The following is a 1153433-nucleotide window of genomic DNA, read 5'->3' as shown; positions in this document are numbered from 1 at the left end:
TCGAAATCATCAACGAAGAAAATCATATTTTTCATCTGATTTTTCTCGCTCCAGCGCATCAGCTCGCAGTAATGTGTCGTTAAGACGGTTGGGATCGATGAATTGTGTAAAGTTTCGATCAAAACAGGCACAATCGAATGAGAGTTGAAATTTGCAATGTGAAGGAATTTTTGATCGGAAAGGTGGATTGTGTTGTGACAAACTTTAATAGCAAGCAAAAGCAATTGTCCACTATTATTTTTTTCCCTCCCGTTTAACTTATAATTTGTTAAAATGCTTTCACCTATCGCAATTGACAGGAATACTACGACCAATTGAAATTTAAAAGGCATGTTGCAGTTAATTTTACTTACGGAGTGATTCTTGAAGGATTTCAATGAAGCGTTATTAACACAGGGGATTGATCGTAGATGGTCAAAACTATATCCGTTTTATAAAGGAAGTGTCAAGAAATCAAAGGACTTGAGCAACGCGTCGACACAATGTCCAACAGGAGTTGCTCGTGAGCATGTTTACTAGGGCAAGCATATCGATGGAAATTTGTTGACTATGAAGTTTCTTAAAATGTTTGCAATGCTCCTCAAAAATTTATTTTCTTGCAGAAATATTTCCACGTGAACAATTATATTGACAGTTACGAACAGGAATGAAAGTCAACAATGAGAAGCAACCGCCGATAAGGAAAATGCAAAAATTACATGGCCCGAAAATATGAATACAACATAATAAGAACTAAAAGCATAGGTATAACAAGTCTGCTTTCGAGGTAGTGTTTTTAATATTTTAGCTTGCTTCTAGCCATGTTTTTTGTTTCTTTAATTTTTTTTCTATTCGGTCAATATTTAAAAAATTGTCGTGATTCGCTTGATAAACAATATGGTGTGGTTGTATAATGTTTGTATGTGGTGTTTGTGCGGTTTGGTGATTTGTGTGTAACCTTTATTCCCGTTTATGACATCCAAAAGCCGCGTTGCCTCGACTCTCTCTTTAAGAGGACTCAAGGACCAATAAGGCCGAAACGCGTCCACAGTTGCCTTCCTGAATGGTCGTCAATGTCGCACTGAACAGCGTGTCTCTTTGAAGGAAATAAGAGACCCATACGAAACCTTAGGAATGATATACACTTTGACGCAACTTTTCGTGCTCGAAAGATGTCTTTGTTGCATATCTTCAGAAATGAAGGCGCTGCGGGTGTCTCTTGCGAGCAAGGAAATGTGCAGCGTTCTTGTGTTGTGCGCCATCGGCTCGCAGCTCGGGAAAACGATTTTATTACATTGCATTTTCTTACATAACTTTTTCAATAGTTTTTAAATGAATGGCAGCCAATTTCAACACGGCGTCTCCTAAAATTTTAATACAGATTTTCCTCATTTTTAACGATATTTAGTCCGAAATTTCCTGACTTTCTCCGTGAATTATGGACACTCATACACGGAAAAAACGAGCTTAAGGTTGGGACCAGAGACAAGAGACCCTCCACTAGTAACTATGGTGGAAGCTTTTACTTTCGGGACTTCAGCATTCTACTGTTGACTTACCTACATGGTTGATGTTCAACAACGTGTTGGCAGTTTCGTTTTGCAAACAAGCCGAAAATGGCCGACGTTTGGGAAAGTTGTTTGGCTTATGACGTCATCCGAAGCTCATCATCGACCATGTAGGTAAGTCAACAGCCGAAAATATGGTGATGACTGTTGCTCGCTCATAATTGTCCATAAGGAATTGTTGAAACCCCGAAAGTAAAAGCTTCCACCTGTCGCTAGGAGGCCAGTGGAGGGTCTCTTGTCTCTGGTTGGGACCTACATGTTAGTGCCGGACACTAACGAGGGTTGGGTCAAATGGAGCCACCAAGTCAGAGGAGTGCTGGGCACTAAACAGCTCGAGGCTGGGTCACTAAGGAAGAAGTAGTGTCAAGCCCTAAAGTGACTTTGGAGCGAGCGTAAAATATGAAACGCCTCCACCTAGGCTCGAACGCGGATTGCGCCGGTGGAAGACCAGCGCGTTACCACCTGGCTATGGTGACTCCGACGTACTATGGGTGAATTTACACCTGTTAAGCGCAACTACGTCTCGCGGCATCTGATTAGCACTACTCATGTTCAGTGCCCACCTGTACTGCCTTCCGGTGTTGAGCTGTACAGCGCTTAGACGCCAGCCCTCAACTACTCCCCACTAAACGGCCAGTAGTGCTCAACACTAGTCTTGTTTTTTCCGTGTCAATAAATCAGAATATTCGACGAATTGACTCAAATTTTTGGAAAATGCTCGAGACACTCAGAATTTCCTGATCTATGACCAATTTTCCTGACATTTCCCGATATTTCCCGAATTTTTCGATTTTTACAGACGGTGGACACCCTGTATTGAAAATCACTTCTCTAATGACTCAAAAGCCTGCCTAACCCTGACACACATTATTCGGGGCGTTTGGAATGAAATAGAATTAAAACAGTTCTATCTTATTTCACGGAAAAAATAAAAGTGCTGCTCTAACATTTTCTGGGTAAAAAAAGTGTCCGACATGTTTCAATGTAGATTTTACCATAAAAAAATGCTAATTTAACCACTCCCCTACTTTTGAAATTTGAGGTTGAACATGGTCATTGAACGTCACCGACATGACCTGCCAGACCGACATATCTTCGAACATCAACAAAAATGACATCGAAATAAAATGTTGGCATTGTTAGATCCTTCCGGTTGAAATTTTTCGGGCTAGCTCTGGGTCTATATTGTGAAATGTACAGCATTTGACACATGGCGGACATATTTCAGATCAATTTAAATGTTAAATCGGCAATCCATTTTTTTCCGTGTATCCTGATGGGATTTATTCGTGACATTTAATGCTAGCAGTTTTTCTCCCCCCCCCCTCCCGCCATGCCTAGCCTCGTACCCCTCCCTCCTTACACCTAGCCAAACGCGGCGCACAGTGCGGCCCTCTGTGGACGAAAAAAAAAAATTCACAACTCGACTTCTGAAAATGTTTTTTTGGAGTTTATCTTCTTAAACAAATGTCTGACTCATACAATGATGGTTCATTTTCAAAGTTTCCGCTCACAACTACTTCTAATTTGGGTAGAAAGTGGGCGCGAAATGAATCTAGAATCACTGATCCATAAGAAATACACGGGAAAAAGACGTCAACTTCGATTGAAGATTTCTCGCTTGAAACGGAAAATGCTCTGGGTAGTTGACATTTCCTTAATCCTCAGATATCCAACTTCAATTCTACCAAGAAGATCTTGCGACTTTTCGCGACTATCAGAGATATTTGAAGTTAAAGTTTGGGTGTTTCACACTGGAAAAAAAAAAAACGTTGGATCTAGAGTCCAGACTCTTGAAAACATTGACAAGAAAAAATACTCTTGATTCAATCAGATTTTTGCATAAGTCAAAAGGAAATCCGCTCAAATTAAGAGGCTTGGTTCTTGATTTAAGCAAAAATCCGATTGAATCAAGAGTACTTTTTCTTGTGGATGTTTTTAAGAGTCTGGACTCTATATCCAATGTGTTTTTTTTTCCCAGTGCACGTTTCTTTTTCATTGTTAACATAGGGCTGATTCGAGGATGCCAACTTCAAATGAACTTATCTCGAAAAATACGTAAAAAACCTGATATATAACATTTTCTCATTCCTCGAGTGTTTTACTTTGATAGTGCGAAAAGGCTCCCATGTTGGTACTATTATCTTCATTATTTCAAGCTACTAAGTGTCTCTTACCGATTTTTGTCCGTATCGTTCATAAGGATGCCACACTGTGCGGCGCACAGTGCCGCACCCTCATGGACGATGCGGACAAAAATCGGCAAAAAACACTTGACTTTAAATAATGAAGATAATAGCGCCGACATAGGAAAACCCTTTGGCACTATCAAAGTAAAACACTCGAGGAATAAGAAAATGTTATACCTCAGGTTTTTTTGCATATTTTTCAAGAAAAGTTCATTCGAAGTTGGCAACCTCGAATTAGCCCTGTGTTAACAATGTAAAAGCAACGTGAAACACCCAAACTTTAACTTCAAATATCTCTGATAGTCGCAAAAAGTCGCAAAAAGTCGCAAGATCTTTTTCGTAGAATTGAAGTTGGATATCTGAGGATTAAGAAAATGTCAACCACCCAGAGGATTTTGCGTTTCAAGCGAGAAATCTCCATTTGAATTTGACGTCTTTTCCCCGTGTATTTCTTACGGACCAGTGATTCCCGACCTATTTCCTGTCCACTTCCTGCCCACATTTGAGGTAGTTTTGAGCGGAAAATTTGAAAATGAACCATCATAGTGAGTCAGAAATGGACTACATTTTGCCATTTGGAACTATAAATTCTAGCCCGGTTTGAAAACAACGTATATGTCATTAGTTTCCCCATGCACATAAGTGTTTTCCCAGAGGAGCCAGAATTTGTAGTTCCAAATTGCAAAATGCAGCCTAAATATCTTTAAGATGACAAATTCCGAAAAAAAATTTCAGATGTCGAGTTGTGAATTTTTGATTTTTGTCCACAGAGGGCCGCACTGTGCGGCGCGGCGCCGCGCCGCGGTAAGCTTACCGAAAACCACGAAGCTTTCCCAGCATCACCGCTCACCTCATCTCGTCTCATCTCCACCTCAGCACCCCCAGCCCTAGCGCCCGCCCCGCTGGTCGCGGCGGCGGCCGAAACGCCGATCAGCGGAGTCTCCAGTCGCGCACAGAGCGGTCAGTTGGTCCGCGCCGCAGTCCGCAGGTCAGTCCCGCACCCGTAGCCGTACCGCCAGCCGCCACCACCTCCACAACCACTGCCGCCGCGCGGAGGGAGATAGTGATCCGTCTACATCGCTCAGTTCGTTCAGTGGCACGGTCCCATTAGTGCACGGTGTTAGTGGTGCGTTTTCGTTGTGTTCCCGGTACCTGGATTTCCTACCCCCGGCCGCGAAGGTGAGTCCACTTCCTTTGTTCCCGCTCTCCCGTGCTCAGGAAAAACGCAGTATGAGCCTTCCGGCGTTGCCAAATTTCCTTTGATAAAACACGAATTCCCTGGTAAATTTGTGAATATTTTTCGGACAATTTTTCAGAGAATTTTTATGGTATTTAGATCTAAAGCTCCTGAACATTTCAAGGAAAAATATTCATAATTTTCCCCAAGGATAAACATTTCATCAAAAGAAAATTTTGCGACTCTCGAATGTTTCACTGAAAAAAAATTCTCGGCGTTTCTACCAAGGTCCGTTGGTACCTTTACCATCTCACTTTTTTTTTTACCAATTATTGGTAATTTTACCAAGACAGACTGGTAAGTTTATCTAAAAACCGGTATTTTTACTGTTTTTTTCAGGTAAGAATACCACTTTTATAGGTAATCAATTCCCGGTAACTTTGCCAATTTATCTCGGTAATTCTACCACAGTCGATAAAGAATATTGGCGTTTTTACCAAGGTCCAGTAAAATTACCGAGAAAGTTCAATCATTTTACCAAGATTTCTCGGTAAAATTACCAATTCCATAAGTGGTAATTTTATCAAGAAAAAACTGGGATCAAACAGAACCCTGAATTCTTGGTAATTTTACCCTTTTCTTAGTAAATACACCGAAATTTTTTTTTCAGTGTTTCCGAGAATTTTTCTGGTATTTTGATCTAATGTTCCTGAAAATTTCAAGGTAAAACATTCATAATTTTCCCCAAGTATGAACATTTCACCAAAGAAAATTTTGCAACCCTCGAATGCTTATACGGCGTTCTTCCTTAGCACGGCAGTATGAGCCTTCGGGCGTTGCCAAATTTTCTTTGATAAAACACGAATCCCCTGGTAAATTTGTGAATATTTTTCTCCCGACTTTTCAGAGAGCTTTTCTGGTATTTTGATCTAAAGTTCCTGAAAATTTCAAGGAAAAATATTCATGATTTTCCCCCCGAGTATAAAAATTTCACCGACGGAAATTTTGCAACTCTCGAATGTTTATACGGCGTTCTTCCTTAGCACGGCAGTATGAGCCTTCGGGCGTTGCCAAATTTTCTTTGATAAAACACGAATCCTCTGCACTGAAAAAAAAATCTCTGTTTATTTACTAGGAAAAGGGTAAAATTACCAAGAATTCAGGGTTCTATTTGATCCCAGTTTTCTCTCAGTAAAATTACCATTTGTGGAATTGGTAATTTTACCGAGAAATTCCGGTAAAATTATTGAACTTTCTCGGTAATTTTACTGGACCTTGGTAAAAACGCCAATATTTTTTATCGACTGTGGTAGAATTACCGAGATAAATTGGCAAAGTTACCGGGAATTGATTACCAATAAAAGTGGTATTCTTACCTGAAAAAAAAACAGTAAAAATACCGGTTTTTAGGTAAGCTTACCAGTCTATCTTTGTAAAATTACCAATAATTGGTAAAAAAAGTGAGATGGTAAAGGTACCAAAGGACCGTGGTAAAAACGCCGAGAATTTTTTTTCAGTGTGGTAAATTTGTGAATATGTTTCTTCCAATTTTCAGAGAATTTTTTTGGTATTTTGATCTAAAGTTCTTGAAAATATCAAGGAAAAATATGCATAATTTTCCCCAAGTATAAACATTTCACCGAAGGGAATGTTGCAACTCTCGAATGTTTACACGGCGTTCTTCCTTAGCACGGCAGTATGGTCCTTCGGATGTTGTCAGAGCTCCTTCGATAAAACACGAATTTTCTGGGGGGTGGGGGGTTGAAGCACTGGGTGCAGAAACACTTTGTCTATCAGTTTAAAAAACCAAAATTGGGGACTTTCGGGGACTTTTATGGGTGTTTTCTCAAGAAAATCGCGGACTTTTTTTCCCGAAATTAGGAAACGAAAGGAAGCTCTAGTTAGAGCGTTAAAAGGCTAGGCGTATTTTATAGGACTAATTTTAAAAGTCATATTGAACCGATGAAAACATACGAAAAACCAAGCAACACTTCAGTTTTTTTTATTTCCTGGTTCCACCGCGCTGACGCGACTGGCGGGAAAATTTGAAAATGCCGGTGTTAAGGACGATTTTTGTCAGATTTTGGGGACCTGAACGAGAAAATTGGGGACTTTTGGGGACCGGTAGACACCCTGAAAAAGGTCATTTTTTGATGCGTAGCCTCAGAATCTCCGCTGACACACAGTGGGTCAATAGGAAAGGTCGGACGAAATTTGGAAACTTTAAACGCTCATAACTCTGCCCGTTTATACACATTTTCGAGGTTCTAAAAGGAGTTCCATATTGGTTTCTTCTTGTAATTTTCTTTATACGTAGACCTTGAAATTTAAAATGAGACGAAATAAACACCAAAATTTGCAGTTCTAATAAAAAATTTCATGTCATGTCCGACCCCTCTAATTGAATCGATCTACTGCGTGACGCTGAAAATTCGCCGAAAACTCTTTTCGGACTCGAACGACTCGTACTCAAATTCGTTGAAACTTATACTGAATTTTCTTCATGATTTTACGATGCTCGAAATGAAAAACTTCATAAAATTCAATAACTAGTTTCCTCTCTAAAATAAAATTTAGCAGTAAAGATGTCGAGACGCTGCAACAAAGATCTGCCCTTTTTACACTTAACGCCTCAATTGCGATCGTTTCTGTCCAGTTTTTCAGACGATTTTGTTCGCAATTTAAGCTGAAATACTTGAAAATCCCAAGGCAAAGTAATCGTAACTTTCTTCAAAAATAAAATTTTTACCGAAGGAAATGTCAACGTTCGAATGTTCATACGGCGTTCTTCCTCAGTGCTGCAGCGTTGCCGAGCTAACGAAAAACGTCGTTAGGACATTCGAGGGTATCCAACTTTCTCCGATGAAACATGTAGTTTTGAGGAAGATTATGCTTCTTATTCCTTGAAATTTTCAGATATTTCCGATTAAATTCCGGACAAAATCGTCAAGGAAATTTGCAGAAAAATACTGACACACTGAAAAAAAATTCTCGGCGTTTTTACTTAGGTCAGTTGGTACCTTTACCATCTCACTTTTATTTACCAATTATTGGTAATTTTACCAAGACAGACTGGTAAGCTTACCTAAAAACCGGTATTTTTACTGTTTTTCAGGTAAGAATACCACTTGTATTGGCAATCAATTCCCGGTAACTTTGCCATTTTATCTCGGTAATTCTACCACAGTCGATAAAAATAATATTGGAGTTTTTACCAAGGTCCAGTAAAATTACCGAGAAAGTTCAATAATTTTACCGAGATTTCTCGGTAAAATTACCAATTCCATAAATGGTAATTATACCAAGAAAAAACTGGGATCAAATAGAACCCTGAATTCTTGGTAATTTTACCCTTTTCTTAGTAAATGCACCCAGATTTTTTTTTCAGTGCAAGGTTCCCGGTAGATTCAGTTTTTATTGAAGGAAGTATGGCAACGTCTGAGGGCTCGCACGACGTTTTTCCTCAGAACGGCAGCCCGGGCGTCTGCACATGAGACCTGGGGATGTTGGTTTTAATGAGATTCGGGGGTCACAGTAAAGTGTGGATACGTTTGTTGTGGTTAGGGACCTCCGCGCTCGCGTTGGCGCACGGTGGAATTTTTGGTGTTTACTCGTGAACGACCGGGTCAAAGTTTAGTCCTCGGTTTATCTAGCTGGTGTGAATTGGAACGAGTTAGGCAGAAAGGAACCAAGCCACATTAGCTTCGGGCGATTTAATTTTACGTTGAAACTGTTGTGCGGATTTTTGTGCAAATTTCAGTGGACTTTCTGCATACTACGACGAAAATTCCTCAAAATTTTCAAAAGGATCCGCACAAACGTTCACTTGAAAAAAATCGAATTGCCCGGTTAACTTTGGCAACAGCAGAAGTTGCTTGGTTCCATTCTGCTGAACGCGGTCCATATATGTCTGGCTTCTTTCTTAAAAGTCTTACGTAAGTGTTTTAGTACATCTCTCTTAAGTGTTATAGAATGAATGCGTGCGCAAAGTTTTTCTGTCTTTTTCCTCTCTCACGCATAATTGGCCCAATGTGCGGTCCTCTAGCAAACGAAAGTGTCACAAAGGCCAATGAATGCCCAGGTAAAAGGTCTCGATTTTGTTATCTGATTTAGGATGTTTTGTTGGTCAGTCAGTGGTCAAGAGATGAAAAGACAATGGAACAGAGTATGTCCGTTCTTCTTCACTGCGACGAACACGGTACCTTTCGCCGACCCCCTCCCCCCCACCCCTAAAGTTGTAGCCCTCACCTCACCACTGTTTCAGGGAAATGCCTCTATATTAGTTAGTTTAAAGAAAACAAAACAAAAAAAACATTGATTAAACGTACAAAAATTTAGGCTTTTAAAACGCTGGAATAGGTACACTCTTTTCATCGATTTTCAACAGCGCACTAAGTAAAATCAGCCATACAGCCGTGCTAAGAAAGAGCGCCGTACGAGCCATCAGGCGTTGCCAAAGTTCCCTCGACAAATTACGAATTTTCAGGGAATTTTGTGAATATTTCTCTTCCGATTTTGCAGAGGAATTCGTTCGTAATTTGATCTAAAAATTCTGCAAATTTCAAGGCAAAATTTCGATAACTTTCTTCAAGAATACATATTTTCTGGGAGGAAATTTGGCAACATTCGAATGCTCATACGGCGTTTTTACTAAGTGCGACAGCGCACTCGTCGAACTCGAAATTCCTGCAATGATGTCACGTTCCGAACTGCACATTAGCGTCAAGCGTATCGTATTAAAAGTTTCAAAGAAACGATGTCATTGATGCCCGCTGCGCCACGGATGATTACAGCCAATCACAACTAAGTGGTTTCAACGTTCGCCTAATTATTGGACCCGCATTCGTGGAAAGGGAAAACGTCGATTCTCAGATGAGCCTCATACAGCTTCAATCGCTATGCATTTTGTAGTTCATGTGGCATTAGACATAGTACCCTTTCACGGCAGATTATTTACCGATAACCGGCAGGCCAACGATCTGCGGGATGATTATTGAAATTGATAGACAAAGCAATAGACAAAGAAGACAAAAAGGATATGGAGGGATCCCATTGGTGTAGGCGGATGGTTGCAATGGACAAAGGACGTAGGTTATAGACTAACTAACAGCAACCCACAAGAGACCCGATAGTTAGTCCATCATTTTCTCCCTTAGTCTGTAAGAACTACCCACTTCAACCAATAGGATCGCTGTATACTCCTTGTGTCTTCTTTGTCTATCAATTTCAATAATCGGCCCGCTGCAAACTTTAAATGAAGTACCGCGAATAGTTTATCTATATCCTAGGCGTGCCAGTGGTTTTTGCTTGAAATCCAGGTTCAAATCCGCCAGTTTTGGTCTTAAAATTAGCGTCAAAGAAGGAGAGGTATAATCATCGTAATCGCAATGTAAGTTTCCTTTCTTCTGATAGAACACGGATTTTCTGGAAAGCTTGTGGATCTTTCGTGGGGATTTTTTACGGAATTTTACTCGTAATTCAACCTTATATTTCCTAGGCAAAGTATTCATGACATTTCTCAAGTATAGGCATTTTATCGGGAAAAACTCAGCGACATTCGAATGTTTCATACAGCGCCATCCCACAGCACAGCACGGCAGGAAGGCAGGGCATGAGGAAAATGATCGTTGTTTTTACAGTAATTATTGCGGATCTCTACGGACTGATTGCTGTAATTGATAGACAAAGCTATGGATAAAGAAGACAAAAGGGATATCGACGGTTAAACTACCAAACCACGTATCTCGGTTTGCGACGTCGCAGACTTCCTGTCATACTTTATTTTTTAAATGAAAAACTATTTAACGTCCAGTCTTGAAAATTTCTGTGATTTTTCCTCTTCGCGCGGAGAAAATTCTATGAAAATTTCAAGGAATGATATTGATTTGGTCTACTTCCAAAAAATAAAATGTGAGCGTAGATTTTTAAACACCGCAAACGAGATACGTGGTTTGGTAGTTTCACCGTCGATATGGTGGGATCCTATTGGTGGAAGCGGTTGGTTGCAATGGACAAAGGAGGTAGGTAATAGACTAACTGACAGCAACTCAGTAAAGACCTTATAGTATGTCCGTTATTTACCCCCGTAGTCTATAAGTACCGTCAATTTCAGTGGCGTGGCGTGAATGATCGATTATCGATATCCCGCCTTTGAAGCTATGGTAAAGAATCGATTACTAAGGTGCTCGCTGCGAACACCCTGGTAATCGATCTTTTTTCATAGGTTTGAGTGGCATATCAATCGATATATCGCAAAGCACGCCACGCCACTGGTCAATTTCAACCAATTGGATCCCTCTATACTCTCCATGCCATTTTTGTCTCGTGCTTTGTCTATCCATTTCAACAATCAGCCCGCAGGTCTACCTGCTTTTCTAAACGTTGTTACGGTGTCATTTTTGTGTTATCAATTCTGTTGGTCCTCGCTACAGTGCAGCATCGGAACCAAACTATAAGTCGTCACAAAGGTAATATTTGAACTACGACAGGAAATGTAAATAGGATCAGGAATTCGCGAAAGGTATTGTAGGAACAACGATGTTTTTCCTTCGGAGGTCGACTAAATTCCGAGCGATAGAAAGTAACGGCCGATATCCCCATCGAAAACTGATTGACACCGAGTTAAACTGATCACGTAGTTCCTCAATCTCTGCCATAGAGTCGTGAACAATATTAACCTTGTCACAATTTCGGCATAACGCAATGGAGGCCCGTGGTACGTGCACGATGCAGCTTCGCCGTGCTAAGGAAAAACGGCGTTTGAACCCTCAGGCGTTGCCAAATTTCCTTTGATAGATCACGAATTTTCGGATGTACTCATGGCTATTTTTCTTCGGATTTGTGACAGAATTTTGTTCGAAAGATCTAAAACGTGTGAAAATTTTAGGGAAATTATGCGTAACTTTCTTCAAAAATATGTATTTTCGGAGAGGAAATTCGGCAACATTTGAATGCTCATACGGCGTTCTTTCTTAGAACGACAGAGTTGCCCACTTTTGAGAGGTTACACACAGATTTTGCGTTGTTACAAAGTACAGTAAAAGCTCGTTAAGACGAAATACGGTTAAGACGAAAATCCGCTTGAGACGAAATTTTTTTCGGTCCCTTGACACTTCCATAAGAGTCAGTGTAAAAAAAATACGGATAAGACAAAATTTCGAAATTTTGACCCGTAACCAAAGCCAGTTAAGACGAAGAAAAATTTCCGATTTTTTCCCCTGAAATTAGGTAAAAACGACAAAAAAGAGCCAATTCTTGTAGGTGGTGAATGGGTTGAATGGAAACTTTCTCGGCTAAAAATGATCAAATTTTATTACAATTTGACGGAAAGTCGAGACTGGCACGGTAACTTTTAGTTTGCGTTTGCGATCTGACGTACGTAGACCATTGTGTTTCCATGAGCGAGAGGTTTGACTCCACGTGTCAACATTAAAAACTAAATATCTTGGTATGGAGTTAATTTCAGTAAATTTCGATGCGAGAATCATGTTTTGAGTGAAATTTTGATTAAGAAACTTATACCAGAATGCTTAAATTCGTACCTTGTCCAGCGGTCCATTTCCCGTCATCAGTTCAACCGGTCGGATTTAAAATCGTCAGTCGATTCTGCATTTAAAATCTAAACCAGCTCTGCAATGAGAATTATTCCTTCGAAAACGGGGTACGAGATGAAATTCTCTCGAGGATTCGTCACTAAAGATTATGACTGGTTAGTGCATAATTTATCGGAAAATCCTGCCACCATTTTCCCGGGCGAAATTTGCAAACGCAGTAAAAAATTTGGACGTTCAGACCTCAATCTCTCGCCCACTTACAGCGAGCATTTTTGAGTTTATGAGCATTCGACCGCGGATTACATAACGCTTCCTCTTTCTCATCTGCGGAATGCAAATAGGATGTAAATTTCATCTCGGATTTCGCGTAATATATGCTGAAGGTAAGAGCTTTTTCATCAGCTTAGAAGAAAGCGCCCTTTAAAGTGAAGATGATTGAGCTCTCAGGATTAATAATTTACGATAAATTTTATTCTTATTCTAATTTTGATCGGTGGGTAGCCAAAGGGACAGGTTTATCTGTACTGATCTGCGTCATAAGTCGCTGCATAGATCGAGTGATTTCATGAACTTGTGTCAATTTTTCGAACATTTTCCTCGTCCTCATGAATAGCTATGTGGGTAACGAATACAAATTTTAATCATAAGAGACATAGTAAAGGTAGTGTGGGATGACAGATTTTATTGAAAATTCAAATTTTGTTCTGCTGCGAAATTAAATCATTTTTCAGCAAAGAGGCGGTCACCCTTATCCTACGATGGAATTTTTTCTCGGATCGACATATTAATATATTCTATCCAGAAAGTTATCAGTGGCATGGCGTGAATTGCGATGTACCGATTGTCATGCCATTTAAACCTATGGTAAAGAATCGATTATTTAGGTGTTCGATGCGAACACCCTATTTATCGATCCTTTTACATAGGTTTAAATGGCATTACAATCGATATATCGCAATTCACGATACGCCACTGAAAGTTATGATACTTGATGCATCGGAATAAAAGGCACCGCGTGGGTTATTGTACTAAACGCAACGTTTTCTTCCAAGACAAATCCTGCTTTCATGTCTCTAAATTTTAAAAATTCGTTGGTTGTGAATGTTTCTTTACGCTCGTGCGCATGCGCAAGGGCTACCTAGCTTATCGTCCTTCTATGGCCAAAAAGTCAAAATCTGCCGAGATTTTTTATTAAATCGATGCAATTATCGCGCCCCAGTTTGAACTCGCGGGAGCAAATCACATTGCGGTGTGGATTTTAGACATCAATGATGTGCTCAACTCCATTACTGTGCGATTTCTTTTGCGAAAAGTGTCCTCAGATTGCTGTATCCGTCGTATGTGTGCAAACAAACCCGATGCGCACTAATCTACGCAAATTTCGATTCACCCAAGATTAAATCTCGATTAAAGCATTCGGATGACGCAATGTGGATCGAGTCAATAGGAAAGGTCGGACAAAAATTGGAAACTTTAAACGCTTATGAGTCCGCTCATACAGAACTTTGAGGTTCTAAAAGTGGCTCCATTGGTTTCCTCGTGAAATTTATATTTAGGATCGCCCTTTAAAATTTAAAATGTGACGAAATAAACAAAATCAGTTTTAGTGAATAATTTCATGCCCGACTCCTCTAATTGACTCGATCCACTGTGTGACGTTGGAAATTCGCAGGGAACTCTTTTCGGACGAATTCGAGTTCGAGTCGTTGAAACTTTTACTGAATTTTCCTCGTGATTTTACGATGCTCAAAATGGAAAATTTCAGAAAATTCAATGAATAGATTCCTCTCTAAAATATAATTTATTAAATTTCAGAGATATATATTATTTATGAGGTTCTAAAAGTGGCTCCATTGGTTTCCTCGTGAAATTTGTATTTAGGATCGCCCCTTAAAATTTAAAATGTGGCGAAAAAAACATCAAAAGCAGTTTCAGTTAATAATTTCATGTCCGACCCCTCTAATTGACTCGATCCACTGTGTGACGTTGGGAATTCGTCGGAAACTCTTTTCGGACTCGAACGACTCGAACTCGAATTCGTTGGAACTTTTACTGAATTTTCCTCATGATTTTGCGATGCTCAAAATGGAAAATTTCAGAAAATTCAATGAATAGATTCCTCTCTGAAATATAATTTATTATATTTCAGAGATATAAATTATTTATGAGGTTCTAAAAGTGGCTCCATTGGTTTCCTCGTAAAATTTACTTCTAGAACCGCCCATAAAAATTTAAAATGTGACGAAATAAACATTAAAATTTGCAGTTTTAGTGAAAAATGTCATGATCGACCTCTCTAATTGATCGATCCACTGTGTGACGTTGGAAATTCGTCGAAAACTCTTTTCGGACTCAAACTCGAATTCGTTGGAACTTCTACTGAATTTTCCTCATGATTTTACGATGCTCAAAATGGAAAATTTCAGAAAATTCAATGAATAGATTCCTCTCTAAAATATAATTTATTATATTTCAGAGATATATATTATTTATGAGGTTCTAAAAGTGGCTCCATTGGTTTCCTCGTGAAATTTACTCCTAGTACCGCCCATAAAAATTTAAAATGTGACGAAATAAACATTAAAATTTGCAGTTTTAGTGAAAAATGTCATGATCGACCTCTCTAATTGATCGATCCACTGTGTGACGTCATGATGAAATGCAACGGTGCGTTGCGTACAGGTCTAGGCATTTAACTGTTGCCGGTTGATTGTTTTCCGTTAGACTCGGTCAATCCGTGGAAAGTGACGAAGTCAGTCGAGTACGAAGGTGGTTTTATCGGTTGTGATAACGCGAACGATTAAAGACACGAAAAGCAATGAATCGAGAATAGCCTGCAGTTGCTTGGCGAGCTTTTCCTGGCCAAGAACCGTGCGCGGTATGGAACTGGATACAGATGATAGGCCCTTCCGTCCAACGTATTACAAGCGTCATGCGACGTTTCAAAAGTTCCGCCGCCATTTTTTGTTTATACAAAGAAATTTTTTGTTGAATCTGTTCGGAAATTTTGCTGAATTTCATTGGCGGCACAAAGAAAATTCAGTAGAATTTTCGGACAGATTCGTTGAACAATTTAAAAAAATATAATGGAGGCGGAAAGTTTTAAACGTCGCATGGCGCTTCGGATACTTTGGCCAGAAGGTGACGCAGTCTGAAATAAATCGGATTATTTCAAGAATTCAGGTGGAGTTCTATCAAATGCAGATTTGCCGAATTCGGCTCATTTTGTGTTACATTTATGCTGAAAAAGGCTTCCGGTTTCATAGACACCGCCGCACGGTGGATCGAGTCAATGGGCGAGGTCGGGCATGACATTTTTGACAAAAACTGCGAATTTTGATGTTTATTTCGTCACATTTTGAAGTTCAAGGGGTGCTCGTTCAAGAACATTACACGAGAAAACCAATGGAGCCACTTTTAGAACCTCAAAGTTCTGTATAAACGGAGTTATAGGCGTTTTAGGTTTCCAAATTTCGTCCGACCTCTCCTATTGATTCGATCCACTGTGCGTCGTGACAGGAACGGAAACGCTCAGAAAGTGCTCTTTTTCGTTGGTTGTTGATCGTCTTCCATAGATTCCACATGTTCCTTTGGCCAAAATAATTTATCAGGTCGTGGAAATACATGCTCGATTCGTAGAACTGAACTTTTGGTACACTTAACTGAAATGGACCTCTAAAGATAAAGAACAAATTCAAGCATTCTGATACATGTTCCGCTTTAAACGGCGTTTTCGGCGTTTCTGTCTAACGGAACTAAGCGCCATGGAAAAGCATTGCGAGTATAGGACGGAACGAGCATCGCATGTTCCGTGACACCCGCCAATCCAAGCCCCCCTCTCCCTTCCTCCCCCGATGGCGCTTAGTTCCGTTTGATAGAAATACGTCCAAATTCACTCAAACATAAATATATTACAACGGGAATTTTGGCGACATTCGGATGTTGGGGCCCAAAAATGGCGGCGCTTTGTTTTGGTTTTTGAGGATGGGAGGAGGGGTCATGGCCAACTTTCAATGGTTATCACCTGCTTATCACCAACCGTACTTGCTTCCGACCTTACTGCATTTTACATGATTATCCTCGAAAATTGTAGACAGTTAGCCGTAAAATTATGCAAATACGTCGCAATAGTGCATTTGAGTAAATTTCTCGTTATGACATGCAAAAAATCGTACATTTTGAATAATTTTGTATTTGCACCTATGTAGAGCGTCCGCTATTTTTGGGCCCTAGAAGGCTCCATTCAGCCCAAGGTGGCTGAGCCAATCAGAAATGGTAACCGCAGTGGCCATACTCGCCGTATGAAAGTACTCTAGTAGTACGATACTAACAAAAACGGCTCTTTCGGCACGCAAGTCCGTCGCGGAGGTCGGCGCAACGCTCCGTCGCACAAAGGATCGAGTCAATGAGAGAGGTCGGACACAGTTTGGAAACTTTGAAAGCTTATAACTCCGTCAATTCAAAACTTTGAGGTCTTAAAAGTGGTTCCGTTGGCTCCTCGTGAAATTTTCTTTCAGAAAAACCCCTAATAAATTTAAACGTGACGAATTAAACATCAAAATATGCACTTTTAGTTGAACATTTCATGTCCGACCTCTCTGATTGACTCGATCCACTGTGCGTCGGCCGCTTCCTTGGACTTCTTGTCGCTGTAGCAATCCATCAAAGGAACTCAGTTCGAGTTCCTTCGACGGATCGTTACGGCGACTTGCGCGCCTGAGGCGGAGTTCCTAAAAAATTGCTCTCTTTTGGCGTTTCGCAGATTAGATGAAATGATCGGGGTGTCGGAAGGTGCGACTGGGCAGCGAATCCAACTGGGCCAGAGGAATGATCAGTAAATTCCAGAATTCGGGCGCATGTCGCGTCTCCGCCTCCCTCTCCCCTGCGGCTTTCACCGCGCACCGCGACGCCCGACGCGTGCGGACGGGCTAATGGCGATGACTTTCACTCGCTACCGTAAGGACAGCCCTCCTGGCCGCACGGAGTCTAATCGAGGTGCCCGGCCGGGATCCACAGCCGCTTTTCACCGTCGTGGGTCATCCACTCGTCGCTGAGAAAATGGGCCTGAAATTGTTGAAATTGATAGGCAAAGCTATAGGCAAAGAAGACAAATATAATATGGAGGGATCCTACACGGTGAAAAAAAACTCGTGCGTGGGACCCGAAGTTTAAGTCATGTGGATTATGGATCTCTGAAGTTTTCGGATTGAGCATCTGAACACTTTAGGTCTAGCTGTCGAGGTTCGGATCACGCATCTGAAACTTCAGTTCTTACATCTGAAGTACTTCGGTTTTCACATCCGAAAAACTTCGGTTCTCTCTTCCGAAAGACTTCGGTTCTCACATCTGAAGTACTTCAGATGTAAGAACTGAAGTTTAAAATGTGTGATCCAAACCTCAGCAGCTGGACCTTAAGAGTTCAGATGCTCAATCTGAAAACTTCAGAGATCCAATGACCTAAACTTCGGGTCCCACGCACGAGTTTTTTTTCTCCGTGTATTGGTAGAAGCAGGTAGTTGCTTCTACCGATAGGAGGAATTCTATTCACAATATAATTATTGAATTCTACTCTACTGAGAGCTACACCCATGGAAATTTACGAACTGCAACCAGTGTGATTTTTACCACTATCAAACCCGGGGCTCTGCTTTCGGGTAGGCTGATCGCCGAGGTTTGCCAGGTTGCGCGATAAAATAAGAATATTTTACATGGTTTTGATGGGGCAAGGGTTGAGTCTTCAGCACAATCTGGTAAAGAGAGCAGTTGGAAAGTTTTCATGAGGCTACGCTTACGACAAATGAAAAACCGATAAGTTTTGATCTAAATTTTTAATAATCCTCGAGATGCCTCATATTTAAGCCGATGGAATTAAGATTCTTGACGTCTCAGCTGGGATGGCTGCTGATGATAATTTCATGGACCCATGTCCACCGTCGACGGTTGCATAGATAAATATTAAGTCGGTCGGGTACTCAACGCCCTTGAGCCGGGCGACCCGTCCCGTTCTTTCGCGGATCACGTGCATCGATTGGAAATTCTGCCTGCTCAAATATGGATGAGCCAACGACGACGCGAGCGCTGCCAAATCGTGGTGGTGAAAACTGCAACTACCATTTTGGAAGCACCCGTAGCACCTGGAGTAGACTGCCGTGATAGCGAAGAGAGCCGTAAGTGCAAAAATGAAGTTTTGAGAAAACAGGCTCAGAAGCTTCTGACAAGAACATTTTATTGAAAGAAGCCTCCGTTCTTTGTCAAATTTCCACTAATCGTCCGGAAAACTCCTAGAAATCGTATGGATGATTAAAAATCGACTGATTTTATTTCCATTACATAAAAAGGGTATTTTTCATTTTATGCTAGGTTATTGTTAAGCAAGACAGCCGTAAGTGCTATCTTCTGCATGCTTTCGTGGTTGCGTTTTGGACGCACAACAAACACATTTTCAGGTTAGAAATTGGCAGAGGAGGGCGGCACTTTACTGGAAAGCACTTTTTTCATTGGCCCTCATGCATCTACGACTGTCTTGAAAAAAAAAACTGTGTCATTTTTTGTGCACTTACGGCTTTTACATACGTCTCGTTTTCATTAAATTAGGATGAATTTTGCTGTTTTAGCTGTCTCGGTACTTTCATCCAAAAGAGTTTAGACGAATTTTGAAGAAAACTCAATTTCGAAAATTTTGCATACTTACGGCTCTCTTCGCTATCACGGCAGTAGAGTACCTGTGTACGGGAGAGTATTGCCATCTCAATCCTTTCACTACAGAAAAAGTGTGCAGCTCTCTGATTGGTCGGCTATCATGGAGCCCCAAAGTTGGTCCGATGTAAACAAACCCCACACTGGAAAAAAAAACACATTGGATCTAGAGTCCAGACTCTAAAAACAATGAAAAGAAAAAATACTCCTGATTCAATCAGATTTAAGCTTAAATCAAAAGGAAATCCGCTCAAATTAAGAGGCTTAGTTCTTGATTTAAGAAAAAATCCGATTGAGTCAAGAGTATTTTTTCTTGTCGATGTTCTTAAGAGTCTTGACTCTAGATCCAATGTGTTTCTTTTTTCCAGTGCAGCCCCTCCGCTCCTAGTTTGGCCCAATGTAAACAAACAAGATGGCGGAAAAGTTCTACGAAGTTCTAGACGTGATTTTGGGTGTGATGAACATTTTTTTATATCCAACTTCTGAATTGAGTTCGGATCGAACTTTGATGAATATTTTTGCCGAAAATTAAGCTGTCGGCTCAGCGTCGGTTTGGAGAGGGGGGGAGCATCAACGAGAGAAGGCTGAGAAAAAGGGCAAAAAAGATACCCCACAAAAGCGCCGAGATGATGCGCTCAAACATGTGCCTTAAGCCGTAATAGCCGAAAAATTGATCTAATTATAATGGACCACTAGACAAGGTACGAATTTAAACAATCCGATACATGTTTCATAAGAATAATTTCACGTAGAACACGATTCGCGCCACGAAAATGACTAAAATAAACTTCTAACGAAGATATTTACTTTTAATTTCACATTGGTCACGAGGAATTTGAACTGCCCGCTCACTAGAAACTCAAAGCTCTACGTGAGTCAAATCGTGCACTACAACGGTTTCAGCAAGCTTCTCAATCGAGCAATGTTTATTTCTCACCATGTGTTGTTCAAACTATAAGCAACTTGCTACAGCTGAGCCGAAGCGTCAAGATTGAGGTACAGATTTTTATATCGCAGAGACTGTCATGATAACGTTTAGCGCTCGCTGTGAATCACGTAGAGCATTGAGTTTTCATGAGCGTGTGATTTGAATTCACGCATCAAGAATCATTAAATAGTTTCGTAAGGAGTTGATTTTTTAATTTTTGTTGTGCGCACCGTGTTCTACGTGAAATTTTGGGTGAGAAACACGTATCAGAATGCTGAAATTCGTAACTTGTCTAGTGGTCCATTTCCAATATTTAAGATAAGCTACGCTCTTGCTTAGAAAAATTCTGCACATTTCTCAAGATGGGCCAGGTAGCACCTTGGGGGAACTAGGTTCCCCGGCCCCACCCAGTTCCCATGTCTCTCGAAAAGAACAACTGCCCCTTTGCCTTAACGATGCTCCGTCACTGAACATAATGATAATGCGAAATTATCGAACTGATTTAGTCGGAATAATCCATTCGGGATCCTGGCGCAAAGCCAGCTTGTGATTGGTTCCTCGAAGACATTGACGTCACTCGCTTTCCTGATTCCTAATTTTTTCCACGTACTAAATTTTCCGTTGTACGGCGGAACATTTTCGGGGCATCATTTGTGAACTTTCATGGGGAAATGGGCCGTCAACTAAAAGTGCTTGAAATTATATCACGAGTTGATTTAAGCAAAAAAATGGGGCACTATGGTCCGTTTTTCATACTTCGAAGTCCGGATTTCGCTGGCCAGGTTTTACCGACTAACGTCACAGGGTTAACAAACCTCAAAATTCAAACATCTCCTTTTTTCTCTCTATGCCATTAAAGGGTATGAAGCAGCATTATGTATGTAATCCGGAGATAGTACACAGTGGAAAGCGCCTGCATAAGAGATTGGACAAGACTTTTTTGGTAGAACTACAGATTTGTATGTATATTCTGTCACATTATAAAGTTAAATTGATCTTGTAATGAGGAATTTCAAACAGTGGACCCCTTTCAAAACTTTTACGTTTTCTATTGACAAAGATAAATATGCTTTTAAAATTTTCGCATCATGTTCGCCCTCTCCAAACGATTCGCTTCAATGCAATAAGAGAGGTCGGATATGAAAGTTTAGACTAAAACTGCAAATTTTGATTTTTATTTCGTCACATTTTAAATTGCAAGGGGTGCTTTATGAAGAAAATTGCACGAGGAAACCGATGGAACCACTTTTCGAACCTCAAACTTTTGTATAAAAGGAGTTAAAGTCGTTTAAAGTTCCCAAATTTTGTCCGACCTCTCCTATATTGACTCGATCCACCGTGCGGAGCGGTCGGGATTTTCCTTTGGGTCCGCACTGCCGTGCTAAGGAAGAACGCCGTATGAACCTTCAGGTGTTGCCAAATTTCTTTTGATAAAACACGACTTTCCCGGCAAAATTATGAATATTTTTCCTCCAATCTTTCGGATAATTTTGTTCTCGGTTTCAACCATAGTCTCTTCAAATTTCAGAGAAGAATATTCATAAACTTCCCCCAAAAATAAACATTTGAGTGAAGGAAATTTGGCAACTTTCGAATGTTCATACGACGTTTTTCCTTAGCACGGCAGCGCAGCGTCGCGGTGGATTGTCGGTTATCGGTTATGAAATAAACTTTTGATTGGCTATTGGGACCGCGTCCCGTTGCGCATGCGCACTGAGACGACGTGTCGAAATTCCTCGGTTCCAGCACCCAAGGCTCGAGTTAACGCTACGATCCGTCTCGCTCAGTATCGTGGCGTGCTTTGCGATATATCGATTGATCGCTATTTAAACCTATGAAAAAGGATCGATGGACAGGATGTTCGCAGCGAACACCTTAATAATCGATTCTTCATCACGGATTCAAATGGAGAAATATCGATAATCGATCATTCACGCCACGCCACTGCCGCACAGTGAGGCGAGCCGTTTGGAGAGGCTGAACATGATGCGAAATTTTGAAAGCATAATTAACTATCTTTGTCGATAGAAAACGTAAAAGTTTTGAAAAGAGTCCATTGTTTGAAATTCCTCATTAGACGATCAATTTAATTTTATGATGTGACAGAATATACATACAAATCTGTAGTTCTAGTAAAAAAAAGTCTTATCCAATCTCTTACGCAGTAACTTTCCACTGTGCAGTGTCTCCAGACCGCATACGTAATGCTGCTTCATGCCCTCTAATGGTAAGCATGTTAACTGAAACACCCTCTTCTTATTCTTCGGGATAGAAAAAGATAGAAAAAGGATCGATGGACAGGATGTTCGCGACGAACACCTTAATAATCGATTATTTACCATGGCTTCAAATCAGTAGCGAGGCGTGAATGATCGATTATCAATATTTTCCCATTTGAAACTATGGTAAAGAATCGAGTATTACGGTGTTCGTATTCGATCAGCTGTGATGGTCTCCTGCTGTTAGTGTGCAAACACTGAAAGTCGCATAAAACTGACTAGATACCTACTCATGTATGCAATGAAGATTAATGTTCGATTTTTCTTATGTTTACAGGTAAGAAGCTGTTTTTTATGTTATCACCGCCGCTATCCATCCAATGCAGTAAGTAGTGCACTGAACAATGGATCGTATTTCGATACATCAAACAGACATTCTAACGCTGAGATTGTGTAATCTGTGGAAATGGGTTTTTGTGATTATTACTATGTGGCAATGAAAAGTGAAATTGTAAGGAATGCCCTCATTTTCAGCTTTACTACACTGCACTGAAAAAAAAACTCCGGCCGTGGGAGCCGCAATTACGGGCTATACATATAGACATACCGTCCGTTCCGGGTTCAAAGGCCAAAAATTCCGGCTGATGGAGCCGCAGCTTCAGCCTCTGAACCCATAGCAATCGAAGCTACGCCTCCAGCAGCCGGAATTTTTGGCCTTTGAGCCCGGAACGGACGGTATGTCTATAAAGCCCGTAATTGCGGCTCCCACGGCCGGGGGTTTTTTTCAGTGTGAGAAAAATTTACGGGCTGTACAGACATTGTCCGTTTCGGGCTCAGAGGCTGGAAGTTCCGGGTGCTGGAGCCGTAGCTTGGATTGCTCCGGCTGCCACGCCTGGAACTTTCGGCCTCTGAGCCCGGAACGCGGACGGTATATCTAAACAGCCCGTAGGTGCGGCCCGAATTTTTTTTTCTAGTGTATTTTAGATCCTAAACGTTTAGTTTGAGGTTATATCCTATTTCTTGAACCAAGCGATGCACCGAGCCACTATCGAAATCGCTCCATATTTAGCGTGTCAAATGAAGTGAGTGAGATGTGCGGCTCTGTTCCAGTGGCGAGGCGTGAATGATCGATTTATCGATATTTCTCCATTTGAAACTATGGTAAAGAATCGAGTGAGTGAGATATGCGGCTCTGTTCCAGTGGCGAGGCGTGAATGATCGATTTATCGATATTTCTCCATTTGAAGCTATGGTAAAGAATCGATTATCAAGGTGTTCGCTGCGAACACCCTGAGTATCGATCCTTTTCCATACGTTTAAATGGCATGACAATCGATATATCGCAAAGCACGCCACGCCACTGCTCTGTTCCCGAGAGTAATTGATTAAATGATTGGATCGTAATGAGGCGGATGAGCGCGATTGCCGGTCAACACGTTGCCAAGTTGCATGAAATTCACCGATTCTTAGACGGGGACCGGGGTGATCGAGACGAATTTTGGCGAGTGAATAGGCAACACAGCAAGTTCATGACGCACTTTGGCAGTCATCTCTTGACCCCAGATACCATAGTGTCATATTCATATCCGATCCCGTCGATATTCTACGAGTGCGATAGTACTCGCGCTTTTAAAAGAAGATTTTGCCGGCGATCCATCATGCCGTGCTAAGGAAGAAAGCCGTATAAACATTCGAGAGTTGCCAAATTTCCTTGGATAAAGTGTTCATTTTTGAGGAAAATTATGAATATTTTTCCTTGAAATTTATACATATTTGAGATCAAATTACAAACGAAATTAGCGGAGAAATTGGCAGGAAAATATTCAAAAATTTTCCTGAAAATTAGAAATTTATCAGAGGAAATTTGGCAACGCCGAAAGGCTCATACGGCGGTTTTCCATAGCGTGGTGGTATCGTTTAGAGAGTATTAAACGAATAACGGCGCGATACCTCGACTCATCGCACAGTAGGTTGCACGCTTGATTCATGGGTCATACAGGCTCGGACTGGCCATAACGCCAATCTGCCACTGGCAGATACGCCCTCTTTGCGCGCCGAAAACGCGCCCCTCTTACAGATAGCAAAATAAGAAGAAGAAAAACGCAATAGTGTATTTCCTTCGGAAAATACACTAAAAATTACGACCGAGAATATGTGAGAAAAATGTCTTAAATGAACGGAAAAAGAGAGAGTTAGGAGTAAAGGAAGGTGCTTTAACACATGACAGTGGTGAACAGCGGTCCAAGAACGACTTTCTGAAGCATAAACAATTTTCTGTGAAATTTTCACCTTCTTCTTGACATACATGATACAGGTGCTTCATCATCCCCCTCCTTCATTCGCTATGTGTAACTCCCTTAGAAGCGATGGTCGGTTCGATTTCTAGACATACGCATCCTTTATGGACCTCTTAAGAGACCTTTAAACATATTTCCTCCTTTTCAAATGACCATTGATTTGGACACACCATAGCATAGCTCGGGCAAACTTAACCTTAATTTATCTCGAAATTCAAAAATAAGAGACATCTAAAATGTAAACGCGATACAACTATTCGCGCAAGATAGATATCCACATTGCATATGAAAAATGCAAGACGCAATGCCGTGAGTCGTGAACTCGCAATTCTCTGCTCTAGTTTGAAGCAACATTACAAATACGATAAACGCAAACGAACACAATATGGAAAAAAAAAGGGAGGGAAAGGATGCGCGTTAACGACGGCGCAGAGATACAACTATTCGTACTTGATGGACGTCCGTGTTGCATCTGAAAAAATTGAAGGCGCGATTACGCAAAGCGTGAGCTCTCAATGCTGTGCTTCACGTTCAATTTTGCAATTTTTACTCCGTGCGATCAATAAACTTTGAACCTAAAAATAGCGTAAACTTGTGCTGATTTGCCAAAATTTTCTGAACCCCTCTCCACGTAGGGAATGCCCTACCAGGAAATATCACATTACGCCCCTTTAACCAGCCAAGGGTCTACGCCCTCAGATGCGAGCCAGTCCGACCCTGGGGTCATAGATGATAGGAATAATTGTGAAATTCTTCATGTAGGAACAACGTATTAGCGTTGCTCGCTGCGCTGTACAGATTTTGCAACGTTGTGCTTCATTCGCAACTAAAACATACTAAGGTCCTATAGTATAGGGCCCACGAACGACGATCCTAGGTTTTTTTCGAGTGAGTCAAAAATAAAGGTTCCGTTTTGCAAACCATCGTCCAAACACCTGGAGTTAAAAATTCAATAATTTTATTTTCAATATGTCCCAGAAACGTGTTTCAGGCGATGAAAAGTATCATCGTCCAAATACCTGGAGTTAAAAATTCAATAATTTTATTTTGATTATGTCCCGGAAACGTGTTCCAGACGATGAAAAGTAGCAATATGGTGTTTTCAAACGATTTTTAAAAACAGGAGCGTTAAACCTTCCGATTTTCTCAAAACGACTAGAGCCGTGTGGGTTCTCTTTTACTGAATGCGATGCAAGTAATGACTTTGCCATAGTACACATCGACGGTGCAAGTCGGCAATCACATAACTCGTTTGCGGTGTCTGAAAATATCCGCCTCGATGTTATTTTTTTAAAGGAGAACTAATTGACATCATTCCTTGAAGTTTTTGCAGAATTTTCTTCGCACAATGAAGAAAAATCATGGCAGTTTTATAGAATTGCCGTTGAATAGTTTTCCGTTTAAAAAATAAAGTATGACAGGAAGTCTGCGACGTCGCAAACCGAGTTATGTGATTGCTGACTTGCACCGTCGATATTCTCATTGCAGCGGGAAGCTCAACAATGCAATTTTTCTACGCAAATAGAGAAGTCACATTCGAAAATTTCGAACTTACCCGATGTGCTCTTTCGTGATTGGTGGAGGCATTGTCACAACTATTCAACACTTCAATTCGCTCGACAGCGAAATTCTGCAACAGGAATATTATAATGAACATATTACAGTGATTGAGAGTTAGGTAAAAAGCACTTCAAAGTCAGAGACAAGATTTCGACATGCCGCCGCGGCCATGGTGCTTATTCTGTGAGCGCAGAAAGACCATAACTCTAGAAAGGGAAATTAGCTCTAAATAAGTATTTTCCTTTCGAAAATGAGTACTTTCTGTACTCCATATTTGTTTCTGTCAAAATCTTGACAGCGTAACATACTACAGCTAATAGGACGCATTAGAATAAAAATGAATCATATCCATTGTGACTTGAGTCATGTCATGCATGCACCCTTATCGACCTCAAGGCTTATACCAGAATGAATATACTGCCGTGATTGCAAAGAGTGCAATGAGTGCAAAAATAAAGTTTTGAGAAAACGGGCTCAGAAGCGTCTGACCGAAAAATTGTATTGAGAGAAGCCTTCATTCTTTGTGATATTGCCACTAATCATCCGAGAGACGCCTAGAAGTCGTTTGGATGCTTAAAAATCGACAGCTTTTTTTTTAATTACATCAGAAGGGTATTTTTCATTTTCAGGCTAGGCTTTTGTTAGGCAAGTCAGGCGTAAGTGCTATCTTCTGCATACTTTCGTGGTTGCGTTTTGGACACCCAATTAACAAATTTTCAGGTTAGAAATCGGCAGCAAAAGGGCGGCACTTTACTTGAAAGCACTGTTTTAATTGGCTCTCTGGAGGAATCAGTGGCGTGGCGTGAATTGCGATGTATCGATTGTTATGCCATTTAAACCTATGGTAAAGAATCGATTATTAAGGTGTTCGCTGCGAACACCCTGTTTATCGATCCTTTTCCATAGCTTTAAATGGCATAACAATCGATACATCGCAATTCACGCCACGCCACTGGGAGGAATAATGTCACTTACTGCTGTTTTGTCTGGTACTACGTCATTTTAGCGCACTTACGGCTCTCTCGTATGTCTCGTTTTTATACAATTGAGATGAATTTTGCTGTTTTACCTATTTCAGTGATCTGATTAAAAGAGATTTTAAGGAGATTTTTAGGAGGAGAATTTTGAAGGAAACACGATTTCGAAAAGACACTTACTGCTCTCTTCGCTATCTCAGCAGAGCAGCCGGTCAATTGTTGAATCGTTATCGAATGACCTTGATCGATAAATAGCATTGCTAAGATAGGGGTTAGCGATCGAGTTCATTCGACCCACCGTGCGACATCGGAATGGCATACCGGTGAGAGTAAAATTGACACTAATTACGACGAATATCGAGGCAGTCATTGAGTGTGCATGAATTCGCCCTACGCCGAGACAGCGCATCGAGCTGATCAAATCGAGGATCTATTGAATTTCTATAAATCAAGGTCATAGATGTCTGGCTCCACGGCTTTCAATTAGGCATGCAGCATCAGAACATTATCAGGGTCAGGAAATCACACGAGTGACAGGCTTTAAATTCGCCAGATTCCGAGAGCATAATTCGCAGTTTCCCTCACGAAAGAACGTAACTACATTCCAATGCTGCCAAATTTCTCCTCGCAAATTGGATTTTGACAGGAGGAATCTCGGGCATTTCAAATTGAAATTTTTGCTGATTTTTCTGCTGACCTCTCGCGAAAATCAGGAAATTTTCGAACAGAAATTGCACGGGTGCAATTTTGTAAAAAATATAATTTTTTGAGCTAACTTTGCAACCTTGGAATGGAGTTACGTCCCTTCGTCCGAAAGACGACGAATTTAGGCTAATTCGCAATTTGCGCTTTCAGTTTGCGATGTATCGATTGTTATGCCATTTAAACCTATGGTAAAGAATCGATTGTTAAGGTGTTCGCTGCAAACACCCAATTTATCGATCATTTTCCATAGGTTTAAATGGCATAACAATCGATACATCGCAAAGCACGCCACGCCACTGCTTACTTTTAAATATGAACGTAAGGATGATATGTTACGCAGCAAGGTAAAATGTGCCTTAAAGTGGAGACTTAAATTATTCAGTAAAGCGAATAAAACCGGTTTGGAGTAAGAGATACCGATTTTCAATTTTCGATGCTAAACTCTTTCTATTTATTCGTAAGAGCATCGAGTCAAAGTTCAGGCCATGATTTGAATTATTAATCATGTCGTAAGCGTTTGAAGCGAACTGTTACTAATATTGGTGTTTTTCTTGTCCTCGAATGGGTCGTCCATTTCACGTTACCGTGGTACGGTGTTCCTGCACTCCTGCGGGCCGATTATTGAAACTGATAGACAAAGCTATAGACAAAGACGACAAAAGGGATTTGGAGGGATCCTATTGGAGGAAGCGGGTGGTGGCAATGGACATGGGAGGTAGGTAATGGACTAACTAACGGCAACCCACGAGAAACCTGACAGTTAGTCCATCATTTTCTCCCTTAGTCTATGAGAACCACACATTTCAACCAATAGGATCTCTCCATACCCCCTATGTCTTCTTTGTCTATAGCTTTGTCTATAAATTTCAATAATCGGCCCGCTGAATAGAGTTAAACAGCTTTCAATCACCTGGTTTTAATTTTATACTCTGCATTGAACTAAGATTTGAGCGATTTCTAATACCTCTTCAGGTGCAAATATGAGTGTCTATCTCATTAGTGCGAGGTTGCACGACACATCCAGTAACATGGCGTGCTTTGCGATTTATCGATTGTCATGCTATTTAAACCTATGGAAAATGATCGATAGAAAGGGTGTTCGAAACGAACACCTTAATAATCGATTCTTTACCACAACTTTATGTGGGGAAATATCAAAAATCGAGCACTCGTGCCTCGCCACTGAACACATCATTACTTGGAATCATCTTTAAGCTAGATCAGTAGCCTCAAAAATAATGTGTCTCGGTTTGTGTGAATATACCGATTGCTCATGTAAATATCTTCGGACATTTTTGGCTACCTCGGGTATACCTTGATCACGCCGGGGTAAACACCGGCGGTTTTTCCAGTGAAAGATTCAGCGTAAGTTTCCCCAAGTCGAAATATTTTAACCAGATGATGACATTATATAAAGTTGACGCTGTCAACTTCTCAGAAGATATGCTCAGAAGTCTTGTCATTACACTCAGAGACGTATTTTGCTGGACGTAAATAAACATCTGATAGAGTGTTAAGCCGGAGGACATTCCAGCTAAACGGTTTAAAAATTCAAAATCGGAACTAAAATTGGTTCGAAAAATGTTAGTAAATGTTAGTAATGTTAGGAAACTTCGTTAGTGCGAATTTTCCTGAGGAAAAATCCCGTGAAACAGATTGGCTGCCTTTTGGCGCCCTAAAATTACCTACATGTCTGTACTCTCCCTACTTAGATACTCGCGTGATTTTTAATTCTGAGCCATTCCCTTCAAGTGGCATTTCCTCTTACCGCTTCAGCTCCAGTTTGAAAATAAAGACTACCTCTGTGAATTTGATCATCGAAACTCTCCGAACTTGTAGAAACCCCGTATCGACCACGCCTCGCTCGCCCACTGGAAAAAAAACACATTTGATCCAGAGTCCAGACTCCTAAAAACATCGACAAGAAAAAATACTCTTAATTCAATCAGATTTAAGCTGAAATCAAGAACCATGCCTCTTAATTTGAGCGGATTCCCTTTTGATTTAAGCTTAAATCTGATTGAATCAAGAGTCCTTTTTCTTGTCAATGTTTTCAAGAGTCTGGACTCTAGATCCAACGTGTTTTTTTCCAGTGTCTCGTGGATATACATCGCATTGTTCCGATGGTCATCATGTTGGCAAGATACTCGTTCTCTGCCAGTGGCGAGGCGTGAATGATCGATTATCGATGTTCCCCACTTGAAGCTATGGTAAAGAATCGATTATCGAGGTGCTCGTCGCGAGCACCCTGTTCTTCGATCCTTGTCCATGGGTTTAAATGACAGATCAATCGATGTATCGCAAAGCACGCCGAGTCGCCGAGCCACCTGACCAACGACCACGCGGATACGCACCTTCATCCGAAGAGGGCTCCACTTCCGACTCGCCCGGTCTGGACCAAGGGAAGCGGGGCAGGGGGGGGGGGGGTCGTTGCCCGTCGGCGTCGCGGCGCGGATGCGTTGATCTGTGTTGATCCGGGGCGTCGCGACGCCGCGCCGTCGTGGCCGTGTTGCGGTTGTGGAAGCGCGTGGAATAATGTGTGTCACTCGAGCGAGTCGTTGCATAAGCGCATAACCACATCGCGCCGCGCGCAGCCACACCAGTTATATCATAAAACAAAATCGCTCCCAACAACAGGATTCTTCCCGCGCCGCACAGTGGATCGAGTAAATCAGATAGATCAGACATGATAACTTTTTTACTAGAACTGAAAATTTCGATGATTATTTCGTCTTATTTTAAAGTTCAAGGGGTGCTGCTAGAAGAATATTTCACGAGGAAACCAATGGAGCCACTTTTGGAACCTCAAAGTTTTGAATAAACGGATTTATGAGCACAAACCGATTGCGGTGAACACACAGGTCGTAAGACGGGATGTTAGAGTTTTTTAGCTAACGCGCGTAAAAAGTTCACAGAGGGTTTCCCTCAAAGAGATATGCTGTTTGCAGCAACACTAGTTACGAGGAAGGCAACTGCAGACGCGTTTCAGCCTTGTCGGGCCAATAATCCTCAGTGCAGTGCAGCATATATCTTTGAGGGAAAATTGTGCTCGTGTGTGAGCTTTTTCCCTCTCTAATGCATAGGCGTAGCTACGTCGTTTTGCTGGGGGGGCCTGGCCCCCCACCACTGGGGGGGTCTGGGAGGTATGGAATACCCCCCAGCCAAATTTTTGAAATTTTAACTCTACTTGAACGCATCTCAAGGCAGTTGTGGCGCTATTCTACCTTCAATTTCTGCCTAAAAATCACCCAGTTATTAAGGTTCCGGAAAATTTTTGAAATTTTAACTCTACTTGAGCGCATCTCGAGGCAGTTGTGGCGCTAATCTACCTTCAATTTCTGCCTAAAAATCACCCAGTTTTATGCATTTTAAGGTTAAAATACTTTGAAATTGTTGCATTCAACAGGTTATTCTATTTATAGGCATCCTCTCACGGGCCAAGACGACACAGACTTACCGTTGAAGAAGGTGTTTTTGCAACATCCAGAATTTCTGGGGGGGGGGGCAGATGATACTATTTCCAATTCTAGGGGGGCCAGGCCCCCCCTGGCCCCTCCTTCCTACGCCTCTGCTTTAATGAGATTTCAGCTTTAAGCTGAACTTTTTACACACGTTGGCTAAAAAACTCCAACATCCCGGATTTATGAGCGTTTAAAGGTTCCAAATTTTGTACGACCTCTCCTATTGACTCGATCCACTGTGCGCTGTCGGCGCGCAGAGGGCTAGTTCTGCCTTGCTGAGGAAAAACGCCGTATGAGCATTCTCCTGGCTTGCCTTTCTTCCGTCAAAATATTCGTTTCGCTGAACCTTCGGCCGTACTTACGTGCTATACATTGACGCACCGTCCGCGTTCCGGGCTCAGAGGCCGAAAGTTCCGGAAGTAGCACCCTGAGAAATTGATGCTGCGGCTTCAGCACCCGAAAGTTTCAGTCTCTGAGCCTGGAGCAGACGGTATGTCTATGTAGCCCTTGATGCAGTTTTCAGATGTTTTAGATATAATTGTGCTAGTTTCCCCCGAAATGGTCCCAAGTTCCCTTTAAAAAAAATGACTGTACGCTGTCCCAATGGAAGAAACTGACGATTACCTCTCTATAGTTTGTTGTTATTCTACGTTCTGACAACCTTGCCTATACAGCCGAATATTCGTGTCAACTCCAGAGACGCACGGCCGGCCGGCCGTCCCAATCACCATGCCTGTTAAAACACTGCACCATCCAACCAATCCCGCCTTCCCCTCCGACCCAACACATTTACTTCATACCCAGGGGGAGTCATTTTTTCCAGCCCTGTCATCGCAAGCTTATCACTCTTAACGAGCAATTTGCCGGAGTGGAGGAGACCCATGGGATTGAGTGAACGTCGAGTTAATGGGTCCTACACAGCCGCGTCAAGGAAGAACACCGTATGAGCACTCTCGTGTTGCCGAATTTCCTCCGACAAAATATTTATTTTTTAGGGATGCTATGCATATTTTCCCTTCTGATTTTCAGATGTATGAGATAAAATGGAGATGTTGCATGTGTGAGGGATTTGCGATTTGACCATTGATTCTTATGTAAAAGTTCGCAAGAAATACGATGGTGCCACTGGTTTTCTCTGAAATCAACTCCCAAGCTCAAAAAAAGCTCTCAAGTTGAGGCCAAAATGGAGGGTATATCCCACGCTACCCTGAGAGTCCACCTCTACATCAAGACAAACTCTCCATGCAAAGATACGGAGCAAATACATTTGATAGGGTTGCTGTGTTTTCAGTTTTGGAGTCCTCAAATAAAGTGGCAGCCCTGTCAATGTATTTTCTCCCTATCTTTGCATGGAGAGTTTGTTTTGATGTAGAGGTGGACTCTCAGGATAACGTGGGATATCCCCTCCATTTTGGCTCTAACTTGAGAGCTTTTTTTGAGCTTGGGAGTTAATTTCAGAAAAAAATAATGGCCACATCGTGTTTCTCGCGAACTTTTACATCAGAATCAACAGTCAAAACAAAAATTCCTCACACATGCAATATCTCCATTGCGAGCAAAATTTTGTAGAAAATCGGAGGGAAAATATTCAGCATTTTCCTGGTGGGCTCGTTCTTTAGGGAAGGAAATATGGCAACGTCTGAAGGATCACACGCCGTTCTTCCTTAGCACGACAGTATAGCCTGTGGTCCCGGGAGGCAGAGCAGTCTTGCTGCGCCATACAACGATCTAAGTTACCGCCCTCTGATGGGATGCCTTAATGCGAGGCGTACATGGACTGCATTTTGCAATGTGGAACTATATGTTCTGGTCCGGTTTAAAAACAACGTATGTGCCATTAGTTTCCCTATGCACATACGTGTTTTTTCAGATGAGCCAGAATTTATAGTTCCAAATTGCAAAATGCAGTCCAAATGATCGATGAATGATATTTCCTCATTTAAAGCAATGGTAAAGAGTCGATTATTAAGGCGTTCGTCGCGAACACCCTGTTATCGATCCTTTTCAACAGGTTTAAATGGCAGATCAATCGATTTATCGCAAAGCACGCCACGTCACTGGCCAATCTACGTGGGATTTCATGAAATATCGACTTCTTCGCAAATAGATACGTTTAATGGGCCGTTGCGCTACTCATGTCGCAGAATCGTGTTTTGATACTAACGGCCCCTATATTAGCAATAAATCATAGAATTTTCGAAAAATATGCATGATGTCAGAAATACGGTGATACGTAAGACAGAACATCAATGACTATATCTATACCGATGGTTTTACAACGTCGTTCGGCGGTTCAATCAAGGCTCATGGAGCTATGAAATGGGTATGTTGCAAACTTCAGCTAGAGCCAGAAAAAGAGTTGCTCCTTATAGAAAATGGCTCAAAAATCACGATGAGCGCATCGAAAAAGTCGGAAACACACTCCTGGCTTCACAGTCTGCCAAAGAATTAAGCGGTTTTTCAAGCTTTCCACTTCAAAAATGATACTAAGGCACGGGTGAACATTCCAATAGGGAGTCGTTCCATCCAACCCTTGCGTACTAGGAGAATGCTAAGCAATATTTTGAATATTGCGTAGCATCTCAGTAGTGTCTGAAGTCAAAACGCCTTCATTTCTGAGCGCATGCAACACGGACATCCATGGAGCCCGAATAGTTGCATCAGGCGTTATGATGAAATTAATTTAGTAATCTTCGGATGAGACACTAACTGAATCTTTGATTGTTTCTCTCATATCTCAACTTATTGTCTATCGCCTTTTGATAAAGTAAATAAACCATTATTGATTTTCATCGCGGCATTATTATAATTTTCCGCTAAATTGAAATTACGAGCAAAATAATCTGAAGCATTAAAAGAGAGATTCTCCTAAGTTTCCTCGAAAATTCATGTTTTATTGGAATAAATTTGACAACGCTTGAAGGTTCATATGGCGTTTTTCCTTACACTGGAAAAAAAACCACATTGGATCTAGAGTCCAGACTCTTAAAATCGGATTTTTGCTTAAATCAGAAACCAAGCCTCTTAAATTGAGCGGATTTCCTTTTGATTTAAGCAAAAATCTGATTGAATCAAGAGTATTTTTTCTTGTCAATGTTTTCAAGAGTCTGGACTCTAGATCCAATGTGTTTTTTTTCCGCACGACAGAGTTAAGTCATTACTTTCCCCTTTCTTAGTCCATCAGCTACCCGCTCCAACCAAAAGAATCACTCCATGTTCCCTATGTCTTTTATGTCTATGGCTTTGTCCATAAATTTCAATGATCAGCCCGCAGGGTTGAACTCCGCGCGTAATCGACGCGACGAAATTTAAAGTCATCGAACCCGGTTGCACAATTCGCGCACTGTTGCCACCGTCGCTCAAGGTTTGATTTTTAAGCTTCGGCAATCGCAATAATTAAGCATTAATCTGCATTCCGGTCTACGATTCGGGGGCCTCTCAAATGATTACGCTGCTGCCAGATCGGCACAGTGCGGCTGAAAACACGAGGAGTTGTCAAACAGTTTAATTTCTGTTATAATTTTTTTTTCTTCTATGTAATCGTAAATGACCGTGTACGGCGCGGAAAAGCATGGAAGTGAATTTTCGGTACAGTGATTTTCGTAAAGTTCGATCGAAAATTCGGATTTTAAGATTTCGACGGGAAATAAAATGTTGTATGTGTGAGAAATTTGCAATTTGACTGTTGATTCTTGTGTAAAAGTTCGCGAGAAACACGATGGTGACCCTGGTTTTCTCTGAATTCAACTCCCAAGCTCAAAAAAAAGCTCTCAAGTTGAGGCCAAAAAAGGAGGGGATATCCCACGCTATCCTGAGAGTCCACCTCTACATCAAGACAAACTCTCCATGCAAAGATACGGAGCAAATACATTTGACAGGGTTGCTGTGTTTTCAGTTTTGGAGTCCCCAAATAAAGTGGCATCCCTGTCAATGTATTTGCTCCCTATCTTTGCATGGAGAGTTTGTCTTGATGTAGAGGTGGACTCTCATAACAGGGTGGGATGTCTCCATTTTGGCCTTTCCAAAGCTGACTAATCGTATATTATTTGATCAAATACGGCAACATCGGATGAAGATTTTCGAGGATAGCGATTTGCTCAATGAGCAGCAAGTGGCATTTAAAATTCAGTCAATTCGTTCGCCATATCCTCCCCTCTCTCTCCACACCTCGGAGAGCTTGGGCGCTTTCGAAACGAGCTTTCAAACTGATTGTAAACGAAGCTGTCAGCTGTAACACGGATCTAGGATTAGACTTTCGCGCACCTGATAAGTATTGAGCCAGGGGCGAGGTGTCAGTCTTTCGTATCGAGTGTGGATGTTTATTTAATCGCAATGACTTGCGGCTCGGTTTGCGAGAAAAAATGAGCTCTCCGCTAACGCTCTGCGCGATTAGGAAAGGTCAAAATTTGGTGGTAATTATCATAAGGGTAAACTGTGGTTGAGATGCGATTTGCGCAGTGGTGTAGCCACAAATTTTCCATGGTGTGGAGGGAATCCAGCACGGAAAAAATTAAACTGCTGATTTAATAATTTTCTAGTTGAAAAAAGTGACAGCAATATTTCATTGTAGATTTTACAACAAAAAATACTACTTTAACCACCCCCGTGGATAAATTAGATTTCTACTATTGTAAAATGTACATTTGAAACATTGCAGTCAATTTTTTTATCAATTGAATTCTTAAATCAGCAATCCGTTTTTTTCCGTGGAGTCAAAAACTTCTAAAAATCACGAAAAATTAGCGGTAAAATGATGGAAATAATGTATTACAGCAGTCAATTCGCCATCTTCTCTCATTTCCCACGGATGTTTGTTAAAATAAAACTTATTTTAATGTGGAATGGTTGCTGGTTATCTACAGATAAAATGAATGACATTTGACTCTTTGATTCTGAAGATATAGTTTCGACTTTCCATGGTTTTATGTACGAAGAGTGAAAAGACTTTCAAAGAAAGTCGTAGAAACCCGTGCTCGCTTCTGATTGGTGCCGGATGACATTATTCGGTGCGGCGGGAAACCGTGGTGTTTCAAATTTGCAGAAAAGTTCGAACTTTTCGAAAGTTCGTTTTCGAACTGCGTTTTTCTCGGTTTCTGATCAGTCACTTTTCGGCATTTATAATGTTTGTATCGTGTTCTACGCATAATTTACCTTCAAAAAAGTGTATTTGCAAGTCAAAAATCGTTCATGCTTTATTGCTATAGTGACCCTTTATAATTCCCGAATCAAAGCTCCTTGATTTGCGACTCAAAGCGCGTCTCGTCCCAGAGGATGCCAACACTATCGCATAACGCAGTGTCCTATTGCTTAACTGTGCGTATTCACGGCTGGAAGGACCCATGTTACACGCAAACCCTATGGACATAGTTCCTTTTAGCACAAATACGTTCTCTTGACGGTTTTCGTGCTTCTCAATTTACTCAAGCTATAATGTCGGATTTATTGCGTGGATCTTTCGTCCGAAATGATGTCACAAAGACAAATTACGCTCGTACAAAAGAAGAATCATTGATTATTCTACGAAGGCAATTTTGACGATACACGTCCGAAACGCAATACTGCATCCGTTAGACAGCGTTGCGTTGGCGGCGGAAAATCGTTAAAATTGCACATCACTGCGGACTGATTATTGAAATTGATAGACAAAGCTATAGACAAAAAACGACGGGAAAACGGAGCGATCCCGTCGGCTAAAACAGGTGGTTGATAGAGGCCGCGGACTGATTATTGAAATTGATAGACAAAGCTAGAGACAAAGATGAAATAAGGCGTAGGGAGCGATCATATTGGTTGCAGCAACTGGTGGTTCTTACAGACTAAGGGGGAAAATGATGGACTAACTCTAGGGTCTCTTGTCGGTTGCCGTTAGTTAGTCTATTACTCATCTCTTTTGTCCAATGCAACCACCCGCTCCCACCAATAGGATCCCATCATATCATTTTTGTCCTCATTGTCCGTAGCTTTGTCTATCAATGTCAATAATCGGCCCGCTGCGCTGGGGAGGAATGTGGGCTTACTGTAGGGTCCAGGGTCCTTCGTGGATTGCCGTTAGTTAGTCTATTATTGACCTCCATTGTCCATTGCAATCACCCGCCTCTACTGATAAGATCGTTCCATTTTCTTTTTGTCCATTGCTTTGTCTATCAATAATGAGCTCACTGGAAAGATAGCGTTTCATGCGTAAGGTTAAATCGCCGTACTGCGGGCAGATAATTTCTTTACGGGTCACAAATAAGACTTCTTCCCTTCCATTAAATTTTTTCAGTAAATGCCTCCGGTCGGAACTACCCCTCAAATGTCCCCCATATTCCAATTATTTGCCCTTATCTTCTGAGAAAATCATCGTTTTCCTAAATTTTGTCCGTGAGTATGGACCAAAACGCATGAAAAACTGTTAATACCCGTAATATTCAACGCTACCTGTAACCGATCTTTTCCCACTAACGTGTTTTCTGTGCTTGATCTATCAATAGGATCGCTCCAATTTTTCTGTATCGGCTTTGTCTATAGCTTCGTCTATCAATTTCAATATTCAGCTCGCAAAACGTACGTTGCTATTTACGGGCGGACTGCGCACTGCTCAGGCGCAGGTGAGTTGGATGACCGCGCGCGAGTACACTTCTTCGTGCTGCATAGTCGCCGTCGCGTCGCACAATGGAGCGGATAGATAACAGAATCCGGACACGAACTCCTCTTTAATACAAAACACGGAAAAAAATTAAATGCTGGCTGATAGAGCATTTAAAATGTTAAAAAAAAGCCCGTCAAGTTTCAAATGCTGATTTTACAATACAAAAATGCTAACACAACAATTGAAGTTGTTCGTTTTACAGTGGGCGTAGTTAAGTTAGCATTTCTTCAAATGTAAAATCAGCATTTGAAAGTTGTCGGACATGTTTTCAACGATATAAATGCTATAAGTCAACATTTAATGGTTTTCCGTGAACGTAGAGGTCTTTAGGTGGTTCATTTGGTTTTCTCCTAACATTTTCTTTTAAAATCACCCATTAAAACGTACAAAGTGACAAAATCAACATCTAATTTTTAAATTTTAGTTAAAAATTCGATGTCTTACCTATCCGAACAACGCTTTGCACTGTGCGTAGAGGAGGAACCAATACTGCCGTGAAGAGAAAGAACGCTGAATAAGCCTTTCAATTTTGCGAGTTTTCCCCGACAAAATATTTATTTTTGAAGAAAGCCACGCATATTCTTCCTTAAAGGTAGGGGCAACCCTCCTACCACCAAAATACAGATTGACGCTTACGTGATTTGGAAAATAATCGCAGAGGCGGATCCAGCAATTTGGCAACACCGGATATCCTCCATTTATACCTATGTTAAATAATCGGTTCTTCTCGGAGCACCTGGCCCCTCCAAGAATCGATACATTTCCATAGGTTTGAATGGAGGAAAACAATATAGCCAGTTTATCCTAATCCGCCAATGAATAATCGGTTCAATTAGATTAAATCGCAAACGAAATTTTCTAAAAAAATCCGAAAAAATTAGTTACAGATCTACCAATGGATTCATATTTTATCAAAACCGTTTTTTTTTTCATATTTTACGGCAACGTGTGAAAGCTCAAGCAGTTTTTTTCCATGGTACGGGAGAATACGCTCCTGCGCGCCATGCTCAGCCACCGAGGATACGAAAAAAACACGGCTGTGAGTCAGAGGTCTGGAGTCAGCGGCCGGAGCAGCAGTAGAGAGTGAAAGTCTTTCCTTATCGCCTCTACCCCCCCCCCCCAACCATATACCCCCCTCCCCGCGGTGCCCCATGATTATGCAATTGCGAGACTGGGACACTTCTGCCTGGTTAATCGAACTCCACGTCCAGTGTTGCCGTTCGGGGCTTATCGATCGATGGACGAGTGATTATCGCAAGTATGCAAATGCGAATTTTTGAGAAAAAAACTCAGTGGCGTAGCTATGAATCCTTTAAGGGGGGGGGTGTATAATGCTGTACATCCCTGATAATATTTTATGTCTACCATCCAAAAGTAAAGAAAAAGGTACGATTAACAAGGATAGGGGGGGGGGAGGGTCTGGGGAGTCTGGAACCCCCCCACCCCCTTGTCTACGCCACTTTAAGAACTAGTGTAGACCCAAAACTAAATTTCCTCCGAAGCAATTTTTTGATTCATGCTGATGACAGACAGTTCGTATCATGATCAGAGGTGCAAAATGAAATTCCGTTTTGCTCGAAAATTTTGAATTTCTCTCGAAGCATTGAAAGTTTTTCAGGGGACGCGTATGCTACCCGTAACAATCATCCGAAAATTCAATAAAAAAAACTTCAAAATTTAACTCATGATTTTTTTTTCTTCAAAATTTCAAAAATAAGAATTCCCTTTTTACTATGTGTTTCATAGCATATTGAATCTGTTGCGGAATTTTTAAAGCATTTCATGAAATTTCATTTTATGAAGTTTCATGATAAGTTGCATCTCTGAGATCCTGATTTTTGAATTGACCCCCCCCCCCCAGGTGATTACGAAATTAAATCAGCTGATTTAACGATTTTGTAGTTAAAAGAAGTGTCCGGTATGTTTCAATGTGGACTTTACAATAAAAAAATGTTAATTTAACCACCCCCGTGGTTAAATTGTATCCACCATTGTATAATGCACATTTGAAACATTTCGGACATTTTTTATAACAATTTAAATGTTAAATCAGCAATCCGTTTTTTCCCCGTAATTCGCACGGAGAAAAAAACCTCGGGCGTGGGACCCGAAGTTTAGGTCATATGGATCTCTGAAGTTTTCAAATTGAGCAACTGAACTCTTAAGGTCTAGCTGTCGAGGTTCGGATCACACATCTGAAACTTCAGTTATTACATCTGAAGTACTTCGGTTTCCACAACCGAAAAACTTCGGTTCTCACATCTGAAGTACTTCAGATGTAAGCACTGAAGTTTCAGATGTCTGACCTGAACTTTAGCAGCTAGACCTTAAGTGTTCAGATGCTCAATCCGAAAACTTCAGAGATCCATATGACCTAAACTTCGGGTCCCACGCACGAAGTTTTTTCTCCGTGCGCAAAATCCTTCACATTACTTGGAGAGGGCTGAATACATTTCGGGGGAGGGGGGGGGGGGGCTTTATCCTAGTTCCGCCCATAGATACAACGTCCCTATGTTAAAAAAAGAAAAGAAAAAAAACCTAGAGAGGACCCGGTCGGCAACAGAGCCCATTGAGCTCCAGCGGACCATAATCATCTTGGAACCAGTCGCCGAGTTACCTTGATGACCAGTTTCGTTCACTTCACCGCAGCCGCGAGCTGCCCGTTCTCTCGAGTGCGCCGCACAGTGGATCAAATCAATAAGAGACGTTGGACAACATTTGGAAACTTAAAACGCTTATAACTCCGCTAATACAAAACTTTGAGGTTCTGAAAGTGGCTCCATTGGTTTCCTCGTGAAATTTTCTACTAGAAGCACCCATTGAAATTTGAAATTTGATGAAATAAACATCAAAATTTGAATTTTTAGTCAAGAATTTCGTGTTCGATCTCTCCTATTGACTCGATCCACTGTGCACCGCCGCGCCGCGCCGCGCCACACCGCTACTCCTCATTACAGTCGCGGTTTGAATGACCGTCTTCGCTGCACGCTGCACAACCGTCGACAAGTGTCCAGCGACCAGCGTTGTATTGCTCCAATTCCGTTCACGATTTATCCAGTGTTTTGGCACCCGATCCGGGATTCCTTTAACCTCCGGCCTTGACGCGAGGTGGGTGGAAAGCAGGTATGCTACGCATAGAGTACATAGAGTCGTAATGTAAATGGGAGAGCTGGCGCCATGTTCTGCTCGACGAATTCCGAGCCCGGTGTGCGCCGAGTTCGGGTCGCTTTTTCGATACATTTTCGATCCAAAATGGCGGTGTGGAATAAGTGGTAATTCCTATCTCCTTTGTTGTTGTTGTCATCGGATGGCCGGGTACCCGTGTATCGCAAACAATCGATTATGTATCGAAAAAGTGACCCGGCGTCACACAGGAGTCTCGGAATTCGGGACATGGAAAATGCTCAAAAGTGGCGCCAGCTCTCCCACTTACATTACGACTCTATGTACTCTATGCAAAATCTCCGCTAGCGTTTCATCCATTATGATTAAAGCAAATGTATCGACGGTGTAAGTCGGCAATCACATGACTCGTTTGCGGTGTCTGAAAATCTCCGCCTCTAGGTTATTTTTTCAAAGGAGAACAAATTGACATCATTCCTTGAAGTTTTTGCAGAATTTTCCTCTCACAGAGAAGAAAAATCACGGCATTTTTAAAGAATTACCGGCGAGTAGTTTTCCGTTTAAAAAATAAAGTATGACAGGAAGTCTGCGACGTCGCAAACCGAGTTTTGTGACTGCCGACATACACCGTTGGTATGTAATTTGTCTTAACCTCTACTCAATATTCTTTATGATTTTACAATGCTGAAAACGTGAAATTTCCTCTTGAAATTGAATTTGTGACTATATGAACATCAAAATTTGCAATTTAGCCAAAAAATGCATGTCCGACCTCTTCGATTCTACTCTCTCTCTTCTTCTTCTCTTTTCTTTCTTCTCTTTCTCTTTGATTTCTACTTTTTTCTTCTTTGTTCTACTGTGCGGCGTCTCTACTTTGAACGGTAGTATGGAATGGACCCTTAAACAAAGAGCGAATTTACGATTCATAAAATATGTTTCCTCATTAAAATTTCACGGAGTACACGATTTGTACGACCAAAGTTATGCAGTCACGCGGGAAGATATACAATCACCCCCGAGCGATTGAAGTTGATTTTTTTGCGATTTGTCATGCGTGTAATTTTCGGATCCATTAATTTGACTCATGACGCACCTCTAAAATACTCGCGGATGTGCTTCCGAGAACCACGATTAGATCCGTTTCGACATCGCGGTGTAAAGATAGCACCACTTCATGGTCGCGCAGTGCGGTCGAAGATCATACTGCATGTCATTTCAGGGAACATAAATATTTCGGTTGTATGGGCGAAAAAAATAAAAATGAAATAAAATAAAGTTTTCAAAACATGACCCTTTAAGCTAAAGCTTTAAATGGACGTATTTCTGTCAAACGGAGCTAAGCGCCATCGGGGAAGAAGGTAGCGGGGGGCTTAGATTGGCGGCGGAACCGGGCGTCAGGCTCATTCCGTCCTATACTCGCGATGCTTTTCCATGGCGCTTAGGTCCGTTTGATAGAACGCGCTATCCGGCATTCCAAATTCCTCAAACGGAACTCAAATTGGCGCTTAGTTCCGTTTGACAGTAATACGTCCAAATGATATTGGACAAATTCTTGTCTTACAAAGTGTGACCGCCAGAAACGCATTTCACTTGGAGAATGGAGACACTTGGAGAAACAAGAAAGAGTACCTACTTTATACATACAGTCAAATATGGAGTTCCTATACGGACGTATTTCTGCCAAACGGAGCTACGTGCATTATGATGCGAGCCCTGGTATACATGTATTCTCATGGGTCTCAGGGCTCATGTCTTAGTGCACATAGTTCTGTTTGGCAGAAATACGTCCATATAAGGAGAGTACGGACATATCGAAATATGGAACTCTAAGGGGCCAAAAGGGCAGCCAACCTTCTGACACAAAACATGGACAAAGGAAAAGCAGTAAGGAACCCAGCCACATCAGTTCTAGCCAAATTTAACGGGGTAATTTAATTTTTCACAAGAAAACTTTGTGCGAATTCCTTTGAAAATTCTAAGGAATTCGCTTCGTACTAGGTAGAAAAATCACTGTTTGCACAAAAATCTACAGAGCCATTTTCATGTAAAAAAATACAATTGCCAAATTGAATTTGACAATAGCTGATTTGGCTTGGTTCCTTTCTGCATGGTCCAAATGGACGTATTTCTATCAAACGGAAGTATGTGCATTAAGACATGAGCCCTGATACCCATAAATATACACGCATAACAGGGCTCACTTCATAATGCACATAGTTCCGTTTGATAGAAATACGTCCTAATTATGACCGAATCGTTACCGTACGACTTCAATCGCGGATTCACCTCGCGACTGCATTTAATATGCTCGATCGCGCTCGCCCTATATTCGATCCGATTTCACCTTCGGCGAGGAGGGGGGTCGCGGGGGAAGGGGGGGGGGGGCGAAAACCTAGGGGTCGAGCACTGGAGAGCCCACGATTTGATATTCAAGAGGGTATCGGATTTTTGTCTTTTCCGTGTCAAGGACCCGCGGGCCCATGCATCATGAGGCCCGCCCGCGCAAAACAAATACGGAACCTATCATTCAGTCTTATCCAGGCCCTATCGCAGCCATGTTGCCAACAATTTATTTTTGATTACACTTTTCTACATCACTAAGGGGTGCGCCTCCCAACCGCTTCGCGGTCCAATGGACCACTAGACAACCCTGCTAAAAATGATGAGTAGGCTTTTCAGAATTCGCCGACTCACATGAGTAGAATTTCCTACTTATATGAGTAGAAATCCTACTCATATCACTAGAATATTCTACTCATAAGAGTAGAAAAGTTCAACTCATATGGATTCAATTTTTTTTCATTTTTCAGAAGTGGTGTTTTTGACCAGCAGACACCAACATGATACGTAAATTTGAAAAATAAGAACATTTTGTTCTTACAATTTTTTTGATGCGGTGACTAGTTTCTGAGATATCGGACACGCTAGATTCAACGCTGAACTCATGTGTGTTGAAATCTCTAGTCATATGAGTCGGCGAAAAGTGAATCGAGAAATTCTGCTCATATGAGTTAAATTCTATACACATAAGTTGAAATTCTATTCATATGAATTGAAATTCTATTCATATAAATTGAAATTCTATTCATATGAATTGAAATTCTATTCACGTGACTTAGATTTTCTACTCATTTGTACTCACCATTTTTAGCAGGGAAGGTACGAATTTAAACAATCTGATACATGTTTCTTGACAAGAATTTCACGTAGAGCACGATTCGCACAACGAAAATTACTTAAACCAACTCCTGACGAAGATATTAACGTTTTTATTTCACATTGGTTACGAGGAATTTGAAATGCCCGCTTACAAGAAACTCAAAGCTCTACGTGAGTCAAATCGCGCACTACAACTGTTTCAGCAAGCTTCTCAACCGAGCAATGTTCATTTCCCGCCGTGTATTTTTCAAACTATAGGCAATTTGCTATGGCTGAGCCAAAGCGTCAAGATTGAGGTTGCCAGATTTTTATACAGCAGAGACTGTCATGATAACGTTTAACGCGCGATGTGAATCACGTAGAGCATTGAGTTTTCGTGAGCGGGTAGTTTGGATTCACGCATCAAGAATCATTAAACATCTTTGTAAGGAGTTGATTTCGGTAATTTTCGTTGTGCGTATCGTGTTCTACGTGAAATATTGGTTACAAAACATGTATCAGAATGCTGAAATTTGTACCTTGTCCGGTGGTCCATTTTACATTATGAAGTGTGATGAGTGCAGAGGCAATGTAAGCTTTCGGGGAATGATAACTGTTTGAAGTAGATTGATTCGGGAGCTGATCGAATCTCCGCCGAGATCTCTGCGAAGAAAGCAGTAAGTGCAAAAATTATGTTTTTGCATTGAAGATTGAGGAAATCGCTTAGATTTTGATGATCCTGACGATATTATAGCCAAAAAATCGTAAAAAAAATCGCAACCTAATTTCGAAACATCGCGATTTTTCCATTGAAAAATTCAGTGGGGGGGGGGTGGGTTAGGAGCGACATAGGCAACCGGCAACACTGCTTTGACCGTCAAAGTCTTGATAACAATGTCGAAATGTTGTGCGCGAAAAAGTCCCCGTCATCGGCCCAAAGCAGTGAACGTTAACACCTCGTGATCTGCGAGTTCTTCGAGCTATTGTATTCATTTCCTTCAGCCTTTCGAGCAATCTCAACTAGTCAACTTTGCCCTTCTATCGAACCAATCGTCCATCGATTTAAGCTTCGATCAGTTCGACTACTTTACTCTCTTCGGATATTCGAGTATATGATAGCCAAACGGAACTACGTGCATTAAAACATGAACCCTGAGACCCATAACATCATATGCATAACAGGGCTCACGTCATATGCACTTAGTTCCGTTTGGCATAAATACGTCCAACTGACTATTCGGACGGTGCGGGAGCTTTGCTCTAGCCGTCCTGTCGTTTAGTCTAATTCATGGACATTAAACAGACGTATTTATGCTAAAAAGAACTATGTGCACAGAGCTTGCGTGCAATATAGTTCCTTTCAGCATATTCAAGTCCAAGTGAGCTCTTCACCAAATAGACGTTGATCGTCAATGGGAACGCAAGATCATCCACGTTGTCGGCCGCGGGTTGTCGAAAAAATGAGACGCTCTGATTTATAATTCTTGGTCTTTTTCGTAATATCCGGGCAGTCGCGCTGACTTCGAATCGCTAAAAATGATAAGTTGTCGTCGTTTTCTCTTGCCTCGTTCACATTATAGTTGAATCTGCATGTCATCTTATTCTTGCATTGAGTGGATTATGAGTGAGGAAACCCGACTGATCACCACTATCAAATTAAAATCATCGCCGTTTGAATATCCCGAGGCGTAGGAAGCTTACATAGCGTCACGGATGAAAAGAAGTGGAAGGACTTTTGAGTACAATTTATATTGATGTCCTCTGCACTGAAAAAAAAAATCTCCGTGTATTTACTAGGAAAAGGGTAAAATTACCAAGAACTCAGGGTTCTATTTGGTCCCAGTTTTTTCTTGGTAAAATTACCATTTATGGAATTGGTGACTTTACCGAGAAATCTCGGTGAAACTATTGAACTTTCTCGGTAATTTTACTGGACCTTGGTAGAAACGCCAATATTTTTTATCGACTCTGGTAGAATTACCGAGATAAAATGGCAAAGTTACCGGGAATTGATTACCAATAAAAGTGGTATTCTTACCTGGAAAAAACAGTAAAAATAACGGTTTTTAGGTAAGTTACTAGTCTGTCTTGGTAAAATTACCAATAATTGGTAAAACAAGTGAGGTGGTAAAGGTACCAACGGACCGTGGTAAAGACGCCGAGAATTTTTTTTCAGTGTGTGGATTCAGGGAGGTCAGCCAGGTTGGCCTGGTGGTCAGCGCGTCTGACTCTGGGTCAAATGGTCCCGGGTTCGAATCCCGGTGGTGGCGTCTAATTTTCTCGGTATTGACGGATAGAAACAGATTTTCCTCGGCCCTAATCCCTGAAAGTTGGAAAAGCCTGGAACATCAAGATCCCACGATGTCTACGGGCACTAAACATTTTCTAAAGTTGGCTGAAGGTGCTAGACACGAAGCCATTAAACCAGCAGAAGAAAAAAACTCAGGGAGAAAATGATGGATTGACTCTTCTGTACTAAGGAAGAACGCCGTATGAACATTCGAGAGTCGTCAAGTTTCCTCCGATAAAATGTTTATTTAGGAGGAAAATTATCAATACTTTTCCTTGAAATTTGCAGACTTTTAAGATCAAATTGCAAGCAAAACTACCTGAGAAATTGGGGAAAAAATATTCACAAATTTTCTTAAAAATTAGTGATTTGTCAAAGGAAATTCGGCAACGCCTGTGGGCTCATACTGCGTTTTTCCTAAACATGGCAGTTTTGGGCCCCTCCTGGGTTGCCGTCGGAGTTAGTCTATTACGTACCTATTTTGTCTATTTTATATAACCAATTGCTTCCACCAATAGGTCATCATGTCTATCAATTCCAATAATCAGCTCGCTACCCCCCCCCCCCACAAAATCTTTTTTGTTCCACTCATGTCTGTATCATACTCGAAGAAAAATAAATGATAGTGTGCGAGTGTTAATTTAGATGATGTCTAGTGGTACGTTCTGCTATTGTACAACCACCCGATGCACGTGGTGCTTTTTATCTTCGCTTCATCTTTTTTGTTCTTTTTTGACTGCTGCTTGACACTATGTGACCACTCGATGGAAGTCAGGACTCAAGTTCAAGTACCTCTTGTCCGCTGAGAGCTCAAACGAACCGAGGAAGACAGGATATGTCACGCAAAATTCGCGACAATAATTTCGTCCATCGTTGCCAATACACTTTTTCCTTTACTCATGTGCTGGTATGTCCGCACAATCGGGTTACGAAGGCCTTCACTTCGTCGTATAGGCAAAACGTATTATACCAAGTTGAAATAGTATATTTGCTCACTGAGAACTGCTCCGCGATCTTCTCCCAGTCTTCATTTGTGCAGTCGAAATAAAAGTGCCTTCATTTCGTCGTAAAGGCAAAACATATTACGAGAAGTTGAAACAGTATGTTTGCCCACTACCCGCGATCATCTCCCAGTTTTCATTTGTGCAATCGAAATAAAAGCGTTTTTTATCGCACCATATTGGCAAAAAATATTCCGTAAAGATGAAATAGTTGTATGCTCTCTTCATGCCATTCTACGACGGTCTCTCAGCTCGTATTCGTGCGATTGAAATAAAAGTGCCTTCAAATAGCCGTAAAGGCAAAAAATATTCCGTCAAGTTGATATAGTTGTATGCTTGCTTCATGCCATTCTACGACGGTCTCTCAGCTTGTATTCATGCGATCGAAATAAAAGTGCCTTCATCTCGCCGTATAGGCAAAAAATATTCCGTCAAGTTGATATAATTGTATGCTTGCTCCATGCCATTCAACGACGATTTCTCAGCTTGTATTCGTGCGATCGAAATAAAAGTGCCTTCATTTCGCCGTATAGGCAAAAAATATTCCGTCAAGTTGAAATAGTCGTATGCTCGCTTAGTGCCATTTTGCGTCGATCTCCCAGTTAGCATTTCGTAATTTAAAAGCTTTCTTCGTGGAAGAGAATACTTCGTCAACTTTGAATAGTCGCGTACTTGACGCTAATAGCTCGTTTACCCTCGATTAGATTACTTGATCGGTTCATCGCACAGTCTTCAACTTAAAAACACCTTGCGCGATCATCCTCTGCCGTAAATTTGATCTACATAAGGCCAGTGCTCTAGAACAGAACTATACGTAATACCTATTTTGCTTTTACATTATTTATTTGCAGCAAATATGCGGCATCAAACACTGAAAAAAAACTATCGGCGTTTTTACCAAGGTCCGTTGGTACCTTTACCATCTCACTTTTTTTACCAATTATTGGTAATTTTACCAAGACAGACTGGTAAGCTTACCTACAAACCGAAGAATACCACTTTTATTGGTGATCAATTCCCGGTAACTTAGCCATTTTATCTCGGTAATTCTACCACAGTCGATAAAAAATATTGGCGCTTTTACCAAGGTCCAGTAAAATTACCGAGAAAGTTCAATAATTTTACCGAGATTTCTCGGTAAATTTACCAATTCCATAAATGATAATTTTACCAAGAAAAAACTGGGATCAAACAGAACCCTGAATTCTTGGTAATTTTACCCTTTTCTTAGTAAATATACCGAGATTTTTTTTCCAGTGAATTACCCTTATTTTGGCCCAAAAAACCAATGCCTGAAATGCTGAGCCCTTTTAACTGCCCGAGAGGCTCTCTCGGGAAAAACACACAACATTGGCAACTGAGGATGCGCAAACAATGTCTAGTGAGTGGACGAGCGCTGTGTTTGAACAACCGCGACAATGTGCCTCAACAGAGGTCAAGTGTCTGCAGAAGTACACGAGACAGTGACAGAGCAATATTGTGTCGCCGAATCGCAGGAACACATCATGCTGAGCAGATACAGTACTGCCGTGTTAAGGAAGAACGCCGTATATGAACATTCAAGAGTTGCCAAATGTCCTCGGATACACTGAAAAAAAGAACACATTGGATCTAGAGTCCAGACTCTTAAAAACATCGACAAGAAAAAATACTCTTGATTCAATCAGATTTAAGCTTAAATCAAGAACCAAGCCTCTTAATTTGAGCGGATTTCCTTTTGATTTAAGCTTAAATCTGATTGAATCAAGAGTATTTTTTCTTGTCAATGTTTTCAAGAGTCTGGACTCTAGATCCAATGTGTTTCTTTTCCAGTGTAAAACATGTATTTTTAAGGAAAATTATGCTTATTTTCCCTTGAAATTTTCAGATATTTTAGACGAAATTGAGAACAAAATTGTCTGCAAATTTTAAAAAAAAATGATAACAATTTTCCCTAGTACATTAGTTTTTTATTGAAGGAAATATGGCAACGTCTGAAGGCTCATACGACGTTCTTCCTTAGCACGGCAGAGAAGGAGCATTTTTGGTACGATCTTTTAAAACCGGACTGACTTACCCGCGGGCATTTAAGCGACGTAAAGCTGAGTTAGCAATCTAGGGATACTTCTCTCCATTATTCCATGGGACTTGATGAGTAAAAATCAAATTTTTACACAAATCGGCTCCGCTGGCAAATTTTTGTTACATGGACGTATTTAAATCAAGAGGAACTACATCTATTCTGACATGAACCCTGAGATCCATGAGAATACATGCATGACAGGGTTCATGTAACAATGGATATAGTACTTCTTGATTTAAGTGCGTCTGCATAAAAGACAACCACCAGTCAAATTGTACTGGCCATTCTTATTCTCACGATGCGTCGAGTAGAAGACGGAAAACTTAAAGAAAAATCATTTCCGCTGAAACTTGACGGGGCATATCTGGTAGCAGTGGCGTGGCCTGCTTCGCGATCTATGATCTGTCATATAAACCAATGGAAAAGGATCGATAAACAGGGTGTCCGCTACAAACACCTTAATAATCGATCCTTTACCACAACTTTAAATGGAGAAATATCGATAATCGATCATTCACGCCTCGATACTGGTTGGAGGGATTGAGGAAATCCTTCATAAGAGCAAAGAGTGGGCCACGAGAAAAGGTGTGGATTACAGCACCACGTTACATGTTTTTCCCTCAAATTTCCACGCAAAAGCTATTTATGTGACGGAAAGCTCAGAAATCAACTCGTATTCTGTCCTAACTTCTCAAATAATTGTTCAACTATGGCACTGGAAACATTTTCATGATCGATTCACTGAGTGGTTTCCATTTATGAATGAAACTCAAAGCTCTCAGAGACCAGCAAAATCCCCGTTCACTTTCACAAGTCGGTTTTAAGTTTTCAATCCTTGGATTTCAGCACTATCAGTTTCCACCACCAAAAAGTCGAATCTAATGAAAAAAAGAGGAAAAGAAAACAGTCATAGAATATGATGTGAAAACGAATCACATTCCGCAAAAATTCTCCTTTCTACTTCTTGCTACCGAGGATGCAACACGCGGCGCGGCGCCTCATAAAATGCCTTCAAAGTAGCATGTAGGCAAGTCACGTTACATCTAAAATAATGCAAAGATGTGAAGGGCTATGTATTCGAACGTGTTCATCCTCCTTCTTCCTGAAGTGACTATAGAGAGAGTACGGACACGTCGAATATGGAGCTCTTAGGGCCTTAAAGGGCTGCCAACCTTCTAACACAAAAAAAATGTCACTGCCAATCTTCAGATTCCAATAGCAAACCAAGATAGCCAAGTATGTTCATAAATGAGCGTTCCTCCGCAACAATGAGTAAATGTATGAACAAAATAAGTCGAATACGTGCTTTACAAACGACGGGTCGTAACAATTGGACTACATTTTGCAATTCGGAACTATAAATACTGGCCCGGTTAAAAACAACGTACGTGCCATTAGTTTCCCTATGCACATAAGTGTTCTTCCAGAGGAGCCAGAATTAATAGTTCCGAATTGCAGAATGCAGTCCAATTGTAATAATAAGTCATTATTGAATAAATTTAATTCGTAGGTTCGCTGCCCTTTTGAACCCCCTAAAAGCTCCATGGCCTAACTTCTAAATTACCAATACGTCCATAAACTTTCCCCATATATATACTGTGGGCTGATTGTTAAAATTGATAGACAAAGCTATAGACAAAGAAGATAGAGGGATATGGAGGGATCCTATTGGAGGAAGCGGGTGGTTGCGACGGACATAGGCGGTAGGTAGACTGAATAACGGCAACCCACGAGAAACCCTTTAGTTAGTCCATCATTAACCCCCTTAGTCTATAAAAACCACCCATTTCAACCGTCAGGATCGCTCCATACTCATATTGTCTTCTTTGTCTATCGCTCAGCCTATCAATTTCAACATCAGCCCGCTGGGTACTCTACCTCTACCGTAACGCACCCGAAACACGAAAATGAACTCTCTTACTCTAGACAATTTTACAATGCTTCGATAGATTCCCCTCTCCTTTCACAGGTTTCATCGTGAAAAATCGGAGATATTTTAAGAAAGCGGTTTCAGCATGATCCAGAAATCGTCTTTGAAGCGGAAGTTTCTACGATAGATTTTAGCGAGTAAAGCGTTTCCGAGCTTATGAAAGCTCGAAACACCTTTCCACATATAGTTAGCGGGGCACACAAAAAAAAAACCCTGCACTTTTTTATTGGAAATTGCCGCATTCAGGGATCAGTTTTATGGTCCTAAGAAAGCTCTTTTAGAAAAGGAAGCACTCAGGGGCAGGGTAACAAGATTTCATGAAATATGTAATCTTGAAATTTCACGTGAAATATTTTATGAAATTTCAGAAATTCATGAAAGATATTAAGAAAAAAAAACCGGTTCCTTTTCATGTTTCGCAAAGTATGAAAAGTAGGACTTTCTTCTCTTTTTTTATGTGTTTGAAAGCGGGTCGGGTATTCTAGCCCCTGAAAAATATGAAATATTTCACAGCCTCGTGAAATTTCATGAAATATTTCACTGAAATTTCCAATCCATCATTTCTTCCTTACGTTTCATGCCACCCTGCTCTGGGATCCGTGCAGGAAGTAAGATGGCCGCCGTTACAGATTGCCGCCGTTACAGATGGCCACCGTTAAAGATTGCCGCCGTTAAAGATGGCCGCCGTTACAGATTGCCGCCGCACAGTGGATCGAATCAATAGGAGAGGTCGGACAAAATTTGGAAACTTTAAAAGCTTACAACTCCATTTAAACAAAATGTTGAGGTTCTCAAAGTGTTTTCATCGGTTTCCTAGTGAAATTTCCTTCTAGAATCACCCTTAATATTGAAAATGTGACAAAATAAACATCAAAGTTTGCAGATTTAGACAAAAAGTTTAAGTCCGACCTCTCCTATTGACTCGATCCACTGTGCGCCGTTACAGATTGCCGCCGTTAAAGATGGCCGCCGAGCGTTTTTTCGGCGCACTATACCTATCTCGGAAACCACGTGTCCGATTTTGAATACAAATGAAGAGGAATCTAATTTTGTTGGGATGTGATTTGTTTCAGAGGGCATGAGGTGATCCGCGCGGACAGATCGATCTAGGATGGACTCAAGCGTGATGGATGGCGGGAGCCGGGAGCCGGCCGTCGTTGTCCGCGACGCCTACAAGCGTTTCTCCAACGGAAACGTCATCCTTCGCGGTCTCAACATGACCGTCCCCCAAGGCACAATGTAAGTCACTCTCCAACCAAGCTAAAATGGATCACGTTAAAGCCCTTGTCCCACGATCAAATGAACTCATCAAATAGTCATCAAATACAAGATGGCGACTGGTTTTCGCGCCAAGTCCGCTATCAAATCGTCGTTTCCCCCGCGAAAGAGCGTAACTCCATTTCAATGTTGCCAAGTTTTTCCTCGAAAATTGCATATATAACAAGGAGAAATTTCGGACATTTCTAACTGAAAATTTCCCTGATTATTCTTCGGATTCCATGCAAAAATCAGAGAAATTTTGACTAAAAATTGCTCAAGTAGGTACATATTTTGTAAAATAAACTAATTATCTGAGTCAATTTGCAATCTTGGAATGGAGTTACGCTCCTTCGTACGGGAAACGACGAAATGTTAGCGGGCCGTCAAATGTTGATGAACCCCCCCATCTTGCATTTGATGAGTTCATTTGATCGTGGGACGAGGGCTTTAAGCAGAAAGGATCCAAGCCACATCAGCTATTGCCAAATTTAATCGGGCAATTCAATTTGTTACATGAAAACGCTTCTGCGGATTTTTCTGCAAATTTCAGTGAAGTTTCTTCATACCTAGTGCGAGGCAAATTCTTCAAAAATTTCCAAGGAGTCCACACAAACTTTCTCTTGTAAAAAATTAAATTGCTTGTAGTTCAACTTGGCAATAGCTGATGTGGCTTGGTCCCTTTCCACAGGTTCCACACAGGTCACAGTGACCTGTGAAGATTCGCCTTCAATTTTTCTGCATAGGCAACAAACTTACCCGGGAGCGCGAATAATCACCTACTTGAATATACACGATGGAGATGTTGCATGAGTGAGGAATTTGCGATTTGACTGTTGATTCTTCTGTAAAAGTTCGCGAGAAACACGATGGCGCCACTGGTTTTCTCTGAAATCAACTCCCAAGCTGAAAAAAAGCTCTCAAGTTGAGTCCAAATTTTTTGGAGCTTGGGAGTTGATTTCAGAGAAAACTATGCAGGTGGCACTATCGTGTTTCTCGCGAACCTTTACATAAGCATCAACAGTCAAATTGCAATTCCTCACACATGCAACATTTCCATTATATCCCTTCATGAGCGGATGGTATTGATTCGATCGACATGAATCGATGGACAAATCCGTGAATCGATGGACAAACTCGTGAATCGATCGACAACTCCGAGAAAAGGTTGAAAAACCCGTGAATCGCTCAACAAACCTGTGAATCGATCTACAAGATCCATGATTTGATTGACAAAGTCGCGTGAATCGATCGAGTTATGTTGATTTAATCAGTGTCGATCAAATCACGTCGATCGGTTCAAGCTTTTTTCGATCGATTCATGTCGATCGAATCGACACCGGTCTTTTAATAATTCGTCGTTCAGATCGGTGTCGATCGGTTCAAATCGATCGAATCCATCATACTCTCCTTCATGAACTTCGAATGGACAGATAAACAATGTTGTTAACATAATGGTAGTTACCTATTCGAGGAGTACGCTAGTGGCTTTCCGCTTTCGGTACGCCTTGATTTGGTCTCAAAATGGCACAGTTAGAATTTGTGGTCCTCCGATGGAAAAAAGCCAAGAAAATCCGTTTGTCCCGAACCGACAGTGAACTCGACCGACTTTGCGACACAACTGGACACAACTGATGATTGAGGTAATTTGTAAACAAATCATGCGAGGTTGCCGGTTGGTCATCCGCCGCCGCCATGGTATGATTGAGGTTAATTTTAGTCATAGTCGTTTGCACCTTGCACTGCATCAACGGCATCGTGAAATTCATGAATTGTGATCATAAGACGCAATTTGTTTGAGAATTCGTGATTAAAACTGTAAAAGCCCTGTTAATTTCAATAAGTTTGTGCGTTTAGCCCATGATTCCATGTAGACTTCACGCATCATAAACCATCGAATCTCTTCAGCTGTCGCATCAGGTACCTACTCATTCTACTTCTTATGAGATTCTCAGTTGAAAAAGCTTTTCGTCAACCGATGTGCAATGAATTTTTAAAGAGTCATCATTCAGCACATATTTACTGTTTTAAGCCAATGATCGCACTCTTCAACTGGATATAAAGATCATCAATGATTATTTTTGTCATTGTCTCGTCTCTCTTTCAAGGATTTATTTGCGAGGACAGAATTTCTCCATTAGACCGTCCACAATGACAGAGCCTTGATCAGCTTTTTAGGGAACGATTCACTAGTTGATTGATCAATGGATGATTTCCGGATTTTGAAGCATTTGAAGAAAATCAGAGCTTTACGGGTGGTTTCATGAGAACTGGAATAGTTTTGTCGCCGTAACAGACAACATATTTTTTGGTCATATTTTTCGTAGTAATGATAATCACTTGAATTTTTTGGTATTAATCCACACAGGGTTACAAGTTATAACGCTTTTCAAAGATTTATTGCTCTTCTTTTCAATTTTAACATATAAATGACCGAAAATGTGCTGTCTGTTACGCTGACTTTTTACCGCGTAACAGACAGCACATTTTCGGAATTTACATAAGTAATATTAATTGAGAAATAGAGCAATAAATCATTAGAAAGCATTATACTACGTAACCTTTTTTTTTTTTTTTTTTTTTTTACTACTTCAAATAGCCCACAAGGGCTAATCCCACGCTTTAAGTCCCATCCCCCCTCCATCCCTACTGAACCAGCCCCAGGCAACCATTGTTTGAGACCATCAAACTCGGGTCGCCTGGCCTTTGAAGATTAATGCAAACAAATCCGAGTGATTATCATTTCTACTAAAAATATGACTGAAAAATGAGTTGTCTGTCACGGCAACAAAACTATTCCAGTTATCGTGAAACCACCCTTTCGTTATGCTGTGGTACGTCAGATGTTGGTTCACGTAGTTTGACCAAGGTACATCTTGAAATAGTTTTAAAAGTACGTCAGAGTGAATGTTGCAAACCGAAAGGCAAAACGATTTGTATTACTCACCCAAGATATACTCTTACAGTATTTCAAAGTGCCTCTTTGTCAAATTTTGTGTGCAAATACTTGAAAGCCTACAGCGCCATGTGATGCTAATAGCATGAGTAGAATTAATAAAATAATTTTCAAGCTACTTCTTTTCGTAATATTTTCCGGAACAAGGAAGCAACTTGGAGATTGACTTTTTCTCAGAGGTCAGCATAAGACAACATCAGGGAATTTTTTATTTCAGGAGAAATATCTGAATAAGTACCTACTCAATTGTTGCTAAAATGTTTGCAACATTGTTTGCCTATAGATTGAAATATCTCAATGAATGTTGTGCATAAAAAGTTTAAAGTTTTTCAACTTGAAACTTCGGAATCAATTTATAATTTGTATTTCTGTTTCAGCTATGGATTACTTGGTCCCAGTGGTTGCGGAAAGACAACTTTGCTCAGTTGTATTGTTGGTAGGAGTGATTTGGATGCTGGGTATGTTCGCGTCAAAGCAAAAACAAAAGCCAATATTGGATACATGCCACAGGTAAAATTTTAGTCCTTGAATATCAATCATACTTATATTTATAGTTAAGCTTCTGCAAGTTTGTGAACCGCTCGAAGATGAGCAACCATCTAAATTTCTTGGTCGAACGATTTCTCTGTAAAAAATCATTCCAAATCAGGTAGGTAATTTTTCACCATGTGGAAAACTGAGCTTCAGGAGCAAATGCTCTTACCTGAAAAAAATCCTAAAACCATTGTTACTTAAATGTACCTCAGCTGACATTTTTTCAAAGTTAGCCCTTCAAAACTTAAACACAGTTTGTTCGCTTTCTAAGACTGTCTAAGCTCTAAACAATGATATACAGATACAGCCATATTCGATTCTCATCACTTTTGTCAGTCAGTATGGCTGCAGCATTTCGTTAGTGTCACTACCTCCGATTTCACTTCCTTCAAATTACAATGATGAATAATTCAGCTTTAATTTTTAACTTCGAAGAATTTTTGTTTACCTCACTGAACTAGAATTGTTCTTTTCGCTGATTCTAGGAGTTGGCTTTATTCAAGGAATTTAGTATCAAAGAAACGATGACATATTATGGCCGTCTTTTCGATTTATCTGCAAGCCAGATTCGAAAGAGGACAGATGAGCTACTGAAATTTTTGTTGCTACCCCATGAAGATAGTATAATCAATAACCTAAGGTAAGAAAACTATTTTGTCACATTTCAAATTCAATTTTAAATCAACGGATGGAATAGCACAGTGAAGCTTTCATTCATCAGGATCATATAGGGTGTAGTACATTAACTATTCCAAAGGCCTTGAGACCTGTGCTATGACTAAAGCCACGAATGATATGTCTAGTGCATGATTTTATTTTTGTTTAGTTCAAGATTCCAACCTGTTTTTCTTCGAATGAGCGATTTTTGCGTAGTTTTTTCCTCATTTTCTGTAAATTAACTTCAATTTATTTGGTCCAAAAACGACAATGTTATAATTTTTTTAAACATTTTTAAGAATGGAACTTGGCTCCATTATGTTTAATTAATGAAAAAATAATAGAAAAGGAATTGAAATACTTTGGCAGATCTTTCCCAGAAAAAAACTCTTTAGCTCCTACCATGGCTCAAAACAATATGATGCTCGAAAATGGCCCAGTAGCATTGTGCGGAAGGAGGTTTAGCCATGGCACTAAGAAGTACGGATTATACTTAGGTTAATTTTGGAAAGCAGGAAAATTTTAGGAAAAATCAGTCTTTTTTCAAAAGTTTGAGTATGAACTTTATTTGTTGTGTGTCAATTGTTGCTGTTCATTTTTGTTTTCAATTTCTAGTCACTTTTTATTTACGATTCAAAATAATTGCCAACAGGGTATTTCATATGATCCCTAAAGAAAAAAAATTGGGGAAAGAATATCTTTGGCAACTGTCGATAAGAATCTATCAGAATGTCATGAACAATATAATTGGTATTGCAGAATTTTACTGCATAGTATCCGATAAGTCGCTTGTGCATAAACAAGTTCAACAATGTTGTAAAAGGAACTGCATAATGTTCATTGATTGAATTAGATAAGTCAGATGATGGTACGTAATAGGTCTGCCATGCATATAATTGCTTATGAGCATAAGATTAAATTTATTTATGATATCATTATACTTATTATTGTTTCATTATCTATTTCATTCATCATTTTTTTCCGAGTTCTAATTTTACATTAAATTTTTAACAATTTTTAAACTAGTAATAGTGAAGTGCTAATTTGTGTTCAGTGGCTTGTCAGTAGTACTGCTTACACCAGAAGTCCAGAAGTGCTTCCTCCTGACTTTAAAAAATCTGATTTTTGCCATCAACTTTTTTTTATCTAAACATTTATCGAATGTGTCCATTTCTAATGGAAACATTTTTCTGTTGCAGTGGTGGCCAAGAAAGGAGAGTGTCCTTTGCTGTTGCTCTTTTGCACAATCCTCAGCTTTTAATTTTAGATGAACCAACCGTAGGAGTCGACCCAGTCCTCAGTGCCAGGTGAACTTTCAATTTTAATCACTCATACGGTAACCCCTTTAGGTACCCTAAAATGATCAGAAACAGAATTTTTAAGGACATCAAATCAATTGCCACTAAATCTCTCACACAAGAAAATTGTGTGGTACTTAGGAGGGTTTTCAGATTTTTTCTTGATTTTGCTGACACAGCAATTCTGCATTTGGTTTAAGTTAGAAGGACAAAAAATCTGCTGAAAGTTGCTGAATTATGATGTAACTTTTCTCTACTTGATAGCCAAAATATTAATTGAACCATCCGCAACTTATTCTTTGAAACATTATAGAGAGTTTTTCATCAAAATCTTATTTTTCTTTCTACTCGCTTAATCTGTTAAAATCATTGTGTCGTATCATATACATAATCATTGGGTGATTCTAATGGAGTCAAACAACACCAATCCTTGACATCAAGTAATTTTGTTTTAAAATGGTCTCAAAACAGCTTATTTTGACTGCAAGCAGCTTATGGTATCATGCAATCGTGGTTAATAACGTTTTTGCTTTATGTTTCAGTATATGGGAACGTCTTTTAGAAATGACGGCAAACAAAAATAAGACTGTTATAATCACAACTCATTATATAGAAGAAGCCAGGCAGGCCCACACTGTAAGTATAATTGCACTGTCTCCAATGCGTCATGTCTCTGTCCTATCTATGTGTCTCTGTGCAACGAAATCATTCCATCAGAATTTTAGTGGGACCCATTGAAGAAGTCTCCAATTTCTTCCAACACATTTTTTCTTTTTTAAAAAACAAGAATGACCAAAATTTGAAGTGATTGCTGAGGAGTTGAATGTCATAGAGAAAAAAAAGGTGTTAGCTTCTTGAGGTTTGTTTACCCTGTGACGTAGGTCGGTACAACCTGGCCAGGGAAATCCGGAATTCGAAATATGAAAAACGGACCATAATGTCCGATTTTTTTACTTAATTCAACTCATTCTATAATTTCAAGCACTTTTTATAGAATGAATTTTTTCCTTAAATTACACCATTTCCAAGAAAATCGACAGGATAAACGTCGCTGTACCGACCAAGAATAATTCTGAAATCCCCAGATTTTTCCCAGCTTTCCAAGTATGGCCTGCAATCTATGATGCACCTGCAATCTCTGCATCTCGATAATTTCCACAATCAAGATCAAATTTCCCATAGATTCTGGCAATTTGAAAGCTCTTGAGATCAGGCAGGTATTGGCCCCTTACATCTTGCTATTTACTTTTCTAGACTTTGTGATGCTGTGATTTTGCCTCGTGCATATGTTGCATATCAATGGCTCAAAATAATGGAATGCATTTTCCGAGCAAAGACAAACAGACATCATCAAAAACTACTCATGATTCCTGAGCTTTATATGTACGCTTAATTTTTGTTTCAGATTGGTTTAATGCGTGGTGGACAGCTTCTTGCTGAAGAAGCACCTAACATGTTAATGGTGAAACATCATTGTGATACTCTAGAACAAGCTTTTCTCGAATTAAGTAAAAAACAACTCAGCTCAACTATAGGCCGTGAAGATGAAAATTGTGTAAGTTTGTCTTACCTTACCAAAGCTTTCTGGGTAACCCATTATATCAAATATTTAATTTCTTTCCTAATAATGCATTGAAAAATAAAACATTCCTCATTGAAAAAAAGTCTTGAAATTCTACCCTCCGCTAAAATCCAGAGAGTCTATCTCCTGGATGATAATCTTATCTGAGACGATCATACAGGGTGATCCAGATCACCTGTGTCAAGCATTTTTTATCAGTTCCTTGAGTCCAGATAAAGTCAAGGACCACAAATTCTCTGCAAAATTGGATGAAAAGTATTTATAAGTTTCCCTTAAAATTTGCCTTTTATTGGGGAAAATTTGACAATGTCTGTAGGTTCTTACAGAGTTCTTCCTTAGCATGGCAGAATAACCCACTACGGTTGTATGTATTAGTGGGATGATCGTTGAAATCGATAGATAAAGCTATAGACAAAGAAGACAAAAAGGATATGGAAGGATCCTATAGGAGGAAGTAAGTGGGTGCAATAGACAAAGGAGGTAGGTAATATTCTGACTAATGGTAACTCACAAGAGAACTCACAGTTAGTCCATCATTTTCTCCGTCAGTCTTTAGGAACCACCCATTGCAACCAACAAGACTCCTCCATACTCCCAATAGCTTCTTTTTCTATAGCTTTGTTTATCAATTTCAACCATCAGCCTGTTGGGAACTTGATGTTTGGACAGATCTTATTATTTCTTGCTGATCTATAATTCAAAATCATCAAAACACGATTCTGTAATTGGTGCAACCGCCGCATCATAGAATAAAGATGTTTGTGCGTAAGTTTTACCAATTTAGTCAAACCTTAAATTTTAATTTTCCAGAATATAGAAGAATATCCTACTCCTGCACATCCGCCCGAGCCGCCCTTGAAACAAGACTCAATGTGTTCCTTTGCTAGAATTACTGCTCAACTTTTGAAAAACTTCTACTGGATGAAAAGAAATATTCCGTAAGTGCTGACTGGTATTGTGAAACAATCCCTCTAGAACATCACATGCCAACAATTTTTTTCTTGGTCTTCATTCCATACCATATTAAGAATCCCCCCCTTCAACTTACCCAGCAAAAAAAGATGTCTCAGCAACCGAGATTTTCAAATTTGAAAAGAATGATAAATACATTTATGAAAGTTTGTTTGCAATTTTTTATGTATTTCCTAAACCTGGAAAGAGACTGCAATGTTTTGCAGAATCTTATTGCAAATGCAATTTTTATCAGGTAATTAGTTTAAATTCTTGCAATTTTGAACAGAAGCAAGTCCACCTAGTTCACGGAAATTTTTTCAGATTTTTTTAACCCATAAAAAAGGTCAAAGTTGCATATTTTAAGCTTCAATTTAAACCCTCACTATCAAGGAAGCAAAGATGGTGTCCCGCCTCAGGCACACTTTGAAGCGCAAGACCCTTTTGCTACGATTTACGGTTGGTGCAGCCGTTATTAATATATGACAGCATGGACCACAAATGTAGCAAAGAAGTCGCGCAGTTGAAAGTGTGCGCTAGATGGGACGGATATTCTTGATGCCATCTTGCCTTTCGTTTTAATGAAAGCTTGTTTTAATGAAGCCTGTTTAAATGAAAGCTCAAAATAAGCAATTTTGAAGTTGATTTTTGTGAGTTGTTATGGTTCAAAACGATGTGGGGAGAATTTTTGCGAACTAAAGGCACCCCCTAATTTTCAAAAATGCAGGAATTAATAATTACTAAACAAGCTCATTGAATTTTTTGTTTTATTTTATTGTTATATGTTTATTGGTACAAACAAAGGGCTCAATTCCTCCTACATTAGCTAGTCCTTCAAATCTTTTGTTTCATTAAATTGGGTTCTTGGGTTCAATAAAGTAAACTTTTGGTCCAGTATTATACTTTTAAGAAGAAAATAATTTGAAATTTTCCTCCGAAATCTTGTCACATTCATATTAATTTTTATCAAGGAATTTTATATGAAGTACTTTTTTTCTTTTTTTATCGCATTATATTTTTCCACTCATTTTTCTTTCTTTTTTTTCAGAATCATGTGTTTCCTATTGCTTCTACCGGTTGTTCAGTGCTTCTTGTTTTGTACTTGTATTGGCCGAGATCCACAAGGTCTCACAATAGCTGTAGTCAATAAAGAACTCGAAGACGGCATTAGCAGTTGTTACCAGTATCCTTCCAGGGGCTGTAATATGACGTTACCAATAAGTTGTCGGTATCTTGAAAAGCTGAGAGAAAAGACAATAAGATTGGTAAGAAATAGTGTTAATGTAAAGTTTTTACAATTTTTTTGTCTTTTTGAATGAAGGGGTCAATCATCTGTTCAATACCGTGATCGTTTGATGGACTGAAATTTTTTTCCGACAGAGGATTTGTCTTTAGTTGAAATTGTCATCAATCCGCAGGATATTGTTATGAAAATAACTATGTTGAAACATTTTATAGAAAGCAAATTCTCTCAATATACTTTTCCCGTTTTGCAAAGTAGAATTACCCGAGATTAGCGCAAATTTTCCACGCAAATTGTGAAAAAATGTTTCTAATCAGAAGAGTATTGACTCCCCAGCAAAAAGCTTTAACCCTCACTTTATTCAATGCAGGTTTGTTCTAAATTGTTAAAAAAATTGCTTATGTAAGGACGGAATTTGATGCTGGACAGATTTCATTATTTTTTTGCATGTTTATTATAAGTATGAATTTCTAAATGAGTTTTGAGTTTTGAGAGTGTGAGTTTTTTAAAATTTTAATTTCTGTTCAGTGTGCCATACTTAAGAAAAATAGGGCTGAAAAACGAATTTTTAAGAAAGTTTTCTCACAAAGATATGGCATTGCCGTTTTGTTGACACAACAGTGTGCCGTATGTTGTTATCTTTCAGAAGAATATTGGTTCTTTTCGGCCCAGAAATGCAAGAATGTGAGGGCGTGTGTCAATCTTAGCTCTGAAGTACCTATGTGAGGGTAAAAGAGCTTTCCTCAATCATCTATTTAACATTACTTTTAGGAAAACATTACCTACTTTTAGGAATATGTATTTCTTAAGGATTTTTCTTTGATAGGTTTTCTATCACATAAAACATATTTTAGAAGCTCACTTCTCTCCCCTCTAATTTGTTAGTTTCAGGCGCATTTTTAACTACTTTGGAATCCATTTTCAGCTCATGACTGAAGTTCAGTTTCAGTTCAGTTCAGTTCGAGTCTTGAACTGAAGGCGGACTCAAATGCGTCTTATATTAACAAATTGAAAGTGAGAGAAGTGAGCTTTTAAAATTAATTTTATGTATTAGGAGACCCATCAAAAAAAATCAAAAAGAAATATTCCTAAAAATTATGTTCTGACACCAAATAGATGATCAAGGAAAGCTCGAAGAAAGAGTTTTTAAAATTTATGTCAACCATTGACCAAATCTTTTCCAATTTTTTAAAAAAAGTTCCTCTCCTACCATACCTCATCAAACAGGTCCTCTAATTCTACTTTGTGTTCACAGGTCGAATACCAGGATTTAGATTCAGCTAAACTCGCAGTAAAAAAGAACTTCGCATGGGGTCTTTTGTATTTCAATAGAAATTACACAGCATCCCTGATGGAGCGAATACAGCAACAAGAAGGCACTGATCCAATCGACATTGATTTAAGCGAAGTTGAGATCTGGCAGGATATGTCTAGTAAGAATCATTCAGTTGAATCTCTCAGTTAGAAAATGACCCAACTCCGGTTTTTTATGATGTCCATTCTTTTGCGTCTAAACACTCATATTCTAGCTGTCACACAGTTTTTATAGTCTTCTGAAAAATTTCATTTTTCCAAGATGGGTCGTTTTCAAACTGAAAGATTCAATTTTTGTCACTCCCTTTTTCTCTATCATATTTGTTTGAATTTATAACACCAGAAAATTGCTTTGCACGGTAGGGTTTAAAGGGTAGCAGAAAAATCTAGAAAACAAAAAGGTGCCAGGCAATTTAAAAGTCGTCGTAATTTTAAAAAAAGATTACACTTTTATCAAAAAGATTACAATGAATAGTACGCCTACGGAAGAGAAAAACTGTGAGTCTTAGGCCTCCTCCTCCAGTCAAGAAATCCTCCTAAGAAGGTGGAAAAATTTGTATACAATTTTACCCTTTTAAGGTCCATTCATTCAGAGTCTATGCCACATAAGTTCTTGCACTGTTAAACTGCAACGGAAGATCCGCGATCTTGATTCTTGCATTTACTTTCCGTGCTAAAATGATGTCAGGTGATCTTTTGTCGCTGTCTAAAATTGTGTAAATTTTTTCGGCGGTGACTCTGTCTGTATTCCCTAAATTTATTCATTATTTTTCCAGCCAAACTTACCTAACATCTTTTAATTGGCAATGCCCTACCCTCATATCGGGCCGAACTTTCTCTTGTGAGATACACGAAACCTTTATGAGGTTGGCAACAGTCGGTTAAAGTTTGGTATCTGTTGCAGATTTTTTATCTCCACAAGACACAAAAAAAAAAATCTGTATTCCCTGTGGGGGCAACAGATTCATTAAATTTTGTTGTTTTGTCTTGATTTGGCTTTGTGCAGTACCCGCAATTCTTGCTCTAGGAATAACGCCAAAAATGTTGCTGAAAATTTCGCAATTTTTTATCGTCTGTTACCACCAAATCCGACTAGCTTTCATAAATATTGAAATAAGGCATGAGCTAGAGTATTCTGAAGAGATTAAATAGACTTTGTGTGTTACATTTAGAGATCAGTATGTCATTGTTTCAAGACTTTTCAGAGTTATCAATAGGGGACTGTCAATCTATCCCCTGTTCATATTTTTTGGGGTTCTCTGTTTCTAGAACCTTCCTTGTCTTCATCTAAATTAATTTGTCCCTGCATTAATTTCAGATCAATATATTGGAAATATGTTACGAAGAGACATGTTGACTGGGTACGTTAGTTTCCTACAGGCATTCTTTTCTGACTGTGGTTGGACTCCTAGGGTAGCCGACATTCCAATAAAGGTATTTACTTTTTTTACTGAAAAAAGTACCACTCAGTAGTTTTTTGCAATGGGTTTTATCTCCACAATATGCTTTATTTAAAAGCATCCTTCATTTTCAATCAATATTTTTCTTTCGCAAAAGGGATTGTGAAGCAAATCATTTTAAATTTAAATTTTTCAGTTTAATTTTTGGCAATCTGCATTCTAGCGTATCGAAAATGAGAGAAAAGTCTGAATGATTGGCATTTTTGAAAAATAGCATCAACAAAAAGAGTTCTCACTTTGAAAAATATGTATCTATCAACATGTGTTCTTTGCATGAGTGCCAAAATTTGTGAGGCCATGATCCCTTCTGTGACAACATTTGGTTTCCCTCTTTCCAGTCACAAATTTTTGCTAAGATCTCTTTTTTCAATAAAAATATAGATAATGGTAAAAGTTGCTCCTCGAAGAACGCTGGGGTTTTAAAAAACAAGTTTGCCCTATATGAAAATTTTGTAAGAGGAAAAGAACGTTAGTTTCGTTTCATTAAAATGAATTCTTATGTTTTAAAAAATAGACATGTCCCTCCTTTCCCATAACGAGTGTAATCAATTCAATTTTACACTTCATCGTTTTATATTGGACGTATTTCTGTCAAACGGAACTAAGTGCCAATTTGAGTTCCTTTTGAGGAATTTAGAATGCCGGATAGCGCGTTCTGTCAAACGAAACTAAGCGCCATGGAAAAGCATTGCGAGTATAGGACGAAATGAGCCCGACGCCCGGTTTTGCCACCAATCCAAGCCCCCCTCTACCTTCCTCACCCTATGGCGCTTAGTTCCGTTTGACAGAAATACGTCCTATTATTCTTTAGTCTTGCTCATTTCTACGTGTTCTTTTTATTTTATTTTCAGATAGAGGATGCTATCTATGGAAACAACAACCCAAGTTTTGTTCATTTTACAGCTCCAGCTATCATTTCCTTGTAAGTTAATTTTCGATTTTTCTCTCTCATTTTTCTAATATATACTCTGAAGTAACCTATAAACTATTGTGTGCCTCGACTAGTAAAAAAAGAGGAAAGTAGTCTTCAGTATCTAGAATCTGTTTGATGAAGTTCAGTGGCTGAACTTTAGCCCCTGTATTCTACATTAATTGAAAACTAACTCATGATCTCTAAAATTTCTCTCAATTTTAAAGTGAACCACTGTCAAAGATTGCGTGTGATGTTTCTTAATGTTCTGTGTAACTCTTCAGGTAGGCTGTTCTGCTTTTAAATTTTTTAATATATTTTCTTTTAATTATGCCCGCAGGTTTGAATTCTATCTTCCGATGGTCTTTACGGTCGGTGCAATTTTGATGGAAAAAATGGCAGGGCTTCTGGAACGGAGTTTAGTTGCAGGTATAAAATCTTCTTGATTTTTTTTTCACATTCTGCGCTATTCTCATCACAATGGACAACCATATAGTGTTCCACAGGGAAATGAAGGACCATATCCATTCTCATCTCATCAAAATTTTATGTAGAACTCCGCTGACATGTTTAAAATATTCAAATTCAATGCTTAAGTGAAAAATCAGTGCTTTATGCCCTCAATAATTCAAAGTTCCTGTTTGCCGTAAAGTTAAAATTTGTTTGAGTGGGATGGGTTACAAAATTAATTTTGGCTTGCTTTGTGTGAAATAATTTCTCCTTGCAAGTTGAGTACCTACTATGAGCCAAAGGCGAGGAAATTTGTATGAGAAGGGATTCTAGCAATTTGCTGAACGTGCATAAGTATTCAATGATTGATTCAACCTACATCGATTTTGGTTTTAAAGCTAGTGGAAAGTTTGAATCCACTAATGCCGCTGAAAAAAATAAGGGTATATCTTTCACTCAACCCACCTGATTTAGTGCCCCAGGTAGTGCTAGTGTTTCCCAATTAGTGTCATAACTTATTATAAATGGTAATTATTCAAAGAATAGATCATAGTTGTTAGAAAATAAGAACCTGCATTGTAAAAATTGTATTAAACCTGGCCGGAAAGGAAAAAGAAAATCTTGCTCGTAAATTGGTTTGGGATATTCTGAATATGTCATTGCGCCAAGTATTAAATTAGATAAGGAAACACTTACAGTGCTTTAATGTCTGTCCGGTGGCTCATTACACTTTTATCAACCCTATTCAGTCATTCTGTTTTATCCTGACTTTTGTGTTTTCAATTTTTTATTCATTTCTACGTCCTTGTGGTATGTAAAACTAATTTCCTTCGGTGTATTTAATGGACTTTTTATTTTGTTTGAAGGTGTAACAGTGCTGGAGGTCGTGATATCTCACATCATTGTTCAGTTCATTGTCCTCTTCATTCAAACAACGCTGATGATCATCGTTCTCTTTGTGATTTTCGACAACCCGTTAGTTGGAAACTTGGGTTGGACTCTGTCTCTCTTGTGGCTGACAGGAACCAGTGGAATGTGCTATGGTATGACAATGTAATTACTTCTTTATCATTTTCCTTAATTTTAAGTGCTTATTCTTAAGTGCTTTGTTATGGAATTATCATCGTTGAAGCCTCAAACTCTACAGTTTTAGAAGCTGTCAAAACTCATCATTTCTCCTAGCAGTCCATTACCTCACACCACCCATACCAGGCTTTTTCTCAGTTATTTCAGGTTAAAATCAGGACATCATTGTCAACCCTCCCCCTGAGGAAGTGAGGGAAGGTGAAATTCGCATTTCCTGGGGTTGATTCCTTATTTGCCTCTGCAGTCCTCGACCTTGTCCAACCTGAAATACTGCGGAAAGAGCCTTTCTCTTCGGTCATCCTAGGCAGTTCCTAGTTTATATCATGCCGAAAATCATGTTTAAAGAACAGTGATGGTGAAACTCCCAAACTATGTATCTCATTTGCTGTGTTTCAAAATCTATGCTCCTCTCTAAGTTTTTTTAAAGAGATCAAATCAACATTATTTCTTGAAGATTGCGCAGAATTTTCCTCGCACGGAGAAGAGAAATCAAGGAGGTTTCAAAGAATTGACGTCGTTGTTCTCCAAATTAAAAATTTAGTCCTCCAATTAAAAAATAAAGTATGATAGGAAGTCTGCAACATCCCTATTCAAGATATGTAGTTCGGGAGTTTCGTCATCGATATACTTATTGGTTCACGAAGGTATTTTTGCCTTTTCTGGTTGGAAATTTATCAATTTTTATTGGATTTATTTTACGATATCATGCAGCGTCGGTAAAAAAGTAGCCTATACTTTTCAAAAACCCGTTTTTGCCTTTCGTCACATTTTTTGTAAGATCAGCTGCCATCTGCGGATCGTTTGGATTACATTTTGCAATAAAGAGCCACTATCTCTGGCTCTCCCATGAAAGCACATATCTGCATAGGGAAACCAATGACATGTATGTTGTCTCTAAATTGGGCCAGAAATAGTGGTTCCTCATTGCAAAATGTAATTCGTTTGATCACACAAGTTCTGCACAAGATAAATGTATACTTTGCTCTATTTGTCCTATTATGCATATCGTTTTTTTTTTTTATTATAGAAGTTTTCATCTTGTTCTTCCAGAAGAAAATGATACAAATAAAACATGGAGCTTTTTTGCTTGAATTTTCTGACTCAACGACTGCTGTGCTTTGATAAACAAGCAGATGCATTGAATATGTAGAAGTAGTACAGAAGATGATTTATGAAAGGTTAATCATAATGAAATTCAAAATTCTTTACTCTATAAAACGGACTATAAAATATTTTTTTAAGGATGAAGCTTCAAATTCAAACCACCTTACTTAAGTTCCTCAGCACTGAGAATTGAAATTTTTTATTGACTTTTATATATTTTTATTTTCACAGGTTTCATGGTGTCCGTCATGTGTGATACTGATACTGCGGCCACTTTCATGGGCCTTGGTAGTTTCTTCCCTCTAGCTATGCTCAGTGGTAAGTTCACTCAATAACTTTTAAAACTTATTTATCTGGAATTTTCACAATTGATTTTCAGCTGAAACCAATAAGTTCCTTTTCTTTTTTCAGTACAGATCATTTAAGTTGATGAGGATCAATTTTTAATTAAGGAATATTGGTGTAATCAAATTAAAAACTGCGAAATTTTTCAAAACCCATTGATTCCTGTACCTTATTTCGAACAGACTTATGTTTTGATAGGCTCATATGAAATGTACAACATTGACAGAACCATTCTCTCAGAATTGTGGTTTCACCACCAATGTTTTGCAAAACAATAATTTATTAGTACCCAAAGAATGAGCCAGTTTTGAATATATATTTTTCAAAAACCTTGTATTCAAACCAAAAGCATCAAAATACCACAGACCTTCTCTTGGTTTGACCTCTTTGGCTTTGATTATGGGCTTTCAAAAGAAAAGAGAGGTATCAATTAGGGCCGTTTCTGGGCCCACTTCAGCTGAATTTCCTTAACTCCACGATTTTTCGCCCATTGAATGTCTTCATTTCACAGAGTGCATCATGATTCGGTCTCTTTTCGGGTCTTATATAGGGCCGACAATTTTGCATTCAATTGCAAACTCGCATTTTTTACCAAAATCTGCCTTCAGACTCATTTTCAGGCTAGTATTAGACGCATAAAAGAGACCAAAAATTACCAAATCATGATGCATTCTGTAAAATATAGACCTTGAATGAGCAAAGGATCGTAAAATCAGTAAGAAATTCAGGGGGGCCCAAAAACAGCTCATAGGTATTGATATCTCTCCTTCGTCAAGACTGCATGACTGCAACTTGCTTCGCAGAAAATAAAATCTAATACCCATCAAAAATGAAAAGCGAAACTACTATCTTCTCTACCAGAATATGTTTAATGGTTCATTATTAGTTTTAGAGGGTTAAACATTAATGCTCAACAAAGAATAGATTTGTTTAAATTCCTCTTATTCTTGCTTCTGTGCATCACTCTAAAAGTTCTCTGAGAAAAATATATTAATATTCTAAAATTATATATTAATTATTATTTTGATTATATTCTAATATGTATTTTTAATTCCTTATTGTAGGTATGATGTGGCCTCTGGAGGGCATGCACTGGATTCTGCGTTCCGTTGGCTGGGCGCTTCCCCTTACACTCCCAACGGAGGCTTTCAGAGCGATGTCAGCGCGAGGATGGATGATAACACACCCAACAGTCTACAAAGGATTTTTCTCATCGTTTGGCTGGATTGCATTCTTCCTCCTAATAACGACCATTGTCGTTCGAACGAACAACGGGCTTCGTGTGAAGCAGAAGTAATTGAAATATTCCTTACAGCAGTATTTCGATGGTGGAACTGCAGAAATGCGTATCTCGGTTTTCAGCGTTGCAGACATCCCGTCGTACTTAATTTTCGACATCAGAAAACTAATAAATGGCATTTCTTGAAAATTCCGGTGATTTTTCTTATCTATTCTGTGAATATTTCAAGCGATGATGTCGGTTTGGTCTCCTTCTAAAAAGTAAAATAGGAGCGGAGATTCTGAAATACCGCAACCAATATCCGCATTTTTGCATTTTCATTGTCGATTTCTGATTTACACCTACCATCAACAAAAATGACGATCTGAGAGCAATGAGTCATAAAAAAATTGTCCTCTCTGGCTGATGAGCCATATGAAAGCAAAAGTATGGCTTGTTCTTTGCAAATCAGATTCCTAAAATAGGTATATCTGAAAAGTTCTCAGCAGTTTCTGTGTTACCTCTTCGAAATCCGATGATTTCTCTGCCGATTTCAGGATTTTCATTGCCTTCCGCTTGAGAATTTAAAATAAGTTTTTGCAAACTTCGTACTTTTTGTAAAAATGCAAACTTCGGTGTAATGTTTGAAAGTTTCTCCAAACAATATCAGTATTCAAGACACTTGGAGGAGGAAAGAGTCATATACTCGCCAAGGTTGGCACAAACAAACGGAGTATCATCCGAGTGAAGACAAGAAAAAAGGATCGTAATGGCAGCTTTAAAAGACCCTTAAGCTTAGACTTTAAATAAAGTTTTTTATCGGCAAAAGATGTCTGCTGTATTTTGAGAGAATTTTGTTTTCAAGCGCTATCTCTGATGGTTGCAAGTGCAAATTTCTTACCACTCTACCGGTAATTCAGGTAGAGCACTGTATTCTTTATTTTTTGTCTTACCATGACTCAGAATCAAATGTAATTGTTTAACTTCGAAGTTAAATTACCTTTTTCCTCTATTTTGAGTGGTGTTCTTGGGTTTGACATCATTGTTAGTTTTAATTGCAATCTCATAGAGATAATCCGTCCAAAAGGGATTTTTTTTTTGTTTTTTTTGTTAAGGAGAGTTAATTTTAGGAGCCAAAAAAAGCTACCAGATTTGCTGGTGACGTTTTCTAAGTATGAGAAATACGTAACCCCCCCCCCCCCCCCCCCCCAAAAAAAAACGGCAAACTGTACAATTAAGATGGCAGAATGATCTGATCAAGTCCTCTTGAATAATTCCAAACATTCGCTGACTCCTGAGAATTTTTTTAATTTCCCTGTACCTGTTAAATTGTGAAGTGATAGACCTCTCGCTCAAAAAAGTTTTAGATTTTTTAATAAGGTATACTCAATTTTATCTTTTTCATTAGTTGATGCGATTCGAATGAGAAAACTTTCGTTTTCATACTCGTTGGGTTTCATGAAAATCTAAGCTTACTTTTACAGCCATGAACGGAAACCAAGGAAATCTCTGTACTTTTTTCCAAAAACTCTTCCATCTTTTTTCACCAAAATGTGCCAAATTTCCATTTTTTTTAAAATTTTTGCTCAAAATACTTCATGGTACCTATCTATAATCTCCTTCAGCTTTTGATAATTTTTCACAAATTTCATAGCATTCCAGAGAAAATGTTCCATTATACATTTGTACTTAGGTTCCTACGCCTTTGAATTTCTTTGAAGCACTGTTACCAGATTTAGCACACTCCTCAATTGAACTCAATGTGAAATATCAAGGTTTTTTCACACAATCTGGCAACCTCGATTTGAAGTGCAGACTGCATAATGGAATGGTAGAGAGTTGAAGATCTCTTACAGCCCTGTTAACAATCAATAGCTCAGGTTTTAAAACCTACCCTGATATTGCGGCTAACAGTCTTATTATATCAATTGGTCCAGTGTTGTCAGTGCCATTTTAATTCTATTAAAGAGTATGTACAGAATGTATTTGAGGGGTGATACCCCTTTTTCTCTTTCTTTTTTAAATCAGTGGTATCTTCTCCCCTTATTGTCCGCATAAAAGAGCAAAAAATTCATTCAAGTGCCTCTCTCTGTTGAGAGATCTTTAACGAAGCTTTTCATGGAATTTTTGTATTATTCTAAGCATCTAAAGAAGCACTAAGTAAGAAAATCTGGAATTCCTTGTTGAATAAAGGAATGAATAATTAAAATATTTTAGGGACTTCTTCTTTGTCTCACTTTTTTAGATGTTTGAACTGATTTGATTCAGTCCAACCAGAATGTCCAGAAAAGTTACCGTATGTTATTTTGTTAGTTGTTGATACTTGTTTTAATGTTAATAATTTTTGTAGCCAGTGTGATCTGTAAGTAAATCATTGTAATTTTAAATTGCTGTACCTTTCATTTACTTTTATTAGAACCTAATCATCTTTTATTTCGTGTGGAAAGAAGCAATGTTTCAAATCTATTGTTTTATGCATTTTTCGGAATAAGAGATGAATTTTTTTTTAAAATTATTTCTTTGAAATCTTCTCACAAGTACACTATTCATTTCTATCACGTATGTGCCGTATTTCGGACAAATATAAGAACTTCACACACTAAGTAAGGAAAGAAAAAGTCAAGACAGAATTTACTAAGCTAATAACATACAAATGTATTTCATTTAAAAAAAGAAAAAAAGAAAATGTACACGATTATATCACAACCTTGACTTTGAAGTCTAGTAATTTCTTGGGAGAAAACAGAAGGGCAAAAGTAGGGGGAAAAACAAAACAGACACTTCAAAACATTTGGAAAAATACAACTAAACAGATTTAATTATTAATTTAAGTTAAAAATTATGCATATGTTCAATAAACAAAATTACGGTTAAGGCTGAGTAAAAAGTCTAAAAAGTCTCTGACGAGTACCGCGGCTGGTCAAAATTTAGATTCTCCGAGAGGAGTGCAAAATCAGTACCGAGCAAAGATTTCGAGGTGAAACCTTATACAAATAGAATTGACTAGGAAAATTAAGAATCTTCACGCGGTATCTCAAGCACAAAAAATCCAATAATCAATATTTTAATATACATACTGGACATTAGTGCAATTAAAGTAAAATACAATTGATATTTACATGTCCTGTCCAAGTATAGGGGTAATAATCTACGCAAAATTACAAGTGTGGGAGAGTCCTTCGAGCTCAGTTGGAACGGTTGTGATGGAGCTGCCGAAAAGATTTTAGAATTATTTTAGAGCTGATGTGACTTAGGACAAAACAGTTTCTTTACCCATCTAATTTCGCCATTAAGTTGGTAAAAATAAGCAAAAAGAAACGCTTTCTACAACAAATGCCAGATTGACGACATAAACCGTTTGTAAAAAATTTTGTACTACAGCTTGCTAAAAATTTAATGGATATGCAGAGGGGCCAATTGACAAGTTATAAACGACAGCGTTTCAGAATTCAATTTAAAAAAATGCACATGTTTATTTTCTAAATAATTTGAGCTTTATCTCATGAGCCTAATAATAGTGATTGTACTCAACATCAATTAAATAAAAGAAAAACGGCAGCCTGATTATTGAAATAAGTCAGCGCGACAAGACATCACAAATCGATATGCTACATGGCTCAGATACAGCTGTGTCTTATATTGTCGTGCTGACAAAGCCAGAACTAGTTTCTATAATCAGGCTGTAGATGATCGTTTTTTGCTTCTTAAGTCTTGACACCTTGCTTAAAATTGATGGCAAACATTGATTTCTTGGATAGAAGATTTGGATAGTTTTTGTTGAATGTACTTTGTATAAAGTTGGGATGATAAAACATAACAATCTCCTATTCTCATGGATGAGTTTAATTAAGAATTTTTTGATAGGAAAACTAGCTGACTTTGAAAATAAAAAAGACGACATTCGTAAAAATTACCCTAAATTTAAAGAGTGACAGGAAGAGGGTAAATTTTCAGTTGTATCAGTCAAGTCATAAGTCACAGCAGTTCATTGAAGGTCTCTGCAGAGTACGGACGTATTTCTATCAAAACTGAACTATATGCAGTACATTATGACGTGAGCCCTGTTATGCACATATTTTTATGGGTCTCAGGGCTCATGTCTTAATGCACATAGCTTCGTTTGATAGAAATACGTCCAGTTTTAAGAGCTGGTGATCCACATGGGCTTTTAGGAATTTCTTATTTCGGTTGATGAGCAAAAATCAGGCGCGAGAAGTTCTCTCATCCTGATTCGTTCTTTGAAAACTGGGAAGAACTTGGGACACAAATTATGGATGACACAGTGAAGAATTGAGCGTAAAAGCTTCAAACTGATTTTCATAGCTGCCGATGTAATGTTCTTGAGGTCAATCTTCAGACTTAAAAAGCTTTTAGCCTTATTTCCATAGAGGTTGAGAGGACTTGCACCGGATTCAAAACAAAAGTAAGAGGATAAAAGTTACTGCTTTGAACCTCGACATATCTATTCCCTTCTGAGAAAAAGATGAGATTGACATGAAGGTAAAATCTATCCACTGGAACTCATTAAGTTGCGAAAAAATCCTTGAAGCTGGCTGATGATTCAAAAATAATAATACTAAGACACAAGTGTTTCGCCATAACCTGCCTAAAATGTCTGTGGGCTAACATACGAGTGATAAAGCTTTAAACTAGTGAAATTCAAGTGAATCTGAGAGTCATACTTTCTTAGAACCTTCATCTTGCAGAAGAGATCATGATGTAAGCATGACTTCAGGCATCAATATTTCTCTTCAAATTAAAGCGCTGCTTTCTTTAACACTGCTGCAACTGTTATCAGGCCCAATTTCTTCAGATTCTTGAGCTCAAAATTTTTCTCGTTGGTGAAAGTGCAAGTTTAGTGACTCAATCTGATCGAATGACTATTTTTAGAGGAAACCTTTTCGAAACATGACATTAAAATAGGATATATACTTATAAATCAAAGAATGAATTCCTCCGTCATTGAATGGATCAACTATAGAACATGCCAGCAAAGAATAATAATACTAGATCTCTCTGGAAATACCTTAAGGTGATTGCCAAGCTCTTTGACAGGGTCGAACTGGCACGCGATATATTGCATGCCAGTTCGAACACGTCAGAGCTTGAAGAGTCACCTCGATCGATATTCCTGGGAATTAGAGCCTCATTCAAGCTAAGAACCTTTGAAAAAGTTGTTTCATTATTGACAAGAACTTGGAGTCTCTGATTTTCGCACAATTTTACCACTTGCACACTTCTTTAAATTCAACTTTTTGCTCCAACAAAGGTATGATAGACACTAGACATTGTTCAATTTATTTCCTCACAGAAAAGGGGATTGCCACTGGTTTAAACTTATGTCTAATATATAGTGGACTTATTCAAAGTCTCACCTTACACTACAGGTAATACCAATAAGATAGAAGTTACATACAAGTAAGGAGAAAATCTCAACACTGATGGATATAAATATATGAACCAATTAACACAAGGATCATTTGACGATTCAAGCACTTTTCGTTTCATCTGAAACCGAAAATATTTACATGTCACAAATTCTAGGCACTCTCTAAAGAATCTTGATTGAAATTAAGGAACTCTTTGGTATAACTTCTCATAACAACATGTAAGATTTGACGGAAATTTACTTTGATAGTTAGAAAGCTTGCGGCTCTGCGAGAATATTTCTACAAAAATTAAAAGCTGATTTCCAGTTCGTATGTTTAAGCAGAAGTTTACAAAATTTAAATTCAATTGATTGACTTGAATGATAGTTTTATCAGATTGATAATCTGTGAAATTAAGACATTGTTACTAGGGTTGATGAATTTTGCAAATTGACAGTGAAACTGCAAAAATGCACATTTCTGTTGCGGTGTTTCGAAATTTCCGTGACTATTTTATTTTTTAATAAAGAAGACCAAACCAACATTATGGCTAGAAGTTTTAACAGAATATTCTTCATTAAGAGAAGAAAATGACTGAAATTTTCAAAAAATGACGTTCAGTTGCTTCCCATGTAGAAAATAATGTTTTACAGGAAGTCTGCAATGCCGCGTACAGAGATACGCAATTCTACAGTTTCACCATTGAAAAGTAGTCTGCACACAATTTTCCCTTGAGATAATGCACATCGGTATGACATGACATGGGGATGTCCTGAATCCTCTTTCTCTCCGTGCTGTTGTAATTACAGTTTTTGTAGGTTATTTTACCGTTTCCTGCAAATAAATCTAGGTTTAATACATACTTTAAAAAATGCTTTGGCCATTAATCATTCCTTTTCTGCAAATATTAATTAGAACATTACACAAAAAATTCCTCAATTTCACGAGCTATTTTCAGAGAGACATTTCACAAGAGAAACGTCTCTTAACAGACATAATCTTAGAGATGTTGCTCAATATTTTGATCTCTTCTGAATATATATTTACTAAATACATATTATTAGAAATATTGGGCTGATTTCACCACCTTTCACTTTGATATTATCTTAACTTGAATCTTGGTACTTACTTCAACTCAAAAACCAGTTCTCAAAGTCTGGGTAAACTTTGATTGTAAATAATGATTTTCTTGGATGTCAGAATTAGGGAGTTAAATGATCAGACAAGCAACTCCTAGAAAATTGCATGAAATCAGTGCTGAGCAAAATAGACTGAAATTTCTGATACAAGTGACAATTTATTAGAAGACATCAAAAGGTGCAGACTTAATTAGGAAACACCTTGCTTATTCTTAAAAGTCATCCACGATTTCTGAAAGAAATCAGCAGCATGAAGGTGAAAAGTTTTCCATATTTTCCTTCCTTCTTCACGGAAATTTTTTCATATCCATAAATTTGAATAGGCCGGCAAGAAAGTTGCGCTGGAAATTGCTGCCATAAAAAATACTGTATTCTTTTAAAATGAGGCTGCTTTCTCGAAAAAGCTGTTTAATGCTGAAAGGCAATTTTTGTTACAGTCCCCCGCAAGCTGCAATAAATTTAAAACTGTTGTTAAGAAAGAGATTATTTTGACTAATTTCTTTCTACTTTTGGAGGGGACTAGGTCAATTCATTCTTGTTTGATTAGTCGCAAAACTATGAACGACTTTAGTTTCTGATTCCTGCCTACTTCAGCCCAACACTGATTGGTTTTCTTTCCACAACAGATGATAAGAGAGTTCATTATAAACACTGTTAGTTCACAAGACTGAAACATACATCTGATGGATGAAAGATCTGCAATGATAATTAGGAGCAAACTGGATTCAATCGATCAAACAAAATGAAAAAAATAAACGATAACCTCAAGGAACAATGAGATAACGTTCATTCTAACTTACAACCCAGCGTTAAGAGCTTCACAGTGTTGATAGACGCTGAGCGTTTTTGTAGGTCTATTCTGGTTTGGCATAATCAATGCTAAATTCCTCTACATGAGAAGATACACAACTAGGTTTCTACAGAAAAGAGTTAAAGTATTTAAAAGTATTTGAAAAAAAAGGCGAGTAAAAAGAGGCAGGCCTTTTTTCTACCAAACTAAGCAACTACTCAGAGAGCTTGGTCCTCCAATCACTTAATAAACATACAAAAAGTGTCCTCTATGAATCCATTAACTAAATAGATTTACAGAGTAAAATGAACATAACGTACACTGAAATAATTATTGAGAGCATTGATAAGACAGAATATTATCAGGGTGCACACCAAAATATTTTCCTGATATTATCTTTGATAAAGAAAAGAAAGAATTTCTCTATTAAGGGCACATAAAAAAGAAAAAAATAGATAATAGTTAGCCTGCGGCTAACTTTGAAAAGTTGCTAGAAATTTATTGAGAACGAAATTCTAAAATGAAACATTACTTGCAACTACATAAAAATAGATGAAATCTCATTTCACTGGTAAAAAAGGGGAGACAGGCTTTTAGAAGTACATCTTTCCTTAGAGATAGGGGAAGATATTGATGGCCAAACTCAGAAATGACTTAACTCGCTTTGGTTTTTCCAGAGTCTCTGTCACTTTTCTTCTGTCTCTGCATAGTTTTCAATTTAAAAACCTATGTTCGATTCCTCTTAAAAGTTTCAGTAGTTGTTTTTCTCCATGGATAGAATAAGAGAAAAAATCTGTGAAAATTTCAAGTGAGGAGACTCTTTTCTGCTCAAAATATAAAATGGGAGAGGAAATTTTAAAACGGTACGATTGAGTTTAACCATCAACATCTTGAAAATCCTAAAACCACAACATCTAACGAGACGGATAAATTTCTAAGGTGAATTTCTTACTTGTGATTTACACAAGCAAACAAAGAGGATAAGAAAAAATACATATATGTTGCAGTAATGAAATAGCATTTGGTTGCCAATGGAAATTTAGTACAAGAAAAACACAACGACTAACCAATCGGAGTTTCAGTCTCATTCAAATTCAAAACAGTTCATGAAAATACTGATGAATTTTACTGTGACATACTTTACGTCTGCCGGTTAGTAACCTTAATCCTCAAACACATTCAAACAATTGCAACGTACTGAGGGGTGCCTGATATTGCGTATCCGCCCAAATCTAAAGAAATGCTCCTTTCGAAATAAAAGGAAGATTGTAAGCCATAGAAATGAGGCGACAGTGCAAAAAAACATATCATAACATTCGGAACATGATAAATGAATATAGTTTATTTTTTTTAAGGGAAACAGAGGTTAAAATTTTTTTTTAACTTTTCTTTGCTTTACCGAGAAGGTTCATTCATAATTTTGGACAGTAACATGATGAAATACAGATTTTAAAATATCGGCAATCGATATATAATTTTATGAACTTCTATCGGCAATTAATCATTTAACCACATGGCGAGTTTACTCAGCAAAAAATAATTCATACAGAAAAGTTCAGGTTTACTTTTGGGCATGCTTGATTTAAAGAAAAACTAGGATTCTAGGGCCATTAAAGGTTAAAATGCTGATGAGATTTGTACGGGGGGGAGGGGGGACGATGACATACCACCACATAATTCAGCCTGGGGAATCTGGGTTGGCGCCCAGATACATTTCAAAGTGCAAAGAAAGGTTAAAAAAGTTTAAAATAAAAATTAGACTGCCCTCTTAACCAACTCAATGAACGAATAAAAGGAAGAGGAACAAGGGTGGTGATAAACAACTTTAGGTTTCACATATTTACATTCTTTGATATCAGAATAATGTCTGTTTGTTGATCATCAACGCATAAAACAGCACGATCGAATTAAGACATTACTGGTGCCATTGGTAAATGATTGATTTTAATAAATTTGATGGCCAATTGAAATTATGAGTTGACTATTTAAGGAAAATGTTATAGAAACTTTGTTTAAAAGGTTTTCGAAATACCTCACTCGGAAATCAGAGGTAAGATATGTTCGGTGATAGTATAAGCACAAGTTTGTTCTTCCCTGAGACAATTCCTACAATGATGAAATATTTAGAGATTGACTGTGTAAGAAAAGACCCAGAAGAATATTCGTTTATTTATTCAAGAGTGCATGCAAAGTAAACTCGTTTGTTTATATTTGATCTGAGTAACTGAAGATTTATTGAAGATACAAAGAGAAAGAACAGTGCACATGACAGAACTCATTGGGCAATTGCAGTGTATCATGCAAAAGGAACGGAATATTTTTTATGTTAACTGCAAAGGAAATTCCTAAGTGAAAATGTATAGTATACAATATCACGCTGGTAAAACGGGAAATATTCCAAATATAATTAATATTTCAAAAATTTCCAGGAAAAATTACCTTTTCACCACCCTAACTACAGAGAAAACCTCAGAAGGAGTTGGGGGGTGGGATTTTTAAAATTCAACCCAAGAACGAAGAAAGAATGTACATTTTACGTTGAGTTTTCATTACTTTAGAGAATCAATGCAAAATTTACTTAGGTTAAACTGAAAAAATTTTGATGTTTTGCAACATTTGGGTAGAGGACGTCTATAATTTATAAGAAAAAAAATAAAATTATCTAGTTTCCAATATGAAGAAAAACCGAAAACTTGAGCCTTAAAAATTCCGCCAAATCAAAACTATGGCTCGAGAGATTTCAGCACTTACGTAAGATAGTAAAAAATAATCTAATGTTTCTGTAAGCACTATGAAATGAAGTGAGATAATTTCTGTGAGTAACTGGTTGAAGTCTAAACAAAAATTTTCGTCTATAATTTTTCGAGAAAATAATTTTTTGTATTATGTGTTCAAATTAAACCAAATTCTGAAATTCATCTCTGTAGAAATAACCACATAATCAACCTTTTGGAAAGCAATTTTATTTTTGTCACCATTTTTTTTCATATCTTTCATTGAAATCCAGTAACAGTAAGACACAGTCTTCCAGTGACAGTCTTCAGTTACAATAATGGTTAAAGTGATCAAGAGCAGAATTGCGACTCATCGTTTGACTGGATTGATCAAAAAGAGGATAAATTTTAGATAATACAATTATGCCACTGGAATCTAATAAGCAGTTGTAGAAAGTAAGATTAGGCGATAAACAAACAAACTATGCTGCAATCAGATTCCGAATGGGTTTGAAAAACCAACGCACAGCCCGAGCATTTCTTTCACAGTTTTATTCGTAAGTTCAATACAAAAAATGGGACACAAATACAACTAAGGATAAAGATCTCTGTCACTAGAGGAAAAAAGCAAATTTGAAGCAACAGTTAACATCGGCAGACTGGATGCAATGGAAAAAATGAGAGATCATCAAACATCGTCCAAAAACATGATCACTGATTCTATGGACTATGATCCATATTTTTAAAGAAAATTTAAAAAAAAAATAATAAATTTTAAGCCGATCAGTTTGTGGTAAACTTAATGAAAACAAAAAAATACGTCTTTTAAGCATAAACTTTTCAAGGGAGAAAAATACACTTCCGTTCAGTGCTGAGTCGATAGTAAGTTTTTTTCCCCCACCACAGCTTAAAATCCCAAGATATTAATACAAGCATATTTTTGGCGATGAATAATAAATCTAGAAATTTCAGGCAAAGAAATAAAAAAAAAAAAAAAAACAGTTAAAGTAGAGTTCATCATTAATTATTTGGCTGACTAACATATAGCTGCAAAGTATCTGCTATTTACATTTTCAGATTGACTCTGGAGCAATAATCAATGCAGGAGAACCTCTCTTTGACTTTGAACAAAGAAATATGGTGCATATGTACATTTTTATAGGTACATGACAGTTTGATATGAAAGCAGTGCGCTTAAAAAGATGAATGAAATGCAGCTATGCCAAAAAAAGATGATTTTAGGCACATGTTTATATGATTAAAAATCTCTCATTTGATCCACCGACCAAAACTACCAAGAAAAAAAACACAAAGCAAAAGGAAAGGAGAAATAATCAATGAGTGTGGAGGAAAAAGAAACAGCATAAAAAAAACAAAAAGCATCCCATATTGCTAATTTTTCAAAGTTAAGGAGACAGATGATGAATCTGGCCAGGATTAATTAAAGGGAAATTAAGTATAAAATAGCATCCATTGTAATGGTGCATATTTCCTTCGGTCATCAGAAAAAATATTAAGAATTCCTGTTAAAATAAAAAAAAAAAACAAATTTTGATAAATCTAACAAGACAATTTTAAGTATGTAAGTAATACAAAAAACATAAACAAATTAACAGAGATACAAGGGTAGAATAGAAGAGACAATTATGTGAAAAGTTCGTACGGTTTGACGACATTAGTTAAAGCGAGATATTTATAGAGGTCAGTTTCGTATCAATCCATTACAAAGGACATCAAGGTTTTCAGATGGTATGATTACTCTCATTATGGACTGATAAAGTATCGTCAGAATGATGTAAGGGTGAAGCATGAACCATACTGATTGTTAAAATTGAAATTATGTTCGAATTCCAATAGTTAGACATCGCTAAAAGAACTGAATTTACCGTTCACCCGAAATTAGTTGGCTAATTTCGGGAGCAAGACCGATCAAGCCTTTATTTTGCCATTGAAATTAAACACAAATAGCAAATCTTGCTTCTCACTAGGAGAGTCAGCCGACTTGATACATGTGAATTCCCTGTTAGCATGGGGTAATTCCAAATTACCCAAAAGACCATTCAATTACTAGAAATTTTCAGACAACAATAATAACTGGGTGAATCGGCAATTTGACAGACTTTATTTTCAGGATATTTGCTCCAGAGGTTCAATTCACAGTTTTTAAGAAGTGCCATCTTCCCTTCAAAGACTTGCCCATTTTATTTCCTTTATTTTATTAGGTTACACCCACAAATAAGGGAAAACAAGAGAGCTTTACTAAAATCGTACATTTGTATCTTTGTACCGGGCAGAAAGGGCTACTTCAGAAGTTCATTTGAATAAATCGGGAATTTGTTAATTAGATCAGTCCAGTAAGTTTCTTTGAGTATGGAACAAAGATACTACGAAACGTGAGCGAGAAGCAAAATAGGAACTAGGGCATCGACCACCAATTTCGAGGAAAAAGAGCACCAATGTAATCTTGGTAATTACTGCTACAAGAGAAATTTTTGGGTGACAAATTTTAGCACAAAAAACGGAAATCGAACATGGTACCCATTAGTTTTTGGTGGAAGGCTTTTTTTTTTTTGTAAAAAAAAGGAAAAATTTTTCTACTTCAACGCGTTGAACGACTGACACAAAATAACAAAATTTGAAGTTTTCTTTAAGAGAACAAATAAACGTGAAAAATTAAAAAATAATAAATAAATAAAAACAAGAAGTAAATGAAATCCTATTCGGAGGTGCCATTGACAAGTGGTTGTTCTTTTGGTTTGTCGTTGGAAACTGATGCAGAGGTTCGCTTCGACTGGGGTGGCTTCTGTCCTTTGGACCGTGAATCTCGTTGGTTTCTAGAGCTCTCTTGAGAATTCTTTCCTGAGTCTTTGTTATTTACTACTTCATGAGCTTGACCACCTGCAAAAAATAGACGGAATATTGTAAAAGTTTGGTCAGAACCTGTGCCAGAATTCATAGCATTCTTTAAGTTCCTAATTCCCGGTGTCCTTCTCTGGTTTTTCCTGCGTTTTTGTTTGAAGTTGGCAAAGAATAACACCTGGTCTAAACCAGCAAGCAGATCCATACATTTTTTGTGCTTGCAATCAAAATATTGCTGGTGACTGTCAAAGGATTATATTATGGTATAATTTAAACGAGAATTATGTATATTTATTTGAAATAGAACTAATATATCTTCAAAAGCTAAAGATCAGGCCCCAAGCTCTTTTGCAAAATGCTGGCCTACTTAAACATCCTCAAAAATACTGAAGAGAATTCATGACCCTACTAAATGGAGATGTTGCATAAGCAAGGAATTTCCGATTTGACTGTTGATTCTGGTGTAAAAGTTCGCGACAAATACGATGGCGCTGCTGGTTTTCTCTGAGATCAACTCCCAAGCTCAAAAAAAGCTCTCAAGTTGAAGCCAAAAGGGAGGGGATATCCCACGCTGTCCTGAGACTCCACCTCTACATCAAGACAAACTCTCCATGCAAAGATAGGGAGCAAATACATTAGCAGTGATGCCGTGTTAGAGTCCCCAAATAAAGTGGCAACCCTGTCAATGTATTTGTTCCCTATCTTTGCATGGAGAGTTTGTCTTGATGTAGAGGTGGACTCTCAGGATAGCGTGGGATATCCCCTCCATTTTGGCCTCAACTTAAGAGCTTTTTTTGAGCTTGGGTGTTGATTTCAGAGAAAACCAGTGGCACCATCGTGTTTCTCGCGAAATTTTACAGAAGAATCAACAGTCAAATCGTAAATTCCTCACACATGCAACATCTTCATTCGTCTTGGTTCAGCACTTTACATGAATTGGTAATTCAACCCTGATTGATATGTAAAGATCTGTTTTACTGGACTACATGCAAGCTAAGTGATGAAAACATTGTTAGGAACAAGATTAGAGGTCAACATAACAACTGACATTTCTAAATTTATGAAATCTCCTTCATTCTATGAGAAGAATTAAGATTTTCAGCGAATTAGAAAGTCAATATTTCAATTCATGTTCCAGTGAATAAAAGCAAATAAAAGACAGCTTTTGATAAATTTCTCCAAAAATAGAAAAAGAAAAAGGTGCAACAGCTGCATTCTAGAGACTTAAACTGGAGAGTACAAAACACATGCAGGTACTGGATATACTTATTGCTTAGCCGCTCAATACACTGTCCTGCTGTGCCAAGTCACGAAAATAGACTGATGTGACTACGTCATTCGATATAAAATTGAACTCTTGGTTCAAACCATAACAGACGAACATAACCTCATGTGCAAATTCTTCATGTGTTAATTGTGTTCATTGATTAAAATTTGATCATTGACCGGTCATAAATCAATTAAAGACTAATTAAATACGAGAACTTTCGATTGTAAAAAACCTTTGGATTTTACCACATATTGCAAACGGCGCTAATCAGAAACAAGGTACTGTATTTATACATTTGAACCAAGGCACACGGGAGCGAGTTGATAGGAGAGGTGGGACAATATCTGGAAACTTGGAAAGCGTATTTTTTCGAAAAAATGAATAAAAAAAGTTTAAGAGTGGCTACATTGGTTCTTCTGGGAAACTTCCTTTCAGAAACACCCTTTAAAATTGAATTTGGGACAAAATAAACTTCAAAATTTGAAATTGTAGCCAAACATTTCATGTCCAACCTCTTCTATTAGCTCGTTCCACCGTGCAAGGAGTAGGAGGCTCCGTGGAGGAGGGTTCGATATTATATTGCATGATGTATAGACTGATTTAGTGACTGCGTCATTCAATATACTATCAAACTCTTGGTTCAAACCAAAACAAACTAACATAACCTCATGTGCGAATTCTTCATGTGTTAATTGTGTTACTTTATTAAAATTTAGTCATTAACCGGTCATAAATCAATTGAAGATTCATTAAATACGAAAACTTTCGATTGTAAAAAACACTTGGACATTTACAACATTTTATCACCAAGGTGCAAAGGGCGCGAATCAGAAACAAGGTTTTGAGTTTGTTTATATTTGAACCAAGGTTCCTCATTATATCGAATGATGTAGCCACTATATCAGTCTATAGTGCCACAATGAAACAGCTCAATGCAGAGAATTTGGTGGCTTAAGATTAGTGGTCATGGATAAGAGGGAGTAAAAAAAAGCAATTGAAGCATTGTGCGTAAGAATAGCAGATGTGGAGTTTTGGGGTTATGAGAAAATAGCGTTTGAAGTTTTCAAAGCACTAACACCCCTAGAACTAACATGAATTTGGATTTATCATGGAGAGTAACTCCTCCTCTGAAGAATACATGTTTGATGATTAATTGAGGACAAAAATTGATGAGTTACAACGATTTACAAAAGAAGTAACTTCCACTGTTTTTACGTAAAATACTTTTTTCACGATGAAAATTTGATCTAATGGGAACTTGTGCAATGAAAAATGATCGAAATCATCACAAATCTGATAACAGGTCAATATTTAATAAAATTTGAAATAAATAACAAAACTTTCATGACTTTTTCAAGAAAAAGGAATGCTCCGCGCACGCATCATTCTTTTGCTGGGAAAACCTGCAAAAAATGTTCTCTCTGCAACAAACAATGCAGTAGAAGCTGAAAAGACAGACTTTTACAGCTAAAGTTGACTTTGTAAGCCTTAAAATGTAAGAAGTAAGAGGATTTTCTAAGTGCATGAAACTACCTGAATGGTGTGCAAAAGCGTGCAAAGTACAGATAAAAAAATTATAAAAAATGACATTTACATTCAGTATTAAGGATCAAGAAGTTGAAAGTTACAAGGATTAGTTGAGTAGAATAATCCCAAAAATACTGGTGTGAGGGTTAGACTAGTTCTGAGTTTAGTCTAATGATCATTGTGAGGAATGAAGCAGTGTACTAAAACGGCATTTAACGCCTGAATATATTCTGAAATAGTAAAAAAGGTAGATTATAAAAGAAGTAATCTTCATGTACACAAGCGAACTTGTCCCTTAACTTTGGTACGAGCGGCGTTGGCATAGTAGCGGTCCAGAAAATTGAGCATAGTCTGACAGACCATTATAAAAAAATAAGTTCCAGAAAGTAGAGTATGGTAGTAGGTGAAGTTGTCCTTTGACCCCAGTAGAATCTGTAGAAATATTCCAACAGAGACCCACTCGCGTACAGAAACCTTATTATTATTTTTTTTCTTCTTTTGCATCTATTTTCTAAATTGAGAAAAGTTTGTTAATCAAGCTCGGAATCTATTTAAAACCAATCGAAGTTTTTCACTCGGTTTACTGTTGCATTTTACAAGTTTGTCAGACTTTGCCCGGTTTGCTGAACTTCATCTACTGAAATAAAGAGACAAGTTCACTTTAGTAGATGAGGCTTTGTACACTCCTTTGCACTTTTTTGGCAACAATAAACAAAAATTTCACACTATGGAGACGAAAACCACATTCAAGAATTACAATTTGTACTAAATTAAAGACCCAGGTGCAAAAACTGAGTGAGCTAGTGGCCATCATTTATCTGAGGAACTGCTTTTGACAATCAACGTATGCAGAAGCTTCAATCATACAAAATTTTAGAGCCATATGTTGGTTTCCCAGTTAAATATGGGCTCTGATTCAGAAGGAGGTTGGCTTTGCAAAATTAAGAATTCAAACTTTGAGCGTAATTTTCTTAAAATGCCATTTTGCCACTGACGGCATTTTTCTACTTGCTTCCTCGTTTTGGTTTCCACAGTCAAGGATTAAATAATTTGTACTTCCTTTCCACCTTGATTCTTTTATTTGTTTTAATATTGTAGTTTCAAACATACTTGATTAGTTTCCATTAAAACAGTTTCTTTGTCAATCACTACTAAAAGTTCCAGTACACTGATTCATGCAACTTTGATCTCACCGCAGTTTTCACTCAAAATTTTGTTCATGTTCAGTTGAACAAACACCAGAAAAAAGCAATTATTGGGGTGATTGTTAATAGTTCCAGACATGTTAGTTTTTAGTTTCCACAGGATTTGTCATTTGACAAGAATACTCACTCATCGTTTCTTTCTCAGTGGTCGGTGTGTGGCTTCGGGGTCGCGTTTTGCGCCTGGCATTTCGTGGCCTGCGGTTATTTGTTCGTGCTCCTTCCACACTCGATACTGATTCTACGCGAAAATTTACCAACTTTTAATACAACAGCAATAAATTTTGACTGCTCCTAAGGAGCGGGTTACACATTAAGTAACTGGTTAGGTTACTTGAAACGCTTCAAAATTAATTTTCAAATTCTGATCCAATCAACACATTCAAAAAAGCAAAACATTTTCATGAGGTAACATTGAAGGCCTTAATGTAAAAAAAAGTTACATGCAATCGTTCGAACTTAAGAGGTCCCAGGGTTTTAAGTACTGTCTCAATTCAAACGTGCCCTTCTGGGTTAAAAAAGATAGAACTCATTATTGAAACCATTCAGGCAAACAAATCTACAAACTTGTTCTGGTCATTATTGTGAAAAGTCAAAGAACCTCCAGTTTCAAAAGATAATACATCCTTTTTTGAGAGTTTTAAACAACCATATTACAGGGTCTGTTACGGCAGTCTTTGTTGACGCAAAAAAAAAATTTTGCACTGCTCTCGACCATTTTAAGGCAATTTCAAAAAGAACTCAAATACAAAGTTTCGAGCTCAGTTTGTGATTCGGCTATGAAGACTGAAGTCCTCTCTTCTCCTGAACATACAGCTCAGTGATACAAATGAACTTCAGATAAAATCAGAGATCTAGAATACATGCAAATATACTCACTAAGGCCTTCAATTATGCAATCAAATGAATCAGGCAAAGTAAAGCGAGAGTAAACAAACATTCAATCACATAAACATAAACTGCAAAACTTTTCAATAGTTACTACACCACTTAATTGCATTTTAGGCTGCATCTGATGATTCTGAATCTTAAGTGAAATGTGTGCAACAGCAATCTGAGGTCAAACAATGCTAAACTTGAGGCTGAAATGACTTAAAACTGAGTCTCTCTTCTCTAAATTAGGCACCAATTGCAATTTTTCACTCTCGAGGAGGGGCTTAGAGGTGCCTGCTTTTCATTAAGGTATGGTTTGCAGCATTGAACAGATCAAAGACAGCTGATTGGCGGATGTTTGTCAGTGGCTGCCCATGCGCCCCTTAAACTCTTCTAAAAATAATATGAAAATTCCCTGCTATGATCATCTGTGGGTGGTATAAAGCAGTGTGAGGAAATATTAGCAGCTTACTGTACATCCTTCAATAGCAAGACAGCTCAGTACTCACACCCCTGTTTAGGTTCCCATCCCAGGCTAGCGTTTTATTTGTGAGGCTACCTTTAACATTGAATCTCACTATCTAAAAGATGACCTTCTTCTCCAAGACTCTCTTTTCACCGAGATAGAATTCTATGAAGTCAATATATGTTAGGTGAACTGGCAACCGACTGAGAAAGAAAAAATCTGTAGTTCTGCAATTCTTAAACATTTTTCTTAATGGTTACGAGTCCACCTTACAAAATGTGAATACAGAATTGTATTCTTTTGGAGAGAAGGTCCTTGGAAATGGAGTTGTTCTGGATAGTAATATTGAAAACTAAAAATGGCTTTGAAAACCACAGCTTAGCCTGAGATTCGAACCTATGGGCGAACCTATCTCGTCCATTGGGCGAGCTCTCAACTGTTGTGTCATCACTGAAAAATATACAGCAAGACAAAAATAATTCCTCATTTCAGTGAATTTTTACCAAATATACTTTCAGACAGGGTGCCTTTTTCTTCAAGGAGGGTGCAAAACCTGAAAAGCACCCACCAATCGGCAGTCTTTAAACTAATTATCATTCAATAATCAATTATCAGTTTCATCAAATGATCAACAGGAGAGCAATTAAATGGGGAAAAAATTAAACACTGATCGCCCTCTCAAAAAAATCCACCTAGAAAAATGTACTCCTGAAATTGAGACTGAAATTATTCTCAAAACATGGATATTATAAACATTCCTTTAGATAAAAGAGAGGAGAAAATTTACAGAACTATGAAAAAAAAAAAACTCTTGGTGGCTCTTCAATTTGTCGAAAGAATAAATCAAAACGTTACATCAAAACAGGTGGCAATTGTGACAGAAGAAAACATAAACTAGAAGAAGAAAAAACAGATGTGAATGATTGAAATGTGTTAAGTGATGTGCGAGAGCAAAAGAGATGAAATAAGGGGGGGGGGGGGGATGAAAGAGAAAGAAAAAAAAACCTGTCAGCGCAGATAAAGAGATAAGCTACTGAAAATGTTTTCACAGGACTTGTTGAACTGCTTTGGAGTGCTAGCATAGAAAAATGCTTTAAATCAACAACCATGCAATACACTGTGAAACACTGGCAACTTCAGTAAAAATTAAGAAAGCAATAGCATAATAAGAAAGCAAAAATAGGATTGTTTTTCTGATACATACAGCGGATTTTTATCATTCATATTTAAGAATATTATGTGCTGAGTTTTTTCGCCAAAATAACGACACAAAGGAAAACTATTTTGTGGGAGCTGAACTAGGAGAAAAAACAACTAATACAATTTCGACAAATAAAGCTGAGGTCATGTCAAGAAAAATAGAAAAATTTGTTTCATTTTTGAGCTCATACTGTGACTGATCTAATTCGATTAGTAAATAATTCATTGTATAATGGCATCCTAACCATGAGCACAAGCCATTACACACATGAACATTACATGTCTTTAAAGAGGAAAGGAAGTTTTCGCCTATTGTTGGCAAAAAAAATGCCAGAAGTTCCTCTGTTTTTACATCATTTCCCCACAATCTCTGTGTTTTTCAGATTTTTCCCTGGAAACTGAGTTCTAATGACTCTGTACTTTCTAATGCTAAGTAACTTCTAAGAAATTGATTCGAAAAGAAAATCATAAAAATTCATACAAATGTAATGATTGAGAGTTACTCATGACTCACAATTGGAGATTTTGCGTGTAGATATTAAAAGTTTCTAAAATTCACCATGCAAAGTCTACATCAGTAACAACACACAAAAGAGGAGGAAGAGAATATCAAGCAAAATATAAATAAAACTATGATGGACAGTACCGGTGACACTTTAAAGCGAATATCCATAAAAAAATGAAGAGGACAATGACAGAAAAACTAGACTAGATAGAACACACAGAAAAAAAAATTGCTGATTCAACAATTCAATTGCTAAAAACAGTGAGTGCAATGTTTCAACGCAAATTTTACAACAAAAAAGTGCTATTTTAACCACATTGTAAACTAATTTAACCATGGGGGTGGTTAAAGTAGCATTTTTTTGTTGTAAAATCTGCGTTGAAACATTGCACTCACTGTTTTTAGCAATTGAATTGTTGAATCAGCATTTTTATTTTTTCCGTGCAGCTTTAAAATTCATAGAAAATAGCAACAAAATTAATTCTGTCAAAGCTACTAAGAAAAACAGACACCGATTTGTTCATACAGGCTTATTCTCTTGTATAAGAGACATAGGTTTTGTCCTCCTGCAAAATCTTTACGAAGTACTTCAAATGAAGAAAATCAAACATTCTAACGGAACATCCAAAATGAAAAAAAAAGAGAAAGAAAGAGAGAAAACCCTGACAGTCTGGATGCACAAAACTTAGTACTCCTGCTCTACTTCAACAAAATTACACTAAATCAAAATAAAAAAAATCAATATCCTTTCTAAAGATATCAATATATTGAAGGGCTGACACATTTTCTCGAACAATGGAGCTTAGCAGATGACAGGCGAGAGAACGGCAAAAAAACCTATCGAACTAATACAATAGGAAAGCAGCTTGACATGAGCCATGGTACACTCTTTGCGGTTCAAAGTTTGCATGACAACAACAGGCAGGCAGCAAAAAAAAAAGTCAACTGCGTGAATAAGATAATTTGAAAAAAGAAGCAGTCACGGCTCCCTCAGATCTTCCTACTTTTGCCATTCCTACGCTGTTTCCGACTACCGGTTAAACACCATGACACAAACTACGAAAGACTCATCAACTTCTGAGATACAAAAGGAATAGGCTAAGACACACGCCAAATGCGATCTACCATTCCTGGGTACTTAGACTGACTCACTTCTATCCATGTTATTGTGCGAATCTACATGAATTTCATCTTCATCGTTGATTCGCCACCTGTTATCAACATGGTGTTCTTTTCTGGTGCCGCGAGAATAGTTTCCATGAGGCTTATGGGAATAGCCATTTTTCTGCGGAGCTCGAGAGCCTATAATACCATTAAGACATGAGGAAAATAAGATTTAGATAAACCGGATAAACCCTGTGAGGCGATTTATTGTCTTCACAAAAAGTATGCAAATTTTAAATGAGAGCCAAATATGTAAAACATTACAGATGCAAGCCGAGCTCAGTGATTTATTTCCCTCCAAAATATGAAATCTTCTACAAAGCAAAGTTGTAATTATAATTTACATCAAAATTTCCTAGGACTAAAGGAAAGCACCGCAGATCATAATGCCTAGAGAGTAGAGATAGTACCATTAAACCATTCATTGATTCCCTTTGAGAAATTTAAAAGAAGTAAATGAGACATGAGTTATTCCTAAAACCCAAGGAAGCATCTAACAAACTATTCCTGGATACTGTTGGCAGTATTCTCACCCATCCTAACCGATAAGTTTGCGATCCAAATATTGGAAACGGTATGATTGATGTTACAAAAAGATAGGAAATTCACGAACTTATGACGATGAACTAGTCAAGTCATTCATTCCCCGAGATTTTCAAAAAAAATGTATGTTTTCTGTTTCCTGGTTCAACGACAACCCTGCAATCTATATTCTGCCTACAATGGTTTTATTTGTACAAATGCTACGCTCAAAAAATGGAGTGACAAAATTACTTTTAAAGAAGTTCTAGATTAACTCAGTTTTTCAAACCACTGAACCTTGGAATAGCACTGAGAATTGAGCGCTGTGCAAGAGCTTCCTACATTTGATTGAACTCACCTTTTTCAGCGTTTTCACTCCAGTTTACCCTGCTAACATGCGAGTCATCTTCATCGCTCAGCCGCCAACTATCGTTGAATTGCCTATTTTCTTTGGTGCCACCACCCTGGTAATTTCCACGCGACTTTCCTGAGCGGCCACTCTTTTGCGAGCCTTTATGTAACCCTAAAAGGAATGCAATACCACCATTGTCATGACGAGAGAAAAATTACCTTCCCACCACTGACTCGAAATTCTAAGTCTATTAACTTGGAGGATTATGACCCATTTGATTCCAGGAAGAATTCGAAGTTTCAGAAACTTAGTGGGAAATAGTTAATCGCAAGAAAAGTTACAAAAATTTTTCTATAAATTGTTAACAGAGATGGTTAGTAATTAGGAAATCAGATGCTGTATTAAACAGTTAGTCAAAAAACATTTAAGGAAAATGCTCAAGAAACCTTCAAACAGGCATTAATAATTCCTTATGGTATGATAAGATAAAGTTTGCCTTTCTTTTACTCATATACGGTGCCTAAAAGAGAGAACAATTTTAGACGGTATCTATTGAGTAAGATTTTGCTGCATTGATGAGCAGAGCTCATTTTGAAGGGTTTCAGATTTACGAACTAAAATTTTTAGCGAATTCAAGATGGCAATTCTGAAGTGATTACTTTCGAACACCGCTTTTTTGGAACAAATATTGGCAAAAATTGACTTGTTAAAGTATGAATATCAATTCTCAGGCATAGCTGAGGGGAAAGTGAACAATTTTCCTGGAATTTATGGAAAACTATATTCTTTACCTTGAACGAAAATTTAAAATCGATTAAAGCGGACAATTTCTACTCTAATTTGAAAAGCGATTCATGAAAGTCGTTTGAGGGTTTTTTTTAGTCATTGAGCTTTGGTGAATTACAAAGATCAATAATAAACCGTTAAGCAAATGATGCATCAAACTGATACTTTGATTAATATCAAACTGACTAAATGTCATCAATACCTCAAAAATTCCCATTTTAATGAGAATTTAAAAATTCTTGGTTGGGCTCCATGAGCTAAGATTGTCTGATTGTTACACAGAGCAGAGAAATACTATGATACTTTGAATTCTCACACAGCATAGCATTAAGGTTGAAGTCGAGTTAGGTAGGTAAATTTTCTCCACATTCGTAAAGAAGGAAAAAAAACGCAAAAAACAAGGGAGAGCTAAAATGGTTACCTCTGTCTGCGTTTTCGTGTGAATGAGAATCTAATTGAGGGTGTTCATCGTCATCATTAACTCTCCATCTATCGTCGTTCTGTCGGTGGTCTTTCCGGCCACCAGCGCCCCTCGGCCTTGATGAGTAGCTATTATTGTGAGAACCTCTCGATCCCATGGCTTGGTAACTTTGTCGAGGTGGTAATCTTTCGTCTATATTGTCTGGCGTTTGATGTCTGGAACCTGTAAAAATCGCAGTCAAATAGGAGTTGCAGCAAGATGCCAGGGTTTTAGACATCTTATTAAGTCCATGCAGAAAAATTGTTTCAAAATCCTAGTAATGTATTAGAAATTAAAACGAGACCTCCAAAAAAAGTATTGTATTTTTGTAATTTAAACAAAAACTTTTATACGTTTGAAGTTTGAGATGTTTGCTTTCTTTACAATTTAAAACTGATAACTGTAAATCCTTTTTCCTCAAAAATATGGTTTTTGAACAGCAAACTTCAAATAAGTCTGGTTCGACAGTTAAGGTCTTCGTTCCAGCTAAAATGTATGTTACCTACATACTGCTTCACGTGGTTGTACCAATTACTCAATTTAGTACCTCTCAGTACCAGTGTTCGAAACTCACCTTTGAGTTTTAGGAGCCATAAGGCGCATCAAGCCTGATTTTAAGGCGCCATTGAAGATTTTTAAGGGGCTAAATTGACTTTTTGTCTATATATTACGGCGCATTTAGTGAAAAGTTAGACGCAAGATGTTTTCGTTACAGAGGTAGTAAGTAGCTGTAACTTGGGGAAGACAAAAGCACTAAGGATGAAATCCTGAAGAATAGAAAAAGCTTTCACTAGTAGCGCTGAAAATTTCGAATAATCACCTTAATATGAAAATTCAGATTTTTAGGGGCCACATTGGCGCAGAGCCTCCATTTTTTAGGCGCATTTGGCACGTTGGCACCTGTGAGTTTCAAACACTGCTCAGTACCAAAGTTTACATTTCCTTGGATGATCACGATGGAGTACTTGAATTGTACAATTTCTCTTAGGATTACATGAGCGAGAATAAAAGTTTGGACATACCAGAATTGAAACGTTGATCGTTTAAATGCCGCCCTCCACCTCTGTTACCTCGACCCCGACCTCTAGCTCCGCTTCTACCGCCTCGTCCACTTGTTTCCATATCAGAACTATAACCTCTGAAAAATAATATAGTCATATTGAAGAGTCAAGTAGCAAGCTATTCAATTTCAAATTCGTTGCATACTCTAAAATTACTATGTACATATAATGCAAAAAAACCTAAAGTGCTACATTCATCGCCAAGCTGAATCAAAACGTTTGCAGAAACCGATGTTTAGGGCAGCCTGTTTTCATCATGCTGCAGTTAAATAGAGGCACTATCTTCCATGAAACGAATTGTAGAGTACTAGTTATAAATAAGACTAACAGGAAGTAGAGTCACGGCAAGGCCATTAATTACGCCGTTACTTTACGAGATATTGTCAGGGTGTCTACTAACACAGGCTGGCCAAAAATCAGTACTTTTTCAGTACATTCTCAAGATTTTCAGTACCTCCTTAACAGTAAAAATTCAGTGCTTTATCTGTGCCGCTCACCAACGAAATTTGAGAAATTTCAAAAATTTGAATCTCCCGCTCAAATTGTGACAAAAACGAAAAAAATTCCGTACTTTCTTGCGGAATTCCCGCACTTTTTCAGGACTTCCGGACCGCCCTTGAAAAATCAGTACTATTTCCGAACTGGTAGACACCCTGATTGTGGCCCGACAAATATAATTTTAAAAGAACTTGTTGGCAGTGAACAAGAATAAGTGCTTGCTATGCTGCTCATTCTGGATTTCTGCTGCATCTATCTACCTGCAACTTTTCTAATCGGTCTTGAAAATTTTTAGGAGCGAACAAAATTTGAACTTCAGTTTATAATATCTACAGATCAAAACGCAATATCAATCTCTAGTTCCATTAAGGCTCTCATTTAAGATTGATTTTTAAGACAAAAACGAGAGGTGCGTGATGAAATTCTGAGTTACAAATACAGAGAGCCTGTCTCTGCCTGTATACAGAGCTCCTCCCCAAAAAATGGCTCTTTCTTAAAATATCGTCACCTTCCAGCTAAACAATCACAAGCGCCATGCAACGTTTCAAAATTTCCGCCACCATTTCATTTATTCACAGAGAAATTGTTGGTTGAATCTGTCTGAAAATTTCACTAAATTTTATCGGCAGCACAAAGAAAATTCAGTGAAATTTTTGGACAGCTTCAACAACAGTTTCTCTGTGAAAAAATAAAGTGGCAGCAAGTATTTGAAAATTGGCACTTGTGATACTTCGACCGGAAGGTGATGGTATGAAGACACTATTCATTGCTAAACATTTTTTGTTGTTATTGAAAAATTCAAAGTAGACTGCTTTTCATCGAGCACCCTGCAGAAGGCAGCAGAAAATTTAGTGTTTTTAATGATTTGTTTAATTTTTACGATGTGTTGGGTTTTACTGTTTTGAATCTCCTTGTTCAAGATAATGTCAGGACGAAAGTGATGTAACCTGTGAATATGTCTAAAAGATGATTTCATGAAATACAACATGAGAGAGTCAACTTGCAGTAAAAGTAATGCAATTAGGAATGTACAGAATACAGCAGTGAATGCTCATATTCAAACGTTACTTACCTATCATTGCGTCTTTGAGAATTAAAGCTCTGCATAGCTCCCATTGCTCCGACGGGCAAACTCCTTAGTTGTTGGTCTATTTCAATTTTATCTTGCCTAAGTTTTTCGACCTCCTGTCAAAATAAAATCGACAATTTAGTTTTTAGCATCCACATCTATATTGACATTTATTTTCACATCTAACTGAACTATTAAAGAAAAAAGTAAATTGCTAAAAAGGAACTTCTTTTCTGGCTCATTTATAAAAGTCCCTATCAACGTGAGTAGACTAATTCTGTCCTGCAGAGGAAGGGCGCTGTATGACCCTTCAGACGTTGCCAAATTATCTTCGATAAACTATAAATTCTTATGGAAATTTGTGAATATTTTTTTTTGCATTTCTCAGACAATTTGTTTGTAATTAGATTTAAATTACCTGAAAGGACCCCGCACACCTCTTATGGGAAGCTGCACCATGACCGATTGCCTTCTGACTTATGTCATTCGATTCTTCTCAAGATGCTGATCAAAAGTTTTAAGTGCTTTCTATGCCGTTCTAAGTGCCAACTTTCTCTGATGGACCGTTTTCGCAAAAAAGCTAAGAGATGATTCAATTATTCGGCGATAAAAAGCCAGAAAGATTCCCCATTTCAGTACTCCAGTGAACAAATCAGGGGAACTCCCGCACCAACCGGCAGTCTTATCTCGGATTCCGCACGCCGTCTTGCTCGACCATCCAAATCAGATTCTTGAGGAGCATAAGAACAGGAAAGTCGGAACGTCAACCAGACGAGAGCAGCCACGGAGTCAGCAGGTACAGATAAGAAGACGGACACACGCTGCGTTTTTTCCTTATTTACATTGGGCCTGTTCTCAAATGCTTTGCTCTTTTTTATTCATTGTCGCCGAATAATTGAATCTTCTCTTAGCTCTTTTGCAAAAACGGTTGCATCGTAGAAAGTTGGCGCAAATATAACTTTTGATCAGCATCTTGAGGAGAATCGAATGACATAAGTCAGAAGGCAATCGGTCATGGTGCAGCTTCCCATAAGAGGTGTGCGGGGTCCTTTCAAGAGGAAATATTCATTGCTCTCCCCAAAACTAAACATTGTATCGGAGGAAATTTGGCAACTCTCGAGTGTTCACACGGCGTTTTTCCTTAGCCTGGCAGAATTGCACATACATTGATTCTAAAAAGAGCTGGAAATAACAGTTCTTTACAGCAAAATGTGGTCCGATTCAACCAAGATCACATTTATTGGTTTTGAGTTTCATTTCACTTTTCGGATATCTCTAGCTAGGAATTTCTGTTAAATGAAACGTCAGGATGTTAAAAGTATCATAAATAACACCATCGCAAGAGTTGTTATGAGAGTGAAAATATGGCAGAATAACTTTTTCATTGGATTCAGTCAACCCTTGCTTGGTCAAATTGCAGAAGGACCAAGTTTGAGTTTGATACAGGTGCACATTTGCATTGATGAAATTACGAGGGAATGATTTTCCAACAAGTCAGTTCAAGTGCACAAAACCCTGCCGCAAGCAGCATATGCAGAAAAGGAAAGGCAAAAGGAACGGAAAAATTGACTCAATAGGTTGCAAGTCAGCAAAAGGATGCTGAAAAACTAACCAGCTTAAATGGGTGACATTAAAGAGGTCGTAGACACTAAAATACACCTTCAGAAACGGTAATCTTTCAAAACCTTTAAATCTTTGAAATTTTGAATTTTTTAAGAGGTACCAGATTGGATGGCCCCTCATTAATGTGTAATTTGAACATCCGAAAAAAATTGGATGACTGGCATCACAGCGGTAAGTAAAAAAGACAGTACTTACTTTTAAATGATTTAAGTGATATTCGATGAGAAGTTTTGCGTTGCCTATGGCTTCTACGGTGCCGACAAAAACAAAAGGAACTTGCCCCTCTTCCCGAGGGATTGTTGGTTGTGGTTCATTGTCCCCTTCTATTTTAACTCTTACCTGGAAAAGACACAAATACATTACCAATACATTACTATAGTCATTCAAGAAAGTGAATACTATTGTCTGAGTACAGAACTAGACTACATAAATCAGTTTAATTAAAATGCTAATTTTCTTGTTTCTTAAGAGTTTTTAAATGTGTTATTTCACTGTAATTTGCCCCTGTCACTCAGAGATGCAGAAAGTTTTCAACCTTCATAAACCATTTAATAAACCCATTTTTCCCCAAAATTTTCGAAGATACGACCCTGTTTCTAACTTTTAGTCACAAATGAAATACATCCATGAGTAGTGAAAATAAATTGTCCTGATTTTATATAAAAACACCCGAATTTCGGTTTTTGAAGGAACACAGAATTTTAAGACATTCGAGAGATCGTCTTCCTAATTTTCAAGGCCTTCACATTTTTCATGCCAGCGGCTTTGCGATCATGATCGCAATGATCGAGAGGCTTCTGCATCCCTGCAATTACACGCGTAGTCTTATAGCTTCTTCGTAATTTATTCTGTGGCTTCAAAAAAAAAATGATGGATCATCAAAATTGTTCCCAAAAAATCGTAGAAGCGTCTTTTAGCTTATGAAAAAAAACTTGAAAGGCACTTATCACAAAAACCACCACCATTTTCATGTTCTCGAAGTAGCTGCCTTACAAACCAGAATTGGAACAAGGCAAAATTTAATTTCATTCAGGGATTCAGAGAGAGTCTGTAAATTTCTGCAAAATATTAGAAAATTAAAACTAATAGACTTATTGAGTTGTAACTTATACAAAAAAATTACTTACCACTCCACTTTTATCCACAATTTCTTGAATAACACGCCCATTTTTTCCAATTACTTTCCCAACTAAATTTCGAGGAACACGACACGATTCTTCACTATATTCCAACATTCCTCTTGCTTTTTTGACAGCCTCGTCACTCTGTTAACGAAAATCAAAATTGTTAGAAACAAGACACAGACACCTCAACCAACATACTGCTTGTTAGAACTAGTCATAAAAACTTCTTCTAATGCCTTGCAAGTGCCATACACGATTATAAAAGTGACCACTTGACCACGACAATCACTGATAATGACCAACCATGATAAAAAAGTAGCTGGTTCTGACATCAGGAAAGAAATAAACAACCATAGAACAACCTTAAAAATGTGTAACCATCAAGGAGTGAACCCGGTACCTTTGCTGGCAGCAAAATGTCTTAACCGTATCACCAAGGTTTGCTCATGCTATGAATTTAAGTATTAATTTAAGACCCAAGAGTCACTAGAAGTTAGCAAAATTATCAGTATTTGATTTCCTTCCAAGCCGCTTTGGTGAATTTTTTGCCGATACTTCTTACACCGACGCAATACACAATAATAGACCACAAGACAAGGTAAGAATTGGACCTGTAAAGGAAATGATTTTTCATCTATATTTCAAGAAGAGCTTGTTGAATATGGCGGCATAACATAACTTGGAACAACTCTGCAAAAAATTACCTCTCCGTAAATTTTGAAAGTACATGAGTTTTCTTCCAATTCTATGTTCGTGATTCCGTCTACTTTTCTTGCCTGTTGAATATTTGAACCATGTGCTCCGATTGCAAGTCCCATTAAGTCCTCTCTAACGTTGAACTGGTCTGAATACCTGGAAATTCACAACAGTACTTCAGAATTTAAAAAATACTTAATCCATCAGTGAAATGACATCATTTTGGGAGAAACTGTCGAAGGAAATGTTTAGGCTACCAAAATAATTTGAAAACATTCAGACAAGTGCATATTCCCCCCCCCCCCCCAAAAAAAGAAGAAAAACAGGACAAATAAATAGGTTACCACAAAAACCTGCAAAAAATCAGCAAAAGCTAGGCTTGCAAATAATATAAAGATAAGTATAGTGGGTTTAAATCTTGGCTCCTGATTGGTTGAAAAGCGAGTTCTTTCTTGATCAACCAGAGGCTGTTGAACAGTGCGACAAAGATTGAAACTTTGCATAGTTCTTAAAAATGTGTAAATAAAAAAAGAGAGAAAAGATTACATTAGAATCGTTTTGAGTAGTCTAACCGGATTCAGATTGATACTTTTTGAATAGAAGATAAAATTTTTTGCCCTTTTAAATTGAGAGTAAGTATGAGATAAACTGCATACCCTCGACTGTTTTGGAGTTTGGAAGATTCTAATTGCCTAGCTGCCTCCTCGGTTCGTTTAAGTAGTAAGATCTTCTGACTCAAGTTCCGAAAGTGCATCTCTGATATCAGACCAGCTTTCTTTTGTGACTGCTCTGAGCGAGAGATGATACTTAGAACACTTGTTTCAGGGATATATCGGCACATCGCTGCTCCAATTACTTTCTGAAACTCTTTGTGGGCACCTTCAACGCTGGCGCTGGAAAAAGAAAACGAACGAATTGAATGAATAGATAAATACCAATTCAATTAAAGAAGAAAGTTCGAACAAAGTTTCCTCAGATGTTGATTTAGTTTGCAGCAAAAAGGAGTTGAGGAACTGCTGTTTGATCTTTTGCTCAGAAATAACAATTCCTCTTTCATTTGATTCATAAGGTCACAGGAGTGATATTAATGTAAGGGAAAAAGTAGATTGCTGACTACAAATTAAATTGTTAAAAAGTATGTCCGACATGTTCCAAAAGTACATTTTACAATAATGGAAAGCTAATTTGACCAGGGGGTCGTTAAAGTAGCATTTTTTAATTGTAAAATCTACATTGAAACGTGGTGGACACGTTCTTTAACTACAAAATTGTTAAATCAGCAATATCATTCTTTCCGTGCTTTATTCCCTGAATCAATATTCAAAGACAAATGTAAGCCAATTTGAAACTAATTTAATGAAAAAAAAAAAAAAACTCCTTCCTCCATCGTGAGGCATTCTTCAGAAATTTTACACAACTTATTTTTTCCATGGCTTTACACCGTGAAAAGCAACTAGCAGAAGTCAAAGTCTCCAAATCATCGCTGCCTTAACTTGTGATCAAATTTTCAAAAGATAAAAAGGAAGTTCTTACTATTCTCTAAGCTCCTCTGGCACTTCAATTTCGAATTTAAAAAAGGTCTTATCGTCAATGGGCGGGTTGGTGTTTTTCGGTCTCAACCGTTCTATAGGCACGATCTCGGTATAAGATGTATCCCAATCAAGGTAGTTGACGACGTAAAGTTCATCTTTGATTACCTGCAGGAAAAATAAAAATCAATTAAAAGAAGGAATATGACAAACTTGAAGACAAAGTGGCCACTAAAGTTTCGGATTTCCCTGGTTTTTCTGAACTTTAACAGATCAATTTTGAGAAAATTTTCGGACTTCTGAGGTAATACAGAATGGTGGTCGATGATTTCAAGATATGCTGACCTAGGTAGGGACAAGCTGAAGCTAAGTGACGCAACACATAATGATTTGCCACTTTTGTGAAGTTTTCCCTGACTTTTGAGTCATTTTGATCCTTTTACTCAACATAATTCTCCCAGCTTATCAGGTTTTCCCCGACTGTTTCTGCCCAGTGAACAGAATGATAAGTCTGCAAAAAGTAACTTATTTATCACTGGTATCGAGTTTAGCCAAAGTTCTTGACTTTCAGAGGAAAATCTCTGCTTTAAAATTCCAAAATGCTTTTAATTTGCAATTGATTTTTATAACTTCACAAAAAAGAAGTACTTATTTTGAATAGACATGCCACGGTCCTTTGAATCACAAACCTGAACAAAGAAAACTCTTGCTACCTCATTTGGAGTTTAATACATACTTTTGGGCTTTCATTCTAAATTGCACTGACTTGTAAGAAAAATTATTTTCCACATTAACCCATTCGCCTCATTTGACAAGTAAACTCATCAGCGCGCGCGCAGGACATATCTCAGTTGACGAGTTAATTCGCAGCATCTATCGGCGTTGCTATGCGATTTTTTTGCCAGTGGTTTTTCAATTTTCCGATAGATGGCATCTCAAGCGTCGGAATGCCGAAAATGGGGCGAATTAACTCGTCAGCTGAGATGATGTCCTAGGCGCCCGCTGATGAGTAAACTCGTCATGTGAGGCGAATGGGTTAAAATTTTATTCCATTTCTTACTTCTCACTTAGCTAAAATTTATTCATGTTCTTTACCACTTTCTGTATATTCTATGGGGTTAGGTACAGGGCCTTGAATATTTGATTTTTGATTAATACATAGTATTACCCTAACAACTGCTCTCCACCATCCACTTGGCTCTTGGTCGTATCCTTGAGAGTAGACTTCGACTTCCTGAGTTTCGGCAAATTCCTTTTTCTGGTCTTTTGGGGGAGGCAGTCGAACTTGGCTGAAAGGGAACATGGACTCTGGTTGCCAACTGCAAGAAACAAAATCACACAAAATTAACTTTTCAAATTTATGTGACTCCAAGCGCAAGAAAATCTCTTTTTAAAGCTCTTCTGGAAGAAATTTCAAAAACCTTTAGAGCTTTTTTTTTCAAAATATATTTCTTTGAAGAATTTTCTTGATCTTTATAATCATTACAGATATTAAATTTTGTCAGGTTTTACTTTTTCAACTTTTCAATTTCTTTCAACAGGGGACTTTTATTTGGTGGAGGTGAAATTCAAAAACGATTTAAGCACTTTCTTAGTCTTAAAAAAAATTAGGCACTTCCAAAGTCTTGAGAAAAATTAGAAATTGGACACTTTACACATATCTCACAAATGGATCGAGTTTAACAGAAACACGACAAGTTGCATTTTAAAGGGAGGACAAAAATCAGTAGTTTTGCATTCAGCAAGTCATGACTTTGCTTTTGATAAAAACTCAAAGTTGAGATAAAATAGATTTAAACAGGAGAATAGGCAATAAAATTTTCGCCAACATTGAGTCTTTTCGAGGAATAAAATTTCAAACCTCTGTTTCTCATTTCCAACTTTGTGCGTTTTTCTTAAACTTTGTCCATATAGTACAGTATGAAACTGCCGGATAATTTTATGGTCTCGCAAGTTGATGCGTAGTAACTCATAATTCAACTCAGAAAAGTTGAATCAAGCACTAAGTCTGCCACTGAGTTTTATCATGAGACTAAACTTTCCCTTCTGTGGGATTCTTTTCATTTGGTTTCTCCCTGCACATAATGATTAGTTTTTCAATTTTAAAGAGATACTTACACGCTTCCTAGAACTGAGCTGCTTGCAAAATGTAAATTGCTTATTGATGTTGAATACTACATTTCAACATGCTGTTTTCAATACGCAGCATCTATGTTCGGAAATCAAACTAGGTAAGAAAGTCCAAAGAATGATTTTCATTTTTTTTTATAATTATTCCATTCCCCATTTTCCCACTTAACTTAATTACTGACAAAATATGGAGACTGAAATCCACCTAAAAAATAATTTCAAAGATTATCATACACACATATGTTAGATATCTGTGCTGCACAGAAAGTAATTGAAGAACTTACTCATTTTCAAAAGCCAACGAGACTCCATCTTCAAGAACGTCTAGAACATAAGCCTGGAAAAGACAGATAATGGTGCACATTAAAATTGCAGAAAACTTAACTCATTTACCTCGCAAAGGCAGCTTTTGATGGGTTCAAAACCTACCTACAGGGTTTCTATGATTACTTTGTTTTCTGATTCCCTGACTTTTCCTAAATTTATTGTGCTTTTCCCTGATATATCCAGACCTTCCAAAAAAACTTCCACTTAGATATTTTACTTTTATTTCTGCTAACTTTCGATAAACTTTGGACAAAATTCGCACTTCTATCGATTCAAATCATGGAAAAAGACACTGAGGAGGTGTTTGAACTCCCTTGAATGGCACCAGCTGAAATACCTAGCTGATAATTGCAAAATTTCCAGGCTTTCCAGATAGCCAGCAAAATCAAGAGAATTTATTCCAGCATGTCAGTAACTCCTTCAACATTTATTTATTTAGATAAAAAAGCTGGACGTACTGGCTTGAAATTATATGCCAAATTTTCATCGGATGCAGAAGATTTTATTTGGATCTACCAACAGAGTCTTCCTATTTTTCTTTACTTAAGAATTAATATAGTATTTTCAAGATAAACCAAAATGGCTGAATACTATTGGTTTTGACGCTCAAGTTATGAAATGTATCATATACTACATTGATGGCTGAACTCGGCCACCACACATTCTGGTACCTATGCAGCTTCATGGACTTGCAATGGAGCATCATTTTTAATTGGAGCACAATTAAAAATCTTTTATTTCAACTTCTTGTGATTTTATTTCAGAATCTAGGTAGGCTTGCAGCTTTTTCAGTATTAATGACATCAGCCTAGGAATGATCAGAGATATATACAGATACGGAGGGCTTCCAATACATATATCGCAAAAAGAACCCACATCAGGTATTTCACAAACAATGAAGGCAAGGCAAAACAATCTTTGCTTCAAGTATGCACCATATTTAAAGTACTTAAGTAAGCACACCGCAGATGCAGAGCACTTGAATGTCATGAGACCCTTCAGAGGTTAAATCCTGACAGCGAGAACTGTTTGACTGTTGAGGGGGTAAAATTAGGTCCAGCAATCAGAGGAACAAATAGTTCTCCTAGACAAAACTTGGTGAGATTAAGCGGATGATCATATTGAGATTTCAAGGGAGAAGATCTTCACTGATCAATATAAATTAATCTTTGAAACTTTGTAAGAGCAAGATGACTCAGACTTTGACAGGACCTCAAGGGTAACAAAAGCAGATAACATAATTTGTGCGATGAGAAACTTTAAAGTTAGTGATAAGAATATGTATTACAATAAGATGCTACAGAAAGTAATCATTGGTCCGATGGTGATTAGTCCACTAAAATTCAAGCCAAAAGCAGCAAGAGCGCTTAAAGTCAGTTAAGACTGTGCCAATCAGTGATGTACAGCTTCTTGCAAAGATAAGTGGACTACGGGACAAAAGGCAGGCCAAATAGGAGTCCGTTGTCATCTGAGCGTAACGTTAAAGGCGGCATTAAAACATTGTCACAGTGAAGTTATCGCTATTTACCAGCGGTTTGAAGTGAAAGTAAGGAGGACACAGAGACAGTGTTATGCTAAAAGAAGAGGAAGGGAAAGGTGTAACTGGATGCCTTCCGCCGTAAGATAGTAATAATGATAAATAAGCAGACATTGTTATCAACATGCCTCCAGACATAGGTTCATGTGTTAACTCAGGTTGCATGGCTGGACAGGGTGAGCTTCCTGAGCCAGGGACATACGAGGTCCGGCTGAGTAAGTGACTGAGAACGTTCGGAAAATCTTAATTTAGAAAAAAGAAGGAGTGAAAACAGGAGATAATGCCGATTTGGCCATTTTTATACACGCAAAACTCACGCCCTGTCAACAGACATGGCGTCTAACCGTGATAAAGTGTGCGTAGAAAATGCAGGAATTCGGAGGCAGGATCGGGTCTCAGGGACCCGAAACGACTCGGAATTGCGGTCGGGAAATTCTTGAATGTTTCCGTCGAGTTAGAAATGCGTTTCATCGCGTACTTTTCGTCCGACGTACCTTGTAATAGGCTCCACTTGCGCCGCAAACCTCGACTTCTAGGTCATCCATGATGCTGCGAATACGATGCGGTGCGAAAATTCTCGGGCACAAGACTGATTTTGATTGACTAGCCAATCATACGACATACAATGTAAAAGAAACGTAAATTCAGTAAAGTTCGAAGAAAAGTTTTACAAGCACGGTCAATGTGAATGGAGATTAAAAATCCAACCTAAACGCGCTCTGGCAACAGGATCGCGCAAATACTGCAGCAAAAAAGTGCTTCCCATAACTGCAACTAGAGAGCGCTTCCGTCGATTTTCCCCCCCTCTTCCAAAGTTAGTAGTTTTCGCGGGACACGTCATCAAAGTTCAAATGTACGGACCTACATCGGAGGCCCGAAAAATTATTTGGAGGAGATTGCATTGTCATTATAACTTGCAGTTTTGTCGCTTTTACCCAAAGTACTTATAACACATAACTTATGATCAGTTAACTTGTGTAAGATCGTGGTCGTGTAAAATGAATTAAGACGAGGGGGCACTTTGGAATAGGGAGGGGAGAGTTCCGGTAGTGGAGGAATGTATCCAGTATCATTTTTCCAAAAATCCAAGCAAAATATTCTCTCTTCAAGAGAAGAACTGCTTCTTGACTCATTTTTTTAGAGACTTCACATACTGCACAGAAAATTGCTTCCCTTCAAAAAAGAGAAAAGAACGCTCCTAGTTGCATCAGACCTGCAGAGTTACTAAGGAGTTTTTTTAGCTTTAAGAAAAAGTAACATAAGAATATTGATGGAGGACCATGGCTAAATTCAGAAAAAATAAAATAAAAATTCAGCATTGAGTTAAGTAAATAGTGTTTTCTGCATTGCAAGATGTTTTCAATGCGATGTGCAAACCCTGCGTCTGAAATAAATGTTTCATACTTTCCATAAAAATATAGCCATGTGTAATTTCATGAAATATTTCACAAAAATTCCATCTTTCATATAGTCCAGGCTTCAAGCCCCCATGTTCCTGATCAATTCAACTTGGCTATGTGCTTCTAGAACACGCAAATGAGACTTATTTACATTCCAAGTTAAAAATGTGTTTCTTCATCGTTAAATTTAAAAACCTTTAACTACTCAAGTATCGTTTTTCAAAAAAGAATTTTGACTATAATATCTCTTTAAAATTTTCGGTGTTTTTTTTTTTGATGGGTGAGAAATTTTTAAAAAAAATCTCAAGAAAAAACATTAAATACTAAGACAGTTTTCTTCTAAAAAAGTAAAGGCAGAGCAGAGATTTGTAACATTGCAATAGCAGGGACTCCAGGGGCAGGGGCTTTATTGTCTCTAGCTATGGACAGAGTGATGTGATAAAAAATTATCTCTCCCTACTTAACTTTTTTTTTAAAATTTAAGATCGGACATCATTTTACCTTAACTTAGGCGTGAAAATGCATTCAATCAATTGTGAAGATATTTCTTTTAAAGAGAGCCCTTGGGAGTTGAGCACATTTTTCCAGATGAAAAGCCTTGAAACCCATTAAAACCAAGATGATATAGTTGGGTTCTAATGTAATCACATGAAGGTTAACTTTTTGTCCTCTGTTGGCATAAAATTGAATTAAGTTGCCTGTAATTTTACCTTGGTTGAATGTTGAGAATACTGTCTGACAAAATTCAAATTCTGATCTTTCAACCTAACTTTTCCCATGTGATGAATTGCACAGCGGATTTGGCCCCGACTTTGTATAGTCTTGATTTATGCTGTCAAAAAAGAATAAAAACCGTCATAGTCAAGCCTATAGAACTTTGCAAAGAAGGAATATTTTCATTTTTGCTTAAAGTCAGCAACTTGGAAATGATGTTAAAAATCCACAAATAGTTGCAAACTTCGTACATACCTTGAAGATTAAGGGAATAGTCTCTATCATTACATAGGTTATTTTAATTTGAGGTCGCCTCCATGGATAAATGATGAGTTCGAAAGAAAAAGAAAATTAAAACAAATATTTAGCTTTATTGTAAAACTGCGAACAAAATAGACATAACAGATACAATAGAGAGATTTAATAAAAAATATTTGTCTAAAAAACTTACAGGAGTGCCACTTGTCTTCATATAATTATTTCGTCGGACGCAATGATAAGCAATTGACCGCTGACATAAAGCATTTCAAGAGAACTTTAATCCACGCTGGAATGTAGTTATATCCTTGATTTAATGCACACAAAAGGTTTGATTATACTTAGAGCAAAATTGATGCAAAGTTAAATACAATAATACATGGCAACAAATTAGAAAAGAAATCTTGTTGCGGAAGAAGACAAGAGATGAGATAATTTATCCACTACACAAAAAAGGATTTCCCTTTTATTTTGGTGCAAAGAAAGTCATAAAAAGTCTAGCCCATTATCGGCTATGATCAATAGAATCGTAATGTTCAAAAAGCGTTGTTTTCTTATTTCAAAAAATATATTTGATAAAATTAAATAAAATTAAATTATTGTACGTAGGTAGAAACTCGTATCTACATTTAAGACCGATTTCTGAAAAATTGCAAGACTGAGAATTTTGGCTAGTGTCATTACTGTCCTTTTTCCTCTCTGTAAGAAAAAATTACTGGGAATGATTATTTTGGCTTGTGAATGGCAACTTTTTGCAAAATTCTGCAATCTCTGGATGAATTTGATGGCTATAGCTGGAAAGAGCATAACTGCACTTCATACTGCCAGATTTTTTCTCAAATTTCATTTTTTTGACTGATAAATGAGCAATATAATTTTTTACTACTTTCTACGAGCAACTATATCAGGAAGGAGACACTGGCAAAATTTCAAAGCAGTGTTTCACCTGCTTTTCAGTTACAAAAAATAAAAAATTAAAAAACGAAAAACATTGTGGAACACAAGTAATGCGGATAAAATCTTCCACAGTTTATTAGCTCAAAATGCTTCGATCAAAGTCAAGAAGGCAAAGTAGAAGACAGAAAATAATTTGAATAAAAAACAAAATATCCATCTCACTTTATTTTGGTAAGGTCTAGAGTTAGGCTTCAAGAAAAGTTTTCAGTTGGGTAATTTGAATCTTTTACAGTAAAATAAATGCAGCTTATAGGAAAAATTTGAAATTCGCAGAGGCAAAAGACTTTGAAAAAGATATATTTTAAAGAAATCTTCATGTAGAAGCAACCCACTGTTGAACATAGGAGACCTGTTCTTAAAGTCAGCAGTTGAGTGCCCTATTGTAAACTACGTCTACAATCAACAAGTCATAAGATTTCCTAATTTGAAGCAACTTCAGCCACCCTTCATTTTCACTTTAAGGGCAAGTAATGACATGACACCAATGAGGATCGATAGCACCGTCCAAAAGCAACAGAGTAAAAGAAAGAAAAATCAAGCAATTTTTCAAAACAATGGATTAGTGGCTAGTGGCACCTTTTTTGTTAATTACCAGCCTATAACTCATGAAAATCTATTAAACACCAGTTTTTTGTTTTGGCAAATGTAGCCTACGAACATCATAAAAAATTAAAGGGATAACAAGTGACCATTCCGAGTTACACTTAAACCATGCGCAAACCTGTTTCTCTTCAATTAATTAAGATGTTCAGAGGGTCTATTTGCTGAAAAAAAACTGATGGGTGATAGATTTTTAAAAGCCATTGGTTGATGCCATAATAATTTAAAATAGGAGGTGGGTTGATTGGAACCTCCCCTTGTAAACAACAACTCGTTGTCAGGAACTAAGGGCAGTTGACAGCATCAAAACACGGATATGTCCGGATAAAGGACAGCTTTCATTACCAATTTTTGATTTCTCCAACAATGGCAGTTAAGTAATGAATTGATACAAGGAAGGAAGAGACTTACTTTACACTACTAAAGATTAGGCACCCAGGTTTTTTTCTTTTACCTGGCCGCAATTTCGCTTTTAAAATCTGACTTCAGAGCGAAGAAGAATGCTAGAATGAAAAGTGATGAGTAAATACAAAGAAAACCAGTACAATAATATTGCGAACGTTTGGTATATTGTTCCCCAAGTCTTGTTGCAAACACATCACTTTACTTTTGTCAACAAGCAAGTTAGTTCCTTCAGATTGCCTGATCTCTTTTGAAACCAGTCGTTCTCAACCTGTAGGCAACCACAGCTGGTGAACAACAATGACACATCAAAATTCGTTTGTATTTTAGCACTATTAATATAAAAAAGAGAACTAATTCCTGGGTGTGGAACTAAAGTGGGTTTTTTTCAAGGCTACAGGACATATCGACAGTGAAACTCCCAAACCATGTATCTTGTTTGCGGTGTTTAAAAATCTCCGCTCCTATTATTACTTTTTTTCTGGAAGCGAATCAACATCATTTCGTGAAGTTTTCACAGAATTTTCTTCGCACAGAGCAGAAAAATTACAGATATTTTAGAGAATGTACGTTGAGTGGTTTTTCTTTCAAAGAATAAAGTATGACAGTAAGTCTGCAACGTTGCAAACCGAGATACGCGGTTTGGGAATTTCACCGTCGATATGTAGTTGTTTGAGCAAGAATCATAACTCAAACGCTCCCTTTTGGTTAGAGCCCCTTCTCTATCTTGATATTGGAACAAAATTGGGAGGTCGTCAATTTTCCGAGTGGTTTGCTTCATCTTCACTTTTATCAAATAAGGGCATACATACGTTGTAACAAAACACAAATTTGTTTACAACCAAAAAACACTGCAAGGGCTGAGGAAAAAAATGCCTCACTAAAATTTTGGAGAAAATGAGTTAAAGACTTTGCTGCATTCTACGGTGAAAAATACGCAAGTTGATACTTTCAGTATTTTTCCATTTCTGCAGGAGGTCGCGTAGTGACCCTGGCAAAGTAAGTAAAAAATTGCAAATCTAACTTTAAAATTTCAAAAATATCAAAGTTTTGTCTTCATCCGGCAAAGCTGTCAGTTTTTGGATAGGCAGTGTTGTTCCTAAACCATTGCACAGGAAACTGCTTTTTTGGCTGTTGGTCCTATTGTAACAAAATTCATTTTGGAGAAAGATGCCAGAAAAAAAGTGACAATAAAATGAAGAAATGAATTACACTAGAGAATGATGAATCAATTATTGATTGAGAAGGTCCCACGCATCTTCTTCTTCCTTGTTTGATTTCCACTTGGTTTTGCTTTTGACAGGGTCTAAATTTGAAAAGTCATCGTTTGTTGGTTTTGAAACCGTACTGCTTTTGGAGGATTTTGATCGAGGGATCCCACCTGTGGTCTCAGGGATGGTCTTCATACTTTGCGGAGAGTCCCACTCACTGTTACTGTAGTTTCTGAGAGAGAGAGAGAGAGAGAGCATAAAGAATTTAAATTTATAGCTTCGATTAAGAGAGACTAATGACAAAGCTTGTTTTAAACAATGGGCCTGTTGCAAACTTCAGCAGGAGCAAAACTAAGAGTTGTTTCTATCGGTAAATATCTCAAAAATCATGATGAGCGCATTGGCAAAGTTTGAAATGCACTCTTAACTTCACGATCTGCATTAGAAATTTGCGTTTTTTTGAGCTTCCCGCTTCAAAAACGATACTAAGGCACGGTGAACATTTCGTCGGAGGAGTCGTTCCATCTAACTCCCGCTCAATAGGCACTACTCAATATTCAACATGGCCAACGCTTCTGCGTAAGTCAAGGGGAGCACAAGGTCAATCAAGGTCATCTCAACAATCTCAACAAGAGGAACATGTGAATTTAAACACGCTGATTGTAATCAGGTGGTTAGAATCTCGTCCTGTCACACGTGTTTTGGCAGATTGGCGTCGGCCATGTTGAATATTCAGAAGCATCCAATTGAGCGGAAGTTGGATGGGACAACTCCTCAAACTAAATGTTCACCTGTGCCGTAGTATAGTTTTTGAAGCGGCAAGCCTGGTTTTATGCAGAATGTGAAGTTAGGAGTGCATTTCAGACTTTGGCAATGCGCTCATCGTGAATTTTGAGACATTTTCTATATGGAATAACTCTTATTTTTGTTCTAACAAAAGTTTGCAACAGGCCCATTGAGGGCCATGCTGGAAGAAGGGCAAACCTCGAAATATACCCTTTTCGAAATTTTGTTTTTTTCCCCAAATTTTTTATGGATTTCTAAACATCAGGATCTAGGTTGAAAGAATAACCTTTGATTACATCCATTGATTCAAATAAACTGATGAAAAACCATTTCAAATGTTCAAATGCTGTTTTTTCGATACGCTGTACTTTTTGCATACACCTTTGTTCCGGTATCGTCATCAATTGAGAATTCACTTCTTACATATTAAATATATGAAACCAAGGTTTTGAATCACCGCACAAAGCAAATTCTTCGAGTCAAGTGATTTTTCATTCATATCTAGTCCCTCACAAACTTTCCCCGGAATTTTCTGTTGTGTTTCATAATTGGAGCCTGAAAGCCAACTGTTTAGTAAACGTGCTACATTTTCTGGGTTAGTAAAAATCGTTTTATTCTAACATAATATATATACAGTTCTATTATTACCAGACTGCATGTCTGCATACCTCAAAAATCAACATTCATCAAATACATATTGTCTGAAATACAGGCAGGAGTTTTTTCAAATGAAAAACAGCACTGGAGGACAGCAGAAACGGGAGATTTTGGCCTGCAAATAGCTGAGTTCTAAAATTTTTCATAAGAGGAAATGATGCACATAGTAAAATTGCACGAAAAAACGCTTTTGAGGAGAAAATACTGTAAACTCTTAATGTTTCCATGAGGTATTTCAGTTTTTGGGACAGATTAAAGTATTGTTGTTTCCAGATTATAGGGAAAAGTAGCAAACAATTGAACCATTATTAGACGAACCTTGTCAACTAACTCATAAGAATGAAACTGATCACTTACTGTTGATTGTTGCTAGTATCAACAAGGAGTGATGATTTTTCACCACTTCGCAGGGAAGTAACATCAGACTGTGATCTCGGCATTGAGGTCGGGGCAGGTGTATTTGTACCAGACAAATCTTGCCAACCTTTCCGACCCAGATCGCTAACCTGCCCAAAGAAAAAGGGGACAAAAATTTAACAAAAGAATGCAACTTCACATTTGACAAAGAATATTTGACCACAAGGACAGCAAAAGCTTAAAATTTGATGCCTCACAACTTGATTCCACAACTTCATTGGTCTTCTGCAGGATGTTTGAGGAAGAAAAAGATATTAATCACTCATTTCTACCGCTTTCATATCTTATATTACTACTGCTCATGGTTGAGATCTTTCAGCAGGTTTCCAACAAACACCTCAACTTTTGGAAAATCAAAAGTATGACTGCTCAATTTGCAAAATTATCTCATATACTAATGAAAAGACCACATGTCTTCTCTTCTTTTGACAGGTCATTGGAAAAGCAAATGCTAGAATGCAATGATGACTTAGCCATGTGGGGGAAACAGTGTTTGCTAGTTAGTTGAACTCGACTTCAGGTATTATTTTGCTATGCCAACTAGACTGTCCACTGTTGATTGGTCGGACTTCAAGTAGCTTTTCCTCCTTTTAGAAATGATTTCTTGAATTTTTTTATAAACTTTTTGGCTTTTCTACAAAATTTTAAATAGGAAGAACTTTGATTCATCCCTGCAAAAATTCCCAGTCACAGCTCTGTTCTCTTCGCATGGTAACCGGTTACTCGAATGTGAGATTTTTAGTGCGCAAATCCCTTTTCCCATGAATTATCAAAGTTGCATTAATACTGAAAACAGGATGACCTAAAGGAAACTGAAAATAAAAGTAAAATGAAAGTGGTAACAGTAAAACAAAGATGAAAATGAAAGGGAGATGACTAAAATTGAAGTACAATAAAACTTCGATATAACGAATTTCTGGGGACTGGCGAAAAAATTCGTTAAATCGAAAACCGCGGAAAACCCGATTTTAGTCCACATATTTTTTTGAAATGCTCGGTTTTTTCCAGTTTCAAGGTACACCCTCCCCCCCTCTTAAACTATGACGATATTTTACGTAAAATCGGCGGAAAACACCCGGTTAGCATTTGATCAGTAAAACTGCGCAGTGGTAGTGATGGGCACTCGGCAGGGGTTGAAATCGTACTGATGACACTGTTCACATAGCTCCTTAATCAAACCGTTTACTCAAGGAAACATGAGCGCCTTGGAAATCCCCAATCCCGCCATATCGGAAAATGACCTTTGCACCGACACCGACGTACAATACGCGGGTGAAGACAAGCATGCTTTCTCCCCAGCAGTGTTGCCGGGCGCACAGAAATTCTCGTGCATTTGTTAAATCGAGTTCGATTGGCATGGTAAAGTTCATACTCGGACCAAAGATTTCCTTCGTAAAAGCGAATATTCCTTCTACCGAAATTCGTTATATAGAGTTTATTTTACATTGAAAAGATAGGGATTTTTTCGGGGCCGCGAAAAAAATTCGTTAATTCGAAGAATTCGTTATATCGAAGTTTTACTGTAAAACCAAAAACAGAAACTTAGTTACCTTTGTTGCTAACACTGAAACTTGAGATGAAACATCATCAATGAGTGTGCCCTCTTTGACCTATTTAAAATTTTAAACCAAAAATAATGAAAATTGAGAACAAAAATCAATGCATTAGAAGTAAAGAACGAAACAAACATAATGAAAAGGAACATAAAATGAGAAAAAATAACAAATGAGAGAGACAGAAATAAAGACAGTAAAAAGCGTTTAAAGAATAATCCATTATTACATGGTTACAGTCTGGCTACAGCACCTCAGACGAGACCCCAAAGGAATTATGTTTGACACTATGAAATCACAGCCAGAAGAGGGAGGGAAAATACATACTTTTGAATAAAAATTATTAATGCACGCTGTTTTGATGCTATTCTTCAATTTTTGACCACAAATAAAACTTCAAGGTGATAAAAAGCACAAAAAATTATTAAGATAAGAAAAAATTAAAAAATTCACTTTCAAGGTTCATTTCACAAATTGTTTGATGAATTTAAAGAACTCCTGTCTTTTCCCAAAGCCAACTGAATCTAGTCCATGGGTAAAGTCCAAAAACGCGTAAATATCTCCGATAACTTTGTTGATAGGCTCTGCTCATGTTTTATTTTTTTATAGGGAAACTAGCCCACAGTTTCTATTGAAATTGACTATGAAAACCTTACACTCATGAACAATGTGAACTCAAAAAAACATTTTGCACAGAAGCAGTGGAAAAATTCGATTTTTTGGGTTACAGGTTTTTTTTTGTTTTTCTTTTTGTTTCCAGGGGGAACAATCATGGATATTTGTTAAAAATAAGAGGAGGTGGATTAGATATGAACTATTGGATGTAAAACTAAATTTAGGGGAAGGCTTGGAACTTTCTGCACCCCTGTGATGAAGCCACTTGAATGAATGAAGGGAATGGATTGGTCGAAGGAAAAAAAATAAGTTCAATGATTGAGGCAAAAAAAAGCCCTTTCAAACAGTAGAAAACATAATACAAGGATCTCTTTGAGAAATCCATTTTTAATTGACATGATCAGAATACTTACTTTGTCCTGAACTGTGGAACCAAGTTCCATGGCTTTTTGAGTGGCAATTCCACCAATTTTAATAGCACTTTCAGTGGCCTTTGAGGCAAACTTTGTAGCTGAACTAGAAAATAACGACCAGCCCTGAAAAGATAAATGAAATATAAATAATATGAAAATTAAATTCCTCGCAATCCAGGGTAATCTTTCATGCGATTTCTCCATTTTCGGTAAGTCGAAAAGACTTACTAGAAAAGTAGAGAAATCAAGTTCTGAGCTAGGATAAGTAATTGGGAAACTATTTAGGAAGGTAAAAAGCTAAGATTTAATTGATTTCATTTCATTCTTTAAATCTGCCATAGTCCAGCACAGAAAAGACACAATGCAATCTGCAAAAACTTCCGAGGATGAAAAGGTATTCTTCAGCAAAATGCACCTTCATTTAAGATGTAGGTATCTTTCTCTCTATTTTCAATCATATTATTTTTAAAATCTTAGAGAGAAATGGGTGGAATTTTTAGCGGCAATGGCTGGGGTGTACTTTAGATGCAAATCACTTACGCATGTATGAGCAGCTCCTTGAGTCAGACGAAGGTTTCATACAGAGGGCACAAAACAACTGGATCACATTTTGCAAAAAGGAAGTAAGTTTTCTAACTCATTGAGATACGACATTTAAGCAATTAAATTCTTCATGCAAGAAGTAATTTTTATGAGTGAGCCAAAATTAGTTAGTTTTTAATTGCAAAATATAGCCCAACTAACCGACAATAAACAGAGATCTATTTTTCTCCAAAGTTTTGTGTATTCCATTTCATTGAATACGAATGAACCACATTTTTCAGTTAGGACCTACCATTTCTGGTTCACCCAAAAAAACACTGATCTTTATAGGGAGACAAACAGGATATATGTTGCCTCTAAAATGAGTCAGATGTAATGATTCCTTTATGCAAAGTGTATTCCGAATAAGACTTCATCAAATTTAGGAGGTAAAAGGTCATTTGGACTGCATTTTGCAATTTGGAATTATAAATTCCGCCCTGATTTCAAAACGACGTAAGTGCCATTAGTTTCCCTATACACATAAGTGTTTTTCCGGGAAAGCCAGAATTTATACTTCCAAATTGCAAAATGCAGTCCATTTTATACTGTGAAAGGTGAATTTTAGATCTGAAGAAAAGGCAAGACTTCAATACGCAATATCAACTTCTAAGATTTGAAAATTATTCAGTGAATGAAAGTTTTAATACACGTAAAGACACTATTTCAGGGATTTAAGAGAAAAATTACTTACACTTGCAAATGAGGAGGCCGCAGTCCCAAACACATCTTGCGATGAACTTTTGGGCATATTTGAATCCATAGAGTATCCAAAACCAGCATATTTACCACCTTGACTAGGGGGCAGATCACTGTTATGTTAAAAAGAGAAAAAAAAGAGGAAAAATGAAACCAGGTGCTAGTCAACACACAACACAATTCCAAACACTGCAAATTACCAGAGTTGTTTTCACACAACCTTTTTACTTACTCAGAGACACAGTTCTAATAAACTCAACCAGGATAAATTAGCACTTTCTTGAAGTATGCCAAAGATTGATTTACTATTAGACTTCAAGAGTTTTTAGTTGATTGCAAAATGAAATGTTTGACTTGACCAAAACAGGAAATAATAATATGTATCTATTTTAAAATGTTCAAAAATTTCAAGAAAATCAACCTAATGAGCGAATTCCTGAAGTCGCTTGTATTGCACTTAGCAGAAGGGAATGAAGCAATGAGTCAGTTAAGTCATTTTTTTATTGTGTCATTGGAAAGTAGTAAGTGACCGAAATTTACAGTTTTTTGCCTAATTTTTTTTGATGACTGCAGACGGAAGAAAAGTTTATTTGAAAGTGCCAAAAATTAGGGTGGCCTAAAACAGCGTTTGAACTGCGCGCTCGTAGGTTTCGAATGTACACGTCACGATCGATATGGCGGCGAAATGCGTAGTGGAAGATACATGGCGGCTTCAGCGCCGCCATCTTCCCGTTCTATGACGCGTAAATTCGAAGATTCACAGCGGTTGGTTCAAACATGTTTTCGAGGACCCCTAAAAAGGAAGCATTATATCTCTGCGGAGACAATTTTTCAGGAAATTTTATCGTGCGCATCGTTCTTCTTGTACCGAAAACTGTAAGATTCGACTATCTGCAGGCAAATCCCTTCCGAGCTTAACTGACTCATTCCTTATGTTTCCAGAATCACACATATTTAGTATTTTTACTGTAAAGAAGAAGTTGCACGATTTTAAAAACACTGTAATTGTGTTTGTTTTTTCTGTTGAATGAGATTCACTTACTATTCATGATTTTTTTATTCTCCTTTCTACATGCTTGCTTAAGATTACATTTATTTTCCTAGTTTATATTCAGAAATTAAATTAGACACGGTGAGTTTCCTTTCTACTTTCTTTCTTGGAACTATGCAGTTTCCAAATTTTTAAGGGCAACTTGTAACAGGATAAGAATAGATGGCTTTCCCACATGATTTTTCAATCTTCAAAGAAATAATCGAAACACTATTAAGAGATAATTTGATCAATAATTCAATCATAGTACCTAAATTTTCTATTATTTATCCATACTTCAAAGAGAGGGAATAAAGACAAAATTTTAAAAAAAAACACTAAAATAAGAGATACTCACTCTCTCCTCATGGCGTTTTCGTTTTGTTTTCTAGCAAAAAAAGCCTCCTTTTCATCACGAATCAATTGAGAATTTGTCATGTTTTGGTAGCTACTTATGTTTTGATCCTGATAGCTATTTGAGTAGTTTGGCGGCTCATTTGAAGGCTGGCTTGTTTGGCGCTGTGGGCTACAGAAAAAAATGACAGTAAATTTCCAGGAAATTAAAAGCTTTAAGTGCTCTCAGTAATTCAGATGCCATAAAAGCCTCCTAAAAATTGACTTTCCTCAGGAAAATGTTGAAATTCTTGAACCACATCATCCAAAGTTTCACAATTCCTATCATCATGCACTGAATTTTGATGAAATGGTAGAAATCCAACCCTAATCTGGTTTTTCACCTTGGCATGAGGTGTACAGTTTACCTATAGCTGCTGATGGGTCACTAATAAATTTCAGAAACAACTGAGATGTTTGAAAGTTTATATTTAGTTGTAAAATTGTCTTGTTTAGCAGTCACAGTGACATCATTAATGCAAGGGAGCAAAACATGCAGATATTGCAACCCTAGAATAGCGCCATATAACGTAAATCTTAGATTAGGAAGCAATTTGTAAAAAAGATTGCCTTCTCTTCAGCTCCATAATTTATAGAAAAGGGGGCAAATTACAAATTTCATTGGCAAATTTCACTATATAATAGAAAGTATTCCCTATGAGGCAAATCTGAAAAAAGCTGTAAGACAAAGACGTTGGATCCCTGCCAACGATCGGCATTTTGGAATTTTCTGCACCCTTGTATTGACAGGAAACTTGAAAGAAATCCTCCCTTTGAAGCGCAGAAAAATTCAAATTCTCTATTTAGAACCTACAATAATGGTCAGCAACAACTCAAAGAAAGGAAATACTTATCCGAGTCTATAAATTCACAAAAAGTTTCAAAGACCCTCTTTATAGGGGCTGAACTGATCATTTTAAGTATACATAGAATAACACACTCACGTTTTGCTTGAACTGCTCCTTCCACCAATGGTTGGGGAAACAAAATTTTTGGCCGAGGACGTTTCCGGGTCCCATGTCTTGCCTTGTGCTAAAGTTGCAATCTAAAACAAAAAGTACGTTAAAGAGAGAAGATGATACAGACTTTTTATTTTCAATTTGGGTTTTGATTTACGAACTGGTGTTGCTTGATTTTTAGAAAAATCTGACCACCCAGATGATGCAATAGAAGCCATTGAGTTCTAAAATATTTGTGTTGATCGTGAGGACAACGTATTAAATTATTTCACCACTGTCCACAAGAATTTTTAAGAATCCCGGAGTTTTGAGCAGTGCCGGATGTAATAGAAAAGCAACACTTGGTGGCTGGTTCACGGAGAGCTCCAAGTTTGTCTATTGAGAAATGATGACAGCTTACAACTTTATGTACTCTACTGTGTCAACGAATGTGATTATGAAACTTGTGAAAAGAGAAGCCAATGAACTGCACCAATTGAAATAAAAATAGCTTGCGGAAGGATCAAAGGGTTGACATCTAGTTAAATTATGACAAAATATCTTGAGAGTATTTGGTGCCTTTTAGAAGGAAAGAGGGATCCAGGGGAACTGACCTTATCTCGATAAAGAGCAGCTGCTTTCGTGTTGTAACGCTGTTGAATCGGAAGAGTGTCATCCCAGTCTTCTTGAGAATCAAAAAACTCTCTGGCTTTTTCATTTCCACCGACCTGAAAATCCAAAATCCAAAGAAATAATTTACAACTCATTGGATTAGGCAAAGGATTTGGAGCGTTAGCTGACCGGCATACCTAATTTCCCACTGTAAGCAGAGAGACTCTGATTGAAGGTTCTGACACCCTCTACACTCTGGTGGAGGAGGCCTTACTTCCAATCAGGTTCCCCTTCTGTACAGCACTCGAGCCAAATCTTCTACTACTTCACGTTGACGTCAGTCGGTTTCCCCGTCAAAATGTAAGGTATTTCTTATAAAGCCACCTCTTTGGGGCGGTAATTCTAATTCTTGTGTGTGTGTGAGTGAGTTGGAGTGGCCAGCAAGCTAGATGGTCACTACGATTACTTAGTCCTTCCCTTCTTTCCGAAGCCTGCCTTGACGGGCTTTGATAGCCCGCTCCCCGAAGTGTTTTCTGTTCCAGACAGAGCTTTCCAGGCAGGAAAACTCATCACATTGTTTGAGTAAATACAATTATTTCATGTAAAAATAACTAGTGTCCATTGATTTCAATTTACATTTTATTAACTCCGAGTATTTTTAAAGATCTGCCAGTAATCAATAAGGGAGTTTTGAGTTTTATTTTGGAGCCCTTATGCAGCAGGATTATTGACTCTGACACTTGAAAACAAATCCTTCATAAATCACACGAAATGTCAGAAATCTCTGATCATTTTTTCCTGACGATGTATTTTTATAATATAATGTAAGAGGTTGATTGAGCCTCTCACCAAAGCTTACCAATATTTACTCACAGAATTGAATTTTTCCAATGATAACATTTAATGTCAAATGACTCGAATGTAAAGTAAGCAATGAACAAACCTTCATTTTCTCTAATTCAATGTCTTTCCATTTATCCATGCTAATTGATCGAACAAATGAAATATGAACACCGAGACCGCGGTGTTTCCCGGAGCAATCCAGGCAAATCCAGATGCCATAAGTCACGGACGCCCATTGGGGATTGTGAGTCCCACACTCAAAACATTTCTGAAAGAAGAAAATAACAAGAGATATAAGACGGTCAGCATGTAGAGGAAATAATTGGTAATTGACTTGACCTCAAATGATTTTGAGAGAGTTAGCAAGAAAACAGCACCAGGTACAAAACATGAAACTAAGATTAATTAAGTTGAAACTATGAGCAATAAACTAAAAATGAATTGGAATGAAACTACATGTCCTCCTTTTAAATAAATTACTTGAAGCATTTTGTTGAAAAAAAGCATTTAGCGACTGTCGCAAGAGGTATTCTAAGACGCAAACATCCAAAGTGTTGCTAATTCCAACTGACTTTCTTAGATCATAAGTGACCAAACAACACGGCACCAGACTGGAGAGCAGAGGGTGTTGGGTTTGAGACCGCCTATTACTGAGTTTTCATTTTTTTAAAATAAATTTTCAAGAGGTAATTATTAAGATATTTATTGTTACTGAAAATCAATATGTGACTTCTTTCTATTCAACAATAACAACATCAAAAGTTCCTCTGTTGAATTGGTTTCTGAGGATTCTATTAGAGTATGCTGATGATGGCCCACCGGACACCTGGTTCAGCGTCAACGTAGCAAGCGGCACCACTGTCAATAACGCAGTTGTTGCCAGTGTCAACATTCTTCTCATGACTCCCTCAGGTGGCTCCTTTGCCATGGCTAGACTTCACATTCTTCCATGTATTCCATAAGAGGGCGCCTCTTCTACATATATAGTTCTTCATGGGTTAACTCTTTTATTGATGAAATAGCTCATCCGTTGTATGTACAATCAACTGATATTCAGCAAAGAGATTGTCTTCAAAGTCTTTAGAAACTTCCATTCCCACCACCCGCCAGAGAAGCTATTTTATGGTTTGCCATTATGTGTATAAAGTATTAAGGCATAAATCGACGGTGTAGGTCCGCAACCATGTATCTTGGTTTGCGACTTTGCAGACTTCCTATCATACTTTATTTTTTTAAACGGAAAACTGCTCGACAGCAATTCTGTAAAACTGCCATGCTTTTACTACTCAGCGCAAAGAAAATTCTGCAAAAACTTCAAGGAATGATGTCAATTTGTTCTCCTTTATGAAATAATATAGAGGCGGAGATTTGCAAACACCACAAATGAGATACGTCGTTGCGGACTCACGCCGTCTAAATAGCATATTCCTTCAACAAGTAAATAGAAAAATCTTATGCTTACCGAATTATTGTACTTCGGTATCAAATCTTGAAGAACTCGTCGAGTACGGGGACTGGCCATGGTGGGATGATAAGGTTCGAGAAAAGTTTATCTTTCGAGTGAAGGATTCGAATGCTTCAGGGATTGCAATTTGCGTAAAAGCGATGAAATTCAATTCGCGTTAGAAAATTTCTACCAGTTTCTTGGAAAGCATATGTGGCACAAAGTTGGGAGCACTTGCCTAGAAAGTTGCATAAGGGCACAAGAACTTAATGTAGAGAACTGAAGTACTGGACGTTAATCTGAAAAGGACAGAGGGTGAAAGAACCTAATTACGAACAGAAAAGAGGTCAAAATACTTTCAAGGCTTCTAAAACGTGTAACATTTTCAGACCGAAAACTGGAGAATCTCACAAGATGCACAGTCGCAAGCTCGCAGCATCCAAATATCAACATTGCAAGTGCTGCTGCCCGTGCTGCCACATAGGGCTGTCCTCGAGCGAAACGTTGTCGTTAGTTCGTACGAAACTAAAAATTTTCCGGGAACCCTTGAACCCGTTTTGTAACCTTCTCGGGAATCTATATTTGATCCTCAATTGATCCTGCATCGGCTGAAATTACTATTGATGGATTTAAGATGCTTAAGATTGGATGATACCAATGCATTGACGTACTTCGTTCAGTGGCGTGGCGTGGCGTGCTTTGCGATATATCGATTCGTTTAATCTATGGAAAAAGATCGATAGATAGATTGATCGCAACGAACGCCTTAACAATCGATTCTTTAACATAGCTTCTTACGGGGAAATACCGATACTCGATCGTTCTCGAAATCACGCCTCGGCACTGCTCCGTTTTCTGCCTCGCTGCTTCGCAATTCGCACCGGCTGGCTCAGGAAATTCAAGTTACTATACATACTAATAATTATACTGCAGCATCAACAGGTAGATAGACCATCTGAAACGCATCTGCAGAGATTTATTTAAAAATGATTTCCGTATAAGATAACAAAAATGATAACATTCTTTTCCTCTTTTCCGGTCACTTCCGGTTATATCTTTGCTTCCGGTATATGACGAAACCAACATCCCATTATTCGCGCCAAAAAGCAGGCGAGTGGCAAAATTGAGGTTAAGTGCTGCCAGTAAACAAACGAGCTGGTTGTGTCGGAAATTTTTTTCCTAGATTCTTAAGTATCTGTATCCTTGTGAATTGTCATGTTTCTTTCAATTTGTCTAACCGATTGTAAATCATTTTTTTTCACTTCAACCACCTCTCTCTCATAATGTCCTCTCAGCGCCTGAAACCAAAGCTTCCAATCACTCCAAAATCAGTGAAGATGAATAACAACCGGCCAGTCCACAACAATCTGAATTCTAGCAGGAATGTTAGCTCAAGTAGAAAACCGAGACTAAATATAACAAGCAGTCAAACACCTCCCAAGCGACAGAAAATCACAAATGTTGCTGACAGCTTCAACAATACAGTCTCACCGCCCAGTATGCCCTCTACTCAAAACTGGGGCTTGGAAGATGATGAGGATGATCTTCTTCTCGCATCAGTAAATTTGGAACCAGAGGTAATTTTCCTTTTTCGTCATAAACTTTTTTCTAAAGATCTTCAGGAGGAATGAAAGATCAGCATCATCAAGTTGAAATTCTCTTATTTCACAACTGTTTGTAGGACGCATCAGCGGATCAAATGAGGGGCTTGGAAGACAAGGCGCATAAGTACAGTTTTTATTATTTTGAATAAAACAAGTTGAAAGTTCTGGCTTTTAATCAAACCTATAGAGTGCCCCGAATACCTTCAAAATTTACAAGTGTTTATCTCACATTTTCACAACCGTCTCCTGAAATTTTCAGCTCAGTTGAGCCAAATTGAGGCCAGCAGTTGGGAATTAAAATAACGAAGGATAAGTGCGACTTCAGGGGAAGGAGTAGGCAATCTGCACGTCAGTCTATTAGTTGCAAGAATCCAACGATTTTGTTGCAAGTTGTTGCAACCTCTGCTACTTGGGGTAATGGTGAAAATGACTAAGCTGTTTCTGTTCTGTTTTTCAGCAACCAACCACAAGCTTCAAAGAGAATGAAGGACCTTCCAAGCTGAACCTCTTTGTTCAGCCAACATCTAATCATGTCTCTCGTCCTCCAATTCAGTCCATCAGCAGAAACATTCCCGCTAGTAATACAAGGACTTTCTTTAAACCTCAGCCATCTGCTCCCAGTAATAGTTCTCGCGCAATGGTTGGTCAGGCTGGGGCTTCCTCAGGAGCCACCAAAAGCATGGAGTTGTTAGTTCAGCAGTTGAAATCTGAGCTGACTGTTCGGGATGGAGAGGTGAGCTGGGGAAAAATTTAACTTACACTACCAGGAATAATTTTTATTGTCAACTGTCAGAGGAATTCAGCATAACAAAAATTCTTACAGTCTCAAAGAGAATGCTGGAGAAAATGTAAAATTGACCCTAGGAACATTTTAACATGAAATAAATATTGATAATCAGGGAATTGAACTGCACACATGCGTAGCAATGATTAAAGAATTAATGCATTGCACTGTATAAAACGCACTATTAAGTTTAGAAGTTGCAAGCAAAAAAGCTCTAGAAATTGTCTCATCAGGAAACGCATTCTAAAATCTTGATCACTCTGTACCAAGAGCTTACACAAACGCGAATATGATTTTTGCATCAAATGACTGCAAGATGAACAAACTGTGGAGTGTCAGTGACTGACAGCATCCCCAAATAAAGTCTTTACTCATGTTTGAATTGGAGTCAGAAATCACGTTCCAAAAGAAACGTTTCCCCAAGAAATGTGTTTCCATGACTTTTTGTAGTACTATCAAATCAAAACTAACGGATGGAAGATAAAGAGGACAAATTTTACTGGAATCAACGTAACTGCATCCCTCATTGCCCAATTTTCTCTCATGTCTTATTTTTTCAACAGAGGAATAAACTTTAAATAACGCCTTTAAACTTTCTATGAATTCACTCCAGATTATGAAAAATATACTCAAAGAGTTCAAGTTTCTATATTGCTTAGTTTCCTGTTTAAAAAATAAAACATTAGAGAGAATTAGGCCACCTTTGATGCGGTCAAACTGTTTTCAAATCCATCTCATTAATCCCCAGCTTGGCTTTCACTTGTCAATCGCTGGCACCTGGCGCTATCCTAAAATGAAGAATGCCTCTAGTGCCAGTACCTAAGGAAGTACTTAGCCAATGTATTTTTAGTTCGATGGATCTTTTTATTTTGATATTGATGTTACCTTTGTCTAATTTTACCTCTTGTTTTCTTTCAGACAAAAAATTTAAGACTAGAATTGCAGAAGAAGGAAAAACTAATGTTTGAAATGAAAAATAAGCTAGAGGAGGAAAAACAAGCTGCCTTACTGGAGGTAGAGAAAAAATACAGCAAGATAAAAAAAGAGTTGGAACAGAAAAATACTGAACTACAATTCCAGGTTTGTTCTGCAATTTTTTCTTCATTTTTCCGTACTATCCAACATAGAATCGGTGGAAGAGTGAGCTTCTTCAATAATTGTTACTATTTTCAGATATTTGTCAACAAAAAAACTATGCTCTATGAAATCTATGACACACTGTAATATAGACCCTTCAGTATTGGATCGGCCAATTTGGATGTACTTGTAAGGTTTATTTACATAGGTGGTCCAAAAAGTAATGCAACGATCAACTTTTAGAGCAAATGGAAAAAGCTAAAAAAAAATCGATGTACATATTCGTGTAGTGAGAGTAAAAACGGATAATATGAGACCTTGTTGAGCTGTTTTGGTCAAAAATTGACCGATATATGACGTTTCTACCACAGCATATTGAGAGACACCCTCCAGGATTTTAGGGGTATTTTTTGCAAAGAAAAGAACAAGTCAGCGACAAATACTACTTCTGTCTAAACAATCGTCCTTGTACACTTCATTCATTTGTTTATATGTATCATTTAATGAAAATCGACGCCGAAAACAATCGTGGATAACGTGATGTTGTTATTTTTTTAACATTTAGTTTGCACTCAACATTGCAAAGAAGATGAGCAAAATTAACCTCGTGACAGACCAGCAAACTCGGTTGTAATTATTCTCTCAAACGTCTATGTGGCAACCGCCGCGGCAAGCAATGTTGCCAAAGCCTCCATTTATGTTACCAACTTTATCTTGAAGTGTATTTTGTAAAAGATCGAACTTAATGTTGACTTTGCAGTGTTCTGTTTTTTGTGTTTTTACTAAACTCTGCACAATCTCAATTTTATTTCATTTTTTTTTTATTTCAGTCAAGGAACATTGTTGACTCAGAAGAGAAAATGAAAGCAATGCGATCACTTATGAGAACTTCACCTCCAAATAAGCAAGCTCAGAATCTGAATAGCAGCCGGTTCGTTTCTGTTTTTTATATCATTGTTTATGGTGTCACCAATTATCATTGGAAAAAATTCATTTGTTCAAGTATTTTTACGGAAGCCATTTTGGCCAACTTTGTGACCCCTCCTTCCCCCCTTGTAAGACACTCATGAGACAATCTCCAGAGCCCCTCTGCATTTTGTAAGACTGGTCTGACACCCCCTCTCAACTTTCTCAGAAAATAATTGTAAAAGCCGGATGAATACATAGGGTGTTCAAAAAGTTTTGCACATTTCCAGATTTTGAGCGAACGAAAGCAGTTATTGATTTGCGGTTTGTGTGTGCTTAAAGTAGACGTAATTACCAACAAAACAAGACCAAGAACGGTTCTCTAGCTTAAAAAATGACAGAGATACAGGGTTTTGAAAGTGACATATAGCAAGCCGCCTCCAGGATTTTTAGCTACAAATATGTGTGTCAAGAAAAAAAAGTTAAATGAGAATTGAGTGTTTTTATTGAAAAAACTTACAAAATCTTACGGACATTAACGAACTTTAAACTTCTTCATTGGATGACACGGCTCACTCAACATTTGGCTGTTTTTCGAAGTATTTTCCACCACTTTGAACACAAAGCTTCAGCCGTTCTGTCCACTTCACAAGGATCGTCTTTACGAAGTCTTCTTGACGGAGGTTTTGAAGAATTTTTGAACAGCTGTTTTGATACCTGATATGGAATCAAACCATGTGCCTCTCAGAAATTTCCTTAACTCAGGAAAAAGCATTCTATAGCTGTGATCAAAACGCTCCGTCAAGAAGACTTCGAAAAGACGATCCTTGAGAAGTGGACAGAACGGCTGAAGCTTTGTGTTCAAAGTGGTGGAAAATACTTCGAAAAACAGCCAAATGTTGAGTGAGCCGTGTCATCCAATGAAGAAGTTTAAAGTTCGTTAATGTCCGTAAGATTTTGTAAGTTTTTTCAATAAAAACACTCAATTCTCATTTAACTTTTTTTTCTTGACACACATATTTGTAGCTAAAAATCCTGGAGGCGGCTTGCTATATGTCACTTTCAAAACCCTGTATCTCTGTCATTTTTTAAGCTAGAGAACCGTTCTTGGTCTTGTTTTGTTGGTAATTACGTCTACTTTAAGCACACACAAACCGCAAATCAATAACTGCTTTCGTTCGCTCAAAATCTGGAAATGTGCAAAACTTTTTGAACACCCTATGTAGCTGAAAGAAATTTTTTGGTCAGAAAAATACATTATTTTTAAGGGGAAGCTGACGTAAGACTGGATTCAACTCCCTTCCCCTTGCAAGACCATATAATGCAAGTTGAGACTCTAACCCCATTCTCTCCTGAAGGAGCTTGAGTAATACTTTAAGGGCCTCTACTTTGTTTAGCAGTTGAGCCGTTTATGGTAACTTTTTCGTTCGCACCTCATATTTCAGTGGTGAAACTGTTACAAACCATGTATGTACCTTACTTTAAGACACTCTAGATTTGCTTTTGTCTTTTGAAGATGACTCATCATATTTCTTGCATAATTTTTTGCAAGGCTTTATTTTCTCTCTTTTTTTAAAATTAAGTCTACAAAATTAGTAAATATTACAAAATTATCTTGTACCTAATACTCTCAAAAAAAAAAAAAACAAACAAACAAACAAACATAAAATAGAGGCCAATATTCTAAAGTAGCACCGTATGATACATCGTATTATGGGCTCATTATCAATTTGAAATTCACCCTGTATGTATTTTTAAATTTCAGTAAAAGTGCTCTAACAGAACTCAGACATGAATTCAATTTTAAGTTTCAAAATAATTTTCACAATCCTTTAAGACCTATAGAAATGAAGGCTCGTATTTTTTGCCAGCTTTTTTAGCGGAAGATGTAAAGAAAAAAAAATCTAAGCTCTCAGGCACATGTTAAAATTTTAAAAGAAATAATCCTTGAGGATCCAATAATTCTCGGATCTCATCGCATTTCGGTATCTTTTTGCATTACCTCTAAGTAAAAGCCATTTTTAGAAGTAGATTTTCTTGCAACAACACAAATATGTAAACTTTCCCTTAATTCGAGTTAAAAATTATTTCCATGTAAAATGTTTCTCTCATTAATGTGTATTTTCCTTCCTCAGTGCCTTATTTAATGATGATCTCCACAAACTGGAAGCTCAAATTAAAGACATCAGTCCAAAAAAAAAGAGCCACCAATTGAACTCTATGAACCATTGAATATACAAATTCATGCGGGAAAACTTCTGTATGAAAGGTTGCATCCACGACTATTTGATCCTCCAGCCCAAGAAAATGAAACGCTAGTTGAAAAAGCAGAAACAACCAAGAGCGTCAATGTTTCGACAGTTAAGAGTGTCCTTCTCACGCAGACAGTGGCAAAACTAGGTGAGTTTAAGAGTCAAGGATGTAGAAATTGTTTATTAATCCCAAATTTTTAGTTGCCTTACCTGTTGCGGAAACCCCCCATATTCTTGAACTTTTAAATTTTCTCGCAACATTTTGCTTGCCATGAATTCAACAGGTGCTTCGATTTCTTAGAACAATAGCTGATTGTTCAAGTGCAAGACACCAATACTTAATAGGTTGATCAGTTATTGAGTTTGTTGTAAATAAATTTGAACTAGACGAGTCTTGACCGTGGCTTATTTGTTTTTCAGAAAACAATGATGGTAAAAATAAGAATCAGCAGAAAACTGACTCATCAAACAAAAGCTCGCAATTGATGTCCTTTTCGCCAATGCCTTTTATTCCTTTCTACACAATGGAGTCGTTAAATACTGAAAGTGCTTCTGAACCTGTCAGGAAGGTATGTAATTCCTTTTAACTATTAGTTTTGATAAACATCTCATGAATGGATCAATAAGGAGGGTACTAAAGTAAGAATCACAATATATGTTTCCTAATCGAAATGTCACGTAGAACATGATGGATTTGTTGAAACTTTTTAAAAATCGGTTAAAAGTCAGAAAATAACAGTTTTTGTGTATGTTAATTCATACTCCCTTCTTGCAGAAAAACAGAAGTCTGCTCGAGTCAGATCGAGCATTTAAAGTAATTTTGGTATATTTCACAATGAAGGAATTTTCCCAAGTACCAACTTTTTTTGGACAAAATTAGAGATACCTTTTATGAATCAAGGAAGGGAATGTAAATGGACCAAAGCTCTTGTTATTTGTGTAACGTATAGGTTGATTTCAATGCCTATTTAAGCCAACGATGATTATGGTTCTTTTTCCAAGTTTAATCTACGGTTCATAATGTAAACTACAAACGCTTATTTCTCACTAATGAGTTAATTTTGAAAGTTTTTTGATACATTCAAAATGTTTTGCTTGAAATTTTTATGAGAAAAAATATCTTGTATTGCTTAATTTCTTACCCTGTTTAGTGGTTTGATTTAGTGTAATTTGATTTTGTATCATCTGTATTTATTTCAGATATGAAGCTTCAGAGTGTGGAGGAAAAAAATTGATCCAAAAATTTTATTTTAAAATTGCTGATATGAACTAAGCCCTCATTTTTTTCTTCAGAGAGAAAATAATAATAGAAATAAATCAACCAACTAAAAGATTTGTAAATATACTTTAGAGGTGTCATCAGCAAAGTTGGCAGTTGTTTACTCTCCACTTACAAACAACCGCAATGCAGTCGTCTGATAGCAATGGAGTGCAGAGACACAAATCAGTCTACTGCATGTAAAAGTCGAAAGTAAACAACTGCCAACCTAGCTGACGACACCTTTACCAGAAAGTAGGTGTCGCTAACAAGGTCAACTTCTTTACTCACTCAATGAAAGAAAACCCTTGTAGGTATTTTGAGGACAGTTTTCTTTGAAGCTGGATTTTTTCGAAAAATATCTCAAAATTGGAAATTTGTGACCCAATAGAATAATATACAAAGAATAAAAAGACAATGCTCCAAGGTTCAGTTAATCTTGTGATTTTTGTTCTTGACTGATATATATCCTGCTCACTTTATACAATTTGTTACAGATTTTTCTGAAGTGTTGGAAACAGTTAGAGAAATTCCTTATCATGCTAGAGCATGCAGCTAAATTTGATGAGTCCTACGAAAAGAGAGTTGGAAAACTGGCCATCAGCTGTTTTAGCGTCGCTGTCAGCAGAGATGAAGACTGTTTATTTCTGTTAAGTTCCGAGTAAGTAGTCCTTTTTTACCTGCTATTTTAAAGTGTGTCACTGACATCTCTGCCGTGCTAAGGAAAAACGCCGTATGAATCTTCAGGCGTTGCCTAATTTTCTTTGATATAACACAAATTCCGTCGTAATCTTATAAATATTTTTCTTCCAATTTTTCAGAGAATTTTTTTCGTATTTCAATCTGAAGGTCCTGAAAATTTCAAGGAAAAATATTCCTAATTTTCCTCAAAAATAAACATTTCATCAAAGGAAATTTGGCAACTCTCGAATGTTCATACAGCGTTATTCTTTAGCACGGCAGATCTGATCCAGAGATTACTATTGAGATGCTGAATTGGATTTGAGATCTATCATTTTTTTAAATACGCTGCTCTCTCGAATCATTGATATCGATAGCCAAAGAGCAATACCACATATCTCTATTGCTGTGTTTCAAAATTTCCGTTCTTATTTATGTTTTCAAAGAGAAACAAGCCAACTTTATTCCTTGAAATTTACAAAGAACATTCTGCTGACAGAGAAGAAAAATCAAGTAAATTTTCAAGAAATTACGTTGACTAGTTTTCCGAAGAAAAAATAATGTTTGACAGGAACTGTGTAATGTTGCAAGCGGAGATACAGGGTTTGGCACTTCAGCCATCGATACGTTTGGAACGAGCCTCTAGACAAAGTATGGATTACAGCAACATGTTTTCCAAATTTCTTGTGGAAAATGAATCATTCAACGAGAAATTTGTAAATTATCTCTCAAATGAAATATGAATGTTTGTGATCAACATTGATTAAATGGCAAAAATACAAATGACGTCACTTGGATAATCTAATCTAACTTCCATTTGACCTGTATTAAAAATACTTTTCATATCTCATCAAGGAGTTGATAGCTGGACTTCCCATTGCGAGAATCACTTTGTACGTAAAATTTCAAACAGAAAACACGTGACATTTTTTCCAATGCAGTCCTTGTCTAGTGGTCCATTCCCATTATTCCTCATGCTCAAATATTCTTTCAAGGGTAAAATCATAAAATCAGGTATCTTGGTTTGGAATATGGCAAACCTCTCTAATCATATTACCATGAATTATGAATTTCTCTCAGGTTAAATAAAATCAAGTAAAAGATCGAATCCACTTACTGATCTCACCATGGAAAAAGGTATTCAGGGTAACTCTCCTAATGACCGTAAATTAGAAATTAGCGCGGGGTTTGGATAACCTGAGTTCCAATACCCTGGAGCATACTGTATATTTTTCATAATTCAGAATATGTATTTTCTTGGTTGTCAAAAGCATTAAGCAGATTATTTTGCTCTAAAAAAATGAAACATGAGAGAAAATTAGACAACATGGAATGGATGGCATTAAACAGAAAGGAACCAAGCCACATCAGTTATTGCCAAATTTAATTGGGAAATTTAAATTTTTACATGAAAACAGCCGTGCGGATTTTCATGCAAATTTCAGTGAGTTTTCTCTATAGTACGTAGCAAATCTCTTAAAAATTTCAAAGGTGTCCGCACAAACGTTCTCTCGTAAAAAATTAAATTGCCTCGTTAAATTTAGCTAATGTTGCCTGGTTCCTTTCTGTGAAATGCGGTCTAAATGCATTGGGCTAAATCCTGTCAAATTAAATACAAATGAAAATTACTCAAAATTTTAAGCAATGGCACTGATAAGTTAAGGCTAAAAAAAAAGAAGTGAAACATATTAGAAAACTTACATTGTTGCAAACAGATATGCCCAGTTTTATAAATTATTATCTGTACGGAGAACAGTGGGTTTCCTGAAAATCTATTTTTGTTCTGAAAATGTATCTTGTCTCATAACTGCTCAGGCAATGGTATCCAGACGAGAGAGGGATTGAAATTCGGCGTTCAATTACTGTTTTGTCGGAGCTAGCTGACATATCAGTTCATGCAGTCAATTTGCTTCTTCAGACTAATTTCACTGAAAATGAGTAAGTTCAGATACTATGCCCTATCTTCTTCATTTCTTTTTCTGTTTTTTATTGTTGTACTATTCTGCCGTGCCAAGGAAGAACGCCGTATGAGCCCTCAGGCGTTGCCAAATCTCCTTTGACAAATCACTAATTTTCAAGAAAATTTGTGAACATTCTTCTTCCAATTTTTCAGGTAATTTTGCTCGTAAGTTGATCTAAAAAGTCTGAAAATTTCAAGGATAAATATCGACAATTTTCCTCAAAACTGAACATTTTATCGGAGAAAGTTCGCCAATTCTCGAATGTTCATACGGCGTTCTTCCTTAGCACGGCAGTATTAGTCTCTGAAGGAAGCACATTAAAACTTTTTTAAAAAATATCTTTCTTTGACGGAAGTGTTTTCTCCAGAAAGAATACCTAATCTCATGAGTAGCAGATTGATGCAAATGTGAGCTGGACTTACAGGGTAGGTAAGCAAGGCAGTTGCCTGCAGGTGGCAGATTTGAGGAGCAGCAATGTCAGAGGGTAGAAGATGAGAAGTGCTTTCAGAATTTCTTATTTTATTAGTAACAGTTACATGGATAAAATGCGATGAAAAATATGTTAATTTGCTCAGAACCGATATAATTTTTTGACAACTTTCAGGAAAGCCCCCCCCCCCCCCTCAGACCCCTATTGGTGTGTTATTTCTCCTGCTGGAATCATCACAAAGGTGGTCAAAAGTCAAATCTGAGTATAAAGATAAGTCCTGAACTTGGATGAGATATGTAAAGAGCACAAGAACATGATGAAGTCAGAGTGAAAACAGTTTTCCTTAAAATGTCGGAAAAAACTGGAAGATGTCGGGAATTTCATGAAGAAGACTAAAATGTTTTCCTTTAACAAAAAATGAGTAGTATCAAGATCTCCAATCTTCAAATTACCTGATTTTAACAAAGAGGGCAAATTTGTTTCGGGAGCCTAACTGCTCTCATCTTCAGCGGGTGACGACTGAGGCGCTCGCAGCGCACCCTCAGTCAGATTCCGGAACTAGGACAGAGAGTAGCGGATCGTCCAGCCCTTCAAGATCGTCATTAATGAACCTAGCTCTCTTCTTGAAAATGAAAATTTTCTCTCGCATTGGTAAATCAATTGGACGAATAACTTCTTTTAAAAGCACTGGTGTTTGTTCAAATCAGGTAATTTGGAAATTAGAGTTTTTGATACGACTCATTTTTTGTTAATTTACATTTTCAAAGTTTATAATCTAGTGTTAATAGTCAAATGTTTTCCTTTAGCTTAATTTTTCTCAATCTTGTGAGATTTTACACCGATTGGAATGAAGATTTTGAATGAAAAATGTTCTCTTATAACTTGTGAGCAACTGTAAGAAACCCACCTAGTCCAAAAAAAAATTAAATTTTGAAAAAAAAAATTGTAGCCGTAACGTAGTGAAACTGAAAATTTAAGGGTTGTCTGATAACATGATAATCATATCTTCCATCGCCAACAGTATGTTTGCTACAAGACTGAAGGGCCAAATTTCTAGAAATGGTCAATGTTTTCAATTTCACAGGGCCTCTGTATTATTGCAGACTCAGCGATGAATTCATTTGAGGTCCTTCATTCGCAATGTAATGTTCACAGGAAACCAATTTTTAACTTTGCCCCACATTTTTATCGAGTATTTATAGCTCATTAATTTAGTGTTTTTGGATATTGAAAAGGCTTATGATAGTATTCCTCTTGTGAAACTTTGGGAAGTCCTAGAAGAAACTGGTTTTAGTAAGGGACTTATTGGGGCAGTCAAGCAGTTTTATCGGGGGGCTTTTGCTAGAATTAAGTGCCAAGGAAGGCTTTCAGACGGTTTTTTTGTCACCAAGGGGCTTAAGCAGGGATGTTGTCTGTCACCGACGCTGTTTAAGATATATCTAGAGCACGTTCTGAAGGAATGGAAAAGAAAGTGTGCCGGCATGGGCGTCCCTCTGAATGACCAAGAAACACTGTTCACGCTATGCTTTGCTGACGACCAGGTAGTCATAAGTCAAGATCACGATGACGCAGAGTATATGACCCGGAAGTTGGTGGAGGAGTACCGCAAATGGGGCCTCGAGGTTAGTGTCCGTAAGACAAAAAAGATGTCAGTCGGAGGTGCTCAGCAAAGCATAGTCCTGGAGGATGGTCAACATATAGAAAGTTGCGAACAATACAAGTACCTGGGGGTGAAGCTGACTTCGGATGGGAAGCTGGATCAGGCCATTCGGGACCGTAATCTTCTAGGAAGGAAAGCCATCGCCATGCTTAATGGGATCCTTTGGGACCAAAGGATTTCCAAAGACAACAAGAAGAGAATTTATAACTCGGTTGTCAAGCCTATTATCACCTATGGCAGTGAAGTGTGGCAGTTGAAGAAGCGGACCCAAGAAATGCTCAAGGCGACCGAGATGGATTTCTGGCGACGATCGGCTGGAATCTCGAGGAGAGAACGTGTCAGGAATGAACGTGTCCGAGAGATAATGGGCGTTGAGAAGACGATTGTGCACGATATCATGACCAAGCAGTTGGTATGGTATGGGCATGTGCAGCGAATGGCTGATACCAGGTTGCCGAAGAAGGTGTTGGAGTGGGTCCCCCCAGGTAGGCGACGGAGAGGGCGTCCAGCCAAACGGTGGGTAGAGGGTATCCGTGAAGAGATGGAGAGATGCCAGCTTCTGGAGGATCTCTACCATGACAGATTCCTGTGGAGAATAGGCGTCGCAGAGCGCCCAAGCGCGCCGTAAAAGCGGCTCATACATACATACATATAGCTCATTACATCATATCTTTTTCTTTAGATGTGATCCTTCAAACCCCTTTCGCCGCTCCTCAAATAAAAGTGATGACAAATTGATTTCGGAGTGCACTGCAGGTAAGAAACGGAAACCAAGCACCAGTCTCAGCCCAGAAAGAAGTAAGTTTCCAAAAGTCAACCATATGGAGCCTTCAACTTCCCGAATGGAAATAGACCCACCGAAATCTGTAAGCCCATCATCTAAGAAAGGCGGAAGGTATGATAGTTGAAGTTTTACGTTTGTAAGTAAGTGAAATTTGCCTGTAGGTAGTATGAGGATTGACAGGGTGTCTAGTAACTAAGAAGGCCAGGAAGAGTCAAGGATATGAAACAGATCTTATTGAAATAAGGGAGTAAACTCGTCACTAGGATAGTTGCAAATTCCCACTCAAGATTGTGATTTTTTTTAACAACTTAACCCATTGACTTAAACTGACGGCTCCCAGTCGTCCGCGCTGCGCTGGGCTAGATCTGAAGAGACGGCTCAGAGCCGTCCGCCGATTGTTTGCGTTATTTTGGCGATTCTCCAGTAGATTGCGTTCTCATCAATGCATATACGAGTAGTGTGGCCACCCTATGACTTATTGAGTAGGGTAATTTCTTGTTTTGTCAAAGTTTTTTCATATTACTGTGCGTTTGCACATGAAATAACCTCAAAATTTTCTGATTATCGCTGATTTTGCGACTTTGACGGCTATAAACCACAATAAAAAAATCATTGTGTTCAAAGTTTTCATCACTTTTCTCAAACGTTGTATTGTGAGTGGCTGTAGTAAATGAGAAAAAATTCCACGATTTGGATTCTTCTCAAAAGTGTTTGGGGCTTCAGCTTTTTAAATCTTCTTTTGCAGCCAACTCCACAATGGTACAATATATTTTTCTCTCCAATACTCTGTTTAATTGGAGAATTTTCTGAGTATGTATTTCTTTCAATTTCAGCTTTGAAACAGTTCCTACTCAAACTTTACGAGAGGAGGGGAGAAAAATTATGGGCCCCCTGGAAAAGTTGGATTTTTTGCAAGTGATTCTAGATATTGTCAGTGAGATTTGTAATCAGGTATGGCTATCCTCTGCTTTTCTTGCCAAGAAATTTCCATTTATTAAGTACGTATCTTCCATTTCATGTCTAGAGAAGCCTGCATTTCAATCACCATCTTTTAAAACTTCTGCTCAAATCGCGATTTTTGGCAATATTTTATCGCGCCAACTTTTTATCTTTGTCTACATGTGACTATTTGGCTAGGAATGAAGCAAATTAAAATCTAGAAGACAAGATGCAAAAGTTCTTAAGATAATGTAAGACAAGGAAATCTCTAGGAAAAATAGATAGGAAATGGTGGTGAAAAAGTTTCATGATTGAACTCACTCATGTAGTTTTGCCCAAAGGTAAAAGCAAAACTGGTATTTAGCTAAGTAGTAAAGTCATTCAATTTATCGATGTTTCATCAGTGTTTACTCTTGGTCAGGAATTACTTTGATTTGCTCTTTATATTTAGAAAATCCACACAAGATGATTCATTCTTTCCACTTTTTGCAAAATTTTTTTGTCATAACTAATGTTCAATTGTTCCCTTTTGTCTTTTCAGTTCCGTACTCTGTCATTTAATGGTGTCCTAGCTGCTGTCATTTGTTTACTTAAAACTTTAGCAAAACTAGACTGTGATATACCTATTGAAAGGTAATGCCAGTTCTCTTCTTAACTTTAGTTGATTTTTTTTTTTTTTTTTTTTACGTACTGTTCTTCAATTATCTAAACGCTTCATCATCATTAAAACATCCCATTTACAGTTCCTTCAAAGTTTCCTGTTCAGTCCAAGAAACCTTCATTTTATTTTTGGAAATCAGTTTTAGGGCAGTATTCTCCTCACTTTCATGATCATTTATTCATCAAGAAATGAATATTATTCCAAATATTTGCCCTCTAGTTAGAATGCACCATATCTTCCAATCAAAACTGGAAAAAAGGAGCTTGTTTTCCTCAAACGGATCGATTCATACTTGTCCGTTGATATTGAAAACGAAATATTTTTTTGTATTTAAATATAGTTTATATAAATTGCCTTGTCAAAAGAAAATTCGGTTTGTACCATGACTTTGAAATTAAAGTGATGTGGTTCAGTTACACGATCAAATTGAGCCATCAAATTGGGCCTCTCATTGGTCGCATCCTCACCTCAGGTCTTTCTCCATCAATCAGAGCTTCAGTTAGATAGCTCAATTTGATCGTGTAACTGAAACTATGCTGTTTCAAATCCGTTTCAAGTATGTCGGGTGGTTTGGAAAACTTGGTCAATCAGGGAATAGACTATGATTCAGAAAAGATTGAGAAAGTGAAAGAATTTATAAGAAAAAGCAGAGAATTTCGCAAGTAGAGCGTCGGTCAGCAAACGCAGCCAGTACCACTTAAGAAAGCGCGAACAACTTCCGAGTGCCTTTTTCGTAATTTCAATCTCTAGAGGTGGAAATTTTTCCAAAATTTGGCAAAAGCCAGCGTTAATGAAAGAAAAAATTGTAAGTGAAAGTTTAGTTCTAAGGTCAGGGAATCCGGAAAGTTTGCATTCAGGGTAAAGCAAATAAGTAAAGAAATTGGAAAATGAGGAAACAATGGAAACCCTCTCATATGTAATGAACAATGAACACCTAAAGAGGGTAGAAAGTAGTAGCACTTAACTAAACATGTTATTTAGGTGTGTGTAGCCAAGCTAGAAGAAAAACTCTTCAAAATTCGTGATTTGTTTTTTTGTCGTTTTTTGTAGGTTGAATGTGATAAATAATATAGTTAAACAAGTTGTGTTTTGTTGCCCTGGACCAGCCGTTATTCATGATATCATTTCTCTTATGGTTCCTCTCGCCAAGTACCTCACCTGCACCAACAGCCTTTGTAATAACTCGAGTAAGTTAGTGATTCACTCCATTGTTGCAAGATCTATGCTCTGGGAAATATTCCATTCATTTTATCAAAAAAATTAAGGATGAGTCTCCCAAAAATTTACGTCGCCTTGGAGAACCAACTTTGTGAACATGGGGACATCAGAAAAAGCGAAGTTAACTACAAATAGATACAATGGGGCTGCTGCATGATCCTGGAATTGCTTAATATAAAGGCGTAACCTACGTACCTTCCTTAGCAAGGATCACGTTTTGAGCTTAAAAAAGCTTGAAACAGCTTTTTTGACTGACAGAAAGGAGCTTAAAGTTGTGGTGATTAGAAGGACGTTTCTCATTGGCTTTCTCCTTGTGATGTCGTTAAAGGTGACAGCTTATGGTTTCAACCACCGTGAAACTTATGTATCATGGCTGCTTCACAATCGTAATTTATATAAACAATCAGAGGTGAAAGGATCACGGTGGTCAATGATCCTTGTGATGTCACAAAATCTGTCAGGATATTTTTCTGTTTGAAATGGAGTTGAACTTTCGATAACTTCGGAAGTTGTTTTCTCACCTAAAATTTGATGAAATGAAAAAAGGTAAAATACGGGTTTCCTCATTTTTTAAAATTTTAAAACAAAATTCGTAACAGCCCCATTCACAAATAGCTTGAATATATTAATGAGGGGAAAACAAGGAAAGTGGATGAAAAAGGCTAAAATACTTAATATAACGCCTGGAACGTTTAAGGGTAATTTTAACCCGTTTGTTAACCAGAAAAAAAAGTAGTAAAGTAACATGAACCCAAAATGAAAATGTAAAACTATCAGTAACCAATTCAAACATGCATTTCCTCTGTATTATTTTTCAGTGCTACTCAATATTCACCAAATCATCATACTTAAAATTCCTATTTTCGTTAAACATTTGTATGCTTCAACAGATATATTATGGACTTGAGAAAATTGAAGAAAAGAGAAATAAAGCAATGATGATTCATTAAAGTCATCACTCATTATCATTATTTTATTTTATTTCCCTTTTCTTTAATCATAATTGCTTTAATAGGTTCAATTGCGCCACCTGAAAGAAAGACGCCAGAAAGTCTGTTTAGTAATCCTAATGATTTTGACCCCTTGGTACATGGTGAGTTAGTATTGAATCCTCACTCCCCTATTTTTCTAACTTGTTGATGGAGCTTTTCTAAGCCGCTCAAAATATACGAGGGGTTTCTGCAGAACCGTATGGCTTGAATTCTGATGAAAGCTATGAGGAAAAAAATATTGGAGCTGGATTTCAGCAAATTGAATAATGAGTATGTATTTGTTTTTGGGGTGCCCTCAAAACCAAAACTTTTCAAATCACTACTGACCGCAGGGACTACAGGGAATACCAAGAAAACCGAAAATTTTAAAAAGTCAGAGAAAACTTTGATATATCAAAGTAAATGACGATTGTGTCAGGGAAATATTGTTGAATCACCCTTATTCGCTTTCTAGAATGGATTCAACGTCAGTAGGCATATCCTGAAATGACAGGGAATTTCACCAGAATGTGTCAGAAGAATCAGAGAATTTCATTTCCTCATTTCCGTAGCAACCCTGTATATATCTGAATTAATATATCCTGAGAAACGATCTCCCTATATACTTCTAATTCTTGTCATTCTTCTTAAGTTCTATAATTACATGTGTTTGGAAGGCTAGGAAAAAAGTTTGATGTCATTGAATTTCCCATTTCAGTCAGCAAATTTTCCCATGTATGCAAAAGAAGAAACCATATCTAGATTCAATATGTTACAATAGGGGAAGTCAATCATATCTTTAGAGCCAAGACAATCTTTGTGGACAGATTGTATGTAATTGTATTTATTTGATCACATATTGTCAATTCCCGCACAAAGGGAATATATCCTATCTGCGTTGTTTCAGTATTTCCACAAATGTTTTATTTTTTCATAGGAAATCCGTCGCTTGAATTAGTGCGATAATTTCAGAATATATTTTCATTAGGGTAATGAAAATTCACAACAACTCTCAGGAAAATTATCCGATGGTTTCCCTACAAACAAGTAAAATGTAGCTACAAAACACTGAATCTAATGCAATCAAGATACATTCCTTTGTGCGGTAGATGACGATATATGTATGGATGGATGAATGGTTGGAGTCTACCAGAGTCTTGTCTATTGCAATTTTTATATGATAATCAATAGCGGGGAAAAATGTATTTAATGTTGCTGTATTATTGAAAGGAAAATTGCTCAAGTTTTTCAAAATTAGTAGTATGTAAATTTTATCTCGACGTTAAAATCTGGGCAAGAGAATTTTTTGAGTTTTTTCTACTCAAAGATAGAAAGTTCTTGGCAGCTCTTTATTGAATCAATTTGCCTCTGTTATTTTTCCAAAAAGAATTTTACCATTGTTTTCTTTTGCCTCAATTTTTTATTTCTTTTTTCAGTACAAGAATCTTTTATTGAAGCTTCCAGGCACTATACATTTACCACCGGTAAGAATTATCCTCCTCTTTTTTTCATTGAGGTTTTTGCCTCTTTGCCTAGCTTTTCTTTGTAGAGAAGGTTGTTGAAAGGTCTGTTGTTCTAGACTAGGCCACATGGAGACTGATTTTCTTTCATTCTCGAATGTAAATAAAAAGAAAAAAGATTTAACTTGTTTAATTAAAGACTTAACTAACTCAAAAAGGTCAAGTGCAAATGTTCTCTGATTTAAAAATTTTATGGTTCCAGAAAGAATCAGTTCCACATTGTTTTGTGAACGTGCATCCAGGCCGGGCTCATTGGAAATTCAGATGATTACTTTAAGTGACCTGAGAAATTTTTAAGACCTTAGGAATTTAATGTAGTAACTAAAATCAAGAAAAATTCATGTACTTCTTGCATTCACAAGAATAGTGTGCATAATGATATTATTCACTGTAATTTTACTGGTCTGTATTTCATATTGTTTACTGGCAATGACACTCTTTTCTTTCCAAGACATCTCATTTTTCTTTTTTTTTTGCTTCAGATACTTGTGTACTTCAAGTCTTATGCACAGAATGTGAAATGATAGACAAAACTCCAAAATTTGCCGAGGACTTCACCAAATGGGCGTTGAAAGTAACCGTCGATACATCTGACTGCCCCAATTGGCTTGCTGGTGACTGTAGAATGGTGACGTGTGATTGTTTTCCTAGGTTCATCCAATTGTTTCTGAATGTACTTCATTACGCTGTCCTCACTTACGCAGATGGTAAAGTATTATTTTGGATTCTTAAATTTTTTAAATACAAAAATCAGTTTCCAAAATGTGAATTTATAGTTGGTGAGTTGAATAGCCCCTATATAAAAATGTCCATTGCTTTGACCTGTCTAGAAAGTTTTAGCGGGACAAATAGCTCTTTCTCAGAAACTTTTCGCTGGTGTTCAAGTGGCTGAAAAATGTCGACATTTTATAAAAAATTGATACATATGTGACCAATCCAAGAGAAAGAGACCTTAGGGCACAGTGGCGAATTTTTCAGGAAAGTGACTTTTGCCATAATTATTGAAAAATTGAAGTTCAAGTTTTTAATGAAGAACTTTAATTAGTACCTATTTCATAAAGTGAATTTTAAGGGCTTTACATCATTTTTGTGTCAACAGAAGGTCATGATGTTGCATTTTAATTGGACAATTTTGAGAATCAAATATAGCTGATCAAAAGCTTAAATATTTTTCTCAAAATTGTGTTTCTTCAGATGCAAACTTTGAAGTGTCATAGCTCCAGTTTAGTTTTTCATTTTCAGTCATTTCTTGTGACAAAATGCTCAAGGAACACATTTCCAAGCAATGATACCAAAACCTGTATTTTGTAATTTTTGGAATTATGGTTCCTTTCTTTTTACTCTGTTTCTCACAATAAAATGTGTCTCAAAAGGAGGCAAGACAAAATTTACAGTTTTTTGACACGCAACTCCTGTGATAACTCTATTTGTTATAACCTCTAAAACGAGTCACGGATAAAGAAGTTAGTATAGAAAGATTGAGATTTGTAAAGTTAGCTATCTCCATTCCATTTTATTTAATAATATCCTTCTTTTAGTCTTGGTTTACATTAACGATTACTCTAATCCTTATATGGATCGGGAATTGATGAGTTCTACTCTACGGTTTGATCAAAGACATAAAGATTGAGCACTTGTATCTACTAACACGGGGGGAGAAGTGATGCAGCCCTGGCACTCTGCATTTGTGTGAGTGTGTAAATAAGTACGGGAATCCATGGCGGCAAACGTAAAGTCGATTTGAACTTGTACTCTTGATTTTTGCACATTTCTTAGTCTAAATACGTTTTAAGTCACTAAAACGAACAAATAAATAAAGTTGGGATGGTGACTAGGTACAATACACCTACTTTGGCTCGGTAAAAAGCAGGAATCTCAGATAAAGTTAGTTTATCTTTTGCTCATGATGGTCCTGCCAGTTCAAACAGGCCGTTGCAGTCCTAGATGACTGCTACTCTCAAATGAGATTAATCGGTCGATGGCGGACCGAAAATAACCTGAAGTTAAAAAAATATATGTCGGTAAGTGAATTTTAGCAAAAATCAACCTGATACTTTGTTTACGCAATTTTATTTAGTTCCTGCCATATATTTGAATTTCAAACTTGTCTGGATTTTGCTGCCAATCGTATAGCCAATTGGAGAGTTTGCATGAATTTACATCATTTTTCTCTTCTAGTGCTCCGTCTTTATGTCTTTGGGTTTGATATTTTTTACACAAATTATCCTGAGAAGATTTTAACTGGAAATCACCAATATTTCATATATTTCAAAAATTGCAGAGGAGCGGCCCATTTGTCAGCTCAGCAGAAACCAACTGGCATCCGTGATGAAACGAGGCATCATTATTCTCAATCGGATCATTTTGCAACGAAATGACTTTTTGACTCAGGTCGGCAGTTGGGATGGGCTCTACGAAGCTATCATCCACCATTTATTGCGAATTTCCAAGACAATGCAGTTTGAACCACCTATCTGTAAGTTTCATTGCGAATAGTCACATTTTTTCTTTTGTGTTCAAGGTGATTTGATTGTTGCCATTTTTTGTGTCAGTGCGACGTGCGATATATCACATCGATTTGTTCCATGATTTCAGCTACTTGTCATTTTTTTCAATTTTGAGATCGCACTTCTGTTGTCATGAGACTAAAAAATTCATGTACCAAATTTGACAAAGAAATTCAATGTATTAAAGGCACGGTTTTTTTAGAGGAAAAATATAGCATTCGATACTGATGTCGAATGCAGCACTCGAATGCAATATTTTTCCTCAAAAAAACCCCTGCTTTTATTTCGTTGAATTTCTTTGTCAAATTTGGTACATGAATTCTCTAGTCTCATGACAACAGAAGTGTGATCTCAAAATTCGAAAAATGACAACAGAAGTGTGATCTCAAAATTCGAAAAAAAGGACAAGTAGCTGAAAGTATGGAACGAATTGATGCGATATATCGCACGTCGCTCTGACTTAAAAAATGGCAACCATCGAATCACCTTATTTTACCTGTATTTCTCCTTTTAGGTATTTTCCATTCTCATAAAGTTTTCAACTTGACATTTTCATCTATTTATTTTTCATTATTTATTGTCTTGGCAGCATGCTTGCTTCCTTAGTGCATATTATGATGTCACTTGACGCAGTTTGTTTGGGAAGATGAATGAAATTCGATAGTATTGACAGTTATTATCACTGCTAAAATTAATATTGAAATAGGAAATAGTGCCAAGTTGTCAGTCAAAATAAATTTTCTTAATTAAATGAAAACAAACCATTCTCTTACTGACCTGGAAGTCATTATCTGAAGTAGAAAAAAATGCAAGTAAAAATTCAATATTTATAATAATAAATGTAAAAGAGTAAACAAAATAAGGAATAAGTATTTAAGGCCCTCAGTTAGAAATTATGAACCGTGAAAAATAATGTCCACAATATAGAAACAATTATCAGGAATAGAAAAAAAGGGGGCAGAATTTGAATTGTCCATGTGTGACCCAGGGCAAAATTTATTCACATTTTGGCTTTGCTGTGATTGTCCGCTAGTCTTTGCATGCTATCGCAATTGAAAATAGCCATTATGTTTAGCACCTGAGTGGTTTTTTTGGATTCTACTATAACCTTTAGTAATGTGAGCACACTTTTTTAGCTCTTTATTTGTGTAAAATGTCGGTTTAAATACGGCAGCATTGCCACTTTCTGTAACATGGAATGGTCAAATTTGAATATGCTTCCCTATTTGGACCGATGCTAATTTACAGTTTGGGAGCCAAAAATGAATACAATGATCTTTGCTCCAATGATTGCCTATCTCGTCCCCTTGCAAAAGTCAGCCTGCTATTCTGTTTTCCTTCTTTTCTTGCCATTAAAATAGCTCCCTCTGCGCTCACAAATACCCTCATGTGCTCATGGATTTTGCAAGGCAGCGTTTGAGCATGTTTTACTCTCCTACCCAAGAGGCTGTTCATAAATTGTGTATCGCTTTATTTATTTATTTTATTCATTTAGGCAGTGAGTGTATCTCCATAATTTTGCGACCAAGTGTAACGAGTGGTGGGGGGCGGGGTGTCAAGCTCAGCATCTTTTACCAGTATGTGCATTGGATTTCAACTTTTTTTCTCCTTTTTTTTTTCTCCTCAAGTCTCGTATACTAGTTTTTTTTATCGTATTCCCTCTTGTTTCCTGAAATACAGAGGCTAAGCCCTCCTTCCTCTTCTAATGAGAAAATATTTTCCTTTCAAGGTTTTTTTTTGTAAAAAAAGGGGGGATGTTAAGGCAAATGTTAAGTAATTTTTTTTTTGGGAGGGGAGGGGAAGTATCTGGAGCGCCTCAAAAGGGTTGAGCAGATGAAAAAAAATGGGGAATATCGCGTCACTTAATTTTTGAGCAGCCCCTAAGCAGTGATTTAGTTATTTTGATTTTTTTCCACCCCGACCCTTCTCTCTGTCTCAGCTACAATCATTCAAATTTTTTTCTCTTTATCGCTTTCTCAAAATTGCTTTCTCATTATTTTTGAATGCCGTTTTCTCCTTGCCTAGATGAAATGCTAACTAATTTAATTCATACGTCCTCGCCTTTTGCAAGTATGAGTCCCAAAATCCAAAATTCAAGTGATTTCTTCGAGCCTAAGTCTGAGCCTAAGCCCTCTGATAGTCAAATCCATGCTGTTCTCAATCTGTCCCAAATGAGATCTAAACCTACTCCCTGGAGCACGCATGGTTTGTTTCATAGGTGAATAAACTTGCAAACTTTTTTTGAGATTTTGCAACCCCAGAATTTTGCATGAATTTTGGTTTCAATAGAGTTTGATAAGCAACTCAAGAATGGTATCAAATCCTCTTTTCGACAGGGTGTCTAGTTGTCTACCATCAGCGAGAACTGGAAAATATCTGGAAATTCGATGTTATCAAGAAAAATCAGGAAAGCGTCAGGTAAATCGGCCACGGGTTAGGAGATTCTGATTTCTGAGTGCCTTAAAGATTTTTCAAACAGCTGATTGAATTAATCAAATATGTTGTTGATTTTTTAAATCAAACGATTGTTAATTTATTCTTGTGATAAATCAGTATGTTTTGTCTAAAATATCAGGAAAATATCAGAAATTTCCAAAATTAAATTTTAGCAGACACCCTGTTTGAATTGTTGGTGAAATATTGTTGTAATGTAACAGATATTCCCTGAATGAATTCATATCAATTGAATGAAAAATTAATGTGTCAGGGGAAACTTTGCAAAATTGCAATGTAATTGAGTGCTTTTGGTTCCAACCAACCCCTTAATTGTCTTTTAAACATCGAATCTCATTGATTGGCAAAGATTAATACAATCTGTACAAACATTACTGAGCCACTTGATGAGGTTCGAATTTTAAAATTTTGATCAATGTTTTCTTTTCAAAATTTATTGTAGAATATGATTTGGTCAACGGAACTCATTCATATTAACTCCCAACCAAGATATCAACATGATAACGTTTTTATTTAGCTGTGGTTTTTACAAAAAATAAAAAATAAAAAAAATTTGAATTTCCTGTGCCAAAAAAAAAACTATAGCCTAAGTCTAATACGAATGTATTAGGGCATTCCTGCTTGTTTTTTCTCTGTTAACAGAATATTTTTCAGGCTTTAGTGTTGGTTTGCTTCTATTTTAAGAAATTAAATTGTAATAGAAATTGAATTTTGCCATCAAATTTTAGTTCTAAATGCTGTGTAGAGCCTGCTTCATTGAATTTTGTTCAGTTGTCGCTCATTACCATAGAACAATAACCTGCGTTCTGATATCATTAAACTAATCCTTGAGGGAATTTGCAAGGTATCTAAATGTTCATAGTTTCACCATTTTGTTTTTCAGATGATATGCTGACTGATTTAAGCTATATGCAAGTAGAAAATTTAGAAAATTCGTCACTAAGCCAGCCGAGGGAGCAAGCTGTGAAGGATATTCTTCTGATGTCTCGTGAAAAATCTAGGGAAGGATTTTGTCCGCCTCAGTCAAAGGTTATCAATTTACAACTGGAGCGGAATAGTGGCTCAAAAAAACAGAAGAAGAGATACAGCCGGAAATAGCACTTGGCCTTCATATCATAAATTAGATTAAAAGTACAATACTTTCCCTCCATAACAAACCAGCAATGATCCAAATGATTTTTCGTTCTGTAAAAAGCCGCTTTTATATTTCTTCTAAAGCCCTGTTGTCATCCTTTCACTGGGCGTCTTCTTTGTTTCCTCCTGGGAGGAGACGAAGGGACACTTACAATTTTTTGTTATGAAGGACATTTTCCCATAATGAGCTGCGCTGTGATTGACTTGTGACGTTCAAGAGACCTGATGATTCCGTTGTCATCAAGACATTTTAAATATGAAGGACGTCATTATAGTGAGAGAGTATTGAAAAAAATTTGAAGTTTTTCCTGTCACTTTTGAAAAGGGCGAATGGAATGGAGCATTCATGATCGCTTCATATTGAAAAGTAATACGCTTAAACATTGTAAATTTAATCATTAATATTTATTTTATGGTATGTTTTTCCACAATAAGGACAAGATTCCTTCCTAACCTACCAGGCAAAAGGAGGTTGCGAAAACATTGTCACAAAGTTACTGTCAGAATGAAATTAACGTTAATGCAACATTTTAGTAAGGTTATTTTTTGGCCACTGCTGGGTAGGCAAGAGCTTCCATTGTATTCTAATGAAAGATGATCATTATAAATATCTTTCAAGTGCCCAACTAAAAATTAAATTTAATTTAAAAATCAATTAATTTAATTTTTGGTGTCAGTTTCTCTTTTTCAACGTCCTTGTGCAAGGATAATTTCTTCAATCAATATATTAAAGAATTTTTTACCATATTGGGGAACCCTCACTTAGAATGTTTTCCATGAATTGAATCCAATGCTATTGAAATTGAATTTGAAATTTTAAAAACACGTTTGTATTTTACGTAAGAAATATTTTAACCTCAACTTCTGAGCCTCTGAACTAAATTTTCTCTGAACCTTGAAAGTTTAAATTCCTGGATCAAGTAACCTACAGCTTTCAGAAGTATTTTCTGGCAAAGAGCCTTTGAATCATGAGTTCTTGAAGAACAAAACACGTAAAAGGTTTGTAATGAAATCCTTCAAATATATTCTCAGAAGATACCAAGTCCATGTAGATATAGATGTTGGAAGCAGGAATCGAATAGTTTTGAAAGGGGAAAAGGTTTTCATACAAATAAAATCCCCTGATATAATCTTCTCAGGGACACTTTTGTTCATTTTTAGACCTGTGATTAAAACCATTAATTTATTTCCACCTTGTATTATACAATAATACATTCATCGTGTCCTTTATGTATTTATTTATCATAATTTGTCATAAATCTGTAATTAATCTGTAAATTAATTGAACAAATGACATTTTTCAATAGTTTTTAATGATTCAACAATGGTACAAAGCTTAATTTTTCTACAAAGTTCATTCCACTTGTATTATTTTTTTACTCATGTCTCAATGAACGTACCACAGAATATCTACCTTTTATCCATAGATATTAATCCAGTACTTTTAAGGACTTAAAGGAGTAACCGTATTTTTCAAGAACTGATTTTCAGTATTGGTTCCTCAAAATTGCTCTTAAACTTCGCAATGTTGTATAGTTTATTTCCATTTTGTTTCCTCTTGATGTTTCTATTTCCTCAATCCTCTTCTGTTCGTTTTAACTTACCTTTTTCACCCCCTCTCCTCACATTATCGCTATCAATCTGTCAGTGTATTGTTTTAAGCCAATTTTTACCATCAGTTTCTATTTTCGTTTCCTCCAGTCTTACTTTAATTTTTTTACCATGTGTTACGTTTCTCATTAAGTTTGGTTTACTTGAAGGATACTCATTCGATGTGAGAAGAGTTATTCTATTTATACTTTATTTCTGAACCATAATCTGCAATGTGATTTATGTGATGCTGGGAAATGAGGCATTGAAAAAATTGCCAAGCAGTTTGTCAAATTGATGCAGGTTAAATTATAAGATACTATGCACATGTACTCCAGAAGCATACAATTTCAAAACAGAAGAAAAAAAAACACCACAGCAATTTCCAGCATCACAGAACTATCAAGAAGACCATGTAAACTGTTCCTTACAAAATAATGTGCGCTATTCTCTGTTTCAACCTTGCCATAATCATGTCAGCGGGTGATACTACCTTTGTTTCCCTATCTTGTTGATTATTTATATCTAAATGTATTCCACCTGTGATTTAATTTAATTTAATACATTTATTTAACTTGAAACGATGGTGTTCATTTTTTTGATAGGATAATCTGTACCTAAACAGCCAAAAAAGTTGATGGATGACTGTATCAGTTAATATCCTTATTCACAAGCATCAATCTTCAGTTCGTCTTGCTCTTCTCATTCCAAAAAGGAGTTTATGAAGTTACAGACTTGGAAATGAAACTGAGAATCTGGAATTCCTTACTTGTCTCAAAAAAATCTTGAAACCTGCAACAGTTTGAATCAAGTGGGAGATAAAATCTTTAAATGTCACGAAAAAGCCTTACAATTTTGCTGCTGACCCTGGCATTTTCTGTGTTGCAGTCAAAACATCCCATTTATCTTCAGAAAAAGTCCTGCTGTGTTTATCTTTTTGTATCTTTGCACCATGCATTTAATCACAGCAAAGTTCAACTTCTGCTACTAATACCAGGAATTAGCATTCTTTCAATCTCAGCAGATTTGCAGCTATAAACCTTTCTTGCGTGAAGCCCTCTTATGCTTAAAACCTTTGAAGTGTCAATACATTTCTTTCCCAATGGGCCTGTTGCAAACTTTTGCTAGAGCAAAAATAAGAGTTGTTTCTTATAGATAATGCCTCAAAAATCACGATGAGCGCATCGGCAAAGTCTGAAATGCACTCATAACTTCACAATCTGCGTAAGAAATTTGCGTTTTTTTAAGCTTCCCGCTTCAAAAACGATACTACGGCACAGGTGAACATTTTGTTAGAGGAGTCGCTCCATCGTCGGCGATATTCATCATGGCCGACGCTTGCGCGCAGTTCCGCGCGTAATTCGAGGAGAGTTCAAGGTCAATCAATTCGGGCGTGGAAAATATGAACGTTAACACGCCGATTGTTATCTGGTCTAATTCAGTTCAGGTGTTATCTCGTCCCATCACACGTGTTTTGGCGGATTGGCGTCGGCCATGATGAGTATTGCCGACGATGGAACGACTCCTCTTACAAAATGTTCACCTGTGCCGTAGTATCGTTTTTGAAGCGGGAAGCTCAAAAAACCGCAAATTTCTTACGCAGATTGTAAAGTTATGAGTGCATTTCAGACTTTGCCGATGCGCTCATCGTAATTTTTGAGGCATTATCTATAAGAAACAACTCTTATTATTGCTCTAGCAAAAGTTTGCAACAGGCCCATTGTTAAAATTATGAGTCAGGATATGTTGGAGTCTGAGATAATTTACCAACCTGGTTTTAGTACGGTTGTTTTTGCGTTTTTCAAGTTTTTTTCTTCCCTAAAATATAAGTTTTCAAATAGTTAAGGAGCCTCCATTACACACTACATTTTATAAAATTGGGAAAAGTAAAATCAGATGGCTCATTGAATTTATTTGCTTCCTGGAACATTGACATTAAGGGGGAACCCAGGTGGGATGCAGTTACCAATGTTATTTTTAAAGAGCTCAGCGCATATTTCTTGCAGAAAATTTTCATTAACTCCTATTTAAGCTTCCTAATCATCACAGGTATCAATTAAATCCAAGACTTTTATGTTACCTAATTTCTTACTTTTTGGACCTCAATGTTAGTGAAAAGTTGCGCTCACGAAATGACGGCCCGTCATTTTGAAACTCGCGGTTAAATCAGCTGACAGGCATATTTTTTATCACAGACGGAAACATAAAAAATTTGTATGCCCTAAATCGTCGCTTAGACTTGACAAACCACTAGTACAGCACTACAGCTCCAATTTGTTTAAAACCGGCTAGAAGGAGCTCGATTAAAGGTGAAATATTCCGATTTTCATTTTAACTCGAAAATCGTTGAGTATTTTAACCTTTCATTGGAAATCAACTAATTTTAGAATTTTTGGAAACCGACTGGGATAGTGTCACAAAATAAGGTTGGCAAAATGATCTGATACATTCATCGTGGTGCAGCGCTGTCTAGCGGATTAGTCATGAAGTAAATCAGTAAAATTCAATCAGACGCGTGTTTTATCATGTGTAAATTTTCTTTATCTGCATCATGAAGCTGTACCAGACGTGTTTGCTTAATTGTGCTTAATTCAGCTCAGTGATAATTAAAGTGCGTAAATTTTCACCCGGACCGTCTTTGATTAAGATTATTAATTCTCCTTAGGGTGGTGCGTGTTTTCGTGTTTCCAGCCCAGGTACCACAACTTCGATCAATCCGTATGAAACCAGTATGTAGCGTGCATCGTCGTAATTCTGTTCTCGAAATGACCTGATTCTGTTGTTGTGCCCCTTCAATTCCTCCCAGCTCAAAATTTTACCGTGGCAACTTTCGAAATCCATCGTAGGATAGCAGATCATCTGCTTTTCAGTGTCCTATCCGAATTTAGAGCTGTTCCCAAGTCAGTGAATCTGTGTGATTGTGTGACAAGTGCTTATCAACCAACTACTTAGACACCCCAGGATTTTTTCACTGGATGGTAAGTTTTTTTGAATGACACTCTATTATTTCTGATTAATTATTTCGTGACTATAGCCTCCAGTATTTCTTTGGATACTTACCTTGTTCTCTGTCCGTGACAATTTGCTTGACAGTAGACAGTACTTACAAACTCACAGCTCTGATGCGCATGAATCCCAATCTTTTCTGCCCCTAAGGATCATCAAACTTACCTTTGATTCATGAAAACCAAAGAATTGCTCTCAAATCCTCCATCAACTAAAGTAGTGGAGACCTGAAACCAATAGTTGTTCGTTGAGTTTTTAAATGTTGCCATGCACTCTACTGAGGTGCTGTCTACACAATCTCCAAAGCTTCCTCAGTCAAAGTAAAGAGTTTAGGTTTAGGTTGAGTGAGGTTCAAGTGAAACTGTGAAGTTTCTGTACTTACTTCGGCAATTTTATGAAGGAATGAGAGGTGAGCTGCAGTCATCCCTCAGATGTAGAGAGCTAAGTGATCCAACGCTAATACAATTTTGCACCCACAGATGAGTTCTCTAGTTGCTGACCGCAACTTAAAGCACCCTAAAGTCCTAGACATTGTCTACATCTGGTATACCTATGGAAGCTTGGTTTTGAAGTTTCACCTCAAAATGTAAGCTTTTGTGCATTAATGTATAACTGTGAATTACTGCGTTAATTTTCTCACGGAGAATCATTTATCCGATTGATCTAAAAAAGTTAATATCAAGTTGTTCAGGGTCTTTCATCAAACCGTTCCGTGGGATGGGAATAAGTACTACGAGTCGCCAGCAACCGGGCATCTGACACCCCCAAATTATGTCGCTGCTGATTTTTGAATGGTAGTCAAAAATCATGTTCTTTTCTAACTTGAACTAAAGTAAATGCTTCCAACACATTTTGCCAAGCTTGAAAATCATTATTCTTTGTTGAATGTATCGATCATTTTACAGTTCGATGTTCATACATCACATCTGATATCCTGACAGTCGCTGTCATCGAACACCATTCAGAATAGACCGCGTTAAGCAGAAAGGAATCAAGTCACATCAGCCATTGCCAAATTCAATTTTTTACATGAAATCGGTTGTGTGGATTTTTACGCGAATTTCAGTGAATTTTCTGGATAGTATGAAGCAAATTCCTCTCAATTTTCGAGGGAATCCGCACAAACGTTCTCTTGTGTAAAATTAAATTGCTCGGTTAAATTTGGCAGTAGGTAGCTGATGCGGCTAGGTTCCTTTCTGCTAAACGCGGTCCAATTATGAGTACTGTTAGGCGCTGGCACTTGAAACCATAACCAGGCCAGCATGTTAAACTGATGTAGTCTGTCAGTTGTCAGGCTTGTCAAGTCAAACCCATCAATTTTTACCAAGAGGAATCCCTGCTTGCTGTGGTCAAGATGTGCTCTTCAGCAGAATGTTGGACAAAATGTGCTCTCACTCCTTTCTTACTTACCCTTTTGCTGCTAAGAAGTTGACCACACGCCGAACCCAGTTGATGTTTTCTTCTTTCTGGAATACCTATTGATGGCCAAAGTGCGAAACAACGTATCTCCATTGCGGTATTTCGAAATCTCTGCTCTTATTGTATTTTTCGGACGAGACACAACTCAAGTAGGCACGTTACTTGAAACTGCGAAATATTCCGCTTATAAAGGAGAAAAATCAAAGAAAGTTTTCCAGAAATTATGTTCACTAGTCTTCAGATGGATAAATAAAGTATGACAGGAAGTCTGCAACGTTCCAAACGGAGGTATGTGGTTTCGCACTTAGGGACTTAGGCCATCGCTATTCCAACGTAAATGTTCACCATGATTGGGCTGGAAATGAGCTTTTTCCCCAATCATCGAAACGCCGAAACAAATGTCGATTTCAGCGTGCAAAGGAAGTGCGCTGCAAAAGAGGGAAGTTATTCCGTTAACCATGTTTCGATGTAAAACGGAAGCAAGGTGGAGCTTCAAGGGGGGGGGGGGGGGGCGCAAAAACATCTGTTGGAGAGTCCCCCTCTAGATCGTTACGCTACTGACCTTGAGAGCTCAGCAGCTGTACTTTTTTTTTACCGTACCAATCCGTTTCTACCGTTGGAAACGTTTTATTTAAGATCAGTATTCAGGGTGTCTACCGGTCCCCAAAATTCCCCATTTTGGAAGGGTGTCCACGATATCCTCGAAAGCCCCCAATTCTTTTATTCAGGTCCCCAAAAAATGACAAAAATCGTCCTACACGCCGGCATTTGAAAATTTTCCCACCAGCCGCGGCGGCGCGGTATAACCAGGAATGGAAAAACTGAAGTGTTGCTTGGTTTTTCGTATGTTTTCATCGGTTCAACATGCCTTTTAAAATTAGTCGCATAAAATAACGCTCTAACTAGCTCCCTTTCTCTTACTATCTCGGGGAAAAAGGTCCCCGATTTTCTTGAAAAAACTCCCATAAAAGTCCCCAAATTTGGTTTTTCATAACTGGTAGACACCCTAGTATTTTGGTAGCTCCTCATCACATGCCTCTAATAAAAATAACCATGGTTGAGTCCGCACCAAGTAGCCTGCTTTAGGCTGATCGAATTCAATCTACGATCTACCATGAGCCGCATCAATCGTTATTGTGGGGATAGGGGCGGAAGAGCCTTAATTCCTCAGTTAACTGCGAGTCGGAAATGAAGCTGTAGAACGGATGAAGAGCCTAAAATTTAGTTTTTTTTTTTTTTTTTTTTTTTTTTGTTTTGCTTTGAAAGCGAAATTTTACTTCGAAAATTTAGTTTAAAAATGTTTGTAATAGTCGAGGGAACCCGATGAAAAAAGACATGCGTGCACCAATTGCTCAATAACGCGCCAGCCCGAAAGCATGAAAATGTTCAAAGGCTCAATAAGTAATGTGGAACGGGGATCAATTTTTAGGAATTAAAAGTCGAAACTCGAAGGAAACAAGAAGGAAAGGTTATTTTAGTTTGCCTTCAATTTCAACGTCGACAACACGAGCTCTCAAGTGGTCGAATGGTGGTATCGTCGTGAACTCGTCTCCTCCCGGCCGAAGTATCACAAGCGCCATGCGACGTTCACAACTTTCCGCCGTCATTTAATTTTTTTACAGAGAAATTGTTCAACGAAACTGTCCGAAAATTTCACTGAATTTTCTTTGTGCTGCCGACGAAGTTCAGTGAGATTTTTCATCGGATTCAACCAACAATTTCTCTGTTAAAAAATGAAATGGCAGCGGAAATGTTTAAACGTCGCATGGCGCTTCTGATACTTGGTCCGCGAGGTGACGAACTAGCAATATCACTCGGAAAACGTCAAATAAAAGCTTTCTACTTAACCGGAAGAGGTTACTTTAACGCCAAATCAGTTTGCCTTCAATTTTTGGTGTAGGCAACCCACGCTCCCGCGTGATCAAATAGTGGTATGATCCTCCTTATAATAGTCAAACGGTCTCTGTCGGCGAACTCTGCGTGATATTTTGAAATCCGAGGGAAATTGTTTTAGAGAGCCGGCTTGCGGGCGCGTGAAAATGTGGGAGCTTGAAGGTTCTGTGCCCGAGCTTTTTTGAACCTCAATCAGTCACTATTCGTTTTGAAACGGTGAAAATCAGTGACCTCGTTATCACCTGAACTTCCGTGATAGCGAAGAGAGCAGTAAGTGCAGAAATGAAGTTTTGGGGAAACGGGCTCGGTAGCCTCTGACCGGAAAATTTTATTGGAAGAAATATTTTTAAATCTTTTTTGGAAGAAATATTTTTTTTTATTTTTATTTGGCCTCCGTTCCTCTTCAAATTGCCACTGATCGTCCGAAAGACTCCTAGAAATCGTACGGATGATTAAAAATCGACTGATCTTATTTCAATTACATAGAAATAGTATTTCGACGGTGAAACTACCAAACCACGTGTCTCGTTTGCGGTGTTTAAAAATCTACGCTCGCATTTTATTTTTTTGAAGTAGACCAAATCAATATCATTCCTTGAAATTTTCACAGAATTTTCTCCGCACGATGAGGAAAAATCACAAAAATTTTCGAGACTGGACGTTAAGTAGTTTTTCATTTAAAAAATAAAGTATGACAGGAAGTCTGCGACGTCGCAAACCGAGATACGTGGTTTGGTAGTTTCACCGTCGATTTGTCATTTTCATGCTCGCACTGGAAAAAAAACACATTGGATGTAGAGTCGAGACTCTTAAAAACATCGACAAGAAAAAATACTCTTGATTCAATCGGATTTTTGCTTAAATCAAGAACCAAGCCTCTTAATTTGAGCGGATTTCCTTTTGATCCAAGCAAAAATCCAATTGAATCAAGAGTATTTTTTCTTGTAAATGTTTTCAAGAGTCTGGACTCTAGATCCAATGTGGTTTTTTTTCCAGTATGCGGTTATTGTTCGGCAAGACAGCCGTAAGTCCTATCTTCTACATGCTTTCGTGACTGCGTTTTGGACACACAACAAACACATTCTCAGGTTAGAAATTGGCAGAAGAGGGCGTCACTTAACTTGAAAGCTCTGTTTTCATCGGCTTTCTGGAGGAATAATGTCTTTTACTGCCGTATTGCCTGAAACTATGTCATTTTTGCGCACTTACAGCGCTCGTCTTGATACAACTACGATGAAGTTCGCTGTTTCAGCAATGGGCCTGTTGCAAACTTTTGCTATATCAAAACTAAGATTTGTTTCTTATAGATAATGCCTCAAAAATCACGATGAGCGCATTGGCAAAGTCTGAAATGCACTCATAACTTCACAATCTGCGTAAGAAATTTGCGGTTTTTTGAGCTTCCCGCTTCAAAAACGATACTACGGCACAGGTGAACATTTTGTTAGAGGAGTCGTTCCATCGTCGGCAATATTCATCATGGCCGACGCCAATTCGCCAAAACACGTACGATGAGACGAGATAACACCTGAACAGCATTAGACCAGATAACAATCGGCGTGTTTACGTTCATATTTTCCTCGCCCGCCTTGATTGACCCTGAACTCACCTCGAATTACGCGCGGAACTGCGGAAGCATCGGCCATGATGAATATTGCCGACGATGGAACGACTCCTCTAACAAAATGTTCACCTGTGCCGTAGTATCGTTTTTGAAGCGGGAAGCTCAAAAAAACGCAAATTTCTTACGCAGATTGTGAAGTTATGAGTGCATTTCAGACTTTGCCGATGCGCCCATCGTGATTTTTGAGGCATCATCTGCAGGAAACAACTCTTATATTTGCTCTAGCAAAAGTTTGCAACAGGCCCATTTCAGTGATCTCGTCTAATAGAGGTCAGACGAATTTTGAAGGAAACTCGATTTCGAAAATTTGACACTTACTGCTCTCTTCGCTATCAATGTAGAAGAGATAGTCCTTTCATCAGGCCCTCATCGACTTCGATGATGAGCATGTAAACATGTTTTAAGAAGCTTTTCGTGTGAAGAGCTTTTTCAAGCTGAGGCCTACTCGATGATGGACAGTGTGCCTCATTATTCATCAATGGCACTCATGTTACTGCCACTTCACACAACTTTCAATTGCGGATTTAAGTTCGGACGAGGTGGGATTAATCTCCTTAAGTATGATTATGAGATATCGATCAAATGGGTCTGTTGCGCTAGTCACAGGATCAACTCCTTACGAAGAAATTAAATGATTCTTGATGCGTGAATTGAAACCACCCGCTCATGAAAACTCAATGCTTTACGTGATTCACACCGGGCGCTAAACGTTATCATGACAGTCTCTGCGATGTAAAACTCTGGCAACCTCAATCTTGACGCTTCGGCTCAGTTATAGCAAATTTCTTACAGTTTGAACAACACAGGTGGGAAATGAACGTTTGCTCCATCGAGAGGCTCGCTGAAACCGTTGTGGTGCGCGATTTGACTCACGTAGAGCTTTGAGTTTCTTGTGAGCGGACAGTTCAAATTCCTCGTAACCAATGTGAAATAAAAACGTTAATATCTTCGTTAGGAGTTGGTTTCAGTAATTTTCGTTGTGCGAATCGTGTTCTACGTGAAATTCTAGTCATGAAACATGTTTCAGATTGCTTAAATTCGTACCTTGTCCAGTGGTCCATTGTGTCGCGTAAGTTCTTCATTTTACTCGTGAGATCTCATCGGAGAGACCTTGAAACCCCTGGATGTTGGCTTCGAGAAGCTGTCATGAACCATGCGCCACTATCGAGACTCTTGGTGGAACTTTAAATTGTGTTAACACTCTTCCTGTTAACTTTCCTCATTAAGTCTTGGCAGATTTAGAGCGCATGAGGCGCTAAATGTGGCGCCCCTTGCTTCTTGGAGGAACATCTAGTACTGAACCGCCACAGAAAGGCCGTTTCAACAGAAAGTTATCAACATTGTTTTTTTCTCGATGGGTCAGTTGCGCTGGTCACAGAATCGTGGTATGATGCTTTATTCTCATAGATCAGCTCAAAATAATCAGATTCATCCAACAGCAACTTTCTACATTGAATATCAATTGAGAAATCGTCCTCAGAAAACGTGAGTTTTTGACGTCATCCACCGCGGCTGTGCATAACATGGTATGCACCACCGTGGTGGATGACTTCATGAATCAAGTTTTTCAAGGCGCGATATCTTGGTCAATATTCAACGCAGAAAGTTGCTGTTTGGAGAGATCTTATTATTTATAGCTGATCTACAAGAATGAAGCACCTAAACACGATCCTATGTGACCAGCGCTTCAACATACCCATTTAAATTTACTGCAACTATCGATTTTAGGCGAGGGAAGCTGCCTCACCAAGAATCGATTGCACGGAAATAATGGATGGTTAATTTAGCATTTGTACTGTTAAAAAAATTTACAACAAGTATCAAATGCTGACTTTACATTAAAACAATGGAGATGTTGCATGTGTGAGGGATTTGCGATTTGACATTGATTCTTATGTAAATTTTTACGAGAAACACGATGGTGCCACTGGTTTTCTCTGAAATCATCTCCCAAGCTCAAAGAAAGCTCTCAAAGTGAGGCCAAAATGGAGGGGATATCCCACCCCATACCCTGAGAGTCCACCTCTACATCAAGACAAACTCCCTGCAAAGATAGGGAGCAAATACATCAGCAGGGTTGCCGTGATTTCAGTTGAAGAGTTCCCAAATAAGGTGACAGCCCTGTCAATGTATTTGCTCCTTATCTTTGCATGGAGAGTTTGTTTTGATGTAGAGGTGGTCTCTCAGGATAGTGTGGGATATCCCCTCCATTTTGGCCTCACTTTGAGAGCTTTTTTGAGCTTGGGAGTTGATTTCAGAGAAAACCAGTGGTACCATCGTGTTTCTCGCGAACTTTTACATAAGAATCAACAGTCAAATCGCAAATCCCTCAAACATGCAACATCTCCATTGTACGACATGTATCCCGCAGGACCTCGATGGAAAGCGTTTCCGTCTGGGGATCTCGGTCTGGCGCCGTGGGTTCCAACTGCTAACCCAGAAATGTCTCGCCTCTCGCGTCGGACTCGGTAATCGGATGATGAGAGAGGCGAGCGCGAATGGCGAATTGCGAATCCAGCCCCGGAGCCACCGGCGCGAGCGGCGAGTGGCGCTAGCGAGAAGTGTGTCAACAAACGCAGCCGCGCGGCCTTGACTTTCGGCTCGCGTCCGACGCACGCCGCACGTTCACCTGACGCCCCCTTGCCTCCCCCCTCTCCGCCCCCGATGCGGGCGACGGGCCCGCAAAGCCCCGTTAATCCGGGCGGGTTACGCAGTTTTCTCGTCGCTTTCCCTTTGATTCTGTGCGGACACCGATATGTACTACTGAAGCAATGTTCGAAACGCACAGGCGCCAACGCGCCGAATGCGCCTAAAAAATCGGCCATGACGCCTGAAAAATGAAGGCTCTGCGACAACGTGGCCCCTAAAAATTGCCCCCTAAATATCTGGATTTTCATAGGAAGTCACATAAAGAAAGGAAAACAAATCTATATGAATGGAGATGTTGCATGTGCGAGGGATTTGCGATTTGACCGTTGATTCTCATGTAAAAGTTCGCGAGAAACACGATGGTGCCACTGGTTTTCTCTGGAATCATCTCCCAAGCTCAAAAAAAGCTCTCAAAGTAAGGCCAAAATGGAGGGAATATCCCACCCTACCCTGAGAGTCCACCTCTACATCAGGGCAAACTCTGCATGCAAAGATAGAGAGCAAATACATTAGCAGGGTTGCCGTGTTTTCAGTTTTGGAGTCCCCAAATAAAGTGGCAGCCCTGTCAATGTATTTGCTCCCTATCTTTGCATGGAGAGTTTGTCTTGATGCAGAGGTGTACTCTCAGGATAGCGTGGGATATCCCCTCCATTTTGGCCTCAACTTGAGAGCTTTTTTTGAGCTTGGGAGATTATTTCATAGAAAACCAGTGGCACCATCGTGTTTCTCGCGAACTTTTACATAAGAATCAATGGTCAAATCGCAAAACTCTCTCACATGCAACATCTCCAGTGCCGCTAATCCTCTGAAAGAGTCCTAGAGATCGTTTGGATGATTAAAAATCGACTGATCTCATTTCAATTACATTAAGAGGGTATTTTCATTTTCACGCTAGGTTAGTGTTAGGCAAGACAGCCGTAAGTGCTATCTTCTGCATGCTTTCGTGGTTGCGTTTTGGACACTTAACTGACACGTTTTCTAGTTAGAAATTGGCAGGAGAGGGCGGCACTTTGCTTAGAAGCACTGTTCTCATTGGCTCTCCGGAGGAATATTGCCACTTACTGCTGTATTGCTTGAAACTAGTTTCTTTTTTGCGCACTTACGGCTGCCTCAAGTGCGTGAGCTTCTCTGCCTCTTGCATAAAATCTGAGGAAAAATCAATGAAACTTTCAGTTAGAAATGTCCTCTATTTTCTTGGTAATATGCACTTTGCGAGGAGACATTTGGCAACATTGCAATGGAGTTACGTTCTTTCTTGAGAGAAACGAAAAAACGTCCTTACGCCACGCACAAACCAGAGCTGTCAGGTCGGCTTCACCTCGCATGGAAAATCCTGCGAACTTCTGACGTCACACTTTCGCTTAAATGCGTCGAGAAGACGTCTGACCTACAGCTTTGGCGCGGGGAAGACTTTGAACTTTCGTCTGGCGAGCGGTGTGGCGCGGGAGGGGGGGGGGGGGAGAAACCCAACGAACGAACGAACGATCGTCTTATTAATTGAAACGCAGTCGGATGTGAATCGGCGATCGCTTTGACCGCATTTCTTTTCGGGGGCGGGAGAAAGTAATCCCGCTTGACGTAAGGAGAGAGGAGTCATCGATCAACGCCTCCGTCACGACACGTCACGCGGCTCAGCTTTCCTCCGACGCGACGTCAGGTGGACCGTGCCGCGGTGGATCGAGTCAATAGGAGAGGTCGGACAAAATTCGGAAACTTTATACGCTTATCACTTTTTCAGGTTCAGAAAATGGTGCTAATGGTTGCCCCGTGAAATTTTCATCTATTAGCACCTCCTAAAATTTAAAATGTGACATCAATGTCAATGACAATTGGACGTAGTTCTACCAAAGAGACCTATGTGGAAGTGAGAAATATGGGGTGTGCTCGTTAGTCTCTGGCCGTAAGAGTGAATGGGAATAATAAAGCGCCAGTGACGTCAGCGGCAATGAAAAAGCGGGGGTGAGACGTCGTCGTCGTCGTTGGAGCTCTTTAACTCATGAGCCCTGTCCACAAGGCTCTATTGCCCTGCCCGCGGCTCATGAGTTCCGCACTCAGCTGCACATAGGTCTGTTTGATAGAATGCAACATCCCGCTTTGCCAATTCTTCAAAAGGAACCACGCCCACTTTTACATTGCTTCTTATGCAGATTTCTAGAGCACACCCCACATTTCTCATCGCCACATAGGTCTGTTCGGTAGAAATACGTCCAATTGAAACAGTGAGAACCAAAACACACCAACTCGGTAACTCGAAAATGTTTAATTTTCATTGAAAGCAAACAATTTTCACTTCGCTCATAGAAGTTAGCGGATCTGTTCACACTTGGACCTTTAAAGTGTCATTAAGTATTGTCTGTCGGTACCGAAAATCTTTTAAAGTTCTTCACCTACTCTGCAATTGTGTATGTGTCTTGATTATTTTAAGTTTTGCGAGTTAGTGTGCTTTAGTTCTCACTGATTCATTTGAAATGTGATTTAAACATCAAAATTTGAAGTTAAAGTCAAAAATTTCATGTCCGACCTCTCTGATTGACTCGATCCACTGTGCGTTCTCGAGAGCCGGGGCTTTTCGACGTGTGACGTCATCTTGTGCAGGGGGTATGATTCGATCGACATGAATCGCTCGGAAATGAAAACATGAACCGATCGACAAAAAAATCGCCTCCACAATTTCGTGCAACGCGCTGGGTCTGCGCAAAAAGGTCAACACAACGCGCTGATCAAAATTTTGTTGAGTTTTTTGGTTTTTTTAGAAGGTGTGTCCAAGTTGCAGTATTCCACGAGAGATGAAAATCTGAAAACTGAAAAATCGAAGGGAAAAAAGGGAGAATAAACCTCTCATCCTCCTCAATTCTTAGGGCAATTCCGCAATTTTGCCGCGCGGTCAAGAACAATTTGCATCTCTAGCAAATCTAAGAAAATCTCGAAAAATGACCGGAATTTCCTGAATTCCTAATTTTTAAATTCAAATGTATAATGTCGTCGGAAGTAAATCCCCCTAAACGAAAAGGACGAAGAATTTTCGATGAATCTTGAACGATTGATCGAGATCACGGATAGAGTTCAGAAAATACTTGGGTCGTGGCGAAACTGAAAAATTGCGTACTCTGACTTTAGTACTTCCTAATTCCTGCTAATTTTTTGTTATTTCTGGGAAATATCATGTGAAATCCAGGTATGAACCCCTCCGAAAATATTCTCGAAAGGGCGAAGAAAATGGCATGAAGGGAGGCAAGCTTCGTTTCCTAAGGGAGGAGCATGGGAATGCTGCCTCGTAGCGCCCTAGCAATTATGTTAATAGAACTAATGGGACTTAATTTCCTCTTGAACCGATCGATTAAGTCTGGCTGCACGGACTGAGGAACCATTCGGTGTTGTCATGTCATGCAACTGAAATATTCGAGGAAACAAAATTGTCTTACTGGACAAGGTACGAAGTTAAGCATTCTGATACATGTTTCTTAATCAAAATTTTACGTAGAACACTATTTGCGCAACGTTTACTGAAATAAACTCCGTACTAATGTAAGATATTGAATTCTTCTTGACGCGTGAATTCAAACCTCCCGCTCTTGTAAACTACGATTCGATGGACGCTATATTTTGTGTCAGAACGACATTCCATAAATCGCATCGATTAGTTCCATTTTTTCATAATCTCGTTATTTTCCTCATATTTTGAGATCGCAATTCTGTTGTCAGGAGGCTAAAGAATTCACTAACCAATTTTGACAAACGCGTTCAAAATAATGAAGGCGTGGTTTTTTTAGGGGGAAAACATCGCATTCGATACTGATATCGAAACTGCACTCGAATGCGATATTTTTCCCCTAAAAAAAACCACGCCTTTATTGCGTTGAATTTTTTTGTCAAAATTGTTAAAGGAATTCTGTAAGTCTCCTGACATCAGATCTCAAAATACGAAAAAAAAAATGAGTAGCTGAAAAAGTTGAACCAATCGATGAGATATGTCGCATTTCGTTCTGACATAAAATATGGCGTCCATCGTATCACCTTAACTAGGGATAGTGTTCTCAGTTAGTTGTATCTCTTATTATTGAAAACTCTTGATTTCAATCCGTCGAAATTAATCGATGCTAGGGAAGGTAGCTCGCTTCAAAAAACATCGATTGTTTTATAAGCATTTAAATGAACCAAAACTTGTTGCAAACTTTAAATAATCGCCACTGGTTTCGTTTTTTATACGGCTCCAATCGCAGCTGGGAAAGTGATCAAGACCCAGTTGGCTCGGTGTAGCCACACGTAAGGTATTGCAGTATGTGGAAAGTTTTGATGTAATTGGAGATTGATGTCTGATGCGCTGTGAAAACGGCAGCTTCGAAAATGGACGTATTTCTGCGAAACGGAACTATGTGCATTATGTCGTGAGCCCTGCTATGCATACGTTCTGATGGGTCTCAGGGCTCATGTCTAAATGCACATAGTTCCGTTTGGCAGAAATGCGTCCAAATGATCATAACTAACCAGTCGTATGGACTCTCTCATGAAAACATTTTTCATCACGGTTTCTCGTCCTTCAGTGTCTAGTTATTTATTGATGAAGCTACTCAGAAAATGTTTTGTTGATCCTATTTTTCCCGGGAAAGCTTTCCAATCATAATGAGCGGAAAGCGCTTCTAGCAACAGTAGAATCAACAAAGCCACTTAACAAAGATGCATTTTCCAAGTTGCTTCATCAATGAAATCATCGAAGTCATTGCAGACGTAGATGAAGTTGTTTAATAGATGTCATTATTCTTATACTATACGAGAGTGTCTACCATCAGTAAAAACCGGAAAATATCAGCGAATTTGATGATAGCTGGAAAAACTAGGAAAATAACAGGAAAATCTGTCATGGATCAGAAAATTCTGAGTGCTTCAAGCAATTTTCAACCATTTGATTGATTTGATTACATGTGTTGATATTTTAAATTAAACGAGTATCAATTTATTCGCGCAAAATCCAGAAAATCCTCGCTCGGCAGTGCTACCCATATAAAACGCCTTCAATTTCACGAGTTATGCCACCCGAGCTCCTACGAGTCGAAATAGTGGTATGACCCAACCAAACCCAAGCAGGTCCTGTTGAGAACGGGATTTCCTCGCTCGGCAATGCTACCCATATAAAACGCCTTCAAGTTTACGAGTTAAGCCACCCGAGCTCCTACGAGTCGAAATAGTGGTATGACCCAACCAAACCCAAGCAGGTCCCTTTGAACGACGGATTCGTTAAGCTCCCGCTAACAGAAGTGCATACATTTTATGTTGGGAGCGGTATTTCCTTTCTTACTTTTCTCTTTAATGCACCAGTTTGATACTTTTAAATAGGCTATAAAGTCATAAAAAATAAAACTACGCTCCAACAGATCGAACTGGCCACATAGCGGTAATCAAACCGAACCCCATCATTTAAGCTTCGAAACATTTATGAATTTAATAGCCTTTAGGTTTCCATCCGAAATCAAGGAGGCGTTTCATTCACTTACGGAAACCTAATGAATAAACTGAATTGGCGACACAACCCTAATGACATCAATGTTAATTTAATTATAATAAATGTAAATTCAAGAATATTTATAGGTATCAACAGAATTTATAAATATTAGATCAACCTGAATTATTAAAATTTACAGACAAATTAACAGGCAGTTAAATTAACAGTTACCTATTTATTTCTATACATTTATTTTAGTTTTAAAGTTAAAAATCGTAGTCAATATATGTACCTAAAGAGATATTTAGAAAGAGATAGACGTTTGGACCGCGTTAAGCAGAAAGGAACTAAGCCAAATCAGCTATTGCCAAATTTAATTGTGAAATTTGATTTTATACATGAAAACGGTTGTGCGGATATTTGTGCAAATTTCAGTTAACTGTCTCCATTCTACGAAGCAAAGTCCTTAAAATGTTTAAAGGAATCCGCACAAACGTTCTCTCGTAAAAAATCAAACTGCCCAGTTGAATTTGGCAATAGCTGATGTGGCTTCGTTCCTTTCTGTTCAACGCGGTCCATTTAGAATTCAGAGATGATTGTAGAAATGATTTCCTGTTTTTCTAATTTTAGTTTTGGGTATTACAGAATTTTGAGGTGTAAAGTCTTTTTTTATCATGAGGTTTTTAATTTTATTTTTTTTATTTTTATTTTTTTTGTGAACTTTAATCACCAGTCAAATAGAAGAAGATATCTAACCGTTATTAGCAATAGAGAAGGAGAGGTAGAATAGTATACATATTAATCATTAGCAATATAAAAGAAGAGGTGGAATAATATATACATAAAAGAAATAATTAGTAATATTTAAGTGCTGTACACACAGCACTTTAATATATTAAATTAATAGATGAAAAGAAGATATTCTTAAATGTTCTTAGATGTTCTTTAATTACCAATCTAGAATTTACGAACTTATATCATTATAAAATCATAAAAAGCCCCGTAACGCGCTAGATTATTCAGCCATCGTTTCCGGTCAGGCTGAACGAATTTCCTTATTCCATTGAAATTCCAAGCCCCGCTCGAGATCGGAAAACAAGTTAACGAACGCCTGACATGGATCAGCTATTACATTGTTTCTCTGCGGGTGGCGGAGTCGAAAATAGCCGCTTCTGTCCCCAAGATGGGAGTATGAGCTATTTTTAAAAACAAGGCGCACGCAAAAATGGTAATTCAGTTAATGTGCAAGCCCGGCTCCCTTTGGGGCGGAAAGTTTCCGTTTAATGCCAGTCTCAGCGCAGTAACCCTGCTCCATGTCATTAAAGTAATTGTCCGCCAATTCGCGTATTTTTACGTTCAACTCAACCGCCTTTCCTCTCGTTTCATTTTGATCTGAATTTTTCTCGGGCCTCTAGCAGGGTTCCCACGGTCAGGGAATACCGGAAAACCGGGAAATGTCAGGGAATTTTAAAAAGTCGGGGAAAATCCGGAAATGTCAGGGAAAAATTGTTAAGTCACCTTTATTTGCTTCCCAGAATGGGTTGGGTGGGTTGGGGTTGCGTGGGAACAATTTCAAATTACATATTTTAAATCATCTGGCATATTAATAACTGGCAGGTAATTCTACTAAAATGTGTTAGGAAAATGTCAAGGAATTTCATTTTCTAAAGTCTGTGCATGGCATCCCTGCTCTAAGAAAATCGTAAGGGAGCGGGAAGCTCTTTGCATTCTCATTCCAAAAACCCCCCTCTACTCAGGAATTTTCCAAAAAATGACTTTTGAGTTAGCTCTGTGCTTAAATTGCCGCGATTTTGCGAAAAATGAGTGATTTTTACCGCTACTTTCACGGCTGCCACAGTGAGGGAATACCAGGAAAATTGGGAATTGTCTGAGAATTTTAATAAGTCAGGGAAAAATTGTTGTCATCTTTATTTGTTTCTTAGAATGGGTTAATTTGACGTTTCGAACAACAAAATTGACCTGAAACCTATTTCTTAATCTTGTCTTTTGAACCGTCTGGCATTTCTTCAATTGTCAGGAAATTTCACTGAAATGCCTGAAGGACATGTCAGGGAATATAATTTTCCAAATTCTGTAGCAACCTTGGAATTTTGATCTGAATTCTTCTCGTGCCTCGAGGAAGTCGGAAGGGTGCAGAAAGTTCTCCGCCTTCCCATTTTTCAAATTGGCCTTCCCATTTCAAAAAACCCCCTTTTCCTCGGAAATTTCCAAAAAATAATTGTGGTGGAGCTCTGTAACGTAAAAATTCGGTTACTCTAGAGTTAAATGGACTGCATTTTGCAATTTGGAACTATAAATTCTGGCTTATCTGAAAAAACACTTATGTGTATAGGGAAACTAATGGCACATACGTTGTTTTTTAACCGGGCTAGAATTTATAGTTCTAAATTGCAAAATGTAGTCCAAATGTTCCCTAGTATTCTGCCGTGCTAAGAAAAAACGTCATGTGAGCATTCTAATGTTGCCAAATTTATTCTCAGAAAATATATATTCTTGAAGAAAATTATGAGTACTTTTCCTTGAAATTTTCAGATACTTTGGATCAAATTACGAGCAGAATTCTCTGAAATATGCGAACTAAAACTCCACCAAATTTCCTCGAAAATCCGCGATGTGTTTAAGGAAGTACTTAAGTAATGTCTGAAGGCTCATACGGCGTTTTTCCTTAGCCCGGCAGTATTGGATGAAGAAAGTATCCTGACTAGCACAAGGCATCCGAGTCCATCTTCCTTGTCCACGCTGAATCTCAAGATCGCAACCTTCATTTCACAGATCAGCGGCTGCAGTCGTGACAGTATGGTACACGATCCCCTCTCGAATTATCGCGGCTAACCATGCCTATCGTTGCCTCGCCAGTAGGGGCAGGCTCCTGCTCCAATTTCCCGTCGAATGCTGCCGTGCTAACCAAAATCTACGAGTCAGGGACCCAACTCGCTCTAGCACTAGTTATTGAGGTGAATAGAAAATCCGAAGGAGCAAGGTCGCTCGTGACTCGATCTGATCTGCCCAGGCGATCGGACCTCGATCGCGATCGAAATTTTTCAAGCGATTTTCCACTTAAAAAAAGTATTCCGTTGGCTGGAAGCTGGCACTGAAAAAAAATATGCTGTTTTACCACCTAGGATGGCAAAAATGTGTCTGGTGATCCCAAGATGCTGCCTTTACTGCCCCCGCAGTTGTCTTTACATCCTATGAATGCAAATTCAATTGCGTGGACCATCAAGGCAGCATCTTAGGATCACCAGACACATTTTTGACATCCCAGGTGCTAAAACAGCATACCATTTTTCTCAGTGCATGCTTGCGACAGACCCATTTCTGGCTCATCCGTAAAAACCCTCAGGTGCATATGGAAACTAATAGTACCTACGTTGTTCCTAAACTGAGCTAGAGATGGCTCTGTTGCATGCAAGAGATACAGCCAAATAAATATACTCTTTACACACACAAAGAAATGGTTTGTGGTGGGAACAGAAGGTAGAGTACTCGTAACAGAACTGCTCTGTCCGTACGGGTCCCGCAGGAATTAACCCCCACCCCCCACCCCCCCAAGTTCTTAAAGGCAGAGTTGACCTCAGATCCAATGCAGGCCCTCTGAGATGTTTTCCCTCTCGTTCCGGAGAAAGAAAAAAAAAAAAAAAAAAAGAAAAAAAAAAAAAAAAAAAACATCATCCGGGAGCAACGGCGACAAATTACGACACTCAATATTTACACGGGTGGAAACAGAGGGGGAGGACAACAATTCTGCCGTGCTAAGGAAGAACGCCTTATGGACATTCGAGAGTTGCCGAATTTCTCCGAATAAAACATGTATTTTCGAGGAAAGTTATGCACATTTTCCCTCGAAATTTTCGGTTATTTTAGATTATGATATCTCGAACAAAATTATCTGAAAATTTTGGGGAAAAATATTCACCATCTTCCCGGTAAATTTGACTTATACTGACGGAAATATGGCAACGCCTGAAGGTTCGTACGGCGTTCTTCCTTAACGCGGCAGTATTTGTCTCGTAATCCTCGCGTTACTCGCGCACTCCTCCATTTTTTCCTTTTTTTTCTCCTTTTTTTTCCTTTTGACTTTTGACTCTTGACTTTTACTTACAGAAATATGGCAACGCTTGAAGGTTCATACGGCGTTCTTCCTTGGGACGGCAGTATTTGTCTCGTAATCCTCGCGTTACTCGCGCACTCCTCCATTTTCCCCCTTTTTTTTTCTTTTCTTGTTTTCTTCTTCTTTTTTTTTCCTGCCGTGAAGTCGACGACGGACCCGCCGAACCACGTGGCCGATTGATTCCGCATAACGGCGAGTCATAGCCATAGCTATCGATCGCCTCTCTGACTCCGCGGGCTCGGTGCCGGTAGATTGTGTCACGGGCGACCTTAATCCTCCTCGGTGCTTTTTTCACCCGATCAGCCCGACGGAGGGCCGCAAGGTCACGAAAGCCGCAGTTTTTCCCGCTTACCTCACAATACGTGTCTGTCCGACGGAAAACAGGAGCTCGATGGGTCTCATTCCCGACGAAAGAAAATAGACCTCTAGGCAAAGTGCAAAATAAAGAAATCAGAATACATGCTGCCTTGTCAAGATCTCATGTGGGACATGACATTCACATTCAAAATGGGCCTGTTGAAAACTTCAGGCACAGGAGAATAGAGTGCGGACATGTCAAAATAGACTGATTTAGTGGCTACGTCATCCGATTTAATATCGAACCCTTGGTTCAAACGTAATCTAACACAGACTATTATTGTTTCTGATTCGCGCCATTTCGCGTCCTTTGCACCGTGGTGGTAAAATGTGTACACCAAGTGTTTCTTACAATCGAAAGTTCTCGTAACTAATGAATCTTTAGTTGATTTATGACCGGTCAATGGTAAAATTTTAATAAATTAGCACAATTAATTAACCCATGAAGAATTCGCATAATTATGAGGTTATGTTAATTTGTTTTGGTTTGAATCAAGAGTTCGATATTATATCGAATGACGTAGTCACTAAATCAGTCGATATGGGACTCTTGTGGCTCAAAAGGACAGCAACCTTTGAAAACAAAATATGTCGTATGTCATGTGAGCCAATCTTCAAATTCCAATATCTACCAAAAATGACGAAGAGTGTTCATAAATGAGCGTTCTTCCGCAAAAATGAGTAAATTTATGCAACAAATAACTCAAATACGTGCTTCACAAACGACGGGTCGTAACAAGTGTATTCATTAATAACTCTGGATAATTTGAATTTATAGGTTGGCTCCCTTTTTGGGCCCTAAAAACTCCATTACCTAACCTGAAAATGACCAAATGTCCCCTGAAAATGTCCGCACGCCTCCCATACAGATATTCTTGTAGTCTAGTGTGGACCAATGGTCCAGAAAATGCCAAATCACGCGCCCGCCCGGGCGCGTGAAAATGTGGGAAAGCCCCCAAAATGTGGAAGGAGGGCAAATTTTGAAGAGTCCTCAGCCGAACTTGAAAAAGCGTGTTATAACCTACGCAGATTTGAGATTCGCTAAGGAGGGGATTTTAGAATTTTTTGATGTGCCCAACGTGATTTTCTTGCGATTTTACCCGTATGGAGAAAATGTATTCGGTTGGACCTCTTGCGTACAACAGACTCATTGTAGTTCCCAATTGCAAAATGTAGTTCAGTTATCCAGAACGGGGTTTTCTACTACTCTCCCCTTTATTCTCTTTTGCTGCCTTTCTTTCTTCATTTGACTGGATCGCGTTCATAAATGCAAGTAAACGCTAAACTTGCGCTATTCACCCAGTTCTGTCACAAATTCGCGAGCTTTATCTGAGCTGTTGCCAATAATTAGCGTGCCAAAAGTATTCAGGGAATCTAGTCTTGTGACCGATAACAATGGTCGGTAGTAAGTGGGGCTTACGCAGAAAATTTCGGGAAGCTAAATGTTTGATTCCACCTAAACTTTTCATCTCCCACCGAGAGGAATTCTATTTTTCGGTCGATGAAAGTATTGATTGGAAAAGAATCGGAGAGTTGCACGAAATACACCTCTAAATTGGACTGCATCAGAACTACAATTTCTGGCTCAGTTAAGGAACAACGTATGTACCATTAGTTTCCCTATGCTTTTACGCGGTTTTACGTATGAGCTAAAAATTGCGGAGTTCCCGATTGAAGCGCCGAGTGCAGAAAGGGCAGTTCTTGGTTGCAGTGTCTCATAACGTTCGCTAAGGTTTCATGCATTATAATCAAAGCAAATGTATGTAATTTGCTGTAACTTTTACTAAATTTTCTTTATAATTTTACAGTGCTGAATACAGAAAATTCACCCAATAGTTTCCGCTCTAAAATGAAAATTAGCACTGGAGATTCTGAAACTCCATAACTAACAAATGCCCTTTCTGAAACCAACGTCTCAATTGCAAAGTGTAGTCCAATTTGAGGCTTGAATGAAAATAACTGTTGACGCAGGCTCTTGATCAGTCAGAGTTGCAATTTAACGATTCCGATAGTTCAAAATGGTCAAATTAATGTTACATAATAGAAATAATTGGAAACTAGGTTACAAGTTTATTGAGGACATTTTAGAATCTAAGGGTAAAACTTATAAGATAGTTGGTAATAACAGTAATAACTCCGCCCCTAAACCCCCCGATGTAATGCCCACAGGCGGTTCCGGGGCTTCATTAGATTAGTTCTTTTAATCTTAAGATCAATAATGTATTCAATTTGTACCATCTTTAATATGTCTATGTATCTCTATATATCTAATAAAGCGTTTAAAAAAAAAAAAAAAAAAAAAAAAAAAAAAAAAAAAAAATTATGGTCGTCGCCGTTGCCCAAAGTCTCTCAATCGAAAACGAATATGAAGTATAAAAAGCTATTATGCATCATCCTGTCTCCTGCTTTTCGTCCGAGAAAACCTGGATTGTAGGAGTCAAGGAATGCCCGCCTGTGTGAGTATGCAAACATTCTAAACCAGTAATTTCGCTCTTGCAAAGGTTTGCTAAACACCCGTTTTGACCTAGAGAGAGACGCGAAAGATTTCGCGAGACATGAGGGCGTAACAAAGTGAATTTTTTGCGGAAGTGCGAGGCGCGAATTCTTCTGTCGCGTGGGCCCGTGGCGAGTCGTACCAACAAAAAACGCGCAACTGCAATCAAATTCTTAAGGAAATAGGTGATTCTTCCGGAGGAAGGTAGATATCACCAGCGTCCGCTCCAGCTTGTTCCGGCAGGTCAGTCAGCCGGCTCCGGACTCCGGATCGCTTCCGACGCGAGGCGTCGCGACGCCTTGAGGCAATTAAACAGGGCGCTCCAGTTTTTGCTTCTTAAGGAAAAACGCCCCATCAATTCGGCTTTTGCCACATTTACTCTCAAAAGATACGCGATTTGCACCGATACGAATGGGTCAGCAGCACTTGAACGCGGGGAAAGAAAAGGTCGGACAAATAAAGCAACCTGAATGCACCAAACACAGCGCTGCTATTTTCCGGAATTAATGGAGATGTTGCATGTGTGAGGGATTTGCGATTTGACCATTGATTCTTATTGAAAAGTTCGCGAGAAACACGATGGTGCCACTGGTTTTCTCTGAAATCATCTCCCAAGCTCAAAAAAAGCTCTCAAGTTGAGGCCAAAATGGAGGGGATATCCCAGACTACCCTGAGAGTCCACCTCTACATCAAAACAAACTCTCCACGCGAAGATAGGGAGCAAATACATTAGCAGGGTTGCCGTGTTTTCAGTTTTGGAGTCCCCAAATAAAGTGGCAACCCTGCTAATGTATTTGCTCCCTATCTTTGCGTGGAGAGTTTGTTTTGATGTAGAGGTGGACTCTCAGGGTAGTCTGGGATATCCCCTCCATTTTGGCCTCAACTTGAGAGCTTTTTTTGAGCTTGGGAGATGATTTCAGAGAAAACCAGTGGCACCATCGTGTTTCTCACGAACTTTTACTTAAGAATCAATGATCAAATCGCAAATCCCTCGCACATGCAACATCTCCATTACTGATAAACAAAACGATAGACAAAGAAGACATAGGAAGTATGGAGCAATCGTATTGGTTGAAATGGATGGTTCTTATAGACTGAGAGGGCAAATGATGGACTAACTATAGGGTCTATCGTGGTTTGCCGTTAATTAGTCTATTACCTATGCCCATTGCGATCACCCGCCTCCAAACATAGGGCCCCTCCGACTCCCTTTTGTCCTCTTTGTCTATCAATTTCAACAATCCATGAAAAAAAGTAAAACTTGAAACTTGCGACAGGATCAGTTTATCCAGATGTAACAGTACCTGTAACGAGTTCGACCCCTAAACAGCGAAAGAACCTATAGAAGTGCAATCAATGTCACTTTCGCATCCTCTCAACCCACTAATGCAGCGAAAATTGTTGGTCAAGTTCAAAGCAATGCTTATCGTGGTGTATTTACTCCGATCAAGGCTGCGTCAAATTTGATCTACTTTTATAGTAGTGACATAATTTTAAGGAGGAACAAACGTGTAAACATACTGATAATGGCCGTGAAAAAATTGCTCTGCTAAAGATAAGCTGTAGTATTGAACGTATGCGAACGTAAAGATATGATACCCGAATGACCTTTTGACTTACGTTAAAGTTTCTTGTAGTAATGGATCTGACGTGAAAACTACAACCAGAGCTGACTGCGAGTTATTTTGACTAAGAAATAGTATATACATAACGACATGAGCGTGTTGTCAAATTATACAATTTGCCTCGGAACCTCCTTAACGAATTTGCGCCTCTCTCGCGAAAAATACTTTTTCATGTCTCAAAAAGATAATGGAAAACTTTTTATTGGACCGCGTTCAGCAGGAAGGAGCCAAGCCACACCAGCTATTGCCAAATTTATGTGGGCAATTTAATTTTTTACAAGAGAACGCTTGTGCGGATTCCTTTGAAAATTTAAAGGAATTTGCCTCGTACTATGCAAATAAGCTCTGAAATTTGCACAAATATCCACCTAACTGTTCTCATGTAAAACTTTAAATAGCTCAATCAAATTTGGCAGTAGCTCATGTGGTTTGGTTCGTTTCTGCTTAACACGGCCCTTTTTAAGGTTGGAAAAACGTAAGTTTCTCCCAATTTTAACATATTTTTGTTTCTGTACCTAATTTCTGCTCCCTAATTCTCATCTAATTCCGTTCTGAATTTCTTTTGTTTTAGGTAAGAATCTTTCAACTCTTCTTTCCAACTTGCAAGTATTAGTCTATCAAATACATAAGCGTTAAAATTTTGTAAGTATGACGCTCTTTCTATGAGTGGCAGATGGATACTCTATAATTTTAACCCATGTCGGCCTGACAAGACAAGACATACTCCAATCCTAACCATATTAAATATATCGCATTTCGATGTTTTATCGGGCTGAGCTGCTGCTGTCCAAGAAAGTATAGGCGATATAACAGCGAGCCGATTATTGAAATTTATTGACCAAACTATGGACAAAAAAGACAAAAGGGACATGGAGGGATCCTATTGGTTGAGTGCACTGGGAAAAAAAAAAAAAAAAAAAAAAAAAAAAAAAAAAAAAAAAAAAAAACACACATTGGATCTAGAGTCCAGACTCTTAAAAACATCGACAAGAAAAAGTACTCTTGACTCAATCAGAATCTAGCTTAAATCAAGAACCAAGCCTCTTAATTTAAGCGGATTTCGTTTTGATTCAAGCAAAAATCCGATTGAATCAAGAGTATTTCTTCTTGTCAATGTTTTCAAGAGTCTGGACTCTAGATCCAATGTGTTTTTTTTTCCAGTGTGGTTGCAATAGACAAAGGAGGTAGGTAATGGACTAACTAACGGCAACCAACGAGAGACCCTGTATCGTTAGTCCATCATTTTCTCCCTTAATCCATAAGAACCACCCATTTCAACCCATAGGATTGCTCCCTATTCCCTGTGTTTTGTTTGTCTATAGCTTTGTCTATAAATTTCATTAAGCAGCCCGTTAACAAAGATCCAATGTGTTTTTTTTTTCGAGTGTGGTTGCAATAGACAAAGGAGGTAGGTAATGGACCAACTAACGGCAACCAACGAGAGACCCTGTATCGTTAGTCCATCATTTTCTCCCTTAGTCTATAGGAACCACCCATTTCAACCCATAGGATTGCTCCCTATTCCCTGTGTTTTGTTTGTCTACAGCTTTGTCTATAAATTTCATTAAGCAGCCCGTTAACAAAGATCCAATGTGTTTTTTTTTCGAGTGTGGTTGCAATAGACGAAGGAGGTAGGTAATGGACCAACTAACGGCAACCAACGAGAGACCCTGTATCGTTAGTCCATCATTTTCTCCCTTAGTCTATAGGAACCACCCATTTCAACCCATAGGATTGCTCCCTATTCCCTGTGTTTTGTTTGTCTATCGCTTTGCCTATAAATTTCACCAAGCAGCCCGTTGACAAGACTTTCAAGCCCCAACCAGTTCTCCCCCTTAGAGAACCTCGCCACGCGCGAGATTAGATAGCTAGAATCCAGAGGCGTGGCGTGAATAATCGATTATCGATATCTCGCCATTTGAAGCTATGGTAAAGAATCGATTACTGAGGTGTTCGCTGCGAACACCCTGATAATCGATCTTTTTTCATAGGTTTAAATGGCATAACGATCGATATATCGTAATTCACGCCACGCCACTGCTTGAATCAAGAGGGAGTCACGTATTTTGAAGAACGTTCCGTTGTCCCGGTGGACCGTGGAGCGCCTCAGTCCGTTGGGGTGTCAGTGCTAATGCAATCACTTTTACCGTTATCGCGGAGCAGAGAGAGGGATCGCCTTGATCTCAAGGAAAGCTCAGGTGGCTTTGAACTTTGCTGCGCGCTCGTAAAAGTCACGAGGGAGGCGAAACTGTGTCACTGTCGGCGCGATACGGGATGCGGCCATCAGGTGGGGCTTCCGATAGGATACCGCTTAGCCTCAGATTTGCGATCCCATCGCCGCGGCACTGGGTCAACTCCGGTTCAAGTTTATTTTGTTTGCCGCCTTATCGTTGCCGTAGCCGGTGATAAGGGACTATTGCGAATTTCTTATCTGGAATTTTTTGTGTTAGTAATATGGAGCTTTTTGCGTGTGTGGGGGATTTGCGATTTAAGTACATACTCTTGCGTAAAATTTCGTAAGGAACACGGTGGCGCCATTGGTTTTTCTCTGCAATGAAATACACATACATACATAAAGTCGCTTTTATAGCGCCGCCTCGCGCTCTGCGACGCCCAATCGCCATTGCCCCCTATCCTCCCAGAGATCATCAGGCAATTGGCACCTTCTGATCTCCTCCTCCACCCCTTGTCGCCAACCTTTCACAGGACGTCCACGCCGTCGCCTTCCGGGAGGAACCCAATCGAAGACCTGCTTGAGCAACCGGTCGTCTGCCATCCTTCGCACATGTCCATACCAGACCAACTGCTTGGACCTGATATCGTGCACGATGTCCTTCTCTACACCCATGATCTCGCGTACTTTTACATTGCGGATACGCTCTCTTCTTGAGATGCCAGCAGACCTCCGCCAAAAGTCCATCTCAGTTGCCCTAAGCATGCCTTCAGTTCTTTTCTTGAGTTGCCAGACCTCACTCCCGTAAGTTACGATACTCTTCACGATGACGTTGTAAATTTTCCTTTTGGTCTCCTTGGAGATACTCTGGTCCCAGAGAACCCCATTTAGCATCGCGATAGCTTTCCTGCCTTGCACATTCCGATCTTTAATAGCCCGATCCAAATTTCCGTCCTTAGTTGACCAAACTCCTAGATATTTATACTCTTCACAGTCCTGAATTTTCCGACCATCCTCCAGTTCAATGCTTTGCTGATCACCACCAATAACCAACTTCTCCGTCTTAACCACATTTACTTCCATTCCCCACTTTCGGTATACTTCCACTAGCTTCCGCGTCATGTAATTCGCATTTTCTTCGCAATGAAATCCATAGCTTAATAAATCGGCCGATGATATACCTGTCGGTAATTCCGGCGTGTCTCGGGACGCAAATACTTGATTGAAGTGGATCTTGAATTAATGACTTAATATGATATGAATGATATTTAAATGATAAGACTTGTAAATTATTTGTAAAATTATGTATTTCTGAGATACCTACAAGTAAAAAAATAAATAAAAAGAAAAAAAATCGGATTCAGAAAATAAATTAAAAATGAAAAAAGGCGACAAAATCTCTCATTTCCCGAGAGTAAAAGTATAGTAATTTCTAATTTTGTCGTCTTTCGGTGGTACAAGAGACAGCACCTTTAAGTAGTCGAGTTAAGAGAGAAACCAAATACACAATTTGGCCTGGAACGGCGCGGCGCAGAGAGCAATGTTGACGAGGACTTGAGATAGCGCCTACAAGACTGTACGAATACTTCACGCATTGCGTCAAACATAATGCGGTCAGCAGCGCCGCTGCTGCAGCGGTCGGCGTGAAACGCATAGCGCCTACAAGACTGTAAGAATACTTCACGCATTGCGCCAAACACAGTGCGGTCCCGGTCAGCGAGCCGCGCTCCGCGGCGGCGGAAGTTGAAACTATTAAACCACATTTATGTTTGTTCTTCCATAATATTTTCGTTCATTTCTTATAAATGGAGGGCCTAGTCCACAACTCATTTATCAAATTTGACAATCTACGGAACTAAATCGGGGCGTATTCCGGAATTTTTACCCGGAACTTTTGGAAGAAATCGGAATTTTTCCCCAGAACTTCACGGGGAGCCAGCCACTTGATAATTGAAAAAAAATGTTTTTTTTTTTTTTATTTATTTATTTTCTGGCTAATCTTAATCTCCTACTCCTCACGTTTAATTTCAGACCAAGTTTTACTTGATCTGATGAGTAGTTTTGAAGTTACGCTCGGTTTAGTGAGGGGAGGTTTACTAAATACACTAAAACTGATTTTGCTGTTTTTTTTAATTCCTCATTTCCCGAAAACTACATTTTTCAGCACTCATGTACCTTTTTCTCAGGATCTACTGAACCGATTTTCAAAAACTTTGTTTTGTTCTAATCCTTGCACTCTCCTGCACATTTTAACACGAGCTTTTCCAAAATTTCGAGCTGGATTTTTTTAATTTGATTTCAAATGTCCAAATTCTTTGATTTCTAACAAAAAAATTTCAAAAATTCACCAAAATTTCAAATTTTTAAATTTTAAAAAAAGCCCGTGTTAAATGTTCAGGAGGGTTCAAAGTTCAAAACAAAAAAAAAAAAAAGAGGAGTAATTTTTGTTCAGTAGATCCTGAGAAGAAGGTACAAACGTTAACATTGGGAAGATAGGGTGTCTGGCTCCCCTTAAGGAATCGGAATCTTTGGTAAAATGTTACGGCAGCACCGGTCCATATCAAACAAGAGCCTATTCGATTCAAGCGATTTTATTATTGATTCAAGAGGCAATCTTGACAGGAAACCTAAGTCTCTTTTCTCTCGCGGAACCCAAGAAAGGTCAGTTTGGCCGGGAAGATAGATGGAGCGATCACAGTCCCGATCTCTGTGTCGTATGATCGGTCCATCCGTCTTCCCGTCACTGCCGGTCTCGGTCGGGACAACTTGTTTGCTTGCAGCTTATTGCAGTCATTTCGAATTAGGGCAGCTCGCGTTGCTCCCAGCGCAATCGCGTCGAATTTCTGCGGAAATCCGGATTTTTCCGAGGGAATTCCGGAAGTTTGCCGTCCGCGAGGCAACCTTGCGAGAATATGAATCATTATCACGCTGCAGAAGCGATAAATGATCCCCGCCGACAATTTGTGATGTCACGCCATTTGCTCTGCTGCACTTGTGTATGTGAGCCTCGTTTGGGAAGGGTGAAATGGGCAGAGCGATCGATGGAACACCCGTGAGAGAGCGTTTAAGGGCCGTATTTATGGTCTTTCTTCAAACTGCTTCTTTCCTGAGGAAATCTCGTACACTGGGGAAAAAACACATTGGATCTAGAGTCCAGACTCTTAAAAACATCGACAAGAAAAAATACTCTTGATTCAATCGGATTTTTGCCTAAGTCAAGAACCAAGCCTCTTAATTTGAGCGGATTTCCTTTTGATTTAAGCTTAAATCTGATTGAATCAAGAGTGTTTTTTCTTGTCAATGTTTTCAAGAGTCTGGACTCTAGATCCAATGTGTTTTTTTTCCAGTGCCCTGTTCACGTTGCGACTGTGGGAGGCCTGAGGAGATCCTTAACAGCACCATAAAAAGGAAAATCGAACCGGTTATTTTCCAAATCACGTATGCGCCAACCGTCCGATTGTCCGACAACCGACAAGTCCAGAATTTCCGGAGAGCCCGGAAATAATACTGATTTCCTAAAGGTGGTCCAGAAGCAAGTGCGGAAATTCCGCAAGAAGGTCCGGAATTTTTTTAGTTTGTTGTCTTTTTTTTTATATTTATTAGCACGTCTTTGGAAATACAAATTTAGTACTTTTAGCTTAAGAATATGAAACATATATATCTTCGAGATAGCTAATTACTGTTGTCATTACTGTCTCAATTTGAGTGAGAAATTCAAATTCTTGAGATTTGTCGAATTTCGTCAATTATGGAAGTACTGAAAAAGTGCTGAATTTTTCTGTTGAGGAGGCACTGAATTTCTTGGAAATGTACTGAAAAAGTACCGTAAAGGTACTAATTTTCGGCCAGCCTGTTTTGTAGACACCGTGGGGCCAAAACTGCAAGTGGGAGAAAAACAAGAAAACACGTTTTATTCGCTTTTTTGACAATCCTTGAATTCCAAAAAAGTTACGTATTTTTAGGCGGCTATTTTGAAATCGGACATAATTGATTGACTAGAGAGGACAACGAAAAACCAACCCATCTACCACCAAAATAGAGTTTGGTGCTTACGTGATTTTGAAATTAATCGGTTCAATTCTGTAGAAAATATAACGAAATCTAATAAAAGAAACTTCCGAATTAGATCATTGTAAGGAGTAACAATAATTTTCCACCGCAAAAAGTAACTAATACGAAAGAAAAATCATTTGATTTTGACTAACCTTAAGTTAGGCACAAATTTATCTCAAAGTTGTAATAATCTGCAAAGGTTTTCATTGATAAAAATATGGCAACGTCTGAAGGTTCATACGGCATTTCTTAGCACGGCAGCAGAGCATCCACACTGACGGAACTTTAGGGGTGGGGTTTCGGTTTTATTACCTCGTGACCTGTTGGTCTGTGGCCGCATCAATCAGCCCCTGCTTACCAATACATGAGCCCCCCTAATAAAATTACAATTAACAATGGTGCAATGAGCAGTAGACGGTGGATCTCTTTTTTTTTCAAAAGTTCTAGACACGTTTCGGTTATGTTTGGCCCAAGCTGTATATTAGAACAAAAACATACACAGGCAGCCCAAAACGGAAACAGTAGAAAGAAAGCAATGAAACAGCGGAAACAAGGCTAAAATACGTAAAATTCTACGAGACGTTTCGGTGTCTTACGACCTTATTATCAACCGCTAAAAATAGTAAAGTACAAAAAAAAAAGGAAAAAAAGAAATTAAAATCAAATGAAACCAGCACGGTGTTACATGGTGATGGTATGAAAGACTGCCCGGCATGAAAGGCCGTCTTTCATACCATCACCATGTAACACCGTGCTGGTCTCGTTTGATTTTAATTTTTTTTTTTTTTTTTTTTTTTTTTTTTTTTTTTTTTTGTACTTAACTATTTTTAGCGGTTGATAATCGTGTCGTGAGACACCGCAACGTCTCGTAGGATTTTACGTATTTTAGCCTTGTTTCCGCTGACTCCTTGTTTTCTTTTTTTTCTTGATATTTTTTTTATTGGTATCTCAGCAAATGCATAATTTTACAAATTGTTTCTCTCTCTAAAGCTGTTTATAAAGCTGCTCGTCTCAGATAGTACCTTCCCCTCTCCGTATGGAACAATGTATTACTCCATCTGCAACTTATTCTTTAAGACTGCGAAGAGAGTCTCTAAATCCGAATATTCAACCAAACTCTACAAAAATTGCGCTTCTAAGAGTTTTCATATTCATATTCCTCATATTGGTTCCTCATATTGGATGGTCTCACATTGATTGCCAAAATCGAAAAATGCGTTTTTCTGATTTTGACGGTACAAGTCTCCAATCATGTTTATTTTTTGAAAGAAAACCAATTAACTGATTCTATTGAAACTCTCTGCAAATTTTCAAACCTCAAGCACAGTTTTCCTTGCGGCAAATAAAAAATAATTGAAGGTATTTTAAACGTTACAGTTGAGGCACGCGTTTAATCATTGCCACATAAAGAGTGGAAATTCAAGAAAATTCAATTCTCGAGTTTCGACGACATTGATTATTATTTCCATTGTATCACTAGTGGCTAAAATCCACAACTCGGAAGGAAAATGGGAATTGACAAGCTCGTTTCCACACCACCTTAGAAGAGCCCGATCAGGTACTACTCCTGGAGGTAGAGCTTACGGCGCGTTTTTTTTAACGTGGTATCGCCAAGAGCCCTAATCCACGGGGGAGGGGAGAAGGAAAGGAAAGGAAAGAAAAGGGAGAGGGTAGGAGAGAGGAAAGGAAGAGAGAAAAGAAAATAAAATACTCACCTACGCTCCATTTCTAGCCTCCATTACTAAAATGCAGTGCCCGCAGAAGACGGAAGAAGTGCCCTCCACAACTGATTAATGTGGATAATTAGAAAGGTATCTTACCTTCGGTTGCGGGAACCAGCGTCCAGCAGCAGCACCTGCAACAGAGAATAAAAAAAAGAAAAAAAAGAAAAGAAAAGAAAAAAAATCGACGATCCCGGTACGACGATCCTGGTACGGTGGCGATGATCCCTGCAACAGAGAATAAAAAAAAGAAAAGAAAGAAAAGAAAAGAAAAAAAAAATCGACGATCCCGGTACGACGATCCTGGTACGGTAGCGATGATCCCGGCACGGTGGCGGCCTCCCCCAACCCCGGCTTCCGGCGTCCCGGTTCCTTTCCCACCACCTCCCTTTTTTTTTTTTTTTTTTTTTTCTGTTCGTGGCTTGCTGAGATCCTCCGGGGCGCAACGCCCCGGAGCCGTCGTCGCCGGAGGGGCGCCCGCCGGGACCCCATAAGGGTCCGCTGGGCGCCCCCACCCCCGACCCCCCGCGAGGGGGGTCAAAAGCCCCCCCTTGCGGGGGGGCAAAGTGACCCCCCTCGCGGGGGGTCGGGGGCAGGGGACGCCCAACGGACCCACGGGGTCCCGGCGGGCGCCCCTGCCGGCGACGGCGGACCCCGGGACGTAACGCCCCGGAGGATCTCAGCAAGCCAGTCGCAGAAAAAAAAAAAAAAAAAAAAAAACCCCTACTCCTCCCCCCGTGATCCTATTCCGCGGCCCCTTCCCCCCTGGAAACCCTACTCCGCGAACCTACATGAATCCCACGGACCCCCCTCTCCCCGGAAAACCCCGAAACCCTACTCCGCGACCCCGCAACCAACCCCACGGACCCCCCTTTCCCCGGGAGCCTCCCCCCAGGAAACCTTACTCCGCGATCTTTCCCAACCCCACGAACCCCCCCTTTCCCCGGGAACCTCCTCCCTTAGCGAGCCACCCCCTCCCCCCGAGCCCGTTTCTTCAGCCGCTTCTCCTGAAACAAACGAAAACATCACGAATCATTAGTATGATTTGCAACAGGGGACGAGACTGCCTACTAGACTTCTAATTGGATTTTATTTTGAAATAAGGAACCATCATTTCTGGCCCATTTTAGAAACAACATGCATGTCATTGGTTTCCCTATGCAAATATGTGCTTTTATAGAAGAGCCAGAGATAGTGGTTCCTTATTGCAAAATGTGATCCAATTATTAGGTCCTCAGTATAGTTAAAAGCACTGTTCCATCATCATCCATTAGAGACGTATTTATCCTAGAAGGAACTATGTACATGGGATTCGCATGAAATATAGTTCCTTTTAGCATAAAAATGTCCAGTACTCTCTTGTCAAAATTTTTGTCAAGGCAACACGCCCTAATGAAATTTACTATTATTTTCCCAAATTTTAATTTTAATTGCAGTTACATACTGTCTTTGGACCACATCATGCAGCACTAACTACAAGTTTGCATTCAGTTGTAGTAATTTAAGTGCATAACGCAACAAGGAACTAATTTTTCTGGTTCTTTAAAAAATCACCTATTCGAGTGTATTTTTGGTACTTATGTTATTTCTACAGTGAACCAGAAAGACGATTCCTTTTTGCATAATGCAATTTAATTACTATCAGTTGAATACAATATTGTTTGATGGTAATACATGAGAACTATACGCAGAACTGGAAGTATATGTAAATATTTTAAAACAACTGATGGCCTTTAATTTAAGTGCTGTGCAATAAGTTTGAAATATTATTGTTTTAATTATTATTTTAATAGATTTTAGAAAATGAAATTAAAATAGATTGAATAATTCAACATTAAGGTGATTCGACGGATGCCATTTTTTGTGTCAGATCGACATGGGATATATCGCATCGATTCGTTCCATAATTTCAGCTACATGTCATTTTTTTCGAATTTTGAAATCGCACTTCTGTTGTCATGAGACTGAAGAATTCATGTACCAAAATTTGACAAAAAATTCAATGTAATAAAGGCGTGGTTTTTTTTAGAGGAAAAATATCGCATTCGATACTGCTATCGAAACTGCACTCGAATGCGATATTTTTCCTGTGAAAATACCACGCCTTTGTTACGTTGAATTTCCTCGTCAAATTTGGTAAATGAATTCTTCAGTCTCACGACAACAGAGGTGCGATCTCACAATTGGAAATAAAAATTAGAAGTAGCTGAAATCATGGAACGAATCGATGCGATATATCGCACGTTGCACGGACACAAAAACTGGCGTCCGTCGAATCCCCTTAAATTTTCACTTTAGATAGTTCACACTACTCATATTTTACACAACAAGTACACATGCTGGAGGGCACTACTTCCGTCCTCAATCCGGAACATTTTTTTCGTTTTTTGCAGACCTGAAACAAACTAAGAATAAAAAAATAGAAATGATTAGTTGGAGCTTAACCTAATTAGAAATTGAAAACTTTAGCGGGAAAATTTGATTGTTTATGCCAAATTATCTTGTCGAATCTGATACTTTCAAATATTCTCTCATATGGTATTCATTAATTGGAGGGCATTGGACGGACATTAAATGGCATTCAATTTCACATAATTGGACGATCTTTATCAAACGGAACCATGTGCATTATGAAACGAGCTCTGTTATGCACATATTCTTATAGGTCTTAGAGCTCATGTCTTAGTGCACACAGTTCCGTTTGGCAGAAATACGTCCAATTATGTGAAATTGAATGCAATTTCTCTCCATTTTTGTCATGCTTCCTTTTTTCTTCCGCTATGGACTCCATGAGCAATTAATCAGGGATTTTAATGTATTTTTCAAATGTAGACCAACTGGACGTATTTCAAATGCAGATCAACTGGACGTCTTTCTGTCAAACAGAACTATGTGCACTAGGACATGATTCCTAAGACCCATAAGAATATGTGCATAACAGGGCTCATGTCATAGTGCGCATAGTTTCGTTTCATAGAAGTACGTCTCTTGGTTAGTTATGCCAAAATCTCTGTTAAATTTTATACCATTAATTATAATTTAAAATTATAGAAAATCTTCCACGAAATGTTTCACATCCACTTTGAGGGGGCACATCGCCTTTTAGAAAGCACAATGAGTGACATCATCACCCGCATCGATGCACATTGTAGTTTTTACTATTTTGGTTCCATAAATCACTGAAAATTGATTGCACCGGTTGGCATTCAGCATGCATACTGTAAAGGTGCATTTTCGGCAGACCTGAAACAAACTAAGAAATAAAAAAATGGAATGATTAGTCAAGAGATTAACCTAACTCGAAAATAAAAACTTTAGCGAAAAAATTGTATTATTCACTTTGAATGAACTTGTCAAAACTGACACTATCTAAAAGTACTATAGTAAAAAATCTGAAAATCATTAATATCATTTGGAAAATAATGCAATTAATTTTTCTCTATTTTTGTCCTTTTTTCTTCTACTGTTTTTCATGAGCAATTAATCAGTAATTTTAATGTATTTTTCAATTGTAGATTAATTGGACTGAATTTTGCAATTTGGAACTATAAATGGTAGCCCGGTTTAACAACAACGTATGTGCCATTAGTTTCCCTCTGCACAGAAGTGTTTTTCCAGAAGAGCCAGACTTTATAGTTCCAAATTGTAAAATGCAGTCCAATTCAAATTGTACGGGTACTTTCTAGTGCATTAATACCAACATTTCTATTACTTCTTACGAAATTACAAGTAATTAAAAATCTAAAAAGATCCATTCAACTACCTTATTTTTACGTCCTATCGTAAAGGAGTACATTGCCCATTCAGACAACACTGCTAGGTACATAGCAAGAAGGCGGTGTTTCTTCACCATTCAAATTAATGCACATCATGGCACCTTCCACGTTGGTACCTGTAAATCACTCGATCTTCCTCAATGCTAGGACTTTGTGGACAATAGTGAAAAAATGAAGTAAAACAGCTTCTAATATTCTCGTTTCTTGCCGATCTGAAAATAAAATAAACGAAAGTAAATTAGTTGAGGTAAACAAAGTATGAAAAGTAAAATGAATTAAAGTTGAACAGTTTACCAGCCAGTAAAAAAGCAAAAAGAGCAAAATCAATACAAAGTAACGTGAGACTGTTTTCACTGTGTTCGTTTCTTGCCGATCTGAAGAAGAACAAAAAAAAGGGACATAAAATCAACATGGAGATTAAAATTAGCATGATATTTGAGAGAAAAATGAAAGTGCTGCAAAGCAATTTTACTTACGATCAATATGCTGAAAAGGAGCTTCCACTCTGACCATGTCTTTTGTCAATTCAGGAAGTTAGTATGCAGCTTTTGAAGAGGAGAATAAAAATCCAACTTTAAACAATTAGTTGAAACCATTTCATAAGGTTTGCCGATCTGGAAAAAAAGAAAAATCAAGCAAACAAATGTAATAAACATCCAATTTAAATCAATATTGTAGCTTATGCGCAATTATTTTTTAGTAGTAAGTAGCATATCGATGGCTGAAGGTAAAAAATGTACACCTCTGATTCTGACGTTGCAAATCGCTAATCATGTCTCATTTTTTTTTTTTTTTTTTTTTTTATTTTTTTATTTTTTTTTTTTAAATCAAATCCTAATTAACAAATTTTCTTTAAATTTCTGAGAATCTTCTTCTTTTTTTAAAATATTCGCAGAGAATTTGTGGAAGACATGTGACTGGTTTTCTTGGAAAAAGTCAAACACCATTTATAATTAGGAATTTCCAAACGCTGTGATAGAGCTACGCATTCTTTAAGTACGACCATCTAATTTGATGTTATTCTCAATGCAAAAGCATTACTCTCAGTCCAGAAAAGTTGGAAAAATAATATGAATCATTGTAAATTGATAATTTCTTTCTTCGAAGAAATCATATGAATTATAAGGATTCATTCAAAAAAAAAAATTCATTTTCAGAAATTCATGATATCATGAAATAGGCACGACTATAAAAATAAAAAATTGAAATAGAATAACCAAACTGAACTAAAAAAAAAAAAAAAAATTCAACGATTAAAAATTTTAAATTTCAAAAGTAGAAATAGAAAATAGAAAAAAACCAATTTTAAAATTTGAAGAATAAAAATCTCAGAAAACTAAGTAATATAAATTTCAAAATTTAAAAACTGATAAGTATACAGTTTAAATATTATGAGGATAGGAGGTATGAAAAAACTATCATACTCACATAGTAGGAGCTAAACTCATCTTGCGATTCCATTTGCTAACTGCACTGCACTGCTCTGCACCATTAATCCACTGCACCATTAATCCACTACACCACTAATCCACTACACCACTGACCCACTGACCTTATCACCCATTGAACCACTTCACTCACTGAACCCACACTGATAGAACTTTAGGGGTGGGGTTACTCTTTTATAATCTTGGTCTGTAGCCACCACAAACAACCCCTCCCCCTCCCCCTACTCACCCTTCTTGCAATTAGTATGTAATTTAGAAACTTTTTCCTTGTTATCAAGTTCTGGAAAATTCGAATTTTTCGGAACAAAGGGAGGAAGGGATTCCTTCGTAAACATTATTAGCCAGGTACGCTGCCGTGTTAAGGAAAAACGCCGTATGAGCATTTAAGAGTTGCCAAATTTCCTCCAGTAAAATGTTAATTTTTCAGGAGAATTATGAATATTTCCTTTTGAAATTTTGAGATACTATAGGTTAAATTGCGATTGAAATCCTGTAAAAAATTGGTAAAAAAATATCCATAAGTTTTCGAGGATCTTCGTATTTTATCGATGGAAATTTGGCGACGTCCGAAGGCTCATACGGCGTTTTTCCTTATCACGGCAGTGTGCGCAAGGGCCTTTGTTTTATTGAGATGAAGACACCTCACGACCTCACGGGTCCAAAACAATGAAAGGGAACTGTCTGAACATTCAAGCGTTGCCAAACTTTCCGCTTTAAAATACCAATTTATTTTCTAGGAAAGCTGTGAATATTTTTCCTTTAGAAATTCAGGTATAGCTTTGGTCAAAGTTCGATCGTCGGCAGATCCAAGTGGGGAGGGGCATAGGGGACGTGCATCCCTTCCCCGTTCGCCTGAAGAAAAAAGTACGGAGAAAAGGAGGAAGAAAAGGAGGAATAAAAACGGGAAGGCTAAGAACTTTCTACACCCCTCACTGAGAAAAAACTATGGTTTATAAACCTATTAGAGGTAAATATGGAACACCTATAATAGTCGTAAATAAACTAATGATTCTCGGTCTGTGAACCATACTAAGGTCTCTGTACCTAATTAAGGTACCCCGTACCATAACTAAGGTGTATGTGCTATTATTATATGTAGAGGTACTACTATTAGTGGTGTTCCATATTTACCTCTAATAGGTTTATAAGCCATAGTTTTTTCTCAGTGCTGTACTGCTGTGCTAAGGAAGAACGCCGCATGAACATTTGTGAAATGCCGAATCTCGTTTGATAAAACATGTATTTTTGACGAAATTTATGCATATTTTCCCGGGATTTTTTAAGATGTTTTAGATTAATTACGTACATGATTATCTGAAATTTTTGGAAAAAAAAATTCACAATTTTCCGAGTAAATTCTGTTTTTATCGAAGGAAATATGGCAACGTCTGGAGGCTCATGCGACGTCCTTCCTTAGCGCGGCAGTTTACGTCGATAAAACATCGGGATGTAGCTGAAAGTTCGAGATGAATAACCTTAAATTTCAACTTTTCGATGTTTCATATTTTATTGACATTTCACGGAGAATGTAATGAAATACCGCGTGAAATTTCATATTCTTAGTTTTCATGAAGATTAAATCTCCAGGTGTAGAAAGGGCATCTCTTGGTTGCAGAGCCTCAAAATCTTCGCCAACGTTTCATCCGATATGGTGAAAGCTAATGCATGTAATTCGTTGTGATTCTTGATGAATATTCTTTTTGATTGAACAGTGCTGTGAACGTAAAATTTCAGAAAAATTTCCGAATAGTTTCCTCTCTAAAGGATAAATTGGACTACATTTTGCAATTAAGAACTATAAATTCTGGCCCGGTTCAAAAACAATGTATGTGCCATTAATTTTCCCGTGCACATAAGTGTTTTTTCAGATGAGCCAGAATTTGCAGGTCCAAATTGCAAAATGCAGTCCAATTAGCGCTGGAGATTCTGAAACACCGCAACCGAGAAATGCGCTTTCTGCACCCAACGCCACAATTTCCGTCTAAGCCCGCCGTGGACGGTAACGAACGCTTTTCTTCCAGTAAAATAAAGTCATTGTGGTCAAATCATTGATTCCAGCAATTCCACCCCAGTGAACTGATTATTGAAATGATAGACCAAACTATTGACAAAGAAGATATAGGGAGTATGGAGCGATCTTATTGGTTGAAATGGGTGGTTCCTTTAGACTAAGGGAGAAAATGATGGACTAACTATCGGGTCTCTCGTGGGTTGCCGTTGGTTAGTATATTACCTACCTCGTCTGTCCATTGCAGCCACTCTCTTCCACCAATAGAATCCCTCCATATCCTTTTTGTCATCTTTCTCTATTCAACTCTATTTCAACAATCAGCTCGCAGCATGGATAGAATGTTTTTGAATGAGTTTTAACTTCCGAAGAGGAACTCAAAATTAGACGTATTTCTGCCAAACGGAACTATGTGCATCATGATGTGAGCCCTGTCATGAATATATTCTTATGGACCTCAGGGCTTCTTAATGCACATAGTTCCGTTTGGTAGAAGTACGTCCAATTGGACCCAACCAAGTTAAAATAGACCGCATTAAGCAGAAAAGAAGCAAGCCACATCAGCTATTGCCAAATTTAATCGGTCAATTTAATTTTTCACATGGAAACGGTTGTGCGGATTTTTGTGCAAATTTCCGTGAATTTTCTGCATGGTACGCAGCAAATTCCTCTGAATTTTTCAAAGAATCTTCCTTCAAACCTTCTCTTGTGAAAAATTAAACTGCTCAGCTAAATTTGGCAATAGCTGATGTGGCTTGGTTCCTTACTGCTAAACATGGTCCATTTTTACCCGTTTGGCGCCATTCCACTTTACTCGGGTGGAATGGAAAGAGGGTCAAAATCAACTCAAAGAGCAAAGGTTCAATAATTTGTCAGGAGTTACGGGAGGAGTTCGATCGTATCGGGAGCGACGCCGTGTTTTAGGCCACATGCAGTGACTGTGCAATGCGCCCGAACCTACGGACATGACGACGGGGTTGCGTTAGTTGTGATCGTTTTGAGTCTTTACCGCCGCGCACAGCAGCGTTGCCAAATGGACCTCTGATACAAGTTGGACATTTTTCATTTGAGATTCATTCTCACTGCCATGTTACCGGAGAGAGCAGTAACTCCAGAAATGAAGATAGGTACGAGAAATTAAAACACGACAGTATGGAAACAAAAAGTATAGGTAAAAACAGCTGATAAAACAGGGTGTCTAGCGACCGGGAAATGTCGGGGAATTTTTTTGGGTGTCAGGAAAATCAGTGAAAGCATCAGGGAATCTGCGAAAATTCGGCATGGCTGGGAATTTAATCTTGCAAGCTATTCTCGTGTCAGGGAAACGTTAGGGAAATCGAAAAACACGGATTTTTCGGAAATTGTTTCGTGGAGTTTTCTCTTGCCGAGATTTCTAACAAAATTTCCACCAGAATTTCTGCTGATGCATGTCTTTTATATTCTAAGAATGATTAAAAAATATCTCGCTTAAGTTTAGGCGCCCTATATTTGCCTCTACTTATCTCCTAAAACATGAAAAACATTTTTACCTACATCTAACGAGTTCAAACGCGTCGAATAATTTGGAATATTTTTCCTTTTTGTCTAGGAAGTGTGAGGGAATTTAAACCTTTCCCATCGGGTTTTTAGCCATTTTTGTCAGGGAAATCAAGGAAACGTCAGGGAATTTATTTTTTGAAAATTGCTGGACACCCTGAATAGGTATAGGGAAGAGTAAAATCGCTTGAAAGGTAGGACGTTTTGAGACCCCCATTCCTATGCAAAAAACAACACAATTTTTTTGAAAAAACAAATGGCAACCTATTCCCAACGGGCTGATTATTATCGAAATCGATAGGTTAGGTTAGGTTTGGGCCCTTCGAGCGCCAGCTTTTTGGTAACCAACGCCAAATAAATTATCTTGGTTTGGAGTTAACAGCAACTATTCTCGTCGCGCGAATCGTGTTCTACGTGAAATTTCCAAGAGGAACCGTCATCAGAATACTTAAACCCGACCCTTGTCTTGTGGTCAATTCCAGTTTCGACAGAAAATTCGCTAACAATTAGCTTGATCTCGGAGCGAGATCCCACACAACTTCACTCCTACCGTAACCCCAGTCTCATCCCTCCCAAGGCGTGAATAATCGAAGATCGATATTTCCCATTCGAAGCTATGGTAAAAAATCGATCATAACGCGTCCGTTGTGAACACTCTGTTTGTCGATCCTTTTCCGTAGGTTAAATGACAGATCAATCGATACATCGCAAAGCACGCCACGGCGCTGATTCCTCGAACTTTCGCAGCAAGTCCCAAGAAAGAATTATACTCGGAAGTTGGCAACTTCGGGCTAACAAGCGCATTGCCGTCGACTAGCGTCGCAGCGAGGAACTTAGACACCCCCCCCCCTCCACCGGTCCCCCCGGGGCGAAGTTTCAAGCGAAGTTGTTGAATTGTATGTACGAATGTAGTCGAGTCTCCTAAACTTCGTCAATGAGGTCTCGCTGTATCTTACTGGCAGTTTTCCGCTTGTGAGCACCAGTTCAGTATGCTCAAGTGATCTGCGTATCAGTGGCGTGGCGTGAATTGCGATGTATCGATTGTTATGCCATTTAAACCTATGAAAAAAGATCGATTATCAGGGTGTTCGCAGCGAACATCTTAATGATCGATTCTTTACCACGGATTCAAATGGGGGAACTATCGATAATCGATTATTCACGCCACGCCACTGGACCCACGCTTCCGAACCGCACTCTCAAGTTGAATGTCAAAATCGATGTTTTCAAATGTTATGCTCCTACGAAGTATGCACGACTGTGTCAGAGGCGTGGCGTGCTTTGCGATAGATCGATTGATCCGCCATTTAAACCTATGGAAAAAGATCGATTAACAGGGTGTTCGCAACGAACGCCGTAGTAATCGATTCTTTACCACGGCTTCAAATGGGGATTTATCGATAATAGATCATCGATCTTTCGCGTCTCGCCTCTGGACTGTGAGCGAATTGATGTAAGTGCGGCTGGGGATTTCGATTCGACACCGGGCGCCAACTCAGAGACAGAAGCGGATCCGTCAATTTGGCAACTCCGAATTTCGTCCATTTAAACCTATGTTTAATAATCGATTTAAGTCGAAGCACCTGGTCCCTCCAAGAATCGATACATTGCTATAGGTTTAAATAGAGAAAAACAACGTTGCCACTTTGCTATGGATCCACCAGTGCTCTGAGATACAAAATGGAATTACATATTGATGCCTAAGGTACGATAGCGCCTAACTGACAATTTTAGCAAAAATGAGGTAGCAACTTTGCCGCATTCTACAGTATTAATTTGATTCGATGGACGCTATATTTTGTGTCAGAACGACTTGCCATGTATCGCATCGATTGGTTCCATTTTCTCAGCTACTTTTCATTTTTTTCGAATTTTAAGATCGCAATTCTGTTGTTTGGAGACTAAAGAATTCACGTACCAATTTTGACATACAAATTCAACGTAATATAGACGTGGTTTTTTTAGAAGAAAAATATCGCATTCCAGTGCAGTTTCGATCTTAGTATCTAAAGCGATATTTTTCCTCTACAAAAACCACGCCTTTATTAAGTTGAATTTGTATGTCAAAATTGGTGAGTGAATACTTTAGTCTCCTGACATAATCGAGCTTTCACGCCTTTGATGACCAGAGTAATGCTGATTCTCAAGAAAGGTCGGGGCAAATGGATTGCTTTTACGAAAAGGAACCACTAGCATTGCAATGATGCTAAGATTGTGCAACTTCATCTTTTGCAATAAAATTGCGGAAATCGTGAAAAACTATGAAATTTAAATGGTAATTTTTGTCTTAAATTTACAGTTTTTAGCGAGTAAAATAGAAACTATTAATGGATAATCGGGGTTTTCCTTCAAGACAAAAGAAGTTGCACAATCTTAGCAACATTGCAATGCTAGTGGTTCCTTTTTGCAAAATGCAATCCAAATATCGATCGGTTCATCCGTAGTGGCCGACGGCCAAGTCACCTTGGAGAGGCGCTGGAAAGTTAAAAAACTTTTTCCTCTCCTCTTATTTCCTCTCCTCCTCGGCCCGACGGTTTATTTCGCTGTGTCTCAAGTTTTGATGAGAGCCCCTCAAGTCCGTTTAAAATCAAAAGCTGTTAAAACTTGGCGCTTGTTTTTCCGCCTTTGGTGCAGCTTGAAAAGAGCAGCGGCGAAAACTTTGGCCTTAGTCGGGTTATTCAATGATGACGCTTTATTTCTGCTTATTTGCCTTTCACTTTTCGCCGCCTCTCGGCTCAAGTGTTTGGACTGCTGCGGGTCTGTTGGAACCTCGTGCATGCCGAAGATCATCTTAGCTGGAATGTCACATTGCTTAAGACTGATTCTTTTGAGTGTTTCTGGTTACCCGCTGAGAAAAAGTATTGCAATCCCAACTATACTCCTGGCTGCTTGTGGCGCCAAATAATAAGAGTTTGTTAGTGAATTCTTTAGTCTCCTGACAACAGAATTGCGATCTCAAAATACGAGGTAAACGACGAGAATCTGAAAAAATGGAACTAATCGATGCAATATATCGCATTTCGTTCTGACATAAAATATAGCGTCCATCGAATCACCTTAAGGTGATTCGTAGACCATTGAGTTTTCAAGAGCGGGAGGTTTGAATTCACGCGTCAAGAAGCTTTCAATATCTTAGTAAGGAATTGATTTCAGTAATTTTCGTTGCGCAAATCGTGTTTTACGTAAAATTTTGGTCAGGAAACATGTATCAGAATGCTTAACTTCGTACCTTGTCTAGTGGTCCATTGCAACTATTCGCTTGCAACGACAGGATGCCTCCATTTGATCTTAGTCTTTTCTGTCTATCGTTTTGTGTATCAATTCCAATAATCAGCCCGCAGACGGCGACCTAACCTAACCTAACCTAACTCAGATTCATTCCTCTCCGAGTGCTCGTCAATTTATAACCCTCTCCACGGGAGTATTGCACAAAAAAGGAAATCGACCTTCTACGGCCTCGCAGTAAAATTTCCTGTCAATATAAGCTCCAAATATAGGCTGAGCGATTTCCACGAACTGCCCGAGGAATTTTCCCATTCGCATCATGAAGTATGTACGCGTGCTCGTTAATTGTTCGCAGAATTACACCGCCGACCAAAAATGTGCCCTCTGCTGCGTCCGCAAGCGATGGACGGTTAATTTTGGAGCTTTCGAAGGGTTTTCAAGAGCTTCGTGTCGTGTTGCCGCACCAGACGCGGTAAAGGGTGAATTTAACAGCAGATAAGACTGCCGTTTTACCAAAGAAAACCGTAACGTCCGCATCTTCGAAATCGAGTTTCCTTCAAATTCGTTTGATTTAGTTTTGACTGATCAATCTTAAACAGAAAAATTAGCCTTATTTATACAACAAAAACGAGATCTATTCGAGAAAGCGGTGAGTGCGTTAATTAGTAATCTCGACGTCCTTTCAAACCAAACTGCAGTAAGCGTACATTATTCCGTGAGAAAGCTGCTCTTATTGCTGTTCCAGTAAAATACCCTTTTCTGCTAATGTCTAACCCTCAGATGTGTGTTTTGTGCAACCAAAACGCCACCATGCAAGCATGCAGAATATAGTACGTTCTGCCATCTTGAAAAAAAAACCCTTTTTTATGTAATTGCAACTAAAATTTGTCCACCACTAAATATCCATGTAATTTTTGAGGGCCTTCTCGAATGCAGGCCTGCAGAACGGCCGTGCTAAAGAAACACGTCGTATGAAAAAATATCCATGTAATTTTTGAGGGCCTTCTCGAATGCAGGCCTGCAGAACGGCCGGGCTAAAGAAACACGCCGTATAAACATTCGAATGGTTCCAAATTTCTCTTAAACACTTAATTTTAAAGAAAGTCATGCTTATTTTTCTCTGAAACATTCAGATATTTTAGATTAAACTGAGAACAAAATTGTCTGAAAAACCGAAAGAAAAATCTTCACAACTTTTTAAATAAATTCTTCATTTATCAAAATAAATTTGGCATCGCCTGAAGGTTCATACGGCGTTCTTCCTTAGCGCAGCAGTGAATAAGCTTATAGTATAGATACTCGATGGCACGATCCGTGGATTGCGGGCGAACAAAGTGCATTCAGCTCAAAACACGATGCTCATTCTCGCAGGCGCAGTGTAGGCAATTTGCACATCGTGCATACGGTGTAGCGTTTGAAGTATCCATGCAATGTCGAAGGCGCTGTGTCGGGTGCTGCAACAATTGGAATTCGCAGAGTCCAGTGAATTGAAACTCGTATCAGAGGTCCCTTTTGCTGACAACTCTGGAAGTGCTTTAATTTTGGTAAAAACAATTATAAATTACCACTCGCACACTGGTTTTTGTTCAAATAACTGCAGCTAATGTTTTTTTTTTTTTTTTTTTTTTTTTTTTTTTTTCATATCACTTAAAGCGCCTTTATTATATAAGTCAAAGTTGCTTTTATCTCGCTGATTTTTTAGCTACTGCGGAAATTCTCCGCTGAAGTTAATCCGAGCGCACTACGTAACAGTGCGTCAGAAAAATGTGTAGATTGGTATTGAAAGCGTACTCTGAAGAGATTTGGCGCCTCTATTTGAATGATGATAATTTCATGAGAAACGGACACTGAAAAAAAAAAAGAATCTTAAATTTGCCGCCGAGAACATATTTTTTCTTAAATTAGGAATTTGCCTCTTAATGTAACTAAACTACATTTTTGCGTAACTCAATATATTTATTTCTTGAATCAAGAAAAATTCAGCCTCAATCGAGAAAAAGAAAATTCTCGGCGGCAAATTCAAGAATCATTATGCTTGAGCCGAACACTTTTTTTTTTTTCAGGAAAGATTTGTTCGGTAAATTCTCTGCCGAGACGGTGCTCAGCACGTTTTCTCAAAATTTCACTTTCGTACTTACTGATCCTCTCGGTAACATGGCAGAAGATATCCCACCCCAAATTTCATGGAGAAATAACCCCCGCCCCCCATAATAGCAAAAATAATTCCTATAGATAAAACATAATAAAAATGAGCAACAACAAAATAAGTGTCATGCAAACAGACATCAACAGAAGAATTACCAAGAATAATTCCAATTAATCCGCCCATGGTAAATATGACCCACCACCATGGTAGAGGTATCGTAGTTCTTTTAGCTTATATCTGTGGTCTGATTATCATTGAAAAAGTTACTAGGGCTTACAAATTTTGTATAAGATTTATCTGAATTTTAGTTTTGGTTAGTTTATTTACTCAAATTATTAAATTTGATCTTATTTATTTTTCTATCTTTATTTCAACTTTTAAAATTAATTACTATGAACTTTATTTCATGAGAATTGATCTCATTTGTCAACGACCTTTATCTTTTTAAAACTCAGATGAAGGGGAGGTCTTTATTTTCTGGCAGCAGTTTCCTCAACTGAAAGTTGACGGAGGCGTTTTTAATTAACTCGGTCTTAGTATCCTGTGGGAAGCGATACCATCATGTGGTCAATCTGCTACAGTAAGGGGGTGGGTGGGGGGGTGTAGAGGAGAAGTTCAAGGGATTGAAATGTTTAAGCCATACAGAAGCGCTACAAAAGTTACCAGAGCTTTTTCGGCTCTTTACCCGTCCTAGGCTTGAGACCCTGGATGCTTATGAAGGAATACCAAGTAAATCTTGTGGTTGGAAATCTTAATTAGAATTAAATAACTTAGAATTTTTCGGAAACATGACGTACAACTCTGGTAGAAACAGGAATTTTAGTATAGTAATGGTGAAATCGGAAAATCGTTTATCGGTGTACCGTGTAGCTGATTTATGTTGTGCATTTGGATCGCATTTAGCAAAAAGGAACCACAGCGCGATTATACTACTGTACAAATGTTACTTCTCCTTAATTATGAAAAAAATCTCTCAAAGTGGCGAATACCTTTGGCTTCCCGCCAAAAAACTGTTAATTATAAAGAAAAATAATTGTGTAAATTCTAATACTGTACATATATAATAAGTATTTTTAAAAGAGAAGGAGAAGTTGCACGATTTTGAGAACACACTGGAAAAAAAAAAAAAAAAAAAAACACTTTGGATCTAGAGTCCAGACTCTTAAAAACATCGACAAGAAAAAGTACTCTTGATTCTTTGAAAACTTTAAATAGCTCAATTAAATTTGGCAGTAGCTTATGTGGTTTGGTTCGTTTCTGCTTAACACGGTTCTTTTTAAGGATGGAAAAACGTAAGTTTCTCCCAATTTTAACATATTTTTGTTTCTGTACCTAATTTCTGCTCCCTCATTTTCTTCTAATTCCGTTCTGAATTTCTTTTGTTTCAGGTAAGAATCTTTCAACTATTCTTTCCAACTTGCAAGTATTAGTCTATCAAATACATACGTGTTAAAATTTTGTAAGTATGACGCTCTTTCTCCGAGTGGCAGATGGGTACTCTATAATTTTAACGTATGTCGGCCCGACGAGACAAGACATACCCCAATCCTAACCATATGAAATATATCGCATTTCGATGTTTTATCTGCTGTCCAAGAAAGTATAGGTGATATAACAGCGATCCGATTATTGAAATGTATAGACAAAACTATGGATAAAGAGGACAAATGGGATATGCAGGGATCCTATTGGCTGAGCGCACTGGGAAAAAGAAAAAAGAAAATAAAAAACACACATTGGATCTAGAGCCCGCAGACTCTTAAAAACATCGACAAGAAAAAGTACCTTTGATTCAATCAGAATCTAGCTTAAATCACGAACCAAGCCTCTTAATTTAAGCGGATTTCGGTTTGATTCAAGCAAAAATCCGATTGAATCAAGAGTATTTTTTCTTGTCAATGTTTTCAAGAGACTAGACTCTAGATTAAATGTGGTTTTTTTTCCAGTGCATTGTAATCGCGCTGGTTTCTTTTTTCTAAATATGATCCATTTGACACATGCTTTTCGCTATATTATTGATTCCTAAAACCAAAAATCACCTTTGTTTTCGTCTATCATGTTCCAAGTTTCTGAAAAATTGAATTTTCCACTAAAAATACTCACTTTTGAATGAAATATGATGTTTTCAACAAATTAGCACATGCAGATAAAAATCAATTCCATTTTTGGACTTGACGCCAAAAAATGTCAAGGAATAACCTATCAAATACCTTTTTTTGATGCAGACCTGTGAAATTTAAAAAAAAGGATTGAAGAATTAATACCAGGTAATAAATAATTTGAGTTCTCAATCACGATAATAGGATAACAAAGGTTTGACCCGTAGTGCTTATGAATTTTACCGTGGCCGGAAATTTCGCAGTTTCTCAGGCATCGGACCGTAATTTCCGCTCCAATGTTTTAAACTTTCCCCGACGATTTGTCTCGGTCGTTGAGAATTCCTTATGGCCTGGTTACACGCTCAAATTTCCGTCAAATTCCGATCAAAATGATGACCAAGATGGCGGTCGAGAGTTATCTAGATTGATGAGTAATATTAATTAAAACAGCGTGTTGATTGAAATAAGCATGAAACAAGCACGATTGTGTGGAAATCAGATGGAGGATGAGCTTCACAGCTCCAGTATCTACCATCAAATTTGTGCAGGCCGCAGAAATTTGATGGTAGATGGTGCGCACCAGTCACCATTTGATCGGAAGTTGATGGAAATTTGAGCGTGTAACCAGCACATTACCTTTTCAGGTTTTCTAGACCGCCGGAAACACCGCGAAATCGTTACGAAGCGTTTGGAGTTGGTGGGCGTTAAACAACTATTTTAATTTTGACCGGGCTACAAATTATTCCACTTGTTTGCGAGTAGCCATGATAATATTTTTGTATCGGTGCTGAAACATACGGGAATTTTTCATTATCAACAACCGAATGAAACACACTCAAAATGAGACGGGCGATTCCGCGGAAAGCCTCCGAGTTGGAAAAATCTCATTCATATGGATGAAATTGTTGAAATTCCTTTTCCCGACAATACTCAGCGCGTTTCCTGCTCCAAATGAAGAGGAGGAAAATATGAAAAAAAAGAAGAAGAAAAAAATGGAAAAATTATGTTGAAAATGCTGAGACACAACGCTTCACCGTTTATTAGTGCCAGAATATTAGAGCCACACAACGGTCCAATTATGATAAAGGCTTGAGCATCAGTCGAGTGGAGAGGCATTTATTCTGCCATGTTAAGGATAAGCGCAGTAAAAGCATTTGAATGTTGTCAAACTTCCCACGATGAAATATTTATTTTTGAGAAATCACTTTTCCGTGAAATATCCAGATACACTGGATGAAATTACTGCCGTGCCAAGGAAAAACCCCGTATGAACCTCCAGGTGTTGCCAAATTTCCTTTGATAAAACACGAATTTCCTGGTATGGAATATTAAATTGGTTGGAATACGAATATTTTCCTTTCGATTTTTCAGATAATTTTGTACGCAATTTCACCTACGAGCGAAACCTTTTGGTACGAAATTTCAAGGGAAAATATTTTTAACTTTCCTCAAAAATAAACATTTTGTCGAAGGAAATGCGGCAACTCTCGAATGTTCATACGGCGTTCTTCCGTAGTACGGCAGACTAGAAGTAAAGGGCCCTGCAGCCTGATTGTTGAAATTTTGTGTTTATTCGGGAGACATAGGTGACATAGGTTAAAAGGCGGAGCGTGATTGGTCGGCTATGTCTTATCGCTGCTTTATCGTGCCTATGTCGGGTGGAACTCTCGACGAGTTAAAGGCACCTCTTAAGTTTCCGACGGTATGTCGTCCATTCCACCTGACAAAGGCACGATAAAGCAGCGATAAGACATAGCCGACCAATCACGCTCCGCCTTTTAACCTATGTCATCTATGTCTATCCGACAACCACAAAATTTCAACAATTAGGCTGCTGGTCAATCTCCAGAGGATAAATTCGTGTTGATCAAACATTTTCGGGACGAAGTTGATTATCGTTGGTCGAAATGGGAAACATCTAAAAAATATGTCAGGGAATTTTGTTTTCTAAATTCTGTGGCAACCCTGGTATCTGTGGCGTATTCTGGTATCTGTAATGTGTGCATTTTTTTTTTTTTTTTTTTTTTTTCTTTTCTTATTTTCATTTTTATTTTCCACGAAAACATGTGAAGCTTGCAACCGAGGCACCGTTAAGACGGCCCCACCAGCCGGCGCGGCGCGCTGCCTAGTCCGCGAGTTAGGGATTTGGCTCATTAGCCTCCTCGTTTTCGAGCGGGTCGATGCAACCGTGCGGAAAGCTCCCAGCTACAAAATTTTTCACGACGTTTTTCATGAAAGAGATATTTCTGACCAAGGCCGCCCGTGGAGGAGTTGGCTCTGAAAATGCCGGATCAGAACATCAGGGACTGTTGCACGATGCTGGAGTTGCTTTGATGTCGGGATCGTCGAGCACTTGTGCCTCCCACGTAAAAATTGACGACAAACGCGCTTCCGAGTTTGAAAAAGAGCCGAGAGGTTTCTTCCCGGGGTGTCTAGCATCAGGAAAAACCGGAAAATGTCAGGAATTTTGGCCGATCAGGAAAATATCAGGAAAATCGGAAAAATCGGACGTTTTATCAGGAATTTTTCTTACGCGAATCTCCTCAGCGGAGAAAGTCTCACTGCTTTTTGCCTACCGTGCCAGGAGTCGAGAAAAATCAGGAAAATATCAGGAATTTTCAAAATGAAAAACTCAGGAATTTTTTATAATATATCAGGAAAAATCAGGAAAATATCAGGATTTTTCAAAATTAAAAAAATACTAGACCCCATGCTTCCGTTAAAAAAGGGAAAATCAAAATGTAGAGTTGTTAGAACATCCTTATCACCTCGCTATCTATCATACTTTAACGTTTATACTATTAAGATGGTTTTGAGAGATATTTAGACCGCGTTAAGTAGAAAGGAACCAAGGCACATCAGCTATTGTCAATTTTTACGTGAAAATGGTTGTGCGGATTTTTGTGCAAATTTCAGTAAATTTTCTGCATAGATAGAGTGAAATTCCGTAACATTTTCAAAGGAGTGCGCATACAGTTCTCTGGTTCAAAAATTAAATTACCCAATTTAATGTAGCAATAGTGATATGGCTTGGTTTCTTTCTGCTAAGCGCGGTTCATTTTTTGTTATCTTATTGAATTTAGTAATCTATACCGGATTTTTCGATTATTGAATTTCGATCGGCCAATATTCGATGCGTCGTTTGTCTTCAGACAAAAATCTTGGTTTCTGATCTAGTGAACTGATAAGCACTTTATATCTCAGCCTATCGGAAAACTTGAAATTAATCAGACCATAAAACGAGGAAACCAGACTCATTCCCTGACTCAAATGAAAAACCAGATACAAACTCCCAAAGGTAGGACTCAAAGATGAAGTGACTAAAAGCACTGAAACGGCTCTCATCATTTCCTATCTTTTTGAGAGGAATTTCCCCCGAAATTCACGGTATGCCTTAAAATAGATGTATTTAATGTGGATCCTACGAATACTTGAGAATATCTATACTATAAGCTCCAAGACCTCCTACTTTGGCGAAACTGGTGACGCTTAGTTCCAGCGTTCTACCGGGCCGATTTTCATGATTTTTGCGGCAATCGACGGGCAATTGTCTCTAGATAAGCCAACTCTTTTCAGATTTTCAAAATATGGCCCAGGTTTTTTTATATTACGTGGTAAAGTTGCGAATTCTCTCATTTAAACAATGTAAATTTATACTTTTTGTCATAGTTCGTTTGAGCGTTCTACCGGGCCGATTTCCATGATTTTTGCGTAAATCGACAGGTAATAGGCCCTAGATGAGCCCGCTGTAATCAAATTTTGGAAAAAGGACCCAGGTTTTTTTAAAATCACGTTATAAAAGTGAGTGAGTTTACAGAATGCTCCGGTACTGCTACCGCTATGCGCGGGAGGATGCGCAGTGGTCGAGGAGGTTGCGCAGTAGATGGGTAGCCTGCGCATCAGCTCTACACTTACCTACACAAGATTCGCACTGGCATTCTCAAGTGGAGCGGTGGCCGTGTCGTCTAAGACGTCGAAAGCGTCCATTTTGAACTCGGTGTGGGTTCGATCCCCGACCCACGCAAAGTCTTAATGATTACCAGTGACTATCTCTGTGCATTGTTTTACTGCAATATTTCATCAAGCAGTCATTCCAAGACGCGTCCTTTTAATTTTAAAGTAATTTTAAGTAATGTTTAAAATTAAAGTATACCTCATATCGTAATTTTTTAGGGGAAAAATAAAACTAACACCGATAGGAGGGTAAAAATAGGGCCGCGAAGCGGCCCATTGATGGCGCGGAGCGCCTTCAGGGGGTTGGGCCGCGTAGCGGCCAGGGGGCGTAGCCCCCTAGTATTAACAAACGCTTCATAAAACGTCTCTTATTTGTTTTTTTCATCAAAAAAATCTTCCCCAGCTCTTTTAATATTTTTCGAGATGAGACTGGTCGAGGCAAAAGTACGACTTGAAAAGATAATAATAAGAGTTATTTGATTTCTATTCGCTTCAGTCTGAATGGACCAGTCAAGTTGTGAACACTCGAAGAGCTTGAAGCGAAAAACTTCCCGCGCGTTGGTGCTCACGAAAAAACAAACTTCACCCGCACTCCCCGAATAACGTTAGGTTCTCGATATTTTCTCGGAAACTTCTTGCGTCCCTATCTTGCTCACTTGGGGACTTGCCTTTCCAGAAATCGGTATCCCACAATAATTGTCATCGAGGAGAACTTCGTACCGCAGAGTATCGTTAACTTGATAGATATTGTGGAGGGCAAGGTTCGGTCAGGCACTTGAAGCTCATGCGTTTTCCCCGCGACTTTTTCCGTACCTAAAAATAAAATGGACGTATTTCTGTCAAACGGGACTATGTGCATTATGACGTGAGCCCTGTTATGCATATATTCTTATGGGTCTCAGGGCTCATGTCTTAATGCACATAGTTCCTTTTGACAGAAATACGTCCAAATCAGCCTAAGAGGGTAAGAAGTATACCTCATACCTCTCCTCTTCAAAATTTCACGTAGAGGGCGATTGACGGATGAAAGAGTCCCAAATTAAACTCAAAAGAGAGAAATTAGTGTCTTTTCCTTATTTGTTTCAAACTTTCCTCTCATCCAAGGACTGCAGTCTCCCTTAATCAAAGGGGCCATAAAATGGACCAATAGACAAACTACGAATTTAAGCATTCTGGTGAATTTTTCCTCTTCGAAGTTTCATGTAGAACATAATTCGCGCAGTGACAATTACTGAAGTAAACTCGTAACCAAGATTTAAAATGGTTTATTTAGTAGGTACTCGTTTCGAAAAATTTGAACTTCACGCTCACAAAAAAAAAACAGATTTCACAAAGAGCTTGATGCAAAAACGGCTTTTTTCGCCCCCCCTCTGGAAGTTCTGCAGACTTTGTCTATTGATTACTCATACTTGAGCGCTTCTTTTCCCAAATTTTCAGACCCCCAAAAAATTTTGGGGGGGAGCTAGGGGGGGTGGAAGTCAAAACCTGTGAACCTCGATATCTCTTGAACAAAGAAAGATATCGAGGTCCGGTTTGGACGAAAAATCGTCTAAAATTGCATACTTTAAGATTCTAAAGGTCGAAATCCCGATATCACATTTTTAAGTCAACATATGTGCTTTTTTCCAGTTTTTAGGTCTAGAAAATTTCTTTTAAACGAAAAATTTACAAAGATCTCAATTTTTTATTTGAACCAAAACCAGTTTTTTAAATTGTTCGTCTTTTTCCGCATCCAACGAGTGGTCCATTAAGCTGGAGAACCAAACGGTTCCGGAGTTATGATCGATTGAGGTTTCCGCTCAACGCGCGCCGACCGATTTTCGCCCGCAAAAAAGTCGGATTTGACTGTTATTAGATCAGATTGAATGTTCAAACTGAGCAAAATGCTTTATTAGGGACTCTTGAGGGTCGCTGAGTTCAGAAATTACAGATACTTCCAAAAAATTCACGTTTTTAAAATTACAGCTCCGCAACGCTATTTTAGAGGCCCACTGAGCGCCGACCGGCCGCTCAGTGGTCCTGTCCGAAGCTGCAATTTTAAAAACGTGAATTTTTTGGAAGTATCTGTAATTTCTGAACTCAGCGACCCTCAAGAGTCCCTAATAAAGCATTTTGCTCAGTTTGAACATTCAATCTGATCTAATAACAGTCAAATCCGACTTTTTTGCGGGCGAAAATCGGTCGGCGCGCGTTGAGCGGAAACCTCAATCGATCATAACTCCGGAACCGTTTGATTCCCCAGCTTAATGGACCACTCGTTGGATGCGGAAAAAGACGAACAATTTAAAAAACTGGTTTTGGTTCAAATATAAAATTGAGATCTTTGTAAATTTTTCGTTTAAAAGAAATTTTCTAGACCTAAAAACTGGAAAAAAGCACATATGTTGACTTAAAAATGTGATATCGGGATTTCGACCTTTAGAATCTTAAAGTATGCAATTTTCGACGATTTTTCGTCCAAACCGGACCTCGATATCTTTCTTTGTTCAAGAGATATCGAGGTTCACAGGTTTTGACTTCCACCCCCCCTAGCTCCCCCCCAAAAATTTTGGGGGTCTGAAAATTTGGGAAAAGAAGCGCTCAAGTATGAGTAATCAATAGACAAAGTCTGCAGAACTTCCAGAGGGGGGGCGAAAAAAGCCGTTTTTGCATCAAGCTCTTTTCATTTTTAGTTCTAAGTTCAAGTGAATTGCATTTTGCAAAAAGGAACCACTAGCATTGCAATTTTGCTAAGATTGTGCAACTTCTTTTGTCTTGGAGGGAAAACCCGAGTACCCATTAATAGTTTCCATTTTACTCACTAAAAACTGTAAATTTAAGACAAAAATTACCACCTAAATTTCATAGTTTTTCACGATTTCCGCAATTTTATTGCAAAAGATGAAGTTGCACAATCTTAGCATCATTGCAATGCTAGTGGTTCCTTTTTGCAAAATACAATCCAAGTTAAGTTCTGCAAACTGGACGTATTTCTGCTAAAAGGAACGAGAGACGGGTGGGAAAGAAGGAGTATGCTCGTTAGTTGAGGTCCGTAAGAATGAATGGGAATTTTAGAGCACCAGTGACGTCAGCATCGACAACGAAGACGAGGATCTGGACGTCGAGAGTCCTCAACTCATGAGCCCTGTCCACAACGTTCTTGTCCCATGCCCATGGCTCATGAGGGCCGCAAACAGCTGGCGGTTAATTCCTTTCGACATAATGCCAAATACCACTAATGTCCGATACCACTTTTCCATTTTCTCAATACGAATCACGCGCACTTTTACGTTTTTTCATATGTATTTTACACGAGCACACCCCACCTTTCCTGCACGTCTCTAGTTCCTTGTAGCATAAAAACGTGTTTCATCCATGTTTCTTCAATTATTTACTCGAGAAGGAAATAATTTTCTTGATTTGATTCAAAAACAATATATGTGTCATGTAGTCACCCTCGTACTGTTAAGTGCGCTTATATATGAATCAGAAAGTGCGGGTTTTTCCCCGCAAACTGCAAGCCGTGGACGGCTAGTTGTGACGGTAAATTGAACGTATGTATGCTAAAAAGAAACGGAGACGGGTGGGAAAGAAGGAGTATGCTCGTTAGCTGTGGGTCGTAAGAATGAGTGGAAATTAAAGAGCACCAGTGACGTCAGCGTCGGCGACGGGGACGAGGATCTCGACGTCGGTAGCCTTCAACTCATGAGCCCTGTCCACAACGCTCTTGTCACTTGCCCACGGCTCATGAGTGCCGTAAACAGCTATGCGCTTAGTTCCTTTTGATTTAATGTTAAATACAACTTTCCCATTTTCCCAAAAGGACTTATACGCCCACTTTTACATTGTTTCTTATGCAGCTTGCACGAGCACACCCCCATCTTTGCCACACGTCTCTAGTTCTTTTTAACTTAAAAGTACGTCCAATTTTCAACGTGCAAAGTCAAGGAATTTTGATTATTTTGGTCTGGGGAAACCGAAAAAAGCCAGACAATTTTTCCTCGTCGAGTTTGTGGAAATCGTGCAGCGGTCCAATAGACAAAGCTAAAGACAAAGAAGTCAAAAGAGAAGGATTAGGGGAGCGGGTGGTTTGCAATGGACAAATTAATGAGGTAGGTAATGTACTTAACTAACGGCAGCCCACGAGAGAACCTATAGTTGGACCGCGTTTAACATAGAGGAACCAAGCCACATCAGCTATTGCGAAATTTAAGTGGGCAATTTAATTTTTTACGAAAGAATGATCGTGCGGATTCGTTAGAAAATTTTAAGAAATTTGCTTCGTACTATGCAAAAAAATTCTCTGAAATTTGCACAAATATCCACCTAACTGTTCTCATGTAAAACTTTGAATAGCTCAAATAAATTTGGCAGTAGCTTATGTGGTTTGTTTCGTTTCTGCATAACACGGCCCTTTTTAAGGATGGAAAAACGTAAGTTTCTCCCAATTTCAACATATTTTTGTTTCTCTACCTAATTTCTGCTCCCTAATTCTCTTCTAATTCCGTTCTGAATTTCTTTTGTTTCAGGTAAGAATCTTTCAACTATTCTTTCCAACTTGCAAGTATTAGTCTATCAAATACATACGCGTTAAAATTTTGTAAGTATGACGCTCTTTCTCCGAGTGGCGGAAAATTTACTGAAATTTGCACGAAAATCCGCACAAACATTTTCATGTAAAATATTAAATTGCCCAGTTTTTGGCAATAGCTGATGTGGCTTGGTTCCTTTCTGTTTAACGCGGTCCAGTTAGTCAATCATTTTCTCCCTTAGTCTATAGAAACCACCCATTTCAACCAATAGGATCACTTCATACTCCTCACGTCTTCTTCGTCTATAGCTTTGTCTATCAATTTTGACAATCGGCCCGTAAGTGGGTATAGGCATCACTTTAAAATAATACATCATGACCCAAGATTTGCCGCGGATTGGGAAAGCGGGCATTTTTTGCACCCCCGGAGATCCCGCCGAAACCCGCCTTATTCTTTTCCGAACCGCCAGTCTCCCAAACCCTCCTTATCCCTGCCCACCCCCATCAATCGCCGTTAATCGTTAATCCCTCTTTCCGTGTCTCTTCACCCGCCTACCCCCCTCCCCTAATTTTCGTATTTCCTCCGCTAATTACTCGAAGGGCGGATCGTTGACCCGCCGGATCGGACCGTGAACTTTCCTCCTTTCAATTGGTTCATCAGTTCGTATCATTAATTCAATCGCGCCACCCAAAGCCCCTCCCCCCCGGGAGTTTCGCGAACCGGGGGACCCGGGACCGGCGCACAGTGGTTCGAGTCAATATGAGAAGTCGGAAAAAATTTGGAAACTTCAAACGCTTATAACTCCGTTTGTACAAAATTTTGAGGATCTGAAAATGGTCTCATTGGTTTCCTCGTAGAATTTTCTGCCAGAAACACACCTTTAAACTTAAAATGTAACGAATCGGACAACCAAATTTGCAGGTTTAGTCAAAAATTTCGTGTCCGACCCCTCCGATTGACTCGGTCCACCGTGCGGCGGGCCGTCCGCGGGTCAAGAGTTATCGACATTTACCGAAACCGTAAACCAAAGGGTTCAATCACGGACTCCGTTTCCAGATAGTGCTGAAAAATCCGCATTTCTCCTCATTTAAACGCGTGTAAAATATCTGCGTTTAATCGCGCTATCTGCCATGGCGCCAATCGCCAGTGTTTGCACGAGAGTCAACAATTTCGTGTCAATGAAGTCGAAGCTCGAACCCTTAACGCCCCCCACCCCCACCCCCCCATGCCCCGGGTTTTGTATGGGAGAGTGGCGAACTTCGTGAAAGGTTATGTTTGGGCACCGCAAATTATTTATCGGGTTTATCGTCGCTTCAGGTTGTTTGAGCGTCGTTTCTTGTCTCCTGCCAATTTTTTTTTTTTTTTTATTGATGCGAAACTGTCGTGAAAATTGACATATCCGACGCGGAGTTTACATCGACAGGGTGTCTGACATAAGGATCTTCCTGATTCTATCAGGATTTGAGGTCAATCAGGATTTGAGGTCAATCAGGATTTGAGGTCAATCAGGTCCAGACTCTTAAAAACATAGACAAGACAAAGTACTCTTGATTCAATCAGTTTTAAGCTTAAATTAAGAACCAAGCCTCTTAATTTAAGCGGATTTCGTTTTGATTCAATCAAAAATCCGATTGAATCAAGAGTATTTTTTCTTGTCAATTTTTTCAAGAGTCTGGACTCTAGATCGAATGTGTTTTTTTTTCCAGTGCAGGATTTGAAAAAAGTCGGCGGAAGAAAACTCTCGAGTTCTGCTTTCGCATACGCTTATGCAGAAATGCATATCCACCAATGGATCATCGTGGGAAGGTCATCGTGGTTTTTGAGCCATTTTCTTTAAAAGGAACGACTCTCCTTTTTTCCAGGTGACGTTCGCAACCGGCCCATTGTTTGAGTTCATTTTACAGTCCTTTAAACTTGGAAATTTCACGAAATAGTAAGGATATACATTTTTCCATGTACTGCGTTTTCAAACAACCCTGACAACAGGACGTTGCTGAGGAGATAAACTAGAATTCGTTCACCAACTTGAAGGGCTTAAATAAAAAATGAGACAGGTTTTTCGACAGGCGTCTTCTTTTCATTTTCCTGTAGTGCTAAACTTTTTTCCAAGTCATGCCAATTGTTACCTTAACATTTCTCCCATCAGATATCAAATATGAAGTTTTCGAAGTTGTATCTTGCTTAATGATATCGTGAAATTCCCATAGACTTGTCTACTTTCATCGTGAAAACAAATAAATTCCTTCAGTGGCGTGGCGTACTTTGCGATGTATCCATTGATATATGCCATTCAAACCTATGAAAAACGATCGATTATTAGGGCGTTTCTATTATACGCCGTAATAATCGATTCTTTACCATAGTTTTAAATGGAATACTATTGATAGTCGATTGTCACGCCTCGCCACTGAATTCTTCGTAAAAGTATCCGTTGTTTTCCCACGCGTTACCGAAAGACGTTACACGATTTTCAAATACTTCAATCGTTTTGGTTCGCTTCTACTGAAGGCAACTCATTGAGAATATGCAAAACTTTCTTGAGATTGTACTGAAAAAGTAACGTAAAAGCACTGACTTTTGGCCAGCCTATTTTAGTAGACACCCTGATCTGTCCCGATAATTGCACGAGAATTTCAAATTTGCATGAAAATTAAAGTTGTTTTCATGCATTGCCTTCCGCATTGCGTGGAACATAGTACGGTCGCTGGTCGGCGCGAAACGCTACAAGAGTGCAGAAATACTGGACGCATTGCGCCTAACTTCATTGTTAGTGCGGTAACCGGTCGGTGCAAAAATCACATTAGCGCCTGCAAGTGTGTATGAATACTTTACGCATTGCACAAAACACAGTGTGGTCACTGGTCGGCGCTGTAGGAATACTTTACGCATTGCGCGTTCTCTTCAGTGCACTGGGGGGGGGGGGGGGGAACACATTGGATCTCGAGTCCAGACTCTTAAAAACATCGACAAGAAAAAATACTCTTGATTCAATCAGATTTAAGCTTAAATCAAGAACCAATCCTCTTAATTTGAGCGGATTTCCTTTTGATTTAAGCAAAAATCTGATTGAATCAAGAGTCCTTTTTCTTGTCAATGTTTTTAAGAGTCTGGACTCTAGATCCAGTGTGCTTTTTTTTCCCCAGTGCATCGTATTTCAAATCTTAATAGTGCTCTCTAGATCACAGGTTTCAACCATAATAGTATATCAGCTGCTCTCGTAAGTGCCGCTCCGATATAATTCAAAGATTCCAATTTCAACACTCAATTCCTGATCATACGTTTCAAGCGCCCGATATTATCTGAGCCGTAAAGAGCTTTGAAAACCTTTGGCCGTGACAGGTTTAGTTACAGGTATCTCATTTCCGTCCGTTTCAAAAGCCCCCCCCCCCACCCTCGCTTTCTATTTTAGGCGTCTTTCTTCGGGAAGTAATTCGCTTCGCTCCCGGAAAATTGGTCGACGCCGCACAGTAGATCGAGTCAATTAGAGAGGTCGGACATGAAATGTTTGACCAAAACTGCAAATTTTAATGTTTATTTCGTCACATTTTAAAGGACGACGGACCGGTCTTATGGGAAAAGTGGGCCCGGTTAAATCGGCTGGCGTTTTGATATGTTGTAGGTCTTAACCTACTGATCAAAAGTGTCAATGGGCACTTCTCCCTATCTCGAAGTTTTACCCCCCATTTTGGGGGTCAAAGTTGCCAATTCGGCGTATATTTGGCAGTTTTGACACCCGGGTTTATTGGTCGCCTATGAGATTCTTTGATGGTTTCTTGAGTCTTTTGTATCCTCTGAATAGGCTAGAGACCATCCAAACTCAAAAACTGACAATTTCGCCTTATGAGTAAGGGGGGGGGGGGTGTTCACGCCACCGATTTCAGAGTCGGCGAGCCGCATTAAACCGATTCTTTCGCCATGTTTTGGAGAATTTTTTATGCAAATGATTGCGACTGCATCTTGAAAGGTCGACTAAGATGCAGCTCAGAATATACCCCCGGGCGGGAGGGGGGAGGGAGGGGGGGTGCGACCGAACTCGAGCAGCGTAACTGGCTTGCGCGGGTCGGATCAAACCGATCCTTCTATTATGTTTTGGAGAACTTTTTTGCAAGTGACTCAGGCTGCTTCTTGAAAGGTCTACTAAGATGCAGCTCAAAATATACCTCCCCCCCCCCCCCCCCCGAAGCGAAAACTGGGCCGAAAAGCCGACCGAACTCGGGCAGCGAAACTAGCTCTCGCGAGTTGCATCAAACCGATGATTTTGTCATGTTTTGGAGTTTTTTTCCATCCCAATGAAACAGACTGCATTTCGAAGTGTCGACTGAGATGGAGCACGGAATATGCTGTATGAGAAAGGAGGTTTCTCAATCCGCACCCTCCCTCGCAATAGGATCTCTCAGCATAGGTCAGTGTGGCACTGACACTAGTATAGTGGCATTTTTTACGTAATCAGAAAATCTAAGAAAAAAACAAGGTCATGTACTTCTTCTTTTTAATTTTTTTCTTTTCAAAAGCAAATAACCCTTCCCCTCGTCGAAATTCTGAAATGCATCAGGATATACTGAAAATTGAATGATGCGTTAAACGGTATGAAGTTTTAATCGTCCTAGCCACATTCAAAAGTGTCACTCTACTAGTGTCAGTGCCACACTGACCTATGCTGAGAGATCCTATTGCGAGGGAGGGTGCGGATTGAGAAGCCTCCTTTCTCATACAGCATATTCCGTGCTCCATCTCAGTCGACCTTCCGAAATGCAGTCTGTTTCATTGGGATAAAAAAAAAAAAAACTCCAAAACATGACAAAATCATCGGTCAACCTACCAACCCATCAACCGATCAACAATCTAACTCGGGCAACTTTCGCTGCCCGAGTTCGGTCGGCTTTTCGGCCCAGTTTTCGCTTCGGGGGGGGGGGGGGAGGTATATTTTGAGCTGCATCTTAGTAGACCTTTCAAGAAGCAGCCTGAGTCACTTGCAAAAAAGTTCTCCAAAACATAATAGAAGGATCGGTTTGATCCTAGAGTCCCTTTATACCCAGAGTTACGACAACTCACTTTTGGTTGGGCCAGGGTTGGGCTGAAAGTGGCCTAAAAAAAAATCCAATTCTGATTGGTTCTCGCTCATGGAGGCCGAAACGAGTGCACCAAGATGGCGGTACCTCGTATGTGAACAAGAATAATGAAAATATTACCTAATTGTGGTTTATCAAGAGTAAATTGTTATTTCCATCGGTCCAAAATGAAAATAGATCAAGAAATTATTCACAAACCAATCTCATTTTCTTTTTAATTGATCAATTTGTTGATGTTGTTGTTTCTGTGTGACAGACATCGCAGGATTCCTGATCCTTATCCCTCAATATCGTTCGTTTGGGTGCACTCGTTTCGGCCTCCATGGCCAGCCAAGGCCGGCTGTCAGTCAGCTGATAATCGAGTTGTCGTAACTCTGGGTATAAAGGGACTCTATTTGATCCGACCCGCGCAAGCCAGTTACGCTGCTCGAGTTCGGTCGCACCCCCCCCCCCCTCCCCCCTCCCGCCCGGGGGTATATTCTGAGCTGCATCTTAGTCGACCTTTCAAGATGCAGTCGCAATCATTTGCATAAAAAATTCTCCAAAACATGGCGAAAGAATCGGTTTAATGCGGCTCGCCGACTCTGAAATCGGTGGCGTGAACACCCCCCCCCCCCCCCCTTACTCATAAGGCGAAATTGTCAGTTTTTGAGTTTGGATGGTCTCTAGCCTATTCAGAGGATACAAAAGACTCAAGAAACCATCAAAGAATCTCATAGGCGACCAATAAACCCGGGTGTCAAAACTGCCAAATATACGCCGAATTGGCAACTTTGACCCCCAAAATGGGGGGTAAAACTTCGAGATAGGGAGAAATGCCCATTGACACTTTTGATCAGTAGGTTAAGACCTACAACATATCAAAACGCCAGCCGATTTAACCGGGCCCACTTTTCCCATAAGACCGGTCCGTCGTCCTTTCAAGAGTGCTTTTAGAAGACAATTTTACCAGAAAATCAATGGCACCACTTTTAGAACCTCAACATTTTGAATAAGGACAGGGTGTTTACTATACGGAAAAAGTACGGATACACTGGAAAAAGCACGGAGTTCGGAAGGTTGGTACAAAAATACGACAAAGGCACGGATTTTCCGCGATAAACTCTGAACACTGCCGTGCTAAGGAAGAACGCCGTATCAGCCTTCAGACGCTGCAAAATTTCCTCCGATAAAAACCGAATTTACCGGCAAAATTGCGGATATTATTTTCCAAAATTTTCAGACAATTTAATCTAAAATGTCTGAAAATTTCAAAGAAAATCGTGCATGAATGCCGTCAAAAATACACGTTTCATCAAGGGAAATTTGGCGACTCTCGAATGTTCACACGGCGTTCTTCCTTAGCACGACAGAATAGTAGCCTTGGGGGTATGTTGTTTCCTGACGCAATCCATTTATCAAGTTCCTGGTTCGGCTCTTCGTGTTTTTCGGTTTATTTCTTCGTCGTTTTATCGTTAATTTCCCAATCCAATTACAGTTAAAAATGCGTCTGAAATAAGGGAAAGGTAAAGAAAAAGCAAGGATTTTTGAGAATCGCAAAAAGAATAAATTTTCGAGAAAGCAAGGAAAAGGTACTGGAAAAGCAAGGAATTCTAATGACAGGCAGGGTGTCTAGCATCAAGAAAAACTGGAAAATATCAGGAATTTTGGCCGATCAGGAAAATCGGACGTTTTATCGGGAATTTTTCTTACGCGAATCTCCTCAGCGGAGAAGTCTTTCTGCTTTTTGCCTACCGTGCCAGGAGTCATCGCGCCGTCTTTGTTTCCGATAATTTTTCACCCGTAGCGCTATATTAAATATAGTTTTTACAAGAAAAATCAGGAAAATATCAGGCATTTTTTATAAAATATCAGGAAAAATCAGAAAAATATTAGGATTTTTCCAAATTAAAAAATACCAGACACCCTGACAGGGTACCAATCGACACCCTGCAAACGAAGTTAAAAGCGTTTAAAGTTTCCAGATTTTGTCCTACCTCTCCTATCGACTCGATCGACTGTGCGCCGCGACGCCAAGAAAGTTTTATCGGTTCCCATCGTCCTACGCAGGTGTTGAAGCGTAAATAATCGAATTTTCCCATTTGAGCTGTGGCGAAGAATCGATTATTCAAGCACGCTCTGGAAATCGATCCTTTTTCGTAGGTTTAATTCGTGGATCGATCGATTTATCGTTAGGCACGACACGCGGGGTGGCTCTTATTTAAGTCTTTTCAGTCGGCGGCACGGCGGCACCCGCGGTAATTTGGACGCATTTCTGCCAAACGGAACTATGTGCATTATGACGTGAGCCCTGTTATGCATATATTCTTATGGGTCTCAGGGCTCATGTCTTAATGCACATAGTTCCGTTCGGCAGAAATACGTCCGTTTCAGACGCGGCCTCGGAGACCCGACAGGTAAATAGGAGCTTTCCCTTTTGACAACCGGAAATTTTCGCCTTGTTTCCGACGACGCGTACTTTTACTCTTTCCTCCGCGGATGGAAGGGACGTCTGTATAAATCAAAAGGAACGATATTTATTCTGATGTGAGCCCTGAGATCCGTAAGGATGCATGACTGATAAGACTCATGGCATAATAAGTATAGTTCCTTCTGAATTAAATGCGTCTGAATGCTTACCCGAAACGGAGGAGGATTTTCTCGGCGCCTCTCTACGGGGGTTGCCCGATTTTATTGAATACGGTGTTTAGCATCAGGAAACCGGAAAATATCAGGAATTTTGGCCGATCAGGAAAATTGGAAAAATCGGACGTTTTATCAGGAATTTTTCTTACGCGAATCTCCTCAACTGAGAAAGTCTTCCTGATTTTTGCCTACCGTTCCAGGACTCGAGAAAAATCAGGAAAATATCAGGAATTTCCAAAATGAAAAAATCAGGAAAATATCAGGATTTTCAAAATTAAAAAATACTAGACACCCTGTTGAAGAATTTGAATCAGTCAATTCAGGGTTGCCATTCGTCTGGAAAACCAGGCAAATTAGGGAAATCGAGGGAAAAGTCAAAGAATTTCTGACACGTCTTTATCAGTAAAACGTATGTCTGATCTTCTAACTGTTTACCGTCTCTGGTTATTTTTTAGGCTTGTTATTTTTTAACCAGCCATTGGATGCCTTTTTCCATAATTTGATGTTTGATCTGCCATTTAAACCCATGGAAAAGGATCTATAAACAGGGTGTTCGCAACGAACTCCTTAATAATCGATTCTTTACCATAGCTTCAAATGAGGAAATAGCGAAAATCAATTATTTGCCATCAGCTTCGCCACTGATAAGGTCTAGAAAACGTATCAAGATTTCTGGAAATCTTAACCCGCCATTGAATGCCTTTTTCCATAATTTGATCTCCAAGCAAGGAAATTATGTCCACAGTTTAGCGTGCTTTCCGATGTATCGATTGATCTGCCATTACAACCTATGGAAAAGGATCGATAAACAGGGTGTTCGCAACGAACTCCTCAATAATCGATTCTTTACCATAGCTTCAAATGGGGAAATATCGGAGAAACAATCATTTGTCATCAGCTTCGCCACTGGTAAGGTCTAGAAAACGTATCAAGATTTCTAGGAAATCTGATCCTCCCAAAACCCTTAAGTGATAAAGAGCAAATACGTTGAAATGAACTCTCCTTTTTGGTTTTTGCTTGGAGGTGGACGGGAAAATTAATATAAATATCACGAGCTTTCCACTGTTCCTACTATTTCCCCCTGTTTTTCACTATTTTTCTTCTCGGAACTCTGTCGTATATAGCTCAATTGGATGCTTCTGTTTGCTTTCGCCGGAAGGAGTCACTTCTGTCGGTTTTGTCGCTTCGAGGGTACAATAAATGCACGATCTTGAATTCCTCGAAAAGCTCGAACGTGTATACTTCCACGAACAACTTGAAACCCTCCGCGCGAAAATGATCTCAACCGAAACTTTATTCATCATACGCACTGTTTTTTTTTTTTATTTTTTTTATTTTTTTATTTTTGAGTGGAATTTTCGTGGTCCCGTCCTCATTTTGAGACACGTGATTGTACTCGAGTACAATACGAGAAACACTTGATAGTTCCTCAGAAAAATATAAAATCAAACCTTCCCCCTAAGCGAGTGTCCCTTCCCTTTTAAAAATTGGCAGTAGAATCTGTGGTCCAAAATACCATAGACCTACGGCCGGCTGTAAGATTTCCAATAGCTTCTATAGCCTACACAATTTCTTATAGCCTTTTATAGCCGATGGCGACTAAGCAACTCACAGCCAGGCGATAAAGTGTATGCTAAACGTCACTAATTACGGATGCTAGGACTTAGTGAGTTTTTGGACCACTGCTCTCTTTTTGGGCCGTAGTATCTTGATTTATTTTGCGAGGAAAGCTCCGTATTTTTGATGGATGCCTGTCATTCCTAATATATTAGAGCGCCTTCAGTTTCGTATGATACTGTGCAATACCTCTGGTGTGAAATAGTTGCTTCAAGCGCCGTGGCACGCTGCGGTGTGGCAGCCAGCGCGAAACGCGCATTGGCGCCTACAAACCTAACAGGGATACTTCACGCGTTGCGCAATGCTTGAAGTATCCCTGTTAGGTTTGTAGGCGCCAGTGCGTCGCCGCTCCGCTTGGTGTTAGGCTCTAATATTTAATCTGGCGGAGTCAGCGTTGTTCAACGCATGATTTTGAAATGTTTGCACATCCTCTATGGATTATTCTCATTTTAATTGATGAAAAAAAATATGTATTAAAGGAAAATATAATGTGTGTTTTGTAAATATTAAGGTGGTTCCGTATCAAACTTAATGATTTCCAAAGCACACGAATTTCTACACAATTTCTTATAGCCTTTTATAATCGATGGCGAAAAAGCAACAGCCAGGCGATAAAGTGTAAAGCCCGGCGATAGGAACTATAGCCCGGCTGCATAATTTTTTATCGCTTCGTATAACCCGGCCGTATGATTTTCTCCGCATTCTACAGCCAGCTATATGATTTTCTGTAGCCTTCTTTAGCCGGCTATAAGAATTCCTATGGAATTTTGAAACGCAGCTCTTATCGCCAATTTTTACCAGGGTTGTCCCTCTTATTGGCGGCGATTTACATGATACCATGTTAATATACAGTAAAACATGATACAAACAGCAATGAAAACGTGGGAAAAAGTTAAAACGCAATTAATTACGTACCGTAAGATAGAAAGACTGCCAAGTTAAAGAAATAGAGGTGTCGGTGCGGGTGCCTGATTCCATGCTATTTTCAAACTGGACGGCAATAATTGTCGGTGATATTTTATTTCAATGATCAGAATTTTGTGTTTTTCCACGGAATAACCAAATCATAGACGAAATTACTTTCACCATTAAAAAGTGTTCAAATATTTTAAAAGTACCAGACTAGGTATAAGTCTCTGAAGTTAGGTATAAGATCTCTGAAGTTTTCGGATTGAGCATCTGAACACTTTAGGTCAAGCTGCTGAGGTTTGGATCACACATCTGAAACCTCAGTTCTTACATCTGAAGTACTTCGGTTTTCACATCCGAAAAACTTCGGTTCTCACATCTGAAGTACTTCAGATGTAAGAACTGAAGTTTCAGATGAGTGATCCAAACCTCGACAGCTAGACCTAAGTGTTCGAATGCTCAATCCGAAAACTTCAGAGATCCAAATGACCTAAACTTCGGGTCCCACGCACGAGGTTTTTTTCTCCGTCTGTGTATTTGCCACAAATGTCTTCGCCTCGCAAAATTAATGAAATATTTTGCGGCTATCTCCGACTGTCCGAAAGTTTCTTTCATTTCATGCCACCCATATGCCTGAAGGCCTGAAGCGTTATTATGAGGTCTCGATACGGACATCGTAGAACCTTCCAGAACCACTCGGAGCGTGTATTTTTACGTTTTCTCGGGGTTAGGGCTCCTGCGATTTCCAAGATACCGCACACTCAGCGTCATAACATCGACACGCAGGTCCGAAACCCCATCTCACATTTCGTCGCTCCTCTGACGTATAGGCCTATCTCAATTTCCACATGAGCCCCAGAAATTACGAATTTATATGAAACACAAGGCTCATGTGGAAATCGAGGTACGCCCTTACGTCAGAGAGACCACGGTAAGGGCCGAATTTCTTCGGTCCAATGAAACAAATACAAGCCGAGTTGAAACCGAGCGTAACTCTCAAGAGGTTCTCTGATTGGCCGAGGTAGCAAAAGTGAGATTGGAGCGCAACCCCGTTTTTCCCGATAAAATTCGCCCACCCGCTTTTGGCGATGATTTGTAATTTTCGACCAGTGTGTTAGTGGACGTGCCTACCAGTGCTCAGACTCTGCTTGCGCTACTTCTAGTAGAATAACGTCCATTGAAGATTTTTATTACCGAAAAAGGTTCGGTAGTATGTACCAAGGTTCAGTGTTTCATCATCCCAACTAATTCGGTTTGTCAAACTGAATTTTCGGTATATCAAATCGAACTTTCGGTTCGTGTAACCGAAGTTGTGCGGTATAAAGTGAACTGACGAACAAAGTTTGGTCATTTATGCCAAACGTTCGGTTACACGAACCGAGAGTCCGTTGGAGATTTTTATCGCTGGAAAAAAAAAGTTCGGTCGTATGCATCAAAGTTCAGTGTTTCATATCATCCCAACTAATTCGGTTTGTCAAACTGAATTTTCGGTTTATCAAATCAAACTTTCGGTTCCTGGGACCGAAGTTGTGCGGTAAAGTGAACTGACGAACCAAGTTTGGTCATATATGCCAAACGTTCGGTTACACGAACCGAAAGTTCAGGTTGTCCGACCGAATACTTGGGATGATATGGAACACTTCAATTCACATGACCGGATTTTTTTTTTTTTTTTTCAGTGATAGGACGTCGCTAACGTGAGGGAAGAAAGTGCGAATTTGACGGTTAATTTGAATTAAAAACCAGCCGGTTTTGGACGAAAGTGCTTTTCTGTGTAGCGATCGCGTCTGTTGATTTTGTGTCAAGACGTGACTTGGAACTTTAATCAAATGAAAATTCGATCGAAATTTGATCAAAATTTGATGAAAAATGTAACTCAAATTTGATCAAACTTTGGTCGAATATGATTTGAATTGGACTCATTGCAAGAGCGATCTCGGATAACGCTATCAACCCTGATATCAACAAGAAAAAGTTAAACGAAATTGAAGAACATTCTGGTATCTGTGATCAAGAATTTAGCTGTAAATAATAGACCATTGATCAGTTTATTTTCCACGCTGGTTTAATGCGTAATAATTGCAATAATCGGAAAATTGTTTTATTAGGTTCTCCCGTTCTCATGGGGCTTCCTGGTTCCCTCATTTTAAGCGGGTCGCGCGGTCGGACAGTTTCAACACCCTTTAATTTCTGTCATGTTTAATCTGAACTACCAATTTATTTATTAATTTTCATTGATAAAGAAGAAAAAAAAGTTCTCCTCTTTATCGGTAAATTAGCTTTATTTTTATGGTTGCGGATAGCTCGGAGTTAGAAGGAGAACCGAAAATTTTGCCGGCACTGTAACCATGCACAAAGTAAATAAAATGTATACTGAAAAAAACAAAACTCCAGCCGTGGGAGCTGTGCTTACGGGCTATGTAAACATACCGTCCGCGTTCCGGGCTGAGGGGTGGAAAGTTCCAGGCGTAGCACCCCCGGAGCAATCGAGGCTACGGTTCCAGCACCCGGAACTTTCGGCCTCTGAGCCCGGAACGGACGTTATGTCTATGTACACAGAAAAAATTAAATTTCTGATTTAACAATTTTATTGCCACATTAAAAGGGACAGCAACGTTTCAGCGTAGATTTTACAACAAAAAAATGCTACTTTAACCACTATTGTAAGCTAATTTACCCACGAGGGTGGTGGAAGTAGCATTTTTTGTCGTAAAATCTACATTGAAACATTGCAGTCATTTTGTTTTAACAATTGAATCGTTAAATCAGCAATTGAATTTTTTCTGTGTAGCCCGTAACTTTTTTTTTTTTAGTCAGGGTGTCTAGCATCAGGAAATACCGGAAAAACCAGAAAATATCAGGAATTTTGGTCGATCAGGAAAAAATCAGGAAAATATTAGGAAAATCGGAAAAATCGGACGTTTTATCAGGAATTTTTCTTACGCGAATCTCCTCAGCGGAGAAAGTCTTACTGCTTTTTGCCTACCGTGCCAGGAGTCGAGAAAAATCAGGAAAGTATCAGGAATTTTCGAAATGAAAAAATCAGGAATTTTTTTACAAAATATCAGGAAAAATCAGTGAAATGTCAAGATTTTTCAAAATTAAAAAATACTGGACAGTGTAGCTGAATAGTGTAGCGAAGTTGTGTCCTCTTCCATTATTTCGGCATTTATTTGTTTACCCTTTCGTTTTAATCGAATTCTCCTTGCGCGTGACCTTGAGTACCCTAGGTGTCCCCCCCCCCCCCATTCATCCACTCGGGGCACACCGGCAATCAAATCGAACCGCGAGTCAGTCAGGGGTTGATTGGCAGCCGGGACGAGTTGTTGATTTTTCGTTTCGTGGCCACCGCTGCCCGCGTCCGTCGCGCGTGCATTTCTAATCAAATATCGACACGCCCCCCCCCCCCCCCTCCCCGCCCCGGTGCCCGTTTTTCAGGTTGACCAATGACCGCCCGGGGAGCGGGCCCGGCCATTAATTATCGATCAACCCCTCGCCTTTTATTAGTGTAGTACATGACGGTGATTTATGGTGGGTCCGTTCGTCCGTTCGTCCGTCGCGGCGCACTCATTTCCCGGCGCCCGCCCGGGAGGCTTTCCCGCGTTTTTCCGGTGAGGGACTCGGCGATTTTCTTGCTTTTTCTTCCGGGAGAGCTCGAGTTTTTCTCCAATAGTTTGTGTTCTTTCGTCGCATTTGATATCTAGGAATTTGTGGTGCCTACCTCTCCCACCTTTAAAAAAAAAAGAAGTCTTGTTAGGTGTTTTTTTACATGGATTGCGTTCAGCAGAAAGGAACCAAGCCACATCAGCATTTGCCAGATTTATTTGGGCAATTTACTTTCATACGTAAAAACGGTTATGCGGATTTGTGTGCAGCTTTCAGTGAATTTTCCGTGGTACGAAGCGAATTCCTTAGAATGTTCAAAGGAATCCGCACAGACGCTCTTTTGAAAAAAATTGATTCGCCCGATTAAATTTGGCAATATCTGATGTGGCTTGGACCCTTCCTGTTAAAGTCGGCCCAAATCGAAAATCGAAAAACGAAGGGAAATGATTTTTTTAAAGAAACTGTGAATTGATCAAATTCGTGTGTAGGAAAAAAGAGAGAAAAAAAACAAGAAGGAAAATGTATAATTTCTCATTAGTTAATTATAATTGAGTGTATAAATTGATTAAAATTCAATCTTTTCATATGTTCTGGTTTTTTTTTTGGAGCTTTGACTTTGTGTTAAGCAAATAAATAAAATTCCGGACGTATCCCGAGATCTGTTGCGTTGGCTTGCATCATTTGATCACTAGCGGCGTGACGAAATTCGAATCTGCCTTTATTCAACTTTTTCCAACGGAGAATTATATGCAATGGATTTGTAGTTCCGCTAAAATGCATGCGTTCCTGGATGTGCCGCGCATTTGTCGCGGTTCGTGCCATGAGCAATTTTTCGCAGCTTTTTGCAAGATAGCACTTACGGCTGTCTTGCCATGTAACATTAGTTTAACATGAAAATGAATAATACTATTTTTATGTGATTGAAGTGAAATCGGTCGATTTGTAATCATCCGAACGATTTCTAAGAGTTTTTCGGATAATTGGTGGCATTTTGACAAAGAACGGAGGCTTCTCCCGATAAAATTTTCCGGCCAGAAGCTTTTGAGCCCATTTTCTCAAAACTTCATTTTTGCACTTAATATCTCAATTATAGACCATTTAGTTCTCCTATCTAATCAATTATAAACTATAACTAAAAAGCTATTTATAATTTATTACAAATCAGTAGTGTCTGTTGTAAATTTTCCAAATATGTGTGATTTTTTTTAAGTGGATTTCCTGTTGATCCAAGTAAAAATCCGATTGAATCAAGAGTATTTTTTCTTGTCATTGTTTTCAAGAGTCTGGACTCTAGATGCAAGCGACTTTCTTTCCTGTGTATGTTCACGAAGTGTTGTGAAGTTTCCAAATATGTGTGATTTTTTTTGAAAACAAAATTTTGGTTTTGTTGCAGGTGTGGCCGATCTTGATTCAATCGGATTTTTCCTTAAATCAAGATCCAATCCTCTTATTTTAAGTGGATTTCGTTTTGATCCAAGTAAAAATCCGATTGAATCACGAGTATTTTTTCTTGTTATTGTTTTCAAGAGTCTGGACTCTAGATCCGAGCGAATTTTTTTTCCAGTGTATGTTTACGAAGTGTTGTGAATTTTCCAAATATGTATGATTTTTTTAAGTGGATTTTCTTTTGATCCAAGTAAAAATCCGATTGAATCAAGAGTATTTTTTCTTGTCAATGTTTTCAAGAGCCTGGACTCTAGATCCGAGCGAATTTTTTTCCAGTGTATGTTTACGAAAGTGTTGTGAATTTTCCAAATATGTATGATTTTTTTAAGTGGATTTCCTTTTGATCCAATTAAAAATCCGATTGAATCAACAGTATTTTTTCTTGTCATTGTTTTCAAGAGTTTGGACTCTAGATTCAAGCGCCTTTTTTCCAGTGTATGTTCACGAGGTGTTGTGAATTTTCCAAATATGTGTGATTTTTTTAAGTGGATTTTCTTTTGATCCAAGTAAAAATCCGATTGAATCAAGAGTATTTTTTCTTGTCAATGTTTTCAAGAGCCTGGACTCTAGATCCAATGTGTTTTTTTTCCAGTGTCGTGAATTTTCCAAATATGTGTGATTTTTTTTTTTAAAACAAAACTTTCGTTTTGTTGCAGGTGTGGCCGATGAGTGATGGCGACGTCGAGCGGGGGCAGTGGAGGTCAAGGGGGTGGGGGCGGGGGCCACGGGCATCGGCGGCAGGAGTCGATGTACGCGATGACGGGGCTCTACACGGAGCCGGCCGAGGACAGCGAGCATGAGCCGCAGGCCCCGGGCCCCGAGAGGCCGCCACCGGCCACGTCCTCCTACGACTCCTTCATCAAGAGCCACAGCCGCAACCCCTCCTCCGGACTCGTTGACAAGTGAGTACCATTCTTCCAGCACCATTTTCATGGCTAAAATGCCAAACTAGAGTCCTTTTATACTGAGGGCAAAGACAGTGCGAATCCATTTCTGATTGGATCCCGTATAAAGACCTAGATACACACAGCGATACCATTCTTCCAGCACCGTTTTCATGGCTAAAAGTCCCAAACTAGAGTCCTTTTATACTGAGGGCAAAGACAATGCGAATCCATTTCTGATTGGATCCCGTATAAAGACCTAGATACACACAGCGATACCATTCTTCCAGCACCATTTTCATGGCTAAAGTCCCAAACTAGAGTCCTTTTATACTGAGGGCAAAGACAATCCGAATCCATTTCTGATTGGATCCCGTATAAAGACCTAGATACACACAGCGATACCATTCTTCCAGCACCGTTTTCATGGCTAAAGTCCCAAACTAGAGTCCTTTTATACTGAGGGCAAAGACAATCCGAATCCATTTCTGATTGGATCCCGTATAAAGACCTAGATACACACAGCGATACCATTCTTCCAGCACCGTTTTCATGGCTAAAGTCCCAAACTAGAGTCCTTTTATACTGAGGGCAAAGACAATCCGAATCCATTTCTGATTGGATCCCGTATAAAGACCTAGATACACACAGCGATACCATTCTTCCAGCACCGTTTTCATGGCTAAAGTCCCAAACTAGAGTCCTTTTATACTGAGGGCAAAGACAATCCGAATCCATTTCTGATTGGATCCCGTATAAAGACCTAGATACACACAGCGATACCATTCTTCCAGCACCGTTTTCATGGCTAAAGTCCCAAACTAGAGTCCTTTTATACTGAGGGCAAAGACAATGCGAATCCATTTCTGATTGGATCCCGTATAAAGACCTAGATACACACAGCGATACCATTCTTCCAGCACCATTTTCATGGCTAAAGTCCCAAACTAGAGTCCTTTTATACTGAGGGCAAAGACAATGCGAATCCATTTCTGATTGGATCCCGTATAAAGACCTAGATACACACAGCGATACCATTCTTCCAGCACCGTTTTCATGGCTAAAGTCCCAAACTAGAGTCCTTTTATACTGAGGGCAAAGACAATGCGAATCCATTTCTGATTGGATCCCGTATAAAGACCTAGATACACACAGCGATACCATTCTTCCAGCACCGTTTTCATGGCTAAAGTCCCAAACTAGAGTCCTTTTATACTGAGGGCAAAGACAATGCGAATCCATTTCTGATTGGATCCCGTATAAAGACCTAGATACACACAGCGATACCATTCTTCCAGCACCGTTTTCATGGCTAAAGTCCCAAACTAGAGTCCTTTTATACTGAGGGCAAAGACAATGCGAATCCATTTCTGATTGGATCCCGTATAAAGACCTAGATACACACAGCGATACCATTCTTCCAGCACCGTTTTCATGACTAAAGTCCCAAACTAGAGTCCTTTTATACTGAGGGCAAAGACAATGCGAATCCATTTCTGATTGGATCCCGTATAAAGACCTAGATACACACAGCGATACCATTCTTCCAGCACCGTTTTCATGGCTAAAGTCCCAAACTAGAGTCCTTTTATACTGAGGGCAAAGACAATGCGAATCCATTTCTGATTGGATCCCGTATAAAGACCTAGATACACACAGCGATACCATTCTTCCAGCACCGTTTTCATGGCTAAAGTCCCAAACTAGAGTCCTTTTATACTGAGGGCAAAGACAATGCGAATCCATTTCTGATTGGATCCCGTATAAAGACCTAGATACACACAGCGATACCATTCTTCCAGCACCGTTTTCATGGCCAAAGTCCCAAACTAGAGTCCTTTTATACTGAGGGCAAAGACAATGCGAATCCATTTCTGATTGGATCCCGTATAAAGACCTAGATACACACAGCGATACCATTCTTCCAGCACCGTTTTCATGGCTAAAGTCCCAAACTAGAGTCCTTTTATACTGAAGGCAAAGACAGTGCGAATCCATTTCTGATTGGATCCCGTATAAAGACCTAGATACACACAGCGATACCATTCTTCCAGCACCATTTTCATGGCTAAAATGCCAAACTAGAGTCCTTTTATACTGAGGGCAAAGACAGTGCGAATCCATTTCTGATTGGATCCCGTATAAAGACCTAGATACACACAGCGATACCATTCTTCCAGCACCGTTTTCATGGCTAAAGTCCCAAACTAGAGTCCTTTTATACTGAGGGCAAAGACAGTGCGAATCCATTTCTGATTGGATCCCGTATAAAGACCTAGATACACACAGCGATACCATTCTTCCAGCACCGTTTTCATGACCAAAGTCCCAAACTAGAGTCCTTTTATACTGAGGGCAAAGACAATGCGAATCCATTTCTGATTGGATCCCGTATGAAGACCTAGATACACACAGCGATACCATTCTTCCAGCACCGTTTTCATGACCAAAGTCCCAAACTAGAGTCCTTTTATACTGAGGGCAAAGACAGTGCGAATCCATTTCTGATTGGATCCCGTATAAAGACCTAGATACACACAGCGATACCATTCTTCCAGCACCGTTTTCATGGCTAAAGTCCCAAACTAGAGTCCTTTTATACTGAGGGCAAAGACAATGCGAATCCATTTCTGATTGGATCCCGTATAAAGACCTAGATACACACAGCGATACCATTCTTCCAGCACCGTTTTCATGGCTAAAGTCCCAAACTAGAGTCCTTTTATACTGAGGGCAAAGACAATGCGAATCCATTTCTGATTGGATCCCGTATAAAGACCTAGATACACACAGCGATACCATTCTTCCAGCACCATTTTCATGACCAAAGTCCCAAACTAGAGTCCTTTTGTACTGAGGGCAAAGACAATGCGAATCCATTTCTGATTGGATCCCGTATAAGGGCTTAAAAAAATCTCGGTGTACTTACTAAGAAAAGAGTAAAATTACCAAGAATTCAGGGTTCTATTTGATCCCGGTTTTTTCTTGGTAAAATTACCAATTATGGAATTGGTAATTTTACCGAGAAATCTCGGTAAAATTATTGAACTTTCTCGGTAATTTTACTGGACCTCGGTAAAAACGCCGATATTTTTCATCGACTGTGGTAGAATTACCGAGATAAAATGGCAAAGTTACCGGGAATTGATTACCAATGAAAGTGGTATTCTTACCTGAAAAAAACAGTAAAAATACCGGTTTTTAAGTAAGCTTACCAGTCTGTCTTGGTAAAATTACCAATAATTGGTAGAAAAAGTGAGATGGTAAAGGTACCAACGGAATTACAAGTTTTTCCCAAAACCGCATTAATCCATGCAAAAGAGCCGTAAAAAAGTCATATTTTTAAAATTCCTCAGGAGAAAGGGGGTTTAATAATGAACAGGCTAGAACTTTCTGCATGTCTTTCAGAATCTCTGCTCTTATCTTATTTTTTCGAAGAAAAATAAGTCAACCGTATAACTTGGAATTTCTACGGAGTATTCGGCGAAAATGCAAGAAAAATCTAGGAAGTTTTAAAGAAATTAATGTAACTAGTTTTTCAAGGAAAAAGTAAAGTATAACAAGAAGTCTGCGTAACGATGCAAATGGAGATACAGGGTTTCGCACTTTGGTAGTCATATGATGTTGGTTTTTTTCCCCCCGGAACCAACGCTTGTTATTTTCTTGAACAGTCTTAAGAAGAGGGTGAAAGGTTTGTCAGCTTGGTTTGAGGCAGACATTGACGACGGCTCGTGGGTTGTGGGTTTACCGCGCACCAGCGGAAGCCCGCGGTGCTAAAAATCACGCGAGGTCTCTCTTAATTACCGCACCCATAAATTATCCATTATCGACATCGGATGCAGAAAGCGGCGCCTCTCTGGAATACAAAACACCCCGAAGAATGAACATTATTCGTGGCTGTCAATGTCAATGAAACTTGCATACTTTCGCGACAGGATACGACCGAAATGTTGGAGTTTTGCCAACCAATGCACTTTTAAAACTACTACTCGGATTTTCATTTTTTTAGCGGCTCTGGTGCTTGCACTAGAGCTGCTATTCCGGACGGTCCCAGCTGGGGAGTATCAATGCAGCATGTTACATTGTAGAGACCGCGCGTTGGTTGATGGGAATCGGCGCCATTTTCGGCTATGTTCCTTGTCATGACTTTATTTTATTGCATACTGTTTTATTGTTAGTCAATGCTATGTTGTGTATTGTATTTTTGGAATCATGGTGATACAGTCAACAATTCAAAACTTGTTTGTGCTTTTATCTCGTGATGGAAAAAATGTACTTTACGTTCAAAATTTGAAAATTTGAATTTTAAAGTTTTCGCGGTTAAGGAAGCTTTAACCACTGGGTTGGAGCTTCCTAGTCATATTACTTGATATCAGCTGATAGCAAACAAAGGTTACCAGGGAAACCGTAAACGTCTAACAACTATCGTGGCCATTGGGGCGATTCGACAGTTTGAATCGTTTTCGTTGATTGAATCGACAGTTGTCGGATTGTACATCAATGACAAAATGTGTCTAGGCCCTCATTCTTGACTACAACTACTGCCCCCAGAGCCGCTCTCCGACGCCAATGCGTTGGAACTTCCTGCTTGTTTTTGGTATCGGTGACGCATGTCCGCATGTTGCCTTATTATGGCATCTGATTAATATGGGATGTTATCCATGGCTATAGCAGGCGACTGAATGAAGATTTGAGAATCTAATCCGCTCATACGTATTATTATGTATTTCCTTGGATATTTCTATCGATCTGCAGGGTGTCCACAAGTCCGGAATTTCCGGAAAGTTATGCAATAATACTAATTTTTTTCAGGGCGATCCGGAAGTACTGAAAAAGTGCGGAAATTTCGCAAGAAGGTCTGGAATTTTTGTCATTTCAGTCGCAATTTGAGCTAGAAATTCCAATTTTTTTAAGTTTTCACTGGTAAAAAAAACCTCTTGGTTCAAGAGTGCAGTTTCTTGTCGCCGGATTCAAGAGTCTAGACTCTTGTTTCAATGCAAAATCCGCTTGAAACAAGAGTTCAAGACTCTTAAATCCGGCGACAAGAAACTGCACTCCTAAGTCAATGCACCGCGGCATTGGTCCAAGAGGTTTTCTACCAGTGTTCGAATTCCGTCTTATGAAGGTACTGAAATAGTACCGAATTTTTTTGCTAAGGAGGTTCTGAATTTCTTGAGAATGCACTGAAAAAGTACCGTAAAAGTATTGACTTTTGGCCAGCTATTTTAGTAGACACCCTGATCTGTCCCGAAAATTGCACGAGAATCTCAAATTTGCACGAAAAAAAAAGTTGTTTTCGTGCAAGGATTGCCTTCCGCATTGCGTGGAATACAGTACGGTCGCTGGTCGGCGCGAAACGCTGCAAGAGTGCAGGAATACTGGACGCATTGCGCCTAACTTATTGTTAGTGCGGTAACCGGTCAGCGCAAAAATCATATTAGCGCCTACAAGTGTGCTTGAATACTTCACGCATTACACAAGTGTACATGAATACTTCACGCATTGCACAAAACACGGTGCGGTCACTGGTCGGCGCTGTAGGCATACTTTACGCATTGCGCGTTCTCTACAGTGCACGTTTTAATCTTTGAAAATTTGTAATATCTCGTTGCCGGGTCCACACCATTTCCGACCAGTCAGTGTGCACCCCGAGCCTGCAATTTTAGGATCGAGGGATTGTAGAGATTGTGCACCCCTGAATGTTATCCTATATAGTCCATTGAGTCATTGACGTCGAAGCTCACCCGTCTTTCTCTGATCGACTATTGTTAAAACGAGAACTTCTCTATAGGAAAGAAATCAGCCGATCCTTTGAATTCTCGTTATAGAGAGAGATTACTTTATTATTATTTTCTTCCCGTTTATAATCTCACCCATCCAGTGTTCGAAACTCACAGGCGCCAACGCGCCAAATGTGCCTAAGAAATCGGTCATGACGCCTAAAAAATGAAGGCTCTGCGTCAACGTGGCCCCAAAAAATTGCCCCCTATAAATCTGAATTTTCATATTAGGTGATTATTCGAAATTTTCAGCACCACAAGTGAAAGCTTTTTCTATTCTCCGCGATTTCATTATTTGTGCTTTTGTCTTTCCCAAGTTACAGCATTTACTAGTTCAGTAACGAAAACATCTTGCGTCTAACTTTTCACTAAATGCGCCTTAATATATAGTCAAAAAGTCAATTTGGCCCCTAAAAATCTTCAATGGCGCCTAAAAATCAGGCTTGATGCGCCACATGACCCCTAAAACTCAAAGGTGAGTTTTGAACACTGCACCCATCAGTGATGTAGAGAGTTTCACCGCAGGGGTGTAACAAGCTCGTTGGCTGCGTGTCCCGGTCGCTCACACCCAGAAATTTGGCAACACTGGTGATTCTCCATTTAAACGTATGTTAAACAATCGATTTTTGTCGTTGTACCTGACCCCTCCAATAATCGATATATTTCTATAGATTTATATGGAGGAAAACAGTGTTGTCAAGTTTGCTGGATCCGCCAATGCTCGCACCCGGGTCTCGATGCGTCAATTGACTCGTCGACCGAGAGGCCTGAAAGAGGTCAAGCACCATCCTCACGAGATTAACGCTTAAGAAAGCTGTAAAAGCTCCCAGCGGCAGATAAAAAAGAACGACACTTTCGGCCCCTGCCGATTCGTAAATGGGTCAGACGAGCCTACCCTCCTGGTCATAACCTCGCAGATTCGTTAATCCAGTCAATAAAACTGACCTCATCGTTAGTTTGGTGAGAAAGGGCTCAATTAGGGCACCGCCGAAAGGGTGTCTTTGTTGTCCCGTGGAAAAGCGCCTTGCGTTGCGATGAATTATTTATCCGCTATTTGAACCTATGGAAAAGGATCGATTTTCAAGGTGTCCCTTGATAATCGATTCTTTACGATAGCTTTAAGTGAGGAAATCTCGATAGTCGATGGTCGACGCACCGCCACTGATAAGGGTTCGATCAAATATTCAACGTCCTGCCAACTTGTCTGTGCTTCAAGGGTGTGAAATATGCAAACGGACCCCCGTGATGTTGTCGGATTTCCCCGAAAGGGGCGCTAGTGTTGATGTCACTCGATGTGATTTAATCTGTTTGATGGGAGGGCGTGATTATTGTCATGCCTAAACAGAAGATGCACGTGTTTTCAAGGTTTATGCGGCCTTGAGAAGTCCTTGAATATCCTTAATTTTCTTCTGATTTGCCAGTCTTTGTGAGTACAAGGGTTAACGGTAAAGTCTTGACCTTGGAAATTTTGGAAGACCCACTTTTCTCATCACGATTAAGTGGATTGGATAAACACCAGGAACGCTTTTGGAATTAAAAATTTGAAGAAACGTCTGAATGATGAAAAAAAATCGATATTCATATCTACAACTCTGCAGATTTATATGCCCCCCCCCCCCCCCCGAAAAAAATCCCGGGGAAGTGGGAGAAAACCTCGGTTTCTCATCAGGAAAAGAGCCTTTGAAAATCAGGGAATGTGCAATGTGCACGGTCAAGAATTCTGCACACCGTGGAGTAAACCTACACTGAAAAAAAAAAGAAAGAAAAAAAAACACATTGGATCTAGAGTCCAGACTCTTAAAAAGATCGACAAGAAAGAGTACTCTTGATTCAATCAGATTTAAGCTTAAATCAAGAACCAAGCCTGTTTGAGCGGATTTCCTTTTGATTTAAGCTTAAATCTGAAAGAATCAAGAGTCCTTTTTCTTGTCAATGTTTTCAAGAGTCTAGACTCTAGATCCAATGTGTTTTTTTCCAGTGTATAGAGTTTTCATAAAGGATTTGTCTTCAAAAATAAGAAAGACTTACAAATATGCAAGGATTCTAGCTACCATGATTTCACAGAGCTACCACTTTAACCTTGCTTTTTTGTCTGTTGTCTCCTCGTCCAACATGCATCTTAGTAGCCTTTTATCTAGTACCTTCGCAATTTTTCCTCGTAAATCATGTCCGAGCCGAGTGTTCAGTTTTCAACAGTGTTGGCGTCAACTTAAGTGTCAGCACTGTCTGCGCTGCGCTCCGGTAACGCAAATTTAAGTTCCCCGAGGGTCCCACTAGAACTTTCGAGAAATAGTTACCTTCAACCTTCAACGAGCCTTCGTTCGCACCTAGAGTTCTACGTTCCCTGTAGGCACAGTGGCGTGCGGTGGGTTCCGTGACAGGGCAAGCTCTAGCGTTCGCCATCGGGGGGGGGGGGGGGGGGGTGTTAACGTAGCCTCTTTCCCTTCCCCCTCCCCCTAGCCTCCCTAGAAAATTCTTAAAATTTTACTCTATTTGCTCTATTTTTCGGATGAAATCTGATGGAACGTAACGTCTTGAAAAACTGTATTTTTATTTCTTTCTCTCTTATTTATGATTTCGTTTACTCAACTTGTTTCGAATGTTATTGAGCATTGGAGGACGGCTCCTTACTCATAACTCCTAATTTTGCCACTTATTTGAGGTATTATAGTCTTTATTCTACAGCATTTAAAATTTTTTGAGTTACTTAAATTTCCCCCCAAAAAAGGCTTTCTGCATTTAAAACATGATTGAGAATTGTCTAATTCATCACCAATTAGATCCAAGTGAGCGAAATTTTATAGAATATAAAGGCATTTGCTCCGGAGGAACAATTACAACCGCGACGGAAAGAGGGAACAAGATAGCGCATCGGAGGCAGAAGCAGCGCGCTGCGGTGACGGGCCAAGAGGTGGCCAAGAGAAGCGAGCTGCGATCGCGCAGCGAAGGGCTCGGACTCGGAACGTACCGCGCTCCCCGCCTGCCTTGATTCCGCCGCCGAGCAGTGGCTCTCCGCTCAGCTGATCGCAAGCGATTCTCCAGCGCATGAGTTGGCCCGTGTTCAGGCCGCGCAGCGCGCTGCGCCACCTCCATCCGCTCTGCCGCTTTCCTACTTTGGTGGCTCTATACGTATTTCTGTCTCCCTCTCTTTCTGTTTTAATGCAATTTACATACTTACTGAACGCATTTTATAAATTATATTTGCTAAAATGTAAAACATTTAATAGGTGTAATTTTCTTCTTTCTTTTGAAATCTTTGGGCAAGCAGTGCTTGCCTTGCTTATCCGGACCGCACGCCACTGTGTAGGCAACGCCCAACGTCGAACAAGTTGGTCCGGTTTGTTTTAAAAGCTGAATGGCACGCCTGGATCTTCGCCAGTTTTAAAATCGATCGTTCTTAAGCGTTGAGCTAGGACTGATCTGTCTCTGGGACTGATACTGATTAATCGATCTGGCTTCATCGTCGGAGGACAACGGCTTAGCGCCGATGGAAGTTTTGGATATAGTTATCTATTTAGAAAAACAACTTAATCGGCCCGAAACACTAATAAAGAAATAACTTAAAACGGGACCAAGGCCGCAAATAATAAAAAGAAACATATAAAATAAAATAAGAAACCCGTGACGTTTCGCAGGGATCACACCGCATTTTCAACCGGCAAAACAAGAAAATTAAAAGAAAGGCCCTATGAGCCTCACCGTTGTTATTGTGAGACTGATAGTGCATGGTGAGGCTCATAGTGTCTTTCTTTAATTTTCGTGTTCTGCCGGTTGAAAATGCGGGTGTGATCCCTGCGAAACGTCCCGGGTTACTTATTTTATTTTATATGCTTCTTTTTATTATTTGCGGCCCTAGTCCCGTTTTAAGTTGTTTCTTTGTTATCTATTTACAGTGAAATGAGCATATTATAAGGGTATCATTCATTATCCAGGGTGTCTAGCATCAGGATTCTCCCGATTTTCCCCGATTCTATCAGGATTTAAGATCAATCAGGATTATTTAATCCCGATTTCATCAGGATTTGAGGAAAAATTGGTTGTAAAATCAGGATTTGAGAAAAAACGGCTGTCCGATCGGATTTTATTTACGCTTTCGCATACGCTTATGAAGAAAAGTTGAATTTTCTCCGCAAAAAATCAGGATTTAATCAGGATTTAGAAAAATTATAAAATCAGGATTCAGCAGTCAATAATGATCTTGAAAAATCAGGATTTCCCAAAATGAAAAAAAAACTAGAAACCCTGTATCATGAAAGGCCAGTATTAAGATATTGGCCGAGGGCATTTTACTCGAAAGCACTGTTTTCATTGGCTTCTTGGAGGAATAATGCTCCTCGTGGCGGTTTTGCCTGAAACTACGTCATTTCTTGCGCTTTTACGGCTTTCTTATTTGCCTCGTTTTCATACTTATCAGACGAATTTTTCCATAAGCCATTTCAGTGATTTCATCTATAAAGTAGATTAGATCGCGAATTGAATCGTGTCGTGTGAAAACCGCTAGCGTCAAGTTTCTCAATCTTGAGCTTTTTGGGGTTGTTAATACTTTTCAGAGTGACAAGGAACCACGGAAGTAGTGTCAATACTCGATATAGGTATATTTTTAACCCCCAAAAAGGGTATTTGCACCACTTTCATGATTATATCAACCCTTGAAATGTATTATCGACTAAAAAAAAACTGAAATCTGGAAAAATGGAAACTGGTTTTTGCACAACACGATTCAATGGAGGTGTTGCATGTGTGAGGAATTTGCGATTTGACCATCGATTCATTTGTAAAAGTTTGCGAGAAACACGATGGTGCCACTGGTTTTCTCTGAAATCAACTCCCAAGCTAAAAAAAAAGCTCTCAAGTTGAGGCCAAAATGGAGGGGATATCCCACGCTATCCTGAGAGTCCACCTCTACATCAAGACAAACTCTCCATTCAATTATACGGAGCAAATATACATTAGCAGGGTTGCCGTGTTTTCAGTTTGGGAGTCCCAAAATAAAGTGGCAGCCCTGCTCAATGTATTTGCTCCCTATCTTTGCATGGAGAGTTTGTCTTGATGTAGAGGTGGACTCTCAGGATAGCGTGGGATATCCCCTCCATTTTGGCCTCAACTTGAGAGCTTTTTTTGAGCTTGGGAGTTGATTTCAGAGAAAACCAGTGGCACCATCGTGTTTCTCGCGAACTTTTACTTAAGAATCAACAGTCAAATCGCAAATTCTTCACACACGCAACATCTCCATTTTGAAGGAAACCGATTTCGAAAATTTGTGACTCCGACTATCTTCGCTCTCACGACAGTCTAAGCATCAACACCTGCACCGAGAAATTTTTTCCGTAATTTATATCCAAGCACGTCAGGAAGCACATTAATGTCCCCACTCGTATTATAACGTGTCTCGGGGATTTTGCACCTAGCGCGCGACGCGGACAGGAAAGCTCCGAGATGATGGGTTGATTACCCCGTCTGAAGTATCCGTACACGCATTCCGCGCGCAAGTTTGACAATAAGTGCTCTTGTAGGAGTAATTGATGGTCCTGGAACTTGTCCCCCGCGCCCTCCCCCCCCCCCCGCCCCGCTCCCGGTTTGACGCAAACCAGACTAATTTAGCATCCCGCCGTCGTCGTCGCGAGGCGCCTCAAGCTCCGGGCGATCAATCGATATTCGCAATTATCGCAAACAGGATTGCCCAGGGTTGCCGTAATTAGGAAATACCGGGAAATCACTGGAAAAAAAAAACACATCGGATCTAGAGTCCAGGCTCTTGAAAACATCGACAAGAAAAAGGACTCTTGATTCAATCAGATTCAAGCTTAAATCAAAAGGAAATCCGCTCAAATTAAGAGGCTTGGTTCTTGGTTTAAGCTTAAATCTGATTGAATCAAGAGTATTTTTTCTTGTCGATGTTTTTAAGAGTCTGGGCTCTAGATCCAATGTGTTTTTTTTTCCAGTGATGTCAGGGAATTTTTAAAAGTCAGGGAAAATGACAAAAATTTTGGGGAAAATGACGAAAATGTTGGGGTTAATGACGAAAATGTCAGGGAAAAATTGATAAGCACCCTCGTTTGTTTTCTAGAGTGTGTCTGATGCTTCGAACAACTAAAGCCCAAAAACCATGTCTAATTATGTCTTTTTGATTATCTTGCATATCTTCAACTGTCAGGCAATTTCACCAAAATGTGTCAAGTAAATCAAGGAAGTGTCAGGGAATTTCATTTTCTAGATTTGGTGGCAACCCTGGGAATTTTAAAAAGTTAGGGAAAATGACGAAAATTTCAGGGAAATATTGATGAGCACCCTTTGTCTTCTAGAATGGGTTTGACTCTTCGAACAATAAAAGCCCCAAAACTATTTCTAATTTTGTCTTTTTGACCATCTGGCATATCTTCAATTGTCAGGGAATTTCACCCAAATGTGTCGGGGAAATCAGGGAAATATCAGGAAATTTCATCTTCTAGATTTGGTGGCAACTCAGATTGCCGCTCGTCGGTTTAATTTTTTTTCGGAAGGTGCGATCGGTTGCGAAAGAAGGGATCAGAGGCGGATCCAGCAATTTGGCAACAACGGATTTCCTCCATTTAAACCTATGCTAAATAATCGATTCTTGTCGGAGCACCTGGCCCCTCCTTTCGATACTTTTCCATCGGTTTAAATGGAGGAAATCCGGTGTTGCCAAATTGCTGGATCCGCTAATGAAAGGGACCCTCGGGTTTCGCGACGCTTTGAAATTTTCTTGAATGTACTTTGATGGTGTGACATGAGCTATTCTGTTGTTAGAATACTAAAGAATTCACTTACTAATTTTGACGAACAAACTCAACGTGATAAAGGCGTGGTTTTTTAAGAGGAAAAATATTGCATTCGATACTGATATCGAAACTGCACTCGAATGCGATCATTTTCCTGTAATTAATCCTTTATTAGGTTGAATTTGTTTGTCAAAATTGGTAAGTAAATCCTTTATTAGTATCCTGACAACAGAATCGGGATCTCAAAATTCGAGAATAATGATGAGTAGCTGAAAAAATGGAACGAACCGATGCGATCCATCGCATGTCGTCCTGACACATGGTGTCTAGTTTTTAAAAAACCGGGAAAACCGGGATGAATCAGGGAATGAAAATTTACCGGAAAAATCAGGGAATCTGTTCCAGAAACCGGGAATCTCTTCTCCAACCACCTAGGGATCATTTTGTGCGAATGTGCGCCAAAGAAATGACTGTAAGATTAATTAAAATCGATATTCATATCTGAAACCGTGGAAAATAATATTCTTTTCCCCAAGAAAATCCCGGGAAAGTGGGAGAAAACTTCGGTCTCTCATCAGGGAATGAGCTCCTGAAAATCAGGGAAACTCAGGGAATGAGCTTTACCAAGAAAACTAAACACCATGTTCTGACACAAAATATGGCGTCCATCGAATCATCTTAAATTCGGTCATGGAAAATTTTCTCTGAAATTTTGCAATCCTGGTTAGTTTCGCGTAACGTCGTCCACGGTTGGGAGAGGGGAGAGGGGAGAGGGGCACTTGGGGTTTAGAAATAAGTTGTCGCTCAGTCCTCTCAAAGAGTCAAGAACTCATGGCTCCTCGTCTGTGGCAGACTGAAGCGCGCTCCTCTGACGTAGCGGCGTATCTCAATTTCCACGCGAGCCCTGGGTTACATTCGAATTCATGCTTTCTGGAGCTCATGCGAAAATCGACATGCACCCTTACGTCAGAGAAGCGACGACGAGAGGGCACTCTCGGTGCCTGGAAAAACTTGAAAGTAGGAAAAGATTTAAGATCCCTGTTGCCAACGGCCGCCATCCACGTTGTTGCCACATTGGAAGCGTTAAATGGAGAATTTGCGCCGAAAAATTGTATTGCTTCATTCAGATGAAGCAATACAACTCATGACTGCATAGCTTGTATCAGATTTAACTAAAAAACTTTATTTTAATTTACTTCTAAATTCTTTTTTAAACTTTCTTTATTAAGTTATTCCATTAAATTAATTTAAATGTAATCCACGTCATTTTTAAAGTTCCTGAGTTTCCTTCATTTTTGAGTTCTTCATTTTTTCATTTCATTTTTGGGACTCTCAGGAATGCCCAATGAGTTGAGTTCGCAGTATTTTTCATGATTTTTTTCTGACATGTAAATTGGAGGAAAATAGATTTAAAAGTGAGAAAATGTGTTACCCTATGACGTCATCTGGCGGCATTTTCCATTTAAACACTTGTATTTTAGCAAATTGGGTTATTTTGTCATATTTTCTCCAATAATTGCTCAGTTTAGAAACCAAGGATATCCTCGTACTCAGTTTTCTTAGAAGTATCATTTTAAAGATAAAATTCACAAAATTTCAGACACTTGCAAATTATCTATTGGATTGCAATTTGCAAGAAGGAAGCAAGACGAAGAGCCCTCCAATGTCGCTAAGATTGTGCAACTTTTTTTACGTTGCAAATATAAACTGGATCGCATTTATCAAAAAGGAACCAGCGCGATTATAGTGTTTTCAAAATCGTGCGATTTCTTCTTTTCTTCTCAAAATTCTTAACGTAGGAACAGCATTCAAATTCACGCAATGGACCACTAGACAAGGTACGAATTTAAGCATTCTGATACATGTTTCCTAACCAAAATTTCACGTAGAACACGATACGCACAACGAAAATTACCGAATTTAACTCCTTACGAAGATATTTAATGATTCTTGATGCGTGAATTGAAACCACCCGCTCATGAAAACTCAATGCTCTACGTCATTCACATCGCGCGCTAAACGTCATCATAAACGTCTCAGCGATATAAAAATCTGGCAACCTCAGTCTTGACGCTTTGGCTCAGCTATAGCAAATTACTTATAGTTTGAACAACACATGGTGGGAAATGAACATTGCTCGATTGAGAAGCTTGCTGAAACCGTTGTAGTGCGCGATTTGACTCACGTAGAGCTTTGAGTTTCTTGTGAGCGGCCAGTTCAAATTCCTCGCAACTAATGTGAAATAAAAACGTTAATATCTTCGCTAAGAGTTGGTTTCAGTAACTTTTGTTGCGCGAATCGTGTTCTACGTGAAATTTTGGTTCGGAAACATGTATTAGAATGCTAAAATTCGTACCCTGTCTAATGGTCCATTGTTATTCTGTAAAATTGACAATTTTTTGGTGAGAAGGGAATATTATATGCTATTCTGGTAGATGTTTTAGATAATTATGAAGAAACGATAGTTTTACAACACTGTAATCGCGCTGGTTCCATTTTCCTAAATGCGATCCGACTGATCATCGCAACAAGTTTTATCTTTATTCCGAATAAACTTTTAATTCAAGACGAAATTTATCTTTGTAAATTTAATTTTTTGCATGATGCCAATAATTTTATTGTAAAAAATGTAAGTTCCACAATTCGACCAACGTTGGGATACTCTTGGTTCCTTTTTGCAAAATGCAATTCAGTTTCACTGAAAAAAACATCTCGGTGTATTTACTAAGAAAAGGGTAAAATTACCGAGAATTCAGGGTTCTATTTGATCCCAGTTTTTTCTTGGTAAAATTACCATTTATGGAATTGGTAATTTTACCAAGAAATCTCGGTAAAATTATTGAACTTTCTCGGTTATTTTACTGGATCTTGGTAAAAACGCCAATATTTTTTATCGACTGTGGTAGGATTACCGAGATAAAATGGCAAAGTTACCGGGAATTGATTACCAATAAAAGTGGTATTCTTACCTGAAAAAGACAGTAAAAATACCAGTTTTTAGGTAAGCTTACCAGTCTGTCTTGGTAGAATTACCAATAATTGGTAAAAAAAAGTTAGATGGTAAAGGTACCAACGGACCGTGGTAAAAACGCCGAGAATTTTTTTTCAGTGTTCTTTTATAATTGAATTGCGTTTTGCAAAAATCAACCAAGAGCATCCCAATGTCGCTAAGATTGTGCAACTTTTTTTACCTTTTTAAACCGATCATCGAAACCAATCAGTGCTCGAAACTCACCTTTAAGTTTTAGGAGCCATGTGGCGCATCAAGCCTGATTTTTAGGCGCCATTGAAGATTTTTTAGGGGCCAAATTGTTTTTTTGCCTATACATTACGGCATAATGAGTGAAAAATTAGACGCAAGATGTTTTCGTAACAGAACTAGTAAGTAGCTGTAACTTGGGGAGGACAAAATCACTAAGGATGAAATCGTGAAGAACAGAAAAAGCTTTCACTTGTAGTGCTGAAAATTTCAAATAATCACCTAATATGAAAATTCAGATTTTCAAGGGGCAATTTTTAGGGGCCACGTTGGCGCAGGCACCATGGCCGATTTTTTAGGCGCATTTGACGCGTTGACGCCTGTGAGTTTCGAACACTGACACCAATTGATTGTACCTGTACTCCGAATAAACTGTAAATTCAAGACGAAATTTATCTTTATAAATTTAATTTTTTTTTACATGAATTCAGTAATTTAATTGCGAACAATGTAAGTTGCACAATTCTAGCAACAATGGGATACCCTTGATTCCGTATGGCAAAATGCAACCCACTTTCTTCTGTAATTGACTTTCATTTTCTAAATTCGGTGGCAACCCTGAATTTTTATCACCACTGTTAAAGCACAGGACACTCTCAACCAAATATAATAGAACAGTTCAAATATATTTTTTAATGTTTTATTTACACCAGGGATTTAGAGCTGAGGTTTGAGGGAGCATCATAAACGGAGCCGCATCGGCGCGCGAGGCGGAGGCCCGGCGCGGACTTTCATGCCGCTTCGATCAGTGCGCCGGGGGAGCGCATATGCCGTTGAGGCGGCTTCACCTGGTGAAGCCGACTCCCGGCTCCTTTTCTGATGCTGCATCAGTTTTGATGCTGAGTCCAGCATCAAAATTAGCGGCTTCAATTAGCAGACGCGTCGGACGCCAGCGCCCCGGCGTGGGCCACCGCGCCAATGGGAAACGTAAACAAAGGGGTGTTCCGCGAATTCATCGCCGAGTCCGAGGGTCGCGGTCTTCTGGGACAGCCCCGTCGGTAATTAAGCTGGGTGGCGGGTCCGAAAATTGAGGCCGTATCGGGCCGCAAGCCGACGGTCCGGCCTCAGAGGCTGAGGCCCATGTTGGTCCCTGAGCCAGCATCAAACCTCAGCATCAGCGCTTGAGGCTGGCTCGGTCGGCTCTCCAGCATCGGGCTTCAATGCCCGAAGCCGGCGGCCGGCAGGTTGAGCGCATCAGGCTCGGAGCCGTATGCCCGAACGGCCGCTACCTGGGCATACGGCATTGATGCTGAAGCTACGAGTCGATGCTGTACAGCATAACCTCATGAGGCGCCTCAAATGCCTGATTTACACATCTAATCGATACATCGAACATGTAAGAGAAGATAAGACAGCAATTTATGAAAGGGTAGCCGGGAATCGTTAGGAATTTACTGGAATAGCCAAATTGAAATAAACAACGTTATTTTGTGAGAATAACATTACTAAAACCCTGAAGTTGTTTGACAAAACCAATCAGTACCACTAACGAGCACACACGATTCTGACGGCTTTGTGCATCCGGCAAAATCGGTCGTAGCGACGGGTGTCGTACATGATTGCATGTTGCTCGAGACGCTCGCCACTGCAATTGCCAGCAGGAAGAAAAGTGTTTTAAAATTCATGATGGAAAATATAACACGGAGATTGGAGCAGCACTGGTATCCCAACGCACGGATATAATACGGCGAATAACTTTAAGAGAACACAACGGACGATTGACGAACTGGCCGGGTCCCGCTCGGTTTTATACTCGCACGGAGGTCGGCAAAAGAGGTCAAACCCCGGGAAAAACTCCGAAATTGAAGGAAGATTAAGAAGCAACAATAGGAGGCCTGGCGTTACGTTGCCACCGCCTGCCGCTGAAACAATCAATTCAGGTCAGGGAAAAATTGGTGAAACTTACCACCGAAATAATGGCTAAAGAACAATTGTTCGCTCTGAGGATTATACTAGAGTCCCTTTATACTGAGAGTGAAGACAACAGGAATTCATTTCTGATTGGTTCCCGTATTTTAGGCCTCCACAGTGTCACCAACGGCAGGGTGTCTACAAGTCCGGAATTTCCGGAAATAGCACTGAATTGTTAAGGGTGGTCCGGAAGTGCTGAAAAAGTGCGGAAATTCCGCGAAAAGGTCCGGATTTTTTTTTAATTTTTTTGTCATTTTTGTCGCGATTTCAAATTTTTGAAATTTTTATAATTTCGTCAAATGGAGGTACCGAAAAAGTACGGAATTTTAGCGGCTCTGGTGCTTGCACTAGAGCTGCTATTCCGGACGGTCCCAGCTGGGGAGTATCAACGGACCATGTTAAATTGGAGAGACCGCGTGTTGGTTGATGGGAATCGGCGCCATTTTCTGCTGTTTAGGGGGGACTGATTTTATTTTAATTGATATCTTTTTCCTGTGAGCGAATGCTATGTTGTGTAGTGTATTTTTGGAATCATGGTGATACTGTCAATAATTCAAAACGGGTCTGTGCTTTAATCTCGCACTGGAAAAAATGTACTTTACGTTTAAAATTTGAAAATTCAAATCTATAAGTTTTCGCGCTTTTTTCGAAGAATGCCGTGGTTGGAGCTTCCTAGTCATACTACTCGACATCAGCTGATAGCAAACAAAGGTTACCAAGGAAACCGTAAACGCGTAACAACTACCTACCGTCGCCAGAGCCGCTTTCCGACGCGAATGCGTTGGAGCTTCCTGCTTGTTTCTGTTGGAGGAGGTACTGAATTTCTCGAAAATGTACTGAAAAAGTACTGTAGAAGTACTTATTTTTGACCAGCCTGTTTTAGTAGACACCCTGCAACGGGAATAAAGAGTACAATTCCACCAATTGCAAAGATTAAACTGAAATGGACCGGGGAATTGGAGACACGGCAAGGAACGAACGGAATGAAAGGCAGGAATTCGGGAATGAGTTGATCTAAGATTACGTAAAACGTTCAGTTTGTGTAATCTTTATACTCCCATTTGTGACATCCATGAGCCGCGTTGTCTCAACTCTCTCTATAAAGGGACTAAAGCTTATCCATGGTTTTATTATCGTGCACTGCCGTGATAGCGAAGATAGCCGTAAGTGCAAAAATGAAGTTTTGAGAAAACGGGCTCAGTAGCTTCGGAGCGGAAAATAATATCGAAAGAAGCCTCCGTCCTTTGTCAAATTGCCACCATTTATCCGGAAGACTCTTAGAAATCGTTTAGATGATCATAAATCAACCAATTTTATTTCAATTACATCAAAAGGGTACCTATTTTTTATTTTCATGCTAGGATAATGTTAGGCAAGAGCCGTAAGTGCTATCTTCGGCATGCTCTCGTGGTTGCGTTTTGGATACATAACAAACACATTTTCAGGTCAGAAATCGGCAGGAGAAGGCTGCACTTAACTGAAAAGCACTGATTTCACTGGCTCTCTGGGGGAACAATGTTATTTGCTGCTGTCGTCCTGAAACTACGTCATTTTTTGCGCACTTGCGGCTTTCTCATGTGCTTTGTTTCTAAACAATTAAGATGAATTTTGCTGTTTTGAGTATTTCAGTGATTTCATCTTAAAGAGATTAGATGAATTTTGAAGGAAACTCAACTTTGAAAATTTGACAGTTACGGCTCTTTTTGCCATCACAGGAGTGTCAAGGTGTCGGCTGTTACATCACCGCCGGGCTATTTTCACTGGAAGCGTCTCTCTCTTATACCATGTTCTTAATGGTTTACAAATTGTTTTAGTCACCAAATTCCTCACAGCATCACTACAGACATTGCCGTGCAAAAATGTAGTACGATTTGAAATGAGTTCGAAGTTAACAACATAAGAATAGGGTTTAATTTTAACCGACTATGAATCTTATGCTGCCAAATCTTATGCTGCCAATCCTTAGAAAAACGTCGCATGGAATAAACGTCACTAGTTGCTGGTTGGTAAGAAAGGTTAATATTAGGGAAAATCTTTAGAACGGAACGAAAATTAAGACGCAACAACACTGCCGTTTCAAGTCAAAACGCCGGATGAGCATTGAATGTCACCAAAATTCCTCTCGGAAAATATTTATTTTTGAAGAAAGTTATAAAGTTAGAAGAAGAAAGTTAAAGTTTAGTTAGAAGTTATTCTCGCGTTTATCATTGAAACAATTGATTTAGGTCACGGAAATATCTGTAAAAATGACCGCCGAAGAAAGGGCAGAAAAACGATAAAACAGTATTATATTCCCGTGTCAGCTTTGAGGCGTACTCTTAAATTTGCATCAAATCGGTCTCTCCTCATACCTAGGGTTTGAAACCTGTTGGCGCGATATTTTTCCTTTTGAAATAGAGTTGAACTCTGGGCAACTTTGAAAGTCGCTTTCCCACCTAAAATTGTATTAAATGAAGAAAAAGTAAAACACGGGTTTCCTTATTTTTTATGTACTTTACGAAAATGAATTTTTTAAAAAAAAATGTGCACAGCCCCATTAGGTTCAATGTAGACCATTTCGAAGTCTCTCAGAGCCAAAATTATATTTTAAACAGGGTTGCCACAGTCAGGGAATACCGGGAAATGTCAGGAAATTTTCGAAAGTCAGGGAAAGTGACGGAAATGTCATGGAAAAATCGTCCAATCATTTGCTCCCTCCAGTGGATTTGACATTTCGAACAACATCTTTTGCCAGAAAACTATTACTGCCATTGTCTTTTTAAAAATCTCGCATTGATTCAAGTGTCAGGGAATTCAATTTTCCAGTTTCTGTGGCAATCTTGTAACAAAGTACGAAGATTTTTAGTTCTGCAAATGAAATTTGCAGAACACACAATAGAATATTGTATATTTGGACCGCGTTTAACAGTTGGAGCCGTTGGAAGGATTTTATCATTCCGCGGAGAAAAGCCCGGAAATCGTTTCAAAGTCAGAAAGAAGCCGGATCAGTCAAACATAACTCGCAATTTCAAGAGTTGACACACAGTTAACCATCAATTTTCTTGACGGAAATCCAGGAGCATTCGAAAGGGACGCCGTTGCCAGCTATCCACACTAAAAACTTAATTTTCGTCGCACCGTTCCCAACAAAAACTTATAACTATCGACAGCGGGAGCGGCGGGAATTCATCGTTTAACATGACCTGTTCAGGTCAAGTTAGGTCATACCACTATTTCAACTCCTAGGAGCTCGGGTTGCATACCTAGTAAAATTGAAGGCGCACCAGTTTAGGTTGTGTTGGGTCATACCACTATTTTGACTATTGGGAGCTCGGGTCGTATACTCGCAAAATTGAAGGCGCATCGAATCGGTAGCATTGCTGTGCAAAGGTCTCGGTAGAAAAAAAACCTAAATATCTGGCACAGTATTATTGGTGCGATGTTTCTCGAGTGATGTAATATCACATTGATTTTGGATGGAAACGAGATTTCCTGATTTTTTGCGCGAATTAATCGGACCGCGTTTAATAGAAAGGAACCAAGCCTCATCAGCTATTGCCAAATTTAAATGGGCAAGTCAATTTTTTACGAGAGAACGTTTGTGCGGATTCCTTTGAAAATTTTAAGGAATTTTTGTCGTACTATGAGGAAAATTCACTGAAATTTGCACGAAAATCCGCCCAAACGTTTTCATGTAAAAAATTAATTTGTCCAATCAAATTTGGCAATAGCTGATATGGCTTGGTTCCTTCCTGTTTAACGCGGTCCATTTATCAGAACGAAAACTAACTCAGATGGCGTTTAATTTTGATGGGCGGTCAGTCAAAAACTGTGGCTGGCTCAGCGTTTGAATTGGCCACCGCTATAATCCGTCCCTTTTCTAAATCGAACCAATCATTGACCGATCCGCCCTCCGCTAAGCCGAAACAGCGGGTCAATTGTTGAATCGCTATCGAAATATCCTGATCGATAAATCCCTATCTTAGCCATGCTTTTTATCGATCATGGTCATTCGATATCGATTTAACAATCTATCCTGATCGATGAATCCCTATCTTGGCAATATTTTTTATCGATTATGGTCATTCGATGTCGATTTAACAATCGATCCTGATCGATAAATCCCCATATTAGCTATGCTTTTTATCGTTCACGGTCATTCGATGTCGATTCAACAACCGAGCCGCAGGAGCTTTGCCAAACGAAATGAAGAGGATTATTTTAATTCCCTCCCGGAGTCTCATCGTACGTTGACAATATTATACTCGTTCGATGTTAAAAACTCAAAAGTCCATTTCCTGTTGAGCCTTGTGATCCGTAAGAATGCCTACACTCTAGGGTTCATCTCTTAATGGACGTGTTTCGGTTTTAAAGCCGACCGATTCATTCGCTGATAAAGCGTTTCAGACTTATTTAGTGGCTACGTCATTCGATTTATCGCTCTCTAATATGATCGATATCAGAGCAGCTCATTTATACCGGGTGTATTAATCGAATATCGAATAACGACCTCGTGACGATGACGATGCGCCGAACGACGGTCCATAACGGACCGTTGATGAGTCTGTTGACCCTTGAGCATTTGAGAGTTGAGGGTTTTTTCCGAGCTAGTCTGCAGACATTGTACTTGAGATACGAAAAGAGGGGACACTGAAAAAAATGTATGCACTCACGCTTCATAAAGTATCAGTCGGAGCCACGTACAGACCCTAAAAATTTGATGCCAACCTAAGAATAGAGATCGATCGAGTCTATTTCAGCATGGACAAGTGGATCGCATTGAGCAAAAAGGAACTACCGCGATTACAGAGTTGTTACAATGTTGCTTTTTCATGATCATCTGAGAAATCTTCCAGAATAGCAAATAGTATTTGCTTTCCACCAAAACATTTTTAGTTTTAAAGGAAAATAATTGTGTAAATTTTACTTCTGTACTTATATTTAGTATTTTGAAAAGGAAGAAACAAGTTGCACGATTTTGAAAACACTGTAATCGCGCTGGTTCCTTTTTGCTAAAAGCAATCCAAATATTACGTACGAAGACCCTGGTAAAAATTGGAGATGAGAGCTGCGTTTTAAAATACCATAGGAATTCTTATAGCCGGCTAAAGAAGGTTACAGAAAATCATATAGCTGGCTGTAAAATGCGGAAGAAATCATACGGCCGGGCATACGAAGCGATAAAAAATTATGCAGCCGGGCTATAGTTCATATCGCCGGGCTTTACACTTTATCGTCTGACTGTTGCTTTTTCGCCAGCGGCTATAAAAGGCTATGAGAAATTGTGTAGAAATTCTTGTGCTTTGTAAATCCTTAAGTTTGTACGGAACCTCCTCAATATTTACAAAACACACGTTATATTTTCCTTTAATACATATTTGTTTTCATCAATTAAAATAAGAATAATCCATACAGGATGTGCAAACATTTCAAAATCATGAGTTGAATAACGCTGACTCCGCCAGATTAAATATTAAAGCCGAACACAAGCGGAGCGGCGACGCACTGCAATGGCGCCTACAAACCTAACAGGGATACTTCACGCATTGCGCAACGCGTGAAGTATCTCTGTTAGGTTTGTAGGCGCCAATGCGCGTTTCGCGCTGGCTGCCCGCCTGCCGCACCGCAGCGTGCCACGGCGCTTGAAGCAACTATTTCACACCAGAGGTATTGCACAGTATCATACGAAACTGAAGGCGCTCTAATATATTAGGAATGGCAGGCATCCATCAAAAGTACGGAGCTTTCCTCGCAAAATAAATCAAGATACTACGGCCCAAAAAGAGAGCAGTGGTCCAAAAACTCACTAAGTCCTAGCATCCGTAATTAGTGACGTTTAGCATACACTTTATCGCCTGGCTGTGAGTTGCTTAATCGCCATCGGCTATTAAAGGCTATAAGAAATTTTGTAGCCGGCTATAGAAGCTATTGGAAATCTTACAGCCGGCCGTAGGTCTATGGTATTTTGGAACACAGATTCTACTGCCAATTTTTACCAGGGGAGTGTGAACTCCGAGTTCATTCCGTGTGGATCCAGCCTCCATACCGTATGAACAGTAAGTTTATACACCTGCGTTTCCCCACGAGACATGCTTACGGCTCATCTCTGCTCCAGTCGTGAAAGCCAGACCGCATGTACGAGCAGTTCGTACTTTACATTTTCCAAGCAGTATGAACTCTCACCACACAACTATTTTTTTAGTGGAGCCTCCGTTTCTTGAATCATCAGTGAACGCATGAAATTATTTTTCTAGTACGAGAAATGGTTTCATATGGAAGTCATCAGACTGGAAAATGATATGTTCAAAAAATGAAATCGATCCCTGCTGTCTATAAATTATCTGTTGCATTATCTAACTTTGGTGAATTACTTTTTCTGTTTCAGGTAAGCATTTTGCCAACTTGCCTTTTCGACCTCTAAGCATGTAAAGTAACTGCAAAATTTCGTAAGTTCGACCAACTTTATCATATAAGACTCTTCAGCTATGACCGCCCACGCGGTGAGGAAGCGTGGCGTACTGCCGCGCCGTGCCAATGAAGAGAGCAGTAAGTGTAAAACTGAAATTTGGAGAACAGAAGCTTCAGACCGGAAAATTTTATTGAAAGAAGCCTTCGTTCTTTGTCAAATTGCCACTCATCATCCGAAAGACTTTTAGAAATCGTTTGGATAGTTAAAAATCGACCGAATTAATTTCAATTACATAAAAAGGGTACTTTTCATTTTCATTTTAGACTATAGTGTTAGGCAAGACAGCCGTAAGTGCTATCTCCTGTATACTGTCGTGGTTGCGTTTTGGACACATAACAAACACATTCTCAGGTTAGAAATTGGCAGAAGAGGACGGCACTTTACCTGAAAACACTGTTTTCATTGGGTCTGTGGAGAAATGATGTTGGTTGCTGCTGAACTACGGCATTGTTTCTGTACTTACGGCTTTCTCATATGTCTCGTTTTATACCATTAAAATGAATTTTGCTATTTTACCTATTCCAGTGATTTCATCTTAAAGAGATTAGACGAATTTTAAATGAAACTTAATTTAGAAAATTTGACACTTTCTGCTCTCTTCGCTATCTCGGCAGTGTACCCCTCAAAGAAAAATTCTCATTATTTCTAAATGTCTCTACAGGCACTCTAGTCAAGTCTAAAAGTTGCGTAGTAGAAGTTTCCAAATGGTGCCGTCGAAGGCATAATTTGGCAGTAGCCGCTTCTGGCCCGATAGATCAGCGGAAAGTGAAAATGGTCTCGCATAGTGATGTATGCGAGCACCCTCCTCTTCACAGCATCACCGCATGGTCTCACTTCGTCGGTCCTCTAACGAAAGGGCGTAACCATATTTGGATTGCATTTTGCAAAAAGGAACCACTAGCATTGCAATGATCCTAAGATTGTGCAACTTCATCTTTTGAAATAAAATTGCGGAAATCGTGAAAACCTATGAAATTTAGATGGTAATTTTTGTCTTTTTACAGTTTTTAGCGAGTAAAATAGAAACTATTAATGGATAATCGGGTTTTTCCTCCAAGACAAAAGAAGTTGCACAATCTTAGCAACATTGCAATGCTAGTGGTTCCTTCTTGCAAAATGCAATCCATTTTGACCTGAGCCTCGTAATATATGCAGCTGTATAGAAAACAGAGCTCAACTGGAGATAAAGATACGCTTTTAGGTCACAAGGGCGACAACTTGACTAACGTGTCGCATGCGTCCGACTTCGCGCGTCGGACGTCGAGAGAAAAAAAAAAATTGTTTCGTGTTTCCGTTCCTGTCGCCAACCTCGCGTTAATTGGACTATGGATAGGATATGGATTCGATCGACATGAATCGGTCGAAAAACAGAAACGTTAATCGATAGACGGCAACCGATCGACAAATAATTGAAAAACTGGCATCGGTTCGATCGACGTAAACCTAAAAATAAAACGAGAACCGATCGACGTGATATTCGATCGACGAAATTCGACCGATTCACGGTTGTCGATCGAATCACGCCGATCGGTCCACGTTTTCATTTTCGGATCGATTCTTGTCGATCGAATCCAAACCATCCAATTGGACGAAAGCGAAAGAAGGTATTGTGGGAGTTTTGAAAAGAGGCGTACGGAACAGTTTAGGACTGCTGACGTAATAGAACGCGCATTTCTCGCTCATGGATTGAATTCAAAATATTCAACGCGTCCCCTGCGCGTATTCTGCGTTTCCTGCGAAATTGAAACGAGGAAACTTGTTTTGCGGTACTTAAACCGTTACCCTCTTTAGTGGTCCATTACCAAGAATTAAACTGTCGTAAGGGCAATGCGGTAAAAGCATCTCTGAAGGGAGCCTAGCGCCAATAACTTCTCGAGTCGTTGTAAAGGTCAAATGTCGCGTCGAAAGCTCCTCGAGAATCGACCCGGAGCCAATCAGAAGGCGCTTAGCCCACCCCGACACCCCTGGACCAGGTGACGTCAGATCCTAGGGCGGGAGGGGGGAGTTGATGAAGTCGGGAGAGCAAACTTTACAGCGCGGAGTTTTTCGACTGAGGGAAATTTTATTGGCATAAATGCAAATAATACTCCCCCAACGCCCATTAAAAGAGACTTCCCCTTTGGAGGCGGCGCAGTGTTGAGACGTGCCCAGCGTTGCCTTTTTTCAAAGGAAATATGTTTACTTCACATCGCTTCTTATGCACATGAAAAAAATTATCTTAGATAGATAGAACCTAAAGTTCAGACTCTCAGGATTACCGCAGTTAGGGAATACTGGGACAACCGGGAAATGTCAGGGAATTTAAAAGTCAGGGATAACTTGGAAATGTCAGAGAAAATGATGAAAGTGTCAGGGAAAAATTGTCGATTCGCCTTTATTTCCTCTTAAGAATGGGTTCGACGTTTTGAACAACAAATTTTGCCTGAAGACTATTTTAAATTATGTCTTTTTAATCAACTGGTGTCCCTTCAACTGTCAAGGAACTTCACTCAAGTGTGTCGGGGAAATCAGGGATATGTCAGGGAATTTTATTTTCTAAACTTTGTGGCAACCCTGGACTCTGAAAACCTTTGCCGAGAAAATACTCTTGATGCATTCGGATTATTGCTTAAATCAAAAGGTAATACGCCTAAATTAAGAGGCTAGGCCTTCAATTCAAGCAAAAATCCGATTGAATCAAGAGTATTTTTTCGTGTCAAATTTTTTAAGAGTCTCACTGGATCGAAGAGACTTCTTTTGATGACAAATTGGAATGTACAATGACTTTTTGGGGTCAGCGACCTATAATTTTAAAAATAAACAATTCAGCTGGTAAAATGAACTTTTCAAAAAATGCTAAACAGTCCATTGTTTCATTTAACTTGCTAAAGAAATGGAAAACTTTATCTTCATGGCCATGAGGTCTCAAAACAGAGTATTACAAGCGCTAACATGGACACTCAACTCTACTTTCCTCATCGAATATTATCTAAACTAGATGATAAGAGTGACTCTGAACATGCATTCAAAATTTCAATTCTCCATTGTGGTTATAACAGCCGTGATTACCTTTTTTCCGTGTTACATTGGTTTTACGAAGATTAGTGCTTGTAATACTTTGGCCGGAAAGTGACGATCTGTCAACACTCTGAAATCAGGATTTCTTCCCAACAATGGCAACACTGCGCAAGTCCCTCTCGCCAAGCCTATTCTGTAATGTTATGGAAAAACACCGTATGAGCCTTCAGACGTTGCCAAATTTACTTTGATAAAATTACGGATTTTCTGGGGAACTTGTGAAAATTTTCCTTCCAATTTTTCAGATATTTTTATTAACAATTTTATAAAATATCTGAAAATTTCAAAGAATAATATTAGAGTATCTACTGTACGGAAAAAGTAAGGACACGCCGAAAAAGCACGTATTTGGGTCGGTGCGGAAGTTCAGGAAAGGTCCGAAATTTCGGTAAAAAGGTACGGAAATTCGAAATTTCTGTGACGAACTCTAGATAGTATAACATTGGCCGCATGCGATTTCCTATCTTAATCCATTTATCAACATGCCGGTTCGATTCCTCGTGTTTTTCGGTTTATTTATTCCTTCGTCATTCCATCATTCCTCTTTTCGAATTCGAATACAGTTAAAAATGCCTGTGAGGTAAGGAAAAAGCAAGGATTTTTGAGAATCGCCAAAAAAGGAATTTTTGGGAAAGTAAGGGAAAGGTACCAAAAATGCAAGAGAAAGGTACTGAAAATGCAAGGGAAAGGTACTGAAAATTCAAGGGAAAGGTACTAAAAATGCAAGGAAAAGGTACTGAAAATGCAAGGAATTTGAATGACAGGGTACCATTAGACACCCTGAAAAATGTTGACAACTATATCCACCAAAATAAACAATTAATCGCAAGAGACTTGGCAACACTTAAATGTTCAATGTTCATACGGCGTTTTTCGTTAGTACGGCAGTACTGCGAGCGTTGAGCGGGGGAAATCGAGGGATCAACGGTAATTTTAGTTTAATTAGTTCGGATTTCACTCCTGCGGCGCGTTGCATTGCAACGAATAACGAGCCGCAGGTTACGAATTCACTTTTGCCTCTTTTTTTTCTTTCACCGATGTTTTGTGGAGTTAGTTGCGTTCTCTGTTTTAACCGTGGGCACGTACCAGAGATTCTTTTGATCCGCCCAAAGCGCGGTTTGACAATTCGAAAAAAAGAGAAATTGAAACAGGCAGGGGGCACACTGGACCGAATCAATTTTAGAAGTTGAACAAAATATAGAAACTTTGAAAGCTTATATTTTCGAATATATGAAACGAAAAATTTACGGAGGAGCTCCATTGATTCTATCACACTGGAAAAAAAAAAACACATTGGATGTAAACACATATTTGGAAAATGCACAACACTTCGTGAACATACACTGGAAAAAAAGTCGCTTGGATCTACAGTCCAGACTCTTGAAAACATTGACAAGAAAAAATACTCTAGGTTCAATCGGATTTTTGCTTGAATCAAAACGAAATCCGCTTAAATGAAGAGGCTTGGTTCTTGATTTAAGCTAAATTCTGATTGAATCAAGAGTACTTTTTCTTGTCGATGTTTATCAGAGTCTGGACTCTTTCTAGAACCAATGTGTTTTTTTTCCAGTGCATGAAGTTTCCTTTCAGGAACACCCCTTAGACATTGAATTTGTGACGAAATATACATCAAAGTTTGAAATTCTAGCTAAAAATTTCTTATCCGACTTTTTCTGCTGGATCGTTTCACTGTGCGGGGGCTAAAAGTTAATGGACCACAAGAGTGGGTGGAAATGGAAGCATGGTTTCTAGGACCTGGAAAAGCCGGGAATCATCGGAATTTATCAGGTAATTGAAAATATCCCGGGGACTTGGCCAGGGAATCCGTGCTTATGATCGGGAATTTCCTTCTCTCTGCGTTATTTTTAAAATTGGTGGTTTGTGTTGACTTGGCTTTGCAGGATTAGACAAAAAATTGAAATGTTGGTTCTCTCCCCGAACTGTGGGAAATAATGTCGTTTTCAAACATTCATACATCTTCCCGTATTGATCAATCTAATGCTATGTTCCAAGAGAATTTAGTGGAAAATGAGAGAAAATGCCGTGTTATTTCCAGGGAAACCCGGAAACCCAGGGAAAGGAAAAGTTCAAAAATTTTAGAAACCATGAATTTCAAAACCCTTCTTTTTTTCAAAATTTCGCGCCGAACACGTTGTTAAGCACATTTAAATTTTCAAAAAGCATGAGACCACCGTCAATCCTTTACACAACTTTCGTCAATTAACATCCTCCATTTTCAAAAAAAAAAGCAAAAATCCACGTAGGGTGAATCGACCATTCAAAGCAGACTTATCGATTTGCCAAATAATTTGAATGATTTGAGTTTGATCTCACAAAAGTTTACCTACTCGTTCCTCTAATGGGTACAAATACTATACTTCTTACAGGGTTGCAACAGTCAGGGAAAACCAGGAAATGTTCGGGAATTTTTTTATAAAAAAAAAACCAGGGAAAATTCCGAAAATGTCGGAAATGTCAGAGAAAAATTGTCGAGCCACCTTTATTTGCTCTATAGGTTAGGATTGACGTTTCGAACAATAGATTTTGCGTGAAAACTATTTGAAATGATGTCATTTTAACCATCTGGCCTATTTGGATAATTGTCAGGGAATTTTACCAAGATGTGACAGGGAATTTCTTTTACCTTCCTTCTTTGGCAACCCTGACTTCTTAGGTAGGTCTTTCAAGTATACTAGGCATATACTTGAAAATTTGTGAGAAAGAATTCAGCACTCAAAAAAATTATTTCTTGCAGCACTTAAAAATTATAAAATGCAAAGAACGTAGTTTTGAGTCAAAGAGTCCATCCAGTTAAGTTCACTCGCTCCTACAATGCGAATGTAATTGACAACGTGTCATAAAGACTTCAACACTCGAAAAAAATTATTTCTCCGTAAAGTGCAAAGAACGCAGTGTAGAGTCAAAGATTCCATTCATTCGATGAACCATTTTTCACCTGACGAGGTAGATAATGAGCGTGCTGTATGTCACAAATTCCAGCACACAAGCGCTGGATGTGTTTTTACGAATTAATTCAAACATGGGGTTGCGTGGGCACATGAGCGATGCACTTGTTTGCTGAAACATTTGTCGTCCTCTATGTATTTGCTTTGTCGCGCACATTTCATTAATGGCCTTTGATCGGGTTACGTTGGGAGTGGCACGCTAAATATACACCCGAAGCAGCGGCTTGGCGCTCCGTGCGATATATCGATTGATCTCTCGTTTAAACCCATGGAAAGGATCGATATCCTGTAATCCCTCAGTAATCGATTCTTTACCACGGCTTCAAATGGGGAGATTTCGATATTCGAGACCGATTACCGAGACCGGGCACGCCCTTTGCCCTTTCCAGGCGCGAGTCCTTTCTTCTCATTTTTCACATTCGAATTTGTCATCGCTGAGAGATTACTCCCGATGGATCGCGGTGGAAAATGTTTTAATTACGACAGGACTCGTCACGTGTCACGTGTTCTCCGCCAACACGCGAGTAAGTCGTATTCGCACGCGAAAAGATAAAAAATCATGACACTTGTCACTGCGGTCACTCGCTTGATGCCGGATCCGCGAGCTGATTATCGAAATTGATAGACAGAGCGATAGACGAAGAAGAAGTAGGGAACCTGGAGCGATCATGTTGGAGGAAATGGGTGGTTGTTGTAAACTAAGTGGATTGCATTTTGCAAAAAGGAACCACTAGCATTGCAATGATGCTAAGATTGTGCAACTTCATCTTCTGCAGTAAAATTGCGGAAATCGTGAAAATTTATGAAATTTAGGTGGTAATTTTTGTCTTAAATGTACAGTTTTTAGCGAGTAAAATAGAAACTATGAATGGATAATCGGGGTTTTCCTCCAAGACAAAAGAAGTTGCACAATCTTAGCAACATTGCAATGCTAGTGGTTCCTTTTTGCAAAATGTAATCTATCTGTTTTATTAATATATAAAATTATTAATACACAGTGCAGGAGCCATCCAGTCAAATACAAACTATTATTATAAAATTATTAATATATATGATATATAAAATTAAACGCTCATGTTGCATACATCCAAAATTGCAGGCGTTCTAGTAATCGTCACAGACGCGTAAATATAAGACCGACCCCGGAGACATGGTTTCGGATCTCGAGGTCGTGGGTCAGTTGCATGCAATAGATACAGCCAAATACGAGGTGTATTCATCAATAAGTAAATTAAGATCTGTCATATCTTCTAATCTAATGGAGATAATTTAAATCTGTGAAAAAAAAGTTTGATTTATCATACTTTCATCTTCAGTTTTTTCAATTCGACTTTTGACCCTTAAAAAGTCCCTCCCCCTTCCAAATTTTTGAGGTTCTTACTAAATTTTCACACGTCCGGTTTGGCGCGTGATCGAGCATTTTCTGCACCCCTGACTCCAAGTAGACCCACTCTAGACATGGTTTCGAAACCCAAGGGGATCTCTCGCGCTTCGGTAACCTCGTTCGCGGTTGGAGACGCCTGTTAATTGCGGATTTTTCGCGAGGGCAGACGGCGCGGCGCGTCGCGTCGCGCAAGCCGCCCAAGTTCCGAGTCGCTAAATCCGTTTCCGAGTTGCCTCTGCCGAATCGAGGAATAAACGGAAGGGGCCGTTGCTACCACCGCGGCGATCACTCAGCTTAATTTCATCGTCGCTTGGCCTAAGGTCTCCTGCCTTCGTTTATTTTTGCTCGAGCGTCTTTCAGCCATCACACGGACCCGCTGAATCGCTAGACGCTTAGCTCGACAGCGTTGCCTCTCTATGGGCCAGTTGCAAACTTCTGCCAGAGCTAACAGAGTAGTTGTTTCTTTTCGAATACGGCTAAAGAATCACGATGAGCGCGTCTGGAAAATCTGAACAGAATTGCCCTCAGCCAGGGAATTACGGGAAAATCGGGAAATGTCAGGGAATTTCAACAAGTCAAGGGAAATCTGGAATAACGAAAATGTCAGGGAAAAATTGTTGGGTACCTTTATTTGCTGTCTAAAATGGGTTTGACGTTTCGAAAAACACATTTTATGTGAAAACTATTCCCAATAATATCTTATTAACCATCTGGCGTATCTTCAATGGGTCAGTTGCGCTGGTCACAGAATTGTGGTTTGATGCTTGATTCTCGTAGATTAGCCACAAATATTAAGATCTGTCCAAACAGTATAACTTTCTACGTTGAATATTAACCAATATATCGCGCCTTGAAAAACTTGATTCATGACGTCAATTACCGCAGTACTGACACCTTTGGTTTCTTCCCCCTTGCTTTCATCTGCGTTTCACTTAGAGTAACCAGTGTGTCTCGATGATTACCCTACTAATTATACCGTACCTCAAACTATTTTTTTTCCAGTGTAAAGGAATTATAAAACTTAAAATACTTTCTCGTAGTTCGATCATGATATGACTTGTTTTTATTCTGCTAAACCCGGTTCAGATGTCCCTAATAAGTACACTGGAAAAAAAACACATTGGATCTAGAGTCCAGACTCTTAGAAACATCGACAAGAAAAATACTCTTGATTCAATCAGATTTAAGCTCAAATCAAGAACCAAGCCTCTTATTTTGAGCGGATTTCCTTTTGATTTAAGCTTAAACCTGATTGAATCAAGAGTCCTTTTTCTTGTCAATGTTTTCAAGAGTCTGGACTCGAGATCCAATGTCTTTCTTTTCCAGTGTACACAACGAAACGATTTTTATGACGCGAAGTACCAGAAACAAGCTTCGTCTATTTTCTCGGAAAGAAAGCTGAATCCCCTGCGTTACAAAAGAGCCTGCAAAAGTTGCAAGCGGAACAATACTGAATGAGAGCAAGTCGCGTGGAATGTTGAGTAGGTTGAAAGACCGAGAAATAAGTGTTCGCATTTAGACTAGGAAAGTTTTCGCCTACTTGAAGCGGCACGGGGCGTGTGCTTCGTTTCCTCCATTAAAATGCATTTTCCACTCGCCGTCCTCAAATGAAATAAAGTCATTATTGTCTCTCCGGAAGCAAAAATTCTCGGGTCCTTTATAAAACATCCCTCGAGGTTTCCAGTGATGCCACATAGTTGAGTATTTGATCTCATTTCGATTTCAACAAACAGCATTGGTCGTCGTAGAATGCGTCCAATGGAGATGTTGCATGTGTGAGGAATTTGCGATTTGACCATTGATTCCTATGTAAAAGTTCGCGAGAAACACGATGGTGCCACTGGTTTTCTCTGACATCAACTCGCAAGTTCAGAAAAAGCTCTCAAGTTGAGACCAAAATGGAGGGGATATCCCACGCTATCCTGAGAGTCCACCTCTACATCAAGAGAAAGTCTCTATGCAAAGATAGGGAGCAAATACATTGGCAGTGATGCCGTGTTTTCAGCTTTAGAGTCCGCAAATGAAGTGGCAGCCCTGTCAATGTATTTGCTCCCTATCTTTGCATAGAGAGTTTGTTTTGATGTAGATGTGGACTCTCAGGGTAGCGTGGGATATCCCCTCCATTTTGGCCTCAACTTGAGAGCTTTTTTTGAGCTTGGGAGTTGATTTCAGAGAAAGCCAGTGGCACTATCGTGTTTCTCGCGAAATTTTACGTGAGAATCAATAGTCCAATCGCAAATTCCTCACACATGCAACATCTCCATTATACTGCCTTTACAGCGAAGAGAGCAGTAAGTGCAAAAATGAAGTTTTGTGAAAACGGGCTAAAAAGCATCTGACCGGAAAATTATTTACAAAGGAGCCTCCGTTCTCCGTCAAATTGCCACTCATCGCCCGAAAGACTTTTAGAAATCGTTTGAAAAATTGACCGATTTCATTCCAATTACATAAAGTAGTTAAAGAGTATTTTTCATTTTAACGATAAGCTTGTGTTTAGGCAAAACAGCCGTAAGTGCCATCTTCTGCATGCTGTCGTGATTGCGGTTTTGACACACAGCAAACACATGTTCAATTGTTCAGGTTAGGAATCGGCAGAAGAGATCGGCACCTTACTTGAAAGCACTCAGCACCTCAGTAGGGTAGCATAATACTGTCGCATCTTCCGGATCTCCGAAGGTTCAATTAATAATTCCGAAAAATAAATTTTAAATTTTGTGAAATTTATTCTAGCCTTTGGAAATATCATGCAATTTCTTAAAATTTCAAAACGTAAAATTTCACGTTCCATTTCCGTTCGTATGCACATTCAGCGTTGTTCCCGAGGACAATGTCGCTGGATACAAAATGTGGGGTCCCCAGACGGGGACGGAGGCAGAGGTGCCCCGCACCCGGAGACCCGCAACGCTCGCGTGTCGTGACGTGTGGGTGGCAAAGGCGAGCAAGATTGATGTGCGCTCTGGGCCCCCCCTCCCCCGAGGGGGGGGGGATCAGGGGGGTATCGGGCCAGGCACCTTACCGCAACCGCGGCGCGGCGTTCCGGCCCTTTCGGATTTGATACCGTAATTGAACACCTACATTGTTCCATCCTCCGTTCGAGCGGGTGGCTCGCAGCTCGCGCGACACGCGTTTTCATCAGCCGCCCGCCCGCTCTTGCCGTTTTTCAGAGGAATCGACGGAGTTTATACAAAACGGGCATCTTTGTCTTGAACTTTTTTTTTTTTTTTTTTTTTTTTAATCTTTATTTCATCTCTCCTACTTTACAGTATTAGGAAATTTTACTTGAATATCTATTTACATAACTTAAGTCTAACTGGTGGATCAAGGATCCTAGTAACGCATTTATATCAAAAGGAACTATATCCATTTTGGCATTAGCCCTGAGATTCATAAGAGTACATGCGTTTAGGGCCCAAGTAGGGTGTCTACAAGTCCGGAAATAGCACTGATTTTTTAAGGGCGGTCCGGAAGTACCGAAAAAGTGCGTAAATCTCGCAAAAAGGTCCGGAATTTTTTTTTAATTTTTGGTCATTTTTGTCGCAATTTCAAATTTTTTAAAAGATTTCTAATTTCGTCAAATGGAGGTACTGAAAAAGTACGGATTTTTTTCTGTTGAAGGAGGTACTGAATTTCTTGAGCATGTACTGTAAAAGTACTTATTTTTGACCAGCCTGTTTTAGTAGACACCCTGGGCCCAAGTCAAAATGGATGTATAGTTCCTTTTGGTTTGAATACGTCCAATTCTGCTAGATCGGCCTTTCCGGAGGCTGATTCTAGGGCGGTATGGATATTTCTCACGAAAAGTAAAATCTTGGATTTTCAGAATATGAGTGGCATCGAATGACTAGAAGGGGACCCTGGGGGGCCACCCCCCCCCCTCCCCAGGGATCGCTCCGAGCCTCCGTGAGTTAATCTAAACAGAGCGGGCTCATGTAAGGCCATCACCTTCCATTGGCCGCAAAAATAATGGAAACCGGCCCAGTACACGGAGAAAAAAACTTCGTGCGTGGGACCCGAAGTTTAGGTCATGTGGATCTCTGAAGTTTTCAGATTGAGCATCTGAACACTTTAGGTCCAGCTACTGAGGTTTGGATCACACATCTAAAACTTCAGTTCTTACATCTGAAGTACTTCGGTTTTCAAATCCGAAAACTTCCGGTTCTCACGTCCAAAAAACTTCGGTTCTCACATCTGAAGTACTTCAGATGTAAGAACTGAAGTTTCAGATGTGTGATCCGAGCCTCCACAGCTAAACCCAAAGTGTTCAGATGCTCAATCCGAAAACTTCAGAGATCCATATGACCTAAACTTCGGGTCCCACGCACGAGGTTTTTTTCTCCGTGTAGAAGGGTAGAACGAACTGTAATGAAAAATGTAAAAAAGGGGGGCTGGCTGACCCCCCAGTTGACTTATTCCGGTTCACATCATAATTGAAAACGTCATGCTTCTCTCAAAATTTTACTCAGGATTAGTAGGTTGAGTCCAAAATCCCTGACTCTGAATGCACGAACTCTCTCATTTTCTTATCGACTGACTAGCATCGGCCAATTTTCGCCACGCACTCACTTCCCCAACTAATCTCACCTAATTGAAGCGAATTCTCCTTGTGAATTTTATACATTATCGACTGTAATTCGAAGGTTATGTCCATTTTTTTCAAAATATTCTATCTTTTCATCAATCTCATCGGAAACCATTAGATTCCAAATTTCTGAAGTTTGTAATAAACCTCTAGAGGTTTTCAAGTTTCTAAGAAAGTATTCTGACTCAAACCCTGACTTAAGTTTGTTTGGTTCAATGTAGTGGAAGTTTTTCCATTTGAACGTTTCTGGTGCTCATAACTCAACTTTTCTATCCTGACTCACCACAGCACTCTACCTCAACCTAAAATCCTCTTCGAAATAAAATCGTATGTCCCTCTTTCATTTGATGTATTTATTTATAATTTCTCTCCCTTCTCGGTCATTTTTTCAAGCACGCCGTTTTGTTTGGTTCTTCCCCCAGATCGCAATTGAGGGAGGTTCGTGGACGAAAATAGAGTGAATTGTAGTTGACGAAGTGACGCGGTTACGAATACGGTACGAGAATACGTTATTAGCAGAAATTGTCGGATCTATTTCGGGATTAGCAAATCCGTGAGCAGGAAAAACACAGTCGCAAAAAAGTTCCCAAGAAAATAACAAGCACCCCCTTCACTCTAACCGCGAGAATCAACATGAGGAAAGTTCTCTATCTCGGACTTTTCAAATGCTAATAACTCCTGTGTTCTAAGTATTTGGAATTACCGGTCAAGCATTTTCATGAAGAGGGCATTTCAACTTTTATTAACGTATTCTCCCTCAAGTGCTAATAACTAGACCGTTATTTTGAACTATCAGTGAAGCATACTTATGGTGCAAAAATAAATTTCATGCGACTTTCATCAACATTTTTTCAAGTATACTCGCAGAATCCGCCTTGACCATTCCCATCTGGAAATATATCAGCGGATCATGGAAAATCCCTTCAGTTATTAAAAAGAACTAAGAGGAAGAGATTTATAGGAGGTCCGATAACCCTCGCAGAAACATCTTTAATGGTGTCCGTGGATTTTATCTTCTTCGTATTTTTCTTCCTCTCTTCCTCTTCTTTTCGCTTATTCTCGTGCGAAGGAGGGACCAACGTAACGCGACACTGGAAATCTTCCCCTCCCAAAGGGTTTCGTAATGTATGGACGGTCCCGTGCGCTAATATTTAAGTGTTTTGGTCATTTTTGTGAATTAGAATGGATCGATGCAATTTTAACAATCATCAGTAGGCTCAAGCTTATATCAGTGGCGAGGTGTAAATGATCGATTATCGATATCTCCCTATTTGAAGCTGTGATAAAGAATCGATTATTAATGTGTTTGTTGCAGACACCCTGTTTATCGATCCTTTTTCGTAGGTTTAAATGGCTGATCAATCGATACATCGCAAAGCACGCACGGTTTATATTGGTGTCTTGCCCTCCGCCAGTTTTTCTCCGCGCGAATCTAATCGTCTTGATTTCGATAAGAAATTCATCAAACAGACAAGGACAAGGTAAAGGTGAGCGTGGCTGTCCACAAGCGAACATCAAATCCTGAGGTGAACGAAGTTTCCACCACTGCTGTAACTCTAATTATTTCTGACAGACATGACATTATTCTTCTAGCATGAGAAAGGGCTTTATGGGTAAGTCATCAGACTGGAAAATGATATGTTTGAAAATTGAAAAGATCCCTGTTTTTTTTTTTTTTAAATAGATCGTATTCGATACATCAAACAGGTGAGATTGTATCGATGTCAATTGGTTCAACATGTAAACATAGCCTCAAAAGTCAATATAGAAATCTGAGGGAACGAATTTTTGTGATAAATTTTTCAGTCTCATGAGGCTAAAGTGGCCTTGAAAAGTGAAATTGTGAGGAATTTTCTCATTTTCAGATTTTCCAACTAACATCCTAGAATTCTTATTTGAGGTCATGTTCTATTGTTTTGAACCAAACGATACATCGAACCGCTTCCAGGACTTTATGTCCACCTACCTTTTGTCCATTAAATAAATGGCCACCGCTATTAATTTATGTCCACTAAACGTTAAGTCCATTCTTCATTAAGTCCACATGATTTAATGTCCAACCATGAATATGTCCAAAATTGTCCAAATTGTGGACATGTTTTGTCCAGATTTTTTTCTTCTCGATTAAATGTCAGGAACCACCTCAAAAATAAATGCATACTACTACCTTCATTCTTAAAAACATTTCATTCATGAATCAAGTCATGAAAGAGAACAGACTCTAATAGCAGATAAAAACATATGTTCATGTGTACACTGTACGGATATGATAAGATGAAAACCAAAGCGGGAGCCTAGGAAACGCTCCAATGCCAAATTAAACATTTTTCAGTAACAGATGCAGTCAAAATTGAATGTCCTCTTTAACTAGTTATTTCGTGCGCCTTCAATCTTGTAGGATACTGTGCAACGCCTCTGACGCTAAATAGTTGCTTAAAGCGTTGCGGCACGGCAGGCAATCAGCGTGACACGCGCATAGGCGCCTACAAACCTAACGGGATACTTCACGCGTTGCGCAATGCGTGAAGTATCCCGTTAGGTTTGTAGGCGCCAGTGCGCGTTCTGCGCTGCTCACACGCCGCTCCGCTCTGTGTTAGGCTCTAATATTTAAACTCGCGGAGTCAGCGTTTTTCAACTCATGATTTTGAAATGTTTGCACTCTCTGCATTGATTATTCCCTTTTAAACTGATGAAAAAGAAATATGTACTACTGGAAAATATATTGTGTTTTTTGTGACTATAACAGTGGTTCCGTGTCAAATTTAATGATTTCCAAAGCATTCAAATTTATTCTTTTATGTTTTGGGCTTTTACTGTGCTGCAGCGTGGTGTAATAAAGCGCAACCAAACGCTCAAAATTGGCCGTATTTGACTCATGGAGGTCGATGTACAAATAAGTTAAAAACGAAAATTGCGTGCTTCTTAGTTTTTTTCCTCTTTTATTAATTTTTGTATAGTTTCTTTCATCACAACTACGGCTCATTGAGATTCATATCGATGCCATTGCTTGGAAAAGGTTTTACAAATATTTACCACGTAATGTTTTTAAAATGAAGTAATCAATTTCATTAAAAAAAAAGAATGTACATTTAAGGCATATTTTATATCAGAAATTTCAAGGATGGAAATGAAACCAAGTATTTACCAAAGACAATTCGAAAAGATGAATCAAAAGAAGAAATTAACATTTCATTTAAAATATGAGTTACGATAACAACACCTCTCTCCTCAAACCATTCTCTCTTAATTTTCTCATTTCGATATTGTCAAAATAATTTTACACACGGACTAAAATATGACGCTTGAATTTGATTTTAGTGGACTTCACATTTGTGGACTTAACTTAGTGGACGTTTAAGTAATGGACTTAACAATAGTGTGGGCTGTAGAACTGTGGACGTAAAAATTGTGGACGAAAAGTCTGTGGACGTAAAAAAAGTGAACATAAAGTCCGTGTACCCATCGAACCACTATCGAAAATGATCCATTAATTGTTGCATTATCTAACTTTGGGGAATTACTTTTTCTGTTTCAGGTAAGCATTTTGCCGACTCTTCTTTTCGCCCTCTAAACAATAAATAGCTGCGAAATTTCGTAAGTTCGAGTATCTCCATCATGTGTAACTAGTTGCGATTCTTAAAAGTTGGCAATGCTGTTTTCCCTCAATTTAAATGTGTACAAATAAGCGATTCTGGATGTGGCAGCTTGGCGCACCTCAAATCGATAGTTTCAATGGATTTAAATGAAAGGAAAGCAGTGTTGCTAACTTGCAAAATCGCCATGTGTGTGACTTTTTAATTGTGATCGCCCACGGGAATCGATCGAGATGATTTGACAAATGATTTAACTATCCGCAGGCGCAGGATACAACTATTTGAACTCGACGGCCATCCGTGTGACATACACGAAAAAATGAAGGCGCTCTGTGGGCCGATTATAGAAACTGTAAACTGCACTGCTTGATAGCGAAGAGAGCAGTGGGTGAAAGAATGAAGTTGTGAGAAAACGGGCTCAAAAGCGTCTGACCGGAAAATTATATGGAAAGAGGCCTCCTTTCTTTGACAAAGTGCCTCTTATCATCCGAAAGACTCCTAGAAATCGTTTGGTGATTAAAAATCTACCTATTTTATTTTTATTACATAAAAAGGGTTTTATTAATTTTCATGTTAGGCTACTGATAGGCAAGACAGCCGTAAGTGCTACCTTTTGAATATTTTCCCGGTTGCGTTTCGTACACATGACAAACACACTTTTAGGTTAGAAATTAGCAGAAGAGGGCGGCACTTTACTTGGTAGCACTGCTTTCATCGGCTTTCTGGAGGAATAATGCTCCTCACGGCTGTTTTGCCTGAAACCACGCTATTTTTTGCGGACTTTACGGCTTTCTAATGTATATGTCTCGTTTTTGTACGATTAAGATGAAGTTTGCTGTTTTAGCTATTTCAGTGATTTCATCTAAAAGAGTTCAGACGAATTTTGAAAGAAACTCGATTTAAAAAATTTGACACTCACTGCTCCCTTCGCTAGAGTACCTACCCTTCGCTATCACGGCAGTGCAGGTCGATGTTTGAATCGTTATCGAATGACCTGAACGATAGGGCCTGATATTGAATGGTTGAGTGTCTCGGCTCTCTCGTTTCAAAAACGCTCCATTCACACAGCAGAAGATAACAAGCCCGAAAAGATTATTGACCCATCCGCACTTCCGTAACTTACCGGGTTGAATCGAAGGGCTTTCCTTCGAGAAGTGCGACCACTTTTTATCCGAGTGGAGCTTTTTATAGCGCGTCATTCCTGTCTGGGAACTTTGAGCTTTCCTCGGGAGGGGAGGGGGGGGCCTATCTTTTTACTCTCCGTCACAACGTGGGCGTCTGGAGGGTATTCGGTATTCGCCGAGAGCAGATCGCGTTATTCACGTTTAGAGGATTCAAGACCCTTCCCGGAGCGTGACCCGACCCGTCTTCGCTGTTCGGTTTTTTTAGAGGCTCCTTTTCATCAGATCGATCCTCGTGCCGCGATTTTGCGTCACAACCTCTTACCTCGTCGACGGTTTTCTCAATGCGGGAGTTGCGTTCCGAGCGGATGCAGTAAGGCAAAGCCCCGAGTAGCATTTTTCAACGAAAAACTGTGATATTTTGAAAGTAGGTTCCGATTTTTCACAAATTGTTGGCGATAAAATCGCTAGCATCTTCAACGTCTGCGCGATTATCCTCAGCCTTATCGCAATTTTTTCTCTATGAAATCGCGGTTGATAAAATAGAATTTTATCTGAATTTATCACAAATGGGGAGGGAGGTATGGTGCGGCTTATTTTCGTCATGTAATCGACGAGGTCCGGGTGGCAATCAATGCTATCTATGAAAAAAAAGGCTGTATAAAATTTGAGCCAATTTGAAGCTTTTTTAGCTGATGCTCGAAGGAATCAAAACTACGGGCAAAATTACATTGGTTTAAATGGGCGAAAAAACGCCTGATCTGCGAACAAGCGTTTTTTCTGGATCTGAAATGCGCTTCAATGAATAAAACCTGACCAGTTCTTAGGGACGCATTCTAAACGAGAAAATCGCACTTTTGATCCATAATTGGGGAAAGGGGCTCACGGCGTAGCCGGTTTTGAGGCGCTGCGCCCGCAGCTAAGTAATCGCTTTTGAGACCTTCTGATCGAACTCAAAATAAGTGTTCCGAAGTTAAGGAGGCAAAATCTCACAACTTGATGAGAAATAATGTATTATAGTTGTTTTGGCCCTTGAGAACTATACTAAGCCCTTTACAATGTTGCCTTCCATACTATTTCTCGAGCCTGGAACGAAATTGGTGTATATATTTTATCTTGCACTATACCCTACCCTCGTCCATAGGTCGAAAGTGTGATTTTCTCGTTTTGAATGGGCTCCCAGATGTCTCTCTAAGAGCTGGTCAGGTTTTCTTCATTTAAGCGCATTTTAGATCCAGAAAACGCGTTTTCGCAGATCAAGCGTTTTTCCGCCTATTTAAACCAATGTAATTTTGCCCCGTAGTTTTGATCCTTTGAGCATCAGCTAAAAAAGCTTCAAATTGGCTCAAATTTTATAAAGCCTATTTTTTGCATAGATAGCATCGATTGCCACCCGGACCTCGTCGATTTTCGTACATGACGAAAATAAGCCGCACCCTACCTCCCTCCCCATCTGTAACGCTCCGTAACGCTGACTCAAACCCCCCCTTCCCCTTCCCCCCTGAGTGCGTTACGTAATACTTGAACGGTCCCTATATAGATAGGTACTCTACCCTTACTTTCTACATGTAGATACTCTAACCTGTAAATACCTTAACAAGTGCAAGTTTCTCGAAGACAACGTTGCAACAGCGCGTCGGAAGCAATCCAGTAAAAGAAGTAATTTTTTACCGTTTAATAAACGTGAATATTTGCCCAGCGCTAGTTGTCCCGCGTCGTCGCGGAGGCAGTCGGCAGCCCGCCCGGCTGTGCAGGGGACTCGTCAATTCAAAATAATCGGGGCGCATCATGTACCTTCATCCCCATTAATGTTGATTTGATGGAGCCCCCCGTCGGGGAGGGTTGCGCGAGCGGAGCGGGGGGCGGAGGCGTGGACAGGGGGCGCGGGGGCGCCTCCCGAATCACCGGAAAGTTATGACCTCGACCTCGTTTCGAATCGCTTAAGCCGACGCGACGCGACGCTTCTCGGTTAATGAAACGAGTGGGGGGCTCCCGGAAAAGCCCTCGATCAGCGTGCACGTCAGGGGCTGATTGAGTCTTAGGGGTTGTTTATAAATTAAGCGGGGTTGAATTTACGGTTTTTTTAGTAATTACGTAACGCTGCGGGGTACGACCTCCTGCATTTGACTGCATTTTGCAATCTATTAGGAACCTCAAACTCTAATTGGACCGCGTTAAACAGAAAGGAACCAAGCCACATCAGCTATTGCCAAATTTAACCGACTAATTAAAGTTTTTACATGGAAACAGTTGTGCGGATTTTCGTACAAGTTTTAGTGAATTTTCTCCATAATACGAAGCAAATCCCTTAACATTTTCAAAGGGATCCGCACAAACGTTTTCTCGTAAAAAATTAAATTGCCCAGTTAAAATTGGCAATAGCTGATGTGGCTTGGTTCCTTTCTGTTGAACGCGGTCCAATTCAGTTTAGAAACAACGTATGTACCACACTGAAAACAGGGTCGCCACAGTCGTGGAATACCGGGATGTGTGAGGAAATTTTAAAAAGTCGGGGGAACCTGGATTATCAGGCAATAGGGTCGATGGGCTGATTGAGTCTTAGGGGTTGTTTATAAATTACGCAGGGGTGAATCTACGGTTTTTTTAGTAATTACGTAACGCTGCGGAGTACGACCTCCTGCATTTTGACTGCAGTTTGCAATCTATTAGGAACTACAAACTCTAATTCAGTTTAGAAACAACGTATGTACCACGCTGAAAACAGGGTCGCCACAGTCGGGGAATACCGGGATATGTGAGGAAATTTTAAAAAGTCGGGGGGAACCTGGATTATCAGGGAATAGGGTCAATGGGCTGATTGAGTCTTAGGGGTTGTTTATAAATTAAGCGGGGTTGAATTTACGGATTTTTTACTAAATACGTGTCGCTGCGCCAGGACCCGACTGCATTTTGCAATGAATCAGGACCTACAAACTCTGGTTTAGTTTAGAAACAACGTATGTACCACACTGGAAAAAGTCCCTGAGGTCTTAAGTGCAGTCTTAGGGGTTGTTTAGAAACTAAGCAGGGGTGAATTCTCGATTTTTTTTTTACTTAACTAGAAATACGTATCGCTGCACGACGACCTGAACTGCATTTTGCAATGAATTAGGAACTACAAACTCTGATTTAGTTTAGAAACAACGTACGTGCCACACTGGGAAAATGTCTCTTGGATCTAAAGTTCAGTCTTGGGGGTCGTTTGTAAAAAAAGTCTCTGAGATCTAAAGTCCAGTCCTAGGGGTTGCTTATAAATTAAGCAGGGTTGAATTTGCGGTTTTTTGGTAATTACGTAACGCTGCCCGGGACGACCTTCTCCATTTTGACTATGCATTTTGCAGTGAATTAGGAGTTACAAACTTTGGTTTAGTTTAGAAATAACGTATGTACCACACTGGGAAAATGTCTCTTAGATTTAAAGTTCAGTCTTGGGGGTCGTTTATAAACTAAGCAGTAGTCAATCTACGGTTTTTTTGGTAATTACTTAAGGCTGCGGGATCCGACCGCCTGCAATCCGACAGCATTTCGCAATCAACTAGGAACTATAAACTCTGGCTCATTTTAGAAAAAAACGTATGTATCACACTGAAAAAGGGGTCGCCACAGTCAGGGAATACCGGGAAAATCGGGAAATGTCAAGGAATTTTACAAAGTCAGGACAAACCTAGAAATGTTAGGGAAAAATTGTTAATTCACCTTTATCAGCTTTCTAGAGTGCAGCTAACGTTTAAAATAACAAATTTTACCCGAAAGCTATTTCAAATTATGTCCTTTTAACCTTATGGAATATCTTGAATTGTTAGGGATTTTCACCAAAATGTGCCAGGGAAATCAGGAAAACGTCAGGGAATTTCATTTTCTGAATTTTGTGGCAACCCTGACCATCGATTTAGGGCGAGGAGCACACGTTATTTTTTCACTCAGCGGTATCTTTTTCACATCATATTTAAAAAAGAGACAAAATTACGATCAGTTAGTCGGATGAACTTGCCTTAAAAGGCACACCTTCCCTAAAGTCGTGTAACGTCTTAAAATTATTCCTCCTCTCAACTTTCGAGTCAGGAGTCGAGTGAACTCCTGAGCCGATGTGGGCGAAAGATGTCTTCATTAATATTCAGGACACTTTTGCGAGCTTTTCTCCGAACTTTTAGTACTCTTTTTTTATTTTTTGTTTTACGAGTTGTTGGATTTCCTGAGTTAATTTCCTCGTTTATCTGCCGAATTGACGGTTCGTAGAAAGAAATACTAGGATCAAGCAGAGAAAACTGTCTCAGGATCGCATCTTGATGGCTGAATTTTATAAACTAACGCAAAGAACGAATTTTCAGGAGAAAACATGTCCTGTGATCTGCCGCACTAAGGGAAAACGCCGCATAAGCATGCATTCGACTGTTGCCAAATTTTCCTACGTAAAGTATTTATTTTTGGAGATAGTTATGAATATATTCCCTTGAAATTTTCGGGCATTTCAGATGAAATTACACTTAAAATTCTTTGAAAAATTGATGAAAAAATACTCGCAAATTCCCCTGAAAATTTGTGTTTTGTCAAAGGAAATTTTTCAACAGCTGAGGGCTGATACGGAGTGATACGGTGTTCTTCCTTCGCACGGCAGTGATACTGAAATTCTGTTCGTGCCTCGTGGTACATGGGACGAATTTAACTAAAACAAACTTGATTTCGTTCGGACTAAATTTTGAATTTCGAAACTGCAATTTCTGACTCAGTTTAGAAACAGCGTATGTGCTCTTAGTCTTCCTATGTATCTAACTGTTTTTACGAATGATCCACTAATGCACAATAGGTGAAAAATTTAGTCTAAGAATAAGATTTTTGGTTCCGAAGGACAAGTATACCAAAGGACTCTTTAAAGGTCCAAGCCGGAACAGATGCGCTAACCTCAATGACCTTTGCGGAAATTGACTATCTTAGATGGAAATGAAGCATTTTCGAGTTACAGAGTTGGTGTGTTTTCGTTTCCACTGATACAATTGGGAAACGAGCCGGTCAGTTCTGGACGAAAGAGCGTAACTACCTACATTCAACCGTTGCAAAATTGACTGGAAAATTCCGATTATTCACAGGAATGTGACCCTGCAATATTGTCAGAAAAAAACTCAAAGGAAAATAGAGAGATCCTATTGGTATAGAAACGGGTGGTTGTTCTAGACGAAGAGAGGAGCTGCCAAGACATTGTTTTCTTGTGATGACCAAGTTTTTTCTCTGTAGGGTCGCACTCTTTATTTCAGCGGGCAGATCGTTGAAATTGATGGACAAAGCGACAGACATAGAACGGATCCCAGTATATCCTTTCTGTCGTCTTTGTCTATCAATTTCAAGAATCAGTCCGCAAAGCTTTGGTTCTTGGCCAGTACAATCAGAGACTGAAATTTCGCAACAAAAAAGTGGAATTCAATGCGAAAATTAGACCATCAACTCCACGAACTGTGTAAGAATCTGTGCCCTGAATAACACTGTTCTCGTGAGCGTTGGATTCTTGAAAACCCGAGGAAAGAGGAGAGCAAACCGGATGAACGATCGATTATCAATATTTCCCCATTTGAAGCTATGGTAAACAATCGATTACTAAGATGGCCGTTGCGAACACCTTGATTAACGATCCTTTTCCATAGGTTTAAATGGCGGATTAATCGATGTATCGCACGGAACGCCACGCCACTGACGCACGCGTCAAAAGTTCTTCACATTCACCGGAACGTTCCAAGCCTTGACCTGTCGCTGAATACTCGTTGAGAACCGTTAAAACTGCTGAGATTGTTCGAGCGTACTTAACGCAGGCTTCCACAAGCGGTGGGATTACTGTCAATTAACAAACGCTGTTTTAATGAGAAAATTGAACAGACAAGTGAGGATTCCGACAATGGCGCTGCGTGCTTTGCGATATATCGATTGATCTGCCCCTTAAACGTATGGGAAAGGATCGATAGACAGGGTGTTCGCAACGGACATCTTGACAATCGATTTGCTACCATAGCTTCAGACGGGGAATTATCGATAATCGACCATTCACGCCTCGCCACTAAATTCCGAGTAGTGGTGGTTGTATTGCTGTAGCTGCCGCACTAAGGAAAAACGCAGTAGGAGCATTCGACTGTTTCCAAATTTTTTCTCATACAGTATTTATTTCTGGAGATTATTTTTCCTTGAAATTTTCGGACCCTTCAGACGAAATAACAAACAAAATTCTCCGAAAAATGACATTAAAAACACTTAAAAATTCTTCTGAAAATTTGTGTTTCGTCAAAGGAAGTTTGGCAACGTTTGAAGGTTCATACGGCGTTCTTCCTTAATAACAATTACTTCATTAACGATTTAATCGTTGACCGGCTGGATGATTCTTAATCACGAAGAGGCGTTTCGTTTGTTATGTTCCCATTATCAATTCAAAACAACAAATCATTAAAAAAATAAAACGAGGGAGAAAAAAAAATGAGAATTTACGGTTAGAGATATTTACAGTGTGTGCGCTCAGAAAAAACTGTGGTTAAAATTACCATAATGGTGATGTTCCACGTGGACTATTCATTCGACACTTTTTGTAGTAAAGGACTACAATTTCTGATTCAATCGCAAATTCACCTATTCTCGTGGGGGAACTAGTGGCAAATACTGTAATACCCCGGTATCCGCGAGAGTTACGTTCCGCGAAAACCCCGCGGATACCGAATTCGCGGATACGGGGGCATTGGTCTTATGGAAAATGAAGGGTTAGGGGACATGTCGAATGAAAAATGCTTATATTCACCAATGGTTTGCGGATAGCGGGGTAATGCCGCAAAAATTCGATCGCGGATAAGCGAATCCGCGGATACCGGGGTATTACAGTACGTCGTTTCAAAAATGAGCCAGAAAAGTCGTGGCAATGCACAGGCGCTAAAGTGCAAATTTCAGCAAAACGCCACTACTTTCAGAGGACACCTCGACGAGATTAACCATGGACCACTAAGCAAGGTACGAATTTAAGCAATCTGATACATGTTTCTTAACCAGAATTTCACGTTAAACACGATTCACGCAACGGAAATTACTGAAACCAACTCTTAATGAAGATATTAACGTTTTTATTTCACATTGGTTTCGAGGAATTTGAACTGCCCGCTCACAAGAAACTCAAAGCTCTACTTGAGTCAAATCGCGCCTTACAACAGTTTCAGCAAGCTTCTCAATCGAGCAAACTTTCATTTCCCACCATGTGTTGTTCAAACTATAAGCAATTTGCTAGAACTGAGCCAAAGCGTCAAGATTGAGGTTGCCAGATTTTTATCTCGCAGTCATGATAACGTTCAGCGCGCGATGTGAATCACGTAGAGTATTGAGTTTTCATTAGCGGATGGTTTGAATTCACACATCAAGAATCATTTAATTTCTTCGTAAAGAGTTGATTTCGGTAATTTTTGTCGTGCGCATCGTGTTCTACGTGAAATGTCGGTTAAGAAACCTGCTTCAGAATGCTGAAATTCGTACCTTGTCTAGTGGTCCATTGGCAACCCGCAACCTCGTGAATTTTAAAATGCGGTTACGACAGCAGTTCTTCCATCCACAGCGCGCCAATTTATTCCCGGTTAAGGTTTCATAAACTATTTTTGTTCTGCATTTAATTGGAGTTTCCGGGGGAAACCCTTTAAAATAATGACATTTTAACTGGAGCCGGGTTGTTTATCCCCGGACGGTGAAAACCTACACCGCGCAGCTTTTATTCTGCCGCGCTCAGGAGAAACGATGTATACGAGCATTCGAATATTGCCAAATTTTCTCTCAGAAAATATCTATTTTTGAAGAAAATTATGAATATTTTTGGGCATTTTAGATTCAATGAACCACTAGACAAGGTGCGAATTTAAGCATTCTGATTTATGTTTCTTAACTAGAATTGCACGTTGAACACACTTCTAGCATCAAAAATGGACCACTAGACAAGGTACGAATTTCAGCATCCTGATACATGTTACGTAACCAAAATTTCACGGAGAACACGATGCGCACAACAAAAATTACCGAAATGAACTCCTTACGAAGATAAATTATGATTCCTGATGCGTGAATTCAAACCTCCCGCTCAATGGTCTGCGTGATTCACATCGCGCGCTAAACGTTATCATGACAGTCTCTGCGATATAAAAATCTGACAACCTCAATCTTGAAGCTTTGGCTCAGCTATAGCAAATTACTAATAGTTTGAACAACACATGGTGGGAAATGAACATTGCTCGATTGAGAAGCATGCTGAAACTGTTATTGTAGGGCGCGATTTGACTCACGTAGAGCTTTCAGTTTCTTGTGAGCGGGCAGTTCAAATTCCTCGTGACCAATGTGTAATATATATATATAAAGTCGCTTTATAACGCACTCTGGCGTTCTACGACACCCAAACGCCACATATGCCTGTCTTCCCAGAGGTTATCGGGCAACTGACACCGCAACGTCTCTTCGTCAACGCCCTGCCGCCAACCCTTTACGGGACGTCCCCGTCGCCTCTTCCCAGGTGGTACCCAATCCAAAACTTGTTTGGGCAACCTCTCCTCCGACATTCTTTGCACATGTCCATACCAGCATAACTGCCTGGACATGACGTCGTGCACGATATCTTTCTCAACCTTCATCACCTGGCGAATTCTCTCATTACGGACACGGTCCCGTCTCGAAATGCCGGCAGATCGCCGCCAAAAATCCATTTCAGTTGCCCTCAACATTTCTTGCGTGTTAAAGGAATGGAAAAATAAGGTTGCGGGAATGGGCGTTCCACTCGTTGATGGGCAGACCCTTTATACTCTATGCTTTGCCGATGACCAGATCGTTGTAGCTCAAGATGAGGAAGATGCAGATTACATGACGCGGAAGTTGGTCGAAGAATATCGGAAATGGGGCAAGGACGTTAGTGTGTCCAAGACAGAGAAGCTGGTCGTGGGAGCAGCGCATCAACGGCAAAGCATAGAGCTTGAGGATGGACGGCGCATCGAAGAGTGTGACGAGTATAAGTATCTCGGTGTTTGGCTCGATCAGGATGGAAGGATGGATAGAGCAATTAAGGACAGGATCATCCAGGGCAGGAGAGCCATCGCGATGCTGAACGGGGTGCTCTGCACTGAGAAAAAACTATGGTTTATAAACCTATTAGAGGTAAATATGGAACACCTATAATAGTCGTAAATAAACTAATGATTCTCGGTCTGTGAACCATACTAAGGTCTCTGTACCTAATTAAGGTACAGAGACCATAACTAAGGTATATGTGCTATTATTATATGTAGAGGTACTACTATTAGTGGTGTTCCATATTTACCACTAATAGGTTTATAAGCCATAGTTTTTTCTCAGTGTGGGATCAGAGCATCTCAAAGGCAAACAAGCACCGGATATATGACGCCATCGTTAAAAGTATCGTGCTCTATGGTAGTGAAGTGTGGCCTATGACGAAAAGAACCAATGTGTAATAAAAACGTTAATATCTTCGTTAGGAGTTGGTTTCAGTAATTTTCGTTGTGCGAATCGTGTTCTACGTGAAATTCTAGTTATGAAACATGTTTCAGATTGCTTAAGTGCGTACCTTGTCTAGTGGTCCATTACTGAAATCATCTCCTAACTAAGATGTTAAAGTTTTAATTTTACATTGATTACAGGAATTTTGAATTGCCCGGCCACAAGAAACACAATACTCTACGCGTGTCAAATCGCGAACTACATAACGGTTTTGGCAGGCTTCTCAATCAAACATTGTTCATTTCCCACCCTTTATTGTTCAAAATGTAAACAATTTTCTGAGGCTGAGCCAAAGCGTCATGATTGAGGCTTCTATATCTTTGTATTGCAGAGACTACCACGGTGACATATAGTGTGCGATTTGACTCACGTAGACTATTGAGCTTTCATGAGCGAGGGGTTTGAAATCAGGCATCAAGAAACATTCAATATCATGGTTAGGAGTTCCTTCCAGTAATTTTCGTCGCACGAATCGTATTTTACGTTAAATTTTGGTCAAAAAACATGTTTCAGAATGCTTAACTTCGTACCTTGTACACTGAGAAAAAACTATGGTTTATAAACCTATTAGAGGTAAATATGGAACACCACTAATAGTAGTACCTCTACATATAATAATAGCACATATACCTTAGTTATGGTACCTGTACCTTAATTAGGTACAGAGACCTTAGTATGGTTCACAGACCGAGAATCTTTAGTTTATTTACGACTATTATAGGTGTTCCATATTTACCTCTAATAGGTTTATAAACCATAGTTTTTTCTCAGTGTATAGTGGTTCATTTCAAACAAATCAGACATTTTTCTGAAAATTCGTCGTTTTTCGGAGGAAATCTGGCAACGCCTGATGGCCCAAACAGCGTTCTTAGTTCGTACTTATCACGGCAGTATTATGGCCGGGATGGTGGTGAAATGAATAACGTTGTTATAACGCCCGCTCTGCACTGCAGAAAAGGCACCCTGCTCCATTTTAAGGGAATTTCACTGTAAAGCAATAAGTTATAAATAAAGACTTACGATGAAAAATAGAGCAACGTCTCTAGGAGGGCAGCTATATTACATTTTTAAAGATTAGATGTTTAAAAATTGCGTATTGAAGCGAGCAACACAGTGCCTCGATACGACGTTTTTCAACCCCTGCTGATTAATAAATCACGTCAATTTATTGCATTTCTGTTAATGTTCCTCATGCTGATAGATAGAGCTCCGGTAGGGCTAATGTCACAAAGATGGGCTCGTAATTTATTTACTTTATTTTTTTCTTTCATTGATAGTTGCTTGGAGCCGCATTGGCAGATCCAGCAAACTGGCAACATCGTTTTTCTCCATTTAAACCCATGCAAATGTATCGATTCTTGGAGAAGTGGATCGATCTTGGATTCTTCTCTGTTTTCTAATTGCTCGATCTTGAGTTTCATTTCTCTCTTTTCTTTGATTTATTTATTTATTACATAACTTCCGTATACTTTTGATGATGTCAAAATTTTAGAAAAAGTCTTCATAATATTTCCCTTCTTCCTGGTTCGGGTAACAAAGCAACATTTTCATCATTCGCGAGGAAAAACGAAGTGTCAAAGGCGCGAGAAGTCGCTAACAAGGATCGGAGAGATTTTACTCATTCATAAAGGGCACTTTCGCTCACAAGTACATTCGGCGCACGGTAGATCGAGACAATCGGAGAGGTCGGACAAAATCCGGATACATTAAACGCTTATAACTCCGTTTTTACAGAGCTTTGACGTTTTAAAAGTGGTTCCATTGGTTTCCTCGTGTAATTTACTTCTCAGAGCACCCCTTAAAATGGAGATGCTGCAGGTGTGAGGAATTTGCGATTTGACTGTTGAATCTTATGTAAAAGTTCGCGAGAAACACGATGGTGCCACTGGTTTTCTCTGAAATCAACTCCCAAGCTCAAAAAAAGCTCTCAAGTTGAGGCCAAAATGGAGGGGATATCCCATGCCATACTGAGAGTCTACCTCTACATCAAAACAAACTCTCCATGCAAAGGTAGGGAGCAAATACAGTAGAAGGGTTGCCACTTTATTTGGGGACTCTAAAACTGAGAACACGGCATCACTGCTAATGTATTTGCTCCCTATGTTTGCATGGAGAGTTCGTCTTGATGTAGACGTGGACTCTCAGAATAGCGTGGGATATCCCTCCATTTTGGCCTCAACTTGAGAGCTTTTTTTGAGCTTGGAAGTTGATTTCAGAGAAAACCAGTGGCACCATCTCGTCTCTCGCGAACTTTTACATAAGATTCAACAGTCAAATCGCAAATTCCTCATACATGCTGGTTTAAAATGTGACGAAACAGCATCAAAATTTGCAGTTTTAGTCAAAAATTTCGTGTCTGACCTCTCTCGTTGACTCGATCCCCTGTGCGGCGTTCAACGGGGAGCTCTCTCTTGAAAGAGCGAATTCCGGTGAATAAAACATCAAGTATTCTCCAATCCCGCGCTGAAACCTCACGATGAAAAATCGAACCCCCTCAAGAGCTCGCCGCTGTAATTTACGTCAATTTTCCAAAAAAAAAAACACATCAATTATTAACCTAACCACCGCGATGCACCGAAACCGGCGACCAATAAAGGAAAAAGCGCACCGAAAACACGGCGGGTGGGAGGGGGGTTGATTGCACACCTCTATACAGACGGGTAAATAAATGATGGGGCAGAAAAAGAAAAGTGGGACAGGCGTGGCGACGGGGGTAAGAAAAACAGCCGGGGGGTGGGGGTGGGCGATAGCGTGGAGAGGGATGAAATATTCACATGAGCGAGCACAGGATTTGATTTTCAGACTAAGAAGACAAGTTCAAGGGCGCGCTTCGTTATATCGAAGGGTGACGGTGAACTACCGGGTTAAGCCGGCCTATTGCACTATCGACTGGATTAGGAGTGTATTTCTGCAAGGGGGGGGGGGGTTGAGGGTGCAATTCAGCCGTCAGGGCTGTGGATTATCGCGGGGCTTCTGTCACGCGACACGTACCTGTGATGGTCACTTGATGGGATTAGACGTGGGACTGTGGGATCGGGGTATGGGGCAATTTCATAGTAGACTATAGAGAAACAAGGAGGACCCCCAGGCTGCTCTACGGCAGAACCCCCGATTGGTGCTCCGCGCTCTCAAAAAGGCAAAACTGTTGTAGGTCCTAAGTTGAAAATTCAAAATGAGCGAGCTTTTATCTCTCCCCCCCTCTTTTTTTAAATGGACCACGTTTAGCAGAAAGGAACCAAACCACATGAGCTACTGCCAAATTTAACCGGGTAATTTAATTTTTAACGAGAGGACTTTTGTGCAGATTCCTTTGAAACTTTAGAGGAATTTGTTTCGTACTCTGCAGAAAATTCCCTCAAATTTTCACACAAATCCGCACAATCGTTTTCATGTAAAAAATTAAGTTTGGCAAAAACCTGATGATAACCCATATACTACCGACTTTGCTGCATTTCAGATCCCTAACTTCGACAGCGCCTCATTCTGTGTTCTCTGTCGCCAAGAATTCACGAAAATTAAATAAAAATATCGCCGGAGTACTCACAATAGAAGCAGTTCTAAGTTATAGGAGTTGAGAAACTACCACGGGGGACTCAACTAGCGACGAAATTATGAGAAAACTGCATGCTGATTCTTGAAATTGATAGACAAAGCTGTAGACTAAGAGGACAAAAGGGGTACGGAGGGTTCTTATAGGTGGAAACGGGTGGTTGCAATGGACAAAGAAGGTAGGTAATAGACTAACGAACGGAAACCCACGAGAGACCCTAAAGTTAGTCCATCGATTGAAACCTTCGTTTATAATAACCAACCATTTCAACCAATCGGATCGCTCCATACTCCTTATGTTTTTTTTGTCTATCGCTTTGTCTATCAATTTCAACAATCGACCCGCTGCACCCAGTACCTTTCGAAACTTCATGCTGTTACGAAACATCTTTCGTGCATTAACTTCAAACAAGGGCCACAAGTAGTTAATATTACGTCAAAAACTTTTGAATTTCGAACCGTTGATCAGCCTACACGCGCTACGGAACTTGCGAATTTTCGGCGCTTACCTAGTTATTTATTTAACACGCGCCTTTCAAACCCCTAATTTTCGATCTATTGAGGCTGGCTGCACAGCCACTGTACACTACCAGGCAAGTCCTTCAAGTAAAGTTACGAAGGTTGTCTTGAATCTGACGTTTACAATTTATGACATAATATGCACACACCCGCTTCAATGAATCACGCATTTCCTAATTGAACTTTCGCGCTCTGAGCAAAATGCATCTATTCAACTGCCTCTCATCATACTAATTTTTAACATGTAAATACCTCCCTCATCCTCCCTTACCTCATTAGCGTATACGTTTTAATACAGCAAAATCCTACTTTCCCTCTGGCTATACAGTCTGATCAGAGCATGAACAATGTTATTCTCTCAAAAATTCGATAGTTTTTCATTATTTGCGAACGGCTGAAAGAATCGAGACCTTAATCCACGAAAACTCAAAATTGGTTTAAAAGCCGAAGTATAAGTAAGCGTTCGAGCAACAGTTTGGCACAAAACGCAGAAAAATGTCGAACCAAACTGTAATAATGGCGGTTTAAACGACGTGGTTTCGAGCGAAAGCCACTTAAGTTCCTACCTTGTTTCACTCTATCAAAATCGCTTAAAATATCTTCTTATTTTATTCTTTAAAAGCTATATTTCAGGGGTGCAGGATCTTCCAAGCTCCCACACTTTCACACGCCCACCCGCCAGCTTTCCGCGTTTTTCTCATCGGTTTTTCAAAAATTTCTGTCCGGATTACTCGAGGGAGGACCTTTTACATCTTGTTTCCTTTGATTATCGACTTTTGACCTTTCAAAACTGTCACGTGCTCCTCCTACATTTTAAAAAGCCTTCCCACATTTCCACGCGCACCAGCGGGCGCGTGTTCGAGCATTTCCTGCACGCCTGATATTGATATATTCGACAGTACTTGATCTGGTCACTGTAATTGTACTCGCAGATTAATTTTCGAAGTACTGTAAGATAAAAACATTGCATTAATTCTTGCATTGATTAAAAATCTAATCTCAGGTTGAATCCAAATTGGACCGCGTTAAGCAGAAATAAGGAACCAGGCCATATCAAATGTTGCCAAAAGCTGGGCAATTTAATTTTTTACACGAGCACGTTTGTGCGGATTAATGTGAAAATGTTAAGGAATTTGCCTCGAACTATGCGAAAAATCACTGAAATCAGCAAAAATATCCGCACAACCGTCACCAATAAAATCGTCCGATTAAATTGGGGAATAGCTGTTGTGGCTTGGGTCAACGCGGTCCAATTGTTTTCTTTAAAACTTTTATTGTATAAGTGGACGTATTTCTATCAAACGGAACTATGTGCATTAAGAAATGAGCCTTGAGACCCATAAGAATGCATGCATACCAGGGCTCACGTCATAATGCACATAGTTCCGTTTGACAGAAATGCGTCCAATTGGACGTATTTCTACCAAACAGACCTATGTGGAGGTGAGAAATATGGGGTGTGCTCGTCGAAGCTGCCTAAGAAGCAATGTAAAAGTGGGCGTGATTCCTTTTGAAGAATTGGAAAAGCGGGATTTTATATTCTATCAAACAGACCTATGTGCCAACTGAATGCGAGATTCATGAGCCGCGAGCATGGCAAGAGAGCGTTGTGGACAGGGCTCATGAGTTAAAGCATCCCGACGACGATTACCCCCTCGCGCGTGTGCTCGATCATTGCCGCTGACGTCACTGGCGCTTTATTATTCTCGTTCACTCTTACGGCCAGAGAACTAGCGAGCACACCCCATATTTCTCACCTCCACATAGGTCTTTTGGTAGAAATACGTCCAATTCGTATTTATTTGTTTCTGAAAACTATATTTAAGGCTATTAGATCACATTATAATGTAACATGGTTACTTAAAATCCTCACTAGTCATCACGTCCGTATCAAGGCTTTTCTCGAGAAATGATCGTGAGCAAAAAAGCATACGCGCTGACTCAACGACGATCAGTCGCACAATCAGTCGTGCGTTCAATGATTTCATTTTTTCGAAATTGAATGCTCTGCATGTAATCGAGCAATTTGCGGTCTGGGGAACTTACGAGCCAAGGCTCCCGCTGACGATGGAAGCTCTGCCGTTTCAGCTCGATTGAATTAGCTGAAACGGCCGCTGTTTTCCAGTGGCGTGGCGTGCTTTGCGATTTATCGATTGATCTGCCGTTTAAACTTATGGAAAAGTATCGATAAACAGGGTGTTCGCAGCGAACACCTTAATAATCGATTGTTTACCACAGCTCCAAATGGGGAAATATCGATAAATCGAAAAGCACGCCACGCCACTGCTGTTTTCTCGTGCACACTAATCAATCGGAAGCGACTGTGAGACATAACCTCATCGACGATATTTCACGGACAATGTCGTGGCTGGAATTAATGCTCCTCCGGCGGAGTCAATGTCAGAAGACAATGTTAGTAATGCGAAGGATAGAGTCGTGTATGATGTTGTCGCTGGTGCAAGAACATGAATAGCTTCTGTAAGGCTTTGCGATGGAGCGTTTATGTATTCACTGCTCAAAATATTTACTGCTAATTTATGTCTTGGAGAGGAGACTATTCGGTGAATTTTCTGAAATTTTTCGTTTTCCGCATTGTAAAACCACGAAGAAAATGTAGTAAAAGTTTCAAAAACTTACATGCTCCCGTCATAATGGATGAAACGTTGGCTGAGATTATGAGACACCACAGCCAAGAAATGCAATTTCTGCAACCAGCGCCAGGGTTGCAATTTTTCATGAAAAATGAAATCTTGAAATTTCGTGTGAAATATTTCATGAAATTTTAGAAAAATATGAAAAACATTGACAAATATTTGTCGAAATTAAATGCAAAATTAAGTGAAGGGCGACTGTTTTTTGCTTTTCGGTGTTTTTCAGTACAAGTTGCGTACCCAGGCCCTGAAAATTTGTTTCATATTTTTAACAACTTTGAGAAATCTGAAAATTTGTTTCATATTTTTCACAACTTTGATAAATTTCATGAAATATTCCACAGAAATGTTCAACATTTCATATTTTCCATTTCACCCGTGCAACCCTGCCCACCACCTTAATTCTTTCAGATAATTCCCAGATTTGTCTCGGTTTCGCTAACAAATGAATTGTCTGGATAAATTTTGAAACTTATGAATTAAGATAGGTCCCTTCGTCTTAGAAACGATTAGGTGGATCCTAGGTGAGACTGATCGCCACCCAACATGACGGAGCGAACTTCACTGGGTCACAATCCGAGACATCGCTGACTCATTTTTCATCCGAGCTGCCGAATTTTCCCGAGTTTTCAAGCATTCTCGTTCCAAAAATACAAACAACTCAACAGGTTCGCAACACTGTTCCTCGTTTGCACTGTTTTGTCTCGGATCGGTGCATCGAGACAATCAGTGACGTCATCCTCGAAACGGTCCAATGGTTGAGGTAGGTCAAGAGGAAACTGAATGGCATTCGTGATGTTCTTAAGCTCGACTCGCACAAAAACAAAGAGCGGGCCGGATTCCCGCGGTGCGCGCCGATATCATTTCGTGAAAGGAGCCATTCAAATAACACCTTATTCATGTCGGCAGAGAGATGGAGTGTGATTCTGCCCTACTATTTTATATATTTAGAGGGTAGGATAGTCTGCCGTGCTAAGGAAGAACGCCGTATGAACATTCGAGAGTTGCCAAATTTCTCCGGATAAAACATGCATTTTTGACGAAATTAATCCATATTTTTCCTTGAAATTTTCAGATACTTTAGATTAAATTGCGAACAAAATAGTCTGAAAAATTAGAAGAAAAATATTTACAATTTCCCCAAGAAATTCGTATTTTATCAGGAGAAATTTGGCAACGCCTGAAGGTTCATACGGTGTTTTTCTTTAGCACGACAGTAGTGAACAGCGGCGAGTTGACGCGTCTGTCAGTACAAACTACGTCACCTTCTCTGCGGTGCTGAGGAAGAACGCCGTATGAACCTTCCGACGTTGCCAAGTTCCCTTCAATAAAAACCGAATTTAATGGGATAAGTTTGAATATTTCCCCCAAGTTTTCATACAATTTAGTATGCAATTTAATCTGAAATATCTAGAAATTTCAAGGAAAAATAAACATGAATGTTGTCCAAAATTCATGATTTATCTCGGGCAGTTTGGCAACTCTCGAATGTTTATACGGCGTTCTTCCTTGGCACGGCAGTTCTGGCCTAAGTATCACAAGTACCATGCGAATTTTCAAAATTTCAGCCGCCATTTTATTTTTTTACAGAGAAATTGTTTAACGAAGCTGTCCAAAAATTTCACTGAATTTTCTTTGTGCTGTCGATAAAATTCAGTGAAATTTTCAAACAGATTCAACCAACAATTTCTCGGTAAAAAATTAAAATGGCGACGGAAATTTTTAAACGTCGCATGGCGCTTGTAATACTTGGGCCGGAGGGTGATGCTTTAGGCAAAGTGACGCGAAAAACCTAGTCTACGATACAAAGCATTCTCTTGTACTGAGAGAAAAGGTTCGCAAAGTTTTTCCTTTTATAAATTAATAGCGTAGTAAAGAGTTATTTTGAAGTTGGAAAAAGAGTACTGACATGACAAACAATGAATAGTTTTGAAAAAAAAAATTAAATTATGTGAGACTGCTTCTAGCAATTAGGAACTAGTTTTGTGTGTCTTGATTATTTTCATTTTTTCGAGCTGGTGTGTTTTCGATCTCACTGATTCAATTCTAATCGGGCGCCATCAATATTTATCCTTTTTTCATTAACTCTCAACCCCCCCTCCCTCTACCAGTTACCCCCTCCCCGGGTTACCCCACTCATCGTTCATCTTTACCACGCCCCCCCCCCCTATTTTTCCTGGGGCAAGGTCACGGCGAGCCTCTCAACGAAGAAGGGCGCGAGATAAATGACCGTAGAAAGATAAACATTTATCACTGGGAACCCGGTTGCATTGTCAGAGCTTTTGCCGGGCGACAAACTGGCGGAGTGGAGCTTTTAGTTTTTACGTGCCGCGCCGCTACTCCGAGTGCCAAGTCTCGGTTGAAACATCGTATCGACTCTCAGGCGATGCCAAATTGCTGCAGATATTATGAGAATTTTCCGGGGAAGCGGTGGTGTTTCGCTTCGAATTTTTCAGTGAATTTCGATTGAAGTTTTTTCCACGAACTGATTGCGGTAGACGCACGGTGTTAGTGTCGTTACTAATGTTGCACCAGACAGCGTATCTCTTCGAGGGAAAATTGTGCTCGTATGAGTTTTTTCCCTCTGTACTGAGATTTTCAGCTTCAGGCTGATTTTTAACGCACGTTCACTGGAAAAAAAAACCATATTGGATCTAGAGTCCAGACTCTTGAAAACATTGACAAGAAAAAATAATCTTGATTCAATCGGATTTTTGCTTGAATCAAAACGAGATCCGCTTAAATGAAGAGGCTTGGTTCTTGATTTAAGCTAGATTCTGATTGAATCAAGAGTACTTTTTCTCGTCGATGTTTTTAAGAGTCTGGACTCTAGATCCAATGTGTTTTTTTTTTCCAGTGTTGGCTAAAAAATTCAAACGTACTGAAATTTTGTCTTGTATCTGCGAGAAGTAAGGCGGTATGGGTGAACGAAGAGCATTGTCCTAGTTGCGGTGTTTCAGAACCTCCACTGCTAATTAATATTTTAGAAAGGAAACTATTGGGCGAATTTTCTGAAATGTTTATTTTTCAGCGTTGTTAAACCATGAAGAAAAGTCAGTCAAAGTTGTAACGAATTACTTGACTGAACCTAATGTCAATCTCCTTAAAAAGTCTTTGATTTTTCTTTGCAAATTTGCACCGAGTTTATCAGGAAGGAACCAACCCACATTTTCAAAAAAATTGAGTTAAGAATGTTTTCAAGTTCCAGTAGCCGTATAATTTCTCCTGCCAAAAACTGAAAGTCGAAACAAAGAAATTACTTTGTGGAGAGAGAGGTTAAAGGTTATTTTCTGCATCGGGCCTCGTGCAGGAATACAACTTCAAACCTCTTTTTCTCGGTTCCAACTGAATGAGGGTTGGTTTCTTTCTAATGAACTCGATCCAAATAGGTACTCTCTCGACCTTATTTTTCCGCGGAGTTGAATATTCGATCGGGGGAAATTTGGCAACGTCAGGAAGCTCTTACGGCGATCTTTCAGAAATGTTCCCGGGAACGCCGAAGTTTTGTTTGCTTTCAGGACGATTGTCGAAGTTTCCTTTTCCTGTTATCTTCCATGTGTCAGCGGGTCCGTGAGGAGTCGGGATGCTTTCGAAATTGAGTTAAAGTTTCTTGGCTCTTGGACGGAGAGGCTACATAAGAGGCGAGTTGATATTGCTAATTAAAAGTTTTTAGGGACCTTTTCGCGATTGTGAATGTCTCATTACATGGTTGCTCGGGAAACTGGGTGCAAATTTCAGAAAACATTTAAAAGCCTTCAAGTTGAAGAAATTTTAGAAAAGCTACCGAAAGGTGGAAAATTGTAGATCTTATTCGCAAACACAAAATGACTTTCGCGATTGAGAATGTCTCATTACATGGTTGCTCGGGAAATTGGGTGCAAATTTTAGGAAACATTTAAAAGCCTTTAACTCAAAGAAATTTTAGAAAAGGTACCGAAAGATGAAAAATTGTAGATCTTATTCGCAGACACAAAATCATAAATGACATTCAAGATCATATAGTGTCCTCATTTTATCCTGTGACTTTTTCATATAGTAAGATAAATAATGGAATAAAAAGCCTACTCTTTATGAACGAGAATCCTGTCTGTAATTAAGGCATTTCCCAATGAGTATGTTTTTTATTTCAGTTTATATTTTCTATGGCGCCTCCCTAAATACAAATATGTTCAACTTAACATTTTGTTAAGCCGTGTTTTTATTTATTGTACGGAGAAAAATCTATGGCTTATAAACCAATTTGTGGTTAATATGGAACACTACTAATAGTAGTATAATAGTACATATACCTTAGTTATGGTATATATACCATAGTGTGGTACGAGCTACCACAGTATGGTTCAATTATTGGTTCACAGACCGGTAATCATTAGTTCACATACAACTATTAATGGTGTTCCATATGAACCACTAATTGGTTTATAAGCCATAGCTTTTTCTCAGCGTGTATTTGACCCTTTTATCAAAACAAACATGCAAATCATGAGATCATGACGCGTAATATTATTATTTTATTCTTCTTCACCTCTCTTTGTCCTCTCTTCGTCGTCCTCTTCCGCCTTCCTCCTCCTCTCCCTCCTCTTTTACTTCTTCTTCCTTTTATTATTCTCTCTTCTCTTTTTCAAGTGCAGAAACTACGCCTAACAAGACCATGGTCTACTTGCTTTTCATTCAGTTGATGTAAATTCTCTGGTCAATGGAGAAGTGGCTTGGTTCCAGGTCAATAAGGGTTCGAAAAGATTACTAAAAATAGTGATCCATACGCTTTAAGTTTTCTTCCCGTGCCTAATTAACCGAAACCGGATTAAGGAAGGTAGGGGATAAGATTAAGACAGAGTTGGTTAAGGCGGTGCGTTACTTCAGAGATGGAAGAAAGTTTGAAAGTTCGAAAACTATGTCACTCCTGAACGAGTGCCCTACAGACAGCTATAACAATCAATATGTGATCGGCAGTCATGCAAGTGTATGGAAAGAGAACAACCAGGTCTTCCAGGAGGCGTTCATATTTTAGGACATTCATTTGTATGATTAAGCGTGCATTCTCCAACTGATGCCCTCCTTCCGCGTTTATTCAGGTCACGCGAGTCAGTGTTCTTATACGAACAAACGGGAAAAGTTTAGGAAATGCATTGAACTTTTCAGTGGTAATGGGTCACTTGCGTTGGTCACAGAATCGTGTTTTGATGCTTGATCCTTATGGAATCAACTAAAAATAATAAGATCCGTTCAAACAGCAACTTTCTTTGTTCAATATTACCCGAGGTTTCGTGCTTTGACAAATTCGATGTGTGACGTCATCCACTGCGATAATGACACCCTTGGTTTCTTCCAGCTTGCTTTCTTCCAAGTTCCACGTTGAGCAACCACACTGAGAAAAAACTATGGCTTATAAACCTATTAGAGGTAAATATGGAACACCACTAATAGTAGTACCTCTACATATAATAATAGCACATATACCTTAGGTATGGTACCTGTACCTCAATTAGGTACAGAGACCTTAGTATGGTTCACAGACCGAGAATCATTAGTTTATTTACGACTATTATAGGTGTTCCATATTTACCTCTAATAGGTTTATAAACCATAGTTTTTTCTCAGTGCAGTGCAAATGAGAGTAGTTGATAAATCCAAGGATTCCAAGGTAGAAGAGATCATGGTGTGCATAACCGCGTTGAATGACGTCATAAATCGAATTTTTCAAAGCGCCATATTTCGGTCAATATTGAACGTAGAAAGTTGCTGTTTGGACAGATCTTTTATTCCTACACTGAGAAAAAACTATGGCTTATAAACCTATTAGAGGTAAATATGGAACACCACTAATAGTAGTACCTCTACATATAATAATAGCACATATACCTTAGGTATGGTACCTGTACCTCAATTAGGTACAGAGACCTTAGTATGGTTCACAGACCGAGAATCATTAGTTTATTTACGACTATTATAGGTGTTCCATATTTACCTCTAATAGGTTTATAAACCATAGTTTTTTCTCAGTGTAGCAAATCTACCAGAATCATGCATCAAAACACGATTTTGTGACTAGCGGAACTGACCCATTACCGAATTAAAGCGATCGATAACATATATCTCTCTGATATAAATCTATGTGAGCGCTTTATTTGAATCATCAAATGCTTTTATGAACCCTGTTCTCACCAAAATGAAAAATCGTGTGCATAATTGGACCGCGTTAAGCAGAAAGGAACCAAGCCACATTAGCTATCGCCAAATTTAGTTGGGCAATTAAATTTTTTACATGAAAACGGTTGCATGTGCGGATTTTTGTGCACATTTCAGTGAATTTTCTCCTTAGTACATAGCAAATGCCTTTAAATTCTCAAAAGAATCCGTATTAAAGTTCTCTTGTTAAAAATTAAATTGCCCAGTTAAATTTGACAATTGATGATGTGGCTTAGTTCCTTTCTATTAAACGCGGTCCAATTAATTCGCGCAAAAAATCAGGAAATCGCGTTTCCATTCAAAATATCACTCAAGAAACATCGCACCTATAATACTGTGCCAGATATTCGGATTTTTTTCTTCAGATACATTTGCACAGCAATGCTACCGATTCGGTACGCCTTCAATTTTGCTAGGTATGCAACCCAAGCTCCTAGGAGTCGAAATAGTGGTATGACCCAACCCAACCTAAACTGATGCGCCTTCAATTTTGCTAGGTATGCAACCCGAGCTCCTAGGACTCGAAATAGTGGTATGACCCAACACAATCTAAGCCGGTACGCCTTCAATTTTGCTAGGTATGCGACCCGAGCTCCTAGGAGTCGAAATAGTGGTATGACCCAACACAACCGAAGCCGTTGCGCCTTCAATTTTGCTAGGTATGCGACCCGAGCTCCTAGGAGTCGAAATAGTGGTAAGACCCAACACAACCTAAACTGATGCGCCTTCAAGTTTGCTAGGTATACAACCCGATCTCCTAGGAGTCGAAATAGTGGTATGACCTAACTTGACCTAAGCAGGTCATATCAAACGATTGATTCCCGCTGTCGTTAGTTAACAAAGTTTTTGTTGGGAACGGCACGACGAAAATTAAGTTTTCAGTGTGGAAAGCTGGCAACGGCGTCCTTTCCGAATGCACCCGGATTTCCGTCAAGAAAATTGATGGATGGTTAACTGTGTGTCAACTCTTGAAATTGCGAGTTATGTTTGACTGATCCGGCTCCTTTCCGACTTTGAAACGATTTCCGGGCTTTTCTCCGCGGAATGATAAAATCCTTTCAACGTCTCGGCCCAATTCCGTGTCGTTTCTTTCGCTCCTCAAAGAAACTGCGTGGAAGTTGCATTTTCAACGTATCTTCGTCTGTCACAGATGTTTCCGCTCCGGCGACTCTCAATGAACCCTCCGTTAGGGCCCCGTTCTCTTCTCGACGATGCAACATTGAAATTTTATTTAAGACGCCCAGAGAGAACTCAGGAAACGCTATGGAAAAATATAATATCCAGCGACATCAGTCATAACCAACTCGCTTGAATGAAAATCATCCAGGTTCATTTTCGTAAAGTAATTTTTTGAAGTACGCTCATATTTCATCCCAAATAGGCCCAAAGTTGTCGGTTCTGAAAAGTGCTGAACTTAAAGGAACTTTGGCAGTGCCTGAAGGCTTACCTAGTCACCTTCCGGTCATACCATCACAAGCGCCATGCGACGTTTTAAAATTTTTGCCGCCATCATATTTTTTTACAGACAAATTGTTCAACGAAACTGTCCGAAAATTTCACCCAATCTTCTTTGTGCTGCCGATAAAATTCAATGAAATTTTCAAACGTATGCAACCAACAATTTATCTGTGAAAAAAATAAAATGGCGACGGAAATTTTTAAACGTCGTATGGCGGTTGTGATACTTTGGCCGGAAAGTGACGATACGGCGTTTTTCCTTAGCACGGCAGAGTGCACCTCTGAATTGGACTACATTTTGCAATTAGGAACTACAATTTCTGGCTCATCGATGAAAACACTAGCATGCATAAGAAAACTAATGGTATACACGATGTTTCTAAGCTGTGCCAGAAATCGTATAGTTCCCAACTGGAAAATTCAGTCCAATTATTTTGTTGAGATTACATAGTTTCCTCCGAAACGGGTATGAAAAATAACTCCAATCACGAAACCGGATCCTCATTTGGAATACATTTTGCAATAAGGAATCATTATCCCTGGCTCTTCCATAAAAGCACGTATCTGCATAGGGAAACCAGTGGCTTGTACGTTGTTTCTAAAATGGGCTAGAAATAGTGTTTCCTCATTGCAGAATGTGACCCTTTTGACTGAACAGTCCGTTCGACTCGAAAGGAATGTCCGATCAAATAACGTCTCACCTCCGACGTAAGGGCGTATCCCTATTTCCACATGAGCCCTGTTTTCCGTATAACTCTATGCTTTCTGGGGCTCATGTGAAAATAGAGATACGCCCTTACGCCGGAGGAACGACGATAAGGTTGACGACTCATTCGAATATAAAATGGATTGCATTCTGCAAAGAGGATAACCAGAAGCATTGCAATGATGCCAAGATTGTGCATTTTCATCCTTTGCAATAAAATTACTGAAATCATGAAAAAATATGAAAGTCACGTGGTAATTTTTGTCTTAAATTAACAGTTTTTAGCGAGTGAGATAGAAACTGTTGATGGATAATCAGATTTTTCTCCCAAGACGAAAGAAGTCGCACAACTTCGCAACATTGCAATGCTCCTGGTTCCTTTTTGTAAAGTGCAATCCAAATAAATCTGGTTCAATGGAGAATTTGCAAGGGTCTGAAATTTGATGAATTTCCTGTTTAAGTGGAATCCTCTGAGTGAACTGAACACGAAGATACCCTTGATTCATAATTGAGCGATTATTAGAGGAGATATGACAAAATAACCGATTCTGCTAAAATACATGTGTTTAAATGGGAAATGCCGCCAGATGACGTCACAAGGCGCGCATTTTCTCACTTTTAAATCAATTTTATCTGCAATTTCCATGTCAGAACAAATTTATGCAAAATATTGCGAACTCAGCTCTTAGGCACTTTCAGATGAAGCAAAAAAAATTGCGTGCAAATTCTCCATTTGCTGCGGATAATCGATATGTTTTTCGTCTCCCAAACCAATGTCCCCTTTGATTGCGAAATGCCTTTGTTTCGGTGTCGGGGGCCCTAAGTGAATTCAGTCAGCCATCTTGGGTGCTGATAACTCTTGCTTTGAACCCCGCCTTCGGCGCTGGAAACAACGCTCTCGGGAAGGCTCAAAGGCAGCGCCCTTGAAGCGTCGCCGGCCACTCGACTCGTAGTGGCGCCTCTCGGAAGAAGAAAGGGCGCCAAGTTCCTGACGTTCGCACTCGCATTTTACATACTCGTGTTGGAAACGACCCGACGCAGATGCCACAGAGTGCATTTACTTTTTTCACATCGGAGAAGTTTAGTCGGCACGCACGGATTATGTGAAACGTGGTGAAATTCCCTAGGGTGTCTATCTACCGGGAATGGGCCCGTGGCAAACTTTAGCTAGAGCAAACATAAGAGTTGTCTTAAAGAAAACGGCTCAAAAATCACGATAAGCGCATCAAGAAAGTCTGAAATACACTCCTGATTTCTCAATATGCGTAAAAAAGATGCGTTTTTTGTGCTTCCTCGCTTTTTTTTTTTTTTTTTTCTGTTGTTTTATGGCTTTGTGTCTAAGCACCTGCAGCCAACTTTTGACTAGTGTGATAGTGTAGAGAGAAGGTTACAGGTTCCTCGCTTTTAAGACGATACTACAGCACAGGTGAACATTTCGTAAGAGGAATCATTCCATCCCACCCTTGCGCACTAGGATGCTATGCAATGTACAACATGGCTGACGCCAACCCGCCAAAACTCACGTGGCGAGACGGGATTCTATCAACCGGCGTGTTTATAATGTTTACATTCATTCCCTTTTTATTTACTTGAAATGTAATCCGTCTATTTTTAATCATCAAAACGATTTCTAAGAGTCTTTCGGATGATTAGTGGCAGTTTGACAAAGAACGGATTCCTCTTAATAAAATTTTCCGGTCAGACGCTTCGGAGCCCGTTTCCTCAAAATTTCATTTTTGCTCTTATTGCTCTCTTCGCTATCACGGCAGCCAGCGGGTCGATTGTTGAACCGTTATCGAATGCGTCCGATCGATAAATCCCTATCTTAATAATGCTATATATCGATCAAGGTCATTCGATATCGATTCAACAATCGAGGAGCTGGAAGTCCTCCCGTCGACAGTTGACGCATCCAACCCTGTAATCGATTGCATCAAGCAGCAGATACTCCTGCGAGTTACAAGCGCTTGTTGAAAGTGGAACACCAATAAGAAACTAGAGTCCCTTTATACTGAGAGTCAAGACAATGCGAATCCATTTCTGCTTGGTTAACCGGATTTTAGGCCTTCACAGTATCATAAACGGGAATTAAGATTACATTTTCACCAATGGGTCTGTTGCATGCAAGAGATGCAGCCGTGGGAATAGACTTTTAAGAGGTTAAATGACACGAAAATTACGATGGTCACATTAAAGAAGTCTGAAATTTACTCCTTACTGCGCAATTTGCGTTGTTAGGAACGCGTTTTTTCATATTTCCCGCGTCTGGGGGCAGTTTTCCAACGGAAACAATTAACGGCAACTCGCGGCTATTTCCGGTCAACTAAAACTGACAACATAACCTAAAAATCGGAGCTCGTGATTTCGTGAAATGAAATGTAGAAGGATTGCGGTGGATATTTAAAAGTTGATCGATTTGGTTACCGCATAAAGCGTATATGGACCACTCTAAGAGATCACGTTGGGTTTGTAAACAAACTGAAGGAAAAAATAACAACAACAACAACAATGACTCGGCATCTTCCGGAAATCACCGAGCCCGCCGTTTGCTCGTTTCCGGTGATTAGAAAACTTCTGCCCCCAGACGCGGGAAATTTGAAAAAACGCGTTCCTAACATCGCAAATTGCGCAGTAAGGAGTGTATTTCAGACTTTTTTAATGTGACCATCGTAATTTTCGTGTCATTTAACCTCTAAAAAGTCTATTCGCGCGGCTGTATCTCTTGCATGCAACAGGCCCATTGCAAAGATTATAATCTGGAATGGACCGAGGAATTTCGGGTTCGACAAGGAACAAACGGAATGAGAGAAGGAACGGAGAAAGGAATTTAAGAATGAGCCGATCAAAGATTACGAAAAACGTTCAATTTGTGTAATCTTTATTCCCGTTTGTGACTCCATGAGGGGTGTTGTCTTGACTCTCAGTATAAAGGGACTCTATAAGAAACCAGGATTTCGATCGCTCGACGTCAAGATAGCGAAATCCTCCTTTCCAATTAGTTTCACTTTTAACAAGCGCTTGTAACTCGCAGGTGTATCTGGGTCTGTATACTAAATCCGAACGCTCGCACGAACACGCGAAACGCGAGCGCTCGCACACACATGTCGGTGGCAACAGCGTCAACGGTAGAAGTGCATCACTCAACGCAGCCGCTACCGGATCCGTTGCGCGGCGCCTCGGTGCGGGTCTGTGACGCAACGAGCCGCAGTGACTCCTTATCGAGACAGGCACCTCCCCCGGGGGGGGGGGGGGGGGCTGACAGTCGACACTTGGGTTCTTGACCTACTCGCTGATTCTGACTCGCGAGTTGCAAGCGCGAATACGATGCGAGTGGCGCGCGCGGCGGGAACGCGCGCTCGCGTGCGAAAGGAGGATGAGAGAGCGCTCGGTGCTCGAAATTCACGCGCCCTTCTTCAGCCGCACTCGGGGAAAAGCTCCGGTAGTGTTGGACACTGCAGCGTTTCGATCGTCAAAACTGGAGCACCTCACTGAAAAAGAAACAAGCAGTTCCAACGCCAAAGCGTTGGAGGGCGCTTCTTTAACACTGCGCATGCGAGGAACGTTTTCATACGGCCAAGTGAGAGTATTGCGGACGGACGATGTATAACAAATTGCCTACGTGAAGGTGGTCCGGCAGCAACATACCCGCCGTTAGTCTCTGGAAAACAATAGAAAATAGTAGTTGCGTACGTTGCCAGCGAGCGCGCTGTGAGCGCATCTGTTTCAATTACCTAGCATCGAGTCGGGCCTCTAACTTTCTATTCTCTCTGACATAACCTTAAACCTTCAACCCAGAGCCGCAAACAGCTGACGCTTGACGATGCTGCGCCGAGAAAATGAACCAATCACACAATAGCACAGTAATACGTCACTAAAATGAAGAGATCACGTGACTGTTCATGATTTTTTCGAATCAATCTGAAACTACAACCTCGAATATGAGGCATTTAAGCATAACGAAGCCCCAAAATAGTTTAACCAGGTAATACGTCCGTGCGAGATTGTTATGCTTAAAAGCAAAACATTTCACGAAAACTTTTACGAATACCAGATGCAGAAAAAAATCAAATTTTCCCGGGTGTACCAGAATGGCGTCATTACCCATAAGGCAAAACGGTATGTAGTATAGTACATGTTACATCGGGGGAGTTGAACGGCTGGAAAGGGCGCATCTGGTACCCAGAAGCGCCCAAAAAAGACTCAGGGCGCGGAAGCCGTTCTTACGGGCTATATAGACATACCACCCGCGTTCCAGGCTCAGGGACCGAAAGTGTCGAGTGTAGCACCGGGAATAGTCGAAGTTACGGCTTCAGCACCCGGAACTTTCGGCCTGTGCGCCTGAAACGGACGGCATGTTTATTAACCCGTAACCTTTTTTTCAGTGTATATAGGTAAAGGGCGGACATGCCCAAATATGGAGCTCTTAGGGCCAAAAAAGGGAGCCAACCCTCTGACACGCACGACACGTATCGGAAAATGCCCCTGCCAATCCTCAGATTCCTGTATCAAACCAGGATGGCCAAGAATGTTCATAAATGAACAGTCTCCCGCAAAAATGAGTGAATTTATGCAAAAATGAAATAGAAACCGTTCTTCATGAACGATTTGTCGTAAAAGTTTGATCACCCTGTATAATTGAATTCATAGGTTGGCTCCCCTTTTGGGCCCTAAATTAGCTCCATCACCTAACCTCAAAATTATCGACAATTCCTTACTCTCTTTTTAAAGGCACTCTACCCATCCCTACATCACCTCCCCTGTATAAATGCGTATAATCAAAGCACCATAGATTTGATTCCTGATTAATTTCAGGCAGATAATGATAAAATCACACAACAGTAAGGAAAAGTCGTTCGTAGTTGACGTTAGCCGTGTTTTTCTTTAGTGCTTAATATCTTATCCTGTCTAGTAGTGTATTTCATCACTTTCCCCATGCTACGTTAGGGATGAAGCAAGGTGGAAGAAAGCACAGCACGCATCATCCCACCGAATGACGTCAAGCAGTGTTTTTCTTAAGCCGGCGGCTTTGTTAATATCGGCTGCGAAACTCGCTGTTTGGATGGGCCGTATTATTGTTTGCCACTCCATATACGATTGAACCATCAAAACACAATTTCGTTAACGCGACTGACCCATTTCGTCTGTAAGTCAATAGCCGTGGGCAAATCGAACCGACTCTGTGGGCGCATTCGCAGGAATCAAAACAAATGTGGCGCTCCCTGTGGGGCGAAAAGTAAACTCCTCACTATGGACAGTATAGACACCCACGCATTCATTGTCGTTCTTTAAATATTGAGGCTTCCTTAACTGAAAAAAGAAATCTGTCTATTTACTAAGAAAAGGGTAAAATTACCAAGAATTCAGGGTTCTATTTGATCCCAGTTTTTTCTTGGTAAAATTAATTTTACCGAGAAATCTCAGTAAAATTATTGAACTTTCTCGGTAATTTTACTGGACCTTGGTAAAAACGCCAATATTTTTTATCGACTGTGGTAGAATTACCGAGATAAAATGGCAAAGTTACCGGGAAATGATTACCAATAAAAGTGGTATTCTTACCTGAAAAAAACAGTAAAAATACCGGTTTTTAGGTAAGCTTACCAGTCTGTCTTGGTAAAATTACCAATAATTGGTAAAAGAAGTGAGATGGTAAAGGTACCAACGGACCTTGGTAAAAACGCCGAGAATTTTCTTTCAGTGTATTGAGGCTTCCTTATCTAGTATAATATTTATGGCCTAAGATGACTCCATATGGATTACATTTTGCAAAAAGGAACTATTATCTTTGGCTCTTCCATAAAAGTACCTCTCTGCATATGGAAACCAATGGTAGATATGTCGTTTCTTTAATGGGCCAAATAAAGTGGTTCCATATTGCAGTGTGTAATTCATACGATGTAGGGACGCGATTCACCACCACCTTGCTCTGGTTCGTATCTGTGAGAAGCAATACTTATTGGGCCACATCAAGCAGAAAGGAACCAAGCCACATCAGCTGTTGTCATTTAATTGGGAAATCCAATTTTTTACATGAAAACGGTCGTGCGGGTTTTTGTGAAGCCAATTCATTAAAATTTTTAAAGTAATCCGCACAAACGTCCTCTTGTCAAAACTTGAATTGCCCAGTTAAATTTGGCAATAGCTGGTGTAGCTTGCTTCTAGCCTGCTAAACTTGGCCCATATGATCCTAATCATTTTATTGTGTATTTTAGACTTGTTTCCCGTTTGTCCCCCTTGTTTTTCTACTGATCCTTATCATACGATTCATTAGTATAGCCATAACTGCGGTTTTCGAATAACATGCCACAATACGGAAAGTCTCGTTGTGTCAAATTTGGTATCAAAGAGCATATCTTAATGAGAAAAAATGATTTTTTCCTCTATCGCTCGCTTTGATATAAAATTGTATCATGGATTCCCTAGTAAAAATTGGCGATAAGAGCTGCGTTTCAAAATACCATAGGAATTCTTATAGCCAGCTAAAGGAGGCTACAGAAAATCATATAGCTGGTTGTTGAATGCGGAGAAAATCATACGGCCGGGCATAGGAAGGGATAAAAAATTATACAGCCGGGCTACAGTTCCTATTGCCGGGTTTTACACTCTATCGCCTGGCTGTTGCTTTTTCGCCATCGACTATAAAAGGCTATAAGAAATTGTGTAGAAATGTGTGTGCTTTGGAAATCATTAAGTTTGATACGGAACCACCTTAATATTTACAAAACACACGTTATATTTTCCTTTAATACATATTTTTTTTCATCAATTAAAACGAGAATAATCCATACAGGATGTGCAAACATTTCAAAATCATAAGTTGAATAACGCTGGCTCCGCCAGATTAAATATTAGGGCCTAACAGAAAGCGGAGCGGCGACGCACTGGCGCCTACAAACCTAACAGGGATACTTCACGCATTGCGCAACGCGTGAAGTACCCCTGTTAGGTTTGTAGGCGCCAATGCGCGTTCCGCGCTGGCTGCCCGCCTGCCGTGCCGCAGCGCAGCGTGCCACGGAGCTTGAAGCAACTATTTCACACCAGAGGTATTGCACAGTATCATACGAAACTGAAGGCGCTCTAATATAGTAGGAATGGCAGGCATCCATCAAAAGTACGGAGCTTTCCTCGCAAAAAAAATCAAGATACTACGGCCCAAAAAGAGAGCCTTAGTCCAAAAACTCACTAAGTCCTAGCATCCGTAATTAGTAACGTTTAGCATACACTTTATCGCCTGGCTGTGAGTTGCTTAATCGCCATCGGCTATAAAAGGCTATAAGAAATTGTGTAGCCGGCTATAGAAGCTATTGGAAATCTTACAGCCGACTGTGTTGCCGTGCTAAGGAAGAACGCCGTATGAACATTCGAGAGTTGCCAAATTTACTTCGCTAAATGTTTATTTTTCAGGAAAGTTATGAATATATTTCCTTTAAATTTTCAGAATCTTAAGGTGAAATTGCGAACAAAATTATCTGAAAAAATGGGAGAAAAATGTTCATGGGTTTACCAGAAAATTCGCGTTTTATGAAAGGAAATTTGGCAACGCCTGAAGGTTCATACGGCGTTCTTCCTTAGCACGGCAGTGTAGGTCTATGGTATTTTAGAACACAGATTCTACTGCCAATTTTTACCAGGGTTCCGACAAACAATAGCAAAATCACCATCTCTCCATCTTATTTTGACACGGAGAACGGTCTCTGGAACGCGCCTAACCCTGAAGCTCCCCGTATTTCGTCGTACGGGAGTAAGTACACAGAATTGCGTGAGCCACCGCTCCTGCGGGTAGGCCAGCGTAATTACCGGGGCTATCTGGCTCAAGGCCCGCGCGCGGCCGATGCGATGGATGGCTACGCGTAATTCGCCGGCCGCACGAATCGATGATTATCGATTATCGATTTTTCACCCATTTGAAGCTATTATAAACAATCGATTGTTAAGGCGCTCTTTGCGAACGCCCTAGTAATCGATGTATCGCAAAGGACTCCACGCCACCATCATCTACCATCGCGGCTGCGGTTATGATATGAATGAGCGATCCACATCGAAATCATCGGCGGCTGCTCCCGATTGACACGAATCGAACCGGGACGTCAATAAATATGTCCCGTGATTGCATTGTCCCCGCCGCCGCCGCACAGTGGGTCGAGTCAATTATAGAGATCGGACCTGAAATTTTTGAATATACAACTGAAAATTTTAATGTTTATTTCGTCACATTTTAAATTTTAGGGGTGCGCTTTGATAAAAATTTCACTAGGAAACCAATGGAGCCACTTTTAGTACCTCAAAGTTTTATGTAAACGGAGTTGTAAGCGTTTGAAGTTCTCATATTTTATCCGATCTTTCCAATGGGTCACTAAACCTTGTTTATTTTATTGAATATTCTGAAAGTACAACGTGAGTGGATAACGTGGTGATTTTTCCGCATTTTTATGGAGCCGAAATCGCGGAGAAACCCGCTTTTGAAAAATCTAAAAACTGCAAGACATTTCAAACGCACCCGAATGGCGGGAAACTGACGGTGTTGACGCACTGCGATAGTCATGTCGCAATCCTCTCTCATTTTCCTCTGATGTTTGTCAAAATAGAACGCGTTTCAATGTGGAATTGTCGCTCGTTCATTACAGCTAACATATGAATGAGATTCAAGTCGTGAATTCAAAAGATGTAATTTCGACTTTAGTATTGTTTTCATATACGAAGAGTAGATAGACATTTGACGGAAGTCGCGGAAACCCGCGCCCGCTTCTGATTGGTGCCGGATGACATCATTCGGCGCGGCGCGAAACCGGGGCGTTTTAAATTTGCGTACAAGTTGAGCGATTTGAACTGCGCATCTCTCGGTTATTGAGTTACTTGCTCGCGTTTTTAACGTGCGCATCGTGTTATATGCGTCATTTTCTTTCAGAAAAGTATATTCGCAAGTCAAAATTCGTTCATGGTTTAGTGACCCATTGACTCGATCCACTGTGCGTCGCTTGTTTAATGCGACCGATCAAGGGGCCTTGCGTGCGGGAGGTTTTTATTCCCGGTCCCCGATTACTTTGGAGACGGAATACCCGCGGGAGATCCTGCGTTGATGACTCCGCGGAAACGGCCGATGCATTATGAAAATATGAGGTGAGGGATGTGGCTTGAGGTGAATGAGTAAAATTTAACGGGATAATCCTTTTTTCAGGGTTGCCACAGTCAGGGAATGCCGGGAAAACCGGGAAGTGTCAGGGAAAATGACGAAAATGTCAGGGAAAAATTGTCAAGTCACCTGTATAATTATTGGACCGCGTTAGGCAGAAAGGAACTAAGCCACACTAGCTATCGCCAAATTTAGCTGCACTGAGAAAAAACTATGGCTTATAAACCTATTAGAGGTAAATATGGAACACCACTAATAGTAGTACCTCTACATATAATAATAGCACATATACCTTAGTTATGGTACGGGGTACCTTAATTAGGTACAGAGACCTTAGTATGGTTCACAGACCGAGAATCATTAGTTTATTTACGACTATTATAGGTGTTCCATATTTACCTCTAATAGGTCCATAAACCATAGTTTTTTCTCAGTGTGGGCAATTTCATTTTTTACATGAAAACGGTTCTGCGAATTTTTGTGCGAATTTCAGTGAATTTTCTGTATAGTACAAAGCAAATTCTTTTAACTTCTCAAAGGATTCTGCACGAACGTCCTCTTGTAAGAAATTAAATTGCTCGATGAAATTGAAAATAGCTGATGTGGCTTCGTTCTTTTCTGCGAAACTGTAAGGGAAAATCACGAAAACGTCAGGGAAAAATTGTCAAGTCACCTGTATTTCCTTTCTAGAACGGGGTCAACGTTTCGAACAACAAATTTTGCTTGAAAACTATCTCATGTTATGTCTTTTTGACCATCCGGCATAACTTCAATCGTTAGGGAATTTTGCGAAAATGTGACAAGGAAATTAGGAAAATGTCAGTGAACTTTATTTTTTTCACTCTGTGGCAACCTTGTACTTCCCGCCCCTAGAAATTGGGGAATTTTTATGCTCTCTCAGTGAAAACCGGGAAATATCAAGAAAAATGGAGCAATCAGGAATCATGGGGGATTATCAGGAAAATCGATCGAGGATCAGGAAATTCCGAGTGTTTCAAGTATTTTTCAAACTTACGATTTATTTCATTGAATGTGTTGATTTTTTGTAAGTCAAACGAGCGTCAATTAACTTACGCAAAAAATCAGGAAATCTCGTTTTCACCCAAAATCAATGTCATATTTCATCACTCAAAAGACATCGCACACATAATGAAGTGACAGATTTTCGGGTTTTATTCCTACAGATATCCTCGCTCAGCAATGCTACCGATTCGGTGCGCCTTCAATTTTGCGAGTATGCGACCCGAGCTCCTAGGAGTCGAAATAGTGGTATGACCCAACTTAACCTAAGCAGGTCATGTTGAAGGTTGAACGATGGATTCTTGGAGCTCCTGCTGTCGTTTGTTTAGCGCTTTCTCCACTTGTCAAAATGGAATATCAAAGTGGCTCAAAGTAGGGACTTGATTGGCCAGTAGATTTAGCGGGCCAATCAAATCCCGACTTTGAGCCATTTTGGTCTTCCATTTTGACAAGTAGAGAAAGGGCTTAAATCAAGTTTTTGTTGGGAACGGGAATCGTATTTCTTCTTTCTTATAAGGATAGGTTTGATATTATACTTTTAAATGAACCATAAAGGCATAAACAAGAGCACAGTTTACCTTTAGAACAAGGTGGAGAAATGACGCTGGGTCCACACCATTTTGTGGGGAAATCAGGGCCGAGAAATTCCAAAAATTATTCAATTAGAGTCAAAAAGATTTTTGCTCTAATGACGAGTGTGATCTACTGATGAGGTCTAAAAAGACCCAAACTGGCTTAGATCACTTGGCGTGACCTCAACTTAATATTCCAATACAAACTGCCTGAGCTGAACACTCTCCTCCCTCAGTTTTGTACTGGTACTCATTAGAGCAAAAATCTTTTTGGCTCTAATTGAATAATTTTTGGAATTTCTTAGCCTTGATTTCCCCGCAAAATGGTGTGGACCCAACACCATTTCTCCACCTTTTTACACCCAGTTCGGGCCACTTCTTAGTTTTTCTTTTTTTTCTAATTTACCTTTACATTAAATCGCATTTGGTAAGATGAAATAACCGATATTTCGTATTGTCATGGAAAGTAGAACACGAAGTATCGTAAACATGAAGCTAATATTTTTTGGTTCGTAAGTATTTTTTTGGATTACATTGACCAAATCTTTGGGGTGGGAACTTACAACCTCGCCAAAAAGCTGGCGCAAGTCGCCAGGATTGAACCTGGGTATCATTGGCGATAGTCCGAAGCATGACGTCAGTCACCGAGCTTTTCAAAGGGCAATATTTCTTCAATCAATGTTTCATCATGTTCCTACGTCCGTAGTAACTTGTCGTTCAAACGAATATTCATCATGCTCGTGAATCTGCAAAATCGGATCTTCAAATGAAATCCTGTAACAACCAAACGGAGCCATCACCGAATGAGTTCACCGAAATGAGTATTCATAGCTCAACACATTACCATACACATGCTCATGAATCATAATTAGACGTAAAGCGTCGTGATCCCCGGAGAAAGGAACAAGAAACGGGGGGGGGGGGGGGGTTTGCACTGCCGTGGTAAGGGAAAACGCTGTATGAACCTTCGGGCGTTGCCAAATTTCCTTGGATAAAACACGAGTTTCCTGGTAAACTTATAAATATTTTCCCTCCAATTTTTCAGATAATTAAAAGTCCTGAAAAATTCAATGAAAATGGAGATATTGCATGTGTGAGGGGTTTGCGATTTGACTATTGATTCTTTTGTAAAGTTCACGAGAAACACGATGGTGCCACTGGTTTTCTCTGAAATAAACTCCTAAGCTCAAAAAAAGCTCTCAAGTTGAGGCCAAAATGGAAGGGATATCCCACGCTATCTTGAGAGTCCACCTCTACATCAAGACAAACTCTCCATGCAAAGATAGGGAGCAAATACATTGACAGGGTTGCCACCTTTTTTGGGAGCTCTAAAACTGAAAACTCGGCAGCCGTGTCAATGTATTTGCTCTCTATCTTTTCATGGAGAGTTTGTCTTGATGTAGAGGTGGACTCTCAGGATAGCGTGGGATATCCCCTCCATTTTGGCCTCAACTTGAGAGCTTTTTTTGAGCTTGGGAGTTGATTTCAGAGAAAACCAGTGGCACCATCGTGTTTCTCGCGAACTTGTACATAAGAATCAATAGTCAAATCGCAAATTCCTCACACATGCAACATCTCCATTATGCATTACGTTTCTTAAAAATGAACGTTTTATCGAAGGAAATTTGGCAACTCTCGAATGTTCATACGGCGTTCTTCCTTAGCACGGCAGTGCGGGGGAACCGTTTACTCCACAAGAGGTCAAAGTGGGGAGCTCCGGGCTTGAGGAGACCCACGACGATGACGTCATGACGGGGGGACGCGTGCTAGGCGGGTTGCGGGCGGCCGGGCGCGATGTGGGGCAGATGGGCGGCACGATCCGGTGCCCGCGTCAGAACTCGGAATGCAAACCGGCCGATCTGATGGGCGCCACGCAACGCAGACCGCATAAAAATAAGGGCTCAGAAAGTTCGCCGCGCGGACCGGCGTACAATGGAACGAGCCTTTCGGAGAAGTCAGACATGAATTTTTGACGGAAACTGCAAAGTTTGATGTTAAATTTGTCACATTATCAGAAGGTATGTTGCAAAATTCAACTAGAGCAAAATGAAGAGCTGCCTCTTAAAGAAAATGGCTCAAAAACTGGGTTACCAGGGTTGGTCAGGGAAAACCGGTAAATGTCAGGGAATTGTAACAAGTCAGGGAAAACCTGGAATTTTCAGGGAAAATGACGAAAATGTCAGAGAAAAATCGTCATGTCGCCTGTATTTGCTTTATCGAATGGGTTTGACACTGAAAACAACAAATTTGGCCTGAAAACTATTTCCAACTGTCTTTTTAACAATCCGGCATTTGTTCAATTGTCAGTAAATTTCACTAAAATGTATCTGGGAAATGTCAGGGAATTTAATTTTCCAAATTCTGTGGCAACCTTGGAAAATCACGATGAGCGCATCGGGAAAGTCTAATATGCACATTCAACTTCACAATCTGCGTAAGAAAGAGGATTTTTTTTAAGCTTCCCGGTTCGTAAACGATACTACGCCACACACAAATAAAAATTTCCATGTTTGATTTCATTCTGTGTTACTTTATGTTACTTTTTTGTGTTAGGTCAACCTAAAGGACTTGGTCGCTCAACACAGCTTTTAAAATCTCCCCATTTTGCCCGACTTCTCCAGTTTTTATCCCACCGTGGGCCGAGGGGCGCCTCGTTCTCAATGCGGAAGCGGCCGTCCCAGTTCGAATATGCAGATTAAAAGTAAAACTCCGGCGCGGCAGACGGACGGACGAAAGTAATTCGGCCGCTCGCGTTAATTCGTAGGATGACTGTTTCTATTCAGGATTCTACGCGACGGGAACTCGAGAATTTGTGTTGTTTAAACTCTGTGCGAAAAGCATGGTTTCTAGGACTTGGAAGAACCGAAATCCATCAGGGAATGAATAAAATCCGGGAAAAGCAGGGGATCGTGGGCAAAAGCTTGGAATTTCCTCTCATAAGGTGATCCGATGGACGCCATATTTTGTGTCAGAACGGCATGCGATATATCGCATCAATTGGTTCCATTTTTTCAGCTGCTCGTCATTTTTATCCAATTTTGAGATCGCAATTCTGACGTCAGGAGACTAAAGCATTCACTTACCAATTTTAACAAGGAAATTCAACGTAATAAAGCCGTGTTTTTTTAGAGAGAAAATATCGCATTCGAGTGCAGTTTCGATATCAGTATCGAGTGCGACGTTTTCTCTCTAAAAAAACCACGGATAAAAATGACGAGTAGCTGAAAAAATGGAACCAATTGATGCGATATATCGCATGCCGTTCTGACACAAAATATGGCGTCCATCGAATCACCTAAAAGGCTCGCCAGGGAACGTACCCTCTGCAGCGTATCTTGAAAGTTCGATCGAATTCTTTCCCACCCTAAAACATCCCCGAGGATTCTGTCACAAAATCCAACTGATTTCGACTAGTTATCATAACAATGTTGAATAATCTCCGCGCTTAGCAACTTTCGGTACACTGTCAACACATGTTGCGCCTAAAATAGATGAAAGGAACATATTTCTACGAGGGAAAAGTTTTTCCGACCCCATGTCGCATCATCCCAGGCTCGTCGTCGTCAATCACCGAAATTACAGAAAGGCAATGATTTAGAGCTCCGTCGCACGGCACAAGATAATTCGCGCTTTTCAAGCTACCCCCTCCGCCTTCCCTTCCCGCCAGTGGTGAAGCGTGATAATCGACTATCGATGTTACCTCATTTGAAGCTATGCTAAAGAATCGATTATTCGATGCTCGTTGCGAACGCCCTGATAATCGATGTTTTTTCGTAGGTTTGAAGGGCGTATCAATCGATACATCGCAAAGCCCTTCACGCCACTGCCATCTCGGCGACTTTCGGGGAAGCAAAAGGAGGCAAATTTGTCATTTTGTCCTACTTCGTGATCAGATATCGACTAAAGATGTTGGCTTGTCACATAGTGCTCGGGCGAGCTTCATTGAGGGTCCCAGGGCTGAACGGTCAGATCGCAATATCGACTTTTTTCACTGTACAGTTTTTATCTTTCAAAATAAGTTAAAAGCTTTTTTTCCATTGGCTCGAATCTCTTGGAAACTAAACCCCGGAGAAATAGTGCTAATGACCATTTTTCCAGATTATAATGCGCCCGATGCGATACGTCGTCTCCCGCACGATAGAATGTAACTACATGTCAACGTTACCAAAGTTCCTTCCGCCAATTGAATTTTTCCGGAAGAAGTTCGAGCCTTCCTAACTGAAAAGGCCGCTGATTTTTCTCCTGATCTCATGCAAAAATCATAAAAATTTTGGACAAAAATTCACAGATACATTTTTGTAGAAAAATTGAATTGTTCACGTCAATTTTGCAAGCTTGGAATGGAGTTGTGCTCTTTCGCCCGGGCAGCGATAAATGATGCCCCTTAAATATCACATCTTCAGTTTTCAAAAAACCAAGAATTCTACCCTGATGGGCCCCCTCCCCCCCCCCCCCCCAACCCGCTTCAACTTGTAATTTCAAAATTTTTGATGCAATCCGTTTTCAGGTGATTTTTTTTTTGTTTTTTTGTTAAATTATTAGAAAATGAATTATTTCACTGAAATTTGTCACTCTTAGTGACGAAACAGCCTGACTAAATGTTGGTTTTGTTTGTTTGTTTCAGAAATGAAGAGGCTAAGGAGAGAAGTCGACAAGCGCAAGCTTTGGCCGAGCAGCTGGCCGCTGCCCTACCCGATGACGCCAGGGAGTGCGGTATCTTCAAGTGCAGACCCTACGCTTTACAACAATTCGCCAGCGTCAAAGTAAGCCGGCACCATAGTTATCAAGAACAATAACTTTGAAACTTTAAAAATACCATTTAAAATAACAATGTTTTGCACAGAATGAGTGGAATTGCTGATTTAACAATTTTGTAGGTAAAAAGATTGTCAACCATGTTTCAATGTAGATTTTACAGTAAAAAAATGCTAATTTAACTGTACCCTCGTGGTTGAATTAGGTTTCCACTATTGTAAAATGTAATTTTGAAACATGTCGGACATATTTTTTAACAATTTAATTGTTAAATCAGCAATCCATTTTTGTGCGTCTCTCTGAAAACATCGAAGGATTCATCTTGCAACTTGTATTGCAAATATGCAGAATAACCAGCAATGTTGACTTAAAAACGCATTTTTAGCTTTTTGAAATTTTCGTGTAAAATATCGAAGGGTTCCGTCTGCAAACTGTATCGCAAACATTGCCTCCTCGAAAAAAGAGTACCCATTAAAACACAAGCCGTGCGCTCAAATTGCAAATATTGCTTCCTACACTGGAAAAAAATACACATTGGATCTAGAGTCCAGACTCTTAAAAACATCGACAGGAAAAAATACTCTTGATTCAATCGGATTTTTGCTTAAATCAAGAACCAAGCCTCTTGATTTGAGCGGATTTCCTTTTGATTTAAGCAAAAATCTGATTGAATCTAGAGTATTTTTTCTTGTCAATGTTTTCAAGAGTCTGTACTCTAGATCCAATGTGTTTTTTTTCCAGTGTAGGAAAAAGAATATTTATAAAAAACACGAGCTGTGCGCTCAAATTGCGTAAGGAAGACCCATCGTTTCTAAATAGTAAATGTGAGATTTCAAGTCTTACCAGTCGAACGCCCCCCCCCCCCCCCCCCCCCGGTGTAAACGTACCCCATTATTCAAAAAATTCTGTTCCCATGCCTCATAGCACAAGATTGATCACCTGCGAGCCTGCGACCTGCGAAGCGTTCTTGAAGCACGTGCACGTGCGCTCTGCGCAACGGGGGCATTTTAATATTTTTTGCAATGCCCAAAAAAATGGTAGATTCTATTGACGTCAGTCATGCAGATGTTATTACTTGGTGTTTCATGATGATACATTTCACAACCGTTATTTGTGATCAGCTAAGTCGTAGAAATTCTTCATTATGCACCCATTCCCAAGCGAATCGTGAATCTTTCAATACGAAGCTCCTGCATGGAGAAGGCATACCACTATCAATACTCTTGAGTAGTGCTAGTATTTGAAGGCGCTTCTGTCACCTCGGCTGCGTCGATTATTGAGGTGTTGCGATGTTGCGGTTCAAATGGACCGCGTTTAGCAGGACGGAACGAAGCCACATCAGCTATTACCAAAAACTGGGCAATTTAATTTTTTACAAGAGAACGTTCGAACGGATTTCTTTGAAAATTTTAAGGAATTTGCTTCGTACTATGCAGAAAATTCACTAGAACTTTCAACAAAATCCGCACAACCGTTTTCATGTAAGAAAATAAAATTGTCCAATTAAATCTGGCAGTAGCTAATGTGGCTTGGTTCATTTCTGCTAATGCGGTCCAAATGAAGCTTCAACGGAACTTATCAAAATGTTTAAGACATTTAGGATTCCCATTTTTTAATAATCTTATTTGGACCACGTTAAGCAGAAAGGAACCAAGCCACATCAGCTATTACCAAATTTAATTGGGCACTTAAATTTTTTACATAAAAACGGTTGTGCGGATTTTTGTGCAAATTTCAGTGAATTTTCTGAATAGTATGAAGCAAATTTCCTAAACTTTTCAAAGGAATCCACAAAAGCGTTCTCATTTAAAAAATTAAATTGCCCAGATAAATTCAGCAGTAGCTGATGTGGCTTGGTTCCTTTCTGCTAAACGCGGCCCATTTCTTATATCCCCTTTTAATATGTTCGAACTAAGGTAATTTCTTATTCCATTTTTATTTTATTCGAGGCCTAACTCAAACTATCGTTTTTTTTTTTTTGCAGGTTTTTGTTTTTCTTCTGTCCTTCTTAGTAACCTTGCAGCAAGGTCTCAGCTCAGGTTATATCAACTCTGTGATAACGACAATAGAAAAACGGTTTGAGATCCCCTCAAGTCTGTCCGGCCTCATTGCCTCAGCGTATGAAATTGGCAATGTCATAACTGTGATCTTTGTCAGTTATCTTGGATCTCGGAGACATATTCCTGTTTGGATTGCAATCGGTAAGAATAGCCATAGGCTTCAATCAACTGTATCAATCCATTTTATTGGTGGAAAGGACCAGACAATTAAGTATACATTAAGGGAGAGGGGGATCCTGGAGGTATTACCTCAGCATATGAAAATGGCAATGTTATAACTTTCATCTATGTCAGTTATCTTGGATCTCGGAGACATTTCCTGTGTGGATTGCAATCGGTAAGAATAGCCATAGGCTTCAATCAACCGAATCAATCCATTTTCTCGATAGAAAGGACGAGAAAATTATATATTAAGGGGAATAGGGGATTCTGGAGGTATTGTGTCCCTTCGTGAAGTTTAGATTGAACGGTGAGTATTGCAGAGAAGCAATAATAATACGGAACTCACCCTTGGTCAGAGGTGGCCACTGAGCCACAAGGCAGGGTGGCAAAATTTCATTAAAAATCAAATCTTGAAATTTCTCGTGAAATATCTCATGAAATTTCAGAAATTTATGAAAGATATTGAAACATATCAGTTCCTTTTCATGTTTCGCAAAATTTAAAAATTGTGACTTTCTTCTATTTTCGTTTGTTTGAGTGCGGGTTGCATACCGTAGCCCCAGAAAAATACGAAATATTTCACAGCCTCGTGAAATTCAATGAATATGTCACTGAAATTTCCAATCTTTCATTTCTTTCTTACTTTTAACGCCACGAGGTCATAAAGTTGATTTTTTTTTCCATGATGCCAAGCATTTGCTGTTACTGAACATGATAGGGGTTGACCTCCCATATTATTCCATATTATTCACCATAGAAGTGCAAGAAGAGAGGTGGAGGGAAGAAAAGAAGAAAGGGGGTTTGGAATCAGGAGGGCACTTTTACTGTGTCTGTGCTTTAAGTCTTGAAAACCAGGAACGTCAGGGAATTTGGAATGACTTGACTGACTGAGGAAAGTCACAAAAGGCAGGAAATTATGCGAGGAGCGGTCGGCTCAGCAACGTCAGCTGGTCTATTCAAGAGAGCGCAAAAAACTTCTAAGTGCCTTGTTACATGATTTGAGTCTCCAGAAGTGGAAATTTAAAAGGATGAAACTTTAAATAAAAGTTTTGTTCGAAGACCAGGAAAAGTCAGAGAATTTGAAAATTTGGTGTCAGAGAAAAGCGGAAGAAGTCAGGGAAAATTCAGGTACATAGAAAGTAAAGAAATTAAGCTTTACCTGTTGCCGCAAGGTTTATACCCTGTTTTCCCCTCATATTTGACCAGTGACCTGTAGGTGATTAAATTTCCAAGTAGCCGTATTAATAATTTGATCAGGTGAATTCGAAAAATTGAATTGATAGGAATCTAACCCCTTTTTAGCCCAAGAAAGTGTCCTTTTCCCCCAGTCAATAACTCAGTCTCCCAAAGCTTACATTATGTTTCAATCGCTTTTGTAAAAATTTACCTTTTAAAGTTCTGCTTTCTTCGTTTTTCTTTTTTTTTCAAATTTTTAATGTTTTCTTTTAATTTCATTTTTCAGGTGCTCTTATTATGGGAATTGGCTCCATTTTATTTATTCTACCACACTTCATAGCAGAACCTTACTCAGGGGACTTAATGACCAACACCTCTAATGAAAACATCTGCAAGGTTGTTTCTGTACGGGAACATGATCTAGGTTTCGGCCGACTTTCTTCAGGTATCTAAAAATTGTCCATCTCTGAAATTACCACTCCTCTACTTATATTATTACTTTCAAATACGTAAACTTCAAAACATCATAACTTTCTCCCAAGGCAAGTACCAGAATACGTACATCTCTCATCTGATAGGTTGGCAGTTGCATACGTTTAAGTGTCATGCTCATACAACAGTTTTTCGTATCTGAACAAGGTCGTGTCTTCGCCTTTTATCAATCCTCGATTGCTATTGAACGGCAGGAGCACACTTGCTTGCTTATGGAAAGTAAACTATTGCCATCTTATTTGGCAGGAAATCTACTTCCTTTCAATCTCATTTATTTAAAAGTGTGTTTTATAACTCTGATAAATTCTTGATTCGGTGCAAGTTTGGCTTTTAGGAAATGCTTCCCTGCCAGAAGAAGAAAATTATCGAACTTGCAATAATGTTCATTGTTTGCACTATTGATAGATCTTTTGTCTTAGCAACCATAGATTGAACATACTTTTCAAAAGTAGAAATGGCTTCAGTTCTTGTAATTAATGCAATTTTTCACTTGTTAATTTAGGTTTATCCTCCCCTCCGTTAGCGCCTCATAACAATTTGCGGGAAAACTGCATCCAAGGATCTCCGTCAACGACAGGTCCTGTTTTACTATTCCTCTTGGCTCAGCTTTTGCTCGGCTGTGGAGGGTCCCCGCTCTTTACCTTGGGAACAACTTACATAGACGACCATGTTCGGTCCGACTCTGCCTCATTGTATATAGGTATGATTTTTTTTTTCTAAATTGTACATTCATTGCTCCCTCTTTTCTGCAGACAGAACAAGTGACAGTCAACCTTGATCTGACTTAATTACCACTGTCAGTTTCCTCCCTTTGCTAGAACCAGCCGATATCTTTGAAGATGCATAAGTGCAAGATACCCGAAAAGTTTTCAAAAGACTAGAAAGAACCAGGATAGGAAAAAAATTGCACTTTGTCATAAAATATGACATCTAGTTCAGGAATCTTTGCTGTTAAGCACAAATGTTCAGGTCATTTTGGGACAACAAAACTCAAATGTTATTTATTCTGCTTTAATAGACATTGTGTCAAAAATTCCTTGTGGATGTGTTTCTCAATACTTCAAATACTCAAAAGGAAATCGGGAGCTTTTGTGTCAAAATATTTGCTAAGTCTAAGAATTTAAAATTCAATAAAACATGCCTATTACCTATATACCTATTACGAATAATTATTTTATAACAAATACACAATGTATTGTCTTTAAAATTCTTCCTGAAAAAAGAATTGTCAGTAATTTTCCCATTTGAAAGGTTTTTCCTCTTTTTTATTTATTTTTCATATAAACGTTGTGTATCATTTTAAAGACCAAGTTTCAATTTGATGTTATAGGTTGTATGTACAGTATGGCAGCTTTTGGACCTGTATTAGGATTCTTACTAGGAGCATACATGTTATCGTATCATATGGACTCCTTATCAAATGCGAAAATTTCAATTGGTATGTGAAAACCCTTTTTCTGAATCTTTTTTAGTATTTAAGTTGTTACACAATCTTAAACAAAAATAATTCCATATTTCTGACACTTCATATCGGAGGCATTCTCAAACTATTAAAAACTACCCTTCTTTCAAAAGGAAATTAGATGATTACTTATTTCTTTTTGCACTCGGGCGCTTGCGCTTTGATATTTTTCACAAAAGTTATCAGAAGAGAGCAGCTTAATGAATATTTTGAATAAAATTCAGTGTTCAAAGATTTTAGCTCACTCATTTTTGCCTAAATTAATTCATGTGTTATCGGACAATCAGAGGTCCTTTAATGGAAGGAATCCACTCACGCAGGAGGTTTAAAAAATATCCCCTTGCAGGGTGTCTACAAGTACGGAATTGCCGGAAAGCCTGGAAATAGTACTGATTTTTTAAGGGCGGTCTGGAAATACTGAAAAAGTTTGGAAATTTCACTAGAAGGTCCAACATTTTTTTCATTTTTTCTTTTTTTGTCGCAATTTGAGCGAGAAATTCAAATTTTTGAAATTTTTCGAATTTCGTCAGATGGAGGTACTGAAAGTGTACTGAATCTTTCTAATAACGAGGTACTGAAAGTTTTGGGAATGTACTGAAAAAGTACTGATTTTTGGCCAGCCTGTTTTTGTAGACACCCTAGCTTGTTCATTGTAGCGCCTATATAGGTACTTTAAAAAAAAAAAAACCCTCCTTGCAAAAAGATTATTTCTGCTCTATAGTGCTCAATAAATTGACTTCATGAGTAAGTATTTTAAAATTATTTGTTAAGTTAAATACAAATTATGTTAGTAAATGAACCATTCATTAATAGCTCCTGTTGACGGTTTATTTTCAGGTCCTGGAGATAAACACTGGGTCGGACTTTGGTGGGGCGGATTTCTCCTGTGCGGTGTGATGCTTATTCTTGTTGCAATTCCATTTTTCTCATTCCCAAAAGTTTTGACGGTAAGAATCTCAGAAATAATTGTTACTTACTTGTTTCAACTGAAATCGCAAGATGAACATTCAAACATCGTAAAAGCACACATTTTGCCTCAGGCTTTATCTTTTTCAGTCGTGGCAAGGGGCTTAAGTCGTTTAATTTTAGGCAATGAAATTATAGTATTCAGTATCTTAATAAGGAGAGTTATTAAAAAGAACTTACAAGTAAATTGAAATAAAGTTTTTTAATAAAATATGATATAAACTATGTACAATATTATTTTCGCCATGATAAAAAAAGTTCGAAAGATTATTTCTGAGCTGGAATGCTCATAAAAAAATCACAAATAATGGTCAGTTATGAATGTGTTTTTTTCTAAAGTACCACTAAAATGGAAGGCGATCATTCACTTTTAAAGATGAATAATGTATCCCACATCATTAAGATGAAGTGAAAGATAAGTAAAATAAATCCTTGGGGAAAAAAACTGTTGACAAATCATCATCTCCCACACGAAGGAACTTATCTTGTCCGTGCTGTTTCAGTATTTATACGGATATTTTGAGTCTTAATAGGAGAACCATTCCTCAATTTTTTTGAGAATTTTAGTGTCTTTTCTCGCAACTCTCAACAAAAATCATTGTCTCAGACAAATTTATCCGACGATTCTCCCATAAAAAAATAAAATTTCAGTAAGGAATACTGAAACAATGCAGTCAAGTTACGTTCCTTCTCATAGGATGCGACAAAATGTGTGCAATTTTATTGACTTGTTAGAGTTATAGTAAAGCAAGAATAAAGTATCAAAGAATCAAAGAGAAGCACTCTCTCTTTGTCTCTATACATTCTTCATTTAATCGTAAGGCCATAGATACAGGAAGTATTATATTAGAACACCTTCAAAACTTCGAATAAGCACATGAACAACCATCATCACCTCTTTATTGTTAGATATTTATCAGAGTATGATTTCTTTCATCTCGCGTCAATTTTCATTGTAGAGCTAGTGATTCAATGAATTTTCAGAACACCCAAAATCAAGCATCAGATCTTAAAATAACAATTTCAATTTTCTTCCATGAACAATTTAAGACCTTTTCAATTCATCTTATAGGTTAAAAAGTTTAATCTGACTGGTTAATAATACATCATACTTAAAAATTTTGCCCTCCAATTTTACAGCGTGAAAAAGAAAAAATCAGGTTGATGGCAAAATCCAGTATCGGAGTTGGCTGCGCACCAAAATCATCAGAAAGTGTCAGCAGTCCTACGTCTAATGTTGACACAGGATATGGGAAAGACATTAAAGGTATGTTCATCAGTTTCTTTTATGAATCACAGATTCGTCATCCTGCACGTATCAAATCAAAATTTCCTGGGTATTGTCAAGTGAACTTCAATTTTGGCAACACTGGGACTTTCAATGCAAATCTTACTCAAAACTGGTGTCACTCAAAACCACCGTGTATACAACAACAACAATGCTAAGGTGCTCCATTCTCCTATGGTGCCATGTTCAGCTAATAAAGGCAATTCTATCAACTGATGTCTGACTATAGAAAATTACATGGGTACATCGACAACAAACTATCATCAAACCTAGGGTTTAAACATTTTATTTTGACCCTTGGTTTGGAGTTGTTTCAACTGGTCACCAAAGTTTGCCCTTTTTTGCATTTTGATGGCTAAAATAAAAATTGTGTATTTCCATTAGAGCGTTTCAAAGTATATAATGGACCACTAGACAAGGTACAATTTCCAGCATTCTGATACATGTTTTGTACCAAAAATTTCACGCAGAACACGATGCGCTCAATCAAAATTGCCGAAATTAACTCCTTACGTAGATATTCAATGATTCTTGATGCGTGAATTCAAACCACCCGCTCATGAAAACTCAATGCTCTGCGTGATTCACATCGTGCGCTAAACGTTATCATGACAGTCTCTGCGATATAAAAATCTGGCAACCTTAATCTTGACGCTTTGGCTCAGCTGTAGCAAATTGCTAATAGTTTGAGCAACACACGGTGGGAAATGAACATTGCTCTATTGAGGAGCTTGCTGAAACCGCTGTAGTGCACAATTTGACTCACGTAAAGCTTTGAGTTTCTTGTGAGCGGGCAGTTCAAATTCCTCGTAACCAATGTGAAATAAAAACGTTAATATCTTCGTTAGGAGTTGGTTTCAGTAATTTTCGTTGTGCGAATCGTGTTCTACGTGAAATTCTGGTTAAGCAACATGTATCAGATTGCTTAAATTCGTACCTTGTCCAGTGGTCCATTCAGTTATACATTTTTAAAAGATTATCAACCATAATATCTTCTCAAAGTTTTCTGTCAAAATTTATTGAATAATTGAAAGAAATTCACCAAAAATGTCCAGTAAATTGTTTGTTTGTGCTCCTTTAAAAAAATGAACCACAAACAGATATTAAATTTGCAATCAGAGGTTCGCATTTCTGACTTCAGCCATCGATGGTATCTCAGAGCTATAGGAACAAATAAGTGAAAACAAGTTAGGATGCAACGTGTCAAGTATTGTTTTACCCAATTTCTTGTTCTAGTGTGAAGTTAGATAATTTTTGCATTTACAGTATAAAATTACCATATTTAAGAGACCACTGTACAAATGAGGATTTTATTTTTAAAATTAGTACATGAGCCATGCACATGACTATTATACAGGTCATGCATGGTGCCATGTCATACAGGACATACAGGTGATGTATCTACAGGTGATGTATCGACAGTGAAAGTACCAAATGACTTATCCTGGTTTGTGATGCTGTACTTCCTGTTATATTTCATTTTTTAAATAAAAAAAATAAAAGAGGAGCAGAGATTTTTAAGCACTGCAAACAAGACACGTGGTCTGGTAGTTTCACTCCAAGTAGATAGGCACATGATAGGTGTAGATACCTGATAAGATAAGATATAACAAAAATTGTAAGTCTTTTAAATCAAATTATTGTAAGTCTGGAGCAAAAATCTTTGTTAATTGATTTCAAAACTATGAAAAAGGAGAAAAAGAACACTTAGCCAGTTTATTGTTGTTGTTAGTATAAATGGTTTTTTTTTTTTTGTTTCAGACATTCCTCGATCGATGTGGAGATTAATGTGCAATCCTGTTTACGTTGTAACTTGTCTCGCAGCTTGTATGGAACTGGTCATAGTCTCTGGGTTCGTTGTGTTCCTACCAAAATATCTAGAGACCCAGTTTAGTCTGAGCAAAAGCCAAGCTAGCATTTTCACAGGTAAGGCCAGGTTTTTCTCAAATAAATGGATGTAGGTTGCCCGAAAGCGGGCGTAATCTTTAATTTTGATTTTAGCTGCGTTCTCGTTAAACTGAACTAAGAAATATGTTTCTATTTTAAATTTATTTATTTTAAAGGTCACCCTTTACTTTCAGCTTTGTATAAAATTGTATAATACATGTAGGCACACCGAAAAGAAAAAGCAATATTTATTTACTTGTATGAAATAGCGATTTTGATTAATTTTCTTTTTATTATTTCAACGCCAACATTTTAGCCAAAATCTAACCTTTTCGACCTTTTTCAATATCCTGACAGAGGCAGATCTGGCTATCTTCTCTGTTTTCCCCCATATGCAACAGTGGTCATGACTCAACTTTCTTAATTTTTCAGTATCAAGGAATTTTTTTTGTGAATGTTCACAGAATTAGCACAGTGCTGTATCATTCTTATTTTATTGTTAATTTTCTCATGAATTGTACGTATTAAATTTTAAATAAATTATAGCTCAGTTAGAAACTGAAACTTATAGTCAACTTAGAGATAGATTTTAAGCATTGAAATTGTTCATCAATAAAACATTGATTTGTTCTTAATTTTTCAGGGTCAATCGCGATTCCAGGAGCTTGTATCGGCATATTCTTTGGAGGCTGCTTACTCAAGCGGTTAGAATTGAAACCAAAAGGTGCTGTCCAGTTTGTTCTGATATCGAACATCATCTGCCTTACTTGCAATGGCTTTTTGTTTTTTTTGGGTTGCGACAATGTGAAAATGGCAGGCACAACAATTCCATACAGTAATAGGTAAGAGCCTCAATAGCGTTTCTGCTATTTCTCGATTTCGTTGAATTTTGAAATTGAGCTTACCCACCAGATTTGTTCAGAAACTATTGAACAATTTAATGAAATTTGTTTTTGAAGTTAATTCTTTTTCTTGAGGAATTTTCATTAAGTGTTCACCTTATGTCATTTTGAATTCTTGATCTGTTTGTTTCCACAAAACCTCTCATTATTCGTTAAAAGCGGAATAAGTCGGCCAACTTTAAAGGCAAATTTTAGTCCAGGTCAAAAATTAAGACCTCTATGATTTCTTTGATTATAAGAAATTTCTTGAGGTTGTTTTCTTTCTATAATTAAAAAGTAAGTAATTTTGAAATTTTTTTAGTAAAGACCGGATGTAAATATGTTTTTTGATTTGGGAGGTATTGAGATTCAAAACTTTGACCCCCATTACTCATTCCTCCAAAATTTTTTGGTGGTCTGAAACTTTGGTAAAAGGAGAGCTCAAATGGAAGTAATCAAGAGACAAGAGTCGGAAAGAAATTCAAAGAGAAAGGGGGATACAAGTTGTTTTCGCATTAAGCTCTTTTGGTGAACAAGAAATGAACATGGGTAAACAAGAATGAACAATGAAAAATTTACTTAAAATGAACATATTTTTTTTTAAATATTATTCTCCACTAATTATTACTAGCGATTACCCTGTAACTCAATTTTTGTACATGCGATCTACTGTATCATGATGATGTTTTTCACAAAAAAAATCAAAAAAATCAATGTTTTGTAATTATATTTTCCTCTTGTATTTTATAGCTCAAAACTAGAACCATTCCAAGTGAACTTAACTGCCGCTTGTAATTTTGGTTGCGAGTGTCCAATGACAGATGTAGAACCGGTGTGTGGGAATAACGGCTTAACATACTTCAGCCCGTGTCATGCTGGATGTACGGCCTTATCTTCACGCTCCAATTATACCAATTGTGCCTGTAAGCATTTTTTTCCTTTCGTCCTCTCTCTAGAAGGTTCCATCAAGGAAAATTTTTTCAAACTTAATCTCATCTGAAAAGGAATTTCCCAACAATATTCTAAATATGAATTTTTGTGGCAAATTATATTATCAGGCAGTACAAATGATTCATAGTTTCAATTAAAATTTTAATATTGCCTTTTAGTCATCGAAATGAGAGTATATGCTCGATGAAAGCGCTGTTGAATATGAATTAGATTTGAAAGTTTGAATTTAATATAAATATGTTTTCCCAAGTCCACTAAGTAAAAACTCTTGTTTTAAAATCCTTTGTCTGAATGATGACTTCAATTTTTTCAGTGGATATTTCCACCATAATCAGAGTCCTTGGACGATTTCTTGTTTTGAAAACTACAATAATTTTAAACTCTGACGGAGCATAACACCCCCTGCCCCAATGCACTATATCAATGGCTTAAGTGCAAAACCATTTATCTCTGTTATAGTGTTTCATAATTTCTGCTCCCATTCTATTTTTTCGAAGATAAACAAGCCAATATTATAGCTTGAAATCTATACCTATTATACTGCTATCAGTCAAGTGCAGGAGGTTTTATCAATTTAAGTTGACTAGTTTTCTAGAGATAAAATATAGTGTGACAGGAAGTCAACAAAGTTGCAAGAAAAGATACGCATTTTGCTCGAAACCCTAAGCAGATTTTTGTTGTTTATTTTGTTACATTTTGTTTTCTGTTACCGAATCTCATTTATTAATTTTCTTTTTCAGGTATCCATGGAAACATGAGTCGAGCTGCTGATTTTGCTGAAGTAACTGTTGTGCCTGTTGCGACTGCAGGCCCTTGTAATTCCTCCTGTCGAACAATTTTCCCGTTTCTAATTTTACTGTTTTTCATGACTTTTGTTGTTGCGGTCACTCAAATGCCTCTATTAATGATAGTTCTAAGGTGAGGAACTGAAACTTTTGAATAATAAAAGTTCTTAAAGATAGCGCAAGATCTAAAATAGCGAAAGGACATTTAGAACCTCTTCACAGATTCACATAATTACGACAGGGTTTAAAGCTTCTAAATAGAATGATACTATGATTTGTTCTATAATTAAGTATTGATAGCCAAAGATTCTCACTCTTTATCGTAAGTTAGTATGTGAATATTTAAAGCAAAAATATTCCTAACTTTTCTTGAAAATTAACATTTTATTGAAATTTTACAAAATGTAAATGCTCTCATTTTTCCCTAACACAGCAGTAATGCTGTTGTCTAAAAAATTCAGCCCAATCGACAAAGCTCACCGTTTCAAAAATGTGCAGTTAGAAGAATGAAGAGCATAATTCTAGAAAAACAGATACAAAATCAAAATGTTAAAACAAAATTTAACTCAGCGTTTTGTTTTTATTTTTTATTTTTAGGTCTGTCAATGAAGAAGAAAGATCATTCGCTTTGGGCATGCAGTTTGTAATTTTCCGGCTTTTCGGCTACATTCCAGCTCCCATTTTATTTGGTAATTTAATTGACTCAACCTGCTTGCTATGGAAATCAACATGTGGCGAGAAAGGTGGCAGGTGTCTATTGTATGACATAGAACAATTTAGATACAGGTGGGTATCATTTTTTTCATTCAGCTTAAAATAAACGAATAACTTTTTTTACCTTTATATAATCTCTTATTAAAACTTTTTTCCTTCAATTTCTTCTCTTTTTAAATTACCATTCAGTTGGCAAGTTTTAATAAATTTCGCAAGCAAATTTTACACTATGATTAATTTTTCCTACATTGAATTACATTCTACTTGCAGTGCAAATTTTTCAATGCTTTGGAGAAAACAGTCATGCCAAGAACTGTGCATAGAAAACAAAAAAATTATGCGCTGTTGAATTTTGAGATATTTTACATGATTTTCTTCAAAATCTCCTAAGTACGACGAGCTTTTAAAATTGAACTTTCTGTATGTCAATGTCTAGAATATCGAGGGTAAAAAGTGAATTTTTTTGTATTCTTACCTGCATTTTCTTACGGAGATATAGAACTGTCACTTTGCCCGTGCGGACATTGGGCACTGAGCTGCGTGCGGTTATCATTTGTAGAATTTTGATTTCTTTTTATCGGTCTTATCTATCTGGCCTGCATGGAGACAAAAGTTGCTTCTGATTGACCATCAGATGTTGCAAGATTGTCATTAGATAGGCAATACTTTTGAAAATGCTGAAAAATTTACCTTTCAACCTCTATTTTCTTGCAATTGACCCACAAAATGTTCAATTACTGAAAGTATCGTGCGCAGAAGGTTTTAAAGAACATCATTGCAACTAATAACCAAATTAAGGCTGTGCGGAATCCCTTGGTTTACTGTGGAGGGTCCTGCCCTGCAGAAAACATAAAGATGAATATGCTTTGTAACGATTTTAAATTATTTGTAGCCTTTTCATCAGTCATTTTTTAAAGTAAAGACCTGTTTTGAAGTATTCATACTTTCATTTTGAAGCATCGTTGTACTCATGTAATATTTGCTCAAAGTCACAACTACCCAGTCCAGCCCTTGAGGTTAAAAAACCAACTGCTGTCTGAAAGTCAATCTGATTTAATTGGAATTTTTATTTCTTATCTTTATCAGGACCCATAATATTTAATTCTGATTCTTTTCTGCCGGTCTTTCTGGCACGCTAGAAGAATGTTAAAAAACTTTGTTTACGATTCTTACACAACTTAGTTCCTCTTAATGACAGGTACGTTGGACTGTGCATCAGTATCAAAGCCCTTGCGTTGGCTCTATTCATATTGGATTGGTGGCTGATCAGGCGGAGGAAGCATTTGGAACAAGCCGCAACAGTCCTACCAGTTCATCCGTTAGTGCATACGGGGTCTATCATCAGCCTTGATAAACGTAAGTTATCTACCTCATCCGTTATCTACCTTATCCGTTATCATTATCTTGAATTTTCTTTCATGCAAGTACACTTTTTTTTCAAAAGAAAATCAAAAGCATCGCAAACTAAAATGCATATTTTTCTGCCTTTATATTTGGTTTTTGACTTTTTTGACTGGTAATTTATCCACTAATACCTCTATGACTTGTCTCAGGTTCTTCTCTTGATTAAAAATTTTTCTTTCATACTGTCAGGGAGAAAGAATTCCCTTTAAGTTACTTCTAATTTACCTCAAATCAGTAATCTTTGATAAATCGATAAGAATTGTATTCATTATGTCTCTGTTTCCCTAATTATTTTAGGATTTTACTCTTCCTTGCCTAATAATTTTTCTTGATGATTTCAGTATTTGAGGAGAAACCGCCTGTTCTCTCATCATCAAGTACGCAAAGCGAGATGAGTGAAAGCCGCGAAGCATCTCTTCAGCCAGACTCAACCGTGCGTAAAAGTGGCTCGCGAGGGCGCCAAGTCATTTTGCGAAACTCAGTTGTGCAAACATGAAAATGTTGGAACGGTGCGACGAAAAGCGCCGTTGAACTTGTGATATGATCAATGTGATAGCAGATATTCAAGTATCGTTAACTTGGGAAGATTTAAGCAAACTGTATGTATACTCTTTGTCCTTTGATGCAAGGTGCACCGTTTGCCGCTTGCCGAGGGACTTTGAGTTGACGTCGCGCTAAAGATTGCGTGATAATTGCAACCCGTGACTTATTAGCCAGATTTTTTTGGCTGCTAGTATATATTTGACGCTGAGTTGGATGATTCCAAGAACTGTCGGCTCACTTAGGTTAGGTTCAGAGTCTTGTATTACGAAAATTTTGTGTCTTATTTAGTAGTTGTAATTATTTTGGTGCCACACTAGTACTTTTATCGTTGATAAGGAAATTATATTTTTATTAACTGATAGTTAATGTGCAACAGCAGCTGAAGTTAAAGTGACAAGGATAGTTTTATGTTGGATAAAATTTTGACTGCAGAACAATTTTCTTACAATTGTAAATTTTGTTTTTAATGTAGGTTTTTTAAGTGTCAGATATTTGCCATTTTTACGAAAGGAAGGTAAATAAACTTAAAACTTTTTCAGAGAATGAACTTCAAAATCACTCTGGAAACTTTTGAAATGGGTGAAACCCAAACACTGTGAGACGCAGACTTGTGATAAGAGATATGGTGACTTGAAAAAATAAGTTCGGATTTAAGTACAAGTGAGCTCTCTTCCAGAAGATGGTTCATGATTTTTCTTTGTTTGCAATTGAACTGGTGTCTTCCAGACAGGCGTAAGTCCAAAAAGTCATGAGCCCTGGCTTTCGTTAATTATGTAGGACGCTAGAGCTCATGAATTCCTGGATTTATGCCCGTCTTACAGACACGGATTCAGTTGAGAGGAAGTTTTAACATTCAAATGTCTTTAAAGGAGATTATTAAGTATTCACAAAGATAGTTTCAAGGAAACATTTACTCACTAAATCATAGTAATTACTACACATTGGTTTTTAAAACTCATCTCACTGATTAGGGATGTTCGGTTTTGAGCTGTAGTTTTAGCTGCATTGTGCCAAAAAGATTGATCTATCACAGTCTGCTTACTAAAATACAGTATTCTCTTAATCCTTTGATACTTTATTATTTAAACATAATACAAAGGTAATCACTGTTAATACAAACAATGTGTGCTCACCAAAATTTCTGAGGCTCGTAGAAGACTATTGTTGAAGCATTAAAACTGTCTCAAAATTAAACCAAAATCCACCCAGCATTTTTACGAAACTTCACTAAATCTTTTGCAGTCAAACTTTTATCCGCTAAATTATAATGTTGATAGTCTGAGCTTTTAACTCTGTAGAATTATTTTCAACTCTCGTAGTGATCACTGCTTTCACCCTCTCTTCTCTGAATTCTAGTTTCTTTAGAAGTGGCACTACATTTTCATTTGCTGTAAAAAATGTTGAATATTTGCAAATCGAATCAAAACTAGTATTTTTTGGTCTGATACTCGTTATGAAGGGCCAATCATTTTGCCTGTAATCGCCTGTGATGTTGGATCTGAGTATTATTTTGGAGTGACAAGGAACGTAAAGTTTTCTATTACTTGGGTCACTTTTGTAGCTCTTTCTCATTTTTCTTAAACCACCAAAAAGAATTTTTTCAAGTTATTCTCTCTGTGTTATTTTCCATAGCAGCTACATGAATCTCTTTAACAAAATTATTAGGTCTTCAGCTACTCATAATTGAAGGAAAAGAAAGTATTGAGATTTTAGCCAATTCAGTGAAAGTGAAACTATGTAGATTCTGGCCATGCTTGACAGTAAAACAGTGTGTAAGAGTAAGTAAATAAACATTTAATTCTTTTGCACACTGTTTTATTGTCAAACATGGCCTGAATGTATATAGTTTTGCTTCTACTGAATCAGCTAAAAGCTCAATACTTTGTTTTCTTCGAATTGCTTCAAGGAACTGTGAAAAAGAAACTACTTTTTTTCATTTCTTGTTGAAAAAGAATACTATCAATGAAAGCTTTTACTCTCTCTTATTTGGTCTGTGCTTTTGGATAAAGGACCTTTACCTAGCAACTGCTAAAAATAACGTTATAAAATCATTGCAAAAATGCTGCTGCAACATTAATTTTAGCAGTAACGTTGTGACGACGTTTTTGCAATATCTTTGTATCGGAATGGATTACCTTTCGCTGAATTTGGGAAAAATAGTCCCCTCAAAACTTTCGTGGAAGAAAAATAAAGAACCATAATCAAATTTTTCAGATTATAACTCTCATTTTATAAAATATTCTTAATCTTAGGAAAACTCATGAAAGACACAGAAAATCGCTTGGGAAAATTCTAGAGACGGCAGGTCAAGTGAGAGTAAATAACAGTGACAAAAACTAATTTTTAGGCGCCGCAGTACTGACATGGGTGGAAACCTTGCTGCGGTCTACATTGAGACCTCAGTGAATTTCTTTGAAGGAATAATCAGGTGTTTTTGGGTCAATTTTTTCGCCAGTTTTTATATTATCTTTTCATGTATTGATTGTCAACTCTTTCTAAGTATTGACCCTAAGGTATCAAGAAATTATGATCGTTTTTAATGAAGGAAGTACAAGAAAAAATAGACTGTCTTTTCATACATTGAACTAGATGATTAAATTCAGAGCAAACTGACCGTCGGTTTTGGGGTTTGATATTTATGTGTCCTGATTCCTAAATGAATCTGAGGAGATGTTCTCTAAAAAAACGCAAATGAAGTTCGGTGAATTTAGATCCGTTATTAAAGAAACCCGTACTGTTGTACTGTGTTTGTTATGAGTTTGATCATCTAACTATGGTTGAATTATCTCAGATGACTTTTTAACGGTGAGTTTTTTTAAAAACCCCCCCCCCCCCCATCTTTAATTAGAGAAGAGCTTGTAAATAATTTTGCACGAGTACTTAAAATTTTCCGTATTATAAGTAGCACTCATGTCCTTACGGATATTTTTTTCTATTCATAAACCCCACGTCCATGTTAAGCTTATTCTCTTTCTTCGTATGTTTCTAGCCTTCGCTCTCTTTTACTTTTAAAAAGTTTTGTAAAGATTACTCAGTCTCGGGACAATATTTTTAACCACCAAGTAAACATTGTACTTATGTATTGCTCTCTATTGGGTATTGCTTTTACTTTGGAGTATTTTCTGCGGTTCAATATCAAGTACATAGTAAAGTAATCCTATAATTTTTGAGCGTCTTTGACGGAAATGAACTGAAAGTTATGCGTCTCCACCAATGAATTATTTTAAGGTCATCTTTGATTTATCTGTTAATCGAAGCATTATCTCCAAGTAGCCTGATGATATTTTATTTTTTAAAGTCATATTGCACGCCGGATATTAGATGTAAAATTTTAACGGAAGTATCTTTTCTGCACAACCCGACTCAGTTTCCACTGAAGGACAAAGATAACTATGAGTAACCTGTGACACAACAAGGAGAAGAACAACGTTAAACTATAGGAAACACAGCTTAAGTAGGTAAAAAAAAAACTCGGAACTTTTCGGCTGTTAGTGCAGTCATTATCACTCGTATGAAATTAAACAAATTCAAAAACATAAATCGACCAAAATAATTTCTGATAATTCAAGTTTATTTAATTTTTGTTTGATTATGTATTGAACGCATAATCAGTCAAAACCTTGTGGGTTCTTTTTACCTCTTTTTGCCTTGTTTCCCACATTTTAGCATTGTTCTTCATCTTTGTTTTTAACTGCACAGTCTATCCAACGGTTAGCTGTAGGTTGCTTGGGAGCACATCAAACCTAGAACCTCTTCAAGTTTCGTTAACCTGCTAGACTGTTTGATGTGCGGTGTTCAGTTGAAAACGTATCTCTAGAGAATGCTCAAGAGTGATTGGTGTAGAAAAGGTACTTTCTCTATCACATTCAATGCTTTGATAGTTTGAAAACTCTGCTCTGCTGTCTTTTGATGTTTTATAATTTGGATTCTCAAGAATTCGTCAAACCAGCTCTGGTTCAAGTCATCAATTTAGCGAAACTGATGAAAGATGTAATACTCAGATAGAGATCAGTTAAAGGAACCAATGTCTTAAAATTGTATTCCTCCATCAAGCTGAATGCCAAAAGAACACCTTAATCCTATTTTCCATATTCTAAAGAGGTTGTTCCAAAAACGCCGATTTTGGCCCCCCCCCTGGATTCGGCCCAAACTTTGCTCAGATGTTGTACTAAGTGTCCCCGACGCTTGGGCAAAATTTCAGCCCCCTCGGATAATTAGGGAGGAGGGGGCAGGGGGGCAAAGTTGCAATTTTTTTAAAACTTTAAAAATCGATATCTCGCGAACGGTTTGAGTGTAAGTGTTGCGGTTTGCGCTAAAAAACGTTAAAAAATATTCTCTACAAGAATATTAATGCTGTTTGCAAGGTTGCGTAATTTATCGCGGTCATAAATCGATTTTTTCGATTTTGAAGGTTCGACTTTTTTTCGTTTTTCGTCTCTCCTCTCCAGGCGATCGTTGCTACGTGAATGAAAACCGGTTGAGGTGATTTTCCATGAAATTCTGCATCTGCTACACTTTGTTTGACCTTGGGGAAACGATTCGTTCGTGAGTTATAGCGATTTTTCTGCGCGTTACCGGTTACGCGCGGGCGGCATATCGGCGGCGCTCCATCCCGCACGGGCGAGGCAGAGGTTGTTTCACCGCTAGGGCCTTATATTCATGCTGTAGGCTGTAATTATCGATATTTTCTCCTCCCCCCACCCTTCCCCTCCAATAAATATTGTTTTAATACTTCGTTATACAGGGTGTCCCAGACCATCCGTAACAGGTCTTTTTCTCGGTTGGTTTAGGTAGTACGAAGTGGGGGACCGCGGGGTTATATAGGGAATTGACCCCAAGGAATCCGAATTTCACGGTCCCGAAACCCCCCATGCCCCCCCTTGGGAGGTAGGTGCCCCCCTTGGGGTCATGATCCCAAAAGTCGGGAGACATTGTGCCTCCCCCTTTTACGCCCCGAGCGTGGCTAGGGGCGCCTCGGGACCATGAAAATCGGATTCCTTAGGGTCGATTACCTAGGAATTCATCTTTTTCCGGAGGGTCTGCGTCAATTTGCGCCCAAAAATGATCTCTTCAAAACGGGGACATCGGCCTCCTCCATAATTTCCCTTTGGTCAAAAATTGACGCAGACCCTCCGGAAAAAGATGAATTCCCAGGTAATCGACCCTAAGGAATCCGATTTTCATGGTCCCGAGGCGCCCCTAGCCACGCTCGGGGCGTAAAAGGGGGAGGCACAATGTCTCCCGACTTTTGGGATCATGACCCCAAGGGGGGCACCTACCGCCCAAGGGGGGGCATGGGGGGTTTCGGGACCGTGAAATTCGGATTCCTTGGGGTCAATTCCCTGTATAACCCCGCGGTCCCCCACTTCGTACTACCTAAACCAACCGAGAAAAAGACCTGTTACGGATGGTCTGGGACACCCTGTATAACGAAGTATTAAAACAACATTTATTGGAGGGGAAGGGTGGGGGGAGGAGAAAATATCGATAATTACAGCCTACAGCATGAATATAAGGCCCTAGCGGTGAAACAACCTCTGCCTCGCCCGTACGGGATGGAGCGCCGCCGATATGCCGCCCGCGCGTAACCGGTAACGCGCAGAAAAATCGCTATAACTCACGAACGAATCGTTTCCCCAAGGTCAAACAAAGTGTAGCAGATGCAGAATTTTATGGAAAATCACCTCAACTGGTTTTCATTAACGTAGCAACGATCGCCTGGAGAGGAGAGACGAAAAACGAAAAAAAGTCGAACCTTCAAAATCGAAAAAATCGATTTATGACCGCGATAAATTACGCAACCTTGCAAACAGCATTAATATTCTTGTAGAGAATATTTTTTAACGTTTTTTAGCGCAAACCGCAACACTTACACTCAAACCGTTCGCGAGATATCGATTTTTAAAGTTTTAAAAAAATTGCAACTTTGCCCCCCTGCCCCCTCCTCCCTAATTATCCGAGGGGGCTGAAATTTTGCCCAAGCATCGGGGACACTTAGTACAACATCTGAGCAAAGTTTGGGCCGAATCCAGGGGGGGCCAAAATCGGCGTTTTTGGAACAACCTCTTTCTTTCTGAACTGTAATTTTTTATTGGAAACTACAAAGGACTTTTTGCGCCGAAAACTTCCGTTAGATATGTTTTGTCCTCAGAGTGGATCGATTTGCTCCCAATGCCTTGGGTCCATTCACTCTGATCAGCGTAATCACCTAACTGTACCAAAATATCTCTTATCAACGGGGAAACTGCAAAAGTGCGTATCTCGGTTGCTGTGTTTCCAAATCTCCTCTCCTACTTTATCTCCTCAAAGGAGACAGAACCACCATCATGACTTACAAATTTCACAAAATATTCCTTACATAGATAAAATAAATCACCACAGTTTTCAAGAAATTACGTTCAGTAGTTTTTGATGTAGGAAATGAAGTATGGCATTAAGTCTGCAATGATGCCAGCCAATGTAAGCATTTCTGCAGTTTCACCATTGTATTTCCCTTAATCGCTGTCCAGGACGCCATCCATCCTTGTGCAACCATTTAGAACAATTTAATCCTGGATTGTAAAAATTCTCTCTTGAATCGTCAAAGAATCAATCATCGATCAAAAAAGATATTGATCAAAATTTGTGTTCATTTGTTGATACAAGTTGGTATCTGTAACGATATTCAATCCAAGTGAGGTTTTAACACCATCAAGATAGCTGAGTAGTTTTATTCGAATCGTTCATCTGGCAATGAGCTATTTAGTTTCAATATTCTGTCACAAAGCCTCTTGATGGCTCAACTCTGAAAGCAAGCATCTCAGTAATCTCAATTTATTCAGGAAATCGACAAAAACAAACATGCTTTCCATTTAGGCAAGAGGGGTAGTGTCAATCCGCCAGTGACCATTTTTTTGTATACAACAATGAGTAGCGCTCTTTGTCTCACTACTCTAAAGCTGTCTCAATGCAACACAATGTGAGCTATTTGTTTTCAGAGATGAGCCATTGTCATCGCAAACTAGTCAGTCAGATCCTTGTACTTAAAAGTAGGACTTTGCTATGATTATTTTAAAGTCACCTGAATTTTATAAAACACTTCCACATCATTTCATTCCATCCGTTTGAAATTGGAATCAAACTCACCCCATATAGTCTTATCCTGTGTAAGTCACTAGTCAGTTTTTGCTATCTCTGGTAGCTGTTTTAGTAGAAATGTATTCTTTTTGTTTAATTCTCTTAGCTTTATTCTTCTTTTTTTTCTTTTCTTTTCTTTTTTTACATCACGTTTTTAAATCTATCTTCGTCTATGAATCAGGGAATCTTAGTTTCAATTTCTGTAGTAATAAAGCAAATAACCCTATTCCTGTCCCTTTGAAAATCATTCAATCTCATTTCCAGGTATTAATTTTTATCAACAGAATCATGTCGCAGTCCCTATGAGCTTCACCTGTCCATAGATACTTAAAACTACATTGCAACATCAATTCTGATAAACTGATTTGCTAAAAAAAAAAATGTATTTCTAGTAACGTTTGCGGTATGACTATGAGACAAATAAAAACAGCGCATTTCTTGAGCACAAAGGTCAAAAGAGGGTAATTTTAATTTTGATCAAAGGTTTTTATTTCTTTGCATCGATAGTTTAAAATAAATTGAAGTAAACGAGTGCGTTTTTGGAGTCAAATGTGGTGAAACTTAAATGTTGACCATGTTGCAAACTGATATGAAGCTTTTTGTTTTTCTGAAGTATCATGACTAACACTTAACTTTTGACAAAGTATAAATTATTTATCTATTTTTTATGATTTTGAGAAATCAAGTTTTCTTAAAATTTTGGATTTATTAAATAATTCAAGAAATATTCCTGAACGTCAAAGGTTACTTTATCTTCTGACGGGACCTTGAAGGTCTGAAAAATTAGCAATAGTCAGGAAATTTTATGCTGAAGACTGATAAAATAACCAGCGCTTTCCTCACTATCAAATTAAGTTTCAGTAAATAGCGGAATAATTTTCAAAAAGGAATTGCAATTTCAGTCAAGTGAATGATTGATACTTGATAAATTAGACGATTTCTGTCATTTACAGTAAAAACAATGCCGAAAATTTATCATTGCCAGTTCTGTACAAGCAAATTTTATAAATGAAAAAGTCAGGAAATTTCGATTATTTTAGTCAGGGAAACCAAGACAGGAAATTTTTTCCTCCAAGTCTGTAGACACCCTGTTTTGAATATTCACTGCTCCTCAATCTGCAAAAAGCTGGGTGCTTATCATGTTATCTAAGAGGAACAAAGAACGTCAAGTCTTGGATTTTGATCTTAACTTTTGAACAGCGGACTCCAAAGGCATTTTTTCAGCTTCATTTTTAACCTATCTGCGCCGAGAAATATACCATGATCAGTTTTATGATCTCATGATCTCAATTTTGCACATATTTATGACCAATTTTAAAAGAGAACGAAAAAGAGCAAAAAACTTGAAAATGTAACGTCTCCTGAATGTAATTTGATTCTAATATTGCAAAATTTTCTTTCATAAATTTACTTCCGCCAGGAAATTGTCAAGAAATTTTAACTGGAAATGTCTTCGATTTTTCCTCTAATCACATGCTGGATGTAGCAAAATTTTGGTATAGAAAAGCATAATCTAATTCCTGTTAAAAATTTAATGCCTAGAGCCAATTTTGCAATCTTGAAATAGAGTTACATTCTTTTGTTAGGAAAACTGATCTATGGCAAATGCATTTGTATGAATTTAACTTTTCAATTTGTGTTATTCACAGAATATGTGTGATTTCTGAAATTACTTGTAAAATTTTTCCTAGTGTCTCAATTTGTCTTTATATCATTATGATAATAATGTCGCCACAGTAGTTAAAATATGTTTCGTCAGAATGTTTGCAATCTCGTTATGTTATACAGTCCAATTCAGTACTTAGTGGCATTTTAGTAATTAATTTGGCTATGTGTGTGTCTTTTACACTTATCAATAAGTTTTGATACTATGATGTGGGTTGTCTAAATGAAAAAAGCTAGTAATGAGAACTAAGCACCAGTAAAAAAGTGTCATGAATTTACTCCAAAACGTAATTTCAATGTGAGCTCTACTATCGAGTGTAATTCTAATAAAAAAAAAGGGTCAGTAACATGGGTCTCAGAATCACTTTTCGCTGTTAAAGTAGAGTAACTATCTGGAAGTAAAAACATCAATTTGGACATTCAATTGCTTTGTCTCTTTCAACTTTCCTTCCTCTTGGCAGTATTAAATTGTTTTTGATTCACAAGTAAAATTATAATGGAAACAAAAGAGCTCAGCTTCTTATATTTTTTGAAAAACATACTTCGAAAAGGCTTTGGCCATACATTTCAAGGTTTGCCAATGATATTGTTTCACTAATCATTGCAGTTAATCTTTCTTCCTCTTCTTCATATTATCACAAAATTACCTTGAAATTTTTTCTTGAGCCACTCTGACAATGAGACCTTTTTAATTAAATTAAATTAGGGAGGGAATAAAATGTACACTTTAAAGAATCCCCCCTCCCCCCCCCCCCAGTCAAAATTACATGAAGCAATGTAAACTTCAGATCAATTTGTAGTTATATTCTCAAGGACTATATTAATTTGTTGCTAAAAAATTGGGCCCAGTTTTGGAACAGGGAATTCATATTATTTCTAAGCCCCTGAAAAGGAGGATTTTTTTTCTGTCCGTGTGTTATGTAAATAACTCTGTAATTACAAAAATGTGAGGCACAGCTGTGCTATTTTGCATCAGGAAAATTCAAGCTTTAATTTGGAAGAAATTTCTTTTGATCTAAATAATCAATGTATTTTACCGTTAAATGGTCCTCAAGGTGCAATTTGTTTTTGATCATATTTCTCTATCCAGTCAGTGTCTGTTGGTGTATCATTTGTCTTTTTATTTATTGTTTTCATCTATCAATGTCAATTTTCAGTGCTCTATCATCGTCGAATCTTTGATGCATTACTCTTAAGTTTGTGAAAAATTGAAACTATAAATACTGTAATATCTATTTTTATCAAATAAAATCTTTCTATCTCTGTTAAGTAAAACTTTGTCTTGGTTTTTGTCATGCATCGTCTCATCTATATTACGATAAGATGGATTTATTATCATTTATCAGAATTACCTCAGTATGTTTTACACAAACTAATTGCGGTGGATGCACAGGTCGTAAGACAGTATGTTGGAATTTTTCAGCCAACTTGTATTGAGATATCAGCTTTATGTTGCATTTTTAACGCACATTGGCAAACAATTTCCATTTCTATGGTAACAAAATATGCATACCTTAGATTGCAATGTTATAAGTCTATATTCGTGTGTTTTTTTATGGGAGAAATCTAGCCAACAACTTCCACTGAAATTTTTTCTGAATATTTTTCACTCATTCCAAAAAAAAAAAATAAATCTCTTAAAATTTAAAAGAAAAATTTTAATCCTGGAAGATTACACTTCCTGGAAGAAATTAAAATATAATCTGAGATTTTTTGAACATTTCAATTGAAGTTCGCATTTTTGGTATTCGGCCATGGAAATACTAATTTTCATGGTTGGATCTGTATGATTTCAAAATATAGTCAGAGCTTCAATGCAGACTAAGTCCAGGCCTCTTCAAGTGAGGAAACATGGTCGCAAGGCATCTGCCTGTTCAAACCTGAGATCTATCCTTCTTTTTTGCGTCAGTTCTTGCCGTTCTTCGTATTTTTAAAAATTAAGACACATGATTATGATGGGTTTCACATTTTGGTTTCCAACCAGATGCTGTGTGCCTTTGCTTTTCCTACTGAAGATTTTTACGAAGAACTGATGGCTGGGCTCTTGTCCATTTTATAAAAAATAAAGAGGGAAGTTTTTCTTATAAACCCTTCACATCATAGGTATATTCCTCCTCAAATTGTGAGTATTTATGGATTGCATCTTGCAAAAAGGAACTAGCGCTATTGCAGTGTTTTCAAATTCTTGCAACTTCTTCTTTCCCTTTAAAATTATTCAATATACGTACAGTATTAAAATTTACAAACTTCTTTTCCCTTAGAATTAACAAATTTTTGGTGGGAAACAAAGAGTATTTGCTACTCTGAGAAATTTTTTAAACTTTTTGAAGAAGCGACATTTTTATAACACTGTAATTGCGCTGGTTCCTTTTTGCAAAATGCAATCCGTAAGCACAGCTGATTTAGAGCAATAGATTCCAGGTAAAGGCCCGTGCGTTTCAAATTAGTTTGCTTCCCTGAGCATACACCAAAAGAGAAAACGAGTACCTTATCTGAAACGGGCTCTATCTTTTGTGAAGTAATCAATTAGGCGATTGGTCCTTTCACATAAAACCGGAAAATTCTGCAGAATTTTGGACTGATTAGTTCTCCTGATAAAATGAATAATTACAAATAAATAATATGAAAAGTAAATGAAGAGTTAATAAATATTAAGCAGGCGTGAAGCAGGGGCTCTATCTTTTGTAAAGTTTTTTTTTTTTTTTTTTTTTTTTTTTTTTTACTACTTTAAATAGCCCACAAGGGCTAATTCCACGCTTTAAGTCCCATCCCCCCTCCGTCCCTACTGAACCAGCCCCAGGCAACCATTGTTTGAGACCATCAAACTCGGGTCGCCTGGCCGGGAATTGAACCCGGGACCTCCCGAGTAATCAATTAGGTGATTGGTCCTTGCAGATAAAACCAGTAAATTCTGCAGAATTTTGTACAGGTAAATACTATTGGGAAAAATAATAATTAAAAATAAATAATAAAAAAAAAAATAAATGAAGAAGTAATACAAATTAAAAATAAATTGTTTATTTGGCAACAAGGTAACAATGGTAATTGTAAGTTCCTAAAAGCGCCACTGGCGCGCTGCAATCGATGCCGTCGATGACGGTTTCTCGCTTCTTTCTCTTTTCTCTTCGCTTCAGTTCTCAGCTGATCTTGTTGCAGCGGCCCCGTGATTGTCGCGTTGGTCCGTGATCGACGGTGTGCGTGTTGTGTTGGTTAATTTTTTGTTTCTTAGGCGTGAGAAAATTTCCCCACCGTCTCTGGAAATTCCAATGTGTGTGGTTGTTGTGGTAAGTTCACTTTTCCTCTCGCCAAGACCTCTGAAAAACCAATCGAGGTTAGAGACATCGTCCAATGCCTATTGATGCACAGGGTGCATCATTTGTCTGTCCTGCCTATTTTCCTTTCTTCTCGCATTTTTTCTTCGGAAGTTTACATTTGCGTCTCCCATTTCGAAAATTCCCAGTTCCTTTACCCCAAAATTTTCCGTCTCCGCTCAACAGTGTGTCTAAATCAGGCTCGCCACGAAACTTTTACCTGCGGCCTTAATTTCTGACCTAATTCTCTTGCCTTAACCCTGGACAGCTGTTCACTGGCCTATATTCCTACTTTCCAAGCTTTAATTGCCTCAACGGCTAAACAGTGCATTTGTCTGTGCATTTGGCTCAATTAAGTACACATGTAGACACTATAAGCCATGAAAAATTAAGACTGAGCCAGCTTTTGAACTCAGGTGTAGTGATGTAAACCATTATTTTCTTCGTCTCATTTTGTTGATAGGGCAGGTACATATCTCATTATCACCTTAATTAAGTACTCGGTTTAAATCACTCATCCTATTAAGTGTTTACTCAATTTTGAGTAGCTTGTCGGCATCTTTATTACCCTATTGAGTGCGCAATAGCATTGAACTTGGTTATAACTTTATTTCAAGTGACTTTCCAGGATGACAAGACATAAATAAGTAGCTCTGTGCAATGGCTTTTGAGTTTTTATTTCAAAGGTGTTTAATCACACATATTCCAAATTTACCTTTCGACTCAGAGAAAGTCAAGTAGACCGAATATAAACTTGTGTTGCTGAGAATATTGGATCACAGAATGGTAAACCATTGTGTCCTCCAGGAGACATTCATCTTGTTTCACTTCAATGGCTCCTAGTTTGTCTAAGTAATTGTTTCTCAGTCACTGCAATTATGCTTTCACATCATGAATATTTATCTTAATCCTGAACGAATCTTACCTTGGTTGACTCGAAAACAAAATGCCCCCATCTTTTCCCAAATTGTTTTTTTTATGAATTTTTATTTTTAAATTTTAATTTATTAAATATATCATCCTATCTCCCTTATATACTCTTCATAAAAAAGTGTAGAATTTGGAGACAACTGATCTATTGTGAAGTTTTATAATGTATGATTTACCTATCACACACATTTCCATGCTTGGTTAATGCATAAAGTTTTTTATGATCATTTGCAGGTGGCTATTGGCACGGGAAACCTGCATTTTGAAAAAAATACAAAGGAATGTTCAAGGTCTTCCGAGGAATCTTGCCATAAACAGGTAATTTGAATTCACCATGCTTTCTATTCAACCTTAATCAGTGATGATGATGTACAGGGTGATCCAAAAACTCCATACCACCCCTACAGCCTTCCGAATTCTTGCGTCTTTTTAAGGTAATCTCCTTTCAGTTTTGGGGGTAACAAAAGTTGTTTCCCATGACCTACGAACACTCAGGAAATTTCAAGTCTCCATCTCAATTTTTCCAAAAGTTACAGGAGTGTTGCCAGGGCTGGTGGTGCCGGTCTCTTGGAGCACCCTGTATCTAAATGTATCAACAACAATCAAGGAAAGTGCCCACACATTCAATGTAAGATGGGAGACTCAAAATTTGATTGACTTTGACTAACGAGAATGATCAATTCCTGAGTGAATTTATATTTGAAAAAGTAACATCATTTATCTCCTAAATTCAATTAAGTATTCCCAAATCCTTAGCAGGATTCAAGTCACAAATCCTTGGCAAAATTAAAATAAGAAGTATACCTAAAACATTTTTCCTTTTTGTGGGATGATTTTCAAAACTCATGTCATCAAAACATCGAAAATCAGTATATGATGTTGTATAGATGAGGCTATGTCTTGTCTGATCTTGCTGTTATAGCAAGAGATAGTTTCAGCATTTGACCTGCTGAAGTCCTTAGATCTTCCCCCCCCCCCTTTTCCTCTCAGAGTTGAGTACCGTGAATTAAATCATTCTGTCAAAATATACCTTCAAAATTTCATCAAATGTTAAAAGTATCAAATATATTTTCAGTGAGGTACAAGCATTCTAATTTGTCAGAAGAAGTGGGAATTTTAGAATGTAGGCGATGGGAACGTTCATAAGAAAGGCATCAAGTCACATCAGTTGTTGTTAAATAAATGGGCAATTCAAGTTTTCGCAAGGTAACATTTGTGCGGATTCCTTTGAAAAATTTAAGAAATTTGCCTCTTAGGTATGTACCATGCTAAAAATTCACTGAAATTTGCACAAATATACGCACAACTGTTTTCATGTTTAAAATCAAATTTCCCAAATAAAGTTGGCGATAGCTGATGTTGCTAGGTTCCTCCCTGCTTAGTGCGGTTCAATTAGGAGTTTTCCTAACTTTTTGGAGCCTTTCCACATTTTTCGATCTTGCATTGGTCGAGCATTTTCTGCACCCACACAGGAAAGAAAAACACATTGGATCTAGAGTCCAGACTCTTAAAAACATCGACAAGGAAAAATACTCTTGATTCAACCAGATTTAAGCTTAATTAAGCCTCTTAATTTGAGCGGATTTCCTTTTGATTTAAGCTTAAATCTGATTGAATCAAGAGTCCTTTTTCTTCTCAATATTTTCAAGAGTCTGGACTCTAGATCCAATGTGTTCCTTTTCCAGTGTACATAACGAAACGAATTTTATGACGCGAAGCACCAGAAACAAGCTTCGTCTATTTTCTCGGAAAGGAAAAGCACTCTTAATTCAATCAGAATCTAGCTTAAATCAAGAACCAAGCCTCTTAATTTAAGCGGATTTCGTTTTGATTCAAGCAAAAATCCGATTGAATCAAGAGTATATTTTCTTGTCAATGTTTTCTAGAGTCTAGACTCAGATCCAATGTGTTTTTTTTTACCAGTGTACTCCCTATGCCCCTCTTGTCTATCGCTTTGTCTATCAATTTCAATAATCGGACGGTATGTCTAAACGCCCGTAACTTTTTATTCAGCGAACGAAGATCTAAAACTGCACGGATAAGGGTGCCGGGACCCCACCGACGAATACCCAGAAGGCTCGTTACGACGTGAGTGTCAAGTGACCCATTGAGTGCATGAGTGCCCCGGGCGTGAAGTGCGCTAGCATCCTGGGGGGCTCTGGAGCTGCGAGCCCATGCTGGGGCCCTTCAATCGCGCGACTACTTGATAAGCCAATCTAGAGATAAACGACCCCCACAGTGACGCCATGCCCGGCTCCGCAACTCGGTGTAATTCAATTAGGTACAGAGGTGGGAACTCGAAATAGCACGGCTCCCCCGATTGAACCCCCGAAGTACCCCCTTTGCGGATGTGCACCGAGAACGTGTTGCGAAGTTCGAGACGTTGTAGGGTGAATGGAGATGTTGCATGAGTGAGGAATTTGCGATTTGACTACTGGTTCTTACGTAAAAGTTCGCGAGAAACACGATGGTGTCACTGGTTTTCTCTGAAATTACTCCCAAGCTCAAAAAAAGCTCTCAAGTTGAGGCCAAAATGGAGGGGATATCCCACGCTATCCGGAGAGTCCACGTCTACATCAAGACAAACTCTCCATGCAAAGATAGGGAGCAAATACATTAGCAGTGATGCCGTGTTTTCAGTTTTAGAGTCCCCAAATAAAGTGGCAGCCCTGACAATGTATTTGCTCCCTATCTTTGCATGGAGAGTTTGTCTTGATGTAGAGGTGGACTCTCAGGATAGCGTGGGATATCCCCTCCATTTTGGCCTCAACTTGAGAGCTTTTTTTGAGCTTGGGAGTTGATTTCAGAGAAAGCCAGTGGCACCATCGTGTTTCTCGCGAACTTTTACATAAGAATCAACAGTCAAATCGCAAATTCCTCACACATGCAACATCTCCATTCAATTAGGTACAGAGGTGGGAACTCGGAATAGCACGGCTCTTCCTATTGAACCCTCTACGTACCCCCTTTGCGGATATGCACTGAGAACGTGTTGAGAAGCTCGAGACGTTGTAGGAGGGTGAATTCGTCGGAAGAACTGCTCGATATGTTGATGATCAGCCGAAAATTCGCCAAAACGTGGGCTGCATGGGTAGCCGCAGGACCTCCAGGAAGTCCTGAAATCCGGGAATACTGCTCTCGCATGTGTTGGGAATTTGCGATTCATAGGGTTGCTACAGTCTGGGAATACCAGGAAACGTCAGGGAATTTCAAAAAGTCAGGAAGAACCTGGAATGTCAGGGAAAATGATGAAACGGGATATCCCCTCCATTACGGTCTCACCTTTGAGAGCTTTTTTTAAACGTTGGAGTTCGTTTTAGAAAAAGTCAGTGGCACCATCGTGTCTCTCGCGAAATTTTCCATAGAAATCAGTATTTAAATCGCTAATACCTGATACATGCAAGAGCTCCGTAACCGGTATTATACAGAGATTGAAAGATATCAGGGGATTTCTGCTCTTTCCATTACTTTTATTTTCAAAATCGATTTGGTGGCCCGCATCGTGACGCAACTTTTGAGAATAACGCAAAGAGTGAAAAGCTTTAATTTTTTCCTGATAGGTATCCGAAGAAAATCGTCGATTTTGCTTTGAGGATATGACGGACGAAGAGAGGAAATCGGGGTAAATTAGGAAAATATCCGGGAATGAGAAAAAAATAAAACAATCTAGCGGACTCCATCCTGGTGTTACTGCTCACAAAGAATAGTCGGGTACACGCCAAAAAAGAATACGCACCTCTAGACCGCAACAGAAGATCGTCTGACGTCACTTTAACATGGAAAGCAAGTGTGAGAATCAAGATAGCAGATCTTTTGTCGCAGTCTAGAAGTGCGTAGACTTATTTGGCACGGGCCTCAGGTATTTGTGACAGAATATTCTGATAGTGAAAGTAAGAAAATCTCCGATGTTTACATTAGGTACGCATTTTACGTCAAGTATTTGTAAACAAGTTTTGACGAAGAGACTTTTTGAAATAACTCTGGAAGTACGTTCCATATACATATCGCAAATCTTTTCTTCATTCGATTTGCGATATACATTCGGGACGCACAACCAGTCAAGTTCTTTGAAAGCGCCTCTTGGTCAAAATTTGTTTACTAATACTTGACGTACCACAACGTAATGTAAACGTCGGAGATTTTTAGTGTATTTTTTTCTTTTTCTGTTTTCACGCAACAGAGGCATTTCGTAAGAGCAACAGGAATAGCGACACGGGAAAAAATTAAATCTTACTTTAGCAATTGTAATGTCAAAAAAATGTGCGACGAGTATAAACGCTGATTTTACAAGGAGGAAAATGCCAGGTCAACAACGCCCACAGTTAAATGAACAAATGCAATGTTGAGTTAGCATGTTTTTCAAATGTAAAATCAACATTTGATCCTTGTCGCACATTTTTTTGACAGTGAAATCAGAAATTAAGAAAATTATTTTTATTTATACCATCTGTAATTTGAGGTAACGAAATATCCTGAATAATTAATATGGATAGAGCAGTATTATACCTTTCTAAATCAGCATTCAATTTTTTTCCGTGCAGAGGAGGGAGTACGAAAACAAAGAAAAAGGCCAAATCAGAATCCAGGAATGTTTTTCAGCACTTTACTTTTCACCGCATTTATTCTCGATGGTTACCGAAATACCCCGAACAAGATCCTATCAAATACTTTCCAAACAAATTTCACCCCTGACCTACTCTCCTTTCGTCTCCTTTCGAGCCTGTCGAAGGAGATAAATAAGGTCGTCGCCATTCTCAAATCGGGGACAGAATAACTTCGGAACTTTCGTATTTTCGTTTCGATCACCCCTTGTCAGGTGGAAGTAGCCCTTGTTTCAGACAAGTTTACCTTTCATCTTCAGCAGATATCACAAATGCTATACGCGAGAGCAGATGGAAAGGTTAAACTTATCTGAAACAGGGTCTCTTTTAACGTCTAAAGGTTAAACTTATCTGAAACGCCGTCACTGTCATTTTGCGCAGTTTCTATTTCGGCACAACATGACAACATTGCATTTCGAATGTGATGAAATTTTCATCTAACTTGCTGTGCCAGTTTATCGAAAGTTGTCGAATTGTCGGTGTTTTTGTCGCAATTTTGAAAGTCGATTAGAGTTCAGTCGACGCATTTGACGAATGGGGATTAAGCGATAATGAAAGTTATGCTATGCTATCCTATGCATTGCAGGGTTACAAAAATCTGCCAAGTCCTAGAGGCTTAACCCAGATTTTTCTTTCAGAAAACGAAAAAAAGGGTGCCATTGGCCTATTTGATGAAATGCTGATGATAAGCTGAATCCAATTTCGTCCCATCGCGCAATGATGCGTATCGCACGGAATCGAAGTGAAGAAAAATAGTATCAGCTTCTGAAAGGCTGTTTGCTCCTCTCTGATGAAATTTATGACCACTCTGTTGTGCCACGTAAAAACGCCTTATGAGCGTTCGTATGTCGCCAAATTTCCTCTCGGCAAGTATTCATTTTTGAAGAGCGTTATGGATATTTTTCCTTGAAATTTTCGGAATTCTTAGAGCAAATGGACCGCGTTTAGCAGAAACCAGAAAGGAATCGAGCAACATCAGCTATCGCCAAATTTAACTGAGTAATTTCTTTTTTTCCAAGATAACCCTTTTGCGGATTCCTTTGAAATTTTTGAGGAATTTCTTCGTACGATGCCAAAAATTCACTGACGTTTGCAGAAAAATTCGCACAAGCGTTTTTATGTAAAAATTAAATTGCCCAATTAAATGTGGCAATAGCTGATGTGGCTTGGTTCCTTTCTACTTTTCGCGGTCCAATTGCATCAGCTTCTGAAAGACGGTTTGCTCCTTTTTGATGAAATTTATGACCACTCTGTTGTGCTAAGTAAAAAAGTCGTATGAGCATTCGAATGTGGCCTAATTATTCTCTCGGAAAATATTCATTTTTGAAGAAAATCATGATTATTTTCCCTTGAAATTTTCAAACTTCTTAGATCAAACGAGGAGCGAAGCCCTCTGAACGGCGAGAATCTTCCCAAATTTTCCTGAGAATTCGTGATTTGCTGAAAGAAGTGTGGCTTTCCTGATGAAGTTTATGACCACCCTTTTGTGCCAAGTAAAAACGTCGTACATGCATTTGAATGTGGCCAAAATCCTCTCGGAAAATATTCATTTTTGAAGTAAATTATTATTACTTTCCCTTGAAATTTTTAGACTTTTTAGATCCAATGAGGAGCAAAAGCCTCTAAAAAAATAGGGAGAGGAATTATGCATTAATTTTCCTGAAAATTCGTGATTTGCCGAAAGAAATTCGGCCACGTCCGATGGCATATACGACGTTTTTCCTTAGCATGGCAGCCCGCAACGGTGGTCTCAAAGACGTTCCGCGGACCTGGACCTGGGTGGTCCCCGCTTGGCCGGTTCTTTTTCTGCTCGCGTTACATACCGAGTTGCATTGCAGATTACCGATCCATGTCTGGGAACCAACGCAACGTTTCCTGATGGATCGCAAAAATCCGCCCTGGCTCCAGCTCAAATCCCTCCCGAGAGATCCTGGAGAATTGGCAACGTCGGTTGCGACGGGTAGAAGTGCACTCTGCACCCGATGATGCATCGGTGCATATAAAAATGCAATTAAAATTCGAGCCCCCGTCGCACAGTGGATCGTGTTAATTAGAGAGGTCGGACATGAAAGTATTATCTTGAACTGCAAATTTTGATGTTTATTTCGTCACATTTTAAATTTTAAGGGGTGCTTCCGCTAGAAAATTTTACGAGGAAACCTATAGAACCACTTTTAGAATCTCAAAATTTTGTATAAACTGAGTTATAAGCTTTTAAAATTTCCAAATTTTGTCCGACCTCTCCTATTGACTCTGTCCACTGTGCGTCACAGCGTTTCGTTTCGGAGTTCGAACTCATGCGCCCGGATTTAATACTCCCGGATCGTTTTTCAGGGTAAAACTTTAATTATGGCGTCGGTTGCGTAAGGAGCAGGCTCTGTTTCCGTTTTGAGTATCGTCAGGGAAGTAGTACATCTTTTTTACAGTGTTGCCTGATTTTGAAGCAGTAAAGGGACCAGGGATGCGAAATTCCATGAAACTTTTACAAATGAAATTACATGTGTTTTGGAATTTCTGTAGTGGACTCGGATCGAGCCAGTCCACCCTTGTAGACTGCTCTGCAGACAGTGAGAGCGAAGAAAGCCGCACACTGGAAAAAAAACACAGTGGATCTAGAGTCCAGACTCTTAAAAACATCGACAAGGAAAAGGACTCTTGATTCAATCAGAATCTAGCTTAAATCAAGAACCAAGCCTCTTAATTTGAGCGGATTTCCTTTTGATTCAAGCAAAAATCCGATTGAATCAAGAGTATTTTTTCTTGTCAATGTTTTCAAGAGTCTGGACTCTAGATCCAATGTGTTTTTATTTCCAGTGTGGTGCTGTTTAAGGCACCAGGGAAATTCGCTCTAGCACAGGCAACGGCGTAGCGCCGGTGACTCAGATGTCGTCTCGGACAGAGACATGAGTAATAGGAAGGGGTGATAAGCGCCCTGTTTCTGTCTACGGGTCGGGAGGGGTGGGCCCCCTCGGAATTTTTCAGCCGGTGGCGGCGGAGTCGTCTGGCTGAGGGGGTCGGGTTCCCGTCAATTCGTTGGAGTTACCGTGCGGGCGAATCGAGGGCGAGAGACGCCGCGGACTCGGCTCGATGGCGCTTGCAAAGTTTTGAATTTCCATTCCTCCAACGTCAGGGAAATGTAATCAGACTTGCCGCCTGTTTAGCGAGTCCATCTCCTTATTCAGTCAAATTCTCCGATTCAAAGGGAGGACCGAACAGGCGAGCACGATATTAGCGGAGTTGCCGCGCCTGTAGGATTAAAATCGAATCTGTGTGCTTAAAAAGGATTTTTCACAATGTTTTTTTTTTTTTTTTACCTTTTTGAACTCTTAGGTCGTCCGCACTATGGATCGTATTCGTTACATCAAACGGGAGAGATCCTACCGATATCGATTTGCTCAAAAGCCGATAGAGAAAGCTGAGTGAACGGGTTTTTTTTTATGGATTTTTTATTCGCTCGAGTATCAAATGGTGATGTATAGTGAATTTGTTAGGATTTTCTCATTTTCCGACTTAAATCTTCTAATTGTTGTTTGGAGTGATGTTCTATATTGTTTTGAACCTAATGATAAATCGAACCACTATCGAATACGATCCATATTACCTGAGAAAGTAGCGGTACACCGCTACTTGTAGCGCGAGTCACGGACGCACAGGAGCGCGAATGTCACATGAATATAGCTTCAAAAATGCAAAGAAGAACGATTCTGACGAACTGGACTCCCCCTCGTCTCAAAAGCACTGATTTCATTTCCTTCCCTGAGCTCTAACAGAGACAGGTTCTAGCTCATCCGTAAAAACACATTTGTCCAAAGGGAAACAAATAACACATACGTTGTTTCTTGACTGAGCCAGAGATTGTAGTTCCAACCTGCAAAATTTAGTCTAATTGACACTGCTCTTTTTGCATTCAATTCAGGAGTTACACAACAGTGGCGTTTTCTGCGCAATAGAACGCATTTTAATCAACAGGAACTATATCCATTACCATCCCTGCCATGCGTGTACTTTTATGATTTCAAGGCCCATGTCAGAATGGTTATAGTTCCTTTTGATTTAAGTACGTCCAATATGAGGTATGGCGCGTCTCATATAAACTTGATTTAATTTTCAAGTCGGCAACGCGGTGCCAAATGGGCTTTATTTTTAGCGCTATGATGCGTGGATCATTTACAGAGCTTTCACGGCCGACCGCGAACACTGCCCAGTGGCGCTACCACCACGTCCCGGCGTGGAACTGCATGAGCGCGGAACGCCTTCAAGTGCGTCGTTAAGTCCGAGAAACTTGGAGAGTGCTCGTGAAAGAACGTTTCCAAAATTAATTTGGCGGTCACCGTTCTGAAAGGGAATATGCGTCCATCAAAATCGAGCGTTCGCTGTCAAGTCACTCGCGAAGTGTAGCGTTAAAAAGCTAGGGCAAAGCGATAAGACGCAAGGGAGAGCACACATCGGATAGGTTTTACAGAAAAGAAGCCAAGTTTTTTGGCAAACAAGGGGTGTGATCGTTTATCGTTTAGGAGAAGTGCATGAGCATCATTAGGCAGTTAGTTCCTGTCACCTAATTGGTTTTATCAATTGGAATTGAAAGGGATCCAATGGACTACCAGACAAGGTACGGATTTAAGCATTCTGATACGTGTTTCTTAACCAGAATTTCACGCAGAACACGAGTCTCGCATTAAAAATTACTGGAACCAACTCCTAGTTAAGATAGGCAGGGTGTCTGGCATCATGATTTTCCCGATTCTATCAGGATTTGAGGACAATTAGGATTTAATCCCGATTTCATCAGGATTTGTGGAAAAATCGGTCGTAAAATCAGGATTTGAGAAAAGTCGGCCGTCCGATCGGATTTTTTTTATCGAGCTATTCTTGAAAGTTTACATTCGCCTCCGCAAAAAATCAGGATTTGGAAAAATTATGAAATCAAGATTTAGCAGTCAAAAATCAGGAAAAATCGGGATTTCATCAGGATTTCCCAAAATGAAAAAGGAAACTAGACACCCTGCATTGTTTTTATTTTACATTGGTTACGTCATAGAAACAGTGGAAAGCGACTCTTAATATGCATAAATTCAGTCCTACGACAAGCAAGTATCTCTTTTTCCGGAAAACTTGATTCTTCTCTGCAGAAATCGATCGAAATTATACAACTCCTCCATCTTAATTTGAAAAATATGTATTCGAAGAAAAGATCGCCAATTCTCAGTCCTTAATGAAGCATTATTCATTCAAATACGCGACAATACTCCGAAGGATTTCACTTTTTCCTCGAACAATTTTAGCTTCTAAGAATACCTTTATGCCTAGGAGTTGGAAAAATCCACTCCAGTACACTTGACACAAGTTTCCCTCATTAACAAACCCGTTGAATTTTCTCATCATTCATCGATAGTTGCCCCATAACATGCGTTACATATTCATGTGACAGTACGAAGAAATCCAGAAGTATTACCATGCTCGCACCCTTTTTCCCGCTACTGATCTCGTCCTGCAATCGAGCATTACCCTCTGGAAAATTTGAGACAAAAAACAAACACGTTCAGATCAAACAGTGCGTCACCGTGCTAAACCCACGTCACAGCGCGAAGTTAAGCGCGTCAAAAAATTCCAGGCGGTAGGGAGGATGAAGGAGAAGGGGGAAGCACAAAACATTGCACCCACTTCACAGGTCGAATGTAATTCGCGAGCATTGATTGTTGCCAGTTTCCAAATCAATGTTGAATTTCCCCTCTATAACTGATGTTTAACTAGCCATCATTTTTTTTCAGACTCTTCTCGAAAGATGGGATAGAAATTGTAACAAAATTTATTTTTACTGCTATTTTTTGGTACAATACGTAATTTCGAGAATCTCGGTCGAGGAAAATTCGACGTGGATACAGAAATCAGGGCTGTCAGCAGAAAGCCACCTAAAGTTTTGATTTGATTTTTTTGGGGTCGAAAATATGTTTATTGCGATCTAGAGCGTGGAAAAAAGGAGATGTTTGGCTTGCATTTCGAGCATCCTAGAAGAGGTTTTTGAAGCAAGTGGGTACAGAAATTTTTGCTATCGATTCCCTAAAAAATGGCGCGGTTTATCGGAAAAAGTCGAATCGAAAAAAAAATGAATTATATTTTTTTCCACGATGACGGACGCTCCTATTCATTTTTCGATTTCCGGGTTTTGCAGGAATATTGACGCCATATCGCACCTACCTGCGTCAAAGTAAAAATAAATCAGCAACTACCGCCGTCTCCTTTTTCTTCCTTTATGCCAGTGAATCGTATTTGACACATCAAACAGGTGAGATTGTATCGATATCGATTGGTTTGGTTCAACATGTAAACATAGCCTCAAAAGTCAATTGAGCAATCTGAGGGAATGGGGTTTTTCTGATTATGGCAACGGAAAGTAGAATTTTCAGGAATTTTCTCATTTTCAGCTTTTCCAACTGAAAATACTAAAATATTTGTGTGAGTTTACGTTCTTTTGTTATGAACCAAACGATACATCGAACCATCATCGGATACGATCCATTAGGAACAAAACCCATGGATCAAAACTATAGGCTTCTCACATACATATAAGTCGCTTTACAGCACTCCCTCGCTGCTTTCCACGCAACCTCGCTGCTTGCAACCTCCACTGCTTTCTTTCAAACCACAAATCTTCCGGGGAATTGAGCACCTATTTTAGGCTTCTTTCTATCGGTTATATTTTTTTGTCCGGCGGTTTTATGCGTGATTTGGCTATATCGCTCGGGGAATTGAGCAGAGAGAGAAAGGAACCCACCAAATTACGCAGACTTTCCGTTTTTGTTGATGTTATTGCGCGGCGTGTTTGTTTGCTCGTCTCGTCGGCTACAGTTAGTTGACAGCTGAGGTGTTTTTGCACAGTTGTCGGACGGTCGCAGATCACCTGGCAGGCACTAAACTTTGACGTCAATCCGGGATTGCGATCAGAAGAAGCTTTGAACTCACCTGTTAACGCTTCTAAAAAAAATACGCACGCTGGAAAAAAACTCCAGCCTTGGAAGCCGTACTTGCAGGCTATGTAGTGTAGACCTACGACACATTCAAGAGATTTTGCATCTAACGTTTTTCGTCCAAATATTAGTTTTGAAATAATTCTAACTGCGGAAGAAATAAAAAAAAGGAGAGTCGAAGATTTCTATGTTCGAAATTCTTGAGAAGGCAAAAAATTTTCAAGTCCATTAGAACCTGCCACCGTGTGTCTAATCGTACATTTGTATGAGTGTGATGCCAGGGTGTCTACAAGTCCGGAATTAGTACTGATTTTTTAAGAGCGGTCCGGAAGTACTGAAAAAGTACGGAAATTTCGCAAAAAGGTCCGGAATTTGTTTTCATTTTTGTCGCAACTTCAAATTTTTGAGATTTTTCTAATTTCGTCAAATGGAGGCACTGAAAAAGTACCGATTTTTTCTGCTAGAGGAGGTACTGAATTTCTTGAGAATGTACCGAAAAAGTATTGTAAAAGTACTTATTTTTGACCAGCCTGTTTTAGTAGACACCCTGGATGCAAAATTGGCAACAACTGGAATACGAATACTTATGTGAGAATTTAACCATCGATATTTAGATTGAGAAGGTTTGGATTATTTTTCAAGCGCCCGCTATTTTGCAACACGGCGATTGGCAGGGAAAAGAAAAATCCGGCGCGAAAAATATGTTTGTTGGCGCGACGCGAGATTCGTAAAGCCGGAAACAATCTCCCCGGGGAAAGAAATGCACCTGATCGAGTGATCCGCCTACAAATCCGCCGGAAGCAGGATGTATGTCGCAGAAAGTTGAGACAAAACAAGGTTATCTAAAGCTCGGAAGTGTGCACTGATCTCAGGGGGTATAAATAATTATCCGTGACCGTCAAAAGTATAATATCTATGTATAATATCCAATTGTAATATCTATTTATAATATCCATATATAATATCTATGTATAATAGCTATATATAAAGAGTATGGACAAGCCGGTAATTTTGAAGTTAGGTCATGGAGCTTTTAGGGCCCATAAGGGCAGCCAACCTGTGACTTTAAATCATACAGAGTGATTTAGTATTACGATTGTCACGACCCATCGTGTGTAAAGCACGTGCGTGACTTATAGTTTTTGCATACATTTACTCATTTTTACGGAAGAACGCGCATTTATGAATATTTTTGGCCATCTTCGTCTGATATTGGAATCTGCAGATTGACGTTGACAGTGACATTTTTTGTGTTCGATGGTTGGCTGTGTTTTTGGTCCCCGAGAGCTCCATATTTGGACATGTCCGTACTTTCCTCCGCACGCGTTTGTGGGGTTTGTTTTTTTATTACGAAACGTGATGGCTGAGAAGGAAGGAACTTTAACTTGTCCGAGGCATTGTTTTAAAGTGCTCAACAGAGTAATGATTTTAATTCCTAAGTTGATTCTCTCCGAAATTACGGGTGATATAGGAAATCCTCGCAGTACTCCATTATTCAACCCTCAGTGCCTTTGAAGATTTGAAAAAATAATTAAAATTATAATTTTTAATTAGAAATGAAAGCCCCCCTTTGCCCCCTCTCTGGTTCGGACGCTTTCATGGGTGAGGGGAGGGGGGTGTTAGCTTAAGCCCACTGCTTGGCTGCGGAGAACGCCGAATGAACTTTAGAATAGTGCCAGATTAACCGTAATATAATATTTACGTTATTTTTTACACAAATTTCAAAGGGCGTTTCAAATGACATGTAAAATGGTTTAAAATCCGAAGAATATTCTCTGTAGAAGTGGAGACTGAAAAAAAAAGTCAACAAGTTCCCCGAAAATTCTTATTTATCAAGATAAATTTGGCAACATTCAAATTTTCTTACGGCTATTTGGTGATTTCCCTTAACGCGGCAGCATACCCCCAATGAATTTATATTTATTTACGTTTCTTACTCCGGATTAAATTCTGAAGTATATTCTCTGAAAAATCAAGTCTTCCCGAGAATTATCTTTTTTTGGAGAAAATTTGGCAACAATCGAAAGTTCATACGATGTTTTTCCACAGCAAGGCAGTTTAGCCCGTCCTAAGTTATTTATTTGAGTTTCACACTTTGGATTAAATTCTGAAGTATATTCTCTGAAAAGTCAAGTTTTCCCGAGAATTCTCACTCTTATTTGGAATTTTGGCAACATTCGAAAGTTCATACGATGCTTTTCCACAGCAAGGCAGTATAGCCCGTCCTCGGTTATTTATTTACGTAGCCGCGCCCAGAAATTTCAGAAAGCGGTGAAAACAAAAGTAACTCTCGAGACTGCACCTCTTCAAGTATCACGAGTCGAGAGCTCTCATGCCAAAAAAAATCCCCACAATCCGTTCTCAAGTATTGGAATCATGACGCATAGAATGCCTTGCTAAGGAAGAACGCCTTATAAGCCTTTGGATGCTGCCAAATTTCCTCTTCAACATAGGAATTTCAGGGTTGCCACAGTCAGGGAATACGGGCAAATGTCAGGGAAAATATATTAAATCTATTTTATTTGCTTTCTAGAATGCTCTGGAAAAAAACACATTGGATCTAGAGTCCAGACTCTTAAAAACATCGACAAGAAAAAGTACTCTTGATTCAATCAGAATCTAGCTTACATCAAGAACCAAGCCTCTTAATTTAAACGGATTTCCTTTTGATTAAGCTTTAATCTAATTGAATCAAGAGTCCGTTTTCTTGTCAATGTTTTCAAGAGTCTGGAGTCTGCACTCTAGATCCAATGTGTTTTTTTTTTCCAGTGTGGGTTTGAGGTATCGAACAACGAATTTTGCCTGAAAACTTTTTTCAATTATGTCTTCTTAACCACCTGTCATATCCTCAATTGTCAGGGAAATGTCAGAAAATTTAATTTTCTAAATTCTGTGGTATTTCTGGAATTGTAAGGGGATCTTCTAATATTTTTCTCCGAATTTTTCAGAGAATTTGATCCGCTATCTAAGTTATATTACCCTCTAATCTAAAGTATTTAACAGTTTTAAGTAAAATTGGACTCATATTTTTCTTGGAAAACGAATAGTCCATTGGCAGTAATCTGACACCACACGCAGGCACTTACGGCGATTTTTCCCAGCACGCAGAACTCGCCCTCTACGTGAGCTTTTCATTTCCACCTAAAGCGTATTTTCTTTATTTTTTTTTTTTTGTCCGGCGGTTTCTCCGAATTATCATGAGCGAGCGCGCGCGGCCCCTGTAAGACGACGTCCATCTGACGTAAGGACGTATCCCTATCTCCTCATGAGCCCTGAAAAGCATGGAGTTATGCGGAGAGCAGGGCTCACGTCGAAATCGAGATACGCCTTTACGCGAGAGGAGCGACGATAATAGGATAAAGATCCGCACGCTTGTTCTTCATGAGCCTCTGCGTGGTGACGAACGGAATCAGTTGTTTTCAAAAGGGAACAATTCCATTTTTGCATGAGCATAAAAGGACACACTAGAAAAGAAAAAAAACATTGGATCTAGAGTCCAAACTCTTGAAAACATTGACAATAAAAAATACTCTTGCTTCAATCAGATTTTTGCTTAAATCAAAAGGAAATCCGCTCAAATTAAGAAGCTTGGCTCTTGATTTACGCAAAAATCCGATTGAATCAAGAGTATTTTTTCTTGACGATGTTCTCAAGAGTCTGGACTCTAGATCTAATGTGTGTTTTTTCCCAGTGAAGGACATGCTAACTAAGACTCGTCGAGGAATGGGTCGAGGGTGTCCACAAGTCCAGAAATAGTATTGATTTTTTAAGAGCGGTCCGGAAGTACTGAAAAAGTGCGGAAATTCCGCAAGAAGGTCCGGAAGAATTTTACTCACTTTTCTGGCATTTATGTCGCAATTTGAGCGGGATTTTCAAATTTTTGAAATTTTTCGAATCTTGTCCAATAGTACTGAGAGAGTACCGAATTTTTCTGTTCAGGAGGTACTGAATTTCTTGGGAATGTACCAAAAAAGTACTGTAAAAGTACCAATTTTTAGCCAGCCTGTGTTAGTAGACACCCCGAAAGTGCACGCTGCGTTACAATTCGGCAAATTTCCAAGATTTTTCGGTGATAAAAGTCCTTTTCTCTGAGGGACATTTAGTTGGATCCGGAAAATCAGGGAAACTCGGAGAGTTTTTCTCTATAATTGGCGTTTAATCCAATTTAAATTTCTCTCGAATTTTCAAGATCTTGATTATTGCACTCTATTGTTCAAAATATCAGTCCTGGCTCCATCGGAATCCATTTCACCTTCAAACTTGTGGCATTTCCGAGAAACGCGATGAAACGTGAAGAGTTGTTTACCGGGAGGCGCCCCAACGTGCTTCAGTTATGCATGAAGGATCCGAGTGTTCCATCAATGCTGCGTAGATTGCCCCATCACGCGACCCTCGACCACGAGGGAATTTTCAGGGAAGTTTTTGCTCGAGGGAGCACAGAAAAATTGGACTACATTTTGCAATTTGGAAATATAAATTCTAGCCCGGTTTAAAAACAACGTATGTGCCATTAGTTTCCCTATGCACATAAGTGTTTTTGTAGAAGAGCCAGAATTTATAGTTTCAAATTGCAAAATGCAGTCCAATTGTCGGTAAAATTCCTGCGATTTTAACGATCCCTCCATCCGTACACGCATCTTGTTTGAGCTCTCACCTCAGATCGCCTGAAACTCAGAAGTAAAGGTTTCGCAGTTCTGAACTGCAATCTCTGGCTCAGTTCAGAAACAACGTATGTGCAATTAAATTATTTTTCTATTTGTATTTTTTGTTTCCGGGAGATAAAACTGCGAATCTTCTCAAAAATAACTTCCTTAATCCACCGGACCCGGCACAATCAAGAATCCGCGGGTTTCGATTCCATTAGTTTCCTTATTGCGCATACGTTTTTTTACGGTTTAGCCAGAAATTGTAGTTCCCAATTGCTAAATGAAGTCTTAATATGCACTGGAAAAAAAACACATTGGATCTAGAGCCCAGACTCTTGAAAACATTGACAAGAAAAAATAATCTTGATTTAATCAGATTTAAGCTTAATCAAAAGGAAATCCGTTTAAATTAAGAGGCTTGGTTCTTGATGTAAGCTAGATTCTGATTGAATCAAGAGTACTTTTTCGTGTCGATGTTTTTAAGAGTCTGGACTCTAGATCCAATGTGTTTTTTTTTTTTGTTTTTTTGTTTTTTTTTGCCCAGTGTGGGTACATATCACACTGAGGAAATATGCTCTAAATTTATGAAAATTATTCACGGTTAAGCCAATAATTTTCGATGTAAATAATTTATCAGGGATCCAGGTATTTTATAGAGATTAATCTTAAGCATCACTCATTTCCAAATTTTTATCGCCTTAAATTTCTTGATTTTGGCTGTAGGTAATCAAAGAAATTAATAACTCATTTTATAAAATTCAAAAATTTGTTTTCTTCAATAATTGTTTATCCGTCAAAATTTCGAGCTTTTGGTCCTTCATCCATTTTATTTATCTCTGACATAAAACGATCACTACTGACAGTTATTTTCAGTGTTTTTTATCGAGTTTTTGTACCCAGAACAGAATCGCCGTGTCCGGCCTCAAAGTCCGATTTTGTCGAAAAATCCCGACCTTTTAGCTACGAAAAATCCAGCATCGTTTAGAGCCCGATGATAGTCCTATCTCCGTCGCGTGGCGCTAAGACGCGACGAAAAAAAAACTCACCGGTTCGAACCTTTATCGTTCGCGAGCGCTGGCTGATTGTTGGCTTATCAACAATACTTCAATATCGACTGTTTGCCTCGATTCTGGCGCGTGTGACCGCAGGCTCTTGTGACAAGTGCGACGGCCAACACGAGATAAACATGCGGTCGAAATTAGGACGACTCGACTTGTTTGCATCGAATATTTTCGGAGAGTCGCAGCTCACTCCGAACTATAACTTTCATTCTTGCACTGATTAATTGGCTGCGTCACACACTGGACCGAGAAAATAGGAGAAGTCCAGTGGCGTGGCGTGCTTTGCGATATATCGATTGTTATGCCATTTAAACCTATGGAAAAAGATCGATAATCAGGGTTATCGCAGCGAACACCTTAACAATCGATTCTTTACCATAGGTTTAAATGGCATAACAATCGATGTATCGCAAAGCACGCTACGCCACTGGAGAAGTCGGGCAGAATCCGGAAACTTAGAAAGCTTATATTTTTGAAAATGTGGAAGAAAAAAGTTTAATGAGACGGTTTCATTGGTTTTTTCGTGGAATTTCCCCTCAGAAACACCCCTTGCGATTGAATTTGTGACGAAATAAAAATCAAAATTTGAAATTTCGGCCAAAAATTTCATGTCCAGCCCTAGCTCGTTGCACTGTGTGTCTTGTTGCATTCGATGTATATATCTGGTCAGTGGTTCCAACGTAAACGAATACGTATAACCTCAGTGTATTTGCGCCAGTGTATTGCATAAATGCGTCTGAGTGTCAAAAACAGGGTGTCCACCGTCATTAAAAACCGGAAAATATCAGGAATTTCGATGTCATCAGGAAAACTGGTTGTGGATCAGGACATTTTGAGTGCTTGAAACATTTTTATAACATTTGAAGTCAATTTATTGAATATTTTGATTGTTTAAATCAAATAAGTGTCAATTTATTCACGTCAAAAGTCGGGAAATATTAAATTAAATGGCCGGAAAACATCAGCAAAATTCAAAACGAAATTTTAGTGGACACCCTGTAAAAATCAGAAAAAAATTAATAAGTGGACTGCGTTTAGCAGAAAAGAACCAAGCCGTATCAGTTATTGCCAAAAATTGGGCAATTTAATTTTTTACAAGAGATCGTTCATGTGCACTCTTTTCAAAATTTTAAGGAATTTCATTCGATCTATGTAGGAGTGTACTGAAATTTGCACAAAAACCACACAGCACACAACAATCATAGCGGGAGCTGCGGGAATCCATCGTTCAACATGACCTGCGTAGGTCAAGTTAGGTCATACCACTATATCGACTCCTAGGAGCTCGGGTCGCATACTCGCAAAATTGCAGGCGCACCGAATCGATAGCATTGCTGTGCAAAGGTATCTGGAAAAAAAGCCCGAATATCTGGCACAGTTTTGTGGGTGCGATGTTTCTTAAGTGATGTAATATCGCATTAATTTTGGATGGAAACAAGATTTCCTGATTTTTTGCGCGAATTAATTGAACCGCGTTTAACAGAAAGGAACCAAGCCACATCAGTCATTGTCAAACTTAACTGGGAAATTTAAAATTTTACAAGAGAACTTTTATGCGGATTCCTTTGAAAATGTAAAGGTATTGGCTAAGTACTATGGAAAATATCCACTGTTCGCACAAAAATCCGCACAACCGTTTTCAAGTAAAACATTAAATGGGCCTGTTGCAAACTTTTGCTAGAGCAAAACTAAGAGTTGTTTCTTATAGATAATGCCTCAAAAATCACGATGAGCGCATCGGCAAACTCTGAAATGCACTCATAACTTCACAAACTGCGTAAGAAATTTGCGGTTTTTTGAGCTTCCCGCTTCAAAAACGATACTACGGCACAGGTGAACATTTTGTAAGAGGAGTCGTTCCATCGTCGGCAATAATCATCATAGCCGACGCCAATCCGCCAAAACACGTTTGATGGGACGAGATAACACCTGAACTGGATTAGACCAGATAGCAATCGGTGTGTTAACGTTCATATTTTCCACGCCCGAATTGACTGACCTTGAACTCTCCTTGAATTACGCGCGGAACTGCGTGCAAGCGTCGGCCATGATGAATATCGCCGACGATGGAGCGACTCTTCTAACGAAATGTTCACCTGTGCCGTAGTATCGTTTTTGAAGCGGGAAGCTTAAAAAAACGCAAATTTCTTACGCAGATTGTGAAGTTATGAGTGCATTTCAGACTTTGCCGATGCGCTCATCGTGATTTTTGAGGCATTATCTATAAGAAACAACTCTTATTTTTGCTCTAGCAAAAGTTTGCAACAGGCCCATTGCCCAATTAAATTTGGCAATAGGTGATGTGGCTTGGTTCCTTTCTGCTTAACGCGGTCCAATTATCAGCTAATGCACCCCAGAATAGTTGTGCTAATTAATGTCCTCTGTATAATCTCTTCAAAAGTAAACTGTTAAGCATTTTTAATGATTCATTCAGATTCGACCAGTTTATTTCTCCCCTCCCCCCTCTTTTGTTTTGGGGTGGGAAAGGGGGGAAGGAGTGGATTAAAATTAGACCGCACAGTGAAGATAAGTTTTTTCCAGTTCGTTTTAGAACAATTGAGTACACTAGACCCCTGAAGTGCCCTTGCCTCTCGTGTAGTTATGCGATTCAAACGCAGAAGCCTAAACGGCACGTGTTATTGTAACGCTCGTTTGTGTGTGTAAGGGTGAGAGTGTGTGTGTGTGTATGTGCATAATGTGATCACTGACTGTACACACCATTCCGCTACGAGTGTTGAACACGTTGTTTTTTTTAGTGAAGAGGAGCAGTGGCGACAAGTGAATGATCGATTATCGATATTTCTCCACACTGAGAAAAAACTATGGTTTATAAACCTATTAGTGGTAAATATGGAACACCACTAATAGTAGTACCTCTACATATAATAATAGCACATATACCTTAGTTATGGTCTCTGTACCTTAATTAGGTACAGAGACCTTAGTATGGTTCACAGACCGAGAATCAGTAGTTTATTTACGACTATTATAGGTGTTCCATATTTACCTCTAATAGGTTTATAAACCATAGTTTTTTCTCAGTGCATTTGGGGCTACGGTAAAAGATCGATTATATAGGCGTTCGTTGCGAACTCCCTGTTTATCGACCTTTTTCCATAGGTTTAAATGACGGACCAATCTATGTATCGCAAAGCACGCCACGGCACTGAAGAAGAGGGATGCGGAGGTGGTGCGCGTTGCCAACTTTCAGCGTGGGAGTTGGTCGTTAAGTTTTATGCACACAATTACATTGCTGTACGTCATTCATCGATTGTTCGATTAATCGATTTAGTCTAAAATCAGAAATATCGTTTCACTCAAATCTCGACAATGAAGGAGGAATGTATTGAATCCTAAGTAAAAAATTATAAAAACTGATTTGAACCGTCATACACTGAGAAAAAACTATGGTTTATAAACCTATTAGAGGTAAATATGGAACACCTATAATAGTCGTAAATAAACTAATGATTCTCGGTCTGTGAACCATACTAAGGTCTCTGTACCTAATTAAGGTACAGAGACCATAACTAAGGTATATGTGCTATTATTATATGTAGAGGTACTACTATTAGTGGTGTTCCATATTTACCACTAATAGGTTTATAAGCCATAGTTTTTTCTCAGTGTAGTATCACTGTGCAGATGGACAAGATCACAGGCAGTTACTGAGGATTCGTTGGACGCAGAGAATGATTTCAAACAAGGTTTTAGCATTTTAGGGGTTATTTCAAGTGTTACACTGGAAAAAAAACACATTGGATCTAGAGTCCAGACTCTTAAAAACATCGACAAGAAAAAATAATCTTGATTCAATCAGATTTAAGCTTAAATCAAGAACCAAGCCTCTTAATTGGAGCGGATTTCCTTTTGATTTAAGCTGAAATCTGATTGAATCAAGAGTCCCTTTTCTTGTCAATGTTTTCAAGAGTCTGGAATCTAGATCCAATGTTTTTTTCCCCCCCAGTGTACGTAACGCACTCAGGGGGAGGAAGGTTTGAGCCAGCGTTACGGTGCGTTACAATGCGGGGAGGGGGGGGGGTCAAGGCCAGCGTTACAATGCAGGGAGGAGGGGGGGGGGGTCAAGGCCAGCGTTACGGTGCGAATCCGAGCCGAAGGGAGAAAAAATTGAAAAAACCGTGCTGTGGTTAACTTATTCAAAACTGTCCGAGAGCAGGGTGTCTACACTGAGAAAAAACTATGGTTTATAAACCTATTAGAGGTAAATATGGAACACCTATAATAGTCGTAAATAAACTAATGATTCTCGGTCTGTGAACCATACTAAGGTCTCTGTACCTAATTAAGGTACAGAGACCATAACTAAGGTATATGTGCTATTATTATATGTAGAGGTACTACTATTAGTGGTGTTCCATATTTACCACTAATAGGTTTATAAGCCATAGTTTTTTCTCAGTGTACAAGTCCGGACTTTCCGGAAAGTCCAGAAAAAGTACGGATTTTTTAAGGGCGGTCCGGAAGTACTGAAAAAGTGCGGAAATTCCGAAAGAAGATCCGGATTTTTTGTCACTTTTGACTTAAATTGAGCGAGAAATTCAAATTGTTGAAATTTTTCGAATTCATAATCGGAAGTACTGGAAAAGTACTGATTTTTGGCCAGCCTGTTATAGTAGACACCCTGATGAGTTCTTTTCCGGTAAAATTAAGATTAAAACAAATCTAATCATGCATTTTCACGCTTTCGTTGATCTTTTCCCATCGTATTTCAGCGAAATATCGTCGTAAGAACCTGAAATATCTACTCAGACGCAATTTGTTTCTTTTTTCTTTTGGCAACGAATTGTATTTTTGCTTCTCCTTCTCTGGCAGCGGAACGGGTAGATTTGGCGGCAAGGCGCACTTCTGAACAGCATTGAATTGGGTCCAAATTTGTTTCAGCACCGTGTCGTGTCAATCTTTATTTCTTTCGCGCCGCGCAAAATGTATTAATGTTCCGCCACCCTTGCCATCTCGCTTTCCATTCAATTTCCTCCTTTTTTTCCACTTGATTAAGTCTCGAAGCATCATCAATCGACAGATTTTTAAGTACGGCTCCTATTGAACCATTTTTTTTATGCCTTTCCCTCCCGCAATTTGTCGGATTTTCTATAATTTCTCCTCACCTTCTGCTAAACTGAGCCAAGTGACAGGGCTTAAGCAGCCAGCCAGCAGAAATATAGTAGGGATGGTATTAATATAGATTTAAAAGTGAAATATTTGTTGCCTTGTGACGTCATCTGGCGGCATTTCCCATTTAAGCACATGTATTTTACCAATTTAGATCATTGAGTTATATCTCCTCCATTGATCGTTGAATTTATGAACCAAGGGTATCCTCATATCTAGTTCACTCAGTAGTTCCCACTTAAACATGTTCATCCAATTTTAGAATCCTGCAAATTCTCAGAAGATGCTCAAAAACAAGCTTTTCTTTCGGAAAAAGCCTAAGAGCTGATTCCTCAGTATTCTTTATTATTTTTTTCTGTTATGGGAAATAGTATACAAATACATTTAAAAGTGAGAAAATACACCGCCTAGTGACGTCATCTGGCTGCATTTCCCATTTAATGACATATATTCTACCAATTTAGATCATTTTGTTTTATCTCGTATCTAGTTCACACAGTAGTTTCCACGTATACATGAAATTCATCATTTTTCAGAATCCTGTAAATTCTCCATTGGTTTATTTATATGTGTTTTTTTTTTTTTTTCTTTTTTCTTTTTTTTTTCTTTTAAACAAACTACGCTGCACTTACTGTAATCTTTCAGTATTTATAACATCCTTTACCGCTGTAAATCTATCTAGAAACATGATTAACTTTTTAAGAAGAGAGGAAAACAAATCTGGAGCTTAGTGCGTCAGCCAGGGGCTCAGGGAATTGACTGGGGGATTATCTCTCTTTCCAGAGCCCAAATTTTCTCCCACTTCTCTTGTTCGAAAACGCGGAGTAAATGATCCAACTGTTCATTTTCTCGGTATTTACTCCTTTACTTTTTGATGAGGCGTGAGACTGTCGCAACAATATTTTCAAGAAAATATCTCGTCCTTTCGGATGAAATCCGGCATCGTCGCTTTTGGCGTCATTAAAATTTAACGTTCCGCGACCCGCCGCGCCGCGCCGTTCACCCCTGCACACGTCTCGCGCCGTCGTCCCGCGGAAATACGTCGTATGGGCCTTTGGGACGTTGCCAAATGACCACCGATAAAACACGAATTTCCAGGATTTTTTAATTATTTCGCTCCAAAAATGTTAGCGCATTTTTTTTTTTTTTTTTTTTTTTTTTTTTTTTTTGCAATTTAGTATTCTAGTGCTGAAAATTTATAGTGAAATCAGTTTAAATTTCCTATGACGTAATGGTTTCGATTGTGGAAATTTTGCAACGTTAGCATGCGCATACGTCGTTTTTCCTGCACACGCCTCGCGGTGCACGTATTCCTTTGTTTTGGCGGTTTTGGCGCGGGCCAAGCAGGGTCCACCCTGTCAGTCATTTCGTTGATGAGTCGCCGCTAATCGGTTGGTGTTTCGCGCTCGCAACGTTGTTTAATCCTTGTTCGTGTGTTCTGTTTTTCGGATCCGTGTGTTTTTTACGTCCAGGATCAGAGGATAGACAGGTGGGCCGCCTTTTCGAGCATGTTGCAGATTCGGTGGTTTTTGTTCCTGCGGGGTTGTGTCCCGCGAAAAATTTGATGTTTTGCCGCGTAAACTGCCCGATTGGGGCAGCGTGGGAAGTTTTTTTTCGGTGCAGAAAAGTTGTTTTTAGGGTTAGGGGTGCGAAAAGTTTTTAGGCTTCCTCAATTTATAATTCAGCGGTTTTTGTCCTTGCGAGGTTGTGCCCCGTGAAAAATTTGATGTTTTGCTGTGAGAACTGCCCAACTTGGGCAATACGGAAAGTTTGTTTCGTTGCGGAAAAGTTGTTTTCAGGGTTAGGGGTGCAAAACGGGGGAGGGGGTTTCCCTAATTTATAATTTTCCTTCCCCAAAATTTGATGTTCTGCTGTAATTGCGCCTCTGCGACGCGTTGGAAAGTTTCCTTCCGCAAAAGCAGCGCGTTTGAAAGGCATCCAGCACAGGATACGAGTGTTTCACAGTTTCTCTCCCAAAATTGATGAATGTTGGTTAAAAATAAAAGGAAAAGAAAGCCTTCCCCATTTCTTACGCAAGAATTGATCGACTGCATTTTGCAGTACTGTTTAGGGTCATACTATTTTATTTTATTTTATTTTTAATTTTATTCTAGAACATCTTTTTGGTACTAAATTGAAAAAATTGGTTAGAATTCCCATTGGCTTTTAGAAGTGCCCAACTGTAAGGTTTAAAAATGTTAATATGGTACTACCAAAGGACTGAAAGCTTTCATATTTCGGGCTCCAAAGTTCTCCTAGGGCACAAAGTAACAAACGCCAAGAACATTTTCTATTTGCCCACAATTTTCGGCCATGCTTTTCGAGAAAAAGCTATTCAATTATGCTCCATGGTTTGTTTGATATATGTTTGATAATAGTTCGTACGCTGTTCAGAGTGACAAGTACCTGCAAAGTCAAGAAATATCTGGGAATGTGAGTGAATCTCTGAAATTTAAAGTTAGAGAATACTCCAAATTTTTTTCCATCAAACCTTGAAAGTTCCTGTTTTCCAAAATTCTTCATTGGCTCCGATTCCATCCTCGTTAGGGCTCCGTTTGCACTAGATTTCTCTTGTGCGGAGCATTTCATTTCCATCATTCTTGAAAAGTCGGAAAATTTTTCGTTTCAAAAACCCTACAAATCTGAAATTTTTAAAATTCAAGGTTGCTTGTTTCTCTACCGGCGTATTTGGCATCCGGTGGGCATTGTTTTTAATCTTTATTGATGCAAGATCCGAAATTTTGAAAAGACAACAGATACCCATTCTTTCCTCTGAGTCTCACTGAACACGAGGGCCATAAACAGCCACGAGTATTTTAGTTTATTTTTAAAGCAGCAATTCCCCATAGAATTGATTTCAGAATGGGAGGAAAAGTACTTTTTTTGTCGTGATAGTATTTTTTGCACTATCTATTCACCTTGACCGATTCCTATCAACAAACCTGCATAATAAGCGCTGATCGAACTTGAAATTCAGACCGAACGACACGGGTCTTCACCGGAAACTTTTAAGGAAAAGCGTGAAAAAACCTCGCGGTCACTGTTACGCGAATCAGTTTCTTCTCTCATTCTGAAGGCTCTTTTTCTCTAGATCAACTACAGGAACTTCATTTCCATAGAGAGCTTTAAATAATCGGGAAGTTTGAGGAAAATTTTGAAAATTCCAAGGATCGTTACCGAAGAGATGGGGGAAAACAAAGTTGCGGTGCGCTGAATGTTGTCCTTCGATCATATGTAGAAGCAAAAAATTTAAGCAGATTGGAATCTGGAAAATATTGATGCAATATCCGAAATTTTGAAAAGATAACAGATACCCATTCTTTACTCTGAGTCTCACTGAACACGAGGGCCATAACGTCTGAAACAGCCACGAATATTTTAGTTTATTTTTAAAGCGGTATTCCCATTAAGCAGAATTGATATCTACTTTGCTATCTACGCAAGTCTCAAAATTTTGGAAGCATGGATCTAGGGATGGCGGAAGCAGATCCAGCATTTTGCCAGCGCCGTGTTTCCTCAATTTAAACCTTTTTTAAATGATCGATTATTGTCGGAGCACCTGGCTCTTTTAAAAATCGATGCATTTCCATAGGTTTGAATGAAGAAAGATAATGTTGCCAATTTGCTGGATCCACCAAGAGGGATGGGTCGATAGAATTTCGAGCAATACGGTCGTCAGAAATTCGTTAAACAGAAAATGCTGTATAACTTGTTGAGACCATGGAATATTGTGGAAATTTTCTCAGGAGAAACCATCAATCGTCCGAAAATTCCTTTCTTGTCTCAGCCTTAATTTTCTTGATCCTAGAGGTGCATTCCCTCTGTCTCGAAACAGAGAAACGATTGTGCTTTTTAAGAGCTATCGATTCGCCAAAACCTGTCAGATTCTGACCGTGTTCACAGCTTAATTAATCGGGCTTCGAAGGGGCTTAGCCCTATCGTCGTGGATACTAAGCTCTCTACGCTAAATCTAGGTGCGTCCAAAAATATCCACGGTGAGTTACTGTTTGGACCGATTCGTATCAGTGGCGTGGCGTGCTTTGCGATATATCGAATGCTCTGCCATTTAAACTTATGGAAAAGGATCGATAAACAGGGTGTTCGCAGCGAACACCTCAATAATCGATTCTTTACTATAGGTTTAAATGGCATAACAATCGATACATCGCAGTTCACGCCACGCCACTGATTCGTTTTAGCTCTCGTTTCCATCTTTTGTTTTCTCGGCGACGCACAGTGGATCGAGTCAATCAGAGAGGTCGGACATAAAATGTTTGACTAAAACTGCAAATTTTGGTGTTTATTTCGTCACTTTTTAAATTGCAAGGGGTGTTTCTGGAAGAAAATGTTACGAGGAAGGCAATGGAGCCACTTTTAGAACCTCTAATTTTTGTGTAATCGGAGTTATGAGCGTTTAAAGTCTCCAAATTTTGTCCGACCTCTCCTATCGACTCGATCCACTCTGCGACGGTCGTCGACTGTCAGGGCCAACCGGTGAACAGATAAAAAAATTAAAATTCGGTAGCAGAGCCCTATCCGCGTTTCCGCAGTGCTGTTTATCAGTACCAATTATGGTGGATGGACCGGGTGCTCGGTGGATTTCGTCGCTGTTGACCAGTCAAATCCTACTTTTAGTAGTCATCAAGAAACTTCTTCAATTTTCAAGTGAAATGAGTGAATCTTGTAAGGAATTTAGTGTATTCCCTCTGGATAAAACACTGTAAGAGACTCCTACCATTTTTCTTCACACTGAAAAAAAGTCGCTTGGATCTAGAATCCAGACTCTTAAAAACATTGACAAGAAAAAATATTCTTGATTCAATCGGATTTTAGCTTAAATCAAGAATCAAGCCTCTTAATTTCAGCGGAGTAATTACTATAGATCCGCCTCTGACCTTCAGACGGTACCATCTTTGTCCATGAGACTTTTTGTCAAGTCAGTTCTCGAATTCCAAAATCCTGTGGCACGCAAATGCTCCATTTTCTCGTCTGGCAGGATCCTGGAAAAACCTCGATTTTCAAAGATCTCCGGCAACGGCGCGACGGTGGCGCTCGCTCGTCGGCGCACAGCGGAACGATCTGTTAGAAGAAGTTGGTCACGAAATGTTCGGCTTAAATTTCATATTTCGACGTTTATTTCGTATCAAATTCAATTTCAACGGGTGCTTCTAAGAGAAAATTTCACGATAAAACAACAAAACCACTCTTAACCTTTTTCGTTTTATATTTTCGAAAACGTAAGCTTTCAAAGTTAATCCAGATTTTGTCCAAAGTCTCTCATTTCTCGTTCCAGTGTGCGGCGCGGCGCGTCGTAACAATTGTGCCGGTAGTGTAAATGCCGTAAAAAAAACCGAGGGCATTCACCTCCTCGGTGCACGGCATGGCCTTCCGCACGATCAGTCGGTCGGTCGCCGATCTTGGGGGCCCGCCCCCCCTCCCTCCCCCGTCCGTGCGGAGTAATTCAGCCCGGCTGCCGCATTGCGTAACGGGCTCACCTTACCAACCGCGAGCCCGATTTCCCGGAAGCCATATCCGTACCCCCGAAATCTCCGGGTCGAATCGCTATCGAATCATCTCGATCGATAAGCCCCTATCTTATCGATGTTATTAATCGATCGAGGTCTGTCGATAATCGGTGTCATCCCACGATCGATACGGACGTATTTAAATCGAAAGGAACCATATCCATTTTCACATGAATCCTGAGATACATTAGAATACATGTGTATAAAAGCAGGGTGTTTAGCATCAGGAAAAACCGGAGAAACCGGAAAATATCAGGAATTTTGGCCGATTAGAAAAAAATCAGGAAAATCGGAAAAATCGGACGTTTTATCAGGAATTTTTCTCACGGGAATCTCCTCAGCGGAGAAAGTCTTACTGCTTTTTGCCTACCGTGCCAGGAGTCGAGAAAAAGCAGGAAAATATCAGGAATTTTCAAAATGAAAAAATCAGGAATTTTTTTATCAAATATCAGGAAGAATCAGAAAAATATCAGGATTTTTCAAAATTAAAAAATACTAGACACCCTGAAAGGGTTAAGTCAAAATGGGTGTGGTTCTTTTTGATTGAAGCACGTCCATATCGTACGTGGGATGACACCGATCCGGGCGAGATCGATTATCGAATGATCTTGATCGATAGTCCCTTATCTTATCAATGTTATCAATCGATCGAGGTCATTCGATAAATCGTTTTCGCCCGGATCGGTGTCGTCCCGCGTGCGATATTGACGTATTTAAATCAAAAGAAACAATATCAATTTTCACATGAATCCTGAGATCCATTAGAATACATCCACGATAGGGCTTAAGTCATAATGGATAAGGATCCTTTCGATTTACTTTTTGACAATACTTGAACGGCCCTAAGAGCACGGTCAGCCGTCGTCAGCCCGTGACCTGGAAAAGAGGTCAAGTCCGTCACAATCACATGATTCGTTGAACTTCAACGAGTGAACAGATGTTTTATAATTCCCTGGTTACAAACGCTTAATGAGTCTTTTCTCTTGTTTGTTTCAGGTATGAACTCGCATCAGATCATGATAAAATCTGTCCCTATTATAGATTTCGGACCCGACCCATGGTATGTTTTTGCCTTGCCCTCATTTTTGTGACAAGATTTCTGAAAAGGAGCCTTATCTTCCGGGAAAAAATTTACATTTTTTTCGAACGTGAAAAGATACAAAATCTGAACATTTTGGTACTAGTTTGACCCTGAAAGCTCAAAACTCGAAAGCTTCATCATTAATGTAACTTACCAGATGGTATATACCCCTTACTATTAAAATCAAATGCTCCAGGCTAGAGTCACTACTTCCTTGAATGGTTCATGATGTAGTGCTAAAGATCCTGGCATAGTAAAATTTTCTACAAAATGCTCCATCAGACTCAACTTTTTACTCTGTGGACGCCTGAGTAGAATACAGAGTCAAAATAATGCAACAATTTGGATTTTACACCCTGTATTGTATGTCTCCGGATGTTTTGGAGTCAGAGACGATGTACTCTGGAGCACAACTTCCTTTACCTGTGATCGAAACGATGTTAAGACTCAGAAAGACTATCTTCGCAGCAATGGGATGGGTCAGTTGCGCTGGTCATAGAATCGTGTTTTGCTACTTGATTCCTACGGTTGTAGATTAGCTAAAAATAATTAGATTTGTCCTAACAGCAACTTTATTTGTTCAATATCAACCGAGATATCATGCTTTGAAAAATTCGGTGAGCCAAGTCCTCCACTTCGGTGGTGACACCCTTGGTTTCTTCCATCTTACTTTCATGCGAGTTTCACGTTGAGCAACCAGTGCAAATGTGTGTATCACCGGTTAATGAATCCAAGGTGGAAGAGATCGTGAATAACCACGGTGGATGACGGCATGAACCGAATTTTTCGAAGCGCAATATCTCGGTCAATATTGAACGGAAAAAGTCGCTGTTTGGACAGATCTTACTATTTGTAGCTAATCTGCCAATAAGAATCATGCACCGAAACACGATTCTGTAGCGCAACTGGACCTTACCAAATTCAAGAGGTCGATAACATATATCTCTCTAAATCTATGTGATCGCTTTATCTGAAGCATTTATAAACCCCGTTCTCACCAAAATGAAAAATCATGTGCATAATAGGACTACCTTAAGCAGAAAGAAATCAAGCCCCATTAGATATCGCCCAATTTAGTTGGGCAATTTAATTTTTACACGAAAACGGTTGTGCGGATTGTTGTGCAAATTTCAGTGAATTTTCTCCAAAGTACATAGCAAATACCTCAAAATCTCAAAAGGTTTCCGCATTAAAGTTCTCTTGTTAAAATTTAAATTTCCCAGTTAAATTTGACAATAGCTGATGTGGCTTGGTTCCTTTTTGTTAAACGCGATCCGATTAATTCGCGCAAAAAATCAGGAAATCGCGTTTCTATCCAAAATCAATGCGATATTACATCACCTAAGAAACATCGCACCTACAACACTGTGCCAGATGTTCGGGGTTTTTTTCTACGGATACCTTTGCACAGCAATGCTACCGATTCGGTGCGCCTGCAATTTTGCGAGTATGCGACCCGAGCTCCTGGGAGTCGAAATAGTGGTATGACCCAACACAACCTAAGCCGGTGCGCCTTCAATTTTGCTAGGTATGCGACCCGAGCTCCTAGGAGTCGAATTAGTGGTATGACCCAACACAACCTAAACTGGTGCGCCTTCAATTCTGCTAGGTATGCAACCCGAGCTCCTAGGAGCCGAAATAGTGGTATGACCTAACTTGACCTAAGCAGGTCATGTTAAACGATGGATTCCCGCTGTCGCTAGTTAATGAAGGTTTTGTTGGGAACGGTGCGACGCAGATTAAGTTTTTAGTACACTGAAAAAAGAGTTTGATGCGCAGAACGAGAATCTAGTGCGGCGTACCAGAATTTTTTAGTTATAAACTGACGTCACGTACTGGTTTATGCCGCGCACCAAACAAGTTTGGTAAGCGGCACGATTCATCTCGTTTACACCATCATCCACGGCAAATCATTCCGAGCTGTTACAAAAATGGCCGTTGCGTTGAGGTATCAACTACAAAGGTTTCGGACCCTTTTTCGGGTGCGTCAATTTAAAAGTCCCCGCTTTAATTTAAATGATTATTCTATTTTCCCGCTTCTTGGGTTGATAGTGCTGCTATCTTTAATAATTGATGTTTTTGCTATGAACAGTAAGTAAGGCAGGTTGTTGTTGGTCTGGATTGTTATCAGTGTCTTCGTCATCAAAACATGCCAATATTCTTTCTTGTATCTCTTTGACTTTAAACATTTAATTCTAATTTCACCCTATCTCATGTTTACTCTAGTATTCAACAGTTTGTTACATTACTTTTCCTAACATCGTGTCTTATGTGTGGAAAACCGCGATCGTACCAAACCGAAGTTCCGGCCATTACCAAGTTCATATCACTCAGATCCCTCACAATACATAATATCGGTAGTTTTTAGCATGTTTATTCGTTAAATATAATTACAATCAAGGATATATTTATCTTGAACATGTTCGAACCTAATTGGTTTTGTGATGCCGTGAAGTTTTGAAGCTACTCTAGCTCCTAAGTGCACTTGCCCACAATGTCGACCGAGACCTTAATCTCTTTGATTGTTTGTTTTCAAAGTAAGATTACTTTGTGCTTTTTCCATTTCCTAGTTGTCTAGAAGTTTTCATTTTATAATCTTTTCAAACGAAATTTTACTTCGCTTTTCCCTTGTCCACCTCTGAGAATGTTAAATACCAGGGCAAGATGTTGATGGATGCATGATACGCTAGATTGCCTGGGTACCATGATTTACTTGATAATTTTCCTATTTCATCTAAAACTCTCTTATACCCATGAAAATTCAATGTTTTGTGCTTAGAACTACAGAGAGATACATCAATGCACCAAAATATGTGCTCAACCGGAGAAATTCTTTAAACGCTTTTCTTCTATGATTTGGGATTTCCTGAGCGACTGCGCTAAACAGTTTCAAGGCTAATAAGGATACTTATTCCTCTCTCTATTAATCGTTAATTTGTAAATAGAAACTGTCGGTCTTGGCTTTAGATTGAATGATGAAAAATACCACCCTTACTCACCATCTTGTGCCCCTGAGTAACATTTTACATGGTTACCTTATCAATATTCATTACCTACTTTAACGCTCCAAGTAATCGCTTACAACCAGCTTCTATTCTGTACCCTGTGATTTTTGTGATTTCCTATTACTCGAAAGTTCTTGATCAATGATTGCTAAATGGCTAGTGTAAAACATCAGGTTGACAGCTTTTCTCTTGTGAGTTAGAGTTAGCATTACTCAAAATCAGTGTTTCTTATGTTTTCCTTATTCATCCTTCATATCCACCGTGCTCATGAACATAGGTTTTTTTAAACCATTACCTTTCTTGAAATCTGATTCTTAAAGTAAATGTGTCAGTCTACTGGACATTTTACTAAAAAATCAGTTCACAGAAATTATCATCGTTATGGATCTACCTACATTGAAATTCTTTGTACCCAACTGCTGTCAGATCTTACTACTGGATTTTTCAAATTGTGAAGCCTGAAGGTGAGTATCTGCTATTAAGCATCTTAAACTGTATCTTTTCTTCAAAAATGTGACATATATTCTATTAGCCAAAGTGTAAAATCACGTATCTCCATTATGAAATGAGATCCGAGAATGTTAGTATTTGTTCCGCCTGGCTGATTGAGATTCATAAACATTCCGCGAGGCGCAGCACCGCGCAGCGCTGTACCAAACGAGTTTCGTGGCGCGCGCCATTCGAATTGGTGGCCGCCACTAGGCAGCTCCGTACAGCACCTCAAACGGGTACCTACCACACCAGTTTCGTATAGCGCGTTATATCATTTTTTTCAGTGTATGGATAGCTGGCAATGGCGTGACGATACTGTGACCAGCGCAACTGATGTATCGAGAAATACTCAAGGAATCCACTTTTTTATTTGGCGGTGAATATTGTTGATAAACGATACGGATTTAGAAAAAAATCCCTGAAACGCGCTAAGTTTTGGCACTTAACAGTAACGGCCTAAGAAAATTTAAAGATTTGGCTGTGTGACAAGTTTGAATGGTGAATTTTGCCTCGTAAGTCTCCACGTGATAACAAGGAAAACTCAGGTGATGTAGGAAAAACCATGAACCCTTATTAGCAAGGCCGTATTCGTACGTTTCGTGTCGTTTCGTCGTTTCTCCGAGGAAATAACGTAACTCAATTCCAAGGTTGCAAAATTGACTAAAAATATCTAGTTTTTTACATCCGTGTCATTTTTGTCCAAAATTTTTCTAGTTATTGCATGAGATCAAAGGAAAAATAGGTAAAATTTTCAGCCAGAGCTGCCCAAGATTCTCCGGGTAAAATTTCATTCTGCGCAGGGAAATCTGACAACATTGCAAGGTAGTTACGCTCTTTCGTGAATAAAACTAGGATTTGATTCGAGGTCTTATAAACTATGAAGGGGGTCTTCTTTGTTTTCTCCAACGATTCATCGAGAATTATCACGAGAATTCTCCCCTTCCTCATTATCGTGTATTAATGAGTGATGGTTGTTATGTAAGGTCTGAAAAGAAAAGCCTAGCTTTCTTGGAGCTTTGTCAAACTGGGTTTTGGTTGTCGGACGGATCGATCGATATTTCTCTCATCGGGTCTTTCTTTTTGAAGATACTCGGAGGACAAGTTCATGAAGACAGGGTTGCCGCAGTCAGGGAATACCTACCCGGAAAATCGAGAAATGTCAGGGAATTTTAAAAAGTCATGGAAAACCGGGAAATGTCCGGGAAAATGGCGAAAATGTCGGGGAAAATTTGTCAAAGCACCTTTATTTACTTTCTAGAATGGGTTTGAGGTTTCGAACAACAACTTTTGCCTCGAAACTATTTACAGTTATAGCCTTCGTCCCACGATCAAATGAACTCATCAAATGCAACATGGCGGGTTCATCAACATTTGATAGCGAACTTGGGCGAAAACCAGTCGCCGTCTTGCATTTGATGAGTATTTGATGGATTCATTTGATCATGGAACAAGGGCTTATGTCTTCTTAACCACCTGGTATATCTTCAATTGTCAGGGAATTTCACCAAAATGTATCGGGGAAATCCGGGAAATGTCAGGGAATTTCATTTTCTAAATTCCGTGGCAATCCTGTGAAGAGTCAAAGTGAAGCTGAAGAAGTTAGTAAATTTATCAAAACTAAGTGAAACTAGTCGTTCGGATCTCGGTGATATTTTTTTCCTCTGCGCACGGTCCACAGGTGAGGCTCGGAATCTCCGGTTCCGGAACCTTGGGGTCCGCCCCGGGGACTCCAGGGGGCGCGTCCCCCGTCCGTGGGGGAGCGAAAAGCGTGGCGCTCGGATCGTAGCGGCTGCGGCGAAGAAGTTGATTAGTTGGCCAAGGTGAGGCTGTGAGCTTAAAGCTAAGGTTAGCCGGCAACCGATCCCAGGCCCAGCCCCAAGGTTCCCGAGACGCGCAGCCGTCTCGCGCTCGAGCCCGCCGCGAGTCGCGCCGTGCGCGCGCGTCGCCGTCGCGCCAACCTCGCCGTGTCGCCAGGTGGACGCGCTTTCTTTCGGGAATCGCTCGGGGTTTTTTTTGTAATCGTATCTATTTTTGTCTGGAATCTCGGGGAAAACGTTTCAGTGATGAACGTGTCCGAGAGATCGTGGGAGTTAAGGAAACATTTGTGTACGATATCACGGCCAATCAGGTGGCACCGTATGGGTATGTGCAGAAGATGGTCGAATCTAGAGTACCTAAGTAGAGAATGTATGGACATTTCGAAATATGGAGCTCCTAGGGCCCAAAAGGGCAGTCGACCTTCCTTCCTACACAAAAAAAGTCACTGTCAATCCTCAGATTTCAATATCGAACCAAGGTGGCCAAGAATGTTCATCCATTAGCGTCCTTCCGCAAAAATGAGTGAATTTATGCAAACACCATGTCAAATACCATGTGTTACCATAGACGTATTTTGTTTGCCGCAACAATTGTTTCCTGCTACCGATTTTGTGTTATTTGCGTCACTTTTTCACAACCAATGAGAGCAAAGCAGCTAGAAGTGAGGTTAGAAACCTCGTAACAATTCTGCAACCTGCTCCGGAGCACGTTCCAAGTGTTTCGCATCAAAATGTTACGACAGCGTTGCCATGTTGTGCAAAAAAAATCCAATTAAATAAGCCACGCCCCCTCATTTCCGGTAACACTCAAACAAAATACGAATGTTACACACTGATGCGAAACAGTTTCGATTGTTACGCCAAACAAAATACGTCTCTTGTACCATGTGTATACGATGTGTTTGATTTAAGCTTAAATCTGCTTGAATCAAGAGTCCTTTTTCTTGTCAATGTTTCCAAGAGTCTGGACTCTAGATCCAATGTGTTTTTTTCCAGTGCGGGCTTATGTTGGGCAGGATATCGAGTTTCCGGCCCTTAGCCACACGAAAATAGCCGGGCAATAGGGGAAAAACGGGCTTTTTATAGCGGCAGGGGCCCGGCCCGTGGGTCACCGTCGTTAAAGTTGACCCGAGCCCGGCCCTGGCGCGTTGACGTAGTCGAACCAACCGCGGCCCCGTCGATAGGTATGCAACCGCTGATAACTCTTTGATTGCCGGTCGTTGAACCCTCCGAGGGTTTCGAGCGTGTATTTTCGCTCGCCGCCGCACAATGGAACGAGTCGATAGGAGAAGTCGGACTGAATTTAGAAACTTTAAAGGCCTATAACTCCGTTATTACAAACTCTAAGGATTTGAAAGTGGTTCCATGGAGGGAGATGTTGCATGTGTGAGGAATTTGCGATTTGACTGTTGATTCTTATGTAAAAGTTCGTGAGAAACACGATGGTGCCGCTGGTTTTCTCTGAAATCAACTCCCAAGCTCAAAAAAAGCTCTCAAATTGAGGCCAAACTGGAGGGGATATCTTGAGATTCCACCTATATTACATCAAGACAAACTCTCCATGCAAAGATAGGGAGCAAACACATTGACAGGCTGCCACTTTATTTGGGGACTCCAAAACTGAAAACACGGCATCCCTGCTAATGTATTTGCTCCCTATCTTTGCATGGAGAGTTTGTTTTGATGTAGAAGTGGACTCTCAGGATAGCGTGGGATATCCCCGCCATTTTGGTCTCAACTTGAGAGCTTTTTTTGAGCTTGGGAGTTGATTTCAGATAAAACCAGGGACACCATCGTGTTTCTCGCGAACTTTTACATAGGAATCAATGGTCAAATCGCAAATTCCTCACACATGCAACATCTCCATTTAGAAACTTTATAGGCCTATAACTCCGTTACTACGCGACTTTAAGGTTTTGAAAGTGGTTCCATTGGTTTTCTCGTAAAAAAGACTTGAGTCGCATAGCTTTAAATTATGAATTTGGTGAAATGTATAGCAAAATTTGCAGTAATTATGGAAAAATAAAAAATTCGACTTCTCCCGATGACACGATCCACTGTGCGCCGACGCCGCGGAGGAGGCGCTCGAAGAAGGCTGGATGATGTGAGGATCGGAATGGATAGCGAGACGCGAGAGATAACGAGAGGATGTGGGGCTAATCGCAGGCTGGCTCGTGCCACGGACTTTTCCTTGCGGATCGATTGAATTGTTCAGTTTTTCGTATAACGACTGAAAATAGAGATTCTGTGGCAACCCCGAATAGACCCATTGTGGTGGTGGCTCACTCGTTCGTTCCTTGAAAGCATCGACTTACGAAGCTTGACGCGCGAAGCTCGAAAAGTTGGAGTTGGATCGGTAATGGTGTCTGATCCTTTAATTTTAGTCGCACGGTTAGCATGGTCAGTGTCTCGCTGTCGCTAACGCCGGACCGCGGGCCTATTTTAGACGCCGGCACCGTCACAATCGCCCAGGTTGCCAATTCGTCGAATGTCATCACAATTGGACTGGATTTATTGAACAGGGACGGGCGCAGGGCCGGATTTACTTACTTGCCGCCCATGGGCCGCCTGTATTTTGCCGCCCCCCTCTCATTCGTTTTGAAACATCAATAAAAACCATCAAGTGAACGTGCCGGAGGGGGAGAGGCGTATAAGACGCGTTTACTCGTGTTGGTCACATTTTTTGCGAAAGCCCTGTCAACACTACTAGCAAAAGCTCACGGAACTTGGCGCGAAAGTTAAGTTCCGTAAACCTATCTCCGTATGGACAAGGCCCTCCATTTATAAGAAATTAACCAAAAAATTATGAAAGAACAAACATAAATGTGGTTTAATAATTTTAACTTCCGCCGCCGCGCCGCGCCGACCGCATTGTGTTTGGCGCAATGCGTGAAGTATTCCTACAGCCTTAGCACATGCGCTATGCGTTTCGGGCCGGCCGCTGCTGCACGCACTGTGTTTGACGCAATGCGTGAAGTATTCATGCAGTCTTGCAGGCGCTATGCGCTTCGCGCTGCCCGCTGCTGACCGCAGCGACCGCACTGTCTATGGCGCAATGCGTGAAGTATTCATGCAGTCTTGTAGGCGCTAAAATGTGTTACATGCCGACCGCCGCGCCGAGGGTTTCTCCTTTTCATCTCACGTTCTCGTCATCATTGCTCTCTGCGCCGCGCCGTTCCAGGCCAAATTCCGTGTTCGGTTTCTCTCTTAGTCTTGACTCGACTAATTAAAGGTGCTATCTATTGAACCACAGAGGGACGACAAAATTAGAGATATACTCTCAGAAAATGATAGATTTTGTCATCTTTTCTCGTTCGTAATTTTTTTTTTTCTGAATCCGATTCTTCTTTATAGCTACATTTAAAAAAATTGCAAACTTTGCCGCCCCCAAATTTGCCACCATGGGCCGCGGCCCATGTGGCCACCCCCTTAATCCGGCCCTGGGGTGGCGCATAAGAAGTAGAAACCAGGCTCCATCACAGTAAGGGCGCCAAAGCCAGAAGGAGATTGTTGAGATTGATAGACATGACATTAGACGGAGAAGATGAAAAGATTATGGAGGGGTCCTATTGGTGGAAGTAGGTGGTTGGATAAAGGATAAAGGAGGTAGCTAATAGACTAACTAATGGCAACCTGTGAGAGACCCTATAATTGGAAGTATTTCCGCCAAACGGAACTATACACATTGAAGCATGAGCCTTGAGACCCATAGGAATACATGCATAACAGGGCTCATGTCATAATGCACATAGCTCCGTATGGCCGAAATATGTCCAATTGGTCCATCATTTGCTCCCTTAGTTCATAGGCCCCAACTATTTTAACCAATAGCATCGCTCCATACTTCCTATGTATTCTTCGTCCATCGTTGTGTCCGTGAATTTCAACCTACAGCCCGCGGGAAGCGCAATCGGCAAGCGCACGATTATATCGCTTCATGAGCTGCAATCGAACCGATGAACCATACATTGTGATACCGTGTTTGTGAGCAACGATTTTCAGAAAAATCGTGAATAGTTTTCTTTCTAATTTTTAGGCATGCCATAACAAAGAGATATGTTGCATGTGTGAGGAATTTGCGATTTGACCACCGATTCTTACGCAAAAGTTCGCGAGAAACACGATGGTGCCTCTGGTTTTCTCTGAAGTCAACTCCCAAGCTCAAAAAAAGCTCTCAAGTTGAGGCCAAAATGGAGGGGATATCCCACGCTATCCTGAGAGTCCACGTCTACATCAAGACAAACTCTCCATGCAAAGATAGGGAGAAAATACATTAGCAGGGTTGCCGTGTTTTCAGTTTTAGAGTCCCCAAATAAAATGGCAGCCCTGTCAATGTATTTGCTCCCTATCTTTGCATGGCGAGTTCGTCTTGATGGAGAGGTGGACTCTCCGGATAGCGAGGGATATCTGCTCCATATTGGCCTCAACTTGAGAGCTTTTTTTGAGCTTGGGAGTTGATTTCAGAAAAAACCAGTAGCACCATCGTGTTTCTCGCGAGCTTTTACGTACGAATCAACAGTGAAGTCGCAAATTCCTCACAATGCAACATCTCCATTACCATTCAAATCCTTGGAAAAATTAAACGAAAGAGGCTCAGTAGTTTTCCAGTAACTTCATATCGACGGTGAAACTACCAAACCACGTATCTCGGTTTGCGACGTCGCAGACTTCCTGTCATACTTTATTTTTTAAATGATAAACTACTTAACGTCCAGTCTTGAAAATTTTTGTGATTTTTCCTCTTTGTGCGGAGAGAATTCTGTGAAAATTTCAAGGAACGATATTGATTTGGTCTACCTCAAAAAAATAAAATGCGAGCGTAGATTTTTAAACACCGCAAACGAGATACGTGGTTTGGTAGTTTCACCGTCGATATTTAATCAAAATATTTGACAACATCGGAGCGTTCATACGGGATTTTTCCCGAGGACGGCAGTCAGTGGCGTGGCGTGCTTTGCGATATATCGATTGTTATGCCACTTAAACCCATGGTAAAGAATCGATTATTAAGGTGTTCGCTGCGAACACCCTGTTTATCGATCTTTTTCCATAGCGTTAAATGGCATAACAATCGATATATCGCAAAGCACGCCACGCCACTGACGGCAGTATTGCAGCAACGAAATTGGAAGCGTTCGGCGGAGAGTTCGTGCCGCCTCTCGCGTCACGTCATGGCATGGCAAAAGCGTCGGATTTATTTTGGTGCGGCAACGGCATCGACGAGCGATGTTGCCCGATTTGGCGGGTTATTTACGATCCTACCGCAAAGAGCGACGGGGAGGGTGGAGAGGAGATGGGAAATGAGGCAACCCCGCGTTCAAGTCACCGCTCCAGTTTCGAAAAGCGGTCAACAGCTCGAGCGCCTCCTCGTCGGCGGCTGGCAAGCGCTCGCGGAAAGGTTGAGGCCGGCCGAGTGGCATTGGTCACTCGTGTTGGTGTGGTCAGTTACGAACTTACGACGGCGATTGCAGGTGCAATGGTGCATCGCGGAGGCCTTTCGAAATGGGGAAGAGCGGCTCACTGGGAAGGGAAGGGAGGTTGGCAGTGTGGACAGGGCTGCTAGTCAGGGATTACCGGGAACAGTCAGGGAACTTTTAAAATAAGAGAAAACCTGGAACCGTGACGAAAATGTCAAGTTAAAATCGTCAAATTACATTCATTTGTTCTCTCTAGTGGGTTTGACACAGTGTTCGAAACTCACAGGCGCCAACGCGCCAAAAAAATCGGCCATGGCGCCTAAAAAACGAAGGCTCTGCGCCAACGTGGCCCCTAAAAATCTGAATTTTCATATTAAGGGATTATTCGAAATTTTCAGCACCCCAAGTGAAAGCTTTTTCTATTCTTCACGATTTCATAATTTGTGCTTTCGTCTTCTCCAAGTTATACAGCTACTTACTAGTTCTGTTACTAAAACATCTTCCGTCTAACTTTTCACTAAATGCGCCGTAATATATCGGCGAAAAGTCAATTTGGTCCCTAAAAAATAGTCATTGGCGCCTAAAAATCGGGCTTGATGCGCCACATGGCTCCTAAAACTCAAACGTGAGTTTCGAACACTGGTTAGACTTTTCGAACAACTAATTTTGGCTGGAAATAATTTCCAACTATGTCTTCTCAACAATCTGGCATTTGTTTGATTGTCGGGAAATTTCATTGAAGTGTATCAGGGAAATGTCAGGGAATTTAATTTTCCAAATTCCGTGGCAACCCTGGAAAGAGCGGCCCCTAGGGAAGGGAAGTTGGCAGTATGGACGGTGGAAAGCAGTAGAAAGCAGTATACGTCACCGTGAGGGTTTTCTGTTGATAGAAAGGGGTACCAATGACGTGTAAATGCAGGATTTCCGGCGGTCTGGGAACCTGGAAAATGTCAGGAAATTTACGGCAACCTGGAAAAATTAGGGATTATACGGCGACCTAGAAAAATCTGCGGAAGTCAGGGAAGTAACGGCGACCTGCTAAAATTAGGGAATATACGGCGACCTGGAAAAGTTAGGGAAGCGACAGAATGTATAGGAAAAGTCGGTGGATTTTCGGCGGTCTGGAAGAGTTTAGGAAAACGGAAAATACGTATAGGATTTTGGTTTTGTTTGACAAATTATTGCATTTATTATTTAACTATAATTCTTCTGTAAACTCATTACATCTAACTAATTTACACCTTTTCATTGTATGGAGATTTATAACGGAATGAAGCGTTTTGAGCATTGTATCGAACCTTAAAACTGTTGATTGTTTTTTGAGTTTGCAACAGTGCCAAATCAAAGTGCAGATCTACCAGCATGTTCTCGCCCTTTTCTGGTGTGATCATTCTTGAATTCTGCCGACATTTTATTACATTAAGAACGATTTTCATCAACCAGGTCACCGCTGCAACAGTCAGAAGTTGAAGCATACTTTGCTATCAGAACCAGTCTTTCAGGCCCATCCATACGAACGCACTTGTTGATTGTGAAATGAGCCAGAAATAGTGGTCCCCCCCCCCCCCATTATTTTTCAATCTATTTCAATCTATTCTTTTAATATTCTTGTATTTTAGGTAGATTTTTCACTGAGTTTAGTATTTTAAGCACTGTATCGATCCCTAAAATATTAAAACAATAAATGTCTATACATTTCTATTTATTACAATTCGCTGACCGCACTGTGTTTGGCGCAGTGCGTGATAGATTCCTACAGTCTTGTAGGCGCTATGCGTTTCGGGCCGACCGCTGCTGCACGCACTGTGTTTGGCGCAGTGCGAGAAGTATTCATGCAGTCTTGCAGGCGCTATGCGTTTCACGCTGCCCGCTGCTAGACGCAGCGACCGAACTGTCTTTGGCGCAATGCGTGAAGTATTCATGCAGTCCTGTAGGCGCTAATATGTGTTACATGCCGACCGCCGCGCCGAGGGATTCTCCTTTTCATTTCACGTTCTCGTCATCATTGTTCTCTGCGCCGCGCCATTTCAGGCAAAATTCCGTGTTCGGTTTCTCTCTTAGTCTTAACTCGACTATTATACTCTCAGGAAATGAGATATTTTGTCACCTTTTCTCGTTCGTAATTTTTTTTTCTGAATCCGATTTTTCTTTATAGCTACATTTAAAAAAATTGCACAATTTGCCGCCCCCAAATTTGCCGCCATGGGCCGCAGCCCATGAGGCCACCCCCTTAATCCAGCCCTGTTTGGACACTAAAAGCTTCATGACCTAACATCCAAGTCATGGATATGTTTGCACTCCCCCTTTTCAGTTACTCTATCTTTTTATTTTCTCGCCTCCCCAGGGTAGAGGAAGTATTGTCATCCTCCAAGGGTGGAAAACAATTTGAAATTTCATCATTTCTAGACGTTTTAAGGTCCGTGGGGTCAAAATAACCATACTTGAAAAAGTGTGTGTCCGTCCGTCCGGCGTCCCCCAAATCTGTCTACAGCGAAATCTCAGAATCTATCAGTTCGATTTCATTCAAAATTTGCAGAGAACACCATATCCATGGTCACCTCATGCACGTCAAACGATTTTAAGGTACGCTAAAAAGGGGGGCTAGGGGCCAAGATCCATTCCTAGCAAAATCACACTGAAAGCTCATTTTGAAGGACTGTATTTTTTTTTTTTTTTTTTTTTTTTTTTTTTTTTTTTTTTTTTTTACGGAATACGAATAAGTGTGTCGATTTTCGCCACTCAAACGGTCCTTTCATCCACAAGATGAAACTTCCAGAGTGTTGCGATTCACGCGGGATTTTTTTTATTCAGGGAGCGCTGAGAGAAGGTGGGAGGGTTTGGGGGGCTAGGAGCCAAAATCCATTCTTAGCAAAATCACACGGAAAGCTCATTTTGGAGGACTGTAAATTTTTTTTTTTTTTTTTTTTTTTTTTTAACGGAATACGAATAAGTGTGTCGATTTTCGCCACTCAAACGGTCCTTTCATCCACAAGATGAAACTTCCAGAGTGTTGCGATTCACGCGGGATTTTTTTTATTCAGGGAGCGCTAAGAGAAGGTGGGAGGGTTTGGGGGGCTAGGAGCCAAAATCCATTCTTAGCAAAATCACACGGAAAGCTCATTTTGGAGGACTGTAAATTTTTTTTTTTTTTTTTTTTTTTAACGGAATACGAATAAGTGTGTCGATTTTCGCCACTCAAACGGTCCTTTCATCCACAAGATGAAAATTCCAGAGTGTTGCGATTCACGCGGGATTTTTTTTATTCAGGGAGCGCTAAGAGAAGGTGGGAGGGTTTGGGGGGCTAGGGGCCAAGATCCATTCCTAGCAAAATCACACTGAAAGCTCATTTTGAAGGACTGTAATTTTTTTTTTTTTTTTTTTTTTTTACGGAATACGAATAAGTGTGTCGATTTTCGCCACTCAAACGGTCCTTTCATCCACAAGATGAAACTTCCAGAGTGTTGCGATTCACGCGGGATTTTTTTTATTCAGGCAGCGCCAAGAGTAGGTGGGCGGGGGGTTTACGAACCGCGGAGGATACTTTTCCCCTGGAAACGGGTCCGTCATCTCTTTCAAAAGCGCCGATGCAAATCCGGCTCCCGGCTGGCGTCATTGACGCGAACTTGAAAACGAAAAAAAGAGTCTCCCGGTCGCGGCGACCTTGGCGCTCCCACGCGAGAGCTTTTGAAAGCTCCCGTGCGCGCTTTATAATTAGATCAACCCGCCCGGCCGGGTACCGGATATGGGTCCCATTTCCGGTGGGATCGGGAGCGGTGCTGCGAAAGCTCGTGGCCGCGGGGGACGGGGAGACACGTGCGACGCGCGGGTACCTTTTGCGTCACGGTCGCGGTGCTGACGTCACGAGTGTCGGGAAACCGCCCGCAGTGTCGTGCGTTCGATTGGAGCGTACGATGAATGGGTTCTTCGGGGTTCTTCAATTGTTGAACCGTTATCGAATGACCTTGATCGATAGATACTATTGCCAAGATGGGGATTTATCGATCGAGCTCATTCGATAACGATGCAATAATCGACTCGCGGAATCGCTCGGCGATCCGACACCCCCCCCCTCCCTCCACTCATGAACCCCTGGTGAGAAAAAAATGTTATTGGAATATCCAGGGTCACCGGCAGAGGGTGAAATTGACGTGGAATGCTACCTCACTTAGGAAATAAAGTAAGTATGATAGGAGTTCTTCGACGTCGTAAGCCAAGATGTGCGTAATTTTTGTATTTACATACATAAAAGTCGCTCCTTCAGCGCACTCTGGCGTTCAACCACCCCCTAAGGCCGCGTGTGTCAATCTTCCTTAAGGTTATCGCACTGGAAAAAAAAACCACGTTGGATATAGAGTCCAGACTCTTTAAAACATCGACAAGAAAAAATACTCTTGATTCAATCAGATTTAAGCTTAAATCAAGAACCAAACCTCTTAATTTGAGCGGATTTCCTTTTGATTTAAGCTTGAAGCTGATTGAATCCAGAGTCTTTTTTCTTGTCAATGTTTTCAAGAGTCTGGACTCTAGATCCAATGTGTTTTTTTCCAGTGCGGGCAACTGACAAGAATTTTTTACTTTGATTTACAATACATGGAAGAAAGATAATTCAACAGTCCTCAGTTTAGGTTTTGGTTGTCGCATTCGAAGATAATCAGGATAACTGGACAGTTCCAGCAGACTGATTTTTGAGATGGGTGGACAAAATTATAGTCAAAGAAAACAATGGAAACATTGAGCGATCGAATGACTAACGGCTACCCAAGAGGGACCCCATACGGGTCAAAATGGATTGCTGATTTAACAATTAAATTGTTAAATAAGTGACAAGTGACATGAATGTTTCAAATGTATATTTTACGACAGTGGAAAGATAATTCAACCTCGGGCGTGGTTTAATTAGCATTTTTTTATTGTAAAATCTACATTGAAAAAGTGCTATCACTTTTCATAACTACAAAATTGTTAAATCGGCAAATTCATTTTTCAATGATACGTGCATCATTTCTCCCCTTGGTCTTTAACAACCATCCATTTTAACCAAGAGGGTCGCTCAATTTCCCCTCCGTCTTCTATGTCTATTGCTTTTTCCATCAGCTTCAGGAATCAGCTCGTCCGATTTAGTTCCTTGCTGGTCATCACAATACAATTTGCGCTCTTCATACCGCACAATTAAGTTTCAGTGATACCACTATTCGAGCTTCGATGTATTGCGGCGTATCATCGTTATTTGAAGGCGCTTAGTGAAATGGGAGATAGACACGTTCAAATACTCAAACGGCGTTCTTTCTCATGATATCAGCATTACGCGATTGTGTCACAGTACCGTCATCAAGGGTTCAGCGATCTTGAACTTGATTTCTTTTCTCAACGTTAGATATCCTGAACGCTTCTCAAAAATAAATATTTCATTGCGAAAAATTCGAAAGCGTCTGAATACCGCAAGAGAAGCTCACAGTCAGTGTGCCTGCAATTTTTCGTGCATGAATCGTGTACATCCTAAGAGTGTGAATAGTTGCATTCATGCTTTGTTGTTGACACTTTGCGATCGTCGTTACTGTGAACGCAGCTCAACTCTCGGTGCGCCTTCAATTTTTCGGGTATGCAACACGGACATCCCAAGAGTACGAATAGTTGTATGCAGGCGATGGTAGCATGGTAGCATAGCTTCTCCCTTGGTTTTCAACTCGTAGACTTCGGATATACAGGGCCATCCAGAAGCCCTGCATTAGCCTTGCAACCCCGAAGGGTTTTTCCCTTCTTGAGAGTGGTTGTCAAGTCTTTTCCCTTGATCTCTCGATCAACAAAATTCAATTCAGCATTCAAATTTTAAATCTCCATCTCCATTAGTTCAGAAGTAACAGGAGAAGTGATACCTGGTGCTTAGTGGCGCGGTACTTCTAAAGCATCATTGATGTCTTTTTTTTTTCTTTTATTTCTTTCTTCTTTCTTTCTTTTTTTTTTTTTTTTTTTTTTTTGAAAATCAAAAACCTTAACGGAAAGGTCAGGAATCTTTGAGTTTCTCCAGGCTACAAATCGCGACACGGATCCGAGCCGATGGTGTGTTCGTCGAGTGAGTCACAGCTCACAGCGGCGATTAGACGGCGGGGGTTTTATGTCTGGCTTCCAATACGTGACGCGAATGATAACGTCATAACGACGACGTTGACGCGCTCACCGCCGCGGCCTCGCCGTGACGTCGGCAGCTCGCATCTCGCGCCCGCGACGAAAATGCGAATTGCAAATCTTGGAATTTTACGAGCCCTCCGCACGTCAACACCACGAAGACAGTGCGGCCGGCTTGGGGACAAAATGGACTGCATTTTGCAATTTGGAACTACAAATTCTAGCCCGGTTTAAAGACAACGTATGTGCCATTAGTTTCTGATGCACGTAAGTGTTTTTCCAACGGAGCCAGATTTGGACGTATTTCTATCAAACAGACCTATGTGAAGGTGAGAAATATGGGGTGTGCTCGATAGTTCTCTGGGCGTAAGAGTGAATTAGAATAATAAAGCGCCAGTGACGTCAGCGGCAATGATCGAGCCCGCGGGCGGAGGCGCGATCTTCGTCGGGGGGGGGGGGGGGGCATTAACTCATGAGCCCTGTTCACAACGCTCTCGTGCCATTCCCGCGGCTCATGAATTCCGCATTCAGATGGCACATAGGTCTCTTTGATAGAATGTAATATCCCGCTTTTCCAATTCTTCAAAAGGAATCACGCCCACTTTACATCGCTTCTTATGCAGCTTCGACGAGCACACCCCATATTCCTCACCTCCACATAGGTCTGTTTGGTAGAAATACGTCCAATTTATAGTTCCAAATTGCAAAATGCGGTCCAAATATCCGTGAACGGGTTTCTAATTGGCCTACGTTTTGCAACATGGAACTATTTTTTCCAGCTTACACGTATAAACACCCATTTACATCGGGAAACTATCGGCACACACGTTGTTTCTCTAACGTGTAGAAAATAGTAGTTTCCAACTGCAAAATGTAGTCCAATTGCATATGTGATCCTTATAAATGTAATGCAATTGAATCTGAGATTTGCACAAGGGTGGAAATCCATTACTCTTTTTTCGAATCCACTGAGGACGGTTTATTTTTGCACTAAGTATCGTAACGTTTTAAAAAAGTCTCGAATATACTTGAAATTTTATTCAGACTTTAAAGGTTCTTGGCATCGAGAATTTGCACAAATCGTCGTTTCGCAAACAAAGGAATGTTACCCCAATTTTAAGGCTGTAAAACTGGCTGAAAAATGATTTTCTTCTTCCTCTTTCTTTCCCTTTTTTTTACAAGAATGTGGCCGTACAGTCTTTATCCAAAATGTTCACGCATTATACTCCTAGAGAAAAAATCAGTAACAGTTTCAGACGAAAATATTAAACAGTCTCCAAGTAAGAATACTATTGACGAGCGTAAATCATGCAATTTTGCACGTTTGGCATGAGACGAAACTCTTTTCGACTAAACTTGACCTTCGAAACTGGGCCGTGTAAATCGGCAATTTTCCCAGCATTTTGCGATAGAGATTTCGGCGCTTCCATTGATATTCAATTTAAGATATTATTTTAATAATCCTCTAACGAATTACTTCATTTCCTTTTGTTTCAGGTGGGTGCTGACTCTCCAAATTCTGTAGTATTTTGACTCTCAGATCGTGTGAGTTCTTCCTCTCTAATCAATGTTAATGATCGAAAGCATTTCTTTCAGAATGATACTAGTTTTAACGTAAAGGAACTAAGAAACCTAAGATGGCATATTTGTTTTCCCTCAGATTCGCTTCTACAACAAAATAAAATCTCAACTTTCCTCATTGGAATTGCTCCGAATTCACTGATAGACCGTCAAACACGACTATTTATTAGTCAGCGAACAAGAAAAACTAAAAGTGATCGCCACTGTGACCGTGAACTTTTTGTAAGAGGAAAGTAGAGTGGGCTGGAGTTGAACAACCTATTCCCTCCTCGCCGGCGAAATGTAGCCCATGAAAGTTTGGCAACGGTGCCCTTGTCTCGCGAGTTAACTATGAATGAGCATGGACAAGTAGATGTGTTTTACCTTTACCGCGTTGCCGCGTTTATTCGATTTAACCACTCCCACATATTTACATGTCGTCTTTTCCTCTCTGCTTTGAATCTCGTCCTTGCCTTCGACACTTCGCATTTTTTTTTCTTTCGTAGTTTAAGCTAAGCTAAGCTAAAGGAAAGTTTGATATTTCGCATGAGATTTTTTCCTGGAACCACACCGTTTTTCACTCTGTAAAGTCCTGTCCAATGCAGTGTTCTAGCCGTACTAGGTAATGCACTGGAGCACTGTTCATAATCACTTACAGCGCCAAATTGTTATCATGACTCGAAAGTGTGATAGCTTCGGAGTCGTACTTTCAACTTTTTTAAATTTCTGAAAAAGTCGAAAATTCAAGCTCCCATATGAAATAACTCCTTCTGATGACCGTAAATCGCGAATTTAGCTTTGCGGACAGATACGAGGAGGACAGAAAAACATGCACGGAAAAGTTGCTTGTGGGTGGTTTCACAATAACTGGAATAGTTTTGTCGCCGTAACAGACAACATATTTTTCGGTCATGTTTTTAGTTGTAATGATAATCACTCGACTTTTTTGCATTAATCTATTTACAGGGTTACGAGCTAGAACGCTTTTCAACGATCTATCGCTCTACTATTCATTTTTATCATATTAATGGTCGAAAATATGCTGTCTGTTACGCTGACTTTTTACCGCGTAGCAGAGAAGACATTTTCGGCCATTTATATATTAAAATTGAAAAGTAGGGTAATAAATCGTTAGAAAGCGTTATACTACGTACTCCTTTGAAGATAAATGCGAAAAAATTCGAGGAATTATGATTGGTACTAAAAGTAAGATCGAAAAACGTGTTGTCTGTCACTGCGACGAAACTATTCCAGTTATCGTGAAACCACTCTTGTGTTCGTTACATTTTTCGACATTTTAGGTTCTGGACGACCCATACATCAAGAGATATCGACGACTACCCTGACCACGCATCTCGCTTGCGATGTTTAAAAATCTCCGCTCCCATTTTATTTCTTTGAAGGAGAATGAACCTCAAATGAATATCAATCATTTCTTCAACTAACTTCATTCAACTAACTTTTTTCTTACTTCATTTCTTTCAAATGAATATCATTCCGTGAAATTTTTGCAGTTTTCATCGCGCAGAGAGGAAATCATGGAAGCTTATAAGAATGGACGTTGAGTAGTTTTCCATTTAAAAAATAAAGTATGACAGGAAATCTGCAACGTCGCAAACCGCGATACATGGTCTGGTAGTTTCATCGTTATGCTGTTTGACAGACACCACCAACTTTCTGCACTGAAAAAAATGAGTTAGCGTCAGATGACTAAAAATGGTTTCTATACACTAACTCATATTGTGTGATTTGGACACACATGATTTTTGGTTTCTGTACACTAACCTTTATTAGTGCTGGGAACTAATTCCGCTACTCTAATTCGTATTCGGTAGGGTTGGGTCAACCTAACCTCAAAACTGAGAGAGGAGAAAACGGCTTAGCGAATGATAACTGGACAATACTTTCAGGAAAAGAAGATTTCTTAAAAGATGAGAGGTAAAAATCAACTGACCGGTTCCAAATGAACGACAGAGGAAAGGAATATCCCATAGGTATGTGCAAGTAGACAGAATTATCCTTTAGAGAGACACACACTCACACATGAAACGGTAGCGAATGTTCACACTGAATAAACATATCTCGTCCGAACACTTGAGATATTCTTTTGAAATTACGGGAGAACACGAACTATAGAAGTAAGCAGTAAGTTCACAGATTTTCGTAAAATATAAACTGAACGCGGAACGCTTTAATCGCAATTTAATATAGAAGATTGACGACTCCAACGAATATCATGCTTGTTTACGTTTTGAATCGAACAGACGATTTCTAACCTTAACAGGTTTATTTATGTTGCTTTCGAACGTTTTCAAGAAAGAGAGGACACTATAAATCATACCGGGAGTATTTACATTGTCAAACGAGCCCGAAATTTCACATTTTAATTGATTTTCACGAGCTGACGCGATTGAGGCTGTTGTACCGACGCCACTTTTTCGAAACTAAATAAATGTAACGGACAATGTGGCAGTTAGTGTTGAGGGCGAATTAGTTTGACCCGAAGGTGAATCTGTCTCACCACAGCGCTAATTTTACAGCTAGTGCTGTTTTCCAATTCTGGTTCGCGCTCTAGTAAAGTCAAGTCAGCGTATGAAGCGAATTGATTGGTGCTTCAGTACAATAAATTAGTTCTGAAGCCTAATTTTGATTCTACTTGGCGAGAACTTACCAAATTAGTTCTCAACGCTAACTACTTTTTTTTCAGTGACATCTAAACGACTATTGCGTCTACCGCAATCGGTTCATGCATGAACATTCTTATTTTCGTTTCTATAATCCATAACAATCTTCTAGAAATTGAGGGCAGTAAAATCATTAGATAGTAAAACCCAGCGGACTCGGTCAATTTTGGCGGAAAATAATCCGCCAAAATTACGAAAGCGAGATAAAGAAGAAACCCATTTTATTCGTTTTGTTGACAATCTTCAAATTTTTAAAAATGTTTGTTCTTTCGGAAGGCTATTCTGAAATCAGGCATAAATGATGATACCAGAGAAAACGAAGAGAAAACAACCCCTCTCTCACCAAAATATAGAGATTGGCACTTACGTGATTTGGGAAATAATCAGTTCCGTTCCGTCTCGGGGTATCTTTTTCGACATCTCTAGATGATATCTCATTTTAAAAGACAAACGCGTGGTCACGAAAATGCACAAGGTTTTAAAAATGTACGCTCTCTTAGAAGGCTATTTTGAAATCAGACATGATTGATTATACCAGAGAAAACGAAGAGAAAACAACCCCACTACTACCAAAAGCGAGATCGGCGCTTATGTGATTTTGAAAATAACCGGCTCCGTTCCGTCTCTGGGTATCTTTTTAAACATCTCTAGATGATATCTCATTTTAAAAGACAAACGTGTGCATCTTGGTGGTTTTTTTGTGTCAGCAAATTTCCCTTTGCAGACAGGAGCGGCTTTCTCAGACTAAGAGAAAACCAGATGTAAAACCGCTCTATCGTTCGCATCTTGAAGTTTGTAATCTGACCCGTAAGAGTCTCCAGTTTCCCGGGTTAGCTCTTTTTTTGCCATCGTGGCGTCTGGCGCTAACAATAAGATGAATATTCTATTAGAGGTGCATTTTATTAGCACCCAATGGGGCTGAACGATTCCAATCACTAATCAGGACCTTATGTAGAAGAAAATGTTACAGATTGATTCCTCTAAATAACTAAAAATTGACTGGTGATGATAGCACTGAAATCAGAAGTCAAGGGATCACATGGACTGCATTTTGCAATTAGGAATTACCATCCCTGGCTCTCCCGTAAACGCACATATCTGCGTAGGGAAACCAATGACTTGTACGTTGTTCTTATTGCAAAATTTAATCCACATGATTATCGCCGTTCCCCAGACGAAATGATGTAACTCCGTTTTAAGTTTACAAATTTTCTCTTACAATGTAGGGTTGCCACAGTCAGGGAGTACCGGGTAAACCAGGAAATGTCAGGGAACTAAATAAAGTCGCGGAAAACCTGGATAAGTCTTGGAAAATGACGAAAGTTTCAGGGAAAAATTGTTAAGCCACCTTTATTTGCCTTCTCGAATGGGTTTGACATCGAATTTGTTTCTTTTGTGTAACTCTCTTGTATTTTAGGCAGATGAATGAGTTGAATACTCCAAGCATTGTATCGAACCCTAAAACAGTAGATTGTTTTTGAGTTTGCAGCAATGCCAAATCGAAGTGCAGGTGTACCAGCATGTTCTCACTCTTTCTTGGTGAGATCATTCTAGAATTCTGCCGATATTTCTTATTTTAAAACAAATCTTTATGAACAAGTCCAATGCTACAACATTCAGTTGGAGTAGCACCTTACATTCCTGGCCCAACCATAAATCATCTTTTTGCTTCGGAAAACGAATGGCACAACATGTTGCTTATGAAAATGATGAGCCAGACCAGAAATAGTGGTTCCGTGTTGCAAAATGTAGTCCCCCAATCTTTGTCGTATGTGCTTTGCGGGGGCCAAAAGCTGTGAAATTAATGACTTGTGTATGAATACCGAAATTTACTTCTTCTTCGCCTTCTTCTTATTCTTCTTCTTCTTCTTCTACTTCGCTGACCGTTGCTCTTTTTTCGTTGTCACCGCATGCACCGTAATGCTGTATTTCGCATTCGCTCCCTATGTTTCACTTTAAGATACAGTTGTCACCCATAACTCAATTTATAAGAGAGAGATAGCGCTATAATGACTCTTTCTTACTCATTGAGTTAATGGGCGACATCAGTTATCGTAGTTTCATGCATCAACTTCCGATTAATGTACACAATTTTGCATTTATTCTACTCAATGTTAATGCTGCTACGCGTTAGTGCTATATCTTACACATTACGATAATAATTGCTTCTCGAAGACACGAATCGCGTAGTAGCGTAACATAGTGGCGAATCTCGTCCCCAGATCACATAGAATCACCTTGATTAAAATGGCTCAAAAATCACGATGAGCGCATTGGAAAAGTCCAAAATACACTCCTAACTTCACATTCTCCGTAAGAATTATGCACTTTTATAAGCTTCCTGTTTCAAAAATGATACCACGGCACAGGTGAACATTTCGTCAGAGGAATCTTTCCGTCCAACCCTCTCATTATACTCAGTATTAATGGTGCTACGCATTAGGCACTAGAAAAAAAAACACATTGGATCTTAGAGTCCAGACTCTTGAAAACATTGACAAGAAAAAATACTCTTGATTCAATCGTATTTTTGCTTGAATCAAAAGGAAATCCGCTTAAATTAAGAGGCTTGGTTCTTGATTTAAGCTATAATCTGATTGAATCAGGAGTATACTTTTTCTTGTCGATGTTTTTAAGAGTCTGGACTCTAGATCCAATGTGTTTTTTTTTCCAGTGGGGGTCAGTATTTTTGCATTTGCACATTACGATAATTATTGCCTCTTGAAGACGTAAACCGTGAAGTAGCCCAGCGTGTTGGCAGATAAAGCCCCCAGATCACATTGAATCGTGGTATTATGTACCGCGGTTTAGTGACACCCTTGGTTTCTTCACCTTGCTTTAATCCGAGTTTCAAGTTGAGTAACCAGTGCAAATGTGCGTTAAAGCAAGGTGGAAGAAACCAAGGGTGTCACTATGTCATGGAAGCCGTACGTACGGGGTAAGTAGACATATCGTCCTCGTTACGGGCTCAAAGGTCGAAAGTTCCGGATGTTGCAGTTGTAGCATACGGTGCAGTCGAAGCCACGGCTCCAGCACCCGGTACTTTCGGCCTCTGAGCCCGGGACGGACGGTATGTCTAAATAGCCCGTAAACAGGGTTACCACAGTCAGGAAAAACCGGGAAATGGTAGGAAATTTTAAAAATTCAGGGATAACCGAGAAATGCCAGGGAATTTTAAAAAGTCAGGGAAAACTAGGAAATGTCAGGGAAAATTTGTTAAATCACCTTCATTTGCTTTCTAGAATGGATTTGAGGTTTTGAACAACCAATTTTGCCTGAAAACTATTTTCAATGATGCCTTCGTAACCATCCGTCACATCTTCAATTGTCAGGTAATTTCGCCAAAATGTGTCATGGAAATCAGGGGAATGTTAGGGAATTTCATTTTCTAAATTCTGTGGCAACCCTGGCTACGGCTCCAGCATCCGGTACTTTCTGCCTCTGAGCCCGGAACGGACGGTATGTCTTAATAGACCGCGTTTAACAGAAAGGAACCAAGCCAAATCAACTGTTGCCAAAGTTAACTGGACACTTTAATTTTTTTTAAGAGAATGTTTGTGCGGATTCTTTTGAAAATTTTAGGGAATTTGCTTCGTACTAGGGAGAAAATCCACTGAAATTTGCACGAAAATCCGCAAAACCGCTTACTTGTAAAAAATTAAATTGCCCAATCAAATTTGGCAATAGCTGATATGGCTTGGTTCCTTTCTGTTTAACGTGGTCCAAATAGCCCGTAAATTTTCTTTTCAGTGCATAAACATGACAACGGCCCGGTGCAGATACGGCTTTTCTCCCTAGTACGGCAGGCCTCGCCCTGGCAACTGGCTCGGATCCCCGACATTGGAAGCGGATCCGTGGAAATCCGCGGGGGGTTGAGGCGAATGGGGCGGGGGGCGGGAGGGGCACACAAAGGAAAGCGCACAGGTTCAAAAATAGTCGTTGTAAACTAGAGCCGCGTGCCCCGAGGTAGCGCGGGTGCGGGCGCCCTCGCCAACCGAGCCAAATATAGATTCGTCTGCACGGAATTATCATATTTTCCATTATTTTCAACCGCCCCCACCCCACACCCCCTACCGTACCCTTCTGGGTGTTGGGCGATCCGACTCTCGGCCACCGTCGTCGCGGGTACCATTATCAGGGTTGCCGTAGTCAGGGAATACCGGGAAAACCGGGAAATACCAGGGACTGGAGATGTTGCGTGTATGAGGAATTTGCGATTTGACTGCTGATTCCTATGTAAAAGTTCGCGAGAAGCACGACGGTGCCACTGGTTTTCTCTGAAATTAACCCCCAAGCTCTAAAAAGCTCTCAAGTTGAGGCCAAAATGGAGGGGATACCCCACGCTATCCTGAGAGTCCACCTCTACATCAAGATAAACTCTCCATCCAAAGATAGGGAGAAAATACACTAGCAGGGTTGCCGTGTTTTCAGTTTTGATGCCCCCAATTAAAGTGGCAGCCCTGTCAATGTATTTTCTCCCTATCTTTGCATGGAGCGTTTGTCTTGATGTAGAGGTGGACTCTCAGGATAGCGTGGGGTATCCCCGCCATTTTGGCCTCAACTTGAGAGCTTTTTTTGAGCTTGGGAGTTAATTTTAGAGAAAACCAGTGGCACCATCGTGTTTCTCGGGAACTTTTACATAAGAATCAGTAGTCGAATCGCAAATTCCTCACACATGCAACATCTCCATTGTAAAAAGTCAGTAAAGGCGGGAAATGTCATGAAAAATGACGAATATGCCAGGGAATGTCGGTTAAATCACCTTTATTTGGTGAATATAAATAAATAAAAAATAAATATCTACATATATTTCTAACCTGCATATAATCAGGGAATTCCATGATCAAAAACACGAAAATTCAAACAATTTTGAAATCCTGGAAAGTTTGTCACGTTCCCTAACGTAGAAGCCGGATTTTGTATTTTCTGCACCCCTGCAGAAAGGTACAAGTGAAGGGGGTTGCAAATTTTGTTCTTAGGCCTCCGCAATTTTCTGCAACGCGCTGAGTTTTCGCTGAAAGGTCAACACAACGCACCGATCAAAATTTGGTTGATTTTTGTGTTAATTTTAGAATGTGTGCCCTAGTCGCAGAAAATAGCCTCCACAATTTTTAGGGGACTTCCCCAATTCGGTCGCGACTAAACGAGAATAACACAACACAACAACAGCAATCGGGTTCGTCGAGAACAATTTGCACTCCTCCTCGCGACTCTGACGTAAGGGCGTATCTTGATTTCCATGTGAGCCCTGCGGGCCGATTATTGAAATTGATAGACAAAGCTATAGACAAAGAAGACATAAGAAGTATAGAGCGATCATATCGGTTGAAATGGGTAGTTCTTATAGACTAAGGGAGAAAATGATGGACTAACTATCGGGTCTCTCGTGGGTTGCCGTTAGTTAGTCTATTACCTACGTCCTTTGTCCATGGCAACCACCCGCTTCCACCAATAGGATCCCTCCATATCCTTTTTTCCCCTCTTTGTCTATTGCTTTGTCTATCAATTTCAATAATCAGCCCGCTGTTCTACATACGAGTCCATGCTTTCCAGGGCTCGTTCCGAAACCGAGATACGCCCTTACGTCAGAGGACGTCCCGAGTGAAGCCGACCCGAAAGCTCAAGTCGACGGTGTCACGAATCGGTTGAAAAAGACGAATCTTGATTGTACATTATGTACTCGGCGAGAAACAAATGCTCAGCGTAATAGCGTGATGATGATCGAAAACGAGGCGAACCCGATCCGACCTTTCATTCCCGCCGTAATAAGCAGGGAGCCCCGCCGAGATCCCGAGAAGTGAGGCTAACCCCCGTCATAAATTATTCCGACGATGTTTCGCCCGGAACTTTTGTTATCTCGGCGGACGCGGAGGGTTGTCACCGTGTCGTGCCGGCCCCGGTCGCGCGACTTCGAGACGGAGATTCGCCTGAACTTAGTCAACTTAGTGGCCTCCTCGAACTTATCGGCGTGGGCCGCGGCCCACAGTGGATCGAATCAGTAGGAGACACTGGAAAAAAAAACACATTGGATCTAGAGTCCAGGCTTTTTAAAAAATTGATAAGAAATAATACTCTTGATTCAATCAGATTTTTGCTTAAATCTAAAGGAAATCCGCTCAAATTAAGAGGCTTGGTTCTTGATTTAAGCGAAAATCCGATTGAATCAAGAGTATTTTTTCTTGTCGATGTTTTTAAGAGTCTGGACTCCAGATCCAATGTGGTTCCCCCCCCCCCCCCCATTGTTAAAGAACAAGGACGGGGTAAAAGGTGTGGTGGTAGTTTCTGACGGGAAAAAAAACACATCGTATCTAGAGTCCAGACCCTTGAAAACATTGACAAGAAAAAATACTCTTGATTCAATCGGATTTAAGCTTAAATCAAAAGGAAATCCGCTCAAATTAAGAGGCTTGGTTCTTGATTTAAGCAAAAATCCGATTGAATCAAGAGTATTTTTTCTTGTCGATTTTTTTAAGAGTCTGGACTCTAGATCCAATGTGTTTTTTTCCAGTGGAGGTCGGACAAAATTTGGAATTTTTAAACGCTTATAACTCCGTTTATACGAAACTTTGAGGTTCTGAAAGTGGGCTCATTGGTTTCGTCGTGAAATTTTCTTCCATTAGCACCCCTTGAAGTGTAAAATGTGACGAAATAAACATCAAAAGTTGCAGTTATAGTAGGAAAACTAATATCCGACCTCTCTAATGGAGATGTTGCATGTGTGAGGGATTTGCAATTTGACCTTTGATTCTTTTGTAAAAGTTCGCGAGAAACACGATGGTGTCACTGGTTTTCTCTGAAATCATCTCCCAAGCTCAAAAAAAGCTCTCAAGTTGCGGCCAAAATGAAGGGGATATCCCACCCTACCCTGAGAGTCCACCTCTACATCAAGACAAACTCTCCATGCAAAGATAGGGAGAAAATACATTGACAGGGCTGCCACTTCATTTGGGGACTCCAAAACTGAAAACACGGCATCACTGCTAATGTATTTGCTCCCTATCTTTGCATGGAGAGTTCGTTTCGATGTAGAGGTGGACTCTCAGGATAGCGTGGGATACCTCCTCCATTTTGGCCTCACTTTGAGAGCTTTTTTTGCGCTTGGGAGTTGATTTTAGAGAAAACCAGTGGTACCATCGTGTTTCTCGCGAACTTTTACATAAGAAACGGCAGTCAAATCGCAAATCCCTCACACATGCAACATCTCCACTCCGTTTATACAAAACTTTGAAGTTCTGAGAGTGGTCTCATTTGTTTCCTCATGAAATTGTCTTTCTTAAGCACCCCTTGAAATGTAAAACGTGACGAAATAAACATCAAAAGTTGCAGTTTTAGTAAAAAAATGCATGACCGACCTCTCTAATTGACTCGGTCCACTGTGCGGCCCGGGTAAGTAGGGCGACAAACATAAACACAGGGAACGTCGCTTTCGTTCTCGTAACTGCTAGTATCACCGGGCCTAAGGTCACCGGGTCTCTTTGTCGTGATGGTGGTATCGCCGTCCCATTCGAGGCGCCCTAAATCATAACCGAATCAGTTTAACGATATTGAGGACATCTAGACATTAACTTCAACATTTTGCTCGTCGCAACTGTGAATGTCGGAGTAGCTTTGTCGTGCCGGTGGTATGTCTTGTAAATTAAGGCGCTGCTAATAATACTCGAACAGTTCGAACTTGTTTTTAATTTATATGACGTTTAAAAGGGTACCTTTGTAACCTTGCAAACGGAAAATATGAAATTTCATGATGCTAAGGAGCGAAGAATGCAAGGTCGTGGGTTGTTCTGTCGTGCTGGTAACGTGACCGATGAGGCATCGTAAATCATTCCAGCTCACTGAGTGACTTTCGATTAGCATGATTGCGTTTTAATTAAATTGATGAGTCTTGGAACGGAAAGTTATCCCTTTGCATATTTATATATTTTATTCGTTTTAACGGTACACTCTGACAGTAGTCATCGAGTTTAGTCGCTAGTATTCCTCGTAATTCTTGTCGTGTCGGTGGCATAATCGACCGAATGAAGGCACCATTAAGCTATCGTTCGGAAACAATAACGATACGGTAAAAGTTTCAAGATCGAGTCGTGTCGTGTGGGCGGCACAATCGACCGAATGAAGGCACCATTTATGCATCATTCAGAAACTATTAAGATGCGGGAAAAGTTTCAAGATCGAGTCGTGTCGTGTCGGCGGCATAAGCGAGCGAATGAAGGCGTTATTAATCCGGATTGATCCGTCATCCAGAAACGATTACGATTGTCGTGCGGCGAGTGATCCTCCGGGGACTCGACGTCAAGGCGCAGGACCGGCCGGAGAGTGGAGGTCGTCCTTGCCGTGCGGGTCACCGCTCACATAATTGCAGGAGCCGATTGTCGGAGCTGGAATATTTGATGTGTGTTTACTCTGGCGAGGACGCCCATTGTGCGGGACCTTGATTAGTCGAGGGGCGGCTGTGTCGCACGAGTCTCGTCGGGAAATTCGGGAACCGCGGTTGTTTTCCAGAGCCTATCGATATTCGGTGGCCTCAAATTCGACGCGTGGCCTCGGTGGCCTAATTCGACGCGTGGCCGGATCTGCCTGTGTTGCCGCAGTTTTCCACGAGTTTGTGAGCCGAGTCTGAAAGTTCGACAGCAGTGCTGCAGCTTTCACGTTCTCAGGTATTGGAAGTGTGATAATGCAAAGATCAGTTGAATCGTTCATCGGGGAAAAAAAGTTTCTCGTGTCCCGAGTGCAGATTCTGGAAAAAAAAGTACACGACAGAATACCCTTGATTATATCGAATTTTTGCTGCACTGGAAAAAAAATCACATCGGATCTAGAGTCAAGACTCTTGAAAACATTGACAAGAAAAAGGACTCTTGATTCAATCAGATTTAAGCTTAAATCAAAAGGAAATCCGCTCAAATTAAGAGGCTTGGTTCTTGATTTAAGCTTAAATCTGATTGAATCAAGAGTATTTTTTCTTGTCGATGTTTCCAAGAGTCTGGACCCTAGATCCAATGTGTTTTTTTCCAGTGTTATATATTAGTGAATAATGCAAAACCGTTTTACACAAGTCATTACGCGGGTTTTTATCACTTATTCGCCTCTCGATTCTAGCAAAAATCCGCGTGAAGCAAGAGTATGTCTGTCTTGTCGAGTTTTTAAGAGTCTGGTCTGTACTCTTGATTCGAGAGACTTATTTTTTCAATGCTTGCTTCGTGAAGTGCCTAATTTTGAGAAATGAAAAATCCAAGCAATGAAAAGATTGCATTCGGCCAAAAATTATCTGTGAATGGAATTTGTTTTTGCGCGTGCCTTTCGATCCCCAAGAAGTGCCGCATGCCGCCTAGCCAAAAATCTGAAAATTTTCGATCCTTTAACAGTGTAATTTGAACAATTTTAATCCTAGAAATTGGGCTGTTCTAGAAACTAATTAAATTAGCTCTCCATGAAATAGGAGAAAAAATAAAATGAAAATTCTCTCTTAACGCTTTGCTGAGAACGACATTATTCCTCCAAATTCTGTCTAGTAGCGGTGGAATTTTAAGACTGTACTTTATGTATTATTTTAACTATCCCTTCCTCCATGACTTTAATATTAATTTATTTCTATCAATTTGTGTGTTCCAGGTATGGGAAGCCGTTATTAGAACCTTGACTTGGGATGCATGCCGTAAGTTATAAAACACTCGACCTTTCAAGTTCAAATCCGTAAATTTTAGAGGACCATATTTCGTAGGATTCGGCGTCGGCACCATCTAAAAACGTTGAAGGAACTAAACGCCTCCAGTCTTGCAAACCCTTTAATTTTCAACGATTTAATCCCCGGAGAGATGAGGACACACTTATTTTCTTATTGAGATCGAAAGTGAATACGGAGTTTCTCTAAGCCACTTATCTACCCCGTTTCCTTTGGAGCTCTGAGAAATATTAGTGCTTCTTCTTCCAAACCCATCAAATTTTCCATATTACAGGTAATAAGCTCAAAGAAGACAGAATTACACGAAAAAGTCAATTCACTATCTCGCATACCGTGGGATATTGGTACTTCACTTCCAATACTAGAGTAAATCCGCGAGTCAATAATCATCTTGAACCAGACAAGTCAATTGAGAAAGTTTCAGCCTTATCTATAACCCCTCATAAATTTCAGCATTTCTCTTTAGATGTAGTTCTGTTCGCAGACGGGAATTGCTAATTTCTTGAAAGAGAAATGTTTGCTCATACGGACGGAGACTTTATTTTCGAGCCTCCGCATTTATTATCTGAGCATTGTAATCCGGAGGGACGAAAGCAAAGTTCGGAGATCAACGCTATTTTCCGCTTTATGATGATTGATGAGCAAAGTGTTGAGCATATAATTATCTGACGGGTCAGTTTCGCTGGTCTCAGAATCGTGTTTTGATGCTTGATTCTTGTAGTTAACTCAAAAATAATAAGCTCTGCCCAAGCAGCAAATTCATACGTTCAGTATTAACAGAGATATGCCCTTTGAAAAATTCGGGTTATGACGTAATTCACCGCAGTAGTGACACCCTCCCTCGGTCTCCTCCACCTTACTTTCATCAGTCAGCGAGACACACATTTGCCTTGGTTACTCAATGCAAAACTTGGATGAAAGTAAGGTGGAAGAAACCAAGGGTGTCACTCCCGCGGTGCGGATGACGTCATAAGCCGAATTTTTCAAGGGGCAGTATCTCGGTTAAACTGAACGTAGAAAGTTGCTGTTTTGACGTATCTTATTATTTTTAGCCTATCTGCAGGTATCAAGCATTGAAACGAGATTCTGTGACAAGCGCAACTGACCTATTCTGCCGTGCTCAGGAACAACGCCGTATGAACATTCGAGAGTTGCCAAATTTCCTTTAATGAAATAGGAATTTTCGAGAAATTTTATGCATATTTTTCCTTGAAATTTTCAGATATTTTAGATTAAATTGGGTACAAAATTGTCTGAAAATTTTGGAAAATAATATTCGCAATTTTTCCGGTAAATTCGGTTTTTATCGGAGGGAACTTGGCAACGCCTGAAGGTTTATACGGCGTTATTCCTTAGCACGGCAGTATTGGGTTAGGTTTGATAAATCAACTGCTCAACGTTTCGGTCATCAGCCATCATCAGACGAATCTGAGCTTTGACTATCGAACATAACTTACGCTTTCATCGGGAGGACAAGAATATGGGGTCTCTGAAACATGTTGTTTCTGCACACAGGTCGCCTTTAAGTATTCTTTGTTGATTAATAGGTTAGTTGCGCTTGTCACAGAATCGTACTTTAACTTCGAGTTCTTAAGAGTCAGGAACCAATGAAATGATCGGTTCCAACGATGAAGTTCCTCTTTCAGAAACAAAGGTTGTGGTAATGCGATAAATTTACACTGATGTCCATCAGTGATGACAACTATAAGGCAGATTCTGAGTATAAAAATTGCTGTAATATACGTCTGAGATGGTCATTTCTTGAATTTCTATAGAGCCGAATATCGCAAAGTGAGGAAATTCATACTGTCTCTGTAATGTATTGTATTGTTGAAAAAATATGCATGAAATACGCTTTTCCTTAATTGAAATACATTTTACAATACGGAACTATACTATTTCTGGCCCATTTTAGAAACAACATACATGCCATTGGCTATCCTATGCAGATATGTGCCTTTACAGGAGAGCCTGAGTTGGTGGTTCCTTATTGCAAAATGTAATCCAATTGAAATCTATCAATGATGACAACATAAGGCAGATTCTGAATTCTCCCTTTGATGTTTTATTTCTCTGAGATAGTTCAACAAAGGAAAGACAACTAAATCAGTTCGAAGTACACTTATAACTCACCACAAAGAACAACTTAACACTAGTGCTAGTGGAATAGCACGACCGTTTTTTTATTAATTACATTTTAATTTTTCTCCGCAAAAAATCAGGATTTGGAAAAATTTTGAAATCAGGATTCAGCAGTTCTAAATCAGGATTTCCCAAAATGAAAAATAACTAGACACCCTGGAAAAACTCATTAAAAATTGGCGAAAAAATAATGACCAGTATCTCAGGAGATTCGTGTTTTATCAAACGAAATTTTGCAGTGTCCGATGGCTCCTACGGCTTTTTTCTGGAAAAACGCCGTATGAACATTCGAGAGTTGCCAAATTTCCGTCAATAAAATGTTCATTTTCGAGTAAAATTATGAATATTTTGCCTTGAGATTTTCAGGAAATTTAGGTAAAATTGCGAACAAAATTATCTGAAAAATTGAAGGAAAAATGTTTAAAAATTTACCCGACAATTCATGATTTATTAAGAGAAATTTGGCAACGCCTGAGGGCTCATACGGCGTTTTTCCTTAGCGCGGCAGTCCACTGGAATCCCATTAGTTGCGAGGTCCTCCAGCCGCAGCAGCTGGATCAGCGTCCTCTCCGCGTCAGACACACGTTCACCTCCTCGATTGACGTCAATAACCCTCCCCCCTGCCCCAACCACCACCCCCGCCGACCCCCGTTGTCTCGTCCTGTGTCATCGATGAATAATTTACCAGGACAAAACGACTTCGGGCCGACCCATACTGCAATGCCGACGGAAAAACAGCGTATGAACCTACGCACGTTGTCGAATTTCATTTGGACATATTTCCATCAAACGGAATTATGTGCAGTATGACGTGAGCCCTGTTATGCTAATATTCTAATGGGTCTCAGGGCTCATGTCTTAATGCACGTAGTTCCGTTTGGCAGAAATACGTTCATTTGATGAAACACGGATTTTCACAGAAACTTGTGACCACTTCACTTCGAATTTTTAACAGAAATTAGCTATGTTTATGCGAGCCTCTAAACCTAACTTCAATCGAAACCTGAGTTTGAAACCTAGGTTCAAATCACGGCATAAACGATTCGGAACTAACGAAATGTAGGTTTCCGAAATTTGTGTTTGAAACCTTATTTATCACTAAAGAGTAGGTTTTCGCACTCCGCATAAACGAACCGGAGGTTGAAATTAGTTGAAATTCGACTTCAAATGCGATTTTCAGGTGCGCGATCGGCAATATGGCGGATTTATTATCATACCGTTCGTAAACAACTGGTGCTTATCCCACGATTTAGCTTTAATTTTGCCATTTTTCAACATTTTTTACAATCATAATTTTACTATAATTGTTGCTTAAGCACTTTTACGTGATTCCTTCAGTTATATGTGGCTTACTTATCCTTATTTAGCTAAACGTAGGACGTTATTTTCTAGTGAAGGTGTTTAGTGTCAGATGGAATCCAGGCTTATTACTGCTTTTTCAGATTATTCTTGCAACTCTAATCAACAATTTAAGACTACAGAAGCAAAGCAAGCAAAGAGCTTTACAGGCTACAATTGAGTAATAGCCTTACCCACCAGTTCATCATCTGCGGAGAACTTTTTTACTGCATCCGCACGATTTGCCTAGGATTTCAAGATAAGGCACCCTGCTTCCCTTTAAGTAGTGCACCGAATTTTTTCATTTCAATCTACCGATTAAATCTAAAATCTGATCCAATCAGAGCTGCATAGCTCTTGAATTTGTGTGTTATCCGTGTACGTATTTCCTGATTGTCCTACTGGAAGTGTGACTCCAGCCACAACCGTGACCTGCTGACTTATTTCTTTGATCCAATCTCTTGTAAATGACGACTTAAATTCTGAGGCCATCATTTATTGAAACTAGTTCAAAGTTATTGCTCCAAAGTATCGTCACTCTTCTCATACTGATGCAGAAGGAAGGAGATTCTTCGGTGAGTGCTCTGTGATCCAAGATTTTCAATTTGAGATAAGAATAAGGTTATTATTGAGGCGTGTAACAATTTTTGGTCGTTGAATCACTAGTCATAATTGAGCCTTGGCGTTAGAGATCCATCTATTGTGGAAAGTGGCTCTGCCTGTGCAAAAATATCTTGTGACAGCAGTGAATGTTAGTAAATGCGCTTTACAGGTAGACTGAAAGCCCCATATTCCAATCTACCCGAATAATTAAATTCAAAAGCATTTTTGAATTGAGCTCATATCGAATCTCAATGGGAGAATAATATACAGTGTAAGCAAAAGAATATCAATGGTAAGGTTGGGTTTGTGTCTTAGGTTAGTGAAATGCAATGGCAGGTTCTGAAATCTTGTTTGTCAGTTGCTCTTTACATGAGTCACCTTTGAAAATCAAGTTTAAGAAAAACACACATAGGTAGGCAAACAGTGGTAGGTAGCTTGCCTATTTTCTTCCTGTCTTGCTCATGGACTCGGAGAGCAGTCGGAAAGAGGGGTGAGAAACAGGATTTCAGCGCGTGTCTCTGGGAATGTCGAAATTCAGAATTTGTGAAGCGTCACCAGTTTGTTGAGATTGTCACCGTCCGTTGCCTCAAGAGGATTTAGACGCTTCTGCTTCAGCGATACATTGTTGACCTATCAATATCTGCTTATTTTGATCATATCTTGAAGGAGGAATTCCCATAAGTATATCCCGATTCTTTATTTGTTTCACTACAATAATGGCAGACATACAATCTTTACGACACCATGGAGTGAAGGTGCGGTGCTTTACTGGATTAGCACTCCTACACTTTCAATGCCTATATCTACCTATTGTAAGATCATTAGAAGCTCAATAAACAATATGATGAATTTCTGTGCCTGCTACAATTATTTTTAACATCACTAAAATTACCTATGGCAACTTAAAACATAAAAAATTACTTCATAGAAAACCCTTTTTACGAGTTAAAAGAATATCTCGACGCAAATCTCCCCAATCCCTAAATTGCCTGAATGTAGTCCCCTAAGTCTTAAGTCTTCGTTCTTCATTTACTGTTTTTTATTTGTTTGTTAAAATTTTTGTTACATTTATTTGATGTTAAATTTTGTTCCATTATATTATTTGACGAGTGTTAAGCTCATAAATTTGTATGAATTTCATGAGACTATTGCATTAATAAATATATTATTTTTATTATTATTATTACTTTTCTGAACTCAGAATATAAGCTCGAGCATGATTTGAAGGGTTGTTGAGATTACTTAGGTATTCATTCAATTTTTAAATATGAACGTAAAATGATTAAAAATCCACTGTCATTTTTCCAACTGTTGCTCAGAAAGTCAGTAAAGGCTTTTCTAGTGAAGATGAAGCCTCCGCTTATATATTGTGGAACAATTGAACATACACAGGATAAAAGAGTAATACCTAATAATTTATTGAATCAATTCATAGTGGAAAAATGAAGTATAGCTTGTGAAAATGGCGCCTGTTGCGATCTCCAATAGCTAGGGGAGCAAATAGAATAGAGAGAGAAATAGGACAGAGGAAAGAAGAGTAGGGCGAAGCGATCTGGCAACCTCGGAACGACGAGTTCCGAGCCTATCATAGATAGCGCATGGATGGAACCCGTCGAACTCAAAGCGGCCAGTCCATAAAGAGAGAAATGGGGATAAATCTACATGACAGAGAGAAAATGCACTATAAAAATATGAAAAATATGCACTCTAAGCACTCACCGAAGTCCTCAGTCTGGTACAGCCATGCGGCGCTGAAGCGGCATGCTCTCGACGTCACGGGCGAAACCTGGCGCCATCTCACTCGCGTAAGCTAGAAATCTAGCCTAGCATGGTAACAGCTCTCAAGCGGGGGCGTAAAGGATCAAAAGTGCGGTCATATCAGGAAAAAGGGAGCGGTAGCTAAGGGCAAGGGTGCGGTTGGGCGACACAAGCACACTCTCATTCATACCATCATAACTAAAGCAGGAAAATAGTCGTCTACTACTAAATAAGCGAGCTTGTTTTACCAAGAGTGATGAGAAGCGGTAAGAATAGCAGCAAAAGCAGCAATTTCCAAAAGAAAGGCAGCAAGGCAGCAAGGCAGCAGCAGAAGAGAGAATCACGGAAGCGCGGCGACGTTCTCGGCGTAATCGACGTAAGTGAGGCGACGCGAGCTGAAGTCTGAAATGGCTCACTGGGAAAGTAGGGGAAAATCTCCAATCAGCTCTGATTGGCCGATCAGCCGCCTCGGGGCTCTCTCCTCCTGCCGTCCTGCAAGCCCGACTTGTAGCGACAAATATAGCGAAAAAATACGATGAAAATCGGCGCCAACAAACACCCCCGGCCTTGGCGCCTCAGCGAGGCGTCAAAATGAAAAATGCGAGGTACTTACAAACTAATACTAAAACTAAACTATTTGCTAGTGGCTGATAAATAAACTCACTTGCGGTTGCAGAAGCGGTGGTTTGCGGTGCAAGAAGCAAGGAAAGAGGGGGGTTGGGGGCGGTGGGAGTGGTTAGCGGAATAGCGATAAGTTTAAAATTTGATTAAAAATAGTGAAAATAGCGGGCAGAGCGATATAAAAAGGGTAAAAAAAAAGAAATAAGAAATAAAATAATACGTAACTTTTAGCGATTTCTTAGCGGTATTTTAGCGGTGAATTAAGATTTTGGAAATGTTTCAGTATGGGATCCCCACACGGTGCCTCGCAGCAACCCTGCACACCTCGCAGGTGCATTCCACTTGAGGGAGAGCGGGGGGCGGCAAGCTAGGCTGGGGGGGCACCCAAGTGGGCTGGGGGGGCGGCGCAAACAGCTGGGCCCTTGCTGCTTTCAGTTGAGTGATGTCTTCCGCCAGGGCCGCTCGCTCGCGGAGCAGCTCGTCCTTTAAGGCGCTCTGCTCCGTCCGCCAGCGGCGGAACTGGAGGACCTCGTGGTCCCGCTGCTTGCGCAGCCTCTCCAGCTCCACCTGGGCCGCCTCAAGAGCGGTCATGGCTTCGCGACAGGTGGCAATCAGCTCTTCGCGTCTCTTCATTTCCTGAGCTTTTTCGGCTGTGGCTCTCTCCGCCAGCCGTTGGAAGACCTCCGCGGGAGCGTGCCCGTCCTGTGGAGGGAGCGTTTTCGGTTTCTCGAAGAATCCATGAAGTAATGAGTGGTGCCGCCCTCCACAAGACTGGCACACCCGCGGAGACTTGCAAGCCGGCAGGCGGTGAGACCCGAAACAGTTTACACACCTCCCTGCCGCAATCACCCTCTCGTAGCGGCCCTCGGGGGTGCAGGAAGATAGCTCCGGGCACCGGTGTGAAATGTGCGACCTGTCGCCACAAAAATTGCAGGCGGTTGCGGCCGGTGGCTGGCCTGGGCGATAGGTAGCGGTTGAAGCGGTTGGATGGTTGAAGCGGGGGGCGGGTTGATAAGTGGGAGAAACAGGTAGGAAAGGAGCGGCGGAAGATGTAGCGGGGTGGTTAGCGAGTCCAGAAGCGGCGGGAGAGCTCTCTTGCGGCGCCGGGGTGGTGTCCTCCGCGAACGTCTGCAGGTGATAGTTCTTGATGAGGCGGGGGAGGCAATTGCCTGGTCCGGTATGCCAGTGCCAGCCCTCCGGAGCGGGTTCTAGCGGGAACCGGCGCTCGAGCGAGTCGGTCGCCGGTGCGTACAGTGAAATTACTGTCTCGGCGCTCGAAGAGGAACCTGAATCCGACATTTCTGAAAGCGTACGTCGAGTTTGTTTAGCGTCGAGCTAATCATGTAAAATATAAATTTTGGGAGTGCGTGTCTGTCTAGTATTACGTTTGAATTCCTTTGTGCGAGCGTCTTTTTTTGAGAATAGAGTAGAACATATAAAATATAATGAAATAAATTAAAATAGCGGTTGGGCGGGACTTTCGTTGCGCGCGGAAACTGAAAGCTCGAAGAAAGAAATTAATTAAAAAAAAAAATTATTCCTCAAGCGGTAGCGGATATAATTTATGTACAGGACGCATATATTCACTTGTGGCTGTGCGTACGGTTGCAACCCTCACGCGGCCGTCTGCACCGGGGTGAACTTTGGCGATACGCCCTAATTTCCAAGAAAGCGGGGGTTGGTTTGGTTCTTGAATGAGGACTAGAGTGTCTACTTTTAAATTTGGAGAGTCTTGGGTCCATTTTCCGCGGGGGAGTAGCGAGTGAATATATTCATTTTGCCAACGTCTCCAAATTTGTTGGAACATTCCTTCAACTAAATGCCAACGCCGTAAACGCGGAATATCTGCGTCATCAAAAGAGTATACCGGTAGCGAGTTTAGCGGTCTTCCTATTAAAAAATGGCCTGGTGTGAGGGGTTGCAAATCATTTGGGTCAGCGGAGAGGGCGGTTAGCGGTCGCGAATTTAACATGGCTTCGATTCTACAACAAAGGGTATTCAGTTCCTCTAAGTATAGAACCTTGTCTCCGATGGTGCGGCGGAGATGAGTTTTAAAAGATTTCACGCAGCTTTCCCATATGCCGTTCATGTGTGGTGCATGAGGGCATCCAAACATGAAGTTAATTTTGTTTTTTTGAATAAATTCGCGGAATTCTTTATTTGTTTCATCATTTTGCAGGCTCTTATAGAAGTTAGCGGCGCCCACGAAATTAGATCCTAAATCCGTAAAAAACTTTTCCGGGTTTCCCCGGCGGGAAGCAAAGCGGTGTAGAGCGGCTACGAAATCCGGTGTAGACAAATCGTGAACAACCTCTAAGTGCACTGCTTTTGTGCTCATGCACACAAATACGCACACGTAGACTGAGACTACTCGTGCGGATCGCAGTTGATGAATCTTTACTTTAATGGGGCCAAGCAAGTCAGCTCCCGTGTGCAAGAAAACTGGGGTAGGTTGCACGCGGTACTTAGGTAGCGGTGCCATCATAGGAATTTTATTAGTGGGCCTTGCTCTAAAGCAGGCAACACAACGGTGTACAACAGATCTAACCAAATTTCGCGCGGATAAAATCCAAAAACTGCGAGCAAGAGTAGCTTGAAGTAAGCGCGGTCCAGCGTGTAGGGAATCTTTATGATATTTTTCAGCTAAGAGTCGCACTAATGGGTGCTTAGCGGTGAGAAGATAAGGGTGGCGGGAATCAAGAGCCAAATCTGAGTTATCAAGCCGTCCTCCAACGCGGAGGAGCTTGTTATTATCTATGTATGGAGTCAATTTTTGAATGCATGGTTTGCACTGCTGTTTTTTATTAATTTTTGCAATTTCGTCTGAAAATGACTCTGTCTGAATACGGCGAATTAACCATAACTCTGCCCTTATCAACTCTGCTGAGCTTAATGGCGGGAATTTTAACCCCTTTTTCACGTGCTTCGGTGCGGGGGAGCGGGGCCGTTTCGATTTGAGACTTGCTAAGACACGCGTTCGATTAATGAATCGCGCTATCCAAGCGAGAATTTTCACACCTTTATCCCATGACGAGAATTTTGGTAGCGAAAATTGCGGAGTTGAAGCGGTAAGGGCGGAAATAGGTGTTTTTATGTCTGGGAGACTCTCTACAGGTACCTCTACTAGTGATACCGGCCAATTTGTCGGATCCTCAGATAGCCATTGGGGGCCTTTCCACCAAAGTTTACAATTGAGCAGTTCGTCAGGGGTTAAACCTCTGGACGCTGGGTCGGCACAATTGTCCTCTGAGCGAACGTGTCTCCAAACAACATCGGAACGGAGCGATTGTATTATGGTAACACGATTGGCAACGAAAGTTTGTAAGCGATATGTTGGAAGGCGGATCCAGGATAATACAGTAGTTGAGTCTGACCAGCAAAAAACCTTTTCTATCTTATAATAAGTTTCTAACTGCGGTAAATATGCGTTGAGTAACTCGGCTAATAAAGTCGCGGCGCAAAGCTCCAATCGAGGTAACTTGACCTTTTTGAGGGGTGCAACTCGAGTTTTAGCGATAATAATCGATACATGCGCGGTTTCATTTTCAAGAGCGGAGCGGAGGTACAGTGCAGCTGAGTAACCAATTTCTGAGCTATCACAGAACCCATGAATTTGAAAGTGAGAAGAGCCTTTGCGGTGTAATAAGCGCGGAATTATAAGTTCTTTAAGCGCGGGCATCGACCTTTGGAATCTCGACCACTTTTCTACAATTTCAGATGGCAGAGTTTCATCCCAATCGTAATGAGAGCGCCATAATTCCTGCATGAATGCCTTGCATTTTAAGACTACGGGGGCTATAAGGCCCAAAGGGTCGAATAGCGTAGCGATAGCGGATAAAATGCCGCGTTTGGTTTTTGCAGGCGCAGAAAATTCGGTATTGAAGGTGAAAGCGTCTTTTACTGCCAACCAGAGCATTCCTAAAATTGAGAAGCGGGGGTTATTTGGGTCGTCCAAACATGGGATTTCTAACTCGCTTGCGTGAAAACCTTCTAAAATACTAGGGTGGCTTGAAGTCCACTTCCGAGGGTGGAAATCGCCGAGCGCGAGAAGCGCTATGAGAGCGAGTATAATTTCACGAGCGTCTTCTTCCGTTTCTGCTCCTCCTAAAATGTCATCAACAAATGTGCTGTTCAATAATATTTTAGCAGCTTCAGGGTACTTTTCACCGTGATCTTGCGCGTGTTTTCGTAAGGTTCTGATAGCGAGGAAGGGCGATGGGGCGAGACCAAAGGTGACGGTATTCAATAGATACACTAAAAGCGGGTCATTTACAGATTCACGCCAAAGAATGGACTGAAAAAATCTATCATCTTCGTGTAGATCAATTTGTAAAAACATTTGACGAATGTCAGCAGAGAACACCACAGGGTGGCATCGGTAATAAATTAATATGTCACGTATATCATTTTGCAGTTTTGGCCCGGGCAATAAAATGGAATTAAGACTCACACCATTACTCGTAGGGGCAGACGCATCCATTACTACACGAAGCGGCGAGGTACTAGAATTTTTCAAAACCCCAGTATGTGGCAAGTAAAAATGTTGCTGATAACTAGGGGGCGGTTTTGTGACAGACATAAAATTACTTTCTTTGTAATTTTTCATGAAATCCTTGTAAAGCGAATGAAATTTTTCATCCTTTGCGAACCTTCTTTCTAGCGACGCGAAGCGGTTTTCGGCCTGAAAACGCGATTGTCCCAAGGGGGGATGGTTTTTTCTAAACGGCAGTCTAACTTTATATCTACCGTTTTCCTGTTGCACAGTGGTTTGCACATATAAATTTTCCGCCTCCTCTTCATCAGGAGTTAAAGCGGGTTTAGACGCTGTCACTTGCTCAATGGACCAAAAATCTTCGATTTTTTGCGAAATCTTATCGAGCGTATGAGTAAGAAGAGCTAGCGATGAACGTTTAAGTGCGGTTTCTCTATTGGGTTCAGAACTGGGCACAGGACCCATGACAGTTAAGCCTAGCGTGGTCCCTAAACCGATAGGACCGTCTTGAGTCGGCGCGACCCTAAGACCAGTAAGCAAAAATGGAAAAATATCTGCTCCTAGTAAACAGTCGCAATAATCGCTTTCTGTAAACAGCGGGTCTGCTAAATCATACGAAGTGAAGATTTCGCGGATTTCGTGCGGAATAGAAACAGGAGGAATTTTTCCTGTTAAGCGGTTTACTACTATAAGGCGCGCATTTGCAAAAGCGAGATTTTCTTTTGAATCTAGAATGTCAACGGTAACTACTCCATCAACAGACACGGGTGATTCGGCGATTCCAGTAACATCTGGGGCGCCGTGATTGGGCTTTAAATGAAGAAGTTGAGCCACCCTACGCGTCAGAAACGAGCTCATAGCGCCTGAGTCAAAAATCAACCTAACCGGGATTTTATAACCCTCTGCGCTGCGCAAAATAACACGCGCTGTGGGAAGAATACTATAGGCGGGAGCAGGTGTGGAATTCGACGCGAGGGCCGCAGACAAAACGGCACCGTCTGATAGCGGGTTTATTTGAGTAGCTTCCTGAGTGACGTCATCAGCGAGGTGCGCGGATGGAACCGCGTTATCATGAGAGATCGGGATGTGCGCTGTAAGAGCTTCTGGATGCGGAGGTGGAACAAGCGGGGGGCGGGAGGTCGCCGCGTTGACGAGCGTCGCGGGCGCGAGCTTGTTTTCCTCAAAATGTAACGAAGAATGGTGGCGACCATTGCATACCGAACAATTTCTAGGCGAACGGCAGGCAGACACAAAATGCGGTGATAAGCAGTTGTAGCAGAGACCTTTCTTTTTACGCCTTCAGCGCGATCGTGGGTATCAAGCTGTAGATAAGTATCGCATCCGTAGATCACGTGATCATTCGCGTTACACCATTTACACTTGTTATTGGAGTATTTGGTCGGCGAAGACGACGAACTTGCAGGAGCGTCGGCGTGTGACGGTCCAAAGTTCGGCCCGGTGTCCGCGGCTGAGACTCGCCGCGTGGGCTGATACCCGCGACGTTGCGCTATCTGCTCATAAGAACTCCGATTTTTAGATGCAGTATGCGACAAAAAATTGCGACTCGAGTACGATGAGCGTTTTACATTCGCGGTTGAGGGTAAGTCTGAATCACCAACAAGCGTGCATTCAGCCTTAATAAAACTAATGATTTCAGAAAGCGTTGGGTACGTTGTAGGGTGATCGCGCGCGTCATCTAGGCGTCTCCGATAAAAATTGTTAAATTTTAGTAGAATTACTGCAACCAAAAAATTTCCGTAAGACTCGGTTTTATGCTTAAGCGCAGTGAGGCCATGAATATGTTCACGCAATTTAGCGAGTAACTGAGACATCTGGGTGTCGTTGCTTACCATAGGTAGTTCTAACAAACCATGATAATGCCTTAAAATGCAATGCTTTTCACGCTGATAGCGATCTTTTAACATATCATAAGCAACCTTATAATTTTCATCGGTAATGTCCATGGTTCCGATCATGGAAAGCGGCTCCCCTGTTAAGAAGGACAAAAGCCGTTGAAATTTTACAACATTTGAACTAGTAGAATTATGAACCGCAGCGTTATACAAATTGTAAAATGTTGGCCATTTATCTACCGTACCGTCAAAAGTCGGAACTTTGAGCGGACCTAAACGTACATGCTCTAATGTGGTAGCGACGGACTGAGCGGGGGGCGGGGCGGCAGGAGCTCCGCCAGGTTCTGAGACAGGAGCTTTCATGTAACGCAAAAAATTGCTTAAAGCGCAATCAACCAAATCGTCAAACTTGTCCTGCATTTTGACCGTCGGGATTTGACTATCCTCACTTAAACGCGTATTCAATTCTAGAATTTCGTCTTGGCATGCATCAAAATCTTCTTGTAATTTTTTGACGCGTTCGCGAGTGTCAGCGTACATGTGACAATTAGCGAGTGTTACATCCGCTGAAGCAGTCTGGATTTTTTCGACGCAATTGTAAATTCGCGCGCGTTTTTGTTCAAGGAACTCCTTTTGACGCGTGAGTTCGTCGGCGTCTGCCATTTTGAATTTTCTTGATTAACTGAACGCGGTGACTTAATTGGATAGAAAAAAGATCGAACAACTAAACGCGGTGACTTAAGCGGATAGAAAAAAGAGCGAATTCAAGCTCGTGCCAACAATATAAAAAAAAATGCAAAAAGAGAAGCGCTACGCACAAAAAAACTCAAAAGCACTAGACACTGTAACACTACGAAAATATGTCAGCAAGAAGCAATCAACTAAGCCAAAATCTACTTTAAAGCATTCTACTAAAAGCATTGAGAACAAAGTCAGAAGCTGCAGTTTTGCATGAATTGCAATTTTACATCGTGAGAAAAAATAGAGAAAAGCGGAAAAATATTGTCTCAGATATGTAATCTTAATTCGAAGCGAGATTGTTAGCACTGTAACTAATTCTAAGCAATGCACTAACTTTTTACTACAGTCTTACACTGATGCAAAATTTACTAGCAGATAAATGAGCAGAAAAAAAAAGGCAAGAAAAAATATTTAGCTTTGATACTTATCAAAAAATAGCGAAAAGATACGCGAGTGGTTGGCACCAGGAATCGGCGCTAAGTCGAGAGAACTTGGAAAAACTGTTGCATGGTCGTGAACATAAGGTTCTTGGTACTTATAGATAATTTACTATGGAAGCGTTGAGTTTCACAAGATGGAGGTTTATTCGGCGAGGGGCTTAGAGTGCAAGAGGCGTGCTATCTCTGGTCATGTAGAATCCAAAAAAGGCAAAAGAGAACAAAAAGGCAGATATAGCACTGAAAAGAGAAGAGATAAGAAGTGAAGCATATTTCTAAATAGTTTGAGCAGGTGCAGTATAGAAGTACTCTGAGAGTAAGTGTGCGGTAGGCTCGGTGGGTCTGTCACCCCCGGCCATGGCTTTTGCGAGGGATTCACGAGAAAAGAGAAAGAGCGGAGGTCGAAAAGAACGAGCTACTTTTTCGTTAATTTGTTAAGCAAGAAGAGCAATAATGAAATTCAGCGGCGAGGGTAAGCATTGTATCACTGTGGACTGTAAAAAAAAAGCGTAAGCCAAAGAGCTTGATTAATTAACTCCGGCTCGAAGGACCATTTGTTGCGGTCTCCAATAGCTAGGGGAGCAAATAGAATAGAGAGAGAAATAGGACAGAGGAAAGAAGAGTAGGGCGAAGCGATCTGGCAACCTCGGAACGACGAGTTCCGAGCCTATCATAGATAGCGCATGGATGGAACCCGTCGAACTCAAAGCGGCCAGTCCATAAAGAGAGAAAATGGGGATAAATCTACATGACAGAGAGAAAATGCACTATAAAAATATGAAAAATATGCACTCTAAGCACTCACCGAAGTCCTCAGTCTGGTACAGCCATGCGGCGCTGAAGCGGCATGCTCTCGACGTCACGGGCGAAACCTGGCGCCATCTCACTCGCGTAAGCTAGAAATCTAGCCTAGCATGGTAACAGCTCTCAAGCGGGGGCGTAAAGGATCAAAAGTGCGGTCATATCAGGAAAAAGGGAGCGGTAGCTAAGGGCAAGGGTGCGGTTGGGCGACACAAGCACACTCTCATTCATACCATCATAACTAAAGCAGGAAAATAGTCGTCTACTACTAAATAAGCGAGCTTGTTTTACCAAGAGTGATGAGAAGCGGTAAGAATAGCAGCAAAAGCAGCAATTTCCAAAAGAAAGGCAGCAAGGCAGCAAGGCAGCAGCAGAAGAGAGAATCACGGAAGCGCGGCGACGTTCTCGGCGTAATCGACGTAAGTGAGGCGACGCGAGCTGAAGTCTGAAATGGCTCACTGGGAAAGTAGGGGAAAATCTCCAATCAGCTCTGATTGGCCGATCAGCCGCCTCGGGGCTCTCTCCTCCTGCCGTCCTGCAAGCCCGACTTGTAGCGACAAATATAGCGAAAAAATACGATGAAAATCGGCGCCAACAGCGCCAACATGAAATTCAAGTTCAATCGAAAATATGCGCATAAACAGCGCCAAAATCGGAAAGTTTGATTTCCCGCGAAAGTCGGGTTACAGCGCCCGCATAAACCCGACGGAGGAAACTTGCATTACAAACTCGGGTTTCGTGAAACCCCGGTTTCGAGCCTCGCATAAACGTAGCTATTCTTTCGCGGTTCGGTCTGAAGTGCGTGAAAAGTTCAAGTAGAAATATACATAGCTTTTCCAGGGTGTCAACAAGTCCGAAATTTCCAGAAAGTCCGGAAATAGTATTGATTTTGGACTGAAGGACGGTCCAGAAGTACTGGAAAAGTGCGGAAATACCGCAAGAAGGTCCGGAATTTTTTAAATTTTTCTTGTTATTTTTGTTGCAATTTAAGCGAGAAATTCAAATTTTAGAAATTGTTTACATTTCGTTAAATGGAGGTACCAAAGACATGGAGGTACTGAAAAAGTGCGGAATTTTTCTATTAAGGAGGTACTGAATTTCTAGGAAATCTACTGAAAAAATACTGTAAAACTACTGATTTTTGGCTAGCCTGTTTTAGTAGACGCTCTGCTCTCCTCAAATATTGATGCTTAAGCGGGGGAAATTTGACAACGTCTGAAAGCTCATGCGGCCTTTTGTCCTGAGCACGGGCGCATTGTCGGCCACCATTAATTACGCCGTCGAAATGCAACTCGGATCCGCCAGTCATTTTTTTCGGGGGCGGGCTCCGGTGACCCAGTTCCGGCGCCTAATGACGACACTCCCCCCCCTTCTCCCCCCCCCCCGGCGGGTGGATGAGTCGGCTCCGATTTTAGGGGGTTTTTTCGCCGTTCCGAACGACGCCGGCTGACCCGATTCCGGCCAAAGTCAGGTGCGAAAACGGCGTCGTCTGCATTGCGAAGCGAAGGCGAAAAAGAAGTTATGGCTTCAATATTTGAACTACACCTAGGAATAAGGAACCATACTTTGTCTGGCTTATTCGTAAAAGCACGTATCTGTGCATGGAAACAAACGACAAAGAAGTTGCCCGTAAGGTTAAATTGCGCACATACAGATTTAACCCGACAGGGTGTCTAGCATCTGGATTTTTCTAATTTTGCCGATTCTATCAGGATTTGAGGGCAATCAGGATTTAATGCCGATTTCATCAGGATTTGAGGAAACATCGGTCGTAGAATCAGGATTTGAGAAAAGTCGGCTGTCCGATCGGATTTTTTTATGCTGTCGCTTACGCCTATGCAGAAATTTAAAGTTTTCTCCGCAAAAAATCAGGATTTGGAAAAATTATGAAATCAGAGTTCAGCAGTCAAAAATCATGATAAATCAGGATTTCCCAAAATGCAAAAAAAAAAAAAAAACTAGAAAAAAAAACATTTAGGAATTTGGCAATATTCGGATGCTTCAGCTAGGGTTGCGGTTGCCTCAGTCAGGGAAAATCGGAAAATATCAGGGAATTTGAAAAAGTCAGGGAAAACCTGAAAATTTCAGGGAAAAATTGGTAAGCACTTTTATTTGTTTTCTGGAATGGGTTTGACGATTCAAACAACTTTTGCCCAAAAACTATTTCTAATAATGTCTTTTTGACCATTTAGCATGTTTTCAATTGCCAGGGAAATATCAGGGAATTTCATTCTCTAGAGTCGGTGGCAACCCTGTTAAGCAGCGTTATTGCTCGCGAGGGTGGAGCGGAGCTTCTAGACGCAGAGAGAGACGCGAAACGATGACCGACCACAGAGATTTAAAGAGGTTACTGGTTTTTTCTTTTCTTTCTGATTCTTTTGGAGCCAGTCTCCGGTGGATTTCCGAGAACTTGGGGTCTCCCCGCCGTTCAAGACTCCCCGGACTCGTTAATCTTGGATTCCTATCCGCGCACTTTTGCGCTGAGGAAAAACGCCCTAACAGCCCTCCGACAGTGCCAAAGTCCCCTTAATAAATCAAGCATTCTTCCACAAATTTGTCCATACACTGGAAAAAAAAACTTTGGATCTAGAGTCCAGACTCTTGAAAACATTGACAAGAAAAAGTACTCATGATTCAATCGGATTTTTGCTCGAATCAAAACGAAATCCGTTTAAATTAAGAGGCTTGGTTCTTGATTTAAGGTAGATTCTGATTGAATCAAGAGTACTTTTTCTTGTCGATGTTTTTAAGAGTTTGGACTCTAGATCCGATATGTTTTTTTTTTTTCCAGTGTAGTTTTCTTACAATTTTTCAGAGAATATTGTTTAGTGCGATCTCAAATATCTGAGAATTTTATCGAAAAATATTCACAAAAAATTCCTCAAAAAACATATTTTTTGAGTGGGAACTTGGCAAAATTCGAATGTTTGCACGACGTTTATCCTTAACCACGCAGTCTTGTGGCGGGTTCAGCAGCGAAAGTGAACGCGATTCAAAAGTCGTTCGTTGGACCGGAGATCGAATTAACATTCTTCCTGAAAGAGGCTCGGTGTTGCGTCACCTTTCGACGTTGTAGGAATGTAATTTTAGACAGTGGCGTTTCTCAAAAGTTCGAACACTCTTCTTCCTCCATTCAAATGGTTTTAAAACAATCGATTTTACTTAAGGTAAGCTGCGGTACCAAGAATCGATTGTTTTAAATACATTTAAACGGAAGAAAAATAGTGTTCCCAACATACAAGATTGGTGTGTGGAGTGTAGCCATGTACAATACTACCTTTTGACATTTTGCAGTACAATGTTCGCTGAACTTGAACTTGTGCATTTATGAGGATATAAATTTTTTGGACTTCCCAAGTTTTGCAAGTGATAATCATAAAAGTTTATTTTCTTTTTAAAACCAAGTTCAAATTCTCGGATTAATCTATACATGATTAAAGTCCGCCTCAAGGGAAAGTTTTCGCAAAAAAACCCTCAAATTTTGATTGATGTCCGTCAGATTTCAAGATCGACCGATTTTCATCGTTGCACGCTGCTCTCGTTCGTCGACACAACACGAGCGCGTCCAACTCAATTCGCCTTCAACTGGACGTGATACCTCCCGGCTCACCCCAGAGCACGAATTGTCGCATCCAAAACTTGCACACCGAATCCGATCATGTCCATCGCCGAAAGCGGTCAAACGGACGGATTGAACGTAGCCGCTTTTTGGTTTGTGACGTCAATGGTCAGTCTTATGTTAATGGCTTCATCCGGATATAAATCGGTTGACCGTGGAAAAATGTAATTTCAAGGATCCGTCCTCAATGTCGAAATTCTTTCGAACGTGTCTGATTTGGGCATTCTCTAAGCAGACGTACCGTGAATCCTGTTTTTCTCGATGTTTCTTCTACTCCGCGAGTTGATTTGTTATTTCCTCGAATACTTTCAAAATAACATTTCGAAATACGTATCTTATAAGCTCTAAAATATCGTAGTTTTAGAGTTTTAAAATTCTACAAAATCACGTTTGCGAAAAGGAACGCGGCGTATCTAAAGCGGTATGCTTTAAATTCTTTGTTTTAAGTGACAGCCCCCCCCCTTTTTTTTTCTCTTTTTTAACGATTGAACGAAAGTAAAGACCAAGAAAAAATTTCGATTCGTTTCGTCATCATCATCGTCGCTGTTGTTGTGCTGAAAATACTATCATCATAAGTTCCGTTGTATCGACAGAATTTTGATGAAAAAATATGAGGCGAACGAAAATGTTCAAAAATTTCGTGAAAATAGGAAAAATTTTAAAGTTATCATACTTAGAGCACAGTAGGACATCGTTTGTAGAAATTAAACCCGAAAAAGATCAACACAATAAACTCTTCTTATACCTCAGTGCATGAGCGTAAAATCACGAGGCCGTAGAAAGTCAATAGGCAACTTTACGCCTGCGTCATGTTAATGGATAATAATCATCCTTCAAAAAGTGTTCAAAATTATTTTTCGTATTAAGTTACTCCAAAACCACGAATAATCGCAGTTATTTTCCTGTATATTAAATGTCGGGGGTTTCAAGAAATTGACGCCATGTAGATCGAGTTTAGCAAAATAGAACCAGCGCGATTAGTTTTTTTAAAATCATGCAATTTCTTCTTCCCTCCAAAAAAAATACTCAATGCATGACATGTACAGTATCAAAATTTAAACAATTATTTTCCTTTAAAGTTAACAATTTTTGGTGGGAAGCAACAACTATTTGATGGGCGATTTTTTATATAACCATGTAGGAGCAACATTTCCTTAACACTGTAATCGCGCTGGTTCCTGTTTGCAAAATGTGAACCACACCGAGTCCAGACTCTTAAAAAATTTGATAAGAAAAATTCTGTCGATTTAATCGGATTTTTAATTGAATTGAGAGCCAGGCCTCTTAATTTAAGCGCATTTCCTTTTGATCTAGGCGAAAATCCGATGGAAGCAAGAGTATTTTTTCTTGTCAAATTTTTAATAGTCCGGACTCAGCATCCACAACACCTCTTTCCCCGTCCTCTTTCTTTAACAGTAAGAAAGTCAGTGAGCCTGAAACAGCGCGAATGTCAAAACCCAAGGGACAGGTATTCGCCGAGCCCGACTTGGCAACGAACGTCGGGAAATCCATCCGAGAGCCGCCCTTCCCGCAGCTTTCGGGAGAGCGGCGGCGGTGGTGCGGTGGTGGGTCCAGAATGCCGCCATGGAAGCCCTCGCACGGGCCCCGGCCCCAGGGATGAGGGGTAGGCCCAGACGACGCGGGAACCAGACAGAAGGGGATCCACGCTGCCAGATCGCACAGAAAAATCACCCTGTTTTCGCTCCAGGGCGTGCGAGGGGGAAAGCTTTAATTTTGAGCACGATCTGGCTACCGTGGCTGGAATCCGGCGTGAGGGACCAGGGACCTGTCTGCTCGCTTCCGTGTTCCCAACCCAACGCGAGTGCATCCACCCCAGACACAGCGTTGCCGGGTTTCCGGGAGGGAATGCCAGGGTTTCCGCGCGAGAGGAGGGTTGGAGACCACTAAATAGTGCATCAACCCCAGACGCGGCGCTGCTACATCGCGCTTGGTTCCTGGATTTTATGTGTGACGTGTTTGTCGCGAATTTCAACCGCAGCTGAATGAGGAGATGCGTTGTTTTTTTTAGAAAATTACTGGAAAATCACTTAAAACGCATCGGGAAGTTCTGAAATTCATTCCTTACCCCGCAACCTGCGTAGAAATTTGCGTATTTTCGCGCTTGGTTCCTGGATTTTATGTGAGTGACGTGTTTGTCGCGAACTTCAGCCGCACTGGAAAAAAAAATCGCCTGGATCTAGAGTCCAGACTCTTGAAAACAATGACAAGAAAAAATACGCTCGATTCAATCAGATTTCTGCTTGAATCCAAAGGAAATGCGCTTAAATTAAGAGGCTTGGTTCTCGATTTAAGCCAAAATCCGATTGAATCGAGAGTATTTTTTCTCGTCAACCTTTTCAAGACTCTGGACTCTAGATTCAAGCAACTTTTTTTCCAGTGGCCTAGCTGAAAGAGGAGATACGTTGTTTTTGGAAAATCACTCGAAAATCGCTTGAGTCGCATCGGGAAGTTCTGAAATTCACACTGGAAAAAATGGTATGCTGTTTTAGCACATTGGATAAAAAAGTCGCTTAGAGTCCAGGCTCTTCAAAACATTGTCAAGAGAAAACACTCTTTTGCTGCGGATTTTTGCTTGAATCAAACGGAAATTGAAGGCGCATCAGTTTAGGTTGTGTTGGGTCATACCACTGTTTCGACTCATAGGAGCGCGGGGTCGCATACCTAGCAAAATTGAAGGAGCACCGGCTTAGGTTGTGTTGGGTCATACCACTATTTCGACTCCGAGGAGCTCGGGTCGCATACTCGCAAAATTGCAGGCGCACCGAATCGGTAGCATTGCTGTATAACGGTATCCGTAGAAAAAAACTCCCAAATATCTGGCACAGTTTTGTATGTGCGATGTTTCTCAAGTGATGTAATTACAAATTGATGTTGGATGGAATCGAGATTTCCTGATTTTTTCCGCGAATTAATCGGACCGCGTTTAATAGAAAGGAACCAAGCCACAGCAGCCATTGTCAAACTTAACTGGGAAATTTAAAATGTAACAAGAGAACTTTTATGCGGATTCCTTTGAAAATTTAAAGGTATTGGCTATGTACTATGGAAAACATTTACTGTTTGCACAAAAATACGCACAAACGTTTTCTTGTAAAAAATTAAATTGCCCAGTTAAATTTGGTGATAGCTGATGTGGCTTGGTACCTTTCTGCTAAACATGTTCCGTTTCATACTTTTCTCTTTCCTCCAGCAAAACTTTGCAATAGCCACATCGGTATCCTCTTCGTTTTCTATAGTTTTACCTGGATGAGCTTGAGAAAACACAGTTGTAAATCATAGCGTAGCAGAATAAAAGTGCTCGGAGTTACCGACAAAACTGGAAAAATCATATTGAGAGGAAAACCGCATGAAAATTACACAGAAAATTTGAAAGAGGACCTCAGTAACTTGAAGGATTTTGGGCCATACCTTGATGACTAGATAACAGGCGACATTTTGAAAATTTTCTATTTCCCCATTATTCTGGGTTTAAAGACCTAATGCAATTTGTGCGTGAAATTAATTTCCACGTTGATGGAAGCAGTCACAGATTCCAAGAGAAATAGATCAGTTGCGCGTGTAAAGCTTATCAATATTTACGTCTTGATGTAATTGAGATAATATTCTGCCGTGCTAAGGAAAAACGCCGTATGAACCCTCAGGCGTCGCCAAATTTTCTTCGATAAAACACAAATTCCCTGGTAAACTTATGAATATTTTTCTTCCAATTTTTCAGATAATATTGTTTGTATTTTGATCTAAAGTCCCTGAAAATTCCAAGGAAAAATATTGGTAATTTTCCTCATAAATAAACATTTTATCAAAGGAAATTTGGCAACTCTCGAATGTTCATACGGCGTTCTTCCTTAGCATAGCACGACAGTATTGAACGGTACGGCCATCGTCCTTCCATTGACAGGTTAGGAAACGAAACACCGCAAGATTTGCTTCCGCATCAAATTTTCTTACAGAATACGTCGAATAAACCAAAATTTACCAAATGTAACTCACAAGTTAGTAACTGATGTCATCTATACTGACAATTACATTTCCCACTCGACAAAAACCATAGTCCACCCATTTTGGCGAAAAATAGTTAATGGCTGTAATCTGATTATTTCATGGATGTCGAATCGATTTTTCCAGGCTAGAGTTACTACCTTCATGTATCATTATGATGTAGTGCTAAAGATCCTGGTATATAGTAATGTTTTCTACAAAATGCTCCATCAGACTCAACTTCTTACTCTGTGGACGCCTTAGTAGAATACAGTTTTTCAATAGTGAAGTATGTGTCAAGTCTTAAAACCATGTTTCATGTAGGCTTTCAGTGAAATTTTTCCTGGAATCTATCCTCGTTGGAAGTTTTGTGGCTCAAACATCAAGCGCTCTCGAAAAGATCTTATCTTCAGCTATGTTAGAAATGTAGTTGAATGCTTGTCATGCGCTATTATTTTGGTCTTAGCGTATACGTCAATACTGCGGATCATTTACCAAGAAAAACTCGCTCAGCGGGCTGATTCTTGAAATTGATAGACAAAGCTATAGAGAAAGAAGACAGGTAAAGATGACTTGGAGGGATCCTATTGGTGTAAGCGGGTAGTTGCGACAGACAAAGGAGATTGATGATCGACTAACTAACGGCAAATCCGAGGGACCCTATTGTTAGTCCATCATTTTCTCCTTAGTCTATAGGAACCAACCATTTCAACTATTAAGATCGTTCCATACTTCGTCTTCTTTGTCTATTGATTTGTCTATCAATTTCAACAATCAGCCCACAGCATTGATTCTTTTGAACGGACAATTTTTTTTCTCTCTCAAAATTGCAGCGAAAGCCAACAAGAACATTCATAATAGAGAAAGCTGAATTCGACAATGACATCTCCTTTTTTGCAACGTTTGTCCCTGTAGTATTGAAAAATTAGAGATATAAAATACGAAAGCAATGGGTAATTTTTTATCTTACCCCAGCGGTACGAGACATCAAAGATGATGTAGATTTTAATGAGTGCTCTATGTATGGGTTGAAAAAATTGATACCGTGTCCCTTTTCTAATGTGCTTGTTCAGGTGTGATTTTTTTTCAATTCGCCGAATTTCAGTTTCTACCTCATACGTGAGTGTGAACGTGCTCGTGTTTTTTCGAATCCAGTTCCGACTAGTTTTGTAAAAGTTGAAGTCATGCCAGAGATACTTAGCCACGAAAATGTTTTTGAAATGTCACTCCATGCTTCGTTGTACCAAGAGAAAATCGTGCAACTTAAAAGGTTTCCTCGACCTCGAGAACAGCAAGGCCCTAAAAATGCACTTTTATCCGCTCAAAAATGGAAGTGGAAATTCAACATCGAATTTTTTTTTATCCTCGGGCGATTACAGCAACTCAGCTGAGTTGGTTACCAACTGATGATGGAGCTTCGAGCTCCGAGATGCGTCTCATCTAAAAAGATCAGCGCAAGTGAAACGGGACAAATTTTTTAAAATTCTTATGAGGGGCCTGTTGCAAACTTCTACTAGAACCGAAAGGAGAGTTATGTACATTAAGATCCGTCCAAACCGCAACTTTATACGTTCAATAGTAATCGAGATATCGCCCTTTGAAAAGTTGGGTTTTTGACGTAATCCACCGCGGTAGTGACACCCTTGGTTTCTTCCACCTTGGATTTATCAATCCGGGAGACACATTAGCACTGGTTAGTCTACGCGAAACGTGGATGAAAGTAAAGTGGAAGAAACCAAGGGTGTCACTACCGCGGTGGATGACGTCGAAAACCCAACTTTTCAAAGGGCCCGATACATCGGCTTTATAGGCTATATCGGATATATCGGGCTTTAGCGATATATCTCGATTACTATTGAACGTAGAAAGTTGCTGTTTGGACGGATCTCAATATTTTTAGCTAATCTACAAGAATCAAGCATCTAGACACAATTCTGTGACCAACTCAACTGATCCATTGCTCCTCATACCTCAATCTTCGAATTTTTCGTCGTATTTCGATATTGGTTTGGTTTCTGACAGGCTAAAATTTTCCGACCGCCCGAGCGCGTCAGAAAAGTCTCCTGAATACACTCCTAACTTCACAGTTTGCCTAAGGATTATGCGTTTTTTAAAGCTTTCCACACGGCCAAAAAAAACTCCGGCCGTGAAAGCCGTACTTGAGGGATACATAGACTTACCGTCCGCGTACCGGGCTCGTAGGCTGAAAGTTCCGAGCGCAGCACCCAGAGCAATCGAAACTACGGCTCCAGCACCCGGAGCTTTCGGCCTCTGAGCCCGGAACGAACAGTTTGCCTGTATAGCCCGTAACTTTTTTTTCCTTGCGTATTCCTTAGGTAGACTGAATTCAGGAGTGCATTTCCAACTTCCTCCATCATCCTATCTTAATTTTTGAGCCATTTTCTTTCAGAATCAACACTGGACAAAAAAAAAACACATTGGATCTAGAGTCAAGACTCTTAAAAACATCGACAAGAAAAAATACTCTCGAGTCAATCAGATCTAATAAGCTTAAATCAAGAACCAAGCCTCTTAACTTGAGCGGATTTCCTTTTGATTTAAGCTTAAATCTGATTGAATCAAGAGTCCTTTTTCTTGTCAATGTTTTCAAGAGTCTGGACTCTACATCGAATGTGGTTTTTTTTTTCCGTGACCTCCTCTTTCTGCTCCAGCTGAAGTTGGTATCAAGTCCATTTTACCCCCTTTATGGAAGAAGTTCAATGTTACGTGTGGTTTCCGTCTAAAAATCCGCACCGATCTGACATCGCGGCTCGGAGCGTCTAGCTTGGCGTCGCGGCGCGGCGCGGCTCGGCGCGATCCGGAACTGGCGTGTTGCGTCGGGGGCGGCGGGGGGCGCGTCGGGTTGGTGGGGGTGGGGGCGGGTCCGGCGGGCGCTGCGCGGTGGGCTCTCCAGTACTCGCTTGGAGCCCGCGCCCTTCGGTCGTGCGTCAGTGTCGCCCCGCCCGGCCTCCGTGTTATGTGTATCCGTATCAGTGCAGTGAGACCCGACTCCCTCCGGACGACTCCCATGGTTAACGGCGACTCGAACCCGGATCCGGCCCAAGATTCCACCCGACTCCAACCCCGACGCGCCCGATATCAGGTCAGCATCCACCCCTCGTACCCCCGCAACCATCACCCGTTCAGACAGAAAGTTGGGAGACAAAATTATTGGGTTTCCGGATTCTCATATTGAAAGAACCGAATATTGAGCTTTTAGCCTATTTTCTCTTTAATAACGTGTGAACTAAGACCATGCTTGAAAAAAGAATGTGCAAGAGGATGTCTGTTTAACAAAATTTTAAAAAAATTACGATTATCCATTCAGACAGGAAGTTGAGAAGACCAAATTATTGGGTTTTCGGATACTCATAATGAAAGAACTGAATATTGAGCTTTCAACCGATTTTCTGCAAACAGTGTGCAAGAGGTTTAAAAGTTGTATGAAAAATTTGCTCACTGTTTTTTAAACACGGCCTGAGTGCATATATTATTATAGAGAAATTCGGCTGAAAGTTGGAAATGTAGCCAACGCGCGTTACAATTCAGTGAACTGAAAATCTCAAGACAGCGGGAAAAAGCTCATTCGAGTCCAATTCGTCGCGTCCCGTACGAAGGAACGTAACTCAGTTCCAAGGTTGCCAAATCGATTAAAAAAATAAACTTATTAAACCACAATATACCTGTGCAGTGTGCAATTTTTATTCAAAATCGTATAGCTTTTTGCATAAGGAATAATCAGTGAAATTGTCAGTAAGAAATGTCTAAGATTTTCCTCGCCACAATGCAATATGCGAGGGAAAATGTGGCAACATTGAAATGTTATTACGTTCTTTCGTGATAGGAAAGATGAATTTTCTCTCTAAAAGATATTCTGTTTGGTTCAGCACTAGTTTTGACCATCCAGGGAGGCAACTGCAGACTCGCTTCGGGTCGAATTGGACCCAATCATCAGTGCAGCGCAACGCAGCCTCCTGAATTAGTTTGCTATCACCCATTTGCTGATGAATGATGGGAGTGGTGATGTTTTGAGCCGTGGATTGGGAACTTGGAAAAAAGCTTGGGAATGGGTAGATTTATCGAGGGGCTAAGCCTCTGGTCATTTTAGGGAATACAATATGTTAGCGAATAGAAATTCTTACTTGATCCGTTCGACGCTATCGATATCATGACAGCATCCAGCCTTCAGAATAACCATTTCCAGGGTGTCTACCATCAGAAAAAACCGGAAAATATCAGAAAATTCGATGTTGTTGGGAAGATATCAGGGAATTCTGAGTATTCAAGCATTTTTCTAACATTTGATTCAATTCTTTGAATTTGTCAATTTATTCGTGCAAGAAGACAGAAAATCTTGTCTTAAATATCAGGGCAAATCAGGAAAATATCAGGTTAATCCGAAATTAAATTTTAGTAGACACCCTGAATTCGCTCACTGAGCGTTTTGCACGTGACTCGAGTTGCATGCAACGAAAGAAACGTAGGAAAAATGGGAATTTTCAGCGAAAAATTTCGTGATATTTCAGGAGGGTATTAAATTTTTGAAAAATATGAACCTTCATTTCTGGAGCGGTAGATGCAACCGGATACGTGAGATCCGTGTTGTCCTGAACACTCCCTCGACCAGTTGATCGATTACCCAGCGTGTTGATTTTTTTTTGCAAGTAGTGCTCTCTCGAGAAGAGGAAATTTGAACCGAGTAAATTTGTTATTGGAGCTCGCGTCTGAGCATCCTTGGCCTCTGTCTATGTCTCAAGGTCGCCTATCTATGTCGTGTGCCGTGGATTGCACGCATCGATGCAAACACAGTCGAACACCGAGTTGCGGCTCGAGTGCCTTCGTGGGGAGAGTGCGGACACGACGGTAATTTTAAGGTTAGGTCATGGAGCTTCGAGGGCCCAAAAGGGCAGCTACCTGTGAAATAAACTTACTCAGGATTATTTATTTTTACGATTGTTATGACTCGTCGTTCGTAAAGCACGCACTGGAAAAAAACACATTGGATCTAGAGTTCAGGCTCTTGAAAACATTGACAGGGAAAGGTCTCTTGATTCATCAGATTTAAGCTTAAATCAAAAGGAAATCTGCTCAAATTAAGAGGCTTGGTTCTTGATTTAAGCTTAAATCTGATTGAATCAAGAGTATTTTTTCTTGTCAATGAGTCTGGGCTCTAGATCTAATGTGTTTTTTTTTTTTTTTCCAGTGCGTGTTTGACCTCATTGTTGCATACATTAGCTCATTTTTGCGGCAGAACGCTCATCTATGAACACTATTGGCTATCTTGGTTTGATATTGGAACCTAAAGATTGGCAGTGGCAATTTTTTTTATTGTTTTTCGTGTTAAAAGGTTGCCTACCCTTTTTGGCCCCAAGAGCTTTATATTTCGACTTGTCCGTACTCTCTTTATCTACTTACTCTATTTGCGGCTGTTCGAAAATTTCATTAAAAATCCACGGTTGAACATTCAGTTGCTCCCTTCTCAATTAAGAAACTGATCCAGAACGGGGGGCAGCAATTTTACTGAGTAGTATGACACCAAATTGTGATGATTTATTGGGACTGTTCATAAAAATGCAGGAGAACGGATGCAGCTCATTGACATTGTGGGTCAGAGAGAGATAAGGTCATGATATCTCTCTCACACTCATTGAGTCAATGAGTTACATCCGCTTTCCTAATTTTCGATTTTAATTTTTAATGAATCTCCACAAATCATTAGTCATATTACTCCGTAATAATGCGCTGCTACATTGTAGATTACGGTTCGTAGATAAAAAGAGCCCTGCACTCTCGTTCAGACGCTTATTTATTTATTTGTGTCATTATCTTCGAAATGATTTAACACTGCAAGGACAGTGTAAGACAAAACAGTGCCTTTCTCTCCTCTACATCGAATTTCAGTTGTTTTATCATAGAATAAACCACGAACAATCCTATTTCGGTCTCTAAGTTCTCTTCCGAAGCCAAGGACGATAATTTTTAGTGATTCCTGCCTGCGCCCCCCCCCCCCCCTCCCCCCGAAACGTCAAATTTTATCAATCGGGCCACATTTTGCAATCAGGAACTACAATCTCTTGCGTATTTTAGAAACAACGTATGTGCCATTAGTTTTCCGATGAAAATATGTGTCACTATCTATGAGTTAGACATTGTTTAGCTCCTTATTGCAAAATTAAGTCAAACTATACTGTAGAATAAATCATGAACGGTCCCTTTTTGAGTTCCTAGGTGCCGTAACACGGTGGATCGAGTCAACAGGAGAGGTCGGACAAAATTTGGAAACTTAAACGCTCATAACTCCGTTCATACAAAACTTTGAGGTTTTAAAAGTGGTTCCATTGGTTACCTCATGCACGGAAAAAAAAACCTCGTGCGTGGGACTCGAAGTTTAGGTCATACAGATCTCTGAAGTTTTCGGATTGAGCATCTGAACACTTTAGGTCTAGCTGTCGAGGTTCGGATCACACGTCTGAAACTTCAGTTCTTACATCTGAAGTACTTCAGATGTGAGAACCCAAGTACTTCAGATGTGAGAACCGAAGTACTTCAGATGTGAGAACCGAAGTTTTCGGATGTGAAAACCGAAGTACTTCAGATGTAAGAACCGAAGTCTCAGATGTGTGATCCAAACCTCAGCAGCTGGACCTAAAGTGCTGAGATGCTCAATCCGAAAACTTCAGAGATTCATATGACCCAAACTTCGAGTCCCACGCACGAAGTTCTTTTCTCCGTGTGTAACATTTTCCCCTTAAAACTTAAAATGTGACGAAATAACCATCCAAATTTGCAGTTTCAGTAAAAACTTTCATGTCCGACCTCTCACTCGATCCACTGTGCGGCCGGAAACTCGTGGCGATGATCGTATCCGAGTCCAGCGGCGCTGAAGTCCCGATCGCGGGCCCCGAAACAAATCCTCGCCTCGGCTCGCGAGGTGAGCGGGAACTTTTCCCCGGAACTTTTTCTCACCCCGGCCCGGCCGAGTGAAAGTGAGAAAAGTCGAAAGGTGTCGGCGAGGAGCGGGGGCCCGGGATCAACGACCCCGGCTCGGAGCAGTCGAAGCCCTCGTGCCGCCCGCAAGCCGATTGTCAATCGTATCACTGACCTCGTTCAATTTCCAACGGATTTTCCAGCCGCCGCCGATTGGCCAACCGACCCGGCCGCCGACCTGCCCCGATTCGTGCCGCCGATCCGTCCCGTGTCGGAGCGACTCACAGTGGATCGAGTCAATCAGAGAGGTCGGACAAGAAATTATTAACTATAACTGCAAATTTTTATGTTTATCCCGTCATATTTCAAAATTTTAGGGGTGTTACTCGATGGAAATTTCACGAGAAAACTAATGGAACCACTTTTCGAACCTCAAAATTTTGTATAAACGGAGTTCTAAGCCATGGTGTCTAGTTCTTTAAAAACCGGGATTCATCAGGGAATGAAAATTTACCGGGAAAATCAGGGGAAAATCAAGAAATTTGTTCCAGTAACCGGAAAAATCAGGGAAGTTGTTCCAGAAACCGAGAATAATAAAGAAGCTTTCATTGACCAGATAATATCAACATCAGGAACATTTTTTGAATTAAAATTTTGAATGTGCGCTAAAGTTGTTTATTTCGTCACATTTTAAATTCGAAGGATCAGGGTGTCTACAAGTCCGGAATTTCCCGAAAGTCCGGAAATATCACCGATTTTTTAAGGCCGGAATTTTTTAAATTCATCGTCATTTTTGTCGCCATTTCACATTATTCGAGTTTCGTCAAAAGGAGTCAATCAGAGTCAGAGAGGTCGGACACAACATTTTTGACTAAAACTTCAAATTTTTATGTTTATTTCCTCACATTTTAAATTTTAAGGGGTGCTCTAAGAAGAAAATTTCACGAGGAAACCAATGGAACCACTTTTAGACCCTCAAAAGTTTGTATACACGGAGTTATAAGCATTTAAAGTTTCTAAATTTTGTCCGACCTCTCCTATTGACTCGATCCACTGTGCGACGTCCGAGCCGCGAACCTCGGATAAAATGCCGCGATTCCTAGTTCTTTTTATTCCTATCATATTTCATCCCTCTTTCTCGTCTCGTGAAATAAATGGATTAAAAATAAGGCACGCTAAAAATGGGGTTGCGACCCAGAAACACGGACACAACGGTTCAGTACTCAAGCCTAGGCCAGTGGTAAATCGGGGGAGGGAGTTAAATCAGCATACCTAAAAATGTACTACATTGACATTGATCCATACTGGGGGCGCGATAACCCTTTTTCGGCCGATGCCGGTCTCGTTTAAACTATAGACCGGGCAACTTTACGCGGATTTCCGAGTATTTTTTCGTGTCAATTTTTTTAGGAGTCTAGACTCTGGATCTGCCCCTAAATTACTTAAAGTTCTAGGGGGAGGGAGGTCTAGGAGAGCATTACGCCATTTTATTTTTTGTGTTAAAGGATAGGGGCCCATCATAAATGCTGATAAAGTGCGTTACGTAATTCAGAGACGGCCCCGAAGATCTCTATTTTCCAGTGTATGCAAGACAGGGTTGCCACAGTCAGGGAGAACCGGGAAATGTCAGGGAATTTGATCCTCCCAATTCTATGGCAACACTGAAGATTGTGAAGCACAAACTGCCACAGATCGCTCCAGTTCGTATTTCCTCCAGCGCCCTGAAGTTCCCGGGGCTGCCACAGTCAGGGAATACCTGGAAAACCGGGAAACGGAATTTTAAAAAGTCAGGGGAAATCTGGAAATGTCAGGAAATGACAAAAAGTCAGGGACAAATTGACCAGCACCATTATTTGCTTTGTAGAATGGGTTCGCCGTTTTGAACAAGAAATATGGCCCAAAAACTATTTCCAATTATGTCTTCTTGATCATCTGACATATATTCTATTGTCAGGGAATTTCACCAAAATATGTCAGGGAAATCACGGAAATGTCAGGGAATTTTATTTTCTAGATTTGGTGGCAACCCTGAGTTCCACGGCTCTGGATCCCCGCGGACACTCCCTTTTTCCGGAGTGGTTGGCGACCCCGTTGTGGAAATCCCCGGCGTCGCGACGGCGAACGGGGCCGCGGGAGTTTTCCAGGGCGGGAAATTAGGGCGCGGGTTGCAGCGGAGGAGCGAAAGTGACTCGGGGGGAGGGGGGGCGACGCATCGGCGGTGGAGGGGGGGGGAGGGATGGAGGGGGTGGGCGCGCGGTGTCTGGATGTAGGGCGAGAGACGAGCGCCGCGCCGCGAAAATCGATCGCGGGGGAAAAATTACCCGGCTCCGGTGGCGGCCCACGGCCCCGCAGCGCCATCCGGACCGGAGCCGGATCGTAACTTTCACGCGCGCCGCCACGCTGCCACTCTTCGATTAGGAGGTCCTGGATATGCGAGGGTGGAAGGTTTTTGGGAGTTACAGGGTTGCCACAGTCAGGGAATACCGGGAATTGACAGGGATTATTAAAAAATCAGGGAAAATCGGGAAATGTAAGGGTTAATGACGAAAATGTCAGGGAAAAATGACGAATTTTCTAGTCAGGGAATTTCAAAAAGTCAGGAAAAACGTGGAAATGCCAGAGAAAATGCCGAAAATGACAGGAAAAAATTGTCCAGTCAGAGAATTTTAAAAAGTCAGGGAAAACGTGGAAATGTCAAGGATAATGACGAAAATGTCAGGGAAAAATCGTCTAGTCAGGGAATTTTAAAAAGTCAGGGAAAACGTGGAAATGTCAGAGAAATGTCGAAAATGACAGGAAAAAATCGTCTAGACAGAGAATTTTTAAAAGTCAGTGAAAACCTTGAAATTTTAGAGAAAATGATAGAAATGTCTGGGAAAATGACGAAAATGTCAGGGGATTATCGTCAATTCCGGGAATTTTAAAAAGTCTGAGAAAACCCGAATATGTCAGGGAAAAATGGTCATGTTACCTTTATTTCCTTTCTCGAGTGGGTTCGACGTTTCGAACAGAAAATTCTGCCCGAAAACCACTTCAAGTTATGAATTTTTAACAATCTGGCATTCGTTCAATTGTCAGGGAATTTCACCAAAATGCATCAGGGAAATATCAGGGAATTTAATTTTCCAAGTTCTGTGGCAATCTTAGGAGGAAGGTTCGTAGGAGTTAGGAGAAACTAGTGTGCAAAGTTGGGTTCTTTGCCGAAATTTTACCAGGAAATTCTGATGTTTCTGCTTGACAATGGAGAGATAAACCTTGGCAATGATGGTTTATTCTATCAGTTACCTCACCTCATTCATTTGAATGCTTTTAAATCAAAAGGAACCATATGCATTTTGACATGAGCCCTGTCATGCATGCATTCTCATTAATCTCAGGGATCTTTTCGGAATGGATTCAGTTCCTTTTGATTTAAATGCGTTCATTTATTGGTGACACGTGTAACTGTTATCGACTTATTACAGTATGATGCTTCTTAGGAAGTACACTTTTATCTGTTTGAATTGTCTTTTAGGATGGTTAACCCTTCAAGTAATTTGAAAATTAATGAGTTTTTTCTTTTTGTTTCAGGTATGAAATAACTCATGATCTTCAGTTTGCGATAGTATTATCCTACCGGTTCAACCACGGTACGTTTCCTTCTTTCCGGTTTTTTTTTTCAAACTCTTCTTTTTTTAAGAAGAATCGACCAAAAACGTAGTTCCTAATTGAAGTATGTTGTCCAATAATTGGTCCTTCACAAATTTTGACTCAAATCCCTGATTCCCCCGAACACAAAACATTTAAAAGAAAACCAACAATTTTCTCCAAAAAATGGGGGTTTTGCACCGTTAAAATGCTTTTTAAACGAAAATCTTGGGGGAAACTATGACATAGTCCCCTCCCCTTTTTGGGCCGGTTCGGTGGTCTGAAAGTTTCCGCTTTGCTGAACATACCCTCGGGTTTTAAATTTTTGCCAATCCAGCTTACTTTCCTATAACTTTCCGTGACTTCACATGCCGAACCATGAATTTTTTGTCACGATCGAATGACAATATCGTCTCGTGAGTGGGGCATCGTGGAAAATCACGGATCGACCGTAAAACCCGATCTCGTCCCTTGTCTGTCGCGTCCTCATCGCGAATATTGTGTGGCTGTGGAAAATTGACTCGCGAAACTGTAATAATTGTTACTCTCCGTTGCGTAATATTAGTAGCTTTCTCCAAAACGGCATGTCTCCTTTCCAGTGTTGTCAGCCGCTCACATTTCGATAATTCGAGAGAGATTCTTGCTTATTCACTTTTACGGGGCTGCCGCTGTCAGAGAAAACCAGAAAGTTTCAGGAAGCTTTAAAAAGGCAGGGCAAACCTGAAAATATTAGGTACAAATCGTTAGATCACCTTTGTTTGTATTCTGAAATGGGCGTAACGTTTCGAGGAACTTATTTTGCGTGAAAACTATCCCAAATTAGGTATTTTTAATCATTTGAGATTTCCTCAAATTGTCGTTCCCCTCACGAGAGAACGTTACTGCATTTGAATGTCGCCGAAGTTCTCCCGCATTTTGCATCTTACCAGGGAAATCTTGAACTTTGACAACTGAAAATTTCATTGATTTTTCCTCTGATCTCAAACAAAATTGAAAAAATAGACAAAAATTGGACAGGTACATTCTTGTGAAAAATTGAATTGTTTGAGTCAATTTTGCAGCCTTTAAATAAGGTTTTCGTCAGGGAAACAACGAAACGCCAGAAAATTTCACTCAAATGCGTCAGGAAAGGATAAATGTCAGAAAATACATCGGTGGAAAACCTTTGACTGATGAACTAAAAAGGATCAACGAAGTGCAATAAAACATCGCGTATCTTTTCCCGGAAAGCCCAAAATTTGCACGCACGCATATGGAATTTTCCAGAAAATTTTCCAACTGTGAAAAATATCAGGCTGAAGAACGAAACGATTATTCACAAAACGATCAGTGAGGTGCTAAAGCCATCACGTATTTTTATCCTAAGAGTCCAAAATTTCCCACAACGTTTGATCAGTCGAGTGTTTAGGCCCTCTCAGTTCGTAAAATTGTGTCGAAGTTTTGCTTTCTCCGTCGTTAAATTTTGCGATTCCGCATAAATTTTATTGTTTTGATGCGCTTCTCGAACGACTCCGCTCCTGCTCGCTCCGAGCCCGTCGAAAACTGCGCCTTTAGCAGTTACGAGGGGCATCATTTCATCAACATAAACTGCACGGCGTGCTGGTTTTATTTTCTCCCTAGTTTTTTTCCTAAAATTCGAAAGCGTTAAGATCAGCTTACGTTCGCGCAGATAGTGCACGCTTACGCAAGAACAACAAAGTCGTGATTCTCGAACTTTCGGCGCAGAAGGCGCGGATTTCCTCATTCCGACACAATTTCATTCGAAACCCGGGTTTATTCGTTGGCGAAGCGCCAGGCGGCAGTGGCGTGGCGTGAATTGCGATAAATCGATTGTTATGCCATTTAAACGTATGGAAAAGGATCGATTAACAGGGTGTTCGCAGCGAACACCTTAATAATCGATTCTTTACCATAGGTTGAAATGGCATAACAATCGATGTATCGCAATTCACGCCACGCCACTGCCAGGCGGGTACCCGGCGAGGCGAATACAACCTTCCCTAGAATTGACCGGCCGGTCGGGTCTTCCTGGGAATGTCGGGGATTGAATCTCGTGTTAACACCCTGTACTTAAATTTAACAACAACCACACCTTTCATTCAACACCTGCTCCGATGCTATTTAGCGCCGACCGGACAAGCGATTGAGCAAACACTAGAAACATTCGATGAAGCTTGAACATGTTTAATGTATATGCTATGTACACACGGGAGCTCTCGAGAAGCAAGCATTGTGATTACTGCATCAATGCAATGGCAGAGGCGGATCCAGCAATTTGGCAGCACTGGATTCCCGCCATTAAAACCCATGTGAATAATCGATTCTTGTCGCAGCACCTGGCCCGTCCAAGAGTCGATATATTTCCACAGGTTTAAATAGAGACAAACAATGTTGCCATTTTTCTGGATCCGCCAATGATCAATGGGCTCTTCCAGCCAGTCGCACTAGGATCGCTTTTGCATGGAAAAGCTTGAAAGGTAGAACTTATAAAATCATGTTATTTTAGATCGGAAAAGTGACCTTCAAAGAACTGACACCCGCAGGAAAAACAGGGAAAACTGAGGGAATTTTGGAATTGCACAGGGAATTTTTTCCGCCCTTATGAAATCGTTTTGATGGAGGCAGAAAAGAAGCCAGTAAGATAAGTCTATATTTTAAATTCTGAAAATCGGCGGTGATCCTTGGCAAATCAAGATTGAGAGAATGATGATGTTGTACGTTTTTGCGTTAAAGGGCGGTATTCCTCATTGCAAAACACTGCAACTGACATTATTCGTTCGTGGTAATGCATTTTTGCCATAGTCACCTTGGATTTTTTGGATTTGACTTTGAATATGCCTTTTAGCCCGACGATAAATGCAATCGAATTTTTCCCCCGATGTGGCAACGTCATTCGAGAGTGAAAGTGTGACTGTGATGTATGATGGACGTCTGCAATCGGTAGAACTCACCGTTGCCATGTGCCAGAACAGGATGCAGCCGCCTTCATACGGTCAAAATGAGGTTTTAAGATGGGTAATCGATAATAGTAGTGACTGTTGATAAGTGAGATCGTACGGTAGGAAGACGCACGGAATGACGAATATAAGAGAAAAAAATTATAAAGAAAAAAAATTAACAGTTGTAAGAAAAGAGGTTTTTCAAGAAGCGACTATTTTCGGTAACACTGAGGTATGTACTCTTTATGTAACACATTAAGAGCCATGTACTGTCATGGCAAGGCAGAGAGCAGTACGTGAGAAAAATTTTCTTTTCCAAAAAAGAAGGAAAAAAGTTATCGGTAACAATCTCAAATCCTTCATTTATTTATTTCTTCCGACAACCATGGCAGGATCTCATTTTACCACTCGTCAATGTCAGGTCGGGCCTGATCTTGGTTTATGGAGTCTAGTCCTGGTCGGTAGTCAGCTGAAATCCTAGCCGACCGACTCCCTAGTCAGCTGGTCGCCATTGAGCCCGCCGTGTCTCTCATAATCGTTTTGTTTCGTTCGCACCGCCGCGCGCTGCGCATCTTTTTCTAGCCTCAGCATATTTTTTGCTTCGAAAATAATCGCGCCAGGCCTGCAAATTTCCGCGAGAAAGTCACAGGAATCCCAGGTATCCTTTCTTTTGCCTCAGTTGCTTCTTGCCGCCAAGATCTATAATCTGACGTTGACCTAAAGCCCAATCACACTTTCGAACTTTTCATCCGACATAATTGAACGAACAGTTGGATGGAAAGTTGAACGCAAAGAAAACTATGATTCAATCACTCTCCGTTCAACTTTCCATCCGGTTAGCGGTGCCAGATGAAAAAAACGAAACATTGAAATTTCGGAAAGTTGCACGAGAAGTTGAATGTGACGTCATATTCTAGTTTTCGTTAAATTTTTCATGCAATTGTCGTCTTCTCGTGTCAGTATCTTACTATTAATTTTTTTATTACGACAAGTTGCTTTCAAGAGTTGAATGAAAAGTTTGATAGTATGAACTGGGATTGTTGAACTATTAGCCAAGGCACGAAGAAAAGGATTCTGATACATGTTTCCCAAGCAAAATTTCTCGTAAAACATGATTAGCTCAACGAAAATTACTGAAATTAACCCCTAACCAAGATATTTAATGTTTCTTGGCGCGTAAATTCGTGAATGAGACAAAGCGCTTAAATCCCAGTTAGAGTTGATTAATCGAATACGATATTGCACGTTTACTTTCATTTTGCTTTCATCTAAGGTTGTCGAAAGTATGACACCAATAAACAGCTGAAGTGTGCTTCTACACTATTCCTGCTCTTATTTTGCCAAGAGTGGAAAGCAAAACTTGTACTTAACAAAATTTTGTTTGATATACATATAGCTATGTTTGTCTACTTCCTAGGAGGAATCACCTTAAGTTTCCTAAAGCATCTTCAAATATTAGTAATGACACTTTTTTTGTTGTATTTCATAATATGATTGTGCACTGTATGCTGTTGGAAGAAGATCACTATGATGTGACATCTGTTGCTGGAATCCACAATGTCAGCTTCAAAACTGATTTAATGAGACTGATGTGACTCGCTTCCAATAAGTCAAGTAGGACAGTGGCGTGGCGTGTTTTGCGATTTATCGATGGATCTGCTATTTCAACCTATGGAGAGGGATCGATAAACAGGGTACTCGCAACGAACACCTCAATAATCGATTCTTTACCATTGCTTCAAATGGGAAAATATCGATAATCGATCATTCTCGCCGCGCCACTGAAGTAGGACAGTTAAGCGAACCTGAATGCGCGTGCTCACCATTTTGATTAGCATCTGTTGGAGCGACTGAATCATCGCACAGAATGATGCGGTTTTCTGCTAATTTTCTGCCCGTTCACTCGGCTCATTAACACTTCGTCGAGAAAATAACTCGTGGCATTTGGTGACTTGACGCATCCAATTCACGAACTCTTGATGTCTAATTCACACCATGCGCCTCGTAAAATTTTTCACGGTCATGCATATATCGCGTATTAAGTGCATTTCTTTGGGTTATTCGTGGTCGGAGAATCTATGTTTGCCATCTACGATTGGGTCAAAAAGCGGTAGAAAAGATTAAATGATAACTTGAATGGCAACATTTCAAGACATTTTTAATCGTGAAATTTCTCGCAAAATATATCTTGAGCTTATGAAATGTAAGAAATTGAGAGGTTCAAGCACACTCTTAGGCCATAATATCACGTCAAATTATTTTACACTAAGAAAAATTGTCTGTTGGTAACAATTAAAAGTCCAATCAATCATTCCCGGGCGTGAATTCTCCTTGTGACAAAAGGACATCTCCTTCACTGGAAAAAAAACACATTGGATCTTGAGTCCAGACTCTTAAAAACATCGACAAGAAAAAGCACTCTTGATTCAAGCAGAATCTAGCTTATATCAAGAACCAAGCCTCTTAATTTCAGCGGATTTCCTTTTGATTCAAGCAGAAATTCGATTGAATCAAGAGTATTTTTTCTTGTCAATGTTTTCAAGAGTCTGGACTCAAGATCCAATGGTTTTTTTTTTTTTTTTTTTTTTTTTTTTTTTTTTTTTTTTTTAGTGAATATATCTTGAACTTATGAAATGTAAGAAATTGAAAGGTTCAAGCATGGCCATAATAACACGTTACATTATTTTACACAATGAAAAATTGCCTGATAGCATCAATTAAAATTCCAATTAACCATTCCTGGACGAGAATTCTCGTTGTGACAAAAGGAAATCTCCTTGTTCAAAGCGACATTTCTGTCATTTCAAAGAGACGACCTGTCACTTACAAAGATTCAGTATTACGTATTTTATGGACGGTCCTCTGCATACCAAAATGTTGACACGCGAAAGTTACTGTTGCCTACCTTCAAGAATGAAGGCGAAAGAACACATCCACCCCCATCGCGACCGAAATAGCCCCCGTTCAAAAGGGAACCAGGCCCCCATTAAGCTCGAGAACGAGCAGGCCTAATCTCTCTCGTGCAAGACGGAGACGGCCGACCGGAATAGCGACGGATCCCTTCTGCGGGGGCGTTCGAGGGGGGTTGGGGGGTTGGGGGTTGGGGGTGGGATCGGCGAAGCCCCGGGTCGTTCAATCGGGCGGCCCGAATGACGTCTTCCCACGCTGGCGCGCGGAATTACCGCTCGGCGACGGGGACAACAGCGAGACGGGAACCGAAAAGGTCACGGCGAAGCGGAGCGGAGATGGTGAAGGGGATGAAAGCTCCGTCGCTACTGCTCCTCCGAGGGCTCGTAATCAAGCGCGGTGCTTTCAATTTTCGAGTGTTTGCACGGGCGGAGTCGGAGTGCGCCAGCGGTGTTTTTCGCGTGTATCCTGGTTCGTCGATCGGAAGGAGTGCCCGGGGTTGCCGGCCGGCCGGGAAACCCCCGGTTAGAAATTTCCGTGTTTACGGGTACTTTGGGGTAGTGTTCTTTCGGTTAGGTCAGCCAAACCGAATTTTCAGGGTTGCCACAGTCAGGAAAACCGGGAAATGCCAGGGAATTTCGAAGAGTCAGAGAAAACCTCACTGGGAAAAAAAAACACATTGTTAGAGTCCAGACTCCTAAAAACATTGACAAGAAAAAGCACTCTAGATTCAATTAGAATTAAGCTTAAATCAAGAATCAAGCCTCTTAATTTGAGCGGATTTCCTTTTGATTTAAGCTTAAATCTGATTGAATCAAGAGTCCTTTTTCTTGTCAATGTTTTCAAGAGTCTGGACTCTAGATCCAATGTGTTTTTTTTTTCCATTGTCGGTAAGAGGTTTTCGTGTTTACGGGTACTTTGGGGTAGTTTTCTTTTGGTTAGGTCAGCCAAACCGAATTTTCAGGGTTGCCACAGTCAGGAAAACCGGGAAATGCCAGAGAATTTTGAAGAGTCAGAGAAAACCTGAAAATGTCAGGGAAAAATTTATTGATGAGCACCTCTTTTTGCTCTCTAGAATGAGTTTAACGTTTCGAACAACAAATTTTGCCCGAAAACTATGTAAAGTTATGTCTTTTTAACCATCTGGCATATCTTGAACTGTCAGCGGCTCATTGTTAAAATTGATGGACAAAGCGATAGACAAAGAAGACGTTGAGAGTATGGAGCGATCCTATTCGTTGAAATGTGTGGTTTCTATAGACTAAGGGGGTAAATGCTGAGTCTCAAAATTTTACAAGAGGCAGCCACAAGTTTGGAAAAAATTGACGACTGGAACTTACACTTGCAAATTAGGAAAGTCCAACACCTCATATTTCAACCTGCGCATTTTAAGAAAATCTGGAAAAGTCTTTAAAACCTCGAATTCGTCAGGATATTCGAAGAGTAGTAGGGAAATTTTTGTTGGCAGGTACGGCAACCCTGAATTTCTTGTACAGTGCTGTTGATTACTCTCCGGTAGAAAGGAACGTAAGCCCGTCCGGAAATATGGGGTTTATTTATGCGCCCGCTGCTATATTTGATGTATGAATGGAATTATTGGACGTAGATCTCGCAACGATGTAACTCGTAAGTCATGAATGATTAACGCGACCTTTACGATTTTCTGCTCGCGAACTTTCTCATTTCTCTCCGGCGATGATAAATTTTACAGTGGGAGTCGCAACACAATCATAAGAGGAAGCCGTAACGAAGATGAGAAGCATCCTCGATGTCGTTGCAACTTGTTGATTTGCTGTTGACCCCTCACCTTTCGCACCCCTTGTTTATTATTGTTCGGAAAATGGAAAGAGCTTTAACCTTGAACCGACTCTACTAACCTTGAGGAGAATCTGTTGCTTTCGAGCTTGACAGGCGTATCTCGTTTTATGGATTTTGGTGTGGCGGGCAGATAATTAGTATACTGCGTGCTAAGGAAAAACGCTGTATGAGCATTCAAATGTCGCCAAATTGCCTTTTAGAAAATATTAAGTTCTTTAGACAGTCATGCATATTTTCCCTTGAAATTTTCAGGAACTTTAGATTAAATCACGAACAAAAATCTTCTTAAAATTGGAGGACAAAAGTTTACAAATATTCCCGAAAATTCGAGATTTCTCGAAGGAGATTTGGCAACGCCTCGTGGCTCTTACGGCCTTCTTCCTTAGCACGGCAACTGAGTATCGAGTTGGTGGTTTTATCAATGAAGCTTGTTCCCCACCTTAGAAAATCGTTCAAAAGAGGAGACATTCGGTTACTTCTCACGCACTGTTTTTTTGGATTATTCGTCGGCCCGCTCCCGAAAGAACGTAACTTCATTTCAATGTTGCCAAATTTCCTCTCACAAATTGCATTTTTACCTGAAAAATCTTGGGTTTTTCCAACTGTGAATTTCGCTGATTTTTCTTCTGATCTTATGCAAAAATCAGCAAAATTTTGGACGAAAATTGCGCAGGTACGTTCTTGTAAAAAATCGAATTGTTTGAAGAAATTTTGCAACCTAGGAATGGAGTTACGTTCCCTCGCACGCGGAAAACAACGTAATTCTCGGAAAATTAATTAACCTCAACTTCAAACGGACTCGCTTCCTTTCACACTTTGAACAAGCATCCGATTTTAACATTTTTTGCTCAAAAGCAATTAGCTAAAATACCTACCTCTTAATTAGTGTGTGGTTGTTACCGAAGTAACAAAAGGAAACTGTCGAAATGAGTCAAGAATTGAAATGTTTTGAAGACTGTTTCCTGACTCGATGAGTTTTAATGCTCTTTCAGAAATTGCTTCAAATTCTACAACGCCGGATGAAACTGCACCAGAAGAGTCTTGTAACATTTCAATCGGAAGATTCTATTTATTTTATTTTCTTTATATAAATATGAAACGTAGTTAGGCAAATAATTCTCCCGTGCTGAGGAAAAACGCCGTATGAGTATTCAAATGTTGCCAAATTTCCCCTTAAATGTTTTTACTTTTGATGAGGTTATGAATATTTTTCCTTGAAAGTTAGACTTTTCAGATCAAATTACAAACGAAATTTTCTGAAAAATCGAAAGAAAAATATTCACTGATTCCCTTGAAAATCCGTGATTTTTCTGAGGATATTTGGCGACGTCTGAAGGCATATACGGCGTTCTTCCTTAGTGTGGCAGGATTCCGGTTAGATTTGTCCAATTTTCTCAACTTAAGCACGATGTATTTAAATCTCTTCGGAACAAATTTCTTAAACCGATGTATATTAAATTTTTAGGATATTGAAGATGACGGTCGGAAGTTCAAAATTAACCACCCCAAAATCAAGTCTATTTCAATATCGTTATCAGACTGAATAAATTTGGGAAAAAAGTAAATCCATAAAAAACAAATTTTAAAACAAAATTAAGGCGAATGCCGGAGCTGTCATTGAGTCGCCCAGAGAATCAATAAATTCTTTTTTCTCATTTTCGTCTAAATGAATTCCCTGTCAACAAAGGAACGGACATTCCTTTGTTTTTGTGTGTTCAGTAGACAATCTTCAAATCGACCGGGCTCCGGATGTCGGAATCCCCCGCGCGGGAATTCTTGCACGAATCGAAGGAAAATTACGAAGTCGTCGGGTCCGCCGAAGAACATCATTTATCAGAGCGTCGAAGTTCTCCAAGCTGGAAGTTGCGCAATGGCGGGCCTCGCGGTCGAAAACCGAAGAGCCAAGCTCGTGTGTGGAACAAGCGCCCGCTTCCACGTGGAAAATCGGCCCCTCCCCGTTTGGCAAGATGATGCAATGTCCCCCGAGGGCGATACGGAGGGAGAGGGGGTTGAGAGGGGAGGCGGTTCAATGGGGGAGTGGTAGGCTGTTGAACCGCCGGCCTCCCCTCCCCCCTGTCCTGAACTTCCCTCCTCGTGCTGGAGGAGACGGTTGATTGGTCGGTTCGTCGGTGTCCCGCCAGCTGGATTCGAAATTGCCCGGGAAAATTTGAATTAGCGGGCAGGCCGCCGCCACCCGCTACTGATTATAATACCTATGATTACCGTTTTTTTTTTTTTTTTCTTTCTACGGGAAGCTTCATTTTTTTCTTTTAAGCTCGATAAACTTTCAAAAACTAAAATAATGTCCTTTCTAATGCCTTTTTTAGGTCACTATCCTTAAAAGGTTTCGCTATCGGACTACATTACAAAGGCTGGTGTCTGTTGAACTGATTTATTTGCTGTAATATCCGTTTATAAAACGAGCCTGACATTGGTGATAATCGCCAGAATGCTAAGAAACTTCAAGAAAACTAGAATGATTTTCGAATATTTCCTTAAATTTTTTTTTTTACAAATCTACGTGAAGACCTTTGTAAGTGTTTAGTGCCGAACTCTCAGAGCACAGCGTTATCAAAAACTCAAATATTGTCCTTTCTAATGCCTTTTGTAGGTTTCTATCCTTAAAAGGTTTCGCTATCGGACTACATTACAAAGGCTGGTGTCTGTTGAACTGATTTATTTACCATTATATCTGTTTATAAAACGAGCCTGACATTCGTGATAATCGCCAAAATGTTCAGAACCCTCAAGTAAAGTAGAATGTTTTTTTTTTAAATTTTCATCAAATTTTGGAAAATTTTGAATCTACTTGAAGACGTTTGTGAGAAGACAATGCCAAACTCATGAAGCACAATACTATCCGAAACCCAAATATTGTCCTTTCTAATGCCTTTTGTAGGTTTTTATCCTTAAAAGGTTTCGCTCTTGGACTACATTACAAAGGCTGGTGTCTGTTGAACTGATTCATATTTCTCCGACTCTATTCATAAAGCGAGCCTGACAATTGTGATAATCGCCAAAATGGTTAGAACCCTCAAGTGAACTAGAATGTTTTTTTCGAATTTTTCATCAAATTTTGGAATAATTTGAATCTACTTGAAGACGTTTGTAAGTAGACAATGCCAAACTCATGAAGCACAATACTATCAAAAATCCAAATCTTGTCCTTTCTAATGCCTTTTGTAGGTTGCTATCCTTAAAAGGTTTCGCTCTTGGACTATATTATGAAGGCCAGTGTCTGTTGAACTGATTTATTAACTATAATATCCGTTCATAAAACGAGCCTGACATTCGTGATTATCGCCAGAATGGTATAAGAACCCACAAGAAAACTAGAATGTTTTAGAACGCCTGATTTTTAAGGCCTTGCGCATCCTTAATTTTCGAAAAATTGTATCAATCTACTTGCAAGCCTTTGCAAGGGGACAGTGCCGATCTCTCGGAGCACAATACTCTCAAAAATTAATATATTGTCCTTTCTAATGCCTTTTGTAGGTTACTATCCTTAAAAGGTTTCGCTCTTGGACTATATTAAAAAGGCTAGTGTCTGTTGAACTGATTTATTTACTATAATATCCATTCATAAAACGAGCCTGACATTCGCGACAATCGCCAAAATAAGAAGAGCCCTTTAATATACTGTAATGTTTTCGGATTTTCAAGGCTTCGCACATCCTTAAAGTGGAAAATTTCACAAATGTAGCTATGGTAGGTGGACAGTGTCAAACTTACGAGACTAAAAATTCTCAATAGCACAAATGTTGTCCTTTCTAATGCCTTTTGTAGGTTATACTATTCTTAAAAGGTCTCGCTCTTGGACTACATTACAAAGACTGGTGTCTGAGGAACTGATTTATTTACTATAATATCCGTTCATAAAACGAGTCTGACATTCGCGACAATTGCCAAAATAAGAAGAGCCCTTTAATATACTAGAATGTTTTCGAATTTTCAAGGCCTCGCACATCCTTAAAAATAACAATTTCATATATGTACCCGAGGATCTTCGAAAGTGGACAATATCGAACTTCCGGAACTCAAAATTCTTAAAACCACACATGTTGTCCTTTCTAATGCCTTTCGTAGGTTTCTATCCTTAAAAGGTTTCGCTCTTGGACTATATTACAAAGGCTGGTGTCTGTTGAACTGATTTATTGATATCATATCCGTTCATGAAACAAGTCTGACATTCGTAAAAAAACTCTAGGATGAAAAGAGCCCTTAAATAAAATATTTTCCTCCCTAATTTTCTAGGTCTTGTACGTCTTCGTCATCGGAAAAATTTTATGTATGAGGTATCTGAGAATCCTTGTATCGCTGAACCATCTCATAGATTCGGACTAACGGAACTCTAAACTCTCAGAAACCCAAGTTCTGTCCTTTCTAATGCCTTTTGTGGGTTGTATCCTCAAAAGGTTTCGCTATTGGACTACAGTATAAAGGCTGGTATCTGTTGAACTGATTCATATTTCTTTGAGTCTATTCATAAAGCGAGCCTGACATTCCTGACAATTGTTCGACCAGTTGCATTCTTTTCACGGTACATCCCTTCCATTGCAGCCTCAACTTTGAGAGCTTTTTTTTTAGTTTTTGAGTGTTTTTCAGAGGAAACCAGTGACATTATCGTGTCGGGGTTGCCACAGTTAGGGAACACCGGGAAAATTAGGAAATGTCAGGGAAAAATTGTCAATTCACTTTTATTAGCTTTCTAGAATGCATCTGACGTTTAGAACAACAAATTATACCCGAAAACTATTTCAAATTATGCCTTTTTGGCATCATGGCATATCTTCAATTGTCAGGGGATTTTACTCAAATGTGTCAGGAAAATGTCAGGAAATTTCATTCTCCAAATTTTGTGGCAACCCTGTCGTGTTCCTAGCGAAATTTTACACAGGATTCCGTACTTAAATTGCAAATACCTGACACATGCAAGAGCTCCATTTTAGCCCGCGATGTATCGAGCCACTCCGAAACCGGGGGCAGAGGGAATTGGCCGGAAAAGCGACGCTTTCCACGCTTTTCCCACGACATTTTCCCCACCCTCTCGTTTCGAACGGACGGCGAGTGGGTCGATCACCCGCCCGCTAATGACGTTGTGCCCTCTCGGACTCCCCAGGGACGCTCTTAATCGACGCCGCTGTCCCACAGTCGCACAAGGGATCGAGGCAATCAGAGAGGTCGGACACGAAATTTTTAACCATGGTGTCTAGAACGGGAAAAACCGGGAAAATCCGGGATTTATCAGGGGATGAAAATGTACAGGGAAAATCAGGGGGAAAACAGGGGAACTGTCCCAGAAACCGGGATAATCTCGTCTTATACCGCTTAAGCATGCTTTTGATTTCAAAGGCGGTCCAATCTGGCCGAGCGATATTATTGACTCCTTGAATGACACATTTGAAGCTTCAAATCATCAAAAAAATGAAGAAGCTTTCATTGACCAGATAATGTAAACATCAGGAACGCTATCAGATTTGAAATTTTGAATGTGTGCTAAAGAAATGGCTGAAAGATGAATCACAACCTAAATTCATCTATGGAACTCTGGATAGTTATGTTCTTTTCCCTCAGAAAATCCCGGAGAAGTGGGAGAAAACTTCGGTTTTTTATCAGGGAATGAGCTCCTGAAAATCAGGGAAAAATCAGGGAATGAGCCTGATCAAAAACTCTAGACACCATGTTTTTAACTAAAACTGAAAATTATGATGTTTATTCCGTCATATTTTAAATTTTTAAGTGTGTTACTTAATGGAAATTTCAGGAGAAAACTAATGGAACCACTTTCCGAACCTCAAAATTTTGTATGAACGTAGTTATAAGCTTTTAAAGTTCCCATTTTGTCCGACTTCTCCTATTGACTCGATCCCCCGTGTGTCGCGCCATTTGGGACGCGATTCGTTTCAACGAGTTCTATTCAACCCATCCTGAACGAACTCGTCGCTCTACCAACAATACATCGTAACTAAACTTCGAAACTTCATGCTTTCCAGGGGTATAACGGAGGTAGAGTTACGTCCTTTTGTCGGTTAGTGCCGTTTTATGAAGAGATCGGGTGTGTCGCGCGCGGCCGTTGACAATGGGGCCTTTTGTCAGCTTATTACGACGCTCCTCTAACGAAACGGCGTAACTGAATGGCCTCGTCAGCCCTGTTCTACGTATAATTCGATGCTTAGCTGGGCTCGTGCGGGAATTGAGATACGCTGTTTCGTCGGAGGAGGGGCGATTAGCGAGGCGAGCGCGCGGCACTGCTTGCCGATGCAAATCGCTCGGCCGTTTAGCGATCGCGATTCGATCGACGGACGTGACGGCGGCGACTGATCGGCTCGCACGTCACGACGTCACGTGGCGGATCGGGAACGGGGAAATGTGACCGGCCGCGGGGAAAAGATATCTTCATCCGTGAAAACTCGAAACGGGTTACTAAACTATGAAAGCATTTTGACTTGCGCAAACATTTTTTGAAAGGTGAATGATGCCTGGAACACGCTCACATTGATTTTATAGGGTATCTACAGTTAGGAAAAACTGGGAAATATCAGGAAATTCGTTTTCATCAGGAAAATGTCAGGAAAATTTGTCATCACGGTTGTCAAAATCAGGGAATACCTGGAATGCCGGGAAATTTTGAAAAGGCAAGGAAAATCTGGAAATGTCAGGGGAATTGATGAAAGTGGCAGGGAAAAATTTGTAAGTTACCATTAATCGCCTTTTGAAATGAACTTGGTGTTCCGAAAAACAAGATTTCCTAACAAATTGTCTCAAATCATGTCTTTTTAACCACGTGCCATAACTTCAATTGTCAGGAAATTTTACCAGAATATGTCTGGGGAATGTCGGGGAAATTTATCTTTTAAATTATGGGTCTTGGTTTTGGGAATTTTCGAGTGTCTCAAGCATTTTTTAACTACAGATAGTTCAGCATATTCAATAGTGAATCATCGATTCAATTCGTGAAGCACGTTGGTTTGTTCAATGAAACAACTGTCAATTCATTTGCGCAAAAAAGCAGGAAATTTTAATTAAAATATCTGGAAAAATCAGGGAAATCCAAATGCAATATGGTAGACACATTTTTAAAAACGCAGAAAAGAACCTCAGGAACAGATTAATACGCAGTTCAAAAGAGCGCAACTTTTTCGAGTTAGTGGGGGCGATACATTAGGGATTGTTTTACGGGAGTTTTGAATGAAATCCGGCAGCCTTGCGCTTTCCCCCGAGGCCCCTTGCACCTGACCATAACTGCATCGGTGCAGAAGGTGGGCGTGGGAGAATGCACCGGTAGATTTTTCTCTCTGACACAGGTTTCGATGGCCAGTGTTGTCAAATTAATGATTGGACGAAACTCATACGGCCTTGGAAAGTTTTTGCAATAGATGAAATAGATTGTTAATCAAGTATTTAATTTCTGACTTGAAGTTATTGGCCATTATAAGTGTCCCAAATTGTTTAGTTCAGTTTTATCAATCACTGGAAAAAAACACATTGGATCTAGAATCCAGACTTTTAAAAACATCGACAAGAAAAAGTACTCTTGATTTAATCAGATTCCAGCTTAAATCAAGAACCAAGCCTCTTAATTTAAGCGGATTTCGTTTTGATTCAAGCAAAAATCCGATTGAATCAAGAGTATTTTTTCTTGTCAATGTTTTCAAGAGTCTGGACTCGAGATCCAATGTGTTTTTTTTCCAGTGTGGGAAACAAATTCAATTGTCACCTTCCGCCCAAAGTATCACAAGCGCCATGCGACATTTCAAAATTTCCGCCGACATTTTATTTTTTCTACAGCGAAATTGTTGGAATTGTTGGGTAGTTTCATGCAGTAGGATTCAGCAGCGAGGTGAGGTCATTTCTTAAAACGGCCAATACACTTCCGCGTGGGCCTACCGCTGGAGTTTTCACTTGACCAAGCAATTTCCAACCTTTCCCAACGTACTAAATTTCGTTACGTTTGTCTCGTGGACAGAAACAAAATCCCTTGCGCTAGCAGTTTAAAGAGGACCACCGGGACGCGCAAAGTAAAATTATCAGCTGTTGACGGTTGCAAATTGTAGGTCTTTCAGAGGTCAAAGCCCTTTCCAATTCCGGGAAAAATCATCTTCGGAAATATTTAGCGCCGTGGACAGTTTTCGAAACTCACAGGAGCCAACGCGCCAAATGCGCCTAAAAAATCGGCCATGGCGCCTAAAGAATGAAGGCTCTGTGCCAACGTGGCCCCTAAAAATTGTCCCCTCGAAATCTGGATTTTCACAGGAAGTCACATAAAGAAAGAAAAACAAATCTATTTGAATTGAATAAATCAGAATTTTCAGCACTACCTGTGAAAGCTTGCTTTTTCTATTCCTTACGATTTCATTCTTAACGCTTTTGTTTTCCCCAAGTTACAGCTACTTACTAGTTCTGTTACGAAAACATCTTGCATCTAACTTTTCACTAAATGCGCCGTAATATATAGGCAAAAAGTCAATTTGGCCCCTAAAAAATCTTCAATGGCGCCTAAAAATCGGGCTTGATGCGCCACATGGTTCCTAAAACTCAAAGGTGAGTTTCGAACTCTAAGCAAATTCCTTAAAATTTCAAAAGAAGTCGCACAAACGTTCTCCTCCAAAAAAGTAAATTGCCCCCTTAAAATTTCGTATTAGTTGTTCGTGGCACGGTTTCTTTCTAAGGAACTGGACAATTTTGTTAAAAATAGTCGTTACTCTTCTCAAAAATACACATTTTAACGGAGTAGATTTGGCGATTCCCTAATGTTCGTTCGGCGTTCTTCCTTAGCACGGCAGAATTTGTGGCGGGACCGTGCCGTGTCCCCGAGGTTTTTGGCACCGTCGCCCTCAGTTTTTTTCCTCCATTAACTCTCCGACTTTAATTGCTCTTTTTAGCGCTGCAATTCTCGAGTCGTCCTCCTGAGCCGAATCTCGTTCCAATTTTCTTTTCGCGGAATCGGGTGCTCGATTTCGCTTCACGGGGGCGCTTTTATAGATGCTCCTTCCCCCCTTTCCCCCCTTCTCCCCCCGCTTACCCCCCCCCCTTCTCCATTCATCCTTACATGTCAATCGTGTGCCGTGTGTACTTAGCCCACGGCAGTTGAAATTGTAGGTCATTTCGACCGTTCCGGATCCCAATATCTTGCTATCATTGTCGATGCGGGCTGTAAAAACGAATTCGGGCCAACTCTGTTGTCACGTATCGCCGTGAATACTGCCGTGGTAAGGAATAACGCCGTATGAACCCTCAGACGTTGCCAAATTTCATTTGGTACATCACGAATTCTCGAGAAAATTTGTCAATGTTTTTCCCCCAATTTTTCGCGTAAATTTGTTCGCAATTCAACCCAAAGTTCCTGAAAATTTCAAGGGAAAATATCCATAGCATTCCTCAAAAATGAACATTTCATCGGAGGAAATTTGGCAACTCGCGAATGTTCATACGACGTTCTTTCTCAGCACGGCAGTGTAGGCACCGTTTCCTCGTGGGAAATTTTCCGTTTTCTTTTCCGACTATTAATAGCTCGCTCGAGTAACACGCTTTTCGTGCGTGTCGTAGAAAAATCGCGCCGCGGTGTTTGAGACTCGAGGGTTATAGGAAAGGCATCGACAGTGACAATATGTTTTAGAGACCGCACTGCTTTCTTTTATACGGACCGCGCGTTTAGCAGAAAAGAACTGAGCCACATCAGCTATTGTCAAATTTAACCGGGCAATATAATTTTTTACAAGAGCGCGTGAGGGCGGATTCCTTTGAAATTTTTTATGAATTTGCTTCGCACTATGCAGAAAATACGCTGAAATTTTCCAAAAAAATCTGCATAACCGTTTTCATGTAAAAAGTTATATTGCCTGGTTAAATTTGGCATTAGCTGATGTGGCTTGCATCGTTTCTGCTTAACGCGGTTCATATAGTGCAGAAGTTACTTTCGACAGACACCTCTTCGTTTCTCCGACGAAGGAACGTATAGCTCAATGCTAAGGTTGCAAAATTTATTCGAACAATTCAATTTTTTACCAGATGCACTTTTGTGCAATGGGCCTGTTGCATGCAAGAGATACAGCCGCGCGAATAGACTATTTAGAGGTTAAATGACACGAAAATGACGATGGTCACATTAAAAAAGTCTGAAATACACTCCTTACTGCGCAATTTGCGTTGTTAGGAACGCGCTTTTTCAAATTTCCCGCGTCTGGGGGCAGTTTTCTAATCACCGGAAACGAGCAAACGGCGGGCTCGGTGATTTCCGGAAGATGCCGAGTCATTGTTGTTGTTGTTATTTTGTCCTTCAGTTTGTTTACAAACCCAACGTGATCTCCTATAGTGGTCCATATACGCTTTATGCGGTAACCAAATCGAACAACTTTTAAATATCCAACGCAATCCTTCTACATTTCATTTCACGATGTCACGAACTCCGATTTTTAGGTTATGTTGTCAGTTTTAGTTGACCGGAAATAGCCGCGAGTTGCCGTTAATTATTTCCGTTAGAAAACTGCCCCCAGACGCGGGAAATTTGAAAAAGCGCGTTCCTAACAACACAAATTGCACAGTAAGGAGTGTATTTCAGACTTTTTTAATGTGACCATCGTCATTTTCGTGTCATTTAACCTCTCAAAAGTCTATTCGCACGGCTGTATTTCTTGCATGCAACAGGCCCATTTTGTCCAAAATTTTTCTGATTTTTACAAGAGATCAGAAAAAAAACCCAGTGAAATTTTCAGTCCGAAACGCCCCAGATTCTCCCGTTAAAAATGCAATTTGTTAGGAGAAACTTGGCAATATTGAAACTTAGTTACGTTCTTTCGTCGTGAGGGGAACGACGCTTTTTTAGATCCGCCTAATGATGACTTAGGATCAAGTTGAAGCATCGATTTGGCTCTTTCACACGGAGATGCAACATCCATCGATGAGTCCTAATTGCACCACCTGCCAATAGCCTGTGTCACACTATCAAAATACTTCTTCAAAATGTCAAGATCAAGTTCTGTGATTGGTCCAAGTCATCGAATAAGCCAATCACAACACCTGACCCTGATACTTTGATGGCTAGTTTTGATAGTGTGACACAGGTCAATCACAAGCACTATGTAAGCCGGACTTAAGTGTAGTCGAGACTCGTCCTAAGTATACTTAAGTACGGTGAAAAGACCAACCAAATTCGGCCCCAGGTCGTTTCCGACTTTGAATTATTTTGGTCGAAGTCAGGTCGATCAATAAAATACCGCCAAAATTTTCATTCTAGTAGAATATAAACCAGTCTCTTATCTCGAGCTTATTGTTTTTGAAAGAGCCAATGCCTCCTCAATCGGATTACTTAGTGCAACTTCAGCGCGCGAATGCAAGAAACCCACGTGGGCGATTATCTGATTCCGAAATGAGCTTCGGTAATGGACTATTTCCGCTCTTTAACGGCACCTCGTCAAGAAGCGTTTTTTAAGACGAGTTTCATTCATTGGTTTATTTTCGTTTATTGACGCCTTTCTCATTCCCATACGCTCAAACTGTCATCGTCTTATCATCTGTGCGGGCTTATCAGTTTCGGCTGTAGTTATTCACGGCCTTTCAAATTATACATATACATGTTTAGTTGTCGGACTTGTGGTGCTTTCACTGGAAAAAAGTCTCATAGATTTAGAGTTCAGACATTTAAAAATTTTGACACGAAAAAGTATTCGAAGAAAAAGTCTCCATTCAATAGAATTGTTGCTCGAATCAAAAGGAAATTTGCTTAAATTTAGAAGCTTGGCTCTCGATTCAAGCAAAAATCCGATTGAATCAAGATTCTTCTTCTTGTTAAATTTTTTAAGAGGCTCTGAATCCAATAGACTTTTTTCCAGTGTTGTGTCCAGGATGCAGTAGAAACACCGTGAAATACCTGGATTTATCAGGGAATAAAAAATATCCGGCTAAATTAGGATTTTGAAAACGGTTAGTAAAATTGAAAGAGTTTGACGTGTTTTTTTCTTGTATGAAATCGCGAAAAATATTTTGGAAACAAAATTAACAAAAATTGTTTTTCTTTGTTTCAGGTATGAACCAATAAGCATGGCCAATAGGTATGGCCTTTGGATCATGATATGCACTCATGTCTATTCCCAATTCCTATTTTGGACCCATGTCACGGTATGTTTCCATCCCGTCTTAATATGGGGAAAAGTGCCGAAAAAGTCGGAGAGTTTTTGTTTTATTTTTACCGTATCCATTACTTCGGGTTGCGCACCTTGGCCAATGAGCGGCCTTATTCCCAGAAAAAGGGTTCAGCCCTCAAAAAGATATTTCGTCGTTCATATCATAACTTCAAAATCTTTGAGAAAACAGGCTTCTCAAGATATTTTTAGCCTCGAAAATCATGGACGAACCAATGACAAATGATGAAAATTTCCATTCTGATTACGGGTTTTACGATTCCATGGCGTTCCGTTTCTTTCGCCTGGACCTTTTTCAAAACTTAAGTTCCAAATTGCAAAATTAAAGCCACATGACTTTATATCATGTCTTCTTTCACCCCGTTTATATTCGTGATGCAAATCGTCGTTTCCCGGACGAAGGAAAGTAACTACATTCCAAGGTTGCTAAATGGGTTTAAAAAATTGGATTTTTTGAATTCGCGATACTACTGATTTTCGCATGAGATGAGGTGAAAATCAGTGAAATTTTCAATTCGATTCCCAAGATTCTCCTGGTGAAAATGCAATTTGTGAGGGGACGTTTGGCAGCTTTGAAATATAGTTAGGTATTCTTACGTCAGAGAAACGATGAAGTGTGAAACATGGTGTCTACAAGTCCGGAAAGTCCGGAAACAGTACTGATTTTTTAAGGGCGGTCCGGAAGTACTGAAAAAGTGCGGAAATTCCGCAAAGTGGTCCGGAATTTTTCCATTTTTTGCCATTTTTGTCGCAATTTCAGCGAGAAATTGAAATTTTTCGAATTTCGTCAATTTGAGGTACTGCAAAAGTACCGAATTTTTCTGTTGAGATTTTACTGAATTTCTTGGGAATGTACTGAAAAAGTACTGAAGAAGCACTGATTTCTGGTCAGTCTGTTTTCGCAGACACCCTTGTGAAAGAATTTGGGCTGTGTTGATGACGTCAACCAAATCAGCTAGAATTTGAGGGAACTAGGATGGAAACAGAATCGAAGCACTGCCGTAGTAGTAAAAACATCGTATGAGTCATCAGACATTGCCAAATTTCCTTCGATAAACCACGAATTTTCAAGAAAATTTGTGAATATTTCTCCTCCGATTTTCACCGGATTTCGTTCGTAATTTGATACCAAACGTCTAAAAATTTCAGGGAAAAGAGTTTATGCTTTTTCACTCAGGACCAGAGACATTGGACCGATGTTTCGACCGTTGTTAACACGAAAGAAACTGAAGCTTTCTGTACTATTAAACAACACATTTAATTTATCAATTAATATAATTCAATAATTTCTCAATAATTATTAATTTTAATAATTAAATGCTATAAATTTAATTTAATCTGATTTACGAATGGTAGTGAAAACGTGGGTTTTTTTTAATTAGCGTCAACATTTTTTAGAATATTTATAACTTTCTTCAAAAATAAACATTGCCTCGTGACAATTTGGCAACGTTGGAATGTTTATACAGCGTTTTTACGTAGAACGGCAGAGGTGGAGGCCTGTGTCAATCCTTCCCCTCCCTTATCCCATTATCCACGGTGACCAACCAACCCCCGCTTGGGATATCAGGCGAAAATTCGAGGACCCTGGCCAGGTTAGGTCGGGCATCGACGAAATTCTTTGTTGAGGAGGCTCTGGCTGTTGCTAGGCAGTAAGCCTCCTCCCGGGGGACCGTTTAAGGCCGCGGGGTGGAGGGGGGAAGGGGGGAGGGGCCGTTATCCGCGCTGAAAGTGGGTGGCTTGGGCTTGGACCTGTCTGCTTCTATCTTTGTCGTTTCGCCCCGAGTCTAGACTCCCGCATCTGACACTCGATCGCGGTTGCCAAATTTTTTTATATAAAAAACGCGCAACATTTTTATATTTATTATTATTTTATTTTATTTTTATTTTTTTATGAGGCGTAATAGGACCGCTGAAACAGGGTGTCTAGCACCAGAATGTTCCCGATTTTCCCGATTCTATCGGGATTTAAGGTCAATCAAGATTTAATCCCGAATCCATCAGGATTTGAGAAAAAATCGGTCGTAAAATCAACATTTGACAAAATTCGGCCGTCCGATCGGATGTTTTTATCGAGCTATTTTTGTGAAGTTACATACGCCTCTTTTTCTCCGCAAAAAATCAGGATTTGATCAGGATTTGGAAAAATTATGAAATGAGGATTCAGTAGTCAAAAATCAGGAAAAATCAGGATTTCCCAAAATGAAAAAAAAACTAGACGGCCTGTGAAAGGAGCGAAACCACACCAGCTATTTCGAAATTTAACTGGGCAGCTTTTTAACTGGCAATTTTTTACGAGAGAACGTTTGTGCAGATTCCTTTGAAAATTTTAAGGAATTTGCTCCGTACTATGCAGAAGTTTCTCTGAAATTTGCACAAAAATCCGCACAACCGCTTTCATGTAAAAAATAATTTGCCAATTAAATTTATCATTATCTGATATGGCTTGCGTCCTTTCTACGTAAGGCGGTCTATTTTATATGAGCCGTAATAGGACCGCGTTAGGGGCTGATCCAGCAATCTGGCACTACAAGATTTCATCCATTTAAACCTACGTTAAATTATCGATTCTTGTCAGAGCACCTGGCCCTTTCAAGAATCGATGCATTTCCATATGTGCTGGTTACACGCTCAAATTTCCATCAATTTCCGATCAAATGGTGACAGGTGCACACCATCTACCATCAAACTTCTGCGGCCTGCAAAAATTTGATGATAGATGATGGAGCTGTGGGGCTCATCCTTCATCTGATTTCCACACAACCGTGCTTATTTCATGCTTATTTCAATCAACACGTTGTTTGAATTAATTTTACTTATCAATCTAGATAACTATCGACCGCCATCTTGGTCATCATTTTGATCGGAATTTGACGGAAATTTGAGCGTGTAACCAGGCCAATAGGTTTGAATGGAGAAAAAACAACGTCGCCAACTTGCCGGACGCCAATGTGCCAAAACTTCTTAAATGTAGAGCCCGTTGGAGGGGCCCGTCGAGGGGCCGAGCTCAAGTGATAGGGCATAGGGAGCCTCGCGACGGCGAAGATGTCAATTATTAATTCAGTTTAATTAGGGCGATTAAGACCATAAACGCCCGTAGAGACCTCTCCGGCACGAGGGAGGGTGTGTCCGCATCCCGTGCCCATCGCATCGCACTCCCGACCGCCAGAATCGAACCAGTCCTGTTCTACGCCTCGAGTTAAAAGTCCCAAGTCAGTGCGCTTCTCCTGGTTCGCGTTCGCTGGTTTTTGAAAGTTTCGCTGTGATTTGAAGAAAAAGGTGGGTGCTTTTGTCATTGTTTTGGTCGAAAAAACGTTGGGAGAACCTGGGGGGCTGCCGCTGCCCCCCCCCCCCCCCCCTGCAAAAAATTGAACCGAGCAGGTCCTGAGGACCTGCTCGGTCCTCCTCTAAAATGTACGAGATCTTACAAATCAAGCCAGGGTTGCTAGAGTCAGGGAATACCGGAAAAGCCGGGAAATGTCAGGGAATTATAAAAAGTCTGGGAAAATGTCGCAGGCGTCAGAGAAAAATTGGGAATATACCTTCTTTCGTTTTTTAGAGTGGATTTGACGTATCTAGAGCAACGAATTTCACCTGGAAACTAGTTCAAATTCAAATTATGTCTATTTGGTCCTATGGCATATCCTCAATTGTCAGGGAATTTTACTTAAATGTGTCAGGAAAATCGGGTCAGTGTTAGGGAATTTCATTTTCTAAATTTTGTGGCAACCCTGCCAAGTGGACCGCGCTTAGCAGAAAGGACCCAAGCCACAGCACCTATTGACAAATTTAACCGGGCAATTCAATGTTTTACAAGAGAACAGTTTTGCGGATTCCTTTGACAATTTTAAGGAATTCGAATTCGCTCCGTACTACGCAGAAAATTCACTGACATTAGCACAAAAATCCGCACAACTGTTCTCTGAACTGAACTGAACCTGTTTTTTTGTAAAAAAATTGTATTGCCCAGTTAAATTTGGCAAAAGCTGATGTGGCTTGGTTCCTTTCTGCTTTACGTGGTTTATATTGGAAATCCAACTTAAACTAGTGGCTCGGCGCCTCGGCGCGCACGTCAGCCGGAAAATTCACGTCCTGTGTTAGGTAGCCACTCGAGTCCGCAGTTTGCCAGGACCTCCAGATCCCTGCACCTGCTCACCTGCGTCCCGGAACAATTTCCCGACCCCGGGAAAGCGGGAACTCGGAAAATACCGGTGGGGGAGGGGGGAGCGGTATCGCGGCCCTGTCTACTCTCCTCACCTCTCACCTTTCGGCCCGCACTCGCATCCATGCGCGTGACCCCCCCCCCCCCTATACCCCCCCTTAGCGCCCCCGACCGTCCCCCTGACCTTACAGCCCCTCGCCCCCCCCTTATCCGTTGCATTTCGCTCGCAGATCGATCGAACGCAGCTCCGACACCCCCCCCCCCTTGGGTCGTCTTCGACCGCAACTTGAAAACCATCCGGGGGGGGGGGGGCGCCGTGCCCTGTGTCCTTTCGCCCTTTTTCCGCGTCATTTCCGCGCTGCATCCGCGGCCCGGTTCGCGGAACTCCGAAGCGGGAACGCGGAAGTTTTCCGGCGCACGGATTTTCCGGGAATTTTCCTCGAGCTCCTCCGGAATTCTGACGGTTCCTCGAATTGAATCGGAACTTTGTTTAATTTTGAACAGGTTGCTCCTCTGTGCGCTGTGTTCCTTATAGTTATCTCGTAATCGTGGCTTGGAAACTGACTGTGCCAAGTACGCGAAATTACGCGGCGTTAATTTTGTGGATTCCTGAAATCTTCCTTGAAAACTTCACACTCCTCTCTATAATATTCTGGATGGTTTGCTTTATTCAGTATAATCTCCGTCTAACTTGATCCTTACTTCCCGCATTTCGTAACGAGGGATTTAGAGCTGTGTTGGTTTCCAAGGAACTCCGCCGTCCAAAATTAAAATACCGTGCCTCCATTCGACGTTTTTCTTTCGACTTTTTTTTGAAAAAATTCGGAGTTACAGCACTGGAAAAAAACACATTGGATCTAGAGTCCAGTCTCTTAAAAACACCGACAAGACAAAATACTCTTTAACCCCCTCTACAACCCCTTCTTCTTCTTTAAACCCCTCTGCAACCAAAGTAAAGATTGGCGCTTACGTGATTTGGAAAGTAATCTGTCCTTCAGAAACAACATACGTGATGTTTCTGAGCGTTTGCTGTCCGTAAAAATCGGGGAAATATCAGGGTATTCGGTCGTGGATCAGGACCTTCTGAATGATTTTTCAAACATTCGATTCCTTTCGTTTTGTTTTGTTTTGTTTTGTTTTTTTTTTTTCAATCAAACGAGTGTCAATTGATTCGCGCCAAAAATCAGGAAATCTCCTCTAAAACATCAGAAAAAATCAAGGAAATCCAAAATTTCCTTTGGAGTCAGGCGCTTTTGTGAGTAAGCCGAAAATTGGACCGAGTTGAACGGAGAGGAACCAAGCCACATAAAGTTGAAACGAAGAAAAATATGTTCGAAGTCTCATTCCTCCATAAGGCTCGATGTTGAAAATAAACTTTAACCCCTCTTAACACAGACTAATTTTTTTTCTCGACTCTGAGTCTTTGGCAGGGGAATATATACGACTTGTAGAACTCAAAAACATTCTTATAACCCTCATTTTTTCCGAAAATGTGGGTTGGTTCTTTTCTAACGAGCTCGGTCCAATTGGACTACATTTTGCAATTTGGAACTATAAATTCTAGCCCGGTTTAAAAACAACATATGTGCCATTAGTTACCCTATGCTTATAAGTGTTTTTCCACAAGAGCCAGAATTTATAGTTCCAAATTGCAAAATGCAGTCCAATTGTTCTTCCTAATTGTAAAATTTAGTGCAGGTTTTTGACTTTTTTCATATCTTCGTGCACCATCACGGGCTCGTCTATTATCCTGCCCGACTGCCCTCCAGCGACTGATCGATAAAACTGCGTCCCAGCCCCCACCCCCCACCCACCTCTTCGTTATACATCCGTCTATCCTCATCCATCCCTCACGCCACTCCAGTTTCGCATTCCTGCAGGCGCATCAGCCTCATCTGTGTCCAACAGACTGCAACATCACCCCTCTCCCCTCTAACCCCTCGCTAAGGGGGATGGGGGGCTGTCCCAGTTCCTAGTTGGGCCACGTCTTTGAAACGCTTCTCTACCCCGCGGTGACGCAACCCTTCGCTCCGCGTTTACGTCACGCAAAGCAACCCCTTCCCCGAGGGGAGGGTTTTCATCCGCCTACTGCGAGTGTTATGTAAAGTGCAGCTTGACCGCGTTGCCAGCTCTGTCCGAAAATGCGGCCGTTTTCCTCCCGTTTTCGGTTTTAATCGAGAGAAATCCGTCCGATATGACGTCATCATCCCGAGCTGTTTTTTTTTCCTCGAGCGAATTTTCCTTCGAAGCGTGTTCTGCCACGAGGAGAGCTTTCGCCGCCGCACACTGGACCGAGTCAATTTGAGAATTCGGACGAAATTTGGAAACTTTGAAAGCTTATATTTTCGAAATTATGATACTTTAAAGTCCAAGATAGGTTTCTGAAGGGTTTTTCGTGAAAATCCGCATTAGGAAGCACTCCTTGAAATTGAACTTGATACGAAAAAAAACGTCAATATTCGAAATTTTAGCCAAAAAATTCATGTCTAACCAGGGTGTCTTGCCACCAGGAGAACCGGGAAACGTCAGGGATTTTTTTTTTGGGGGGGTGTCAGGGAAATCAGGGAAAACATCGGGGAATCTGCAAAAATTCGGCATGGCAGGAAATTTTATTTTGCAAGCTATTTTCGTGTCAGGGAAAAGTCAGGGATATCGAAAAGCTCGGATTTTACGGAAAATGTTTCGCGAATTTTACTCAATCTTGCGGAAATGTCTACCAAAATTTCTACCAGAATTTCTGCTGATGTCATTTAAATTTTGAAAATGATGCAATAATATATCGCATAAGTTTAGGCTTCATATATTTTGCTCTATTTTTTACACCAATATTCCTAACATGAAAGAAATTCTCACTTACATCCAATCAGTTCAACCGTGTCGAAAAATGAGGAATATTTCTCCTATTTGTCAGATAAGTGTCAGGGAATTATTTTCCCCTCTATCAAGGAATTTTGAATTTTTCCCCAGTTTTTTGGCCGTTTTTGTCAGGGGAATCAGGAAAACGTCAGGGTATTTTATTTTTGAAATTGCTTGACATCCTGTATTAGCTCATTCCATTGTGCGCCGGGTTCGGTTTCTCTCAGAGCTCTCGGTAAATATTTCCATTTGAGTCTGCATCGGAGATGTTATTTTTTCAAAGTGATATTTCGCGGATCGAGACGTTTCGTTTTGCCCTGTGGGTGGTTTTGATGAGTGAATGGCGCATAATTTCCCCGAGAATATCATCTTGGAGGCTGCGGTAATTCTTTATTTTCTAAAATTACTTTTTAAATTTTTCTCTCTCTTTTATTTCATCCCCCCCTCTTTTCCCCCTTTTCATGGAATGGAATGAAACGTTGCACCTACTTGGGTCGTTGGGTGCAGAAATAACATTTCTCGCACTGAAAAAAAAACTGCGGCCCGGAACTTACGGCCTCTGAGTCCGGAACGGACGGTTTGTCTATATAGGCTGTAATGTTTTTTTCAGTGCGGTAACGGTGCTTCAGAATCTCCAGTGCTAATTTTATTTTCGAACACTGGAAAAAAACACATTGGATCTGGAGTCCAGACTCTTGAAAACATTGACAAGAAAAAGGACTCTTGATTCAATTAGATTTAAGCTTAAAATCAAGAACTTAGCCTCTTAATTTGAGCGGATTTCCTTTTGATTTAAGCTTAAATCTGATTGAACCAGGAGTCCTTTTTCTTGTCAATGTTTTCAAGAGTCTGGACTCTAGATCCAATGTGTTTTTTTTTCCAGTGTACCGTCCACGTTCCGGGCTGAGAGGTCGAAAGTTCCAGGCGTAGCGCCCAGAGCAATCAGAGCTACGGCTCCAGAACCCGGAACTTGCGGCCTCTGAGCCCGGGACGGACGGTTTGTCTATGTAGCCCGCAACTTTTTTTAAGCTCAGTAGCGGTGCTTCAGAATCTCTAGTTCTAATTTTACTTTCGAGAAACCGGGAAACAATCGCGATAAAACGATGCGTACTTTGCAGTTGCAACGTCCCTGAGTGATCACCTCAGCTTCATGCAGGGGCGAGGCGTGAATGGTCGACTACCGATATTTCTCCATTCGAAGCTATGGTAAAAAATCGACTATTAAAGCGCTCGTTGCGAACACCCTGTTTATCGATCCTTTTCCATAAGTTTGAATGGCAGATCAATCGATATATCGAAAAGCACGCCACGCCACTGACTTCATTGTCGCGGGGCGCCGGCGCGGTGTGGCGTGGCGGAAATTGAAAACTGAGAAAACGAAAGAAAAAAAAACAACCGATTTTCAAGGTTAACGCCGGTAACGCGTGCGCCGCGCCGCGGTTTAACGCGGAGTAACGTAACACGAGCCCGCCCGTAAATTGATAGTTATCGCGGTGCGGTGCAATTGGACGTACTTCTATCAAACGGAACTATGTGCAGTGTGACGTGAGCCCTGTTATGCAAAAATTCTTATGGGTCTCAGGGCTCATGTCTTAATGCTTATAGTTCAGTTTGGCGGAAATAGTCCAATTGGACCAAGTCGAGAGGAGTAAACCTATCCATGCGGGCGTTCCGCACGAGTTCTCCTACGCGTGTCTTCCTGCGAGGTTTAGGGCGCGTGTAATGGGGTAGTTAGGAGCTTTTTACTCTGCGTCGTTCGATTGGCGCATGGCGCTCTGATTGATATTGGTGTGTTCTTAGATTTCGTCGTTTCCCGAATGAAGAGACGTAGTACCAGTTTCAAAATTTATTGACGGCGTTTTTCCCAGGGATGCCACAGTCAGGGAAGACCGGAAAATATCAGGGAATTTTAAAAAGTCAGAGAAAACCTGGAAATGTCAGGGAAAATGATGAAAGTGTCAGGAAAAATGATGAAAGTGTCAGGAAATATGATGAAGCTGTTCAGGAAAATGAATGAAGTGCCAGGGATAATGTTTTAATTCACCTTTATTCCCTTTCTATATTGGATTTGACGTCCGGAAAAACAAATTTTGCGTGAATACTATTCCGAATTATGTATTTTTAACCATCTTGAATATTTTCAATTGTCTGGGAAATTCACTCAAACGTGTCAGGAAAATCAGGGAAATGTCAGGGAATTTCATTTTCTAAATTTTGCGGCAACTCTGGAACCATCTTGCATATCTTCAATTGTCTGGAAAATTTCCTCAAATGTGTCAGGAAAATCAAGGAAATGCCAGGGAATTTCATTTTTTAAATTTTGTGGCAACTCTGTTTTCATTTTTCGTCCTGAACTTAAACTTATTCACTTATCATCCAGCCATCGCTCATAAAACTAATGACTGAACTTACAGCTGATAGCTTCACCGATTATATCCAGCCAATCACGTCTAGGCTTGTAGTCTCACCACCTGTGACGTCAGCAAGCCTGTATAAACGTGCCCTGCCTGTTTTTCGAGGCTCTTTTCAATCGACGACTCCCGGGAAGTGTGACATTGATCTTGTGAATTTCGAGTAAAACCTAAAGTACAATACACTAAAGTACAATACACAAGTACAATACCTTCAATACACTCAATTCCCCCGGTCCTTAAATTCGTTCTCTTAAAATTTCTCAAGCTCTTCCACCTTAAAACTATTTCATCTCTTTGATGCCATCGGAATACGTCCTTCTTATCTAACATGGCAAGGTATTTCTCGGAAAAAAAGAGGTAGGTGTTGTTGGATGATATATATATGCGCATTTCCAATTAATTCTGATTGTACCCCAAATTAATATGGTTGTACCCCAATAGTTTAGGTTACTAACCCAACTTTAGTCGCTCATATCAAGCAACAAATTGGGGTAGTACCACAATGTCAGGGAATAACCCCCAACACTTGTTTCCGTGTAGTCTTTTTTAGATGAGCAAATGTAATAAATTTGTCTTGAACGCCGGAGGAAAATTTAGATTCTTCCTAAATGATGTTCCATGAAGTTCATTCCTCTGAACATTTGCGCCAAGAAAAGACCAGGAATCGTTCTCAACAGATAGGGAAATCACGGAACTTGACAATCCAAGTGGACTACATCCTGCAATGGGAAACTACATTTTCTGGCTCATCGATTAAAACACTCATGACTCGTGTGCATAGGGAAACTGAAGGCACATACGTTATTTTTGAACTTAGTCAGAAATTGTAGTTCCTAATTGCAAAATGTTGACCAAGTCTAGACACCAGGCTCTTTGGTCTATTGATTGTGTTGTGTGTGCATCAATCGGTGGCGTGGCGTGTCTCGCCATAAATCTATTGATCTGCCATATAAACCCATGGAAAAAGATCGATGAACCGGGTGTGGCAATGACCACCATAATAATCGATTCTTTACCATAGCTTCAAATGGGAAATATCGGTAATCGATCATTCACGCCTCGCCACTGACATGAACGGTCACTTTTCCTCGTTGAGGCGCTAATTTCATTCGCGGCTCCGTCAAATCGTCACCCCTCTGACGTAAGGGTGTATGTAGATTTCTCCTTGAGCCCCAGAAAGCACGGATTTATTTGTAAAACAGAGCTCAAGTGGAAGTCGAGATACGTACTCCCTTACGTCAGAGGTGCGACGAAATGTCAAAGCGGGTCGTTTACTGGAAAGGAGGAGGGAGAACCTGCACAGGCACAAGTGCGATTGTCCTGCGGGTCGATTGTTGATTAGTTATCGAGACCTTGATCGATACATATCATTGCCAAAATAGGGACATATCGATCGAGTTGATTCGATAACGAATCAAGGATCGATCCGCAGGGTCATCTTGGCGTAATAGGCCGTGACGTCATGCTTGCCAGCGCTGAGGGTCTTCATTTTGTAGGAAACCAGGGAAATGTATTGAGCTGGCGTGGAAACTCCTCCAATCACATTTCGTCGCCATCGTTTAAGCGGCAGATACACCTGAGAGTTGAAAGTGCTTGTTGAACTTGAAACACCAATAGGAAACCAGGATTTCGATCGCTCGACGTCGAGCTATCAAAATTCTCCTTGCCTATTGGTGTTTCCCTTTCAACAAGCGCTTGTAATTCGCAGATGTATCTGAACCCCTAGCGATATCTTGGACAACGAGTGAATTGAAGCTCCAAGCTCCATGTTCTTTCTTGGGAAAGCTGAAAAGTCTAAAAAAGTGACGTCTATACCTCACGAAAAGCTCGACAAGCTATTTTCGCTTAAACAGGGTGTCAGGCGTCAGGAAAAACCGATAATTCTGCAAAATATCAGGAAATTCGATGGTGTCAGGAGAAATCAAGAAAATATCAGGATGATCGGTCATGGATTTTTAAGAGTCTGGACTCCAGATCCAAGAGGAATTTTTCCAATGATGTCTGGGGGGTAAGGGAAGTATCGGAATCTCCCCTGGGTCTTCGAGTCCAATTTCCACTTCCAAGTTTCCTACCATTTCCTGGAATTCCAGCTTTTTTCGGAATATTCCCGGAATTTCAGGGTTTTTCGTTAGTTTGACCGATTATTTATCAAATTTGAGGATTTTTTGATCGAATTTGTCGACTTTCGGAACTGAATCCGGACGTATCTCGGAACTTTTTCCTGGAACTTTTGACAGTATCGGAATTTTTCTCGGAACTTCTGGAAATCGGTACTAATTCCGAAAACCCCGGAATCTGTGGCAAAGTAAAATGGCAGCACTATCTTCGAGGGGAAAGGGGACGCTCCCTATAACCTCCCCCTTGGACCTGCTTTGAATAGTCCGGCCTGAACCGGCTGAGCTCCGGCTGAGTCCGGCTGAACTCCGGTCCTGGAAACCGTGAGTACTTACGGGTTATATACATACAGTCCGCGTTCCGGGCTCAGAGGTCGAAAGTTCCGGGCGTTGCACCCGGAGCTGTCGAAGCTACGGCTCCAGCACCCGGGACTTTCGACCTCTGAGCCCGGGATGTCGACGCAGTCCGTACTTTTTTTTTTTTAGTGTGCCCATGCTCCTCGTGTCTTGTAGCTATTGGCAATGGCTAATGAATGTGTTTATCTTTTTTATGTTTCAGAACGCGCGTGAGCTTAGCTGTCTCCCCTTGATGGAGTTTCAGCTGGATAGCAGCGAGTACTGCCAGGCCCAACACAAATAAGCGGCGCGACCCCGAGCCCGGCCCCAGGGTCCGATCAGGAGCCAAGCTGCAGCCCCGACGATCCGCTCCCCCCTAGGCTTTTCAAATCCCCCGCCCGCTGCCCGGATCCGCCTCGCACCGCGTCGCTTCTTCCGCCAGCCTGGTCCTAGACCGACCGAACGGCCCCCCCGGCCCCGTTGATGGGTTGAAACCACGGCTGGACTGGTTGATCTGGACGGTGCGTAACATCCCCTGCTCAAGCGTCACAACCCCACCCCCCATCCCACCCCCCGCCTCATCTCATCTCATCACTCAAACCACACCACTCTCCGCGGTGCGAGTTCCTCCAGGAGCAGAGTCGGCTAGCGCGCTCTGGTGGCACCCGAGCGGAACTACATGAAAATGACGCGCATCGAGGACATCCGACCCGGGCCGTGCTTCATCGAGTACAAAGGATATAAATTTCTCATCACAGACAGGCCTAACGATAGGAATCTGCCAAACTACATTGCGGTGAGTTTCTTTCTATTTATATTCTGTACTATCTTCACACGTACTCTGTAACCAGGGGAGAGGACGAAAGTGTCGGCAATTTTGAGGTTAGAGCCTGTCACAGGATCAAAGCAGAGCCCTCAAAATGGCTCATCGATGGCATTTTGTACCGTTAGCCTCTCAAAGATCGTTAGCCCGACAATTTTGAGGTACGATGTGTTCGGAACAAATCATAGATCACATCTTGAAAGTTTCAAGGAATTTCAAGCACAACTGGCTAAGAAATTAAAGAGTAAGTGCCACTTTGAGAACTCTCCTTTGATGGTGCGACACGGCTGGACGTAGGTTGCAGCTTTTATCGTCTCATCCTCAAAATCTGATAATGAAATGGGTTTTTGAGGGAGTTTTAACGAAAATTAAGGGTTTAACCATGAAACTTACATGGTGAACCCGAGGTTTTTTACCTGGACACAGATTTTCTAAGGCCGTTTAAGTTTGGTACAAATCCGAAAACAATGAAAAAGTCCTTCAAGAAACCATGGAAACCTCCAGTCTATATAGGTATGCTATGCTATCGGTTTCCCTATGCAGAACAACATGCAGAAAGGTACTTCTATGGAAGAGCCAGAGACAGTGGTTTCGTATTGTAACGTGTAATGCACTGGAGTATTGGCTTCTAGATTTCCAGAGAATTATACATAATCAGGAGACGTGTTAACGCCTTACCCCCGAGCTAAAAGAAATAATTGCGATTTAAACAGCAGCGAAACTTGAAAACTCCTCCTCCAGCTTGCCTTACAAAAAAACAATTCGCTCGCGGCGGAAATAAGTTAGACCGTGACGCACTTCACCTCGGCTCGGCTTGGTCGGATAAATAAGTGACGTCTCCGTGACGTCATCGGCCCGACCAACGGCAGACACCCAATGTTTACTCTACTGCAGCGCTCGCACCTGTGTCCCCGGTCGGTCGCAGCCCCCCCCCCCCTCCCCCTCCCCCCAACCTCCACTTCTATTTTTGGCATTGACGCCCGCGACAGCCTCGTCGAGCCCCCGTCGAGCACCTGGGCTCCCGTGCTTGGGAAAAACGTGGTATGAGAGTTCGGACGTCGCCAAATTTCCGTCATTAAAAAGGACATTTTGTTTCAAAAAAGAGAGAAGGCCTGTTCTGCCGTGTTAAAGAGGAACGCCGTACACAGAAAAAAAAAACACATTGGATCTAGAGTGCAGGCTCTTGAGAACATTGACAAGAAAAAGGACTCTTGACTCAATCGGATTTAAGCTTAAATCAAAAGGAAATCCGCTCAAATTAAGAGGCTTGGTTCTTGATTTAAGCCTAATTCTGATGGAATCAAGAGTATTTTGTCTTGTCGATGTTTTTAAGAGTCTGGACTCTGTTGTAGGGCGCATTTTGTTTTTTTACCTCGGCTATACTTATCGTCTGGCTTTATTCTCTTTCGTTGTCTCTTCCTCCCTCCTGATTTCTTCTCTTGTTTCCATCTTGACTGAAGAAGAGGGCCATGCCACCATGCCCCCCCTCCCTTCACGCCCCGGCAACTAAAGCTACTTTGCGGTTTTGTGTTGTTTTTTGTTTTATTTTATTTCGAGGAAAACCGCGAAGGCATTTCCGTCGGAATCTTATCTGGAGGGGTTTTCGGCATCCGGTTGGGTAAGTCATGACGGACCCGCCGCCGCCGAGAGGTGGGGGGGGGGGTCTGGGGGGGGGGGGCTTGCATCGGGGCCCAATGATGAAGTGGATCCCGTTTATGAATCGGAGGAGGAACTTAGTCGAGATGAATGGGTTTTTTCTTGCTTTTACTGCCGCCGACTAGACAGTACCGTGTTGCCAGGTCCATACACTGATTCAGTAGCTATGTCAATACACAACAGAAACAAAAACAGAAAGAAATGGCCCGATCTGTATGTAATAAGGTGGTAAAATGATGCTCAGTAGCTCTGTCAATACACAAGAGAAGAAAAACAGTAAGAAATGGCCCGATCTGTATGAAGCAAGGTGGTAAAACGATGCTAGGTCCACACCATTTCGCGGGGAAAACAAAGCCAAAATGTTCGAAAAAATTTCAATTAGAGCTCAACAATTTTTGATTCTAATTGAGCATATGTGAAACTTTTTGGCTCTGTTTTCCGCGCGAAATGGTACGGATCTAGCACCATTTCACCACCTCGTCAATACACAAGGTGACTTCTTTCAGTTAAACCGGGAAAATCGGAAATATCAAGAAATTCGATGTTTGAAGAAAAATCGGGAAAATTTGCGATGAATCAGGAAATCCTAGTGCTTCAAGCATTTTTCATTTCAGTTAAGCAACACGGATAAGAAAAAAGCACAAGTTTGTTGTTTTTTATGAACATTTCCAATCAATTGTGGTAGTACACGAATTAATCGTGGTCGTTCCCAAATAAATTAGGTTACTAACCCAAATGTTGCGGTACTACCCTACCTTGAGTTGAGGTTCTACCACAATTGATTAGAAATATCCGCATCATCCAACAAATTGTGGCAGTACCACAATCTTAGGGGATAACCCCTAACACTTTTTTTCCGTGAGATGTGTTGATTTTTTAAATCAAACGAGTGTCAATTTACTCTCGCGACATATCAGGAAAAAATCGGGAAAGTCCAAAGTTAAAAAAGTGGATACCCGTCACAGGGTGACAAATTCTATTTTCGAAAGGCGTGGATAAGTCAGAAAATCTTGAAATGTAAGAAATCGTCACCGTTGTTATTACGATATCCGACTCGATTTTCGATGGTTCCAACCGCGACAACTGCGACCCCCTTCGCGAATGTTCCTCCATGCGGACGCCGTGGGATCGACGCGAAGTTGCTCAATCTTAGAAGGCGGCATGACACAGGCCCCGGTTGCGTCAAACCCCGCAATTCGAATCCTTATTTTATGACGTAATTAAGGACCGTCGGAGCGTCCCGTCTCCAGACTCAATACATCGTATTCGATAGTGGTTCGATGTATCGTTTCGTTCAAAACAGTAGAACATAACCTCCATTTTAGGATTTAAATAGGAAAAGCTGAAAATGAGAAAATTCCTAACAATTTCACTCTTCGCAGTACCATTTTGTGCTCTTAAGCATCAAAAATCTATCATTAAAACCCGTTTCCTCAAATTACTCGATTGACTTCAGAGGCTGTGTTTACATGATGAAACCAATCGATATCGATACACGCGCACCTGTTTGATGTATTGAATACGATCGATTCAAGTCTGGAGAATAACTACTCGTCTCCACTCTATTTAGTACCACCTGAAAGCAAGATGGACAAAAATTACGACTAATCTGTTTTCTTTTCCTTACCAGGACCGTTTCAGCTCGTAGACCCTTTGTTTCCTAAGAGACCAATTGTAAGCGTCTCGTTGGTCTAACGCGATTCGATTTTCCCACCTCATAGCACACAAGCAAGTTTCCGCGATACCACTATTCGAGCCTCGGTGTGTTGCGGAGTATCGTCGTTATTTGAAGGCGCTTTGAAGAATGGAAGAAAATCACATCGAAATACTTATACGGCGTTATTCCTCATCACAGTAGCATTACGGGTGTCACGGTTGCGTTCTGAAGGACGCGGCAATCTACAATCTGAATAATGTGTCACGTAAAGCTGAACTAATTTTTGCTCTGACGAAAAGCATTCAACTTTACGTGTCTTAATATCCCAGTTCAAGATCCTTGCACTGCGCCCTTTGCAACGCAACCGTGACACAATCGCGTAACTTTGCTGTAAAGTGGGAGAACGACGTATAATTATTCAAACGGTTCTTTCATCAGTGTTTCAAAACGCCTTCAAATAAGGATGATACTCCGCAATGCATCGGAGTTCGAATAGTGGTATCACCGAAACTTGCTTGTGTCGTAGGAAGTGCGCAAATTGAATTCCGATGTCCAGCAACGAACTTCTTCTTTGCGGGAACAAAAGGTCTACAAGCTGACTTTTGAAATTGATAGATGAAGTTATAGATGGTAAATATAAAGGGGGGAAATAATGGACTAATTGTAAGGTCTCTCGTGGTTTGCCGTTAGCCAGGCTAGTTAGTCTCTGACTTATACTCATTTGTCCACTTCACTGCAACTACCCGCTTCATCATTAGGATAGCTTCATTTTTTCTCCGTCTTCTTTATCTATAGCTTTGCAAATCAATTTCAACAACTAGCCGGTAGAGACGAAAAGAATTCCACTTGTTAACGAGCAACACCAGACGAATAGATCTCCGGCTGCCTTCGATCTGCTCCAAACGCGGAAGGCGCTGAGGAGACAACTATTTTAACTCCCATGTGATGTGGTGAAGTATCGCAGTATTTGAAGGCGTTTTGACTCGCTCGACTCCTCAATCGCAGATGTTTGGACTTGTGGTCCTCACGCTTTTAGGAATCTCGAATCCATTTAAATACGGATGGTTTACAGCGATATTTTTTAGGTCTACTACGTCGCTTCCACCAATAGAATTGTTTCATTTTCTTTTAGTATTCTTTGTCTAAAACTTAGTATATTAACGTCGATTATCGGCCGCAGGAGCGAAAAGCCGATTTAAAACAAGGAGATTTTTCATCAAATCCTGCAGAATACTCACATTTTTTTTTATACCCAGCACAAAATACGAATTGTTGCTTTCCAAATTACAAATCTGGACATTTTTTGAAATTGTTACCCTATTTGGACACATTTTGAGACCTCTATTATGAAAATTTTGGAAAATACGAACTGAATGAACACGATGTTTTCATTTGAGACTTTACATTGAGGGAGGTAATCATCCTCGACGAAGGTTTTTTCCACCATCCAGAATTTCTGGGGGGGGGGGGGGGTTTAGATGAGACTATTTTCTATTCCAGAGGGGCAGGCCCCCCTGGAACCCCCTCGAACGCCCATGTTGATCCGTCATTTAAACCTATGGAAAAGGATCGATTATCAGGGTGTTCGCAACGAGCACCTTCGCAATCGATTTTTTACAATAGCTTCAAACGGGGAAATATCGAATATCGATCATTCACGCCACGCCACTGGTCAGTTTTATTACGCGGTCGGATCGCGAAAGGTTTCTCTCGGCCGCTTCGTTATCGTTTTCGCGCCGTCGCCCCCTTCCCCCCCCCCCCCTCCGTCTCGGGGAGTTGCTCGCGAAACCGACTGAAAACATCTAAAAATAAACCGCCCATGAGCGGGGGGATTTTTTTTACACTTTCTCTTATCAGCTTTTTTTTTCTGCTCTCAGCGCGCGAAAAGTTTCTGACCGACGCCGATGCGATCAATGACTTTGAAAGATTTGACGTTTCCATTAATTCCCGAAGCGCTGCGCGATCTACCTTTTATTGCGAGGATTTCGTGGGTGCCGAGAGCCTCGAATGACTCCGATCGGGACCAGATTCAGCGCAGATTATCTCAAATCAAAATGCAGATGTTGCATGTGTGAGGAATTTGCTATTTGACTGTTGATTCTTTTGCGAAAGTTCGCGAGAAACACGATGGTCCCACTGGTTTTCTCTGAAATCAACTCCCAAGCTCATAAAAGCTCTCAAGTTGAGGCCAAAATGGAGGGGATATCCCACGCTATCCTGAGAGTCCACCTCTACATCAAGACAAACTCTCCATGCAAAGATAGGGAGCAAATACATTGACAGGGCTGCCACTTTATTTGGGGACTCCAAAACTGAAAACACGGCATCACTGCTAATGTATTTGCTCCCTATCTTTGCATGGAGAGTTTGTTTTGATGTAGAGGTGGACTCTCAGGATAGCGTGGGATATCCCCTCCATTTTGGCCTCAACTTGAGAGCTTTCTTGAGCTTGGGAGATGATTTCAGAGAAAACCAGTGGCGCCATCGTGTTTCTTGTAAACTTTTACATAAGGAACAACAGTCAAATCGCAAATCCCTCACATATGCAACATCTCCATTAAAGTGGCAGGCCTGTCAATGTATTTGCCCCCTATCTTTGCATGGAGAGTTTGTTTTGATGTAGACGTGGACTCTCAGGATAGCGTGGGATATCCCCTCCATTTTGTCCTCAACTTAGGAGTTGATTTCAGAGAAAACCAGAGTCACCGTCGTGTTTCTCGCGAACTTTTTCGTAAGAATCAACAGTCCAATCGCAAATTCCTCACACATGTAACATCTCCATTCCCAGTTATTCTTATCCCGAGGAAGGAAACGGATGATCGGATCGCATGAATCGCCTGAAATCGGCCGAGTAGGCAACACGGATCACATGGCGCTCTTTTTCAGGAGCGGCGAGTGGTTAGTCATTCCTGCTTATTCGCTCACTCATCAACGAAAAACGCGAGTGAACAACACCGACCAAGGTCACCCTCGACCAAAGTTGCCAGACTATGCAATTAAATGTAGATATTTTGCATGGGTTTAAGTTGGGGATAGCAACTACTAGCAACTATACCTCGTCCATCCGCACTCTCTGACTTCAGCTCAGCGAGCTATGAACGGACATTTCATCTATTTTTTTCCTTATTTTGTCTCATTTTTTTGAGGTTCCGATCGTTTCGTTTTGTCTGTCTCTCGTTTCCAATAACATCGCCTAGATGCTAGTCTCTGGTATGCTGATAATCCTTGCTCTCAGAGGTAGCAGTGGTTTTTATGCCTTTGCTTTTGCTGATTCATTTATTTGAGGGTGTCTACCATCAGTTAAACGCGAAAAAAACCGGAAAATATCAGGAAATTCCATGTTATTAGGAAAATCGGTCTTGGGTCAGAATATTTTGAGTGTTTCAAGCATTTTTCAAACACTATACATAATTCGTCAAATGTGTTGATTTGTTTCAATCCAACGAGTGTCAATGAATTTACGCAGAAAATCAGGAAAGTTCGTCTATAGAATATCAGGAAATTTCGTCAAGAATATCAGGAGAATATCAGGCCAATCCAAAATTAAAGTACAGTAGACACTCTGTATTTGTGAAAATTATGAACGCTCTACCAGATGATTTTCGTGCACTAATTTTTTGTGAAAATGAGGAATTGAAAATGAATGAATTTGACCGTTTGCGGAAAAAGGAACCTTGACATCAGATCATCCGAAATGGCTCATATTGATTCTGAGTAAGCAGCTTTAGCGGAGGAACAAAACCCTCGTAAACCGAAGAAATGACGATCGTACCGATGAGTTTTCCTTCGTTTCGATGGGTATGCAATTTGAGCTACTCAAGACGCGAAATTGTTGCATCGCGGATCTCTCTCGGGCGCGCGAGTCTGTTCTCCGCGGTCGAAGAGGTATGGAAGTTTGAAAAAATGCCGGAAAGTTTTTCGCACGATTGTATGATCAGATGAAGCTGTGAATGTTGAGAAACCTCATGAGAAAGCGTAATGCACGCCTTCAACGAAGATGAGTGATGAAAAATTAATCGCGAGAAATGCTTGTTTTTGCGCCGTTCGTTCTCCCGGCGCGTAGAAAATTTTATCAGATCCGTGTCGTAAAGTAAGTGAAGCAACCTTTGCCTGCCCGACTTTAATCTCTCATATCTTTACGACTCGGCGAGATGAGAATCCGCAGATTCATCCAGAAATAGAAAAAAACTAACTCCAGAATGGTTTTAGAGCAATGGACCATTAGACAAGGTACGAATTTAAGCAATCTGATACATGTTTCTTAACCAGAATTTCACGTAGAACACGATTCAAACTACGAAAATTACCGAAATCAACTTCTAGCGAAGATATTAACGTTTTTATTTCACATTGGGTACGAGGAATTTGAACTGCCCGCTCACAAGAAACTCAAAGCTCTACGTGAGTCAAATCGCGCACTACAACGGTTTCAGCAAGCTTCTCAATCGAGCAATGTTCATTTTCCACCATAAGTTGTTCAAACTATTGGTAATCTGCTATAGCTGAGCCAAAGTGTCAAGATTGAAGTTGAAAATTTTTACATCGCAGAGACTGTCATGATAAACATTTAGCGCGCAATGTGAATCACGTAGAGCATTGAGTTTTCATGAGCGGGTGGTTTGAATTCACGCATCAAGAATCATTAAATAGCTTCGTCAGGAGTTGATTTGGGTAATTTTCGTTGTGCGTATCGTGTTCTACGTGAAATTTTGGTTGAGAAACATGTATCAGAATGCTGAAGTTCGTACCTTGTCTAGTGGTCCATTTATGGTATTCCGTCGACTGGAATTGCCGCACAATGGATCGAGTCAATCAGAGAGGTCGGACATTAAATTTTTGACTGAAATTGCTTTGCTCACTCGGTGTATTTCGTCACATTTTTCATGTCAAGGTGTGTTTCCGGAAGAAAATTTCACAAGGAACCCAATGGAACCACTTTTAGAACCTTAAAGTTCTGTATAAACGGAGTTTTAAGCTTTTACACACATACATAAAGCCGCTTTTATAGCGCAGCCTCGCGCTCTGCGACGCCCAATCGCGTTGCCCCCTATCCTCCCAGAGATCATCAGGCAATTGGCACCTTCTGATCTCCTCCTCCACCCCTTGTCGCCAACCTTTCACAGGACGTCCACGCCGTCGCCTTCCGGGAGGAACCCAATCGAAAACCTACTCGGGCAACCGATCGTCTGCCATAGTTTTAAGCTTTTAAAGTTTTCAAATTTTGTCCGACCTCTTCCATCGACTCGATTCACTAGTTTTTCACGCTTCCAGTGAAATCCTCAGATTTTTTTATCGCCAGCGCTTTTTATCTCGAAGGGTTTAGCTCCAGGAGCTTTATTTCGAAAAGTTGGGCGTTACTGCTTTCCTGGGCAACACGGTTCAACCGATAGATCGTATTCGATACATCAAACGGGTGAGATTGTATCGATATCGAATGGTTCAAAACATAAACATAGCCTCAAAAGTAAATTCAGAAATCTGAGGGAACGGGTCTTTCGTAACAGATTTTGTATTCCTTTGAGCACCAAATGCCACTGCAAAGTGAAATTGTCAGGAATTTTCTCCTTTTCAGCTTTTCCAACTTAAATCCTGTTAGTTTGGTTTGAGGTTATGTTCTATTGTTTTAAACCAAACGATACATCGAACCACTATCGAATACGATCCATTGGTATCGAATATTCTAAATCCGTCATGACGTATGACTAACAGCGTCTGGAAGAGCCAGACTCGAGGCGGACGGCCGGTCTGGAAGACGGCGAGAGACGAAGGCGGGGTGACCCAGTTGCCCGGGCCTCTGACCCAGATCCCGCCGACGATCCGCACCCGCTGCAACGACGCACAGTGGATCAAGTCAATAGGAGCGGTCGGACAAATTTTGGAAACTGTAAAAGCTCATAACTCCGTTTACACAGAACTTTGAGGTTTTAAAAGTGGTTTCATTGGTTTTCTCGTGAAATTTTCAACCAGAAACACCCCTTATAATTGAAAATGTGACGAAATATACATCAGAATTTGCAGTTTTAGTCAAAAATTTCATGTCCGATCTCTCTGATTGACTCGATCCACTGTGCGACGATCCGACGACAACGCTGCCGCGCTGAGGAAGAACGCCGTATGAACCTTCAGGCGTTGCCAAATTTCCGTTGATGAAACGCGAATTTCCTGGTAAACTTCTGAAGATTTTCCATCCAGTTTTTCAGATAATTTTGTTCGCAATTTCACCTAAAATTCCTGAGAATTTCATGGAAAAATACCCATAATTTTCATTACAAATAAACATTTTATCGAAGGAAATTTGGCAACTCTCGAATGTTCTTACGGCGTTCTTCCTTAGCATGGCAGAACGCGAGCTTCCACCGATTGTTTTTCACGTCCGTGAATCAACTCCGCGTCCGGGGAGGGAACTGACCACTCGCCAGACCACTAATCAGTCCTACGCCCTAGCGCTACACTCCCGTGTTCAGGAAAAACGCCGTATGAGCATCGAATGTTGCCAAATTTCCTCGTAAAAAATCCATCGTCCAAGAAAGTCATGGATAGTTTTCCTTGAAATTTTGCGACTTTTCAGATCAAATTTCGAACAAAATTCTCCGAAAGACTGACCACTCACCAGACCACTAACCAGTCCTACGCCCTAGCGCTACACTCCCGTGTTCAGGAAAAACGCCGTATGAGCATCGAATGTTGCCAAATTTCCTCGTAAAAAATCCATCGTCCAAGAAAGTCATGGATAGTTTTCCTTGAAATTTTGCGACTTTTCAGATCAAATTTCGAACAAAATTCTCCGAAAGACTGACCACTCACCAGACCACTAACCAGTCCTACGCCCTAGCGGTACACTCTCGTGCTAAGGTAAAACGCCGTATGAGCATTCGAATGTTGCCAAATTTCCTCGTAAAAAATCCATCGTCCAAGAAAGTCATGGGTAGTTTTCCTTGAAATTTTGCGACTTTTTAGATCAAATTTCGAACAAAATTCTCCGAAAGACTGACCACTCACCAGACCACTAACCAGTCCTACGCCCCAGCGGTGCACTCCCGTGTTGAGGAAAAACGCCGTATGAGCATTCGAATGTTGCCAAATTTCCTCGTAAAAAATCCATCGTCCAAGAAAGCCGTGGATAGTTTTCCTTGAAATTTTCCGACCTTTTAGATCAAATTTCGAACCAAATCCTCCGAAATATCGGACGAGAAACTTTCTCGAAGTTTCAGGAAAATTCGTTGTTTTTCGAAGGAAATTTGGCAACGCTTGATGGCTCATACGGCGTTCTTCCTCAGCACGGCAGTACACTCCATAGAGAAAAAAAAGGAGGTATTTGCATTTCGGGCATCTTGAAATTTTTTGATGATTTGATGACGTAGGTCGGTACAGCGACGTTTAGCGTGAAGGGGACGTCGCTGTACCGACCTACGTCATCAAATCATCAAAAAATTCCAAGATGCCCGAAATGCAAACACCTCCTTTTTTTCCTATGAGTACATTCGTCTGGCGAACCACCTGGGTCAGGGTTGCCACAGCCAGATTACCGTGTTAACTGTGAAATGTCAGAGAATTTTAAAAAGTCAGGTAAAACCTGGAAATGTAAGGGAGACTGACGGCAATGTCAGGGAAAAATGGATCAGCACCTTTATTTGTTTTCTAGAAGGGTTTGACGTTTCCAACAAGAAATTTTGCCCAGAAACTATTTCTAATTATGTCTATTTGACCATCTGGCATATCTTCAATTGCCGGGGGATGACACCAACATGTGTCAGTGCCAATCAGGGAATTGTCAGGGAAATTCATTTTCCAAATTCTGTGGCAACCCTGAATTGATAGTCTATGAAAGTCAAGGAAGTGACTGCTAGACAGGGTGTGAACAGTTTCAAAAATTGACCTTTCTTAAACTTGTTCCACCTAATTGTCTCGTAACTCAAAATTAATGACCTAGTTTGACTTGAATTTTTGAAATCAATGTGAATTGTCAATCGATATCTCGAAGAATAACTGAAGATTTATGATTTGATTGTTCTTTGTTTCAGGAATTGAAGAAACGCAATGTAAAAAATCTAGTTCGTGTGTGTGAGCCAACCTACAAAGCGTCAGACTTGAACGCTGAAGGGATAAATGTTTATGATCTACCGTACGATGATGGCACATCCCCTCCAAGTCATGTGAGTCCTACTCTGTTTCTGTTACTACTTTTTTGAAGAAATCTCTCAAATGTGATAAATTTAAAACATGGGCTAAAAGTACCAGACTAGAGTTAAACTATGAAAATATTATTAAAATATTAAAAAGTCATACTCACTACTCAGAGGATTTTTCCCCTTTTTTCCCCTTTTTGTTAAATTTTTGGGAAATTCCTTTGTTAAATTATTGGGAATTTAACAAAAAAGAAGGAAAGAAAGAAAAAAAAAATCCTCTGATTAGTGGGTGACTTTTTAACATGTTAATAATATTTTTATCGTTTCTCAAATGTGCAGCGTGCTTTCCCTGAATGAGAAAGATGTGCAACAGAAGAAAGGAAATAGTTAACAGAAGTCTTTATTATAGAAATCCTAATTAGTTGTTTACGATACTTACTAACATTTGATTGGATAATTAACTGCCTTTTTTCGAAAAACGTCACACTCGGAAATTTTTAGGAAACTTTTTTTTTTTTGGAAATTTTTTGGATTTTTTTTTTTTTTTTTTCCTGCAAGAATCAGGGTTTGTAGAGGCAGCTCTCTTTGATTTTATTTCTTCGCAACAAATTTTGGACCTTTTTCTTCGGTTCGTGTTTGCGAATAACTTATTTTTAAAACATGCTATCTCTTGACTGGAGTTGGAATGGGTCACTAGACAAGGTATGAATTACACGATTTGGGCAACGAAAATTACTGAAACTCACTTTGAACCAAGATTTTAATGTTTTTATTTTGCATTGGCTTTGAAACATTTGAATTTGCCGCTCATAAGAGAAAGAAGAGTCTCCTCGAATCAAAATACGCTTCAAGGCGGTTTTGGCAGACTTCTCAAGGAGCAGTGTTCTTTCCCCCTCCCTGTGTCATTCCAAGTGGAAATAACGTACAACAGCTGAGCTGGAGCGTCGATATTGAGGTCATATTTTCATAATGCAAAGACTAACGGAAACGTCCGCAATTTAACTCAAGTGGACTTCAGGTTTTTCTCTGAACCGGGATTTTGAATTTATGTTTCAAAAAGCGTTGATAATCTTGGTTAGTAGTTACTTTTAGTAATTTTCATTGAACAAATCATGCTCCTTGTGAATTTCGGCGAGAAAACATACGCTAGAAAGTTGAAATTTGCACCTTGTCTAAGTAGATCATTGCCTTTATCCGTAAAAATAAAGAAAAAGAAAATTGGCATGTACCTGCCATTCCTCGTTGTTCTGTACCTGATAGCCTAAACTTAAAAATATTATTGTCAGTATTCCTAGGTGTAATTTGCAAGCATGAATCAAGGCTTGTTTTTTGTTTTATGTATATCACACGAATTTTTTGGGCTATTCCTATTTATGCAGGAAAAAACAGTGGTGTATCAGCAGTGAAGATTTTACTTTTGCAATCAAGATTCCTAATAGAAGTCACAAAGAGAAATATGGATGGTGAAACTGCAGAAATGCGTATCTTGGTTTGTGGCACTGAAGAGTTCCTGTCATATTTTATTTTTTATATGACAAACTACTGAACCTCGTGTTTTAAAAACTTCATTGATTTTTCCTCTCTATCTAAAAAATATTTTTTGAACATTGATTTGGTCTCCTCTTAGCAAGTAAAATAAGAGCGGAGATTTTGAAATACAGCAACCGAGACACGAATTTTTGCAGTGTCACTGTCGCTATATAGTTTTTTTTTCTTTTCTTTCTTTTTTTTTCTTTTAAAGAGAATACTGATTTTTTTTTGGTTTTTGTTTTTATTACAAAAACGGACTTTAATCATTAGGTTAAGTACTTGATGTTATAAACCTTAAAAAATTTGTAATTGACATCCCCATAAGGGGGGGTTGTACATTTTTGTGAAGTTAATAATAATCTTACTATAGTAAAAAAATATAAGGCCTTTTTTGTGTGTACGTCCGTGTCATTTCGCATGCTCATTGGTCTTTCATTAACCAATCAGAAAACTTCATTGAAAATCCCCGGGAAATTTAAATGTATTCTTCCGTAAAGGAATTAATGATAGGTAGACACGTATAAAAATGGGATGTATTTCTTCTAATCAACCAGGATAAAAAGGGAGGAATATTACCTATACAGGATAGTCCTGGAAAAACGGGATGTACCTATATTAATAAACCGGGATAACAGGACGAATATCGATCTTTATATATCGATATTCGATATATCGTTTGATTTAAAGGAGTATTGACTGGGATAAAAGGTGATTTACGGGATTTCTTCAAAGTGACCGGGATAATATGCAGTAATTTTACCTATATACAGTATAGTCATGGATAAAACTGGATGTAACTATATTAAGAAACCGGGATAACAGGAAGGATATCGATCTTTGTGTATCGATCTTCGATACATCGTTTGTTCTAAAGCAGTATTGACTGGGATAAAACGGGATTTCTTCATAATAACCGGGATAAAAGGGGGGGATTTTACCTATACAGGATAGTCATGGATAAAACGGGATGTAACTATATTAAGAAATCGGGATAACAGGAAGGATATCGATCTTTATATATCGATATTCGATATATCGTTTGATTTAAAGGAGTATTGACTGGGATAAAAGGTGATTTACGGGATTTCTTCAAAGTGACCGGGATAGTATGCAGTAATTTTACCTATATACAGTATAGTCATGGATAAAACTGGATGTAACTATATTAAGAAACCGGGATAACAGGAAGGATATCGATCTTTATATGTCGATATTCGATATATTGTTAATCGTTATCGTTATCGTTAAAGAATTAATGATAGTTAGACACGTATAAAAATGGAGGGATTTCTTCTAATTAACCAGGATAAAAGGGAGAGAACATTACCTACACAGGATAGTCCTGGAAAAACGGGATGTGCCTATATTAATAAACCGGGATAACAGGACGAATATCGATCTTTGTGTATCGATCTTCGATACATCGTTTGTTCTAAAGACAGTATTGACTGAGATAAAACGGGGATTTCTTCATAATAACCGGGATAAAAGGGAGGGATTTTACCTATACAGGATAGTCATGGATATAGCGGGATGTAACTATATTAATAAACCGGGATAACAGGACGAATATCGATCTTTGTGTATCGATCTTCGATACATCGTTTGTTCTAAAACAGTATTGACTGAGATAAAACGGGATTTCTTCATAATAACCGGGATAAAAGGGAGGGATTTTACCTATACAGAATAGTCATGGATATAGCGGGATGTAACTATATTAAGAAACCGGGATAACAGGAAGGATATCGATCTTTGTGTATCGATCTTCGATACATCGTCTGTTCTAAAGCAGTATTGACTGGGATAAAACGGGATTTCTTCATAATAACCGGGATAAAAGGGAGGGATTTTACCTATACAGGATAGTCATGGATAAAACGGGATGTAACTATATTAAGAAATCGGGATAACAGGAAGGATATCGATCTTTATATATCGATATTCGATATATCGTTTGATTTAAAGGAGTATTGACTGGGATAAAAGGTGATTTACGGGATTTCTTCAAAGTGACCGGGATAATATGCAGTAATTTTACCTATATACAGTATAGTCATGGATAAAACTGGATGTAACTATGTTAAGAAACCGGGATAAAACACATCAAATGCATCATGAAACACAGCAAACATATCAAACACATCATGAAACACAGCAAACACATCATGAAACACAGCAAACACATCATGAAACACCCCAACACATCATGAAACACAATCAAACACATCAAACACAACAAACACATCATGAAACACAGCAAACAGATCATGAAACACAATCAAACACATCAAACACAACAAACACATCATGAAACACAATCAAACACAACAAACACATCATGAAACACAATCAAACAAATCAAATACATCAAACTGATAATCGCATGTTTCATTGAACCCTTCAGGAATGCCAAGTCAAAATTTAAAGTTAAAAGAAGGAGCAGTGGTTATGTTACTACGCAACATTTGTATCGAGGATGGATTGTGCAATGGGACAAGATTAATTGTCTTAAAAATAAACAAATGCATTTTGCATTGCTCAGTTTTAAAAGGAGAAAATAAAGGAAAAATAGTTGCACTACCAAAAATTACACTTAACACAAAAGAAGAAACAAACCTACCTTTTGTTTTGAATAGGAAACAATTCCCCGTTAGATTAGCATTTGCTATGACTATTAGTAAAAGCCAAGGGCAATCGTTTGACAGAGTGGGAATTTTTATAGATAAATAAAGACCAATGTTCGCTCACGGGCAACTGTATGTAGCATTGACTAGATGTAGGACTAAAGAAGGTTTAAAAATAAAAATCATTAATTTTGATGACAACAAAAATAAAAACACAGCAATGAACATTGTGTATCAAGAAGTTCTGCTAAAACTTTGTTTATTTTCTACTGTTAAAATTGAAGAATGCAGTATGTAATTATTATCTTCAAAACAATTAATTTTGTCACTATGAACAAAACATTTTTTATTATGAATATAACTTAAAACAAGCAGTGAACTCCAACACAATGTGTTTATAAGGCGCGTCATTAAAATGAAGGTAAAAAAAGGTAAGCCAGGTAATTGTAACCAGGAAGCACCTGTATTGCACCAGGAAGGTGCCAGGTAAGTGTAAAAATACTCATTTTAATCTGTGATCTTCTTTTCCAGGTGATTGATAAATGGTTTGAAACTTTAAAATTAGCAAATCGTGATACCTGCGTGGCTGTGCATTGTGTAGCAGGCTTAGGCCGAGCTCCTGTCTTAGTCGCTATTGCGCTCATCGAACTTGGAATGAAATATGAGGATGCAGTTGAGCTCATCAGACAGTAAGTATCTATTTTGGGGACTGGACAACACTTTGTAATCGGGAACTACTATTTCTGGCTCATTTTAGAAACAACATTTGTGCTATTAGTCTCCCATAGACAACTCTAAAGAAATGAGAAGGCTAAAAAGAATAAATTAATGGGAGTTGTCCTCCCCTAGGACAGACCATCATTTTTAAGTAACCTAGACAAATCTTCTAGCTGTATAAAGCAACGAAGTTCCTTGTACCTTCCTCCCCTCATCATTTTCTAATCCCCCTCCTCCCCCAACTTAATCCAAGGAACTAAGATATTACTCTTTTATCTTTGTAAACCTTTTATTGTATTGGGTATCTGAACAAAATTGTTTTAATTACTTTATAAGTGAAATAAGAAAAACACTGGGTACAGGCTGTAAATAAAGGTATGTTTTAAGTAGAGGGTAGAGAGTAAGAGATGTTATACGTGTTATATGTTTTAAGAGATCAACTTTATAAGTAGATAACATTAAATAAATAATTTAAAAAAAAAAGTCTCCCATCGCGATAAGTGCTTTTGTGGGTGAGCCAGAATTTGTAACCCCTAATTGCAAAATGTACTCAAATCTAAAGATCATTCCTTCATCCTCGGTTTTACTAGTTTACATATTATCATCGATTTCAGAACCAGGATTGCCACAGTCAAGCGAAACCGAAAATCAGGGAAAACAAAAGTATGAAACCCTTCACATAAAATCCAAGAAATCGTTTACCATTGAACTACTAATTTTGAATTTTGAAAAATCAGTTAATTTTTGTCAAAGTAAGTTAAAAAGTCTTGGAAAAAATATTAAAAAATGTGGCCCGAACTGTACTTATCTAGGTGGTAGGAAAGCAAGGCAAAATAAAAACAAAATTTTCAATGAGAGTGAAAAATTTAAGCTCTAATTAGTATCAGTACTAGACTGAAGGAGAGAATGTTCCCATTTCTAACTTTTTAAGCATTTTAAACTTATTAGAGCTCAAATCTTCGACTCTAATTTAAATTTTTGAATTTTTTGGCCTTACTTTCCCCACAAAATAGCGTGTACCCAACTCTATTTTACCGCCTTGATAAAACTAAGCTGAGTCATACCTTGTGATTGCGTCATCTTTTCTTGTCAGATAAGATAATCAACACATTGTACATTCAAGGTTCGAATGTTCAATCCACACCAACGCAGCTTCTGTTCAACTTTGGGTATAAATCCGTTTTCGAAATTGATCAATGAAGCCATACATGTGTTCACAGCTGACGTCGAGTTTTTAAGTTATGAGAAAATCGCTTTCAAAGTTTTCAAAACTGGGCATTCAGATGTCCGTAAGGCAAATAGGTTTCGGTCAGTGCATTTTTTTTGGAGCTAATTCTTCTCTAAATAATGAGCTTTAGAACTTTACATTTGAAGCAAGTTTCAATTAAGATATAGTGATTTTAAAGAAAAAGACCACATCCGCCCGGAGAGCTTTTTTTCAAAGCGTCATATACACTACTAAGCCAATGTAAAAGAACAGAACTATTTAAATGAATCAAAACTTGATTACATTTGAATTGTCAAATGATTTTTGGAAAAAAATAAATATTTGGTCATTTTTTAATAGAGCATACGGAAAAAATTACAATATGTCTTCTAAAATAGGAATGAAATTGGGAAAATGTGTCATCTCTCAGCAGTAAACTTCCAATAAAATATGCAGCAAGTCCATTCCCTTTCATCACTCCAGTGTAATGTGCTCATTATACATGATTCTCAATATTAATGAGATTCAGCAAATTATTTGGAAAAATAGCGAAGTCTGACATCTGTATATTTTTACATATACAACACGGTTTTTTATGCATATCTCTGTAGAAAATTATAGCAAAAGATAGAAACTCCGCACCAATATTCTTGAAGTTTTTTGAAATTTCAAAATAGCGGTATGAAATGACGGATGTTTATATTCGCTGTTCACACAGATGTAGCTTCAAATATTTCTGCCGATCACCCCACTTTGATAGAATTCTTTTGTTGAAGTATGATCGTTTACCTCTCAGAGTGTTTTCTTTTATACCTTAAGATTTAAATTCTAATTCTATCTTCTCTGATTTTCAGGAACAGAAGAGGGGCAATCAACTCAAAGCAACTCCAGTTCTTGGAAAAATACCGTCCAAAGTCCCGTTTGAAGAACGGACACAAAAATTCCTGCTGTATCCAGTGAAGGAGCGAGCGCTACCAGCATAGCATAACAGGCTTTTTATATTTAATTAATTTATTTTTAATTTTTTTTTTTATAATTTTACCATTTTCTTCTTATGAATTTTAAATGTTTATCGTGCATGAAGGTTTAGTTATATCTCAATCTAAACTGAAAAAAATCTGTCAGAGCGGTGGAACCCACGCAGCTCTTATTATTTGTTGAACGAATGGTAAGGTTTTGCTTTTTTTTAGCTGTATGATTTTATTTTTAAAATTATTTTAGAATCTAGTATTCGTCTTTTTTGTATGAGTGTCGGAAACCGGCAGAAAGAGCAAAATTTAGGAAATTGTTGCCCTTGGGCTACTTTGGACTCCTTAGATGTTCCCTTTCAGGCTTGCGACTGGTGTTTTTTTTTTAATTTTCTTTTTTTCTTGTGCTTTCATAACTTCTGATTATCCATAGATCAAAGTCATTATTCGTGTTCATTTTAATTCAAATCAATTTTTCCAACCTCATAATCTCTTGCAAGGAAGGAAGTGATTGTTGAATTTTGGGCTAGTCCTGGAAACAAGTTATGCTCGAATTTTTACTCACAAATCATTAATATATCGAAAGAAAAAAAGTTTATCGAGTAGATTAGTCAAAATCCTTTTCATTTTATGTATCAGTTCTTTGCCAACTCTGCCCATGGGTGCAGAGTATCATCAATACCCTTAATTAATCATCAATCTTTAGAATCAGAGTACACGCAGAATCTCACGCACCGAAAGCACTTGAAGCTTATAAGCCAAATCAAATGTTTTTTTCTTAAGTCTCTGCTGCCAAAGTTGTTAAAGCGTTCAGGAATCTTAGATGCCAAAGTTTGAAAAATATTGAACTGCTTGTAACCGCTCCCGGACCAATTTTCTTTTCCGGTTAGTAGTCACCACCATTGCAGGCCTGGCCGGGGATTTCTTTCTTTCTGCCGGATAAAGACTGCTCTATTTCAATCATTTCTTGTCCAACCGAATAAGTAATAGCAACAGTCTGTGTTATGCTCCGCAGAGCAATGGAAGAAAAAGTTGTTTGCGTAAGAAATTACCTGTACTTAGTTTAATTTCCTTTTTTTTAATTTTAATTTATTTTGTACTTTTTTTTTCTACGATTCTCATAATTGCAGTAGGATCTTTACTACAAGATGGTAATAGTATTCACTGCGGTCCTACCTTGTATTATCGTTGTAGTATCTGAAGTGTACGATGTGGTTGGAACGTGAAAACAAGCGTACTAGCACATAGCTATACACGTGTATTATATTTTTGTAACATATTTTGAACGAAGTTGCCAGATCACATAGCACATTCAGGAATATCAAATTTATGGTTTGTCTGAAAAATTTTTCCGCTGAACCATGTTATCTCCAATAAAGTCATTCGATTGTCTCTTGATAGCTAATCTCTAATCTGAAGCGTCCTGACGTCCATGTGTTTATTGCACCTCCTTTCAAATTAGTAACTCTGCACTTCCAGCAAACCTAGGAATTTTTTAATGATCTGTGTGCGTGCAAAATCCGACACAGCCGTTTGTTGAGATTGTGTGCTCATGATCAAAGAGGCTCAGTGTCAGAAAGTCGGAACTGTTACTCTTTGGATTGAACCTAAGCAAACTTATCATTACACCACTAATCAACATATCGACTGGTATTCAAGAATGAATGCAAAACGCTCTTCAGAGGCGAGTTTTTGCTGCATTTGTAGAATTTTCTGGGTTTAACATCCTTTTTATTTTTAATTAACAGACTTAACTTTTCTGAATCTGCTGAAGAAAAATGAACCAGAACCTTTTTTATTTTTCTAATATTCATTTTAAAAGATTAAGTGTTTGAATCCACCTTTCCTTCAATCTACTCCTAATGATTGACTGTTAGGCATATTAGAAGTCTGAATGCAGGCACAGCAAGCAATGGTTTTGAAAAACCGCTACTTACTTAGTCTTTATTGTTTTCTGTGTCAGTTGAGTGCTTATTTGGCAAATTGTCAAACAGAAGTTGTCCTGAGTTTAGTTTTCGTCAATGTATAAATTTGGCTTCTCTTTATAATTTTTTGCATGAATCTTACCAAAATCTGTGCATTTTCCACATAGTTATCCTGGAATCATTCAAGTACTATTTATTTTTCATCCCTTCCCTTTCATAATGCACCAGTAATGAATGCAAATTTTTTTTTGGGAAGTAATTTTCAAGTGATCAGTCCTCACCCCTAAATTTCCTTTAAATAACGGTTTCAATTTGTCTATTTTTTCAATAAAGACCTCTTAATTTTATTATACACTTTGTCACTCCTAGCCCTCTTTGAATTCCCAGTGCGAACCAAGAAACTGCTCCGCAAACTTAAACCTTGACTACTCCTTCACGTAGTACATGAGTGGCTGTTTCCCTTTGCTGGTAAAAAATGTAAATTTCACTTTCATCTCATTTTTTTTTTGGCACAAATATCTGGCAGCTCGTACAATTTCAGTTCATAATTTAGGGTCAATGAATTCAATACTTGAATGTTAAAACCTGCAATTTGAGCTGATCCTTCATTTTTCACCTGTGTCTACCCTCATCTCAGTGTCATGTGGCTGCAAGACTATTCTTCAAAGATTTTTGAAATAACTGTAAGAAGTGCGTAGGCAGTGCAATGAGCATCAAAACCATAATTATGGCAAGCTTCAAGGGGGGCAAAATGCTGAACTTCATTGACGAGGTGTGAGCTTTAACTGAAGCGAGGCAAATGCCTGCGTTATGAAGTAATCCAGATGTTGGCCGCATTCTTCCTCAGGTTCATTAAAGTCAAAACAGAGTGTTTGATAGCACCATCTGAACGCCTTTTTTAAAGCGTCCCATTTACAATTACTCCTCTATACAAACGGATTGCAGTCTAAATCTGGTGGGATAACTGTACTTAAGTTTGATTTCTGAACAAAGATACGCAGGTTTAAGATACGTTTTATTTTCACACCCTTCATTTTTATCGATGTTCAACTTTCTGTGCTTTTTCTTAAAATTTATTGACGATCTAGGTCTTTGAATCTCTTTTGTATCTCTTTTGAAAATCTTGAATTTTAAATCTTGAATTTTTTTACTTGTATGTTCTCATGAATCAAGTTCCCTGCCCTCAGATATATTCTCAGCGCATCTTTGTTTTCCCTGGACAAATCAAGCTGCAACATAGCCTAGCCTGGTGAAACAAAGGGTATAACAAAATATTGCGTGACAAGAGCCCTTTTTAACCCTAGTACTATGTCACGTAAAAACATTGTAAAATAAAAGAAAGCATTGCGCATCCCACCACCATGCAGCATCAGTTGTTTTTTTCCTTTTTATTAAGTCTCACTCTCTACTCAGGTTGTATCTGTGACTTGACTTTAACTGCATTTACAATTTCTAGTTCTCTGGAACTCGATTCATGATCGCGCTGAAAAAATTATCCGTTTATTTTAACAATTTGTTTAATGTACCCAGAAATTCTCAGATTTACAAAATAAACACTTTTGTGTTCATTGAAACCAATCTACCATTCTTGTTCTTTCTTTCAAAGACTCCACTTTTCATCAGCTCTCAGTAGAGATCAATCAAGCATAAGGATTCTTCGGTTGTCATGTCATGCCAGCATTGATTTCTAGCTCTGCTATTTTTCAGCATTGCTGACGATTCAGTAACAAACGAACGCAACTTATCTCTCTTTCTCTCTTTAAATCTTCTTCCACTTTCATATCTAAACTCCTAAAGTTTTATAGTATAGCGTTTTATCTCAAATTTTATTGTAGACACCTTCCACAGTTTGATGCATGTATCGATAAAAATATTGTGACACACATTTTGATGCCCATTTAATTTTCTAAAAACTGCTTTTTATAGGTGTTGGGTGAGAGTAAGAGAGACTGTCACCATTATCAGTAACCATGAACCGTCCAACTTTACAGAACTGTCACTGATGGGAGCATCTGTGACTTCCAGTGAACATGACATGACCCAATGAGTTTACTATAAATCAAGATTTCTAAAGTGTGATCTCAATGATTTGAAAATTTCTACCTACCAGAAGTTTCTTCGAAAATGTGATCCACGAAGAATTTTCGAAAAAATTTAGCAAGTCAGAAAAAATTTCTCACCAAATGTCGAAGTCTCATCTTAGATTTTCTATGACTATGTTACGTAACTCCGTTATGAACGCCTTCCCTCCTCCTGTAACGCACTTGCAACATAGGATTTGACCTCCCTCCCAGAACTTGACTTTTTTTTTAAATCAAAATCTTAGTTTTAACCATGCAGCACCAGGGTGCTTTTTCATTAGAGACTTGACAATGAATTTTAACAAACTGCACTATAAGAAAGTAAAATAAATCTTGTTTACAATTATTTTCATTATTATTGCAGTGCCTTGAAATTGCTTCACCTCTTTTCCCTGAACTGGTTTCGCAACTGTAACTTTTTAAATTCTTAAAAATTTGTGTAATATTTTAGAATATTTTATTATGCTTCAGCACCATCAGTGGCTCTTACTCATCAAGTCAATAATATACCACGCAACAAGATAATTCAAAGATTAAATCAAGTTGAATAAAAAATGAAAAGTCTACTTTAAAACATGAAAGAAAAAAATGGAAATACTTGATTTACTTACATGCTTATTCGCTTTAAATTTCCAGTGGGAACAACGCAACTACCTGCACAAAAAAAAAACAAGCAAACCAACCTGAGTAAAACATACCGACGGTGTAAGTCGGCAATCACATAACTTGTTTGCGGTGTCTGAAAATCTCCGGCTCTATGTTATTTTTTAAAGGAAAACAAATTGACATTGTTGCTTGAAGTATTTGCAGAATTTTCTGCGCACAGCGGAGAAAAATCACGGCAGTTTTAAAGAGTTGCCGTTCAGCAGTTTTCTGTTTAAAAAATAAAGTATGACAGGAAGTCTGCGACATCGCTAACTGATTTATGTGATTGCCGACTTACACTGTTGATATAGGTAATAGAGGAAGCAATACAGCAAGTGCTGTTCTGGTTCAAAAATTAGATTTAATAAAAAGCCAGATAAACTATGGAAGAAATTACGCACAATAGCAAAAAAACTCGTAGACTCACCTTGTAAATTAATACTAGTTTTTCTTGGAGGGAAAATATATGACTTAATCCTATCCATCATCTGTCAACACTTACCCATATTTTTGTCTTAAATTTTCAATTTTCATTTTAATCATTAACTAGTCATCAGGGATGGCTAGATTCTGCTCATTTTTCGTCTTTTTACTACTATCATCCAGCCATCACCTATAAAATTAATGACTAGACTTGCAACTGATAGCTACACTGATTATAGTTGTAGATACATTGCTTATAGACAGCCAATCGTGTATAGACTTGAAGTCTCACCACCCGTGATGCAATCAAGTCCATAAAAGTGTGAGTTGCCCAATATTCTTGGTCCATTCCATCCCTAACCCATTTGTACACATGTTACGCCCTATCAAGCCCCTCTGGCGTATTTTACTATAAGTGTGACTCTCTTATATTTCTATCCTGTCTGAATTCATTCACTACAACATTCTTTCCGCGTCCCAAAATTCTATTATCTTTCTATTTTCTTCCGCTCTCCCATATCCAAATCTTATTCCTGACATGGTGCCTCTCACCAAGTCTTATTCCCGACATTATCTCATCATGAAATTATTTAATTTCCCTCCTAGGGAGAGGATTACAGTGGAATCTTTTCGTTCAACACTTTTCTCTAAAGAAAATGACAATTAAAAAGGGAACTTGATGTATAACATTTAATCCAAACATCAGCATTACTAGAGTCACAACTCCTATGAGTTTCAATGCAAGAGTGATGAGGGGTAAAATTCAGCGTAGGCATTGGAATACTAAACTTTTGGTCTTACTGAGAGATGAAAAAAATTTACTCTCGTTTCAGTCAATTTTATTACTATTTGAGTGGCTCCTTAAAACATTTTTGCTCTTTACAAACTACATACCCCATTAAATAATTGTCGCTAGCAACGCAATCCCTCAATTCACCGAAGACACTGGCACTTAAGTTTATTCAGTTGGATAATGTGCAAAAAGCTGGCTGATATACTTACCAGGTAAGTAAAATTCTCTTAATGTTTTCGTCAAGAAATTAAGCTCAAGAAAATCGATGTACCTATCACTAATTTACTTTTTGCTTTTCCTCATCCATGTGTTATTGTGGCTAGAATATAAAAAATGCTGCCAATAAAATCTGCTGCTGTGTTCTTCTGCTGAGTACTACTACTTGTTTTCTAAAAAGCGGAAGTGTGTCCTATTACGTATGTGGACTCTAATAATCCACTCCTGTACCCTCAGGACCTTTTTTCTTTAAGGGGAAAAAGTGGTAAGCACTCAAACAAGATTATATCACAAAACTTTGTACAGGTAGTAATGCGGATTTTACTCCATTTATTTCTCACAATTATTTTCCTCCAAATTAGTAGGGACCTCAGATTTGTGTTAAAAATGTTCATATTCATGTGCGATACATCCCCTACCTAGAGACCTGGAGAACCTCTTCCCATGGCTGAAACCTAAACCCCTCTCAGTGAGGCCCTCTGAACGTCCTTGTTCCACGCCCAGAAATGTACAAAAAACGCAGATACGTGGATTTTCATTTCCTTTAAAATTTCAACAATACTTTAGGCTGCATAATGCCTATCCAACCGGCATCAGATCATCGGAGAATTCAATAAGGAACTTGGAGATTCGACTCAAAATATTTTTTTTAAAACAGAATTAGGATTTGCGTTATTAAGAACGCGTTTCGGGCATATGGTGCCTGTGGCAGCAGTCTTAAAATAATTTATGAAATTTGATTCAATGTAATTTTCATGAAATTTGATTCCATATAACTTCCATTAAATATTGAATCCCTGCCTGCACCCTGTCGGACATTTAGTCTCTCCCCCCCCCCCTGCATTTTCTCCCCACTGTGCATTTTGACAACATTGCGCTGCAACGTGGCAACATCATTACTTCGTTTTTTATTACTTTACTTCTGAAAGAGCCCTATTATTTATTGCTTCTCTCGAGGCAGCTGTGAGGCTGAAGTTGCCAGGTTGTGCGGAAAAATGTAGATATTCATATTGAATTTACTGAGAAATTGTTCTGAATTTTTAGAGCAATCTGGCTATGATGCTTAACACAGAGCAGGTGGTTCCCCTCCCCTCTATTTCTCGCTCTATCTGCAACTGCCAAGTGCAGAGTGCAGCCAATCAACTGCCCCCCTGCACTGCCGGCATTTCGATCAGCCTATCATTGTCATTTCCCCCTTCTCACCAATACAAAAGACCAAAAGACCATTCAATAATTCTAACCCATCGGATTTACCCGAAAGCCAATGCCTACCCTCTTTTGTTTACCAGTTCAGGCTTCCGTTACTTTACTTTCTAATCTGTTCCTACTGCTGGAAGATTCAGTGCTCCTTGTTCCTGTTACTACAATCAAATTCCGCCGGAGATGACTGCACTTAAAACCACGAGGGATTGTTTTGTTTATTCTTGATTCACGCATCCTGCTGATCAATTCCGTTACCACCATGTATTCGCCCTACCTCAAACCACCGGTGATCTAGATTTAAAGGTATGAAACTTACTTCACTTAGATATGGAGTCAAAAGCTTCCACAGCAGATGAGAGTCTCCAAAGCAATAGTCTCGATTCTTCCAATGGCATTGCTACCGAAGATTCACTGTGCACCGATAGTTTCTCCCTTACTAATTCTCCTAACCGTCCTATGTCACGAGAATCAGTTGCTCACTCTGATTCTCCTGGCTTAATGAACAAGCTCTGTGATATTACTAACCTATCTCGCAGCCCTTCCTCTCCCTACCGCTCTTCTAAAACTGAAAGCGTCTCAACACCAAGCCACATTAGTGATGCGCATTCATTGCTATTTGACTCTGGTTACAATTCCAGTTGCAATCGTACTAAGTCAATTGTTCAAAATAGTCCTATGTTCCAAGTTAATGCCAATAGTGACGATTCTCTGTCAGTAGATGACTTGAGATCAGAACTTAGTTTGAAAGATGAGTATGCTTTTCTAGAATCAGATGCCCTAGAGCTTGATCGACCGAGTAAAAGTTCAAAAAGGAAAAGAGTGGTCTCGCGCACCTCTAGTCAAGTTAGCAGTAAGGAAGACAAACCTCTACCTTTAGAGACTTCTGCACCAAATAAGTCTGTTGATACAAGTACACCAAGCCCGAAAAATGAAATCACAAAGAAACGAAGGTTGTTTGAGTCCTCTCTGAAAATTCTGCCTTGTTCCGTAGCTATGAATAAACCCATAATGAGTTCTCCACAGAATAAAAGTGGAGGTATTAAAATTAGCCCCTCCAAAAGGGCCGACATGCAAAAGAAACCAATAGAATCTTTTGAAAGTGCTATAGCTGGTCATTCCATGATGCCGAAAAAAAGTGCATCAAAAGGAGCAGGCAGCCTGAAGAAACCAATAGAATCTTTTGAAAGTGCAATTGCAGGTAATTACATTATGCCCAGGAAAAGTCCTTTAAAAAAGGCTGTCATTCATAAGAAACCCAAAGAATCCTGTAAAATTTCAGTCGCAAATTCTGCTTCGTCTTTGTTGAAAAAGTGCACTAAAGAAGAAAGAAGAACATCAAATGACACTGGCCTCTCTTCGGTACCAATGAAGAACTCAGGTGAGGAAATGATCATATCAGAAAAAATTAAAACACTCTCTGATAACACCTCCAGCCCTAAAACTCAGTCCAAAGGCGAATTGTCTAATTTTTCGAATGATAGTGTGGAACCCTTCGCCAAAGGCATTTCCTCTTTTGATCTAACACCAGATGAAAAAGTAGGAAACGCTACTGGAGAAGTGAAACTTACATCGTACTCTGAGTTGAACCTAACGCCTAAAGAAAAGCTTGAAAGTGGATCAGAAAACAAACAAACTTCAATGGATTGTGTATCCAGCTCAACAACCTCAATTGCATCTTCGCAGATTTCTCCAGGTAATAAAGAGGCTAAGTCAGATGCAGACACTGACTCAAGTACACCCCCGACGAAGGCCAAGTTATCTTTGGCAGATTACATGCAGAAGAAGCAAACTTGTTCAAAGTCTGTGAGTCACCGAAATCAAACTGTGAGTCCACAAAATCTTCTGCTTGATACATCCTTTGATAGAGTTTCATCCCAATTATCTTCCAAATATATCTCCAAGTTGAACCGGCAGGAGCTCGGGCCCGAAAGATCAGCTATGACTAAACTATCTGTGGTGTTACAGAAAGGCCTTTCAGAAGATCAAAATAACAACCAAAAGATAACAAACTGTCCTGAAGGTGACTTAACAGCTCCTATTGTGTCGAAAAAATCGCAGCCAGATAATGCTGGATTGAAGTCAACCAGCGACTTGGCCAAGAAGGCATCCTCAAACAGAAGTTCTGCCTCTCGGAATAAAAGCTCTCTCACCCTAACTTTTAAGAGGTTATCTGGGAAGGAACATGAAAATTGGAAGGTAGAATGTGAAAATAAGGGAAAGAGCGAAAAAGTTCAGAGAAAGCGGTGGAAACTTCCACGGATCGACTGTGATAAAATGACATCTAAAATGGCTTCCAAAGCTTTTTGTTCAGTTCGGCGAAGAGTTTCGTCGGATGAAAGTTTTGCTAACATTTTGACTAACCGCCTGAAGGATGAATCTTTCTCTAACATAGGAGACTGCATGCTGCGGCAAATGAAATATGGGTTGCCTGAATATGAAAGATCACCCAATGTAATCTACAGCAAAATCAAAGATACTTATCTTGAGAATAAAGTTTTTGCCATCAAAGTTCTGTCACTCTTCAGACAGTACACACCTGAGATATTGGGTCTCAGTGAACCCTGCACGCCATACGATAAAAAATTTTATCCCAAAGCAGGAAAAATTGAAGGGCGGTACTTTTGGCAGACAAGCTGTGAACTTATAAAGGCGGAATCTTTAGAGAAAGAGCTTAAAGAGAATCAGGCCAACATTTCCCCTGCGTCTACAGGATTGGTTAATCCTCCATCATTCTCTCCGAAATCAGTTCGCACCACCCCCTTGAAAACTCCAACTCCCTCTAAAACACCACCCCTAATGGCCCGTATAACTACACCTGAAGCTCCAGAAGCTTGTCCTCTGTCTTCAGGGCTCGATGAAGCACTCAATTGGTGTAAATTAGCCTTGAAAAGGAAGTTGGAATCTGCGTGTCTTAAACCAGCACCCAAAAAGAAGCGTTTAGAAGCCCAACTTAACTCGAGTAGCAGCAGTGAAGACAGTGACGAAAGTGCCGAAGAGTCAAGTGATGACAGTTCTGATAGCAGTGATAGTGACAGTGGAAAAATTTCAGAGATTGTGTTAGACGAGTCTTGTGAAGGTAGTGATTACTTATCTCTTACCACCTCAGACATTGGTTGCGATGAGTTTTCAAGAACACCAAATGGTAAAAAATCAGATATCAATGCAAATCGCCGAAACAAAATTGTGGACTTGGAACCATCCTCGAACTTAGGAACCAGCGAAAAGTTGGGATTGGTAAAACCTCTTCTTGAAACCCTGTCAGGCGTTGGGCACGACAAGCCCCCTAGTGCGCCCAGTGATGAAAATCTCAAATCAGATCTCAATAATGAAGTTGTGGACATGGAAATTTGTCAGTCACCTACTGACATAGGAAACAGCACATGTGTAGGATCGGTTGAACCTGAAAAATCTGCAGATCTCAAAATTATGGCGGATGTCAGTCAGACACAATCCCCTGACTTCAGATCACGATTTAAATCTCTGAAATCACTCCTTCAAGATAATACAAAATTCAGCCAATACCAATCATTTCTTCCTAATAAACCCACCTCTCCTACCAAGCAATGCGATTATTTTGATTTTGATATAGAGCCTCTAGATAGTAGTTTCTACGATCACAATTCCAGTTATCTAAAACCCTCCAGTGATTGGCATTATGCTGAAACCATCAAGTCTCCCGTGCTCCAATATCAGCCACCTTTATCCACCCTCAGCCCAAAGGACAGCTCCTCGGCAGTCTCAACTGTAGATTCTGGAGTGGATGATATGAACATTAATCCTCTACCAAGAATTACCGAAGAGGACTCCTCAAAAATTAGTACAGAAAAAACCCAAAATATTAGTGAGCTTTGTCAGATAGATCAACTAGCGCTTTCAGACTCACAGCCTTCGAATACAGAAGAATCGCTCCTTCCTAAGAGTGGTTCAATATCTATCCTCAGCCTTGCGGACAGCTCCTCCTCAGTTTCTACGCCAGACTCTGAAACGGATGGAATAGGTAGTTGTCTTCCTCAAATAATTACGGAACAGAATTCCACCAACAGTAATACAGAACCAACCCAAAAGATCAATAAGCCACATAAGGTAGATAAACCAACGCTCCTAGATCTGCAGCCTTCAGGGACAGATGAAGTGCCTGCTCATTCAAGTGTTTCGACATCCAATCAAGTTTCGTCAACAAAGAGTGAAATCTCAACAAGCCAAATCCCAACCCTTGTAAGCGGCTGTGTCCTGCCAAAAACTGAGTTAGATTCCAGCCGAGCCTCGCCTAAAAAATCGAACAACAGCAATAGCTGTATACCGCCACTGATTGAGTTAGATTCCAGTCAAATATCGCCTGAAAAATTGAACAATAGCAATAGCTACACTCCGCCAGTGATTGAGTTAGATTCATCTCCTGATACCAACCAGTGGACAGTTGTAGACTCTGTTGGATCAGAAACTGCCCACCATCCTAGTCACTGTGAATCGCTCTACAAGATTGAACAGGCAAACTCGTCGACTTCAGCGTTGTTTACCCCTCCACCTCCTCCAACACAATCGCCCTCTACCTTCCAACCACCACCACCACCACCAAATGAGCCTCAAGCACCACCCCCACCTCCTCTAACACAATCCCTTTCAATCTTCCAACCACCACCACCCCCACCTAATAAACCTCCACCACCACCCCCATCTAAGAAACCTCCACCACCACCCCCATCTAATAAACCTCCACCACCCCCATCAGAAACCCCACCACCCCCATCCAAGAAACCTCCACCACCACCCCCATCCAAGAAACCTCCACCACCACCCCCATCCAAGAAACCTCCACCACCACCCCCATCTAATCAACCTCCACCACCACCCCCATCTAATCAACCTCCACCACCACCCCCATCTAATCAACCTCCACCACCAGGTGAAGAAGCGCCAGTGAGACTGGAAGACGATGGCATCAAAGAAGCAGAGAAAACGGACCATTTAAATCCTGACTGGGACCATTGGAAGAAGCTCACGACAGATAAAGAGAGGTTAGTAATTTAATCATGTAGTTATTTAATTTTATTCTTTTTTTTAAAATTTTAGTTTAGTGTATTTATTTTGTGCGATATCCAGGCGTTTTAACTATTTTCCGAGCAAAACTTTTCACAGGGAACTTTGGATCAGCCAAATTGATTGGGGCCTCCGAGAAATTTAGCCCAAGGATCAGAAATATTTTTATCGAATGAAAGCTTACTGTAATATTTGCCACATGGGTGTCTCCAAAAGAAACTGGAGAAAATTTAAATTTTTCGGAAGTTTGTAGCAAGAAATTTTAATCATCAACGCCTATATGGGCCATCATTCTGCTCATGTAATGCTCATGTGGTTCAATAATCTTGAACTTTCCTACCTAAGTATTTGGAGGAATTACTTCTTTCCCCCCAAGGAATAGCTTAGTGCACTCATGATTGTATCCATTTAACAAAATCCACTTGAAGTTTCTCAAACTCTGCATGAACCATGAAGTATCACCTATTACATGTCGCATCACGTTTGTGAAATAGCTCTCTATTCTATCAATTTTTATTATTTTTCCTCCTCTCACAGGTACAGAAAGGTTCGTAAGATGTGGAAGAATCTACGTATTCCAAATCCCAAAGTTAACTTGACCGTGCGGAATTCGCAGAGACGGAATGGGTATGCTCCTCCTATTCGGCATCTTCGTGAAAATCCTGTAAGCGTTAAATTTATCTGTATTATTTACCTGTTCTCTAATAATTAAGTTCTGTCCATCTCCTAGCCAGGAAACAAGCTGCAGATTTGGTGATCTGTAAATTATGGTGTGGAATGTTGCAACCATTAAGAGAGAGGAAGAAAGTAAGGAGAAACAGGAGGAATCTTAAAGGACAAGGAAAGACATTTCTTGTGACACAGAGAGATGTTAACTGAAATATTGTAGTAAACACCACTACCACCCTCTGTTTTTGGGGTGCAAAAAATGCAGAATTCTAGACTGCTAATGGCGTTATCACAAGCAGTGGTAATTAATAAAGTCACCTTTCTCCCTCTTATTTTTACGAGTATGACTACATTAGAAAATATTGCAACCACCATCGCATCTGGCAATTTTTTAAGAACACATCATCAGAACCACTTTTGTGCCCAATTTTGCGCCTGCAGTCTGGTTTTCTGCCGAAGATTTCTTGATCTTCTCGTGAAAATTTCGAAATTTTAATCATCCAACTTATTTCCTTGAGGGAAGTGTCCTTTATCACACTAGAAGTTATTTCTGAGTTTTAATCAAAAATTAGGAAACTACCTGAGCTTTGAGATACTCTTGAAATTTTCTAAATACTCGAAAAACTCAGCTTCGTAGGCAGAGATGGAAAATTTCATGAAATTTATTCGTGTAAAATTTCACAAAATTTTTTGAAATTTTTAGGGACGCATTCAGGAGGCCAAGAAACACCCAGGAACAGTGATTCTCGATTTTAACATTTTTCACTCCACGCCTAAAACATTCACACATTGCAATTGTTTTCATTTGGTTTGGATGTTAGGTTGGGGCTAAATTTCTCTCTGAACTTCCCTTTGTGTATAGCACCGTAGTAGAGAAGCATAATAATGTCGCATGAACATGAAGACCACCTGAAACGCTATTTGGACTTCTGAAGGCCTGATTAATAGCTCTAATGAAAATTAATACATTTCAAATTTTGTGAAATTCATTCGAGCCTTTTGAAATTTCACTTTCCATCTCTGTTTCTTGGATAGAACTTTCTATCCCCTTGCGCATTTGAAATGCATTCATATGTTTGTCGCATTAAGTCAGTGTGTAATTTGCATCTTTTTGTCCAGTTTACACACCCTAAAATATTGATGGATGTTCAGTCAGCTTGTATTTTTTTCCAGTCTCCGAAGTTTGAGTGCATTGAAAAGTTGGTCGATATTTAATCAGCAGACTCTTTTTACCTCTGAAAATACCCTAAAAATCAAGGAAAATTAGGAAAGGAAATCCCAGGGGCCTCACTCTCTTATTATACGAGAACACAATTTTAATGTTGAAAGAATAAACAAAACAAATTCCTCATTCTTGATTCTTGTTGAAGAGAATTATCAAATTATCAAGTTTTATTGTGTTTCCTTTACTTTAGGAACAAAATGACAAGGTCAATCCCTAAATTTCTGATGCCATTGTCAAAATTGGTTTATATAAGTCACATCAAAATAGTCACACCAGAAAGAGCTCTTCCTGGCAAGATGAGGTGTCTCTTTTCTCTCTATGGGAAATGGTGACTCATGAAAAGGAAAGAAGTCTTAAAATTTAGGAAATATGAATAAAGGACTCAAGGTGGATTAGATATTCAAATTATCATTGTTATTTCTGTTTTCAGGCAAATTCCGTTTTTGATGTTCCATCAATTCACTGCGGCACCATCTTCGAAGATCAAATTAACGATATAGATAGGATCTGTAGTGAGAAAGTCAACGCGTTACAACATCAAATGCAAGGGGAAATAGAGAATCAAACTTACAAATATCATCAAGCATTGAGGAATTGTCGTAATCCAGTTCAGGTTCAGCAAATCCAAAACGCTCACTTCACGGTAAGTTGCACTTCATTCTTCCTCTCCTATTCTTCCATATTTTCAAAATTTCCCATAAACAAGTTTTTTTATTTGTAGAAAGATATAGTTTTGAATAATTTCCTTATATTATTGTTTCACAATGTTATGGCTGAAATGGACCGTTATGATGTATATTTTTTACTCAAAACTCAGTCGTAGGCCCTGATTTGTACAATGATAATTGGACTGCATTTTGCAATTTGGACCTATAAGTTCTGGCTCATCTGAAAAAACACTTATGTGCATAGGGAAACTAATGGCACATACGTTGTTTTTAAACCGAGCCGGAATTTATAGGTCCAAATTGCAAAATGCAGTCCAATTATTGAAAGTAACTCCTGACCAAGATATTATCATTTTTTGATGCATAAATTCAAACTTCCTGCTCACAGAAAAAACAGTTATCTGCCTGAATTGAATTGGACACAAAATGTTACCGCATCAGTCTCTGTGGTATAAAACTGTAGCAACCTCAATCTCAGCGCTTTGAGTCAGCTGTGGCACGTTGTTAACACTTTGGGGGAAGAAACAATTCTCGATTAAATAGCTTGCCAAAACTGTTGCATTGCAAGATTTGATTCCAGTCGACCATATTTTTTTCTTGTGGGGGGAGTGTTGAGAGGGGAATTCAAACCTTCAGCATCCCGTGTAAACTAAAAAGGATTACATTATTGCTAAGAGTTGATCTCAGTACCTAATTTTCATCGAGCAAATTGTGTTCTGCATGAAATTTTGGTCAGGAAACTTGTATTAGAATTCTAAAATTCACACCTTGTCTTGTGGTCTATTGTAGTTTCGAGTGATTCTCCTTACTTTGTCGCCTCAGTTTTATGGCAGAAATGACTTTAACTTCTAGACACAGCTTTTTGACCGCTCACATGAAAAGGGACCTTACTTGCTAAAACTTTATATAACCGAGATCGACAGCTCTTCCTGCCAAGTTTAAAATTAAAAAAACAATTGGTAGCTGTAAATATGTAACTGACAAACCCTTTAAGAACACACTTTAAAGGCCGATGAACTTCTCTGCTCTAGTTGAAGACACCAGCCATATACTGAGCGCTCTGGAGTGTGGGACGACAGCTGATCCTGGCCCCATATCTTTACAGATAATACTGGGATTTGCCAATTTTAGCTAGTTTCTTTAAATTAGCCACCCAAACAAAAACACTCCAAGGATCAAGGTGAAATTTGACATGAAGTTTCTTCAAGATTCCGGAAAGTGCTGTTTTGGTGGCTGATGTTTTGAAATATGATCATAGAGATATGATATTTTCTGATAATAAAAAAAGAGAAATGTTGCTGGCTCCTGTAGTGTTTAAATGTCTGCCCATTTGCGGCAGGAAAACTTTGTAGTAGATGAGCTGAAAGGTGTGATGATTCCTTAGGTTTGGAGAGAATGCCTCTCTGGCAGCAGATGACTTTTAATTAATTACCAAGTGAGATGTGATGTCTTAAAGATTCTGTTCCCTGCAGCTTTCAATGTCTGCCCACCTGTGGCAGAACTGAGCATAGGTTCAAGCTGAAAGAATTTGATGCAAAATCGACCTCCTCCCCTTGAATTTTTAGTGTATCAGAAGCTTATATTGAACCATCTCTTTGTAAAATTTCAACTCCTCAAAAAAATCAGGTGAGTAAGAGAGGGCAGGGGCTCAAAGTCCAATAACTCGGTGAAAGACTTTTCCTCATAACTTGTCAACAAATAAAGATATCTGTTGACTAGCGGTTTGCACTAGTGACTCTCAAATTAAATATGCTTTCAAACGAGTGCACATTTTGCATACTTATCTGAACTCAAAGCTTGGGAAATTTGACCTGGTCGCATTTGAAATCACATTTTTTCCTATGTTTGTGAAAACACTAAAAAACACCATAGTTTTAATTTGCATCATAAACGTATATCGAGAGCTGAGGAAAAAACCACCTAACTTAAATTCCGGCGAAAATGAGTTACCGACTTTGCCATATTCTACAGTATGACATACGCGAGTTGATGGTTTTTGTTTTCTCTAATTCCTCATGGGAGGGCTGTAATGACACTGTTATGTTTACGGAAATCGCTGATCTAATTTCAAAATTATGACAATGGCAAAGTTTTTTCTTTGTCCTGCAAAATCGTCAGTTGCAGCAGATAGGCAGATAAGCCGCATTGTTCCTTAACCATTGACGTATTGTTCTTAATTCTATGCAGATCATACAAATCTTTACCGCATCCAATTTGTCGGGAGCAAGTAATGACAGCAAAGCAACAAAAAACGCCCCTTTTCGGGTAATTTCGAATTGCTTGCCAACACTTGATGCATTGTTCTTAATTCTATGCTGATCATAAAAATCTTTACCGCATCCTGGGGAAATTTGTTGTGAGCAAGTAATGACAGCAAAACCAACAAAAAACGCCCTTTTTCGGGCAATTTCGAATTGCTTGCCAACACTATCCAGGCTGGCGATATTGAGTTCAGAACTCGGCTGTTGCCATGTGTTGCCCAGCTCGTTTCGATATTTCTTGGTGAACAGCAGAGCAGGGCTAGACATGGCAACAGCCGAGTGCTAAACTCAATGCGAATTTCTTGGGAATGTACTGAAAAATTACTGTAAAAATACTGATTTTTGACCAGCCTGTTTTAGGAGACACCCTAGATTGAAATACTTCGTGAACATTTTGTCCTGTAAAACGTGTTAAAATTTTGTTGTGTGTAGCCTAATGCTCAAAAATCTGTTTCAGTCCTTGGCTAAGACGCGAGAACTTTTCGAGAATAAGCGCGACCAATTGCAAAGAGAAGCAGAGTGGGAGAAGGAACGTTTGCAGGATACTGGCCATGAAGTTGTCTCATTTCACGAATTCTACGACGACCTGGATGGGGAAAAGCCAGAATATAGTACTAAATTATCAGAAGAAGAATTCCATGAAATAACCCAAATAAACGAAATGCTGAAAGAGTACTATCAGTTCTACAATAATTGGTAGAACTGATAGTACTATTGGTATATTTTGCTTCAATGGAAATTTTAAGACTGATTCAAGTGCCAGTACCTAGGTCAATAGATAAGTTTTTTGTGCTTCATCTAAATATTTTAAGACTGATTCATAGGCGCACTAATTTACCGGTGTTCTGTCGTAGATAAGTCTTTTCTGCCTCTAATCATTGTTCCGTGTTAGTTGCCATTTTTAACGAACAAGTGGATTAAGCTATATGATCTAAGGACTTAGATTGTATGACCTTTTTCTCAACGGATGTAGAATCTCAATTTTACTGCTTGAAGTCTTCTGGAAATCTGAAGGTTTTCCAAAACTTTGTTAACCATGCCCCAATAATAACGTAATTAACTATTTTGTAAATTTTCCCAAACGAGTTTTTCGCATGTTTATATCCAGTTTCGAATCCAACGATGATGGAATCGTTTTGAAAGTTAGGGAAATGTATGCTAATGACAGTCAAAGTGATACTTTTTCCGATTCCTCTTCAACTCTTGATTTCTTTAATTTTATTCTCTCATTTCATTTTTTTCTATTTTTTATTACTGCAGCTTTTTTTTAGAAGTTCTGTTGTTAGCAAATTTGAGTTATGTTGAATTTGAATTAATTGTACTCCCTCTCCTTCGTTCCTCCTTTTATTTAAATTATTAATAATTTGCAAGTATCATAAATCCATGGGCGATGGGTTATTCTCTATACGTGAAATACTTTAAAGTCTGTCCATTGATCTCCCGACCAGTCATTCAATTCGAGTCACCCCTTTCCAATGAGTCAGAAGATTCAAGCATAAAATTTCTCAATTCAAATGTTTTAACTCATTCAAAAAGTCCTATTTTTTATACTTACTCAGTCATTAAAGGCATAATTTTAAAATGTATTTCTTAGCAGCAAAAACAGTTAACTCTCTTACAAAGGAGCAAGAACCCATTAATTTTGTAGTGGGTTCTTAAGAGCTTCTTTGTAAGAGAGTAACAATAACTAAACGTGATAATGAATCCCTTAACGGCTACATAATTGAGATCCAAACACCTCTAGATAGCAGTGTATGAATCTCTGCTTTCTATTCTCTAAAATGAAATAGACTAAAAGAAAGATTCAAAGTAAATCAAACTAGAGTAAGTCAATTTTAGCAGAAATCGCGTAATGGTTTCAATAATTAAAATACAGCTGAAACGTTTCGAAATTTTTTTTCTGAAGGAAACAAAAGTTGGCATTAATTTTTGGTTTCTTTAAATATACCTATGACCCCAATCAAAAGCTCTTGACGCATCAGATACATTTTAAAACTCCTTTGTCATATCTGCTCTTGGCTACCTTTTTTCCGTTTAAGATAATATTTTTTAATGTTTCATGCCTTTGAATATTATTCCTGGTGGTGCCTTGAAGAGAGAAGTTTTGTCGTGTCAACTAAGCTTAGCATTCCTCCTCTGAACGCATTAAAATATTTTAATATTTGTACAGATAGAAAGTTATTTGCATTTGTTTTTTCTAGATACTCATGAAATATTTTTTGATATTTTTGTTTCGTTGTAAATAGCATCCACTCAGGGGACCTTCTCTTCTTGTACATATAAGACTTTCCCCTAATATCTGCATTACCTTTACAGTTACCTGAATGCATTTTGTTTGTTATTTTTTACTATTTTTTTGAACATTGTTTCCCTGTTATTTTAATTCAGATGTAAATTGTAAGTTAATATTTGTCGAAGCATTGAAAGTTTGTAGTACTTGGTGAAATGACTTAGGCGCCACTATTGTACTGGGTTAGTTGGACATGTCCTTCATTTTTTTGATGGTTCACTCTCATTTAATAACTGGAAACTAACAGCGTAGATCCACTTTAAAAAAATTTTGTCTGAATTTAATGTAGTAATGTTGTAAAGTTTTCTTCTTTTCAGGAACATCATGGGTGATCTCACCCACTGTATTTCTGAAAGAGCAATATCTTCATTAATATTCAATGGCGAAACTCAGTGTTATGATAAATTTCATTATCATTATCGATCTATAAGTTTGAGCCTTGAAAATGCAATTTTGTTGAATATTTGACTTGCAGCAGTGGCGGTGATATCACAGGTTAACAGTGTTGTCTCCCTGCTGAAAGATTTTGAAACTTCCTGAGATGCATTCATCATTACTTAGACCATTTCACATACCAGTGATCGTACTTTAAAAATGAAGAATTGGAATTGAGTGCCATGCTGCGTAATTTTCTGAGAAGATTGTCGGTTTATTCGTCAATGGGCTCAATGATAATCGCCTAGTACTGAGAAACCTCCATTGTTTATTGTAATTTTTCTGCGTATTGAATATTCTCCAACTATTAAAATTTACACGGTAATCCACAGTTAGTCTGTAACCAAGCACTTCATAATGATATTATCATAGCCTGCGGCGTAAAAGAGAGTCAAAAATATTGAAAAATCTGTTCCCTTTAGAATACTTTTATGCCAATCATGCCTCACTCGTACATAAGCGGGGCAGTTTCTTTATTTTGAACTGTAACAGTTTTTTCATCATATTGTTCTCAATTGAGCTTTCAGTTTAGTTAATTAATGAAGCATCTAAATATTCAACTACAGTTTTCAAGCGTCTCATCTCTTAATGCCAGGTAAAGGGACCTATTGTCGCAGTATAGTCTTTTGTAAAATAGGTTATGTGCCTTGTCCTTTCCCACTGAAAATATGTTCCATGCTATGTGTTGAAAACTTTAGTTCAATACTTTGTGCCTTGCCCTCCGACTGTAGAGTACAAATTATTTCTTAATTAACCACTTGAAATTGTCATGTTCTGCATTTGTGTTCTTTCTTTTAAATTTGACGTGAACAATGGAATTAGTTGTTTCCAAGCGGAGAATTGAACATTTCTCTTCCCACCGTAGTATCGTTTATTTTTAGCTTTTAAGACGGAGCCTAGTAGCACACATTTACTTATTCATTCTTTCGCCATGTCATGGGAATACAATCTGATATGAAAATAGGTACATGGTTGAAAGGTGAAAAGGAGTCAGTACAAAATATTGTCTTTATTTTTATTTTATTGTTTCCCTTGTTTTGATAAGTTAACTCATTTGTACGTTTTTTAATTGACTTCTGAAAATTTTTATTTCTCTTTATGTTTATTTATAGTCTTTATCCTAGTTTCATGTAGTCATAGTTTGTGTTAATAAGTGGTCTGATGAGTCGCTTTATAGCGCTTAAAAATTTGGCACAATTTTCTAGGATTGTATGTACAGTTATTCCTTGTGTAGTATCAGGTTTTCGTGCGAACGGAACTCAGATGAAATCAGCTGTTTTCCCTCGGCCAAATTTTGTTGGTTGTGGTCAACCACAAGTTCAGTCAAATATAATCTCAACTGATGATTGCTTAAATGAGGCACTAAACTCAAGCTATTGGCAAGATGAGTTTTTTTCTTGGTGAATTAAAAAAATATTGATGGCTTAAGTAAAAAAATGCACGTCTCAGATTGGGACGTCTAAGTTTCAGTTCATGTTCTATTTTTTTAAACGATAACTGACCACCAAATTCCATTGAAATAGTTCGTGAATATTCTACTCTCATTCTAAAAAAGTATACAAAATTGCGAGGAAAAATTTTGATTAGTTTTTCTCAAAGGAAATAATACACTATTGGAGATTTTTAGACGTTCCAATTGAGATCTGCATTTTTTGCCTTGAGTCATTGAATAAAAATCTTCAGCAATTCGAACAGTTTATGAGCAATTGATTGACGAAGGTAAACTTACTTGAAGCCATCCATCAAGCAAAGCTTGTTGCTAGCAAAAAGGCTGGGATCAGATCAGCTAAAAATTTATCGTAATCAAAATTAAATTCTAAGGAGATTAATCATTTATAATCTAGTCAAAATTTTAGGTGTCTAGCTGTATCAGAAATTTTCTGATTCAGTAGGATATTTTCTTGCAGCATTCTTCACGAAGTCATGCAGATTCTCGTCCAGTTCCACCATAGTTTCATTAATTTCCCGTCCAGATTTCCTAATACAAGCCCTTCAGTTTGTTACTTACTCTCTCTAAAATTCCTTCCATCATCTTTGCCGTCAGATTGAAATAACTGTTTTTTATTTCTTTAGTTACCACAACAAGTGCCCATCAGCTCCACTAATCATTCACCTCAAATTCATTTATTTTTTGTTCTCATATGTGTTTTAGTTTTCTTTCGTTTGACCTTTCCTTGAGGCAGACAATGTTACTGTACAGCTCGGTGATAAGTTATCTATGTTTTGTTTATACTATTTTTTCACTCTCGCCTTTGGCTCTAATGTGTTTATACTCTCCCTTCAGTTGACATCTCAAAAGATCGATGCTAGTGCTTGTTTCAACACTGCAAACAAATTAAAAAGAAAATCAGAAAATTAAGTAGAAATTTCTCTGTAATATTCATTTGATCGCGTTTTGTGGCATCTCATTTGTAATTTTGAATCAATCTCCAGCTCCAATTGCAGGTCATTATGTACCAAAAACAAGGTACATGAAACAGGAAGTGCATTGTCATCAAAGTCTCGCAGATGTGTGCAGAGAGAAGGTATTACATCTAATTAGTAGTTTGCAGTATGTTTGTTCGTGATGTTTTATGGATACTTTTGCATGAATAGTATCTTTTTTCGTTCACCTGCCAATGCTATTAATTCATACCAATAAGCACCTAATAATGTAATGCTCATAGGAATTTGTAGGTGTACTGGTGGAAGGAACCTTGACTTTTTCCGAACCACACCTTTAAATCCCTGTAATTCCCACTCCAAATAGATATTCATTCTTCATTTTCTTCAAATACAGGAGGGTTTGAAAGTTTCTTCTCTGCTTAATTTCACCATCTCTGACATTCCAGGCAATCACCTGAGAGATGGTTTATTGTCACTAAGTTATGCATTTCTGAAGTAACCAGTGAAAGTGAAGAAATTTCATTTCATCCGACAACAACACTTGAAAAAATTATGTAGATCTGATTTCATCTTTTAAAACCAATAGAAATCTTGCAACATTTTTCTATTGTTTTTTTAATCTTGTTGAATTGTAAAATTCCAAGTATGTAGTGTATTTTATTTGGCCAATCGACAGTTTTGAAGTGCCTTCATTTTATCATCTTAATTCAGTAAATACGGAGGCATCAAACCTCTTCACAGCACTATCTTTTCTTTTGAGTTGTCATTTTTGACGAGGTGGATACCAGTTTTTTGTTTTGTTTTATCATCTAGTGTCACTGAAGGCTTCTCTCATAATTACAATTGGAATTTGGGGAAGCCTCCAGTTAGGATATCTTGGGGCTTCTTAAATCTCAAGTCCCCTTTGATGTCCAGGATAGAAAGTGAATACCACTCACCTTCCTCTGTTTGTAAATATTTTATGATCTAGTCTAAGAAATTAATTCCGACCCATGTCTCATATTAGTTAACTTATATCCTTCATTTTAGTACTCAGTCAACTTCTTGCCCTCTGATTTAACTTCATTCTCAGTCGATGCATTGTCATTAAATAGAAATTTTCGTGAGCTTAAGTCAAAAAAAATGTCATTTGTCACTCAGATATCAGTTTTTTAACTACTCATTTATATTTAAAACCATCACAATATTAATCTTCAAATGCTACAGTCTTATTTAAAATCAAACAAAATTGGTGTGATTTTTTTCAAGTTTGCCAGTAAAGTAGGAACTAATCTTTGGATTTTTCACGCCTGAGCAAAATTGATCAAAAGTCAGGGTATTTTCAAAGAAACATTTTTTTATTGTTTTTGAATTTTTAAGGTAACCTTCAGAAATTAAAGGATTTTAGGCTCAATCAAAAGCTAAACCAGCGCTGATTTTCTTTGCTTACAAGACCGTTTAGAGATTTTCACCTACTAATGATGAGAAATTTCTTTCTTAGTTTCTCGTTAGCAACCCTGTGTTCTGTGAAGAATGAATACATACTTTCAAAGCACTTACTTTTTTCAAGGAGTCAGAACCTGCAACTTTTTTATTTTGAAGCAGAGAGTAATTATACTGGTAATCCAAAGTTGATTTGATAAATGACATGATTTGTGAAATGAACTTCATTTTCAACAGCCACCAGTTTGAATATAATCAAAAAGATTTCTTTTAATGTTGTTCTCTTCTGCCTAATTGTGTGTTTGATTAAAAAAAGTACAGTATATGTCAATTTTGCATCAAAATTATGTCCTATTTAGGTTGACCTCTCTTTTTAAGAGTTAATTTCTGTTTTTTAATGTGTCAATTTCACATCGAAATAATGACCTATTTAGGTTGACCTGTCTTTTTTAGAGTTAATTCTGCTTTTGAAAAGTTGGAACAGCAGGTCATTAAGATGATTCTCAGTGATTTAGGGACAAGATCTGCAGCCATGTTGCGCTGTTGTACAGTCTTAGTCTTTGAGATGCAATAATTATGGTGATGTTCAAAGTAATGCCAAAAACTGATCCATAACGTGTAGCAGCATTAATACTGAGTAGTATGACATCAAATATTTGAGGATTCATCATAGATTTACATTAGTAGCTACCAAAACGGACTTCTCTCATTGACTCAACAGGTAAGAGAGATATTATAAAGCCATCTCTCTCTTACGCGTCGAGTCAATGAGCAAAGTTGGTTACAGTAGCTTCCTCTATGTCTGCTACACGTTATAGATCTGTTTCTGGCATTATCTTCTAAGTACCATAATATTTGCTTTTTAAAGGCATAAACAGTGTATCAGCGATACGGACCTTGCCCTCACATCTCTTTAGATCACCTTAAGTATTCATGAGATCTTGGCACTATTTATGAAACAATTTGCCAAATTGAAGACTTTTTCAAGAATAATTTTTTACTCATAATAGGAAGTATGTTTAGCTTATTGTATTCTTAGGAATGAATTTTTAATACTTTAAGTACCAATTGCAGTCATAATACATCGATTTTCCAAGCCTACATGAATTTAATTTACATTTACAAAGTCATCCCTTATTTTCTATGCATTACGTTTCGAGTCTCATAATATAGTTAGGAAAACACATCCATGAATTGATTTCGATAATATGAATTGCTCGACTGATGATTCCAAGTAAACGGAAGAAAGATCTTGAATCGCTCCATACTTTAGCTCCGTAAGGTGCCAGTTGCCTTCTTTAGTTGTAGTGTCTTCAGGATTAGAGAGAAAAAAGTTCCAGTTAGTATATAGATCTTTATTTTTTTAAACCCCCTATGTCTATCAGATTACTTAAGTTTATTTTGTTTCTTTGTACTTTATTCGAACAACGGTTGTGAACAATTCTATTTTCTTAATTTTGAACCTCTCAAATGATTAAAATATTTTATGATAAATTCTGTTCTTTCTTCTTCAGACTGTCACCCTTTTATGTCAGAATCACTTTGTGTTTGAATTTTTGAAATTTTCTGTTCGTCGACTGCGCAAGACATGACTAAGGTGGAACGAAATCATGTGATCGGTCTGCTTGGTTGGTCATCCTCTTTGCTGTATCCATGTCGGGTGGAATTAACGAAAAGCTTAAGTCACCTCTTGAGATGCCGATACTTCGTCATCAGCTCGACCTGACACAGATGCAACAGAAAGGACAAATGGCAAAACTAACTAATCACACAACTCCATTCTTCCTTAGTCTTGTCTTATCTAGTCAACAAACTTAAGTTTCAAAATTTAGGCCGCTAGCATAGGTAGAAAGTTTTTGCCGAAGAGAGGAGTTGTCTGACCAGTTTTTCCTGACTGTGGCATTGTAAATTAAGGCACTGGATGCGAAAAGGGCACTTCTCGATTGCGGTGTCTCAGAATATCTGTTGCCAATTAATACCATGGAGAAAAATTTAATGGACGATTTTTCCAGAATTCTTTCCATAGAAAATTGTAGAATCATAAGGAATATTCAGTAAAATGTTTAGTGAAATAGATGCATTCACTTTTCTTACAATGAATCAAATACTAGAGGAGACTCTGAAACACTGCCCTTTTCGCATCCAATTCCTCAATTAAAACGACGCTCAATGAATAATTATTTTTCTTCAATATGCGCTCTTGATTCTTGGCAGGGCAATGTAGGGTTCTTGCGGTATAACTCCATTTGATCCTGCCAGTTACAGATAATGGCCGTGCGCTGTGCAGTTTTAAAAAAAACTTTTCGAACAAGGAAGAAACCATCAAGAAGAGATGAGCTCCTTCTCAAGGCTCGGATTTATATAAATTATCTCATTTGGACAGCAGTTAAACAGTTTCAACTGTTGAGTTACCAATTTTTCTTCTTTTTACCGTATTTAGTTCTGTTTTCAAAGCGCCTCAGAAATACATTTTTTTTAAAAAAAAAATACGTTCTCATTCATCATGGCCCATTTTCAGTAACGTAAACAGAAAAAAATAAATTATAAACTTAATTTGGGGACAGGCTGCCAAAGGGGAACAAATCAAAAGAAACACTCAGAACGTATGAAATAGTCACAATTTCATTATCAACTGGAGAACAAAAATTAAATAAAAATGAGTCGTTGATTAATCAACGTTGCGAGACCGAGACTGATCACAAGGTAACAGGCTCACTCAGACTTTTCTGGCTGATTAATTTGTTCTTCATTGTAAACAGGAAAATCTAAAGCTGAGGAATTTCAAAGACATGGTTTGGCAATAACTTTTAACATCATAGAATGGCTTTATGCTGAAAAATTGAAGAGGAAGTACATTTAAAGCTGATTTTTCGGATCTCAGATGAAACGTGGCCCATGGTTCCTACAGTTTTTATTTAGCTCTGGTTTTTTGAATTGTCTGATTACTATCGAGGATTCCTCTTCCTCAACAAGCAGCCACTTTTTTTGCTGGGCAATTCAAGAATTTCCCTAGTAGCAGAACCACAGAAGGAAAAGATAAATATTATGTACGAAAGTTAATTTTTTTATATAATGCATGCATACAAAAGTGTTAAAAGTGAACATTTTTATGTAACCATTATATAAAAAAATGTTATAATTTTCGTGAGGTTTTCGCAAACATACTAAAAATTCTTCTAATTCGCGAAAAGCTCACGGAAATGATGACTTATTTTTTTATACAATCGTTACATAAAAATGTTCACTTTTAACACTTTCGTATGCATGCGTTATATAAAAAATAAAAAATGTGTGTATAAAAAAAAAGTACCTCATCTAGCTTTTATCATTTTTCATATATTACAGTCAGGTCTGAACTTTCATTTTTTTTTATATAAGCGTTACACGTTTTTTATATAAAATGATCATTTAGATAACAGATATGTTGGTTTTATACTTTTTTTAGAAAAACAAAAATTTGTTCTGCTACTAGGGTTTGAGGCGTGAAACTTAGAAAAATACTGATGTAGTTCCCTTCCTCTTCATCAGCATAAAGTGTGTTCAATTGTCTCTCTACGGATACAAATTCTGGAGTCGTTGGGCAATACTTTGCTTTTGCTACTTATCGACTCACGCAATCTGAACTGAATATTTATTCTCATCAGATTGAATATCTTTTCCCCTTTAAGAGAGAATAGGTAGAATAAGATAGGGAGTTTTCCTTTTCCTCCTGCTTGCGCACTTCAATAGGTACACGCAAAAATTTAAATCTTGGCGGGCAACCCGCCATCTTGAAATAATTGATTGACCCGCCTTCTTGCCCCTTCCCCACCCGCCAGTCGGCGTCGTCTGTTGTCGTTATCGCCATTTTGATTCGAAGGCTTCCGCTGTCCCTCATAAAACCTGACTTTTAATTTAACATTTATCCCAAAATTTTCTGAATCATTACTAGTATTTGCATTTATCTGTGAAGTGATTTCAACTGTTCTGCTAAAATTCGGGCCGTGAGGCTATCGTTCAGCGTGACACCATGTGTGTAGTGCAGCGCCTTCAGTGGCCGATTCGAAGAAAATCTTGCTATTGATGCCCCCTGTATTTGAAATCCGTAAGTAAAAACTGTAGATAAATCCGGCAGACGGCGTTTTGCATTATTTTGATATCAAAATCCACTACCATTATCACTGGATTTTCTGATAAGAGCAATCGGATCGGATTCAAAGCTTTCGTCCGCTTATTTTCTTTTCAAATTATGAGGAAACTTTTCATTGAATAAAGTATTCATGGAGCCATGACCTAAACTGGATCTCAGAAGTCTCCATCATTGCCCTTGTCTTTGATCATTTTTCCGAAGAACGAACTCACTTACTTTTACCTCCGAAGCTGTTTAGTTTGAATGTTCGCATATATCATCAGTCTTAAATTCCCCGGAACTCACCTTACATTACAAAAGGTGATGAAGATACGTAAGAAATAATGTGGGGAACAGTCGTTACCAAAATGGTGATAGGGTCAGATGGTCACATTTGGCTGGCTTGTGTTGTCACCCACGTATCAAAGCTTTTGATAATGTGTATTGCATTAGCTTCATTAGAAGAAATCAACCTGGTCTCTTCTCCGAAAAGTGTGAGTGAGAGTGGGCCTGTTTTTTATGGAACTTCTTGACCTATTTATGGTCAGAACCTAACCTTTATCACTTACATCTCCCAATGTTTGAAGCATCTGCTTTAAGGTCACTTACGAACAATAGAGCCACTGGACGTTTTGTCACTCAAATACTCTGATGTCTCCAAAGAAGGGAACTCACAGTCTTAGTTACCATTTAGTTAGTGTAATTTTTACTTATTGACGGCAGCTTTGCAGTTATGTCAGAAGGAACTACGTATGTGACACCAGTAATTACGAAGTTTAAAGACCTGAAGAAATGGTGACATATTCTACAATTAAATCCAAGTTGTTTGATTGGAGTCAATGATGTCTGAAGAGTCTGTCCGAGATCAGAAGACTCCTCTTCCTCTAATCTCCTTGTCTGAAAGCGCTAGTCATGTACGATTCAAGTTTTGCTCACTCGGATCATGATCATACCCTCATTTATATGTAATACATATTTGTCTTTTTGCTAGCCAGACTCCAATGTACACATTTTCAGCTGTGAAAAACTGAACACTATCTTCACAATTTTCCACTATTCCATGGCTGTAAAGCTGGATTACTCCTCGACTGTATTGAATTTTCATGCTATTATATTAATGATGGAGTAAGTGTACCAACCACTTGTCTTTATCCATCCTCATATAGTTATGTTCTTTCACCTTCCGCCTTTAAAATGTTATTAATTTTTCTCCTTGTATCCTTTGCTTCCCAGGGACTTGAATGAAGAGTTCCAAGAGAGTTCAATTTAACGTTTAAGGAACACAAAACATAAAGATGGCGGTCACGAATCCCAAAACGTCATGTAAGTATCCTGGTGTTATTTTCAAGCAGGAATTTATGAAGTACCTTACATCATGAAATTTTTTTTTTTTTTCATTAAAATTAAATGTACTACTGCCCCTTACAGGGCATTAATTACATAGGTGTTAACTCATACTTAAACTAATATTATAAAATTTTGTTTTTAGTTAATAAACTACATTCATACCTTGACCTACGCTTCTCATTATGAATGAATGATTTTACCAATAAATACAAAATAGAAAACAGAATAGGTACACTGGCTTCACTCTGCTAAAGCCAAAACTTGTGCAGAGAGCAGTCAGAATAGAAATCTAAATAGATGGTTGGCCTAGATGGTTTTCAACTCATAGAGGTTGCAGTGGAACCATTTCAAAGAACCGAGTGTTCAACTGTGTCTCTAAATCACAAAGCGTTTCAGCGCAGCCCATTTGAATCGTAGATCAGTTAAAGGAGCTGTCTGGCCAACAAAACATTTGAATCAACAAGGAGAGAGATGAATATTTTTTTCTTTAATTATTAAAAGTCCTCACTCTATTGGATTACAATTTGAAGAACCAATCGTCCAGTCCCTTCATGATACGGATAGATTTGTCAGTCCTGTGAAATCCCATTATTTGAGGTCTCCCTGTAACAAGATTTTTTCGCAAGGATCCACCCCTCTCCTCTGAATTAACAGATTTCAAATTCATGAGTGAACATTGTATAACAGTCATATCAAATAAGGGGCTTGGTGGACGAGGCGCATTACTTAGTGGCGTTTTTTAAAAAATTGAGACATTTCAAGTAAAACTAGTCTTAATGCATAGTCTGTAGAAAGTTTGCTCTGAAATTCCAATTTTAAGTGTCACAATGTCAGTTTGAACTTTCTTCCCGTCCTAAGGATCCATGTAATTTTGAACCTTTCTACACGTATTTCTTGAAATAGCAAAAACTGCACTTTTGCGCCTTGTCCTCCGAACCTCTCAAATGTGCTTATCTGAGGCTGAAATCCAAATTTTTGTTAACCAAACGCTTCTCTTGATTCACAGCTCAAGGAAAAGTTGAAGTGAAATTAGAAGGATCTCAAGAGGAGGAGGTAGCAACGGAGGGCGAAACGGTGACAGATATACAAAATTATCTTGATTCGTTCAATAAAGAAATCCAAGGTGGAGAACCTTCCACAATCCAAGCCGCTGCAGGTAAGCAACTCATTTTTCTCAAGTTCTTCTTGCAATTTCAGGCTTCAAATATGAGACATCAACCGATGGTAATGGTAAACACATATCAACGATGAAAGTCCGCAACATATCTCGTTTGCGGTATCTGAAAATCTCCGCCTCTATGTTATTTTTTTACAGGAGAACAAACTGACATCATTCCTTGAAGCTAATGCCGAATTTTCTTTGCACAGAGAAGAAAAATCACTGCAGTTTTAAAGAATTGCTGTTGAATAGTTTTCCGTTTAAAAATAAAGTATGACAGGAAGTCTGCGACGTCGTCAACCGAGTGATGTGATTATTGACTTACCCCGTCAATATCTTGTTCAAAAGTTGATATTTAGACCTTTTGTTATGTAATACGTTTACTTAGTGAAATTTTGAAGAAAAAAAACATGTTGTGTAGTGCTTTAATTCATACCTCGTATCGAGGTCCACTATTGCTATTTTAACACACTACCAGGAAAAATTGATGTCAAGTGTTACCATCTACCCCTCTAAAATTTTCTACTGAATGGTCAACAATTTTATTTTCCTAGGAACAGTTCTCCTTGTAGACATGTCTAAAAAGTGATGTACCCATTCAATATTCTTCTAACTGTGCTTGTTTTTTCCAGAAGCGCAAAATGGAGCCCCTGAAGGAACCTACTTTGTTGATTTGTCAGGGAATTATTGCTATCAGGCAGGCAGCACTGAAGACGGAGCACAAGTTCTTACAGTTGTTTCTGGTGAGATATTTTTGCGATTACTTTTTCCACTTCATAAAATTACACTATTTAACCTGTCCTAAATTAGCAAGTAACCCATATTTTTTAAAGTCTCTTCTGTCTTTTGAGTACTGAGTTTGGCTCATCAATAAATGTTTTGAAATTTGCACAGTAACCCATTTCAATATTTGTAAATACTTTGATCAAATTTTGGGAAATTATATGATCTTCGTACACTATAAGAGTTGCTCAATACCGATCTGAACTAGAAAAATTATCAAAGACAGTTGTTTTTCAACCCCTTTAAGTCAAAATAAAGTTCTGGCTTTTTGAAAATAAAATTTGAAGAAAAGTTATTGTATATATTGGTAACTTCTGCAATTCAAAATATTGAAGATAGTTTTTCCTTTTCATATTTCAAAATGAGTAAAAAATTATCTCTCTAACCGTAACACCTTTCATGTGATCTCTCTTTAATGTGACATTTTGTTGACTCAAAACCCAAATAATTAAAATGAAATCCTTGCTCCCTTTTATTTTAAATTGTCGAGAAATGATTTTTTAATTCAGAAGAATATTTCTTGCAGGTGTGGCTGATCCTAATTCAGGCGTGGGCTCGGTGGTGACATCTGAACACCAACAGTATGTTACAATACAGACAAGTGGTGAAAATGCCGGCTCAGGCAATTCAAATGAAGAAAATGTAAGTCACTTGACCCATGAGCAAGGGTGCAGATTGTTACAGCCCTCCATAATTTTCTGTAATGTGCTGGGTTTTCGCAGAAAGGACATTGCTACGTGCGAATGAAAAATCTGTCAAATTTCTGGATTATTTTTTAATGTGTGCCTAAGTTGTGTTATTCCACATGACTTGTAAATCTGGGAAAACTTAAAAGAAAAACAAAAATACCCTCAGCCTCCCTCACAATTTGGTCACAACTGCACCCACGTACGGTTGAGAATAATTTACATCCCTGCCCATGGAGCTCTAAATGTTTTCTGCAAAATTTAAGCAGAGTAATTCAATTTTAGAAAGAGAGGTAAAAGATGAGCCTAGCATAATCTAATCCGCAGTCTTAAACTTATTTGTTGACAAATCGTGATGGTTTCAATGATCATGAAAAAGACTAAATTAATCTTTGTGGATAATATTCAATGAACTTTTTAATTTTGACATCATTCTATGCCATTATCATAAAATTGTTTTCTTTATCAATCTGTTAAGGATGATCATTGAAGCAAAACACTTCTGGTAGTGATTTTATGTACATATTTCCACATGAAAATTGATTTTTAGCCTCATGATTTATCAATTTTTATGCATTAATTCTACGCATTATTTATATGTAGGTCCATCCAGAAAAATGACTCATGTCAAAAACTGCTACTCTGCAGGATAGATAAAAAATCGCCTAGTCTGTCCAAAAAGCAATATTATGGTGCAGTGAAATTTATTGATATGCTTAATACGATCAGAGAGAGGATCTAAAAAGAAATTTGAGGTATCTCTGTTTTGAAGAACAAAATAAGTGGAAAAAGTAGAGTTATACCATTTTTCTAATCGGTCACTTTTTAGTAACAAGTTGTTGGTATCATTGCAACACTTAGCGAAACAAAATTTTGTGATCTACTTCAGTGCTAGTTATCACTAGAGATAAAAAAGTCTAAGTATTTTTAAATTTTAGCAGAACATAATATGTCCTTACAATTTTGGAGGAAAAAGTAATAAACCTGAAATGAACCGTTACAAGGCAGTCTAAGCTTCAATCGCTTCTTATACTTCTAAACTTTTGCCAGCTTCCGAGAGAACTTATTGGTAAAGTTGAAGTGACAGTGTTATTGCACCAAGTGCACTTTTACGAGAGACAAAAATAGCCTTATCCTCATACTCCGTTGTTTGAACATTATTTTATTTTTTTTTTTTAAAAAAAATATAAAATAGTTCAAATAGCTCTAATGAGGTTCAAAGTGCCAATGTAACGATGTGATTCTCTTTTTTAGATGCAGCTGTTGAGTGAGAATGGTGACGCATTTCAAACAGTGACGATAGTTCCATCAGAAACAAACCCTGGTGAAGTGAGCTACGTTCTGATTGTGCAGCAGCGAGATGACGACAAACATGATGACAAAGATGACGACGAAGACCAAGATTTGACTGTTTACGACTTTGACGATGGCGAAGAACCTGGTCCTGTCAGTGCTGCTGTAAGTGACAATATCTCATCAATAGTATTCATATTCTGGGAGTACAAGATCCAAAAATTTTGGCCAACCTGGTGTTTGCAAAAATAACACCAAGCTAAAATTACATTTTGGCAGTAAACAAATCAATCAGCTATTGAAAAACAAGGAACATATCCTGCAGCATCAATTCAGTAGTATAGAGAATATTTCAGAACCTTCAAAATGTCCTTCGTTGTTCTATGTTTTGGTTGGCCTCTGTGTCAAGTATTAGCCTCTTTATTAGCATATTTATCAGAAAGTAAAAAATTAACTGCCGTGAGTACCGTTTATTATTATCAAGGTTAAGAGAATCATTTTTTGTGGAAAGAACAGGCAACAGCTTCTTACGTACAAATTTTGCCGCGTATTATGATCAGGAGTACACATCTTTATAAACATTGAGCCGTCGTGAGAGCTCATTTTTGCATGCTCCTTTAATCAGTATCTTCCCAGCTGTAATCAGACTTGTATTGCGACAGAGTCTCATGATTCATGAATTATGATTTAAGTGCAGTTTTTCAGGGTTCTTTTTTTCACTTGCACTGTAGGAGCAACTTCAATTGAGTGCTGAAGAGACTCGACCATGATAGGAGAAAACAATTTTAGCAGCTTTAGATGAGCTTCCGAATAAAACTCAGCGGGACACTGCCCGGAAGTGCAAATATTGCGATCCTCTTGGTCCTTTTATTTTCATTGTCGCTTTTTGGATCAGCCGTTTAAAAAATCAAACTTGCCTTGCCAAACCTGACAACATTAAGTGGCGCGCGCTGCATTTTTCAATGGTTAAACTTAATATCCATGGAGGAGTAGTTGCTTTGAAATTAGATAGTTCAGTGTTTTTGTAATTTCTCCCGATAATCACAGCTACATTTTTCTTTCCAGGAATCTGGCGATGAAGATGATAAGTCGAAAATCATCAAGCTTACCCCCAAAAAGTCTCAAACGGTTACGCAAGCTCACATGTGTAACTACTGCAACTATACTAGTCCAAAAAGGTGAGGATTTTGACCAATGCAATCAGTCATCTAAAAATTTTAAAGTTGAGAGGTATTTTTTCAGGGTGTCCTCAAATCTGGAAAACTGGTAATTGTCAAGAGAATTTCATCAGGTCAGGCAAATCAGGGAAAAGTCTGAAAATTTCATGAGAAAAACAAGAAATTTGAAAAATTAGGAATTTTATAATGTGGAAAAAAATCAGTGCTGTCAACATGAACGTACTGATCCTGAGTCTCAATTTAGTAGGGTACTAGAAGGAAACTAATCTCAATGAGGAATTGCAAGCCATTGAAAGATTAATGTTTGGAAGAAGATTGCTCATGTGCCTGTCATTTGCAGCAAAATTAATTAAAAAAGATTTTCATTTTCAGCTCTAAGCATGTAAAATTGTCTATGTGATGAAAAGTCAGGAAATTTTCATTATTTTAATCAGGAAAACCTGGAAAGGAAATTTTTTCCTACTGAGCCTGTAGACACCCCGGTTTTTTTTACTTTTTTGATGTCTTCCAATGCAACTGTGAATCTCATTGAAGGCTTTGACGATTTTAGCAATGATGCCTATGGTAATTTGCGCCTGAAAATGTAATGTTGTGATTTTTTCCTGAGCTAACATATTGTCGAAGTTACAAGGTTCTAGTTGTGCGGGACCTGCCTTTACAACCAGTCATGGGGCTCCTATCAATTCTGAGTTGAAGCAACAGTACTCGAAAAATTCACTCCTGTGAATGTCACAATCAGAAAACTTTTTTAATTCATCTTATATTGGTAGTAACAATTGCATCCTTGTTATCAGGTATCTCCTATCCCGTCACATGAAGTCGCACTCGGAAGAAAGGCCCCACAAGTGCAGCGTATGTGAGCGAGGTTTCAAAACACTAGCGTCCTTACAGAATCATGTCAATACCCATACTGGTACCAAGCCACATAGGTGTAAATTCTGTGAGAGCGCTTTCACTACCTCAGGTGAGTGCCTCTATGTCTTTTCCCATCGGCTAAAGTTTTGTAAAATAATAATTTGCATTATGAAATTCAATTTTTATCAACTTGGTTGCATCTGACTCCCAGGGATTTTTTTTCTGTTTTTGAACTGCTAGAAATCAGGGTGGGTCTTAAAATTTGTGGCGTCTTATACAGGGAGAACTACAGTAGTTGAGAAAGTAAAATGCAAATTTTGCAAAGACAGAAAATGAAATTTGTAAAGTGGGAATGAGATAAATGGAGAAAATGGTGGGAAAAAACCTCAATCCTCCTAAAAATAAGACTTTTCTTTTGGAAGTCCGCAAGTATTGCAGCAATTTTCTACTTTTTTCCAGTTTAAAACATATGCATTTCTCTATTGCTTCCATAAAATTTTCACGTTGATTTTCATGGAAAATTTTTTCCGTATTTGTTTGATTTCACTGTACTTATTTGCTGTCGTTTACGTTTTTCAGGTGAATTAGTAAGACACGTTCGATATAAGCACACTTATGAAAAACCTCATAAGTGCACAATTTGTGATTATGCCAGTGTAGAGCTGAGCAAAATGAGGAATCATATGAGATGTCATACGGGTGAAAGACCTTATCAGGTTTGTACTTAAATTATTTATTTCTACCAATGAAAAATCCTCACTTAATGTCCTCGAAGGCCTACCTTTTTTTCGATATCTCAATTGGATATCAAGGTTTGAAAAACCTTGGAAGTCAGGGAATGGAGAATTTGCATGCAAATTTTTTATTTCTTCATCTGAAAGTGCTTAAAGAGCTGATCTCACAGTATTTTTTATAATTTTTTTCTGATATGGGAAATAGGATTAAAATATATTTAAAAGTGAGGAAATGCACCATCTAGTGACATCATCTGACGGCATTTCCCATTTGAATACACTTATTTTAGCAGATTAGATCATTTTGTTGTATCTTCTCCAATAACTGTTCAATTCATGAACCAAGGGTATCCTCGAGTTCAGTTCACTCAGTAGTTTCCACTTAAACATGAAATTCATCGAATTTCAGACACCTGCAAATTCTCTTTTCATGGTGACCTGAAAAATTAAAGGATTTCATAGGAAAAGTCAAGAAATTTGTAAGTGCCGCATTGACTCGGTAACTTTACTTAGTCGGTTAAATTGGAGAGTGGGCAAACAACTTCCGAGGGCCATTTTTTATAATTTGAATGTCTAGGTGCGCAAATTCTGTCCTAAGTTTATTAACAGTCAGCATAATTAAAAGGTAAAAATCCAAGTGGAAGTTTTGTTCCAAGGTCGAGAGGAATTTGAAATGAAGGAAAAGCTAAAATGATCCAAGGTAAGTGAAACAAAGGTATGCTCTTCCCAACCCTGCCGGCCAGAACTCGGCTTTCGGCTCCGCCGCCAGAGCTGTGGGGCGAAGTTTGAATTTCAACAATTTTGCAGTCTTGGCGGAAAACAAATATAACTGTCTGCTGTTGATTAAAACGAACAAATTCAACACAAGCAAATTCTTTAAAAATGAACATTCATTTGCTTTTAGTATGGGCCTGTTGCAAACTTTTGCTAGAGCAAAAATAAGAGTTGTTTCTTATAGATAATGCCTCAAAAATCACGATGAGCGCATCGGCAAAGTCTGAAATGCACTCATAACTTTACAGTCTGCGTAAGAAATTTGCGGTTTTTTGAGCTTCCCGCTTCAAAAGCGATACTACGGCACAGGTGAACATTTTGTAAAAGGAGTCGTTCCATCGTCGGCAATACTCATCATGGCCGACGCCAATCCGCCAAAACACGTGTGATGGGACGAGATAATACCTGAACTGGATTAGACCAGATAACAATCGGCGTGTTTTAACGTTCATGTTTTCCACGCCCGAATTGATTGACCTTGAACTCTCCTTGAATCACGCGCGGAACTGCGCGCAAGCGTCGGCCATGATGAATATCGCCGACGATGGAGCGACTCCTCTAACAAAATGTTCACCTGTGCCGTAGTATCGTTTTTGAAGCGGGAAGCTTAAAAAAACGCAAATTTCTTACGCAGATTGTGAAGTTATGAGTGCATTTCAGACTTTGCCGATGCGCTCATCGTGATTTTTGAGGCACTATCTATAAGAAACAACTCTTATTTTTGCTATAGCAAAAGTTTGCAACAGGCCCATTTTGGCTGTTTTTCATTTTTATCAACAGGAGGGGGTCATATTTGTTATAGGCCAAAACAGCAAAATTTTTGAAAAAACTTCGCGCCACAACTGTAGCGGCGGGAACGGAAAGCTGAGTTCTAGCCAAAAGGGTCAAGAAGAGCATACCTTCATTTCACTTACCTTGAAAATGGTCAGGAAAAGGTCAGGAGATTGGAAAATATCTAAATCATGGAAATCCTGCATCAAGCAGAATTCATACCACCACAAAATATGCTGGAGAAACTTAGATCTCTATAGATTATGCCTTTCTATAAAATCTTTTATTGTGTGTCTTTGTCCTACCTGCTTATTTACGTCTAATTAAAATTTTCAACTTGTAAAAAACTGAATCTGTTTCCAAAAATAGAGCGTTAATTACAAAAACTTTCACAATAGTGGTTTCGTAGCTTTTGAAAATCAAAATTATACAAATTTTATGAAAAAACTTTTGCGAACTTTGCTGCTATGCCACCTCGTTGTTTTCACCTAATTTTTTTGTTATTTATGTTTTTAGTGTCCACACTGTACTTATGCAAGTCCAGACACATTCAAATTGAAACGGCATTTGCGAATTCATACTGGCGAGAAACCCTATGAATGTGATATATGCCATGCCCGATTCACCCAGTCAAACAGTTTGAAAGCCCACAAACTAATCCATAGCGGTACGTTTACTTAATTGTTTGTGTATCAGAGTAATTAATCATGGCCAGTCAGTAGCTTTTTTTATGTCAATACTTTGGCACTAATACATCATGTTTCCTCCGTAATGTTTGCACCGCAGCGAAAGGTTGAGGATTACAAGAGAAACCTGCAATTAACTGTCTTGTGATCACATTGGTTTATGGAAAGTGCACAATGTATAACTTTATACAAACTCATTGCCCCAAACAAAAAGACTGTAAAATATTCAATGGACTTCAAAGCTCAGAAAGACAGAAATACAAAACTGAAAAAAAATTTCAAGTTAAGAGGATGAGTGGGTTGGGGTATGAACCCAGCGTTGATGAGTGATAAGATTAATTAGACCGGTTGCATACCCTAATTTTAACAAGTTTTTAGTGTTTATATATAAATTTTTAACGCCCGAATTTACTTTAAGTTTTGGTCTAATATGAAAATGTTTCATGTGACACGCACCCATGATGCAGATTAAGGAGTAAAAACATTTCTTAGCCTGAAGATGACCTAGCAAGCCAAAATTCATCAGTAAATCAATATAAACAACAAAGGTCATGAGAAAAAAAAAATGATACAACATAAAGTCAAAAAATTTCATAACGATGAAATTCCAAAGGAGTTGGCTTTTGTGACAGAGATCATTCTTACGAAGAGACAGATCCTGCCTGAACAGCTCCTGCGGCTTTTTATGCCCCCGCGCCACCTTTTTATAACGAAAGAAGTGGGTTAATGCGTTGTCTCTCATCTTAGAAATATTTTTCCTTTGCAGCTGGTGATAAGCCTGTGTTTCGATGCGAGTTGTGTCCGGCCACTTGTGGAAGAAAAACCGATCTCAGAATCCACGTCCAAAAACTCCACATGTCCGATCATCCTTTGAAATGCAAAAGATGTGGGAAGCAGTTCCCTGACCGATACACATTTAAGGTGAGAGCTTGTAAATCGGTAGTCTCTGGAACCTTCGGTTCTTCTTAATGCTGCCGCTTGGGTTTGAGCCTGCCTGCATTTTTTTCTAAATTGGGGGCTCAAAGAGCAAACGCAAGTGAAAAGATACTCTGCGGTCAGTTTTCTTGTGGCATCACAAAATTGTTTGCATTTTATTTGCCATTTGAAAAAGGTTTTTGAATTTTGGTAACTTTGAAAGTCTTTTTCCCTTCTAAAATTTGATTAAATGAAAAAGGGGAAAATGCACGCATACACCGGCCCCATTTGTAAGGCTTATCATCTTTAAATTTTTCATGAGATTCATTTCTAAACTTCTTTGGATCAGTCTAATCAAAAATGCATTTTTACAGTGCAGATGGTTACCTTGAAAAATTAAAATAATTTGCAGAGTTAGTAATGTTAAGGTTCAAATTTAAATGAAAACAAGAATGTGAAAAGAGGCATAAGTCAGATAGAGTAAAAACTAACCTCTGAGTTGAGCGGGAGCTGGTATCCAGACAAGGAAACTGAAAAATTGGTCTGAATGCTTGTATCGTACTTGTTCACCTGAACTTGTAAACTCTTCTTTGCCCATAAAACTGATGAAAGTTTAAATTTTCAGCGTTTTATGTAAATTCAACTGAAATGTGGAAATTTTTTCTTGATGCAGGTTCATAATAAATCGCACGAAGGTGAGAAATGCTGGAAATGTGAGCTGTGTCCGTATGCCTCTGTATCGCAACGACATCTTGAGTCACATATTCTAATCCACACAGATCAGAAACCTTTCCAATGTGAAATGTGTGATCAGGTAAATATTTTTTACTTTATTTTGGTTACTTTTTATCTTCGTTAAAAAGAACTGACTCCTCAGCTCTCAGCCTACCACAAACTTCTACTAAAATGATATCTGCAGTAATAATGATCACTCTGCTTCTGTTTGTGCAAACTTAAAGTTACTTATAATCAAATTGTTATTCGATTTTTAAAAACTCCTCCTGAATTGAATCAGGAAAAAAGAAAAGAAAAAATGATAGATAAACTTATAACAGCGGGATGATCGTATCTTTGATAGAATGTATCATTATATATTTTTACAGAGACAAGTGTTTGAAGCATTCTCCTTTATGCGTCTTTTGGTAAGAATTTTGAGGAGCCATGCTCAACTTCAGGCAAATCTCAGTTAATTTTATTTATTTTCATGGGAAAACCTCCATATAAGTATCTAGAGGAGATTAAGTAGTCTTGGCTGCTTGTGAAGTTACAAACTTTCCCTCCTTGTTTTCTACATCGTACAAAGTGATAAACAGTGACTAACGATACAACAAATTTTTCAGTCATTTCGACAGAAGCAACTGCTTAGGAGACACCAAAACCTTTACCATAATCCTGCCTACGTCCCACCGCCTCCAAAAGAGAAAACGCACGTCTGTCCTGATTGCAAGCGTATGTTCAGGCACAAAGGAAACCTCATTCGTCACATGTCCGTCCACGACCCAGAGTCGGCCCAATCAGAAAAAGCTCTGGCTCTCAAGCTTGGTCGGCAGAAAAAGATTCAAATTATCGATGGACAACAGGTATGAACGATTACAGTGGTTACTCATTTCAGTGGTTTAGCAGGGTCCGAGAACCTTTGAAGTTGGACAAAATTAGGGAAGTTCATTTGAACTCAAGTCTCGGAAAAATCTAGAAGTCAGGGAAAAAGGGTTATGTAATGTTGAGTTTACAGGTTATGTAAACTCAATTTATGGGATTATAATGGACTGATGAATTGATCTGTTAAATAGCTAATTGGTCAATTGAAACCCTTGAAGGAACTGGAAGTTTGATTCGTCAAATCATGAAATCCATTAAATTGAGGTCTCACTGTAAATGAAATCATAGCATTTCCCAGGGTTTACGTTTGGATTATATACCAGAAAAAAAAGTAAAAGAAAATTGTTAACATGCTCTTAATGAAAAGATTTTGAAATTTTTCTAAGATTCCAGGATAAATCAGGAAAACAATAAAAGTTTCCAAAATAGAAAAACGTCAATGAATATCATCAATTATACATATTCATCACTTCAATAGATTTCCATAAGAAACTTGATTAAAATTATCTGTATCTAATGTTGATAAACTTTATTTCAGGTGGAAGTCATTCCAGACGACGATGAAGAAGAGGAAGAAGAAGATGAGGAGGACGAAATGGACGAAACGGGCGAGTTGTCAGCCGGGATGGGCCAGCAGGTCATGCAAGTTGAGGGCGCTGATGGTCAGCAGTACGTTGTGCTCGAGGTGATTCAACTTCAGGATAGCAATGGCGATCCGCTGGCCGTCATGTCACAAAATAACTACGAGTCGCTCCAGAATATGACTGCGGATAAGGTGAGGAACTGAAACTCAATAATATGACGACTTGATTTCCAAGTTTTGTAGTCAGACAATGAACCTTCCTGTTTCTTGGCTAACGGAATTCGTGATTGGTTTTGTTTCATGAAAAATGGTGACCGTTCTTAGAGTCCCTTTATACCCAGAGTTAAGACAACTCACTTTTGGTTGGGCTGAAAGTGGCCTAAAAAAAAATCCAATTCTGATTGGTTCTCGCTCATGGAGGCCGAAACGAGTGCACCAAGATGGCGGTACCTCGAATGTGAACAAGAATAATGAAAATATTACCTAATAGTGGTTTATCAAGAGTAAATTGTTATTGCCATCGATCCAAAATGAAAATCGATTAAGAAATTATTCACAAACCAATCTCATTTTCTTTTAAATTGATCAATTTGTTGATGTTGTTGTTTTTGTGTGACAGACATCGCAGGATTCCTGATCCTTATCCCTCAATATCGTTCGTTTGGGTGCACTCGTTTCGGCCTCCATGGCCAGCCAAGGCCGGCTGCCAGTCAGCTGATAATCGAGTTGTCTTAACTCTGGGTATAAAGGGACTCTTACCGTTTTATGACTTAGCTAACAAAGATTTCCAGTCATGATCGAACTAAGTTCAATGTTCGAATCCGAGTTACAGAATTTACAGCTGTAAAGCCAAAAAATGAACTGAGAAAAAATTTCCTCTTACAAGTACAGTGATAAATCGAAAATTGATGGCTTAGGAGCAATACGGCCCATCTGTAAACTGACGATTTTACAGCACCTAGAAAAAACTTGGCAATTTTTGTAATTTTGAGGTTAAATTTGCTATTACTTTATACATTCTAACATCATTACAGCACTTCCATGCGGCATTAGAAAAAAGTGAAAACCTCGACTTGAGCATTTTGTGCTGTAAAATTCAGCAAAATTGCCAACTCATTTATGTCACAATTGTCAGTTTAGCGGTTTTGTTCCTTAATCCTCAAAATGCCAGAGAAACTCATACTAGATGATTTTAATTTTATTTTATTTTTTGAGTTGGTTGTTAGACTGAAGAGTTTCAAAGGGCTTTGTGGAGAATACTAAGAAATTTGGCGTTGGCTAAATTTTAATATTATTTGATGTAATATTCTCTTGAGCACAGTGAACCTTCAAAATTGCACTTCCTATGTGCTAAACTTGAGATAAGCAAGTCCGCAAAGTGAATTTTTCGGCATGTTTCCCTGCAATATCTAATAAAAATGTCGTAATATCGTATTATTGATCAAGCAGATGTTTCGTTTTTTTGCAGGCCAGATAGATAAAACAGGTGAAAATAATTAAATTCCCCTGAATAATAACAGCATGCGGCATAGTGTCCAGACATCTGTTATAAAATGTCTGTATTTAGAATGGTTTCCTTGTTTGCCACTTTTTCAAACAACATTATCAATTCAAACTGTCAAGTAGGCTTTTTTCAATATTTAGTGTTAACAGCCAGCTTGCCTGGAACATAACATAACTGAGCTCCCAATTTCAACCTCTTGTGTTTCTTTTCTCCCCAGCATAATATGCTAGAGGACACGAAAGTCGGCCAAGAAGTGTTCCTGAAGATCAAAGCGAAGGAAGAGGCGACTACAGCAGAAGACAACATGGAGAACTGCTTTGGTTTTGACGAAGAAGAGGATGAAGATGGGGTGGAAATGGAGACTGAAGAAGTTACCACTGAGCAAGCTGAAGTAATCATGCCATGAGATTTGTAGATGACGATTGGTAACCGGTCGTCATGAATGTGATCATTGATGAATAGAAATTTGTCAGTTTCTCTTTGATACATTCTTGCAGATGCTGGTGAATTTTCAATTAGTGCATCGCCCAATCTACTTGGTTCATAGTGGGCGAGACTCCGCCCTTCGTTGACCCCTAGTGAAGGTCAGTCGTTGAGAAAATGAAAAGGCTCTTCGACCTCTCCTACAGAAAATAAAAGAGACATTTTTTAATTACTCTGGATTCTGAAGATTGCTGTTTTTTGGAAGAGAATTATGCTCAAAAGTAGTACTACAGAAATGTTTTTAGGCAGTAAGAGTTTATCTTCTATTATTTTTAAGATAACTTTCGAAATCTTTGCAGTTTGTAAGAAAACTCACACCGCTTGATCAGTATCTGCAGCAGTGGAAAAGATAGGTGTAGGAAGAAAAAAGTGAATTAATGTATGTTAACTCAGCGGGCTGATTATCGAAAGTTTAAAGCAGCCCGATGACTGGGCATCACTGGCCAGTTTTTTGTATCATTACATCTTTAGATGATATCAATAGTCTAATGAATCAAGTAACCAGGGAAAATTCTTAAAATTGGGTCAAACCGATTTAGTCAACCTTCAATTCGTCTTGTTTTGTAAGTAAGTATTTTATTGAAAACAATTCGTTTTCTGATCAGTCTGGAGTATGCCTCCGTAGTAAGTCATAAAGCCTCCATGATTGGTCAATGTGTAGAGCTTGTATATCCAATTATTGTACAGATCAATTTTTAGTGTAGATTTGACTTTGTTTATACATACTTGAACCCTTGTTTGTATAGTGTCTGTAAAAATTTTGCTGTTGTCTCTGAGAACCGTCCGAAATTTTTCGGGCAGTTAAGTTGTGCAGTATTTTGGGAATGACAGTTGTCTAAACATATATTAAAGCCGAGGGTGCAGATTTTTTTTAGGACTCTCGGAATCCTCTTATTCTTCCCAGAAGTGTTTTCAATCCAAATATTTGAAAAGATTTCACTGAAAATTTGAGAAAAAGCTTGTTTATCAACTTGCTATTGAGGAAATGGCCTCAAAGCTTTCAAGTTCATACAAGATCAATGACTCCACAATTCTGCACCCCAGTTTTTGAAAGCTTGAATCGCTTCAGTGTATATTGTTGTGTAATTTACCTTTAACCAAAGAATTTTAAATATTTTTCTTGATTAAGTACGCTTTATCAAGCTTTTTCTTTGCACATAAATAATAACTGATTTGCAGCTTCCGTTTTTGTGAGAGTAAATTTCAGCTAGCCCTTCAAGCGCTGGTAAAAAGAAGGAACCAAGAAAAGTTAGAGGTAAACATTTTATGAAAATTTTACTTGCAAATATCCAAGAATCCTACAAGTAGAAGGGAAACATTTTTTTAATTTTTTTAAACCATTATTATGAATTTTTTGAAGTTCTAAAATTAAGGGAAATTCTATCATGAGAAAATAAAACCTCTATTCTTAAGATGAATTCCTATATTAACTTTGGAAACTGCTCCTCCTTGAGATGCAAGTTGATAAAGCGCGAAGTAACTCTAGCTAAAGCCTCTTTCTTCTTTTTTTCTGTAATTTTAACTAATTTTGGACGCAGTTCCAAACAGCTGGAAATTAATTTTTTCCAGTACAAATTGCACGGCGAGAAGTGTCCCCCTTTAATTAGGAGGATTTTAAGGTTTCACCTAACCTTTCGTGATACTTCAAAACCAAAAAATGCATCATCTACTGTACAAGATATTGTGCATCAAAAGGAATTCTCCTAAAGTTTAATTTTTACCTTCAGTTTTTTTGAAATCACGCAACAGTCCTTGCATATAGGCAAGAGTTTTATTGTGGTCATCATGTGCGAAGAAAATGCCAAAATTTAAAATAAGTACGAGACATTTTTGAATTCTTGCATCTAATTTACCTCAGCCTCTATTCAATCTGTAGATAGAGATACATTCATTCTTTCTTTACATGGATAGTGTTAAGAAAACGTGTCACATGTACATCAAGAGATTTGAAAATAGACCTATGTCCAAAAGTGTAGGACTGATGTCATAAGTTAAATAGGGACTTACACAAAATTAGGGGCCCTAGCATTGCAATAAGGTCACATCTGCATATGGAAAACGTTCTATGTGCTCACTGCTCAAGGCCACCCAAGTGGTTATTAAATTTTAATGTTATGTCATGTAGGGTTTCTATTGTAGAGCTGTCCCAGTCCTTTTTTCCATACGACTGAATGTAACCCAAATCTTTCTGCCTTAAAAATCAGTTCTTTTTAAAAGGGCTCAATGTAGATATGACAGGTTTTCTTAACGCTATCTAAATACTAGTTAGGTTTAAAAATTTGGTTTTCAGATAATATTTTTTATGTTTTTCCTATGCACAGTCTCCAGCTCTGGTAACAACTTATTTTATGGTTGAATCTTATTTTCACTTATTTTATAATAAATAGCAACCGTCTTGATCGTATCTTGTTGGTGACGGAAGCGCTTTACAGTAAAAATATCCAGGGTCGGATTAACATTCATTTTTTTTTATTATTTTTAAATCAGTTGATGTACTTTTATGTATTATGAGTTATAGAAATTTTTGTCAAAATTTGTACCGTATTCAACAAGTTTGAAAAAAGTAGACAAATTTAATCAAGGAAAGGACCTTTCACTAGATCTTGGTTTCTTGTAATAGCACTTTTAAATGATTGTTTTTCACTCAAGCTAAAGTTATTGTACAGTCAGTGTCAAGTATTTCTATGTTCCAGCTCCTATTCATGTGAAACTCTTTCTTGTCTTGCCCTCAAAGTATTGTGACGATAATTTTCTTCGCCATAAAATAATTTTTGTAAATCTTGAAATGTTGTTATGATTATTTCAACCTTAGATTTTTATTTTCTATTGAGTGCTCGGTACTTATTCTCTTTAAATGAATCCTTGATCTATATTCTTCATGAGAATTCAATTTTGATGATTTCACATGATATATTAACCTCACTAAGTGGATGATGATGCCTTTGTATGGTGTATTTTTTACTCTAACACTCCCAATGGAGATAGGAAGCATTGTCTTTGAAAAATGTGAAGAATCAAAACTCCATCATCATAAGAGGTCTAAAGGCACCTCGAGTAAAAAGAACTCGATCGCTTAGTGCGAAAAATGCATATTTCAATCACAATATCGAAGAACCTCTAATTATCTTGTGTTCCTCCACTAGAAAACTAATTACGATAAAATATTTCACAACAACTTCATGTGATTTGTATAGAGTGAGCAAAACAAATTCAGTCACAATATTATACTGTGGCTGCTGTTCGTCAGTTTCCCTTTGAAAAGATAATAATTGAGTGGAGAATCGCAGCGTTTGACTTCAGCCATTGGCAAGTAACTTGAAAAAATATGTGTATCCATGTGGCATTTTTTGATGGCCAACATTTTGCGTGTTGGGATGTATCCTAGCAGTTTACTGTTGAAAAGCATCCCAAATTGGCACCGAGGACTTTTTCTTTATATGGCTCCCTAAACAACCATTAGTATTTTTTTCTATTTTGAAGTTACCAAAACTATAAACGACAGTTATTTGTTCTCGGAAATTGTTTTCTGAAATTTTTGAAGAAACTTTAACATTTGCGTAAGCACTCTATTGTCAACACTGAGATTCCTTGCATTTAAGTCATCACTTTCCGTAAAAGAAGAAGAAACAAAAAATTGAAAATAAATACTCAGGTAGTCTGTAAAGTCGAGTCGTGAATTGCTTTATGAATGTGGACAACATACAGTGAGTAATTATCAATTTTTCATCGAATCAATTCTCGAGTAAGTTGAATCAGAAAATATTTTTTATAAAAGCTGCTGCGGCCAGGGGGACCATGGCCCGTCAATTCGAATTTACCGCGCTCATTTGGCGGGAAAACTGAGCATCATCCCTACTTGATGAGGAATCGAAAATTTTCTTCCCTTCTTAGTGAGTAACAAATTACTTCAAAGTAAATTTTCTATTAAGTCTCATTAATATATGCGCCTCTAATATGTTTTGATAATATCATTGACTCTTACCGAGGGAAATAATGTTTAAAATAATAAAACTAAATAAAACCAATTCGCAACAAGGACTTGAAGTTGGTAAAAGTGCATCCTCCTTGTCGTTTGGCGGATGGCGGGATTTCGCCATTTTCTTGTTTACAGTTTGAAAGTCCAAAGTCGTCCGCTGTTTACTGTTTACGTACTTCCTTCATTCTTGCATTTCGCACCTGTTCTCAAGTATAGTGAATTTATTAATTTAGTAGTTACCTCTTAAATCCTCAGTTTACCTCGCGGTGCTTCGTGCCTCTTCTTTAAATTTACTCTCATAATCACAGACACCGAAGTTCCCCGTCTTTTACTCTGGATCAGCTGATTACAATTGTCTGATCATCACTGTAGCACGTCTGTTTGGGCAAGCTTCCACTCAAGAAGGCATTTTATTTACACTCATCTGATTATTGCTCCACAATCATCCTTTGATGAGAATTCATTTAGTCAGTCACTATTCAAACGCAAAGAAAAGTACCTACTTGACCCGGGAGCAGCAGGTGGCACCTGTTGGGTATTTTCATTCATTCTTACTCGGAGGGCTGAGGCAAGATGAACTTCCGATAGAGTGTACTCTTAGTAATTATTTTGTGTATTTCAGAGTGTGAATATCAATCCTACGGAGAAAGAATTGCTGTAATATCTTCCTGTTCATCGTTATTTTGCTGCAGGTGATTTGCGTTCAGTTGTGTGGCTCTTCACATCAAAGAGTTCATTTTTACCAAACATATTCCATCGCAGCATCTTGATTTTCACGTAGACTGTTCTGATGAAATTGCATTAACAGGAAATGGATTTAAGTTGCTAGATTTTACTAGCCAACCCCTAAGTTCAAACCCAAAACCCTGGCAGAGATGAGCTGAGGTAACAAGTAATTTATGATTAGATCTGTCTCTTAAGCCTATACTCAATTCATATGGGTCTAATTTTCTCAAAATAATTCGAGCAAAACTCAGAGTCCGTCATGATGCAGGATGAACTTGGTACAAATTGATGTACGAATGGATTTAGGCTTCTATTTGACCACTGCGCTTGCTAAAAAACAGCAGTAGATGATCTCCCTTGTCTACGTTTAAAATTTATGGATGCTAATATCTGCTCAATTTTGTTGTCCTTTCCCAGATCCCTTCAGCACAAAATGGAAGGAACCTCCAATGAATGCAGGCAAGAAGAATTGAAACTGAAGCTGAGAATGATGCGGGAAATTGCTGCTGAGAAAAGAGCTCAGCGACAGAAAGCTGCTCGGGAACGAGAGAGACTACGCCGCAAACAAAGAGAACTTGAGAGGAAAAGAGCAGCTGAATTGGGAGAATCGCTCACTCCGAATTCAAAAGCAAAGAAACGTAAGTCACCAAGTCCAAAAATCAATAAACCTCTTAAAATGTTTGGAGGAAGGAGAAAGACAGAAAGGGAATCGTGGATCGAGAGGGAAAACAACCGTGCTATCAAAAAGGTGCTCATTGCTGATGAGCGACAGACAAGAGCTGAGCAGAGACATTTGCGGAAAGAACAGTTAAACTCTTCAGCAAGTATTTAATGAAGCATAATATGTGAATTATAGTTTATTAAGGAGAATTTCCATCTTTTTTTGGTTGAGTTTTTTTTTTGTTGTCTGTTGCTTGACTAGGTATCTATGCCAGCTCGATTGAATCTCGATCAATTTTCTCTCCTCCAAACCAATTTTTTCTGTCAACCATTTATGACATGCCTAGCTTTTTCTCATGTTCAATTTATGTGTGTTCTTGTATTTTTGTTCTATTTCTTTGTAGACACGCTCTCTTCGCATTACTAAGTTTTACGTTCAGCAACTCTTTGTAAAACTAATTTTTTTGAAGTTACCCACTTGTTTGTGTGAATTTTTTCTTGAAACTTTTGATAATAAGTTACTTGTTTGTGTGAATTTTCTCTTGAAACTTTTGATATAAGTTACCTACTTGTTTATGTGAGTTTTTTCTTGAAACTTTTGATTAGTTACTTACTTGTTTGTGTGAATTTTTTCTTGAAACTTTTGATGCTGTTGATTAAGGTGGGGTTCTTTTTTAAATTCTAAATCCTACACTTGTAACTTTAAAATTCTAAAACAAAGCAATAAAGCACAGAGTACTGTCCAAGGAGGAAGGGCCGAAATTCTCTTGAATTTACTAACATTTATTTTAATTATTTTTTATGCTTTGCGCTACACATTTCTCACAATTTTGTCGGTTTAAGTCATTTTAGCAAGCACTTTATTTTTTATTTTTCCAGTCTGAAGTAGGCACTCTGCTTCTCAGTCAATTTTCCTGCTGTTTGTTTTTTTGATTAATTAATTATTATCAATTATGTTTTCGATAAGACAGGTATGCTGAACCACATTAACTCTTAAAAGAACTACTTTGTCATGCTTTTAAGAAAACAGGTCTCAAAATCTATGCGTTCTACAGCCAAACAACAGTCATCCCAAAAATTTTCAGATTTGTCACAGTATAACCATGAAATGATCTTTTGAATTGTTTAGCTCTAAATGTTTAAGTTATCCACCTTCTTTTTTTCTTTCTCAAGTTTTCCTGGTACTCACTTATCTCAAAGATTAAGTTTATGCTCTTTTGTTTTTTCTTTTCGCTTGTTATTTAATAATTTTTTACATTAAAAGAATAAATTGAAAACTTTGAGTTTGCTGGTTTTTTTTTTTTTTTTTTTTTTTTTTTTTTTTTTTTTTTTTAAATCGTAAATTATAATTATTCTACTGAAAATATTTTAGAAATTAGTACCCATCGAAACTTAGCAAGAGAAGAAGAAAAAAATGTTTGAAAAAAAAACTATCAAAAATTCTTATCTGCAGTTTAAAGGTTTGTATTTAGTTTCCTTAATTTTGTATTATATCAGAATGCTGAAGAATTTGATAAAAATTGCCTCAAAACACGAATACAACAATAATGCATTGCTAGGGAAAAAGTCGGTATGAGCTTTCAGTAATATTCAAAATTCCTTTGATGAAGTATGAGTTTTCAGGAAGATTTATGGATAATTTTCTCCCGATTTTTTAGATAATTTTATTTTCAATTTAATGTAAAGTATTTGAAAGTTTTGAAAAAGAATAATCATAAATATTCTTAGAAATTCTGTCGAAAGTTTAGCACAAGTCACCATGTTAAAAAAAAAAAAAAAAAAAAAAAAAAAAAAAAAAAAAAACCGAAAATTTCAAAGGTTAGGGAGACCCTGGTAAAAATTGGCGATAAGAGCTGCGTTTCAAAATACCATAGGAATTCTTATAGCCGGCTAAATGAGGCTACAGAAAATCATATAGCTGGCTGTAGAATGCGGAGAAAATCATACGGCCGGGCTATACGAATTAAGCGATAAAAAATTATGCAGCCGGGCTACAGTTCCTACAGCCGGGCTTTACACTTTATCGCCTGGTCGTTGTTTTTTTGCCATCGATTATAAAAGGCTATAAGATATTGTGTAGAAATTCGTGTGCTTTGGAAATCATTCAGTTTGATACGGAACCACCTTAATATTTTCAAAACACACGTTATATTTTCCTTTAATATATATTTTTTTTCATCAATTAAAACGAGAATAATCCATACAGGATGTGCAAACATTTCAAAATCATGAGTTGAATAACGCTGACTCCGCCAGATTAAATATTAGAACCTAACACAAAGTGGAGCGGCGACGCACTGGCGCCTACAAACCTAACAGGGATACTTCACGCATTGCGCAACGCGTGAAGTATCCCTGTTAGGTTTGTAGGCGCCAATGCGCGTTCCGCGCTGGCTGCCCGCCTGCCGCACCGCAGCGTGCCACGGCGCTTGAAGCAACTATTTCACACCAGAGGTATTGCACAGCATCATACGAAACTGAAGGCGCTCTAATATATTAGGAATGGCAGGCATCCATCAAAAGTACGGAGCTTTCCTCGCAAAATAAATCAAGATACTCCGGCCCAAAAAGAGAGCAGTGGTCCAAAAACTCACCAAGTCCTAGCATCCGTAATTAGTGACGTTTAGCATACACTTTATCGCCTGGCTGTGAGTTGCTTAATCGCCATCGGCTATAAAAGGCTATAAGAAATTGTGTAGGCGGCTGTAGAAGCTATTGGAAATCTTACAGCCGGCCGTAGGTCTATGGTATTTTGGAACACAAATTCTACTGCCAATTTCTACCAGGGGAGGCAGGGTATTAGAAAGTTTTGAAGTCAGGTAAAAGCGAAAATGGCTATTAGGGAAAATTCTGGGAATTTAAAGGTAAAGAAGTAATGGGAAAGTGACACTTTAGGGGGAAACTTTTTCACTCCTAGGGGGTCCAGCCCCCGTGGCCCCACGGCTACGCAATTGGTGGTATGTCTTATGGTTTTCGGCTGACCATGGTGGCAGTCGTTGTTGGCAGAGACGATGACAGAGGGGTTGAAAGATCTTCGACCTACACAGTTTCGAGTCACCAGGGATTCCGCTTATTGACTTTGACATTGCGCCTTCGCAGTAATTTGCACCGACAATAGCGCGTCTGCAGTGATTTTCGAAAAATAGAATAAAACCAACCTTTTGATTCGTATCATCGCATACAGAAAAAAAAGGAGGTGTTTGCATCTTGAGGTTTGTTTACCCTATGACATAGGTCGATACAACCTTGTCAGTGAAATCCGGAATTCGAAGTATGAAAAACGGACCGTAATGTCCCATTTTTTTTGCTTAAATCAACTCATGATATAATTTCAAGCTCTTTTTATGGAATGAATTTTTTCTATAAATTACACCATTTCCAAGAAAATTGATGATAAACGTCGCTGTACCGACCTACGTCATCAAGGAAATTCCAAGATGCCCGAAATGCAAACACCTCCTTTTTTTCTCTATGGTATCATCGAACGTTCAGTTCGGAACAGGGCCGGATCTACCTACTTGCCGCCTGTATTTTGCCGCCCCCTACTTATTCCTTTTGAAACATCATTAAAAACCATCAAGTGAAAGTGCCAGAGGGAGAGGGGTGCATAAGGCGCGTTCACTTGTATTGGACACATTTTTTGCGAAAGCCCTGTCAACACTACTAGCAAAAGTTCATGGAACTTTGCGCGAAAGTCAAGTTCTATAAACCTATCTCATCTCTGTGTGGACAAGGCCTCCCATTCATGAGAAATGAACGAAAAATTTATTAAAGAACAAACATATATATGGTTAAATAATTTTAACTTCCATCGCCGCGCTGCGCTGGCCGCACTGTGTTTGGCGCAATGCGTGAAGTATTCATGCAGTCTTGTAGGCGCTAATATGTGTTACATGCCGACCACCGCGCCGAAGGGCTTCTCCTTTTCATCTCAAGTCCTCGTCATCATTGCTCTCTGCGCCGTGCCGTTCCAGGCCAAATTGCGTGTTTGGTTTCACTCTTAACTTGATTAATTAAATGTGCTGTCTCTTGTATCACAGAAAGACGACAAAATTAGAAATTACAATACTATCAGGAAATGAGAGATATTGTCGCCTTTCCTCGTTTGTAATTTTCTTTCTGTATCCGATTTTTTTTATACCTAAATTTAAAAAAATTGCAAAATTTGCCGCCCCCTAAATTTGCCGCCATGGGCCGCGGCCTATGTGGCCACCCCCTAAATCTGGCCCTGGTTCGCAAGTAACCGAATTTCTTTCATCGGTTCTTCAACCAAATTAGTTCGGTTACGCAAACTGAAGGTCTGATTTGACGTACTAAATAGTTGCGATGATACAGAACACCATGTTCTCCTTCATTTTGTGGATATGAAATTTTATCTTCTTGGCAGTCCAAATATTTGTATCAAGTGTTTTGACCCATTCAACTTTTTACTTATGCGTTTACCTACGTCTCTGAGTCAGCCGGAAAAAGTTTACATTCTCCTTCATTTTATGGACTTGTAATAATTGTACCGTCTCAGAAGGCGGAATCGTTGTATCACGCGTTTTGCCTCATCCTACTTTTCTACTCCTGCGTTAAAGTCTCTGCGGCAGCCGAAGAGAGATTCTCCTTCATTTTGTAGATACGCAATTCTGCTTGCTTGGATGTCGAAGTAATTGCATCATGCGTTTCGCCCCGGCAACTTTTCAACTCTGCCTTAAAATCTTCGAGTCGGTTAAAAAGAGACCAATTCTTTTTTCATTTTTGTGATATGCGGAAAAGTTTTCTTGCCTCGTAACACGTTAAAATAACCTCTGCTAGTTTCGTCAAAAGCTATTTTTTTAATGTGTTGAAAATCGTGAACAAATTTCGACGCAACTTTCATGAAAATGAACTCCGAAAATTTCATCCCCAACCGTTTCCCTGAGAATCATTTACAAACAGGGAAAAAAATAAATAACACTTCTGGGATTGAAAAACAAACCCATCAACCTTGGAGTCTCTGATATTGCGAAAACAAGTTCTAAACGCAATGCAGCGCTGTTTCAAGTGCTGCATTTGCAATAGTTTGTATATTTTGACGTGTTATTTACTGATTGTGAGTCAACTGCAATGTCAGACTTCCATATTTTTATTTTATTTTTTTATTTTTATTTTTTACATAACATACATAAAGCCACCATATGGGGCTATTGTACTAGTCAACATGGTATTTAGTTACAAAAAAGACATTAAAACAAATTTATCTTATAATAAATTTATAACCTGCAATAACAGCAAGTTGGAAAACAGAGAGAGTGAATACCGTGAGTTATCAATACTAGAACATTAAGTTAGGAAGTTAAGCAGTGGTGAAAAACTCAGAGAGATCTTGAAAGGATTCAGCCAAAAGAAACGATTTCAAATGTGAAAAAAATTTGCTGATCTCTGAGCTCTTAAAGTGAAGTCTAATATTTAGAGGGAGAGCATTGAACAGCTGAATAGAAGCAAACTTAACACTGTTTTCAGAAATTTTGTACTTGGTGGAATTGTATGGTGGTGCATATTGTCACTTTCCTGTACAGAAACTCAGTGATTACATAGGTACGTTTAGTTCTATTGTTTTGGCAAGTGCTCCCCTAAAACATTAAAAGTTCATCGGCAGTTTTAACAATCACAAGTAACACCTAAAAGCAAATTTTAAGTCATTGTGGACAAGCAGCAAGTGAGTATTTTAAAGAATAAACAAATACGTAAAAAAGGCAAAAGTCTGGAGTGAGATGATTAAAAGTCACAGACAATACGCGAGTAACCAAGGTTGCCAGCTCTTTAAGCACGAACAACTGAATTTATCAGCCTGAGTTACCCATTTTTGTGGGTTTATTATCCGTGAAGAATTATATTGTATAACGACGCTATCACTTTTTTCCTGGAAAATATGAACATGGGTTACTTCCAGTACACTTTTTGCATATCTGCAACAATGGAAAAGGCTTGATCTCTTCAACCGACTCAGAGACTTTAACGCAGGGTTGAAAACTTGCCGGAGCGAAATACGGGATGCACTTATTTCGACTTCTAAGTAGATAAAATTGCGTAACCACAAACTGAAGGAGATTATCTTTTTGCCTAACTCAGAGACTTTCACGCAGAAGTAGGAGAGTTGAATGAGGCGAAACGCGCGCTTTACATAAGTTCACACGAAACAAACAAACTCTGGCCAATTAAAACCGAAAGGTGCCCACTCAATTTTTCATGAAAATGAAATCGTCTGAAGTGAACTTAAAATTACTGCTCTTCGTTTTCATCGTTTGGGACGCTAAAAAGAACGAAGCATTTGAGATACCTCTTGACGTAGAATTAGGGCACGAGCTTCCTCCTGCTCTTCACGTTTGCAAAATGGTAGTTGATTTGTCAAATCAACGCTTACTTTACGTTCTCAGCCTAAACAACGACTTTCCAGTCCATTTCTTCATCAAAAGTCTACACGAGAACAGTATCAGCACGATCCATATCACCCGTCACAGTTTCTTAACAAACTCTGTCATCGGCTATCAACGAAAACATATCTTTATATACCTCAAATATTATGACCAAATGGTGAATTTGATTTTAGACTCTATTCCGCGATCAGGGCGTAACTTCGATTGGGATTCAAAAAACTCGACAAACGACGCTGTACCATATGGAGAACTAAGTCACCATTGCGCAGTGAGCCATAAGCAAACTGCAGAAGGAATAGATATGAGCATATCTTGTGATTTTGGGTTGCACATCACCTCATCGCAGATTACAGGAGAGACCGAACTAGCGTTCTCTGTTTCCGAGTTTATGGCTGGTCTCACTATCAGTAATATTTGGAACTCTAATAACTCAATCATATTTGGACTGAGTTAAACAGAAAGGAACCAACCCACATTTTGAAAAAATTGAGTTATGAGTGGTATTGAACTCAACCACTGCTCTACTATCTATCGCCAAAAATTCAAAGTTTTTGTTGGAGCAAATTTTGCAGAAATTGAACTTGAAGTTTATCTGTTACATTGAGTCTTATGCAGGAGCCAAACTTTAAACCTCTTTTTCTCGGTTCGATCCCAATGTGGCTTGGTTCCTTTCTGTTTAACTCCGTCCATTTATGTTCCCCAAATTTAGTCAAAGCGACGATTACACAGCAATCGCAGGCGAAGAGATAGTTGAGAGACATTTACTGATTTACTTCAAATTTTTCTGGCGCTTTTTCAAGGGCTTACGCACAATAATTTGCGCAGAGTTTTCGTGCTTTCAGTACCATCCATTCATGGGTTTAATCCTACACGTAAATACGAAAAACGGAAATATTCTTTCATTTGACCAAAGGGACTTGCGTGGTGGGCACTTAAATATTGGAATCTTACAAAGGCCTGAGATTTTTGTTTACGATGAGAGCAGTCCAATATTGTGGTTAAGGAACATCATTAACGAGATCTTGGATCACCTTCAGGATGAATTGCAATGCGAGATGAACAGAGCTCTGATATGGGCCGAGATCGCTGGCATTAACGCAGCTTCAGACTATGAGTCAGCTCAAGATCAGGGTCTCGACATGCTTATCTTCCCCGACTGCATTTCCCCGGGAGAAACGGATTTCACCAAATTCGATTTCTCTGGTACAGCCCAATCTTGCTCCCACTGTTTCGCCACTCCTCGCAGCAGCTTCGTGCCTCAGTACCTTCTGCCGTTCAAAAGTTTTTCACTGTCAGTCTGGTCAGCCATTATTGCAACAGTCTTGACATTGTATGTAACATTGTATGCGTTTTATTATACACAATGGGCACTGTTCGAACGGTTTTATTCAGAGGAAGTTCGGCTGGACTTCCAGAACACATCAGTGTCCTTCATCCTGTACTCGTATTTCACTGTTGGATGTCCGTCACGATTGTCCTTGGGACGGACTATGACAGGAAAAATATTATTTGTAATTATATCAGTTTTCGTTTTGATTATCGTCACATTATTCCAAAGCGAATTGACGAGCTTACTGTCTACGTTTCTTCGTTACCCTGACATTGACACTCTGGAAGATTTGAGTAGCTCAGATCTGTCGATCCAAACGCGTGATTTAAATACCTCGGTCGAACTCTTGCGAGAATCTGAATTCTTCGATGCTTTACAGCATAAATTCACCGAAAAGTTATTACTCTTATGAAGATGTTTGGTCGGATTGTGTCGACGATGCGAAATTTCAGTATGGTATGAATCTGAGGAGCAAGTTGATTGAATTCGAGGGGGAAAATAGGAGTGTTGATTCCCTCTCGAGAAGAATCCATGAAATAAAATCGAATGTGCAATCAATTATAGAAACTTCGGCGTTTGAACTGATTGCACCGACTTTTCGTCAAAATAAGTTTCGACGAAACTTCCAGCTAAAAGGTTACGCAAGTGAATAGATGATTGATTTCCATTTGGTGAAAGAGTGCGTTCTTACCTATGCGATGACTTTCCGCTTCCTGAAAAACTCCTACCTCTCGGATCTCCTCTCGAACAAAATCCAAGCCTTCATAGAAGCTGGTCTTGACAAGAACTCGAGCCGTTTTCTTCAGGTAAAGTTTGAATCTAACATAGAAACTATTTTTGATGAAGAGGAGAAAGAGGCTGAAGCCTTCACGATGCGAAACCTACAGCCAGCATTTTTAAGTCTTGTTATAGGCTGCATTTTAAGTTTTATAATTTTCGCAATGGAACTCGTAGTAGACATTAATCGCACATCTTCGAGCAAAGTCATACGTCTTGCTGAAAGATTAATCCGGCCTCCGAGTTTATGGGCATAATTCAACATTTCACCGGGAATCAACAAAATAAAACAGACAGCGGTTCGTCCTACGACGCAGACGATTAAAAGGCAATTAGTGTGTTGCTCATGTAATACATTGTAGTGGTTTTTTGTGAATGAAAAAAATAAAGGAAGGAAATAATAACACACCTTTAATTTTCATTTATTTTACACCTTTGGATTTTCAGAAAATCGTTTTCCCAGCGCAGAAAACCCGAGAATACCCCGTATATTCAAAATTAAAACTTGACCTTTGAAAAATCTGATGGTTGCTGGTGAAATGCTTTGATTATTTTCAGCGTCAGCTGCGTAAATGTTTTTAACAATTATTTACCACATTTTGCAACGATGCCATCTGCCATGGTGTTACATAGATCATTTGGTTTCAAAGAATTTCTCGCCAAGCACGTCTGCAAATGTAACGTAGAAAACCCCGGACATCTAAACTGCATCCGTGTACTCTGTTTTGGATAGTCAGAGCGCCCGCAATTTTTCGTGTGTGCAACACGCACATCCCGAAGACACGAATAGTTGCATCCGAACCTGCCCATTGAAAAAGCCCAAGCGCCTTCAATTTTTTCTGCTTGCGATAAGAAAATGGGTCGCTCATCAAATTTACAGTCGTCTTTGTTGCACGAAAATAGGGCGCTTTGAGTATTTAATCAAATTGAAAAGAAGAAATGATGAAACAAATATTTAAGTAATTGACTAGTAGTTAAATAGGAGACGATTCATTCAGCAATTACTTGACTGACTTTAATAGTGATTGCGCAATTGTCCATCATAAACTGTTCTGAGCTCGAAGCGCAAATTTTGTAAATTTCATTGGTGCGTCATCATCATTTTGCTGTGTTTAAATGGGGATTTATGACTATCGAACGTTATTTTTTTGTGTGTGAGTGAATATTCATATAAGGTCCGTGTATTTTACACGGGATTTTCGAGACAATCGGTTTTCGGTGAAGGGAGCGATTCAATATATCGATACTACCATCCGATTCTGGGACTTTCAACTGCTCAAAACAAAACACTCATGTGTTTATGAGTTACTTGAGAATTTGTTTCATTTATTTGCAATTTTAAGTCAACGGCTCAGTTAGTTTGAAGGGTAAATTATTTTAAGCCTTATTTTCAATTTTGAATCGAAATCTTCGTGAATTTCATTTCGAAAACAAAATCGATTGACTGACAGGAACGCGGAGTTGACATTGTGTGTCACTCTCTGGTGGGCAATGCTGTGTTTCACGTGTGTGTTGGCTTTTGCTGATGGCGGATTGTTTACATTCATCTTTATCAATTTTAAAGTAGAAAATTTTCCAATTCTTTTCTATGAAACTCTTCAAAAATGTCCTAAGGGGCCGTCTGTAAATTACGTAAGGCGCTTAGGGAGGAAGAGGGGACTGTAACATCCTTACTGTGCCTTACGAGGGGGAGCGGAGGAGGGGTAAGGCTGATTCTTACGTAAGCTTTACAGCCTGTATTTAAAGTAAATGCAAAATTCCATTTTTCGTCTGGTTGAAAGTAAAATTCAAGATGAAATGGAGAAAATCAGCACATCACCGATTGCTGACCGACCAGACCATGCTCCTGTAATTTCTCTTGATTCTCAATTCTCCACTCCGTGGGATGATGAGTAGTGACTTCATTCGTATGTCAAATTTATACGTTTAACTATTCCAACACACAGGGCCGGATTTACCTACTTGCCGCCCATGGGCCACCTGTATTTTCTCGCCCCCTTCTCACTGAGACGCGTTTACTCGTGTTGGGCACATTTTTTGTGAAAGCCCTTTCAACACTAACAAAAGTTCACGGAACTTTGCGCGAAAGTTAAGTTCCGTAAACCCATCCCTGTTTGGAAAAGGCCTTCCATTAATAAAAACGAGCGAAAAAATTATCAAAGAACAAACATAAATGTGATTAATAATTTTAACATCCGCAGCCGCGCCGACCTCACTGCGTTTGGCGCAATGCATGAAGTATTCATGCAGTCTAGTAGGCGCTATGCGTTTCACGCCGACCGCTGCTGGCTCAGAGTTGCGAAATGAAATTTCACCAAAAAGTTTCACATGAAATTTCATTTTGGCCAGAAAGATTCACCATTGGTGAAATATTCCTATTTTAATATAAAAAATGTATTTAAACCTTTAGAATCACAGTCAAGAGCTATTCTGAGTCATATTTTACCTTGGACATACAAATTCGGAAGCTTTCACTCATTATTCGAATCTTTTGTTCTTACAGTTTCCATCCAGGCAGGACTGTCGGGAGCACCTAGCCTAAAAATTGAAAATATTTGTTGTGATGATTGTGTTGGTGTTTAATTGTTTACAATCGTCAAAAAGCGGGAGGTGCTCAAAGTTATCCTAATCTAGGGGGTAATTTTGAACACCTCTCATTTTTATTAAGTAAAGGGTGTGGCAAGAAGCCCCCTAAAATTTTGACTTGAGAAGTTTATTTGTTTTTTTTTTTAAAAAAAAAGAAGCAAGTTCCCGTATTGTTTGTCGATTAGTTTTTTCTAAAATCCTTCAAATGATAGTGAAAAAAACCAATTCCGACTCACACAAGTCAGTCATTGTTATTGCATATATTTTTGGAATCCACCTCCCTTCCCCGCCCGACATCGGCCCTCACTCGACCGCAGCCAGGAAAATGCACTTCATTTGAACTTCCTACCGTAATGTGCAGTAGGGTCTCACAATTGGACTGCATTTTGCAATTTGGACCTATAAATTCTGGCTCATCTGAAAAAACACTTATGTGCACAGGGAAACTAATGACACATACGTTGTTTTCAAACCGGGCCGGAATTTATAGGTCCAAATTGCAAAATGCAGTCCAATTCATCCACGCACGGGATCCAACTGGGACCACAGGAATGAGGAATGACTGACCTGTGCGGATTGATCTTAATGCTTGAAAGAAACCGTCAAAATAGTTCAAAGTTACTAGAATCAAAGTGCGTAAATTCATCTGCCTTGCCATTGTTTTACTGTCATCAATCTGTTCAAATTAATGAAAAAATACAATAATGCATTAAAAATATATGTGATGTAAAGGGAAGGGGGTACGGAACACGAATTATAAACGATTTTTCACTATTTTAAGCTGTTTCACAAGCCTCTGGATGTAACATAGTAAGTTTCAAAAAGTGAATGAAACATTTGAGAATCTTTCATGAAATTTCGCAACTCTGTGACCGCACTGTTTGACGCAATGCGTGAAGTATGCATGCAGTCTTGTAGGCGCTATGCGTTTCAAGCCGACTGCTGCTGACTGCAGTGTGTTTGACGCAATGCGTGAAGTATTCATGCAGTCTTGTAGGCGCTATGCGTTTCAAGCCGACTGCTGCTGACCGCAGTGTGTTTGACGCAATGCGTGAAGTATGCATGCAGTCTTGTAGGCGCTATACGTTTCATGCCGACCGCCGCGTCGAGGCCGAGGGCTTCTCCTTTTCATCTCAGTCCTCGTCATCAATGCTCTCTGCGCCGCTGCGCTCCAGGTCAAATTGCGTGTTTGGTTTTTCTCTTAACTCCACTAATTAAAGGTGTTATCTCTTATACCACCGAAAGACGACAAGATTAGAAATGATTATACTTTCACTCTTAGGAAATGAGAGATTTTGTCGCTTTTTCTCATTTGAAAGTTATTTTCTGAATCCGATTTGTTTCTCTCTTTTTCTGATACCTACATTCAAAAAGATTGCAAAATTTGCCGGCCCCTGCATTTTGCCTTCATGGGCCGCGGCTCATGTGGCCACTCTCTTCATCCGGCCCTGCCAACACAAAAAAAATATTCAATTTTGCTCCTCGTTTTTTTTTATTAAACTAATTTTATCGTTAATAATTCCTATGAACTTACTTCAAAATTTAGTTTCACTAATGAAGACTTTGGCCTAAAAATTTTACTATTTTTCTAATAGAAAATGTAATGCTTAGATCTGCGATGATTGAAAAAGGTGGATGGGTCAGTCGAGCCTTACGTAATTTTTAGAAGGGGGGGGGTGCCTTACGGTGCCTAACGAGGAGGGGAGGTGGTCTCAAAATGGGAAAATGTGCCTTACGTATTTATGGAAGACCCCTAAAATGATTTATTACTCTTTAAACCAGTGATTCGCTGCTTCAACTAAGCATATGTTGTACTTCCGATGGTCCCACCTCTTGCAGTGTGAAACTGAATCACAAAGTTTGTGAGCCGACTCCTTGGTTTGTGCAACTTCTTTAATGGATAGTTTTAGGTATCGAAATGTTCTTAGATTGTGAATGGAGAGTAATTTTGTCTTGACAGAATTAGCACCATGTGAATTAAATTTTCAATCAATTAGGTAACCTCCATATTTTGCCGTAGGATAGGGACCCAGAATTCTAAACATCTGACTGTATCTCAAGTATCTTTGGAAATATTCGTGAGGTCAGAGTTTGTGAATCCTCGGCAGCAGTCAATGAATTTTCCTTAAGTAACAACTTCGCTCATTAAAGTTTGGTAAGTACCGCTCTAATCCACGTATTTCTATGGTGATTGTGCAGAAGTGCGTATCTCGGAAAACATGATTGTCCAGGAGAGTAAAGAAACCGTCTACATTCCTCTTTATTGTTAGTAGAAGCTAAGGTTAATGTTTCTTGAGAATGGCACGAATAAGATATTTTTTCAGACTCCATCAGCATTTTGAATAATTTCTCGGATTGGTAGAAAATACGGCAGAAATACCGAGATTCGCATTTTTGGCACTAAGAATTGACACTTTATCACGAGGTATGCATTTTTGCAATTAGTGGCAGTTTCACGCTTAAGCCAGATCAAGCATTGTATGATTGGAAAATGACGCTTGATCACGAGATACGCTTTTCTGCAATTATTAGCATTTTGAACCTGCTCTTGATCATTAATAGTATAATAGAGTTTATTCATACTTAAAACTCGTTTCGAAGCAATAGTTGATCCAATACCGTAAGTTATCAATAAGTGAATCAGATAATTGGCTTCCGTGTGTAACTTTTACACCATAGGTAGGCATGAAGGCAGTGTGGAGTCTCTACAATATATCGTCTCTGCTTGGACCCACAAAAAATTATACACGTAATACTTTTTTTTCTATTTTTACTCCAACACTTTGGCATTTAGAAACCTACCTACAGTCATCTATATACGTTATATAGTGCCCGAAGAAACTCGGAGGACATCCATGCTCCGTTGCTCCATCCAACCACGCTCCACGCCTTCCAAATGGACCAGTTGACAAAGTACCCTTTCTTCAATTTTGATTATTCACAGTTCATCACCGAAAGCTCATTTTATCCGTGCTAGACTTATTGAATTCACAACCGCTTTTGAATAGGTTGCGATTTTGTAAACGAAGACTCTGGCAGTTTTGCATGTGATTACGATGACCAAAGCATGAGGACTTAAAAACCACAATCTAAACCAAGCGTTTGGACTTTTTTTTTTTTAAATAAGACTTACAGACTAAAAAATCGTATTATATACTAATCGAAACAATATTTTTCGGGCATTTTTTCATATTACGAAAGACTTAAAAAATATGAACAATTTGGCTCAACATCATTGTAAGGGCCAGTCACATAGGATACATAAGAGCGCCTTCAACCCACTCCGTAATCTTAATACAAAATTCTGATACCACTATTCGTGCGTCACGACAGTCATTTTGCATAGCCGGCCAATTGAAGGCAAATCATTGGCCCAGGCAACACGGCACGAATGTCAGGAATGCGATACGTAAATTTAAGGGAGCAAGACCTCTGGGGATGCCTAACATGGCATCTAAGCAGTCCAACCCCCCGGGGTGCTCTTCTGGCATTCAAGGAGACCAACCCCCAGGAGCTGCTCCCCTTGGCTTCCAAGGGGCCCAACCCCCGTGGGACTGATAACCCCTACTTTCAACTCGAAACTTGCAACGTGCGCAAAGGTCATAACGATACAGCGATGAGCTCTTCATCACGCGAAGCGCCACGTGGCGAAAATTTAGTCGCGTGGCAATTTTCCATTCCATTTAAAATAAATGGGTGGCAGTTTACATAGCACTTCTTGTCCTCTTATTGACCCGGGGGCAGTTTACATACCCCCACCGGGATAACTTGTTTGGGCCTCAAGTGAGTTTGCCATTTAACGATATTGCCACTATTTGACCACTTGGGACCTCGTGTCATTCCTTCACTGTGAATTGAGGGCGAACTGTCACGGCGTTACTGTAACCTCTTCCTGTTCCGCAAAAAAATATTTTTTAGTGCATTGAAAATCATGAAACTTTCGTCGCAACATTCTTGAGAAACTCCGTAAATATTATTCCGATCTGTTTCGCTGAGAATCATTAAAAAAAGGGAAAATGAAAATATCACTTATGGGATTGAAAAACAAACCTATCAACTTTTGAGGACCTGATATTGTGGAAACAAGCTCTAAAAATCAATGACGAGCAGTGCAGTGCTGCTTGAAGTGCGGTTTTTGTAATTATTTGTAATTTTTGACGTGTCTTTACTACTCGATTGTTAGTCAACTGCATTGTCAGACTTTCAAATTGTCTCATTCCCGAACAGAAACATACGTTCAGTTCTATTATTTTGGTTAAGTTTCCGCTACAACATATAAAGTTTATCAGAAGTTAAAACAATCACATTTGACACCTAAATGCAGATTTTAAGTCAGTGTGGACAAACAGCAAGTGAGTATTTTAAAGAATGAACAATTATGTAATAAAAAACGCAATTACTTGGAATGGGATACAGATAAAAAATTAAAAACGATGGGTAACTAAGGCTGAAAGCTCTTCAGGATGATCATCTGGATTTATCAGCCTAAGGTACCCATTTTTGTGTTTATTTTATCCTTAAAGCTTAAATTACACAGAAAAAAATGGATGGTGCTGACGACAGAACCTTTTGTTCATACGGCTCCCACAGTTTCTTTGTTACACTTACAGAACTTTTGGTCGTGGGAACAGAGTACTCTGTTCCCACGACAGAAGTTCTGTTCTCACAACAGAAAAGTTCTGTAAATGTAACAAAGAAACTGTGGGAGCCGTATGAACAAAAGGTTCTGTCGTCAGCACCATCCATTTTTTTCTGTGTACCTCGTATAACATTTTCACTTTTTTTCGTGGAAAATTTTAACATGAAGTACTTACAGTACACTATTTTGCATATTTACAGCAATGGAAAAGGCTTGGTCACCTCAACTGACTCAGAGATTTTAAAGCAGAGTTGAAAAATTGCCGGGGCGGAGAGCGTGATGCAATTATCTCGACTTCCAACTAGGTAAAATTGCGTGCCCAAAAATTGAAGGAGATTACCTTTCGGTTGACTAAGAGACTTTAACGCAGGAGTAGAAAAGAGGAATGAGGCGAAAAACGTGATACATCCAATTAAGTTTACGCGTTACAAATAAAAACTGACCACTTGAAACCGAAAGTTGCTCACACGGAAAAACAACATTAGTGCTGGGCACTACTGGCCGTTGGTGGTGAGCAGTTGAGGGCTCACGCCTAAGCGCTGTACAGCTGAGCACTGAAAGGCACACTGAAAAAAAAACTCGGTGTATTTACTATGAAAAGGGTAAAATTACTAAGAATTCAGGGTTCTATTTGATCCCAGTTTTTTCTCGGTAAAATTACCATATCGACGGTGAAACTACCAAACCACGTATCTCGTTTGCGGTGTTTAAAAATCTACGCTCGCATTTTATTTTTTTGAAGTAGACCAAATCAATATCATTCCTTGAAATTTTCACAGAATTTTCTCCGCACGAAAAGGAAAAATCACAGAAATTTTCAAGACTGGACGTTGAGTAGTTTTTCATTTAAAAAATAAAGTATGACAGGAAGTCTGCGACGTCGCAAACCGAGATACGTGGTTTGGTAGTTTCACCGTGGATATATGGAAATTACCATATATTGAGAAATCTCGGTAAAATTATTGACTTTCTCGGTAATTTTACTGGACCCCGGTAAAAATGCCAATATTTTTTATCGACTGTGGTAGAATAACCGAGATAAAATGGCAAAGTTACCGGGAATTGATTATCAATAAAAGTGGTATTCTTACCTGAAAAAAAAACAGTAAAAATACCGGTTTTTAGGTAAGCTTACTAGTCTGTCTAGGTAAAATTACCAATAATTGGTGAAAAAAATGAGATGGTAAAGGTACCAACGGACCTTGGTAAAAAATGCCGAGAATTTTTTTTCAGTGCAGTAGAGGAGGGCACTAAACACTAGTAGTGCCGATCAGATGCCGCGAGACGCAGTTGCGCTTAAGAGGTGTAAATTCACGCTCACTGAGTTATAGCCCTCATAGCTCTGTGGCAACGAGCTGGTCCATAGAGAAAATACAGAAGGTGGTGGCAAGGCAGCCATCTTGAAGATTTGCTGTGACGTAGAAAAGTACACGGACTGGCGCGCTGTTCAAAAAAAAGTACATTACATGCATTTCATGACGGAACCTGTGTAAAGTCTTACGTCACCACTAAAACTAACATTGAAAGTCATATAATTGAACATTAGTTACCATGACTCTGCTCCGATTTCTGCTTTTTTGACGAACAGAACGTAATTTAACATGGCTATACCTTCAAAACGGGACGAGTCGAGGTAAAAGTTGTTATTATATGAAATATATATTTTTAACTTACAAATTATTTTCATTTACAGTCGAACATTGATAGAAAAACATGTTGAAACATAAAAAGTCATAGTTACGAGTTTTTAGAGCCAAAAAAGGTGGGAACCTCACATCCTCACAACCGGGTTGCCGGGGCGGAGCGCGTGATTCAATTCCTTCGACTTCCAAGTCGAGAAATTGCGTGCCCGCATAATGAAGGAGCTTCTCTTTTCGGCTGACTCAAAGACTCTAACGCAGGAGTAGAAAAGTTGATTGAAGCGAAAGGCATCATACATCCAAGTTCTCAATTTTCAAATGAGCTCCCGTCACTTGAAACTGAAATTTGTCTACTCAATTTCTCATAAAAATGAAATCGCCGAACATATATAAAAAATAAATTGGGCGAAAATAAATTGGAATGGGTTCATCGGCAGTTTTAACAATCACAAGTAACACCCAAAAGCAAATTTTGAGTCATTGTGGACAAGCAGCAAGTGAGTATTTTGAAGAATAAACAAAGACGTAGAAAAAAGGCAAAAGTCTGGAATGAGATGATTGAAAATCACAGACAATACGCAAGTAACCAAGGTTGCCAGCTCTTTAAGCATGAACAACTAAATTTATCAGCCTGAGTTACCCTTTTTGTGAGTTTATTATCCGTGAAGAAATACATTGTACAACAACGCTATCACTTTTTTCCTGGAAAATTTGAACATGGGTTACTTCTAGTACACTTTTTGCGTATCTGCAACAATGGAAAAGGCTTGATCTCTTCGACCGAATGAGAGTCTTTAACGCAGTGTTGAAAAGTTGCCGGAGCGAAATGCGGGATGCAATTATTTCGACTTCCAACTAGATAAAATTGCGTAACCACAAAATGAAGGAGATTATCTTTTTGGCTGACTCAGAGACTTTAACGCAGGAGTAGGAGAGTTGAATGCGGCGAAACGCGCGCTATACACAAGTTCACACGAAACAGACAAACTCTGGCCAATTAAAACAGAAAGTTGCCTACTCAATTTTTCATGAAAATGAAATCGTCTGCAGTGAACTTAAAATTACTGCTCTTCGTTTTCATCGTTTGGGACGCTAAAAAAAACAAAGCATTTGAGATACCACTTCAAGTAGAAGTAGAGCACGTGGTCTCACCCGCTCTTCACGCCTGCAAGATGGTAGTTGATGTGTCTAATCAACACTCATTGTACGTTCTGAGCCTAAACAACGACTTTCCAGTTCATGTTTTCATCAAAAGTTTACACGAGAACAGGATCAGCACAATCCATGTCACCCGCCACAGTTTCTTGGCAAATTCTGTCATCGGATATCAACAAAAAAACGTCTTCATATACGTCAACTACTATGACGAAATGGTGAGTTTGATTTTAGACTCCATTTCACGATCAGCTCATAACTTTGATCGGGATTACAAAACTCAACAAACGACACTGTACCATACGGAGAACTAAGTCACCATTGCGTAATGGGCCATACGCAAACTGTAGAGGGAATAGATATGAACATATCATGCGATTTTGGTTTGCAAATCAACTCATCAGAGATTACAGGAGAGACCGAACTAGCGTACTCTGTTACCGAGTTTATGGCTGGTCTCACTATCAGTAATATTTGGAACTCTAATAACTATGTCATATTTATGCTGCCCAAATATACTCAAAGAGACGCTTACTCAGCCCTTACTGACGAAGAGCTCCTAAAGAGACGTTTACTGATTTACTTCAAATTTTTCTGGCGCTTTTTCAAGGGCTTACGCACAATAATTTGCGCAGAGTTTTCATGTTTTCAGTACCATCCATTCATCGGTATAATCCTACACGTAGATACGAAAAACGGAAATTTTCCTCCATTCGATCGGAGGGACTTACGTGGTGGGCACGTAAAGATTGGAATCGTACAGAAGCCTGAGATTTTTTTTTATGATGAGAGTCCAATATTTTGGTCAAGGAACATCATATTGGAGATCTTCGATCATCTTGAGGATGAATTGGAATGTGTGATGGACACCACTGTGTACTGGGCGGAGATTCATAACGCTGAGCTAGAATCAGATTATCATACAGCTCAAGATTATGGTCTCGACATGCTTATCTTCCCCGACTGCATTTCCCCGGAAGAGACGGACTTCACGAAATTCGATTTCTCCGGAACAGCTCAATCTTGCTCTCACTGTTTCGCAACTCCTCGCAGCAGCTTCGTGCCTCAGTACCTTCTGCCGTTCAAAAGTTTTTCACTGTCAGTCTGGTTAGCCATTATTGCAACAGTCCTGACATTATATGCAACGTTGTATGCGTTTTATTATACACAATGGGCACTCTTTGAACGGTTTTATTCAGAGGAAGTTCGGCTGGACTTCCAGAACACATCAGTGTCCTTCATCCTGTACTCGTATTTCATCGTCGGATGCCCGTCAAGATTGTCCCTGGGACGGACCATTACGGGAAAAATATTTTTTATAATTATATCAGTTTTCGTTTTGATTATCGTCACATTATTCCAAAGCGAATTGACGAGCTTACTGTCTACCTCTCTTCGTTACCCTGACATTGACACTCTGGAAGATCTGAGTAACTCAGATTTGTCGATTCAAACGCGTGATGTAAGTACCTCGATCGGGCTTGTCCAAGGATCTGAATTCTTCGATGCTTTACTGGATAAATTCAGCGACAGTTATTATTTGTATAAAAATGCTTGGTCAGATTGCGTGGAAGATGCCAAACAGTATGGTAAAAATTTGAGTAGTAATTTGATTGATTTTGAGGGGAAAAATAAGAGCGTTGATTCTCTTTTGAGAAGGATCTATGATCTAAAGTCCAATGTGCAATCAATTACGGAATCTTCTGCGTTTGAACTGATTGCTCCCACTTTGCGTCAAAAGTTTCAAGGAAACTTTCAGGTAAAAGGTTACGCGAGTGAAAATGCGATTGATTTTCATTTGGTGAAAGAGTGCGTTCTTACGTATACGATGACTTTTCGCTTTCTGAAAAACGCCTACCTCTCGGATCTCGTCTCGGACAAAATCCAAGCCTTCATAGAAGCTGGTCTTGATAAGAAAACGAGCCGTTATCTTCGGGTAAAGTTTGAATCTGACATAGAAACTATTTTTGATGAAGAGGACAATGAGGCTGAAGCCTTCACGATGCGAAACCTACAACCAGCATTTTTAAGTCTTGTTATAGGCTGCATTTTGAGTTTTATAATTTTCGCAATTGAAATCGTAGTAGACATTAATCGCACATCTTCGAGCAAAGTCATACGTCTTGCTGAAAGATTAATCCGGCCTCCGAGTTTATGGTCATAATTCAACATTTCACCGGGAATCAACTAAATAAAACAGATATCGGTTCGTCTCACGAACTCTCGCCCTTAAAAGACACAAGGGCCACTCTTTGGTCGCTCTGCGGCCCAGCTCCCGTTCTTTATTTCTTCATTAAAAGATGAACAAATTTCTGACTATTTTCATCGATACATTCTTAACATGATTTTAATTGATACTGTAAAGTTCATTCCAATTGTTTTTCTTTCTTCCTGTATTGATTTTTTATTTTTTGAGAAGCACAGTTCATTTGTTCACCGGCCGTATCACCTGACACTTCAGTAATGTATTATTAAACAAAAGATGATTAAAAGTCACTTTTTTCAACTGCATTATAGTGTTTTTAGCGTCAATAAAAAGAAAAGTTAAGGGGGGGGGGGGAAATGACACATATTGAATTTTCTTGTATTTCACACCTTCGGATTTTTAGAAAAAATTTCTTCAGCTCAGAAAACCCAGTTTTTTTTCAAAATTCGATCTTCTGAAAATCTGAAAGACACCGAAGAAGTTCTTTGCTTATACTCGACCTCAGTTCCGCAAAGTATATAAATTATTTTCCCCTTTTTGTAAGTGTCGCGAGCTCTCCCATTTACATTAGGTACGACTCTTTGTACTCTATGGGTTGCCGTTAGTCTATTACCTACCTCCTTTGTCATTTGCAACCACCCTTTTCCAAAAGTAGGATCTCCACATCCCTTTTGTCTTCTTTGTCTATAAATTTCAATAATCGCCTGCCGGGACCCGTTAATTTTCCGGATCCTCCGAGGACTCTTTGTTGAAGTCGAGCTGAAGTTGGTTAGGAAAGAGGTTGGCGAAGGGTTTGCCGATATCGAGCTAGTCCAGGCGCCTGGTAGCTAAAAATGAGGCTACCTGGAATTTTGGGTACACAGCGATTTTTTTGGCGTACTTTATGTCTTTTGGGTCGCTGAATTCGAATCTGAAGTTTCCTACCGCGTATTTGGTGAGCATTCTCCGCCATTTTGAAAAAAGGCCTTTTTTTGCGGTTTTTTTAATGTAGCGGCTACGCATGAGAAAAAATCCCGGATTTAGTTAATGTTTTGAATAGCTGACAAAATTTGGAAGAAAATGGTGTATACATATGCTAGGTTTGCTTAAAAATTGAGGAAGATACAGACAGCATCGTGAACATCGCGCCCATTCACCGCGATCCGGCTCGCCGCGGTCAGCTAAGTTCCGAATCGTTCCAAAGTTCCGAGTTCCGAGGTTCCTCAATTTTTGAGCAAACCTAGCATATTCATGTACCATTTTCTTCCAAATTTTGTCAGCTATTCAAAACATCAGCTAAATCCGGGATTTTTTCTCATGCGTAGCCGCTATATAAAAAAACCGCAAAAAAGGCCTTTTCAGGCCATTTTTTCAAAATGGCGGAAAATGCTCACCAGATACGCGGTAGGAAACTTCAGATTTGGATTCAGCGACCCAAAAAACATAAAGCAAGACAAAAAAATCGCTGTGTACCCAAAATTCCAGGTAGACTTACCAGGCGCCTGGACTAAGCAGGGCGCTGCCGTTGAAGCCAAGAGCGAGGGAGGCCGAGAAGTAGGGGTTGGCGGAGGAGAAGAGGGCCAAGGAGTACTGGTTGTGGGGCGGCGAGAAGTAGAGGGCGCCGGGCCGGGCCCGGCCCCGAGTCGTGAGTCTGATTGACGATCTTCAGCCGCGACGCCAGTTGTTTCTTCCACTTGGTCCGTCGGTTCTGGAACCACGATTTGATCTGCACCTCCGTCAAGTTCAGCGCCTTCGAGAGCTCCATCCGCTTGCTCACGCTTAGATACTTGTCTATCCGTAAGAAAAGCAGGTCGTCTATAGAGTACCTATATAGAGAGAGTATGGACATGTCGAAAATTTTGGGGTTAGGTGATGGAGCTCTTAGACCCCAAAAGGGTAGGCAATCTATTAATTCAAATTCTACAGAGTGATTTATGATCACAATTGATGGGAACTGTCGTTGGTAAAGCACGTATTTGACTTGGTTTTTGCATAAACTTACTCATTTTTGCGGAAGAATGCTTACTTATGAATTTTCTTGTCCATTTTCGTTTAATATTGGAGTGTAAAGACTGACAGTGACATTTTTCGTTTTCAAAAGTTACCTACCCTTTTGGGTCCTAAGAGCTACATATTTTGAGTTGAAGTTGTTTCGAGCATCCTATGGTGAAAATTAGATGGGAGTCATAAATAATGACGCATCGTCTATGTGTTGCAGCGATTTCAGCGTTCGTCCCACCCGCCAGGGTCGGCAGGGCGGTCAAGACATCTTCGCAGTGTGACGCGCCTTCAATCGGGCGAAGCTGCAACATGCTTACAGCCGTGGTCAAATAGTTGTATGTCACGCCTGACGTAAACGAACTCAAGTATCGATGGTTCCACGAGAAAATGAGCTTATTTCCCTCGATTGCAACGTTGCAAACCTTAATTGATGCTTCAATCTCTATCAATATTTTTTAAAAGATACGCTCAGATTCTTTGAAAAATTTACAATAATTTTACGAACGATTTTAACTGAAATCACGGGAATTTTCGTCGCGGTATCAAATTTAGCCCTTTTTAAGTAATATATCGAGTTTTTAAGTCAATATTTAAGTAATTGACTAGTAATTATGTTAGAGACGATTCATGCGGCAATTGCTCGCCTAACTTTGACAGTAATGGAGATATTGCATGTGTGAGGAATTTGCGATTTGACTATTAATTCTTACGTAAAAGTTCGCGAGAAACACGATGGTGCCACTGGTTTTCTCTGAAATCAACTTCCAAGCTCAAAAAAGCTCATTTATATCCCACGCTATCCTGAGAGTCCACATCCATATCAAGACAAACTCTCCATGCAAAGATAGGGAGAAAATACATTGACAGGGCTGCCACTTTATTTGGGGACTCCAAAACTGAAAACACGGCATTTCTGCTAATGTATTTGCTCCCTATCTTTGCATGGAGAGTTTGTTTTGATGTAGATGTGGACTCTCAGGGTAGGGTGGGATATCCCCTCCATTTTGTCCTCAACTTGAGAGGTTTTTTTTAGTTTGAAAGTTGATTTCAGAGAATACCAGTGGCACCATCGTGTTTCTCGCGAACTTTTACATAAAAATCAATTGTCAAATCGCAAATTCCTCACACATGCAACATCTCCATTACACATACTTACCCTTCCTCTGAATCCTCTCATTTAATGTACTTGGAAAAATGTAAATATCTCATCTTGTCAATTATTTACTATGCCCCACATGTGACAGCGTTGTCAAATGGTACAGTTTCCGAGCCCGTCATTGGCAAAAACGAGCTGTACCACTCCCTTTCGTGATCTCGCTGTTTGCAGAGAGACACGTTTTTGTATCTAAAAAGTCCTTGGCTCTTCCAGACATTTTTAACATAGAAATTTCCGCCTTATCCCTGGTTTCCCGATAGTTTCTTGCCATGGTCTCTGATAAGAATGCCAATCATAAGCAATTCTGAGCTGGAAGTGCAAATTTTACAGGTTTCTTCGGTCGTGATTTGCGGGATTGCTTTTGCGGAAAAGTTCTCGGAAGATAATTGAATCAGTGAGAACGAAAACACGCCAACTCGAAGAAATAAAAATAATCAAGACACACGCAAAACTACACAGTAGTTGAAAAAGTTAATACACGAAAAGTATCTTTGGTGCCGAAAGACAAGCATTTAAGGACACTTTGAAAGTCCAAGTTGAAACAGATGCGCTAACTTCAATGACCTTTTTGAAAACTGACTCTTTCGTGAAAATTGAGAATTTTTGAGTTACCGAGTTGATGTGTTATATTTTGGGTTTGATTCCTTATGTTTTTTCTTGTTCTGCTCATTTTGTATTTTCTATTAGTTTTGGGTTTCCTATCTGAATATCTTTAACTAGCGAAATGCCCGTGACTGGAGTCAAGGGGTCTAGAGGCCGCTAAAATACCTATAACCCCGAAAAAATGGTGGTAGGGGAGCAAGACATGCCATAAAAAAATGGTGAACTCGATAGAAAAATGAGTTGAGGGAAGAGGGTGATGGAGCTAGAAAAATGAGGTGTGGGGGGGTAGAATAATATTATAATAATAATAATATATAGCTTTATTTGTTGTTTTGTGCACATGGCTTTTAAAAATAATGCTGAATGAATATAATGAATATAATTATGAATAAATGCTGGCAAAAAAATTAGAACTAACCTAGCAATGATTCATTAAAAAAAATAAAAGAAAAAAAAGAAAAAAAGAAATTGAAATAAAACATCAGCTGTTAGCAAACAAAGGTTACCAAGGTAACCAAGGAATTGAACTTTCATAAAAACAGATTAGTGGAAAACAGCGTAAGTAGGGCACTTACGTTAGTTACCGTTTATAAGTAAACGGTGAGTGCGATTCAACCAAAAATCTATACAGTTCTTTATAAGACCAAAATGGGCAAACTTACAAAATTTGAATAGGCTAAAGTAAATCTAACGATAGTTATCATGAACGAAAGAATTGACGACATAGGTCGGGTAACTATTATAAGTGGGATGGGATTATAGGTGGGATATAGGTGGGATTCTCTTGGCTTGGTTTATAATTTTAATAGATATACGAACAAGTTTACCGTAAATGACCCATGTTCAAATGTTCAAGGAAAAAGTGAAAGTATTTTTATAAAAAGTAATTTATTCTTTGAGGATGGAAAAAAAACCAAAAATGAGTAACTCAAGCTGATAAAGTCAGATATCCAGTTTGAAGAGCTTTTAGTCTTAGTTACCCATTGTTTTTGATTTCACCACGTTTTTTCCACCAAACTAACGTTGGGGGTGGTTGAATTAGCAGCCCTTTTCATCGTTAAATCTATGCAGAACATAGCATCTCAACATCAAACATATCAACTCATGTTTATCTATCGAAACATGGCAGTTACTTTTTTTAACTACAAAATTGCTGAATCAGCAGTTTAATTTTTTGCGCGCTGCGTTAAAGTCTCTGAGTCAACCGAGAAGAGATACATACATAAAGTCGCGATTATAGCGCCGCCTCGCGCTCTGCGACGCCCAATCGCCATTGCCCCCTATCCTCCCAGAGATCATCAGGCAATTGGCACCTTCTGATCTCCTCCTCCACCCCTTGTCGCCAACCTTTCACAGGACGTCCACGCCGTCGCCTTCCGGGAGGAACCCAATCGAAGACCTGCTTGGGCAACCGATCATCTGCCATCCTTCGCACATGTCCATACCAGACCAACTGCTTGGACCTGATATCGTGCACGATGTCCTTTTCCACACCCATTATCTCGCGTACCCTTTCATTGCGGATACGCTCTCTTCTCGATATCCCAGCAGACCTTCGCCAAAAGTCCATCTCGGTTGCCCTAAGCATGTCTTCAGTTCTTTTCTTAAGTTGCCAGACCTCACTCCCGTAAGTTACGATACTCTTCACGATGACGTTGTAAATTTTCCTTTTGGTCTCCTTGGAGATACTCTGGTCCCAGAGAACCCCATTTAGCATCGCGATAGCTTTCCTGCCTTGCACATTCCGATCTTTAATGGCCCGATCCAAATTTCCGTCCTTAGTTAACCAAACTCCGAGATATTTATACTCTTCACAGTCCAGGATCTTCCGGCCATCCTCCAGTTCAATGCTTTGCTGATCACCACCGATAACCAACTTCTCCGTCTTAACCACATTTACTTCCATTCCCCACTTTCGGTATACTTCCACTAGCTTCCGCGTCATGTAATTCGCATCTTCTTCGTCCTGAGCTATTACCACCTGATCATCAGCAAAGCACAGAGTATAAAGGGTGCCATCTTCACGTAGCGGGACGCCCATTCCCGAACAGCATCTTTTCCATTCCTTTAAAACTTCTTCCAGGTACACTTTAAATAAGGTTGGCGACAAACAACACCCTTGTTTCAGTCCTTTAGTAATTAAAAACCCCAACGATAACTCCCCATGCGATTTAACCCTAGAGAAAGCCCCACCATAAAATTCCTTAATAGCACTAATTAGTCCCCCACTAAAACCCCTTTTGTTCAAGGCTTCCCAAAGTTTCATCAATGGCACACTATCGTAAGCTTTCTGGAGATCCACAAACACTAGATGTAATTCCTGGCCAACTCCCTTCTTTTTCTCTATGACGTGGATGATGGTAAATAAGTGATCAATCGTTGACCGACCGGCTCTGAAACCTGCTTGCTCTTCCGCTTCATGTTCTTTCCACTCCTCTTCAATTTTTGCTTTCAAGATTTTTCCATACACTTTGCTCAGGGTACCTGCAACCGACAGTCCTCTATAGTTATCACACTCATCTTTTCTACCCTTCTTCTTGTATATAGGTGACACCCAAGACTCTTTCCATTCTGTCGGTACCTTTCCACCGTCCAAGCAATCTTGCATCAGGTATCTCAACCGTTGAAACAGCTTGCAGGTTCCACACTTGATCAACTCAGCAGGGATATTTCCCGGACCTGGAGCTTTATCGTTCTTCAGCTCTCGTACGGCCTTTACCACGTCCTCCATATGGATCTCCAAGTTATGATTATCGTTAGTATACTCCAAGCTTACGCCTCCATCTTGAAATTCAGGTCGCCTTTCTGTCAGTAAATTTTTAAAATACCCCTCCAGTTTATCAATGGATATCGGAGATATTAAGTCACGCTTCATGTCCCTTCGCAGCCCTTTCAGCAACTTCCAGCTCTCAGTGCTTTTCCTTCCTCCTATGTACGTGTCTATTTTGTTACAGCTCCTCTCCCAAGATTCGTTCTTTTTCTTGGTTATGAGCCTTCGTACCTGCGTCTGAGCTTTTTTATACGCCTCTTTGTCTTCTGTTTTTTTAGAGGAAAGGAACTGATGATATTTTTTCCGTTTCTCCTGAATCTCCTTCTCAATTTCTTCGTCCCACCAGTAAGGTTTTTCGCTAGCTTTCCTATCATCAGCGACACCAAGAGCTTCCATTGCTGCCGAGTGAATGCAATCCTTCAGGAACTGATACTGCTGTTCGGTATCACCGTCCCTTGATTCGCCCAACTTCTCATCCAATCGCTTTCCATATAAAGCCCTTACACTTGGATGCTGCAAGCTGTCAATGTTATAGTTTACAAGCTTGACACGATCTTTTTGTTGGTGAACTTCTTCCTGTGCTTGCCTGGTCTCCTGGCTCCCTTTCACTGGGAAAGCTATTTTCGCCCCGAGGAAATAATGATCACTGCCGCAGGAAAGACCTCTCCACACTCTAACTTGCTGAATCTTCATTCCCGTGTCTTGTCTAACAACCACATAATCAATGATTGATTTCAATCCGCGAGTAGACTGAACCCAAGTAAATTTATGGATATCCTTGTGTTGGTAGAACCCATTGAGCACCTTCATGTCCCTTTGCTCACATACGTCAATGATACGGGCTCCGTTATCATTTAGTGCCGCCTCTCCGAAAGGGCCGACGATCTTACTTTTAATTTGACGTCCTATTCTACCATTGAGATCTCCCAACACAATGATTTCCCTCCTGGATCCAATCTTACCAATTTCCTCGTTCAATTCTTCGAAAAATTGGTCCTTCACTGCGACAGTGGAAGAGAGAGAGAAGAGATTCTCCTTCAATTAGTGGATACGCAATTTTATCAACTTGGAAGTCGAAACAATTGCATCGCTTGTTTTGTCCTGACAACTTTTCACCTCCAGGTTTAAAATATCTGAGTCAGCTGAAAAGAGACCAAGTCTCCTAAATTGTTGAGAATATGCGAACAAGTTTTGTTTCTTCATGATCATTCCCGAATCTCTGGAAAGGAACCTCATTTTCCGGAGGAAAATTTCCTAAACATTGAACGTTGCGCGAAAAACGATTGAAGGATGTGCCTGCAAAACTGTAGGAACACCATCAAATCTACGACAAATTGACCAACCTAAACCGTCTGAGTATTGAAGGAGGATGCTATCACTAATCGACCAAGTGAGAACTTGTGTTGCCTACACAAAAAATTGAAGGCAAAGTAACGTGACGTGCAAGTAATCTCTACTTGTTTAATAAGGAGCTCCTATTTGTTTGTGCCTCAAGTAAGCTTGCCGATATTCACGACATTGCCACTACTCGAACACGTGGTATCTCGTGTTATGTCTTCGCCTTGAATTGAGGGCAGACTGACACGTTGTTAACATGATTACAATTTTCAATCTCAGAGGTGATATTTTCATTTGTCGACTATTTGTTGATGATTCACAGCAAAACAGATCGAAATCAAATTTACGGAGTTTTCCATCCAAGTTGCGTCGGAATTGCTTTACGATTTTCAACCCGTTAAAAAAGCTTTTTACGGAAAGGGAAGAGGATGTTTTAACGCCGAAAGAAATATTCAGAAGTGTGCTCATTGTTGAATGGGGAAACAAAGAACAGGGATTTAGCCGCCGAGCAGCAGCGGGGTAAAGGCCCCTTGTCTCTTACAAATTTGTGAAACATCCTTACATTTTCTCTTACTTTTTACAATCTGAGAAATAGTTGCTTGTGGGGTTAATTTTATTTCTATTGTCTTAGCAAGGTCTCTTATCCCTTTATCTGCCAAAAGGGACATTTAAAGAAGGTCTGCCTGACCGATTACTCGTCTGCACTCGCCTTTCCTGATTGATCGTAACTAGTGTTGCGCCAAACAGCTTAATTCTCTTGAGAGGAACTTAGTGCTCGGATGAGCTATTTTTCTGTATACGTAATGAGTCATTAGTTTTAGGCTGAATCTTGAGCGCGTGTTGGCGAAATTACGAGCTTGAAGCTTTGAGTTAGGGAACATTTCAGGGTGAACAAAGTCGAAAAATCAAGTTCATCATTTTCACTGGAAGTTATGTTTTCTTGATTCTGGACGATTTCTGGGATCTAAAAACGTAGTTGGTCCTTATCTTTTCGGATTTTTTGCTTTTTACACAGTTTTTTCTATTCAAATTTTAGCTATTTGTGACGGTCGTGAGTTTCGAAACAAAAACGCAGCACGTGCCGTCATCTTTCGAAAAGGACCAATGAGCAACAGATTTCTAACTTGGTTCATACCAAGTAAAAGTAAACTTTTTCGATCGCTCATATCCGCTTGTGAACGCATTATGCTGAGGATATTTTATCTTTTATTTTTTACAATAGAAAAAGGTTTTTAAGGATTTGGTGATGTGTAAGTTCTCTAACTCGAATTACGTTTTACTTTTTAATGAGTAGTAACAGTGCAAGCTAGGAACCATGGTGTCGGGATGCGAGACGGTCTTGAGTTTGACGCCATTCAACGGGAGCAAACTACGAAAAAACATAAATTCTAGGCAATATATTAATGTGCGATTTTAGAACAAAATGTTTCCGTCATATTTAGGCCAAAAAGTATGAGTAGAAAATATGTACATGATAATAAAAGACCAAGGACAAGAATGTCCCCCATTTCAAATTTTCGCTCACGAACACTCTGTAGGCCAAATGACTTCTTCGATTGTGAGACGAACTGCTATTTGTTTTGTTTTGTTGATTCGGGGTGAAATGTTGAATTATGCCCATAAACTCGGAGGCCGGATTAATCTTTCAGCAAGACGTATGACTTTGCTCGAAGATGTGCGATTAATGTCCACTACGATTTCAATTGCAAAAATTATAAAACTCAAAATGCAGCCTATAACAAGACTTAAAAATGCTGGTTGTAGGTTTCGCATCGTGAAGGCTTCAGCCTCTTTGTCCTCTTCATCAATAATAGTTTCTATGTTAGATTCAAACTTTACCCGAAGAATACGGCTCGTTTTCTTATCAAGGCCAGCCTCTATGAAGGCTTGGATTTTGTTCGAGAAGAGATCCGAGAGGTAGGAGTTTTTCAGAAAGCGGGGAGTCATCGCATACGTAAGAACGCACTCTTTCACCAAATGGAAATCAATCATCTTTTCACTTGCGTAACCTTTTAGCTGGAAGTTTCCTTGAAACTTTTGACTCAAAGTGGGAGCAATCAGTTCAAACGCAGATGATTCCATAATTGATTGCGCATTTGCTTTTACTTCATTAATCCTTCTCAAGAGGGAATCAACACTCTTATTTTTCCCCTCGAAATCAATCAACTTACCAGTCACATGACTTCTGTATGGAAGTTGTGCATCCTCGATGCAATCTAACCAAACATCATCATAAGAGTAATAACTGTGGGTGAATTTATGCTGTAAAGCATCGAAGAATTCAGATTCTTGGACGAGGCCGATCGAGGTATTTAAATCACGCGTTTGAATCGGCAGATCTGAGTTACTCAGATCTTCCAGAGTGTCGATGTCAGGGTAACGAAGAGACGTAGACAGTAAGCTCGTCAATTCGCTTTGGAATAATGTGACGATAATCAAAACGAAAACTGATATAATTACAAATAACATCTTCCCCGTAAAAGCCCGTCCCAAGGACAATCTTGACGGACATCCGACGATGAAATACGAGTACAGGATGAAGGACACTGATGTGTTCTGGAAGGCCAGTCGAAGTTCCTCTGAATAATACCGTTCGAACAGTGCCCATTGCGTATAATAAAACGCATACAATGTTACATATAATGTCAAGACTGTTGCAATAATGGCTAACCAGACTGACAGTGAAAAACTTTTGAACGGTAGAAGGTACTGAGGCACGAAGCTGCTGCGAGGAGTGACGAAACAGTGAGAGCAAGATTGGGCTGTTCCGGAGAAATCGAATTTGGTGAAGTCCGTTTCGTCTGGGGAAATGCAGTCGGGAAAGATGAGCATGTCTAAATCATTCCATTGAGCCATCTGATAGTCTGAAACCATGTTAAGATCAACCATCTCGTTCCAAACCAGTGAAATTTCTATCTCACATTGCAATTCATCCTGAAGATGATCCAAGACTAGGGATATGATGTTCCGTGACCAAAATATTGGACTTTCATCATAGAAAAAAATCTCAGGCTGTTGTGATATTCCAATATTTAAGTGCCCACCACGCATGTCCCTTCGGTCGAATGAAAGAATGTTTCCGTTTTTCGTATCTACGGGTAGGATTAAACCTATGAATGGATGGTACTGAAAGCACGAAAACTCTGCGCAAATTATTGTGCGTAAGCCTTTGAAAAAGCGCCAGAAAAATTTGAAGTACATCAGTAAATGTCTCTTAACGATCTCTTCGTCTGTGAGTGCTGTGTAATTGTGTCTTTGACTAAATTTGGGCAACATAAAAATAACGTAGTTATCAGAGTTCCAAATGTTACTCGTCGTAAGACCGGCCATGAACATGGAGGCAGAATATGCAATTGCGGTCTCTCCTGTAATCTCCGATGAGGAGATCTGTAAACCAAAATCACATGAAATGTCCATTTCTATTGCCTCTGTAGTTTGCAAATGGCCCACATCGCAATGGTGACTTAGTTCTCCAAATGGTATAACGTCGTTTGTCGAGTTTTTTGAATCCCAATCAAAGTTTTGAGCTGATCGTGGAATAGAGTCTAGAATCAAACTCACCATTTGGTCATAATATTCAAGGTAAATAAAGACATTTTTTTGATGATATCCGACGACAGAATTAGCCAAGAAACTGTGGCGGGTGACATGGATTGTGGTGATGCTGTTCTCGTGTAGACTTTTGATGAAAAGATGAACTGGAAAGTCGTTGTTAAGGCTCAGAACGTAAAGTAAGTGTTGATTTGACACATCAACTGCCATCTTGCAGACGTGAAGAGCGGGTGAAACCACGTGCTCTACATCTACTTCTAAGGGTATCTCAAATGCTTTGTTATTTTCAGCGTCCCAAACGATGAATACGAAGAGCAGTAATTTCATGTTTACTGCAGGCGATTTCATATTTATGAAAAATTGAGTGGACAAATTTCGGTCTCAAGTGACGGTAGTTTATTTGTAAATTGAGAACTTGGACGTATGATGCCGTTCGCTTCAATCTACTTTTCTACTCCTGCGTTAAAGTCTTTCAGTCAGCCGAAAAGACAAGCTCCTTCATTTTGCGGGCACGCAATTTATCGACGTGGAAGTCGAAAGAATTGAATCACGCGCTCCGTCCCGGCAACTTTTTAACCCTGCGTTAAAATCTCTGAGTCAATCGAAGAGATGAAGCATTTCCCATTGTTGTAGATATGCAAAGAAGTTCACCTCCCTGTTCAGATTTCCAGGGAAGAAAGTGAAAAGGTTGGAATACAAATTGATTCTCTCAGTATGAAAACACCCACAAAAATGGGTAACTCAGGCATGATAAATTCAGATACTCATGTTGAATAGCTTTTAACCTTAGTAACCCACTGTTTTTGATGTTTTATCATCATCTCATTCCAGGCTATTGCGTTTTTTATCACAGATTTGTTCCTTTAAAATACTCACTTTCAGTTAGTCACAACCACTGAAAATTTGCTTTGTGCGACACTTTGAATTTTGAAACTGGCGATAAACTTTTAAAATTATAGTGGAGCATTTTTCAAAACAATAGAACTAAACGTAACCACAGGGTTTCTTTGCAGGAATGTGGCATTTTGAAAGTGTGACACTGCAGTTGACTCTAATGAAATTAGTAAAAAACACGTAGAAATAAACAAATAATTCTAAAACAGCACTGCATTGCTTGTTATTGATTTTTAGATTTTGTTTTCGCAATATCAGGTTCTCCAAAGTTTATAGGTTTGTTTTTCAATCCCAGAAGTGATATTTTCATTCGTTCACTATTTATTCCCTGATTCTCAGGGGAACTCGCTCAATTGCGAAGAGAGCAGCAAGTGCATTTTTGTATGAGCCATGTTAAGCACATGCTTTTATGTGTCTTGAGTTCATCGCAGCATGCGCACTTACTGCTCTCTTCGCTATCACGGCAGATGTATGCTGTCAATTATTTACAATCATCCACACGTGACAGCGTTGTCAAATAGTACAGTTAGCGAGCCCGCTGTCCGCAAAAACGAGCGGTAGGTATACCAGCTTAGCGTGATCTCGCTGTTTGCAGGGTGGCACGTGTTTTTATTTAAAAATTCTTTGACTCCCTTGAAGGCAGAGTAACATGACGTCCAAAGTAATCTCTACTTGTTTAATAAGGGGGCTCCTCTTTGTTTGTGCCTGAAGTGAGCATGCCATTTCACGACATTACCACTATTCGAACACGTGGGATCTCGTGTTATGTCTTCACCTTGAATTGAGGGCGACCTGACATGCCGTCAAAACAACCTCTTCCCTATTCGTAAAATTCGTAAAAAGCTTTTTTAGCGGGTTGAATATCGTAAATGAATTCCGACACATCTTCAATGGAAAACTTCGTAAATTTTATATCGATCTGTTTTGCTGCATGAGAATTATCACAAATAGTGAACAAATAACAATATCACTTCTGGGATTGAGAATGGAGATGTTGCATGTGTGAGGAATTTGCGATTTGACTGTTGATTCATACGTAAAAGTTCGCGAGAAACACGATGGTGCCACTGGTTTTCTCTGATATCAACTTTCATACTCAAAAAAAGCTCTCAAGTTGAGGCCAAAATGGAGGGAATATCTCACCCTACCCTGAAAGTCCACCTCTACATCAAAACAAACTCTCGATGCAAAGATAGGGAGCAAATACATTGATAGGGCTGCCACATTATTTGGGGACTCCAAAACTGAAAACACGGCATTTCTGCTAATGTATTTGCTCCCTATCTTTGCATGGAGAGTTTGTCTTGATGTAGATGTGGATTCTTAGGATAGCGTGGGACATCCCCATCCCTCCATATTGGCCTCAACTTAAAAGCTTTTTTTTAGCTTGGGAGTTGATTTCAGAGAAAACCAGTGGCACTATCGTGTTTCTCGCGAACTTTTACATTAAAATCAATGTCAAATCGCAAATCCCTCACACATGCAATATCTCCATTAAAATCATGGTAACAAAGTATCGGAGAAAACAATCAGTAATGCGCACATTGTCGTATGGGGAAACAAACCTGATACGGCGTCAAAACAACCTCTTCCCTTTTCGTAAAAACTTTTTTAGCGGGTTGAACTTCGTAAATATTTTCCGACACAACATCGATGGAATACTCCGTAAATTTTATTTCGATCTGTTATGCTGAGAATCAATAACAATTAGTGGACAAATGAAAATATCATTCCTGGAATTGAGAATTAAATCATGGTAACAATGTATCGAAAGGAACATTCAGAAGTTTGCTCATTGTTGAATGGGGAACAAAGAACAGGCATTGGGTCGCCGAGCTGCCGCGCGGCAAAGGCCCCTTGTCTCTTACAAATTTGTAAAACATCCTTACATTCATTTTCACTTTTTACGCTCTGAGTTATTGTTGCTTCTGGAGTTAATTTTATTTCTATTGTCTTAGCAAGCTTTCATCCTTTCATTTGCCTAAAAGGACATTTAAAGAAGGTCTGACTGACCGATTACACGTCTACACTTGCCTCTCCTGATTGATCGTAACTAGTGTTGCGCCAAACAGCATAATTCTTTTGAGAGAGACTTTGTGCTCGGATGAGCTATTTTTCTGTATGGGTACTAAGTCATCATTTTTAGACTGAATCTTGAACGCGTGTTGGCGAAATCCCTAGGGCGTTAATTTAAGTTAGGGAACATTTCAGGGTGAAAAAAGTCGGAAAATCAAGTTCATCATTTTCCCTGGAAGTTGTGTTTTCTTAATTCTGGACGATTTCTGGGATCTAAAATCGTAGTTTGTCCCAATGGTTTCGGAATTTGTTTTTTCTTACAAAATTTCGTATTAAAATTTTAGCTATTTGTGACGGTCGTGAGTTTCGAAACAAAAACGCAGCACGTGCCGTCATCTTTCGAAAAGGTCCAATGAGCACCATATTTCTATCTTAATTCATACCAAGTAAAAGTAAACTTTTTCGATCGCTCTTATCCGCTTGTGAACAAATTTACTGAGGATATTTTATCTTTTATTTATTTTTTACAATAGAAAAAGGTTTTTAAGGATTTGATGATGTGTAAGTTCTCGAACAACGTTTCACTTTTTTACGGAAAAAACGAGTTTACCGCGTTAACCGGGTAGGTAAAATTGCTTTACCTCATACCCTATAGGGGCAGGCCCGGCACGAGTAGAGCCCAAACATACCTGCTTCTGGGCTCAGCCCTACTTGATTAGGGCTGCACCCTGCCCACCCTGGTAAAAATTGGCGATAAGAGCTGCGTTTCAAAATACCATAGGAATTCTTATAGCCGGCTAAAGAAGGCTACAGAAAATCATATAGCTGGCTGTAGAATGCGGAGAAAATCATACGGCCGGGCTATACGAAGCGATAAAAAATTATGCAGCCGGGCTATAGTTCCTATCGCCGGGTTTTATAGTAGGGCGGATAAGCATAACAATCGTGCATTTCTGGAAGAAAGCATGAAACTTTCAGGATATCATCTTTACCTATAGAAGGTTCAATTTCGCAAGTGAGCCGAAAATTCTGAGGCCATGGGGGCCGGGGGGGCAGGGGGCCCTGATTTCGCTATGTTTTGCCGAATTTTCGCGTTGGATCATCGTGAGAACGCCGTTAACAATGTAAAACGTGATCAAAACCTGTGTAAACGTCATTGATAGGTTCTCTCAAACAGTATCCTAAAATGCTAGCACTGTCCGATCCCGGAGCACCCCTCAAAATGCCTAAAATTCAAAATGGCGCCCATAATAAGGCCTCCGGAATATCGGTATTTTCACTTGTGCATATCCTGTCATGTGAGGTATCGTTTTCCATGTAATTTTGGTCGCAGATTTCATATTTGAAGTCAAAACAACCCCCCGGTCAAAATTGGTGCCTCAAATCCAAGATGGTGGCCAAATTTTAAAGGCAGGAGGGTGCATTTTTTCAAATTTTTACGTGATAAGGCAAGTGATATGTCATTTCCTATGTAATTTTGGTCGTACATTTCATTATTGAAGTCAAAAAAGCCCCCCGGTCAAAATTTGTGCCCGAAGGCTAAGATGTCGGCCAAATTTGAAAGGCAGGAGTGTGAATTTTTAGGAGAAAAATAATCACGTGAGATGGCAAGAGAGGTAGGTATCAATTCATACGCATTTTTAGTCAACAAAACGAATCTAAATGAAATGTAAAAAAAATATTTTACACAAAAATGAAACGAGATAATCAAGATGATTGCCATCATGGCTGACAAGTGAAAAATGATGAGCCACTGATAGTGAGGTGTCTTTCTGGTGACTGCACAAAAACTCAGAACTCAATTTCAGATGCCCTAGACTCAGGGGATGAGCAATTAATAAGTACCGAAAATAATTTAGAAAACTTTCAGTCGGTTTCAGTTGGTGGGTCTCTACTCCATCGAGTGCGATCGAAGCATAGGCATACTTACGAATCCATTGCACAAACCTATGTTCCATCAAATTGATGAGCAGACACCAATGTTTCTTTGCGTTTTCAAAGTGATGTTAAACGCGCAAAATCCGAGATGATAGCTGTTCTTGCATGCGTTTACTGGTTGCCATTCAACCCCTCACATCCATAAAATAGGAACAGCAACTTTATTCTGTACGCTTTTATGTGATCCTTACCTGCAAGAATCTAAAGAAAGGTTCTTGGAACCTAAGCAAAACCATGAACGGATATAAAGAGCTGGAAAAGAATAAATCGATGGTGAAACTGCTTAAATACTATTTCGGGTTGCGGTGTTGCAGACTTCTTGTCATACTTCCGTTCCTTCTTTAAAAAATACTGGAGTCATTTCTTGAAAACTTTGCTTGTTTTCACTCTCTATGTGAGGAATATTCTGTAAAAATGTCAAGCCATGATGTTGGTTTGGTCCCCTTTCAAAAAATAAAATAGGAGCGAATATTTTGAAATCCTGCAACCAAGATACGCACTTTTGCTGTTTCACCGTCGAAATATTACTCCTCAATGGTAGCCAAAAAAATGTGACTTTCGAAGACCTCCGTCATCATATATCGAAGGAAAATTTTCCAGCTTTCAAAGTCTTCATTCAATTAGAGAAATTACCCTCGATATCATCAGCAATGAAGTAAGCAACATTAATTTAGGAGCTACTTTTATACTCAACTGTGGATGGGATGAAGTGATCTGGATGCTTGTCTTTGGGGATGGATGAATAAAAACAAGGAGCTTCATCCTATTTTAAGTGACTTGCCTCCAGCTTCCGGAATCCCCGCTTAAAATTATCCGGTGTAATTGTAAGAAAGGGAGTGACACCATGCTGTACCACCAAGAAAATCATATTTTCGTTCTTAGACTCATGCAGAAGTTCTTAAGACTCCAACTGAAAAAACTTACAGAACCGTAGGAGGAAGATCCTGAAGAGCCTCACTGGGAATGTGAATCAGCATGTCGACGGTGAAAGTCGGCAATCACATAACTCGGTTTGCGACGTCGCAGACTTCCTGTCATACTTTATTTTTTAAATGGAAAACTACTCAACGGCAATTCTTTATAACTGTCATGATTTTTCTTCTCATTGCGAAGAAAATTCTGCAAAAACTTCAAGAAATAATATCAATTTGTTCTCCTTTATAAAAATGACGTGGAGGCGGAGATTTTCAGGCACCGCAAACGAGTTATGTGATTGCCGACTTTCACCGTCGATTTGTTGATTAGGATTTTCTCCTATACTGACCGGAGAGGGTACGGCAGGTGCGTCGCGTGAAATTTCCTTATCTTTATTGAGAAATTATATGGGCTTAAAAATGAATAAAATAGCTCATTATAGATGCTCCTGTTAACATCATTCCTACCGTGGACGGTCAAACTGATCACCCTCTTAATTATCTCGTATCAAATGTGATAAAAGATTTTTTTTACATTTCATTTAGATTCGTTTTGTTGACTAAAAATGCGTATGAATTGATACCTACCTCTCTTGTCATCTCACGTGATTATTTTTCTCCTAAAAATTCACACTCCTGCCTTTCAAATTTGGCCGACATCTTAGCCTTCGGGCACAAATTTTGACCGGGGGGCTTTTTTGACTTCAATAATGAAATGTACGACCAAAATTACATAGGAAATGACATATCACTTGTCGTATCACGTAAAAATTTGAAAAAATGCACCCTCCTGCCTTTAAAATTTGGCCACCATCTTGGATTTGAGGCACCAATTTTGACCGGAGGACTGTTTTGACTTCAGTAATGAAATCTACGACCAAAATTACATAGGAAATGACATATCACTTGCCTTATCGCGTAAAAATTTAAAAAATGCACCCTCCTGCCTTTCAAATCTGGACGCCATCTTGGATTGGGGGCACCAATTTTGACCGGGGGGTTGTTTTGACTTCAAATATGAAATCTGCGACCAAAATTACATGGAAAACGATACCTCACATGACAGGATATGCACAAGTGAAAATACCGATATTCCGGAGGCCTTATTATGGGCGCCATTTTGAATTTTAGGCATTTTGAGGGGTGCTCCGGGATCGGACAGTGCTAGCATTTTAGGATACTGTTTGAGAGAACCTATCAATGACGTTTACACAGGTTTTGATCACGTTTTACATTGTTAACGGCGTTCTCACGATGATCCAACGCGAAAATTCGGCAAAACATAGCGAAATCAGGGCCCCCTGCCCCCCCGGCCCCCATGGCCTCAGAATTTTGGGCTCACTTGCGAAATTGAACCTTCTATAGGTAAAGATGATATCCTGAAAGTTTCATGCTTTCTTCCAGAAATGCACGATTCTGGGAACTTTTTCCCCTTATCCGCCCTACTATTACATTTTATCGCCTGGCTGTTGATTTTTCGCCATCGATTATAAAAGGCTGTAAGAAATTGTGTAGAAATTCGTGTGCTTTGGAAATCATTAAGTTTGATACGGAACCACCTTAATATTTACAAAACACACATTATATTTTCCATCAATACATATTTTATTTCGTCAATTAAAATGAGAATAATCCATACAGGATGTGCAAAAATTTCAAAATCATGAGTTGCATAACGCTGACTCCGCCAGATTAAATATCAGAGCCTAACACAAAGCGGAGCGGCGACGCACTGGCGCCTACAAACCTAACAGGGATACTTCACGCATTGCGCAACGCGTGAAGTATCCCTGTTAGGTTTGTAGGCGCCAATGCGCGTTTCGCGCTGGCTGCCCGCTGCAGCGTGCCACGGCGCTTGAAGCAACTATTTCACACCAGAGGTATTGCACAGCATCATACGAAACTGAAGGCGCTCTGATATATTAGTAATGGCAAGCATCCATCAAAAGTACGGAGCTTATCTCGCAAAATAAATCAAGATACTACGGCCCAAAAAGAGAGCAGTGGTCCAAAAACTCACTAAGTCCTAGCATCCGTAATCAGTAACGTATAGCATACACTTTATCGCCTGGCTGTTGCTTAGTCGTCATCGGCTATAAAAGGCTTTAAGAAATCGTGTAGCCGGCTATAGAAGCTATTGGAAATCTTACAGCCGGCTGTAGGTCTATGGTATTTTGGAGCACAGATTCTACTGCCAATTTTTACCAGGGCAGGTAGGGCTGGGCCCTACCCACGCAGGGCCTGCTCCTGTTGCGAATGAGGTGAAGCAATTCTAGGGCCCTAATCGCACTTTTTCCGTGTTGAGTAGTAACAGTGCAAGCTAAGAACCATGGTGTCGGGATGCGAGACAGTCGTGAGTTTGACGCCATTCAACGGGAGTAAACTACGACCAAACATGAATTCTAGGCAATTCTTAAGTGTGCAATTTTAGAAAAAAATGTTTTCTTCATATTTAGTCCAAAAAAGTATGAGTAGAAAATATTTACATGCTAATAAAAGACCAAGGACACGAATGTCCCCCATTTCAAATTTTCGCTCACGAACACTCTGTAGGACGAATGACTTCTTCGATTGTGAGACGAACTGCTATCTGTTTTATTTTGTTGATTCGGGGTGAAATGTTGAATTATGCCCATAAACTCGGAGGCCGGATTAATTTTTCAGCAAGACGTATGACTTTGCTCGAAGATGTGCGATTAATGTCCACTACGAGTTCCATTGCGAAAATTATAAAACTCAAAATGCAGCCTATAACAAGACTTAAAAATGCTGGCTGTAGGTTTCGCATCGTGAAGGCTTCAGCCTCTTTGTCCTCTTCATCAAAAATAGTTTCTATGTCGCTAAACTTCATCGGAATGAAGCTGATCGGTTTCTTATCAAGGCCAGCTTCTATGAAGGCTTGGATTTTGTTCGAGAAGAGATCCGAGAGGTAGGAGTTTTTCAGAAAGCGAAAAGTCATCGTATAGGTAAGAACGCACTCTTTCACCAAATGGAAATCAATCATCTTTTCACTTGCGTAACCTTTTAGCTGGAAGTTTCCTTGAAACTTTTGACTCAAAGTGGGAGCAATCAGTTCAAACGCAGAAGATTCCATAATTGATTGCGCATTTGCTTTTACTTCATAAATCCTTCTCAAGAGGGAATGAACACTCTCATTTTTCCCCTCGAAATCAATCAACTTACCAGTCTCATGACTTCTGTATGGAAGTTGTGCATCCTCGATGCAATCTAACCAAACATCTTCATAAGAGTAATAACTGTCGGTGAATTTATGCTGTAAAGCATCGAAGAATTCAGATTCTTGGACGAGGCCGATCGAGGTATTTAAATCACGCGTTTGAATCGGCAGATCTGAGTTACTCAGATCTTCCAGAGTGTCTATATCAGGGTAACGAAGAGACGTAGACAGTAAGCTCGTCAATTCGCTTTGGAATAATGTGACGATAATCAAAACGAAAACTGATATAATTACAAAAAATATTTTTCCCGTAATGGTCCGTCCCAGGGACAATCTTGACGGACATCCGACGATGAAATACGAGTACAGGATGAAGGACACTGATGTGTTCTGGAAGTCCAGCCGAACTTCCTCTGAATAAAACCTTTCAAAGAGTGCCCATTGCGTATAATAAAACGCATACAATGTTACATATAATGTCAAGACTGTCGCAATAATGGCTGACCAGACCGACACGGAAAAACTTTTGAACGGCAGAAGGTACTGAGGCACGAAGCTGCTACGAGGAGTGGCGAAACAGTGAGAGCAAGATTGGGCTGTACCGGAGAAATCGAATTTGGTGAAGTCCGTTTCGTCTGGGGAAATGCAGTCGGGAAAGATGAGCATGTCTAAATTATCCGATTGAGCTGTCTCGTAGTGTGAATCTGCGTCAGTGCCATAAATATCGGCCCAAAACAGAATTGTGTCTATATTGCATTGCAAATCATCCTGAAGGTGATCCAAGACCAGGTACATGATGTTCCTTGACCAAAAAATTGGACTTTCATCATAAAAAAAAATCTCAGGTTTTTGTAAGATTCCAATATTTAAGTGCCCACCACGCAAGTCCCTTGGGTGGAATTTAAGAATATTTCCGTTTTTCGTATCTACGGGTAGGATTAAACCTATGAATGGATGGTACTGAAAGCACGAAAACTCTGCGCAAATTATTGTGCGTAAGCCTTTGAAAAAGCGCCAGAAAAATTTGAAGTACATCAGTAAATGTCTCTTAACGATCTCTTCGTCTTTGAGTGCTGTGTAATTGTGTCTTTGACTAAATTTGGGCAACATAAAAATAACGTAGTTATCAGAGTTCCAAATGTTACTCGTCGTAAGACCGGCCATGAACATGGAGGCAGAATATGCAATTGCGGTCTCTCCTGTAATCTCCGATGAGGAGATCTTTAAACCAAAATCACATGAAATGTCCATTTCTATTCCCTCTGTAGTTTGCAAATGGCCCACATCGCAATGGTGACTTAGTTCTCCATATGGTATAACGTCGTTTGTCGAGTTTTTTGAGTTCCAATCAAAGTTGTGAGCTGATCGCGGAATGCAGTCTAAAATGAAACTCACCATTTGGTCATAATATTCAAGGTAAATAAAGACATTTTTTTGCTGATATCCGACGACAGAATTAGCCAAGAAACTGTTGCGGGTGATATGGATTGTGCTGATACTGGTATCGTGTAACCTTTTGATGAAATGATGAACTGGAAAGTCGTTGTTCAGCCTCAGAACGTAGAAAGAGTGTTGATTAGACACATCAATTACCATCTTGCAGACGCAAAGAGCAGGCGAAACCATGTGCTCTACGTCTACTGCCAGAGGTATTTCAAATGCTTTGTTCTTTCCAGCGTCCCAAACGATAAAAACGAAAAGTAGTAATTTTAATTTTTCAGACGATTCCATGTTTATGAAAATTGAGTCGGTAACTTCTGGAGTCAAGTGGCCGGAGTTATGTTTAACTATGGAACTGTTTATAACTGTTGTTTTTGTACGTCAAACTTGGACGTATCACGCGTTTCGCCTGCTTCAACTTTTCTTCTCCTGCATTAAAGTCTTAAAGCCAGTCGAAAAGAGATACTTCTTCACTTTATGGATACGCAATTTAACGTATTTGGATGTATCTCGCTTCACACGCCATTCAATTTTTCTACTCCTGCGTTAAAGTCTCGGTGTACCCTGAAAAGATTTTCTCCTTCACTTTGTAGGTACGCAATTTTACCTACTTCGAAGTCGAAATAATTGCATCACGCGCTCTGTCCTGGCAACTTTTTAACTCAGCGTTAAAATCTCAGAATCTCTGTCAGTTGAAGAGATCAAGCCTTTTCCATTGTTGTAGATATGCAAAAAAGTTTACTTCTCTGTTCAGATTTCTAAGGTTGAGAAAGTGAAAAGGTTGGAATACAAATTGATTCTCTATGGATAAAAACATCGGAACAATCGCTAACTCAGTCTGATAAATTCAGATGCTCATGGCGAATCGCTTTTATCCTATAGTAACCCACTGTTTTTGATCTTTTATCATCATCTCATTCCAGGCTATTGCGTTTTTAATGTCTGATTATTTCATCCTTTGAAATACTCACTTTCTGTTTATCCACAACCTCTTAAAATTTTCCCTTTGGGTGAATTCTTTTAACCTTAGTAACCCACTGTTTCTGATTTTTTATCATCATCTCTTCGAGGGCATTGCGTTTTTTATTACAAATTTATTCCTTTAAAATACTCACTTTCTGTTAGTCACAACCACTGAAAATTTGCTTTGGGTGTCACTTTGAATTTTTGAAACTGGCGATAAAGTTTTAAAATTGTAGTTGAGCATTTATCAAAACAATAGAACGAAGCGTATGTAACTACAAGGTTTCTGTACAAGAATGTGGCATTTTGAAAGTGTGACACTGCAGTTGACTCACATGAAATTAGTAAAAAAACACGTAGAAGTATAAAAATAGTTCCAAAAACAGCACTGCATTGCTTGCTATTGATTTTTAGATTTTGCACGGAAAAAACAAGACTAGTGTTGAGCACTACTGGCCGTTTAGTGGGGAGTAGTTGAGGGCTGGCGTCTAAGCGCTGTACAGCTCAACACCGGAAGGCAGTTCAGGTGGGCACTGAACATGAGTAGTGCTAATCAGATGCCGCGAGACGTAGTTGCGCTTAACAGGTGTAAATTCACCCATGAGACGTCGGAGTCACGATAGCCTGGTGGTAACGCGCTGGTCTTCCACCGGCGTAACCCGAGTTCGATCCCAGGCGGAGGCGTTTCATATTTTACGCTCGCTCCAAAGTCACTTTAGGGCTTGACACTACTTCTTCTTTAGTGACCCAGCCTCGAGCTGTTTAGTGCCCAGCACTCCTCTGACTTGCTGGCTCCATTTGATCTAACCCTCGTTAGTGCCCAGCACTAACATGTAGGTCCCAACCCTAAGCTCGTTTTTTCCGTGTGTTTTCGCAATATCAGGTTCTCCTGTTCAAGTTAATAGGTTTATTTTTCAATCCCAGAAGTGATATTTTCATTCGTTCACTATTTATTATTGATTCTCAGGGGAACTCACTCAATTGCGAAGAGAGCAGTAAGTGCATTTGTGTATGAGCCATGTTTAGCGCATGTTTTTACGGGTCTTGAGGTACATTGCAGCATGCACTTACTGCTCTCTTCGCTATCACGGCAGATATATGCTGTCAATTATTTACAATCATCCACACGTGACAGCGTTGTCAAATAGTACAGTTAGCGAGCCCGTCATCCGCAAAAACGAGCGGTATACCACGTCCCGTCGTGATCTCGCTGTTTGCAGGGTGGCACGTTTTTTTTATTTAAAAACTCGTTGACTCTTCAGATGTTTTGAACATAGCCTGGTCCTTCATCCCTGGTGGTTACATCCCTGGTCTTCCAGTGGTTTTTTGGCATGGTTTCTGGTAGAAATCCTACTAACCAAAAATTTTCAGGCAAAAATTGTGGAAAGTTAATCGGTTGTGAAATTCAAGATTGACATTCGCAACATCTTTGTTAAAATGTTCGCGGTAGATGACGCGCGGAAATCTGCACAATTTGACAACGCTGCCATGCGATGGTGGTACACGAATCATGCTCATTTTGAGCAGAGGCGGATCCAGCAATTTGGCAACGCCAGATTTCCTCCATTTAAATATACACTGGAAAAAAAAAAAAAAAAAATCACATTGGATCTAGAGTCCAGACTCTTAAAACATCGACAAGAAAAAATACTCTTGATTCCATCTGATACAAGCTTAAATCAAGAACCAAGCCTCTTAATTTGAGCGGATTTCCTTTTGATTTAAGCTTAAATCTGATTGAATCAAGAGTCCTTTTTCTTGTCAATGTTTTCAAGAGTCTGGACTCTAGATCCAATGTGTTTTTTTTTTCCAGTGTATGCTAAATAATCGATTCTTGTCGGAGCCTCTGGCCCCTCCAAGAATCGATACATTTCCATAAGTTTAAAGGAGGCAATCCGGTGTTGTCAAATTGCTGGATCCGCCTCTGATTTTGAGGAAATAATGATAAACACTTTTATAAATGCAACGTAGAAAACCCTTGAGGACTAACGATTGCAGCCATACGTTGCGTTGTGTTACAGCAAGCCAGAGCGCCTGCAATCTTTGTTAATGCAACACGGACAACCATAGAACACGAATAGTTGTATCCAGACCGATTTTCCATTTGCAATTTCCAATTTACGATTTTTTTCCGATTTTACATTTTTTCCAATTGGGAGAAGAAAATGTGTTCGTCTATCGTCGCTGCACGGAAATAGGGCACTTTGATCATTTGTTCAAGTTGTATACAAAAAAGAGAGTATAAAAAAAGTGATTAAAAGGTAAATAGCGGATAGCGGGTCGGTGTTTGAAAATATGTTTTGTGCCCTTTTGTGCCGTATGAGACTGTAATCCTTTAACATCTCTTCATTGTCTTTTGGACTAAATAAAACAAAACGAACCCATGTCACATTTTGGAATAAAATGAATTAAGAGTATTTTTAAGCTTAGATGTACATGAATCAGTGAGAACGAAAACACACCAACTCGGAAAAATGAATACAATCAAGACACACGGAAAATTGCACAGTATGTGAAAAAGTCAGTTTCAGAAAAATATTTTTCCTACCGAGAGACAAGTACTTTTGGACACTTTAAAGGTCCAAGTTAGAACAGACGCACTAACTTCAATGACCTTCGTGTAAATTATTAACTGTCTTAGATGGAAATTGAGCATTTTCGAGTAACCGAGTTGGTGTGTTTTCGTTCTCACTGATTCATCAGCATTTCCCCTCAAGACAGAGGAGGGGGAGAGAGAAAGCTTTTACAGTGAAAATCGGGTTTCAATGTTTTATCGTTGACATTCAGTATCATGGAAAAATGAAACTTCAAACTCTCTCTCTCGCTCCCAACTTGATGCGACCTGGCTCATTTTTATTGAATGTTGTAGCGCTGTCCTGCGGGTCGATTGTTGAAATTGATAGACAAAGAAGACAGAAGGGACATGAAAGGATTGTATTGGAGGAAGCGGATGGCTGCAATGGGCAAAGAAAGTAGATAATAGACTAACCCACGAGAGACCCTATAGTTGGTCCATCATTTTCTCCCCTAGTCTATAGGCACCAACCTTTTCAACCAATAGGATCGCTCCATACTCTCGATGCCTTCTTTGTCTATCACTTTGTCAACAATCAGCCCGCTGACCGTTCATTATTGTTGCGATCGTGAAATGCCTTCAATGGACCACCAGACAAGGTACGAATTAAAGGATTCTGTTACATGTTTCTTAACCAAAATTTCACGCAAAACACGATTCGCGCAACGAAAATGACTGAAACCAACTCTTAACGAAGATATTTACGTTTTTATTTCACATTGGTTACGAGAAATTTGAACTGCCCGCTCACAAGAAACTCAAAGCTCTACGTGAGTAAAATCGCTCACTACGACGGTTTCAGCAAGCCTCTCAATCGAGTAATGTTCATTTCCCACCATGTGTTTTTCAAACTATAAGTAATTTGCTATAGCTGAGCCAAAGCGTCAAGATTGAGGTTGCCAGATTTTTATATCGCAGAGACTGTCATGATAACGTTTAGCGCGCGATGTGAATCACGTAGAGCATTGAGTTTTCATGAGCGGCTGGATTGAATTCACGCATCAAGAATAATTGAATATCTTCGTAAGGAGATGATTTCGGTAATTTTCGTTGTGCGCATCGTATTTTACGTGAAATTTTGGTCAGGAAGCATGTATCAGAATGCTGAAATTTTTACCTTGTCTAGTGGTCCATTGGTCCAAGTTGCGGCTGTAGGACGTGTTGCATGTTGCATACCTCAAAAACTGAAGGGTTTATTCCTTGGTTGCACATGAAATAAAATGCTGAACTAGTAACACGACCTGAATTGGGAGATCATGCAGTGAATCTGGTACTTTTAATGGCGCCCTCCATTTTCTTTTGGTCTCTTTTAGATATCATACTGATTAGTCAATCGTATGTTTGATTAGTTCCCCTTTTTTTAAAATTTTCTTTTAACGTGTAGAAAAAAATGAAATAAAGAAACAACTGCTTAGACATTTGCGTAAACTTTTATGATTAGAATAATTTAATTTGGGAGCAAAGAATCAAAATAAGCGTGTATTTTCATACTTATAAAAATGATTCTCATTGTTTGCTCTTCAAATGTATCTATATATCTTACAATTTTTATAATAAATAACACAATTTACAAACAAAACAAATTTAAATTCTCCTAAGCCTAAGTATGTACATATTTACAGTTGACTTGCGCATCATCACGAAAATCCAGGCCTACAAAAGATAGTAGGCGCCTTCAGTGGCGTGGCGTGAAGGATCGATTATCGATAATTCTCCATTTGAAGCTGTAGTAAAGAATCGATTATCAAGGTGCTCGTTGCGAACACCTTGAAAATCGATCCTTTTCCATATATGTAAATGGCAGATCAATCGATATATCGCAAAGCACGCCACGCCACTGGGCGCCTTAAAACTTCCAAATCAAAGTTTATCTTGAAATTTGCAGAAGTGAATATTTATTAAAAATCCATGGGTAAAATAGCAATCTCTGACCATCAATTATCGAAACAAGTTGATGCATGAAAATAAATTAATTTCACAAATTTTATACAGTAAATTTTCAACACATAGGTACACAAAGCTCACTAAAACTTTACACACCAGTGACGTGGCGCGCGTTTATCGATTGATCTGCCATTTAAATCTATGGCAAAAGATCGATCAACAGGGTGTTCGCAACGAACACCTTAATAATCGATTCTTTACCATAGCTTCAAATGGGTAAAATATCGATAATCGATCATTCACGCCTCGCCACTGTTACATACAGCTCAAAAAATCACACGCAGGTACACGGAAAATATAATCTCACTAAGGTCAAACGAATCGCCCATTTTATTGCAGAAAGCTCCTGTAAACGGTTGTCTAACTCCTATCAGCTCCAAGTCTGTATCGCGTCCGGTCTTGGGCGTCCTGACCAATCCTGTTCTTCGTTCTTGGAGTCGGAACACAGCTGCAAATAAGATCGTCAGAATTAGTTCAAGATCGGTAATTTTGGTGCTAGGTTATTTTTCCTAATTTGTTTTTTCCTACATCAGGTTTTCCTAATACATTTTTCCTACTCGTTTTTTGTCCCATATTACAGTAAGTCCCACGAGTGAGATGTCCCACTGGCTCTTTTGCTAAAGCTGACTGTCCCAATGATCCAATAATAATTGAAACGTAAACATGAGTAGAGCAGAGGGAAATGTTTCAGGAAGTGTAAAATTTCCTCAGTGAGCCGAAGGTAAGCGCGTGAACAGGAGACAGAACAATCTGAGCCTTCTATACTTTCAACACAAGGAAGAGGATGAAGCTCTACCACTTGCGGGCATGCGGCCACAACTTTTACTTGTGAGGTACCTATGTTGTTTTTTTAAAATTGAAATTAGGACAAATGCCCCTAGGAAAAAAGCCAGTAGGACATCTCACTTGTAGAATTAACTGTGATGGGACAAAAAACGAGCAGGAAAAAAGTATTAAGAAAATTTGCAGCAGGAAGCAATGTTTTAGGAAAAATGGCTTGCCTACGTAATTTTCATGTTATGATTTTCTCTTTTTCTGGAAAAGATCAGTGATCCTCTCAGTAGGTGAATCAACGAATTTCACGACTGAAAAATTTCTGGCAGCTTTATACTTACGGTGATAAGTTCAATACCATCTCAAAGAGAGAATGTCACAAGAACTTACACGATTTGTAGATGTAAACCGACAACATTTCCCCCTCAAGTTAATGAAAATAAATTTAAAAATATGTTACCGGCACATCTCTTCAGTTTTCAATTTTATAAGAGAGTGGCAAGCTTTAGGTAAATCTTCAAAACCAAATCTGAAATACGACGAATTTAAATCGAAAGGAACTACGTAACACGAGGATCCCATGCACTTACTTCCTTTTAGCATTAAAATGTCCAATTACCGATGAAGGAAGAAAATTCTTTTACAAGAGCTCAGATTTTTCAAATTTGTCGACCCTTGTAATTTTAGTAGGTACCAGGAGTTATCAGGAGATTTAAAAAATTAAAGAAAAAAAAATTGCCGTACCTAGCTTGAGTGCAGCAATTTTTTTCTTCCATATTTTGTAAGCAAAAAAATAGAAGGATTGCAGAATGACCAAAAAAAAAATGGAAAGTTTTGACGAAACTTAGGAAAATAATAGGATTTTTCAGTATGAAACATCCGTTCGAAACCGTTCTAAAATTACATTAGGGGGGGGGGGGCGAGCAGGGCCGGATGTAGGGGGTGGCCACATGTGCTGCGGCCCATGGCGGCAAATTTTGTCATTTCTTTATATTAAGGTATAAAAAATCGGATTCAGAAAAAAAAAATTACAGACGAGAGAAGGCAACAAAATCTCTCATTTCCTGAAAGTATAGTAATGTATAATTTTGTCGTCATTCGGTGATACAAGAGACAGCACCATCAATAAGTCGAGTTAAGAGAGCAGTTAACGTGCAGAGTTAACATGCAATTTGGCCTGGAGTGGTGCGGCGGAGAGAGCAATGATGACGAGGACTTGAGATGAATAAGAGAAGCCCTCGGCGCGGCGCGCCGGTCGACATGTAAAACATATTAGCGCCTTCAAGAGTACTTTAATACCTCACGCTTTGCGTCCAAACACAGTGCAGTCAGCGCGAAAAGCATGGCGCCTGCAAGACTGCATGGCTACTTCACGCGTTGCACCAAAAACAGTGTGGTCAGCGTGGCGCGGCGGCGAAAGTCAAAAGTATTAAACCACATTTTTGTTTGTTCTTTCATTATTTATTCGTGCATTTCTTACAAATGGAAGGCCTTGTTCACACAGAGATAGGTTTACGGAGCTTAATTTTCGCGCAAAGTTCCATGACATTTATAGCTTTATTTAAAAATAGCTAGTAGTGCTGACAAGGCTTCCGCAAAAAATGTGTCCGACACGAGTAAACGCGTCTTATGCACCCCCCCCCCCCCCTCCGGGACGTCCACTTGATGGTTTTTATCGATGTTTCAAAACGAATGAAAAGGGGGCGGCAATGAGCGGCATGTAGGTAAATGCGGCCCTGGGGGCGAAGGGGAGAGCGCGCAATTTTTTGGGGTCAATCGTTTACTTGCAACTCGTAGAGATTGCGTTTAGTAATTGCTATAGATTAAGCATTAAAGCATACCTGCATCGCAAATTATCCCAAATCAATCCAGTGCTGCATTCTTGGACTTCTCGACATTGACAGGAACAGCTCTTGGGATCCCACAGTTTGGTTGCACTTTCGTTCTCGCATTTTTTCTGTTTCTCTGTGTTGGCGCACTTGCACCGACATTCGTTCTTCTCGTAGACTTGTAACGGGTTACAATCCTGAAACAAAAATTGAGAAATTTCTTATTCTCAATATGGCTAGGATAATGCTAGGAGGAAAACTAACCCGGAAGTCCAGTTTTTTATGACTGGTATTTTATGGCAGATAATAGGTTGCCGAAGGAGAAATATTAGGCTTCTCCCAGGAGAAGACGAAGGTCCTCTTCGTCCTACCGAAGCTACACATTGCGATCATATGTCAAACTTAGGTAACCTTATTGCAGTGTTGTGTATATTGCCTAGTCTACTAATTGAAGGGGCACCTCTTATTGAAACTGTTCGCATTACAATTGAATCGGAACGTGCGAAAACCGCTAACGTCCATTTTTCCAGTCTTCAGTTTTTTTGAGTTGATAATACTTTCAAAGAGTTGATACAACCACTAAAGTGATGAAAGGACTCGTTTTGGGATCATAGTAACCCAAAGATGAGTATTAAAGCCACTTTCGTGGTTGCATACAACTTTGAAAAGTATTATCAACTCAAAGAAGCTGAAGACTGGAAAAGTGGAAATTGGCGATTTTTGCACGTCCCGATACAATTGACATTTGCGACGTCTTAGACTTCCTGTCATTCCATAATTTTCAAATGGAGACCTATTCAGCGTCAATTCTTGAAAACTTCCATGGTATTTTTCCCCTTGCAAGGAAAATTCTGTGAAAACTTGAAGGAATGACGTTGTTTCGTTCTGCTTCAGAAAAACAAAATGGGAGCGGAGATTTCTAAACACCGCAAACAAGACACGTGGCTTATGAGTTTTGTCGTTGATTTGTTGTTGCATCGCAATTTGCTCCCATCTTATTGATTGTGTGAAATCGGAATTCATTGATCAAACTGTGTAAAAATGTTGCACTCTTTGATTGGAAAAAATGCGTTTTTTTAAATAATTAAATCGCTGCCTCATTCAAATATTTTCGCTTGAAGGGCTGTAGAATGCAAAGCTACGGCGGTCAGGCGTCACGGAACGTTGTGAACGCAAATTTTGTGTATGTACGACGTACGTCTAAGCTGAGATTGAGTGTTCCGTCACTATAAGGTAAATTCCGTAACCTATTTAGCAAAATTGATTCATCATGTGACTTACCGACGCCTTAACAGTACAGTCGCATTTACATTTTGTATGTTTCTCCACAATAATGACTTCTTTGCCTTTGTAAACCATCTGATTGTTTCCCACAAATTGGGTCACCACAACCTGAAATCAAAGAAATTATTAATTTTCTCCGAATTTATGAATGAGGGTAGCAGGAAAAGATGTGCCTAGTTATTTTCTAAGTGCGCAAAATTTCGATTTGTCGTCTTCCTGGTCTGTTTGCTTCATGCTCAGCCGTGAAATGTTCCCTGTGAGCAATGGAGAATACTGTCAAAGTTTATTCTTCTTCAGTCCGGTCATTCTCGTAAAAAAAATAGGTAGGTGTTAGACATTTCTAATCAATTGTGGTAACTCTCAAATAAATTAGGTCGCTAACCCAAATTTTGCGGTGTCACTCCAACTTGAGTTGCGGTATTACCACATTAATTGGAAATGTCCATATGACCATCCAACAAATCGGGATAGTACCACAATTTTAGGTGAAACCCCCTTGCACTTTTTTTTCGTGTTTTCAGCCCTAAACATGCGATTTGAGCTTAAAATAAAATTTCTTGTAGCTTGTTCTGAAAACTGCATTTATATACTGCAAACATGAAGCCTTCAAAACTCCTGCTTGATTTCGCATATTTGGACATTTTTTGTACATAAATGCTCGTTGTAAAATACTCCTGTAGGCAGCGATACATAAATTTCAATTTTTTCTAAAAGTTTTTCGGTCTGGAGGTCCTCCTTTCCGAAGACGATTAAAAATAAGTTCTGTCTCTTGAACTTAAATCATTAAAGGCGATAGAAATCTGACAAAATGTTAAAAAATATTTTAACAATTTTCAGAGGCGGATCCAGCAATTTGGCAACATAGGATTGCCTCCATTTAAACCTATGCTCAATAATCGATTCACTGGGAAAAAAAGCATATTGGATCTAGAGTCCAGACTCTTGAAAACATTAACAAGAAAAAATACTCTTGATTCAATCAGATTTTTGCTTAAATCAAAAGGAAATCCGCTCAAATTAAGAGGCTTGGTTCTTGATTTAAGAAAAATCCGATTGAATCAAGAGTATTTTTTTGTCGATGTTTTTAAGAGTCTGAACTCAACATCCAATGTGTTTTTTTTTTCCAGTGTTCTTGTCAAATCACCTAGCCCCTCCAAGAATCGATACATTTCCGTATGTTTAAACGGAGAAGAGACAATGTTGCCAATTTGCTGGATCCACCAATGGCATTTTTTAAACAATTATCTTACCTGAAAACTCATTGGCTCGGTGCTGATTGGTTGACAGCTGAGGAGTTCATGGGAACAGCACCCTCCGCACCTTTCAAGTCGGGTGCAGCTCGGAAAATAGAAAAGCGAAGGGTCGTCGCTCGATTTCAACTTGACCGTCTGTATTTCTGGCTGGCATAGGGCGGGCTTAGGCACCGATGCTGCCTCTGAAATAGGAAAACTTTCATTGGAGATTTCTCAACTATCTTGGTTAAATCTGGGATTTTTGTGATATTTTCTTCAAATCACCCGGATATCCTGAACTACTTTGTCAGGCAAAATCCCTTTATGAGATTTTTTGAGTTGCCAAATTTCTTCAATTACAGATTAAATTCTACGAAAATTACGACTCTTTTTCCTTGTGACTATCAGGTATGCTGACATGGGGCAGGTTTAGGTACCGATGCTGCCTCTGAAATAGGAAAATTTTCATTGGAGATTTCTCAACTATCTTGGTTAAATCTGGGATTTTTGCGATATTTTCTTCAAATCAGCCGGATATCCTGAACTACTCGGTCAAGCAGAAGCTTATTATGAGCTTTTCCAAGTTGCCAAAGAGCCTCCCAAAATAAGGGCTGACTTTCGCCCCTTTTTCAGTATTCGATTTGACCATCGAACCAAGGTTTCAGTGTAAGCTTATAATAACAGAAAACTCAGGAAAAAATTTCAAGATGAGTATAGGAACCGTTTTAGAGTTACGGGGAGGCAAAGGGGTCAAACTCCGGCCTTATTTTTCGCTATTAACTTGGTGAATTGATGTGTCTACGGGGCTGTTATCGTTGTTTACACATGTTACACACTACGGTCCCTACGTATTTTTACACGCAAAATCGAGTTTTATTGTTGACAAGTAGATATATTGATCGGTTATTTCGATTTTTTAAGATTCATTACGGAAAATCGACGATTTCTTGAGATTGAAATTGTTCACTTTTGAATCATGGATGACTAAATGCACCTAATACGACTAGAGTACACCGGCACCTACGTATATTTTTTTTTTGGAAAATCGATTTTTCACGTTAACGAGTCGATATATCAATTGCTTATATCGCATTTTTGCGATTTTCAAGGAAAATCAATAATATATTGATTATTCTACATCCGAGAACAACCTAATTTTGGATTTGAATAAATATTCGGTCAGATCGATTTCCAGTTGAGTCATGTTTTCGATTGGGGCGCATTTCCGGTCGAGTAGAAATTAAGATTTCAATTTCTGATCAAGTGAAATTTCGGGTGGATGAGGAATCCCGTTGATTGTGGATTCCGCTAGGTCCAATTTCAAAATGCCAGGTGCGCAGACCCCAGCTTTGGCTCCTTGGGGGTCAGGAGGCTCGCCCCCGATTTTGGCTCCTTAGGGGTCAGGGGGCTGGCCCCCTGCTTCGGCTCCGTAGGGGTCAGGGGGCTCGCCCCCGGCTATGGCTGCTTAGGGGTCAGGGGGCTGGCCCCCGGCTTTGGCTCCTGGATTGAATATAAAATGACATTGCTGTTATTCGTACCCCGTAGTCTGAAGTCTATGATTCGCCTTCAAATGGCCGGGTATACAAAATGACTGTCGTGAAGCACGAATAGTGGTATCAGAATTTTGCATTAAGTTTATGGATGGATTTGAAGGCGCTCTTCTGTATCCATTATGAGTGGCTTTGTAGAATGATACTAGGGGGCTACGCCCCCTGGCCGCTACGCGGCCCAACCCCCCGAAGGCGCTCCGCGCCATCAATGGGCCGCTTCGCGGCCCTATTTTTACCCTCCTATTAGTATTAGTTTTATTTTTCCCCTAAAAAAATTCGATATGAGGTATACTTAATAGAATGAAATAATTTTTGGTTTTGATGAATAAAGAAAAAAAAAAATTTTGAAGTCAAAAGGACGCGTTTTGGAACGACTGCTTGATGAAATATTACAGTAAAACAACGATCTATTTAAATCGGATAATTATTAAGTATCTCTGGAGGCGGGGATCGAACCTACACCTTGATTTATGTGGACACTTCCGACGTCGTAGACGACTCGGCCACCGCTCGTCTTGAGATAGTCGGCGGAAATCTTGTGTAGATAAGTGTAGAGCTGATGCGCAGGCTACACACCTACTGCGCAACCTCCTCGACCACTGCGCATCCTCCCGCGCATAGCGGTAGCAGTCCCGGATCACTCTGTAAATTCACTCACTTTAATAACGTGATTTTAAAAAAACCTGGGTCCTTTTTCCAAAATCTGATTAGAGTGGGCTCATCTAGAGCCTATTACCTGTCGATTTACGCGAAAATCATGGAAATCGGCCCAGTAGAATGCTCAAACGAACTATGACAAAACACATAAATTTACATTGTTTATATGGGAGAATTCGCAACTTTACCACGTAATATAAAAAAACCTGGGCCATATTTTCAAAATCTAAAAAGAGTTGGCTTATCTAGAGACAATTGCCCGTCGATTGCCGCAAAAATCATGAAAATCGGCCCGGTAGAACGCTGGAACTAAGCGTCACCAGTTTCGCAAAATTAGGAGGTCTCGGAGCTTATAGTATAGATTGACCAAAAAGTTCATAATTTTGGGTTTTGAATCGAGCCGCTTATTTGAAAAATACCGAGGAATATTATTTTGAAAAAGAAATAAGATTGTATTTGGTCTCTGTGTTTTACTTTAAAGGAGAGATTGTTGGCGGCTGGATCAGATTGTGTATTCTAAGTCCCTTGGTTCGGTCATCGTATTCTGAAGCGGAACTGAAAGAGTCGCTGTTGTCAAGATCGCAACTTACTCAAAAGCGGTTGTGAAAGATAAAATGAGCTTTTTTTGATTAACTGTGAAAAATCAAAATTTAAGAAAAGGTACTTTGTCCACTGGTCCGTTAGGAAAGCGTAAAGCATGGATGGATGGAGCATCGATGACCAACTAAATCTTATCTGATAAGGATTTTAAGTTTGAAACCCTTTTTTTCAGTCTTTAAATGATCCAAGTCCACCAAAAAGTTAAAAACACTAATTGCAAAAATGCGTATCTCCTAGTGAGGTGTCAATTCTTAGTGCCAAAAACGAGAAACTCGGCATTTCTGTCGTATTTTCTAACAGTTCGAGACATTATTGAAACTGCTGATGGAGTTTGGAAAAACATCTTATTCTTGCTATCCTCAAGAATTCTTACCCTTTTACCGACAAGAAAGAGGAATGCAGACAGTTTTTTTACCTTCCTGGAAAATCGTTTTTTCCGAGATACGCATTTCTGCACTTTTACCATCGATAAAGTGCTTTAGTATTGTTTTTAATTAACATTTGCACAGGCCGTGATTGTGATTGTTCAGTCAGTAATTTTTTTTTCTCATTTATTTCTTCACAAACATTCTCAGGTATATATCGACGGTGAAACTACCAAACCACGTATCTCGTTTGCGGTGTTTAAAAATCTACGCTCGCATTTTATTTTTTTGAAGTAGACCAAATCAATATCATTCCTTGAAATTTTCACAGAATTTTCTCCGCACGAAGAGGAAAAATCACAGAAATTTTCAAGACTGGACGTTAAGTAGTTTTTCATTTAAAAAATGAAGTATCACAGGAAGTCTGCGACGTCGCAAACCGAGATACGTGGTTTGGTAGTTTCACCGTCGATATGTTGCAGGCAATTAGCAATCGCCGGCGAATTGTAATTTTATTCGTGTTTAATCAACAAAGTAAATCGTTTTAAAGTGAAAAAACGAGATTGGAAGTAGATATTATTATGCTTTGAATTCAAGCATGCATTAGCCCCTTCTTCTTGGATACATGGTGTCAGCTAGCACACTCGCGAGCTTGTGAAATGTCATCAATTATCTGTGTTAGGTTCGGTTAAGCAACTAAACTAACTCTTCGGCAAAGCGGAGAGTATCGCTGGATTTGAAGGCGTAAAGAAATCTTTGCTTTATCGATATTATCGTAATTACAATTTGACGAATTGACAAGTATGGAGCTTGCAAAATGCCGGCGATTGCTGACTCCCTGCGACTTATACACTGATAAAGATTTCAGAGATATTTATTTCCATCTTTAAGTTTACATTTACTTTTCTCTCTTCTAATCAGCATGTGTGTTTCTTTTTTGTTTCTGGTGCATCCCTCGGAATTCTTGGAACCTAAAAAATCGCAAAAATGCGATATAAGCAATTGATATATCGACTCGTTAACGTAAAAAATCGATTCTACAAGAAAAAATACGTAGGTGTTGGTGTATTACAGTCATATTAGGTGCATTTAGTCATCCATGAATCAAAAGTGAACAATTTCAATCTCAAAAAATCGTCGATTTTCCGTAAAGAATCTTAAAAATCGACATAACCGATCGATATATCGACTTGTCAACATTAAAACTCGATTTTGCGGGTAAAAATACGTAGGAACCGTTGTGTATAACATGTGTTAACAACGATAACAACCCCGTAGACACATCAATTCACCAAGTTAATAACGAAAAATAAGGCCGGAGTTTGACCCCTTTGCCTCCCGTAACTCGAAAACGGTTCCTATACTCATCTTGAAATTTTTTCCTGAGTTTTCTGTTATTATAAGCTTCCACTTAAACCTTGGTTCGATGGTCGAATCGAATAGCAAAAAAGGGGCGAAATTTTGGGAGGCTCTTTCTTTAGTAGGTAACAGATTAAATTGTAGAAAAATTACGCATATTTATACAAATATTTGGCAAAATGTTTGATAATATTATAAAAATTAGGCATAGGGCAGGTTTAGGCACCAATGCTGCTTCTGAAATAGGAAAATTTCATTGAAGGTTTCTCAACTATAATCTCGGTTAAATCTGTGATTTTGGTGATATTTTCTTCAAATCAGCCAGATACCGTGAACTACTCTGTCAAGCAAAAGCTCATCATGAGCTTTACCAAAATTTCAAAGTTATCAAATTTTTTCAATACCAGATTAAGTTTTGCAGACAAATTATGCATATTAATGATAAATATTTGGCAAAATCTTTGACAATATAATAATTTTAGACACAGGGCAGGTGGAATGGATTTATGAGTGAACTTACACACAAGCGTTAAAAACGTAAAGCTAACGGAGAGATGATTAATGAAAATTCCTATTTTTTCATATTTTGCTCTCTCGAAAGGACCGCGTTTCACAGAGAGGAACCAAGCCACATCAGCTATTGCCCAATTTCACTGGGCAATTCAATTTTTTACGAGTGAACGTTTGTGCGGATTCCTTTGAAAATTTTAAGGAATTTGGTTCGTGCTATGGAAAAAATTCGCAGAAATTTGCACGAAAATCCGCACAAAAGTTTTCATGTAAAAAATCAAATCGCCCAATTAAATTTGGCTATAGCTGATGTGGCTTAGTTCCTTTCTGTTTAACGCGGTCCAAATATCGATCCTATCCTATGTCCTCTCTCTTTGGGTAGCTCAAATTAATCGCATTAAAACTCTGTATTTTTAGCGTTTTAAGGGGGTTGAAGCGTTAATGTAAGAGCAAAAATCACAAAGTTTAAGTGTAAAAAAAATCAATAAATGACGCCAGAAACGTTTAAGCGTGTTAATCTACAAACAGTAGCGTTGTGATTTCTCAATTCAACAAAGTTTGAGTGTTAAGATCAACAAATGACGCCAACAAATTTTAAGCTTGTTATTCTACAAACATCAGCGTTGAATCAGCGATATCTTGATTCAAAAACTCACCAACTTCAAGTTTTTGTGCTTTGTATTGAGCGTCTATTAAATCCATCATTCGTCGCAGAGAGGGCAAAAAAGAAACCAGAGAAAAAATTACATTACTTTTTTATAGATTTTTGTACCCTGCAGACAATTTCTGTTTGCAGAATTGTTTAACAAATTAGCCGGGAACATCTACCAACAACTTTCAGCAACCACAGAATGGGTTTGTTCATGGTGGACGCTGAAATTGGTGCCTATGGTTTAATTTTTTTACCCAAGTGTTTCACGGTGCTCAAAATCTACAGCCCTTCCGATATGTAAATTCTATATTAAGAGAAACGCCTGGCTTGCATTCTGAAGGAGAAGGAGGGTTGTTAAGAAGGGTCTAATTTACTATTATGAAACATACGAATGGTCCTGAATAATATTTTATTTAAATTTTGTAAAGAGGCACTGAGATAAAAGTTACCAGAAGAAATTAAAATTTTCTCCACACACAGAGGAAAGCAAATTGATAGAAATCATACCATATTTCTACATGATGCGACTAATACATTTACACAGTATGGTATGTCGTTATGAGAAATTTATCAATCCAAGTTTGTAGTTAACTTCCGTTGGATGTAGATGTTCCATTTCAAAAGAAAAGTAATCAGTTATGAGAGAGAGACCTGGAAATTCCTCACTTGCAGCATGTAAGTTGTTTTAGTCCAAAAATCAATGCCAGAGAAACAATTGACGGATATTTAAAACTCTTATCGTGAGTTAATGCGGTAAAATTTGTATCTCAAAAGTTTTGAGAGGTTATTTGTTTAAATCGTTGATGAATATTCGGGTGCCGGACACGGGAGCTGTCAGCAATAGATTTCGGGTGCACTGCAGATTGCAAACCGACGGGTGGCGCGACTGCGGATTGCACAGGAGTTAGGGCGCTCGTATGATTTAAACGAACTTTGGCCGCGGGATTGAAGAATTGAATCTCTAAATTGAATCGGACACCTGGAACTAACGAACAGCTTGTGGGCTGTAAAAATTGACGACCTGTAATACAGATGGACAAGATTCTAAAAACTCTCTGACTTTTAAAAAGAGGTGGCGGGGGATTCAAAACAAGTTGATGCTGTACATGCTAAAGTAGGTATTATATATGAAGCGGAAAATTTAGTAAAAATTAGAAATTTAGAAAATATTGACTCATCAAAAACTAATTAGCAATAAATGTATAAACATGAATTATGGTTTGTGTTGTAACGTCACCATCAACTGGTACCCTGGATGTGACCTCAAAATGGTATTATCAAGACGTCATCAACGAGACTCGTTTCCATCGACGTCATCGATGACGTCTGGCCTCCATGACGGTGCCTCCATGACGTCATCAACGGATGAGTCTATGGCGTCCTTGATGTGTGTCCCGATGACGTGATCGGGGGGGGGGGGGGGGGATTGCTGGTAGATATAGAATTGTCATTTTCTCAACTTAGGGGGATTAAAATACAAGAGAAGAAAGGTAAGGCCTTGTCTCCACGGGACGTTTTCATAGGATTTGTCCCAAGTTCAAATCGCAGGAATGAAACTTCTGGGATTCTTCCCAGTTACCGTCTCCACGGGACGGGGCTCATACAGTCCTGCGACTAGTGTGCGCGAGAAGATAAATTAGATAAAGTCGAGTATTTAACCGGGATTAAAATGACAATTATACACATTATTTTAACGAAACAAACATTAACAATGGAGTAATGAATAAAATATCGCACAATTCGTTTCACTTCTTCTCCTCTCAGTGGGTCCTAGGGGTAAGGGTACAAGTACCATACTTGGTACTGGGAAAAATATTGATTAACTCAATATTTTTCCCAACTTCGTAAGTGGAATTTAACCCTGGGATAAATCTCGTGAAACGGCCCGTGGAGACAAGGCCTAAAGAAAAAAGTAAAAACATTTAGAGCGAAAAGAATCACTCTCAAAAATGGGCAACCACTGTTTGACCAGTTATTCCGATTAATCAGTCCACTGCCCCTTCTTTTATATCGACACAATTCCCCTTTACCTGCACTTCTCTGTAATATACCGTTAAAAAAAGGCAGCGTTCGGCCCGCAGTCCGGACAAGAAAACTTCTAAAAGTCAAAGTTCCAAAATGAGCCAGACGCTTCATATAGGTATTGTTCATATATTCTCGCGGAGCGCCGTAACTCCTGTACAATCCGCAGTCGCGCCACCACCGTCGTTTTGCAATCTGCACCCGAAATCTATTGCTGACAGCTCCCGTGTCCGGCACCGTGAATATTCTGGTCTTTGTATTCAGCATCTTATACTTCGACCAGCTTGAACAAAAACAAAAATAAAAAAATGAAATTCATTTTAAATATTTTATAGATTTATTGAATCTTTCGCAATCATCGGTGCCTGTACGACCGTGCTGAGGAAGAATGCCGTATGAGCATTCAAGAGTTGCCAAATTTCCTCCAGTAAAATGATATTTTTTCAGGAGACTTATGAATATTTCCTTTGAAATTTTCAGATACTATAGATTATATTGTGATTGAAATCCTGTAATAATTGGTAGAAAAACGTACACAAGTTTTCCAGGAATTTCGTATTTTATTGAAGGAGATTTAGCAACGCTTGAAGGCTCATACGGCGTTTTTCCTTAGCACGGCAATGTAGGTATTCCTCTTTTTGACCGGGTAATCTAATTTCTAGGTCTCTCAAGAAGTTCCTGAAAAATGAAAGGAAGTCAAATGAAAAAGATGATATAAATACTAGGAATGATGGTAAACGCAACGATGTTCTAACCTCGGACTTACTTCTTTCTACATCGACTTCGTAAAGGTAACTTGCCTGCTCGATCCCACGAGTAGCTGTAAACAAAACCATTTTCAGTGGTTATTGACGATCCTTCAAGTAGATTCAACCACCACCATCGGTCCAATAAATGTCATGCAATCATGCAAATGAAAAATGTGAACAATTTCAGTTACTGAAGATTGTTTTCCTCTTTAGATTATCGAGTATTAAAGTTGCCCTATCCTATAGTTGGAAGGCGTTTCTACCTCGAACTCGACGCGTAGTAACATCTTGAGTAGTAAAGTTGGCCTATCTTACGGTTGGAAGGCGTTTCTACCTCGATCGCGATGATGCGTATTGCGTAGTAACATTGTAGGTAGTGAGGTTGGCCCATCCTATAATTGAAAGGCGTTTCTACCTCATGCAAATAACAAATGTGAGCTATTTCAGTTACTGAGATATCATGTTTTCCTCCGTAGACTATCGAGTATTAAAGTTGGCCTATCCTATTGTTAGGAGGCGTTTCTACCTCAATTGCTACGCACTATTGCACGGTGCGGAATCTCATGGATAGAAATCGAAAATTGACTTTCAAATTATTAGAAGATTGTTATGATATTCGTGATCAGGGAAATTTTTCTGGCACGAGGCGATACTAATTTTCTTGATTTTCCTCCAATAATCCGTTTAAATATGGGTTTGAAGAGGAGGTTAATTCGATCGAAGAGGAACCGTCCCATGAGAAATTTACAGTAATTAAATTGTCAACTTTAGATAAACTTTTCTCAATGACTATGGATATCCTCTGGGCTGTTAACATTCTCCCATTCTTTGGACACTCAACTTCAATCCTGAAACAGAACTTCTGGGACTTTTTGCGGCTATCGGAGACATTTGCATTTAAAAATCGGTTAAAATCAGGTCAACTTCAGCATTTTTAGTCGCAATATTGAGTGTCATAACTTCTAAATACGTGTACTTAGCGCATAACCACTTTTGACTTATTGTGTCACCTCTCTGATGCTGGGAAAGTCAAAAATCGTTAAACAAAAGTTCAGTGGGGCTCAATTGAATATCTCATGCCTTTTTTGGTTCCTTATGTCTATTTTCATGGTGCCTTAGATTTTTGTCTACACCGCTTATGGAAATTCCGCACTGTGCATCGGTTCAATAAGAGCCATGCTATCATTCAAATGAAAAATGTGAACGATTTCAGTCACTGAAACATTGCGTTTTCCTCCTTCGGCTACCGAGTAGTAAAGTTGGCCTATCCTACGGTTGGAAGGCGTTTCTACATTCATTGCGACAGTAGAGGAGCAAGCATGATGCACGTAGGCGCTTAAAAAGACTCGAGTTTTACTTTCCGACTTTTCTCGTTCTTAATTGAATCTCTCAGTTCGTATCCCATCTCGGAAAAATGAAATTTTTGGCTAGACGATAAAAGCTGCGTAACAGCCGGAAAAGGAGTGTTCGTACGCAAAGAAATGAATATCGTAAAAACCCAAATTGGGTCGTTTTCAAACTGAGAGATGCATTTATTATAAAATCCCGGTCGATTGATAAAATAGACTAAAATACACACCGGAGAAAGAAACACATTGGATCTAGAGTCCGGACTCTTAAAAACATCGACAAGAAAAAATACTCTTGATTCAATCGGATTTTCTCTTAAATCAATAACCAAGCCTCTTAATTTGAGCGGATTTCCTTTTGATTGAAGCAAAAATCTGATTGAATCAAGAGTATTTTTTCTTGTCAATGTTTTCAAGAGTCTGAACTCTAGATTCAATGTGTTTTTTTTCCAGTGCAGCTAAAATCAGTTCAGAAAAATATCTGACTGCTCTGGAGAATTAATCGTTGACCAAATAAAAAAATGTAACGCGAATTTTTCGTTGTAAACAATCCACTTGAACGCGAAGCTTCACTGAGTCATTCCGAACGTTGAGTGGTGCTGTCTTTTCCTTGCGGAAGAGATAAGAATGTGGAAGTTTTGTTTGAGAGTCTGTGAAAGTGCCCATTTCCGTTCACTTTTAATTTTTTCTTATTTTAAAACAAAATCGTCCTCTTTCTCCACAAAATCAAACTGCATTGCGCGTATAATTACGCCTGAAAATATTCGAATGGACTCGAATATTTTTTAACTCGAACCCACATAAATTTGTGAAGAGGAGTTCACTTTTGGGTCAATAGAGGTCATCAGAGAGGTAATAAAAATCGGGATTAATGTACCGGGATGGGCAAAAGAGACGCTCGATACGCCATAACTTGATATGTACAATAAATAAGGGTCCCACCCTGGTAAAAATTGGCGATAGGAGCTGCGTTTCAAAATACCAAAGGAGTTCTTATAGCCGACTGAAGAGGGCGATAGAAAATCATATAGCTGGCTGTAGAAAGTGGACAAAATTATACGGCCGGGCTACACGAAGCGATAAAAAATTAAACAGCCGGGCTATAGTTCCTGTCGCCGGGCTTTACACTTTATCGCCTGGCTGTTGCTTTTTCGCCATCGGCTATAATAGGCTATAAGAAATTGTGTAGAAATTCGTGTGCTTTGTAAATCCGCAAGTTTGTACGGAATCACTATAATATTTACAAAACGCACATTATATTGTCCTTTAATACATATTTGTTTGCATCAACTAAAATGAGAATAATCCATATAGAGTGTGCAAACATTTCAAAGTCATGCGTTGAACAACGCTGACTCCACAAGATTAAATATTAGAGCCTAACACAAAGCGGAGCGGCGGCGCACTGACGCCTACAAACCTAACAGGGATATTTCACGCACTGCGCAATGCGTGAAGTATCCCTGTTAGGTTTGTAGGCGCCAATACGCGTTTCGCGCTGGCTGACCGCCCGCCGCGCTGCGCCGCAGCGTACCACGGCGCTTGAAGCAACCATTTCACACCAGAGGTATTGCACAGTATCGTACGAAATTGAAGGCGCTCCAACATATTAGGAATGGCAGGCATCCTTCAAAAGTACGGAGCTTCCCTCGCAAAATAAATCAAGATACGGCCCAAAAAGAGAACGGTAGTTCAAAAACTCACTAAGTCCTAGCATCCGTAATTAGTAACGGATAGCATATACTTTATCGTCAGGCTGTTGCTTAGTCGCCATCGGCTATAAAAGGCTATCAGAAATTGTGTAGCCGGCTATAGAAGCTATTGGAAATCTTACAGTCGGCTGTAGGTCTATGGTATTTTGGAACACAGATTCTACTGCCAATTTTTACCAGGGCATTTAAAAACGTTGATATTTGGAGGGAGGTCCGGTGGTTGTAACCATGCAAAGAAAATTTTCCCCTCGATGATTAGGACAACAGTCCCAATCAGAAGTTATGGCGTATCTAGCGTTTCTTTTGCCAATCACGGTATCTTAGAAAACAACTTTCCCTGGTAGTTTCTAGTCACGTTTTGGAAAATACTACATGCCTTAAGAAAGGTGTAATTTTGCCCATTAAAATTTTAGTCGTATGGCAACAATATTTTTATCGCCGTGAATTTTTTCTTTACCCATTCTCGTTCAGAAAAATCACACAGTTACTAGGAAACAAGTTTGTTGTTACAACTAAAATTTTTTAACGCTGCAAGAATTTATTATTTCCTCAATCAGAAACTGTTTGAAGAGATTTCTTGTGATTCTCACCCAATTTCTCCAAGTGAAGACATTCGTGAGTGATCAGTACATCGTTTATTGTACACTGAACATTGTAAAAAAATAACATCCGTTCTTTTGATTTAATTTTACTACGAACAAAAGAATCTACTCATTATTATAATCCTTCCTTGTTAGTAGAACTTAACGGAAAAACATTTTACTTTCGAATTTTTCATCAAGAAAGTAACAAAGCGCCAGCAATGACTGATTTCCATTCGACCTAAGAATTTCGCTCATGATGATACTAGCTAGTATTTTCCGATCGAAAGGGAAATGCTTTGCGGTGCTGATAAAAACCTCCCGTCATTCGATGGCTTTTGTGGATTCTGATTCTTGAAAAAAAAATTCCACGGAAAGAGAAAATCGTGCTGCCAAGAGTTGACGTGCTCCACCAGGATTCTACTATCTCGCCAAGTACATATTTCCGCGTTTGGCGAATAGCACGGAGGTATTTTTGCAAAGACGCATTCAGAACCGTTCGGCTCCGCATTTCCTCTCGAGAATTTCAGATAAATTTAAGTTGTTTACATTGAAACGCCCGCTTACGACTGGCTCATTCGGAAACAGTCGTAAAACTATGTACGTGTTGCAGAGATCATGGTATACGGAATGCTCGTTTTCGGCGATGGTTGAATTTTGCGCGTTAGCTCTGCGCAAATAAATACATTGACGTTGAAAAGAGAGTATTGGAACAGATTTTGCAGTCTGCATCAAAAATTGAATATTTTTCAGGAGCATATACACCAAGAGGTCGTAAAAAGTTATGTATGGATGTTTTGCTACTTTTAGACGAGGAAGGATGGATTGCATTTTGCAATGAAAACCCAAGAGCATTCCAACGTCGCGTCGCTAAGATCTTTTTTTACCTTGCAATTATAAACTGACCATCTAAACAAGTTTTACACGGAGAAAAACACCTCGTGCTTGAGACCCGAAGTTTAGGTCTTATAGATCTCTGAAGTTTTCGGATTGATCATCTGAACATTTTAGGTCTAGCTGCCGAGGTTCGGATCACACATCTGAAACTTCAGTTCTTACATCTGAAGTACTTCAGATGTGAGAACCGAAATTTTTCGGATGTGAGAACCGAAGTTTTTCGGATGTAAAAACCGAAGTACTTCAGATGTATGAACTGAATTTTCAGATGTGTGATCCAAACCTCAGCAGCTGGACCTAAAGTGTTCAGATGCTCAATCCGAAAACTTCAGACATCCGTATGACCTAAACTTCGGGTCCCACGCACGAAGTTTTTTTTCTCCGTGTATCTTTACTCTTAATAAACTAAAAATTCAAGAGGAAAATTACCTTTGTAAATTTATTTTTTTTGTATGATTTCAGTAAACTCATTGCAAATGATGTAAGAATGCAGTTAAAGAGCAACTTTCTGATGAAGAGCAAACTTTTCCACCCAGTTTCCAATTTGATCCAGATTCCATCTTATACAGTCTTTTCCAAGATAGAATCTCAGGTTGTTTATGAGACTTGTTACTTTAAAAAAATCTATTTTCGTCTGTTTACTTTCGTGATCAATTACAGTCCAATCAACGTGAGTTGCATAGCATACATCAGTAAGCTTTTTAAGTGCGCTCGGAAATCTATACGCATTAATAGGCACGATCGAATTTTCTGAGAATCGGAACATTAATTAGGGCAATCCATTTACAAATTCCCGTCAATCCATCGAGAACTCTCCTCAATTAACACCGATGATTGATTTGAATCCATTAAGGATTAAACGGATACCTACATTAACACGCTGTAATCCATGTTGCCTCGCTTTTAACGGCTTCAAAATATTTATTATTGCCCAATTAAAGCCCGACCACTTGATGATGATGTCATCTTGTTTCCACGGGTATCATACTTTTTATTGTCAGTTTCGAATTGGACGTATTTCTATCAAACGGAACTATGTGCATGGTGACTTGAGCCCTGTTTTGCATATATTCTTATGGATCTCAGGGCTCGTGTCTTAATGCACATAGTTCTATTTGGTAGAGATACGTCCAATTGATAAGCGATCACAGTTTTCCCGCATGTGTATCGAACGAAACAAACGCTTGACTTCGAGTGCTCATATGATTAAACTTCATTGCAATTAGGAACTACAATTTCTGGCTCACTTTTTAAACAACGCTTGTACTATTAGTTTCCCTATGCTTATACGTGGTTTTACGGATGAGCCAGAAATTGTAGTTCCTAATTGCAAAATGTAATCCGATTTATGTAATGTTTTGCATTGATGGTCAATTTCGCATTGATAAGCGATCACAGTTTTCCCGCATGTGTATCGAACGAAACAAACGCTTGACTTCGAGTGCTCATATGATTAAACTTCATTGCAATTAGGAACTACAATTTCTGGCTTAAATTTGAAACAACGCATGCACTATTAGTTTCCCTATGCACATACGTGGTTTTATGGATGAGCCAGAAATTGTAATTCCTAATTGCAAAATGTAATCCGATTCATGTGATGTTTTGCTCTTATACGCGAATTGGAAAGCCTCGATTATTTACATGTTCTCTTTTCAATAACAAAGTTGAGGAATCGATACTGCAGAAGAAATCGTATTTTTCTCACGACTGTGACACATTTTGGGAGCAACACATTTTACTAGAAGACAAAACAGTCCAAGAATCTTTTCTGTATGCTTATACGAGCCTCCTTGCCAACCTGCCAATAAGATCAGTTGGGCTGCATTTTGCAATTTGGAATTATAAATTCTGGCTCTTCTGGAAAAACAATTTTGTGCATAGGAAAACTAATGGCACACACGTTGTTTTTAAACCGGGCTAGAATTTATAGTTCCAAATTGCAAAATACAGTCCAGTTGAGACTATCTGTTAATCGTGGTCAGGGGACTCAGCAGGAAAAGGCTTTCGACATATTAAAGGCCATTCTCGGGGTCAACACTATTTTTCGCCTGATATTTATTAGTGAGTGAAATTTTGAGCATCTGCTGCCGGTGAGGCGTTGCAATTAGCTGTAGAAGAGATTAATTACAAACGCATATGACGTTAAACATAATGGAAATTCTGCCTCGATTCTGACCCAGTCTTTCTGAGAGCATCAGAAAGTGTCGAGCATTGAAAACTGAAAATCGATATTTTTGACCCCAGATCGAGTTTCCTTTTTGCCTGACTCCATCATATTTTTTTCGTAGTAGCATGCATGTTTCGCTCACATCAATTGGACGTATTTCTGCCGAACGGAACTATGTGCATCATGACTTGAGCCCTGTTATGCATACATTCGTGTGGGTCTCAGGGCTCACGTCTTAATGCACATAGTTCTGTTTGGCAGAAATATGTTCAATTATCAAGTACTCCGCACTTTTAGAGCCAGAGTGAATCCAATCTTCGAAATCCTGGGAACTACCTCCAGGTCCGTGACACAAATGGTGATAAATTTGCGAAGTTTTCAGAAAACAGAGGTCGCAACAATGTCGCTTGCAGGTGATAGGTATGGTACAACGTCATGTTCTCGCTCCATGCGTGATCTAATAACGGCCACACGAACAGCTTTTGCGGCTGAGTGACCTTGCAATAACACATGCAGAAGTGTGTGTCATCAAGTGTTAGAAACGGGGCTTTTAGGATGAGTAAGCTTAAAAGCTCTTTTTCCGGAACGCCTCAAAAGCTCTTGATTTTTAAAATGAAAATTGGAAATATTATCCTCGCCGCGTATACCGAGTATGCCGCTCAAACCGCGTATACGGCGTTTACGGCGTATATACCACGTGAAATTCTCAGAAATATGCGTCGTTTCCTAACCGTCAATCGTACATCGACGGTAAAACTACCAGCCCCTGCATCTCGTGTAAGGTGTTTTACCATCTTCTAACTTGTAGTTCAGTAATGTTAGACTAACTAATGTTGAAACAATTAATGATTGGTAATTTTTCATGTAAAAAATGAAGTGATAGGAAATCTGCAACGTCGCAAAACGAGAAACATTAAAACCCTCGGCGCGGCGCGGTGGTCGGCATGTAACACATATTAGCGCCTACAAGACTGTATGGATACTTCACGCATTGCGTCAAAGACAGTGCGATCGCTGCGGTTAGCAGCGGGCGGCGTGAGACGCATAGCGCCTACAAGACTGCATGAATACTTCACGCATTGCGTCCAATCTCAAGATTTTATTTTTTCATGAAATATTGCTACCTTGCAAGAGTGCCCTAGTCCACCCGGTCCTCCCGTCTCGTTTTCCCGGAGTCTGCCACATTTGGACGTATTTATGCGAAAAGGAGATTTGTGGAAGTGGAAAGATGGGGTGTGCTCGTTAGTGGTCGGGCCATAAGAATGAATGGGGAATATGAAGCGCCAGTGACGTCAGCGGCGACGACGGAGACTCCGAGCCGCGGATCCGTGTCTTTAACTCATGAGCCCTGTCCACAACGCTCTCTTGCCATGCCCGCGGCTCATGAGTCAGCATATTTTGGCGCTTAGCTCCTTTTGATTTAATGTCAAATCCCGCTTTTCAATTTTCTCAAAAGGAGCTATATCCACTTTTACATTGTTTCTTATGACCCAACTAACGAGCACACCCCATCTTTCAACTTGCACATATCTCCTTTTAGCATAAATACGTCCATTTCGTAACAGGCTATTTATTTTCCGCTTACCCAAAATTTTAAGATCTTATTTAAAACGAGAACATATATGAACTGAAACTCACCTAAAGCCGCGTGCGTTTCCTCCGCAGCTGGACCAAGTCTGGAGCCCAAGAGGACAGGCGGTTGCTGGATGAATTCCTCGAACAATTGGCTCGTGTTCGTGATGGAGTTCAAACGCATGATCATACTCAGCGGAATCTGCGAACAATCAGAGAATTATGGATCTTAGGGCGGCATATGTAAGGTGTGCATGTCTGCCGTGAAGAGGGAGAATCGCCGTATGAGCATGCAATTGTTGCCAAATTTTCTCTCAGAAAGTGTCTATTTTCGAAGAAAATTATGAATATTTGGACTGAGTTAAGCAGAAAGGAACACATTTTGGAAAAAATTGAGTTATGAGTAGTTTTGAACTCAACCACTTCTCTACTATCTATCGCCAGAAATTCAAAGTTTTTGCTGGAGCGAATTTTGCAGAAATTGAACTTGAAGTTTATTTTTTACATTGAGTCTTATGCAGGAGCCAAATTTTAAACCTCTTTTTCTCGGTTCGATCCCGATGTGGCTTGGTTCCTTTCTGCTTAACTCCGTCCATTTTTCCTTAAAATTTTCAGACTTTTTAGATCAAATTTCGAACAAAATCCTCCGAAAAAGTGTAAGAGAAATATTTGTAATTTTCCTAAAAATTCGTTGTTTTTCCGAGGAAATTTGGCAATGCCTGATGGCTCATACGGCGTTCTTCCTTAGCACGGTAGATTTATTTAGAGTCCCTTTATACTGAGAGTCAAGACAATTCAGCTCATGGAGTCACAAACGGGAATAAAGATTACAGAAATTGAACGTTTTTCGTAATCTTTGATCGGCCCATTCTCAAATGCCTTTCTCCGTTCCTCCTCTCATTCCGTTTGTTCCTTGCCGAACCCGTAATTCCCTGGTCCATTCCAGATTATAATCTTTGCAATTGGTGAAAATGTAATCTTTATTCCGTTTGTGACACTGTGGAGGCCTAAAATACGGGAACCAATCAGAAATGGATTCAAATTGTCTTGACTCTCAGTATAAAGGGACTCTAGATTTATTCACGGGAAAACAATGTTTGACATGACATCGTTCAAATTCCTCATCATGCGAACAATCAAGGCTCGTGGTTTGAATGCTTGTTGCATTGTAGTCCGCCTATTTCCCGAATACATTAGTCTATTCATTGTGATTCTCGTGTTCTCCTCTGCTCCGGTTGAAAACACAAAATGAGAAACAGTACGCAACTCGCATATTTTTCAAATGTTTCGCTGAGACAAAGAGAGATACACAAAGGCGGATCCAGCAATTTGGCAACACTTGGGGGGCATGAAACGCAAGAAAGAAATGAAAGATCTGAAATTTCACGAGACTGTGAAGTACCTCATATTTTTCAGGGGCTAGAGTATGCAACCCGCACTCAAACACACAAAAATAGAAGAAATTCACAATTTTTACATTTTGCGAAAAAAGTAAAGGAACCGGTATTTTTAATTATCTTTCATACATTTCTGAGATTTTATGAAATAATTCACGTGGAATATCAAGATTTTATATTTCATGAAATTTTGCCACCCTGGCAGGGTTGCGATTTCTCGTGATAAAAACTCTTGAAATTTCATTTGAAATATTTCATGAAATTTAAGAAAAATATGAAACATATTGGAGAATATTTAGCGAAATTAAATGAAAGGCGACTAGTTTTTGCTTTTTGGTGTTTTTTTTTAGTGCGTGTTGAAAACCCAGTCATCGTAAGTATGTTTCATATTTTTCACAACTTCGTGGAATTTTATGAAATATTTTACGGAAATTTTCAATATTTCATATTTTTCATTTCATCCGCATGCAACCTCGAAACCTTGTATTCCTCATAGGGAACTTCAGTTATCTGATCTGAAGTTCGGTTCCGAAGACAGAAAACCTCTGTTAAACTAGACCATGACTTCAGTGTTCCATTTCAATACGAACTGAAATTCAGTCCTTGTAACCGAAGTTGCTATCTCTGTGATACGATTTACTGAAGTTCAGTCCTTGTAACCGAAGTTTCTTTCTCTGTGATACGATATTTCCTGGCGGCGCGACTTCACTTTTTCCGTATCCATACTCCGAAGGCGGATTTGAAGTCTGGGCAGAAGAGCAAGTTCGCGACGGTGGTGTTATGGTTTGGCCGGGCGCGGTACGGACAGAAATTATAAACATGGAAGATGAATGGCAGGGGCCGTCGGAAGGCCAGAAGCTTTCCGCGCCAATGCTCGTCATTCAGTGGATCTCGCTCGTAAATCTTATAGCACCACGCGCCGCCGTCGAAAATTTATCACCGCCGGCAATGAATTCTGCCGTGTTATGGAAAAACGCCTTATGAGCATCCGAGAGTTGCCAAATTTTCCCTCTTAAAATATTAGTTTTTGAGACAAATCATGCATATTCCTACTTGCAGAGTTGCCACCGTCAGGGATTACTGAGCAAACCGGGACATGTCAGGGAATTTTAAAAAGTCAGGGAAAACCTGTAAATGTCAGGAAAAATTTCGAAGTCAACCTTATTTGCTACCTAGAATGGGTTTGACGTTGCAAACAACACGTTTTGCCTGAAAACTATTTCTAATAATGTCCTAAGAACCATCTGGCATATCTTCAACTGGCAGGGAATTTGACCAGAATGTGCCAGGGAATCAGGGAAATGTCAGGGAATTTCGGTTCTAAATTTTGTGGCAACCCTGATGAAATGTTCCGATACTTTATATCACATTGCGAAGAAAATTCTCTGGATAATTGGACGGAACATTTTCACAAGTTTTCCTGAAAATTCGTAGTTTACCGACAGAAATTTGGCAACACACAAAGGTTCATACGGTGTTCTTCCTTAGCACGGCAGAATTGCACGTCATTAAACAGAATGGATCTATTTACGAAGAGGATTTTAAAAAAACAACGTACAGTCTCATGAAGTAATTCAGTAGATACGCACTTTGGTTAATGACATCCACTGATTACAGCTCCTGTCATCTCGGATCAGGAAAGAGGCCCGCTGGGCGGGAAGCATCACGATTCGTTGAGGGATTTCGATTGGACGTCAACACGCTCAAAAAGTTGTAAAACAACGTATAATCATGTTTTCCCTAACTGACAGTGAGCGTTTTTTGCATTCAACTCACTGATGGACCGCGTTAAGCAGAAAAGAACAAAGCCACATCATCTATTGTCAAATTTAATTGGGCAATCTGATTTTCTACATGAAAACGATTGTGCGGTTTGTGCGAATTTCAGTGAATTGTCTGCATACTAGGGAAACTAATGGTACATACGTTGTTTCTAAACCGAGACAAAAAATGTAGTTCCTAATTGCAAAATGTAGTCGTCGAAAAAAAAACGGCATGTTTTTTTTCCACTAAACAGTCCTCAGCTTGTTCTATTTTATTCTGAGTTTGAACATATTCTCCCTCGTTTACGCAGTGTGTCTCATAAGGGAATAAGACTTCAAACTTCTTTTTCTCGATTAGATCTTGTTATGACCCGGTGCTTCTCTCTTAAACTCAATATAAATACATAAAGTTAACATATTTCGTTATCACAATCGAAACAAATGAAGGCGCTGTGGGTTTTGTAACCGGCAACCTTTGCATGCAACTATTCGTGCTTCAAGGATGTCCGTGTTGCATACACAAAAAATTGCAGGCGCTCTTGTTTTCTCAATAACGATGCCTGTCTCTCACTATTCATTTTTAAGGGATGTTTTCTGGTTCAAGGAGTGGTTTACTGCTGTCTTGTCTGAAATGACTTACGCATTCACTGCTTGTCGGATCATCTGGCTCCTTCAAGAATCGGTGCATTTCCATAGGTTTAAATGGGGGGAAAACAATGTTGCCAAATTGCTGGATCCGCTAATGGGCGTTTTTCCTCAGCAGGGCAGTACTATACACTGGAAAAAAAAAATTGGATCGAGAGTCCAGACTCTTGAAAACATTGACAAGAAAAAGTACTCTTGATTCAATCGGATTTTTGCTTGAATCAAAACGAAATCCGCTCAAATTAAGAATCTGGGTACTTGATTTAAGCTTAAATCAGATGGAATCAAGAGTATTTTTTCTTGTCGATGTTTTTAAGAGTCTGGACTCTAGATCCAATGTGTTTTTTTTTCCAGTGCAGTACTGTAGGATTTTTAAATGGTGCCGATCTCGGCCTAAAACCACCCCTTTTTATCCAATATCGATTTCGGTAGGGGCGGCGAATTTTTTCCCCCGGGGGCGCTCACGCAGCGGTCACCGCTCACGGAAGTGTGTCGATGAGTGATGAGCGGTGAGTCACGACCGAAAGCGTGCTGCGGCGGTGGCGGCGACAACCTTCCAGCCCGAGCTTAAGTTTCTCCGCGGCTAATGTCAATGAGCAATGAGCCGGCGAGCCTGCATAATAATAAAAAAAAAAGAATAAAAGAATTCCCGAGAGCTGATTGAGATTCTCAATGTTTGCCTTTCCGTGTCGCCGTCTCCGTCAGAGCCGTGACCGCCATGACGACGACGAGACGCTATTGCGTCGGCGTCGGATCCGCCCGTGAGGGCTTCAAGTGCGTGAGGCTACGACAATGAATTATTCGGTTACAGCTACAGAATATTCCATTTCGGGACGAACACTGGAGAAAAAAACACATCGGATCTAGAGTCCAAACTCTTAAAAACATTGACAAGAAAAAATACTCTTGATTTAATCAGATCTAAGCTTAAATCAAGAACCAAGCCTCTTAATTTAAGCGGATTTCATTTTGATTCAAGCAAAAATCCGATTGAATCAAGAGTATTTTTTCTTGTCGATGTTTTTAAGAGTCTGGACTCTAGAATATAGAGTCTAAATCCAATGTGTTTTTTTTTCCAGTGAATGCGATATGGAGCCGGGCTACTGATTTTCCCTGCTTGTTAGAATCGGAGTATAGTACATACAGATTCGGTGGGCATGGATTCCGTATATAGAAATAAAAACGTGAACCGATCGACGTGATTCAATCGACACCGATTCAAGCGACAAAATTCGATCGATTTACGGGGTTTGTCAATAGATTTAGGGGCATTTACGAGTCTATTTACGAGTTTGTCGATGTAGTCACAGGTTTCTCGATCGAACAACGGATTTTTCGATCAATTCAGAAGTTTGTCGATCGATTCACGGTTTAGTCGATCGATTTACAGGTTTTCTCAACAGATTTAGGGGCATTGTCGATCGATTTACGAGTTTGGTCGATCTGTTCATGACTCTTGTTGATCGATTCTCGGGTTTTGTCGATAGACTCACGAGTTTTTCGATCGATTCATGGGTTTTCCGATCTATTCATAGTGTTTTCGATCGATTCATCGGTTTTCGATAGATTTATGGGTTTGTCAATCGATTAACCGCCTAATTTCTTTTTCTTTTTCGCAAAAAGTCCGTTTCTAAAGGTTTTATTTGCCAATCTGAATCGATATAATATCCATCTTTGTACCTATTAATAATCTGTTTCAGTAACTTGATCTGGTCAAGCCCTAATTTGGTTGTTTTTCTTACCCTGCGCTGCGTTTAAGTCTCCGCTTTGAGACCAAGGTGTCGACGTGCACTTTGGTGTTTACTGTTCATGACTGCGGTTATGTCGACGAAATAGTAAATATCGATTTACTCTACAGTAAATGATTTTCACAATAAATTCGTATACACTGCCAAGAAATACAAGTTTAAAATTGATTTTATTCTATGCATTAATTGAATACTTATTAATCCTTTATTCCGAAATAAGATGTATCATTGTTATATTCCTGTGCTGATTAAGAGATCAAATACAAGTGAATTATTATTATTTTCTAACTCCAGTCAAATACGAGGACGAACTTTGAAGAAAAGTTTTTCAAAACATTTCAAACGGTGACCTCATGTCGTAGGCGTTTCGCGTATCAGCTTATATTTTGATTTCCGGTATTAGAGCGGTCAAATAGGACTCAGAAATCCTGGACACATTAAGAAAATCTTAGGAAATTAAGCCATTTTCAATCCTTTATACTCTAAATAAACCTTATTTGGACTGCGTTAAGCAGAAAGGAACCAAGCTACATCAGCTTTTGCCAAATTCACTAAGGCAGTTTGATTTTGTACATAAAAACGGTTGTGCGGATTTTTTGTGCACTCTCGGTGAATTTTCTGCATAGTGCGGGGCGAATTCCTCAAAATTGTCAAAGGAGTCCGCACAAACGTTCTCTGGTCAAAAACTAAATTGCTCGGTTAAATTTGACAATAGCTGATGTGGCTTGGTTCCTTTCTGCTAAACGCGGTCCATTTACTGATTATTACTTATTATTATTACTTATTTATTTATTTATTTACTGATTATTATTTACTGATTTACTGATTATTTTATTTATTTTTTTCTCCTTTACTGATATCTTCAGATACATTCCACTACATTCCTCATTATCCATTCATCATCGATAAACCCACCAAGTTGACATCTTCCGGCTAGAGTATCACAAGTGTCATGCAACGTGTCAACATTTCCGCTGCCATTTTACTTTTTACTGTGAAATTTTTCAACAAAGCTGTCCGAAAATTTCACTGAATTTTTATGTGCTGCCGATAAAATTCAGTGAAATTTTCGAATAGATTCAACCAACAATTTCTCTGTAAAGGAAATAAAATGGCGGTGGAAATTTTAAAACGTCGCATAGCGCTTGTGATACTTTGGGCGGAAAGTGACGAAGTCGTGCTCACTCACAACCAACATGATTTTTCGAGGATGAATATTCATGAAACCGGGGAAACATGCATCCGGAGGAAACCTTGTAAACTACAAAAAAAAAAAATTGCAACTGAAATTCCAGGAATCGTAGCTAAAGTCGAGCACATTATTTATAGCTCAAGGCCGGCTGAGTGTGACTCACGCCATTAGCTGCAATAAAGTCTTGGCAAAGTTCATTAACTCCTCTTCCAACGACGCCGGCGCCTGTCGGGGGGCATCAGTGGCGAAGCGTGAATGATCGATTATCGATATTTCCTCATTTGAAGCTATGGTAAAGAATCGATCATTAAGGTGTTCCTTGCCTATCGATGCTTTTCCATAGGTCCAAATGACAGAATAATCGATATATCGCCTGTCCGGGCATAAGTGGCGAAGCGTGAATGATCGATTATCGATCTTTCCTCATTTGATGCTATGGTAAAGAATCGATCATTAAGGTGTTCCCTGTCTATCGATGCTTTTCCATAGGTTTGAACGGCAAATCGATCGATATATCGCAAAGCACGCCTCGCCACTGCGCGCCATCGCTTCTGGGAATCGGATTCCAGACTGGAAGCTACCGGTGCCATCCACAGCTTATCCGAATCAAAAAAGTAACTTGTTCCATTTTCTATGAGCCCCGGTGGGTGAGCTTTCTTATGAGCCTCAAGGTCCATTAAAAAGCGGAGAGATTTGGTTACTGCGCCGACCGAGTTATCATGTCGTCAAAGTCGATGAACTTGAGGTCCGGAGACGCTGCCTCAACTTTCGATCTGAGTCAATGGATTAGGAAAGAATCTTAATCTTCGAAGGAATTTTTCGAGAGGCTGGAGGTGTTTTTGATAAAGAACGCATCGAATCCATGTCCATTCATAAGAATATTTATATATACTGCTGTGATAGCGAAGAGAGCAGTAAGTGTATTTCTGTGTGAGCCGTGGTATGCACATGCTTTTATGTGTCTCGTGATTCATCCCAGCATGCTCTTACTGCTCTCTTCGCTATCACAGCAGTAAATACGGAAAGTTCTTGGCCTGTAATTAAGAGCCGAGATGAGTGCAAACGGCTTAATTCAAGTATCCGTCATGCATTAGAAATTTTCTTTCTTTCTTACTTCAAGTTAGATGAGAAAAATCATTTACCTCAAAATAAATTCAATTTGTGGCCAATTTGAACATATTTCTATCAAACGGAACTAAGCGCCATAGGGGGAAGGAGGAAGAGGGAGGCCTTGGATTGGCGGGTGTTGCGAACCGCGATGCCCGTTCCGTCCTGCACTCGCAATGCTTTTCCATGGCGCTTAGTTCCGTTTGACAGAACGCGCTCTCCGGGATTCTAAAATACTCAAAAAGAACTCAATTTGGCGCTTACAATTAGTTCCGTTTATCAGAAATACTCCATTTCATTTGGCAGCTCATGAAAATTACTAAAATCTGAATTCTCGCCCCTCATTGAAAATAGTACGTCCGTCGATGAGTAGAAGTACTAATAATGGTTAAAATTTAAATTAATTAATTGGTTTTGCGATGTAAAAGGAGGCAAGTTGAAAAGTCTCTCTTGTAAACCGGGACTAAAATTTTGGCATGTTTCTGTTTTGGACGAACAGTAACTTTCCAACCAAACAGACATGTCTAAGCTTGCATGGGTATTTCTTTGCGTCAGCTAATAACCGAAAATTATCATGATGATCTTGACTACGTGTAAACCTGCATCACAATCAGTCACAATCAGCAGGTGGACAATTGAAAACTTTTCTAATATCGGGTCAATCGATGTACCCGTTTCCTGGAAACCGGTGACATTAGCTGAGTCATCGATGAACACCGCTGACGTGTCAAGAGACAATCGGTTACTGGTCTCGCTTCATTGATGCAACCAGAATTCAATCGGTTTATTTATAGGTATTGATTACATATGAAGCGTCGTAGCTAGATTGCGGGGAAAACTTGTTTCGATGGTTGACGGAGACTCGTCGAGGATCGGCAAAGATGAGCACAATCCCCATAACTTAATCAAATTAATACTTTTTACAATGGAACTACATTTTGCAATCAGGAACTGCAATTTCTGTCTCAGTTCAGAAGCAACGCATATATACCATTAGTTTTTCTATGCAAATAAGTGGTTTAGCCGATGTAAACCGATGAAATTGTAGTTCCGAATTGCAAAATGTAGTCCAATTGGACTTCATTATACAAAAGTAACGAACTGCTATTTCTGGCTCACTTCAGATTGAACGCACTTGCCATGTATTTTTCTATGCAGGCAAATGCTCAAATGGACGTATTTCTACCAAACAGACCTATGTGGAGGTGAGAAATATGGGGTGTGCTCGTTAGTTCTCTGGCCGTAAGAGTGAATGAGAATAATAAAGCGCCAGTGACGTCAGCGGCGACGATGGAGACTCCGAGCCGCGGATCCGCATCTTAAACTCATGGGCCCTGTCCACAACGCTCTCTTGCCATGCCCGCGGCTCATGAGTTCCGCAATCAGTTGGCACATAGGTCTGTTTGATAGAATGTAATATCCCGCTTTTCCAATTCTTCAAAAGGAATCACGCCCTCTTTTACATTGTTTCTTATGCAGCTTCGACGAGCACACCCCATATTTCTCACCTGCACGTAGTTCTGTTTGATAGAAATACGTCCAAATAGGACTTGACTTGTAATGGTGAAAAAAATTTAGGATCAAAAAGGCACAAACCCATTTTTCGCTCCAGGGAATCCATCTAATAATATCAATTTGAAATATTTAAGTCTAATCATATTGCTCTGGAGCTGTAAATTAGGTTTTAACTCAAAAAAATTCATGGCGCCAAAAAAGCTAATATTATAGCTATATAAGCTCTAATTATAATTTTTGGAACTTCTCGGCTTCGTTTTCTCCGCGAAATGGTGTAGACCCAGCACCATTTCTCCACCTTGTTACATATAGTATTCGGGCCACTTCTTAGTGTGTTTTCCTCAGTTTTTTCTAAATTTTGTCAGAAATTTTAGTTCCTAATTGCAAAATTCAGTTCAGTTGATCTTCTTCCTCTGTTCAACTCCCCCGAGGTGTGAGATCCGACAACGGTGGGAAAGTACATTCCCCCATTCCATTGACGAGTGTGGACGAAGAGAATGTAGCTGAAATCAGACGAGTAGTATGGGTTCTAGGCCTATTATTCGCGGTGTTCCGCTCTAGTGGCGTCGGACGGCGGCTTAATTAAGCCGAGCTTCGCGACCTTGACCGGCGCTAACTCACCAATCCAGTCGAATACCTGCCTTCGTCATTAGTCCACCCCCCTCCCTCCCCCGCGCCCTCACCTTATGTCTGAATGCAGCCGAAGCACCGTCGTTCCACAGTGGAGTGCAATTTAGAATTTTTATGTTTTTTTTTTTTTTTTTTTTTTTTTTTTTTTTTTTTTTTAAATTTCTTTTCAGAATGAGGGACGCAGATATTGGTATTTCTGATTTTCGTCAAATGTCTTTATACGAAGAAATTTTTCCTCAAGCAAATTTTTCACTAAATAATGGAGTCAGGCTAAGTTTTTTCTTGCGAAATCTCCATTGGAAAATTTGTACGCAAATTTTTTATTACTTCGTCTGAAAGTGCCTTAAGAGCTGATTTTGCAGAATTTTGTATACATTTTTTCGGTCATGGGAAATAGTCTAAAAATAGATTTAAAAGTGAGAAAATGCACCGCCTTGTCATTGTTCGTTTTTCAGTTTAGACGTGATAAGATTAATTTCTACTCATTGCCGAAAAACTTAATGATAAATAATAAAATATTATGAGAGTATGAGTTTCTCTGATTAATTTATTCCAGAAAATCAAAATGGGTATGATACGAACACGACCTAAAAATACAGTAATCAGACCTCACACCTTAGTTGCTTGATGAGTAAGGCTAACACCTAAACTGCATTGGGAAAACCCCCACATGACGTCATAAACCTGAAAAAAACTTGCCCTCATGCTGAATCAACAACTCAGTCTTCGCGTTAAATCACAACCGCGAAACGAATTTTGCCGATTTTGAAGCAGAGGTGGATCCAGCAATTTGGCAACACCGGGTTCCAACTATTTACACCTATGTTAAATAATCGATCCTTGTCGGAGAACCTGCCGCTCTAAGAATCGATATATTTTCATAGGTTTAAATGGGGAAAAACAATGCTGCCAATTTGCTGGATCCGCCTATTTTTGAGGGGAGCTCTCAGTTGCTCATTCTATGGGTCCTTTTTTTAAGCAAAAAATAAAAGTGGCAACAATGACGTTGATCTGTGAGCTCCCTAGAAAATGACACTAAAAGTGCGCAGTAGCTCAAACAAATTTTGTGAGTTTGCTCTTGCGAGGTAGCTCATTAGCGTGACTTGAATTTGAATAGGTTCATCAGTGACTCAGACTCACGCGAGTAGATTCGAAGATGATGCATGCGTGTGGCTAGGAAAACAGTGAATCGAGGGAACCAAAACGGGATGGATAAAACCGAAACTTTAGTTTTACCTACACTGAAAAAAAAGTGTAGTAATATCTACTATAAGTCTAGGTCCTTGATTTTTCACACCGTGATACTATTTGGTGAAAATAATCAGAATTACAGTAGTATTTATTACACTGAAAAAAAAACTCCGGCCGTGGGAGCCGCAATTACGGGCTATATAGACATACCGTCCGTTCCGGGCTCAAAGGCCAAAAATTCCGGCTGCTGGTTCGATTGCTCCGGGTTCAGAGGCCGAAGCTACGGCTGCAGCAGCCGGAATTTTCGGCCTTTGAGCCCGGAATGGACGGTATGTCTATATAGCCCGTAATTGCGGCTCTCAGGGCCGGAGTTTTTTTTTTCAGTGAGAATTCTGATAATACTGACCATAATATGGTGAATGCTACCATAGAGTCTGTCGTTTAATACCATACTCGGATCACCTTTAAAATCTACCAATTTTTTTTTCAGTGCCCTGAACTAAAGTTCTGTTCCTGTGACCGAAAGCTTCGGTTAGCAGGACTTTAGCGGTCTATACGAACTTTATTTTATATCTTTCCATGGACAGCCACATATTTTTGTCTATTCTTGCGGTAGGTTCAAACTACACAAAACTTCCGTTTTTTCGCAATGCAATTAGTTAAAATGAGAAAATATCGAATTATCAAAAATTGAGGTATAGCTTATTTCAAAACTTTTCAAGGGTAAACGCTCTTGCTCAATTCAGGATTCTAAGCATGAATGTGCAAAATTTTTTGCCAATTTAACGAAATCTGGAGCACCTCGCTAGCATAAAATTTTAGCGTCACACGGAGACATAAACACACACGACGATCCATCGGCAAAATGCAATAGGTGATGCAACGGTGAACACCTCTGAAAACCCGAAATTTTAACTGCATATCGATGGCTACTCTGTCACTCCAATGCAACGTATTTCTATTTAAAACCTACCAAAGTGCATTTTATTCTATTTTATTTGTTCATTTTTTTTAATGAAAAAAGAAAATTAAAATATCCTTAATATTTTCTGTGAATATTTAGGAGTAAACTGAGAAAATTCAAAGAATATTTCACGAAATATTGCCAATTAGTTTCTTTAAAAAAATTAAACATGACAAGGAGATCTGCAACGCCTGAATTGGAGGTAGGCATTTTTTGACTTCAGCCATCGATATCAAAAGGATCGAGTTTAACAGAAGGGAACCAAATTTTTTTTTGCAAACAAGGGAAAGCATCCTTGTGCAGTTGGTTCCTTTCTCTGATTTTATTTCATTTGTAAGACATTTGAGAGGGAACCAATTGTGTGTTCGGTTCCTTTCTGTGGATCGATTCGGCTCTTCAGCTGATTTGATGATCTCAATCAGCTGCAACCATTTAAAAATCTGTTCACTGGAAAAAAACACATTGGATCTAGAGTTCAGACTCTTGAAAACATTGACAAGAAAAAGGACTCTTGATTCAATCAGATTTAAACTTAAATCAAAAGGAAATCCGCTTAAATTAGGAGGCTTGGTTCTAGATTTAAGCTTAAATCTGATCGAATCAAGAGCGTTTTCCTTGTCGATGTTTTTAAGAGTCTGGACTCTAGATCCAATGTGTTTTTTTTCCAGTGTACGGGGAGCCAAGCCCTCCCTGGCACATCCACGCCCATGCTCGCCCCGAATTTTCGGGAGAAACTCAGGCCGCATAAAGTAAACTGAAAAAAGCTCGCTTGGGAGGCCCTCAGCGTGCCGACTGTTGTTTCTATTCAGATTCGTGCATCAAAGAGACAAAATCGCCGAGGTTGCGTTTTCCCCGGCGCGAAATTGCGACAAAAACCTCGAGAAAAAAAGAAAAAAACGGTCGTCATCAATATCTATTATTCCGACACGTGTTTTTCGCCCGTCGTCGGACGTAATTACAGCTACGAGAGGTTTGCAGCATTGGCAAACACCTGCTCCGCGCGCGCCTGCCCCCGACCCCCGAGTGATACGAGACGCTGCTCTTGCATCTTTCCCAATCCCGTCTGCAGCAGCGCTGTCTCGATGGTGTCATAGGGGGTTAAGTGACCAGAGTCATGGACCAGGAACGCATCGTCTGTAAATTCGCACGATCTCGCGAGGGTCAATTGTGGAAAATTCGCGACTCAAGAGAATTACCTACCTAAAGCGCCGTATTCGATTATTATTCATATCGTACCTTCAACAGCGCCTTTATTCAAGGAAGCCGTCACTGAAAAAAAAGTAGCTTGGATCAAGCATGATGATTCTTGAATTTGCCGCCAAGAATTTTTTTTTTCTTGCTTTAAGCTGACTTTTTCTTGATACAAGCAAAATAATGCTTGGGTTAAGCCAAAAAGTAGCTTATATTAACCAGAAAAATTCTTGATTTAAGAAGAAATACTTCTTGGCGGCAAATTTAAGATTCTTTTTCTTCCAGTGATGGGCGTGCGAAGGAGGGGGGGCTGACCCCCCTAGAATTAATAATTGTACCATCTGCTCCCCCAGATTTTCTGGATGGTGGGAAGGAACCTTCGTCGAATATGATTATCTCTCTTAATGTAGAGTCTTAAATGGACGTATTTCTGCCAAACGGCACTATGTGCATTATGACGTGGGCCCTGTTATGCATGCATCCCAATGGGTCTCAGGGTTCATGTCTTAACGCACATAGTTCCGTTTGGCAGAAATACATCTAAGTGAAAACACCGTGTTCATTAAGTTGGTACCTATTTTCTAAAATTTTTATCACAGAAACTTCAAAATGCGTCCAAATGAAGTTGAAATTTCAAAAAATTTCGGAATGTAATGAATGCAACAATTCGAAAGTGTTCTTTCCTGAACGTGAAAAAAACGTAATTTTTCTGCAGAAATGTATGGAAAATTTCCGTCACAGAAGCCTCAAAATGCGTCCAAATAGATTTAAAATTTGAAAAAATTTCCATGGGAGGCTCCTCGAGTCCCTCTCTCAACTGTGAACTTGTCTGGGGGGTATGGTATACCCCCCAGACAGGTAGGGGGGCCAGGTCCTCCGAGCAAAATGACCTAGGTACGCTTATGAAGGTAGCCCATTTAAGGTCCTATTCATAGTCGCTCGGTGAACTTTAAGGCCTCCTCAAGTCATAGGAATTATATTGGGCTAAGGAATCCTTTACAGTTAAGGATCGACTATGAAAAAGACCCTTAAGGACAATTCGAGGAGATTCCTATATGTTAAATCGGGGAAAGAGTAATTCTCGTGGAATTTGAATAAAATAGCCCACAAATGGGTTGGTTGAAAACCTCGGCCATAGCGAAAAGCAGAGTTTTCTCTTCAACTTGGTCCTGATTTCACAATTTGCGAAAAAAAGAGAAAGAAATGCCTCAGCAGAACATAACATTATACAGATGGATCACCCTGCGCGAAACTGAAAATGACCGCCATCATGTGACACAGTTTTCCAAATAAAAACAAACAACAAAAGTACTCCTATTTTTTAAACGTAGGTTGAACAGCAGAGAATGGAGGATGCTATAGTGTTTGTTGTGATGTTTGTTTTTAATTAGAAAAAAGACAACTGTGAGACATGACAGTAGCGATTTGCACTTTCGCATGCGCAGTTGTGAAACCGGGGCAACTCGTGTGTATAAAATAATGTTTTTGCCATCGTATACTTTCAGACGGAAAAGCTCAAAACTTGGCAATTTCTTCTCAATTGAAGAAGTTCGGAGTGCATTTCAGCCTTTGTTGATGTGTTCAAAGTGATTTTTAAGTCATTTATCGTGAGAGGCAACTCTTCCGTTTGCTCTAACAACAGTTTGCAACCCATTATCCCATAAGGTACGAATATCAGCATTCAGATACATGCATCTTAACCAAAAGTTCACGTAGAACACGATGTGCACAACGAAAATTACCAAAATCAACTCCTTACGAAGATCCTTAATTCTTGATGCGTGAATTCAAACCACCCGCTCATGAAAACTCAATACTCTACCTGACTCACATCGCGCGCTAAACGTTTATCATGACAGTCTCTGCGATATAAAAATCTGGCAACCTCAATCTTAACGCTTTGGCTCAGCTATAGCAAATTGCCTATAGATTGAACAACACATGGTGGGAAATGAACATTGCTCGATTGAGAAGATTGCTGAAACCCTTGTGGTGCGCGATTTGACTCACGTAGAGCTTTGAGTTTCTTGTGAGCGGGCAATTCAAATTCAAATTCCTTGTAACCAACGTGAAATAAAAACGTTAATATCTTTGTTAGGAGTTGATTTTGGTAATTTTCGTTGCACGAATCGTGTTTTACGTGAAATTTTGGTTAAGAAACATGTATCAGAATGCTTAAATTCGTACCTTGTCTAGTGGTCCATTGAAACCAAACGAAATCCCTCATCCTTTCTTTTTGTTCCAATTGCATCCTTGTAACATCATGTAGTTGAATAATATTGCATTTATTATTTGCTTGAAGCTCAATGTTTATCATCGTATTTTCCTTGTTTGATGGCGTAACCAGCCAAATTTGGCATTCTAATGTCTAACAATTTAGCGTATTCATTCTCATAGATAAATCATGAAAAATCCGCTCTGTACTATGAGGATTTATTGCGGCATGGTTATAGGAATGTTTCGTCATGACGCTAAGATTGACATTGATGGAATGTGTTCGTGATTTCAGGTGAAAGTGATCGACATTGCAAGCGCAGAAGAATGCTATGTCCGCTACTTGCACTCCGCTCGGCTTATCGTTCGAGCCATCGTCACCATGAGGTAACACCTTTACTTTCGCCTTTTTTCTTTTCCTGGCGTTTAAGTCTCTCAGCCTTTGCAGCTTTACAATAACTTTGAATTTTCTAAAACTTCATACTAGATTTTAGTGACCATGGGAGTGGCATCCGCAAGAACTCAGAGCAAGAATTTTAGGCATAATTTTGAAAAACACTTTGAACGATACATATGCCTGTAAATTATTTGATGCATTGATATTTTATTGTTACTTTACCCGACTCTAATTGAGGCGTCGGGTGCAGAAACACTGGATTAAAAACACTTTGGATCTAGAGTCCAGACTCTTAAGAACATCGACAAGAAAGAGTACTCTTGATTCAATCAGAATCTAGCTTAAATCAAGCCTCTTAATTTAAGCGGATTTCGTTTTGATTCGAGCAAAAATCCGATTGAATCAAGAGTATTTTTTCTTGTCAATATTTTCAAGAGTCTGCACTCTAGGTCCAATGTGTTTTATTTCCAGTGAAGGACATTTCTTAGTTGTGGTTTTTCAGAATCTTCAATACTAATTTTTATTTTAGAGAGGAAACCATTGAGTGAAGTTTCTGAAAGTTTAGGTACGTCTTCAGCACTGTAAAATTATTATTCAGTAAAAGTTACAACGAATTACCCGCATTTCCTTTAATTATGATGGATGAAACGTTAGCGGAGATTTTGAGACACTGCAACCAAGAAATGCCCTTTCTACACCCAGCGTTTCAGTTTTGGCTGTTGCCCAATATGTCAATCAGGAATTCTGTCTACCAGGACGCTGATATCTGATAGATATGTTACAGTAACAAAATATACGATCATGCACTTGAGTTTAAAGTGAAAGTGAGCGTCATTAGAACACACATCATTGAGCCAAAAACGCGTCTCATCGGGAAATCCCTATTGAATCGATTCAACTTTTTACGTCGATCAGCTCGACTGATGTTATTTCCACGTTCCTGGTTTCTTTAAATTAAAAGCTGACAATCCTTTTTTCCTTGTTTTCTCTTGGTATATCGATGTATTCCCTGACCCTACTTTACTTTCCCCACAAATATGTAGCAACAAATTTGGAGCCAGTTTTGAGACTTGGAATGAAACTTAATGGATTTAATCAAAATTTTGACGTGATTGATGATTTTATTTTCACAGCAGTCGACAACGATGAAATGAACCTCGTCATAAATTCACTTCAGCACATTTAAAGTTTAAACTTTTTACAGATGTTTTTCTCGTTGCTATCGATAAAATTCAGTGAAATTGTTAATCGGATTCAACCAGAAATTTTTTTCAGAAATTCATCAAATTTTAGACACTTGCAAATTCTCCATTATGAAGAAGCAACATTTTTACAACGCACTATATTCGCGCAGGGTTCCTCTTTGCTAAATGCGATCCATTTAATATTGATACGGAAAATGCGCCTCCACAATTGGATCGTATTTAGCATGGAACCGCCAGAATTACAGTGTTGTAAAAATGTTGCTTCTTCATAAGTATCAACAAAATTTCTCAGAATAGTAAATATTTTTTGCTTCCCACCAAAAAATTATTAATATTAAAGGAAAATAATTGTGTAAATGTTAGTACTGTACATATATTGAGTATTTTTAAAAGGAAAGAGGAAGTCGCACGATTTTGGAAACACTGTAATCGCGCTGGTTCCTTTTTGCTAAATGCAATCCACCTTGAAAAAAAAAAAACACATTGGATCTAGAGTCCAGACTCTTAAAACATCGACGAGAAAAAGTACTGTTGATTCAATCAGAATCTAGCTTAAATCAAGAACCAAGCCTCTTGATTTAAGCGGATTTCGTTTTGATTCAAGCAAAATTCCGATTGAATCAAGAGTATTTTTTCTTGTCAATGTTTTCAAGAGTCTAGACTCTAGATCTAATGTGTTTGTTTCCCAGTGCATGTAGCTTCGTGTGTTTCTCACAACTACGTTGCAGATGCTGAAATAAAACTCACCTGAGATCCGGGGTACTCCCCATCGGCAGCCTCCCTCTCGGCGAGGACAGCCTCGTCCTCCGGGAAGTGTATCCTGTGCTGGTGGTAGTCCTCGTCACTGCCGGCCCCGCCCCCGCAATCGCGGCACCCGCGGATGGCGTCCACCCCGGCCACCGCCAGGAGGACCACGCACAGACTCGCGCACGCGAGCAGGTTCCACCTCGATACGGGACACATCTCGCCGTTGCGATGACACGAATACGACTGCCGCGCACGACGCGAGCGCGAGACAAGGCTGACGGGCTCCGAGTCTGCTGCCTCCACCACTGCTCCACCTTGCTCCGCGCGACGCCACGCCGAGTGTTGTTGATCGCGCTCCTCCACCGTTGTCCGATTGGACGGGCAAAGCTCGGGGTACCAGCTATATCGGGGGCCGTTCGGAAAGTACATGACGCTCGAGGGGAGGGGGGGGGGGGGCTCTGAGCTCGCGTTACGAGGGACGGAAGGAGAGATGAATTGCGTCACGTAACGATTGACGAGTTTTTTTTAACGTAATTGATTTTTATTTTTAATTTTTTTAAAGTAATTTTTTTTCTGGCCCTGTACACGGAAAAAAGTAAATGTTGATTTAGCATTTATATTGTTAAAAACATGTCCGACAAGTTTCAAATGCCGATTTTACATTTGGAGAAATGCTAACTTAACTACGCCCACTGTAAAACGAACAAATTCAAATGTTCTCTCAGCATTTTTGTATTGTAAAATAAGCATTTGAAACCTGACGGGCTTTTTTTAAACAGTTTAATTGATAAATCAGCATTTAATTTTTTCCGTGTTCCGGCCCCGGGTTCGATTTCCGGCCAGGTGACCTGAGTTTGATGACCTCAGACAATGGTCACGTTGGGCTGGTGGTGAGCGTGGGATTAGTCTATAGGGGCTATTTGAAGCTTGCAAAAAGAAAAAAGAAGAAAAAAGAAAATCGTATAGTTTTGTAAAACCACCCCATCCCAAATAGCGTTTTTCAACGGAAAAATTGCGATACTCTGAAATTAAGTTGTGACTTTTTTACGATTTTTTGGCGATGAAATCGCCGGGATCAGCAATATCTGAGTGATTATTCGCGGTCTTGTCGCAATTTTATCTCTGTAAAATGAATCAGTGAGAACGAAAACACACCAACTCGGTTACTCGAAAATGCTTAATTTCCATTTAAGACAGTTAATTTACACGAAGGTCATTGAAGTTAGTGCGTCTGTTCCAACTTGGACCTTTAAAGTGTCCAAAAGTACTTGTCTTTCGGTAGCAAAAATCTTTTTCTGAAACTAACTTTTTCACCTACTGTGCAATTTTCCGTGTGTCTTGATTGTTTTCATTTTACCTAGTTTGTGTGTTTTCGTTCTCACTGATTCAAATGTCGTTCGATAAAGTCGATATTTTATCTCAATATATCACGATTTTTTGCTCGATGATATTGCGATGAACCGCTGCCTATAAAATCACGATTTTATTGCAAATTTGCACCAAAAAAAATGCAAAAAATCGTGTTTTTCTTGTAGGATTAACCGTTGAGGAAATATTTCCAAAAAACTGATCGTGATTTTCCTGAATTTTGAAAAATTCAAAATGGCAGCGCCCTACGCACCAGATAATTTTCCTGAAGTTATCATGGGCATGGGACTTTTATATCACCTAGGAATCGAAAAAAATTGGTTTAGTTCGATGGACAGAACCCATGTTGTGCGGTGTAATCACCATGTAATCATTCATACCCCGCCACTGGTTATTTTATAAACTCGTCGGCACGTAAAAGCACATCTCTAGGAGGCAATACCACGCAGTAACCGTGCAACGCCACAAATCGGTGCGTGTATTCAAAACTCCTTCAATTTCAAAGCTATGCAATTTGATCTCCGAGGGGTTAAAATAGTTGCTCGATGTGAAAGTATGCATACGGCTACGGCGCAGTACAATTAAATGAAACTGCTGGTTATTCAGTTACGAGTATTCGGATTCTCTCAAAGTGTCTTCACACTTCACTTCGTCAAGTTTGAGATTCGAGTCCGGAGGAATTAGTTGGTGTTCCGGAGAAAAATATCTTCTCTTCGGAACGAGAAGTTTATGCTTGGGAGAGAATTATTTTGTCTCCAGAGAAATTAGTTAGCGTTCCGGAGAAAAATATTTTCTTTTCCCAGCAATAACTCATCGTCTCGAAGCAATAACTTATCGTTCCGAAGAGAAAATATTTTTCTCCGGAACACTAACTAATTTCTCCGGAGAGAAAGTAATTCTCTTCGTAGCAATAACTTATCGTACCGATTGTCCGGATCGTAATTTCGAGGTCTGAGAATCATTGAATAAGACAGGAAAGCAGGCTCTTCTTCAACCACACTTATGCTTGTTGTGCAGGGGCTGGTCAATCCCTCCATTCTCCCTCATTCTAATCTCACACCGCAAACAAGCGTATGCGCCGTCACTTATGTGAGACCGTGCGCCTTCTTCCTACTCGTGCATTTGAGTCTCTCAACTGGTCTGCCGTGCTAAGGAAGAACGCCGTATGAACATTCGAGAGTTGCCAAATTTCCTTCGATGAAGTTTTATATTTGAAGAAAGGTATGCATATTTTTCCTTGAAATTTTCAGGGGCTTTAGGTGACATTGCGAACAAAATTTTCTGAAAAATTGGGAGGAAAATATTCATACGTTTACCATGAAATTCGTATTTTATCAAAGGAAATTTGGCAACGCCTGATGGTTTATACGGCGTTTTTCCTTAGCACGGCAATGTTATAGACTGCTGCAGTGCTACGTTGTCATTAAGATTCGATTGACATCAATTGAGGAGCTTTGAGGACAAGGCGCATAAGTGCAGATTTTGAAAAAATTGAGATATCAATGATGTCAAGTAAAACTAGTCTTAATGCGTATGTTGTGAAAAATTCGCTCCCAAGTTCCAATTTTTAAGCATAAAAAAGCCAGTTTGAACCTTATTTCCGCCATAAAGTTCCATGTAATTTCGAAACTTCAAACGTGTATTTCTCGAAATAGCAAAAACTGCACTTATGCGCCTTTTCCCCCACGTCCTTCAATTGGACTACATTTTGCAATTTGGAACAATAAAGTCTGGCCTGGTTTAAAAAGAACGTATGTGTCATTAGTCTCCCTATGCACATAAGTGTTTTCTCGGATGAGCCAGAATTTATAGTTTCAAATTGCAAAATGTAGTCCAATTATACATACAAAAAGTGGAATATACCCCATGACCCAAGTAGCAAAGATCCCGATAAGTTGCGATCCGATCGGAAAATGTATCGCAATTTTGTCGACGTCGATTGATTGCCATATTATCGAATAAAAAATTGTGATAAATTGCAATTTCATCGAATAAATTTGCAATAACACGCAGTTTTATCGACGGCGATTTACTGCAATATTATCGATCAAAAATTCGAGATAAATTGAAATAAAATCCGATTCTATCAAACGCAGTTTTATAGAGATAAAATTGCATCAAGATCGAGGATAATCTTTAAAAGGGTGATGATCCTAGCGATTTTTTTCCCAAGAAGTCGTAAAAACAGCGCAATTTTTCCGTTGAAAAATGGTTCTTGGTCGCTATTTTTAATCACTCTTTTTTGTTGCTATTTTAAAGCTAAAATAATAACGTGGAGAAAATGACAATTATTTCAAGTCCACTGTCAACACCATAACAGTGCACATCTTGCTTCGCAGCATAACGTCACTAGCTGCACTTGTAGAGTTGAAGAATCCCTATCCGATAGCGCTTCGTTAATGACCTGTCGTAATTGCTTTACGACGTGACTCCAAGCTATCTCAAACGACGTGATACACCGTCAATATTCTGTTTTACAAAAGTCGGTTTTATGGAGTGTCAAGAATGAAGCTGAGCGCACAGTAAATTAAGTAATCAGAGCTTAAAATAGGAGGGTATACTTTGCTTGTGGGATGCTATGCGGAAAATAGAAACTACAGAAAAGAGATTATGCCACTAAGAAAATTCATACAGATGCGTATGAGCTTTGTTACATCATTAATTAGTAACACACGTAATTAGTTCGCGTGACTGCACCAATGTCCGATGCAGTTCTACACTGGAACATCTAACAATTGAGACTAGTAAAGTGAACTGATTTTTGTTGCGTTTGAAATACCTATTAAACCCATCTTCGAATCAGTTAGAAGTTCTAACTGCTTTAGAATAGATTTAGATAATTTTTATTGATGGCCGAAGTGCGAAACCACGTGTGTCTGTTTGCGACGTCGCAGACTTCCTGTCATATTTTATTTTCTCTTTGTAAAACCGGTCGATTTAATTTTTTTAAAACCTCCTAGATTTTTCTTCTCTGTTAGCAGAATATTCTGTTTAAATTTTAAGCGATGAAGTTGGCTCGGAATATTCCGTCAAAAAATCGCGTAGAAAAATCGGTAAGAAAAAGTATTACAAACATTTCAAAATTTGATTCCGTCAAAAATTCTATGCTATAAAGTTGGCTTGTTTCTCTTTGAAAAAATGAAGTAGGAGCAGAGATTTTGGAACGCCGCGATGGAGGTACGTAGTTTCACATTTTAGCCGTCGGTATGACCTTTTTTTGGACTCAAAACTACGTCCATTTCACCCAGAGGAAAATTTTCCTGAGATAGAGAAATTTGTTCAAAAAATTCGAACGATTTCCTCTTTTTTTATCCAAAAAAAAAGCAACTTTTACATCAATGGCGAATTTAGTTGTTCTGGAATGACCTGTTCTGAATGAGAAAATTTCCCAAGTATAGACTCGGGAGTTCTTATTTGGACCGCGAGTTCATCAGAAAGGAACCAACCAAAATTTCCGAAGAATTTGAGTTAAAAATGTTTTTGAGTTCCACAAGTCGTGTATTTTCTCCTGCCAAAAACTCAAAGTTGAAGAAAAAAATTCGTCGGTGAAAAGAGGGGTTACAGTTCATTTTCTACATTGACAATGAGTCTTATGAAGGAATAAAACTTCAAACCTCTTTTTCTCAGTTTCAACCTAATGTGGGTTGGTTACTTTCTAATAAACTTGGTCAATTTCTTGGTAGACGCTTTTTAATGAATGAAACTGTGCCAAAAATGTTATCTTTCAGATGAATTTTTCCACGAAAAAAAGTTTTTCGATCATTTTTTGCAGTGTGAGAGGAAAAATCTGATCGACCTACAGAAAGTTTGCAGTGATGATGAATTGGATTACATTTTGCAATTAGGAACTATACATTCCGGCACGGTTTAAAAACAACGTATGTGCCACTAGTTTCCCTATGCACATACGTGTTTTTTCAGATGAGCCAGAATTTATAGGTCCAAATTGCAAAATGTAGTCCAATTTTTCTCTCGTGTTCTAGCGCGCTCGCGAGCGCGCCAGCTGTATGTTTTGAAAAATGTCGACACCTCCATTCATCGAAAGTTCCTTATCAATGAGACGAGTATAAAAACAAAAGGTGTAAATATTGGAGACGTCTGCCACGGCAATAACCCGGTCGTTTTCTTCTGCAGAATCAGTCTCCGTCTTGATTCCGTCGTCTTCCTGAAGAAAGAACGTAACTCTATCCCAAGGTTGCAAAATTGACCCAAAAAATTCAATTTTTACAAGAATGCACCCGTGCAATTTCCGTCCAAAATTTGTCTGATTTTCGCACGAGGTCAGAAGAAAAATCCGTGAAATTTCCGGTTAGAAATCCTCAAGATTCTCCTAATAAAAGTGTAATTTGCCAGGGGAAATTTGGCAACATTGAAATGGAGTTACGTTCTTTCGCGAGGGAAACTACGATTTCTGTGGTCATCATCGGTCGAAGGAACGTAACTCCATCTGAAGGTTGAAAAATTGACCCGAACAATCTAAATTTTATAAAAATGTACGTGTACAATTTTCGTCCAAAATTGGTCTGATTTTTGCCCGAAGTCAGATGAAAAATCCGGGAAATTTTCAGTTAGAAATGCTTAAGATTCTCCCGATAAAAATGTAATTTTCCAGGGGAAATTTGGCAACATTGAAATGGAGTTAGGTTCTTTCGCGAGGGGAGCTAGGATTTCTGCGGGCATCATCAGTTTTCCACCGAATTCGGTCGAAGCCGCGAGCGAAAAGTGCCGGCTCAAGCATGTAGCTACAACTCGGAGCGTCGCTTGTTTTCGAAACGGGGGAAAACAGAAAATAAAAGCCCGAAGAAAATGGAGAAAATTCTCACGGTCCACTCTCCGCGATGAAACTGACGGAATCCGAGCTCCTCGGTCGTGTTGCGCCTTAGTATCTAGAGCGATTTTCGCTAGTTTTTCTCCGGTTGAAAGTTCATCATTGATAGTTGAGAACATTTTCGGTAATAGGGCGTGGAAGGCTCGCAATGGACCACTAGACAAGGTACGAATTTCAGCATTCTGATACATGTTTCTGCACCAAAATTTCACGTAAAACACGATGCGCACAACAAAAATTACCGAAATCAACTCCTTCCGAAGATATTTAATGATTCTTGGTGCGTGAATTGAAACCTCCCGCTCATGGAAACTCAATGCTCTGCGTGATTCACATCGCTCGCTAAACGTTATCATGACAGTCCCTGCGATATAAAAATCTGACAACCTCAATCTTGACGCTTTGGCTCAGCTATAGCAATTTAATTATAGTTTGAAAAATACATGGAGGGATATGAACATTGCTCGATCAATAAGCTTGCTGAAACCGTTGTAGTGCGCGATTTAACTTACGTAGAGCTTTGAGTTTCTTGTGAGCGGGCAGTTCAAATTCCTCGTGACCAATGTGAAATAAAAATATTAATATCTCCGTTAGGAGTTGGTCTCAGTAATTTTCGTTGCGCGAATCATGTTTCACGTGAAATTCTGTTTAAGAAACATGTATCAGAATGCTTAAGTTCGTACCTTGTCTAGTGGTCCATACTGCTAAGATTTTGCAATTATGCCGTGATAGTGAAGAGAGCAGTAAGTGCAAAAATGAAGTTTTGACAAAGCGGGCTCAGAAGTATCTGACCAGAAAATTTAACCGAAAGAAGCCTCAGATCTTTCTCAAATTATCACTAATCGTCCGAAAGACTCCTGGAAATCGTTTGCATGATTAAAAATCGACTGATTTTATTTCAATTACATGAAAAGGGTACTTTAAAGCAAGACAGCCTTAAGTGCTATTTACTGCATGCTTTCGTGGTTGCTTTTTGGACCCACAAGGAACACATTCTCAGGTTAGAAATTGGCAGAAGAGGACGGCACTTTGCTTGAAAGCACTGTTTTCTTTGGCTCTCTGGAGGAATATTGCCACTTACTGCTGTCTTGCCTGAGACTAAGTCATTTCTGTGCACTTACGGCTTTCTCATATGTCTCGTTTTCATGAAAATAATATGAATACCTATTGCTGTTTCAGATATTTCCGTGATTTCATCCATAAGAGATTAGACGAATTTCGAAGGAAACTCGATTTCGAAAATTTGACACTTACTGCTCTCTCCGCTATTACGGCAGAATTTTTTATGGCATTTGCGGCGGATGAAATTCATTCAAGGTCGACTTACTTCCTTACAATAGTGAGGAAATACTCGGAGCAGATTCAGGGAAAAATTCATAGCAGAACTGTCGGATATGTAACTTACAACTTACGAACTACGTTGCACGATCTTAGCAGCATTAGAAATCTCCCACGCCCTTTTCCCGAAAAATACCTCAATTCATCGACTGCGTGTATTGAGCAATACTTCAACAATATTCACCAGCATAAATCATTATTTCAACAGAAATAAGAAACTATTTAAGTTTTAACTATGGAGCAAGTCTTACACTTTTTATTTATTTTATTACAAATCGCACCAAAACATAGGTTACTCACAGAGGTCTTGAAGAAAAAAATAAATGCGGAAAAATGTACCCAAAAAGAGTTTGCAGGGGGTGACTCCATGGCACGTGTGGACTCAAAATCGCGAAAAATCAAAATCTTGGCTGATCCTAATTTCGAAATATCGATAGTTTAAATTTTCATTGTAAATGCAAGTTTCCCGCTCATTTTTATCCGCTTTATTATTTATTTGTCCATTGTATCGGTTTTAATCAGTTCGATTTTCATTTTCATTTATTTTTCGTTCGATTCGTGTCGATCGAATACACACCCTCTCTTTACATGCAGACTACCTATCATACTCTTTTTTGAAACTGAAAACGCCTTCAGCTGCGTCAGCAGCAATTGTTGTTACGGATATGTTGTGCGTGCTGATTTCAGTTGATTACATACTCGACTCTCTGAAGGCGTTTCATGTGCGCAAGTGGCGCATTCTGTCGGAGAACAAACGGAGTAGGGATTTTTCTATTCATTCAATCTCACTTCTGTGGTTCTCCAACAGGGTGCTCTACTCTCGCACATCAAACGCCTTCAGAGAGTCAAGTATGTAATGAGCAGAGATTAGCACGCACATCATATTCGTAACAACAATTGCTGCGGACGCAGCTGAAGGGGAATTGAAAACAACCGTATAATACATTTACAAATACAAAAAACAAAACATTTTAGCTCTTTATTTAATATTGTTAGGAATAGATAGTCGTATTTTATGGCCTTTTTATGGGGGATTCTCGGAAAGCTTTTCAACATAAAATAAGTTTAAATGCAAAATAAAATATATGGTGCTACGAAGCAGCCTTGGCAGGAAGTATAGCCTAAACTTCCCGCGAAGATTGAAGAAGCGCCATCACAACGATGCTCTTGAAGCAAAAGAAAAATGCGACAAAAATGTACCCAAATTGACTTGCAGGGCAGGGGCCGAATCTGTGGTACGTGCAGCGTTCCCAGTGCTCAGAAGTCGATTCCATCTATGAATTCAAAACTCCCCTCTACTTGTCGTATCATGACGTGGATTTGTAATGATTCAGAGGAACTGCTGGTAATAATTCACAATACTTCACTTAAATCTGCAAGTATTCAACGTGTTTATGGAAATCAGAACCTAAGAATAGGTAACTAAGATTGAAAGGATGATCACCTGAACTGCATGGTAACTTTTCTAAGGAAGCTTACTTATGTAATTCATTTTTGCATTACTTTCAATTTTTAATTAATATCCAAGCGAACTACGAAAGCATCCCATCAACCCCCCCCCCCCCCAAACACAACCAAAAAGACTTTCCTCTGTAACGCATACTACATTTTGTAGCTACCGGTTTTCGTTTACAAGTGGACTTCAAAGTTGATTGAGTCCCGAGTAAAATTCTGCCAAGACTGAACATTTGGACGTATTTCTGTCAAACGGAACTAAGCGCCATCGGGGGAGGAAGGTAGAGGGAGGGGGAGGGGGGGGATTGGATTGGCGGCGAAGCCGGGCGTCAGGCTCATTCCGTCCTATGGTCCTATACTCACAATGCTTTTCCATGGCGCTTAGTTCCGTTGGACAGAACGTGCTATCCGGCATTTTAAATTCCTTAAAAGAAACTCAAATTGCCGTTTAGTTCCGTTTGACAGAAATACGTCCATTTGTAGCGCCGTATATTTAATTTTGCATTTAAACTTACATTATGTTTTACTTTATGTTGAAATTTTTTTAAAAATCACCGTTTAAGACCATAAAATACAACTCTCTATTCGTAACAATATTAATTAAAGAATTGAAATGTTTTTCAACTTTAGTGATACGGTGGTTTTCAATACGCCTTCAAATGCGTCCGAAGCAATTGTTGCTGCGAATATGTTGTGCGTGCTGATAACTGCTAATTACATACTTGACTCTCTGAAGGCGTTCGATGTGCGAGAGTAGAGCACCCTGTTGGAGAACCACAGAAGAGAGATTGAATGAATAGAAAAATCCCTACTTCGTTTGTTCTCCGACAGAATGCGCCACTTGTGCACATAAAACGCCTTCAAAGAGTCGAGTATGTAATCGGCTGAAATCAGCACGCAAAACATATCCGTAACAACAATTGCTGCAGGCGCAGCAGAAGGCGAAATGTTGAGTTAAAAAATAGGAGGAAAAATAGTATGATAGGTAGGTGTGAAGTCAAATACGCCTGCTCCCGAGATTCGCCGGAGCTTCCTCGGCCGAGAAACGAGTATTTTCGACGGTTTTTGATTCCAATTTCCGCTGATTCAATTAGACTGCATTTTGCAATTTGGAGCTATAAATTCTGGCTAATCTGAAAAAACGAGTATGTGCATAGTGAAACTAATGGCACATTCGTTGTTTTTAAACAGGGCTACAATTTCTACTTCCAAATTGCACAATGCAGTCCAATTAACTCATGACGTGTTTTAGACCAAAAAAACGCCCTCAGCATATCATTTTCGAGCCGAAACCAAGCTACTCCGCTTGGAAATGATGCGCTGAGTCCGATTTTTTGGTCGGAAAAGCTCCGCGAGTCCGCTGGACCGCGCTACCGACGAAAAACGCACGTTTGCAGCAGGGTCAGAAACACTCGTTTTTGACTGGTTTTCGACCGTTTCTCGGCTCAGGAAGCCTCGCCGCGTCTCGGGACCATGCGCAATCGATTCAGCGCCCTCGACTACATGGGATTCGACTATAATCTCGAATTTTTTTTCCCCGTCCAAAATCGAGAAAAATGGACAGGGGTTACATGGACTAAATTTTTAGGGTCAAAATCGAAATTTCTCCGATCGAGCCGAAACCAAGCTAGTCCGCTTGGAAATGATGCGCTGAGTCCGATTTTCCGGTCGGAAAAGCTCCGCGAGTCCGCTGGACCGCGCTACCGACGAAAAACGCACTTTTGCAGCAGGGTCAAAAACACTCGTTTTTGACCGTTTCTCGGCTCAGGAAGCCTCGCCGCGTCTCGGGACCATGCGCAATCGATTCAGCGCCTTTGACTGCATGGGATTCGACTATAATCTCGAATTTTTTTTCCCCGTCCAAAATCGAGAAAAATGGACAGGGGTTACATGGACTAAATTTTTAGGGTCAAAATCGAAATTTCTCCGATCGAGCCGAAACCAAGCTAGTCCGCTTGGAAATGATGCGCTGAGTCCGATTTTCCGGTCGGAAAAGCTCCGCGAGTCCGCTGGACCGCGCTACCGACGAAAAACGCACTTTTGCAGCAGGGTCAAAAACACTCGTTTTTGACCGTTTCTCGGCTCAGGAAGCCTCGCCGCGTCTCGGGACCATGCGCAATCGATTCAGCGCCTTTGACTGCATGGGATTCGACTATAATCTCGAATTTTTTTTCCCCGTCCAAAATCGAGAAAAATGGACAGGGGTTACATGGACTAAATTTTTAGGGTCAAAATCGAAATTTCTCCGATCGAGCCGAAACCAAGCTAGTCCGCTTGGAAATGATGCGCTGAGTCCGATTGTCCGGTCGGAAAAGCTCCGCGAGTCCGCTGGACCGCGCTACCGACGAAAAACGTACTTTTGCTCCAGGGTCAGAAACACTCGTTTTTGACTAGTTTTCGACCGTTTCTCGGCTCAGGAGGCCTCGCCGCGTCTCGGGACCATGCGCGATCGATTCAGCGCTTTCGACTATAATCTCGAATTTTTTTTCCCCGTCCAAAATCGAGAAAAATGGACAGGGGTTACATGGACTAAATTTTTAGGGTCAAAATCGAAATTTCTCCGATCGAGCCGAAACCAAGCTAGTCCGCTTGGAAATGATGCGCTGAGTCCGATTTTCCGGTCGGAAAAGCTCCGCGAGTCCGCTGGACCGCGCTACCGACGAAAAACGTACTTTTGCAGCAGGGTCAAAAACACTCGTTTTTGACCGTTTCTCGGCTCAGGAAGCCTCGCCGCGTCTCGGGACCATGCGCAATCGATTCAGCGCCTTCGACTGCATGGGATTCGACTATAATCTCGAATTTTTTTTCCCCGTCCAAAATCGAGAAAAATGGACAGGGGTTACATGGACTAAATTTTTAGGGTCAAAATCGAAATTTCTCCGATCGAGCCGAAACCAAGCTAGTCCGCTTGGAAATGATGCGCTGAGTCCGATTTTCCGGTCGGAAAAGCTCCGCGAGTCCGCTGGACCGCGCTACCGACGAAAAACGCACTTTTGCTCCAGGGTCATAAACACTCGTTTTTGACTGTTTCACGGTTCACTGGCTCTGAGTCCGGTCAAACGGTTACAGCGTTTCTTTGCTGGAAGGCCTGATTTTTGAAATTGATATGCAAGGAAGGACTTCATCACTTATAGCCTGTTATGAAGCAATTTAATTTTTTAAAAGAGAAAGTTTGTGGGAATTTCTTTGAAAATTTTGATGAATTTGCTTTGCACTATGCAGAAAATTCACTGAAATTTGTATCAAAATCTGACAACCGTTTTTATGTAAAAATATATTGCCTAGTTATTTATGTAGTTGGCATTAACTGATGTGGCTTGGATTGTATCTGTTAAACACTTTCCATTTGATTATATCTTTACCTATCATTTGGAAACTTGTTGTCTTTTCATTTCTTGCTTGAGATACTTCTAAAATTTAAATGGTAATTTGCATGTACGCATAATAGATTTGTATTTTCATGCATTCAAGTCAGATAGAGATGGTATCAGAGGAAAATATTTATATTTCGAATAGATGTATTGTAGAGTTGCCTCGTACTCCTTCAAAAATTTAACAGAATCCATTTTGTGGACCACTCTATGTTGGTTCTTAATTTTTGATCGAATCTTGTTAATGAAAAAAATCCCAGTTTATTGCCCACATAAATTCCAGTAAATTACTCAAGTGACCATTTATTAAAATATAATTTATGGCAAAGCATTTAGACTCGAACTTCTGTCACGGAATTTTTATTAGTATGTGTATACTGAGCAGGCATTATACTTTATATTTAATGATGATTCAAAAGGTGGTTGAAAAGTTGAAAGAAAAATGCCAAATTAATAATTGGATTTCTTTAGTCAAAAAAAAAAAGGAAAATATTATAATACAATACGTACACGATTTCTTACAAAATATTTTTACAGGACAAAAAATTAAACAGTAAATTTTACAACTCATCATCTGAGAAAAATAGTGACACTCAACACAAGAAATTGAGGCAGTCAACGGAGGAACAAGAAAATCTTCGATAAAAAATTCAATTTATAAATTTTCTTTCAGGGATTTAGAGCTGAGGTTTGAGGGAGCATCATAAACGGAGCCGCATCGGCGCGCGAGGCGGAGGCCCGGCGCGGACTTTCATGCCGCTTCGATCAGTGCGCCGGGGGAGCGCATATGCCGTTGAGGCGGCTTCACCTGGTGAAGCCGACTCCCGGCTCCTTTTCTGATGCTGCATCAGTTTTGATGCTGAGTCCAGCATCAAAATTAGCGGCCTCAATTAGCAGACGCGTCGGACGCCAGCGCCCCGGCGTGGGCCACCGCGCCAATGGGAAACGTAAACAAAGGGGTGTTCCGCGAATTCATCGCCGAGTCCGAGGGTCGCGGTCTTCTGGGACAGCCCCGTCGGTAATTAAGCCGGGTGGCGGGTCCGAAAATTAAGGCCGTATCGGGCCGCAAGCCGACGGTCCGGCCTCAGAGGTTGAGGCCCATGAGCCAGCATCAAACCTCAGCATCAGCGCTTGAGGCTGGCTCGGTCGGCTCTCCAGCATCGGGCTTCAATGCCCGAAGCCGGCGGCCGGCAGGTTGAGCGCATCAGGCTCGGAGCCGTATGCCCGAACGGCCGCTACCTGGGCATACGGCATTGATGCTGAAGCTACGAGTTGATGCTGTACAGCATAACCTCATGAGGCGCCTCAAATGCCTGTTTTCTTTTCAATAGGTAAAAAGAACAGGATATTGCTCTTGGAAATAATGAAAAGGGAATAAGTCTTTTGCAAGAAATTAGTGTGAATGACTGATTACCAAATATAACAGAAGACAAATTTTTAATTTAGATTAGTTGATTGATGCTTAAAACTTAGAGACTATTACAGGGATTTTGGAGAGATGAGATTGTATTAAAGTTTTCATAATTACAAATGGAAATGTAAAAACTGGAAGGAGGTTGAGAAATCACTTCAGAAAAGAATTCCAGAACTGAGATACTTCAGAAAAACTTACGATGTGCGGGCAGATTTTAGTTGATACTTCTCTTTTGAACAAGAGAAAAATAAGTTAGAACACTGTCTCAATTTTACTTGAAGTTTGAGATAAATTAAACTATAGACTAATTACTTTTGAATTTAGTACAAAAAAGCGTATTTACAAATTACAATTCGGTTAGGTACACATAAAAAAATAATGGCAATAATTATGGCTGTCCAGTTATTTACAAGAATTGAGAAGATCAGTCTTTTAAAACGTACCACAAATATTCTCCTAAATTCTACTTTCCTTGGCATTTACACATCGTTTACAAATGGTAAAAAAATAGATGAACAAAGACTCAACAAATAAGAGCTCTAGTGGAATGACAGTGAAAGGCTTTCAAAAGTAAATTACGTTAAACTACAGGGAATATGTCTTTGAGGTAAAGGGTACATTTCTGACAGCAAAGAAGGGTACTGTCTTGGAAATCTTTATAAGCTTTGTCTAATATGTACTCATAAAACGGTGATACAGAGTCTCCATAAAAATCAATAGTTTTGCTAAAGTACAGAAACAACCCTTCAGTCTCAAGATAAGAGCGATGATTTCTTCAATAAAAATTTGCACAATCTACAATCAAATCATAATCACAGAGGGCATGAAAATTAATTAGAGAAAAAGGTAAAATAGACGAAACTACAACAAGAAGAAAAAATAGAATTTGTTTGAATTTTTATAAGGCAATTTGGTCGGGTTTAAAAAAATAAGATTTTTGAGACTTATCATTTCAGGTACCTACTACTTAGAAAAAATTAAAACTTCAGCTATTCCAGATTAGACACATATCAATTCTTTTCTTATTGAGACTGTCTCTTCTAACATAACACGTAAGTATTGAGGAAAGAGCTGTTTAAATAGACAATAGTCGTAATGCTTTGCTATTTTTTAAGATATACAATTTTTTTTTACGAGACAGTGTTTTTAAGGGATTGATAGTTTTCAAGACCTAACTCAGGGTGACAATTTTTTTACATGCAAACTGAGTATTTTCATCCTAAGTTTCTAATTTTGAAATTTCTAAATTTTTCAAGCTTTCATGCATAAAATTTCAAAAATCTTCATTTACTGATAAAGTAATGCATGACAAGTACCTCTAAAAATTCTTCATGTTGTTGGATATAAACGAACACAAAATTCTCTGATAGCAGGGAAACATGAAGTTTGACAGGGAGATTTCTGAACTACTTAAAAACTTGTCACCCTTCCATTCAGTAAGAGTATTTTATAGAAACTGTGTAATTAATAATACAAGGATTAAATCTGATCTGTTTTCCAAACAGCTAAATTAAAACAACTCCATTCCAGTGATGCAGAGTTACTGAAAAACTTTCAACATTCTAATTTGCTTAAAATTATGTAAAATCTTTGTCAAGTTTGATTTTCATACTTAGTTCTACAAATTAGAAAATACCAATTACTTTCGCAAGTGTTCTATACTTTTTAGATTCTTAAACAATCAGCCCTCTTTGAACTTTTGTAAAAAATTAATTACGAGCCCAAAATTTATTTACTAAAGAGTAACATAACGTCTCTGAGAAGAAAAAATTTGCAAGGAAAACAAATTGAAGGACAATTATTTGGTTGTTACACATGACAGCTTAGATTACATTGCTACGATATTTGTCACTCGGGTTGATCATGTCTTGCACAATAGTTAAACCCTACTATCTACACAGACAAAGAAGGGTTTCCAAGTGATTAAAAATAAAAATAGCATCTAATTATAGTTACATTCATTCATCTCAACATGATGAAATTTCTTGCTGTTTCTGAGCAAGTTGAAAATTTGAATAATTTTTTTGAAATTATATCTGCACCACTCATTCTTTAAATTGACCAGATAGTTTACAATTAGCAACTCAAAATCATTGTGATAATACAGAGAGAAACCGCCCGATCAAACAACTGAGCAGTTCAAACACTTCAGAAGGAACTTAGTCAGAACATTTACAAGAAAACAATAAAATTAATTTTTTGCAAGAATAGGCCTAAATGTAATTCCATTCAAACTTACTAAAGTAAAATTACGTAAGTCAAATAAAACGGAAGGAGATGAATGACAACAATACAAAAAATATAGTTTTTGAAGTTGCTTGTCATAATTTTTTGACTCTACCTAAAATCAGACCTCCTGGAATTTTGTCAAAGAATTGGTCTAGACATGAGAATGATCGATTAGAAAAAAGGAAATCGAAATTTATAATACTTAATCTAAATCTAAGACAGAAAAAATTGAAATTACTGACGCTCATATAGATACATATTTAAGGTAATTGAAGCCATACATGTAAAAACAACCTGAAAACGGAGTCTTCAAAATAAAACATTTGATGTTCTTACATTTAATGCTTCAACTATCCCTACTTGTGAAGAATTACTTATGAGATCATGGTGATCGGCACTTTTAGCGAAAGACCAGCCTAGAGTTGGACGCCAAATACAAGAATTTCTGATTTTTCCAAATAGTTGCGAATGAGGCAAAGTATAGAAAGATCAGAATTGCAAGGTTAAAAAAATTACCTGCATAAAAAAGAGATGCAATTTCATTTGCAAGGCTTTTTTATTCCGTCAGGCAGGGCTATATTTACCCAGAGCTATATTTAGTAGGGCTCCATTTCATGCTCTGATAGTTTCGGCAAATTGAACGAATCTTTTTGATTCTAAATTGCACTAATATATTAAAAGATAGATTTCACAGTTGTACATAATTAATTAAAATATTGCAGTCAGATACTTGAAGATTCTGACAATACATTAGTAGATCATTGCGAAGTTATCTTTTTTACCTTACAGAGAAATTTTAATGAAATTAGCTGTTTAGATCATTTCATAAAATTCTCAAATGCAGTTCCTCTGTCAACATTTCTTAGAAATATCAATAAATTCAAGTATTAAATCTGGCACTCCAAGACCAGGGGTTTCGGGTTTTGTCAGGCCGGAACGTCAGAATCTTCGATATCACAGACATTGGTCGAGAGGTCACTATGACTAATATAGTTTTGCACCGGGAAACCGTAAGGTATGACGTCATCCTCCTCACTGCGGTATGACATGTAAAGTTCTTCATCCAGGTTTGCCAAGTCTCTGGCAGGATCACCTGTAAAACGACAGAACAAGTTTATGCAAATGGGTAATTTTGATGTGGAAAGCATCAACAGTTATTTCTGACGTAACAAAGTGAAGTCATGCATACTTTGGATGACAAGGAAATGAGCTTTAGTGAGCAAAACAAGTTTTCCAAGAGAGAAATTTCTTCTAATTAGGTCTTAAATTAGAATGAGATAATACATTTTTGAGAGGAAAGTTTGAAAATTAAGCTGCAAACAATTCATTGTTCATTTTCATCCTTGTGGAGGTTGTAAAAATGCTATAATTTGACAATTTAGAGCATATAGATTAAAACTGCCGGCAGCATTTTCTTAGAATTAAATTTTCCAAACTATCATGAGTCTGGTTTGGTTTGACATTATCGAGCATTTTTTAGGTAACAAAATTTTGATTCAACCAAAATTTTGATTCTGAGCTTTTGGTACTAAAATCCCTTTACTACTGACAATCATGGACGTTGACATTAGTTTGCTTTCCTAAATTGTTCTTTAAAGTCAGATTTAAAAAATTAACACGTTTTAGAGATTCTAATCAGGAACACAATAGAGATATTTGAAACGTAAAAACCAAAATGATGACATACCTAATTTAAGTTTAATACTGGAATGCCCAATCTATTTGTGTCTTCTTGCCTAATAATTTATCATTGAAATTTGTTAATATTTTTTCTAGACAAGCATTCTCTTTCCAGGAACCTGATTTTTTCAGTTCTATGTTATCTCAGTGTCTACAGATCCCAGGAAAGAGAATTTCCTGGATTCTCTTTTTTTTCTCTAGCCAAAACAAATCAAATCCCCTTTCAAATCAACAAGCTATGACAATTCATGAAAAGAGGACCATGACCAATTCTACGGTTATTATTAGAGTTGACAATCCTCAGCTTTCTTCATCATAATTATTTTAACTTCCCACGATTCTTTTTCCTAAATGGTTGAGAAATCTCAAAATTGAGTGAGAGGAAATCTTTCCATCTAATGCCCACGTGATTCTTCAAATTTTTTCGTAAGGTTTGGCTATTTTGGACCGATATTTTTTTCCTCTGCTTCCCACTTTTTCCAGTTTTCCAGCCTGCGGACACGCTGTTTATAAACTAATTTTACATATGTACGATGAGGCTGATTTTGAAATTTAGTTTCAACTACTTACCAAAATCTTGGTAGTCTGAGAACTGTCGAGAATTCAGTTTACTGAGGACACTTGGGTCGTTTTGTTCGTTCAGGGGCATGGCTGAAACAAAAAGCAGAATAGGCTCGTTAATTTTTTTATTAAAATAAACAGTTCAATTTATCACCAAAAGATTTCTTTGGAGAAATATTCTCAGCAATTAAGCCACAGAAAATAAGCAATTATCTTGCCTACAAGACTCATCTACATAATTTGGATTCAATTAAGCAGATACGAACAAAGCCACTTTTAGAAAAAAAATAAGTTAGGAGTACTTTTGACCTCAATTAATCATAGGTATTCTCCTGTCAAAAAAATTTTAAGTGTGAAGATGGGGGTTGAACGTTACCTTAACGATAGCATCTTAAGAGCATGGTAAAACTTAAAATAATTTTCTTTTGTTTTAACTAGACATGACTTGGTTCCTCTCTGCTAAACTCACTCTATCAAATTTCAAAGTATCCGTAAAATACATCAGATAAAGCAGGCAATTAAAAAAGTTAGCGTGCAGGCATGAAGAACTAAAAAGTGGCCAGTATAACTTTTTTTTTTAGCACTGTGCAACAGACAAAAACATTGAAATCAGGCAAAATCAGAGAGAAAATGAGGTGACGCAAAGCTTTCAGGTACAATTAAACAAAAAATACAAGATAGAGGGATGAATCTAGTAGATTAAACTTAAGTTTTGGGGTGCAATGAAACCAAAATAACGTAAAAGAGGAAAAAATTACTGGATGGAAAGGCGTAAAAATGGTCACGCTACTAATACGGGTGCTATTTACAACATCAAAAATTTATCAGTGCATTAAAATGAAGATGTTGGCTCAAACAACTTTTCTATTCCGGAAATAATGTAAAATTAAGCCGACAACTTTCAAAAAGAAGACCTCTCTTCTGTGATACAAAAGTTGATCTCGTTCAGCACATGAAGCCGGAGAATTGCTTGTTTTCCTTTTTGTAGCGTGACCGGCAAAAACTTAAAAACAAAAATGAGGTATAACATACATGTATTGTCTAAATTTGATTCATTACTTTCGTTGCTGTGAAAGCTCGACGAGTCGGGGACTTCGCTCCCAGGCACTTCGGTGATGTTTGGTAACGCGGTTTGACTTCTCCGCACCCAGTCAGAGCAATCCCAGTGATAACCTATGATTTTAAAAATCAGATTAGAAACAAGGATAGACGTAAAATTTAAGAACAAAATACACTTTTAGACCAGACTTAGGACCGAGAAGTTTTAGGATATTTTAAACGGCGATTTTGTTTCTTTTTTTGGGGTCTAATTTTTCACTTTTATGAAACCTTACAATACTATTCAAACTAGTGATAGTTCTTTTTCATAAACTGTGCTTGTGTGATTCTCACATTAAGAGTTTCATATTTAAAAGAAAATTAGAAAATACGCATATTCAAAAAATGTATTAATTTCAAATGGTTTAAATAGAAGAAAACAATATTGCCACAAATGAACAGAGAATACCTGAACAAAAACCGTGACAGATAAAGCTAAAAATTTGCATGAAACTTTTGACAAAAAGCTGATTAAAATTGATTAAAAACTTAAAAATGGACTGAGCTATTTTTAAAATTACATATGAAGGTTCCCTCTTTTGTATACTCAAGGAACGTTTTAGAGCACTTGTTTTTCTAAAATTTCTGTTTCTTTTAACACGTTGACTGCCACGCCGGTCGTATCGACCGGCCTCGAAGGGTTCTGCCGGGGCCACGCCGGTCGTTTCGACCGGGACCCGCTCGCTCGCATTACTAGGCTACTGTGAGGCCAGCGACCGGCGGAGCCGTTTATACGCTTATGGCTCACGACCGGCATGGCCTCAGCAAGAGAATGCACCACTGAAATTTTTTTTTTTTTTGTTTTTTGTTTTTTTTGGGGGGGATTTTTTATTTTTTTCATTTTCATGGATCTTTTTCTTTATAATCTTTATTTATTAGTACAATAAAATTACAATAGTGTTGTTTTCTTTGCTTAATATTAGTTACAAACCTTAGAAATTGTACGCATTTTGAAAAATAATTAAAAAAGGGGAATAACAATTGGGAGGGGGGGGGGATTTTTTCTCTTTCAACTTTAATTTTCTTTTTCGCTATTTTTTTTTGTTTTAAATTAGAATATAATTACAATCGTTGGTTTTTTACCTCAATATTAATTTTAGACCTTTCAATTTTGGCACAACTTGAAAAATAAATTTTAAAAAAAGGAGGAACAATTTTTTAGGAGGGGGGGAGGTAGGGGTAAAAAGGTAAAATACAGGGTGTTTGAAAAGTCCCCTCCCCCCTCCTAACTTTTGACCTAATTGAGGTAGAGATTTGAAACTTGGAGGGTGTTCCTAGATCAAAGGGAGCTAATTTTTGAACCCCCCCCCCAAAAAAAAAAATTTGGGGGGCCCCCCTTGGGGAGGGGGGGTTACAGACCCTAACTTTTTTTTTCAAATGGGAAGACCCCCTTTGTGATACCTCGTTCGAAAGAACATAAAAAAAGAAATTTTTTCGCGCAAACCCGAAGTCATTATCTCAAACCGTTTCAAAATGGCGGCCGGTCAAAGTTTAAAATGGCGGCCGGTCATAGTTCAAAATGGCCGAAAATTTGACAAACTCGATTTTTTGCCAATGGATTCACCTGAAATTCGGTATCTGGGGGTATTTTGGCACGAGAAAAACGAATTTGACGTTAGATTTTTAAAAAAAACCCTAATTTTTCAAAATGGCCGCCGATTAAAGTTCAAAATGGTCAACAATTGGCAACCTCGACTTTTTGCCGATGGATTCGCCTGAAACTCGGTGTTAGGGGGTATCTGGGTTTGTCTCCTACCCAGTTTCACAGTCCTTACCAGTAATTCCATGCCGTTCAAGGTTGTAGGGTGACTGCGCGCGAGTCATGCGACGTTGCTGATTCTCAAGGAACACACGACCGGCCGGACGACCGGCGTGGCCTCCGGTGCATTATTTTTCACCGGAGGCCATACCGGTCGTAACGACCGGCGGCTTCAGGCTGAAAGCTGAAAGAATATTACGAAGGTCTATGAAGTTTAGGTTTGATATAGTCAATTCTAAAAAAAATATCAAAAAGAAAAGGCTATGGCGCCGGGGGAAATAAGTACCTAAAACACCGTGGCAGTCAACGTGTTAAAAAACAAAATATTTGACAGTCAGGGCCAACTAAATATGATATCATCGGTGATAGTGATCAAAAACCGATGTGCAAATCTTTTCCCAGTTCTCAACTCTCAATAAAACAAAAAGGAGATCATACTACTACCTCCGATCATGCGAGCCTCATCCTCTACACAGCTTAATGATCTCCTAGCTATTCGGTTGTTAGTTGTTAGTTCGGACACACGCTTCAAATCTAGAAAAAACAGTGAATGTTGACAGAAAGCGCAAAAGTAGAACATTCCAAAATTAAAGCAAAGATGAAATTAAAATTAACATATTTGGCATAAAGATGATAATATTATTCGACACTGTACATTTTTTGGGTCTTCCAATTCTTATCAAACAGAAAGCTAGTTTCGACCATCAGACATGATTTAAAAGAATTTATGACTGCTAAAAGAAGTTTATTTTTGATGAAAACAACAGCCAAGTACCTATTAATAGAGAAAAAATATTTTTCAGGTAATTTTTTATTGATTTCTAAATTACATCTTAAGAGTAAAAAACCCTTAGAATTAATGGTTCTTTATTTGTTTGTTTTTTTTTATGTACAATGCGAAAGTAAAGGAAGGATGAGAAAGCGGTTGCCAGCCTCCTGTGTTAAACTTTTTTTTATTATCTGCAGTTTTCTTGTCATAATTTTTTTACCTCCCGTTTTTTTATTTTTTCCTGTGCTGACCTGAACCACAACCCAACAAGGCTTTAATGCACGAATAAACAATGTAATGGTAATGATACTCTTAATCATATTACTCATATTACTAAGGGTCTTTTCACTTTAACGCAGATGAAACAACATAATAAAATGATATGCAAACAGCATAGTCATACCTCATGGGAGATATCAAACTATGGTACACACTTGCTATGAGGAGAGCAATAAAACGAAAAATACCACTTTTTAAACAAGCACCAAATTTAAGGACAGTTCTTAAAAGATGCAGAAGGTTAAAATCACAAAAAATTGATATTGGTCATGAAAATGTTTAAATTGAAGCAAAAATTGAACTCTGAGTTCTAATAGAGATTTAAACATGTAAAATACTGCGTAAGAAAGGCAAAGTTGGCACTATTATTAAAAATCTCAAACATTGCACAAGATGGAACTCAAGACTTAGATGAGAAGAAAAATTGAGGAAAAGAGGAAAATCTTACCGTTATTTATTTTGTTCCCAGGAGTTGGATTATTCAGATTTCTGAGGTAGTCAGGAGGAACAGTTTCAAGTTCATCGCCGGCTGAGCCGTAGCTTCGCAGCGTATCTAGATTGTTTAGCTGCCTTGCTAGAATATGAACATCATTGTGCGTAGTTGCAACGTAGGAAGCTGGCCGCACTCCGCACTAAAAAAAGCCAATTAGTTATGAAAAAAAATTATGACTGGAGACAGGCCAGAAGACATGAAGCTTAGGATACTTTATTTTGCGTTTAAATTATCATCAAATCAGCATTTGCTAAATTGAATAATTCAGACCAAATTTTGCAAATGCGTTAACACATTTGCAAAATTTGAGTACCAAAAAACGAGGGTAAAAATCCCTACATGTAAGTTCCATGGAATATTTACAGTAAGAGATAATCATTGAAGAAAAAAAGTGCGAGTGAGTACACCAAATGAATTTTCTTTTAAAATTTCATCATATATGATTCATATACTTGTATCTGACCCTGTGCACAGTTCTTTGTTAGGAGTGAAGTATCACATTTGATCATAAAGTCTGTAGATTTTAGATTCAAAGAAAATTCTCCAGTAAAATTGTAAAACTTTGTCGCAAAGTTTCTGTTGTTAAAGCTCAATTTTCCCCCGTAAAAATAAAACACAAACAAGTACCTGAGTGACTTCAAGATTGCTCAATTTGGAGGTCCGTTTGACGTCCGAGTTTAATACAGGAATGTTCTTATCTTCCCTTGATGCTCGAGATCTGCTTCGACAGTTCCTAAATAAATTAAAGCAAGCAGTTGAAAGCAAAATGGGACATAAAATGATAATATCGGTTTCTTTGCTGATACTTTATCGTGTTATTTTCTATTTATGAATTCCAAATCAATCACGAAACAGAGTCTTTGATCCTTATTGGTCAACAAGTATTGCTTCTTCGTCAATCAGAAGGCTTAAAAATGAGGTAAATGGCTGACAAAGACATTGGACACAGATTTTTCATCAAAAAAAAAGAAAAAAAAGAGACATATTTTCATACAAATCTTAATCAAATAAGGACTAAGTGCTTGGATTGTCAAACTTTCAGTATTCTGATTCTGCACATTTTCTTTTTCTTTCTAAAATCAATTTTTTGTAAAACCTTTGACAGGGACATTTTCATCTGATTAAAAATTTCAGATGATGCACTCACCGGTACAAAATGAATATGCAGACAAGGAAAATGATGGAAATGAAGATGGCTGAACTGGCGACCAGCTCCTCCCAAGTAATGCTGTAACTGCCAGAGGACATCGGAGGAGGGCATGTGTTGTTGATCACGCATGTGAGCTCACAGCTGTAGTTGTTCAGTTTTTCAGAGAGGATACATTTTTCATTCTCTGAGCAGTTGCAAATGGCTTGGATTTTCATGTCGCAGCGCTCACCTGTAACACATTAAACCAAAATGAACAAATAGTCACTTAGTATGGATCAAGATTAGAGGGAAGTAAACAGTGTCTACAGACTTTGAAGGTTAACTTTTGGTCTTTTACTGAATTTAAATTAAGATGATTCCTCAGATTTTTGGATCAACAATCTAATGACGACTTAACCAAATAAAGAAATTTGGCAATATGTGGTTCATGATAGTCTGGACAAAAAAACGACCTTAAGGCTGAAAAACAAGGAATTGAGTTGTTAGCTGTATTACAGAGAGGAGTCAACAGTGTAACACGGCAATCACATGATTCCGTTTGCGACATTGCAGACTTCCTGTTATTCTTTATTTTGTACGCGGAAAACTACTCATTGGCAATTCTTTAAAACTGCCGTGATTTTTCTTCTCTTTGCGAAGAAACTTAGGCATAAATTTCAAGGAATGATGTCCATTTGTTTTCCTTTAAAAAAATAACATAGAGGCGGAGATTTTCAGACACCGCAAACAATATATGTGATTGCGGACTAACGCTGTCGAAGTGCTTTACAGAAATATTAGCACAAAAAAATTAAAAAATCAACTTAAACTGAAGTTGTGAAAGTCAGAAATTTTAAGTTAAAAAAACTCACACTCTTAAAAATGTTGGTTACAAACAAGCCAATCAACTCACTGATTGAAGGACAAATGTCATCAACCAAAAAAAGGGAAAAAAAATTCTCTGCCTCCATAATTTTCAAGGAATGTCCAAAGAGCTTGATGCAAAAACGGCTTTTTTCGCCCCCCCTCTGGAAGTTCTTCAGACTTTGTCTATTGATTACTCATACTTGAGCGCTTCTTTTCCCAAATTTTCAGACCCCCAAAAAATTTTGGGGGGAGCTAGGGGGGTGGAAGTCAAAACCTGTGAACCTCGATATCTCTTGAACAAAGAAAGATATCGAGGTCCGGTTTGGACGAAAAATCGTCTAAAATTGCATACTTTAAGATTCTAAAGGTCGAAATCCCGATGTCACATTTTTAAGTCAACATATGTGCTTTTTTTCCAGTTTTTAGGTCTAGAAAATTTCTTTTGAACGAAAAATTTACAAAGATCTCAATTTTTTATTTGAACCAAAACCAGTTTTTTAAATTGTTCGTCTTTTTCCGCATCCAACGAGTGGTCCATTAAGCTGGGGAACCAAACGGTTCCAGAGTTATGATCGATTGAAGTTTCCGCTCAACGCGCGCCGACCGATTTTTGCGCGCAAAAAAGTCGGATTTGACTGTTATTAGATTAGATTGAATGTTCAAACTGAGCAAAATGCTTTATTAGGGACTCTTGGGAGTCGCTGAGTTCAGAAATTACCGATACTTCCAAATAATTTACGTTTTTAAAATTACAGCTCCGCAGCGCTATTTTAGAGGCCCACTGAGCGCCGACCGGCCGCTCAGTGGTCCTGTCCGAAGCTGCAATTTTAAAAACGTGAATTTTTTGGAAGTATCGGTAATTTCTGAACGCAGCGACCCCCAAGAGTCCCTAATAAAGCATTTTGCTCAGTTTGAACATTCAATCTGATCTAATAACAGTCAAATCCGACTTTTTTGCGCGCAAAAATCGGTCGGCGCGCGTTGAGCGGAAACTTCAATCGATCATAACTCCGGAACCGTTTGGTTCCCCAGCTTAATGGACCACTCGTTGGATGCGGAAAAAGACGAACAATTTAAAAAACTGGTTTTGGTTCAAATAAAAAATTGAGATCTTTGTAAATTTTTCGTTCAAAAGAAATTTTCTAGACCTAAAAACTGGAAAAAAGCACATATGTTGACTTAAAAATGTGACATCGGGATTTCGACCTTTAGAATCTTAAAGTATGCAATTTTAGACGATTTTTCGTCCAAACCGGACCTCGATATCTTTCTTTGTTCAAGAGATATCGAGGTTCACAGGTTTTGACTTCCACCCCCCCTAGCTCCCCCCCAAAATTTTTTGGGGGTCTGAAAATTTGGGAAAAGAAGCGCTCAAGTATGAGTAATCAATAAACAAAGTCTGAAGAACTTCCAGAGGGGGGGCGAAAAAAGCCGTTTTTGCATCAAGCTCTTTGGTCACAAATACGCAATTGAGAACAATTTTAATCCCTAAAAGAAGGCTGTGTCAAAAAAAAAAAAAAAAAGAAAAAAAACTGTAGAAAAGTGGAGTGGACTCAATAAATCAACTCCCTCTTAAAAAAAAGTCATCAGTAAGATTAAGTCCTCTCTCCTCAAAAAAAAAAGAAAAAGAAGGTAAAGTCATACCTGTAAACCCAAGATGACATGCACAGTACAGCCGGTGCGAATGGGCAGGAGCAACAAAGCTGGTGATATCAGTTGTTATCGGAGTAATTTTGTCCGCGTGAAGTGTGATGTGCTGCTTACAGGATCCGTTCACGCACTCGCAAGGGAATGACACTGTGGTCAAGCCTGAGGCTTTTAATGCTTCATTCATGGTAACTAGATCAATATCCTAAAAGCATAGAAGGAATCATGATTCAACAATGAACATACAGAACATTGGACATTTTAAATCAAAAAGCTTCCAAACTGTAAGTTTTTTTGTCACTGTGGTAAAGAGCCAATTCAGACTTTCCTGGTTCACAAAAGCCAAGACCTAGTTTCGACGAAATCTTAAAATTACAATTTAAGGACATTTTCATTGCATGACAACTTGCGAAAAAATTCCAGTGCATTAGATTATGAAATCTTTCAATTTTAAATAGGAGAAAATGGACATATTACGATAATAATGCAAAAAGTTTTGGCAAAATCATACGCTTGTTACAAACTAGAGGGGTAGTTTTCTATCTTATTCAACCTAGTTTGACTTGATTAAGTAAGCAGGAACTTAACTAAACATAAGCAGAAATGCAAACTGCTCATTTTTCTGATGAGGCGAAGACAGGTAACTATACTGGTATTTACTAATCGGCGATGTTGTTTCTTTAATCATGTGCTATAATGAGCTTTAGTTGAATCAAGTTATAAATGTTTTATGAAAAATATGCTAGGAAACTTTCAACATTCGTTCGGGGCTAATTCTGAAATCCATGAGACTGGCTTAAACTTTGACTAACCTGTTTAACTGCGAGTAGTATGTCCAGATGACCTTGTGGAGTTTCTTGCACACTGATGAGGGACACATCACGCTTCAAGGCAGATCGGAGTGATTTCATCAATCCTTTCCTCTGGTTCAGAATAAATTGATGAGGGTTCACGTTGCTCAGTCTGTGAATAGAAATGTGTTCTCTATGATAACTTCACACACTTGGAAAAACACTCATGGAAAGTTTACTTTGAAGGAAATTCACAATTATTTGTGGGATTGATTGATCTAAATTTCCAATTATTCATGAATTCACTTAACTTTTATCAACTACTTTGTTTATAAAAGTACATTGTTTAAGACGAAAACAGTAAAAGACCGAACTAATTATTCAACTATCAAAAAAACAAAACATTGATACGCTCAAAATAAACTTCCGAATACTTTGTAACACCAAAGGATTTTACTTAGTCACTCTGGATGGGGAAATATCCACAGAAGCAGTCAAGATTCAACTCAATGCAGAATCCAGACAAGACCAAAGATGAAAAACAGGGAAAAGGAAAATATAATTTTATGTTTTACGCATCAGTGAATCATTGTCTTATTTTCGCTTTCAACAAGAGATGAGCTATGAGCACCGGATGAGGAATCATTACCTAATTATTGACACCGAAATATGCAATAGGAAGGGAAAGAAAGGAAGCACTTTCTTTTAGAGCTAATCCTGACCAACTCCGTTCCGGTTAGTTGGCTTCCACTCCAATTTTTCATCTCTCTCGCTTGGGCGATCGGCTGGAACAGGCTTGTGGCCTGGAGTTTAATCTTCCGTGAAAGATGGTCGCAGTTTAAATTACACATTGGGCTTGAATTCATTTTCACTTCTGTCTTAACGTGATAAGCTTTGTTTTTCAGTTTTTTGGCGGTGCATGAAATTTAGTCTAAGAAACTGGCACCAAGCTGGCTTTCATTCTTAGGAGATCACTTACTCCTTGGAGTAGAGGCTCGACAAACATGGCTCTAATCCTGGTCAAAAAGGAAAATGAAGCAAGGGAAGAAAAAGGAGGAATAGAAAAAGAAAATTAAATCTGTACAGTCTTGTCTTCATTTGATTTCTTGTTTTACTTCTGTGTTTTCTTACTCATATGAATATATTCTATAAACAGCAGGAATACTTAGTTCTTGAAAAAAAATTTTTGCCCATTAGTTCTTTTTGAATTCTTTTTCTAAGAATATTAAAATGCCCTGTATTTTATGCTCAGAACAATTTATAATTTTAGAGGTTGTCTAAATATCTTCATCTTTATTTCTGCCTCCAAAATTTATCACACTTTCTCAGGAATTTTCTGTGGAAAAGTATGGGGCTTTCCTATTATAGAATAATAATGCTTAAAATACAACATAGATTTTATCTCAGAGGGAAGAAACAGACCTCAACAAAATTTAAATTTCTTTGGCTTAAAATGAAATTACACAAATTACTCACCTGATGCTAACGGCACTGTTCAGAGTTTCATCCCACAAGGGTTCGACCATGACGTACACTGATGAATTGGTAGTAAATTTGCCGTCACTAACAGAAACATTGACATAATACTTCCCTGAGTCTAAACCAGGACCAGCACTTAGAGTTCCTGTTCTTGAGTCAATTGAGAAGTAATTGGAGTACGGGCCGACAATGTTGTAACTCAGGGTGTCATATGGGTCTTTGTCCGAAACAAACACCTTACCAAGCTCACCTGGAAGATAAAATATGATATGGTATTATGTCTAAAAGGATAAAATTTTGATTGTAAAAGGACCGATTTTTGACACAAAATTGAATTTAGACATCTAAAAATGAAGGTTTTTTAAAACTGAAGGCAAGCATTCATAACTGGACTGGTAACTTTTTGTAACTCTGCTTGATAATGAATATTTCTCCAAAACTGATAAGTGAAGTACTTTAATTACAGCTACATCTATAGTTATACCTAATTTCAACATTTTACGAGTTTCTTAGAATTCTTTGGTCTCCTTATTAAAATTTGTAAGAGTTGCAAACAAACAAATTGCAAAATACTGGGAAAACTAGCCGATTTCAGGGAGACTGTATTTGAAATTTGTTGGGGAAAAAATCTGATCTAAAATACAGAGTGTTGGTGACATGGCCGATATGCATTCAAATTCAGTCAAAGACTAATGCCTCATTAATGGGAGAAAAAGCTCATCCGAGCATAAAGTTTTTCCCAAGAGCGTAATGCTGTTTAATGCAACACTATAGCTAAGACCAAATAGGAGGGCAACTGCAGACGTGTTTTAGATCTAATTAAACCAATCATCATCCATGCACATACTCTGTCTGAACGGCAAATTCTCATTGCTAAACACCAGTCAGAAAGGACACTTACCTCCAGGCCACCGATCTTGATATGAACCGACCCATATCTCAAGTGGAGTCACAGCGGGTGGAAACTGTGATTCAGGGAACACTTTAACAGTCAGAGTCGTGTCGGAGAAAAGAGGAGGTGTTCCATTGTCAAAGACTCGGATGAGAAGTTGGTACGATTCTTGAAGCTGGTGATTCAGCCGTGCAGCTGTTCTCACACGACCATCAGGCTCAACTTGGAATGCACCACCAACATTGCCATCGCGAATGTCGAACGTGTATGGTTCTGTGTTTGGGCTGATGTCATTGTCCGTTACCGAGAGTTTGAAGACAGTCCAACCTGGGTTTTTGCCCTCCTGTGGCAAAAATGAAATGAGTTTTATATTAAATAACTATATACTTGCAAAAAATACCCGTTCCATTTTTTTAATAATTTTTACATTTAAAGTCTCATCGAAGTTGAATACCATAGTAGGAATGCTTTAGGCAGTTGTTGTTTCTTTTCCTGATATTCTGGCAAAAGAACTACACAAAAGAAAATTAAAAACGTTAATTATAAATAAAAAACAATTAAAATTGAATTATTTCCTTTGCTTTAAATTACACCAAATTAATTACATATCTTCACTTTATAAAGCATATATTTTGGAGGCTTTTAAGTTCCATCTTCATTATCCTCTCTTCTTCTCCTCCCCCTCTTCCTTCTCTTTGGAAATGAGTCTATGAGTTGTACTAGAATTATAAGAGTACTTTTCTTGCCCTCATTACTAAACTGGCTATTAAAAATCATAACAAATAAAAATTCAGCAAATTCTGTTTTTTTAAAAAAAAAAAAAAAAATAGTGGGAGGGGTGGAAAAAATTACTTTAATAGTTTTTAAAATTCCCAGTTTTGGTTACCATACACAGTAAAATTTACAAAAATATAATAGGGTCATTACGTAAATGTAGCAATTTATTTACCTGTACAACAGCAGTGTAGTTCGTTTGTGTGAAGAGAGGATTATTATCGTTCACATCAAGGATTTCAATATTGAGCATGACGAAACTTGATAGAGGAGGATCACCCAGATCCGTCGCTTGGATTTGTAAGTTGTAGTTGGCAACCTGGAAAACAGAAATTTTAAGTATGTTGCGCATAAGTACAGACTAAATACCTCTTAATACCTCAAGAATGCCTTGAGAGCACTTGAAAAAAACATTTGTAACATGAGGGTGCACTTAACGAATACTTTGCAAGATAATTATGCAATTCATTATTTAAACAGGATTTGTCTTCAAACCCGTATGAGACAATTTCTAAATGAGGAAAATTAGGCTCTTCTTTGCGAAACTCCTCAACTGTTTCCTCCTTAATTTTCCAGCATTGCAGATACTTTGTGAAGCAAAGAGAGTAACATTTTTTCCTAAAAATGTCTGTTCTTTTTGTCTAACTGTAGCCTCAATCAAAAATATTGCCACAAGACGTTCATTTATGATAGGTAGGTTAAATAAAATATTCAGTAACGAAGAGAAAAAGGTTTTAATTAATGTAAGTTCCATTCAAAACTTATTAACTAATTAAAGCTGATGAATTTTTACTGGAAAATCTAAATGTTGATCCAAATATTTACCATTTCCCGATCCAATGGCCGAGCAACTGTGATGTAACCTGTATCGCGCTCAATGGCAAACTGTTGATGGCTGTCACCACGTTCGATGGTAAAAGCGATTTTACCGTTGAGTCCACTGTCAAGGTCTGTTGCTGAAACCTGAAAACCAAATGGAATGGTTTAGGGATGTCGATACTTATCCGATACTTGCAAAGAATCGATACTTTCGATCGATACTTAACGATACTCGCATCGATACTCCACGATATCGATACCATGCAGTATCGATGCCAAGACCCCAGTATCGACGGTATCGATAGTTAATCTGATTTGGCCATGAAGAAGGCCTCTTTTTCTTTTTTTAAAAATTCTCTCCCCGCTATTTCACCTTCATGATGCACTGTGACAAACGACGGAGTAATCAAGTTTCTCAAGATGATTATACTTCAATAAAAATGGTAAAAGCTCAGTTCGATAACTGTAGTTAAGGGCTCAAAATAGTTGACTAAGGACGCGAACAGGGCTTTTTCGAGAGAGGCGTAAATCTGGCGGAATTTAACGGCCGACAGACATATGCACACTCAGAATCACGGCATAATTCAGAAATAGTATCGATGGTATCGATACCTCATAAGTATCGATACTTCAGCTCGATGATCGATACCGGTATCGATGCTTAGAGTCGATACCAGTATCGATACCGAGTATCGATACTTCCCTGAGTATCGACATCCCTAGAATGGTTATTCAGATGAAAAAAGTCAAGAATGTCTCTCACAGAAAATTTTGAGAATCATAATTCCAATGTACGAAACATATAATACGAATCGACAGACATTCATGTCAGTAACCAGAATCTTGTGGCATGACTGTAGCACCTTCATTTTCATTGAACATTAATATTGAAATTAGCAAAGTCTTTGAGGACGAGTTTCCAAGTTTTTTGTTATGTAATAGCGTACGTGACATTGCTCACCTGAGTTACGATGTCACCAGGGTGGGCATCCTCTCTAATTTTAGCGATGAAGGCTATCTGTCTAAATAGAGGAGGGTTATCATTAAAATCTCGGACTGTGATGTTCACGGCAGCTTGGTTACTTAGTGGAGGGACTCCTTTGTCCGTTGCTTGGATTGTCAGAAGGTATTCGTGACCTCGTTCATAGTCCAACAGTTGGCTAACTTTGATTACCCCTGCAAACAGAATACAATACTTATAAACGGAACAACGATTTTACAAAAAAACTTTCTTCAAAAATGTTTTCGAAAAAAAAGCCTACCCTCAAAAATACAAAGTAAACTATGAGTGGTATCAAAATATTAAAATACGGAGCTTTAAAAAGTTGCCGGTTGTTTCCTAAGTTACTGACTTAACTGTTGCTGACAGTGATAGGTAGACAGAAATTTTCTCTGATCTAACTTTTTAAAACGAAATTTACAAATTTTACCATCAGTTTTAAAGAATATTCGGACAAAATCATAACTTTATGAGAGATGATGATGATTTCTATTCATGAAAATAAAACTTGTCGCTAGAGCAAGAATGTCAGAAAAACAGGAAACTTCCTTGAGATTATGATTCCTATAGGTATTCTGATTTATGCATTGTTGCAAAATTGTCATTAATGGGAAATATGACAAATCATCTTGATTTGGGAGCTTAGGGCTCCATCGTCTGGATCTCTGAAGGAAATTTATTTAGGTATTAAGATTTAGGTTTCAGCAAACAATTATTTTCCAATGAATTTTAGTCAAAAAACTTGATTGAAACTGGAATAATTCATTTCTCAATGTATAAAATGTTGAAGACACCAGAGAGTAAATTAAAGAGAGAAGAGGGAAAATCCTGCATCTATCATAAAAAAAAAATTTATATCTCTCCTTTTTATTGATGTAACTTTTGATTCCATTATAACGTTGTTATTGAGGATACAATTTTTTTTTTATTTCATCCTCTATTTTTGTGTTGACTGGACAGCATCAGTTTCTTGAAAGTGAAGACTTTAAATTTTCAAACTCTTCAAAAAATTATTACCTGTGTCAGGATCAATCATGAATTTTCCATGTTCGTTGCCGCCTATGATTGAATACATGATCTCTGCGTTGATACCAACATCAGAAGATGTAGCTGTGACCTTGGCTACCTCTGTACCGATCCCCACACTTTCAGAAACAGAGGCTTGATATGACCTGGCAAATAAATGAAGTACAGATATGAGATAACAGTTAAAAAATGAACACTGAATATTTATGATAATGATCAATAAAAGAAACAGACGGGTCACTTCATTACAAGCCAAAGTTCAGAAAACAGATAAAAATCATTTCAAATGAAAAAATGAGAGCTCGAGGTACAAGAGCAAAAATTAATGGGAAAGAATTATCTTCAAGACACTTTTGATAAATTAATTGGAGAGCAATCAATTTTCTAAACATCAATGTTTCATTCATTATTACTGATTGGTTGATTTTCATCATATCCATTGTCACAAGACAAAAATTTTGGCCTCTGACTGGTCAAAAATATAAATGTCTCCACCAATCGGATGGCTCTAAAGTAGAGTAATCAACAAAAGAGATTTTGCGCAGAAATTGCATGATGAAATTGAAACATACCACAATTTTGAGGGGGTAACCGGAAAAAGCACCAGGATAATCAGATGAACAAACCTTTGCATAAATTCTGGAGGGTTGTCGTTCACATCCAATACAACGATTTCAATGTTTGTTACATTTGAGAGCGGAGGATTCCCTTGATCTGAAGCTTTGACTGTTAGGTTGTACAGATCTTGTGTTTCACGATCAAGGCGCTTCATCAGCGTAATAAGACCACTTTCAGGTGCAATGTTGAAGAAACCTTTCGCTGAGTCGATTAATGTGTAACGGATTTTGCGGTTCAGCCCTGATAAAATAGAGAAATGTTGTAAATGAATAGATTGGTCCAATAATTCAAAAGACAAAGGAGGAATCAATTTTGATTGTAGGTAATGAAAAAGAAGCAGTGAGTTAGAGCTAGTAGAGCACATGAATTTTAAAGTCTGGAGATTAAATTGTCCAGAAAGCAAAAGTTCATTGCTATTATTAGATCTTAACCTCTTCCTTTCCAACAGTCTGGTAATGTATTGTGCAAAACATGCTGACAAAAAAAAAATAAAAAAGAATTACTTTGGATGGTTTTTGTCTTATTTATTTTGGACCTTACGCACTATTCTCAGTTATTGATCTGAGACTTTTGATAATATGTGTAGTTCATTCATAAAAATTGAAATCTTGAGAGACAAAATAATGAAAAATTGTGCAAAAAATGCAAAAATAAACATACATATAGGTCGCTTTATAGCACTTCCTTGCACTCTACAACACCTAACCTCCACTGCCCTCTGTCGAACCACAATCCAAAAATGCAAAAATATACGTTATTTAAAAACCTGTTCTACTCACCAACATCATTATCGGTGGCATGAACTTTAGTGACTAGCGTGCCAATGTCCGAGTCTTCTGGAATGTTGGCAATAATTTTACTTGGGGTGAAAGCTGGAGCGTTGTCATTCAGATCCGTCAGCGTGATGTCAATTATTGATGTGCACTCAAATTCAGGCCGATCTTTGTCTTGGACATGTGCCACTAGAGAGTAGTGTGACCAGGTTTCTCTATCTAAGGGCCGAGCGGTCTTCAACTCACCTGATAATCATAAAAAATTATTGAATTTGAGATACAATCACAATTATAATTTAATATGAATTTTTAGATGTTAATTTCTGATACATGGAGACAATGTAATTAATTATAGTGAATACAATGGAATCTTAACAAGTTAGATGGATACAGGATTGGCAGTTTTGCTTGCCTTCAACCAATTTTCAAGTGGAGTCCATTTAAGCACTAGTCGGACTTTTTTGGGAAAAAACCACAATCATAAGAAATTTACTGTTTAAAAGACAGTTTCATTGGTAATGTTGCGATGTTAATTGATTGTGGTAGTTAGTGAGTTTCTTCAGCAATTTTGAAACCATCTATAGGAGCCACCAATAGCTATGCTTTCTGACACAATCGTAAAAATTAACAAAATAGTAATTAATTATTGTAATCCTGCTCCAAAAATCATGAGGTCTTAAAAATTTAAAAAATTGAAATTCATAAACACAAAAAAATAATTTACCGGAAACTTTGTCCAAACTGAAATCTTCAGACTTCTCTCCTGTTAGATAAAATTTGAGTTTAGGATTTAAGTCTGCATCGACAGCGTCAACTTTCAAGAGGAACGAATCAGGGTTGATATTTTCAACGAGGACTTGATGGTAACGGGATTTCAAACAATAAGGTTGCTCATCTGGAAAATATGACATGACTTATTCAGAATTTTTTTAAACACTATGCAAAAGGCTTTCTTCTTTCACTAGCAAGCATAAAATAGCAAACAAATCATTAAAAATCTGTGCCACTCTTGGAAGAATCTTTTGTAACAAATGTGTATGTGACGAAAGAAAGAAAGAGAATATTTACTGATAATTTCATACCTTAAAGCAGTTATTTCTTTCAAAATGAGGTAGAAGCAGAAATTTTGAGCAACTGTCATTGAACATCTGTCTTTACAGTCTCACAATCAATCTGTAGGCTTTAAAATTGGTAGAGCTAATTACTGAAAAAACGTTGGCAGAAAATATCCATTTGCTCGTTGCCCATTAAATTATAAAACTGAATATCAGATCGACTTGTATCTTGAACAGCAATTTTTTAAAAGTAAATCTTTAACTCACCATTAGCATCCAGAATATTCAGCGTTAGGTTTGTACTGGTGACAAATTTTCCATCCGTTGCTAGAATGGTCAATTCATAACTATCGATGAATTCTCGATCTAACGCCCTGGCCACAAAAACTTCCCCAGTGCTGCGTATAGAAAACTGCACATGAGAATCACCGCTTGTGATGAAATACTGTATTGGTGACTGCCCACTGTCAGCATCGGTGACCGAAAGCTGAGTGATCACAGTGCCTGGGAGAGAGTTTTCGTTCACTGAAAACAGAAATTCATGATGTCATTAAAGAATGGAAAAGCAACTTGCGTTCAGTTTTTCACACGCGAAAGGAAAAAAAAAAATTAAACGCAGCAAGAATGACTGTTGACAAAAATTAGAAGAAATCAGTTTGAATGAAAAGGGAAACATCCAGTCTTTCCATTGTATCCTCTAAATTGTTCAGAGAGCCTTTGAGGTGGGGTTTCCATAATGTTGTAATTTTCCTCAGTTCTTCGGTTTTTCCTTGACTCCAAAAGTTTCGAATTGTCTAACTTTCCCTGACGTTCGAACAAAACTTCCACTTAGATTTTTTCCTTTTAATTAAGCTGTTGAGCCAAATAGCTCCTCGTACAATTCCCTGACTCTCCTCAATTTCCAGGTTTTCTAGATCGTCATAAAACCTGTTCTGAAGTGCTGTTGGGTGTTTGTGTTGTTGCCAGATAGTGCTGAAAAATATTCCCTGCTTAAACCCATGTTACATATCTGACTTGAATGACACAACCTGGCAACTTTGGTCGTCAGAAGAGACAGTCTATTTCATACCTGAAGCTGAATATGAGTCTTGCGAGAACTTGGGTGGATTGTCATTGTAATCGATCAATTTGATATGGACAGTGGCTGTTGAGGAGCGCTGAGAGGTGCCACTATCGGCTGCTATCACCGTTAGACTATACAATTCCTGGGTCTCTCGATCAAGCGGAACCAATGAGGTCAGCCAACCCGTGTGCGAGTCAATCGTGAAAATGTCACTCGTTGGTCCAGTTGCTGTGTACTGTACCTCTCCATCACTGCCTTCATCTTTGTCGTCAGCTAGCACTGCAAAAAGAAAATTAAGGTATTCATATGAAAAAACCAGAAAAGTTCTGAAAGGGATTTGGCGCTATCAAAAGGGATGATACTTCCATGATTCAAAAAACCTAATGGTTGCCTGTTACCCATCTCAAAACTGACTACAAAGTCAACCAAAAACATTAAATTTGTGTTCAGAGTTCACATTTAATTATCTTTAATAGATTCAAATTGAAAAACATGACAAGGCAAACAAAAGTTTAAGGATAAGTTGCGAAAAAAACTCAGTAGTAATAATATTAAGAAAGAAATGTTGCATCTCTATTGATGATGAAGCATCACTGATGATTCTGATCTGAAATTTAGTGATTGTCAGATTACTCAAACCATCATTAACGTTCAATATGATATGTTAGGGCTTAGAATACAGGAACAAAATAAAATATTTTACTTCTTTATAAGAAAACTAAACTTAAAAGAGGTTATTTTTTCGTAAATTGTTAGTACAAATGAACAATAAAAAGGGGTGGATAGTATGAACTTTTTGAAAAGCTCAGGACCAGCAACTTTGCTAGACAATAGATGATCATCAAAAGTTGAGAGAATCAAACATAAATGACTGACAAAAGAGACAAATAAGCAAACACAAACATTATTGCAACGCTGATTATAGTTCTCAGTACCGTAATAATTCAAATAAACTGCTAAGAAAGTACTGTCCTACGCCGATTAGTGTGTCGCAATAAGTTCTGAAAGATCAAAGGGATTATTGATAGATGTTGATTTTAGAACACTAACCTTTTAAAATCTGAGTTCCTTTTGGAATATTTTCTGCCACTGAAACGTGGTACTCTTCACTATGGAATCGTGGACTGTTGTCGTTTACGTCCAGCACCTGAAGATGAATCTCAGAAAGCGCGGTTAGTGGCGGGCTGGAGTCTGTGTACGCAAGCACACCAATCACATGACGTGAGGTTGTTTCGTGATCCAACTGACCAGTCAGTTGGATTTGTCCTTCATCATCAATCGAAAACAGATCTGCATTGCAGATCAGACGGAATTTGGCCGGTGTCTCGGAGACAAGCTTCACTTTGGTAATGACACTCTCTGAATTGGGGTAAAAAAATACATATTGAGATACCATGATTTCGGATATAAAAATTTTATCACAAATGAAAAGGGCTAGGATGTAACAATGCTCCGGAAAAAAATTGATTTAGGATGTTTTCTCAGCCTTCAGAGCTTTTGGGCATCTTTAATCCTTCTCTCATAAATTACTACCTTTGGAGCACATGCCTCCGGGGTTTTGATGTGTGTAAAAGTTTACAAAAAGGGAGGGAATACAAAAACATGGTGATTTTAACATGCACACAGATGTTAAATTTTTCTTAAGGATCAATTCTGGAATCATGATTTTACTTCTTTCTGGACAGTATTCCACAAGAATGATTGTGAAAAAATACATGCTTTCATGAGATTTTTTACTTTAGCGTTGTCCTCTTTTGAAAATGATGATTTAATACTTGAAATTGGAACTACAAACGGTGAATAGAATGTTGATGAATTGATAATACTTGAAAAGCACTTACGTGGAACAGCTGCTTCGGAAACAAAAAATTTATCGTCAGAGCGTTCGAAAACTGGGGGTTTATCCTCTGAAGTCATAACGTATACATTTACAGGTACATCTGCATGAAGCGCTGGGGTGCCTTTATCAGTGGCACGAACAAAAAACTGGAAAACTTGATTTTCTAAAATAAAAAAGTTTTGAAAGAGAATTAATGATAAGTTTTTTTCAAAGTGAGAGCAGTTTGAGGAGGAAAAAATGAAAAAGTGGTTTGCAAGAGAATTTCATGTCATTTTCCTGTGATGTGGATAATTTGGAGGCGAACATTTTTCCCTGCTCACTAGGCTCTCTGGCTTTCAATACTGATTATTGGGAGACAATGAAAAAAGACTTTTAAGTTCGATAAAAATTAAATTTATTCATTCAAATATCCAGAGGCTTAAAAGCATGTTTAGAAGACCTAACCATCTTTCAAATATTGCATCTTCCATGAATTCACTCGATTTCCTTACCGTGTAAAAGTCTCAAACTATCATTAAAGAAGGCTCAGACTCTTGACTTCGAACCCTAACACCTTTTGCCTTCCAAACATTTAAGGTCAGCGGTTCCCCCAGCAAGATTCCCTTCTGACCAAATAGTAAGGTTAAAACAGTACACTTGAAAATGAAGTTTATTCTCCACTTTCTCATATTTGACAGGATAATTTTTATTTATTTCAGATAGGTCATGGTTTAGCCTAGATTGAGTTCCGGTAGAGTCTATTGTAATCTTCCTTCTTTTTTTGAAGAAAAGTTTGATGAGATAAATTAAGGTGAATATGTGAAAAAATTGAGACACTTAAGTTGGTTGGATTCATTTTGCTAGATTTCTGGATTTAGTTTTTTCTCTATAAAGGTCCGGATGTTTTAAAGAAAAAATTGCCATAAAAATTCTTGGCTTTGAGAACCTCTACTAAGAGAACTAACTCAATGGTAAAATTAAGAAAACCCCCAAGGTCAGAGAAAACTTACCGAAAGGCACTAAGGGTTTAAGAAGGGTGAGTCCTCCAGTTACTCGATTCACACTGAACAATTCCTTGACTCCACTACCAGTGTTCTCGTAAATTGAGTACTCCACCTGAGCATTCAAATTCTCATCGGGATCCGTCGCTCTCACTTTCAAAATACCTGAGTTTAAGGCTAGATTGCTCTGTATGCAGATTTTGTATTCAGGCAAGTGGAAGACAGGAGGATTGTCGTTGTTATCGCCCACCCGAACGCGGATGGCTGTGAAACTTGACCGACCTCCACCGTCCGTTCCCATCACGGGCAGCTCATAGACTTTAGTCTTCTCCCGGTCTAGGGACTGTTTTGTTATTACTTCACCTGATAAGGAAAAAAAATAGGAGAATTAATACATGTAAAAAAAAATAAACACTAATGAAAGACTAAAAAAACCTCACCTTTGGGCTTCTTTATTGCTCTCATTTATTTTCTATGCCACGAGTAAATTGAAACATTTTTAGAAGAAAATTACAAGAACAGAGACCTATTCACAATATTTTGATGGGTATACTGGCATAAAATGTTAGTTGGCCATGTTATTGCCTCAACTGCATGACACGCTGGTTGGAGCCTTGAATTGATTAAATGCCTACCATTAGAGGTCTTCAGCAAATAAGAAACGGTTTTCCTTGTATTTCAACTTTTAAATCATTTTTTTCTCAACAAAAGAAGCTTTACTAGACTTTTTCTAGTGCAACCTTTGATTTCTCACTAAATTTTCCATGGAAAAAACATGAAATCAAACACTTTTAGTAATATGTAAGAGCTCCTCTAAAATAGAACAGACAAAAAAAGCTCACCTGTCACATTATTGATGTGGAAAATTTCTGAGAGATAGTCGGAAGGAATGGAATAGGAGACCTGTCCGTACACACCACTGTCTTTGTCTACGGCTCTGACTCTCGTTACTTTTTGACCAGGCAGCATGTTTTCATCTATTTTTGCTTCATATAAGGGTTCATCGAAGACAGGACTGTAGCGATTGGCAGAGAGGATTTCTACATGGACCCGTGCAAAGCTCGTGTAAACACCATCACTCACAGAGATGTTGAGCGAGTGCATTCGAGTCTCTGACAATTTTTGAAGATTCATCAGCGTAATTATACCTGCAATATAGTGAAATCAAAATTCAAAATCATGATTTCCTTGCAAACAAGAACTTAAAAAATTCTTGCATAGTTTGTAAGTACTGAGTTATTACACATGACTGTACACATAGGAAAAAAAGAATCAGGATATGAGCTTCATTTGAAGTTGTGGCTTATCTATCTTCTTACCTCTCTGTACGCTTTCTTTCTTAAAAAAAAGCCAACCTGAGATTCCATTTCACAAGAAATTTTTGAGCAATGAGAGGACATAGTTATCATTTTTAATATGTAGACAAAAATATATCTCGCAGGCAAATGGTAAAATCAGGCATTTTGTCAAATGCCTGGGCAAATAGTCAAATATTCTAAATGAGACTGAAATTCTGATTCTTTTCCTCATTTTAGACAAAATAAATAATTGCTCCTGTAAGAAAAGCATTTTCGTAATTTGCATCACACAAAAGTATTTTAAACGATTTTCAACTCCTGAACAGACACTTGTCTCGATTTTTCAGCATGTCATAAAATACAGAATTTTTAGAATTTCAACATTTAAAAGTATGAGAAGAAATTATAGAGAAAGAGACGAAGAGAGTTCGTAGGTTTGATGAGTTATTTTTCCAAAAATATTGAAAACTCGTGAGCTCTTCGCCATAAATTTACAAAATTTTGTAGACCATCAAAATTTAACTATCTGCCTAGGCTTTTGACAAAATGCTTGATTTCACTATTTGCCTGCGACATATACGTTGGCATTTGAATGGACCTCAAGTATTTTTCTAAACCCCAAATTTTAGGAGCATAAATTATCTCTTACGTAAATGAAACAGAGATGAATTTCACAATTAGTAAAGAGAGTACCTTTGGTAGGATCCATCGAGAACGTTTGTTGCTCATTTCCACTTGTGATTAAGTAGGTCAACTTTCCATGGTCCGTGGAATCAGGATCGCTCGCTGTGATGACCGTCACGAATTGGCCACGAATAGCATCCTCGGAGAGTCGGCACTCAAATACAGATGGTTCCAGTTTTGGAGGATTGTCATTCACATCCTCGACTGTAAAAAAGATATTCAAATGAGAAATATTGGACATATTAAGACATAAGGGAGAGGAACAGGGCCTTTATCGCAAAGAAAAGGTTTGCAAGATACACAGTTTAAAATTAGCACAGGATTAGTAATTAGCCAGCTGAAAGTCTGAAGTAAGTCTGGAGACTAAAATATATTGCACTCATGATTCAATCTGATTGAAAACAGCTGAAAATTGCCGTTAAAAAGAATTTATTTTCATAATTACATCCGTATGGGCTGCACAAATAGCAAAATCAGCAGGAATTATTAAGTAATAAGGAAAGATTTTCAGGGGCAGAAACCTGAGTTATTGTGACGTTTGAGCAAAACCATGCATTTGAATGCTTTATTGGCTCAGCAAGAGGAGTTAAATAGCCCCCCTCGCATATGCTCTGATTACATAAAAAGAAAAAGTTGATGGTTTGAACCTTGAAAAAAGAATGAGAAGAATAATATGTGATAGATAAAGCACTGAGCTATGAGTTAAATACTGCGAAAAGAACAATTGAAAAACAAAATTGTACCTGTTAGCCACACATGCGTTGTTGTTGATAAACTAGGAGTTCCGTTATCAGATGCAACGATGATGATGTGATGAGAGCTATGTGTTTCATGATCGAGTGATTTTTTCAAGAAAATGGAGCCATCTTCGGGGTTGACATGGAAATAATCTATATTACTGTCTGCTTTCGGATTACTACTGTCTTTTTGAATGGAGTATCTTATTAGCTTATTATCACCTGGTAAAAAAATAAAGGATAAATCATTAATGTCATTGAAAAGTGAAAAAAAAGACTAGAAAATTCTCCAAGAAAATAAACCGTTTTATGCATTTCAGAGGACACTGAAAAAAATATATTTTTTCTTTTCTTTTTTTTTTTTTTTTTTTTTTTTTTTTTTTTTACCCGCATGCTTAACAGCTGCAAAGCTTAAAACATTTTAACTGTTTTTTACCTGTGTCTCTATCTTTGGCAGTGACTTTGAGGATAAAGGATCCAAAGGGTGCTGCTTCAGAAACGGAGACATTGTAGAAATCAGATAGGAACTCAGGTGGTGAGTCATTAACATCGGTGACAATAACGCTGACCAATACCTCCGCATAAACTCCTGAGATACTATCAGTCGCTCGTACCGTAAGACTGTAATCCTGGCGTGTCTCATAATCCAGCTCATCAACTACATAAAGCACACCTGAAATGAAAAGATGACTTATTGTAAGCAAAATTTTAAAATTCATTTTAGTAAATCTTGCTTTTATGAGTCATAAAAGCATGGCAGCTTTTCCAATAGAGTGAAACTTCCGCTAAAGTTCTGAATGTTTACCTAAATTAAATCAGTGAGAAAAAAAAAACACCCCAACTAGGTGAAATGAAAACTGCCCAATAGGTGAAACAGTTGCCATAAGAACAAGCGAATCTTGGGACACTTCAAAGGCTGTATCCTAGGTAGGTGTTTGTCCTCGTCACCAAAATATTTGCAGAAAACTTTACAAAACTTGAAAAGCGAAGCTTTTTCTCATGGTAACTTCTCACTTATTGTGCAGATTTATTGTGGCGGACTTATTGTGGCGGACTTATTGTGGCGGACTTATTGTGGCGGAACTGGCATGCGATATATCGTATGCCAGCTCGGCCACGTCACTTGAGCTCGGCGGATCTCTTTAATGACAGTAGGCAACTCAAAATTTGAGGTAAAAGAAGAGCTACATTACCAAAAATAAAAATAATTTAAGTTTCAAGGTTTTGAACCATCATTTTTCATTACAATTTTGTTGTCAGAAACAGTCTATTGAGCCACAATGAACTGAAATTTCAATCACAGCTCTGTGTGTTTATCTGTTGGATAATTACAAACTAAACATCGGAAAGAGATGAATTTGAATACCTAGTATGAATTAATGATAGATGAATGATGAATAATAATGAATTAATGATGCAATGAGCATAACATGGTAAAAATATACAGGTATGGCATATTTTATTCCTGGAGTATGAGGTCAATGGGTGGCAGCCATTCAGTGATAGTCAATTTAAAGCCATTTCAACATTTTCAAGGTGTCTACAGACCTCCGGTTTTCCACAACTAAACTATTTATAAGTGTACAGAAACGAAAAAAGGAATCTGTTGCATTAATTTCAAGATTAATCTTAAAGCACACAATTCCCTTCTCAGTTACTTAGTGTTTTCAGGAAAAAAAGCTTTAATAAAGTGGGCAGGTATTTATAAAAAAATACTTTGATTATTCAACCACCAATTGCTGGAGCTTCAATCATTTTGTGCAGCTTCTGTACTTTTCTCTCACGTTTCTACTGATTTTCCCTAATTTCTAACATTTTTCATGGACTTTCAATTATCTGGCATTTTTTATTTTTCTGTACAAATTACAAGATAATCAAAATATTCTTGTATTGAGTTAGTTTCAAAATGTTATTCCTTCAATAGTTGTGGCAAAAGGACAGATAGAGACAAACCAAGTGAATGGAAATAATTCCATTCTTTTCCATGAATTTCGATGACATTTTTCCAAGATATTTTACGATACATTTTTCCTTATATCTTTTCTTTATTTCTCAAGTTTTCCAGCCTTGTAGACACCTTGATTTTTTATTTTTAAAATGCATAATAATAAGCTGAGTCTGCTAAAAAAAAGGATCATGGAGGGATCATTTTTTTCAGTATTTATCTACTTGGAACTTTAAGAGAGCACAATCAGGAATGCAACAGAATCACACAGCAAATGTGCTGTAGTTTCTTAATCAACAGATTGAAAATCATTCAGCAGTGCAGTGAAAAAACATAAAAAATCTATCAAAACAGTGCAATAGTAAATAATAAAAAAAAAGAAAATAGCAACCCTCACACAAATCTTTTGGAACGTAACATTGATTTGTGAAATTTTCTCCTAATGAACCACTAGACAAGGTACGAATTTCAGCATTCTGATACATGTTTCTCAACCAAAATTTCACGTAGAACACGATACGCACAACGAAAATTACCAAAATCAACTCCTGACGAAGATATTTAATGATTCTTGATGCGTGAATTCAAACCACCCGCTCATGAAAACTCAATGCTCTACGTGATTTACATCGCGCGCTAAATGTTTATCATGACAGTCTCTGCGATGTAAAAATCTTCAACTTCAATCTTGACACTTTGGCTCAGCTATAGCAAATTACCAATAGTTTGAACAACACATGGTGGAAAATGAACATTGCTCGATTAAGAAGCTTGCTGAAACCGTTGTAGTGCGCGATTTGACTCACGTAGAGCTTTGAGTTTCTTGTGAGCGGGCAGTTCAAATTCCTCGTAATCAGTGCGAAATAAAAACGTTAATATCTTCGTTAGAAGTTGATTTCGGTAATTTTCGTAGTTTGAATCGTGTTCTACGTGAAATTCTGGTTAAGAAACATGTAACAGATTGCTTAAATTCGTACCTTGTCTAGTGGTCCATTCTTGCAGTTGGGTCATGTTAAACCATTGATAACATTCCTTTGTTCACCACTATCTGAATGTCTTCAAGATGCATTTCAATGGCATCGCACGCGAGGCTCCATTGTTCATTATGTTACAAGGGAAAGTAAAAAAGTGTACATAGGTTTTGAACAAAAGCCAAACAAAAAAACTCCATTAAAGGTGGACCCAGAAATGTTGCATTTAGGCAGATTTTGATATTTTTGTTGATCCAAAAGTTTCAAACAGCAAAACATAGGTCTTTCACTTGTGCAACTGAGCGGTTGTGAAAGTTGTGAAAGGCATAAGTTAATGATGAAAACTGATAAAAAAAATCGAACAGATATAGATGATCACACCACAATATACATCACAAAACAAAACAAGCAACTGACAACACAACAAGCAAAACATCACCCTGAATTCATTTTCAAGTACTTACAAGGCCCATTGTTACTGTCGGGTGCTGCGAAAGGAAAACAAAAATAGAAACTTAATTCACCAGAAAAAGCATTATACCTAAATTTTAACAAGGCCATTGGACCTATGTTGTAAATTTTAGATACTGTTAAAACAGGTTAATTTTTGTACAATTTTGAGTGTATTAATCGAAATGGTTGGGAAGCAGACTGCATTCAGTTATGAAAGGTTTAAATATGATTTAAAAAAAAAAAACTGTGCTGCAATGAAAGCTAGGTGAGAGCACTTTTGCTTCTTCAAATCTCCAGAAAAAATGAAAAAATAATTCATTTTTAAAAATTGTTAGAGAGTTACTTAATGGTAAATAATTGAATAATATTGTTACATAAGCTCAGTTAAACCTATACTAGACGACATACACAAGTAAAGTTATCATGTTAAAATTAGTGACAATTTCGGGATTAAAATTGACCAATTTTGAGCAGAAGGAAGCAAACTATGATACAACATTTCAAAATTTTCATCCTCGTCCCATTTGTTAACATATTTATTCACAATTTTTTTTCTTTCCTACTTTGGTGTGCCCAGTTGAGAATAGACGAAAATAGATTGCTTATTGAAGTAAAAGTTGAAAGTGTTAAGTTAAAAGAAGACGAAGAAAAGCTTGAAGAAAATAGCATCAGAAAGAGGGGGGGGACCTATTTTCTACTTTATGACCAAGATCATCATAGAACTTTTATGATGGAATTGTGTAGAATGGTTTTTGTTGAGGTTGGAATTGAAAAATTCTTAGATGGATTCATCTTCCGAGGGGCAATGCTTTTGGTTGAAATTTTAGAGGCAACACTCCAGACTTAGGACACGATCTTTAGACAAAGACAGACATTATGAGATCCTTTGCATGGGTGCTTTATTAACTAATGTTCCACTTTGAATCACTGAGACCATGAATCTCAACTGAACTGAAGGCAAATTGAAGGAGTGCGAACTTACTTAGGAGCTTATGGAGGATAAGATCTTCAACAGCTAGGTATCACAAACCAATGAGAAACAGCTGTTGTGTTCTCTGACACTGAAGGTTCCGACATTTACAAGACTAAAACCTAGGGCAAAATGAATTTAATAACTCACCTGTGTTGAAATCGATGGCGAACTGTTCGTTGATGTTTCCACCGGAGATGCTGTATATGAGCTTCCGGTTTAGAGCTGATTCTGCGTTAATGCTGATTGAAAGAGGCGTGTGGATATCAATGTCCTCCGGAACGGAAACCGCGTAAAACTGTTTGTCAAAAACTGGTAATGATCTGTCGATGACCTTCACAATGACGGCAACTTCTGTCCGGCATGGAGTTGTGCCTGCAAAGAAAATCAAAGAGCACAATTTTACTTTTTATCCTTGGTTTCTCATAATTCAAATAAAATAAGGGCAGAAAATCTGATTTTATCATTTGGTAAAAAAAAAACAAAAAAACTGCGCATGTAATTTTTGAAAAATTTTGAATATTGTGATTTTTCTTATTCAAGCTCTGAGGATGCACATCTCAAGTCAATTGATATATTGCTAACTGTGTTTAAAACTTGCTTATGGCATTACAGCATTCTATTAATTATTATTATGAATATTATAATTACCTCCATCGTAAGCAGCAACAGTGAGTTGGTATTCTCGGTTGTGCCCTTCTAAGCTTTGTTTCAGTACGATTTCACCTGTCAAGCGGCTGACTTTGAACAGTTCTCCTTGGCCTTTAGTTAACTCATAGCATACTTCACCGTTTTCACCTTTATCCAAGTCTATGGCATGAACCTAGAGAGGATTTTAAAGCAAAAAGAACTGTTAGTGGGAGGGTTCAAGCATGGAAAAAAAGAAAAGAGAAAAAGAGAAAAAAAATCTGATTGAGATCAGCTTAAAAAACAAACTAAACTAAACGTCTCCCAGCTGTTCTGCGGCTAAACCCTTTCTTGCCTTTTCTTTTTTTACATTTTTCAATTTATGATAAGCACATCTCGAAATGTTTTCTTTGATACATTGTTAACATGATTTTTGATAATAAGATTATTAAGAGTAAAGTTGACTTTTCAGTTTCTTTTTTTCTCTGCAATATTTGTTAACATTGAGACTCAGATCAATGTTAGCATTCCAAAAAGGCGAAACTTAAAAAATTGATCTCACTGATGATAGAACAAATTTGGACACTCACTTTGGTGATGACCTCTCCTTTGCGTGCATCTAGTGAGACAACTGCATAGTATGGTAGATTAACAAACATTGGACAGTTATCATTCGTGTCAAGAACGGTTATGTTCACGGGTACATGAGCAACCTTCGTTTTCTCCCCGTCAAAGCTAAGGGCCTGCAAAAACAAATGAAAATTTAGTCATACAAACCTAATAAAAAAGCAAAATATGCATTCTAAAAACACCGCATTATTGAATTTGATTTGACTTTAAGGATACTGACTTTAAAGATGTTACTGTTCTATAATAAAATTATAAAAAACCGCATCTCGATCACAGAATTTAAAAATTGTGATTGCTTTTTCGTTTTTGTACAGGAAAACCAACCAAACAACCTCATTTGAAAATTCATACAAGATATTCTTCAAACAAAGTGAAATTTAAGGATTTCGAGATTTGGCGATACATTACTAGTAGGTGATCAAATTCATGATCACTAACTTATTTGAATTTCTCGAGTTCCTCAGATTACATAGAATTATGGTATGGTTTATTAATTACTAAAATTCTACCTTTTTCATTCAGTACCTGAACAATGATTAGTTGATATTCCTGAGCCTCCCTGTCAAACTTCACACCAGTTGTTCGTATAGCGCCAGAGGTTCGGCCGATTTCGAACATCGGGGAAGGGTTCAGAATGGAGAAAACTAGATGCTCGTTCAGTTCACTACCAAGAACATTGACCACGGCAACAGTCATGACTTTGGTATTATTCTCTTGGACAACTCCTTGGTATAATGATTTTTGGAAGATCAGACCGGAATTTTCACTCTTCTCCCAACTTATGTACACCATCCTATGTGCAAAGAATAAAAATAATGATACAAAAACCAGTAGATCAGACATATCAATAAACTAGATGGTCAAATTTCAAGAGTTTTGACCAAATTAAGAACAAAAAGATACCAAGTAATATGCAGAATGTGAACTTAGAAAAAATACAATTAAAAAAATAAAATTTACTTACACATCAGTTGTAAAGCGCCCATCGGTAACCGAGACTTTGAGAGCATGCGGACTTGTAGATTGGCCTTTAGCAGGGTCTTTTAATGTTATTACGCCAGTGCTGGATGATATCGAGTATATGTTTCCAGCATTTCCATTTGTGATAGAATAAACCAATTTAGTCAGATTGGCCGAATCTTTGTCCGTTGCATTAACCTGAAGGAACGACCAAACAAAAGTAGAAAGATTGTATTTTGAACTACATACATGTATCCACTCGAGAAATAGGGAAGAAATAGAGAGATTGCAGGAGAAGACAATTTCCTGACTCATTCTAAAGTTCTTGGTTTTGCTTGGCAAGGTTGCAATTATCTGAGATTTTTGTTCCAAAACTCATAAAGATTATATAAATTTTGATATAAAATTCAGCTTCCTCCATGAATCTAGGATGATATCTAGGATTTCTTGATGAAATTTTCCCCCTCCTTTCAAAGCTCCCATCATGTGAAGGTCTGATACCGATTTGACTATCCTTGTTGATTAACAACCAGAAATCTTTAGGTTTGGATGTGAACGCTCATTCAAATACACAACATGAGTACAGTAATTTATAACCAAAAGGCAAAATGAACCCTAAACGTGTGCTTACAAACTTAAGCTTTTCTCTTTGGTATACTTACAAGGTCCCAAGTAAAAATTCAAAGATAGAACAAGTCACTGAAACAATAGGTTTCTTTCAGGATACATTTCTCACCTCCATAATGCATGGCTTGGGAATATTTTTTACAATCAAAGCAGCAAGAGCTAATGACAGGGCCGTAAAATTTATTCAGAAGATAAAAAAATACTTAAGAAGTTATCAACTAGGAAATATAATTACCTGAGCCACGACGATATTTGGATACGTTGGTAAGAGGATAGTTGCATTGTAATAAGGCTGCATGAAAACAGGGGGACAGTCATTCACATCTACTACATCAATATGTACCAGTGCTAAAATGTCTGAGGAAAGTTGCGGCTTTCCAAGGTCACTGACCAAAACGTGAAATTCTACTGATGGGGTAGTTTCGTAGTCTAACATGACAACTGTCCGTACTGCACCTGCGGAAGAAAAAATAAAATCAGATAGGGTTTTATCAAAACTTTTCTCTGATTCAAACCACATATCAAGGAAGTTTTCGGAATGTAACAGCAAAGTGAATCTCTTTTTTTCTTAAAGTTTTGGTATGAAGTCTCTGTTTGTGATTTTAAGAGGACAATACGCTTATTAATCAAATCAGCCATTTCAAAAAAGACCAGACTGGAAAATAAAACGATATTTGGAAGGCGGAAAAATTGGGCACGATGAATGATTTTTGATGGATTGAAAAATTTCAAGGTGCATATCTTAAAGTTACTCGAGAGAGGCTGACAGACCAGGGAGCCAAAATTTTGGCATTCATTTTCATTATATATCTTTAAAGCAGAACTCTCGGGCTAGGATTTTTACGAAAATTACAGTATTTTTACTTTATTACGCAAAACGGTTTGTTCTTCATCGTGTTGCCTTCCTTGTGCTTAACTTTCTTAGTTTTTCTAGACAGGAGAGAAGATAAAACGACAAGGAATCTTTTGCTTTTGTAAAAAAAAAAAAACAACAGAGAAGGAAAATGAACTTACCAGTACTTGGAACAATGTGAAAGATTCTTTTGGGTCCTGATTCAACAATATCATAGTGAAGTAAGGCATTGGTCTCAGCGTCGTTATCAGTTGCTGAGATGATCAAAGGCAGGTTGCTCGAATTGCTGAGGACAAGCGAGCCGACAGGAGTGCCTTCGTTTACAAAACCGTAGTAAACGGATTTCGTGAATGTCGGAGCATGGTCATTCTTATCAAGAACGTGCACGACAACTGAGCATACAGCTTTCGCTCCAGCCTATTGACAAATGAATAACACAATGAGATGAACTGATAAAAGAACTGATCCACTTTTGATGAAACTGGAGTGACCATGAAGGAAGAAAATATAGAGAAAAATATGGTAAATATTACCAGAGGGTCCACAGATTTGAGGAAAAATACATAAAAATGTCTAAGAGTTTTTCGAACAAGAATCTAACAACTTGCAGAATATCTGCTCTTAATTTTAAAATTGAGCTCCTGATGAAAGCTACGTTTTTCCAAAACTTTTATCCCAGCAGTTGAGAAAACTCTAGAGATTATGAGTAGGAGAATATTCAGTAATATGTAATACATAATATGAAGAATTCTCAGTCTTTTCACATCAAATGAAATTTTTTCCGCTGACACTTTCTAGTCTCTCCAGATTTCAATCCTATGGAGAAATCATATCAGTGGTGGTTTTTAGTTTATAAGATTTGCGAAAAACATAGATTTTTTCAGGCATGTTCATTTTCTGTGGATTATGAGAAGAAGAATATACAGTAATATATAATACATAATATGAGGAATTCTCAGTCTTTTCACATCAAATGAAATTATTTCCGCTGACACTTTTTAGTTTCTCCAGATTTCAATCCTATGGAGAAATTATATCAGTGGTGGTTTTTAGTTTATGTAATTTGCGAAAAACATAGATTTTTTCAGGCATGTTCATTTTCTGTGGATTATCAAAGACTGAAATGGCATACGGCGGGCAATTTTTTTAATCGAGTGACAGACTTAAGATTTACTGGAGGAGACAAAATTGATTTGAAGTGACTAATTTAGTCAATTTGATGAAACTAAGTATACACAAACCATATTTGTAGCACTGATGGTGAGGTTGTAAACTTTGTTCTGCTCGTAATCCAGTGGTCGCTTGGTGGTGACTATTCCCATGGTCGGATTTACGGTGAACATATCGTCCATGTTGCCTGTCAGGATTTCGTATTGGAGGAGGGAGACACTCCTAACCTCCAGTTGTGTTACGATGGTGCCTGCAGGTTCATTTTCGTACAGCTCGGCAGCAACTTCCCGCTTGAGGAATCTAAACGAGGAAGCAGAACATCAGATAAGATAAAGTGGCTGAGGCAGAAGTAGAAGTCTCCAAGGTAGAAGTACAAAAACACTGGATGCCGCAGAAAACTTTGAAAGAGAAATTGAAAACTTTCAGCATTCTTTTTATGATGGAGGTATATTAGCCCTTTTTTTGAGAATGTATAGTTTCTCAATTGCGTTTTTTTTTAAAATTTCACAAATCTTCATAGAGAGATGATAAAAAATTCACTTACTTAGGAGGCGCATTGTCTGCCATGACAAGCATGATGTAGACAGGAAGTGTGGAAGACATTTGGGGAGTTCCGCCATCAACTGCTTTAACGATAAGCATATATTCAGACATAGTACTCATGTCCAACTCCTTGGCAACTTGAATTGTGCCCAACACTGGGTCAATTGAGAAAGCGTTCGCGACATTGCCTGCAAAGTTAAGTCAATTTGGATTAAAGATCATGCCATTCAGGATGTCAACTGATTTGGACAAAACAGTTCCCTTAATTTTATTTCTCCTAAAATTGACCACCAGTTCTCCCTCTTTAATATAATGGATATGAAACATTTGTTCCAGCAGTTGTAAACAATTTCAGGACAGAGAAAGGATCAACAAAAGGGGGGAAAATTCCGGTTCTTTCAGTGTTGAGGCAAATTTCTTGTTTCCCTGATATTTTTTTCGTAACATCTTTCCTCAACATTCTCTGAATTTTATATTTTTGAACTCTACATGTTGACACCCTGGCTATTACTGGAACAATGTCCATGATTTATTTTGAGACGAAAAATAAATCTCCGAATTTATCTGACAATATTACTTGAATGCAAGGAGTATCTTCTAACAAACGGAGCTCTGCAGCTATTTACGATAGAAAACGGAGTTACACATGTAATGCCTAAGTTGAATCATCAGATGAATTGGTAACATCTAAGTCACAGTCAAAACTACCCTTCTCAGGATCTTGGTAAGAAGCAATCCCATGGCATATAAAGATATTTTTCCTCTTCATTAATTTTCCTGGCATTTAAAGTGAAATAAAGAAATACCTGAAGTAATAGAGAATGTGATGGCTGCATTCACTCCATGGTCTTTATCGGTTGCGACAACCTGGGCGACAATTGTACCAATACTAGCAGTTTCAAACACCTGGCCTTGTTGAATCGAGCTGGCTGAACTGAATTCTGGTGCATGGTCATTTGCATCATAAACATTGATTATCACAGTTGCAAAATTCTTCTTAGCAGGTGTTCCATAGTCTCTGGCCATGACGATTAACAAGTGCTCTGAGATACCCTCCCTGAAAAATGATTTGAAAATTGTAATTTAGGATCCATTTTTGCAAGAGATATGATATTTATGGGATGGACTCAAGAGAATTTTCATCTGCAAAAGGCATACTTGAGTACCTATAGTTGGTACTAAATATATTTTTTTTCTTATAAGAAATATTCATTCGCAGTCAGTTCAAAAACAAGCTTAGAATCCAAATCATAGGTAAAAAAGAGAGAAATTGAAGACAAATTATTTAAGAAGGGAACGATTGCACATTAATTTTTTCAGATAAATATGAAGAAAATGAAGTATTACCAATCCAAATCATGACTGATGGTGATAGCACCAGTTTGATAGTTTATTTTGAACAAATGCAGCGATTGGGGATTCCTGGCAGCATGAAGACTATACAGTACTTTGTTCTCTGCATCTAAATCCGTAGCCTCAACCTTCAGAACTTCAGATCCAATGGAGCTTCTTTCAGAGATGTTTGTTTTGTAGACTGATTGAGAAAATATTGGAGGATGTTCGTTAATATCCACAACACTGACGATCAGCTAAAAATACCCAAGATTTCACATTAATGAACAAGCAATGAAGAAAAAGAGAAAAACTTTAAAAAAGGCAATTTTAGAGATCTTAAAGGGTTGAAATAATTAATGACAAAGATAGACATGTCGAGAGTAAAATTCAAGAAAAAGATAGCTCAAGTAGATACGTTACCTGTGAGTAGACTGTGTGAACTCCATCGCTTACACTAATATTCAGCTTGTATTTATTTGTTGTTTCCCAATCCAATTTCTTAGCTAGTATCACAGTACCTTTGTCTCTGCTGATCATGAAATTTGACTCGGGGTCACCATCTGACAAAAGAAAACCGATAAATTTATATGAGAGGGAAAATCAGTTATAAGCTTTTCGTGCAGAGGGCAAATATTAGGAATATTAGGAAGAATTTCAGAGGGTAAAAATCGGCACCTTTTACTGTTTAAACTCCAATGAACAGTTTCAGAGTCAAAAAATTTCATTTTTTGAAAAAAAAGGAAGAGGAGAACTTCTCACTTGGTACACAATAATAACTAACGTTAAATAATTTCATATACAAGCAAACAGATGAAAGAATATTTGGCATTACCGTCCTCTCTTTATGGGCATGATAGACTTCAAGTGGACAAAAATAAAGAGAAAAATAATCACTCTGTATCATCCAGAGAAAACACTTGTTGACGGACAACATGGGCTGTGCTTAGGTGCATAAAAATTGGAAATCAAAACAAAATGGAAGACTGAGAGTGAAAATGAGTCATTGCTTTTCGAGTGAAAGGGAGAAAAAAATAGAACAAAAAAAAAATAAAAATAATTAATGTAATTATACTAGACTTGGCCTGAATGACTTATTTTTTCCATTCATAAGAAGCTCCATTCTTACAAAAATTACAGGTTAGTTTTGAGGAGATTAAATTGCTATGAAGCAACTATTCTCATTAATATTCTTACCGATGATTTGATACCACAAAAAGTCTTGGTCCTCATCAGATGCTTGAATTATAGCGACGAGAAAGCCGACTGGATCATTTTCGGTTACTTGGACTTCTAAGATGGGATCGTGCAAAGTGGGCAGATGCTCTGATTCGTCCGGTATGGCAACAACTTGGACGGACACTCGGGTTGTGGCACTCTTGTTCGGTGAGCCTTGATCAGAAGCTCGAACCTTAAAGATCATAAACAATAAATTGTTTCACAAATTAGAAAGAGAGAGATTGTTTGAAATAAGAGTGTAAAAGGGGAAGAACAATGGACATTTTTGAATAAAATGTGAAGACTTATGCTTCACTTGAGCTGAAAAAAATCAGGAAATAGCTTAGAAGGTCTAATTCATAACTAAAATGTGTTCGAAAAAGAGTTGAGTGAAAACTAGTGGGAAGGGTGGGGGGGGGGAGAGTAGAAAACATTACGTACCTGCCTAGACTCAGTCTTTTTTTTAGATCATCCATTTTTAGATCTTTCATACATATCGTAACTCCGCTTTTGATATAATTATGGATTTAAGTTGAATGAAAAACATTTTTGGTGGGTAAAGTAAAAAACCGATTATTTCTACTGTAAAAAATCTAGGTATGCCTACTCTTATCATTGGCAATTCCTACAGCAACTGAAAGTTCCACAACTGAAGAATAAAAAGAAAAAAATTACAAAACCTGGAGTTGGAAAAGAATTAAAAAGTATTCGATTAAGAGATTTTGTGAGTATATACCATCAGATAAAATCCATCGTTTGGTGCCAGCGATACGTCAGAATAGACAGTTCCTGTATCTGGATCAATGGTGAATTTCCCTTTATTCTTACCACTCTGCAGAGAATAGGAAAGGCGTGCATTTTCATCTCTGTCTGCATCTACAGCAATCACCTACAAAAAAAGTTAACATTTTTAAGAATTTGACAGGCAAAATATCAGAGTCGTACTGATTTTCTCTTAAAGATGCCTAGCAGAGGCAAAAACTCAGGAGATTTTGTACCTAAATTTAAACTGTTAAAATTTAGGTGGAAAGGAATTGATTGGATAGAAAAGCAGCAAAAATGAACGAATCTAACTGAGAAGATTCAAAAAGTCAAAATTGAACACACTGTGCTGCATGGCTTGAGTTAGATTTAGTCCTGGATTCTTCATTTTCATTCCAGGAAAATGCATCTTTTCAAAGATGACATTTCTGATCATGAGTTCAAGTCTTTGTGTTCAAAAACTTAACTTACCCTGAACAGAGCATCACCGAGCAAGTCTTGTTTCTCGAAAGATTGCCAAGTGCCATTTTCTTGAAAATTCTCGAAAACTGCATCAATTTCACCAGAATTGAGATTCTGAAACAGAGGATGAGGGAAATAGATATATTTTCGAATATTTTTCTGCAAATATGAATACCCGCCTACTGTTGATAATGCCGGTAAGACTTGTATTGAGACTGAAATAGTAGAGAAAGAAAAGTCATAAAATGAAAATCACTTAAAAGATTAGTTATTACCTACTGGGCATGTTATCAACAAGCCAGGTGAAGGGGAGGGGGAGGTGCTTTGCCGTTCCCTTTCCAAGTAAAATAATCTTCTTTTCTGTTGAGATTCAGGTTGAGTAAGAGCCTACAACCTCAAAATAGGTATTCCCTTGTAGCTATATTTCCACTTGACTTAAAAAGAGAGACGTTGAAGACTAATTTCTAAAAGTTAGAGGAACATTCAGAGGATTTTACAGGAGAAATCGCCAAAAATTCATAGAGCCCAATAATAGGAGAGGATGTTTTAGCACTGGGGGGGGGGGGCGGCTGGACTGTGGGGCGGTCGGGGGGCCTAGCCTTCTAGTTAATATAATTAGTCCAGTAAATTAATAAATACAGTAGTTTCAAAAAGAAAATGAGCCAAAATTCTCTTGATAATTACATGTTGCTTTTTGTCATTCATTATATCCTCGTTGTTGTACGCAATCAAAGTTCTAAATATATGACTGAAAAAATACCCACTTAAACGAAAGGTTCTCTCTGGGCTCTGAAAAACTTTTCTGAATGTGACACTTTCATAAATTATTAATAAATATAATGAAACAGATTATATTACCGAAAGTGTTTGAGAAGTGATAGCTTGCTCCAATGTTTTTGTTTGGGGAACTCGGAAAGTATAGAAGTTCTGGTCGAAGATTGGGGCATTATCGTTGGTGTCATTGACAATGACTGTCACACGAGTGGTTGAAGACAAACTTGGGGTGCCATCATCACAGACTGTAATCTGAAAAATAAAGTAAAAAAAAATGGTTGGCAATGTTTTTTAAACACAGTGGCTTGACTCAGATAGATCAAAGACCGAAGACTGTATGAAATTAAGGATATTTGCTTGAAATCTGAATTAAAAAGATTTCATTTTTGAGAGTATTATGGAAACATGCTTATCATTATAATTGAAAAAGAAATAAATTATATGCTGTAAAAATAAGTTGTGGGGAAAATAATTTTTTCGGATAGTTCTCGATTCAAAAACATAGTTTTTTCGTTAATTTTCTCATTTATTTATATTCCTTATTGCAATTCGAGAAAACCTCCCTGGTAAAAATTGACGGTAGAATCTGTGTTCCAAAATACCATAGACCTACCACGGCCGGCTGTAAGATTTCCAATAGATTCTATAGCCGGCTACACAATTTCTTATAGCCTTTTACAGCCGATGGCGATTAAGCAACTCACAGCCAGGCGATAAAGTGTATGCTAAACGTCACTAATTATGGATGCTAGGACTTGGTGAGTTTTTGGACCACTGCTCTCTTTTTGGGCCGTAGAATCTTGATTTATTTTTCGAGGAAAGCTCCGTACTTTTGATGGATGCCTGCCATTCCTAATATATTAGAGCGCGTATGATACTGTGCAATACCTCTGGTGTGAAATACGAGGGTCATCCAAAAAGTAAGGTTCCCTACCTTGTATCTTCCAAACGAAAAAAGATAAATCAAATCGGTAAAGACGTACATATTAGAAATACTCTAAGCTTTAAAACAAACTCAAGTTTTTGAAAATCGGTTGAGGGCTTTGCGAGAAAACTCAATTTTACTGAGACGACCTCCCGTCGTCGCGTGCCCACCTCCGAGGTCAGGATGCGCGGAGAGTCCCTTACTTCAGACTCGGCTTATCGCCTCTAAACATCAAATCGAAAAGGAGTTTAAAAGATTTTATCAAGTAGGCCTTACCTTACTTTTTGAGATAGTCTCCGCATCTTTTTTGACATTTTTGGTATCATTACAGCAGCTCTTTCATGCCTTCCGCGCAAAAGGTCTCGTCTTGGCTCCAAAACCAGTCATTGCCAGCGATCTGCACTTCCAAATCAGTTGCTTACCGTGGTAAAATTTTTCCCCAATCCTCCGTACTCTCTTAATTTAGCCTCAGGTGACTTTCGTTTATTCCTGAGATGAAAAACTCCCACTGTGGAAAGCGATTTCCAACCGATTTAGAGGAGCAGATCGCTGGCAATGACTGGTTTTGGAGCCAAGACGAGACCTTTTACGCGGAAGGCATGAAAGAGCTGTTGTAATGATACCAAAAATGTCAAAAAAGATGCGGAGACTATCTCAAAAAGTAAGGTAAGGCCTACTTGATAAAATCTTTTAAACTCCTTTTCGATTTGATGTTTAGAGGCGATAAGCCGAGTCTGAAGTAAGGGACTCTCCGCGCATCCTGACCTCGGAGGTGGGCACGCGACGACGGGAGGTCGTCTCAGTAAAATTGAGTTTTCTCACAAAGCCCTCAACCGATTTTCAAAAACTTGAGTTTGTTTTAAAGCTTAGAGTATTTCTAATATGTACGTCTTTACCGATTTGATTTATCTTTTTTCGTTTGGAAGATACAAGGTAGGGAACCTTACTTTTTGGATGACCCTCGTAGTTGCTTCAAGCGCCGTGGCACGCTGCGGTGCGGCAGGCGGGCAGCCAGCGCGAAACGCGCATCGGCGCCTACAAACCTAACAGGGATACTTCACGCGTTGCGCAATGCGTGAAGTATCCCTGTAAGGTTTGTAGGCGCCAGTGCGTCGCCGCTCCGCTTTGTGTTAGGCTCTAATATTTAATCTGGCGGAGTCAGCGTTATTCAACTCATGATTTTGAAATGTTTGCATATCCTGTATGGATTATTCTCGTTTTAATTGATGAAAAAAAATAAGTATTAAAGGAAAATATGACGTGTGTTTTGTAAATATGAAGGTGGTTCCGTATCAAACTTAATGATTTCCAAAGCACACGAATTTCTACACAATTTCTTATAGCCTTTTATAATCGATGGCGAAAAAGCAACAGCCAGGCGATAAAGTGTAAAGCCCGGCGATAGGAACTATAGCCCGGCTGCATACTTTTTTATCGCTTCGTATAGCCCGGCTGTATGGTTTCCCTCGCATTCTACAGCCAGCTATATGATTTTCTGTAGCCTTCTTTAGCCGGCTATAAGAATTCCTATGGTATTTTGAAACGCAGCTCTTATCGCCAATTTTTACCAGGGCTCTTCGGTCAACTACAGATAATTTATAAATATTACTGTGTCCAGTGAAGTTCACGCGATTGCATCTTTTTTTGGAAGGGTAGGGGGTGAAGGGAAACGAACACAGCCACATTTAACAAACATGAACGTAAAAAATAAACAAACGAAAAATAATATGAAGGAATAAGGAATCAGTTAGCAATGTAAATAAATAAAAATTAAGGAAAACTAGACATTTTAACAATTTATGATCAAATGCAATTCATCTGTGTGTGCGTCTGATCGCTGTGATAAAAACATGAAAATTAATTGCATTGATGAAACTAACCTCTAAGGCATGTTCTTGCTGATTTTCTCTGTCTAATTTTCGGCCTGTGGTGGTGATCAGTCCTGAAAAACAAAAAACACAGAGCCATTAGTTTAAAATAAGGCGCTCGTGCGTTTTTTTCAGTTAAATTTGTTTCGACCAAAGTGCAAGAGAGTACCAAGCTAAAATTTGGATATGATTTTTGGCAGTAGAAAAAAGGTCGATTACCGCCCAAAACAAATAAAATAAAATAAAAATTAAAAAAATCCGTAAAATTATCCCGATATTTCCGTGCGCTTTGGTCTTAAACCTAAAAAATCGTCATTCACCGCTTTCAGAGCCATAATTTGATGCGGCCAGACATATACCAAAAGGACTCAACATCCGGCTAAAACCAAATAATATTTTCGTTAGATATTGACCGTCTACTGTCAAGGTACGCTGGATTCACAGTAACCCAGGCGGGCCAATTTTGGCCCTGAAAAGGGTCGGACTTGCTCGTATCTGAGGGCGTAGCTTTGGTAGAGAGCGTATTGTAAGGAGAAAAAAAAGGTATATATTTTATTCGAAGGTCAGGGAAAGTCTGGGCGTTTGAAGATGAAGAAATTATGGCAATCCTGTACATTGAAAATCACTCAAATTTTCAACTGTTCGTGCACATCTACTCTCGATGGAAAAATATCAGTCTTGTCATTCAAAAGTGATGTGGGGAAAAAAAGAAACAATGAAATCATATAACTAAGGTATAATTCCATTTCCAGTAGAGATGAAATGAAGAAAAAGCCCCCCCCCCCCCCCTTCCGCATTAATCCCACCGCGATCGAGCGACAGGAACATAATGATAAACGCTTCGACGCAACTATTCGTGCTCGAAAGATATCATCGTTGCATATATTCAGAAATGAAGGCGCTGCGGGTGTCTCATGGACGTAAGGGTATGCACAGCGTTCTTTCACGCCGTCGGCACGTAGCTTGGGGCAACGATTTTATTATGGATACATGCATTATACGATAGGATAAAGATATATTCTCACGGCGCGCTCTTCCAACAATTATTCTTAGTGTTGGAATTCCCTGCCTGTTCTGATTTGGCGCATATTTTCAAAATGCTTCCATCTTTCCAAGGAAAAATATCGCTCTGTAATAAAGAGTTCATGAAAAAAATGATCATCCGGAATTAAAGAGATTTCCTTGCCTTTGCCGGTCGATCAGAACCATGTGAGTTCCTTTTAAGGAATTTAGAATGCCGGATAGCGCGTTCTGTCGAACGGAACTAAGCGCCATGGAAAAGCATTGCGAGTATAGAAACGAATGAGCCCGACGCCCGGTTCCGCCGCCAATCCAAGCCCCCCTCTACCTTCCTCCTCCGATGGCGCTTAGTTCCGTTTGACAGAAATACGTCCATTTTTAGTAACTGTGTTTCATTTTCCTCCGTTGTCGGATGCTAAGAGGCTCCTTTCTGGGCATCCTCGACTTCAATGGCTTAACTCCCTTGCCATAGACGTACGAAAGGGGAGTCCAGGGGGCCCGGCTCCCCATAGAATTGAAAATTATCATCTGCCCCCTCAAAAAAAAATTTATACAGGGTGTACCAAAAGTCCGTCCCACCCCTGCTAACTTTTGAACGAATTGAGCTAGGGTAATGAAATTTTGGAAATGTTCCTATCTCAAAGGGGACCATCTTTTGGGGGGGTCAAAATTTTGGTCCCCCCTCAGGGGGGGCGCGGGGGGCCCCCAACTTTTTTTTTTCAAATAGCAACCCCTATCTTGTGATACATCATTCGAAAGAGCATAAAAAACTAAGAATTTTGGCGCAAACCGCAGATCAATATCTTAATTTTTGACCGAGTTATGAAAGGTCAAAGGTCAAATTTGACCTATTTTCAAAAAATCATAACTCCGGTTCAAATTATCGTAAAGAAAAAAATAAAACGGGAAAATCTACCAAATTGTGTCCGCTTTTAAGTAAAAATTGCAGAAATTACATCGCTGTAATTTTAAGGGGGGGCTCGGACCCCCAAATACGTCAAATCAAAGGTCATTCAATTTTCCCGCGAAAAAAGGCAATTTCCCCCAGATTTGCCTCCACATTATCTCAGTAAGGTCAAAATTAGTTCAACATTACGTTGGCAAGTCCCCAAATTTCGGGAAAAGTTAAAAAAAAACGAAATTTAAACGGTCAAATTTAATCACCTTAAACTTCGTTTTTATTAACTTTTCCCGAAATTTGGGGACTTGCCAACGTAATGTTAAATTAATTTTAACCTTACTGAGATAATGTGGAGGCAAATCTAGGGAAAATTGCCTTTTTTCGCGGGAAAATTGAATGACCTTTGATTTGACGTATTTGGGGGTCCGAGCCCCCCCTTAAAATTACAGCGATGTGATTTCTGCAATTTTTACTTAAAAGTGGACACAATTTGGTAGATTTTCCCGTTTTATTTTTTTCTTTACGATAATTTGAACCGGAGTTATGATTTTTTGAAAATAGGTCAAATTTGACCTTTGACCTTTCATAACTCGGTCAAAAATTAAGATATTGATCTGCGGTTTGCGCCAAAATTCTTAATTTTTTATGTTCTTTCGAATGATGTATCACAAGATAGGGGTTGCTATTTGAAAAAAAAAAGTTGGGGGCCCCCCGCGCCCCCCCTGAGGGGGGACCAAAATTTTGACCCCCCCAAAAGATGGTCCCCTTTGAGATAGGAACATTCCCAAAATTTCATTACCCTAGCTCAATTCGTTCAAAAGTTAGCAGGGGTGGGACGGACTTTTGGTACACCCTGTAGATGTTTTGAATGCAACAATTCGAAAGTTTTTGGTGCTGAAAGTAAACAAAAAGGCGTAATTATTCTGCAGAAATTGATGGAAAATCTCCATCATAAGAGCTTCATAAGGCGTCCAAATAGATTTAAAATTTCAAAAATTTCCCGGGGGAGGCCCCCCGGACTCCCTCCCCCTGTGCTAGGGGCCCGGGCCAGAAAATTGGTACCAGGGCCCGAGATGGGATGTGGCGGGCCTGGATCAGAAAAGGCTGCTTGCAGACTGAGGTGCAACCCCGAGTAGGTACTCCCATAAGCAGTAAACAGGTTCATGCTTTCCCATGAGAATATTTTAGTGACCTTTTTTCACACGAATCATGTTAGAGGCAGAGTAAAACTTCATGAATACTTTATTTAAATTTCCTTTGAAACACGTGGCCCAAGTTTTACACGTGTCTCTGTTAACAACTCATCCCCGCAATTCGAGGCGGTAACTGTCGTGAACAAAACATTTTGAGTCACTTGACCCAGTTCAAAATGCCAGTCTAAAAGTCAAAAGTTACCACAACGTTTTCCCCTAGAATTTGCCTAGAAGAATCATCGGCTTACGATTGGATGTATTTATGCTGGAGGGAACTAGAGACGTGTGGGAAAGATGGGGTGTGCTCGTGCAAGCTGCATATCGACGGTGAAACTATCAAACCACGTATCTCGGTTTGCGACGTCGCAGACTTCCTGTCATACTTTATTTTTTAAATGAAAAACTACTTAACGTCTAGTCTTGAGAATTTCTGTGATTTTTCCTTTTTGTGCAGAGAAAATTCTGTGAAAATTTTAAGGAATGATATTGATTTGGTCGACTTCAAAAAAATAAAATGCGAGCGGAGATTTTTAAACACCACAAACGAGATACGTGATTTGGTAGTTTCACCGTCGATATGAAAAAACGTAAAGAGGGCGCGATTCCTATTGAGAAAATGGAAAATTGGTATTTGGCATTAAATCGAAAGGAACTAAGCGGCAGCTGTTTGTGGCACTCATGAGCCGTGGGCATGTGACAAGAGCGTTGTGGACAGGGCTCATGAGTTAGAGACTCCCGATATCGAGATCCTCGTCTCCGTCGCGTCGATGCTGACGTCACTGGTGCTCTACAGTTCCCATTCATTCTTACGGCCCACAGCTAACGAGCATACTCCTTCTTTTCCACCCGTCTCTGTTTCTTTTTAGCATACATACGTTCAATTTACCGTCACAACTAGTCTCACTCGGCTTGCAGTTTGCAGGAAAAAACCCACACTTTCTGACTCATCAATAAGCGCACTTATCAGCACGAGGGCGACTACATGGCACATATCGACGGTGAAACTACCAAACCACGTATCTCGTTTGCGGTGTTTAAAAATCTACGCTCACGTTTTATTTTTTTGAAGTATAGACCAAATCAATATCATTCCTTGAAATTTTCACAGAATTTTCTCCGCACAAAGAGGAAAAATCACAGAAATTTTCAAGACTGGACGTTGAGTAGTTATTCATTTAAAAAATAAAGTATGACAGGAAGTCTGCGACGTCGCAAACCGAGATAAGTGGTTTGGTAGTTTCACCGTCGATATATTGTTTTTAAATCAAATCAAGAAAACGAGAACTAAAAGCAAACAAAATAAGAACTAAAAGCAGGTAAAACAAGGCTGCGATTTTGGTGGTGTTTTTAATATTTTAGCTTTGTTTTACCTATCCATGTTTTCCTTATTGACTAAATAAATAAATAAGGAAAACGTGGATAAAACAAAGCTAAAATATTAAGAACACTACCAAAATCGCAGCCTTGTTTTACCTGCTTTTAGTTCTTATTTTGTTATATTCATACTTCCGGACTCAGAAATGTTTGCATTTTCCTTATCAGTGGCGTGGCGTTAATTGCGATATATCGATTGTTATGCCATTTAACCCTATGGTAAAGAATCGATTATTAAGGTGTTCGTTGCGAACACCCTGTTTATCGATCCTTTTCTATAGGTTTAAATGACATAACAATCGATACATCGCAATTCACGCCACGCCTCTGTTCCTTATCGACAATTGGATCTCAATGTTTACTTGCGTTCTTGTTTACCCTTAAGTCAATGTAATTGTTTACGTCCAAGCATTTGTGCAAGAAGAAACATTTGCTAGGAAAATTGTAAACATTTTCAGTAACTTCAGGGTCAACAAATTTCCATCGATGTGGTGCCCTAGTAAAAATACTCATGAGCGACTTGTGTCGGACATTCTATCGACGTTGCTTCAGTCCTTTGATTTCCTGACTCTTTCTTTAAAAAACTGATATAATGTTTTAGACGATCTTTGTTGAATCCCCTGGATTAACTACGCTTTATTGAGATCCTTCAGGAATCAGTCTGTAAGTAAAATTAACTACAACATGTCTGTTAAATCTCAATGGGTCGTCTTATACCTGTTAGTTGCGATGAATGCAAGCATTCCGGCGCATCATAAGTTAAACGTGAGTGAAAAAAATGATTGTGAACAATTGCTTTTGCTTGCTGTCAAAGTTTGTTACAACACAATCCAACTTTCCGATAAAAAAATTCCTTCACATAGCTAATTTCAACTCTCATCCGATTGTGCCTACTTTGATCGAAGCATTACACGATTTATCGATCCCAACCGTCATATCGACACATTACTGCGAGCTGATGGGCTGGAACGAGAAAAATCAGATGAAAAATAGGATTTTCTTCCTCGATGATATCGAGGAAATCACAAGTCTAATTTTAGGTTCGGCCTCGAGGGAAGGCAATAATTGTGGAGACAGCTTTAACCACGATAAAAATAAACATGCATTGGTACAAAACGCATCAATTTCTGAAGCCAATCGTGCTCATAAGGCCGAGGGTCGTAAATTAAATAAATCTCCACGATATTGCATTAAGGTCGACGAAGGTGGCAAGTCATTTTTCCTAAAACATTTTTTCCTACTGCAATTTTTCCTAATACTTTTTTCCTACTCGTTTTTTGTCCCATCACAGTAAGTCCTACGAGTGAGATGTCCTATTGGCTTTTTTCCTAGGGGCATTTGTCCTAAATTCAATTTTAAAACTAGGGGAGCGAGAAAGTAAAAACACAACATAGGTACCTCACAAGTTAAAGTTGTGGCCGCATGCCCGTAAGTAGTGGAGCTTCATCCTCCTCCTTATATTGAGGGTATAGAAGGCTCAGCTTGTGATGTCTCCAGTTCACGCGCTTATATTCGGCTCGCTGAGAAAACTTAACTCTTTCTGAAACATTTCCCTCTACTCTACTCATGTTTACGTTTCAATTATTATTGGATTATTAGGACAAACACCCTTAGGAAAAAAGCCAGTGGGACATCTCACTCGTAGGACTTACTGTAATGGGACAAAAAACGAGTAGGAAAAAAGTATTAGGAAAACCTGATATAGGAAAAAAAAAAATTAGGAAAAATGACCTAGCACCTCGACGAATATATGCATTCTATGGGGGACGGAAAATGTGACGAACAAATGTTTCTTTTCCCGCGAGTTATCGGATTTGAATTTTGACTTAACCCGCGGTTTGTACACGAACTCAATTTGGAACTCGAACAATTACTTGATTTTCATGCTCAGCGAGTTCGGCCGGGCTACTTCCAACTCAAAGACCTGTGTTCATCCTCGGGAATGGGTTTGCGATTTCGACCTCGGAAACCAAACCTCCGCGAACGATTACGATGCGCTGGTTTTTTGCTTCAAGTTTTTCTGGCGGTTCTTCCGCGGCTTGAAAACGATTATCTGCCACGAAGGAGGGTGCAGTAGATACGACCCTTTCGCCGAAAAAATAGTCCAGTACAATGGGGAGGGCAATGAAACTTACTTCGACTTCTCCTTGACTAATATGCATAGGAAACGTTTGAAAATAATCTTGAAAGATATCCATGATAGTTTCGTGAGCGAAGGGAGCAACGCATTCCAAACTGCTTTCTTTATAGGATTTTTCGAAGATCTTGCGGCGTTCTTTAACTGCACCTTTGAATATGATTTTTTCGTTGATGGCATTGATGGCAGCGAAGATGGACAAAAACACAACGTGGACATCCTTGTGGCACCAATATTTGCAACCCCTGAGGAGTTCGATCTCTCTAGATTCGATTTTTCGGTCGGCGTCGAGATGGAATCCATGTGTCTTCTCACCCCGCACAGCAAACTCATGCCGCAGTTTTTGGTGCCGTTTAAAGTCTTCACGTTTGCAGTTTGGGGTTGTATCCTCGTGATAGCTGCCGTCTTTGTTCTGCAACAGTACGTGTTCTTGAAAACTCAGGGTGGATTGTTTCGGGGCATGTATTCGGAGACGGAAATAGTCCAGTACAGTACTTCATCGTCAGTTTACATGATATACGGGTACTTCATATGTGGGAGTCCACCTCGATTGCTTTTAGGCAAGCCATTCACCGGGAAGATCTTGTTTTCCGTCTTCATATTTTCAGCGTTTATCATTTCCAACATTTTCCTCGGTGGCATGACCACGTTGCTCACGAATACGGTGCAATATCCCGAAATCGACACGCTGAAGGATTTGGAGGACTCTGATCTCTTCATTCAGGTGCTCAGTGTTGAGGCAGCAGTTACATACTTCGCTCAGCTCGGCCTGTCCGAGAAGTTAAGGGCGAAACTTTCCAGTGATGCGATTTACCATATCAGGGCAGAAACTGAAAATATTAACGTTAGCTTGGAATGGGAAACGGGTTCAAGTAATCGAGAAATTGCCTTAGTCTCTGAGCAATTTGAAAAAAATTTGGGCGTTATCTTACAGAACGATGCATTTTTAGTTGATTTACCGCATTCTCTCAGATCAGAAACGGACATTGTTATAAAGCGGTGGCCTCTGTGGGAAACATTTGAATATCAGGTGGTTGAAGAATGTTTGAAAACGTATCCCTCAATTTTCTCGTCCCTAAAAAATTCGTTCTTATTCTCCGCATTCAATAAAAGAACCGCTCAGTTTCTAGAGACCGGTCATTTTAAATCACATTTCGCGGAAACTTATCACACTTCCGGCACAACAGTCATATATGAAGCTGCGCCTCCCAAAGATGACGAACCGAGACCCTACACTTTGAATGATTTGCAGCTACCATTCCTTTGTCTCGTTGCAGGTTTAGTTTTAAGCTTCTCAGTTTTTAGCGCAGAAATGATGATGGAAGACTTTGAAAATGCCCTTGTTTTCCGTCAATTAAGACATTTTAAAAATTACTTGTTGACAATAAAGTTGATGATGAGATAAATAAAGAGTGGCTGTGCAGCTTCTAATTTTTTTTGCCTCACATACATAATGAAAAAATGGATGCATATTAAAAATCTACTCTTATTCACGAGCTAGTATTTAATTACTGTATTACTTTTTTGTAAATGTATAAAGAAGAGAAGCAATCGAAACACCTAATGTTTCGATGTGCTCCATGACGCATAAAGCATCAGATAGAACTCGCGTTCATGTAGTAAAGATAATTTGAATTTTTTTAACAATTGTGTATTATTCCTCGATTTGATTCATGTTGTCGCCGTTTACCGTATGCGAAGTAATAAATATATTAATAGATATCAACAAAATCGGCAAGTCACGGGAACAAATGGATTGCTGATTTTGTAATTAAATTGTTGAAGAATATGTCCGACGTGTTTCAAATGTAAATTTCACAATCGTGGACAGCTAATTCAAACAGGAAAAGTGGTTTGCCCTGAACAGTATCCCTACTTCAGCGGAAAAGTCCCAATTAAAAATTCGGGAAGCGAAAGGATTACAGTCATTAAAAAAGAGAAACAAAGCATCCAATCTTAGCATCACGCATAATGCCGCTTGGAATGTTTTGACATTCCACTCTTCAATTATTCTTCGAGCTAATTTTCCTGCTTGAAGCTGGAGGAAAAAATCAACCATTATCCAAGATTATATTGGTAATTGGTGAGCCCTCTTAACAGTACATTTTCCCATTGAAGTTTTCACGAACACTTTCACAACTAGAGTAAAGCCGATTTGAAAGTTGAATTATTGGCACTACTGTGATCGTTGCTCGGCAGATGAATCGGATACATAAAAGGTAGATGATAAATAAATAAGAGGACGGGACTGCAGATTAAAAGAGAAAAGAGTCAAATAGGCTATAAACTGAAAAAAGTGCTTTGGAGAGGGCGGAAGAGGGTTCAAAACAGAGGCGTGGCGTGAATTGCGATGTATCAATTGTTATGCTATTTAATCCTATAATGAAGAATCGATTATTAAGGTGTTCGCTGCGAACACCCTGTTTATCGATCCTTTTCCATTAGTTAAATGGCATAACAATCGATATATCGCAAAGCACGCCACGCCACTGGTTCAAAAAGGCTGAACATTCCGCCTAACGAGGAGAGATCGGGATTGCATGACAGGTGGAGGCTACCGCGAATTGAAGGAGTTTTCACTCATCCACAGTCCAGATTCTACTTGGTGAATTGATCTTCACTCTTCATTAGGATTTCTTTTCTCGGTGAAGGTCACGTCAAAAAATGCGGCGTTGCAAATTGCTACTCATTTTCTGAACATTCATTTCTTTAAAATTTAAACTGACCAACACTTTTTCTTGAAACTTACTGTGAATTTTCTTCAAATTTCCAAAAACATTTACGGAAAATTTCAAGACGACCTATCATCAGTTCACTTTTAAAAAAATGAAACACGATCGGAGAAGCTTAAACGTTGCAACGATAACGATACGAATTTTTTGACCTTGGTCATGGATACATTTAAAATCAGCTGAAGGTGTGTTTGATACAGCTAAAGCAGGATCAACTTTGTTGCGTTTATTATTATTGTGGAATTCATGCTGTTCCACGGAATGATCATTGAAATCAGTGGCTTAACGGACTTCCGCTGGGCCCCCCCGCAAAATTTGTTCTAGCCCCCCCCCCAATGTCGATAAAATTTCAAAATTATCCTCCCCTCCCGCCCCTCTCCCTCCCTCGCTTCTTCCCGTTTTTCCTCTTATGGTCGGGGCCCGCAGCACAAAAATTTCTGCAAAAATCAGCCTTAAACCACCAAAAATATCAAAATGGCAGCAGCTTATATCTTTTTACCTTTAGGTATGATATGTGCAGGATTTAGCATATTTTTACGTTATGTCCTTAGATTGAATTTGACTTATCCCTCACCGTCCCGGATCCCGTACCCGATTAAATGGGGCCACCAAAGGATCAACGATCTAAAGTGGGGCGGGGGCCCAGCCCAGGACCAAGGATCTTCAGGGGGGCCCAGGTCCAAGAATCAAAGGGCCCCCAAAGGCCTTGGGGCCATTAGATTCTTGGGCCTTCCCCTCCCAAAGCCCGAAATACGAGAAGTGACAAAAAAAGAGAAAATTATCTAGTAATCATTGAGTGGACATTGGAAAGCAGGGATCCTCCAGCAAACAAAAAGTTAGAAACAGTCCGAAAGAAGTATGAGAAACCCCGAGCTAACAATAAAAATCAGAGGAAGAAGCCCCATCTCTATAAGTAGAGGCCAAAAGTTTGAAACCAAAGTTGAGCATTAAAAAAAGAGAGAGAAAAAAAATCCCGGCGGCCGAGGGAGGACCCCTTAGGCGCCTGGGCCTCCCTGCATAGCAGGGTCTGCGGGGGCGCCCGTTACGCCACTGATTGAAATCCATAGACAAAGCTATAGATAAAGACAGAGAAGAAAATGGAGCGATCCTATTGGAGGAGGCCGATGGTTGTATTGAACAAATGAGATAAGTTATAGACTGACAATAGATAATCCACGAAAGACCCTACAAGTAAGTCCATCATTTACCCCCTTAGTCTTTAACAACAACCCGTTTCAATAAAAAGGATAGCTTCATTTTCCCTTCGACTTCTTGGTCTATAACTTAGTCTACCAGTTCAATAATCAGCCTGCAGGCTCTTTGTTTCCCAAAAAAACTTAGTTCCTAGATGCTGGTCAACGCAATTCAACGGACCACTGAACAAGGAACGAATTTAAGCATTCTGATACATGTTTCTTGACCAGGATTTCACGTAAAACACGATTCGTACAACGAAAATTACTGAAACCAACTCCTATTGAAGATATTAACGTTTTTATTTCACATTGGTTACGAGGAATTTGAACTGCCCGCTCACAAGATACTCAAAGCTCTACGTGAGTCAAATCGCGCACTACAACGGTTTCAGCGAGCCTCTCAATCGAGCAATGTTCATTTCTCACCATGTGTTGTTCAAACTATAAGGAATTTGCTATAACTGAGCCAAAGCGTCAAGATTGAAGTTGCCAGATTTTTATATCGTAGATACTGTCATGATAACGTTTAGCGCGCGATGTGAATCACGTAGAGCATTGAGTTTTCATGAGCGGGTGGTTTGAATTTACGCATCGAGAATCATTAAATATCTTCGTAAGGAGTTGATATCGGTAATTTTCGCTGTGCGCATCGTGTTCTACGTGAAATTTTGGTTGAGAAACATGTATCAGAATGCTGAAATTCGTACCTTGTCTAGTGGTCTATTCGCGCACTCCATATCATACAGGCAAGATTCCGAGATACCACTATTCAAGCTCCAGTGTGTTGCGGAGTATCATCGTTATTTGAAGGCGCTTCGAGAAACGGAACATTCGAATACTTATACGGTGTTCTCTCTCGTTATAAGAATGTTACGCGATTGTGTCACGGTTGCGTTACATAGGACCCGGCAAATAGGAATGCAGTGTCAAGTGGAGTTGAACGCTTTCAATCGAGGAAAAAATTAAGTTCAACTTTACGTGACTCAATATTCCTGTTCGAGATCGCCGCGTCCTGAGTAAGCGTGGCACAATCTCGTAACGCTGCCGTGATGAGGGAGAACGCCGTTTAAGTATTCAGATGTTCCTTTCCTCCGTTTTTTAAAGCGCCTTCAAATAAACACGATACTCCGCAACTTACTGAAGATCGAATAGTGGTATCATGGGAACTTGCTTGTGGACCTCTTAAGAAGGAGTGCGATCGCAATGAACAAAGGAGGTAACTTATCAAGCAACTAAAAACAACGTACTCCCAGTTAGACCCTAGCGACACCCAGACCCAGTTAAACCAAGTTTCAACCAATAGGATCGCTCACTTTTCCGTTTGTCTATACTTGGACCGAGTTTATCAGAAAGGAACCAACCCACATTTTCGAAAAAATTGAGTTGAGAATGTTATTGTGTTACCATCAGCACGAGCTATATTTTCTCCTGCCAAAAACTGAAGGTCGAAAATCAGAGATAGTTTGTGAAAAGAGAGGTTAACGTTTATATTCTACATTGAGCCTTGTGTAGGAATATAACTTCCAACCTCTTTTTCTCAGTTTCAATTTAATCAAGCGTTGGTTCCTTTCTGATAAACCCGGTCCATTTTGTCTATCAATTTCAATCGCTAGCAGCTATCATTGGGCCGATTCTGATCAAAACTCGTCCCGTCATAATCATATGTTACGAGGGACTGCTTGCGCGGAATTTACTCCAAATCCAAGCTACACACAACTCAATTCAACCCAAATTCCTCGACTGAATAGATAACATCTTTTAAAAAAAGAAATCCGACGTACGTACAACCAGTCCTGTAACGGAATCTAAATCATCCCCTCCCCACATTCCGCCTAAATCCCGCGGAGCGAATCATGAAACTGTTTCTGATCGCTGACAACAACAAATAGGATCGCTCAATTTTTCCTTGGTCGATTTTCTATATCAATTTCAATCATCAGCCCGCGGTTATAGGGCCGATTATGGTCGAATTCGTCCCATTATAATCATAGGCTTCGAAGGACTTCCTGCGTGGAATTTACTCCAAATCCAAGCTACACACAACTCAATTCAACCCAAATTCCTCGACTAAATAGATGGCATCTTTTAAAAAGAGAAGTCCAACGTACGTACAACCAGAGGCGGGCTCAGCAATTTGGCAACACCGGATTTCCTCCATTTAAACCTATGCTAAATAATCGATTCTTTTTGAAACACCTGGCCCCTCCAGGAATCGATATATTTCCATAGGTTTAAATGGGGAAAAGCAGTGTTGCCAATTCGCTGCATCCGCCAATGCGTACAATCAGTTCCTATAACGGAATCTAAATTATGCCTTCTCCACATTCCGCCTAAATCCCGCGGAGCGAATCATGAAACTGTTTCTGATCGCTGACTGGATCCGAAATTAAAGCGTTGCAGATGGTATAAATTTCGGCATTCGGAGCGGCGGAGGTTGGCGGCTCGCAATGTGGACTCCCCCCCCCCTCCCGGGAGGGGGGGGGGTGGATCCGGGTTGAAATTGAGTAGGGCATGTTAGGCGGCCCCCTGAGTCTCGTACCCAATGAACGTAAGCCGCGCAAACAATGCGCCCCGCGCGTTGAGATTATTTACAAGCGCTGTTGCTGTTCTGTTCCCCCTCGAAATAAAGAGATCACCGTAATCAAACCGGCCGGACACGTATTTCTATCGCTGCGTTTCGACATTTCCGCCTTCGGATCATGTTTTCGCCGTGAAGACCTCGCATGACACGAAGATTTGCGATTTATAAATACTTTCCTTTTCGTTAACCCTCTATGGCAAAACGTTACGAATTCGTAACAACGTATTTTCGGGGTTTTTATAAATTGAATCTTTCCCCTGTGCGATAATTTTGCAAAATGCCATTAGTTTTTTCTTTTTTTTTACAAAATTGATTCCCTTAACTTTAAAATTTTGAAAACAAAATTGGTACTCTATTTTTCTTATGCAAGCTACAAAATAGATCAGTGTCCCCTATGATCTGAGATCCAAAATTAATTCATGGCGCAGAGGGTCAAGTTTCGCGAGAAACACGATGTTGCCGCTAGAGGGTCATCGGATCGTCCCAAAATCGCCGAGACACTTGTTAAGTTGTATACATAACTATTATATGAAAGAAAAACACTAAGAAGTGGCCCGAACTGTATGTAACAAGGTGGAGAAATGGTGCTGGGTCCACACCATTTCGCGGGAAACAAAGCCAAGAAATTCCAAAAACTTTTGGAATTGCTTGACTTTGTTCCCCGCGAAATGGTGTGGACCCAGCACCATTTCTCCACCTTGTGACATAACTATTATACTATTACACTATTATACTATGCAATAACTATTTAATCTGGGTTAATAGAAATCAAAATTATTGGAATAATATGTATTTAAAAAGTATTTATATTCTTTGAGTTGAAACTTCTAATTCCTATATTTGATTTTTTAAAAATTCTGTGGGTTGTGATGTAGAATATAAAAATTCTATATAGTGAGCTTGAAAATATAGATATTATTACTATAATTATTATAATAGTTCTAATCAGTTCATTATTGATTTAAATGAAAAAAATTCACCCACAATGTTGATTGAGGGGGATATGGGAGAATTTCCTGTGCGCATAAAAAACCGCATGGTTACTGCTGTAGGAATTATCGAAAATATACCTTTGGTTATAATAATTCTGCGTAATTAGAATTTTTATACATGATATTAACTGTAAAAAATAGTCCTGAAGAACACATTCTACAATTAACACTCTATTCGCCTCTCGGTAACGCCTTCAAAAAACCACACATGTTTGGATGCAAGATTATGATACCACTATTCGTGCGTCACTGTGGTTATTGCGTATAACCAGCTGATTGAAGGCGAACTGTTGATGATCGCACAGAGCCATCACGCACCTTGGGCTAAGTTTTTGTCGTGTCGGTGTTCGGTGAGTGAACATCGGCGACTAGAGTGCCTATATGGAGAGAACGCGAACATGTCGAGATATGGAGCCCAAAAGGGCAGCCAACCCTCCAACACCAAAAATGTCACTGCCAATCTTCAGATACCAATATCAAACTAAGATAGCCAAGAATGTTACTAAATGAGCGTTCCTCCGCAAAAATGAGTCAATTTAAGCAACAACTTAGTCAAGTACGTGCTTTACAAACGACGGGTTTATCAGAAAGAAACCAATCCACTTTTCGAGAAAAAAAAATGAGTTAAGAATGTTTTTGAGTTCCACTAGCCGCGCAATTTCTCCTGCCAAAAACTGAAAGTCGAAGAACAGAAATTAATTTGTGAAAAGAGGAGTTAAAGTTCATTTTCTACATCGAGCTTTATGCAGGAATAGAACTTCAAACCCCTTTTTCTCAGTTTCGACTTATGTGAATTGGTTCCTTTTTGATGAGCTCGGTCCACTTAGTAGTGGAAGAATAAAATTGGAGCTTTCAGCTTGCATTTCGGCTTTTAGAGAAAGTTTACGCTAATTTTGAAGCAATGGGGTGAGGGCTAAGTCAGAAGTTATCCCTGTTTCAATTTCGAAGCTCAAAATTTAAAGAAAATGAGAACGAAATGGCACGATATAAGAATAAGAAACATTTTTCGCAGGTGTATCCAAGGCCTCGTCTACACGAGTGCGGTTCAAGGAACTTCGGGCGAACTTGTTCCAGGAACTTGTTATAACTTACCGATAACTTGTCCCTGATTCCTGGAACTAATTCGTCGAAACTGCGCTCGTGTGGACCAGACCTTAATAAAAATTTCTCTTCGCTCCTGCCGAGCACCGAATATCTAAGATACAGTGGCGTGGCGTGAATAATCGATTATCGATATCTCGCCATTTGAAGCTATGGAAAAGAATCGATTACTAAGGTGTTCGCTGCGAACACCCTGATAATCGATCTTTTCTCATAGGTTTAAATGGCACCACAATCGATATATCGCAATTCACGCCACGCCACTGCAAGATAGAAGATCGGAGTGGCAGACGGGATGGCGGGCTTCGGGCTAGATTCAAATGTTTGCAACTTCTCCTCCGGGGAGAAGTGAAAAGGGTTCAAATTAAGTTGAAGAGAGGAAAATATGCGCTCACAAAGAAATGAATGACGAGTACCGAGAACAGAAAGAAGGGGACTTTTTACTTGAATAGGGAAATTCCCGGTTTCTTTGAATCGAGTTTTGCACGGCAATGCTGGAAATGCTGGATCCACTCCACTTGGAAATCGTGAGTTTCCAACTCATTTCCTCCCCCGGTGCTTTCCACGTTTGAATAAGGATCCTATTTTTCTGTATCTACGTGCTGATGTCCTCCGATCCGCCGCAAATGATTCAGTATTTTTTTGCGCGCGATATTGCGCTGGTGGTTTACAATCTGTGAGCTCGAGTGATTTTGGGCGCACGCTCTTCCGTACGGAGTGCTGCCCCCTTTGCAAACGTCTTGCTTCATCTCTGTGCCGATGATCCAAGGTGCATGTCTGCAAAGCCTCATGGTTCCCTCTCTACATTATTTTATGGCGGGAAAATTCGATTTTTACTAGTCCTGGTATAGTTATTAACGATCGTGTTATTTTGGAACAATCCCAGCGGAAAGCACGTCGACAGCTGGACAACGTGAAGTAGAAAAGAACCAAGCCACATCAGCTATTGTCAAACTTAATTGGGCAATTATAATGTTTTACATGGAAACGGTTGTGCGGACCTTTGTGCAAATTTCAGTGAAGTTTCTGCATAGCTCGAAGAAAATTCCTTAAACTTGTCAAAGATATTCGCACAAAAGTTCTCTTCAAAAAAATTTAATTGCCCAGTTAACTTTGGCTATAACTGATGTAACTTAGTTCTTTCTGCTAAACGCGGTCCAAATCTCCGCACTGCATATCTTTCGTTTTGTCAATTTCACCTTCAATAACCTTGATGGCAATATGACCAGCTTGGGGGCTCGAATAGTTGCAGTAGTTTTAGCTTCTTCGCTTATTGCCATAACCGAAAACATCTACGGTATAACGTCCAATGACACTTTTTTTATCCCGGAAATATTTTGAAGGAATATTCTCAGATCGAAAAATCCTATTCACTACCTGGGCAACACACTGATAAAAAATATGGTAGCTTTTACCATGATCTGACACAGAGATCCGAGTATGGTAGTCAACACTAGACTTTATGGTAGCATTTACCGTATTACGGTAAGTATCAGCCGAGTTCTGGCGAATACTACTATAATTCCAGTTGTTTTCACTAAATAGGATCACTGTGTAAAAAAACCAAGTAGACTTATAGTAGATGTCACCATACTTTTTTTCAGTGCAGTACAAACAGTGTCAAAAACTGCGAGTATCTTGAGCTTCCAGTCAGTACTCAGTACCGTAGTAGCAGGGATGATCCCTCCGACCTCCGACCCGCAATGGGGGGGGGGGGGGCTGGGTGCGGAAAAGTTGGCGAACAATGCGACTGCTTTGAAAACCTCTAATGTAAACTGATTGTGAGCTCCATGTCAATTTGAAAGAGACGAAAAGTTGCCCCGCAATTCAAATCGGAAAAGTTACTCGGCGCGCGTCGGGTCTTCGTTAAAGTTGGAGCTTTTCATGCCGCCGTCTCCACCCCCACCCCCACCGCGTCGCGCTGCGCTTGGCATTGGCGAGAACGCAATGTACGGAAAAAATGAAACAATCGCATTATAACTTTTCCGTCCTCTTTCTTCTTTTTTCGATGCGCGGAAAGTTTGGCAGACCCTTTGTCTCGCCGTACTTGGACTGGTCATTTGAACCCATGCTCTGGGAGAAGGAGAAGGAATCGCTCATTGGTGAGATTTCTCGAGGCGGGACTTAAGGTAAAAAGAGATTAGGGAGCGTTATTTTCATTTCCTAAAAATGTACGCAAAAACGGGTTGCAGACGGCGAGTCTATGGTACGTGTGGACTTAAAATCACGAAAAAGCAAAATCTTGCCTGATCCCAATTTCGAGATATCGCAATTTGAAATTTTTAAAGTAAATACAGGTGTTCTACTAATTTTTATCCGTCTTTTTATTCATCCATTGAATCGGTGTTGATCGGTTAACGTTTTTATTTTTCGCTCGATTCATGTCGATCGAATGCATACCCTGTTGTTACATGCAGACTACCTACTTATTATACTCTTTTTTTTGACTGAAAATGTCGCCTTCAGCTGCGTCTGCAGCAATTGTTATTACGAATATGTTGTGCTTCCTGATTTCAGTTCATTACATACTTGAGTCTCTGCAGGCGTTTTAGGTGCGAAAGCAATTCGCCTTCAGCTGCGTCTGCAGCAATTGTTGTTACAAACATGTTGTGCGTGCTGATTTTAACTCATTACATACTCGACTCTCTGAAGGCGTTTCATGTGCGGAAGTAGCGCCATCTGTCGGAGAACGAACAAAGAAGGGATTGAGCGATTCATTCAATCTCACTTCCGTTGTTCTCCAACAGGGTGCTCTACTTTCGCACATAAAACGCCTTCAGAAAGTCAAGTATGTAATGCGCTGAGATATGCACGCACAACATGTCGGTAACAACAATTGCTGCGGACGCAACAGAAGGCGAATTGTTCAGTTACTAAAAAAAGAGTATGGTAGGTAGTCTGCATGTTACGATAGAGTATATTTCTGATCGACATGAATCGAACGAGAAAAAATTAAAAAAGCGGATCAATATTAGTAGAAAACCTGCATTTCCAATGGAGGTTTCAAATTGCGATATCTCAAAATTAGGATCAGCCAAGATTTTGATTTTTCGCGATTTTAAGTCCACACGTACCATACACTCACCCCCTGCAAACCGTTTTTGGGTACATTTTTGTCGCATTTTTTTTTCTTCTTCTTCTTCAAGACCATTGCGAGGACTAGTGGTTTGCTCCACACTACTTTATTTAAGAGAGAATTAATAATCATGCTCGAGAAATGAATCAGATCTGCGAATCATCAGGAAAATTGTGGGCTGATTATTGAAATCGATGGACAAAGCGATAGACAACGAGGACAAACTTAATTTAAAGCGATCCTATTGGTGGAAGCGGGTGGTTGCGATGGACAAAGGAGGAGACTAACTAACGGCAACCCACGATAGACCCTATAGTTAGTCCATCATTTTGCCCCTTAGTCTATAACAATTAACCACCCGTTTCAACCAATCGGATCTCTCCATGTTCCCTGTATCTTCCCCTGTATTCCCTGTATCTAACCCACGATATAGACCCTATAGTTAGTCCATCATTTTCCCCCTTAGTCTAATAACAATTAACCACCCGTTTAAAGCAATCTGATCTCTCCATGTTCCCTGTATCTTCTATGTCTATCGTTTTCTATATAAATTTCAACAATCAGCCGGCTGGAACTTTGAACTTGATCAGATTTAGGTTCGACAGCGTCATACAGTCGCGCGGGCGGTGCATCTGGCGACGAATCTACAGAAAATCAAACTCAATTCACATTTCCTCGTTTTCCCCGTTCTGATTGTTCCCGCGGACATAATAGAGCTCACTGAAAATTAAAAAGCGCCAAGCAGATCTCCCCGTTTCCCCCTTAGTCTATAACAGCCACCCGTTTCAACTTATAGGATCTCTCCATGTTCCCTATGTCCCATGTCTATCGCTTTGTCTATCAATTTCAATAATCAACCCGCTGACCGGTGAGGTAGAGTTCGTACCTGAGGTATGGCCGATGTTGAAGAAGCTCTCCGGGTTGCCGCTGGTGATGCGGTAGGTGATGTTCTGGGCGGGGTCCAGGTCCGCGTCGGAAGCCGAAAGCTGGAGCACCAGTGAACCGCCACCGGAGTTTTCGGGCACGTAGGCCGTGTACGCCGGCTTCTCCGTCAGGGGCACGTTGTCATTCACGTTGCTCACCGCCACGAACACCTGAAACACAAGTTCAACACCCGAATCAGCCTTCAGTCCCTTGTAAAAAGACATCCATTGGTATTACATGTAATACCATCAAAATATCAACAAAAATACCAATAAAGTAGACATTTTTGTTTGAGAAAACAAGATAGAATGGTTGTATGTTGGAGTTTTTTTGCCAACGTGCGTTAACAAATTCAGCATGAAGCTGAAAATCTCAATACAGAGGGAAAAGCTCATTCGAGCACATCTAGGAGATATGCTGTTTGGAGCAACACTAGTTACGTCCATTCAGGAAGGCAACTTCAGACGCGTTTCGGCCTTGTTGGGCCATCCTCAGTTGCCTTCCTGAATGGACGTATTTAGTGTTGCTCCAAACAGCATATCTCTAAGAGGGAAATTTGTGCTCGAATGAGCTTTTCCCTCTGTATTGAGATTTTCAGCTTTATGCTGAATTTGTAAACGCACGTTGGCAAAAAAACTCCAACGTACTGTCGTATGAGTGCGTCTACCGCAATCAGTTTATAGAATGGTTGTATGGACGTGCGAATTATTTCGATAATCGAATGATTTGAATGTTTCGAAAATAATAAATTAATGATCCAGAAATTTTAAGCGGGTAACATGCTAATGGGTAGAACTTGTTAAAAAACGTAATTTACAGGACAGAGGACAGAGAAAATCGAGCGAGAGGAATTAATTTCAGTTTTTCTATAGAAATCCCTGAGTTTTCCTGTTTTCTCGAAAAGGACCGTTTTCTTTACTGCTTCTAGTTTTACGGCTCTAAAGAAATTTTTGCGAAATTGAGAATATAAATGAGTTTGCCGAACTAGTTTCAGTTTGGTAAACGGATTTTTTAACACATCGCTCGCTCATCAGCCATCGAGCATAGGGCCTCAAGTAAAGTGTTAGATGTTGAACCCTGGAATAACTTCTATACAATATTAGTGTGAGGTCTGTAAAATATTCCGTCCCTAGTAGAAAGGAATTACCATTGGTGTGAAAAAGTGGCGAGGCGTGAATAATCGATCATCTATATGTCCCCATTTAACGCTATGGTAAAGAATCGACTATTTAGGTTTTCGGAGCGTCCACCCTGTTCATCAATCCATTTCCATAGGTTTAAATGGCAGATCAATCGATATATCGCAAAGCACGCCACGCCACTGGCGCGAAACCAAGCTCGGAATCCAACGAACTTCATCATGAAACAATAAAATCGACGCTTCTTGAGTTCCGTAAAGTTGAGAATTCAATTAATCAAAGGCGACAACCCTCCCATCTCCGGACTCTAATTCCCCAACGCAACGCCGCACAATGGATCGAGCTAATAGAAGAGGTCGGACATGAAATTTTTAGATATAATTTCAAATTTTGATGTTTATTTAGTCACAAATTCAATTTCAAGGGGTAATTCTGAACGGAAATTTTTTGAAAAAACCATTGGAACCACTCTTGGACTTTCTTATTTCATATTTTCGAAAGTATAAGCTTTCAAAGTTCAGGGTGTCTACTAAAACAGGCTGGCCGAAAATCAGTACTTTTACAGTAAGTTTTCAGTACCTTCAACTGACGAAATGCGAAAAATTTCAAAAATTTGAATTTCTCGCTCAAATTCCGAATAAAATGAAACAAACTCCGGATTTTCTTTCGAAATTTCCGCATTTTTTCAGTACTTCCGAACCGCCCTTGAAACATCAGTACTATTTCGGACTTTCTGGAAATTCCGGACTTGTTGACACCCTGAAGTTGCCAGATTTTGCCCGACTTCTCCAATTGACTCGATCCACAGTGCGGCGGCCTACATTCCGCGAGCGATTAAAACTTTGAAAAATTTCAATTTCGTCGTGTGACTTGAGAACTCGGCCGCGCGCGGCTGCCACCGCGAAAAACAGGAATTATTGCCCTCCCTTAAAAGACCACTCCAACTGTCTCAATAAAGTTTCAAAGCGTATCAACTGCGTTTTACGAGTTACAGATTGTTTTTTTACGAGCCCCCTGATGGAACGCGCCGAGAGATGACGCTGCTTGAGCAGGGAAAGGGGATGAAAGGACTTAATTGTTTACGACTTCTATGGTTTCAGAGCTATTTTCATTTGATTCCATTCCTGGTCTTTTTATTTGATCTTAACTAACTGAATTTTGATTTGTTAGGTTTTGATGTCCAATTGAATTTCTATCGGGCAAACGCATCTCAAAGGATACCACGTGCAGGAATCCATTGGAAACTTTTCCGCGCGTGAGGAAGATTTTTTTAAATGCTTTTTTCTTCAAAGTTGGACAAAACTCTCGGATTACGCTCCTCTCATGTGTTCATAGTTCTCTCGAGTGTAGAGTTATTCACTCTCAAGCATTGCACCTGACGCGCGATGCTTGTAGTATCCCTCTAGGTTTGTAGGCGCAACGTCGGCCACAAAGTTTAGCGCGATTATTCAAACTTGCCGGGTTGTGTTTTTTCAACGCAAAATTTTGAAGTATTCGCATCCTGCATGCCTTATTGTTTATCATTTAAAATGTTAAAAAATTAGGTTCAGTCTAATTGATTTTCTTCTCTGCATTTACATTTTTATTAATAGTCTTAAATAGACATTGAGAGTGAATTGTTCTTAAGAGATACTATTAAGCGCGTTTACTTTAGAGCATATTGATATTGTCACCTTCCGGCCAAAGTACCACAAGCGCCATGCAACGTTTCAAAAATGTCCGCCGTCATTTTATTTTTTTACAGAGAAACTGTTGGTTGAGTTTGTTTGAAAATTTCACTGAGCTTCCTTTGTGCTGACGATTAAATTCAGTGAACTTTTCAAACAGATTCAACCAACAATTTCTGTGTAAAAAAAAAAAAAAAAAAATGGCGTCGGAAATTTTGAAACGTCGCATGGCGCTTACAATACTTTGGCCAGAAGGTGACGATATGTAGTTACGTTCTTTCGTGGGGGAACGACAAAATATCTGCACCACACTGAAAAAAACTTCTCGGCGTTTTTACCAAGGTCCGTTGGTACCTTTACCATCTCATTTTTTTTTACCAATTATTGGTAATTTTACCGAGACAGACTAGGAATCTTACCTAAAAACCGGTATTTTTACTGGTTTTTTTTTCAGGTAAGAATATCACTTTTATTGTTAATCAATTTCCGGTAACTTTGCCATTTTATCTCGGTGATTCTACCACAGTCGATAAAGAATATTGGCGTTTTTACCAAGGTCCAGTAAAATTGCCGAGAAAGTTCAATAATTTTACCGAGATTTCTCGGTAAAATTACCCATTCCATAAATGGTAATTTTACCAAGAAAAAACTGGGATCAAATAGAACCCTGAATTCTTGGTAATTTTACCCTTTTCTTAGTAAATATACCGAGATCTTTTTTTCAGTGCATCTCCACCACCCACGGCCAGAACTCCCCGACTTTCCCAGCCTTTTCCGGATGCTTAAACCCCTGATATTGCAACACGCCCTTGCAGGTCCTTCATTAGTTTTTCCATTTGCCCCGGACAAAGAAGGGTTTAAGGGGGAATTAACGGAGACGGGCGGGGGGACAGGGGGGCACGGTTGCGGAACTCGTGAAAAATCGTTTCCCCGGAAGTTGGAGCCTCGTTCCGAAAGTGGCGGGATCCGTGGCGTGGCGTGCTTTGCGATATATCGGTTGATCGGCCATTTAAACCTATGGAAAAGTATCGATAAACAGGGTGTTCGCAGCGAACACCTAAATAATCGATTATTTAACACAGCTTCAAATGGGGAAATATCGATCGATCGCGGGGCGGGATTCACGGAGAAGCGACGGGCCTGCTGGGAGGGATGAGCCAGGTAATTATTTACGCAACAACAACAACAACAGCAGCAGCAACAGAAAAAAGAGCAATAACATTATCCCTGCATTTGCCGGGGCGCACCGGTATTATTGATGTACATTTTTATTTTTATTCACTGCTCTGGGCGAGGGGATGCCGACCGGGGGATGGGGGGGGGGGGATTGTAATGCGGGCGAAGGTCGGGCGAGCTACTTAGTCAGCGTTTTCGGATGTTCCGGCGTTGAGCGGAATTCTAATCATGATGTACGAGGAAGTTTACTGCGTTAACGGAAAAATTTCCAGTTTCGGGTCTGGCCTTGAGGAGGCGAAGAAGTTGCAGGAGAAGAGGTTGACCAGCGAGGGTGAACCCATGCTGCATTTGGACACAATGGACCATTTAAGTTCGTATTGTGAGTAATTCCTTGATTTTGATTTCCCAAAGCTGTCATGACCCACGACGACATTAAAGGGTTGCTGTGAGGGTGCCATCCGTTTCCGTACCTGCCTTTTTTTCAGCTAATCCTGCTACTCTCACAAAAACGACACGCGATTATTTCTCTGCCGAGTAAAAATTCTTTTTCCCTCCTCCCCCCAAAAAAACTGAGTGCAAAGTCGCAGCTGGCGACCAAGGTTGCCAGGTTGTACGACAAAAAGTGAGGATTTTTCAAGGTTTTACATGGGGGAAAGTCAGCACTCCTATTTTCCGGCACTAGTTGAAACTTTCCCGGAATCCTCCTCGAAATGTCACGGAATTCCTAGCTATTTTCGGAATATTCTCGGAATTTCGGGGCTTGAATCTGTTTAAAAATTTTACTGCATTTTATCAGCAGCACAAAGAAAATCCAGTGAAATTTTCGGACAGCTTCGTTGAGCAATTGCCCTGTGAACAAATAAAATAGCGGCGGAAATTTTTGAACGTTGCATGGCGCTTGTGATACTTTGGTCGGAAGGTGATGATTCGACGATTTCCGGAACTAAAGCCGGGCATATTCCGTATTTTTTTAAAAAATTGCATTTTTCTCGGAACTTTTGAAATTCCGAGACTCCCGGAATCTTCGGTAAACTAAAACAGGAGCACTGGGAAAATTACCGATTTTTCAGCACTATCCGGCAACACTACTGGCGACCCACCCGACGCGACGGGCGCACGCCGAGTCCCCGGGCGGGTAAGTGGCGTTGCCCCGAAGCATGATTTATGCGTTTTTGAGATCCGTTCATTCGTTTCCTTCCGCCGAGCCGCGCCAAATGAAACCGTTGTGAATACGACGTGTTTACGTGCGGATTTGCGCAGGGATAAATCTCGCATCGGGAGCCCCGTATGCGCTTTGTCTCATCAATGCTCCTGGCGGTGTCCCCGGACCGCGCAGAAAATTCCGGAATTCCGCGCTCACTCCCGCGCTGAGGAAAAACGCCATACGAGCCCTTAGGCGTTGCCAAACTACAGTTAGTCCAACCAAAAAACCATTGGAGCCACTCTTAAACTTTCTTATTTCATATTTTCGTAAGTTAAGCTTTCAAAATTACAGGGTGTCTGCTAAAACAGGCTGGTCAAAAATAAGCACTTTTACAGTACTTTTTCAGTGCATTCTCAAGAAATTCAGTACCTCCTCTATCAGAAAAATCCCGTACTTTTTCAGTACCTCCGTTGGACGAAATTAGAAAAATTTCAAAAAGTTTGAAATTGCGACAAAAATATTAAAAAATTAAAAAAAATTCCGGACCTTTTTGAGGAATTTCTGCACTTTTTCAGTACTTCCGGACCGCCCATAAAAAATTAGTACTATTTCCGGACTTGTACACTGGGAAAAAAAAAGAAAAAAAAACACACATTGGATCTAGAGTCCAGACTCATGAAAACATTGACAAGGAAAAGGACTCTTGATTCAATCAGATTTAAGCTTAAATCAAGAACCAAGCCTCTTAATTTGGGATGATTTCCTTTTGATTTAAGCTTAAATCTGATTGAATCAAGAAACCTTTTTCTTGTCAATGTTTTCAAGAGTCTGGACTCTAGATCCAATGTGTTTTTTTTCCAGTGTAGACACCCTGAATTACCTCCGATAAAAGAAAAATTTCAGGGAAACTTGTAAATATTTCCCGCCAATTTTTCAAAGAAAGTCTTTTGAAAATTAATCCGTGCAGTATTTGAAAATTTTAAGGTAACACATGGATAAATGTCCTAATAAATGAATATTTTATGGGAGGAAATTCGGCAACATCCGTATGCTCGTAGGGCGTTTTTCCTCAGCTCGGCAGTTCTGGGTGCTTCGGGTTTTCCGAGACCTGGCAACCCCGCCGCGTTATAATTTATGTCGGCTGGAGCCATTTTCGTTGACTCAATAACCTCTCTTACGTTTGCACTCCGAGGATTTTTGCCCCCCCCCCCCCCCCCCCCCGCGCGCGCGACTATCACAATAATTCAGCGCTTTAAATAAAGCTGCATCGAAATGAAACCTGGGCTCATTGGATGCATGCTCCGTCATTTCAGGAGCCTCGTTGTGGAGCGTTCCCGCTACCTTTCGGTGGTTATAAATGTGGTGTCATTTCAGGTTTTTTTTTTTTTTTGGAGGGGACGGCTGCTATCACTTGCCGGTAGTTTTAGGGTAGATTTTTTACCACAGATTAATGTGGGAGAAAATTTTTAAAATAATTTTTCAGCCCACACATCTTTTAAATTAAAAAATAGGTTATAGGTTAAGCAAAGCTAATAATTTTCAATATTATGAATACATTTAATGAAATAAACTTTAATCGTACTATATATTGAAGAGTAAGGAATTCACATTTTTAAATCTTTTTGAATTGCACATACTATTCTTATGATTGGACTGCATTTTGCAATTTGGAACTATAAATTCTGGCTCTTCTGTAAAAATACTTATGTGCATAGGGAAACTAATGGAACATACGTTGTTTTTAAACCGGGCTAGAATTTATAGTTCCAAATTGCAAAATGTAGTCCAATTAAAGCTATTCATCTTCCATAAGCTACGAGTTTTACACCGAAATTTTGAATTTACGCATGTTGCTCGAAAAAGACAGCACGATCCTAATTTCAATAAAACTGGGGCTCAAAATATCGATGCTTGAATAAACGATTGATGAACGCGTCTTAAAAATTCGTCTTAATTTAGACTCGAACAAACCGCTAGCGCCGTCGTCCCCTCGAGGGACACGCGTGCTTGACTTTTTTACGATCGCCCCGGGATATTCTGACAGGTAATCAACGAAGTCGAGTTATGAGCACACTCGCAATACGGTCGATTCATCGAAATTCGATATTTTGCACGAGGAAGATGCGGAACATATCGATGCAGCGTAAACGTGTGCGCGGGGAGCGATTAATTCTTCTGTGGCGGCCAATCACCGCCTCTCCAGCGCGGCGCATCCCGCGCTCGCCCGTGATTGGCCGACACGGCCGCTCCCCGAGGGTATAAGACCAGCGCCCCCGCCACCTACGGCACTCTTGCTCAGCCCTCCAGTCAGTCAAGACCAGTCACGCTGCTCCAGTCTTCGCTCGCTCCAGACGCCATCCATCCTGTCTCTCATCACCATCTAAAACGGCCCTTTTCAGGGCCACCACATCACCTGAGCACCCACAGTGGTGACTCCCGACGTTCCGAATTACGCTCCGACTGCGCTCACTTTCTATTCTAGTCAACCTTCTACTCAAGTCGCCACACCTAATTGGAGTCCATCATGAATATCCCATCTCTAAGCGATGAAGAGATGCAAGATCCAGTAAAGGTGAAACAATACCTGGCTAACGCTGAAGCTTTACAAGCTCAGTCCTCTTCTCGCTGCAAATTACTCGAGGAAAATCTAAATCTCCTCCGCCAAGAATTTGAATTCATCAAGGACGCTAAACGCAAGCTGGAAGAGGAACAAAATCTCTCCACCTCAGCCAACAAACAAATCATAAAGCGAAAAATCAAATTGCCTGCATTTCGCCCCGAAATGCCAGACCTATGGTTCATTCAAATCGAAGCCATTTTTGCCGATTACGGCATAAACGCTGAGATTGATAAATATCGTACCGTTATCAGTCAAAGCGAAGGATCATGGCTGGTCGAAATAAACGATTTAATCCGAGCTGGACCTAGTGTAAACATTCCTTACACCACTCTGAAGAAGGAGATAATCAACCGCTTCTCACTAAGCGAAAATTCACGCCTCAAGAAACTACTCGAAGAGGAGGAAATCGGCGATTTGAAACCATCCCAATTCTTACGCAGACTCAAAACTGTCGCTGGCAGCACACCAATTGCTGACAACATCATGAAACCACTTTGGCTAAGTAGGCTACCCGCCTACGTGCAAGGCATTTTGCAAGCCCAACCCAGCAACAACACGCTGACTGAGATAGCCGATGTGGCAGACCGAATTGCGGAAACCATCCCCCACTCCGTTCATTCCACTTCCGCCACAAATCAAACCATTCCTCCTCCCTCAGTTCACCAAATCTCCAAACCCGCTGACCCTTTATCCGACATCAAAGAAATGCTAACAGCCCTCAGTCACAAATTTGACCTCTTAGACGTCAAAGTCAAGAACCTGGAAGGGAATATTGACAGAAGCAGAAGCCGTTCCCGCTCCAAATCTCGCTCACGCTATAGTTCACCCAAGCCGTTCAAATCCGAGAAAGGATATTGTTTCTATCATGAGAATTTCGGAAAAGAGGCTCGCAAGTGCCATCAACCATGCAAATACCTTAGCTCAACAAACGACAACGGCAGCCAATAGTGGCGGCTGCTGGCTGCCCCACACGGTCCAACCGCCTCTTCATTAAAGACAGAGACAGCAACAACAGTTTCCTAATAGACACAGGGTCTGACTTAAGCTGTTTCCCTAGACGTCTCTTACCAGGCCATTTCAAACCAACAAACTATGAACTAAAAGCAGCGAACGAATCATTCATCAAAACCTATGGGTTCCTGCCCATGAACTTAAACCTCGGCCTACGACGCGCTTTTTCCTGGCGGTTCATCATCGCTGACGTCGACGTTCCCATCATTGGCGCAGACTTTCTAGCCGAATACCATCTTCTCCCGGATTGCCACAAGATGAAGCTCGTGGACGGGGTTACTTCACTCTCAGCCCAAGGAAGTCAAGCAACCAGCGACCAACCTAGCGTCAAAGAAATCTCGGCCACCAACTGCAGCATCCTCGCAGAATTCCCAGAATTGACTCGCCCGCCAGGCAGCCCAAAACCAGACAAGGTTCCTCACTCAACACGGCACTTCATCCGCACAACAGAGGGACCTCCAGTCTCATCCCGCCCTCGCCGCCTCCGACCCAAGCTATATCGAATCGCTAAAGCTGAGTTCGAGGCAATGCTCAATGAGGGGACCATCAAGAGATCCGAAAGCGCCTGGTCTTCACCTCTTCACATGGCACCCAAGAAAGATGACGAATGGCGCCCTTGCGGCGACTATCGGGCACTCAACGCTCGCACCATACCCGATAAATATCCCATTCGCCATCTCCACGACTTTACTGTCAACCTCAAAGGCTGTAAGGTCTTCTCAAAAATAGATCTGGTCAAGGCATACACCCAGATCCCCGTCAACCCAGCAGACGTACCCAAAACAGCCATCACCACTCCTTTTGGACTATTCGAATTCCTCTACATGAGTTTCGGACTGCGCAACGCAGGACAAACCTTTCAACGGTTCATCGACGAAGTCCTACAAGGCCTAGACTTCTGCTTCCCGTATCTAGACGACATCCTGGTCGCCTCCAAAGACAAGAAGGAACACAAGAAGCATCTACGCCTAATTTTTCAAAGATTAGCAAAATACGGCATCATCATCAACATCAAAAAGAGCATCTTTTTCGCAGACTCCCTTGAGTTCCTCGGCTACGAAGTATCCGCCCAAGGCATCAGACCACTACCAGACCGCATAAAAGCACTGATGGAATACCCACCTCCAGCAGATGCACATGGTCTACGAAGATTCCTGGGCATGATGAACTTCTACCGTCTTTTCCTGCCAGATGCTGCCTACTATCAAGCACCCCTACACGAAGCTCTCATTGGCATAAAAGGGAATCAACCGATTCACTGGACACCCTCCCTTCTGGACGCCTTTGAAGCCTGCAAGCAAAGCCTCGGAGATGCCACACTCCTCGCGCACCCAAGCGCCGACGCACCCCTAAGCATAGGCCTCTTCTCAGACGCTTCGAAAGCATCGATTGGAGCCTGTCTACAGCAACTCGTCGACAACAAGTGGCAACCTCTCGGCTTCTTCTCGAAAAAGCTCAATCCACGGCAACAGGAATGGCCCACGCCGCACAGAGAACTCCTGGGCGTGTACGAAGCAATCCGCCATTTCAGACCGGCAGTTGAAGGTCAGGACTTCACAATCTATACAGATCATAAGCCACTAACCTACGTCTTCGACAAGAAACATGGAAACCTGCCGCCCGTCCAAATGAACCAACTCTCATTCATATCCCAGTTCACAACGGACATTCAGTACATACCAGGTTCCGCCAACGTCGTCGCTGACGCATTCTCCAGAATCGAAGCGATCACTTCCACAAACCAGATCGACTTCAACACACTCGCCGCAGCACAGAAAGACGACCCAGAGCTACCAGAACTCTTGAAGGACAACAAACTTTCAATCAAACTCACGCTCATTCCCGTCCCAGGAACAGACATCAAAATCTACTGCGACTCTACAACGCAGCAAAGACCTTATGTCCCATTTCCACTCAGACAAAGGATCTTCAAGCAACTTCACAACCTGAGCCACCCCGGCACCAGAGCAACACAGAAACTCATCTCCGATCGCTACGTCTGGCCCAAAATGCATATTGACTGTCGGAGATGGACCCAAGCCTGTCAAGAGTGTCAACGAGCCAAAGTCTCCCGGCACGTACACTCACCTCTAGGCACCATCAACACTCCATCCAACCGATTCCAGCACATCCACATCGACTTGATCGGACCTCTCCCTCTGGCGCAAAACTACAAGTATTGCCTCACGGTCATCGACCGCTACACCCGCTGGCCAGAAGCACAACCTCTAGAGGGTATCACAGCTGAAGAAGTCGCAACAGCCCTCCTAAACTGCTGGATTTCAAGATTCGGTTCACCTTCCCAGCTTACCAGTGATCAAGGCCGACAATTTGAATCTCATCTCTTCCGAGCCTTGGAGAAACAGCTAGGAATCAACCACATCCGGTCAACTCCATACCACCCCGCAGCAAACGGAATGGTTGAACGGATGCACAGACATCTCAAGAGCGCCATCATGTGCCACCCAAACTCCACATGGCTAGAAGCTCTCCCACTAGTACTTCTAGGCATGAGATCTGTCTTTAGAGAAGACGCCCAAGCAACACCCGCAGAGCTGACTTACGGCGAACCTCTACGCCTCCCAGGGGAACTACTGGTCGCAAACCCAACTCAAGAAAACCCTGCAGAATACGTCAGCAAACTGCGCACCCAGATGGCAAACCTTCGGCCCAAACCTGCCTCTCGCCACGGCACAGCAAACACGTTCATATTCAAGGACCTGAAGACATGCTCCCACGCCTTCCTCAGAGACGACACAAGCCGCAAGTCCCTGCAGCCCCCCTACACCGGGCCATACAAAATCATAGAGCGTACCGACAAAGTATACAAACTTCTGATTAAAGGCAGGCAAGTCAACATCAGCATCGACCGCCTTAAACCGGCCTACATCCTACCCGAAGAACCAGCCTCTGTACAGCTCGCACATCCCAAAACCACTCCGGCCACAGCTGCGGTCCCGCCCCCAACACCCAACGAAGCGGAGACCAAAGCCCCGGAATACAGGACTCGATCAGGGAGGAAAGTGCATTTCCGCTTCCCGGACTTGGTCAAACAATAAAGAAAGCTCACACCAAAATTCACCAACTTCTTAGAGACTCCGTCTCAGCCGTAGGGGAGTACTGTGGCGGCCAATCACCGCCTCTCCAGCGCGGCGCATCCCGCGCTCGCCCGTGATTGGCCGACACGGCCGCTCCCCGAGGGTATAAGACCAGCGCCCCCGGCCACCTACGGCACTCTTGCTCAGCCCTCCAGTCAGTCAAGACCAGTCACGCTGCTCCAGTCTTCGCTCGCTCCAGACGCCATCCATCCTGTCTCTCATCACCATCTAAAACGGCCCTTTTCAGGCCACCACATCACCTGAGCACCCACACTTCGAAAAGCTTTTTAATCCCGAATCGGGTTTAATTGATTTTAGCTTCAGCGCAGTTGAGTCCCGTGAGAAAATCAAGGGAATTCCGAGCGCTCCCAGGTTCGGCTGGGCTAGGACCGGGGGAGGACGGGGGAGGGGGAGAGGGGGGGGGGGGAGTTCGACTCATTTATCAGTTTGCAGCGCGGCCGATCTTCGCTCTGCCAGGTCGAGGAAAAACGACGTATAGTCATTCGAATGTTGCGACATTTTTCCCGATAAATATGTATTTTTGATTGAAGTCACGAATAAACACTGGAAAAAAAAAGTCGCTTGGATCTAGAGTCCAGATTCTTGAAATCGATGACAAGAAAAAATACTCTTCATTTAATCAGATTTTTGCTTAAATCAAAAGGAAATCCGCTTAAATTAAGAGGCTTGGTTCTCGATCTAAGCAAAAATCCGATTGAATCAAGAGTATTTTTTCTTGTCATTGATTTCAAGAGTCTGGACTCCAGATCCAAGCGACTTTTTTTTTCCAGTGAACAGTAAGTTGGAAATGTCGCCAACGTGCGTTAAAATCCAGAAAAAGAGAAAACCCAATACAGAGATAATAAGCTCATTCGAGCACAATTTTCCTTCAAAGAGATTTTTCTCTCTGTATTGAGTCTTTGCCAGTTTCCTGGATTTTGACGCACGTTGGCGACATTTCCAACTTTCTGTCCATACGACTTGGACTGCATTTTTCAAAAAGGAACCAAGAGTATTGCAATGTTGCTTAAATTATGCAAATTCTTTTGCCTTGGAAGAAAAACCTGATCACCTATAAACATTTCCTATTTTACGCGCTACAAACTGTAAAAAGACAAAAATTGTCATGTAAATTCCATATATTTGCATGATTACAGTAGTTTTATTGCAAAGGGTGGAGTGGCACAATCTTAGCAATACGACAATGCTCCTGGTTCCTTTTTGCAAAATGCAATCCACTTGTGTGTTTACCGCAATCAGTTTACGAAGTTCGGAATATACAGCTTTAGCCAGAATCAGCGTGACTACATCACGACTTGCCAATTTTATTTTTAATCAAAAAAAGACTAAGGAACATGCTGAGCTGACATTTTACAAATATATTTTTTTGTAATCCACGGTAGAGTGCCTATATTTAGGAAGAGTGCGGATATGTCGGTAATTTGAGCTTTTGGTCATGGAGCTTTCAGGGCCCAAAAGGGCAGCCAACCTATGGATTCAAATTATACACAGTGATTTATTATAACAATTGTTACGATCCGTCGTTTGCAAAGCACGTATAAATTTAACTTACGTTTGGCATAAATTCACCCATTTTTGCGAGAGAACGCTCATTTATGAACATTTTTGGCCATCTTGGTTTCATATTGGAATCTGAAGATTGGCAGTGACATTTTTTATCTTAGAGGGTTGGCTACCCTTTTGGGCCCTAAAACTCTCCATGTTTGTCATATGTCTGAAGTGTGTACTCTCAAATGAGCTAAAAGCATTATCATGTAAGAGATTTTTTTTTTTTTTATTCCGTGCTTACATTTTAGAGCTTACAGCTCGTATTTCCCGTCAGTACTTAGGTAAAGATGCTCTTCATGAGTGTCGTGACTTAAGCATCTCAAAATCTCCAAAAATAGATTCAGATTGTTTTTATAGACCGCAATTAGACTCTCGGAAAAATCGGGGGGTAAATAATCACAAGTTTCCCGAAAGATCCGTATTTTTCCAAAGAAAATTTGGCAATGTTCGGAAGCGTATACGGCGTTCTACCTTAGAGCGGGAGCGTTCTCATCTGTCAAGGTGTAAACACTTCAGTTAAATCCCTTCTGACTGCTCGGATCGAGGCGGAGCTTCCAGCCTGAAACTCCCGCCAATGAGAGGTTAATCATGATTCGCTCCGCGCGAGGACCCGAGATTCGGGCAAACTCATGACTTTCAGGGACTCTACAGAGCCCGCGGGGAAATTCTCGGGGGAAAAAATGAATGTACAATGCCACCGTGAAGAGCATGTTGATGCTCTAAGTACGAAACCACGTATCTCCAATACAGTGTTTCAAAATTTTCGGTTCTATTTTATTTTCTCGAGGAGAAACAAGCCAACTGCATTGCTTTAAATTTAAACAGAATATTCTGCTGATAAAGAGAAAAAATAAGTTTCATGAAATTAGGTCCGAAGAAATATTAGCATCGGGCGGGCAGCGGCCAATCCAAGGCAGCGGCCAATCCAAGGCAGCGGCAGCGGGATAAACGGGGCCGAGTTGTTGAGCTAGTCTAACGGAGCGCGGTCCGCCTTCAATTGAGCGGTTATACCACACGCGTTCCCACGAGCTCGAATAGTTGCCTATACGGACTCCTTCGTCGATTGAGGCGTTCGTCTCGGAACGTGCAGTGCGGAATTTGGAAGAAATTAAATGAAATATGACTAATGAAATAGTGAATAATGAAGCTGACATATGACTACGCGCATGTTTTATTTTCATTTTGACTTTTTGATTTTTAAGTTTACATTGGAAAGATGGGCACAAATTGTGTTAATTCAAAAAATACTTAACTCCCAAAACTTAAGCACCTGACATTCATAGTGTTCTACTGAAGAACCGACAAGTTTCGTATTTTCGGGCAAGGGCCTCTTTTCGGAGACTGAATACCACGCGAAAATAATACTTTTCAAATCGTTGAAGGTTTTGGACAAAGTTATTATTTATTTTTACTCTGATTTTTATTTCATTTTCTGGACGTGTCTTTCTTTTTTTCATTTTCGGGACTTTTATTTTTTTTTTTTTTTAATTGGAAATTTTCCGAAACAAGCAACCCATCCATTGTACCCATCCGTGAGAAATCTAATTATATTCCGAATTTTCCTGGATTTTTCTTTTGATACTCATCAGGTTACCTGGAATGTCAGACAGACCGAGTCTGTAGAATTCGATGCGTCTTGACATTGATATAACTGTGCGAAATAATAGCGACTACTCGTACTGTTCGAGTGTAATTGAGAAAGAAAAATTGATGATCGATTTGTGAATAAAACTTACCTCGAGTCTTGAATGGAGGGGAACCACACCATGATCGTATGCGAAAACGGTGAGCCAATAATGTGGTTTTGATTCTGCATCCAGTGGCGCTAGCGTCCGAATAACACCTGCACATAAAAAAAGAAAAAAAGCTATAAATTTCAATAAGAAGATAAAGGTACATGGATAGCATGGATAACATGCGCATTGTTACACATGCTTAAAACAGGCTGGCCAAAAATCACCGAGGCGCGAGAGTACACTGGAAAAAAAAACACATTGGATCTAGAGTCCAAACTCTTGAAAACATTGACAAGAAAAAATACTCTTGATTCAATCGGATTATTGCTTGAATTAAAACGAAATCCGCTTAAATTAAGAGGCGTGGTTCTTGATTTAAGCTAGATTCTGATTGAATCAAGAGTATTTTTTCTTGTCGATGTTTTTAAGAGTCTGGACTCTAGATCCAAAGTGTTTTTTTCCAGTGTATACTTACAGCAACAGATAGAGATACTGACAACAGTGGTGTTGGTGTCGAAAAACGAACCGATTTTGGGATGCACTTCAACTGTTCACGATCAAAAAGTCAAATCCCTTCGAGCTCACGTCTTCAATTCTTAAGGGAAGGGAGAGGAGGGACACTTATGAACCGCAATTCTCACTTCTTGGATTGCAGATTTTCAGGAGAATGAAGTTCGGATTTAATAAAAACGGATTCAAGTTGCGAGCTGTAAAAGGCGATAAAGGGTGGTAAAAAGGTTTAATGAGCCTTATTCCTGTGAAAAAAAACCCATGTACGCGCGGTACTTTTTTTTAATCACACCTATCAGCAAGCAAGCGCTATCGAAAATAAAACGCTACGGCGCGCTCATGGTTGCTACGGGCTAATCGCGCTTACAACTTTGCCCTGTTGCCTTGTTTACGGCAATAACAATAACGTCGTAATAGGAAAACAAGAGCCTTATTAGAAACACTTGGCGATTTCATACGTAATTTTTAAACGTAGTGTCTAAAATTATTTATTTAATTCGTGTCTTGATTTTTCCTAACTTTCGCGGAAAAATTATCTGATAAAAACCCGGGGCTCTCTCTAATTTTACTTTGGATTCTCTTAGCAAACTAGATTTTTCTCCATAGATAGAAAGAAAAGTCAATTTTGAGCGTTCACCACGTTAGTAGTGTACGCTCTTTCCCGTCGTTTTGCATCGGGTATGTTACTAATGTATCCATTGGTGAAGGCCCGCACTGTTTCATGGGAATCGGCGTGGTGGGAAGCAATACCTAGTTTCTAAATTTTTTTAAGTATCATTTCTACCTTTTTTCTCCTATTTAGTCCACCTTATGTAATGCCTGTAGGCTTGCCTTTGAGAAATTAATATCTTCACGTTTTACAACTCTGCAACGTACTTTTATTTAATGACTCTTTCAAGGATCGTTCAAATTTTTTGTCTTGGAAAAAGGAGCGATTCTCTTAGTGGACGTGGGTGGTTGCAATAGACAAAGGAGTACTTCTAACTCAGAAAGAGAGGAGTTAGTCTATCATAAATCCCCTTGGCCTATAAGAACCACCCGCCCAACCAATAGGATCGCTCCATACTCCCTAGTTCTTCTTTGTCCATAGCTTTGTCTGTCAATTTCAACAATCAGTCGGCTGGAGGTTTGAAAGTTGATCAGATTTAGATTCGACAACGTCATACAGTCGCACGCGCGGTAGGTCTGGCGACGAGTCGGGAGGAAATCAAACTAATTTCACATTTCCTCGTTTCCCCCGCTCTGGTTGTTCCCGGGGACACAATAGAGCTCGCTGAAAATTAAAAAGCGCCAAGCGGAATCTCCCGACGAACAACTTGGTGACGGAAAAAAGGGGGCTCGAGGAATCTTAGGGTGCTGGCCGAGCCTTTTAAGGGGGCAAATTTAATTTCACTTCCTCTTTGTTCTCGGAAAATGAAAATGAGCGTAATGCGGGGAGGACTGCAGCAAATGCCTCTCAAGATCACCGAGATAAGTTCTCGTGCTATGTGCGAAGTGAAACTATAATCTTCAGCTCTACGAAAACATTTTTGCGCGGCATTTCCTGTGAATTCTTGATGGAGCCCGGTAACGTTGAAGTAACTTTTATTGTTTCCGCTTTTTCCCCTTCAAAAATAATTCAGAAAGCGCAATATTCACAGGAGGCGACAAGTTCCAAAGAATTTCAACTCTCCTGACTTCTCAAATATTTTGTCAAAGAAAATCCATTGATTCTTTCCTGCCGTATCAAGGATTTCGGGCATCGAAATAATTTTCACGATACATACTTAATGCGATATTTAGGCCCAAAACAATGGAGATGTTGCTTGTGTGAGGGATTTGCGAGTTGACTGTTGATTCTTATGTAAAAGTTCGCGAGAAGAACGATGTGGCCAATGGTTTTCTCTACATTGTACATTGTGTACATTGTACATTGTAATTAATACATTGTATTTGCTCCCTATCTTTGCATGGAGAGTTTGTCTTGATGTAGAGATGGGCTCTCAGGATAGCGTGGGATATTCATTTCCCTCCATTTTGGCCTCAACTTGGGAGCTTTTTTTGAGCTTGGGAGCTTTTTTTGAGCTTGGGAGTTGATTTCGGAGAAAAAAAATCAGTGGCACCATCGTGTTTCTCGTGAACTTTTACATAAGAATCAACAGTCAAATCGCACAGACAGTCGAATAGAACCAGACAATCGAACAGAACCGACAGACATTTTCATCCAGCGCAATGGACCACTAGACAAGGTACGAATTTAAGCAATCTGATACATGTTTCTTAACCAGAATTTCACGTAGAACACGATTAGCGCAACGAATATTACTGAAACTAACTCCTAACGAAGATTTCAACGTTTTTATTTCACATTGGTTACGAGGAATTTGAACTGCCCGCTCACAAGAAACTCAAAGCTCTACTCGAGCCAAATCGCGCACTACAACGGTTTCAGCAAGCTTCTCCATCGAGCAATGTTCATTTCCCATTATATGTTGTTAAAACCACAAGAAATTTGCTATAGCTGAGCCAAACCGTCAAGATTGAGGTTTCCAGATTTTTATATTGCAGAGACTATCATGATGGAAGTTTAGCGCGCGATGTGAAACACGTAGAGCATTGAGTTTTCGTGAGCGGGCGGTTTGAATTCACGCATCATGAATCATTAAATATCTTCGTAAGGAGTTGATTTCGGTAACTTTTGCTATGCGCATCGCATTTTACGTGAAATTTTGGTTGAGAAACATGTAGCAGAATGCTGAAATTCGTACCTAGTCTAGTGGTCCATTATCCCCAATTTTTCCGAACACTTTTCATTCCGCACTGAAAAAAAGTTCCGTCGTACGCACCAAAGTTTGGTGTTCCATATATCAGCCCAGCTAATTCGTCAAAACGAACTTTCGGTTCATGTAAGCCAACTTGTGCGGTAAAGTGAACTGACGAACTACGCATGGCCATACATACGTGCCGAACGTTCGGTTACACGAACCAAAAACTCAGTTTGAAAAACCGAATATTTGGGATGATATAGAACACCGAACATTCGGTTCACATGACCGAATTTTTTTTTCATTCCGAGATGGAGCCCGCTATTCTCCCGGTCTCCCCATATCCCAGACACGGTGAATCCACCAGACCCAGTCTTAAGACAAAACGGGAATATCGTCTCTCTCCATGAGGGTACTTCACTCATACCGGGCTACACGGGAGGAGAGCGAAACAATATTCCTTCGCCGCCGTAACCCGGCGATAAAGCGTCTGGTTGGCAGCGTTTTTATTTATCTCCTCGGTTTTATTTATTTATTTTTATCCCCTCTCTCCAGACAAATCCGCGTCTATAACTATAAATCAGCGCGCCTGTGTTTCTGTCTTTCGACTCGCGAGGCTAATGCAAACAGTTTTCCGGGCAATTGAACGCTTAAATCGTCCTCTTATGATTCCAGACGCCGCCCTCCTCGCCCCTGCGGCAGCGCCCGTTCCCGGACGGAAACGGACCTATCGGTCACCCCGGGTAGTATCGATCGCCACCTTTCTGGTACCTCAAGAGGAGTCTGCACCACTCCCTAGGTAGAGCGATTCGAATGGGCCTGTTGCAAACATCATTTAGAACAAACAGAAGAGCTGTGTCTTAAAGAAAATGCCTTAAAAATCACGATGAGCGCATCAAGAGAGTCTGAATTGGACGTATTTCTATCAAACGGAACTATGTGCGTTATGGCGTGAGCCCTGTTATGCACGTATTCTTATGGGTCGCAGGGCTCATGTCTTAATGCACATAGTTCCGTTTGATAGAGATACATCCCACTACACTCCTAACACCACAATATGCGTTAGAAATATGCGTTTTGGAAAATGACATCGTGTTCGACGGTTAAAGGAAATCAGGGAGTGTCAACTCCATGACGGGTTGTGGGAGGACCAAGTTTTGTGGCGATTAGGTATCGCAGAGCGCCAGAGAGCGATGTGAAAACGACTCATCTACATGTAGGACGATTTCTGAATTGGACGTATTTCTATCAAACAGACCTATGTGGAGGCGAGAAACATGGGGTGTGCTCTAGAAAGCTGCCTATGAAGCAATGTAAAAGAGGGCGTGGTTCCTTTTGAAGAATTGGAAAAGCGGGATATTGCATTCTATCAAACAGACCTATGTGCGAACTGAATGCGGAACTCATGAGCCGCGGGCATGGCAAGAGAGCGTTGTGGACAGGGCTCATGAGTTTATGCGGAGGCGGGCGGACGGCGACGACCGCGGAGATGGGCCTCGTTGCCGCTGACGTCACCGGCGCTTTATTATTCTCATTCACTCTTACCGCCAGAGAACTAACGAGCACACCCCATATTTCTCACTTGCACATAGGTCTCTTTGGTAGAAATACGTCCAATTTGTAATAATACTCGTGCAAGTTTCTAAATCTAAATCCTCTAACAATTTTCCTGAAGAAAATAGCCTGTTGCAAACTTGAGCGAAAAGATGAGTTGTTTCTAACATAAGGGCCTCTCCTTCTTAGCCTCTAGGCCTCTCTCTGTTCTTTTGTAAACATGTTTACGAGAATACTTCACGTGCTACAGCACGATATGAACATCAGACGTTCTTTTTAAAAAAAATTCTTAAAATGCAGAAATTAACAATTGACGGATCGAATTCTTCCGGACACTGCTATGCTGCCGTGCTGAGGACAAACGTCGTCTAAACCTTCAGGCGTTGCCAAATATCTTAAGATAAAATACTAATTTTTAAGAAGATATGTGAATATTTTTCCTCCACATTTTCGGACAATTTTGTACGCCATCCAATCTTAACCATCTGAAAATTTCAAGGGAAAATATGCATAAAACTCCTCGAAAAAACATATATTATCCGGAGAAATTCGGCGACTCTCGAATGTGTATACGGCGTTTTTCCTTAACACGGCAGTGAGGGAAAAACAATTTGGGACAAAAATATTTTCCTTACATCATATTTTTTTACATTAAATTCAAGAGCGTTTTAAACCCATTTCTTTCTGCAGAGAACGCCACGCGACTAAAGGAACGCTCCCTGGAAATTCGTGATTTATCGGAGGAAATCTGACAACCTCTGAAGGTTCATACGACATTCTTCCTCAACACGGTAGTATGGGAAAAACAATTTGGGCCAAAAATATTTTCCTTACATCATATTTTTTATATTGCATTCATGAACACTTCAAACCCATTTTATTCTTCAGAAAATGCCACGCGACTAAAGGAACGCTCACACGGAGGAGGAGGGGGGTTGAGAAAGGGGGGAGGAATATTCAAATCGGGGCGGATTCTTAACGCGCGGGGCATCCGGGAAATTCGGCCGGGGCTTTACTCGGGCGCGTTACTCGGATGGGGCGGACGATTCAATTTACATGCTAAGCGCTCGTTAAAATTAAAACTTGTTGACTGCCGCGCGAGCCCAAGGAGCCTTTACGGCCCGAGCGGGGACTCGGGAAAAAAAAGGGATTTAAGATCCTACAAAAGGAAGGAGATCAGCTACATGTTGTCGCCCTTTCGGAGCGTTCCTCCTCGCTGCTTTTTAATATATTCCCGGTTTTCTCGCCGTTTCTCAGTCATTCCGCCTCCCATTACCCTCCGCATTAGCTCCCGAGTTCCCGCTTCCGCCCCCTGCCCGGTCATCCTCGAAAACGCGATGCCGAATCGCGGACGGAAAAAAATTTCCCAAATTGTCACACACAAGGCCATGCGCAAAGCGACGTTTCAAAATTTCCGCCGCCATTTTAATTCTTTATAGAGAAATTGTTCAAAAAAGCTGTCCGAAAATTTCACCGAATTTTCTTTGCGCTGCCGATGAAATCTACAGTGAAATTTTCAAACAGATTCTCTGACGATTCCTCTGTACGAAAATAAAATGGTGGCGGAAATTTTGAAACGCTACATGGCGAAATCTACTCACCTGGTACTTTCAGAAAATTAAAAAAAAAACACAAGGTTTAGTGACCCATTCTCGTTAGTCAACTGGGAATCTCTTCAAAATGATCTGTATCAAAGGGGAATAATGCTTGAATAAAGGAGATTTCTTGTTAACTCTACGAGAATTCTCCTCGGGAATTATCAATCGGAATTCCTCGCAAATATCTTTCACGCGGGAAATTCGCGGGGGAAACGAAGATATGTCTCTTTTCAAAACTCCCAGAGCAGGAAAACTCCTGCCGTTCAAATGCGACCAATTATCGATACTTACCGCTCATGTAAAAAACCGACCTCGATTTATAAATCCGTATCTTCCGATGTTAACACTGGATTAGGGTCAACAAATCGGTCCGATGTTTGACCGTATCCGCGACAACTCTGTCATGCAACGGATAAACGCCGTATGAACATTCGAGAGTTGCCAATTTTCTCCGATAAAATCCTAATTTTTAAAGCGTCTTATAAATATTTTCCCTTGAAATTTTCAGATACTGCAGATTTAATTGCGAATGAAATTCTGTGAAAAATTGGGAGAAAAATATCCGGAAATTCTCGAATAAATTCGCATTTTATCAAAGGCAATTTGGCAACGCCTGAGGACTCATACGGCGTTTTTCCTCAGCACGATAGAATAGGGGTAATTCGAAATTAAGCAACGAGACCCAACCCCTCCTTCCGAGTAATCTGCCAGCGCCCTGCGACTTCCCTCAACCCTCGTTGCCGACACACAAGAAACCCACCGAATTCCCCCGCGAAAAAAAAAGTTAAAAGGCACATTCCGCCACCAAAATCGACAGCGGAGGGATCGCGATACACAAACTTCGCCGCTTGTAAAACTTGAACGCGCGCCGGAGCGAACTTCGGACTTTAAAAAAAAAAAAAAAAAAAAAAAAAAAAAGTGCGACCGGAGAGTGCACAGTGTGATATTTACTTATCATTACGTCGTCCGGATTAAAGGGGATCCAGCCGTTCTATTTCTCCCATTAGGATGCCCCATTTCCGGATCCGCTATGGCGCTACCCCCCCCCCCCCCCTTCCCTCTCGCGGCCGACGTCAACCCAAGTTTGAGCGGATTATTTACTGCCTTCTTTTCGACTCCATTATGTCATTGTTTGTGACGTCACGTGAGCGGGAACAACGGCGTTTGAGAGGTTGGAGGGCTTTGCACTTTGGGCCTCGATGCTAAATACTGCCGTGCTATCACTGGAAAAAAGTCGCTTGGATCTGGAGTCCAGACTCTTAAAAACATTGACAAGTAAAAATACTCTTGATTCTAGAGGACTTTTTGCTTGAATCAAAAGGAAATCCGTCTAAATCAACAGGCTCGGCTCTTCGATTCAAGGAAAAATCGGATTGAATCAAGAGTATTTTTTCTCGTCAATGTTATTAAGAGTCTGGACTCTAGATTCAAGCGACTTTTTTTTCCAGTGTAAGAAAAATTGCCGTATGAACATTCGAGATTTGCCAAATTTCCTACGATAAAATGTTTATTTATGAGAAAAGCTATGAATATTTTTCCTTGAAATTTTCAGGAAATTTAGGTGAAATTTCGAAAAAAATTATCTAAAAAATTGGAAGAGAAACATTCAAAAATTTCCCCCAAAAGTTCGTGATTTACCAAAAGAAATTTGGGAACGCCTGAAGGTTCATACGGCGTTTTCCCTTAGCACAGCAGAATAGGTGATGGCTTGCCGTGAGTTCAATTGTACAACGTTAAGCAGAGAGGAACCAAGATATATTAAACTGAGATTAAAGGCAATACGAATCCACTTCTGGTAGGTTCCCTTATCTTAGGCCTCCACAGCGTCACAAACGGGAATAAAAATTACATTTTCACCAGTTGCAAAGATTATAAACTGGAATGGACCGGGAAATTAGGGGCGCGACAAGGAACAAACGGAATGAAAGAAGGAACGGAGATAGAGATTCGGGAATGAGTTTATCAAAGATTACGAAAAACGTTCAATTTGCGTAATCTTTATTCCTGTTTGTGACATCCATGAGCCGCGTTGTCTAGGGACTCTAAGTCACACCAGCTATCGTCAAATTTAATTGGGCAATTGAATGTCTTACACGATAACGTTGTGCAGATTTTCAAGCTAATTGCGGTGAATTTTCTGCATACCGCGAAGCAATTTCCTTAACATGTTCGAAGGAATCAGCCCAAACGTACTCTTAAAAAATTAAAATTAAAATTAATAATGCCCAGTTAAATTTGGCAATAACTAATGTGGCTTAGTTCCTTTCTGCGTAAGGCGCGCCCGCCGGGAGAGCCGCGTTGCAATGTGCTGCCAGCGTGAAACGCTAACTAACGCCTACAAACCTAAAGGGCCACTTCACACATTGCGCAATGCTTGAAGTATCCCCTTAGGTTTGTAGGCGTCACATATTGTGCAATGCTTGAAGTATCCCCTTAGGTTTGTAGGCGTCACATATTGCGCAATGCTTGAAGTATCCCCTTAGGTTTGTAGGCGTCACTGCGCGTTTCCAGCTGGCAGCACGCCGCGCCGCGCCGCAGCGTGCCTGTCAAAATGTATGCAATTTGACATCAAATTCAAAATTAGCGACTCAAGAACATCAGTTGCGAAACTTTCGTGATCTTTCAGTGATTATCCGACTTATTTCCTCCTATTCTTGAGTTTTGGACCATAGTGAGGCGGTCCTTTAATTGGGCAATTTAATGTTTAACATTTTAACGGCTGTGCAGATTTTCGTGCAAATTTCAGTGAACTGTCTGCATAATTGGACGTATTTATGCTAAAAGGAGATATGTGCAAGTGGAAAGATGGGGTGTGCTCGTTAGTTGGGTCATAAGAAACAATGTAAAAGTGGATATAGCTCCTTTTGAGAAAATTGAGAAGCGGGATTTTCTATTAAATCAAAAGGAGCTAAACGGCAAAATATGCTAACTCATGAGCCGCGGGCATGGCAAGAGAGCCTTGTGCACAGGGCTCACGAGTTACAGCGCCCCGACGACCATCTCCCCGTCGTTAGAGTGCGCACTCATTGCCGCTGACGTCACTGGCGCTTTATATTCCCCATTCATTCTTATGGCCCGACCACTAACGAGCACACCCCATCTTTCCACTTGCACATATCTCCTTTTCGCATAAATACGTCCAATTCGAAGAAAATTCCTTAAAATTTTCGAAGAAACCAGAACAACCGTTCTCTAGTAAAAAATTAAATTGCCCAATTAAAATTTAGCAATAACTGATGTAGCTTGGTTCCTTTCTGCCTGACACAGTTCGATTGATTCATTCACTGATGCTACAAATAAAGATATTTTGTTCCGATACTCCGATATTTCCGATTTCACCACCACCTCTACATCAAGACAAACTCTCCATGCAAAGATAGGGAGCAAATACATTGACAGGGCTGCATTTTTATTCGGGGACTCTAAAACTGAAAACTGCATCACTGCTAATGTATTTGCTCCCTACCTTTGCATGGAGAGTTTGTCTTGATGTAGACGTGGACTCTCAGGATAGCGTGGGATATCCCCTCCATTTTGGCCTCAACTTGAGAGCTTTTTTTGAGTTTGGAAGTTAATTTCAGAGAAAACCAGTGGCACCATCGTGTTTCTCGCAAAATTTTACATAAGAATCAATGGTCAAATCGCAAATTCCTCACACATGCAACATCTCCATTTGCTGACTCCGCTAATACGATGCAATCGACACTTACAGGACGTTTAAGTAAAGTAAAAACAGTGTTGCAAATTCGCGAAACCCTCCGGGTTAATCTAACCGTGCAGTATTAAACGGAGCCAAAAGAAAAAAAATAGTGGAGTTACGTAATCAGAGAATCCGGCTCGATGGACCGGAAGTCAGGTTTAACGAACCGGATAATAAAGCCAAAATAGGCTACCGTGCATTTTTTCAATTTTTTAACCGCGCCTCGCCGGAACAGAAACTCGAACGCGGGCGGAGAAAGCACCGAGTGAAAGGACACCCCTTGTAAACACGATCCAGCGCGAGTCGCAATCGCAAAACGCACCAAGTGCAACGCTTCGTAGTGAATTGTGCCTCGCTCACTACTTTACGGGTTTCGCGTTTAATCCGAGCATTTGTTCCAGCCACACTAGTGGTTTTTCCATGCAGTCGAGGGACCATAATTCCACCTTCTAATCAGAATAACTTACAACTTTTACCGGGAGCTCAGGCTTGATGCGGGCTTGAAAATTAAACGTGGGAATTGCGTACAGCGTTGTCAGATGGACGATGAAATCCGAGGATACCGATATTTTCTACCGGGCGCCGCGATGGGCTCGGTTACATCTTGGCGGAGGTGGGATTGCGCATTCAATGGAGCGAAATACCCCGAAGAAAACTCGACACAGTTCTAATAAATTCTCCCGCTTCGCGGCAGCACGCGGGCTCCTGTAAGAGCTCTGCCGTTTTGAGGAAAAACGCCGTATGGGCCTTCGGATCTTGCCGAAATCCCGTTGATACAAACATAAATTTCGGGGAAATTTGTTCATATTTCCTTTCCAATTTTTCAGGGAATTTTGTTCTCAATTTCATCTACGGTATCTAAAATTTTCTAGGATAAATATTCATAACTTTTCTCGAAAATAAATATACTATCAGCGGATATCTGGCAAACTTTGAATGGTCATACGTTGTTTCTACTTAGCACGACAGAGCTCTCCCTCTATTAAATGAACTGAGTTCGCACAACGTAAAGCTTACATACGAGCAGGGTTACCGTGGAAATCGAATAATGGACCACAAGACAGGGTACGAAATCAAGCTCTGTAATTGGACCACATCTTGCGAGTGGGAACTATAATTTCTGGCTCATCCGTAGAAACACTTATGCATAGGAAAACTAAACAAAAAGGCATTCAACTAAACAACAGGGGCCATTTCTCAACAAAAAAGAGCCCTGAAAATTTATCTATGTAAATTCCGCCTGCGATAAATCTAGGCACTTCTTATGCCGCAAGAAGGTAAGAGGGGTAGGCTAGTTTAGGTTAGGAGAAATTATGTTAAGTTCAAGCCTCTCATGAAGAAAATCTTACGAGTATTTGATTGCATAGTTGCGAAAATTTCATAAAAGCTGGATTAAAATAATTCAACATTATAAGAATAACACTATTCTGTGTACACGTACGGCTACTGTTCAGAACATTACATTAACATGTTCGGCACTAAAAGCATGAGGTCACTGGCTGAGCAAGGGTACACATAAAAACAGAGTGAAGGGAAAGAATGCCATGCACTAAGGGCTTCCTTTTTGAGTCCGAAATTCTTTCTTTTACAGCATTTAAAAATAACACCAACGACCCCCTACAATACACGGAAACAGTCGCTTTCACTTCAAAGCAGTGCCTTGATTTTGTTTGCAGACATTCTATGAACTTCTTTCCTTACTTGTTTCCGGCCGAAGGAACCAGCTTTGCGATACATCGATATATCTGCCATTGAGAGGTATGGAAAAGGATCGATCTATCGCGGTATCGCAACGAGCGCCTTAAAACACGATTCTTTACCATAGCTCTAAACGAGAAAGTATCAAAAGGCAATGACTCACGCTTCGCTGCTGCGTGGAACATTGACTACAAAGTTTCCCCTCTGTATAGCTTTTCGCGGAAAAGCCAGCGATTGTTTCACAGTTTTCCTAAGAAAAGCTTTTGATGTAGTGCGAAGATAATGAACAGTCCTTAGAACGAACGCTTCACTTGAGTCGTGATATTAAGAGGAAGCAAATTTGTGCAGAGTGGCTCATGATATTAAAACGATGTATATTTATGATTACGAAAATAAGGTCAAGACTCTGACAGTAGTTTTGGGAACTTGGAAATCAAATTACATAGTAATGCCTTACTAGATGGAAGAACGCTGTCAGACTCTCAGATGTTCTTAAATTTATGCTGATAAAAACCAATTTTTGAGAGTTTAAGAGCGTTTTATTCTATCATTTTTCTAGGACAGATTTTTCATTGCAATTTAATCTAATACACGTGCCTTAAAAATACCAAGAAAGTGCATTCATTTTCTGAAAAATAAACATTTTGCTTGATGAAATTTTGCAACTTCTGGGCGGTCGTTTGGCATATATTTCCTCGGCACGGCAGACGAGAAGAAAGATTTTTCTCTTGAAAGACGAGTGTCATTGCTGGAACAAACTATCTTCTTCTTTAAGGTGAATCTACATCAGGGGTAAGAAAAAGATAGCAATATCGAGTAAATTTTGCTTAAAAACTGGGATCAATTCTCTCTTTTTTTTCAGGGAGAAAAATGGAACGGTTACGTTCTGAAGCAAATTTCAAATGGCTATTCTTGAAAACCCCTGTCGAAATTATTCTCGAAAATTTTAAAGTTATAATGCAAATATCTGAGCGAAACATTTCGTCAAATACTGAAGTATTTCTATTTAATAGAAAGAATAACAAAGAACCGAAGGCTGTGAAGTAACGTTCAATAATACTCAACATCTCCGTCTCTCTATGAATCTTATTTTTGTTCACCCCTACTCTGCTCCACGCAAACGGATTGAATGAAAAGCTGCCGGACTATGCTTCGCTCCTGCACGCGAAACCCGAGCAACTATTTTAACTCTCCGGAGCGCAAATTGCCTACCTGGCTTCTTGAAGGCGCTTTGTCAGAACGGTACTGTGCTATGTGCACTATGCTGAGACTTGACATTCGCTTACACTGAATCTACAAGCGAGCGGTTCCCGAACTTTGCGATTTTTCTTTCAGCACGATTTTCCTGAACAATTTGTTTCATGATGTCTCTTGAATTTTAAAAAAATTCTATGTTTTGACTTGAAGAAAATTTAAAGGCAATTCGCCCCTAAATTCCCTAACTTTTCTATAAATTTTCTAGGTTTTCCCCGACTAATTAAAAACTTTTCTCACAATAGAACTCAACAATAAAAGCTCACTCGTCACTTATTTCAATCGAGCGATCAACAAACCGTGACTTTTTCACACATCCGATGACTTCGCAAAGTTCACGCTCTGCTAAAAGGCCCAACAACTAGCTGATTTTTTTTCAATGCGACCTGTCGAATCACTTAGACGAAAGGAAAGGCCTAGACCCAGGGGAATCGTACAGAGAATAAACGTTATGGAGATTGCATACCCGTGCTGCTTTCTTCCAAATATTTCCTCGATTTTCCCGTCGATAATAGGATCCCGTGAGGAATCCCTCAAATCTACTTATTTATCACATTTGCGGGATATGGAATCTTAATAGAGGGAGAGAATTCACCCGGGGAGGCAATTTTTGGATTGAAAAATTGGAATTCTTGTTTTCGACAAAAAATTCAAGAAGAAGAATAAGAAGATGAAGAAGAAGAAGAAGAAGAAGAAGAAGAAGAAGAAGAAGAAGAAGAAGAGGAGGAGGAGGATTAAAAGGAAGATAACCTTTCTATGACTAAAAGCTCTAATCTGTCATAACTCAGATTTGATATGATATTTTTTAACGTTTTTGGTTTCTTGTCAACGCTTATGGAGCGAGATGAGTGGTTTTTTTCTTTTTCTCTTCTTTCTCGATTCTCTTTTTCTCGTTTTCTTCTTTTTTATAGATAACTGTTTGTGTACCCCGGTAGGTTTGCATCTAATGTCGCAAAATGGAAGGCGAACTTCAGATAATACCTACCAATACCAATAAGTTCATTTTAAGAGAGAATGGATAAAGGAATACATATCAAGCAATTTTTTCGAGGGTATTTGGCGACACTAAAGAAGAGAATGAAATTCGGAGTCATTGGCTTGGGGTCACCGAAGTGCGAGGGTCGGTGGATAAGGAGGAGAAATTTGAACGGGATCCAACTCGAGCGGAGGGAGTGTCCCTGTCCCTATCGGTTGCCAGATCGCGTCGCGTCGTCCGATAGACTTCTACCATGCTGAGGAAAAGTGCGGTAAGAATATCCGGATTTTGCAGAATATCTCCCAATGAAACATTCATTTCTGAGGAAAGTTCAGAGTTGCCATCGAATGTAGAAAATGATATCCCCTGACATTTTTCCTGATTACCCTGACAAATTTTGGTGAAATTCCCTGACAATTGAAGATATTCCAGATGGTTGAAAATACATTTTTAGAAATAGTTTTCAGGCAAAAATTGTTGTTCGAAAAGACAAACCCATTCTGGAAAGCAATTAAAGGTGTTTTAAAAATTTTCCCCTGACATTTCGAGGTTTACCCTGACGTTTTTAAATACAAATTGATTTTCTTTTTTTCGACATTCAGTTTTGAGGAGAAGATATATGACTGGTGGAATTCAAAAACATTCTGCACTCGATTTTCTTATTCCAAATTGATTTTCTTTTTTTCGACATTCAGTTTTGAGGAGAAAATATATGGCTGGTGGAATTCAAAAATATTCTTAACTCGATGTTTTCGAAAATGTGGGTTGGTTCCTTTCTGATAAACTCGGTCCAGTTGACAAGTTTTAAGAGCGCGATGCGACGAATTGAAATCACAACGGACATTCGAAAAAAATGTCAATTCCATCGAACAGAGGACCAACTCTTTTCGGACGCCTCGTGACTTTTCGCCTTTGGCCGCAGTGTAAATTACCTCTTTTGCCGTTCCAAAGGATTAAATACGACCAGGATTAAAGGGACAATTTGTGCCTCGTCGAGCGAGAGATTTTCATAACTTTTTCCGCCACCGCTTAGACTTGCGGCGAAAGGGAAACAGAGAAATAAAAAAAAAAAAGAGTCATGGTTCAACACTTTTTTCCTTTAATTAAATGCGGTCGCCGAGAAAATAATAGTAGAGCCTCCGCCTATATGCGGCGCTGCAACGTGACGTCTAAAAAACACTAAACTCGACGAGGAAATAAACCAATTTTCACACATATTTCACAACTGAAGCTCTTAGATTGCCATTACTAACATGACTGTTCCCTGTTTCAAATTATTCAAAGGGATATTTTTAATATATCGCCACCTTTTTTGTCAACCAAAGCGCCACAAAATCTAGAGATCTGGCAGAATCTGTAGCTAGAAATGTTCAACGGACAATAAATCGTTTCTCTCACAAAAGAGCATAACTACAATTCAATGATGACAAGTTTCCCCTCCCATATTGAATTTTTACCGAGGGGATTTACAGTATCTGAGCCCGGAGAGGACGGTACATAAACTTACAAGGTTGCAATTTTTCATGAAAAATAATCTTGAAATTTCAGAAAAATATGGACAATATTAAAAAACATTTTTCGAAATTAAATGAAAGGCGATTGGTTCTTGCTTTTTGGTGTTTTTTAGTGCGTATTGCATACACTGGGAAAAAAAAACACATTGGATTTAGAGTCCGGTCCCCTAAAAACATCGACAAGAAAATATACTCTTGATTCAATCGGATTTTAGCTTAAATCAAGAACCAAGCCTCTTAATTTGAGCGGATTTCCTTTCGATTTAAGCAAAAATCTGATTGAATCAAGAGTATTTTTTCTTTTCAATGATTTCAAGAGTCTGGACTCTAGATCCAATGTGTCTTTTTCCCCAGTGTACCCAGCCTCTGAAAATACGTTCGACATGTTTCATGTTTTTGACGAATTTGTGATGACATGAAATATTTCACGGAAATGTTCAAAATTTCATACTTTTCATTTCACCCGTGCAACCCTGCATATACATACCCCGTGATTACAACGTTCAAAACCGGAGTTTTTTATTCGATGTTGAAATGAAAAAAGGGTAAAAGAAGATAAGAGGAACCCCCTCCACGTGACGTCATGTACTCATCGCGAGAGCTCAAGCCCCCTCTGTTGGATGTACAGATAATTCACGGCCTGTCCTGACTTCCACTGCTGGATGTATGGAAGGCTGAATAACAACTGTAACTCTTAATCCTCAATTGGAAGTTAATGAATTCGTCGATTCCGAAAACAATTAACATCGAGCTGTTAACTGAGAGAATTCCGCGCTCAGCAAGGCTTGGGGATGGAGGCATAGAGCTTAATTCACTCGCGGTTGCCACCACAGGAAATTTTGACCAGTTTCTCGTCCCGTTTTCGGTGAAGAAGGAAATGAGCACCGAGCGCTCATGTGATTAATTATTTTCACTAAAAATGAGCCGCAGAGTTGGAACTTCAGCACTAGAATACATGCAATTTTGCGATAGAAACATTACTAATTTCCAAAATGGGTCATTCAACAGGATACGATACGAAGCATCAGAAAACAAGGTGTCTACCAATTTTCAAAAAATTTCCTTCACATTTCCCTGATATCCCTGACAAAAACGGCCAAAAAACCAGGGACAAATTTAAAATTCCCTGACATTGCCCTGACAAAAAGGAGAAATAATCTAATTTTTCGATACAGTTGAGCTGATTAGACGTGAGAAAGACAATTTGTCCATGTTTTATGAATATAGTGTAATGAATAGAGCAAAATATATTAGAGATATTTCGCCTCATTCTTAAAATTCGATACAGCTCTCGATTTCTGTATCGGATACGAGGTTTTTATCCTAACACTATTCTCTCAATTTTGCCAATTTTTGGGTTGAGATGATTCGTTAGGTTCATGCGTAGAGGCTATCGTCCTCTTTGTCGCTAAAAATTCAAAATCTGCCGAAATTTTTGACCTAATCGATGCGATATACCGCATGCCAGCTGACCACGTCATTCAAGCTTGACAAATCATATTTAAGCTTTTTTATATCTTTGGTCAACTCATTCTTGGATTCCGTTCCTACATTCCCTCTGTAATTCGGTTTGTTCCCTTCCGTGCCCATTAGTTTCCTGGTCCATTCCATTCTAGTTTATAATCTTATTGCACAGTGCAATCTTTTTGCCCGTTTGTGACATCTAGAGTCCATCTATTCTGAGAGTTAAGACAATCTGAGTCCATTTCTGATTGGTTCAATGGTTCCCGTATTTTAGGTCTTCACAGTGTTACAAACGGGAATAAAGATTACCTTTCACTGATTGCAAAGATTATAATCTGGAATGGACCAAGGAATTACGGGTTCGGCAAGGAACAAACGGAATGAGAGAAGGAACGGAGAAAGGAATTTGAGAATGGGCCGACCAAAGATTACAAAAAACGTTCAATTTGTGTAATCTTTATTCCCGTTTGTGACTCCATGAGGGGGTGTTGTCTTGACTCTCAGTATAAAGAGACTCTAGTGACATCCATGAAGCGTAAAAGCGGGAGCCAATCAGGAATGGATTTCAAAATGTACTACTAAGGGGTATAAAAGGACTTTACTTTCACACTTCCGATTTACACGCACAATCTGACAACGCGCGACGCAACAGTTGTGGTTAGGCGAGCAATTAGCGCGGTGCTTTTTGATGTAATTAGCGGTTGATCGTGGCATGACGTCCGATAATGGCGGCGGGCGAAGGGAGGTCAGTTGTCTAAACCGCGAATAAACCGACGGGTCAACAATTTCCGTCTGTTCCGATTTGAAAAACACGTCAATCCGCTCCGATTTCAAACGGAACCACTTGATACCCCCGTCAAAAGCGCAAAGCTCTCCGCAATCCAAGCGGCTCTCGAAGTGATGTTTCCACCAAGCGCAAGGTCACACTGGAAAAAAGAACACATTGAATCTAGAGTTTAGACTCTTAAAAACATCGACAAGAAAAAGTACTCTAGATTCAATCAGAATCTAGCTTAAATCAAGAACCAAGCCTCTATTTCTCAATTTTATTTTTTTCCCGAAAAAGTCTTGGTTGAATCCGGTTGAAAATTTCACTGAATTTCATCGGCAGCACATAGAAAATTCAGTGAAAGTTTCGAACAGTTTCGTTGAAAAATTTCTCCGTAAAAAAATAAAATGGCGGCGGAAGCCGCATGGTGCTTGTGACAGTTCGGCCAGATAAGAGGGCGATTTTATGACACTTTTATGAGATGATCTCCCTATTATACGGTTGAAAAAACGAATTGTACTCCATAATGGCACGTCTTTCACCTCAGAGAAGACGACACTGATAATGAGTTTGAGCTCCCGGTCCCCTCCGAAAAATCATAAATGCGATGAACACGGGTCAAATCCATGAAAATTCAGTGAAATTTTCGAAAAGTTTCGTTGAAAAATGTCTCAGTAAAAAGATAAAATAGCGGCGAAAATTTTGAAACACCGCATGGCGCTTGTGATACTTAGTCCGGAGGAGGACGATTTTATGACACTTTTATGAGATGCTCTTACAATAATACGGCTAAAAAAGCGATTTGTACTGCCGTAATGACACGACTTTTTGTCCCTGACTTTCACCTCAGAGAAGACGACACTGATAATGAGTTTGAGCTCCCGGTCCCCTCCGAAAAATCATAGACGCGATGAACACGAGTCGAAATCCTCCCGCCGAAGCCTGGGAACGCAGAGATAACGGCACGGAAAGTTAGAAGTTAATCATTGAAAGTTTCAACACGGAATTTCCTCGGGGGGAATTTTTCGCTCGGGGGCGCGGGCGCGGGCTCGGAGCCGTTATTTAATTTCGTTTCCAGGGAACTTGGGCAGGGTCAGGACTTGTGCAATTTTCCGGACGGGGAAAAAGGTAATCCAGCCAGAATAACTCAGATCCTTCATTATGGCCTTACTTTATTATCCTATGAAAAAGTTCTGCTTCTTATACTCCCCGCCCGCCCCCCGACCCCTCCCCCCCTCGCTCCTCCACGCAGTCATGATCATTCCGGGGTAAACTCGCCTCAGGGATATCGTTAGAAATCTCGTTAATTTCGTAAACTGTGCTGTTTAAAGCCCCTGTTGCCGCGTGTTACAAATAAATAGACACCTTCTTACAAGGCCGTCCAATTGCACGTGTATATTACGTAAGGCATTTGAACTCCCTTAAAGCTTTCCCTTTCACCCAGTTGCCTCATTTTATAAATTGCCGTCTGATTAGAAGTAATGGACCACTAGACAAGGTACGAATGTAAGCATTCTGATACATGTTTCTTAACCAGATTTTACGTAAAACACGGTTCTTACAACGAAAATTACTGAAACCAACTCCTAACGAAGATATTAACGTTTTTATTACACATTGGTTACGAGGAATTTGAACTGCCCGCTCACAAGAAACTCAAAGCTTTACGTGAGTCAAATCGCGCACTACAATGGTTTCAGCAAGCTTCTCAATCAAGCAATGTTCATTTCCCACCGTGCTTTGTTCAAACTATAAGAAATTTGCTATAGCTGAGCCAAAGCGTCAAGATTCAGGTTGCCAGATTTTTATATCGCAGAGAGTGTCATGATAACGTTTAGCGCGCGATGTGAATCACGTAAAGCATTGAGTTTTCATGAGCGGGTGGTTTGAACTTTGAATTCACGCATCAAGAATCATTTAATATCTTCGTGAAGAGTTGATTTCGGTAATTTTCAAGTTTGTAATTTTTTTAAATAAAGGAATTGTAAATAGAAAATAAGGCGTTTGAACGACTTTGTGACCTCTCCCTGTGACACAACCCCCTCATCGAATTGAGTAAGACTGACCAAATGTTTCTCCCCAGTTTTTCTAGATAGAAAATTTGAAAGATAACCAAAACAGTTCGTTTCATTGGAAAATATTAATTTGTTTTTTTACGGCGATGGCTTAGGTAAGACTGCGGGGTATGACACCCCCCCCCCTCTTCTGTAAGGCAAGCTCGCAAACCCCTATCCCACCTAGGCGACTTACAAATTAAGTATGGTTTAATGAAAAATAATATCTGAAGTAGAACAAACATCAGATTGTTTGCGCCTACAAACGTATAGAAATACTTCAAGGAAAATCCGGGGAGCTCTGACCGTGGGTGGTGGAGATATTTCGTCATTCCCCCCTCCCCCCACGAAAGAACGTAACTACGTATCAATATTGCCAAAAGTAAACGCGTTTTATAGTATCTCTTAAAGAAAACTCACTTTCAATGATTCTATTTAGGACCATTGATAAACATGAAAATGCAGAAAAGAAAATCGACTGGACTTAACCTAATTTTTGAACATTTTAAATGACAAACGATAAGACATAGAGAGTGCGAATACTTCAAAATCATGCGTTGTAAAACACCACTCCGCTAGTTTGAATGAGCGCGCCGAACACTGTGGCCGACGTCGCGCCTACAAAGCTAGAGGAATACTTCCAAGCATTGCGCGTTAGGTGTAATGTTTGAAGTATTCCCTTAGGTTTGTAGGCGCTAATATGTGTTACGCACAGGCCGCACAGATATTGGCGCTATTATTCAAACTCGCGGAGTCAGCGGTTTCCAACTTGTTATTACAAAGTTTTTGTACACTCTGTAAGGATTATTGTCATTTAGAATGATAAAAAAAAATACAAAATTACTTAGCATCCATTTGAGGAGAAAGCAAAAAAAAAAAAAAAAAAAAAAAAAACAACGCACATTTACGATTCATAATTATTACAGTCTACTATATAGACGGTATTTTCTTTTTTCTTCTTTCGTCCTTCCACCTCTTTAAAAATCAGCTCGATGTGAGTAAATAGCGTATGCTTCCAAGCTGGCAACACCGCGTTTAGGGCCCCTCCGCTACATTATCACATCATTATTAAAAACGATAGGATGAAGCAGGTTTCTAAAGACACTTCATTCAGCGGAGTTCCTCCGGATCATAATAATAACAATGAAATTCGCAGAATATACTGAATCTTTCACAGCAGTTTCAGAGGTTTCAAAGTTGTTTAAAAGCTGTGACGAGACGGGCAAATTGTAGACATTAGCTGATTACATCAGTTCCTTCTGCATACTTAAATTTAACGACAAAATAACAGATATTACAAGAAGTTGTGACGGAATGATACGGTGCCCGGCGAAGGAGAGAGGGGAGGAGAGACAGAAGGAGGAAAAAGAGGAGAAGATAAAATATGACCGGCAAGTGACTATAAACGGTAACTAAGCGTAGCATGAAAGAAAATCCCGCCATTTAATTTCTAGGATGACTTTTTATCAAGTTGTGCTGTAATTTTTGAGAAGAATTGTCGTTCCCTACACGAAGGAACGTAACTTCAATCCAATGTTGAACAGTTGATCGAGAAAATTCAATTTTTCGCTCGAATAAATTGACCAGTGGCGTGGCGTGCTTCGCAATAAATCGATTTATCTGCCATTTAAACCTATGGAAAAAGATTTAATAAACAGGGTATTCACAACGAACACCTTAATAATCGATTCTCTGTCATAGCTTCAAATGGGAAGAAATCCATAATCGACCATTCACGCCTCGCCACTGAAATTGACACTTGTTTGATTCAAAATATCAACATATTTGATAAATCGAATCAATGGACCACTTGACAAGGTACGAATTCAAGCATTCCGATACATCTTTCTAAACCAAAATTTCACGCTAAACACGATTCGCGCAACGAAAATGACTGAAACCAACTCCTAACGAAGATATTAACGTTTTTATTTTACATTGGTCACGAGGAATTTGAACTGCCCGCTGACAAGAAACTCAAAGGTCTATGTGAGTCAAATCGCGCGCTACAACGGTTTCAACAAGCTTCTCAATCGAGTAATGTTCATTTCCCACCATGTGTTGTTAAAACTGTAAGCAATTTGCTATAGCTGAGCCAAAGTGTCAAGATTGAAGTTGCCAGATTTTTAAATCGCAGAGACTGTCATGATAACGTTTAGCGCGCGATGTGAATCACGTAGAGCATTGAGTTTTCATGAGCGGGTGGTTTGAATTCACACATCAAGAAACATTAAATATCTTCGAAAGGAGTAAATTGCGGTAATTTTTGTTGTGCACATCGTATTCTGGGTGAAATTTTAGTCACGAAACATGTATCAGAATGCTGAAATTCGTACCTTGTCTAGTGGTCCATTGTTTGAAAAAAGCTTGAAGCACTCAGAATTTCCTAATCCATGACAAATTGTCCTGATTTTTCCTGACACAGAATTTCTGATATTTTCAGGGTTTTACTGATGGTAGACACCCTGATGGCGGGACTTTGGATCACCCTGTATGACATCTGAACTCCGATATCCTCTCTGTTCTAATAAAATCATATTTGGACTGCATTTTGCAATTTGGAACTATAAATTCTGGCCCGATTTGAAAACAACGAATGTGCCATTAGTTTTCCTATACACATAAGTGTTTTTTTTTTTTTCAGATGAGCCAGAATTTATAGTATCAAATTGCAAAATGCAGTCCATTTAAGACGCTCGATGGACGGAGTGAGGAAGGAGGATAAGTTGGGCCGCGTATAGCGGTTAGGAGGCAGAGCACCCTAGTTAACACTAATATTGCTGTAGGACGAAGCACACTTGAAAACATTGGATCAATGGTGAGAAGTGGCACCGTCGTAGAGGTACTTGTTGTTTTTGTTGGAAACACGAACTTTGACTACTTCAACAATGACTTCAAGTTTACCCACAAAGAAAACAAAGGAGGTGTTTGTATTTCCAGCATGGGGAGAGGTTGATCATGTAAGTATCTACCGACATTTTCGTCATAGACTTCCTCGAACATGACGTGGGAGTGGTTTATGGAAAGTGTTGAAAATGATATTTTGTGATGAAGTAGTCCATTGGCAGATCCAGAAATTTGGCAACACCGGATTTCCTCCATTGAAACCTATGGAAATGTATCGATTCTTAATTGGAGGGGCCAGGTGCTCCGACAAAAATCGATTATTTAGCATAGGATTAAATGCAGGAATTCGGTGTTGCCAAATTGCTGGATCCGCCTATGTGAAGTACACGGTTCGTTTCCCGTGCAGTGAATCCCGAAACCCGAAAACTAAGTCAAATACATGCTCTATGAACAATGGGCCTGATGCAAACTTTTGCCACAGCAAAATTAAGAGTTTCTCCTTCTGGAAAATGTCTCAAAAATCATGATGAGCGCATCGGTAAAGTCTGGAATTCACTCCTAACTTCACAATCTGCGTAAGAAATCCGATTTTATTTTTTTTAGCTTCACAATTCAAAAACGAAGCTAAGGCACAGGTTTCGTTAGAAAATTCGTTGGGTACTTCTTCAGAATGTGCGGGGGGTATTCTATGGAGTACCTATATAGGGAGGGTATGGACAACTCGAAATATGTAGCTCTTAGGGCCCAAAAGGGTAGGCAACCTTTGAAAACGAAAAATGTCACTGTCAATCTTTGGACTCCAAATACCAAACGAAAATGGACAAGAAAATTCATAAGTAAGCATTCTTCCGCAAAAATGAGTAAGTTGATGCAAAAACCAAGTCAAATACGTGCTTTACCAACGACAGTTCCCAACAATTGTGATTATAAATCACTCTGATTATTTGAATTCATATATTGCCTACCTTTTTGGGGTCTAAGAGCTCCATCACCTAACCTCAAAATTTTCGACATGTCCATACTCTCCATATATAGGTACTCTAGTATTCTACGGTTCGAAGCGGCATCGTCGGGTGTACCTGGGGTTGCCTACTCAACGAAACTGAGGCACCCGACATCGTCGGCCGCTCAAGTTGGCGGCTCGCGGCGCGGGCGAGCGTAATTGCGGGTTTTCGCGTCGATTTGATCCGGAGCAATTTCTCAAGTGCCGCGGCCGGCCGGGGGGCGGGGGGGGGCGGGGCGGGGGTGTAGCGCGGGTGTAAATTAAAAACAGAGGTGAGAAAAAAGCGGAAGCGGGGGGCGGGGGGGGGGGGGCCGCGGTACGGGAGACAATGAAATAAGATGAGCGTATAAATCCCGAAGTTTCGCAATAAATTCACGCCCCGCGTTGTTTGGATCGCGCCTCTCCGCGCCTCGCATCTGGGCCTGGGCCCTGGCGGCTTCCCCCGCTCCGGCCCTCGAATTCGGGCCTCCCCCCCCCCCCCCCCGCTGGTCAAAAAGTTAAGTTCATAAAATACGTAACGCTCCAGGGCTGGCGGTGGGGTGAGGGGCGGTTGGATCGGGGTGTCGTAACCTGCGGTCCATAACTCTGGGATGAGCGCGCATCGCCGATTTAAAAAATCGAAGTTATAAAACCGACGCGATACGGCAAGTTTTCATCCAAAATTCATCACGAAAATCTAATTTAAGAGGAGGGGGGGTTGAACTGAGCTTTACGTTGTCTTACAAGGAGAAAAAAACTTCGTGCGTGGGACTCGAAGTTTAGGTCATATAGATCTCTGAAGTTTTCGGATTGATCATCTGAACTCTTTAGGTCCAGCTGCTGTGGTTTGGATCACACATCTGAAACTTCAGTTCTTACATCTGAAGTACTTCAGATGTAAGAACCGAAGTTTTTCGGATGTGAGTACCGAAATTTTTCGGATGCGAAAACCGAAGTACCTCAGATGTAAGAACTGAAGTTTCAGATGTGTATACCCGATTAAGTATTTATATCTTCACGGAGAAAAAAACTTCGTGCGTGGGACCCGAAATTTAGGTGATATGGATCTCTGAAGTTTTCAGATTGAGCATCTGAACACTTCAGGTCCAGCTGCTGAGGTTTGAGTCACACATCTGAAACTTCAGTTCTTACATCTGAAGTACTTCAGATGTAAGAACCGAAGTTTTTCGGATGTGAGTACCGAAATTTTTCGGATGTGAGTACCGAAATTTTTCGGATGCGAAAACCGAAGTACCTCAGATGTAAGAACTGAAGTTTCAGATGTGTGACCCAAACCTCAGCAGCTGGACCTGAAGTGTTCAGATGCTCAATCCGAAAACTTCAGAGATCCATATGACCTAAATTTCGGGTCCCACGCACGAAGTTTTTTTCTCCGTGAAGATATAAATACTTAATCGGGTACAATTTAGCAATATCCGAATGTTCATGCGGCGTTTATCCTTGGCACGGTAGTATAAGAGTAAAGCATTCGCGAAATACATTGGAACGCCAGTTCGCATTCGCTAACCTGCAACCCCGCGTTCCACAACCTAACGGACCAACTCTCCGAGTGCTTGTGATAATAGGTACGTATGGTGCTACCCCCAACACTGTTTCCGGGCGCTGGTGGAAAGTTTCACCCTTGACGCTGCTCATTGCGAACTTATTGAGGGAATAAGCCGGGAATAGCGTGGAGTTTCGCGCAGTTTCCTGTGTTCCTGGAGGCTGCGCACGGTTCGTTTGAGTAAAAGTTAAATGAAATTTTCTATCACTCAAAAAGTCTTTTCGGATTCGAAAAGTAGAGTGAAAATGGAGTCTTTCTAGCTAAAAATGAAAATAGGTTGTTCGAGCTCCTGAAGAAATATACCGTTTTTTGTACTTTTTAGGGCTTATTAGAGGCTGATACGAAAATTGACTCAAAATTACTCAAAGTTTCTGTTTTAATTTCTAAACTAAGATAGCTATTGAAATGATCTTGATTTTATTATAAAGCTGGTGTAATTTGCCGTCGATTGAGTGGTCTGCAAGCTAATTTGGTTAAAAATTGAAAAAGTTATGATAGCTTGAATGAAGGGTATCCAAAATAAGCTTACTTGTTTTCCTTACCAAGTAAGGCTCTATTTCTTCTTTTTTTCCCTTCAAGACCAAAAACACTAGAGTCAATCTGTAAAAATTACAGCATTTGTAGTACCCTCAGGTCTGTAACGAGCGTCAGATTTTTAAATTTGACCCATCGGTTCCGGAGAAAATAAATTTTTGGTTTCTGTTGCGTTCTATATTGACGTCCGGCTCAAGACGCGCCACTGACGAGGAGACCAAGTACAGAAAATCGATTTTATCCACTTTGACAATCGATCAAATTTAACATCTAAAGCTCGTTAGAAAGTTGAAAATATGATAAAGAACATTTTACTCTTTGCGTATTTTCCCTAAGCCCCCTTTTTTTGGAGTTATTGGGCATTTTCGGGGCAATTTTCAATTCGATGCTACAAGCGACCAAATTATTCAAATTTCAAAATCTAAAAGTCTCCTGTGAGGAGAGGTCAATACCTTTTTATTGATGTGCCATATGACCCCTGCTGCTCCAAAATTTTGGGGGCTACGACCCCTCAAAAATTTTGGGGCTTTGGAGGGCTATAAGTCGAAAATTTCAAATAGCAAGGGTATGTTTTGACTTCAGATATGGATTCTAAGCGTGAAGTTACGTAGAATTGATACGGCGCACAGCCTGTTTGCTCCAAATTACTAAAGAAACCCATTTCTCCGTAAGAAGCTGAGTATTTTTGGAGAAAATAAGGGGCAAAAAAAATCTGGAGTAAACAGGCTGTGCGCCGTATCAATTCTACGTAACTTCACGCTTAGAATCCATATCTGAAGTCAAAACATACCCTTGCTATTTGAAATTTTCGACTTATAGCCCTCCAAAGCCCCAAAATTTTTGAGGGGTCGTAGCCCCCAAAATTTTGGAGCAGCAGGGGTCATATGGCACATCAATAAAAAGGTATTGACCTCTCCTCACAGGAGACTTTTAGATTTTGAAATTTGAATAATTTGGTCGCTTGTAGCATCGAATTGAAAATTGCCCCGAAAATGCCCAATAACTCCAAAAAAGGGGGCTTAGGGAAAATACGCAAAGAGTAAAATGTTCTTTATCATATTTTCAACTTTCTAACGAGCTTTAGATGTTAAATTTGATCGATTGTCAAAGTGGATAAAATCGATTTTCTGTACTTGGTCTCCTCGTCAGTGGCGCGTCTTGAGCCGGACGTCAATATAGAACGCAACAGAAACCAAAAATTTATTTTCTCCGGAACCGATGGGTCAAATTTAAAAATCTGACGCTCGTTACAGACCTGAGGGTACTACAAATGCTGTAATTTTTACAGATTGACTCTAGTGTTTTTGGTCTTGAAGGGAAAAAAAGAAGAAATAGAGCCTTACTTGGTAAGGAAAACAAGTAAGCTTATTTTGGATACCCTTCATTCAAGCTATCATAACTTTTTCAATTTTTAACCAAATTAGCTTGCAGACCACTCAATCGACGGCAAATTACACCAGCTTTATAATAAAATCAAGATCATTTCAATAGCTATCTTAGTTTAGAAATTAAAACAGAAACTTTGAGTAATTTTGAGTCAATTTTCGTATCAGCCTCTAATAAGCCCTAAAAAGTACAAAAAACGGTATATTTCTTCAGGAGCTCGAACAACCTATTTTCATTTTTAGCTAGAAAGACTCCATTTTCACTCTACTTTTCGAATCCGAAAAGACTTTTTGAGTGATAGAAAATTTCATATAACTTTTACTCAAACGAACCGTGTGCGGCTATCAACTTCCGCCATTCCCCTCAATTTCCGCAACAACTTCTGAGCATTGAGCTCAAATGCGGGGCAACTACCGCTCGCTGCTCTTTTCACGCATCGAACGGATCGGTCGAACCTTTTTTCTTGAAATCAATTAGAAGTTGACAGCTTGACTGCTTTTAAGGACGGGGCAGTTCGTCGTTTTCCAGACGAAACAACGTAATTTAAAACAAAGATTGCAAAACGTACTTCAAGAATTCTTCCTCTTTCTTAAAAATGACAGCACGATGGAGGCTTTGGGTGCAGAGAGTGCATTTTTTGGTAGCCGTGTCTCAAAATTTCCACTGCTAGTTCATATTTTAGATGGGGAACTATTCGGCAAATTTTCAGAAATTTTTCGGTTTCGGACTTGTGGATCGCTCTGTACATAACCATACTAAGAGAAAACGCCGTATGAGCATTCAGATATTGCCAAAGTTCCTGTCAGAAAATATTTACTTTTGAAGAAAGTTCTGCGTATTTTTCCTTGCAATTTTCAGATACCTTAGACTAAATTACGAACAAAATTATTTTAAAGACCGGGAGGAAACATTTACAAATTGTACCAACAATTAGTGATTTTTCAAAGGAAATTTGGCAACCTCTGAAAGCTCATAAGACGTTCTTCCTTAGCACGGAAGTATACGCATCGCAATGAAATACACTCCAGATTACTCCCCAAAATGGACGTACTTCTGTCATTTAATCAAATGTCATCAAATTAATAAGTTTTGCCCGAACGTTGAATTTCTGCGTTTAACGTTAAGGTCCAGTTACACGATCAAATGGAGCCATAAAATTGGGCCTCTCATTGGTCGCATCCTCACCTTAGGTCTTTCTCCACCAATCAGAGCTTCAATTTGATGGCTCAATTTGATCGTGCAACTGGACCATTAGTGGTTGTCGCTCACCGAATACTGTTCATCATTTGGACGTATTCCTATCAAACGGAACTATGTGCATTATGACGTGAGCCCTGTTATGCACATATTCTTAAGGGTCTCAGGGCTCATGTCTTAATGCACACAGTTCCATTTGGTAGAAATACGTCCAAATGATAAACAGCATTCGGTGAGCGACAACTACTAACGTTAAACGCAGGAATTCAACGTGCGGGCAAAACTTATTAATTTTTTTCTGACAAGAGAGACTCGACCGTGAGTCCTTCATGAGACCCGTAGCTTCTCAACTTTGAAGTCAGAACAATGATTACGGTCTGGAAGGGCGCGAACGACGCGTCAGTTCGAAACACCGCGAAGCGTCTTTGAGTCAAGATTGTTTCCAAGATTAAAAAATGGCGAACTTTCGGTTCCGGATCGGTCGAAGCTCGGAGGAAGTTGAAAGTGGCCGAGAACAAGATAGAGCACGACGGTTGTCTCCGAGACTCGGCTGTCCGGGAACAGCGAATCCTTCAGTTTTGAAATCCAAGATATCTATTTTAAGATAATCCCGGAGCTCCACGAGGACCATCGCATTTCAGGGTTCTTCAGATCATGAACACGGCAGGTTTCAATATCGATCGGTTTGAGTATCGGTCGACACGATCGCGTGGAAGGAATCGCCCACCGATCCGTCGAAGGAGATGCAAAATGAAATTTCACGTGAAATTTCAGTTTGCTAAAAACAGAAATTTCACCTTCAATCGGATTCTGAAGTTTTTCAATGACTTTGAGTGCAAAACGCAATAATTTGACCGCGTTCAGCAGGAATGAACCAAGCCACACTGGAAAAAAGAAACCACATTGGATCTAGAGTCCAGACTCTTGAAAACATGGACAAGAAAAAATACTCTAGATTCAATCGGACTTTTGCTTGAATCAAGACGAGATCCACTTAAATTAAGAGGCTTGGTTCTTGATTTAAGCTAGATTCTGATAAAATCAAGAGTACTTTTTCTTGTCGATGTTTTTAAGAGTCTGCACTCTAGATCCAATGTGTTTTTTTTCCAGTGTATGTGTGCAAATTTCACTGAATTTTCTGCATACTACGAAGCAAATTCCTTAAAAGAATCGGCACAGGCGTTCCCTCATAAGAAATTGGATTGCCCATTTAAATGTTGCAGTAAAGGATGTGGCTTGATTCTCTTCTGCTAAACGCGGTTCAATTATCCGAGAATTCTTTAGAAAAATTCGAAATTCGACTCATGACATTGCGTTTTTCAAAAGTTTAAAATAATTGTCTCTATGCGTTTCATGGCATACTTAATCCATTGCAGAAGTTTCGAAACATTCATCGAGATTCTAAACAATTTCATTTCGTCATTTTTTTCCCCGCGCAAAACTATGAAAAGTTGTGATTGTCAGGAGCAGCGTTCGTCAAGTACGTGGTATTTAAATTATTTTCGGTGTCCTTCACTGGAAAAAAAAAACATATTGAATCTAGAGTCCAGACTCTTAAAAACATCGACAAGAGGTACTCTTGATTCAATCAGAATCTAGCTTAAATCAAGAACCAAGCCTCCTAATTTAAGCGGATTTCGTTTTGATTCAAGCAAAAATCCGATTGAATCAAGCGTATTTTTTCTTGTCAATGTTTTCAAGAGTCTGGACTCTAGATCCAATGTGTTTTTTTCTAGCGTTTTACATTAAATTCGCAAATTTCTAAGTGATGATCAATGTAAGAACACCTTTTTTTTTCAATTCAAAGGTTTAACATCTCCGCTATACACTTCACGGGCTCATTTCTTCAGCTGCGGTTCAGTTATGACATCACAAAGCGCAACTGCTCTCCTTCAAGTTGGGCGCAGGGCACAGCTGCAGCTAAGCTGCTTCCGTCGTTTCTTTCGATCGTCTTGTCATAACGCGTCGCTGCTGCCGATTTGCGGAAAATGTTATGATTGTTTCTGGTTGAATAGGGCTAAAGTGGAACAAGACGCATTTTTCATCCAGACAACACCTTTCAGCACGGACATCACTGGAAAAAATTCTTGTAGAAAAAACCAGAGTATGCGTCTTAGTCCGGAGCCTAAATTACCCCCAAAAATGCTCAGTGAGAGATTAGGCATTGGAATTGGTAGACATAGCTATAGACAAAGGAGGCAAAGAGAAAATGGAGCAATCCTATGGATGAAAGCGGGGAGCTGCGATGGAAAAAATAGTTAAAAGATAGACTAATAACTAACGGCAACCCACAACGGACCTTATAAATAGTCTATAATTTTCTTCCTTAGTCTCTAATAATGACCCGTTTCCATCAAAAGGATAGATTTAATTTTCTTTCGTCTTCTTTGTCCATCGCTTTGTCTAACGAAGTCAATAATCAGCTCGTAGATCTTTCGTTACCAAAAAACTTTGTTCCTTGCTGGCCAACACGAGCCGATTTGCGTATTCCATGTCATACACGCAAGTTCCGTGATACCACTATTCGAGCTTTGGTGTGTTGCGGAGTATCATCGTTATTTGAAGGAGCTTTGAGAAATGGCAGAAAAAGACAATCGCATACTGATATGGCCTTCTTCGCCATCACAGCAGCGTTACGCGATTTCGTCGCGGTTGCTTTACGTGAATCGTGCGTTACGGCGATCGCGAATAGGAAGATTGTGTCACATCAGTCATTGCCAAATTTAATAAAGCACTTTAATGGTTTACAAGAGAACACTTTCGCAAAAAAAAAAAAAAATCCGCACGTCCGTTTTCATGTGAAAAATTAAAAAGCCCGGTTAAATTTGACAGAAGCTAATGTGGCTTGGTTCACTGGAAAAAAGTAGCTTGGATCTGGAGTCTAGGCTCTCAAAAACATTGACAAGAAAAAATACTCTTGATTCAATCGGACTTTTTGCTTGAAAAGAAGGAAATCCGCCTAAATTAAGAGGCTCGGCTCTTCAATCGAATAGCATTAAGAGTACTTTTTCTTGTCGATGTTTTTAAGAATCTGGACTCTAAATCCAAGCAACTTTTTTTCCCAGTTTTCTTTTCTATTTAACGCGGTCCGTTTAGCATTATTTTAGCAGGATCGAATTTTTCCCTCGACGCCCGGAGCAAGCGGGTGTCGCGGTGAAAGGTGAAACACGCTAGGGGGACACCGTCCGCAGAAAATGGGCATGAGTTGGCTAAACCCGAGTCAAGCTGTATCTTATGGGCTTTCGGTTCGCGCGTTGACATTCTTTAATTTCCGCCCGTATTCGCAACCCCCCCCCCCCTCCTTGCCCAGGGGGTAATTTGTTGCCATACCGACGGAGCTTGCCGCGTTAACACGTTTTGTAACTGGATCCGCAGGCTGGATTGCCGATCCTTGATATGAAGCTTTTATTTTCCATCTCTCGGGCTGCGTATCTTACACTTGCACTGCCGTGCTAAGGAAAAACGCTGTAAGAGCCTTCAGGCGTTGCCAAATTTCCCTCGATAAAACACAAATTTTCAGGTAAAATTATGGAAAATTTTTCTTCTAATTTTTCTGATAATTTTGGACGCAATTTCACCGAAAAGTCCTGAAAATGTCAAGGAAAATTATTCATAACTTTCTCAAAAACGAACATTTTATCTGAGGAAACTTGGCAACTCTCGAATTTTCATACGGCGTTTTTCCTCGACACGGCAGTACAGAAGGGTAACGTGGTGCTAGTGGCCCAATTAAATCACCAAATTCAATTGGGCAATTTTATTTTTCACGAAAAAGATTAAGCGGATTTTTGCGCGAAAAGTGAATTTTCTGCGAAGTGAGAAACCTCAAAGCCTTGGCGGCCGAAATTTCCGAGTGCTAGAGCCGTAGCATCGACTGCTCCGGGTGCTAGACCCGGAACTTTCGGCCTCTGAGGCCGGAACGCGGACGGTTTGTCTACAACATATTCCGTAATTACGGCTTTCACGGCTGGAGTTTTTTATTCAGTGTATACAACTTGGAAGCAGAAAATCAGGAGGCTGCGGGACACTGACGATAGGTCCAATTGGCGAACCTGCAGCTGCTTTCCTGATTGGCCAAATTTAGTGTTGCAAAAAACAATATAACTCTTCATAAGTTCGATTAATAAATTTCACGATCTCTGTATATGATTCTTTCGCACCTGTAGGTTGACTTTGGGATTTGTGGACGTGCTTGGTATAATCTGTGTGAAATATTCAATGGAGAAACATACCTGATTTACTCCTTGCCTTGTCTAATATTTTCTTAAAAAGAGAGGGAAGGGCTTCCAAGGCGAGCCAGATAGCTCTTTGAATCTAAGCTTTTAATGAAAACTGATAAACTAATTACACTCTCGTGGCGGTTCTGAATTCTAGGTGATAGATTTTGATCGGCACATACCTGAAACCAAACAAGAAACGATAAAATTAATTGCCAGGGAATAATGGGTAGACACATACATGGATTACATTTTGCAATAAGGAACCACTATTTCTGGCCCATTTTAGAAACAACAAACGTGCCATTGGTTTCCCTATGCAGATACGTAATTTTATCAAAGAGCCAGAGATAGTGGTTCCTTATTGCAAAATGCAATCCATATTATTTACACCAAATTTGGATTCTTAAAATTATTATTAATCATGTTCAAAGGTATTACCTGACACAAGACTTCGCAAGTTTGAAAAAATAGTTAAAATCTTCAAAGATGCGATGTTTTGAACTTATGAGTGCAAGTTTCCAAACTGACTTGAACTTTTAAAACAAAGTTTTCCTCTATGCGCGCTATTACCGAAAAATACCGCAATTCAAAAGTTGACTACAAAAAATTTTAATCCACTATAAAATACAAATCAAGTCAAATCCTGCCGATCGTTTCTAGAGAGCTGAGCAATTGGACGTATTTATATCAAACGGAACTATGTGCATTATGACGTGAGCCCTGTTATGCACATATTCTCATGGGTATCAGGGCTCATGTCTTAATGCACATAGTTCTGTTTGGCAGAAATACGTCCAATTCTCTACAATAAAATCTAGTTCCTTTCCGCTGTATGGAGAGCATTTTTTCTTTCAGTTGACTGATCGGATTTTTCAGGTTCTCTAAAATCGTAGTCTCCGTCACGAAAAAACGTAACTACATTTAAATGTTGCCAAATTTCCCCGCGCTAACTGCAATTTTACTAAAATAATCTTGGGCATTTTTAATTGAAAATTTCTATGTTCCTTCTTCTGATTTCACCGAAGTTCACTGATTTTCAAAAATTAGTCAAATTTTAGGAGAAAATTGCACAGGGACATTCTTGTAAAAAATTGAACTATTTGAGTCAATTTCACAACCTTGGGATGGAAATACGTTTTTCCGTCGGCGAAACGGCGAAATCAGCCATTTACACTGGAAAAGAAAACCAGACTCTTGAAAACAATGACAAGAAAAAATACTCTTGATTCAATCAGATTTAAGCTTAAATCAAAAGGAAATCCGCTCAAATTAAGAGGCTTGGTTCTTGATTTAAGCAAAAATCCGATTGAATCAAGAGTATTGTTTCTTGTCGATGTTTTTAAGAGTCTGGACTCTAGATCCAATGTGGTTTTTTTTCCAGTGTAAAAAAAAAAAACCCAAAAAACTCGGCGGATCACGGCCCAGTGGGGCAACAAGGGGCGAGTGCCGGGCCTCACGTTGGGGTAATTATCGCGATGAGTTTCAGGCCTATTTTGTCACACGCGCGTAATGATTTCACGCCCGCAACCCCCGCCCCCTCGCCCGGGGTACCCCACCGACCCCCCCCCCCCCCGGTGCCCTCAAAAACCCAACCGGCAGCCAACAGCAGTCGGTCCCGGCTTCGTGTACATTAATGGGGCGCATAGTGTGGGATTTAAAAGTAATTAGTTGGGGGATGGGGTGGGGGGTTGGGGGTGGTGGAGAACTTTTCTGTGCCAATGTTCCGGCGGGTGACACCACCACATGCTCGTTGCACCGCCCGGAGTTCTCTTTTCTGCTGTATGGGACATAGCGAGTCTCGTAAGTACAATACAGAGATTCGTCCATTTAAACGTATCTAAAAAACCCCCATAATAGGATGCAAAGTCAAATCCGCGTTTTGGGCCCGTCCCTAAATTACGCTTTGGGAGGGGGGGAGGAGTGTCGAAGAGAGAATTACACCATTTTATTCCAACGTGTTACAGGATAGGGACCTACGTATCAAAAGTGTCAAGGGGGGAGGGGGTCAAAAATGCCGAAAAGATTAAGGGACGGCCCTTAAATCGAAAATAAAATCCTATGACAGGAAGGGGTAGACAAAAATTCAAACTATGGCGGTGCAAAAATTGTATAAAAAAACCCCAAAAAACATATTTCAACAAAATTATTCTTCTTTTTCCAGGAGGAAATTTAACCCATACTGCCGTAATGAGGAGGAACGCCGTATGAGCGTTCAGACGTTACCATGTTTCCTTCAATAAACTACGAATTTTCCGGGAAACCTGTGAATATTTGTCTTCCAATTTTTCACAGAATTTCAATTGCCAATTTGATCGAACTCATCTAACAATTTCAGGGAAAAATACTCATATTTTCCCTCAAAAACGCACATTTTATCCCTAGGAATGTGGTGCCGTTCGAACGTTTACTGGATCAGACTCTCCAGAAGGCACGTTAACACCCTCCGCGAGTGGCTTACGTACTTGAACGACCCCCGTGAAAAGAGAAATCCTAGTTCAAGATCAAGCATTCGCTGGGCGTCGTTAATCAGAGAATTAATTACGCCAACAAGAGCGGAAGAAAGATGCTAACGCGGTTGTCGACTTCATCCAGATTAACGCCCCAATGTGCAATTATTTATCCTCTTTCCCCCTTTTTTTCGAAGAATCCGCGTCCTAACTACGTTGCTGCTAACACTTTAACGAAACGGTAAACGGGTTGACTTCCGGGTAACTTCGCAGTGGAGAGGATGGAGGAGGGGAAGGGGGGGGGGGAATTATTCTGTCACGGAAGAGAGCAGCAACTCTATTTTGACTGGAGACACGGTCAGCTCATCCTCTTACGCGCTTTAATGCTCACCCAAAATGGAGTTACGGCTTTCTTCTATAACACGACAGTTTACCTTCCTCTCCTTTCTCTTCCGGAAGAAAAAACTGATATGCTTTCTGGGTAAGCGTTAAAGCGGAGGAGTAAGCATAAATGGACCAGATGCACTAGTCACAGAACACTGGAAAAAAAAAAAAGAAAAAAAAAAAAAAAAAACACATTGGATCTAGAGTCCAGACTCTTAAAAACATCGACAAGAAAAAGTACTCTTGATTCAATCACAATCTAGCTTATATCAAGAACCAAGCCTCTTAATTTACGCGGATTTTGTTTAGATTCAAGCAAAAATTGACTTTTTCTTGTCGATGTTCTGGACTCTAGATCCAATGTGTTTTTTTTCCAGTGAATCCTTGGAATGTTGGTTTCTATAATGTGCAGAGATTCAGAAATATATTGGAATACTTTTTCTGATGTTTTTCATCAAGCCGCTGTCTCGATGGCCACGTTACTTCATGAAGAAGGAAGAGAGGGGCCTCAGGGCTGATTTTTGAATTTGATAGACAAAGCGATAGACAAAGAAGACAAAAGGAAAATGGAGCAATCCTATTGGTGAAAGTGGGTGGTTGCGATTGAAAAAAAGAGGTACGTGATAGACTAATAACTAACGGCAACCCGAGAGAGACCCTATAGTATGTCCATCATTTTCCTCCTCAGTCTATAACAACCACCCGCATCCACTAATAGGATCGCTTAATTTTCTCTTTTGCCTCCTATTCTATCGCTTTGTCCATCAATTTCAATAATCAGCACTCATGAGTTTTTAAGGCAAGCCGTGATCGATGGAAGAATTACATCATCGGATCCTACAGAGAGTCGATTCACATTCCGTTCGGTACATGCGGGAATGTAGGGCGATGAATTTGCGACGATGCGCCTTCAACCCACACGAACGCAACACGTAATCAGCGCCTTCATTCGGCTTCAACGCAACACGTAAACCCGGGCGACGGGCAAGTTGACGGGGAAACTTTTCGTTACGCTGCGCCCGGCAAAAAATCCGATGGGAACATCGAACGAATGGCGACAATTGTGTCGGAGCATTAAACTGAAGAGCTGCAAATAAAACTAAATCAGATAGCCTGCTGCTGTCCCGGCTTCGTTTGAAATAACTTCATTTCACCGATGAACCAAATTGAAAACAATGTCCTCGAATGTCGGACGAGTTCAAATTATTCCAACTGTGAATGGGTCGTCGGAGGGAATTAGAGCGTCACCGGTGCTTCATTATTCGATAAATTGCACGCTCGTAGATCGCTGCCAAATCGTCTCTTCGAAGCCAAAGTGAAAAATACAAAAAAAGAAAGAAAAAGGGAAAAATACAACTCGACTTTTGCCGTTGCTTCTGCAAATTTTACGATGAATAGGCTTGAAGGGGGGGGGGGGTTACGCTCCAACCAACTAGGCCGATGAAAAAAACCACGAGAAGTACCTATTTTAACTTTTAGGATTAACTCGCTAGCTTTCAAAGTTGAGGGCGGGAATGTGATTATGCGAGTCTAAAAATCAGTCTAAGGTACTCGGTCTAATAATCCTGTTCACCAATTACATACCAATTGTAAAATAGGAACTAATATTAAAATATAAATTATTAAGAGTATATTTACGATATTACAGAATTTTATACAAAACATAAAAATAAGGATAAGTGTTGATTCTACGTTGGAATAATGACACAATAGAAATAACGACAAGTTGAGAATAGCAACAAAGCGGTGTTGCAGGAGCTTGCCCATGAAAAAGGATTTTTGGTATGATCGGTCGGAAATTATTTTAATTTGATCGCGATCGAATCTTGGAAGCGCCCTAAAAATTGTGGAGGCTTTCGGCTTCCTCAAATGTCTCCTTTTGATACACTTAAGATGAATTCGGCTGTTTTAGCTATTTCATAGAGTTCATCTAAACACTGGACCAAAAAAAAAAAAAACACATTGGATCTAGAGTCCAGACTCTTAAAAACATCGACAAGAAAAAGTACTCTTGATTCAATCAGAATCTAGCTTAAATCAAGAACCACGCCTCTTAATTTAAGCGGATTTCGTTTTGATTCAAGCAAAAATCCCATTGAATCAAGAGTATTTTTTCTTGTCAATGTTTTCAAGAGTCTGGACTCTAGATCCAATGTGGTTTTTTCCAGTGAACTAGATTTGACGGATTTTGAAGGAAACTCGATTTCGAAAATTCGACACTTGCTGCTCCCTTCGCTATCACGGCAGAATACCGGACAAAAATACGGGCAGAATCCATTTTTTCCGGGGCGTAAAAAGAGCACGCTGCTCGGTAACAGTCGGTCGAAGCACCCACTCGGCGTACGAACGAGGTGTTAGGACACGAAGCTGCATTATTAGAATAAAAACGCGGAAAAAAAGAAACAACGGAGCGATCGGTGGGGACGAAAAAACAAATGGTGGGCGGAGGGCGGAGGGTAGGGGTGCGGAGATTTGATGAATCAAAAACGTGCGGGGTCGATGCGCCCCCAAGCCCCCCCCCCTCCCCTCGCGATACCTTGTGGGAATCAGGAGTGGATACGACGATCCGGGCCGCAATCAATTTTGACAGCGAGAAAATGTAAACGAGCGACTCCTACATCCGATTCATTCGCGCTCCGCGGCGCTGTTGCCGGACTGCAGGCATAACTAGAAAATGGGCTTGATTTACCGAGATAGCAGATACACTGCAAAAAAAAAAACACATTGGATCTAGAGTCCAGACTCTTGAAAACATCGACAAGAAAAAGGACTCTTGATTCAATCAGATTTAAGCTTAAATCAAGAACCCAGCCTCTTAATTTAAGCGGATTTCCTTTTGATTTAAGCTTAAATCTGATTGAATCAAGAGTATTTTTTCTTGTCAATGTTTTCAAGAGTCTGAGACTCGAAGGAGTCTTTCAGGAGACTCGATTTCGAAAATTTGACACTTTCCGCTATCTCACTGGAAAAAAACACATTGGAACTAGAGTCCAGACTCTTGAAAACATCGACAAGAAAAAATACTCCTGATTCAATCGGATTTTAGCTTAAATCAAGAACCAAGCCTCTTAATTTGAGCGGATTTCCTTTTGATTTAAACTTAAATCTGACTACATCAAGAGTATTTTTTCTTGTCAATGGTTTCAAGAGTCTGGACTCTAGATCCAATGTGTTTTTTTTTTTTTCCAGAGTGGGCCTGATTTACCGAGATAGCAGAAAGCGTCAAATGTTCGAAATCGTGTGTCCTTCAAAATTCGTCTGATCTCTATTAGATGAAATCACTGAAATAGCTAAAACAGCAGAATTTATCTCGATAGTGTAAAAATCAGACATATGAAAAAGCCGTAAGTGCGCAAAAAATGACGCGGTTTCAGGCAATACAGCAGTAAGTGGCATTATTCCTCCAGAGAGCCAAATAAATTGCCGAACTGCAGGGAGAACTAGAAAATGGGCCTGATTTACCGGGATAGCAGAAAGTGTCAAATTTTCGAAATCGAGTCTCCTCCAAAATTCGTCGAAGCTCTTTTAGATGAAATCATTGAAATAGCTAAAACACGCCAATCATCCAAACGATTTCGATGAGTGTTTCCGATGCTTGGTGGGAGTTTGACAAAGGAGAGTATTTTCAATAAAATTTTCCGGTCAAACGCCTCTGAGCGCGTTTTCTCAAAAATTAATTTATTTTCGCACTTACTGTTTTCTTTGCTTTAACAGCCGTATCCTCGAGAAGGATGTGAAATTGGAATACATCTAATAAAAAAGCGATACAACTATTCGAGCTTTCGTGTATTGCACAGTATCATTCCCAATTGAAGGCGTTTTGTGAACATGAATGATATGAAATGGGAAGATCGGAAATGAAAGAGCGACAAGAGGGCGATACAACTATTCGAGCTTCCGTGTATTGCACGGTATCATTCCAAATTGAAGGGGTTTCGTGTTTTCTCCATCTATGAACGGAGGCTTCTTTCAATAACATTTTCCGGGCAGATGCTTGAAAGCCCGTTTTCTCAAAACTTCATTTTTGCACTCACTGCTCTCTCCGGTATCACGGCAGAATAAGTCGGCAAATTCGGCGGCAATCCGGCAGCGAGGCGAGGGCGCCTTCGAACTGACGTGCCGCTTCCCGCGGCGCAGGGCCGGCGAGCGGGTTGCCGGGGCGGATGAAAAATGGAACTAGAAGTAGACCACGACTGATAAGAGGGCGAGAACGGAATGAGACGCGTCTCGAGGGGGCCTTGCAGGGGGTTGAGGGAGGAGGCTGGGGGGTTGGGGGGTTGGGGGAGGGGGCTGGGGGGTTGGGGCGGAAAGTCAATTACCGAACGACCGGGGAGTCGAGTCGAACCCAAAACCGCGACCACCAATAAGAGTTGCGACTTCATTAGGAGGTATAGAGATGAAGACAAATGTGTCGCGCCGTGCGGCTGCCGGTAATCAGGGGCCACGCTGCGAGCCAAATGCCTTCCTCGTCAGGTTAACGACGCGCAGCGCGGCCGGAAAAATTGCCTCGGTTTCCAACCCCGACTGTAATTAGAGCCGAACCGTATATCTCAATATCCGACGGGCGAGGGATCGGTATGCAGAGGGTAGAAATCGGAAGACAACGGAAGCACTGCATAGATACCTTTTCTTACGACTACACCGTCGCGGGATACTGCTGGTTCGATTTGCCCCGGTTTCAAGCTTTATTTCACCTTTCTTCCAGGAGAACGTCCTATTCTTTAGTTCGACAGTCACACTGAAAAATAACTCCGGCCGTAAAAGCTGTACTTACGGGCTATACATACAGACGTACCGTCCGCGCTCCGGGATCAAAGGCCGGAAGTTCCGAGCGTAGCGCCCGGAACAGTTAAGGCTGCGGCTCCACACCCGGAACTGCCGGCTTCCGAGCCCGGAGCGGACGATATGTCTACAGTCCTAACTTTCTTTTCAGTGCTTATGAGCCGGGAGCGAAGTTTCTCATTTTGGGATAATTAGTATCATATAAAGCTTATAATTTAAACTCTCCAGGCAGTTCCATCACAGGGTGTTTACTAAAATGTAATTTTGGATTTTCCTGCCAACCTAAGTTAATGCTAGTAATCCTAACGTTAATCCTTCAAGTCCCCATTATGTAAAATTGGAGTTCCAGATTTTTTGTACGGATAAATTGAAACTCGTTTGATTTGACAAACCAACACGTTTAATTTTTACAGCCATGAATAGCATGAATTTCAAAATGCTTAGCGCCCTCGGAATTTCCTGACAATGAAAAAAAAAGTCACGGGCTGTATAGACATACCGTCCGTTCCGAATACAGAGGCTGAAAGTTCCGGACGTAGACCCGGAGGAATCGAAGCTACGGCTCCAGCACCCGGAGCTTTTGGCCTCTGAGCCCGGAGCGGACGTTGTGTCTATACAGCCCGTGACGTGGAATGGAGATGTTGCATGTGTGAGGAGTTTGCGATTTGACTTTTGATTCTTATGTAAAAGTTCGCTAGAAACACGATGGTCTCACTGATTTTCTCTGAAATTAACTCCCAAGCTCAAATAAAGCTCTCAAAATGAGGCCAAAATGGAGGGAATATCCCACGCTATCCTGAGAGTCCACGTCTACATCAAGACAAACTCTCCATGCAAAGGTAGGGAGCAAATACACTAGCAGGGTTGCCGTGTTTTCAGTTTTAGAGTCCCCAAATAAAGTGGCAGTCCTGTCAATGTATTTGATCCCTATCTTTGCATGGAGAGTTTGACTTGATGTAGAGGTGGACTCTCAGGATAGCGTGGGATATCCCCTCCATTTTGGCATCAACTTGAGAGCTTTTTTTGAACTTGGGAGTTGATTACAGGGAAAACCAGTAGCATCATCGTGTTCCTCGCGAACTTTCACATAAGAATCAACAGTCGAATCGCAAATTCCTCACACATGCAACATCTCCATTTCCAAATCTACGGCCGATTTTCCTGATATTTTCCATGTTCCTGTTTTTTAATAACGCTAGACACCCTGCATCAGTCAATTATTTTTTAGATCCGTGAAAATCGCTGTCTGCCACCGGCGTCTTCACTCGGACGCGAAAAATGATAGCAAACGAGCAATGCCACGAACAGACGAACGCATTTTCCCGTAGTATCTCCATCAAAACTCACATCGCTTCTGTTTACCTTGCATCGCCGCGCTGCACGGGTATCTGCAGTTGGGCAAAGTTTATGAAGTGGGAGGACAAAAATATGAAAAAGCGGGCGAAGTGCAAAGTTTTCCAACTTCCGATACCGCAAACAACAACTCCGAATGTGGCAGCGGTTGTTATTTATCGGAAACTTGTGTTTTGAAAGGGAAACAAGCTGAAAATACACCTTTCTGCGAAACCACGCTCGCGGGGTTGCGATCCTACCGATAGTTGCGATATATCGATTGATCTGCCATTTAATCTTACGGAAAAGGATCGATAAACGGGGTGTCCGCAACGAATACCATAATAATCGATTATTTATCATAGCTTTAAATAGGGAAACATCGAAAATCGATCGGTCACGCCTCGCCATTGCCTAATAAGCCCGCCGGGGTTGCAGTCCTGATAACAGCGGCGTGGCGTGCTTTGCGATATATCGATCGAACCGCCATTGAAACCTATGGAAAAGGATCGATATAAAGGATGTGCGCAACGAACACCTTAATAATTGATTCTTCATCATAGGTTTAAATGGAGAAATATCGATGATCGATCATTCGCCTGCCTAATAAGCCAGCCGAACTTTAAATTGGCCCATCTTGGTTCGTCGAAATTCCGCGATGAGCTCGCTTTTGACGAATCCAATTAGGGCAGACAAACAAAAATCCGCGGGGATCGGGAATAATTGCAACTACTTTTGATTTCATTCAATTTCCCGCACACTCGAAAACTTCAATAAACGATTGCTGCAATTGATTCGACCGAATTGCCGAAGAATAAATTCAATTTGTTACCGGTTCTGACAGGGGTTACGCTGGAAGATAAAAGAGTAAGCGGCAGGCGCGAGGGGCGGGGGCGCGGAATACTGCCGTGCCAAGGGAAAACACCCTATGAGCCTTTAGACGTTGCCAAATTTCCTTCGATAAAAACCGAATTCACCGGAAAAATTCTGAATATTTTTCTTCCAATTTTTCAGACAATTTCTTCCGCAATTTAATCTATAATATCTGGAAATTTCAAGCATAAAAATACATCAATTACTCTGAAAATAAATGTTTTGTCGGGAGAGATTTGGCAACGTCTGAGGGCTCATACGGCGTTTTTCCTCGCGGCGGCGGAATAGAATCCCACTCGGTTTTTTTTCCAATTTTTAATCTCTTTTCCCGGTATCGTTGCGGGGAACCTTCGATCGAAGTAATTTTAATCAGAACTCGTACAAAAGGAGCGAGGGAAAAGGCTGGCGCGGGAGGGTAAAGGCCCCGGCTGCGCGTCGAGATACGGCCAGAGACAATCAGCGAAATGCAGGTGAGACCCCCATTGTCGTTCCCCCCGATGTTTTTCAATGTTTAAAAGGGCTGCGAAAATCCCCGTTGCGCCGAAAACTCACCCGGGGCTCGCGGTTGGGAAAGGGCGATTAGATTTTTTCTTCGCCCCTTTCCCACGGCGCGCCTTCCGTCGTTTTGGAAACCCTAACCTAACCCTAAACCTAAGGGAAAACGCCGTATGAACCTTCGTCAGTCGCCAAATCTCCTTTGATTCACTGAGAAAAAACACACTGGATCTAGAGTCCACACTCTTGAAAACATTGACAAGAAAAAATACTCTTGATTCAATCAGATTTAAGCTTAAATCAAAAGGAAATCCGCTCAAATTAAAAGGCTTGGTTCTTGATTTAAGCTTGAATCCGATTGAATCAAGAGTATTTTTTCTTGTCGATGTTTTTAAGAGTCTGGACTCTAGATCCAATGTGTTTTTTTCCAGTGTTGAATACACATTTTCAGGAAAACTGCTATGTTTGGTTCTGCTATGAATTTTTTCCCTAAATCTGCTATGAGATTTACCGCACTATTGTAGGGAAATAAATCGACTTTGAATGAATTTGATTTGCAGCAAACACTACAAAAAATTGCACAATCTTAGCAGCATTGCAAGCCTCATACACTCTTTCACTGACAAAGTAATCAATTTTAGGGGTTATTCCCTAACACTTTTTTTTCCATGTACGTATTTTACTGACGGCTCTTATCATAAAAATACGTAAAGCTAAATTTTGTATACTAACGCTTTTGTGACCCTATCCTTCAAGACGTAAAATCTAAAAGGCGTAACGCGCTCCTCGAACCCCACCCCTACGGCGTTACGTATTCCCCCCCCCCCCCACCACAACAGCCCCTTAAAACAGAATGCAGTTACATGTTTTACAACGCCCCGTCTGTTGGCTTTACAAACGGCTGTTGCGGGGAACCCATAATTTTCCTCGGCGCGGCAGCACCGCGAAGTGCGCAAAGGAGGAAGCACAGGTAATTTTTAACACAGTTCGCATAAAACTACTTGCGCAGCGCCCTCTCTTGCCGGAGTGCGCCGGAAAATACGTCTCTAGACGCGGAAAATCCGGAAAATTCGCACGGGACGGCGAGCGGGTAGGAGACCCTCACTCACTCCCTCGGGAGGATAAGCTCATCTAAAGCTACTTAAAAGGGAGGACATTTTATCTGCGCTTGGAAATATGAGCGGCTCCACTTCCGCAAGATAGATAAAATAAACAATCAACTCAAAAGAAAAGGTTGCAGTATTTCCAGTCCCTCCGCTCCGCTCCGGATCTGCCAAATGTAGCCGGGGCTTCGTCCGGACCTTTCGTAAAAAAAAAGATAGGAAGAGAAAAAACGGTGCAACGCGAGAAATGGGCCTGTTGCAAACTTTTGCTAGAGCAAAAATAAGAGTTGTTTCTTATAGATAATGCCTCAAAAATCACGATGAGCGCATCGGCAAAGTCTGAAATGCACTCATAACTTCACAATCTGCGTAAGAAATTTGCGTTTTTTTAAGCTTCCCGCTTCAAAAACGATACTCCGGCAGAAGTGAACATTTTGTAAGAGGAGTCGCTCCATCGTCGGCGATATTCATCATGGCCGACGCTTGCGCGCAGTTCCGCGCGTAATTCGAGGAGAGTTCAAGGTCAATCAATTCGGGCGTGGAAAACATGAACGTTAAAACATGCCGATTGTTATCTGGTCTAATCCAGTTCAGGTATTATCTCGTCCCATCACACGTGTTTTGGCGGATTGGCGTCGGCCATGATGAGTATTGCCGACGATGGAACGACTCCTTTTACAAAATGTTCACCTGTGCCGTAGTAGCGCTTTTGAAGCGGGAAGCTCAAAAAACCGCAAGTTTCTTACGCAGACTGTGAAGTTATGAGTTCATTTCAGACTTTGCCGATGCGCTCATCGTGATTTTTGAGGCATTATCTAGAAGAAACAACTCTTATTTTTTCTCTAGCAAAAGTTTGCAACAGGCCCATTGTCAAGCAGGAGCTGAAAATAAGAATGGGCCGATTACCAAAAAGCTTGAAACTTGCTTAAAAGTATTTACGCTACACCGGAAAAAAACATATTGGATCTAGAGTCCAGACTCTAAAAAACATCGACAAGAAAAAGTACTCTTGATTCAATCAGAATCTAGCTTAAATCAAGAACCAAGACTCTTAATTTAAGCGGATTTCGTTTTGATTCAAGCAAAAATCCGATTGAATCAAGCGTATTTTATATTGTCAATTTTTTCAAGAGTCTGGACTTTAGATACAATGTGTTTTATTTCCTAAGTTAAAGGAGCAGCGTGTCTACTAAAACAGGCTGGTCAAAAATCGGTACTTTTACAGTGCTTTTTCAGTACACTCACAACAGTTTCAGTACCTTCTTAACAGAAAAATTCAGTACCTCCATTTGACGAAATTTCAACAATTTCAAAAATGTGAATTTCTCGCTCGTATTGCGACAAAAATGACAAAAAGATGAAAAAAATTCCGGACCTTCTTACGGAACTTCTGCACTGTTCCGATACTTCCGGACCGTCCTTAAAAAATCAGTACTATTTCCGAATTTCCCGGAAATTTCGGACTTGTAGACACTCTGAAGGAGCACGAATGGGAAAGACGGAGTGTGCTGGTAAAAGCTGCATAAGAAACAACGTATAAGTGGGCGTGATTCCTTTCAGCAATATGGAAAAGTGGGAGGTTGAAGGACATTTCGACAATGATTTTTTGTCCGCACACCTAGTTCTTCTAGTAGTTCATGTCCATGTTTTTTCGGCAGGGGAGTTCGTGCCGTGGTACCTTTATTTATTTTGCGAGGAAAGCTTCGTACTCTCAAAGGACGCCTATCACTCTTAAAATGTTGGAGCGCCTTCGATTTCGTTTGATACCGTGCAACACCTCTGTTGTGAAATAGTTGCTTGAGGCGCGGCGCGGCTGGCCAACTCCCAACGCGCATTGCCGCCTACAAACCTAAGGGGATACTTCAAGCATTGCGCAATGCGTGAAGTATCCCCTTAGGTTTGTAGGCGTTAGCGCGCGTCTCGCGCCGCGGCGGTAGCATGCCACATTGCCACGCGCCGCGGCGGTAGCATGCCACATTGCCACGCGCCGCTCCGCTCTGTGTTTTGCTGTAACATTTAAAACTGCGGAGTCGACGTTTTTCAGCTCATGATTTTGAAATGTTTGCACACTCTGCATGGATTTTCCTCATTTAAATTGATGGGGGGAAAAAACATGTAGTAAAGGAAAATGTAAAATGTGTTTTGTAAATATTAAGGTGGTTCCCGTGTCAAATTTAATGATTCCCAAAGCTCTTTAATTTTTTCTTTTATATTGTGTGCATTTACTGTGCTGCAGCGTGTTGTACGCGCGACCAAACGCGTATTTGATTCTAAAAGATCGATGTACGTACGGGTTAAAACTAGTGATTGCGTGCTTTTTGGTTTTTTCCCCTTTTTTATTCATTTTTGTATAGTTTCTTTCAACACAACTCTTATTTTACGCATGGACGTAAACTACTGGACAAAACAGGAGCGAGGACAAAAAATCGTTGACGGAATGTCCTGAAACCAAAGTGGGATTTTACATTACAGCAAAGGAACGTATAGGCGCCAAAATATGCTAACTCATGAGCCGTGAGCATGTGACAAGAGCGTTGTGGACAAGGCTCATGAGTTAGAGACTCGGACCGTCGCGACATTTAAATTCACGATTCTGCCGCCTTTTTCCCCTCACAAAATCATAAAAAGTCTCGCTAAATTTCAAAAACTGATGAGCATTGTGGGTAATGATCTTACCGAGTTCATGTCGAGTACCGGTCGCTTTTGCAATTTGAGGAGAACGAATTAAGGTTGGCCTCGGAGGGATGACGAGGGCATGGCTCTCTCGTAAAAAAAACTGTATAATCATTCGAATGTTGCCAAATTTTCTCTCAGAAAATACGTATTTTTGAAGAAAGTTATGAATATATTCCCTTGAAATTTTCAGACTCTTTGGATGAAATTACGAAAAAAGATTCAGAAAACTCGGAAGGAAGATATTTACAAATTTTCCAGAAAATTCATGATTTTTCGAAAGAAATTTGGCAACGTTTGGTGGCTCATACGACGTTTTCCCTTACGACGGCAGCGCTGGCGGCGGCTCTCTCGAGGAGCGGAGAACGCGGCCCGGCTGAAACGAAGGCAACAAGAAGGAAACGACACTACTTACAGCCACGGCGCGGGCGGGCGGCAGGCAACTTAATTTCAGTTCAAGTTGCTGAAATTAAACGTTCTACGAGTCGTTTAATTCAATCCCGGCCGATGTTTCGCGTCCTACTTCCGCTCCAACAATGCAAACACTGCCTCCGGGCCGTCACTTAAGTTTTTGCTTTTTTTCGCCGCCCGAGCAGAGGAACTAAGGTGGAACTTAACCTCTCTCACTTAACGTTTCTTCCTCCCGTCTCGTTCGGATTGAGAGTTTTCAAGTTAAATTAAACTCCGCATGGAACAGTGGCGGATCCGCAAATAGCTCGAGGGGGGGGGGGGGCTATTTGGTAATGTCGTGTGCAGGGTCTGAAGGAGACAACCCCTTCCCCCGATCAGAAAAGGATCCGAGGGGCATTCCTCGGCAAATTATGTAGAACATCTCCCAGATCAAATTTATAAGCAGTTCCAACTTGAGATTTCTGAATAACTTAAAAGACAAACACAAACTGATTGCGGTGGACGCACGGGTTGTAAGACAGTATGTTGGAGTTTTTTGTGAACGTGCGTTAAAAATTCAGCATGAAGCTGAAAATCTCAATACTAGTGTACCACCAAACAGCTTAAAACTGGGCTTATATAAGCTTTTTCCCTCTGTATTGAGATTTTCAGCTTTATGCTGCATGAATTTTTGACGCACGTTGGCAAAAAACTCCAACATACTAACTTAAAAGACTAAATGTAAGAAGAACCTGGTTACTGAAACAATGTAAAAGTGGATATAGTTCCTTTCGAGAAAATGGAAAAGTGGGATTTTACATTAAATCAAAAGGAACTGAGCGCTAACTCATGAGCCCTGTCCACAACGCTCTTGTCACATGTCCACGGCTCACGAGTTAGCGCTCAGTTCCTTTTGATTTAATGTAAAATCCCGCTTTTCCATTTTCTCGAAAGCAACTACATCCACTTTTACACTGTTTCTTGTCCAGCTCACCACGAGCACACTCCATTTTTCCACTCGCTCATAGTTCCAATTAGCACAAATACGCCCAAATAAAAGTCTGACAAGATCCTGGATTTGCAATTAAACAACATATAGTACCTAAAATTTAATGGAAATACCGATGAGATTGTGTAACTGGTAATTTTCAAGAGTTTTTGAAATGAAGTTTTGTGTAAACCGCGAGGCCTTCCCTAAAAAACAAATTTCAGCATACCTATCAGGCACCTATGCTACCTATGCTACCTATACCTATGCTTTGTTGATTAATTAATGTTTTGATAAAGTACAACATTTTTTATGTTAATCAATTTAAATTTAGGTCTTTAAATTTATCCACAAAAGTTATAATTTTTATCTATGGTTTAAGGATTTCTGGGTTTCCTCCTTTTCTTGGGTTTTTAATTAAATGATTGGTAATTAATTATTTTTGGCATCTTGGGTTTAAATTCTTGATGAGATTGATAATTTTAATTTCAATTTTGGCAGTTTATTTTTATTTACAGCTTTTTTTCTTTGCATTCGGCACTTCGTTGCCTCAACGGGAGGAGAGCAAAACCATTGGCGAGGGCTGAATTGCGATAAATCGATTGTTATGCCATTTAAACCTATGGAAAAGGATCGATAGACAGGGTGTTCGCAGCGAACACCTTAATAATCGATTCTTTACCATAGGTTTAAATGGCATAACAATCGATAAATCGCAATTCACTCCACGCCACTGAGCAAAACCCTCGGTTACCGACGAGGACAACCTCGACACGAAATGACAGAGGAGCGATGTATGGAGCCGCCTCGCTTATACGCTCCAAGGAAGTGTTGAGTGATTTTCTTAATCTAGTCGAATAAGATTTTCGATTTTTTTTCCTCGCGTCGCGAGACATTTTCATTACTGAAAAGGGGACTCCAATGAGCCGAAGCCTTTGATGTGATGCATGAACGCCAAGCCGACAGGAATTGGAATGAAGAAGTAAAAAAGAGGCAACACAGAAACATGCGAAAGTGGAGTTTCCTTCGGCGATGTACATTTCAATTCCAGTTAATGCTGGAGGCTGAGAAGAAGAAAAAGAATGGTATAAAGAAAAGGGGAAAGAGCCGAAAAGATTAATGTTTGCAAATTGAACCAAGCTGGCACAAAGTGTTTTCATTCCGACGAATATGAAGAGGAAAGCTCAACATATCCAATTATACTTATGGACTTTTGACTTATGTTTCCCCTTATTTTCTCCTCTTTTTTTACAATTATGATGTTATTTCGGAGAAGCGTTATCAACTTTCAACAAAACTAATTGCGACGAATTTTCTTTTTCGTGGAAAGAAAATTTCACCCATTCTCACTGAATCAATTTTTGGATATAGCCGCACAGCGAGAGCAGCAGCGTGGATGTTTTGTGATAAATCAATTGATGTGCCATTTAAAACTATGTAAGAGTATCGATAGACAGGAAGTTTGCAACGAACACCTTAATAATCGATTCTTTACCATAGCTTCAACTGGGAAAATATCGGTAATTCACGCCATAACTTAGAAGATTAGAAGTTAGCAGTGAATTTTAGACTCTCCTGTGACTTTTACGCCATTTTTTGTGAGAAACAACTCTTGTTTGTGGTCTCGCTAAAAGGCCTGGACACACGCTCGAATTTCCATCAATTTCCGATCAAATGGTGACAGGTGCGCACCATTTACCATCAAATTTTTGCGGCCTGCAAAAATTTTACCGTCATTTTTGTCATCATTTTGATCGGAAATTGACGGGAATTTGAGCGTGTATCCTGCACTGGAAAAAAAACACATTGGATCTAGAGTCCAGACTCTTAAAAAAATCGACAAGAAAAAGCACTCTTGATTCAATCAAAATCTAGCTTATATCGAGAACCAAGCCTCTTAATTTAAGCGGATTTCGTTTTGATTCAAGCAAAAATCCGATTGAATCAAGAGTATTTCTTCTTGTCAATGTTTTCAAGAGTCTGGACTCTAGATCCAATGTGATTTTTGTCCAATGCAGAGTTGAGAAATCCTGGACGACAGGAAATTCCGACATCTTGTTACCTAGGCACATCGCTCAGGATCCACTCGGAGTTTGGCGGGAGCGCGGGAAAAAATAGGGCGCGGATAGCGGAAGGAACGAGATGATACCGCGTTGGCTGCTCGGGAGGCCTCGAGCGTCGCGAGGGGGATGAATAAAGCGCGGACGTGCGCCCCCGACCTCGTTGCTTCTTCCACGAGCTCGTCGCGATTCTTCAAAGATGGCGATTATTCATAACCGGCCGGAAAATATTTATCCGCGGAATTAATCACGAGCACTGGATAAGGCGAGCGCCAACGCTGGGTTTAAAGCGTGCATAATTCAGCGGCGATAAACAACTGAAATCAAAGTGGAGCGTCCTATAGGTCGGGATCTACGCGCCCCGGCGACTAATGACGTCCATTAGAGGGCCTACCGAGAGAGGATCAGAGACGAGGACAGACCTTTCTACTGGTATTTTGGCCATGGTGGGAGCTTTTACTTTCCGGATTCCAACATTCAACTGATTATTGAAATTAATAGACAAAGCTATAGACAAAGAAGACACGCTGAAAATAAAGCGATCCTATTTGTGGAAGTGGGAGGTTTCAATGGACAAAGGAGGTACGGACTAGATTAACTAACGGCAGCCCACGAGAGACCGTTTAGTCAGTCCATCATTTTCCCCTTCGTCCATAGAAACCACTCATTTCAGCCAGTAGGATCGCTCCATACTCCCTAAGTCTTCTATGTCTGTAGGTATGTCTATTAATTTCAATTATCAGCCTGCAGGCCGATTGTGAAAATAAAATTCGTCGATTTATAAAAACAAAATAACTACTAGGATCATTTTGGATGATTCTTGGAAATTCGGCAAAGAACGGAGCTCGTAAAGGACAAATCTTTATGATTATTCTCTGAAAGAAAAGGTTGAATGTCTGAGAGTTAAAGTTTCCACCTACCACCAAGAAGTGCAAGAGCACACAAGGACATACAGATATGTAAATTTCACTCACCTTCATTATCGATCGAGAAATATCCCAGTCCGGAGCCATCCTGGACAGAGTACCCGACTCGGGAATTATCCCCGGGCAAGTCCGCATCCGTAGCCGAGACCGTGGTAACGATCGTCCCGGCCGGCTGGTTCTCCGCCACAGAGGTGTTGACTACAAAGTCCTTGAAATGAGGCGCGTAGAAGTTCTCGTTGACATCGACGACCTCGACGATGAGCACCGTCTCGGACGACAGCTGCGGGTCCCCGTTGTCCTTGGCCGAGATGGACAGGCTGTGCACCTGCCGGTCCTCGAAGTCCAGGGGCTTGACGATCCGCACGGCGCCGGTGAGCCGGTCGATGGTGAAGGCGCTGTTGCTCTCCAGCTCGCCGACCATGGAGTAGCGGACCTGGCCCCCCTCGCCGAGGTCCGGGTCGGAGGCGATCAGAACGACGACGACGCTACCTACCGGCGTGTCCTCGCGGACCTTGACCGTGTAGCTGTGCGCCGAGAAAGTCGGAACGTTGTCGTTGAAGTCGTCGATCTGGATACGCACCAGGGCGTCCGAGTGGAGAGCGTGGATGTTACCCGGGGTGTCGGCGCAGTCCGTGGCGCGGATTTTCAGCTCGTAGGTGTCTTGCTTCTCCCGATCCAGATTCCCGGAGACGGTCAGCGCTCCCGTGATAGGATCGACCGCGAAGTCTTGGGTGTCCGTCAGAAGAGAGTAGAGGAACCTCCCGTTGTTACCCAGATCGGCGTCCGTCGCGTTCAACCGGAAGATGACGGTGCCGTTCAAGGCCACCTCCGAGACCCTGAAACTAGCCAAGGATTTCGAGAACTTCGGAGCATTGTCGTTTACATCCAGAACTGTGACTAAGAGAGTCTTTGAGGCGGACTTCTGGGGCTTTCCGAGATCGTACACGGAGATGTTCAGCACGTACTTGGTTTCTCTTTCCCGATCCAGACGACCGATTAGGTTTAGTTCGCCGGTCGACGAGTTCATCTGGAAGACTGAGTCTGTATCACCGGAGGATATACCGTAAACCAAGGCACCGTTGTAGCCCAAGTCCCTGTCTCTGGCACGCACTCGGAGGAGGACGGAAGGGAATGGTGCCGACTCGTTGACTTGCAGTTCGACAGGGAAGTCGATGAATTCTGGGCTGTGTAGATTCTCACCGTACCTGCTCGGCATCATGGCAAATTCCTGACTGTCATCTGCGGCAACGTTGTTCTTGTTAGCGGAGGCGATGACTTCTTGTAATCTCCTGGCCACGCCGGTGTCTTTGCACTGGAAGTCACTATTCTCGCCTAGGCCGTCGATCGATTGCTTGGTCCACGGGTCGTTCTTAGAGATTTGGTCGTTCAGCATTATTCTAATTTGTACGATGTCGGCGAAATGAGTGCCGTCGGTGGCCGTCACGTTCAGGTCTCGCTCCGGTACGTCGACGTCGGCCAGATCACACTTGACCGACAGGATACCGCTCTGTTCGTCGAGTCCGAAACAACCGTCTTCGTTCCCGGACACGATCCGATAGCTGATTATGTTACCGGCATCGAAGTCTATCGCCGAGAGGGTCATCACTTCCGAGTTGATCGGCGTCGAGCGAGAAACGTGCCCCCGGCAGTCGACCTTCTCGAACTGCGGTCTGTTGTCGTTGATGTCCTTGACGTTGATCTTGACTTGCATCTCGGTTTGGCGCCGGTACGGGAGGCCCCAATCGGAGGCCCTGATTCGGAGGACGTAGGATCTTCGGGAGGATTCGAAATCCAGCACTTGCGTCGTTTTGATGACGCCTGAGAAATGGTCGATCTCGAACGGCACAGGTTTCAAATTTGCAATACTGTAAGATATATACGCGTTTTCTCCTTTGTCTTTGTCTTTAGCGGAGACCTTGATGACGGACGTGCCTGAGGGTTCGTTTTCGTTGACGGTGACATCGATTGCAGGGTGCTCGAAGACGGGGTTGTTATCATTAGTATCTATCACGTTTATTTTGACCCTGGCGGAAGACTGTTTCCGCGTTCCGGCGTTGCCTTGGTCGATGGCGCTTATTGCTAGAGTGTACTGGACTTTGGTCTCGGCGTCCAGAGCCGCGGCAGTGTACAGCATACCCGTCTCCGGGTTGACGTAGAACTCGCCGCCGTCGTTCCCGCTGACGATTTCCAAGATGACCTGAGCGTTCTTGCCTTGATCAGCGTCCGAGACTTTGAGTCTGATCACCGGGGAGTTGACCGGGATGGTTTCCGGGACGTCGACCTCGTAAACCTCTCTATCGAAGATCGGAGCGTTGTCGTTGACGTCTGCTAGGTGGACTTGCACGGACTTGAACGCTTGCCGGGGAGGAGTGCCTTTATCGATCGCCCTCAGAGTGAGATTATACCCTTGCGGCGCTGTTTCCCGATCCAATAACTTGAGAACCTCGATGTTGTACTCCCCTTTCTTCCGCACGCCGTCTATGTTACTGGGCCGTATCCTGAAATGACCGTCGGGATCTCCGTCGACGATCTCGATGCTGTCGATCTCCCCGTGGATCCCCTTGTCTTTATCTTCGACTCGGACGATGGCGTAGATATCGGCGTTGGACTGCTCGACGATATCCGGTATCTGCTGGACGTAAATCTCCGGGGAGTAGAGGTTGACCTGCTTCACGTGGATCTTTAAAACGGCCGAGGCGGGCTTTCCGCTGCCCTGCAGGGGTGCCCCGCGATCTCTCGCGAGGACTGTAAGCTCGTGGTACGACTTATCGACGAAGCTCAACGGTCGAGTCAGCGATATCACTCCGGTCGTCGGGTGGACGGCGAACTGTTCGTCGAGTTCGGAGAAGCTGTAGTAGATCTCCCCGTTCCGCCCGAGGTCGGCATCGTCGGCTGACACCCTCAGAATACTGGCGTGAAGCGGCGTGTCTTCAGGTACGAATTCCTCATACGAGTAGGGGTAAAAAGAGGGGATGAGATCGTTGGTGTCCAGCACCGTTACTACTACTTTGGCTATGGACTCGTGGAATGTGTGCCGCTTGTCGCGTTCGTTCCGGGCAGTGATCGTAGCTTTAACTTCCAGTTCGTACTTGTCCTCCCTCTCGCGGTTCAGGACCTCCGAGTTGCTCGTCTTCGTCCGGATCAACAGGAACCAGAAATCCCCGACGAGCCGGTCGTCGGCCCTGAAGAACTTCATCTTGTCGCCGGATATGATCTTGAACTTGACGTCCACGTCGTAGTTGCCGCGGTAGATGCCCATCTTCTCTTCCGGCGTGACGTAGGTCTTGCCCTTGATGGAGTTTTCCGGGATGGTGGCGTTGTAGACGCACTTGGTGAACCGCGGCTGGTTGACCGGGCCGGACGGACCGCAGTGCGCATCCTTCTTCGGCTCAGAGATTGAGATTTGGAGGAAGACGATCGACACTATCACCTGCCATGCGCCGATGCTCTGTAGTTCCATGTTTCTGACGGGTCAGCTGAAAACCCTCATCTGCAACAGAGAGAAAAAACACGCTATTAGTTTTGATGATGATGATAGCGGGATGTCTCTTTAAAATGGACGTATTTCTACGAAGCTAAACGGAACCATAGACGAGTGGGAAAGATGGGGTGTGCTCTAAAAAGCTGCATAAGGAACAATGTAAAAGTGGGCGTGATTCCCTTTGGGGAAATGGAAAAGCGGGATTTTACATTTAAGCAAACGGAATTAAGTGCCAACTGTATGCGGCACTCATGAGCCGTGGGCATGTGACAAGAACGTTGTGGACAGGGCTCATGAGTTAATGCGGCATCGTTGAGCTCGTCAAGCCCGATCGTCGCCGTTGACGTCACTGGCGCTTTATAATTGGACTACATTTTGCATTTGGAACTATAAATTCTAGCCCGGTTTAAAAACAACGTATTTGCCATTAGTTTCCCTATGTACATGAGTGTTTTTCCAGAAGAGCCAGAGTTTATAGTTCCAAATTGCAAAATGCAGTCCAATATTCATTCATTTTTACGGCCCTCGACTAACGCGCACAGGCACCTCCCTTCTTTCCTACCGGCTTAATTTGTCTAATTGGAAAATTGAGGCGAACGATGCAGGCACAAAATAAGCACGTGCAATTCATAAAATTGTTCAACAAAATTAAAATCACGAACGAGGATAAATTTTCTGTTGAATGATCATCGAAGCATCTATATGTATCATCACCTGCAAGATTGCATTCATATTTGACATTATTATATTGCCAAAATTCCAAATCTCAGGTATCAATGTAAATGCACCAGAGTAAAAAGGGCCAAACTCACATTATTGAAAAAGAGGAAATATAGGTAAGTAAGAAGTAAGAGGTCACCAATAAAGGTTTCATAAAGTTCTCAATCTAACGCCGCTCAATGGATCGAGTCTACGGGACAAGTCGGACATGATTTTTTTTTTCTCCTTTTTTTTCTTTACGAATTTTTATTTATATTTCGTCAAATCTTAAATTTGAAGGGGTGCTTTCGACGGATAATTTTACGAGAAAACCAATGAAACCACTTTGAAAACCTCAACGTTCTGTATTAACGGCGTTACTTTGAAGTTTTTGAAGTCTCTTTTTGTCCGTCTTTTCCCACCGACTCGATCCGCTGTGCGCCGCTTCAAACAGGCCGCAAATAGAATGTAACCGGGTACTCGCCATTCAAACAAGGAAACTAAAAATGAAATTCAACCCAAAACCCGCGAGGAAGCAATGTCCAGGTACTTCATCGCCGAGTGATAAGCGAGGAACGAATATGGAATAAAATTCGATCCGGGCTCTTCATTACGACTGTCCGCGGATCGGCCGTTTGAGGCGACGTACACGAGGAGATGAAATATTGTCCGGCGAAACACGTGGTGGAAATTCACGCCGATCGGCTCCAAAATGGCTCGGATATCAGAGCCGGGACGGAGAACTTAATTAGAAGTTGATGAAAAGCCATAACCTAATTTCCTCTGCGTCTGCTCCGGCGAGTGCACCGGGAACAGAACACCGGTCTTCCGATCCATGTCCGGGTGATCGTTCCGCCGTCCTCCGGAAAAACGCCGCATGAGCATTCGAATGTTGCCAAATTGCCTCTCGGGAAATCGTCACCTTCCAGGCAAAGTATCACAAGCGCCATGCGACGTTTAAAAATTCCCGCCGCCATTTCATGTTTTTACAGAGAAATTGTTCAACGAAGCTGTCCGAAAATTTCACTGAATTTTCTTTGTGCTGCCGATAAAATTTAGTGAGATTTCCGAACGGATTCAACCAACAATTTCTCAGTAAAGAAATAAAATGGCGGCGGAAATTTTTAAACGTCGCATGGCGCTTGTGATACTTTGCCTGGAAGGTGACGAAATATTCATTTTTGAGGAACTTCATGAATATTTTTCCTTGAAATTTTCAGACGCTTTGGATGAAATTGGAAACAGGTGGAAACGTCCTATTTTGAATTTCCAATGTTCAAAATGTCCAACAAGAAATGTCCGCTCTAAAATATCCAATTTACAAGTTGTCAATAGCAAATAAACGCCCAATATAATTTGTCCATTACACAAAAATTCCCCTGAAAGTAATGCCCGATCATCGACTAGCTAAGTGCGCAAATAAAGTCCACTATAAGCTTCGTCTAAGGGCAGCTTCGTGAAAACTTACATGTTCATTCATGCTTTTGACCTTCTCCGTCATTTCTGATTTTTCCCCCTTCTTCAGGACGTTTAACACCTTAGGATCTTTAGATTCATGGACAAAATCTACGACTGGACATTTCTCTTTATGGACATTTACTTGAAATGGACCAAAACTGCATTGGACATTCCTCGTATGACATTTTGTAAATTAGACATTTAGAAAAGAACATTTCCACTCAACACCATCAGATAAATTACATTTTGCAGTAAGGAACCACTATCTCTGGCTCCTCCATAAAAGCACGTTTCTGCAGAGGGAAACCAATGGCATATGTGCTGTTTCTAAAATGAGCCAGAAATGGTGGTTCCTTATTACAAAATGCGGTCCAAATTACGAACGAAATTCTCCGAAAAATTTGAAAAAAAGTATTCACAAATCTCCCCAAATTTTCGTGATTTATCGAACAAGATTTGGCAACGTCCCAGGCTCATACGGTGTTTTTCCTTAGTGGCACGGTAGTGTTCCTGTTCCGTATCCCGCTCTCATCAATGGCTCGTTGGCGCGTCAAAACGCTAGACTCAGTCGTTCCGGGCGCAATGCGCGTATCTGCACGCGGTTTCAGACGGGGAGTTGCGTGTTTCTTACCGAGCGCGGCCGGTCGAGCGGAGCGTTTATTTGCAGAGCCGAGCTGCGGACTCCATCGGTAGCTCCATTCAATTACTCGCGCATTGTTGTGTGTTGTGTGCCGTGAGGGGTCTGTTTACAAGGCAGGGCCGAGTCTCCCATCGCGGTGCCGTATCGTGCACGCAGGTGGACTATTTTACGGATCCGCGAGACGAGTGCTCGACATGACACTCAACAATGCAGCGATTCTTAGGGTTGTATTCATGATCGTTCCGAGGACAGTCCTTTACCTTAGGGGCTGTTCAAAAAATACGTACGAGTCGCTTTCGTAGCGCTCTCTGCGCTCTGCGACGCCTAATTGCCACAAAACTCGGTCCTCCCACAACCCGTCGGGGGGTTGGCATCCCCTCATTTGGACGTATTTATGCTAAAAGGAACTATGTTGCACGTAAACCCTATGCACATAGTTCTTTTTAGCATAAATACGTCCATTTCATTCAAAACCTCCTGTCGCCACCCTTTCACTTCGTCTCCTCCCATCAGGAACCCAATCGAGCATCTTTTTCGGCATCTTTTTTTTGGTCCTTAGGGGCTGTTCAAAAAATACGAAGCGCTATAAAAGGGGGTTCACAGTAAGCGTTACGCCATCTTATTTTTACGTGAAGGATGGAGGCTTAAGTCAAAAAAGCGTTAAGAGGGAGCGGGGGGGGGGGGGGCAAAAAATCCGAAATATAGCGTTACGTATTTTATGAGCGTCCCCTTATGGTGTGCACAGTAACTAACGGAAGTTTGAGAAGGTACTCAACATGGCATCATACAAAGAGTTATTTTGATAAATTTTAAGTGAAACCGACGGTATATCTTTGGAAGAGAGCTTTCTCTATTAAAAATTGAAATCGGTGACGAATACATTTTGCCGACTTCGAAACTTTTAAGGGAAGTTCGTACCTACTGTAAAATTTTCAAAACATGCAGAATTTTTTCTTGTACCCATATTCTTGATGGCAAATCATTGTGATTACTTGCAAAAATCTATTTTCAAAAATAAATTCTTGAACCGTACACTGGAAAGAAATACATTGGATCTAGAGTCCAGACTCCTAAAAACATTGACAAGAAAAAGGACTCTCGATTCAATCAGATTTAAGCTTAAATCAAAAGAAAATCCGCTCAAATTAAGAGGCTTGGTTCTCGATTTAAGCTTAAATCTGATTGAATCAAGAGCATTTTTTTCTTGTCGATGTTTTTAAGAGTCTGGACTCTAGATCCAATGTGTTTCTTTTCCAGTGTACCCGACAGTCTTTGAAATTGTTCGTTTAAACGATGCTGTATTAAGAATCATCTGAAACGTCCCTCGGTCAGAATACGAACCATATAGGGCATCCCTAGGAAATAAACTTCTCCAGAAACGGCTACGAACGTGGTCTGAGAGCGACTGTGAGGTTACGAGAAAATAACAGCCCCAAAATTAGTGCTTGAAGAAATTGTTACGGGTTAACAGGGTTCAAGCCGCTCAGTGAGCAATGATAGAGCAATAGGTGCGCGGAGAACGGGGCTAATCTCGGTCCTGAGAGGGAGCTTCGGGGATAATGACATAATATCAAATCACCCCGCACTGCAAAATTAAGTTCATCAACTGCGCTCTCATCTGCATGAATACACAAACACGCGTCCTGCAGCCCTCACTTCTGAGACGAACAGAAATTATACAATTCAACCGCGCTCAGCAGCGAGGAACCGAACCACATCAGCTGTTGCCAAATTTAACTGGATAATTTAATTTTTTACAAGAGAACGTTCGTGTGAATTCCTTTGAAATTTTTAAGGAATTTGCTTCGTACTATGTAGAATATTCACCGAAATTTGCACTAAAATCCGCACAGCCGCGTTCATGTAAACAATTAAATTGCACGATTAAAGGCAATAGCTGATGTGGCTTGCTTCCTTGCTACTTAAAGCAGTTTAATTCGTCGTCAATTCTTTACCGTAGCCTCAAATAGTAAAATCTCGATGGTCGATGATTCAGCTCAGGGTGGCTCAGGTTTCATGAAAAATAAAATATTGAAATTTCACGTGGATTGTTTCATGAAATTCCAGATATTTATGAATGATATTGAAAAATACCGGTTCCTTTCCATGTTTTTAAAAAAAATAAAACTTGAAACTTTCTTTCATTTTGTGTGTTTGAGCGGGGGTTGTATACTGTAGCCCCTGAAAAAGATGAAATATTTCACAGCCTCGTGAAATTTTATGAAATATTTCACCGAAATTTCCAATTTTCCATTTTTTCTTCACGTTTCATGCCACCCTGATTCAGCTTTGCGGCTGTTATCCCTCGCCCGGGCCGAGCAGTGGATCGAGTCATTTAGAGAGGTCGGACATGAAATTATTGACTAAAACTACAAATGATGTTTATTCCGTCACAATTTCAATTTTAAGGGGTGCTTTTGGAAGCAAGTTTCACGGGGAAACCGAAGAAACCACTTTTAGAACCTCAAAGTTTTGTATAAACGGAGTTATAAGCGTTTAAAGTTCCCACATTTTGTGCGACCTCTCACTGAAAAAAATTCTCGGCGTTTTTAGCACGGTCCGTTGGTACCTTTACCATCTCGCTTTTTTTACCAATTATTGGTAATTTTACCGAGACAGACTAGTAAATTTACCTAAAAACCGGTATTTTTACTGTTTTTTTTCAGATCAGAATACCATTTTTATCGGTATTCAATTCCCGGTAACTTTGCCATTTTATCTCGGTAATTCTACCATGGTGGATAAAAAATATTGGCGTTTTTACCAAGGTCCAGTAAAATTACGGAGAAAGTTCAATAATTTTACCGAGATTTCTCGGTAAAATTACCAATTCCATAAATGGTAATTTTACCAAGAAAAAACTGGGATCAAATAGAACCCTGAAATCTCGGCAATTTTACCCTTTCCTTAGTAAATACACCGAGATTTTTTTTTTTTTCAGTGCTCCTATTGCCTCGATCCACTGTGGGGCCGTCAGCCGTCGCGTTGGGCAGTTTCCGAGGGCGATTTGGCAAAAATCCCGCGTCCCTGGAGCAGCCGAGGCTCTCTTGTCCAATATCCCATATCCGACTGTAATTACCATTTTCATAGCTCGGGTTTCAGCTCGCCGCGCGGTGATATGCAGGCCGCCTCTTTCGCCTCCTCCCTCGTCACCGCGGCCGGCCCGACAGGTACTCGGTGCTCCGCGCCGTGTTTCGCGAAAAACGCATTATCGTGAAAGCTTCCCGTTGGAGTTACGTTGTTCTTGCTCGGTGCTGCACCTGCGGTCACCCATCAACGGTCGAGCGGATCGGACAAAAGGCACCGAGACTCGAGCAGTCGAGCGGCTCTCGACTTGAGGAGTGACGTCACGCGATGGGCAACATTAGTGGCGGATCCAAAGCAATGCGGCGAGCTAATTATTGAAATTGATAGACAAAGCGATAGACGAGGAAGACAAATAAAAACGGAGCGATCCTATTCAGGGTTGCAATTTTTCATGAAAAATGAAATCTTGAAATTTCATGAGAAACATTTCATGAAATTTTAAAAAATTATGAAAATTATTGAAAATTATTGAAAAACTTGAAAAATATTGAAAAATACGGAAAAGATTGAAAACTATTATTCGAAATTAAATGCAAAATTACACGAAAGGCGACCGGTTAGCGCTTTTTGGTGTTTTTTAGTGCGTGTTGCATACCCAGCCCCTGAAAATATGTTCCATAATGTCTATATTTTTCGCGAATTTGTGAAATTTCATGAAATATTAATGATATAATAATTGATAGATAAAGCGATAGACGAGGAAGACGAATGAAAACGGAGCGATCCTATCCAGGGTTACAATTTTCCGTGAAAAATAAAATCTTCGAATTTCCTGTGAAATGTTTCATGAAATTTCAGAAAAATGTGAAAAGTATTGAAGAGTATTTTTCGAAATGAAATACAAACTTAAATGAAAGGCGACTGGTTTTTGCTTTTTGATGTTTTTTAGAGCGTGTTGCATACCCAGCCCTGAAAATGTATTTCTAGTTTTCAAAACTTTGTGGAATTCCATGAAAAATTTTACAGAAATTTTCAATATTTCATGTTTTATTAAACCCCAGCAACCCCTTTTACCCCGTCCTATATCGGTGGAGGCAGGTGGTTTCATTGGATAAAGGATGCAAGTAATAGACAAAATAATGGTAACACACGAGAGGCCCTATTGTCAGTCCATCACTTGGGCTCTTGGTCTACAAGTACCACTCTTTTCAACCTGCAGTCTCCTTTGTGACGGTTTTAATAATCAGCCCGGAGACCCTTCGTTCCCTAAAAAAACTCAGTTCCTTCCTGACCATCGCAATTCAATTCATGTTGCGTACTCCATATAGCACAAGCAAGTTTCCGTGATACCACTATTCGAGCTTCGATGTGTTGCGGAGTATCATCCTCATTTGAAGGCGATTTGAGAAACAGGAAAAAGGAACATTGGAATAACCATACGGGGTTCGGTTCTCCCTCATCAAAGCGGCGTCACGCGATTGAACCACAGATGCGTTACCGCGTTCCGGGCTCAGAGGCCGAAAGTTCTGGGTGTGGTACATACTTGGAGCAGTCAAAGCTGCGGCTCCAACGCCCAGAACATTCGGCCTCTGAGCCCGGAACAGACGGTATATCTATTTAGCCCGTGACTTTTTTTCCAGTGTGTTACACGGAAAGAAATAAAATGTTGATTTAGCATTTACATTGTTAAAAAAATGTCCGACAAGTTTCAAATGCTGATTTTACTTTTAAAAAAGGCTAACTAAACAGCGCCCACGGTAAAACGAACAAATTCAAATGTTGAGTTAGCATCTGTACTGTAAAATCAGCATTTGAAACTTGTCGGACATTTTTTAACAATGTGAATGCTAAATCAACATTTTATTTCTTTCAGTGTATTATTCCGAGTCCATTACGCGAATTATGCAGTAGATTTAATGCAGGCTTTCACAAATCCCCAGTCCGAGCATCCGCCATAAAAAAATCGTCGTTCCATGAGAACCAATCGTGCGGCAGCCCTAGCGGATTATACCTCTCCGCGCATATGACGAACTCGCAATCTCGAGAAAGAGAGAGTCGAGGCAATATCGGCGAGTAGGAGACGAAACATTCCTGCGAATGCGCCAAATTCCGAGGCGAAACACACTCGGGGTGCATTTGAAAAATTGTTTGCCTGACATGTGTCATATGATCCGGGTGGAAACGGGAAAATGAGCATATTTTATCGCGTCTTCAAAACATTCGAGCGGAGAAAGCAATTTATCTCATCGATCCGAAGCTACCCACGCCCCCAGATGTCAGCAAACGCGATCAGACTCCGAGTCCGCGAGATGCACCATCGATACAACACCTGTATCCGAAGGGAGCCTTCCCGATGTTCGAGGGATCGATATATCGATATCGAAACGCGGCCGCCTCGGAATCATCCTCTTTCAATCTCTTCCTATTCAATGATAGTTTATTTGATCGGGTGGGGAGCGGGGAGCGCCGCGATAAAGATTCACCAACAGGCAAATATTGGAATAAAATATCGCGAATGGGTTCGCTCAAATGAGAAAAGTAAACATCCTTAACTTGCGTACCGCTTTTATCGGGAGACCTGTGGCGCTCCGCTTAAAGTTGGTGCGCCTTATCCAAACACCCGCTCTGCCTCGCCGAGGAAGAACGTCGTATGAACCTTCCGGCGTTGTAAAATTTCCTTTGATAAAACACGAATTTCCTGGTAAACTTATGAATATTTTCCCCCCGATATTTTAAATAATTTTGTTCGCAATTCCATCGAAAAGTCCTACAAATTTCAAGGGAAAGTATTCATAACTTTCCTCTAAGACAGACATTTAATCGTAAAAAAAAATTGGGCAACTTTCGAATGTTCATACGGCGTTCTTGTTTAGCGAGGCAGCATTGAGGGATGCGAAAGCCTTGCATTCCTCTCACGGAGGAAATTAATGCGGTAAAAAGGAACTTGGCTTTATATTCTTCGGGAATTTAAATCTCTTATTTAAAATCATAATATTTACCGTGGGGCTCAACTCTTTTCCTTCCACATCTAACATACGGGAAAAAATAGGACTCGATATCATATGAAAGCCGTTCCTCTACTGCCCGGCGGAAAATACTTGTTCGATTCATCACTAAATTGAAACATGTTGAGCTGAACAGCGTTATATAAAAAATACAAAAATTGAAAAAATAAAAAAAAAATACAGCGAAAATATCAGGATGAGAGCCAATACGCTGATAATACACAATTTACATTTATTGCTCACATTGGGTTATAATAAATGCCGAGGCTTTTTGGTTATACACTTATACAGACAATTAATAAAATAGTAATAAACTTAAAGTATGTATTAGACATCCTAATAGTTTCGTTACTAAATTTTTCATTTAATGATGCACCGTTTACATTGCGGTAGCGCAGACAAGAGCGGGCCACAGACACAGGAATGGCATAGTTAACCCAAAAGTTGATTGACTCTTAAAAACTGGACTGCTGCGTCTGCGGTTGGACTGTTGAGCGGTCACGGGGCTGTACACCCCCCCCCCCCCCCCCGCAGACTCCTGCCCTCGTAAAGGATAGATGTAGAATTATGTTGTGCCAAAAAAGTGTGGCATCGAGTGTGATGAAATACGCCAAGCGCTAGACAGTGAACAACTGCGCACAAAAATATCCTTCAATGATGACGCATATGCAACCTTGCACTACAGACGCGTTAAAATAGTTATCTCTCGAATTCGTAGGCGCTGGTTGAGATGAGCTCTCTTACAAGCTGATTCAAATGCGACAAGACACGACTTCACTACTACGCTGTCCTAGAAAAGGCTCTTTGAAGAGTCAAATATGGTCAAATTTAACCCGATAAAATATTTCCTTGGAATTGTTAGATATTTTAGATAAATCGAATTTCGACAAAAATGTATGCGCGTCTTAAAAATCATCATTATACTGGGTGTTTGTACACGTTTATTAGAATGCGGAAGAAAATTGTACGCTCTTTTAGATATTTTTTTTTTTTTTTTCATTTTTTTCGTAGAATTGACCGTTGAGGAGATATTTGCAAAAATCTGATCTTGGGTTTTCTCAATTTTAAAAAAATCAAAATGGCGGCGCCCTGAGCATTATAAAATTTTTCTAAAGTTAATATTGGCATTTTCGGACTTCTTTAGCACCAAAGAATCAAAAAATTGGTTTGGTTCGAGGGACAGACCCCATGTTGAGCGGTGTTAGTGATGATATTATCATAGTTTGGTCCTTATTCATCCTACATGCTCCATTTTATTGATGAATTGCAGAATTTTACCCATGGTGTCTACTACAACAGGCTGATCAAAAATAAGTACTTTTACAGTACTTTTTCAGTACATCCTCAAAAAATTCAGAACCTCCTCCGACAGAAAAATTCCGTACTTTTTCAGTAACTACATTTGACAAAATTCGGAAAATTTCATAAATTTGAAATTGCAACAAAAATGACAAAAAATTTTAAAAATTCCGGACCTCTTTGCGGAATTTCCACACTTTTCCAGTACTTCCTGGCCGCCCTTAAAGAATCAGTACTATTTCCGGACTTGTAGACACCCTGTGTCCCCTATTATATTTATATGGTTTGTTTTAACACTCAAGTTCATGAGTAGGCAGGGTATCAAAACGACCGCGACTGCATGCAGTCGCATGCAGCACGCGCATGCAGCATGCGCGTCTGCATGCAGACTGAAAAAAAATATCGGTGTATTTATAAGAAAAGGGTAAAATTACCAAGAATTCAGGGTTCTATTTGATCCCAGTTTTTTCTTGGTAAAATTACCATTTATGGAATTGGTAATTTTACCAAGAAATCTTAGTAAAATTATTGAACTTTCTCGGTAATTTTACTGGACCTTGGTAAAAACGCCAATATTTTTTATCGACTGTGGTAGAATTACCGGGATAAAATGGCAAAGTTACCGGGAATTGATTACCGATAAAAGTGGTATTCTTACCTGGGAAAAACAGTAAAAATACCGGTTTTTAGGTAAGCTTACCAGTCTGTCTTGGTAAAATTACCAATAACTGGTAGGAAAGTGAGATGGTAAAGGTACCAACGGACCTTGGTAAAAGCGCCGAAAATTTGTTTTCAGTGCACACAGGGTTCTAAGGGACGAAACGAGGGCAGCAGGGACTCGGGGATAGGTGAGCGAAACTGGAACCGCGGTGTGTCCAGTCGAACTCGAAACGGGAAGCGGAGGATGAGACGGCTAAGCCAACGTCAACAAGAGTCACTTCCTTCCTGGAAGCAGCAATTAGATTAAACGCCGAGCTCAGTGACCGGCACCGGCCGAGTTCCTCGCGGTTGTTCTCCGGAGAGGGCTTTATTTTATTTATTTTTCTCGCCCCGACGTTTAATAATCCCTTCAAAGGGTTTTAATTCACCTCCGCGTTTAGGTTGTTGTTCAGCGGAGGCGGCCGCAGCTGGCAAGCGCCGACAATGAAGCGAAAGCGACGACGCTTAGAGATACATCGGTTGGGATTTCTACGTTAGCACTCAAAATCGAAAAGATTTAAAAGAAGTTAAAAAAATATTGCGGGAAATTAGGTTTCGCGGTGGGCTGATTATTGAAACTGATAGACAAAGCTATAGACAAAGAAAACAAATCGTCACCTTCCAGCCAAATAAAGTATCAAAAGCGCCATGCGACGCACAGTGGATCGAGTCAATAGGTGAGGTCGGACAAAATTTTCAAATTATAAACGCTTATATCTCCATTTATACAAAACTTTGTGGTTCGAAAAGAGGTTACATTGGTTTCCTCGTGAGATTTTCCTGTAGAGGCACCCCTTAAAATTTTAAATGTGACGAATTAAACATAAAAATGTGCAGTTTTACTCACAAATTTTATGTCCGACCTCTCTAATTGACCCGATACACTGTGTGACGTTTAAAAATTTCCGCCACCATTTTATTTTTTTACAGAGAAATTGTTCAACGAAGCTATCCGAATTTTCTTTGTGCTGCCGATAAAATTCAGTGAAATTTTCAAACAGATTCAACCATCACTTTCTCTGTAAAAATATAAAATGGCAGCGGAAATATTTGAACTTCGCATGGCGCTTGTGATACTTTGGCCGAAAGCTGACGAAATCTCTATGGAACGAATTGTGGAAAAATGGAGATTTCAGACCCTGGGCAAAAAAACAAACATTTAGAAGGAGCAGGCTCATTCGGGATTCATCGTGTGCTGACATCCATAAAAAACATGGACAAATCTATGAAACTATGAAAAAAAATTTAAATTTAAATTTGGATTTGGATTTGCTTTTAAGCTTACATGTGAATGTATGATTCGGTATTGAAAGCAAAAAGTGATAGTCCTCGGCCGAGCGTTTAAAAGGCAGAGAAAACTAAACGATTATGATGGTTATACGAATGGACAAATCGTCAAAAAAGAGGAAATCATTAGTGGAAGAGGGTTATGTCACGGGCGGGTCGTAAACATCGGCGTTTTGCATTTGCAACAGCAAAAGTGCATCTGCTCTGAAGCAGATTACGCGAAAAAAAAAAAAAGAAAAAAAAAAACCTCACCGCAATTCAACCTCGCTCGAGCTCGAACGCGGACTCCGGGCGACTTGGAACGTAAACGCTTTTTAACTGCAAGTTCGTACTCATCTGCACGAATTAAATTCCAATTATTAATATGATTAATTGTTTTTCGGGGCAATTAAGACGCCTCGCTGTCGGAGCTGGCGGGAGGACTCCCGCCCGATCATCGATGCCACGTTGTGCCGGAAAATTGAGAACTTTTTCGATAGAAGAGCTTATGAGGCTTGCAATGCCGCTATGATAGTGCAATTTTTCGTAGCGTTTGTGGCACACTGGAAAAAAAACACATTGTATATAAAATCCAGACTCTTGCAAACATTGACAAGAAAAAATACTCTTGGTTCAATCGGATTTTTGCTTGAATCAAAACGAAATCCGCTTAAATTAAGAGGCTTGGTTCTTGATTTAAGCTTCAATCTGATTGAATCAAGAGTACTTTTTCTTGTCGATGTTTTTAAAAGTCTGGACTCTAGATCCAATGTGTTTTTTTTCCAGTGTGAGAAAATTTGCCGCCTTGTGACGTAATCTGGAGGCATTTTCCATATAAACACATGTATTTTAGCAGATTAGGTTATTTTGTCATATTTTCTCCAATAATTGTCCAATTTAGAAACCAAGGATATCTTCGCACTCAGTTTTCCTAGCAGTACCATTTTAAAGATGAAATTCACAAAATTTAAGAAACCTGCAAATTTTCTATTGGACGCATTTCTGCCGAACAGAACTATTTGCATCATGACGTGAGCCCTGTAATACGTATACTTTTGTGGATCTCAAGGCCCATGTCTTAATGCACATAGTTCCGTTTGGCAGAAATACGTCCAATTGAAATTCATTCACAGTCGGTTTACATTCATGCAATAGTAAGGAAAAACTCGGAAGCAGCTTCAGGGAAAAATTCATGGCAGAACTGTCGGATAAGTTACTTACAGGTACAAAAGGAGAACTATTTTGCCTATAATCTTAGCAGCATTGGAAGTCTCATACTTCCTGAAAAATGCCTCAATTTCAGTTGGAGCTCCTGCCTCCGCTGTTGTTCACCCGGACGAAAAAATGCACCGATCACCGTGTCTGTTAAAATTTTATTTACACTCTCCTATTTTTCCTGGTATTTTAGACGAGAGTTCCTGATTTATGGCGCGCATAAACTCGTCACCCTCCTGGCATAAGGGCGTAACTACACTCACCAATAAACCCTGTCGTGTGAACAACTCAATGCTTTTCCGAGCTCATCTCAATGTGTAGTTACGGCCGTATGCCAGCGAAGCGACGGATTAAAAAAATTCGTCACCTTTAATGAATTTAATTAAATGTTTGAAACACGCTTGAGGTACTTAGAATTTCCTGATCAATAGGCGATTTTCCTGACATTTCCCTGAGAACATCGAATTTCCTGTTTTTTTAAAAAAAAAACTTCAAATCTCATGCCTGACTCTTCTCGACAGTAATTCTGGGTATTTTGCGGAGGGAAGTCGCGATAATAAATGGGCCTTCGACACTAGAGCTGCACTACCGTACTAAGTAAGAACGCCGTACGAACATTCGAATGTTGCCAAATTTCCTCTAAAAATATCGATTCCAGAAGAAAGTGATGAATACATTTCCTCGGAATTTTCAGACTATTTACATCGAATTACAAACGGAATTCTCTGAAATATGGGAGGAAATATACTTTCAAATGATTCTGAATGCGTGTGGTTTGTCAAAGGAAATTTGGCACCGTCTGATGGCTCATACGACGTTTTTCTTCAGCACGGCAGAGACCTCCTAAGCCTGATTCTAAGAAATCAAAGTTCAATGGTTCCTGGAAGCTTATCGCGCCACCCGACAGTGTCGTGGCGTGCTTTGCGATATATCGATTGATTTGCAATTAAAACCTATGGGAAAGGATCGTTAGACAGGGTGTTCGCAGCGAACACCTTAATAATCGATTCTTTACCATAGCTTCAAGTGGAGAAATATCGATAATCAATCGTTCTTGCCTCGCCACTACCACCCGCCGTTTAAACCGTCGCCCCTCTGACGTAAGGGCGTATCTTAATTTCCACGTGAGCCCCGCTATACATATCAATCCATGCATTCCGGGGTTCATGCGGAGATCAAGATACGCCCTTACGCCACACAGTGGATCGAGTCAATTAGAGAGGTCGAACATGAACTTTTGGACAAAAAATGCAAATTTCGATGTTTATTTCGTCAGATTTTAACTTTTAAGGGGTGTTTCTGATGGAGAATTTTCCGAGAAAACCAATTGAACCACTTTTAGAACCTCAAAGTTTTGTATACACGGAGTTATAAGCTTTTAAAGTTTTCAAATTGTGTCCGACCTTTCCTATTGGCTCGATCCACTGTGCGCCAGAGGAGCGACGAAACTTGTCAGTTGAAGGGTTTAATTACGTAAAATTACGATCAAAGAATGGATGCAGAGGTCAAAATATAGAGCTCTCCAACGACTGAACTTCTTTGACGAGCTCTTCGAGAGGCTGTGGTTAAGCATCGGAGAGGTGACCCTGCATTCTGAGAAAATGATTCCATGAGCAACGAGCTCAGGGGTGAAAGTTTTACCAAATCGTCGCTCCTTTGACGTAGATGCATATTTCGATTTCCACGTGCTTCCTTCATTTGGAAATGGACCACTAGACATGATACGAAGTTAAGCATGTTGATACATGTTTCTTAACCACAATTTAACGTAGAACACGATTCGTGCGACGAAAACGCCGTTAGAACATTCAGGCGTTGCCATGTTATCATTGATATAATACGAATTTATTAGGGAAGTTTTAAGTATTTTTCTTCTAATTTTTCAGAGAATTTTGTTCGTAATTTAATCTTAAACACTTGAACATTTCAAGGGGTAAAATACATAACTTTCCTCAAAAATACGTGTTATATCCGTGAAAATATGGCATAATGCGGTAATTAATTTCTTGTTCCGAGGGGGTCGTTACCTGGCAGCTCTGGGCGCCTCGAAATTCGGGTGACCGCAAAACTAATAACCGGACGGGAATGAGTGGGTCTGACCCGCGATTGGATTTTTTGTGCTCCCGCGACATCTGTTTTTCCTCGGAAGGCAAAAACGGCGCTTGTACGTACTTCGGGGTGCATAACTCCCAGGAGCCGGCGACTACACGGGATCGCCCCGCTCAGCTGCCATGTAGCCCGGAAAATTGCGGACGCTCGCGCTACCGTGGACGGTCGGGTGTTGCCAAATTTCCTCGCTAAAAAAATGTACGAGCTATACAGACATACCGTGCCTGGAAGTTCCGGGTGGTGGAGCCGTAACTCAAATTGCTCCGGGTGCTACGTCTTAAATGTTTGGCCTCTGAGCCCATATATATGTATGTAATTTAATTAAAAGCACTTCAAAAAACGGATAACCAGGGTGAAAATTTCACTGAATATTATCGGCAGCGCAAAGAAAATTCAGTGGAATTTTCGGACAGCTTCGTTGAACAACAATTTCTCTCTAAAAAAATAAAATGGCGGCGGAAATTTTTAAAACGTCGCAGGGCGCTTGTGATACTTTGGCCGGAAGGTGACGAAATGGGGGTCTAAATATTTAGATTTCTACTATTTTTATAAATTTTGTTTTCTGGTCGAGGAGGGGGAGGGGGGTTGAAACCACCCCAAAACGTCCCAGGCTTCATATTTTGTTGTTTTATAGCCGTGGTTACCCGTTTTTTTTCTTGTGTTCTTTTAGTTTACTCTGATAACAAACATTCAAATAAGTTATAAGTTGTAAATATTTTACCGCCGGGAATTTTGCAACTTCCGAATGTTGATACGTCATTTTTCCGTGGGACGGCAAAGTGGCGCGGCTGTTTTTCCGCCGGGGCTGGCGAGGGAGCTCGTTAACATGCCAACGGAGCCGTTGTACAAGGCGAATCTATTAGCAATTTAAATATGCGACGAGTTCGCTTTTGGCTCTTGGAGTGGCTCCATATGAGCGCTGTTGGATTCGGGGATTTATGTGTTCGCTCACTCGCTCCGTGTTAGGGCTGACAAACAGTTGGGCTTTTAGCGGCCAGAAATATATTACCCGTGGAGTTTTATCACGCTTTTGTTGATCTAGTGAACCGCTTTAACTCAGGAACAGAGGATCGGTCTTCCAGGGTGTCGATGGAAGTTAGAAAATTAAAATATGACACAGTTTCAAATTCTCTGACTTTCCCTGTCTCTTTTGGCTTTTTGTTGAGTCTAAATTTCCAAATTCCCGTACTTTCCCGGGACTTGATACAGAATTTACACTTGTATTGTTGATTCTGTAAACCGCTTGAACTCAGGAACAGAGGATCGGTCTTCCAGGGTGTCGATGGAAGTTAGAAAATTAAAATATGACACAGTTTCAAATTCTCTGACTTTCCCTGTCTCTTTTGGCTTATTGCTGAGTCCAAAATTTCAAAATTCCTTGACTGCTTCGTTCTTCCCTGACTTTCTCGGAACTTTAAATAGAATTTACACTTGTAACGCTGATCCTGTGAATTGCTTGAACTCAGGAACAGAGGATCGGTCTTCCAGGCTGTCGATGGAAGTCAGAAAATTAAAATATGACACAGTTTCAAATTCTCTGACTTTCCCTGTTTTTTTCGGCTTTTTGTTGAGTCTAAATACCCAAGTTCCTTGACTCTCTTCCAATTTTCTTTTAAATTTTTAAAAAATTCTTTTAAATTTCCTTGATATTTTCTTAATTTTCCCTGATATTTAAGACGTGATCTCCTGATTTTTGCACGATAAACTGACGCTCGTTTGATTTAAAAGCTCAACGTATAAAATAAAACGAGTCAAATGTTTGAAAAATGCTTGAAGTACTCAAAATTTTCTCAAATGTGACAGATTTTCAGGATATTATCCTGATGACAGCGAATTTTCTGATATTGTCCGGGTTTTCCAGAATTCACTAATAAAGAACAACAGCAGTTTCAGAACATTTCCGATCCCTACTCCCAGGATTGATTAGCGGCCCGAATTTCAACTTTTTCGGCCTAAACGTACAATCCGGTCGAGCTGAAACGATTCACTACTCCCTCGTACTCCATATATCACCGTTCCGCTCATTCCAACACCGAAAAAAAAGGGAGCGAACCGCAAACAGCCCCGTGACCACGTTCCAGCGGCTTCAGCCTCCGTTGAGTCAGCGTCGCCGATCCACGTGAAAATTCCAATATATTCGAACGCATTTACATCAAAAGGAACTATATCCATTTTGACTTGAGCCCTGGCATGCATATATTCTTATTGCTCTCAGGGCTCATGTTAAAATGGATATAGTTCCTTCTGATTTAAATACGTCCTTTTGGAATTGAGCCTATGCAGCGATCTGTCAATCCCTCGTCCGGATCCGTTTGCCTTAACAGTCATCAATCACACCCTTGCGCGGGACCATCAACTCACCTCTCATACTTTTTTTTACCCCGTCGCTCCTTTATACAGGGGCTCCCACCGTGCAGGAAATTCAAATGTTTTCCCTTTTTAAATGGAGAAAGGAAATGGGGCTATTGCATACGTCAGAAATTTGCGATTTAAGAATCAAAAGTTGAGGAATTACACTGGAAAAAAAAAAAAAACAACACATTGGATCTGGAGTCCAGACTCTTAAAAACATCGACAAGAAAAAATACTCTTGATTCATTCGGATTTTTGCCTAAATCAAGAACCAAGCCTCTTAATTTGAGCGGATTTCCTTTTGATTTGAGCAAAAATCTGAATGAATCAAGAGTATTTTTTCTTTTCAATGCTTTCAAGAGTCTGGACTCTAGATCTAATGTGTTTTTTTTTCCAATGTACCGAAAAATGGAGGAAAATAGGAGACATTCAGGAAATTCTAATCATGGTTTCATCGAGAAAAATATTTGTGTTCCTTTGTTACCTTCGATTAGTGTAAAACAATTTTGTGAGAGAAAATGTAGGAATTTATGAGGTTTTAAAGTTCGACGGCCGGGTCTGCCCCTTTTTAGTCTGAATTCACTGTGAAATTAGTGCTGTCTCCTTTTACGCAAGTTTGCAAAAATGTGGTAATAGTCTGTGTTGAATGGAGCTTTTGCGTTTGTCAGGGATTTTCGACATAAATACCTCGAGTTGACTTGCAAGACCTGCAAGAGGTCCATTCAACACAGGTTATATACCCGAATTAATACAAACTTGCGTAAAGGGAGACAGAACTAATTAAAAAGAGTGAATTCAAAGTAAACAAGCAGTTCCAACGCCCAAGCGTTGAAGGGCGCTTCTTTGTCAAATCATATTATTACCGATTTATGTACCCGAAGACTGACGAAGATGGAATGTAAGGTGGGATTCCTTAACCGCTAATCCCTTCAAAACTTCAGATCGACCGCGAAGATCTGAACCTATCCACAAGCACTTCGTGACGAATGAAAGTCAGTGATGAATGGAAACATAAAGGATGCACTGTAAATCAGACGACGGGAAAGAGCGGCGGAACCTCTAAAGCTGGTGCGTCAACGCGATCTAGCGGACAGCGGCGTCGCGACGCCGCGAGGTAGGGCGCGCAGGTCGCGGGGGAGCGGGGCCGCGTGAAGAGGAGTTCAGCAGTGGGGAGGGGAAGCGTGGGTCGCGGGGAAGAGAGGGACCGGCCGGCCGGCGATGACATCGGCGCTGGCTGGACCCATATTCACGGCGTGAACATAGGCAGCGCTGATGTCTCCGCTAACTGGAGTTGGGGGGTTGGTTGGGGGTCCTCATTCATTCTCTTGGTCCATGACATAACCTTAAACCTTCCGCTCAATGCCGCAAACCAGCCGCAAACAGCTGACGTGTCGATGCTGCGCCAAGAAAATGAACCAATCACAAAGTAGCACAGTAATACGTCACTAAATTGAAGAGATCACGTGACTGTTCGTAATATTTTCAAATCGATCTGAAAGTACTGCCTCGGATATAAGTATTTAAAGCATAAGGAGGCCCTAAAATACTTTAACCAGGTAATACGTCCGTGCGAGATTGTTATGCTTAAAAGCAAAACATTTCACGAAAACTTTTACGAATACCAGATGCAGAAAAAAATCCAATTTTCCCGGGTGTACCAGAATGGCGTCATTACCCATAAGGCAAAAGGGCATGTAGTATAGTACATGTTACATCGGGGGAGTCGAACGGTTGGAAAGGGCGCATCTGGTACCCAGAAGCGCCCAAAAGGGGTATACCCGGTCGTCGAACCTTAAAACCTCAATTCCCACATTTTCTTCCTCAAAATTGCGTTACATTATGACCGAAGATAACATAGGAACACAAATATTCTCCTCAACGAAATCGTGATTAGAATTTCCTGAATTTCCCCATTCTCCTCAGTTTTTTTGTAATACCTCAACTTTTCTCGATTTCCACTGACGTTTCTAACCCAGTTGTATGAGCTAGGGGGTAAATCACTCAAAGTGGTGACAGCGCTATACTATTCCAGCTATTGTTTCGCCGGCCTGTCTTCGCGTTTTGACGGGACGACTCACTTCCGTTTTTCGCCCCCCCCCTCCCATTTTCCCCTCGCCCCTCTCCCCCTGCCCCCTCCACCCCTGCTGTCGGGGCTAACCTCACAAATTTTTAATCCAACCGGATCCGTTACACCGGTGATGAACACTTCCATGCGAGTATATAAATCAACGGGCAGCGGAGGTAGATATTCCAATGCGCGCGATTTTTATGGAGAGAGAGCTTTAAATTATTCAATTTTAAAAAAGGAAAGGTTTGCTCCCCACCGACCCGTGCGGGATATCAATCAAATATATATGCGTGTGGCACTGACAATGTAAGGATCAATCTTCATGATTGAGCGAAACCGCAGAAATTAAAAACACGGGAGAGGGGCTAGCATCCGATCGCAGTTCGATGTTAATAATCGAGTCGTAAATAAAATTGAAACAAAAAAATGTTAACAAAATTATAGAGTTTGATAAATTATATACAGCAAGCATCACTAAAAGTTTACATGAGTCTGGCATTATTTTTGAAACGCTGAGTTCAAAATTAATGTGTTTTCTATTGTTTCCAAAAAGTCTATGCTCAGTAGCACGCGTAATGCGTGTTGTTGCAGTGCAATCGAACTACTTGAAAAAAAATTATCTTCACTTCAGCAGTACAGAATACCAAAAATATTACTTGTATACGGCGAACAAAACGAGAAATTATTATTCCTAGAACAAGGAATACGAATTAGACTGCATTTTGCAATACTCCTATTTCTAGCTCATTTTGAAACAAGGTTCACATTTTTGGTTTCTCTGTGCAAAGAAGTGCTTTAATGGATAAGCCAAAGTTTCTTAAGACATAATTTAGTTCAATTTTAGTTACAGCCAAAGCGTAAATTATAATAGACAAATCAGAGAGGAAAGAAGGGGTCCAGCTATTGCTGAAAAATATTTTCCTACTTGCAGGTATGGCGATTACATTATCGAATTAAACTTGATGAAAATGTATGGGAAATGTTTTCTAGACTCCAAAAATCTATGCTAACAGGGACGATTTTATCATCGAACTTCACATGAAAAAAGACCCTTTTAAAGCAAAAAGAAAGGAGCTATTCTATTTTTAAAACAAATGCTAGCGTGTAGAAATTCCATAAAGATATTAGATACGAGAACCCTATTTCAAATCCAATCAATAACTTACGGGCAATGCTCCTTTTTTTATTAAAGTAACAGAAATTGCACTTTCATATTTGATTCACAAGGTCTTTTCGATTGACTTTCATTCTCTTTGCTTCATACTCGAGCTTCAAAGAAAGAATATTTACAGAATAAACAGAGAGGAAAATATTGAATTCACATGAGGGTCTGTGAGAAACTAAAGATGAAGGGAAAGGGAGTAAAAAATTTGACCGTTTTTATCGATGAACAGAGGATGATTAAAATCCGATGCTCATACCAAGAAATACCTCCTTGATTAAAAAGCGAATGGAAATGTGCATTACCTTTTGGTGCTTCGCTGTCTTGCGAGGCCTGGCGGCTCAGCGATCTGAAACAAAATATGAGATAGATATAAGTACAAAAATCAGACATTTAAAAAAAAAATTAAATTCCCAGACATTTCCCTGATTTTCCTGACACATTTTGGTGAAATTACCTGACAATTGAACAAATGCCAAATCGTTAAAAAGACGAAGTTAGAAATATTTTCCGGGCAAAATTTGTTTTTCGAAACGTCAAACCCTCCCGAGAAAGCAAATAAAGGCGACTTGACGATTTTTCCCTGGCTTTTCAAAATTCCCTGACATTTCCCGGTTTCCTCGATATTATCTGACTGCGGCAACCCTGAAAAGGAAACCAAACGCGAAATGCCACATAAAACGACATCGTAAGGCGAAAAGAAGTAAAAACAAGCAGTGAACTCCAACACAATGTGTTGATAAGGCGCGTCATTAACTCGCACATATCAACCCCTTTAGTTTTCATTTACAGAGATTTCAAAATAGGCAAGTAGCACAACAAGAGAATTCATACGATCCAACACTGAGAGGTCAACGACGCACTTTGACGAGACCGTGTATTGTGAATGTTAAAAGCCATTCGAACGAGTTTAAGTTTTTTGATCTGCCCCAAGCAAAACCTTATCAGATTCTTAAAGAAAAGTGCTACGTAATAATTTAAGCGGAGAAAGAAAAAATTTTGTCGAACTCCTAAAAGATAAAGTCGATTTAAAGGTATTTTGGGGCTAAAATACCCAAATCACCGGCATTATAAATCCCGTTATATTATTGAAAAGAAATTGACTCGATATAAATGCAATTGCATTAGATATGTCTTGATCTTGTCATGGGAACGGAGTTCCCCATGATATTAGAATCGTTCCGTTGCTTTCGCTATGGGATTCCCTATACCTCTGCGACCTTGAGCGTTTCGCCCAGTCTCCGATTTTTGGTTGATTTTCCGACGTATCAAAAACCGTTGTATTTTTTAGCCAATCATGTCTCTACGTCAAGTTGTGTTGATTGCTAAAATTCGCTTTCAGCGAGTTTTTTTCCACCTTAAGATGTCGTGTCTGACTGGTAAATCTGCGCAGAACCACGAAGTTCCGTTTTTAGGCAAATTCTTTTTTTTGAGAGGTTCTGATTGGTTATTTTTCGCCATCAGTTTTCTGTTCGTTGGTGCAAAAGATCGCCTACCTCGGTGTTCTTGAGAAGCCGCCATTATCCCACCTCAAATTTGAAAAATAGAAGTAAAGAAATAATAACCATCGTACAAGGTGGAAAATTGTTCTGGAGGACTCGTTACGGATAAAGAAGTCAAAATCAGAGCTCGATTGATTGATTTAATTCATGGATACGCAAATATTGCCTTAGCTCAACTGCCGCGATCGGAATGCATACTAGGATGAACCTCGAGACGCATTAAAACAGTGCGAACCATGGCTCCTACAGCAATGCGCTTCAAAAGCAGTCAAGGTCTCTTGTGATAAGTCCCGCCCATCGTCCGAGTCTTTTAAATGCTATTTTTACTCTCACCCACGTGGATCCGTTATAGCCTAGATGACTAATCCGCCTCGTATTTTTGATTAGGTGCGGGCACCCGGCGATCGGGAGTTCGATACCCGACGATGGGAACTACTTTTTAATGGTTGTATTGAATGTTTTAGACTAATCATCAAAAAATACTTAATACTAGATGATAAATGTGCGAAGATTTTCTCGTGAGTTAATATGTTAAACAAAAATACTGGAATATACCTCCTTCATATAATCAGCCACATGTTCGCCCAAATTAATGACGTTATTTTCTTTTTTCAATTAAGTTAATTTGCATTCAACGTTCGTAAGTTAAGCAAAAAGTACCTATTGATACAAATAGAAAGACATGAAAATAGTATGTCTAACATTTCAGTTGTTTTTTTTTTTTTTTTTTTTTTTTTTTTTTGTTTTTTTGTTTTTTCAATAAAACAAATTGACTGGGACTAGAATCATCGTATCTCTGAAGACAAAAGCTAAGTTTTTTGATACAGAAATACTAATATATTCATCCTTTATATAATCAGGGAGATGTTGACCCAAATATTGATGTATATTTTCTCTGTTCGCCCAAATTAATGATGGTATTTTCTTTTTTCAATAAAATTAATTTACATTCCACGTTCTTAAAGCAATATTTTCTCCAAAATTCAGCAAAAAATAACAATTTATACCTACGCAAAAAGTAAATAAATAAATAAAGCAATGACATGAAAGTAGTATAGGTAGTACACATCTAACATTTCGGTTACATCTATTTGAATGAAAAAAATGGCAACTTAGGAAGCACATAGGTCACTTATCGACGGTGAAACTACCAAACCACGTATCTCGGTTTGCGACGTCGCAGACTTCCTGTCATACTTTATTTTTTAAATGAAAAGCTACTTAACGTCCAGTCTTGAAAATTTCCGTGATTTTTCCTCTTCGTGCGGAGAAAATTCTGTGAAAATTTCAAGGAATGATATTGATTTGGTCTACTTCAAAAAATAAAATGTGAGCGGAGATTTTTAAACACCGCAAACGAGATACGTGGTTCGGTAGTTTCACCGTCGTTATGATGCGTATTCGGGCATATGCGTAGAGTAAAAATATCATACTTTACGCCGAAAAAACGAAACTGAAAGTTAAATTTTTTAACTTCCAAAAACCATACATAATCCAACGAAAATAAATAATTGGTAAATAACAGCTTTCTTGTATGCAAAGAAAAAAAATTAAAAATGTTAAAAAAGAGATGTCGACACAAAATTACATAGCCCCTTCAATTCTGAAGATACTACAAACGAACTGTACCTTAAAATTTTCATATCCCAGAAGCAAAAGTTCCCATGACGAATATTGCTATCGCTAGCGATTGCAAAAACCAACTTGTTGTTATTTTAAACGTATTTCCATGCAAAGAAGTTCAACCATGTCCATGCTTTATTCATTCATGAATTGAAAGTAAGCAATCTACATCCCGAAAATCTACCGATTTGCCGTAAAAAATTGCAGAAACTTGATATACCAAGTCGATGCACCCACTCGTTGAATTTACCAACCAATTTCGTGAGTGCAAATATGTAAAAATCAATATGCTATAGTCATTTTGGGTGCATTTACTTTTCATGAAACAATAATAATTTCAATCCCGAAAAACCATCAATTTTCCGTATAAAATCGATAAAATCGAAATGTGTCGACTCCCTGACGTGAACATTGGATTCTATGTGTAAAAATACTCACGTATCGATATGCATATCAGAAAACCAGAACCAGAACAGAAACCATGTGTGGACACAGTTAGCAGTCCGCGGCAACATCCATTCAACAGAATAATGGTAAAAATTAGATAGGATTTTAGCCGCTTTGCCCGCCTCTCCTCGTTATTTACAAACCGTTCCTATACTCATCTCAAAATTTTTCTCAGAGCTTTGTGTTATTATCAGCTTCCATTTAAATCCCGGTTCGATGACCGAATCGGCTGCCCAAAAAGCAAGCCATTTTTGAAAGGTTCTATGAGAAATTCGTGATATTATCGGCTCTCAGGAAATCACCCCATGGCTAAAATTGGTGGTATAAATGTTTGAGTGCTTAAAATAATCGTATTCAAGAAACTAAGGCATTAAACTATGGAGTCAGTTTCTTTTTAATAATATAACGGGATTTACTCCCGGTGATTTAGCTATTATAGCCCCAGAATACTTTTAAAGCGCCTTTACTTTCCAGAATCTTGACGGAATTTTTTTTTAGCTTAAACGGCTTAAGAGACACTGTAGTTAAAAAATATAAAGAATTTTCGATTTTTACAAAAAAAAAATGTTCGTTCAGGCACACCGTGTATTGTATGGAGTACTGCTGCTATTCAAACCTTATCTTCAGGGCAAAATTCTTACAAGGAAGCCCCTTTTAAGAGGCGATTTTTTTGTAATTTCTCCCAAAATTTCCTCCGTTATATAATTGAATTGCTTGTCAAATTCTGAGGTCAATTATATTTAATTGTAATTTATACATTTCTTTTTTTCCCTTCATTTTATTTTTTGTCTGGAGAAGTTTCGTTGATTTCTTCGGATTTCGAATACTGTAACTTCTCTTGTATTCGGCCGATTTTTATGAATGAGACCTCTTTTAATTCGTCTTTTAACGGAGAGTAAGGAAAAAATTGCTAAGTACACGCAAAACAATTTTTTTTGAAAATTGGACGAATCCTAGCGTGACGGTGAAATGGTTAATCAAGCGTAAAATCAAGGGTGAGGGTCCGGGTCGGGTCGCTCGGGAGGACAAAAGACACTGCCTCGGTGTCGGGACAGAGGTCCAGTGTGCGGGGAGGAGAAGGGTAAGTGGTTTTCCGTAAAAGCAAACTGATTTCTGTATGTGTTATGGTTAGCACATGGTCTAATGAGTTTTGAGGCTCATCACAGATTGCACTTACGTCTATCCTGGGTGGCCTTCGCTATCAGAGGAAAGGTACCAACTTTTGAAAAGCCCAACAGTGGTTTGGAGATCTGTCAAAGCAACGTTATGAACGAAACGGAGGAGTAAAATTCTCATTCCTAGAGTGCCTGCCTGGTCAGCCATCCTCGAATCAGTTCGCTTGTTTCTGCTTATATATGCATATTTTAAATCAGCGCGTCGCATTCTTAGGCTTTTTTTAAAAAAACCAAGTAACTTAGACTCTTGGTATTCATTGCACATAAACTAAAAAGCCCCAGAATGAGAAATACATCAGAATCATAATTATTGACGGATAAATAAACTTTTTACACGCTTTGGAAAATCTCAGAAGTTCGCGGTAGTCACTTTTCGGTAAGGAACTAAGGGACTCGGTTATTGTATCGAGCAGGGTTCGAAACGATCGCAAAGGCGGTATACTACGTATACGCGCCAAAAAAACGGAAAAAGTTGCAGCGGAGTAGCCCAAATAAATTGAAGTTTGTTCAGCTGTTGTTTATGCTTTTAAACAAATTAAAAGAGAAAGGAAAATAATTAAAAAAAGACTCGAACATAAAATACGAGTGTATTTTTCTCGAGGCCCGGGAAGAGGCTCATTATTATTAATCGGGAATCACCGGAGGTGGAGGAGACGTGGAGCTACGGAGGAGGCCACACAGCACACACCGGAGTGAGAGCGTGATGAGAGCTTTGAGCTTTCCGAGGCAGTGAGCGGAAACAAGAGGAATTTCAAAACATTTTAAGTAGGTAGACGGGTAAATATTTTTGGTGAAGTTCTCGGTGGGAGATTGGGTTTGCGTTCGGAGCACAGGATATAATGCTCAAAAAAACACGGTGGGACTCATAGGATATGTTGAGAAAGACGATTCCGTCACTGGAAAGAATGTGCTTGGCTCACGTATGGTGATTCTCGAATTGGCCGCCAATAATTTTTTTTATCTTGACTTGAGCTGATTTTTTCTTGATTCAAGAAAAAAAATATTGAGTGTAGCAAAAATATATTCAGCAGCAAATTCTTGATTCAAGAAAAAATACTTATAGGCGACAAATTTAAGATTATTTCACTTTCAGTAGATAAAGCAGATACAGCCAGGCGATAAACTGTATGCTAAATGTTACTAATTACGGATGCTAGGACTTAGTGAGTTTTTGGACCACTGCTCTCTTTTTGGGCCGTAGTATCTTGATTTATTTTGCGAGGAAAGCTCCGTACTTTTGATGGATGCCTGCCATTACTAATATATTAGAGCGCCTTCAGTTTCGTATGATACTGTGCAATACCTCTGGTGTGAAATAGTTGTTTCACGCGCCGTGGCACGCTGCGGCGCGGCAGGCGGGCAGCCAGCGCGAAACGCGCATTGGCGCCTACAAACCTAACAGAGATACTTCACGCGTTGCGCAATGCGTGAAGTATCCCTGTTAGGTTTGTAGGCGCCGGTGCGTCGCCGCTCCACTTTGTGTTAGGTTCTAATATTTAATCTGGCGGAGTCAGCGTTATTCAACTCATGATTTTGAAATGTTTGCACGTCCTGTATGAATTATTCTCATTTTAACTGATGAAAAAAAATATGTATTAAAGGAAAATATAATGTGTGTTTTGTAAATATGAAGGTGGTTCCGTATCAAACTTAATGATTTCCAAAGCACACGGATTTCTACACAATTTCTTATAGCCTTTTATAATCGATGGCGAAAGAGCAACAGCCAGGCGATAAAGTGTAAAGCCCGGCTATAGGAACTATAGCCAGGCTGCGTAATTTTTTATCGCTTCGTATAGCCCGGCCGTATGATTTTCTCCGCATTCTACAGCCAGCTATATGATTCTCTGTAGCCTTCTTTAGCCGGCTATAAGGATTCCTATGGTATTTTGAAACGCAGCTCTTACCACCAATTTTTACCAGGGAATAATAGCGCTCGTTCTGAATAGACAGCCTTTGAAAACGAATTGGTCCCTAAGCGGTAAAAGAAGAGATTCCCGGTTTCTGGAACAGATTCCCTGATTTTTCCCTGATTTTCCCTGTAGATTTTCATTCCCTGATGATGAATCCCGGTTTTTCCCGCTGTAGACACCATGCTTAAAAGCTACCAGTGGGTGCTGTAAGCCCACATGAACGCGGACAAACAAAGCGTGGCGTGCTTTGCGATACATCGATTGTTACGCCATTTAAACCTATGGAAAAGGATCGATAAACAGGGTGTTCGCAGCGAACACCTTTATAATCGATTCTTTACCATAGGTTTAAAAGGCATAACAATCGATAAATCGCAATTCACGCCACGCTGCTGCGTCTGCCAACCGAGTTTTGAAGAATTGGACAACCACGCGTTCAAGTTGACTGATGTTCGGACTCGGGGAGCACCGAACAATGACGAATAGGCATGTCACGTGTCTTAGACGCCGACGGGCGAAAAGTTGGAGCGGGGGATGCTAATTTGACAAGGAGCTTTGGGGGTTGGAGCGGCCTACCTACGTGACTTCTCCGGAGAAGCTCTCTTACCCCTCAACTCACAACAACAACAAACAGACCGCACGGCACGTCTTTTATCACGAAAAAAAGGCTGCCTTTGAGTCTGTTTCCCCATCGAGAGGGGCCATAGTGTCTCGATTCTCAAAGAAAATGGAATTTATAAATTAGATCGAGAGACAAAACGGGTGGTGTCTCTCGAAGGGGAACCAAAATGACATTAGGAATTTTCTTGCATTGGATAATGCATTTTTTCAGGACAGAGGGGTTGTGCCGATTCTGGTGGAACACGGAAAAAAAAATGTCAGGGGTCATCCCCTAAAATTGTGGTACTATCCAGTAGCGTAGCGTGAATTGCGATACATCCATTTTTAGGTCATTCAAACCTATGGTAAAGAATCGATTATTAAGGTGTTCGCTGCGAGCACCCTGTTTATCGATCCTTTTCCATAGGTTTAAATGGCATAACAATCGATATATCGCAATTCACGTCACAGCACTGATACTATCCCAATTTGTTGGATGATATAGACATTTCTAATTGATTGTATCAGTACCGCAACTCAAGTTAGGGTATAGTACTGCAATATTTGGGTTAGTTACCTAATTTATCGGGGTACTACCGTAATTCATTGGGGCATTACCATAATTCATTGGGGTACTACCACAATTAATCGGAAATGTCCAAATCATCCGACAACCTCGTCCTCTTTTTTCCGTGAAATTTTAGAGGGTTTACCAGAGAAAAGTATCTTGGATCCAGAGTTCAGACTTTTAAAATATTTGACCAGAAAAATTAATACTCTTGAATCAATTGGATTTTTGTATACATCGAGAGCCAAGTCTCTCAATTTAAGCGGATTTCCTTTCGATTCACGCTGGAATCCGATTAAATAAAGAGTATTTTTTCTTGTCAATAAATGAATAATAGTAATAAGTGTTTAGAATAAGCATTTATAAAACTAACGTCGTAATCAAATTGCATAATGGAATTCGTAAATGTAAAATATGTATCGTATCATCGAGTTGTACTTAGCTTTCGTGGAAAGACACAGCGTAGGAAGATTTATCAATTATTTTTTCGAGAGTGAACGAGCGATCAAACTTCTCGTAAGTTGAAATGACTTGGCAATTACGATAAGCTCAGAAATTAATGATTGTAAATCCTATCACGACGCGATGCAGAATTCTGACTAATTGTTTACCTGATGCAATCGTCCGGCCCTTACTGAAACCGTTCGATATGCTGATTATAGGTTTCGATTCAAGTAACGGTTTTAAATGGACTGCGTTAAACAGAAAGGAACCAAGCCACATCAGCTATTGCCAAATTTAATCGGGCAATTTAAATTTTTATGTGAAAACGGTTGTGCGGATTTTTGTGCAAATTTCAGTGGATTTTCTCCAGAGTACGAAGCTAATTCCTTAAAAATTTCAAAGGAATCCACACAAACGTCCTCTCGTAAAAAACTAAATGGCCCGGTTAACTTTGGCAATTGCTGATGTGGCTTGGTTCCTTTCTGTTTAACGCGGTCCAAATGTGTCCGATAGATCGACCCGATTGCGATCGGTCCATATAGCAACGATTGAACGCTTTTGATCGTGAACCGTGAATTTTTCCGATTTCTTCCACGAAAAACTGATCACGCAATTGCTCGAGCGAAGCTCCGCTCCAAACGGTAAACATGAGTGTTCTTTTGAAGTGTTTTGGAGGGATGAGAGATGCAACGACCTGATGACGAACGAAGGTACTTCTCGGAATTTCAGCGTTGCTTAGTAGAAACTTTGGCCTACTTACGCGAGACTTAGCAAGATCCAGAATTTGCGTCGTGTTCCAGCGGACCATGACAAGGTTAGAAACTTAGCATGACAGAATATTATTTCTCATCAAAATTTTGGGTGGAATGCGCTAAACATGTTTCCTTATTCCAACGCGATAATGGATAATCAGCGACGTACAACTTCTTGACAGAAAGAGAATTAAAATCGTCGCTCCTCTAACGTAAGGGCGTATCTCGATTTCGACAGCCATTTTTACAGCCATGCACTGGAAAAAAAACGCATTGGATCTAGAGTCCAGACTCTTAAAAACATCGACAAGAAAAAGTAGTCTTGATTCAATCAGAATCTAGCTTAAATCAAGAACCAAGCCTCTTAATTCAAGCGGATTTTGTTTTGATTCAAGCGAAAATCCGATTGAATCAAGAGTATTTTTTCTTGTCAACGTTTTCAAGAGTCTGGACTCTAAATCCGATGTGTTTTTTCCCTCCAATGTGAGCTGCATGAAATCCACATAGCCTATAGCGCACTCCGAATTTCTTGGTATTTTCCCGTTTTTTTGGTTTTTAATGATACTGGACACCCTGCATTGGTCAATTCTTTTTAAGATCTGTAAAAATTGCTGCCTGGCGCCGGCGTCTCCATAACTGGCGAGGCGTGAATGATCGATTATCGATAAGCCAGGACCAATTGAAGAAGCACTGGGAAAAAAAACACATTGTATCTAGAGTCCAGACTCTTGAAAACATTAACACGAAAAAGGACTCTTGATTCAATCAGATTTAAGCTTAAATCAAAAGGAAATCCGCTCATATTAAGAGGCTTGGTTCTTGATTTAAGCTTAAATCTGATTATATCAAGAGTATTTTTTCTTGTCGATGTTTTTAAGAGTCTTGACTCTAGATCCAAAATGTGTTTTTTTCCAGTGAGACAGATCCGCTCCATTTGAAGCATTGATAAAGGATCTATCTCTAAGGCGTTCGTCGTGAACACCCCGTTTATCGATCTTTTCCCATAGCTTCAACTGTCAGATCAATCGATACATCGCAAAGTACGCCACGCCACCGACACCCGGACGCTTTCTCCAATTCCAGACTTTTCTTCCCGAGATAAGGGCCGAACTTTCCTCGAAGAGCTCACCGACTCTGCAGATCCATCTCCTCATTCTAAACCCTGTCCAGTCGCTCCTGTCCACTAATACGTGGCGGGATTAGCGCTGACCCGAAGCCCGGGATCCCTGGAACAAAAGCCCGGATCCCCGCGACCGGGATAAGACAGCCGGACGGGCGAAACGGGGACTTGCACAACAACGCAGGTGGTGCCAATACGTCGCCCTCCCGCGTCCTGACAAAACAGCGTAACTCAACTTGAGCATGAGCCCTGGAGCTCGTAAAACTGTATAGTTCCCCGGGCTCATGTCGGAGTGTATTGCGGGCTGCGTCGGGAGCGGGGACTTTGCGGGTGTCTGGCGGATGCGACGCGAGTCTCGTTGCGCATTTCCTCCGTAATTGGGAATGGAAGGAATTCAATTTAATATCCCCGTTAGAGACCTCACGTCTATTTTTTCCCTTGTCTACACTCCGCGGAGCCCTGTCCGCGCCTTGTTTAACGCGACTCGAGCCCCGTTTCCACGGTCGGCGCGTCGCGCGACGCGGTTCGGTCGACCGCGCGGCTCAAATCGAATCTAGGTACACAAATATGGAATAGAGAATTTGTAGATGTCTTGAATTTTGTGAATTTCATCTGTAAAATGGACGTATTTCTACCAAACAGACCTATGCGGAGGTGAGAAATATGAGGAGTGCTCGTTAGTTCTCTGGCCGTAAGAGTGAATGAGAATAATAAAGCGCCAGTGACGTCAGCGGCAATGAATCCGCTCGCCTCCTCCGCCCTCGCCCTCGTCCGCCCGCCTCCGCATAAACTCATGAGCCCTGTCCACAACGCTCTCTTGCCATGCCCGCGGCTCATGAGTTCCGCATTCAGTTGGCACATAGGTCTGTTTGGTAGAATGTAAAATCCCGCTTTGCCAATTCTTCAAAAGGAATCACGTCCACTTTTACATTGTTTCTTATGCAGCTTCGACGAGCACACCCCATATTTCTCACCTCCACATAGGTCTGTTTGATAGAAATACGTCCAAATGATACTGATGATAATGATGATGATGATGCTAATGATAATGATTATGATATGATAAGGAAAACTGAGCACGGGAATACCCTTCGTTTCTAAATTGGACAATTGCTGGAGAAAATATGACAAAATAACCTAATCTGCTAAAATACATGTGTTTAAATGGAAAATGCCTCTGAGTTTTTCTTCACTATTGTATGAACGTAAATCGACTGTGAATAAATTTCAATTGGACCAAAAAAAAATTTGCAGGTGTCAAAAAATTTGTGAATTTTATCTTTAAAATGATACTGCTAGGAAAACTGAGTAAGGAGATATCCTTGGTTTCTAAATTGGACAATTTTTGGAGAAATTGTGATAAAATAACCTAATCTGATAAAATACATGTGTTTAATTGGACACTGCCGCCAGATGACGTCAAAAGGCGGCAAATTTTCTCACTTTTAAATCTATTTTTCTCCAATTTCCCATGAAAAATACTGCGAACTCAGGACATTTGGCACTCTCAGATGAAGCGATAAAATTTTTGCTTGAAAAATTCTCTTTTCAAGGTATCGGACATATGTTGCACGAAATCGCTTTAAAGTTAAGGCAAAAAACGGGTTGATTACGCCTAGGGGCACATACTTCAGCTGTTCTGCTATGCCGTGCTAAGGAAGAACGCCGTATGAACATTCGAGAGTTGCCCAATCTCCACGGGTAAAATATATATCTTTTTGAGGAAAATTATGTATATTTTCCCTTAAAAATTTAAGGTATTTCAGATTAGATTACTAACAAAATTGTCTGAAAAATTGAAAGACAAATATTTAAAACTTTCCCAATAAATTCGTATTAGATAAAAGAAAATTTGGCAATGCCTGAAGGTTCTTTCGGCGTTCTTTCTTATACACGCGAGGCGCTCGGATACGGGCATCCCGCATTGATAAAAATAATACCACTATTCAAGCTTCGGTGTGACCGCCGGTGGTATCGTCTCTAATTGAAGGCGAAATGCGCTTCACTTCAGCGTGACTCGACCTGTACAAGGCGCTTGGATCACATATCGATGAAAATGATACCACTATTCACGCTTCCGTGTGACCGCCGGTGGTATCGTCTTTAATTGAAGGCGAAACGTGCGTCCCCCAAGAGTGACGCGAATAGAGACATCTCCTTCATGATCTGCTGGCGGTAATACTACATTTCGCAATGAGGAACTAAAACTTTTGGCTCGAACATAAAATCATTTATCTGCATAGGGACACTACTTGCACATACATTATTTTTAAATTGAGTCAAATATATAAGTTCCTCGTTGCAAATTGTTGTTGATGCATCAATCGTCGTTGATTTGCAATTTTACAGCAGAATCCAGAGTAGCCAATAGCGTGGCTCTATACCGCACGGATGAATTCGCGTCGCGCACTGCTTGTGGAACCGTGGCCTAGCGTGGATGCGGTTCCGTGGATATTAAATCATCGTTAAATGGATCGTGCAGACTACAAAAGGATTATGGCATACTAATGGATCCCATGCTTTCAGTCCCTCCGTAAAAATTAATTGACGGAGACCCTTAAGGTTTAGCTTGTGATTAGATGGGCTAATGCAGGGTGTCTACGGAAGTCAGGAGATGAAAATATGGCGATTTCGTACGGCCGCTTTTATAGGAAAGTATGGCCGCAGAGCAAATATACGGGCATTCATTGTTTCTTTTACTTTTTTTTTCTCCTTGAAATTTTTTCTAAGGACTAATAATATAATTTTAGGAAAGGTTTACGAACGTGCAATGATTTCGACTGAATTAATCAGGATGCACCCAAGTTATATTCTGAGAACGAAATGAAATCAGTTAGGAAATGTTTTGAGCTCGACTAGCCACACATCCTCGGTCAAAAATTTAAAATTGAAGGTTTATATTTTACATCAAGTTTTTTGGAGGAATAAAACTTCGAACCTTTTTCTATCGGTTTGTGAGTAATTTACTAACTGGTCACGCACCCGAAGTATGCACATGAAGGCATACAAATTGAGTTTAAGAGAGAGACAGAGATTTGGAAGATTTCAAAATTAAATGGTGACATCTGATGAAGTTTGCGATGAGCTATGATATTTTGAAATAGACCGACTTTATCTGAAATTAAACAAATTACATCGAGATTGAACCGAAAGAAAAAGGTTCAAAGTTTTATTCCTCCAAAAACTTAATGTAGAATATAAACATTCAAATTTGAATTTTTAATCGAAGATGTATGGCTAGTAGGACTCAAAACAACTCCTAAATTATTTCATTTTATTCTCAGAATATGACTTGGGTACATCCTGATTAATACAATCCAAATCATTGCACCTTTGAAAACCTTTTCCTAAAATTACGCGGCTAAAATTGAACTATGGCACTTTAATGTCGCATAGCTACCATTTTACGGCTTTTTCACACCCTTTTTAAAGGTGCTTTCAATGACAATCGATGCCAGCCACATAGTCTGATGCTTTCAAAGCTTTACAAAAAACGAGCAACCCCTCTTGGCGAGAAATTAAGTACTTTTTGAGTATCTTTTTATGTCTACCACATAAGTCTCTTGACTGAGCAAAACACTCACGAAATAAGGATCCTAACGAACTCCGGTTATTGCCATACACCGCGGGATTGCTTGTTGCATAACTATTAGGATAACGACTCCGACCAACGCGAACAACACTGAAATATTCCGGACAGTTCTTACATTGTCAGTGTTTTTCAGTGCTTCCGAAACTACTTCGACATTTCCGCACTTTAGGACTTCATGTGCCTTTAAAAATAAAGTGAAAACATGAGTAATACCCAAAATGCTGAGTCGTTGGAACATGTTTGTCGACGCGAGTTACTAGCGTGAGTCATCCACGAAAGACTTCAAATCTTTTGGAGAGCGAAGTAAATAATCCCGATGCATTGTTTAAATTTCATCAAAATTACGACATTTTATGGGATACTCAACTCCATTCGGAGGGTCCAGTCCTTTGACAAGGGAAGCGATTTTCGTAAATTGCATTTGCGGATGATTCGTGCAGATGTATACGGACAGGTCCATTTCCGTTGAGTGACATGAGCAATAAAACAGATCTCCGGGAAGAGACATAAAATCACTCGCCTCCATGTTGCTGCATTAGGCAAGAACGCCGTAAGAACCTTCAGGCGTTGCCAAGTTTTCTTTAATAAAATACGAATTTGTTCGGAAGGTTTCAAATATTTGTCTTCCAATTTTTCAGACAATTTTGTTCGTAACATAATTTAAAATACTTGAATGCTTCAAGGAAAAATATTCATAACTTTTCTCCAAAATATATATTTTATCCGCGGAAATTCGGCAACTCTCGAATGTTCACACGGCGTTCTTCCTCAACACGGCAGCACGAGACTGAGAGGGAGACATTTCAGTGGCGTGGCGTGAATTGCGATGTATCGATTGTTATGACATTTAAACCTATGGTAAAGAATCGATCATTAAGGTGTTCGCTGCGAACACCCTGTTTATCGATCTTTTTCCATAGGTTTTAATGGCATTACAATCGATATATCGCAATTCACGCCACGCCACTGAGACACTTGGCCGGGTAATTTAGGAGATTATTGGTCAAGGACGTAAAATGTCCCGAACTGGGTTCCATCCGATGATTTTCGGGCCATTTACCGCCACCGGGACTAACGCGCCATCTGCTGCGGCAATCGGGAATCGACTCCTGGAAGAGCTGCCCGAGCGGGACCCACCCCCACCCACCCCTGACCTTGATCCGGGAGGAGGGAATTATCAGAGGGGTGCGCGTGCACACTCTTCGGGGCTCGCTTATTGCGTCTGGTTTTGTCCGAATCACAATGGGCGATGCGCTCAACAACGTCCAGATTAGGAAGGAATCAACCCTCATCCCTGGGGAGACAATAGCCTTCAGCGTGCCCTGCGGCTCCACTGTACAGTTCTGCACTCAGAAATGCACCGCTGTCGATTCTGAGGAAGCGTGATTAAACAAAACTGCAGGGTTGCGGGAAAGAGGAGTTGAAGCATTCCTGGGGTGAGCCTCGAAATATATGAGAGATGCACATTTTCACGGAGCAGCACGAGATAATGGTAACATGAAAAAATAAACAAGGAGAAAAAACGGGAAACAATGCTAAAAATACAACTTATACCCCAAGAAGTTTTGACCAAAAACCGAGTCATTTTCAGCCGGAAAATAAATTAAAAATTTAAAAATATCGACAAAAAAACAAGAGACCAACGTGTTGGTGAACAAAATCCGAGAAGAGCACCGGGTTTTTCGTATATATTTTTCAATATTTAATTTATTTTCCGAACGAAAATGACTCAGTTTTGAGACCAAACGTCTCGGATTTTTGGCTGTATTTTTAGCCTTGTTGTTGCCGCACAACGCGGCAACTTTTCCGCTGACGAAGCGGCAGCCTCATTTACGTAGCCGTTAAAAACAAGGAATAAGCCCCGTCGATCCACCCCTCGGGCGGTGGAAGATTGACAAGGGCCGACAATACTGCCAGGCTAAGGAAGAACGCCGTATGAACATTCGAGAGATGCCAAATTTCCTTCGATAAAATTTGTATTTTTGAGGAAAGTTATGAATATTTTCCCTTGAAATTTTCAGGAACTTTAGGTGAAATTGCGAGCAAAATTATCTGGAAAATTGGAAGGAAAATATTCATAAGTTTACCAGGAAATTCGTGTTTTATCAAAGGAAATTTGTCAACGCCTGGAGGTTCATACGCCATATTTCCTTAGCATGGCAGAATAAAGTCGGTGGTGAAAGTGCTCGAAATGCCGCCTTGCGCACGGGCCGCGTAATGAACAGTATCGAGGCGTGAATGATCGACTATCGATATTCCCCATTTGAAGCTGCGGTAAAGAATCGATTATCAAGGTGCTCGTTGCGTTATCGATCCTTTTCCATAGGTTTAAATGACAGTTCGATCGATACATCGCAAAGTGCGCCATACGCCGCTGGTAATGAACGCCACCCGCGTATTATTCATGGCGGCGTTCTTTCGATATCCCAGTTCATAAATCGGAGGATTAGGCTCCGTTAATGGCCTCGTAAAGGCTCCATCACGCTGCACTTGCATCCCCCGCCCCCGACGCGATCGCGACCCTTCGCGTGGATGCACCGTCATCCCTTGACGGGATGACTAACGCTTGGCGGGATCTCTTCCAGCGGGTGCGTGGCCGGGGCCTCCGGAATCGGGTTCCGCGAAATCCCGTGATGAATAAGTCGCGGGAGAGGAGACGGAGGGAGGGGACGCTCGTAATTTCCAAAACGCAAAATTGACTTGCCACCGCGTGTAATGAAACGCGATGACAAGTTTCCTTGAATTTTGAAATTTCTCGACTTTTCCTGACTTTCGAGGATTTGGGGAGAGAATTTTCCATGATTTTTCGAAGGCGTTTGTAATTTTATAGACGCAGAATTGAGTTTTCATAACTTAGGGTGAAAAGTTTCCATGAATTTTGAAATTTCTCGACTTTTTCTGACTTTCGAGGATTTGGGGAGAGGATTTTCCATGATTTTTCAATGGCGTTTGGAATTTTGTAGACGTAGAATTGAGTTTTCGTAACTTAGGGTGAAAAGTTTCAATGAATTTTGGAATTTCTCGACTTTTCCTGACTTCCGAGGATTTGGAGAGAGAATTTTCCATGATTTTTCGAAGGCGCACTGGAAAAAAACACATTGGATCTAGAGTCCAGACTCTTAAAAACATCGACAAGAAAAAAAAACTCTTGATTCAATCAGATTTAAGCTTAAATCAAGAACCAAGGCTCTTAATTTGAGCGGATTTCCTTTTGATTTAAGCTTAAATCTGATTGAATCAAGACTCTTTTTTCTTGTCAAGGTTTTCAAGAGTCTAGACTCCAGATCCAATGTGTTTTTCCTTCCAGTGCGTTTGTAATTTCGTAGACGTAGAATTGAGTTTTCATAACTTAGGGTGAAAAGATTCCATGGATTTTGAAATTTCTCGACTTTTTCCTAACTTGTTGAGGTTTTGGAGCGAGAATTTTCCGGAGCTTCTCTTGATTTTTTCAGGGCGTTTGTGATTTCCTGGACGTAGAACTGACTTTTCATTGCGTGGGGTGAAAAGTTGCCGTGAATTTCGACGTTTTATGACTTTTCAAGGTTTATGAAAGAAAAGTTTCTCTGAATTTTCAAGGACGATTGTAAGAAGCAAACGCAAAATTGACTTGAGCGCGATTAATGATCATTACACAAAAGTCAGATTACTTAAAAAATCAGTACTATTTCCGGACTTTCCGGAAATTCCGGACTTGTAGACACCCTAGTGTACACACAAATACATTCAAAGGCTAAGATTGAGAAAAAAAACCTTTCTAAACGATACATATCGATACAACGATAGATCGATAATGCATTTATAAGGCTCACATCACAGTCGTCTGCTTAATCTTATATGACTGAAATAAATGTTAAATCTGCCTGAAAATATTTTGGAACCTGGCAAGTTTTAGTGAACGCTTAGTTAACTGTTAGTGTGTGAACGCCGGGACAGCCTTCAAATACTGCCTATACATCCCGCATTGCCGGGAGGGTAGTTTAGTTGTGTGACCCAACTGAGCGCTTAGAACACCTTCAAAATCTGGCGATACTTCCCGCTTCTCCGGGAGGTTAGTTTAGTTGCGTGACCCAACCGAACGCTTAGAACACCTTCAAAATCTGGCGATACTTCCCGCTTTGCCGAGAGGTTAGTTTAGTTGTACGTATCGTTCATCGTACGTAAACGAGAGGGTCGTAGATCCCGTCAAACTCAAAACGACAAAAAAATAACAAAGCAATCAACAAATTCTCTCTCCGTACACACGCAAACAAGACACCTTCAAAGGCTGAGATTGAAAAAAAAAAACCTCTCTAAACGGTACATTCAACTCTACAGCGTTTTTCTCGCTAAATTTTCCTGGGGCCCCGACGCATAAATTGCGAATCGCGAGCGTCCGCAAGCTCAGCCGAGCGCGGCACAGTGGCGCGACAAATTAGATTTGTCAAAATTCTGACACGCGCGGCTGATAAACGCCGCGCCGGTCGTTCGGTTAAACGAGGGCAATAAATTTAATTTCAGGCGCGATCAAAGAAGTTCCGCCGCTCCGGGGGAGGGGGGGAGAGGGGGGAGGGGGAGGAGAGTGTATTTCCCGCGGTTTGGCTTTTCGCGAGCGACGAAAGCGTTTTGAGCGATTCTCGTGGCGGAGCGTAGCGTCGCGTCGGCGACGGGAGAAAACCGCGAAACCACGTGAGAATAGGATCGTGGCCGGTATACAGGGTGTCTCGAAGTTGAGCGCGAATATTTTCAGAATCAATTTTTGGGATCAAAATCAGCGGCCTGATTTCAAGCAAAAATCGAATAAAATTCGCCAAAGTGGAGAGAGTCAATAGGAGAGGTCCGACAAAATTTGGAAACTTGAAACGCTTATAACTCCGTTTTTACAAAAGTTTGAGGTTCTAAAAGTGGGTCCATTGGTTTCCTCGTGATATTTTATTCTGGTAGCACCCCTTGAAATAGAAATTTGACGAATTAAACATAAAAATTTGCGGTTTTAGTAAAAATTTTCATGTACGACCTCTCTCATTGACTCGATCCACTGTGCGGTGATTGATGAATGTCGGGGTCCACGCACACTTCGAAAGGCGAGTTTTCGCAAAGTAATTTGTTAGGATAACAAATCACCGGAAAAAAAGTCTCTTCGGATCCAGCGGGCTGATTATTGAAATTGATGGACAAAGCTATAGATAAAGGAGACAGACGAGATAGGGAGAGATCCTATTGGTGAAAGCGGGTGGTTGCAATGGACAAAAGAGGTAATAGACTAACTAACGGCAACCAGCGATCCCCCACAATTAGTCTACCATTTTCTCACTTTGTCTATAGGAACCACCCATTTCAACTAATAGGATCGCTCCATACTCCCTATGTCTTCTTTGTCTATAGCTTTGTCCATCAATTTCAAAAATCAGTCCGCAGGGTGGCATGAAACGTAAGAAAGAAATGAAAGATTGTAAATTTCAGTGAAATAATTCATGAAATTTCGCGAGGCTGTGAAATGTTTCATATTTTTCAGGGGCTGGAGTATGCAACCCGCACTCAAACACACAAAAATAGAAGAACGTCACAATTTTCACATTCTTCGAAACATGAGAAGGAACCGTTATTTTTCAATATCTTCCATAAATTTCAGAAATTTCATGAAATATTTCACGTGAAACAAGATTTTATTTTTCATGACATTTTGCCACCCTGATCAAAATAAGACTTTCCCTTTTATAGCGCTTCCTCAAAATACTCCCCTCCCTTCTATCAGAGGTACAGCTCTTTTCCTCTAAGTCGCTCCCTTAAATATGATTTTGGGTTTTCTTTAAAGAGAAACCACGAAACCAGGTGAGGATATGACGGCGGCAGCTATACAAAATGTCTCGAAGTTAAACGTTAAACGCGAATATTTCCAGTATGGCTTTTTGGGATCAAAATAAGACTTTTCGTTGTATAGCGCTTCCTCAGAATACCCCCCTTCCTCCCTTGAGAAGTACAGCTCTTTTCCCCTAAGTCGCTCCCTTAAAATATTATTTTTTTTTTTTTTTTTTTTTTTTTTAAAAAAAAGAAAAAGAACCACGAAACCGGGTGAGGGTATAATCGTAACAGGTTTACAAAATGTCTCGAGGTTAAACGCGAATATTTCCAGTATGGCTTTTTGGGATCAAAATAAGACTTTTCGTTGTTTAGCGCTTCCTCAGAATACCCCCCTTCCTCCCTTGAGAAGTACAGCTCTTTTCCCCAAAGTCGCTCCCTTAAAATATGATTTTTTTTTTTTTAAAAAAAAGAAAAAGAACCACGAAACCAGGTGAGGGTATGATCGTAACAGGTTTACAAAATGTCTCGAGGTTAAACGCGAATATTTTCAGAATAAATTTTTAGGATCAGACAAGACTTCGTTTGATAGCGCTTCCACAAAATACACCCCTCCCTCCCTCCGGAGGTACAGCTCTTTTCCCCCAAACCCCCCTTAAAATATGAATTGACTGTATTGAACTACGGTTTTGCTACCGTGGATTCCCTTGTGGCGTTACGACCGTGCAACCGCACAACAACCGTGCTTTATTGCTTTAGTGCATTAATGGAGACTATTAAATTGATAAATGCATTCACTCATGATTTACTGCATAATCTGTGGAGAGGTCATGAGGTTATCAATATGACGATCTTCTATCATTGTCAGTTGCATGTGCTACCCATCGTGGGATTTCTATTTGTTTGAACAACTGGAATCATCAAACCCGCGTGGAGGTCCCAGTGACGATCACCGCGGCCTTGTGGCGCAACGGATAACGCGTCTGACTACGGATCAGAAGATTCCAGGTTCGAATCCTGGCAAGGTCGACCAATATTTTACCGAGCCTAGGACAAAAAATGTTGGTCGAGCTGTCGTGGCAGAGCCATCTGTGGGCACCTCTGGTAAATTACCTAAAAATTTTGATTTTCGACGTGGACATCAATTTATAGAGATTCTAATCAGAAAAACATACAGACCATGTGGGCCGTGTTTCTCTATGGGCGACATTCCCGTTAATACTAAAGGAATTAGTTCGGCGTTTACCTAAGAATACCAGATGTCCTCACGGGCGTTATTTCAGCAAATTTTGCGAGGTATTGGGGTATGATTCGTAAAGAGGGGACAAAGATTGTTTGAGAAAATGGAGAACAGGTTTAACAATTTAGAAAGCATTCCCTCAAAATTTTCAAATTCGACGAAAATTTACCCCAGAGTAGATCAAATTTTTAATGCAGAGGGGACAAAGAACGTAGAACCCGGAACGTATCAGTATTTCAAAGCTGCTACACTTCTACTTGTAGATTGTATTTTTACTGACAAATGAACCTTACACAGCAAAAATAAGGTATATCCTAGGTTACAAAGGATTATAGGATAAAAATCGGACTATCCTTTTTTTTCCGTGTACCTAATTAAAAATGTCCCTCATATTCCTTCCGATCACTCGCGAAAATTAAAAACATTTTAGACATAAATTGCACAGTCGTGTTCTTGTAAAAAAATTGGATTGTTTTAGTCAATTTTCAAACCGTGGAATGGAGTAGTTACGTTTCATCGTCTAGAAAACTACGAGATTCAGCCGGACAATCCAGTAGCCACTCCAATTTTTCATAATCACTGGTAAAAACAAACCTCTTGGACCAATGTCGCATTGCATTGACTTAAGAGTGCAGTTTCTTGTCTTCTGTCTTGCAGTTGATTTATGAGTCTTGAACTCTTGTTTCAAGCGGATTTTGCATTGATTCAAGCGGATTTTGCATTGATTCAAGCGGATTTTGCATTGATTCAAGCGGATTCTGCATTGATTCAAGCGGATTTTGCTTTGAAACAAGAGTCCAGACTCTTAAATCCGGCGACAAGAAACTGCACTCTTGAACCAAGAGGTTTTGTTTACCAGTGATCCGTGCACCGATTTGCTAGAGTACCTATATTTAGAGAGTATGGCCACTGGGCCCCATGGAGAGGCTTAGGACCCAAAAATGGCGGTGCTTTGTTTTGGTTCTTGAGGATGGGAGGGGGGTCATTGCCAACTTTTGACGGTTATCACCAACCGCACTTGCTGCCAACCTTACTACATCTACGATAATTTTTCTCAAAAATTGCACACGATTAGCCTTAAAAATATGTAAAGATGTCGCAATAGTGCATTTGGGTAAATTTCTCGTTACGATAAGCAAAGAAAACTACATTTTGAGTCATTATGCATTACATTAATTTATGGCGTCCGCCATTTTTGGGTCCTAAGGGCTCCTTTCAGCCTAAGATGGCTGAGCCAATCAGAGGTGGTAACCCCAGTGGCCATACTCTCTCAATATAGGTACTCAAGGATTTTGCATGGATTCAAGCGGATTTTGCTTTGAGACAAGAGTCCAGACTCTTAAATCCGGCGACAAGAAACTGCACTCTTGAACCAAGAGGTTTTTTTTACCAGTGATCCGTGCACCGATTTGCCAGAATCCTCCTCCTTCATCTCGACCATCCACACTCCTTCCTCCGAATCGATCGACTTCCTTCATTACGCAATCCGCGAGAGCAAAAGCATGCACAACACACAGACGACAAATTTGCGGGGTATCGCAAACTTGAGCCTGTCCACTCCAATTATCGCATATTTTAAACACGACGGGAAAACGCTTCTGCACGCGATACAGGGGATAGGGCACTCGTGGGAGCACCGCGCCGTCGCCAAATCGTGCATTTAATTAAATTAATCCGCCGGATAAACCTGTGGGGAACGGTGGGATTCCTCCGTGGATTCGGGCAACGCTGCGGCTTGATTTAATGATGAGCTGCACACGAATCATGTTGCCGCCGCGGCTTAAGTTGACGCTGCTGCCATATCGACAGTCGAGTTGAAGATAGTACACTAAAGGGAGAAAAGTTCGCAAAAATCGCACTGAAAGCAAAATCTCGGTGTATTTACTAAGAAAAGGGTAAAATTACCAAGAATTCAGGGTTCTATTTGATCCCAGTTTTCTCCTGGTAAAATTGCCATTTATGGAATTGGTAATTTTATCGAGAAATCTCGGTAAAATTATTGAACTTTCTCGGTAATTTTACTGGACCTTGGTAAAATCGCCAATATTTTTTATCGACTGTGGTAGAATTACCGAGATGAAATGGCAAAGTTATCGGGAATTGATTACCAATAAAAAGGGTATTCTTACCTGAAAAAAACAGTAAAAATACCGGTTTTTAGGTAAGCTTACCAGTCCGTCTTGGTAAAATTACCAATAATTAGTAAGAAAAGTGAGATGGTAAAGGTACCAACGGACCATGGTAAAAACGCCGAGAATTTTTGTTCAGTGAAGGGAGAAAAGTTCGCAAAAATCGTTTACTAAATATGTAGTTCGATAATACCCGTATTAAGTAACTTCAGAGATAGTAAGCTAGAAGGAGAAAAATTCACAAAAGTTGTTTATAAAATACGCAGTTCGATAATAGCCAGCCAATATTAGTGGCTAGTTCACTATTGGGATTCTCAGTGAAATCGAATTCGGTTCAAATAATAACAATTCTAATGATATAACCACTTTCAATACGGAGGGTATGGATTCGATGGACATGGTCGATCGAAAAGTTGAAACGTGGACCGCAATGGCGTGGCGTGAATTGCGATGTATCGATTGTTATGCCATCTAAACCTATGGTAAAGAATCGATTAGTAAGGTGTTCGCTGCGATCACCCTGTTTATCCATCCTTCTCCATAGATTTAAATGGCATAACAATCGATAAATCGCAATTCACGCCACGCCACTGGTGGACCGATCAACGTGATTTGGTCGACACAGATTCGATCGACAACCGTGAATCAATCGACGGATCCGTGAATATCGGATCGGTGTCGACCAAATCACGTCAATCGGTCCACGTTTTAACTTTTCGATCGATTCATGCCGATCGAATCCATACCCTCCTTTCAATACTACCAATGAGATAGAATCGATATACATAGCTTTTCCTTAACGTAACACTATCAATGTATACATTCACGTCCAATCGTCCAAAATAAAAACTTTTACACTGTTCTTTTTTTTTACTTCGAGGACACTATCGAAAGCATTTCATTTTGGTGAGGAAAGTTGAAAACTTCCTTATAATATTGGTTCTTGTGGAGAAAACTGTCAAGCATGAATAATTTTTGTACGGAAAACTGTCAAACGCGTCCGTTTTTGTGAATAAAACTGTCGAGAGTGTTTCCTCGTGCACGCTGAACCCTTCAGCGCGCGGCTTTCTTCCGAGAAGAAAACTGCTGAGCGCGTTCTTCGACCTGCACTCTTCCCTTCGACAAAAGGTTATTCAGACGCAAGCTCACTGAATAATGTGAAAACGAGGGATCTTCCGCACCCCTGGTCAATTTTTTTGGTAAGTGAGCAAAAAATCGGTCTTGACGAACGGCTGTTCACTTTTCGCGGATATGTCGCAGGCAAACAATCAAAATAGGCATTTTGTCAAATGTCTGGGCAACCAGAAAAACATTCTTACTCAGATTCAGATTCTGACTTTTCCGCTAATTTTAAGCAGGGTTGTACGGGTGAAATGAAAAATATGATATATTGAAAATTTTCGTGAAATATTTCATGAAATTTCACAAAGTTGTGAAAAATATGAAAAAAATAACACGCACTAAGAAAACATCAAAATAAAAAAAACGTCGCCTGCTTTCACTTAATTTTGCATTTAATTTCGAAAAATATTTTTCAACACTTTTCATATTTCTCTGAAATTTTATGAAATATTTCACATGACATGTCAAAATTTCATTTTTCATGAAAAATTGCAACCCTGATTTCAAGACCTCTCCGCCAAAGCAGAGTTCAACCTTCTTTTTTTGTAAGAGAGATAACGAGCGAAAACGAGGTAACCTCTGTAACATTTAGTGGGTCTGATTTTCGTTAAAACTACCTAATGCAAAAGGTCCTTACACAGTAATTTACAGAACTCTTGAGTGGAGTTAAACTAGTAGATAAATCTAATGAATTAGAAAGTAAATTCATTTTAAACCACACTAATTTAAATTGAAGATATTAGATACCTATAGTGTTTAAATATATCAAAGGTAACAAATCGACAATCGCTGCGGGCTGGTTACTTTTTCTATGCATGGTTTAGAACGTACATTAATTTATTGAGCTTAAAAAGGATAAAGCTCAGTCTCGGGGACATTTTTAACGCTATCGAGAAGCTCCAATGAATTGGAGCTTTTGTTGGTGGGTTAATTGATGTTTGAGTCGGCCGGTGAGTGTGAGATAAAAAAAAAGAAGTTAATTGTTGTTTGGAGCGTGGTTAACTGCACCTGCTCGTCTTATCGGGATCCAAGCGCATCCGAAAGAAAAACGTCGTTTGAACTTTCCAACTTTGACACATTCCATCTAAAAAGACACTAATTTTACGAACAAGTTATAAACAAGTAGATTCTTAATTTTCGGATGCTGCAGATTGAAGTTTGAATGAAATTCTGAGAAAAAAAATCGAGGAATGATATGCATTGATCCTCAGAAAAATTCGATTTTTATCAGTCGACATTGGCAACGTTTGAATGTCCATACGAGGTTTATTCTTAGCGCATCATCGCCGCACTCTGACCGTGCATCCGGACGGAAACTCTGGAAACTCCACTTTTAAAAGTTGTCGTAAAATACGACCATCACCGCCCGAGGGGGAAAGCTCGGGAAAGCTCTATGCTAAAAGGGCCGACCATGCGACCACCTCAAGTCCTGAACCAATACCCGACGTTTCAGAAAAAGAAATAGTAGCAGTAAAATTTTTCCTCCCCCGCACAGAAAAAGAAGTTCGATCGATCGTCGTTCCCTGTCTATCGAACTCTTGACTAATGCACTGGAAAAAAAAAAAAAAACATTGGATCTAGAGTTCAGACTCTTGAAAACATTGACAAGAAAAAAAACTCTTGATTCAATCGGATTTTTGCTTGAATCAAAACGAAATCCGCATAAACTAAGAGGCTTGGTTCTTGATTTAAGCTGGATTCTGATTGAATCAAGAGTACTTTTTCTTGTCGATGTTTTTAAGAGTCTGGACTCTAGATCCAATGTTTTTTTTTTTTCCAGTGTGTAAATAAAAATAATTGAAAATGGATCGTATTCGATAAATCAGGCAGATGAGATTATATCGATATCGATTGGTTCAACATCTAGACAAAGCTGCAAAAGTCAATCGAGCAATCTGAGTTAACGGATTTTCTTGTCATAGATTTTTTATTTTCATGAGTATATAAAATGACGACCAAAAGTGATGTTGTTAGGAATTTGCTTATTTTCACCTTTTGTTACTTTAATCATAAAATTTTTGTTTGAGGTTTTGCACCCTTTGTTTTGGGACCAAACGATACATCGAACCGCTATCGAATACACTGGAAAAAAAACACATTGGATCTTTAGTCCAGACTCTAGAAAACATTGACAAGAAAAAATACTCTTGATTCAATCAGATTTGGACCGCGTTAAACAGAAAAGAACCAAGCCACATCAGCTATTGCCAAATTTAACCGGGCAGTTTAATTTTTCACATGAAAACGGTTATGCGGATTTTTGTGCAAATTTCTATGGATTTTCTCCATAATACAAAGCAAATGCCTTAAAATTTCCAAAGGAATCCGCACAAACGCTCTCTCGTAAAAAATCAAATTCCCATGTTAAATTTGGCACTAGCTCATGTGGCTTGGTTCCTTTCTGTTTAACGCGGTCCATTTAAGCTTAAATCAAAAGGAAATCCGCTCAAATTAAGAGGCTTGGTTCTTGTTTAAGCAAAAATCCGATTGAATCAAGAGTATTTTTTCTCGTCGATGTTTTTAAGAGTCTGGACTCTAGATCCAATGTGTTTTTTTCCGGTGTGTTAAAAAAAATCCGGCAATAAGAAAAGGCGGGAAAGTTGAGCCGCTCAATGGACCGTTTAAAAGTATTTCATAACTGGAGGGAACCCGATTAAGAGACCAACATCGAATATAATTATAATTGTTCAGGAAATACTCTTGATTCCATCTGATTTAAGCTTGAATCAAGAACCAAGCCTCTTAATTTGAGCGGATTTCCTTTCGATTTAAGCTTAAATCTGATTGAATCAAGAGTATTTTTTCTTGTCGATGTTTTCAAAAGTCTGGACTCTAGATCCAATGTGTTTTTTTTCCAGTGCGTTAAAAAAAATCCGGCAATAAGAAAAGGCGGGAAAGTTAGGTGGCCCAATGGACCGTTTAATAGTATTTCATAATTGGAGGGAACGCGATTAAGAGACCAACAACATCGAATATAATTAATATTGTTCAGGAAATACTCTTGATTCCATCTGATTTAAGCTTGAATCAAGAACCAAGCCTCTTAATTTGAGCGGATTTCCTTTTGATGTAAGCTTAGATCTGATTGAATCAAGAGTCCTTTTTCTTTTCAATGTTTTCAAAAGTCTGGACTCTAGATCCAATGTGTTTTTTTTCCAGTGCGTTAAAAAAAATCCGGCAATAAGAAAAGGCGGGAAAGTTAGGTGGCCCAATGGACCGTTTAATAGTATTTCATAACTGGAGGGAACGCGATTAAGAGACCAACATCGAATATAATTAATATTGTTCAGGAAACATCGTTCAGAAGTGAATGAAAAGTTTGATCGCGGGGCTGAGCGGAACGCGCGGCAGGATGAGCCTGCAGCTGCGGCCTCGAAAATTGTTTCTTGAGGCATGGCAATTATTAATTAGATGCATTTTTAATTGAAAACCGGGAAGTTCCGAGAAAACGTTTGATTCACCCGGTGCAGCGAGCCACCGGCATTCGAGCTGCAAAACTTTACGGATTTTTTAATGATCGCGTGCGACTGACTTTCGCGGGGCCCGCGCAACGATTAAACACAACGTTCTAACCACCGCGAAGCCAAATCTTCTCGACAAATTAAGGTATACTCTTAATCTTGCGTAGATCAAGGTATACTTCTAATCTTTTGTAGATCAAGGCATACTTCTAATCTAGGGTAGATCTCATTATTTTTTCAATTCATCGGTACTTCTGCGTCGAAATCGACCATTCAACCCAAGGAATACTTCTAATCTTCCGTGGATCAAGGTGTACTTCTCAACTTGTGTAGATCAAGGTATACTCTCAATCTTGCGTAGATCTAGTTGTACTCCTAATCTTGTGTAGATCAAAGTATATACTTCTGATCTTCTGTAGATCAAGGTATACTTCTAATCTAGGGTAGATCTTATTATTTTTTCAATTCAACGGCACTTCTGCGTCGAAATTGACCAGTCGTCGAAGAGTCCAGACAATATCAGCAGCCAATCAGAGGCGCTAGGTCGGACTAAAGAGTGGTCATGACTTGTCATGGAGCTGTATTCACAGCCGCTCCTTACAGAACCCCTTTTCCTTACAAGGCCCAATTGGGTTTATATTGTGATAAGGGGAAGTTCAAGGACGTATAGCAGGACATGAAGGAAGTTTTTGACATAGAATCATGCTTAAAAAAAACATGTTTTATCAGTTTCTGGTAAAATTCATTGACATAATTCGGTATACACGAAAAAGACCACTCGGCGCTGAGCCCTATCACTTCAGGTAAAACAGCGCCAATTACAGGCGCTAGGGCTGGACGCTAAAGCTGTAGGTCTGGACCCTAAGTCCAAAAGAACTTTCCTTTGTTATCTTAAAGACCATATTGCCTTCCTAAGGGAAGACGGTGGTTAAGGAACGACTACGAATAAGACTATGGGTACCTGAGTTGAGCAGTCAAAATTTAGCTCCAGCAAAAGGATATTGGCGAATGGTTAAATCGTTATTCGGAGGAGTTATGAATAAAAATCGGGGTAAAAATTGAGGAAAAGATCGACGTAAATATCCATGACTTCATGATCCGCATCATCGGGCTGCAACATTCACTCAATGATGCTCTCATTCTTACTTCGAACGTTAAAAATGACCAAAAATAGGCTCCAAAATGAGATCCAGACTTCCATTATCAGAGCTTTGAGGAATTGAATTAAGGGTTCAAAAAAAATGACCGAAAGTAAGCTCGAAAATAAGATCAAGACGTTCATCGCCAAAGCTTCGAGGAATTGAATTAAGGGTTGCACCTCGGTATAGGGGAATAGTGTCATTTTCGTAATATACAAGCTTCATTTTCTTCGGGTCTTCAGTAGTACACAACCTCAAAAGGGAACGTAATTCGCATTTAAGCCGATAAGAATGACAAAGAAATAAATTGCATGGAATGGTCCGTAGAGGGAAATGAGACGGGGTGTCTTGTGTTAGTAACGAGACATGATTGTCAGGTCAACTCCGAATACGAAAAATACCCGAAGCAACGTGTAGTATAACCCATTTTTGCTGGATTCATTCCTGCATTGGAATGGGAAGTAGTGCCTAAAATTCTGAATTTCATTCATCCCTGATGCCCCTATGATTTTTCCTGCTTTTACGGAAAAGGTCTAGAGGATGAACTGGGGATTTTTTCTATTTTTCTTCTACATTTTTTTTTAAGAAAAAAAAGTTTTCCCGAGAATTGGAGAAAAAATATCACTTTTTTCATCAATTCGTAAATAAAGCTGAGTCAACCCGGACCATTTATTTTAAGAATAACTGATCTCGAAACGGTAAGAGTGGAAATTCTCGATTTTTACCAATTCTCTAACGAATTCCATAATTTCGCCGGATAAATTTTATTGCTCGGTAAATCCTAGGGTTTTCCAGTTTTTCTGGGTCCTGGAACGTGTTTACGATTTACATTGGTTAAATGGTAAAAATACAATTTTGTATAATCTGACAGACATTCCATCTACGTTAAAAATACTTGTGTATTGGGTGTTGATTACCAAACTTTCCTTTGAGTGCACTGGAAAAAAAAACACATTAGACCTAGAGTCTAGACTCTTGAAAACATTGACAAGAAAAAATACTCTTGATTCAATCGGATTTTTGCTTGAATCAAAACGAACTCCGCTTAAATTAAGAGGCTTGGCTCTCGATATAAGCTCGATTCTGATTGAATCAAGAGTACTTTTTCTTATCGATGTTTTTAAGAGTCTGGACTCTAGATCCAATTAATGTGTTTTTTCCCAGTGTGGGCCGTTTTCTACGTGAGATTTTAAAGAGAAAGTACCAGACGTTGATTCCTAGTTCAGACTCTGTCTATTAGCCCATTCAAGATAGGTCCATAATTATTTCAAAGAATTTAAAATTCTTTTTTTCAGGGTGCAACTTGGCGGCGTGGCGCGACGGGCGGGCCGTCGCGTGGTGACGCGCCGCGTCTCGACGCTGGTGTTTAACACAATTGCCACCGACACGAAAACCAGGAAGGAGGCGAAAAAAGGGCACGTCATTTTATTCCTGACGCCCCATCATTTTTTACCCCCACCCCCTCCCCCCGCGGCCCCGGCTCCGGCCGTCCCGGGCGCCCGCTATCATTTTTCAATGGACTTCCACTACACCCCGATCGAGACGCGACATCCGCGATCGATTTTAACCCCATTTAAAGCTTCGGTAAAGAATCGATTTTTAAGGTCGAGATGATGATCGATCCTTATCCATAGGTTTGAAGGGCAGGTCGATCGATACATCGCAAAGCGCGAATCATCGACGGTCGAAAACACCCCATTTAAAACTTTGGTAAAGAATCGATTGTTCAAATTGACCTGATGATCGATCCTTATCCGTACTTTTGAAGGACAGGTCGATCGATACATCGCAAAGCGCGAATCATCGACGGTCGAAAACACCCCATTTAAAACTATAGTAAAGAATCGATTGTTCAGTTTGACCTAATGATCGATACTTATCCATAGATTGAAAGACAGGTCGATCGATACATCGCAAAGGCACTTTTTCGAGAGCGAGGACCGGCCGAAATGCCGCACTTGCTTTGCGATATATTGATTGATCTGCCGTTTACGCCTAAGGAGAGGATCGATAAACAGATTGTTTGCAACCGAGGCCTTGATAATCGATTCTTTACCATTGCTTCAAATTGGGAGATTTCGATAATCGATTATTCACCAGTGAAATTTCGCTGCCGGCTCTGTTGCCACTCGACCGATCGGGGATTTTTGATAAATCGAAGCTTTCTTCCGCGATGACTTCCGGCGTCGGGACTCTCGTAACCCAAGGATCGTTTTCCCCATGTTTCGCGAATCGAGCCATATTTTTCATCGGATTTTGTCGCCTCCGATGAACGATGGTGCTTGATATTTCCTCGATTTCTACTGTGCAGAGTTGCCGCATGGGTAAACCATGCAGTGGCGTGGCGTGCTTTGCGATAAATCGATTGATCTATCATTTAAACCTATGAAAAAGGATCGATAACAGGGTGTCCTTCTTAAAACATTAATAATCGATTCTTTATCACAGCTTCAAATAGAGAAATATTGATAATCGATCATTCACGCCTCGTCACCGAAACCACAGAACGTATTCATAGTCGTTTTCTAAACAGCTCCTTTCGTTAGGAGGCCCATATGGTTTACACTAATCACAAACCTTCCTCAACTCGCAGTATGACCGATCAGTGGCGTGGCATGCTTTGCGATATATCGATTGCTCTGCCATTTAAAACTAAGGAAATAGATCGATAAACAGAGCGTGTGCAACGAACACCTTAATAATCGAGTCTTTGCCATAGCATCAAATGGGAAAATATCGATAATCGATCATTCAGGACTCGCCACTGTGACCAGCGACGTCACAAATAACAATTAAGAACAAAACCAAACCGACTATAGGAAAGCGAAAAGCTCAATATTGCCTGATAAATTAATCGCCTTCTTCGAGCGGAAGGATACCCCCCCCCCCCCCGGTAAGACCCGCAAAAAGGTAAACATATAGAGGATCCTGACGGTTCTGGGCCTCCGTGAGAACCGGGGTTGGCCCGGTGAGGGGGGAGGGGGGGGGGCACGGTAGTCTTGGCTGGTTTAAGATTGATCTGCACTGCATTTAAAAGCTCTGCGGCGGTGGCACCATCGTTGCCGGATCGTGCTGAAAAATCAACACTGTTCTTCCCTGCTAAGGAGGAACGCCGTACGAACATTCGAGAGTTGCCAAATTCCCCCGGATGAAACTCAATTTTTGGTGAAATTTATGCCAGGGTGTCTACTAAAACAGGCTGGTCAAAAATCAGTACTTTTACAGTACTTTTTCAGTACATTCTTGAGAAATTCAATACCTCCTCCAACAGATCAATTCCCTACTTTTTCAGTACCTCCATTTGACGAAATTAGAAAAATTTCAAAAATTTGAAAGTGCGACAAAAATGACAAAAACATTTTAAAAAAATTCCGGACCTTTTTGCGGAATTTCCGCACTTTTTCAGTACCTCCGGACCGCCCTTAAAAAATCAGTACTATTTCCGGACTTGTAGACACCCTGTTATGCATATTTCTCCTTGAAAATGAGGAATACTTCAGGTCAAATTGCGAAAAAAAATTGTCTGAAAATCGAAAGAAAAATATTCAAAACTTTTCCTTAAAATCAGAACTTTGTCCAAGGAAGTGTTGCAGTGTCTGAAGGCTCATACGTCGTTTTTCCTCAGCACGGCAGTATCCCCCGTTTAAATCCATGTAAAATACCTCAATTCAATGTCACAACCTGGCAACCTTGTGCGGCGCTGTTGCCGGATCGAGGCCGTTCCCTGACGAGACACTTATTTTCCGGGTGAGAACCGCGTATCTCCCATTGAGACGTTATGTAGATCCGTGATTTTTGCAGTTTATTGCGTTTTGAGGAGGGCGGGCTGGCAACGGCGGGACGGGCGTCGCGACGCGCTGCGACAGAGGAGGGCCCGGGGCTCCCCGAAAGCTCCCACCATTTTTCACCTCGAGCACTGCAGCCGCCGCCGCCGCCGCACAAAACCGATTCTTCATCCGTCAGAGCACTCGTTTGACATGTGCAGGTCCTTCCCTTTCGCATTTCGCACCACGCGCAGCCGGGCCGATGTCAAATCGTCGCAGACTTCGGAAGGGTTGTCGTAACCGACAAAATGCAATGGATTATGACAACTTTGGGGGGAACGGGGGGGGGAGGAATTAGAAAATAAAGTTTTTTTGCGCAAATATTCCATTTCAGGGTTGCCACAGAATTTAGAAAATGAAATTCCCTGACATTTCCCTGACAATTGAAGATGTGACGGGTGGTTAAGAAGGCAAAATTGAAAATAGTTCTCGGGCAAAATTTCGTGTTCAAAATCTCAAACCCATTCTAGAGAGCAAATGAGGGTGATTTAACATATTTTCCCTTACATTTCCTGGTTTTCCCTGACTTTTCAAAATTCCCTGACATCTCCTGGTGGCAACTCTGCCATTTATGAAAAGAAAGGATTTGCAAGAGAAAAAATTCCGAAGAGTGTCGAAAGAGACAGATTTCGTCTTCCTATCCACCTTCTCTCACTGCAACTAAGAGGCCGTTCAAGTATTACCTAACGCACTTAGGGGGGGGGGGGTGCTGGAGCCAGCGTTACAGTGCGTTACAAGGGGGAGGGGGATGAAGTCCAGCGTTACGTGACAAATCCGAGCCGGGGGAAAAAAAGCTTAGGAAAAAATGCAGAAAATTGAAAATCCCGCCCTTCTCGAATGTGAATTTTTTTAAAATTGGGGGAGGGGGGTCAGGCCAGCGTAACGCGTAACGTAATTTGGTGTAGGGGTGCGTTACTACTTACGAGTGCGTTACAAGGAGGGGAAGGAAGGCAAGAAAATCAGAACAGGTACGTTACGTAATACTTGAAGGGCCCCTAAACTTATAAAATTTTGGAGAAAAAGGAAAAAAGTACGAAGATAAGTAGATTTGTTTCGCCAGTAATTGATGTTCGAATCCGTCCAAAAATATCATTCCTTATACCTGAGCCAGTTCAAAATTAAAATTACATTGAAAAAAGGAACTTATCTATCAGTAGCTTACCGAACTGGCCTCAGCGAATGGAAAATTATTAGACATTAACCCGCACCTGGAACAGAAAAATACATTATTTTTTAGATGGTCACGCATCATTTTTTTAAAAACAAAGAATGAGATCTGAAAGAAACAAGGAGGCCTAAATTAAAAAAAATTAAAAAAAAACTATTTTATTTCGTGTATCCTTTTATAAATTAATTTACGCCTCTGATTTCCCCCTTAGAGCTAATTGTTGCTTCTGTCGTATCTTCTGTAGAGGGATGACTCACTCTCATTTCGTCGAACGAACATTTTTACCTCAGATATTTCAAGAGACAAAAATTCTAATTGGAGCAGAGTGTCGTCTAGTTATTAGTGTAGGGGAAAAGAAAAAGCAGGCTCAGAGGCGAGCGCCCCTTAAAAAGTTCTGGGTATTCTGTTAAGTAGGATAAAAATTTCGATCATAGTATAGAGTGTGATGTTGTTCAGATTCTTCATCGGAAAGAAAAGAAGCAGGTCAACAGCCGCGCCGCTTAAAAAAGTTCCCTAGACTCCGTTAAGAAGGATAAAAATTTCAATCAGAGTTGAGTAATTTCTGTTGTAAAGATCCGTATCTGCTGAGGATGTTCTCGTTGATTGCTTGGTGCTCAGCCCTCCTCTGATAGACTCGGGGTTTTTTTAGACCCAACTTAACTTAAGCAGGCCATACTTGCCAGCCCCGCGGCAAAAAGTTTTAGATTCGAAGAACAGGAAGTGTAAAATGGAGAAGATGAAGAAGAAGCCAAAGAAGATAAAGAGAGAAACATTTGAAGATAAGCGAGGAATACAGAAAAAAGAAATTCTTCTTATGCTCTTCCTCTTCTATCTTCTCTCTTTCTTTTTCTTTTTCTTCTCATTTTTATTTGTATTCCTAGTTTTCAGCTCTCCCCCTTTCTCTTTTTCCTCCTCCTCTTCATTTTCTTCTACTAATTCTACTTCATTTCATTGTTTCTAATCTTTTGCTCCCTCTTTCTTTACTCATATGCTCTTCCTCGTATATTTCTTCATCCTCTTCCCTTTCTTCTAATTTCTCTACTCTCTTTCCTTCGATTTCTAATGCGCAGAAATACAGATATTTCCCGATCACGCGATCATGTTCGCGTGAAAAAGCGGGCAGTAAAAGCTAAACGCGGATGTTCCGGAAACAGGTGCTAAATTTGCATGTTTTTCGCAAAATAGCCATTAAATTTGCAAGTATTTTACAGGATCGTGGAGAAAAGGGTTAAAGGACCGCAAAAAGGTCATATCAAAACATTACGGGAAAAAAAGGGTTCAGGGATATAAATCTCATGGCAGTACTACCCCAAGTAGTTGGATGCGATACGGGCATTTCCAATTAACTGTGGTAGTACCGTAAAATTTGGGTTATAGTAACCTAATTTATTTGGGTGCTACGACAATTAAGTAGGGGTACTACCACAGTTAATTTAAAATGCCCATGTTACCGAATAACCCCTTTTTCCGTCATTTTGGGGGAAAATATGTTTTGAAAATGAGAAGGCCCGTTCGAGGAACGGGAAGGCTAAGAATTTTTCGCACGCCAGCTAATGCGCCCCCTTCTGACATACGTTAAAAGACCGGAGTCAACCAGACTAGTGTTAAAATAATAAATCCACCTTCGTTGAGCACTGCTCGCGGAGGTTCGTGAGAAAACTCGAGTGAAAATTCAAAGCGCAGTTTTTCTCGCTTCCCTTCGATCTGGAGCGAGGTTGCCAGGTTGTGCAGTAAAATGTGTATAGTTTTAAATGGGGCAAAAGAGCTGATTTTCGAGCACGATCCGGCAACTGCGATCGGGAGCCCCGGGGCCTCGGGGATAAGAGCGGGACGCACTCATGCATTTATGCAAAAAAGAAATCAATGCGGCGTAGAAATGGAAACCGCATGCAGATAAGACTCCCCAATTGCGCTATGCCTCGGATCCGGATCGCGATTGCCGCCCGACGAGAGGACGAAACGACGAAACTCAAACACGAGGCGCGAAAAAGATTCTCACCGCGGTCAACACTCCGCGCCCTCGGCGAAAACGTCGTATAAGGATTCGGATGTTGCCGAATTTCCTCCAGATAAAATGTCACACCGAAAAAGTTGATTTAATATTCTGGATGAAACAAAAGTGTGCGAGAACTTGGAGGATGCTGAATTACCCGCCACAGCAGTTACTTCAGCAATGCCGAGATGTAAAACTAACTGCTGTGGCTGGTAATTCAGCATTCTCTGAGTTCTTGCACACTTTTTTTTACATCCAGAATGCTAAATCAACCTTACTTTTTTCCGGTGCAGTTTCTGAAAAACCAGCACGGAAAAAAGAAGTTACGGGCTATTTTTTTTTTTTTTTTATTTTTTTTTTTATTTATTAGTACTTTAAATAATAGTACATACAATACACTTTAGATATCTAGAATATCTTTAAAAGTAATACTTAATTGTTAATTGAAAATTAACTTAAAATTAAACACATTTTAACTGTACAAAATAAACTACCTCTAACAAATGAGGAGAATAATAAAAACATGATTATTTCTGTAATAAAAATGTCTTTTTTCTTTAGCTTGAAACTGCGGACAACCGTTACCAGTCAAAGTCCTAGTCCTCCTGATTGTGTCCTAGGAGCACAGGGAGGCAAACATTTTAAACGAAAGAGAATTTTGTGAACCCCTGAATTCCAAGCTCGTGGGGTTTACGTCGTTTGAGTCTTCGAATACATTGGTCCCTTTCCAACAGCGCAAGCGCTTCTGGATTGGGATGCCTATGTAGACGAGTCTCATAAGAGTTGTACAACCTGGATTGGGATGCCTATGTAGACGAGTCTCATAAGAGTTGTACAAGTTACGGGCTATACATACAAACATATCGTCCGTTTCCGCCTCAGAAAGCGAAAGTTACGGGTGCTGGAGCCGTAACTTCGATCGCTCCGGGTGCTACGCCCGGAACTTACGTTCTCTCAGCCGGGAACAGGGGCGTTATGTCTATATAGCCCGTAAGTACGGCTTCCAGGGCCGGAGTTATTTTTTCAGTGAGAGGATAAAAACTAAAAAAAAGGGATAGAAAAAGGCCTAAATGGTCTATTTGAGTGACAATTAATTACATTTACATATACTAGGAAAAAAAACACAATTGGATCTAGAGTCCAGACTCTTGAAAACATCGACAAGAAAAAATACTCTTGATTCAATCAGATTTTTGATTAAATCATAAGGAAATCCGCTCAAATTAAGAGGCTTGGTTCTTGATTCAAGCTTAAATCTGATTGAATCAAGAGTATTTTTTCTTGTCGATGTTTTTAAGAGTCTGGACTCTAGATCCAATGCGGTTTTTTCCAGTGTAGGATTCGCAAGCTACATGGTTTATTTGGATTTAATTCATTTTTGCATGGTTCCTCGCAGCATAAGTACGTCCAAATGGGTACTAAAAGCAGTAAAAAGGTAGGACGTTCTGAGCCATCAAATGTTTATTTCAGGTTTTGCACAGAATTTAGAAATTTTCCTGATTTCCCTGGCACGTTTTGGTGAAGTTCCTTGACAATTGAGGATATTGTAGATGGTCGAAAGACATAAGTAGACATATTTTTGGCAAAATTTGATGTTCGAAACGTCAAACCTATTCTAAGAAACAAATAAAGATACTCGACTATTGTTTCCTAACATATGCTCGTCATTTTCCCTGACTATTTTCAATCCTGACATTTCCGGCACTAGAAAAAAAACACATTGGATCTAGAGTCCAGACTCTTAAAAACATCGACAAGAAAAAATACTCTTGATTCAATCAGATTTAAGCTTAAATCAAGAACCAAGCCTCTTACTTTGAGCGGATTTCTTTTTGATTTAAGCTTAAATCTGATTGAATCAAGAGTCCTTTTTCTTGTCTATGTTTTCAAGAGTCTGGATTCTAGATCCAATGTGTTTTTTTTCCAGTCTATCAGAAAGATTTCGCAACATTCGAGAGTCCATACGTCGTTCCTGCACAGTGCGGGAGAACGAGCGACGATTTATTGATTCGTCCGGGCCGGCGAGAAAATTAGCAAGTTAAGCAGCTCATCGCCGGGGCGCGATTTTCTCACCGGGGCTCTTTTATCGTCTTAAGTTTCCTCTTTCCGCCGCGGAACGGCTCCTAATCGGAAACGACGCCCCGCGGAAAAACGCAGCATTCCGCCGCGGTTCGCACGGGACTTGCGCGGTTTACGCTCACCGAGATGACCGCGGAGACCTGGGGAGGCGGGGGCGGTATCGATTTTAATTACGCTTCGGCGAGGAAACGAGAGGCGGAATTAAGAAAATTGTTTGTGTCCTGCGGCGCCCTTTAATCCCGAGTTTTATTTCGCAACTTGGAAAGACCAGCGCCACCGGAGATGAGAGATGACTCGTGTAGAGGAGAGGTGCTTCCGTCTCTGCGCCGGAAACGTTGTCGCTTCGCGGGGAAAACTTGTTCCCTTGACGTTTCTCCGAGTCGTTGACGTCATAGGCGGATTTAGACACTCCGAACGGGGGGCGTAAAGGGGCCCCTCCCGAAAATGTCGGAATTTTAAAGCGTCTAATATGCAGTTTGAGTAGATTTCGTCATGAATAAGCGTTCTTCCTTCTTCTTTCCTACGTTCCTCCCTTCTTTCTTTCTCTCCTTCCTTCGCTTTAAAATAAACTTATCTTACTACTACTACCTTCCTTCCTTCCTTCCTTCCTTAACACACAGAGGTGTAAATGGCCTTAAAATAAACTTATCTTACTACTACTACTACCCTCCTTCCTTCCTTCCTTCCTTCCTTCCTTCCTTCCTTCCTTCCTTCCTTCCTTCCTTCCTTCCTTCCTCCCTCCCTTCCTTCCTTCCTCCCTTCCTTCCTTCCTCCCTCCCTTCCTTCCTTCCTTCCTTCCTTCCTTCCTCCCTCCCTTCCTTCCTTCCTTCCTCCCTTCCTTCCTTCCTCCCTCCCTTCCTTCCTTCCTTCCTTCCTTCCTTCCTCCCTCACTCCTTCCCTCCCTCCCATTGCAACTCTTCCATAATATTTTCATGTTCAATCTTCCTGGCCCTCCTGCAAAAACTTCCACTTAGATTTTTCTCTTTCCATTATGCAGACTTTTGCCAAACTTCGGGCGAAATTTTCCTCCATTTTTCATAGTCGAGCAAAACTGACTGACATTTTTACGTTTCCCGTAATTTTTCAGGAATATGATAATCCATTTGAAGTTTTGAAATTAGTATATTTAGACTTGGGGCTTGCAGGAGTTTAATCGGATGTTGCAGTGTTGGAAAATGTCCTACTTAGCAGCAGTATTATCTCAATTTTTTTTTTTTATATTAACTTGATCCCCTCATTTGCAGTAGGCTTTATTGTGACAAAATTTCAATTATGAATGGATTTTAAAAACAACCACCGTGATAGCCGTTTGAACGGGGTTGTCGAGTTCTTCCTACAGACTTACTAACCATGTTATAGGTGTTAGTGCATACTGGCAGAATTTTCTCAACTTATCTCCAATCGAGAAGGAGCAAAACCTCGATCTGACAATGACCCGAGGAAAACTGAATCAGTGAGTTCGAAAACACACCAACTCGGAAATTTTTAAACGCTTAAAAGTCTCTGTCATCAAACATGGTGTATCGATTTCAACTTGGTGCTTTACAAAGTCTCTAAGTACTTGTCCTTTGGCACCAAAAAGGTTTTTCATAAACTAACTTCTTCGCCCGCTGCGCGCAGTTTTAGGTGTTTCCTTAACAATTTTTTTGCCGAGTTGGTGTGTTTTCGAACTCACTGATTCAAATACTAATGTAAATGATTTTAAAAGAAATTTAAGATTTCTTTAAGCTGTGCGCAGGTTCGTGTTTCTCGGTGCTTCCAACTTGGTGCTTTACTAGGTCTCTAAGTACTTGTCCTTTGGCACCAAAAAGGTTTCTCTTAAACTAACTTCTTCGCCCGCTGCGCAGTTTTAGGTGTTTCCTGAACAATTTTTTTTCCCCCGAGTTGGTGTGTTTTCGAACTCACTAGTTCAATTCATACCGGCAGAATTTCCTCATCATATCTCTGAGAAAGAAGGAACAAAACCTCGATCTGACAATGACGCGCGGAAAACTGTGAGTTACCCTGGTAATTGCAGCTCGCTTTTCCGAAGCCGGAGGGCGATTCCGAAGTTCATCGCAAATCTTTCCCGCTCATTCTGAGTCGAGGTCGCAATCGCGTTCCCGACTCCATTTAAAAACTTGAAGAATTTCAACTATATTAAACTCTTGACCTGCACGCGACTCGCTCGGATCGCTTCCACTCGAGCAACCTTTCCCAACCTTTGTGAGGCTCGCATTCAGCTCCTTTTTGTTCCCCCGCGCTTCGAGCTGGCGCTGGAATGCCTACGCATGTCGTCGATGCCGAGTAATAACTTCCTCTCGCCAAAAAGGTTACGCGAGGACGTAAATGGAAACTCATTGCGATATTTTATTTAACGGTCTGGGAAGTGGGTCGTCCGCGGAAGGAAAAAAGCCTCGTATGAAAATCCAAACATTGCCAAATTACTGCTGATAATAGCGGAATTTTCAAGATAATTTATGCGCAACTGAACACGAATGCGGATTTTTGGTCATATCATAATGCGAGACGTTTCTTAATTGATTCCTATGCATTTTTCAGCGCTAAATTCGGGAAAAATGACCAAAAAATCCATCACATCAGAATTTTTCACAAATTCATTTGGTTTCGTAAAGGGTAAAATTTCTACAAATAAGAAAAAAATTATGGTCTCGGAAATGGGTCGTCGGAAGAAAGAACGCCGAATGAACATTCAAGCAATGCCAAATTTCTGCTGATAATAGCGAAATTTTCCAGAAAATATATCATTACTGCGGAACCGATTACGCAGCCCTGCAAATTTTTGGTCAAGTTTAGTCCTCGTACAAGAAGTTACTTGATTGATTCATATTCATTTTACAGCGCTGGATTCGGGAAAAATTCTCAAAAAATTCCGTCACATTATCATTTTTCGCAAATTCTATTTTTGGCTCAATCGGGGGTTTCAAAGGGGGGAGGGGGGGGGGTCCATAGGTGTCTGGATCCGCCTATGCTTAGTATAGCAGTAAAGGTTCATATGATTGGATTGTTTCTTTCTACTGCGCACTCATGATTCCTATTTGATAAACTCGATCAAATCCCAACTCGGAACAAACGCACACAAACTCACAGAGTACACTCCCACTGCGAGAATGAAGCGAGGGCGAAGGAGTAAAGGACGGCTGTTGAATAAGGGTCATCGAGGGATTCGAAGAGTGGCCGGAGCGAGGGTCCGAGGTCCGAGGGTCCCGCGAATTATCAGCCGCGATTTCGATTACCGGTGCGGAGCTCCCAGCGTAAGACCTGGCAATAAACAAGTCGCCTATTCGGATACATCGTTATTCGATCTGCACACTTCAGCTTCACCACTTCCACAGGGTGTCTAGGAAACGCTGGGGAGAAAACTGCCTGCAAATAATAAGTCAGTCGGTAACAAATGCAGGATTTCCAACCAATAAAAAATGCAAAAGTAGTATGTTTTACTATTAAATCGCGTTTAGCAAAAAGGAACCAACGCGATTACAGAGCTGTAAAAATGCTGCTCCTTCATAATTGCCTAAAAAAATCTTCCAAAATAGGTAACACATAATTTTTGCTTCTTACCGAAAAATTATCAATTTTAAAGGAAAATAATGGTGTCAATTTTTATACTGTACATATGTTAAGTATTTTTAAAAGAAAAGATGAAGTTGCACGATTTTGAAAACATCGTATTTGCACTAGTTTCTTTTTGCTACATGCGATCCAATTGATGTCTTAAGAAGAGGTCGCAATTTTATTCGTGATCATCGGCGTAAAATTTATCTTTTATGTAGAGTGTCACGGGAATTTTTTTTTTTTTTTTCCCAGTGACTTTTTTTTAATAGAAGTCTCTTGGCTTTAAAGTTCAAACCCTGAAAAAATTGACGAGAGAATAAATTGTTAATTCAATCGGATGTCGGCTTGAATCAAAAGCGAATTTGCTTAAATTAAGTGCGGCTTAGCACGGGAAAATAGCGACAAGCAAACTGTACCGGCTTCCGGCTTCGCTCATTATAGTTCAGAATCCTAGCGCGGCGCCTACGAATGTCTGAGGCAACTATTCGTGCTTGATGGATGTCCATGTTGCATACGTCAAATATTGAAGGAGTTTCAGCGTTCGGTCCGTGCAAGCGAACTAGTTTTGGTCACACTTCGGCGTCGTGTCGCGTCGCGTCGCTCTGGTGCACAGCCTATGACCAGAGATTTGATTCAGCCTTTAATCGATCTTAAAATTGTGTTTTGGTGGTTGAACGAGATACAGTAGGAAAACGTGAATATTATTGACAGTTGGCGATTGAACATCTTAATATTTTTCTCTGATCCCTAAGCTAACACGATGAAAGCACAATATGCAATCAGCGCAGCTGGCCCATTGGTCCTAAAAGTTCCTATTTCAGGGTGTATACTGGTACCCTGTCATTCAAATTTCTTGCTTTTTCAGTACCTTTTCCTAGCTTTTTCCTTACTTTCCCAAAAATTCATTTTTTTGGCGATTTCTAAAAATCCTTGCTTTTACCTTACTTGATCCTCACCTCACACTTATTTTTAGCTGTATTCGGATTGGGAAAGTAGAATGATGGAATGACGAAGGAATAAACCGAAGAACACGAATATTCGAACCGGGAACATAATAAATGGAAATCGTATGCCGCACACGGGAAAAAAAACACATTGGATCTAGAGTCCAGACTCCTAAAAACATCGACAAGAAAAAATACTCTTGATTCAATCAGATTTAAGCTTAAATCAAGAACCAAGCCTTTTCATTTGAGCGGATTTCCTTTTGATTTAAGCTTAAATCTGATTGAATCAAGAGTCCTTTTTCTTGGCAATGTTCCCAAGAGTCTGGACTCAAGATTCAATGTGTTTTTTTTTCCCAAAGCGGGGTACTTTTTAAAGTTTGTCACAAAATTTCGAATTTCCGTGCCTTTTCACGGAAAAAATCCGTACCTTTTCCGTACTTTCGTACTGACCTTCCAAACTTCGTTCTTTTCCAGTGCATCCGCACTTTTTCCGTAAAGTAGAAACCCTGAAATAGGGATACACTCTTCCTCAAGGGCGGCGACGAAATGTTACAATCTATCACAGTGCAGAGCTCACTCTCGACTCATTCTGAACACCCTGTGATGCAGCGACGATCCAGGGCGAAACCCGATTGTGCAGGTCGGCCGCGAGGGACAATTAAACACCGGTGCCGACCCTGACCGCAATCTCAGGCCGGGATCCCTTCATTGTCCACCGCGGCAAGCGTCTCGTTGGCTCCGAATTAAAAATTCACCCGGGTCCCTCAGGGCCGAGGGCGCAGCTACCCCTCGCGAGGAGACATGTGTTAGGGGTCGCCGACTCGTTCAACTCCGCCCGGTCCAGCTTCGGCGCGGCACCCGTAAACCAGGATTTTAATGATCCAATCGCAGATTTATCCCCGGAATCCTGGCTCGATGTTGCCAGATATCGCTGAAAAAATCAAAAATTTCCCTTATTCTGCCGTGCTAAGGAGGAACGCCGTATGAACATTCGAGAGTTGCCAAACTTCCCTCGATAAAATGTTTATTTTTGCGGTAGGTTATGAATATTTTTCCTTGAAATTTTCAGGAACTACAGGTAAAATTGCGAACAAGATTTTCTGAAAATTGGAAGGAAAATATTCATAAGCTTACAAAGAAATTTGTATTTTATCAAAGGTAATTTAGCAACGCCTGTAGGTTCATACGGCGTTTTTCCTTGGCACGGCTGTATTCAACCCCATGTAAAATATCCGCGTTTTATCGCACATTTTGGCAACTCCCCCCGAGTGGAATGCGCAAAGTTCGATGTAAACCTGGATTTTAACGATCCGATCGCGGATTTATCCCCGGAATCCCGATTTATAATTGCCACGTAGTGCCGAAAAATTGACATTTTCCCCATTAATTCCGTGTAAAATATCCGCATTTCGTCGCACACCGTGGCAACGTGCCGGGTGGAATGCTCCAAGTTCGATTCGTACCTCACGACTCCCCACATAACTTCCGGGAGCGGGGTGACTAATTCGAGAGGGATCTAGCTGAAACTTTCGACGTTAAATCCTATCGTATTCGTTAACTAATGAGCCCTGAGGTCCATGAGCATGGGTATATTCTAGGGTTCATCAGATTACGGAGCAGTTTGATTTTAAAATCCACCGATTCAACTATGGTCCGGTCTCGGAGAAAAGTTTGGCTAATGAATGAGATCCGATCCTCTCCTTCCCGTTCATTCGCACCCCCCCCCCTTACTCCCCCCCCACACAAACTAACACATGCCGTATACTCTCTCGCGGGCGTATGAACTGGCTCCCTGTTTGCTAAGTTTTTCTTCCATTCTGCTTAAAATACGAACAATTACGAGAGTGCTACAGTCTGAATTTAATCTGAAACGATGTGCTCAATAACTTTCAGTGTAGCATTCTTAAATTTATTGAACTTAAAACCCTCAAAGTTTAAAATTCGAGAAATTATGTCGTTTTCCCGACGACGAGACGTAACTTCGTCCCAATGTTGTGAAGTTGCAAAGTAACAACTACATGTTTGAAAGGAATCGACAGTGTGATTTCTGTCCAAAATTTGATTGATTTTTTAGTATAATCACACTGTTTAAAAAATCAAAGTAAGTAAGTTCTATTTTCTAGTTCGTTTAAAATCGCAGTCAGATGGTTTTACTCAAATATGATGAAACAAAAGGCAGATCGGGGGTTTTTTTAAAATCATTTTTATTTTTATCACCAATCCGAGTTCTTTTTTGATAACATTCAAGCGACTTTTCTATAATATGCGTAAATTTACTTGACTATCAGACTTCAATTTTACACGACTTTATTATACAGTTTGAAGTCTTTTCTTTTAAACAGTAAAGAAGACCAATGAGTAAAAATTCCTGACGGAAACGCCCAACAGTTCTTAGTAAAAATTGGGTTTGATAGTAGAAATTATGCAACACTTTTGTCGTCTGGGAAACTACGAAATGCGTTCCGAATTACAGGAACGATCTCTTTCTTGAGTCGTCGTTTCCCGTGCAGAGGTGCATAACTGCATTTCGAGGTTGCAAAATTGACTCACTCAATTAATTTTGTTACAGGAATATGCATGTTCACTTATCGTGAGCAATTTTTCTGATTTTTACATGAGCTTTTGTGAAAAATCTAAGAAATTGCCAGTTCAAAATGCCCAAGATTTACCTGGTAAAATTTCACTTAGCGAGGAGAAATTTGGCAAAATTGAGATGCAGTTACGTTCTTTCGTGATGAAAACGAAGAATTTTCTTTGACATTACCGGATAAATGTTCTTTTTTCCTTCTTTTTCTTTTTTTTTAAAAAACTATTAGTTTTTTTAACTAGAAAAAATTAGCCCTAATTTTAAAAAAATGTATCCTTTTTTTTTAAAAAAAAACAAAACAAATTTGAAATTGCCGGATGGATTAAATTTTTTCTTTGAAAAAAAAAAAAAAACAGATTATTCTGTACTCGCCGCGCAGGTTTTTAGGTCTACACTTCTACAGCCACCTCGCTCGGAGATCAGCTCCAAATCCGAGGGCTCCGCAAAGAGAAGGGGGGGATGAGGGGAGAGGGCGCTAATTTTCTGCTTGAATCTCAGATGCGTTTTGAGGTTAGACCGCGGCAGCGAACGCAAAACCACGTATCTGCAGCGGTTCTCCGCAGAGCGGCAGGTGGTTGTGACGGGGGGCCGTCAAAGGTAAGGGCGCAGATGATGAGGTCGCGGTCTTGCTCCGTCACACGAGACAGATTCAAATTCGCCTTGGTTTCGGCCCCGGCCTCGGAGCAGTGGTGTGGCGTGAATTGCGATAAATCGATTGTTATGCCATTTAAACCTATGGAAAAGGATCGATAAACAGGGTGTTCGCAGCGAACACCTTAATAATCGATTCTTTACCGTAGGTTTAAATGGAAAAACAATCGATATATCGCAATTCACGCCACGCCACTGCCTCGAAGCAGAGCAAACTTCACGGCGAGATTCAATTGGATTACACTTCGCAATTAGGAACTATAATCTCTGGCGCGTCCGGGAAAGCACTCATGTGAATAGGGAAACTAATGGTACATACGTTGTTTCTGAACTGAGCCAGACATCGTAGTTCCTAATTGGAAGATGTAGTCTAATTTGGCCCTTGAATAATGAACGATTACCCCATAACCCTGACGCTGGCCGCCCTGAGCCCAGTGGCGTGGCGTACATTGCGATTTATCGATTGATCTGCCGTTTAAACCAATGGAAAAGGATCGATAGACAGGGTCGATTACCCCATAACCCTGACGCTGGCCGCCCTGAGCCCAGTGGCGTGGCATGCTTTGCGATGTATCGATTGATCTGCTGTTTAAACCGATGGAAAAGGATCGATTGACAGGGTGTTCGCAACTAACACCTTAATGATCGATTCTTTCCCATAGCTTCAAATGGAGAGATATCGATAATCGATCATTCACGCCACGCCACTGCCTGAGCCCGGCTCACGGTTGGACCGCGTTTAACAGAAAGGAACCAAGCCACAAATTAGTGCCAAATTTAACTGGGCGATTTAATTTTTAAAGAGAGAACGTTTGCGCAAATTTCTTCGAAAATGTTAAGGAATTTCCTTCGAACTATGGAAAAAGGAGGGGTATCGATAAGGGCCTTTGTTGGCCCCCTCCTGGAATCTGGAAATTTATGCGGGTTTTCCGAGTTGACTCAATGTAGTTTACGGAAAAGATCATGATTTAGCCCATAGGCCACTGGATACGTGTTAAACGGTTGCCTAAACATAGGTCTGCAGAAAATCGATCGATTCAAGAAAATCGGGGAACTCTCGGGGATATCTGGGACACCCTTCCAAAATTGGGGATAATCGGGGACATTGGGGACTTTTGGGGACCGGTAGACACTCTGGAAATAGAATTCAGATAAAATGTGCTGTTTTAAACGTCACATGCATTCAAGAACTCTAATAAAGTTGAATTAACATTTTTTTCCTGACACTTTCGTCATTTTCCCTGATATTTCCAGGTTTCCCTGACTTTTTAAAATTCCCGGACATTTCCCGGTATTCCCTGATCGTGGCAACCCTGAATTCATAGGCTCCTACTAGTCTATTCTCTCGTATACTAGGGTATTTCTATCAGTGCAAGGACTATTAACTCTACCCGGAAAAATGAGAATAAGATCGAGAGGAAAAGTGCGAACGTGGATGCGGCAACCTGCATTATTCCGTGCCTATACGTGTGCTAGGAGGTTGAGTATTGTTGAGTGCACCCTACTCTCATTCAGGCCGACAAGCTCAGCGCCTGGGGCGTATGCAAATTCCAGCCATTTTTAATTTCCGCATCTTTTTAACCCTACGTCTCCGAGCTCAGCTCCCTCACCCACCCTGTGATGGAACTGAGTACCGTGCGTTGGGATCCGAGAGAGAAAACCGGAGTAAAAGGGTAAGAATTCGCCTCCTACACCTGAGGTTTCCTGAAAATAAGAGGAAAGGTATTCTGCAAGCGGGATCGTTTTAAGACTTAATTGAACACATACATACATACGAGTCGCTGTTATAGCGCTCTTTGGCGCTTTGCGACACCTAATCGCCACAAAGCTCGGTCTTCCCACAGGTTATCAGGGAGTTGACACTCCCTCATCTCACTTAACACCCCCTGTCGCCAACCTCTCACTGGGCGTCCCCTACGCCTCCTCCCAGGAGGAACCCAATCAAGCATCTTTTTTGGCAGCCTCTCTTCCGTCATCCTATTGACATGACCATACCAAACAAGTTGTTTGGTCATGACGTCGAACACGATGTCATTTTCGACTTCCATTATCTGACGCACTCTATCATTACGGACCCGATCTCTCCCAGAAATTCCTGCCGACCTTCTCCAGAAATCCATCTCCGTTGCTCTTAGCATATCCTGTGTCCGTTTCTTCAGCTGCCAAACTTCGCATCCGTATGTTAATATACTTTTTACTACAGCGTTGTATATCCTCCTCTTGTTATCTTTGGAAATCCGCTGATCCCAGAGGATTCCATTTAACATCGCTATAGCCTTCCTTGCTAAGGTGTTCCTTTCCCTGATAGCTTGATCCGTCCTTCCATCCTGGGTCAACCGCACTCCCAAGTACTTGAAGTGCTTAACTGAACACACGTACTTAATTGAACACACGTGCGTAAATAGAGGAGGCTCTTCCGAAAATTGGATTTTTTCCTCGTTTTCGAGATTTCAACCGGAGCGTAAGCTAATTTCGAGAGGCACCCCGAGTGTACTGGCAGATGAATATCATTTACTTTCCATGTTTTTGAGTGGCACTAAAATACATTTTCCCCCCTATTAGGCTACACAATTAAAAACTCCGTGCACTTGTTATCAAAGCAGTGCAAACTAATTGGACTACGTTTTGCAATAAGGGACTGCACACTCTGGTTCAGTTTCGGGACAACGTTCGTATACCATTAATTTTCCTATGCTGCCGTGATGAGGAAAAACGTCATATGAACCTTCAGACGTTGCCAGGTTTTCTTTGGTAAATCACAAATTTGCGGAACAACATCTTTCCTCTAATTTTTCAAATAATTTTGTTCGCAATTTCACCTCCAGTTCCTGAAAATTTCAAGGAAACTTATTCAGAGATTTTCTCATAAATAAACATTTTATCGAAGGAAATTTGTCAACACTCGAATGTTTATACGACTTTTTTCCTTTGAATGGCAAAGGGCTTATAAGTGTTTTTCCGGATGAGCCAGGAATAGTTCCTGATTGCAAAATTATATCCGTTGGAAGAGCTTTCAGGATGATGAATCCCGCTTCCTCAAAACGTCATATTTCGTTTTTCGCGTCATCGCGACTCGGGTGAATCGCGATGAGTGCATCGAGCACAAACACCAATGTAAATGATTTTACAGAAAATTGAAATTTTTGAAGAAATTGAAGATTTCTTTAAGCTGTGCGCAACGTTGAAGACTGCGCACTGATCATTGGCGCAAACGAAATAAATGGAATCTTCGTCATACTCCATTGCTAATGATAGGACTCCCGCCAGCAGAATTTAGAGATGCAGTAACCAAGGGCGTTATGCATACAGCGTTACCAAACATTTCTGCTAAAATCCCTACACATTTACTGGAAAGGAGGCAAGGCTTCTCTGTGCCCCGTGCACACGGAGTAACTTAAAACAAACGTACTGGGGCCGGGAGGGGGGCACTTGAAAACTCAAGCCCGACATGTATGTAACGAGGGTCGGTTAAGCTGTAATAACAGACGATAATAGCGCTGGATTTTCAAGCAAAATTTCATAGCTCTCCAATTACCAGCGGGTAGGAATTCGTTTCCCCGACCCGCTGAAACGGAGGGAGCTTCATGTTAATCGAGTTCCCGTGCGTGTAGAATGTCCGTCGGATGATGAGTGGGAAAACCGAGCATCAGTTTTCCCGACGCCAGATGAAAATGTCTTCCGAACGGGGCACTTTGTCGTCGCCCGAGTGAAGAAATGCATCTACATTTCCATGTTGCGAAATTGACGGAAAAATAAATCATGGATCGTATTCGATGGTGATTCGATGTATCGTTCGGTTCAAAACAATAGAACATAACCTCAAAGCAAAATTTTAAGAAATTTGTCCGAAAAGCGGAATATGAAAAATTTCGCAGCAATTTCACTTATACGAATCAAAAATCTATCACAAGGAACCCGTTCCATCAGATTTCTCAAACGACTTTTGAGGCTATGTTTATGTTTTGAACCAACCGATATCGATACAATCTCACCCGTTCGATGTATTAAATAAGATCTATTATTTAGATCGCGTTAAACGCTGTATCTCTCGCGTGTAACAGACCCATCAGCGGCGTGGCGTGCTTTGCGATTTATCGATATTTTCCCATTTGAAGCGGAGGTAAATCATCGATTCTTAAGGTGTTCGCTGCGAACACCCTGTTTGTCGATACTTCTTCATGGGTTTAAATGACCGATCAATCGATATATCGCAAAGCACGCCACGCCACTGATGGGTCTGTTACACGCGAGAGATACAGCCAACTGAATTCACTGTTTAGATCCAAAGAAACTTTTTCCAGTGATTTGTCTTCCAAACCAATTAATTTGCAAAAACTCGCCTTTCGAAGTGTGCGTGGACCCCGACATTCATCAGTCATCATTTGTCGAATTTTATTCGAATTTCGCTCAACAAGCTGTTCATAATCGATCATTACGGCGTAAAGTAGCGTAAACCTCTGGATTTACCTTTTGCGCTTACATCTCGTACTGCCGTGCTAAGGAAAAACGCCGTATGAACCTTCACGCGTTGCCAAATTTCCTTGAACTAATCAACAATTTTCAAGAAAATTTGTGGATATATATTTTTCTCCCGATTTCTCAAGTGATTTTGTTTGCAATTTGATCTAAAAAGTCTGCAAATTTCAAGGAAAAATATCGACAATTTTCCTCAAAAACAAACATTTTATCGGTGACAATTTGGCAACTCTTAAATGTTCATACGGCGTTCTTCCTTAGCATGGCAGCGTAGATTATCATTGCGGGGTCTCTAAAATATATTCTTTCGGATTGGGTCCAATTTGCCTTCGTACACTAGGATCATCTCGTCTTTCGCGGCGGTCGTATTTCAGTTACGATATTACGTGGCCCCTCCGACAAAAGCGCGTTTCCCGATCTTCGCATGAGCCCCCGAGAGCATGGAGTCATATGCAAACCAGGGGTCACGTGGAAATTGAGCTACGTCTTTACGTCACAGGGACGACGATTATATTCGTCGAAGTCGTTTTTGGTTCGAGTCGGTGGATGAAAGCCCGAGCCGCAAAAGTGGCTCGACCGAACGGGAAACTCCGGGCCGAAAAGAACGTTAACGAACTCCGATTTCGGGAACTTTTAACGGCAGAGCGCGCTGCTGCGCTCAAAAATAACCCCGCTCCCCGTTGCGTTACCGTTAATGAGGAGCCATTTTCCGACAACCGTATCCTTGTTTCGTTCCACTCTGCCGTGCTAAGGAAAAACGCAGTATGAGCCCTCAGACGTTGCCAAATTTTCTCCAGTAAATACCGAATTTACTGAGAAAATCGTGATTATTTGTTTCCAAAATTTTTACACAATTTTGTACGTAATTTAATCTAAAATATCTGAAAGTTTTGAGGAAAAATAAGCGTAACTTTCCTGAAAAATAAAGGTTTTATTGGGGGAAATTTGGCAACTCTCGGATGTTCATACGGCGTTCTTCCCTAGCACTCAACTTTGGTGTCTCTCCTCTTGCCGATATCCACCGCGCTTTTCTCGTCTCCCGCATCGAGACAAACGGATAACTTTTGACGATCCGCTCCGAATTTTCGGGCGGGAGTTCACCGGCGTGTCACGCTTTTGGCGATAAATCGATTTATTTCCCGTTCAGACCTACGGAATAAGATCGATTATCAGCGCATACCTTTATAATCGATTCTTCACCACAGCTTCAAACGGAGAAATTTCGATAGTCATCGATTCACACCTCGCCTTTGGGAAAGTTCGGTACGCTGTAACTCGGCTCGTTGTGTTTTACATATTTCAGTGCCCTCCCCCTTCCCGTCGGGGGGGGGGGCCCTCCCCGCCCCACCTCACTCTCTCGTACCTCGGAAGCAATCGTTAAAAAGTGAGTGGATCGCTGTTTCCGAAACTCGCGTAAACGTCCCGGGTCGCGTTTTGCGTTCAAGCATGGCGCACAGTGGGATGAATCAATGAGAGAGACCGGAAATGCAGTCGCTGGAAAAAAAAGTCGCTTGGATCTAGAGTCCAGACTCTTAAAAACAATTACAAGAAAAAAGACTCTTGATTCATTCGGATTTTTCCTCGAATAGAAGAGACGAACCTCTTGACTTAGACGGATTTCCTTTTGATTCAAGCAAAAAGTCCGATTTCCAAGAATGAGACCAACCGAAAACTTTATGAAATATAGCCTCTAAGTATGTTAAAGTATGCGGCTTACTGAAGTTCTGAACTACACAGAATAAAAAAAAAATTCTTGTCACTGGAAAAAAGTCTCTTGGATTAAGAGCCCAGTCTCTTAAAAAATTCGACAAGAAAAAATACTCTTGATTCAATCTGATTTTTCCTCAAATAGAAGAGCCGAGCCTCTTGATTTAGACGGATTTCCTTAGATTCAAGCAAAAAGTCCGATTGAATCAAGAGTATGTTTTCTTGTCAATATGTTTAAGATAAGAGTCTGGACTCCAGATCCAAGCGACTTCTTTTTGCCAGTGGGCGGACTTCGTGATACGTCGATTGATCTGCCATTTAAACCTATGGAAAATGATCGATAAACAGGGTGTGCGCAACGATCACCTTAATAATCGATTCTTCACCACAGTCCAGACTCTTAAAAAATTAGACAAGAAAAAAACACTCTCGTTTCAATCGAATTTTTGCTTGAATCATAAGGAAATCCGCTCAAATTAAGAGGCTTGGCTCTCGATTCAAGCAAAGATCCGATTGAATCGAAAGAGTTTTTTCTTCTCAAATTTCTTACGAGTCTAGACGCTGGATTCAAGGGACTTTTTTTCCGGTGAAGGGTATACTCCCTAATTGCTTGCAAGAACTCAATAGGCACCACCGCAGAGTAAGTTCTTTTCTGAATTAATTTCACCGAAAAGGAAAATAGAGGGAACCGACTGGACTGCATTTTGCGATAAGGAACTACAATAAGGCTCATAGACACAAAAACACCGACCCGCATAATGGCACATATTCTGTTTCTTAAATGAGCCAGAAATTGTAGTTTTTGATTGCAAAATGTATTCCAACTATGGTTTTGGTCCTTAAGCATATTTGCTTACATCTTCATCCAGAAAAAATCAATCGAGTTATTAAATAATCGATCAAAATAATGAGCTTCTGCAGACATTCATCATCTTGGTCAGAAGTAAAAAAACACCATGACTATATGTCTTATGCTGGAAAGCCACTGCTGTTAAATTAAATTAAATTTTGAAACGCAAATTTTTTTCGGAGAAAAAAACAGGATGTATCCTGCATCAAGCAGACCCCTTTCCGCTCCAAAAATAACTGAGCTTCTTTCTGTTCACTCGATCCGAATTATGAGCTTCGATGGGACGCGACGGTGGCTGGTGTATCGCGGTGTGATTATTAAGAGCACACAAATTAGGACCTGCACCAGTGCACCAAAGCGGGATAAACTACAGTCGCTCTCAGGAAAAACGCCGTACGAACATACTCATGTTGCCACATTTACTCTCAGAGAGTACTTATTTTCGAGAAGAGTTACTAATATATTTAACAGCAATTTTTAGACACGCTAGATTAAATCACGTACAAAATTCTCCGAAAAATTTGAAAACAGATTCTCACAAATTCTTCAGAATATTCGTGATTTTTCAAAGCAGGTTTGGCAACGTCCAAGGGCTCATACGGCATTTGTTCCTTAGCACGGTAGACTATTCAAGGGGCGGGGGGGGGGGGGGGCGGCGCCGGGTAGAGTTGATGGGGAATTCAACCGCATCTGGGGCTGGATTTCGTGTTGTCTGTTCCGTTGGATGATACGAGTCATACGAGTCGACTTCGGTTTACACCCCCTCGAAACGAGCGCGGACAGAGCTGCCGTGCCAAGGAAAAACGCCGTATGAACCCCCAGGCGTTGCCAAATTTCCTCTGATGAAACACAAATTTTCTGGTAAGATTACGAATATTTTCCCCCAATTTTTCCGATAATTTTGTTCGCAATTTTACCTAAAGTTCCTGAAAATTTCGAGGAAAAATATTCATAAATTTCCTGAAAAATAAACATTTTATCGAAGGAAATTTGGCAACTCTCAAATGTTCATACGGCGTTCTTCCTTAGCACAGCAGAGCGCTGAACCGCGATCCCAGCCCAGGTGCTCGGGGAATATCTCATGCTCATCCCAGTATATGTATACCCGTAAAAATGGAGTCCTTACGGTGGTTGTGAAGTTTTGATCCACCCTCCCATTTCTGAAAAAAGCACGATGGTGCCAGGGTTTGGTGTCATATCAGCCCTCAAGTTTAGGTGAAATTGAGGCATTTTTCGGTAAAAGGAGGTACGAGACTTCCGATGCTGCTGAGATTGTGCAACGTAGTTCTCTAGTTGTAAGTAACTTATCCGTCAGTTCTGCTACGAATCTTTCCCTGAATTCACTCCGAGTTTTCCCTCATTATTGTAAGGAAGTGAGTCGACTGTCAATGAATTTCACCTGCCGCAAACGATGTAAAAAATTCCACCATTTTAGCAGCATTGCAAGCCTCATTCGCCTTTTTACCGAAAAAGTCCCTCGTAAAAATGAGCCCCGTTAAAAGCAAACATATTTCTTAAGTAATTTAAACGAATTTACGAAATTTCCTAAAATTTTGCTGACTAAAGATAAAAAAATTTCCCCTAAAAGGACGTGAGGAGAGGAAGGACTCCAAAGATTTTAATCCCGTATTTTTCCTGTGATTTATTTTGTAGCCTTCGCCTTCAATAACTGTGATGACAATATGCTCAACTTGGGAGTTCGAATGGTTGCGCGCAGTAGTTTAGCCACATTTGCTTGGTCCGGGAAAGGGATACGCATTAATTCCTTTCCTTAGTTTACGCGTCTCTAATTCTTTCGAGTTCGCCTTCAATAACTATGACGGCAATTTCAGCGACATAGGAGCACGAATAGTTGCGCGCAGTAGTTTTACCACATTTACTCGGTCCCAGTCCCGGCCAGGGACACACGTTAATGGAGATGTTGCATGTGTGAGGAATTTGCGATTTGACCATAGATTCTTATGTAAAAGTTCACGAGAAACACGATGGTGCCACTGGTTTTCTCTGAAATCAACTCCCAAGCTCAAAACAAGCTCTCAAGTTGAGGCCAAAATGGAGGGAATATCCCACGATATCCAACGAGTCCACCTCTACATCAAGACAAACTCCCCATTCAAAGATAGGGAGCAAATACATTCACAGGGCTGCCACTTTATTTGGGGACTCCAAAACTGAAAACACGGCATCACTGCTAATGTATTTGCTCCCTATATCTTTGCATGGAGAGTTTGTCTTGATGTAGATGTGGACTCTCAGGATAGCGTGGGATATCCTCTCCATTTTGGCCTCAACTTGAGAGCTTTTTCTGAGCTTGGGAGATGAATTCAGAGAAAACCAGTGGCACCATCGTGTTCCTCGTGAACTTTTACATAAGAAACAACAGTCAAATCGCAAATTCCTTGCACATGCAACATCTCCATTCTTTCGAGTCCGCCTTCAATAACCATGAATGCAATTTGAGCGACATGAGAGCACGAACAGTTGCGCGCAGTAGTTTTACCACATTTGCTCGGTCCCAGTCCCGGCCAGGGACACACTTTAATTCCTTCCTTATGAAGTGCAGGGTACGTATCAAGTTATAATACTCGGTGTTTCATGAGACATACCCGAAATTTCCCTGACGTTTCGGAGTAAAATGCATATTCCAACTTTTCTCGGTTCTCCAGCCCCGTAGAAGATATTCGAATTTCGGACGGATAAGAGCCGAGTAGGTGTGTATTTTCGACGAGGATCGGCAAGAGTGCGCGGATGCATAATTCGACACAAACCGGGATGGAGCCTCCGGATTACGAGCGAACATGAAGCAAACGGCAAATAGGAGACGTCCCACAGGGTTGCCTAGATTCCGAATCAGAGCCTACGACACCGCGAAGACTTGGAAACGAGAGACATACTGGCGTCTTAAGGAAAAACTCCGTATGAACCTTTAGACGTTGCCATATTACCCTCGGATAAAAAATTTGTTTTTGTAGAAAATTATGGATATTCAGCCTTGAAATTTTCAGATATTATTGATTAAATTGCGGACAAAATTATCTGAAAAATTGGAGGAAAAGTATTCAGAATTTTCACAGTAAATTCGCTTATTATCGAGCCAAATGTGGCAACGTCTGAAAGCGCATACGGCGTTTTTCTTTAGCACGGCAGTATACCTGTCCATGCTGTCCCGTGACAGCTGGATTCACATTCAAAGAGTGCGGAAGGGTTTCAAAGGGTCGTATTCCTGGTCGGCCCTTCCTTAAACAGCTCCTTCCCTTATGAGGCCCCATTTTGTTTACATAGTGATTAAGGGAGGCCCTTAAAATAGTCTTGTACAGAGGACAATCTTTTCCAACCTCACAGAAAAATTGCTGATTTAATAATTTTGTAGTTAAAAAAACATCCGAAATGTTTTAATGTAGATTTACGATATACAAATTAGCTTTCCACTATTGTAAAATGTACATTTGAAACATGTCGGACATGTTTTTTTTTAAACAATTTAATATTTAATCTGTAATTCATTTTTTTCCGCGCTCAAGTAAAATTCAGCAGTATAACTCAAGACCCCTGCTACTCTGTTCTTTCGATTGGGTTTTTGAAGGATGCAACTATTTTGCCTCCAAGACCACGCTAGGAAGTATCTACTCCCGTTGAAGGCGTTCTATACGCGCTCCTGCACTCTTCATCTGGCAATTGAAGTTACTGCATTACTCGCTGATATGATGATATGATTCTTCAAAATTCAAGAACTAGGGTTGATTAAACATAAGAAAAAATCTAAAATTTCGAAATTCATCAATGGATACAAATTTCTATGTTGTTAACACTTAAAAGTTAAAATGAATAAATTTTGAGATTCCTTCCTCGCGTGACAACCATGTAGTAGCCGGAGACAGCCAAGCCTGGTCCATACGGGCAACGCATCGACACAACACTCGAAGAGCGGCAGAAGGACATTTTTAATAATAAATTCTGATTACAAAATTATTCATGCTCGCTACTTAAGCGCATGCAAACGCAAAGTTTTTCCACCAACGCGACTGAGACACCCCCCCCTCCCCCGTGGCTTCCCGCTCCGAGCCCGCTGAAAATCCCGTTTTGATGCAGTCGTCTTTATTCAAATGTCTCTATTTTCTGCATCTGCTGTCAATAGTTCTCCTGCCGCAGTGCTCTCCGAGGTGTTAACACTTCCACGAAAATACGGGTGCAGCGGCACTCCAGCTGGTGACAATAATTTCTGATGGGTCGGTCGATGGTCGTAAAATCGCATTTTAGTGGTATATTTTGGAGGGAAAAGTGATTGAGCAACCTCGATGGTTGAAAAGCTTCCTCCTCAATCTTGCTTCTTGAATTCGATTTACAACAAACGTTATCTGCAAACACGTGCGATAAATTAAATAACACTCACCAAATATTGTTAAATCGAAATCTCGTGACGATTACCGAAAGCTGATTATAATGAAACTTGAAAACAAACCTGCAACAAAGAAAAATAGAGGAAAATTATTAAAATAATCAGCATGATTGATTTCACACTTTCGTACGATCCAGTGCATATTGATCAACTTAAAATTTCATTCGGCCTTGAAAGATCTATCTACCTATACATACATTGCTCATTGATATAACCGTAAATCGATGGTGTAAGTTCGCGACTGCAGATCTCGGTTTGCGACGTTGCAGAGTTCCTGTCATACTTCCTTTCTTAAATGTAAAACTACTCAACGGCAATTGATCAGTTGCGCTGGTCATCGAATTGTGTTTTGATGTTTGATTCTTGTAGATTTACTAAAAGTAATGAGATTCGTCCAAACAGCAACTCTCCACGTTCAATATTCACCGGGATATTGCATTTTGAAAAATTCGATTTATGACGTTATCCATCGCGGTATAGTGATACCCTGGGTCCCTCAGTATCTTCCATCTTGCTTTCATCCGGGTTTCATGTTGAGTAACCAATGCAAATGTGTGTCTTACTGATTGATGAAAGCAAGATGGAAGAAACCAAGGATGTCACTACTGCGGTAGATGACGTCATAAATCGAATTTTTAAAAGCGTGATATCTCGGTTAATATTGAACGTAGAAAATTGCTGTTTGGGCGGATCTTATTATTTTGAGTAAATCTACAAGAATCAAGCGTCAAAACACGATTTTGTGACCAGCGCAACCGACCAATTCTTGAAGGCTGCAACGATTTTTCTTCGCTGCACGAAGAAATTCTGATAAAACTTCAAGGTATGATGTCGATCTGCTCTACTTAAAAAAATAAGATAGGAGTGGAGGTTTCCAAACACTGCAAACAAGATACATGGTTGCGGACTTACACCGTCGATATTCAAATGAATACATTCTCTACGATCTTCCGAAAAAGTAAGAGTGTAAAATATGTTCAGAAACGCTGACAAGGTGTCTATGCAAGAGCCCTCCGTCAGGAAAGGGCTGCTTAAGGAGGTCAGTGCTTCGATGTCCGCCTTTAATAATTCAGCCGCCCCCCAACCACCCCCCCCCCCCCCCCCCCGGGTCCATCCCCTGAAGGCGTTGCACGTATCTAAATCGGATCAGTCGATCCCTGAATTTCAATTCACCTGCAGCAGCTCAAACTCGGTCCAGGCTGATGGCGACCAATTCACTCTGAAATTAAAGTTTGAGCTACGAGCATGCTCGCTCGGCGATTTGCGCGAGGAAAACAGACGGAAAAGTGAGCTTCACGACAGGAGCAACGGCTTTGAGCCACTGCATTGCAAATGAACGAAAAGGAAACGGATGTGATATAGGATCTATTTTACAAAACCGGTGGCTAGAATTCCTAGCTCTAAAATGAAGTATGAAGTTGCTGTAAACAGGGCGACGCGAATAAAAGTATATCGACCATTGGCGGATCCAGTAATTTGGCAACACCGGATTTCCTCCATTTAAACCTAAGGAAATGTATCGATTCTTGGAGGAGCCAGGTGCTCCAACAAGAATCGATTATTTAGCATGGGCTTAAAGGGAAGGAATCCGGTTTTGCCAAATCGCTGGGTCCGCCTCTGATATCGACGGTGAGACTCCCGAACCACGTACTTCTTATTACGGGGTACAATCACCAATAATTACCAAGAGAAAAGAATTCACGGCAGGGACATTCTTTACATTTCTTATTTCTGGAATTTCTTTTCACACAGAGAGTACCAAGTAAAATCGAACACCTCGTAGACGGTTCAATTATTTATAAAAACGTCGATTTGACCTACTTCAAAACGAAAAAAAATCCTGAGAAAAAATAAAATTTCTTTTCATAAAATTACGAACGTAAAAGCAAAACGACTTGCGAGGATGGAGGAAACCGACAGGAAAAAGAAAAAAGAAAAACTAAGAGAAAAAGAAAATAAATGTACGAAATCTACGATGAATAGGACAACTTACAGAGGCAAACTCTACCGTGCGCTAGGGAATCAAATCGCCTCTGGTAGAATGTTCATTTTATGGAGAATTATGAATATTTTCCATTGGAATCCTTAGATGATTGCGATCGACTCGCGAATAAAATTCTCTGAAAAATTGGCGAGGACCAATGAACAAATATCCCTGAAAATTCGAATTTTCTCCAAGGAAATTTAGCAACGTTTCGGGGCTCATACGGGGTTTTCTTTTTTTTTAGCACGGTAGAACTATTGAGAGTTTAATACAGTCTTTTCATCAGTACTTAGAATTCGGAAGGCTAATTGTACGAGAAACACTGCTTATTAACCTCTGGAGCCGTAAAAGAATTTTTCATGCGAACTCGAAAATTATAACAGTTAATCTGCTTTAAACTCGCGGAGGATGTCTCTGTAATTTCATGGGGAATTTCCAACCTCGACTGTAATACTCGTGATGAGATTCCCACGAACTGCTTAAAAAAACCGTCCGTAGAAACTTCTAGGAAACTACAAGATCTCGAGAAAAAATTAATTAAACAGGGTTTAAAATATTAAGCTCACGCTCGACGAAAAAGTTTCTTGGTAAAATTCAACCTTTAACTCTTTCTAAGTATAGGTATAATTAGAGGTAAAACATTTGTGTTTTGGTAAAAACTTATAATTTGGCAAAATGCGTTTTCAATCGGAATTTTATCATTCTTTCATTTTTTCATGGAGCACATGACCTAAGCCGTGGTATCGTTTTTGAAGCGGGAAGTTCGAAAAAAGCAAAGAGCCTCCAAAAGTAAGAGCTGATTTTAGCCCCTTTTTCGGTATTCGATTCGACCATCGAACCAAGGTTTAAGTGGAAGCTTATAAAAACAGAAAACTAAGGAAAAAATTTCAAGATGAGTAAAGGAACCGTTTTTGAGTTACGGGGGGGGGGGGGGGGGGGGGGGGTGTATGTGTCAAACTTCGGCCTTTAGTAGGGCGGATAAGCATAACAATCGTGCATTTCTGGAAGAAAGCATGAAACTTTCAGGATATCATCTTTACCTATAGAAGGTTCAATTTCGCAAGTGAGCCCAAAATTCTGAGGCCATGGCGGCCGGGGGGCAGGGGGCCCTGATTTCGCTATGTTTTGCCAAATTTTCGCGTTGGATCGTTGTGAGAACGCCGTTAACAATGTAAAATGTAATCAAAACTTGTGTAAACCGTCATTAGTAGGTTCTCTCAAACAGTATCCTAAAATGCTATCACTGTCCGATCCCGGAGCACACCCTCAAAATGCCTAAAATTCAAAATGGCGCCCATAATAAGGCCTCCGGAATATCGGTATTTTCACTTGTGCATATCCTGTCATGTGAGGTATCAATTTCCATGTAATTTTGGTCGCAGATTTCATATTTGAAGTCAAAACAACCCCCCGATCAAAATTGGTGCCCCCAATCCAAGATGGCGTCCAGATTTGAAAGGCCGGAGGGTGCATTTTTTAAACTTTTACGTGATAAGGCAAGTGATATGTCATTTCCTATGTAATTTTGGTCGTAGATTTCATTATTGAAGTCAAAAAAGCCCTCCGGTCAAAATTGGTGCCCCAAATCCAAGATGGTGACCAAATTTTAAAGGCAGGAGGGTGCATTTTTTCAAATTTTTACGTGATAAGGCAAGTGATATGTCATTTCCTATGTAATTTTGGTCGTAGATTTCATTATTGAAGTCAAAAAAGCCCTCCGGTCAAAATTGGTGCCCGAAGTCTAAGATGTCGGCCAAATTTGAAAGGCAGGAGTGTGATTTTTATTAGAAAAAAAATCACGTGAGATGACAAGTGAGGTATAAATTTATACGCATTTTTAGTCAACAAAACGAATCTAAATGAAATGTAAAACAAATCTTTTACCCAAAAATGAAACGAGATGATTAAGAGGGTGATCAGTTTGGCCGTCCACGGTAGGAATGATGTTAACAGGAGCATCTACATATAATGAGCTATTTTATTCATTTTTAAGCCCATATGATTTTTCAATAAAGATAAGGACATTTCACGCTACGCACCTGTCGTACCCTCTCCAGTCAGTATATAGGAGAAAATCCTAATCAACACATGCTGATTCACATTCCCAGTCAGGCTCTTCAAGATCTTCCTCCTACGGTTCTGTAAGTTTTTACAGTTGGAGGGAGTCTTCAGAACTTCTGCATGAGTCTAAGAACGAACAGATTATTTTCTTGGAGGTACAGCATGGTGTCACTCCCTTTCTTACAATTACCTACACCGGATAATTTTAAGCGGGGATTCCGGGAGCTGGAGGCAAGTCACTTAAAATAGGATGAAGCTCCGTGTTTTTATTCATCCATCCCCAAAGAAAAGCATCCACATCTTTTCATCCCATCCACAGTTAAGTATAAAAGTAGCTCCTAATTTAATGTTACCTACTTCATTGCTGATGATATCGAGGGTAATTTCTCTAATTGAATGAAGACTTTGAAAGCTGGAACTTTTTCCTTCGATATATGATGACGGAGGTCTTCGAAAGTCACATTTTTTGGCTACCATAGAGGAGTAATATTTCGACGGTGAAACAGCAAAAGTGCGTATCTTGGTTGCAGGATTTCAAAATATTCGCTCCTATTTTATTTTTTGAAAGGGGACCAAACCAACATCATGGCTTGAAATTTTTACAGAATATTCCTCACATAGAGGGTGAAAACAAGCAAAGTTTTCAAGAAATGACGTTCAGTATTTTTTAATGAAGGAACTGAAGTATGACAAGAAATCTGCAACACCGCAAACCGAAATAGTATTAAAGCAGTTTCACCATCGATTTACTCTTTTCCAGCTCTTTATATCCGTTCATGGTTTTGATTAGGTTCCAAGAACCTTTCCTTAGATTCTTGCAGGTAAGGATCAGATAAAAGCGTACAGAATAAAGTTGCTGTTCCTATTTTATGGATGTGAGGGGTTGAATCGCAACCAGTAAACGCATGCAAGAACAGCGATCATCTCGGATTTTGCGCGTTTAACATCACTTTGAAAACGCAAAGAAACATTGGTGTCTGCTCATCAATTTGATGGAATATGGGTTTGTGCAATGGATTCGTAGGTAAGTATGCCTATGCTTCGATCGCACTCGATGGAGTAGAGACCCACCATCTGAAACCGACTGAAAGTTTTCTAAATTATTTTCGGTACTTATTAATTGTTCATCCGCTGAGTCAAGGGCATCTGAAATTGAGTTCAGAGTTTTTGTGCAGTAATCAGCAAGACACCGCACTATTAGTGGCTTACCATTTTTCACTTGTCAGCCATGATGGCAATCATCTTGATTATCTCGTTTCATTTTTGTGTAAAAGATTTGTTTTACATTTCATTTAGATTCGTTTTGTTGACTAAAAATGCGTATAAATTTATACCTCACTTGTCATCTCACGTGATTTTTTTTCTAATAAAAAATTCACACTCCTGCCTTTCAAATTTGGCCGACATCTTAGACTTCGGGCACCAATTTTGACCGGAGGGCTTTTTTGACTTCAATAATGAAATCTACGACCAAAATTACATAGGAAATGACATATCACTTGCCTTATCACGTAAAAGTTTAAAAAATGCACCCTCCGGCCTTTCAAATCTGGACGCCATCTTGGATTGGGGGCACCAATTTTGATCGGGGGGTTGTTTTGACTTCAAATATGAAATCTGCGACCAAAATTACATGGAAATTGATACCTCACATGACAGGATATGCACAAGTGAAAATACCGATATCCGGAGGCCTTATTATGGGCGCCATTTTGAATTTTAGGCATTTTGAGGGGTGCTCCGGGATCGGACAGTGATAGCATTTTAGGATACTGTTTGAGAGAACCTACTAATGACGGTTTACACAAGTTTTGATTACATTTTACATTGTTAACGGCGTTCTCACAACGATCCAACGCGAAAATTTGGCAAAACATAGCGAAATCAGGGCCCCCTGCCCCCCCCGGCCCCCATGGCCTCAGAATTTTGGGCTCACTTGCGAAATTGAACCTTCTATAGGTAAAGATGATATCCTGAAAGTTTCATGCTTTCTTCCAGAAATGCACGATTCTGGGAACTTTTCCCCCTTATCCGCCCTACTACTTAATTTTCGCTATTTTCTTGTTGAATTGATGTGTCTACAGGGTTGTTATCGTTGTTTACACATGTTATACACACCGGTTCCTACGTATTCTTACACGCAAAATTGAGTTTTAATGTTGACGAGTCGTTATATCGATCGGTTATATAGATTTTTGAAAATTCTTTACGGAAAACCGACGATTTTTTGAGATTGAAATTGTTCATTTTTTATTCATGGATGACTAAATGCACCTAATATGACTGTAGTACACTGACACCGCCTTTTTCTCCCTAAGAATATTGAATGACATTGCTGTAATTCGTACCTTCTTGCCTGGAGTCAATGATTCGCCTTCAAATGGCCGGGTATGCAAAATGACTGCCGTGACGCACGAATAGTGGTATCAGAATTTTGCATTAAGTTTACCGATTGATTTGAAGGCGCTCTTCTGTATCCATTGTGATTGGCCTTGTACGACGATGTTGACCAAAAATTTCATAATTTTGGGTTTTAAATCGAGCCGCATATTCGAAAAATGCCGAAGAATATTATTTTGAAAAAATAATGAGATAGTTTTTGGTCTCTGCGTCTTATTTCAAAGAAGAGCGGCTGGATCAGATTGTGTATTTTAAGTCCCGTGGTTCGGTCATCGTATTCTGAAGCGAATCTGAAAGAGTCGCCGTTGCTGAAATTCGTACCTTGTCTAGTGGTTCCTTGAAACAGAACATATTAAATGGACATCTATTGTTCGTTAATTAAACTACATTTAATTTCGTACGTAAAATTATTGAAATTTACGAGAAGAGTCAAAATAGCAAACGGTGAAAATCATCAGATCAGGCAACCGTTCTCCGTCTACTGGGAAGCAATCTCAGTGAGCCAAATGCGTCGTTCATCAAATCAATCAGTGTCAAGAATTCTCTCTCCTCCTTTCCCACCCCTCCCTCAACATCACGGCTACAACGTATAAAAAGACCACTAAATATTACAGCTGCTCTTTAACTACCCGTAACTTTCAATACCATAAAAGCTCTATGCTTCTCGTAAAAACTTGTCATTGAGCGATGCTGTGTAATAAAATTATTTGCAAGTGTCTCGAAATTAATAATTCTGATTCTTTTTTAAAAGAGTTATGGTAATTGATTGAGCAAGTTACGAAGCTCTTATTGCATGCAGGCATCTCAGTGGCTGGTAGAGAATTTTTCGATCTTACCTGCCGAAACGTAAGAAACATGTCCGCGGAATGGTATTATTGCATAGTTTTGAGGTTTTATTTGAAGAATTTTTGCAAAATTTTTGCGAGAGACACAGAATCTTAGTTCAATGGCTGAGACTTATACATAGATTAACAATTGAACTACATTTTGCAATTGAGAACTATTTTTGCAATACTTTTGCGAGAGTCACGGATTCTCATTTTAATGGTTGAAACTTATACATAGAACAAGGTGGAGCAATAGTGCTGCCATTCCGCGGAGAAAACAAGGCCAAGAAATTCCAAAAATTATTCAATTCGAGTCAAAAAGATTTTTTTCTCTGATAATTTTTGCTATTTCTTGTCCTTCTTTTCCCCGCCAAATGGTGTGGACCCAGCACTATTCCTCCACCTTGTTACATGCAGTTCGGGCCACTTCTTAGTGTTTTTTTCCCTCACTTATACATAGATTAACAATTGAATTACATTTTGCAATTGGGAACTACAATGTCTAGCTCATTTTAGATACAACGTACGAGCCACTTGGCCACTAGTCTCTCGCTATGAAGACATGTGTTTTTAAGTATGAACCAGAAAGTATAGTTCCTCATTGCAAAAATTAGTACAATTAATGATAAAATCCTCCCAAACGCTCAATTTCTGCGTCCAATATTGACGGAGACATCGCCCTGCGAAGTACACGATATAAAGACGTGAACCGTGGTGGTACCTACAGACCATGGTTTCTTTCACCTTGAATTCGTCCATTGGTGATACACATCACATTTTCACTGGTTGCTCGACTTACAACACGGTTGAAACCAAGGTAACCGTAAAACCGGAATATACTATATACCGTGGTGGATGACTTCAAAAGCCACGTTTTTGAATGACGAAATCTCCGTCAATATTGGAGAGCGAACATCGTGTTTGGACAGTTCGAATCATTTTCTGCTCATCCATAATTTGAATGGAGAATTTGCACACAAAAATGTTATTGCTTCATCTGAGAGTACCTAATGAACTGAGTTCGCATTATTTTCCATACTTTTTTTCTGACATGGGAAATTGGAGAAAAATAGATTTAAAAGTAGAAAATTTGCCGCCATATGACGTCATCTGGCGGTATTTTCCGCTTAAACAAATGTATTTTAGCAAATTAGGTTATTTGGTCATATTTCCTCCAATAATTGTTCAATTTAGAAACCAAGGATGTCCTCGTACTCAGTTCTCCTAGCAGTATCATTTTAAAGACGAAATTTACAAAATTTCAGACACCTGCAAATTCTCTATTCAGGCACAGAACCAACCACGTTCAACAGTTTGATACGCTAACTTCAGCCGTCAATGAAAGCTCCTGCAGACCGGTAGCTACTAGCTGGCGCCGACTCGACAACTAAAATGCATGACCTTGAAATAATAGGGGGACGCATTCTTGACTTTTGACCGCCTGGGTGCCCTACGCGGCCCAATTGACGAGATCTCAATTAATAACTGATATACAGCAGGGTGCCAAACTGAGCATAAAGCTCAGAAAAAAAACTGGAACAAGATAGTTTCTAGATGGGTGATTGAGGATTGCACGATTACTATTGCCTTTGTCGAATTGACAACGTGGTTTATTGATTAACAGCGGGAGATGGTGACCCCATAGAGGGGAGCAGCTTCTATGATCAATCACTGATTAGATCAATCAACCAGGGTTGCCATCGTCGGAGTCCGTGAAGAATATACCAATACCGTCGTTATACCAATCTGACCCTTAACACCGCGCGTATGCAAAAGAGAATTCGGGGGGGGGGGGGCCTTGCGAGGTACGCGAACTACACCTGTGTGTACCCTTTAATTCAGGGGTGCGAGGTGTGCAGGGATATTTGGTGTGCGACACAGACAAGTCTCTCTCGACCGTTTAACGCAGAATTTGGACAAAATTGCTTCATCTGAGAGTGGTCGATGAGTTGAGTTCCCATTATTTTATATAATTTTTTTCAAATTTGGGGAATTTTAAGAAAATAAATTAAAAAATGAGTAAAGTTACCGTCTCATGACGTCGTCATTTAAACACATGTATATTATCAGATTGGGTCATTTTATTTCAAATCCTACAGTAATTGTTAATTTAGAAACTATGAATATTCTCTTGCTAATTTCACTTGGTAGTTTCGACTAAAAAAATAAATTGATCTTACTTCAGACACATGTAAATTCTTCATTTAGCATGTAAGAGAAACTGTGTAGCTTTACTTCAGCTTGTTATCGAAGGTCTATGGTTCTTTTTGCCCAATGACAAAAATGTGATGAATAAACGCAATTGATGGTATGTAGAATTTAGATATGAGTTATATTCTATTTTTTTGGTAGAATCAATCGAAAATTGATACCTACGTCGAATATTTATCGCAAAATTCAGGTAGGTGCGTAATCGGTCTACTGCGAATTGTATACCTACGCACACAGTTGCTGATTTGCGTACGGATTGGCAACGGCTTGGCATGGAATTATTGGCTTTTAAGTGGAACGGGAAACAAGGAAGCGCGAGAAACCAAACTCTCTGAAGCAAAAAAATTGTTAACTCGTCGCACGTGAAAGCGTGAGTTACAAAGTATTTGCAAAATATGCGAAATAAGCACCAGTGAGAAAAGGCATAGCTCTCTTCTCGGTCTCTTCATGAAAAATCCTGCGCTACGACGGAGATTTCATTGTGCCTCCTTAAAATACGGTGCGTAGGGGGAGGCATTCCATTCAATCCTCTGAAACGGCTATGCTAACACAATGTTTGGAAAAATCCGCTTCATAATTTCATGAAATGGGCCACTAAAGAAGGTGATAAATGCATCGTAATACATGTTCCCTCGTCAAAATTGTATGTAAAAAACAATGATTAAAATGTACGAAATTAACTCGCAAGTAAAGAATTGGCGTTTTCTTCAGGGTTTAAAATTTTGAACTTCCCCCTTACAAAAAAAAAATCTAACAATAAGTCTAAAGTCGAATTATAGTTACACTCAGCTATTACCATTTCGGTTTTACATGAAATAATTTTCTATAAGAGCTAAAATTTATCTTATACCTATGGAAGTAATGTGCATGAAAAGAGACAGTCTTCTAAAGAAAAAACATTAAATCGGGCCCTAAAAGATCGAATTGAACTACGTTGGTTATTTCGAAAGGCAGGAAGATTGAATTTACTGAATTTGAAATAACTCTTTTTTGAAAAAAGACTTACTTACAAAAATAAAATCTTAGAAGCAAAATAATGTTATTCGGGCATTTTTCAAAATTAAGCTTCGATTGAAGACTCCAAAATTATGCACATATTGGTCAACATCATTGTACACGACCACTCGGACAGGATACAGAATAGCGCCTTCAAACCACTACGTAATCTTAATGCAAAATTCTGATACCACTATTCGTGCGTCACGACAGTCATTTTGCATACCTCGTCAATTGAAGGCAAATCATTGCCCCAGGCAACAGGGTACGAATTTCAGCAATGTGATACGTGTTTAAAAGGGAGCAATACTTACGGGGCAACCCCACTTGACCTCAAAGAAGCCCAACCCTCAGGAGCTGCCCCCCTTACCACCCAAAGAGCCCAACCCGGGGGGCTGCCCCGCCTGACATCCACTATGCCCAACCACCAGGGGCTGCCCTACCTGACCTCCAAGAAGGTCAATCCATAGGGGCTGCCCCCCTTTAGCATCCAAGGACCCCAACCCCCAGGGGGTGCTCCCCTAGGCATCCAAGCAGCCCAACCTTCAGGGGCTGCTCCCCTGACCTCCAAGAAACCCAACCCTCAGGGGCTGCTCCCTTGGCACCCAAAGATCCCAACCCAGGGGGCTGCCCAGCCTGACATCCACTATGCCCAACCCTCAGGGGCTGCCCCACCTGACCTCCAAGAAGCTCAACCCTCAGGGGCTGCCCCCCTTGGAAATTAGGAATAACGAATTTCCTCGTGCTAGGTAGAAAATTCACTGAAATTTGCATAAAAATCCGCGCAACCGTAATCATGTAACAAATTAAATTTCCCGATTTAATTTGGTAATAGCTGACGAGGCTTGGTTCTTTTTTGCTTAACGCGGTTCAACTGCTGTCCACCGAATGGACCACTAGACAGGGTACGAATTTCAGCGTTCTGATACATGTTTCTCAACTAAAATTTCACGTAAAATACGATGCGTACAGCGAAAATTACCGAAATCAACTCCTTCCGAAGATATTTAATGATTCTTAATGCGTGAATTCAAACCACCCGCTCATGAAAACTCAATGCTCTACGTGATTCACATCGTGCGCTGAACGTTATCATGACAGTCTCCGCGATATGAAAATCTGGCAACCTCAATTTTGACGCTTTGGCTCAGCTATAGCAAATTGCCTATAGTTTGAACAACACATGGTGGAAACTGAACATTGCTCGATTGAGAAACTTGCTGAAACCGTTGTAGTGCGCGATTTGACTCGCGTTGAGCTTTGCGTTTCTTGAGAGCGGGCAGTTCAAATTCCTCGTAAGCAATCTATATAAATAAAATCGTTGGGGGTTTCACTGTAACGCTTATTTCTGGAGTTCTACCGGACCGATTTCGACGATGCTTGACTCTGGTTAAAGCCCTTGACGTCCCGATGTCCGCAAAATTTTCAGACTTCCAAATTTTTCAGCCTCTTTCGCTTAAGACGCTTTTAAAGCCAAATCCACCCCCCTCCGACCTTAAGTTTCCGAGAGTTGCGGTATGTTTCCGTTGTAACGCCTAATTTGAGAGATCTACCGGGGCGATTTTTACGATTTTTGGGTCGACCGCAAGCTCCTAGCTTCTAGATGCTCGCAAAATTGTCAGACTTCCAAATTTTTCAGACTCTTCTTCCTGAGACGCTCTTAAAGCCAAATCCACCCCCCTCCGGCCTTAAGTTCCCGGGAATTGGTTATGTTCCTGTTGTAACGCCTATTTTGAGAGATCTACCGGGGCGATTTTTACGATTTTTGGGTCGATTGAAAGCTTCTAGCTCCTAGATGCTCGCAAAACTATGAGAATTTCCAATTTTTCAGCCATATCTGTGTAAACCGCTGAGAGATGCAAATAGACCCCTCTCCATATTACTACTACACAGCCTTCACCCAACGCCGAAGGTCAAACTCGGACTCAGTCTCAGCACTGCTCTGTCTGAATAAAAGGAAGCCGCCCCAGATACGTGGTTCCATAAAACTGTCGAAGCGGTGCGATGACATGGGTTTTCCCGTCCTTTTGTCTAACAACCCTCGAGCCCGAGACTGCTCGCTACGGGATCGCAGCTCTATTGTCTCATATGCCAAACAAAATCTGACCCTCAAAATTTAAAGACAATAAAAATGCAATTTTTTCTATCATTCGGAAATTGTTTTTACAGTGTATATTTTTCGATTCGCGGTGAAATTTTGAGCAGAATGGTGGTCAAACTAATGAAAATACATGATTCTACGGTACACTAAGATCGATACCACAACTGCTGCATTTATAACTTGCTGAACGATATTTCCGTTACTTATCAACATATCACGACGAAATTTAGTTCATTGTAATATACTTTTTTAGCAGAGCGTAAATTTACTGAGAAAGTTGAAATCGAACCCGATGAGAGAAATTTCATCAATTTTTTTGGAGCTCCACTAGGCCGAGCAGGAAGGGAAAAAAGGATGACGAATTGAGATCTATTGCTGCCGCCTGGTCTCCTGACTGTCCAGGCCCAGCTGTTCTTGAACGCTTTGACGAGATTTTGTCGGCAGACGAGTCAAAACATGATTTTCCGACCAGGGAGCGACATCCAAACCTCGCGCTAATCCTCTCATTGTATTTTTATTGGAGTTATGTCCGAATACTTTGAAGAAAACCGAAAATGGTCTCTTTTTTAAAGCGTAGTGTTTGCAATTCTGCCGTGCTAAGGAAGAACGACATATGAACATTCGGGAGTTGCCAAATTTTCTTTGATAAAATGTTTATTTTTGAGGAAAATTATGAATATTTTCCCCATGAAATATTCAGACGTTTTAGATCAAATTAAAAACAAAAGTATCCAAAATTTTCAAAAATTTTCCTGAAATTTAGCGGTTTTCCAGGGGAAATTTGGCAACGTCTGAAGACTCATATGGTGTTCTTCCTTACCAATGCAGAATTATGTTTGTCCCTCCCGTTACCCCTACATCAGCTACCTTTATCGAAGAGCAAAGGAAAACCGTGGGAAAAAACAGGAAACAAAATGTTTTCAGGACTGAATTGCTTCCTCTGAGTTGCTCCGAAAATCAGTCTATTCGTGTACGCTGCCAACTTAGCTGCATCCTGCATCTCGAGAGCAACACTGATTAGATTTCGAAATCTCGCGACTTTTTGAGAGGTTGCCCATCGCTCATCTGCTTTCGTCGGATACGTTCTTTTACGGTTATGTTAGTTGATCAATGGGTACTTAACAATATCTGCTCAATTTTTCTTTCTTTTTTCACGGAACAGTTCCGATTTGTGAGTGTCCGATATTGAGTGATACTATTTTGCCTCTGTATTCGCGAGATACGTTCTTTTGCGGCCGCGCCAGTCGATGAATGGATATTTAGCAATTTCTACTCATACTTTCTTTCCTTTCTTTTTTTACGGAATATCCTCGGTTTTTTAGTGTCCAACCCAGTGCGAGGCTATTGTACACCTGTTTTCGCCAGAAACGTTCTACACAATTTCTACTCATATTTTCTGGGTGCAAATGTGCGAGATTGTTGCGTCCTGTGCATGAAGTTTGTCTCTTTTTAGTGCGTATACTAATTAATGAGTCTAATAATTTACACATTCAAACAATTCACTCGAATTTTTTACGCAGAATGTTCCTTGAGTGAGTAGCTAACGACTAGGAGGAGTAACTCCAAATTTACATGTATTTTGCCGGTCAGTGCCGAGTAACCGAAAATCCTTCTTTTATAAGGTAATACGTTTTGTACCCCGTTCGTTCATACTTTTGCGCAAATTCATTTGAAAATACATCCATTTATATGATGGCCAAATGCATGAGATGCTTTTTTTCATGTAACATTCGAAATTTGCTCTTTTCTTAAGTCCTAAATTTCTCTACTACTGGCGCCACCCGACGTATGATTGTTTAAGTCTGTAGCTTTGGCGTGGTGTTGGCTGGAGTCCTGGAGGACGCCAGTGAGCTACTCCTCCTGGCCAATACCAAGTGCGCAGGGCTTACATTGTCATATTCCGGAGGGACTTCGCCTTATTTAACTCACAGTTAATGCCCCCCCCCCCCCCCGAAGAAAAATCCCTTACAGGAAAACTATCCATAATGCTTCTTGGCAATTTCGCGTAATTTCGTTTTTCTTTTGAAAATTTACAAGGAAGATCATTACGGAACTGAAAACAGGTAAACTAATTTAGGAAGGAATGCCTCTCGTATTCATGTATTCAGAAGAGTTCTTATTGGATTACATTACTTTATCATCTTTTTGCATTTACGGCACGGAATACGGCTCGCTTGCGAGCCGTAAGTCACTCGCGAAGCGAGTGACCGGGGGTCCAGGGGGCGGAGCCCCCGGCTAGACGCGAGGCGAGCGAAGCGAGCCACAGCGGCTAGTGTGAAATAAAAACGTTAATATCTTGGTTAGGAGTTTGTTTCATTAATTTTCGTTGCGCGAATCGTGCTTTACGTGAAATTCTGGTTAAGAAACATGTATGAGAATGCTGAAATTCGTACCTTGTCTAGTGGTCCATTCTCGACGGTAATTCATGGCAGAGTCCCGGGATTCTCAAGTAGTTTTATTCGGCGGGTGGTGTCTACTTTTTCGCGCTAAACGCCTCTTAATATGGGGCACGATTTTCCATCACGTGGCGTGAACCAATTTTCCACGCTACTCCCGAGACACTCATTCCGCCCAAGATGTAATCGCTTTCAAATCCCCATCCGTTTTCATTATCCTTTGAAATATCCCCTCGCCGAGAGATATATGGACGAGTTTCGCCAACTTCTGGCTATCTACGAATGTTCGACGACCCCAATGAATCCTCATGAATTTCAAGACGCTCAGACGACGGCACTGCATTCCAATTGCTCAATTTTCGGGGAGCTCACGTATATGGGGGTTGTAGAAATTTAAAACCCCCAGATTTGATTACTTTCGTCGAATTAAGGGTAATTCCATCCTGACGGGTGTTACGATCGGACGCGTTGAAAATTACAATCAAACCTCGAAAGCTCGAACCTAGCTAACTCGAACCTCGATGGCTCGAAAACCTCTGAAACTCAAAGAGCGGCCCGTTTGTTGAATTGATCTCGCACCAGTGGTGTGGCGTGAATTGCGATGTATAGATTGTTATGCCATTTAAACCTATGGTAAAGAATCAATTATTATGGTGTTCGCTGCGAATACGTTCATCGATCCTTTTCCACTAGTTTAAATCGCAGATCAATCGATATATCGCAAAGCACGCCACGCCACTGATATCGAACGACCATGATCGACAAAAAGCATTGCTAAGATAGGGATTTATCGATCAGGATCATTCGATATTGACTCAACGATCGACCCGCTGTTATTTCCTTTCAAAGAAGAGCTGAAATCGCGGCCTAAAAACCATGGCATTCTGGTTTTTTTTTAAAATAAAAAAAAAATATGGATTGTATTTTGCAATAAGGAACCAAGAGCAATCCAACGTTGCTAAGATTGTGCTACTTACTTACATTCATTGCAATGAAATCACTGGAATCACGCAAGAAATTTAATTTACAAAGGTAATGGACCACTAGACAAGGTACGAATTCAAGCATTCTGATACATGTTTCCTAACCAAAATTTCACGTAGAACACGATACGCACAACGAAAAGTACCGAAATTAACTCCTTACGAAGATATTTAATGATTCTTGATGCGTGAATTGAAACCACCCGCTCATGAAAACTCAATGCTCTACGTGATTCACATCGCGCGCTAAACGTTATCATAAACGTCTCAGCGATATAAAAATCTGGCAACCTCAGTCTTGACGCTTTGGCTCAGCTATAGCAAATTACTTATAGTTTGAACAACACATGGTGGGAAAGGAACATTGCTCGATTGAGACGCTTGCTGAAACCATTGTAGTGCGCGATTTGACTCACGTAGAGCTTTGAGTTTCTTGTGAGCGGCCAGTTCAAATTCCTCGTAACTAATGTGAAATAAAAATGTTAATATCTTCGCTAAGAGTTGGTTTCAGTAACTTTTGTTGCGCGAATCGTGTTCTACGTGAAATTTTGGTTCGGAAACATGTGTTAGAATGCTAAAATTCGTACCCTGTCTAGTGGTCCATTGTCGTCTAGAAGGTATAGTTTATTGGGAGTTATGATAAGACTTGTTTAGATGATTAGTTTACATTTGCAAGGAAAAAAAAGTCGCACAATCATAGCGACACTGGAATACTCTTGGTTCCTTTTTGCAAAGTGCAATCCATATGATTCCCTGCCCTACTCCAATTTTTCCTGACCCTAGCAACACTTCCGACACCCGAGAACACACGGCACAAGTACTTGCGAACCGATTTATATTCATTTGCCCGCGAAACCTGAAGATTTGTTCCGGGGACGACGCGAACTTCGGCGGGGAATCTGTTTATCCTGGGGCTCGGTCAGCTCCAGTTCGGAAGTTGGGAGTTCCGCGGGGTGGAAACTCCGCGAGAGGATGCTCACTGCTCAGCCCGCGCCGCTGCCAACCTCCCTGCTCTTTCACCAGTCTCAACTCGAGGCGAGGATTTTGTTACTCGATGATTTGCAACACTGGCGCGGAGCCAGAAAGTGGCGATTCTTTGCGATTTAATATGCACTCGTACTTTTCAATAAATGAATGGATCTGGAGGCGAGGCTGCCAAGAGACACGCTTACAAGCATTAACGACTTTGCCATGTTATCGAACGAAACTGTAAGTGCAAAAATGAAGCTTTAAAAAAACAGCATATAGTGGAAACTTTCATAATAAAAAAAATCATTCGCTCTACGTAAATATTGCTTTATGATGTAAAAGCACAGGAGTAACGCATAACGCGTAACGCACAATGGTGTGGCGTGCTTGTAGATTGATCTGCCATTTGAACCTTTGGGAAAAGATCGATTATCAGGGTGTTCGCAATGAGCACCTTAATAATCGATTCTTCAGGTCATAGCTTCAAATGGGGAAATATCGATACATCGATCATTCACGCCACGCCACTGGTAACGCATAGCGCCTCGGGGGCTGGGCGGCGAAACGGTGATGGGTAGTCGCCCCGTAGTTATCAGAAAGCATCCAAGAGACTCTTGGAAATTGTTCAAATGATAAAAAATTGACGAATTTTACCTTTCGATTACATTAAAAGTTCCTCCGGGCCGAATTCGTCGCCAAACCGGACTCAGTAATTTAGTAATTGAAAAATACATTGGTATCTTATGTGTTTTCCAGGAATTTTTCCCGCCCTCATAGGATTTATAGAAAATACATCCTTCAACATTACAATCATTCAGAAAGTAAAAAGATAAATTTATCGCGTTATCGTTATAAACGCCAAAAATCCTTGTTTATATACTGTTTTCCCCTTTTTCGTATTTTTTATGAGTTTCCCAGTAAATTAAAGGCTGCCTGCGATTGGCCGAGTCACCAAGCGCCCTGGAGCAAAAATTGCTTGTAGCAGTCAGGCAGTCCATGCGCATTAATTCAATCATTCGACATCAGTAGAAGTCGCGCATGCATTACAGTACTTACAGTGTCCTCTTGCGGTCTCGCCAGTTCGCCTTCAAGCACTCGAGTAGACAAAATGATCGGCTTGGGAGCAGCAATAGTTGCTTGAGCATATTTCGCACGGCGACGAACCCCGTCAATTTGACAACCAGAGATAGAGTCACACTGGCGTGGCTGGCACTGCACATTAAGCCGCCATTATTTAATGTTTCCCCGTGCGCGGACGAAATTGGCGGTCTTTTTCGCTTCATTTGGCAGCTGGGAATCGGCGGCCCATCGTGGGGTCAGAGTGATTCTGTGCCAACACCCATAATTCAATAGCCGGCGCGGAAGTTGCGCCCGGAAACTGGAAGTTGGGAAGTTGGCCTTCGGGACTATCATATCAGTTCGTGCCCGGGCAACTTCAAAGCGGGGCCTCTTCTCCGACTGTTTCTCCGGGCCGATTCCAGACGCTCCGCTTTCGTTGTGCTTCTCGGCAGTCGGCGGCCGGCGCAGCTGTTTGTCTCGACGACTGCTCGGGGAATTAATAAAGATTCATTGCCGTGAATTCACCGCCCGCAGTGCATTTTCGATCTCAGAGTCTCCAGTAGTCCAGTTGCTATCAGGGTGGCATGAAACGCATAGAAAGATTGGAAATTTTAGTGAAATATTTCATATTTTTCAGGGGCTAGAGTATGCAACCCGCTCTCAAACACTCAAAAACACAAGAAAGTGAAACATTTCATTAAACTTCACAAGGCTGTGAAATATTTCATATTTTTTAGGGGCTAGAGTATGCAACCCGCTCTCAAACACACAAAAATACAAGAAAGTGAAACATTTCATTAAATTTCACAAGGCTGTGAAATATTTCATATTTTTCAGGGGCTAGAGTATGCAACCCGCTCTCAAACACACAAAAATACAAGAAAGTGAAACATTTCATGGAATTTCACAAGGCTGTGAGATATTTCATATTTTACAGGGGCTAGAGTATGCAACCCGCTCTCAAACACACAAAAATACAAGAAAGTGAAATATTTCATGGAATTTCACGAAGCTGTGAAATATTTCGTATTTTTCAGGGGCTAGAATATACAAACCGCACTCAAACACACAAAAATACAAGAAAGTAAAATATTATATGAAATTTCACAAGGCTATGAAATATTTCATACTTTTTCAGGGGCTAGAGTATGCAGCCCGCACTTCAACAGACAAAAATAATAGGGAGTCATATAATTTTTGTACGAACGAAGGATGCGCGAAAATTTCTACCGAGGGTACCGAGGGTGCTGTGCATGCTGCTGAGGCAGCTGCTGTTGACCATTTTCCCTACTTCTTTCCCAGCCCCGGCAACCCTGAAAGTGGAGCAGCCCTGAAATGAAGGAGATTGCAGGTTGCAGCGTTGGACGTGGCATAAGCCCATCGATGCATCGGGAACACTCCAATTTACCGACTAACGACGTTAATTACGAGACGAGCTCCGCATCGGTGATGCCCAATTTCCCGGAAAAATCACACGGATATCCGCTAACTCGTCGTCGAAAATCGTTACGATTCGCAACCCTGCTGCGTGTCAGCCTTTGCGAATCGCGACCGGTATGTTCCGGGCGTCGCGTCGATGGGACAGGTGGCGCCCGCGGTTGCCAGATGGTGCTGGTAAACTAGCACTGTTACAACGATTTTTATGTACTTGAAAATACCAAAATACTGCAGTGTTAAAACTGCCTGGTTTTATTGTTCGTGGAGTTGCATGGATGCATGGGTGCACTTCAGAGCCCGCAAGGTCGAGATTGCCGATCTTGACCTAAAAGGTTCGGCACATAGAACTGCATTTGTGCCGCAGCAGGATAAAATGTGCCTATTATAAGCCTATAGGTTAACCTGATGGAATAATGTCACGTACTGCTGCTTTGCCTGAAACTGCGTCATTTTTTGCGCACTTACGGCTTCCTCACAGGTCTCGTTTTTATACAATGGAGATGTTGCATGTGGGAGGAATTTGCGATTTGACTGTTGATTCTCATGTAAAAGTTCGCGAGAAACACGATGGTCCCACTGGTTTTCTCTGAAATCGACTCCCAAGCTCCAAAAAAGCTCTGAAGTTGAGGCCAAAATGGAGGGAATATCCCACCCTATCCTGAGAGTCCACCTCTACATCAAGACAAACTCTCCATGCGAAGATAGGGAGCAAATAGATTAGCAGGGTTGCCGTGTTTTCAGTTGTGGAGTCCCCAAATTAAGTGGCAGCCCTGTCAATGTATATGCTCCCAATCTTTCCATGGAGAGTTTGTCTTGATGTAGAGGCGGACTCTCAGGATAGCGTGGGATATCCCCTCCATTTTGGCCTCAACTTGAGAGCTTTTTTTGAGCTTGGGAGTTGATTTCAGAGAAAACCAGTGGCCACATCATGTTTCTAGCGAATTTTTACATGAGAATCATCAGTCAAATTGCAAATTCCTCACACATGCAAAATCTCCATTAAATTGAATTTGTTTTGCTATATCAGTGATTTCACCTAAAAGAGATTGGACTAATCTTGAAGAAAACTCGATTTCGAAAATTTGACACTTACTACGCTCTTGCCTCTCACGGCAGAATAGACAGTTTTCCTTACCCCTCTCGTCCACACAGAACCCACTCTGTACAGAGACCGAGAAGGAAAAGCTGGCACCGCCGCGCGTAACTTTGTTAGCTGAAACGAGAACAACGCTGCTGTGGTGGTTGTTCCATTCATAATTTGATCACTCCCATCAAAAACACCGACTTCTCGTTTCGCTTCTTTTCGCTCTTCCCTCAAAATTAGCCAACTTCACATAACTCCGCGACGGCAACCGCACCCGTGTTGCCGCTCCGGCGTGAAATCCGCGAATTTCGTGTTGTTCTCGACGTGTAATCCGGAGAAATTCGACAACGATGCCCCGAAGCATTCGAATCAAATTTTCAGCCCTGCCCCGACTCTTGGGTAACACTATTACCAACTTGCTCTACGACTCCGAATCCTCATTAATGAGTCAAAACCAGTTCAAAATCCGGAAGCGCACTCTCGGATGCAACATGAGGATCATTTCTATTTCGACTTGTAACCGGCAACACGTCCGTCCAAACAGACGTAGTAATGGAAACTGGCTTGAAAAATGTTGCATTAATTAACCTCTAGTACATATACTTGAATGGGCCTGTTGCAAACTTCAACTGCAGCAAAAAGGAGTTACTCCTTACGGAAAATGGCTAAAATCACGATGCCTGCATTTGGAAAAACATTTTTAGGGTTAGACGGTTGGCTGCCCTTTTAGGCCCTGATTCCTCCAGATTTCGACATTTCCGTCCTCTGCCTATATGCAATAAGAACTTGACCTCTTAGGGCCAGAGGCCGAATTTTTTTGGCCAGCCTTCCGCCAATTAAAGATACTACTTAGGATTAGTCTCAACTGCACTTGAGTCCGCCTCAGTGCTTCTGACTAGCCGGTGGTGCGGTTAGGACTCATCGATGGATATTGCACTTTTATGTGTAGAGGTTCAGTTACACGATCAAATTGAGCCATCAAATTAGGCCTCTCATTGGTCGCATCCTCACCTCAGGTCTTTTTCCACCAATCAGAGCTTCAATTTGATGGCTCAATTTGATCGTGTAACTGGACCAAAAGAACTGACAAAATTTTGCCCCAGCCCAGAAGTGTAGAATCTTCCAATTTTCCACATTTTTACGCTCTCACTCGCCTGTTTTCCACATTTTTCTCACCTGCTCTCCCCGAATTTTCCCAGCGATTCCAAAAACGATGACCTTTTTCTCTTGTTCTCTCATCGTTTTCGACTTTTAACCCGCAAAAATTTTCGCTCTTTCCATATTTTTCAACGCTGTTTCACATTTTCATACTCCCGGGCGGATGCATGATCGAGCATTTTCTGCACCCCTGCTTTTAGCCCCTAAATGTTTTTAACAGTCTCAGAGGAGGATGCTCCAGAGCGCCGGGAGGTTAGGCAACCGCGGGGGCAGGGTGCGGCCCTGTGAAACAAACGGGGCTCAAGTCATGTTATCTTTCATCGCGAGCTGACTCCCGACTCGACGCGGCGGTGGCTGCGTTTTCGGTCCACCGAGTTCACGTATTTTTCCGAGGCACCCCCGCCCCCCTTAAGCACCCCCCTCCGACCCCCGTCCCACCTCGCTTTACGACGGCCGGCCCGGAACGCGCTTCAAGTGCGCGTGGACCAATTTACACGAGTCCCTTTTGTACCCGCGATATACCCGCGCCCGCCATTAGACATGATGTAGAGTGGAAAGTCTACCTAGACTTTCGACATGAGAATGGAAATGTCCCGGGACGCTCTTCGATCTACGGTCGCGTTGACAAATCTCACTGAGAATCCGCTCAGAAGAGTTATTTTTGATTTAAAGACAATTGTCCACGGTTTCAGGTGGGTCATTGCCTCTATGGAGAATGATTCACTCGTCGATCGATTGATGATTTCTGGATTTTACGATATTTCTTCGGAATCTTTGAAGTCACCGTGATGTATCACGGTGTAAAGTAAAAACGCCGTATGAGCATTCGAACGTTGCAAAATTTCCTCTGAGAAAATGATTATTTTTGAATATTTTTCCTTTAGTTTTTAGGTATTTGAGATCAAATTGCGAACTTAATTAGCTGGCAAAACCGAAAAACAATGTTTACAAGTTTCTCAGTTAAACCGTTCTTTACTGAAGGAGATATTGCAACGTTTGAAGGCTCATACGGCGATCTTTCTTAGCAAGTCAGTGTAGTCCATTAGGAACATGCGCACATTTGACCGAGAAACGTTTTGAAATAACTTCAAATCTACGACCTAACGGAAAAAGAAGTCTCTTGGATTTCTCCCTGACCCCCAACATAGGTGCTCGATCAGCCACATCAGCCAAATTTAAATGAGCAATTTAATTTTTTACACGAAAACGGTTGTGCGGATTTGTTGGCAAATTTCAGTGGATTTTCTGCATAGTACGAAGCAAATCCCTTGAAATTTTCAAAGGTATCCGCACAAAAGTTCTCTCCTAAAAAATTGAATTGCCCGGCTGAGTTCGTCAATGGCTGATGTGGCTTGGCTCCTTTCTGCTTAACGGGGTCCAAATAAGACCCTTATTACAATCTTCCTTTATGTGCTGGTTACACGCTCAAATTTCCATCAATTTCCGATCAAATGGTGACTGGTGCGCACCATCTACCATCAAATTTCTGCAGCCCGCAAAAATTTGATGGTAGATGATGGAGCTGTGGGGCTCATCCTTCATCTGATTCCCACACAACCGTGCTTTTTTCATGCTTATTCCAATCAACACGCTGTTTTAATTAATTTTACTCATCGATCTAGATAACTCCCGACCGCTATCTTGGTCATCATTTTGATCGGAATTCGACGGAAATTTGAGCGTGTAACCAGGCTATTAGGTATAAGATCCAATGAAATTCCCTGACATATTCCTGATTTCCCTGACACATTTTGATAAAATTCTCTGACATTTATTGAAGCTATGTCACATTTTTAAACAGGCATAATTTGAAATAGTTTTTAGGCGAGTTTGTTTTTCGAAACGTCAATCTCACTCAAAAAAGCGAATAGGGATGACTTGACGATTTTCCCCTGACTTTTTCGTCATTTTTACAGACATTTCTAGGTTTTCCCTGACTTTTTAAATTTCCCTGTCATTTCCCGGTTTTCACGGTATTTTCTGACAGTGGCAGATTATTACCAGCAGATGAAACCTCGTTTCCTTTTCCGCTATCTTGGTCATCGTTTTGATCGGAATTTGATGGAAATTTGAGCGTGTAATCAGGCCATTACGCACTCGAACTTCCGCGAGCGAAAAGGCAATGGCGGATTTCCCAGCCTCAGCAAGACTCGCCGTGACTAAGCCGACACGGACAAGGCGCGGGACAAATGAGGCGGCGTATTTGCATTGGTGCGGGGCCCGACGACGACGTGACGTCACGAGCCGCGGGGGATTATCCGCCCCTATAAAAACACGGATCCCGGGCGCGGAGGGCGCGGAGACCGGTGCAATCGCGCGACACATCTGCGAATTATCGACGCCCGCGTTTCTTCGTGTCCCCCGTCGCCGCCGTCGGGTTACCGCTTGACTTAGCGACGGCCCCGGAGTAATTACACGCGGGTTCCGCTCCCGCCGCGCGCCGCCGCCAGGGTGCAGCACTGAGACGCACGTTCCACTCTACGCTAATTACCCGCGGCCCCCTTGCCGGCTCTGGTGAAAATAAAAGTGAGGCATGTCGATTGCGCGGAAAAATTCCTTGCTGCTACGACAGGGATCCTTGTTATATTAAAACTACACTAAGGGGTTACGATAGGGTGCCCCTTATATTGGAAATTTGAGAGAAGTTAAGCTCCGTAGGTCTCTAAACGTGCCATGATGTGTAAAAATTAGGAAAACTTGTTAAACAATTTTTGGAGGCCTCTCCAGTGCCCTAAAGGGTGCTCAGATAAAAATTGGCATTCTGACAAAAACTGTGTCGTTCTTGTATGGAAATAATCATATTACGGCCCTCTAGAACAATAGTTTCGTCCGTTTTGGCCGTATCCGTAGCCGGAAAGTCGCAAAGGGCCAATGAAGATGTTGCATGTGTGAGGAATTTGCGAATTGACTATTGATTTTTATGTAACAGTTCGCGAGAAATACGATGGTGCCACTGGTTTTCTCTGATATCAACTCCCAAGCTCGAAAAAAGCTCTCAAGTTGAGGCCAAAATGGAGGGGATATCCCACGCTATCCTTATAGTCCACCTCTACATCGAGACAACTATCCATGCGAAAATAGGGAGCAAATACATTGACAGGGCTGCCACTCTATTTGGGGACTCTAAAACTGAAAGCACTGCAACCCTGCTAATGTATTGGCTCCATATCTTCGCATGGAGAGTTTGTTTTGATGTAGAGGTGGACTCTCAGGATAGTGTGGGATATCCCCGACCATTTTGGCCTCAACTTGAGAGCTTTTCTTGAGCTCGGGAGTTGATTTCAGAGAAAACCAGTGGCGCCATCGTGTTTCTCGCCAACTTTTACATAAGAATTAACAGTCAAATCGCAAATTCCTCACACATGCAACATCTCCATTGAGGCGCAGTAACCACCTTCCGCCGCGCCCCTTAGGCCGCTACGCGGACCCCTCGTGGATTGATCTATCGTCATGCCAATAGTGTATCGTATGCGTTAAGCGATTGCAGGGTAAGATTTGCAAATGTTCCTCTAAATGTATTGTGTCTTGGTGGATTCTAACTAGCTTCGAAAAAATTAAGGGAGGGATGCGAGTCCACACGATTCGCAACAAGAAACGCGTTGTTGGGAACTATGCTACGTCAAACTGTTGTCGCCAGTCGGAAACGCCTTCAGTTTCGCCCGATACCTCACTGCTCACACCAGAGTTAAAATATTTGTATCATAAATTGCCGTGCAGAATCCTCCGCTTATCAAAAAGTCATAAAGTATATTGACTCGCATTCAGACGGTAAAAACTTAAAGGAAACTGTTTGCATTATTTGCAAATGTTTTGTGGTGGATCTTCACTCAACTCTCCAAGAAATGACGGAAAGGATGCGGGTTTATTTGATCCGTTTGTAGGGCCAGTCATGTTGAGCCAAGTCAAACAGATGTCACTAGTCGAAACGCCTTCAGTTTCGCGCGATACTTCACCGCTCACACCGGAGTTGAAATATTTGTATCATAAATTGCCGTGCAGAATCCTCCGCTTATCAAAAAGTCATAAAGTATATTGACTCGCATTCAGACGGTAAAAACTTAAAGGAAACTGTTTGCATTATTTGCAAATGTTTTGTGGTGGATCTTCACTCAACTCTTCAAGAAATGACGGAAAGGATGCGGGTTTATTTGATCCGTTTGTAGGGCCAGTCATGTTGAGCCAAGTCAAACAGATGTCACTAGTCGAAACGCCTTCAGTTTCGCGCGATACTTCACCGCTCACACCGGAGTTGAAATATTTGTATCATAAATTGCCGTCAATATCCTCCACTTTTCGAACATTAATGAAATATGTTGTCTCGCATTTAGTAGGAAAAACGAGTGTACAAACTCTTAGCATTATATGTCTTAGGCTTATGGCTAATTCAGACATTTTGTCAAATGCATCGGCATACGTGTAGTCATATAATCTTACTTGGCTTTGAAGTCGGGTCCTTTCGCTAAAAGACGAATTAATTATTTTCTTATGTGGGAAATAATTCACCATTAAAAAAATTACTGTAAATTTGCACACAAGGTCTAAATCAAAGCACTTTCGTACCAGGATTTTTACAATTACACGGCTAAAAATGAATTATGGCAACGTTGACGTTGACTTGCGTTCCTCCATTTGTAAGGCCCGTAGACGACCAGTTACTTTTTAACTCGAATGAGCTGAGCAATGAAGTCTAGAGATAAAATTTTCCCTTGTTTGCTCTTTTTCCATAGAAAAGAACCATGTTTCCTGACTAATACCTACTATGATTCGTTCTCACCTGGGGACTTTTTGAGGGTTTCTAAAGCGGTCTCATTGATCATCTTCAAATTAGCGGCTATGCAAGAGGCTCCCAATGGAAGGCATGGGAGAACCGAGGAAGGTGCAATGATTAGTATCGGCCGATAAATACAGGGATAATTCTGGGGGAGGGGGGGGGGGCAGACAAGTGGAAAAAAGGGGCCGAGTTGAGACTGGGAGCATGGCGCGAAACTATAATTAGAGATACAGAGTTCTGAGTCGGATGAATGGAAGAATGGACGTCTTTAATAGTTTTCCCGCAGACCAGTGGGGAGGAGCTGAACCCGGTCCATGCCTTCTCTTACATACAGGGTTGCCACAGAATTGGAAAAATGGAATTTCCTGACACATTTTCGTGAAATTTCCTGACAATTGAAGATATGACGGATGGTTAAGAAGACATAATTTAAAATGGTTTTCAGGCAACATTTGTTGTTTGAAACCTCAAACCCATTCTAAAAAGCAAATAAAGGTATTACCAAAGTCGTTGACAAAATTTCCCTGACATTTCCCGGTTTTCCCTGACTTTTTAAAGTTCCCCCCGTTTTCCCTGAAATTTCCCCGTTTTCACGATATTCCCTGACTGTGCAACCCTGGTCATATAGACTACACTGCCACGTTGAACACTAGGAAAAAGGGATCCAAGGTGTCTGCAGATTTCAGGGGAAAGAATAGGCCAATGGAAGGTATGAATCAAAGCACAACACAGAGCCTCTTCTAAAACTGGCCGGAAAAAAAAATCAGTCCTTTCATAGAACTTTTTCAGTAACTTCCCAAAAAATGCAAGACTTTTCAGGGTTTGCAAAATTCCCTGACTTTTTTCAGCTTTTTCCAGACTTTTCGAGAACTATTTACTCTATAGCACAGTATGCCCTAGCAGCAGCGCATTTTCATCTATATCGAAGCTGATAGACTCAAACGCAATTCCTTTAGATTTATGAATTACTGAGGTAGAGATTTGCAAGAAGATAAAGAAAAAAAGTAGGAGGGAAAGAGGAGAAAAAAAGGAATAACAGTACTAGGAGAAAATTAAGTGCTTCAACGCTCATTGAATATGAAAAAACAAAGTAGTATCAACCTACGATTGAAATGAAGAGAGAGAAAGGAAATCGATTTATTTTCTGTTTCACAATCAAATTCAGATTTACGTAAGATGTTGACTTCACCCGGAGGAAAGCGTTCGTTTCGAAAATGGAACAATTTCAGAACAAAAACCGGTGCATACCTGAAACAAACGAACAAAACAATTCAATTAGAGTTGAGGAAAATAAATGCGACTACACAATTCTGTTTATTAAGCAAAGGATTTGCCGTCGCCCCTCCCCCGCGGGGCCTGCAGTTGTTAATTCTCTCCGACTCCACTTCTTTTATTCTATTAAATGCGCATTCAATTCCAGGGCCAAGTCTCACCCAATCGTAAAGTGTCAAGACACCGACGTTTGAACTTTTGCCTACCTTACACAATGAAGGCGAATCTTTGAAATTTCCAGACTTTGGGACGCAGCGTGCCAAGATGGATTTTTTAGCTTCTCCGGCGGGATTATCCATTCCGAAATGAGTAAATACCCACGAGTTTTTCTACGATATACCGCATATCATACATCGGTATGAATGGGGTTATTTCTGCTGTTGGTTGCAAAATTGACTTCCGAATGCTAAATTTTTCTTGTTTTTTATTTTTACATTTTTTCAAGGAAAGAGGCAGACGAAGAGATAATTTTCGGGTGATCTCGAATTGCGAAAAAAATATTTTCGAGAAAGCTGCTGGCAAGAAATCTATGGTTTCCAGATCCATGACATATTTTCCCGACATTTTCCTGATATTTCCTGGTAGCATCGAATTTCCTGATATTTCCCGGTATTTACTTCACTGAAATAATACTCCGGTCGTGATATGATAGCCGTACTTACGGGCTATACAGACATACCGTCCGCGTTCCGGGCTCAGAGGCCAAAAGTTCTGGGAGTAGCAGCCGGAGTAGTCGAAGCTACGGCTTCAGCACCCGGAACTTTCGGCCTCTGAGCCCGAAACGAACGGTATGTATGGTTGGTTGGTAGATACATTTATTTGGTGCTTTGAACATACGTATGGCTGGTTGGTTGATACGTTTATTTTATGTGTGTGCGTATGTGTATATGTGCGTGACTTTCTTTCAGTGTGACGGTAGACACTCTGTCTGATAGCTTCACTAATCAAACCTTACTCTCAAGATAACCAACATTCCCATAGTCTCGTTTGAAGTGCAAGCACCTCCTTCCTTCTTCTATGCTCACTTTGAGTCTACCTCGCGAAATGAAGGCGAATCGATCACTAATCGCTCTCCGGACTGGCAGCCGTGGTCGCGCCACCCCCACCCCACCCCCGCACCGCCCGGGCCACGCCGAAGAATGATCGCCGCTGTTCATTCCTCAACCCGGGCGGTTGGCGGGGCGAAAAAGTAAACAAATTAAAACAACGATAAAGGAAATCGAGCGAGACCGAAAGCCCGAGCTCCTCGATGGGAGCCGACGATAAGGAGCGCGGAGACGGCTGCCGAAGCCCGCGCGCCGCCTGCTTATTAGTATTTACGAAGTTTCTTCGGCTCCGCTTCCCGGGGCGGGCGCTAGAGGGCGCTGTCGCCCGCGCTTATCGGGAGCGTAACTTTCGTCCCGCTTGACACTCTGCCGGGACGGGGTTTATCAAAACGACGCAACGAGCGGATCCCGGAGAGGTGATTTATTCCGGCCAAGTTTATGAGTGTCAAATCCGAGCTGGAAGTTTGAAAAATCGCGGCCGACGCGCTCGGATTTTCTCGCTGCCCTGTCAAATGCTCCAACTTCCGTGCAACATGCAGTGTTCAAGTTCGGGGAATTGATAGGATCTAGTGGTGGTGGATCGTCGGCATCAGTTACGGGGAAAAGCGCCACGTTACATCACAGTCGCGCTATCGCAGATTTCCCGAAATTATTACGGACTTCGGAACTTTTGAGATTTTTCTGAAACTATCCGGAACTTTTGGGATTCCCGAAATGTTCCGGGTCTTTTACATTCCGCGGAATTTTTTCGGAACTTTTGGAAATAAGTTGAAAATATTCCCAGAACTTTTGACAGTCATGAAGTGGGAGAAATTGGAACAAAAAAGTTCCGAAAGGGTCGTGAAAAAGTCCCGTGCGAAGATATTCGCTTACTTAAATTTCGATTTTCGATTTTTTTGTGACCGCTTATGTAGGACTGTAGGCATTTAAAAATACTTAAATTCTGAAGTTTCGGCGAAAGATGCTCAAATATATTCGAGTCGTTTGTGCGGAATTTCGTTCTGTTTTTCTGTTTGTCAACTTTAAGGACAGGGGTATTCCATCTTGCTCCCCCCTCCTCATCATAAAGAGTCACCTCTCTCCCGCCCCACTAATTTTATCGTCGTTTTCCTCTTTTTCCCTTATTTCTTATCATGCGTCCTCAAGTCTGGCAACCCGGTTCCATAACGTAAAATGCCTCCGCGTTCAATTCTAAAACCGTAAACGGCAGAAAATAAAAGCTCCGAACATCTCGCTGAACGAGTCATCGCAATGACGGGAAGCCAGGGGAGGGGAGTGTTGGGGGGGGGGGGGGGCTGGTCTGGGGCGCAATTCAGCCCGTGGAACAATCAGCGTTCCAAGGCCTCGACGCGCTCCCAGATTAAAATAGGCGAAACGGGGGAAGGGGCAACTGCGCGCGAGAAAATGAGAATGAAAATAAATAAATAAGGAGGGGCGAGGGACGGGGGTGAGGGCGAGGGGAGGGGTTAGAAAAAAATGCGGGAATGAGAGCCATGAACTCCTCGGTGTCGATCAAAGACAAAAATGCGGGGCGGGGGTGTCGCTCGCTCGGCGGAAACCGCGTAAACGCATAGGGTTCCCGTTTCGAGATGAGCGGTTTTGGGGGTTGTTCGGGGGTCATAAGGACGGGGAGGGGGAGGAGGGCGTCGAAGGGATGAGAAACTCGTTAAGATTTCTGGAAGTCTGAGCCGAGCCGCGTGCGACTTTTATCTCCGGTCTCCGGAGCCGGGGCCGCATCGGATGAATTTGAATTTTCAGGGGGGTGTTTTCCCCTCGGCCCGGGAAATAAGATGTTATTACGTTACGTTGGGTCGGTGATAGTACGTGAAATTGCTCGCCGTCGTGGGAGGAGGCTCGTAGAGGTTTTCAGTGGCGTGACAGATTTTTCACGTTTTTTGTCGGAAGTGGTGGGGGGGGGAGAAGGTGGTGAGTGGGGGCTCTTGGATTTAGCGTAGCGTTGCCCGCGTTCGCTAGAGGCCCACCGACTGAGGAGTAAGAAGTCGATCAAGGGTTACGCAAGATACTTAGGGAGGTATTCATTTAGTCCTTCTATAATCATCAAGGCGGCCTCAACAAATGTGATTATTATGGCCTTGATGTTTAAGGAAAGACTATGAAAAAACTTTTAAGTGTAGGAGCAATGGAAAAAAAAGTATGGTAACATCTACTATAAGTCGCCTTGATTTTTTACACAGCGGTACTATTTAGTGAAAATAACCAAAATTAGGGTAGTATTCACCAGAAATCTGGTGATACTTATCATAATATGTTGCACGCTATTATAGAGTCTGGTGTTGATTACCATACTAGTATCACTGAGTCAGAGTGTGGTAAAATCTACCATATTTTTTTTTTCAGTGAGGGGGTCTGGGTTCGCCAAATCAAACATATTTGATGAATTGAATCAGATGTCAGAAAAATGCTTTTAGCACTCAGAATTTCTTGATCCATGACCAATTTTCCCGACATTTTCCTGATTAATCGAATTATCTGATGTTTTTCAGGTGTTCCGGTTTATACTGATGGTACACTCCCTGGCTCAATGTAACCCAAAGAAAAACTAACTAAAAAATAGTGTCTTCTCTTCGGAAAATACACTAATATTAACCGCACGTACAGGTTAATTTGCGTTCTACTTCCCATACAACACAAAAAGTCCGTGAATTTTCCTTCCTGTAAGCTTGAAGCGGGAAAAACTGAAAATCTTGCAACGCTGTTCCTAACTTCCTCAGTTCCTCCCGCCTCTTGCTCTTTTCTCACGCATCACAACGACGTTAAGCTGTTCGTTCCTCGCTCCAGACTCGTCTTGTGGCGCGAATTCATTCCGTCTGACAACCGAAGACAACAGCGTAAAAGCCTCGTTAAAGTTCTATTGGAGCTGCGTTTAACCTAAATTGTGTGCAATCAGCGAGTAACAGCAAAAATGCACTTCGAGTGTTACACACTTCGGAGGAAATGGACGAAGAGACTCCTTGAAGATACATCGGTAAAACTGTGACCAATTTTCGACATTTTCCCATTATAATAAACCCCCTTACCTGTGGCACATCAACACTGAAAAAAAGTCACGGGGTGTATAGACATACCGTCCGTTCCGGGCTCAAAGGCCGAAAGTTGCGGGTGCTGGAGCCGTACCTTCGATTGCTCTGGATGCAACGCCCGGAACTTCCAGCCTCTGAGCCCGGAACGCGGACGGTATTAAATCTATAAAGCCATGAGTACGGCTTCCACGGCCGGTTTTTTCAGTGAAGTTATGGCATGCTTTCTTTTGCCCAAACTGGGAAAAAACACATTGTATCTAGAGTCCAGAGTCTTGAAAACATTGACAAGAAAAAATACTCTTGATTCGATCAGATTTAAGCTAAAATCAAAAGGAAGTCCGCTCTAATTAAGAGGCTGGGTTCTTTATTTAAGCTTATATCTGATTGAATCAAGAGTATTTTTTCTTGTCGTTGGTTTTAGGAGTCTGGACTCTAGATCCAATGTGTTTTTTGTTCCCAGTGCATCTCGGTATGAATTTTGCGGGCTACATGCGTGCTTCCTTTTGCCCATCTCGGTATGAATTTTGCGGGCTACAAGCAGAGCCTTGAAAAGTTCACAGAAAATGAAATTTCATTTTGCATCTCTATCCCTGTCTGCCCCCTTCTCCCTCGCCGTGTTTATATTTTCCCCGAGATGTCAACGCGGTCGAGCGTATCGAGTGTCGGAGCTCGCTACACGTGTCTCGGCGTGATTTACACGTGTGCAGGGCGCGGCGGATGCCCGTGTGAACGTGTGTGAGTGAGTGCACGGAAGAACCATTAGGGCAAGATGACACAAATCTCGGATCTAGGAATCCCCCGAGCAGATGTTACCTTATCTCCCGGCGTCGCGACGTCGCCGTGTCGATGAGCGATGCAGCCGTTATGGAAACGGAAACCCGCCAACTGACGGAACACGCGAGTTAGGGGGTGATATTTTTCAAAATCCCCCCACCCCCCGGTCGCAAAAATATATCCTGGATGTTGCCGGGTCGGAAACAGAATATCTTAGGGCGTCTTCTGTTGATGTCGTTAGCGCGAAATCTGTGGCGCTTTCTAAATAAAAACGCATAGGACTAGACTGTCGTACTAAGAAATAACGCCGTATGAACATTCGATAATAGACCAATTTAGTGTGACGTCACATCTCGATTTAATTTCGATATCTCGAAAGTCGAAACGTGCCCCAACAAACGAACATACAGGGTGTCCCAAAAGTCCCTTCCACCCCCTCTAAAATTTTACCTAATTGATATTTTGAAACGAAACTTTGGGGATGCTCATCGATCAATGTTAGCTACTTTTGGGGCCCCCCAAAATTTTCAGGCCCCCCCGTGAGGAGGGGCTGCGGACCCCAACTTTTTTTTTTCAAATAGCAACCCCTATCTTGTGATACCTCATTCGAAAGAGCATAAAAAACTAAGAATTTTGGCGCAAACCGCAGATCAATATCTTAATTTTTGACCGAGTTATGATAGGTCAAAGGTCAAATTTGACCTATTTTCAAAAAATCATAACTCCGGTTCAAATTATCGTAATGAAAAAAAATGAAACGGGAAAATTTACCAAATTGTAAGCACTTTTAAGTAAAAATCACATAAATTACTTCAAACTAATTTTAAGGGGGGTTTCGGACCCCCAAATACGTAAATTCAAAGTTCATTAAATTTTCCCGCGAAATAAGCCGATTTCCCCCAGATTTGCCTCCACGTTAGTTCAGTAAGGTCAAAATCAGTTCAACATTATGTTGGCAAGTCCCCAAATTTCGGAAAAAGTTTAAAAAAACGAAATTTAAGGTGATTAAATTTTACCGTTTACTTTTTTTTTTTTTACTTTGCTCGAAATTTGGGGACTTGCCAACGTAATTTTGAACTGATTTTGATCTTACTGAACTAATGTGGAGGCAAATCTGGGGGAAATTGGCTTATTTCGCGGGAAAATTTAATGACCTTTGAATTGACGTATTTGGGGGTCCGAAACCCCCCTTAAAATTAGTTTGAAGTAATTTCTGTGATTTTTACTTAAAAGTGCTTAAAATTTGGTAAATTTCCCCGTTTCATTTTTTTCATTACGATAATTTGAACCGGAGTTATGATTTTTTGAAAATAGGTCAAATTTGACCTTTGACCTATCATAACTCGGTCAAAAATTAAGATATTGATCTGCGGTTTGCGCCAAAATTCTTAGTTTTTTATGCTCTTTCGAATGAGGTATCACAAGATACCTAAAAAAAAAAAAAAGCTATTGAAAAAAAAAAGTTGGGGTCCGCAGCCCCTCCCCACGGGGGGGCCCGAAAATTTTGGGGGGCCCCAAAAGTAGCTAACATTGATCGATGAACATCCCCAAAGTTTCGTTTCAAAATTTCAATTAGGTAAAATTTTAGAGGGGGTGGAAGGGACTTTTGGGACACCCTGTATAGGAATCTGCGGAATTTAGGCAGGGGGGGTAGGAGGATTCGCTTTATGACTGTCACTGATATTACGAGCTTATTATACAATCAATTCTTGTGATTGTGATCTCGAACGTTTTTGTAAATGGCTAGCTTTCATAATTTTTAAGTCCCATGGAGCAATTTTTGAGTTTCAGGCAGTTTTAGCATTATTTCGTCAATTGTTCATTTTGGAGGTTATGTTTGTTTGTTGGGGCACATTTCGACTTTCGAGACATCGAACCAACAATATCGCTCCGTGACGTCACCACTAAATTGGTCTATTGTCAAAACTTCTTCGATAAAATGTTTCTTTTCGAGCAAATTTATAAATAGTTTTCCTTGAAGTTTTCAGGAACCTAAAGGTGCAATTGGGAACAAAATTATAAGAAAAATTGAAAGGAAAATATTCATAAGTTAACCAGGAAATTCGTGCTTTCTCAAAGAAAATTTGGCAACGCCTGAAGGCTTATACGGCGTTCTTCCATAGCGCGGCAGTAGAGGGCAGCGGGTTGATTGTGTAAATTGATAGACAAAGCGATGGACGGTGAAGACGAAGGGCAAATAGGACAATCCTATTGGTTGAAACGGATGGTTTTTACGGACTAAGAGAGAAATGGATGGACTAACTTTAGGGTCTCTTGTGAGTTGCTGATAATTTAGTCTAATACTTGACTCCTTTTTGTCTATGGCAAAAATCCGCCTCCACCGATAGGATCCTCGATCACTCCATTTCCTCTTTGCTTACTTTGTCTATAGATTTCAATTATCAGCTTGTGTACCTTTTGTTTTCCAATAAACTAGATCCTTCCTGGTAATCGCAATGCAATTTGCGCACTCCATGTCAAACAAGCAAGTTTACATGATACCACTATTCAAGCTCCGGTGTGTTGCGGAGTATCATCGTTATTTGAAGGCGCTTTGAAAAACAGAAAAAAAGAAACATTCGAAATCGAGTTCGCATACGAAATTCTTCCTCATCACAGCAGCGTTACGCGATTTTGCCACGGTTGCGCTGCAAGCGACTGGGCGATCGTGAACACGGCGTATAGTGTCACTTTAAAGTTGAACGCTTTCCGTCTGAGAAAAAATCAAGTTCATTTTTGTACGCATCACAATATTCCGGTTCAAGATGGTCGTGTCCTTTGTAGCGCAACCGTGACACAATCGCGTAATGCTGCTGTGATAAGGGAGAACGCCATAGAAGTGTTCTAAGGTTTCGTTCTTCCGTTTTTCAAAACGCCTTCAATTATGGATGATACTCCGCAACACACCAGAGCTCGAATAGTGGTATCGCGGAAACTTACCTGTTGCCTGTTACTTGCCCGCTCCCAATTCATTCTCACGGGGACTAGAGAATGTTTTGGGTCGACATCTTAAAATTCCAATTTCTACCGAATTTGTGAGAAATCACCTAGCTGAAAATGTTTTTCTAGGAGGGCTGACATCACATTTTCCTTGAAAGTTCACACTGACGAATAAACAATATATGAGGCGTCTAGAATCAAAAGCGGCAATCTCCATTACCCTGTCTAAAACTTGTGTGATCATTGTAATTTTAATAGTGAAAGAACGGGCAAACCTATACATAATTATGTTATCTCGTGAATTTTCTATTATTACGCGAGAAAATTTGGAAAATTTGAAAAACAGCTGGACGTTTCGATTGTTCCTCATTGAGAATTAATATGATGCTCAATTTTTAGACAGGGCACACTGGAAAAAAAAAAATTCATTGGATCTTGAGTCCAGACTCTTGAAAACATTGACAAGAAAAAGGACTCTTGATTCAATCAGATTTAAGCTTAAATCAAAAGGAAATCCGCTCAAATTAAGAGGCTTGGATCTTGCTTTAAGCTTAAATCTGATTGAATCAAGAGTATTTTTTCTTGTCGGTGTTTTTAAGAGTCTGGACTATAAATCCAATGTGTTTTTTTTTTCCAGTGAATGGAGATAGCCGCTTTTGGGACTAGACGCCTCATATAAAGGGTGAGAAATATGAGGCCGGCGGGAAAATTTTGAGCCGAGACTGACAGGCTGCATTCGAGGAAATGACAACCGTGGACGTGGGTACTGCATAAAATATCGAAAACCGACATTGCACTACCGACCCGGTTGGATTCCGGCCGCCGGCTGACCCGCTCTCAGGCAGCATTCCCGCAATCCGACTGAATTAGACATGCCGCTCAGCACCGGAGTAGGGCGGGTTGCATAGATGCACTCGACCGAACCGAATGTGTCTGTTACGAGCAAGAGATACAGCTGGGTAAGTAGACTCTGTGACCTTAGCAGAAATGCTCACTAATCACGCTGATCACATCAGAAATGTCTAAAATATTCTCCAAAGGCGAGGGGTGCTCTGTGATATATAGATTGAACTGCAATTTAAACTCATGGGAAAGGATCGATAACAGGGTTTTAATGTCTAAAATATTCTCCAGTGGCCCTAAATTTAAAAAAGGTATCTCACCACCCTTTTTTTGTATAAAAAAAAAACGGTGTTCGACCGAATCAGATGCAAATCCTCTTTCTCCCGCTTCCTCTTATCTGTAATACTTGATCCGACTAATTACCCCCCCCCCCCCCCCCCGAAGAAAAAAATGCATCACCTGGAAGAAAAGTAACCTCCATTTAGTGAGACCCTTGTCGAAGAAGGGGCGGAGAGGAGTGGGGGGGGGGGGGTGGGACGCGAGTTGCATTATTCAAATGACCCCTCAGTTTTCCCGGACTCTTTTCATTTGCCATCACACGAGTGGGAAATTACAGAGGCTCAGGTTCTTCTTTTATTACCGCCCCCCGCGCCCCCCTCCGAGGGGGCAACAGAAGCAGCGGCCGTTAAATTGAGCGCGCGGTGTGAGGGCAAAGAAAACACCGGCTACACGTTTCAAAGCGAACGCGACGACCTTAGGTTATGCAATTATTTCTCCACGTATTTTATTTCCGACGATTATTCTTTTCAAATGCTCCCCCTCCCCCGCTCCCTCCGCCGCACCGGTGCGAGGGACCTTTGCCCCCCGTTAACTTTGCGACCCCCGCACGGGTCCGCCGTATATTTTGCCCGTCCGGAAGCGCCGAGCCCTGTCTCGTTTTGTATCCTTTCCCTTGCTCCTCTAACTAGACAGTATACCTCGATTTCCACATGGGCCCTGTCCTCCATTTAACTCCATGCTTTTTACGGCTCAAGTTGAAATTTAGGATACGCTCTTACGTCAGAAGAGCGACGTTTTCAGCACATTCGCCCTGACGCGGGGCGAAAACGGTTCGTCGTCTGACTCCTACGCGGCCCAACCCTTGAATAGGGATGTAAGTGGAAGCTTTCCAGTAAAAGTTCCCGAGGGCTCCAGGCTTAAATCTATTTTTCCCGGAAACTTCGACGGAGAAACGCACACTTACAAGCACATGGGGTCATTTTTGTGTGCCACGAATCGAGCTTTTCTTTTTCTTTATTCTGTGAGTGTGGGAGAAAGTTGTTCGAGGGATGGAATTTTCTGCAACGCGCGGGGTTATCGCAAAAAGGTCAACACAACGCGCTGATCAAAATGTTGCTAAATTTTTGGTTAGTTTCAGAATGTGGGCCAAAGTCGCACCATTCCATAAGAGTTAAAAGTCTGAAAAATTAAAAAAAAAATAAAATTCTCAGCCATCACAATTTTTAGCGCAATTCCACAGTTTGGTATCGCGCGGTTGAGAACGATTGGACCGCGTTTAGCAGAAAGAAACCAAGCCACATCAGCTATTTCTAAATTTAACTGGGCAGTTCAATTGTTTAGAAGAACGTTTGAGCAGATTCCTTTGAAAATTTTAAGGAAATTGCTTCGTACTATGCGGAAAATTCTCTGGAATCCGCACGAAAATCTGCACAACCGGTTTCGTGTAAAAAATTCAACTGCCCACTTAAATTCGGCAATAGCTGATGTGGTATGGTTCCTTTCTGCTTAACGCGGTCCAATTTGCACCCCTGAAAATTTGCTCAAGAGGGTGCAATCTTTAATAAAACCTCCTCAAAGGCATTATAGTTCTACAGTTGAAGAAAATTGCCTTAAAAAACGCCAGCTTTCGAATGCCAGGATAAGAGAGTGGAATCCCCCCTCCCCCTCCTCAAATTGCGCTCCCGTCTGCGGGGACACTAAATTGGAAGTATTTCTGCCAAACGGAGCTATGTGCATTATGACATGAGCCCTGAGACCCATAAGAATATATGCATATTAGGGTTCACGTCATAATGCACATAGTTCCGTTCCATAGAAATACGTCCAATAATATCTTGTCTCTGCAGTGAGTCGAGTCGGGCTTTGAGGAATAGATATTCAAGGAAACGGCCAAAGGCTCCATAAACGCCGAGCTGGGCTCCACTGAACTCGTAGCGCCTCTGACTTAAGGTCGTATCTCATTTTTAACGTGAGCCCTGTTCTCCATATAACTTTACGCTTTCAGGGCTCACACGAAAATAAAGATAGGCAAGCGACGAACCGAGGGCCATCGCGAGTGAGAGAGAGGAAAAGGGAGGAGTTATTGAGAAGCGATTAGGCGATTCATTGTCGACTTCCGTTGGCGTCCCGATGAAATTTATTCAATTTATCCGACGGCATGCGGGCGGTGACTCCGGCTATGAGATTGAAGGAGGGAAGGGGGGGGGGGGCTCTAGTTGAGAATTTGGGTTGAATATGCAAACTGCAGAGACAAAACTGTGTCTACGAGAGGACCTGGTTGCCGCTTCGGTGAATCCACCGATTCCTCGTGGTCGCACGGTGGAATGAGCAATTACGAGAGATTAGACACACAATTTTTGAGAAACTACGAATTGTATCTGTTTCTTACGACACATTATGAATTTTAAGGGGTGCTCCTTCAAAGAAAGTATAAATCAAAATTAGTGCACGGTAAAAAAATTCCGTTCTTATAGCACGGTGGAATGAGCGATTAGGAGAGATTTGACATACAATTTTTTCACGAAAACTGCAAATTTTATGTGTTTCTTTCGGCATTTCATGAATTTTAAGGGATGCTCCTTCAAAGAAAAAATACATAAAAATTAACGCACGGTTAAAAATTTCCGTGTTTATGGTTATATTATAGGGTTACTTATTGTTAGAGTTATTTTTTTTGGCTGCGTCAACCGAAACCGTATTGAGTACTCTAAGAAAACCGGGAATGAAGACTAAATAACTCCAAAATTTTCAAATTTCCTGACTTTCCCTAAACCTGGAGCAGAATTTCCATTTCGATTTTTCACACTGACTTCCGTAAAACGTTACTCCCAAAATTCCCGTACTTTTCCAGGTCGCCGTGAATTCCATAACTTTCCAGGTTTTCCAAACGGCCGAAACCCCTAAATTTATCATCTTTTTCCTTCAAAGCTGACAATGTATGCATCACCATTGAAAAAAATCCCTGACTTCCGGGGCTTCTATAGGTCATTGTGAATCCCCTAACTTCTCAGGTTTTCCAGACGGCCGGAAACTTTGATTTTATAAACTTTCCTCTTCGAAGTATTGAAAAATGTATGCATCTTCTTCAAACAAAATTCACTGTGCGAGTACGAACCCCACACTGGAAAAAAATACATTGGATCTAGAGTCCAGACTCTTAAAACATCAACAAGAAAAAACACTCTTGATTCAATCGGATTTTTGCTTAAATCAAGAACCAAGCCTCTTAATTTGAGCGGATTTTCTTTTGATTTAAGCAAAAATCTGATTGAATCAAGAGTATTTTTTCTTGTCAATGTTTTCAAGAGTCTGGACTCTAGATCCAATGTGTTTTTTTTCAGTGCATTTGGAAACGTTCGAAGGTTCATACGGCGTTCTTTCTTGATACAACAGTGTACTGCGTGGATCGTAGCGTTTTTAGTGGAGACAAAAGGGTGGAATTACCCGCTCGTAGCGTCGCGACGCCCAACGATTTTCCAGGGCGGCGGCGGCGGCGGCGGCGCGGCGCGGCGCGGCCGACTTCTCGAGAGCCCTCTTAACTGTAATTGAATAACTATCGCGAGATTAATCCAGCCTTGTTTAAATGTTACTCTAATTGCTCCTCACTCCGGTCGCCTGTGTGCTTCCACGGTTTCCCGCCGGGAGCGCTCCCGGCGGTCGGTGTTGTCGATCGGCAACCACTCACACTTGAACAGCATACACTAGAAAAAAAGAGAGAGAGAGAGAAAAAAAAAAAAAAAAAAAAAAAAACACATTGGATCTAGAGTCCAGACTCTTAAAAACATTGACAAGAAAAAGGACTATTGATTCAATCAGATTTAAGCTTAAATCAAAAGGAAATCCACTCAAATTAAGAGGCTTGGTTCTTGATTTAAGCAAAAATCCGATTGAATCAAGAGTATTTTTTCTTGTCGATGTTTTTAAGAGTCTGGACTCTACTCTAGATCCGATGTGGTTTTTTTTCCAGTGTATGATTTACAGGGTAACTGAGTTGGTAACTGAGGGAGGCTTAAGGGGACCTTCAAACTGAAAAAAAGGTTCGGTCATGTGAACCGAACGTTCGGTTTTCCATGTCATCCCAAATATTCGGTTTGTCAAAACAACTTTGAAGTTTGAACTTTCGGTTCGTGTAACCGAACGTTCGACATATATGACCAAACTTAGTTCGGCAGTTCAATTTACCCTACGAGTTCGGTTACACGCACTGAAAGTTCGGTTCGACAAACCGAAAATACAGTTTGACGAATCGAATCGGTTGGGATGACACTGAACACCGAACTTTGGTGCATAGAACCGAACTTTTTTTTTATTGGGAATCTAAAGATTTACACATTTTTTTCGTGTTAGACGGTTTTCTGTCCTTTGGGGCTCGAGGAGCTCCATATTTCGAAACGTCGCACAGTGTATCAAGTCAATTTAAGAAGTCAGACATGAAATTTTTGACTAAAATTGAAAATTTCCACACATTTTAGATTCTTAGGAGAGCTTCTAGAGGAAAATTTCACGAGGAAACCAATGGAACCCTTTTCAGAACCTCAAAGTTTTGTACGAACGGAGTTATCAGCGATTAAAGTTTCCAAATTCTGTTCGACCTTTCCTATCGATTCGGTCCATTGCGCGTCAGTACTCAAGTAAACACGAGGAAAATTAAGAGATCGGGAAATTGGAGTAAGTCCACAAAACTTGCAACTCTGATGGCGCGAAAGATTCCTCCCCCGAAAGCGGCGAGGGAACCCCGGAACCCCGGAACCCGGGACGCAATTCAGCACGCTCCGTTTGCACGCCTGACTGTGCGCCTGGGTGCTTTCGTTTGGGTAATTTGGAGCTGTTATTCAATTTTCCGATTGAGTTCTTCAGTTCTGCAGCCCACCCAACACCGCCGCCCCGCGCTGGAAGTGCCTCTCATTGCCGACGGTTATTGCTTCAAGTTTTTGCGGGTAGCTCCACTCGCTCGCGAGCTTTTTCTGTTCTCTCGGATTTGCGCCGAGCTTTTGCGCCGAGCTTTCGCCCCGAAAGCGCAAACGGTTCCCACCTAGAGCCTCGCGCCACGCCCAAGGATCTCGTGACTTCCACCCGACTCCCGAAGCGACGGCGCTGTGCACTGACAAAAAACCCTTCAACTTGTTCGGTACGTGAATCGAAAGTTCGATTTCATGAATCAAAAGTTTGGTAGACACACGACAATTCTGTCGTGCTAAGGGAAAACGCCGTATGAATATCGGAAAGTTGCTAAATTTTCCCTCTTCGATGTTAATTTTTGAGACAAAAATGGATGATTCTACCTGAAATTTTCTGTTGATTTAGATCACATTGCGAAGAAAATTTTCTGAAAAATTTGGAGATAAATTTTCACAAGTTTTTCTGAAAATGCGTATTTGACCGAAAAAGATTTGTCATCGCACGGGGGTTCATAAGGCGTTCTTCCTTAGCACGGCAGAGTAAAAGGACTGTATTTAGTAGTGATTGTTTCCAGGGGAAGAATGCAGCTCTTGTATGCGTCAGGAATCTGCGATTTAAGTACAGTTGGGCAAACATTTCAGATAGGGGACGTTTCAGGGACAAAAAAGTCAAAAATCATGCTCATAATTCCCCCTGGAGACTGTGCTTTCTCAATTCTAGACGATTTCTGGGATCAAAAACGTATGTGGTCTCAATTTTTTTCCTTTCCGCAATATTCCCTAAACTTGAAGGCATATTAAGAAAGTGAATCCTGTGGACTAGAATTGGAAACAAACATTTTTCTGTGCGCCGCGCCGCTCATGATTTTTACTTACACACTCAACAAAATCTTTCTCCAACGCAGGCGGAGCAAACCACACGAGTCCGGGATTTTGGGGCCCTTCCAGTATTACGTAACGCACTTTTTCCCAATTTTTTACCCTTCCCATCCCCCTCGTAACGCACCCGTAACGTAGCCTTGCAGCCATCCTTTCGAATTACGGAACGCTGGCCCGACACCCCCCAACTTTAAAAAAAAGGGGGTGGGATTTTCAAGTTTTTGCCCGATTTCTTCGAAGTTTTTTTCCCCCACCGGTTTGGATTTGTTGCCCGCTGAGCTTCAACCCCCTCTTCCCTTGCACTGGAAAAAAACACATTGGCTCTAGAGTCCAGACTCTTGAAAACATTGACAAGAAAAAGGACTCTTGATTCAATCAGATTTCAGCTTAAATCAAAAGGAAATCCGCTCAAATTAAGAGGCTTGGTTCTTGATTTAAGCAAAAATCCGATTGAATCAAGAGTATTTTTCCTTGTCAATGTTTTTAAGAGTCTAGACTCTAGATCCAAAGTGTTTTTTTCCAGTGTTACTGACTTAAATTTTACGGCAATATCACAGTTTAGAGTATTTTTCCTTGTCAATGCTTTTAAGAGTCTGGACTCTAGATCCAATGTGGTTTTTTTCCAGTGTGTAACGCACCTTAACGCTGGCTCAAACCTCCCACCCCCTAAGTGCGTTACGTTATACGTAAACGGGTTCTTACGAAGGAATTGGAGGAGACGATTATCAACGTTCCTACAAACTGTCTCCGACGGGATGCTGAAGGAGTTGAGCGGTATTCAAACAGCTCGGGGGAGGTTGTTGCGACTCCCATTAACGGAGGAGTGCGACTGAAAATCCAGACTCGGGAGGAACCTGCTCTGGGACGGAGAAATATCAGGCTCTTAATTAATTGAATTAAAATACTCAGTGCAAATGCACAGTCGTTCCAGCCTTGATACCTCGCTCCTTTTTCCTAATCAGAAGTCTTCATCTTGCACCCTTTAATTCACCCCCGCCTCCCCGCCCGTGCCCCGCTTCCAGCACCCAGTTGCCGAACTTCCGCAAAATGTATCTTACTCGAGTCGCGTTCTACGTGAAATTCTGGTAAGGAAGCATGTACTAGAATGATTAAATCAGGGTTGACACAGAATTTAGGATATTCGATTCCCTGACATTTCCCTGATTACCCTGACAATTGAACAAATGCCAGATTGTTGAAAAGACATGGTTGGAAGTAGGAATCAGGTAAAGTTTGTTGTAGGAAATGTGGAACCCGCTCAAAAAAGCGAATAAAGGTGACTTAAGGCTTTTTCCCTGACATTTCCGTCATTCCGGTGACATCCGTCATGACATCCCGTCATAATTTAAATGGACTCACACGTTCAGATACAAAAAAATTTTCTTGCTTATGGTACTACAAACCCGCATTTTGTAGGGCTTCTATAATTTCTTATTTTTCCAATTTCCCGACCTTTTTTCTTTATTTTTCCTAACTCAAGGATACCCGAATTTCACGGCTTTCCCTGAACTTGGAACGAAGCCTCCATTTGAATTTTTGAAGAAATTTTCGTTCATACAGATTCAAATCAATAAAAAGGCACTCAAGAGTTACTAGATTGGAGCGAAAAACTGCATCAGAGGAATTAAGCATACAAATTTAAAGTACTAATAATAATGATCATCATCAATGCGACATCAGCGGGTAATTATTGAAATTGATAGACAAAAGAGCGATCCTATTTGTGGAAGTGGGTAGTTGCAACACTGGAAAAAAATAACACATTGGATCTAGAGTCCAGACTCTTAAAAACATCGACAAGAAAAAAGTATTCTTGATTCAATCAGAATCTAGCTTAAATCAAGAACCAAGCTTCTTAATTAAGCGGATTTCGTTTTGATTCAAGCATTGAATTTGTCCGATTGAATCAAGAGTATTTTTTCTTGTCCATTTTTTCAAGAGTCTGGACTCTCGATCCAATGTGTTTTTTTTTTCCAATGTGACCAAGGAGAGACTATGAGTTAGTCTATCCTTTCCAGCCGAAGTCTATAAGAGCCACCGGTTTCAACCCTATAGGATCTCTCCGGTTTCCCTCTGTTTTCTTATCTGTCACTTTGTCTTTCAAACTCAATAATCAGACTGCTGGTAGGTCGATTCGTAATTCAGACTTTCCCCGACGATTTGGCAGCGCTGAAGCGGAGGCAGCGCCCCGCCTTGAATGCGACCCGTTTTCGAATTAACGCCGTCTGAGATTGCACCGATTACGACGGCTTATCACGTTGATGAAGATGAGAAAACAGGACGGGGAGAGGCGGTGGAGGCGGGTCGGAGGAGACCGCTGTTGCATTTCGTCCTAAAATCACTCCGAGATATCTGCGAATGGGGACAAGATTTCTTGACTTATTACCAGCGAAAGAAACCTCGTTTCCTGTGCTTTCGAATCATTTGCATGTAATGTAACGTCACCCATTTTTCTATCCTAGGTATAAGATCCATGAGCCCGAGAACAGAGTTGTCGCAGAATTTAGAAAATGAAATTCTTTGACAATTCCCTGCTTTTTCTAACACATTTTGATGGAATTCCCTGACAACTGAAGTTATATCACATGTCAAAGGCATAATTTGAAATAGTTTTTTGTTGTTCAAAATGTCAATCCCACTCAAAAAAGAGAATGGAGATGACTTATTGACGATTTTTCCCTGACATTTTCGTCATTTTTACTGACATTTCTAGGTTTTCCCTGACTTTTTAAAATTCCCTGGCATTTCCCGGTTTTCCCGATATTCTCTGACCGTGACAACCTTGTATAAGATCCATGAGCCCAAGATGCCTGAGTTGATAAGAGATTGATCCACCAATGGTCATGCGCTCCCTAAAAGGGTACTCTTACATCCTTCTTTTAGCAAACATTTTCATATTAGACTACGGCGAGATAGTAAAATACAATTTTCATGATTGCAAAAAAAAAAAATGGCAGCCCTGAACGATGCTTTCCTGAAGTGACTCACCTGCCGACCCGCGTAATTAGGGCTCGTTGCAATGAGGAGGTGAGATGAGTAATTTTTCTCTCGTCTATTCCGACATGATCTAATTGTGTGTGACTATTTCTATTCCTGCGGAGAGACTGGACCATGACATAATTAAACTCGCTGCATAATTCGGTCAGTTGTTAATCCTTTGAGGTGGACTTGATGTAACTGAATGGTGTAAGCATCATGTAAGGTGTTTGATGACGAGAAATTTAGAGGAAAACTGAATTGGCGCCAAACGTCCCTTAAAAGACGACGAGCTATTAGCGAGCATAGTATTCATAGATGTCAGTGACTTGTGATGGGCGAAAAGCTAACATTTCCTTCAATTTCGCGTGATACCACATACCTACTTGGGAGTTTGAATAGTTGCTCACTTGATTTCCGCGTGTAAAAAAGTGAGAAGTTACGCAAATATCTCAATATCGCGAGAAGTATACGCGGTACTTTAAGTGGATTCCTTAGAGCTTAAGAAATAACTCGCTTGTCATCTCGGTATCGAGGGACATGCGCGATTTTTCGAGCGATTTTGTAAAAAATAAATAGAAATAACGCAAAAATCACCAAAATATCGCGACAAATACGTGACATTTCCAGAGTTGTTCTTGAATCATTAAAAATAGGTAACGCATTATTCATCTTAATATATCGTGGCAATGGCACATTCGCAAATTTTCCAGCGGTTGTTGATGAACTTAAAGGATCACACGAAGAAACGTAAATTTTATATCGACGCGAGCATAATATTCATAAATATTAGTAACTTAAGATGCGTGAAAAGCGAAGATTTTCCTTCAATATCGCGTGATACAACCTATACCTACTTTGGAGTTTAAATAGTTGCTCGTTTGATTTTAATCGTTAAAAAACTCGTTTGATTTTACAAACCAACATATTTGATGAATTGGAACAAATATTTGACTTTCGCAAGTGCTAAACTATCCATTTGGTATAAAAAAATGCTTGACACACTCTTAATTTGGCAGATTTTCCTGATGACATAGAATTATCTGATATTTTCTAGTTTTTACTGAGACTATGCTGTACTTACCTATAGCAGAATGCTTTAATTCGTATTTTGTGTAGTGGTCTATTTTAATAAATTTATGGACTTTTTCTGGAATTTGAAAATGGGTTTATCCTTGTGTGAATGAACCTCACAAGTCGTCATCAAAGTTTCGGCTTAAATTATTATAATTGCATGAAGTACTGATCGTGAAAAGTACATGGAAAAAGCTGATTCTGATTCTGTCTGATCGGGAGGTCAACGCGAGCTATAGACACAATGCGCCAAGAATCACGTCACGTCGTCACGTCTGCAGGTCGATTGTTGAATCGTTATCGAATGACCTTGATCGATAAATAGCATTGTAAAGATAGGGATTTATCGATCAAGTCCATTCGATAAGGATTCAACAATCGACCCGCTGCGATCGTCTAATCAGAAATGCTAATTGGATTGCGAACAGAGAGAGCTCCTGGTGCGGTCATATTGTCATGTCTTGGCAAGCGACATTGTAAACATGTTCGTCTACACACGTCGATTCGTGACAATCACCTTCAAGTGGACGTAATTCTGCCAAATGGAACTATGTGCATTATAACGTGAGCCATGTTATGATTAAAGTCTTAGGTGTCTCAGAGCTCATGTCTTAATGCAGAGAGTTCCGTTTGGCAGAAATACGTCCAAATGACAATGACGTAATCTGAACACGCGGTGAAAAGGAAATGATCGGAGACGAAGGTGAAGTTTGGATCGAGAGACAAGAAGACCGCTCTTGCAAAAACGCCGTAGGAGCATTCGAATTTCCTTGGATAAAATGTTTATTTTTTACCAGCTATATAGACATACTGTCCGCGTTCTAGACTCAGAGGCCGAATGTTCCGGGCGTAGCACTCGGAACAATCGAAGCTACGGCTCCAGCACCCGGAACCTTCGGTCTCTGAGCCCGGAACGGACGGTATGTCAATACAGACCGCAACTTTTTTTTCAGTGGCGTGAATCAGAGTGATACACATTCTGGTTTTCCCAAGTTTTCCCAAACCCTTGGAACCTTACTCGCTTCCGAGAAAATTCACCATACAGCGACGCGGCTCGCGGAGGTCCGGCCCCAGGATGACGTCAAAAATGAAACCGTCGCTACTAAAACCCACCACGTAAATTCCTTGATGACCCCTGAAGTCCACAAGAGCGCATTCATAACAAGGCTCATCACCACACTCACTCATGACGTTTCAACGGGCCCGCGGTTGAAATTAAAAAAATCAATTAAACGCCGCGACTGATCTCACCACGGCACCGCACCGCGAGAGCGAGAATTTAGTATCACGTTTCTACTCTTGACCTTGCCTATTCATCGCCGCGCTGAGGAAGAACGCCGTATGAGCCTTCAGACGTTGCCGAGTTTCCTTCGATAAAAACCGAATTTACTGGGAAAATCGTGAATATTTTTTTCCAAAATTTCCAAACTCACTGGAAAAAAACACATTGGATCTAGAGTTCAGATTCTTAAAAACATCGACAAGGAAAAATACTCTTGATTCAATCAGATTTAAGCTTAAATCAAGACCAAGCCTCTTAATTTGAGCGGATTTCCTTTCGATTTAAGCTTAAATCTGATACTGAATCTGGAGTCCTTTTTCTTGTCAATGTTTTCAAGAGTCTGGACTCTAAATCCAATGTGTTTTTTTTTCCAGTGAAAATTTCTAAACTATTTTGCACGCAATTGAATCTAAATTATCTGAAAATTTAAAGGAAAAATATTCATGGATATCGTCAAAAATACATGTTTTATCGAGGGAAATTTGGCAACTCTCGTATGTTCATACGGCGTTCTTCCTTAGCACGGAAGTATTCATCGCCGCTTGGTCCGGGATCGCTTTGCCGGGACGTTGTCGTGCGGGTAACGACGTTACGCCGTAACGTATTCGCGTAAAACCACGTATCTGACATGGCAACTCAACGCGCGGATGGGTCTTTTTTGACGCGGACGGGATTTTCCTCATGATCCGCCGTTGATGCTATCTTGTTCCTTTTCGGAAAGTCCGGGACTTAGACCTGGTCATCTTCAGTCGAGAATAAATGCCTCGCGTGATCGTGTTCATTTCGTTGTGGCCACGCAGGAGACAGGACTGAGAAATATCCTCAGGTATGTGCCAGCATTTTGCGTTATATTCCACAGGATCGCATTCATAGTTGGACAGGGTGTCTAGTTTTTTTTTTCATTTTGGGAAATCCTGGTGAAATCCTGATTATTCCTGATTTTTGACCGCTAAATCCTGATTTCATATTTTTTCCAAATCCTGATCAAATCCTGACTTTTTGCGGAGAAAAGTTAACGGACGGATAGCGGATAATTAACGGAAAATAAGCGGACGGCCGACTTTCCTCAAATCCTGATTTTACGACCGATTTTTCTTCAAATCTTGATGAAATCGGGATTAAATCCTGATAGACCTCAAATCCTAAAAAAAATCGGGGAAATCGGGTAAATCCTGATGCTAAACACCCCGTTGAACTAATTTAGCAACTTGGAAGTACAATTTCTGGCTCATTTTAGAAATAACATACGTACTATTAATTGCACTATACATATTGGTGTTTTTAGGTATGAGCCAGAAATTTTAGTTCCTTATTGCAAAATGCAGTCGTTTCTTGAACAGCTCCTTTCCTCAGGGAGCCGTGACCCTAAAATCCGTCCTAAATTCGTGACATCTCATATGGACCGCGTTTAGCAGCGAAGAATCAAGCCACATCAGCTATTGCCCAAAAATGGGCAGTATAATTTTTTACAAGAGATCATTAGTGCGGATTCCTTTGAAAATTTTAGGGAATTTGATTCGTGCTATGTAAAAAATTCACGGAAATTTTCGCAAAAATCTGCACAACCGTTTTCGTGTAAAAAATTAAATTGCCCAATTAAATTTCGCAATAGCTGATGTGGCTTGGTTCTTTTCTGCTTAACGCGGTCCGGTTGGACTATATTTTGAAATTCGGAACTATAATTTCTGACTTATTTTAGAAATAACATACGTGCTATTAATAGCCCTATGTAGATAGGTGTTTTTATGTATGATCCAGAAATTGTAGTCTCTTATTGCAAAATCCAGTCGTTTCTTAAAGAGCACCTTTCCTCAGGGAGCCGGGGCCCTACAAAGATTACAGATAATTTTAGAGTATCAGTAATTTCAGAGTATCAGTAAGTTCAGAGTATCCGTGAGGAATCAAAACTATTTTCTGTAACAGACAGACTAATTTTCTTGTTTCTCAGTCCAGAGAAAGGTATAGTCACTTCGCATTTCAGTGCTGCAAAATTACGACTTACGAATATACCTTTTCGTCAGAAAACTGTTGCTCATTCCTGACTGAAAATTTCACCGTTTTTCCTTCTAATTACACGCGAAAATTATTCAACTTTTAGACAGAAAAGGCATTTTTATTTTCCTGTGAGTATATGATTTTTAGTATTCAATTTGTGACTTTGGCATGAGGTTACATGTTCCTTCGTCTGTGATACGACGATTTACGCAAAGGTTTCTCATTGAAAGAAAAAACAATCTATCAACATAGACTGATAGCTTTCCTCTTCATATTTTCAAAACAGAGGAATGTTATTTTTCTGGTTACGATTGCTGCGGGCAATTCATTTTTCTGATGGAACCGAGTGTATCAGAGAGGAATCAACACACATTAAAAGGAAACTGAGAAAAAGAGATTTAAAGTTTTATTCCTCCATAAGACTCATTTTAGAAAAAAAAAAACTTTAGCCCCTCTTTTCACAGACTAATTTTTTTTTCGACTTCGAGTTTTTTTGCAGGAGAAAATATACAGCTAGTAGAGCTCAAAAACATTCTTAACTCAATTTTTTCGAAAATGTGGGTTGGTTCCTTTCTTATAAACTCGGGCCAATAGGTGATCGATGGTTTTCTGCTAGTGTTTGAAAACTAGGAGTATTGACAACGGTGGCGTGGCGTGAATGATCGACTATCGATATTTCTCCATTTGAAGCTGTAGTAAAGAATCGATAATCAAGGTGTTCGCTGCGAACAACTTGATAATCGATCTTTTTCTATAGATTTAAATGGCAGATCAATCGAAACATCACACAGCACGCCACGCCACTGATTGACAATATTTCCCTTTCTTCAATTTGCCAAATACTATTCGTGCATTTTTGGACCATTTTCACAGCTCTTGCAAGACCTCCAAGCCTCTCATTCACTGGACTCCGCGACGAAGCAGGATGTTACCGCTAAGTATGCCACCTAGAGCTCTCCCGAAAATTTTGACGGTGGCCATCCTCCTGACCCTGGCCGTGGGCACGAGTGGATCGGGCTCCTACACCATCATGAAGGGCGACACCATGTGGAAGATCGCCGAGCGCCTCCGGATCAACCTCAAAGCCCTCATCGCCGCCAACCCGCAGATCCCGAACCCCGACAAGATCTGGCCCGGACAGAAGATCAACATCCCGGACCCGGGACAGCCGGTCCCTGGCCCCGCACCCACCGGCCCCGGAGGCTACCCCACCGGGAGGGGCAACGAAGTCGGAGGGGCGCCAATCCAGTTCCCTAATTCCTACCCAGCCGCCCCTCCTAGCGCGGGGGCTCCACGCTATGGTGGGGGCGCCCCTCCCCCGGGACCGCCCAATTATGGTGCTCCTCAAGGTCCTGCCGTAGGAGCCCCCAATTATGGAGGGGGCGCCCCTCACAGTCCTGCCCCAGGAGCTCCCAATTATGGTGCACCTCAAGGTCCTGCCCCCGGAGCCCCCAATTATGGAGGGGGTGCCCCTCAAGGTCCTGCTCCAGGAGCCCCTAATTATGAGGTCCCTCAAGGTCCTGCCCCAGGAGCCCCCAATTATGGAGGGGGCGCCCCTCACAGTCCTGCCCCGGGAGCTCCAAATTATGGTGCCCCTCAAGGTCCTGCCCCAGGAGCCCCCACTTACGGAGGGGGCGCCCCTCAGCAGTTCCCCGCTCCCAGCTACGGCGGTGGCTTCCCCCAACAAGGTCCTAGCGCAGGAGCCCCTAATTACGGAGGTGGTGCCCCTCCAAAAGGCCCCAGCCCGGGAGCCACCCCTTACGGAGGTGGGGCCCCCCAACAAGACCCCAGACCAGCGGCCCCTGCCTACGGTGCGGGGCCCCCAAAACAGCCCACTTGGCTGAGTGCTGCTGGGGCTCCGCCACCCCCCTCCTGCCCTCCGTGTTCCTGTGCTGCGCCGTACTCAGTTGGTGGTGGGTACTCGAAGGGTTAGAAACATACAATTTTGGACGCATCCAAATTCGGAGAAATTGTGATTTTATAATATTTTAAACCTTAAAATTAGTACTTGTGATAGTTGAATACTCAAATAATATTTTTAGGAATAATTGATGCATAAATGATTAGAGAGAAAAAAATAAATAGATCAAGTAATGAATGTTTAGCGTAAGTAAAAAGACTTTTCTTTCCCACCAATATACTATTTCAACATTCAAATTGACAGCTGTGTGCCTATTTTGTACCCATTTTAGAAATTTATCCTTCCATGGCATCAGAGAAAATGTTCCAATTATATCAAGAAGTGCAATGGATACTTAGAAATCAACTAGCTGCCTACAATTAGTTTTTCCAATTGCTCTCTATTAATAAAATATTTTAAATGTCTGAGCGTGTTTAAATTTGTGTTTTTCCACCACAACGTTCAATTCGTTTTTCGTTCGTCAAATCCCTGGTAAGACGTCCAAGAATTAATTAAATATGAAACAAAAGTGAGAATGGTAAATTGAAACTGAAATTACAATACGTACTAAATTATTTAGAAAATCTACGTTGAGGCATGTACCTATTAAAATCACTTGAGATGGTTTTCTTTTTTCCTGAAAAGTTTTAATTTTTCTAATGAAATGTGGCAACGTCTGAAAGCTCACACAGTCGTCTTCCTCAGAATGGTGGTTTCTGCACCGCGCACGACAAAAACTGCAGTGCCGACAACACCACCTGCCACCGCGCACGAAGCCCGGCGAGAAACGAGAGGGGTCGTAGAAAAATAAAGGGGGGTCGTGGAAAAATAAAGGCCGGTAATTACAGCGATAAAATTAAAACGAAATTAGAAAACGTAAAAATTAAAAGCTATAGGAATCCGCGAGGAGAAAGGATGGATAAAAAAAACACGTCTTCACGGGCGAGAATACAAAAAAGACAAAATGATGAATGAGTCAATTACGGAGTGGGGAACACTCCGCAAAAATGCCCCCCCCCCTCATTGTGTAGGGGGACACCGCACGACAACTGGCATTGCGAAATAAGGAAGGGGATCGGCATCGCATCGTTGCCGTGACATGAAAAAAACTTGAAGTTCATTTTTCATGGAATCGATAATTCTTCCTGAGTTTACACGCTGAAAAAAGGAGTCATTGGTGTCGCGAAATTTTCAGCAGTCGGTGAGAATCGGAATCGGAACACTGCCGTGCTGAGGAGGAACGCCGTAAGAGCCTTCAGACGTTGCCATATTTCCTTCAATAAAAAACGAATTTACTGATGAAACTTTTCTTCATTTTTGTTTAAAATTTTCAAACAATTTTGCTCTTTATTTCATCTAATATATCTGAAAATTTCAAGGAAAAATAAGCATAACATTCCTTAAAGGCGTATATTTTATCCGATGACATTAGGGAACTCTCAGATTGTTCATACGGCGTTTCACCCTTAGCACGGCAGAATAGAAACCAGGAATAGCCTAACTGAATTTCAAGTTGTCTACTTTTTTGTCAAATTTTTCATTTTCGTGACAAAAATCGAATGAACATGAAGCGGCTTGAGTTTTTGTAAAGACTTTCTAAATATTTTTACAGGATATACTCACAAGATCTGTGAAAGAATTACGATGTAGTTAGGCGTAAGTCCGTCCAATTATGACATTTTCCGAACTATGTATTAAAGGGACGAATTTGCATTTAAAAAAAAAAAACTCATTTACAAAATTACAACTATCCGGTAACGATCACCGATTACTTTCCTTTTAAGGGTGTAAACTTAGCATTATAGGACGAAGTAAGTACTATGAAATTTTTTAATACTTGATTTACTCTGGCAGGGCAGTTTACTCACGCATTTAGATGCAAAGGTCCCGTGAGAGCTCACTCATCATCAAAGGAGAGAAACACCAACCTGTGAACATTGCGAGAAAAAAATGATGTGTTAAAAAACTTGCCATTTAATTACATTGAGAAGAAAATGTTAGCATCAAGAATGGTTAGAGTCCGAGGAAAAATTACACAGACAACGAGGAAAATGTTCATTTTGAATAAGCCACAAGAATTAATATTGCATCAACCGGAACTCTCGTGAAAGCGATTAGAAATATCTCTGAAATAACAGGGATACTGTTCGAAGTAAGGAGATTTCCTTCTTCTTCAACGCAAAATTCCTATCGTGGCAAAGCTATTCGGCAATTCCTGTTGATCCAACAGGAAACTTTTGTTGGTGTTTCGAACCTCTTCAGTGCGAGTTCATTGACCAAAACATCTTAATCACAAATTGTTACGATCCTGTACGTGGGAATGTCGTTCACTGTAACATTATCATTACTGGCCCCAATGGTCTACATTCTACATGTCCAACACGGAGAATGTGTGATCACATTTATTTTATTTTGTATATTTAGTATTACATCATTATCTCCGCCCCCTTCAAATTACTCCGCAATGTGATGGGACACGTTGCAAGTTAACACTTTCATGCTGGGTAACATTTTATTTTCATTCAACACAAAACTGCCGTGAAAGCGGAGAGAGCAGTAAGAGCAAAAATCGTCCTATTTGCTCTTGCTGCTGTTTTCTCAAAACTTCGAAGTTTTGAGAAAACGGGCTCAAAAGCCTCTGACCGGTAAATTTTATTGAAAGAAGCCTCCGTTCTTTACCGAATTATCACTAATCATCCGATTTTATTTTAATTACATAAAAAGGGTATTTTTCATTTTCATGCTAGGTTATTGATACGCAAGACGGCCGTAAGTGCTATCTTTTGAATACTTTCGTAGTTGCGTTTTGGACACACAACAAACACATTCTCAGGTTAGAAATTGGCAGGAGAGGGCGGCAATTTACTTGAAAGCACTGTTTCCATTGGCTCCCTGGAGGAATCACGTCACTTACTGCTGTCTTGCCTGAAACTACGTCATTTTTTTGGGCACTTACGGTTTACGGATCCGCCTATGATTTGGACTACATTTTGCAATTTGGAACTATAAATTCTAGCCCGGTTTAAAAAAGACATATGTGCCATTAGTTTTGCTATGCACATAAGTATTTTTACAGAAGAGCCAGAATTTATAGTTCCAAATTGAAAAATGCGGCCATTTCTGGTTTGTGCCAACTGCGCGACCTTGAAATACCCGCGAGAATATTGATAGTGTGACAGTGGCTTTGAATTTTTACCCCCAGCCCCCTCTAACCTAACCCGACAACCCTGTCCTTCCGCCGTAATCCCTTCGCGAGGACTTTTTTCTCTCACCCCCACCCCATCTCCCCGACACAACTACCTGCAGGTCTTTTGTCATGCGGAAGGGTACACGGAGGTAGTCACTCTAACGAAGAGATAAAATTAATTTCTTTCCCCTTTCCGCCATTGTTTATCCGGCTCGCGGGACCATTGCGGTGCCCCGTCGCGGGGGGGGGGGGGAGGGGGGATTATCCCTGTCCCTCTCCAATTTTCGACGACAATGACGACAATCAACACGCTCGTCGCCGCGACGCGACGCGACATGGCGCACACTGGACAGAGTCAACCGGAGAAGTCGGACGAAATCTGGAAACTTTGAAAGTTTATATTTTCGAAAATACGAAACAAAAAAGTTGAAAAGTTGTTCCGTTGGATTTTTTGTGAAATTCCCTTGCAGAAACACACGGAAAAAAACGGATTGCTGATTTAACGATTCGATTGTTTAAAAAAATGACTAACAAGTTTCAAATGTACATTCTACAATAGTGGAAAGCTAATTTAACGACAAGGTATGTCAAAGAAGCATCTTGTTTTGTTAAAGTAGCATTTTTTTAATGTTAAATTAGAATTTTTTTTGTTGTAAAATCTACATTGAAACATTGCAGTCACTTCTCTCAACTACAAAATTGTTAAATCAGCAATTTAATTTTTTCTGCGCACCCTTTGAAATCGAAGGAATTGCAATTTCACTTTAATTCTTTTATTTTTATTTGTTTATCATTAATTTTTTTTTCACAGTGCTTGAACAAATTCCAGACGTTCTGAGCAAATTCCCAGACTTTTCCACGTCTTCCAGGCCATTTTTCCCCCCTGACTTTTCCAGGTTTTCTAGATCGCTGGGAACCCTGAAATTGAATTTGTGACGAAATAAACGTAAAAATTTGAAACTTTCTATTGGTTCTCTCTGTTGGATCTCCTCTATTGGTTCTCTTTTATTTTTATTTGTTTAAGTATTTATTATTTTTTTTCTTAGTACTTGAAAAAATTCCAGACTTTTAGAGCAAATTCTCTGACTTTTCCCGGGTTTTCAGGCCATTTTTCCCCAGACTTTTCCAGGTTTTCCAGATCGCTGGGAACCCTGAAATTGAATTTGTGACGAAATAAACATAAAAATTTGAAATTTTCTATTGGTTCTCTCTGTTGGATCTCTTCTATTGGTTCTCTTTTATTTTTATTTTTTTAAGTATTAATTATTTTTTTTCTTAGTACTTGAAAAAATTCCAGACTTTTAGAGCAAATTCTCTGACTTTTCCCGGTTTTTCAGGCCATTTTTCTCCTGACTTTTCCAGGTTTTCCAGATCGCTGGGAACCCTGAAATTGAATTTGTGACGAAATAAACATAAAAATTCGAAACTTTCTATTGGTTCTCTCTGTTGGACCTCGTCTATTGGTTCGATCCACCGTGCGACGCGCGTCCGACTTAATTTTATTAGAGGCCACCGAGACGCGAGACGCTCGCCCGCTCCTCCAAGACAAAGCGTCGCGACGCCCAGTCAGCCGGCGAATAAATCTTCGCCGACCCGCGCGGCGGCAGGTCGACAAATTGGATTACCGCCCGCCCCCGCCCCCCACGCCGCCCCCGCGCGCGATTTAAAAACCATCACGGAAACATTATGTAAATGCCGCGTCGGCGCGCACTTTTTCGGCGCGCGCTGCGGGAAAACCCCTGTCGTCGGGTTGCGTACCCTCCCGGGGGCTCCGATAAGGATCCACTTGACTTTTCTTCCGTTCTAAGGAGGGACACCTTATGAACAGTTCTGCTGTGATAGCGAGGAGAGCAGTAAGTGTCAAATTTTCGAAATCGAGTTTCCTTCAAAATTCGTCTAAACTCTTTTAGATGAAATCACTGAAATTGCTAAAACAGCAAAATGCATCTTAATTGTATCAAAACGAGACACGTGAGAAAACCGTAAGTGCGCAAAAAACGACAAAGTTTTAGGCAAGACAGCAGAAAGTGACAATATTCTTCCAGAGAGCCATAAAAACAGAGCTTCCAAGCAAAGTGCCACCCTCTTCCGGGAATTTCTAACCTGAAAATGTGTTTGTTGTGTGTCCCGAACGCAACCACGAAAGCATGCCAGAAGATAGCACTTACGGCTGTCTTGCCTAACAATAACCTAGAATGAAAATGAAAAATACCCTTTGTATGTAATTGAAATAAAATCAGTCGATTTTTCATCATTCAAACGATTTCTAGGAGTCTTTCGGACGATTTTGAGACAATTTGACAAAGAACGGAGGCTTCTTTCAATGAAGTTTTCTGGTCAGAAGCTTCTGAGCCCGTTTTCTCAAAACTTCATTTTTGCACTTACTGCTCTCTTCGCTATCACGGCAGAGTTGAGCCGGTTACCGTTCGATGGGCGTAAGTCCAAAATCTCATGAGACCTAGCGACCTGCGTGATCAATGAAAGCCAGAGCTCGTGATATTTTGGGCTTGCGCTCTCAACTAAAATCTCTGGCTCGGTTCAGAAACAACGTGTGCACCATTGGTTTTCCTATGCACATACCTGTTTTTGCAGAAGAGCCAGAGATTATAGTTCCTAATTACAAAATGAAGTCAATTTGAGAGTTGTTAGAAGTCACCCAGTAAAATTTTTATTTTTGAGGAGATTTGTGAGTGTTTTCTCTCAAAATTTCTCAATGCTTTATATTTGATTGCGAGTAAAAGGTGGATCTAAGTTCGATTTCCGTGACCAAAATTCTTGGTGTTCAATGAGACGAATTTTTTTCCGTGAAGTAACTTGGTGCCTTACGCCAACTAGTTAGCGGTACGGGGGTAATTGGTGTAAAACATTAACATTTTTGTGTAAAGCACTGGCTAATGTTGGATGGAGCAGAATATTAGGAAAATATTTGGGTGAACTGAACTTTGGAAGGAAGAGTTTAAATTATGCATGTCTTAAGGTGTTTTCTAAATGAAAATATAGGGACGAAAATATCGTTATAAAATTAAAATGAAAATACGTTTTACATTAGATAAATGGTGTGTGGAAGTTATCTAACCACGCCTTCATAGCCTTCATGGCTCCATCAAGGAAGGTTAAGACACAACTATTCGAAAACTCTGCCAATAAATAAGATTTGCGTCGTATCTTTCCACGAGTTATAAGGTAAGCACGGATGGAAGGAGGATATCGCTGCAGAGGACTGAATTTCTCCTACAATATTAAAATGTGCAATACACGTTACACGAGTGTCTTCGCACTGCCATATCGGCGATTTATTCGCAGTTTCCCACGACCATCCCAACGATGAATTTTCGCTCTTCCGTCGATTCAGGGATCGGCTGCGAATTTTTAAGCTCCTTTCCCACGATCAAAATCAGATAGCGATGCGAATGTCGAGAGTTGCGACAGTCAAAATTAAATCGCTCCTCTTTTCTGATCTTAGCTACGCGTGCGTCGCAAAAAAGCGAATCGAGCATACGTCTTTAATATGATACTCGACCCGCAATTTTCAAATCGACAGTGATACCACCAGATTACGTATCTCATTTGCGGTACTTGAAAAGCTCCGCTCCCATTTCGTCCTTTTAAAGGACAAAAAATCAAAATTATTTCTTAAAGTTCTCGGTGAGTTTTTTCCGCACCATGAAGAAAAATCACGGAAGTTCTCGAGATGTTGAGTAGATTTACATTTAAAATATAAAGTATAAAAGAAAGTCTGCAACGTTGAAAACCGAGACACGTGGTCTAACAGTTCCACCGTCGATATGCACGTAGATCAAAGGACGGAGGCACCGCTGAATTTTGATGAGCAGCACTTAACGGTCATATCGATGCCCCATTTCAATGTGAAAATGGACCGTGTTAAGCAGGAAAGAACCAAGTCACATCAGCTGTTGCCAAATTTAATCGAGCGGTTTGATTTTTTTTTATGGAAACAGTTGTGCGGATTGCTGTGCAAATTGCAGTAAATTTTCTGCAAAGTCCGAAGCAAATACCTTAAACCAAAGGAATCCGTACAAACGTTCTCCTATAAAAAACTAAACTGCCCAGTTTTTGACGATAGCTTAGGTGGCTTGGTTCCTTTCTGCTAAACGCGGTCCAAATTAAGCTTCACAAAACCTGTATTTTGTAACTCTGTCTACTTGTAGAACCTTGAATGGCCGGCGTCATGTGACACTAGTTCCTCAAAAACACTTCCTCACTTTAAAAAATCGTTACGGGCTGTTGCGTACATTTAGCAACAATCAGAACTATTGAATAACTATTCACTTTCATAATAATAATATTCATAATAATGCTGTGGATATGACTTTATTCACACGGGTTTATAGCATTACAATGCGTATGTATATAGAACTCTGTTACCACGGAGACATATCAGGTTGAAGCTTAAATAGCTTTGACAAGTTCCCCCCCTTGAGGTCTCCTCAAAATTCAAATTCAAATACTTAAATAACTCAAGTACTTAAATTCGACATTTTGTGATATTTGTTACATTTTGTTACATGACAATTTGTAAATGTATAAGATTTTCATGTAAAAACCAATTTTAAACTTTAATTTATTAGTTCTTGTTTTTCTTCGTCATTAAGTGCATAAAATGGTGCATCCCAATTTTTCACTTGGCTGTGATCTTGAAGCCACGACGCTAGGGTCAACGCCGTAGTGATTCTTCTCGTCTGCAGGAACTTGCAGACTTTTTCGAGAGGAGTCAAAAGCGCTAGGACTAGGAGATTCTTCAGGATCAAATTTAAATTCAGTTAAAAAGTAGATAAGTTTCAGCTGTCGTAACATCTGTTGACATTTAAATATTTGATGAATTTAAACGCATTATTTGATGTATTCTACTCAATACTCGGGAACATTTGCTTTTTATGAACTTCATTATTTACTTCTAAAACACTGCCTCATTAAAAACCTTAACCATATGAAAAACCAGTGGATAAAAACATAGGCAAGGGAAAAAGAGTACAGTGGTGTACGAGTGAATCGATTTCTGATTTGTTTGATTCGGATAAGTTGTTGTTCAATCTGCTCCTTTCTAAAGCATAACATTACTCTCACTTCATTATTTTTGTTGAAGCAAAGGCTCTTGATTTGTCATTCATCGTTTCGATTGCTTTGGTTACGTTGTTCACTTTTAGACTTCATGCTTCATTATTCTTTCTCGGATCTTGTTCTCTCTCACGTTTAGCAAGAGATTGTTTGAAGTTGAGGAAAGCTTGCTTCTGTTCCTTATAACCAACGAACCAACGATGTCTTCTACGGTCGACATGTATCTTGTACGCTGTTAATATTATCTCTAACTCAGTCAAGTGCCTCAGCCAAGATGTTGTTTTCTTCCATAATGATTTTCACATCTGACTTTAAATGTTTGTGTTCTAGAGTGCAGGAAGAACCGCTCAAAGAGAGCAGCATTTAATTGAATTATACTCTAATCATTTGATTTGGGCACCTAAGCGATCACAGGTGATGATTATTTATTCTTCTTGAATAATCATTCCCGGCGAAACAAAATTGTTGCAGTGTGGGTGCACGTTTCCTTGTTTATGTGAATTTTAAAGTATTCTCTACTCTGCTCGTTATTCTAGACGGTTTAGAGATACAGGAAAATAAACTTGACTGTCTTCTTCTTCTGTCTCTATTATTTTCTTATTTTGTGTTTCTTTTCATCGTCGTTTCTCATATTCCTGTTAATTTGTTCATCAACGGAGAGTGGTGGCGGTTAGAATACCGTAAGGTAGCCGATGAGCATTCAGTCAGGGTTTCATACAGAATTTCTTGCATAGGATGTAGGATATGCAGGACAACACAAGATGGACAGGAGAACATATGACAGACGGGACAGCAGAGGATATGGATAGGCTCGGTTTAGTTCCATTATTTTTTGCTGTTAGTCGATAGTAGGTTACCTGAAACCAGATAACAACAGAAACAGAAAAACGAACTATCTATCTTGCACATTGATATTAATTTGAGATCATAATGATATGTCTGATAATATCGGATAATTTAGTCCATCTTGCTTCTACTCTTCGTGTAAAATCTTTTTTACGTTCTTTCTCATCCAGAGATGCCACGTATCTCCACAGCTAGAAATTCAGACCAGAGGCGGGTATAGAAATCCGGCAACCTGGGTTATTCTCCATTTAAAACTACGTTACATAATCGATTCTTGTCGGAGCACCTGGCCTCTTCAAAAATCGATACGTTTTCATCGTTTAAATCGAGAAAAACCAATCTTGCCAATTTGCCCGATCCGCCAATGATTCAGACCATGGGTAAGAATGGCTTTCAATACTACTGATCGCCATAATACGGGATTTTTAATACTTTTTGAACTTTACTCTGTGGTACATTCGATGAATAAGGATCTGCATTCTTAGTATGTAAACCACTGAACTCTGACTCATTTGTCACTTCTCTTTTATCTCATTATTTCAGCAGTATATATTTATTAGTCTTCCACAGTCTTTCAGCTTTACATTTAATCTTTAAATGTCGTTGCTTTTTCTCACAACGAGTTTCTCAAATCTTTCATCTCTATTCAAGAGGATTATTAAAAGTATAAGTGTATCATACATTTTGGATGATTTTTGAAATCTTTCATCTCTATTCAAGAGGATTATTAAAAGTATAAGTGTATCATACATTTTGGATGATTTCCTTCCGCACCAAATTATGAATCAAGTAAATAATAATTAATCCGCAACAGTAATAAGTTAGTAAGACAGTAATAAGTTGTACAGCAGTAAGTTAAATTCATATGTGTTAAATTTGCTTTTTGTGTTGCTACTTTGGCAACATTGCAATGAAAACATATGATATAATTTTTACTTAGCTAAAAATCAAATTTTGTTTTGATTTTGTTCAAAATCTGGACAGATGATATTCCACGTTTTCCTTTCGCATTTTTATTTTGAGGTTTCTGCATCATTCGCTTTCATCTGGGCTTCATTTTCTTCTTTACTCCGTCTTCCTGCCGGTATTTTATGCCTAAATGCACTTTCGCGCTTAGATAGGTCTTCTATGCCTACACTTTGATAGGTCTTTTTTTATGCATTGTATGCATCTTGGAATTACTAAGAATTCCGAACATTATTATGCATTGTATGCATCTTGGAATTACTATGAATTCCGAACATTATTATGCATTGTATGCATCTTGGAATTACTATGAATTCCGAACATTATTATGCATTGTATGCATCTTGGAATTACTATGAATTCCGAACATTATTATGCATTGTATGCATCTTGGAATTACTATGAATCCCGAACATTATTATGCATTGTATGCATCTTGGAATTACTATGAATTCCGAACATTATTTAACAATAAAATCATCACTCCGAAAATTCAAATTTTCACAAGAACTTTTTAGGTTAACTTCTTTCAGCACAAGTTTCAAGAAGATTTTTTATTATTGTTTTAATCACGTCGAGGTCACCATTTTGTTGCGTACATTTAGCAACAATCAGAACTATTGAATAACTATTCACTTTCATAATAATAATATTCATAATAATGCTGTGGATATGACTTTATTCACACGGGTTTATAGCATTACAATGCGTATGTATATAGAACTCTGTTACCACGGAGACATATCAGGTTGAAGCTTAAATAGCTTTGACACGGGCTGGGTAGACATTCCGTCCGTTCCGAGCTCAGAGGCTGAAAGTTCCGGGTGCTGGAGCCGTCGCTCAGATTGCTCCGGATGCCACGCCCGGAACTTTCGGCATTCGGCCTCTGAACCCGGAAGGTATGTCCGAGTTAATGCCTGAGTTAATGAGGAGTAAACGTTTAAAGTTTCCAGATTTTGTCCGACTTCACTGATGAAGAATTTGCATGCAAAATTTTTATTGCTTCATCTGAAAGTGCTTAAAGAGCTGATTTCACAGTATTTTTTATAAATTTTTCTGCTATGGGAAATAGGATTAAAATCGATTTAAAAGTAAGAAAGTGCACCGCCTAGTGACGTCATCTGGCGGCATGTCCCATTTAAACACATGTATTTTAGCAGATTAAATCATTTTGCCCTATCTTCTCCAATAATTCTTAAATTCATGAACCAAGGGTATCCTCGCGTTCAGCCTACTCCGTAGTTTCCACTGAAACACGAAATTTATCAAATTTCAGACACCTGCAAATTATCTATTGACTCGATCCATTGTGAACCAGTAGGTAGTTCACCCGAGCTCGGGAACTTGAAAAAATACACACGTTACATGGACGGCGGTGAATCGCGACAATGGGCAATTCACGGTGAAAATCCTCTTTCGGGAGGGAGCGTCTATCCGTTCGCTGGACACACACTTACGGGCTTCACTGTTAGTCAATAGCGAGCTTAGCGTGCTTTATTCCGCGGTTTCTTTGAGGGCTTCGACCCGCCATTGAAATTGAATACAGTCCAATCTGGCCCGGTGTGCTTGCGCGGTGGGCATTGATTGCACAGCTTCATTGTGTACATTGTCCGCGCGTAAGAGGCGACAGCCGCTCTGCCGTCGTAGCGAAGAGAGCAGTAAGTCCATGCTGGGATGAACCTCGAGACCCATAAAAGCATGTGCTAACCATGGCTCATACAGAAATGGACTTACTGCTCTCTTAGTTATCACGGCAGCGCTCTCAGTGCTCTCTCGTGGGCCACGGGTTTTTTTTTGCACTGACAATCCGCAATCCGTACGATGTCAATTGGACGGATTGGGCTACATTTTGCGATAGGGAACTGCAATTTCCGACTCTTTTCAGAAACAGCGAATGTGTCATTAGTTTCACTACACAGTTACAGGACCGTAAGGCCCCTTAAAATTCATCGGAGGCCTTTTTAAAGACCGGAAATGGAGAGTACGTAAAAAAATACATTGGAATCATCTTCAACGCAGGAACACGCTAAAAAAAACACAAGAAAACGAGTAGCCAAGGCTAAAAAATACAAGAAACCTAAAGCCTGGGACGTTTCGGGGTGGTTCCAACCCTCTACTCGACCCAGAACCAAAAAATATATAAACTTGTATATAAAATATATATAAAAAAAACTTGGCAATTTAATATTTAGAAATCAAAACCCTTAGACCTCCATTCATGGCTGGTAATTATTTTTATTTTTGTTAATTTTTGGTTCTCACGAATGGGGGTCTAAGGGTTTTGATTTCTAAAAATTAAATCGCCCAGTTAAATTTTGCAAAAGCTGATGGGGTTGGTTCCTTTCGCTAAAAGCGATCAAAAGGAGTCACGCCCTCACGAGAGACGGGCGACGATTTCAACGGTGTAAAACGGGCAATGGTGAGGCTGGGGCAATGAACATCGGAGTCGTATCACCTCACGTCGCGGGGCGAGCAGCCACGCCAATTTTTTTCGCTGCATCCGATCATTTAACGTCCGTAGCGTTCCGGAGTGTCGGGCGCCCCGGGCCCCCCCTCGAAGTCCCCCCCTCTCCCTTCTGTCTCCACCGTCAACGGGGGGTCCTCCGGGTGCAGAGAACTGATCAGAGCCAGCGGACGTGCGGGCTCGCGACGCTTCTCTGAATTAACACGTCCAACACGTGAAACTGGGGAACGTTGCCGAATTTCCAGCGAAAAATCCCCAGGTTCGTGACAGGAAAGAAAGAATTTAGGGTCGTATTCATAGGCGATCCTGAAAACAGAGTCTTTAGAGCTAGACGATACGTCGGAGTGTTAATTTTCAAACAGTTCGCAAAATATATTGTTTTCATAGAATCAATGATAAAAGGATCATGATACTGATTCCATCTCTAGTAAGGAGACGATTTTTTTAATTACCTGTTTTTGAAGTTATCAAAGTTGACGTGATGGAAATGCTTTTAACACCCAGTGCCACAGCGCGAAAATGAATGACAAACGAAGATTCTAAGGAAAATCTTTCACTAGCTCCGTAAAGAAATCGGCGTGATGGATGACACTTAATGATTCAAACCTATATCTTCATGTGACGTGCGATGAAGCTAATGATAGACTGATAAAGGTATGACGTCACTGTGCGGGATCTTTGCTGACACAGGCATCGATTTTATCGTATCCAATGGAAAAAATTGGCCTCCGGCCAATTTATGCGCGGCGCAAGCGCCGCGTACCGGCGCTTCGCGCCGGCATGTGGGGGGGCTTCGCCCCCCATCATGGTGCGAAGATCGCACAAGACTTTCTCGCTTTTGCCGGCGCTCCGCGCCGGCATAGACACTTTTACTGCAATATTTAGAAAAATACTGCCAATTTCACAAAATCATAAAGTTTGATTGGAATTTTGATCGCAGGATAATAGTTATGAAATTTTTATTCAAACCACTGCACTAAATTGTAAATGTCTTCGAGATATAGGATGAATTCATACATTCGGACTCGACTTGTCGATATTATGAGGCATCTTCAATTAAATATGTAATTGATTAATGATGCCTCCTATTAAAGACGGCGATCCGTAAAAATCTTAGCTTTTCTACGATTCATTAGGATCCATTAGATTCATTGGCATCATACTTCAGATACGATTATATGTTATAATCTTTCCTTAAGCACGGTCAAAAGCCATCAAAAATCTACTTCAATGGGTAGATTGACTATTCGATGTTTAAATAGTCTTAAAACTAAACGGTTTTCGCTTAGCATCGTCCAAATTTTAAATTTGGCGGGCGAATCTACCTGCTGGTAATGGTTCACCACCCGCCCGCCAAGAGCGCCAGTTCCTTAGCGCGTATCCCCGTAATTCGAAACGAAAACAATAGAGAGCGCTACCTTCTTGCTGCTCGTAACCACTAACCAGTCGTAACCCCGTGTCAACAAACCTCGCATCAACAACATCAATACCTAATTAAATCAATCATGTTTGTGCAGTTTTATTATATTATTATATTATATTTGTGTTCAGTACCTCGTAAAAAGGAACCGCGAAAGATGGAATCTGCCGGGATTCTAAATTCATCAACAACAAACATATTAGTTTCCAATAAAAATCCAAGTGTCAGTGCTTGCGTTTTAGCTTCGATAATTGTATGTAATGTAAGTACCTGATTAGTTGTCTAATTTTGCTTGGTGTATACCTACGGAGTAATTTTGAAGATAGTATATGATGCATTATACAATGCATTTGAATTCCTAGGTTTCATCTGACTCAAAGTGTTTGCTGCTATTATCTAGGAGCGTACCGACTCATTCATTGGAGAATTGAGCGTTTCCTATCGGCCCCTCTGCAATTATGAGATTAGTCCAAGGACCCTTTAGGAACTTAATTAATGACTCAGGTGGTGCTTTTGAGCCAACTTTCAAAGAATTAAAGGCATTTTTTTAAAATCTACTGTCCATGAGCTCTCCGTCTGACCGAAGTGCTCTCCTCGCTACATGACGCGTAACCCTTCAATTTTTAGTTTAGTCCAAAGACCTCACAGGAACTTAAATTAATGAACCAGGTGGTGCTCTTATGCTAACTTTCGAAGAATTAAAGGCATTTGTTTCTAAAATTTACAGTCCTTGAAAATGAGCTGTTTGTGATGTCGCGGAGCAAAGTGCCCTACTATTGGGCCTCGTAATCCCTTGAATTTTGAGTTTAGTGCAAAGATCTTTTTGGAACTTAAATTAATGACCCAGGTGATGTGCTTGATGCCCATTTTTAAAGAATTAAAGCCATTTTTCAAAATTTACAGTCTTTCAAAATGAGCTTTCCGTGTGATTTTGCTAAAAATGGACAATTGAGCGTAGCCCCCCCAAATTTTAGCGTACCTCAAAATCGTTGGACGTGCATAAGGAGACCATAGATATGGTGTCCTGTGCCAATTTTGAATGAAATCGAACAGATAGATTCTGAGATATCGCTGTAGACAGATTTGGGGGACGCCACACGGACGGACACACATTTTTTCAAGTATGGTTATTTTTACTCCTGGGACCTTAAAACGTCTAGAAATGATGAAATTTCAACTTTTTTTTTTTTTTTTTTTTGGAGGATGACAATACTTCCTCTCTACCCTATGGGAGCGAGAAAGTAAAAATGGAAAAACATTGGTGCGGGCCTATCGCAGAATCGATACCGTTTTGTCACGTAGGTTTAAACAAGTTGCGTTGAGTTGCATTAGCAGATTTTAATGAGTCAAAAGCTGCCGTGCTAAGGAAAAACGCCGTGTGAACATTCGGGAGTTGCCAAATTTCTTTCGATAAAAAGCTTATTTTTGAGGGAAGTTATGGATATTTTTCCTTGAAATTTTCAGGGACTTTAGCTAAAATTGCGAACAAAATTATCTGAAAAAATGGAAGAAAAATATTCATAAGTTTACCAGGAAATCCGTGTTTTCTCAAAGGAAATTTGGCAACGCCTAAGGGTTCATACGGCGTTTTTCCTTAGCACGGCGGAAAGAGCCTCAAGCTTTTTGCGGGATACATAAGTTCATCAGATGCAAGCCTTATACTACCGTTAAATTCAACTCGCAACGACCGAGACCGATAGCAGCAATTGAATGCAACTCAAATCAACAATGACACATTGCTCCTAATTTTACGATAGAGAAAATGCAGTAATCTGTAATTTGATGAGTAAATGGAGATTTTTAAGCAAACTGAGCACAGTAATATCCTTCATCCCGTCATTGAACAATTATTGGAAGAGTAATGACAAAATGATCGAACCTGCAAAAATACATGTATTTAAATGGGAAAAGTCGTCCTATAATATTGGAGAAAATAAAAGCACACTGGAAAAAAACACATTGAATCTAGAGTCCAGACTCTTAAAAAATCGACAAGAAAAAGTACTACTGATTCAATCAGAATCTTGCTTAAATCAAGGACCAAGCCTCTTAATTTGAGCGGATTTCCTTTTAATTTAAGCAAAAATCTGATTGAATCAAGAGTATTTTTTCTTGCCGATGTTTTTAAGAGTCTGGACTCTAGATCCAATGTGTTTTTTTTTTTTTTTTTTTCCAGTGAGCAAACTGAGCACAATAATATCCTTCATCCCGTCATTGAACAACTATTGGAGGAGTAATGACAAAATGATCGAGTCTACAAAAATACATGTACTTAAATGGGAAAAGTCGTCTTATAATATTGGAGAAAACATACGCAGGTTTCCCTGAAAATTCGTATTTTATCAAAGGATATTTGGCAACGCCTCAGGGCGTTTTTCCACCGCAAAACAGTGTTGGTTCGTATTGTCGACAGCGAGAAAGGTGAAAAAAACCGCAGTTCCACGTCGGCTCCTATCCTCCTTCGTTTCTCGTGCGAGATATCGATTGCGACCCCGCTCCTCCTCCTAACCCCCCCCCCCCCCCCCCCCCCCCCGTCGTGGGAACCGCGGGCCCTATGTTTGTATGGAGGCCCGCGAGGAAAAATTCTCGGCGAAATTAACTTTTGCGGGAGTTAATCTCAAGTGCCATCGTCGTAGTTCCGTCTCTACCATTCCGAATTCATTGCGCCGCCCCCGCACTGGGATCCAACAGATAAAACTGCCGTGTTTCGGAGGAGAAGAGTAAATGCATTTCTATATGAGCCGCAGCTAGCTCAGGAGGAACGCCGTACGGGCCATCGCGTATTGCCGAATTTCCTTCGACAAATCACGAATTTTCATTTCTCATTGGAAAAAAAAACACATTGGATCTAGAGTCCAGACTCTTGAAAACATTGACAAGAAAAAATACTCTTGATTCAATCAGATTTTTGCTTAAATCGAAAGGAAATCCGCTCAAATTAAGAGGTTTGGTTCTTGATTTAAGCAAAAATCCGATTGAATCAAGAGTATTTTTTCTTGTCGATGTTTTCAAGAGTCTGGACTCTAGATCCAATGTGTTTTTTTTTCCAGTGCTCGTCTGATTTTCGGAAGATTTTGTTCGTGGTTTCGTAATTTCCCTCACGAAAAAACGCAACTTCATTTCTATGTTGCCAAATTTTCGCTGGCATTTCGACTAGAAAAATCTTGGGCATATCTAACTGAAAATGTCACCGATTTTTTTTTTTCCGATCTCATGCCAAAATCAGACTTTTTTTTAAAAAAAATTGCACTAATACAATCCTCTTAATTTAGGCGGATTTCCTTTTGATTCAAGCAAAAATCCGATTGATTCAAGAGTATTTTTCCCTGTTCAATTTTTCAAGAGTCTGGACTTTAGATACAAAAAACTTTTCCCCCAGTGTCTTGTTCTTCCTGTTGCCCTTTTTAAATGTAGCCCTATTTTCTAAAATCTAGAAACTATCATATTATTCGATCGATCATCGAATGGTTCTCCAAGAAGTCCACCATAAGGATGTCAGTGTCGAAATTGATCTCACACTGGAAAAAAAACACGTTGGATCTAGAGTTCAGATTCTTAAAAACACTGACAAGAAAAAATACTCTTGATTCAATCGGACTTTTGCTTGAATCAAAACGAAATCCGCTGAAATTAAAAGGCTTCGTTCTTGATTTAAGCTAGATTCTGATTGAATCAAGAGTACTTTTTCTTGTCGATGTTTTTAAGAGTCTGGACTCTAGATCCAATGCGTTTTTTTTCCAGTGCAGTTTCATGCGCTTGACCCTGGAGTGTGATACGAGGACGCATTTCAGATCAGTTAAAAGATGATGCTCCATCCCATCCGAGGGCTGACGCCGGTGATGCGTGAAAGTGTCGGCTGCGAGGGCACTTACAAAATCTGTCACGCGCTAGCTCATCAATTCTCATCGACGAATCATGGACTGACAACCCTGATGCCAGTTTTTCACGAACAGTCAATAAATTAAACGCCCAACGAGCGGTAATAGGCTAGTTCAAAGTCTGAGTCACAAAATTAAACTGACCCGGACCTGAATCATTGACACGATGAGACAATGATCAAGACATGATCATATGTATGATCAAGGTAATGAACAGATTCAATTGCTGTTTTTCTACTATCAAATGGACGTATTTCTATCAAACGGAACTAAGCGCCATTGACGGAGAAAGCGAGAGGGGGGCTTGGGTTGGCGGGTGTTGCGGAATGCGATGCTCGTCCCGTCCTATACTCTTAATGCTTTTCCATGGCGCTTAGTTCCCTTAGACAGAACGCGCTATCCGGGATTCTAAAATCCTCAAATGGAACTCAATTTGGCGCTTAGTTCCATTTGATAGAAAAACGTCCAAATATCTCTCCTCTTTTTGCAGGTACTAAAACTATATTGTTAATAGACCGTAATTTTAATAGATTTTATAGATTTATCCCTTGGGAGCAGGTGATCCTGTTTTATACCTATCAACACTTACGTTGATTTGTTCGACATGCAGAAGTTTATTGATTTTACCCAGAGTTGATATTTTTCGATAAGTGTCAATGTGTTCCCACAGGAGAATTCGCAAAAGAACATTTTACCGTTTTGTATAAAAGTGTCTGATGCGTTGACTTCATAGTATTTTTTTCAATTTTTTCTAAGACTCGAGAGATTGGAGACAAATATTGATTTAGAAAAGAAAAAAATTACTGCAATATGACGTGATATTTCGTCGCTCCTCTGACGTAAGGGCGTATCTCGATTTTTGGACATTTTGAGTTAGGCATGTATTCTTATGTAGTTTGAGCTGCTCTTTCGATCTAGCCTACTCTCAGGTCCGAATTCCCAATAGTTAATGACTTATGGCCATAAAACTGAAGGGCGTAACTCGCCATTGCCGAAAAAAGGACGCGACGTAAGGGCGTATCTCTGCAGACGCGGCGCTGCACCCCTACGACGAGCCGCTTCTCGGCATTGAGTATCTCATAAAATATGCCCGTCGTACAACGTGTCCGGTGACGGCGGGTTTTCAATTATATCTTAAGGAAACTTTTTGACTTGATGTCATTACTATAACTTACATTTCTATAAAAGTATCAAATTACAGATCTCAAGCATGGAGTTCGCAATGCTGATTCAATTTATGCTAAGCTAGAACGTTCAAATTGAATTCGCATGTGCCGTCTACAGGCGAACGTCTGTTTCAGTGTGATACTTGCTCTCTCAAAATAATAATATTTTCACAAATTAATGCAAGTGGCAATCCTGCATATTACTGGTCATCTCCGCTTTTGTACGGACGGGTTTTCCCAGGCCGCCACTAAGGTGCTCGCTGCATCCTTTCAATCGTCGCAGAGGTAAGGCAGGGTCAAAGAAATAACCCTTAAGCACCCCAGCCTCTGTAGCTTTTAGAATGTGGTTTTCTGCCTCATTACACCCATCAACGCACAAGTGGGAGAAACAGGTGGAAGGAAAGCCTACACTGACCATTCAAATATGATTTCCTCGGAACAGCTCAATGCAGGGCCGGAGAGTCGGTAGCCAAGCCGTCGTCGACCGTGGGAAGAGAAAGTTGGGTCTATCTTTTGATTTCAAATATTTGACACCCTGTTCGTTCATCTGGAAAATTACCAACAATATTGTGATCTCGGAAGACAAACTGGAGACGGGTCCTTTGTCGAAAAATTCTTGCCCCGTGCCAGCCGGTGGCAGCCAAGCTCTCGCCACCTCTTTTCAGTCTTTTATTGCAAAAATTCGTGGTAATTGGGTAACCTAAAAACCTCAAGTAGGCAGAATTTTCTAAAGGAGGATGAGAGGAGGGGCATACCTACTCAAACTCGTAAGTGGTCACTGACTCTTAGGGTCAGTCTTAAACTCTTCGCGACTTTGAAACGGCCTCCGGATTACGGGTGATGAACTTGTGAATAATTTGACCGTCGACATGGATGTGCTTGTGGAATGGACCAACGGGACTAAAAACGTTGTAAGTTCGGCTGAATTGGAGGCGATTCCTCCGGCGAAAACTCTAAGCTTAAAAACCGGCTCTCGCGTTCGGATGAACTATAAAGGAAAGTATTATCCTGGTACTGTTGTTGCTACCGAAGATGATGAGGAATCTCTAAATTTGAGTCCGTATCATCAAAACTCTTCGGACTCCGATGATGATTTACCACTCGCGAATTTTGCCGTTTTTGATAAGAAAAATAAATCGTGCCACAATTCCGAATCTCCGAGCCGCGAAAATATTTTAGAGAAAAGTTGTTTGTCGGAAAAATCTCCAAGTAGTGTGCAAGATGAAATCGCGAATCGTCCTGATAGCAGCGAGCCAATACCGTGTGTTGTGTGTGGCAGGGAAATATTCGCCGCTTGTGTTAATTGTTCTGCAGTAGTGTGTTACGATCATTTTTTCGAGGAAAATGTTGATTGTGCTGAAGAGCATATTAGTTTAGCAATCATTCGTTCAAATCTAGAAAACAATCTTCCTGCTAATAGTGAGCCAGAATCGTGTGTCGTATGTGGCAGAGAAAAATTCGAAAAGTGCGGTATTTGTTCTGCAGTATTGTGTTTCGATCACGCTTTTGAGGAAAATGTTGATTGTGCTGAAGTGCATCTTGGAGGATGCCTCTTGAGGGAGCTTTCCACCCCCGAACCTATTCAAGTTCCTGAGGATTACATCGTTGAGGGCTCCCAAAAAGAAGGTACGTCTACGAAACGAAAATGTACACCTAAAAAAAAAAGAGCTAAAAGGATGAGAAACTCTGGGGGAGAGTACGTAAGTCCTAACACAGGGAAGATAGTAAGTGCCAAAAAATTGGGTCCAAAATGTAACGGTAAATGTGACAAGTTCGGTAAAAGTTGTAACTCCTTTTCTGATTTAAACCGCGAAAATCTGTTTCAGGCATTCTATAAACGTGGTGATATTCAGACCCAACGATGTTTTATATTAAAACATGTTACAATGTACGATAAGAAAGCCGATACTAAATCTTGTGCCGAAACACCTTCTCGTAGATCAAAATCCCTCCATTATAGATTACCCTTTGATGGTGGTTCCGTATTAGTCTGTAAGAAAATGTTTTTGAACACGTTATGCGTAAGTGAGAAATTTGTTCGCGTTACTTTGTCCAAAGTAAACGAAAATGGAGTTCTTGAGGAAGAAAATCGTGGCGGGAGGGTTAACTCATTGGCTAAGACAGATGCGATAAAGCGAAAAAGTGTTGTAACTCATATTGAGCGATTTCCAAGAGTAGAATCGCATTATTGTAGATCATCCACGCAAAGAGAGTATTTGCACCCGGATCTTAGTCTCCCTAAAATGTATCAGCTGTATTTACAAGATAAGCCAGATGATGAGCCAATCGCTAAATTTGAATTATATAAACGAGTTTTTAAGTCTATGAATTTGAGTTTTCACAGACCCAAAAAGGATCAATGTTCTCTTTGTATGACTTTTAAGACAGGTGATGAGAAAGTTAAGGAATCTCTCAAAGAAACGTATGACCTCCATGAGGCTGAGAAAATACAAATCCGAAAAATTAAACAAAAATGTAAGGAAGAATCTCAAAAAGAGAATTCGAAGCAGGGTAGTGCATGTTTTGATTTGCAGCAGGTGATTTATTTACCCATTTCTAAGGAGGGTGCTCTTTACTATAAACGTAGGTTTTCTGTGTATAATTTTACGATTTATGACTTAGCCACTAAGAATTGTTTTTGCTTTTTATGGAATGAAAGTGAAAGCAAGAGGGGATCTTCTGAAATTGCAACTTGCGTGTATAAATTTTTGCAAGCCCAAGATGTTGAACAAAAACAATGTGTGAATCTCTTTGCAGATGGTTGTTCTGGGCAAAACAAAAATACAATTATAGCCGCTATGCTCATTTACTTTGTACGGAAAAGTAAAAATGTCAATGAGATTAATCTTAGATTTTTTGAACCATATCATGGACAAAATGAGGGTGACTCAGCTCACAGCGCAATCGGATCTGCAATTAAAGCTTCGGGAGATCTTTTTATACCATCGCAGTTACCTCCCATTTTAAGACTTGCGCGCCGTAAAAACCCATATTCAGTGGAAACATTATCGTTTAAAGATTTCCTCGGTTTCAAATTGTTATCCAAAGAGTTAAGAATTTTAAATGCTCGCGATAACGACATTAACTGGACAGAAATCGTTGAACTTAGAGTTACTAAACAAGAGCCGCAAAAGGTGTTCTTTAAAAACAGTCACTTAGATAAAACATACCTATCTATCAACTTAAAACGAAATTCAGTGAGGCAAAAAGCGAAAGTTTCATTCCCAAGACTGAAAGAGTTAAACAAAAACTCCAGACCTATACCGAAAGAAAAGTACGATGATTTGATATCACTGTGCACTGGAGATACACCTTTGATCAGAAATCCTGAACATGTATCTTTCTATACATCATTACAATCTGGTAAAATCGCAAAGAAAGGATAAATAAATCAAAAATCACGCTCTTAGTTTTGCGAAAATCATTTGTTTTTTATGTTCTAATCCTCGTGTGGTTAGTTTTATTGGCTCCGAAAGAAATGTTAGTATCAGGAATAGATGTTACTATATTTTAGCTATTTTGTAATTGTATTGTAATTACTGTAATGTAAATATTTTAATTAAAAAAAAAAAGCAAAAAATAAAAACAAAACCATTAATGCGGGCGTCTGTTTCTAGGCGGCAGTCTCAACCCTGATTCAAACGCAGAGAGGTGGTTTTATGAGAAAGAAAAAAATAACAGTTATTAATAAAAAAAAAATAAGGCAATTAATACAATGGGTAAACGCATTTTTTTTTCTTTTTTTTTAATCAACTCTTCTGAATACATGATAGTCAAAATTGTATTAGGGGTTCGTTGGCAAATAGGTTTTTAAAATTCGAAAACGAGTTGAAACTAATATCAAGCGTTAGCCGTGAGCTCTGCGGCATCAAGACAGGGGCGTAACTAGTTGCTGCGCGCGGAAACGGGTTTGACGTAAGGGCGTATCTTGGCATATTTCTTTAAACTCGTCTTAAACCTCTTTAAAAATCAATAATGATATAAAAATTTGACATATCATGAATCCTGACCTTTTTTCCTATAAACCGATGAAAAAATGATCACCGTAGGTTGAATAGCTAAACGATGGCACGCAAAAGAAGATAGCGGAAATCTTATTTTCGCTCTCCTGAAAAGTAGCGAAAAACGAGATACGCCCTTACGTCAGAGGAGCGACGATTTCAGAGAATTTCATTCGGAGTTTAAACTACAGTATATGGAAAAATATTCATAAATTTCCTCAAAAAGGACTGTTTTAAGAAGTTAATTTGGCAACATCCAGGTAATCATACGGCGTTTTTCCTTAGTGAGGCAGGACAGTGTCCTGATACTGCAAAAAATAGAACCTCTAGAAGCGGGATGCAGATTTGAGGGATTTTTCTTTCGAATCTGCTCCTCTTGAACCTGACTTTTCTAAGGTTTCTCGTGATGGTTTGGCCGCGATAATCCAGTTGTCTATGTAACCCAATGCTTTCTCGGGCTCATCTCAAATTGAACTCCATTTTGCAATTTGGATCTACAAATTCTGGCTCTTCTGGAAAAACACTTGCATAGGGAAACTAATGGAACATACGTTGTTTTTAAACTGGGCTAGAATATATCGTTCCAAATTACAAAATGTAGTTCAATTGTAGTTACGTTCTCTTATCAGCCGAGCGACAAATATTCACCCCACCACCGAGCCCCTCGAAAATCCAAGAGCCCACCCCTCTCATGCGAAGACAGAGAGAGGGAGGAGAGGGGGGGAGAGAAAGAGGGGAGAGAGAAAGGGGGGAGAGATAGAGAGAAATAGAGAGGGGGTGGTTTAAAAACCGGAAACCGAAAGTGGCAAGTCGAAGTCAAACGGGTCGCAATTGCCCTACGAAAAGCGTTCGTTTAACGAAGACGACATGCGGTGACGCGACGTGTCACTCCAGTTTTTCATTACCCGCGAGCCCCGGGCGGTGGGAGGGGGTCGGCAGGGGGGAGGGGTAGATGCGGGGGTGTCTGAGCCGTGTCCGCGACCCCCTCGCGGATGCCCCCCCCCCCCCCTCCGTTGGTGACATGTGACAACCGCATTACTCGGACGATGACTAAACGAAGACGAGCAATTTGTTGCGTGTCTTCCGACCCCCCGAACCAGGCCCTCCTCTCTGAACACCCCCCCCCCCCGAGACGATATTAGAGGACACATGCGAATTGCTGTTGCCGCGGTGCCGGGTGGACTACGATATGAGGTTCGACTCGCTAAAAAAATTAATAAAAAGGAGAAGCAGAGTTGCCATTGTTTAAAAAAAATGGTTAAAATAATATTTTGGAGTACATGTCTACGATTTTGTGAACATGTTTTTAGGTAAGGGTCACCGTGCCTTAATTATGTAACGCATTTTATCGAAATTTTCCACTAACAGTTGTAAATTTTGATGTTTATTTCGTCACATGTTAAATTTTAAGGGGTGCTTCTAGAGGAAATTTTACGAGGAAACCAACGAAACACTGGAAAAAAAAACACATTGGATCTAGAGTCCAGACTCTTAGAAACATCGACAAGAAAAAGTACTCTTGATTCAATCAGAATCTAGCTTAAATCAAGAACCAAGCCTCTTAATTTAAGCGGATTTCGTTTTGTTTCAAGCAAAAATCCGATTGGATCAAGAGTATTTTTTCTTGTAAATGTTTTCAAGAGTCTGTACTCTAGATTCATTGTGTTTTTTCCGGTGAACCGATTTGAGAACCTCAAAGTCTTGCATAAACGGAGTTATAAGCGTTTAAAGTTTTCCAATTTTGTCCGACCTCTCCTATTGACTCGATCCACCGTCCGGCGTTACGAACTTTTTTCCAGACCACTGCGTAACGCTGGACCTCCGTCTTGTATGCGTTGCTAATTAATTAAACGCTGCTGATGCAGAAAACGGCAACAGGGTTACGACTCGTGAATGCAGCATAAGAACAGCAGCAATGACTGGCCGAAACGCGGGGCAGACACGAAGAGGAGACTGCGGATTAGCGTAAAACACCTGAAACCATCCATTATTCTCCTGGATGAATACTGCGGCCGCCAAGGGTAAAGGAGCGCTTTGAGCCCGCGAGCAAACAGAATTATTTTGCACCGTCTCGCTTTTCAGCTTTTCAGAGGGCCAACAATATTCATCAATGCCTCCGTAGGTCACGACTTTTGCGCCTACGCGAACGCGCAAATTTCCTTAGAACTGCTGAAAATTACGAAAGACTACGATCGCGTGCAATTAAGAATGCCCGTGTCTTTAGCATATGAGGGGCTTGTAGGACAAGGCGCATAAGGGCAGTTTTTACAATTTCGAGTGATGCCTGTTCGAAGTTTCGAAATTAAATAGATCCCTCTGGCGGAAAGAAAATTCAAACTGACTTTTGGATGCTTACAAATCGGAATTTAGGAACTAATTTTTCAAAGATTATGCATCTTGTTTATCTTGTTTCAGGTGTACCCAACTGACTTCCATCCTCGCCTCTGTTTACTTTGGCCTGGACACCTGGAACTACTTATTTTGTAATCTTGATTCATCTTTTTACATTGTCGTTGGTGAATATATGGTTTTGTTTCTATCCTTAAAATATTCGATGTACAATATACCTTACATATGTATGGGAACTTTTTTTTATTTTTTTAATTTTTTTTACGAAATTATTACGTCATTTTGTAAACATTTATATTTTTAAAACGTTACAAATATTTGTAAAACCTTTTCCGAGCGATGGCATCGATATTAATCTCAATGAGCCGCAGTTGAGCCGAAAGAAATTGCAAAAATGAATAAAAGAGGGAAAAAACCAAGAAGCACCCAATCTTTACTTTTAACCCATTTGTACATCGATCTTTTAGAGTCAAATACGTCAAATGTTGAGCGTTTGGTTGCGCGTACACCTCGCTGCAACACAGTAAAATAAAAAACTAAAGTGCCTTGGAAATCATTAAATTTGACACGGACCACCAATATTTAAAAAACACATTATATTATTACTCTACTTTGATAAATTGATACATATTTTTTTCATCAATTTAAATGAGAATAATCAATGCAGAGTGTGCAAACATTTCAAAATCATCAGTTAAAAAATGCTGACTATGCGAGTATAAATATTAGATCCTAACAGAGCGGAGAGGCATGCTGCCAGCGTGAGAGGCTCACTGGTGCCTACAAACCTAAGTGGATACTTCGCGCATAGCACAATGCTTGAAGTATCCACTTAGGTTTGAAGGCGCCAATGCGCGTTTCGCGCTGACCGGCCGCCCGCCGTGCGGCGGCGCCTGAAGCAACTATTTCACAACAGAGGTGTTGCACAGTCCTTTTCGTCTTCTTTGTCTACAGCTTTGTCTGCTGATTCCCACAATCAGTTCACTGATGGAAAATCAGTGGTATTTTTAGTCAGAAATGCCTTTGATTCTCCTAGTGAAAACGCAAGTTGCGGGGAGAAATACGGCAACACTGCAATATAGTTACGTTCATCCTTCGGGGAAACGACGGACTATCCTGCCGTGCTAAGGAAAAACGCCGTATGAACATTCGAGAGTTGCCAAATTTCCTTCGATAAAATGTTTATTTTTGAGGAAAGTTAGTAATATTTTTCCAAGAAATTTTCAAGAACTTTAGGTAAAATTGCGAACAAAATTCCCTGAAAAATTGGAGGAAATTTTTTTACAAATTTTCCCGAAAATTCTTGATTTACCAACGGAAATTTGGCAACGCCTGAAGGCTCATACGGCGCTTTTACTTAGCACGGCAGTATCGATGAGGATGAAAAGATGCGATTCCACATTCCTTGTCTCTGGCGGAATTCGGGCTCGGCTCATCCCTTAGGGGCGCGATTAACGACCGATCGGCTCGCATTATTAATCTCGATAAATTTTGGAATAACGCAACTCAAAGGCACACTAGCGTCGGATTAAGAGGCGCCTTTAGGAGGACTCCAGCGCCCTTTCGGGCGCCCTAAATCGGACGTCACCGAAACGGCCCGGTCATGAATTGAAAACGACGTGGAACCGCTGCGGCTCGCGATGTCTTTGTGGTGGCGTTCGAGTCGCTGTTTTAAATGCGAAGGGGTCGAAAGGGGGAGGAAACCATGTCCGCGGAAACAGGGAGGGAAACGAGAAATTATGAGATTGTCACGATACACTTCGTCCTTTCTCGCACGAAGGAACGTAACTCCATTCCAAGGTTGCAAAATTGACTCAAACAACGGACTTTTTCACAAGAATACACGAAGAAACAAACTTCGTGCGTGGGACCCAAAGTTTAGGTCATATGGATCTCTGAAGTTTTCGGATTGAGCATCTGAGCACTTAGGTCCAGCTGCTGAGGTTTGGATCACACATCTCAATCTTCAGTTCCTACATCTGAAGTACTTCGGTTCTCACATCCGAAAAACTTCGGTTCTCACATCCGAAAAACGTCGGTTCTCACATCTAAAGTACTTCAGATGTAAGAACTGAAGTTTCAGATCTGTGATCCGAACCTCGACAGCTAGACCTAAATGTTCAGATGCTCAATCCGAAAACTTCAGAGATCCATATGACCTAAGTTTCGGGTCCCACGCACGAGGTTTTTTTCTCCGTGTACGTCCGTGCGGTTTTCGTCCAAAAGTTTTCGTCGAAAAGATTTTGGCACGAGATCAGAGGAAAAATCGGTTAAACTTTCCGTTAGAAATTCCTAAGATTCTCTCGGTTAAATCCGAGGAAATGCGCGAATGTGCGAGGAAATGCGGTAACATTGAAAAGGAGTTACGTTATTTCGTGCGGGAATCGACGAATTGGGGGAGGAAGACGGTTTTGAACGTCTCAGTATGGGTTTTCGATGGGAGACGAGGAATTATGAGATTGTCACGATACACTTGGTCGTTTCTCGAACGAAGGAGCGTAACTCCATTCCAAGATTGCAAAATTGACTTAAAAAAATGTAATTTGTAACAGGACTGCCAAAAAATTTAGAGAATGAAAATCTCTTGATATTTCCCTGATTTTTCTGTGCTTTTTGGTAAAATTCCCTGACGATTAAAGGTATGCGAGATGCTTAAAAAGGCAGGATTTGAAATAGTTTTCGGGCAAAGTTTGTGGCTCTAAACGTCAAACCCATTCTAGGAAAGAAATGAAGGTGCCTTGACAATTTTTCCCTGACATTCCCCGGTATTTCCTGACTGCGGCAACCCTGTTTTAGCCAGAATGCATCCGCGCGATTTTCGTCCAAAAATTCTCTGATTTTTGCATGAGATCAGAAGGAAAAGGTAAAATTTTCAGTTAGAAATTTCTATGATTCTTTCGGTGTAAGCCCAATTTGTACGGGGAAATCTGGCAACATAGAAAAGTAGCTACGCTATTTTGTGGGGGAAACGAGGAATTGGGGGGATGGAGTCGGTTTTAAACGTTTCAGTATGGGTTTCCGATTGAAACTGAAACAGTGGCTGTTTATGAAATCTTAAAGGCTTGAATGTTCTTCATTCCATTCTGTCTTGGATTGAGATTACTGATATTGCCACGATGTGGAAATTTCTTGGGTGTAAGGTATTAAAGGGGCTATCTGAACAAAATTGGCCAGGAAATAACATTTTCTCGTCGAATATTGAAACTGAACTCGGAGAGAGGAGAACTTAGTCCGAATTGGACTGCATTTTGCAATTTGGGACAATAAATTCTGGTTTTTCTGGAAAAACGCTTATGTGCATAGGGAAACTAAAGGCATATACGTTGTTTTTAAAAATGGCTAGAATTTATAGTTCCAAATTGCAAAATGTAGTCCAATTTGTGGTCCAGGGAATAACCGAGATTCAATATAAAATTATCGATTCATTGTTGCTTAGTTCTATCCGCTGTTTGAGATGAGTTCAGGCACAGTTTCACTTGACATCGAACTCGTTTCGCTGTACGTGGTTTTGTTTTCTTCTTAAATTGGATTATTTCCTTTTGAAAAATTGGATTAATAGGAGGGTCATTCCGCGTCAGCTCAATCAGGCCCAGTACCCGACCCCCATCGATTTGGCTGAAAATTGGTGGACGGGAACTTGACATCATCCTGAGAAAGAACACTGGAAAAAAAACACATTAGATCTAGAGTCCAGACTCTTGACAACATTGACAAGAAAAAATACTCTTAATTCAAGCAGATTTAATCTTAAATCAAAAGGAAATCCGCTCAAATTAAGAGGCTTGGTTCTTGATTTAAGCTTAAATCTGATTGAATCAAGAGCATTTTTTCTTGTCGATGTTTTTAAGAGTCTGGACTCTAGATCCAAGGTGTTTTTTTCCCAGTGAAGGGTTAGCCCATCCGACGCACAGTGGATCGAGCTAATACGTGAGGTCGAACAGAATTAGGAGACTTTAAAAGCTTATACTTCCCTTAAAACAAAATTTTGAGGTTCTAAAAGTGGTTCAATTGGTTTTCTCGAGGAAATTTCTTCTGCAAGCACCCCTTAAAATTTAATATGTGACGAAATGAACGTCAAAATTAGCAGTAATAGTCAAAAAGTTCATGTCTGAACTCTCCTATTGACTCGATTCACCATGCGACGCCCCGTTCGCGAGATATCGACCCCCGAAGATGGAGTGAATTTTAGTGATATTCATAAAAACCCGTTTTAGCGATTCTCATTTTCTCGACTTCCCTCGCTGACTCTCCATAGCAAGACTCTGTACCAATCTTTCATACTGACAATACTAGACCAACATCAATCCGCTAATGCTATGATTTTCTTGTTAAAAATGATGTCTGATGATCGAACATTTAGCCACTGAATATCAATGCGAGTCTCGGGCTAAAACATTAAAACGAGAGAATGTTCTAAAGAGACTCCTACTCCACCGTGCTCTGAGAGAATATGCACTCATTACTGTATGAGCATCCAAATGTTGCCAAATTGCCACTCAGAAAATATTTATTTTTGAGGAGCGCCATGAATATTTTTCCTTGAAATTTTCAGACATTTTGGACCACATTAGGAGCAAAATTTTTAAAAAAATAGGATGAAAAATATTAAGAAACTTCCGGAAAATTCGAGATTTGTCAAAGAAGATTTGGCAACGATGAAGGCTCATACGACAGTACATTAACCCCTCCCTTTTTCGGTATGTAGATCGAACAGGTGTCTAGTTCATATTGGGAAATCTTGTCGAAATCCCCATTTTTCCTGATTTTTGACTGCTAAATCTTGATTTCATAATTTTTCCAAATCCTGATTTTTTGCGGAGAAAAATTGAAATTTCTGCATCCGCGTATGCGAAAGCAGGGTGACTACAAAAACAGGCTGGCCAAAAATCAGTACTTTTACAGTACTTTTTCAGTGCATTCCCGAGAAATTCAGTGCCTCATCAATAGAAAAATTCAGTACCTCCAATTGAAGAAATTCGGCTTTAAAAAAATTGAATTTCCCGCTCAAATTGCGACAAAAATTGCAAAAAAATAAAAACAATTCCGGACCATCTTGCGAAATTCCACTCTTTTCCAGTACTTCCGGACCGCCCTGAAAAAATCAGTACTTTTTCCGGACTTGTAGATACCTTGGAAAGCATAAAAAGATCCGATCACACAGCCGACTTTTCTCAAATCCTAATGAAATCGGGATTAAATCCTGATTGACCTCATAACCCCATAGAGTCGGGAAAATCCCGATGCTCGACACCCCGATTATTTTCGGCGGGGCGGCAACTCTGGCGGTGAGTTGGCTCTCATATCTCCCGTCAGAGATGGTTTTTTTCTGTGTGTGCGGAATGTTTTCGAGTACCGCGGAGTGTGAGACAATAACTCGGGAAGCTTTTTCACGCTGCGCTTGAGAAAAATTGTGCCGGCACCAGCTCACGCGACGAAAAATGTTCTTGTTGCGCGGAACGAGAACGGTTACAAGCTCAATTGCCGTAAGTTCCTCCGATCTCAGGATGCCAAATTTCATAAAAATCGTATTTTATACTTGTAGGGGCAATGTTGGCAAGTACGAGTTCGGGTTCGCACAAAATTAATAAGATAAATACCTGACATATCTATCATATCGGGACATATTTATGAAAATTTCCTACCCTGCATCCCCACTTTTATTGGGGTTTTCTAATCCTGAATACGGCATCAACCATTCGTTTCGATCAGCAACGAGAGACCCTCTGTTGGTATTTTGGGAATGCTGTAGTGCTAAGGAAAAACGCCGTATGAACCTTCAGGCGTTGCCAAATTTCCTTTTATAAAACGCGAATTTTATGGTAAACTTATGGATATTTTCCTCCCAATTTTTCAGATAATTTTGTTCTCAATTTCACCTAAAGTTCCTGAAAATTTAAAGGAAAAAAAATTCACATCTTTTCTCAAAAATAAACATTTTATCGAAGTAAATTTGGCAACTCTCGAATGTTCATACGGCGTTTTTCCTTAGCACGGCAGAATGGTGGCATAGAGGAAACAAAAAGAGGTGTTTGCATTTCGGGCATCTTGGATTTTTTTGATGACGTAGGTCAGTACGGCGACTTTTATCATCGATTTTCTTGGAAATTGTGTAGTTTATGGAAAAACTGCATTCTACATAAAGTGATTGAAATTACATCATGAGTTGATTTAAGCAACAAAATCGGACATTATGGTCCGTCTTTCATAATTAAAATTCCGGATTTTGCTGGCCATGCTGTACCGACCTACGTCACGAGGCAAACAATCCTCAAGATGCAAACACCTCCCTTTTTTTCTCTATGGAATGGTGGAAGCTTTTACAATCGGAACTCCAACATTCTCCTTAATAATATGTGGATATTGAACAAAGAGTTGGGTATTTTGTTCGGCAAACATATACGAAGTTTGGTAAACTAGTTTGGATCATTACGTGCTTCACCCGAAGCTCATCAACCACCTAGTAGGTAAGATGACTGCTGCTCCCACACGATTGTCATAAGGATGTGATGAATCCCCGAGATTTTCCACCTGTCGCCAAGATCCACACTGGGGAAAAAAAAACACATTGGATCTAGAGTCCAGACCCTTGAAAACATTGACAAGGAAAAATACTCTTGATTCAATCAGATTTTTGCTTGAATCAAAAGGAAATCCGCTCAAATTAAGAGGCTTGGTTCTTAATTTAAGCAAAAATCCGATTGAATCAAGAGTATTTTTTTCTTGTCGATGTTTTTAAGAGTCTGGACTCTAGATCCAATGTGTTTTTTTTCCCAGTGCACTGAAGGGTCTCATGTCTCTGGTTTCGATCATAATTAATAGGATCTAGAGTGCCAGATACACCTGCGAGCTAGACACGCGTCTTGAGCGGCGAGTAGACCTTCGGCCGTGCTCGCCAATCTCCGTAGCCAATTAGCTTCTAACTCGCCGCTAGTAACTCGCTTAAACCAGGATCGGATCCTGATTTAAGTGTCTAGACGCGCGTCTGGCAACCAAGTGTAGCTGGTGCTTAAAGCATTCCAAAAATATCAGGAAACCGTACCTTGGCCTCTCTAAGCGCTAATTGGGATGATAACGCGAAGACCATCCCCTTCAGCATGGATACATATGTACCACCGAAGCAAGCGTACCTGTAACAGAGAGAAAAAAGGTCGAAATAAGTTCCAGATGAAAAGAAGCTTCGTTTCCTCCAAGCAACCACAAAGCTGCCGTGCTAGGGAAAACAGCTGTGCGATCTTTCAGACGCTGCCACATTTTCTTCGATAAAAACCTAATTTACTAAGGAAACTCTGAATATTTCCCTCCCGATTTTCCGGACGATTCCGTTTCATACTTAGTCTGTAATACCCGAAAATTTAGAGGATAAATATAAATAACCTTCTTAAAAATGGATATTTTTTCAGGGGATGTTTGGCAATGTCTAGAGAATCCAGGACGTATGGATATATGTATCCTCAGGACGCACAGTGGATCGAGTCAATCGGAGAGGGCGGACATGAAATTTTCAACTAAAATTACAAATTTTGATGTTTAAATCGTCATATTCTAAATTTTAAGGAGTGCATTGAGTAAAAAATTTCACGAGAAACCCATTGGCACCACTTCAAAAACCTTTAAATTCTGTATAAACGGAGTTCGAGTCAATCAAAGAAGTCGGACATGAAATTTAGAACTAAAATTGCGAATTTTGATGTTTTTATCCTCATATTTAAATTTTGTGGAGTGCATGGAGTGGACAATTTCACGAGGAACCCACTGGAACCACTTTAAAAAATTTAAATTCTGTATAAACGGAGTTCGAGTCAATCAAGAAGGTCGGACATGAAATTTAGAACTAAAATTGCGAATTTTGATGTTTTTATCCTCATATTTAAATTTTGTGGAGTGCATGGAGTGGAAAATTTCACGAGGAACCCACTGGAACCACTTTAAAAAATTTAAATTCTGTATAAACGGAGTTCGAGTCAATCAAGAAGGTCGGACATGAAATTTAGAACTAAAATTGCAAATTTTGATTGGTTATCTTCATATGTAAATTTTTAGGAGTGCATCGAGTAGAAAATTTTACGAGGAACCTACCGGAACCACTTTAAGAATCTTTAAATTCTGTATAAACGGAGTTATGAGCTTTTAAAGTTTCCAATTTTGTCCGACCTCCCCCATTGACTCGATCCATTGTGGGACGATCAACTTCTCCCTCAACTTGCAGCTCGACACCGCGAACGATGCAAATGAAGGAAAATCGAGGATGCAAAATAGATTGTTTACGTTTCGGGGGCGAATGAGTTATTGTCGAACTTCTTTCCGCTTCCCTTCGAATCGAGAGCCTCTGTTGCCGACTTGTAGCGATCGGACGAGAAATCCTCTCGGAACGTGCGCGGAAATCCGGCGGAGCGGCAACACGGCGCGGGAGAATGATGTTGCGCTCAAATTAACCGCAGCTGAATTAGCGCTACCGATGTTAAAACTTTGAAAGCTCCGCACTGTCTCCCGAAGTGAATCAATTCATTCCTCGGTGAGAAATTTAGGGTGTCGCAGGATTGGATGACTTACGGTCGCGTGCCTGTCCCTGCGAACGGATCGAGTTCAGGAGATTTGGGACATACATATACAACTTTTTATTTTACAAATGACGTAAATGTCGTATCTAAAATAAAAAGGGTTACATCTACTGACTCTCCTTACGCTGGAAAATAAGTCTCTTGGATCCTGCGTCCGGCCTCTTTAAAAAATTTGACAAGAAAAAATCCTAACTTGACTCAATCTGCAGACTGGCGTGAAGAAGAATCCTCAATCTTTTTAGATTTTCCAGGCAAAAATTCACAAAATTACCTGGCCATTCAGAAATACACTTTTGCTTTGTTTGGAGACTTCAAAGCTGAAAGCATGGCAACCTTGCTAATTTATTTGCTCCGTACCTTCGCATGGAGAATTTAACTTCATAAAGGTGTGGACTCGCAGGATAGCATGGGTTATCCCTTCATTACGGCCTCAACTTTGAGATCTTCCATTGAATTTGGAGTTCGATTCATAGGAAACCAGTGGCACTAACGTGTTTCTAGCGAAATTTCACATAGGAATCAGAATTAAAACCGCATATTCCCGGCACATGCAAGAGCTCCATTCCTAGAAACTTCCCCAGAAAAGCTACCACTTAGATTCTTAAACATGACACAGCCGCATTCTATCGGAAGGCGCCGCTGATTAAAGACAATCAAAAGATAAGAATGAATGAGCGAGCAGTTACCGGGTGACGTAATCGCGGTGCTACCAAAGCAATAAAAATAAGCTCACCACTCGAGCGCTATCAATTCGATGCACTTTAAAAGAATCACCTTGAAACACGCTCGGCGAATTCATGAATGAAAGCTGGCTATTTGCACGGGAGACTGACTTGACTGAAATCAAACAATTGATTAATTATCAACCTTAATCCGTTGCTGCTCGATGAATCAGGCTGGAACTTGCGAATCATTGTCGGCAGATGGTGCTGGAAAATCAGCACCTTCATCTATTCTGCCGTGCTCAGACAGAACGCCATTTGAACATAATATCAAATGTTGCCAAATTGCCTCTCAGAAAATATTTATATTTGAATAACACTGTGCACTGTAAAAAAAAAAAAACACATTGGATCTAGCGTCCAAACTCTTGAAAGCATTGACAAGAAAAAATACTCTTGATTCAATCAGATTTTTGCTTAAATCAAAAGGAAATCCGCTCAAATTAAGAGGCTTGGTTCTTGATTTAAGCAAAAATCCGATTGAATCAAGAGTATTTTTTCTTGTCGATTTTTTAAGAGTCTGAACTCTAGATCAGAATGTGTTTTTTTCCTAGTGTGGATATTTTGTTTGAAATGTAGGTATTAGCGTAGGTATTTTAGTAAAATTAGGAAAATTAGGTAATGTAAATTTCCCGGAAAATTCGGGATTTGTCAAAGAAGATTTGGCAAGGTCTAAAGGATCATACGGCGCGTTTTCCCTTATTTTATTATTTTCCTCCTTTATTTTTGAAGAATACTATGGATAATTTTCTTGAAATTTCAACCACTTTGGATCGAATTACAAACAAAATTCTACAAAAAAAAATAGGAGGAAAGATATATACCAATTTCCGGGAAATTCGTAATTTTTCAAAAGAGCTTTGGCAACGTCAGAAGGCTCATACGGCGTTTTCCCCCGGCACGGCAATACTTACACCTGTGTAAAATATGTAGGCTTTATTGCATGACCTGGCAACCTTGTTGCGAATAGCGCTGTTTCGCGTTATCGTCTTTGACTTGAGAGCAGAGCAAGCACTTGAACGTAATTCTGTCAAATGTCAAACGGAACTGTATGTATTAAGACATGAGCCCTGAGACCCATATGGCCGCATGCATAACAGGGCTCGTGTCATAATGCACATAGTTCCGTTTGACAGAAATACGTCCACTTGACTTTAATCCTTCGCGTCCGGAATTGGATGTTATTCTCTTAGACTGAGTCAACAGAATACCGACAAATTGGCGCCTGCCTGAGCCTATCGGTTAATTGAGCTCAGCTCATGCAAAAACGACATGCGTATCTGAATCAATGGGCAATGGATCGTATTCGACAGTGGTTCGATGTATCGTTTGGTTCAAAACAATAGAACATAACCTCAAACAAAAATTGTAGGATATTTGTCGGAAAAGCTGAAAATAAGAAATTTCGTAGCAATTTCACTACTCTTCGCCAATAAGTACTCAAACGAATCAAAAATCTATCACAAAAAACCCGTCCCGACGCATTACTCAATTGACTTTTGAGGCTAGGTTTATGTTTTGGACCAATCGATATCGATGCAATCTCACCCGTTTGATGTATCGAATACGATCTATGTATTCTGGGGACCCCATACATACGATCCAAACAAAGTGACCGGGTGACCCTCGTAAAAATTGGCGATAAGAGCTGCGTTTCAGGATACCATAGGGATTCTTATAGCCGGCTAAAGAGGGCAACAGAAAATCATATAGCTGGCTGTAGAATGCGGAGAAAATGATACAGCCGGATAGCCAGGCTTTATACTTCATCGCCTGGCTGTTGCTTTTTCGCCATCGATTATAAAAAGCCATAAGAAATTGTGTAGAAATTTGTGTGCTTTGGAAATCAATAAGTGTGATACGGAACTACCTTAATATTTACAAAACACACGTTATATTTTCCTTTAATATATATTTTTTTTCATCAATTAAAACGAGAATAATCCATACAGGATGTGCAAACATTTCAAAGTCATGAGTTGAGAAACGCTGACTCCGCCAGATTAAATATTAGAGCACAGAACACAAAGCGGAGCGGCGACGCACTGGCGCCTACAAACCTAACAGGGATACTTCACGCATTGCGCAACGCGTGAAGTATCCCTGTTAGGTTTGTAGGCGCCAATGCGCGTTTCGCGCTGGCTGCCCGCCTGCGCCTGCCGCACCGCAGCGTGCCACGACGCTTGAAACCACTATTTCACACCAGAGGTATTGCACAGTATCATACGAAACTGAAGGCGCTCTAATATATTAGGAATGGCAGGCATCCATCAAAAGTACGGAGCTTTCCTCGCAAAATAAATCAAGATACTACGGCCCAAAAAGTTTCTCTGTAAGGGAGACGACGAAATAGAGAGAATCGCTCGAAAATCTCATGGAAAATATCAGAAATGTCCGAATTCTACTTCTTGACGCAGATTCGGGGGGCAGTATAGCTTTCTTCCAATTTTACAGCATCCGCGGGAAGTTTTTCCGAGTCGGACACAATTTAACAGTACTTCACATCGAAGTAGAAGTTTGCGGACGTGCGGAACTTTCAGGCTGACCGCCAACGTCGTTTATTTTCCGCGGATTTTCATGCGACCGCGGGGGGGGGGGGGGGGGCTTTCAGGCGATTTTTCCAGCCGAAAGTACGTAAATTCACGAGATGGAGTATAGGGAATGATGCGGGCCGATAGCAAAAAGAACCGGAAGCCAATAAAATGAAATGCGTAGGATCCGGGACGGAATTTTGTCAAAGCTCTCGACAATTTATGAAGCTTTCGCTCGTTGGGGCGGGTGCTAGGCACAAAGGACGGGATGAGGTGTCCCCTCTGCGATTTGCTTTTCGCTTTTCGGCGTCAGAACGCGGCGACATTCTGGAGACTGCGACACACTTATCACCGTTGCCAAACCACATAAAATCAGTTAGTTTTTTTAATGGAGACGTTCAGCGACTAAGGCTATTGATGCCTGTACAGAAAATATGGGTGGTGAGTGCAAATACAAAAATTAAGATTTTAAACTTAATGGAAGTTAAAAATTTCGAAATTTTGGTTACAACACTGGGATCATCGGAGGTTAGTGGGTTCACATGCCTGTTGACTGTTAAAGGACCTCATAAACATAAATGCATGTAGGTGAGTACATGTAAACGTACATGTATATCGTCGTCTCCGGGCAAAAAATACAAGATGACATGACTTCGCAAATTTTTCTCGGTAATTCTACCATAGTCGATAAGAAATATTGGCGTTTTTATCAAGGTCCAGTAAAATTACCGAGAAAGTTCAATAATTTTACCGAGATTTCCCCACGACGGAAGAAAATGAAACCTGGTTACGAAAAATATAATGCTGTGCTAAAAATCTTGAAAATAGATAGAAACCTTTAAAGAAGTAAGAAGAATTCGAAAGTGTTCCACCGTGATTTTGAAAATTTATTCACCTTTTGCGTAATTTTAGGGTAAATTTTTCACGTTCCCTTACGAGACAAGGGTTATATATGAATTCGTAGTGGTTTGTCACCGGCAGCACGGGCCCCGGTACCAGGGACCCAGTCCCCCCCCCCCCCCGCCCCTTGTGCCTGGCCTGAACAGCATAGGTTTAAATGGCAGATCAATAGATAAATCGCGAGGCGCGCCACGCCACTGATGCATAACGTTGGCAGATTCGACGATAATGCACCCACTTTCATCATTCGCGAAGAAAAATATGAAGCTTCGGTCCCATCGAAGGGGTCCCGGGTAAAAAGACGAGGGTGCGTCTTGCACCAGACAGGGCAAAGATGACAATACGGGCAATGACGATCTTTTAAGGTATCGTTCGAGTGTTGAACCGGAAGAAATCCGGGCAGATTCGGCAGCTACGACTTCGGCCCTCGCCCGCGCTCCAATGGACAACAGTTGGTTTAAGAAACGTCAAAGCTCAACTTTTATAAGCTTGATTTATTGCGCGGAGCGCGAGTTGCGAAAGCTCCCCCCCCCTTCCCCGCGCGCTCACCCGAGGAGTAAAAAATGTAAAAAGTAAAAAATGACCTCGTTGCCGGAAATGAATGGGTCACTTACGCGCTTCAGCATCGGTTTTTGACGGTTGATTCTTGATGATCCGCAAAATATTGCGGGTCCGTCCGATCGGCAAGCTTTAACGCATTGTTCCGGGAGCTGTATACTGCCGTGCGAAGGAAGAACGTCGTATGAACATTCGAGGGTTGCCAAATTTCCCTCAATAAAATGTTTATTTTTGAAAGAAAGTTATGAATATTTTTCATCGAAATTTTCAGGACCTTTAGATGAAATTGCTAACAAAATTATCGGGAAAACTAGAGCGAAAATAATCACAAGTTCTCCAGGAGAATTCGTGTTTTATCAAAGGAAATTTGGCGACGCCTAAAGGTTCATACGGGGATTTTCCTTAGCACGGCAGTATACTGCCGTGCTAAGGAAAAACGCCTTATGAAAATTCGAGGGTCGCCAAAGTTCCTTCGATAAAATGCTTATTTTTGAGAAAAGTTGTGAATATTCTTCCGAGAAATGTTTCAAGAACTTTAGGCAAAATTGCGAACAAAATTATCTGAAAAATTGGAAGAAAATATGTACAAATTTAATTCGATACTTGGCTAAACTTTTTTTTCGTGCAGAAATCCAAGGTAAAACACAAGGAGCGGACCACTAGACAAGGTACGAAGTTGAAACATTTTGATACGTGTTCCTCAACCAAAATTTCACGTGGAGCACGTGTTGTGCAACGGAAATTGCTGAAATTAATCCTAACCAAGAATGTCTCACACCGCGTGAATTCAAAGAATTCGGATCAGAATTAAATCATTTAGATAGTCAAAAACTTGAAATTGAGCCGTCTTAACTGCGAATAGCTACAATTCCCCTTGATTTTCGAACTCATTCAGAAAAATAAATTATTCGATGATATTCGCCTCGATGGTTGAGGTGTGACTTGATCCCTGCTGCAGAACGCGGTCCAATTACCATGCTAATTTGACCGCAAAATTCGGAATGGAAATAGGCCAGGGAACGAGTGGAGGAAAAGGGGTGGAAGTTCGAAGAGCGACACACTAAGTCAAGAAAATGGGAGAGGTTGGACATGATGCGGAAATTTCAAAAGCTCACATCTTCGTTAATATACATATAGTCACCTTCCGGGCAAAGTATCACAAGCGCCATGCGACGTTTCAAAAATTCCGCCGCCGTTTTATTTTTTTACAGAGAAATTGTTCAACGAAGCTGTCCGAAATTTTATCGGCATCGCAAAGAAAATTCAGTGAAATTTTCAAACAGATTCAACCAACAATTTCTCTGTAATAAAATAAAATGGCGGCGGAAATTTTGAAGCGTCGCATGGCGCTTGTGATACTTTGCCCGGAAGGTGACGATATGTATGAATAAGTGGTTCCATTAGTTTTTCAGGGTTGCCACAGAATTTAGAAAATGAAATTCCCTGACATTTCCTAGATTTCCCTGACACATTTTGGTGAAATTCTCTGACAATTGAAAATGTGACGGATGGTTAAGAAGGCATAATTGAAAATAGTTTTCACACAAAATTGTATGTTCAAAATATCAAACCCATTCTAGAAAGCGAATGAAGGTGATTTAAAAAATTTTCTCTGATATTTCCCGGTTTTCCCTGACTTTTTAAAATTCCCTGACATTTCCCTGATTTTCCTGATTTCCCTGGCACATTTGGTGGAATTCCCTAACAATTGAAGATGATAAGAAGGCATAATTGAAAGTAGTTTTCAGGCATTTGTTGTTTGAAACCTCAAACCCATTCTGGAAAGCAGATGAAGGTGATGTAACAAATATTCCCAGAAATTTTCGTCATTTTCGTCATTTTCCCTGATATTTCCCGGTTTTCCCTGACTTTTTAAAATTCCCTGACATTTCCTTGTTTTCCCTGACTTTTTAAAATTCCCTGACATTTCCCGGTATTCTCCGTCTGTGGTAACCCTGTTAGCAGTATTGCAAGCCTCGTACGCCCTTTTACCGGAAAATGCCTCAATTTTTCCTGATGCCATCAAATTTTTCGAAATTTCCCGTTCTTTTTTCTGACGGCGGACACCCTGTTGTATCCACTGTGAGCCGGCTCGGAAACCCACAGCGAAACTTTTTCGCCTTTTTTTTTATGACGCGAAATCGACTTTATTGCCCATCCGGATCGGCTATGCGACGGGCGCCCTCGGAAAATGCAGCGTCGGCAGAGAGGGGGAGGGGGGGGGCTTTTCTAGCTCGCCTCCGTTTTCCTTCGCGCAGCTTTGTCCTCCGTATTTATCCTCAGAGAGTGGTCTTCATTTGAGTTTCTGCTCCGGCGGCCGAGAAAAAATAAAACCAAAGCCGAAAGCAAACAGTGAAGGAGTGTTCTGCCGTGCTAAGGAAGAACGCCGTATGAACATTCGGGAGTTGCCAAATTTCCTTCGATAAAATGTTCATTCTTGAGGAAAGTTATGAATATTTTTGCTTCAAATTTTCAGAATCTTTTAGTGAATTTATGAACAAAAGTATGTGAAAAATTGGAAGAAAAATATTCATAAGTTCTCGAGGAAATTCGTGTTTTATAAATGGAAATTTGGCAACGCCTGAAGGTTCATGCGGTGTTTTTCCTTAGCACGGTAGTGTTGTCGCCGGCCGGGACGCTCACCGCCGCCGCGGTCGGGCGGAGAGCCTTTAAAACTTCTTTTGAGCATTAAAAATCGAGGGGTCGGAACCGGTGAGCCACGCTCTGTCGCGGATTTCCTTTTCGGTCGAAGCGAGAAAAGCCGAGACGAAGTAGGCCGGGAATTTGGTTAGGAAAATATAATGGCTTTGCAGTCCTCCTGCGCTCTCCTAATGTTCCCCGGAAAAGCTCCGTCGATGTACAGGGTGTCCGGAAGTTTACTGCGTCCTCCTAGATTTTTACACTGGAAAAAATGTCGCTTGGACCTAGAATCAAAACTCTTAAAACTACTGACAAGAAAAAATACTCTTGACTCAATCGGAATTTTTGCTTGAATCAAGAGGGAATCCGCCTAGATCAAGAGGCTCGGCTCTTCGATTCAAGGAAAAATCGAATTGAATCAAGAGTAGTTTTTCTTGTCAATGTTGCTAAAAGTCTGGACTCCAGATCCAAGCTACTTATTTTCCCAGTATGGGGTTCAAAGTGCACTATTCAGTTCGTAAATTTTTTCTGAAAACACTTCTTTGACGCTGCAGCCCATGAGAGTGTTGAGGATTTTGCCCAACGCTGTGGAAAAGAGTCGATTTGATGGGCTGTGGCGTCGAAAAAAAGCGATTTCAGCGAAACGTTATGTAAGAAAAAACACTCTTATTTTGACCCCGAAAATTGATCCTCACCTTGTAGATAAACTCCAACACCCACACGGAGAAAAATATGTGAGTCCTTGTGTTACTTTAGGGATCGAAGTTCATGGTTGCCATGACTTCGTCATCCACGATTTCTTGCCTTTTCCCTCACTATTTTTGCGTTTCCCTGACTCCAAAATTGTCTATCTCCCTGACTTTCCGTCTTCTCCGAACAAAATTTTTACTTTTCTTTAAAAACAAAAAAAGTACAAAGCCTTTTGCTACTTTTTGGAAAAGATGTCCTTGGTTAGAGATCAACTTATGGAGTCTCCTAATCTAAGCGATTTTGCTTTCGATTCGGGCAAAAATCTGATTGGATCAAGAGTATTTTTTCTTGTCGAATTTTTTAAGAGTCTGGACGCTGGACTTCTTCCAGTTTTTTTTAAGGAGCACTACCGGTTTATCTTGAACACGACAGCAGGGTTGCCACAGAATTTAGAAAATAAATATCCATGACATTTCCTTAATTTCCTTGACACATTTTGGCGTAATTCCCTGACAATTGAAGATGTGACGGATGGTTCAGAGGGCATAATTGAAAATAGTTTTCAGGCAAAATTTGTTGTTCGAAACCTCAAACCGATTCTAGAAAGCAAATGAGGGTGATTTCACAGATTTTTCTTGACATTTTCGTAATTTTCCCTGACTTTTTAAAATTCCCTGACATTTCCCGGTTTTCCCTGACTGTGGCAACCCTGCGACAGGGTACGCTCCCTGACCGCCTCGCGGTCCAACCCTCCGAGGCGCTTTGCGCCTCAACCATTAGGCATTACGCGTTGCACTTATGATTTTATATCATGGAGTCTGTGGGTTTGAAACGCGGCACATGACGTCACTAACGAGGGAGTTTAGTCAGGACGTTGGCGACGAATCTAAATTCAATTACCCGCGTCTCATCAACCAAGAGCCGAGATGGTGCAATGGATGGGGGCAGGGCGGCGAGGAAGAGTAAATTACGGGACCAATTTCGCATCCGAGTCGACTAATTAAAGCGTTTTCGCGGGCACTTTAAAAGGCGAGGTGCCGCTCGATGCCATCGGGTCGGCGACAACGCTCCCTGCTTCAGCGCGCGGGGATGATTGGTGGTTTACACGCCGTGGGGGAGGGGGAGGGGCGGGGGAGTTCCTCGGAAAACCGCATTGGCGGTGCATGGATAGAGCGTCTGGTCCCGCAACCCATCGGTGAACCTGTCATTTCGCTGTTTTCCTGGCCAAAGGAAGTAATATGAGGAGTGGAAATGGGTCAGTTGTAAACTTTTGGAATCCGATCAAATACTAAGTACATAGAACATCAAGGTGAAGAGATTATGAACATCAGATAATGGAGAGGTTGCATGTGTGAGGAATTTGCGATTTGACTATTGATTCTTAAGTAAATGTTTGCGAGAAACACGATGGTGCCACTGGTTTTCTCTGAAATCAACTCCCAAGCTAAAAAAAAAAAGCTCTCAAATTGAGGCCCAAATGGAGGGGATATCCCACGCTATCCTGAGAGTCCAACTCTACATCAATACAAACTCTCCATGCAAAGATAGGGAGCAAATACATTGACAGGGTTGCCGTGTTTTCAGTTTTGGAGTCCCCAAATAAAGTGGCAGCCCTGTAAATGTATTTGCTCCCTATCTTTGTATGGAGAGTTTTTCTTGATGTAGAGGTGGACTCTCAGGATAGCGTGGGATATCCCCTCCATTTTGGCCTCAACTTGAGAGCTTTTTTTGAGCTTGGGAGTTGATTTCAGAGAAAACCAGTGGCACTATCGTGTTCCTCGCGAACTTTCCTATAAGAATCAGTAGTCAAATCGCAAATTCCTCACACATGCAACATCTCTATTTTTCAGATAGCTCACTGAGAACTCCCTGTGCGAGGCGCTTGTATAGGGGCATCATGCATCGATTAAAATGATACCACTATTCGCGCTTCAATGTGACCGCCGGTGGTATCGTCTCAAATTGAAGGCGAAATTGGCTTCACTTCAGAGTGACTCGACCTGTATAAGGCACCTGAATACAGGCATCACGTATGGATGGAAATGATGCCACTATTCGCGCTTCCGTGTGATCGCCGGTGGTATCGTCCGCGCCACTTCTGAGTAACTCAACCTGTGCAAGGCGCTCACAATCGGACACGAGCATCACGTAGATGAAAATGAAATACTGACGCAGAGTAACATGCAAAAATTGCGCGCTTTTGGTTCTCGCGATGGGAAAAATACTGGAGCATAATCAGGATCTGACAACATCGGAACGTCCACCGATTCAGCGCGTCCGGATCCTGACTTCGGTCCCGATTTGAAAAGAGCCGCAACTTGTTTTCCGCGGTGAATTTTCATCATTTATCATATTCGCGCCGTCTAACCGGAAGAACTGGGCGGCGGATGAAAAGAGGAGGGCAAAGAAAAACCGCGGAGAGAGGAGAGACAACTTTAATTATTGATCTCCTCGTAGATACGCTTCGTCTGCCATTCTGAGCTCTCTCAGGAAGATCGCACATCTCCGGAAAATTCATTGCTGAACAATTTCAATGAGCAGCACTGGAAAAAAAAACACATTTGATCTAGAGTCCAGACTCTTAAAAGCATGGACAAGAAAAAATACTCTTGATTCAATCAGATTTAAGCTTAAATCAAGAACAAAGCCTCTTAATTTGAGCGGATTTCCTTTTGATTTAAGCTTAAATCTGATTGAATCAAGAGTCCTTTTTCTTGTCAATGTTTTCAAGAGTCTGGACTCTAGATCCAATGTGTTTTTTTTCCAGTGTGACGAATTGAACACGTCAAAATTTGCAGGTTTAGTTAAAAATTTCATGTGCGACCTCTCTGATTACCTCGGTCCACTGTGCGACGCCAAATATTTACGGGGCCGTTCCGAAGGGTTAAAAAGTCACCCGGACGTGCAAAGTTTTAAGAAGCCCGGTGCGAGTTCGGCGGCCGGCAGCGCCGGCCGCGGAAGGTCAAGAGAATGGCCCAATAAGGGCGCTTAAATTTCAATTTACGAGGGTTGTTCAGGAAATAAGTCAGATGAGAACTTCAAATATTAAAACACGAGCGGTCCCGATGAAGAATCCGCCGGTTGATTTATTGGGACCTGCAGATGTGTCAAAATGAAAGCAGAGGGTAAATTATTGATTGGAATTAATTAACTAATGGATTACCGGCCGACAAGGCCGCCGGATGGGGCTGGAATCGTCGAATTGCCACGAGCCTAGGACAGTAGCGTGGCGTGGATTGCGATATATCGATTGTTATGCCATTTACACCAATGGTAAAGAATCGATTATAAAGACGTTCGCTGCGAACACCCTGTTTATCGATCCTTTTCCATAGGTTTAAATGGCATGACAATCGATATATCGCACAGCACGCCACGCCACTGGCCTAGGAGAGTACTGCCGTGCTGAGGAAAAACGCCGTATCAGCCACCAGGCGTTGCCAAAATTCCATCGACAAACCACGAATTTTCCGAGATAATTTTGAATACTTCCCTCCCGATATGTCGGAGGAATTCGTTCGTAATTTGATCTAAAAAGTCAGAAAAATGGAGATGTTGCATGTGTGAGGAATTTGCGATTTGACTGTTGATTTTAAGGTAAAAGTTCAAGAGAAACACGATGGTGCTACTGGTTTTCTCTGAAATCAACTCCCAAGCTCAAAAAAGCTCTCAAGTTGAGGCCAAAATGGAGGGGATATCCCACCCTACCCCGAGGGTCCACCTCTACATCAAAACAAACTCTCCATGCAAAGATAGGGAGCAAATACATTGACAGGGTTGCCGTGTTTTCAGTTTTGGAGTCCCCAAATAAAGTGGCAGCCCTGTCAATGTATTTGCTCCCTATCTTTGCATGGAGAGTTTGTCTTGATGTAGAGGTGGACTCTCAGGATAGCGCGGGATATCCCCTCCATTTTGGCCTCAACTTGAGAGCTTTTTTTGAGCTTAGGAGTTGATTTCAGAGAAAACCAGGGGCACCATCGTGTTTCTCGCGAACTTTTACATAAGAATCAATGGTCAAATCGCAAATCCCTCACACATGCAACATCTCCATTTTGAATATTTCCCTCCCGATTTGTCGGAGGAATTCGTTCGTAATTCGATCTAAAAAGTCAGAAAATTTAAAAGGAAAATATTCATAACTTTCTTCAAAAATAAAAATTTTCCGAAAGGAAGTTTGGCAACATTCGAATGCTTATGCGACATACTTCCTTGGCACGACAGAGTGGGCGGTAGGCACGCTCAGCTTTAACGAGAATTACAGCCGTAGGGGGTCGTTCAATTCGACACCCGCAATCTGAAGGCCGGGGGGGGGGGGGGGCGACAAACCAATAATGTTTCATTAATAATTTTAATGAAAATGTATAAACTCCGATGGAACTCGGAGAGAAAAATGCTCCGAAAGCTATCGGATTGAAAATTCCTTTTACAGAGTTTAAACAGACGATACGCGATACAGGTGTACACACATGTAGATGGAATAATTGAATTGGGTGAGTGAATGAAAATGGATACTGCGTCTATTACGCTTTTTGCAGCGATAGGGGCTCTCGTTAATTCTGCCGTCTATTTTTACCGCCTAAAAGCGTATTTTTCGATGCTTTCGACGAGCTATATCTCCGCGCAGATTTAATTAGTGGATACGTTGCACAAAATGGATGAAGATAAATGAATTGACATGTAATCAGTAAAACCGTCTAAAATTACCAATCGCATCAAAAAGTCTGGCATATACTTCTTATGGCTTTACATCTAACATCCAAACTTCACGATTTCTAAAAATAGAGATAGTAACACCAAAATTTGAACTCGGAGGTAAGTGTAGGATACTCTGTGTCTGTACTAACAGATAATTCAGTTTCATTACGATAATAATAAAAAAAGAAAAAAAGGAGGGTTAGTTGCTATCCAGACCCTTTGACCCCTTTGACCCTTAAATTAAGTGAATAGAAAAGCCTAATTGAAATCGTTAACCATCTTGACCAAAATATTAAGTTCTAAGTGTTGTACTTTAACACTTTACTTTTGAAGTTTTCTATTGTTTAGATTCATGATTTAAATCATGAAATAGTAAAACAACATTTGATTAAAGTATTTTATTTAATAACTAGACTAGATATTTAAAACATGATTTTATGTGCAATCTAAAAATGTATTTATCTTATTTATTTACACACATATTACATGAATTTTTACGGGAATTTCACTGAATTTTATCGGCAGCACAAAGAAACTTCAGTGAATCTCACTTCAGTTTCACTTCACTTCACTTCAACTTCAGTGAAATTTCCCTGAATTCTATCGGCAGCACTAAAACAATTCAGTGAGATTTTCGGACAGCTTCCTTGAACAATTTCTCTGTAAAAAAAAATAAAATGGCGGCGGAAATTTTTGAACGTCGACGTCGACGGAGGGTGACACAATCATGACCAGCGGGCTGATTGTTGAAATTGATAGACAAAGCAATAGACAAAGAAGACAAATAGGATTTGGAGGGATCCTATTGGTAGAAGCGGGTGGTTGCAATGGACAAAGGAGGTAGGTAATATACTAACTAACGGCAACCCACGAGAGACCCGACAGTTAGTCTATCATTTTCCCCCTTAGTCTATGAGAACCACCCATTTCAACCAATAGGCTTGCTTTATACCCCCTATGTCCTCTTTGTCTATAGCTTTGTCTATCAATTTCAATAATCAGCCCGCTGCGGGTCAATTGTTGAATCGTTATCGAATGACCTTGATCGATATATATCATTGTGAGGATAGGGAGTTATCGATCGAGTCATTCGATAAACGATTCAACAATCAGGACGCTGACACTGTACTTCTCGCCAGAGTCGATGGATTTGGAACAGGCGTTCGTTCCTACGAGGAAAACTCGAGACAAGAACAGCTATGAAATTTTCCACGGGTTGGGGCTACAGCCGGGGGGGGGGGGGGGGCTCCACCGCGGAAATAAAGTTTGTATATTTTACAGAATTTTCAGGACCAGTGAACACGTGCATCCGAGGGCCCTCGTTTAAGCTGAGACTGAATCTGCAAAGGCGCTTTGTGCTCGCAGTCATGAGCAGCCGACTGTGTTCTTGTTTAGGCTGGAAAAATTTGCAGGCGTTCCATCTTTGAGCCGGTTTTTTTTTACGGACGCAACGGAGCGTGCACAATCAGTTCCTTTGAAAATCCGCACCGTGCTCGGCCTCTCTCAGACGCCCCCGAGCTTCCCCCCCCCCCCCCGAAACACTCTCCCCCGGCGCGAATTTCCGCCGAAACTTACGATCGGCCGCTTCAAACAATCTGCCTCGTTTGAACACCCTCCCCCTCCCCGTCGGACCCTTCTCATGCACTTCCACGGTTGACGGAAGGGATTCATAGATATCCGGGGGACGGGGGCGGTTCCGGGGAATGCAATTAGGGGTGACTTTGGTGGCCGCACGCGACAGGGGAGAACATACCGAACATGCTGAGAAATATGGGTAGTAAAAGGGACTCGGAGACAAAACTTACGAGCCCGATTGGAACCCTGGTAAAGTCGATCAGCGTGATATCAGTATCATATCGTGTACGGTCAGAATGATATCAGTATTATAACAGAATTAAATGGACGTATTACTGTCAAACGGAACTAAGTGCATTAAGACAAGAGCCCTGAGACCCATCAGAATTTATGCATTAACAGGGCTCAAGTCAGAATGCACATAGTTCCGTTTGACAGAAATACGTCCAAATCATGATGGTCATGACATCAGTATCAAACCATGCTGACAGGGAAAGTCAAGCAGGATAAAGGCAGGGCCAGCGCCTAAAAATTTGGCAGTCTCACTCCTTTACCTACTCTTGTGCTGTTGAAAATTTTGGAGCGAAAGTCTGTACCGAAGTCCATACTGCCGTGCTAAAGAAGAACGTCATATGAACCATCAGACGTTGCCGTATTTCTTTTAACGAAAAATTTACTGGTAAAACTTTAGATGCTTTCCTCCCAAACCTTTTAGGCGATTTTGTTCACAATTTCATCTAAATTATCTGAAAAGTTTTAAAAAGACAAATTCATGACTTTCCTCCAAAATTCAAGTTTTATCCGGGGGAATTTGGGAGCTCTCGAATACAGGCGTTCTTCCTTAGCACGGCAGTATACAGCGCCCAAATACCCCTTAAAAAATGACTTACACTATTACGGAGCGAAATTCACTCTTTTTGCAGGGTGTCATACGATTCTATGGTGCTAATTTCACTTCGCATTATTATCATTCGGCGTTTTCGGGAGCTATATAAACTCCGCAACCGAATTTCAATCCTCAATTTTGGAGAAAGTACCTATCTACTGTGCCCCTACGCTTCTCTCCTTTTCAGAGGGGTGAATTGGTGGCTATCCTTCTAACATACCTTTTCCCCCTCCATTTGATACTGGTGCAATAATCCAGGTGCAGGATACAACTATTCGAACTCAACGGTTATCCGTGTTGCGTGCACGAAAAATGAAGGCGCACTTCGAGCCCATTATTGAGACTGCAAACTGCAAGTTGATAATCAAATCATTATCGAATGACCTGGATCAATTAATGCAGTGGCATGGCGTGCTTTGCGATAGATCGATTGATCTGCTGTTTGAAACTTTGGTAAAGGATCGATGAACAAGAAGTTCGCAACGAAAACCTTATTAGTCGATTCTTTACCACAGCTTTAAATCAGGGTGTCTACTAAAACGGGCTGGTCAAAAATCAGTACTTATACAATACTTTTCCAGTACATTCCCAAGAAATGCAATACCTCTTCAACAGAAAAATTCAGTACTTTTAGAGTACCTCCATTTTTCGAAATTTGAAAAATATCAAAGATTGTGTTATGACAAAAAAAATGAAAATAATTCCGGACCTTCTTCCGGAATTTCCGCACTTTTCCAATATTTTCGGACCGCTCTTAAAAAATATGTTCCATTTCCGGAAATTCCGGACGTTTAGACACCCTGGAAATGGAGAGATATCGATAATCGATCATTCAAGCCTCGCTACTGAATTAATGATATTGCTAAAATAGGGCTACACTGGAAAAAAAAAACACATTGGATCTAGAGTCCAGACTTTGAAAACATTAACAAGAAAAAATACTCTTGATTCATCAATCAGATTTTTGCTTTAATCAAAAGGAAATCCGCTCAAATTAAGAGGCTTGGATCTTGATTTAAGCAAAAAGCCGATTGAATCAAGAGTATTTTTTCTTGTCGATGTTTTTAAGAGTCTGGACTCTAGATCCAATGTGTTTTTTTTACCAGAGTATATCAATTCAGATCATTCGATAACGATATTCAAGAATCCAGACGCTGGCTCATAGACGCATTACGAGTAAGGAAGAATCATTCCCAAAGGTGCTAATCCGTCGACTTGCGCGCGTTACTTCGACCCGAGGGCTCTTTGATGTGCGCGTTATAGTGTTTACCTCGCCGAGGGCTCGAACGAGGAAAATTGATTACTGGCTCATCTTGCGCCTGACGCGAGCGCTGTGCTGCGACCCAACCCCTAATTAATCATGAATACTGATCAAGTAACTTCGACGCTAATTAGCTTACCGGCAATCGAGCTTGGAGCTTGCGCGCGTGCGCCGTTATCAAATTGCAATAAATACTTAAAAAAGTAAAAATATTTATTATTTGATTAACTTAAAACTTTTTTGAAAACCGATTATATAGCACTTACTTTCTTATTGTTCTCTGTTCTTACTGTTCACTGTGAAGATGGGCGGCCTGCCCGCTCGAAATGGCCATAGTGCGTAGAGAACAATAAGAAAGTAAGTGCTATATAATCGGTTTTCAAAAAAGTTTTAAGTTAATCAAGTACTTTATGTAGTGCCGATAAAATTTTAAAAAAATGTGCGAAATGCAACAACATAGTAAAAATACTTAGAAAAATACATGACGTTACGTGTTTGTTGAATTTGGACCAATCTCAATACATTGAGTTGTATTTCGTTCCGGAAACTTCCTGGAGAGTAACGCGTAAACACGAATACGGAAAGAAAAGAGGGGTTCAAAATTTCAGAAAATTTAAACAAATATAACGTGTCAACCAAAATTTCCTCGAAAGAGTTCTAAAGTCAAAAGTTCAGAGGGGAAGAAATTTACCCCTCTCACTTTCCATCCCCATTTGGGATTCCTCACAATACTGCTCAAGAAGCATCGCATGGATGAAATTAGGAACTACTATCTTTCGCTCATTTACAAAAGTACGCATCTGCATAAGGGGAGTCAAAGTGGGAAGGCAGAAAAAGGGTTTGCAGGAGGAGGAAAAGAAAAAGGAAAAGAATAAATAAAAGTAGGGAAAGAAGAAAAGGAAGCAGAAAAGGAAGCAGAAGAGGAAAAGGGAAAAAAGGAGAAGATAGAGAAGAGAGAAGGAAGGAGAAACAGAAGAAGAAGAAAGGAGAAACAGAGGAGGAAGAAAGGAGAAAGAGAAAGATGAGAAGAAAAGAGAAAGAGGAAAAGAAGAAGAGGAAGAAGCGTCTGCCTGAACAATAACATTAAGAGTACATACATTGTTTCTGAAATGAGCTAGAAATAGTAGTTCTTTATTGCAAAATTTAGTCTACATGCACATTGCACAGCAAGGAAACACGGAACACACAGACCGTAATGATGTGACATAGTTAATTATTAGGTGCGCTAATAAATTACACTTGGTCGAGATGGCTGTAGAAAAAAGGTCAAACGTAAAGGTCTTCAGTTCAAAACTGTTGCTTTGTGCAGTTCTCAGATGTAAATTAAACGTTATGACGTATGCATGAATGGCGAAAAGACAATCACTCTGATAAGACATACAGTTTTTACAAGAATGATTTGCTCCATTATTATGCAAAGGCAAGGTAATGCAATTTCAACATATTTCCGAAGCAGATTAGCCTAGTCAGCAAATGGTTGACGAGGATGTTCAAATCAAGAGGATAAGTAAGAACGATGAACGATTCATCAGCTCTAAGCTCTAATAAATCCGCTAGGTTGTAAATCTGTGGTAGACATTGCGGCATATTGAAAACTTAATTTTCCATCAGATTGTCTCCCTCTTTTCTCTAGGTATCGGTGTGATGCATATGCTTGCTAGCGAGAGAGAGAACTTCTCTTGGCCGCGGTCTTCTTTGCAAAGCGCGAAGTTTAAAAACGGATATGTCGCAGGCAAATAGTAAAATCAGGAATTTCGTCAAATGCCTAGGCAGGTAATCAAATATTATTACTCAGACTGAAGTTCAGATTATTTTGCTGACTGTAGACACAATTTTTCTTTGATAATGTGGGAAGGAAGTCTCTATAAACACTTGCTCTATACGATCATAAATACGTTTTTTTAGTCCTTAAATGCAAATTCATCTCAAAATATGCAGCATTTCATAAAATAAAAAGTTTCTACGATTTGAACAGTTGAAGAAATACTATGAGGAGCATTTTTGAACGGAAAATACAATGACAATTCGTACTTTGGCGAATTTTTAGTCCAGAAATATTGAAAATTTGAGAGGTCTTTGCGAAAACATAATATACCACGTAAACTCTGAAAATTTGAGAATCTGCTTAGGCACTTGATAAAATACCTGATTTTACATTTGCCTACAACAGACACATTTTCACACAGATTGTGAAGTAAGATTAGACTTTCCCGACGAGCGCATCCTGATTTTTGAGTCATTTCACATACAGGTCAACACTAATATTCGCTCTAGCGAAAATTTGCAACGGGCCAATTGCCGCGCGTCACGAGAATCCATCGATTCCGTTATCAGGATGTGTTTCACCTCGGCACGACTTCCAGGACGTAAAAAAGAGAAAAGAGGGGAAAAAAGCGACGAAAGTTGCGAAAAAGAGGCACGAAACAGATCGCATTGCGGTCTGCAGAAAAGAACTGATCACGACTATCGGATTGGCTGATTGGATTTGTTACTCTCACCGGGCGGCCGGCACGCAATCACGCATGCACGCCGGGACGCGTCTCTTCGACGGCCAGAAAAAAGACTTTGGAATCTGGAGCGAGAGCGTTTCGTGGGCACCAAAAGCGTGATCGGGGCACTTTCAGCGATCAATGTCGTTTAATAGGGCCCATTAATCCTGTTCAAGGTAATTAAGAAAGGAGCGCGTGGCGTCGTATCAGTTTCATGTCGTGCCGGGTTAAGATAGCACAGTCCATATCAGTTTACATTTTTGGGCTTATTTCAGGAGCGATATATCTGCAATGGACCAGTGTGCCACTGGACCACTGTGTTTCTCTTCAAAATTCCAACCACCATTTCAATATTTCATATTTTACATTTTCAATACGTACAGGATTTCTACTAAATTTCCATTTTGGATTTTCCTGACATTTTGCTGATTTTTGAATGAAAATTCCTGAGTTTATAGCAGAGCAGAGTGACATTTGTTTGATTTCACGAACCATGTAGAGGATGTCTACTAAAATTCCATTTTGCTTTTTCCTGATATATTCCTGATGTTTTAATGAAATGTCGCTCACAGGAATGATAATTAGAGTATGAGCGAATAGAATCGTCGACTATACGATGGTTTTTGCAAGTTTCTTAATCGTGTAAATTTAATTGATAAGGAGAAAGAATCGGTAAGACTTCTAGGTGAACATTTTATTAAAGCTGTAGGAGAATATTTCGATTGCTTCAGAATACTGAGGCTTTCCAATTCGCTCGACCTAAAAATGGATCACATTAAGTAGAAAAGAACCAAGCCACGTCAGCTATTGTCTTTAATCGAGCAATTCAATTTTTGACATGAAAACCGCTGGACGGTTTTCTTTGGCAACTTTCAGTGAATTTTCTGAATTGCACAAAGCAAATTCCTTAAACATTTCAAAAAACTCGGCATCAATGTTCTCTTGTTAAAAAATTAAATTGGTCAATTAAAGGCTATCGCCGACGTTGCTTTGTTCCTTTCTGCTTAACGCACGGGGAACAAAACTCATTGGCTCTAGAGTTCAGACTCTTAAAAACATCGACAAGAAAAAATACTCTTGATTCAATCAGATTGAAGCTTAAATCAAGAACCCAGCCTCTTAATTTGAGCGGATTTCCTTTTGATTTAAGCTTAAATCTGATTGAATCAAGAGTATTTTTTCTTGTCAATGTTTTCAAGAGTCTGCATTCTAGATCCAATGTGTTTTTTCCCCAGTGCGCGGTCCCAATGTTCGCGGTTTATTTTATCCAGACGGCGGAAATTTGAAGGCTGCGGAAGCTGCGGAGAAAAACTTGTTGATTTTGTTGGGGAGGGATCGTCTCCTGCGCCACCTGTCGCGATTGATCTCCCAGTACTTCCTGTTCTCCCAGTACCAGGTCTCGTGGCACTTGTCGATGCAGCGGACCAGAGTCGCCTCCTCCTCGGACGCGTCGTCGTAGGCGCAGCGGCAGCGACGGACGCACTTGGCGTGCTTGTCTACGTGCTGTCCGCGCGGCGGCATCCTCGGCCACTCCCCAGGGAACCCCTTGTTCGGCCAGGGAGCGCACTCCGTCTAGAAAACGTCACACCACGCCACTAGAACCCTAAAGCCCTGCATAGACGATCAAATTCCGAACCAATTCCGATCAAAGTAGACATGCTGATAACTGGTGATCACCATCTACCATCAAATTTTGACGGGCCGCACTTTTTTGTTCAAAGTAAGATCAGAACGGAGTGCCACCATTCATCATTTTCTCCCACAGGAAACATTTCTGCCAAGTTTTCATTTTAAAATGAAGCAAATTAATGAGTTTAAGACTGATGACTCCCGACACTTTGACGCTACTTTGATCGGAATTGGTTCGGGAATTTGATCGTCTATCGAGGCCTTCATGCCGCAATCACACGCTGAATGTGGGAGCTGAATGTGGCTTGAATGTGGAAGTCATCGGCCCGATGCCTGAATTTTGCGCGTGCGCAAAATTCAGCAACGATTCTCAGCAACCATCGGACTAATGTTGAATTTGTCTGAACTATTCGAAGAGATTTGATACACATCTGGATGAAAATAACTCGAATTTGCTAAATTTCAGCCGTTGTGCGATGACTGTTGACTTCCACATTCAGCTGCTAAATTCAGCGTGTAATTGCGGCAAAAAATAGAAACAATCAAAGAGTGCATGAGTCGTAATACAGGATGTCCGGAAGTTAACGTACACTGAGAAAAAGCCGTGGCTTATAAACCAATTATTGGTTCATATAGAACAACACTAATAGTAGTAAAGGCGCGTTTACCACGGCATGTTAGCGCCTACAAGACTGCGTAAATACTTCACGCATTGCGCGTTAAGCACGGTGCGCGGAGTGAACCAATAAGAAACGATAGCCATGGTGCGTACTTGGTGCAATTTGAATCGCTTATATACAAATCCACGGTTTAAGTCGGCAATCATATAACTCGGTTCGCGACATCGCAAACTTCCTGTCACACTTTATTTTTAAACGGGCAACTACTCGACGGCACTTCTTTAAAACTGTCGTGATTTTAAGCGCTCAGCCGATAGGCGGCGCTTTTTGATTTCGATTTGCCACTAGAGCTCTAGTATAGTAGGGCGCTCAAGCGATCAAATGGCGCACCAACTCATCGATGCACGAAACGCCATTTTTACTTTTTTTTTTTTGATTACCTCATTATGCCTCTGTGAATACGATTAAATGCAAATTAGCGTAAGAAATAAATAACAGTCCTAAAACTCTCTTTGCTATGCGGTTTATAGTTATCCTATAATTACTTCTGAAAGTTCAAGATTCGCGTTCTGTTTTCCGAAAACTTTTCCACCGGTGATAACCTTATTCGGAGACCTTAGTAGAATTCGCCTACATCTAGGTTATGTGTCTTTGACCTAGGTACTGGAGAGTATTGCCATCCTTTTGCCCTTCTCTAATTGGTTCATGAGTTTTGGCGTCTTTGGCCCTCTTCTGGCTTAATAAGATCAATGTTCATTTTCTGTAGGTACATAGCCGCGATTCAGATTCAGATCAGATGACACTACTCTCCCGTATTTGCTTCTCGCGTCTCGCCTACTCCTTTGTGTTTTCATATTTCGTCCATCTCCCTCCATCCATAATTAATTTCATAATCCATCCGCCTCGTTTAAGATTGTGTTGTGAAATTTAAGATTGTGAAATTGTCTGAAATTTGAAGCATAATATTTTGGAATTATTCAAAGTATGTCGTGTCTTGTCTTCAGACTCGTTCTGCCCACCTCGTGAAGTTTGTGAAAGTTTATGAAGTATAATGCTGTGAAATTATTTGACCAATTATCATGCTACCTCAGAGACTGTTTTAGTGTTTTTGGGTTAATTAAAGTATGTCAGGTAGGAGATCTGCCATTTGCGATACATGCAAAATGCTTCATTATACTAGTGTACCACAGTTGTTCTCAAGCACCAATTACAACACGGTTTGCATTTTTATGCTGAATAGCATAGATAAACGACTGGAGCATTTTGCGCAGCTCAAGCGCAGGGATTTGTACCTTCGTAATTGTCACCACCTCATCGCTGCAAATTATGAAAAGGACCGCTCGAGTGTATCCTTGATCATAGAATATCTGTTATTCTCAAAGCGATGTCGTCATCACATCCCTGTCAGTTCACAACTTCTAATTATTGAGATTAACTAGGTGTCAAAAAATCTGAGATATCTGAAGTAGCAGAAAATTGTGTACTTTCAAAGTCTAAGATTTTTTGCGGCACCGACAGTTTCATAAACCTTCCTTATAACACTCTACTCTGAAACCGCTACATTCTACCTCTCACATTGCTCCATAACAAAGGTATGTGTTAGCCTCTTATTTGTACTAAAAATTCTAGGTTTCATGACTCATTTACTCATTCACTCTCTGGTGAATTTGGTTCCGTCAGATTCATTGCAAGACACCTTATGTGTTATCTCCGCAGACCTAACACAGACATTTGAACGCTCAATGAGAGCAAAATTTCAACTGGCCTGTTGTCTACTTTTCAGTAAAGAAGGTAAATAACCTTCCTTAAGGACTCGCTTTGAGACGATAAAACAAGGTTTCTCCATTACTTACCGTAAGACGATAATAAGTGTTCCACCAGACTATGTGGGAGATGAGGTTGAAAGTTACATCACCTCCATGTGTGAGGAAGTTTTCTTACCTACAACCTGATTTTATGACTTACAATAACAAAAGATACTGCTTTCGCCTGGCATTTTTTCATGCGTTGCATCGTCTAATAAACGGGGACCTACATTTACTTGATTCCATGAATAGGTAAAATGGCAGAGAGAATTTCGTCGAATGATCACTACGGCCATCTCTCATCCAGTTGGAGAACTTTTACTTACCTTTGATTAAAAAATTCATGAACCATAGAGTTTTTGGAAATTGAGTACACAATATTATTGTGAAAGATTTTTGAGGTTGAGTCTTTGTTTACATTCTCAAAGTATCAACAGTTCTACAGTTTCATCGTGTTTCCTCCTAACTTTGTCAGCTTATGAGCAATGGCTCCTAATTTACTCAACTCCTCAGCAGGCCAAAACTCTATACCTCTACAGATACATATGAGAATCATGCGTTTCAACGAAACCTACGAGTCCTCTTATCATCACTCAGGAACCACCGATCTTTTCTGCAGGTGTCATGGATCATTCATGACAAATACTGTTGCAACCACCCTTATCCTAGGTACATATTTATGCATAGTAATTCTAGTGATCAGCTCCATACTCACAATGTAATTTCTGTAAAATACAGTTGGACGGTGGAATTACCAGACCCCGTATCTCGGTTTGCGACGTTGTAGACTTCCTTTCATACTTTCTTCTTTACACGGAAAACCAAACAACATCAATTTATAAAAACTTCTGCAATTTTTCTTCTCTGTGCAAAGAAAACTCTGTGAAAACCAAGGAGGAAAAATGATTTGTTCTCTGTCAAAAGAATAAAATGGGAGCGGAGATTTTTAAGCACCGCAAACGAGATACATGGTCTGCTAGTTTCACTGTTGACTTGTTACGATATACCTATACCTACAATATCCCTATAGATTACATTGAAGATATTACTGTCCCTGTAACAGTTATTGATTCGAATGTTATCACAGTAGAGGGTTTCAGATATTTGGGCCAGCATGGTTTATTAATTACACAGAACGTAAGTTACCTTTATAAATTAAGGCGTAGAGGCAACTTCTGCCTTTGGTTGGCCAGAAATTTCTGTAAACGCATTTAAATTCCTAAAATTTATGAGAAATTCCGAATCTACTAAATGAAAGCAAGGATTTCAGGAGAACATGATTAACAATTTGCTGTCAGAAGGAAAACTGCGGAAGGAAAGTGGGAAAGATTTTTCACTAAGGCTCAACATAATATAAGGAGGAAAAAATGAATGTAATTTCCGTTTACCCTGGTTATAATTCTGGTATTGTAAGAATTCTCTTTCTCTATTTACGTAATTACGTATTAGATTATTGTATTGTATGAAATCCTGTTATCACGACTATCACGATCATAGAGCATAAACAATAAACATAGGAAAGGTTGTGTCTGATCATGAGTCATTAGAAGGTTTTAGCGTAGTGTGCTGCAACCTAGCGGACACATGGTGCCTTCGATTCGCGAAAAGTTACCTTCAGTACTCACAATCAGTTGCGGTTGATTGATTTCGTTTATTGTCTCATCATTTACCTATTAATATTTATATTTCGTTCATTTATTTACCTATATTATTTTTTACGTGTCCAATTAGGGCATCATTAAAACAACTAATTTGGCCTCGTTAAGTGATACGTTCATCTTTGATACATTTTCTTCAAATGATCTAGAAAAGTTATTTTTTTGGAGCCGTAATAGTTTTCTCTGTTTTTATGAGAAATCGAGGATTTTTTATGTATTAATATTTCGGTACTTGAGTAATGGATCATTATTTTTCTTATGGATCTTGGATTTTTTTCGGGGGGGGGGGGGGGAAGGAAGCACAATTTTAGATGTTTTAATTATTGCAAATTTTAACATACTCAGTTAATAGGTAGTAAATTAAATCTGGGACTCATTAAAATTGCGCTCACCGCTGAGCGCTTCTCTAATACCCACGTATTAGAACTTTCCCGCTTGTTTCTTCTCTGCGCGAAGAAAATTCTGCAAAAACTGCGAGGAATGATGTCAATTCGTTCTCCTTTAAAAAATAAGACAGAAGCGGAGATTTTCAGACACCGCAAACGAGATATGTGATTGCGGACTGATGCCGTATACCTTAGTGATGGTATATATACCTTAGTATGAGACGTGATACCTAGTATGATTCACAGACCGGGAGTCATTAGTTCATTTACGACTATTAGTGGTGTTCCATATGAAATTGGTTTAAAGCCATGGATTTTTCTCCGTGTGCTCAACTTTCAGGATCGATATTCCGGCATAAAATGTGGTCTTTTTTCCTGTACACAATGACTTTTTATGAGTTTTGTTCTATAAGAACAAGTGGAAAAATGCCGTATGCAAAAAGAATGAGGAGCTTCATGTGGAACCAGAGTCTAAGTGTTTGCCAAACATTCATAGGTTTCCAGCAGATTCAACTTGAGTTGGCCTAAACAAAGAAGAATTGAAAGTAAAAAGTACCGATGCAATTAGAAACGCTGATTCATTGCTTACAAATTGTTTGGAAATTGTAAATACTTCCGATCTGTTTCCATAAAAAATATCTATGAGGTAACGTGTCTTGCAATGCTTTAATTTTTACTTGATTTTGGAACAGGTCAATTAATTGGTGCAGAGCACAAATAAAATACATACGGTGATCAGTAGGTATCCAAGCAGACCAAAAACGAGTATGAATTTGAAAGAATAATTCATTTCCGCGGCGATATTTACAAACAATAATTTCAATCACTTATGATAGAGTTGTTCAACCCACTGCAGATCGAAAACTATCACTCCTTGAGACAAAACCGCCAAATTGGTCTCCAACGAGGAAAATTTCTCTGACTAGCTATTAACGGATCGCGTTAACGATCAGTTCGACCAATTCCAAGAGGCAGCTAGTTCACACGACATTTTAACGACCCTAGTTGACAGTCCTAAATTGTGCTAGCTGCCACTTCAGAGTAATAATGTCGAGCCGTCTGCTTAAAGGGTTTTTCTCTTGCTCTCATTCTTTTTCATTTAAAATTCCTCACGTATCTATGCGAAAAAAAACGATTCCATCGAACGATGGTTAACGACCTCTGTGATTCGTTGCTCTGAGGACGAAGGAACGTAACTCCATTCCAATGTTACAAAATTGACTCAAAAAATTTTATTTTTCACAAGTAAAACCTGGGAAATTTTGGTCAAACATTTTCCTGATTTTTGCATGAGATCCGGGGAAAGCCCAGTGAAATTTTCAGTTAGGAAATGATACCCAAGATTCCTCCGGTAGAAATGCAATTTGCGAGGGAAAATTCGGCAACACTGAAATTTAGTCACATTATTCCGTGCAGGGAACGACGAACTGGCTGACCGCAGAACGGAGAGGAGCACTGCCGTGCTGAAGAAAAACGTCGTATGAACTTTCGAGAGATGCCAAATATCTCCGGATAGAAAGTGTATTTTCGAGGTAAGTTCTGCTTATTTTTACTTGAAATTTTCAGATATTTTAGATAAAATTGAGAACAAAAATTTCTGAAAATTTAAAAAAAATGACAACAATTCTCCGCAGTAAACTCGGTTTATATTGAAGGAAACATGGCAACGTCTGAAGGCTCTTAGGGCGTTTTTCCTTAGCACGGCAGAGCAGCTCGGGCCGAGAAGTCAAAACATGTATTTTTGAGGAAAGTTCTGCTTATTTTTACTTGAAATTTTCAGATATTTTAGATGAAATTGAGAACAACAATTTCTGAAAATTTAAAAAAAATGACAACAATTTTCCGCAGTAACCTCGGTTTATATTGAAGGACATATGTCAACGTCTGAAGGCTCTTAGGGCGTTTTTCCTTAGCACGGCAGAGCAGCTCGGGCCGAGAAGTCAAAACATGTATTTTTGAGGAAAGTTCTGCTTATTTTTACTTGAAATTTTCAGATATTTTAGATGAAATTGAGAACAACAATTTCTGAAAATTTAAAAAAAATGACAACAATTTTCCGCAGTAACCTCGGTTTATATTGAAGGACATATGTCAACGTCTGAAGGCTCTTAGGGCGTTTTTCCTTAGCACGGCAGAGCAGCTCGGGCCGAGAAGTCAAAACATGTATTTTTGAGGAAAGTTCTGCTTATTTTTACTTGAAATTTTCAGATATTTTAGATGAAATTGAGAACAACAATTTCTGAAAATTTAAAAAAAATGACAACAATTTTCCGCAGTAACCTCGGTTTATATTGAAGGACATATGTCAACGTCTGAAGGCTTTAGGGCGTTTTTCCTTAGCACGGCAGAGCAGCTCGGGCCGAGAAGTCAAAACATGTATTTTTGAGGAAAGTTCTGCTTATTTTTACTTGAAATTTTCAGATATTTTAGATGAAATTGAGAACAACAATTTCTGAAAATTTAAAAAAAATGACAACAATTTTCCGCAGTAACCTCGGTTTATATTGAAGGACATATGTCAACGTCTGAAGGCTCTTAGGGCGTTTTTCCTTAGCACGGCAGAGCAGCTCGGGCCAATAAGTCATAACCTGTATTTTTGAGGAAAGTTCGGCTTATTTTTCGTGAAATTTTCATAGATTTTAGATGAAATTGAGAACAACAATTTCTGAAAATTTAAAAAAAATGACAACAATTTTCCGCAGTAACCTCGGTTTATATTGAAGGACATATGTCAACGTCTGAAGGCTCTTAGGGCGTTTTTCCTTAGCACGGCAGAGCAGCTCGGGCCGAGAAGTCAAAACATGTATTTTTGAGGAAAGTTCGGCTTATTTTTACTTGAAATTTTCAGATATTTTAGATGAAATTGAGAACAACAATTTCTGAAAATTTAAAAAAAATGACAACAATTTTCCGCAGTAACCTCGGTTTATATTGAAGGACATATGTCAACGTCTGAAGGCTCTTAGGGCGTTTTTCCTTAGCACGGCAGAGCAGCTCGGGCCAATAAGTCATAACCTGTATTTTTGAGGAAAGTTCGGCTTATTTTTCGTGAAATTTTCATAGATTTTAGATGAAATTGAGAACAACAATTTCTGAAAATTTAAAAAAAATGACAACAATTTTCCGCAGTAACCTCGGTTTATATTGAAGGACATATGTCAACGTCTGAAGGCTCTTAGGGCGTTTTTCCTTAGCACGGCAGAGCAGCTCGGGCCGAGAAGTCAAAACATGTATTTTTGAGGAAAGTTCGGCTTATTTTTACTTGAAATTTTCAGATATTTTAGATGAAATTGAGAACAACAATTTCTGAAAATTTAAAAAAAATGACAACAATTTTCCGCAGTAACCTCGGTTTATATTGAAGGACATATGTCAACGTCTGAAGGCTCTTAGGGCGTTTTTCCTTAGCACGGCAGAGCAGCTCGGGCCAATAAGTCATAACCTGTATTTTTGAGGAAAGTTCGGCTTATTTTTCGTGAAATTTTCATAGATTTTAGATGAAATTGAGAACAAAATTGTCTGATAGTTTTAAAAAAAATTATGACAATTTTCCCCATTGATTCGCTTCATATTGAAGGAAATATGTCAACGTCTGAAGGCTCTTCCGGCGTTTTTCCTTAGCACAGCAGAGCAGCTTGAGCCAATAAGTCATAACCTGTATTTTTGAGGAAAGTTCGGCTTATTTTTCGTGAAATTTTCATAGATTTTCGATGAAATTGAGAACAAAATGGTCTGAAAATTTTAAAAAAAATGATGAAAATTTTCCCCATTAATTCGTTTTACAATGAAAGAAATATGGCAACGTCTGAAGGCTCTTACGGCGCGGCGTTTTTTCTCAGCACGACAGAGCAGCTCGAGCAAAGAAGTCAAAACCTTTTTTTTTTTTTTTGAGGAATGTTCTGCTTATTTTTCGTAAAATTTTCATAGATTTTAGATGAAATTGAGAGCAAATTTGTCTGGAAAATTAAAAAACTAAAAATATGACAATTTTCCCCACTAATTCGTTTTATATTGAAGGAAATATGGCAACGTCTGAAGGCTCTTGCGGCGTTTTTCCTTAGCACGGCAGAGCAGCTCGAGCCAAGAAGTCGTCTTTTCCTTGCGGGAGCCGCGTCGATTTTCCTGCCCCGTCCCGATACGTTTCCCGGCGCCCTCCCGCTTTTCCAGAGCCGGAAAAGCGCTGATTTATGGGCTTAAATTAAAGGTTAATTTATTTCGCGCCGGGGGAAACGGCAGCGGGCCGCGGGCCGATTCCTCTTCCGACCGTTTTGTCACGGAATGAACTCGCCTCGACTCAATCAACGCAAGATTCGGGAAATTATTCGGCCTATGCGAGACGTTGCCATTTCTCCTTAAAAATAAACGAATTTCATATTCGAAGAGTGGATATTCAAAATCTGACGGGCCCAATCGTGTGATGCATGATCTACACAAGATGCTTTTCACTCGGATATAATCCGAATATCTATTTGCTTTATGGAATCATCATTGAAGAATTTCTCAAAATCTGTGCAGGGTGTCTACTAAAGTAGGTTGGCCAAAAATCAGTACTTTGACAGTACTTTTTCAGTACATTCCCAAGAAATTCAGTACCTCCTCAACAGGAAAATTCAATTATTTGTCAGTACTTCCAAGTGACGAAATTCGAAAAATTTCAAAAATTTGAATTTCCCGCTTAAATTGTGACAAAAAATGCCAAAAAAAGGATAAAAAAGAAGACAATTCCGGACCTCCTTGCGGAAATTCCGCACTTTTTCAGTGCTCCTGGACAAGTAACTGAACTGATTTCCAGGATTTGGGACAATATAGTTGTGAATAAATTAATCACAGAAGAAAAAGAAAATTTCTACACAAAAAATCAAATTTTTCGAGATTTGCATGAAAAGTTTTATAGAATTTTATGAAGAATAAATATAACACAAAAGAGACATCGAGAGACAAAATACCTGGGTGCCCTGGAAAATACGATCTGTTTTTGAATCTATGTATTTTGATGGACTTAAGCTGGTAAAACTGACTTACAATGAAGGTGTACTTGCCAAGATAGATAAAACTGTCAAAGAATTGAGGTGATTTATCCACCTCGCACTAACCTGAAACAAAAAAGACGATTGAATGAACGTTAGTATCAACGTTAGGTATCAAAAATACACAAACATTTTACTACTTAAATGAAAGTATGTTTCATCGTCGTTGACTCAACGGTCATTTGGCTCCCACAAAACACATGACAACAAGAGGGAAAAAATTATCTGATCCGAGGGCCGAAAAATTTCAAATATGATCTCAAATAAAGTATGTTTTCCAATCTATATGTAAATTATGAACCCACTAAAACGGCTGAATTATTAACTCAAATTAGTTTCACATAAAATTGAAAAATACTTTATACCGGAAAAATAGATGTTTAGCTCTAATTACCCCAGTGGCGTGGCGTGAATGATCGATTATCGATATATCGCCATTTGAAACTATGGTAAAGAATCGATTACTAAGGTGTTCGCTGCGAACACCCTGATAATCGATCTTTTTTCATAGGTTTAAATGGCATAACAATCGATGTATCGCAATCCACGCCACGCCACTGAATTACCCCGGTCACGTTATTATTCTGGGAATGGATTATCGGCAGGCTCGTTAAATATTTCGTGTTAAAATGCAATCGGTTAGTCGCTTTTAAACTGAAAATATTGAATTCCGATCAGTCTACTTTGAAATTAGAAGAGTTAGCAAACTACATATTGACAGCAAAAATTCCTGGAAAATATTACGCGTATTTTATCAATAGCACTGGAGCACGCTTTATTTTTTATTATTTTTTCAAGGAAAAAATGAATTTCCTGGCTTGACGATTTTTTAGTCAAAGAATGTGTCCCACATGTTTCAATGCAGATTTTACAATGAAAAAAATGTTAATAAAACCACCTTGGTTAAATGAGCTTTCCACTATTGTAAAATGTACATTTGAAACACATCGGACACATTTATTAACTACAAAATAGTTAAGTCAGCAATCCATTTTTTCTGTGTTGTTCCTTTTTTCCGTAATAAATAGGCAAACAGAAAACAAGTTATCTCTGGGCTTTCTGTGCTTCAAACGTAAATGGCATGACGTTCTTTTCCCTATTCCTGACGGGAAAACGAAAGCGGAAAAAAAGCCTCGAAAAAACGCCGGTGAAAGCTCATTTCGTCGTTCTCCACTCGAAATAACGTAACTTCATATCGACGTTGCAAAATTTCTGTTCGCAAATAATACTATTACCGATTGGGAACGTCTGTCTCACTGAAAATCTCACTAATTTTTCACCTGATTACCTGTAGCTGCAAAACTCGACACAATTTTACACCATTACATTCAGTGCCGTGGCGTGCTTTGCGATCTATCGAACGATCTCCCATTCAGAACTATGGAAAAGGATCGATAAACAGGGTGTTCGGAACAACAGGGTGAATACTTTCAAAATCGATTCTTCACCATAGCTTCGCAAATGGGAAATATCGATAATCGATCATTTATACGCTTCGCCACTCGTCAAATTTTTGTAAAAGATTGAAGTGTCACAGGGGGTCTAGTTTCTTCATTTTAGGTAATCCTGATTTTTCCTGTTTGTTGACCGCTAAATCCGAATTTCATCATTTTTCCAAAACCTGATTTTTTGCAGAGAAAAATTGAAATTTCTGTCTTAGCGTGTGCGGAGGCATAAACAATCCGATCGGACGGCCGGCCTTTTCTCAAATCCTGCGAAAATCGGGATTCAATCCTGATTGACCTCAAATCCTGATTTTACGACCGATTTTTCCTCAAATCCTGATGAAATCGGGATTAAATCCTGATGGACCTCAAATCCTGATTTTACGACCGATTTTTCCTCAAATCCTGATGAAATCGGGATTCAATCCTGACTGACCTCAAATCCTGACTTTACGACCGACTTTTCCTCAAATCCTGCGAAAATCGGGATTCAATCCTGATTGACCTCAAATCCTGATTTTACGACCGATTTTTCCTCAAATCCTGATGAAATCGGGATTCAATCCTGATTGACCTCAAATCCTGATTTTACGGCCGACTTTTCCTCAAATCCTGCGAAAATCGGGATTCAATCCTGATTGACCTCAAATCCTGATTTTACGACCGATTTTTCCTCAAATCCTGATGAAATCGGGATTAAATCCTGACTGACCTCAAATCCTGATTTTACGACCGACTTTTCCTCAAATCCTGATGAAATCGGGATTAAATCCTGATCGACCCCAAATCCTGATAGCATCGAGAAAATCGGGAAAATCCTGCTGCTAGACACCCTGATCCAGGTCAATTTGGCAACCTCGGGATGAAGGTACGTTTCTTTTCGTCTTGGTAATGTTCCTCTCACGAAAAGCGACCTAAATCCTGCTAATCTTGCAAATGGACGGATCCCTTACGTCCGCGGACAACTTAATTTACGGAGCGCATCGCAGAGCTCGACTCGGGCGTAAGCGCGTATCTCAATTTTCACGTGAACCCCCAAAAGCGTGGAGTTATAGGGACGACAGGGCTCACGTTGAAATTGAGATGGGGTCTTACGTCACGAAGATCGTTTCTTTGCCGGCCGGTGGCTGCGGCATCGGGGCTACTTCAAAGGACCGGACTCGCTGGCGGTGAAAAAATCCGTGGACAAAAAGTCGCGAGCTGGAGGACAGGACATCTTATCTGGAAGACCATTAGGTGAGCCATTAGGGGTGCCGCACGATTTCGCTCGATTTGACGCGCCCTGTAACGGCGGGAGAAAAAAAAGACGCACGGAATGGTTGTCACTTCGTGCATTGGCGCAAAGAATAAATAAAAAATACAAAAATTTGAAAAAAAACGCGGTGGAATCGCCGAGGCATCCGTGAGCGTTAACGTTTCCGCAGCAGAGATGCACAATTTCATGAAACTTTGTAAAATTATATTTAACGATAAAATTTCGTGAATTTTTTTGAGAGTTAACTCGGGCCAATACTTAATTGACTTGATATGCCATAAATCCAGCGTTGTCACAGATTATAGAAAATTCACTTCTCTGACATTTCCCTTACATTTCCCTGATTTCCCTGACACATTCTTGTGAAATTCCTTAACAGTTAAAAGTAATGTCATATTGTTGAAAAGGCATATTTAGAAATAGTTTTCTGGCAAAATCTGTTGTTCGAAACGTCAAACCCACTCGAGAAAGCAAATGAAGGTGATTTGACGATTTTTCCCTCACATTTTCGTTGATTTCCCAACATTCCCAGCTTTTCCCTGACTTTTTAAAATTCCCTAACTATTCCCTGTTTACCCGGTATTCCATGACTATGACAACCATGTTTCATTTATTGTAAACTCTAACCCCACATCGGGGTTCTAACGTCTAGAAAAAGTTTTGATCACAAGTCCTCTAACTCTCGAAGAAACTACACAAGGTTGCCACAGAATTTAGAAAATTAAATTCCCAGACATTTCCCTTATATTCCTCTGATTCCCCCAATACATTTTGGTGAAATGCCCTGACTGTTAAACAAATGTCAGATAGTTAAAAAGAAACAATTAGAAATAGTTTTCAGGCAAAATATGTTGTTCGGAACGTCAAACCCACTCGGAAAAGCACAGGAAGGTGATTTTGACAATTTTTCCCTAATATTTTCGTCATTTTCCCCGACAATTCCAGGTTTTCCCTGACTTTTCAAAATTCCCTGACAATGGACCATTAGACAAGGTACGAATTTAAGCATTCTAATACATCTTTCTTGACCAGAATTTCACGTAGAACACGACTCGCGCAACGAAAATTACCGAAATCAACTCCTAACAAAGATATTAACGTTTTTATTTAACATTGGTTACGAGGAATTTGAACTGCCCGCTCACAAGAAACTCAAAGCTCTACGTGAGTCAAATCGTGCACTCCAACGATTTCAGCAAGCTTCTCAATTAAGCGATGTTCATTTCCCACCGTGCTGTTCAAACTATAAACAACTTGCTATAGCTGAGCTAAAGCGTCAAGATTAAGGTAGGTATTGCCAGATTTTTATATCGCAGAGACTGTCATGATAACGTTTAGCGCGCGATGTGAGTCCCGTAGAGCATGGAGTTTTCATGCGCGGATAGTTTGAATTCACGCATCAAGAATCATTAAATATCTTCATAAGGAGTTAAATTCGGTAATTTTCGTTTTGCGCATCGTGTTCTACGTAAAATTTTGCTTATGAAACGTGTATCAGAATGCTGAAATTCGTGCCTTGTCTACTGGTCCATTCCCGGTTTTCCCTAACTGTGGTAACCCTGTCTACATTCCGCGAAGAAACATGGCAACAGCGGCGTGCGTGTATGCGTGTCATTCGGTCGCCACGTCACGCGAGTCCCTCGCCCGTTTTATTTATATTATTATTCCATAATTATTTTTTCCCTTTTTCCCATTCCGGCTTATCTCTCATTTGTTTATCCCCAACTTATTTATTTCCTTATCGGGTTCCCCGATCTCGGGAATGCGATGCGTGGCGGCTGGATTTACGGGATGATCGCTTTCCGCGGTCCGCGAGTCGTGCGTCTGCGCCTCCATACGTCGACGCGACGCGACGTCAGAAAAACAGCTCAACGGCCTCGTTTCGGGATGCGGGACTTACGCGGTTTTGCGGTTCTCGACGCAGCGTCAGCACCATTGGCGGATCCAGCAAATTGGCAACGTTGTTTTTCTCTATTTAAACCTATAGCAATGTATCGATTCTTGGAGGGACCAGGTGCTCTGACAAGAATCGATTATTTTAGCATAGGTTTAAATGGAGGAAATACGGTGTTGCCAAATTGCTTGATCCGCTTCTGGTCAGTGCCGCGCAGCGGCATGAGATATTAGGGAGGTCGGACTTACAATTTAAGACTAAAATAGCAAACTTTAATGTTTTTTTTTAAAAATAATTTAGATATCAATGCGTATTTCTAGGAGGAAATTTTAGAATAAAGCTAATGGAGGCACTTTTAAACTTCTACGTATTGTATTAAAATTTCGACGGTGTAAGTCTGCAATCGCATAACTTGCGGTGTCTGAAAATCTCCGTCTCTATGTTATTTTTTTAAAGGAGAACAAATTGACATTATTTCTTGAAGTTTTTGCAGAATTTTCTTCGCACAGAGAATAAAAATCAAAGCAGTTCTAAAGAATTGCCGTCGAGTAGTTTACCGATTAAAATATAAAGTATGACAGGAAGTCTGCGACGTCGCGAACCGAGTTATGTGATTGCCGACTTACACCGTGGATTTGCATATCGACGGTGAAACTACCAGACCACGTATCTCATTTGCGATGTTTAAAAATTTCCACTCACATTTTATTTTTTTGAAATCAATATCATTCCTTACAATTTTCACAGATTTTTCTCCGCACAAAGAGGAAAAATCACGGAAGTTTTCACGAATTGACGTTGAGTAGTTTTCTATTTAAAAAATAAAGTATGGCAGGAAGTCTGCGACGTCGCAAACCGAGATACGTGGTTTGGTAGTTTCACCGTCGATATAAGCTATTCAAGTTGCAACAAGTATGCACCATCACCATGGCTGTCGTCTCTTATTGGCTCACTCCGCGCACCGTGCTGAGCGCGCAATGCGTGAAGTATTTCCATAGTCTTGTAGGCGCTAATATGCCATGGTGAACGCGCGATGCGTGACGTATTTCCGCGGTCTTGTAAGCCATGGTAAACGCGCAATGCGTGAAGTATTTACGCAGTCTTGTAGGCGCTAACATGCTGTGGTAAACGCGCAATGTCTGATTTTGCAGCGTCGAAATGTAGTTACGTTATTTTTGCCGAGAGAAAGACGGATGAGACGTCGCCCTGGCCGCGGACCGGCAACGGAGAACGGATGGTGCGGAGAAAAATACGCTCATCGAAGCGTTCATACTCGTCATTGGGACGAATCATCTCCCCGTGCGCTCTCTTGTCGATGATATACGAACCGAACCGAATATCAAGTAATTTATTATTTATATTTTGTGCATTCTTCCGTTTATTTATTTAGTTCCACCCTCGGGTCAGCCGACCGGGGTTGCCGTTCCGACAGAAAATTGACGAGGATCTCTCAGGAAACCCAATGGACCGCTGGGCAAGGTATGAATTTAAGCATTCTAATACATGTTTCCGAACCAGAATTTCACGCGAAACACGATTTGTGCAACGAAAATTACTGAAATCAACTCCTAAGGAAGATATTAACGTTTTTATTTCACATTGGTTATGAGGAATTTGAACAACCCGCTCACAAGAAACTCAAAGCTCTACGTAAGTCAAATCGCGCACCACAACGGTTTCAACAAGCTTCTCAATCGAACAACCGTTCATTTCCCACCATGTGTTGTTCAAACTATAAGCAATTTGCTATAACTGAGCCAAAGCGTCAAGATTGAGGTTGCCAGATTTTTATATCGCAGAGACTGTCATGATAACGTTTAGCGCGCGATGTGAATCACGTAGAGCATTGAGTTTTCATGAGCGGGTGGTTTGAATTCACGCATCAAGAATCATTAAATATCTTCGTCAGGAGTTGATTTTGGTAATTTTCGTTGGGCGTATCGTGTTCTACGTGAAATTTTGGTTGAGAAACATGTATCAGAATGCTGAAATTTGTACCTTGTCTAGTGGTCCATTCGTGGCACCTTCATTTTGAGAATGGATTTTGGAGGGGGGGGGGGGGGGTAAAATCGTCGTTTTCTTCACGAAAGAACGTAACTACAATTCAACGTTGCCTTTCTCCTTGAAAATTGCACTTTAGAAACCAGGAGAATTTCGCTGATTTTTCTGCTGATCTCATGCAAAAATCAGACAAATTTTGAAAAAAATATTGCGCACATCCAATATTGTAAAATGGGACTCGTCTGAGATAATATTTTGGGGGGACTCTGATGGCGCGGGCAGGCAATTGCTGCTTGGCTGAATTCACCTTCAGATACCGCATTACTACGGCAACTCGATTGTCGACTTTTCGATTGATCGGATAATGATTAGCTTTTTGTTCCCTCAGAAATGATTATTACCTTAAATGAATAACCTCTTAATGAGCTTTTCGGGTTTTTTCACACAATTTTAATCAGAAAAAATAAACTTAAACCTTGCAAAAATCCCTCACAAATGTTTTATTTCGATTTTTGTGTAGAATTAAACAAGCAGAGGCATGGCAACCAGGAATGAAAGTTGGGTCACCGAGCAAATTTAGTTTCAATGTCCGCAACTTGTCACTCACCTTTTCACAGTTGTCTCGTTTCCTTCGAAATTCAATATCAGCTCGCTTATTTCAAAGAAATGCAGAGCAATGTTCCAGCCATTTGGCAACTCACAATCAATCTGGCTCGGTACTATCACACCCGTGGCTGCCATTTTTACGATTCAATTTGCACTTTGCTCGCACCTCCATCCTTTTTGACGGGCTCTGTAAGCGCGAAATTGATGGTTCGACGTTCGGAACGGCGATGAAAGTAGAGAAAACTGTGTCGCGAATGCTGTGTTTCAAAATTTCCGTAAAAATTCCGATTGGGCTAAAAAAAGATCATTCTAAGATGATATACATATCTGAAGATAATTGTAAATATAAATAGGAAAAAAACATCAAAGAAAATTAGACTGCACGTACAATGTGAGAAACATAATTGAAGAGGTTAAAGCACGCCTTAAAAAATGACATTTTTTTCTCTAGGTGTCTTTGATATCTCCTTCCCGCATGAAAAGAAAAAAATTAAAGTGTTACAAATTTTGTGCGCATACTCACATAGCGCTATTTGAAATGTTTAGGGACACAAAACATAAAGGAAAAATCCCAATCTTTCGTGCGGTCAAAAACAAAGTACCGTCACGATGTAAAATTTAAGGCATTTCAAGAACATTGAAGCAATTTCTCAAAATTCAAGGACTTTCAAAAATTTGAAATGAAATTCAAGTATATTTAAGAAATTCCAACAGGATGTCTACTAAAATTTAATTTTGGATTCTCCTGATATTTCAGACAAGATTTCCTGATTTTTCGCGCAAATAATTTGACACTAGTTCGATTTTAAAAAATCAACATATTTGAACGTATTTATGCTAAAAGGAACTATGAGCATAGGATGTGTGTGCAACATCGTTCCTTTTAGCACAAATGCGTCCATTTCATTAACTGAATCAAAATTTTGGAGAATGTTTGCGGCACCCAGAATTTCCTGATCCATGGCCGATTTTCTTGATAGAGAACACCGCATTTCCTGACATCTTCCGGTTTTTACTAACGGGAGACACCCTGTAAGGCACCCTATCGCCTTCGGAGCTTTTCAAGCAGAGGCAACCTGCGTAAAGTCCCGCTGCCGCAGAGATCACGAATTCCGGCATCTCAGCCTTGAGTGGGCCGATTTCGACCGATTCCGCAGGAACCGCCAGCTACGGGATCAGATCCTCCTCAAGTCCCCAGGGACTCGGCGCTATTGTCCTGCGCTTTCGCAGATTAAAATAAGGATCATCCGCTTCCCGGTGGAGCACGGGAATTGCCCCGGAAGGGACGAGGGTGGGGACAGGAGATGGGAGGGTTGGGGGGGGAGGCTTGCGGAAAAGGAAAGGGGCGCCTAGCTCCGTTTGATGAGAACCCACCGAAGCTAGAGATCGAAGGCGCCGTTGCCATTATTTGGACTATATTTTACGATAGAGAACTACTATATCTGACTCTAATATATATAAAATCACTTATCTACAATGAGACACTTACGGCACGTATACTATTTGTATTTCCAAGGTGAACCGAAAATGGCAGTTCCTCGTTGCAAAACGTGCCACGGAAAAAATTAAATTGCTGATTTCACGACTCAATTGCTAAAAAAGTGCCTGCAATGTTTCAATGTAGAATTTTCGACGTAAAAATGCTACTCTAACCACCCCCGTGGTTAAATTAGCTTACAATAGTAGTGAAAGTAGCATTTTTTTGTTACAAAATCTACGTTGAAACGTTGCAGACACTTTTTTTAGTAATTGAATTGTTAAATCAGCCAATTTCATTTTTTCCGTGTCGTTCATTAAATGGAATCACAGATCAAGACTTATCGACAATAATGGTCTTTTTCAGAAAGTGCTTATCTGAGGTGACAATTTTCTTTGAATTTCAAAACTTGATACAGAAGAAATATCGCATCATATGGAGCGCATTTAGATGGAGAAAAAGCAGAGTTGCCAAATTGCATGAATCGCCGGATGGTATTCGATGATTAAAATTAGCAGACAAGGCTATGGACAAAGAAAACAAAAGGGATGTGGAGCGATTCTATTGGTGGAAATGGGTAGTTGTGATGGACAAAAAAGGTAAGTAATTGACTGACTAACGGCAACTCATGAGAGTTCCTATGGTTAGTCCATCATTTGCCTCCTTAGTCTATAAGTACTACTCGCCTCAGCCAATTCTTCTTTGTCTATCGATATGACAGTCAATTCTCATACTCGGTTTATGCGTGTGCTCAATGAGCTCCCCATTTTGGGATCTCGAGAGTATTAGCATGTTCTCATAGTGATTTTTGAACGAATTTCTGTATGAAACAACTCTTCTTCTTGTTCCAGCTGAAGTTTGCGACAGGCTCATTTCCAACACGGGTGAAAAGGAAGGAAAAGCGGCAACCTCCATCGTGCTCCGAAGGATGAACAATATGGATTGAACGATGATAACGTTTCGGGTAGGCTCCCGCTCCCGTTCCATGTCAACCCCTTTAAGCCTCTTCGCTCTTAGACGAGAGCGAATCAAAATCGAGAGCAACGATGTCCGTTCGCTAGTTGAAGTGAAATAATTGCATCGACTTGGACAAAAATAACACGGGAAAAATCAAGGAACTCTGTCCCGCATTTTCCCTAATTCTGATATCCACTGGAAAAAAAAACAAGCAGTGAACTCCAACACAATGTGTTGATAAGGCGCGTCATTAACTCGCGCATATCAACCCCTTTAGTTTTCATTTACAGAGATTTCAAAATAGGCAAACAGCATAAAAAGAGAATTCACGATCCAACACTGCGAGGTCAAAGACGCACCTTGACGAGACCGTGTATTGTGAAAGTAGAAAGCTATTCGATCGAATTTAAGTTTTTTGATCTGCCTCAAGCAAAATCTTATCAGATTCTTGAAGAAAAGTGCTACGGAATAATTTAAGCGAAGAAAGGAAAAATTCTGTCGAACTCCTAGAAGATAAAGTCGATTTAAAGGTATTTTGGGGCTAAAATACCCAAATCACCGGTAGTAAAAATCCCGTTATATTATTGAAAAGAAATTGACTCGATATAAATGCAATTGCATTAAATACGTCTTGATTTTGTTATTTTAAACGTCTTTCCATGCAAAGAAGTTCAACCATGTCGTTGCTTTATTCATTCATGAATTGAAAGTAAGCAGTCTACATCCCGAAAATCTACTGATTTGCCGTAAAAAATTGCAGAAACTTGATATATACCAGGTCGATGCACCCACTCGTTGAATTTACCAACCAATTTTGTGAGTGCAAATGTGTAAGAATCAATATGCTATAGTCATTTTGGGTGCATTTATTTTTCATGAAACAATAATAATTTCAATCCCGAAAAACCATCAATTTTCCGTATAAAATCGAAAAAATCAAAATATGTCAACTCCCCGACGTGAAAATTAGATTCTACGTATGTAAAATGTAAATACTTATGTATCGATATGCTGAACAGAACTATGTGTGGACGGTCAGAAGCCCGCGGCAACATTAATTCAACAGAAAAACTGTAAAAATTAGATAGGATTTTAGCCGCTTTGCCCGCCTCTCCTCGCTACTTACAACAAACCGTTCTTATACTCATCTCAAAATTTTTCTCAGAGCTTTGGGTTATTATCAGCTTCCATTTAAACTCCGGTTCGATGGCCGAATCGGCTGCCAAAAAAGCAAGCCACTGTTGAGGGGTTCTATGAGAAATTCGTGATATTATCGGCTCTCAGGAAATCACCCCATGGCTAAAATTGGTGGTATAAATGTTTAAGTGCTTAAAATAATCGTATTCAAGAAACTAAGGAATTAAACTATGGAGTCAATTTCTTTTTAATAATATAACGAATTTACTACCGGTGATTTAGCTATTATAGCCCCAGAATACTTTTAAAGCGCCTTTGCGTTCCAGAATCTCGACGGAATTTTTTTTTTTTTTTTTTTTGCTTAAACGATTCAAGAAACATTGTAGTTAAAAATATAAAGATTTTTCGATTTGGACGTATGAAAAATGTTTAACTCGTTCAGGCACACCGTGTATTGTATGGAGTACTGCTGTTATTCGACCGTTGTCTTCAGGTCAAAATTCTTACAAAGAAGCCCCTTGCAAGAGGCAAATTTTTTGTAATTTCTCCCAGTTTTTTCAGCGTTAGGTATATAAATGAATTGTTTGTCAAATTTTGAGGTCAATTATATTTAATTGTAATTTATACTTTCTTTTTTTCCCCTTCATTTTATTTTTCGTATCGAGGAGTCGAGGTTTTGTTGATTTCTTCGGATTTCGATTACTGTAACTTCTCTTCTATTCGGCCGATTTTTATGAATGAGGTCTCTTTTTATTTGTGTTTTAACGGAGAGTAAGGAAAAAATTGCTAAATACATGCGAAACAATTTTTTTTGAAAATTGGATGAATCCTAGCGTGACGGTGAAATGGTTAATGAAGCGTGAGTAATTGGGGTACGGGTATCGGCCGCGTTGGGACCCAAGGCCCATTGTTCTTCGTGACGCCGACGCAGTGATCAGGAGCGTGGGGACGAGAGGGCTTAGTGGACTCCTGTATGAGCCACGTTTAGCAAATGGTCTAATGAGTCTCGAGGCTCATCACAGATTGCACTTACCACTATCCTGGTGGCCCCGGCTATCAGAGCAAGGAGTACCAACTTTTGAAAAGGATAACAGTGTTGTGGAGATATGTCAAAGCAACGTTGTGAACAAAACGGAGTGAGTGAAATTCTCATTCAAGGAGTGCCGAACTGGTCAGCCATCCTCGAATCAGTTCGCTTGCTTCCGCTTATATATGCATATTTTAAATCAGCGCGCCCCATTCTAAGGTTTTTTTAAAAAAAACCAAGAAACGTAGACTCTTGGTATTCATTACACATAAACTAGCGAGCCCCAGAATGAGAAACAAATTTTAATCATTATTATTGACGGATTAGTAAACTTTTTACACGCTTTGGAAAATCTCAGAAGTTCGCGGTAGTCACTTTTCGGTAAGGAACTAGGGGACTCGGTTATTGTATCGAGGGGGGGGGTCGAAACGATCGCAAAGGCGGTATACTACGTATACGCGCCAAAAAAAAACACATCGGATCTAGAGTCCGGACTCTTAAAAACATCGACAAGAAAAAATACTCTTGATTCAATCAGATTTAAGCTTAAATCAAGAACCAAGCCTCTTAATTGAGCAGATTTCCTTTCGATTTAAGCTTAAATCTGATTGAATCCGGAGTCCTTTTTCTTGTCAATGTTTTCAAGAGTCTAGACTCTAGATCCAATGTGTGTTTTTTTTTTTTTTTTTTTTTTTTTTTTTTTTTTTTTTTTTTTTTTTTTTTTTTTTTTTTTTTTTTTTTTTTTTTCCAGTGTCGAATTTAAGGAGCTGAGGAGGCTCAGCCGCTTAGATAGGTTTGAAGACTGGCAAAAACTGCTTGGCTCGATTCAGTTCATTCCAAGGCATTTAGGAAATTTCATTTAGAATTTAGATTATACTGCCCAGTGCCAATCCCAGGTTTAGGAGCCAGAAGTTCCAGCTTTACGAGTCGCTTCTGCGATTAAACAGTCCGGCGCAGTAGAGTCAATCCAACAGCTCCTAGAACCGGAACTTTCCGCTTCTGCTCTGAACCTGGAACGGACGGTATGATACGGTATATCCTGTGCGTTGTGGGCAATTAGCAATTGCCGGTCAAGTCCACTCTATTTGTGTTGAGTACACAAGTGTAGATATTCAAAAGAAGGAAACGAGATAGAAAGTATTTTATTGATGCTCAGAATGCAAACAGACGTTTTCCTCTTATTTAATGCATGGTACCAGCGCCAGCACATTCAAATATGTGTGTTGTGAGATCAGTGACCTGAGTCAGGTTTAGTTCGGATAGGCAACTAAACTAACTTCCTGGCAACGCTGAGAGTATCACCAGGATATGAAGGCACTTTACGCCGAGATAAAAGTTTCGAGGTTCTTAACCAATGAAACTTTTACGAACAATAAGTCGATGCGAATTGTACGAATTTGGTGAATTAACATGCGTGCCGTTCGCAAATTTTCGCTGATTGCTGACTATAATACCTTCGACGAGTGCGGCAAATGGACCGCGTTTAGCAGAAAGAAACCAAGGCACATCAGTCATTGCCAAATTCAACTGGGCAGAGAGAACGTTTTTACAGATTCCCTCGAAAATTTTAAAGAATTTGCTCAATTTTCTTCGTAGTATGCAGAAAATTCACTGACATTTGCACAAAATCCGCACAACCGTTTTCTTGTACACAAGTAAATTATCCCATTGAGGAGTTTGGAGGACGAGGCGCATAAGTGCAGTTTTTTTAAAAAAAATTGAGATTTCAATTATTTCAAGTACAAATAGTCTCGATACATATCCTGCGAAAAATTTACTACCAAATTCTACTTTTTAAGCACTAAAAAGTCAGTTTGAACTTTCTTTCCGCCAAAGGCTCAACGTAATTTCGAAACTTCAAACGCGTATTTCTCGAAATTGCAAAAGATGCACACTGAAAAAAATTCTCGGCGTTTCTACCAAGGTCCGTTGGTACCTTTACCATCTCACTTTTTTTACCAATTATTGGTAATTTTACCAAGATAGACTGGTAAGCTTACCTAAAAACCGGTATTTTTACTGTTTTTTTCAGGTAAGAATGCCACTTTTATTGGTAATCAATTCCTGGTAACTTTGCCATTTTATCTCGGTAATTCTACCACAGTCGATAAAGAATACTGGCGATTTTACTAAGGTCCAGTAAAATTAGCGAGAAAGTTCAATAATATTACCGAGATTTCTCGGTAAAATTACCAATTCCATACATGGTAATTTTACCGAGAAAAAACTGGGATCAAATAGAACTCTGAATTCTTGGTAATTTTACCCTTTTCTTAGTAAATACACCGAGATTTTTTTTCAGTGCACTTGTGCGCCTTGTCCTCCGAGCTCCTCAATTAAAATTGGCAATAGCTGATGTGGCTTGGTTTCTTTCTGCTTAACGGGACCCAAATAATACCAGCCTTCTGAGCCAGACCTTTTTTCAGTTAGTTTTTTCTACGAATCGCTCCGTTTGATACACGTAAAAATGAAGCACTCATTTCCTATTTCCTCCACGCCCGCGGAGGAAAATAAATCCGTAAGAGGCCGAGAGGACAGATACACGAACCAGATACTTCGCCGAGCAAAAACCCGTATCCGGGATCTACATTGCATCCCTATCTGATGATCTATCTCCTACGCTCGATTCAGCGGCGGGGGCGGGGGGGGGGATGATGGGGGGGAAGGCTCCATTGACGAGCCTGACATTTGACGAGGAGCGAGTTGACAGGGCGCGGAGAGAGTGTATAGGTAATGGGGCGCGCATGGTTGCCGCTTATTGGGCTTTTAAAAACTGCTCTTCCTGCTGAAAAAACTGGAAAAAAAACACATTGGATCAGGAGTCCAGACTCTTAAAAACATCGACAAGAAAAAGTACTCTTGTTTCAATCAGAATCTAGCTTAATTCAAGAACCAAACCTCTTAATTTAAGCGGTTTTCCTTTTGATTCAAGAAAAAATCCGATTGAATCAAGAGTATTTTTTCTTGTCAATGTTTTCATGAGTCTGGACTCTATATCCAATGTGTTTTTTTCCAGTGTGATCTTGGACCAACATTCAACAAGTTTTTTCTTTTTTTAAAAACTTTTACATTCACCCTCCAGTTCAAAGGCTATTGAGGTCAATCCTAGACTTCCAGCTGTTAATTTTCTGGGCTTAAAAAAAGAAAAAAGAAAAAAGAAAAAATCCGGTTCATACAGGCGGCTTCGTGCGGGTTTCATGACTTTCGGGTGAGCTTTAAAAATAACTACTTTTTCCTAATAATGTGCGGAAAAATTGTGCTATATACGTCAGTGTTTTAGAGCGATCATGAAATAACCTATGAAACTTCTTCAAACTTTCTGGATTTTATTAGAGTACCCATATAGGGAAAGTACGGACAAGTCAAAATATGGAGCTCTTAGTGCCTTGATAAAAAGGTAAGCAACCTTCTGACACAAAATATGTCAATGCCAATCTTCAGATTCCAGTATAAAACTAAGATGGACAAGGCTGTTCAGTAATGAGCGTTATTCCGCAAAAATGAGTAAACTTATGCAAAAACTAAGTCAAATACGTGCTTTACAAACGACGGGTCGTAATTATTCAGAGTGATTTCTTAATGCAATTATTACGACTCGTTGTTTGTATGAAACACGCATTTGACTAAGTTTTTGCATACATTTACTAATTTTTGCGGAGGAACTCTCATTTATGAACATGTTTAGCCATCTGCTTGGTTTAATATTGGAATCTGGGGATTGGCAGTGGTACTTTTTGTGTCAGAGGGTTGGTTCAGGATGGCGTAATTTCATGAAATTTCAAAAATTTATGAAAGATATTGGTTCCTTTCCATGTATTGCAAGATGTAAAAATTGTGACTCTCTTCTATTTTTGTGTGCTTGAATGCAGGTTACATACTCTCATCTTACATACCCTCAGAAATATGAAATATTTCACAGCCTCGTGAAATTGCATTAAATACTTCGTTGAAATTCCCAATCTTTTATTTTCTTCTTACGTTTCATGCCGCCCTAGCCGTTGGCTGCAATTTTGGGCCCTAACACCTCCATGGCCTAGCACCTCAAAATTACCGACACATCCTTATACCTTATACTACCTTAATATATTTGAGAGCTGTTTTATTGGTACAGCACTTAAATATTATTACCTATATTCTTCTCTCTTACTAATGATTACTGTATAAATTCGTTTATCTCTTGTTCTCTCTTACTAATGATTGTTAAATATCTTCTTTACATGACAAGGTGAAGAAATGGTGCTGGGTCCACACCATTTCGCGGGGAAACAAAGCCAAGAAATTTCAAAAATTGAAATTAGAGTCAACCGACCCAGAGAGAACAAGCCGGACCCAGCACCATTTCTCCACCTTGTTACATAGAGTTCGGGCCACTTCTTAGTGTTTTTTTTTTCATTTATCTTCTTTACATTTATTAATTATATTAATTACGTTTATTTTTTACATTATTTATTTATTATATTATACATTTTTTTTGCGTGCTCTCCTTACACAGGTACCCCACAGAATCCGAGCCGGCAACGGGGTTTAGGCTGGGTGGCGTCGGGCATCGGTCTTGGAGCGTCGGGGGATAATGAGATGCTCAAGAGCCCACCACTTGAAAGCTACAACGCTAGTAAATGAGCTAGTAAATTGGTGTGCGTCCTTGATCCCGCTCTTAAAAGCACCGCCGCCGGCCAGGCCGTGGGGCCGGGAGGGGAAGGGAGTTTGTATCGGGCTGGGGTGGGGGGGGTAGCGGACCGAGGGGGCGAATCAGGGGACAGTGCAAACGAAACGTCACGAGCGCTCCAGAGCGATGGACGCACGTCGCGCAGATTCTGAAACATCTTATGAAACATTATAATATGAAGTTATGTGGGGCGATAACGATAATTTTGTTTTAAATTTCTGCAAGACCATGAAACGCATTGGAAAAATAATGAAATCTCAATTTTAAGTTTTTGAAAAACAGAATAAGTTAAATTTCGGAATTTCTTATCGAATCCTTGGATGATGGTTGCGGGTTACGTGCTGAAATTTCATGATTTTTTTTTAAAATGTCTAAAATGTCATCAATTGTACAGAAATAGTAATTAAAATATTAGCATTGAAGTTTTGAAAAAATAGCATGAGCTGAATTTCGAAATTCCTTGTCGAATCCACGGATAATAATTGCGGGTTGCGCGATGAAATTTTATGAATTTTTTACAGTTTCTGCAATGCCGTGCTCTTAAAATTCGAAAAAAAATTAAAAGGTCTGCAATGCCACGACTTGCGCAGAAACAGTAATTAAAATGTTAATGTTGAAGTTTTGAAAAAATAGCATGTGCAAAATTTCGAAATTTCTCATCGAATCCTCAGATGATGGTTGCGGGTTGCGTACGCAGCCCCTTAAAAATCGTTGAAATTTCACTTTTCAGCATGATTAAAATTCATCTTGCATCACTGGAAAGTAGCAAGGACAAACGGTAAAATGAGGAATTGAACGCTGAGATGATTTTTGAAAAGCGTATTATGAATGAGAATAATTTAACGGGAATCTACCTAATTGCATTTCACGTTGCTTTATTTTTTTTCATATTTAATTTTTTTTAGCAGACCATTAAATTGTCTGTGAATTTACTCCAAATGATAATTTTCCAGACAGATTTTCTCTCATTTTTCAGGAATTTTCAAACGTAAAAAAGTTCTCTGCGCAAAACCGATATCCTGCACCAACCCGAACAATTAATGCATCACATATTCAACCGAGGATATAAAAAAACCTGACTTCTCGAATGCATACCGCGGCACAGGGCAAAAAATCGAAAAACCGCCAGACAGGTCGTAGACAGGCGCGGAGTGAAAAACGGTGTTCGCGTAAAGAGGAAAGGGGGGGAGCAAAGAAGGGGGGAGGAAATCAAAGTGTCCCCTCTCCGCGAGCGATAGCTCTCCCCCAGAAAACGCCAGACAACAGCGAAATTTCGCGCACAACACTACTCATAATTTCACCGCACTTGACATAATCCCTGACGTAGCCGTACCTTAAGAGCAAGCTGATTCGATCGGTCGAAAATCGATCATTTCCCCCTCAACCAAGAGGCTAATACGTCAACATCCGATTCCAGACTCGATAATCCTCCATGGTATCTAAAGGCGGTATGTAACAAAGTGAAATTCCAACGATTCTAATATACAGATTTCGACGATGGTTCGACCTATCGAGACAATATCGATCCACTGCGAGAGCTCAACGCACGGCGCGTAATGTAACTTGTTCGACCGCGTTGAGGATGAACGCCGTATGAACTTTCCAACGTTGCCAAATTTCCCTCGATAAAGTATTTCTCCTACATAAAATGGAGATGTTGCATGTGTGAGGGATTTGCGATTTGACCATTGATACTTGTGTAAAAGTTCGCGAGAAACACTATGGTGCCACTGGTTTCCTCTGAAATCAACTCCCAAGCTCAAAAAAAGCTCTCAAGTTGAGGCAAAAATGGAGGGGATATTCCACGCTATCTTAAGAGTCAACCTCTACATCGAGACAAACTCTCCATGCAAAATATAGGGAGCAAATACATTGACAGGGCTGCCACTCTATTTGGGGACTCCAAAACTGAAAACACGGCAACCCTGCTTATGTATTTGCTCCCTATCTTTGCATGGAGAGTTTGTCTTGATGTAGAGGTGGACTCTCAGGATAGCGTGGGATATCCCCTCCATTTTGGCCTCAACTTGAGAGCTTTTTTTGAGCTTGGGAGTTGATTCTAGAAAAAACCAGTAGCACCATCGTGTTTCTCGCGAACTTTTACATTAGAATCAACAGTCAAATCGCAAATTCCTCACACATGCAACATCTCCATTATGAATATTTCTCCTGGAAATTTTCGGATGATTCGGATTAAAATGCAAAATAATCACAGGTTCGGCGTTCTCCAAGGTAAGGAACGTAACTTCACTCCAGGGTTGCAAACACGACCTAAATGGATCATTTTTTACAAAAATTCAACCGTTTGAAATTCCGACGAATCCCAGATAAAAAAACGATTTGCTGGTGGACATTTCACAACGTTGAAATGCAGTTACGTTCTTCCCGTTTAGCAGAGACGAATTCTCCTAAAACTTCACTTCATATCATAGGAAATTGAAGCGCTGGATGCAGAACGGGCATTTCTTGATTGTGGTGTGCCAGGATCTCCGTTAACGTTTCATCAACTACAATTAAAGAAAATTCAAGGAATTCGTTAAAACTTTTACGGAATTTTCCTAATGATTTTACAATGCAGAAAACAAAAAATTTCTGAAAATTCGCCAGATAGTTTCCTCTCTATGATGGAGGACAAGGCGCATAAGTGCAGTTTTTGCTATTTCGAGAAATCCGTGTTTGAATTTTCGAAATTACATGGATCCTCGTGGCGGAAAGAAGGTTCAAACTGACTTTTTCATTGATTCTTAAAAATTGGAATTTGAAGCGAATTTTTCACAGAGAGTGCATCAAGACTAGTTTTAATTAAAATAATTAAAAATTCAATTTTTTTTTTAAAAAAAAGCTTCACTTATGCGCCTTGTCCTCCAAGCTCCTCAATTAGTAGCGGAGATTCCGTGACACCGCAACCAAGAAATGTCCTTGGTGCACCCAACGCACAGTGGAACGAACTAATGGATGAGGCCAGACATGAAATTTTCGGCTAGAATTTCAAATTTTTACGTTTATTTCGTCACAAATTCAGTTTCAAATGGTATTTCTGAAGGAAAATTTCACGGAAAAACCAGTGGTACGACTCTCAAACTTTTCCGTGTCATATTTTCGAAAAGTTAAGCTTTTAAAGTTTCCAGATTTTGTCCGCCTTCTCCTATTGACTCGGTCCAAGGTGCAACGCAATTTGGCAACGTTCGAAAGCTCATACGACGTTTTCTAGTTAGCACGGCAATGTTACCGTCTTACTTTTATAGGAAGTTGCGAACACGGGTTCGGTGCGCCACTCAAACTCCCCCTGCTCCCGAACGACCGCAAACGGGTGGCATTGGCGGTGGGGAGGTGGGGTTGTATGGGGGAGGGGATCGCCCGTTCGTTCATGAAAAGTTTCGAGTTTTATCATCGTGTACCGTAAAGTACATCCGGGACAAGTGCTTACAGGCTCCTTTTTACGATTCGCTGACTTTCAGTGGTGAAATTCAGGGTTAATCCATGCGAGGGATGGACCGCTTTTAAAGCTGTCATATAGTTCGGACTGGATATGCTGTACTTCTACCGGGGCTTAGATTGGTCCTTGAATACTGCTATGCTTATAGGAAGAACACCGTATGCACCTTCAGGCGTTGCTAAATTTCCTTTGATAAAACACGAATTTCCTGGTAAACTTTAATGAATATTTTCCCTTTAATTTCTGAGATAATTTTGTTCGCGATTTCAAATTTCAAATTTGAAAATTTAAAGGAAAAATATTCATAGCTTTCCAAGAAATAAACGTTTTATCGAAGGAAATTTGGCAATTTTCGGATGTTCATACGGCGTTCATCCTTAGCACGGCAGAATACAAATCCAGGACGAGCATGTAAAAATCATGAACGGTTAAAACTAAAAATAAAGAAGAGAGGAGGAAGAAAAAGCTGCGAATCTACGGGTGGAGATGATTATTTACTTGAACGGCTTGGTTTTTAAGCTCACCCATTTCAAGTATTTTTTCTGGGGGGGGGGGGGGGAAGGAGGGCCATTCATCAGATATCTGTGGATCTTCTTCTTGCTTCAGCCTCAATGAGCGTAATTTTTTAACAGTGACTTGAACGCATGGCAGGAAAGTAAACAATGAAACTCAACTCCAATAATTACGATGTTCGATGACGCTGGCCTGCAAATTTCGAATGAAACCTAGCGTCAGAGAAAACTTAATTGACCCCTCTGTATTTTTTAAGCTTTAAGTTCAGTAAAATTATGAAAAAATTCCATCATGCGAAGATTCTTCAGAAAAACAAAATGGACCACTAGACAAGGTACGAATTAAAGGATTCTGTTACATGTTTCTGAACCAAAATTTTACGCAGAACACGATTCCCGCAACGAAAATGACTGAAACCAACTCCTAACGAAGATATTAACGTTTTTATTTCACATTGGTTACGAGGAATTTGAACCGCCCGCTCACAAGAAACTCAAAGCTCTACGTGAGTCAAATCGAGCACTACAACGGTTTCAGCAATCTTCTCAATCGAGCAATGTTCATTTCCCAACATGTGTTGTTCAAACTATAAGCAATTTGCTATAGCTGAGCCAAAGCGTCAAGACTGAGGTTGCCAGATTTTTATATCGCAGAGACTGTCATGATAAATGTTCAGCGCGCGATGTGAATCACGTAGAGCATTGAGTTTTCATGAGCGGGTGGTTTGAATTCACGCATCAAGAATTATTGAATATCTTAGTAAGGAGTTGATTTTGATTATTTTCGTTGTGCGCGTCGTGTTTTACGTGAAATTTATACGTGAAAATACGGAACCAAGCCAAATCAGCTATTGCCAAATTTAATTGGGCAATTTGAGTTTTAACAAGAGAGCATTTGTGCGGATTCTTTTGAAAATTTTGAGGAATTTTCTTCGTACGATGCAAAAAATGCACTGAGATTTGCACAGAAATCCGCACAACCGTTTTCATGTACAAAATTAAATTGCTCGAATTAAATTCGGCAATAGCTGATGCGGCTTACTTCTTTTGGACTTAACGCAGTCCATTCAAGAGCGCAAAGAAAACTGCGGAATTCGCGTCGTGTCGACGAAAGCTGCATCGGCAGGGACCGCTTGCCAAAAACGAGGCCCCTTCCAGTAGGGACCAGTAGCATTTTCAGTTCCTCACGGTTCTCGTGGGAGAGTTAAGAGCTCGATAAATCAACGAGGAACCAGTTCAAAATGCTAATCAAATCAAGAACATTAGATGGGTTGAGCATTCGCCGCTCCGAAACTTTCCCGAAGCGGCGCGACGCATTTGCAAAATCTACTTCGCGACGATAAATTTAAGCGATACAGTATGTTTTGGCACTGCAATTTTTAAATGGATTCCCACGGTCGCGGGAAATAAATCGCGAGGGATTTCTGTATCTTTTTTCCTGGTTTTCACTCGTTTATTGATGTTTACTGGGCGACTTCCTTAGATGTGTTCTTCGGAGCGACATCCTTCGACATCCCCGCGGGAAAACTGCAAGACTCCTGTCGTCGCGGCGGGTCACGGGGGCTTTGTCGTTATTTGGCAAAGGAAATAGATAGGGAGGATGCTACATGCAGCTGTTGCCGAATTTCTAAAAGTAGCCATTAGTCAATTGTTATGCGCAGAGTACCTGTATATGGGAGAGTATTGCCATCTCTATCCTTTTACTACAGAAAAAGTGTGCCGCTCTCTGATTGGTCGGCTCTCATGGAGCCCCGAAGTCGGACAAATGTATAACACTGGAAAAAAAAACACATTGGATCTTGAGTCCAGACTCTTAAAAACATCGGTAGGAAAAAATACTCTTGATTCAATCGGATTTTTACCTAAATCAAGAACCAAGCCGCTTAATTTGAGCAGATTTCCTTTTGATTTGAGCAAAAATCTGATCGAATCAAGAGTATTTTTTCTTGTCAATGTTTTCAAGAGCCTGGACTCTAGATCTAATGTGTTTTTTTTTCCAGTGAAGTATAAACAAACCCCAGAGTCTCCGCTCCTAGTTTGGTCCAATGTAATCAAACAAGATGGTGGAAAAGTTCTACAAAGTTCTAGACGTGATTTTGGATGTGATACAAATTTTATTGTATCCAACCTCTGAAATTAGATCAAATCGAACTTTGATGAATATTTTTGCCGAAAATCAAGCTTTGAATGTGGTTATCATTCATTTCTCAGCCGACAATACGTGTTCCTCTGGGTCGGGTTTGTTTACATTGGTCCAGCTTTGGAGCTCCATGATAGCCTGAAACTGATGAACCAATCAGAGAGCGGCACAGAGATGGTAGTACTCGCGAGTATACAGGTATACTATACTTATGTGGCTGAGTAAGTGTATTGACGCCCAGGGGGTATAACGATGGGCGCATTGCTAACTTCGGCTAGATCAAAGAGGAGTTACTGATGTAAAATGGCTTAAAAATCACGATGAGTGCATCTGAAAGGTCTTAAATTCACTCCAAACTTCACAAACTCCGTGAAAAATATGCATTTTTCGGAGTTTCCAGAATACAAAATATCATTAAATATTCTTGAGTAAAAGACAAAGAACGATGTTTACAAATGAATAATTCAATTCAAATATACGAAGAGAGCTTGCCTGAAAATAGTGTTAAAAGATATTTACGATGTCGTAAACCGAAAAATGCGCGAGTATGCCACATCGATGCCTGGAGTGGATTTGAATTACGACGTTGCAAATTTTCACTCCGGTCTCTACCATCATATGATTTGTCACTAATTTTTTCGTTTTCTTTTACTCATTCATGAAAATTTAGGAAAAATGGAGACGTTGGGTGCAGAAAGGACACTTCTCGGTTGCAACTTTCAAAAATCCCTTTGCTAATTACCGTTGCAGAAAGGAAACTACGGCGTAAATGTTCTGAAATTTTTCGTTCGTAGAATAGTAAAATCATAGAAAATATTTATTACAAGTTTCGACGAATCACTAACAATAATTTGTATACTTTGATTATACAGGATGAAACGCTACTGGAAATTCTAAGACACCGAAACCGAGGAGAGTCCATTCACTTGATGGATATTTTGGCCGTTTCCCATTTAAAAAAAATAAAACAAAATTCCAGATTTTTAAGCGTTCCACACGGAGAAAAAAAACCTCGTGCGAGGGACCCGAAGTTTAGGTCATATGGATCTCAGAAGTTTTCGGATTGAGCATCTGAACACCTAACGTCTAGGTGCTGAAGTTCAGGTCTGACATCTGAAACTTCAGTTCTTACGTCTGAAGTACTGCGGTTTTCACATCCGAAAAACTTCGGTTCTCACATCTGAAGTACTTCGAATGCAAGAACTGAAGTACTTCAGATGTAAGAACTGAAGTTTCAGATGTCAGACCTGAACTTCGGCAGCTAGACCTTAAGTGTTCAGATGCTCAATCCAAAAACTTCAGAGATCCATAAGACCTAAACTTAGGGGTCCCACGCACGAAGTTTTTTTCTCCGTGCAGTAGAAAAACGCATTTTTTTTGCGTCTGATTCGACATCAATGCTTGAGGATGGGGGAAGAGTTAGCGTGAAGATGCTGAAAACTGGCCCAGTGACAAAACGCCGGGCGATCTGATCCAAAAACACGGCGGAAGGGGTGAACGGGGGCGAGGGCGGGGGGAGGAAGGGGGGTCTTTCCGTGATTAAAAGTTATTGTAATGGATCCGCGGCAGAAGGGAGTTTTTCCCGGGACGAACCGACTCGGCAAATCGATGGTCTACCATTCCGTTTGACGATGTCTCCTCTCTTTCACACGAGCGCCTTTTTCACCAGTTCCATGCTAATTTCTTCTATTTTTTTTTACTTGTTTATTTTAGGGCTAAAAATGAACAATTCGTTGAGTTAATTTCACTGCAATGGGCCACTAGACAAGGCACGAATTTAAGCAGTCTGATACATGTTTTTTAACCAGAATTTCACGTAGAAAACGATTCTAGCATTGATTCGAGTGCCTTTTTCACCAGTTTCATGCTAATTTCTTCTATTTTTTTTTTACTTTTTTATTTTAAGGCTGAAAATGAACAATTCATTGAAGTAAACTCACTGCAATGGGCCACTAGACAAGGCACGAGTTTAAGCAGTCTGATACATGTTTTTTAACCAGAATTTCTCGTAGAAAACGATTCTTGCATTCATTAATACGAGAAAGAACAGAATTTGAAAAATGAAATTCCCTGATGTTTCCCCGATTTCCCGGACACATCTGAGTAAAATTCCTCGACAGTTGAAGATAAATGCCAGACGGTTAAAAAGACATAATTTTTAATAATTTCCAGCAGGCAAAATTTGTTAATCAAAACGTCAAACCCATTCTGAAAAGCAAATAAAGGTGAATTAAGTATTTTTCCCTGATACTTTCATCACTTTCCCTGACAATTCCAGGTTTCCCTGACAATTCCAGGTTTCCCTGACTTTTTAAAATTTCCTAGCATTTCCCGGTCTTCCCGGTGTTCCCTGGCTGTGAGCCCTGTAATGCTATGAGCTTCGGAAAATTCGTGTTTCACACTGGAAAAAAAACACACATTGGATCTAGAGTCCGGACTCCTGAAAACATTGACAAGAAAAAGGACTCGATCTTGATTCAATCAGATTTAAGCTTAAATCAAAAGGAAATCCGCTCAAATTAAGAGGCTTGGTTCTTGATTTAAGCTTAAATCTGATTGAATCAAGAGTATTTTTTCTTGTCGATGTTTTTAAGAGTCTGCACTCTAGATCCAATGTGTTTTTTTTCCAAAGCGTGTTTCATCAAAGTACAAGTATCCGAGGGTTGATACGGCGTTTTTCTCTGCTGGTTACCTCGCCGCAGTCCCTGCCGAAAGGAGGAAGGCGACGCGGCAAACATGCCCAGCCAGCTCCTGTAATTACAACCGGGCGAATATTTACGGGGGAGGCAACGCGCGGGACTCAAACGAATCCCCTGATTAAAATCAAACAGATGCACAAATTGAACGAGGCCGGCGCTCCGTCCCATTATTCAGCAACGACGTTGACAGACTTGGAAAACGCACTTCAACCATGGGTCAGCGCTGCCGTGACGAGGAAACACGCCTTATGAGCCTTCAGACGTTGCTATATTTCCATCAATGAAACCTTATTTTTCTTAAAAAATGTTGCATATTTTTTTCAAACTTTTCAGACAATTTTGTTCGCAATTGAATCGAAAATATCTAAAAATGTCAAGCAAAAAAAAACGCATGACTTTCCTCAAAAAGACATGTTTAATCGGGAGAAATTTGGCAACTCTCGAAAGAATACGTCGTTTTTCCTTGGCACGGCCGAGTAGTTGACAGACTTCACGCACTTCAACGATGGGTCAAAAAAATCACGAACATTTGGGCATGATTTTAAGTAGGTATTTTCTTCAAATTTTTCAGTGAATTTTGTTCGTAATACAATCTAGACTGTTTGAAAATTTCAATGAAAAACATTCATATTTATTCCTAGACATTGGATTTTCTGAGAGCAAATGGGACAACAGAATGTTCATACGGCTGTTCTGCCGTGCCTTTGCACGGCAGAAACCATAGGGCATAATGCCTTTCTAATAAATTTTCATGGAATCTATATCGAGAATTTCTTTTGATGGATAAACATAATGCTGGCAAAAGACTTACGTGGAAGATATTCAGGAGGCTCTGACTGTACGTTACAAATTCTAAACGACGATTATTTACCTGAAACAAACAGGGAAAAAATAGATGTTAGTTGAAATTTAGGTGATACATAGGAATTTTAAAATTTTTGAAAATTGAAGTAGATGTTCGCTCAAAATTTTTTGCAGAACGAACTCACTATAAGGCAGAGATGAGGTAAATCAAGTCTCTGGATGCTTTTAGCGGAACGAACCTCATCCCTCGCAATATTTCCACAGCGTCTCCAGCAATCCCACATGGAGTCCTTCAATCTCGATGAAACCAACACGACGCCTTCACACAGCCGGATCGGCAACATGAGGTGTTCCCCCACACGGGGGCATCATTCACAGTCGCGTTGGGGGGGGGGGGGGGGGCAAGGGGCCCCATCAGCCGCAGCCTTCGTGGGAACCGCATTGCGTGCACCTTACAAATCCCCCCCTCCGCCTCCCACTACCGGGTCCCCCGTCGGAGCAATCAAACGTTAGCGCGAATGACTGGTCAAAGAACTGTTTTAGTGGGTAATTAGTGCCGGGTGCATTAGGAGCTCTCCAGTCGCAGTGTATCCGTGTCTCCGGCCCCCGTTGACACGTCGCAGGCCGGAATTGAAACGTTCGATTGAAAAAGCTCGTAAGTGCAGGGAGATTCTTACGGCCTTAATGCTCTTTCTCTTCGATTCCGTAAAGCCGATGAAAAAACCTGGACGGATTTCTGTCATACGGAACTAAATGCATTAAGACATGAGCCCTGGGGCGCATAAGAATATATGCATAACCGGGTTCACGTCATACTACACATATTTCCGTTTCGCAGAAATACGTCCTCCTGTGGTTCTCGCCTCGGTTTGACAACCGTAACATCGTACATCGCCCCCTTCCGAGTAAATATTTAACTTATTAAACAACAAAAATGAAACTGAAAAACAGCGAGCTGATTAAATCAACTAAAGCTAAAATCAACTAAAAAACTCGAATTCGCTTACGTCTTAAAACGCCAGACCAGTTATCGCTGAGGATGGGAAGTGATAGCTCCCAAAACTAGTCTGGTGTTTTAAGACGTAAGCGAATTCGAGTTTTTTAATCGATTTTAGCTTTAGTTGAAATAATTAACTTGTTATTGTAGCTGATAATGTAGCTTAAATATTGTAGCTATTGTATGCTATCGACGAACGCTAATTGGATTGCATTTTGCAAAAAGGAACCACTAGCATTGCGATGATGCTAAGATTGTGCAACTTCATCCCTTGCAATGAAATTGCGGAAATTGTGAAAAACTATGAAATTTAGATAGTAATTTTTGTCTTAAATTCACAGTTTTTAGCGAGTAAAATAGAAACTATTATGGGATAATCGGGTTTCTCCTCCAAGACAAAAGAAGTTGCACAATCTTAGCAACATTGCAATTCTAGTGGTTCCTTGTTGCAAAATGCAATCCAATTATGTCTAAAGGGATTCGGCAATCTGAGGATGGTCATACGGCGTTCTTCTCGAGGTGGGAGTTTTTTACGTCCTGAACACCACGCTATCGACACTAAAGGGACGCTAATTTTGTCTAAAAGAATTTGGCAATCAGTAGATGGTCATACGGCGTTCTCCGAGGGCATTATATCTCGGGAAAAATTACGTCTATGGGCTCGTCGAAAAATTCGGGCGCCGCTATGACAGCCCTCGACACTCGAGCTCCCCTCCTTTCAACGGTTCTCGGAACGCCCCATCTTAAAGCTCTCTAGACAGGCCTCTCAAACTTCCCGGCCCAACAAATCATCAAGCCTCTTCAGGAAGCGGCTGAGACCCGGACTTTACGCCCTCCTCACAATTCAACCGCGATCGATACCTCGAACTTCGATACGCCGCACAGTGGATCGAGTCAATCGGAGAGGTCGGACAAAATTTGGAAACTTTAAACGCTTGTAACTTCGTTTATACAAAACTTTGAGGTTCTAAAGGTGGCTCCATCAATTATGCCGTGAAATTTTCTTCAAGAAGCACCCCTTCAAGTTCAAAATTTGACGAAATTAACATCAAACTTTGCAGTTTTAGTTAAAAATTTCGTGTCCAACCTCTCTAATCGACTCGATCCACTGTGCGCCGTAAAACACCGTCAAATACAGGGTGTGCGTTTCAGAGTGAAACAACCTGACTGCATACTGTAAGTTGTAGTGACCGAAATTGTAGAGGAATATCACAAGTGGAACACAAACGTTGGTTTAATTTTTTTTTTTTTTTTTGGGGGGGGGGGTACTTTTTCTTTCAGTTAAATGCACCAAATTCTTTGGTTAAAAAACTTCTAATTCGTAAAAATTAGGCATGAGAGGCTAAGGCTGAACCAGGAAGCTGATTATTAAAAGTAACAAAGAACACGGAAATTTGTAGCATTGCAGGAATGTATTCAGTATTCCCAATAAGAGTTTCTTCACCAGCATAGTTTTTTCCTAAAGTGCTCCAGGTCGGGGCTGGAGCCTCCCGAAATCTTCGGGAAAATCACAGTTTTATTATGATTTATAGCGACGAATATAACCCATAATTTTTGGGGATAAATTCATTCATGACCTCAAAAACATCAAAATCTTACGTTGAAAAGGGGGCCTTGGATTTTTGGGGTTAAATTCTGTTTGAAAAGCGCTACATTCGGAGAACCCTTGTATTGGGCGTAAAATAACACCGAAGAGTATGTTTGTCTCAAATTATCTCTGAAACTTAGTTTTCGAGAGGTTCACGCTTGAGTCTTTGAAAAAACCAAATTATTTTACGCTGAAAGATCTGAGACCCCCTTTAGCTCTCCGTAACCTCCATTTAACTTTAAATTTTAATATTCTTTAAACTTATTGGAGTGAGTTCACGCCTAAAAATTTAGGAAGAAGGTAGCTATTCTACATGAGTTCAATAATACGCTGTCACCAGAATTCAGGAAAAATATTATGTTTGGGCGAAAATAAGTTAGTATAGCGAAATAAATGCCGCGTTCTACAGTGTAAAATACGCAAGCTGGTGTTTTCAGTTTTTTAAAACTCCGCATGGAAACGTTGTAAAGACGCTGTCAACATACAGGATGAGCGAAAAGTCCCCGACCCCCCCTCTAACTTTTGAACGAATTGAGCTAGGGAAATGAAACTTTGGGAATGTTCCTATCTCAAAGGGGACCATCTTTTAAGGGGGTCAAAATGTTGGTCCCCCCTCAGGGGGGACAGGGGCCCCCCAACTTTTTTTTTTCAAATAGCAAACCCTATCTTGTGATACCTCATTCAAAAGAACATAAAAAACTAAGAATTTTGGCGCAAACCGCAGATCAATATCTTAATTTTTGACCGAGTTATGATAAGTCAAAGGTCAAATTTGACCTATTTTCAAAAAATTTTAACTCCGGTTCAAATTATCGTAATGAAAAAAATAAAACGGGAAAATTTACCAAATCGTGTTCGCTTTTACGTAAAAATTTCAAACATCACTTCGATTTAATTTTAAGGGGGGGCTCGGACCCCCAAATACGTCAATTCAAAGGTCATTCAATTTTCCCGTGAAATAAGCCAATTTCCTCTGGATTTGCCTCCACAATATCTCAGTAAGGTCAAAATCAGTTCAACATTACGTTGGCAAGTCCCCAAATTTCGGGAAAAGTTAAAAAAACGAAATTTAAACGGTCAAATTTAATCACCTTAAATTTCGTTTTTTTAACTTTTCCCGAAATTTGGGGACTTGCCAACGTAATGTTGAACTGATTTTGACCTTACTGAGATATTGTGGAGGCAAATCCAGAGGAAATTGGCTTATTTCACGGGAAAATTGAATGATCTTTGAATTGACGTATTTGGGGGTCCGAGCCCCCCCTTAAAATTAAATCGAAGTGATGTTTGAAATTTTTACGTAAAAGCGAACACGATTTGGTAAATTTTCCCGTTTTATTTTTTTCATTACGATAATTTGAACCGGAGTTAAAATTTTTTGAAAATAGGTCAAATTTGACCTTTGACTTATCATAACTCGGTCAAAAATTAAGATATTGATCTGCGGTTTGCGCCAAAATTCTTAGTTTTTTATGTTCTTTTGAATGAGGTATCACAAGATAGGGTTTGCTATTTGAAAAAAAAAAGTTGGGGGGCCCCTGTCCCCCCTGAGGGGGGGACCAACATTTTGACCCCCTTAAAAGATGGTCCCCTTTGAGATAGGAACATTCCCAAAGTTTCATTTCCCTAGCTCAATTCGTTCAAAAGTTAGAGGGGGGGTCGGGGACTTTTCGCTCACCCTGTATATAAAAATTGCAAACCTAACCTCAAAATTACGAAAACGGCGGTGTTTCTTCTCTGTCCTGCAAAATCGTAAGTATGTAGTATTGTTCCTTAACCATTGAAAATAATTATTTTTTTCCATGAAGTTAGGTTGTTTAACCCCGAAACACCCTGTACAACAAACGCGCGTCCACTTGACCGGAGCTCCGTTTCTCCGCCACCAATCACCCAAATCAAATAAATTAAAGCCGGCACTCCGACAAATTGACTTGACCGGGACGTTCCCAAGCATCGATCTGAGCGATTCGACCGCGGAGTAGCCCTATCCATCGCGTGTAAAATATCGCAACTCGACTTATCGAACGTCGATGGATCGGGGTGGATTTTATTGGTTCGCCGTCGCTTTTTCAGGCGGGACGAAGACGAGGGCCCGAGAAATTATTGAGACAGAATCATGCCGAGAACGCTCCAGGTCTACATCAGTGGCGTGGCGTGAATTGCGATGTATCGATTGTTATGCCATTTAAACCTATGAAAAAAGATCGATTATCAGGGTGTTCGCAGCTAACACCTTAATAATCGATTCTTTACCATAGGTTTAAATGGCATAACAATCGATATATCGCAATTCACGCCACGCGACTGCTCCGGGTCTACATTTCATCAGCGAATGTGCGGGAGGCTGTCTTTATGTCTTAATCGTCAATTTTATTAGTGGACTTTTAAATGTCATAACCGATATCGTGGCCCCGGCTCCTTCCCAGATCCGCGCGGCATACACGAGGAGAAAGAAGAAGAATAATCAGAAAGAGAGGAGGAAAAACTGAGGAAATAATATAGAAATATCGTGAAGACCAAGACATGTTGGAATCAGGGTTGCAGAAAGAAGGAACATTAAATTCGCAAAATTCTTATGTAGATGGAGAAGTTAGAAAAGCATTTCAGAATTTCCCAATGGGCTCATCGCGATTTTTGAGCCGTTTTCTGTAAGAGCTAACTTTGGTTTTGCTCCAGCTTAAGTTTGCAACGGGCCCGTTTTATCAAAATAAATTGATTTCTACATAGTCTTCTAGTCCACAGTCTTAACGTTCTGTAATATTGTTTTTATTCACAGTCTGTACCCCGTTTAAGTGATTTTACTTCACAGTCTTATATGTAGTATAGTATAGTATAGATAGTCAAGGTTGCCACATAATTTAAAAAATGAATTTCCCTGACATTTTCCTGATTTCCCACACACATTTTGGTAAAATTCACTGCCAATTGAAATTATGTCAGGTGATTAAAAGGGCTTGATCCGAAATAGTTTTCAGGCATACTTGTTTCTTGAAACGTCAAGCTCATTTCAGGAAGCGATTTGCCGGGTGCCTTAGCAATTTAATTGCTAAAGCACCTTTCCCCGCACTGGAAAAAAAACACATTGGATCTAGAATCCAGACTCTTAAAAACATCGAAAAGGAAAAATACTCTTGATTCAATCAGATTTAAGCTTAATCAAGAACCAAGCCTCTTAATTTGAGCGGATTTCCTTTTGATTTAAGCTTAAATCTGATTGAATCAAGAGCCCTTTTTCTTGTCAATGTTTTCAAGAGTCTGGACTCTAGATCCAATGTGTTTTTTTCCAGAGCTGACTTTTCAAAATTCCTGACATTTCCCAGTTTTTCCGGTGCTCCCCGACAGTGGCAACCCTGAAGGGCGACAATGTGAAATTCCCGTCCATGTGACAATATTCATTCTGACGATGAGCATCCATCCTCTCTCACGCTCGTTACGCGGACGTTGCACAGACCCTCACAAAATCCATCCGGAATCGTTGGGGACTGCGTGTAGTGCTGGTTAGGGTGCGAAGGGGGGGGGGGGACGAATTATTGGAGCAGACTCATATAGACACGAGGAAGTATTGGGAAACTCCGCGTGTCTGGCAGCTTTCGTCGTCATTCGCCATGTGACGGAGACAGAGGAGCGCAAATGGGTCGGCACTGCCCGCGAGTCCCATGAATTGCTTCCTCTTCGATTGTCGGCTGGAGCCACCGGCTACCCTTTTCGGCCCGCGCCCCACAGTGGATCGAGTCAATTAGAGAGGTTGGACATGAAATTTTTGACTGAGACTGTAAATTTTTATGTTAATTTCGTCACATTTTAAATTACAATGCACTGAAAAAAAGTATGGTAACATCTACTATTAGTATACTTAATTTCTTACACAGTGACACTATTTAGTGAAAATAACCAGAATTATAGTGGTATTCGCCAGAACTCTGGCGACACTTAGTTTAAAATGGTAAATGCTACGAAAGAGTCTGGTGTTTATTACCATACTCGGATCACTGTGTCAGATTATGGTAAAATCTACTATACTCTTTTTTCAGTCTGCTTTTCGAAGAAAATTTTACGAGGAAACCAATGAAACCACTTTTAGAACATTAACATTCTGTTTAAACGGAGTTATAAGCTTTTAAAGTTTCCAAAGTTTGTCCGACCGCCCCTCTCACAAATAAGTCAAAACATTAGGAGCGGAATTTTTTTCTCGGGTTTTGAGACGTTTGAAAAGGTTTTTCCAGGGTGCATATGACACTTTAAAAAGGTCATGAATATTCCGGTTCAATCGGATTTTTGCTTGAATCGAGAGCCATCGATTTCGGCAGATTCCTTTTTCATTCAAGCGAAAATCCGATTAAATCAAGAGTATTTTTTTCAGTCAAATGTTTTTAGAGTTGGAATCAAGATCCAAGAGACTTTTTTCCCCATTCTTACTTTATTTCGAGAGCAATATTACCACACTGAAATAAAAGTTACGGGCTACATAGACATACCGTCAGTTCCGGCTCAGAGACCGTAACGCGGACGGTATGTCTATATGGCCCGTAAGTACGGCTTTCACAGCCGGAGTTTTTTTTTCCAGTGCACAGTAATATCGTAGTTTTTTCACTTTTTTGGGTTTCCCGGTATTCCTTCTGACCCTGATAGAAATTGGCGATAAGAGCTGCGTTTCAAAATACCATAGGAATTCTTATAGCCGGCTAAAGAAGCTGGCTGTAGAATGCGGAGAAAATCATACGGCCGGGCTATACGAAGGGATAACTAATTATGCAGCCGGACTATAGTTCCTGTAGCCGGGCTTTACACTTTATCGCCTGGCTGTTGCTTTTTCGCCATTGATTATAAAAGGCTATAAGAAATTGTGTAGAAATTCGTGAGCTTTAGTAATCATTAAGTTTGATACGGAACCACCTTAATATTTACAAAACACACGTTATATTTTCCTTTGATACATATTTTTTTCATCAATTAAAACGAGAATAATCCATGCAGGATGTGCAAACATTTCAAAATCATGAGTTGAATAACGCTGACTCCGCCAGATTAAATATTAGAGCCTAACACAAAGCGGAGCGGCGACGCACTGGCACCTACAAACCTAACAGGGATACTTCCCGCATTGCGCAACGCGTGAAGTATCCCTGTTAGGTTTGTAGGCGCCAATGCGCGTTTCGCGCTGGCTGCCCGCCTGCCGCACCGCAGCGTGCCACGGCGCTTGAAGCAACTATTTCACACCAGAGGTATTGCACAGTATCATACCAAACTAAAGGCGCTCTGATATATTAGGAATGGCAGGCATCCATAAAAAATACGGAGCTTTCCTCGAAAAATATATCAAGATACTACGGCCCAAATAGAGAGCAGTGGTCCAAAAACTCACTAAGTCCTAGCATCCGTAAATAGTGACGTTTAGCATACACTTTATCGCCTGGCTGTGAGTTGCTTAATCGCCATCGGCCGTAAAAGGCTATGAGAAATGGTGTAGGCGGCTGTAGAAGCTATTGGAAATCTTAAGCCGGCCGTCGGTCTATGGTATTTTGGAACACAGATTCTACTGCCAATTTTTACCAGGGGATTGTGTTCTCAGAGACTAAAAATGGCATTTTCAGGTTGTTTCAGCATTTTTCTGCCACAACGTCCGACGAAACTTTCAAAGACTTGTTTTTTCGGCTCCGAAAATCACCACCTGTCCCGCGAACGAGGCACCGAGCCGGTGAGAGGAGCATCAACGAGTCCTTTCTCTAACTCCACAACCACTGTCGGATGATGATTTAGCAGCTCGCGGGATGTTTGCCTTCCTCCGCAAATAAACGCTAATGCACCAGCTCAAAAAGATTCATTACTACGGCTTCGAATTCGTGGAAATCATTTTCACGCCGCTCTGAAGGTGCAAAGCGATGTAATTACTCCGACAGCCGGAGCGTTCACGGGTATTCCTACCAGACTTCAAATTTTACGTTTACCTTTTTCTACCTTGCCTTCCGTCGTTTAAGAGATGCTACAGAGGAAGTAAATTAATAAAGTAATAAAGTTTTATAGGGTGGTTCAATGCTTTTAATTAACCACCTTCCTACAATAGAACCCGCTGGTATCAATTAAGGTGTTCCTTCATTCCAGAAGCGGATCTAGGAATTTGGCAACAACAGGTTTCCTCCATTTAAACGTATCTTAAATAATCGAATCTTGTTGGAGCACCTGGCCCCTCCAAGAATCGATACATTTCCATAGGTTTAAATGGAGAAAATCAGTGTTCCCAATTTGCTGGATCATCCAATGATCGTGGCAGGCTCGGCACCGAAAGATTACGAATTTTCAACGATCAAAGCGTGCATCGTGATTAACGCGCAATGCGTGAAGTATTTCCGCAGTCTTGTAGGCACTAACATGCCGTGGTGAACGCGCAATGCTTGAAGTATTTCCACAGTTTTGTAGGCGCTAATATGCCGTGGTAAATGTCGTGGTCGCGCAATGCGTGAAGTGTACAGCAATTTGTCAACACCGGGATTCCTTCATTTAAACCTTCGTAAAAAATCGATTCTGGCTAGAGCATCAAGCCCCTTTAAGAATCGATACATTTCCAAAAGTTTAAATGGAGAAAAACTTTTGTGTCAATTTGCTGGATCCGCCTTTGAATTAAGTTTCGACTTCCTCGATTTTTTTTTCCGGAAAAAATGCGAAAAAACAATGTTGCCAATTTGCGGGATCCGCCAATGCTTCTTTCTGTAGGTACAACCTATGTTTGAATAATGCAATTCTCACTTCAGCACAGTTTAGCAATACGGTCAAATCTGCAAAAATATCGAAGGGAAACGCAAAAAACAAAAACAACCTGGCTGCATTTCACGTTGACGGAATTTTCCTAATGTTTTACTTATTCAAGAGAAAAATCAACGCCTCGGAAATCTTTGCAAATTATCCTAATACTCACAAAATTTTAAAAAAAAGAGTTGCTTCGTTTTCTGTTACAAAAAATAAAAGATGGGAGGAAATCATGCAAGGTTCGATGTTTTTGGTCCTTTTAATGATGTGTAGCTATGTGGATGATCTCCTACTTTTATCCGATTCCTCTCGCAGCTAACTTATTCGCTAAACGCTAACACTTCGCATCGCCTTGCTGGGCGACTGGATTTCTTATCTCTAACAACTCTCGCAAAGTTTTTTTTTCAAACTTTCGGGTAGCGTAACCGTGCATTGTTGAGTGCTCTATCCCCTCCTCGAAGCGTATTTTTATCACGAACAATTGAAGCATATCTCAGCAGTTCTCTTTTGTATCTAAAACCTAAAACAAAGACCTAAAAGTATCCGAACGCAAAATTTTGCGTTCACTTTGCCAAATCGAACGGTTCATTTTTGCGTTCAAGTAAACCTCTTGCTTTCATTTGAGTTTCCTGAAGATTTGTTTTCCTATGCTATTGAAGGGTTCAAACGTCGTTTCACCGACGAGAGAGCGTTACCTGATTCCAACGCAGTACAATTTCTACTCGTAAATTAAGTTTTAACTCGGACACTGTCGGGCACTCGTTTTTCTTCTGATATCACGCAAAACTCTAAACAATTTCTTACAGGTCACACTGCACTGGAAAAAAAAACACATTGGATCTAGAGTCCAGACTCTTAAAAACATTGACAAGAAAAAGTACTCTTGGTTCAATCAGAATATATCTTAAATCAAGAACCAAGCCTCTTAATTTAAGCGGATTTTGTTTTGATTCAAGCAAAAATCTGATTGAATCAAGAGTTAATTTTCTTGTCAATGTTTTCAAGAGTCTGGACTCTAGATCCAATGTGTTTTTTTTCCAGTGCACCCATTTACACCAATAGGATAGGATAGCCAGAGACAAAGTATAGCTCCATATTCTCTATGTCTCCTTTGTCTATCGCTAGGTCTATCAATTTCAGTAATCAGCCCACTTCTGGCGGTGTTTAGACCGGATTGCCGACGCGTCGCGAGGGGTTTTCGGGGGCAACGGCGCGATGCGACAGATCTGCATCAATCAATCGCGGATTTAAATAATAACCTCCAGGAGTGATGCTCAGCACATTCTCCGCGATAACGATGGATGTAGAGCACGGCTCCACCGCGGTGCCACCCACACCCCCATCCCGATTTCACACCCTAATTAATTTTCGGGGAGTCGCCGAGTCGGGCCCCCTCCGCCCCCTCCCCGCGCCAACGAGGCGATGAATATCCACTTCTGGGGTGCCGGCGCACAGTGAATGAGTTCAAGCAAGAAGTCGAATATACGTGGAAACTTTCAACGTTTACGTCTTCTCTACGTCTGTAGACTGGTTATTGAAATCGATGGACAAAAGGGAAACATGAGTGGATCCAGAAACTTCGAACATGGGGGGGGGGGGGGGACCTCGAGGGGCTTCCCGCAGCTTCTCTCAGAAAATTTTCAAAATCATATAAAGCATCTGATATGCAGATTGAGTCAATTCCGTCATGAATCATCACCAAATATAAGCGTCCGTCCTTTTTCATTCCACCGTCTCTTCCGTTCTTCTTCCTCAATACTAATATTATTTTCATCTCTGTTTATTCCTCCTCTTTTTGCAGGGTGCCTGTCTACTGTACCAGGCTGGTCTAAGAGAAGTACTTATTACTTACTTTTCCAAAAAAATCCAATACCTCCTCAGAAAAATGTAGTACTTTATCAGTACCTCCATTTGGCGAAATTCGAAAAATTTCCAAAACTTGAATTTCTCACTAAAATTGCGACATACCTAAATGACAAAATTTTGTGAAAAATTCCGGATTTCTTGCGGAAATTCCGCACTTTAACAGTACTTTCGGACCGCCCTTAAGAAATCAAAACTATTTTCAGAGATCCCAGACCTGTAGAAACCCAGTTTTGTCAAACGGGGGGGGGGGGGAGCTCTTTCCTTGGATCCAGCTATGAAGGAATATACAAAGCGATCCAATTGGTTGAAACCTGTGGTTTTTGTAGACTAACGGTAAAGCTTTCGACTAACTATGGGGTCTCTCGTGGGTAGCCGTTGTTAATCTACCACTTGCCTCTTTTGTTCAATGCACCCGTCCGCTTCTTCCAATAGGGTCCCTCCATTTTCACCCTGTCTCTTTCATCACTCAATTTCAATAACTAGCCAGCAGTACAAAACGTAGAAGTTTCAAGGTGATCCTATTCGTTTCCCTCACTGGAAAAAAAAACTCATTGGATCTAGAGTCCAGACTCCTGAAAACATCGACAAGAAAAAATACTCTTGATTCCATCAGATTTAAGCTTAAATCAAGGACCAAGCCTCTTAATTTGAGCGGATTTCCTTTTGTTTTAAGCTTAAAGCTGATTGATCAAGAGTCCTTTTTCTTGTCAATGTTTTCAAGAGTCTGGACTCTTGATCCAGTGTGTTTTTTTTCCAGCGCTGTGAAATTCTCTTCGATAAGCACCCTTCAAATTTTAAAATCCGTCGGAAATATACCTATAACTTTTCATTTTCCGTCAAAGTAAACGTCTTGTCCGATCTCCCGCGCGGGCTGGATCCATTGTGCGGCATCGCGACTCCCCCCCCCCCCCCCCTCCCCCCGTTTCCCGACCCCGCTCATTTAACTTGTCCTCGTCATTAATATGAATGGCGGTTGGAGAGGCAAGTTTACGGTGCTTGCCCGAGGGTGGGGTTGGGGGTGGGGGGTAAAGTTAAGGGACGATGATGGATAGTGATTGTTTCGTACGGATGACGCCCCGGCATCCCCGGCTCCGGGACCCGGAACTCGAGGCCGTCAAAAATGACTCCGCGGTCGGTGCTCTCCAAGCGGGAACCTACCCCAACCCCACCCGGTTCCCGGAAGGAACCCGGAACCCGGAACTGTCCCCTGAAAACGTATCCGAATTCGTTGGATAATGATCGGATCAGTCGTGCGTGCCACAGAATCGCGGTTTGACAGCCGAATCTCTGGAAGCCTGGAAGATGAGACCTAAGGCCTAACGTTTCTACGTCTATTATACTGCCGTGATAGCGGAGAGAGCACTGGAAAAAAAAAACCGCATTGTATCTTGAGTCCAGACTCTTGAAAACATTAACAAGAAAAAATACTCTTGATTCAATCGGATTTTTGCTTGAATCAAAACGAAATCCGCTTAAATTAAGAGGCTTGGTTCTTGATTTAGGCTAGATTCTCGTTGAGTCAAGAGTACTTTTTCTTGTCGATGTTTTTAAGAGTCTGGACTCTTGATCCAATGTGTTTTTTTTTTTTTTTTTCCAGTGAGCAGTAAGTGCCAAATTTTCCTTAAAAAGTAGTAAGTAAGTTTCCTTAAGTAAGTTTCCTTAAAAATTCGTCTGCTCTATCTTGAATGAAAGCACTGAAATAACTAAAACAGCAAAATTCATCTTATTTTCATGAAAACGAGACAATGAGAAAGTCGTAAGTGCACAAAAAATGACGTAAATTTTAGACAAAACAGCCGTAATTGATATTTTCCTCCAGGAAGCCAAAAGTCCGATGCTCTGCCCTGATAACGAAGAGAGCAGTGGGTGTCAAATTTTCGAAATCGAGTTTCCTTCAAAATTGGTCTGACCTCATTTGAATGAAATCATTGAAATAACTAAAATAGCAAAATTCATCTTTTTATTCAAACGAGACATGTGAGAAAGCCATAAGTGCGCAAAAAATGCTGCAGTTTCAGGCAAACCAGCAGTAAGTGACGTATTATTCCTCCAGAGAGCCAATGAAAAAAGTGCTATTAAGTAAAGTAATGCCCTCTTCTGCCAATTTCTAAACTGAAAATGTGTTTGTTGTGTGACCAACGCAGGTACGAAAGCATGCAGAAGATAGCACTTACGGCTGTCTTGCCTAACCCCCTGCCCCTGTAATTGAAATAAAATCAGCCGATGTTTAATCATAATTGAGAGGAGTAATCATGTCTTTCCTTGAAAAATTTATTTTTCTTACAGAGAGTCCATTTATGGTTTACATTATGATTATGGGAAGTTCAGGGAGGCCTTTGGCAAAGCAACAAGATGAGCGAAAAAGGTTGATTCTGACAAAATCCTAAAACTCGGTCATATCAGGGCAGGCGCTTAACTTCCTACGGGTGAATGATGAAGGTACTTTCGGTCCTCGGTGAAACATACGCGACGAAACCGCGATTCTGAACTAATCCCCGTATTACATGTAACATGAACAAGAGCCATCGGCCGCAGAAAATCACTGCAGGTGGGATTAGTTTAGTGCTTAACTTTTCGCCATTGAAAAAACAAGAGTGGAGGAGGGGGGAGGGGGGTTTCTGCCGTATTTTTGCGGCTTTACGAGGGCTAATCGAAATCCAGCAGGCTCGCGTTCACCGGCTTCCACCCTCCCCACAATTCGTCGCTCCTCTGACCTACACTGAAAAAAAAGTAGTTAGCGTTGAGAACTAATTTGGTTGGTTCTCGCCAAGTAGAATCAAAATTAGGCTTCAGAACTAATTTATTGTACTGAAGCACCAATCAATTCGCTTCATACGCTGACTTGACTTTACTAGAGCGCGAACCAGAATTGGAAAACAGCACTAGCTGTAAAATTAGCGCTGTGGTAAGACAAATTCACCTTCGGGTCAAACTAATTCGCCCTCAACACTAACTGCCACAATGTCCGTTACATTTATTTAGTTTCGAAAAAGTGGCGTCGGTACAACAGCCTCAATCGCGTCAGCTCGTGAAAATAAATTAAAATGTGAAATTTCGGGCTCGTTTGACAATGTAAATACTCCCGGTATGATTTATAGTGTCCTCTCTTTCTTGAAAACGTTCGCAAGCAACATAAATAAACCTGTTAAGGTTAGAAATCGTCTGTTCGATTCAAAACGTAAACAAGCATGATATTCGTTGGAGTCGTCAATCTTCTATATTAAATTGCGATTAAAGCGTTCCGCGTTCAGTTTATATTTTACGAAAATCTGTGAACTTACTGCTTACTTCTATAGTTCGTGTTCTCCCGTAATTTCAAAAGAATATCTCAAGTGTTCGGACGAGATATGTTTATTCAGTGTGAACATTCGCTACCGTTTCATGTGTGAGTGTGTGTCTCTCTAAAGGATAATTCTGTCTACTTGCACATACCTATAGGATATTCCTTTCCTCTGTCGTTCATTTGGAACCGGTCAGTTGATTTTTACCTCTCATCTTTTAAGAAATCTTCTTTTCCTGAAAGTATTGTCCAGTTATCATTCGCTAAGCCGTTTTCTCCTCTCTCAGTTTTGAGGTTAGGTTGACCCAACCCTACCGAATGCGAATTAGACTAGCGGAATTAGTTTCCAGCACTAATAGTGGTTAGTGTACAGAAACCAAAAATCATGTGTGTCCAAATCACACAATTTGAGTTAGTGTATAGAAACCATTTTTAGTCATCTGACGCTAACTCATTTTTTTCAGTGTATGGGCATATCTCAATTTCCACGTGAGCCCTGTTCTCCGTAAAACTCTATGCTTTCTACGGCTCACGTAGAATTATAGATATGCTCTTATGTTAGAGAAACGACGAATGGAGATGTTGTATGTGTGAGGAATTTGCGATTTGACTATTGGTTCTTATGTGAAAGTTCGCGAGAAACACGATGGTGCCACTGGTTTTCTCTGAAATCAACTCCCAAGCTCAAAAAAGCTCTCAAGTTGAGCTTCCACCGATAGGAAGCCTTCATATCCCCTTCTGTCTTCTTTGTCTATAGCTTTGTCTATCAATCTCAAAAATCAACCCGCCGAAAGTTGCCGCGCAGGCGAGTAACTCTAAAATCCAGCACTACGCGACAGGAATCAATCGAGAGAAATGACACACGAATCAAACGTCGCGGAGTCCTCAGGATTAAGGGGATGTCGTGGGGGATGAGGGAGGGGGTGGGGGCAATCCAACATCCCCAATCCATCGTCGCAAGTGTCTGTTCATGAATACTTGAGCACTTAATTTCCACGCCTCCGTCCTCCCTTGCATCACGCTGCAACCACAAGACCGTCGCTCCTCCTTGATCCCCGTTCAACATCGTATACGCCTTTTAAGCTGGATCTCTTAGGTCCGAGTGTCGCTGTTCAATATCGTGTTGTATAATATACAGGGTGATCCGGGGTTAAACGGCTAGACTGCAGGAGCGTCTTTTATGGGTCAAAATAAGACTTATTTGTTTTATAAAGTTTTTCCTAGAAGTGCCTCCAGTCGGAGCTACGGCCTTCCCAAAATTTTGGAGAGTAAATTGTTTTTCCTGAATTTCGGCAACGGTTGTGAACCAAATCTTATGAAAATGTGTCCTCCCCTGTAATTTTATGCCCTGAATTCATACACTGGAAAAAAACACATTGGATTTAGAGTCCAGGCTCTTGAAAACATTGACAAGGAAAAGGACTCTTGATCAATCAGATTTAAGCTTAAATCGAAAGGAAATCCGCTCAAATTAAGAGGCTTGGTTCTTGATTTAAGCTTAAATCTGATTGAATCAAGAGTATTTATTCTTGTGGGTGTTTTTAAGAGTCTGGACTCAAGATCCAATGTGTTTTTTCCAGTGTGTTCTATGGGTCAAAATAAGACTTATTTGTTGTATAAAGTTTTTCCCAAAAGTGCCTCCAGTCGGAGCTACGGCCCTCCAAAAATTTTGGAAAGTAAATAGTTTTTCCTGAATTTTGGCAACGGTTGCGAACCCAATCTCATGAAAATTTGTACTCCCCTGTACTTTTATTCCCTGAATTCATAAATGATCTAAAGAAATCGTCATCTCAATTTAAAGGGGGGGGGGGGGGCTTTGGGGGTGTTTCGGCTCCTGCAGTCTGGCAGTTTAACCCTGGATCACCTTGTTTAAATTCACCTTGGCAACATTGAAAGAGGTCAGTGGCAAAGCGTGAATGATCGACTATCGATATTTCCCCATTTGAAGCTACGGTAAAGAATCCTTTACTAAGGAATTAAGGTGTTCATTGCGAACACCCTGTATCTATAACACCCTGTACACCCTGTATATCTATCCTTTTCCATAAGTTTAAATGACAGAGCAATCGATATATCGCAAAACACGTCACGCCACTGAAAGAGGTCTTGATATAACAGAGAATCCCTTCGGCGATGTCATGCACCACCAACAGCGTCTATTTTGGATTTTAGCCACTACTGGATTACTTTTTTGGAAAAACTGAAATATCTGTCTGTAAAGAACTAGGTATTTAAGAAATTGTCTTTAAAAAGTAACTTTTAAAGTGTTAATAAAATGAGTTCAAAACTATTGCTTCCGACGATAATTCGCGAATTCTCCTAAAGATAATATTTTTCAGCAGGAATTTTGCAACATCTCCATGTTGACACGACAATTTTCCAATACGACGGAGATAGTCTCTCAACTTTCTTCCAACTTATATTAAATTTCGTTAAACTTCATCAGATCTCAGTTTGGTGTCTTATTTGTTGTCCCAAAACTTTTCCATCTCAATCCATGTCCGGTTCTCCACAGATAAAAGATCAATTTACTTTCAGTGTCCCAGCAGTCTGAGTCTGGCTCTAAAACCAAGCTTGCAGAGTTGTGGTAGTGCAAGAATTGGACAATCATTCAACGGCGAAGCGTGAACGATCGATTATCGATAATTCCCCATTTGAAGCTATGGCGAAGACTCGATTATTAAGGTGTTCGTTGCGGACACCCTGTTTACCGATCCTTTTCCATAGGTATAAATGGCAGATCAATCGATTTATCACAAAGCACGCCACACAAGTGCATTGCGATCATTCTGCGTATAACTTTGAAGTTTTGAAAATTTCAGTTAGAAATACCCGGATTCACCAAGTGAAACTGCAATTTGCGAGAGGAAATTTCGCAACTTTCAGATGTGGTTACGAGCTTTCATGATAAAAACGCCGTTCATTGCGTCTTCGACGGAATCTCACCTTTTTCGTGGACCCTCCAGCTCTTTCCCAAATTTCGACCGCTTAGGGTTGTCACAAAATTTGGAAATAAATTCCCTGACATTTCCCTGATTTCCTTGACGATTGAAAAAATGCCACATTGTTGAAAAGATATAGTTGGAAATAGTTTTCAGGCCAAAGTTGTGCGAAACTTCAAACCCTGTCGAGAAAGGAAATGAAGGTGATTTGACAATTTTTCCCTAATATTCTCGTCATTTTCCCTGACATTTCCCAATTTTCCCGGTATTCCCTGATTGCGGCAACCTGCCCCTCTTTCAGGGTGCCTACTAAAACAGGCTGAGCAAGAATCAGTATTTTCCCAAGAAATTCAGTGCCTCCTCAACAGAAAAATTCAGTACTTTTTCAGTACCTCCATTTGACGAGATTCGAAAAATTTCAAAAATTTGAATTTCTCCCTCAGAAATTAAAAATAATTCCGGACCTCTTTGCGGAATTTCCGCACTTTCTCAGTACTTCCGGACCGCCCTTAAAAAATCAGCACTATTTCCGGACTTGTAGACACCCTGCTCTTTTCAAGTTGCCGGGCGGGCGTTTTCTCGTCAGACGTGACAACGGAGAGGGCTCCGTCTCAATACCGCGGTTAATTACTGTAAATCGAACCCGGAGCCGAAAACGGGACGGCTACCCAGTATCCGATATCAAGTTGAACCCCATTAAAAGCTCACCGACGCCGCGTTGCCAAGCGGCTCGGGAAAACCCGGAGCTTACTGCCTCGCTTAGGAAGAACGCCGTATGAACATTCAAGAGTTGCCATATTTCCTCCGATAAAATGTTCATTCTTAAGGAAATTTATGAATATTCTTCCTCGAAATTTTCAGGAACTTTAGGTGAAATTGCGTCCAAAATTATCTGAAAAATTGGAAGGGAACTATTCATAATTTTACGAGGAAATTCGTGTTTTATCGAAGGAAATTTGGCAACGCCTGGAGGTTCATACGGCGTTTTTCCCAGCTTAGATGAGGAAAATGGACGATTTTTCGCGCTGATCCGGCATCGGTGGTGCTTTGCCTCCTGTTTCGGGCCCGCGGCGTGGCCTATTTTTGGGCACCGACGAGATTCCTGGAAAATGAAGAGGTCATGCGGTCGGCTCGGGAGCCTGTTATGAATCGAAAGGCTACTTGCTTTTGAAACATGGCGCACACTGGGCCGAGTCAGTAGGAAAAGTCGGACAAAATCTGGAAACTTTGAAAGCTTATATTTTCGAAAATCCGAAATGAAGAAGTTAAAGAGAAGTTCCATTGGTTGTTCCGAGAAATTTCCTTCCAGAAACACCCTTGAAAATTGAATTTTTGACGGAACAAACATTAAAATTTGAAATTTTCGACAAAACTTTCATGCCCGAACTCCTTAATTAGTTCGCTCCACTGTGCGGCGGGGTGAGCTTGCCGGGTGATGGATTTAGGCTGAGGCGAAAGGAAAATCTTTCAAGCTTCCATTTTCCCTGATTTTCTTCATTTTCCTCATCGGCTTGCAAAAATATCTTTCCTGAATATTCAAGAGTGCGAAGTACATTTTTTGCAATGAAATTACTGAAATCATGCAAAAAAATTGAAGTCACAAAGGTAATTTTCGTCTTGACTCATTGTCGGACGTATTTATGCTAACAGGAACTTTGCTACATGCAAATCCTATGCCCATAGTTCCTTTTAGCATAAATACGTCCAGTTTATCGGGAGGAAAGTTAAAACTTGTGTAGATGATCAGATTATATTTGCATGGTAAAAAAATTTGCACAATCTCAGCGACGGTGGAATTCTCTTGGTTCCTTTTGGCAAAATGCAATCCATCTGGTAGTCCAATGCAGCATGAACTGAATCGCATTTATTATTAAAAAGGAACCAGCGCAATTACAGTGTTGCAAAAATGTTGCTTCTTCATAATTATCTGAAAAAGCTCTCAGAATAGCAAATAGTTTTTCCTTCCCACCAAAAAATTGTTAATTTTGAAGGAAAATTATTGGGTAAGTTTTAATACTGTACATTTATTGAGTATTTTTATGAGAAGAAGAAGGTGCACGATTTTGAAAAAACTGCAATCGCGCTGGTTCCTTTTTGCTACCTGAATGCGATCCAACTATCATTTGGATTGCATTTTGCAAAAAGGAACCACTAGCATTGCAATGTTGCTAAGATTGTGCAACTTCTTTTGTCTTGGAGGAAAGACCCGATTATCCATTGTAAAAACTGTATCTCCATCCAAAAACTGTAAATTTAAGACAAAAATTACCATCTAAATTTCATAGTTTTTCACGATTTCCGCAATTTTATTGCAAAAGATGAAGTTGCACAATCTTGGCATCATTGCAATGCTAGTGGTTCTTTTTTGCAAAACGCAATCCATTTGTAAAGTTTCACGAAATTTCGCATCTCTGAACTCGGCCGCGGCCAGTGTGGTCAAGAAAGCTTTGGGGGCAGCGGGTCAGCGCTGCCGGACGGGGCGGTGAAATCCGAGGGTATCCGGTGTTTGAACAAGGTGAAAGGTGTCCCGACTCGAGGCGCGGTGCACATCGATGGGGATCGGAAGTGAAACGGAACACATTAATTAAAAGCGATGCCAGGCGGGGCGGCCGCACCACCACACCGCGGCGGCGGGCGGGCGGGCGGCTGCAGAGTCGTGCGGGATTAATCTGTTAATGGGATTCTTGTATCGCGTAGTCGGCGCTACGGTCGCGTCCGCCCACCCATTCATTCAAAGGCCCGAGCCCCGATGCTCCATTCAAAGGAGTTAACTATCGATGACCCCTGTCTCGTGCCTTTCCGGATTTTGCCGTAAGGTCGGCGCGAATGTTCCGGAGGACTGCGCCCTGTTACAAATTTTGGAGTGGAATCCAGACAGGGGTGCAAAAACTCCTCGACCAGCTAGAAAGCTGTAGTAAAGCATTACTTGAGTGAAATTGTGCTCTTTTTCTGGAGGGTGTTTTTTGGCCTACTTCCGAAATTGGGGGCAAAATAGAAATGTGTGCGCAACTTGAGTGTTCCTGTTCTGCCTCCTCAGAATAGAGATGTTCACTGAGAAAAAACTATGGTTTATAAACCTATTAGAGGTAAATATGGAACACCTATAATAGTCGTAAATAAACTAATGATTCTCGGTCTGTGAACCATACTAAGGTCTCTGTACCTAATTAAGGTACAGAGACCATAACTAAGGTATATGTGCTATTATTATATGTAGAGGTACTACTATTAGTAGTGTTCCATATTTACCTCTAATAGGTTTATAAGCCATAGTTTTTTCTCAGTGTTGCATGTGTGAGGAATTTGCGATTTGACTGTTGATTCTTATGTAAAAGTTCGCGAGAAACACGATGGTGCCACTGGTTTTCTCTGTAATCAACACCCAAGCTCAAAAAAAGCTCTCAAGTTGAGGCCAAAATGGATATCCCACGCTACCCTGAGAGTTTACGTCTACATCAAGACAAACTCTCCATGCAAAGATAGGAGGCAAATACATTGACAGGGCTGCCACTTCATTTGGGAACTCTAAAACTGAAAACACGGCAACCTTGCTAATGTATTAGCTCCCTATGTTTGAATGGAGAGTTTGTCTTGATGTAGAGGTCGACTCTCAGAGTAGGGTGGGATATCCCCTCCATTTTGGCCTCAACTTGAGAGTTTTTTTTTTGAGCTTGGGAGTTGATTTCAGAGAAAACCAGTGCCACCATCGTGTTTCTCGCGAACTCTTACGTAAGAATCAACAGTCAAATCGCAAATTCCTCACAGATGCAACATCTCTATTTCCGGTCATCAAACGCTGCTGCTTCCTCCCCTTGGAAAATAACGAAGTAAACGTACATGCATAGAAATACGCTGCCGTACTAAGGAGAAACTCCGTATGAACATTCGGATGTTGCCTAATTTCCCCTTGGAAAACATTTAATTTTGGGGAAATTTATGAATATTTTTCCTTGAAATTTTCAGATACTATAGATTAAATTTTTGATTAAATTCTCTGAAAAATTAAGAGAAAAATCCCCACAAATTTCCTTGAAAATTCGTACTTTGTCAGACGAAATTTGACAGCGTCTGGAAGCTCATACGGCGTTCTTCCTGAGGACGGTAGTACATACCTAGAGTCCCTTTATACTGAGAGTCAAGACAATGCGAATCCATTTCTGATTGGTCAACCGGATTTTAGGCCTTCACAGTGTCACAAACGGGAATAAAGATTACATTTTCACCAATTGCAAAGATTATAATCTGGAATGGACCGAGGAATTTCGGGTTCGACAAGGAACGAACGGAATGAGAGAAGGAACGGAGAAAGGAATTTAAGAATGAGCCGATCAAAGATTACGAAAAACGTTCAATTTGTGTAATCTTTATTCCCGTTTGTGACTCCATGAGGGGTGTTGTCTTGACTCTCAGTATAAAGGGACTCTAGTACATACCTCGATACACGCGAACAAACTTCCCGACAGGGAAGTAATCTTTTGCGGTGAAGGTTTACCTCTAGATGCAAGGGCGGAATTTCATCAGCTCCAACCGACACGCAGTGAATCGAGTCTATGAGAGGGGTCGGACATGATTTAAAAACTTTCAAAACGCATATCTTCATTCATAAGAAATGATGATGTTTTGAAAGTAGTTTCATTGGTTTTCTCGTAAAATCTGCTATGAGAAGCACCCCTTCAAATTAAAATTGTGACGAGATAAACACGGAAAAAAAATTGCTGATTCAACAATTCAATTGCTAAAAACAGTGAGTGCAATGTTTCAACGCAGATTTTATAACAAAAAATGCTACTTTAACCACATTGTAAACTAATTTAACCACGGGGGTGGTGAAAGTAGCATTTTTTTTGCTACTTAAACCACATTGTAAACGAATTTAACCAATAGGGTGGTTAAAGTAGCATTTTTTTGTTGTAAAATCTGCGTTGAAACATTGCACTCACTGTCTTTAGCGATTGAATTGTTGAATCAGCAATTTTTTTTTCCGTGAACGTAAGATTTTACGATTTTTTACAAAAATTTCATGTCCGACTCCTTCCAAAGACCCATTCCACTGTGCGCCGCGCCAAGCCGCGCCGACTTGAGGATGTTTGCCCGCGGTGCATCCTCGAGCGGGAAAATATTCGCAACTTTGTTGTTGCTTCATGCATCTCGCTGAAACGCTGAAACGCATGCCCTCGCCACGAGCCGAGTCGTAAGTTTCTTGAAGCGATACTTTGACCCGGCTCTTGACAAAGTTCAGCCAAGTCATAACGAAATTTCCGGGGGGGGGGGGGGGGGGTCGGGGATTTTCTGCTACCCGTGGCGTTACGGCGGGAAACATCAATGCGAAGATGACCATCAAAGGCGTCGCGTCGATGGCTCCCACCGCGATGAGCTTTTCCGGTAGTTTTCGGGCTATTCGGAACTCGTCAATCAATACCGGATTGTTGCCTGTTTTCGCAAGAAATCACTGGAAAAAAACCGCTTGGAATTAGAGCCCAGACTCTTGAAAAAAATGACAAGAAAAAATACTCTTGATTCAATCGGATTTTTGCTTAAATCAAGAACCCAGCCTCTTAAATTAGGCGGATTTCCTTTTGATTCAAGTAAAAATCCGATTGAATCAAGAGTATTTTTTCTTGTCATTGTTTTCAAGAGTCTGGACTCTAGATCCAAGCGGTTTTTTTTCCCAGTGAATCCGAATTCTTTTTGAGGATCCTTCGAGGAAAAATTGGACTTCGTTTCGTAATTAGGATCTACAAATTCGAAGAAAAATCTATACGATACGAAGATCGATTATTATCGATATTTCCCCATATGAAGTTATGGTTGTGGGGGTTGCAACCCTAGGGTTGTGGTCTGACAGAGAGCAGTCGAGGTTAGGTATCCTGCAGCACAAGGAAGTGCTATAAAGCGACCTTTATGTGTGTATATGTATGAAGGTATGGTAAAGAATCGAATATTAAGATGTTTGTTGTGAGCACCCTGTTTATCGATACTTTTCCAGAGGTTAAAATTGCAAATCAATCGATACATCGCAAAGCAAGCTACGCCCCTGTCCGTAGTGTCCGTGAAGAGATCTTCAACTTGATGGACTGTTGCGTCGAAAAAAAAAAAGTTTTTCGAAAAAATTGTATACAACAAAAAAGTTTCATTTGGACCCTAAAAATCGACCCCTACATGAAATCTGGTACATTAACTCAAGAAAATCCTGTATAAACAAATGAAATGGACCGCGTTTAGCAGAAAGGAACCAAGCCACATCAGCCATTGCCTTTAACTGGGCGATTTGATTTTTTACAAGAGAAAGTTTGTGCGGATTCCTTTGAAAATTTTAAGGAATTTGCTTCGTATGCAGATAGTTGATTGTTTGCACAAAGATCCGCACAACCGTTTTCACGTAAAAATTAAATTGCCCAATGAAATTTGGCAATAACTGATGTGGCTTGGTTCCTTTCTCCTAAACGCGGTCCAATTCGTCGTTTCCCGGGCGGTGGAACATAACTCCATTCCAAGGTTGCTGAATTGATTAAAACAATCCAACTTTTTACAATAATCAAAACCAAATCCGCAGAACCTCTTCTATGTAAAAAATTAAAGTGCCCGATGAAATTTGGCAATAACTGATGTGGCTTGGTTCCTTTCTGCTTAACGCGGTCTAAATAACAAGCAATAGTACAACAGCGCTGAGGCTCCGCCGTTGGAAATTTGGTCAAGCGAGAGATTGCCACCAATAAACGCCCCGACGGAGGAGAGGAGATGTTTTCACGTCATCTTTATTGAAATGCAGAATGGGGCTTCTCGCGGCGTTTTGTGGTTCATAAACTGATGATGCAGCCCCGGCCGGCCGCTCCTGATGGGGCAGGGTATTAAGTCCACGGATTGATTGCCCCTTTCTCGGGGGCTGCTGAGCATGAATTCTTGATCTGGACTCCGGTAGCGAAGCGTTAGAGATCGATTTTCGATAGTTCCCCATTTGAATCTATGGCGAAGAATCGATATTTAGGGTGTTCGTTGTGAACATCCTATTCATCGATCCTTTTCCATATGCTTAATGGCAGATCAATCGATTTATCGCATAGCACGCCACGCCACCGCTAGACTCTTCATCCGCGGCAATAAAATTGAGCTCTATTTCCAAGTTCTGGCTCTGAAACTTAGAATATTGGAGATGAGGAGAGGGGTGATGAGGGGAGGAGGATGAGGAGGGGATGAGGATGAGGAGGGTAGAGGGATGATGAGGGGAGGGGATGCCCGTGCTTACCGCGCTGATCACAGTCACATCATGGATATCGATATTAATTCTGGGGTGAGCCGTGAGACTGGGAAAAACGCCGAACTAAAACTGTAAGCTCTTTATTGCGCTGTCCCAAAATTTCCGTTTATCGTAAGTTTCTTCCTTTTAAAGTGTCGTGTAAATCCATGCATCGTTACCTTCCAACCACAGTATCACAAGCGCCATGCGACGTTTAAAAATTTCCGCCGTAATTTTTTTCACAGAGAAATTGTTGGTTGAATCAATTTGAAAATTTCACCGAATTATATCGGCAGCGCAAAGAAAATTCAGTGAAATTTTCTAAACAGTTTCGTAGAACAATTTTTTTGTAAAAAAAATTAAATGACAGCGGAAATTTTGAAACGTCGCATGACGCTTGTGATACTTAAGCCGGAAGGTGAGGATCTGTAAAAACTAGGACGAACATGTAAAACGACTCGTAAGATTAGTATATTGATTGTACATCGTTCAATAAAATAGATTTATACAAAAGTTTCTTCCAGTGTCATAGTAGACTCCCTGCTAAATATGTGGTTTACAGTTTTTGAACCCATACAAAAAAGGCCTCTTCTGGTTTTTTTGCTTGACAATTCCTAAGATAGCAAGTAAGTAAAGTTGTTACGGATAAAAAAATATCTTAAAGCATTTTCCATAGAATGGGACTAAGTCAGAAGCGGATCCAGCAATTTGGCAACACCGGGATTCCTCGATTTAAATCTCTATTAAATGATCGATTTTAGTTGAAGCTTCAGGCCCCTTTAAGAATCGATACATTTTCATAGGTTTAAATGGAGAAAAACAGTGTTCCCAATTTGCTGGATCATCCAATGATCGCGGCAGGCTCGGCACCGAAAGATTACGAATTTTCAACGATCAAAGCGTGCGTCGTGCTAAATGCGCAATGCTTGAAGTATTTCCGCAGTCTTGTAGGCGCTAACATGCCGTGGTGAACGCGCAAGGCGTGAAGTATTTCGACAGTCTTGTAGGCGCTAATAAGCCGTGGTAAATGTCGTGGTCACGCAATGCGTGAAGTTACAGCAATTTGTCAACACCGGGATTCCTTCATTTAAACTTTCGTAAAAAATCGATTCTGGCTAGAGCACCAGGCCCCTTTAAGAATCGATACATTTCAAAAAGTTTAAATGGAGAAAAACATTTTTGTCAATTTGCTGGATCCGCCTATGAATTAAGTTTCCACTTCCTCGATGCTTTTCCGGAAAAAATGCGAACGATTTTTGTTTTATTCAACTTTAAAAAAAGAACATCCTTCATTGCGCGAATTATAGGATCATGGTATAATGTATGTGTGAAGTTTTTTTCAACTACGAAAAACCTTTAACATCCGAAGTTTTTTTTACAATAAGTCTCCAGGGTTTCTTTCCGACAGATAGATGAAGAAGTCAGTAAATCTGCAATTGCAATGGACCTAAAACTTAAGGAGAAAAAATCTTCTGAAGCATTTGCCTCAAAAGCTTTGGGATTTTCTCTATTTCCTCAAGGAAATGAATCCGTCCCATTAGGAGGTTTTTCGGCCCCAACTTGGATCGAAAATTCATAAAAACTCGGAATAACGTCATAAACCAATGCCCATGTTAACTCATTTGTGATTATTGACGATGCCTTTCATACTAGAACCCTTAAATCTTCTGGGCCAAGAAATCCCCCATGTGTTTAATGGAACACATTCTTTCCCGGGAACGCAAGGGTTTTTTAATTTACTTCAAAATTTGTTATCTTCGTGGAAAGTTACCGTCAATAATTAAATACAAGTCATTTTTCCCCTGAGGAGTACAAAGGAAAACAGAACCTTCGTAAGCGTGATAAGAGAGATTTCTAAATTTTCTGCCCCTTGATTTAGAAGAAAAGGCTGGGAGGATTGAAAATTACCGACTTTTATAGGACAAACTATGATGACACGTAAAGACGTAAATCCTAGAGAAATATTGTAAATCTTATTCTGAAAGTTCCTTCATCCCTAAAATGACTGACTGGACGCTAATTTATTTATGCTTCAAGCTGATTTACTTAAATTACCTACAGATTGTAGCGAGTACTAATTTAATTAGGTGATGACAGGGTTTACGACAATTAATGAAAATAGTGAGCTAAGATCGTTAAAAAGTCTAGCGCCTGCAGGAGTAAAAGTTCCAGTTTGTTGTAAGTCGTTTAACTTCAGTGATTAAAGCACTTAGCGACGCTTAACTCGCTGAGAAGCTAACTCCTTTACCTCATCCATGAAGGGCTTTTTGGTTCCCTTCTGCAACTCACTTTGTTCCGACGAAAATTCCGATGAATAAAAAAGGACGAAAGAAAATAAATAATATGAAAAATCTTCAACACTTCGGTGTTGAAACATCTTGTTTTAGTAGTAAGAATAATAATGCTTAAAAATCTCGTCGAAATTTTCAAGCGTTGTCACATCCTGCGGGCTGATCGTTGCAATTGATAGACACAACTATAAAGAAAGAAGTGAAAAGGTATATGGAGGGATCCTATTGGTGGAAGCGGGTGGTTGCTAAGGGTAGGAAATAGACTAACTAACGGTAACCCACGAGAGACCCTATAGTTATTCCATAATTATTTCCAGGGTGTATAGTTTTTTCCATTTTGTGAAATCCTGATTTTTGACTGCTAAATCCTGATTTCATAATTTTTTCAAATCTGGATCAAATCATGATTTTATGCGGAGTAAAACTGACGTCATCACTTCACACAAGGCGAATGTAACTGCACTAACATAGCTCGATAAAAAAATCAAATCGGACGGCCGACTTTTCTCAAATCCTGATTTAACGACCGATTTTTCCTCAAATCCTGGTAGAATCGGAAAAATCAGAAAAATCCCGATGATTGACACCCTGTAGTTTTTTTAGTCCATAGGAACCAACCAGTTCAATCAATAGGATCGTTCCACACTCCTTATATGGACGTATTTCTGTCAAACGGAAGTAAGCGCCAATTTGAGTTCTTCTTGAGGAAATTAGAATGCCAGATAGCACGTTCTGTCAAACGGACCTAAGCGCCATGGAAAAACATTGCGAGTATAGAAAGGAATGAGCCCGACACCCGATTCTGCCGCCAATCCAAGCCCCCTTCTTTCTTCCTCCCCCAATGGCGCTTAGTTCCGTTTGACAGAAATACGTCCAAATCTTCTATGTCTATCGTTTTGTCTCTCAATGTCAACAATCAGCCCGCCGTCCAAAATTTTGAAAATAATTGGAAAATATCTCATCTAACCCCTGATGAGGGTCGGGTGGGGGGTTGCGGCGCGAAAAAGCTCGGGGCTGGATGAAGGCATCGTATCCTCGATACAGAGAGAGAGAGAGAGGGGGGAGGGGTAGGGAGAGAGAGCTGGCAAGTTTCGACAGCTCATTAAACACTCGCGGGGGAGGAAGTGTGAAGTGGCCGGGCCGGAGCTAAGGTGCCGCCACCGCTGACTTTTGCAGCCCCGAAACTTTCGTGAGAGATGGAGCCGTTGACGGATGGAGAACACGCGCCTTCATATCGAGGGGGTTCAACCCCGCGGTGCAATGTGCAGTTGTGCACCAGGGGCGCGGTTTCCCGCCACGCACAGTGGATCGAGCCAATTAGAGAGGTCGGTCATGAAATGGACCACTACACGAGTTACAAAATTAAGCATTCTGATACATGTTTCTTGACCATAATTTCGAGTGGAACACAATGGACCGCTAGACAAGGTAGGAATTTAAGCAATCTGATTCATGTTTCTTGACCGGAATTTCACGTCGAACACGATTCGCACAACGAAAATTACTTAAACCAACTTCTAACGAAGATATTAACGTTTTTATTTCATTATTATTTCATTAGTAGCCTATTGAAAACTTCAACTGAAACAAGAAAAAGGAGTAATTTTATTCATATCGAAAATGCCTCAAAAATCAAGATGAGCTTATCGGAAAAGTCTGAATACACTCCTAATTTCACAATCAGCGTGAGAAAAATGCGTCGTGTTGAGCTTCCCACGTCAAAAACGACCCAGCATTCAACTGTTGACCTACCCAAAAGGTGGATGTTTATAACGTTTAATTCTCTATTCTATGATAACAACGCCTGGATGCAACTATTCGTGCTTCTGAGTTATCAGTGTTGCGTGACATAAAATTGAAGGCATGTTAAGCATTCAGTTGCTAAAGTTCGCAACAGGCCCACTAAACGTTGTTGAACGCCCATCTTTCGGGTAGGTCAACAGGTGAATGCTGAAGTTTCGAAAGTTGAAGCTGTCCCCATTGTTAAGATACCAGTAAAGGCTCTCTCTTTCTCTTCGAGCTAGACTTACTGAGAGTATTTTTAAGGTGATTTGACGGTTGCCATTTTTTGTGTCAGAGCGACGTGCGATATACCGCATCGATTCGTTCCATAATTTCAGCTTCTTGTCATTTTTTTCGAATTCTGAGATCTCATTTCTGTTGTCATGAGACTAAATTTGACAAAGAAATTCAATGAAATAAAGGCATGGTTTTTTTAGAGGAAAAATATAGCATTCGATACTGATATCGAAACTGCACTCGAATGCGATATTTTTCCTCTGAAAAAACTCCGCCTTTAATACATTGAATTTCTTTTTCAAAGTTCTTTAGTCTCGTGACAACAGAATCGCAATCTCAAAATTCGAAAAAAATGACAAGAAGCTGAAATTATGGAACAAATTGATGCGGTATATCGCACGTCACTCTGACACAAAATTGGCAACCGTCGAATCACCGTAAGTCGGAAGTAGGTTGAAACTTGACTGAACGATGCTCAACAGTTGCGACGGGTCCTCGACAGTCGAAATGCACCGAATCAAGGCGAGCAGCGGAGGAACACGAGCAATCATTGATCAATCGTTGCATCGGGGGGCCTAAACGGCTTATCTCCGGGTCAAGTGCTCGATAATTATCGGCATGGAACTCGCCCGCTTTGTGTACAGAGCATCGATTTTCAGATTAACAGCGGAAATTCGAGTTATCCTCCTTGGCTGTCGGGTAAGAGCCGTTTTCTGGCGTTAATAACCCCCGGGTAAAGTGCCTCCCGCCAATGAGCTATCATCAGCGCTCGTAATTGCTGCTTTGCTCGCTGAGGTTTCGATTACTCTTTACCATTAACCACTCATTGCGGCTGAACCAAGGTCAATCTCTTCGAGTCTCTTGCTATTATCTCCGGCTGTTAATTACCGGCAGTACAATAACTGCCAGTGCATTTAGCGGCTCCGAGCACGTCACAGCTTTGGAAAAAAGCTTCGAGTGTCTCTCACCAGCTGTCGTCATGCCAAAAAGTCATTCCTTTTCGTCATTTTGGCGACGAACTGCACTTTCTTTTGAACCTCTTACTACAGGGTTGCCTTAGTTAGGAAACCGGGAAATGTCTTGGAATTCTAAAAAGGTAGGGATAATAACGAACATATCAGGGAAAATTGGACCACGTTAAGCAGAAAGGAACCAAGCCGTATCAGCTATCGCCAACTTTAATGGGGCATTTTAATTAATTATATGAAAACGGTTGTGCGGATTTTTGCGCAAATTTTGGTGAATTTTTTGCATAGTATGAAGCAAAACCATAACATTTTCTAAGTAATTTGCACCATCGTTCTCTCGTAAAAAGTTAAAATGTCCGGTTAAATTTGGCGATAGCTGATGTGGCCTGGTTCCTTTCTGCTAAACGCGGTCCAATTGTTGGGTCACCTTTATTTGTTGTCCAGAATGAGTTTAACGTTTCGCGCAACACATTTTGTCTGAAAACTATTCCTACTAATGTTCTACCAACCATATGGCATATCCTCAATCGTCAGGGAATTTCACCAAAATCTATCGAGGAAATCAGGGAAACGTCAGGGAATTTAATTTTTCAAATTCTGTGGCAACCCCGTGATCAATCCGGACCCGACATTTCGCTCCAACGCTGACAACGCTTTCGCTTCTGACAGTATTTTTGGAGAAACGGTTGACATTTTTCTTAGCGTGCGATTGGACACACGAAGTTGTCGCGCAATAGATCGAGTCACTAGATTCTACAAATTTTTGAGGTTCTAAAAGTGGTTTCATTGGTTTCCTCGTAAAATTTTCACCTACAATCTTGTCAATCTTGACGCTTTGGCTCAGCTATAGCATATTCAGGCATGTTTCATCCTACTTCCGACTTCAAAATATTCTCAGTGGGTCTAGCTCAGAGACAAAGAGAGAACCTTTAGTGTATCATGACAATTGTAGAAGTTTCTAATTTCAAGACTTCAGCATTCAACTGTTCATCTACCCAAGAGGAGGGTGTACAACAACTTTTAATTCTCTACTTTTCTAACTTTTTATTCTAGGATAACAACGCCTGGATGCAACTATTTGCGCTTCTGAGATGTCTGTGTTGCTTGACTTAAAATTGAAGGCGTTTTAAGCATTCAGTTCTGCAAACGAGCCGAAGTTTCATCAAGCTAGTTTGGCTTATTACATCACCCAAAGCTCATCATTCACCTACTAGGTAGGATGACTGTTGCTGCTTCATAAGTGTCCACATGGAAGAATTGAATCCCCTAGAGGAAAAGTTTCTACCTATCGCCAAGAGGTTAGAAGAGGATTTCACTTTGCCTCTAGTAAAATTGTATACTCTAACTGGAGGCTCAAACTGGAGCAATCGATGTTATTGTTGAGTGTTCTTATTCGTTTAAGGCCTCCACGATTATTGGAAAAAAAGAAATGGCGGTTGGCCAAGGCATGGAGCAATCAGTGTTATTGTTGAGTGTTGTTATTCGTTTAAGGCCTCCACGATTAGTGGAAAAAAAGAAATGTCGGGTGACCAAGGCTCCAGGCTATGATCATTGGGTACACAGACCGTTGAAACTTAAAATTCTGGAGCGCACAGAATTTTGCGCTCCATTTAATCTCAACAGCCGCATCGGTTGCGGTTGCTCCATTTTGAGATCCCTATTCGATCGCGCAATCCAATCTATTAAGATTGCTGTGTGATTGACGCTGATTGGACTGCTAAGAGACTATATAAAACAGAGCCGTTATAAAGTCGTTAAGGGTTTGTTAACGTGGGGCACCGGCGTTAGGGAGGCAAGAAACCGGTGCTACGGAAGAACGCCGTATGAGACATATCGAACGTTGTCCAACTCCTTTCGGTGCAAAGCAAATTTTCCGAGGAATGTTTGACCTATTTTTGTCGTTTATTTTGTCAGGTACATTTTTTCCCAATTGCAACTAAAGTATCTACAATTTCAGAGAAAAATGTTCATAACTTTCCTGAAAAAATAAACATTCTATTGGGGGAAATCTGGCTACATTCGAGTGATCATGAGGTGTTTTCCATTAGTAAGGCAGTAAAGGTCGTTAGGCTCCACTGAAAAAAATGAGTTAGCGTCAGAGGACTAAAAATGGTTTCTATACACTAACTCAAATTGTGTGATTTGGACACACATGATTTTTGGTTTCTGTACACTAACCACTATTAGTGCTGGAAACTAATTCCGCTACTCTAATTCGCATTCGGTAGGGTTGGGTCAACCTAACCTCAAAACTGAGAGAGGAGAAAACGGCTTAGCGAATGATAACTGGACAATACTTTCAGGAAAAGAAGATTTCTTAAAAGACGAGAGGTAAAAATAAACTGACCGGTTCCAAATGAACGGCAGAGGAAAGGAATATCCCATAGGTATGTGCAAGTAGACAGAATTATCCTTTAGAGAGAGACACCTTCACACATGAAACGGTAGCGAATGTTCACACTGAATAAACATATTTCGTCCGAACACTTGAGATATTCTTTTGAAATTACGGGAGAACACGAACTATAGAAGTAAGCAGTAAGTTCACAGATTTTCGTAAAATATAAACTGAACGCGGAACGCTTTAATCGCAATTTAATACAGAAGATTGACGACTCCAACGAATATCATGCTTGTTTACGTTTCGAATCGAACAGACGATTTCTAACCTTAACAGGTTTATTTATGTTGCTTTCGAACGTTTTCAAGAAAGAGAGGACACTATAAATCATACGGGAGTATTTACATTGTCAAACGAGCCCGAAATTTCACATTTTAATTGATTTTCACGAGCTGACGCGATTGAGGCTGTTGTACCGACGCCACTTTTTCGAAACTAAATAAATGTAACGGACAATGTGGCAGCTAGTTAGCGTTGAGGGCGAATTAGTTTGACCCGAAAGTGAGTTTGTCTTACCACAGCGCTAATTTTACAGCTAGTGCTGTTTTCCAATTCTGGTTCGCGCTCTAGTAAAGTCGAGTCAGCGTATGAAGTGAATTGATTGGTGCTTCAGTACAATAAATTAGTTCTGAAGCCTAATTTTGATTCTACTTGGCGAGAACTTACCAAATTAGTTCTCAACGCTAACTACTTTTTTTTCAGTGTCGTTTATGGTCCACTAACATGAGCAGTATTTAGGAAAAACGCCGTATGAGACTTCGAGGGTTGCCGAATTTCATTTCATAACTTACGATTTATTTTTTTAGGGGAAACTTGCGCTTATTTTTCTCCTGAATTTCACAAAATGATATACGCAATTTAATTCAAATTGTCAAAACATTTCAAAGAAGAAAATTCATGATTTACCTCAAAAACAAACATTTCATCGGAGGAAATCTAGCGACTTCTGAAAGATCATAGGACGTTCTTCCTTGGCACAGCAGTAAAGGTCGTTGCGAGCTCATTGACAGTTTATTAACATGGCCGGCGCTCAGGAAGAACGCCGTATGTGACTTCGAATGTTGTCAAAGTTCCTCGACAAATACGAATTTATCGGGAAGCGTGGATATGTCGAAGGTAAATAGTCAAATCAGGCATTTTATCAGATGCCTGGGCAAATAGTAAAATATTCTCACGTATATTAAAATATTTTTTACCCTAATTTTAGACAAAATAGTTCTTTGCTCTTGTAAGAAAGAATTCTCTGTAAAAATATGCAGTATACAATAGTATTTAAACGATTTTAAAATTCTGAATGCACATTTGTCATGAACTTTTTAGCACGTCATTAAACATAGAATTTTTAAAATTTCAATACTTAAATGTACTAAAGGCATGTAAAAAGGAACGAGGACAGTTCGCGGATTTGAAGGGTTATTCTTCCCAAAAATTGAAAACCCGTGAACTCCTCGTCATAAATTCACTGAATTCCGTATACTGTCAAAAGTTGACTACCGGCCTAGGCATGTGATAAAATGCCTGATATGACTAATGACCTTCGACAGATACATCTTTTTCTTCTCAATTTCACGGAATTTTGTCCACAACTCATTCAAAGAGTCTAAAAATTGGAGGGGGGTGTCCATAATTGGCCTCAAAAATAAACATTTCACCGAGGGAAATCTGGCGGCGTTGGAATGATCTTACGGCGTTCTCCCTTGCCCCGGCAGTAAAGATCGTTGCAGGCCGGTTGATGGTGCGTTGACGTGGGGAGTCGGCATTAATATGGAGGGCAACGCGCCGCTAGTTGGCTGCTCAGTGAGTGGAAGCGGCTTAAAGAGGCAGGTGACGGTAGCGCGGCCCGGTGGTGGCACGGCGGCGGTGGCTCCGGAAAATTCGAGGCGCAACCACGCGTCGCATGTTTGGCGTCACTTGCAGCGATTAATTTCGCAAACTTAGTAATTAAGACGGAGCGTCTCCTAGCGAGCCCCCCCCCCCCCCCCCCCCCCGGGGGGGGGTAGCCAGGGAAGGTGACGTTGCCGAATGCTATAAAAATAAACTTGGTTTTTCGGTGGAATGGGGTTCTTGCACGCACTGTACAGGGTGTCTACTGAAACAGGCAGGCTAAAAATCAGTACTTTTCTCGTACTTTTTCAGTACAATCCCCAAAAATTTCAGTGCCTCCTCAATAGAAAATTTCAGTACTTTTTCAGTACCTCCAATTGAAGAAATTCGAAAAATTTAAAACTTTTAGGTTTCTTGCTCAAAATTGTGAAAAAAATTTAAAAGAATTCCGGACGTTCTTGCGAAATTTCCGCACTTTTTCAGTACTTCCGGGCCGCTCTTAAACAACCAGTACTATTTCCGAAAATTCCGAACTTGAACACACCCTGACTGCCGTAAGAAAAACGCCGTAAGAGCCTTCGGATGTTTCCAAATTTACTCCGATAAACGAAGGATTTTCTGGGAAAATTTGTGGATATTTTCCTTCCAATTTTTCAGATTGTTTTATCCGCGATTTTACTTTAATCAGCTGAAAATTTCAAGAAAAAATATTCATAACTACTCTCAAAAATACACACTTAATCGAGGAGAGACTTCAGATTCGAAGCATTGTACCTCGGATTTCAGGTTCCCATAATTTCTTTTGGTTCCGGATTTCCTGCCCCCGTTTTACTCCATTTGAGACTCTCCATTTGAGAAAATGATCGAGAAGGGAAGATTATCAACATTTCGGGCATCATTAGCGAACTCAGGAGGCATCGACACAACACCTCCTTTTGATTTTTCAGTAGGGCCTTAATTTTACATTTCAAAATCAATTTTGAAAGTTTTATTTTTATTTTTTTTTTTTTAGATAAAAATAATTTTGGCTTACGACAGACTTACGTGATGGAAAACAGGAGGGTCTAATAATTTGATCAAATTATTGATGACTATTTACCTGAAACAAACAGAAAGAAAAAGATGTTACTAAAAATTTCGGTAATATACGACAGGATTTCCATAATTCCTTCATTTTCTGATTCCCTGACCTTCCTCGATTTTTATTCGAGTTGAAGTGCCAAGATTGAGGTTGTCATATTTTCATGCCACGGAGACATGCAAAGTATAGTGGGCGATTTGACCATTGCGTTTCCATTAGTTGGAGGTTTGAACTCACGCATCAAGAAACATTAAATATCTTGGTTAGGAGTTAATGTCAGTAATTTTTGTTGCACGGATCGTGTTCTACTTAAAATTTGATTGAGAAACATGTATCAGAATGTTAAACTTCGAACCAAGTCTAGTGGTCCATTGGACTACAATTTGATAAAAGGAACTATTTGGACCGCGTTTAGCAGGAAGGAACCGCAAGCCACATCAGCTATTGCGAAAAATTGGGCAATTAATTTTTTTGTAAGTGAATGTTTGTGCGAATTCCTTTGAAAATTTTAAGGAATTTGCTTCGTACTATGTGGGAAATTCACTTTTTGCACAAAAATCAGCACAACCATTTTCATGTAATAAATTAAATTGACCAATTAGAGTTGGCAATAGCTGATGTGGCTTGATTCCTTTCTGCTTAACGCGGTTCATTTCCAGCTCATATGAATTACCTATCCATATAAGGAAACCAATGACACATGTGGTGATTCTAAAGCTAACCCAATATAGCAGTTCGTTGCCGCAAAATGCAGTCCAATGTTCGGTTAGCAACGCTGGAGTTCTTAGTCGGAGCGGCGTTCCTTTTGTAGACGCCACTTCGTGTCATATTGAGGTCTTCGCCAAACTTGAGAAACTTATCAAGCAGGAAACATGCTTACTTACCCCTCGCTAACTTACAACTTACTCATAAGTCTCTTACCGCGAATTTCTGTCGCTTCTGAAACTGTCATAATCCTTCCTCCCCATTGCTCGCTTCCACTTCATTGCTTACAAATACGAGCTCTATAGACGTGAGTATGGTGCGCTCTTGCAGACTTTCAAAATCCTTCGAGACGAGACATCGAGAAAGTGAATCTTTAACCGCCCACTCAAAAAAAATATATATATATTTGGGAGCGAGTAGGTTAAAATGAAAGCGCTTTTGTAAGTAAACATCCCGTGACAAACTCTGACAAGGTGTAAGATTTTCCAACTATACTTGAAAAACCATACTATAGTTTTATACAGGGCGGTCCAGGGTTAAACGGCCAGACGGTAGGAGCGTGTTCTATGGGTCAAATTAAGACTTTTTAGTTGTATAAAGTTTTTTCCAATAGTGCCCCCAGTCGGAAATGCATCCAACCCCCCCCCCCCCCAATCTTTGAAAGTAAATAGTTTTTCCTGAATACTGGTTACGGTTGTGAACGAAATCTCATGAAAATGTGTACTCTCCTGTGCTTTTATTCGCTGAATTCATAAGTGATCCAAAGAAATCGAAATCTCAATTTAAAGAGGGGGTTTGAGGCTGTTTCGGCTCCTGCAGTCTGGCCATTTGACCCTGGATCACCCTGTATACGGGAAGCTTAAAAAACGTTTATTTCTTACACAGATTGTGAAGTTAGGAGCGTATTTCATGATTTTTGGGTCATTTTATGAAAGAAACAACTCTTCTTTTTGCTCCAGCTGAAGTTTGCACCAGGCCATTTCCTCTATTGAAGATACTACGTATTTTTGACTCATTCTAAAGGGAGGAAGAATTGAGGTCATGATTCAATAGTTGCAGGAAAGCCCCTATCAAAGAAATTTAATCTTAATTGATTCGATGAACAGAACATTGATAGTGGAATTCAACTTATTTCCTCCTCTCTTCATCTTCTCAAATTTTCGAACCGATCAGGCTTTGGGAAGCTTTTTAATTGTTACCGGAAACCTGATGGAAGTTTGGCCCTTCTCACTATCGATTTCTTTCAAATCGTTGCTCCTCAGACTTGAAGGCGATCCTCTCTTTTCACGCAAGCCATGTTTTCGCATAACTTAATGCTTTCCGCAGCTTATGTGGACAGTGGCGTGGCGTACTTTGCGATGGATCGATTGATTGGTTATTTAAACCGATGGAGAAGTATCGGTAAACAGGTAATCGATTATTTACCACAGCTTCGAATGGGGAAATATCGATATATTGCAAAGCACGCCACGCCACTGTTTGTGGAAATAGGAATACGTCCTTACGTTAAAGGAGCGACGAAACGTCTTGTTTTACGAAGTTTTCCGTCAAAATATATTCCCTGCGGTTTCTGCGGTCATCACTCAAAAACTTACTACTGGTTCAAACACGGCCGGATTTACCTACTTGCCGCCCATGGGCCGCCTGTATTTTGCCGCCCCTTCTCATTCGTTTCGAAACATCGATACAAACCATCATGTGAACGTGCCGAAGGAGGAGGGGTGCATAAGACACGTTTACTCGTGTTGGACACATTTTTGTGATAGCCCTGTCAACACTAGCAACAGTTCACGGAACTTTGCGCAAAAATTAAGTTCCGTAAACTCTGTGTGGACGAGGCCTTTCATTTATAAGAGAAGAACGAAACAATTTTGAAAGAATAAACATGAATGTGGTTTAATGAGTTTAATATCCGCCATCGCCATCGCGCCAACCGCACTGTGCTTGGCGCAATGCGTGAAGTATTCCTACAGTTTTTGTAAGCGCTATGCGCTTCACGCCGACTGCTGCTGACCGTGCGGTTTTTGACGCAATGCGTGAAGTATTCATGCAGTCTTGTAGGCACTATAAGTTTCACGCCAACCGTTGCTGAGCGCACTGCGTTTGACGCAATGCGTAAAGTATTCATGGAGTCTTGTAGGCGCTAATATGTGTCTCATGCTGACCGGCGCGCCGAGAGATCCTCCTTTCCATCTCTAGTCCTCGTCATCATTGCTCTCTGCGCCGTGCCGCCCCAGGCCAAATTGCGAGGACTTGTAGACACCCTGTTCTCAATGCGAAAAAAACTCAGTGAGAATTTCAAGAAATGAAATTGATTTGTTCTTCTTTAAAAAAATAAAATGGGAGCGGAGATTTTTGAACGCCGCAAATGAGATAAGTGCGGTCTCGTAGTTTCACTGTCGATATCTCAAAAAAGAAGGATTGAGCTTCTCAACCTTCCATCAACCTACCAGCGAAAGAGGTTAAGTTACCTGACGCTAAGCTTAAAAATTTACTCGAGCACGGACCAACACACTTACCCTGAAAGGAGGTGCGGTTTTTTTTTCCATCCTCGCTTCCATAGTAAGAAAAGAAAAATCCCACGAAGAATAGTGTAGCGAGGGAACAATATTCCTTCTGATCTCTCGAGAGAAGAAGGAAGCCAAAGAAAAATATCGCAACGGTCAGGAAAATTGCCAGGATAGGTCGGAGGGAAGTTGATTTTTGCATAAAATGGAAGAGAGAAAAAATCAGGATGCGGGAGGAGAGAGGCTTCGCCGAATTAATCTTGTCAGGTGCTCATCTTTGAGAGACTTTCATCTAGAGGGTTAAATTTTATCCGATGACAAAATTGCACGGCTGACGGGTTTCCTCTTTCCGATAATTCATTATTTCGGTTTAAAATAAACGGGAGACAAAGTGAGGGAGAGGCGACTGAGAGAGCTTTGATTTTACTAGATTGAAATTGACGGGAAATTCACGACCTCCAATATCGGAACACTTATCAAAATTCACTTATTACGAAACGTGTATACGGAACAGCGCAACGTTGCCTCCTCCTCCCCCCTTCGACCCTTTCGGAGTAATTTTGAGGGTTACTTACTTCAACGTAACGATTGTCGTAACGTAATGCGTGGGGAAGTATGCATTTTCCGCACGAAATCTGGGATTTTGACATTTCCACACAGAGATTGTGGTTGACGTTTCCGCCCAAAATATTTCCCGCACAGTTACGTGAACTTACAATAATTTCCTTGAAAAAACTTGCGTTGTTATCTTTTGCAAAAAATGTAGCGATCCTCGATGAAGAATAGGTTAGTAAAATGTTTCCCTCTAATTCTTCTAAATTATTTTTGTGTGTGGATTAAGAGAAAGAAGATTCAATTATCTGCGCGGTGTTGCCAAATCGTGCCAAAAATTAAGTTTTGCTGGCTGATTTTGTGCGGAGATGTCAATCCAGGTTTCTGTGTGGAAATGTCAAAATCGAAAATCTTGCGTGGAAACGTCAGCCCACCATGCGTGGCTCCTAAAAGCACAATTAAGTAAAGATTCTCCTACCAAAATGACTTGAAGTCATTTTTTTCTGTACTCTCTTGTGTTTTCATAACTTCTTCAGTCCCATTTTCTTAAACCATTTTCATCCTCGACAAGTTTTAGGTTTCATCCCTCCGTAAAAATGATGCGTTCAGAGAATTGTTCACACCGTTAACGTTTTTATGAAAGGCTGACTGAAATTATTTTGAATGTCTTTCGGGTTGTTTTCAGTTTAATTTCGCTTTCTTCTGGAGTCACCCCGAGGTCACTCGTGAAGCGAGGAGGTTAGACTAACAGAAACTAATCTCACCAGAAATAAATAATTATTCATTTTGTTAGAAAGAGCAAAAAAAGGAGAACAAGCCTGCTCATTGTTAGGTATATTTTTGTCAGGTTATCAGAGAGGAATTTTTACATTTCTGCAAAGCTGCGAATTTCGTAATGAGCTTATCCTGCCGACTCGACAGAACACGACCGGGAATCCATACACGTGAAATAAGCTCTAACATCATTGACGACGCTGGGCTGGGGCGTCTTTCGCGGAATTTAGGCAAATAGATTGCGAAAAACTTAGACCGCCAAAGAGACTGTCAATTTAAGTACGTATTCGCGATGCGTGCCGTACATCCTGCGTCCATTATCTAGTCGGGCAGGTTTTTGTTTCTAGATTTTAGAGACAAATATGAACCAACACTCGAGGTATCGATTTCTGTATTGAATGCAAGGTGTTTTTTTTCTCCAAAAAAAATCCTGTTTTCACTTTTCTGGATGATGCCGCTTTTTTGGGTTTAGAATAATTCCTCAGGCTCATGCAGGGTCTATCCTCTTTTTTTAGGCTAAAAATGACGCCCTTATAACGCAAACTCAGGAACCCTTCCTCTCCTAGAGCGTTAGGTACGTGATTCCTGAACGGTCGAGGAACCTGATTGAGCTACTATAAAAAAAAAAATCCGGCCGTGGAAGCCGTACTTGCGGGCTATGTAGACATATCTTCCGCGTTTCGGGCTCAGAGACCGAAAGTTACGGGCGCACCACCCGGAGCAATCGAAGCTACGGCTCCAGCACCCGGAACTTCGGTTTCTGAGCCCAGAACAGACGGTACGTCTAAATAGCCCGTAACTTTTGTTTTCAGTGTACATGGAGAAAAGAACCTCGTGCGTGGGACCCGAAGTTTAGGTCATAATGGACCTCTGAAGTTTTCAGATTGAGCACCTGAACACTTTAGATCTAGCTGTCGAGGTTTGGATCACACATCTGAAACTTCAGTTCTTACATCTGAAGTACTTCAGATGTGAGAACCGAAGTTTTTCGGATGGGGAAACCGAAGTACTTCAGATGTAAGAACTGAAGTTTCAGATGTGTGATCCGAACCTCGACAGCTAGATCTAAAGTGTTCAGATGCTCAATCTGAAAACTTCAGAGGTCCATATGACCTAAACTTCGGGTCCCACGCACGAAGTTTTTTCTCCGTTTAGGTCGAATCAGTCGAAGGCACCGCTTTTGTTTCCGAAAGTCAATCGATTGAATCCCCCGACGAATCGACACAATTCACATCGCGCCGAGGAGACCTTGGTAAACACGAGGATTAAGCCGGCCTTAATCCTCTGATAAATAATGCTCGCAGCAGCATCTTCGGGGCCAGGCTTCCGAGAAGAACTAAAACCTCGCTTTTCTACCTCCTTTTTTTTATTTTTATACATTTACGTTTTTTCCCCCTCCGCACGGAAAGTATTTGCCGACGTAAGCCTCGATGCACATCTGCCTGCCCCGACGGACGGTGGAAGCTGGGATGGACTCAAGTGTCCGGTTTCCGCGGCTTTGAGGTTACTTTCTTCTTCTTCCTCCACTCCCCCCGCCTCCTGAATACTTACGACGTGGAGGGCGGTGAACACAGATTGGGGGAGGGGAGTGGGGCTGCAGCAGGCGGGAGAAAAAAAATACCTCGCACAAAGTTGGATCAAGACTCAACAGGTGTCCGCTCCTCCCCAGCCTGTACCAAGGCAACAGTCAAGACAATAAAGTTCACTGCGCGCACCGTTCTGACAGTATGAAGCGCAACTGACAGTATCCCCCCTCCCCTTTCACCCTTTTGACGAGGGGGGTGGATCCCTGCGTGTGTGAGCGTGACTGTTTATCAAGTTGGAGCTGAAAGTTGCGGGTGCAGCGACGGCATGTTCCTCGTTGAAATTTCCCGACGAGTTTTAAGTTCGCGCTTCAGGGTGTGCAAGTGCGTGGGGTTTTCGGGGGTTACTTGGAAGGGGTGGGGCATGCTCACCCCTTGACTTCGGTCGGAGTCCGTGGGTGGAGAGGTGAGGTTTCTGGGAATAATACGCGGGCACGTTGAGGATTCGTCGTTTTTTTGTTGTTATTTTTTTTTCTTTTGCGTGAGGGGTAGGCGTCAGGCTTCGGGTTTTTATTTGTTGCAGCAAAGAGTCGCGGAAGTAAGTAGTATTCTACGAAATAGGACCGATTTTATGCAGGGTGACGAACTGTTAGGAAGTCAGGGGAATCCACGAAATGTCAATAAGTTTTCCTGGACGTAAAGGGGATCCAGGGGGTGGAGGTGTGGAGGCCACCCACTGAAAATTTTGAAAAATGGAGTAATCTCAGGATTATTCTAAACCCGTTCTTACCAAACATTTTATTTAAAGTGAATTTTAAAGGTGTATGACATATCACACGCATATTTAGCCGACTCGTTCAAACTTTTATAAAGAAACAAAGCCACCCTCTCCGCATCCTCCCCTCATTCCACCCGCGGTCCTCCCTAGCAGTTGTTACGACCTTTAAAAGTCAGCCTTCGCGTGGCTACGAGGCTGTCCCTCGGCATTTTTGACCCCCCCCCCTTTTTGTAACGCTTTCGTGACGTAGGGCCCTCTTCTTTGACACGTAAAAACAAAATGGCGTAACGCTCTCCTTGCCCCCCTCCTGAAGCGTTACGCAATTTAGGAACTGCCCCTCTTCTAACGAAAAAAAGCACAAGGACATTTATTTGAGCGAACGACGGCCAAAATGCTTACATTGCAGGGGGAGGAGGCTGGATTCGATTTTCTTGCGTCTCGGCGTCTTTCTCACGATGCGGATTCTCACCGGGGGGGGGGGGGGGGTGTCGGTCGGTCGGGGAGACAAAGGGGGAAGGAGGGGGTGAAAATATCATAAACTGAAATCTTACAAGTTCACGGATTGCGCCCAACGTGGCGAGTGGCCAAAGGAAACAAAGAATCCTTTTAAGTGATTTCTCCCCCGTCCCCACACGGTGTGACCCCCTCGGCCCCCCCTCCCCGGCTGCGGTATCATCGCCCGCGTATCGGTCATATCTGCAAATGCACATCCCTCGCAGGAATTCTTGGATACAGGCGTCATTGTCAAATTGCCGTGCGGAAACGCGAGAAGCGAGCTTTTCAAGGTCGTATTCATAGTCGAATGGTTCGTATTATGATTAAGGGAGGTTCCAAGGAGATCCTCACTGGAAAAAAAACACATTGGATCTAGAGTCCAGACTCTTAAAAACATCGACAAGAGAAAGTACTCTTGATTCAATCAGAATCTAACTTAAATCAAGAACCAAGCCTCTTAATTTAAGCGGATTTCGTTTTGATTCAAGCAAAAATCCGATTAAATCAATAATATTTTTTCTTGTCAATGTTTTTAAGAGTCTGGCGACCCTAGATCCAATGTGTTTTTTTTTCCAGTCCTGAACATAGCAACAGAAGAAGGACGGAAGGCATCTTGCAAACTTCAGCTAGAGCAAAAAGAAGTGTTATTTCTTGTAGAAATTGGCTCAAAAATCACAACGAGCGCATCAGGAAAGTCGGTCTTCACTCTTAACATCACAATTTGCGTAAAAAATATATGTTCTTTTAAGCTTTTCGCTTCAAAAACGATACTACGGCACGGATGAACATTTGGTTAGAGGAGTCGTTGGCCAAGAAGGAAGTGGAAGCCAAGTTGAACACTGTGTAGCACCCCAGTGCACAACGGATGGATGGAACGACTCCTCTCACGAAATATCCACCTGTGCCGTAGTATCGTTTTCGAGGCGGGAGGCTTAAAAAACGCATATTTCTTCCGCAGACTGTGAAGCTATGAGTGTATTCCAAGCTTTCCTAATGCGCTCATCGTGATTTTTGAGCCATTTTCTGTTCGGATCAACTGCTCTTTTTGCTCTGGCTGAAGTTTGCAACAGGCCAATTTTGAAGTTTTCTCTGGATTTTAATATCATTATCAAGATATGAATTGATACTCTCAGACCCCTGGATTCCTATTATACAGGGTGATTTAAAAGTCACGCACCACCCCTATATACTGTCGAGTGTCACGCTTATAAGGAAAAACGCCGTATGAGCCTTCAAACGTTGCCAAATTTCCTTCAGTAAAAACCGAATTTACTGGAAAAATTATTGTGAATATTTTTTCCAAACATTTCAGACAATTTTATGCGCAATTTTATCTGAAATATCTAAAGATTTCAAAGAAAAAATATACATAAATTTCGTCAAAAATACGTGTTTTATGAAGGGACATGTGGCAACTTTCGAATCTTCATACGGCGGTCTTCCATTGCACGGCAGTATAACTAGGTAAGCCAGAGTTGGTCACTGAAACACTACTTTTTATCAGCGATAGGTTCGGCCAATCGAAGAGTAAAAAATGTGAGATTCCTACAATTTTGGCAGCGAGTCGGAAGAAATTTGAGGAAAAGTCGAGCGCAGAGAGAGGGTGTTATTTCAGCCCGTCAGACTTTTGATATAATTCCTGTGTGACCACAAACTGTGTACGAAGCAGTAGAAAAAACAAAAGGGAAGATGCACGAACCGAGGGAGGGGGGTTGCGGGAGGGAGGGCAAAAAACTTTCCTGTCGACTGAGTTCGCAACCCCTTCCAAAGACGCGGTTTTGAGAAAATTCCAAGACAGACGCGATGTCTGCGGGAGACCGAAGCCGGCGTTGAGGTCGGACCCGCAGCTGTCGGACTGAGAGAAAAAACCTCCCGATTTCGGGTGATAATCACTCCGATTGGCTGATCATCGGAATTTCATCGGCCCCTTATCGAATGACACTGATCAGGAAAGCCATACTGCCGTGCTGAGTGAAAACGCCGTAAGAGCATTCGAATGTTGCCAGATTTCCTCTCTGAAAATCTTTATTTTTGAAGAAAGTCATGAATATGCACTGAAAAAAAATTCTCGGCGTTCTTACCAAGGTCCGTTGGTACCCTTACCATCTCACTTTTTTACCAATTATTGGTAATTTTACCAAGACAGACTGGTAAGCTTACCTAAAAACCTGTATTTTTACTGTTTTTTTTCAGGTAAGAATACCACTTTTATTGGTAATCGATTCTCGGTAACTTTGCCATTTTATCTCGGTAATTCTACCACAGTCGATAAAAACTATTGGCGTTTTTACCAAGGCCCAGTAAAATTACCGAGAAAGTTCAATAATTTTACCGAGATTTCTCGGTAAAATTACCAATTCCATTAATGGTAATTTTACCAAGAAAAAACTGGGATCAAATAGAACCCTGAATTCTTGGTAATTTTACCCTTTTCTTAGTAAATACACCGAGATTTTTTTTTCAGTGAGTAGAAACGCCGTAAGAGCATTCAAATGTTGCCAGATCTCCTCTCTGAAAACCTTTACTTTTGAAGAGAGTTATGAATATGCTTATTTGAAATTTTCAGAATATTTAGATCGAACTGAGAACGAGTTCCTCTGAAAAATCAGAGATGAAACATCCACAAATTTTACTGAAAATTCATGATTTGCCGAAGGAAATTTGGCAACGCCTGATGGCTTATACGGTGTTCTTACGTTGCACGGCGGCATGTTCTTCATTTTATCCCTGTTTTTCATGCCTTAAGGCATGAAGGACAGGGATATGAATTCATGTCATTGGAGAAGTTGTCGATCAAGTTTCAGCGCGCAGCCCTTCAGGCGCTCCCAAGGCGATTTAACCGAGTTACAGTCGCAAGAACTTTCGATTTAATTCAAAGGTAAACAGTGAGGGTGCAGGAGTTGTCTTTTGTCTTCAGTTCTGCTTTATCCAGCAAACTTAAAAACCTCGCGATTTTTTCTTCAAATATAGCAGTCTTGCAAAATAAAAATAAGGGGAGCGAGAAAATAAAACTTAGTTCCACACCGATACTCTTCATATAAGTAAGGATGGGCATTGTCGGGGTTTACCAGCAGTTAAATGTCTTAGAAATTTAATGCTTATGAGCTTATCTTTGAAAACTAATAATTCTGAATCATTGCTATGAACTCTCAACTCTCCAATCTTTGATTTTGTGTCATGCTTAATAAGCGGTCACTGAAAAAAGGAGTCTCCTGAGTCTGAAAATCTCCTGAAAATCTGCTTAACTTAAGAAGCTTGGCTCTCGATTAAAGCAAAAATCCGTTGGAATCAAGAGTATTCTTTCTCGTCTATTGGTGTATTTTTTTTTTTTTTTTTTTAGTCTGAACTGGGGGCTCCAGAGACATTCTTTTCAGTGTGTGAAGGGTGCCTGAGCGATTGTTTCAACGACAGAATCCGCTGTTTTTACAGAAAAAAAAAAAAAAAAAACAAACTCACGGATGTCACAGTGACAGGGATTTCAAAGGCTGACTTCTCCCACAGAATTAAGATAAAGCGAGGAAAACTCGGTTACCAACCTGCGAACAAACAGAAAAAATTTAAAATTATTAGTATTAAAGCACAAAGAACGTATGAACTGTTTAAAATAATATTCCGCTCCCACCTTGAAAATGAGGTCGAGTCAACTTTACTTTTACTTGAGAGTCAAAGTTGACTCTACTTCAATTACTTTGACGCTAATTAACTCAATGTGACTAATGAACTAGTATGTTTTAAATGTTTTTTTTATTTTATGTTAGTTCTTATTTTAACTGGAAAAACGCATCTCGCGTGCTGTTATGATAAAGTTTTTTATTTTTTAAAAGTTTTTATTTTATATAATATTTAATTATTTTCCTCTTCCGAGGGTGCACTAACAAGATTGGCCCATAATTTTTCTAAACGGAAAACCTCGTTGAGTTCAATGCTGACACGTGCAGGGAGCTATTTTCAAAGTTTATATTGATTTCAGAAGGATTTTGGCGCGAAAATATGGGCTTTCCATCATTTCGGCGACAAACTTCACTTTCTATTTCACCCATTCCTACTTCATTTCATGCATTAAAATTATTTTTCCTCAAAGGCTCTTCTCAGTCATGAATTATGATCATTTCTGGAGCATCATATTTTTGAAATCAGAAGGGAAACAGGGATGCGTCGCCAGGAAATGCGCGTAGGAAAATGACGGCCAAGAATGTATCCATCATTTCAGCGACGCACCCCTTTGCCTAACTCCTAAAAAATAAAAAGAGGCGAAAAAACTTTTGGCCCTTGAGCTAAAAACGACCCATACTTGGTTTCGAACTTTGGCTATAGTTATGAGACAGTACAGTCTGAGTCGCATCACATTTCGGAAAAGACAATTTTCAATTGTCCATTGATACAGGGTTGCCACAGAATTTGGAAAATTGAAGTCCCTGACTTTTCCCTGATTACCCTGACACATTTCGGTGAAATTCTCTGCCAATAAATTGAACAAATGCAAGATTTATAAAAAGAAATATAGATAAAGTTTTCAGGCATTTGTTGTTCGGAACGTCAACCCCACTTGAGTCAGCAAATGAAGGTGATTTGACGATTTTTCCCCGACATTTTCTTCATTTTTTCAGACATTTACTTCATTTTCCCTAAAATTTCCCTGACATTTCCAGGTTTTCCCTGACTTCATAAAATTGTCTCCCATTTGCTTAATTTTTTCGGATATTTTCTTCAGTTTCCCTGAAATTTCCCTGACATTTCCATGTTTTCCCTGACTTCATAAAATTGTCTCCCATTTGCTTAATTTTTTCAGATATTTTCTTCATTTTCCCTGAAATTTCCCTGACGTTTCCAGGTATTCCCTGACTTCATAAAATTTCCTCCCATTTTCTTAATTTTTTCTGGCATTTTCTTCATTTTCCCTGACATTTCCAGGTTTTCCCTGACTTCATAAAATTGCTTCCCATTTTCTTCATTTTTTCAGACATTTACTTCATTTTCCCTGACATTTCCAGGTTTTCCCTGACTTCATAAAATTTCCTCCCATTTTCTTAATTTTTTCTGGCATTTTCTTCATTTTCCCTGACATTTCCAGGTTTTCCCTGACTTCATAAAATTGCCTCCCATTTGCTTAATTTTTCCAGACATTTTCTTCATTTTCCCTGAGATTTCCCTGACATTTCCAGGTTTTCCCTGGCTGAGGCAACCCTGTTGATATGGTGTTTTTCCTTACCACGCCTCGGCAGTTAACAAAATCATCGGTTTCTCGCAGGATCCGGCAACGGTGCATAACGTCATTTCACCCCACCGCAAATAGAGCGTAAATAAAATTTCAAGATGATCCCTCCCGTCCGTTTATCTCCGCGCTTTCCGCGGCTCGTCGGAAACTCTAGTTACGCTCCCACGCCGGTCGAACGACGATAAAACGCAGCCCGCGCAGACAAAAACGAGACGCCACCGTAGATTTACCGGGCCGTGAACCGTGAAAGAAGATTATCAGTTATCAGTCATGCCCCCGCCCCCCTCCCCCCGCCCCGGCCATCCACCAATTTCAGTTGCACTCCGCTCTTACCGAGTGAGAACGGAGCTCTGACTCCTAGTTTAACACATGTTTCGATTGTGATGCGATCGCGTAATTGCTAGATTGTGCTGAAAATCGGCGTTTTTTCCTATTCGGCCCGCGTTTAGCCAAAAAGGAACCGACTCACATCAGCAATAGCCAAATTTAATGGGACAATTTATTTTTGTACGTAAAAACGGCTGTGCGGATTATTCGGCAAATTTCAGTGAATTTTCTGCATGATACGAGGCAAATTCCTAAAAAGTTTCAGAGGAATTCGCACAACCGTTTTCATGTAAAAAATTAAATTGCCCGGTTAAATTTGGCAATGGCTGATGTGGCTTGGTTCCTTTCTGCTGGACGCGGTCCACTTAAACTCATCGAGGGCTGAGGAACAATACAGCCAAACTGACAATTTTGGCAAAATGAAGCCAACAATTTTGCCGCATTCTACAGTATAAATGGACGTATTTCTGTCAAACATAGCTATGTGCATTAAGACATGAGCCCTGAGATCCATGAGAATATATGCATAACAGGGCTCACGTCATACTTTACATAGTTCCGTTTGACAGAAATACGTCCAAATAACGCACGCTGATGATTTTAGTTTTCTTACATTCTGTAGGATAACGCTGCAACGACGCTGTAATGTATGAAAAAATTGCAAATCTAAACTTTAATTGTCGCCCCTCTGACAAAAGGGCATACCTCGATTTGAGAATGAGTCCCAGAAAGCATGGACTCATATGTAAAACAGGGCTCACGTGGAAATTGAGATACGCTCTTAAGTTAGAGGGGCGATGAAAATTACAAAAATGGCGAAGTTTTCCCTTCGTTCTGCAAAATCGTCAGTATGCAGATAGGCGGTAATGATCGTTAGCCATCGCCATGTAAAGTATCCAAATTTTATCGCACAATCTGACAACTGTCTGCGATTATCACATGTCACTGCGGGCCTTTCGCTCCCGCGTTAGTGCGTTCAGGACTTCAGGAAGCTTTTCGTTCCCATGAATTTTTGCGTTTAGAGCGCTTCCGGAACTATGACGACTTCATTTTCGTGCGCATTATTGCAAATCAACTTCAGTAAGTATTTTGAATTGAAAGATTTAGGCGCGGTTCCTCACCTCTACGTCGTTTAACCCCTCGGTATAATCTGCCGCAACCCCTCGGTAAAGCAATTCAAATACTGTTCGGGGGTGGGATTGAATACGAAAACCGAAATCCGAATGTCGATTTTGGCGTGGGAGGAACGTTTTGGAGCGATAAAGCTTAAATTCTGGTTAAAATGCAAACCGACGTTCTCAAATTACGCAAGTCGAAGGCTTTCAGAATTTTTTAACGACCCCTCAAACAAAAATGATCGAGTACACAGGGCTGCAGAAAGCTCTAAACCTTCCCTTAAATCCAACTGATTTGCTCTCATTTCGTCGTTTCCCGGGCGAAAGAACGTGACTTCATGCCAAAGATATAAAACCGATTCAAACAATTCTATTTTTTAGAAGCATGTACCTGCTTTGCGTCCAAAATTGTTCTGATTTTTGCATGAAATCAAAGGAAAAATCTGTGAAATTTTCTGTTAAAAATGCCTGATATTCTCTCGGTGAAAATATGCAATTATAGCGAGGGGAAATTTGGCAACATTAAAATGTAGTTCCTTTGTAGATGAGAGGAAAACGATTATTGACAAAAATTTATGATCATTTTCCTCCGGAGACTACAATATTATTGTTTTGTTTCTTTTCCCAAAAAACGACTCAGTAAAAAACAACAACATACCGTCGAGTTCATCGTTCTACAAGATCGCTCTGTGCGCCGGAACGTTAAAACTCGAGACGCAAACGAAAATACGTCGACTGTGGGGGTGGATGGACATGTATTTATACGTACAGTCGACGAATTTGCGTCTACTTTTCAGTTTTTTTTTGTCTACGTTCGGAGTTTTAACTCCCGACATTCAAAACACTCTGGCGGAAAATTGAACTCGCCGAGAAATGTTACAAGTGGACCGCGTTAAGCAGAAAGGAACCAAGCCACGCATCAGCTACTGCAAACTTTAATTGGGAAATTTAATTTTTTACATGAAAACGGTTGTGCGGATTTTTATGCATACTTCAGTGAATTTTCTACATAGTGCGAAGCAAATTCCTTAAAATTTTCGAAAGAATCCGCACAAACGTTCTCTTGTAAAATTGAAACTGTCCGGTTAAGTTTGGCAATAGCTGATGTGGCTTGATTCATTTCTGTGTGTGCAAGTGAGGTCCCATTCGATGTTTTTACTTTTTTCTGAAGAATTTTGCAAACAGTCGGGAGGGAAATGAGCGGATCATATAAAATTCTAAAGATTCCGAATACATTTTGTCAATTTTCCAAGATTCAAGGATTCTCGAAGATTCAAAAATTCGAAAATAAAATCAAGTGAATTCAAGGATTTTTCGCAGCGTCACGAACCCTCCTCCGAGTGAAGCGAAAATGTTGCTGATTTCGCTGAGGCAGGCGTGCGGGAAAAATGCTCATGATCGTCGGCATGGAGACAACGCGATGGCGCGGCGTCTCGAGTAGCGCGCACAGGGTCCATGCCGTTGGAGGAGGTCGGCCATGTTTTCGACAAAATGTATACATTTTGAGCTTCATTTCGTCACGATTTACATTTCTACAGACAAAGTTGCCACAAAATTTAGAAAATGAAATTCCCTGATATTTTCCTGATTTTTCTGATACATTTGAGTGAAATTATTAGATGGTTAAAAATACACAATTCGAAATAGTCACACAAAAAAATAGATGGTGCTGACGACTGAGCTTTCTGTTCACAGGGCTCCTGCCGTTTCATCGTTACACTTACAGAATTTTTCTGTTGTAAAAACAGAACTTTGGTCATTGGAACAGAGTACTCTGTCCTCATAACGGAAGTTTCTGTGACTGTTAGAAAAGAAAAGCCGGAGCCCTGTGAACAGGACTATTTTCTTCAGTGTATTCACGCAAAATTTGTTGTTACAGATGTCAGATCCATTCTAGAACGGAATTAAAGGTAAATTAACAATTTTTCCCTGACACTTTCATCATTTTCGCGGACATTTCCAGGTTTTCCCTGATTTTTCAGGATTCCCTGACATTTCTCGGGTTTCCCGGTAATCCCTGACCGTGGCAACCCTGCATGCAAAGTTTTTAGAAGTAAATTCTACGATACAACCGAAGGGACCAATTTCAAAACAGCTACTTTTTGTAAGGACTCTATGTGTTTTATTGTAGAAATATAAGCTTTAATATTTATAAACTTTAATATTTATATTTATTATAATATTTATAAGCTGTTAACGTTTCAACATTTTTTTCGACTTCTCCCGTTTACTCGTTCCATTGTGCGGGTAGGACGCGATGCGACAAGGAGGCACGTATTGCTTCAAGTTCGTGGAACCGCGAGCATCGTCGCGCGTGGATGCTGATAAAGATGCAAAGATGCTCCACGAGATGCTCCACGTTCTTCTCGTAACTCCCCTCCCCTCCTCCGAGGCAAATAGGAGACTGGAGAGTCAGAGGGTGATATTCGGTTCACAAAAGGAAAAACTTCGGTGTCCGATTTCAAGGACAGGATCCAGATTCGGTGTTGTGGAAGTCATAAATATAGGCTTCGTACACTTGAAAAAAAACACATTGGATCTAGAATCCAGATTCTTGAAAACATTGACAAGAAAAAATACTCATGATTCAATCAGATTTTTGCTTAAATCAAAAGGAAATCCGCTTAAATTAAGAGGCTTGGTTCTTGATTTAAGCAAAAATCCGATTTAATGAAGAGTATTTTTTCTTGTCGATGTTTTTAAGAGTCTGGACTCTAGATCCAATGTGGTTTTTTTCCGGTGTATGCTATACAGCTCGGGCTAAATATTTGTATAGGGCCGTCCATAAACACGGTAAAAAGTGTTAGGGGTTATCCCCTAAAATTGTAATGCTACCCCAATTTGTTGGATGATATTCCAATTAATGTTAGTAAACTGAAAAAAAAAATAACGGGATATAACGACGTACCGTCTGTTTCGGGTGCTGAAGCCGTACCTTTGACTGATCCGGGTGCTACGCCCGGAACTTTTGGCCTCTGAGCCCGGAACGCGGACGGTATGTCTACATAGCCAGTAACTTTTTTTCGGTGTACCATAATTAAGAGGGGGGGGGGGTGTCTCTAAAAGTCGGTCAAGAGGTCTAACGTGATACTTGATCGGCCTCTAATTTCTGATGGAACTAAAAGCCATTCGCGAGGATGCGGATCGTCTTCAATCGCAACAATAGAGGCAACGATTACACTATTTTCACGAAGGTGTTAATGGATTTCGGCATTCGTCAGCTCAAGACCAGAGCTCTGAGAGTCTGGAGTCGGCAGAAACAATAACGAGTCCGGAACCGCACTCAGAAAATTATGCAGCCCAATTTGAACGAAAACAATTTCCTTGGTCTCGACTTCGAGGCTCGGGACTTGACCTTAAGGCCTTCTGCCGCACTAAGGAAGAACGCCGTATGAGCCTCCAGACGTTGCCAAGTTTCCTCCGATAAAAACCGAATTTACTTCTAAAATTGCGAATATTATTTCCCAAAATTTTCAGACAATTTTGTGCGCAATGTAATCTAAAATATCTGAAAATTTCAAGGAAAAATATGCATGAATGCTGTCATAAAAACATGTTTTACCAAGGGAAATTTGGCGACTCTCGAATGTTCATACGATGTTCTTCCTTAGCACGGCAGAGTTGCTAGTTTTGTAAGCTTACACTATGCAATGTAGATTAATGCCCTCCCTTCTGATTTTAGGTACCTCAACCTCCAGTGGCGATCGTTGAGAGTTTCCAGTAATGTCCTCCAAGTAAGTCCTGAAAATAATCATGATAAAAATACAGATATCTCCCTAAACGTTGTGTATCTACTGATACGCTTAAGAAAAGGAGCGCTTTCTAAAGTTTATTTTTGAAAGAAGCACAAAGCCCTCATTTTCCTCGACAGTTATTAATATCAGAAGTTCTCATTTCCATACCTTGCGTTGTCGGTAATCCGGACAACGCTATTAATCTAAAAAAACTACGGGATAAATAAGTAGAATTCCATATAAAATCATCTCTCCAGTCAACGCTAGCTAATTATATCCCGTATTTAAAATTCTCAGGATTCTACTGATGGTGACAAATTCTCCGTGCGTCGGGGCGTCCACCGTTTCGCAAATTGAAACTGAAGGACCCTTGGCCTCTTCCCCGGCCGCACTGTTACGTGGACTGCGCCTCCTTTCTGGGCGTGAAATATTCGATGTAGCATGACGAATAAAACGATATTTCACGCTTTGATGACACGGGCTAGATTCTTCACGCGAATTTTTTCCCACCGAACGGAGAGCATCGACCTTGAACAGGCAACGCAACACGGATCATTGACCATCGCGTTGCCGCTTGAAAGTGAAAAATAATTAAAATAATCCGCGGCACTGTTATGAATTTTAAAATTTCGTTACGTGAGCCGTTCAAGTATTACGTAACGTGCATTTTCCGATTTTTTCACCGCGCAGCGCGCCAGTCTAATAGTGGAGAGGGTAAACAATGAGCATTGGGTACACAATTAATCTTCCAAAATATAAGACGAAATGAGTAGAAATGCGACCTAATTTTTTTGAGGATGGAGTGTTGGAATTTTTTAGGGTGGGAAACGACGTAGCACGGTTTAGAGGAAAGACACAGAGTGGTGTGTTTAAAAATACAAATAAAACACAAGAATCTTTAAAAATAACAAAAATAAAATCAGTATAAAGGATTTTGGCTCTCCTAAGTTTGGCGCCAACCGCAAAAAAGGACATTTTGTGCACTAAGAAAAAAAACTCCGGCTGTGGAAGCCTTGCCTACGGGCTATGTAGACATACCGTCCGTTTCGGGCTCAGAGGCCGAAAGTTCAGGGCGCAGCACCCGGAGGAATCGAAGCTACGGCTCCAGCACCCGAAACTTACGACCTCTGAGCCCGGAACGGGTGGTATTCCCATACAGCTCGTAACTTTTTTTTCAGTGCATACCTTACGTACCGTGGCTGCGTTGATTTAAGTAGTAACGCTGCTTAATTATCCAATTAAAAAAAAAGATTATAAATACGTCGAGAGATTTACAACGTCGCAAATTGAGTTGTACGGTATTCTATTTTCACAGTCTATACGCAAAAGGTAATAATTAAAGCCCTTTGTCGGAGTTGCTGGGAGAGGGATAATCCGAACATTTCTGTCCGATATGACGATAAGGCCCCCACGTTACATGACTGTGCACAGTTTGCATGCGAAAAGTGGAAGCTTGAGCCGGGGCGTTTTGATGGGTGATAACCGTGATAAATATCCACCGATGCCGAATTTATTTCGAGCTCCGTAAGCAATAGGCTTCGAACTGTTATATTTTCGGTCAAAATGGCAACATCGCGGGGTGGCGACATGAATTACGACGGCCGGCGATTTCCACCACTTGTAGCTTTTCATGTCTCACTTACGACAGGATCGCAGATTTACGGAGCACGACGACCTGATCGTCCTTCGTGACAGTTTGAAACCCCCTTGATTAGCCCCGGGGTTGCCCGTCGAAGCCGGCAGGTGGCGCTGTCAAACCTTCGGTGACACGCATCTCACTTCACAGGTGAGCAAAGCAGGGACACAGATTCGAAGCCTCAACTGAAAGCGTTCAGCAGAAAAGAACCGAGCCACATTAGATATGCCAAATTTGATTGGAAAATTCAATTTCTTACATGGAAACGGTTGTGCAGATTTGTGTGCAAATTTCAGTGAATTTTCCGCGTAGTAAGAAGCAAACTCCTTAAAATTTTCAAGGGAATCCGCACGAACGTTCTCTCGTAAAAAATTGAACTGCCCAGTTGAATTTGACAATAGCTGATGTGGCGTGGTTCTTTTCTGCTAAACGCGGTCCAAATGTTACTCAAACTTTGCCTTCCCCCTTAATTTCATCAAAAATATATCGTAACTTGCAGCATTGCAGCAACTGCAGCACAGATCACGTCATGAGAATTGTTTACAGCGTGCGAAACGAAGAAGAGCTTTAAACTCGAGCGTTGCCCTTCGGTGCCGATGACGCACAGTGGATCGAGTCAATTAGAGATGTCGGACATGAAATTTTTTTATTAAAACTGGAAATTTTAATGTTTATTTCGTCACATTTTAAAATTGAAGGTGTGCCATACGAAGAAAATTTCACGAGGAACCCAGTGGAACCAATGGTTTCGTACATAGTTATGAGCGTTTAAAATTTCCAAATTTTGTCCGATCTCTTCTATTGACTCGATCCGTTGTGCGCCGGTGCGATGACAGAAAAGAATGCGGGGGACGGACGCGGAGGAAGCTTGTAGGAGGCTACGGGGAGGGGGGCTGGCTAGTGAAGGGGGGGGGGGCGTCACTGTCCGAGTAAACGCGTCTAGACATCTATGCGTCTGGTGAGTCACGTGAGTCACGGTTTCTATCCTCGTCTTCGCCAAAAAGGTGAAGACAACCTGCGCCTGCGCAAAGTGGACACAGGTCGCAACTCGCGAGAGGCAGGAAACGAGCGTTGCCGTACTGGGAAAACTGAAAAAAACCAAGAGGAACGGAAGAACATGGTTGCCTGATAAATCCACAGGTTTGTAATTTCGTCACAGAGACAAGAGAACCTCTACTGGCCTCTTGGCGACAAGTGGAAGTTTTTACTTTCGGGGATTCAACACTTACTTATCGAAAATTAAAAGGAAGAAAGAGTCATCACTCTTTCTTCGGCTGTTGACCTACCTACTTGGTGGATGATGAGCTTCAGGTGACGTCATGAGCCAAACACGTTTCCTAAACTTCGGATTGTTCGCAGAATGAAACTCCCAACACGTTGTTAACCATCAAACAAGTAGGTGGGTCAACAGTTGAATTTTAGTAAAAGTAAGTAAGTAGCTAAGTAGCGAAAGTAAAAGCTTCCACCATTGCCAAGATACTGCCAGCTTGCAAAATCGCCACTGTCGTGAGGCGTGCAGCGTGTATTTCAGTTTCCGCGCAATGCATTCTGGCTACGATCGATATGCTCCAACTAACCAAGGAGCAGATTATTTTGCAGAAATCGAAACTTTTGTTTATGAATCAATCAAGGAATGCTCATGCTAGATACCATCTTCCGAAATTTTCAAAAAGTCAAAAGTACTGTTTCCATATAATTGTCGATATAGATTCATTGGAATCGGTCACAAAATAGGAACGGTACTTTTGACTTTATTTTAGGATGATTTCCGGCACAAACATTCTCTAATGGTCGATCTATCGACTGAAATTCCGTTTTCCCTGAAATATATCACTTACAGGTCAAAATTTGAAGTATAACCAAATAACCGTTGATGTTCTCCTCACTCGACAGAGGGAATCTGCAAAAAATCCTTTCCGAGCACGATTTGGCAGGACGGCCATCAGGAAACCAGAACCCGAGGGAGGGGGCCAGCACCGGGTCCGCGCGGGCAAAAACGGGGATAAAACAAGCGAAAAAACGCAACAGACAATGAGATCGTTCCCATTCGACGACGAATTTCGAGCCCATGTCAAATGCACTTAAAAGGCTAGCGCGGCGGGGGGCGGCGCAGGAGGGAGGGGGCGATGAATAAAAAATCGAGATCGTAACTCATGATTTATTTCCGCGCTCGCGGCTCGGTCCTGATACAATGGAGCACCTGATCCGATTCTTTGTTGAATTGTTGCACTCATCGCGGGGACGACCGCCCGACCAACGCGACCGCACAACGGAGCCGATTCCTTCCATTTTCGGGCATTTCGGTGGGTGGAAACCGAGCACAGCTCGTGAAAGCACCGTCGTTTGTGAATATGTTATTTTTTTGGGAGGGTGGGAAGTTTTGGTAAACATAAACACCTTCGTAGACTCGTAGATGAAAACGGAGAATAGGGAGCCGTAATGTTCTTAAAATTCTGCCAGTGGATTTCAGGTTCTGCCCGGTAGGACAGTTTCTTCGAGACAGTTTTAAATGGACAGTTCTAAAGTTTCAACAGTTGACATTTGACCTGCTGAAGTCCCAAGATCTCTACTCCTCCTTCTCCTCTTAGAGTTAAGTATCTAGAATTAACACATTCTGTCAAAATATTCCTTCAAAATTTAATCTATTGCTAAAAAAGTTAAATAAGTTTGTCAACATTAGACATTTGACCTGCTGAAGTCCCAAGATCTCTACTCCTCCTTCTCCCCTTAGAGTTAAGCATCTAGAATTAACACATTCTGTCAAAATGTTCCTTCAAATTTAATCAATTGCTAAAAATATTAAATCTGTTTGTCAACGAGGTACAAGCATTGTGATTTGTCTGGAGAGGAAGAAATTTTAATATGTAGGATATGGGAACGGTCATATTTGCATCCAAGCCGTTTTTTTTTAACTTAGAGTATTTAGTGCTCGAGCGCCCAGCTGTTTGAATAATAAATCAGGCGCCAATAATTCTTGTCTAAGTAACTGGACCGCGTTTAGCAGAAAAGAATCAAGCCACATCAGCTATTGCCTTTAACTACGCAATTTAACTTTTCACAAGAAAACGTTTGTGCGGGTTCCTTGGAAATTTTAAAGAATTGGCTTCGTACTAAGCAGAAAAGTCACTTAAATTCGCACAAAAGTCGGCACGTAAAAAATTAAATTGCCCAATTGAATTTGGAATGGCTTGGTTCCTTCCTGCTTAACGCGGTCCTAATAAAGGTGAAAATATTTGAAAATTGGTCGATTTATTTAGAATCGAATTCCAGCGAAACTCTCATCACCTAACTTGGTGTAAAGTACATGCAAAACGGCGAACAAACCGCGATGTGTAAATCTCATCTCCCAAACAAACATCGCGGTCTTTCCGTAATAATTGTGTGATACAACTATTCGGCCTCGCAAGTAGGTGAAATTGCCTAACCACCGAATTGAAGGAAAACTCAGTTTCCTGCCTGAGTTTCCAGAGGTTAGACATCACAAATTTTGTGGTACGGATTAATTCAGCCCCGGTAAGAAAGCAACCTGACACAGCCGACGATAGATGAGACGTAATCGGGCCTCATTTTTAACTTCTCCCTCGAATCAGAGCGAGGCAGTAATGGCACATGGAGCGAAGCATTGCGAGTTCACGCCTCGCGCCATAGCGCCTTCAATTTTGCAGATGCAACACGGACATCCATCAAGTACGAATAGTTGCATCTCTGCGCCGTCATCAACGCGCGACCTTTTCATTGCTCTACGCCCATGTTGTGTCGATTCCGTTTGAAACATTCCACTCTCTACGAATACACCAGAGAGCTTTTGGATACTTAAATTGTCTTTCACCTGAGGTAGCGGGACACTCAAAATAATTGACCCAAGTTGAAGAAAATTAAAATTTCTGTATCCCTGTTGTGACGTTAGTTAAATATAGTTTTGAGAAAACGGGCTCAGAAGCGTCTGATCGGACAATTTTATCGAAAGAAGCCTCCGTTCTTTCTCAAATTGCCACCAATCATCCAAAAGACTCATCGAAATCGTTTGGATGATTAAAAATCGGCCGATTTCATTTAAATTACACAAAAAGGGTATTACTCATTTTCATGTTAGGCTTGTATTAGACAAGACGGCGTAAGTGCTATCTTCTGCATGCTTTCGTGTTTGCGGTTTGGACACAGAACAAACACATTTTAAGGTTAGAAATAGGCAGAAGAGGGCGGCACTGTACTTGAGAGCACTGTTTTCATTGGCTCTCTGGAAGAATAATGTCACTTACGACTGTTTTTCCTGATACTACGTCATTTCTGGCGTATTTGCAGCTATCTCATGTCTCGTTTTCGCACAATTAGGGTGAATTTTGCTGTTTTAGCTATATCAGCGATTTTATCCAAAAAATTAGACGAATTTCGAAGGAAACTCGATTTCGAAAATGTGGCTCTTACTGCTCTCTTCGCTAGCACGGCAATACACTGAAAAAGCAATCTCGGTGTATTTACTAAGAAAAGGGTAAAATTACCAAGAATTCAGGGTTCTATTTGATCCCAGTTTTTCTTGGTAAAATTACCATTTTTGGAAGTGGTAATTTCACCGAGAAATCTCGGTAAAATTATTGAACTTTCTCGGTAATTTTACTGGACCTTGGTAAAAACGCCAATATTTTTTATCGACTGTGGTAGAATTACCGAGATAAAATGGCAAAGTTACCGGGAATTGATAACCAATAAAAGTGGTATTCTTACCTGAAAAAAACAGGAAAAATACCGGTTTTTAGGTAAGCTAACCAGTCTGTCTTGGTAAAATTACCAATATTTGGTAAAAAAGTGAGATGGTAAAGGTACCAACGGACCTTGGTAAAAACGCCGAGAATTTTTTTTTCAGTGTCTTCCCAGCTCCGATGCCACTGTGCGGAGTGGTGAATGGCTGCGGATTGCGTAAACAAAAACTGTCTTTTCCAGGTTTCTGGATCAGCCGTGGCTGTGCGGATAAAAGCGTGCTTCCCTCGCTGCTCCGGGTAAGTGATGCAGGAACGATGAGTCACTAGAACGGCTCCTGACACATTTTAAGATAAACGCTCGCGTCGCATCGCGTCGCCGCAGCCTTCAAGAGGAGAGCGCATTTCGGTGACGCTGACGCCGCGCCGGGACCTCCGTTCCGCGTTGCGTTGCCGAGAACGTATCAATCAACATCAATCTCTGGATGAGCAAGATGGGAGCCGCGCGATTATTCTTCTCAGATTATGCAAGTTTTGGCCTACGAAGCTGCTCGAAACTACCCACAAAACTATCCATCTCCAGACTGAGAGGAGAGGAAACATAGTTCAGCCTCATGGTCAATTTAGGATCACGCAAGCAAGATTTGGCTCGTGTGGCGCTGCTCTTAAGTACCTACCAAACTATCCACCTCTACCCTGAGGGCTGATTTATGGATCATATTCACTGAAAAAAAAAAAAAAAAAACATTGTATCTAGAGTCCAGACTCTTAAAAACATCGACAAGAAAAAGTACGCTTGATTCAATCAGATTTAAGCTTAAATCAAGAACCAAGCCTCTTAATTTAAGCGGATTTCCTTTTGATTTAAGCTTAAATCTGATTGAATCATGAGTCCTTTTTATTGTCAATGTTTTCAAGAGTCTGGACTCTATCTCTAATGTGTTTTTTCTCCAATGTTCGATAAATCAGTTAAGTGAGATTGTGTCGATATCGATTTGTCAACATGTAAAGATAACCTCAAAGTTCAATTGAGTAATCTGCAAGTATGGATTTGATTTTTTGAGTATAAAATGACAATGAAAAGTGAAATTGTTAGGTATTTTCTCATTTTCAGCTTTTCCTACTTAAATCATAAAATGTTCGTGTGAGGTTCCTTTGCGTCCTATAGTTTTGAACCCAACGATACATCGGACCACTATCGAATACGATCCAAGCGATAGACAAAGCGATGGACAAATCGTCGTCTTATTCCGGACGTAGGAACTCCACTCCAAGATTGCAGAATTGACTCGTATGAAAAATTTCACAAGAAAACATACTCTTGATTCAATCGGATTTTTACTTAAATCGAATTGAAATCCGATAAATTAAGACGCTTGGCTCTCGAATCTAGCAAGAATCCGATTTAGCCAAGCGTATTTTTTCTTGTCAAATTTTTTAAGAATCAGGACTGTGGATCTAAGAGCCTCTTTCCCAGTAAGGTCTCACTCGAACTTTTCTTGTAACGGCACAGTGGTCTCGTGAGAGAGGGTGCAACTTTGGAGGCCCGCGAAAAGTGAGCGAAAGTTGCCTGGCCTCGTGACGATAGCGTGAATCTTGACGGGTGACGGGGATCTGAGCCATTCCTACACGGCCGATGGGCGGCTTGCCAGAAAAGTTGCCCTTTCATTCCTTGGACCGTCACCTCCTCAGCGGACCGCCACGCCGAGACCCCATGGTCCATCTGCGTCGCTGACTCCTGCACCAGCTCTTTCGAACTGCGGGTCGATTCGTCGCTCGACCGACAAAAGAGCGTAAATACATTTTGAGATGAGTCAATGAGAAAGTCATTATTTCCCAACTTTCAGATAACAGCAAAAAAATGCACATTTAATTTCTTAATCGGACTGCATTTTTCGACTAACTACAATTTCCGGCTCACCAGTAAAAACACGTACAGCATAGAGAAACTGATGGTATATGCGTTGATTCTTCACTGAGCCAGATATTGCAGTTTCTAATTGCTAGATGTAGTCCTATTGAGCTACAGCTTGAATTAGAGCTTAGGATCAGTGAGATGCGACCTGGACTTGTCGAAAGTAAAAATTAATACATTTACGCGGATTTACTAAAAGGGAATAATGAATTCAACTACATTTTGCAATTAGGAATTACAATTTGAGGCTCATCCATAAAAGCACCTACCTGCATGGGGAATCTCATGGCATATCGTCGTCTCCCGCACGAAGGAACGTAACTCCAATCCAAGGTTGCCAAATTAACTCCAACAATTAATTTATTTTACAAAAATGTAAGTGTGCAATTTATATCCAAATTTGTCTGATTTTCGCATGAAATCGGAAGAAAAATCAGTGAGATTTTCAGTTGGAAATGCCCAATACTTTTCTGGTTAAAATGCAATTTACGAAAGGAAATTTGGCAACATTGAAATGTAGTTACGTTCTTTCGTGCGGAAAACGACGATATGTTTGCTGTTTTTAACATGAGCCAGAAATTATAATTCCTAATTTCAGAATGCGGTCCAATGCGTGACTTTTTCATTCTGACTTTCTTTCACTAGTATTTTATCCAAATTTTACTTTTGTCAATTTTTTCAATTAACTCATTCCAACCTCTTGCAAAGAAATCCTTGATTGTCAAAAGTCAGTTCGCTAAGTTATACTATCAAATTTAAAAAAAGGGTAGGTGATCTTTCCAAAATCAGTCACATGACAAAATTATTAACGGACAACATATATTTTAAATATATAACATTTATCAAGGCATGTAATTCTTCTAGGATTGTCGCGGGATGCAAGTTTTTAAGGAACATAAAATTGAAGCAGCTGAGCTATTCATAGCTCATCTCAAACAAAGAAGACTAATGCTGCCATTTCAAAACCATGTCCAGTGCTTACCAACGGTGATTCTGATGACAATTTTTTTAAATTTTAACTTCTTCACGGAAATGTCTAAGCGGATCAATTGCGAATAATTACAGAAAAGGCACTGCGCCTGCACATTTTGGACTTAAAAATAGAAACTTTTTGTCAAATGGGCAATTTTCTCGAAAGTTTCCGTTATACACACCTCGAAAGGAGAGATGAGGGATGCGCAAGGACGTGAGGTGAGTGGGTTGTTTTAGAAATTAATCGGAATGAGAGGGAGGGGCTGGAAAAATTTTGTGGAAGAGGAGGGGGGAGGCGAAACTCCGCTCCACTACCTGGAGCATATGTCTATTTTTTTTCACAACAAAGTGGGCATCCCAATTTTTTAGTCATTTACCTTTCTAAACCGGTGGATGTTAATGCGACATTCAAGGGGAATGATTCACATAGAGGGTCAAAGGGATCACATATGACGGTATCCACTGCTGATGAAAGAGAACCATTTCCCGGGAACATATCGCCCTGTAACGTAGCATTCGCGATACCTCCAGTAAGGTCATTATCCTCGATTGGATCGATGAATGGTCCAGTAATGTCACTTGGCACGATTGTACCAGTGGCGCCTTCAATAGAGCCATCAGGTCCAGGGAAAATATCTGTACCAAAGATTTTCCGGAGTGTTTCCGTAAAATCTGGTGATGATGAACCAGGTGTACCGTCACTAAGTCCCGGAATCCTTGGGTAGGGTTTGGCGGCGCATAATAAAAGCAACCCACTGACTGCGACGAAAGGGTAAAAAACCACACCGGTGATCTTCATTTAGACCAAAGGGGGACCCCTCTTCTCACATTAAAAGGAAAAGGGAAAACTGAAAATACAAGAAATTCGTCTTAACATGAGATCGTGAGGGTATTATGAATAAGAGAGTAGCCAAAGGCTGCCTACATAATTGGACCGCACTGAAAAAAAATTCTCGGCGTTTTTACCACGGTCCGTTGGTACCTTTACCATCTCACTTTTTTTACCAATTCTTGGTAATTTTACAAAGACAGACTGGTAAGCTTACCTAAAAACCGGTATTTGTACTGTTTTTTTCAGGTGAGAATACCACTTTTATTGGTATTCAATTCCCGGAAACTTTGCCATTTTATCTCGGTAATTCTACCACAGTCAATAAAAAATATTGGCGTTTTTACCAGGGTCCAGTAAAATTACCGAGAAAGTTCAATAATTTTACCGAGATTTCTCGGTAAAATTACCAATTCCATAAATGGTAATTTTACCAAGAAAAAACTGGGATCAAATAGAACCCTGAATTCTTGGTAATTTTACCCTTTTCTTAGTAAATACGCCGAGATTTTTTTTCAGTGTATGAATAAGAAAGTAGCCAAAGGCTGCCTAAATAATTGGACCGCCTTCAACAGAAAGGAACCAAGCAACATCAGCTACTGCCAGATCTAACTCGGCAATATTTTTTTTTTTTTTTTTTTTTTTTTTTTTTTTTTTTTTTTTTTACAATAAAACGTTCGTGCGAATTCTTTTAAACATTTTGAGGAATTTGCCTTACGCAGAGAATTCTTTGAAATTTGCGCAAAAATTCGAACAACCATTTCCGTGTAAAAAATTAAATTGTCCAATTAAAGTCAATAGCTGGTGTGGCTCGGTTCCTTTCTGCTTAACGCGGTCCAATGGGCCTGTTGCATGCAAGTGATACAGCCGCGCGAATAGACTTTATAGAGGTTAAATGACACGAAAATTACGATGGTCACATTGAAAAAGTCTGAAATACACTCCTTACTGCGCAATTTGCGTTGTTAGGAACGCGCTTTTTCAAATTTCCCGCGTCTGGGGGCAGTTTTCTAATCACCGGAAACGAGCAAACGGCGGGCTCGGTGATTTCCGGAAGATGCCGAGTCGTTGTTGTTGTTGTTATTTTTTCCTTCAGTTTGTTCACAAACCCAACGTGATCTCTTATAGTGGTCCATATACGCTTTATGCGATCACCAAATCGATCAACTTTTAAATATCCAAAGCAATCCTTCTACATTTCATTTCACGATATCACGAGCTCCGATTTTTAGGTTATGTTGTCAGTTTTAGTTGACCGGAAATAGCCGAGAGTTGCCGTTAATTGTTTCCGTAAGAAAACTGCCCCCTGACGCGGGAAATTTGAAAAAGCGCGCTCCCAACAACGCAAATTGCGCAGTAAGGAGTGTATTTCAGACTTTTTTAATGTGACCATCGTAATTTTCATGTCATTTAACCTCTTAAAAGTCTATTCGCACGGCTGTATCTCTTGCATGCAACAGGCCCATTATTATGAAAGGTTTCAGAAACTTTCACTAGACATTAATCAACCGATTCAGAACTTCCGGACGTTTTGCAATATTTAATGGTGTCGAAAAGTAGAATGACAACTCACATAGGGATAATTCAGATAAAAACTTTCGGTCTCGTATTATGGTTCCCAGTAGAAAATCTGGAAGATCAGTGACAAGAATAGAGCTGAGAAAAATTGCGGGTCGATCCGTTAGGTAGAGTTGTGCACAATTTAGGTACAATGAGATTATTTTTAGGGGGTGCGCGAAAAAACACCTGTTTTGCGCTATTCGCCACGAATTCAAGTTCGTATCTCGCTAGAAAAAATTTCTTTCCAGAGGCGTTTCATAAATTTTAAGAGAGAAAAATTTCGATATTTCTCAAAATGACGAGAATATAGAGGGTGATGGGCCGGCGAGAAATTGGAAAAGGTGTGACTTGACAGTAAATTGTAGTCAAAATGCAGCTGAAATCGAAAGACGCATATCATAGATCATCCAAATATTTCATGACTGGTGTACGTAGTAAGTATACTGAACATTTTTAATGGGTCATAGATGGGATGAGGACGAACACTATACGAACAGTCCTAAAATCACTACATAATTTCTTTTGCGGCTTCAGAGAAGCTTTCTGACACATTCTAACACTATCGTACGTTATTAAAAAGAAACATAATTTACCAAGCTAGAGAGAGTCACAAATGTTATGTCGCATGAAGGAAAGGCTTTGTGTCTAATTTTTGCGAAATCTGAAGAACAGGACAGAACTTACGTGAAAGTTGGAAGATTCGGAGCGTCTACTGACCTACTACAGAGAATTCGTACTTGCATCCCATTTTATACCCTGAGCACTGAAAGCTGCGTTTTTCCTCCCTATTGTCTGTAGTTGCACATCGTGCAAATTCCCAAGCCTTGGACTTCAGAGGAAAACACCAAAATTTGACGGACAGAAAATGTAGCCTGGACCCTGACATAAATTCCGTAACAATTACTCAAGTCAAAAGTGGAAGTATGAAAAATTATTGTTTCGTAGACGTCTGATAGTTAGGGCTATTTTTTTCTTTCTGAGGGTCAAAGACAATAAGCACATATTTTCCGATTGATAAGCTTGGAAGCATGTGATAGTTTTTCCGCCTGACAATACGATATACATTATCTGAGGCACTTGCTAAAAAGAATACTTAAGCAAAAATTAGGTAATAGCAATAATGGAAATGCGTTGTGAAACAATGTTTCCCACTAATATTTGACATCAGTTGTCCTTCATTTTATATTCATAAAGATCTTCCGCTTAATATTATTCCGCACGTCTTGGGGAGTAAAAAATTATGAGAGCATCTAGAAAGGGGGAAAACTGTGAAGTCACATGGCATATGCATGCTAAGCGCACAGCTTTTTCCGAAAGAAAATTGTGAAACACGCTCCCTTAAGTGAAGAAAATAGTTGAGAGCGTTCTTTCATGCGAAAGAAACAGTGAAGCACGCAGTTCCTATGTGAACACAGAGTGTCAATTTTTTTTCATTTTGAGAAATCCTGATTTTTCCTGATTTTTGACTGCTGAATTTAATTTAATAATTTATCCAAATCCTGATTTTTTGCGGAGAAAAATTAAAATTTCTGCATGAGTGTGCGCGAAAGCGGAACTCTAGAATTTCTCAAATCCTGATTTTACGACTGATTTTTCCTCAAATCCTGATAAAATCAGGAAAATGCTGATGCTAGACACCCTGGCCGGGACAGTAGGCTGCCTTCAAAAATATGAAGCCGAAGAACTTTCTATACCCCTGTTGCATGTTTCCAAAGGAACAATCTAATTTCAATCTCACCCACTTTTTTGCATCAGCTCTTGGATACCGTTCGACTGTAACTTTCATCACGGGCGGCAAAATTATTGGTAATATTAAAATGAATATTGACAATGCGAATTTTCACGGCACCGCGTATAATCTCCATCTTTTCACGGTAACATAAAAATTCATCCGGGAAAAATACTGAAAGATAAACCTCGCGATAACCGAGGTAAAAACTCGAGGTTAACTTGAACGACACCGGTGGTGCCTCGAGAGATGTTCCCGGAGCTAACGCGAGGCGAAGCTCGACCGAAGAATAGACGTAGCGAATTCATCGGTCGATTCCGTCCCTTTTCCCCGGCTCGCAATAAGGAGACCGTTAAAAATATCACCCAATACACTCTTATCGAAACCTCTCAATGCGCCGTCTTCCAACCGCTCCTCCGCCGGGAGAGCAAAGAAGAGCATTTACAAGCTGTCGGACGCCTGCCTTGCGGCGAGGGATGATTTTGATTGCACACCATGTTAACAGCGCCGAACGAACGCAAAACGACGTATAAACGCTCAGGTCTTGCCAAATTGCCCCCGATAAAATATCTTTGTTTGGGAAAAATAATGAATATTTTCCCTTGAAATTATCGCATACTTTAGATTAAATCGAATATTGAATCCTCTGAAAAATTGAGAGAAAAATATCTACAAATTTTCTTGAAAATGCATATTTTAACGGGAGAAATTTTGCAACGTCTGAAAGCTCGAACGCTGTTTTTCCTTGCCACGACAGAACAGTGATCCGATTTCTCGGTAAGACACACAAAGGGGTCGCTCAGAGAGAGAGATCGAAACGGCCCACAGAAGAAGGAGTTTTTCAGAGAAATTGGACATGATATTTCGCCACTCCTCTGACGTTAGGGCGTATTTCAATATTGACGCTTTGGCTCAGCTAAAACAAATTTTTTACACTTTGAACAATAAAGGGTAGGAAAGGAACAGTGCTCGGTTGAGAAGCCTGCCAAATCTGTTGTGAGGCGCGATTTGACTCACGTACAGAATTGCGTTTGACCGGGCAATTCAAACATTCCCATAACCAATGTAAAATTAAAACGTTAATATCTTAGTCAGGGGTTGATTTCAGGAATTTTTGATGCAAGAATCGTGTTCTACGTGAAATTATGGTTAAGAGATATGTATCAGAATGCTTCAATTCGTAAGTACCTTGTCGAGTGGTCCATTCCAGATTGGACTCCAGCATGCATAAGGGTGGTTTCACGATAACTGGAATAGTTTTGTCGCCGGAACAGACAACACATATTTCGGTCATATTTTTGGTTGAAATGATGATCACTCGAATGTTTTCGCATGATTCTTCAAAGGGTTGCATATTATAACGCTTCTCAAAGATTTATCGCTCTACTTTTCAATTTTAATATATAAATGACCGAAAATGTGCTGTCTGTTACGCTGACTTTTTGCCGCGTAGGAGACAGCACATTTTCGGAATTAATATAACATTAATTGAGAAGTAGAGCAAGATTTAAGCGCATAAATCTTTAAAGGGTTACGTATTATAACGCTTTCTAATGATTCATTGCTCTACTTCTCAATTAATGTTATGTTGATTCCGAAAATGTGCTGTCTCGTACGCGGCAAAAAGTCAGCGTAACAGACAGCGCATTTTCGGCCATTTATATATTAAAATTTAAAAGTAGAGCGATAAATCTTTGAGAAGCGTTATATTACGTAACCCTTTGAAGATCCATGCAAACAAATTTGAGTGATTATCATTTCTACTAAAAATATGACCGAAATATGTGTAGTAAGTTACGGCGACAAAACTATTCCAGTTATCGTGAAACCACCCATAAACGATGGAAAAGCTTTTCAAATTTTCCAATCCTGTCCGATTTCTCGGATCGACTCGCTCCACGGTGCGGCCGACGAGATATTTCCCGACTCGGTTCGTTTATGACGCGGCTGGAAAGCTCGGGCTCCCCCGATTCCAGAATTTAATGCACGGCAAGTGGAACTTTTAATCCAATCCCCTCCGTTTCCGCCGAGACTAGTCGCGAGGATTTAGTTCGCTCCGAGTTCTTTATTGGATGACGTCGATGTCGGGAATCTTGGGAGCTCCCGAGTTTTGTGACCCCGGTTCCCAGGAAGCTGCCTTCTTGGTCTTCGCGAAACTTTGGGCTTTCGCTGAACTTACGCGGAGCTCGGTTGAAGCGATTTAACCCATCAGACGTACGACCGTGTTTTGAAACAGTTGTGCGTCAATTAATTCGTCGCCCTCCTGACATAAGGACGTAATTACACTGGGCTATGAGCCCTATCGTCCATATAAATTAATGCTTTCCCGGGCCCATCTCTAAGTGCAGTTAGGCCCTTAAGTCAGCCAAGCGACGAATTGGACTGCATAAAGCAGAAAGGAACCGAGTCACATCAGCTATTGCCAAATTTAATTGGGCGATTTAATTAATTATATATAATAGGGAGTCTGGAATCTTCCCTGCGCCTGCGGGCCGATTATTGAAAATAGACAAGGCGATAAACAAAGAAGACGTAGGGAGTATGGAGCTATCCTATCGGTCGAAATGGGTGGTTCCTACGGACTGAGGGAGAAAATGATGGACATGGACCCTCGGGCCATGGACTATCGGGTCCCTCGTGGGTTGCCGTTACTTTGTCTATTACCTACCTCCTTGGTTGATTGCGCAGCCACCCTCTTCCACCGATAGAATCCCTCCATTTAGCTTTTATCTCCTATGTCTATAGCTTTGTCTATCAATTAAATAATCGGGACGCGGACCGAGTCACGCAGAGTCCATGCACTCTCTCTTTCTAAGTACTCCACCAGTGGAGGGTCTAGATCCGTCAGCACAGGTAAGCGTGAACGTGTCCCTTACTGAGCGGCAACCAAGGGGGTGGGGAGGGGGGGGGCAGGAAGCGGCTATCGCGGAATCCGCGGTGTCGAGTCGCGCCTCGGCTCGGAAAATGGTTCTCCAGATAAAAGTTTCTATGCGAGCATCCGGTGCGGCGCACGGTGGATCGAGACACTAGGAGAGGTCGGACAAAATTTGGAAACTTTAAAAGCTCAGAACGCCGTTTACACGAAACTTTGAGGTTCTAAAAGTGGTTCCATCAGTTTTGTTGTGAAATTTTCTCCAAGAACCACCCCTTGAAGTTCAAAATGTGACGAAATAAACATAAATATTTGCAGTTTTAGCCAAAAATTTCATGTCCGATCTCTCTGATTGACTCGGACCACTGTGCGGCGCGCGGCGCGCGGCGGGCGTTGAGCGGGAGGTGCGCCACTGGCTCGCGTCGTGGGAGCTTTTATCTCGGCCGCCGGCTCCGTGCTATGTCACCTCATCAGCGCCACCAGACGCCAATCAGATCCTGCGCAATCTCCACCACCGACCAGGGAAAACTTTCTTCGTTTCGGGTCGCGGAAAACTCGACCGGCAGAGCTGTCGTTGTGAAATTGCGCCTGTAGCAAACTTCAGCAAAACTGATAAGAATATTTGTGTACTTGTGTTACTTTCGGTCGATAGAAAGAGTGACACACAAACCAACACAAATTTAGACCGCGTTAAGTAGAAAGGAACCAAGTCACATCAGCTATTGCTAAAATTTGGGCAGTTTAATTTTTCACATAAAACGGACTTTTGTGCAAATTTCAGTGAATTTTCTGTATATTAGAAAGCAAATTCCTGGAAAGTTTCAAAGGAATCCGCACAAACATTCTCTTGTAAAAAATTAAATTGCCCAATTGAATTTGGCAGTATAGCTGATGTGGCTTGGGTTATTTCTGCTAGACGCGATCCATTTTGTGTTGATTTTGGTACAATTTTCGATAAGCAAAGAAAACAATGGAGTATTGTAGAGATTGGGAATTGGGGGGGGGGGGGAGAGGGACCTTTCGCAAGAATTGGACTCTTCTCACGAAACGTTCACCTGTGCTACGGGTATCTTTTGGAAGCGGGAGGCTAAAAAAAAACCGTACAATCCTTACGCAGATTTTGAAGTTAGGAGTGTGTTTGAGACTTTCCCGGGGCGCTCACCGTGATTTTTGAGCCATTTTCTACGAGGAGCAACTCTTCTTTTCGCTCCAGCTGAAGTTTGCACCAGGCCCAGACGGGAGTTGCTGCCCTCTTTCGCTGGTTATCACCATGTGGCACGGTCTCAGACAGAGAGTGAATCTTTTTAATTCTCGCGATTCCATAAGATTCATATGACCATTGAAAAGGGATTAAGCCGATGGCAATGCAGCGGTATTATCGTCTGAGTCTCAGATCCGCGACGCCACAGACGCCAATTAGAATGCTTGATCGACACTTGGGTGATCGCGAGTCGAGTTACTTCTGAATGCCCGGCGAAAACTGACGCCTCGCCGTAAAATGATCACCACGGGTCCATTATAATTTTTCAGATTTAATTATGATTTGCGACGTTATGACTGCGCTCAGCTTCGAAAGATTATATTTCAATTCACGTGCACCGTACTCGAAACAGCGAATATTTTATGCGTTCCAACGACCAGAACTCTTCACGCCGTCACCGTCCGGTCAAATTTTCACAAGCGCCATGCGACGTTTAAAAATTTCCAACGCCATTTTATTTCTTTACAGACAGACAGGGCCGGATTTAGGGGGTGGCCACATGGGCTGCGGCCCATTATGGCAAATTTAGGGGGCGGCAAATGTTGTAATTTTTTCAAATGTGGGTATCAAGAAAAAAATCTGATTCAGAAAAAAAATTACGAACGAGAAAAGGCGAAAAAATCTCTCATTACCTGAGAGTTAAAATATAATAATTTCTAATTTGTTCGTCTTTTGGTGATACAAGAGACAGCGCCTTTCATTAGTCTAGTTGAGAGAGGAACCAAACACGCAATTCGGCCTAGAGCGGCGCGGAGCAAGGAGCAATGATGACGAGGACTTGCGATGGAAATGAGAAGCCCTCGGCGTGCCGGTCAGCATAAAACACATATTAGCGCCTACAAGACTCCATAAATACTTCACGCACTGCGTCAAACGTAGTGCGGTCAGCAGCGGTCGGCGTGAAACGCATAGCGCCTGCAAGACTGTAGGGATACTTCACGCATTGCGCCAAACACATGCAGTGCGGTTGGCGCGGTGGTGGAAATTAAAATCATTAAACCACATTCATCTTTATTGTTTCATAATATTTTTCGTTCTCTTCTTAAAAATGAAAGGCCTCGTCCACACAAAGATATTTTTACGGAGCTTAATTTTCGCGCAAAGTTCCGTGAAATTTCGCTTGTGTTGACAAGGCTTTCACAAAAAATGTTCCCAACACGATTAAACGCGTTTATGCACCCTTCCTCCTCCGGCACGTTCACTTGATGGTTTGTACCGATGTTTCAAAACTAATGAAAAGGGGCGGCAAAATACAGGCGGCCCATGGGCGGCAAGTAGGTAAATTCGGCCCTGCAGACAGATTCAACCAACAATGTAAAAAAATAAAATGGCGGCGGAAATTTTGAAACGTCGCATGGCGCCTGTGATACATCGGCCGGAAAGAGACAAAATGGTGATCGTTTTGAGAACTAATTTGAAATCTCTGACTCTCGACTCTTCACGTACAATGGATTGCATTTTGCAAAAAGGAACCACTAGCATTGCAATGATGCTAAGATTGTGCAACTTCATCTTTTGCAATAGAATTGCGGAAATCGTGGAAAACTATGAAATTTAGATGGTAATTGTCTTAAATTTACAGTTTTTAGCGAGTAAAATAGAAGCTATTAATGGATAATCGGGTTTTTCCTCCAAGACAAAAGAAGTTGCACAATCTTAGCAACATTGCAATGCTAGTGGTTCCTTTTTGCATAATGCAATCCACATTTAACTCCTCGATTGGTTTTCGAATTTGTGAGCTTATTCAGGATCTGTTTTATTTTTCCAAATACTAGGGAAGCTCCCTCGACATCCCCCGTTGGATTTTGCCAGATGCCCCCTCGACCCCTCGGAATTCGCCACTGGAGCATGAGTGCAAGGCGGCTGCCAACCTGAGAGCTGCGTTGTCAAATAGGACATGATAATCATGGCCCTCGCTCGATTTCCCGACCGCGTCAGCCCACGATCTGGTGCGTGAGCCCACATGTGAGGCCAAAACATTTTCCAGCGATTTTCCACCTCATTGAGTCCACGTTTTGCATCTTCCAGACGTCAGGAGCGACCTGTCACCCTCCCGTTGCCAGATCATGAGTAAATTCGCGTTTTCAAAATCTCCGAGGCACTATGCTGCCCTCCTTAGGAAAAATGCTGTATGAGCCTTCAGGTGTAGCCAACTTGCCTTCGAATCAACAATAATTTATAGGGAAACTTATGGATATATTCTCCCTAATTTTACAGAATATATGATTCACAACTCTGCCGTCTTAAGGAAAAACTCCGTATGAACCATCAGGCGTTGCCAAATTTCCTTCTACGAATCACGAATTTTCAGGGAAATCTGTGAATATTTCTCCTCCAATTTTTCACAGGATTTCGTTCGTAGTTTGATATACAAAGTCTGAAAATTTCACGGAAAAATATTCATAACTTTCCTCATAAATAAACATTTTATCGAGGAAAAATTGGCAACTCTGAAGTGTTCATACGGCGTTCTTCCTTAGCACGGCAAAATTGGAGCGCTGGGTGCAAAAAGGGCATTTTTCGCTTGCGCAGTGTCTCAAGATCTCTGTTAACGGTTCATCCACGATAAAGAAAATGCGTGGAATTTGTCTAAACTTTTACTGAATTTTCTTCATGATTTAACAATGCTGAAAACTGAAAATTTCAGAAAATTCACCCAATAGTTTCCTCTCCAATGTATAAATTAGCAGTAGAGATTCTGAAACACCGCAACCAAGAAATGCCGTTTCTACAATCAACGCCTCGATTGGCCCTGCAGCGTCTGAAAATGTCAAAGAATAATATTTATGATGTTCCTTAAAAATATATGTTTCAAGGTGGGCAATTTAAACAACATCTGCATTTTGTGCGGAGTTTTTTCTCAGTACGGCGGCATGGAAAAACGGTGTGATTGCGAATAAAATAAAATATCTTAATCTTTACTATAAAATCATGAGAGTAACTCGAAGCGTACAACACCTGACGTGCGAAGCGCTTTAGGGGGTCGGACTGCGAAGCAGTCAGGGGGCGTGGTTACCCGGTATTCATAAAATATGAAATGACTGCACCTTGCCCTTTTAGTTGTTCAACTGACAATGAATGAAAAGCTATCACACGATTTATGATGACGCATTAACGACCATTAGAGCGGAATTAAATTCGTTTCAGGACGGAGGTGGACCGAATAATAAAACAAATAACCCCACACCACACCATTGGAAAAAGGCATAATGAAAAACAATTTACGTCCTATACTTCCAACTTTGTCATCAAGCATTTAATTCCATTCTTTAAATTCAGTCAGCGTTTTCCTACGTACGCGTTGTGCAGTTACCGACGAACCTCTAACTTCAGTTTTATTTCAGCTTTTGATAAAGGCGAGGTAACAAGAGTGAGCAGTTTTGAGAATAAAATTCCACGCATGATACCTTTTTCTAGCCTTAGTATGGGGAAAGGATTCGACAAAAGCAATATTTTTCTCTGCCACAGAATCACGCTGTAGAAGTATTTTATAAGGTGATAGATTTTCTTGGATTTTTCGTGTGGATGTGATAAGGAGGGCTCACGGAGCTCTTTGATAATTGGATTACATTTTGCAATAAGGAACAGCTATCTCTGGCTCTCCCATAAAAGCACGTATCTTCATAGGGAAATCAATGGCACATATGTTGTTCCTAGAATGAGCCAGAAATAGTGGTTCCTTATTGCAAAATGTAATCCAATTGCATAAGGATAAGTTTAGTAAACCTCGAGTGAAATTCAGCAGTATAACATGAAGAGATGAGGGTTGCATTTTGCAAGAAGGAGACAACTGCATTCCAATTTCACTAGAAAGGTGCAACTTGTTTTACACTGCAAATATAAACTGATTATCAAAACAAGTTTTATCTTAACTTATAATGAACTATGAACTGTGTAAATTACCTGTGTAAATTTAATTTTTTGCATGATTTCAGTAATTTTTTTGCAGAGAATGTAAGTTGTACAATCCTAGCAACCCTGGATTACTCCTGGTTCCTTTTTGCAAAATGCAATCCATGAGTCCTTCGATTGGTTCACAAACGGAGGAAATAAAGTACACTAGAAAAAAAAAACACATTATGGATCTAGAGTCCAGACTCTTGAAACCATTGACAAGAAAAAGGACTCTTGATTCAATCAGATTTTTGCTTAAATCAAAAGGAAATCCGCTCAAATTAAGAGGCTTGGTTCTTGGTTTAAGCTTAAATCTGATTGAATCAAGAGTATTTTTTCTTGTCAATGTTTTTAAGAGTCTGGACTCTAGATCCAATGTGTTTTTTTCCAGTGCTTTTTGCAAAATGCAATCCATGTGTCCTCCGATTGGTTCGAAGAATCGATAGTTTTTACAAACGGAGGAAATAAAGCATTGCAAACTTTTAAGAATCGCCACTGCATCATGTCCGCCCTCTCCCGTTGACTCAATCCAATATGTGGCACTGAAAATAACTAGCATAGCACCTTATCGGGGCATCGAAAGGGATTACCCGGAGGGCCGTTAGGCCGTTATGCGTTACGACGTTACGTCCGGCAAAGGGCGGGCGCGCCGCCCACGAGACGGGCAGGCCAGGTAGCCGGCCGGAACCGACACGCCACGGCTCGATCTTCGATAATTTCCCATTTAAAGCTATGGTAAAGAATCGATTATTAAGGTGTTAGTCGCGGACACCCCGTTTATCGATCCTTTTTCGTGAGTTTAAACGGCGGATGGATCGATATATCGCAAAGCGCGCGACGCCACTGACCAGTTCAACATGTTAATTAAACATTGAGGCGAGAGCCGCCGCGGAGCATTTACACGTTTAATCAACGAGTTTGCACGAGTTACGGGGTTTTCGAAAGCCTCCTTTGCAAAGGTCGAGTATTTAATCGGGAGAGCAATTTCGCTGCGACGTGTTGCGCCTCACCCGCGAGGCGTCGTGACCTTTCTGAGAGTGGGGGTTGGATTGTTGGAAATCAAAGCTACTTCCGGTCGCATAGTGAAAAAAAAGTATAATACGGATACTGCCGTCAACAGGAGAAAAGGCTTAAGTCCACTTTAGATTTTATTCGGAGGATTATTCACAAGGAAAACAATCTCTTAAACCGGAGTCCAGACAAGTAAAAAGTTCGAGGAAAAAAAAAATTCTTGATTCAATCAGATTTTTGCTTGAATCGAGAATTGTTGTATAGTATGTGGCGTCTTTAATTGGTGCTTCAGTCCACAGAGAGAAGAATTGAATCTGAACTTACCAAGAACGGAGCTCAAAGTAAGGAGAAAAACAGTGAAAGTAATACTTGTAGTACGAACCTGCAACAAAAAACGGTAAAAATTTAGAAAATCAGATACATAATTAAAAAAATAAAATTCCAGTTTAGAGATCGCAATTCTGTTGTTAGGAGACTAAAGAATTCACGCACCAATTTTGACATAATAAATTTCAAAATAATAAAGGCGTGATTGTTTTGGAGGAAAAATATCGCATTCGAGGGCAGTTTCGATATCAGTATCGAATGCGATAATTTTTCTCTAAGACAATCACGCCTTTATTACTTTGAATTTTATTATGTCAAAATTGGTGCGTGAATTCTTTAGTCTCCTGACAACAGAATTGCGATCTCAAAACTCGGAAAAAATTACGAGTAGCGAAAAAATGGAACCAATCGATGCGATATATCGCATGTCGTTCTGACACAAAATGTGCCATCCATCGAATCACCTTAGGCTGTGTCTATCAAAACGATAGCGACCACCCTCGGGCTTCGAGCATGATGGTGTATTGAGAAACTAGATATCATCCGATTTCCGTGATGCTAACTAAACCTGAACCGTAACGGCAAGGCGTGAATGATCGATTATAGACATTTCCCCGATATTTGAAGCTGTGATAAAGACTTTTACGGTGTTCGTCGCGAGCACCCTGTTTATTGATCCTTTTCCATAGGTTTAAATGGCAGATCGATCTATGAATCGCAAAGCACGCCGCGCCACTGATTCCGAAGCTCAAAGCCCGGACGGCAGGGTTGAAATTGACCGGAAAAGACGAGACAATGTTTTCCCCACGATTGAGAGGTTGGAGCCGGGACAGCATAGGACAGCAGGGACAGTGTAGGGACAGCGAGGGCAATGGGGACGTTGCAGCCACGACCTCGACCGCGGGACGAGGGGTCGTAGGTCAAACGATTGTGACATGATACTTATTCCGGGTAACACAAGAGTTCGCATTCGGGGCGACTCGTTGCAAAACTTGATAGATAAATCCGCCAATAGAAAACGAGGGATGGAGAATTTTTTTACCGGGGTGCTGAGGAGATTCCTATGAGTCAGTTATATAACTTAGGTGGATATAACTTCGGTGGGTATAATAAAATTATGGTGAAATTATTATAAATAAATGAATCTACTTGTATTGGGAATACCTAACTTTTTCATGTAAATTGGCACTATCAATAAACTTTTTCTAGAGGTAAATATTTAGATACGGTGGGAAGGCTAAGGGTCCGTCCATAGATGACGTCAGGCTTTTATTTTCGATTTCTTGGCATCTTCCCTATACCCCAAAGTCATATGCATTATACTCGTAGCGTCACTAAAATTACGTTGGAGATGCAAAATTTTGTAAGACTTTGTGGAATGAAATTTCATGAAATTTCTGTTAGGACGTCTGCAATGCTCAGTATGCCGTGGAATGCACAGAAACGATAAAATCTGTATTTTAAAATCGACACGAGTCCTATGTTGAGGCTCCTCGTCAAATTCTCGGATAAATGTTGCGAGTTGAATGCGTAGCCCCTGAAAAATCGTTGCTAATCACGGGAAATGAAATTTTACTTTACAGCACAATTAAATTTTCCGAGCGTTCACGACAGGGTGTTGACCGAGTGTCAACTCGGTTGATTTAACAGGGTGTCTAGTATTGTTAATTTTGAAAAATTTTGATATTTTCCTGATATTTTATAAAAAATTCCTGATTTTTTCATTTTGAAAATTCCTGATTTTTCTTTGAGAAATTATCAGAAAAAAGCAGTGAGACTTCTCCGCTGAGGAGATTCGCATAAGAAAAATTCCTGATAAAACGTTCGATTTTTCCGATTTTCCTGATATTTCCCTGAGTTTTTCCTGATCGGCCAAAATTCCTGATACTTTCCGGATTTTCCGGTTTTTCCTGATGCTAGACACCCTGTTTAAACGATTCGGGCCTTTCCACCCCTTCACCCACCGCTTTTGAGCGTAATCAAGGAGAATCCTCATCCCTGTGAACGTTCTCGCGTTCCTGGAATCCTGGTCGGCGACACAACGTCATGACGCATGACGTCCCGACACTCGGGGTTTCGCCCCCGGAGCGATTAAGACTGTCACGGCCCCGCCCGGGTCGGAATATGAGATCCCGGTTCCCCTCGCGGGTCGTCTCCGCGGATCCGAATCGGTGGCGACATCGCGAGGACGCGCGGGGCGGGGCGGGGGAGGGGACGAAATTTATGTCGACTTGAATTTCGAGACGAATGGGATCCCCGGGGAGCCGCTCTCGAGTCCCTGTCCTTCGCCCCGCGGATTCTTCCGAAATTCGGGAGCCCCGGCCGAGTCCTCTAGTGCTCGGGAAAAACGATGTATGAACATTCGGATGTTGCCAAATTTTTCTCGATTAAACTCAGAGATGCGAGACCCTCTACTGGTATCTTTGCAATGATGGAAGCTTTTACTTTCGGGATTTCAACATTCAACTGTTGACCTACCTACTGGGTCGATGGTTAAAAACACTGGAAAAAAATTCTCGGCGTTTTTACCAAGGTCCGTTGGTACCTTACCATCTCACATTTTTTACCAATTATTGGTAATTTTACCAAGACAGGCTGGTAAGCTAACCTAAAAACCGGTATTTTTACTGTTTTTTCCGGTAGGAATACCACTTTTATTGGTAATCAATTCCCAGTAACCTTGCCATTTTATCTCGGTAATTCTACCACAGTCTATAAAAAATATTGGCGTTTTTACCAAGGCTCAGTAAAATTAAAGTTCGATAATTCGATAAAGTTCGATAATTTTACCGAGAATTCTCGGTAAAATTACCAAATCCATAAATGGTAATTTTATCAAGAAAAAACTGGGATCAAATAGAACCCTGAATTCTTGGTAATTTTACTCTTCTCTTAGTAAATACACTGAGAGTTTTTTTTCAGTGAACGTGTTGGGAGTTTCGTTTTGCAAACAAACCAAAGTTCGGGAAACTTGTTTGGCTCATGACGTCACTCGAAGCTCATCATCCACCTAGTGGGTAGGTCAACGGCCGAAAAGGGAGTGATGACTGTTGCACCCTTATGATTGTCCAGAAGGAAGTGTTGAATCCCCGAAAGTAAAAGCTTCCACCTGTCGCCTAGAGGCCAGAGGATATAGGCACTCCAGTACGGACAAGTTGGTAATTTTGAAGTTAGGTCATGGAACTTTTAGGGTTTATTTATTCGTGATTTATCGTTTGTAAAGCATGTATTTGACCAGCCGAGTACTGCCAAGCTAAGGAAAAACAATTTTTGGCTTTCTTAGTTTGAAATTAGAATCTATTAACATGTTTTTTTTCTTCTTTTTTCTTTTTGAATATTCATTTATTTATTTTGAAAATGAGTCTATTCAAAATCTAGTTCTACCAAACAGTGATACAATATACAATGGTAAAAAAGTGCAAGTATTACATTTTGTCAAATATATTGATTTTGTATCATAGTCTAACCACATTAAACATAAATGATACGGGAAGGTTATGAATGTTGTAGATTAAAATGCGGACAAAATTGTCTGAACGCTTTGAAAAACAGTAATCACGATTTTCCCGGGAAATTTGTTTTTTATCGAAGGAAATTGGCAACTTCTGAAGGCCCATAGGACGTTCTTCCTTAACACGGCAGAGTGGAGTCACGACGAGGTAAGAGCACGCGGGATCCAGTGTCTTTTAAACCGAGGACGATTTATTACGGGCGCAAGCGAGGTTGTCTCGTCTCGTCGGGACGCCGGGTCGAGTTGCTCCCCCGATTTATCGCTCGTTAAAAAAAAATTCGGCGTTTTCCGACGAGAGAACGCGCGTGCTTTGTGAGAAGCAAGTTCTGGAACGCTCGATTTTCGGCTGAAAAATACACTTTCAGGGGCTGTCATAAATGACGTCAGGTAACTACGCTGGGGGAGGGAACTACCTGTCAAATTCCTTTAGGCCTTGGCTCCACGGGACGTTTCATGGGATTTGTCCCAGGGAAAAATCTCACTTGCGAAGTTGAGAAAAATATTGAGATAGTGAATACTCATCACAGTGCCAACTAAGAGTCCTTGTAGAGTCCCTGGAACGACTTCAAAAGAAGGAGAAGAAATTTTGCAGTATTTTTTAACGGGAAAAAAGTCCAGAAGTTTCATGCCTGCGATTCGAACTTGGGAAAAATCCCGTGAAACGTCCCGTTGAGACAAGGCGTTAGAAAAGGTTGGGAAGGGAAGAAAAGGCAGGGTGGCAAGAAACGTAAGATTGGAAATGTCAGTGAAGAAATATTTCATGAAATTTCACGATGCTATGAAATACTTCATATTTTTCAGGGGCTAGAGTATGCAACCCGCACTTTAACACACAAAAATAGAAGAAAGTCAGTGTTCTTACACTTTGCGAAACTTGAAAAGGAACTGTTAGTTTTCAATATATATGTATTTTATAAATTACTGAACCGTGAAATTTCAAGATTTTATTTTTCATGAAATTTTGCCGCCCTGAGAAAGGATCTGAAGGGTTTCGAGATGCGAAGATGCGATTTTTCCTAGTGGAAGATGACCAAAAAAGTTTTTAAAAGTAAAAACGAAGTCATTGTTTTTCAATTGAAAATTCCAGAGTTTGGCTTGAACAAAGCCTTTCAATTAAAAAGAATTTTCTTTAATGGGTAGTTTTTTCTTTACAGAAAAGAAAACTAGGCCAAAAATTGTATTCGTATCTAAGGTACTTTATTTTTCCCCCGATCAAAACAATTTTGAACCATTTTATTCATTGATAAGCCCGAATTTCCTCAACCTTGCAATCGAAGATTGAGAAAACCAAAGAACACCGCTCCGGGATTTCCGACATGCTCTTTTAATTTCGCGAGCTTTAGAGACAGACTTTGAACTTCATCCGAGAGAAAAAACTTTAAAAAAAAAGTTCCCGAGGATGTTAATCAAACTTGAGGGGAAAATACCACGCTCCTGTCAGGCGACACGCGGAGAGGCTGAAACTCTCCTTGTCAATCCCTGAAATATAAATTGTTTCCACTACATGCCGCACGAGGCTCGGCTCGGGAAAATTCAATTCCTCGAAAAAAACTGCAAAAATCCCTTCCGAGCCAACCCCTCAACCCCCCCCCCCCCCCCCCTCCGCTGGTAAGATTGAATCGAGGAGCTTCTTCCGCCGATTTCCGCTTCCGCTTAACCAATACCCCCCCCCCCCCAACCACCCCCTCGCTTGTACTTACACGTGTTCAGCCGTGCTAAGAAAAAACGACGTATGAACATTCGAGAGTTGCCAAATTCCCTTCACTGAAAAAAAAGTCTCGGTGTATTTACTAAGGAAATGGTAAAATTACCAAGAATTCAGGGTTCTATTTGATCCCAGTTTTTTCTTGGTAAAATTACCATTTATGGAATTAGTGATTTTACCGAGAAATCTCGGTAAAATTATTGGACTTTCTCGGTAATTTTACTGGACCTTGGTAAAAACGCCAATATTTCTTATCAACTGTGGTAGAGTTACCGAGATAAAATGGCAAAGTTACCGGAAATTGATTGCCAATAAAAGTGGTATTCTTACCTGGAAAAAATCAGTAAAAATACCGGTTTTTAGGTAAGCTTACCAGTTTGTCTTGGTAAAATTACCAATAATTGGTAAAAAAAAAAGTGAGATGGTAAAGGTACCAACAGACCTTGGTAATAACGCCGAGAATTTTTTTTCAGTGCTTCGACAAAATGATTACTTTTGAGGAAAGTTACGAATGTTTTCCCTTGAAACATTAAGGAACTTCAGGTGAAATTGCGAACAAAATTACCTGCAAAATGGGAAGGAGACTATTCGAAAGTTTACCAGGGAATTCGTGTTTCGTCAAAGGAAATTTGGCAACGGCTGAAGGTTCATACGATCCTTTGGCTTGGTACGGCAATGTCGCGAGAAGCCAAACGGCCCCTTGCGGAGAACTTTGTACCTTAACGAGCCGCTTCCTGAAATTGTCCCTCCTCGATGCGTAACCACCTTCCTTGTCGTCTGTGGCGTGTCGTGCTTTTCGATGAATCGATTCACCTGCCATTTAAACCTATAGAAAAGGATCGATTATCGGAGTCTTCGCAACGAACCTTAAAGATTGATTCTTTGCCGTAGCTTCAAATGGGAAAATATCAATAGATGATGATTCACGCTTCGCGAGTACTCGTCGTGGAAGGGGCCAAAGCAGAGCGTTCCAAGAAAGCGCCCTTTCATTCTGTTTTCTGGCTGTTTTTTTGAGCCGTCAGCAAGAGTTTAAAATTAGAAGACATTTTCCTTCCAGATCTTTGTGTTCTGTACCTCAGGCGCAATTTTTCGATTATCGGTTGCTGACGAACAAAAAACAACCTGGGGCTCATTCGCTGGGCTCGAGGCAATGAAAGGGGTAAAATTGTTTCAAGACTGTTTTGTCCGGAAGGGAAACATGTGATACCTGCAAAATTGAATTTCCGGGGTTCCTTTCAATTATTATCTGACCTTTTCAGCGCTCAACCAATAGGGAATTTTTTGTTATTTTAACCTGCTTCTAGAATTCTAGTAGACTAGAGTGGGAATGCGTTCGAATGGCGCACCAGCGCAACAACATGATGGTGGAGAGGGGCCTCGCATATTTAGAATAAAATAATCAATTATGCTCCCCTTTTAGGACAACAAAAATTCACAACAACTGTACATTTATACGGCATTTTTCCTTAGCACGGCACACTGGAAAAGAAAAACACATTGGATCTAGAGTCCAGACTCTTAAAAACATCGACAAGAAAAAATACTCTTGATTCAATCGGATTTTTGCTTGAATCCAAACGAAATCCGCTTAAATTATGAGGCTTGGTTCTTCATTTAAGATTGATTCTGATTGAATGAAGAGTACTTTTTCTTGTCGATGTTTTTAAGAGTCTGGACTCTAGATCCAATGTGTTTTTTTCCCAGTGTCCTCAGAGTGGGCCTCTTCCCTCCTGCCATTCCACACGATCGAGCCGATCGCGTGGTCGCAGGGTTTCTGCACCCCCACGCTTATCACCGCCAAAAAAGGGTGCATGGTGCATAAGACGAACGACAAGGGAGCTACGATGCTCCTGCAATTAGCGTGTCGAGAACAATGCGTCGGGCCGAGGAATTATCGGTGGCGATGAAGCAATATGCTCTATTAAAGCGTGATTTAAGTGCGAAGCTAAACTAGCTCGCTTCCGAGGAAACCACGCTCGAGCACTCTTAATAAATCCGTTCATGACGAATGGCTTCGCGTTACGTTCCGATAGAATTTATCCGGCATCGAGCATGGAGCCGCATTAAATTTGAATAACCAGCGCGAAACCGTGGAAAATTATTATTGATGTTGTCGCCCCGAGCATCGCTGCCGGATCGAGGGGAAAGACGTTCATTTCGGAAGCACGACTCCTGACTCGCCTCCCGGCTGATTCTTGAAATTAATAGACAAAGAGGACAAAAAGGATATGAAGGGATCCTACTGGTGGAAGCGGGTGGTTACAATGGATAAAGAAGAAAGGTAATAGAATAACTAACGGCAACCTACAAGAGAACCGACAGTTAGTACATCATAAAAAGTTAAAAATCCTATATAAGAACCACTCGTTTCAACCAATAGGATTGCTCCATACTCCTAATGCCTTAGACTGTCTATAGCTTTGTCTATCGATTTCAACAATCAGCCCCCTGCGGACTTATTGTTGAGATTGAGTAAGTTGGCTCCCTGGCAGGGTGGCAAAATTTCATTGAAAAATATTTTCACGAGAAATATATCGTGAAATTTTAGACATTTTTGGAAGAAATGAAAGATATTGAAAAATACCGGCTCCTTTTCATGTTTCGCAAAGTGTAAAAGTTGTGAGTTTCCTCTATTTTTATGTGTTGGAGTGCGGACTGCATACTCTACACTGAGAAAAAACTATGGCTTATAAACCTATTAGAGGTAAATATGGAACACCACTAATAGTAGTACCTCTACATATAATAATATCACATATACCTTAGTTATGGTACGGGGTATCTTAATTAGGTACAGAGACCTTAGTATGGTTCACAGACCGAGAATCATTAGTTTATTTACGACTATTATAGGTGTTCCATATTTACCTCTAATAGGTTTATAAACCATAGTTTTTTCTCAGTGTAGCCCCAGAAAAATATGAAATATTTTACACCCTCGTGAAATTTCATGAAATATTTCACTGAAAAGTCAAATCATCATTTCTTTCTTACGTTTAATACCACACTGGAAAAAAAAAACCGCTTGGATCTAGAGTCCAGACTCTTAAAAACATTGACAAGAAAAAATATTCTTGATTCAATCGGACTTTCTGCTTGAATCAAAAGGAAATCCGCCTAAATCAAGAGGCTCAGCTCTTCGATTCACGGAAACATCGGATTGAATCAAGAGTATTTTTTCCTGGCAATGTTTTTAAGAGTCTGGACTCTAGATCCAAGCGACTTTTTTTTTTTTGAGTGACTGTCCACTGGTTCTCTCAAGAATTTCTGCAAAATGGTGTTATTTTCTCATGTGACTTTCCTTTTCCTCGCTCTATGTGACAACAAGGGCCGGGAAAATATTCGCCTGACATCGACTTTGGCCGCTCGCGACTTGGAAGTGCATCTGCTTCAATGGACGAGCCTCCTAAATCATAACCCGTGCCAATACGGAAAACCAACAACAACGCCTCGATAGTAGCCGCGTCGCGTCGTTGTCGCAACGGGAAATGACACAATATTTTCCCAATGTTACGTTGACATTGTTCCAATATACAATTCACGGTTCCCAGTTCACATCCTCTTTTTCCATTCTTACGACTCGGGTTCGATTTACATGTGTCGGTCCATGTTACAACCCAACTATTCCATTTTCTAATGAGCCTCCGGGTACATGAGACTGCGCGGAGAAAAGTAGATGGCTGTCATGAGAAAAAGTATCCTTGTCGCAAAAGAGTAGAGCAAAATTGACTTCATTTTACAATAAGAAACACTCTTTTTGGCTGAAACATAAAATCACCTGTCTTCACAGGGAAACTAATGGCACATGCGTTTTAGTGTGTTTTCCGAAGGAAAAATACACTATTGTTCTCAAATGGACCATGAATGTTCGGTTCCTTTTTGCAAAATGTAATCCATATAGACACATCATAAAATAGCATTTCCCCCACGATCACTTTTCCTACCATGATGATAATTTTTTGTTGGGACACGGAGAAGAGTTCTTCAAATATTGTTTTCCTTGTCGTCACAAAATAATTTTTTATTGCATGACAAATTATTGTTGAGGTACTTCATGAAATTTTTTTACGGGTTCTTTTGTGACAAAAGACGATTTTACTTGTGACAAAGATTTATTTTTCTCCGTGTGTTTTGCCAGGAAATGTGTTCTTTCTCTTTTCTTCTCATCTCTCCTCTGTTCTTTTTTTTGTCAATTCTTCTTTTTCGATTGTTTTCTTCTTTCCTTTTGCTTTGCATCTTTGTCGTATGTAATAGTGTTAACCACAAAGTCGCCGACAGAATACGTCTGACGGTTATATTAGGGATGATACCACTCTTCGACCACGAGGGCGCTAGTGTTGCCTACACTAAAAATTGAAGGCGAACTGGCATGACGTTACATTAACCTCTTCCAGTAAGAAAATCTAAGTGCGGCTCAGTAAGAAAATCTAATTTGTGTGTGTCCCAAGAGAGGATGTCATTTCACGATGGTACCAGTATTCACAAGTAAATTCAAGGTTTGCTAACGGAAGTTCAGACACTTCCTATTTAATGTTCACGGTTGAATTTTACTCACTTATAAAGCAGTGGCGTGACTTGTTTTGCGATATATAGATTGATTCATCATTTAACAGGGTGTCGAGTATTTTTTAATTTTGAAAAATCCTGATATTTTCCTGATATTTTATAAAAAATTCCTAATTTTTTTCGTTTTGAAAATTCCTGACATTTTCCTGATTTTTCGACGAATCCTGGCACGGTAGGCAAAAAGCAGTTAGACTTCTCCGCTGAGGAAATTCGCGTAAGATAAATTCCTGATAAAACATCTGATTTTTCCGATTTACCTGATATTTTCCGGATCAGCCAAAATTCCTGATATTTTCCGGTTTTCCGGTACTCCCTGTTTAAACCTATAGAAAAGGATCGATGAACAGAGCGATCGCAACGAACACCTTAATGATCGTCACCAAGGTTTTAAATGTGGAAAATATCGATAATCGATCATTCACGTCCTAGAGCTTGTCATCCTGCGGATACTATAGTCTCTTTCATTAAAGGGTAATAAACTCCGTTGGGGAGAAACACTCTGAGGAAAACGGCAGCAAACCCGTGGTGAAGGGCTCAAATTTCGCTACTCATGTATTAAAAATGTAGTGTGTGCATTTGCGGAGAAAAACGAGCGAGTATGGCAGCCAGGATCGAGGCTCCGACTTATTGCCAAACCGCGCGACGAGATTTCTGCATGCAAATAAAGCCACGCTCACACGAACAGCCCGCGACGCGAAGTCGGTCGCGCATGATCAATCGCGCCGACGGGCTGGAATGATGAGTTACTAAACCTTGTGTTTTTTGTTTAATATTCTGAAATTACCAGGTGACTAGATTATGAGGTTGATTATTGAGTATTTTCGGAGTCAAAATGACGGACTAGCTCGCTTCCAGAGAGTCCAAAGATTCGAAGAAACTTCAAACGCGCCGCAAGGGCGGGAAAATGATGAGATATGATTGGCAGTCAAAACGTCTCCTCTCGTTTTTCACTGATGTTTGTTAAAATAAAACGTATTTCGAAGCGTATTTCGTAAAACGTCGAATCGTTGTTGGTTTACTATTGATAACATGGATGAGATTAGATTCTGTGATTCTGAAGATATAGTTTCGACAATTCTAAGACGTATAACCATGACGAAAGTCGTAAAGACACGTGCTCGCTTCAGGTCCAGTTACACGATCAATTTGATGGCTTTTGATCGTGTAACTGGACCATTCTATTGGTGCCGGATGCCATCATTCGGTTCGGCGGGAAACCGGGGCGTTTTAAATGCGCTTTTTGAACTGCGAATTTCTCGATTTCTGGGTTAATTTTTCGCGTTTCTAATCTGCGCATCGTGTCCTGCCTGCGCGTCATTCACCAGTATAAAAGTGGCTTAGCAAGTCAAAATTAAACCTGCACGCCATCACTGAAAAGGCAGGCGATTCGCGTCGCAAACGTCTGCGGCAATGGCAAAGTTTAAAATCGTTGCCCTGTTGACTTTGCGCCGCTCGCTGCCAGTGGAGCCGCGGCTCATATCCGCGAAATCTGGCCACGTTCGTCCAACTGCACACGATATTCTGTACGCACATGAACATGCACCACAACGCCATTCGGTCACTCGTCGCCGATGCATACATGAATCCAACCATGTTGCCAGACGATTCAGATATTGTTTTCAATTTTATATGGTTTCCGTCGACAGGTGAGGCGTACAAGTTCAACCCGGGAAGCGGCACACACTGAATCGAGTAAATGGGAGAGGTTGGACAAAATTTGGAAACTTTATACGCTTTTAACTACGTTCATACAAAACTTCGACTTTCTAAACGTGACGTTCTAAACGTTCGTCTTAGCGTTCTAAAACTGACGTTTTTGACGTTCTAGAGACTTCCATTGGTTTTCTGAAACTTGAATTAAAATGCACTGGAAAAAAATAACAAATTGTATCTAGAGTCCAGACTCTTAAAAACATCGACAAGAAAAAATACTCTTGATTCAATCGGATTTTTGCTTAAATCAAGAACCTAGCCTCTTAATTTGAGCGGATTTCCCTTCGATTTGAGGAAAAATCTAATTGAATCAAGAGTATTTTTTCTTGTCAATGTTTTCAAGAGTCTGCACTCTAGATCCAATGTGTTTTTTTTTCCAGTGGGGGAAATTCATCAACCCTCGAATGTTCATACGACGTTTTTCCTTAGCACGGCAGTATCGCGGTCCATTACAAATAGCAAGAGATTCGACGAAAAAGCTAATCCAAAGATATTTCAGCGCTAAAATTTCCCGAAGACGGCAGGACTCGAGAAACACAACAAATGCTGAATGAGGGAATGCGTGGGAGTGCAAAAATGCAAAACGCGGAGAAGTTTCAGGGGAGAGCGATTCCTTGGCTCGGAAGATTATGCCGTATTACAGCAAAGTACTACAAAGCATACCACGAAAGACTCCACTTTAAAAAGCGGAAAAAAAAGAGAGAGGAAAAATAGGAGAAAACTTTGAGGAAAGCGGGGATGTATTCTACGGAAGATTTCTTTACAGGCGGGAATGAAGTTAACTGCACTCCATTGGGGTTTCCCGGAGCGCTTTCGTTCATTCTTCGTAGCTTTCCCTTTATTTCGTGTTTCTTCCCCAGTTTGAAATGATAGGCATGAACCGTGCTGCCGATTCTCTCCAAATATTCCTGATTTCTCGACCGCGGCCGAGGCGAGCAGTGAAAAATTGGCAACACTGGAGAGGGAGCTCGTGGTGATTTTACGTTCAACGTTTTACGCGGTTCGGATCCTTTACAAAGTTACGCAGCGTTCCTTTAAATACTTGCATTTCCTTACGGTGGATGATACTTGCATTCCCTACAATCGAGACTAGCTCTGCCGTGCTAAGGAAAAACGCCCTATGAACCTTCAGGCGTTGCCAAATTTTCTTTGATACAGCACGAATTTCCTGGTTAACTTATGAATATTTCCCTTCCAATTTTTCAGATAGTTTCCTTTGCAATTTAATGTTCCTGAAAATTTCAAGGAAACATATTCATAACTTTTCTTAAAAATAAACATTTTACCGAAGGAAATTTGGCAACTCTCGAGTGTTCATACGGCGTTCTTCCTTAGCACGGCAGAGCTGCGGTAACAAGTTCCGAGGGGCTTATGGAGTTATGGACACTCATCGCAAAAAAGGCGAATATTCATGATGAACCATGGCCGGTTCAAATTTGACGCATTTAATATTAAAATGAACTATATGCATGTTAACACGAGCCTTGGCATTAATGTATTCATATGGATCTCAGGGCTTATGTCAGAATGGTATATAGTTCCATTCAATTTGAATACGCTCAATTGTAATTGTGGAGAACGGTTTTATTACATGTACGCACTTAAATCAAAAGGATCTATATCAAGTTTGACATGATCCCTGTCATGCATGTATTCGTATGGATTTCAGGGCTTATGACAGGATGGTATATAGTTCCTTTCGATTTAAATACATAATGATTCAACGGACACAAAAAACATCTCTTTACCAAACAGGAAGAGGAGACTTAACGCCATATCAATTCGCCTTCAATTCTCAGTGTAGGCAATGCGAGCTCCCCCGTGGTCGAATAGTGGTATCACCGCAAATGCCACGCCTACTTGGATCGCACGCAAAAAATAACTTTTTACCAAACAAGAATAGCCGAACGAGCACTGGAAAAAAACACATTGGATCTAGAGTCCAGACTCTTGAAAACATTGACAAGAAAAAATACTCTTGATTCAATCGGATTTTTGCTTGAATCAAAACGAAATCCGCTTTAATTAAGAGGCTTGCTTCTTGATTTAAGCTAAATTCTGATTGAATCAAGAGTACTTTTTCTTGTCGATGTTTTTAAGAGTTTGGACTCTAGATACAAAGTGTTTTTTTTTTTTCCCCCAGTGAGTACTGAATATTGAAGGAGAGTGTCTCTTCGTAAACGAAATTCCAATTAATTTTCAATATCCGGTCCGGCCTATATCGACTTTGGTTTTTTCGCAAGCGGAATTTTTTAATTTTCCGATTCTAATGTAAGATATGAAGGCAATTTCTCTCTTCTAGACTATTTCGAAGCGTTTTCAATACCATGTCGTTCAATATTATAGTGGCATGACCGTAATGCCCCGCCTCATCCCTCCCTTGAATCCGCCACTAGTCCAGTCGCCGTGTTTATATTTTATTTCGTTCTTTCTTTCATCAAGGGAAGATAATCCTGATGAAAAGGTCCAAAGTAAAATATTTCTCCCAAGTTGGTATGACATCCCCGTCTTGGGCCCACCTTTAACGTTCCGCGTTTTAATCCGCTCGTGTTCAAACGCCCTCAGCCCTCAAATTGAAAGCGGCTTTGATCACAGGGCGAGTCCATCATTCCGCGTCATTTTCAGGGCTCAAAGCAGTGTCAAACAAACATGAAATCAGCGCCAAACCGCACGGAGTGAACTCCGATCAATCTAACCCGCGCCTCCAGGCGCTCGCGAATAATCGAATTAGAATCGATGTATCCATCGATTGCACATTTCGAGGCAGGGAGGGGTGGAGAACAGATAATTCTGCCAGATAGTGCTAAATTTGCCCCATTCAATCCGTGTAAAATATCCGCATTTTAATACACAATCTGGCAATATTGAAAACAGACGTTGCGTTCCTTTGAAGCGAGCTCGCTAACGAATTTAAATTCCGCGTTGAGGGCTCGCGTCCCCCCGCTCCCCCCGGCCTTGATTAATGATGGGGGTCGAAATGCAGTGACAGTGTCGAGGCCCAGGTTCAATCCCTCCTCGTTTTTGGCCCCGGCGCGTACTTATCTGCAACCCCCCCCCCCCCCCCCCACGATGAATCAAACGAAGTTTTCTTTCAAAAGAGCTCATTCCACCGGGGAGAAATCAAAAAGTGTAAGCGCGCGTAACTTCATTTACCGCGAGTCTGTCGGAAATCGTGAGTGTTGCCAAAACAGACCGCAGGACAGGTTTCGAGTTGAGGCATTAAAATTTCACGTACAATGTATTGATCAAGTCACATGTATTGTTAACGCTCAGAAACAGTCTGGAACAGAGAAATCTACCTCATATTTTACATTAGAAGCGGAAAATTAAGAAATTGCGCTCACGAAAAAATCGAAGTCGATATGGGCCGGATCGCTGATTGAAAACTAATACAATTTCGGCAAATAACTGGAATTTCGTTTGTGAAAATACACTCTCCTTCAATATTCAGTACTCGTTTGGCTGTTCTTGTTTGGTAGAAAGTTATTTTTTGTGAGCGTTACAAGTAAGCATGGTATCCTAGGAGCTCAAAGAGAAAATATGGCATTCGAGTGCAGTTTCGATATCAGTATCGAATGCGATGTTTTCGCTCTAAAAAAAACCACGCCTTTACTACGTTGAATTTCTTTGTTAAAATTGGTAAGTGAGTGCTTTAGTCTCCTGACAACAGAATTGCGATCTCAAAATTGAAGAAAAATGACGAGAAGCTGAAAAAATGGAACCAATTGATGCGATATATCGCATACCGTTTTGACACAAAATATGGCGTCCATCGAATCACCTTAACGCACGCTGGCTAAAAAACACCAGCACGCCGTCTTACGACTCGTGCATCTACCGCAATCAGTTTGTGTAATCAGAAATGGATTCGCATTGTCTTCACTCTCAGTATAAAGGGACTCTTACCAAGTTGCAAAAACTAAACAAGCGTACTTTCTTGCCAATTCGGCAACCATACCGCGATCTGCGATCGCCACATCGCCAAAAAAGCCCCGTCCAAACACCGCGAAATCCGGGATTTCGCACCAAATCTGGCGAGCGCGGCACAATGGCAACCGGTTCGAGCGCCGGTCGCGACAGGCAGGCTGGCCGGCCGCACTTCTGGTCCGATCGGAGGTTGTCGAACTGCCGATCCTCGCGAACCGTTCCCGCTGGGGTCAATGAAAAAAGCGCGAAGAGCGCACAGTTTGACGCTGGCGATTCCGAAAGGTGGCCGAGGTGCCAGGTCGCCGAGAGCGGGGGGTCGCCGGGGGGACCCGGGGGTACGTGGGGAATTGTCGGTGGCGATTGGACAAGCCTGCTTGCGCAAAGGCACCTTCCACCTTCCCGCACGGCTCGTCCCGGCCCACGCGTTCCAGCCTGACCCAACCGCGCACGCCCGCCAGATGTCGGGCGATCCCTCTGCTCCCGTTCTAGCGGAACCGTCCGACCAGTTTCATTCACAAAAGAATTACTTATACAGGGCATCCGGAATTTAACGTACTTAAATTTCTCGACGAGTTGCTCCTCAGTCGTCATGAGGCGAAAAGTATCGTACATCTCCGAACTTTTCCTTTGCTACACCGAATTAAATTGTTTCGATTGTCTGTGCTGGGTCTTTAAAATAAATCGTCTCTGATAGATTCTTCGATTTTCCAAAAAAATTTTATAGTACAATTCAAATTTGAACTATAATGCACAACACCAAAGTTGAGGACTCACCTTAACCACAGAGATATACAGGGTGTCCGGAAATTGACGAGCTTAACTTTCAGGATCGATTTTTCGGTTCAAAATATGACGTTTTCCCCCTGTGCACAAATGCCCGAAAACGCTTCATATTTTTTGAGCTATGCGCTTCTTTTGCTATGAGCTATGCGCTATATGCTTTCTTACAGTCCTTGCAGTAAAATTTGCCTACCCAGCAAAAAGCTTCGACAATCTGAACTTTTTCAAAGCTCTGATGCGTCGAAATGACGCGTTTCTGGAAAATTTTGTGCAGTACCTTCTCCGCTTGATTTGCCCAGCAGATTCCACAAAATTGTTAACAAAAGTGGACCCCAATACGATTCCGATGAAATCAGAGTATCGGCGGGCCTCTTTTTAGAAGAGATATCTTGCTCGCGTCATTTTCTTCCTGAAAGTCCGGAGCTTCAACGAAGAAATAAGATTTTTTTAGAGGAATGAAAGTGTTTCTAAGGTTCCCCTCATCGTATGTTCCATACTATACCAATAATCAGTAAAAAAAACTCATCACTTACGAAAATAGTAGTGAGTTTGAACGCACTGCCGAGAGTATGGCCAGGATAATTCTTTATGACGTGAATGCGAGGACATCAATAAATTCTCTGCTTTCGTGATAAGGGCTTACGCCAAAATATAAAAAACCTTTTTTGCTTAACAGTCCTCAAACATCTAAGTCAGCTTACCTGAAACAAAATAAAAGAAAAACCGGTTAAAGATCCCGATGCAAAGAGAGAGTCAAAATCAGGGAAATAGTGAAGAATAGAAAAAGCAAGCTTCCACTTGTAGTGCTGAAAGTTCTGAGTTTTTTCAATTCAAATAGATTTGTTTTTCTTCCTTTATGTGACTTCCAGTGAAAATCCAGATTTTTAGGGGGCAATTTTTAGGGGCCACGTTGGCGCAGAGCCTTCATTTTTTAGGCGCCATGGCCGATTTTTTAGGCGTATTTGGCGCGTTGGCACCTGTGAATTTCAAACACTGGCTATCTCAACAGAGATACTCCCTTACGTCAGAGAGGCGACGATATAGAGGTACAACATCCATCGATGAGTCCAAACCGCACCATTGGCAAATCAGAGGCCCTGAGCCGGACTTAAAATCGGCCGAGATTCGTCCTAGGTAAGTATATTTAAATACCAACAAAAGTGGAAAGACCAACAAAATTCGGCCCTTGGATTTCCGGTCGTGTCAACTTGGCAAAGGAGCGAGGGATCGGCGTAAGAGGAGTCGTAAGTCGTAACCCGGGTCGGAGTCTCAGCCGACTTGGACCGGGGGGGGGGGGGGGGGGGGGGGGGGAGTCATCCGCGGATTCACCGTTTACGCCAAGATCGATGACCACGGATCCACCTGCTCTCCCCCTTCCCCCCCGGCACCACCCCCTCCCCCTCTGGAACACCATCCGGTCGGGAGCCCACTCCCCATCGCCGCGGCTCACAACCCACGTTCGTCGATGACACCCGTTGCCGTTCTCCACCGTCGAGTTCGTCGTCCATTCTTCGTCGGATGGAGGGACCCGATGGTCCTCAACTGGACCGTAACGTACCGTGACCAAGAGTACCTTTGTGGACTGAGTAAGCATGAGCCAGCTGCGAACTTCAGCTAGGGTGAAGAAAAGAATGGAGATGTTGCATGTGTGAGGAATTTGCGATTTGACTTTTGATTCCTATGTAAGAGTTTGCGAGAAACACGATGGTGCTACTGGTTTTTCCTGGAATCAACTCCCAAGCTCAAAAAAGCTCTCAAGTTGTGGCCAAAATGGAGGGGATATCCCAGGCTATCCTGAGAGTCCACGTCTACATCAAGACGAACTCTCCATGCAAAGATAGGGAGCAAATACATTAGCAGGGATACCGTGTTTTCAGTTTTAGAGTCCCAAAATAAAGTGGCAGCCCTGTCGATGTACTTGCTCCCTATCGTTGCATGGAGAGTTTGTCTTGATGTAGAGGTGGACTCTCAGGGTTGGGGTGGGATATTCCCTCCATTTTGGCCTCAACTTGAGAGCTTTTTTTGAGCTTGGGAGTTGATTTCAGAGAAAACCAGTGGCACCATCGTGTTTCTCGCGAACTTTTACATAATTATCAACAGTCAAATAGCAAATTCCTCACACATGCAACATCTCCATTGTCTCTCATGGAAAATGGCGCAAAAATCACGATGAGCGTATTGGGGGAGTCTGAAAAAGACTCCTAACTTCACAATCTCTGTACGACAGAGCAATGGTGAAACTGCAAAAATGCGTATCTCGGTTGCGGTGTCTCGAAATCTACGCTCCTATTATATATTTTAAAAAGAGATCGAAGCAACACCATGGCTTGAAGTTTTCCCAGAATATTCCTTGTGAAGAGAGGAAAAATCACTAAAATTGTAAAAAAAATGACGTAGAGTAGTTTATTTCGCGCCGGATCCATGCACTCAGAGTAGCAGGTGGTCAAAATGGCAACTGAGTAAGCGTGAATTTCGCGCCGGGATTTTTAACAGTGCATTTGTTCAAGCGAAGGATCGCAACAGGCCCATTCCTGTTTCGCGGCCTTAAGCTTTTCCGCGGGAAATCGATTCCTGCCAAACTTGACAACATCGCTGGCTGCGCCGTCGGTCATGAATCGAGGGCGGAATTTCGAGGGGTAAGCACTGCACTGTGCACCTTTGTTCCGCGACGCCCCCCCCCCCCTCCCCGGGACGCGGGGGGCGGTGATGAGGGGGAGGGGTGGCGGTTCTCTCGCCGTAACTTTCTCAAGAATCTCGTCTGCCGCCGCGGTTAATTGTTTCAAGTTGATTATTTATTAATTTCACCCTTTCGACCCCCTTTTCCTTTTTTGAGCGGGGACCCGGAAAAGGGCTTTTCCTCCGTCCCGTCGACCGAGTTCTGACGCTGTTAGGAAGCCATCGGCCAAACAACGCTTTTAATTACCGGATTGTTCTGCCGTGCTCAGGAAAAACGCCGTATGAGCCTTCAGGCGCAGCCAAGTTTCTTTCGATAAAACACGAATTCCTTGGTGAACTTGAGAATAATTTCCTTCCGATTTTTCAGATAATTTTGGTCGAAATGTCACCTAAAATTCCTGAAAATTTCAAGGAAAAATATTCATACCTTTCCTCAGAAAAAAACAATTTATCGCGGGAAATTTGGCAACTCTCGAATGTTCATACGGCGTTCTTCCTTAACACGGCAGTATTGAGCTCACTGGGAAAAAAACACATTAGATCTAGAGTCCAGACTCTTAAAAACATCGACAAGAAAAAGTACTCTTGATTCAATCAAAATCTAGCATAAATCAAGAACCAAGCATCTTAATTTAAGCGGATTTCATTTTGATGCAAGCAAAAATCCGATTGAACCAAAAGTTTTTTTTTATTGTCAATGTTTTCAAGAGTCTGGACTCTAGATCCAATGTGTTTTTTTCTTTTCCAGTGCTCCCTCGAAGAAACTTGGGATGAAATTCGACCGTTACGTAACGTAACGCTCGTCTTCCGGTCTGCTTAACCCATCTTCTGACCGGTGTGACTATCCGATGTAAAGTTGTCGTATTCAATGAATCAAAAAACCAAAATTCTACTGCCTTTCTTCGCTTGCATTCTTCCGGCAACATTCACTGATTATTCTCCTGATTACAGACAAACATAAGCGAAATTTTGGACAACAATCGCACCGTTATATTTGCGTAAAACAATTAAATTTTTTGAACCAATGTTGCAACTTTGGAATGGAAATACGTTGGAGAATCGACTATGTGTTAAAAACAAACTGACCGAGCGTGCAGATGAGCAATTTCAACCCCTGAGGACTCATTGTTAGGCTAAAGCCTGCAGTTCCTCCTATAGAGTTAACGTTCCTGTGTTCATACTTGAACGCTCAGCCCGCAGATGACAGGCTCTGCTCCCTGTCACGCACATCCAATTATTTAAAATTTCATCATCGAATCCCACCATGCGCGCAAGAAAAACCTAGGGGGTGGTAACGCGAGCTATTTTATTGATGCAACACACCCTCCTCTGATACAGAATGTCCTGGAGATAACGTGCTTAACGTTCAGGTTCGATGTTTCAGCTCAAAATATCACTTTTCTTCGTATTATATACACATATGCCCGAAAACGCTTCAGAGGTGAGGTATGCGCTTTCTTGAAGTCCGTACGGTAAAAATTGCCTATCCAGCGAAGAGCTTCGAAAATTTGAAACTTTTTCAAAGCTCTGTTGCATCGAAATGACGCGTTTCTGGAAGATTTTATACAATATCTTCTCCGCTTGATTCTAACCAGAGGCGGATCCAGCAATTCGGCAACACTGAATTCCTCCCTTTAAACCTGTGCTAAATAATCGATTCTTGTTGGAGCACTTGGCCCCTCCAAGAATCGATACATTTCCATAGGTTTAAATGGAGGAAATCCGGTGTTGCCAAATTGCTCGATTCGCCAATGATTCTAACCGCGGCAAACTATGGGCATTTCCGAACTTTCTGCACTCCCGAAAGCTTCCACTATTGCCAGGACTCTACTGGAAGGACCCGTCTGTCCGGCTCTGTGTGTGCTCGACTGACGACTTCCTTTGTCGCCGGCGGGTCGGGAGTGACCCGTTTCCCAGGCCGTGCGGTTCTGAAGCAGCATTGTCCGTTGAGCTGGGCGCGACATTGTCGTTGCTTAATCACTTAATCGTCGTTAGTGGGTCATTAATTGAAGCGCCCTAGCGTGGCGCATCGCGTCGCTCAGGTACTTAACGGCTGTGACGCTGACGGGTGGGAGCCCGCCGTCCGCCGTGCCAATTATTGACACGATGCAGCACAGTCTGATTGACACGACGGACCCACAGCACGGCCGCCGAGAGCCGATGCTTTTGCAAATTTCTTCGCACGGCTCCCGCGTGCCGTCCAACGTTCTACTGTAACAGGGGCGGATCCAGCAATTTGTCAACCCTGCATTGTCTCCGTTTAAACCTATGCTAAATAATCGATTCTTTTTGGAGCACGTGTCTCCTCCAAGAATCGATACAATTCCATAGGTTTAAACGGAGAAAAGACAAGACAATGTTGCCAATTTTCTGGATCCGCCAATGTTCTGTAAGCGAGAAAACACACTAAAAATGGCCCGAAATGTATGTAAGAAGGTAGCAAAATGGTGCTTAGTCAACACCATTTTGCGGAGAGGACAAAGCCAGCGAGTTTCAAAAACTTCAATTACCTAGAGTCAAAAAATTTTGAACCCAAATGCGTCTCAGTACAAGACTGAGGAGAGAAAGCGTATTCTCCTGTACTGTAAGCTTGTCAGCTTTCATAGAAGATATTTTTTAAAGCTCTGCACTGCTAATCTGCCTTGTAAGGAAAAACGCCGTATGAGCCATCAGACATTGCCGGATTTCCTTGGACAAATCAAGAATTTTTTAAGAAATATTTAAGTTTTTTCTTAAGCTTTCACAGAGAAAGTTCATAATTTCATAAAGTGTCTGAAAATTTAAAAAAAAAATATATATATATTCTTAACTTTCAAACTCTATTAGCCGTTCTGTGTGTTCATATCTGAGGTCCGCCGACTAAACGACTGAAGCGGACGATGCCACTATATCTTCTATGATCACGACTCCCGGACCCTCAATAAGGAATGTTTCCAAATTCACATGGTCATACGTCGATTTTTTACAATCGATAAGGATATCATTCCGAGATGCATGTTTAAAAGACTCCTCCTTTCCAAGCATTCGTGGGGGCGGAAGGAGATGGCATCCGCCCTTCAACCTCCCCCACCCCCCCCATTTCCACCGCACTCCCCTCTCTCCCTCTCCATCTCCGCCGAAATCAAGCTTCGAAGCATCCGTTCATAAAAGCTCGGCGAGTCAATCCGAGTCGGGAATCGGCCACTAATCCCGCTTTATCTGTCCGGTCATATCGCACTCGAGATACGATCCTGAAACCTGAGAAGTCGATTTCCTGATGAGCCTCGACCTCCGTAGGAAAACGTTATATTCTAGGGTTCATCAGATATTGTACAAATTCGGTTTTGGCGTCGGTTCGACTGCCGAGCCCCGTCCCGAGATGAATTCGAAGGAGGCGCGCCGAACGACCGGCTACTCCTACGGGGAACTCGATATCGATATCCTGTGGGTCCTCGTTCGCACGGGTCGTCACTCCCGTGCGCCGCTGTAAAACGCTCACGCACGCTTGGGGCTTGGCGCGCAACATCGTCGTCGTTTTGGCGTTTGGGTGGCCTCGGCTGTGAGCTTCCGTCCGGAGGATGGCCCCGGACACGGTCGCACGTCGCTTTTGCACCTGTGCCGGATTTTTGGGGCACTGTCGCGGCCTGCTGCGCGGCCACTGCCCCTCTTTCGTATACTGCCGTGCTAAGGAAGAACGCCGTAAGGACTTTCAGGCGTTGTCATATTTCCTTCGATGTAAAACGAATTGATTGGGAAAATAGTGAATATTCTTTTCAAAATTTTCAGGTAATTTTTCTCGCGATTTGATCTAAAATATCTGAAGATTTCAAAGAAAAATCTGCATAACTTTCCTCAAAAATACATGTTTTATCCGGGGAAATTTGGCAACTCTCGAATATTCATACGGCGTTTTTCCTTAGCAAGGCAGTATAACTCTCCGTTTTCCAAGGCTCATGTAGAAATAGAGAAACGATCGTACGTCGAAAGAGCGACGAATTGTCCAGGGGCCGGAAACAAAGTAAGTATGATAAGTACCAAATGAATTTCAAGACTGTGAGTGTGATTTAGGTATATTGAGGTTTATTGAGAATATTCAAGCGATTATCTCAAATTGAAGGATATAGACTTTAAAATTAAAAAAAAAATTGGGGTATACTCGAGACCTTTTCAAGGAGTCGCAAACATTAGGCGAATTTTCGCGAATGAATTTGGTCGACATTTCCAACCAGATTGGTGGATTTGCAAACCTCTGAAAAGAAGAACGCTCTGCTGAACTCGAGAACGAAACTCGGTTGCTTAATGAATTATGGCCACAGTTTGCATCCATCCACTTTTCGACCCACCTTTCGAGGTGAGTCGAGAATTTTGGATGTGGTCGTCAATGGGCCTGTTGCAAACTTTTGCTAGAGCAAAATTAAGAGTTGTTTCCTACAGATAATGCCTCAAAAATCACGATGAGCGCATCGGCAAAGTCTGAAATGCACTCATAACTTCACAATCTGCGTAAGAAATTTGCGGTTTTTTGAGCTTCCCGCTTCGAAAACGATACTACGGTACAGGTGAACATTTTGTTAGAGGAGTCGTTCCATTGGCGACAATATACTCATCATGGCCGACGCCAGTCCGCCAAAACACGTGTGATGGGACGAGATAACACTTGAACAGGATTAAACCATATAACAATCGGCGTGTTTACGTTCATATTTTCCTCGCCCGCCTTAATTGACCTTGAACTCTCCTCGAATTACGCGAGGAACTGCGCAAGCGTCGGGCATGATGAATATTGCCGACGATGGAGCGACTCCTCTAACAAAATGTTCACCTGTGCAGTAGTATCGTTTTCGAAGCGGGAAGCTCAAAATAACGCAAATTTCTTACGCAGATTGTGAAGTTATGAGTGCATTTCAGACTTTGCCGATGCGCTCATCGTGATTTTTGAGGCATTATCTATAGGAAACAACTCTTCATTCTGCTCTAGCAAAAGTTTGCAACAGGCCCATTCTGCCAGCATGAAAACTAAATTTTGTAGGCGCACCATCGCCCGGAGAGAATTTCCTTTTGTTGTCACAGAGGTTGGCAGTAAGTTAATTAAAAACTTAAACCAAATCCACTCTTGCCTATATATTCGAGTGAGGTTTTCGTTTCTGGTTCAAGTTCGCTTTGTTTTCTTCCAAAAAAGGAAAAAAGTCTTTCTTCAGATTTTGGTCACAACGACTGCTGATAAAGCATCGAAGCCATCGAAACTGAAGTTCGCTTGTAATGATTTCCCACCCGAAAGTATGACTCGACGTATTACTTTGAACGAAAGAGGCATCAATGCCGGGAGGTCGCCGTTTCATTGTCAACCATTGTGTAACGTATACACCTATTGAACGGAATGGAACGGAAGAGGAGGGCGGGAGGGGGAGGGGGGCAAAGCCGGGAGCCCTCCCCGCTCGGGCACCCGCCGGGTTCAAGGCGACTCGCCGAAGCGTGGAAAGGGGGCGGGGGGGGGGGGGGGGGGGGTCCGCCCCCGCCCCCGAAAACCGACGGCGCGAGCGAGGGACCGACTATGACTCTTCGTCAAAAATTATCCTAACAATGCTCCGAATTGGACAGAATGTGCCCGCGAACAGAGCCACGACCGGTCGGTCGACGGACGATGCCCCGGGTCGGCCGACCCCACGAGCCGAGGACACGTGTCTCGTCTTGGACGTTCCAGAATTGGACTGGGTACATTTTGCACAAAAAGGAAATAGATATTCAGGCTCATTTTAGAAACGATGTACGTGACATTTATTTCCTCGTGCAGATAAGTGATTATCCGGTTGGACCAGAGATATTAGTTTATTATTGCAAGAGTTGTCTGCTTTTGGAAGCATGGAGCTCAAAACTGCGGAAATTTCGAACTCAAGAAAAAGGATATCGACGGTGAAACTACCAAACCACGTATCTCGGTTTGCGACGTCGCAGACTTCCTGTCATACTTTATTTTTTAAATGAAAAACTACTTAACATCCAGTCTTGAAAATTTCTGTGATTTTCCCTCTTTGGGCGGAGAAAATATCGTGAAAATTTCAAGGAATGATATTGATTTGGTCTACTTAAAAAAAATAAAATGTGAGCGTAGATTTTTAAACACCGCAAACGAGATACGTGGTTTGGTAGTTTCACCGTCGATATGTGGCTCGCATCTTGAGCGTTTCAGAATTGGACTATATTTTGCAAAAAAGGAAAAAATGATTCGGGCTCATTCTAGAAACGACGTACATGCCGTTTGTTTCCTCGTGCGGATAGGTGATTATCCGGATGAATCAGAGATGTTGTTCCTTACTGCAAAATTTGTCTGCTTTTTGAAGCATGGAGCTCAAAACTGCGGAAAATTCGAACTCAGAGTAAGAAGTTACACTGGAAAAAAAACCTACGGCCGTGGAAGCCGTACTTACGGGCTACATAGACATAATGTCCGCGTTCCGGGTTCAGAGGTCGAAAGTTCCCGGCGTAGCACCCGGCGCAATCGAAGCTACAGCTCCAGCACCCGGATTTTTCAGCCTCTGAGCCCGAAACGGAAGGTACGTCGACAAAGCTAGTAACTTTATTTTCAGAGAACTTAAAAAAAAAAAAAAAAAATCTAAACTTAAGGAACCGAAGCTGTATCTTGTATCCACATTTAAATAAACTCACGTACAAAGTTACAAACGCTGCTCGCTTCCAGCACGGATTTCCAGCCGCGCCGGTCGTGTCATCTCGTAGCCTCCCGCTTGCCTGCGCTTCGTAGCGTACGCACGCTGAGGATGAGCTTGACCCAAAAACCGGATGATACATCACTCACTAGCCGTGACTGTTTGTATTTGTAAATTTCACAAGCACCATCGATGAGCGCATCGAACGCACTCGCACATACGCGCACCCGGACAAAGGGAGACGACAACGAGAGTCGGGTTCGTCACACAATGGATCGAGCCGAAAGGAGAGACTGGACATGAAATTTAAAAAAAAAAAAAAAAACTGAAATTTTGATGTGTAATTCGTCAAATTTTTAAGTTGAAGGGGTGTCTCTACAAGAAAATTTCACGAGGAAACCAAAAGAACCACCTTAAAGTTTTTTTATGAACGGAGTTATAAGCTTTTAAAAGTTTCCAAATTTTGTCCGACCTCTCCCATTGACTTGATCCAATGTGCGTCGTTGTGTCTGTTCGTGGCGTGCCTGCCACGAAATTCGAGAGCTGAGAGGAAAACCGCGAAGTAATCCGACGGGGCCGTGGTTCTATCGGTTCCCAGAGGCGTGGCGTGCTTTGCGATACATCGATTGATCTGCCATTTAAACCTACGGAAAAGGATCGATAAACAAGGTGTTTGCAACGAGCACTTTGATAATCGATTCTTTACCATAGCTTCAAATGGGAAAATATCGATAATCGATCATCACGCCTCGCCACTGTTGGTTGCGATCTTCGTTCTTCTCACGCAGTTCCAGTTACCACAGAATGCGTCAAGTGACGGAGGATTGAATGTATAATTATTCGCGGATTTTCTGGACTTGTCAGGGGAGGTCAAGCGGCTTTTAGGGTCTTTTTTGCCCTGAAATTGGTCAAAAATTCGGTCATGCAAAAAAAATTCTAAGAGGCAAGTTATACTTTTTAGTGATGACGTTACTTGGGGACTCTGGCTCAGTTCTAAACAGAAATGATAATGGGAATATTTAGTGCCCGACGTTGGATATCCCGGTGTTTTTTCATGAAGACAACTAAGAATGGCAAATTTTTCGAAGCTTTCCCTGAGTTTTCTTCTTGAAATCTTTTTTGCCTTTCTTTTATTCTGTTGTGTGCCTTTTCATTTTCTCTTTTTATTTCCTTCCTCACATACTCGTTAGACAAAAAGTCAAATACCTCGTCACGAAATCGACTTATGATTTTAATGAGATCATCGATATCGTCACCTTCCAGCCGAAGTATCACAAGCGTCGTGCGACGTTTAAAAATTTCCGGAGTCAGTTTATTTTCCTACAGAGAAATTTTTCAACAAAGCTGTCCGAAAATTTCACTGAACTTTCTTTGTGCTGCCGATACAATTCAGTGAAATTTTGAAACAGATTCAACCGAAAATTTGTCTGCAGAAAAATAAAAAGGCGGAGGATATTTTGAAACGTAGCCTGGCGCTTTTGATACTTTGGCCGGAAAGAGACTATACACTGGGAAAAAAACACATTGGATCTAGAGTCGACACCCTTAAAAACATCGACAAAAAAAAAAAAAAAAAAAAAAAAAAAAAAAAAATGACTCTCGATTCAATCAGATTTAAGCTTAAATCAAGTACCAAGCCTCTTAATTGGAGCGGATTTCCTTTTGATTTAAGCTTAAATCTGACTGAATCAAGAGTCCTTTTTTTTACAATGTTTTCAAGAGTCTGGACTCTAGATCCAATGTGTTTATTTTTCCAGTGTATGATAAGATTCATATGACTGACACTGACAATGCGAGAAAATGACTAAATTTAAGAGAAGGGATATCGCGAGCACGCTGCTGACACTGGAAAACCACATAAGCTACACAGAAGTCACTCGTCTGTCGAGGACATGGATTTTGAATGCCGACCACGCCGAGGGTGGGAGGGGGGTTGTGGGGGAGGGGGGGGGGGGAGTGGCACGCGCTTCACGCGGTCGGATATTCGACTGCTTCGTTGTGAGCGGGCGGGCGGGAAGCGGACTCCCCCGCCGAAACTCGAACTTGTCATTCGCTCAACGCCAATTGCCCGCTTTCCGCTGTCATCGGTGTCATCACCTGCCACGGCGACGAAAAAAGACATCGGACAACGAGACCAATTTGTCTCTCGTTTCGCGACTAGGATACGACGATTGCCCCGAGCGACCCAATCCAATAGAAGCGGGGCAGGCGTGCAGGAAGTGCTGAATCATGCGTCCGCACTAGAAAAAAAAACACATTGGATCTAGAGTCCAGACTCTTAAAAACATCGACAAGAAAAAATACTCTTGATTTAATCGGATTTTTGCTTAAATCAAGAACCAAGCCGCTTAATTTGAGCGGATTTCCTTTTGATTCAAGCAAAAATTCGATTGAATCAAGAGTATTTTTTCTTGTCGATGTTTTTAAGAGTCTGGACTCTAGATCCAATGTGTTTTTTTTTTTTTTGTTTTTTCCAGTGTAGCCCCTGAAAACTTAACAGCATTTCACGACCTCGTGAGATTTCATGAGGTATTTCACTGAAATTTCCAATCTTTCATTCCTTTCTTACGTTACCACCCATTGGAAAAAAAACACATTGGATTTAGAGTCCAGACTCTTGAAAACATTGACAAGAAAATGGACTCTTGATTCAATCAGATTTTTTCTTAAATCAAAAGGAAATCCGCTCAAATTAAGAGGCTTGTTTCTTGATTTAAGCTTAAATCTGATTGAATCAAGAGTATTTTTTCTTGTCCATGTTCTTAAGAGTCTGGACTCTAGATCCAATGTGTTTTTTTTTTTTCAGTGCCCTGTCCTGCGCTAATGAAAACGAGGTCAAAAAGGTCTTAAACCTGCCTGAGGGAACTCTACTACGAACCCACAACAGGGCTCGAGGCGTACAGCGACGACGTCACCTCGACCTCGTCCTGTGCTCTGCTCCGCTAGAGCGCAGACAGAGTGCATAGAGCCCTAACCTGCTCGGCAAAAACCGCAATACACCAATAAGAAACTCTTCGTGCATGCGCGGTTTTTACTAAGCACAGAAATGCTGCAGAACTGACCGCTGCTGGTCCAGTCGCCTCGCGTAAACGTCGTCCGGAGAGCACACGCTGCTGGGAATCGCTTCGAGTCACGTTTTTGCCCCACACTCGTGTCGGGACCCCGTCGTACAATTTACCAACACCCCCCCCCCCCCCAAGCACCCTGCCCGGAAGATATTCGACTGCCGGGAAATTGAAACGGAACATCTCGCTCAAAAAGGTTTAATAACGACCAAAGGTGAAGGGAGGGTATATGGCGGTGGATTCGGAGAATCTGGAGTCAGAGATGCGAGTTTGTTGAGGTTTCAAATTTTCCGGATTTTTGATAGCTTTTCCGGCAAAATTACGTACTAAAAAGATTGAAAATCCGGCGATTTTCCTAATTTTTCGAGAAATCTGAGGGAGAGTTGCAAGTTTGGTACAATTTCGAATATTCCTCATTTTCCCTGATTTTCCAGACGAAGTTCTTTACAAAATTCCTAAAATTTTCCTAATTTCTCGAGTAGTCTAAGGCCACAGTAACGAGTTTGGTAAAGTGTTTAATAGGGTTCCGAGTCTGGTAAAATTTCGAATTTCCTCATTTTTCCTGCCTCTTCCAGCAAATTGCCGTACAACTAAGAATGACAAATGAGAAAGAACTGCAATGGACAAAGGAGGTAGGTAATGGACTAACCTACGGCAACTCATGAGAGCCCCTGTAATTAGTCCATCATTTTCTCCCTTAGTCTACAAGAACCCCCAATATTAACCAATAGGATCGCTCCATACTCCAAGGAGTACTTATGTGCTCGCAAGGTGTACATAAGTGCACAAGTGTCCTCTTTGTTCATCAATTTCAACCATCACCCCGCAGATTTATAAATGATCAATGCAGAAGCCACGTTTCCTTGAGCAATTTTCATTGAGTAAACTGATTACATACAACTTATTCAAAGTATCTACAAAGGTCGCTATGCTTTTGAATTGCTAGAACGGACGCATTTTCCAACGCGAGGAAAGAGGCCTGTCTTCCATACGAGGCTTGGTCTATCAGATCCCTTCAGCCGGAAAAATAAAAGCGAAAGAATGGAAAATCTGAGCGGCCGGCAGGTTTCCGAGCAGAAAAATTACTCCTTCCGCACTCCGCTCTCGTTTTCATCTGATACAAGGTTGCCAGGTTGTACGTTGAAATGTGGATAAGTTACATGAGTTTAAAAGGGGAAATGTGCTGATTTTCTTAACACTATCTGGCAACAGTCTGCTAAGTTCCCCGTTTTAAGCTGCGTCGTGCACCGGAGCTGCAATGGCTGTGCGATGCATTCAGAATATGCATCGCAGTGACCACAAGATTGCCGGATTTTCGTGGTGAAAAAATTAATGAAACTTAACATTTTAACAAACCGAATAAACCTTGAATGCAGAGCGATTTTCCTCCAGTTTCAGCGACCGGCATGCCCTGAAGAAATTCATTCCGCAATTCCAAGATTCCGCCGAAATTTTTTTTCACCGAATTTTCTAAACCAAAGATTTGGTCGATTTGAAGCAGGAAAAACTAACACAACAGAATAATAAACGCCGTTACTTTGTGTTTTTTTTTCTTATATCAACTCAAAATTAAAAAGGGCAACTTCGAAGGATGTACGGAAGTTAACTTTCAGGATCGATTTTTCGGCTCAAAATATGGCTTTTTCTCCTGTACACGTATGCCCGACTACACTCCGTAAGTGAGCCATGCGCTATGCTTTCTAACAGTCCTTGCAGTAAATATTGCCAACTCAGTCATGACCTTCGAAAATCTGAAACTTTTTCAAAGCTCTGTTGCATTAAAATGACGCGTTTTTGGAAAGTTTTTTACAAATTGCCTATTTCGCCCAACTTTTCGCGCTTTTACACGTGTCATATCGTAATCCAGACGTCATCCACCGTAAAAGTTATCGCAATTCTACAATTCGGGAACGCTCATAACGTCAAGTTTCAGCTACTTACAACAAAATAACGAGGAGTTACATCAATTTGACAGAAAGAAATGGCAACTTTGGAAGCGCATAGCTCACTTATAAAGCGTTCTCGGGCACATGTGTAGAGGGAAAAGAAGTCGTATTTTGAGCCGGAAAATCGATCCTGAAAGTTAAGTACGATAACTTGCAGACATCCTGTATAAAAGCTTATAAATCGTGTAACAACGAGTAACCCCACGATGACGTCATCGTATACAAAGCAGTTCCGGGTAGGGATATCCCCCGGGAGGCGGAGAAATTCAATGCAGCGCCTAGCCCGAGCTTTCGCAGGGATGCAGTTCAGCGCATCCCTCCAAGCAGTCCCGTTCGCCGGGAGAGCGGTCAAGTAGGGGGCGGGAGGGCCTGCAGAGAAAGTTTAAAATTATATCGGCGATAGAAACACCGCCGCGCCGAGGTAAAACGCCGCATGTGCCTTCAGACGTTGCCAAATCTCGTTCGTTTCGATACGAAGTTCCCCGGAAACCTGTGGGTAGTTTCCCTCCGATTTTTCAGAGAATTACACTCGCGATCGGCTCTAAATCATCTGAAAATTTCAAGAGATAATATTTGATGAAAACAAATTAAAATAAACATTTTACTGGAGGAAATTTGGCAACGTGTGGATGCTTATTCGGCGTTTTTTCCTTGGCGCGGTGGAACTCCTGAGAGGGAAACTGGCGAAATGCAGGGACTCGCCGATGCGAAGCGAGAAAAGCGGAGGAGAGCTCGCTCACCTGTGGGGATCCCGGAGGGTCGAAGGAGGGACGATTTACGCTGTGACTTGAGCCCTGGAGAACATAGAGTTGAACGGGAGATAAGGATCATTTCGTCGTGTAGATACGCTGTTTCTTCGACAGAGCGACGAATTGAAAGAGGGCGGCCGGGTCAAAATAAAAAAATGACCGCTCCGTTCGTTCACAGTTTTTCCAACTTTCTCCACCCCCCTCACCCCCTCCCCCGCGATGTCATTGAGGTTCCATCCTGCTCTCGCGCCCTCCAGGGGTAAAACTTTTTTATCGGGAAGCGAACGAAGCAATCGTTTTGGCATGAGATCGAGGATAGGATTGGGTATGGTCAGGGTTGCCAGGGTGTGGTTGTCGGAAGCGGATTTGACGCAAAATTGTGTTAAGTTTGGGGCGATTTTACACAAAATTGTGTTGAGTTTGGGGCGATTTGGCACAAAATTGTGTTGAGTTGGGGTCGATTTGACACAAAATTGTGTTGAGTGGCCAAGTCATTTGGGTTGATCCGACGCAAAAAATAGTGCGACAGAATAACACTAAACACGAAAATGTATAACTGTGTATATTCAAAGCCCTGTAATCAACCGAGAGCTACAATTATCACGCGGCCCGCCAAATAACACGTCCCACGAGCCACCCATTATTTTGTGACCCCTCGAGTCGAGTCGGGTCGGGTGTTTTTTCGCCGCTGCGACGACAATGAGCGCACCTTACGGCGCAGCCGCTCCGCTTCGTCCCCTAATAAATACGTCACGACGCGGAACGTGGGCGGGGGGTGGGGGGGACGTTGACAAACAAACGAATCTGTTACACCTCACTTATGGCGGCTCGCGGGTTTCGGCGGGGTGCGGTGCGGCGCACAGTAGATCGAGTCAATGAGAGAGGTCGGACATGAAATTTTTGACTAAAACTGCAAATTTTGACGTTTAATTCGTCACATTTCAAATTTGAAGGGGTGGTTCTGGAAGAAAATTTCACTAGAAAACCTATGGAACCATTTTCAGAACCCCAAAGTTTTGGATGAACGGAGTTATGAGCGTTTTAAGTTTCCAATTTTTGTCCGACCTCCCCCAATGACTCGGTCCACTGTGCGGCGTTGGTGGGGGTGGGGTCACGGAGTGCGAGCGTGTATGCTAAGTAAACCGTGTTGACAAATGATATTTTCCTTTTCCGAGCCGGGCAGGATATTTGCTCTCTTCCGTATACCGCCAAAGCTCCGGCTTTTCACCCCCGCCCCCACCCCACAAGTTTCCCCCTTCCGAGGAACGCTCTGCGTCGCTGCCTGCTCGCGTCTCGGGGAGGCTCGTCGTCGGTTCCGGGGTGGGTTGGACTACACCCTGCGAAAAGGAACTACGATTTCCGGCTCAGTTTAAAAACAACGTATGTACCATTAGTTTTTCTACAGATATATGTGTTTTTAAAGATAAGTGCACTGAAAAAAAAAAAACACATTGGATCTAGAGTCCATTGGCTCTTGAAAACATTGACAAGAGAAAGGACTCTTGATTCGATCAGATTTAAGCTTAAATCAAAAGGAAATCCGCTCAAATTAAGAGGCTTGGTTCATGATTTAAGCAAAAATCCGATTGAATCAAGAGTATTTTTTCTTGTCAATGTTTTTAAGAGTCTGGACTCTGGATCCAATGTGTTTTTCTTTTCCAGTGCGCTGCCTGCAATTTTGCAAAAAGAAATTGAAATTTCTGGCTCAGTTTAAAAACTACGAAAGTACCATGATATTCCCAACGGACACATGTGTTTTTACGGATGAGCCAGAAATTGTGGTTCCTAATCGCAAAATGAAGTTCAATTTTCCGTGCGAGTGCTATGAAATGAGTTTACTATAAACGCACCAAGTAGCATTAGGTTTAAAACGAGAAAAGGTGGTAGTATACTTCCGTGTCGCTAAGTAAAAACGCCGTATGAGCCTTTAGACGTTACCAAAGATCCTTAAACAAATCGAAAATTTTCGGAAAATTTTATGAACAGTTTTCTCCCGGATCATTTCCCCCCTAATTTTTCTTAAATTTAATGAATAATTTTTCACAAAATTTGGTGTCTAAAAAGCTCTGAGAGAGCTATTCAAAACTTTCCCAAGAATTCATTTTTTCCAAGGGGAAATTTAGCAACTCTCGCGTGTTCATACGACGTTCTTCCTTAGCACGTCAGATTTCTCCACAAAACTTGATGTTACGGACTAAGTTCGACGAATATTTTCACGTTCAATATAATGCCTTCTCACCTTTGAATTTTAGGCAGGAGTAAATTTGTGATCAGCTTAATTCAAAACATCTCTAAACTTATTTTTTTCCAGCGACTTGTTCCTTGTTCAAGAACTGAAAAATACACACACCTGAAACAGACAAAAAATAACAAGAAAATTAGTTTTAAATTTGGAAAAGCAGAGAAAGCATATATTCCACTTTGAATAGGCATAGAAAGTTAGAACACTAGATATTTTAAATCGCAGAATTGCTGTGAGCATGAAAAATGAATATTTGCAACCGCACACCTTTTAGGAGGCGTGAACATTGATAATTAGTCAGTTCGGAGACTTCGAGATTTGCACTTCAAAGAGATTTCACGGGGGAAAATTCCCCCGGGAATTACTCGTAAATTGAGTATACCCTGTTGTTATCGGGAACAACTTGACTTTCGATTCGATCTATTTTGAGTTTCTCTAAAGAACAATGTCACGATAAACAAAAAAAAATAAAAAGGGAAAAAATTAAATACAAAAATTAAAAAATAAAATAAACGCTGGGAATGAACAATAAAATAGGAAGACTCTAGGGTCCGGGGTGTCCCTTCAATCTTACGTATGCACTTTCATCAAGTTGACGCGTAAAATTTTAACTGCCAGTGCCCGTAAATGTTGGTGGTTTTGATTTCTGGAAAGAATAAAAAAAATAAAAAAAAATACGGAGAATCATTGTTTAAATCTACTGTTCTTAGGTTCGGATGGAACATGGTTTTCTCTTCTCCTTTTTTTTCGGCGACGCATAATAATCCTGTGTTTTCAAGCACCACTTGGTAAAATTACTTCTTACCCACACCCACACGACCTGACGTTCCGTTGCGCGCTGCCTTTAAGCAGCCGGGCCGCGGCGGGGGGGAGAGGGGACACTAAGTTCCAGATGATCGCTGATGCGACCCCATAGCGATTTAAGCCTAATCTTAAAATACTGCCCACTTTCCCCTTCCTTCTTGCCATGTCCTTATGACAAATGCACCATTAATATCTCACTATGCTAGCATAAAACCTTCGTGCACAAAAAAGTACGCTGACAGTGGCGAGATCGGTGTAGCGACAAAACAAAGGTAAAATTCGAAAGGGATAAAACAATTGAGGGGCTTGGAGGACAAGGCACATACGCGTAGTATTTTCTACTTCCAGATATACGTGTTCGAAGTTTCAAAATTACATGGATCTTTATGGCGGAGAGAAAGTTCAAACTGACTTTTTGATGCTTGAAAATTGGAGTTCGGGAGCGAATTTTTCACAGAATATGCATTGAGACTAGTTTTACTTGAAATCATTAATACCTATCTCAATTTTTTCAAAAACTGCATTTTATGCGCCTTGTTCTACAAGCTCCTCAATTCCGACCATAAAGCAGGCATAGAACCTCCTGCAGCGGTTCGTATTTTATGAACGACCCCTTACCATAAGTAGATCTAAAACGAGTGGACAAGAGAAAATTACTTATAATAAATGGACTTAGTTTAGCAGAAAGGAACCAAGCCACATCAGCTATTGTTGAGTAGTATGACTGGGCAATTTAATTTTTTACAAGAGAACTTTGGTGCGGATTCCTTTGAAAATTTTAAGGAATTTGCTTCGTACTTACTATGGAGAAAATTCACTGAAATTTGCAAAAAAATCCGCACTATCGTTATCACGTAAAAAATAAAATTGCCCGATTCAAATTGGCAGGAACTGATGACGCTTGATTCCTTTCTGCTTAACGCAGTTCAAATGTATTGGAATAATGTGGACTCAGTTTATTCTACCATAACGTGTTGTTAACACTGTTTTCTCTCCATTTAAACCCATGGTAACAAATCGATTTTTGGAGTGGCTGGGGGCTCCAACAAGAATCGATTCTTGACCATAGATTTAAACGGAGAGGAAACAGTTGTACCAACTTCCTGAATCTGCCTCTGCCCTTACACTTGATTCCACGCACTGAGGAAGTAAAAGGGTTCAGTGAGGTTTGTGCGCGAGCGATTATTGCTTGATAGCACATCACAAATAATTTAATACATTACCTCGCGAACAGACAACGGAGTAGCGGAATTGATAACCCAGCTCAGTTAAAAACTCACCTTGATCTCGCTTATTCATTTTATCAAACGGTCGTGGAGCAAAATCGATGTTTTCGAAAAGCAGCATCTCATCGTTTTGAGCTACCGACACATAATGCAAGCGTTGAACGATATAGCCGTTATTTATCACTATTTTTACATTGATTCCTTCCTGATTGGCCTCTGAACCGAATTTCTTTCTTAAATCTAGACTTCTATATATTCTACATTCTTGTTTAAATTATTTCTTGATTAAAACGCACTCCCTGTCGACCTCGGCATCAAAAGACAAGACGGACCTTTTGAAATTACCGGATTCCTCTGAGGTACTTACTTCTCCCTGAAGGCTCCGCATTTTGTCATTTCGTGATTTGTCCGCTCTAAACGTTCATTTTTAAAAACAATTTACGCTTTGACCAACGGGTGTGAGGTCAAATCGGCATGTGACTGGCCACATCGCGATTTGACGAGCCGAAAGCCGAATTTCTTAAGGAATGGACCACTAGACAGGGAACGAATTTCAGCATTTTGATACATGTTTCGTGACAAAAATTTCACGTAGAACACGATGCGCACAACAAAAATTGCCGACATTAACTCCTTACGAAGATATTAAATGATTCCTGATGCGTGAATTCAAACCACCCGCTCATGAAAACTCAATGCTTAACGTGATTCACATCGCGCGCTAAACGTTATCATGACAGTCTCTGCGATATAAAAATTTGGCAACCTCAATCTTGACGTTTTGGCTCAGCTATAGCAAATTGCTTATAGTTTGAAAAATACATGGCGGGAAATGAACATTGCTCGGTTAAGAAGCTTGCTGACATCGTTGTGGTGCGCAATTTGACTCACGTCTAGAGCTTTGAGTTTCTTGTGAGCGGGCAGTTAAATTATTCCTCGTAACCAATGTGAAATAAAAACGATAATATTTTCGTTAGGAGTTGGTTTCAGTAATTCTCGTTGTGTGAATCATGTTCTACGTGAAATTCTGGTTAAGAAACATGTATCAGATTACTTAAATTCGTACCTTGTCTAGTGGTCCATTACAGATTTGACCAAAAGGCCTTTTAAGTTGTCACTTCACGATTGGACCGGATTTCGTGTTTTGACTACAACACAGATACTATCTCAGCCATAGAATGCCTGTTCATACTGTCCATACGTTAACTCCCCCCAACCCCCCGCCCCCGCACAACGTCCAAAAATTCCGAATTTCATTCTCGTCCTGGCAACATTGGCTGCGGATCCCACGCATTGCTTTCAATTCCAGCGGTTGATTTAATTTTTTTTACCTCATACATACAATTCAACCGAGGGCGGAGCGCTTCGGAATCATTATATTTTATCCGCCCTGATAAATGACACCGATAGCTTCCTTCCTTTTTTGCAACGGGCGGGCGACTTTTAATTGGGTAACCAAAACGGAGGCGATAAAACACTTGATAAAAGTATTGTATTGTACGACTTCTTTCTTTTTTCCCTCTAGAATTGAACACGGTAACCAGAGAAGAATTAGCTTTCGAATCGGAGGAATTTTTAAGTATCCCACGCACACGCGAGCCCGTTTGCCCGGCAAAAATATTAAGTAAATGCGAGCATCTCCCTTTTTCTCTTAGCGTGTTTTATTCCAAAACTCGCATACATTTCCCTCTAGAGACAATTAAAATAACGACTACTCGATGGTCGTAAAAAAATATTTTCATTCAAAACGTAAAATTAATGGCATACTTTCCAACCCTTTGTCGATTGCGATCTAAAAAAGACGTAAATTTTTTTTCGATTTGATTATTTTTTCTTCGATGTTTTCCACCGGAATATTCTCCTTTGAACCATCGTGGGTTTCATTGGGCAGAACTTTTCATGACATTATTAACACTCTGTTCAGCGAAACTAATTTAAAAGTAGATGTTCCCAGGTTATTTCTAATTTTCTCTTATTCGCGACAATTAAATTAGACCCTATTTTAACGACTATCAATCGGCGAGACCAAATAGACCGGAATGGCACTGATTGAATGATTGTCTGGTTCCATCAATGTTCTAGCTAATGAAAAAACTCTGAGCTGTTATGTTTGATGTCTGAAAACAAACATTTTTTACTCAATGGCTCAAAGCATTTTATGAAGAAAAACCGTGCAATAAATCCAAATTCTTCTCAGCTCCACTTCAGGGTTTGACTGCAGCCATAAATATTTTCAAATAACGGCGCGTCGCCATAGTTCTGAGAGGCGTACTTTTACTATCTCAGTTTTGCCTTCAATTTTACGCGTTCCAGATTTGTCTTATCATTTTTTGTGGTTCAATAAAACACTTCACGATGGTTTCTTCTTTTTTCTTTTTTCCTATTAGACGCGATCCAACCATGCTTGAAGTCTCTCAGGAAAACGGGGGAAAATGAGGGGAGGTAGTACTGACGTGCTAAGGAAAAACACTGTAAAAGCACTCAAATGTTGCCAAAGTCCCTCTTAGAAAATATCGGTTTTTGAACAAAGTTATGAATATTTTCCCTTGAAATTTTCAATCACTTCAGATCAGATTGCGACCAAAATTCTCTGAAAAACGGAAAGAAAATTATTCCCAAATTTCTCTGAAAATCTGGGATTTTTCAAAGGAAATTTGGAAACTTCTGAAGGCTCACGTGGCGTTCTTCCTCAGAGTGGCAGAGTAAAAATAGTAGCATACATTTGTTTTAAAGAGGTGTCTTAGCGAGGCCAGGGTGTCTACTAAAACAGGCTAGTCAAAAATAAGTACTTTTACAGTACTTTTTCAGTACATTCTCGAGAAATTCAGTACCTCCTCCAACAGAAAAATTCCTTACTTTTTCCGTACCTCCATTTGACGAAATTAGAAAAATTTCAAAAATTTGAAATTGCGACAAAAATGACAAAGAATTGAAAAAAATTCGGACCTTTATGCGGAATTTCCGCACTTTTTCAGTACTTCCGGACCGCCCTTAAAGAATCAGTACTATTTACGGACTTTCCGGAAATTCCGGACTTGTAGACATCCTGTAGCGAGCGAAATTAAAGATAAAATAGGTGAAAAAAAGGAATAGAAGAGAGAAAACCCCGTAAAGCAAATACTTAAAAAAAATAAAAAATTGAAAGACAAAACAACCGATTAGCACTGTCACTGAACTCTCGGATAAAGTGTGAAAATCCCTTCTCAACACATGATGGGGGCCTCGAAAGCATGCTCTCGGGCTGCGAACCCGGAAACCCGAAGAGCTTTTCAACAGCACAAGTATCGGGAAGCCAAGAGCCGGGGACGGATTGATGCGGGGACTATTGACACTTGAAGACCTATAAATTGAAGCCGGGATTTCGCGCCCGGCCGTGTTGCCGCACTTCCTACAAAAACAGCGTATTACGTACAAATTTGGCTGGTAAAATACAGGAAAATCCGAGATTTGGCGGCCACGCAGAGCATGCCGGCACGCGACGAACATGCGTCCTCGCTGATTCCATTTCTGCTGTCCACAGCAAAAATCCCGTAACTTTATTCTAGATTTTAAAAGATTTCAAGCAAAACGCTTCGTTACGAGAAAACCAAGTCGATATATTCATCATGCATGTCTTCCTAAAGAGATGACAGTTATTGCAGAGGCGAATTCAGCAATTTGGCAACACCCGATTTCCCCCATTTAAACCTCTGTAAATAATCGATTCTTGTCGGAGCACCTTGCCCCTCCAAGAATCGATACATTCCCATACGTTTAAATGGAGGAAAGACAAAGTTGCAAATTTTCTGGATCTGCCAATGTAAGACTGCAATGTATGAATGTTTGTAGCTTTTCTTGTGTTGGAACATTTTGTCCGAGATAATGTGGAAAATCTGGAATGGAGATGCGTCATTTTCACCCTGACCTTCGACCAAAATATCAACTTACTTCTTTCTTTAAATACGCTGACTTTCACCAAACCTTGTCAAGAGACTGTTTTTTCAAGCGGCACTTTCGGTTTCTCAGGATTTGGTCGTATTCGAACTATAAGAATTCGAATCTATTAATTTTTCCCCTGATACCCCTCAAAGTTGATCATAACGATTTACTAACTGGGGAGTCCTAGAACACAGCCTAAAAATCCGGTACATGGACAATGGAAATGTACAGACTAAATATCCACCCATTTTTGTCTTTAAATACGCTGACTTCACTAGACCTCGTCAAAAGACTTTTTTTTTAGAATTTGGTTGGTTTCGAGCTTTAAGAGTCCGAATCTATTAATTTTTCCCCTGATACCCCTCGAAGTTGATCATAATTTTTTTCACTATGTGTAAGTCCGAGAACACAGCGAAAAAATCCGGTGCATGGACACAGAACAAAACTTCCGCGCGAGGCCATGCAGAACAAGGATGCGGTAACAATCGGAACGGGAGATAAAGCACCAGCGTCCAGGGTGAATAATGAATAAATGTTCCAGAAAAACCCCTGCACGAGGATTACGGGGATAATTTATTCATCTTGTGCATGCAGGCTGGCGGCCGAAGGTGGGGATTAAAACACATTTTGGCCAACGGTAGAACTTCCCGGCTCGATGCCCGGCGCCCGTGTAAGACAAGACCGATTGCGCCGCCGGAAAACAAGTTAACAAGGTCGCGAATTAAAAATAAAAAAGGCGAGAAAACAAACGCCGGCCTTTAATGGGCACGGAGTGTAGCCTGGAATTAGTTGCATCGCTTTTCCTTGCCAGACTCCGACCGAATCGGCTTTCCACGCTCTTCATGCCACCGCCTGTGTTATTTTGCCATACGTTGACTGCAGAGGTTAACAGAACTTCGGGGAACCTCTGAAAGTCTAGCGAGAACTTCGGGCAGGATTGTCGGCGGTCTGGAAATCCGAGAAAGTCGGGGAATTTGCAGGGAATTTGTGGGAATAGTTAGGGAGTTTCTGACACACCTACTAAGTAATCATTAAAACGTACCACTGATCTGCCAACAATAGGAACTACGTCATCCGTAAAAACAGGTATGTATACAGGGAATTAAAACAGGGTGTCTAGTATTTTTTAATTTTGAAACATCCTGATATTTTCCTGATTTTTCCTGATATTTTACAAATAATTCCTAATTTTTTCATTTCGAAAATTCCTGATATTTTCCTGATTTTTCGACGACTCCTGGCACGGAATAGGCAAAAAGCAGTTAGACTTCTCCGCTGAGGAAATTCGCGTAAGATGAATTCCTGATAAAACGTCTGATTTTTCCGATTTACCTGATATTTTCCTGATTTTTTCCTGATCGGCCAAAATTCCTGATATTTTCCGGTTTTTCTTGATGCTAGACACCCTGTAAAATGATGGTGAAAAAATCTAAAAATAACTCAGCTGATATGAGACGTTTTAATTTTTGCTTTGAGGGCATTACCATAACAACACTTTCTATATAGGCGCGTTTTTAAGTTCACCGAAAAAGATGAGCATCGATGAGAAAAGAACTCGCCTCAATGAAAAGAGCCTTGTTAAAAATGGGTCGAAATTCGCCCCTTTTTAGGCCCTCGATTTTGCAAACGGGAATTGTGCCAAATTGTTGCATATGATGCCCTAAGTCTCTGGTAAAAATTTCAGCTTGAGTTGAAAAGTGGTTTCGGAGATACGGGGGGGTGAAGTGGGGGAGTTGAGCGGCTGGCGTGCGCTATTTCCGCGGCTGTTCCTCGCTAAATCTTCGTTTTGATGTCACCCGTTACATGTTTTTCTATGTAATTTTTTGCGTACTTTCCGTTTCTGACCTTAAAAATTACTTAAAACCACTTTTCAAGGGGCTACGGATTTTTTTCGCAGTTTTTATTTATTTTTTTAGTTCTTTTAATTTATTTTGTATTATTTCCTGAGATCTATTCGTGCCGTATATTTTCACGTTTTCTCAGTGTACCTCACACGTCGTACGAGAATATACGCATGATTTCATCCGTACATACATGTTTACACGCCAAAATGACATGGCAAATATGGGGAAAAATCTGAGATATGCCCCGGGCAGTACACTAATCTGATTAATAAAAAATCTGTCCTCTACTTCGTTACTTATTTATTTAAAAGCAGACATTACCAGCCTACACGCCGTATTTAAGGATATTATGACCACAGATACATTTACACGTTCACGCTGAAAGACCAATTGACACCCTTATTAAGTCAAGGGAAGTATAAAAAATTAAGAGCTGTAGCAAGTTATCGATTTAAAAATGTGCCTTCCCCCCTCATGAAAGCTTTAAAGCTTTACTTCATGATTCTGCCATTATTCTACCGTCTCCCTTCTACGAACACTCGTCTATGCATATCATTTAGGCGTGTAAACATTTATGTACGGATGAAATCGTGCGTATATTCTCGTACGACGTGTGAGGTACACTGAGAAAACGTGAAAATATACGGCACGAATAGATCTCAGGAAATAATACAAAATAAATTAAAAGAACTAAAAAAATAAAAAAAAAACTGAGAAAAAAATCTGTAGCCCCTTGAAAAGTGGTTTCAAGTAATTTTTAATGCCAGAAATGGAAAGTACGCGAAAAATTACACAGGAAATCATGTAATGGATGACATCGAAACGAAGATTTGGCGAGGAACAACCGCGGAAAGAGCGCGCCGCCAACCGCTCAACCCCCACTTTCACCCCCTAGCGCCTTAAAAACTGGTTGTAAGTAATTTTTAAGGTCAGAAACGGAAAGTACGCGAAAAGTTACATAGGAAAACATGTGATGGGTGACATCAAAACGAAGATTTGGCGAGGAACAGCCAAGGAAAGAGCGCGCCGCTGGCCGTTCAACCTCTATTTTCCCCCCCTAGCGCCTCGAAAAGTGGTTGTAAGTAATTTTTAAGGCCAGAAATGGAAAGTACGCAAAAAATTACATAGAAAAACATGTAACGGGTGACATCAAAACGAAGATTTAGCGAGGAACAGCCGCGGAAATAGCGCACGCCAGCCGCTCAACTCCCCCACTTCACCCCCCCGTATCTCCGAAACCACTTTTCAACTCAAGCTGAAATTTTTACCAGAGACTTAGGGCATCATATGCAACAATTTGGCACAATTCCCGTTTGCAAAATCGAGGGCCTAAAAAGGGGCGAATTTCGACCCATTTTTAACAAGGCTCTTTCAAAGGAGAAAACTACCCTAACGTTAGACCAATGAATTATAGAAAAACGATTATCGTCCTCCGTGGTTCGATATCAGAAGCATTAAATGAAGGTATCGCAGATTAATGTATTCTTAATATTTGAGGCCCCTGTCCGGTGAGATCCGAATGAGCTGGTTTGATAACGTTGCCACTAGTGTACTAGAATTCTAGAGGCAGGTTGAAATCAATAAACGCTCCCTATCGACTGAACGCTTAAAAGGAGGCTAAGGCAGAGGCTTAGCAAATCTCACAGGGGAGGTTTTAATATCACATATAAAAAAATCGACAATACAGAAATTGAACCAAACCTACTTTTTATCCACGCCCAATTTCCCCTGTCACCCCAATTTCACGGGGCTGCCCGGCCCGACCTTGATTCCGAGCCTGGATTTCAGGGATTCCAGTCGATTGCACAGCGATCAATCCAGACGACCCTTCCACCCCGAACTTTTCAGATCCAGACTCGGGGCCATCTGTCAGGAACACAGCCGTACTAAAAACGACGTAAGAGCCTTCCGGAGATGCCAAATTTCCCCTAGTAAAACATAAATTTTTGATGGAAGTCATGCGTATTTTCCCTTGAAATGTTCACATACTTTAGATTAAATTTCGAATGAAATTCTCTAAAAAATTGGAAGAAAACTACCCACAAATTTCCTAGAAAATTCGTGTTTTATCGAAGGGAATTTGGCAACGCCTGAAGGCTCATACGGCGTTTATCCTTTGCACGGCAGTACGGGGATTCGCTTTCCCCCGAATTGGAGCCCGGAAGTGTTCTTAGCATGAGCATTCCGGAGGAGCCTAATTTTCCTTAATAAAACATTAATTTTTGATGTAAGTCATGCGTATTTTGCCTTGAAATTTTCACATACTTCAGATCATATTTCGAATGAAATCCTCTGAGAAATTGGAAGAAAAATACCCACAAATTTCCTAGAAAATTCGTGTTTTATCGAAGGGAATTTGGCAACGCCTGAAGGCTCTTACGGCGTTTATCCTTTGCTAGGGAGTACGGGGATTCGTTTTTCCCCCGAATTGGAGCCCGGAAGTGTTCTTAGCAGGGCTGCGGGGGAGGGGAGGGGGTTTGAGGCCAGGAATAGAGCCGTCGCGGCCGGGGACTGGCGAGGTGATCTTGAGAAACTTATAGCCGGCCCATTAGTCGGGGAATCTTCCCGAGTCAACGCTCGGGAGGGGCGCTATCGAGGACTCCGTTCCGGGACGACATAAGCTCCGTCGGGAAAACTTTCGCCTTTGTTGTCGAGTCTCGCCCGCCGCGGTTTCCTTTCTCTGTATTCGTCGTGGCTTAATTGTGTCCCAGGAAAGGGACCAGTACTGCCGTGCTAAGGAAAAACGCCGTATGAACATTCAAGAGTTGCCATATTTTCTTCGATAAAATGTTCGTTTCCGAGGAAACTTATGAATATTTTCCTTTAAAATTTTCAGGACTTTCCGGTGAAATTACGAATAAAATTATCTGAAAAATTGGAAGAAAAATATCCATAAGTTTACCGAGGAATTCGGGTTTTATCGCAGGAAATTTGGCAACGCCTAAAGGTTCATACGGCGTTTTTCCTTAGCACGGCAGAGTAGACAAGGTATTATACCGCCGTGCTAAGGAAGAACGCCGTATGAACCTTCAGACGTTGCCAAGTTTCCTCCAATGAAAAGCGAATTTACTGGGAAGATTGTAAATATTATTCTCCAAAATTTTCAGACAATTTGGTACGCAATTTGATCTAAAATATCTAAAAATTTCAAGGAAAAATACGCATGAATGTTGTCCAAAATAATTGTTTTGTCAAGGGAAATTTGGCAACTCTCGAAAGTTCATACGGCGTTCTTCCTTAGCACGGCAGAATAGCGCATCGGCATACTCAAGGTTTGAATTGAATCAGTGAGTTCGAAAACACACCAACTCGGGTTTTTTTTTCGATTTTCACTTTTTTACGGTTTAGTAACACTTATGGATAGAAGCATCTGCACGCAAAAGGAAATTTCGAAATTGCAATCGGAAGTGCTCGAAACAGCGACGGGAAAAGGGAAGAATCGAAGTATTTCATTGGAAATACCACTTTTTGGCCATTTCAAGGGAAACGGGTGACCATCCGATTCTGCGGTTTTCTTTTTTCGGTTCAGTATACATAGTACCAACAAATTATATAAATATTCAAGCGTTATTCAAGTCCGCACCGCCACGCGCCGGCAGACCGTGAAAAATCAGTATCTAAAAGTCGGTGAGAACGAAAACACACCAACTCGGAAATTTTTAAACGCTTAATTCTCTGTCATCAAACATGGTGTATCGATTTCAACTTGGTGCTTTACAAAGTCTCTGAAGGCTTGTCCTTTGGCACCAAAAAGGTTTTTCTGAAACGAACTTCTTCGCCCGCTGCGCCGTTTTAGGTGTTTCCTGAACATTTTCGCCGTACCGTTCCCAAAGAAAACTTTATTGACTAACGACAGCGGGAGCTGCGGGAATCCATCGTTTAACATGACCTGCTTAGGTCAAATTAGGTCATACCACTATTTCGACTCCTAGGAGCTCGGGTCGCATACCTAGCAAAATTGAAGGCGTACCAGTTTAGGTTGTGTTGGGTCATACCACTATTTCGACTCCTAGGAGCTCGGGTCGCATACCTAGCAAAATTGAAGGCGCACCAGTTTAGGTTGTGTTGGGTCATACCACTATTTCGACTCCTAGGAGCTCGGGGTCGCATACCTAGCAAAATTGAAGGCGCACCGGCTAAGGTTGTGTTGGGTCGTCTGAACATTTTTTCCGAGTTGGTGTGTTTTCAAACTCACTGATTCAAGTGGCAATGCTTTTTAAAGTACGGTCTCAGCTTGGAGCGCCATCATTTTTTCGTGATTCTCTACGCTTTGTCACGCAGTTAGTTTGGTTGCATACCCGACGTTAACAAGGTCACTAATTTCACAACGCGTAATTGCGAGTGTGCCAGTTGCGACGATGTATCCATGATTCCTTCAGTTTTCATTTCCCTGACTTTTTTTACTTTTTCCGACTCCAAACTTTCAAAATTCCCTGACTTGTACCTAAATTTTCCTTGACCTTCGAATGAACCTTCCACTTCACACGTTTTTCTTTTATTATTAATTACGTTTACTTTCACTAAACTTTGGTCAAAACTCCTTCTTTGGAGATTCAAATTCGAACTTTCGACTGGAAGAAAATTTACGTTTTTCCGTAATCACGGATCAGCAGAAACACCGACGATTTCTGGGAGCACAGGTTTTCCTTTTCAAAATAGTGACTCGCCATCCCGTTTCATCAACCCCTTCAATTATCTCCTACCGTCAACCCCTTCTACCTCGAGTTCATGAATTTTTTTGCAAGTAATGTTTCCTCCCCTCCAATAGCCACGACCATCGATCTTGTTTGACTCGCTTTGTGAGAGTAAACGCGAATTGAAGCGATACAAAAGGGGAAAAGGGAGTGACTACAGGAGTAAAAATTTCCCGGGGATTCCTTGATTATAAAATGTTCTTCACAGCTTCATTTTGACGGCATTTTTAACTAGTATTCAAGGCTCGCTTTAGAAACAAAATAAGTGCGATGAGTTTCTCCGTACAGATGGATGCTTCCACGGACGGGCCAGAAATAGTTATTTCTTACTGCAGTATGTGGTCCCTTTAATGCTCGATACTGCCATGCATCAGAACTTCTATAGGAATTCTAAAAATTGACCTGCGAATTCCAATTCTGCGGGGCATAAAGTGCAATCCTTGTGGTGATAGTCGGTAAAACGCAACAGAATCAGATAAACAGCAAACGGAAAGCACTCGGGTCACGATATTTCATAGTTTCTCTAGATTCCTCCTGACATTCCCGCATTTTCTTTCACATTTTCCAGTTAAGTACATCCTCACTTTTCTCAATATTTATACCGATATGACCCTGCCTCACTTGATAGTTATCCGTTATATCTGAATAGAGAATTTGCACACAAAAACGTATTGCTTCATCCAAAAGTGCATAAAGTGTTGAATTCGCAGTATTTGTATGATTTCTTTTTATGATGAGGGACATTGTAGAAACATTGATTTAAAAGTGATAGAATATACTGCTTTTTGCAGCCACCATGCTGCATTTCTTATTTAAAAAATGCATTTCACAACCGGAATTTGTGAAGGTGGAAGGTACCGGAAAGGTGATTGTTATCTGATACACCCGATAAAGGAGGAAAAAGAAACATAGTCCGCACATGCACAACCGTTTTCATTTAAAAAATTAAATTTTTCGATTAAATTTGACAATAACTGACGTGGCTTGGTTCCTTTCTACTTAATGCGGTCCACGTAAAAATGAAATCCATCAAAAATCGGACACCTGCTTATTCTACGTTTGGGTAAACCAATTTTCCCTCAATTCGACCAGTGATCCAGGTTTTCCAGCTCTACTAACTAACATCCTACGAAAAATAAAAACATAGAATAATAACTAGCTATTTATTATTCTACGACCAAAAGGAAGAAACAAAAAAACCGCGAAATCTCAAGCGTCAGCGACAAAAACAGCGCGACAATAGATAGAACCTCATTGGCAACAAGGTTTATTAGCGGCCGGTCCTTCCGCGAACGGAGATTTCGACGAGGAGTAGTCGGAGGGGCCGCGGGGCGCGACGAGACAAGGTCAACAGAGCGGAGGGGGTGGCGAAGGCGAGGGGGATGAGGAAGGGCGAGGGACAGCCACCCTCCCCGATAATGACTCATCGATAGACTGAGAGAGGCCCTCGTGTTTTGATCCTGCTCCCGAACCCGAACCCGAAACTTCCACCAGCCTGCCAGATAGTCGCCCCGGCTTCAAGCACGTAGAGTCCCTTTATACTGAGAGATGGGCCGATCAAAGATTACGAAAAACGTTCAATTTCTGTAATCTTTAAACTACAAAAACCCTCAAAAACATTTTCGGGCAAAAAATCCGGTCGAGGAAATTGACGTGTTACATCTTATTAACCAAAAACATTCCCTTTCACCCCTCCAAGAAGGTTGATAAAACTAAGTAAGTAACTATGAGATGACAAAAACCTCTCTTAAATTCTCAGGGTCCACCAAGGCCACATATGTCCAAAAACTTACTCCTTATGGTTTAAAAAAAAGAAACAAAAAATAATCCCTCAACAATAAGAAAATTTTAAAAAAACCGATTTTGTGGTTCACGGATATGTACATAAATCCTTCGAATGAACTTGAAATAAAAAAATCGGTCGGGAAAATTTAAATGAATTTTCTCCTTCAATTATGAGTTCCGCAACAAGCACGACTCGCTTGAGGCTTTCCATACACGAGCCGCAAGAAACTAATTTCTTCTTTCTTACCTACTGAATGTGAGGAGAGCGGGAACATTTACTTTTTCCTTCATTTACAGGATGCAACAAGCATGACTCTTGCGTTTGCAGAAACCCTTTCATTAAGGAGATCGCGAGAGCCTTTACCGCGTTCATTTCCAAAAGGGATTACTCCAGAATTTCACATTTTAATAATTTAAACGATTCATCTGTTCTTCTCTTCTCTCCTTCTGTCCATTGACAGAAATACAAAATTTTTCCGACTCACTGACGCGACCGGCTCGATGCTCTCAGTGAAACGGTGCCTTTTTATCCCTGACGCCAGCTTCAGTTTTACCAGTGGACCCATTTTACCACATAGGTACATTTCAGACTCTTTCGATTAACTTCGCTGAATCTAAATCATGGTTGCTTTTACTGTAAGCTTACCATATGATTTGGATGGTGAGAAGGCTAAGAGTTTTCGTTTACTTTTCCTTTTTTTCATTTTCACGAAATGGGTCCCATTTGACAAGAGGAGTTATTTAAAAAAATTGAATTAAGTTTCGATATAAGAAAACTCACACCCATGCTGTGATTTAAGTGTTATTCTTTTTTTTTTTTTTTTTTTTTTTTTTTTTTTTTTTTTTTATATACTTTAGAGGTAATCCACACTTGTTTACGCATCGAGCCGGTCGCGTCAGTGAGTCGGAAAAATTTTGTATTTCTGTCAATGGACAGAAGGAGAGAAGAGAAGAACAGATGAATCGTTTAAATTATTAAAATGTGAAATTCTGGAGTAATCCCTTTTGGAAATGAACGCGGTAAAGGCTCTCGCGATCTCCTTAATGAAAGGGTTTCTGCAAACGCAAGAGTCATGCTTGTTGCATCCTGTAAATGAAGGAAAAAGTAAATGTTCCCGCTCTCCTCACATTCAGTAGGTAAGAAAGAAGAAATTAGTTTCTTGCGGCTCGTGTATGGAAAGCTTCAAGCGAGTCGTGCTTGTTGCGGAACTCATAATTGAAGGAGAAAATTCATTTAAATTTTCCCGACCGATTTTTTTATTTCAAGTTCATTCGAAGGATTTATGTACATATCTGTGAACCACAAAATCGGTTTTTTTAAAATTTTCTTATTGTTGAGGGATTATTTTTTGTTTCTTTTTTTTTAAACCATAAGGAGTAAGTTTTTGGACATATGTGGCCTTGGTGGACCCTGAGAATTTAAGAGAGGTTTTTGTCATCTCATAGTTACTTACTTAGTTTTATCAACCTTCTTGGAGGGGTGAAAGGGAATGTTTTTGGTTAATAAGATGTAACACGTCAATTTCCTCGACCGGATTTTTTGCCCGAAAATGTTTTTGAGGGTTTTTGTAGTTTATATCAGCTCGTTTTTGAATGGAGAAAGGTGTGGCCATAAAATATTAAGTAGGTACTATTGGCTATTTGAAAATCCTGAATGAATGGAAAGTAAACAACAACATCTGCTAAAGCACTAACACATTCAGCGGAAATTTTAATAGCACCCACTGACTTGTGATCAGTCTGGAAATAGGTAGTTGAAAGTAGTGGGGCTACCTAAGGTAGTCAAATGTATCTGTACCTATTGGAAAGGCTCACAGGAAAAGGGTGACAGGGGAGGGGGAGGGGTTAAATAGCTATAGAGTTGTCATTTACCTGCGTGAGAAAATTAATGGAAAAAGAGTATAACTTATTGTCATAGGCATTACACTGTAAGCTTATTCCAAGTTATAAAATAATTTTGCTCATTTGTTTCAACTACGCACATCATCCCTCTTAAGCGCACCTATGTTTGTATTAATGCTAGCGGCAAGTTTTTCGATACTGAATTTCATCACTCAGCAACCTATCAGATGATTATGGAAATTCATGAGAGCGTTGCCTTATAAATCATAGGTACTCCGTATGGAATGATGAATTATTCATGAAACAACCAGTGAATGAAGTAGTAGAGCACAAATTTTACCAAAATGAGGCTATTTGGTGTGGCATGACTTTAAACTAGCTAGGTATTTTCATGACTTTTGGGATTATTATTCTTTAGAGCATCCAAACATCCAAACTTTGTTCCTACAAACTCTAGGTGCACCATACTCTAAGGAGCATTGTAAAAGAAAAATTGTCGATGATTGCAATGAAATGAGAAATATTTTCATCTCCCCCGAATACTTAATTTCTCTTTGAAAATTTGGCAACAGGCATACTTATCGCATAAGATGATCTTCCTAACTTGAGGGTGCCAGCAGCCTGATTGTTGAAAATTTGTGTTTGAAAGGTAGACACAGATGACATTGGTTAAAAGGTGGAGCGTTATTGATCAACTATGTCTTATCGCAGCTTTATTGTGCCTTTGTCTGGTGGAATGGACAACATACTGTCAGAAACTTAAGAGATGCCTTTAGCTTGTCTAGGGTTCCACCCATCAGAGGCACGACAAAACAGCGACAAGACATAGCGCCGACCAATCACGTACTGCCTTTTGACCTATGTCATCTATGTCTACCCGAGAAACACACAATTTCGACAATCAGGCTGCAGGTTCTGACAATGAATACCTATTAAGAGAATTTCTCACTGACCTTATTAAGTATCGGCCATTGCAAAAAAATACCTGCGCATGCAATGAAATAGCTTACCTTTCTCTTGGATTAATTTCGAATAATATCGCTTCACCATAAAATTTGTCAAATCATATACTTGCCCACATAGGTAGTGCCTTAAGTTATTTTAAAAAATGCAAAAGCCACGGAGAAAGTATTTGGTCGTAATACAGGCATTTTAAGGATAAAATATTGAAAAATTTACCTCTTACTTTCCTTGAGTTTTCAAGGTTCACTGACAGACATCAACCGAAACGGCAATCTCTTGATAAGAGCATTTAGTTAATATATGTAAGGTGATATGCGAGCTTTCCATTTCTTCTCATAAATGATACCAATTGATCTAATCACATTCAGCCTTGGACGATTAGCGGTGCAGAAACTAGGTAGGTCAATACTGAACTCCGCACACCTGATATTTTACGTGCACTGTTTCACTGGAGTAATTACATGCTGGGAGCTGAGCTTAGAAAGCACTCGCTAGGTCAAAATGGAATAATACTTCAGTAACACATCTATCTAGCAATAAGTATAAATAGCAATAAGTGGGTGCAAACATAACCTTATGACTCGATGTAAACAAACACTCAATACGTGAATGACACAGAGCGTGCACAGAGGCTCCCTCTAGCAAACTGGTCCTCATTTAAAACAGAGAACTGAGATTAAATATCCATTAAAAGGGTGGAGATTATCCCTTACATAAGCAGCAAGAAAGAGGGGCGGCGATTTAAACAAAGCTTTCCATTCCGATTTAGGTGGGTATATCCTCTCACTTACTGGGGCTGATGCGATCAGGCAAGGCTCATAGACAAAGTAAGGATCATGAAGACATACTTCTGGCTGGATAAAAAGATAATTGTTAATATAATTGTACTCAGCCTTGATTGACACAATCGCACTTATTCCAATGGAACTGGGTAGGAACTGGCACCTACGTATATTACTACTGTAGTCCTCTTGACAGATAAGCAATTTATTCTGTTACGCTTTTGTATGGAGGAAGAATGGGCGCACCCATTTCACACGGTAATCGATACAAGAAAATGAAGCCTTCATTGTGTTTTCATCATCAACTTATGAAATTATGAGAATAATACGAGTACATACCTTTCATTAAAGACCTTGTTACTATTGTTGGGCAAAATGATGTTTCTAACAACTCCTGACGCAAAATCAAAGAGACTCGGAAGAAACCAATTTGAGCAAATGCTCACAGTCAAAGATCTTTGATTGTGTGACATTAAGTTGATCTATGATTGAACTGTTCCGAAAAGGGATGGAATTGTGCCTCACATACTCAGGTTCGCAAGCCACGCGTAACAAGAACGGTAGAAGAGATAGGAGGATTCCAAGATAAATCATGAAGGAAACATGTTCTTAATGTAAATAACATACACTTCAGAGAAACATAATCACTCCAGAGCACATAGGTTGATGGCAAGATGTAGAGCGAATAAATTTCGGTCGAAGTTCAGTGACAGTCGCATGTGAAGGCCGAGGCTCATATTCCAGTAATTTTTAGACTTTAGTCACGAGCATGCATTCTGTGATGTAAATGCTGCTTACTCTTTAGAGTTTGGCACAATTTCGGTGTAATTTCGTTAACGTAATTTACCTGAATTACATCTATCGCTTAGGTCAGGTACTGACATAAACATGACGACATAACCTCACTTAAAAATTTGTCACATATTCGTTCAATAAAATAAAGATACCACTTGAACATTTCAAGAGAAACTAAGGTAATAGTATATCGGGCTCCAGTAGAACACGTGAGACGTAATAATATGAATATGTAAATATAGTAGTTAGCATCTACAAAGAATTAAACTCTTATCCAAATTAGGTATAAATCTATTCACAACTAGTTGGAGGCTGGTAACGACCGACCAGGGGAATTTCATTTCGTTCCCGAAACTCGAGCTGAACTGGCAGAACTGAACGGAATCAACCAATAGCATTGAACCACTAGTGAACCACTACCGGTTTTTCTCTAAATTCAAAAGATACAGCTAAAATTGTGAAAGATATTAGCTGATGCTGAATTATCCGTGCGATGAAGCCCTATTAAATGTGGTAGAAATGAAATCCTCATATCCTCAACCTTGATCCTTTGTAGGTTTCACTGGAATCGGCCAACGTGTAAGCGAGAAATCTGCTGTGAAAGGTGGTCTTGACGGGGAGGTCGGCAGTCAGTTTAGTCGTTTTTACGTAATTTCTCTTCTAAAACATTTGGAATGTTAAAATAAAGTCAAAAGCGGCACACACGGTAACATGGCGATTCTTTAGGTACCCACTTTTATGGGTCTAAGGTTTACCGTTATCGCGGAGTTTGAGTGACTTTCTCAGGACCCTGGATTCTTGAAATTCAAATTTCCCGGCAAAGTAAAAAGTAAAATTTTCCTTGTTTTGGGTCATTAAGTGCTTATAAGTTTTTGAAAACTCAATGGATCTTAATGAAACCCTTAAACGCCATCCGGCTAACTTAGCTGCGTCCATAGACACCAAGATCGTTGGAATCCGTGCCGCCGTTTGCTCTGAATTCCATTCTAAATCGAATCAATTTTCAGATTAAGGGAGTTGCCTGTGACTAAGAGTGTCGGCCACCCGTTTGTTATCGGGACTTTAGTAGGACGTCATTTTCCTCGACCGGGGGTGGCTACCGCCACTCTTGATTCCCGTTTGTGACATCCATGAGCCGAATTGTCTTGACTCTCAGTATAAAGGGACTCTACAAGCACGTAACCTCCACACTGCCGTACTAAGGAAAAACGCCGTATGAACCCTCAGGCGTTGCCAAATTTCCTTGGACAAAACACTAATTTTCAAGAAAATTTGTAAATATTTTTCCTCGAATTTCTCAGATAATTTTGCTTGTAATTTGATCTAAAAATTCTAAAATTTCAAGGAAAAATTTCGGGAATTGTCCTCAAAAATAAACATTTTATCGGAGAAAATTTGGCAACTCTCGAATGTTCATACGGCGTTCTTCCTATTAGCACGGCAGCACAGGGCACTCGAGTTTTTTGGGGTCTGGTTTACCGCGCACAACTACACATGACTTGACGCAAATTGAAATTTTTCCAAAACCGATTATAAATGACTTACATTTATTTTATACAGAAGATGGCCGTTCCAGGCGGGCCGCCAATCTTCAGAAATGGCCAAAATGGGAAAAGGCCATCGTGTAAAAAATAAAAGTGAGTCATTTATAATCGGTTTAGGGAAAAGTTTCACTTCGCATCGAGTCGTGTGATCATAGTGTCGATAAAGTTTTAAAAAATAGTGCGTTATGTTACAACATGGTTGTTATCGCACAAGTTGGACCGAGTTCATTAGAAAGGAACCGACCCACATTAAATTGAACCTGAAAAAAAGAAGTTTAAAGTTTCATTCCTGCATAAGGCCCGATGCAGAAGATAAACTTTAACCCCTCCCTTCACGAATTCGTTTCTCTTTTTTGACTTTCAGTTTTTGGCAGGAGAAGATAAACGGCCGGTGGAACTCAAAAACATTCTTAACTCGGTTTTTTTCGAAAAAGTGAGTTGCTTCCTTTCAGATAACTCGGTCCAATTGTCTTTAGCTTTGTCCGTAGATTTCAGTGATAAGCTCGATGTCTTGGTTCAAATGGATTGCCGCGAGAAACGAACGAACGAATCACGCGTGAATATTTGGATCCATCGTAAATGTTTATTCATCCATCACATTTCATTTCTTCCGAAGAGCTTGACTTCGTAGGCAGGGATGACTCGGGAGAAATCATGTTACATACAACTCCGCGAGACTTGGCAACAACGGTTCGCCAACCTGTCGAGTCCCGATGTTGAATGGAACCGCGTCCGAATCTGAAACGGGGAATCAACACCGATGAACAGGGAAGGGCCGCTGATAAAAATCGATGAAGGTGGTGTTTTTGACGGTGGCCGCGGAGATGGATGTTGCTGCACCATTCAACACCTGTGTTTAACGATGCCTCGTCGGCAACTGCGTCGGGGCACTCGTGGTGCTTCCCCAAATCCCGGCCGTGTCTTCTTTGTTCTCTGTTTGCTTACCACTTCTGTTGCATGTCACGTCGAGGTTGTCACGTTGTCCCTCAAGAAAAAAATCATTTTTTCCACTCCACGTAAGCAGCAGATACACATGCAAGTTACAAGCGCTTGTTGAAAGTGAAACACCAATAGGAAATCAGGATTTCGGTCGCTCAAGATCGAGCTATCGAAATCCTCCTTGCCTATTGGTGTTCTACTTTCAACAAGCGCTTGTAACTCGCAGGTGTGTCTGGCCCTTGAGCGATTGGAAATTAGGGGCATTTTTTGGGGCAAGGAGATAAGAGCCTTGCAACTCCGCCTGTCGCAACCTGAACTTTCCTCCCATTACGGGGTACTCAGCGAGGGCAGCACCCTGCCCCTTCAATGTCCACTATTTATTCAACGAAATGTGACCGGGGGATCTTTACTGTTCTACTTGGAAGCACTTAAATCAAAATAAACGATATCCATACTGACGTGAGTCCTGAGGTCCATAAAAATACATGCTGCATAGGGTTCATTTCAATATGTATAAGGACACTTCAAGAGCTTGTCACTTTGGAGATTTTGAATTTTGAGTTGGGCACTCTTCAAAACGAACTCCTTAAAATCCAATCTAGAGCCCCTTTATACTGAGAGTAAAGACAATAAGAATCCAATTATGATTGGTTCCTGTGTCACAAACGGGAATAAAGATTAAATTTTCACCAATTGCAAAGATCATAAACTGGAATGGACCGGGGAATTGGGGGCACAGCAAGGAACAAACGGAATGAGAGAGGGAACGGAGACAGCACTGGAAAAAAACACATTTGGATCTGGTGTCCAGACTCTTGAAAAAGTTGACAAGAAAAGGGACTCTTGATTCAATCAGATTTAAGCTTAAAACAAAAAGAAATCCGCTCAAATTAAGAGGCTTGGTTCTTGATTTAAGCTTAAATCTGATTAAATCAAGAGTATTTTTCTTGTCGATGTTTTTAAGAGTCTGGACTCTAGATCCATAAGTTTTTTTTTTCCCCAGTGAGGAATTCGGGAATGAGTCAAGTTTACGAAAAACATTCAATTTGCGTAATCCTCATTCTCGTTTGTGACATCCATGAGCCGCGTTGTCTCGACTCTCCACATATAGAGGAACTCTGATCAAATCCAACGCGTGCGAAATTTTTTTCAGAACGAAAACGAAACGCGCAGGAAACGAATTGGCGGCAGGGCGATTAGGGTTTCCACGGCTCGCCGCACCTCGACGACGTCACTCGGCGTAAACGTAACGTCTAATTAGATGCCGAACTTGGGACTCCATTCCTCATCCGCCAACTCGGGGGCCTCCCCCCCCCCCCCCGGGCGGTGAGTTTTGGGGGATCGCGGGCGGGGCGGGGAGGGCGGTACCGCACCCGTGGTAGCTACAATATTAGCTTATGCAAATGACGTCATCACGCTTCGCCTCCGTCGCTCCTCGAGACGAGTTCTGACGTGCTAAGGAAAAACGCCGTATGAGCCTTCAGACGTTGCCAAGTTTCCATCGATAAAAACTGAATTAACTGGGAAAATTGGGAAGATTTTTACTCAAATTTTTCAGTCATTTTTGTTCACGATTTAATCTAATGTATCTGAGAATTTCGAGGAAAAATATGCATAACTTATTTCGTAAATACATGTTTTAATCGGGGAAATTTGGCAACTCTCTAATGTTCATACGGCATTTTTCCTTGGCGAGGCAGCGTTGCTCCTCGAGACGAGTTCGACTCGAGGAATCGGTCTGTTGCACACGAAAGATGCGGATAAATGGACGTATTTCTGTCAAACGGAACTATGTGCATTAAGACATGAGCTTTGAAACCTATAAGAATATATGCAAAACAGGGCTCACGCCATAATGCAAATAGTTCCGTTTGATAGAAATACGTCCGAGTGAATGAGTATGTGGAAGGTACGACCGCCTAAAAATCACTATAAGCGAGTTACAACAAAAAGAAAACATAGTAGGAAATGGAATGACGTATCATTTATTTCATGCGAAATTAATCCGGGCAATTAAATTTTTTACAAGAGAGCGTTCGTGCGGATTCTTTTGAAATTTTCAGAAATTCGCTTTGTGCGATGCAGAAAATTCACTGAAATTTGCACAAAAATCCGCAGAACCGTTTCCGTGTAAAAATGCAATGGAGAATTTGCAGGCACATTTTTTGCGCTTCACCTGAAAGTGCTTAAAAAGCTGATTTTACAGTATTTGTTATAATTTTTTTCTAATATGGGAAATAGTATAAAAATATATTTAAGGGTGAGAAAATGGATCGCCTAGTGACGTTATCTGGCGGCATTTCCCATTTAAACACATCTCTTGTTCAGTTCACTCAGTAGATTCCACTTAAACACGAAATTCATCAAATTTCAGACACCTGCAAATTCTGCCCAATTAAAATTGGCAATAGCATGTGGCATACAGTTCATTTCTGCTTAAAGCGGTCCAAATAAGGGTGGCTAGACCGTTTTTCCCTGACATTTCCAGGTTTCCCTGACTTTCTAAAATTCCCTGAAATTTTCCAGTTTTCCCGGTATTCCCTGCCTGTGGCAACCCTGTCTCTCGGATCTAGAGTAGAGTACTCTTAAGAAATTGGACAAGAAAGAATAATCTTTATGTAATCGGATTTTTGCCTGAATCGTAAGAAAATGCGCTTAAATTAAGAGGCTTGGTTCTCGATTAAACAAAAAATCCGATTGAATCTTTATTAGTGCCTTTTTAGAGTTTTTATTCTTATCAAATTTTTTCAGAGTCTGGACTCACGATCCAAGAGACTCTTTTTCCAGTGTTTACTTTGAGGAGGAATTTCTGAAGTCAGGTGGTGGAGAACGAGGCTTTCCTTTAGCCATTTTTTTATTTTATTTATTCATTCCTCAGCACGGCAGCGATGGTTTCGGACCAAAACTGGCATCATGCGAGGCGGGGGCGCAAGAAGGCGAAAGGCGGTGGCTGCGGCGGCGGGGTTCCACCCGTCGGAGGGAAAATTACGAGTCTGTCTTTGATGCGGCATCGGGCGGCGGCCGCTGGCCCTCGATCCGCGAAAATTAATTTCGGATCTCTGGAGCGTCAGTAACGAGTCCAGACGTTCCGACTGTCGTTAACAGCGGATTTCCATCGGGTTTTCCTTCGGGTTACGCGTTTTCCGCCTCTCGCGCCTAGCGCCGCGCAGTGACCGGAATCAGGACTCGCTCGGGCGAGCGGCCCTTACGGCAGCCCTCTCCTCGTGCTCCACCACCTGACCTCAGAAATTCCTCCTCAAAAGCGGACACTGGAGAAAAGTCTCTTGAATAGGAGTCTAGACTTTTAAAAAATGTGATGAGAAAAAATACTCGTTATCAGTGGCGCGGCGTGAATTGCGGTGTATCAATTGTGATGCCATTTAAACTTATGGTAAAGAATCGATTATTTATGTGTTCGCTACGAACACCCTGTTTATCGAACTTTTTCCATAGGTTTACAAGGTATAACAATCGATACATCGCAATTCGTGTCAATCAGATATTTGCTTAAATCGAAAGCCAGCCAAAGGGCTAAATCCCCCATTGAATTGTAAAACGGCAGACCCGGGCTCCCTCAAACTGTTAAATGAGCATCATTTAGACTGTAACCTCTAATATTGTACTTTGAGCATTTCTTTGCAATAGGTAGTGCCTTTTCTAATGTTACAAATATGTTTGCTCCCTATCTCAAAGCCTCTTTTGTTTTCTTCGTTATAACTATGTCATCTTTGTGTGTGCTAAATCACGTTCTTAATTTCCGATCGTTCATGTCGATCGAATTCATACTCCACGACACAAACCTAGAGAAAAGGAATATGACAGGTCCACTTAATTTTTAATTGAGCCCTGAGGCGCCAATTGTTGGTAATTTTACCAAGACAGACTGGTAAGCTTACCTTAAAACCGGTATTTTTACTGTTTTTTCCAGGTAAGAATACCACTTTTATTGGTGATCAATTCCCGGTAGCTTTGCCATTTTATCTCGGTAATTCTACCAAAGTCGATAAAATATATTGGCCTTTTTCCCAAGATCCAGTAAAAGTACCGAGAAAGTTCAATAATTTTACCGAGATTTCTCGGTAAAATCACCAACTCCATAAATGATAATTTTACCAAGAAAAAACTGGGATCAAATAGGACTCTGAATTCTTGGTAATTTTACTCTTTTCTTAAGAAATACACCGAGATTTTTTTTTCAGTGTGGAGAAAAGGAATATCACAGGTCCACTTAATTTTTAATCGAGCCCCGAGGCGCCATTCGCGCTGACGAGACTCGGGTCTTAATTTTTCCGCCGAAACTGTCTATGACGAATTTCCGAGCGGACAAACGGCTCTGCCGAGCGAATAAAAGACCCGACGTTCGGTTCGTTTAACTCGCGCGGGACAAATTGCCCTTCGCGCCCGAGCCGGAGCCCCGCTCGCCGATGAATGTGCGAGCGGGGACCCGGAAAAATCCCCCGAACGGCCAACGGCCGGCACAAACGCCGGGAGATAACTACCTTGTTTGTTGTTCCGCGGGATGCACCGAATATAATAAATAAAGTGGCGATCGCTAGACAAAGCTTCCTCGCTCGGCCCCGAGTGCTTTTTGAGCCACCGAACGTGACCCCCAACCCCCCGCCCCCCCTTCGAGGCCTCTCTCACTCCGCGCTGCGATATTCTCCACTTTCGCATCTCCGAAATTCCCAGGGTGCAGGGTTTTCATAATTTCTTCTCTGTCCGATTCCCAGACTTTTCTTAGTTTTTTATATTGCTTTACACTGACCCAAAAATTTTCAAATGGGCCAGTTGCGCTGCCAAAGGGCCCGTTCGAGTATTACGTAACGCACTTACAGGAAGAGGGTGGATGTGAGCCACCGTTACGGTGCGTTACAAGGGTGGTAGGGGGGAGATCAAGCCGAGCCGGTGGAGGGAGAAACGGGCAAAAAATTGAACATTCCGCCCTTGACAAAATTGTTGGCAAATTAAAAATTTTGTCTTCTTGGACATTCTTCTCCTTTTTTTTTATTTCAATATTATTTTTGCAATGGTAAACTTATTCAAAATTTTCTAAGTGCACTTTAAGGTTAAAATTGCGAATAAAACAAAACTAATCGTGTATTTTAACACCTTTGTTGATCCCTTCCCGTCATGTTGCAGCGAAATACCTCCCCAAAAAAACCCGAAACTTTTTCAAGCTGTTTTCTCAGCGTTTTCTTGATTTTTTTGGAGATTGGGAGGGGGATGGCGTACGGGCCAGCATTATGTGATTCAAAGGGGGGGGGGTGTAGGGCTGGCAATCAATCGGAAAAGTGTGTTACATAATACTACCGTGCTAAGGAAGAACGCCGTATGTACACTCGAGAGTTGTCACATTACCATCGATAAAATGTTCATTTTTGAGGAAAGAATATTTTCCCTTGACATTTTCAGGACTTTTCGGTGAAATTGCGAGCAAAATTATCTGACAAATTGAGGAAAAAATCTTCATAAGTTAACCAGGAAATTCGTGTTTTATCAAGGGAAATTTGACAACGCCTGAAGGTTCATACGGCGTTCTTCCTCACAGCACGGCAGAATAGTTGAACAGCCCAACTCAACCCAAAACTTTTCCCAGCACATTTCTCTCGATAAGGTAGAGCCCCTCTTGAAACACCATTGCGATCGCCGGTAGATCGTGGGGGTCTAAGATGAGAAAGGAGCCCCGAAACTAAAAACCGAAAGAAGAAACTTTCCTCGGAGCTAATGAGTTAGGACGCCTTGCAGATTATCGGATACTCCATCCGGAGAGCTCGAGAGGTTTGTCCCGAGTGCCGGGCGCCTGAGAGCGCATTTCAAAACGACGCATCTGGGTTTTGAGCTGAGCCCTACTGCCCGTATAACTCCATGCTTGCCAAGGCTCAGATACACGCCGCGGCCGCTGCGTCGAAGGAACGAGGATTTTATGTTTGACATCTGAAATAGCTGGCGCTTGAGATTTGAGGGCTTGACGATGAGCAGACGAGGCGAGCGCTGCTGTGCTAAGAAAAAACGCCGTATGAGCCACCAGGCGTTGCCAAATTTCCTTCGACAAATCACGAATTTCCAGAGAAATCTCCCATTTTTCACCAGATTTCATTCGTAATCAGGATTGCCACGGAATTCGGAAGATGAAATTCCCTGACATTTCTCTGATTTTCCTGGCTAATTTTGGTGAAATTCCCTGACAATTGAAGATGTGACGGTGGTTAAGAAGGCATAATTGAAAATAGTTTTAAAGCAAAATTTCTTGTTCAACAAATTTTCCCTGACATTTTCGTTATTTTCCCTGACATTTCCCGGTTTCCCCTGACTGTGGCAACCCTAATAATCAGGATTGCCATACAATTTGGAAGATGAAATTCCTTGACATTTCTCTGATTTCCCTGACAAGTTGAGTGAAATACCCGGACAATTGAAGATATGTCGGATAGCTAAAAAGACAGAATTTGTTATAGTTTTCGGGCAAAATCTGTTGTTCAACATGTCAAACCCATTCTAAAAAGCAAATAAAGGTGAATTAACACCTGCCCCGGATACTTTCATCATTTCCCTTGACATTTCCGGGTAATCCCTGATTGTGGCAACCCTGGTAATTGAATGCAAGAAGTCTGAAAAGCCCGTATCCCACGATCAAATGAACTCGTCAAATTCAAGATAGCGGAGATGCGTCCTGGATTTCGCGCAATGACGCAATTAACCCTCCAACTTGCATTTGATGAGTTCATTTGATCCTGGGACACAGGCTTGAATTACAAGGAAAAATATTCATAAATTCTTCAAAAATAAAAATTTTCAGTGATACAATTTGGCAGCATTCGAATGCCGATACGGCGTTTTAACGTAGCTTGGCGGAGCGGATAAGACCCCTCCTCGCGATAGCACTTTAGAGATGAAGGATGGTGGAGATTGAAATCACTTGGTCCGAGAGCGGATCGATGGATCATTGTTCCGATTCCGATGCTCCAAACAATGAATGCATCATTGATGCTTCGCTTCGCCAACAAACTTCAGGAATCGTCGTCCTCTTTGATGGTCACGAGGAGGATTTCGATGGTAAACCGCGGAGTTTTCGCCGCGCTGTGCTGGCTTAAAAGCGGAGGGTGGACCGATTATTAAAAGAAAGGAGGATTGCTACTATACTGCCGCGCTTCACTGGAAAAAAAAACACATTGGATCTAGAGTCCAGACTCTTAAAAACATCGACAAGAAAAAATGCTCTTGATTCAATCAGAATCTAGCTTAAATCAAGAACCAAGCCTCTTAATTTAAGCGGATTTCGTTTTGATTCAAGCAAAAAACCGATTGAATCAAGAGTATTATTTCTTGTCAATGTTTTCAAGAGTCTGGACTCTAGATCCAATGTGTTTTTTTTCCAGGGCATGAGAATAAATACGCTAAACTGTTAGACACTAGAATGCCAAATTTGGCTGGCTTTGCCATCAAACAAGGAAAATACGATGATAAACATCGAGCTGCAAGCCAATAATAATAAATGCAATATTATTCAACTACATGATGTTACAAGGATGCAATTGGAACACTGGAAAAAAAAACACATTGGATCTAGAGTCCAGACTCTTAAAAACATCGACCAGTAAAAGTACTCTTGATTCAATCAGAATCTAGCTTAAATCAAGAACCAAGCCTCTTAATTTGAGCGGATTTCCTTTTGATTTAAGCGAAAATCTGATTGAAACAAGAGTATTTCTTCTTGTCGATGTTTTCAAGAGTCTGGACTCAAGATCCAATGTGTTTTTTTTTCCAGTGTACTGCCACGCTAAGGAGGAACGCCGTGCGAGTCTTCAAACGTCGCCAGATTTCCTTCGAGAAAAACGAATATAGCTGGAAAATTTTTAAAATTTTGCAGTGCTCCCATTTCCCGGGACTAGTTCCGAATTTCGGCACTTTTGAGATTTTCCTGAATTTTCCGGTAACTTTCGCAAATCCCGATATGTTCCGGATCTTTTGCATTTTTCGGAACTTTTGACGATCGTTCTACGATGAAAACAACACCACGTCCTAATATAATAAATGAAACTATTATACTATGTAGTTTCAGGGTGATCACAAACCTTTTGCCGCATAGTCCTCTACTGAAATTCCAAGGATAAAAAAGCCACAAACCTGTAACAAACCAAAAAAGAACATTACGTCGGTACATTAGCAAAATTCAAGAAAAAACAAATAAATGAAGGAGAGAGAGATCACGCAATTTAACTTTAAAATATGCTACAGGGTGACTTGATGCTTCATCTCAATGCCTTTTAAGTATTGCATCTTATTGCATCTGATTCCGCTCTCTCAATCTGCGGAGCTTATTTAACTAAGATACTCGGGAAAAGTTGTAAAACTCTCAATGTGTAAAAAACGAGAAGACCACGATAAATTAGAAGGTCTTATCTTAAATGTTTTGTAAATTTTCCCGATAATTTGGCGAATTTTGATGTATTTTTGTGCCATCATTTTGAAAAATTCATTTCGGCGTTTTTACGAAAAATCGGGTCGTACGCTAATTTGCGAGGAATTTCCCCTAAACATCGCGTTCTTAGACGAGTCTTTGAAACTTCGCACTAGGGGTCTGAAAGAACCTGGAACAATTTTGGGTTATTGGGTACTTGATTCACGCAGAATTTTCCCTTTATTTCAACGTATCTTTAACTTAGGCGACCGAGAGAAACAAAACTTTGAGTCATGTACTTCAATAATTAGGGGGAAGTTTTCCTGGTCTCCGCAAAATTTTTACGAAGTTCCAGTTCCGAATCTTCAGAGCACTTTAGAGGGGGATGGGAAACCTAGATTGCCTGCTTGCACCCTGGAAGACGGCCGAAGGCGCGATTTGACGGCTGCATGAAATTCCCGCACACTTTGGTATTTTTTCAATCACTGGAAAAAAAACACATTGGATCTAGAGTCCTGACTCTTAAAAACATCGACAAGAAAAAGTACTCTTCATTCAATCAGAATATACCTTACTTAAATCAAGAACCAAGCCTCTTAATTTGAGCGGATTTCGTTTTGATTCAAGCAAAAATCCGATTGAATCAAGAGTATTTTTTCTTGTCAATGTTTTCAAGAGTCTGGACTCTAGATCCAATGTGTTTTTTTTTTTTCCCAGTGATTCCCGCACATGTTTAAATTTCTTTGGATTTTTCTGTCTATCTATGTATCATTTTCTACAGCGCTGCCGAATCATTGTATACGAATCGAGATTTTCCTAAAACTGTGCGGAAATGGAAATTTCAAAAACGTGTGCGGAAATGGAAAAAATACAATGGTTTGCAGGAATGTAAGCCTGCCAATTTGACAACCGTGGAAAGCGGAAACCGAGCGCGGGAAAAGCGAAACTTTTCTCAACGCAAGCACATAAACGGTAATTTAGTTAGAAAATGATGTATCTCGTGTCTGCATGCATAAACTTCGACTGACGCTAAACGCTCGCCCCCTCCCGGGCAGGACCGCAATCCGTAGTTTATCAGCGGCCGACCATGAAAGCACACACCCCCGGCCACCCCCCCCCCCCCGGGCCGCGTAGCCACCCTTAACAGCGCCGATTTCACCTCAGTACGACTCAATTTAAGCCACCGGCTGCCCGCTTAGACCTACGGTTCCACAGGCAGCTCTCGACGCGGAGCCAACACTGGAAAAAAAAAACACATTGGATCTAGAGTCCAGACTCTTGAAAACATTGACAAGAAAAAATACTCTTGATTCAATCGGATTTTTGCTTAAATCAAACGGAAATCCGCTCAAATTAAGAGGCTTGGTTCTGCGGAACACTGGAAAAAAAAAACACATTGGATCTAGAGTCCAGACTCTTGAAAACATTGACAAGAAAAAATACTCTTGATTCAATCGGATTTTTGCTTAAATCAAACGGAAATCCGCTCAAATTAAGAGGCTTGGTTCTTGATTTAAGCTAGATTCTGATCGAATCAAGAGTATTTTTTCTTGTCGATATTTTTAAGAGTCTGGACTCTACGACCCGTCGTTTTAGAATGTTATTCTAAACGTGAAACCTTCAAACCCATCACTGGTAAAAAAAAAAAAAAAACCACATTGGATCTAGAGTTCAGACTCTTAAAAACATCGACAAGAAAAAATACTCTTGATTCAAACGGATTTAAGCTTAAATCAAGAACCAAGCCTCTTAATTTGAGCGGATTTTTGTTTATTTAAGCTTAAATCTGATTGAATCAAGAGTCCTTTTCCTTGTCAATGTTTTCAAGAGTCTGGACTCTAGATCCAAAGTGTTTTTTTTTTCCAGTGCTGCACGAAACTGACTTTGCGCGGCCTACCACGTGTCGCGCGCCTCCGATGGAACCGTGGCTTTAACCCGACCGCTGCTTCCGATACTTATGACTAATTGAATCAAGGCTGGAATCCGCGCTCGTCCCTCACAAACGACTGCTTGCTTTTCGCCGGCTTCACCGGGAAAGATCGACTATCGATTTTTACCCATTTGAAGCCATGGTAAAGAATCGATTATTAAGGTGTTCGTTGCGAATCCCCCGTTTATCGATCCTTTTCCATGGGTTTAAATGGCAGATCAATCGATATATCGCAAAGCACGCCACGCTCCTGAGCTTCACACATGCTCCAAGATATTAGAAGGGCCCTTTGAAAATGCTTATCACTCGGTTTGGTCCGCTCTTCGACCGAATGTTCCGTTCACCGTTTTTGAGTTGCGTTTTGAATCGGACCCGGATGTTTTTTCGAGGGATGAAATTGTAAGCTTAACTAACGATTGTGTTACGATTCGAGATTAAATTTGAGTCAAAGGATGAAAATTCAAAAATCATAAAACGAATATTTTTGTACGAGTTCCTTCACCGGAAATCAGGGTTGCCATAGAATGTGGATATTTAAATTCCCTGACATTTCCCTGACAATTGAGAAAATGCCAGAGTTTTAAAAAGATATAGATAGAAATAGTTTTCAGGCAACACTTGTTGTTCGGAACATCAAACCCCACTCGAAAGAGGAAATGAAGGCAATTTGAAGATTTTTCCCTGACATTTTCGTCATTTCCGGGTTCCCACTGACATTTTCCGTCTTCCCGGTTTCCCAGACTGTGGCAACCCTGGAACTAGACATAGATACAGACATAAGGCCATCCTCCATGATCATTGAGACATAGAACTGAGTTCTGAGCAAGCGACTGAACTGTTGCTTCTGGGTTCAAACTAAGGAGGTCTGACATCATAAAGATATCAATTATAATAGGTACGAGATGATGTATATTTCTAGATGACGCATTTCTCCTTTGACTCAGCGTTGTTTTGGGAGTCGGTACATTTATTTAAATTGAGACATAAGGTCAACGGGGGATGGCGAGGGGCCGGGATATTTTCTGTCCCGCGACGGAAAGAGTGGGCCGAAACGATCCCGGAAAGTTTAAAGGGCAGACAATGGTCGCAGGAATGAAGGGCCCGGACCCCCCACACGCCTCAGGAGCCACTTATCAGTGAATTAATTGGCCATACTTCAGAGCAGTTAAGTCATATTTAGAACTTGAGGAGCCCCCCCCCCCTCCCCCTTCCCGGCGGGGGTAGAGGACCTCATAGTCTGCGCCCTTAACCAGTAAATCTTTCATTCAACCGAGCGACTGGTACGAGACTTGATGTCACTTAAGTCAAGTACACACAAATCGTCGCTCCTCGGACGGAAGCGCGTATCTCTGTTTCAACGTGAGCTCCGGAGAGCATAGAGATATACGGAGAACAGGGCTCACGTAGAAATCTAGATACGTCTTTTTCTCGGAGTAGGAACGAAATGAATGAATTCTGCTTTGTAACCATCGGAAATCTCATTCCCTTTTTTTATTTCATTTGGCTTTCGAACCGTAGTCCGGAACCCCATTATTTTACGATCACACTGGAAAAAAAAACACATTGGATCTAGAGTCCAGACTCTTAAAAACATCGACAAGAAAAAGTACTCTTGATTCGATCATGAATCTAGCTTAAATCAAGAACCAAGCCTCTTAATTTAAGCGGATTTCGTTTTGATTCAAGCAAAAATCCGATTGAATCAAGAGTATTTTCTCTTGTCAATGTTTTCAAGAGTCTGGACTCGAGATCCAATGTGTTTTTTCCAGTGCAGAGGCACATACCAGTAAGTTGCCAACACTGTTTTTTTCCGTTTGCACTCGTTATAAAAAATTGATTCTAGGTGAGCCAGCCAAATTCGATTATTTTACAAGGGTTTCGACGATCCAGTTCGATAGTTTGGTAAACGGGGAAAAAGGTGTTAGGGGCCCCGAGAATTGTGGTACTTACTGCCCCAATTTGTTGGATGATACGGACGTTTCCAATTATTTTTCGTAGTGTCGCGACACAAGTTGCGATAGTACCGCAACATTTTGGTTAGGAACCTAATCTATTGGGGTATTACCACAATTAATGAGAAAAGTCCGAGTTGGGACTTAACCCCTACCTTTTTTCCGTGTAAGAATTATGGGTATCACCATTGCTTGAAGTGAACCACTTGGCAAAGTGATTATAAAACTAAACATCGCAATCTAGAATCTCGCATCAGAATTCAGTGTAGAATGCGGTAAAAATTCGGTCAGCTCATATACGAGGAAGAAACTTTTTCTCTGAAAATTTAAAGTTTCTAGCTTAAGAGTAAACTTAAGTTCTAAAATTTAAAATTAAAGTTCTGGGACGAATTAAAATGCTTTACGACGTCATGATTTGGCCGTGTGCTAAATTTTTCTTGACAAGTTCAAGATTCTGTGAAAGGAATAGGACAGATTGTTAAATCAGACACTATTTGTCGAGTCGATAACATCATCAGTGGCGTGGCGTCCATAGGTTCGCAGTGTTCGCCGAACACCCTAAAATATTTTGAACCAATTGATAAATTATGGCTAAGAATGTGGGAAGCAATACAGAATACAGAATAGTAGATCACAAATAAGTATCGGGCGCTTGGCTTCCGACAGCGGCATGTGGCGCGGCGGAGAGAGAAAATCCTGTGACACGCGGTCCGCACCGGCTACCGAACCTGGATTATCTGCGTACGGTGAGGAGAGAGAACCTGGGTGCAATGATGAAGGGGCTAAGGGTACACCAGAGAGGAGAGGCACCGGCGCGCGGCGCAGAGCGGAGCGTGAGCATTAGGTTCGGAGACGAGTGCGGACCGCGCTCGCGGTGGGAACACAGCAGAGAGAAAAGGGAGGGGAAAAGAACGAGAGAGGAGAGCCGCTCATCAGTCCAGCTGTTTCCAATAGCAGTGGTCCGCAGGGGTTTGCGAACCGCCGAATTTACTCTATGCCGCGATACGCCCTCCGCTTCCCCCCCTGCGCATGCGGGCCGCATCTCCCAGTTTCACAGTCTCCCTCTCCCACCTCTCTCTGCAGGTGCGTGTGGCGAAAATACGTTATCATTTAACAAAATAAATTACAGGAAAACGATCGGTAAAAAGAACAAAATTTCAATGACAATTTACCGGCACAATTTTCATCAGAAAGGGTTAAAATCGTGTTCTTGCGGCTTCATTTTTTTAAAAGTTTCCGGGGGAGGCCCCCCGAACCCCCCTTTAGGGAGGGGATTGAACCTTTCTGACCCCCCTCCCCCCTAAAGTTAACACTCCTACCGAACGCCTACCAGATATAGTCACGCCACGCCACTGAACATCATATTTCACTCTACTGGACCGACGTAGATTTGGGCTTTTTCGCGACTGAGCAGTTTAAATTGACTGATCCTGCTGTAAACTTAATACTTAAAAACGTTATTCTTTCAAAAACGATTCAACGCGGCAACACGGCACTTAAAACTGGGCTATGACTGCACTGATACGGATGAGTCAAGCACCCGACTGCACACACACGACAAGGAGCAATGACTCAATTCGGTTCAATTAACAGAGCCAGATTTAAGCTCTTAACTTCAACATCGATGCCAAACTTATCAATAATTGGAATATAGTCAAAACCATTCAAATTTTTGACAATCTTCGACCGATTTAATTCCTTATACTCTACACTGAAAAAAAAAATTACGGGCTATGTAGACATACCGTCCATTTCGGGCTCAGACGCTGGAAGTTCCGGGTGCTCCGGCTGTTACGTCCGGAGCTTTCGGCCTTTGAGCGCGGAGCGCGGACGGTATGTCTATAAAGCCCGTAAATACAGCTTCCACGACCGGATTTTTTTTTTCAGTGTACTTTCCAAACTGTTCTAAAATAACTGTTCATGAATAAAAAAAATCTGAACCTTTTTACAGAATTTCCGTATTTTTTTAGTACTTCAGGGCCGCCTTCAAAAAATCAGTACTATTGCAAGACTCTCCGGATTTTCCTCCGCACTGGAAAAAAAAAACACATTGGATCTAGAGTCCAGACTCTTGAAAACATTGACAAGAAAGAATACTCTTGATTCAATCGGATTTTTGCTTAAATCAAGGACCAAGCCTCTTAATTTGAGCGGATTTCCTTTTGATCTAAGCTTAAATCTGATTGAATCAAGAGTATTTTTTCTTGTCGATGTTTTTAAGAGTCTGGACTCTAGATCCAATTTGTTTTTTTTTCCCAGTGCGTGAACCACCAATGGACTTTCTTAATTACCAAAGAAAACCGAATTTTCCGATGGACGGAGCTGTATACTGCCGTGCTGCGGCAGAACGCCGTATGAGCCTTCAGGCTTTGCCAAATTTCCATTTATAAAACACAAATTTCCTGGTAAATTTATGAATATTTTTCTTCCGATTTTTCTGATAATATTGTTCCCAATTTCAACTAGAGTCCATGAAAATTTCAAGGAAAAATATTCTTAGGTTTACTCAAAAATAATCATTTTATTGAAGGAAATCTGGCAACTCTCGAAGGTTCATACGGCGCTCTTCCTTAGGACGGTAGTATAGTGTAGTGTGCACCGTTTTCAAGGGAGGAACGTATTCATGGCCTCTCACAAGCTGCGAGATCCATTCCGTGGAGATGAGATGGCTGCCTTTAAATTAGCACTTAGCACGGGATTAAGCGCTCGTTTTGGTCGTCTTTGATCGGGCGCGGGTCCGCCAAAAACCAAATGAAGCATCGTCGCGGGTCGTTTGACTGGCCCCGGCCCGCGATGATTAAGCGGGGACATCAGGGCCAGACAAGAGTAATTAGGGCTCAATTGACTCCTCACTCCTCCGTCTCCTTCTCTTGACTTCCAGTTTCGGACTCGGGGAAAGGGATTCGGGTTAATGGCTTCTCTTCAATTTTCGAAAACTTCATCGTGACGCTTAAGTAACTATGTTCTATAATGCCGTGCTCAGGAAAAACGCCGTAAAAATGTGTCAAATTTCCATAATGAATCACAAATTTTTTGAGTATTTGGTACACATTTTTCTGTCAATTTTTCGGCGAATGTTTTTCGAAATTTGATCCGATGAATCTAAAAATTGCAAGGAAAAATACATATTTTTCGATATTCACGTGACATGTTTTTAGATTTGAGTCAAATCATTTGACGGGGAAAACTTCTCTCTGCGTCACCCACAAGTTCATTAACTCCCATGCCTAAAATTACAGGTCGAAGCAGAGACCTAGAAATTTTGCCCGTAAATGGGGGGGGGGGGGGGGGAGGAGGAGGTTCTGACAATGCGTCCGTGTTAAAGAAGAATGCCGTAGGAGCCTTTAAAAGTTGCCACAGTTCCTGCAATAAAAAAGCGAATTTACTGGGAAGATTGTGAAAAATGTTCCTCAATTTCAGACAATTTTGTGCGCAATTTAATCTGAAAAATCTGAAAATTTCAAGGATAATACCTATGACAGTCTTTAAAAAAATATTTTTCGACGGGAAATTTGGCAACATTCGAATGTTTACACGGCGTTCTTTCTTTGCACGGCAGCCCAAAGCTTCATACTTCCTTTTTTTATGTAATTTTGTTTTCAATTTCTTCTAAAGCTCCTCAAAATATCAAGGAGAAAAATTCATTACTCATTCATTTTCCACAAAAATGAACATTTTACAGGATGGAATTTGGCAACTCTCGAATGTTCATACGGCGTTTTTCCGTAGCACGGCAGTACGTGGAGCAACGAATTCGGACTCAGAGGATGTGGCTGTCGAGGTGGCTGCGATCGGGAAAGACGAAACTGGGGCAGACGGAAAAACGTCGAGTGCAAAACCGCATAACAGTCAGTGAAAACCTGTGGAGATACGAGGTTTTTGCGGAGCGGCGTGGCGCGTTGGGCGTAGCGCCGGATGAATGGACAGACATCCGTGCCGTGTGGTCCGCCTCCTGGCCCCGGCCCGGTTAATTAAAACTGGAAAATGAGATTCGCTGTAATTATTTCTTCGGCTCTCCGCTGTTCAGTTCACCCTCCGACCTGATTGAATCGGCTTGAGCCATCGCGAATTTCCGATTTTAAGTTAATACCGCCAAAATTAGATTGATCAGATTATTTTTCGTTTTGTTGAGGGCCAAATTTTTTTTTTTTTTTTTTTTTGGTACCTAGGTTTCAAAAGGTTCTGGGGCAAAAAAAGGTTCTTTTTACACTGGAAAAAAAAGTCTCTTGGATCTTTAGACTCTAAGAAAGTTTAACAAGGGAGAGTACTCTTAATTAAATCTGATTTTTGCTTGAATCGAAAGAAAATCTGCTCAAGTTAAAAGGCAACCTGGTTGAATCGGCTTGAGCCATCGCGAATTTCCGATTTTAAGTTAATACCGCCAAAATTAGATTGATCAAATTATTTTTCGTTTTGTTGAGGGCCATAATTTTTTTTTTTTTTTTTTTTTTTTTTTTTTTTTTTTTTTTTTTGGTACCTAGGTTTCAAAAGGTTCTGGAGCAAAAAAAGGTTCTTTTTACACTGGAAAAAAAAGTCTCTTGGATCTTTAGACTCTAAGAAAGTTTAACAAGGGAGAGTACTCTTAATTAAATCTGATTTTTGCTTGAATCGAAAGAAAATCTGCTCAAGTTAAAAGGCAACCTGGTTGAATCGGCTTGAGCCATCGCGAATTTCCAATGTTAAATTAATGCCGCCAAAATTGGATTTATTTTTACGTTTTTGTTGAGGACCATAATTTTTTCCGGTGGATTTCAAAACTTTTCTGGAGCAAAAAAGGGTTCTTTCTACTGGAAAAAGTCTCTTGGATCCTGAGTCCACACTCCAAAAAAATTTGACCGACTGAAATTGGACTGACAAAAAAAGTATTCTTGATTCAATCCAATTTTTGCTTGAATCAAAAGGAAATCTGCCTAAGTCAAGAGGCTTGGGCCCTTAATTCAAAGAAAATTTCGCGTGAGCCAAGAGTATGTTTTCCTTGTCGAATTTTTTTAGAGTCTAGACTCTGGGTCAAAGATACTTTTTTTCCAGTATAGTGAAAATCGCTAAAGTTCACCTAGAGTCTATTGGCACGGTCTTAAATTTACTCCAAGACCTCTCTTTAACCTCGTGGAAATAGTGGCAACTTACGAAGCTCCAGGGGTACAGAAAGTTCAGGGTCTTCCCATTTTTTAAACTGGCCTTTTAACTTCCTTTGGCTTTCATTCACAATTTGCCGCGATTTGTGAGAAAAAATCCTAGTGCGCAAGGGTTGGATGGAACGACTCCTTTTGCGAAACATTCACCTGTGTCGTAGAGTATTTTTTTTTACTGAAGTGGAAAGCTTGGAAGCTTGGAAGCGTGGAAGCTTGGAAGCTGGAAACCCCATATTTCGTGCGCAGATTGTTAAGTGAGGAGCAGGGAGGCAAAATTTCTTGAAAAGATAAAATCTTGAAATTTCACGTGAAATATTCCATGAAAATTCAGAAATTTACGGAAGGTATTGAAAAATAGCGGTTCATTTTCATGTTTCGCAAAAAGTAAAAATTGTGATTTCCCTCTATTTTTGTGTGTTTGGGTGCAGGTTGCATACTCTAGCCCATGGAAAATTTGAAATATTTAACGGAAGTTTCCAATCTTTCATTTCTTCCTTACGTTTCATGCCACCCTGGTTAGGAGTGCATTTCAGACTTACTCGATGCGCTAATCGTGATTTTTGAGTCATTTCCTGGAAAAATTAACTTTTATAAGTATTGCTGTACACTGGAAAAAAAACAGATTGGATCCTCCAGACACATTGAAGTCCAGACTCTTGAAAACATTGACGAGAAAATATACTCTTGATTCAATCAGACTTAAGCTTAAATCAAAAGGAAATCCGCTCAAATTAAGAGGCTTGGTTCTCAGGCCCGCCACATCCCATCTCGGGCCCTGGTACCAATTTTCTGGCCCGGGCCCCCTAGCACAAGGGGGGGGGGGTCCGGGGGGCCTCCCTTGGGATATTTTTGGAATTTTAAATCTATTTGGACGCATAATGAAGCTCTTATGATGGAGATTTTCCATCAATTTCTGCAGAATAATTACGCTTTTTTGTTTACTTTCAGCACCAAAAACTTTCGAATTGTTGCATTCAAAACATCTGTAAATTTTTTTTTTGAGGGGGCAGATGATAATTTTCAATTCTATGGGGAGCCGGGCCCCCTGGACTCCCCTTTCGTACGTATATGGCAAGGGAGTTAAGCCATTGAAGTCGAGGATGCCCAGAAAGGAGCCTCTTAGCATCCGACAACGGAAGAAAATGAAACACAGTTACTAAAAATATCATTCTACATATACTCAAAATCTTGAAAATCTCTAAGAAAGTAAGAAAAATTTTATAGTGCCCTAGCGTGTTTTTGAAACTTTATTCACCTTTTGCGGAATTTTTAGGGTAATTTTTTCACTTTTCCCTACGAGACAAGGGTTACACATGAATTCGTAGTGGTTTGTCACCTGCGTCACGGGCCCCTTCAGGGCCCGGGCCCCGGTACCAGGGACCCAGTATCCCCCCCCTTGTGGCGGGCCTGTTGGTTCTTGATTTAAGCAAAAATCCGACTGAGTCAAGAGTATTTTTTCTTGTCGATGTTTTTAAGAGTCTGGACTCAAGATCCAATGTGTGTGTGGTTTTTTTCCATTGTAGCTGAAATTTTGCAATGAGAAAATTGCTCTTAAAAAATTAAGACTTAAAATTCGTGAGGGAATGGGAGAATTTCCTTTCCCTGGCCTCTCCAATATACGACTCTGACGAACTCTGTTTCCCTTGTGGAGGTCCAGAACGGCGAGAATCCTGACCCCTGGACGACAGAACACGAGGAAGAAAAGCGGCGTCGTTGAGATGCAAGCTGCGAGCTGAGAAAAACGAGGAGCGGGAACGAAATAGAAAGCTGGCGCTGGGGGGGGGGGGGGGGGTGGACCCCAGGAACAGAGGGAATAAAAAATGATGCCGGAACCGTGGTGACCTGCAACGAGGGGGCCGCGGCCGTCGGGGTGATGAAACTCGCCAATAGAGAGTGAGACGGGCATCAAAACTAATGAGGTGGCACGAGGCGAGGATGGAGATGAAACAAGGGCAGCGTTTATCCCTTGATTTGTTTCCCGGCAAACACCTTCTGTAGCACTCGCCAGCACTTCACAGCGCCTTCAAATGCTCCGGCCTTCTTCCAGCCGGGCAGCGCTGCATCGCCTGGCCCGTAACGTTCTCCACGCCCAGCGGCGCGACGAACTTCACGGAAATCTTGAACATTGCGAATTCTCGACTCAACGTAGTCAGGGTTGCCATAGAATTTAGAAAATGAAATTCCCTAACATTTCCCTGATTTTCCTGACATATTTTGGTTAGATTCTCTGACAATTGAAGATGTGACGGATGGTTAAGAAGGCATACTGGAAAAAAGAAAGAAATTGGATCTAGAGTCCAGACTCTTAAAAACATTGACAAGAAAAAATACTCTTGATTCAATCGGATTTTTGCTGAAATCAAGAACCAAGTCTCTTAATATGAGCGCATTTCTTTTTGATTTAAGCAAAAATCTGATTGAATCAAGAGTATTTCTTCTTGTCAATGTTTTCAAGGGTCTGGACTCTAGATCTAATGTGTTTTTTTTCCAGTGCATAGTTTAAAATAGTTTTTAGGCAAAATTCCTTGTTCAAAATCTTAAACCCATTCTTGAAAGCAAATGAAGGTGATTTAACAAATTTTCCTGATATTTTCGTCATTTTCCCGTCCACATTTCCCGGTTTTCCCTGACTGTGGCAACTCTGCTTAGTTACTTGTGTCTATCGTAGACAATTCGCCGTTTCCATTGCGAAAGCACTAAACTATATTTCAAGGTTGCCCAATTCCTACTCACAAATTACATTTCTGACTGAATATTTCACAGATTTGTATTCTGGTCTCATGCAAAAATCGGACAAATTTTCGAAGAAAATTGCACAAATACTTATGCATATTGCACTTACGGAATTCTCATACGTCTCGTTTTTAAACAATTAAGATGAATTTTGCTGTTTTGGCTATTTCAGTGCTTTCATCTAAAAGAGATTAGACGAATTTTGAAGGATACTAAATCTCGAAAATTTGAAACTTACTGCTCTCTTCGTTATCACGGCAGTGCTATCAAAACTAATATTTTCCGAAACTTACTGCTCTCTTCGTTATCCCGGCAGTGCTATCAAAACTAATATTTTCCCTGAGTTTTGCGCGCACTGGCACGGTGCAAGAATTTGATAGATTTCGAAGTTGAAGCTGAGGAATTAGGAGCATATTGAGATGTTGAGGATTTTGTGAGTTGTGGATAGAGACCTCGTTGAGGCAGCTGCCAGGCGGGACGACATAATTTCTTGGGAGTGCCACAAGGTGACGGAATGAAAAGTTCGGAAGTGTGCGTCTGACTCGAGACGCAGGCGGGAGGATTCTCTACTTGCGTCGAGCAAGCCTGAGAGTTTGAGCGGAAGGACTAATTCGACCGCGACTAAGCAGATCATTGTTGCCAATTTCAGATGATAACCATCTTTTCTGCCTAATTACGCGAGTGCAAATACATAGAAACTGGTTTTCGAAACTGGGGAATGCTTCAGTAAAGCTACAAAAAATAGTCGAAACAAAAATGGGAATTCGAAGAAAAATTGCGTACAAGGCAAGGCTCCTGCAGGAGAGATTTTCTACCTGGATATTTTCTTTAATTTGCCTCAACTCACAGAAAATATCAAGGAGAATTACGCGATTATAAATGCATAAAAACTGGCTTTCGATACTGAAGAATGCTTGAAGAGCCCAGAACGGACGGTTTGTCTATATAGCCCTAACTTTTTTTTTCAGTGTAAAAGACCGTCTTATTTGTTAAAAGCTTGAATTGGGTCCGTTGTAAACTTCAGCTGGAGCAAATTGAAGAGATGTTTCTTGCAATAAATGGCTCAAAAATCACGATGAGAGTATTGGTGAAGTCTCAGATAGACACCTAACTTCAGGATTTGCGTTAGATGTATGCGTTTTTTAAGCTTCCCGCTTCAAAAGCGCCCGGAAATTTCCACCTTTGAGTTCGGAACGGACGGTATGACTATAAAACCCGTAGGTAACTTTTTTATTCAGTGTGAAGATTTCCAGAACAGAGTCAAATGAGTCCGTCCTTTGATAGCCTCACTGGAAAAAAAAAAAAAAAACACATTGGATCTCGAGTCCAGACTCTTAAAAACATCGACAAGAAAAAATAGTCTTGATTCAATCGGATTTTAGCTTAAATCAAGAACCAAGCCTCTTAATTTGAGCGGATTTCCTCTTGATTTAAGCAAAAATCTGATTGAATCAAGAGTCTGGACTCTAGATCTAATGTGGTTTTTTTTTTCCAGTGGCTCTTTAAACTTACTGTCCGGAAAAAGAAATCCGGTCTGGAGATTCTGATCGGAATTTTCAAGACGGAACACCCGGCAACCTGGGGTCGACCACTCAAGCGACCACCACGCGGCGCGCAGCAGATCTTACCGGCGACAAGCCCAATTTGTCAGCTCGGGGAACAAAGAGCCGCAGCCGGAGCAAAAAAATAAGCCCCGCTTCGAATTACTTGGGGCACCACGAAGAGACGCGGCCGGCCGAATCCCAGCTGGAGACCCGCGATGGGGTACGCGCCCCCTCTTCCGACCCCCCCCCCCCCCTCATCGCATCACCGGCGTGAAGAACTAATGAGACCGGCTCGTCTGAAGAAGGGTGCAAACGTTGCGAGGGCCCCGCGGCACTTGCACTTTTTTCGGATAAATTCGTCGTTTTACTGCATGATGGCGATATTTCCGCACAAAATAAGATAATGAACAATTTAAAAAAAAAAAAAAAAAAAACATTAAAACGCTCACTTGCCAGGGCCGGATTTACCTAAGTACTACTTATAGCCCATGGGCCGCTAGTATTTTGCCACCCCCTTCTCATTCGTTTTGAAACATCAATGAAACACACCAAATGAACGAGCCAGCGGGGGAGGGGCGCATACGACGCGTCTACTGGTGTTGAACACATTTTTTGGCAAAGCCTTGTCAACACTACTAGCAAAAGTTCACGGAACTTTGCGCGAAAGTTAAGTTTCGTTAACCTATCTCTGTGTGGACAAGGCCTTCCATTCATAAGAAATGAACGAAAAAATTATGAAAGAACAATCATAAATGTGGATTAATGATTTTAACGTCCGCCGCCGCGCCTCGCAGACCGCACTGTGTTCGACTCAATGCGTAAAGTATTCACGCAGTCTTGAAGGCGCTATGCGTCTCGCGCTGATCGCACTGTTTTTGCCGCAATGCGTGAGGTATTAATGCATTCTTGTAGGCGCTATCCGTTTCACGCTGTCCGCAATGACCGCACTGTGTTTGATGCAATGCGTGAAGTATTCGTGCAGTCTTGTAGGCGCTAATATGTGTTACATGCCAATCGCCGCGCCGAGGGCTTCTCCTTTTCACCTCAAGTCCTCGTCATCATTTCTCTCTAGGTTAGTCGCGCCGTTCCAGGCCAAATTGCGTGTTTGGTTTCTCTCTTAACTCGACTAATTAAAGGTGCTGTCTCTTATATCACTGAAAGACGACAAAAGTAGAGATTACTATACTCTTAGAAAATTAGAGATATTGTCGCCTTTTCTCGTTTGTAATTTTTTTCTCTAAATCCGAATTTTTTTTAAACCTACATTTAAAAAATTTGCAAAATTTGCCGCCCCCTATAGATTAGCCGCCATGAGCCGGGGCTCATGTGGCCACCCCCTTCATCCGGCCCTGTCACTTGCGACTTATTTTTACGGATTTTTTAGGGGCGATTTTTTGAAAGAATGTTGTTTCGCGCAAGGAGTCACGTCAGTCGCACCGTTAATGGGCCGCATGCCCGAAGTGCGCCTGCTCGTTAATTTAAAAATTTTCGCAAGTGAGTACCTATTTGAAAAAAATAATTAAATTGTTTTTACTTATTGTTTTAAATTAGTCGTTTCCCCCGCGAAAAAACGTAACTGCATTTCAACACTGCCGAATTTCTTCTCGCAAATTGCATTTTTACCATAAAAAATTTGGGCATGTCTGACTGAAAATTTCACTGATTTTCCTTATGATCTCATGCAAAAATCATAAAAATTCTGGACAAAAATCGCACAAGTATATTCTTGTAAAAACTTGTATTGTTTTAATCAATTCAGCAACCTTGGCATGGAGTTAAGTTCCTCCGTCCGGGGTACGACGAATTGGACCGCGTTTAGCAGAAAGGAACCAAGCCACATCAGCTTTTGCCAAATTTAACTGAGTAATTAGATTTTTTACATGAAAACGGCTGTGCGGATTTTTGTGCAAATAAGGGGGAGTTTTCTGCATTGTGCGAAGCAAGTTCTTTAAAATTTTCGAAGGAATCCGCACAAGCGTTCTCTAGTAGAAAATTAAATTGCCCAGTAGAATTTGGCAATAGCTTGTGTGGCTTGGTTCCTTTCTGCTAACCGCGGTCCAATTCAGGAGTGCCAGGATTAACCTGTTCGTGACGCAGGTGTGTTGGAGTCCTGATTGCATTTTCGGGGGCCGTTTTAATAACACCGTGGTTTATGAACGGAAGCGGGGGGTTGTTGTGTGGATACAGATGCACGGAAGTATCTCATCGATTGGGTTGCATGTAGCGAGCCACAAGGGTGCAGAAAATTACCAGTCTCGCGACCCTGGGATTTTTTAGAAATAGGTAATAACGTCTTCCCAACACCCCGTGATACTTTTAAGAGCTTGGAACCCTCTCTAGTTTGGGTTAACCTCGGAAGTCGCTACACGAACACCCACCGCTTTTGGTTAGTGCTCATCATTTGCAACCTTGGAATGGAATCACGCTCCTTCTGTCGTGCTAAGAAGAAACGTCATACGAACATTCGAGAGTTACCAAATTTCCTCCAATAAAATATTTATTTTTGGGGAGGGCTATGAATATTTTATCTTTGTATATTCAGAGGATTTAGATCTAATCACAAGGGAAATTCTCAGAAAAATTTAGCGTAAAATATTCACGAGTTTTCCTGGATTTCGTTTTTAATCTAAGGAAATTTGGCGACTGACGAGGTTTCATACGACCAGGGTGCCTACTCAAAACAGGCTGGCCAAAAATCAGTTTTCAGTACATTCCCAAGAAATTCAGTTTCTCTTCAACAGAAAAATTCAGTTCTTTTTCAGTACTGTAATACCCCGGTATCCGCGAGGGTTACTTTCCGCGAAAACCCCGCGGATACCGAATTCGCGGATACAGGGACATTGGTCTTATGGAAAATGAAGGGTTAGGGGACTTTTCGAATGAAAAAGGCTTACATTCACCTATGGTTTGCGAAAGAACGTCACTAGAGCTCCTCCAATTGACGAAATTTGAAAAATTTGATTTCCTCGTTCAAATCGCAACAAAAATGACAAAAAAATGTAAAAATTCCGGACCTCCTCGCGCGATTCACACACGCTTCATGCCACCCTGCCTTAACCCAGGATGTCTACTAAAAGAGGCTGGTCACTAATAAGTATTTTTACAGTACTTTTTCAGTACATTCTTAAAAAATTCAGTACCTCCACTGACAGAAAAATTCCGTACTTTTTCAATACCTCTATTTGACGAAATTCGAAAAAGTTCAAAATTTTGAAACTGCACCAAAAATGGAAAAAAAAAAATCGAAACAATTCCGGACCTTCTTGCGCGATTCCTGCACTTTTTCAGAACTTCCAGACCGCGCTTAAAAAATTAGTACTATTTCCGGACTTTCCGGACTTAGGGACACCCTGTGCGGTGTTTTCCCTTGGCACGGCAGCCTCCGTGCGGGAAATGACGAAATCCGGCAGGGACGCATCGCGGTGGCTTCCCATAAACTCAATTACTTAGTTGTTCAATCATAAACGTATATTTTTGCGGGGAGGAAAGCCAAAGGAAAGGCGAACTGCGAACAGTTTCAGCGACGACGAGCATATTTCACTCGTCTGAAGTTTGAGCCTAGACCCATTCATCACGAGCCACCGCCGCCGCCAAGATATAAAGAAGTGACTCCAAGTTCTTGGACCGTGTTGCGTCGTGCCAACTGCCGGTTACAACCGAGTGTCAGTGTGTGCCATGTGCATCCCTCAAGTAGGAGAGAGCTTCCCTTCAACTTCCCACTCTCCGGTCGCCGAGGATGCGCGTCCTCGGTTCCGGCTTTTCGAACTTCCCTGGAGCTCGAGAAGACACGAGGAACGACGTGAAAAACTAGCGACGAAATAAAAACACTTGAGTGTTCGGCCGAGCTCCTGAATACAACATGTCAGCAGGCTGTTTTTTCAGGGTGTCCAGTATTTTTAATTTTGAAAATTCCTGATATTTTCCTGATTTTTCTCGACTCCTGGCACGGTAGGCAAAAATCAGTAAGACTCTCCGCTGAGGAGATTCGCGTAAGAAAATTCCTGATAAAACGTCCGATTTTTCTGATCGGCCAAAATTCCTGATATTTTCCGATTTTTCCGGTTTTCCCGATGCTACACACCCTGTTTTTGTTTTTTCGTTCTTATAGGCAATATTTTTCCTTGAAATTTTCGGATATTGTACTTGGATAAAATTTCATGTTAAATTCTCTTTAAAAAATGGTACAAGATTAATCAGCAGTTTCTTCAATTATCGCATTTCATTGGGAGAAATTGGGAAAATTCTGAAGGCTCATACGGCGTTTTTTCTTGGCTTCAGTATTCCCGGCTCTCCCAGTAAAAACTCGTCGTAAAGCAAAAATCCGGAGGAATCGACAGAATTCGTCGCCCTTTTTTCCGATTGAAAGAACTGGCGATTGAGCGTGATGAAAGCAATGGCGTGGCGTGCTTTGCGATATATCGATTGTTATGCCGTTAAAACAATGGAAAAGGATCGATAAACAGGAAGTTCGCAACGAACACCTTAATAATCGATTCTTTACCATAGGTTTAAATGGTCTAACAATCGATACATCGCAATTCACGCTACGTCACTGGATAAAAGAACGCAAGAGTCTCTTATATGGAACGACTATATAATGATGGCCCTGAATCTCTGTTTCTTAAAGGAACCCGTATTATTAGGGAGAAATCATACAGATCAGCCAGCTATCTTGGTTTAATCTATAATCCTGTAAAACATGGAGCACAGGGGAGCGCGTGTGAGTAAAATAAAACTAACAAAAAAATAAAATAATAATTGTTAAATCCATTGACAACTTCCTTCCACCGGCGGGTCCATGCAGCATTCCGAAAGAAACGCGAAATCTCTTGTTATTCAGTTTAAAAAAACATCCATTCTCACGGTCTCTCTTCCGCGCCACCGTTCTCTGACATTCTTCGAAAAAGGGACAAGCGATCCCTCCCTCTGCCCTTTCTCCTCAATACGCTGATTCTTTGCACAATTTCTCGTTGGAGGGGGACATACAACTATGAAATGTTAAGAAGTATACAGTAGCTATGCTGCCAATTTTCATGGAGAGTTCATTCCAATCGTGAGAGCCGATTTAAGACAAAAACTAGTAGCATTATCGTGTCTCTTGGTTTTAATTTTGCAAGATTGATGAAATCGTTACCATTCTGAGTTTTGACCCATCTTCATTTGAATTTACCTCAATACTGCGGCAAATACGCAAATTTTCCAATTAGTATGTGAAAACATAGAAATGAAGTATGTGAAGAATTACGCGCTTTCCACCTCAATATAGCAGAAAATACACTGGAAAAAAACACATTAGATTTAGAGTCCATAGACTCTTGAAAACATTGACAAGAAAAAGGACTCTTGATTCAATCAAATTAAGAGGCTTGGTTCTTGATTTAAGCTTAAATCTGATTGAATCAAGAGTATTTTTTCTTGTCGATGTTTTTAAGAGTCTGGACTCTAGATCCGATGTGTTTTTTTTCCAGTGAATGCGATTTTCCAGTGGTTTGGTGATAACATAAAAAAATGTGTATTTTTCACATGATTACCGCAACATTAAAAAACGTCAGACGAAAAGCTATGATTCGCCTTCATTTTACAGTGATACCACATACCCACTCCGGAGTTGAAATAGTTGCGCGCTAATGTCCGCTTGAATCAGTGTTGAATCTTGAATCACAAAATTCATCCGACGCGAGAATACGGATTCACAAGCTCCACCCGTTCCGACGCGAGAATACGCTTCTGCGTTCCTTCTCAGTTTGCAAAAACTCAAACTCGCTTGGCAAAGTTTTTTTTTTTTTTTTTTTTTTTTTTTTTTTTTTTTTTTTTTTTTTTTTTTTTTTGTTCATGTAAATGTACATAGCAATTACACTTGAAATTTTCAGGGCAGACAGGTCTTTATAAAATTTTACATTAACTTATACCTAATAAAGTATAATACACACCACTTTTTAGAGTTAATAACAGAATTCAAATATTGGGAGGGGATAAAATTACAAAAGAGATAAAGATTAGATAACTGAAACTAAAGTTAAGAAAATAGGGACATCAAGGTGAGAGCTAACTATTGAAAGAAAGAAGAAAATAGGGACATCAAGGTGAGAGCTAACTATTGAAAGAAAGAAAGAAAATAGGGACATCAAGGTGAGAGCTAACTATTGAAAGAAAGAAACTTGGCAAAGTGTTATCCCTGAGAGTGATCAGTTATCAGCGCTTAGCAGAGCATTGAGAGCTCACGCTTCGTGTCATCGCGCCTTCAATTTTTCAGGTGCAACACGGACGTCCATCAAGTACGAATAGTTGTATCTCTGCGCCGTCGTTAACGCGCATCTTCTCCCTCGATTTATTTCCAAATTGTGTTTATTAGCGTTTGTCTTATTCGTGATGGTTTTTCAAACTGGTAGCACAGAGTATAGCATCGCGAGTTCACGACTCGCGCCATCGCGTCTCACATGATTGCCGCAACATTCATAAACGGCAGGCGAAAAGCTATGATTCGCCTTCATTTTAGAGTGATACCACATATACCCACTCCGGAGTTGGAATAGTTGCGCGCTAATGTCCGCTTGAATCAGTGTTGGATCGTAAAATCCATCCGACGCGAGAATACGCCTCTCCGTTTCTTCCAAAGACATAAAGACGGACCGCTAGAAGAAGAAAATGAAGCCACCTCTCCTTTTGGTTAGAGTAGCAGAAAAACTAACTTGATCTGAGATTTCTCCTTGTTACCAAACCAAAATAGGTTTATTATAAAAATTTAAAATCCTAAATTTATTGATTTGTTCGTTTTAGGCAAGTAAAACGAGATTAGAAGAAGAAATGTGGAAAATCAAGAGGACAAATTCAAATCAAGTTTCATTTCCCGCGCATGGATTCACAGCAACTTAATCTGAGATTCCTGTAAGATTCCTCCTTGTTCCAAACCAAAATAGGTTTATTATAAAAATTCAAAAGTCCAACTTTATTCATCGGTTCGTTTTAGGCATTTAAAATGAGATTCGAAGAAGAAATATGGAAAAATGGAGAGGACAAGTTCAAATCAAATCGTTTCCCGCGCATGGATTCACATCGCCAGAATGGCTTCACTTCTTCCCCGTGCTTTTAGATACGAGCACTCCGTCTTTATGTCTTTGGTTTCTTCTCAGTTTGCAAAAACTCGCTTGGCAAAGTGTTATCCCTTCGAGTGATCGGTCATCGGCAGGCAAAAAACAGCGTCGAACTCTGAACTAAACTCCCACCTCACTCGATTACACTGCTTATTTGCGGAGCCTCCTAAATAAATTGTCTCTACTGGCAACTCGCTGCGGCAAAGCGAGTCTTCGCGCGCGGAGACGGCATCGAGAAGCTTAAGCGAGGCTCCCGAGAAAACTAACAGCTTAGCGAAACAATGCATCTTTCAATTCCGAAATTATAATGTGCTCATCCGCAAAGCCGGGATAAAGCGAACACTTAACTAATGAGTCAACAACTTCGAACTTCAATTAAACAAAAGACTAAAGAGCGCGAATAAGAACCTAGCTCGCGCGCAACTTTCCGGCCCAAGTTCCAAGTTCGTCGGTCGGCTGTCACCGTTAGGAACCTCCTCCTCCTCCCCCCCCCCCCCCGCCCTTCGGACCACCCTACCGTTCCGGGCCGGCTGCGAGATAAAAGAATCAAATATTTATCACAACAAAAAGTTATAATTGAAAAGCAAATCTCGGCTTGTAGCTTCTTCGGTTCGGATGGAGCGTTTTCCGCGGCTCGGAGCCGGAAAGTTGAGCGCGGAATGGCGGAACCAATTTCCGATGTGTCGAAATCCCTCGCGTTCGGTGAGTTTAAGGTGCGGTGGCAAACAAGGCTATTTCGGCTTCACGTGACACGGGTTCGGAAGCGACGAGGAAAAACTTCCCTCTGCGACACCCACGAGTTTCATTAACTCCCGTGCCTAAGATTACAGGTCTAAACAGAGACCTCGAAGTTTTGCCCGTGGAAAGGAGGAGGCGGTTCAGACCATGCGTCCGTGCTAAGGAAGAACGACGTATGAGCCTTTAGCCGTTGCCAAAGTTCCTTAAAAAAGCGAATTTACCGGGGAAAATCGGAACATTTTTCTTAAAATTTTTTAGACAATTTTGTGCGCATTTTAATTTGGAATATCTGAAAATTTCTAGAATAAATGTACATAACTTTCTCTAAAAATGACGTATTGTCGGGGGAGCTTCGGAAAGGTCTGGGGGCTAATGGAGAGTTGCATGACTGAGGAATTTGCGATTTGACAATTGATTCTTCTGTAAAGTTTGCGAGAAACACGATGGTCCCACTGGTTTTCTCTGAAATCAACTCCCAAGCTCAAAAAAGCTCTCAAATTGAGGCCAAAATGGAGGGATATCCCACGCTATCCTGAGAGTCCACCTCTACATCAAGACAAACTCTCCATGCAAAGATATGGAGCAAATACATTAGCAGGGTTGCCGTGATTTCAGTTTCAGAGTCCTCAAATAAAGTGGCAGCTCAGTCAATGTCTTGGCTCCCTATCTTTGCATGGAGAGTTTGTTTTGTTGTAGAGGTGGACTCTCAGGATAGCGTGGGATATCCTCTCCATTTTGGCCTCACCTTGCGAGCTTTTTTTGAGCTTGGGAGTTGATTTCAGAGAAAACCAGTGGCACCATCGTGTTTCTCATACACTTCTACATAAGAATCAACAGTCAAATCGCAAATTCCTCACACACGCAACATCTCCATACGGCGTTTTTCCTCAGGGCGGAATAGAATCCATTTCGATTTTGTTCCAATTTTTTAATCTCTTTTCCCGGTATCATTGCAAGAAGCCTTCCATCGAGGTAATTTTAATCACAACACACACAAGGTGCCGTGAATTCGTGCATCTAACACACAGTAGGTATTAAAAGTGCTCCATATCACAGTAGCTTTGACTACATAACAATCCGGTTGTCAATCAGGCAATTCGAAGAAAATCCGATTTAGTTTTTGGCCTGACTGATGGAATGAGACACAGGAAAGTAAAAAATACTAGAAACCCTTTGTGGAATGACCACGCCTTCTCCACCGGTGAATTTGCGAAAAAGTAATGCATATGGTACGAGAATATACATTAGCTTAGGTTACAGACTATGAGTTTGAGAATAAAATTGGAGTGGTAAACTTGAATCCTCAATGCAGGTATAAGTAGGTAAAACTCTTCAACATGGTAAAAATAGAGTTGTGGCACATGTCCTAAATATTTTGTACAATGACAAATCAAGTTGCCAAACGAGTATTTACTGTGCAAACGATGAGGTAATAAACAGTGCGAACATATTGAAATTCAACCAATATCGGAATGAGGTGAGATTCGCATTCCTATGGAATCAACGAGGAGTCAAGATTCGATCAGGAAAAAGCCTCCATTTTTATACAACATTGACAAGGCTTAGATGCATTCTTGTTTCAATGGTATAACTAGGTAAACTGGTTTCACATATCTGAAGGCACCATTGACGGTGCACCTAATATTGTCGAAATATTCAGATGTTAATTTGATAGTCACTCAAAATTTATTTAGTCCAGACAGCAAAACTTTCCGGGAATCTCCAGAAATTGTAACACAACATAAAACACACCGATGTTCATTTCATAAGCATACATAACTCCAGAGTATTTCCAGCGTTTTATCTCCCACGGCAGAAATATCCCAAAATGATGGTAGGAAAATCTTAGAAAGTTAAAAGCGAAGTGTATTGATGGCATCACTAATGCATTGAACCTATGGAGAGTAAGAATACTTAGGATATACATTTACTGATTCACAGTTAAAATGGCTCCAACACAGAAGTATGAGTGTGAAAATGTTGAATTCACGTAGGTTCTAAAATAACTGAAGTTCAATGGAATTCGCTGGCTACGACTTCGCGGTGTTGGAAAAACATGTACACCTAAACAGCAAATATGTAAACACCGCTTTTGAAACCTGCGTTTTAACAAAAAATAATAGTGCATTTTAGTGCTGTTTGGAGCTCACGCCATGATATTCAAGTGAATTGTAGAAGTTAAACCTGAAAAACATTCGTGATTATGGATCCCGTACCTGTAAGATCCGACGAGCAGAATCTGCTGGATCGGCTAACAAATCCTTCGTGGTGAGGTTATCCAATTATGAGAATCAACACAACACAATATCACACGTGTGCACATAAAAAAACACACTGCCTCGCGTAAAATATGATTGGCACCAAAACAAGCGAGATCAACGAACTTGGAAAACTTTTAATTAAGCACGCCTCATTTTGGGAAAGCGAAGCTAGTCGGCGGCGGAGACATGCCTCCTTCCCGGGACCGGTTATTCAACTCTTACCGAGAAAGGACAGAATCGTTTCCACGACGGGACAGGTTGCAACCACACTGAGCATTCACAGGAAAACACACACAGAGCACTCGATATTCAGCTTCGAACGGTATTATCTTGGCAAAAGGAATCGCGAAAACAGCAGTTGTTTACCTTTAATAATTTCACTTGAACTATTTCGCGAGAAACAAAGGGGCTCGCGGCTACGCGGGTTTCACTGACGCGAGAAGCGACGCGACCTTCTCCTGCCGATGCTGCGAGAGACTGAAGACATGACGTCACCGCACAACAAAACAGCCGGCTCCACGCCGCGCCGGGAGTGCATCGCGCGCTCCTGGCGGATGGTACTCGCACTGGATGCTTGCACTCCCGGTCCTAGTGGCATGCAGTGTTGCCGAGGCGCCGTTCTTTTCTTTTTTTAATGCTCTTGCTTCTCCTGAGGTACTATGCGTTTTTCAGGACTGTAAAACTGATTTGCTCTTTTGAATCAAGAGGATTAATTAATATTAATAATGTTTAAGAATATAATTCAAATTTGTTGTCTAATTTTTGAAAGATTACGTCCTCGTTCAGATTTCCGTTCTCTCGATGTCGATTTCATGTCCATTCGATTCGATCGACATGAATCGATCGAAGAATGAAGAAGTGAATCGATTGACACCGATTCGATCGGCAATGAATTTTTTTTTAAAAAAAAGGCGGTATCAATTCGATCGACATGGATCGATCGACAAAAACGTGAACCGATCGACGTGATTCGATTGATATGTTTGAATCGATCGACAACCCTATGAGGCGATCGAATTTTGTCGTTCGAGACACGCCGATCGGTTCCCGTGTTGGTTTTTCGATCGGTTCATGTCGATCGAATCCATACCGGGTTTTTTAATTGACTGTCGATCGATTCACGTTTTCATATTTCGATCGACTAAATCGATCGAAATCCATACCCTCCACTTTCGATTAGGTAACTATTCGCGCCCTACAGTAGGTATGTTGTCTGTGCAACAGAATTGAAGGCGAACATGAAGTGGGCAGGTGGGCACTACCAACTCACATGTTAACAACATCGTCTATCAGCTCAATCAAAGATGATTGAATAATGGGACGATGAAAATCTGTCTTTCGAATAGGTGACTATTCTCGCTCAACGTTATACTTACTACTTGCTACTACTTTCCTTGACTCTTGTCTGGTTAAAGGGGCGTAATGTGATATTTCCTGGTAGTGCATCTACCCTACGTGGAGAGGGGTTCAGAAAATTTTGGTAAATCAGCACAAGTTTACGCTATTTTCAGGTTCAAAGTTTACTAATCGTGCAGAGTAACAATTGCACAATTGAACGTTTTGAAGTAACCGACAGATTTCTAAAATTACAAAAAACATAAAAAATTAAAGCCCCCAGGCGCATCCAAGCACCATTATTTTCAAAAGAACCGAGCCAGTGCTGCGGTTTACACAAGCTTAAAACGTGGGTCTGCAAATCCATCCTAAACAAGAATCAGACAAGAACCTGTAAAAAGATGAAAGAACGAGTATCAACACGGCCGAAGACAGGAAACACGTATTCGGGCCTCTTTTTTAACTTTTCTCCCGACTCTGAGCGACACTTCATTGACAGCATGTAGCAGAGCATTGAGAGCTCGCGCTTCGTGTCATCGCGCCTTCAATTTTTCAGATGCAGCACGGACACGTCCATCAAGTACGAATAGCTGTATGTCTGCGCCGTCGTTAATGAGCATCATTTTCCTCTCTATATTTCCATGCAGTGTTTGTTTGCGTTTGTCTTATTCGTAATGGTTCTTCAAACTGGCAGCATAGAGCAGAGCATCTTGATTTCAGGACTTACGCCATCGCGTCTTACATTTTTCATACAGGGTTATCCAGAAGTCCGGGACCCCCCTTATAAGTTTTGAACAAAAAATGCTAGAGATTTGAAATTTGGGGAATGTTCCTAGGTCAAAGGGAACTACTTTTTGGCGTACCCAAAATTTTGGGGAGCGTCCCCCCTGAGGGGGGGCGGACCCTAACTTTTTTTTTTTCAAATGGGAACCCCTATCTTGTGATACATCATTCGAAAGGGCTTAAAAAAAAGAAAACTTTTGGCGCAAACCGATTGTCGATACCTCAATTTTTAACAAAATGGCGGCTCATTAAAAAGTCTGGGCCTCCGCTCATAACTCATGAACAAAAAATGCTAGGGATTCGAAATTTGGGGAATATTCCTATGTGAAAGGGAACTACTTTTTGGCGTACCCAAAATTTCGAAGGGCGGCCCCCCTGAGGGGGGGCGGACCCTAACCCTTCTTTTTTCAAATAGGAACCCCTATCTTGTGATACATCATTCGAAAGGGCTTGAAAAAAGAAAACTTTTTGCAAGGGTGAGTAATTTCAATTAACGCAACGCGTTAACGCGTTTTAGCGAACGCTATTAAAATGTGCCTCAGTGGTCGGGCAGAAGGGGAGGCACGGGTGGGACTCGACGCGTAGCCACCTCCCCGTGGTGAGTCTTGTGTAGTTGAAATGACAAATCAGGAAACACGATTTTCAACTGGCTGAGAGCAACGCACAGGAAATCTGACACATTCCGATTTAAACTTATTTTCTCGCCATTTTTCGGCCGCCATCTTGGAAAAGCTCGGGTATTTTGCAAATCCAATATCGTATTTGTTTTTTTCGTGCCCGAAAACCTGTGAAAACCAAGTTTCAAGCGAATCTGACGGTAAATAACCAAAAAACGCATTTCCGCCATTTTTCCGCCGCCATTTTGTTAAAAATTGAGGTATCGACAATCGGTTTGCGCCAAAAGTTTTCTTTTTCCAAGCCCTTTCGAATGATGTATCACAAGATAGGGGTTCCTATTTGAAAAAAATGGGTTAGGGTCCGCCCCCCCTCAGGGGGGCCGCCCCCCGAAATTTTGGGTACGCCAAAAAGTAGTTCCCATTTCACATAGGAATATTCCCCAAATTTCGAATCCCTAGCATTTTTTGTTCCTGAGTTATGAACGGAGGCCCAGACTTTTGAATGAGCCGCCATTTTTTGGCCGCCATTTTGTTAAAAATTAAGGTATCGACAATCGGTTTGCGCCAAAAGTTTTCTTTTTTTAAGCCCTTTCGAATGATGTATCACAAGATAGGGGTTCCCATTTGAAAAAAAAAAAAAGTTAGGGTCCGCCCCCCCTCAGGGGGGGCGCCCCCCAAAATTTTGGGTACGCCAAAAAGTAGTTCCCTTTGACCTAGGAACATTCCCCAAATTTCAAATCTCTAGCATTTTTTGTTCAAAAGTTATAAGGGGGGTCCCGGACTTCTGGATAACCCTGTATGGAATGTGGACATCCATCTTGCGCGAATAGTTGTATCGCGTTTACACTTTAGATGTCTCTTATTTTTTAATTTCGTGATAAATAAGTTTGATAATAGTTTCGAGTTAAGTTTGACCGAGATATGCTATGGTATGTCCAAATCAATAGTCATTTTGAAAAGGAAGAATAATGTTTGAAGGTCTCTCAGGAGGTCTATGAGGGGTGCGTATGTCTAAAAATCGAATCGACCATCGCTCCTAAGGGAGTTACACATAGCGAATGAAGGAGGGGGATGATAAAGCGCCTCTAAGTCAACAAAAAGGTTAAAATTTCACAGAAAAGTGTTTACGATTCAGAAAGTAGTTCTTGGACCTCTGTTCACCACTATCATATAGCACCTTTCTTTGGTCCTAACTCTCTCTTTTTCCGTTAATATAAGAAATTTTCTGCATATATTCTTGGTCGTAATTTTTTTTCTCTTCTTATTTTGCTATCTGTCAAAGGGGCGTATCTACCAATGGCAGATTGACCTTATGGCCAGTCCGAGCCTGCTTCTTGGTGTGTTTGAGGCTTATGCGGCAGGATGGAAAGCGAACCTCAAGTGGGTGATATCTGGCAGTAAGCTCTCATATTATGTATTGCTGCTAGCAAAGTCTATTCAAATGGATACGATTGAAATGAACCCTGTTTTATGTACCTCAGGGTTTTCTACCAGAATGTTTAGTTTTTCACGCAGCAATCTTTTTCTTGCATTTTTTAATCCTCGCCAGATCACCGGACCTCAACCCTGGTAAAAATTGGCGATAAGAGCTGCGTTTCAAAATACCATAGGAGTTCTTATAGCCTGCTAAAGAAGGCTACAGAAAATCATATAGCTGGCTGTAGAATGCGGAGAAAATCATACGGCCGGGCTATACGAAGCGATAAAAAATTATGCAGCCGGGCTATAGTTCCTGTAGCCGGGCTTTACACTTTATCGCCTGGCTGTTGCTTTTTCGCCATCGATTATAAAAGGCTGTAAGAAATTGTGTAGAAATTCGTGTGCTTTGGAAATCATTAAGTTTGATACGGAACCACCTTAATATTTACAAAACTCACGTTATATTTTCCTTTAATACATATTTTTTTTCATCAATGAAAACGAGATGAATGAATTGGTGTTTACTAGCATGAATAATAAAATTAGTTTGACTAATATAATATTTTTCTACTTTTATGATCTCTAGGCTTTTCGAGATTTATGATTATATTTTTTTTCATCAATTAAAACGAGAATAATCCATACAGGATGTGCAAACATTTCAAAATCATGAGTTGAATAACGCTGACTCCGCCAGATTAAATATTAGAGTCTAACACAAAGCGGAGCGGCGACGCACTGGCGCCTACAAACCTAGCAGGGATACTTCACGCATTGCGCAACGCGTGAAGTATCCCTGTTAGGTTTGTAGGCGCCAATGCGCGTTTCGCGCTGGCTGCCCGCCTGCCGCGCCGCAGCGTGCCACGGCGCTTGAAGCAACTATTTCACACCAGAGGTATTGAACAGTATCATACGAAACTGAAGGCGCTCTAATATATTAGGAATGGCAGGTATCCATCAAAAGTATGGAGCTTTTCTCGCAAATCAAGATACTTCGGCCCAAAAAGAGAGCAGTTGTCCAAAAACTCACTAAGTCCTAGCATCCGTAATTAGTAACGATTAGCATATACTTTATCGCCTGGCTGTGACTTAATCGCCATCGGCTATAAAAGGCAATAAGAAATTGTGTAGGCGGCTATAGAAGCTATTGTAAATCTTACAGCCGGCTGTAGGTCTATGGTATTTTGGAACACAGTTTCTACTGCCAATTTTTACCAAGAAAATAATATTTTTGCGCCTGGCTCAGTGAAGAAGAGGAATGGAGATGTTGCAAGTGTGAGGAATTTGCGCTTTGACTGTTAATTCTTAGGTAAAAGTTCGCGAGAAACACGATAGTCCCACTGGTTTTCTCTGAAATCAACTTCCAAGCTTAAAAAAAGCTCTCGAGTTGAGGCTAAAATGGAGGGGATATCCCACGCTATCCTGAGAGTCCACCTCTACATCAAGACAAACTCTCCATGCAAAGATAGGGAGCAAAAACATTAACAGGGCTGCCACCATATTTGGGGACTCTAAACCTGAAATCACGGCAGCCCTGTTAATGTTTTTGCTCCCTATCTTTGCATGGAGAGTTTGTCTTGATGTAGAGGTGCGGACTCTCAGGATAGCGTGGGATATCCCCTCCATTTCGGCCTCAACTTGAGAGTTTTTTTTGAGCTTGGGAGTTGATTTCAGAGAAAACCAGTGGGACCATCGTGTTTCTCGCGAACTTTTACATAAGAATCAACAGTCAAATCGCAAATTCCTCACACATGCAACATCTCCATTGCATCATTGGCCCATCGGAAAAAGAGAAAACCGAATCGGATGGACGCAAACGTAATTTGGACTGAAATCAACTTTTAATCCCCAGATGTTCCCGTACATCAAAGCGTTTATTTCCGTGGCTGGCGCTCGCCATACCGTCCGTGCATGCCGCGATAGAGGCGATCGGTGGCGTGGTGTGAATTGCGATGTATCGATTGCTATGCCATTTAAACCTATGAAAAAAGATCGATTATTAGGGTGTTCGCAGCGAACATCTTAGTAATCGATTCTTTACCATAGCTTCAAATGTCGAGATATCGATAATCGATTATTCACGCCACGCCACTGAGGCGATCGGTGGATCGGTGGATGGATTCATGATTTAATGAACGCCTCACAATAAGAACTGCGCCTCGAGCAGGCCGGGGATCCGGTGGAGGCTTGAAAACAAACAGACAGGAGAGAGTAATTCCCGAAATTAATCCGTTGAAAGCTCCACCTCTGGTTTTTCTTCAATTGGAAACTCTGATAATTAGAGACAAAATATTCCAAGACCGCCTGGCCGAACAGATGCTGAGGCATGATTGGTGAGTGGTTATCTACCATGCTACCCTGCTAAGGAGGAACGCCGCGCCGTATGAACATTCGAGAGTTGCCAAATTACCCCGGATAAAACAGATATTTATCAGAACAATTATGCGTATTTTTCCTTGAAATTTTCAGACATTTTAGACGAAATTGCAAAGAAAATCGTCTGAAACAATTGAAGGGAAAAATTCACGATTTTCCCAGTAAATTGAGGTTTTATTGAAGGAAACGTGGCAACGTCTGAAGGTTCATACGGCGTTCTTCCTTAGCACGGCAGCATAGGCGTGCCGCGCTTTCCGATAAATCGATTCATCTGCCATTTAAATCTATGGGAAAGGATCGATTATCGGGGTAACTTAAAAATCGATTCTTCACCGCAGCTTCAAATGCGGAATTATCGATTGCTGATGATTGACGCTCCGCCACTGATGCAGCTACTCTCATCAGATTAAGCAACAAATGGATTGCATTTCGCAAAAAGAAACCAAGAGCAGATTAAGCAACAAATGGATTGCATTTCGCAAAAAGAAACCAAGAGCAGATTAAGCAACAAATGGATTGCATTTCGCAAAAAGAAACCAAGAGCAGATTAAGCAACAAATGGATTGCATTTCGCAAAAAGAAACCAAGAGCAGATTAAGCAACAAATGGATTGCATTTCGCAAAAAGAAACCAAGAGCAGATTAAGCAACAAATGGATTGCATTTCGCAAAAAGAAACCAAGAGCAGATTAAGCAACAAATGGATTGCATTTCGCAAAAAGAAACCAAGAGCAGATTAAGCAACAAATGGATTGCATTTCGCGAAACCAAGAGCAGATTAAGCAACAAATGGATTGCATTTCGCAAAAAGAAACCAAGAGCAGATTAAGCAACAAATGGATTGCATTTCGCAAAAGAAACCAAGAGCAGATTAAGCAACAAATGGATTGCATTTCGCAAAAAGAAACCAAGAGCAGATTAAGCAACAAATGGATTGCATTTCGCAAAAGAAACCAAGAGCAGATTAGCAACAATGGATTGCATTTCGCAAAAAGAAACCAAGAGCAGATTAAGCAACAAATGGATTGCATTTAAAGAAAAGAGCAGATTAAGCAACAAATGGATTGCATTTCGCAAAAAGAAACCAAGAGCAGATTAAGCAACAAATGGATTGCATTTCGCAAAAAGAAATCAAGAGCATTCCAATATCGCTAAGATAATGCAACTTTTTCCGCCCTGCAAGTATAAACTGACCATCTAAACAAGTTTTATCCTTAGCCCCGATAAACTATAAATGCAAGACGAGAATTACCTCCGTAAAATTTTTTTGCATGATTTCAGTAATTTTATTGCAAAGAATGTAAGTTGCACAATCCTAGCAACATTAGAATGCTCTTGGTTCCTTTTTGCGAAATGCAATCCAGTCAGATTATCAACACGAAGATTTGGTCACCTCACTCCAAAGATTTGGTCGATTCGACACAGGAAAAACAGCACTAACGATCAATTTTTTATCAAATCATTTCTTCTCAAAAAATTTTTTCGCCTTTTCCTTACTTTATTTTTTAAAAGAAACATTCATCAACAGCTTGTGCGACTTCGTATTGGACTTCTCCATTTTTAAAATGTTTAAAATTTTGTTTACGGTTTCATACTGAGCAGTTCTTTTAAATTTCAAATCACCAGACGACAAATCTACCGTGCTAAAGAAGGACGCCGTAAGAACACTTGAGAGTTGCCAAATGTCCCCTGATAAAACATGTATTCTTGACATCATTCATGCATATTTTTCCTCAAAATTTTCAGATATTTTAGATTAAATTGCGTACAAAATTGTCCGAAAATGTTGGAAAATAATTTTCCCAATTTTCCCAGTAACTTCGGTTTGTATCGGAGAAAACTTGGCAATGTCTGAAGGCTAATACGGCATTCTTCCTTAGCACGGCAGAAATGTAGATACGACAATTTTTCGGATGAAAACCAAGAATTCCTCCGGAGCGTATCAAGAAGTTGTTCATGACGGTGTGAGAAGAGAACGAAGATGAAAACATGGTAATAAACACCATTCGACTCAATTCGTCTGCGGTCGTTAATCCGAAACGAGCGGCTGGTAACAGCAAATTCTCACCCCCCCCCTTTCCACCGCTAATAATGCTCATTTCCCTGCGACGCGACGCGCCGACAAAGCGCTTTTCGATCGGGAATGAAAAAAATTCTAATTTAAATCGGAGTGTAAACCTGAATGTTTACGCAACGCGGAGCGAGGCGCGTCTCGGATCCAGGACGGGAACAGTGGCGAATGAATGATCGATTATCGATATTTCCCCATTTAAAGCTATGGTAAAGGATCGATTACTAAGATTTACCCTATTCATCGATCCTTTTCCATAAGTTTAAATGGCACATAAATCGATATATCGCGAAGTACGCCACGCTACTGGACGGGAACAGCTCAAATTGAGTCGGTTCCTCAGCTTTGGCTCTGCGCAACTATAACGTGGAACGTCGCGACGCTGCCAATCATATAATTAGACATGTTTATGCTAAAAGGAACTATGTGCAAGTGGAAAGATGGAGTGTGCTCATGGAAGCTGCATAAGAAACAATGTTCTGAGAAAACGGGTTCAGGAGCGTCTGATCGGAAAATTTTATTCACAGAAGCTTTCGTTCTCTGTCAAATTGCCCCTAATCATCCAAAAGACTCTTAGAAATCGTTTCGATCATTAAAATTGACCGATTTTATTTCAATTACATAAAAAGGGTATTATTCATTTTAATGTTAGGCTAGTGTTAGGTAGATAGCCGTAAGTTCTATATTTTGCAAGCTTTCGGGGTTGCGCTTTGGACACACAACAAGGCAGAAAAGGGCGGCACTGTACAGTGAAAGCACTGTTATCATCGGCTGTCTGGAGGAATACGGCTGTTTTACCTGAAACTACGTCATTTCTGGTGCACTTACGGCTTTTTCATGTCTCGTTTTCATGAAAGTAAGACGAATTTTGCTGTTATAGCTATTGCAGTGATTTCATCTAAAAGAGATTAGACGAATTTTGAAGGAATCTCTATTTCGGAAATTTGACACTTACTGCTCTCTTCGCTATCACGGCAATGTTGGCCACCAACATTTGGCCAATTATTGCTCTATAGGAAGAGTATGTCTATTTTCTCATATGCCTCGTTTTTATATAATTAAGATGAATTTTGTTGTTCTAGCTGATTCAGTGATTTCATCGATTTGTGAAAAATATTAGACGAATTTTGAAGGAGACTCGATTCCGAAAATTTGGCACTTACTGCTCTCTTCGCTATCACGGTATCAATGCCTTTTACTTTTCCTTACTGTATGGAGTTTTTTCTGCGCCTATAGACGTATTCCTGCCAAACGCAACTATGTGCATCATCACTTGAGACCTGTTATGCATGTATCCTTATGGGCCTCAGGGCTCATGTCTCAATGCACATAGTTCCGTTTGGTAGAAATACGTCCATATGTATGACGGACCACGACAACGACGACGGCAACCCGGGCCCGATTCCATCCGAATCGGAAAGAGCGAAGTAACAATAAAAACGACTTTTCGTCGCTGTTCAGCTGTGCACACCCGTTGCAACCCCCGCCCCCCCCTCTTCGCGGTAGCCCCCCCCCCCCCCGACTGTGTTTTTGGCCGGGGATTTCCTTCGCTTCTGAGTCTGAGCCCGCTTTTAATCTATTTTTAATTAATGCGACATTATTTATTCACGAGATTTCTCGCCAACGCCAGCTCCGAGTCCTGAAACTTCGAGCTTTTGTGCCGTGCTGAAGAAGAACGTCGTATGAGCCTTCGGACGTTGCCAAATTTTCTCGGATAAATCACGAATTTCCTCGAAGATTTATGAATAGTTTACTTTCAAATTTGCAGCGAATTTTAATCGTAATTTGAACTAATATCTCGGAAAATTTCAAATGAGAACACTTACTTTTGTTCCTCGTAAATATATATTTTATCGCGGGAAATTTGGCAACATTTGAATGGTCATACGGCGTTTTTCCTCAGCATGGCAGGTTTGTTCTGGGTCACGGCGAATACGCTCCTGCAGGCGTTTAGCCTCGGGGCCTCGGGGGCAGGGGCTGTTGGCGGTTGCCGCGCCAAGGCGACAAATCGCCGCTCCCTCGTGTTAGAAAAATGAAAAAAGATAGTTTTTAAGACCGATCTGGCAACTCAGACGGTCGACCTCCCGACCTGCCGTGTTAAATGGCCAGCTTGCGGGGAAAGCGGAAAGCTGGCCTCCCTGGCCACAATTCCTGGAGTGTTGCCGTGCTCAAGGGATTTTATACTTGAAAAAAGTTTGGAGAAGACCCATCGATTTGCGAATTTTTTGATGGCGGAATGTAGGTAAACGAGATGTGCGAAGATACTACAGAAATGCACGGAGAGGGCGCCCATTGAGAGTATGGAGGGACGTGAATTGCAGTGGCGTGGCTTGCTTTGCGATCTATCGATATTTCCCCATTTGAAGCTGTGGTAAATAATCGATCATTAAAGTGTTCGCTGCGAGCATTCTGCTTATCAATACTTTTCCATAGGTTTAAATGGCCGATCAATCGATATATCGCAAAGCACGCCACGTCACTGGTGAATTGAAGCAGAACTGCGAAGGTGGTTGGTTCTCGATGTGTGGTTCGATAAGAGATGATGGTATTTAGGTGTCTTAGAGCGCTATAGGGAGTGCTGAAAAGTGGCTTGTATAATGTAAACGAAGGACTTTACATATCATCTACATCTACTATGTCATCATACAGGTATAGAAAAGAATTACGCAAAAAAATTTGAAGTGTCGACTTTATTTGGTTGAGCGTGTAGTATAGGTTCTAAGAGTGTCATTTGGCCCTAGGACGAGGAGGACATCAAAGCGGCAATTTTGGTTGATTTTGATTGATTTTCGGAAATTTTTCCAGGATTATTTGAAGTTTTGTCCTCTGACAAATATTACCTTTTTCTGATCAATTTTTGCCTCCATGAAATTTACCCAAAATGACACTATTGGTGGTAGAATTTGAACCTACTTGGACGGCGTTCAGGCGTTCTCTATATAGGATCAGCTGAGAGATAAGGACATTACTTTCATGATTGGTCAATATGTAACCTTTTATTCCTACCTACATTATATGAGGAGCTGGTCAGTTCTTTCCCTTAGAGGGTCCGATTCACTGACCCTATAGGCGATTCACTGACCCTACCTCATATTTTAAGATTGACGGAGCCACGAAATCAGTCTATGGTCGGAAATGGATGTGACACATCCACATCCTGCCAGAACGGAAATGATCCATTTCCAAACTCGGATTCTCTGGCACGGCGCGTGAATGTTTACGGCGTGTTCCGCGCCCTCGCGATGGAGGCCATAACCTGCACTGCCATGCTAAGAAAGAACGCCGTATGAGCCTTCAGACGTTGCCGAGTTTCCTTCGATAAATACCGAATTTTCCAGGAAAATTGTGAATATTTTCCCCCAAAATTTTCAGACTATTTTGTACGCAATTTAATCTAAAATATCTGAAGATTTCAAAGAAAAATGTGCGTAAATGTCGTCACAAATTCATGTTTCATCAAGGGAAATTTGGCAACTCTCGAATGTTCATACGGCGTTCTTCCTTAGCACGGCAGTGCAGGCCAGGCCGAAACGGAACGGGAGCAGGGAACAGAAAACAACAAAGCCCCATGATTGGAAACACGTGCAGGCGATGATTTAGTTGAGATGTTGCAGGAAATTATTCCGGAGTTCCCGCCACGCACGGCAAACCTCCGAAACCCCCGTAGAAATATTTTTCGTCCGGGGCCAGGAGGCAGGACGCCTCGTCCTCGTCCCCGACATTCTTGCCGGAATAAATATCATATTTTGGCAAATTCTCGGCTCTTCTCCGCACGAGAAGTTAATCTACTTCACTCTCATAAATGATATGAATTGCAGGTTACTTTGACTCACACCGAACGGGACATACTATGTCAAAAAATCTCGATGTGAAATAGAGATGTTGCATGCGTGAGGAATTTGCGATTTGAATGTTGTTTCTTATGTAAAAGTTCGCGAGAAACACGATGGTGCCCCTGGTTTTCTCTGAAATCAACTCCCATGCTCGAAAAAAGCTCTCAAGTTGAGGCCAAAATGAAGGGGATATCCCACGCTATCCTGAGAGTCCACCTGTACATCAAGACCAACTCTCCATGCGAAGATAGGGAGCAAATACATTAGCAGTGATGGCGTGTTTTCAGTCTTAGAGTTCCCGAATAAAGTGGCAGCCCTGTCAATGTATTTGCTCCCTATCTTTGCATGGGGAGTTTGTCTTGATGTAGAGGTGGACTCTCAGGGTAGGGTGAGTTGAAACCGAGAAAAAGAGGTTCGAAGTTTCATTCCTGCATTAGGTTCAATGTAGAAAATAAACTTTAACCCATCTTTTCACAAACTAATTTCGCTTTTTCGACGTTCAGATTTTTTCAAGAAAAATGAACAACTAGTGAACCTCAATTTTTTTCGAAATTGTGGGTTGATTCCCTTCTGATAAACTCGGTCCAATTCAGAATTCGCTATCGCTTTTTGGGGAGCCCTCTAGCCATTCCAAAATGCGTTCCAAGGAGACGCCCCTCCCGTCAATTGGACGTATTTCTGTCGAACGTAACAATGTGTGAAATGGCGTGTGCCCTGGTATGCATGTATTCTTATAGGTCTCAGGGCTCATGTCTTGATACACATAGTTCCGTTTGATAGAAATACGTCCTACTCGTGAAACAGAATCGTGCGTTTTTCGAGTAAGTGCGTGCAATTTTTCAGTCGGAGTGACCTATCCGTTTCTCCGACAACGACATGCTGCAGCGCTGTTTTGACGAATGGGCCCCTCGGAAATAGATTCGTGACTCGCGGATGACTTACGCGACGCATCTTTCAGCCGTCGCCATTAATCCACGACCGCACCGCGTCAAATTCAAAGAGACCACCCCCCCACTCCTCGACCCGCGGAAAAACCGCAGTACCGAAACAGGCGAATTAATTACTCAGGAATATTAATTAATTACCCGATGAACCCATTGTCTCCGTCGGTTTTTTCGGCGACTGGCGGGAGGTTGTCATTTTTAAGTCGTCGCGTGCGCCGGCCGTAATATATTTGTTTGCACCCGAGGAAGCCAACTTTAATCTCCATCAGCTCGTAATAAGGCTTTTCCATAATTAATGGATGCAACTTTTCTTTCGCTCCCGGAGGACGGTCCCGGAGGACGGGGGCGGAGTGACAGGAAGAAGGGGAGGGGGAGGAAGCCGGAATGAAATTAGAAGAGGTTTGAGTGGCTAAGTTTTTCTCCTGCGCACTTGGCTCTTCAAAGTTGGCCGCGGCTCACGAGGAGGACTGGCAAACAAACCTGTTTGAGAAGTGTTTCGTTTCGTTCCCGCGCAAATAAATATGAGACGGAGGCTGGAAAAATTACAGTATCCATCAACCGCGGGGCGCGGTATCGCCGGGGACTTTAATTCCTCGTTTCCTGCGTTGATAAGTTCCATGCGGGCCCCTTTAAATTATGCAACGCGCCGAGCGCCCCGGCCCGACCGGAGGAGAGCTCATTACCGG

The 1153433-nt window shown here is 40.2% G+C and overlaps 13 protein-coding genes, 1 long non-coding RNA gene and 2 other non-coding genes across 34 annotated transcripts; 10 read left to right on the top strand and 6 right to left on the bottom strand.

Moving 5' to 3' along the window:
- Window positions 1-4671: 4671 nt before the first annotated feature.
- On the top strand, window positions 4672-72237 carry LOC109029885 (ABC transporter G family member 23). Of its 2 annotated transcripts, XM_019040588.2 has the most exons (16): window positions 4672-4915; window positions 52558-52723; window positions 56075-56207; window positions 56717-56871; window positions 58088-58195; window positions 58729-58822; window positions 59592-59741; window positions 60579-60706; window positions 61768-61984; window positions 63218-63395; window positions 64595-64710; window positions 65588-65658; window positions 65987-66075; window positions 66963-67139; window positions 68518-68604; window positions 69696-72237. In XM_019040588.2, exons 2-16 carry the CDS (start codon window positions 52596-52598, stop codon window positions 69926-69928), a joined length of 2064 nt encoding a protein of 687 aa, XP_018896133.1. In that variant the 5' UTR covers window positions 4672-4915; window positions 52558-52595; the 3' UTR covers window positions 69929-72237. The 2 variants fall into 2 exon arrangements, with proteins under 2 accessions (XP_018896133.1, XP_018896134.1); XM_019040589.2 differs by lacking the exons at window positions 4672-4915; window positions 52558-52723 and adding an exon at window positions 54472-54661.
- Window positions 72238-80399: 8162 nt separating this feature from the next.
- Window positions 80400-105390, bottom strand: Fmr1 (synaptic functional regulator FMR1). 5 transcript variants are annotated; one of them, XM_019040493.2, is made up of 14 exons: window positions 105137-105388; window positions 103063-103115; window positions 101817-101967; window positions 100653-100816; window positions 99776-100012; window positions 99128-99275; window positions 98427-98564; window positions 97495-97638; window positions 95680-95792; window positions 94071-94186; window positions 93010-93231; window positions 91809-91973; window positions 86851-86961; window positions 80400-82760 (listed from the first exon to the last, which is right to left on the bottom strand). In XM_019040493.2, the coding sequence occupies exons 1-14, from the start codon at window positions 105185-105187 to the stop codon at window positions 82579-82581; spliced, it is 1995 nt and encodes a 664-aa protein (XP_018896038.2). In that variant the 5' UTR covers window positions 105188-105388; the 3' UTR covers window positions 80400-82578. The 5 variants fall into 5 exon arrangements, with proteins under 5 accessions (XP_018896038.2, XP_018896039.2, XP_018896041.1 ...); XM_019040494.2 differs by lacking the exon at window positions 86851-86961 and having other exon boundaries at window positions 105137-105389; XM_019040496.2 differs by lacking the exon at window positions 91809-91973.
- Window positions 105391-107107: 1717 nt separating this feature from the next.
- On the bottom strand, window positions 107108-121681 carry ArfGAP1 (ADP-ribosylation factor GTPase-activating protein 1). Of its 2 annotated transcripts, XM_019040491.2 has the most exons (10): window positions 121185-121636; window positions 119823-119990; window positions 118882-118995; window positions 118274-118374; window positions 117295-117462; window positions 115902-116019; window positions 114626-114748; window positions 113595-113654; window positions 111985-112133; window positions 107108-110416 (listed from the first exon to the last, which is right to left on the bottom strand). In XM_019040491.2, exons 1-10 carry the CDS (start codon window positions 121242-121244, stop codon window positions 110206-110208), a joined length of 1272 nt encoding a protein of 423 aa, XP_018896036.1. In that variant the 5' UTR covers window positions 121245-121636; the 3' UTR covers window positions 107108-110205. The 2 variants fall into 2 exon arrangements, with proteins under 2 accessions (XP_018896036.1, XP_018896037.1); XM_019040492.2 differs by lacking the exon at window positions 113595-113654 and having other exon boundaries at window positions 121185-121681.
- A 587-nt stretch (window positions 121682-122268) lies between these two features.
- LOC140225623 (uncharacterized) lies at window positions 122269-127937 on the top strand. Its single transcript, XM_072305156.1, has 5 exons — window positions 122269-122743; window positions 123228-123503; window positions 124473-124634; window positions 125462-125562; window positions 127673-127937. The coding sequence occupies exons 1-5, from the start codon at window positions 122450-122452 to the stop codon at window positions 127767-127769; spliced, it is 930 nt and encodes a 309-aa protein (XP_072161257.1). The 5' UTR covers window positions 122269-122449; the 3' UTR covers window positions 127770-127937.
- LOC109029883 (uncharacterized) lies at window positions 127776-148138 on the top strand. The gene is made up of 12 exons (XM_072305155.1): window positions 127776-127937; window positions 128210-128358; window positions 129545-129708; window positions 131544-131666; window positions 134462-134674; window positions 135397-135514; window positions 136044-136135; window positions 137214-137350; window positions 139789-139836; window positions 140355-140579; window positions 142154-142348; window positions 145717-148138. Exons 2-12 carry the CDS (start codon window positions 128275-128277, stop codon window positions 145929-145931), a joined length of 1614 nt encoding a protein of 537 aa, XP_072161256.1. The 5' UTR covers window positions 127776-127937; window positions 128210-128274; the 3' UTR covers window positions 145932-148138.
- Window positions 148139-150064: 1926 nt separating this feature from the next.
- On the top strand, window positions 150065-320744 carry Oatp30B (Organic anion transporting polypeptide 30B). Its single transcript, XM_019040548.2, has 16 exons — window positions 150065-150535; window positions 220772-221017; window positions 301754-301892; window positions 303869-304085; window positions 305569-305727; window positions 306277-306474; window positions 307105-307212; window positions 308074-308183; window positions 309343-309469; window positions 311252-311416; window positions 312021-312219; window positions 313009-313181; window positions 313950-314127; window positions 314592-314780; window positions 315907-316064; window positions 316454-320744. The coding sequence occupies exons 2-16, from the start codon at window positions 220788-220790 to the stop codon at window positions 316606-316608; spliced, it is 2505 nt and encodes an 834-aa protein (XP_018896093.1). The 5' UTR covers window positions 150065-150535; window positions 220772-220787; the 3' UTR covers window positions 316609-320744.
- LOC140225650 (uncharacterized) lies at window positions 181355-185604 on the bottom strand. The gene is made up of 4 exons (XR_011900655.1): window positions 185345-185604; window positions 184393-184530; window positions 183904-184128; window positions 181355-183393 (listed from the first exon to the last, which is right to left on the bottom strand). It is a non-coding gene; the product is annotated as an uncharacterized lncRNA (long non-coding RNA).
- A 7817-nt stretch (window positions 320745-328561) lies between the features above and the next one.
- PRL-1 (protein-tyrosine phosphatase 4A family member PRL-1) lies at window positions 328562-476918 on the top strand. Of its 4 annotated transcripts, XM_019040509.2 has the most exons (6): window positions 328562-328720; window positions 329912-329995; window positions 454328-454900; window positions 466262-466393; window positions 471055-471212; window positions 473302-476918. In XM_019040509.2, the coding sequence occupies exons 3-6, from the start codon at window positions 454784-454786 to the stop codon at window positions 473405-473407; spliced, it is 513 nt and encodes a 170-aa protein (XP_018896054.1). In that variant the 5' UTR covers window positions 328562-328720; window positions 329912-329995; window positions 454328-454783; the 3' UTR covers window positions 473408-476918. The 4 variants fall into 4 exon arrangements, with proteins under 4 accessions (XP_018896054.1, XP_018896056.1, XP_018896055.1 ...); XM_019040511.2 differs by lacking the exons at window positions 328562-328720; window positions 329912-329995 and adding an exon at window positions 353414-353569; XM_019040510.2 differs by lacking the exons at window positions 328562-328720; window positions 329912-329995 and adding an exon at window positions 414776-414970.
- On the bottom strand, window positions 395018-404844 carry LOC140225583 (uncharacterized). The gene is made up of 2 exons (XM_072304892.1): window positions 404541-404844; window positions 395018-397226 (listed from the first exon to the last, which is right to left on the bottom strand). Exon 2 carries the CDS (start codon window positions 397222-397224, stop codon window positions 396205-396207), a length of 1020 nt encoding a protein of 339 aa, XP_072160993.1. The 5' UTR covers window positions 397225-397226; window positions 404541-404844; the 3' UTR covers window positions 395018-396204.
- A 23989-nt stretch (window positions 476919-500907) lies between the features above and the next one.
- On the top strand, window positions 500908-519337 carry LOC109029881 (uncharacterized). Of its 2 annotated transcripts, none has more exons than XM_019040579.2 (15): window positions 500908-501177; window positions 502435-502524; window positions 503555-503704; window positions 504343-504450; window positions 505017-505132; window positions 506431-506634; window positions 507535-507647; window positions 508442-508611; window positions 509082-509218; window positions 511298-511448; window positions 512234-512388; window positions 513056-513196; window positions 513723-513962; window positions 514520-514756; window positions 516286-519337. In XM_019040579.2, the coding sequence occupies exons 2-15, from the start codon at window positions 502497-502499 to the stop codon at window positions 516472-516474; spliced, it is 2139 nt and encodes a 712-aa protein (XP_018896124.1). In that variant the 5' UTR covers window positions 500908-501177; window positions 502435-502496; the 3' UTR covers window positions 516475-519337. The 2 variants fall into 2 exon arrangements, with proteins under 2 accessions (XP_018896124.1, XP_018896123.1); XM_019040578.2 differs by having other exon boundaries at window positions 500909-501177; window positions 504340-504450.
- Window positions 519338-520919: 1582 nt separating this feature from the next.
- Window positions 520920-523194, top strand: LOC109029800 (uncharacterized). The gene is made up of 2 exons (XR_011900704.1): window positions 520920-521219; window positions 521671-523194. It is a non-coding gene; the product is annotated as an uncharacterized protein (transcript).
- A 46181-nt stretch (window positions 523195-569375) lies between these two features.
- Window positions 569376-610107, bottom strand: Pvf1 (PDGF- and VEGF-related factor 1). The gene is made up of 8 exons (XM_019040585.2): window positions 609679-610107; window positions 591839-591974; window positions 583509-583562; window positions 580725-580757; window positions 575046-575230; window positions 573793-573903; window positions 572524-572708; window positions 569376-570356 (listed from the first exon to the last, which is right to left on the bottom strand). Exons 1-8 carry the CDS (start codon window positions 610105-610107, stop codon window positions 570269-570271), a joined length of 1221 nt encoding a protein of 406 aa, XP_018896130.2. The 3' UTR covers window positions 569376-570268.
- A 12381-nt stretch (window positions 610108-622488) lies between these two features.
- kug (FAT atypical cadherin kugelei) lies at window positions 622489-1139872 on the bottom strand. Of its 7 annotated transcripts, XM_072305395.1 has the most exons (51): window positions 1139326-1139871; window positions 812356-812401; window positions 779073-779116; window positions 754336-757777; window positions 703270-703376; window positions 688072-688279; window positions 668895-668956; window positions 666174-666341; window positions 665325-665429; window positions 664828-664980; window positions 664071-664284; window positions 663297-663436; window positions 662889-663130; window positions 662348-662598; window positions 661543-661729; window positions 661070-661298; window positions 659990-660245; window positions 659211-659431; window positions 658353-658546; window positions 657914-658181; window positions 657349-657501; window positions 656783-656954; window positions 656282-656506; window positions 655173-655196; window positions 652229-652465; window positions 651799-652014; window positions 651065-651259; window positions 649916-650221; window positions 649083-649436; window positions 648095-648256; window positions 647304-647612; window positions 646260-646532; window positions 645458-645715; window positions 644860-645030; window positions 644142-644381; window positions 643371-643602; window positions 642736-642890; window positions 641680-641894; window positions 640725-640862; window positions 640075-640218; window positions 639135-639468; window positions 638231-638483; window positions 636776-636926; window positions 635961-636168; window positions 633468-633699; window positions 632948-633053; window positions 632276-632459; window positions 631221-631313; window positions 628955-629095; window positions 627932-628012; window positions 622489-626774 (listed from the first exon to the last, which is right to left on the bottom strand). In XM_072305395.1, the coding sequence occupies exons 4-51, from the start codon at window positions 757745-757747 to the stop codon at window positions 626608-626610; spliced, it is 12546 nt and encodes a 4181-aa protein (XP_072161496.1). In that variant the 5' UTR covers window positions 757748-757777; window positions 779073-779116; window positions 812356-812401; window positions 1139326-1139871; the 3' UTR covers window positions 622489-626607. The 7 variants fall into 7 exon arrangements, with proteins under 7 accessions (XP_072161496.1, XP_018896048.2, XP_018896044.2 ...); XM_019040503.2 differs by lacking the exon at window positions 812356-812401 and having other exon boundaries at window positions 628982-629095; window positions 631224-631313; window positions 1139326-1139872; XM_019040499.2 differs by lacking the exon at window positions 812356-812401.
- On the top strand, window positions 695760-696843 carry LOC140225660 (uncharacterized). The gene has a single exon (XM_072305272.1). The coding sequence runs from the start codon at window positions 695760-695762 to the stop codon at window positions 696801-696803; it is 1044 nt and encodes a 347-aa protein (XP_072161373.1). The 3' UTR covers window positions 696804-696843.
- On the top strand, window positions 799235-799307 carry TRNAR-ACG (transfer RNA arginine (anticodon ACG)). Its single transcript has one exon. It is a non-coding gene; the product is annotated as a tRNA-Arg (tRNA).
- On the top strand, window positions 883907-887663 carry LOC109029843 (uncharacterized). 3 transcript variants are annotated; one of them, XM_072305160.1, is made up of 3 exons: window positions 883907-884169; window positions 886212-886855; window positions 886940-887663. In XM_072305160.1, exons 1-3 carry the CDS (start codon window positions 884039-884041, stop codon window positions 887269-887271), a joined length of 1107 nt encoding a protein of 368 aa, XP_072161261.1. In that variant the 5' UTR covers window positions 883907-884038; the 3' UTR covers window positions 887272-887663. The 3 variants fall into 3 exon arrangements, with proteins under 3 accessions (XP_072161261.1, XP_018896051.2, XP_072161260.1); XM_072305159.1 differs by having other exon boundaries at window positions 883911-884169; window positions 886212-886816; window positions 886856-887663; XM_019040506.2 differs by having other exon boundaries at window positions 883910-884169; window positions 886212-887663.
- Window positions 1139873-1153433: the final 13561 nt, after the last annotated feature.

The sequence above is a fragment of the Bemisia tabaci genome, chromosome 10, assembly GCF_918797505.1.
Source record: "Bemisia tabaci chromosome 10, PGI_BMITA_v3".
NCBI lineage: Eukaryota > Metazoa > Arthropoda > Insecta > Hemiptera > Aleyrodidae > Bemisia > Bemisia tabaci.
The sequence above is the reverse complement of the archived record's forward strand: the minus strand, read 5'-3'. Positions and strand labels throughout refer to the sequence as shown.

What these genes read in the sequence shown, in the direction of transcription:
- LOC109029885 (XM_019040588.2), top strand. Translation starts at nt 52,596, where the DNA reads ATGGACTCAAGCGTGATGGATGGCGGGAGCCGGGAGCCGGCCGTCGTT. An exon ending in TGGATGAAAAGAAATATTCC is followed by an intron (nt 60,707 to 61,767) that starts GTAAGTGCTGAC and finishes CTTTTTTTTCAG; the next exon opens with AATCATGTGTTTCCTATTGC. An exon ending in AACCAGTGGAATGTGCTATG is followed by an intron (nt 67,140 to 68,517) that starts GTATGACAATGT and finishes TTATTTTCACAG; the next exon opens with GTTTCATGGTGTCCGTCATG.
- Fmr1 (XM_019040493.2), bottom strand. Translation starts at nt 105,187, where the DNA reads ATGGATGACCTAGAAGTCGAGGTTTGCGGCGCAAGTGGAGCCTATTAC. An exon ending in ATCACTTAAATCATTTAAAA is followed by an intron (nt 95,793 to 97,494) that starts GTAAGTACTGTC and finishes TTATTTTGACAG; the next exon opens with GAGGTCGAAAAACTTAGGCA. An exon ending in GAGTGAAAACGCTGAAAAAG is followed by an intron (nt 86,962 to 91,808) that starts GTGAGTTCAATC and finishes ATTTTCGCGTAG; the next exon opens with AATCAGTATCGAGTGTGGAA.
- ArfGAP1 (XM_019040491.2), bottom strand. Translation starts at nt 121,244, where the DNA reads ATGGCCAGTCCCCGTACTCGACGAGTTCTTCAAGATTTGATACCGAAG. An exon ending in TACCGAAGTACAATAATTCG is followed by an intron (nt 119,991 to 121,184) that starts GTAAGCATAAGA and finishes TTCTTCTTTCAG; the next exon opens with AAATGTTTTGAGTGTGGGAC. An exon ending in GATACTAGCAACAATCAACA is followed by an intron (nt 110,417 to 111,984) that starts GTAAGTGATCAG and finishes TCTCTCTCTCAG; the next exon opens with AAACTACAGTAACAGTGAGT.
- LOC140225623 (XM_072305156.1), top strand. Translation starts at nt 122,450, where the DNA reads ATGTCCTCTCAGCGCCTGAAACCAAAGCTTCCAATCACTCCAAAATCA. An exon ending in ATACTGAACTACAATTCCAG is followed by an intron (nt 124,635 to 125,461) that starts GTTTGTTCTGCA and finishes TTTTTATTTCAG; the next exon opens with TCAAGGAACATTGTTGACTC. An exon ending in CAGAATCTGAATAGCAGCCG is followed by an intron (nt 125,563 to 127,672) that starts GTTCGTTTCTGT and finishes TTCCTTCCTCAG; the next exon opens with TGCCTTATTTAATGATGATC.
- LOC109029883 (XM_072305155.1), top strand. Translation starts at nt 128,275, where the DNA reads ATGTCCTTTTCGCCAATGCCTTTTATTCCTTTCTACACAATGGAGTCG. An exon ending in CTTCTGAACCTGTCAGGAAG is followed by an intron (nt 128,359 to 129,544) that starts GTATGTAATTCC and finishes AATTTGTTACAG; the next exon opens with ATTTTTCTGAAGTGTTGGAA. An exon ending in TCATCTAAGAAAGGCGGAAG is followed by an intron (nt 134,675 to 135,396) that starts GTATGATAGTTG and finishes TTTCAATTTCAG; the next exon opens with CTTTGAAACAGTTCCTACTC.
- Oatp30B (XM_019040548.2), top strand. Translation starts at nt 220,788, where the DNA reads ATGGCGACGTCGAGCGGGGGCAGTGGAGGTCAAGGGGGTGGGGGCGGG. An exon ending in TCCTGTTTGGATTGCAATCG is followed by an intron (nt 304,086 to 305,568) that starts GTAAGAATAGCC and finishes TTCATTTTTCAG; the next exon opens with GTGCTCTTATTATGGGAATT. An exon ending in CATTCCCAAAAGTTTTGACG is followed by an intron (nt 308,184 to 309,342) that starts GTAAGAATCTCA and finishes CCAATTTTACAG; the next exon opens with CGTGAAAAAGAAAAAATCAG.
- LOC140225583 (XM_072304892.1), bottom strand. Translation starts at nt 397,224, where the DNA reads ATGTCGGATTCAGGTTCCTCTTCGAGCGCCGAGACAGTAATTTCACTG.
- PRL-1 (XM_019040509.2), top strand. Translation starts at nt 454,784, where the DNA reads ATGAAAATGACGCGCATCGAGGACATCCGACCCGGGCCGTGCTTCATC. An exon ending in GCACATCCCCTCCAAGTCAT is followed by an intron (nt 466,394 to 471,054) that starts GTGAGTCCTACT and finishes CTTCTTTTCCAG; the next exon opens with GTGATTGATAAATGGTTTGA. An exon ending in GCAGTTGAGCTCATCAGACA is followed by an intron (nt 471,213 to 473,301) that starts GTAAGTATCTAT and finishes TCTGATTTTCAG; the next exon opens with GAACAGAAGAGGGGCAATCA.
- LOC109029881 (XM_019040578.2), top strand. Translation starts at nt 502,497, where the DNA reads ATGGCGGTCACGAATCCCAAAACGTCAT. An exon ending in CGGGTGAAAGACCTTATCAG is followed by an intron (nt 509,219 to 511,297) that starts GTTTGTACTTAA and finishes TTATGTTTTTAG; the next exon opens with TGTCCACACTGTACTTATGC. An exon ending in CTGACCGATACACATTTAAG is followed by an intron (nt 512,389 to 513,055) that starts GTGAGAGCTTGT and finishes TTCTTGATGCAG; the next exon opens with GTTCATAATAAATCGCACGA.
- Pvf1 (XM_019040585.2), bottom strand. Translation starts at nt 610,107, where the DNA reads ATGTACTTTCCGAACGGCCCCCGATATAGCTGGTACCCCGAGCTTTGC. An exon ending in GGGAGTACCCCGGATCTCAG is followed by an intron (nt 591,975 to 609,678) that starts GTGAGTTTTATT and finishes GATTGTTCGCAG; the next exon opens with ATTCCGCTGAGTATGATCAT. An exon ending in CGAAGTCGATGTAGAAAGAA is followed by an intron (nt 580,758 to 583,508) that starts GTAAGTCCGAGG and finishes TGGATTTAATAG; the next exon opens with ACGCTCAATACAAAGCACAA.
- LOC140225660 (XM_072305272.1), top strand. Translation starts at nt 695,760, where the DNA reads ATGAATATCCCATCTCTAAGCGATGAAGAGATGCAAGATCCAGTAAAG.
- kug (XM_072305395.1), bottom strand. Translation starts at nt 757,747, where the DNA reads ATGGAACTACAGAGCATCGGCGCATGGCAGGTGATAGTGTCGATCGTC. An exon ending in TTCACACAGTCTACTCACAG is followed by an intron (nt 663,131 to 663,296) that starts GTAACGTATCTA and finishes GGGTATTTTTAG; the next exon opens with CTGATCGTCAGTGTTGTGGA. An exon ending in AACGCATGTGTGGCTAACAG is followed by an intron (nt 651,260 to 651,798) that starts GTACAATTTTGT and finishes TCTTTTTTACAG; the next exon opens with TCGAGGATGTGAATGACAAT.
- LOC109029843 (XM_019040506.2), top strand. Translation starts at nt 884,039, where the DNA reads ATGCTATCTTGTTCCTTTTCGGAAAGTCCGGGACTTAGACCTGGTCAT. An exon ending in GGACTGAGAAATATCCTCAG is followed by an intron (nt 884,170 to 886,211) that starts GTATGTGCCAGC and finishes CCATTTTCACAG; the next exon opens with CTCTTGCAAGACCTCCAAGC.